The sequence below is a fragment of the Lepisosteus oculatus genome, chromosome 19 (genome assembly GCF_040954835.1).
Source record: "Lepisosteus oculatus isolate fLepOcu1 chromosome 19, fLepOcu1.hap2, whole genome shotgun sequence".
Taxonomy (NCBI): Eukaryota; Metazoa; Chordata; class Actinopteri; order Semionotiformes; family Lepisosteidae; genus Lepisosteus; species Lepisosteus oculatus.
In genome coordinates, this window is record NC_090714.1 from 16,729,816 (window position 1) to 17,862,302 (window position 1,132,487).

A 1,132,487-nucleotide genomic window follows, 5' to 3' on the forward strand; every position below is an offset into this window, starting at 1 on the left:
CCAACATTTCATTTTCCTAAGAAAATGAGTTGGATGCAATAAGCTGACAATAATGCATGGAAGGCTGTCTCTCGAGTTAATCAGAGAATTCCTCAACACAAATTGTTCCTTAAAAGGAATGCTGCCTGTATGAACATATGGACATCAGACCTGATCAGTGTCCCCCTGAGAGCTGGGGACACAAATGATATAGGACCTGCATGTGCAGAAACATGAAAAACACACACGAAATGAAAAGAGATGAGAATCAGCCGCCTGTTTGAAGTCTGAAGGTCTGCCTGAGCGTATTGGGTGGGAACACGCCACCACTGACATCTGTGGGAGAGTCATTGATAAGAAATAACGAAAGAGTCTGTATCCCATATATTCCTGTACACACTGGGATCCAGTAGCGCTTCGTACAAGAGGTAGGGCTCATCCCATACTGGATGTTGGTTTACAACAACACTAACAGAAATTCTTCTTCACAGACTGAAAAAAGACACCGAATCTGATGCAGGGAGGCAGACGCGCACAATTGCTTTTCCTGTATTTATTACTTTGACCTCATCTTAAGGCAAACAAGTTCGTATGGAGACAGATCTCAGAAATTCGTTGTTGAAATGGTTGAGATTTAAACTACACATTTCAAAAGAATAACAGTCTGTCACCCCTTCCTCTTAAACATACGCCTATTATATTTCAGCCGACACTGGTCTTCCACTGCTGTAACTAAGACAGGCCCATTCAGTGAGTTTATGGTAACGCTGTGAGCAACGGTTAGCAACAGTAGTTAATTTCGTACGCCGATCTTCCAATAGAGTACCGCATAAATGATAACGCAGCCTGCCTCTGTCCAATAATTCCTTCTAAATTAATCTACCCACGTATCACTGTAGAAATCTTATGGTGTAAAGGTTCTTGAAAAGTATTAACCGTATTCATATATGTTAAATTGGCTGATTCAGTTTTAACGGGTTTTTAATGCAAGTTAATTCCCATTGCGCTAATACATTTAAACTATGACTATCGCTTCTACAGGAGAAAGCGATAAAGAAACGCTCAAAACTTGTTCGTCTGATTCAACTTGTTCGTCTGATCACTCCGGCGGGATATGAATGTATTTTTTGAGAACGAAATAAGCCAGGTTTAAAAATACTACGCGGCGGTGCCTATTTTTAGAGACGACACATGGTTCGGAGAGCCACAGGAAGTCAGCGCAAGGCTGCGCATCCGTGTGTCTCACTATATCGCTCCGGCTGACCGAGAATGGTGAAACAGTCCGCTTCTGTCACAGCGTTACCGATTCCCGAAATATCCGAGAGAGTGGCGCTTCAGAGGGAAGAGATGTGAACCGTGTTCAGCAGGAACAGCGCCGATGGGTCGCGGGTTCTGTCAGACGCCCTGGTGACATTACGGACACTGTTTCGGGAGGGGTGTGTGCCCTGTCTTTTGTATGGCGGGTCTGTCTCAGCTGGCGTTGAGGCTTCCGGGGTCCGCCGGCAGGACTTACGGAGTGTTTTCCAAAGGTCTGACGAGGACTTTATTAATCTTTTTCGATCTAGCCTGGCGGCTAAGGATCCGTTTTCCCTACCTCTACCTCATAGCCTCAATGATGTTCAATGTGCGATTACAGGTGAGCGATTTCTCTCTTACCTACGCCACAGGTAAGAGTGACATCACGGGAGTGTTTTTTTTTTGTCTTAGAATATACTGTAGTTTCTGACAAACGCGAATACGTCACGGCCGGAGCGATTTCTGCTCGTGTTAAATAATTTCCCTTTGCTATAAATGACATTTCCCCCCTGTAGGAGAAAATCGCGGATGAACTTAGCTGTGATAGCAGGGAAGAGCATTTCTGATCGTGACACAGAGTTTTAACATATCAGTCGCTGCATTTATCGACACCACCCATTTACGAATCTCCTTTGAATAAATGCGGTGAAGGCACATCTCAATTTTAAATGTAAAGTTTGTAATTATGTGGTGTTTTATGTCCAGAGCTTTTCTGGAACATCTGCCCAGAAATCGAGGATTAAGAAAAGCAGTTTGCTTTCATCCCCTTTTAAGCAACGTCAGTGTCCAAGTCCAATATGCATGCCTTCGTTTCATTTGCTTGCTTTTATGTCAGTTTTATACATATTGTAGCGTATTGCAGGTTCTTTCTCAGAACTAAAGAACAGTGGAGACGCGATTAACCAAGCACTGGCTTTATTTTACAACCACACCAAAACCAAACACAGGATCTACACAAACATGAGGAGTCTGACGAACACGTACACACATTTAGGGTGGTAATTACCTAACAACACACTCTACTTTTACAGGACTACACAGGGTACTAGAATTACTAGGACATTATTTACACAGGCAGGGTCAGCCGCTGGTCATCGTGCTGACCCTCAGACTCTTCCCGGCTACCACTCCCAGCATGCCCAGCGGTACTACGAGCGCCTAGGGGCGCTTCCTCCTCACCACCAGGCGAGGGCGTTACACTGCCCCCACCTGAAGCGTCTGGCGTCTCGCCGACGTCGAACACCCCCCTCAGGCTGTACTCGTATTCGGCCAACTGCTGCGGAACCCTGCGTGAGCGGCCGCTGCGCCGCGGTGACGGCTGGCGATCCACGGACGCCCCACTATCGGCCGGCTCCGGCCCCGGCTGCTCCTCTGGAGCCTCCCCACACGGCTCCTCCTCCCGGGCCCGGTAGGGGGCCAGGCGGTCTCGGTGCAGGACCACCACTCTCCCCCGTGTTCGCAACCGGACACGGTAGCAGACCTCGCCCACCACCCCGAGTACCTCAGCGGGCCCCTCCCACGACGGCGCCAGCTTAGGACTGAGGCCTTTGCGGCGCCGCGGGTTGTACACCCAAACCGAGTCCCCGGGCTGGAAGGCAGGCCCCCTGCAGCGCAGGTCGTAGTACCGCTTCTGCCGGACCCCCGCCTGTGTCAGGTGGGTCCGTGCAAAGCTGTGCACCCGCTGCATCCGCTGCCGCAGGTCCCACTCGTAGTCCGGTCCAGCCGGCGGTGCCGACCCGTCTCCGGGCGGCAGGCCGAAGACCAGGTCCACCGGTGTTCGCATTTCCCGGCCCAGCATGAGCGAGGCCGGGGTGCACCCGGTGGATTCCTGGACCGCGGTCCGATACGCCCAGAGCGCAAGGGGGAGGTGGCGGTCCCAGTCCCGTTGGTGCCGGGACACCAGGGTGGCCAGCTGGGTGGCGAGCGTCCGATTAAACCGCTCTACCAACCCGTCGCTCTGGGGATGCAGCGGGGTGGTCCGCGTCTTAGTAATCCCCAGGCGCTGGCACACTCTGGCGAAGACCTGGGACTCGAAGTTACGCCCCTGGTCACTGTGTAACTCCTCCGGCACCCCCAGCCTGGCAAACATCCCCTCCAGCAGTGCATCGGCCACCGTGGGGGCACTCTGGTCCGGGAGGGCGTAGGCCTCCGGCCACTTCGTAAAGTAATCCATAGCCACCAAGACGTAGCGGTTCCCGGCCTCGGTGCGCGGAAACGGGCCCAAAACGTCCACTCCCACCCGCTCCATAGGAGCCCCCACCTGGTGTTGTTGGAGGGGGGCCCGAGAGCGCTCGGGGGGACCCTTCTGCGCCACGCACACCGCACACGTTCGGCAGTACCGCTCCACGTCCCGGTGGCAAAGACCCCAATAAAAATGGCCTCGGAGACGCTGCAGGGTTTTTTTACCGCCGAAGTGCCCCACACCCGGTTGGCCGTGCACCGCTCGGAGCACCGCCCCGCGGAGCGACCGAGGCACCACCAGCTGCCACCGTACCTCGCCACTGGAGGGTACCCGCCACCCCCGGCGCAGCACCCCGTCCTTTACCTCCAAGGCCTCCCACAGGGCGCAGAGGGCCTTGACGGACTTCGGGTGCGGGGCGAGCTCCTCTCGTGTAGGCCGCACTCCTGCTGCCCTCCAGCGGAGCACCGGGCCCACGTCAGGATCAGCTGCCTGACGCTGCGCCAGGTCTGGCAGGCCCACCCCCAGCGGCCCCTCCCGGGCCGTGGCCGCGGCGCTCACCCCCGCCACGGTGCGGACAGCCTCCTCACGCTGCTCCCGCCGGGCGCAGTGATGGCAGTCCGCGGCCTCGCAGGGGCGCCGCGAGAGAGCGTCGGCATTGAGATGGCGAGACCCCGCACGGTGCACGACAGTGAAGTCGTACTCCTGCAGGATCTCTATCCATCGCGCCATCTGTCCCTCTGGCTCCTTAAAGTGGAGCAGCCAGGTGAGGGACGCATGGTCGGTCCTCAGCCGGAACCGGGTCCCGAACAGGTACGGCCTGAAGTGGTGGACCGCCGCCATCACCGCCAGCAGCTCGCGACGGGTCACGCAGTAGTTCCGCTCAGGCCTAGTCAGAGCCCGGCTATAGTAAGCCACTACGCGCTCCCCATCCGGCCCCTCCTGCGCCAACACCGCCCCCACCCCCGAGTCACTCGCGTCGGTGTCGAGAATATACGGCAACCGCGGGTCGGGGTAGGCCAGCACGGGGGCCCCCACCAGAGCTTCGCGCAACCGGCCAAAGGCAGTCTCACAGCCCGAGTCCCAGTCAAAACGGCGGCCCTTGTCGGTGAGGCGGTGCAGCGGGGCGGCGATGCTGGCAAAGTCCCGGACGAACCTCCGATAGTACGAGGCCAACCCCAGAAAGCTGCGGAGCTCCGCGACGGTGCGTGGAGTCGGCCAGCCCCTCACTGCGGCGACCTTACCTGGGTCCGTAGCCACCCCTCGCGGTCCAACAACATGTCCCAGGAAGGTCACCTCCCGCCGCAGGAGCTCGCACTTGCGGGGGTTGAGCCTCAGGCCAGCACGGCGGATGCAGGCCAGCACCGCCTGGAGGTTCGTCAAGGCCTGGTCAAAACTCCGTGCATGAACCAGCAGATCGTCCAGATATAACACGCACTGGTTCCGCGGGACCGATGCCAGCACCCTCTCCATCAGCCTCTCGAACGTCGCCGGGGCATTGCACAGGCCAAAAGGCATGACAGTAAACTGCCAGAGGCCCTGGCCGATGGAAAAGGCCGTCTTCGGGCGAGCATCGGGAGCAAGCGGTACCTGCCAGTAGCCGCAGCGGAGGTCCAGGGAGCTGAACCAGGTCGACCCGGTGATGTAGTCCAGGGCGTCATCTATCCTCGGCAGGGGGTAGGAATCTTTCCGGGTGACCTCATTCAGCTTGCGGTAGTTGACGCAGAACCTCCACGAGCCGTCTTTTTTTTTAACCAGTACGGCTGGCGCCGACCACGGGCTCGCGGAGGGCTCAATCACCCCCGCTGCGGCCATCTCCCGGATCTTTTCCTCGGCGGCGGTCCGCTTGGCGTGGACCATGCGTCCTGGTGGGATGCGGATGGGCCGAGCGTCGCCGGTGTTGATCTCGTGTTGGACCAGGGCAGTGCGGGTGCAGTCCTCATCCCTCGCCGCAAAGAGGTCTTCGTTCTGGGCGAGTAGCTGCTGGAGCCGCTGCCGCTGGTCCTGATCGAGGCCCTCGCAGCTCCGCTGGAAGAGGTCCTCAACGGCACGCTTCGCTTCCACGCAACGCTCGGCCCCCGCCGCCGCCTTGTCTGGCCCCCCGGCCGACTCAGGGGCAGGATCCGGCACGCTCGCTCCCCGGCTCGCAGGCCTGGTCTGCCCCGGCGACTGACGCCGCCGCCGCCGCCGCTGCCTCTTGTTCCCCCGGCTCCGGCAAGCCCGCGTCCCTCGGCCCTCGCCGGACCTGCCCTCCACCAGGTGCAGTCGCTCCCCCTGCCACACCAACTCCTGCCGGTCCAAGTCCAACCTGGCCCCCACTCGCTGCAGTAGGTCCAGCCCCAGAATGCAGTCCTCCTGGATGGGTGCAAGGTAGCAGGGGTGGCGCACCGTCGCTGCACCCAGACGGAAGGCAAGCACCCGTTTCCCCCGGACTGCAGCGAGCTGTCCCGTCACGGTCCTCAGCCGCAGGCTGGAGGCCTCCCATCCTGGGGGGTTGGTGCCCTCGGTGTCGGGGAGGACGCCCGGCCGAAGTAGGGTCACTGATGAACCGGTGTCGAGTAGGGCCAGGCAGGGTTGGTCCTCAATCCGGCAGTGGAGGTACAGGCCCCGGCTACAGCCGACTCGCCCCACGGTGGCGTGAGGGGCGCCGGTTTTTACAGCGCTCTCCGGAGCGGGGGTTGAGGTGTTCAAGGACGGCCTTCCCCGCGCTGAGCCGCCCCGTTCCCGTTTCCCGACGCCGATCGGGGAGAGCGAGGTTCGGGTGCCCGGCAGACCCGGGCTCGGTGTCCTCTTTTCCCGCAGCGGACGCAAATCAGCGTGCGGGGCTGTTCCGCGGCGGTCGCTGCACGGGCTGGCTCCTCTTCCCCCTCGCTGGATTCCTCCGTCGCCGCCTCGGTCAGCCGGCAGGGCGCACTGCGTCTGCTGGCGCTGCCAGTCACCCCGAACACTACCTCAGCCCGTGTAGCAAGGGCCAAGGCCTGCTCCAGCGATGTTGGCGCGGCCAGCTGCACGTGGCGCCGCAGCTCCTCGGGCGAGAGGGCCTTGAGAAAGGCCTGGAGAGCCATCTCCCGCTGCGCCTCCCGGGGGAAAGTTGGGTATCCTCGGCGGGCGAGGAACATGACATCCGCGGCGACCGGGCCCAGTCGCTCTCCTGGTCGGCGCCGCCGCAGGGCCAGCCTCTCCCGCATCAAGTCCGGCGCCTCCTCTACACCGAAGCGCAGCTGGAGGGCTGCTGCCAGCGCCGTGTAGTCGCCTCTGTCCTCCTCCGGGACGTCCAGGAGCACCTGGCAGGCCGCTCCTTCCAGCGCCGCCGCCAGGTGGCCGGCCATCTCCGCCCGGCTCCAGCCATTCGTCCGGGCCGCGAGCTGGAACTGCGCCTTATAGGTCTCCCAAGGCGCCTCACCATCGTAGCGACCTGGTCGCACCCGCGCCGATGGGTGTGGGAATCGCTGATCGGCTCCGGCAGGGAGGGCATCCTCTCTCCGGGGCGGCCGCCCCAATTCCACTGGCGGGACCACTACTGGGTAGCCCTGGTAAGGGCTGTGGCCACCTGTCGCACCCAGGAGTTGCTCAGGCTCCTTATGTGCGCCGCCGATGGGTTCTGCGTCTTCCAGCGTCAGCCGGCGCTTTATGGAATCGGGTAGTGTCTGCCACGAGTTGTTCATTCTGCCCGCTTCTGACACCAATGTAGCGTATTGCAGGTTCTTTCTCAGAACTAAAGAACAGTGGAGACGCGATTAACCAAGCACTGGCTTTATTTTACAACCACACCAAAACCAAACACAGGATCTACACAAACATGAGGAGTCTGACGAACACGTACACACATTTAGGGTGGTAATTACCTAACAACACACTCTACTTTTACAGGACTACACAGGGTACTAGAATTACTAGGACATTATTTACACAGGCAGGGTCAGCCGCTGGTCATCGTGCTGACCCTCAGACTCTTCCCGGCTACCACTCCCAGCATGCCCAGCGGTACTACGAGCGCCTAGGGGCGCTTCCTCCTCACCACCAGGCGAGGGCGTTACAATATTATGTTTGCTTTTTACAGGTCCATATTGAAATACACTAGTGAATCTAAGGACCCTGAGAACGACACGTGATTTTTAAAAGGACGATGCTTTCTAACCCAGCCTTTGGCTGACTTCCACTACATATGTAATGCTGGGAAAATCAAGATGAAGAATGACGCAGCCGAGTTACGTCATCGTTTCCTCCCCGCCCCCTTTTTCGAGAGGGAGGTTCGTGCCTTATTTCACGGAGGGCACTGTGACGTCACCGCCGAGGCCCAGCGCTGCTTCCGGCGGAGCACGGCGCCAAGTTGCCAGACCTTTTGGAAGAGGAAGTCTCCTTTTCCGGTCTTTCTGCTTTTTTTCCCCCGGGATACTTATAGTAATGAAAGGATAACAGTTGTGCAATATTTGAGTGCTTTAGTAGACGGGTGACCAGACAGCGCACGCCAGCAGTCCCCCGCTCGCATCTCAACGTACTCATCTCAAACACGTAAACTCGAGGAATCTTAGTGGGTCATGGATAGCACGATGTCCTTTAGGCCACTGCAAGGCACGTACTGTAACCCTGACAACTGCTGATACAACCAGGAGCTGCCCTTGATGGACTTCCTGCCTGTTATCCAGCAGCTGCAGAGGGCGAGGTTAGATTCCAGGGCAGCATGGTGCCGTGTGCTCTGGGGGGGCGGGGCGTGCAGTCGTCATGTGCTCTGGGGGGCGGGGTGTGCAGTCGTCATGTGCTCTGGGGGGCAGGGCGTACTGACCTGTGAGACCAGTCGCCCCACAGGAAGGAAACACCCCACTACCCAGCTTGATGCTGCTCTTCTCTCTGGTGTCCTCAGAAGGGGGTCTGTGGGGCCTGTCACCCCGGGGTGACTGTCTGGATCTTAGTGTTTGTTCTGCAGCAGTGAGCACTTACCTGGCAGACCCACTCCGACTAGCCTGTGGCTCAGAGTTCAATGAGAAGTGCAAGACAATGCTTATTCCTGAGTTACAGGTGTGTGTCGATTTGTTTTAGATTTTAAGAATTTGTAAATGCTGCTTTTTCACCATAGGTTTTCAATCCTCTAAACAATAAATTAACAAAATATCTCATATTGCTGGATTCTTTTTTGCGTTTTCACACTTTTTATGCACATTTCTTTTTTTAATAAAAGGCAGCAATACGGTTTCAAGCCACCAGGGGGCAGGGGTGTGCTTTTCTCCCTGTAGCGGGCAGAGAGAAGAAGTCTGAGTAGCCATCGTCCACATGTGCAGCAATGGACATTCGTCAAACCAGAGGAACCACGTGGGGTTTCCATGTTCAAGTCCCATTTCTAAGCTATTTCTATTCTGTTGAGATGCAAAAATACAAGCCTGCCAATTACTGCTGTCCTTCTGCTGAGTTGTCATTCACCACCAAATAATATGTAGATATTAATTTAAGATCCACGAACTAGAGGAAATAGTGCCGCATGATCTTTCCTGTAATATTTATATGTACATCAAAACAATTCTGGCAGATTGGTCATAGCTGAGGTTGAAGGAGCTGTTCACAGCTGTGGGCTTGGGATTCGAGCCAAGATCCTGTTTACACGTGATGAAAGGGAGACCAGAATAGAATTTCTAAGGCATATTGCGACTTTCTGTAATGTTTCATTGACCAAGGCATCATTGGCAGACAGGCCCAGATTTCAGATATCTATCCACTTGCTGATATCCAGAAAAATTCAGCACAGGCTCGGGGAAAACATTCATGATAGCAGACAAACACAGCTCTTAATGATGGAGAGCTGCTGGGTCTGTATGGCTTTGGGATACTGTGAGACGTCTCCCAGCCTGGCACGGCACTGCTTTGTGAAGGGGAGAAGGATCAACATGAACAAATCCAGGTCTCAGTTTCAGCCCCCAAATACTGGGATCTATAGCAGTTTCGTTAGGACTGAATACAAAGCTCAAAGCCAAGGCTCTCTACAGATGATAAAAAAAGTCTGTCTGATTGCAGCACACAAAAAAATCGAAAGGATTTTGACAGTCTTTGAAGAGTAAAGTAAATAAGTCTGTTTCTCCAGAAAGTAGCTGGAAGCCAAGCAGACTGTAGCCCACTAATGGATTAAATTGAAGAGGCTTGGAAGAAGTTTGCTTTCTTGGAATGCTTTGCTGATTTTTCTAGTAGGACAATTCTCTGGCTGCAGTTTTGAAAGATGTCGGAACAGTTCCAGCAGACTGAAAAAGGGAGCTCGGTACCTTGGGCGTGATGGAGCCTGATTTAACCTTTCTCATTTCTTACAGCCTTCCAAGGAAGCAGAACCCCACCCAAGCCCCCTGATTTTGGTGAGAGACATATCCCCAAATTCCCAGCAATGCTTATTGCACTCCAATCCACACTTCCCCTAAATAGCCTTGAGACAGCTGCATAATTCCTAGTGCATCACCACACCTAGTTGAACAGGCACAACCCAGCTTGACAGCAGTCAGCACCCCACCTCTGCTGCAATGCCCCAAGTTTCTGTTTGCAAAGCGTGTCAAGTGTGAAATATCCCCTAGGTAGATACAGGAGACGAGTGGCATTCTGCTGAGGTGAGTACAGTGAAAATCTGTTTCAGAACCACCTCTGCAGACAAGCTGCACTCTCAAGCCCTGCCTGCTTGTGACTTGATGTTTCCAGCCTGCCACCCTGAAGGAATGAAACGTTCTGGAGAGGCCCTATTTCCTCCACAATACATACAACCCCGCCCTCCCCCCCAAAACCATGCCCTGTGGATGTTCCACAGGCGGCTCTTGCTTGGGAAGTAAATCAGAGCACGAAACCCAGTTTTATTAATAATCCTGTAGAGCGCTGGCCACATCGCATTTAGTTAATGAAGTAATGCGCCGCTGTGATAAATTATTGATCGACCGAGGAGAGCCAGATGTCTCCATGCACTATAATCGTTCAAAGCAAATTTGAATCACCAAAGACTGAGCTAGAACTCAGCCTCTTCGTGCTCGATGGGCGACCCAGCTCCTGCAGAGGATAAGGAACATAGCCAGAGTGCTGGGATTGGCTCTTATCCCCTGGGCCTCAGGGTTCTGTGTGTTTTCTGCACACACTTGAAGATGCTGTCTCTTTTGGTAGACTTCAGTCTGCTCTTCACAGCATGAGCCACCTGTTTTGGATGGCAGGGGCAGTAGAGCCAGCTGGAGGGCTTGGGAAACACAGTTCTCACTGTAGCATTCTCAAAAGCACATGCTCTCCCCCCAGACTACAGCCTTATGTGTTTTCACTGGGGACAACAACATCCAAGAACTGAGAGCTTGGTGAAGGTCTGGAATATTTGGCGGGACAGGTTTGGCTGAACCTGCTTGGTTAATGGGCAGCCTCTTGGCTACAGGACCAGGAGACTCGAACCCCATTCAGACTGAGTTAACCAAGGGGTGCAGGAGGGATGCCTGAGAAGGATATGAAGGGGGGTGTTTGAGTTCAATATACAGTATGGAGCTGGTTTGGTGCTGGTGGTGATTAGGACCAGCTCTGCGCGATTGACTTGTCATTGTTATCCCTCACAAACCTTAGTTACTAACTTCCATTTAATGCACGAAGGAGGTGATTGGTGATTCCCCTGAATTAAAACACCCAAAAAGAAAAACTCCCATCTATTTGCAGTGATCAAAGCGAACAGAAGTGGCCCTCTGGAGTTCTGCCGGTGAGGGACATTATGCATGGCACAGACCAACCCTGTGAAACAACCAGGACACTTCAATTCGGAGTCTGAAAGGGGCCAGATGAGAATCAAACTGATCTTTCCAGCAGGTGCTGCTGTGCGCTCCCAGCGGCAGGGTGGGTGACAGCCTGATATATTTCCATGGTGTAAGGATATCGTTGTGGGCTGATAACACAGAATCCACACACTCTGGCTCCTGAATCTCCTTCCCGTGACTCAGCCCCGTAGGCTCTGCGCCGAGCCGCCCCCACGCGCGCGGCTCATATCACCCGGCTTTGTTTTCAGAGTTTATTTCAAATCCCATTTGGCAGAGCCATTAGCATCGCAGCCTCGCCCCCGCGGAGACCCAGGTGAAGCAGCACACAGCCTTCCCCTGGCCTCTCGGCACCACACCTGGGACAGCTTTCACACCAGCGAGCGCGCCATCGCCGCACGTCCAAGACCACGTTCCTGTTTTGCAGTCATAGTGCAGTCACTTTTCAATACAACAAGTGTTTGGCTGCTTTGATATCAAGAAGGAAATTGCTTGCCTGATTCTTCCGAGAGTGGGGGGACTATGCTAATTCAAGAGCTCTCAAGCTGTGGCACCTACAACCCATAGAGACGATGGTCTAGATCCTTGATCACCAAGTCTGCAGGTCAGGGAACCATGTGGGACTTCTGGGCAGGAGTCTGCAGTCATCCCAGTCCTTCCATTTTTAATGGAATATAGATCTTATTAATTTTCAGTAAGTGGGCCAGAAAATGTTCAGCAAACCAATTGAGAGCCTGTGTGAAAAATGACGATCGGAAGAACGTGTAGCTCATCTTCGGTCCAGGGGAGAAAGAGAGGTTTTCGTCACACAAAGAGTTTCTGTCGAGTGAAAGTAGGGCAGGCTGTGCTGCACTTGTCCGACATTCAGAATTCTAGTTCATCCCTGTGTGTCCCACTGGCTGCTACGCTGCTCTTTTAATTAGCTCGCTAGTTAAACAGGCGGGGCTCTGGGGAACCTGGGGTTCACGCTGCACATCTCTCGTCTGAAGCAGAAGAATTCGAACCTCAGCCTCTGGGGCTCCAGTCGTTTTCTTTTACACCTTCTTTATCTGACAGTTATCTTGGCATTTCCAGTTATTACGAAGAGGCTCTCTGGGGCTCTGAATTGGGTATGGCCTTATGAAGGAGTTCAGGCTACGATGGGCAGTGACACAGGCCTGACTCTTTCTGGGGAAACATGGCACCCCATTCGAATGGTTGAACCCACCCCTGGGGTCTCGGGGTACCCCAGTGCCCTCATGTGCTCAAGTCATACTTACATACATAAACACTGAAAACAGGTGTAGTTTGACTCCCTGAGTGTTTCAGTTTTGTGCATTAGCTACACAGTAATATAATAGTTATGATACTATATGCATACTCTCAGTAACTCAATCCCACAAAAACCCTTGTATCTGAGAGACCTGTTCCTTTTTACAACTCCACCCTGAAGTGAACGAGATTCCCAGATTTTGGAGAGGGTGGTCTGGGGGGAATACTCTGACTGTTGCAGTTCACTTTCCCAGCACAAGGGGGCGCTGGCTCTTAGGGTGCTCTGTCCTGCCGTGAGGGGAGTAACTGGTGGAATGTAATGTCATCCCCAGTAACAGCCCTCATAACAGCAACAGCAGCGAGAGCTACGGAGTGAACAGTGTTATTCAGCGAGCCCTTCTGGCAGGGTTTGTGAAGGTCCTCTGACAGGAGAACATGTCGACTCTCAGGTGCACCTCTTTTCAATACCGTGCAGCACCATTCATCATTAGAAAGCATCCCTTTCATTTGGCGGATTTGATCATGGCTGCTGGTTTTCTTGACAACGAGGGTGTGGTGCGCGATGTGTTATAGACTAAATGCAGTGCATGCCTGCTCTCCCCGCGGACAGAGCTAACCTGCTTCATTACTGGACTGAGACATCTGTGTGTCACACACTGTGCGGCTCGGTTCTGTTGTAGCAAGTGGACTGGAGAGCACAAAGCCCCCCAGGAGGAGATTCCCCCCCCAGCACTACTGATTCCCATTCATGCAGTCCCTGGGGTGCGGAACCACACTCAAGGTACAACAGCAGCGTCTGCAGCAGGGACTCGAACCCGCAACCGGTCAGTTAGAAGTCCCAAGGCTCCTCCACTCTACACCACCACCGACGGAAAATAATCTTCTCCTTCAGCTGCCCCGAGCCCTGCAAGATCAGCGTTAGGGCTGCTGCTGTTCCCTCTGTCCTTCACTCCTTTTCGCTCGTAATCCTTCAGATTAATTTGAGGTTTCTGGGTCTCCATTCAGACACGCAGCTGGTGTTAATTAATCGGTTTCCGTGGCAACTGCATCTGTAAACCTGCACTCCCCCCCCCACCCCGCCCCCACCCTGAGAAGAAGAGGATTTCTCCGGTGGGGATTTACCCAGTAGAGGGATTGAGTTTAGACAACAGCGCTGGGAAAAAAAAAACATTAAAAAATGCAGAAAAAGAATAACAGAGGATCAGAGGCTTTAATCCTCACCAAGAATGGAAGCAGGTTGTCCTCTGGAAGGAAGCTTTGTGAAACTATAGACCTGCTGGAAAAGCATGTAAGGATTTCCAAACAGCTCAGAAGATGAATATAAAAAAAGCTCTGGAAATGGAGCGATTGTGTGGCTTCTGCAGGAACCACATCAGAGCTCAGCTGATGAAGGGCGCAGCCCAGGTGTGCTGGAATGCCTCCGTTTGTTACTCCTGATGAGCTCACTCGCTGTGCTCAGGGCGAGCTCCCAGGATCCCGCTGCACACCGGCATGGGACATAAGCTGCGCTGTTGCTAAGTACCTCCTGAACGCTGCATTCGTTGTCTGACCATGGGGAACTTCTCGACTGGCCCCGCTGGGACGGTGTGACGCAGATTATTTACTGGTAACAGTTCTGCTCTGGGGTGGCACACCGTTGTATTAATAGACCAGAAATCTGGTTTCCAGCTTACAATGCACGCTGATTGCATCAATGTAGGGATATTAATGCTTACCAATATGCTACTGTTAACATCAAGCCATTTGCCATCTGCTGAAAGCACTTGCACTGCCATGCACTGAGGCATAGCTACAAGCATCTGTCCTCCCTTGCTAACTGAGGACTCATTCATTTAAAGAAGAGGATTTTCCGTGGGGTACAGTATGAGCAGAAGGAACACTGTGGCCAGCGCTGTGGTGTATTGGAGTGGAGGTCGCGCTGAGCAGTCAGTGTGGCTCCTCTGTTTTACCAGGCAAATGACCGCCCTGCTCAGAGCTCCAGCTCAGAGTGTCCAGCCTTTGGATTTGCATGTCGTCAGCCAGGGAGGGGAGAAATGCAAACTCTGGGCAGTAAAGACATCCGAGTCACCTGAACACTTAGGCTCCCTTCTACAATTCACATCTGACCCCTACCAGTGTGTGTGCAGCATGCTCTGTAACGGACATGAGCCCTGTACATTTTCACTGAGGGTAAGTATGTGTATACGTGTACCCATCCATTATCAGAAAGCCGCTCGCTCCTGGTCAAGGGAACAGCAAGCTGGGGCCTATCCTGGATGGATCAAGAGAAAGGCAGGCCTGCACCCTGGACAGGGCACCCTGGGCGCCACCCTGCCACACACATAGGTACAGTACAAGCGCACAGGGGCAATTTAGAGACACCACCTGATTTACCCCTCCTGTCCCTGGGAGCTGGGGGGAAACTGGAGTCCCAGAAAACAAGAAGGGAACATGTAAGCTCCGCACAGAAGGTGCCCCAGTCCAGACTCTTACCCTGCACCCTGTAAAGCAGCTGTGCAAGCTGGCCTGCCACTGATTCTAAATACACAGTAGTACTGAAGGTATATATGCAGCACATGTTCACTGCATAAAGAGCATTTTTTATAAGTGCAAAGAATTGGCCTGAAAGAAGTGGAAGCTTATGAAATTTATTTCGAATGCAGGAGAGGTGTCCTGTGTCCATGCTGACCGAATGTTACCTTTAGCCACTAGTCCCTCTGATATAAGTGAGTAATTAATACACCCCTTTAGCTCTTAACTCTGCACTGGGAACAGGCAGTAAAAGCATATTTGCCTAACAGTGGGATGACTGTCATGTGGCCGGTGGTATGCAAATCTGTAGCTGTTAATACAATCTAAGTAGTTGTTATGGAACAAAAGCCAGCAGCGTGGAGGAGTGGTCAAGACTCTGGGTCCTCAGCCAGAAGGTGATGGGGTCAGCTCCCAGGTGGATGGCCACTGGTGACCCCAAACCGCCCTGCTGCGCAACTGGGTCCTTCCCAGGCGGTCAGTGCAAATGAGGGTTTGCTCTTGCCTTGGGCAGTTAAAATTAAATTAAAAAAAAAAAGATCTTTAAAACACATCCTAATTCCCTAACTGTGCTCTATAAACGATATTTCTCGTTGCCTGGGAATTGCAGTTTGGCTTTCCAGCATCTGCAGGAGGTACAATTAGTGTTTGCAAATAAATTTGCTAGCTGGGATTGCATGGATGTTACTGCCAAACATGACAACGTTATCTCTTCCTGAACATCAACGAGCTTATCGGTTCTCACTGATGAGTCAGTCTGCAGACAAGGTGACAGAAATGAGAGTGGCCATGATGTTAAAACCCGTGAGATTCGATTTCCAGGTATTGCTGCCAATTATCTCCAGCGGGACAGGTTTCCCGGCTGCCAGTTTACAACAACTGCCTGTTTTTCACATGACCGGAAATTTGGGATTGCAGGATGCCCGAGCGCTGTGAGGTCGCTAGCAATCTCCGTGCGGCCCTGAACCCATCTGCGCCAGGAGTGTGGTGCTGTGGCTGCAGGTGAGGAAGAGAATGGAGGTGGAGGGTGACTCCAGCTCCTTTACTGTGTGCTTGGCGCCTCTAACCTCTGGTACTGGTTGCTAGAGCTCTCCAACACTGCATAGCCAGGACCTGCAGTGGGAAAGTGATATTCTTTATTTCTATTTAAAAAGAAAACTGAAAAAACACATTCTTTTCTATATTTATTGAGAGATGGGTTTCTTCCTTTTCTAATGTGATTAAGGGATCTGGTCTTATTCCTCTTGGGCTGGAGAAGTGCAGTTTCCTGCTGTTTAGCATTTATGTGTTCTAAAGCCTCAGAGGCTGTTACACTTTCGAAACAGCAGCTGGGGGGTTTTGCGACAGCATTTGAACTCTTCCCCATCCCCCCTTCCTCTCCATCTAGGAAAGGCTGTACAGAAAGATCTAATTATTACTACAGGCATTCTAAACTAAATTAACATCTCCCCCGTCTCCTGCTTATTGATTATGTTTGCATTTGTTGCCGTAATGTTCATCTCAACTTAATAAAATGCGCTGTCTTTCTGAGAAGGGCCCGAGTGAGCCATAATTGTTTCGGCTGAAGTGTGTCTCCGAGTCCGAGGAGCCTCCAGACACTAAGGCAAACACAGCGGCAGGTTTGTGTGCTTTTCCCTCACATCTTCTTGGTGGCAGAGGAGGAGGAAGTGTCCAAACAGGTGGCATCACTGGCAAAAGCCTTGCAGATACGGCGACATGCTCACAGAACAGCCAGGAACTCCCCGTCGGTAAACTGTCCCGTGTGTCCTGCATAGCCTCCATACGAACAGGAAAAGATTGTTTCATTTAGAACCCCACTGTTGAGTGCAAGCCTCAGGCGTGCTGCAGCTCTCTCGCCAAGGTGAGCCATACCTGCAGGCGTGACCACTCTGGGATGGGAAGACATAACAACCGCAGACATCAGCCTCCAAACAACCCGCAAACAGCAGCTTGATTGGAGCGGTGCAGTTCAGCTGCAGCAGAGCTACATGGATCCTGGATTTCGATTTATGTAACATTTCAGTACAAATAAACACACACACACACACTGGAGCCCTTGTTTGCAGATTAAACATAGCTGCCTTATTTTCCCTTCCAGCTATTCTTTTCACTCAGCTAATCAGATTAATCCATCGGTTTCCAAACTCCCATTTATACGGTTGGAGTGCAAATCCAATCTTGTGCTCCTTTGGAATTAAGAAGAAAATAACATCAAAATGAAGCAGCTTCCTCCACACCTCCTCCCTCTCCTCCTCCTCCGCCCCCTCCCACTCTCGGGTGGCAGGCTCGCTTTGCGCAGGACGTTTCTGACAGCCCCCCCCACTCTCTCGTTGTGTAAGGGTGTTGGAAGCAGGTCACTCTGCCTCTGCCTCTCGCTGCCTTCCCTCAGCAGGTCCAGCTCAGGGCAATCTGCTCTGCTCCCCCCCCCGAGCCCCCAGCACCATGGTGAACGGCAGAGCTAATGAGGCGACGTGGGCCAGTAATTGCCACACTCTGACCCCTCCTTTGCCCTCAAGTTCCCCTGGTGTCCCTTACAGAGCACGACAGCTTCTCTGCTACGTCAAGAATTGCTTCAAGGTGAGGGCAGCCTGTTTCACTCATTGAGCTGAACGGAACACACCCCCCAAGCACAGCCCCCCCACGTCCCGGCTGACCACCCCCAGTTGGGTCAAGGCGGTCGTTACCTACATCACTGATACTCCCTCCAGCTCCCAGAGGGTTGCCGTAATGTCTGGGTTTCATTCCACTCTGAACTCTCCGTCCTTTTGTTTGAACATGTGGTTCACCTACGTGGTGCGTTTCTGCCAATTACAAGTCACTAATAGACCCTGGCGGACCAGGACCTGGAGTGAATGTGACTGACACACTGTGTGTGAACCTCTCGTCACGTTCAGTTTGAGGTAGGATTCTACACTTCCTGCAGGGGGCGATATCTGCTATGCTCTCAGTGACAGCTCACAGCACTAATAAACACAGGACAGTCAGAGATCTTCAGATTAAAAGATTGCGTACTTAATCTATGAATGATCAACCTCTTGAAATTACCTAAACACCCTGGAAACACATGAGAACATACTAGCTTGCATTCATGCCATTTTTGAAAGAAATAAACTCACAAGACTGTCTTCATCTTACAAGCTTTAAAATGGGCAGTTCAACGTTGGACAGCAGACCACTGGTGAGCCTGTTCTGCAGTCCATCCACACTCTGTGATGTCATACTCACCACTAGGTTTGCAGTACAGTAGACAACCCATTCATGGATACTATGTTTGGCAGCAGGTTGCTTTGCCTACTGTAACCTGGCAACACGTGGTAGGCACATGTATACACAGGTGACGCACAGCTTTGGTCATCTGAGAATACTGGGTGAACAATATGTATCTGACAGAGTAAGCAGCATGATTTTGAGTCTGAATTAGCTACTTAAATGCAATGAGCCACGTTCCTTGGAATTATGAAGTACAATTTTAAGACAGTGAGAATGCTGGAAAGGACTCTCTTGCATGGTTTCCAAACACTTTATCATCTGTTTTAAATTAATGACATTAATCTAGGGCAGAATCTGAAATTTATACAACTTCCTTTTTTTTTTGTCAGTTCCTTATTTTGCTCCTCGCACCTGCTAGACAGGCTATCTGTTGGACCGTGTCTCCAGAGGGAAACAGGCAGAGTGAAAAATGAAGTTTGAGGACTTAAGATGACCGGGCTACGACAGCTCCAAGATTTCCAAGCCTTGGTCACCGAGTGCCGTCTGGGACAGACTGATCAACCTTGTCAATCCGCGGTCTATAAAAATAACCTGCTTCACTGGTCATTCAGAGATACTGTAAAAGACTCCGAAGGGCCAAAAACCCAGGGGCACAGAAAGTAAGACATGAGATTTAAACCTTAAACCAACATCCTTACGATCCTTTATCTCATTATAGAAATTCCTCAGATGTCAATGAATAATTATTCTAGGAAGCAGAAACATGACCGGAGCGGTGGGGTTGGACAGCACCAGTAAACCAAAAAAACCCAACTTTTGGCATTTCTCTGCTGTTTGGAGTCCATCTATTTTGCTGACTTACACCCCTTTGAAAGATATTTGCGGTCAGGATTTTTTCCGCATCTGCAAAGAATTAAGTGGGATTTGGACATCCATTTCCCCTTTGTCCTTAAATGAATCTCAGAACCTTACCATTTATTACCAATGTTATGGAGATTCTTGGACACGTTCCGTTTTCAGATCCTGAAGGAGTGGAAACTGTATTAACTGCGGGCTCCTTTTCCTTATGTTTCTCGGATCGCTTCCTGTTAGTTATAAGGCACGGCGGTTAGGACTCTCCCTATAGAATTCCATTAGGATCTGTAACAGGTGGGATGTGTAATAACAAATGAGAAGAAGCCACTGGGCCCATCTAGCCCACTTTGTATGCAGTAACTAACCGATCCCAGGATCTCGCCCAGCCACTTCTTGAAAGAAACCATGGGGGGGTCGGCTTTAACAGCACGGCTGAGCAGCCCGTTCCCCCCTCCCACAATCCTCTTGCTCCCGGCACTTCCCTGACATGGCTTTTGTGAAAAAGGAAGTATAAACGGGTGCAGATGTAGACTGTTACGGATGTTTTTCTTTTTAGCTTTTTAATTAACGAGGATCTCTGTATAAATTGTTTTGAAAGCTGCGTTTTCACTGCCGAGGAGATGCTTAACCGTGCCAAGCGCATCTCCCGCAGAAGCGAAAGCAGCGCGGGCCGCCGTCTGTGTCTCCGGGGCCTCGCCCAGTGACACTGCAGCTCGAGAGAGGGGAAGGCCAGCCAGCCCGAAGCGCCTGTCACACAGCCTGATCTGAAAGACGAGCAGATGAACATTGGCCTGCTCTGACGGCTGCTCGCGCCGGCCAGTTGAACCCAGTCAGCTGACAGTAACTCTTCCTGATTGATGCTGTGGTCTCCGAACCAGAAGCTACCCTGAAGGTATGACATGCAAGGCTCATGGTGCAACACTGTGTGTATCTTGGCAACTGTTCAGCCCTCCGTAAATATGAGAATAATTATAGAAAACACAGGCCTTTTGCGTAAATAACGATCAATAAGATGGAGTACACTTTGGATTTAATTAGAGAGCTGTAGTTTTGAAGACCAGACCCCCATGGAAGATTAACTCAGCTTGTCTGCAGGCATTTGTTGTGGTCCTTCCAAAGATATACCATGTTTGTACCATGTCTTTACTGTGTCTTGAGTCATGTGTTCTGTCTTTCTGATCTACCACTCTGCAGACAAGAAAAATAAACTGACACAAGGTGGGTATATCAGCCTGTTCTAAGATCATGTTACCTGATATTATTATGATTCCTGGGTTTTATTAATTTCTTTAAGCAAATGTTTGAGTTTTGCTTATTCGGCGAGGACTCGGGCATCTCAAACTGCAGCCTCTTCCAAAATGGAAGAAAAGCAAAAAGAGTCAGACTTCTAATCTGTCTCTCTCACACGCCACCAGGAGGTCTCCCCCCTCACCAGCCCATATGAGCTGTCAGTCCTCCTCTCTCTCCTCCTCTCGCAGAATCAGCATCTCCGCATAGAATCTGCTAATGATGTAAAAGACGCAGCCATTCTCCGGAGAGCCCCAGTCTGTATTATGTCTACTGTAAATCTGGATGAGTAGTTTGAGTTCAAGAGCACATGCAAGCACAGTAGTGTAGCTACAGTACCTCGAAATGCTCAAAACAAATGTCATTTTTGCACACTGTTTTTTCTAGAAAAGCTTATCCATGTGTAACATTTTAGGTTAAAAATGTAGTCTAAGTGTGTAAACAGTAATCTTTCCTGCACATAGCTGTTAGCCATATGTTACTGTGGTCTGTCTGGTAAGAAAGAACAGATTACTGGTGCCTGAGGAATGACTTTATGTTCCTCCAGCCTCAGTGACACCAAACCGTGAAGGAAGGAGGCCAGCACATGTGACATACTGTACTTTCAAGTCTCTCAATGTAAATGTTCACATCCAGAAAAAAGTAAGGCTTCTTACATTCAGCTTTTTACTGAAGCGGAACAATGGATTGGAGTAATGGTGGACAACAGCAGCTGTTATGGTCCAGGAGTGTTTATTATCTGTAGCTTAATTGAAGCTGACTCCCCTGGACTATTCTTTATTGAGAACAAAAGACAATGACAGCAATAAAAAGGGGGTTTTGATTCACATTTGGGCTGTGTCCCGCTCTTTCAATTGAAAAACAACTCATAAGGAAACCAGCCTTTCTCCTGACCTAAATCTGCTCTCCAGACAGGAAATACTCCCCGAAACTGGAGGCCCCTCCACCTCCCCCCTCTCGGCCCCTCTCTTTCTCTCCCGCTCCTCTGTCTTTCCCTGTCTCTCCTGGTCTCCCTCTCGCGCTGTGTCCACTCTCCTCCTCCCTCTTGTGCCCCTGCTGCTAGGACGGGCCAGCTCCCCTTCAGCCGCCTGCTGTTTTGGGGTGTCGGTGTTCCCCCAGGCCTGGCGCCCCTGGGCTGCTCTCCAGAGCTGCGCCTCCGTTCTGTCTGCAGTTTAAGGTCTTCCCCCACCACAGGCTTTCCTCCCTGGCCCGATGGAGCCCTGGCTGCTCATCTCCACAGCGGTACGGTCAGGGAAGTGTGAAAATACTTTGCCAAAGGAGGGAAATTCAATTAGTCCGGACTGATCCTGACCTGGAATTTCACCAGGACAGTGCCTTGGGATCTGCTGTGACCGGCAGCCTGCCTGTGCGGGTGGAGACTGAGATCCATCACATCAATGGCCCTCTTGTTATTCAGTAATGTGCCATGTAGTGTTTGGGAAGTAACAAAGAGTCCAACAGTTGCTTAGTTAACTCATGACCTACAGTCCTATGACCCAGATATTCTCTGTGAAATCCAGACACGATTTCCTTTCTCAACAGGATCAAACAGACTTTGAATGCCATGATATCGGAGCATGTACTGTAAGGAAGGCAGGGAGTCACAGAGTTATAGAGAGAGTTATATTTAATCAACATGTTAACATGTTACAGCAGTGTTTTACAAAGGAAAAAGCACATAACTGTAACACTAGACATACTTCATTCTCTTTGACGTTTTTGATTTACCTACTTTTCTATGTTATTACAGGAATCTGAACGAAGCGACTACTCGCCGAGCCCAGATACAACTCTGGAGTCAAGCTTTCCAAGGGTCATATGTATAAAGGTTTGGCAGTGAAATGTGTTTGGCTGTATAGGGCTCTTTTTACTGAGAAAATATAATATGAAAATACCTCTTCATAGACACACACAGTAAGAGCGCGCGAGGTTCAAAATTCGTTGTCCTCGGTTTGCCCATGAGACACATAACTCCACCACCCCCTGAGCAATATCAGTCCACAGGCTGCACTGTTCAACTCCAGCCAGACATTCCTTCCCCAGCCCTTCTGTGCTTGACTTACAGGCAGGGATTGTCGAAGGACAACTCACATGTCCACGTCCTCTCCCTGCTGGCCGAGCTGTCCTTTACTCTGCGCTATACTCCTGTGCGCACTGTTCCCAATCAGGGCTACGTCACCTTTTTCCCAGCAGGCCAGAGTAGTAGAGTATTGTCTTACGTGTTGAATTTTTATGCACCACCATCAGGACTGGCTGGCAGGTCATCGATTAACACTCACTTCTACGCCAAGGTTGTTCTGCTTTGCACACGAACAGCATGAAATCATTACAGACGCTCCCTTGAGTAGACGTCTTCAGTCATCTTACACATAGATCTCATCAACCAGAACAACAAATTCGAATCTGCATTCTAGGACACAACGTTCAGATGCGAGTATTTCCTGGGCACGCTAACTTTAGAACTGTTCTGTAGTCCTTGCTAAAAAAAAAAACATTTAGCGAATTGACAGATGTTTTTCATAACTTATTTTTGGATATGAAGTAGGAAGCCAAAAAAAAAAAAGAGAAAGAAATCTGGTTTAACCTTCAGACTAATGTAAAGAGGAAATGAACACCCCCCCACCCTTGTGAAACGGCTGGAATGTTTAAATTGAATCCTTATGTTTCGGGAACATGGACGCAACATACAGCGCTGTTCAATGAAAGACTCCCGAAGGGCTTTCTTAATTACTTCGTTAACATCATCTTCGTTTGCAAGCCCGTCACATGACCGCAGCTGAGAGACGCGGTGACTCATGTGTCTTTATTGTGCCAGAGCCAGAAATCTGTTTATTTCCTGTACATGTACAGTGTCTGCACAAGAGCTTGTCACTGGCGGTGTACTGTGCTGGGAATCTTGTCAAGCCATTTGCTAACGGATTCTACAGAATCTGAACCGGCTTCTTGGCACAGTGGTTTTTCACAGTGAATAGCGACACATCCTGCTAACTCCAGCTCAACGTGTATTTAACACCACCTCCCTGGTCCTGGACTGCGTGTTGAATTGAGTGTCGTCTTTGTCTCTTCCACTAACAATGCAAAATCTTTTTTTTTTTTTTATTTAGGGGTGCAAGGTTGTCATTATCTTTTAAAGGATTCACGGAAAAATAGTGTTGGTCTTGGAGCATATTTTCACTAGACATTGTTCAGGGACTTTCTTCATACAGTCTGCTGCCAGCCTAAGTGAAACAGGCAGGAGAATGTGTAGCTTCTTAATTAAAAACCTTTTACTACTGGAAGTCGTTCAGCAAAAAGCAAATCTGATTTTTATAGTAATCATAATTTGAGGTAAAGAGGAACACAGGGGTCCATGGGAAAAATATTCCAGGAAAATCACTGGGAAGTAACATTTTCCTGGAATTGTGTTCCCATCCTATTGAGCCCTGTGTTCCCATTAACCCCAATTACCTTCCTAATTCAGGGAAATTACTTGTGCTTCTTACAGCGACACAGAAAGTGTTGACAAAGTGTTTCAGTTTCAGACTTGCACCTCACAGACAAATGTCTTCCTCATGACAAAAAAAAGAGAGGAATTGTAGTGAGACCACAGGGTTTGAGCACTGGAAAAGTCAAAAGCTGCTGTTTCAATTTCCGCAGGGACTAGAACCCTCTGGAGAGAGACTGGGGTCGCTAGTGCAAGACAAGACATTGTCCCCCTGGGTCTTGAGACTTGCCACAGGTCAAGTGGAGCCTGTTTCATGGCAGGGCAGTACCTGGAAACCCCACTGGGGCTGAAACAGACCCTGCAGGCAGTTGCCCTAAGCTCCCCTGCCCGACCCCGATTTCCTGACTAAGTTGTTGTTACATCTGCGCGAGTTTAAAAGTTTGATTGTTTTTGGTGCCAATTAAGAAAGCAGCAGATGAACCCTTTACCAGTCGGTGGCTGACGGGAGGGGGCGGATTAAGGTGATCAGAAGCCTCTAGGCTCCCGTGACCAGAAAAAAGCGAGAGAAAATACTGAAATAACGAGTTCGGAGTAAGAGCCGCTACCGCCGATTCAAACGGAACGTCAGCCGGCACTCCCAGGGAACACACACGTACACAGGGAGCCCCAACACACACACACACACACTACAACAGCCTGTAATGCAAGTACAGAAGTCCAACCAATAAATCAGATTCACAGCCCATCTGCGAGCTGACAACAGAAATCATGCGCTTAAAAACCGACGACACAACAACAACAAGATCATCACAGCAGAGACCAGTGAGCTCCCTGTCTGGGCGCGTTATTTCAAGACCAGCGGGACACTCCCCACTCGTGCAAGTCCACTGCAGTCAATAGACTCAAATCAGTCAATACACCGCATCGACGAGCAGATGTTTTTCTACATGGGCTTTCAAGAAGGGATCAAACTCGCTGATTACTTCGGGGACACCCGTGAAGCTCCCGTTGTCGGGGCGCCCCAACGTGTCGCTGCGCCCCTACAAGCCAGCCCTCGCTCTGCTAAAAACTTCACCACTGCAAACACCCTTTTCAAGACTTCAGTCCAATACTCATTGTCAAACTGTCTTGTTAGTTCTGACTCTATTAGACCACTATCAGCGCAGCGAATAACGTTACACGACCACAGCCTTTCCACGGCTCTCCGACACCCCGTGTCCAGCCAGGCGTGCGGCGGTGTTGACCCGGTCACTACAGCCTGCGGCCAGTCCGGACTGGTCATCACCGCCCCCGAATAGTTACATGTGAAACAGAACACTGTACCTTTCGAAGGGGATACGGCAGCCATCCTCTTGGCACACACCAGCCGTTTCAGAGTTTTCTTCTGAAGAGGGTTTTAGAGAAATACCTCTCGGTGTTGATGTGGTCTTTCCGATGCTGCAACATCCGCGTCTCGGTTTTGACGCGATTCCGGGCCCAACTGAGCCCGGCATGCCCGCCGCTGTCCACCTGGTTCACCCCAGCACGCTGGGGCCGAGCTGTAGGCAGCGGGAGCTGCAGGTGCACCAGCACGGCGGCGGCTCGGACATGGCGGCGGACGGCGGTGGCGTTTCGGACGGCTCTGCCTCTGGCTCGTGTTCCTGTGACTCTTTTCGTCTTTGTGCCCCACTGTCATATTTTCTATCGCACATTGTGAGGCTGGCTACCGTAAACGTGCACCAGATTATCACCCGATGAATCCACCGACATAAATTTGAACTGCGAACCCATTGAATCGAACCACTCATTGGTTCACGCATGATTCAACGTTTTTATGGACCAATGGGGGCCCACAGGTCCGTTTAAAAAATACTGTGGCCCTGATCAATCAGGGGCCCCTAGGCTACAGCCTATGCTAGCCTTTTTGTTAATCCACCCCTGAGTGGAAGTTATCCAGGGCTCCCTGGGGAAGGGGCGGGGCTCATGAGGGGCGAACTCACTCTCTGACACAGACAACTCTCCTTCTTAGGACTCAAGAATTCGTAAAAGGCAGTGAATCTGTCGGTCAGAATTGTATTATTGGGCTTGTCTTGTGTTACCTTACAGTGTAGTACCATGAGGTATGTCTTTCCATTCGTTTGAGGAACAGTCTGTGCTTTTATGTGGAGACACTGTGCTTTGTCTTAGAGAGTTGAAAAGTCACGACAGTGCAGAAAAGCAGTTCTTACACCCCTTCAAGGATCCAGACATACAGTAACCTCCTGATCTGCGACAAGGAAGCAACACTTCTTCCAGCCCTGGTGCCGTTTTTAATTGGTGAAGCAGGAGCACTGCTGTACACCAGAGCAACAGAGGAGGCCTGCTGGGGCTCAGATGTCACCCTGGGGTTATGTGTGACTTCCTGGATGAATTTCTGGGTTGCTCCTGGCAGGACAACTGGTCCTGGGGTGGAGTCACCGTGATCCATTTGTCAGCTTTGGATGGGTGGAGGCCCAGAAGTTGTTCTGTCGTTGTGGCACAACATGCTAACCTGTGTGTTGAAGAGCAAGCTCACAAAATGACTCTTTTATATTGCACAGGAACTGAACCATATAGTGATCAGCCCTTGTAAATGTAGCCCTTGCTTTCTTGTAACCCGATTAGTTAACTGTTTGATTCAAATTACTGCCTTAATTGTGCTAATTAAGCGTTGACTTATTATTTCACATAGGCTATGAGAAAGAGTTCTTCCTTTCTTCTAGTTCATACACCATTGTGTTTCAGAAAAACATTGAATTGGTAATATAAACCCTTGTGGTTATTTCAGAAAAGACTGGTTTCGATTTAACAAGGGTAGGATGTTAAGAAATTTTAATTCCCATAATTATATTAGGGTTGACAAACATTTTCTTTTACTCTTGGCTGTGTGCACAATTGCCAAGATCTCTACATCTTGGGGCGCAATTCTCTTTTCCTTGAACGCATTACTGCTCTATTTTTATCTTTCTTAGGCTTTTTATGATTTCACATGGACATAATCAGAAAATATCCGCATTATTGTAGTTTAAAAACTTCGGAGGTTTGAAAAAAAACAATTCTTGCAAACACAAGTAAAAAAAAGAATGACCAACAATGACCACAAACGTGTGTTTCATCCACAAATCTACAGGTCTTGCGAAAAGTATAATAGTATACAATAACAGAAAAGATAAGCATGGCTATTGTAGGAAAATACTGACGTGACCTGATTCCTTTTCGGTTACACAGCCTTTCCTTTATTTCATGTGACTAAGCTATAATCACTTCCCAGGAGATGGAATGTTTGTGCAGTTATCAATCTCTCCCTTCTGCTCCTATTTTCGTTCTCTTTTTCATCCTCTTTTGCTCCCTGTGCCTGCCTTTTTCTTTCCTCTGTCTCTTCTCTTCTGTCTCTCTTTGCCCTTAGCCTCCTGTGCCTTTTCCTCAGCCACCGTCCTGTCTCTCTGTGCCTCTCATCTCTGTCTCTCTCATGACAGGCCAGCACAATGCCATTTACCTCCTGCTCTGTAAACTGATAACATCGTGGAAAAAAAAACGAGCTGTCCCTGGCTGACTGGTCCCTGTCAGAAGATATCAGTGAGAGGAAAAAAATTATCTTTAGACGAAATGCAAATAATTCTTCCAGTATGAACCTGGCAGAGGACACTACATCTGCAGCACTGGCTCTGCAGAGTCACGGTCCTGTACTTTTTATAGATCACATCAATGAGGATGTTACTGTCAATTTCCCAAATAGTTTGTCGAATTACTGTAGGTCATTATGCTTCAGCTGGGACAAAAGGAGATCAGGACCATGCAGGACCATGCAAGTACAGACACCTTTTGCTTAGTTGATTTAATGAAGTGAGTAAAAATAAAAATCAAGGAGATGCATGAGAAAGAATGTACAGTAGTGCGTCTTGCTAATTGCTTTATTCACCTTAATTATTCATTAAGTAAACAAAAGTATTTGGTAAAGACACTAGTTTCTCATAAGACAGTGGCAAAACAATGTACCGAAACCAGTCACGTGCTAGGGGTCAAGACCCAGAGAAGAGCAATATAATGGAAGAAAATGAAAAATAAGTACAGTCAATGATACATCACACAACGTAAAGCTTCGTGACGCTGTGACCTTGCATTTCTCACGACAGATGTGCAGGTACCATGAGAGATGTACCACACACCAAGCTAGCTGTCTGAAGCCAGAAAGGCAAACTCCTCCATTGCAGATGACCCGTGGGACTGAATTTTAATCAGGTCAGAGATTACCCATTCCAAAATCTATCGACTGTCGACTCCGAACATCACGGACCTCTTCAAACTTCAAAACGAAACTTCATCTACACAGAGAGAAAACACACTCCCCACTTGCAGAGAGAGAAGACAAGTTTCCTCGGTTTCGTTAACAAGCATTGTGAAATTAACTTTTGACTTTGCGGTACTGTTTCCATGACAACTTAGAATTGTGTTAGTATTACATTGCCGTTTTGTTGCTGTAATATTATTTTATTTTAATATTTAAAAACAAATGCAGCAGAATACATGAACGACCTCAGAGTTCAGACTAGAGTGCTGACAACCGCACTGAAAACTGCTCGCTTTGTGTTTCATTAAAATGCTAATCTACTCATCAAGTGGTTTAGTCATTTGAAAAATTTCTTGGGTTTTTGAGTGTTTAAGTACAAATGCTCACAACAGATGGCTGGGGGGGTCAGTGCTTCACTCTACGAGTGTGTGTTAAATGGGACAGTTATTAAAGAGTTTTTCCCAAGAGCAACATTATGCTTTTTCTGTTTTGGGCACTGCAAAATAAATCACAACAATAATCCTGAACTCTGAAGAGGAGAAAGGGATCCTTGTGTTATTTCTTTTCATCGTGTCTGCATGGTCTCAATCCAGCTCTTTCAGAGATTTGGGTACAGATTGCTCTGGAGCTGAGACCACTCTGGCAGCCTGTCTTAATCTGCATGAGCAGCTGATATCATCATCGGCGGCACAGATCACAAAGAGTCTGAACTGGGGAGGCAGACAGCAGACATCCCTAAATCGCAGGAACAGGAGATAACCGGAAGGTGGTCTCAGTAATGGCAGTCTGTGTGTCAACTGGCTGTTGGTTTTATATGGACTAGCATGATGAGCTGAGGTCATGCAACTAAAAAGGAGCCTGTGGTCTCAACTGATTCTGAAATACCAACACAGGAGGAGCTGGCAGAGGTCTCTGCTGGTTTGCATGTGGGGAAACATATGGTCAATGTGTGACAGAATAAAGGCGTTCTTTTCCAGAAGCGCGCTGTGATCCTGAGAGTGTGCGCTGTGGCCAGGCCCTTGTAAGTGTTTGGTCTAATTTTGACACCATGTTGAAAAACTATTACTGGGTGTAATCCCAGTGGGTGTCAAAAGGTTGCTTTCACAGTCTGAGCCATGCAGTGGATGTGATGCTGAGCCAAACGTATCTGAATGGACTGTAGTTCGGGGCAGCAAGAACAGGGCTGTATCCAGTTTATAGACCACGGCCGCAGCCACCAGAGAGCATGGCTGGGAGATCTTCACTACATCCACAGCACTCCATAGGAGTTCAAGTGACACAACAGTCTGCTCCACTCTGTAAGACGCTACCAGTTCCTTAATTATGTCATTCATAATTAGCAGGATCACTATGACATTCAAGGCAATGGTTTTATTAAGGTACCACGATGAAGTGGATTAACTCTGAATGTCCCCCATCATAACCAAACAGTGCTGACTATCTGCCCTGATGCTTTCTTAACAAATGTGGACTTCTTTTTTACTCAGCCAAAGAATCAATAGGCTAAAACCTTTTTTTCACGAATACTGGCACCACTGTTTCCTTGGCAGCAGTAAACTGTAAGTGAAGGACTATTTTTAGGCCTGGAAATGGTAAAAGGGTGTGAGACGCTGGGCTGGAGTCTGGCTCACGGCAAACGTCCCTCGAGCTCCTGAACTTGAGGAGCAGATGAAAGAGAAAGCTAGAAACCAGGGGGTTCAGTGTGTCACTGTGCTGCCCCGTATCCCGGAGCAGGAGGGAGGTTGAAACGGCATGCCAGCGAGCCAGAGGCGCTCCAGCAGGAAGGATATGACCGAGGGAGTTTATTTATGTACAGCCTGGAAAGGTGGATTACAGTGACAGTGACTGTGGTGACCGCTGCTGTACGTGCTCTGTGTCAGAGGCCTCGTCCCCGGGGGGGGGGGGGGGGGGGCAGCCTGACTCAGGCTCCGTCACAGAGACCCTGCGGACCCCCGCCGCCCCCAGCCAGCAGACCCCTGTGCTACAGGGCGTCCTCAGCGAGTGCAGAGGCGCATTCTGACCAACCGACTTCTGCCGCTCTTTACTCTGCAAACTCAGGAGCACAACCCCCCCCCTCCAGCTACTGCAGTTCATCAGTCTGGGAGCATGAGGGGAGGGCATTCAGCTTCAGCCATGTTCCACACTCCCACCACCCTTTGGGTAAAGAAGTGCCCCCTGGTGTCGTACATAAAGCCCCTATTCTTTCTGAAACCGCAGGGCGGGGATCTGGACTGTGCACCATTCAGCCCCACCTGGACACAGGGACTCCAGCCAGCCGGGAGCACAGACTTGTTTTGTTTCTCCTGAGCATGCCGTCTCCTCTCAGTTTCTAAATGAGCACCTTGTGGTTTTCTCAGAAGGGCGCCCGGCTCCCGGGGCATGACGCAGAGCACTTCTCCCCAGGAAAGGGGAAGGGCCCTCTGGAGCTTCCCCTCGCTCTCCGGTAGCGGCTGTCTGATCGCTCCTCGCTGGAAGGTATGAGCTCACTGCTCCGGCCAGCCCCCTGCTGTCCCTGTCCCATTCCTGGAAGGACACCGCTGAGCCGCCTCGGAACACATTCCCCGCTGCTCCGTGCCTGGGGAGTTCCTGGCGATTCTGGCCTGTTTCTTCTCTCAGATCTGAACACAGATGGGGAGACGGAAAGTGGAACGCACTGATGCTGCTTTCCTTGGATCGAAGGCACTCTTTTAAAAATACTTAATGTCCCGGCTAGTTCGTATGAACAGAAACACCCCTCCCCTCTTCGCCTTTCTGGTCGCCGTCTGCCATCCTGGATGTAACATGTACAAGTACAAAGGAGCAAAATCTTTTTTTAAAAAACCCCAACAATTAACGATACTTTATCATTACTTTGGCAGAATGGCCGCTGTGTGTCTCCCAGGTGGGAGTGCAATGCCGTACTTTCACGCTGGTCTACCTGTTGGGAACAGATCATTGGCTGCTGTTCTCTGCTCTGATTTCCGTACCCCACGCACACTCCCGCACACGTGAAGATTGAGGAAGTGTAAGCAGACCACTCCCTTTCCCCCTTCGAGCCAATCGTCTTTCGGCACGTCATCACCCCCCCGCCCTCCCAGGATGCTCAGCTCTGATTGGAGGAGAGGTGTGTTGCTCACCATTTGCGATGGTGACCCCCGGTCACAGTTGGCTGGTGACCTGAGCTCTGCTCAGGCCTGTCAGCTGAGCCATCCGGTCCCTCGAAAGATCGTCTCTCAACTAAAGCGGCTCTGTCCTCCTCTGTTTGCCTGTTGTAACATGTGGCACAGGCTAACAGATCACAGTGGAAAACCAGGAGGAAAATGAAATAATGCTCTAACGCTGTCACTGATGGTCTGTCTCCGATGCCAACCGGGAGAAAGCACGAACAGCACAGACAACCGACTCTAGTGAAAATGACTGCGGAGTGTGTTTGGGTGCTAATCGGTTTAGCACAGCAGTCTCCCCTCTAAGGGCAGAGGAAGGAACCGATTTCAGGTTTCACTGGATGTTCATCCATCTCGCAAGGCAGCCAGAGTTCATTTAATTTCTGCTGTCCTGGAGGCTGACTACGAATTTGCAGTGCTCCTTCGCTGCCTCTTGATTTTATTGCAGGCCGCAGAATGAATCTGATTTTTCTAACAAATGCAGACTCTGGTGATTTAATAACAATAATGACCACATGAGACTACTGCACATGAAACCTTGCCTGTTTCTCTCTCTCTCTCGTGATGAAAAGGGCACATTCTCAGAGAGAATGTAAATTAGACCCCGGAGCGGGCGAGGGGACGGGTTTGACCATTTACAAAACAGCCCGAGGGGCATGAATGATCCTTTCTTTGGAGCCACAGCTCTTTCTCTCTCTCCATTCATGCCAGCTGTCGGCCTGTGAACGGGCTAATTCTGCTCCTGTTAACCAGAGGCCACCGCCGAGCTGCAGTGACTAATTCACCGGCCTTGGCCAGGAGCGAAAGACTTCAGGCCCCGACAATACAGGCGTTTGAATCTGCTGCTTTATATTCCAGCCAGGACAGAGGACAGCACAGCCCCTGAATGGCGGCCCTTCATCCTCCCAGCGGTCCCCGTCGCTGAAAGGGCCCTGTTGGCTTTCGCTCCGAGGAAGTCAATAACCGACTCGCCGGCGTGAAACGTCCCGTGGTTGAAGACATTAGCAGGGTGAAAGAAGACCCAACGGCCGGGGGGGGGCAGCGTCTGAATCAGCTGAACGTCACCGTGGGCTGCAGAGCCACACACGTCGAGCTCCTCAGTCGCGTGCCGCATTCACGTCGTGCCCAGGGGGCGTCTGCGGCCTCGCTCGTACACTCCACTGGGCTGGCCCGTCGTGACAGTGCCATCACGGGTATTTCCGCTGCGGATCCCCGGAGGGTGAGCAGCTGTGTCACTGGAGCCGTGCGGCTGGGCTGGGCCGGGCCGGGCCTGCTCAGGACAGGGAACCACTCACCGCTGTCAGTGGTGTCAGTGGTGCTGGGCAGCCAGCAGGTGGCGCTGTTCCTCTGGAGCACGGTTTCCGCGCTGATGTCCCCAGGGTGGTGACTTGGGGACACGGTTTGGAAAAGATCTGAAACTTTAGGTCCTGACTGCTTGGTCGGATTGTCATTAAGATGAGATAGCTGGGGCCACAGACAGATTTCTGCTATTGCAGAAATGTGGAAAGGTGAGAGAAAACCACCCAACTGTGAAGTATTCGATGGGGATATTGGCCCTTTAGACTCATAAATTACTCAAGATATTTAAACACATAAGGCCACATAAATACAATCATGAGTGTGAATAAATTGTGCAAACAAACTGCAGCCTTTCTTGATATAAAGCGACAGATCTTGGGAAACGCCAGAGAATTTGCAGAAATGCAAATCTTCACAATGTGCGCCGGTAAAAAAAAAGCAGATAATTTTTATCATAGTCATAATGATATGCAATAACTCCATGCCTCTACTTTCAGTTTGTGATATAAATATATTTGCTTTTCATTTGACGTACATGTTACGATCATCAGACAGGTTAATCAGATGTGCCTTTCGGCACTACTAACCGGTTTGATTACGACTTAGGAATTGATGTAAAAAACGTATTCAAACCACTTGTATACATTTCACTTGAGAGGCACAGCACTGAAAATACCCTTCGCCCGTGCACTGGTCACGTTTAATACAGTCAATACTCATACCTATTGCTGTAAATGGAACGGGCTGTATTTGAATTTTAATTTCTGATGCACACCTCCGAATAACAACGTACACCCCCATACTCGTGTCATTACAAGGCGGGCGTCTGTCAATATCTCTCTCCCTGTGTGACACTGCATCCTCCAGTCTCACCAAACCCCTAGAGTCCAATAATCAAGTGCGATGCCGTGATGCAAATATTCTGTCAGTTTTTAACGCAGTAGGATCACCACCACACACACCAGCCCCCGGTGTCTCGCAGACGAGCGGCCCCGCGCGTCACGTGCCGGGGGCCAGGCCGCGGCGGGGGCGGGGCCGGGCGGTGACGTAGCCGCTAAGCGGAGCGGCGCCGGTGGAGGCGGCTCACACATAGTGGACCTGCACGGCGCTCCGCCTGCGTCTCGCCGCTGCACAATTATTTAAAACACTACTTGAACGATCTAGGATCTATACCTCCGATTAAGGCGATCCCGCAGCTTCCGGACGTTTGGTGTTAGTTGAATACGCTCCAGTTTCAATACATACAAATTATTTTTGTGTGTCTGTGTGTGTGCAGAATCCCTCATCCGCCCGGCGTTAAGAGGATTGATTCTGTACTTGCTTTTTTTCGCAATTGAATCCGGCTGTTTTCCTCTGAATTATTTTCTGTCCTGGGAGGTTTAAGAAGGTTTTTGTCTCCTCTGTGTGGACTTTGTACTCCTTCCCGATAGACATGGAAGAAGACATTTCGGGTAAGCGATGTGCGGTGTTTTGTTGTCTGTCACTGTGCGGCAGCTTGTTGGCGTGTGGTGTGTTATGATATTTCTCAAGTGTTATAGTACAGTGCAGCTCTGTGTATGATTTTAACCCTTCGTTTGTTTTCTGAACTAACAGTAGCTGTCATTCTGAAGGAGGACTGTCGTAGGTTGTTGAAATTAAGTTTTTCCTCGCAAATACCGCTTGATCGCTAACTCACGATTATTTTCCAACCGTATTTTGTTATAGAAGTGGGCGCACCGGGACAACGTTTGTTTTACAGACTATTAATAGGCTCTCTCCTCTGTTATCTACAGTATATAAGTACGTATATCCGATATCATTGGATACTCTGTTGTCCTTTTAAAATGCTCTACAGCTTGCACAGAAAGTAACCGTCAGATAAGAGAACAGAACTGCTTTTTTCCCGTAAATGACGTTTGACATCTGAATTCAATTACATTCCTGGGAGGAACATGTCTCGCGCCCCTCCTTCTCCCCGCACATCTGGATTTCCAGCCAGTGGCGGGTATCTGCATCTGCAGACCCCCCCCGGTGGGGGGCGGTCGGGGGCAGCTCTTGGATTCACAGTGGGGCCGCTCCAGTGTGGTGTCGCCGCTCCGGTTTTGAGGTTTGGATCCTGAGAGAAGCCGGAGTGAAAGAAGAAAGCCCTCCAGCTCCGTTCTTTCAGTGATGAAAAGGTGTTCTGTTCCCTAACACCCTGGACACAGATTCAGCTGTCTCCGTAAAGGGTCTGCACTTAGCCCAGACCTCCGCAATTATTCTTATACGTTTATGCATAATCATAATAATAATAATAAATTCCTTATACCTGTATAGTGCTGTTCTACACAGCACTCAAAGCGTGTTACAGGTAATGGGGACTCCCCCCCACCTATGTGCAGCCTCACCTGTGTGATGCATATCCGACCCGTTTTTAGGACGTGAACGACGCATTCCTCTGAATCCTACACGGATTCTCTCTGAACCGTCAACGCAAACCTCCCGCTGCGCATGAAATCGATGCGAACGCGTCAGTCCTGTTGCGCCAGGCTCCGTGAGCGTCGACGGGAATGCAGCTGTAGCACGCGTTTGAATTGAAGGCTGCGATCTACAGTATAATTGAACGGGCTGGCGTGGCACAGGAATGGATGTGCTGTAGTTGCAATGTATCTGTTGCATGGCGCGGAGGAATATGACATCAGTGCTCCTCGCCTCTTTGCGGGGGGGGAGGTGGAGCGAGCGGTGTGCACAATTCCGTAGCTATAGCCCAGATCCCAAATCCCCCTCAAGCCCTTTCTTTCTGAGGCACCGTCAGGCAGCGCTCGTGTCTCTCAGCTCAGTTCAAAGCGAACGCGCAGGCAGCTGCAGGACTCGCTCCGGTCTGCGCCTCGCCAGCACGATTTCACGGGCAGGATCCCGCTGATCGGCAGTTCGTTTCTGTGGCTGATAATCCGGCCGCTGTTGCCGGCGATGGGGTGATAATACCGTTCCCCCCGCTAGCTCACGTGTACAGCAGTTATTCACGGGCACGTGCCGTGTTACTCTCGCAACTCGGGTTTTGTCATTTTAACATTTTGTTCCCCCCCCAAGTCCTGAGTTTATCGCAGTAAGAATTTCATATCAAGAGCCCGAGCTTTAGTAAGAGTTAACTTGCGACACTTTTTCATGGATTCGTTCAAAACGACAAGGGGAGAAAAAGCGTGACAAAAAAACCCATTTCATTCCTCCGCCTCGGGTCAATCCACTTCCTCAACAGTCCTGACCTTTGGGCTGGAGCTCAGGAAGGGGCCCGTGTGGAGGTCCGGCCTGTCCGAGCTCACCGGGACCGCACCAGCAACTCCTAGCTTACAGATATGAGCCTTAGGAAGAGCGCTTAAGGGAACGTGTTTCATCAACACCTTTGATGAAAAAGTGATCAAAGGAGTGCAGAGCTGAGGGGCCATTTTGGGCATCTTGTCCTGAAAGGATTGAAGAAGCTGCCGACTGTAATCAGGAGGTCAGCAGGGCCCAGGACAGAGGCCAGTGGGCTCTCAGCGAGTGGTTGGCAGTGAAGCCCAGTGCTGAGACAGGGCCTCTGCTCGTCACGCTGACTTCCCGAAGGGAGGCTGGGGCACAGGAGGAGGAGTCTTCGACTGCCCTGGAAGGGAGAGGTTTTCCAGGAGCCCAGGCTGCCTCTGCACGGCCCGCTTGACGCTCAGGGCGATTCATGGAAGCGCCTCCTTGAAGATCTCCGCTGGGACTGGTCCCCTCTCCTGCAGCAGGAGCGGTTGGTTCTCCCCTGCTGGTGGGTGAAGGCACAGAGCGCTCTTTGTGCTCTGGGAAGAGGCTCCCCAGGGGCGGGAGAGCCCTCGGTCTTGTGATGGGCACTGCCGCGAGAAACCACGCGTAGGACCGTGGCAGCACCAGCCCAGGTCCCTGAGGCACCTCCCCCTCGAGCGCGAGGGCGACGCTGTGGTGCCAGTCTGTAAGGAGCACAGGAGGGCTGAAGCCCTCAGTGCCGCCTGATCCAGGCAGAGCCCCAGCTTGGAGGTCAGAGACTCTCGTGAGTCCGCCCTGCTCGCAGACCTGAGCTGTCTGCTGGTTCACTCCTCCTCCTCCTCCTCCTGACCTACTGCCAGGAAGATGGATCCGGGGTGCAGCAGGACAGTGGGGATCGAGGGGCAGGGAAGAAGCGAGCTCTCCGCTCCCGCGGGGCCGCTGACAGGTTCTGTGCCGGGCTAGGCTTGTTTTCTGCTTGCTGAGAGGGGCACCCCTGGCATGGGAATCGAGCCCCTGCTGGCGCTGGCGAAGTGGACCGATGAGACGTCGATAGGCCGCGAAGGAAGCGAAACTCCGTGACTAAGTAACCAGCACAGTTTTTTTTTTATGAACCAAAACTATGCTAAGAGCCGGTTTTTAAAACGAGGAATCTGACAGGAGCTCTCTCACGCCGTCGTCTTCCATCAGGAACAAGCGCAAATCAGTGTTCCGGGTCTCAAGCTCCCAATTCATGTTTCTTGCGGGAGCTCTTTTCAAGCGAGGTGATAAATTGCTGGCAGAGCCGAGCCATTTGGTAGCGTGCCGTAAATTACAGGGCGCGCTCTAACCCACACAGCGAGATCACAGGGCTTGTGAGGCTCTCTTGTCTCGTTCCACTGAATTTGTGAGTGCCTGGGACGATTTAGGCCATAACCTTGTGAAAATACTGTTTTTTTTTTAAGACAACGTGAGAGAGCGCAGAACGGGACGTTTTAGCCTAGTAAACGTGTAAAAATAAATAAATAAAAACAAGAGGCATGAAGGGAAAGAGTCCAATCAGAGCCTGGTCTAGCCCTCTGAAAAGCCCTGTTTTCTCTGGAAGGCCTCTGCCTTTTTCCTGCACGTGCCTGGGTCTCCAGCTAAGGCCCTGGGAGGTGATGGCTAAAAAGTGAAGCAACAGGACAACGGATTCAAAAGGATGGAAGAGTCGGTGACATTTGGATGGTATGGAGCCCAGTTTTAATGCCAGCCAGTTACTCACTCTTCCCACACAGCCGCTGAGAGCCCTGCGCTCCATCAGGGAGAGTGGGCAGTAGTTGTACTGGGTCATTGGGGTGGCTGGCTCATGACAAAGCGCAGGTCTGCTGAAGTGGCGGACTGCAGGGCGGTGTGTCCCTCTGCCAGTCAGCCCGGTGGGGGGGGGCTGTGCACGCCTGCCGCGGGTTCAGCTGTGACAGCTCGGGTCCCAGGGGCCGCAGAGAGCCGCGCGTCGGCCGCCGTGTCGCTTCTGCGTACTCCCTACGGCTGCGGGCAGTTTCAGAACAACAGCTTCCACTCGTGAACCTGACGACAGGAGAAATTCAGAACTCTTCTGGGCTGGGTTAAAAAAAACAAAGTGTTCTGCAGCGATGTGCTTGTGTGTTTGCAGTCCCCGACGGCGCTTCTGCATGTCGGATCGTGGCCGTATCGCGCGGTCCTGTCGGGATTGATTTACATGGAATTTTTTGTCGACGGCTGAACATGTGTTTAGCGAGACCTTGACGCCTTGGGAGCTGTGGGAGTTTTCCCTGGGGAATTCTTCTTTATCTTTCAGGGAAATTTAGCAGATAAGGGCCACGTGGACGTTCAGCTTCACCAAAATAGTATAGAGAATTATTATATGTAGACTGTAGGTGGGTGTGATACTTTACAAGAACCGTTTTCGATCAATTCTCTTATTTTTGGCTCAGGAATCAGATTATGAGTGCTGTTAAGCTCAGTTTTTATTTCATGACTGAAAGTTCTCCTTCCAGAGAAAATGGACATTTTCTCTTATTATTATTCAACTGCCTAACTGATGTCTGTAAATTGTCTCAGTGGGCTTTTTTATCCTGCTTTGCTCCCAGTACTAAATGGCTTTCTTAAAACGATCAGTTCTGCACTTATTATAATTTTCCCCTACATTGTGAAATGTTTAATTTTCTGAAAGAATAAAGAAAATAACATTCAAGTAGTAATTATCTCTTGCATTTCCCAGATGCAGTGGTGAAAGTAAGATTCTAGAAAGTGCCCCATCCATTTTCTTTTTGTCTTGTTCAGCATTTTTCCAGCTACAGTATGTTGGTAAAAACAGTCAGCACCATGATCACAGAATGACATCATGACTGTCTGTACTGTTCTATGAAACTTACTCCCATTGTACGGCTGTACTCCATTCTCTTCCTGTTTCTGTTTTTAGTTTTGCATTGGCAGAAGTCAGAAATCCCAATACTTCTAAATACATTAATTCTCTGCCTCGGCAGAACTGTTTATACAAGAGCCTGCAGGTTGTAAATCCTGAAGTGGATCAAAGCTCTGTGCAAAGTGAGTTTTAATTTGTTTCCTGTTTTTTTATTGCGAAAGGATCTGGAAGTGTGGTTCCTCATTAGCATTCCTTTGATCACTTCCTCGGCCTGCTGGTTTGCATTTTTGTGTTTCTTCATGTCACAGTCCGGGCTGGCTTAGACGTGAATCGCTCAAGACAGCAGCTGCACCTAAGTGGGACGCTTGGATGCAAGTCTCCTCCGTCGTGATTCAGCCACCTGGACTTTACACACAGACAAATAGCGGGGAGCTGCAGAGTTTGTCCGACCTGTGTTGTTGACGGTGGTTTGTGTACAGTTTCGGTCAGCATGTGAGATACTGCTGCTCTGGAATGGGTCCAGAGGAGGGCAATCAGGTGCATTCTGGGGCTTGAAAGAACGTCCTACGAGGACTGGCTGGAGGAACTGGACCAATGAGGTTACCTGGGAACCTGATAAAAGTATTACACATCTGACAAAATCAACCCAGTGCACTTCTTTAGAATCAACGGGGAAACACGAGCCAGGGGACGCATGCAGAAACTACAGGGAAGTGCATTTACAACCGAAAACAGGAGGCTGTGTTTTACCCAAAGGGTGGTGGGAGTGTGGGACAAGCAGCCCAGCCATGTTGTTGGAGCTGGTACCCCTGTGCTGGGGTATCTCTCCCGTGTCTCCACAGACACCTGAAGTGTAATGAAACCGTATAGCTGGCCGAGTGATACTGCCGTGTCCAGCTGGACTGGGGAGCTGATCTTCTTCCCGGCAGCCGGGGGGGCTGAGTACAGGCAGGGCCGTCCCCAGGGCCGGCGTCCCGCACGTGGAACTCGTTTGTGGGGGCGGCGCTGTCCCCTGGGGGGACCGAGGAGCCGAGCCCGGCGGGTGTTTGCTCGACTGGCAGATCCCAGGCCCGGGCGCAACGGCCCAGGACGGGCAAGCTCGTTTGCGTACGCGTGTGGGAGCTCCGAGCGGCGAGCGTGGAGAAAACCAGGCCCGGACAAACCCATTTAACTGGCCTTAAACATGCAGCGAAAGAACGGCGCTGGAGGAACAGACCTAAACGAAAGCAGATTTCCGTGAACAATACTAGCCTGTTGGGGGGAGTTTGGAGACATTAGACAAATCTGAGGTTGAAGTTTCTTTCTCCCAAATGGAGAGGAAGAATTCCTGCTCTCCCCTGGGGCTGTCTAGGCCTGCGGTGTTACTGGTTCTGAGCCCACCAAGCCACCACCCCCTGTTTTTCCTGCCCACGGTTCAAGGATTCCTGCTCCGAGATTTATTCTTTGCAGGTTTTTGGAGAGGAAAGCGGAGGAGAGGAAAAGGCAGGGCTGGAACACTTATGTAACGGGATCACAGATTGTTAAACCTGCTGAAGCTGCAGGAAATAGGTGTATCCGCATTACCGGGACATTCAGTACCACTGAAGTTTCCAAATCATTTTTTTTAAATCGTAAAGTCTCCATTACCTTCGACCCGGGAAAAATAGATTATTCCGAAATTAACATGCTTGGAGCTACTGTGATTCCTTTAAGTAATTTTGTTGAGCTGCCTTTAATATTTGAAGCCACTTTGGTGTTCCTCTGGCCATGTGGATAATAGGAGTGTGTTGTTTACTTTGTGACATATGCGCCATAAAAGTGACCCTGAAATCAACAGTTACCCCTTTTTCAAGCTCTCGAGACTCTTTTTAAACCCTTTCAACTGATTCATGTTTGTTTTTACTTTAGTTTCTCCAGTCTGCAAGAAAGTTTGCACTCTGTTTTTTTTTTTTACCCAAGTTAGGCATTATTTTCAGCTGATTAACTGGAATCTGAGCCTGATAGGACGGCCGGGCGGAATTAGGAAAGTAGCTGTGTTATCTGACTGGGAGCCAAACCTCAGAAGAGCGACGTGTTAGTAAGGTGACTTAAGAACTGGCCTGGCAGCCTGTCCTGCTGCTCCTGTGGAAAGGGGCCGCTGACACCATCTGCGCCCCGATCCCTTGTGGCTTCACACATAACTGGAGGACCCCTCAGCCCTGTGCATTTGGAGAGGCTGCAGACATTTTTACTTTGGGTCACAGTCCTCGCTGTTGCAGATTTCTGAACGCCCTGTTCCCCCCCACTCTGTGCGCATATTTATTAAAATTGATCATTGATCATTAAGTCCTTCCCCTGGGATAATAAACTACATTGTTGTTGTTGTTGCTATGTTGCTATATATATCAAAGGGATGCCTTCCCGCAAGTATTTGATCTTCAGGGTTCGACTGCGGGTTGTGTGGATTTTTCCTCTTGTGCTCTGATCGGCTTGGATGAACTGAAGAGTCCTGTTTCTCCAGCGGTATGGTATGCTTTGAGAAAACAAAAGCCTTATCTGTTAACGCTCCCTTTGCATGTTGAGCATGGAGTGCAGTCCTCAAAGTCACAGTCATGCGATTTCAGACCTGTGGGTTAATGATAAACATTAACCCTCTCAGGTGCACAGCCCTTATAGCCAAAGCAAAATAAAATGTCAGGTTAGGGCTGCAGGGTTTGTTGGGGTGTGTTTGTTTAAGCCACCTGCTGACAGTGGAATCGAAGAGCTTCAGGGCTGTACGTGAGGGTGTGTAGACAGGTCTGCTGCCGGTTGCTCCAGAGGCAGCAGAGAGAATGGACTGGTAAGGCATTTTCTCCTCTTAATTGTAAAATTGCTTTGTTAAAGTAAGCAAAGTATTGCAGTCAAGGTGTGGGTCTTTTTTCTAAGCAGATGGAGGTAATCATTGTTCTCTGCAAGTATTCTGAAGCTCGATATTTGCATCTCCGATTTCTCAAATAGGCAGTTGAGTGCATGAGAAGATACCACTGCAGGGATGTGACAAGCAGTAGACAAGACTGTGCTTCTTTATGACCCAGGTGTGGCAGGTCTCGCTAACGGCCTGCTGTCCTGTAATGCTCTTTAACAAGGCACAGTGACGCACAATGTATGGACTGAATTCCATTTAACGTTGGGTTCTGGAGGTTTCTTCCCAGCTGGAACAAACACAATTAAAATAAAAACAACAAACTACACATAAGAAGTACAACACTGCTCTTCTTTTCTCTGTCTCGTCTCTCCTCTCCCTCTGTCACCCGCATGACGTTTGTTGCTTGTTTTGGTTTGCAATTAAAAAAAAAAACCTTTACTCGTAAAAACCCCAGTCCACCAGCAAAATAACACATTGTGAGTCTCACACTAATAAAAGACCAACTGACAAAACAACTTCATTCAAAAGGGACCCCTTCCCAGAGAACCTAACCAAGGTGATAAACGAGAGCGGGCTGTCTGGTCCTTCCAGCAGCTTGTTAGTTAATTGATCTGAGGGGCTGAGCCGAGCCAGAGCATGAGCTTCGCCAGCTTGGCTGGGCGGCTCGGTCCAGATCCCACAGCCCTGCGCTTTGGTCAGACCCGACAGGGACTCACGCCAGCCTCGTGCCCGAGTGTCTGGACGAGGGGAGGACTGGGGAGATGGCGAGAATCTCGGGGTGTGCAGTTCCGTTCCCGGATGAGCTCCTGGTGTTGTGTCGACGGGCAGTGCCAAGTCCGACTGCCCGAGCCGGCGATCTTTCCTGCCAGTGAGAGCCCTCCATCGTGGCCAAGGGGTCTGGGGAGACTCAGGCTGGCCCTCTGCGGCGAGCGTGACGCCAAACCGTGTCGCGAGGCAGTGGCCCAGATCGGCTTTATTACCAGGGAGGGAAGCACGGCTCTGCTGCAGCAACTTTTAAGACGCCTGGAAATGTGCTTCTGATCTGCGTGAGAATGGCCTTTTGTTCCACTACTTTTTTTCAGAGGCTGTATTGAGAAACATGGGTCTCTGGTTTTAGGTGTGGAACAGCAAGTGGATTTTGAATCCGTTTCGACAGTCTCTGCCGTGACAGCGTTTCCCTTTTTACTGAGCAGGCAGGGAAAACGACTGTGTGAGATAAAAGGTCTTCAGAGATGTGTGCAGCGCCTCGTCTGGAGCTGTTCGAGCCTGCTAATCATTTCTAATTGGTCCCTCGAAACTCGATCAGGATGATCATTCAAAGGAGCCATCATGCAAGCATTTTGCAGCTGAACTACTAGGTTAAGACAAACCCTGCTTGTTGATCGTGTAAGAATAAGACACTATCTCTTCTCGCAGTGTGCTGCTCCAGAAGCACCTTAGTCATTAACATGCGTGACAGAAGACTTTTTGTACGCTTAATGTCTTGGGATTTTTTTTCATTAGAAGCAGTTTCTTTTTCAATTACCTTTTTTTTAGCTTGATGGGTTTTTTTTAATCAAAAGTCGTTTTAATAACCGGCAGCGATGCTCATCAGAATCTCAGAATCAGATGTCTCACAGTGAGTATCTTCTAGAAGTAAAGGGCTATAGTGCTTATCCCATCATCTAGATAAAGATACATTACTTCCTTAATGTTCCCACACAAAACGGTCATCCTTATTATTATAAGTAGTAGTAGGTCTTGAATGTGCTCTCACTGCCCTTAACTCCCAAGGCAGGTAGAGTCCAGCTGCTTGGTTCCAGATGCTGCTCTGGACTGCGGAAGGCCAGTGGAAGCAGGAGCCGCATTCCCACTGCTCTGTTTTCCTGCTCTTGGAGCATGGCTCTCTCTCAGGCTGCTGGACGACAACATGAACTCATTTCCTGAGTGAGTCAGAGAGGACTGCGGGGGAGTGCGGCTCGGCGCGGCTGGGCTGGGCAGGGCTCCGTCTGATTTGTGGGTCCTGATGAACGTTCTGGCTCCCGTGCCTGGAGCCTCGGCCTCCTCGCAGCTCCCGATGGCAGCTTTGCCCCTCGGTCCTTTCACCAGACAGGGGGCAGCGCGGGGACACTGGCTCCTGCGGACATCGGGAGGACACGTGGGGCTGCGTCTCGAGGTTTCCCTAACCTCGCCACGGTTGTCCGCCTAGCTCCATCTGCCTGGCGTTTGTCTCTTTTAAAAGACGACAACAACAACAACAACAACAACAACAACAAAATTGAACCAAAAAAACCCCCATGCACAATAGCTTCTTTGTTCATTTTATGGCAATACAGCTCATGGTGGCGTCAGGACTGCTCCGGCTGGGTGATGTCAACACGATCAGACCAGCCTTGCACAGTGCTCCCGCACTCGCTCCGGGAGTTTATGAAAGATTAAAAAAGGAGAGAAAAAAACAAAACCCTGGCCCGGCTTCCACAAGACAGGCTCTGAGGCTCGGACAGCGGTTCCGAAGCCGCGCAGAAGTGCTGGAGTTCGGAAGTCCTACTGTCAGGCCAGGCAGGTTCAGCAAGGCCAGTCTGTTAGTGCTGCGACGGGAGGCCTGTTTGTTTCCAAGTGCCCTATGGACACAGTAAAACATTGTTGCGTGATTGAATGCTGTCCCGGTTCAGGGCATGTACTCAGGCTGAAGCAGACAAACTGGTCTGTCAGGGAGTCAGGCAACATACCGTGGTGTCCCAGTGTCCGAAACCCCTGCACAACCAGGAACTGCCAAAGGAGTCTGAGCTGTTGCCAGGGGAGCAGAATTCAGGCAGCGCCTGCCATCTAGTCGTAATGATAATTTCAGCCGCTTTTCAGTCAGCAGGACTACTTCATTGATCATCTAAGACCACGTGATCACCAGGGGTACTTAGCAGATAGACGCTGTTCCTACAGGGACTGGCAGATTCATTTTCCAGAATGTGTCTCCATAAGCAACTAAAACGTAGCACTGGAATGCAGGTTTTTCCAGTTTAGCAGGTGTATTCTAATAGAACAAATATTTTATTTTGAAATAAATGTAAACATTTTTTGCCTGATTGGGTTAGTAGTTCTGAAACATGGTGCATGGCTTGTTATTTTATCTTTAATACAAGCAGGACTTCTCTGATCCTCTCTTGACAGGATTACCCTGTTGTTGCTTGTTGTAACTTGCCTTCTGTCCATATAAAGCATGTCTATGTCTGGAATTGATATTGCAGCATCATAAGTAATTGCATTGTACAAAATGCAGAAGGAACCCGAGGAACTAGTGAACAATTCTCCCTGTGTGTTGCATGTGCTGTTTTTTTGTTAACTGATACTTCATGGTAAGGGTTTAGCATTACAGGTAAAAAAAAAACTGTCAAGAAATTCCAAAACTGCCACAGAGACAAACATCCTTTTCATCTTGTGTGCTCACGGAAGCAGAAACACTTTGCAAAGGTACACATGTTTTCTGTCAGGCTTCTGTGAAAAAAAACACAGGTGTTCAGTTTGTCGAGTGGAAGGTGGAAATGAGGAACTATAAAAATGCACCTACTGTAGGATTCAATCCACTCTTAGATGTCATTGTGCACGTTAATAAAAAAATTGAGCATGAAACACAGATTCACATTTGAAGCACAGTTTCTCCTCTGTCAGCTTCTTGGGACATTTTTATGCAGCAGGTAATGTCGTATACAGCTTTGAAGTCCTGCCATTGTGCCCCGTTAACGAGCGATGTAGTGGAGATGAGACTGATGTGACAGCAGATCCTTCTTTTATTTCTCCCACCTACTGATGAATCTTTAAAAGCGGGCTGATTTGTGTGGCTGAGCACGCTTGTCTGCGCCCTGTGTGACGCGCAGGGTCACGGCCTGCTCTCTGCTCGTGATGGTGAAAGCCCTTCACATAAGCTGACCGTATTTCCTCTTGGCTGAACACTGCTCGCTTTTGTTTTGCTGTAGTTTCATTGCTTCGGGCTGTTGCAGCTATTTTGCCTTCCAGGTGAGGGCATGCAGGTGTTTCACTCTCACATTCCTTTAGGTTTGTCTGGAAGGGACACGGCCTCGTCCCCTCTCTGAACTGCAGGACCGATAGCTCATTTAAAAAACACAACACCTGACACAGTCCAGGAACATGTGGCACAAGTGCTTCGCCTCTGGCCTTGAATAATGAAGGTGTTAACACACGGCTGCCCTCTGTGGTTAGCGGCGAGGCTTGAATGCACAGTCCAGTAGTTAAGCATGTTTTGCTGAGGCTCAGGAAAAGCTTGTTCTCATCGGAGCACTTTTTTTGGCCCGTGTCCGAATGCAGGTTTTGGAACGTGCAGCTCATTTGTTTTCAGTACATTTGTTCAGGTGCAAAAAGGGCAACTGTGTAAATGAAAGACTGGAGGGGTGGTGTTCTGGGCACTGAAAGTTGTCAAAAAGTCTTCCTGAGTCAATGGTGCTCTGCACTGAGTAAATATTTAATAAAGGCTCATTAAAGTTTCAGAGCCATAAGACACACTTTATAGGTCGCTGTGTTGCTAAGAAGATCTCCTTTTAACAAGACATCTGCACAAGTCCTGGTAAGGACAACTGCAAACTGTTTATACAATAGCATGCTTCAATTGCATGGCTAACAATAAATTAAAGATTGTTATGCGTCTGGCAGCCTTCAAGTCGATGTGATTTCAAGGAAAACATCAGGCAGTGCTGCTGGATCGTACTCCAGCAAGGCACAAGAAGGGCTCAACGATCAGGATGAAGTACCAACACTATATCTGCGAGGCCAGGTTTGGAAGACCTAGGGGGGGCTGTTTCAGAAATGTGGGGTTCTTCGCACAGGCATTCTTGGAAACCTTGGAAATGCCTTGTCTTTTGTCCTCCGGAAATCTCGGTGGGAACTGTGAACTGTGAAGAAGCTGGTTTCTCTTCCTGTGAGAGCTGTCAATCGGGAGTCAGTCTGACGGTCAGCTGGCAAACTGAGCCACGCACGGTAAAGACTGTTTCAAAACTGCCACAGAATCTGGAGCTATAAAGGGCGGAGCTCAAAAACCAGAGGTTTTCCGTTTCTATCCTGGTGTCCTGGTAAGCTCAGTTGCCCTTGAGCTTCTGTTGCTGAAGGATTACCATGTGACCTGAAAAACGCTCTGATCCCCAGCACTGTGAGGAGGCAGCCGAGGGATGGGGGTGTGGGAGTATGGAACAAGCTACCCTGATTTCCGGATGAGATCCTTGGATCAGTAAACTAGTAACTACCAAAGGAAGTCGTTCGGCCTAATCGTCCTTCTAGCCTTTCTTATGCTCTTATGTGTGGCCTCTGGGGCATCTGCCAGCTGTATAAAAGTAACCGTCACACAACGGAGTGGTCTGCTGCCATGCTGTCGCCTGTCTTTCTGGACTGATGGATGCTGTTTAAGTGGAGTTATTTGACTTTGCCTACTGGTGGCCGTCCAAGTCTGTGTGATTAATAAACTCATTGTGGTGATTAATCACCTTCCAGGAATGCTGGACCAGCCCAGCCTCTCTGCTCTCCATGAGTCTGAACACTGGTCCCTTCAGTGTGGAGCAATTAAGTCTGACTCTGACGTCAGTGTTGGAGCAGGTCAGAACTGAACTGGAATACCTCACGATCTAAACACTATTGATCTGCAGATACCATATGCACAATTCACTTATTGCTACAGAATCAGATTTATACCTGGTTTAAAACAATATTATGTCTGCAGCAGGCCTCTGTCTTATTTAATTTAAATGTATTCAGGAGTAAGGATTTTCTCCACACAGTGAAGAAAAATACTTTTGTGTTTCTACAGTGTTATTGTTAATCCATGCAGCTCCTAGGGAAACTGGCTTGTGCATTAATCTAGAGAATCTAGGATCAGATCGTAGACATCACAGTGATCGCGATATCGGTTTTTATAATACGGGAGCAAAGCAAGAGCAGGGTGACCTGAAACATAAATACTGGGAAGAGTCTTGAATGTCTTGATTTAAAATGTGCAGGCTTCTTTCCATTCTGTAGTGTGGCAAATGTCAACACAAGAGTGAAGCCAGAAAGTGCTGCAGTGTTTGGCCTGTGATTGCAGCAGACCAGATGCTACAGCAGTCGGGCTCCGCTGTCTCAGTCCTGGAGTGTTTGTCGAATGAGTCCCTCTGCTTCGCTCTGGGGCTGAGCGAGCTGCTCTACTTATCTACAGGTATGAGCAGAGGCCAATTCCTCAGCGAGTACGCCACGGACTCACTCACTGTCTGTGGGTGAAGGAGGCTTCACAGCTGACGTGCTGTGGTCAGTCTTTCTCACCACTTCCCCATACACTAGAAGAAGTCAGACAAGCAGTTCTTTGTTCTGCCTGTAGGCTGTGTTTTCTGTTTGCTGCTTCGGGAGGGGCCCACATTTTTTTTAAATTTATATGCAGCTGCAGTTTAAATTTGAATATGCTCTCAAAGTATACTAAAGATGTGCTGTGTTTGCTTGTGTGTTTTCATAGATTTATTCAGATCTTGCAGCAGATGGCCCGACTGGTATAGGGAGTACAGCAGGGCCTGCACTGACCCGATGTGTGTGCGGTGTGTGTGTTCATTGTACTGTTATCAGGTCTACAAACCCAAGGTGTGTTTTATCAGCAGCTAGACCCTCTCCTTTGTAACAGGATCCTCCTGGGGCTGTGTATGGCTTTGGTTACTGCAAGCCTACTGTAATTAGCAACATTTGCTTTTAATTGTTATACATGCTACCTGGGGAGTGTGAACAAACAAGTCTTAAGTTTGTTTAGCTCTTGTGCTACCAATGATGCGTTTCACTGTTACATGTGGATGAAAATGGAAGCTGAACCTCCAGTTCAGAGTATTTTAGAGTATAAAAAATGTAATCTCTGAACTGGAAGGGACATCAGTTCCAAGGAGCTGACGGACAGAAGGAAACGGCCATATTTGTCTGCCCTCTTCGAAATCCCACCGAGGAAGAATCACATGAGGAAGAAACACCAACGATCTCAGCTGTTTGTTTCACCTTTGCTGCTTAAAAACCAACACGAATTTTGCAACTTAGCAGCTTTCACCACAGGTGGAAAGCTTGCAGTGGTACAGATGGATGGAAAAGAAGTAAGGAACTCAATGTCATGAGAAACAGTTTGGCCATATTTATCATGCTGGTCCTACTTTGCCTTGAGTTGTATGATTTGAGACTGAGCCCAGGTTACTGTGGGGCTGGGTCATTAGTGGGGTTGGGCTGACAGAATGATAGTCCTATATAGCTGGCTGATTGTAGTGTTTGCCTGCTCCAGCAGACTGGCGCCTGTGAACTTTGTGTGCCCTTTGAGTGTGATCTCGCAGGGAACAGGGATGTGGCTGTTGCCTCTGGGTTTGTGTTTTGAAATTCCAGCGGGGGGAAGTGTAAGTGAAATAGATTGGCACGCAGTTTAGAGATGGTACTCTTGGATGACAAACGAACGGGCTCTAATGCCACATTCTAATTCAGAGGTGGTATAAGTATACAGTAATTGTGAATGAGTGTCTTGGAAAAGCACAGGAAAATTTTTAATGCCACATACAATTTTAATATAAGACAGATAGTGTCCAGCTACTTGTCTGACAGAAAGCACTGGAGAAAGAGGGGCGCGTATCCCTTTTCTTCTTACATGAACCAAGGAACTTTTGTGATCAGTTCTTTTTCTTTAACTTGCAGTTTATGTGGGATATGTGGGTAGACCAGAGTCCTGCATATTAATTAGCCATAATTAGCATAGATCTGAATTGGAGGGATGTCATGTTAGATGTGCAAAACGGACTGGGAATACCGTGTTCAGGTTCTGGTCACCACGTTGCGAAAATATGTGTTGCTGTTCTGGATTCAGTCCAGGTGCATTCCTGAAAGAGAGCGTCCTACACTTGCAGCCGGAACGATCTGAGCTTTTTTAATCTCGAGCAGAGAAGAGCATGAGTCGATGACCCGATACAAGCGCTCAGCCAAGTCAGCCCAGAGGGCCTCTTCAGATCCGACGGCGAAACAGCAACCCGAGGACACAGCTGGAAAATATGAGGGGGGTGCATTTGCAATTCAGAACGGGAGCCGTTTTTTCACCCAAAGGGTGGTGGGTGTCTGGAACAAGCTGCCCAGCTGTGTTGTTGAAGCTGATACCTGGGCTCCTTTTAAGAATCAAGATCCTCAGACCAATTGACAACTAACTTCTAACGCGCCGGATGGCTTCCTCTCTTTGTGTTTGCCATTTCAGTTGCAAAGACCATGTTCAGTGCAATTAACAGCCCCAGATAGTACTAGAATCATATCATGTTGCCTTTTCTTTTTTATGCCCGTCGCTCTGCCTGAAAATACACAGCAGGGATTGTTATTGAGTTTTCCTGCCATCAATGGTCCCACTTTTTCTTCTCTTGTGATGGGGAATTCTTTTGGATGTGTAGGAGGGTGTCTGCTCTGCCTTGTGCGTTATAGGTTAACTTGCGTGGGTAAGTCCATAGGGGAAAGCTCAACAATAAGGGCATTATGTCCATCAGAAAGGTCCAAAACTATTGTGTGAGCCGGCACTTTGGTGGAATTGTCTTGCAGGCTGTGGAAACCCGTGTCATGGAGTTCATCATCTATGGGTTAGGGCTTCTGTTTTTGCATTTCTTGGTAATGCGATTCATTAAATGAATATTTATTATGGTGTTGGTATTAATGGTATGTTGCATATTTTATTTTTTAGTTTGTTTCACATTTTCTTGCAATTTTTTTGCTAGACGTAGCGCAACGTTTTGGGGGGAACTTTTCAGGAAGTTGTATTGCTTTTCCAGAGTAATGAATTCTGCAGGGAGGGCCTAACTACATGGGGAAATGCAGTCTGCTTCAGCTGTAGTCTGACCTAGTTCACTTTGCTTGGTTGTAAGCTTAATGTGATTGCCTGAGCAATCCTAAGTGATAATTCACACCACTGCCCCACTTGCCACATTAAACACATCGTAACCCATTCAGCACACAGTTCTCGTTCTACTGTCCTGAACTAAGGGGGCGGCCGAAGCCACCTCTGAGTTTCACAGGGACCCCGAAGTGCACTGGTCTTTTTACCACGCCCTGCGGTTTTACTAACTGCGGGCTTCTGGTCCGGAGTTCTTGTGATTTATTTAATGGGGCTTCATTTCAGAGGAAAGAGCCACTTCCATCTCCAGGAGTTCATTAATAGTTCTGGCTCTTTGAGGATGCTAAGTAATTGAGCTTTCATTTCCTATTAGCTCTTATAGAAATGTTACTGTATGGAACAGTAGGGTTTAATTTTGCTTGTTTTGGCAGTGTGTTTCACATGGACTCATTCACTGCGAGAGCTGAGTAGCACCAACTCCAACCATTCCCGGCCTTATTTTCCTTAATTTATTGAAAGTGGCGTTTTTGTTTTCACAGTGCCTGAGGACCTCTCCCTGGAGGAACGAGACGAGCTGTCAAATATACGACGTAGGAAAAAAGAGCTTCTGGATGACATTGAGGTATTTCATCACACATGTTTTTTAATGGCTAAAGGTTTAGGTTTAAAGCTTTCTTTTTAAATACTGTTGCTTCTGTGAGCCATTGAAAATGCCTGTTCTCAATAAAAGATTTCTTTCATGAATTTTCTTTCATTAATTTAGACAGTCACAAGCTCCTACTATGAATTTCAAATATTGCTGCTATGTTATTCAAATGCAGGAGCATGTACCCCCGAATTAATTTCTGTTATTATTCCTCCTGATTGCTGAGCAACAATGCTCTTCTGTGCTCCCGGGTGCAGACGGGTTAAAGGAAGCCCTCAGATGGCCTTACTCTCGGTGTGTCTTTTGCAGAGGTTGAAATTTGAGATTGCAGAAGTCATGACGGAAATCGAGCACTTGACCTGTATGGGAGAGAGGTGAGCACCAGCAGACTGCTTTGCACAAGGTGGTTTTTACTTCACCTGCACTCTTACTTTATTGATTTTAAACTTTTCCAAAAGGAAACATGGACATTGTTGGCAGCAGGGAAACACGAAGTTGATGTCTGATGATAATTAATAACACCGACAACAACATACAGCCCCTCGGATGCACACCTGCTCTTTTTGTAGCCTAAATCCCTTTTGTATTTCGAACCCAAAGTCAAGAGTGGCTCACCGCTGTATTATTTTTGCATTAGCCTTTCATCACCTCTATTGACAGCACTAATCATGTTACAGGCGTCTGCAGGCAGGCAGGTGGCTCTGCTGTTGGAGCAGGATAGGTTAACTGTGCTGTTGAAAGCTATGGCTGTGTTCGGTCTTTCAGCTGTGCCTTGAGAAACCTTTGCTTTCAACCCCTGGTGCAGTCATGCATTGTCAGGTCAGTGAGTTCTGTGTTTGTCCCTGCTGCATTGTCAGAACAGTGAGACTCGTTCCAAACAGGGAAAACAAATGTGTTCTGCTGGTGCAGCTGGCCAGCTGGGAGTCAGGATGGATATGAACAGTGGGTGTGTCAGGCTGATGGATCAGGTCTCTTCACCTGGTACTCCAGGAATGCGGCCGTCCGGTCATCTCTGACACATGGTCTCTTACTGTCACCCGTGTCTGAAATGGGTCTTCCTCTTCTGCTACAGTAAACGCGTAGATCTTGAGAGGAAGCTTGAAGGGACTTCCTTAGTGTTGGAAATACCCGTCTCAGTGCTTTAGCAAGAGACCCTTTTCAGCTAAATATGCTACAATCTATGGTTCTTCATGATTGTTTTAATATTACAGCAAAACCTCACAAAGGAACAAGCAAATTGCCATGGGAAGAAAAAAATTCAACATGGATCCCAAAAAGGTGAGTGAATGAGTGTTGTGTTAGTGCACTTGGTTTGCAGTTTTACTCTCGGCCTGAACTAAGTGTGGTCGAGTGGGAGATCAGTTGGATATAATTAGACTTACAGAAGGACTAGTGCATGTTTTGTTTATGTTTCGATAAACAAATGGATAAGATGCATTTAGCATTTTTGCACTGCCTGCAGCTGTAAAAATTAACTACAAGATGCGGCACCATAATGTCGCCCCGTAGTGTTTATCTTCATCTTTATGCACTTCTTTCAGTTTTTCCCAACTGAATCCGTACTTTTCCAGTTGCCTCAGTAGGTTTCTGCGAGTTAATGCGCTGGGGCCCCTGTTGCAGACCACCCGCAGTGCTGGCAACTTCAAAAGTCCTTCGGCTTTGTCCCATAATGCACATTGAGAGCATGTGGCTGTTCAAAAAGTGATAGTTATTTGCATTTGTACGACCTCTGGCATTCCAAAACATTTTTGTGACCCAAAGAAATAAGCCAGTTTAAAAATGTATCTGTTTTAATTATAGGGTATCCAGTTTCTTCTTGAAAACGACCTCTTGCAGAACACCCCTGAAGACATCGCACAGTTTCTCTACAAAGGGGAGGGCTTGAATAAAACGGTTATTGGAGATTACCTGGGAGAGCGGTAAGATTGAGTTTTGTCACAGCTTGGACGTAGCTGAAATAAACACGCTGCATGTTGTGATGTACAGAGGGCTGCGAGCCTGGGCGTTCAGGATCTGGGTCAAAAGATTCAGGAAACGAATTGTCTGGATTCATTGAGTCAGATACTGAGCAGTTTCCTTAGCTATTCAAACCATTCATACGGCAGATGTTTCTTATCTTCGAAAAGAAAATTAGCCACCTCTGGGGACTCCAGACTCTCAAAATAACAAGAGCTTCTATTGTGCAGAAATTCTCCAACACGTGACTAAGTGAAACGCTGCTCTGGTACGTTTGGTATCTTAGACCATTCCCAAGGTCTGTGGATAAAGCTGTGTCAGTTGAGTTTTTGCCCCCACAGGCTAATTTCTATGAAAACACTTAAGTTTGGTTTTGTATTCCTTTTAGTAAAATAAAAACAGGTATAAACCTATTACTTGTTCCTTAAAAACAGGTAGATCAGCTTGTATTTTCTATCACTGCTAAATGCACAACAGTTATCTGCTGTAAATGTTGTTAAGAGGCGATTCTGCAATTGTCCTTTCATCCACATGAACTCCAAGAAAATTTCAGCTTGTATCCCAAGTGTAGAACGACATTTAAGATTCACAGTCGCAAGACAGACACCCTACGGTGGTAGTAATGACAGTGCATGCAGTGTCCCGTCACACCCTAATCAGTGCCCTGCGCTTGTGGGGCCTCTACGGTTCTGTGCTGCAGGAGAGTCTCGAAGTCCATCGAGCTGCTCCGCTCGCAGCAGCCTGTCTCCTCGGTCTCCCAGCCCTCGCCGACCGGGGAGGCAGATCACCACGTCCCTCCACGTTGCTGTTGACTGTAAACATAGGAGGAACACTTATACTTACGCAATTAAAGCTAATTGTGTTCGTGGCAGGCCCCGAAACCTGTTATTACGTGTAATTAGAAGGCTGGTGTGGAGGAGACCGAGGGCGGGGCCGCTTCAGACAGTGTAGCGCGGCGTCCTGTTGATGTGCGCTGAAGCAAGTTTGCCCTTTCCCTTCTGGTGCCGTTTCCGTCTCCCTTTCTCACGCGCTGCTGGAGACACGGACAGGCGGGAAAGTCCCACGCGCGGCAGGGAAGGCAGGATCGCGCCTCGTGCATCTCGGCTCGCCCCAGCCCGTCCACCGCCGATCGGGTCACCCCACCGTTCTCCAGGCCAGGCCAGCCCGCTGTGGCTCGTGTTATGGCTTTTCATCCTGTGTTCTCCTTCCTCCTTGTAAACGGCATGGCTGTAAAGCTGTCCAGGTCCAGGCCATAAGGGTTTTAACATCTCAAAAACAAAAGTGCGCAAGAAGCTGAATAAGCTGTCTGTGAGAACAGTGTTCTTAAAAAGCTTTCCCCAGCTCTTGCCTATGACGTCTAACACTCATACCGCACCTTGGGGATAAATTCCTTTTTTCTCCACCCCCCCCAAAACTTAAAATCACGCTCGTCTCTTTTTTTTTTATATCTGCCCAATCTGCAGTAACCAGACCCTTTTTCGAGCTGCGGTTCTGCAGCTGCAGCTCGCTCTCCCTCTTGGGAGGGAAGGGGATGGGCAGGGGTGCTCTCCCAGCATGCCCTGCTTGCCGGGCCAGGCGGCTGGGTCCCGCCGACGGCTCCGCGGCGTCCGACAGGCGAGTCCGCGCTGAGCGGCGGGGCTACACGTCTGCCAGTGATGTCACATAGCCAGGCTCTGCGTGCCAGAAAGGAGGTAGTTCAGCCCCTGTGTGGCAGGCGTCACGGCCCAGGGTCCAGCTGGCACTGCCTGCAACATAGAGGTCAGCCTCGCTCAGATGGACGGCCTTTTCTTGGGGCTTTGAGCGAAGCACTTTAGATCCCTTTGGACACAGTTCAGGTTTTGCTCTTTCGAATCTGATCCTGCTGACTCTTATAGGGCCGTAAAATGTCACGGTATTTTAAATACGCTCAAGTGGAACGCCTTTTTTTCTGTGCCCTGGAAAGGACCGCTGTCCCGCGTCAGGGTTTTGAAAGCTCTTGCCCAGTGTGTTCCCTGGAATTTTCTCCTGACACCTGATCTACAGTGAGGTTTTTTCCTTTGTTTCTCAGAGACGAATTCAACATTAAGGTGCTGCAGGCCTTTGTCGAGCTCCATGAGTTTGCAGACCTCAACCTTGTGCAGGCTTTAAGGTAAGCTGAAGAGTTTTTAAGGCCGTCTCACACAGGGAATGAGCTGCAGGTGCATGTTAATGCAGTGGGATACCTCTCTAGCGAGTGCCTGGGATGTGAGGAAGTTCCTCTAGCAACAGTGTTGCAGTAGACCTGCTGACGTCACTTTCAGCCTTGAAATAATGAAAATAAGAAATTATAAAATGAGCAGTGGCAGAATGTGTCAAGCATGTGGGCACGGCCTCTTCACAATACACATTCGGATGGCCAAAATAACATTTAACAATGAAGTGTACATACTCGGCAAAACTGTCCTCAGATACAGATTTGAAGTTTATGGTCAGAAATGCGATAGGTCAATCGATCATCCAGTCAATCAGTTAATCAAAGTGCTGATATTTCCTGTTTCATTCTGCTAACAGGCAGTTTCTATGGAGCTTCAGACTTCCTGGGGAGGCTCAGAAGATCGATCGCATGATGGAAACGTTTGCATCACGGTACTGCCAGTGTAATCCTGGCGTCTTCCAGTCTACAGGTCAGAAACATAATCATTCGTCCACCCGCTGGGGAAGTTAGTGTGAAGTAGGATGACGTCTCTTTGGACTCGTTTCTAGGATTGAAGTGGGCCAGAGCAATTCAATTTGCATATATTTCATAATACACTTCCACCCGCCTCGTTCAGAAGACTTTATCATCAGCATCGTAACGATGCGCCTCTTAATGAACGTATCGGTAGTCATTTACAAAGTCCTCAGTGGATGTGAACACCGTGTCTAAATGCTGGAAACCAGGCTATTGTGTGGCCTGCACGAAGTATGAATTCCTGGCTATCAGCAATGCATGCCTGCACTGTACAAGCAGATCCGATGGTGGAAAGAGGACTCATTGTTCTAGGAAGAGTGAACTGCATTGATGAGAATAGGCCCTGACGTCTGCAGGGTTAAACGGGACTGCAGCTGTCAGCGCGAATTGATTGAGAAGATAAAGACTGCAGAGCTGGTGGATGACTCTGTCACAAATGCGATGAAATGCAAAAAAAGAAAAAACTATAGATGATGTATAGTTTGCTTTATTTAATGGTTTAAGTTGAGGAGGTTGTATGCATCTGATGCTTAACATACCATAAGCACTTTTTTTCCCAGATGTTCTTTGGTATAGTTTGTTCTTCCTTGAAAGAATTATTTAAATGATTGTTCTCTATGCGACCTCAACATTCAAGGCTCAGGAATCTCTTACTGGTTTCCAACAAACTGCGCGTGTGAGAGAACCATTTTTTAAACACAGAACGTACCTCTCGTGTACTTGATTCTGCGATTCTCAGATGCACTTCCAAGCTTTAGCATTTGTTTTCTCTTAAACATCTCCTTTAAACACGTGTCCGAACTGTGATGTGGATAAATAACGAGGAAGAGGTTTATTTGCATTATATCCTCAGGGTGGTTAGTTTGTCATAACTGGGCTTGCATTCTTTCAGACTTGCCCCCTCTGTTACTTCATGCTGCTGGGGTACGTTTTGTGTGAATGCAGAAAGAAGGGAGGACCATCTCTGCCGTGCAGAAGGCTTGACATTGGCTGTCGTGTGTGCTGTCCCTTCCAGATACGTGCTACGTCCTTTCCTTCGCGATCATCATGCTGAACACGAGTCTGCACAACCCCAATGTGCGGGACAAGCCCGCAGTGGAGAGGTTCATCTCCATGAACCGCGGGATCAACGACGGAGGGGACCTGCCCGAAGAGCTGCTCAGGGTACGTGCAGAGCTGCCTGGCACAGGCCTAGGGGGTCAGGACAGGGAACCCTCCGGCTGTGCACAGGCCAAGGACACTGGTGCTCTTAAATCTGAACATTTCAGACTCTCAGTCAGTTTCTACCCTGTGGATGCTTTCCCCAGATGTTGTCAGGATTACTTTTCTTAAGCCATTTATTTGCTTCCTTTGTCTTTGGCTCATTTAAAGGGTCTAACCGAGGGGCGGGCGTAGAGCTTACACTGAGCTTAAGGAAAGAGTGGCCCTGCAGCAGAAATGCAAACTGTAAACAGTGTCAAACTCTGCTTCCCTTGACTTCATGCTGGAAGGCAGCTGGCTTGAGCTGTTTTTTTGTTTTAAGATTCCTTCCACCCCCCCAGCCTCAAGTTAACACTCAGACAAGAGCGCAGGTCTTTTCCTCCTCTCCCCCCCTTGCTATTTCCACTCCACACTTTTCCCAGCGGAAGTGGGAGGCCAGGAAAGCGTCTCGCCGCGCGGTGGGGGTGTGGGGGTGTTGTGTACGACAGTATTAAGGCCTCGTCTTCCTCCTCCCCTTTCTTGCAGAATTTATACGAAAGTATTAAAAACGAGCCGTTCAAAATCCCCGAAGACGATGGCAACGACCTCACCCACACGTTCTTCAACCCGGATCGAGAGGGCTGGCTGCTGAAACTCGGTTAGTAACATCGGCAGCAGAAAAAACACTTTTTGTCACTTTTTTTTTCCTCCATTTTGTGCCTTTTGCAATCCAACAGTTATTTTCAGCCTGAAAGGTGTTTTTTTTCGACTCCATAGGAGATCAGTATATTTCCACAAAGAGGAGGCTGTATTCAGATCTGTAGTGTAAAATACAGGTACTCTCATCGCACTTAGAATGAGTTTCTCCTTTATTAAAGAAGGCTTATGTCTCTTATTAAGACTTGGTGGCTGGAGCCCTCGTCTCAGGAAAAGACCAATATACAGGTGTTTAATCAGTCATTAGTTAATTAATATGCTTTACTGAAAACAGCAGGAAGGTTCACGTGTTCTTTGTTTTAATTATATTGTAATATGGATTATGAAAACTTTGTTAGGAAAGGTACAGGCTCCTCGTGGATCTGTCATCAAGCAAGTACGACGGGCGGGTTGCTCTGCAGGTGTCTTCCTGTGTTCTTATAAAGGAAGCTTGCGAAACGCGGCGGAGAGAGAGTTTGTTTTAAGGATAGGCAGAGACAGATTACTGGGTTGTGTTATTAGGAAATGCTATTTCTTCAAAGCTTCCGTCAGAGTAGTGCAAGTAGAGAACATGCTCTGTGATGCGTGCGCACTCCCTCCGCCAGGAATCCTGACTGCAGGCGGGGTGGGACAGCCGTCAGCCAGCTGCTGGTGGGAGAGCCAGCCGCGCTGTGTAAGAAGGCAATACTGCAGGCTTGGGAAGTGGGGTTTAGCAACAGGAAGCTGCAGGAACTACTTGGCACCATCATCACGTTATTAGATGCTCTGCAACGGGTCTTTGCATAATCATACGTTGACATACGTCCTTGTCCTTTAGGGAAAAGTTTCTTCAGAAGAAGCAATGCATTTGCGTTTACGAAAAGTGTTACGTATGTGTACAGTATAGTTGTGTCTCTGCTCCCCACTCCTCCTCTCCCTTCCCCTGCATTGTTATGCTGTGACTTTTTTCTCTTTGTCTGTGCTTTTGTTTTTGCTTGTTTTGTTGATGAGGTGGTTTTTAAATGTGACTTCTTGTTTTCCTTATGCCCTATGACCTATGACCTCTCACCTTTCTGTTCTGTGACTGGCTGTCTCTGCTTATTCTGCGCCAGGAGGTAGGTACTCTGGAGAGCTCCCTGCCCCTGCACCCTCTCCCCATCATTCCCCCTTTCTGTTGTTGATGTTTGGTGTTGTAGTTCCTCTTTAGCAAACAGGGTTAATAGCTGCGCAAAGCCTTCCACTTAATTGCCTGGTTATCGTTGGAAGGTTCAAAGGTCATCTTGCTGTTGTTCAGACTGGTTTCTTTTCCCCTTGCTGGCTCAAGCAAGCGCATTCCTCCAGCAGTGTGTAACGTCTGCTGTATCTGATCAACTCGATCGGAGCGCACGTTCTGAACAGGAATGGTCTGTCAATAGCACTGCACTTTTTCTTTACAGACAGAGGTACTGTACGTCACCTCTAGGGTACTGGAACCCAGAGGTTGGGAGCTGCTGAGCTATAGGCATCCAGGGGGCTCAGATTTCATTGGAATTTTCACAAAAATAAAAACTTCACTTGCATTTTTCTTGGCTCAAAACTCAAAAAGCCTAAAAAGATTCATGCACCGTTTAAATCCCGGTGAAGAGCCCAGAAGGAATTCCTTCCGAACCGCCGCCCACACCTGGCAGCGTGCGTCCTGAAGCACACTGAAGTTTCCCCGAGTGCTTGAAGCGGGGAAAAAAAATGAGTAACGCACTGGAGAGCACCTTCAGTGACGCACTAGAGCTTCCAGAGGTGTTAGTCTGCTGCAGTTTCTGTGTCCTGGAGGCCTGGCAAGACTGAACCAGCACGCTTGTCAGACAGAGGTCCTGCCCAGTTTCCACTGAGGAGAGTTTTCTGGTGCTGTTACTTTGCTCTTTTGGATGTTGATGTATTAGACCTACTGTCAAAAAAATTCTGTTGTTTTTGCCAGATTGTGGTTTGTATCCGATGACCATTTTCTCGGTTCTCCGGGTAATTAAGTGGAAGGAGTAGCGCTGTAGAGTTATTCCCACCCTTTTTTGCATGTATTGTGTTACTTGGTTCGTAGAGCCGCGGTCTGTGCGCTGGGTAGGTGTTTTATTTGTGCAGGTTTGCAACAGGCAGTCTCAGTGGGGGATTAAGGTGATCAGAAGCCCCTAGGCTACACGTAGCCCCCCCCATTATAAAAAAAAAGCGAGAGAAAATGCTGTAATAATTAAGTATTCGGAGTTCAAACGGAACGTCAGCCGGCACTCCCAGGGAACACACACGTACACACACGTACACAGGGAGCCCAAACACACACACACACGTACACAGGGAGCCCAAACACACACACGTACACAATTAGCCTGTAATGCAAGTACAGAAGTGCACCCAATAAATCAGATTCACAGCCCATCTGCGAGCTGACAACAGAAATCATGCGCTTTAAAACCGACGACACACAACAAGATCATCACAGCAGAGACCAGTGAGCTCCCTGTCTGGGCGCGTTATTTCAAGACCAGCGGGACACCCCCCACTCGTGCAAGTCCACTGCAGTCAATAGACTCAAATCAGTCAATACACCGCATCGACGAGCAGATGTTTTTCTACATGGGCTTTCAAGAAGGGATCAAACTCGCTGATTACTTCGGGGACACCCGTGAAGCTCCCGTTGTCGGGGCGCCCCTACAAGCCAGCCCTCGCTCTGCTAAAAACTTCACCACTGCAAACACCCTTTTCAAGACTTCAGTCCAATACTCATTGTCAAACTGTCTTGTTAGTTCTGAATCTATTAGACCACTATCAGCGCAGCGCATAACGTTACACGACCACAGCCTTTCCACGGCTCTCCGACACCCCGTGTCCAGCCAGGCGTGCGGCGGTGTTGACCCGGTCACTACAGCCTGCGGCCAGTCCGGACTGGTCATCACCGCCCCCGAATAGTTACATGTGAAACGGAACACTGTACCTTTCGAAGGGGATACAGCAGCCATCCTCTTGGCACACACTCGCCGTTTCAGAGTTTTCTTCTGAAGAGGGTTTTAGAGAAATACCTCTCAGTGTTGATGTGGTCTTTCCGATGCTGCAACATCCGCGTCTCGGTTTTGACGCGATTCCGGGCCCAACTGAGCCCGGCATGCCCGCCGCTGTCCACCTGGTTCACCCCAGCACGCTGGGGCCGAGCTGTAGGGAGCTGGAGCTGCAGGTGCACCAGCACGGCGGCGGCTCGGACATGGCGGCGGACGGCGGTGGCGTTTCGGACGGCTCTGCCTCTGGCTCCGTCGCGGGAGCTGCTCGTCCTCATGAGCCCAGTGTGCGCCCAGGCCAGAGCTACTGTAGCTGCAGCTACTGTGACTTTTCAACCGCGCTTGCTGTGGCCCTGGCTGCACCGTTAGCCGCCAACCCAGGATCGGGGTTCGGCTCAGCAAACGTGAAATAACCAGTCGCTCTGGGGATCTTTTTCAGTAGAGCCTGCTCACACGGCTCTTTCAACCGCCCTGCTTTAAGTCTTTGCGGCCCGCTGTCATATTTTCTATCGCACATTGTGAGGCTGGCTACCGTAAACGTGCACTAGATTATCACCCGATGAATCCACCGACATAAATTTGAACTGCGAACCCGTTGCATCGAACCACTCATTGGTTCACGCATGATTCAACGTCTTTATGGACCAATCGGGGCCCACAGGTCCGTTTAAGAAATACCCCGGCCTATCAGGGGCCCCTGATCAACCCATCCCAGCTGCCAGGCGACGCGCAATCCCCTGGGGTCTAGGACAGGGGTCCGAGACTGCGCGCCGGGCACGGAGGGCCAGGGTGTGCGCTCCCGCAGAGTCGGAGCATGCCCTGCAGGGCCCTGGCGCGCACCCTGCTGGGCTCTGGCCGAGGGTCCGAGCCGGCCCTGTGGCGCAGACACGTCTGTCCAGCGGCCGGCCCGTCGAGCTCCTACTTGTGTTGGCAGAAGAGAGAGGAGAAAAACAAAACTTTAAAACTCTCCTACTTTAAAACAACAACAACAACAACAACAACAACAACAACGACACGAGGACTGTATCGCATGGAGGGTCCTGTGATAAAACCGCTTTAAGAAATCGTATTTTAGAACTAAGTCGTCATATGGGCTGACGATTTGACAGCTTTCTGGGACAGCTGTGCTGTAAAGCCCTTTCTAACGTGAAGAAATCTGGGACAAATCTCTCAGGTCATTACATCTCAGAATAAGACCCTTTTAACTGCTGCCAAAGCCGCCTTCTTTTTCCCTGCGTGGTCTTGCTCATCTGTCAGATAGGTGCACACGATCAGAGCTCCTGGGTACATATCTCTAGCCCGATCCCAAGTGAACATTACGCTGGATGGGATTACAGTCAAAGGCGGCTCCTGACAAGTAACACATGGTACATGGTTTTAAGCAGAAAAGGGGCGGGGGTCTGGTCTCCCCGAATGCACCTCTGCAGCCAGAGAGGAAGACGTGTTTTCTTTATAACCCCGCAATTGAACAGGCACATCGTAACAATAACAATACTCATTTTTCGCCATGACTAGGCTTTTGATTTCTGAGTTTATAACCCTATTTACAACACCCCCCCTCCTCAACCCCCTTGGTTCATCCTGAATGTATATGCATGTCATCGCTCCCGAAGGAGCTGTGCTGCACAGGATAGAAAACAATCTAGAAATTATACGTATTTTTGTTCAGCGAGCAGCTCTCCTTTCGAAGGCGATGGGGAGGCGCAGTGAATGGCTTTAACCCGCTGGGAGTCCCGTAGCAGTCGAATGGTGTATTAGTTCAACACAGCGCCGTGTGTCTGCGCGGAGGAGACACACAACTCTGCATGGATGGAATTTTCTAGGAGATTTGAGTTTTGAGGCACAGAAGCAGCCCGATGGAGTCTGTATTGACCCCCCGCCTTGTTTGCGCCCGTTCTTGGGTGCTCCTTCCTGGCGGGTCTTTCCAGACTGTGTTAACGCCGCTGTGTGTGTGTGTTTTTTCAGGTGGAAGGGTGAAAACCTGGAAACGAAGATGGTTCATCTTGACGGACAATTGCCTGTATTACTTTGAATACACGACGGTACGCTGCCTCCTTGTGGACACGAGTCGGTACGCATGGCCTTGCGCGCCTGTGGCGCTGAATCTCTCCGTTCTCTCTCCCGCAGGACAAGGAGCCCCGTGGGATCATCCCATTGGAGAACCTGAGCATTAGGGAGGTTGATGAACCCAGGAAGCCTGTAAGAGCCCAGTTACACTGCTGTTGTGTTCCTTGTAATAGAATTTAGGCAATGAAGAGTCTCTCGTCTACTTCATTGCAGTGCTTTTGTGTCACAAACACCTTACTTATTAGATTGTTCCTGATCAATTAATCAATTAAGAAGTGCTCAGCCGTGCAGTATCCATGTGGGACCGCCCAGCCCTTGTGTGTGCAAGGCTCCTTTTCAAAACTGCGCTCTGCCTCCGTGTTGGCTGTGAGACGCCTACATCCGCAGAAGGAAGGTGACCCCCGCGCGCCGCGCGCTCTGCGCTCTGTGCTTTCAGAACTGCTTCGAGCTCTACAACCCCAACCACAAGGGGCAGGTGATCAAGGCGTGCAAGACGGAGGCGGACGGCCGGGTGGTGGAGGGGAACCACGTGGTGTACAGGATATCCGCCCCCACGCCCGAGGAGAAGGAGGAGTGGATCAAGTCCATCAAGTAAGGGCCCGGTCTCCGGGGCAGTGTCCCAGGCTGCAGCGGGGACAGGCCCGGGCGCTGGGGGCGCGGCCGACTTGCAGACCTGCTGGGCTGAGCCGCAGACGGGCCGCCGGTCTGCTGTCTGTCGCCCCCCCGCGATGCCCCCGTCGCGTCAGTTCACCCGGAGGGGCAGGTGGTTCAAAAAGGGCCACTTCTTCAGTGGTTCAGCGGTTCTGCGACAGAAAACAAACACAATTTAAAGGCAAACCCAAGGAGGCTGTTTTGTAGCGCTAAGCCTCATTTCTGAGCAAACGATGATATTAGATGGAATTAAAAAGAAGCGTTAGCCTGTGAATTCAGTTCACATCACACCCCACTGGCCTCTGGCCTTGAGTAAGAGAAGTGCCCTCTTCGGCATTCGGAGACGCACAGAGGAGTTAGGGGCGTTCAGTCGCCCCAGCCCTCACGCCTGGGAGAAACGCCACAGTGAGCTAATCGAGTGCTCCCCATGCTCCTGCAATACAAAATACTTTTTGGTTTCGAGGAGGATGTCGGCATGCATCAGTCTGGAAAGTCTCCTGCCTGTGTTCTAACTGTTGTTGCTTAAAACGTGAGGCCTTGATTTAAAGCACGTGAAACTTCTGACTTGTTTTGTACGGAACACAAAACTCGGGGCATGTTAAGCTGCATTATTTCCGTTTCCAGTCTTTTTAATGGAATTGTGTAGGAAGAGATTCGATTCAGTGCAGAAGCTGCGGCTGCTGTCCCTCTAGACACTGGAGCAGAGCTCCAGTGTGGCACCGGATGAAATTCCGTGCAATTTCTCTGGGAACCGGGAAATCTGCAGAAACCATGGAAACAAAACTGGGTCATGAAACAAACTTTTTTTTTAATCTAGTTAAGCGGGGGTTTGTATGAATGTGCTTGCATTTCCATATCAAAGGCATCCATATTTCCAGCTGTATGACTTATTTATTTTCCCTCCCAGAGCGAGCATCAGCAGGGATCCTTTCTACGACATGCTGGCCACCAGGAAGAGAAGAATAGCCAATAAGAAGTAACCTGCTGCCTAGCGGCGGACCCGTGCGGAGCTGTACGTGCAGTGCAGATTCAGAGACGCAGGAATTTGCTGCATTTATAACACGAGATCCTGGGCAAGAGGACCATGGACTGATAACAGGCAAGGGGATGAAGGAACGAAACACAAGACAGGCCTCACTCATGTTTTGTCTGCTTATATACTTGGTGAACCAGGAGACGCTGGACAAGAAAAGTAAAAAAAACACCTGCTGTGATGAGTGACACATGGGTACTCATTATTGTGGGAATGTTTACCCTCTGTGTACTTGTATTCGAGGTGGTTTGCTTGTCCAGTTATATGTATCATGTGGATGTATCTATGTATACATGCATTTCTGTTTATGTAATGTGTACATACTTATATCCACACACAGAGAACGAGATTGAACCTTTGTACTTTTTCTTTGTAAGAAAATAAAACTACAGTTTCTTTAATTGACGGGCATTTTTGGACGGCACTGAAGATGCATGCTGTTGATCGGTGATCAGTCTTGAAGGAGAAAAAGTGCTCTTAGAAACTTGCAATCTGTTCATCTTTCAAAAGCTGGAAATCTCACACAGGGAGGCTCACAGTGGTACCTGGCATAGCCGTGACCACAGCCCCAGAATGTGTACTGAATGCAGCTCCTGAAAAGCACTAGATGAATTCAGTCACTTGACCAAAAGAGGCTCTAGATTAACCTACTGCTCTTCAGGTCAGGGATCTTTCTCTACAACACTTTCACAGCCACATTGTTGGCACAAGAGGGTTCTTATTGACAAGTGCACGTCCGATGCCATTTCGTCTACTAATATTCCAGAGATATATAGCTAGTATATAAATCTATAAAAGGTCAGAGGAAAATTTCATAGCAGTCTGAGTCAGCTGGACTGATTTCATCTTAAAAAACAACAACACTTTATTAGTTTTCTTTCTTTCTCGGTGAAACATGGGGTACCAGCCAGTTAATTAAGCTTGTCTTACAGAACTCCCTTAAAGAAGGCAGCATGAGCAGTGCAATCAATACAACTGTGCACTAGTATTTTCAATATGTAATTTTGTAGTTAGTATGGAGAACTGCTTGCTGCCAGAGTTTGTGTATTGTAGATCAACAACTACAGTTATAATCAGTGCTTTTTATATTTATTTCTATGTGCAATTTGCAAAAAAAAACTATTTGTAATGGTAAAAATGTAGTTTTTTTAAGTTATGTGTAAATAATGTATAGAATGTTTTTTTTATTTTTCCGTTCTGTTTTATTGCATGTAAACTCTTTTGGTGGTAGCTTTGCATCAGGAGACATCAAATAAGATATTTTTAAAACCGAGATCAATTTGTTATGGTTAGGGTTGGGGTTGGGAGGGGTGTTAATGTCACTGAACATGCTGCATGACTGATGAAGCTAATGCCAGCAGAGTTTTACATGTTTGTAAAAAAAAAAGCCCTGATGCAGGGTACAGACTATTCTTGAAATGCCCATCTGCCAGTAAGCATTACTCTTTACGATGTATAAGATGTGGGCAGCTATGTGTATGCACACGTGTGAATACATACACAAATAACAGTTGCACCTGTTATACTAAATGAAGAATTAACCATGTGTAGACCTCCCTATGTATGTGTATAAACCCTGAAATGATGACAATTAAAAGCTATTGGTTTCCTATTAAACAGTGTGGACCTCTTTTTGATCTATACAATTATGAATGTGATATCAAACACCTTTTTGTACTGTAAATGCCAGATTCCCCAAAGGACCTAATGAGAATCCCCTAAAACTAGCTTGCCAGTTTTAATTTCTATTTCATTACACGTGGTTTTCAATTCAGAGGTGAAACACTCATCCTGAAAGAACATCACTGCCTCACACAGGATGTGACCTTCTGACCCTGCCTGGGTAGTAATTAACAAGTGACGACGACACCAATCGACTTCTACGGATTCTACAATGCCATTTGGTCATTTCAGAAAGAAAAAATGCATTTCACCTCTGATTTGACAGTCACAGATCTTCATGTATAAAGGCCTCCAGAATGCAACTTTTTTGGAAAGCAATCCAATCCTATTAAATCATTTTGGGGATCACGCAGTAAAGGAATTTAACACTACACAGACAAGTGGACACAAACCTGTCGGTCCCCTGGGGGGTTCTGGGACATTTTCACACCTCACGGCCCACGTGAACAGCAGTTTAAATAAAGGCTGCGGAATTTCTGGAACTTTAGAGGCAGACACAGTATTTGATACAACAGGAGATGGAAATCACTCAAATATTGAAAAGGGAAACTAACTTTTTTGGTTTCATGTGGTTATAAAACACTCAACCCCAACCTGATTCCCCTCAACAAGCAGGGGTCCTATGTGAGGATTACAGAATAGGCCAACAAAACTCCCCCTGTAACAGAATGAACTGAACAAAGAGGTAGCAACTATAAGCAATGACAACTGTTTTAAAGTCCTTTTCTTTATATTTTTGTACATTGTATAAATTTTACATGCTACAGTACAGTAAGGGTAGAATGTTATTCTTTTACAGGTAGAAAATAAGCAAACCATACCCAATTAAATTCATAGTACAGCTCTGAACTATGTTGTGAAGTTTATTAAAAAAAAAGAAACTTCTATTGGTTTTCCTGATACAGGACCATTTTTTTAGAAAAAAAACAACAACTGATAGTACAGTTCAAAATAAATTCACAGTATTATTTTTTCTGAAGCTAGAATCCTAAGTGGATTTAAAAACAAAAACACCTATTTCCATAAAATACATTAACAAAATGTGACACATGATTACACTTTAATATAAATGTCACCAGTGGGACATATTTGACAGTGTATTCTTAATTCTTCAGTGAACGGCTGATGCAATATTAGGTTACGGAACAAAAAGTGAAGGATGTTCTCAAGTTCATCCTGTTTTCAAATTCTGGTGCAGCAAGCACTGTCTTTAGTCAATGTGGGTCTTGACTTTGCCTTGGAAAAGACAACAAATTATATCTTGATTCCTAGTATGAGACATACCAAAATGTTGATCGCTCTGGACAAAGGCAAGACTCTTCTCATTCATTCATATATCTTGTACTGTTTCCAGGAATTTGCAGTGGAAAGCTGTCACATTTATACACAAGTAAGAAATAAGTCCTGAGTCTATAGTTGAGCAGCAGCTGAGATGTTCAGATCCAGGGCTTCTTCTTGAAATTCAGTTTTTAAATTAAATATAATTTAAATTCTACATTTTAAAGATCTGACAGGTGTGTTAGCTTCCACCACTGAAGAGTAAATTAAAAAAAATAAAAGGATAAAAAGTATAAAAAATAAAAAAAAATCTTCTGTGGTAAAAAATACAGTATTCCCAAATGATTAAAGCACCACGTCTGTATCCAGTATCTCATGCTTTTGTATTGTTAATACTCTTTGCGAATGGCTTCTGCAATTTCGCGTGCCTGTAAAAAACAAAACAAAATTTCTAAAATGCATCACTGTTTCAGAACAGAAAGGCCAATGTAGCAGGCCACATTCCTACATTGTCTTTACAGCATAACTTCTTTAACACTGTCTAACAATAATTAATGCATCTCAAAGAGGTGAATTGTCGGCATAAAAAAGTTATATGGATGGCGAATTCCAGAAGCAGCACTTATGAGAAAGACAAGGGGTAAGAAGTGCTGCAGGAGCTGACAGACACTAATAATGCAGGAGCCCTTCTGGACAGATTCAAGTGCACTCAGGGTAGGCGACTGTGATGTCCTTGGGGACAGAACTCCAGAGCGCCGTCCCACACACTCCGACCGAGAGCAGGCCGTGAACACCTGCTGCACTGAGGCTGTGCAGGAATCCGTCACTTGGCGCCATGCCTTGTTTCAGAAGAAACCATTTCAGAACCCAGAAAGTCTGAAATCGGCTCTTTCTCGCCCCCGCCGGGGAGAAGGAAACCGCGCGGCTCGGAACTCGACACCGCAGGCTCCACGCCGCCCCACCGCGCCGGCAGCTGGCAGCTGGCCTGGTTAACTGACCTTCTTTCAGTAGGGCACACTCTTGGCTTCTGGAGTGACTTCCTCTTCCTGGGGAGGAGAGCAGGAGGATGAGCACGTGAGCGCCCGGTGGGTCGATCCACACAACGCCTCGAACCCCACAACACACTGCCACGGAGACTCCAAAGCCAGCCTCTTTGACTTGACCGCCGTGCACTTGCTCGCGGTACGTTTCTGCATTAGAGTCAGCGCAGGGCGGCACAGCGGCGCAGTGGTCAGCATCGCTGCCTCGCGGCGCTGGGGCTCGGGGCTCAGCTCCAGACCTGGGGTGCTGTCTGTGTGGAGTTTGTACGTTCTCCCTGTGTTTATGTGGGTTGCCTCCAGGGGCTCTGGTTTCCTTCCACAGTCCAGAGACATACTGGTAGATTAACTGGCTTCTGGGAAGACTGGCCCTGGTGTGTGTGTGTGTGTGTGTGTGTGTGCGAGATGAACTGGTGTCCTGTCCAGGGTGTACCCCGCCTCACGCCCGTGGCTTGCTGGGACAGACTCCAGCTTCCCTTGCCAGCCTGTATCAGAGGCAGCGGTGAGGAAACGGATGGAAGGACAGATATGGTGCTGAAACGGACAGCTGCCGTCAGGTCCAAGAGCGAGACAAACTCAACTCACCTGCCGCCAGCACGTGTCCCGACACAGGACCTCGCCTTCAGCTTCTCTGCTCCGCCCCTGTGGATCTGCCACGTTACCGGAGCCAGAGGCCACCTCTGTGAAGTCGGATTTAACAATCAGGTCAGAAGCTCAGTCATAAATTCAATTCATGTCCTTTTACATTTTGCATCCCTTCACTGTGTTACCTTTGAATAATTTGTGGGAACCGCTAATGCATTTCTGAAGTATAGTTCCATGCAGATTAACCTTCAAATCCTATAGCAAAGACAAACACAGATCGTTCGAATTCATTTCTGCCACAGGGCTCTTATTCTGGTTGAGAACTGTCAAGATGCCCCAGGGTGCTATATCAGCGCTTTTATAACTGTATTCTCTTCCCCTCCATTTCCTATTAAGACTGATCCTGACTAGAAGCATGACGTGTCTGGCACACATAACTTTTTCAAGGACAGCGCACACATAGTTTTTTTTAGAACAATACTGCTGAACAACCGAACACAAAAAGCTTCACCATACAACCCCTGTTGTTGGCAAAGACTATTTCTTACAGAAACCTATGACTCATCTCCCTGGAGGCCTCCTCCAACAGGAATTCTTATTTTGTTTCCATTACAATTCAAAATGAATATTTTCCATAAGATGAGATCGAGGCAAAGACACTATCATAATAGTCTTCAGATGCTCTTATACAGTCTTCCTGAAGTTATCTAGGATTGAGGACACAACTTCCTTAATAACACGCCAGTTATCTTCCTCCTATTTACACTGTTGAGGAAAATCTCATAATCCTTTCAGCACCGAGAGCAAGCACAGGAGTTGGCATCATTGTGGTATAATGTAATATATTAAGACCGGGATCAAAGCTGGACCCGAATCACAGCCCCATAATCTATGAAGCCATTAGTCAGCATGCATAACATATTACACCAGGCTTCTTGGTAGCTGGGGCATATTGGTGCAGCAGAGCTGTGGGAATAACTGTGATAAGCTATTGCCACCTGCTGGGCAAACAGTGAATTACATACGCCTGTCTGACATGTGAACACAGAACCCTTAGAGGAGACTAATACCTACTTTCCAGTGATGCACCTGAACCGAGGCGATACCACACCTGTACCTAACTGAGGTTAACTGGCGCAGGTCTGGCATGTTTCCTCTGCTGCACCTGAGCGGGGAAGCATGGAGTCACACGTGGTGGATACAGAAAATTGCAGGAGGGAAGTACGTGGAAAAAGCACCAATTTATATATTTGGAGGAATATGTTCATTGTGAGCTTATACCTCTTTGCATACTCCTGCTTTTGTCGTTTTTAGGCAGGTTTTGGACTAGGCTCTGCAAAGTTAATTTTCAGACTAAAAAGATTATATATGATTTCATTTTGGAGGGAAAAAAAGATACCTGTTCTTCTCAAATAATGGAATCTCTTCTGTTCCAATAAACCATGTCAACGACCTGCACATCTTTGACACGACTAAAGCAGAACTCTTTGTTCTTCTACACCGCCAAATACCTCCCTCTTTCTCTCTTGTGCTCAGAAGCAACATGATGGCACAGTCCTCAAGCCCGAGGCCCTGTCCTGCTCCCTACTGAACCCAGACCCGACTGCGGGTCACCTCTTGCTTGGCTGACCCAACAAGCCAGTGAAAAAAGCCATCCAGGACCATACTGCAACCCGCCCACCCTCGAGCCACTTGTCTTTCAACAGGTTCCCAGGCACCGCAGCCCCGCACTGGAGGATCAGAGCTGACTGGGAGCAGAGGAGCGTCTCTCAGTGACAGCACCGCATGCCTGCAAGTTTCCACGAGTATCCCAGAGTGCCCTGGCTGACCTATCCCACCCTGCCCTGGGCAGCACTGAGCCAATGCTTTCCCAGGGGATCCCCTGTCCCAGTCGGCTAGTGACACGACCCAGGCTCGAACCCGTGCTCTTAGAGCTCAACCTGCATTCGAGCAAGCGTCTTAAACAAGCAGTTTAATGAATGCAGAAAGGTCTGAAAATGAATTATTTCTGTGATATTGCAGAATGCAACAATTTGAAATGAAATTTTGTAAAACTACACTGCCATTCCATGCCTGCTACCCCTCATAGTAAATCCATTTTTTCCCCCCAAAGAAAAGCCTTTACAAGAACTATCATCTTTGCCAGCTAGCAACCATGTGCAGCGCAGTTACATAAATGTTTGTAATGACTGATAAATTCTGAAACATTCTGGTAAAAAGGGAAAAGGCAGATGTGGCAGCAGGGGGATGGGTGTAGCATTGCAAGACTTTCACAGCTTCATCGAAACCGTATTATTTAAAGGGCCTGTCCATTACCTGTGTCACGGTGGAGGGCCAATGGGGCTCTTGCACAATGGCTGGTCTCAGGCCGTGGGATTTTTGCAGCGCGATGAGGAAACTCCTTTTCCGCGGAGCACCGCTTGCGACTGGCTTTCTCACCGTCTTGAGGCGGGGGGTCTGCCCCTTCGTACCCCCGCTGCCCGCTCTCCTGGGTGCTGTGCTCAGGCGGCTCTCCTGACTGGCCGCAGGACCTGGCCTCGTGGTGGTCGCAGTGGGATTTTCCGTAGTCCGAGTCCTCGCCTTCACGCCTCCTCCTCTTCTTTTTCTTGTGTTTCCATGAGCTGTTGTCAGAATTCCCTTCAGAAGAATCCACATCCTGATGACTTCTGGATGAGGGGGGGTATAAAGACATTTTCAAAATCGTTTCTTTTGAAACACAGTGAAAATAAATGGCTTACTTCATTATCCCATGTGAATAACGTCTGGATACCCAATATAAATTACACTCTTGTATAGGTGATCTGTTACTGGGAAACTCATGGAAATAGAACATGAGTGCTAGCCTAGAAAAATACTTATTTTATAATGGACTTAGAAAGGTGATGTTTGTTTAACATGGACACTACAGTATACAACATGATACATTTAGACTTTCGCAAAGCCTTGAATAAAGATCTCTCATAAAAGGCTAATTCTCAAATTAAAGGCAGCAGGAATCCAAGATAACATACACACATGGATTGAGAACTGGTTAACAAAAGGGAAACCGTGCTTCACCTCAAGAGAATATCATCTGATTGGGCAGATGTAAACAGCAGTGTTCCGCAGCTATCTACTGTTGGTCTGCTACACCCAAATCATTATAATGATTCACATTTTATATAAGCCAGTTAAATTAACAGAAAAATGAAGCAGCAAACATATAAACAATGCACCAGCATTACAAAAAGACTTAAGATGTTCATGGACCAGTCAGCACTTAATGTGGTAAAAGCCAAGCGATCCACAGCGGATGCAGGGAGATACACTGTACATATCAGCCGCATGACTGAGCTGCAGGCAGCTGTGCGTGAAGGGGATCTGGGTGTGTAAGAACGCCCTTTTATGTGCTCAGCACAAGAGGATGTGGAAAGAGAATTAAAAAAAGCAATCTCAACATGGGTATGGATCAAACATTGTGGAACTTAAAACCAGGAGGACACCCTCAATCTTTACAACGCCTTCCTAACACTTTACGTTAGGTTGCGGTCATCACGCTATAAACGAGATTACGGCCTCAGAAACGGGTAAAAAAGCAAGCAGGGTTCCTTTTCACCTGTGTTCCAGGTGCTCGCGGTGCTTGTCCTTCGACTTCTTCTTCTTCTTGGACCTCTTGTGTTTCCTCGCCCGCCTCTCCTCGGAGGTCTCCTGCCGGGCGTGGTGCTTCCGGTCCGAGTCGCTGTCCTGGCTGCGGTCCCCGCGGGGCCTTGGCCTGGCTCGGGGGAGCGAGGATGAGGAGGACGAAGGGGGAGGCGAGTGGTAGTGGTCCGGCCGGGGTCTGCTGTAGTCCTGAGAGGGGTACGCTTTGCCCCTGCTCTCCTCCGCCCACCTCGGCTTGTAAGAGTGTTCCCCTCTATACGCCCAGTCCCGGTGATAGTGACCGGAGGATCGCTCATCCCGATCACTCACGTACCTCCTGTCCCTGTGGTGACTGTCTCTGTGGCGATACCCGTTTCTCTCGCATCTTCTGTCCCGGTCTTTCCCATCGCGATCCCAGTTTCTATCCCTGTAGTATCTCCCACGGCTGCGGGACCGCTCTCTGCGCGTGTGACAGTCTCTCTCACTCTGGTAGCTGCTCCTTCTGTAAGCATTCCTCTCCCTGCTTCGGGAGCGATCCCCGTGGTTCCTGTGCTTCTCAGAAGCCCTGATTTTATCCTTAGCAGGGGAAGAGGCCAGCCTGTCCCTGTGAGTGTGGCTTTTCTCCCAGTCCACAGTGGCGTGTCTGACTTGCTCTGCGTGGCAGAGGACATCTTCCTTAATTTTCTCTTCCTTGCAACTCCCTGGCTTTGCTTCCTGTGGCTCGGGGTCACAGTCCACCGTAGTACCTACCTTCCCAATGCTGCCAGAGCTGCTCATTCCCAGCATCTGGTTGCTGTTCTGCAAAGCATTCCTTGCGGTCTCCAGTGTGGCATCTCTGGGCTCCTTAGCTCTGGCAGCGGACGTGTGGAAACTGGTGGAGCCGGGAGTGTGAGAGGGCAGGGCTCTCTCCAGCACAGCCGCGGAATGGCCACTGTGGCCATGAGGGCTAGGACCCTCTGAAGAGGCCCCAGAGGTGGCGCCATCCATAAGGCGAGCTCGTCCAGGAGACACGGCCAGTTCCACCTTCGCCTGCTTTACTGGGCCATCCAAAGCCATCTCCCTGTCCGTGAGGTTCGGGTTATCAGAAGAAGGGTTAGCAGCTACATTGTATCGAAGGGGGGAGAGGTTAGTGGGGTTATTTTTAGCCCGTTCTTCCCGACTGCAGAGATTTGGTTCGGAGGCGGGGGGGTGTCTCGGAGGCTCTTTCGCAGGAGAAGCCGAGGAGCGGTCGGCCAAGCTCTGAGTCTTGCCTGCTTTGCAGGCCGAAACATCAGCGACGGCAGGAGGAGGTGGACTGGCAGCCTCTTGGGAAGGCAAACAGGACGTCTGGGTTTCCCTGTTTAAAAAAAAAGAATCATACAGCTGGATATAAAACCAAGGATGTACAACCTGGATTCTCTTGGTACTAGTTTTGGAATACTTTTATGTAGAATTGAACGACAAATTCTGTCATTCATATGGTGGCTCCAATCAAATCTGACGTGCGTCCACGTCTCCAGGCGAGTCCCATCTCCTCTCGTCACCACGAGACCTGAAAGAGAATGACTGAAAACCTGGATGGATCTGCACTATCGTCTGTGCAGGAGGAGACATTGACAAACAGTGAGACGGCATTATCCCAGAAAGTCCGTGGAAAAAAAAAAAGAGACAGAAAGCAGCCTTTTCTATAAAAAGCACAAATCTCACGGCACTGCGGCTTCTGATTACTTCTTCCCACAGAAAGCGCTGCTCACCCTTGCCGGCTGTCGACAGCGGGGCTCGTCCTCGTCACGGGATCCATCGTGCGCGTAGGACTGGTGCCGGTGTGTCCCACAGACTCCGACGACGCCCGGCCAGGACCCGCTGGAAGCACCTCCGGGGACAGCTGCAGAACAAGGAAAGGCCCCCTTTCAAAGCCACATCTTTAAAAATGCGTTTTAAACATATACACTAGCGCCTTGGGCCAGTGAGTCCAAGACCACGGAATCAAAGAAGGATTAGCAGGTGATTATATGTTTCTTAAAAAAAAAGAAAACTCCAGGAACCTAACATACCTTATCCGAATGCTTGAACCCATTGACTTTAGGCAGCCCATTCTCTATAGGCCTGGGGGAGCTGCTGGCAGCTTCAGGTCCGTTCTCCTGTTTCCGGGTTTCCATGGTGACTGGGCTGCCGGTCTCGGGCGCGACACGGGGAGGGGGCGGGACCCCGGCGACGCCGCTGGCGGGAGCGCCAACCACGTCCTTCCCATTCACAGCGGCAGCGGGAGCCCGGGCGTGACCGTTCTCCAGCGGGGCCAGGCCGGCGCCGCCCTCCGGGTCGGACTCGTCGGAGGACTCCTCCGCGTACGGCACCAGGAAGGGGGCCTGGTGGCTCAGGGACGCCCCGTTGACGCGGGGCGGGCGGGGCTCCGCCGGCTGCTCCGCTCGGGACATGGTTGCTGCAGCAGCGGAGGCAGAGGAACCTTCTGAGGTAGACTGTGAGGAGGAGGAGGAGGAAGAGCAGGGCTGCGACCGCGAGTGGGAGGCAGCGGAGGAGGACGAGGAGGAGGAGGAGGAGCAGCTGGGCCGGTACAGGTTCTCCAGGGGGCTGCTGTGCAGGCTTGGCTGGGACGGGGCCGTGCGGGACGTCTTGCCCTGACCGATGAGGAAGGACAGCTTCTGCCTCTTGGCGGGCTCGGGAATGCCGGCGTGCCGGCCGAGGGGCCGGGCCGGGAGAGAGGTAGAGGACAAGCCGGGGCCCGTCCGGGTCACACTGGTGCTGCTGGCGCCGGGCTGGGCGGCGCACGATTCCTCCTTCAGGGACCCGTTCCCATTGACGTGGCTGGAATTCTGCAACAGGAAAGGGCCTCAGGCGTTACAATCCTTGAGCCATCCGTTCGGAAGAAGCAGAATTACACTGCTGCAAACACACTAAGTAAACCTAATAGATGTCTGCCTATCTGTGCATCTAGATACGTAAAGTTACACAGTAATTTAAAGAAGTAGCAATAAATGCAATAAGGTGCTTCCACTGACCTCTGATATATAAATACTGTGCAAAAGCAGACCAAAGGTTTGACGAAACTTTCCTGCGTGAGAGTTCACTGAACACCACACGGATGATGTGACCGCTGATGGAACACCCTTTTCTCCCTGCTTCACATCAGTAACTGCCCTGCGCATTTATCCCTATCGGAATAGCTCGCCTCAATGTACTACGGACCTACCTTCCATCTCTCTCTGCGTCTCTTCCAGTCTCTCCCCTGCTGTCAAGATAATATTACACGCTGTCACTTCCTCCGATTCCTCACACTTTAACAACAACACATGAACTACACCATCTTCAGCTTTGAATCCACCCTGGTCTCAACTGAACGATCTACCGCAGTGACCTGTTTTTGCCTTCAAAGAACTACAGGCTTCTCCCTACTCAAATACAAAACTTGACAAGAAACAAAAAATACAAATAGTTCCCGAACTGCGAAAGAGCTCCCTGAAGTATTTTCCAGTCGTTACCACCTGCTCGTGCCCAGTGCAGGGCAGGTGACTATACCTTGGTCATGTGCGGGGGCAGCTGGGGCCCGATAAAGCCGACGGAGGGGTGTCGGGGGCCACCCAGTCGCGGGGTGAGGATGGGCCGGGGGGAGGACTGGCCAGGGGTGCGGCTGGAGTGGTTGTAGTCTCCTCCGTTTTTCAGATCCGGAGACCTGCCAAGCATGGACACACACAACAACACAACAGGCCTCAGGATCACAGAGCAGGCACAGGGGTGACAAGAGCAAAATCTATGCAGAGGTGCACCCTTTCTCTTCAGGAACGGAAACACTGGGCCCTGTTTTACCAGCTGGCTCAAACAGGAGTTCGATTACAACGGAGAGGGCTTGTTCCCAAAGGACAAGCACCCTGTAGCGATTCCACGGGATCTGATGCCCCTTAATTCAATGCGCGGAAAAAGCCTGAGCTTTGCACCTGTCCCTGATTGCTTTAAATATCCAATCATTCTGTGATTACTACTTTCAGATGTTGACGTTATTCTGATCTCAGCGAGAAAACTGTACAGAAAGGTACAAGCAATCCCAGCCGACCCACACAAAGAGTTCTGCAGCACACTGCTCACACGGACCAGGGCTGGAAAGAACAAATGAGAACTGATTACGAGTAGATCTGAATCGTGGGACCCGGGGCTCTTGGGGTTCAGCATTGCTAACAACCCATCACGGACTGGCGAGAGGACGTGAAAAACGCACCTGATGTAAAACAGAACGTAAGCTTGTTGATTCAGAACAGATCTGATGTCGCTGATGGAAACCGAGGAATCGTTCATCTGATACCACTGTCCATTGCTGGCCTGAGAGGAAACGCAGCACGCGAAAGGTTAATTTACAGAGTCCAGTTTTTAGTGCTTTCACTAAAAAGCAGTGTACAGTAAGTGCATTATAACAGACATTTCACTATTTTAAATTTTATGCTTTTAAGGTATTATTGCTGCTACACTGCCACTACAGGCACATTCCACCTAGACTGCACATTTTAATCTTCTACAGTAGTGGTGCCCACTTACATGAGTTCTGGACGTGTCCTGAGAGTCAGTGTCTTGGATGCATTTAGCATGACTGTTCCAATGAGTTCCAGACTGCTGTTGCCCAATGAATACTCCCAGGTTACGGTCAGCCCTCAAAAATGACATCTTGTTCTGGCAGGACTGACTGTAGCCAAGGGATTTATTTTTGCAGGGCTGGGTGAAGACTGACACTCAACTGGCTCTTACTCAGCTGTTGTCATTCACATCGACTTGGTTTGGCAAGAGCTAAAACCGTCGGTCTGGACATGTGGATTTCTTTTCCTCTCATAAAACCTCAGAAACACTCCCCTCCTTGTCTTTGGCTAGATGCCCTTTATGTTGTGCTGTATTGTTCTCCTTGTACTCCAAGTTCGTGCTCTAAGGGTTTCTGCACTCCTGAAATCATTCATCCGTTACCTTGACGTAGCAGTAGTAGTGCCCAGCATGGCAGCTGAACCCAGAGTGGACTAAGACAGCGTACAGGACGTACACCTGGGGCTCCCCGTGAGACTGGGACATGAAAGGACGAATGTCCAGGTACTCAGGATACCTCACGTCCTGCACAAGAAAAAACAGAACAGTGAGCTTGCAGGACATTGTCCTCACTCAGTCTCTTGATGATTTTACCCGACAGATATCCCAAAAACAACAAGCAGTAGCAAGAACTCCCACCTGCCTGAAAGAGAAGATTTTTTTTGACAATCCGCCACAAAACAATACTAGCGGCACTTCCTTGAACCCACTTAACTGATGGAATATCATCTCTGCAGCTGGACTCAGGGGGCAAATTTCAGCACACCCCAGCAGGCTGCCCGATTTCACCCCTCCACACTGCCCTGTTGCCGTGCAAAGAAAGCGCGCGCAGTACCTTTGCGATCTTTCCTCCATTGTAGTTGGCAAAGCGCTTCAGCGAAATTGTGAGGACATTGGAGCCGCGGTGGATTGTGAAACGCTTGGAGGCTGGAACCATCTTCTTGCATCTGGGGAGGAATAAAAATAAAGAAAAGGATGAATCACGACAGAAGTCAGGTGTGCGCTCCCCAGGTTAGAGGTATTCCAGTGCTAACGCTGTCAAGTCCAATCCTTCACAATGACTAACATTCACAGCTGAGGATGTCCGATTTTACACTGCTCGTTTTCCCTCAGATTCAAAGATGGAAAAAGCGAAAATGCACGGAATCTTTCTTACTTGGTACACTTGTAGGCATTCTCACCATCCAGATGCTCAGGCTTGACAAACTGTTCAAGAGCTTTGCTGATGTTCTGGGCAGTCTGTGCGGTACAAGAGGATGACAGGATATATTTCAGGGACTGATATTTTTATGCAGACATATGCAGTACTCACACAAAAGTCTCTTGATTTCTACAGAATGGCACTTCTACTGTGAAAGTGGATGCATGGTTTAATTTCGTTTTTTAAAATTGTTTTTGAGAAGGGTACTTTTTCTGAGCAGGTGGATTCTGATACAATGACAATGCACTCGCTTTGTTTCTGTACATACGAGCACAAGAGGATGCGTAGGAGGTGACAGCATGGACATACCTTGATTTCCAATGCGACATCCAGGTAAGGATCAAACGTGTCAGAGACAGCTTTACAGTTCAGACACTTTACTGCAATGGAAAAGTACATCATTCATTGCTGGGCAGAGTGTTCTTTTTTGCCCCTTGAAACATACAATTGCTAAAGAACTAACATACATTCACATCGAGCGGAGCGAGTTATTAAGTATAGGTTGTAAGGCAAACTTGTACTTTATTTTAAAATACTGTGATATTCTCCGAGATGTGTTGAAGTATAGAACTGCCAATACAACAACAAGTTAATTTTATTATTTTGGGGAATAAACGTCTGACTGGACAAGAAAAGATACCAAGATTCTCGATATCTTTTAACAAGCCACACCCCAATTTCTTCGTAACTTCAACCACAGTTGCTGTGTTTTCCTTTTATTGTTAACGACATACCTCTCGATCTCAGGTATCCTCCGAAGATCTGATGCACCAGTGTAGTGGCCTGTGTTTGCCTGTCCAGTCTGTGGAGTTTCAAGATAAAATAGAGCATTTTTAGATGCCTGGAGGAATGCATCAGATTAGTTATCAAAATACACTTTAATTCAAAGGTTAAAAATCTCCCTGCTTCTCGTCATAAGAAGCTCACATTTTGTGAACCTTCATACAGGTGATTGAGGCACAAGATCTAGCAGAAAACTTTTAAATGCAGCTACACAACTCCGGAAACCAACAATCTGAAAACACAACTTAAAACACTTTGAACCATAAACCTACTTGCTTCCAGGTAGGCATGACTTTTGCATAGCATCCACGGTGTATCGCAGAAACTCATGGGCATCCTCCTGGCTGCCGAAACGGAAATGCTTGGCGATTCCTGGAAGCCCGAAAGAAAGCGAGAAGCAGGGATAAGGAACGCGCGCCGTGGAGAGGACCGACGGAGACAAGAGACGACCACGCTGCCGAGCAATTACAACCGGAGCGACAAACTCACGCTTGAGCTCATTGAGGACGCCGATCGGTTTGATGACGTTCCCCGAGTTGGCGAAGACCTGGGTGATGTGATTCTGCATCGTACACATCATACAGAACCCCGGTTCGTGACCTGACGGAACACACAAAAAAAAAAAAGAGCCGGGAATTACTCTCCGCTCCCACTGGTGAGGGGGATGCACTCAGGATACCAGGTCACGGGGAGCTGGGCAAAAGCACCTACATGTTTTCGAGTGCTCCCGGGACAGCATGTAGTTGGCGAGCGGGGCAGTGTAGGTCAGACACTGCAGGGCAGAGTTGAGGAAGCATGTGTTTCCCAGGTTCTGGAGACCCGCTCCGATGCGATGGACCTGGTTCCACTTCAGGCTGAGCCGCTCGGCCGGGAACAAGATCTTCTGCGGGAGGGCGATGCCGTCTCCGCTGGCCATCAGAGCTGGGGAGCAAAGAGGGCGAGTGGTCAGAGCAGCTTGCTCACAGGACGGAGGAAAAACAGACGACGAGTGCCAGCTATTTCGGACGCAGACCGGATGAATAAAAAAAACCTGATAAAAAAATCTCTTGCCATTATCATATCAGATCTAAGAGTACTATAACTGTAATTACAGATTGTAGTAAGAAACATGATCATTTATCTTAAAACCCGTTTATTCCTTTTGTATATTTTTGATTCTGTAAATATGTGCTTAAATGGAAATACAGCAGGAAATTAAGCAAATATCAGCTACTTTTTGACAGAGTTGAAGAAAGCTCCAAATGAGAAGTCTCCAATTGAACATGTGAAGACGTGACTCACTACTTAAGGACCGTGAAGACGATAAAAAGAAATGCAGCAGAGTCTGCTTTAAAAGATCAAAAACACGGCAGTTTTACTTATCTACTACCATGCAGACTTTATTTGAGCTCAGTACAGCACTTGCAGTATTATATCCGACGTCTGTTCACAAGCAGGCCCTTGTAAAACCAGATCAGCGCTGGATTATGTACAGTAATCGGCACACGGGATGGCAAGCGCAGCGCACTGACGCCCACAGACCGCACTCGCAGCTTGAGAGACCTACACTGCTCCTTGTGTATGGGCGATTTGGGCCTCTCCGGCGCCGGCACCGAGCTGCTCGTGTAGACCGCGGCGCCGGGGGTGGGTCCCACGCAGGGGGTCTTGTTTTTCGGGGGGTCCGAGGTGGACGATCCCGCGCCCCAGCTGGCGGAGCTAGTGTCCATGTCACCGGAAGAGGACGGGGTCGGGGAACCGGAGAGCTCAGACTGACCTGACTCGGGGTCAGACGTCTCTGTTGGTTTGTCAACTATGGTCATCGTTCATTGCTGGACAGAGAAAGAGGGTTAGAGGAAGATTCCTTAGGAAGATGAACACCTCCCTCTTGGGGATAAGCATAAACATTACATGGGCCTGCATACACAAATGAACGTGTTACACTGTACACTCGCAACTAACACCGACTGCCATCCACTTCAACAGTCAGAAAATTCCTCTGTCCACTTTCTAACACCTACTCCAATTCTGGGTCACAGGGAAGCTGGTGTCAGGTAATTCCTCTCATAACTGGGTCCAAAAAGCTTATGTGATTACATTTTTGCGCCAGTTAATAACAAAGAGTTGTACTACAGGGGCTCTTTAAGATATTTCTTTGTTGTTTATTACCAGATTGGTTCCTGCAAACTTACATTTAAGATTCAGTTAAAATTATTGATGCAGTCTCTGCAATGCTTGTCTACTACAGGACATATTTATTAAGATGCACTTTATAACATGTTACCACATGGCCCTGACATTCCCTAACCATTTGATTAAGCAGAAATGACTCTTTACTATATGTTGTACCACTCAAAACCTTTTGACAAGCACAGGTCTATGTGAACCATTTCAGTATTCTTTCTCTGGACAGCGACTTACAATTACACAGTTCCAAAACAAAAACTAATTTACTAGAAAACGCTCAGACCCAACCTGGTCTACACAGTTAATTGCGGGAACTCGCGAACAGAGCTGAAGATCACTAGCATGCGTTATGAATTAGGCTAATTAGGGTGTTATAAAACGCATTTTACCTACGGTTGCAGTGCGTGCCCAGCTCTCTCTGGGTTTTAAAACAAAACCGAAAGTAAAACCGAAGGAAAGCCTTTAATATGATCGATTTTTTTTTAAAGTTGCGGACCTTTGAATTTCCGGTGAGGCTACTTGCGGTCGGTTCCCCCCCCACTACACCAGAGAAAAAGTTTGTCCGGTGACCCCAGCAAACAGCCAACACCGACGTGGAAAACACGGAACCGAAAAACGTGCCATCAACTTGGACCCAGCCCGTCGGTCTGCCCGGCCCGCCAGCGAAACCGTGTCGACCGCGAAGTGAACGGAAAGACGAGGGGGTGCTTGAACAGCGACACAAGACGGACCCCTTTCATCGTTACACGAGGCTTGGCGTCTTGAAAACAACGAGAGAAAAACAGGGGGGAGTTGGGGGAGCTCTTGAGCCCCCCAAAGGCGAGGGGCTCTTTTTGAAAACAGTCGCTCTCGGACAGTCCCGGGGCCGGCCTGCTCCACGCCGACCCCCCGCCACCCCACCGGGCAGCGCCTGTCAGAGCCGGAGTGTGTGTTTGTGTGTGTGTGAGGCCAGGGGACAATATCGGTACCACACACCGGGCTGGACGGTCCCCTCCCCGCCCGGACAGGCTCGCCGCCCGCCCCTCTTCCGAACAGAACCGGGCGAGGCGGCTCGGACTGCGGGCGCCATGGCAACGCCGGAGCGCCACAACACAGAGCCGGACCGGCGGCCGGCGGCCGGCCGGAGACATGCCAGCCACAGGAGCGTGCGGTACACACCGTGAGCCGGCCAGATCGCGGACAGACCCCCCTCGCTGCCGCCCCGGGGGTGCATCTGCCGGCGCCGGGCGGGGGGCTCCCGGGGAGGGGTCCGACACTCTCCGGGGGCAGAGCTGCTGTCCTCCGGCGGCGCACGGCGGGAGCGGACCGAGCCGGGCGGGAGCGCAGCCGGGCTTGAAGCTCCCCTCCTACCCCTGCCACCGCCGAGCGGCGGAGCGCGTCGGAAGCCGGCTTTCGAGGCACTCACCTGATATTTTATTGTTAGTATTTTATTGACGGCGGCGATGTCAGTCCATCCCCTCGTACGCCGAGTGTCCGGCGGCGAACAATGACGTACATCCCCGGGACTACATCCGGGTGCCGGTGACGTCAGGGCCCCGCAGGACACGTGGGGGAGCTGTTGGAGACCAGAAAATGCACCGTTTGTACATCTCGGTCTCATTGTACCGCCGAATAGCGCAAACAAAGGAGAGAATGTCTCCAAGAGAAAAAAAACACTAAGTGAACACAAAAAACAAAACACTGAACAATAGGTCTGAGGTAATTACAGATCTGAACACTAAGTTGAAACACAATAGATGCATGTATAATATTTTTTTGCCTGGTTATTTTACATGTTTTTGATGGGAGTTTAAGGAACATTGTATTTCCACCTTATGAGCAGTAAAGGAAGGCGCGGGATTAGGAGACTATGTTAAAAAAACTCTTCACCTGGCCTACGAACATGAAGAGTGCAAGTAGTTTGCCACTGGATTCAAAACATGTGGATGCTGCACACTGGTGGTGGTGGAGGGGATCCCCATTACCTGTAAAGCGCTTTGAGTGGAGTGTCCAGTAAAGCGCTATATAAGTGTAAGCAATTATTATTATTATTATTATTATTATTATTATTATTATTATTAAGCCGTCTTTTTTTCTACCATAGTTTCATACACGCGTCCTCTAGCGACCCCATCAGGCTGCAGCCTGCCCTTGAGGCACAGCCAGCGAGGGACTATCTAACAATTCCCTCCCTCCCTCCCCGTGTTCAAAGCCAATATTCCCATCAAGCAAGAGAATGGCTCGTCTCCGGGAAGAGCAACTGCAAAAATGATATCCGATGACCCCCCCTCCTGCATCACGGACACGCACTCATGACGAGATATAGCTGGAGTGGAGCTCTGTCGGGGGGGCATGTCGTGTATTGCGTGATGGTTTCATCAGCTGTGCGCGTTTTTGCAGCGGGGGTGCCAGTTGGTAGACCTCCCCTGCGGGGCAGGAAGCCCGTGTCGGGGTGTTCTGTGCCCGGTGTGGGCAGGAGAGATCAGGTGGAGCTGCTCTCCTTGCGAGGGGAGGCAAAAGCCGTATTTCATCAGTTTAGGGGGACACGGCCGGGCAGGGATGGTTCCGACCGCGCTGGGGGTGTGATCGGCGCGGCGAAGCGGCGATGTGGGGACCGGGCGGGCGGAGGCCGTTGCTAGGGGACAGTTCTCGCAGCTTCGGCCCCGTGTTCAGGACCGAGCTGGCCGGCCGGCGGGGCGACAGCCTGGCGCTGCAGTTTGCCGAGGAGGAGGAGGAGGACGACTTGCAGTTTGACAGTGAGTGACTCCGCGTTTCACGCAAGGTCGTTTACTTCACATTTCCCTTGAGCGAATTTTTTTTTTTTTTAGAAAGATCAGGTCGTCGTTAGACGGTAAACCTCAGAGTTAAACCTCATGTGGGCGGAGAGGACTGTTGGGGCCCGCTCGGTTTCAAGTGTCACTCACGGCTGTCCTCAGCCTGGTTTCGGATTTCATCCAAATTAAGCCCGAACTGCACTTGAGCAATCACAACAAGCGTGTCCTCACGGAACGGAAGCGTTATCCTGCTCTCTGCCAGTGTAGGGTAGGTTAGCTGATACTGTGATCGGTTTACTGTAGTGCTTGTTTTCAATGTCATCTAGTAAGTCTAAAAATATTGTTTGTTGTTAAGAAGGAACTTTTAGGACTGTTGAGAACACACACGGGGTACTGTCGCAGAGGTGCAACAGTGAAAAGGTTCCCCGGTTCCGAACGGAACGTCAAGTGGGGAACACATTATGTGTTACTCCGACACTGAGGCCGACTGTAATCTCTCTCCTGGCTTGTGAAAAACATCATCGCCACCTTGAGATGCAAATAAAGAAGAGGTTTGCATTGGACAAACCTTAACGAACACAAAATCGTGCTTCATTCTTCGTTCAATCTGAAGGTTTGCCAGGAGTAGTCGGATTTAGTTTTTTACCACTTGTGGTGTACTTGGTCAGCCTGCTAAATCAATGGATATTATTAATACTGTAGTTTAACAATTTTCTAAGTCATGAACGACAAAATAAACTAGATTTGTTGGATTGCTCCACAATACATTTGTATATTATTTTTATATCTTTTTTTTTTCTTGGCTACCTGTTTCTTTTCAAAACAAGTATTGCAAAATCCTCTGCACATCTGAAGTTCAAAGTGACATTTGTTTAAGACCGTTATTGTTAGTGGTAAAAAGATACCCACATCAACAAGGACGTCAACCACTTTCATAACTTAAAACCAAAAAACTGAGTTTAGCTGGAGGGGCAGATATTCATCTTGTGTTGCCTTTTCTATAATCCTTACCGGTCTTGTCCTGCGTTCTCCCAGAGTGTTTTTGGAACAGTATATTTGTTATTAGTAAGATTGGCTGTCAGTTGCAATGGGCTCGACAGATAAGACTAATTTTTGAACACACCCTACTGCACAAACAAGAGACATTAGTTTAGAGCTGCTCAAAGAATTGTGCATAACAGACGCTCCATGAGAGATCTGGTCTGTTACAGAACATTAATTAAGTTTTTATTGAAAGATTAGGTTTTTATACTAATATCACCATTTTATATGAAATGGATTTAGTGCACAAAGATATTTTGGGCCTGATAGCCAAAGCTGTTGCTGAAGGTAAGAACATTAATTCTTTTATCAATGCATATTATAATAGGGACATACATAATTACAATATATAGTACTACTATTCAATTGTATGAATTGATTGATGAAAATAAATTGTTCATCTTAGTCAAGTTCATCAAGTGAATTGGAGCTAAGAAAATGTATTATACTGTGGGGGTTGTTTTTCTTGGAACTTACATTGAGCTGAACAAGAGGAAATGAAATCTAAAATATTAAAAACATGTGGATTTATATATATGCCCACTTTTAGGATTTTATCAGAATTGGGCAAAAAAAAGGCTGTGCAGTCATGGCGATAACAGCACAACTTTTAGCAGCAGGAATCCAAGACTGGAATCCAGGAACAGATCTTACATGTGCAAATCCACAGACATTCTTGATCGGTGCAGCAGAAAGGTATAAGAGATTGTATCTTGGATTCATTCTAGATTTCATTTGGATATACGCAATTTACCCTGCAGGGTTTGTATCCTGAAAAAAAATTGTCATCCATGATTCTCCTTAAAAGCACGGCTTGAACTCTCGCTTGGCTTCCTGACTCTGTTTCATGCCCAGCCTCGGACTCTCCCGAGCAGTGTGAGGCTGTGGAGAAGTACTCCGCGATCAAGGAGTTTGCCTCTGCCATCCCTAACCAGCTGCTGCTGGGCTCTCTCCTGGAGCACCTGTGCTGTGTGTACGAGAAGGAGCCACACCGCTCACACCTCCTGTTTAAAGGTCAGTGGTGCCCAGTGATTCCTGTCCGTCTTACCCTGTCCATTACAAACTGGACATTGCCTGTGCTGGCAGCTGCCCAGCTATTTCTGTGTTGTAACACAGAGCTCATCACAACACTGTTTAACTATCCAGTGCAGAGTGTTTTAGCTGTGTAACAGCAGGATATTTGAAACTACGCCTCACCATTAAACAAAAGAGGTAGATGTACCATAAGTTTGTTTCTTATAAGAATTTTTTTTTTTAATGTTGTCTAAACTCTCATCAGTTCTTCCTGTGACTGTATAGGATCCACATGTGTGTATATATAGACAGGGTAAAGAGTAGATCTAAAGTGGTACTGCATTTCCAGAATGGAAGCAACATTTTCAAATCTCCCACCCTTTTTTCAAAATCTCACTGGAAAAGGATGCTTCTCCTTTATGAATATAAGACAATAGAATAAGGGTCTAAGATTCACTTCCTGGGGGCCCTGAGGTCTTAGTTGTCAAATAAAGCATTTAAATTTGAAATCCTTTCTAATTATTGTCTAAATTAGACCTGTATGGGGTTTTTATTAAGGTCATTTACAGGTGATTATACAAGACTGCTGCTCTCCTCATTCTCCTCTGTACCTGGTTCGCCCCCCCAGGAACTGGGTTAGAGCCCCGCGGTGGGGTTTTCTTTCCTGCTGTGGGTTTTATCCTCCGTCTCAGAACCCACCTTCTCACTCGTGCCCCTGCTTGTGTTCCCCCAGTGATCAGCCAGCAGCTGGCCGCGATGAACCTGCTGTCCCCCTTGGCGTTCAGTGATGAGTTCAGCACGGTCAGGCTGCAGCACAACCGGGCCTTCACAGAGCTCCTACGCGCTGCCAGCAGCACCATCCACTCTCAGGTCAGAAAGAGCCCCCTGTACGGGCTGTATTAGTACTCCAGAGTGGGGCTGCCTCTACTGCCTGCTCCCAAGTGCTGGGGCATTAGGAGAGTAGGCTGAGTTTTGGGATGTGTTTTAACTGTTGGTTTTAGATTTGCTCATCTCCTCTTCCCCTCTTTTCCCCTCTCTGTAAGCGGGTTTGTTACTCTGCTTCCACCTGTGAAGTGCTTTGGGACGAAGTGAAGGGATTATTACCGAGTTCTCAAAGAGCTCCACAATACTGGCTATGGTTTTGTGTCTGTTACAGGGCTGATTTTGATTTACACCAGTGGTTGCCACAAGGGTATCCTCATCCAGGGCCAGTCACAAGCCCTGCCATCGACGAGCTGCTGACCCCTGATTTTCACTGTCCGCACTACAGTGATCCCTTTTTGTTTAATAATATCTCCTTTAGTGGTCTCCAACTGTAGTTCTGCAGAGCCCTAGTCCAACAGGTTTTAGAGACAGTCTTTAAATGACCAAATTCTAAAGACCTGGAACAAGTTAGTCATGTCATGAGACTGTTTAGAACAAAAGTCAGAATATCCTTCAGCCCTGCGGGATTTCGGGTGACCAGACCACGTTTGAAAGCCACTGATATAAATATTTATTTCAAAGGTTGAAAAATGATGCATTTCTCTTGTGTTTTTCAGGATCGTAGACTTCTGGGTAAAGGCGCCCAGGGCCACACGGTCAGGTAAGAACCATTGTGCTTTTAGCTGCATTGAATATTGACCACTTCCCCCAGTGTGCCAGTGTCAGTCTATAATATGGGTATGCATGTTAGCGTGTGCAAATATATATGATCTTCTGTTCTGTTAGATCCAAAGAGGACCTTTTCCAAAGACAGACATCCCGATATCTCAGTGAGTTTGAGGAGATATCCAAGCTTGGAAAGGGGAGCTATGGAAAAGTTTTTAAGGTACGGTTGTGCGTTTTACTCTGGAATTTAACACGAGAACAGTGATTAAAAATGCTGACAAGTTATTTGTGGTTTTCTGGCTTTGCACACTTTCTCACTGCATTAAAACCAGGTAGAACCCAGGACTCTAAAGAAATGGCTTTACTTTTAGGTGAAGAACAAGCTGGATGGCCAGTATTACGCAGTGAAGAAGATTCTCATCAAGAAAGCTACAAGGAATGACTGCATGAAGGTATGTTGTTGGCTTTTTGCCTGAAACAAATTTCTATGGCTCTATCCTTTTGAAGTTCAGTGCAAAATGTGTTTAAGGGGTTCTTAAACTCTACCTGATATGCGTCATCCCAGTAAGTCCTGAAAGTGAAATGAACTAGATCTTGTTAATCTGACAGTGGCCGGTGGGGGGGATATTATGTACATGTAGAAATATCCTTTATGGGCTTCATTAAGAGTTTTTTATACTTGTGATAGAAATGCCTTGCTGAAGCCAGTGTAGGTATGAAACGTACCAAATTATTTTTCAAACATTCATAATCCTGTGTACCCAGGTGCACCCAGCAGCACCATTTCCGGCTCACGTTGTCCCACACGTGGTGCCACGGCTGTTGTCCAGCTCTCCAGCCAGTGTGGGACCCGGGACCCGGGACCACACACACGTGCGCTTGCGTGGGACGGCCACGCGGGCTGACTTGGCTTTGTCTCGCTGCAGGTCCTCCGGGAAGTGAAAGTACTGGCGGGTCTTCAGCATGCCAACATAGTGGGCTATCACACTGCCTGGATGGAGCACGTGCAGCCTGCAGGGAAGAGTAAGCCCCCTAAACTCCCAGCGGTGCAGACCACCTGCGTGCTTGTGCAACGCTAAGATAACTGCAATGAAGTGAATCTAGACACAGTGGGGTACACCTGGGGAGTGTCAGCATTTCCAGCTTCAGAGCATGGGGATGTTCGCAGAGGTGTAAGGGTCACAGATTCACTCATCAAAGCAGTTGTGACGTTTACCTTGGTTTCCTTTAGTTCATTAAGTTCTGTGTCTGGAACAGGGCATAAAATAGGCAGATAGATGGGGGGAGAGAGAGGGAAAAGGAATTTATCGAAGGTGAGAGCCCCTTATTCAGATCTGCCGGAAAGACCAGATTGGAGTTAAGTATTTGAACCCTGTTAAGGGAGCTTGCTATTCCGTGGTCGTTAGGATAGATTCACATTAATTTTGTGGCATTTGGGTAAAACGAAGATAATCTGCAGAGATGCATGTAAAGATGATCAATTGATCGACCACAATAATGAAAGCTTTTTTCTATACAGCCTTGAGTTATTTTTTTTTCTGTCTTTGACTTTAGGCACGGCATCTTTGCATAATAATTTGCTAGCACTGGAGAGACCGTCGCAGATGGAGGAGTATGTGAAACGTTCTATTTATTTATTTTTTTATTTTCAGTGAATGAAAGAAAGCGAATAAAATAGGTTTTCTAAACATTTTACAGTGGTTCTGTGTTGAGCCACCAGCAGTGCAACTCGGTACGATTAACTGTGCTGCAGCTCTGTTCAGTGACGTTCCTCATGGGCATCGCTGGTGTTGTCTGGGGCTGAAAGCGGGCACTTGATGGGAAAAAAAAATGTTCCCCTCTTTGTCTTGTCCCGCTCACAGTGGCGAGGAGAGCAGTAACAGCAGCAATGGCGTCTCTGTAGTCTTTGAGAGCTCTGCCGCTTCAAAGAAGGCAAAGGAAGACGTGGCGATGCCAAAACCCCTGCCACAGGACTCGCAGGGCAGCGGCGCCCAGAGGCAGGAGCAGAAGCCTGCAGTGTGTCCCAAAGGAATGCACAACCCGAAGGGCTCCATTCCCTGCGTGTATTTAGGACCCTCTGGCCAGGCGGCAGAGGGCTGGGATGGAGCGGTGCTTGCAGAAGAGGGCTGTAGCAGGGACAAGCTGAACCTCCAGAGCTCCTGCCTGGAGGGGGACAGCCAGACGTGGAGCAGCGTGTGCCCGCTGAGGGAAGCCTGCGTGCACCGATCCTCGGAGGTATGGGCACTGCACACAGAGACCCACAACCCCTGGCAGTGCGGTGGCAGCGTTCTGGGCAGAAACGCTCCCCCCAGCTCGGGGGTGACCCCGTTCCTTCCCGGTGCACTCCAGTCACGTTAAAAAGTCGACAGTGTTCAGAGCCGAAGAGAACGACATGGTTTTTTTTGACCCCGTGTTGCAGGTGCAGTACCACCTCATGCTGTACATCCAAATGCAGCTGTGCGAGAGCTCCCTAATGGACTGGATTCTGGAACGGAACGAGAGGCCCGCGGCGGATTCTACTGCAGCCGCCTCCGGTAAGGAAGACTGTACCTGTGGGGCTCGGCCCTTGCCTGTTCCACAGAGAGGGGTGTTGGGTCATCCATTTAATCTCCAGGTGGATGCTGCGTGTAAAGCCTTCTGGTTTTGTTTTCAACCTGTAGGGTACAGCCTTGTGGACACCAAGCTCACAATGAGCATCCTTGGTCAGATACTGGAAGGTGTGCAGTACATTCACTCCAGAGGGGTCATGCACAGAGACCTGAAGGTGAGTTTCTTGGACTGTACTGACTGCACTGCTTTGCTACTTATGGAATTTCCAATTATTTTATTCTTATAAACAGTGGCCCTTCCAAAAACGGTTTTAGGTCACCTAATATGTCAGCTTTGTAATTTAGAGATAAGAGCTTAATGAGGCTAACGGAGTAATCCAGTGAAAACCACAGGAACAGACACAGAGGTCTACCCCTTTTCTAGGATCTCTGTTGAATTATCCTCATAGGTCCTCCTTGTCTTGGATTTGAGGTGCTCAGCAGCAGTACAAGAGAATGAAGGATGACACAGGGGCTGCTTTGCTTTTCGTCAGTATTTTATTGCCCTTGCTTGCTATATTGCATTGGTGATTTGCCCAAGAAACCTTGGCAACCGAGACTCGTGCTAATCAATCCTCGAGGTTCGGTCCTCCAGGTGTTCTGCTCGAGTTCTCTTTGAGCCCTGTTTGCCTGCTGCTGCCTGTGGCACAGCGCCCTCTGCCGGGGATGGAATCCCAGTTGCTGTAGACGAAGTCAAATAGCGCCTGTGGCACAGCGTCTTTCAGGTGCGTTCTGAGCTCTGCCCCGTATTGCTGGCGGACCTTGATCCTGCAGATGTCCTGGAGGCGTAGGGGCTGCTGGGAGAGGAGCAGCAGGAGTTCCCTCTGGAAGCAGCTCTCTGGGCGCGTCAGGCCGCCGGGCAGGTGGCCTGCCCCGTTGGTGAGCCTCAGTGGGTACGTGAGGCTGAGTAGCTTGCCCAGCAGCGAGGCGCACTGCAGGTTGGGCCCCCGGTCCAGAAACAGGAAGAGGCAGTTCTCCCCGGCGGCCGTGCGCAGGTTGACATTGCCGCCGTACAGCAGCAGCAGGTCCACCACCTCCTCGCGGCCCCCCCGGCAGGCGTCGTGCAGGGGCGAGCGGCCTGCCCGGTCCTGGGCGTCTGGCCGGGCCCCCCCGGCCAGCAGCAGCCGGGTGCAGTCCAGGTCCACCTGAAGGGTCCCCCCAGCCTTGGCGGAGGCGGCGAACACCGCCAGGTGCAGGGCGGTGGCCCCGGTGTGCTGGATGACCTGGTGGATGTCTGCCCCGCAGTCGAGCAGTGCGGCCGTTACCTCCGGGCTCAGGGTCCCGGCCGCCATGTGCAGCGGCGTCATGCCAAGGCGGTCTGTGGCATTGACGTCGGCCCCGCTGCCGGCCAGGATGCCCACCGCAGGCGGCGCCCTGTAGCGGACGGCCAGGTGCAGGGCCGTGTGCTTGCAGCCGCTCGCCACCTCGGCGTTGATGTCGACCCCCGCGCGGCACAGCAGCCCGAGGCAGGCCTCGGCGCGCCGCTGCATGGCGGCCATGGCGCGCTGGAACTTGGTTTGCGGCTTGGCCCAGGTGGCGGCGATCGAGGGCCAGTGGGTGATCACGAGGTGCAGGGCTGTCCTCCCCCGCAGGTCCCTGGGGAATCGAGCAGTGACACCGATATCCCCACCTTGCTACAGCTATAGCATTGATCATGAGCCTCTCGTCCTCGCTGTATTACACACCGTAGGCTGACTTGATGAACAGAACAAAAGGAGCGTGATTTCCCGTGCAACTGCGCACATCATAGCTGACAATGGCAGCGCCAGTATTACAAAAACTTATAAAGTAAGAAAATAACCGTGTTCATAACGATCGGCAGCGATATTATATATACTGGCATGTTATAAATTGGAGCTGGGCCTCGTTCGGGATTGGAGGAACGGGCTGGCCTGGCCTGTGGGCTGGTGGAGATCCGATGGTCACCTCATCTCGGGATTGGCTCCGGACAGGAGCAGGCGCTCCAGGCTGTTCTCCTTCCTGTAGGTGGCAGCCAGGTGGATGGGCAGCACCGCCTGACCCGGGACAGCCCAGAAACAGAAGTATTAGTACCGTGTTCCGTTTAATCAGCTTTTAATCGGACTTGTTCAAGAATGCTGGCCAACCACCAGCCACAGCAAAACAGCGATATGAAAATTAAAGGATGATTCAAGTTCCTTTTCAAACAGCAAATTAACCTAGCAGGCATCCTTACAAATAATGTGAGATCAGATGTCTGAGAACTTGGCTCTGCTGATGTAAAGGGGACGCAGCAGTTATTTGTGTTTTTGTTTGATGGAGGGAGAACATGAGTTTTGATAGTTTTGGTGCAACGATTCATATAACAATCGCATTTTCTCACATGCACGCCCTCCAGAGTAAGCGGAATATTGGCCGCCGGCGTGGTGGGTTCATTCTGTTAGCTGTGCTGCTGGACTCCTCAGTGAGCCGAGTTTCACATTACAGTGCAGTGACTGGAGCTTTGACGCTGCACGATTTCGGAATGTGTCGATTGCAGAGGACCGAAGCGTTGCGGGAAAACAAGCGAAGTGAAAGGGTGTTTATTATGATCTGCGTTTGGCTTCACACTGTTCCGTTCACGGATTGGGGTGCGCAGTGAGGTGTGAGCTTCTCGCGGGCCTGTAGTAGGAGCATGCACATCCAGGTTACGTGCTTCGTTGAGCAGTAACGCGAGTAAAGCTCGAGTGTACTCGGGGAGCGAGCGCACGGGACAGCTGCTGCTTGCATGCCTGTTTTTAACGCACGATGAGTCGACCAGGATGACAAAAAGTAGACTGTCGTAATATTCACGCCTGTCCTCACACCACCCCCTGAAGACAGTTCGCCCTTAATAGTTACCTGTGTTTGGAGAGTCGGGACCAGTGCGCAGTCGTTCCAGATCTTGATGGGCTCATTGACCGGGTGAAACTGCAAGATCTCAACAAGGCGGTCCGTCTCCCCCTGCAGAATGGCTTCGTGCAGTTTGAAGTGTAGTTCGTTGTAGCCGTGTTGTCGGCACTCATAAACCTTCTCTGACCTGTTGGCTGACGTTTTGGAGTGGCTACGGCACGGGCCGTGGTGTTTCCTGTTCGTATTGCCCATTCAGAGCGTGAGAAACGTCTTCATCGAGGGAATAAGCCGGGTCGTCCGGGGTCTCGCAGTCCGAGATCGTATGTACGCGCATTCGGTTCGAAAGTGACGCCATAAACGTGTTATTAAACGAATCTGCGTCCCAGAGGGATGCCGTGTTGTGAGTTTTTCTTGCTCCTGAGGTCTAACGTCAATTATCGTTGCCATCTCGGTTTTCCTAACGATAGCAGGATGTGACTTTCAAAACCGTCCGATGTTAATGGCTCGTCAAAATTGGCTGCGGTCACGAAAGTGACTGCTTTCCACCCCATCGGCGGAAGTGGGTTTTGCTGCGGACCGGGTGGCACGCATCGACGTGCCCTATGTAATAAAGGTGCTTGACGTCCGCTGGGAGACGTGCATGGCCACCTCTCGGGGTCCCAGGGGATGAGAGGTTTGGGTCCCGCTAGATTCGTGACGGTTTGTTCTTCCTGGCCTTGCAGCCCAGGAACATTTTCCTCCACGGCCGAGACTGCCGCGTGAGGATCGGAGACTTCGGCCTCGCCTGCAGGGACATGATCGTCGATGACAGCGGGCCCTCATTCCCAGACACCTGCACCATCGGTGAGGGACCGCTTTAATTAGACTGCGACCCACACAGCCTTCTCTCTAATTGACGCCTTCGGATTGCGAATCGGAAGACACGTGCTTGATGTTTTCTGGTCAGTGTGGGGCTCTCTTAAACTTTTTAGTCCTGCACATAATTGACGAGCATTTCATTACGTTTGTGCATATGACAGATAAGCTGAACTGAACATTGCATTCTTTTATTTTTTTTTAAATGGTGTTAAAGTGCAGTGCTGTTACTGAAAGTATAAAATAAACTTTATGGTATGGCCCGACCTGGCGTAACATTGCAGTGAAGTCAGTTATAGGTCTTGAGTCAGGTTCAACAGCTCCAGCGAAGAAAGACAGGACTGCAGAGTGTCAGAGCTGCTGAAACCTTACTGGATTGTGTTTGTCACAGGTTCTGCACATACCACTGGTGTGGGGACGTACGTCTATGCTGCTCCAGAACAGCGGGAAGGGTCTCGTTACGACTACAAGGTATTCTGCCACGTTCAAACGACAGTGCCAACAGCAACCTTAAATCACCTCTTCTAGCTGACCTTGGCATCACTTCTCATCTGCACTGTAGCAATATTTAAATGGGAGGCAGCGCTTCTTACGAGGAGCCCCGATTAAAAACACCGTCATGAAAAGGTGTAGTGTCTCGCTTAGCTGGAAAGGAATACTGTTTAGTGTGTTTTGCTATGGGTGCCATCAGAATTCTTCCTAATTCCTAATTTAAATTCTTATTCTCTGGTTTAAATTCTAAAACCAAATATATACAGTTAATACAAGATCATGCTTACAACTGCAAGTGAATCGCAAAGCGTTAACTTGGAAAACCCGTTTTTTCTTTAAAACCAAGAAGGTGGAAGGTATCCCACTCCAGGTGATGATTAATGGACGAGTGCGAAAGGTGGGTTGTGGTCTTCCTGGGAGAACAGCCTCGCAGTGATGCCGATGCTGTCATCCGCAGTCGGACATGTACAGCGTGGGGATCATCGCCCTGGAGCTCTTCCAGCCCGTCCGGACGGAGATGGAGAGGGCACGAACGCTGGAGCAGCTGCGCGTGGGGACGATTCCCGAGGCCTTAGCCCAGCGCTGGCCCGTCCTCGCCAAGTACATCCAGCGGCTGATCAGCCCGGATCCTGCTCTGCGGCCCAGCGCCGCCCAGCTGCTGCAGAGCGAGCTCTTCCACCACACTGATGAGGTGAGGCTCAGGGCCCCGCCTGCAGCACCGCAGCCTGCCAGCAGGGGGACAGGCGCCTGCAAGGAAGTTGACTGGTCGAAGCAGGATGTGCAGTGCAGTGCGCTCCGCTCGTTCAGGTCTCGAACCCGTTTCATCCTTATTTTACCCCCAGTCTCGTAGAATGTGCAAAACAAAGATGGGATTCTGATGCCGTTTCTTAATTTGTTTTCCACGTTTTTGTATTTAGAATTATTGATTAGCAATTGGAAAGAATTTACGCCACTGTGTTTGCAGTGTCATCTTCTGCATCAGTCGTTCTGAACCTGGAGACATGCTGGATTTTTTTTTAATGTGAATTTAAAACCAAAGAACAGAGGGTTGTGGCAGTTTAGAACAGGCTGCCCATCCATGTTGTGGGAGCCAGTGCCCTGGCTCTTCCCAGGACAGATCTCCGGCAGTCCTCAAGCGCGTAGCTGCTAGCAGAAACAGGCCGGGTCCGTATTCTCGCCTCTCGCTTGGTCTAGCACCAGGAGGGTGACGCTGAACTCCTCCTGCCCCTCTCCCGCAGGTGATCCATTCCTTACAGAGGAAGGTGGCGGAACAGGAGGTGGAGATTGTGCAGCTGCGGAGGCAGATCAGCGAGCTCCTGCAGGCCCAGCGCAGTGAGGACCCGCGCTAGTGGAGCAGAGGACCCCTGGCAGCTGCTGTACAGAAATGTGAATTTGTAATTTACCGAGAATACCGGCTTATGTTTCTTTTGTATTGTTTTAGCATAATGGCTGCTTTTAAAGCGATGCGTTATTTAATTAGGTTTTGCCTTTCTTTAAGGTCCATAATAAAACATTCGTCTACAAGGGCAGTGGGTTCTGGAAAGTATTCAACCTATGATGAGTGGTTAAATGAGATCAGATTCTCTGGACAGTAACAAAGCATCTGCCAAAGAATTTCACAAAATAAGGACTTCAAAGTCATCCAATGTGGAAGATTTTTTTTATTTTTTAGAAGAAAAACTTCTACAAATGCTGCTTTACATTAAAAGTATTTTTTAGCTTACAGTACTTAACATTTCCACCACTGAGTCAGAACCCAAATAACATTTTTAAATGGGTACTAAACCTGCACAGCTCTAGATCATATAGGCACAAGGTGGGAGGGAGCATTTTCCTTAGTATTGAGACATCTTGAGGTCACTCTTCACTTGAATATGATGCAGAAGCCTCATGGGGACCGCATCAGCTGGGAGACGCAGGTAAAGTATCCCGAGTTCTCGCAGGACTTGATCCACTTCTGCACGTTGGTGGGGACGGAGCTGGTGCTGGCAGACTGCAGCACGGCGCAGAAGCACACGATGTCAGCAAGCGACAGCTCCGAGCCCGCCAGCCACGGAGACCGGCCCAGAGCCCCGTTCAGAGCCCGCAGCGTGGCAGCTTTCTCCTTGCTGCTGCCCTCTACCAGCTGGAAGAAGGCCGTGTCCACCCAGCTGTCCACCACAGTGGCCATCACGGCGTCCTGTGGCCCGCAGCCCAGCAGCCTGTACAGGAAGCGAGCGATGTTGCCCTCCCCTTCGATGTGGCACATGTTCTGGATGCTGAACTTCATCTGGGGTTTGGGCACTAGACCAAAGAGAAGGGCAGAGGTGAGGTTCGGGCAGAGACTGGAGCAATTAACTCAGCACGGTGCCACTACGCATTTTAATGGTATCAGGGATGCAAGCAAGGCAGGGTGCTTTCCGAAAACGTTTTCATCACCTGAATCGGACTCCTTTCGAATTCTGCCAGGTCTTTCATAAAATTCTCTCAGAAAGAAGTTTGCACCACTTGACTACACTAACAGCAGATGCATAAGATAAGCAGCCAGATGCTGTATCTGTTGTTAGTGTGGTTCAGTTCTTTTCAATTCTGTAGGCCTTTCTCAGGACCACATTCCTAAGTTAAAATTGAAGTAGAAGGTGTTCTGCGAGTTAGAGAAATCCTCATTTGGAAGGGTGTGACATTAAAACCCTATAATCCATTATGCACACAATCAAAACCTCAAAAACATGCTATGCTGTAGATTTGATGTTAGTTACATGTCCTTGAAGGATGCCGACTTTTTTTTTTGAAAATGAACATATTCCCTCTTTGACAATTTTAACAATTTTACATACCCACTAGGTGTCAAAATATTAAAAACCACGGTGCTACATTTCTCACGTTTATGGTATGATCGGCAAACAAAGAGAAGAATGAAGAAAGACCAGTGGACCTGTTGGGCCCAGGGCAGCAAGCGGAACAGGCAGACGGGCTCTTCGCTGGTCCTATGAGGCTCTGACCTGCTCCTGCTCTTACCATCTTTCCATATCAGCGTGAAGCCCAGCTGGAAGTCGTGGCGGGAGCAGCTGACGGGGTCGCGTGGGCCGAGGCAGGCCAGAAGCCCCGGGGGGACGGAGGGGACGGAGGAGTGGACGTGCGCGGTGGACAGCACCCTGTAGCGCTGCCGCAGGAGGCTGTGCAGCACCAGCAGGGCCAGGGGCGGCCGCGTGGGGTTGGCGTTGACCACGATGTCCCTGAGCGCGCCGTTGTCCTGCAGGCGGCAGCACACAAGCCAGCGGTCAAGCTACACAGTCCGCTGCGGGCTCACCTGCAGTGTTTCATGCGCTCCATCGGCCATCGGCCTGCCCATTCACAGGAAGGGCAACACAAGCAGCAGGTGGAACTGGCACAGCACTCAGTGTCCCCTGCGCTAAAACCCCACCTTATCCCTTATCAAGATGCCCAGTGAGGCCCACCCCGTCCACCACCTGTAAACTCAATCGGCGGATGAAAGGCGGTGGCTCTCCGGGGGCCAGCGCCAGCAGACACTTGCCTTGCCCAGCAGCGAGTCCAGACCTGCGGCGCCGGCGCCGGGCGCGTGGCCCACGTCCCGGGACACGCTGGTCACGTCAACGTCGGCGTCGGGCGTGGCGATGGCCTTGGACAGCCCCTCGACGGCGGCCTTCAGCTCCAGCAGCCGGCGCAGGATCTCGTCCTGCCGCGCCTCCAGGGCCCGCACCGCCGGGTCGGCCTCTCCGTCCTGGGGGCGATCGGCGGCCGGAGCCGCGGTCAGCGAGCAACTCCAGAGACCCGCCAGCCTGACAGGGGGCACTCGCCGCCACGCACAGCCCACTTCGCAAAGGCAAGAGCCGGACCGATCTCGCCACGGGCCAGGGCTCCCCCGATACCCGCAGATCCCAGGCCTTCACAGCTACGCGACAGTCACGCCGGCGGAAAACCTCAACCACAAGACCGCTCTCCACCCTGCCTGGGCGGCAGCTCCGACTGGCTCGTGTCTCCTGCAGCCTGGAGGAGCAGGCAGCTGTTCTCACACTGCCCGGAGCGAAGCAGCTCCGACTGGCTCGTGTCTCCTGCAGCCTGGAGGAGCAGGCAGCTGTTCTCACACTGCCCGGAGCGAAGCAGCTCCGACTGGCTCGTGTCTCCTGCAGCCTGGAGGAGCAGGCAGCTGTTCTCACACTGCCCGGAGCGAAGCAGCTCCGACTGGCTCGTGTCTCCTGCAGCCTGGAGGAGCAGGCAGCTGTTCTCACACTGCCCGGAGCGAAGCAGCTCCGACTGGCTCGTGTCTCCTGCAGCCTGGAGGAGCAGGCAGCTGTTCTCACACTGCCCGGAGCGAAGCAGCTCCGACTGGCTCGTGTCTCCTGCAGCCTGGAGGAGCAGGCAGCTGTTCTCACACTGCCCGGAGCGAAGCAGCTCCGACTGGCTCGTGTCTCCTGCAGCCTGGAGGAGCAGGCAGCTGTTCTCACACTGCCCGGAGCGAAGCAGCTCCGACTGGCTCGTGTCTCCTGCAGCCTGGAGGAGCAGGCAGCTGTTCTCACACTGCCCGGAGCGAAGCAGCTCCGACTGGCTCGTGTCTCCTGCAGCCTGGAGGAGCAGGCAGCTGTTCTCACACTGCCCGGAGCGAAGCAGCTCCGACTGGCTCGTGTCTCCTGCAGCCTGGAGGAGCAGGCAGCTGTTCTCACACTGCCCGGAGCGAAGCAGCTCCGACTGGCTCGTGTCTCCTGCAGCCTGGAGGAGCAGGCAGCTGTTCTCACACTGCCCGGAGCGAAGCAGCTCCGACTGGCTCGTGTCTCCTGCAGCCTGGAGGAGCAGGCAGCTGTTCTCACACTGCCCGGAGCGAAGCAGCTCCGACTGGCTCGTGTCTCCTGCAGCCTGGAGGAGCAGGCAGCTGTTCTCACACTGCCCGGAGCGAAGCAGCTCCGACTGGCTCGTGTCTCCTGCAGCCTGGAGGAGCAGGCAGCTGTTCTCACACTGCCCGGAGCGAAGCAGCTCCGACTGGCTCGTGTCTCCTGCAGCCTGGAGGAGCAGGCAGCTGTTCTCACACTGCCCGGAGCGAAGCAGCTCCGACTGGCTCGTGTCTCCCTGCGAGCTGGAGGAGCAGGCAGCTGTTCTCACACTGCCCGGAGCGAAGCAGCTCCGACTGGCTCGTGTCTCCTGCAGCCTGGAGGAGCAGGCAGCTGTTCTCACACTGCCCGGAGCGAAGCAGCTCCGACTGGCTCGTGTCTCCTGCAGCCTGGAGGAGCAGGCAGCTGTTCTCACACTGCCCGGAGCGAAGCAGCTCCGACTGGCTCGTGTCTCCTGCAGCCTGGAGGAGCAGGCAGCTGTTCTCACACTGCCCGGAGCGAAGCAGCTCCGACTGGCTCGTGTCTCCTGCAGCCTGGAGGAGCAGGCAGCTGTTCTCACACTGCCCGGAGCGAAGCAGCTCCGACTGGCTCGTGTCTCCTGCAGCCTGGAGGAGCAGGCAGCTGTTCTCACACTGCCCGGAGCGAAGCAGCTCCGACTGGCTCGTGTCTCCTGCAGCCTGGAGGAGCAGGCAGCTGTTCTCACACTGCCCGGAGCGAAGCAGCTCCGACTGGCTCGTGTCTCCTGCAGCCTGGAGGAGCAGGCAGCTGTTCTCACACTGCCCGGAGCGAAGCAGCTCCGACTGGCTCGTGTCTCCTGCAGCCTGGAGGAGCAGGCAGCTGTTCTCACACTGCCCGGAGCGAAGCAGCTCCGACTGGCTCGTGTCTCCTGCAGCCTGGAGGAGCAGGCAGCTGTTCTCACACTGCCCGGAGCGAAGCAGCTCCGACTGGCTCGTGTCTCCTGCAGCCTGGAGGAGCAGGCAGCTGTTCTCACACTGCCCGGAGCGAAGCAGCTCCGACTGGCTCGTGTCTCCTGCAGCCTGGAGGAGCAGGCAGCTGTTCTCACACTGCCCGGAGCGAAGCAGCTCCGACTGGCTCGTGTCTCCTGCAGCCTGGAGGAGCAGGCAGCTGTTCTCACACTGCCCGGAGCGAAGCAGCTCCGACTGGCTCGTGTCTCCTGCAGCCTGGAGGAGCAGGCAGCTGTTCTCACACTGCCCGGAGCGAAGCAGCTCCGACTGGCTCGTGTCTCCCTGCGAGCTGGAGGAGCAGGCAGCTGTTCTCACACTGCCCGGAGCGAAGCAGCTCCGACTGGCTCGTGTCTCCTGCAGCCTGGAGGAGCAGGCAGCTGTTCTCACACTGCCCGGAGCGAAGCAGCTCCGACTGGCTCGTGTCTCCTGCAGCCTGGAGGAGCAGGCAGCTGTTCTCACACTGCCCGGAGCGAAGCAGCTCCGACTGGCTCGTGTCTCCTGCAGCCTGGAGGAGCAGGCAGCTGTTCTCACACTGCCCGGAGCGAAGCAGCTCCGACTGGCTCGTGTCTCCTGCAGCCTGGAGGAGCAGGCAGCTGTTCTCACACTGCCCGGAGCGAAGCAGCTCCGACTGGCTCGTGTCTCCTGCAGCCTGGAGGAGCAGGCAGCTGTTCTCACACTGCCCGGAGCGAAGCAGCTCCGACTGGCTCGTGTCTCCTGCAGCCTGGAGGAGCAGGCAGCTGTTCTCACACTGCCCGGAGCGAAGCAGCTCCGACTGGCTCGTGTCTCCTGCAGCCTGGAGGAGCAGGCAGCTGTTCTCACACTGCCCGGAGCGAAGCAGCTCCGACTGGCTCGTGTCTCCTGCAGCCTGGAGGAGCAGGCAGCTGTTCTCACACTGCCCGGAGCGAAGCAGCTCCGACTGGCTCGTGTCTCCTGCAGCCTGGAGGAGCAGGCAGCTGTTCTCACACTGCCCGGAGCGAAGCAGCTCCGACTGGCTCGTGTCTCCTGCAGCCTGGAGGAGCAGGCAGCTGTTCTCACACTGCCCGGAGCGAAGCAGCTCCGACTGGCTCGTGTCTCCTGCAGCCTGGAGGAGCAGGCAGCTGTTCTCACACTGCCCGGAGCGAAGCAGCTCCGACTGGCTCGTGTCTCCTGCAGCCTGGAGGAGCAGGCAGCTGTTCTCACACTGCCCGGAGCGAAGCAGCTCCGACTGGCTCGTGTCTCCTGCAGCCTGGAGGAGCAGGCAGCTGTTCTCACACTGCCCGGAGCGAAGCAGCTCCGACTGGCTCGTGTCTCCTGCAGCCTGGAGGAGCAGGCAGCTGTTCTCACACTGCCCGGAGCGAAGCAGCTCCGACTGGCTCGTGTCTCCTGCAGCCTGGAGGAGCAGGCAGCTGTTCTCACACTGCCCGGAGCGAAGCAGCTCCGACTGGCTCGTGTCTCCTGCAGCCTGGAGGAGCAGGCAGCTGTTCTCACACTGCCCGGAGCGAAGCAGCTCCGACTGGCTCGTGTCTCCTGCAGCCTGGAGGAGCAGGCAGCTGTTCTCACACTGCCCGGAGCGAAGCAGCTCCGACTGGCTCGTGTCTCCTGCAGCCTGGAGGAGCAGGCAGCTGTTCTCACACTGCCCGGAGCGAAGCAGCTCCGACTGGCTCGTGTCTCCTGCAGCCTGGAGGAGCAGGCAGCTGTTCTCACACTGCCCGGAGCGAAGCAGCTCCGACTGGCTCGTGTCTCCTGCAGCCTGGAGGAGCAGGCAGCTGTTCTCACACTGCCCGGAGCGAAGCAGCTCCGACTGGCTCGTGTCTCCTGCAGCCTGGAGGAGCAGGCAGCTGTTCTCACACTGCCCGGAGCGAAGCAGCTCCGACTGGCTCGTGTCTCCTGCAGCCTGGAGGAGCAGGCAGCTGTTCTCACACTGCCCGGAGCGAAGCAGCTCCGACTGGCTCGTGTCTCCTGCAGCCTGGAGGAGCAGGCAGCTGTTCTCACACTGCCCGGAGCGAAGCAGCTCCGACTGGCTCGTGTCTCCTGCAGCCTGGAGGAGCAGGCAGCTGTTCTCACACTGCCCGGAGCGAAGCAGCTCCGACTGGCTCGTGTCTCCTGCAGCCTGGAGGAGCAGGCAGCTGTTCTCACACTGCCCGGAGCGAAGCAGCTCCGACTGGCTCGTGTCTCCTGCAGCCTGGAGGAGCAGGCAGCTGTTCTCACACTGCCCGGAGCGAAGCAGCTCCGACTGGCTCGTGTCTCCTGCAGCCTGGAGGAGCAGGCAGCTGTTCTCACACTGCCCGGAGCGAAGCAGCTCCGACTGGCTCGTGTCTCCTGCAGCCTGGAGGAGCAGGCAGCTGTTCTCACACTGCCCGGAGCGAAGCGAGCGCATACTTCTGTGCCGACTGGCTCTCCGGATGAGAATTCACACCTGGAGTATTATATAGCCACCTTTAAAGGCGCTATATAAAATAAAGTTTATTATTATTATTATTATTATTGTTCTGACTGACTGAAGCCCATCCCCAAAGCACAGAAAATGATCTCCCAGCGCCTTCAATTTTAAGACATGATGGAGTGAGTGGAGGAACACTGGACTCCACTACCCTATAGTGGTTTATGCCGGATTTTTCCAAATGCTTTCTTTTAATTGGTCAAGTCAATTCAGAACAAGTGTGTACCCATCCATACAGCAGCCAGTGCCCTGGAGCGGTCGGAGGGAGGTGTTCCTACTGGGATTTAACCCCACAAGCCTCAGGCGTGGGGTCCGGAACTCATCGGAAAGGTCTGGGCTCATTCACACCGTCGGGGCGGCTCCAAGCGCACAACTCGCGTCCGAGTGATCAGTGCAGATGCTTGTAGCTATTAAAATCGCTGATAAAGCAGAGATGGAATGGGAGTGTTATTGGTTTCCCGGCTGCAGAAACCACTGGTGAAGGCTGGTTTAGTGGAGAAAGTGATTTCCCAGTTGTCATGGGCCCGACATAACATTTAGAGAACTACTAATTATAGAAGCATCTCCAAACTAAAAATACCTATAAGGTATTTCACAGCTTAACAATGATAACGTACTACTTCGCTCCACAGGTAGAGACTGCAGAGCAACACGCTACCTTAATTATATATACATGTCGGTTTTTAAAGAACGATTTGCTAAATGCTGTAGGTGTCGGTGCTTTCATGCTTTCATGACCACATGCTCGGTGCTCGGTTGTGCACGCTTCTCCGCGCGACCAATCAGCTCCAGCCTCGCCACGCAACGGGGTCGCACGCCGCGTTGCATCAGAGAGTGTATTAAATTTAAAACCTGCCGTTTCCGCTCGGCCCTCAGCTGCGCATATCTACCAGCGCACACATCGCAGCGACGGGCATAGCCCCTCCTTCGAAATCGAAGCCAACAGAAACCTTCTCATAAGCTTCTTAATTCATTCTGCCATGAGGTCATCGACTACCACGTAGCTCCTAAAAGCAGAAATAGGCAATATATTGTCTTGGCATTCAAAATACAGAAAGAGCGCGTTAAGAGAGCTAACACTGAAGCGTGAACGGCGTACGGAGAGACGAGCAGGACTCCCGAAACACACCAACATTATCCTGATTGAATGACATTACCTGGTGCGCCTGTGCACAGCCGCTTCTCTGATCGTGGATATTCGCTAACGTGTACATGCAGGTCGGCAAGTCAATCTGGATATCTCCCCCACTGATCGGCTTTACCTGGTACATCGGCATGCCTCCTGACGTCTGCTGGAAAAACAGAAAACAAACAAACCCAGCACGTTTCCCTAAATATCAGCAATTCCCCCGATCCCTAATCTCCGCCACCCCCTTCTAAGAACCGAACCAAGAGAGGATGTCCCGCCCACTCGGGAGGCGTCACATCCGGAAGTGTCAGAGACTCTCCACTCCCATTGGTGTTTCTGAGAGCCAATCGCCTCAAGCGGTCTGTTGCAGGCTCATGGGAATAGTATTCCTAATTTCACTCGGGCACTCCTGGGACAGGCTGATCTTCAGTGTTGAAAGCATGTTCTCAAGGTCTTTAGTTCGTTAGACATTTATATTTCACATTCCGAATGTTTTAAAATGTAAGCCTTTTAGGAAACGCAGCTCTTCTGAGGCGATGTTTTGCGAAGAACTCAGTTTCCCAGAACGCCCCTGAGCTGCCAGTACTTGTTGGCGGAAAATAAGCTGTACATTAGCTTTAAATGCTGAATGAAGAGTTTATGGAAAGAAGGTTTGAAATCACAGTCGGTCGGTTCATCCACTTTTCTCACCTGGAAGGACGTAGCAGTGAAATTCTGCACCTGGAAAACTCCGTTTGCCAAGACAAGATGATTTTCCTGTGATGAGAAGAAACCCGTTAGTGCTGATTTTTTTACGTTTTGGACATTAAAAAAATCGTAGCAATACGCGACATGACTGAGGAAGTGTGAGTACAGGAGTTTCCTTCTTACTTTTTATTATGCGAAATATAGTTCATGTGCATGTTTGCCAATATAAAAACAGTAACCGTAACGAGAGATAGGTGCTGAAATGATTTAGATGATTATTTACATCCTGTACTACTCGTATCATGAATAAGGCAATTTTATTTTTAAAATGTAAGTCATGGCAACAATAGCCACTGGAAATGCCTGTCCCAGTTTTGCTCTGCAATACTGAAATACTGTATTCTGGAAGAGCTGAGGCCATACTGTGCTTCTTCCAGACTCTGAAAACTGATGCTGCCCTGATGTATCTACATCAGTAGAGCCTTGTACAGGTGTACTGGAGAACCTGGAAAACAAAATATATATCATATTAATTTCACAAGCTTGTCTAATCGAATGGTGCAACAAGCTGGAATCGGCTAGCATGAAGACTGACGTGCAGCCGATAATGTTCGAAGCTGATGCAGCAGGAGATTAGCTGAAGCTGAGGATGCAGAGTTCGGAAGCAGTCGGATTCTTTTTTTCCCTGAGCTGCGTCCGTATTTCCCAGCTGATGTCCTCTTCTGCGTCTGCAGGTGTGGAGCCGCAGGCGCGATCAGGCCCATAGACCGGCGCTCCGTGCATCAGATCTGCTCTGGCCAGGTGGTGCTGAACCTGGCCACCGCCGTGAAGGAGCTGGTGGAGAACAGCATAGACGCAGGAGCCACTAACGTCGGTAAGCATGCCCGCTGTCTGTGCCAGGACACTTCAGTCACCCGGGGACTATACACAGAGTGCATGACTTGTATGCAGCAAACATTTTAATAGTCCTAGGTTTATTCCATGCAGGAAAGAGAACACAACGTTTCGGCCGTGGAGCCTTCCTCACAGCTGTTTTCTTCTTCTCTTCTCAGCAGGAGTAAACCTATTACTTGGTCCTTTGCAACCTACACATGCTGACACAGCTCCCCACCTGAACTATTTTAATAGTCAAACGTGTAAAAGACACAGGAGAATCACTTCCTCTGGTGGCCAAACGAGATAGAAAGAAAGAAAGATCTTTCTTGATCCCGAAGGGAAACTGAGGTGTTACAGCAGCCCAAGACGAGCAAGAACAGACATCAGAATACACTAAAAATTAAAATAAGTACAGCAATACAAAATGAAAAAAAATGCATTCTTCTTTAGCACGTACACTGTTTTCTGAAAAGACTGGGGCCTGCTCTCCAAAGGCCAGCCGGTCTCTGCTCCGTCAGCGGGCTGGGCCGGCTCTCGGTGACGGCAGTGCGCCTGTGCGCTGTGTTTGCAGAGATCAAGCTGAGGGAGTACGGAACGGAGCTCGTGGAGGTGTCGGATAACGGCAAAGGGGTGGAGGAGGCGAACTTCGAAGGGCTAGGTGCGTATTCAGGACGCGTGAGGCAGGAGAAAAAAACAAAACGGGCCACCCTTCGGTGAAACGAGGGAAAGCTGCCTCTCATCTCTTCATCTCTGTTGCAGCTCTGAAGCACCACACCTCCAAGCTGCAGGAGTTCTCGGATTTGGTTCACGTGGCAACGTTTGGTTTCCGGGGAGAAGCTCTGAGCTCCCTCTGTGCCCTGAGGTACCTCACGGGGGGGGGGGTCTGAAGCAGTCACCGTGGTAACAGGCGATTGTCTTCCATTGCAACAGTCTCCTGGACTGCGGTCCACCTCGTGGGACATTTGGACTATCTATTGCTCTTGTCCTTCCTGTTTCATTTACATTCCAGTTAATCCACCACAATGATTGACTGCTGAATTGCTGCTTCCTATGGGGATTTGTGTATTTCGCACCGCATTCCCTGCATTCCCCACGCGGGCCTGGGTCTGCGTGACGGAGGCGGGACTCCGCCCCTGTCGTGTTTCCCCCTTGCGGGACTGACGCCCTCCGCCCGCTGTCTTGCAGCCAGCTCAGTGTGGTGACCTGCCACGAGTCGGCCGGAGTGGGCACCCGGCTGGGGTTCGACCGGGACGGGCGGCTGACCCAGAGGAGCCCCCAGCCCCGCCAGCAGGGCACCACCGTGACCCTGCAGCAGCTCTTCCACACTCTGCCAGTGCGCCACAAGGAGTTCCAGCGCAACATCAAGAAAGTAGGCCAGCAGCCTCGGGCGGGTGGTTCAAATATTGGTTGCAAACATGAGATCCCACCTAGACGATGTAATGGCAATTGCTGGGTTGGTTTAGTAGCTTTCAGGTATTGCGTTCATTTCCTAATGACCTTCAGTGAACAGGGATCTGTGTAATCCTGCATGTGCCTCTTTACAGTATATCTGCTGATAACCCAGTTTGTTGTCATGCAAAGGCCTGGGAAAAAGGTAAAGGCAGAGCTGCTGGCTGGAGCCGGGCCCCTGTCGTGACGCGGGCTGCGTGTCGTTGCAGGAGTACGCCCGCATGGTGCAGGTCCTGCAGGCCTACTGCATCGTCTCCACGGGGGTGCGCATCACCTGCACCAACCAGACGGGCCAGGGCAAGCGCAGCCTCGTGCTCAGCACCAGCAGCAGCCAGAGCATGAGGGACAACATTGGCTCAGTGTTCGGATCTAGACAGGTAGGTGTGTGGGGCTTTCAGAAGCCCAACTCCTCCTCCTCCTCTTTCCCACTTCTTTTCCTCGCTCCGTGTCTTTTGTTTCATGCTTGTCCCATGCTTCCCGTCTTTTTTCCCTCCTGAAATTGGCTGTGTCACCTCTCCGGCCAGCGGGTCTGCTGTGTTGCATTTACAGCGGATCTGTTTCCCCCCCCCATGCAGCTCCAGAGCCTGATCCCATTCCAGCAGCTGCCCCCCAGCGAAGCCGTCATGGAAGATTACGGTCTCAGTTCGGCCGATTTGCCCGACAGCCTCTACACGTGAGTTGGTCCGACATTTGCGTTCTAAAGCGGCGCCGCCTTCTCAGATTCTACTGGAGACCTGACATCCTGTTTTTGCCTTCCAGCATCACCGGTTTCGTTTCCCAGGGGGAGCATGGCTTGGGGAGGAGCTCCGCGGACAGGCAGTTCTTCTTTATCAATAAGCGGCCCTGTGACCCCGCAAAGGTGCCCCAGAACATGTTCCCCTCAGTCTGTGATAGATTGCTCCTGTCTGCCGCCATGCTTGACAACTGGCAGCAGCTCTTTGTATTAAACCAATGATGTATACATTTGTATGAGGGTTGCACGGGTTCAGAAACTTGCAACCTTCGGGCCATAAAGCAACAGAGCGTTTTCGTCTTCTGGTATTGTAAATGTGTGTTTACAACATTTAATAATAGGGAAAACATATAAGTATATAGGGAAGTGCACGTGTATATATTTTCACATGTTGAATTATTCTTCCTCCCGTAGGTCTCCAAACTTGTGAATGAAGTCTATCACATGTACAACAGACACCAGTATCCGTTTGTGGCCCTGAACATCAGTGTGGCGTCGGGTAAGTAGGAGGCCGGGCATGCTGTGCTTGTCTTGAATCTCGTGAGGATCACGAAATTGCTGATCGAATTCGCTCCTTACTTGTTGTCGCAAGACTTGCACAGAGGTAAAAAGCTCAGAAACATGCACTGCTAAAGCAAAGTCTAAAACTGAAAAAAATGTCTATGCGTGCAGTCTGTGCACGTGCAGATGTTGGCAGAGGCTCCTTGCGGGGCTGCCAAGCAGCGTGTTGTCCTGTGACGCCGCCGATGCCTGTGCTTTGCTGCAGACTGCGTGGACGTCAACGTCACGCCAGACAAGCGCCAGATCCTGCTGCAGGAGGAGAAGCTGCTCCTGGCCGTCCTGAAGACCTCCCTCGTCGCCATGTACAACGGCGGCGTCAACAAGATCAGCCTCAACCACGCCGCGTTCGCCCGGCCAGGTGGGCTCAGGGAGCCAGAAACGGCCCTTCTTTTGCCGCCGTCGAGCCGTGCGTTCGGTCGTGTTCGAGCCGTGCGTTCGGTCGTGTTCGAGCCGTGCGTTCGGTCGTGTTCAAGCCGTGCGTTCGGTCGTGTTTGAGTCGTGCGTTCAATCATGTTTCGTTTCGATCAGGTGCGTGCGAAACGGCTCCTCGGCGTGACGCAGCGGAGACCCCGGTAAAGCCTGCTGCAGTGGAACCGGCTCTTCCAGACTCGGGGGCTGCTCAGGGATCTGCAGCTGGACTAGAGTCCAGTGACCCTCCTGAGAGCAGCTCGGCGATGAGCGTAGCCAGGCTCAGAGCAGCTTTCTCGCTGCACCAATCGGCTGGGAGCGAGGTGAAGGGACACAGCGCCAGCAGGAAAGCTGCGCCGAAGTCTCCCGCGCAGACAAGCCTGCAGTCTTTGTTCAGCCGCTCTGGTGGGACTAACTCAGGCAGAGGGGTCCCATGCCCCACCTTGCAAAGTCCTGCGGACAGATTCGGATATTCCCCGAGGAAAGGGGCTGTTCCAGAGGAGCGGACCGGGGATGACCGGGACGAGAGGAAGATGGAGAGCGACGTGGATTCAGGCCGAGGGAGCTTCCTGGCCATGAGCACTCCGGATAGCGTGTGTGGAGAAGCATCGGAGCTCAGCTCTCCCGATGGAGTCGAACTGGTTCCCTTGGGTGCTAAAAATGAAAATGAAGAGGAGCGGGTGAAGGGAACGGAGATTGACAACAAAGAGCAGAACTCGACCGATTCTGTGTCCCGCGGCTGGGATACAGGTGACCCGTTGTCCTTGCCTGGCCAGTCTCCAGAGTGCAGCCTGAGCCCAGGTGCCAAGAGAGCCAGGCTGGAGAGGCGGCTCCCGTCAGGCCTCCAGACTCCGAACCCCGGCCGGCCCTCTGCGGGGCCCGTGGCCGGCCCGAAGGCGGACACTCCCGTCCGGCTGCAGAAGAAGACCGTGCCGCTGCGCTTCTCCCTCCCCGAGCTGGCCCGGCGCGTGGGCAGGCTGCGGGATCAGCAGGAGCGGGAGGCGCAGGAGGGGCTGAGGGTCCGTCGGTTCAGGGCGAAGATCAGCCCCGGGGAGAACCAGAGCGCGGAGGCGGAGCTCAACAGACAGATCAGGTACCCCAGCAGCCACACAGGGCGTCCCCAGCCAAACTGGACAGTCGGCCTGTCCCTGGCCTGTCCCTGGCCTGTCCCTGGCCTGTCCCTGGCCTGTCCCTGGCCTGTCCCTGGCCTGTCCCTGGCCTGTCCCTGGCCTGTCCCTGGCCTGTCTCTGGCCTGTCTCTGGCCTGTCTGCGTGGGGATGGGAGCAGTTGTCGGGTCTTTTCTGGGTTTGATTGCAGTTACAGTTAGCAGAGACTTGCAGCTCACAGAAGATACTGCAAGCATTAGTCGGGGACAGGAAGGAAAGCTAAGATTTTGACATCTTACAGTCTCTCAAATGTACCATCTGATGTCTCGGAGAATCACTGTGATTGTTTTACCCCATTACGTAGCATTCTGCTGCTTTAAGAACATTTCTTTTGCCAAAAGCAAGGACATGTTTGCGAAGATGGAGATCATAGGCCAGTTTAACCTGGGGTTCATCATCACCAAGCTGGACTCGGACATCTTCATGATCGATCAGCACGCCACGGACGAGAAGTACAACTTCGAGATGCTGCAGCAGCACACTGTTCTGCAGGGACAGAGGCTCATTGTGTGAGTGATGAACTCTTCTTCTCTATCTCCATATGTGCTGTGATCAACAAGATCCATCTCAGCCAGCCAAGCTTAGGACTCTAGACATGAGTTTATAATACTATGTATAGAAATGTTTAGGAAGAATTTCAAAGCTCAAATTGACATTACTCGCAGAGCTATTTAGTTGGACCACAGCAAGAATAAAGACGAAAAACCAACGGCCCTATAATCGTGCAGAAGCCGTGCCTCCCTGGTGCATCTAATGCATTGATTTTCAGAATTTTAATTTTGCCTTAGCCCCCAGAAACTACATCTGACTGCGGTCAATGAGACCATACTGATGGAAAACTTGGAAATCTTCCGAAAGAATGGCTTCGAGTTCCTCATCGATGAGGATGGTAAGAACTGATTTGTCGTGTATTATCTGAACGCAGTCCCAGAATTCAGCTCAGTGTGCTTCTTGGCGTTTTTATGGTTTAGCCTCTGTAGTGTAGAGAGGCTATTCCTGGTACCCTGCTGTTTTTTTAGCCATTCTGTGATGTTGCAGGTTAAGGGTTTTACTTACTCAGAGTGTTTTTACTAAGTGAGCAGTAAGGCTTAGCACCTTAATTACTTAATTGCTTAATTGTAGGCAGAAAAACTTGTTTTTCTCATCTGATGCGTGTACATTTCTGATTTGTTAATGGGACCACATTGTGTTAAACGTATTATTTAATGCGTTATGTCTCCGGCCTGCCTGCGAAGCACCTTTCCCCCCTGTTACAATAAAGGGAGCACGTCAGTGCAGGTCTCCCACCTGTCCCCACAGCTCCGGCGATGGACAGGGTCAAGCTGGTCTCGCTGCCCACCAGCAAGAACTGGACCTTCGGGCCGGCGGACATCGAGGAGCTCGTCTTCATGCTGAGCGACAGCCCCGGCGTCATGTGCCGGCCGTCCCGTGTCAGACAGATGTTCGCCTCCAGGGCTTGCCGGAAATCCGTAAGAAATTCCCTGATTGAAGAAGGCCGTGTCGCTGCTTGTATTTCAATTGGAGCACGGGTTCGAAACCCTTTCTCTCTGGTCGTCCAGGCTATTGGAATAAGCAGGGAACGCTAGAGGAGACGTCTTGCCTGTTTGCCACTGCTGTTTGTTTTGTGTTCCTCCAGCCCCTCCGTCTCGCAGGTTAGAGGGTGTAACGTGCCTCTGTCGCCCCCTGCAGGTGATGATTGGCACGGCGCTCAACGCCAGTGAGATGAGGAAGCTGGTGACCCACATGGGCGAGATTGAACACCCCTGGAATTGCCCACACGGCAGGCCGACCATGAGACACCTGGCCAACCTGGACATGATCTCCCAGGACTGAGCTGCAGCTGCTGACTGCTTGAGGCTCTCTGGTCGTAATCCTGCCTGACTGAATATTTACCTTGCTGGAGCTCTGCTGGGCTGAATAATATTCTTACCTCTCGGTTCATTTAGAACAGGACCAGAGCCTGTCTGTAGACGGACAGGCGTGGTCTAATTACTGGCTTTGCTTTCTGGCTGGCTAGCTCTTCGCTTGAGGTGTCCTCACCTGATAGTCCAGTGTGTGGTCCTGTGCTCTCCTGAGAAACGCCAGCGGTTCTGCTTCTTTAAGGACCTGTGGTGGAGTCAGGGGACGGCACATGTCTGTGTGCTGTACGAGCCAGTTCGGATATTGGCAACAGCACTGCCCTGCTTCAGCTTCCATCTGCCCACACCTGGGTACAGGACAACTGCTGGACACCTGCTACACGCTGGCAGACACTGCTGAGGCTGACTGGAGTTCCTCTGAGGAGGATTAGTCAGTCGTTAACTGAGCTTTAGAAGTACTTTTTTTTTTAAAGCCACTGTTCATAATTGTGCCATGTGGATTACGTCATTTAGAATGTCTGTTTTCCCTCTTTCGTTTTAATCGGCATTTTAAAATATTTTCATCTGAATGTATGGTTATAATCTGTCATTTTGTTTAACTTTTGTTCTGTTTTTTTTTTTACCAAACTTTACTGTACACGGTTTAATATACATTCGGTATTTGTAAATTATGTAGAATTTCTTTTAAGGTGATTTCAATTTTTGTATTCCCCTGAGTGTACAAAATGTTAATAAATATGGTTTTATTTTGTATGATACACTTTCTTTAGTTATTTGCTTTCACCCATAACACAAACTAGTTTAAGGTATTAAAACATTTGCTGAAGTATAAAAAGTATTTTCCACGATCAGATTTTAAAGACTACATTTACAGAGGGGGGTCTCCGACCTCAGCTGCAAGTTGTGAAAAGGTGGCACCGAGCTCGTTACAGCAGAGCAGTAGATAAAGCGTTTTCTTTTCTTTTCCTTGCTCTCGCTTGCCGTAGTTAAAAAAAACTTCCTTAGCAACGGTGTCGCGTTGTTACGGTTGCTATGTTGCGGTACAACTGCTGATCCCCACCGGTCATAAGTGTGTGAGACTGGATTTTCACCGAAGTGCAAAAATAATACCGAAATATACGTGAGAATATTATATAAAAATGTGAGTTGAGAGTGTGGGGAAAAAAATGCTTTCCTTATTGTCTTCACATTCCTTTATTTTTCTTCTTACGAACGTATTTTATGCGGTTAGCCACTATCAACACGAATGCAAAACAATAAATCGCAGCTCTGAACGAGGTGTGTAGGAGATGAGTTACATTTGAGGCACCTGTGCCTGTGCGGGAGTTTGTTAAATGAATGTCTGAAAGCGTCCTCACCGTCCATCTGTGTCCTGCAGCCGCCGGGGCGCCCCGATGGCGAGGGGAGACCGCAGGAAGAGGGCGGACAGGTCCCCGCTGGAGGTCTCCTTCCACCAGCTGACCGGGAGCAGCTCCAGCGTGCTGTCCGAGCCGCCGCCGCCCCCGGGGGACAGCGAGGAGGGCCTGTCCTCCGCGGGGTCGCCGCCGGCCAGCACCGGCCGCGCCCCGGGACCCCCGCGACCCCCGGAGACACAGGAGGAGCCGGTCCTTCCTCAGGTCATTGTGGAGCGGTAAGGGCTGGGCGCTGAGCTTACACTGGCACAGAGTCTGCGGGAGTCTTTGTGTCTCCTGGGGTGTCCCCACATTTATTAATCTTTTAAGATATTGTCACCTTTTGTAGGTATGAAGGAGAAAAGGTCCACGGCCTCTATCACGGAGAAGGAACGGCATATTTTCAAGGGGGTCATGCCTACAAGGTAAACTGTATTTGTTTTTTAACAATATAGGATACAAAACTCGTTCGAGGATTTAAGACGGAAAAAAAACCCCAATGCAATAGTCTCTTTAACCGGTGGGTGTGTTGCCCGAAAGCGATTAAAATGAGCACGACTTCCTAGCAACAATAGTGTCGGCCTGTCTCTTTCCTCAAGGGCATGTTTTCAGAAGGACTGATGCACGAGCAGGGGACCTACACCTGGGCTGACGGAGTTCAATACCAGGTAAACTTCATCGTGATCGGCGCTTGGCTGGAAACATCCGCAGCCCAGAGCGCTTTAGGAGCTGTAACGGCGTGTCTGCGGACTGACGGTGCTTTCGTCTCATTGGTGGCACTGACTACATTTGACCGAATATTGCATATGCAATAATGATTATATATGAGTAGTGTAAGGGCGGTAGGGTAGCGCAGCGGGGAGCATTGCTGCCTTCCAGTGCTGTCTGTGTGGAGTTTGCGTGTTCTCCCCGTGCTCCGGGGGTCCCCCTCCCACAGTCCAAAGACATGCTGGCAGGTGAACTGGCTTCTGAGACAACTGGGAGTGTGCGCGTCTGCGTCTGTGTCTGTGTTCGGGGTGTACCCCCCCCCAGCCCTGAACTGGAAGAAGTGATGGATGAGAAAAGAGAGGGATTATTGGTATATGTGGTGCCTGTTGTCCTTTTGTGTGTCAGCGTTCACGGACGGTTCGCGTGGATGAGGCTCCGCTGTCTCGAGTGGACAGGATTGATATATTGTGATCGGTGACTCAGTGTCACCCCGCTGCTCCTCAGGGCGATTTCCAAGCGAACGTGCCCACGGGACACGGGGTTTACACGTGGCCCGACGGCGGCTGCTACGAGGGCCAGGTGTGGAACGGGATGCGTCACGGAGTGGGCACACACAGGTGTGGCGGCAGCACCGCCTCCTACACGGGCCGCTGGCACCTGGGCAAGCGCCACGGCAAGGTAACCCGTCCGGGACCCGTCCGGCGGCGGCGGGGGGGGGGAAGAGGTGAAAGAAAAAATTAAAACGCACATTTCCTCATTCCGATGCGCAGTGAGCGTTTCGGAGCGATCGGACTTCTCAGTCCAGAGATTCGTGTTCGGGTTTCAGCTCAGATGTGCGTTGATTTCACATTGTGAGTGGTGGGGTGGGGCAAAGCTTTATCATGTGCCCCAGAATCATGTCCACCTTTTGTACAATGTTCACTACTGCGCAAATCAGTTCGAACGCATGATCTAAATAAAAAAAACAACCCACGGTGACAGGTTAATTGGCTGCGTATTGGTATGGCGCATACAATTAAAACGACCCACATGGCCTTAACTCACATAAACTGCAGATCGCTTTCATGTTGTTCCTGCTTGCGGTCTGTTGTAGGGAGCAATTTACTACAACGCTGAAGGAACGTCGTGGTATGAAGGAGACTGGGTGGACAACGTCAGGGAAGGCTGGGGCGTGAGATGGTATGAGTGGGGGTTTCGCTCTGCGCCGTGTCTGGGCGTCTCGGAGTGCAGCTCCAATTCCACGCCGCTTCTCCGTACAAATGAGGTCTTGTGTGTATGTAGACAAGGAGGGCTGGTCGCTGGCCTTGCGGGTGAGCGGTTGTGTTTTTATTTCTGCTGCTGCAGCTACAGCTCGGGGAATGTTTACGAGGGGCAGTGGAAGAGCAGCGCCCGGCACGGCCGGGGCACGATGAGGTGGCCGGCGCTGCGCCAGCAGTACAGCGGCCAGTGGGCAGACGGCATACAGGTAAGGGGACCCGCCTGCGAGAGATCCACAGGGGTGGGTGCAGTCATCTCCGTCCCCCGAGTCCCCCGAGAGAACGAAACATTTTGCCAGTTTATCGGGGTACTGCATATCGCCGGACATTAAAACTATATAAATTAAAGTACTGCATGAAGACACCATAGTAAAGAGGTTAGACAGTTGGATGTAACATTAGTTTAAGCCCCTGTGCAGAACCTGTGAAAGAGATCGTATTGGCATTTGGATGTCCTGCTTTTCCATGCTATTGTCTTGCCCGGAGCACAGCTGAAGCACGGGTTAGAGATCGCTCGCGATTAGAGTATTGTCTTTCCTTTGATCGGTTGCTGCAGCGCCGAAAACAGTGCAACAGGGATACGTGTCAACGGGAATGGAGAGCACTGAAGACTTTTAAAACTGTCAACTTTTCCAGTTCGTGCAATCATAAAGTCTTTCTTTTGAAACTGCCCCCCCCGCAGCAGGGCCAGGGGACGCACACGTGGTTCCTGAAGCGCGTGCCGGGCTCGCAGTACCCCTTGCGGAATGAGTACGTGGGGGAGTTCGCGAGTGGCCTGCGCCACGGCCACGGCCGGTTCTACTACGCCAGCGGGGCGCTGTACGATGGACACTGGCAGTTCAATAAAAAACACGGCCAGGTCAGTCCGAGCCGCTCGCTACCTTTGTCGTTGTGTCATGCTGCTCGGGTTTCTGCTGGATTACTGTAGGTATTATTTTTTAAATTGTAAACATGTGGTCTTCGTGCTGCAAGTCCTTCTTTAACATCCAAACCCTCCTGCTCTGTCTCGTTTCCGATAAGGAGCAAACCAATCTTGCAGACGCTGTGATTAAAAGAAACAGACATATCTGGCCCCGTGCCTTATACACGTTTTGACGACGCTTCGCCCGCTGCCCCTTTGTGTCCAGGGAAAGTTCGTCTTCAAGAACGGCCGGGTGTTTGAAGGCGAGTTCGTCGATGACCACATGGCCGAGTTTCCAGGCTTCTCCATGGACGGGACAAGCACCCCTGACCTCAGTGGCATCAGAACTCATACTCCCCCTTGTGGCGAAGGTGTGTAAGTGCATTTACCTCCCTGAGAGCACAACCCGCTCTTTTAACTGCGTAGGATTTCTGAAGCTTCGTAGCTGGATTTTTTTTTCCTTCAAAGCAAAGGAAAAAAATGGATTAAACTCAAAATGTTTTGTTTGGGGTTCATGAATTTAGATGTTCAAGATCCATAGATGAAGGGGATGAGTGGAAGCTATCGCGACCAGTTACGGTTTTGTAAAGTGCGCTGTTGTATTTGCTGTTTCAGGCGAAAGCGTGAAGAGACCAGGCGGTGTCTCCTCTGTGCTGGGGCCTGACATGGCTCTAGACCTGCACTTTCTGCTAGAGAGGCTCCCTGCAGCAGGCCGAGACGCCGAGCGGAAACAGGTCCGTGCTCGCAGGCCTTGGGTTCACGATTCACTCACCCTTCAGGACTCACAGGGCAGCCACAGGCAAACGAATCATCCTTTTTCCAGACTCGTGAGGGCCTGTTCAGGCATGCAGTCTGATCAACAGATTTTTACCAAATAAAAATATTTCTCTCCCACATTTTATTAAGGTCTTTGGTTTCTTGTCACTTTAAATGCACCCTTTAATCCAATATGCCAGTGAGCAATACACACTCTGGGCGTTCCCCGCGTGAGGCTGAAGGCTTTGTCTGAGGCTCAGAAGCAGGTCTCTGTCAAGTGTGTTAGCTGTGTATCTAGTTTGTGGCCCCGTCTGCCTGCAGGTGGAGTTTGCCATTCTGAGGCACGTGGCGGAGCTGAGGAGGGTGTACAGCTTTTACAGCAGCCTGGGCTACGAGCACTCACCCGACAACACCTTCCTGCTGACCCGCCTGCAGTTCTGGAGGCTGCTGAAGGACTGCAGGATCCAGCAGCGCCAGGTCACCCTGGCCCAGGCCGACCGGCTGCTCGCTGGCAAGTTCTGCTTTCTCTCTTCGGTCAGCTCAGGCAGACGGAAGAATCTCGTACTGTGTTCAGTGACGGGGCTGTCCGTCCCTTCGCCAGGCGTGTGGGAGTCAGGTGCTCTGAAGCATAGGCTTTCCCCTCTTGAACTCGGACAGAGCCAATCGAGAGCAGAGGGAAACGTGAGTGAACGGAGGAGCGCGTCGGACTCCTCACCCCTCGTCTGGCTGTTTAATTGTCCAGTCAGCATATGGCACGACAACCACCTTCCTTCATTTAGATATGTTTCTGAATAAGCCTTGCAATCTTTTAAGTAAAAGGCAACTGTCCGGTGTGACCAGTCCTGTGTGATAAATTTCTTTCTCTTCCACAGAAAACAGTGCACCCGAAGAGATTCATTCCCCGTTTGACACCGTGCTTCTCAGGACATTCCTCAGTAACATAGTGGTGCTAGCCTACCACATGTACAACAAAGAGATTGAGTGAGCATCATCAATACTCAGCTGTTCTCTAAAGACTGTTCTCTGCTTCATTTTAAGCAAATTACTTCTTGCAATAGCTTTTTTGCTGTACAGTTGTAGAAACCAATTTTGATATATCACTGCGATGGTTTAAAAAGATAATGGCTTGACTTTAATAGTTATTAGTCTTGAACTCCAGGAAAGCACCTAAAATAAGCCTTACACGATACACGAAAGCAATAGAGTAAGACACCGCTCTCATTTCAGGTCACAAGGCTCTGTTTTAGCATCCTGTTTTTCAAAGTTGGTGAGAGACAACATCATTCCTCATGCAAGGAACGTGAAAGGTGAGGAAAAGAGATTGAAAGAACAGAGGATTGAAAAAACAAAGTTTGCTGTCTAGTGAGCTTCACTTTGCTTTTTTCTTCATCTCCATGACTTTAGTTTTAGCAGAAATGGCAGCATGTTTTTTTTTTTATCTGGAAGAATCCTCAGTTAAATCAAATTGTAGTGTTCATGGTTCCTGCGAAAATCATTAAATTATATATTATCATAGCTACCTACCTGAACTTCTTCATTAAATTATATGCCTGTATATTCAATTTCATCAAGTTTAAAAACATCTTTATATATACTGATGATGTAGGTAGTTTCTTCAGCAATCACCTGTGTGCTGTTGTTGCTGTGAACTACATGGAGAAGTGCTGGGAGATACACAAGGCCTACTGCAAGCAGAGCTCCAAGGCTCCCTTCGAGCCCACGATGAACATGCGGGACTTCATGTGGATGTTGAAGGTATCTGTGCATGCTGTTGTGCTGAAACAGAAATGTATGATGCATAAATCCTTACTATTCACGAGTAATGGCAAATCTTTACAAAATTGTTGTGTTGGCAAAAGGTCACTTGTGTTCTTATTTTCTTATCGTTTCGTAATTACAAATATAAGGTTCCTTTCAGGAGGTGCGCCCTGGTCTTTAGATCCTCACTGGGAATTGATAAATCACCCCCACCTTGCTTTGCTGGCAGCATGTAGTTTGCTTCCATAAGCTGTGCGTTTCTTACTCTTAAAAAATGTATGGATGCATTGACTCTTTCGATCCAGGATCTAAATCTCTATAGTGAAGAGCTGACAACTGGGAAGGTCCTGGAGATTCTTGCTGCTGAAAGCCCTGCAGCCTACGATGGAACCTACAGTAACCTAGAGCTGGAGGTGAGATGGCTGTGTGGTAACAAGTACAAGTGTCCGTAGAAAAGCAAACCGCACAAAACCTTTTCTCATGTGCATAGAATGCACTTCTCTTGATGGCAGAGCACAATTCCTGTGCATCTTTCTTCCTGGATAAAGAGTGTGCTTCCTGCACAATCCGCACACTCCTTAACATCGGCTGTCACTACCTGTTCAATCAAAAGAAGTGTTTTTATCAAACCAGGTGATGAGACCTTTAAAACAAATGTGTAAAAGCCCATCCGGTTTACAGCATGAAACGTAGGCATTAACATTTTGAAATAACAATGTCAGTGCTATGTACTCTGTTTTGCATCCAAAAGAGTTATAAAGGGCAGGTCACATCTATCTACAGTATGTGTTTTCTGTCCTTTCTGAGGCATCTTTGGGTCCCAGTTATGGACTTCAAATTAAATGGAAAGTAAACTAAACCTCTGATGACACAATACGCTCGGTTGAGAAAGCTTTACAGATGTTTTAGCCCTGATCTCATCCTTCGTGCTAACTGTTGACTGAAACCTTCAGCTCTACAGTGTACTGTCTCCATGTATCTGAAATTCAGATGACTTTCCTGGAGTTCTTTGAAGCCCTGCTGGGTTGTGCAGAGGTGAGCATCCCGAGAGGGACTAGGACCCTGTCCGAGAGCCTCCTGGATGATTGGAAATCAGGGGGCTTGACCAAGGAGCCCCCCAGAGGGGACCGCAGGGAGAGCCCCACTCAGCGTGGCACGCTGCCACCTTCTGCTCAGGTTGGGACCCTTGAAATGGTGCACTCTGCAAGTGATGGACTGAGTTCATCGCATACAATCCAACACTTTATAAGTGTATGTATGATGCTTATTCATTTTTTGTAGCAAAACTCTCCGCACTTTAGCGAGCCTCTGCAAGATGATGCAAAAAGTTATGCTGGTATCGCACAAGCTTTGTCCTGCATGGTTGGGAAAATGCCTGACCTGGACAGAGGAGGACCCTCTGCTGACCTTTAAGGTCTTAACTGCTTTTCACGAGGAATGACAACATGTGGACGAGATGCGTTTTAGAATGTTTATCGGGTCCTTGCTCAAGGCACAGAGACAAATGCCTAAGCCCGCTTGGCCGTGGGCCAGTGGAGGAGGGGGTTAGGACCCCCGCAGAGTGAGGGGTCACCCAAGGGGGAGCTGCAGAGGTGAAGATGGGGTGCAGGAGGGGAGCTGGCGATGCAGTGTGAAGAGGGGTCTGCTTACAGTGTACGCACCTTTCAGGAGACGATTCCAGCTGAGAACAGGTGGGGTAAAGTTGACCTGACCTGCTTGTCATTATCCCTCAAGAACCGCCATTTGTTTAGTGAGCAAGAGAGAAACGTTTGGCTCCTGATTTGGGCTGACGGCAGGTTTAAAATCATTTGCCTTCATAGCATGACTTGCAGTGTAAGTGTTGGTAAGTGCGGTACTTGTCATCCGCTACAGTAAATACCCTGCTGTCATTCATCCTTTCAGGCCGTCACACAGGACGGGGCACATAAAGAAGACGGCCCAGCTCAGAACGAGCTCCCCCTAAAGTCATCCAGCATCCACGGCACATCTCAATCAAGCGCAGCAAAGAAATCTGAGGTTTGTGAAAGAACGATGCTGGAGGAGCCTGTTCAGAGGATGTAGATTGTATTAAAGAAGGTGTCTGTAATAAGGGGAACTAAAGCATAATACTTTGGAAAGACTGTGGATGCACCTTCAAAGTCATTTATTAAATATTGTATTATTAAAATAATTTTAGCAGAAAAAGGATTTGAGCATTCCAAGTTGGAACCGAAAAAAGGTCCATTGTGCTAATAATACTAGGCATATCGATAGGTACTGAAAAAAGCTGAAGCAAGAAGATATTGAGCTTTTGTGTTCTTTTCTCAGGCAAGAAAATCCAAAGAGCTGCTTAAACCGTCTGAGTCTGAAGAAAGAGATCTTAAGCAAAGTGGGAAATCTGTGTCAAACCCTAAAACACAGCCAGGACACCCAGCTGGTAACTTTTTATTATAAGAATTCATAATATAGCCTTCATTTAAGGCCTATCGTACATGCAACTCAGAAATAGAATCACGTTTGCTTATCCTCTAAATCATCTTACTACAAATGTTCTTTTTAATTGCTTTGAGACTCTCTTTTAAATAATGAAGATCTATGATTACGTAGTTAACATCAGAGTTCAATTTATACATAGTAAAGGGTGCGTTTAGTCACTGATGGGTTACTTCAGTTAATTCACTGTTTTATGAAGAGCTGACAACGGCAAGTTAAACATCATGCAGATAAATTATTTTTGAGATTTCAGAAATGCACAGTGTAAAACATGAATTATTTCTAAATGAACTGTTATCCCACCAGTGCTTCAAGCTCATTGTTTAGGGACGCTGACTGGTTGTCCGGTTGTACATGACGTTCTGGTGAGGTGGGCGTGTGGAGTTTATTCTGCAGCTGTTCAGGCTGTGTGTTTGGTCTGTCGAGGTGCGAGCAGCGGTTCGGCCCCCCAGTCCGCGCACTCCCACTCCGCTGGTAGTGGACGGGATGGCATAGGGGGCGCCGGCGAGCTGGTGCGCTCCATGCCTGCCCTGCACCCCGAGCAGCCCAGCTCTCCACCGCAGCATGGCTCAGGTGCACTCCTCTACCCGACCATCTCTAATTCTCACCTTATTGCTGCCTCTGCAAAGTTCGCACACCTGGGCTCCACCAGACTGAAAGCACAGATTCATTCTTGATGCTGCAAGGAGATCCACAGGGAGCTGCATCCTCCAGTGTCCTTCCATTAAGGAATGACTCTTCCTATCTCTATTCCTATCACTTTTAATCACTTCTATTGCAGCAGCTTGTTTTGCATTGATATTGTAAGGAATGTGATTTAGTTCGTACTGCTGACTGAGCGACCCCCTTGACTTGAAATACTGTTTTCACAGTCATTCTGGATGTTCCACAAGAGGGCAGTAAAATGTCATTTGCCATGTGGAAGACGGACTTGGCTCTAGAGGTCACCTGTGGTAGAGGGATCAGAGCAGTCGCATTAAAGGACATGAAGGGACTAACCCCTTTTGTAAGCACTCTTTTCCACGCCTCTAATTTGTTCCAGAGGACGGCGAGGACAGCACCAGTGAGCCGGAGAGCGAGCTCGAGTGCTGGATACAGCAGATGCGCATCTTCTTTACCCAGAAGCTGTTCCCCTCGTACGAGCACAGCCTGCTGGTGAAGAGGGAGGTGGCGGAGGAGCGCGGGCGGCGGGCGGTGCGGGCCAGGATGGCGAAGGCCAGAGTGGAAGAAGCAGCCAGGTCAGAGGGCAGGGCGCTCTTTCAAACCCCTCCCAAGCGCCTCACTTCCCTTTCCAGCCTGCAGCGGCCCATTCATATGCCCCCCCGTCTGCATAAAACACAGAGCTCAGGCTGGTGTCCGTTCCAAGCATGATAATGTGTCCAATGTAGCCATGCGACAGGCGTGGATAGTCGTTCATTAATGTAAGGTAACCATCAGCAGCCGGCTTGCCGTAGGCCGGAGGCAGCCATGGCCCACCTCAGTGGCATCCGTCTTGTCGATGGCAGGCTGAAGGAGCTGCTGGAGGCGGAAGACGAGAGGCGCCACCGGGAGGAAGAGGAGGAGGAAGAAGGGGACGAGAGGGCCGAGGGCCAGGAGGAAGATGCCAGCCTCACCCCGTCTCCCGTGGCCGTGGCCTCGGCCCCCAGCATCACCAAGCCCTCCCCCGGCAGCGGGAGGCGGAAGAGAAAGTAAAGCGCAGCTCCGGTCAGCTCAGTAGCCTCCCCTTCATTCACAAGCAGCTCTCTTCTGTGGCAAAAACACGTGCACGCAAAGCACACACGGCCCTGCGATCAACAGCATCATGACACTTCTCCATGGACTCAATTTCACTGTACAGCTTCAAACGTTATCCTGAACTGTACGTTATTACAGGTTTTAGAACACAAGGACGCGACAACTTCTTCACGAGCAGTGCCTTAGAGCAGACGTCCCCGAGATGGGAGAGGCCTGGGTGTCTCCGTTTCCCAGTGAGTCAGATGTTCGTGCCGTCATCACAAGCCTCGATGAACAGGGGTCTTAAACCTAATGTCCTGGCTAAATTGCATTCTGGACCTTCTGCCCCTAAAGCTCTTAACGGGAACACATTACTATGTTAACGATTCTGCTCAAGTCATTTTGGGAGAAATGCTATAGAACTTACGATCTGGTAAATACAACTTTTTGGTTAAATAAGGGGCTATGAGAAAGGTTCATAACCTCACACAAACAAAAAATAAAACACAAAGGAAAAGCAGAATTTCTCATTTTATTGAAAGTACAGGTTGTTGTTTACAAACCAGACATAGATGACATGATGGCATTCCAACGAAAGAGAGACAATTAAAGACTTGATTCAAGAATGACAAGGTTTAGATCCTGCATTTTATAATAAACGTCATTGTGGTCTTAAAAAAATCACACACAGTTCATTGCAATCTATACAAGCCACAAATATATATTTATATATACACGTTTTAAGTTTAATATTTAATTTACAGTAAAATTTTGATATTACAGTTAATTACAGGAATGAAAGCCAATTTACCGGTTAAATAAAAATCTAAAAATTGCATGATGTGAAAAATTACACAAGTGAATAGTTTTTTTACAATGCAATTATTGCATTACAAACTATGCTGTGAGTTACTCAGCATAGGTGACCATTTTAAATAGTGTAGTAGAAACGTAGTCCACCAGTCTTGTTTTAAAAAGAAATCCGCTTCAATCTTGCTTCCTCTTTTTAATCCAAGAAGAAAATATTATTGAATTGTGTGGCGCACAGTCTCTTCACTTCTTCTGCAAATAAATATGGTTAAATTAATCAAAACATCAACTCGATCATCCGTTTCTGAATTTCACAAATGTCGCCTCTGTTAAATTATTCACAGTTCCGTGAAGTGTCTTAAATCTGCATGAACGCGTCTGTAGAGTGCTATCAGATAATGCTAAGAGCTAGTGGCAGCATCTGGTACTAAGCAGAAACTAAACCCTGCTGTGACAGGATTGCAGGTTCTATGCTGAACCTCTGAGTCACAAGGCAAGCCAAACACCAGGGAGTGCAAACATGCCATGTAAAGACGTCGTCACACACCTGGCTTGAAAAGTTTAGCTTAGCCATAAAGTTGGTTTTGTATTTACAGAATGATAAAACTATAACTTTTTGCAGCTTGGATTCTAGTTGCTCCTGTAACTGTGCTTTAACGGAAGAGTTCTGAGAATACTTTAAAACACTAGAAAAAAAAACTAAAAATGTTTATTTCCCCATATACAAATGACCTTTAAATATTTCAACTGCTCTTCCTTGGATGTGGAGCACAGTACAATTACTTGAGCACTCTGGCATTCGGAGTGTGTCAAAATAGATCAATACAATTTCACAAAAAAAAAAGTTACTATTACTTACCATTGACTTCAATTAAGTTTGCATTCTTCTGATTCAGAATGACATATAGCTCCCTCTGGTCAGACTTCTTGCCTACAACCCAATAATCAGTCATCGCCTTGACAATAATTTCTTCATCCTCATCAACCCTATAACACAACATAAAAATAATTGCAGTTCCTGTTACAAATCACCATTATAAGGAAACCGATTATTTCTGATAAGCACGAAGCAAGCTGGAGCCCATTGAAAAAGCACATGATGGGTTTACAGACAAGACACCAGCCACCACCACCCATCGAAAGGCACACTCAGACACTAACGCACAGGGACACCCAGTAATGAAGGCAGTCAAAGTTAACTAGCCAGACATCCTAGCTACCCGATGACAACACGCAGACTCCACACATAAGGTTATGATCCCGGGACCCAGGAGCTGTGCTCTTGACTGCAACAGAGACAGCAGCAATCACCCCTATGCCCCCTGCCCCCTGCCCCCTGCCCCCTGCCCCCTGCCTCCCTGTCATCAACCTGCTAAGGCAACACACCATCCCGTCATCACTTCAAGACAGAAGAAAAGCAGACAACACTTCGCTTCATTATCTTCATAAGCAACAAAGATGTTGGAGACGATTCCATGTGTGATTACCGGGAGAAATCACAGTTAATGTCGCCCAGTATCTTCATGAGGTCGGGGTGGACGGAAGTGAGGGACACGCTGGCTGTTTTGCGCATGTGGATGGTACTCTTCTCCGCGAGATTCATGTGGTTGAAGTAGATGAACTTGAACTGCGGCTCTTTTTCTGGCCTGCAGACAGTGACAAATAACAGCTCAGCAAAGCATATTTCGCATTTCTAATGTTTATTTATTGTACACCGGCTGCAACATTCCCACTCTCTGCGACTGAGGATTTTATTCAGTACTGTTAATGGCAGTAATTTTGCACACTGTCTCCAAATCATCTTCAGCATCTGTACTTGCCACCTCTGAGGTTTTAGTCTTATTCACTCTTTTGGCCTCTTTTCATATTTTGAATTTTCTGGAAAGGGAAAAGAAAACCCTTCAATTTGTTTTCTCTTCCCCTACATACTGAAGGGATTTGCAAATTCACTGTGACCAGCAGCATCCACATGGCATGTGATGTGCCTCATGATAGACCAGAAAATTTTGACTGTAAAATCCTGAAAAGTACATCAGGATCTGATTGCAACTTCAGATAAGGCATCGGTTTATTAGTGGGGGAAGAAATCAGTATAAAAAGCAGAAATAAAATCTTTCAGCACGCATGGGACATGCTGTCTGTCAGTACATAATGAATGAGATCCTATTCCCTTGTTACATTAATTGCTCTAATTCTGATACAGCCGCTGAAAGTTTTATGACATTCACCCTGATCCATGCTATCAAGTGACTTGATCAAACGGGAAAGGAATAGTTATATTTAAAAAAAAAAGCAAACTGAATCAAAACAAACTAAATGCTTCTTGACTCCTATTATGACTTATTACCAACTTCAGCTGCACAGCGCAGGAGTTTGTTTTCTCCTCTATCCTTACGGTAACAGGATGCAGGTTTATCAATTTGTTATCAACGGAAGACGGCTTAGACATTAAAGTTTCAGACAGACCTAATCAGTAAGGCGAGCCTGACACTGCTCTAACTACTAGTTTTAGTGACAATGAAACAAAGGCATTAATAATTGAGCAAATTCTAGGAGCGATCAAGACATTCTGCTAAATTGCGGTGTCTGCACCTCCTCATATCCCAAGCAGCACCCTAATTGAAGTCTGTAACAAAAAGAATTTTAGCAAACATTACTTATTTAGTTTATTCTTCATGAGGATGATACAAAAAACACCCATCAAGTTGTCTTGGAAGTGAGACTGTAGTAACAGCCTGCGAAAAGACAAATTCCTAATGCAAGAAATTGTATATGGGTAATAAAGTGATCTTATCTAATTCTCAGAATGCTTCTAAATCACCTTTATGCAGATAGGATCTAGCTTCCAAAATTTAGGCCCACCCTACATTCACAACAAATCCCAAATCCCAATTTTTGACCACTCAGTCCACAAAGCTGCACAGAGGCTAACTCCACACAAGAGCAGGAATGTTGTCAGGAGAAATAAATTTGCATGTGAACATTAGAACCAGTACAATTCAACAAAACTCTCAGACTGTAAACCACGATGAGTGCATATATGCTTGCGATCGAATGGCACTACTATTCTTAATTGTATATTCCTGAATTCGGAGCATTAGATCCATCAGCTAGATTATGTAGTTGCAAATATAAAGGTTTTCCAAGAAAATTGGAATCCTTAACCCCTTGTATGGAGCGATCTTAACGCGCTTCATGAATCGCAGTAGAAATCTCCTTAATTTCTCTCCAGAGCCCCGACACTGACCCCGATATCCTGCGGTTGACGTTGTACTGCTCGCAGATGTCGGACGCCAGCAGAGTGAGCTGCGGCCCCACCAGGCTGTCCAGCTGCTCACAGAACTCCCTGGTGAGCTCCACGGACGCTGCAGGGGACAGGAACACAGGCGGACACACGGCCATCAGAGAGGCTGACCCACCCCTCCCTCCCCACTGCGCTGTGGCCTGGGACGGCGCCTTCTGGAGCCTCCGCATCGAGAGAAAACCCCAGGGCAAACTGGCCTGTCCCCACTTCCACTCCAGGGAGACGTTTATTTTATACTAGACAGGAAATACTGAACTCCGAGTGCGAATCCCTGGGAAGCACATCCTTCACACCCGTACTTATTTCATCTGTTTTGAGGTGATCCTGGGGTTCTGTCCTGGACTTACCACTGATCATGAAGCACACAGCCGCGCTCATGGCCTGCAAGACACAGATGAGAGGCTGCATTAGTGCCCCAAAGGCCTGCAAGTTCCAGAACCTCAAATATTCAGATCCATAAAGAAAGGACCTTTGTTTTCTTAGCTCATCCTAAAGAAAATCCTGCCTCATATCGGTCCATCAGCTCCTTTTTATAAGAGGAAAAAAAGCAGTCTGGCTGAAGATTGTGAAGGCTGAACTTTTGCTGGGCATAATTGTGCAGTGTTGCAGAAAATACCCACCTTTATTCACACTAGAAGTGGAGCTGACTAAATTTGCCTTTCCTCAACAGCCTGGTGAGTTTTAAACAATGAAAGTAACTCATGAAAATAAACTCGGTGAAAACACAGTGAAAGGTCGAGTACATTCCAGCAGTAGGAAAACACTGGCTTAATCCAATCAATCCTCTCACTGTCTTGCTCCAGCTTTGCTTATGTTAGGGCCTTTAGCACTGAAGGGCTAATCTCTAATCTTTACTTACCATTCCAATGACCTAATAAACTTTAAACAGTCTTAAGAAAAGCTGATTAGCAGTCAAACCTCCTAACGAGGAACTGTGCCAAATGTATCAGTGCTCATAACCAGGATGCTGAATGTGTAACACCAGACAAGTCTGTGTTTTAACTTTGCAAGATATCTGTAATCTCTTAATGTTACACTTGTCAGAACAGCACTTTTAAAAATATGCTAGTTGTTTCTATATACTGAAACATACCTGCTTTTTACTGAAATTGTCACTAACCAGCGATCCAATTTTAAAAATTTATGTGAAAAGTGGGCAAAATTGCTTAGATCCCCTCTGGTGCAGAAAATTCAGGGTGTTAAGGTCCTTCTCACCTTGTAGACGATTAAGTGGAGTTCTTCGTAACCATCCTCTGCGGTAACAAATATTTTGGGGAATCTGAATTTCGCTTCAGGATCTTTTAAGTTGGGTGGTCCTGTCAGAAATCTACAAATGCAATTAAGGACAGAAGGGGAAAAAAACTCATAACCTGCAAGTGGAGATATGAAATACAAAGAACAGTGATCATGAAATGAATCGCTTTGCTTTTAAAACAGCTATCTGCACTGAAACAAGCTCACATTTCACGTTGAAAGTCTAGTATAATTAGTGCTTATTTGCATAATATATTGCAATTTGGAACAGAAATTTTGCACAACATAGTTGAATCACATCTATTTTGAACTGATGGGTGTATAGAATGTGCTTCACCTTTTGGACTAGACTTTCAACGTGAAATGTGACCTTTTCTAGTGAAGATAACCGTTTTATACACGGTTCAATGCTGGAAGATTAAGCCCCCAATCCAGGCTTTTTAATCAGGATCTCCTCCAATTCTGCCGTGAAGCCTTCCACACCACACCAGCAGGATACAGCCCACATGTGGCTGCGTTTTCACATGTTTTCAGTTCACACTGGTTCCCAGTTCTCCTTCACAGTGCTTCTCCTGATCTCCAAGACCGATGGTTTGCTGCCTCAGTGGCCGACAGTTCACCATACAAGGGAAGGTGCAAGAGATACTGTACCTTCCGTAGTGCAGCAGGTTTCCAGCCATTTCTGGCCTCATGGGGGAGTCTCTTCCAGCCAGCTGGGACCAAAACACAAGCAGATCTGCATTACAGAGATTGTACTGCCTGCCGTTTCTAAATCCCACTGATCAAATCCGGCGTGGCCTGCCCAGGTCTGCCAGGGCTGGTCACGCTCTCATCACTACAGGGACCACCAGCAGCATGCTGATGTGGTTTTTAACAGGTGTGTAATTCAAGCCTTCCTCCATACCATACCATACCCCCCCACCCCCACCCCCACCCCAGGTTGGGTTTAATCGCAGGTGAAGGGACGCCCCCGGAAAGAACAGCTAGGAGGCTCACCTCTGGCTCCAGGTGTCTGGGGAACAACGACGTTGTCAGGTACTTGTACAAGATCCGCATGTCATCCTGTTCCAGCCCACTCCTGATCGCAAGCAAACAGGAATAAAAATGCTTTAGTACATCTTTTATCAGAGGTAGGCACCCCTGGGCCACCATGGGAACCTTTAAATTGGATCCATGATCGTTTCTTATCCTCTCAATTGGTTGGATTAAGCCACTAAGGTCCGAGATGGAATGCGAGCCAGAAGCAAACCTGGTGCTCATGAATCAGGGTTGTCATATATTAACACAAAGGTTTATCGGCCTCGTGTGCATCACGGTGTGAGGAGTTCTGTAAGGAGTCTGCATGATCTCCCCGTGTGCTACCCAGGATGTAGTGTCACTGTGGGCTCTCTCCTTCCACGACTGATTTAAGGTCTGCAGGGCAAAGACAGGGAGCAACTGTCTCCTTTATACTGACCCGAGTTACTGTATTGGAAGTAAACTTCAAGGTTCTGTTTTACAATCAGGGAGAAACAACTGCCCATCTCTTCTTACTCTGACTTCATAAACACAAATCAAAATCAGAAATCTCTCCAGACAGCTCGGCTTTCTTATGTTGTGAAATGGGGAGAGCTAATTAATATTCACCTTCCCATAATTTATTGCTTGTGCTTACAAGACAACATAATCCTGGCTAGCACTTATGAGATACTGCATGTGTATATAGGTTTGGAAATGTAGAAGGCTCACACATCAAGGGCTTCCTGTATTTAAAACTGAGGGGTGTCTTAGGTTCAAAGGCTTCCAAATAAAAGAAAAATTTACTGGAGGTGTCATCTAATCTTCCCAGGCTTATGTTTCAGATCCATTATTTTATACGGATACTGAACTAAACAAAAGGCATCACAATAACAAAGCTTGTTATTTGAGAGCTGACCAGAGCATCATGGTGCTGTAACTAGGTCTGGCACACGTAACCGATACACTGTAAAACACCTACAGTATGGCATCACCTCCTGCTGTATCACACAGAGCTGCACAACCCTGATATACAGGGAAAACATAGTGATGTAAAGTAATCAATTACATTTGTGACTGAACCCCACAAAAAACAATTAAACAACCCACTGCTGAAAGCAACAGAGATAAAGCAAAGCCTATTAAAACTGGATTTTCACAAGCAAGGGAGGAAGATAGAGGGAACTGCAGGCCCTGCTGAGTTTTTAAAAACAGATTTTGTATTATTTTGTTTTAAAACGGTAATCTAGCAAGAGGTGACTGAAGTGCTCTGTGCTAACATAAGGGGATAATTCAGACCGTTTTTGCACTGCAATGCTTGAAAAACACATCAAGCCTAACGGGGCCTCTGTACTTGCTGGCGCTGGCATACATGTGCACTGCAGTACGCATGCAAACATACAGGCAACACTGCATACACAGGCTTGCACTGACACTGGAGAAGTAGGGTGTAGAAGGCCTTAAATGACAAGCGGGAACCCATCATCTATTTCTGTCCTCTCTCAGGAGCCCTGGGTCTACTGGAAGGCTGTGTGCCAGGGGCAGCTGTGACACTTCAGTAATCGCCGCAACAATTACCCACAGCTGAGACGCCCTGGGTGGGTTTCAATTACAGCGATTCGGCATCATCTGCGCGTCTATTTTTCAGGCGCTAAATATTATATGGTGCTTGTCTTCTCCGGCACGCATTTCAGAGATAGACTGGAGAGAAAATCATCATCATCGCCATCAGGATGGGTAATTCGACTCGGGCAGCACTGAAGGAGGCCGGGGAAGCTCGGCCCAGCCCGCCTGACACCACCGCAACAACACTCCAACACACTGGCTGGGAGCCACCACCTGCCAGACTGCCAACGATGTATAGTAAACCTCCATCTTCTTTTTAATTCACGCCAAAAGAAAATGCATGAATTAGAGGTTTACTATACATTGAGTTTTTTTTCCAGTCTTTGGTCACCTGCTTAAAACATGTTCCATGCACTGTACCATCTTCTGTTTCTCGTGCCAGATATTTAGGAGCACCTTCAAAATTTTGAGTTACACACAAAATATGCAGTATAAAAAGGGGCATTATTCCCCATAGACTAATGTGTTCATATGGTCTTGGTCTCCTACGCTGTACAGGTTTCTGAACCTTTACATGTGAGTGTTTGTCTTTTTTTAATTGCTATTTCTATATAGTTGGCTTGGAGCTGAATATTGCCATTGTGCAACTTTTTGGAGACTCTCCAGGCTGCTGGAGACTCCTTCAGTTGCAAAGGCACTTTTTTCCTATTAAAATAATGAGAAATCGAGGAAGGAAGGCAGCCTGTCTTATCAAATGTGAGCACGCTGGATTTAAATAATGGCTTCAAACAAGCATGACACACTGTGAGATTATAAGAGTTAAAAAAGGAGGCAGGGAGCAAATTATAAAAATAGAAAGCAGATTACTGTGTGCATTTACTGAAAAGAGGCTGCGGGCCAGACAAAAATACTGCAGACCTAATTGGATTTCTCTCTCCTCTCTCCAGCCAGGGACTGCTCACCTGTTGGCAGAGGCTAACTGATTTAAAAGTGGCTGACAAGCATGCAGCTATTTTCACAGGCTAGCTACAATGTGGCGTGCTCCATCCTGACACCCAGTAAGGATTCTGTCCGTGACTGGGCTTGCTGCACTCAGAGTTCAAGCACCCCTAAATCAGAAACCCTGAAAGGAAGGGGATCCCTGTATGTTGGTATATTAGTAATAATAGTATTACAGGGACAGAATTCACAAACCCTTTCCCCACTCCTAAGGGCAATCAGCGGGATAGTAGAAAGAGTGTTATGGATATAAAAACAGGTTAAACAGCATAAGCACACACTTTCAAAGGCTACAGATTATAAAAACATTTGAATGAAAATAGAAAGTGTTTTACCTAACATTCGTTTCTGGTATCCCAATTTTTGTTTGTTTTTTTTTTACTTCTACAGTGAATATTACCGTGCCATTATCTGCATTTTGTTCTTATGCACTTGTATCCCCCGCTGCCGTGATCAGAGTGTGTGCGTGCACTGCCCGTCCGGGCCATACCAGATCAGCTGGTCATTGTAGAGGAAGGCCGTGTACTTGATCAGGCTGTGGTTCTCCTCCACTTGATTCACAAATGACTGGATCTTCAGGTAGGTCATCTTGTCCAGGGGGAAAAAGCTAATTCCCCCGAAGACATCCAGCAGGTCACAGGACTGGAGGTGCAGCGTCTGCAGATACTGTGCGGGGAGGAGAGCAGAAAACCGCTTCAGCCTCTTTGCCTCTTCACAGAGACGAGACTTACAGCAAGAGAACTGGAAACAACAAAGGAAAACTCTTTGTATTATTTAAGACGATTCATCCATTTAGAAAATTTAGAAACGGCTTTTCGTGCTTCTATTTTTGGGGACAGGAGATGCCAGTGCTAAAACAGCATCTGCACGAGAGCTCGGCCATTACGGGCAGGGCAGATGTCACAGCTTTCTGAGAAGCCCCAGGGCTCGCTGGCCCGTAAGCAGGCTGTGCACCCACTGGCCAGCTGGAGCTCACCCAACCCCAGTGCTGCTGGACCAGCTACACACCATCACACGGCCCCGGGGAGATGACGACACTCCACAGCAGAACTGGAAACCTGCAGACTTCCTCGGGCAAACCCCCGACGGTCGGGATTTTGACCTCCATGGCCCGCTTTTAAATGCAAGTACCACATGCCAAAAAAAGACTGCTTCTTAGCTGTAACCTCCCCTCCCACTCATATTTCATTAATCATACTGGTGAAACTGGTTACAGAAAGCATATTTTCTTAAAATTTTCTAAACACTGTCCTGATGGGCCATGACCAGTGAAATGTTTAAATATGGGCTCAGAAACTCATTCTGCGTTGTCGTGTAGTGGCAGAGGCTTGCTCTGAAGTCAGGTCCGTGACGCGTGGCTTTTCCGACCCGTCTCATGAGGCAGAGCTAAAACTGCACCAGCACAAAGAGCTCCTACTCTGGGCGCCGGCTGTAAAGACATTCTGGACACCATCCTACCCGGTAGAAGAAGGTTTCAAGCTTTTGTTTGAGAAGCTCCACTCCTCCAGCCTCCATTGCTCTTGAGAAGGTGCCGTTGAAGAGCTGCAAACAGAACAGATCCCTTTAGGAACGAGCTTTGCTTGTTAGACACACAGCAGGCGTTTGATACTTAAAAAGGAAAAAGGTGTCAAGAGGTGAAAATGACAAAATGGCTATCTTTTCTAAAGGAAGATTCTGTTAACTCTTGCACTCATGTTTCCAATGGTAATCTGAATGAAGACTCTGGCATATAGGTCAAGAAGCCTTAGGTACAGGCGGCCAAACCATGGTAAATTGATTAAATCCTTATGTCTTTCATAATGGGCATTCAGTGTCCATGAATCTCACCTTGTACATATTATAGCACTGCTGCAGTACTGCTCCATACACCGTATCCTAGAAGCAATCACAAGACAAGTTAGCCAGCCTCTGACATGATTTCACTCAGGCTTTTAAAAACCCAAAACAATACCCCCCACCAAAAACGAACATTATATACACGTAGATGCAAACGCCAAGGAAGGAAAAAGAAGAAAAAACAACTTGCATTCAAAATCCCTTATAATAGGAAAATGTAAAGCTTTTATTAATGTAACAATCAATTGATAGTTAATACTGCCAGAGCAAGGTTTTTTTATTTCCCTTCTTTTAAGTCATAAGCATGAGCAGAGGACATTACCAACCTACGGGTGGAAACCTGTTAATGCTTTCTTTTTGTCAAGGGCAATCTGACAGGCACAACTATAATTGTATTAAATAAAGGAAACTCAGGGGTCCCCTCCCGTGCTGAAGAAGACACAGGTGGCCAACAGAAGTCCTTACGATTATTTCTTCTTCGTGATATTCTACAGTAGGTTTGCCCTCCCTGTTGGTTTTTTCAGTCATCGGGTTTCGCACCACCTGGACACAATCACAAAGGGAGGATGGGTCAGCAGTAGGATCAGGTTCAAGGCTCCTGCAAGTGACACTACCGTTGGAAAAAAAAAGCACAGAACTGCAAATTTGGAGCTGCAAAATGCTGTATCGACTCAATGACGGATGCAGCTAGTATAAAGCAAGTAACTTCGATGCACCTCAGTCCTCTGCTGCCTGTACCTCGTTCCCACAGCACCCATGAGAGCTCCAGGAAACAGGTAACAGTGCAGACTCGCAGGCGCCTGGCAAACTGAGGACTCCCAGATCTTTGCTTGCTTTTTATACAGATTTTTAAGACTCCAATCTAATAACTACGACAACAGATGCAGTTAATACAGCTGCCTACAGTGTCAAAACCAAGATTTATTACTGAGGTTAATTTAACAGCATGTTGAAAGAATACCATAACCATCCAGAAGTTCTCCTCTGGTTCAAAGAAAAACTGCCTGTTCTTCTGGGTGTGCAGAGACTTGGCAGGCTTCGTTGGACAGAAGGTTCTGTGAAATGAAAAGATGAACATTAATCATTTAACTTAGTGAAACTGGACAGAACAGGGAGAACATCCCTGAAAAGCATGTCGTACAGTCTTTTAGACAATTGGGACTGAAGCGTCTCATTTTAAATGTAAATTAATATAATTTACCTATTTTGCCTGTGCATGTCAAATTTTGTCAAAAACTGAAGTCAGGTGTTCGCTGAAGCTCAATATAATAAATTCTCAGTCATTTGCATTACAGAGCTAAATTCAAGCTTTATGTTGTAGCCATGTGTAATTTCCACACATTTATTTTAACACTAATTATTGGAAAAGACTGCCTCTGCTTAGCAACAGTACATTACCTAGTAAACTGTACAATAGCTTCACACAGCCCGACATTGCGGATTTTTTCATTTTTTTCCACTTCATTTGGGTGGTAAAAGAGTATTTTCTTTTCTTCCTGCAAAAGAACAGGAAACGTGAAGAATTATGCCACTACATTCACAAGATTTGGAACCACAATAAATCCTTCTGGGCAGCTGGTCCATCTCACTGGGAAATTGCCCTGGGAGATTACTCAGACAAAGACTTCCCACAACATCCAAAACTAATCTTAAAATCCTCCGCAAATGTCCTTTTGTGACTGCTTGAGATTAAGAGCTTGTGAATGTGATGGAAAAGATTAAATTGCGATGCACTCCAAAACCAAATCAGACATTGCACAAAGAAAATTGGTCCTCACCTCTCCCTCCCGTGGTCCAAACTTTGGGTTGTAAACAAAAAAGTTCAGCAGGGTTGGAGCGTACTGCTTCTCCTGGATTGCTGTGGCCATTCTGGGACTGGAAAGATGGGGGGACAGAGGTGACCTCACGAAGGACAATCTGAACAGCTCCGTTTGCTAAATATCTCTGTGCTCTATTCGTGATCATGAGATGAGATAAGACCACATTATTAGCCCTATACAATTTCTTGCATTAGGAATTTGTCTTTTCGCATACCCCAGCTTGCTCTCCATGAGACACGTAAGCACACAGATAGGGAAAGAGAAGCTTGGGGTCAGAGTGCAGGGTCAGCAATTTATACGGCGCCCCTGGAGCAGTTGGGGTGAAGGGCCTTGCTCAGGGGCCCAATGGAGTAGGATTCCTCTGCCGGCCGCGGGATTTGAACCAGCAATCTTCCAGCCACAGGCGCAGGTCCACAGCCATGTCATGACATGACAGGAGTTGTGGACGTTGTGTTATTCACTCTGATTTATTGCCAGATTCCTCAAGTTCAAACAGTAAGAAACTGGTGATCATCTTACCTGATCATCAGCATTAGTGTGATTTTCCTCTGAACTGCTTCCTTGTGGTAATCTGCGCGGGCATGCCTTGTTTCTCTGGACACGAAAACCCCAGAACACAAGTCAAAGAATAACACCTAAACACTATACCACATGTAAACAGGAGGAGAGATAAGGGTTATGACAGCTCTGATGTTGCTGGACTGTAATGAAACAAAAATATTTTCCAACTCCACAATGGTTGCATATATGTCAGAGACTATCGGTTTAAACTAAAAATGCCTTTTCTAATGAATAAGGTTCTGTGGGTTAGTTCTGTTTTATACTTACATGCCAGAATCAGCACCAGGCAACAGCTGCCGACCAGCGAACACATTGTTAAATATGCATATATTCACAATACAATCGGATAGTTCTCAAGTTGCCTCTCGGCAGTTCAAGAGCGCTTGAGAGCTTTTAACCAGAGCATGTGACTGGCGGACGAACTTCATAACGCACAATCTGGCACTGTTAAATCACATTTCCCGGATAAAGACACATTAATCACCGTATCGTAGACTCTTTCAGCCTTATTATTAAGAACTGTGATTTATGTAAGGTTTATGAAAGCACGAGGGGTCTGCATGAACATGAAATCCACTGAGGAGAGTGTTTCTGTGGAAACAGGCGAGCTCTATAGCCAAGGGGAAACCTACCCAGAGCAGCCCACAACCAAAGTAAACAGATCGCTTTTAACCACAGTCTGCATCTGTCTATGAAAGGAGACTATAAAAAGATCGCTCACATTTCGCTGATTTTTACAAGTCAGAAAACGGTCAGACTTCTGCTTTAAACAAGACAACAGCCCCAGTGAAGGAAATGTGAAACTCCCAACAGGGGTGTTGGTTTGTTAACGTAAGTGTTTAGGAAAATAAAATCATTTGTTTTACTCAGTTTAAGTCCAGGAAGAAGTACCGGATGAAAATCAGTATTTTTCTGCTGGAATATCCACATTTATCCTCTGTTGCGCTCTGTTTCATTTGGCACATTCATAACACACTACTTTTGTTCGTTTTGTGCTGAACAGCTCAGGCATATTGCCTACAGTAACAAAAGAAATCACTTTAAAAAAAAAAACTTACCTACCACCACGTATCACGTAAGCAAACCGGGCTGTGCTTTTTAAATTACAAATCATGCAAGAAAAACACACATCCTTCCTGTTTTTTGACAGCAGACCACCTGAGTACGGCTCTTTAATGTGGTCGGATATTCGCGTGAACCTCGGAAGAAAGGTTCCGACGGAGTGCAGAGAGTTCATGATCGTATGTTTCTCATGTAATAAACAACTGAAAATTTCAACTACCCTATTCATTTCAATATGGATATTGATTTTCTTCTCAAAATATCGCTACATCCATCTAAAACATATTCCCTTTATGTATTGAAACGGAGCTATTATGTGTTTGCTGTACTGTTCTGATAGTCGCGTCGCATACGAGCACGGCAAGTATGTTTCACTGAAACGTACAGTAAATTTACATCACATGGGTTTATTCCATACGTGTGGTATTTTTAAAATTATTTTTGAATTGCTCAAAGCGTTTCGTTTCTAATCTTTAGGACTTCTCATTCACAATTAATCAAACACCTTGTATGAAGAAAACGTGATGCCACACAGGTGTTGCAGATGGCCTGTACGTTTTCCCATCAGAACCTCTTTTCTAAAATGGTGGAAAGGCAGTGACAGCCGAGACACAGAAACAACAAGTATTTTATCCCTTCTCATATATTTATTTTGAAATTAGACTTAATTTTCCAAAGGTGAAGTTACTGGTACACCCATGCTGTTAGTAAGAAGCGATGTTGTAACGTGTTCTAGCAGCACAGTCCCCCTGCTGAGGCGGTTGCCTTTATCAGAAAGAAAAATTAGAAAGAAATCCATCTTAATACCTGTTGCTCAACGCAAACTCAGTGTTGCAATCGACATTCAGAAGGGTTGCAGACAGACACCCAGCCATTTATACATTACTATCCGCTCGTCGCATAATGAAATGCACGGCCTTCTGCGCACCTGGAGAACCGACGGAGGGGGGTCAGTGATTTTGCATGTGCAGACTTTTTACAGTAATAAACAAGGATGACAGGTGGGGAAACTACCAGCCGCCTCGCACTTTCATTCCCTTCGCTCTCATTGTGAAGCAGAAACCCGAGCCCGGGCCCCGGCATGGGGTGGTTCTCAGGATTGTAACCGCACCGCCGCGCCTTTTGTCCGGCTTCTGTGTCGCCCCTGCGCCAGCTTTAAATCTTTAACATCATTCGCTTCAGAACCTCTTTCGCAAGCTCAGAAGCGGAGGTGGGTTTCCTTTTAAATTATTTACGCTTTGTCTGTTTGTTTTTCTTGAAGGCGAGGTTATGTTTGTTGTGTGTGTGTGTGTTTGTTTTACTGATTAAAGAAAGCCCGTACAGGGTCTCGGTGCCACGTAAAACAAACAAACAACAACAACAAAACCTTCAGTATAGAAGGTGTTGCGCTAATGCACGGCTCCTGCCAGTCAAGACCGCACTTGAGCCTTTGTGAACGCATGGTGCAAACTGATCAACTCGGCGGCTTTAATAACTAATGGGCTCCCAGGCAAGAATCCACAGTCACGCTTAGTCCCTTCGTCTGCCATCAGTTTAGATCAGGAACTCCTTGGAGCGCAGGAGTGACGCAGGGGGTGGGAATGCGGGGCACACCGCTTCACCTCGTCGTGTCTGAAGAGCCGGGGAATGACACTGTTTAAAAAGTCTGTCTCAATAAGGACCACCCCTTGAAATTAGTGATCGATGTTGGTAAATACCAGAAGTACATGACATTGCCATTTCTTTCCACTGTCGTCATCCATCCATTTCCCAACCACTTGATCTAATTCAGGGTCGGAGTCTATGCTGGCTAGCATCGGGCTTAAGGGCGGGTAAACTGCGGCTGGGACGCCTGTCCATCGAGTGGCAGTGCCATCATATTCGCGTTAGCCCAGAGGCTTGGCGTTTGTTTCACAGGGGGAAAGTGATGCTCTGCAGGCGAAGCAGAGTACAAGTATCAGGTTTCAGCCAGTCATCCAGACGGACGGGATGAACCTGACTTTTCCAAACACCAGGAAAGTAACTTCAGAAAAATCAGAAGAACAAAGCCAGCGTCTCGCCTGCGCTCTGCCTCTTCCGCTGGACTGCTCCAGTCTCTCGTCACTTCATGACACTGCTTGACACAAAACTGGAAGGTGACCCGTGTTTCTGGGATAAAGGGTAATATTTCTGTTTGAGGGCAGCTCAACGGACAATAAATCAGGAGGACTGTGAGGCTAGCCCTCAGAAATGGTTTTTTAAAAAATCATATTTTTTTATATTTTTTTACCCCGTTCCAGAATTCCGTTCGGGGTCAGGGAGGATCTGCAAACAAATACGGAAAGTGCCCTTTGTGTGCCAGTCTGTCCTTTCCAAGGGTTGCGAGATAGAGGGTTTTATCTCGGGAGAGTGAGGTCACCTGCAGATAAAGCATGAAGCAAGCTGACTTCAGGCTGCATTAATATTTTTTCATCGTTAAAAGGTGCGATAAAAGAACAAAAGAGCACTGGTTAATAACGGACAGAAAGAAGCTGGTGCCTGTTAATATAATAGCTTCTGTGATAGGTCTGTGGTGCTCAGTGGTCCGGCCTTGCAGAACAACTCACTGGCATGCAAGAACACCACGACCTTCACTGGGCCCGAGCTCTTATTGAAAATGATCAGAGGGACGCACCTGAGCCAAGGGCGTCAAGGCCAGCTGAGGTTTCTAGCAGTAAGAACGTAGGAGGGGTCTGCAAACGGGTGGGGGCTCATCCGGCCCGACTTGCTTCTTTGGTAGTTTGGTATCTGAGCGAATCTGAATGTTTGTCATTTCTCCTGTTGGTGTTTAATCAAGGAGAGAGAAAAACATCCTCTGAGATGCACAGTGGTGTCCTGTCCGGGGCGTACCCGGCCTTGTGCCTGTTGCTTGCTGGGATAGGCTCTGTCTCTGATCCACCCTGTACTGGATGAAGTGGTTGGAAAATCGGTGAAAGAAGACAGAATAAAAGCCACTACTGCATACGTTTGGTTTTTAATCTTCCATGTTGCAGTGTTCAGATTAGTATTTAAAAATGATTTTGTTTCTTTCCAAATTGCAGTAATCGTGAAGTCGAGTCTGAATCAGCTCCTTTCTAACAGGCAGGATGAGATCAGTGCTGGGGTTACTTTTACACCTCAGCATGGTCCTGTGGATCAGTCTCTCTAAAGCGTCACCTTGACTGCTGAACTCCAATCCCCTTTTAGTCAAATTACTGTTGGGAACTTTTGCATGCTTCTATATGAAAGGCAAATAATACAGGTGCATTGTATTTTCATGCATTTTGTTTCATTAAAACTTGGGGAACCACAGTCACTGAGCCTGTGTGTTGCAGTCATTGGCACCTCACTGAAGGCTCCCTGCATAAACCTTTTGATATGCACACGTTGACCACTGCAAACAGAAGCAAGTTTTCCAAAATAAATTTAATTGAATAAAGTCATTTTCAGAGCTTTTGCACTGGTTTCTAAAGGTTTGTGTAAAAATGAAAGGCTGCAAATTTATAAAGAAATAACAGAGGTGAATGAGAGATAATATTGATTTTTCTCTGATACACTGATTTGGTGTAAATTGAGTTAAGTGCAGTTTGTTGATTTTTACTGCAACATGACACTATCATCAGATTTCAGACAGATATTGGGTTCTCAAGAGAGAAACATAAAAAACGCATTGAAGTGGGAATTTACTGCCCTGCTGTAGGGAATGTTGTCTGTATTGTCACCTGAATTTTTGCAAATGCGGTATATTTGAAATGAGTCAGCTTCAGAAAGTCACATGACAGCTCCCGTCCCAAAGTCATATCTTCAACTCACCTTAAGTACACTGCAAAACACACCAGCCCAGCCCTCCAGGTTCTGCCCTCCGACATGAGAGTGCCTCCAATCAATAAGTCACAAGTGCAGCGATTATCGATCCATTGGGTTTAGAGCCTTATATACTGTAAATGCATGACGTCGTAATAATTATAATGAACTTAAGGATTCACGTGTTGTCTTCTGAGTATGCCTGTAGCATAAATGCAGCTGAGAGAAGAGTCTGCTTAGATCTACAGTTATCGGTATTCTAAGACAAGCAGTACTTTTACGCTGTATATTTTATGGTATGGATTTCTGTTCCAGTACAGAAGTTGTATGAAATATTTCTGCATAAATATTTATTTTTTACTTTTCACAGTCCTTTGCTTACTTTGCTTAAAGTTCAGTGTTGCTTTTTATTAGTGTTCCTGGGACACTGCTGTTGCTGAGGTGCCAAGATGTCCCTCTCCCTTTAAACCCAGGCTTCAGCTGAGCCATTCTGTGAGCTAGCTCTGCTACAGCGCGCAGCAAGAGCTTCACACAATTGTTTTATTTTGCATTGTTTTGCAGAGAAAGAGATGTTAAAATGTGTCAGCACCCGTATATAAGAAAATACAAGGACAAGGTCACAGGAAGAGATTGAACTGGGAAAAACGCTTATCGAAACTGGAGATCACTCAGCTCTCTTTCTTTCTGGAGCTAAATCCCCACTGATATGAGATGAGGGTCTAGTAAGAAATAGAAACCACTTACACGGATATTACAATTTATTTTTTTATTATTATAGAGTAATTCACTTGTACATTGTCTCAAGCAGAGGTTGGGCGGCCATGCTTGTCGGCAATGTATTCCAAAAAGGCATAGCTCCGATCTGGTCCGGGAAGGTCTTCCCAATCCAGAGCCGGGGAGGGAGGGAGGAAGCTGGTTTAATCCCTCTGGGCTGGAGAGGGGCGCTTCCCTGTGCTGTCCCTCTGCCCATCATGCCCCGGGCCTTCAGGAAAGCACCATAGCCTGGAATTCTGAGGACGAACAACACAGGGATGTTACAGAGCAGCACCGTCAGCCACAGCGATTATAACCCACGACACGGGAGGAGGCCAGGAGCAGCGTGTCCCCGAGCGATCCCTTCCGCTGCAGAGAGGACACGACCAGACCCCACCCAGAGTGCACCCCTCCCTCCCTGCCGAATTCAGATTCCTCCTGTATCGGAAGAAAGACTAGAGCAGACGACAGAGAGAAAACGGAAGAGATTTCGATAGAGGACGTTCTGGGAGGGCGAGGTGGAGGCCGGAGGAGTGCATTCTGGCTCCTTCAGCCTCTCCCTGGGGATGGGAGGGGCGGGGGCTCACCTTCACATCCGATCTTCCCGTCGTTGTCGTCGTCCGCGGCGGAGAGGAAGTTCTTGGTCTCGGCGGCCGTCAGCACCCGGGCCGAGGGCGAGAACCGCTGGAGGAAGAACCTGCGTGGAGCCGACAGGGGGAAACAGGGCGCGGCATGACTTTCCCGCAGGAAAAACCCCACTCCACTCCGGAGGATTATCCCCGGCATCCGACAGCTCCCCCCCATGCAAATGCGTGCGCGGTCATTTGCAAGGAAAAGCGCCTGCCCACCCCTACTGATCTGTGCTGTGAACAAGTCACACTGCTGACGTGTCTGACCTGGACTCTTAAACGGGAAGTTCGTGAAAAAAACTGCCTGCCACACGTAACGACATCGGACACAAACATCCGGAATTCCAAGCATCGGTGTTCGGCACCGCTCTCCACGAGGGAGGACATGAGTTTTGGTCAGAAAAGAGAAAAGAGTGACCCCTCAGCTCGTCTGCTATAAAGAAGCTCTTGTGAGAGTGTGGAGAACCCAAGCAGAAAGCGCCTGCTTAAACCCTCCCTGTACTCAGACACCACGCGAGATGCCACTGGGGCCTGTTCTTGTGCGGACAGAAGACACACAGAGAGGGGCGGATCGACTGACTTCAGCTCCTCCTCCTCGATGAAGCCGCTGGCGTCGTTGTCCAGGATGCGGAACACATCCTTCACCTCCTGGGGCGACTTCTTGGTCAGGCCGCACAGCTGGAAGAACTTTTTCTGGTTGAAGGAGTCTGGAGCTGGTTGGGGAAAGAGAAGACACGGGAGGACACGGTTCACCTCCGAGGACAGCGCCGGCCGAGCGAAGACATTCCACCACGTCCTGCAGACGGGCTGCTTACAGCGCCTCCGAGGGGCATACAACCTTCAAGAGCAAGTCCACTGTGCCAGGACTAGGACAAACATCACAGACTGTGAAAGTGTCTTTTACTCGATTATTTACAGTAACCACAGATATTAAAATCAAGTATTCCACGTCATCATAATTTTAACCCCATTTGGGAGCCACACATTGAGAAAAGACAGAACATCTCTTCGTTTTGTTCTTTCCTCTCCAAGAGCATGTAGATACCATGTAACATCACTCCAGTTCTCAGTTCATCTGTGACCGTCTCTTAACAACCTCTTAGCATTATTATTGCTGTTATAAGCCACTTAAAATACTACCTTTGCAAGAAGGGTAAGAATTTCACTATTATCACATCTGTTGATTCTTTATAAACACATCTGATACTAGAATGCAACTCTAAAAGCCATTTATAACTCCTCCTCTGAGGTGTTACCTACAAGTCTGTCCATGTGGTCAGAAATGTAGCTGCTAACGAGAGGACTGTGTGGCTTTTCTGATGCACTGAGAAACACATTTAGTTTGGTGAGAAGCAAGAGGATTAAAAACACAGAATCAGCCTTGTCACTCCGCTCCCGGAGTGAATCTTACTCATTCACTTGGAGATCATTTCACAGACGCACACTTTACAGAACTGAAGTTCTGTTTCTCCAGAGAGCACCCAGCCTTTCACGGTTTCCCGAGTGGCACACTCGGTGCGAGGCTTTGCCGGCCTCTGTCCAGCGCTAATCGAGGGCAGCGTGAGAGCTCGTGCCCCAGGGCGCGTCTGTCCGTCACGGCCCGAGGATACCGGGACTCGTCCCGTCCTGTCTGACGCGCAGAGAATGACTGATTCTCTGTGACACTGAACACAGAAGTATTCGCATCCCAGAATACCGCTCTTAAGCGCACCCTCCGTCCTCATCGTCTGTGACATCTTCACAGATAATGAGGATCTTGTATCTCGCTTCACGGGAAACCTGCAGCAGTTACGGCACGATACCTTGGCAGTCTTTCAGCGCTGCTTCAATGGCATCCGAAGAAAGGATAGAATTCAGAGACATGTTAAACCTGTGAAAGACAGGAGAGTTTCGAATCAATCGCTATTTTATTTTTCTAATAGTCTCTATAAGAAAGCCTTTAGTGCCACCTGTTTACCTCTCGCGGCTCAGGAGCTTTCCTGCTCTAATCCAGCGGTTTAAGAGCTCAGTGCTTTTCTTTGCTTTTTAATCTCTGGCGCCGCTAGCTTTCCTGCAAAACTCTGTTAGCTTTAATAGTAAAAGTTTTTTTTTTAAAAAAACTTGTATAGTTAACTTTTATACAGTGTCTGTTTCAGTCCTCCTACATTCCTGCAGACCAATCAACTCCAAAGCAAAAACAAAACGCAACTTTTCACGACGGTATACAGGTAAATACCATTTTACTGCTATGACAATAACAAGATATATCGTTGGCTGGGTAAAGATAACCAAACTACCTCACTGTAAGTCAGTTTGCCAACTGTCTGGTTGACGTCTCTGAAACGCACGCGTTTTCCCAGCTTCTCGCTCATAAAGGAGTTAGGAGCTGTCCTCCATCGCGTTGAGACGCACCCCTCCCCTCCGCTCCGTTCTCAACACAGAAGCAGGTCGCGCAGAATCAGGAAGCGCGGCGCCGATAGGGTACACCTGCAGGAACGAGCCGGACCCTGCGGTGCCCCCCGCCCCGCCTCACGAGAGCCCCCGCTTACCGCTTGTGGAGGTCTCGACCAGCCGCTGATGCAGAAGAGCAGAAGGGCGATATGTGGTTCGTGCTGTCGGCCAGGCTCGATTTATATAGGTCTGGATGCAGGACAATGGGAAATACTTCAGTTACCTGCGCGTGTATCAGGTTCTAGTGCGAGACCCCGTTCAAGTTTCTTACCTACCTAATTAACCCGCGCGGAACTGCATGCAAACACAGACATTTGTATAGCTCGTGTGAATGGTAAATTCGGTGACGACTGCTTGCTGGCCATCTTTCCTTTTGCAATCACAGCAAAAGATCGACAATAATATTATTACATGACCAGATGCTTAGTCTCTGGGTTCGGCTGTCCAGTGCACATTATATTTCATTATATTTGGGTGAAATTAAAAAAAAAAAAACGTTGATATGCATTGTGCAGCAAGCCTTTAAGACGGAGAACGACACCGCTAGTTTTGGTGTTTTTGCTGAACTAAAATGTGCACCTTTACCGAGCACGAGCTAGGCTTTCGGGTATCGATTTTCAGTCTGGACAAAGCGGATGCCACTCTGAATATGCGCTTGTGCGTGTAATGCTGACAATGCGAAATAAAAACACACGAATAGTCGGATTTATTTTTCGCTTTGAACTCCCGCGGCGCGAGAACGTCCCACCCTGACGCCTCTCCTGTTGTACATGGAGGTGTCGGCAGTGTTGTCACCCCCTTCCGTGCGGAGGTCATTATCGCTGAGCCCCCCGGTCCATCGTGAGCAAGCGACACGGCCCTTCTGTAAAGATGACGTGTTGAGTGATGATGAAGAGCTAGTAAGCGATTCTGTTTAAATCGGTTTAGCTGCTTCTGTAAAAGTGAAGAACTAAGATAATGAGGACGACGATTGTGATGATGAGCTACTGCATGAACAGACGTCACGATGCATTTCTAAATGTAGGCTTGTTATAGGCTGTATATTCTATGTTGTGATAAAAATCAAGTAAAATGATTTTGTTGCATGAAAGACTGTTGATATCAGTACAGTTGTCATACTGGTAATGCACAACACAGCGGTCAGGAAGCTTCACTGTACATTACAGGTCTAGCAGTATAGGTTCATATGTGTTTCTAGGCTAGAGATTACACTGATCAAGTGTGCTTTCTTTCTTTTTTGAATTAATAATAATAATAACGGTAGCGATAATGTTGATGATGACAGCAAGATCTCCAGATCCTTGAACTCCTTGTGCTGGAGTATTTCTGTGACCAGGTAAGCGCTCTAGGAAGGGCAGCTATTCACCTCTCGCTCTCTGGATCTGCTTTCCCTTGGCGCAGGGTGGCTGCCGTTGAGCAGGTGTGAGCCTGGAGGGGAGACACACCAGACAAGACAGTCCATACAGTTGATGTGCTTTTTATTACAGTCTGTCCGTCCAGCGGTTACAATGCCTGTTAATGCCTTCATGATACACAGGACACAGGACAAGAGACACACACTTAATAAATAATAATAATAATTCTTTTTCGGGCCCCTAGTGAACGGATAACCCAGGATTGTTATTTCTTCCGTGCTGCACTTTCTCGTCCCCTCTCGCAGTCCACAGGGTTGCAGGAGCGAGCAGCTCGCGGAGGCTGATGTCACCATTTAGACGGATACCTCGCGAGCTATACTGTTACCGCGCGATCATTTATTCATTGGCGTGCGCCAGCCTCCTCGGGGCCCCGTCTGCGGGCCCGGGGCGCTTGGTCTGCAGCCTGGGGGGGTCAGCCCGCAGTGTGACCTGCCAACAAGCACGCCCTGAATTGTACTGTGTGAACGCAGATTGTAGGCTGGAACAGAGGGGCATTACTGTGTTTCCAAATCAATCATTTTTAAATCGGTCTTTACAAAGCTTGCTTTATTGCCTTGAGGTCGCGGAGTGCTTATTGGTTGTCATGCTGTTGTGAAGTTCGGTCCTCTTTATGTATATATATTTTTGAATTTCATCATGCGTGTGGTCTTGGCGAAGTCTCGGAACGGATTCTGCAGGAGCCCGAACGCTTTCGCTGGGGGACTTGCTGTTGGCGACTGGCAAACTGCACCGATTTGTTGAAAGACTTCAGGTGCAGGCCAGCTTGCCCCCAGTACCCGTCCTGCCTGTGCCCCAGGGCCGCGCTGGGAAGCGAGAGGTGTGCCCTCACACTGACTCGGCCCTGGTAGCACACATGTGTGTCCCTGCAGAGACTGCGGAGTGCCCTGGCGCCGGCTGAGCGCACTCTGACTGGGCAGGTATCACACGTCAGCATAACGTCATCCTCTCCGGCTCATGTTGTACAGCTGTGTGTTATATAATACACTTCGGAGAGGAAGGACAAGCAATACAATCGCTGATCCGTGAAATGTATCTTCCGAGACCTTCGTTGTTCATTGCGGACAGGCCAGCGGAACGATCAGACTTTCCACTCGTGTGCAGAGGAGACAAGTTTAAACTGTAATACGTCCTATGTCAAACCCACTGACTCCTTACTGGTTGGTCGAAGATCATCAATCACTCTCCTCAGATTTACTAGAGCGACCCTGAGCCCATATTTCAAACCAGGGTGGAGAAGCTGCAGTCTCTGTTTTGGGATGTGATCTCTGTCTCCGCGGTAGAAAATAAAAACAATGCTGCCTTTGGAGATCACGTGTGAATAACTCCACATGAAGTTCGGTTCAGTGTATTTGTCACAAGCACACGTGCAATGAAATGCTTATTTGCACGTATTTCATGATACAAAGACATTATGGAAACGCCAAAAACATAAACACAGAACAGCAGCAGCAGCAACAACAACAACAACAACTAAGTTTAATAACATACAACTTAAATACCCGTCAGCCGAGCAGTGTGAGAAGAGAAAAAACATCAGAGAGCCCGAGGCAGGGGCAGAGTTCAGTCATCTGACAGTTTGCGGGAAGAAGGTGTCTCTAAATCTGGAGATTCGTGCCTTTATGCTCCTATAATGTTTCCCAGGAGGCAGGGAAGAGAAACGTGAGGAACCGGGTGTGTTGTTTTAGGGGTACCCCATCTTCCGGTACCCTTCTAGGCGGGTGGGTATGAATAAACATTTAGGAACGGGCCACGAGACGACTCCTGGGAGTGAGAAAATCCACTCTCCCCTCTCTGAACTGGCCCAATCGCTGCTCTCCTCCCCACTGTGAGCTGGGGTGTGGGGGGCGCCCTGGTGCTGCACACTGGTGGGGGTGGAGGGGTGTCCCCATTACCTGCAAAACCCTCTGAGTGGAGTGTCCAGAAAAACCGCTACAGAAGTGTAAGCAATTATCATTATTGTTATTATCCTAATTGCTGCAGGAAGTGCCGAGCCCGTCAACGCTACCACCCTGGGCACGATCATTCTTATGAGTGACGCGCCACCTGGTGGCCGAATGACGGCAACACCGGGCTCCGATAAAGGACTCGTTTTAATCGGGGGGGCTGTCAGTTCCTCCTCGTATTGCCGCGCGCTTTTCTTCATCAGGATGTCGGTCATGGTGGACGGAAATAAGCCGGCCTACTTGACATAAACACCGGAGGCCGGGGTTCGCCCGCTCTGAACCTCTGAATAAACTAAATCTAGAATTTGGCGTAAAAGTCTTGAACCTCTTTGAATTCGAAACGATGGAATTTCCCTCTTTAGTTTTTCCCTCTTTGATGTGGAACCCGGCAGTAACTATCCCCATCTCGCCAAGAACACGAAAGCGCTAAATCTGATTGCGCACGGCCTTTCGGTTGAATTAATCAGCGTTCGGTCTGGACATGAAACTTAGAAAACGGCGTTTCGACGCGTCAGTGAGTACCATATCCTTCTTTGGATCTGCATGTGTGAATTTCCATAAATGTTCAGGCGTGGGAGAGGGGATCGGAGGGGAAACGGCACGGCAGCGCGAGGAGTGGAGCCTTCGGCAGAGCTCTGCACACAGGGCTGGTCTTACATTATCCGACGGTGGCTCTGTGGCTCAGGATCTGCGCCTGTTCCTGGAAGGTTGCCGGTTCGTATCCCGCGGCCGGCAGAGGAATCCTACTCCATTGGGCCCCTGAGCAAGACCCTTCACCCCAGCTGCTCCAGGGGTGCCGTATAAATGGCTGACCCTGCGCTCTGACCCCCAGCTTCTCTCCCTGTCTGTGTGTTTCATGGAGAGCAAGCTGGGGTCTGCGAAAAGACAAATTCCTAATGCAAGAGATTGTATATGTCCAGTGATCTTGTATCTTAACTTGTAGAGTGACGCTGTGATTTAACCCTAAGCAGCCTCAGGCTGTAACTTCCCTGTAAGGCAAAAGAAAACCAACCCAGACAACCTATTGCAAAAGAATGTTTATTCTTTTCTTAACGTTTCCGAAAAGTGCATCATAGATTTTACATTTAGCAAAATTCATATTTAAGACATGAAAAACAACCGCGCAACAGTAACAGTGATCGGTTTTTGGATAATGTATTGCGTGCGGAGAAAAGGTCTGCGGGCATTTTCAGAAAGCACAGGTATAAAAATGATTTCCAGTTCGGCTGACAGGGGAGGTCTCGGGCAATGTTGTTCCTTCAACGCAAAAGGTGTTGGTCGTTGCTGCTTATGCCTTCACCAAAGCTGCGAACTCTGCAAGACAGAAAGCAGTTTTTAACAGACCACCTCGCCATCTTAATCATCACGTTCTCGTGACTTCAGGAAAAAAGTTATTTAATAACAGGGCGTGTAGAAAACAAAAATAAAGCAGCAAGCTGTACAGACAAGTAGAAGATAAAACAGGACGAGATATTTATGTTCCTGATATCTTTTATCTATCCTGCATGAAGAGATCGTGTTACCGAAGGGTTTCCGCCCTTGCCCAGCGAGGATAACGGTAAGGTTCTGACGTCTTTGGATCGCCCTTAAAATGAACCAACAATGCAGTCACACATAAAACGGCGCGCCATCGGCGTTTCAGACGCGCAGCATTGCAATGAGAGTGATTATCAATCAGAGAACTTTTGGGGAATTTGCCTTGTTGGATGATATTCTATTTCCTAATATTTCCACACCGCCCGCCCGTTTTCTAAGCGCGTTATCCAGTTCGGAGTCGTGGCGGAGCCGGAGCCCAGCCCAGTCAGCAGGGGTCGCCCTGGTGCTCTTTCTCCTTAGTAGTAAGTCAGTAGTAAGCCGCGCGTTAGTCCTGTCTCACCTTGAGCACAGGCCGCTGCGAGCTATGAACGCAGGCTTCATCCGTGCCTTACAGGCGAAACTCACGAGGGAAAACTCAGCTGTCTGACCCTTCATATACTTCCACCCGACACACTTATTTACGTCCGTTGGTGTGATTTTCAGGCATCTTACCATCCACTCCGATCTTGCCGTCACCGTCGGAGTCCCCGGCGGCCAGGAAGGCCTTGGTCTCGGCGTCGGTCAGGACTCTGGCGTCGGCCTTGAAGTTCTGCAGGAACAGCCTGGTGGAGAAGCAGGAGAAGGGGCCCAGCGGGTGAGTCTTAATGGTCTCCAGTAAAGGAGAGCAGACAGTGTCGTGGTGCTCTACTAAATCACGCGCGTCTCCTGTCCGCTATTCACTGGCTCTGCACCCGACGCGACGTCACAACAATTGAATGAATATGGGCCGCGGTGGGAATATTATTCAGGGCAGGACACGCTGTGTCCAGCTGAGACAGACGAGATGAAGAGGCTCCCTTACTTCAGCTCGTCCTCCTCAATGAAGCCGCTCTTGTCCTGGTCCAGGACAGCGAAGGCCTTCTTGACGTCGTCGGCGGACCTGCCAGCCAGGCCGACCTTGGCGAAGAAGGTCTTGTAGTTGAAAGAGTCAGCGGCTGTGGGGAAAAACGTACGAGTTTATCTTCGGGGTTTTTTATGTTGTTGTTGTTGTACTACTGCTAGTCGCGGTTGTAATGAAGACCAGTCGTTTCGTCCTGCAGTATATTTCAGAGAGCATGAAGATACACATGTGCACACTTGACTATGCCGAAGCTACCCAGTGGAGTCACTGTTTGCGGCGGAAGCGCGTTCATGTGTTGAGCGGTTATCTGCCCGTTTGCATTTGATACCCCGTGTGCTCCGCGCGCAGTCTCGAGCCTCCTGATTTGGGCGCCCCTCACCTCCCCCCCCCCCCAGGCTGGGAGTACCCCGGCTGGTTGCGCCGCTCTGGGGGAGACCCGAACCCCGATCCCGAAGCCCTCTCCCTGGTTACCTTGGCATGCCTGCAGGGCTGCAGCGATGTCTTCATCCTTCAGGATACCGGCGAAGGCCATTTTGCTGTAGCTGCCGAAATAAAGGAATTCAGATCATCAGCACCTGCGTGGAGCGGCCCCACGGGCACCAGACACCAGGCACGCGTCCCTCCCTAGGGCTAATACAGATCGCACCTGCGTGGGCACTGTCCTGCTTCACACTCTGACTCGTGTTAAGCTTCGTTAAAAGTACACGTGCTGAAAAATAATTTTTAAGTCTCGACTGGGGCAAAGACACAACTTGGGGGAAGATGTCGTTGAGCCGAAACTCCAGCCCAGCTGTCTGCGAATCTGCAGTTGAAGGCCCTGGAGCCGTTGCAGCTCTGGCCGAACCTGAGCACCAGACTGTCTTATTTTCCACGTGTGATTAAAAAAAAAAAAGCCACCAACATTAAAACGAATAGTAAAAAGGAGATCTTCTAAAGACGCCTGGTGTTTTTCTCATGGCTGCGATCCGCTGGTCTGTCTCGGAGCCGGGAGTGCAGTAGGACCGCACCCCCAGACCCCCGGACTCCTCAGTCTAACTCACCTTGGGCGTGTGCTCGGGCGGGAGAGGGATCGAAGAATGAGTCCAGCAACTGCAGTGATCTCTCCCCCGGCGCGCTCAAGCTTATATACTTGCGCGGAGTCGAAATATGAGGCATAAGGTAATAGACACCACAGGGTATGGTTAAAAAATGTGTCCAGTAGTCAAACCGGTCTATTTTTAGCTTCATAAATGAAGATGCTTAAAAGGCGGGTGTTTGTAAAAGTCCTTAATATTCTGCAATGCTAATAATATACGCTGCTGATATAGATGAAACGCCAGTTGCTGGCGATTCAGATTTTATCCCGGTGTGAAGCGCAGACTTCGTGCGAGATAAGCACTTCAGCGCTGTCGCCTGACAGCCTCTCGGGAGACTAACGCAGAGGAATGAAGTCCTGTTTGTTTTCGTCTTTTTCCTCAACAGATTGCCGTATTATGGTGATTGATGTTTTCCCATGCACATTCTTAAATTACTCAGTATCGTTTTGCTTTTCGTCTAAAGGTGCTAGGACATAGAGCAGGAATAGGGAGCAAGGTTTGTGGCTGTAGGAAAAGAAAGCGTAAGTAAATTTGTATCTTCTACTGTTGAGTTGTTTGGTATCTGCTCGTGGTTTGTATATTTGTCGCCCAAATCTTGGATTAATCTTAAACAGATATTGGATGCATATACACTGTATGATTCTCATTCTTGGGGCACTTGGTTTTTAATGTTTTAAACTTTAAAGACATCCTAACCGTGTTTTGATTAAGGCATAATTAAGCTACACGGTATAAGGACTTTATCAGTGATAGTGACAGTGGTGATGAGCGTTTTGTGAATGAATTTGACAGCCTGTCTTTTTCAAGACTCCTATAAACTTGCTCTTCCTCCGATTTGAGTCGATTACATTTAGTTAATCTGTACGTTTGTCTTTTTCATTCTCTAAGATTGGTTTTGGTAAACACCCGTAATGACACTGTCTTTTTAACCTCGCTGCATTTCTTGGTTTTGGATTTTAAAGTCACGGTCACGTTTTCCCGCGAAGGAGTGAGCTTCTGCATTCATCTATAACCGTCCCCTTAAACAGGATTACTGTAGAAATAGGATTACTGGAGAAACAGGATTACTACAGCAATGAAGCATCTGCAGTGGTATCAAAGAACAGGCAGGGAGCGAACTGGGAGGCGGCTGGTTGAGTAACCGAGTTCGGAAAATAAACCCTAAGGGTTCTCCAGCCTTTCCTCTGTTGACAGAAGACAGTTAATGTCCACACGCACAGTGCCCTACAGCTGTGTATATCAAACAGTTTCACTGTGCAAAACCATGTAAAACAGGACTCTGATATGCATGGTATTCAGGCGGCTCGGAACAATTTATAATGCTTTAGGAGCATTATATCGTTCAATGAAATATCAGCGGCAAACACAGAGTCAAATCCAGTTCTAGAGTTGCGCGCAGTATTTGGAGTATGATAATGAATACAGTAAAAGAGCATTTGTTTGTTTGTTTTTTTTGCGACCCTTTCTGTTTTAATTCTCACGAGTGGCTGTTTCAGTCGCTCATTTTTTCTAATCCTCCGCTCGCCAGCAGGGGTCAGCACCGACACCCCGTGGCGGCAGCCTCGGCTTCAGGTCGCCGAGAGAGACCAGGGGGAGCGCGCCTGTGCTGAACGTGTAACAGGAGTTTAGAGCTTTCTCATTTCCCAAATGCCTTCTGCAGTACTGCACACCCGCTGGAACAGGTGTAGTGTCTGACTAGGTTAACAACACAGGATGAACACAAATATCGGATTTAGTACATTTATTTGTCACGGCTGAGACCTCCAGATTTTCACAATGTATGTGAATCGAATGCGGGCTTTATCTCCTGTATATCAGTCATTTCTGATGATATGATTTCAGATTTATTAAGAAAGTGTCTTTGCAACTTTTTCACTCCGTCCTGTGTATTACGATTGTAAACCTCTTTTAAAATAAAAAAATGAAAGAATTTCAAAACAGCAGAGCCTGTTGTTTTTCCATTCCTTTGCACCAGTAACACTGCCTACATGTCCTTATAACAGAGTGAAATATTTACAGTTACAGATGACCTCACATCACTTTCAGTGGCTGCTTTTCCAGTTCAGGGTCACTGTGGCCCAGAGCCACATTGGCACCACACAGGGCACACCCTGCACTGGACAACCCCATCACAGGCCACACACACACCCCTATCAGGGCCAGTTCTCCCAGAAGCCAGTTCACCTACTAGCATGTCTTTGGACTGTGGGAGAAAACCCACATGAACATGGAGAGAACATGCAAGTGCCACACAGACAGCACCCCGGGAATTGAACCCACAGCCCCAGCACTGCGAGGCAACATGCTACCCACTGTGTCGCTGTGCCACCCCCAAACAGTGGCTCATACGCATACAGAGAGCATTATTTTGATCATTTGAGAATGCCAAGACATTAGACAAGACACACCATAGTTAGGATGAAACTCCCTCTGTTTGAGCTCTGTGCACTACAACCTTCCCTACATGCTGTTATACTGTCTAGTGAGGAAAGGGAAGATACAGTATTTCTTCACAGTGCTATTATCACTGTCCCGAACTGTGTTTTAATTTTGCCTGATCCCTACCTAAGCCTCACCACAATCCGGCTTGCCGGAGCTCTGTATGGGAGAACTGACCCTGTGTCTGGAGTAGGAGGCATTGCTGAGTGCACTGGCCTGCAGGTCTGCTCTACACTTTGTGTGAACAGCTAGCTGGCTTTCTGACATATCACAGTCTTAAGGGATTCCATAGTGAGGCACCAGCATACTCAGGCAAAGTCAGGGTTTGTCTGTAAGCACACAGGCTGGATCAAAACAATGTATTCCAAAAGAATCTTTATTCCTTTGTTTTCCATACCTTTTCTTAAAAGTGCACAGAAGATTTTACATAGCACAATTCATGTTTAAGACATAAAACACAACTGAGCTACATTTACAATCATTGTTTTTTTCCGGACGGCATTCCTGGGCTCCTTTAAAGAGAAAATCTCTGCGGGCAGTTCATCAAGCAAATATAAAAAGTATGTATAGTTCTGCTTGAAGAGCGAGGAGGTCTTCAATAGTGTTGTTTCTGGTTCCATGAAAGAAGAGGTGTTGGGTCTTGGTCAGCTGTTTTTTATGCCTTAACAAGGGCAGCGAACTCTGAACAAGGGGGAGAGAAAAGAAGTTTTAGTTTCTGTTCGACACAAAAGACCGCGAAGCTCCACTGAGTAGCGTACTGCTGTTTGTCGGGAATCCTGTTCAAGTGGATGATTTTGTTTTTGTGCAGACAGGCCACTCTGAAGCCACGGGAGCCGATTTGTAAGTTTTGTGAAGGTACCTGCATGCGCCTCATGGGGCAGTGGCTGGTACAGATGGCACAGATATGTTCATATCTGTGTGTGCTAGTGTGTGTGTCAGCGTGTGCGCTTGTGCCTGTGCGTGTGTCCGCTCATGTCTGTGTGATCGTGTCTATGTGCTGGTGTTTGTGTGCTCGTGTCAGCGTGCTCGTCTCTGTGTGCTCGTGGTTGTGTGTGTGCTCATGTCTGCGTGCTCGTGTGCTCGTGTCTGTGTGCTCGTGGTTGTGTGTGTGCTCATGTCTGTGTGCTTGTGGTTGTGTGTGTGCTCGTGTCAGTGTGCTCGTGGTTGTGTGTGTGCTCGTGTCAGTGTGCTCATGTCTGTGTGTGTGCTCGTGTCTGCGTGCTCGTGTCTGTGTCATTGTGGTTGTGTGTGTGCTCGTGTCTGCGTGCTCGTGTCTGTGTGCTTGTGGTTGTGTGTGTGCTCGTGTCTGTGTGCTTGTGGTTGTGTGTGTGCTCGTGTCTGTGTGCTTGTGGTTGTGTGTGTGCTCGTGTCTGTGTGCTTGTGGTTGTGTGTGTGCTCGTGTCTGTGTGCTTGTGGTTGTGTGTGTGCTCGTGTCTGTGTGCTTGTGGTTGTGTGTGTGCTCATGTCTGTGTGCTTGTGGTTGTGTGTGGTTGTGTGTGTGCTCGTGTCAGCGTGCTCGTCTGTGTCCTTGTGTCTGCGAGCTCTAGATGCAACAGGCAGCCCATGCAGGGTGCTGACCAGACCTGCTCCTCTTGGTACGGATTGACAGGTCGTGAACCAAAACAAGAAGCTTCCTGGTACCGGCTGGAGGGACTTGTGGAGGAACGCCAGAGCGGATGGGACTGGACACGTGTAGATCAGAGCGCCTCTGTCCTTTACTCACCATCCACTCCGATCTTGCCGTCACCGTCGGAGTCCCCGGCGGCCAGGAAGGCCTTGGTCTCGGCGTCGGTCAGGACTCTGGCGTCGGCCTTGAAGTTCTGCAGGAACAGCCTGGTGGAGAGGCAGGAAAGAGACAGCTATTGCAGGGACGCCAACCCCTTGTCATCGAATCGCTTGTGACGCCTAGCACAGCCCCTAAAACCCTGCCCGGGACCAGCTCGGCAGGGCAGATGTCTAACAGCTGGGGCTGTGAGATGGCTGTGCTTTAATAATCCAGGCTTGGCAAGGCTGTGGACTCATTTTCAGCGGAGATGCGTGTCATCGGTCTGTCTGCACTTCCAGTGTGGGTCGAGGTGCAGTGCACAAGCTGCTGACTGTGAGAGCCAGGGACGTGTCTATGAGGGGTGAAGTGACTGAAACAAGTGGCTGCTGCAATGGCTCGAACAGCAGGGCTGGCCCTGGTCTGGGGCAGGACCCTGCACCGCGGCTCCCTTACTTCAGCTCGTCCTCCTCAATGAAGCCGCTCTTGTCCTGGTCCAGGACAGCGAAGGCCTTCTTGACGTCGTCGGCGGACCTGCCAGCCAGGCCGACCTTGGCGAAGAAGGTCTTGTAGTTGAAAGAGTCAGCGGCTGTGGGGAAAGAAGAGATGTCTTACTGCATTACTGGTTTTTCATAGAGTAAGCACTGAGCTCCAGTTTAGCATAAGAACAGCACAAACTGTGTGAGGGCTGAGGTTCCAAAAAGGCTCACTCAAAAGATAAACGCTCACCCGATAGACTAACCTTTTGTTTTTAAGAAACCACTACCTCAGAGGTGGTGCATCTTGGCATTTCAATTCATTGCCACTAGAGGACATAGAACGTTCGTTCCAAACAGATGCCTTAATTGCGTCTTAATTGATTAATTAAATCGGTTGCTGAAAGCAAAAACGTGGAATGGAGGAGCCGAAATGGACGCAGCTCTGTGAGCGACCTCGATAACGAATACGCCGCCGCCGGAATTAAATACGTCCGTGCGAGCGATGCCATGTTCACGTTTAATCTTGGAGGGGGCGTTCAATGGCTGGAATGTTTTTTCTCTGCCTTCAGCGCAAAACCTGCTTACAACCAAATCCGTGCATTAGCAAGCCTTCGCCCTCAAGCCTCAAGCCAGGGACCCTTGTCCCAGACAAACTCGACAAGACTGGGGCTTGGAAATGAAGCGCCCCCCCCCCCAGCCGAGAGACCAAAGTCATGAGCAGCAGTGGGCATCGGTGCCGCCGGACTGGAGCCCAGGAGCTCCGGCACAGCTGGCCGCAGCCGGTTACCTTGGCAAGCCTGCAGGGCTGCAGCGACGTCTTCGTCCTTGAGAATGCCAGCGAAGGCCATGTCTGCTTGTTTTAGCTGGGTGAGAAAGAGACACACGCGTGTTAGCAAAGCAACGCACGACCGCAGTTTTACCGCTCGCCTCCGAGGGTCTGTCTTCAATGTCTGAACCGCGCTTCAGCCGAGAATGACTGGACCGACATCGGTCTGATGGCAGACGCTTTTGTTTTATATAAAAAAAAACCCAAACTTTTTTCTTCTTTCAGTGTCAAAAAGGTTTGAGTGAGTTTGGTTTGGGGGCAAGGTTCGGTTTTCTGTACATTTCTGTAGAAATGTGCGCTTTACGCTTCGAGCCGAGCTTGAAAACTGAACGAATGAAAGCCCAAACATTATGAGACACCGAAGAGGAAATACATTTCCTAAATCCCAAATCATCTAGACACCCCAACTCCCCGCCAGCAACAGTAAAAGACAATTTCACGTAGAAGAGTCCCAATCATCTCCACATCTCCACATCTCCGGGCGTCTTTTAAACAGTAGGCAGTCCCTCAGCTTTTTTCGAATGTATGTAGTTATTTGTTTTTTATTCGTGTGTTTGCAGTTCCATTCCCATAGTTAAGTCCAATTATCGAGCAAGGCGGGGATGCGGGGTCTCCGTTTCTCATCCTCCTGTCCCCGAGCAAGAAACACTCCTCCAAAACGGTCTTTTTCTGAGCTGGAGTGACCATTGAGTGAGCTCTTGAAAAGGCAGTTGCACTGCGGCCGGGCAGGCGAGATCCGTCCCCCGGGAGCCCTGCGGCGGCTGGGGCCGCTCCGAGCCCCCCTCACCTGAGCTCTCCTGAAAGAACCACCCGGAGCGATGAATCGAGTCGCTGCAGTGAGAACACGCCTGTCCGTCCCGCCTTCTTATATAGGAGCCCATCGAACCTTTTACAGGAATTCGAGGCTCACTGTAACGGATACCATAAGCATCGGATAGTATTAGTTTCTAAAAAATGTGTCCAGTAGTCATATAGTTCTATTTTTATCTTTATAAATGAAGATCCTCAAAAACCCATTGGAAACCGTAAAGGCGCCGGGCAGATCCGGCAGATATCGATGGTGTGCTGACAGGGTCCTAGTTTATTTGCAAGGCGATTTGAAAACGGAATCAAAGTGGAATTAATGTTTTGGCTTTGTCGCACAGATGAGACACTGGCGGAATCGGGCTTTAACAAACAGCATGGAGTGTGCAGTATGCACGGTGGGACTTTAGACTCTTATATTTAATTAATTCCCCCCGCAGACCAGACCATTAGGATACGAAATTGATTAATCTAAAACTCCAGAAGGATATTTATGGCCGCCGGCCTGTGTGCAGTCTCAATAAGATTAAATTACTGTCTCCGAAGCAGAATGCGAGGCTTCGCTAGAGCAGGTTTAAAAAGTCAGCATATCGCCGGGCGGGGATGAGAGACCTGTCTTCGCGTTGCCTGCTCTTGCGTTTGCGTCTTTATTGTTCATCAGATTGGGGTTAAACGACTTGGGCCGCTCGGCGTCTTCAGAGAAAGACGCTCGAAGGGTGTAATTAACGGCCACTGCAGTCAGGAAACACACGCAGTGTGGTCCTGCAAACTGACTTTTCAGACATAAATCTTTGCAATCGCGTGTTCTATAGGAAGGGAGCTGGACAGCGTTTCTGAAACGCATAGAAGTTTGCTCATTTCATTGACGTAGGCAGGCGTACGCTTGAGAACGACGTGCTTCAGGAAACGTAAGCGCCGTGGAATTTGACATACTGTACATATTCACTTCTTCACGAGAATCACGAGACTTGGAAATGAATACAAGCGCCATACGAACACAACGGCGTTTGCAATTTAACGCATTGTGGCGGCGTTCATCTGCGTAAATCCGCGCTTTGCCACGAAAGAGCTGTGGGCAGAGTCTCTACCAGTCGGGCTGGGAGCATTTCAAAAAAGGCAGCGAGGCACCTCAAGTGACAGCCCAAAAAGGGAGGAGGGCGCGGGTGGGGTGGTCCTGCGGTTAAGTTTACAGCGGCAACGCATTCCGATGGGCTCGCCTTCAGACCTTTGTCGCCAACGCCATGGTGGCGATGACCTGATAAATCGCTTCACATTAGGCAGATCGCAGTTAATGGACTTGGTAATGAAACAGTTAACTCGCTGGGCCACCAGCGTCAAAAACACAAGGCGTTCGTGCCTAGCAGTGCAAAGTGTTGGATAGCCTTCTAGTTAGACGTTTTCCAGACACCTTAGTGGTTTGTCTGGGCAGAGCAACTGCTGAAGTGAACGTCGTGTGCACCTTCTGCTGGCCGGGAAACAAAACAGAAAAACAAACCCGACATTGTTTCTCCACCATCATACAGAACAGCGAGGACCGCTAAGACCCAGCGCTCCGGGCCTCGGTCCCAAACATTTCAGCTGGGGAAAAAAGGTGGTTAAGAAAAAAGATAACGGCCTTAAATTCGATTTAATTGGGTAGGCGGGTGGTTTTATTATTGCTTTACGAGACTCATTAAAAAAAAAATGAGTCGGGAAGACGCACGGTGACGTCCGCTGCCCTCTGCCGTGGGCAACACTGCCCGGCGTGTCCCCAGCACTGCCCACAGCAGAGCGCCTAGTACCGGGTCCCCGTTTTTGTTTTTTCCAACTTTAGTTGCTTCGAGTTGGTCGTTCACAAATTATTATTTCTTTAACGCGAAACCTACAGTATATGTAGCAGTATCTGTTGTGTAAAACAGAAGCACAGTAATCACAGTTAGGACAACTGCAGGTCAGACAAGACGTAGGTGGCACAGTACAGTCAGTATATGCAGTTCTGTTGTGCTGAATGGTGTAAATGCCTTTGTAGGGAAATGTGTAATAACCACGGAGCTACTATGTAATAAAAGTTTAACCTGCGTTTGTAATAGTGTTGTTGCTGTGGTAAAAGTCCGAGGCTTGCGAATATCCATATCAGAACATATCTGCTGAAAAACCCAGCTCTTCCACAGCTATATCTGTACACTCAGTGGATGCTGTGTTTCTGAATTTGTGTGTTGATTCTCCTGTCCGTATCACATGTCGTTCTGCCCTGTCAGAGCCTTGGTATCCTATACTGTGAGCTGCTGCAGTTGGGTGTAATTTTAGACGTGACTGGTGTTAAAGAAAGCGAATGCTACATACCGATCTTATAAGTGGCCTCAGTGATTTCTGTAAACACCTCTAAGTTCAGGCTTGGATAAAGCAATAATATCACACAAGAGCTCTTTCTTTAAGTAGCATTTATTTTTTCCTTATGAGTTTGTTTTAACCATTGCCATAAGAAAAAAAAACCACAAGACAGCACAATTTGCAAATGCCATGAACTGTATAAAACAATAAATAAATAAGACTCCTTCATCACAGCTTCTGTTAATTTGGGCGTGGGCTTGTTCATTTTGTCAGAGCCCGGAACTCTGAAAAAGAAAGAAAAAACATGCAATTAGTGCTCCATAATTAATAGGTTCCCAACATGGCTGAGTTTCCAGTTGGTGCTTGATTGTCTTAGTTTGAAGGGTTCTGTTCTCGGCTTCTGCCTGGTTTCATCGACAGACAGACAGACAGCCTCTCAGGAACTCCTGCCTTTTTGTTTATGTCCATGTCTCTGTCTGAGGGGCCCATCTGTCCAACAGTTTTTTGAAACTCTTGTTTTTGTTATGTTTCCCTGCTCCCGATCCTTCCCATCATCCCCTGCACCCTGGAATACAACGTCTCCCTGCACCTCCGCGCTCTTCCCCCTCTTCCCCCTCTTCCACTTTTCCGTACCATCCACTCCGATCTTGCCGTCACCGTCGGAGTCCCCGGCGGCCAGGAAGGTCTTGGTCTCGGCGTCGGTCAGGACTCTGGCGCTGGCGGAGAAGTTCTGCAGGAACAGCCTGGTGGAGAAGCAAAGGACAGAGAAAAAGATAAAGAAAGTTGCACAGCTGGCCGAGTGAGACAGTTCTGATGTGTGTGAATAAGCGAAGACTGCTCTCTAGCCGGCCTCTCCCTGCTCTCATGCCCAGCTGCTCTGAAGAAACTGCAGACAGGCAGCTCTCCAGACCAGAGCTGCTCTGTCTTCGTCCAGGAAGGGTTTTCATCCCAACTCAGCTGTTAACGTCCTGAATCAGCTTCTTACTGGTCTAACTGGACCAATTTAATCACTTAAGAAAAGCTGTAGACACACCGGCCCTCCACCACCAGAATTGGAAGAAAACCAAACCTCATCAAACATTTCAGTGCTCATTGTTTTTGATTCTGCTGGCCTGTACTCTGTTCTATACACGTTATTTGTTCACTTTGGCTGAGGCTGCCACTACATTTCTCTGTCTTACTGAATGGGATTTAATGGCATGACAGTCAGTGATTGCTCTGCGGTGCAGGTCTGGACCAGAGCATCTTGTTGCGCACATGCACAGGCAGGTTTCCTTTGGGTACCCTGATGTCCTCTCACCACTCAAAGACAGACTGGCTGTAGGACAGCTGGCTTTGAGGTAATGGATGGTAATGGTGTATTTCTCTGCATGCTTTGTTTTATAGTCCTGAAATACCTGATAGTTAAGAGACTAATGATTTCTGTATGTTCAGTCCAGCAGCATCTTAATGTTTAAAAGCACAACGAAAATCATCGAAATGTCTCTTCCCAGCTCCCTTACTTCAGCTCATCCTCCTCAATGAATCCGCTCTGGTCCTGGTCCAGGATTTTGAACACTTTCTCTGCCTCGGAGTCGGGCTTGCTGGCCAGCCCCACTTCGGCGAAGAAGGTCTTGTGATTGAAGGAGCCCGCCGCTGTGGGAGACAAGCACAGTTTTAGCGAAAGTGTGGAAGTGCTGGACGACTGTCTTCTCTCCCCACCAACGTCTGCTCAGCTACAGTAGGTGCAGCCGATCAGCTGGAACGTCCTTGAGCGTTTCCTCTTGTCTTGTGCGCGGGGGGGCCCAACTCACTAGAGGCAGATGCCTTCAGCACTGTGAAATGTGGCACATCTGTGCACAGTACCTGCCTATCGGAAGCAGATTGAGCACTAATCCTGTGGGCTCTTGAAGGTTAACAGCAAAAGAACAAAGGACAAACTCTTTGACTTTATTACACCTTCTGCCTGCTCTCTACTCACTTGGCGATAAAATTAAGTAGGTATATTATTTCCAGACAAGATTACTTGTCCTGGAAATGAATGTTGAATGTTTTTTTACTGAGGGTTCCAAGCAAACCAAATGCTAAAACTTTAACATTCATGTCATCCAGAGCTACCTACTTCCCCACTGAGGCCCCGACTGTATCTTTGTCCTGAGATCCTCTCGTGAACAGCATCTGTGTGCCGAAGTTCTCAGAGAACACCTTATTTATTTAGCCTTTGACTTGCACCATCTAACCACCTGAGTAGATCCTCCTCAGTAAGGAGACAGTGTATTCTTTGTATAGCTAGTGTGAGGAGACCCTCAAGAACGAAAGCTTTGCCTTTCTGCAGGCTTACAGCAAGCTCTGGTGTTAAACACGGTGGTTCACCTACAGCTCCTATTCTACCCCTGACAATGGCGGCATTTAGTTTGACAGGGGAGAAACTTGGTTGTCATAAAGATGTGTATTAAAGTGTCGAGGAAGTTCAGGCGGGTGGAGAGACCTGCTCTAGACAAGCGTATTCCTCTTGAGGGAAAATACCCTCTTTTGAACTCTCCTACACGTGTCTGAATGTGTAGGGAGGCTGGTTTACCTTCACAGGTCTTGAGGGCAGCTGCAATGTCTGCGTCTTTAAGGATTCCAGCGAAAGCCATGATCAGTCTGGGGGGAAGGGAGAGTGAATGAAGAGTTTAACAAACAAGCAAAAACACACAACTGATTGTCTTGTAGCAACACCCCGGAGACGCTCACAGAACTTAAAAGGAGAAACATTGTAATTACAGAAAATATTAAGTTCAATGGGTCTGTAACTACTTTCTAAGATAAGAGATATCAAAGAGTGTGTGTGTGAAGATTTATACTGCTTCATAATTGTCAGCTATGCTATTCATTCTTTTACAGATATCGTACTCATTTTAACTTATAAAATTTGTTCTTCACTAGTTAGTCTCTGCCGTGCTGTTTTGTCAGTGTGGTTCTATGGTGCATGCTGTATTTCAGATCATTAAAAATCAATGCATCACATCAGACATGCATCATCATCAGTGCAGTTTCCACAGCTTCTCATTTCTTTATCTAGAACAAGACTTTTTGACTCTGTTTTCCAGAAACGGAAAGTAACCATCTTGGGTAAGGAAACCCAATGATGTAGAGAAGAAAAAAAACCCTGCTGGCATTCCTCCTCCTCTGTTATTTTTGCATGTTGTCAGCTCCGCCACCAGCTCCTCTGGGAACAAGGGGATTGCAAATTGTATTGCCCGGATGCACAATGTTCTCTTCTAAAACCAGCAGATTGGAACAGAGAACCAACAAAAAAGCAAGCAATCGTTTGGTATAATTTCCCAGCAAATGCACCCAGGTCCTTCATGGAGTATCCAGGAGCAGAGAGGCGTTGAGGGCATGAGCCGCTGGCCTTGTCTGTCGCAGCAGTGTCTGTTCTGTGCAGAATGGGACAGTTTCCCCCGGCCAATCCAGCCTGTGGCCGTCCTCGGAGCTCCCGTACTGAAACCAGTGTTACCCAGAGCAACTCACCTCCTGGTCTGCGAGCCTCAAGGGGAAACGAGTATGGAATCGACACTGTCTGCCCTTGGCAGAGCTCCTCTTTTATAAAGGCTACAAACACCTCCCTATTCATTAGTTAAACAGTGTGGATAGATGGGTATGGTTTCAAAATGTGCCAGCTCAATGGATACCTCCACCAGGAATGTGTAGGGTCTGTACAGCTCATGGTAATCCTCACGCCCTAATGAAGTAACATTATATTGTGGGGGATGGATCCAATTCACAATTATTAATATTTGTCTCAGATTCTGATGAACAGTCAAAAAAATGTATCTCGCCCATTCCATAAAAAGAAGCAACTGTCTGACCCCTATACAGTGACTGCACTGTGAAATCTTATATTTCCATCAATGGCTTTATTTTTAGTGCATATACATTGAGCTCTCTTCCTATGCTGTACTGAATGTGAATCTTCTTTTTTAAGAACTTTTTCTTTAAAGAGTCCAGAATCCCAGATTTCTCATCATAGTTTGTATAACATTGCCGATACATTTTTAAATGCTTGGCATATTTATTCATTACTATGCGCCTGTATAGAAGGTAGTTCTGTGCAGGGAGCTGATGTTGTTTAAACTGCCCAGGAATGCTGGGAACAGACCTGTGAAACTACCTGGGTAGCTCGTGACTTTATGACTTTACTCCTCTCTTCAACAGGAATGCTTTTGCTCTTCCTTAAGTTTGCTGTTAAAGTGGAAGCTACTTGTTCAAAGAAAACAACAGAAATTAATCTCAAAACTTTTTAAGTGTCCTTTCCATGGAGACATTCAAAACCAGCTCCTGAAACGTAGTCACTCTTCCCAGGATAAACATAAAGGTTCCGATTGCATGCAAGCATGTCCAAATCCCAACTCTTAGATACTTCTTTAAGACCTTAATGAACACATGACAAACACGCGTGTTTGAGACATGAAAACCAGCTTGCTTTGCAGCTTGTTTAGAACTGAGGCACACTCAAGAGGCTACAGGCATGTTCAGTATGTTGAGGTTGTTAAGTGTCATGAGGGTCACAATCACACATCTGCTCCTGTATCTTGTCCCTGCGATGTGTTCGCCATGCGACTCGAGTGGAGCTGGGATCAGTGAGATAGCTACGAGCTCAGTCACGCACCTGTATTTCCAGAGGGCTGCAGCCAAGACACCGAGTAGAGCAGGTGTGTGGTGAGGCCTGACTGAATCCAGAGAGTTTCTCCAGCTTGGCCATGAAGTGTGGAAACAAACAGGGGAGTGCTTGGGTGCTATTGCTCTTTGAGTCAGATATGGCTTCTGATTTATTATCTGCAGTGTGTTCTGATTTAGAAGCAAGTCAAGCCACTCTGTGTGTAATAATAACATTTCTCCTAAGGCAACAGGTCGCATCTACACCGCATGTCTATTGTAGCCCCTGCCCTGTTAAGAAGCTGTTTTGCACTCTAAGGGAAAGCTCGGTGCAGGAAGGTTTTCACAGAGGTATATTGTAATATACTGCTGCAGTCTGATGCTATCGTCTTTTAATAGTCCACGACGAGATCTCTAAAGCTGTATCGTTACCAACACATCTTTCATATCAGACGGACACAAGTGTTGCTTGTAAAATAAATAATACTGTAGCGAATATTATACTCATACATAAACCACTTATTTCTATTCCTCATTTCTAGAGGAAATGAGCTCTAGAATCGGTTGGATTAGGAAAATCGGGGTTATCCTCAGACTCTCCCTAAGACTTTCCAGTGTTTTAGATACAAAAGTCCGCATTAGGCAGCTCTTCTTATTTACAGGAGTCCAGCCACAAGATGGCGGTGTTGCCACTGATACACGTTATGCAGTATTGTAGATATGGACGGTCTTTAGATTCAAGATTCATGATTTGTTGAGAATATGATGAGTTAAACCATTTTGTATCGTCCTATAAAAATACGTTTACTGAAAAACAACCTTCTTCAAACTTTTTTACGCAGTTAACGTCACATTCTGGTTTGGCGATTTTGTTATTTTCCTGAGGTAGATAGGAAAAAATGAATTTTTTAATCGAGGTTTTTGGACTGCGTATTTAGTAGATACAATAACGTCCAGAAATATGTGCTTCATTCGGAAACAGAAAATGGAAGTGAACTGAAAAGGGAAAATTAGTATTACAGTACGATTACAAATTACATTTTCCGAATGCTTAATTGGCGTTAGATACTTTGCACATAAAACAGTTGCACATTACAGGAAACAAACTGTGAGGGGGAGACCTGCTGCCATTTTAAGCTTTTCTACAATCAGTCTTGTACGACTTCCGCAAAGAGCTTTGTCCTTTGTTTTGCCTTTCGCATTATTCGTGTTCGTAAGTACTGGTCGTTCAGTTTGGAGAAGCTGATGATCGAGATAAAATCAATGATAAAAAATCCGGAATACCAGTCCTGACGGCTGTCAAGGAGTGAAAAGATTATATAGAACAGGAGCCCCGTCCCTTGTCTGTAACAACACACAGCCACAGATCTAAATAACTGACCCTTGTTCCAGGCGAAATCTTAATCGCGGGCAAATTAATGTCCATTACCTGCTGGAGGCCCGCCTTAAATCTGCTTTCAGATCTTAAAAAGCCGTAATTGTTGCCAAGCCTGTACCAATTAGTGGGCTTCAGGAGTGCCTTCGCTCAGGTGTGAGACCTGCATTGAGAGCGGTGGAAGAGAAATACTCTTTACACCCGCGGGACGTACGGAAGAAAGACTATTTCCCACTCGTGTCTGTTTCTGGCCGCCTTTCTGAGAGCTTTGTAGTCAGAAATAACGGAGGCGGGGCGTGACTGGAGATACACGCAGGGGCAGGTAAGCGGACTGATTTCAGGCACCAATGATTCAAGGAGCCAGCTGGTATGAAAATCGGCACCAGCAGATCCGGGGTCGAGAACTGCAGGTCGGGTGAGGATGTTTTAAATTAATCTTCATAGATCGCAACACGTACTATACGTGACACGTGGCTCAGGGTGTGCGCCTGGGGCTGGAGGGTTCCCGGTTCGTATCCCGCGGCCGGCAGAGGAATCCTACTCTGCTGGGCCCCTGAGCAAGGCCCTTCACCCCAGCTGCTCCAGGGGTGCTGTATAAATGGCTGACCCTGCGCTCTGACCCCCAGCTTCTCTGTCTGTTTGTCTGTCTGTCTCATGGACAAATTTCTCATAGACAAGCTCCTAATAAAGGAGATGTATACGGCCAATAAAGTGATCTTCTCTTAACTACCAATAGGAGACGCCGGCGAGCGTCCTGTTCCAGAGGAGCTGTCCAGAGGGAGGAGGTGCTGAACGCTGATCAGGCAAGAACTGAAATCATGGCGACTCGGTGAGTGTACCCCAGAGGCCCTCTCGCGTACTGTGATGGCCGGCCGCATCGTCACTGTAACCACGTTCATGTTATGAATTCAGTATGTTTCTTTTCAACAAATGATGTCGAACTGAGATCAGTTCTTGACTTGGCTCGTATTCGCGTTAGCATGACCGGAAGGATTATCATTTATTATATCCGTTCTTGCGCCTTTTCGGCATCGCCTCACAGGTTCTAGAAGTCACGAAGCAGACCCCACTTATAACTTTACCAAGGCGAAGACTTCGAATTTTAATTGATGAAAACCGTTCTCTATCGTGCACATACTAGGACTCGAGTCTAACTGCCGACGTGCAGCGCTTGATAGGGAAGTGGGTGACCTGCAGGTTAACGGCACTCGAGGCATGTGGTTGTACCGCCAGGTGGCGCAGTTGTAACGCGTCGTCAGTGTGTATTGCAGGTTTAAACAGTATTTCTCCTACTAACAACGGACGCCGCTTAAGGACAAGTAATGATTTAGTTTTTGGAAACGATAGGTCTGTCTGTCTTAATGAGGGTGGTAATCGCGTGGTCATAAAGTTAATAAATGTGTCTTGATCACTGGCTCGCTTTTGTGTACAGAACAAGGAATGGAGCCTGTCTCTGAGCTGCATGTTTTTTTTTTTATCACCCAGACCAGGAAATACATCCTTAAAACAATGTTAATTATTGGGATTTTTTTTTCTCTAAGAAAAGATAATATCTCCAGGCTTTGGGCAGCTTCTAATTCTGAAACAGATCTATAATTTCAGTCAAATGCAGAAAATAGGAAAAGAAAAGAGCCGTTGAAGCCTTGATTCCAAATTTATTAAGATGTATAAGATTATACATATCCATTCTGCGAAAAGAGAAAAACATATCTGGATATTACAAAAGACAGCTTCCTATTTCCTAAGTCCTGATCTCTGTGACATCTTACTAGCGTTTGGTAAGGTTAGAGGGATAAACGTCGCACACGTCGCCTGGTTCTTGTTTTGCAGTCAAGCTCATTGCAAGGGTACAGTGGCGCCCACTGCCTTCCGACCGCAGCCTGTTGGAGACACGAAGCGCGGACAGGACCTCGGCGCTGGACTGGGCTCATTTCATCAGGGAGCGGAACTCTGGAAAAGAAGGAAAGTGAGAGGGAGGTCATCTCGTGTGTCTCCTTCCACACTGTCGCTGCTTCTCTTCCACCTGTGGTTCTACGGGGGCGCAGGGAGACGGGGAATCGGTGATGGCGGGGGCCCATGGGAGCCCGCGGAGCCCTGGGGAACTTCAGACCTTGAGCGCCGATCTTGCCATCGCTGTCCAGGTCGGCGGCGGCCAGGAAGGCCTTGGTCTCGGCGTCCGTCAGGACTCTGGCGTCGGCCTTGAAGTTCTGCAGGAACAGCCTGCGTGGAGGAAGGCAACATCAGACGCGGCTTCACGAGCTGCACTGTGGCACCGCGGGCTCGTGCCTGCGTACTCATCCCTCTCTGGGCTGGAGACATTTTGCTGGGCCCAGTAACGATAAGATGGAGCAGGGAAGGGAGCTGCGTCAGCATGCGTGGGCTGCGAAGGAACACGTAAGGGTGTGTGATGTCACACACCTGAAGAAGCTCCACAGCAGAAACACTGTGTCTCTCTTTTCAGCATGGAATAAACCTTTACCCGTTCCTTTGCTTTATCAATTATAATGAGAATAGGTGTTGTTATTCTCTCATGCTTTACGAAAGGGGGAAGGCCTTTTATAATCCTTCTGTACAGATTAGGAATTTAGGAGATAAACAGAGAACCTAAATATTGTCGTGTTAGAATGAAACCAGCATTGTTTCCACACAGCTTGAGAGAGGAATGAGCCCGTACTCGCTGTTCAACACCACAGGTACTGTGCTCCGAGATCTACCTCCCCCCAGTCTCTCTGCCGGAGGGTCCTGGGTTCTCCTTCTCTGTTCAGCCGGTGTCTCCCCCCCCCCCCCTCTGCCCCCTGCGCTCGCCCTTCATTCTCTCTCTTACTTCAGCTCTTCCTCCTCGATGAATCCGCTCTGGTCCCGGTCCAGGATCCTGAAGGCCTTCTCCGCGGCCACGGCAGAATCGCTGGCCAGCCCCACCTGGGCGAAGAAGGCCTTGTGATCGAAGGAGCCCGCCGCTGTGGGAGACAAGCAGAGTCCTGAGGAGACCTGGAAAGGCGTCCGCGCTGTCTTCAGATGGCACTGCTCCCTGAAGCGAGCACGCCAGAATCCCAAGTGCCCGCAAGCAACTGCACTGGACAGAAAATCCCGGCAAGGACACGGTTTTGAAGTAAGCAGGAAGGACCCCAGTTTGGAGAAATGGCAGATCCCTATTTTTCATCGTGTGTAGCAGCTCTGGGGCCGGTGGGCTCTGAAGTGTTTAGACTCGTCGTCTCGGCACAGTGAAAACACGATGGCAGCCCACGGGTACCTGCTCCCCAGCCCACCTGTTGCCTGGTTACCTTATTTACCTCCCCTGGAGGCCCTTCGGAGCAGGAGCCTGTGTGCTCTGGGGGGAGGAGTCCAGACAGCCTCCCTCTCTGCTGACCTGGCTCCCCTGATTACCTTGGCATGCCTGGAGCGCGGCTGTGATGTCCTCTTCTCTCAGCAGCCCAGAAAAAGCCATGACTGCCCTGAGCCCTGATGACAGGAGAGGAGGAGGAAGGAACAGTTAAGAAGCGACAGCCCTGAGGAAGGACCAGGAAATACAGAAACGCAGTGCCAGTAAAAGCTGTTTTTAGGTTCATCGAGATGGAGGGCAGTGTGGTTTGCACTGCTTGGAGACTTGACCGTGCTCAAGGAGACGCAGGTACGAGCGCAAGGTGTTGACTAGCTTCTGCTTGCTTTATGATGAAGTGTTCTTGTCCTGTCCTGGCTCATCACCGTGTTCACTAGCACGTTACAAATGAGCGGTTCCCATACTGCACACTTCAATTACTGGATCATTAGCCCAGTGGCTGTATGTAAAAAAAAAATACATGCATAAGTTGTCAACTGAGGAAAAAATACAGTACACACAACGTGACATTTCTGAAACTCTAATCTAGAGAAATCCAGCCAGCTGTCTCAGCATCTCTCCTGCACCAGGCTGAATCCTGTTGTCAATAGAGAATAAATCAGACGGTAGCACTGTTGCATCAGTGATACAGATGAAAGTGCCCGACTCTCAGGAGTGTTTTTTCAGGCTCCTCTGGGGGTCCCCTTGTCTACAGCTTGTTCTCTTTCTTTACAGCGACCCCCCCAGAGGACTCTGTGTTTTTCTTGCTCAGGGTGAACATATCTAATCTGGCAGAATTATATTTTCTTCTCACACATTCCCTCTCATTCGGCTCCTTCCTCATTCATCCTGTAAATGAGCTCAAATCATGCCTGTTTCACGCTCCTCTGTATACTAAGCAGGAGAGCATCACCTCACCCTCACACAAGCCAGGTCTACATGCACAAGCCTTGCAAGCCACCCATCGCAGTGTGTGCTTGCACACTTTCACAGAGACCTCTTGATACGAACACAGCACACAATACAGGTAACAATAGCACCTGCCTCTGAAAATCCTACTATTGCCAAGAACAATCTTTGAGCTGAAACAGCGACCCTACCTCTGTGCTGTGCTGTAGTTTTTCCTGTCTATTCCAGGGATGTTTCAGTCGTACAGATGCTGGCCTCTCCTGCTGTGGGTCTCGCTCGTCCTGCGATCAGCTGTGAGCAGGTGGTTTGATCACCTGTGGGTCCGCAAATCCGAAAGCAAAGTGACTGAGAAGGTATGGCTCCCGGTGCTTTGGAGACTGGCTCTGCCCCCTGGCCGGCCGACACCTCCCTGCTCATTAGCTAAGCAGTGTGGATCGGTGGGTACCCACGCGGCTCGAGGGGAACTGCACGTAGGAGTGTGTGGGTGTTTGCGCAGCGCATGCAGATCCCTGAAACACTTCCACACACAGCTTCGAGTTGGTCTCAGATACCAGCGAACGCTGGATTACAATTAAAATGAATTACACGGTAGTAAAGCTATGACATTGCAATTAATTGTAACAAAGGACTCAAGTGGGCGATGTATACCAGAACAATACATATGCTGATGTATATCGGAAAAAATCAGATTTTCTTTTGTACTTTTGTCACCATGCTTAATATTAATAATAAGGAGAATGCAGCAAGAGCTCAGCTGCAGTATAGAGGCAGGGTTTCGTGCTGAAAAACTGGTTTACTCACCTCCCCACAAATCTCTGAGGAGATTCAGGGATCTTGAAGAACCCTTTCAGGGGGTTTTCACATGTGTATAGATTGTTTACAAGAATATAATTAAAAAATATCAGAATACTTTAAGAATAATTACTGTTACAGTTCTGTAATTATAAGGCGTTAATGATTACATCTTGATCGTTGATATTCTGCTTTTAGGCGAGATTAAATCTGTGTTGTGATCTCAACGAGAAATCGGTCGAACGAAAAGAAGACAATGATGGCATTTCTTGTCACGGTGTTGGACAGAACTCGGGCGCATCACTAAGGAGAAATATTAACCAGAGATGCACCAGTAAGTTCAGAAACGAAGTCACAAGTTTGGTTCAAATGTATTTTATTAACACTGAATTTATTAACTCAGTAATTTGTGGTCTACATTAACAATGCATCAGCTAGGTGTTTCTAATGAAAAGAGTAACAGAAGCGGGTCTTGACATGCTATGATTGCAAACGCGGATGCAGAGAGAAAAGTATCTTGTCCGATCGAGTATCAGGTTACGTGTCTCCGAATACTGTCAGGTGCAGAACAGCGGACATCGCTGTAGTAGCTCTTGAGTTAGGACTTAACGAGGGCTGAGAACTCTGCAAAAGTCAAAAGGAAGATTCAGTTCCTGGCATTTATTCTGCTGCTGCAACTGCATACAGTAAACATTATTTTTAAACTGACCAAAAACGTATTTAGACGTTTGATAGCAAATACCTTGTAAAAGATTTGTGCAGTGTGACGGTACTAAAATGCAACACAGCTAGGGCGGTATCGAATCTCTTTACCTACGCCAGGGCAAGTCAAAAAGCATAAAGGAAGATGCATCTCTCAGAACTTCAGGCCCGATTCTGGGCGGGACCTGCGGTTCGGGGCGCTTGGCGCAGCAACACAGGTCCTGCTCTCGTGTCGGGCCTGCTATCAAGCCGGTCTTTTAGAAATCTGGGGTACGATCTCTTTTCTCCAGCTTCAGGTACCTTCTACTCCGATTTTCCCGTCCCCGTCGGAGTCTCCGGCCAACAGGAACGCCCTGGTCTCGGCAGCCGTCAGGACCCGCGCTCCTTTGGAGAAGCTCTGCAGAAACAACCTGGAGACGAGGCGAGGGGCGCCCCGTGCAGTCTCAGAGCCCCGTCAGGACGCGTGCACGGAGCCCCGCTGGGCAACTAACGCCCCGGCCGAATACGGCGACCCAGGCGACAAACCCTGCGCCGCTTTCCAGTCAGTAATCCCACTGGCTGGAACAGGTAAAGGTTTATTCCACGCCGAAAGGAAAAGACAAGACACAACGTTTCGGCTTTGGAGCCACAAACCTGAAGAAGGCTTCACAGCCGAAACGTTGCGTCTCTTGTCTTTTCCTTTCAGTCTTGAATAGACCTTCACCTGTTTTCCTCTGCAGCCCTGCGGCCGGGGATACTCACTGCAGCTCGTCTTCCTCGATGAAGCCGCTGTTGTTCTGGTCCAGGACCTTGAACACTTTCTCGACGTCCGCCGGCGACTTCTTGGACAGACCCACCGCCGCGAAGAACGCCTTGTGGTCGAAGGAGCCAGTGGCTACGGAGACAGAGACCGGTTTTAACCCGCAAAGAAACGCGACAAAATCAGGAAACTCGCGCTCTGGGGCGCAGGACGTGAACTTGAACGCGTGGGGGGCAAGTAAGTGGCGAATAGGTTGTCAAAGTGTGCAGTTTAAACAAGAGCGTCGTCCACACTCCAGGGGTTAACTACAGCGACTCTCAGCAGTATTTCAGCTTCAGGGGACACGCGTGTGGATGCAAACATATTCCAACCGGTCGGGGACGATTTCTGTCGAGCCGCCGAGGTCGCCGCTGGCGGCCAGAGCCCGGGCAGAAGGCGCCGTACTGTACCTTGGCAGGCCGTCAGGGCCGCGGCGACGGCGCCGGCAGCGAGGAGTCCGCTCAGGGCCATGGCTGGATCTGGAGAGGAGGGGACTCCGGGAAGGGCTCGCTTCTGTTCCAGCTGGGCGCTAGGAACGATCTGCTCGCCATCTGCCCTTGTTTTCCAACGTCTTTGCCACCAGCGCCGACTCACAGGTGTTAATGACAGGTACAGTAGTTACTGCGGCCACTTGACCCAGACCTGAGCGCCTTGGTGCGCGTTACCACCCAGTCCCCTCTCCCTCCCCTCCCCACAAGCACCCACCATCTATTCGTGCCATTAGTATATCCTATTTAATGTTATCTCCTGAAAAACACGCCTGCAAGCAGAGATTGGGACCAAAGGGAGGACTTATTTCCCTCGCTATTGAGATTGTCTAGTAAATGCACGGGCGCATCTCCCCTCTGATTCTTCTCAAACGTGTCTGCCTGCAAATGACAGCCGCTGGCCGGGTCCGTTTCCCCTGGCTCCGCGGAAAGGGTCTGGGCGGAAGCTTCACGCAGAAGGTTACTCCTGTTTCGCTTCCAGGTGGTTGCTGGAAAGCAGAAGCCGGGCACGGCTCGGTCGTTCTTGTGCAGAGCCAGCGATTAGTTCAAGGTGCAGTGAGGGGGAAAAATAAATCCACGAACCTATTACATCCGCGCTGCATTATGAGTTCGTAAAGACACGGAAAGTCAAGGTGAATGCTGTCCAGGACAGGGTTCCGGGGAGCCAGAACGCCACCGCCGAGCACACAGAACATTTCAGCCGGACACGCGTCATCGGCACGTACAACCGGTAAAGGTGTCACATTGATTTTTCTCTTTTTTTATTCTGCTTTCCGTACCTATGAGTGATGTTAACGGAAAGCCGAGCGCTTATTTGAAATATTAATCCCCCCCCCCCCCCCGCAGTTTTCCCCCCACTTGCCAACCATGCAATTATCCGTTTTGAACGGTAGATGGCGAAGTGGTGCGCCGGCCGGGGGGGCAAATCTGCGGGCAGAGTCCCGTGTCGGGGCGGGGCAGGGCAGCTGGCTCGCGGCCCCTGTTTGGGGGCGATGAAGGGTGGCTCCACACGCGCAGAAAGGCCTGGTTACCGCCAGCGTTGTTTTTCTGTCTTCAGAATGCAAGAGAACCAAGGCGCAAGTCCCCTTCGCAATGGCGGCTTGAGAAGCGCCCGTTTATCCAGCGGGGAGCAGTTTGCTGAAGCAAAGGGGCACAACAGCAGCGTCTCGCCCGGAATGGAGAGCCGCCGCCCTCGGCCGGGGAGCCCCGGAGAGCCCTGGCCGCTTTTCCGCGCTGCTGTTTGAGTAGTCAAATGCAGAAGAAAAAGTCTTAAACGTCTTATTTAATGCAGACTGATCCCATACACTCCATAGTCTACCTCCCTCCTCCCCCAGAAATAATATATATATATATCTCGGTATCGCCTCCTTAGCAAGCAGAGCTATTCCACTCCGCTTTGCCAGGAGGCTGTCCTCCTCCCCCCGATTGTGTGGCTGTTCTATTGTTCCTATGGCGACTGTTTGTGGCGCAACATAAACAGGGAGCCAGCGACGCGCTGTGAAGCCCTTGCAAGCTCATTGGACAAAGCAGGAGTGTCTTCGGTTCCGACAGCTGAAAATCTGGTTTTCAAAAGCAGACGCCCCCCCCCGCGCCCGAGACTATTATATGTAATGTTTTGTGGGCGTTTGCAGAAAGCGTGTCGCTCGCACACAAGGTCACAAGCTGCCACTCTGCGGAGCCCTTCTCCTAAAAACACCCTGTCGGACCTGAAATCCCGGCTCGGAACAGGTCTGGCTACCGGGAAAAAACCCTGGTTCTGAAGAGCGCGTCCCGGAGCGGAGCGGCCGGACCTCTTGTACCTGACAGTAGCAGCATCTTCAGCTGCGGCTAGCAGCCGTGTAGAAACTAAATTAACAAAACAACATGTTCAGTCTTGGGAATGCGCAGTTCAGACCTTCATGAGGACATTAAAATAGCAGAATGGGAAAGAGAGATGGTGAATTGTACATCTGCACATATACACACATTGCAGACAGTCTCAGTCCTAATTCCTAAATTGCACAAATAGTAACAATAATTTTACCCTTGATCCTACACCTAATTCCAGCCTTGAGCCAAACTCTGGACCTCTGTGGAGCCCAAGCCCCGATTGGAATGTATGCCTGACCTGAACCCTAACCCTATCTCCAGCCCTGACCTGACCCCCTAACCCTAAGCCTAGCGCTTACCCCGTCGCTGACCCCAGCTCCTGCCTCACCCCTAGCCTCGACACAAGCCCTTCTCAGGTCTCAGGAGCCCTCTTTACTTTTTCATCTGTAGCCCAGGAACCCGGCAGCAGACCCGTATCACCACGTCAGTGGGACTCACAACCCACTCTAGTTCAGTGTTTACAGAAGCGCTATCCTGGGCAGACTCTATTCGGGGACTGAAGAAACAAAATGCACCAGACGAGAATTAAACCGTGCGGACCTTTCGACTTCGCATCGCCATGAACAGAGCGTGCTGTTCATTTTCCTGGGAGCCTCAGGAAGATTGTGTACTGATTTGGTTTGGAGATAAAGGCTCTACCACTCAACCTAGTCAGACAGGTTCGAGATGAATGGCTCAGAGTTCTAATTAAGGAATATCCCTCTTGATGTCAGCCGTACCTTTCCTTGTTTCACTTTCTGACGTCGTCAGCGTGCCTCACATGGCTGTCAAGTGACTTATGTTATCAGCGCATAGCATTACTCACGCGGTGACGTCACCGAGCCCTGCACAGCAAGGCGTGCAAACGAGAGACCAGGGGACGCGCTGATTGGACACAATTGCGCAGACGGGCAGAGCAGCCGCGTCGGATTGGTTCGCGTCCTTGTCGGTCTCCGGTGCCCGCACCGCACCTGCTTTGCTTTAACCCGCCCCTCGGGGTGACGTAGTAAACAACATGGCGCCGCGGAGCGGTGATGGGGTTTGATTGTGTTGGAACTGTTGATCAATTAAAAGCTAGGTTTAAGTTCGTTGCTTTTGCTTTTTTAACCTCCGCTTACAGTTATGTCGGTGATACAAAACCTTGCTAATATGCTAGTCCAGGAAAGGTAATGATCCTTTCACATTCCTTCGGAGGATGAGACGCTGTAGCGAGTGAGTGTCGAAAGCCCGATATATTATTAGGAAACGCGCAGAAAGGAGACCGGGGGGTGAAAACCAACGATGCGACCGCCTTTATCGATCTCACACGGTTAATTTACCCCCCAAGTTTCTGCATTGAGACATATTTGTGTACGCACGTATTCATATGCGCGGAGAAGACGGGTGAACGTGACTGATTTCCTCTCGAAAGCCGAAGGATGGGGAGCCGTCGGGGAGCTGCGCTGTCGCTGGCGATGGGGATCCTCCAGCTGGCTGCGCTCCCGGCCGCTGGCGCTCCGCTTCCGGATCCACCCGCAGGTGAGCCCCCGCCGGTGCCGGTGCCGGTGCTGCCCTGCCCGGGGCAGCGGAGATCACGGTCGGCCGGTTGTCAAGGAGACACTCGCCTCTTCTCCCTTCGCGAGCCGCCGGCGCTTGCAGCGGATCCAGTGAAAAGATGTAAAAATATGGGGTCTGGGGGTGTTTCCTTGCTCGCCCTCCTCCTCCTCCCCCTGGCCTGGTGCTGCGGTCTGGTTTCCAGGTGTATCGACATGTTCTCTGGCGGCGTGTGTCGGCGAGCTAATGGGTATCGACTTCCTATTAATCTCTTACCCCCCAGAGCCCTTTTCAAAGGCTCTTTAAAATAACAAAACGGAATACAGAACGATGACGGATGACGGGGGAGGCTGGGAATGAAGCGGTGTCGTGGGATTAGCGCCGGTGCGTTAGAGGGGCATTCATGGTCGCCTCCGGTTTGACACGGTTTGGACCGCAGCCTCGCTCCAGCCGGAGGGGATGTCTCTGTCTCTGTGTCTCTGTCTGTCTCCGTGTCTCTGCTGGCTGAGCTCCTGCCCTCAGCAGACCTGTCGTACAGAAGCTAGTTCGTTGGCATGGAGACAGGCGGCGAGGCAGTATTTCTGTATTTCGGCCGGACCTTTCTGTTCACTGTTCATGTCTAAACGGGTGGGCACTCCTGCTACTTACATTCTTTTATTAAAGCACTTAAAAAAACAGATTTGTCTTTGAAGAGACACATCGAACCCCCCCCGGTGTGTTTGCTGTTTGAATGATGGAAGTTGGTGATGCTGTGCTTCCAGTGTGGTGACTCTCGGACTTGATCTGGGCGAGCAGAACCTCTCTAGAGCCACCAGAGGTGGTGAGGTGGGCGGTTGTCGGCTTTGCCCCCGGTTGCTGTTTTCCGTTCTTCTTTTCTGTGGATGGGTGCAGCCTCTGGCCTGTCGGCCCGCTGTGCGCCGGTGCTGGTCGGACAGCACCCGCAGCTCCTGGCCGGACTGGGGCAGGAGGGGAAAGAGAACACAAACTGGTTTAGCCCTGTTGGGCCTCGTTAGCCCAGTTCGGTAGCTCCGTGGCGGAGGCTGTGTCCCAGGAAGGACCCGCGGCCATGCGCTGGCGGGGCAGTTAGTGGCCAGAGCCCCAGCCAGCTCCCGCTGGATCGGGTAGCTCTGGGGGGCGGTGCAGGGCGTCCCGTGGGGGTGAAGAGGGGCAGAATCGGGGTGATTTAGCACTTCAGCCGCACGAAAGCTCCGCCGTCGAGCTGCGCTGGTCCAGACTGGTGCAGGGGAGACGGAGCAGTACCAGCTGACAATCTCGGGAGCAGAGTCTGTCCCTTGCCTCGGTTCTAGGGAGATCCTTCCAGGTGCGCCTGGGCTCCGTGGAGGTCTGCGGCCACTCGCCGGCGCGTGATCTTACACTGCTCTTACTCTGTAGAACCCAGCTGCGGGTTCCTTCTCTGTCCCTTTTGCATGCCAGGCACACACCCCACTTTCCAACCCTTTGTGCCCAGAGCTGCTTCTATACCTGCGTGACCTGTCGCCCTGGGAGTCCAGCTTGTTCTATCCCGCTTTCCCTGCTTAATCCGGTTTCGCGCCCGGCAAGCTGGTCGTCGGCTGTCTGGCGGAGACGTCATCGGTGCGCAGTGCCTGCTGGGGACCAGCCTGCAGTCCTCTCGATAACGACTGGCCAGCGTGACTCTCTGGCAAACGCTTATCAGGTGGCTGCCAGCTGTGTGTGTACCTGTGAAGATGAAGGGTGTGTGCAGGGCTCTGTGCCAGGTATAATACGTCTCTCAGCCTGTCCTGTGTCACCTTTTCCTTGCAAATGGCCCATTTTTCTGTTTTTATAACCTGCTCTTCCCAGCCCAGCCTCTTTGTGAGTCATTCTCCGGTGTGTCCAGGTATGTCTCACAAACACCCTTACTTCATGAGACTGTATCTGTAAATATGAAGTTCCTCTTTGAAGGTGCAGTATGTTCAAATCTCTCTTCTTAAAGGTTCGTGGTACCATTAGTGGCTCATTATGGATCATTACACTTCAGAATCCTCTTTTGGGGATAACAGATTGCTCTTAGTGTACACACCATTGAAACCAGCTCAAATGCTCTTGCAGGGCGCTGTGACTGCGGACACGTGACTTTCCCTGCGTGCGCAAGCGAGCACAGTCCATCTCGCTCATAAAGTGGGTAATTTTTAACAAGGAGTTTCTGCTGTGGTGAGGTTATCTGATCCCTTTACGGGAGCGAAACTGAGATCAAAAGTCAGAAACGGCCCTCTGTGCTCTCTGGTGTGGCGATGAGGAAGTCGGTCAGGAGAGTGTAGATAGTGCAGGGGAAGCTCTGGAAGCCCTTTCATTCACTATTTACTCCCCGGGCTGCCTGGCCGCTGCCGCTGGGGCAGTCTCAGTGAATGTCATTCCCACCCGCCTGTTTCTCAGGGCTCCTTTGGAGAAGAGGCTTAATGAGGGATTATAACGAGAAGGAAATCTTAAGGAAAAGTGCCAAATCCCAGCTGCTCTCGGAGCAGCTGGACTGGGCCTTCATGGCAGACATCAAAGTGGCGATGTTGGATGAAATACCGCGTTATCCCAGCAAGGCCCGGCCCGCTGCTCCCTCTTTACTTCGAGAGTGGCCCCCGAAGCATGCCGCTGGCCGGCGGGCCCGTTTCTGGTCCGACCCGGCTTGCAGGACTCTGTCCCCGCACGGCACCAGCTTCGCGGTAAGGACGGTGTCGGGACCGTCAACCCAGCCCTCAGTGCAGCAGGAAGAGAAGAGCTAAGTCAAGTAAAGGCCACGTCCAAGAGCTGCAACTACTGCAGCTGGGAGCCGCTGGCTCGCTCAGCTGGAAGCCCTTTAGCTCTGCTTCTCGGCTGTATCTGGGACCGAGGAGAAGCTGTCCGATTTGCTCAGACACCCTGGCGGTGTCTTCTGTGTGTCGTGTGTCATCGGAAGGGCTGGCACTGCGGTTCCAGGAATCTGCCGTGTGTGTCCGATGAGTTCGTGAGCCAGATTTCAAAAGCACCCGGAGGATGACGGCATGTCAAATCAGAGTTTTCTTTTCAACAAAATCAATGCAGAAATTTCCACTGGCATTTCGGGATGAACCTGCTGGGTAAAAAAAAAAGAAAGGACAATTGTTTTCATCCGGGGCAAATCGAACACCCCACACGGTATATCTCCTTGTGTTGACATTGACATCTGAGTGGTCACACAATTTAGATGCTATTGTTCTGAAAATAAAAGCAGTCCTGCTTTTAAAGTGTTAATTAACAGGTTGCCTGCTTTACTAGTATGAAGGATCAGAGTCGTGAATTTCTATAAAAGCATGAAGAATTTTAAAACCAGTCTGTTTTTTTAACTGGAAGCGAGTGCAGCGATGTTCCTGCAGGTCACACGGAGAAGAATTTCTGATCTCATTACATTCACATCCTGTGCATTCTTTGACAGTTGTGTTATTTATGGACATTGGATAGTTTGAGTGACTAGTTTTGCAGGGGTATTAGCAAGCAAAGGTCATATGAGAAAAGTTGCTAGTGAGCTTTTGGCCCAGTGATGCTCATTCTCTTCCTACTGGATTGTCTCAAGAGCTCCTGCCTTTCCTGTTCCGTAGTTTCAGGGGATCCCCGGGAACCAGCAGATACTGTGTGGAATTCAGGACACCCACCAGTCTCTGACTGAGAGGGGAGAAATTATAATTATGTCCGAATTTCGCACTTAAATTCCAGTAATGATGTCGACCAGTTTTTTTGCAATTGTTGAAGGCGTTTTTCTGACCAGATTTTGGCTGCTGCTTTAAACTCCTCCTCGGCAGTTTTTAGTAAATTGTGTCTGGAATTTGGCAGATAGTTCAGGAACAGTTTTGTCAGCAGTGAGGCAGGTTCGGAGGAGGTCATGTCGGCATTAGCTGACAGTGAAGTCTGGAGATAATGCAGACTGAGTGATGAAGACATAGGGATGAAATCACAGCAGATGCTACAAGAAAGGAGACTTTGTTTCAGAAAGCTTCCATGGTGTTATTTCAGTGCTTAAAAACGATATGTGCTGACAAAACTTTAGTCTTGAAAATGACTTGTAAACAGCCTCTCCTGCAGGGGAATGATGTGCTTCTGAAGATGTATTCATTTTTTTTTAATGCTGTTTGCATAAATCATAAGAGAAACCTGCTCTTGCTTAATGCTGTGAAACTCACAAGTGATTGCTTTGTTAAACAGACACAGAGTTGTTTCTTCCTGTGCGTTATTTGCCTGGTTATGTGCAAAATTGTCTTCCCTTTCTTCCATGAGTTCTTTCCTCACCCTTTCTCTATTTACACTCTCTTTCGAATGGAGATAGTTAAATCTGGCTTTTCTCTGTTTTCCACAGAGGCTCCCGACCTTGTGATCTTTAGCCTCTGCTGTGTCTTTTACATGTCTCAGCTTGAAGCCAGATATTGCAGACTGTAGAAAGGTTTTCACGGCGCTCCTGAAGGCAGTGTTTCCAGACACTGTGGATATTTTGGACTTCACATTTGAGGTCATTTACCAGTGGGACCACAGAGGAGGAGGCCGAAAAGGAGATGCAGTGCGGTGCTTCTCTCTGTATGTGGAAGCTCACAGAAGGGTTTTTCTGGCTCTGTGGTTAGTCTTCCGGAGTCGATGATTAACAAACTGTCACTTCTCCGAGGGGAGAAACCTAGCGCCGGGCCGGGTTTCGGTATTGACTTGGAAACAAACAAGGGGACAGTGTTCAGACATCATTTGTCCCTGGCGATGGAAGACTTGTGAAGCAGAAACATTTCGAGCTCTGAACCAGGAAGCTGCTTGGTTGGGCAACCTTTGAAAGTTTTTTTTTTTTCCTCTCTTCAGAAGTTGGGAGATCTCCAGTTACTTATGAACTGCCGTAATAAAGCAGCAAGCCCCTACGTGTTTAGGAACATTAAAGAGTTCAGATTAAACCTGTTATTAGGTCTGTTAAGGGGCCAGTTGTTTAATTGACTGCGCAGGTGGAGTGAAAACTAGCAGGTGTGGGGACCACACCGAGCCGTGCTGCGTCACCACACCTGAACGGCCCTTATTATTGTTTTGTTTCCTTGGGAATTGTTAATTACTCTTTTCCTATACCTTTATACCACTGTGTTTTCCACTGCTGGCTTGGAACTGCACCAGTTATTGGCTGGTGTAGGTTATCCCCATGCTGCCTGTCAGTCCCCCTGTGTCGGTATGATGACCTTGTCTTATCGGTCTGCTCTGCTTGCAGCTTGTTCCCATCGGCCCTGTCTGCGGGCCAGCGTGTGATGGACTGAGCGCTCCAGCTCCTCCGGCTTCTTCCGCTTTTCATTTCCAAACCCAGAGCACAAAGAGGAACTGCTTGCGATTCAAAGTGTGTGGAACCCTCCCCCCTTAATGGGTGATAACATGTCACGTATTTTATCACCGCGTCCTCTTCGGATGGATCTGTGGGTCTGCCTGTCGAAGTCCTAGATTTGCGGTTCAGGTACGGTGGGGGTTTTTTCGGGTTCTAGTATTTTAAGAAGGAAAGGTGAGATTTAGTGGAGGTAGGAACGTTAGACATTACTGTGCAGGGAACAAAGCGGTTTTGACAGACACATCTAAGGAATTTTATCTCTCTTCTTGATTCCTTTTGGTTTTTATGGAAATGCGGCGCTTAATATATGTAAATCCTGGCCACCCTTTCAAACGTGGAGCTATTCATAGCGTGCTGATGGGCTGGATCGTCAAGCTTCGGCTCTGTGGAGAACTGCCAGGGCTTCCTGATAAGATGGCAGGTAGATTCTTGTTGTTTCGGGCCACCACTTCTCCAGCTGCCCGGGAGCTCAGATTTCTAAACTGGCGGGATGCGGTCGGCGAAAACAAATCCGTGGGAACTCCTACTCGGATGCTGCCAGCACACGAGTTTCTTCTTTACTTTGTTGTTGTCCGAAGACAGTTGTGATCACAGGCCCAGTGGTGTCCTGGGGTGTGACTGGTTCTCTTGCACGACAGGTGTGTTTTGAAATGCACATGCAAGTGCAGTGTCTGCAGTGGATTCAGAAAGCTTGCGGGGGGGGCGGGTCTGTACTACCTTCAGAGCACGGCAGATGTCGAAGGGATGGGAGCAAAGGATTGTCTTGAAAATTACACTGGGAAGGGTAGAGGCCAGTGGAAACCGTTTGATACAGATAAACACAGATTTCATTGAGTTTTTTATCGCATCGTTGGGGGTGTTTTATCAGCGTTGACTGGTTCACTGAATATCTGGAGCACTGATAAACCAAGGTCTTCTGTTCCTCCATCCAGGTCATGCTGTAACCGATGTATCTGTGCCACGCTGTTACGTTCTGAAAATCGGGCTAAAAACAACTTGGTCTAAGCCATATTTCCGTATATGGGGTTTGAGCTGCCCTTTTCTGTTTGTGGTGATTGATGCTGTGTGCTTTAAGGTAACTGAAGTGTGAACTTTCTACTCTGCTTCATGCCGCAGTGGAAACGGGGCTCATTCTTGGCCTCTCCTCTGGAAGCACATTGCAGGATAAGAGTGCTGACAAGGGCTTGCGCCTGAGGCCCATTAACGTCGATACCTGCTTCGGGGTTTTCATCAGAAAATTAAAGGTTGACGATAAGAAAAGACGGTTCGGCTTGTCTAGCCTGTGAGGCTGCTAGTAGCCAAGTTACCGAGCTTCTCACCCAGCTGCTTCTAGAAAGGGGTCAAGTATGTTAGCAGCTTTGCTGGGTTGTTGTTCCATACTCCCACAACTCTTTGTGTAAGAGCGACCTACTGTAACACACTCACATGCTCAGTTTCTTAAGGCTCTTCTGGGTGGTTTTCGCCTGTGTCCTCCAGTGTGATCTGCACTGTTGACACACTACTAAGGCTTTGAGGGTTTTTGAATACTTGCATTCTGGTCTCCTTGTAGTCTCCTCCTTTCCTAGACTAAAAAGGTTTGGATCTTTAAATTCATCTTCATAAGACATTACTCAGCACTGGAAACATACCTGGGCTTTCTTCTTTTTATAATGCATCAACCAAAATTGTTCGCAGTATTGCAAGTGAGGTTTACCTTGTGCCTGGTACAGCTGTAGCGTTACATCCCCTGATGTGAATTGTACACTTTTTCTCTGTTGTGCTCTGTGCTCTTCGCTGCACCAGCCTCTATCGGGTCAGGTCAGAGGGCGCCCTGGTGTGAACAGATCGCCTTGCAGGAGACGAGTGACAGAACATTTTCCATCGGCAGAGGGGTCAGGGGGGTCAGGGGCCGGACGCGGTGCTGCCCGTGCTGTTGGAAGAGCGTGGCGGCCTGTGCGGGGGAGCCTGGCGGGAGGCCTGCGCCCCGGTGACCCCCTGAGACAGTGGGAGCGCCGCGCCCCATTCATGTGCGCCTGCCTTTGTGAAGGCCCTGCTGGAGGGCACTGCCCTGGGCGGACGAGCTTCGGCTGGGAAGAGCTCTCCGCCTCTGCCTGCAGGCGGGAAGAGCCCCCCCCTCGTCTTTCTCATTTAAATCACTCTGTGGTGAAAAAGAAGGTGGGGGGGGGGTCTGGATTGAGCCCGTTCCTCTACAATAGAGCCACAAGTGGAACAAAATCCCACCACTCGTTGTGGAACCCAGCTCAGATCCCTCCAAGGAACAGCTTGACAATGTCAGTAGATCGTCGGACCGAAGAAGCCGGCTGGCCACGTGTCTGCTGGTTATCTGTGTTGTTTCCTGAACGTTATGCCATCGCGTCTCTGCAGATTAGACGAAAGGGGGTTCCGGAGCCCCTGCCGTGGTGTCTCTCGCTGAGCTCCTCAGAGAGTTCTGGGGAAAATCTCCCTTCTTCCTCTGGAGCTGAGCAGAGCAGCTTCCCAGTCAGCAGAGCTCAACGGGCGCCTGGAAGACTCGGCTGACTGGTTTGAAATGTCTCCCAACCAGTTGCCTCCCTCCATCACCTGACGGAGGGGAAGAAGACGGGTCATTCCCTGTGAAATGTAGTTTCAGGCAAGATCCGCCATCTTGACGGACCTGACCGCCCTCTTGTAGATGGAACAGTGAAGAGAAAGGACATGTCTGCGCTGCAGTTTGTGCCTGAACTTGCTGCTGCACGGCTGTGGCTCTTCCAGGGGTGTGCTTTATTCAGAGAAGCTGGACGGGACGGATACAGAGCTCCCGCAGTAGTACAGCTCTGAGGCTCTCAGCCCAGCCAGAGCATCTCCGTGCAAATCTCTGCTCTGTGAACCTTTGCAAAGCTTCAGGAAACGAGCACACGTCTTCCAGGCTTCTTCCTGCCCGGGCTGGTCTGTCCTGCTCCTGAGCCTTGTTGCCCGAAGCCGAACATCAGTGTTTTTGGAAGGCAGAGTTGGTTTAGTGCTGCTGTGACTGTGACAGTTCGGTCTTAAAAATAGAAGTGACTTTTGCAGAGAGTCCTTTTTATTAATTTATGGTGGGAAGCGGAGCAGGGAGACTTGTGAGCCACAGAGAAAAATGAAAACGCAGGACTACTCCTGTCTTCCTGAGAGCCTGCTGGAAGAGGGTGGCTGGGAAGGGCAGAGAGTAGTCTGGGCAGAAGGGTTTGCGCTGGGCACTAGCGGTTGTTTTCTCCTTGGTGCTGCATGTTAATATGTAACGGAGTTCATATTATTGGGAAGTTGAGTCAGCAGTTTAATGCAGTTAAATGTTGGTCACAGTGCAGTCGGGTAAAGAAAACAGTTGCAATTACTTGCCAAGACAGGGCTGAGATCGTCCAAGGAGAGCCTTATTCCACGAGGTTCCGCAGCCTGAGTGCGCCTTTCGTTGTTGTCAGCGGTGTTCTTTTCCATCCTACATCACGAGTGGGTTGTAGTCAGAATGTGAGACTGCGAGTGGGGCTTCTCACCTGTGGAAAAGAGAGAGGTGCAAGTTAAACAGCTAAAAGAACCAAAATGGAAAATCGTTTGAATAATTTCTTTCAGTGTCTCTGCGACCTCAGTTACCCGTTATATATTGCTTTTGGACCCAGAATCTGTCTTTAACCATCTCTGAAGCAGTAGTGAAACATCAGTACCCGTAAAGACCTTCAGACAGGTCAGCCCGAAGTCTGCGACAGTCCCTGTAGTCCATTCTCCCGGGGTGTGGGGAAATAGCTTATTTTTGTGTTGCCTGCTGAGCACGAGTGCTCCTCCTACACAGAGGTTTAATAACGTTTGAACTGGGGCTGAGGCCGTGAGCAGGGAGCTCTCCCCCGTCTCCGATTAGATAAGTGATATTAATAGAACTCGCTGAGCGACACTCATGGTCGTGCGTTTCTCTTTGTAGCCTCTTAATAATCGACCGGGCTTGATAAATGAGCGAGTCGGTGAAGTCAGAGGGGAAGGAGGAACACTCTGGCTTTGTCAGCGAGTCAGGCTCCTCCGCTGCAGTCTCTACAGCAACCAGACTTCCCAGGCTCTCCCAGTGTGGTGCTGTGTGGTTGTCTCAATGCCCTGTGGTTTCGCTCCCAGATCTTACTCCTTATTTCATTACTCCCCCCCCCAGACACACACACCCCCCCCAGTTCTGAGTTCATCGGGTTCGTTGCAATGAGCCGAGGTTTTACTTTCTTTGACTTCTCCAAGTTCTGCAAGCAAGGTGGACATCCGTCTCGAACGGCTGTTCGTGGCGACGGGTTTTGACATTCTGGAGACTCTCATCTGTGGAGTGAGCGAGCCCCGAAGCCCCAGGAACACTGGAGAGCTTGGGTGCCCTTGGGTATCTGCATGGGGACTAGGCCCAGATGGGTTAGAGAGCCTGACCGCAGGCCCGTGTGCTCAGGCCTGTCCCGCGGGAGCACCCCTCCTCTCACAGCAGGCCCCCAGGGGAGAGAGCTGGCCTGGGACTACTAGGTAAGTGCTCAGGTCCTCCAGAACGGACAGCAGCTGCCTGCCGGTGCCCAGTGCGGACTCCAGAGAAGTTCTATATCAATATAAGGGTTATTATTACAATAATAATAGACTTCCTGGTTCTGGCTGAGTGTAGAAGGTCTTACAGGTGTTGGAGCTGCAGTAGGGGGGACAGTGTGCCGGCTGGTGCTGTTGCCTCCTACCTCTTGGGTCCTGGGTTCAGTCCTGGAATGGGGCACCTTCTGTGGGAAGTTTGCATGTTCTCTCTGTGTGGCTGTGGTGACTTGATGTCTCGGTTGTCTGTGTGTGTGTCATGCGATGGGCCTGTGTCCCATTCCGGGGTGAGGTCCCGCTTCACAGCCTGATACAGCCCATAGAAATAACTGGGCCTTTTTTCTCCAGGAATGCAGAGGATGCTATCTTGTGCTGTTCAAGAACTAAGTGGATAAAGATGGCTCTTCTCAGTACATCTTGCAGTCAGGCCATTATGGATTCAGTGGAGGATAAGTAGGTGGCGATGCCGTCTTTACTGGAAGGGTGGACTGACGGGTGTGGTCTTGAAAGGTGGGGCTGTGGAACAGAGCAGGGCGTGTGTGCAGGAGTGGAGAGGGGGGTTCCCAGCTGGAAATGTACACTGCAGACCCTGGGAGTCGGTGGTTCTGACCGGGCTTCAGTCTGCTGGGCCAGCGTACTGCTCTCGCAGTCAAGGTCAGCGTGGAGTCGGAGGCGTGCAGGCCTCTCTTATCGACAGGTAGGCCTTTATCGGACGTTCTTATCCAAATAGCTAACTACTGGGAAAATATCACGTGGCTGCGTTGTCGCTTGGCTCGCCTAACCTACAGCTACTGAGCAATGTAAGATTGTTCTCTTTTTGCACTTTTTTCTAATTCATCCTGCCAGATCTAACGCTTTCATACTGCCGTTTAGTCATCAGCCTGATGAGCGTTCTTGGTGACAGGCGTCTCTATTTGTGGAAACATAAACCTGTTTATCTTCCGGCCGTTTACAGACAGCAGACCCTCTGTAGGCGGAGGGGACTCTCTCTCTCCATGCTATTTTGGGCTCACTTCAACATTAGCGAGCGAGTGAATAGTTTGATTGAGCGCAGATTTCTCCACCCGCTTGCTTTCTGTGACGTGGGGTGGAAGTGAATGAGCAGAGTGGGGGTGTTTGGGGTGGGCGCCGGCGCCCCCATATTCCCTGTGTATGAAAGCGCACTGTGACAGCTGCACTCGTCCCACTCCGGCTTCAGGCTGGATTCAGGACCTAGATTATTTCTGGAAGATGATTTGCAACACGCCTACCTTGGAGGAACCCTGAAACGTACATTAACTTTGAGCAACCACTGATCAGCCACAGGGTTTTGCAGAGTTGGAAGTCGCAGACCGGCGTTGTGCTGACTCTTCCAGCATGGGCACCGCACTGGTGTCATTGCGTTTCCCTGCACTGTCTGGTTCTCCTGTATGGAAACATATCTCCCAGAATCGACCCACAAATCCAGCATCTCTCGGTGATCAAGGCCCTGACTGTGCAGAGAATCCCTGAGCTCCATTGCCCCTACCAGTGGAAAGTGCAGAGTTTATTGCATCTTTAGTTAAGAGAGACCACAGAGAGCCACATTTACCTGCTTGCCCCATTGGCCTGGCAGCAGGCAGTGAGCAGCCTTTTCTAAAGCTGTGTTTGCTGAGGTGATTAAACATCATGGCAGGAAATTGCAGTCCAGCAACAGATCCATGCCAGGGGGTCAAGGTCGGTCTGGTCTGTACCTTTTCTTTCCAGCCTAACAGGCTGTTGAACTGAGTCAGTTGGGCTGATTGATTAGTTTTCACTTCCTCTGCCAGCGGAAAGTTAGTGGCACGTGCACGTGATTCGCGCTGCACCTGCTGGGAGACTTTTATTTTTCCAGACTTGTTCCAGCACACGCAATCGGGTGAGAAATGAGGGGTGACCGTTCTAGCTGGTTTGGTCACCCCAGGAGCTCACCCAGCTTACTTTCAGCTGAGCCCCTGTGTTAGAACTGTGCTTAAACGCTCTGTAGGCAGGTGAGAGAAATGTGAGCTGTCAGGTCCTTATTAAGCACACTGCGAGCCATCTAAATAATTTAGTGAGGCTTGCCAGCTCCTAATACGAACCCGTGACTCAGATGAATGCGTTAGTGATGCAGTGCAGGATTCCTGAGACTCATTTCGGTAATTAACTCTCCGATCCATTCTGAAGTATTGGCTGCTAGCTGTAGACCTGCCCTGTACTGTTCAGGCGGGGGTTTGTCAGCTGTGTTATTTTTTTATAACTTAAAAGCTGTTCTTAAAAGCTGAAACGTCTGAGAGATCGGAGTGTTTTTCGAGTATGTATATTTCACTAGCAGTTACCATGCCGGTTCTCCCTCTGCACCACTGTGTACAGTGATGAAACAAATCGGCCGCAGTGCTATTGGATCATGCAGCACTCGTTTTCCTGCTCTCTTTGATGCATTATTAAACCTCATACAGTAACCTTGTATTCTTGGTGTATTCTTGGTGTTTAAAGAAGCAATAAAGGCAGAGTGAGGAATCCAGGGCAGGATGTGGCCTGTTCCACACAGTGTCGCTGTGTCGCTCCGTCTCGGAGACGACCACGGGGGTTGAGTGTTTGATGCATCACTCTTGCCGTGTGGGAGAATACTTGTCGGGCACAGTTTCCTGTTGAATTGTGCCTGCTTTCTGTCGAGCTGAGCAAGTTGGTTTTTAATCTGTGTCCGGGACAGTGGGATCTGCCAAGGACACAGGAAGTGTTGACGCAACATGTTAAACGTTGTCTGCTTGGGGATTACTAGAAACAATACTTGTCATGTACCTTCTCTAACAAGAATTGTTGTTATGATCAGTCTTGTGCATCACCAAACAACTCTTGTGGTCTGGCACTAAAGGCATAAATAGGGTTCCTGCACCTGTGTTTCTGCATGTTGCGAGACCCCTCTCCGTGTGTCCACCCAGAACGAACGCTCTGTCTGTCCCTGCCTCTGTCTCGCTCCCTCCGGGGTCCTGCGCGGTCGTGCTCGTCTCCCCAGGGCCTGCCGGCGCTTCTGTCTGGGGTTTGTTGGAAATGAGAATGAATCGCTCCGCCGTGATGGTGGTGCCGCTGGTTAGAGCTGGCTGCGGCTGGGCCTGGCTCCTCTGGAGAACAATCGCAGTCTGGAGACGCTGCCCGGGCGATGCGATAAGTGTCAGTTTGTGCTGTGATTGCTCTCCGGGGAGGATCACAGGTATACAGAGTGACCTATATAGCAATGAACTGCAGATCAGGTTTTAGGATCCTCACGCAGGCATCCTGAGAAGCAAGGGCACTGTGCACACTGAGGAGCTGGAGCGGGATCAGAGCTCGGAGCTCGTGGAGTACAGCGTAGGGCCCGAATCGCAGCCTCCCGACTCCGGCAGTGCACCACCCTGGGCGTGGAGTGGGGGGTGCAGCTCGGGAGGGGCGCTTTCTGAGTCCTAAAATAACTCTGTGTGAACTGAATGTAGGTCAGGCTGATTCCTTGTGAGTCTGTGGTGCTGCACTGTTGGATCGCTGGCAGGAGAAGTGGAGCGTTATGGCAGATACAGAGTAGCCTCCACATTTCATTATGCCCTAAATGCCGATTTATCCAAGAAAGTGTAGGTGTAACCCTGTGTGATTGTCCAATCCGTACGAATTAAAATGATGAAATGGAATGAAAAGGAGTACAGTATATCGGTGGTATAACTGTGAAACGTGGTTTAGATTTGTTAATGTTCATTTAATAATTCCTCACACTTCTGTAGCTCTTTTCTGACATTCCACTCAGAGGGTTTTACAGGTAATGGGGATCCCCTCCACCACCACCACCAGTGTGCAGCACCAGTATGCTCCCTGCACACCAGCTCTCAGTGGGGAGGAGAGCAGAGTGATGGAGCCAGTTCAGAGAGGGGGATTATTAGAAGGCCGTGGTTTCCAGGGGTAAATTTAGCCAGGACACCGGGTAAGACCCCTAATCTTTTTGAGAAATGCCCTGGGATTGTTTACTGACCATGGAGAGTCAGGACCTGGTTTTATGTCTCATCCAAAGGATGGCGCCTTTTAACAGTAGAGTGTCCCCGTCACTGTACTGGGGCATTAGGACCCACATAGACCACAGGGTGAGCGCCCCCTACTGCTCCACTAACCAGCAGCAGCCTCAGCTCTCCCAGGAGTCTCCCTCCAGGTACTGGCCAGGCTCACACTGCTGAGCTCCAGTGGATTGTCAGTTGTGAGCTGCAGGGTAACATAGCTGCTGTACCTGCATGGGGGCTGTGGGATGTATTCAGGGATTTGATGGATGAAGACATTTTTTTTAACTCCTGTTACTTGGTGGAAGATGTACCTGAAGCCTGCTGTTACTGTAGTTTGTTCAGAATCCATTGTGTTACAGAAATAACATTCTTGTTATGAGCGGTTTGAATACCTGTGCAGTGAATTCCCTGGGCCGCGTTTGCAAACACAGAAGTCCTTGTCACAGGAGAGAATGTTACATCTAGCAGCTCTAAATAAGGATTAATACGGCACTCAGTGCTTCCTCCTCTCAGTAAACTAGCTGATACCCTGGCTTTGAGCGAGATACTGGCATCAACTCGCTACTAGCAACCAAACCAGCTAGATGACCAGTAGGGCCCCATCTCAGTCATGACCTTCGTGTTTCTAAAAGGCAGTCGGGAGAATCTGGTTTCTGGAGTGCACAGCTTCTCACTGAGAGGGCAGCATGTTTATTTAAGCAAAGAGGCGGTCAGCACCTCAGTGTGGAGAGGAGAATTCTGGACTTGGCCGCTGGGGTTCCGCTGTAGAGCTGTGCTGTTTTCTTATAAATCCGATGGTTCTTTCCGTGCGGTTCACCCCAGGACGCCAAGGATTGCGTGGACTGATCCTGGGAAATGCACCAGGCAGGGGCTGGGGAACCCCAGCTAGAAGAAAGAAAGAAAACACAGATGTACCTCGGAATATCCTTCCCCCCTTTGTGTCCGCCAGCCTCGCGTGTGTGTCGGCGAGCCGGAAGTTGTGGCTTGTGCTAGGCAGGCAGGAAGGGGCAGAGGCTGTGCCCAAGTGTGGAGTGAGAGACGGGACTGGCCTCGTTCAGCTCCGCTTCCATCGGCACCCCTTCGCAGTCGTTCTCTCCCCTTTTCATTTACAGAGCACGTGGTCAAGCGCAGGGCAGTGCAGATCGCTTAGCAGGCAAAACTGGTGCTGCAGAAGCTCTTCTGCCTCATGGCCTCTTGGAAAGAGGTGTGGGAACCTGGAGCGGGGCTGAGTTGTACCGGCTGCGTCTCGGTGCCATGTGGCTTCAGCCTTTCACGGAGGCTGGAGCGCTTTCCAGTTGAACGAATCGGCTCACAGTCGGGGGATTTCTCCCGCCGAGGAACTTTTTGTCTGGCTTTTAAAAGCCTAAATTAGGACAGTCGCCGCAATTATGCTCTAAAAAAAGAATCGCAGTGTTTGTTTGTTTGTTTTTTTTTATGGCTTGTCTGGAATTACTCGGCTCAACTCTCCGCGAGTGCATCTCTACAGGCACAGGGGTGGAACGGAGGAGAGCCCAGGGTGCCAAGACAGGCAGGGGAGGGGTGCAGCTGTCCCACCGAGCTCGCAGACTCTTGGCAAGCCACAGCCGGCTGCGACAGGGCAAGTCACGGATACCCTCCGCTGACCCGGCCCTGGCGACACACATGAGAAGTCGGCTCTCCCCTGGAAAATGTTGGCTACTGGCATAACCCTGGTTTGAACTTTGTTTGATCCAGGTCCTGAGACGTGGGTCCCAGAGGCTTTCACCATCACCGCGACAGACACTTGAACACGTCACCGTGAGCTGGGGCTGGATAGGCATATCGGTGATAACCACCGCGCCACCTTGCTTCCCCCTCTAGATTCTTCAGTTTGTTTTTAATTTGTTAGGTTTTTAATGCGAAGGAACAGCAAAAAGTGGGCTTGATTTCATTTGGTTGTGCTTATTGCCAATGACAAAGCTGCGACACCGACCTTCCTAAGATGGGCCTGTTGTGATTCGGGCGGCAGGGAGGTGAGATTCTAATGCTGTCTGTCTGTCTTCTTGTGCCCTGCAGGTCAGCTGGCCGCCGGCGAGCTGTCCCTCTCCCTGGCGGTCTCTGTGGTGGGCCTGCTGGTGCTGGTGTTCCTGTTACTGAACTGTACATCCTGCTGCAAAGAACAGGAAATCATCTTCAAGGTATTGGGCAGTGGCGGAAGACCATGGCCCCCCGACATGTCCCCCAAGCCCAGAGCTCCATGCAGTCAGTGCTTCCCGTTGTGTCTAGCGCTGTGTCCCCAGACCTCCTTGGGATGGGATATCAGTCATCTGTATACGCTGATGCATCGCTGGACCCTGTTTGTACTGGGTGCACAGGGACAGGTGTGAGTGAAACACTCCACAGTGTCCACTGGCAGGTAGAAGGGGAGGTAGAAATTGTATCTGCAGATAAAGCACATTGTCTCTCACTCCCTTGCTCTACTTGCATTTTATCTCATCTGTTTCTTGACAAATGTCGATTTGCATGCAGTAAACATTTTTCTCCGAATCAGTCAGTTGACTAGGACTTCCTAAAGATCACATGCTAGGATGAATGAGCATTCAGGGAGATTAAAAGAGGTGTTTAATAACGCATTTAGTTTTACAAACTTAGGTTTGTTGGAAATTTAGGATGTTCTAGGCCGATTACTTTAAATATGATAAAAGCAAATGCCATAGCCACTGAATAATGCAGACATCTCTATACAGTATATAGAGATGTTGATAACAAATTTACAATTGATGTCCGATGTCATGTGATTAAGTAAAATCCAAAAAGAATTTGTTACTTAGCTACGGCTGTTAACATTAGCAGGTATTTCAGAAAAATTGTTCCAAAGGAGTGCTTCCAAAGGGAGATCTCCCAGTGTTCCCCTTTCCTTAGCCTGCTTGACTGGGTGAGCCGTGCTTCCCAGCCGGTATTTGTCTCCAGCAGGTGTCTGTGTGTACCTGTACCTGCCCTGATCATTTGGCCATTTGCAGGTTTGCATTCACTACCAAGTGAAGAATCCTTGCATGCAAGGCCAGTGGGTCCCTTATTTCCCCTTCAGCAGTTGTTTTATAACGTTATGCAGCTGGGGAATTTGGAACGGTGCTGGATTCTGGCCAAGCCTGTAAATCCGTGCTCTGCTGCAAATTCCACTGGCTGCGATGGGATTCCTAGCTCTGTCTCAACAAGTGAAAGCAGATTTATGAGCTCCTGGAGACTCGGGGGGCTTCCACGGCTTGAAGCTGACCAATGAGCAGGTTCCCTGTGTCACACTAAGGCCTTGTGGTAGTGGCTCTTCTGCCCTCCTCTTTCACTTTTCAGCATCCACACTGCCCCCTGGTGGCACAAGGAGAAAGTATCTTCCCTCCTCCTTGGCTTCTGCAAGGGCCGCCCGCCTTCAGCCCAGCAGCTGGCAGGTTCTGAAGTGGTGAAGTAGACGGCATAGCACCACGTTACATCAGGATTACGGTTCTCCCCCGTACTGCATCACAGGAGTCAGCGGCTTTGGCACTGCGTTTCTGTTACTTTAGATGCTTCCTCCAGCAAATCATTCTGCATTTAATTGCCCTTCCAGCTCAGGGTCATTTAAATAATTAAAATTCTGCTGTGATTGGAAGTCCTCCAGTGCAGCAGGGTGGGTTTGCCTCCTCGTACAGAAAGGCAAATGTCCCAGTTTTTCCCTGAATGCTGAAGTAACGGTTTAGATCATTTCCTTAGTAGGTCTGTGTGCTGTATAGTGTTTAAGTGTTTCGTAGAATTACAATTAAAAAGCCATGGCCTTAGGGCTGGTTTGGCTGGCACAGGCTGGCGTGGGCACAGATGCCAACCTCTTTCTCTCTCGCATTGTGTGTGAAACAAAGACGCCTCCTCTGTGTCCGACAGGAGTTTGAGGACAACTTCGAGGACGAGATCGACTTCACTCCCCCTGCTGAAGACACTCCTTCCATCCAGTCTCCTGCGGAGGTCTACACCCTCGCTGTCCCTCCGCTGGCTCTGCCCGGACCCCCTCATCTGCAGGCGTCCAGGACTGGAGGTGAGTCGGAGCCCCCAGAACCTGGTGACCCCCCCCCAAACAGACTGGGGGGGAGCGTCTGACCGTCCTGCACAGCACCAGGGTCTGTGGATCACCCAGCAGTGGCAGTTCTAATTGTATGCACTGGCTAAAATTTTTGAAGCTTTTGTGCACTCGTTTCGTTCCGTTTCCAAAAGAGTAATCCTGAAAAGCCTTAAATCTCTTTTTCGGCAAGTGAACATGAATCGTTCCTCCGAAGCGAAGATACGGAGAATTTTATTTGATGTTTTTTTCAACGTAATACTGGGACCATATCTTTGTGCGTAATAGCACATCTGTCTGCAGGTCTTTGCCAATAATCTGCACAACCTTTTGGCCTTTTCTAGTGAGCTGTGTGTCGCCCTCCAGCTTAATAGCCAGGGTCCTGTGTTTTTCAGTTGCTTCGCATTCTTTCTCTTAGTGTTTGCGAGTCTCTTGAGTCTCGGGAGATCCTCCCGTTGCCTGCGAAGAGAGCTGCAGGCCCTGTCCACGACCGCAGACGGGTCTCGATGGAATCGGCACCTCTCCAGCTCTGCGAGAGCCCAACGCCTGGCGGCTGTGGGGGTGTGATGAGTAATGTCATGTCTGTTGCAGAAATTGTGCAGAGGGAATAGGCCCATCCTTTCAGATAGTGGTAATCTGTACCGAATAGCTCTAATTCCCACTGGGAGAAAGAGAGGGTCCAGCGAACAACGGGGCATTAATGATCAGGCAGTTTCTGACTAACAGAGCCCTTGTTCTGAGACAATTCCCACATGGCGGCCGTGTTGTTTTCAACACTGCGTTTTCTAACAGCCGATTCAAACCGAAATGATGTGTCAGGCTGAAATTCACATAAGATCTTTGAATTCAGAGCATAATGCCAGCGAATGTCACGCAGGCCACAAGTTGGAAAGCAAAGAATGAGATGACTCAGTTTAGGGAGCGTGTTAACATTGCCTGGAATTCCCTTTATTTGGAGTAATAGGAAAAGCGTGTGTGCTTCTAAACATTGGGAACACTCATAAATTATTGATCAGTTCAGCTTTCATTTCATTAAGCACATTAGTTGCTAAAGAGTTCTATGATTCTTGTGCAAGGTGATCAAGTAATGAATTTGAATGAATCCCACTTTTAATTTCTTGACAAAGTGTCGCTGGTCTTTTGCAAACGGATGTTATGATCACCTGTGAAACGTGCTGGACTGGGTCTCTGCAGGACCAGGGCGAGAGATCCCTGTGTCGTGTATACGTGTACAAGTGGACGTCTCATCCCACAAGCGTGTGGTGACCGATTTTTCAATAGAGCGGTCCTGTATTTATTTTTCCCCCCCGACATTTCCCCCAGCAGGAGAGCTGTATTACTCTTTCCCTTTTGCTGCGTGTCCGGTCATACCATTCCGCAGTGTGGTTCAGGGCCGGCTGTTAGGACACTGGCCTGACGCCCAGTAAACGCAGAGAAAGGGTTATATTTGGTTTGGCCAGATGTGCGTCTCTTCCTTTTACAGTGTCGCCTGGTGTTCGTGCACTTCCTTACTGGGATGTGAAATCCTTCAGTGAGGCCCCCGCTCCCCAGCTCAACCCCTGGCACGCTTTCGTTGTAAACATCCTGTTTTGCTCGGCTGTCAGTTTGGGGGGTTTCCTGCCCTGTAAATAGGACGTGTCGTCGGTGATTGCTAGGCAACGGTATCCAAGGAAAGTCCAGTTGGTGACTTGGAGCTGCGCGTTGCATGGGGCCCTTCTGAGTGTCTGCTGCAGCTGTCCATCGTGAAACTCCCCTCAGCCGCCGTGCGCTGGTCCCGCCCAGCACAGGGACGGGGCTTTCTGCAGCAGGAGGTGAAAGAACACGGCGCTCTTTTCATGAATGCAGATGTAAAACTAAAGATCTCACAACACCTGGTTCACAGCAAGGTTTTATTTTCTTATAAAAATATAAATGAATGGAACTTGTGAAAGCTTCCAAAGCCAAAAGAAACGGCCAGGTGGCTGTGTCCGTCCCCAAGCCAAGCTGAGTTAGCTCCCATTCGGCTGGACGGGACGACGGAAGAGCTCAGGGGGAGGATGACTCTGGCATTGCCGCGGTGCAGAAAGATGAGGGAAAGTGTCAGTGCATCTGTCTCTGCCACAATGAAAGGACTGGAGCTTGCAGCTTGACAGCTGGTTATGCTTTTCCTGAAGGGTTAGTGTTGAAGTACTGAGTGGAACATGCTGGTAACGAAGCAGACGGTAGGATGCAGGATCAGGCCCTTTTCATCTATAACTCACTGCTTTTTCGCCAGGCCACGATGAGTTTTAATCATTCCTGTGCCCCATGGACAGTGCACAAATAACACTTTCGTTCTGTTTTCATTAACTGTCCTCTCCTCCGCTGAAATAACACTAAATACCATTTATTTATACAAAAAGACTGCTTTTTTTGTTCCAGACAATGTGAGGAAGCAATTAAAAAGGCAAGTGACTTGTTATTGTCAACATCAATATCAAGGGATGATATGCTAAACTTGTATTAGGCACTAGTTAGGCCTCTTTCGTGTGCAAGCTGTTACAAATAAGATACTGCTGCCCTGGAATCAGTCCAGAGAAGAGCAACCAGGTGCATTCTGGGATTTCACAGAGTGTTCTACGCTGACGGGCTGAAATAAATAAACCTTTTGTAATCTTGATCAGAGAAGACTTCGAGGAAGGAGATCTAAGAATTAAATTCAAAAACCCTGAAAGTCATTTCTGAAGTCAACCAGCATGACTTCATCAAAATAAACACTAAAGTACTAATATGCTGGCACAGGTGTCAACTCATGGAAGTGCATTTAATACCGGAAACAGAAAGCTGTAGTTTACCCAGAGAGTTGTGGGAGTGTGGAACAAGCTACCAGCTATGTGGGTGAAGCTCTTACTTTGGCTTTTTTCAAGAAACAGCTGTATGGGATCCTTGTGTCAATAAACTAACAACCAGACAGGTCCGCAGTGACTTCTTCTCTCTTGGAGTCAACCATATTCTTAACATTCAGATTCTGGGCTCAGTGCCCATGTGGGGCACTGCTGGGGTACCCCTGAGGAAAGCACTTCGCTCCAGTATAGTTTTGAACCCAGCTGTACAAATAGCATCTTCGGAATAATTCAATGTCTGTTTGAATATAAAACTCAGCATAGGGTAATAATGCAATCTAAAAGAAACAATATTCGATTTAAAAGAAGTTGCTGTTTATTTGATAAGTTATATACTTTGGCAGACACCATCTTTGTGGAGTCATTATTTTAATTTTTGTGTGTTAGGTCAACAGTCCCGCACACACACACACACTAACATGCACAGGCGTTTCAGAACTCAGTGGAACTAACAGCAGATGATCACTTGCAGCTGTGTACAGCAAAGTGGATTTAATACTTATACATTTTTGAAATGGTGATTCCAGAGCTGTGCTTGAATAGTTTGAGCCTTCAGCTGCTTAGTTGCATTTCAAAAGGGATTAACTGGGATCTACAGTCTTGTGGGTTTCTTCAAAGGTGTTAAATCCCCTCATTTGTGTGACTCTCATGTAGTTTCAGTTGCACAGTACTTACATAAAGCATGTAAGCAGTTACATAGCAGTTTTAAAATATGCACTATGTGAGCTTAACACTTTGTTCCTTACTCTACTGACACATGTTCTGCATGCTCAAACTGCCCATTTGTTTCAGGCTGTGCATTTAGAGTTTCAAAATCGATGTGCTTGAAGGCTTTGTCGTATTCACACTGGGATTTGTTCACAAATTCTGTGCGTTTGTCTTGCAGAGGGATCTACGGGTTCACAGGTGGCACGTCACAGTCTGAGCTACATCCAGGAAGTCGGAAGTGGCTGGTTCGGAAAGGTATGTCTTTCTGGCTCGGGGTCAGCGACGTGCGTTAGCAGTTTAAAGGCAATTTGGAGGAGGTATTTAGCAGGTTGAGCAATGGCAGACTGCCCCAACGTCGCTGTGAGCTCTGTTTCCAGTTCCACCTTGGCTGTTAATCTTTGTGCTGGATCACTCAGTTGCACATGCACGATTTGCGGGTTCATTTGTTGGGAGTGCAAATTTGCCTAAAAGTGGCGTAAAGATTGTAAATGTGAGGATGTTAAGCCGGTAGACTGACTGCTCGTCTTTGTGCTCTGGGGAAACCTTAACCTCTCCGTTAAAGTGCCTTCTGCAGTCAAAGATTGTGTTCAAGCCAGTTTAAAACATGTGTAGCTAAATTCCTCTTGCTTGCCTTTAAAACAAATTTGCTAAAGCCCAGAAGTTCAAGTTTTTTGTAAAGTTGAAATCCATGGTAGACCTTTTTCATGTTAAAAAAAAAACCCAAACGTTTTTTTTTCCTCCGACGTTCTCAGGAAAGCAAACACGCAGCTTTGTAAATATTTTCCTCCGCACGTGCTGGCTCTCAGGGGCTGAGGGCTGTCAGGGTGACGTCGTGCTTCCTCTGGCTGTTTCCTGAGGACGGGGGGGCCGGGGACACGGCCCCGCGCTGTGACTCGGCCCCGGGATCAGCAAAACATCCTCTGGTCGCTGCCCCAGCGTCCTTGTCCCTTTCCAGACTCCAGCCCTGTGGCGGGGCCTGTTCGCGGGGAAGCGGGGGTTTCCTGTGTGGCTCTATAAAAGAGTGACCACGCGGGCCGCCTGACTTCTCCTCTCCTCTCAGGTCCTGCTGAGCGAGATCTACACAGACCCAAGGCCGGACAGGGTGGTGGTCAAGGAGCTGAAGGCCAACGCCAACGCCAAGGAGCAGAACGACTTCCTGCAGCATGGAGACCCATATCGGTGAGTCGAGATCACGTAGGAGATACTGCTGATCATAGTGATGGACAACCTGACACTTTGATCATTCCTGTTTACTCTTCATGTTCGCAGCGCTCTCTAGTTATTTTGAAAACAAAAGGCTAGCGAGTCATTACTTGGCTGAAGTAGTTCTGCTGTCGTGAACCCTGGTCAACAGCACAGTTAAGTGTAGTAAGGTGTTACGAGATTCAGCCAGTCAAACCGGTGGATTCTTTTCACCATCATGAAGTTGACATGCTAAATGACCTGTTACTCGTCATGGTCTGTGGGATCGTCCCTGTAAAGCAAAATGAATATTTGGCGTAGGTTTGATAAAATCATCCGAAACTGGGTAAAATACGCTTTATGACGACTTTATTCAAAGAGGCTTGCAGTGGCACCAGTTTATACAGCTGGATATTCTGCTTGACAATTCAAGTGCAGCTTGCAGCTCCTTGCTCAGTGGTTCAACAGCAGTGTTTTTCCTGAACCCTGCGCCACACGGCTGTCCTAAACTAGGTTCACCTTATTAAACTTTCACAAGAGCGGACATATGTACTGATATCTGGTCGCGTTATATCAAATAGGGATCCTTCAAGATATGTTTTTTAAGGGTGGAAAGTGCTTAAAACCCTGACATGCACATTGTGAGTGTGAAAATAAAACCAAGCAGCGCGTGTCAGGCATGCATTGGAAAGACAAAATCCTGAAAATCCGTGAAACTGTGGCTGTGCCAGTGTGCAGCAGCACAGTGTGGGGATGGCTAGTCCCTGTGAGTGTCTGGAGCTCTCTTCTGCGAGAGGGAGGGTGGAGCTCAGGGCTTTTCTCAGCTCAGCAGCACCCTCTGTGCGATTCTGCTGTGTCTTTACCAAGGCTTTGGCAGGCTGTAATCGGTTTCCTGTTTGAGGGGGTAATAATTATCCCTTATGAGTAGAAAAGCATTTTGATTTATTTCATAATACGTTGTGCAAATTCCATGAGGTAGCTTTTTCAGCTGCGCCGGGGTTTCAGTTTGTGTGTGTGCGTGTAAAACCACAGGGAAGGATTGCACACATTTAACACAGAGACTGAATTTCTCCACAGGGTCCTGCAGCACCCCAATATCCTGCAGTGCTTGGGGCAGTGTGTGGAGTCCATTCCTTTCCTGCTGGTCTTCGAGTACTGCGACCTGGTAAGTGTTTGACGTTGCCTCCTCACCTTGCCACACTCATCCCGGAAAGCCGTAGAAAACGCCTTACGTTAAATAATTTGGCGCAGTCGCGTTGGCGAACGGCCTGGTGTATCTGTAGGGGCAGAGCTGGGAGGTTCGTCACCCGCTGGCTCGTTTCAGTGCTCTGCGCGCCTCTTGATTTCACACGGTTGCCGGCAGCGGCCTGCGTGAGTTTTGTGTGAGAAAGGCGCGGCTTTTCTCCAGCTGCATGGTTCCTCCCAAACTCCAGAGACGCGTCTCGGGAGGGTGTGTGCGTGTGGGCACGCCCCGAGGTGGGCCGTGGGCGCTCTGGGGGGTGTTGTCCGGCTCACCGTGACGGCCCGGGGCTGAAGCTGTTCCTGAAAGTGGACGGATGGAGCAACTGTTGCTGGGTCTGTTTTCCCTTCACACCTTTGTTCAACGTCTCTCCTAAAATAGAGAGAGTGGTTCACAGCCAGGCGGGTGTTTTCTCTCCTCTTCTCATCCTCTTGTCCCGTGAGGGCTGTCTGCTTTAATCCAGCAGCACATGGTCTCGGTCAGGTCGCTGTCAACAGAATGCGAAGCGCTTGCTTCATTGCTATTTTTGTTCATTTATTTCTGTCTCATTAGCTATTCTTGATGTGGTGTGGATGTGGACTGTGTGACTGGCTGCAGAGCAGCCCTCCTGCATTCCTGAGGACCCCAGCTCGCGGCCAGCTCTGCTTTCACCAGCCTCTGCTGCTGATTCTGCTCTGTTTGGATTTTTTTTTAACTGGTAAAGGCCTCCAATGTGCAGCGAAAGCTCTTTTGCTAAAGAGAGTTTTGTCTGCGCTTTTCCTTATCCAGAGAATGCCAGTTCACTTATGAAGGATGACCTTCCTTTACAGTTGGCCCCTGACAGTGATCCATTGGAATAGCAATGCTCTGTATACTGCTGTCTCTGCACTCCCTCGTGGTTGCAGTTACACTTGAACGTGTTGCGGAACGGCTTCAGGAGCTGCTGTGGGCCTCTTCGTCTCCCGGCCTGAGACTAGAGGGTCACGTTGACATTAACCCTTGTAGGCGTCTGCAGTGACAAATCAGAAGAAAAGTGGAAGTGTGCTGCTAGGACCTTAAAGTCTATGTTCTGCCCATTAACTACAAACGTTTTTTCTGTCTCTGCTGGCTCTTTAAAGACGTCAACACAGACCTTGGCTCTATAAACCCTGAGGAAGCTGTAGCAGGCTTCCAAGTTGAGGGGCGTCTTGAGTTCTGTCTTCTCTGATTTACGGTCCTGGCGCTGGCCAGTTCACCCCGGTAGGGCTTGTGAGAAGATGATCTCATGAGCACACTGACGCTGCAGTGTTTTCCGTCGTTCCTCTACCTGTTGCAGAAAAACTGATCGCATGTCAGATCCTCTCTGCTGCAAATCGCCTCTTGCACTTTAATTATTAAGATTATTATTAAAACCTCAGTTTTTAAGCAAGCCGAGACGGAGCCACGGTGTGTTGACTGCGAGCTGATTTATGTGTTTGAGCAGTAACCAGGAGTATTCCTGACTCATTGCATTGCGTACGGAATATAGCCGCTCCGAACAACTGGAGCGTGCTGCCCACTGCCACTTGCTGTCCTAATGACAGTCGGTCTCTTTCCAGGCTTCCAGGGAGAATTCCTGCAGCTGTGCAGTATATGCCGAGCTGGTCCCCCTCTTTGATACACTGATATTTCTGAGGAGTATTTAATGAAATTCTTACTTCTGGTGGATCCTGCACCCCCAACCCCTTTGGGGCAAGGGCTGAGGCAACACCTCGGCCCAGCTGGCCACCGGCAGCCTGCACTGGCCAGCGCCAGGCGTGTAGCCCACTATTGCTGGCAATGAAATGTCTTTTCTACGAGCTCACCGGGGGGGAGACAAATCACAAAATAAAGTTACATGATAACAGTGCAATAGAAATTGAATAAAATAAACTCAGACAAAGCTCAGTGTAAATAGATGTGTCCAGGGTGTATGCAATGCATTCTGTCCAAGTAGTGCAGTGTGCACAGTACTGTGAAAACTGTGTGTCCATGTATCCATTGCGGGTGATCTGCTAAAGGAGCTGCAGGTTGGCTGTTTAGCAGTCTTCTTGCGTGGAGGTAGAAGCTGTTGGACTTGGACCGGATGCTCCGGTACTGTTTAACAGATGGTAGGAGAGAAAACAGTTTGTAACTGGGATTACTGGGGTCCTTGAGAATGGACCTGGCATTCCTAAGACATCTAGCTGAGTAGATATCCTGAGTTGATAACTAATTTTCTTAGTAATATTAGTTACATGCCTACTTGGAAGGCCAGAAAGAGAGATACCAGGTTGATTCCAACCTCATTTCCTATAATGTTCTGAATTTCCTGACATCCCACAAGTACCTGTACAGCCTGACAAAGGACCATAGGCAATGATGAGAATGTCTGTGTCCTTGGGACACAGTGGAGAGAGATGTTCTGAAATTGCTTTCACGACTGGGAGATGTATGCGTGTATTTTCTGATGGAGTTTAAGTAACCAAGATCCTTGATTTGAAGAACCTTGGTGGTAGTTTGGAGATGTCCAGTCGAAAGAAAACACCATATTCCTTCATTTCACAGATTGACAGCACAGCTTAATCAGGAAGGCAAGACGCCTCACCCCTTAACTCGCACACCGGGATGCAGTTAGGATTCATTTCTGACTGGAAAGCTGCGAAAATAGCATCAAGCTCTCTGCAGCAGCTTCACAGGATCGCAGAGCTCTACTTGTGCTGGCCCTGTAGTTTTCCCTGTCTCTCTGTGCATCTGCCTGGGATTTTCCCTGGACTTTACAGCAACAGCTTATTGTACCCAGATAATTCACTGTCTTATTTTAGACCACTCAGTGCACTAATGTCAGGAACAAAAGCACCGAGGTGAGGTGGTACGTGCCTGGACACAGTGCACGCAGAGTTCATCGGTTAGAATTGCTTACACTTATATAGCGCTTTTCTGGACACTCCGCTCAAAGCGCTTCACAGGTAATGGGGACTCCAATGTGCAGCCCCACCCGGATGAAAGAGCGCTTTGGGAGAATGCTGTGAAGATGAGAGGGGTGTTAAATGTCAAAGTAATCACCTTGTAATCCACCGTGGAAAGGCCCCCTTCTGCACAGTTAATCTGCAGCAGTAGTCAAGATATTTCGTTACAAGTTTTAAAAGACGGGACTCTTCATCAGCACTGACTGTATTGGCCTTGAACGTCTTGTTTAAATTGATCACACTCTGCACGGCTGCGCTGTCGGTCTCTGTGATTCAGTTCTGTGACTGCAGCGCTTTGGCCTGTGAGAGGCAGGGGCCTCAGCACGCCTCAGTGTGGTCGGCTTTCTGCTGCACATCACGGCAGCTCACAGGAAGGCATTGAGCCGAGTGAAGGTAGCAGGCGCTGATACTTGGATTTCCCTGCCCAGTCTCCAGCGATTTCGACACACTGATCAAAGCTGACAGGCAGCCAGCGCAAATGTAACATTGGTTCAGTCGCTCTAGGCAAGCGTGGCCCTGGTCTCCTGGTACAGACATGTTGTACTTCAGCATGACCCGAGTCCCGTGTGTCTTAGGAGAGCCTGTGCAACCTGGAGAGTGATGAGCTGCATAGGACATACAGCTGCAGACAGAAAGTGCCTGTTGCACTAGACATGGGTAACTTCCCCTCATCTGGCTCAGAGACGTGGAAGTGCTTCCACAGGTGCTCGGCGTGCTGGAGAAAATGCATCTACATATTCCTGTAATAGGCTGTGAAGTAACATTGCCACCATATTTCGAGTAATTTAGCAAGAGGGGAAAGCGATGAAGCAAGAGAGGCACTTGATATTGGTTTAAGAATGATTTTATGGGATATCGGGTGAAGAACGAACATGTTTAATATGCGTGGTTTCACGCGGGCCATGGTCACTGAAGACTGTTATTCACCCTGTATCATCGCAGAGCTATAGGAAATATGAGCCTGGCCACAGCGCAGGGTGGCTTATCTACCTCACTGACATGGCTTTTTTATTTTTAAAATGCTGTGACACAGCATACGCCAAAATCCATTATATGATCATGCCCTTACATGGCACTGAGTGTATTGATTGAAAAATCAGACCTCTGTCACAGCATCCTGCTGGAAAGCAGAGGGAGAGCTGTTTCTGCCCTCGTGTGGCTGTTCCCACCCACTGCAGTTTGACAACCTGTTCGTTAAGCAGTTGTGCAACTCAAAGTGTATTCTTTATGGTACAATGCAATTCTTTGCATTGAAAGCATTGTTCCATAGCATATAAAGTATCAAGCAAAAAACACAATTTTCTTGAATGTCACTGAAAGAAAACTTGCCAAGCTTGTTTCAGGAATTTGTCATTTTCAGGTATCACCTTTTAGAAGTAATCTGCTTTATCCCTTTGCCAGCAGCATAGTGCTTATCTGTTTTGCAACATTATCTTTTTCCACTTGTCACAGTTTCTTAATCCCTATGGTTGGAATGGATGTCTTGTGTAGTGAGATGGCAATAGTAAGTACAGGATAGAGAAACCTTTTTATCTCATGTCCACTGTCAAAAAGGATGTGCTTCCCTGATATTATATAGACAAGAATTGAGGTGCTTGACAGAGTGCAGTGAAGGATAGCCTTAGTCTCTGTGACAGTGTTCTCCGTGTGCAGGGTTGTGTACAAGTACAGTGTTGGAGCAGCCCCAGCAGAGCAGGCCTCTGTGCACAAGTACCATGTCAGAGTTACACCAGTACAGACGTGTGGAAGTGGCAGAGAGTTTCCATTGCTCATTGAGGAGTGTCTGTGCTTCTTTCTGCAGGGTGACCTGAAGGGCTACCTGAGCCAGCAAGAATGGATCTACGGGAGCTCGGAGCTGCTGCAGCTGCAGAAGATGGCGTGTGAGATTGCAGCTGGGCTGGCGCACCTTCACAAACACAACTTCCTCCACAGGTAACCTTGCCCCGCCAGCCCGGTGGACCTGCTTCTGCATCCATGGGAGGCTGGGGTTCACTCTTTCACAAGCACCAGAAATCAGGCTTTGAACTTCGTTGCTCCAAAAGACCGCTGTTTTGCTCAAAGCCAGATAAGATGGTGGCTGATTAATGTGCCAGGCGTGATTTGTTCATTGAGTTGTCAGACGTGGATTTTTGGGTAGTTCTCAAATCCAGTCAGCAAATTTCAAGCCATGCCTGTTGAAAAGAGCTGCAGAGATTTCACTTGATCCGCGCTCCAGTCTGACGTGTTGTGCATGTGAATTTTCACAATTATTTGGACATATTTATTTCATATTATTATTACTCATCTGTTGTAGAAGTGGTTCCACAGGTGTGTGATGCAGCTTTTCGCTGCAGTTCCCTGCCACTCTGATTTGTACTGTGCTCAGTTTCTACTGTGTAATTGGGTTGCAGCATTTGCTTTTAATTTTGAAACAATACAGAAGGCTCCTAATAGTGCATATAAGGCTGTTGTATGTATGGTTTGTTCATGTAATAGCTTTGGGGTGTCCTTATGCCTCCCAAAAAAGGACAGAGTAGTCAAAGGGGCCGTTTCGTTTTCATTTTTGCCCAGCGCTATCGATGTCTGGGTGAGCAGGGATAGGGGTGTAAAGTAACGCGTGGCTCTAAGATAATCTCCTCTGTTTTGCATGCTCAGAATGTGCTGAAAGGTCTTGAATTACACAGCTCTCATGGATTGTTGGGTGTCACTTGTCGTCTGTCACAGGGATATGATGATTCTGCAGTTTTCATGTAAAAGGATAGTTTCACATGTGGATTTTTACTGGCCTGCATCTCCAAAGGCTCAGGGAGATTCCTGGAGCATTAAACAAGTCACGAGAAAATACACCGCCTGGTGCTGATCTGATTTACCGCCAGGCCCCAGCCTGGCCACGACTGGTTCGCATGTGCAGCTGGCCTGCGGCCCTGCCTGGCCCCAGTCAGAGCCGAGCTCCTCCCACTGGACTTGCCTGTCTGGGCTCCTGCCAGGGTGTCGCCGTGCCTCTTTGAGTTTCACAGTGGTTGGGTTTTTACAGCAGGGCCTCTGTGCTTCCAGCGGAAAGCTTCGGCTCTGTCACACAAGGTGGAAAACAGGATCTAGGTCAAAAGAGAAGGGGAGGTGCCTTTTTCTCCCACCTTTGATTTGGCATTCAGAAACCAGTGAACCCGAGAACAGGCCAAACTTAGCAGGCCTGCCTTGGCAAGACTTCCCGGCACCCTCGGCTTGCTAAAGTGTTCATTCAGTCGCTGGTGTGCCTGATTGTACTGTCTGGACATGCCCGTCGTACATATTCTGTTCACAAACTTAATTAGGGAGACTATAAGACTATGTTTATATTCTGTGTGTGGCAGAAAACAAACGGCAAGATGCATACGGAGTTCTATTTGTGCGTGTTGACAGGTGTGTGTCACGCGTGCTCCCCTGAAGTGTGCCAGCAGTAGAAATTGTGCCTTTCGAAGAATAGCAGCTGGGGTCTGACAGGAAGGCCCTTTCTTCACCCGTTTACCTTTTAGGGAAGAAAGCTCAAGCTTTTCTTTAGCGGCTGTCTTAGCTGCAAATGTTCCCTGCAAGCACAGTAAAAGAAGGGTTTAAAATATCTGTCCATTTATCTTGGTCCGTCCAGAAGCACTGACAGTTCCCCCGCTGTAATTGAGAAATACAACTTGTATCAGCTCTTTGCTGGGAGCGGTGGCTCTCTGGAGCTCAATGAAAGAATGTTGCAGTGCCAAGGAGAAACATGAGCTCCTTCTCTCGCCTCGCCTCTTCCAGAGCGAGGTGCCATCTGTCCTCTCTCTCTCTCCTTCCTGCTCCCCTCACACTCCTGCGCCCCCAGCGTATTCCTCTCTGGAAACAATATCCTGATGCTGAACGAGTGTGTTGGGAAAAGCTCCAGCATCAGTGATTTTGTTGCTAGCGGGAGAATGGAATCGGCAGAGCAGGACTTCCCTCCCTGCTCTCTGAGATTTACAGCTGCAGAGGGGAGTGCTGGCGCAGAGGCAGGATCCCGGGCCTGGGAAAAGACTGCAGGAGGCGTCTGAAGCCAAGAGACCTGTTGAGTGCTGTGCCAAGCTGCCAGAGCAGCTTAAAGGAACTGAGCTGTAACTGGCAGAGATGCCAGCCAGCAGACCTGCTGGGTGCGTGACACCGTGCGCGGTCCTGTCTGCCCCTCGCGCAGGTGCACGCTGTGTGTTTCATAGATCGCACGACACGCGCATCCATACAAAGCAGTGCTCGTGAACGAAGAGCACTTTTTTTTTTAATAGATTAGGTGTTTTGCCAGACACTGTTAGGAGTCGAAGAGAAACAATTAACATTTGCATCCTGTCAAAAATGGACTTGGCCCCCATTGAGGGATCTGCCCCCCCCAACACATGGGCATTCTTCAGCTGTATATTGTTAATGAACCCTAAAGAGTTTGATACATCCAGTTATTTGTTTGTTGAACCCAGCAGCATTACTGAAAGCCTCGAATATAAATGATTAAGGAATCAAAAGAACTGCAAAAGCTTAACCTCAGTCCTGTAGGGAGCTGTGCTCCACTGGTGTCATGCTGTGCGTACAGGCCACCACACAGGGGCAGCAGAGCCTTCTTTGACAACAAATAATCCTGAATCTTTAGATCTTGGTAGGTATTCCCTAGAATTTTTATTGTTTTTTTTTTAGGGAATTCTAATATTTCTTTAAACATTAATGGAGTTTGCTAGCTAGGGTAGGAATTGCCAGCCTGATCTTTGCCTGCTACAGACCCAGTCTACCTCAACAGGGGACGCAGTTGCCCGGTGGCACGAGGTTATGTTCTGCGTCCCCTGCGCACAGCGACATGCTGCGTGGAAAGCGAAGTGCTTTGTGCAAGGAGCACGCGGTTGTGGGGGCAGGCAGGGGGAGTCAGGTAACCCAGCATTGCAGCGCTGTGCTCAGGAACGGAGGGATCGTCTCCGGTGCATTAGCCAGGGTATTGATCGGCCTTTTACTGACACCACTTTCCCACTCAGCATGTCTATTTATTACTGTCTTGCCTGTGCGCCGCCCTTGCTCTGGCATTCAGCTCCTGTTTCTTTTTTTTGTTCCTCTTCCTTTTCTCCCAGTGACCTGGCTCTGCGGAATTGCTTTCTCACCACGGATTTGACAGTCAAAGTAGGCGATTATGGAATAGGTCCCTCCAGGTACAAGGTAGGCAGTCTGGTTTGTGCGGTGTGTGTGTGTGTGTTGGGGGTGGTACCTGTGGGGAGGACAGTTTTTGACATGGCACTGGGGGGTGGGTGAACGAGCACTGCTTCATTTTGTCCCTGTGTGCACTCTCCAAAGCGAGTGTGCCCTGTGCCAGTGTGTGTGGCGTGGCTTGGGACGCTCCTGGCTCTCTGGGAGAGCCGCAGGTGTCCGGCTGCGCTGTTGTCCAGTGCAGCTGCTGCCGAGATCCGTGTGGAGCCGACAGGAATGAGCTCCCGGCACGCCCTGCAGGTGCTGCTGACGCAGGACTCGGGACTCGGGGGCTTCTGCCCGGCAGAACTGCGAGAACTGTTGTATCGCTTTTATTGTGATACACGGTATTTAAGAGTGCCTCGGTTGTGCGCTCGTAAAACCACAAAAAAACAGGCCTACGCTCTAATTCCTCATGTGAATAGACTCTGCGTAATTGATAGATCCCAACCTGGAATAGGATGGTGCCGTGTGACTTTTCTTAGCAAAGACGCAGTGCAGTGCAGGGTTCTGATAGCTTTTCGAGAGAGTGGTGTTTAGGATCACTGCCAGGGTGGGATCTGTAGAAGGCAGTTTTCGTTTGGTGCGGATTTAGGCTTTATTTTGGTCAGTCGGCCGATTTAAAAGCTAGAAGAGTCTAGAGTCGTCCTAATTTACAAGTCGAGAACCACCTAGTCCAATGTTTTACAAGCCCCTGTTTATAGTCAAGGCAGCTAAGTGTGTGTAGAATTTTCCTTAATGATCACAGATTTGGTCTCGTATCAGTTTTATTGGCAGTGCGCCCCAAAGATGAAATAGGATTAAAAATAAAATGGTCATATCTTTCACCGAAGCGGACCCGAAGCGGAGCAGGTTGACCAGCGGGTCCCGTGTGTGGCCGCAGGGCCTGACCGTGTGCTCTGGCCCTCCCCAGGAGGATTACATCAGCACCGAGGAGGAGCTGGCAGTGCCTCTGCGCTGGATGGCCCCCGAGCTGGTGGCTGAGCTTCACGGAGGCGTGGTCACAGCGGACCAGACCAAGCCCGGCAACGTGTGGTAGGTCCTGCAGCTCTGCTCCCAGTGCGCTCTGCTCCCAGTGCGCTGGGGATCTGGCGCTGCTCCGTGCTGGAGCTCCACGTCGGACACTTCTCAGCGGGGAAGATGGTTAATGGAGTGTTATTAATTCATCCTGAACGGAATGAATAAAAAATGTTTGACATGTTTCTTTTTTTCAAAGAACACTATAACAAGCCTCTTTACACCCAAATATATGACATTTATTTTCACTTTGAATCCCCAGGATGGCCGCTGTGGTTGAACCTTTCATTATTTTTTTAACTTTCAGACCTCAAAACAGAAATGCTAATAAAGAACCTCAAGAGAATTTCGCTTTTATTTTTGATCATTGTTACGAGTCGAGATACTCTCTTGACATTTTGACAGTAAGCGGTGCACATGATGTTTTGCAAAGCTGTGAGGAGCACCTGCCATTATAAGCTGTTGTGGATCCTACTGCAGAGGAAATATATAACTCGTAGATCTTTGTCTATATGACGCCCTTCAGATGCTGCCCAGAGCTGCTGGTGAGGTGGGCTTTGTGAAATGGGGGTAAATCGGGCTGAAAGCTGACATCTTTGTCTGCCAGTTCCATCATGGTGCTGCATTGTGGGTGACGTCGTGTCACGGTGCTTCACAGGCAGCCCTCGGCCCTCGGCCCTCACACTGGTGATGTCACCCCTCAGCCGCTGCAGACAGCGGCCACTCGAGCAAAGAGGATGACGTTCGTTATCCTGCCCAGAAACGGGGAGAAACTGTTAATAGTTATGGAAGACCTGTGGTCAAGTAACGAGGGCACCAGATGGCTGGCTGGCACACGGCCATCTGTTGACACTGCTGCCTGCAACTAAACAGTAACCGTTTGGCTTTTTTCTGTCTTGCCAAGGATAATAAATGATATCACCGCCTGTAATTTTAGCTCTGTATAAACACTGATGTGCCTGCTGTCATAAGGCAGTTCTATAAGATGGTTAAGATAGACAATTAAACTGATTGTGGGCCAGTCCACCTTAATGTCGTAGTAGGGCTGCAGATAGATTTGAGAAGCAGTGACCTTTTTATCATCCAGGATGTACCGGAATTGATGTGTGTAACCTGTGACATTTAGTTTGATAGATAGCTTAGGCACAGTACTGATTATGTAGAATCAGTATTTCATTTTATTTATGTCCAATGTATGTGTGTACGTTTATAAATTAGGTGTTTACTCTTAATCATCATTAAGCTTGTATTGGTATGGCTTATTGGTGTTTTCTTGTTTTGAAAACCTGTGAAGTTTGGATTTGAGTTTTTTTGTTTTTCTTTATTGAATTCCAGGACCCTGTCATTTTTTATGTTTTTTTTTTTTATATCTGCGTGGTGTATTTGTTCGGGGCTGTAATTGGATACACCTTAAGTGTGCCTGCATGCTGCAGCGGTGCAGTATTCTGCGGGTTCCCGGCTGCCTGCTGCAGGATTGTCGTCCTGGATGGCACAACCAGTCCACGCCGCCTTTTCATCCGGAGAGGCACGTTGGTGCGTCAGTGAGTGATTCCGAGGTGTGTCTGTGATTCCAGGGCCCTGGGCGTGACACTGTGGGAGCTGTTCGAGAACGCCACACAGCCTTACCCCCACCTGTCTGACAGAGAGGTGCTAATCCGTGTCATAAAAGAGCAGCAGACCAAGCCCTTCAAGCCTCAGCTGGAGCTGCCTTATTCTGACAGATGGTAAGGCCGCGTTACTAAGTGGAAAGGCGCACACCCGTGTGTGTCTTAAGACCCTGCTGGCTGCAAGGGTTGTTGTGTGTGCGCACACCTCATGCTCTGTTATTGGGTGCGGATGCAGATGTGAGTGTTAACAGCTGGCGCACGCCATCAGTGCAGATCTCCAGGTGATGGCTGCGGATGTGGGTGTGCAGAAGTCCCCATTCCTAATCACCGCACAGACACTGGCAGGCACAGCTCCACCACGCAGCCAGGTGACCGTGTGTGTGTCTGCCTATAATCCATCCTCCACGTCAAATCACTGCCCTCTGCCCTCAGCCTCCTCTGAATCACACATCCGAAGGTTGCCTGGTGACGAAAGAGGAAAATGTTTTTCCTGTGTTCGTACGCGCTGATGTACTAATATTTATTCTGGCCAAAAGTGTGTGTGTGTTGGTGGGGGGGTGATGAAAAAATCAAAGACAAATGCTGCAATAATTGTGTGAATGTGCCGTCATTAGCAGATGAAGCATTTTAGAGTATCGTTTTCTGTATCCTGTTTGAATTCTGTATCCTGAATTTTAATTCACTGCTCTGTTTTTTTTAAAAGATATCTCTTTTCTTCACACATTCTGGGGGAGGGGGTGGGGGCACCACTGTCTAGGTGAAATTGGGTTCATGTTACAAGGCAGATTACCAAATTAGAGGCCAAAGGTCTTTTCTCGTTTGTGTTTTTTGCAAGTCTGCGCTTGTGACAACATTCTACATCCCAAAAAATAAATAGCTGTAGAGAATGTGTCTGCTTCTAGCATTAATTTTCTTTAATATGTAAATTCTGTCCTTAATCTATATATTTGAATATATACTTCATGAGAAAAATCCATCATTTGCTCTTATTGTCAGTAAGTGACAATATTGGAGGGAGTGATTCGTTAGTGCCCTATGATGCACTGGTGTCCCATCCAGTGTGTACCCCTGCCTTGCACCCACTGCATGCTGGGATAGGCTCCAGCTCCCCTGAATTGGGTGAAGCTGTTAGAAAATGGACGAATGGTTCATGGGCAATGCTTAAAATTAATGTTACTGGTTAGCCCATGTGCTCATCTCTCCCAACTTTCACTGGGGCGTGAAGCTGTGAGGCGGTGTAGTCCTCCCACTCTCAACTCTCTCCGCAGGTATGAGGTGTTGCAGTTCTGCTGGCTTCCTCCTGACAAGAGGGCCACAACCGAGGAAGTGCACCGGCTGCTCACCTACCTCCGCATGCAGGGCCAGAAGGAGTCCGAGGACGACTTTGAGCAGCGGTGGAACGCACTCAAGCCCAACCCCTCCGCCCGCCCCACCACAGTCAGCCACTCGTCCTTCCCCATCCTGGAGCAGTTTGTGGATGACGGGCCGGGCCGCGAGCTGGACGAGGTTCTGACGGTGACGGAGACCAGCCGCGGCCTCAGCTTTGAGTATGTCTGGGAGGCGGCCAAGCACGACCACTACAATGACCGCGGCCCGTCCTGCGCCGACACCACCCTCAACTACCACAGCATGTTCTTTCCTGTGCCGCCCTACGAGAAGCCCGCGGCTCTCCAGACCGGAGCCCAGAGAGGCGCCGACGGCGGGGCTCAGGCCCCTTCGGCTGGGGTCCCCGGCGTCCTTCCCGTCTTTGATGCTCACAAAACGGCCACGGGGAGCGAATACTACATCCAGCTGGAGGAGCAGGGGGAGGGCAGCCTGGAGGTGGACGAGAACCAGGGTCCCCTGGGCTCACGAGAGGCCCCAGACCGAGAGCTGCCCCAGGACAGGCAGTCCCAGCAGTACGTGGTGCTCCGTGACATCCGCTTGGACGAGTCTAGCACGGACGTCGACTTCTTTCACCGCAGCATAGATTCCAAGGATTCAAATTTACCCGAGAGTCAGGCAGGGTCCTCCAGCGATCTGGAGAGCCCCTATCACACGAACATCTTCAGAGAGAGTGCTACCAAATTGGAGGACTCTGGGTCATGGAGCAGGAGTTTCCTGGAGCTGCCTGAGCTCAACGGGAACCGCTTCCAGAAAGGGGTGTCACTGGAAGTGGGTCCGGAGTCTGACCTCAAGACCACAGAGAAGAGCTTTGGGAGTTCTTTTTTAGGAGACGACCAGGAAGCAGTTTATTTGGAGAGCACAAGGGAAAGCCCTGACTCGGTGCGATTACTGAATGTTGAGAAGCTGACGGACAACTTCTTGTTCCTCAAAGAGAACAACCTAATGAAGGATGGCGAGACTTCGTCAAGGGGCACCAAGGCTTTGAGTGTTGGTTTCTTAGACGCTGAGCTCAACGGCATTCCAGAACCAAACTTCAGTGAGGTTTCTGCGGATAGCTTAGATATCAAGTCTTCAGGCAAGGATGAAATAGCTGAGAAAGCTGACCTAAAAAGTCCCTCAACGTGTGAAGGGGATTCTGTACCCTCCAAGAAGGAACTGTTGCACTTTCTTAGCCCAGGTGTGAATGATCCTCTGCAGCCTTTAGGAAATAAAGAAACATTGTTGCCTTCAAGTTCACTGATTATAGAAGAAAGCTGTAGTGACCATCTACAGTGTAAAAGTAGCTCTTCCAATGAAGAATGTGTTGTACTTAATTCCTCCGAAACAGAGACTGAATTTAGTCTTGACTCTACCTCTAGGAGAGCTGAAGTCCCCACAAGTCCTTCCACTTACCACCAACCTACCCTGTTCCCTGAAAGTGCCACTAACAATATCTTGTGCAATGTTGCCAAAACCCATAGCCTGGAAGAAGATTTAGGAGCTCCAGAAGAAGACGAGCCTCTTGCGGTGATCGAAGATCCTGCAAATCATGGCAGTCTTTCAGGTCCCTCTGCATGTGACAGGAAAGCTGCTTTGGACATTGGCCTTGCCAATGAGGATTCTGTAAGCAACACAGTCAAAGACATTCAAGGTAATGAACAGCATGTACCCTCCAGCCTACAGCCTATTAATGACTCTGAGCAGAAGGAAGCCCTGATCAACTTTGAGAGTAATGATATCTCCGATGACTTGTCATCACATACGACATCTGCTCATTGTCTGGACCAGATAAGCCAAGATAGCCTCCTTGAGGATAGTATGTCAACTACTATGCTAACCATCGAGCATTCGGCAGAAACGCCAGACTCTTTAGATTCACTGGATATGCATGGGATGGTAGGGCCAGCGGAAACGCTGAATACTACTGCTCCTCAGAAGCTCCAGCCTCCTTATAAAACCGCAGACAGTGGCTATGAAACGGAGAATCTGGAGTCTCCCGAGTGGAGTTCCCAGTCTGCTGTCAAAGATTCTTCCCCAGAGGAATACGTGCCAAGCATCTCCGAGGAACCGGCCCCTGTGCTCCTCCCGCCCCCGGAGATCATCATCTCGGAGGTGGAGACCGTGCTGGGTGTGGAGGAAGAGGCCACAGCCACCCATCCGCAGGACGCCAGAGCTCCCGGTGTGGAATTGTTCTCCAGTGCCAACCAAAACTCTTACCGTGACTCGGCGTACTTCTCCGATAACGATTCGGAGCCGGATAAGAAGCTGGAAGAAGTCAGTGGCAGCAGCACCCATGAGGTCTGCGATTCCTCGGATGCCGATATTGCCGTCGGTGCCAGGTGCACGCCGGGTCTGGACACTGCTGCCGCAGAGGCAGGGGAGCTCGCGATGGCGTTGCTGGAGGGGCGGGCAGCTGAAGCGGCCGTGGACAGGCCTCGGGAAGATCGAGCAGAGGAGCCCAGGCCTGTGGGCAGAGTCGGGCAGAACAGCCTGCCAGAGCTGGTGCTCACCACTGAAGAGGACTGGGACAGGGAAGTGCCAGTGTCCATTGACGGCAGCGAAGAACTGGGAGGGCCTGATCTCGAGGTTCTTTCTGGTCCAGGGTCCGCGGCAGGCGTCGATCCTGCCGGGTCCACAGACCCCCCCAGGGCTGCTGAGCCCCCTGATTTTGCAGAGGCCTCTTTCCCAGCATCACAGTTGCACTCTACAGGGGACACTATGTTGCATGAGAAGCTGTCACTGTCCCACCAGGGCGAGGGGCACAAGCTGAAGGAGCCCGACATCGAAGGGAAGTACCTGGGCAAGTTGGACAGCCTGACCATGGCAGGGGTGCTGGAGGACGGCATGGAGGCGGACGAGGAAGATGAGAACAGCGACGACTCGGACGACGACATGCGCGCGTACCACCTGCACAGCACCAGCTCCGACAGCGAGGAGGACGTCGTGCACCCTGTGCCCATCATCATCAGCAACAATGACGCCTCGGCCATGAACCTCAAGAGCCTGCTGAAGGGTTCCTCCCCCTGCGGGGCCCGGCCCCCGCCACCAGAGGGCGACTCTGAGCTCCGGCGGAAGGCTGTGTCCTTCTTTGATGATGTCACAGTTTACCTCTTTGACCAGGTACCAGGCTCTTTTCACTTTTGTTAATGACACTTATCGTTATTGCTGTTTGGTTGAAAGCTTTATATGAGCTGACAGACGGGGATTACAACAAAAGACGCTCATGCTCAGTCTCCGGGAAATCGAGCCCAGCCAAGAAGAATTTTAAAACAAAGGAAAATGGAATCGCCAGACCTAAACATGCGCAATGAGCATTTCTGTTTATTTTATCTGTGCTTAATACCACTGAAGTATCTGATCTAGTCTTAGTAACACCAGTGTGAAAAAAGGCCAATGCAGGGTGAAATTTATGATTTGTTTGAATCTGAATTTTAGATTAAGGAGTTAAATCATAAGGGTTATATTTTGAGCTGCAGATAAAGCTTAGGGTATCATCTCTCCAGGGTCTGGAGCTGTGTACTCCAGGAAGCAATAGACAGCGTCCTTCACGTTTCCTGCCCTGCTGTGTGATAAAACATGTATTATGGCCACATAGAGATGTGTGCTACAAACATATATTATTGCAACGTGAAGACCTGAATCTTTTTATTCTCTGTAGTATCTCGCAGCCATGCACACAAAGGCTCTTTTGTTGCAACAAGGGCTATTTTGGAATACTTGGTTATTACTGCTGTGAGTCAGAATAGAAGAGCTTATGTTTAGGATTCAATTTATTCTTCTGAAAGGAACAGGTACAAAAAACCTCGAAGCTTGATGCAGGTTCATAATCTCAACATTTCCTGGGCTGCAGAAAGGCAGAATAAAGCTGTCGCAGGATTTCAAGTACAGTTTTGTTTTCTTGCTTCGAACCAAGGCAGAGAGGCGACAGGAGCACGACCTGAGCAGGGCTGATCAGACAGGTGTTAGAGATTGAAGGTTTGTCAAGCCTTGGCTTTCCCGAGTTCCGGCTGTTCCCGGGAAAAGGATCTGCAACGTGATGCTCGCCCGCTCAAACCTCGCGTCTCATTTCAGGAGACCCCCACCAAGGAGCTGGGGGACCCCTCCTCCTCCCGTCCCGACAGCCGAGTGTCCGAGTTCAGCAGCCCCGTGTCCTCCTCCAGCTACCTGAACAGGTTCACCAACTCGGAGAGCTCCACCGACGAAGAGGGTACACAGCAGCAACGCACTGTCTCCACATGGGAAATCCCCTTGGGATTCGGCTGGGCCTTCTGAAGGCCTGGGCCTTCTTAGGTTTTTAACTTAAGTTAAACCCAAAATATGCCAATTGCTTTTTGAGATCCAGCCTCTTTATGTTATAATAAAGCTGAGTTAAGTGCCTTCTAGGTGCCACCAATTCCACGGTTCACTTAAAGGGGAGCTGCAGGGACGATTTTATTTTTCAGGGACTGAGAGAATTGGCGTTGATGAGTGCATTTCAAACAGCCGCGAAAGTGAAAAACACACGGTAAAGCGTACGACCTCCAATTCACATCGGAAAATAGAGCAGACTTCACTTCCAGGTGTGGCAGGGCCATGGTGCCTTCAGTATCTGTGATTCAGAACGAGGCAACAGAATTTCCGGTGGCGTGTTGCGGCCCTATTACACTGCAAACAAGCAGGCTTGGGAAGACATCTGTTGTAATCCCAAGAACAATATTGCTTCAAGGTTTCAAGACGGTTTTGCCAACAAATACTTCTTACCTGTTAACTCTGCCTGTAGGTCACGTTGGAACATTTTTGTGGTGAACCGTCTGCTGCACAACCTGCACTTGTACTGATGTCAGTCATTGCAGTGACTAGTGAGCAGGAAGGGCTGCTTCACGTCACAATTCTTGTGAGCTCTCACTCTCGCCTTTGGCGATACCAGATTTTTGATACGACATGGCGACTTGCAACACGAGTCACGATCTTATGCTTCATTTGGAGTTTGTAAAATTTTGCGATACACTCTTATTTTGTTACCGAGATTTAATAACCGGTGTGAGAAACCCAGACCTCAGTTCCCCTTTAAGAATTGGAGTGTTGTGTGCTGCGTCTGTGAGGCTCCCCGGCAGGACAGGTTTCTCATGCCCTCTTTGTACCTCGGCAGGCGGCGGCTTCGAGTGGGACGATGACTTCTCCTCCCCGGAGGCCTCCTTCATGTCCGGCGCGGCCGGCCGCCTGATCCTCGCCAAGACCTCTCCCGCGGCCTCGTCCCGCTACTTCTCCCCGCCGCCGCCCACCCGCGCGGCCGAGCCCAGCTGGGCGAGCCCCTCCGCCTACTCGCGCTTCTCCATCTCGCCCGCCAGCCTCGCCGGCTTCTCCCTCACGCACCTCACCGACTCGGACATCGAGCAAGGAGGCAAGCCCCTCGACCTCGCCGCCTGGGCCCGGGGACATCCGGGCCGTGTTGTCCTGTTCGGCTGTAATAGACCCCAGAGACGCCCGCCTGCAGTGCGGTTTCTCAGGCCTTTGCCCTAAACTGCACTTTGCGTTTGTCCAGAGAGGAAGTACGTTCTGCTCTCATACACAAGAGGCAATGCCTTCGCCCTCCTGCCCTGGGGAGCTGTGTCTTGATGTCCCTCTCACACACACACACACCCCCCAGCAGTAATCGTCATCAGCCCTACAGGAGGCGGTGTCTTGTAGTGTTTTCCCTGTCGCTGCCCGCTGGCTGGCGGCGGGGGTCGGTCTGGAGGGGCCGCAGGTTGACTCTGGGCGCCCGGCTGGCGAGCGGCGGGCGGCGCCAGCCTGCGATCGGCCACAGCTCCTGCCGAGCAGCCCTGAGCCCTGAGACGCGCCTGAGGGCCCAGCTCTGTTGCCATGAGGATACGGGAGGCTGTGCTTGTTTGAGTTTCATCTGCAGCCCTGGGCTCATGGAAAGAGTGACTTGTCCCTTTTCCCCTTTTTATGATTTTGCATGAGTCAGTGTTTAATGGCCTGTACGGCGGACTATAATGTTTTTTTTAAACAGCTGAGGCACATTGAAAAACATTCAGAGGACATCTGCTCCTTCTTGCCAGGCGCTGGCTGAGTGCCTGGTGACACTGCAAAGAGACAGGAGAGAAATCTCATGGTTTGATGCAGGTCCATCATCTCAGAACAAAGGTTGTGGATAAGAATAAAGCTATTGTGAAGCAGGACTTTTTTTTTCCTTGGATCTGAAGTAGAGAGAAGAGAAGAGTCCAGCCTGAGCAGTGATCAGGCTTTGTTAGAGATCCGTTGTGATACGGCTGGGCTTTAGGGTTCTGGCTGTCTGTACCCAGCAGTGCCACCCTCAGGGGACGCTGTGTGATTGTAAGATCTGATGGGACAGCACTTGCATTTGGAAGAAGCAGCTTCTTCTCTTTACATACCTCGCCATCACGCACACTCTGTTCCACCCAGATGTGCATTTAGATGAACAGATGTTAACAAGGTAGAGCTCTAGGGATTTTATTTGCTTTGTTGGAGCTGGATCTTAAGTCTGTTTTCCACCATTGTTCTGGCCGGTCTCTGGTTTGATTGGTGGTGCCCTCAGCAGGTCTTGCAAGTGTCTCCTCATGGTTAACGTGATTGAAACCCTTTGTGGGAAAACCTGTGCCCACAAAGTTGCTTTGCTCATCCCCCGTGAATAAGAGATTAATGAGCTGGAACAGAAAAGATAGCACATACCGTAAAAATAAGGCTCCCCTTGTGATATTCCTGGGATAAGATTATCAGATGGGTGAAAATGTATCATTGTGCTGTAGTCTTGAATTTTATTCTGTGGTGCAGAAGATAAGCAGATCTTTTGACTCGGCCCCAGAGTTTGTTTTAAATGCAGTAAGATACCTTGTGAGCTATCCTAGGCTAATCCGCTTTGATGTTTATACTCCACGTCCTGCCTGAGGAGCTTTTTTATTTCCAGTTCTGACATCGCACAGGTCCCAGCTGTGGGCGTGGAAAGGGGGTGGTCTTTCTAACCCCGAGCAGCTGCAGAGCAGAACATGGGCTCCGGCTCTGCGTCTGTAATCGGAGCATGCTCCAAAGGCGCGGAAAACTCGACTCCCGCATCTTCTCGCTCGGGGCACGGATCGATGTCAGGGGAAGAATAACCCATGACTCCCACCGGTGCACGGGCACTTCAGGGGCAGAGTCATCCCGTCTGCGTGCGCGTGTACGGTGCAGTTGGTTTTTACTCAAATCGTTCAACACCCTGGCCTCACGTTAGAGCTTCAGTGTGTTCTTTAATGCAGCTCGCAGCTCGCAGCCTTTGCCCCGTCGCGGGAGAGAAGTGGAATGAATATGCACGCCTCTGGCCACGCGCACCGTCTCTGCACTCGGCTAGCGCACCACCCAAACAGCAGGGTTAAGGCTGGTAGAGCACTGATGCAGCTCTTTCTGAAACGCACTAAACCAGTGGAGACCACCTCACTCTGCTCTGTGACTGGGGATTCCTGGTCACAGGTGAAGTAATGGTGAAGCCCAGCATCTCTGGGCTGTCAGTGCCTGAAAGTGCTTGGACATTCTTCTCTTTTAGCTCTGTATTAGCAGAATTCCAGGAACAAACAACAGGAAGCACAGAGCCTCCATTCTGCTAGACCATTAATTGTCTTTCTTCACAGAAAACTGTTTTTATAGGAGCAATTCAAAAGGCAGTGGGGTTAAAAATAGCAAATCTACAGTTTGTGCATCAGGGTCTGTTCAAGGTCTGCCTGAAGATAATCACACATTCCAGTGTGTGTGTGAGCTGGAGAGGACAGAATGTGGGTATAGGTGATACACTAGGTATAGAGTACACATGGCGCTCTCTTAGGAAAATGTCACTAAGAGAGTTTATCTGCAAGCAAAGCAAATAGAAAATGGGTCCCAGTTTGATATGTGAAATTCATTTGCACATTTCCACATTTACGGTGGCAGTCCAGCGCAGACTGATTAGATATGCAGGCAGCAGCAGGCGGAGAAGGGGTTTGTTTCCTGGCAGAGGGCTGCAGTGGAGGGTCCTGACACATCAAGGGCGTTAAGGAGTGGGGGGGTGAGGGGGGCAGGTCCAGGAACTCCAGGAACCTGTGCAGGTGTGCTGGAGAGGGACAGGTCAGGGCTGATGAGAGTGGTTTTGATGCATCTGTTTTTGTCCTTTGGAGGGATGTTTTTTTCTCCTTCTCCAGCTGCTGCTGCGTCCTGATGCGTGCGTCTCCTTGGTGCCGTTTCCAGAACAGCACAGATTGTTCCGTGCCACGCTAGTGCTGCCGTGTCAGAATTAGCTGATACTCTGTCCACTTCAATATTCATTGATAAGAGGCAGCTTCAGGCGACGTGCTTCTGACTGCTTTTGTCATTTTCTTCTCTTTCCAGGAAGCAGCGAGGATGGGGAGAAGGACTAAGCGAGGTCTTGTTCCACCTGCTTTCACTGGCAGAGCTGCACTGGGCACGGGCACTGCTGCAGGGCAGCTGAGACCTCTGAGGGGGCTGCTGTTCAGCTCCGGCTGGGCAGCCCCCGTCTCGGGGGCAGCGGAAGGGGGTTGAAGTCAACACCGAGCAGCAGGCATGAGAAACGCCCAAACCCCACACCCCTCGCTCCCCGCATTTATTGAAGAACTGGACAGGCCAGGCGCAGGCCTGAGAGTTTTCACGGTGTGATAAAAAAAATGACAGTTTAAAGTATTATTTTCTTAAAGAAGCTGTACAGGCAAGAAGAAATCGTACTGTGTGCTGTTTGCTTTTAAGTCACTGCAGTTGCATTTCATTCTGGTTGTCTGAGTACGGGGCTGACTCGTTGTTTTATGCATTTTGTAATGCACTGGATTTCCCTGCAGGATCTTCAGCACTGCACAGAGGACCGTCAGGCATAGCTTTCCCCACTGTTGAGCAATAAGGGGAAGCACAGCCCCCTGCATGGGAGCCCTACACACTGCAGAAGGCAGCAGCTTTGTGTGGCGTCCAGAGAGATGAGTTTCAAGGCGATTTCTGTGCTGCTGACAAAAGAAGAAAGTCTTAGGTTTTGTGTGCTCGCTGCTGGTTTTGGAAACGGCTGGACATGTGGTTCTCTTCAAGTCAAGATCTGCTCATATTTTGGGTTTCGTTGTTTGCCGTGTTCTGGAGAAAGTGGCAATATGTCTCATTTCATGCACTGTCACAAACCCATGATAACCATAGCAACCCTGACGATAGCGATAACGATCTGGGGTTCGGGCCAGTGATTGGTGCACTGTGGTTGAGGGCACTGTTAGCTGTTGCAGACAGAATCTAATTTCTGTTCATGGGCTGGAGGTGCCTGTCAGGATCTGTGTGCACAGGGCCTAGGTGGCTGCTGTATACTGCTTCAGCAGCCAGGGTTTGTTTGTTTAAAACATAACTTATACTTCTTTACTCTTGTCTCTCTTCACTACAAAGCAGATAAAGGCACATGCCTGCTCCAGTGCATGTAAATTAAAGATAGTCTGTGTCCTTAGACTATAAAACATTCCAAAACACTTTGCTGGAACTGCACTAAGAGCTGAATTTACAGATCGCCAGTTTAAACATGTGCAAAAGCAAAGGATCCACTTTGTTTCACCATTGTTGTATGTGCGAGGAGGTATTTGCTGTAAGGCTGGTAATCTTTGTTTCCTTTTTAATGAAGGAGTTGTATTAAAAGGAGGAAGGAAGCTAGCACTACGTTTTGTTTTCAGAATTTTTTGGTTTGCTTCAGAAAAGAACGCAAATCTTAGTTTGGATTTGTTTGTGTGTGTGGGGGGGGGCGAGTACAGCTGATAATAATTTTGATCTTCAGAGTGCAAAATCTTGATCATTTGTTTTAAAACAGAAAGCCACAGCTACCAATGTGTGTTCTGCTGTTCAAACATTAAAAAACCAAATGAACAGACAGGCGGGGCAGTTCGTGTTTGTTGTTATGCAGGCTGGCTGCTCTCCTTACTTGAGTTGTTTTAATTACTGTTTGCCGTCTGTTAAAAGAGCTGAAGTTTCTTGAGGAATACCAGAATGTAGTATAAATAAGCTTGGTATTACAAGAACAGAAGTGCAATGAAAAACCTTGTTTTTACTAGTTTATAGGAATAACCAGTCTCAGTGCAATGGTCTCTGTGTATGTCAGGCCGACATGCAGTAATTCATGGAGGAACATGAGCTATAACATGATACTCTCCCTGACCTCGTGCATTATTATTCCTACAGCGGAGATCTACAGAACTGTGGAGAAAAGGCTTGGTGTTTTTTTTTTAGTGAAACTGCATCATAAAGACTGTGATCCCCTTGCGTTTGCATGTAATGCACTACATTTCAGGTTTCATAGACGCATAAAAGGTTATGAGCTTGGGTTCAGGTGACCACTGGAAAATGGAAGAATAAGACTTTTCCTTTTTTAGATATTCTCTTTGTCAGTGGAACGGTTAGCCCGTAGACTGAATTTGCAAAACTCATAATTTAAGAAGTCAGTCAGATTTTGACACTTCAATCTAGTTAAATTTGACAAAGTGCCAGATGTCTGTCTGATTCATTGCGTGTTTGGAGTGCAGCAGCTGAGAAATATAACCCCATTAGAAACAAATCCAACTGGAACCCAGAAGCATTACTGAGACCCACGAAAATTGTGCTCTTTTCAGGCTTTGTATAAAGTAGTATACAATAATAAAAAAAATAAATTGATATAAAGAATTCAAAAAGTTCTTCCAGACTTAACTGGTTAAAGATGGAGATGTCTTAGTTTAAGACAATAGCTTTCAAGTGGTTAACAGGTGCAGGAATCCCAAAGATTATTTTATAAATGGTGAACGCTTTTCCAAATTTAAATACCAGTTGTTTCGGATATGTTGTTAGTAGGTGCCCTTTTTATTCAAGTACAGTAGTTACTGTATTTAAAAAGGTTAATATTTGTAATATCAGGAGCCTGTGCTACAGATAAACTTGAAATTTTATTTTAAAGAATTCTGATGTTTTATTCTACAAACATTTGCTTAATCTTGCACATTTGAGAAGTGTAACTTAATGTTGAATGGTACTGATGTATATAAATGTTATAATTTTGTCTGTAAATGGGGAATGATGTAACCAAGTCCTAGGTATGAGGTTTTCATTTTGTAATTTAATAGCTACATAAAGGCAGCATATCACGATTTAAAAAAAAAAGCTAAAATTAAATTAAACAAACAGAAAAGAAAACTTCAGGTCATCCTGTCCTTAAAAAGTGTACATTTTTAAAAATTGTAATATTTTTACTTCACGTTGATGATCATGCATAGTGTAATTCAATGAAATGTTTATAATGAAAAACACTATGTCTATTTAATATGGAGATTAAATGAAAATTGACTTGTAAATTGATTTTTGTTTGTCTGTATTTTTCTTTTTGCCTTGGGAGTCACCCCCCCCCTCTATTTCATGGTTCTTAGCATCAGGACGACCGTGGCAGAATAAGAGTCATTATCGGTTGGTAAGTGACGTCTGGAGCCCTTATCGCTGGGCTGCTGGAATACTGTATTGTGCTGAATTTGCTGTTCCTCTGTCTTCAAAGTTTAGTAGGAGTGACCATCAACCCTGTGTCAGCTGCACAGTTGAGTAGGACGTCTGCACTGCAAATGGTTTAAAATATTTTGTTCTGTTCTGCACTTTTCAGTGTTTTGCCTGTTTTTAGATGTCCGGTGTTTAAGCTGTGTGTATATATAAAGTCTACAGTATATAGAAATGTATATGTACAAGGCAAATCTTGCATATATGTTGGATGTTTGAAGAAACATTTAATAGCTCTGGCGCAGTGACCAGGCAGCCGGCACACTGAGGTTTAATCACACCAGCATGCTTACACTCCAGAGGCAAGTTGGCTTGTGCAGCCTGTTCGGTGGTTAGCAGCTAATTTGATGAAGTTCTCATCCAGCTGTGTCTCGTAAGAAGACAGGATATTGCCTTCAACGACACCGCCGGGTAGCTTGTTCCACACCCCCACCACCCTTTGTGTAAAGAAGCAAATCCTTATCTCCTGGGCCTCCAGCCTGTCCCACAGCAGCGGTGGGGTGCTGGCGGGGTGGGGTGCTCTATCTAGGTTTCTCCGTCCAGCTCTGGAGAGGCAGAGATGCCGTCCAGCAGTGTTCATAGCCCCTTACATCAGATAAATAAGGCAGGTCTTTAATTGAGGGCTTCATCTCAGTTTTTTTTTTTACCTTTTACGTTGCCTTTTTATATTTTTGATAAGTTTTTCGCTCCAGCTTATTTCCTGCGGTCCGGAAGACAGGACTGCTCTTGCGCGTTTCTTCGATCCGATCCCAGTATAAGCCCGTCCTTCGCCTTAACTGAGCTCGAACGAAACCCGTGATCCACTACAGAACAAGAAACGCCCTGTGTTCGTGAAAATGACCGCAATGCAAATAGAATAGCAATATAACTGGAAGGACGGCTATTGAAATCAAGTTGGAAATGCAAAATACCCCGACTTGTGGCAACAGAAAGGCAAATGGAGAAAAACAAACAATTTTTCTATGCAAATACTGTGCGATCGCAAAGCCCTGCTGGTTTTTAAAGGCCGGGTGAGCGTGGAGGGAGATGCCCCCCCCTCTGTCCTCCTGCTTGCTCCTGGCCCGCAGACAGGCAAGACCCAGCAGAGCAGGAGGAAGAGGAGCTGTGCGCCTTCCCCAGCCCTGCGGCCGTGACCTCCTCTCGTCTCGCCTTGCGCCGCCCTGCCGGTCTGTCTGGAGCACCCACCCACCCGCGCGCCTATACTCCGGCACCCTCCGCCGAGCACGCGTGTCGTGGACTGTGGACTGGGTTTGCGGGAGAAGCTGTTTTTGTTTTGCTTTTTTTATTTCACTTTGAAGTTTTAGGCCTTGAAACGTGCCAGGATGCGTCGATTTCAGGTCGGAACTCCTGCTCTCCACCTCCACTTTGCCTAAAGGTTTCAAATAACACTTTAAAATAGCAAAACAAAAAAGGATTGCCCTTTATTTCCGCAGTGCAGGTGGGGAGCTGCGTCAGCACGCGTAGTCTGCACAGGAACAAGTGAGGTTTATTCCCCGCTGAAAAGAGAAGGGCGAAAACGCAACGTTTCGGCCGTGAAGTCTTCAGGTGTCCTTCATTTCCTCCTCGCGCCCGCGGTGACGCAGTAGCCCCCGCGCGCCGCCGACGCCTGCACGAGCGGGGCCGCCTGATTGGCCAGCCGCGAGCGCGACGTGTACAAGCCGGAGCCACAGGTGGCGCGTGCCGCTAGTCGTCCCCGGCTGCCGGCGCTCGGAGCCGCTCGCCTGCGCGCTGGGACACCTGAGCTCACCTGCGCGCTTTCCGCCAGGTAAGTCCACGAACTGGCCTCGCAAAGAAGGAAAAACTCCACAGCGTTGTGTCTGTCAGTCCTCAAGCTTGGGGGAAGTGACAGAATGGTGCCTCCCCAGCTTTCTACTTTTCGAATACGTTTTATGTAGATACAGTCGTTCTAATTTTAATGATTGATTAAACAATTATTAATTTAAAAAAGCATAAGGCACAATGCGTCGCCTACAGAACAGGATATGAGCTGAGAAATGTCAAGTGTTCGCCTGGCGTTGTACTGAAGGTCTGGCTGTTCTGTTTGGTTTGTTTTTTGTCTCCGGGAAAATGTTACTCGGAGCGCTGGCCAGATCGAGGCTAACGGGGAGAGTCAAATATCTGCCCGTTTCGATCTGGTCTCTCTTTTGAATGTTTGTGTACCCGTGAGGGGGTTCAGGAGCCGACCCGTCTGCCCCCGCAGTTTGCGGTCTTTATTTCTCCAGTACGGGGTGGACACTGGGCTGAGCTCTTGGGTAAATCCAGCGTCACGCCCGCTCGCCGCTCGGGTTCAGAAACGGGCTGCTACGTGGACGCACGAAATGAGCACGCAAACCACCTTGAATGCTCCGTTATCAATTTAGATGGCTTTATAACTTCAGAATATAACTTCATAATTGAATTATGTCACTGGGTGATTTTTTTTTAATCGCCGCTGATCGCTGGGGTAAAGTCAAACACCTTTTCCAGATACTGACGCGCCTGGGAGCAGGTCAGGCAGCCGACACACCTGGTGCCCTGGAGTTTCAGAGCACTAATCCAGCATTAAGAGCTCTTTCACGAACGGGCTTCTGGAGGAGGGAGGGAAACGTGTCCATTTTCCCACGAACCGCCTTGTTTTTAACACCCTGTCATTGCTGGTGGGGAGTTTGAATTGATCTCCATCGTGCCTCAGAGATGAACCGCCTGTCGCAAATGTTAATGTAGTTTATCAGGGGCCTTTGCCTTTTATGAAACCAGACTACAACCTGTCCTGCAGTGTGTAGCAAGCAGCTCTTTAGTGGCCAGACCAGAGGGAAGGCTAATTGATTCATTAGTGAATCCTCCTCTTTCTCCTTCCTCCCTGTCCTGGGATGTTAACAAATGGCACCTCTGAGCTCTTGGATGGGCTGCCTAGTCTGGACTGTAAGTAACTGCTGGGCCGTCTTTCCACTCTGCATCCCGAGTTCAGATCCCACTGAGGGCACCTGTCTGTGTGGAGTTTGCACGTTCCCATGCGCGCTGGGGGTTGGTTTTCAAGGCGCTCTGGTCAAGGCCTGTCCCCCGGCGACTGGCTGCTCCTGCTGCTGGGGTTTAGGGTTCGGGGCGTCTGTGTCCAGTGCCGCCGGCGAGCCGGACTGGCCGGGGGAGGGACACTGTGTGAGCTGGCCGGGCCCCCTGGGCTCCTCCCACTCGTCCTCCTCCTGATGTCAGCGGAGTCAGACGCTTCTTCTTAACCTTCTCCGGCTCCTCCGTGTTCCCCTTGTCTTGCTCTGTAGAGTCCCGGTCCACCTGCCCGCTCACGCCTCTCCTGCCCGCCCCGGGCCCGTGGCCCCCCGCAGGGGGCGCAGCATGAAGTCGAAAGGCAAGGCGGCGAAGCGCCGGCCCCACGCCGAGCCGGAGCCCGCGTCCAGCGAGCCGGAGGGGTCGGAGGCCTCGCTCCGCCTGCGGGCCCCGCGGCGCCGGCCCGGAGGGGAGCCGGACCCCACAGGGGGCCCCCGGCGGCGCCGGCCCCACGCCGGCACCAAGGAGCGCCGCGCGCGGCGGCTGGAGAGCAACGAGAGGGAGCGCCAGCGGATGCACAAGCTCAACAACGCCTTCCAGGCCCTGCGGGAGGCCATCCCCCACGTCAAGGCCGAGAAGAAGCTGTCCAAGATCGAGACGCTCACGCTGGCCCGCAACTACATCCGCTCCCTCACCGCCATCGTCCTGGGCGTGTCGGGCGGCTGCCGGCCCCCCGCCGAGCCCCCCGCCCACCGGCTGCAGGGCGAGGAGAGCCTGGCCCGGTATCTCTCCCAGATCCGCAGCTTCAGCCAGGGCAGCTAGCCGGGCCGGGCCGGGCCGGGACCGGACTCCAGAGGCCAGGCAGAGCCTGCGCCGGACCCCCTCGCCCACCGCTGTGGCTGTGACTCTGACTGCCCGGCGCCCCGACACTGAGGTCGCCTCCTGGACCCTCCCCGGCCTGCCCCTCGTTAACGCAGGCGGCGGTGTGCAGAGGTGGGACCGCCAGGCGAGAACGAGGCAGCCCGGACATTCCCAGGAGGACAAGCGCTCCGCTGAGCGGAATCTGGCTCTCGGAGATATTTCTTCTCTTTTTTTTGTTTTTTGACTGGACTTGAAACATTCCTGCCGCGTGTGCCGTCGTCTGGCTCTGGGAGAGGAGCCGCACGTGGGGAAGAATTGGCACCAAAACGTGATTATAAATCTCTGCTTTGTAAAAGACGCATCGTTGTACATGGTTGCTTCAGTGAGGAGAAGAATCCTGCTGCAGGAAGACTCTTCTCACGAGAGACGCTTGGTTATGGTGCAGTAGCTACATGTGAGAGCAGGAAGCCCCGCTGATCCGTGTTTGTGTTTGTATTCCTCTGAAACGCGAATCCCTGAGCTCGATCACACCGCCCCGCCCCGGTGTTCGACATTTAGTCCACGATGAGCCTGTACCTGAGGACGTGCAGAGCCTCACTATGCCATTCCTGGACAGACCACAGAGAAACACCCTTCAGCTAGCATCCCGCTGAATTCTCCCAAAGAGAAATTATGTAAATGTATAGATTTGGAAGCTGATTGACCTGTTTAATATCAAAATTCAAAGCAGGGTGCTGCTGCCAATGTTATATCTTTTAATGAAAATGCATTCAAATTGTTCTTTTTTATCTTCCCGGTTTGAACGTGAACTCTGCATAGGAGGCTTCTGAGCTGCGGGGGGTGAGAATCCTGTGTAGGTGTGTCACTGCATCGTCACTCCAGTTGGCGAAATATTTCTGGTTCTTTCAACAGCCGAACCGCCACCAGTGTGTAGTTTGAATTAAAACTGGACCCATCTGGAGAAAGGTTTTCAGCACTGGAAAAGGGAAAGAAAATGTAGCTATTTATCTAAATGACTTCCCCTCAAATTGCTGTGCTAATGTTTACCCACGGTATGAAAATCTCAGTAAAACTGACGATTCAGAAGAATGTGAGAGGGGACAACCACGAGCCCCTGTGGCCCATCCAGCCATCTAGTTTGTTGGTTAGTAACGAATTGATCTGAGGATCTTCAGGAGATAAAATATTCTATCTGTTTCTTGAAATAAGTCAGTGTATCAGCTTCCCAAACATTGCTGGGCAGCTTGTTCCACACCCACACCACCTTGTGTGTAAAGAGGTGCCTGTTCTCTTTTTTTAAGCACACTTCCCTGTAGTTTTCATGTGTGTCTGCTGGTGTATGGATCTCTTTGGTCCTTTTGTAGTTGTGAATGAAGATATCCTGCTCTTCAGTCGTCAAATGATTTCAAATGTTAATGTTTTTTTTTGTCAAAACTCTCCACAGATTTGAAGAAAGTTGACCTGATGCTGTTATTTGTAAAGATTTAGAAATGCTTTACAACTTAGAGCTCATTTTCCTGTTCCTATCAAATGTAGTGGCTTCAAAAAGAAAAAAAAAGATCTAAAGAAGTCTAAAGATGGGATGTTTAATATTGAAAAGCTTAAAGACTTACATTATGTGACTGCTTTCTCTCTCTGTTCTTGTATGGGAATCACGCTGTAGATTTGTGTTGTGCTAAAATGATCCTGAATGATTTCCACACACACATCACCATGTCTGAAGAACCACGGTCATGAGCCGTCAAGGTTCTTGACCCTGTTTAAACAGCTTCATGTAAATGAGTTCAATTACAGTTGTCTCTGCCGAGATACCACGCTGGGCTAATCATGGACACTCCCCAAAAGACCTCAAAGGCAAACGCTAGAAAATAGAAACAGTATTTGAATGGAATTCATAACAAGCCTAAGAAACCCTAAAATACTAGTGAATTAACCTGTGCCATTTATTTTAAATGTTCTGTGTACATCTTTTGGCATTTACATGGTGAAATACTGTAAAATAAAAATTGATCAAATGTTTTTTGGTTACCAGCAGTTGTTTTTTGCAGAACAAAAAAAATAGCATCCACATTATGTATATATTACTCAGCTTGCTGTCCTGCTTGGTGTAAGTAAATGTCCTGGGTAATCATGAGGTCACAGACAGCTTTTACAATGGCTCCTGTACATTTGGTCTGCAAGCTACTCAGAAGCCTCTGCTGGGACTGAACACTCAGAGACCACAGCAAGACCCACGGCTTAAACAATAAAACATTTATTAAGCACATATTATCCATGCAGGTTCCTGGGGACAGTCTGTGCACATATTACAGCACCAGTATACATCCGTTTGCTGTATCTGATTATTCTCTTTAGTGATAACAGTCTGAAAAATCATTGTGACTTGTTTTAGCTTACAAACAGAACCACAAGGGGAACCAAGCTCATGGTATCATTGATTGGAATGCAACAGATATCGCTATGAAACAATCTGATGTACAGTAACTGAAATGCAGTCGGATTTCCACTGTCCGCCCCGAGCTCACTATAGATGCATCAGTGCTTACAAGCAGTGGTACTTGGTAACCACGTCTTTAAAATACAGTATATTGTATAAAGTTGCACATCCACATTTAAAATTCTCACACTATCTCATGTGATTTTAGATTTGAACCTAAACAGCTCTCTCTGAAACAGACACCTAATGCTGGAGGGGCATTTTCTTTCTTGGAATATTTTGGTTAATGTCTGAAATGCAGGATTTTGACTTTCCTAAATTCAACTTCTACGTGCACGTTTGAAGCAAACTTAAGTTATTTTATCCCTTGCATCGATGATACTAAAGTGCTTTTGGGGAACTGTGGTCTTAATGTAATTAATTAAGACAAAAACGCATTAAAATGAAAATAAACAAGTCTTTGTCTTTGAAAACCCTTAGAACACACAGACTCTGTTTGTCTCTACACACACACACACACGTAGTTCTGGATCAGCGCACTCAGACTTGCGATGTGGTGAGAAGAGGAGTTCCTGAGACCGAGAAAGGGGGATCCCTGCTGCTACACCAGGTCTAGCGTTGTTCTTCTCTCATTTCCATGTGTGGTGCCCAGTGCAAGCACATTCACCAGCTTACAGATAACCACGTCTTTCGAACCAGCTGCTTGACACCCTGTTCTGTTTTTCCATACAAATATTTGCTCGTTTTTTTATGCGAAAAGCTAATGTGACAGTTGATGCTACTGCCTGTTCCCCACAGTGGGGGGGGGTGACCTGGACAAAAATGCATTGTGGAAAAGGAGTAGGTAGTAACTCACTCTGGAGGAGGAAGAAAAGGCTGTGATCTGGAAATCACGACTGCGTGCTGCACCTGAAGGAGGAGTTCAACGGGCGCAGACCTAGTCAGAGGTGAAGTCCACAGGAATGTACAGCTAAACGTTTAGTCTCTTTTTCCCTGATGTGTCGACTCATCTGGTAGTTGTACAGCTGGGCTCTGTTAGGCATCACATTTAGAATTATTTAAAAAAAAGAAAAAACGTAAAAAAATCCCACCCTCCTATTTAAAAACCAAAACTCAAAGTGATTCTTTAAAAATGTGTTCCTGCCCTCAGTTTGATTGTCAGGAAACTGCAGACGTATTTCATCACTGGAGTGTGAACGGAGCTGGCTGTCTTAAACCCGAGCTACCTGAAATGTTGCTACATCGATTCCGGCACCACACTGTTGTTAGTCTAAAGGTTCGACTGACAGACACCCCGTAGTTTCCAAAGGGACAGACGACAACACGCTCTCTCAAAGCAAACAAAATAACGTCAATAAATAAACACAAGGCTAACTTCAGACAGAGAAAAAAACTGATCTCGACAGCAAACGATGGGGTTCGCACAACTTTTTAAAAGTTATTTCAGTCTCTCTGTGAGGAAAAGGGTAAAAACAGAAAATCAACAAATAAAACCATAAAAAAGTCTTGGGAAAGAAGAGAAATTGGGAAAGGAGGGTATAAGGACAGAGGGCAGGATAGGATCAGAAGGACAGGGATCTGTCAGGAGCAACAGAACATCACCGGCGGAAGATGTCAGGTACCCAGGGAAAGAGGGGAGAGGGGTGTTACCTCGAGCTGCACAGACTAAGAGCTACAATACTGAGACTAGCAGCTGACTGCGTTTCCGTTCATTTCCTCCTGCTCCTTCAGCTGCAGCTGGGCCCTGTTCCCGCTGGGCCTGCCTGCAGCCGCCTGCGCTGCCGAAGGGATGACGATCCTCGGCGCATCCTGGGAGTTCCCCCTCACCGAAATGTGGTCCCACCCACCCTGGAGGACAGAGCACACCCAGAACATCACCTTGCATCTGCCACCCTGCCGCTCGCACCCGGCAGCCTGCTGGAGCTCAGCAGCGAGAGCCTGGCCACTGCCTGGAGGGGAGACTCCTGGGAAAGCTAAGGCTAGTGTTAGTGGGACCAGTACGGGGCGCTCACCCTGCAGTCTGTGGGGTCCTAATGCCCCAGTATAGTGATGAGGGTAATTCTCCTGCAGTCGTGCCAGCTCCTCCCTCACACCCTCTTCCTCCAACCCTGTATTGTTCACCTTGTGCTCCGGGCACTGGATCTAGACACAAACCAACTTGTGTCTTATCTCTGAAAAGGGAATGTCCACAGCTGCTCGACTCTGCCCTAACGCTATTTCAGCACTGCTCCCGCTCCTCTCGGTGTAGACTTACTCCAATCCCATAGTCCCACGACTGGCCCTTAGGCTCCATAGGCTGGACCCCGACCCGGTGACAGACGGTACCGCAGCTCAGGCTGTGGCTGCCTTGAACTTTGTCCGCGATTATCCAGACCTGGAAGTTAGAAAACACAAAGCCGAGCAGGGTCAGTGCAGGTCGGACTCACTAATGAAATATGGCCAGCTGGTCTTTTCTCACGAAGAGAGAAGGAAGGAGAGGCCGGGGTGTCTGTATCTCTTCCTCTGACAGGGACCTTCACCTGTACTTCCTAGAAACATTCCCAGGGCCGCAAGCCAGCTGAGACAGCACTATCAGCACGGCGATAGGATAGGCAGCATTCGCTCCTGAGAGGCCTGGGCTGTGGCTCTGACAGCTGAGCTCAGGGGGTTCACAAGCCAGGAACAGCTCCAGTGCGAACAATCAGCGAGGTAAAAAAACAAGGCCCAAATCTGACATTGATGAAGACAAATGCAGAAAAAGCTCATCGCTGCACAACGCTGCTTTTGCCCCCAAAAATTTGTTTGATATCCATTTTAGAAAAGTTACACAATAAAAGAGATTAAGTTGAAGACGAAGGAACTAAAATACATTTCCACACAGTGAAAAAACAGCCATTTGCTATCGAGAGAGAAGGAACTACAGGGCTGTGCTAGCTGCCTTACGGAGGACGCCTGCAGGTGATTTTCAGAGTCCTGTACAAGTAGCAGGGATGAGCACAGCCCACAACACTGAGGTGGCTCCAGCAGCAGACCTGCTTCTTTCTTTTTAACAGGACTTATTTTCTTTGTTTGTTTTTCCTTCAAGAGCAGGGCAGGACATACTCTCCCCGGAATCGAGCTTAATCAGTGGAAATGGGACTGGGAATGTTTAACCATGACCTTTTCTGCTACCTCGTTACACTGTGGCGTGGAAAACCTACCAGGCTTAACAAACCGGAGCAAAGACAAACAGTGCAAACCAAACTGAAGGGCGGGGAGTCTGGCAGATCGGCTCAACGTTGATCACGGTTCCCAGACACTCAGCCCTCAGTCCACCTACAGAATCTCTTTCCCAGTAATGCCTGGCTTTCAGAAAGCAGGAGGTACATGTTTGTAGCTTTCTAAGCTAAGCAGAGCATGACCACAATCTCAGCGTGCCCTTCTCACCCCTGCAAGTGGGGGCTGTACCGTCAGTGAACCTCTCTGGAGCGGATCTGCTAGGGCACCGGAGAGCCAAGCCAGCACCCCCTCCCGCCGCAGGCCTCACCTGGTCCAGGGGTCCCACGGAGACCTTGCGCACGTTGTTGGAGATGTGCTCCCATGACGAGCCCTGGGGGTAACTGGGGGTCAGGCCCTGCCTGTACCACAGGTTACCTGCAGGGCAGGGGCAGAACAGGCAAGCGGAGGCAAGTCAGGGGTAAGTAAGGAGGGGCTGGCCATTACCCGGAGTTAACTCGAGGCTGTGCCAGAGGCCCTGCTTACCGTTCTCGTCCACGGTGTACACCGACGTGCGCCCCACTGACACCTGCTTCAGCTTCTGCCGGGCTGGAGGGGGGATATGGTACCAGCAGTCCCCTGCAAGCGCAGCCAAACAACAATCATTTCCATCTGCCAGATGGGGAGGGGAAGCAATAAAGAAGGCAAACAAAACGCGAGGCTGTTATGAGGGAGTCTACCCTCATGCCTGAGTGGACTGTGCAGCCGAGATGTCCCTGGGAGGCTTCCGTAGGAAGCCGCCATTTTGGCTCATCTGAGAAGCATGTCACTGAGCCAAAATGGCGACTGGCAGCTCAACAACAGAGAACAGCTGTAGGTAGGGATCATATGGCCAAACTGTTGTATAAACTCTGCGGCAGAGGGCAGGGCTCTCTTTCTCGGAAAAAGACCAATGGTCAGCCAGTCCTGGAAAATAGGGAGGGTTGAGGCTGTCTGGGCTATCATGACTCCGAGCGACACAGTAACAGCTCAGCCTCCTGGGTGCCACTAGTGAGAGACGCACCTCTCCTCCAATCAGAGCCTCTGGTACGGGGCTGCAGTGCCTGTCGTATGTTTAAAAAGGGTGTGGCCTGGCAGTGGGTGGGATCAAGGGTGTGGCCTGGCGGTGGGCGGGATCAAGGGTGTGGCCCAGAGGTGGGCGGGATCAAGGGTGTGGCCCAGAGGTGGGCGGGGTCAAGGGTTTGCAGGCATGACGAGCCGAGAGGAATAAAAAAACAAAACACAACCGGAGATTCCGAATCGGGGGGATAAATAACAAAAACAAAACCGTGATCCTCAATTTTTTTAAACCTCCGCTGCAGCAGAGCTCTCTGGCTCTCTCCCCCCAGCCCCTCTTACCCGCAGGGTTCTGAGCAGACACCGAGCCGCGGTAGAAAGCGGACCCGTCCCTGGCGATGGCCCACACCTGGTAGCCTCCGCCCACCGAGATGGACTTGAAAGGCTGATCTGTGCCCACGTGAAGCCAGGAGGTTCCCTGCGACAGGAGACACGCCAGAATAGAAATCGCAGGACACGGACAAGCCAGGGCCTCTGCAAATGAGACATTTCCCTGCGCTGCCGGAGTGGAGTCCTGGGAATGCACAGTCGCTCAGAAACGAGTGGGAGTTCTGTGGGACACGCGGGGAGGAAGAGGGCGGGCTCACCGCTGCGTTCTGTGGAGTGACTCCGAGGCGGCACAGGACGTCGCCCTTCTTGCTGATCGCCCAGAGCGAGACCTGCTCCGCGCCGCCCTGGGACGAGCAGGGCAGGAGGGTGACGTCCCACAGCGGGAGGGGCGGGACTTCCTTCCAGGGGCCCGTCGTTGTGATCTTACACTTCCTGCCGTGGACAAGACAAGAAGTTAACCAGACCGCATTTCTGACACCGCTCTCTGACCTTTGATCTCGCATGTTGAGCGGATTGGGCTTGGTCTTCTCGGCGAGAGAGAGGGGAAGGTCTCGAGTCTCGGCCTGATACCGGCGCAGTGACATGTCAGTATGTCACAAGGAGTAATGAATCTCCCAGGGTGCAGCAGGGACAGATGAAACTTGCTGGACTCACCTTGCCCATCGCCTGCGTCTCACAAAGTCCTTCATGGTTTTGTATCCATGAAAGGTCCTAGACAGCAAGGAGCAGAGAAAACAAGCTTAAAAGAACACAGACGCAATGCACACTATCAACCAAGATACCTTTATGACTCCCAAACTTGTTGACTCTTCACTTCCAACTATTTCTAGCTTTGCTAAAACCTGAACATTTAGGATTTCAATGTGAAGTGTTGCTTTAAGAGGCGGACGGGGTATGAAACACAGGTGCAAAGCAGGTGCTACCTACGCTGGAAAATCCGCTGCGTACTGCCAGCCCTCCCGGTCTGTCCCGCCCGGAACGCCGTAGTCGATGGTCCACTCAGACACCTGGCAGGGAGCAGTCCAGGGACAGGAAAGAGCTTGATGAGAGACAGGGAGAGACCCTTCTCCACAGCTGGAAGCTCCAGGCCCCTGGGAGCCCAGCCGTAAGCGAAGCGCGCCGCTGAGGCAAGGTGGCTCAGCCGGGCCTCCAGCAGCAGATGGCTTCTTCAGCGCCGTTCGTCTTTACGTCTAGCGCTTCACATCTCACAGCACGGCGTCAGGGGCGGTGCGACCGGGCTGTGGCACGGCCTCGCGCTGCGGAAGCCACGATCGGGAGCTCTTACCCGAGACGCCGGAATCGAAGCCACTCACCCACGCCCACTGGGGAGACGGAGGCTTGGTGTTGTCCTTGGTGCACTCCTGCAAGCCCGACGCGTCACTCCACATGTACCTGTCCGTGGGCAGGCCTCTGCGGGGAACAACCCACTCCACAAGTCACCCAGGGCCAAGAGCCGCGCAGACCGTCACATCACTCGTTTATGATACGAAAGGCAAGCCGCCTCACCTGCTACTGTAGCCAGTCACTGGATTCCAGCGCTGGTTTTCGTAGATATAAACACTTTTGATATCAGTCTGGGTGTGGATATTGTCTGTGCTGCTGAGAAGCCCTGGAGACAGATATAATATTTTGAGCTTCTCTGTGGTGCAGGGAATGATCTGCTTTATTCCAAGCTCTCTGGGGGGAGCCTGACCTTTATTAGGTAAGAAGCTATGGTATTAACGCCACTTGGTTTGGCAAATACGCTGACAATGTGTTCCTGCAGTTTTTTTAAGAGAAAAGCACCACGAACGCATGCCTTCGCCCAAGAGCAGTGCAAATATTTACCCTGAAAGAAGCCTCCCCCGTAGCCGTCTGTGTGGACCCAGGCGGTGTGGTCGTACCCGATGCCCCACACAATGCCCAGGCTGTTACACTCCACCAACCTCAGGTGCCCCCCGACCTGTCGCCATAACCTGAGCAGCAGAAGAAACGAGAGACCCCTGAGGCGTTGTGGTGGTGATGGGAAACCCCACGAGATGGGGGACGCAGACAGGACGCACCAGTAACACAAATGTACTGGTCACCATGAACCTGGTGTATTTCAAAATCGGGCAGAAGAGTTGCTCATCTTTACATGACCATCCATTGCAACCCCACCTTTCTCAACAAAAAGCTTTTTTCCCTCTTGATTGTTTTTTCACCGATATACAACTGTGGGTGTCTCCTTCTTTATATCCATTACGCCTGGCAATATTAATGAATGACTTCTTGTGCACCCACACTTCCTGTGCAAGCTCACTCCCTGTGTACCCCGCACTTCCTGTGCAAGCTCACTTCCTGTGTACCCCACACTTCCTGTGCAAGCTCACTCCCTGTCCACCCCACACTCTCTGTGCACCCCGAAACCTCCCGACGGAATGAAGCAGGACCGAGGGCGTACATCTGGTCGCAGGGCGCGGGGTAGGGCGAGGCCTCCAGGCTGGGGCACGGCTCGCTGACGAAGACGTCCCCCTTGCAGGTGGTGGACCAGACGGCCTGCTTCGAGGGGGGGCCTTGCACCCCACGGGAGTCGCAGGAGGACTTGCTCAGCAGGGCCAGCTGCAGAGCACAGAGACGGGAGTCACAGCAGCAGCACAGGAACCATCCACCCCCGGGCACACAGTCAACGAGCATGGGACAGCAGCTCCCACAGTCCGAGACCACCGCCCCTAAAGGGCTCAAATTCAGCATGAAACTGCACAGCCCGTCGCCCCACAGAATAACAGCAACCCCACAGCCATGACAAATATTACATATCAAGACCAGCAAAATCCACAGAGACCCACAACCCTGAGACACACGGATGGGTCTGAGCCAGCTGGGGAAATCGCAGGCTCACCCAGTCACGCATCTCCTGCTCGGTGGGAGCAGCCAGCCGAATGGGCCACCTCTGCCTGGTCCTCTCCGCGGTGTAGATGGCGAAGGTGTGCTTGGTGTCGCTCTGGACAGGCACCAGGATCGTCACCTCGTTTATGAACACATGGAGGTACTGCGGGAACACGGGAACAAGGAGGAATTCAAGTCTTCTTCTGTTCTTTCCTGCAGATTTACACCCAGACCTGGTTCAGCTACTGCCATCGTGAACAGGACCAGATTTACCAGTAAGAACCCCCCGGTGACCGGTTCCAGGAAGAAGCTCGTTCCTGCCCAGGGTAGAAGAAGCCCAGATCTTAAAAACGGGCTAAGGTGGGACTGCACCTTGGACGGGACCCCAGTGTATCGCAGGGCCAATTCAGACATCTCAAGCAAGCCAGCCAGTGGGTCTTTTGGAAAGGGGAGGAAACTCAGAGAAAACCCATTTAGATGGATCATGCAAACTCCACAGCTGGGCTGGACTGGGCTGGATCAGGCCAGGCAACGCTCACCTTCTTCTCCTCATTGAAGGTGTAGTAGATGAAGAGGATGCCGTCTCTGTTGCCGTCGGTGCTGGAGAACTGCTCCAGAGTGATGCGCACGTCCACCCACTTGTGGGGCTTCCAGTCCCTCCACCACTGCATGGTGCCCTTCTTCACCCACACAGACTGGGCAGGGGGACAGAGAAGCCGAAACAGCGCTGATGCCACAGTCACAGACACAGGTACGTGCTGTTAGTATTCTTCTGCCTGCTGAGCTCTGAGCAAAAAATGTCTTTGAAACGTGAACTGTGAACATATCACATCAGTTCTTTCCTGCGTTTTCGAAACCACAATGCCTATCCAAACCTGTCTGTGTTGCTATCAGGTTACTTTCCCTGCGTGTAGCTCTGACACACTAGATCACACAACGGCTGTCCCCTTTCTTCTCTCTCATCCTCCCCCTACCTGCTCGATGGCTTGCTCATAGTGCTGGAAATTCTCCATCTCTCTCTTCGACCTCTCACTGAGCTGCTCGAAGATCTGCTTGCGCCAGGCAGCTGTCTGAGCAGGGGTGATGGACAGAGACATGCACTGCGCAGAAGACGACATCCCTGGGGGACAGACAGGCGAGACGGTGTCAGGGGCCCAGTGCTCCAATCTCGATTCTAAACCTCTGCCGAATGAATGAAGCAGGAAGACGATGTCTCTAGGTGCACTAGAACAGTCACTCACATGCCTAGGCTAGGGGACTCCTTGACAGTGTGGGTCTTCCTGCTCTGCAGAGTTCCTAATCAGGGGCAAAAAAGGCTTCTTCTGCAGACATGAACACTGAACGATATTCACAGGCGTGATTCACAGGAGTGGGTCCCAGAACACGAGAATGTTTTAAATGCATCGTAGAGGACAGTAGATTTCTAAGTTGAAGTCCCTCCAGGACAAATGTGAAAACTAAAATGAAAAAACAATTATCCTCCGCAAAACGGCCCTGCAGCTGCTCCAGATCCAGAGAAGGCCCAGCCCCAGGACAGCTGCTGAACACGCTGCCCAGACCCTACTGGAAACAAGCTGAAGCCAAGCGGCCTCCTCTCCTGTATCGCCGATCTCTCGCTCTAATTTAACCCGAACTGTATTCGCTCCACTGACCCTCGAGCCCAAAACCCTCCCCTGATGCTGAAATTAAATCACACATCTGCTGGGAAAATGACGGGCCCGCGATGGCGAGACCGCCCAGGCCGAGCCTGCGGGCCCCCGGTGCTCACCTGCGGGGGAGCTGAACCAGCTGAGCTGTGTGTGGGCGTCCACCGCGCAGCCCCCCGCCGTCACCCAGGCCCACAGGGGGTGCTCGTCCGCCCCGTACGGCCCCTCCAGCCCCAGGTTGTACGTGGCGATGGAGGACAGGCTGGAGCTGTCGGCCGCGTCGGAGGTGGAGGCGGCGGCCAGGTCCGTCTGTGCCTCCTCCAGGTCCACGTTGCTCCACTGGGGGTCCCGGCTGGCCTCCTGGCTCGGGGAGCCTGGGTCCTGGCTGGCCTCAGGGCGCCCCTTGTCGGAGACCAGCTCGGAGATGAAGCTGTCGCTCGTCACCTTGGGCACATGGCTCTGGGCGGGCTCGTCCCACTCCGGGGAGGCAGGCTGGGCCAGCTTTCCCGCCTCCAGGGCGGCCTCGGCCTCGCTCGTCCCCGGGCCCCGCGGCGGCAGCCTCACCTCGCCGCCAAAGAAGCAGCCGGCACTTTGGAGCAAGAGAAACACTCACAGGCATGAGGCGCAGGCGTGGATCCATCCGCTAACAGCTTGATCCAATTCAGGGTCGCGGGGGAGCTGGAGCCTATCCCAGCATGCATCAGGATCAAGGCAGGGCACCCCCTGGACGGGCCGCCACTCAATCTCGGGGTACGCACTCACACCACGGCCAATTTTCCCAGAAGCCAATTAATCCAACAGCGTGTCTCTGGTAAAAGGGAGGAAACCCACACGAACGTGGGGAGAACATGCAAACTCCACACAGACAGCACCCCAGGTCTGGAACTGAACCCAGGGCCCCAGAGTTTCTGCACCACCCTACCACCCCACTATATGAAATACATGTCTGTAAAATATTTCACCGTGTGCCTGGAGCCAACAGAGAGTGTTCAGAATTGCAATGAATTTTCTCTCTTCTCTACAAATGAGTCGTGGGGGTGAGTGAACAGTGGTTAAACCCCTTTAAATCGTGAGCAGCTGCCGGCACCTCCAATCTCAACACTGCCACCTGCTGGGGAGATAGGCTAAGGACACGCTCCAGGATCTTGGCCAGGGAAGTGCTGAGGATTGCAGTCAGGTTTAAGGGTGAGCTAATCTACTCTCAAGCCGGTCTGTTCACAGGCACTGAGCGGGAGAGTCAGGGTCACTCTGCGGGGGGCGGGGGGTGTGGGGGGTCAGATCCAGGGACTCCGGGCTGGGCACGGCCCCCTCACCTCGCCAGGCTGCTGGCGCTGCTGGAGTGGGACCTGTCTCCGTCCCGGGGCGCGGTCACCGCCCTCCACGTCTTCCCGCTGAGCTCGCTGGCGGTGACGCCCTGGCGGAAATACACCGCGCGGTCCTCCCCGCCGATCCCCCACACCTGAGGGCAGAGCCGCAGGGCACCGGGGTGAGCTCAGCTGCAGGCAGGGGCAGGCGGGCATCTAACCATTCCACACTGCTGACCTCTAGACATCTACCGATTCCGAAACAGGGCTGGGAACACTACACAACACGCAACACAACGGCCTCCGACGCACACACTTGCTACTTGCAACCTTTCGATGGAAGAGAAATTCTACTACATCTGCTTTTGCACTGACTTCATGCGGAAATGACGGCTTTAAAAGTCCATTAAAATGACTTTGGAAAGCACCATAAATAAGAAAACATGCAGATCTCCGATCTGAACAGTGGCTTCGGACAAGAGCATAAGTGTTCTAATACTACAGTGCGTGAGAGTTGAGGATAAGTGGAATGCGTGTAAACACACAACCATGCGTACTGCATGTGCATACACTTGTAAGGGCACAGTTATAAAAAGACAACCAGAAGGCGGGCTGGGGGCTTTGCCGCTGTATCAGATGTAATGCAAACACAGCCAGAAAGCAGATCTCAGAGGTGCTGGACCCCTGTGATCAGACGCAGAGCATGCTATACATATACATATGGCGGGGCAGGCAGATTCCAGCTGTATATTCTTGCGCTGCCGCAGGTCGTGTTACAAACGCACCAGTGTGGTTCGTGGGGGGGGTTTGCAGTGCTTGCAAGTCTGAAGGCTGAAATTCAACAACAGGGTCTGCAGAAATACACACCAGGCGTAACCCGAGGCCGCGCAGACTGAGCGGCCCAGGAGAGGCGAGGGCTGGGGAGCGGACAGCCCCATACCGGGGAGATTTCAGCTTAAAAAACTTCACACAAATTCTTCACCTCCTCTAGAAAAAACGACACACCCGTCTCCCGGAATCCTGAGCTCTATTCGGAAAACGGCACAGCGATCGGAGCGCTTGTTCCAGACCGACTCCTAGTCTTCCCTGTGAGGGGAGTGTTAATGAGCCCTGTTCTGCTCTTCTCTTCGAGTCTACTGGTGAAAGCACACTTCCAGGGAATCTACCGATTTGCACGAAAACACCTGAGAAACACAGCTGTAAAATACAGCACACAGCTGGGAGAGACAGAGCTGATTAAAACTATACTGAGAGCTTTGTATCTTTAGGAATGAGGTTTCATTCATGGGGTAGGAGCTGTATTTTGGTCTGAGGCCTGGTCCCGCCCAGGGGAAGTGCTGCAGGACACGGGCCTGTGCTCCCGGCTCTCACCTGGTCATTGAGCCCCACGTTCACCATCACCATTTCTCCCACCATGCCAATCCAGCCCGAGCCGCAGGGATTGTGGGAGTTCACTCCGCGCCGGAACCACACCTGCAGGGGACAGGACAAGTCTTTGCCGGCGCGGAGAAGCGTCTCCTGACTGGCTGGGCGGGGCTCACTGGATGCGTCCTTACCTTGCGGTCCTTGGTCACAGCCCACACAACGTTCACGCCCACGGACACATGAATAGCACCCACTTCCGGGCTGGGAGAATCCACAGTCACCCAGGAGCTGCCTGGAAGACACAGTTTAGGGAGTAAACGTCTTGCTCCCTGAAAGCCGCCTACAAGATTTAAAGAAAAGGTCAGTAGAAAAGCCCTCCAGTGTGGTACAGAATCACAATTATTAGGTTATATACATGGACGTAAGACCTTGTTTAAATTATTTTGAGAACATTCAAATTCTAAGAAGACGAAGAATATTTATGGCCCAGCTTAAACTGGGCAGAAGCTAGATGACACACAAGGCCGAGGGGGCCGCCCTCGTCAGAGAATGCTGTTCTGTCAGGGTTCAACAACAAGCCTTTCAGACAGACTTGCAGACAGCGGGCAAACACACAGCTGTGAGCCTGCAGAAACACGCGAGGTCAGGCTCATGACCCGACAATGACCTTTGGGGTTGTCCCGGCCGATGCCCTCCCTGACCAGCAGCTGCCCCTCCCAGAGCACAGCCCACACCAGATCCCCCGGCCCGCAGCTGATCTGCACCACTTCCCCAGGGGTCACGACCTCTGTCCAGCTGGTGCCCTCAGGATTGAGGTGGCAGATGCCATCCCTGAACCAGACCTGCGCACAGAAAAAACAGGGACAAGTGACCAGCGACACTCAAAGCCACAGTCTTCCCATGTGAGAATGGAGCACTGGGTCTGAAACCTGTCAGAGCAGAGCCACATACACGTGTGATGCTTTGCTGACCTCTACTGGTCACTCTTGCTTACCGCATCCTTTCCATTGATTCTCAGAAATGCACTGGGATTAGCTGGAATGCTCTGATGCGGAAGAGAAGGGAAAACTTTCACACAGCGCTGTATCTAACGGTGCTGATTCCATTTTTTTCCTCAAGCACTATCTTCCCTCGGCCTGCAGAGCTGGTGCTTGGCGTCTTACGGCAGCTGGCATGTTTTGAGCTGTGCAGCAGCTGCCGCTCACTGCGATGGGATTGTGGGTAGGCAGAAGGCGAAGTCTGGGGAGGTGAAGCCCCGCTGATGACCGCCAGCTGACTGCTGACCACTGACCTTGCCCTGCAGGGACACGGCCCACAGAGAGAGACGCCCCTGCGGCTCCTCACTGATCTCCCAGCCTCCGCAGCTGATGTCATTGAAGGGGTCTGGCAGAGGCCCGGTCTCTTCTGAGGGGATCTGCAATGCACAGAGCCCAGGGTCACCCTTCACTGCGTGACACTGCGAGCATGGCCCCGGCACAGGCATTCAACAGCATGCTTAACACACACAAGCATTTCCAGCTAACAGCATTTGAGATAATACTTCCATACACCTGTATGGTGCTGTTCTACACACTCCACTCAAAGCTCTTTACAGGTAATGGGGATCCCCTCCACTACCACCAGTGTGCAGCACCAGTACACTCCCCACACCCCAGCTCTCAGTGGGGAGGAGAGCAGCGATGAAGCCAGTTCAGAGATGGGGGTTATAAGGAGGCCATGACTGGTAGAGGCCAAGGGGACACCGGGGTAGCACCCCTACTCTTCTTGAGAAACGCCCTGGGATTTTTACTGACCACGGAGTCAGGACCTCGGTTTTACGTCTCATCCGAAGGACGAATGTGCCTGTTGGATGTAGGGGGAAATGGACAAGCAAAATACCCAAAAACATTGGACCCCAGCAAAACCTGTAGTCAGCGTGGATAGTAACCATCTCAACCGCATCAGGAAAAGCCCAACGAGAACAGCACTGGAACAGCAAGCCGGCCGGAGACAGGGCAGAGGAGGCGGGCGTGAACACACCTTGGCCCAGGTGTCCACCGACTTGTACCTCCTGTATCGGATCCAGCGCCGGCGCCGGACGCAGGAGTTCCACTTCTTGTCTTTCGTGTAGGTGGCCGGGAAATCGATGGCGTACGTCCAGCCCTGGAGAAAAAACAAAGACAAAGAAGGAGATCAGAGGCGAGAACGCCCATCACTGGCGACGTCACTCCCGTGTGCCCTCCGGCAGTACAGACCACACTCCAGCAAGAGGCATCAGCCGCTGCTCAAACCTTTTACAGACCCGTCATAGAGCTCTCTTCCTAGGCTGGCCAACAGCACAGAAACATCCCCATGCCTTCACAGTCCTGATCCGACGTTCGGGCTTGAGATCCGAGCAGAGGCCCTGAGCCCGCGCTGCCGGGGGGCCGGGGGAGGGGGGCAGAGGGGGCAGGGGGTGCCCGGGCCCACTCACCGCCTTCTCGGTGGGCTCTCCTCCGAAGTTCTCGTCCACGAACCAGTCGGCCTCCCACTCCCAGTGCTCTGAGGGCGGCTGGAACCCGCCCAGGGGCTGGTGCTGCAGGCCCGATGCGTCGCTCCACTGCCAGCGGTCGCTGGGCAGCAGCCGGTCACAGAACCCGTCCACAGGGTTCCAGCGCTGGGGCGGCCCAGGAGCGCGGGAGCCAGCACAAGGGCAGAGAAGAAGGCAGAGTCACACGTAATGAGCAACATGCCCAGACAGCCACAGCAACGATCGCAAGAGGCAGGGTGGAGTTCTTTTACTCCCTGGATCGGGATTCAGTTTCCTTTTCCAAATATAACAGTTGAATCCCATTTTTGTTATGAACAGGCGCAGAACATCACCCATACAGTATCTCGAGAGAGCCCGTTTCGAACTCCTCCACTGTCCAATAGTGTCACCTAGTGGCCGTTTAGCTGTACTGCAGCCAAGGCTCCAGTCGGGGTGAGCTGAGGACACTTCACTCTGCACTACAAGACCACTTAGGCTAGTGAAAGGGACCGTACCCAACTCTTTGTGCATGGCAAAGGTGATACAGATGCCTTTGCTGAGCCTCTCTGATACATGGTCAGTTACCTGACAAATTATAATATGCACCTCTGCAGTGCTCGTGCGCTACCTGGTTCTCATAGGTCTCCTCCTGGTAGCGAATGGGCACGTCGCTGGAGTGCACGTACAGGTAGACCTGATGGTCGCAGGCGATGCCCCAGCTGCACTGCTGCGCCGCGGAGACGCGCTTGAACTCCAGCTGCACGTCCTTGCACAGCTCCCAGCAGCGCCCCGCAGTGGACAGGTGGAACACGCGGCCGAACACGTCCACCGCCCACAGCAGGGAGCTCGGCATGGCAGGCCCTGCGGGAGACAGGGGCCGTCACTGGAACGCCACGCCCAGGCCCCCCCGACCCTTGACCTTGATATCCTGGGACCAATCCACCTGGCTTCCTTATCTCGAGGTCAGAGGTTAGAACACACCGCGCTAAACCACATTTGAGATACTGACGCTGTGATTTCTCATGCTGTTCACATGCTGTGCTTTTGTTTTTAATACAGTACAGAAGAGCAAAACCCCAAAAGCTCAAGCCCCCTGACTCATCTCATGAATATACGATGAAGTTAGTTTCCCCTTGGCTGTTTGGCAGTGTTCTCGCACACATGAACACATCCTCTGAACAGCAGCAACAATGTGGAACTGCTCTGTGCAGGTGTGTAGCTCGCATCCTTTCTACACACAGCTCTGACCACTGTGGTGCTTGGCTTCCTCTCCACCTTCATCAGGACATCCCCAGTCTACGAGTGGGACCAGCTGTCCGGACAGGACCACGCAAGGGTGATGGGATTGATTTAACCAATTATTACAAGGCGCAGAGTAACTGTTTATATTGCAGTGGGCATTTTTATGACATCCTCCCATCATGTCAGGAGGCACTTCTTTAGCCAAAGGGTTGTGGGAGTGTGGAACAAGCTACCCAACCATGTTCTTGAAGCTGATATACAGGCTTCTTTCAAGAAAGAGATGGATGTGAGCTGCTAACTGCAGACCTGGCTAGACGAATTAGCCTCTGGTGATTTGTGCTTGTCCTTATAGTGTAGAGCAAGGTCAGAGGACATAAAACAGATCACAAATGAGAGGCGGCCATTCAGCCATTCGTCTAGCTGTAGTGGTTTTTAGTACCTCAGTGATCCCAGGATCCCATCCAGCTGTTTCATGAAAGCTGCTACAGTGTGACCTTGGACAGCACGACTGGCCAGCTCGTTCCACACCCCCACCACCCTCTGTTCAGCAGAACAGAAGAACAATTAAGCGGGGAAAACCAGATTCTGGACCACGCAGCGCCTTCAAAACCACGCCTCCAAGCCATAAGCTTGAGTAAGCAAAGATACAGAGCAGAGCCCGGACAGTGACTGATCTGCACAGCCCTCCGTGCCAGTACAGCGGACGCACGGACAGTCAGATGGATTCTGACGCACGGACAGTCATTGATGCAATCCAGCGAACTGGGACCTATTCAACGGAGCTCTCACAACTTGTTCATTGACTGCGGGTGATCGTTCGACCACGACGGTGCTGTGCGATTCTTATTATGTCCAATACGGGTAATACTTTAAGTTTACGTGTTTCACTGTATAGTCAAGAAAGACCACTTCATTTGCGAGGAAAGATGCAACTGTCAACCAAGTTCTTCAACATCGCTGGTAATTAGAAAAACGATCATGTTACTGACGTCATGCGTGACAATACCTAGCAGTACCATTTGGCGCAATGACAAATGACAGACGTAATAAAACGCACAAATAGGGGAGGCTACACGGAATATGTGGCCTCTGACTACAAAAAAAGCCTCTACTTCTACGTGCTATGAGCTTCTCCTTTAAACCCTAAAGCGATCAGTTGTCAAGCATCAGTGTCATACAGGCAGGTTCGTGTAACGCGTGAAAGGCACACCTAAACAACGCTCGTCAAGAGCAGAGGGCCAGCCGGCGGTCCACCTGCGCGCCCCGCCACCTTTCACGGGTGAGAAACGAACAGGTGTTAAAAACAAATCGATAAGAATGAAAAAAACATGGAGCATCACAGCAATGCGCGTTACACTGCAACAGCACTCACCTTTTCTCGCCTTTCATACACGAGCAAGGCTGGTTTTAAGAAGGTTGCAGTAGCCCCCTCACCTACTGATACAGTACAGTACAAGATATTGACATCAGACTGCTTCCTAATCCGAGGCAGGAAGTCACGACCCTTCCAATCTGATTGGTTACCTTGCGAACGTCACTCAACAGCCCCCCTTCTGATTGGTCCGTCCGGGTGTCACTATTCGGTCGCCCGCCTCTGCGAGATTAGCACGCAAATGTCATGCACTGGTTTGCTCGCGGTCTTATTCGCCTGTTAACATTTTGTGTGTCTCGTAAATACAAAAACAAGATTAGCCTGACAGCAAACATACAGGATCGCCTGAGTATCGTGTTTCCATGTATATTTGACTCGGGCTGGATGTAGGTTTTCAGGAGACCCTTTTATAATAACTGTGATGGAGGCTAAGATACGGCCGATTGCCGTTAACGGGATATTGAATTTTCTCTGATTTGGTCATTTGTGATATTTTGTTTCGGACACAATGCCCCGGTTGCACCCACTTCGTTTACAGTCTCGGTCAGGGGTCACCTGTGCCTTGTCCGAGAGTGATATTACTGCGTCACTGTGATATGCTTGGGGAACACCGCACCCTCACTCCGCCGTCCTCGCCCACTTCTCTGAAAGCCCACACGTCGCAAACGGCACCCTTGAGGGCACGCGTTACCTGCCACGACTCTGTTTCGCAGGCTCGGGTTTTCTAGGCTCGCTGTCGCCCTGTCATGCGCCGACAGAGGCTCTCCGGCGCGCAGCGATATTAATAGGCAGCGGTGATGTCATTTGGGTTTCACAAATGTCTGCGTCGTTTTCTGTCAAGTGCAGCGCACGCACGCACGGACAAGTGTGCGCCTCCTGGGTGACCCGAGTTTTTGTTGTTGTTGTTTTTTTAAATTCAGTCATTCATCACGCCTCTGCGTTTGTCTTCTATTTGTCATTTTTAGGCCATGCTCCTGGGCGCCCACCCTGCGCGTCTGCTGGCTCGTCTTAACCTTTCTCTCCCAGCGCGACGGTGTCGGGGCCGCGCTCAGGCGCGCCGCCGGCGGCGGAGAGCTGCGCGTCTCCGTCACATGACCGCAGTCTTGTGACTGGCCGAGCTGGGGAAGCCGATTCCTGCACAGAGTTGGCTACAGAGTTGCGGGGAAGCCTTTCATCTGGGGGAGAAAGAGAGGATAGAAGAGGAGGGCAGAAGGAAGGGGGGAGAAAAAAGCGGTACAAAAATGTCCAGCGCTTAGGTGTCCAAGCAGCCCCCCGGGTCGGATCCGACGCGCAGAGAGCCGAGGTGGATTTCGAGTGTCGGGCAGAAGAAAGTTGTCGCTGTGCAGGCGGGTGTTGATCTAACTTTCGCTTTTCTTTTTATTTTCCCTCCCCGCCGTTCTGTTCTGTTTTTCTACGATTTTTTTTCATTGTTCCCTAAAAAAAAACACACGCACATTTGTTTTGGAGGAAGAGGAGGAGGAGGAAGAGGAGGGGGCAGTTTCGTGCGCTTTTCTCGGGGACATCAGAGGCGGAAACTCGGCGAGTCCAGCGTGCGGCTCGTTGGGGAGAGAGAGAGAGAGGGAGGAGGGCGAGAAGAGGAAAGCGAGGACGGCCAGACGTCGGACATGGACAGCAAGCCTCTCCTGCAGGACAGACCCCCAGCCTATAACGCGGTGCCGGGGGCTTACGAGTACAGGCAGCCGCACAACTACGGCGCGATTCCGCCGCCGCCTGCCGGCTTCCAGCAGCCGCCGCCGCCCTACCAGTTCCCCGACGGCCGAGGCAAGTGGCTTTCTCTCCGCCTGGCGCCGCTCTGCCGGCCGGGCGCGTCCGCCCGCTGGACGTGTCTCCCGCCTCCGAAACGCAGCTCGCTAGATTTGTGGGTCGCAGCCGATGCGCGCCGACACGGGGAGCCGGGGGCGAGTTTGTTGCCGTTTTCTGGATGCGTGGTGGCTACATATTCGCACCCATAAAGAGGTCAAGGCTTCTTCTTATCGGTTATCTTCGGGTCTTGTCAAAGCGCTCTCTCTCCCTCTTTCCTGGCTCTGCCACAGTCTTGGGGCAATCGGTAGGAAACGGTTTTCCCGGAAACCCGCACTGGAAAAATTCTGAAAAACCTGGGAAGCGCGGTGTCAAGGGAGCTGTTACCCCTGCAGTCCCGTCTCCTTTGCTGCTCCCGAGGGGGGTGGCGGGGTCGCCCTGGACAGCGGGCTCGGAGCTCCAGTTGCCCCGGCTGGCACGCACGAGCTGCGGGGGGGGGGTGGGGTTCCGGTCATGAGCCGGGAGCACGCGCTGCCGCGACCCGACCCGGATTATTCCGGCGCGCGGTGTCCTCCTGACGGATCTGGGGGGAAAAACATCATCGTGCCTCCTGCGCCCCCCTGCAGCCGCCGCGCTGAGCTCGCCGTTTGTTTTGTTTTAAGTCTTTGCCGTGACATCCTTTCTAATACTGTATTTCTAAAACTTTGTTTTCTTTCTTCAATCGTGAAGTCGGCAGTCGACTTCAACCCGTTGTCTTTGTGATAAAGGCAGACAAACGTCTTTTCGTACACAAGCGTGTCTTACCGTTGGCGAGGAGGGAACATGGCTGCACACCAGAGCAGCTGGCCGGTGTGGTGATGGAGGAGCTCCTCTCCTGCCAGTTACAGGTGGCACTCGGACAGCCCCGCGGTGGGCTGGTGGGCCGGCCGGCATCGCCATGGTTACGCACTGGGGGAGAGGGCTCCAGGCGTTCCTCAGCCCGCCTGCAGGCTGCGTGTGCCCACACGGTCTAATAATACTCCGGCGCTTATGACAGTGATGCAACACCCACACACCCACACCACCAGTCCACGGTCCAGGACTGCAGCTCTGCTGCTGGCCCAGGTGACAGCTCTTCCCAGTGCCGGGGGCTCTCGGAAGGGTTGCGGTTTCATCTTCCAGGGGACTTGGAGGAAGACCCCCGCTCCCAGCTGTGTGACCTGGGCACAGAGGTGGCCGCTCGCTGCTTGCGAGCAAAGTGGCGGATGCGTAGCTCGGCTCGGGCCTCTGACTGGGATTTCTCTCCCTTCTGCTTCCCCAGCAGGATATCCGCAGCAGCCTCCCTCACAGCTGCCACCTGTTGGCCAGCAACCAAACTACCCCAACACGTACACCATTATCCAGCCCTCTGTGGTGGTGGTAGGGGGCTGCCCAGCCTGCAGGTAAGACAGACCTGTTTCTCTCTCTCTCTCCCTGCAGAAGGTGATCTACTGCGGTGTGGCCATGTGATCTGTTAGGCAGCCTGCCAGGGCTGGAGTTAGCATTGCACTGCTTCCTGTCAGCTTACAGATCGCAGATCGCAGGGCGCTGGGGGCTGGAGGTGACCTGTCTGTAGTCCTTCACACACACACACACGAGGATGTCTTGCTCGACAAGGGCCTCTTGTGGAGCTCGGCCTGCTCGAGGAACGCCCAGGATGTGTGTGCAGTTCTGAGAAACGGTGTGTGTTTCCAGTTGTGGTTGTCAGCGGTTTGGAAGAGAGCAGGTTGTGTGTTGCCCTGGTGGAGTGCGGCAGACCACAGACCCGCTGCTAAGCCACGCGGTTTCTTTCGTCCCTCGCGAGGCTCTGTGGGGGACGGTGTCCGGAAGGCACCCTGTGAGAAGGGGACGGCTGAAGGGAAGTAAAAGGGGACAGAGGAGGAATGAGGGGAAAGTGGACAGGAACAGTGTGGATGGATCAGACAGGTATCACAGACGGTTCAACAGGTCAATAGGACACATGAGGGAAACGGAGGGGCTCTGTTAAATGGTAAAGAACAGAATCCAGTTGAAGGAAAGGAGTAGTTCTGGTGGGAAAGGACAGTGGGGAGGCCGAGGGAAATGGAGAGGAGGCTGAAAGAGCTTCCAGGCAGGCCAGTAAAAGAGCTCAAACCTACCTGGGACAATAATGGAGAACTTCTAGACAAAGGGAGGGAAATGGCCGACGCACTGGTGGGGCATTTCGCTTGTTCACTAAGGAGGATGACGTTTCCGTTATTAACTAGTAGAAAAAGGGAAGTGCTTCAGGCACAACGAGGATTAGTACACCCTGGGAGCCCGGTGATATCTTATCAACAATACAGACACATTACTCATAACCCAGGGATGCAGGTCTGGCCACAGGCGCTCAGGATGGCGTGTGGCGCCTGTGGCCCAGTAAATGTCAAACCCCATCAGTAGGCTTTTAGGGCACTGTCCTTGTTCAGACAGAATTGCTTAACGACAACAGCACAGATAAGTGGTGAGCGCCCAGACTGGAGTGAGATAATTGGTGGAGTACCAGAGGGATCTGTTCTAGAACAGCAGCCGTTCCCAATTTATACCGGTGATCTAGATTCTGGTGTAGCTGGTCAACCAGCCAAGGCTGCAGATGTTCTCAGATGAGGAGGGTGTGCACGTACAGCATAAACTACAGAAACACAATGGGGGAAAAAGCTGAGAAGAGGCTACTTATGGAAAAAGTCTCAGTGTTCATGTTGACGCATCGTTTCGCGTCATCACTACATGTTGAGTTCATTGGGAAACTGAAAACAGGAAGCGCTTCTTTACCTCAAGGGTGGTGGGAGTCTGGAGAAAGATACCCTGACTTCCTTCAAGAAACCGCCGGATGTGATGTTGGGCCTACAGGCTACTAACGACTCATCATGCCAGATGGGTCAAATGGCTCCTCTCATTTGCAGATATTCTTTTCTTAATATACTGAATCCACACAACTCCACCAGCTCAGAACTGTAGTTCAGGAAAAGTATGGAAGATGTAGTTGTGAAGCTCTAAAGTCCGATCGTTTTTAAAGGAAAGTGTTTGGTTTCACACGGCTGACGACCGGAGGAGAAACTTGAGTGGCTGAATCACAGGGCTCTGGTCAGAGGACATGCTTTTCTTTCTGCTGCTGTGGCACGAACGACTTCCCTGTTTTTCATGTGAATCTCCAGACTTGGCTGAAGTCATGTTGCCTACCAGGAATCCCCAAGAAGGGTTTTCTGGGTGTTTTATTTCCATTTTATTGTGTGCTACAGATGGAAAAAGCCAAGATTGCTGCTCTTGGCTTTGTCGAGTTTGTGATCAGGAAATACCAAATCCAGCTGCTTGTCTCAGCTTGTTTCCCTTGTTTCACTGACACTAGCCCTTAACGTCGTGTTGTTTCACTGTTCTGAAGTCTTCTGTTGGCTTTACTTGGTTAATGGCTTTTGAGTATTATGAATTGTTGAATCAAGTCTTCTCTGTTTGAGACTATGAAGATTCATTTCTTTTAACCTGCCAGAGCAGGAGTCTTCCCGAGTCCAGCAGTGAATCCTACAGCAGCATTATCTCTTGTTGTATGAGTGTGCCCTAAGTTGTATACAGTATTTTGACAGGCACTTGCTAGTGCATTATGTCAATTTGTAGTTCCTTGATTTAAATTCTGTGCTTTTAACTACATATACCAATACTGTCTCTTGTTTTACTGCTTCCCTGTGGAAGTCCTAGTATAGATCCTAGGGTTACTCCACTAATTCCATCGCCCCAGTTGGAGAATTGGTAGCGACAGGTGAAATTTGCAATGTGCTTTGTGTTGCGAGATGCAGTGGATTCTGTTTGCCACTGTTGTGTTTCTTCTGTTCTCTCACGGTGTGGAAGCTTGAGGAGCAAAGCAGTTGAAGACAAACGTCATTCTTTTTGTCCTTTTCATGGACACTGAAGGAAAAAGAAGTTGTATGTGTGTGCAATCCAGGTGCCTTCTTAATAAAAACCAACTGTACAAAATAATTGAAGGACTGAGTCCATGAAGGTAGCATGTACACCCCTTACTGTATACTTTCTCCCATCTGTGTATTTAAAATGCATGCATTGTCTTAAATGCCTACCACCAGCCATTTCAGATTTCCTCATAAAACTGAACAATTACAGAGAAATCAACATTACTACAATAAAATGTTGTGTTTTTTTTATACACTACCATGGTGTCTGCTGTCAGTGGGCTATGCCACACCTGCTGTGCCTTTCCTAAATCCATGTCCTTCCCGGAAGCCAGGGTGGAACTGATCTCCTGCCCTGTACCCCCCAATTCAGGAATGCAACAGTAATAAAGACCGACCCTGGAGACTGAGGTGGGCTTCATGGTAAGAGAGGGTATCGTGTATCTAACGTGCTGGTTGTTCTTTCGCGCAGAGTCGGGGTGCTGGAGGACGACTTCACCTGCCTGGGCATCATGTGTGCCATTATCTTCTTCCCCATTGGCATCCTCTTCTGCCTCGCCCTGCGCCAGAGGAGGTGCCCCAACTGCGGGGCCACCTTCGGTTAGAGGGATCAAACCGGGGCTCATCTCCAGGCCTCTGCTCTTCTGTTGCATTTCCCCCCCAAGTATTCTCACTTGCACGTCAGTAAAAGCCGTGCAGTTCCTGCCGAAGATATCGACTCTCCAGGTTATAACGGCAAGCGATTAAAGAATCGAACATGTGAACAATTCACATGCATGACATGATTGATCAAGTGATTATCTGTTTTAATTAATGTGTGTATGCCGTCCTGAAATCCTTTTTCTGTTCATCGGTCAGTCAGTGGTGCCTTCCAAAACAAAACAAAAAAAAGCTCCCAGATACAAAATTGAAATTATTACAAATATATGAAAAGTGGTTCTGCTTAACAATGATTACCCACTGTCCTTTGGTTTGCGGGAGAATAGTTCATTTGCAGCCAGGAGAAGAGATTGGCTTTTGAAGTGGAAAGGAAAGCGATTGCGGCTTCCGACCACACCGTTGGCGAACGGTAGACGTTCTGGCGATGGTCACTGTGTAATATGGACACATTCATCTCCTTTATCTCTGCAGGGCTGTGCCTCTTCCCTGAGTTAAGTGCTTGAGAATCAGTGTTCTGCCTGTGTCTTTCTGGATTAAACCAGGAATCTGACGACGGGTTCTGCCCTGTACTTTGCTTCTTGACGCAATTGAACTGTAATACAATTGCAAGTACCCTTGTCTGTCTCGGCAGCCTAGGTACGAGGCCATTGGCGGTTTCCCTATTAAAAGGCTGGTTGACTTTTAATACCTGCAGCAGATGTCTTGCCATCAGTATGCAGTGTATCTTTTCTGGAAGGCAAAGTAGGTCCTTTTCCTGTTGCTGGAGATGAGTCTTGATCAGCCAGTGCTGTCTAGGAAAGTTAGTTAGCAGAGAGAGAGAGAAAGAGAATAGGGGCAGTGCTCAGTGAGCAGGATTGATCAAAAGCTTTGTGTAGTTTTTCAGGTAATGCTAATTGTTAAAGCTTTAAAGTTCAATTTGGATGCATTGTTATTTTGAACCACTTTGGACTTGAACCTTTGGAACCTTTTCCTTTGTCCTCTGCTTCGTGTTCCACAGACCAACCTGACAAGTTTGCACTTAGATGAGGAAACCTTTTTTTTTTATAAAACCAGAGTAGTTTTTTAATAGCTGACATCTGGTCTGGGGCCATATTATACTGTACCTGCACTGTTTTTAGTACATAAAGGACACCTTTTGTAAAATCCAGGCAGTTTTGTAAAGGGTCGTTGTCTACCTTCAAGAAAATGTTTGCGTCCTTAATGACCCTTAGCCATGTGGAGTTGTGCACAATTCTTTTTGCACTTAAATTTGGTAACCTGACTTGTCAGATCAGGAGCGTTTCTTAGTATCCCTTAACTACTGGACCATCGTTTCTCCTCCGATCCAAGACAATCACTGTGTTTTCCCACTGTGCTATGCTAAGAATCTGGTTCTCTGTGTAGCAGCTAATGACGGGAATGGATGAGAAGACATGCTTTATTGCGTCGTCTGTAACTTGTACCTTAAGATGTAATTGTTAATGCTTCAGGGCTGTTTGCTTTGCTTTGAAGCTCACTACTCTTGCTTTCACAAATGAGGAAAAACTTTTATATTGGAAAATAATTGTAAATAAAGGTATATGAGCATCGGCAGTGCTGTGGAGTGAATCTGAACACAACATGAACGCTTGCTCTCCTGCTTGGAGCCACAGGCTTGCGCTGTAACAGAGGAACCCTCTTCCTTGCCTGTCTTAGCACTCGCAATCCAGCAACAGAGCTGACCCCAGCCTCTAGCAAACACACATGGACATAGAAACCCCCTGCTTCATCAGAAAGCTTTTATTCTGGAACAATGAAGGAAAAGTGGCCATAGACAGATCATCGAACAACATTCTCACTTCAACCCTATTAAATATATTATTGCAGTTCACACTGACACTTAATTTTCCCAAGAGTTTTGGGATCTTCATTGAGACACAGGAAAGCAAAGCAACAGAATCTACATCAGCGGTTTAAAATATACTTTTGTTATTTAAACAATATAAAAAAATGAAAAGCATTCTATTGTATGAGGAAAAATCACTAGCCAAGTGTAGCTCCTCTACCTCATTTTCTCTCAAAATAAAACGCCTATGCAAGAAACAGAATGTTTCCGTTTCTGGGATTCACACACAGCTTGTTGGCTTTTGGACTTGAATGCATTTACCAGCCAACCATCAAAGCTCAGTCACAAAAACAGGCTCCATCAGAAATGTAGCAGGGAAAAAAACAAAACCAGAAAAGGCAAATCTACACTTCTCATTTGGGTCTGAGAGTTGACATGGATCCACCTGCAGACACAGTATTCGGTCCTATCACTTTGTGTTCTGTATTTCCAGTGGGAGAAAGGGAGAAGGAATGCTGTTTGGGGGAAAAATATCACAAGGAAGAGAAAGTCTCTTAAGGCAAAGTTTGTTTTAATTGCAAAAGCCTCATTATAAACTGGGAGACATTAGAAACTTAAGCTTAAACCACTAGCGTTTGTTGCTCTTAATGCCTCCCATTATACAAAGCTACAGGGGGTAATGAACTATCAGAAGTGTGAATGAGGACTGGAGCTGAATAATGTTTCTTGAAGTCTAAGGGAATAAAACATTTTACGGTGTTCGTTATGTAGCAGCCCCCACAGAAACCTTCCACATGTTACCTGTAGGTGGCACTCTTCATTAGGCAAACGTCTTTGGTAAAATCTGTTGTAACGCGTATTTCCACAAGGCATATCTGTCCCAATCCGAAATACTCAAGTGTAAGGAACTGCTTAAGGACTGTGGCAGCGCCCAAGCATCTTACTAAAAACATCAAGACAACATCCTCCTGAATGAACTTTTAAGAACATAAACTTTTTATATCCTAAATATTATATTTACATTTATGCAAAAAAATAATTCCATATCCCATACAGCATATTCTGTCTAGCATACTATGGCAAATAAAGACTTTTTTAACAAGCAAAAAAAAAAATATATATGGTCTACTCCGTCTTCAAGTACACTCATACGATGACAGGTGTTTTTTTCAACTTTCTCCAAAGAAATAAAATGTACAAGTCTGATGCAACACCCTGTCCAGACCTCTGTCCGCGAGTCATGATCCTATACCTGTGTACAGTTATTCACAACAACAAAACAAAAAAGCTCTTAAAAATATAGCTCTGGCTCCGTTTCACACCGCCACACGCAGGCCCTCTGTCCTCGGGTGTCGCGGTGCGAGAGGGCCCCGCAGGCTCCGGTTGTGGGAGAGCTCACACCCGACAGCAGGGGAGCCCCACGCCGTGGGGATACAGGCTCCCCGCGCCTTCAGATGATGGGGGCCGACCTGTCGTTGGTGACAGTGGGCCGCAGCTTGACGGTGGTAAATGGGTTACCCCCCCTGTGGAGAGAAGACCCCTCGTGAGCAGTCCAGCCTCACTGATCCCCCCCACCCCCCAGCAGCTCCAGGCTGTACACTCACCCCAGGAAAGGCAGCTTCGGGATGCCGTTGGGTTCAGACACCTGCAACACAGCACGAGACGGGTCATCAGCACCGCAGCCCACGTTCCTGCGGACGGGTAACGTCACCAGGAGCCCCAGGGGCTTCAGGGCTAAAGCCTGTCCCTGGATGGCCTGCAGCCAAGCACACTGCGGGCTGGGGCAGGCCGGGCACCACCAAACACGAGCGGCGACTCCTCGCGTGTCCCGGGACCTGGCCCGAGCTGGTCTGAGGCTGGCCGGACACAGGACCTCCCCACAAGGGCAGGGGAAAGCCTGCAGCAGGAGCTCAGCTCAGCTCCCTCTCTCTCCTCCGAACTGCTCTGCTCTTGCTTTTCTTCCCTCGTTCCTGCACCCTGCATCTTCCTTACACTTACAATTCGAGGTATACTTACAGCACATCATAAGAGCAAAAGCATTTATAAGACGTTCTTTGTTCTCTGCGCAATAAAACTGCTTAATGATGGCATTTAATGTATTCCACCCACTTCTAATTCATTTATTCATCATGGCATGTACTGTTGTGATGATTCTCCAACCACTATTTGATTTTATGCAACTTAAGTGATTTTTAAGTTATGCTTTTATGCGTGTTCAATGTTGAATGTGCTTTTTATATGATGGTGTTGAACCATCAGCCCATCTATCTACTACACTGCTTCACAGAGAATGAGATATTTTGGGAAGCTGGGCTCATGTCTGGGCTGCTCCTGCCAGTAAGCTGTGGGTCATGTGGCAGTGTCTCTGCATGCCAGTCACAGGAAATGCAGAGATGGGCCCACATTCCTTCAGGACATCCCAGATCACTGCATATCATCATTCAGGAATCTAAAACTTCTTGAAATACTCGTTCATTTAATCTGAACTGTTAAAGTACCTCCGATGATCACTTCAAATACAAAATGACAAAGTACTTAAATTTCCATCATTATTTTTGCCCTTCTTGCCCTGCTGTTACCAATTTGAATTAAAATAGATCATAATAACAACTTTATTTTATATTGCACCTTTAAATGTAGCTTCTCAAAGCATTTTATGGTAAGAAAAACGAGGAGTCCATGATTAACTTGTTAAAAAAAACTTCTTCATAAGCTTGTTTAATTTTCAGAACGTTTATCAATCCAGTAGGTCGCAAAATACTATAAATCAAGAAAGATTTCAAATAGATGGCGTTTGGTTACTTGTAGCAGATTAATCCCTAGGTCTCCTTCAGCTTTTTTAAGAAAGCAGCCAGGACACTAGCTTTAACAACAAGTAGTAAATAGGTGTTATCTGTTTTCGGTTCTAAATGCTCTTCCCCTTAATTTAAATGACTGCCCCCTGATCATTTCGGAAACGTTTGTCCTCAAGACTGTATAATTAGGTCACCAGTTGTTCAGGCTCCATCACACCAGGATATCGAGCATCTATTATTAGGAGGATGAAATGCTAGAAGAGAAGAGTTAATGTATTCTGCGACACCAGTCACTGGAATCCCAACGCAAGATTACTTCCACCAAGTGTACCACGCAACACCTGGAATCATGAAGCCAAAACCGAACAATGGAAGGGGCAAACACGTTTTTTAAAAAAAAAAACAAGTAACAGTCTTTACCGATAAACATGAATACAGGTATTAACACTATTAGTTAATAATGGAAGGCATGAAAAGTGATTTAATATGACGGCCAGACTGTGACCAGTCCACCAGTAGAGGGCAGGCTTTGCCAGGGAGTGACAGGACGTCGGGGCCGGTGTTGAGCGTTAACTCCAGGGATATCCAGAGTCTGGTTCTGAGAGCCAGAGAGCAGAGTCACCTTGGGAGAGGACAGGCTCCTGGGAGCTGTGCCCAGCACCTTTTCTCCACGAGACCATATTTCTCACAACCTGCGCAGCAGCAATTATCGCTGAGGGACACTTTAATCTTTCCAACGCGCCAGCCCTGCAGCCAGAATGCAGCGCCAGCTGTTTAGGACTGTGCTGTATCACACCTCACTGTCCTCACTAGTACTGCAAGTGGAATAAAAATAATTATGCCCTGCTAGCACAGTAATAAACCCATCCAAGGAAGCACTTCAATAACACAGAATGAACTGTCCAGACCAAAGCAGCACAGAGCATCTCCAGTCCCCTCCTTCTTGCCTCTTCACCGGCAGGAGCAGCCATTGGACACCTCCAAGGCAGACGGAGTAGTAGTAGCACATGTGCTCTGCAGGACTCTTTTCCAGATGCCTTGGGAGGGGGACAGGTTAAAGCTAACCTTCTCCTGCCCACACAGAACCCCTGTGAGGTCCCGTCCCCCGCCCCCTGCAGAGACACGCTGCTCCCAGGCCATCTACAAGCTGGGCGCCCCGTTTTCAACGCGGACACCGAGCTGGCCTCTTGCAATAGCTGTGATATAACAGGCTGTCGGAGAACCGACACAGAGAAGCGGACGGACACCTCAGGGGGCCGCAGTTAACGCCACAGACGAGCCACTGAAATCCTGCACTCCTCTGTACCACAGCCGCAGGTGTGGCTCCCACACACTGCAGAGTACCTGCAACAGGAGAACTTGATCTTTGATCTAGAGGGCACACAGGCACCGACAGGAAGGATTAACTTTCTTTTCTTTTCACATTCTACCTCCCATTATGTTCTTTAAAGCTCCTGAACGTACAGTACACACGTCTGTGCCCCCAAGAAAGTCTTGACAGGTACTCTGAATTTCCCGAATGCCAACTAGCCATTACGCCACAGAGCAGAATTCTCACTGGTTCAAGGGCAGGAACTCGGAGGTTTCAAGTTCACCAGGGCTGTAATGCCAGAGCACGAGGAAGCCAGGCCCCGGATATGCAGAGTGACGTCACCTTTCTTTTGTTACACAAGTTGAAAAGCAGGCTGTTCGCCAGAGAGAACAGGAGCATTCTGGGATCATCAATATTTCACAGGCTGCTGTGGAGGGGAGGGGTGGCAGACATGGGGTTGCAGAGTGAGGGCATGTGTGTTTGTGTCTTGTTACAAGGCTTAGCACTGACTTTCTAGGAAACTGTGACTTAGTGTAGATCACACAGCCAATATTCAATCTCTCCCGCTGCGCATTACAGTAATACAGAGGAAGGACATTGCACTTTCTCTGATTATACCTCCTGCTGTGAAAGATTAACTCCAGCAAACAGGCCATCAGATAAAGCCATGTTTAGCTAAAAAGCAAGCAAGGAAGGTATCCTTAAGTATTTTAAAGTCTAAGTTCTATGCAAGTCAGAAATGCTACACTTCACTAGAATGTAACACCATTGAATTCTGGGATCTTGAGTGCTGTATAGAATTTCTAAAAAGTGGTCAGAGGGCTTCTGACCTTGAAGCTTAGCAAAGCTTCAGATTCTCAAATAGTAAAGAAACGTATTCGCCTGTGCACGTTTTCAATTAATTGCATCGCCTTTTTCCACTGCATGATACAAAATGGCTGTATCACATCAACAGCTCTAGAACTTTTCACGGTGAAGATTACATGACAACAAGGCCCTGCTGTGAACTGTACCTAGAAAGGACTGCAGATTGTGTTTATTAGTTACACTCCAGCCAAATTGTACAAAGTGTGCATATTAGATGTACAGAGTACGTTTCGTAATAATAATATTCATAATACTTTATTACCCTTACAGGAATTTGCCTTGCATTGCAGACAAAACACCACAAACACAAAAAGCAAACACAGGATTGTTGGTCAGGTGTAACCCTCACCCTTATCACTTGGCAAAGAGGAGGTTTTTACAGCTCGCTGCCTCAGGAAGGCTGGAAGTATTGCTAAAGATACTTTTCTCCTCTGCTCAGCGCTACAGGAGCATAAAGGCACAGACTTCCAGATTCAGAGACAGTTTCTTCCCACAGGCTGTCAGATTACTGCACTCTACCCCTTCCACGGGCTCACAGTCATGTGTTTTTCTCACACTGCTTGTCCGACCTTTTTTTTTAAACTGTATGTTATTTAACTTGTTGTTGTTGTTGTTGCTGCTGCTGCTGTTCTGTGTTTATGTTTCTGGCACTTCCTTAATGTCTTTGTATCACACATGCAAATAAGCATTTCACTGCACTTGTGCAGATGACAAATACACTGACCTGAACTGAAGGGTGGCCTTTTGTGCATAACAGTAACCGAGAATAGGAAGGAAGGGCTGTATGTTGTGAATTCTTACCAGAAAGGTCCTCCCAACTAGATTTAAAAGGCCCCAAGCAGGTTATTCGGAGGAGCCCAACTTGACCAAGGGGCACAGCTGGCCTAGTACTCACCGTGTGCTCGGGGGAAGACTGGGTGCTCTTGAACGGAGCCGTCCTCGTTGGCGAAGAGTCGTTGTAATCTGGGGGCGGCAGAACCATGGCACCGCGGTCCTGGTCCGCCAGGTTGGCCACACTGACGCTGCGAGCTGGCGTCACGCTGCTGGGGAGGAGAAAACACATCGCAGGAACTCATGAACCCCGGACAGTGCAGCCAGACCCAGGCCTGACTCTTGTCCTCGAACCCCAGACAGTGCAGCCAGACCCGAGCCTGACTCTTGTCCTCTTGCTGCAAGAACACAGTGCACCTGAACCAAGTAAAGCACATCAGACACCAGTGACCTCAGTTGTGCTGCAATACGCCACAGAGCACACAGTCAGATAGACAGCATGCCATAGCTAATGTCCATGTGGGACTTTTTCATTACTCTCCTGGATCGTACTGAAACATTACATATACTGTACTATACATGATATTAGTCTGAATACAAACACAGTTTAAATTACAAGAACAACTGCCAGTCCCCCCAAAAATTAAATATCCTCAAAGGAATGGCTCCTTTAGTCCCATAAATAGCAGCAGCTGTTGATATAACAGAAAGGATGTGTTTTAGGCGAGAATGCCTTTAGCTTTTGGAATAAGCAACCTTTGACAACTTTGCAACTTTTCCCCCAAATCCATGCATCCCTGAGAGAAATATCAAATTTTGTAAACTTCCAAGCAGACCCTCAACCATAACAAAATTATTGTAAATGTTAACAGTAGGTTACATTGGCCTTTCCTACAAAACCTGTTTAAGGTAGCTGTATTTTTCACTTGTATTTTGTTTTCTATTGAACGTCCCACAGCAGAAATAACAGCATTGCTTGGTGTACCGAGTGCATTTCTAAGAACAACACATACATGTATACAAATTACATTTTCTTGAGAGGAACATAAACATCTGTATGTAAAGGAAGCTCGTTGTAATGACATGAAAGTGGCTGTACTGTATGTTTGGCAGCTATTTAACCAAAATAAATCAGTCTTTCACATTTTTCCTTGAAAAGAGATCGTCGAAGAGTCGATAAGAAACAGGAGAGTGCATGTGGCCTCCGCACTTGTGCCCACATTGTGTACGACGAAGACCAGTGGCAGAAGTACGTCAGGAGGGTTAACCAAGTGTCAGCTTACTTAGAACATTCTTTCCAGGCGACTGTGGTGGAAAGCAGCTTTCATAAGTGCACGCAAAGCAAACACTTCCAGGGGTCTGTTTCAAACTTTCTTGTTTGACGCTTTTAACCTTCTGACCCTTGAAGTTTCCATTTCCACATTAAGTGGTCATTTCTGAATTCAAGGTGAACAGCAGGATAGTGAGGCTGAATAAGAGCAGCATTCTGAAATCATACTCGGAGCAAGAGCTTTCTTTCTATTGCAGGTGCACTACAAACTGTTGTTTTTTTATACTCTAAACATTTAACCTGACCAAAACCATTAAAACTATCAGCATGAGATATCCCCACTTTTGCCTCACTGCGATTGCCAATAGCAAAAGATGTGTTAACCCTAGTTCTGTCTTCATCTTAAGGCACAAACTGTAGGCTTGGTGCCTTTCCCACTGTAGTTTTGATCAGATTACCTGTTATTTTCCAGCAATACTTTCTTCTAATTTTAATGATGTCCAATCAGGTGTAATCCGCTATAATAATCAAAGCTATTTCCCCACAAGGGGAAGCTATCGGCAATCAGTCACCTGAACGTCACTTTTTAGACGGAGTCCAGGCAATGTTGAACCTAAGGTGAGTGAATATTTATTCTGGAATGTGGAAATATAAAAAAAAAAACAGATTCTGAAAAACGGAAGCACTTGCTTTCAACTTAGTAATGACGCCAAGAATGATTTAATATTTTTTCTTTGATGTGGCACCTAATAATTGGTCACTGTGTCTAGATAACGAAGAAAAAGAGACATCAGTCCTTCAGCAATGCACATGCAGACGTAAGGAAATTGCACAGCTTGCGAAGCAGATGATGGCATTCATTTCCAGGAGCTCTGAGCAGTTATTGACTGGGAAGGCTGGACCTGACAGCTGCCTTGGACTGTATCCACTTTATTCACTGTGAACCTTGATCTCCCACCACCTTACTGAAACACACTCTTCCATCTCTTTTATTTTGTTTTCCCATTGCCTGGATCCTGGCGCTGGGATACAACAAGGAGCAAGCAAGTTCTCTCTGCCTGCAGAATCATAACCTGGAAAACTGGCCTCAGGGTGCCAGGACACCCCAGTTACTTCAGTGGTATAACTTAATTTGCTCCCCAGGGAGGGTTTTTCTTTTGTTTTCCTCTCCACTGTGCCCACATTCATTGATCCATCGATCGATTACCTGCTGCTCCCCAGCGGTTCGATGTAAGGCCGGCAGTATGAGGACGGGAACCAGCCCCTCCTGTAAAAGAGACAGATCACAGCAGTTATTAGACTGATAACAGCAGAACAAAACAAAAAAAGGTGACAGATGACAAATGTTACACTCCGCGGAGCCAAACCATACCGGTCTTTACGGAAAGGAGGGTCTCTATACTGGGCGTAGGGCAGTCTAAGTAAAGGAGAGTGAGTGTGTGCAGCCCACATGGGTGCATGCAGGTCCCCCAGCTTGTACGTGGCGAAGAGTTCCTGCAGAAATACTGTCCATGTAACTGTCATGAACACAACACTTCTCTCAGCTGGTCCGCTGTTGACACTGCAGGGCCATTAGAGACCCACAATCACCTGCACAGAACCCCCATCAATGTTGTGGTCATTGCAAAAACACAGGTGTAGCATCAGCAGCACAGGGAGAATACAAACCCAACGGACATAATATCTATATAAAACCAACGGCCAGTGCTATATTCCCAGAGGATGGAGAATTATGTAGGAATTTGTAAACAGACAGAAAAGAATGTGGAAAGAGAGCCATTTTCTTTTTCACACTTTTTTCCAAACTTTATCCCCATAAGAACAAAGATTTTAAAAATGAGAGAAGGCTTTTTTACCCATCTAGCCTTTGTGGGAGTTTAGCAGTGAAGTGGAAAGAGGTGCACCTTAAAATATGGATATTAACATCCTGTTCAAGCTTTTAAGAGCATGAACCCTGGTTTACTGACCAGGACAAATCTAAGAAATGTCACAGGAAAGCCTTTTAGCGTAATTGCAAAGTCACTTAAAATAATTGCATTAAAAAAATAACAAATAAAACAGAAAGCTATTTCACTTGGATAGTTACTGTATCCAAACTGCAGTAACAGAGTTCCACAGGAACAAAAAAATGTCACAATGTAAAATTCAATATACTTGTGAGTGAAACTTACACTGTCCTGGCAATAAGAAGACATCATTTCACATTGCAGAATTTCAACTATTTAAAATTTTAGAGTCCAGGACTAAAGGCCAAGGTACTAATGCTGACAAACTCAACATTTCTTCCTATTGCTTAAACAGCAATATGTCAATATGTGAGGCATATTCAAAACAAATATTTTCTGGTGGTGAAAGCCATAAATTTCTGATATGTAACTGTGAACTTCTGTATGACACACAAAGTCACAAAAGTTCCCAGTTTTAATAAATGGGTTGAAAAAGCTTGACAGTTCCCTACAAAATATGTAATGACAACTATAAAACATACAGTACATCTCCAAATCAGTCTGAAGACTCCAAAGAAAAACTGGTTGCTAAGAAACTGTCTCTTTTCGAGCAGATGCTGTTTACTTTGGAGGGCTGTTTGCTTCTGTGCTTTTAACAAGCCTTAACAAGCCTAACAGACTGATTCCCACTAATGCTTCTGGAGGTATTCAATTATCATTAATCAGTGATTTCTTTTCACAAGAGTGTTCTTAGGAAACACCCCGTGCCAAACATTTAAAAATGGACAGAGTAACATTGTTTTGCAGGAATCTTATGTTACTGGTCTCCAAATGGAGAAGAACACACATTTAACCCCAGACTGGAGAGGCTTCTGCAATAATTTAATATTTTAGATAGTCTGCCTTTCCATACAATTAACATTTCCCTCAATTAGGGAAGCTTAAATTGAACTGGAGCACAATTTCAAAACCTGAAACAAAAATGCTCACTGCTGGACATTTGTTTTTGATGAAGCAAATTACAGACAGGTGTTGACCTTGTTCTGACAAATTGTGCACTTTATACAATATTAATATCAGCAAGGTGTTGATGCAGTGAGGAGAACTGTGCTCAAAAGAGTCATCCCATTATTTACTTTAAATGAATTATTTATACATGTATACAGCTTTCAGCAGGATGTTTACACATTATGGTGCTTTAATGAGTATTTAAATGTTTTATTAAGTCATTCTGTTTCTGAATTTCGAACTCTGAATTATCAATGCAGCTTATGTTTGGTTTCACCTCTGAATATACAGTACTTTGCAAAGGAAGCCGATATAAATAAAGTCTTAATGAAAATTAAGGATGACAAAGTTGTTCATGCTGTCAATACTGCCTATGGTTTACACCTGGTTTACACCAGTTATACCTAAAATATCCAGAAATCTTACTATATGAAATTAAAAAGAAATAAAATAACTGTTTTCCAGAAATGAACAAAGGGAAAAACATAGAGGGAGAACAGTCTTTGCTAACTCCATACAAGAATGTCTGAGACTGGGAGTAATCTACATGTGTAGGACTGCTTTGCTCCGCTTCAAGAGGAACATCTAAAAACTGTAATGCAGAACAAAGCTGGTATTGTAGCTTAAATTTCAAAGGACGTGCTCAGATGCAGCAGAAAATGCAAAATTGTTAAGCATCCTATTACAATTAACAACACTGATTTTGTTTAATCTTTTAAGATACTTGTTTAGTACCAGACACGATTGGATTCTGCTTGTGCCTGATGTTAGCCGCCATGTCCCAAGCTCTTCTACAGGATGAAGCAGTTAAGCGAGTCCTAGTTCCAGAAAGGTCCGCTGCGACTATTATAGGAGCAGAGCAGGCTGGCCCCTGTTTTTTCCAAGTTGTCTGATTTATTAATGCTGCAAAGCATCACGGCCTCTGAAATGCTGTTTTCCAAATTAAAGCACGAAAGAAAGAAAAACACATTTGCAAATGTCATTCTGCAACCCCCTTTGTGAAGCTGTCTGCCATGGCCCTCCGCTGACACCTACACATTCTCAGCCTGCTTTGTGAACAGGCAGGTGCTGCACTCTGCCTTTGCCAACACCATTAGCTGCTCTCACAGCTCCGTAATTATTTTGCTCCTTACCGGGCTGTGACAGTCATCAGTAGGCATGTCATGTCTGGCGTTTCAAGCACGTCCAGGTGAATCTCGCAGGCATACCAAGAAAGCTGAATAACTCTCACAAAAAAAAACAAGTGTTTCCCCCCTCAGGCACTTAAAACATGTAAGTGTACCTCTTTACATTTGTTTTTAATTTCACTATACATTCAAGAATCTAAAAAAAAACAAGATGTCTGGGTTGTAAGGAGAAAATGGAGCCTTTGCATCCATTGAGCCAGACACCTGCAGTCTCAGAACAGCTCTTCACCAGTATAGATGTGTTCCCAGGCAGCCCTTGCTGAGCAATCACAGCAATCAGAATGAGGGCGATGGCAGTCCGCATCTCAGGAGGGTGAGAAAAACCGGGTTTGGGGCGGGGGAGCTGCGTCAGAGGGCGAGGTGAAAGGCTACAAGAAGGTGTTAATTCCGCAGCAGAGATCAAAGTAGAAAGAAAGGAAAAAAAAAGGTTCTGGGGAGCCTTCAGGCTGCTCACACAGCCAGCAGCTTCCAAAGCCCGAAGACTGCGGTTTTTATTCAATGAGATATAACTAATGTCAGAATGAAGCAGTGTAACAGAAGGAAGACGGCGCCACAGTCGCAGGGGCAGGGACTTACTGCCTGGTCTTGTCGAGCTCCCCGTACAGCCAGCCGTCCTTCTCCTCGGGAATGAGCAGCGTGATCACGTCGCCCTCCTCGAAGCTCAGCAGCGTGTCGTTGCTGCCGGCCGTGTGCGGGAAGATGGTCCTCACCTTCGGCCGCTTGATCATGTTCAGCCCCGTGGAGACGGAGATGGACCTGGACAGGCTGCCGTCTTCGCCGCTGCTCACTGTCGCGGGCGACAACGGCACGGTTCACTCTCCGAGGCGGCGAGCAGCGGAGGTTTTCAGCAAAGTACGACGGCAAAAAAAAAACGACTGCACTTTGTGGGCCCTCAATGGCTCTACCAGTAAAATGTCAACTGACGCCGGCCTGAATCAGCCATGACCTGGAGAGCTGTCTGTGTCTCCTCTTATCAACCATGCCCCTCAGGTTCCTTATTCCCCATTGGGGTGGTTTACTTAAGTGATATCAAAATGGTAAAAGATAATATTATCCAAGCAGACCTGGGGAGTCTGCAGGATTTATTCCTCAGTGAGCCAAAAATACCATTTGAACTCGAAGGACTCTTGTCATAAGGCTGAACATCCCAAGATACAATAACTGAAGACTGAACACGCAGCCCGCTACATCAGAGAAGGTGGAGGGGTCAGTTTTGGGGTTCAACTTGCCTGAGCTTCTCTGTGTTGTCACGGAGGCCTTGGGAGCAGCAGGGCTGAACATATCCACAAGGGGGCTGGTCTGGGCTTTGAGTGGGGGCGCAGGGGGCGGCTTTGGCACGTCGGTGCTTTGCTAGACACAAAGAATGGACAGTTTAAAATGCATCCGCTGCTGCGGCTCAGGAGGGACTGTGTGAGAACGTGACTGATATTACTGTACACAAAGTTATACAAGGAAGAAAAAATTGCTTTAGAAATTGGTCTAGATTTTAGAGAATGCAAATACAGTAATTACACCAGGATCATTTTTTTTTTATTCTTGGCTTCTCAAAGAGGCAAAATGTTTTATTACATTTACATTAAAACCTTCTGAAATCCCATCTGGCCATCCTCTCCAATATGTTAAGCCATTCTTAATGATTGCAAACAGAGCAAAAGGCGGAGTGCTCTAGTCCTTAAGTCACACACATCTCCTTCAGCTAAGAATAGGCGTGAACAGCTCTGTGGATATCCTCTGAATATTTTAGTTTTCATTCTCCTTGTGATGTAAATTCCCCTCTCTTCAAAAACATGTATTACTTAAGACAGAGCTGAGTCTCAAGTCGAACACGTTTTTAACCGAAATCACCTGCTCCGTCTTTTGTAATGAGAGTATCTGTGTTCCCACAGAGAAGTAACCGCGCGGGAGTTCGCTGGCCTCTCTGCTGGGCTCTTCCCCAGCCCCCCGGACCTGTAGTGCGACTGCAGCTGAATGGATGCGACACAGCGGAGTGCGAGCTGGGGGCAGCCAGCGCGAGGAATGAGCCAGGGAGCTGCTGCAAGGGTGTGGACAGGGACTGGGCGGCAGGAGGGCATGCGCAAGTCCCGGGTGCGAGATATAAATCCGTAGGCGAGATCCGGACCGGACCACCCTCCCCAGCTCCCGTCACGGACCCCCGTTAAGCAAGTGCACGCCGGCGGCCGCGCGATCCAAGCCAGAGCCGGGGTGCGTCGGCCCACTCACCGCGCTGGAGTGGCTCAGCACCGGCGAGGGCTGCGGGGTGACGGACACGGGCGTCCGGAGGCCCTCGATCATGCTCAGCACGCTGTCTGGCACCTTCGTGGCATCGGAGCACTTCTCCTGCCAGGAGGGCAGCTTCGCATTCAGAGCGTCTCTGGCCTGCGCCAGCAAGGCAATTCAAACATAAGGAAAAAAGAAAGAAAAAAAAACAGAATTAAATGACGCAGCCAGGGAAGCCGTGCCAGCTAATTGTGTTGGCTGTGCTTAGAAATGTCCCCATTTCTAAGCACAGCAAAAAAAGAAAAACAAAACAGGAAAAAAAGAAGGGTGGGAAAATAGGAAAGCAAAATAACAGATTCATTTATTTTGATACCAGTTCTTATTTTCTGCTGCATCTTTTTTTTACTTCCCCTGTTATACAGAAATTCAACACATCTTGCCCATTTAAACCATATTTTTGGAAAGGTATGTTACTTATTTCTAAGTGTAAAGGAAATTGATTCATTGCCTACTTGCACTTTAAACAAATGGTATTACATACAGGTACTAAAAACAAAAACAAATTATAGCTATATAAAATAGGAAACCACTACACAAAATAGTCTACTAATGAAAAAGACTTGGTTGTTTATGTTGACACATAATTTTCATATTTGAGACAACGTTAGGAAGCAATAAAGCAGGCAAACAGAATCTTGTATCTTGTAAGCAATGTAGTTTGGGGCATGGAATGTTGTGCTACAGCTGTCCAATACACTAATAAGACCACATTGAGAATATCGTGTAAAACATCGGTCATCGCTTGACAATAAAGACACTGATGGTCTGGAATCAGTTCAGAGAAGAGTGACCAGATACTTCCCTGGACTCAAAGGGAAGTCCCACTCTGACTGACCGAAAGGGCCGAACTGTTTGAGTCTTGTACAAGACTGCAAGGGAATCTGCATCGGCAGGGAAACATTAAGGAAAGAAGACAAGTGGAAACGATGCGGTGGTCTTTTAACATTCAGAAAAAGAGGCTAGTCTTGACGCAGAGGGTTGAGGGAGTGTGGAATAAGCTGGATTGAAGCCATGTTATTGAAGATGATACCCTGGCGGTGGTAAAAAAAAAAATGGCTGTCTGAGATCCCCCGACCGGTTAGCTTCTGTAACACAAAAACATCCTACATGGGCTGAGTGACCTCATCTCGTTTGCAGCCTTTATTATGTTCCAATGTGTTGCATGACAAACGCATTAAAACACAATAATCGTAACACTTTTACACACTATTAACAGCTCTTATCATTTATTGATAAATTGTGACCTTTGCTCTTATTATCCAGCATCATAATTACAGGTTTCTCGTATCGAGGGGCAGGAGCACCAGGAAGAAAACAGTTGTGTTGCTTGGTGCTTCCTGATTATTGTTATTTTGAGAATGGGCTGCATGCAGACCACACATTTGTTGACTCACCTTGTCGTGAAAGGAGCTGATCTGATAGGAAAATGTGCAGTGCTTGTCGACCAGGAAGCAGAACCTCCTCTTCTCCTCCAACAGCGCTTCCCGGCAGCCTTCGGCGATGAACCTTTGGATCTCCTCCTGTCGAGAGGTGATGGTCTCTATGCACTGGGGGAGCGAGAGGGCAGGAGGAGACATGAGCAGTGAAGTCCAGCACATCACACTGACACACAGAGCCAGGCTTTCTGAAGCTGGGACAAAGGTTTACTCCTGTCCATGCAGGTTTGACTCATGATAACTTTATCTGACTAATTCCACCTTTGAGCAATTTATGATAAGGGCATGTACTAAATTTACTCATTAGTAAACCCTTTAACAGCTTTGGAGGACTGTTGTAAAGCTGTAAAAGTTCAAGGCAAGCTGTAAATAGCAGCCTTTGGTGATGGTGCATCACCCAGATCCTGCACAGAAGGCAGTGTTTTCTATTTGCCATCCTATTGCAACTTTAGAAGATCAACATACATACATATCCCTGAAAAAGCATGAATAAAAAAACCTGTTGCTGCTTAGTTTTGAGTGGATTTCCAATATCTCAAATTTCTGCGTTCACTTATGGATGGGCTATCCCCAATTACAAGCACATTTTTCACTTGAGTCAATGTATTATTATTTTTAACAACACAAAGGAATATGTCAACCTACTGCGATCCATTATATGCATGCTGTATAATGAACCTAGGATTTCTATGATACATTTTATTATCTGAATCTACAGTCTCGACACTGCTGTGTACAGTATATTATCCAGACCCTAGCATTGAAAATAAACATGAAAGCATCACAAAAGAATAACTTTTTTACCCCCATTTACCCTTGGCAGGCAAATTACAGTAATCTTTTGCAAGGTTGCAAACACTGTAAGGTAAACATCATTATGATAGCAAGAAATGTGCTAGAACAAGGTTCTCAGGCAAAGAATGTAGGGAACGGTGTTTGTGTGCCCTAACGCTTTTAATTAGTTTCCAGCACTACCTCTGTCAGTAACAGAGAGCATAATCACATGTGCAACGCTGGTACTGTAAAATCACTCTCCAGAGAATTCTGTGCCCATTCATCCAGGCACTGATACAGCTCTGCATACACACGACTGAGTCCCCTCCACTGCCGTTGTTAACACCAGTACGGTGGTCCCCAAAGTGAAGGACATTTTGCCTTTTTCTGAAACATCTACTCCCCAGTTTCTCTCTCACGGTTGCCATGGTGACCACCAGTAGTCCACCACAGCGGTCGGTCCGTTACCATGGCTGCAGCTCCAGCCCCACTGGCCACCTGCCCTTCCTCCACCGCTGCCCTGTCCTGCCACCGAGGCAGGTGCGCAGATGGCCCTTCAGCCCAGCCCGGTCCTCTCTGCTGTCAGAGCTACAGTGCTTTACTGAGGCACACTCATCTCTCCCAGACTGCCTTTCATTTTCCTGATGGCTAGCGCAGAGCTCTGCGGTGCACTACCCTTTGGAGTGGAAATAGCTTTTTGGCTCTATTCTGGTACTTCACCTTTCAGTATACCATTCTGCACATTTCACGGAGCCTAGGGAGTTTTAGGAATTTCAGGGAAGGCATTAGGCCTTTGCAGACACTCCATTCAGTGCTAATTTGAGACCACACTTCATTAAGTCCACATCCCCTTGTTACACTAACTTTGCAACCTGTGTGAAACCTGAGATCCTTCCAGCCCGCGAATCCAGAAGACGCCGCGTCCAGTGGAAGACCGCCGCACTGTTTTGGAGGGAGTGACGGCTCAGGGTGGAGAGGGGGCAGCTTGTGTTGCGTTTCTGAGCTCCTGTTGTGCGTTTCTGAGCTCCTGTTATGCCGCAGAGCCCCAGACTCGGACACAAGCCGGCTGAGCGGCAGGGTGTCGGTCGTCTGAGAGCCTCTTTATCAAGGAATTAAAATGCTGAGCAGTGACAGCTGTAATAATATTATCGGATAGAAAAGAGGTGGTACCCTCCATTCTCAATCACCTCTCAGTCATACAGAGCACTGACTCACTGTTACAGACACTGCTTCTCTGTATCCTTCATTTCACCTCCTGCACTTCACAGCTCTCTGCGTTTTCACAGCACTGCAAACACTTTCATGGTTTGCTGACCAACCGGCAAGGAGAGCCAAAACAGCCGCCTCAGCAGACCGGTCCTGTCGGACGAAATATTCTTTAAATGTTTTAGACAGTGCTGTTGCTTCACTCATTCATGGCTTGATTTGGAAATTAAGTCAAGCCTGCTCCAGATCAATACACCTATAATAAGAATTATAATAATAATGGATTGAACAATGAATGGAATTTGAAATACATTTGAAAAAGGTTTTAGAAAAAAAGACGATCTCATGTCAAATCAACTAAGGAAAACTAGATACGAAAGCACAGATTAGGCACTCCATGGTGAACAAAAACAGGAAATTCAAGATTTTCAACTCCTCCCACACCAGTCAGAAACCAGCTCACAGCCCAATCCAACGCAAAACTGCAGAGCAACAGTACAGGGAGGAATGAGATCCCCAGGACCAGGAAGTTCAGAGACTGTATTCACTGGCAGATCCACCGGGAGAGCTCGACAATGAGCTCAAGGAAGTTCAGGTAAAATAACCCTCACAGTCAGGTGAAATCACAGGCAAAGTGGTGTGAAATAACTTATTATTATTATGTTTTAAAATCCCTAGTATCTCTCTCCTTCCCATCATCTTTTGCAAGTAACCCTAGAAATATAACACCTTGCGCTGCTGGTCCAAGCTGCCACAAACACCTTCTGTTTAGCGTGTACACATGTGCCCGCTCAGCTTGATCTGTCGAACTGCTCTAGGCTGCTCCAGGAACGACTCCCCTCTGGAGGCCAGAGGGCGCCCCCAGGGCCGCTGTAGAGGAAGAGCCAGCAGCCGTCTTGCCGACGTCAAGCAGGGGTATTAAAACCGGACTTCAAACATCAAATCAATGCACGCTGCTTGCATTTAAAAATACTGACAGTCAAGAGACAAATCTGAAAAAACAGGGGGTTCTGGTAGCTCCATCAGTAAAGACACCGACAGGGGACAGGTTGAGTCCTGTAGGCCAGACAGGCTGATTCGAGGTCTGGTGATGACTGTGACTGGGACTCTGCAGGAGGGTGCACGCAGCTGGCCAGCTCTGTCCGAGTGGGGCAGGTTTACGTGTGCCATACCCTCAGTTTATAGCACAGCACTACCACTACCCCCCTGATGTGCAGTGTCATCCTTGAGATCACAGCAGTGGAGTTCACGTCACCTCTGCTGCAGATGCTGTAGAGCTCGCTGTGCAAACCGCGCCCAGCCCTCGTCGTGCCTGTGTTGCTAAGGGTGTCATCAGGATGGGCGACGGGGAGGAAGCCCAAGTGAAACTAAGTCTCTCAGCTGTCACTCTCCCTGCACGCTTGTCAATGACAGGACGTAAGGGATGAACAAATGAACACTCACCTCGCTTTCCTTCGACTCGTATTTGATCGCATTCTTCCCTTGACTTTTTCTCCGGAGTTTCTTCAGATCAGACTGAGATCTTTCTAGAGAGTCCAATTTCAACTTGTGCTCGGTCTGGTATCTTTTAAAGGTTGCCTACAACAGATTGACAACAAAGGCCTGTCAGAGAAGGCTCTGTTGGCTGACAACAGACAAAACCGACACATTTTTATCAAACTTGAAGATAAATTAAGCGTTAGATGTAGATTTTAGACTCTCACTCAGAAATAAGTACATTTTATAGTAGCAGCTTTTATAAGTACTGCTCCCAGTTCTGTTTAACATACCTACAATTTTTCTTTTCACTGTTTACATCCTGACATTTTAAATTTGCTGCATACGATTAGTGTCCGCTTTCACAACTCTCAGTGGAGGGCTGCATCATTGGGTGGGATGTGTTTGGCCAGCTGTTAAACAAACGCTCCCAGGTATGTCCCAACGATCCATAGACAATCCACAATCCAGAAACTTCCCTCACATCAAGGCTTTGGAAAAAGTGGCTTGTCTAGTAGCTACAAGTTAGAGTCACCAACTCCACGCAGCCTTGCAACTTCTGTTCCATGTGAGAGAAGGAATCTTACTGGGCATTACTGAAGCATTACGAGTAACATACAGTATGATGATCTATGGGACAGTAGTTACATCTCAGAAGCTAAGCAAGGCTGGGCCTGTCCAGTACTGGGATTTGAGACCTCTTATGGGAAAATCAGGTTACTGCTATGAGGGCCAGTAAGTAACACTCTCCCCAATGTGTCAGTATGGATTTAGACGGCGCTGTACTCTGCATGAGACGTTAATCCAAGGTCCTGACTATCGGGTCATTACAGGTCCCCTGGCACTGTTCATTAAGAGAATGGATGTTACAGACTGGTGCCTTTGCTGAATTCTGATCTGGGCTTGTGCAGTCTAGCTTCCATAAATGACCCCCTTATTTCAGCTGGTGATGCAAGTCCTCACTCCTCCACCCGCTGTGGGCCTGCTGGTGCAGAATGGCTGACACCTCAGACACACATCATGCAGGTGGGGCTGCATTTCAGAGGTGAAGTGGGACCACTCCTATATAAAAAGCTCTTTGAGATTCTTCAGGATGAAAGTCATCATTATGTTTTGTTACACAACCTGCTACTGTGCTCTTTGATTGCTTTATTCATTCATACTGGTTACAGCTAAACGATTTCATTAACAATACCGTGCTGTGAGCAAGGTCTCCTTTCTCTTTTTCAGTTCTGCAAAAACAGTACATGTGCAAAAGTGGACAAAAGTGATGCTGCTACTCACAGTCATGTATTTCACGTCCATTTCGGTTTTCTTCTCCAGTTCAGCGATGATTTCTTTGTGAAATTTTTTAAACTGGAGAGAGAGAGCATTTATTTACAAAGGAAAATTAATTTTCAAGACAAGTCCGCTAATTAAGAACAATGCCCTCCCAGTGGGACACTGTGCAGATACTATATTTTAAAGAATTTCAGGCTTTTATCCCCCATGTTTTAGATACCTTCTGTGTTGATCCAGCTTGAACCAAGGTTCACCAACAGAAGAGAAATAAAATAAGATCCTGAACCTACAGGGCAGAAACTATGCTTTGGAAAAAACATCTAAAAGACAAGTAAACACATAAACACAATAAAACCAATATTGCATAACGTCCTTCTGTAAAGCATCACAGTTGATGCCAGAAAAAACAGTGCGATCTCCTGCAGAGTGAGTCAGACCAGCGCATCCTGGCAGTTCTGCGGGGATGCCCACTGCTGCCCTGTTTTCACTCTGCTGCTGAGTCACATGCTAATTAGCAAGAATTACATCACACTTGGCTTTGTCTGTGTCCCTGCTGCCCACGAGCTGGGCAGGCAGGTTATGAATGCTACACTCCCACGATGGGGCTGCACGCTGGTAACTTTGTGAGATGGGGGCTCATTTCACAAACAACAGCGATCCAGGAGGTATCACTGCCACAGACACACACGGACACACACGGACACACACGGACACACACGGACACACACGGACACACACTCATTCCAAGAAGCGAAATAACCTGCCGGTATGTCTTTGGACCACGTGAGGAAATGGGAGCACCCAGAGGAAACCCAAGCAAACCCGGGAAGAACATGCAAGCTCCACACAGACAGCACCCCGGGTCTGGAACCGAACCCAGGGCCCCAGTGACGCGAGGCAACAGAGCTGACCGCTGCTCCACTGTGCCGCCTGCCACGACACGTCCCGGCTCATGATCTGGATTCCTGCCCTCCCGAAGTCCGTGATGACTAAAGCACAAACGCCAGGACGCATTTGATCACGGCTCCTCTCCGAGAGGACCACTGCTAGGTCTGCGTCAGTACGGACCAGATAAAGGGCAGAGGACACAGTGTTCAGAGGCAGATCCAAGCTCCTGAAGAGGAGCTCAAAGGCCTGGAGCTGAAGTTTAAAGTTCATAGTGGATGGCATCATTGCACGACTTTACCCAGCCAGAAAAACACTAAAAGGCTACATGCATGCTATCAGGTTTAAGAGCTGCCCAGACAGGATTTAAGATGTGTTTTCTACAGAAATAACGGCTTGTGGTTTGTACAGATTTGTGAAGGGAGTTAAATATCACTGATTGCCCTGTCAGATGGGGACACATGGAAAAATACATTTTACTATGCAGGACAAGGCTATCATCGTCTTAGTAATGGTATATCAAAAGCAATGCTTCATTACCATCACCTGTTACAAGGGCAGACACAGTTACAAGAGTAACACAGTTGCTTTTAACCTGATTACCTGATTTTATATACAAGCTTACACCGTCCCAAAACCTGACTCATCAAGTACAAGCAAAAAATGTATTTAAATGTGTTTATGGTTTAAAAAAGCACAGCTTGACACATCAGTGCTTTGAAGAATGTAAAGCTTAGGAGACTCAAAAATATCACTGCTTTTTTTTTTTTTACTTCTGCCAAAGCAGAGCAGTGCGATATTTTAGGAGCGACTGTCGATGATTTTATTAGCACCCACATTATTAGCGAACCATTGACATGACGCCTCAGATAAAGGAAGAAATCAAGAGTGTGATCTTCTCCAGGGGAGGAATGGCGATGAAACACTTGGAAACACTGGTGATGTTTGTGTTTAATGTTCGGTGAATTGCCAAGGCTATAGAGCCGACCCCTGTGTTTGCTGCCATTTTCGTGAACCACGGATACTTGCACAGACTTGTTACGCCATCTCTTCTCTTCATTTGATTTCAGCTCAAATAACACACTATTAAGCAACGGTTAAAGCTGGGGAATTAAAAAAAAAAGGATCAAGTGATCGTCCTTTAATACAGGTAAAAAAAACACCCCTGGCAGACTGTTTCATGACGGGTTTTGGGGACAAGCAGCCATCATCACACGGACCCTGCTTACCCATCTCAATCACTGATCTATAAACAAGCCCCAGTTCAGTTGCTAGGAAAACCACCCAGCAACAATATTCCCCTCCAAGACATCTCGGACGCTGCGAGTGTCGCACGTCAGTGTGGTGGTCCCTGGGTAACGAGATCGCCCCCGTTTATTACCAAATGTCAGAGGCCTCGTGGTCCGTTAAGAGAGAAGTATATGTCATCTCAGAACACTGGCCTGTGCTGTAATAAAGACGCCGTGCATCTTCTTATACATTTAATTAAAATGCATTCATCATAGAATAAGAAGAGCACGGCATGTGCCGTTTACACACAGAGAGACGCGGAAGTGTGGGGCACATCTGTGTGCTGTGCTGCCTGCAGAGCTGGTGCCTCTCTGAGCAGGGCATGTTAAGACCTGCCCCTGCTGCCCCTCCCGATGCCAGCTCCGAGGTGTCAAAGCAGGTGCGACATAACATTGATAGCATGAAAAACCACAAATCCGAACTTGTGAACTTGTGAAAGGCCATGCAGTGTAGGAGACCAGTACTGGCTGTGCAGAAGAACGCAAGTCTGTCTTAAGCACGGCGACAGATACGCCCAGGTTCCTGGGGAAACCGAGCCTGCAAGGAGTGCCAGCTCTCAGCAGAGCACTGGCTGGAGACAGACAGGCCCTGGAGAGGTGCAGCAGGGATTGCACAATACTGCCGTCACACTGCATGGCACTGGGAAATAATACAGAATGAACTTACATTTTCTTCGAGTTCTAGATGGATCTTCTTTTGCACTTCCGAGATTTCCATAAGAACAACGCCTGAAAAGACAAAGACCAGTTGTAGCCCATTAGTCCGAGAACACTGACAAGGTTGCAGCAGATTTAGAAGAGCCCCGATTGCTTGAATACTCCATGCCTTATTCCCAGATTACAACCCCTGAAACGGCAGCTCCACTGCATGCACTCGCAGGAAAATTACCTCTCGCAATCCTGCAAACAGATCATCCAACTCTCTTATATTCTGCTACAATTAGAATTGCGATGATAAAATGCTTTTCAGGAAGCTGAGACTGTTGTTACCCCCTCCTCCCCCTTAAAAAAATAAACTCATGCAGCTAAACTGCGTGAAGTTGCAGGACTATTCCAACAATTCAGGCGTTAATCAGCCAACAAATCTGCTCAGCATGACACATCACCCTTGAGCCTTGCAATAACACCTCTAGCTCACAAGTTACAATAGTAACACTCTCAGCGTGCAACGAGTCACCTTTTCTGAACATCAGATGAAAACAAGCCTTCTGCAGGCTGACCCAATCGAGGGTCTGTCAACTTATCTTCTGGGGGAGATACTGTGTGTACAGCACTGGCTAGGACACGCACTAGTAATGTCCGCCTTTTCTTTCTTTTCTATTGCCAGGCGGCTTCTTGAACAGATCAGAGTGATTTTAAGAAAAATCAGTAACAGGATTATCAGAGGTCAACTAATCCGCCTGCTGACCTTTGTACCTGAAGAATGTGGCGATTACTGCTGTGGCATTCCTTACAGACATCATGGGCAGGCCTTAATGAGTAATACCAGGAGAAGCAGGCTTGGTTTTTAAAGCTTCCCATGATCTAACTTTGACGGTGCATTTTTCTTTTTTGTTCCTTCACTCAGTTTATTGAGGCTTTTGTCTCGGAGGAAGGACATTCTTATAACCACAGGACAGGGCTTTGCAGGCAATGGAAGTATTGTTGCAGGGTTGATACAGCTGAGTAATGGGATCATTTGTAAGCACAATAAGCACTTTATACTCTATAGATGACAGTGGTGGATTACTCAGTGTGATTTAGGTAGAATACATTCACTGTCAATATGTTTTCCTACAATATATTTAAGGGAATCTGCATTACCTATACGGCAAAATATGCAACATTTACACACTTTGAGGATAGCATGCAAGGGGAATTATCTTGTTAATCTAAGATCTCGTTATAATAAACACCTGCAGTGATGTATTAGAATTGTTGTGATCACAGAATGCAAGTTACTTTTGGACGGTCAAAGGTCACGACACGCGATGGCTGGTGATGGAAAGTTTAACCCGCACGATAAAGAAACTCCAGGAATTCTTCGGGTCACAGGATGCTTTTTTTTAAAAAAAAATTGATTTTACGGTTTGGAAAAAAAGACCACTGGAAAGAGAAAGAATATTTTCTTCAACGAGTTATCCGAACTCTGAGATGTGTGTGCCTCTGCCGTTAATTCGGCAAAAGGTACTAAAAAAAACAGCAATGCTGATTTTTCCGGGTGTTGATGGTTTGAGTGTCCAATAAAAACAGCCGGACGGGGGGAGGGCGGGTGGGCTAGGAAACGTCAAGCACCGTTGTGCAATTCTCCCCACACTGTCCTCACCAGCACTTCTCTATAAGTCATTCAGGCCAACAAAGAAACAATTAAAAAAAAAAAAGTCCAAAACCCACATTTAAAAACATTTGTTTCCCCTCTCCTGCCCAGCTGTGAAAAGCCATTCAAAGGCACAGGCAGTGTGTTGGTGCTTCCCGCCAGCCTGCGACAACTGGAATTATCCCTCTGTGAGCAACAGCGGTCGGAGACGCTTTTAAAACTCTTATTCAGCATGAGCAAGAAATGAGTGTCCTACCAACAGCCTGAAGGTCGAAGTGCTGCCAGAAAAATCAACAGAACGGAGAGTTATTGCCAGATACTCACTTGTTCTGTTAACTAAAGGGATCATTTTATTCAGATGATTTAAAAAAAAACATCAATACCATCAGCCTGATGCTTCAACCAAACCCTCAGCCTCCACTATGAACAAAGATGAGGTTGTTGGCTCAGAAACCCAACTTTAATATGGAAATAAACAAATTGCGTGGTATCCGACAGAGTAAGTGTCACCTTTTGAAACACTGATGATCAGAACACATCCAATGTTTGTGTTTGTTTTTTGCCGACTTGCCAAGGCCATAAAAGCTGTTACAAGTGTTACAGAAACCTATTGTATTATCGCATTTGAGAATAAAATTAGAGGTAATTGTGTGTGCTAACATAGAAACCTACACAGAGAGCTACTGTATGAGCTGCGTCAGAGCGCAGCCTGCAGAGGAATGAGCACCGAGGTGCAGAGGTTACACCGCCAAGCGAAAAGAAAAGCAAAAGCACATGTCCTGGCCATGGAGCTTCTTCAGGAGTGTGGGGAGAGAAGGAGAGAGCAGGAGCTGGAGATAAAAAAGGACAAAAGAAAAGTCTGAGAAAATGGAAAGGGGGAAATGAAATGAGGTCTAAACTGACAGGAAACTAAGAGAACATTTCCAGAGGAAGACACACATCAATAACTTAATGGAGATTGTAAGCTTATACTGTATATACAATTAATATTGTATTATTACTATTCAGCAACTAAAAGCCAGAACTCTACACCTCATGTACTAACTAAAACTACAAACATTATAACTTCTCTACCCTGCAAATGGCACTGGCTCCCAGTTGAATTAAGAGTGGACTTAAAGGTTCTCCTGTCACGTACAGTATGACACAAAGCATGGTCCTGCTCCAGGATATCTTAAGGACTTATTGCATAAGTATAGTCCAGCTCTTAATCTGAGACCTGCTGACTCAGGGTTTTTACCGTGCTAAAGCCCAGGCTCCACACACCATCAGTCCCATGCCTGTGGAATTCTCTGCCCAAGTCCATTAGAGACTCACATAGAGACCTATCGCTTCACTAAAGCTTTCAATGCATAATTTAGCATTGCCACACGTTGTTTTGTATATTGTATTGCTTCCTTGAAAAGCACCAAGAAATACAATAGTATTATTAAAATGTGTAAACCACAGTTTCAACAACACGCTACCTGAAGGTCACTGGAATAATTTGTAAATGTTGCCTTTGTATGCCGTGCAGGGCGAACAGTACGGCAGTGGAAACAATTGCAGATATTTCACAAAGTCCACGGTCTGCTTGCAATCTAACTGTAAATCAAAAAGGTGTGCGTGTCCTTCTTTAAATATACTTAATATACTTCTCAAACATTAACAGAACAATATTGAAGATAGTGCAATATTTATAATAATTTTCTAAAGTCACTAAAGTCACTGGGAGCTGCAGCTGAAAAAAAGATTCATGACCTTATTGATGTTATAAAAGTAGAAGAAGTGAAAGCTGCTTTTGCTTGTTCAAATCATGCTTTTTATAGTATTTGCTTTGCTCTTTCACAATAATGTTCCTGTTCTGCTAACTAAAAAGCAGGGTTTTTTAATCCATTTTTAATACCAATCCCTGCCTGTGCCTCCCTATTACACTTCATAAGCTTGCTCTTCTGCAGTTATTCAGCGATCCCGTCTCAGCCAGAGAAATACTGTACGTGTGTCTTCAGGCTCCCCTGAGCCTTGCTGCAAGACCAGGACGGAGTGGGGTGGTTTCAGAAACAGGATCTTCTTTGCAACAGGACAGAGTGCGGTGCTGAGCTGTGGAAACTGACCAACACGTATCTCGTGAAGTGTAAGCCACCGAATGGTTTACACTTCACAATGTCCAATATTGACAATGTCCAAAATAACCAGAAAGGTGTGGCTGGCACGCTAGTCTCTTTACTGAGCTCCGTGTCAGTGAGCAGACCTGCAATGAGACTAACTCTGACCCTTCCAAACCAGGACATTTGCATTTCGCCTGTGGCCCGATCTGCTTTGTTTACGGAATGTATCGCAGCCGGGTGAAGGCCCAGACCAAGCGTTTCCAGGCAACCGCAGTGTTGATCAAATCCGGCCCGTCAGCCGCTCCCTCAGGTGCCAGGCAAGGTGACAGTGGGACAGGAGAGGAGGAAGTGGGCAGCAGCGTGGCCAAGGGCACTGTGCCAGGACGGGCGCGGTGGCGGACCCGCAGTGCACACAGGTGGGATACTCGCACAGCTGTGACCCACTTCCCTTCCACCAGCACAGCCTTGGGAACAGCTGCCTGCAGCCACTTTCCATCAGTTAAAAGGCCGTGCGTTTCTGTTAATGAACCTTTTTTTAATAATATAAACTCAGAGATAAGAATGAGGATGTTTATCCCTTCACACCTCCTAAATAACTGTTTTAGTCATTTGTGTTTATGCTTTATAGAACTACTGCACTTGCTGATTACTGACTTAGTAATTGTTTTCAATTGAGAATTAACTAGAAAAAAAAGGTTGAATCTTTTAGTGTTTGCGAACTAAAAAAAGACTGAGTGTCTCTAGCAATGACTGGCTCATCCAGCCCCTGTCTCCACCTTCCTTCCCACAAGCCGATTCACCCCCTGAAAGAAAGCCCCTCAAGAGACCCGCGCTGCCCACCCAGACCTCAGCCCTGCGGGTCTGACAGGAGTCAGCTGTAATCTTATCCTGTTCTGCACAGTTTATCTAACACGCTTGTGTACATTAATACTGCCTAACATCTAGAGCTCAATAGCAGTTACTGTGGCTATGCATGCCACTCCAGAGATACTGTGAGGAAAGAGTAAAAGTCCTTGAAACACTTCAGAGACGCAGGTGTAACCTGACATATCACTAACGCACTTTCTTTAGCACCTGAAAACGCTGTTATAGTCCGTGATGCTATACGGAATCATGAGTGAAAAAGAAATCTGTAGCCTGCATTTTCTGGCTGCATTTTCTGGGCTTAATATTCTTCACTTGAAAGCTCCCACACAGTCGACAGGAAGCAGTCAGCTTGATGACTCATTAAAGCAACACTCCCACCTTGCAGGAAGATAATTTGGGGATGCTGGGAAGTTCAGGGCTCACAGCTCTGGTCTACCGGGGACTTTCGACCCCCCCCAGGCAGCTGATTATGTATAATAAGATAAGGGCACCCTCTCTGTCCCCCCTTAAAATCAAAGGTCTTCCTTTTGTTTATTTAATTTTCTATCTTGACATTTCTTTACTGGTCTATATTAAACTCGGGTCTGAAACTCAATTCCTGGAGGGACTAGTGGTTTGTGGTCTGTGGTCCACATTTACAGTTACATACTGTAGTTACATGGTATTACATAATTATTTAATTAGCTGCATAACTGCAAAACGTCTAGTGAGGCTTAGAGGTGGTTTACAGGTAACTGTACCTTTAATTAAGTGAAAGTCTTGTGTGTAATCACCCACAAATGACCTTACGAGAAACCCTATACATTCAGATTTAGAAAATACTGTAATTAGCTTCATTGTTTAATTGACTACTCAGGTTGGAACAAGAACCACAAGAGACAAGGCCTTCCAGGAAATTTTGAGACCCAGGTCAGCGCAGTTTAAATTATACCTGAATGCAGAGACCTGAAGTCAGGGCAACCGTTGGATCTTACACTACCACAAGACAGGTTTTTGGAACAACCGGTATCTTCATGAGCGAAAGGAATAAATTATCTACAGATCAGACCATCCAATAAGAGAGAGAGAGAGCTCTTGCAATATTCCCTGGCTCTTCCCAGAAGAAGCACACACCTCCGGGGCCTGGCCTGTAAACGCACGTCATTCTGCAACTGGATGTTGACACTGTTCATTCCAGACACAAGGCGTGGAGGGCGTGGGCTGGCGAGTCGCTATGAGCAATCCACCGCTGCTTTCTAGTGCAGTACGTACAGCTGAGACTCACCGCTCCACCACACTCAGTGCACAGAAAGGCCTCTTAAACCAACGCCTAATCACTAAACACAGATGGGAGCCAGCCTCTGACAGTTAGACTTCAACCCTTACTTCAGAATAACTGGAGTAGTGCCCTTGTCGTCACACTGAAACTGAAAACACACCTCTTGTTCTATCGCCCTCAACAGTGAACGTGGCAATTATTCCCTTTGGTTGTGGCAAGAAGGAAAAGCACGAGCAACCTTTCACTGTCCTTTATGACAAAGGCAAAGATGGAGGTGTGTTTCAGGATTGACACAACAGGAGATTAAAAGTGAAACCAAAATCCATCCGCGCAGACGCGCCCGACTGCTTTCAGGCAGTCTGAAAGTCAGAAAGTGCCGAGGGCAGGGACAAGGAGCAGCAACATTCGTCTCCGCTCTGGTGAGGAAGGGTCTTTAAAACTTAATGCAGGAGCACTGTCACCCAGGCGATCATGTGTCTGTCGTCCCGGCAATAGGAGCTACTGCGGGAGTGGGAAGAGCCAGTGAAACTCTGCCCGGGGCTCGTCTGGTGCTCCCACTGACAGCGAACGGGAGAGAGCTTCCTTTCCGTCTCACAGACTCCGAACTGCAGGGGAGAGCTGGGAGCGAGAGTGGGGTCAGCGAGCGAGAGGGTGACAGCTAGGACGTGCTCCCTGTTCCCAGTGCCCGGCAGGGTGGGCACGGGCGCGATGCACCAGGAAGGGGCAGAGGGCCGGGTGTGGGTAAACACAGGAGCGCCAGCCTTCACCCTTTTCCCCAGCGCAGGGGTGTGGGGACACTGTGGAAGGCTCTGGGAGAGAGCGCGGGCCTGCGTCATGTCTGACTGACTCACAGCCTTCTCTCAGGGTAGCTGTGAGGGGGAGAGAAGCTGTGTGAGCTGGGGAGGATGAGCCAGAACCTTTTGATCTCTTATACAACTGATGACGAGTCGCTCAGACAAGCTCTCCTACACACGGCAGAATGCACAGACACTGCAGGGGGACGCTTGCCGTGCGCAGACCCAATCCCCCGCCCCGGCACTATCTGAGAGGTCTGAAACTCAGCACACCTCCAACATCTGCCTCCACACCCCCGAGAAACGGAAGCTGTTGGGTAGATAATTAGGGATCTGGATTTCTTCCTTCCAAACGTGAGAAAGAATTTTAAAAATAATTTAGTTCAGATTCTGAAGAAACAAAGGCGTATTTTCACCTTACTCATAGACAGGTGGGCAGCTGCGTCAGCATGTGTAGGAACAAGTAATAGGTTTTGTCCATGATGAAAAGAGAGGAAAGAAAACAAAATGTTTGGCCGTGGAGCCTCTGAAGAACTGTGTTCTCTTTCTTCTCTTTTCAGCATGGACAAAACCTATTACTTGTACCCTTACTCACAGACAACTGCCTTCTTATGTATTTCGGGCCTGTCCATACACTGTAGCTGAACTATGTCACGAGAATTATTCACAGTTAAGGGGACATTTTAAGGAAAAGAACTTAAAAGTATAAAAATATTTTCCCATTATCAAACAGCTTTTTTCCCCAGTATTGTATATTTTTCAGGATAATATATAAAAGGTGTACAGTTTATTTGATATACAGTATATTTATTTTCAGTTATTCAGATAGCTTTAACAAAAGATTAGATTAGAGATGACTGACTCTACTTCCCTAAGGAGAACATGAGATCAAAGGCAAAATGACTAGGCACGCTGTGCAAAATGTTTCAACTCTCATGTTTCTGAATGTGTGTGACAGACAGACCTGAATTACTGTACCATCAGAACCGTGACAAAACCAAGGATGAAACTACCAATCTAATAACGGCAGGATACCAGCGCAGATGATACAATTCTGTATGCTGTGCAGATTTCTCCAAAGGTGGCAGAAAATGAATGTTTTTCATTCTCTTGCATGTTGGTGGTGACAGATTTGTCCATTGGTAAATCACAATGTAGCTTTGTGTGACACTCAATAACGGGAAGGAGACATTCAGTCTGAGAGCTCTCTAAATTTTTTTGTTCAAATTCTTTAATGACCCTGTTTATCTAGCTGTCCCAGAAATTGATACCGATCAACCATTACCAACCCAATATGTGATGTTAAATGCTTTCTCTCTGTTTTGCTGGCTTGTTAGCCATCACCAGTTTTAACATGTATGTACGTCTTTCATGCAATCTAGCTTCTGGAGAGTTCTGAAATCTTTTGAGCAAATTCCAGGACATTCAAAGACTGAACTGAGTGTTTCATCTAAGCTTTGCTAGATTAAACAGAAATTTATTTCAAGTGTTTGTCTTGAAGTACTTTTTAGTACTTCTTTACTCTAAGTGCATCTTGTTGTTTTCCTGGCTAGGGATAAAGTTAATCTCTCAAAAGCTGCTGCGCAAATGTAAAACCTAACTGAGATGCATCACACAGAGGCCACACGGACCGTGCTTCATTTCAATGCAGCAGATCACAGTGGGGCATTCGACAACTGTGAGAAAATCTGTGCCCTTTGAAAACAGCAAACAGCTCAAGTTACAAATCAATCAGTGAACACATCTGCTCAAGACATCCATGCCTTCTTTAGAAGGATGGCAGTGCTAACTGCTGTCATTCTTCAATAACTATAGCACTCATTTGGAAGTGTAAGGGAGAAGCTTACATCATGTGAGTACTTTGTTACAATTATAGTATCATCTGACATAGCTTACACACTTATACAGGCCTGTCTTCTGAAAGGAACTTTCTGTGTGAATGAGAGTAATGGATCTGGTTTGCACATTAACACAAGAGGGGTAGCAGAGTGGAGGGTTGGTTAGGGTTCTGGCTATGGACTAGAGGGTCACGGGTTCAAATCCCAGGTGGGTTGCCGATGCTGTATCCTTGATCAAGGTGCGTTCAGGATTAAAACAAAGATTCTAAAGGGACTAAATGGAATTTAGTAATACTGACTTCAATTTCATATCCCCGGAGCAGGCTGTTTTTTTGCAAGGCCCACGAAGACACAAACATCACTAGTGCCACCACACAAGACATAAATGGTTTCCTTGGTCTCCCAAAGACAGAGGGGAAGAACGTAACACAATCAGCGCAACCAAACCAGACCTTCCTGCAGGAAAAGAAACACATGTCTATCCAGAGTTTGGCCCCTTGACTTAATTCCACTTTATCACCTGTTGATAGGACTGCCCTTGTGTCATATTTCTGCTGGTCTCTGGCAGCTCTGCATTGCTCATAAACTGAACAAATAGATACATCTCTGAATGCAGGCGAATGCTCCAGATCTGGAAGGAGTGAAATGCATGTTCCATTAAAAACTGCAAACTTGATTTAAAAAAAATAACTCAGTAACTCAGTTTTTTTTCTCCCCTTCTTTGCTCTACCTTGCGTTCTCAATGTTGTTTCAGAACAATGTTCATACATGTAACCATGTAACTTGAAAGACAAGTTTGGCAGTGTGTACGCAGACTGTTTTGTGCCGAGATGATTTAAATGCCAGCATCATGTAAAACGCCTGCCATGTATAAACAGCAGCCTTTAAACTCACAGGATTTAGCCAGCAAGCTTAATTAAGAAAGATTAATAATCCAAGCAACTGGCAAGCATGTTCCATGAGTGCTTGTTTGCATTATAACCGTGGAAGATGGTGTTTTAATCCCTTTTGATTAATCAGGAAGAAAACAAAACGGGAAAATAGCAGTTCAGCAGTTATACACCAAGTAATTATCTATGTGCTGACGGCTGCAGGGTCCTGTGATACAGGATTACTGTGAGCTGGCACTAAGTCAGGGGCTTGTGTTGCATTCTCCTCCAGCCATAAAGCAACCCAACAGCAGGGAAACGCCATGAATGTCAGAAACATTAGATTTTAACTGATATGTGCAAAAACATTAATACAAATCTGTGCATTATTAAGTTGAGTGAGTTTTCTACAGGTATTTAGAAAAGGTTTTAAGCATTTTGATAAAGTATATGGTATGCTGAATTAGTACCACGTAATTAAAAATGATGTTATGCATATCGATATTGTATATTTTTTTCTTTTTTTAAGATAAATAATTTGTCTACAGTAGATTTAACGTGACACCCAAATGCATCAGCTGTCTATTGCTCTGAGGTTTGCTCTGAGGCTGCAGACAACAAGGGAGGGTCCTGTACTCTGGACAGAGCATCGCTTGATAAGTCAGCCTGCCTTCAGATACCCCAGGAAGGCAGTAAACTTGACCACCAAGGTGTATCACACGTGCAAGAAGGGAGTCAAGGGCTTCCCATGCACTGTGGTGGTTATACTGTCCAAAGGTTTCTTGACGACTGCTTGGCTATTCCATGCATGAAGTACAGACATTCAATACGAAGCAGAGAGTCACAAATTAAACAGCCACAAAAACACGGTTCTTGCATGATTAAACCTATTTCCAGTTGCTAGTTTCTATAACCATTTCATGTCACGCTTACACCCAATTGCAAGGTCGTCGCTCGTGTGTATGAGCAAGCATCAGACATCCCTCCCGACTGCAAGCACGTACCCCACTCACACAGCTTCCAATGTGTCCAGAAACACTGAGCACCACCTGGACAACCTTAAGTAACGCTGCGACTGTGTATTGTCAGAGAGAACAGCTCTCATCCAAGCGGGCTCTCTGGGGAAAATCCCTTTTCTCTGAAGAGCCTAGGTCTCTTGCAGCATGAGGAAACCTGAAACCCAAGCCTTCCCTGGGCTTCTCTACCTACAGCATTTTCTCACAATCGCTTTCCTTCAATGTCTCCTTCAACACGCCTGCAGGGGTGCAGCCACAGGGCAGTCGTGCCACCCATCTCTGTGAGCAAACTGGTAGACCTGGCATTGGCTGAAATCCAGGAAAAAAACACACCACGCACAGAAAAACAACAAAACAATTCCCACCAGGCCTCTGTGGGGGGATCGGCCTGGCCAGGGCAGTGGCAGCGGAGGTGGCGCGAGTGAAACAAGAGGAGCCGAACTGCAGGAGTGCCGTCCCCCCTGTCTGAGCGGAGTGTGCGAGAATTCACACTCCACCGCCGAGCCACACCCACAGCCGGGGGAGACACAGACGCCGTCTGTTCACGATGGCGACAGCCCCAGAGTTTACTGTCTCAACACTGGCAGCGCAGGTCCCACAGGCGGGCCACACCGGGCGCTTCCTGGACAGGTCCAGAACACACGAGCTAGAGACGTATTCGCCTCGCCTGCTGCAGCGGTGGAAAGAAAGACTGTCTCTTCCATGGTAATTGACACATCAGATTCTTCAGATTTGCTCCCCATTCATTCATTGCGTTTGGCCTCACAGTCTCACCTTTCTTAATCCCACCTTCCACAAAACCCCGAAATGCTCAATTGCGGGCGACGGGCGCTGAGAAAACCACCAGCAGGAACAAGGGCACAGCTGAGCTCAGTGTGGTTACGCCGCTGCCAAGAAGCGGACAATGGCAAGAACACAAGGCGGCTCTGGAGCGCGAGTGAGAAAATGCAGCAGAGTTCCTGCTCCTATTTTTAGTTCTACGCGCACACTAAAAAAAAAAACAACAGCACGCAGCTACAACGCCAGGCTCTGGCAGTGCCCTCGGTGAGCAACGGGGCCCTGACAAACCTCAAATTCCTGAGAAGAAGACACCAGCTACGCAGCGAAAATCAGGCTCGGCGGGATCTGCGCGGGCAGAGCCACCACTCCCTCTCTCTAGGCGGCTCAAGTTTCAGCCGAACGGGCGACACATCGGCGCGCAGGCGGCCCCACAGGGGTTAATCCACAGTCAGGTGTGAAAAACAACAGGTATGGGTCTGCTCTCGGGCCGCGGAGGAGAAAGGGGGAAAATCAAGGACTCACCCAGTTCCCTGGAAACTGGAGACACTGCAGCGTTCTCTCCTATCTTGGAAACGGCATCGAAGTAGGCCCTACCGGCCAGAGACATGGCTGCAAGGGGAAAAAGAGCACAGTTTCAGCCTCCCGCTCGCCAGCACTATTATTATAACCCGAGTGGTTTAACTGCTGTACCAGCGGGGCTTAGTATGTCACAGCCCATGCCTGCAGAGCCAGCTAGTTTCAGACATCGTTGATGGCCCTTGAAAAGACTGCTACACAAGTCATTAGCAAATGTCTTGGTTGGACTGTCACTAAGTTAAATCCCTAAGTATGACACCAACAATACTTAAGCAACTTCATACAAGGTTGCTCCTGAAATTAAAAGCTGCAGGAATGTGAGCACAGGGATTAAAAACTGGATAAGGAACAGGAGAGAGTATTTTTTTTAAGGGGCACAACCTCTAAGTGGGCTTAAGCTGAAGCTCAACAAAGCACCAGCAGGACCTCAGTCAGAATACTGTGTTCAGTTTTGGTCATCACACTGCAAACAAAATCTGGAAGACAAGCAACAGGAATGATTCCTGCTCTCGGGATAATGTTATACAGGGTCAAATTAAGGGAGATGCATCTCATCATTGTAGAGTAAGGGAGGCTTGAGCCAAGTCTGTAAAACACCAAGGGGTATTGAAAAGGTCACACTAAGGGTCTATTTCACACTCCCTAGAGAAGCAAGGCCAGGGGTCAGATCTGGAAACAAAAAGGAAATTCATCTGGGGTGGAGAAATCCCAAGTATTTCTACACACGAGAAGGTGCTGGACTGACGCACAGCTGGACTCAGTTTTGTATGAATTTAGCTACCAGACAAACAAGAAGGGCCTCTTTTTGTCTGCAGCCTTTCTTATGTTCTTATGGAATCTGCGCTGTACATCTTACCTGCTGCAGCTTTTTCATAGCTCCTGCCCAGGTTGACAAGGTTTCGGAGGCCGGGGTTGAACTGTTCCATCACATTCTGCCAGAGAAAACGACAGAATCAGAACACCGTCTCGCCATCGAGAGAAAGACCAGAAATCTCAGCTTTTCCTCACGAACAGGCCAGGTTGCTGCTTTGTGAAAACGCATACAATATGTGAGTGTTCACCTTGTGGATTTAATAATATTTAGAATATTGTAAGATTTATATAAAAGACATTTCAGTACCCCTGAAGGATTCCAAGATGCTTGTTTTCCAAGTGCTTTAGATGAACCAGCTTTTGCACAGTTGACCAAAGCTTTTAAAGGGCAATGGATTTTAAACAGCAATCACTCTCTGTCCGAAAGAGACTTGATTTACGATACGTTTATATATAATATATAAACCTGGCATGTGGTCCAACACTCTCGATTGCAGTCTCAAATGAAACAGTCTGTCAAACCCCTGGGAACCACATTCCTAATGGTATATTACTGTGCTTGAAAGAGTCTGGATAAGGCTACCCTGTACAAACACAGGACTGAAAGTCATGTCACAAGTTGAAGGATTAAAGAACAGAATCACTTTTACCTGCAACAAACACGACCTTGGAAAGAGTATTCAGGCTACTGAAAGCAACAGACACACTCAACTCAACACCCAGCTTCATGCTGAGCACAAACGCAGGAGACAACAGAACATGACTTGGGCCGACTCAGGACGGATCTAGAGGAAGTAAGGAACAAAGAGGTGATTTTCCAGGATCAATAAGGCACGACTGTCTGGAGAACCCAGATATGCCGAATGCCTTCCTTTTATTTCCTTTCTTTCTAAACACCCTGTGCACAGACAGGCCATGACAGGAATCCTGCTGCACATCGAGGAGGTAGCAGAAGACCACAAGGGGGCTGTTGGGTGAGGAAGAGCCCATTAAGAGTCCTTGTCACATGGGATCACTGCGCCCATGCGGGAGTACGGGGGGGCAGAGCGAGGAGCAGCCTGGCCTGATCAGCCAGCGTTGATGGGGTCCCCCGTGCCATGACACCACCATCGTGTTTTCACCGAACGCAGAGAGCACGCTCACCAGCCCTGGCACCAGAGAGCACGCTCACCAGCCCTGGCACCAGAGAGCACGCTCACCAGCCCTGGCACCAGAGAGCACGCTCACCAGCCCTGGCACCAGAGAGGGGCCTGCAGCCCTGGCAGTAAGAAGACCTATAGTGCATCAACAGGAATACTGTCCCAAACGGCACATCCTTGACTGCAATCATATTCACTTCCACCCCACGATACTAGCAGCAGCCCCGGCTTTAAGCAGAACGCAAACAAGAGACGTGGAAACAAATATCCCCGACATGGCTGAAATCTCCAGAGGGAAGCAAGGACTTGTTGGTTAGTTTTGTGATGGCGAGGCACCGGAAGTGCAGCTCAGAGAAAGGTTTGAAACAACGTGGTCAGAATCCGATGTCTTAACAGCGGCTGACTGGCCTCAGTGGAGGCAGTAAACACAACTGAATGGGACGCGCTGGAAAGGTCGAATGAGAATTTTATTTAAAAAATATTAATTACACAGCATGTGTGGTCATGCCTTATACTGTACCTGTGGATAACTTAAAAAACAACTAAAAAAGCATGTATTTACCGTTTATAAACATACAAATTCTGAGCATATAATTCTGATACCACCAATACCAGAATTAGTCACACATACGCCCTTAATCATGAGCACATATTTAAAGACACTATGCTTCCTGCTTCCCACCTCACGTATGTCCTGTATTCAGTCTGCTTTGTAATCTAGTTGTTTTATGCCTAATGTGATATAGTTCTGATCTGCTCTAACCATCACTATTTTGTAAAACAGAAAGCACAAGGGTCACTTCCAGAGTCTCAATACATCACAGTGCAAAAGCAAATTATCACGCGTGTATGTTCTGAGGGCACAATAATCCGTTAGCTTTACCAGGCTAAACACGCAGTTACGGGTTTTTTAGAACAACTGCAAAAATGAACAGTGGGTAATAACTGTTGGGTAACAGATTTATTACCCAAATTATTCTCTGGCTCTTTTTCATATTGGATGCCCAAGCTGCCCTGGCGCTGACAGTGTTGGTGTCGACTGTTTCATGAAACATGTGCACTGTAACAGCCATCACGTCGCTCAGCAGAGTGCTGGACGACAAGGCGCAGAGCTCCAGCCATCCCTCTCCGCTTTAAGGCAGGAGCAATCTGAACTCGCACCGTCTACGACTGCGGAAACCACAGCTGAACCAGGAGGCCCGCCATCTGACAGCAATCCAGTCCAGCGCGTCTGTTGTCTCTCTGCGAGTCTTTGTTATGCAGAGCGACACCTTTGAGATTCTCGTCCTGCGGCGCCGCTGGGGTTTCTGACCTTCAGGCCAGGCCGGGGGAGTACAGACTGATGCAGATGCAGATGCCCTGGGGGCAGTTCTCACACACATTCCGATGGCGTGAGGATACTCTTAGATACTCTTAGGATACTCTGCTTTTGAAAGGAGTGTCCAAGACAAGAAATCCAGGGGCCATGGGTCTCTTCTGGTCTCCATTTCACCTGAGCTCTCAACGCAACCCTTTTGAACATATTTTGTACACAATTATGTACATGTTTAAGTGGAAAAAGCTTATATTCACTCAAGGTCTTAGATTAAGCAGCAAACAATTCTGTCATACAGATTTAATGGGCATCTTAAACTCACCAGCTTCTTAAGTTCAAGGAAAAAAAAAAAGTTATTTTTTTCATTTAAACTTGTTCAGTTGTCTGTGCGTATTTACCTATAGTTTATGTTTTCACTATTCACTGCACAGGGCATTCACCCCTATCCTGATGAAAGGAATGTTGTGGCTACGTCTTATTCAACAACTTTCCAAATGAAAGGCACAACTACTGTACATACACACGCAGCATATCAGTTCATAAACTGCAGGACTGAGATGCGAGTCAACTGGGCAAACGGTGCTCGAGGGATTTAAGAGGCAAAATGCCCAGTGGCTGTGGAGAGTGGCTCAGGACTTTCTTCCGAATCAGCTGATTCTTAGAGTTTGTAACTGGGAAACCGAATCGACCAGAGGCAAGTATAAAGGAACATCATGCAACAACAAATAAACACAGAGAATGAGGAACGCTAGTTACAAGCACGTTATCAGACTGTCTTGTGTGAACCAAAAGGAGAAATTCTCTGCATGCGATTCCAAGCCCTACCTTCCCGAACTTTGAGACCCCTGCAGACCTGGTGTCCAATCAGAGGCCGTTTCGCTTACCTACATCAATAAATACCAGAAATAAACAACGCTAGGGCCTCACGTGCCCATTGGAATGTAATGCAATTGAACCAAGAGCGGCCCATCCATACTGTAGGTCTTATCTGATAAGTGAACTATTTATAGATACAATCTGGCACCCTGTGCAAGTTTCACATCATACGGCTTTCGTTGCGAGATGATGGAAGGCTTGCCACTGGCCTGCACAAAGCGACTTCTAGGCTCTAGAAGCACAATAATCCACTGGCTGGACTGATGGACTGATGGAGGGCGGTGAACATCAAATCATAACTCACCAGGGTGCACAAACTGCAAGCTGGCTGATATACAGTACGGCAACAGCAATGATTAACGTCGACAGCCTTCTAGAATTCATTCAGGACGCCCGATTATGATTCAATACATATTTGAAACGTTATGAAACTTAAAATATTGGACGGTACGGATGGCCAAAGCAAGGGTTCAGGCACAAGACAGCGATATACTGCAGCTCCTTCCCACTGCTGCGCCGCACTGCTAAAGAAAGTGGTTTCTTACTGCACTGGGACTACGGACTCTGAGAACTTGAGGCCAGTTTCTTCACCCAGGGGCCTGTCTCACCACTCATGTACAGTGACACTTGGCCTGCAGGTGACCCCTGTCCCGATTCCAACACTCGTCGCCCTTTTCAAACTAATCCCAAACCCGTTTTACCTTCGCGTTCCCAGATCCCTCATGACACAGCCTCATTCAGGCGCACTGAAAGGCCTGGCCGTGACTCACCGTTCCGGACAGGCAGGTTTGGGATACAAGGGGTGGAAATGAAGCCCCTATCCCCAGTGCAGTTAGTAATAAATTCAGCCATATAAGCGCTCACAGAGCTGCATAAGTTACTTGGACCTGCCTGTGCTGGTGAGCTAAAACACATTTCCAAAGCACGAACCTTGTATGTTTTCTAATGACACAAAATATACATGATTCAAAGCCTAATTTGTTGCTGTTGACTTATCATGGAGAGCAAAGTACCTGTCTGTTTTCACTGCAAACTAAAAACCTTTTTGAAATACCCCCAATAAAGAGCACAGGACAGCAGTTCCTGTTTTAACGTCCAGGCACACCCATTCTCAAACAATGAGCAGGCAGGCATGCTCACCTGCACCTAGCGACCAGGGGACAAACAGGTGACTCTCTGCTCCACTGCTGGCACAGGTGCTCCTTCACTGCAGCCTTTCCCATTCCCACTGCTCGGGTCCTGAACACCGGATACCAGGGCCACTGCTCAGAGCCGTAAAACCCTTTCCTGTCCTTCGCGCTACTTGAAACAAACACGTTCCCTTACAGAGCCCCTACTCCCTTTGATGATATCTAGGAACTGCGATGGGGAGTCACATGACTGTAGCAAGCATCCAGCACCTGATAAATTGCAAACGCGTGCTCCATTAAGGATGTCTAATTGACCAATTCGACCCCAGACGGCTTTCTCTCCTCGCTCGCAGGGGCACAGAGAGAGCCTGGCGAGTGATCACAGTGACCCGGCTGCCCGCTGGGCCCGGCCAGCTCACCGAGGGCGTGGCCACTGCACCCCCCTGCAGGCTCTGCTCCACCCGCTGCCTGCTTTCCTTGCCATGGCTCTAGAGGCAGGGGCCAGAGGGGCCCCAGAGCTTTCATTTAGCGAATTACAGATATTCCCCGTGACTCCAACATCGATCTGTCGTGTCTGCAGCACACAGGACAGTTTATTTTCACCATCCATAAAACTGGAGTTTCATTTTAGTCCGACACACTGGCCAACCACAAATAGTGACTCAAACTCTCAAAACGCGTTTCAGCCAGTGAGGAACCAAGTAGCAGGCTGTCTGCTAAGAACAACATTCAGTGTTAATTACTTCCAATTTTTCCATTCGAAATTCTCATTTCTGCCGGGGGGAATATGACGGTGGAGTGAAACGGGAAGCTGAACACGAAACTGAACACTCGGAGCTCTGTGTGACTGATGAAACACACCACTCAAGCAATCAGCTGTGGAAAATAATAAAAAAATAAACTTCTCAGTGCGTGCTGTGCCGGGCAGCTCAGGACGTTTCCATCGGCTTTCCATAAAGGAGCAGCTTTCAGGAGGAAACGTGGAGGATTCAGGTTTTGCAGGTGTGCGCAATCCGCATTTTAGCCAATCCACCGGCCGGCGAGGAGGCGATATTGATATTCATACCACGGGTCATGCCAAGGGACACTTCTCAAAGTCCACAGTCCGGACACGCCGCGCTGGACGGCAGGGAAACTACTAGTTTACGAGCTCTGGGGGACTTCGCTAAGCCGAACCTCCTCTCTTTGGACCGATCTGATTAACCTTACCCGGTTCAATCAGGTACAGAAGCAGTACCTAGTCAAACGGCACTGGAAAACGATTGGGGCTTTTCGAGTACGAAGCGGAAGCGCTATCATGCAGTATATAGTTCAGACCAGCGAGCTGGAGTCGGTATTTAATTCCATTATCAATAAACGGCTTACCTTGTAGGTACTCTCGGTGAGCTTGTTCACTTCTTCTGGGTCTCTCGACATTGTTATCCTTGCCAAAGCCTTATCTCCTTTATTAAGTGAAAACTGTATATTGGTTTCAAACGCCGGCCCTTCGGAAGCCAAAATTAAAAAAAAAAACCCAACAACAACAAAACCTGTTTCTACATTCAAAATGGTAAACGACAGCTTCTGCCGTTTCCCCTGAAGACAAAACCTCGGGTGACCTGCGCTACTTTTTTGCTTTCAACGCAAAAATACGCGTTTTGGTCAGTTGTTGTTTTCAAGAAAGCGGAGAGAGAGCGGTAGCCGGGCTGGTGCCACAGGTGACACGGATCCTGGCAGGCAGAGACGCGCTGTACGCCCGCAGCCTGCGCCAAAGGGAGCTGAACTGTCAAACTTGTGCGCGTCTCGCCGCGCGGAGGCAGGCAGGTGGGGGCGTGACGTCAGCGGTCCGAGGCGGTCTGGTGTCTTAGGTGAGCCGAGCGCGGGCGCGCATGCACGCTCACACCCCGAGCCGGGGTCGTCATGCTTCGGACATGCCGACAGTTGTGCCCGCCCTCCCGCAACATGCACACAGGGACGCTTCGGCCCGGTACCGCCTTACCCTCCTAGACTCGGCGCCTCCAGTCAAGTTCCAGGATTAACGGGGCGTATCCGTAACCAAACAGCACATTCATTTCGCCTCGGATTTCACTCGCACTAGCCCTCGGTTCCTGTCACACTGCGACTCGTGTCACGGGCCAGTGGGTGTTTAAATTGAAGTCAACAAATTCAATCATTAACCTGAAGGCGAGTCCTAGTTTTGTTCGCAATTCAGCCGACAAGACGAGGGCCTCCGGCTCCCCTAGCTCATACTGACACCATTACCGAAAGTGTCGTGGAAATGTTTTTGTTGCTGTTGTCGCTTAAAACCAACGCCTGTTAGACACAGACTTTCAGCAACAGTCTAACAACTTACCTTTTCCTTGAGCTGTTTCCAAAGGGCCGAGTAGCAGGAGGTTGCATCCGTACGGCACGGTCAATCCGATTTTGGCTGGGCCCGTGTTTTTAAGAGGCGGTTTGTGTTCAGGTATTGCAATAGGGCGAGAAAGGGAATTTCTGGGCAACACATAGTAAACTGAGGTACCCCCGGGATAAGCAAGTTTTCACTGCAGCCGGCCCGAATTATTTTTCATGAACTTCACGAATCTGCAAACATTGCCCGTGTTTGAAATATCGTGCAAGGCTTTTCTGATGAAGCCCTCCATTTCGGCATGCGTGGGCGCTCCTACAGAAACAGCGCGTGGAATCTCCAGCCCCGTCGTTACTTTATCACGTTTGCAGTAGAATACTTGTACAGTATGTACCACCATGCCTATCTACTGCCGTATTAACAGAGAGAGCACCATTTATGCGCCTATGAAGCCCTCTAGTGTCTTTATAATATTATTGTCTGCGGTTAAAGTAGGCTGTACCGGATATCTAACCACGGCCTGACCCCGATGATTGAGTGAAATAGCGGCCACTAGCGGAGCAAAGAGAAATAACCGGTCGCGGGAGCGATCGAATAGCTGTAATTTCAACAGGTACAGTACGAGTCAAGAACAGTTTGGACAAAGGAAGACGCACATGCCACTCGCAAGGGAAAACTGGTTTGGTTTTGTACCCTTACCCTTATGGGTTATGTGTTATGTAAAGTAATTAAAAATGCGAAAAGATGCACAAAGCTTACTTTTAGATCTTAAGAAATGATCACACCGCCTCAGGGGAAGACTGCAAGTTAATACTGTGCAATTTCTGGAAATAATCAGGGTTAGGACGCAGTGAACCTACCATTACTTTGAAAACGTTGAATTAAAGTAAACTTCTTTGCTGAATTATATGACAAGGCAAGGATAGAAATCAACAAAACCAACCATTTCAAGAAAGGGTACAAAGGGGGGGGGGAGACATCGAGCCCATTCCGCTCCTTTGGCTGTTAATGACATTATCTGGAAAAGCGATCCAGCAGTTTCTAGAAAGAGCCTGGCTGGGTGTCTTGCAACATGCCCACAAATTTTCAGTTATTTTGGAGGTTCAAATGCTTCTAATACCCTGAAATCCGTAACACCCCTGCTTCTTCTGTGCTAATGGACTGTTTAATATATTCTATAAACTTAGTTTTTTGTCCTCATAAGGCATGATGGCTATTTCTTTCTTGGTAGACACCTGAGTGAAAAAAAACTTATAATATATTAGCCATTTTCTTTTCATTGTCTACTGCTATAGGAAGGAACTGGCTCAATGCGTATTTTATATAATTTTAAACTGTGAAGAAGTGTTGAAACGTTGGGGCAGGAAGGTGGTGAGGTGTTAGATTTTTCGTCTGTGCTCATGGAGTTTTTCCAGGCTCCTGAACTTATTGTGTGTGGGTGTGTGTTTGCACTGCGATGGGCCTGCGTGGTGTGGTGGGTGTGGTCTCTTATGCCCACATTTCTAGGATAGGCTCCAGGTTGCTGTGACTCTTATCAGGATTCAATATCACAAATGAAAGCAAAAGGAGATAACAAACAGACAAATGGAATAAGCAAGTGCTGAAACTTACTGTACCTACAGTACGTCTGCAGCTTATTCATGTCTGTGTGAGCGGAGTTCCAGGAAATGTCACTAGATGGCGACGTACAGCAGTTTCTGGGGACTTCGGGCACGTCGTTTCTGGTCCTGTGGGGTCTGTGTTTCTACAGGCTTTTTTAGGTCCCTTTAAAACATCTGAATAACAAAAAATGACCATTACATGGAGTATAAAGACCAAGCGGTTAAGAGAACACAAAAAAGTGGCAGTGAATTTTACAGGTTATCAAAACCAAAGGAGACTTGATTGTCAGGATATGAGCAGATATGAACATCAGGCATTTAGAATTACAGGCAACCGTTTCTGAGAAAGTTCTATTTAAATCCACAATCTTGAAAGTCCTTTAGTTTTTGATGTATTTTCATTGCAAACTTTTAAATGTACACTTGAATTTCAATACTAAAGCTAAGATATGAGAAAATCTTAAGGCCACTGTACTGTACTGTCCCGCGAGCAGAGCAGAGACAGTGGTACACAGATGTGGGGAACGCTGTCTGGCCTCTTGGCTGAGGCTTAAACTGCTCTTCCACTCTCAGAGCAGCAGAGTTGCACTTGCTCATGTCTTCCTATAAATCTCAGACCTCATTTAGAACCGAATGCTCTGGTTGATTCACACTTGACCACTATGCTGGTTTAATTTGTAGTGTTTATTACTCCTTAATTCCTACATTTATAAGGTTGAGGGAAAATAGATCTGCATCACATTTCAGTGGTGAATCTACCCTTTTAATCTCTCCTTTGTACAACATACAGAACCTGGTGTCGCTGTGAAGATGTGGCCAAGCATATAATAGCATAAAAGAGAACCAGGAAGGCCTTGAGTGTGGTTTAATAAGCAAGTGTATTTTCATCCCATAGTGCTAAATATATCCTAGAAGGACAATCGGTGATGGGGAAGCTACTCAGACCTGCAGCCATGGCCTGGATTTCACTGTCATTCTCACAGGCTGCTTCCCCCGTGTTAAACAATGTGAGGATCTGAAGTTAGGGCACATTAACATGTCTGCCTCCCTCTCCAGGTAACTATTCTTCTTTTCTTTGATGATGCTGGATGTTTTCCATGAGGGGATTGAATTAATTTACAATTCACTCTCATCACATTCCAGGACTCCTGCGATGAGCAGATCAGGTGGAGCAGATCAGCATGGATTCATTCAGCATTCTCCTTCAAGCGATCTCTCCGTGCAGCATGCAGCGATCTGGGAGAGAGGCAAGGGCACGCAGAGAGGCTATGGCTTGGGTGAAGTTTGGGGTCACCATGTGTATAACCTTGCGGAAGACCTTCATGTCCACATGCTACGCATAGACCTAAATTATCATACACAGTGCCGACATACAGTACAGCCAACCTTTGCAAATCTTTCCATGCTGGTCACCTAAGACTTTTCCAGTGTCCTCCAGGTGTCCAGCTGTCCCCCAGGGGCTCTGCTCAATGCCTTTCCTCCTTCTCTTTTCCAACCTTGATTGAAGACAGCTAACGTTGAATGCACAGCAGAGAACAGACAGGAAACTAACAGTAGCCCTTATGAGCAATTAATATCAATAGAGAAGGACAGAGTGTACTGTAACCACAACAGTTGCTAAAACACCACGTGCTCCTATGGGTGGTCAATAGGTTCTTCATTAGTTTTCTATGGAGCTGTGGAAATAAATTTTGACTCAGTCAATTCCCCTGGAATCTTCACTGGTACTTGTTAGGATCAGTCAGGGCTCAGCGGATGAGGAATTCTGTCATTTTTGTCTGTGTTCCTGTGTGGAATAGGGAAAATGCAATGAGACCTGGTTGTGCAGCAGGATAAGCAGAGCTAGACAGAAAGACTTTGTAATGAATGAGCCCGGACTTAACAGCACTTAACCGTTAACACCGCTGGAGCACGAGAGGCTGAGCCGTTTGCCGGAGGAAAGGGAAGAGCCGAAGAGTTTCCCACACCTGGCGTGGAAAGAGAGCTGCTCTGTGCCTAAGCTTTTTGAAACAGCTTCCGACCTTCAAAAGCACAAGCGCCAGGAAAGGAACACAACAGCAAACCTCCACGGGCCTCAGGTGACGGATTCGACAGCCGCTTGGTTAACGAAGAGACAGCGATGAAGAAAGAGCATTGCTTTGTAATTAGCGTTGCTTGCTCACTTCGGGGAGTGAAGAACATTAAGCCTGAAGTGAGAGGAAAAGATCACAGTCTACAGCTGGGAAGACATGCTTAAGCACTTGAGAACATATGGACTGAGATGATTATGCGAAACTATATGATTTTAATCCTTCCAGCATCGTGCTTTGCCATGATCCCACATTTCTTACGTGAAGTTTTAGCCCTCCTAGAAACGTAGAGTTAGTGGCTGGGATTAACGCAACTTTTGAAAGAAAAGAACCGAGCCTCTGAGAGCTGGAGTGGGAGCTGCTCACGGAGTCTCGAAACGCCTGATCAAACACCGATTTGCTATATGTTCCAAGTATGTGCTGTAAGATTCATTGCTGTGAAGTGAACACTCATGCTACATCTGTGCGGTGCACTTCAATAAAACAATGCAGCACAAATACAATGGGATGTCTCAGCCTATGTATATTGCACTGGACATGCAGAGCTTTCAGCACTGTGATTCCCCGTAAATGGGCTCTCGTGGAGTTTTACTGTGTCACGGCCAAGCTCTGACCTCTCACCTCCCAGAGACTCGCCATCTAGTTGAATTGGTCTCTTGTTTCATTGTGTCAGTTTGCTGTGTTTGTTTCACTTCTGTTACATGAGCCATGTTCCTGTTGTGCTGCGCTGTGCGTTTTGCTGAAATGTGCTCATCAGAATAAATGACATTTTCTTCTTTATGTAGATAACCTACAATTTCCATTTTCATCTGTTACAAAGTCACCTCGGTATCGATATCGGTTTACAGTTTGGAACTGCAGCATTGAAATAACATCATCATCTTCAAAATCGTCATGAAAAAGATCTTTCTTACAGGGCTTCCACAATGCATCCTGGGAATCTCAGGGCATCTTCCCATCTCTCTCCCTGTGTTCGAAGATTCATTTGTACAATTCCTATCGCAGATTTTATTTCAGAGGGAAATGGGGATGTTTATTAAAAGAAATTGAGTGACAATCCCCGACTTAGAAAAGGAGCTTTTCAATGGTGCATCAGAGGATCTAAATCAGAGTGTTTTTGAAACTGCGCAGCCAGTGGGAGTGAATTTGAGTATTAAAAGATTATAGTATTCACTGACCAAACCCATGTAATCCACAGTTCCAAGCTGATCTCATCTCTTGACTAAATAAAATGAGTCTAGTTGTTTGTTTTTTTCTTTGTGTTTAGTTGTACCTTCAGACTAGTGCAAAAACTTACATCACTGAAGATAAAAGTGTTATTATAATGCAATTAAAAATGTCCACAGTAAAATGTATCTCAAGGATTTAACTGACATTTTTGTGTCCTTCATTTCAAAGGATTGATAATCATGTTTTATGTAATATTGGAAATGATATCTGCACCCGCAAAGTTAATACAAGGGAAGAAAATGGAACCTACTGTAGGCAAGAATATTCTCATTCTAAACCATGATCAGACTGAGCTCTGAACCGGAGCTATCTGCTGGCTCCCCAGCTAACATCAAATTAAAAACATTATACCAACTCACTTCAAATGGAACTGAAAAAACTCTTCCTCTTGTTGTCTAAAATACAATTAAAATTATTTTTTAATGACAGAATTCCACATGACAACCCAATAAACAGTACCTCAAAAGAGTCTGGATTTGATCCATTTGAAAAGATCTTACAACTTATCCTTGAATAAGAATTTGCACAAATTTAAAAAATAATGTAATAATTATGGTATAGTTTTATACTATAGGTTTTTACATTGCTTCAACTTTAGTTTCTTAGAAATAATTGGTCAGTGGAACTGATTTCTTTATTTTCTTTATTATACCACTAAATCAATGTAGCTAGTTAGCAGCTTCACAACAGGGTACCAGATGACTAATTGATCTGTGTTTTTTATACCATCGAATATCCTGTGTTGCTGTCAAGGTGAGAAATCTGCACTGAAATTGAGGGAGAAACAGTGACACCGAAGCTAGTTTAAACCTGAGCAACACTTATTAGAATCTCACACATCCGTTGGATCCTATAATTTGATTCTAGCTGCGAACCTGAAGGAGGCCAGAGGCAGCCAAGATCTTTATTATCAGGGGATCAGAAAAAATAAAAGCTCACATCAACAAACGCAGTCGAGCTTCTCGTCAGAGCACAGCGCCACCCAGGCTAGCAAAATGTCACAGATCTCAAACCATGCCATGGTCGTGTGTGTGTGTGTTTTTTTTAGAGTTCAGTGCAATCGAATTATTTTTCTCTACTTGTCATAACTTAGATCTATAAATATTTTTATGCGTGATGGACGGATCTAGCTCATAGCACAAAAGCCCTTCAATGGTGCCTTGTCCGTTGCATCCATCTGATCACCAGAAAGTCACGGGCCCTGGTAAGAGTCCAGATGAGTCCCGTCCCGGAGGAACTGGCCACAAGATGGGACTGGAAGCACACAGTTGATCCCCCAGCTGGGATGGGATGCTATTCTATCTTAAGGTCACTCAGAAAGGGACAGTTGAGTGTCCCCAATCAAGCCTGTCTTAGTGGAGGCAGCTGAATTCAGTGCAGCCGCATCTTGACCAAGCTGGTGTTTTGTACTTCATTCAGCTGGCAGGACCAGTCATTGCAGAGGACTGAGACAAGACTGGAAAGGAGAGCAAGACTGTACTTGCTCCGCCTCACTACCTTCTCTTTCAGCTAGTACCTCCAGCCATTGCTCAATACAGTCCAAGTTTCGATCAGCGTTCACAGGCGTATGAGGAAGGAGCACTCAAGGGATAACCTTCAGCTGGCAGGGCAGTGTCTGTTACATGACTGAAGCCGATGATCTGGAATGAATGAATGGTCACACAATAAGACTCAGAAAAAACACACGATTCAGAACAGAGGTTGAATAAAGAATAAAAAATGCTTACAATTGCAAATCCATAAATCATTTACTGTGGCATGTTCCACAACCAGATCTGCGGTGATTAGTAATCCTTTCATCCATTTATTATTTTTCTCACAGATTCTCCTTTCTCAGGTTCCGGGAAAAGAAAAAAAAATATTTGATTTCCTCAGATTCATGCAGAGAGATGGCTGCTGTGGCTGATCGGATTTTTTAATGAGGGCGCGCAGTCATCAATTTTTCAACAGGCTGTAGCAGTCTGTCGGAAATTCTGGCTTGTGAAACAAACAGAGCTAAATCAATTAATTAAGTGTTCTTATCGCAGTGGCAGCTCTCCAGTACCTTTAGCATCAATCATTAATCTAGGGCCACTTCCACGTTTCGTCTTTTGCGATTTTGCACGGGTGCATCGCTCTCCCGCGGACCGACTTAATGGCTCGAGCCCGCGGACAGCGCAAGCTGCGCCTCGGCCAGCCAAAACGAGCTCTTCCTGGGCTCGTAACTGCAGAACAGCCTTCTGCTCAACGAAGATGAATAAACCAATGGCTGTGCACTCACCACAAGAAGGGCACATTCGAAATGAATTCGCAAAGATCCGTCCATCCATTTCCAGTAACCTGGAGCAGGGATGGGCGATCCTGGTCCTGCAGGGGCCGGTCCAGGTTTACATTGCAGCTCAGCTCTTAACAAGCTCAGTCAGCTCTTCACTGGTTTATTGGGACCAACTTAACAGCTTCTCCAAACCCTGTGCTCCAGAAGTGCTTACCGGGTCTGTAAATGAGTTCACCACCAGTCGTAGCCAACGCCCCCTGAGGGTGGCCAGCTCACCACGACGACCATGCAGGTTGGGATATCTGTTGGCATTACTAGCAAAACAGTTTAGAGAGTGAGGTTCTTGGGTGTTAATGTAGTCGATGGAGTACTGCGTCCGCTCTGTCCAGTGGTTTCACAGACCCTGCTAATCTTCCAGTGCCTAGTGTCAATATTTGCTATATATTACTTTTGCCAGACGAGGTCTGTGCAGCTATGCCTATGTGTATCTACAGTACATGTGCACGTCGGTGTGTAGTGTACAGGGTGAGATCATACATTGGTGTGTTAAAGCACTTGATTACATTCTGCTGACTCGCCTACTGTACTATTCGCAGTACAATACACCCACTATGTCCAGTGGGACGTGACGCAGTGCTTTTAACAACCGGATCTCGGAAGGCACGCTTTGACGAGGTTTCACTATTGCACCACTCACTTCTACAGAGAAATTCACAGACGTGCAATGTCAGGCTGCTCCGCTCCTCAATCTCTTTCTTCAGTTTTTTTTCTACAAATCTAACTAGAGGGCAATTTATGAGAATCTCAAGGGCAGCCAGGTCTCAGAGGAGAAGCTTGTCTGAATTTCTTTGATGGGGGGAAAAAACACCCTCTGATTTTTAGATCTCCCGTCAGCAATTATTCAGACCTTCTACCCGCGCGGCACGTCCCCCTGACAATGTAAATCCGGCGTCTGACTGAGACTGCAATTCAGTACCGATCAGACATCTTAAAAAGGGGATGAAAACGTCACTTTGCTCGGGGTAAACTGACAAAGCGTCTCTGACAGGTGGAGTCAGATTTCAGCAATCATAACCAATTTTATACAGCATCTTTACTTCGAACCACAGAACCTCAAAGTGCTTCACAATACTGACCTGTGCTGAAACAATAAGCCAAACGCTGAAACTCCAGCTCATTAGGGAGGAAAAACCACAGGACAGCCTCCCTGCAGGACACAAGCAGCCAGCTCTCCCCTTATAGCAACCAAGTGTTGCCAGTCACAGTGAGGGCAAGGCGAAGCACAAGGTTATGATACAGCCTCATACAAAAACACAGGAAATCATGGCACTCAAAAGAAATGGCATATTACAAGCAAGAGAGCACTCCTTCTGTCTTTTATTGGCAACTGTCCCTCACTGGACAGGACAAGCAGATTAAGAGATCAGTTGTATACCACACAGTGCAACACAGTTGCTGCTCCCTACAGATGACAATACTGGTCTCTAGAGTTCCTCCATAAAGGCTCTATGTCGCCTGTCCAAAAAGACAGTCTGCATGGTGGCACAGCAGAGCAGCTCACTGCCTCGTGAGCCACTTGGACAGTGAACACTTCCCCGTCCTTTTAACACCAGAAGCGACCACATTAAAATAAATGCATGAACTTGCAGCAGCATGCCGAGTGAAAAACTGATACAAAGAGACTTCCTTTGTTGTAATGGACTGGTCATGGAAAGTACCCATAAGGAACTGACTGTAGCAGGCTTCGTTTGCTAGGATGTCTTTGATGAGCCCCAGAGCTTTCACTTAATTTGTTTGGATTAAACTAAAGAGGAGATCAAAGGCTGCACCTTAGAAATGATCAAGGTTATTTATGTAACATGCTGCATCTCTCCCCAGCCTTGTCCTTGGGCCTGAGAAAGGTTTGCGGAGAGAGGTGGGCTGAGGCTACAAGGTGACCCAGATGTATCTTTCTGAAATCTGTCACTGTTTCAGGCTCCTCTCCCTTGTCCTGCTCATTGGCTCTCTCCTCTGGGCTCACCGGTTATTGATGACTCTCCTACAACCTTGAGCAAAGCGGTACATCAGAAAGCACAATCCTGAAAGACGAGTATAGTCCTTGAGAATAACACTGCCTTTTTTATAGTTGAGGATTTACAATACCTCTGCCTAAGAATATGAGTTCCTTGGTATCAGGTGAGGGTTTGGTCCCTTGCTTTTATCCTTCTGCTACAACTCTTCATCCCATATTTACTCAGTTCTCCTGGGGGAAGCCTTGATAACACAGTAAAGTGCATGAAAGCACAGTAAGATTGCAGTGCTAGCCCGGTGAAGCATGTTGGGGTCACTGTGCTAAACCATAGCGTGGCAGCGTGAAAACATGATGGAAACTGCAGGCAACTCTCAAAGCCAACTTTCCTAAAGGTCACTCCAACAGACCAGCCTGAGATTCCTATCAGTGAGGAATAGAGGAATAACTCCCCTCCTAGAGTTCAATTTCTATACCTGTCAATGGTGATTTTCCTTCTTCAGTTTACAAGCTTCATAGACCCAGCTGTGTCTAGGGCCAGGCTACATCACTTTCACAATAAGCCCTAATGGAAAAGTCATTTTTCCAATTTCCCTCCACAATGCAATTTGTATTGTGCATTTCACCAGGCTATTAGTTCCATGTTTATGCATTGACAGGTTACAAATTGCATCTACACACGGAAAGAACCTTCAAAGAAAACAGGAAAGGGTATATTACAAAAGTGTTTGACACGTCAGGCTGATCACTCGGAAACAGCTGTCTGAAACAAAGATAGAGAATCCTTGAGACAAGACGCATGTCTTGTCCAAAAAGATGTGGGGAAGAAAAGAGAAAAAAAACTCTGGAAAGAGCCTTTGATGCATCAGTCAATCACAGCTGGCTGCAGTCTGCATTTGTCATCATTTGTCTCCACATGTCTCAGTGTCTCCGTGTGTCACCACTTCCTGACGCACCCCTGCTCAAGTGCTCCGCTTATCACTGCAGCAGATTGTGATGAAAGAGCTGTGAGAAACAGCTCACAGATTTTGCACTGCTAATTTTCCATTTTGATTTTGTTCTAGTTGTCTTTAGCCAAGGAAGCGGAAGGAGGTACTGGCCATTAATTAGTCATCCTTCCCAGGCTGTCTTTTCTCGTAAAGACTGGAGCTGAACATCAGCGGAAAAAGATGAAGCAATTACATGCCCTTAGCCAATTGGATGAGCAGCTTATTTAAAATGGGAAGAGAAAGCAAGTTACCCAGCTGGAATCCTGGAAGGCAGTGTAATGAGTGCAAATCTGTGAGCTAACCAAATTGTTTTTTTTGTGCTGAATATTTTTAAATTCAGAATCTTCCAACAGATCAATAGACCTCTCCAGCGAGGCAGTGTCTTCAGCACTGAGGAGTATTAGTGTTTTTTTTCACTGAGACAGGTAGCAAAACAGCTGACAGATCAAAGTGGCAGGTTGAGTGAACTGGACAGGCACTGAGGAATATTTCAGTGCCAGTTAAAACTGATTTGTAGGCTAATGGCCTCAGATTTGTAGATATCAAATGACAAAATATTTGATTGTGGCCCTTTTGATGTAAGGGATCGGCTCGTCAGCCCTGTGAATGACAGATCCTGGAGATGGCATTATGCTCCTGTTGCTGTTTACAGAGAGAGCATGTTTATAGTGTTACACTAATCCTAATGCCAGCTAAAGCCACACCTGCTGTGTAACACATTGCACAATTACTGCAGTTAAAGAGCTGAAGGATTCTAGATCATTCTTCAATTTATTCTGTTACAGGTTTTTACCACTTTCCACTTGCAAATTGTCTCAGTGATAAACTCATTTCATTTTATAATTAGTTCGTTTTATCAAAGCGCTGCACCTAAATAAATTGGAAAGGCCAGTGTTAAGGTTTCGTGAAACTTTTCTATCTAGAGAGTATTAATGGTTATTAGTCAATTTCGATAAACAGGACCTCAGCCCTTCATTTTGTGTCTTTGCAACTCCTGGCTCCTGTTTTAAACTAACTGCCGGTTCAGGCTCTGACAGGACTGCTTCGGTGAGTGAAATAAAGTGTGCAATTAAAAAGTAAAGTATCTCCAACAGTGCTAAGCTGTGAATACCTACGCCTTTGCAGCAAAAGGAGAGAAGTCAAACTTTTATTCTGTTGATCGTCACAGCTGAATGGATGCTGCGGTATGTATTTTTTTCCTTCTCCATTCCAAATTGATGCTCTTTGTTCTACAAAGAAGAAGCTGTTTTGCTGCCTCCAGAAGCTGCTTTGAAAGCTGTCCCCCAAAGCACAACAGAAAACTCATTCATTTTTCATGCCTCTCCGGCTCCGAGCTCTGTGCTCTCAACTTTAACTGGGGATCCTGAAAGCACTGCCATTGTTTGTGAGGCAGCGGGAGCAGCCGTCTCAGAGGAAGAGACTGGCAGCGTGAAGGAAAACTCTCCTGCTCTTCCTGACGGCCTCTGTTGCTCACATCCACTGCCCCCCCAAGAAGATTAGGAGTCGCTGCCTTTTAATCGCATTATAAATCCCACCTGGCTTTGCGTGCATTTTGTTGAGAATCAAACGAGCTTTTTGAACATCAATACTCCATAATATTCAAACATCCTCAGCAGTGAAAATGCAGTCTACTGTGCATTATGTATTCACTCCTGAAGACTAGGTCTGCAACACAGATTCATTTATTTAAATGGCACAAAATAATCAAATCCATCAGACCTGGAAACAGAATCACACAGTGAACGCCAGGCAGTCTTGAAAACTTCCATCTTTTTTCCGTTTCATCTACTTCAGAAAATGCCCCCACCTCCCATTAACCCCCCCTCCCATGGATTTTTAATATTGCTGGAAGTATGGAGCACTAGGATGTCATCTGATGGAATTAAAATGTAATACGTCGGAAATACTCAGAATTCAATTCTATGCACCCGTATCTGAAGTGAAGAATTAAATATCAATGACATGCATTGTTTTAATGTTATGCACTGAATGCAAGTGCTGAGTGCTGAATTTTGCAGCAATATGGTAAATTATATAAAAAGTTGTTATATATTCTTTTCTGCACACTACTGTTTTCTTGGTATCTATACTGGAAAGCACTTGGTTAGACATGCGGATTCATTGTGTCCAAAGGTTTAGTGCTTTCTGATCACTGTGATTTGGAATCATGGCTTCAACATGCTCCTGGGTTGTGGGAGTACAGCACAAGCTACCCAGCCATGTGGTTGGGACTGATACCTTGGCCTGTCAAGAAACAGCTGGATGAGATCCTGGGATCAATTCACCACTAACAAGCAGGCTAGAAGGGATGAACAGCCCCCTCTCATTTGTAGCTCTTCTTACCTTTTGAACACTGCAAAAGACAGCAGGCAACTGCAGGTTCTGTCTGCAAAATCTGGGCTTTAAAGAGGTTGTCAGTGAACAGATGAAAGTTCAGTGAAAGAAAGTTCTGCGAGACAGAGAACAGTTCAGCTGAGATGAATAATGCAGTTATGTGTGGGTTTCTTGGCTAGGAAGGGTTTCTCTGCTTGAATGCCAGTTTTAATGGATTCATTCAACCAATCTATTCAGGCAATGAACGAGGCAGCTCTGCCCTCACCTGGAAGCACTAATAAATCACTGCAGAAATCCCAGTTCCATCTCAAACTCATCACGCACCCCTAAACTCCTTCCTGGTTCCCTCAGTCCAGTGTCAGAGGTGCCTACCTGGGTCAGGAGTCCGGAGGGCCACTGGGGGCAAGAGCTAGTTCTGAGAAGTGCATTAGTCACCACTCTGCTCTGGCCCTGACATCTGCCATCATAGCTCAGCTATCATGCTGACAAGGGTGGCAGGCCAGGAGCAGGACTCACAGTGGCCTGGGCCTGCACTGTGCCATCTGGTTCTCCAAACCCCCTGATCAGTATCAACAAGCACTGCCAGACCCAATCAGGTACAATAGCTCTCGTCTGAAAGTTGCTCTGTATGAGCGCAAAAAAGATGTACTTTAACCAGTTGCTGACTTTGGTAATATGTCTTTACCAAAAATAATTAGGCTTCAATTATTTTCTTCTAAGCAATAGTGTGCAATTAATGGTATTCAGGAGAGGAAATTATGTAATTTTAAAAAGCTGGTTAATTGCCATGGTATTCTGTTCTCATTCATATATTTTTGTCCCTGAGGCAGCCGTCTTTCTGGAGTTTTCCAGCAGCTGGGAGTTACGTCAGACAGACAACAGCCTCAGGGACTCTCTCTGACTGTGCCAATGTGAGCTGACATTCTGAAAGTTAGCACACCGGACCTAGAACTTCTAAGTTTAAAAACTTGCCAGGGCGTGTGCATTGGAGAAGAACACAAATACAGGCAGGTACAGTAGTGGTGAAACAAGATGAGGGGCAACACTGTATTCTAGACAGTCCAATCCCATTAAGACAAAGTGGTCAATGAGTAGAGGCCAAGTTCTCAGGTTAGTTTGGGCTAAATAAACAAACCTTTGGTCCAATGCAACTACTCCCAGCTCAGATAAAATACAAAGCAGGAGGTGTTGTGGTTCTTACCAAACCCAAGGCTACAGATGTGCTTCAAATACTTGAAGACTTTAGCCCCTTTGTGAAAGAAAAGCATCAAAGTTTGGCCACTGGAGCTCCACAATTGGCAGTCCAAACAATTGTGTGACTCTTTCAAGAGCAGTCCGCAACCCTCATCCGATTGGTGGTTAGATTAGACCTACTGGATTACAGCATTTAAGGATCACAAGTGCCTGACTTCTGCGTTGTGCCATGTTCTTAGGAGGAAACAAAAATCATGACCTTCGAGGCACGCTCCTGTGGTCTGCAGACATTGCCGTTTAGCTACACAAATTTATTACCTGCCCTCGATACAATAGAAAAAAATGTTTTGCAAAGCAGATCTATCCAAAATAATTGAATATTATCATCAACTGTACACCAAGATAAAATTCAAAAGCTCTTCATTTTACCTCTGTGATGGCTCTTAGCCAAATACGTGACTCTGACTTATTAAATTCTGTTGTATATGTTACTAAGGCACAGACATCTCTCCTGTCAGCTGTCAGCTTCAGGCCAAAAACACCACTGCGCCCACAACCTTGAAACTCTTACAGGGAATGAGGTCTGTCTGTGTGCAGCAGTTAGATACATTGCAGGTTTTACAATGTGCTAGCCGCTGTGCATAAGCCAACACCGGGAAATGGATATTTCATGTTTTGTCACTTTGAGTAGAATTTGCATTGACAGATGTGGAATTAAATTATACTGTATGCATCTGTCCAGAAAATGCAACTGGTGCAAGAGTCAGTTGCTTGTAAAACATGAAATGTATCAAATTAGCAAGCAATGGGAATCTTATTCCACTTCCTTGCCTTAACAGTGATTCTACTTCCCTATTTGAATTGTGCAGTTGCTTGTTTTGACGTACTATATTGTATTGTATTATATACATCTTTAAAGACCTGGGGGCTGCTGTGCAATCAGGTTTTCTTGGCCTCTTTACAGCAGCAGATAAAGAGACCTGGGATAAGCTGTTAAATTGGTCATTAAGCCACTAACAAGGTGATTAAGGTCATTGAAAGCAGAGATGGAATGAAAACGTGCAGCCTACCGGGACTTGACCACCCTTGTGTTCTGTATTTCTTTTGAAAACTGTGAAACAGTCCAAGGCAACTCCTATTCACAAATCCCATCATTCATAGCGACCTCTGCGTGATCTCCGAAAGACCTGAAAAATGTTTTTTCTAAGCTTCTGTATTTCAGTTTCAGTCCTTCCTTTCCTCCCAGCGTTTTAGCATTTCAGAAGGAATGCAGAGCTTATTTTGGCATTATCAGGCATTTTACAGTGTTTCGGTTCTCTGATTTAGATAGAAATAAATTCTTTTAAAATGTAGAACTGGAGTTAAAAGCATTCCCTTATGAACATGTCAAAAGCTTGCTTTGCTTTCTCAATCTCCAATTTAAAGGAGATTGTAGTGTTCTCTCACAATATCTCAATGAAAAGTTAAATATGTATCAATGCATATTGCATGTGTATCAGACATACAGTACTTGTGTTCAGGCAATTTCAATTGTAGTATAGTGATCACGAATTGGGGAAATAAACTCACTGCAAAACAAATGTACCTTTCTTTACAATGAGAGCTGTTTTTAATATATTGAAATCTGGGTCTGTCACTCAATAATTTGTAAAAAACAATACAAAAGACTGCTACACTTCACTGGTGGATGAAATGGGTCTGTTCTATTAATAAATCAGTTTGGAATTATTTTAAAGAAAACACTTTACAAATACATACCAACACAGGGTTATTATAATTCTTACCATTAGAGCCTAGACCTTCAGAAAAGAGAATGATGAATGGTATGGAATATGTGGATTTTGTGGTCAGTGGGGACACAGTACAAGCAGTTGGGAAGGCTTGAGGAGACCAGAACAGGGCGATAGAGACGGAGTTCTGACGTAAATCACAGCCTCAGATGACACAGCGAGACAGACATGGTCTTGGACAGCCTCTCTCTGTCTGTAGTGGCTGGAAGACGGTCTCACAGGTGAGGTGTCCCCAATCCCCCACGAGGACTGCGTGAGTCCACGTCAGGCCGTGATGACCTTCCACAGGCTTTTTGATCTGAAATACATTTTTATACAGCCATGATGTGGAGAAAATTCACATTCTCTTGAGGACAAATTAAATGAATACCTTCTCCAGTAGGGCTGGCTGTCTTTGAATGCTACTCCGCGAGATGAGACCGCCTGTGGCACTACAGGGAGGGGAGTAGTAGTTTCATTCCAGTCGTGATTCACATAAACAGCGGGGCATGGAAACTGACCCACTACTTGCTCTCCTACGTGGTTATCATCGGAAAAGAAAGAAAATGTTCTTCTTCATGTACAATGTGAGTCTATGACCAGAATACAATGAATCAGACTGATGCCATTACCTGCTACAGGGGGAGACCTTACACAGGGTTGATGCATTTTTCATGATTTTTGCTTTCAATTTTTTTTCTCTCGCTTCTTTGGCTCAAAATTGCAACACAGCCCCCTGCCCTCACAAGGATCCCCGGACACGATGCCAGCACGTTCCTTCTGAAAACGTGTTCGCTTCGCTCGCCTGGGAGACGCTCCACTCTCCACTCCACAAGCAGAGGGAAAAGGTCGCATTTGCATCACAATCCACAGAAACGGGAGCCCTTTGAAAGCGCAGGTCTTGAAACACAAAAGCAGCTCTCAGCAGGTGGCTGGCAGGTCGACGCCAGCTGTTTGAAGAGAGACAGTCAGCAGCTATCAGACGCACGGATCCACCGGCAGGACCTCAGGGGAGGGAAGGAGTGAACATGCTTGCGGAAGAGTCTTGACCTTTGAGAAGATACAGCACATGACTATCTAGTTTGAAAACTGCTGGAGCAGGTGCCTTTCCAGTAGAATCTAGGATTTCTTTCCTCCCTCTACTTAACGAAAGAGACAGGGTTTCTTCATACGGATACTCTACAGGGCTACAAGAACTACAGAGGCTTCCAGTTTTCATTCTTCTTAAATACTTATTGGTAGCAAGTATTTGCATAATTTATTACGGCTAATGTTACTTTCAGCAATCTTTTTAGACTGGAGCTCAGCAGGGACTGGAGATGGGGTACCTGTAGCTTTGACCGGTCCTTTACGGTCAGGGTTTCTGTCTTGTTTCCGATACCTGAGCACTTAAGTAATGTTACAGTACTCCACACGTTCTCAGTGTTTCCAGAGTTTGGGCGCCTTGAACACTCTGACCAGGACCAGGGTTAGCGATCACTCTTCCAAGCGAATTTCAGAAACACTTTTTGCTATATCAGCTTGGTTTGTCATATCAGCTCAACTTCAGTCATGTCCTGCCCAGCCATATAGACCCCCAAGGTACAGACCACACAAACAGGTCTGAAGACTTACATTATGACATGGAACAAGTGATAGGCTTATTCCATGCTGAAAAGAGAAGAAAGAAAACACAGCCACAGCCTAAGCGTTCTGTGTTTTTTCCTTCTCTTCCCAGCAGGAATAAACCTATCACTTGTTCCTTTGCAGCCTACACATGCTGACGCAGCTCCCCACCTGAATTACATTATGACACGTCAGTCTGGTTCTTCACAACCTAGGGAGCAAAAGTACTGGAATACAAAGTTCATTTTGGCAAGCTCTAAGTTTCTTAGCAACTTGTGTGGAGTGAGAAAGCAGAACAGCTTTTCCCCAGATCTGGACAGGACCCACAGCTGATGAAAGCTGCAAGTGTTTTGAAAATTCTTTATAATCTTTTCACTCTCTTCCTCTGCTTTGACCCTCTTTAAACAAACTATTACGCCATAGAATGGCAAGATCAAAGCCACGCTGAGTAAGTCAGCTCAACGCATGAAATTAGTGCTGCCAGCTTTGCACAGAGAGCCCGGGGAAAGGAAGACAAGGCTGGAGACACTAAGCTGGGCTTGACGCATGTACAGTAGATCGCATCATCCTGTTCGCTTGCGACTCCGGTACAGCACACACTACTTAAGAGACCCCACGGATAAAGATCATCCCTCTTTAATCATTGCACAGGATTTTTTCCTGTTCGAAATTGGAGAAAATCAGCAGTGCTGCCTTCTTCTGCATTACAGTTTTCTCTTTTTCTTCTTGTTCTGATCATCATTCCCATTAGGGAGGTCTTGTTCGTCAGCACTGAGCACATCACGTATAATGTCCGTGATGGAAAACGTCCTCTGCAGTGTCTGCTGTTCCTCCTCTTTGAATCCCAGAGAGCATAGTTTTCCTTTACAGTACAACAGCATCTCTTCTCAAGGGACTGCTACTCTGCTTTTGACAGGAACTCTTAAAGAAGCCTCTTTTCTCTTGGAAAGTGCTGGAGGTGTGGGTACAGTTTTCTGTTTCATTTTTTTCCCAGTCCAAGCTAGACAGCCTGCATCTTCCCCAGGATACTGTAAATTCTGCGGTATCTTTGACCCTCAACATCTGGAAAGTCTCTGCTGAAGCACTAAACTGACTTCGCACCAATGCTGAACTGAGAGAACCTGGAGACACCTTGACTGGACACTGCTTGATGGAAAGTCTTGGGTCTGGGATGGTCCAATACTACACCTGTGAAATCCATTCCAGCATAGGATTTGTGTTAATTGTTATTGGATAACTGTTCTAAAGCCATCTGGAGACAGAGGGCTGATCCTCTGTTATACAAACAGCCCCAGAGGGAGGGAGTCAAGGAAGCATCCAAGACTTTTTGGAAGAGCCTCAAATGCAGATTTTATTTGGAGCTAGAGACCAGCTTAGCTGCCTGCATGAGCTGACAGACAGGGCAGTGAAGAAACCCAGCTAGGAGCTCCAGCAGGAACTTAAACTTTAGTCTCCAGTGATTTGTGCTTTTGTTTGTTTTTCCTATCATTTCACCCTGTGATGTATGTACACATTTATTTTATTTACGCCAAAATATTATTCATTTTTTATTCTTTCACGAAATACTGCTATTTACACTTTTCAGTTTAGAAAACTGCTATCACTGTACTTGACAGTTTTCACTTGAGTTTTCAGAAGCCATTATTTCACCTTGACCTGCTTATAAATGGTCCTGTTTTCCCACTACCCTTTCTCCTGCGCTTGTGTGACTATACAAGGACTACCAGCCCTGAAATCGGGGGCCAACTCCAGTCTTCACACTCTCAGCGTAGGTACCAGCCATGTGTGTAAGCAGCTAGTGTCAGCTAGCTGTAAAGCTGCACCTTTCTCAACAGCATTTGGGGAGCAAAAGACAATCAAAAGCACACCACCCAGCTGACATTAATGCATCTCGAAGATATGGTGCATGCAGGGACTTTAACCCTTTATGGTCTGCCCGAGCTTAAACATCCCATCTGTAGAAAGAGTTTATAAACACTGAATCTGTGTTTCTAGACTGGTGGGACCTCAAAGTCCTTCTGCCTGTAAGGATTATTGCACAACAATAATGCATAACTAAGAAATACTTTTCTAGCAAAAAAGGAGCATTGCTACACTATATGGACATTATACACAAAAACTAAATTTCAGGCCATAAGGATTAAACTAGGAGCTACTGCAAAGAGGATTTGGACCCTGAAGAAATTTATATTTTTTTATTGTTGTTAGCGCAGTAATTCTGTCAGCCACAGGAGAATGTGATCACATTTTTATGCTGACAGTGTCATCCATCTCCCAACAGGTTTGCCTGGAGGGACATGGACTGACTGGACTCCGGAGCACTGAACCCCTTCATTGCTTAAACTGGGTCACAAGTGACAAGAACAGTTACAAACACATGTTCAGAATGGCCTCTTCTCAACACATTATTTTTCCAGTAACTTGTCGATCCCAGGGTATCAGCTTCAAGGGCATGGCTAGGAAGCTCGCTCTTGATTAATATTCCTTCAATCATGTATGGTTATATAAACAAGCATAAAAAAACTGGACTGAAAACAGAAAGAAATGGAGTTCATAACAAAAGTTCAGGAGGGATGACAACAACCAGTTCAATCAGACTGGGCCATCAGTAATTAGCAATCACTCCTGACAATCCATTCCTCTCCCAAACACTATAAATACCAACGGGATCCCTATCTCTTCCTTTTGCATGTTTCTTGCATCCCCCCTCCACCCCATCTCCACTTCTGCAGCTGCCCCTTGGTCTCCCTGCAGGGGGGTCCTGGCCTCCTTGTCCTCTGGTCAGGGTTCAGCCAAAATGTCACTCCTTAATCCTTTCATGATGCTTTCATGACCAAAAAAATGACCAGTGGCATTCGCTTTCTAAACGATCTGCAGTGACTTGAAAAGAGTTCAGCAGAAGACTGAACAGCACATTTCAGGAACAGCACATCCGTGGGTCCTGCAGGCTGAAGGGAGACCGACTAGACCCCGGAGATCTGAAGAATTATTGATGCCCGTCTGGAACTGCAAATGACTGCATTATTAATGCGGTATTTACTCTGATGGTCTGCAGGACAAAAAACTCCCAGGACCTCTCTGTGAACTACATCATTCCCATATCTTTCAGTTCAGTCTTGAAGTTGGGATCTTCTGGGAGTGATGTGGATGGAAGATAAGGATAAGAACAAAGCTTACAAAATCGGAGGAGGCTGTTCAGCTCACGTAACCTAGTAGCTAGGTTAACTGATCCTGTGTGATCCTGAGTCATCCCATATTATACTGAGAAGGCAGTGGTTCAGTTCAGATAATTTGATCAGATTCACAGTGGCATGGGGATGTAAAAACACTGAAGTCCAATAGGATGTTGGCAGTGCCCAAGTTCATCCTCAGGACTACAGACGGAACTGAAAGGAAGCTCAATACTTAATAACATTTTTCTTAAATTGCACCAGAAAACTACCAGAAGGGGTAATAAAAGCCAATACATGAATGATAAAAGTAATTTCACACTAACTGGCAAGCTTTAAAGACGTTTATAATTCAACACAAAACCAGTCTTGATTCCTGAAGGACATGAGATAGAATACACACTAATTCATGGCTGCAATGTTAAATAGTTTACAAGTCCTGTGATAAAACACAGGAGGGTGTTGATTTACTTAATAATAACCTTGCTTAAAAGAATAAACATTGGCAACACTATTTTGGTGTAAATAAATCACACCCTCTGCCTGAGTCACCAATCGCAAACTATTAACAATGTACTGTACTTACTCGCAGGTCTAGGGGAGAGTTGGTCAGTCGGTGAGTCGGTGAGTCGGTGAGTCGGTGAGTCGGTGAGTCGGTGAGTCGGTGAGTCGGTGAGTCGGCCAGTCAGGCCACGGCTCCCTTCTCTTCTTCCTGTCATGCTGTGTCCAGAAAACTCTCAAAACTCCAGCTTCCTGTTTTTTAAAGTGCCTCTCAACCAATTGTTTTGCAGCAATTGGTCAGATGACAGAGGGCATTAACTCGTTCCCCATGGTATTCTGGGGAATGTAGTTCAGACAAGTATCTCCATCTTGTCCAAACTCACTGCCTCCTCACAATGGACCACTTGAGCAAGTGGCCTCCTGCTTCCATTCAGAGGGTATCAGTTACCAGGCAGAGTGGTAGGTTTGTCATTTTTTCTTGGTGTGTGGTTTGGTCTATTCCTGGCCTAAAATGGGGATTTACTATTATTTACCTTCTTGAATTTACTTACATTTTCATAATCTAAATGTTAAACACAGTGTAATTAAAAACATGCTTATTACACTGCAGGTTTAATTCAAGGGCTCTGGAAGGATGACAGCAGTGTGCCTTTCAAAAGCCAAACGATATTACCATGATTATCTAACTGCTGTTCTGATCAAGACCGGTGAGCTGTGGTTGGCTGAGCCTAAAGTGCTTAGAGCAATTTGATTAAGACATGCAGGGCAGTAACTGAAGTGGCAAGTCATCTTTTTCATGTCAGATTAGCAGCCCAGACATGAATATCACTCCTAAATCCACTTCAGCTACCCTGGCTGCGATTCGGGTCAGGTGCAATCTGCAACCTGCTTGTTCTGCGGGTCGGCCTTGATGTTTCCAGAGGTGCTGGTGTTTTAGAGATTTCACCTGGAATAACATTATCCAGTAAGAAAAGGCATTTAGGAATTTTTACAGAAGAGTTAGGGCACAAGAAACTTTGGCCGAATACGCTTGGCTGAGGGCCAACCTCCTGGCTGTAGGACGAGGAAGTCAGGACCCCCTTACAGAGAGAGCAGTTCACCAAGAGGCAGCTACAGACGTGCAGATGGGGCGGAGGGGGGATGCAGAAAGATGAATGAGAGCAAGAGAGAGGCGCTCTCTGGGGTGTTTATAGTTTTTTCCAGGAAGTGACATCACAGAGAACTACGAGTCAGAGCACCAGCGGTGAGGTCTTTGATGCTGTCATCTCTCCTGAACGTCCTTCACTTAATGAAGATAATTGATATCACTGTCACATAATAAGAAAGTGACCTTGAGCGTAATGGAATTGTTCAGTCTTTTAAATCATGTAGCTTCACATTTTTTTATTAAATTATTTCAGAAATAAAAAAAACTCATTTTCACATTCACACTTTTTGTTTTGGATTCAAGGGCCTTTTCATTTATTCCTAGGGAACCTAAAGATAGTGCAAATTGTCCTCAGTTTAATATGTTTTTTTTTGTCATGGGAATCTCTGTAGATAGACACTCTTGCTCCAGTGTAGTTTCAATACCTACAATTAATGAATCACACAGCAAATTTAAAAGATACTGTTTTTACATTCTTTTCCCACTTCTTCCGACTTTTTTAAGTCTTCTACATTAATTTATGAGTTATATTACACAGAGTGTACCCCCATCAGACATATTGAAAATTATTTTCATTAAACTCAATTACTTCTGGGCAGGTTTAATGTCAATTCTGAAAATCTATATTGCAAGATATTTTCCACACAATTGTTCCAAGATTCCATATTCCATATAGCATATTTCTCTCTTAAGAGACTCATTTTAAGAGGTCATTTTCCCATAAAAAAAAACTTATTTTGCCAAGGAGAGAGACAGCTTATCAATTCCCTCATCCAAATCTGTCAGGACACATTACAAATCTCTGGCGCTCGCTCACCTGGGCTGATTGGGGTGTCACGTTATGTGAGTGTTGCAGCACAGACACCTGGAACAATCTGCTTCAGATCTCCAAGTGAGAAAGGATGCAAGGACTTGCCAAGACTTGCATTGGCCTCATCAATAAATTTCTCCTGCGATCCATCACAAGGCACGGCTCTGCACTGCAGGAAGCCTTTCCTGGTCCCCCCGTGTGGCACAAGAGAATACAAAGAGCGTCCTGTCAGCGATTTTACAGAACAGCCCCAGCTCACTCCCAGTCCCTCTCCTCGCAGGAGACTGCGGCTTGGAGACCATTCCGCCCGCCCTCCCTGTGTAGTGGTTAGAAGTTATTGATCCGAGTACCTCGTAGTTTGTTAGAAGTTTTGGCTCTGACTTCCCTCTGAGGCTGGGTAGCCTGTTCTGTCTCCCACACCCCTCTGGGTAAAGGTCTACCTGCTGTTCTCAGATTTGAAGGCAATTATAATAATCATGTGGGCTCCCTTCTACCACCACCAGTGCACAGCCCCACCTGGATGATGCGCCATCCAGGTGGGGGTCTCCCCACACACCAGCTCTCAGGGGGGAGGAGAGCAGAGTGATGGAGCCAGTTCAGACATGGGGATTATTAGGAGGCCATGACTGGTAAAGGCCAATGGGAAATTTGTCCAGGACACAATTCCATGTAGTTTTTCCATTTGTGACATCTGGTTAGTTCGAAGCCTTCGGGTTCATCAACCTTATGTTTGCGTACTAAAGATGACGTTGCTGATGAGGACGTCGAGCCAGCAGTTCAAGGAGGAGTGCACAGAGAGGATTAAACCAGAAAGGGAGGGACTGCTCAGTCACACACTCCAAAGAAAGCTAATCTCCGTGAGTTTCTGAGTCAGCTGCGGCTTGTCACACTAACAGCAGTGCTAGCAGCTGACAGACCAGGTTCAGACGGCACAGATCTCCTAAATCTGATAACAAAGATGATTTAAAAGCAGCTTGCAGGTCGACAGCCGAGATGAAAACTGTGCCACTCTGCTTAAAAATACTGTGTTTCGAGACACCTCTTCCAACGAGCTGAGTGAAGGTGAAGAAGGAGGAAATTACAGTCAGTCTTTGTAGTACAGTAGCTATCGGCTGGCTGGTGAACTGTTACCCTGCTCTAAACAAGGGATTGGGTCAGAGGTAGAACCTTCTTGCTTGTCATCAATAACATGATCAAGGCACAGTGAAAATGAATATCATTTTGTTTGACTGCTTTAAAGGGTGTTTATCTTTCCCCAATGTCTAAGGGAAACAGAGAGAGAGACAATGGAGCTCCTTATTGCTGAAGACAACTTGTTAAATTCAAAGAACATGAAATACAGATGAATAAAACTGTCAAAACAGAATTAACGTACTACATTTACACAGAGCTCAGCATTTCTGAAGATGCACGCAAAACATATTTCCAGCTGCATAATGTATTCATTAGATATTTTGAAATGTTTTCCTTGCAAATTTATAATTACATTAATATTTTAAAGCAATAATTTTCACGTTAGAACTTTTCCCCTCCTCGTTAATATACCTAGTAATTCATCTTTGATAATCCAATTAGCTTCAGCCTCAGAAGAAGGCAAATCTAATTCCATTGCGACAGCCGCAAGGGAAGGGGTTTCTGAAATCCATCAAGAGTTGGTATTATTGTCTCCACAGGGAGAGAACTCTGTCTTTTCATCTATATTGCTGTCAGAAATGTGATTGTATAGATAGAATGACCTAACAATGCCAAATAAAAAAGAGCTTTTAGTACAAAAGAGCAACACGATGATGTGGAGGAAGCCCTGCTGCCTCACAGCTTCTGGGACCCGGGTTTGAATCTGACCCGTGATGCCTGTCTGTGGGGAGTCTGCATGGTCTCTTTGAGTTCGTGTGGAGTTTTGCCGAGTACTCCAGTTTCATCCCACTTCCCAAAGCCACGCAGGAGAGGTTTGATTGTTCCTGTCCGGGGGGAGTCAAGGGGATTTCATACGCGGTGTATTTCCAGTATAACCAGTACTCGCTGTGGGAGCACAGAGAAACCGAATCAGATGGGCATAATGGCTTGAATGGCCTCGTCTCCTATATGGCCTTTCTGATGAATGAAATGTGTTTTTGTCTCTGCGATGTGTGCAGCTCCTACATACCCAAACTTCGCTGGAAGTCAACAAGCCTTAACACAGCATCACCGGCAATGCTGACAGGACGGCACCCAACCAGCCTTCGCCCAGTCACCGTCCACGCCTGAAACCTCCCATCTGGCTGGCCGCGGTCAGGCCAGGCGGGCGTCCGTTAATAATAACCTTCTGCTGACAAATGGGGAGGTGAGTGGCGTGTTCCTGTGAAAACCGGTGACACATAATGTGTTTGGAGATAATGTCGCTGCACTCCGCTGGGATTAATCAGCAATGAATGTGCTGGCGAACAGCCCATTGTAACTTCACCCCTTGTCCATTAAGAGGCCTGCTGGAAGACATTGAAGTGGTTCACTAACTGGCTCTCCGCTTTCAAAATATTGTTCCCCCAGTTTGTTAAGGACGTTTCCTTCATTTCTGATGCGGTGTTTCGTGTTAGCTCTGTAATAACGACGTTAAACTCCTCGGTGACAGATAGCAAGAGAATCTGGGTGCTGCACATCGTACACTTGCCTCACCCCAGCAACAAACTCCCCTTCTGTCTTTTAATCATTGCGGACCGCGGGGGGGCTGACATCCTGTGTTTTTCCGCGAACACAGACTTTACGGTGGTCGGCCTGTGAAAATGAGGTGGGAACTTGACAAGAACACTGATGGGCATTACAACTGGCGTAAGGAGTCAGTGTCGGTAAGTCTGGGAACCAAATGACCCGTGAAGCCACAAGCTTTATCGCCTGCATCCATGGTCTGAGAATGATTTCCCCCTGTGACTCATGGGGCCTGATGAGTTGTAGCAAATCAGTGTTATTAAGCCAAGACGCGTGTCGTCTTTAGACCTTCCTGATTTATAGGGGGAGAGACCTGTAGGATACCAGTGTAATTAGTGTGTGGAGGACTCCTCCCTCCCCTGTTAGCCACTGTCAAGATCAGATTAGAGGAGTGAGCTGGGAAGGTGATAATTGGTCCATCCTACTGCGAGCTTAGTGCTGCTGAAGATGGCAGCCCTCCCTGCTTTGTTTTCAACACGGGCAGAGAGCTCTGTCATTTGTTTTTGCTTCTGCATTGGGCTCGTGTCTTCTGCTGATGAGAAGGAGACCTTCCGTTGACCTGCCCTTTATTTAACTGCTCTATTAGGAAAGAAACAGCACAGCCCCACTGCAGCAGTCCGCGTATGGTTCAGTTTTCATCTGCGGGGAGTAAGACGCCTATTAAAGACAGGCCTTGTTGTCCACCTGCGCACAAGACGCGCACAATGAAAAGTGTTTTTCATCTCCAAGGCACACGCTATTCAATAGCGAAGTGAAATGAATTTCTCCAGCTACAAAATTGAATGAAGGGAAAGAGGGGGCATATAAACTTAGTCATGGTGACATCGCTTTCTCCAGCAGAAGCCAGCAAATTAGCGACAAACTTTCAGAACAAATTTCTAGGTTTTAATTAATAAAAGATTGAAAAGCCCTATACAGAAACAAGCTGAAGTGCTTGTTAAAATGTTGAAAGATGACAGATACGCAACACATGTACATCACTACATGTATGAGCCACGACTTTGCTAATTAGAGGTCTACACACATTAAACCCTTACGAATTCCCTTTCATAGGGCTGTGCTCTTAATGGTTGATGATTAATGGCAATGTCATGTCTATTGATTCCTAATGGAGGTCTTAAGTACTCCTTCAGTTACATAAAAAATAACATTTCTTTCTTTGCAGTGCCTGCAAATGTGAAACTGTAATACAGAAGTACTTTTTATCTCCAGTTGGTATTTTAATGTGTAGTATTTTATGCACAGAGCACGCTTTAAGCAAATATGTTACATTTCTTCTAAAATGATCTTGAAACATAACACATGGAAACAAGGAAGGAAGGGGCTATAATCTCAATTCCTACGACTTAATGCTCCTCATGTAAAGTAGTTCAGGTGGGGAGCTGCGTCAGCATGCGTAGGCTGCAAAGGAACAAGTTATAGGTTTATTCCATGCTTTTTTCAGCATGGAATAAACCTATAACTTGTTCTCATGTAAAGTATACAACTCTGACCATTAGGTCATGTCTCTGAGTGTCTGTTTATATTATCTGCATGAAAAATAAAAACGTAGAAAACAATTTCCTTTGGGATATGAAATTGAATTAGCGTTTGCGAGAAAACAAATAAAAACCTTCAGTAACTATTCACAATGATCAAACAATTAGTGCTTGGGCTGAGGTGGCGAAGGACTGGAAGGTTTAAAGAGACGGAGCACTTATAACACACCTGAGCAAAACCAGAATGCATTTCTCCTCAGGCCTGGACAGTAATGTAACATGCTGCAAGCTGAGACTGGACAGGATCACTGGCCATCAGACTTCAGCTACAGACTTCACAATGTCCATGTGTTCGCACTCTGTAATGGCCAGCACTTTTTAGTGTAGGTGGGAATTAACAAAATTATATCATGATCAGGACTGGAATATGCTGTTTAATTCTCCTCAAAAACTGCTTCCCAGCTGAAGGCCTACAGACATGGAGAAAAAGAGAGCTGGACTGGACCTCGCCAAGCTACCTGCCTCTTCATCTACAGGTCCACAGGTCGAGGGAGGTCTGTCCTGCTGAATCACAAACACTTCTGTTGTTGTAAGCTTCTGTTGTAGACGTAAAGGAACTTTAGAAATAAATCGAGCTGTTCTTCATCATACAGATACGGTGGGGGAAAGCCTGAAAGTGTAACGGTTCTTTAATAAAAGACAGGAATAAGATCTCTTTTTGAACACATTAAGGGTGTTGCTTTTCACTGATGTAAAACAGGGTCTTCTTGTCACTTAATATTCTTTTTTCCAGCATAGCAACCCAATTCAATGTTCTCGTATTCATCCTCCAGACAATCTCAGATCACACAGCCTTGTCGTTCACACAGCTCAGCTGTCACTTGAAGAATCTATCCGCCTGGCCAAAGTCCTGAGAGACCCACCAGCTTTGCTAACGTCACCATTCAGTTTGCGCCGCCTTTGTTATGTCTCTTATTAATTATTACAATTCTCTTCTTGTCGGTCTGCCTTAATCTTCAATCTCAGAAACCATGGTTCTTTTTAAAATGCAGTGGCACGTATACTCATTACAGCTCCGGCTGGAGACCATACCGTTCACATTCTCAGATGTATGAACGTCAGCTCACAGCCTCTTTGTGTGCTTATTGTAAGGTACTATAGTTGACACACAAAGAACTACACAGCTTGGTCCCCATCTTTTCCAGCTGGGTTTATAACAACACACATTCCTATCCGTGCCTGGCATTCTGAGAGTGTCATTGAAAGCTGGAGCAAAGCAGGCACATCAGATCTAAAGCCTGCTGCCTCTGGAACTCCCTCTCTAAATTATAGGTGCTCTATTAGAGGTACTGTACTCCTGCTTCACCTCTTTCAAAATCAAGCTCGAGACTTCTGTCTTTTAGGACACACTTGTCCTTTCCTGAAAGGGGCTTGAGGCCAGCTGTGGTCGGACCCTCTTCGGAGAGGTGCCTGAGGTTTCTGCTGCTCTCCACGAGCCTCACTCATGCCTCACACTGTCACTCGCCTGTGTCCTGCATGAGACTCCAGCGTCTGTTCTCACCTCCCAGTGCAGCAGCCCTGCTGGCCCACACACACTCCCACGCCCACAGATGACAACCCAAGGAGGGAAAAATAAGTCATAATTGCTCACATTCTCTTTTTTATGAACAAGTTCCTTTTATTTATGTTTTCATACCCATGTCTTCCCTAGACTTTTTAACTTTGAACACTAGTTAATTTTAAGAAAGAAGTTAGCATCAGAAAAAACACTCTTCATCGCCTTACCCACCGAGCAAGAAAACTGTTTTTTTAAACCATTACGTAATGACTCTTCAACTGCTATTTAAATTCGGCTATTTTTCAGAAAACACCCTGTTGCTATAAACATAAAAGTTGACTGTATTTTACTCATCTTTCCACCCGTGTCTCCCCGTGGCAATGTCACGTCCTCATTAACTGCAGGTGTCATGTGAACTGGGGTGCTGTGCGCAGCGCTGGGGTCGCAGGGTCGGGCGACAGGGCAGGAGTGGGGAGTCTGCGCCGCTGTGAGGCGCGAGGATCTCTCTCGCACGTTCACTCCCGTCCTTCGATGACGCAGAAGCGAGAAACAGAGGCAGCTCAGTGTGTGAGAGTTTACACTGCAGTTCAGGGCTTGTCAACAGCACAACAACAGGCGCTTTCCCAAAGCTCAAGGAGGACCACTTCCAGACAGACTCCCTGACCCAGAGGTCAGACCCCGAGAGTCAGCATGCCTCCACGTCCAGCTCTGCTTCATGTGACTTACCCAGCACTGCCATCGAGGCAAGCAAACAGCTTGTCGGGTTTAAGCCAGTTGATCATATTAAGGTGCTTAGAAAACGGTGGAGTTCTGTAGCCTGTCCAGATTGGAACCTTGAACACCATGGGCTTGAAGAGATTAACGGGGCTTTTACTCACAGAATAAAAGGGATGAACGGTGTGATCAGCACTGTCTGCGCAATGGCAGCGACGCTGCTGTGAGTCGCTTAGTAAATGAGCGCAAAAACCATTTCTGCAGTTTTCAGGAGGTTCTTGTCCCTGGAATTCTGGGTGCCATTTTATTCCAATACCTGCATTTTTCCCCACAGTCGTATTTTATCTAAAAAAATTCTGGGATCCCAGATACAGTACTTTTCTGCACACTGTAATGAGAAAAGGCCAGTTGTTGATCTCCCTGGCTTGACTGCTATGAGGCTTGTTGCCAGCATGGAGGCAAATGGGGACAGTGCCGAATTTTGAGTGTGAAGGGTTCTTGGCTGACGTTCCTAGTGGGCTTGACCCTGGCAGGGCAGGAACTCTCGCTGCACACACAAACACTCATGCTGGAGTTTTACAGGAAGTGGGGGCATACGCGAAGCGCTGCTAACTGCATGTGTGAATATCACTGAGGATTTGAAGAACATACTGCCACAGGAGAAACTGTTTTCAGGTGCACATACTCACGTCTTATGCTGTGAGACAAGTGGATCCTATGGGATTCAAAAGCACTTCTTCTCAAATAACATGGGCTTACACATCACACAATACGCAACCACAGCTAAGATTTCTCTTATTTTGAAACAAAGGTTTGCCAGGCAAAACCAACAAAAACACCAGGAAGAAGCTGATTCACGACGTCACAAATACAATTAAAAGGAGGTTCAGGAAAAAAGACTCTCTTGAGTCCAGCCAGCAAAACTGAGTCAGGCTCTGAGATTTCAAAAGCTGTCTGTCCACGATTTCATTATTTAACGGGAGATCGTGGCTCACACAAACATGATGAAAACAAGACATCACATCACGTCACAGAGATCCCTGAAGAAGTTAATTATCTCGACACGTCTACAGTAATGAATGTATTTACAGGACAGCAGCTATTGACTGGAGATATTCTTTTTTTATGCTGACCTCAAGGGGGAAGAGCATTAGAGATTGTACCTGGTTGATTCAAGTATTATTAATTACCTGTAGGAAATAGCTACCTGTACGGAAGTGGAAATGCTTAATCACCCGTAGTTAATTATCTTGATTGCACCCGAGCTGTTGTTCTTTGTTAACGCAAACCAGCAAACCCTAGAGCTAGATTTATACCACATACAGGAGATGATCCTTAAAGCACCAGAGACGAGTGTAGACCACAGAGACCCAAGTTCTGCACCTATTGTGAAGGGCTGAGCCAAATGGCACTTCACAAATCAGTGCCGGTTTCCTTCTGTCGGGATCTATTTTTAACGAGGAAGTGCTCGGCGTCCTTCACTCTGGTGGTGCTCGTGGCAGAGTGCGCCCTGGCCCCTGCTGCGCGTGAGCCGAGCGCCTGTCAGGGAAACGGAGCGGCTCTCCAGCAGCCTGGCTCTGCGAGGGGCAGACGGAGCTGTCCCCCCCGCCCGCGCTGCCCGGGACGAGGCGACCTCTTCTGCAGGCTTCCTGCCGGGCACGCACGCACGCACACACTCCGCAAAACACAGCCCCCAGCTGCGCTTCCACAGGCCTGCACCTGCTGCGTCCTCCCGGGTCACTCGCAACTTCAACAGACTTCCTTCTAGGGCTTTAGTGAGAGCGAGGCACAGGTCTGCACAGAAATAACAAGTACAGACCCCTAAATGCATTAGGGCCAGCCATTTCATTCTTCCATGCATTTAAATTCCTGAAGCAAGCCTTTTAATGTCTAAATGTCTTAAGTTACATAAACATATTACAAACAAAATATTACAAAAGTAAATAAAAGGTATTCTCCTGCTCCACAAGGCTCAGACTGCAACCTGAGAAATTAATTGCAAACTCACTGAATGCCACCTCCCGATACAGATTTAAAAAGGCCACCCGGGTTAAATGTGTTGCTGTTAAGGAGAAAATAGCTTGTCAGACAAGCTTAATGCTGAGATGTAAGAGCTTTGGAGGGAATTAGAATGAGAAACTCTGGGTAAGGTCACCCATTTCTTATCCATGTTCTAATTTCATCTCATCCACAGTCCCAGAAAGTTTATTTCTGACTCCGAGTTCTCATCTCTCCGTTTTGAGTCTGTGACTCCAGGGTGTGCTGCGAATGCAAACGAGCCCTGAAGCAAAAGATGTGCTTCTTCGTCCTAAGGCAGTTGATAATTACTTCATCGGAAACGAGTCAGCCAGGCAGGGTCACCTTAGAAAAGCAAATCAGTAGCACCGGAGGAGAGCCACATGCATAAAGATCAGCCCCCCCTCACCACGGCGGCTCGGAAATCGCAGCACAGACGGAAATATAGGGCAGTCCCACCCCTCCCATTGCTCAACAAATCCCCTGCTGGATCCATTTCTTTCATATCCACAAGAACTGCTAGGCTTCTTTATAAGCCATCCACATATACAGTACATCGCTGAGCATCCAAAAGCATCCAATAATTCCTCCTGTGCAGCTGTTCTGCCATGTCTGTCGGAAGTGAAAGTTGACTGACATGCGTGATCACTTGGCGTCTCAGCAGAATGATGTGAGCTTGTTCACCTCTTATCATTCAGCATCCCCTGCCTGGACAGCGGTCATGGGACAGCGCTGCTTTGGCCTACTGTATATAGGAAGCAGTCAGAGGACGTTGAGACCTATTCAGAGTGACAAGACAGGGCAGCAGGAGTGGTGGTGGGACAATAAGATAGAAAGAGCTGGGTGAGAGCCTTGCATCAATTAGTTACCATCTACAAAGTGTGCTAGATGGGCTGACTGGCTTCCTCTCATTTGTAAACTTTCTTGTGCATATTTAAAACTCTTCTACTGTCTTGTAATACTGGCAGGGCGGCAGTGTCATTTGTTTCATGGAGGAGGCCATGGTATTGGCTTAAACCACAGGATTCTGTTGCTGGGTCCAGACTCCCACACCCGTGAAAGACCCCATGTGTTAGCCAGATACACCTCCCAGGCCTGGAGTCAATCAGACCCTTTGACAAAGACCCCTCCTGCAAACCACTAACCCTGGACTTGAAGCTGGCTTTTCATCAGGTAGAATCAAGACACCTCATGCAAGCAAGAAAGGCACAGCCAAGCGCAGAGCTCACGGTCTGAAACTGGGAGTGTGGTTTGATGGGGCCAAGATGGAACTATACTGCTGTGGTTTGTCCTGCTCCATCTCTATTAGTGGCTTCACAACAATGCTTCCCGCTCTTTGCCCAATAGAGCCCCAGTCCACCTCACCTATGACCCAATTGGCCTTGACACTGTTCACAAGTCTTTAGTTATTGAGTTTCCTGTAAAACCAGGAGAGCTCCAAGGCAAGAAGCTAGGATCACAACTTGAGAAGATGAGTTAACCTCCGCATGTAGGTCTTTACCAGGATGATGGAGCCTCTTTTTCTCCAGACACCACCAGCCTTATCGCAAAGCAAACTCCTTGATTGCGCAGCCTAAATTTCCCAATTGATAATTACTGTCCCCTTTAATTGACTGGACATTAAGGGTGACGAATGTTCACAAGACATCCTTGGTCGTCGGGTACTTAAAGGCAGAGGGCTCAGAACTTGTCACTTACAGTGCTCCTGAGAAGAGTGCAGCCGAATTTTGTGCTCCAGTTGCACAGTTCTGATGAAGCACAGGTATCCCCGCCGAGGGACTGCTTTGTGCAACACACTGAAACAAGAGTGTCACAAAGAAAGCAACACTGGCTGAACTTCAGTCCCTCAATCCTTCCAATAATTATCACAGCAGGCTTAGTCTAGGCTGTACAGGGTGTGATTAATGTTCTATTGTCAATGACATTTCACTATTTTAACCACACTCCAGCGGTGGGTGCAGATAGCTATGTGTTAAGAGTTGCATGTGTTGTACTGTATGCATTTGTGCGCGCACAAATAATTTATTTTCTACAGAAACTGACCACACAGAGGCTAATGCACAGAAGAGATGTGGAGAGGAATGGGCAACCGCGGTCCCTGAGGGTCAGGCCCTTGCGTATCTTTCAAACAGCAACTGTTTACGAGCTGAGAGTAAAGGTGTTTTTACTCTGTAACCTATTACTGAGCTCAATTAAGTAATTAAAATGAGATTAATGAAATGAGATGAGAATGAAAACCACATAAAGACCTCAAGCCCTCAAGCACAGCAGCTTTAGAAATAATCAAGCTAAGAGCTCCCAGATTCTGCTCCACTGCATCTCTGCCAGAATTGTCAGGGCTTCCTGTTAAGACGTTCGTGTGGTTGAATATTGTGGAATACAGTTGTCTACAGTACACATCACCTCGGAGCCTGGTTAGATGGATTACAGTTATGCAGCTAATTAAATAATTCAACCAGATCTGTGTCTGAGGATGCGAGTGGAACAAACAGCTAGTCTCCGCTCTTCATTCACAGGTTGCAATGCTGGGTAAGTATGTGTGTTGAGCGACGCCCCCCATTTATTTGGAATAATGAGGTTACTCATGTTTCTTCTAACACACTATAAATAATTCGTTTAGGAAAACAGGCTGCCTTTTGTCCAGCCTGGTCACATTAATTGGAGCATAATGAGGTCTCATTATTACATTATTTGACCCGGGTCTGTGAGCAATCCTGTCCCTCTTTCAGCTTCTCCAAGTACTGTTTGAATCGTTCCCTGTCTAGTCTTAAGCCTGTGTTTTTTTTTTAATCTCTGGCATCGTTTTCTTGTGCCTTGAACGCACACAGCTGCAGCTGGAACAGCGCAGCCTTATAGACTGCTTTAAGCCCCAGTCATCCAGCCCTTTCAGCGTCTGTGAGTGTTTAAATATACACTGCATATCACCAAGGCAGTGAAAGTGAAGGAAATCCGCTCTGTATATCAAATACAGAGCTGGCGACGCATGAACTGGCAGCGAATCTGAGAGATTTGTTCATTTGTTTTATGCACTGTGTCCCGCGCAGCTCGGTGCAGAATTTGTTCACATCGTCTTGTTCATAGCAAAGAAAGTCGTACTGTTTTTGGGTGCCACTCTAAAAAAGTGGGCTTTTAGCACATTCTCTTTTTTTAAGAACAATAATCGGCAGAGATCTCAGCAATCAGGCGCGGCTTTCAGTACGACCTTGATTCCTTTATCAATTATTTGACTAAGAGGATTACCATACAGTATATAAGTATTTATCCTATACATTGAGATATACTGTCCCGTACTCTACAGCCTGTCGTGAAGCATGAAAAAAGTAAACAGTTTTAGCTAAATTTGGAACAAGTACACAGACAGGCTTCTTAAAATCCTAATCGCAGAATCCCAGCAGGTTTCTGTAACTGAAGTAATAATGAATAAGACAGCAAAAGTTTGATTTCATCCGTCCCACTCCGCAGTTTCTGTTTCTGACGTACAAAACGCAAATTAAAACGTGGTTCTGTGTCGGAGTACAGCTCCAGCGAAGAGCGCATCGCGGTAAACAGTAATTAAGCGAGAAGGCGAAAAAACAACCTATGACTCAAACAGAGAGCGACAGATGCAGACCACCCAGTAGGAGTAGAAAGTCAGTCATGAGTACCGTCTTTGACGTTTTGAGGGATTTAAACAATTTGAGACCCGTCAGCGCTGAAACGCCCTCACCCTACCGTGAATCCAGATTTCTGGACTAATCCTTTAATGCCGATACACGACAGACCTGCGGATTCACCGGCAGATGTTTCTCTGAAAATCACTGCAGCCCCGCTTCCGTCCTGCGCTCATTCACGATTATTGACGCCGATTATTGTTTGACAAACTGAAAGAGGGGCGCGGTCACGATGAGCGGGCGCCTATTCCTCCCCCGTGACATTACGAACAGACGGCGCACTTTAAAACGTGCGTGGACTACTGACTGGGATATTGGAAGAGCCTCAGGCTAAAGAAAACCCCCACGAACTTAATTAAAGCAGACCCCTTGGAGGAATGCATTTCGCTGGAGACTAACTCTCCGGCAGCGACAGCAGATAGGGTGAATACAGCTGAATACGAAAAAGAAAACTGGGCTGTTTCTGCTGCGACTCGCCTCTCCGCCCCGGCGCGACAGAGAAGTTTTCCGGGCTCATTCCTCTCACGTGTGGGGAGGCGGGGTGTCGTCCCGGGGGGGGGGGGTGCGTGACGCAGGCAGCGCGGCAGCCAATCCGGGCGCCGCACCCGCCGCGCGGCGAGCAGCACTAGAGTCGCTGTTCCTTCAGCACCACGGAGAGTTGCTGCCGGCCTGAGCTCTACTCCAACAGCACCTGTGCGCCCGGCTGGGGAAGCTTCTTAGTGCGGGAACTTTTCCTTGAACCCAAAAGAGGATACATTACCGTCTCTGAGTTCGGGGAGCACCCACCCCAGAGTAAGAACACTCTTGGCATCTCTTTTTGCTGCCATGAAACCATTTCTCTTGCACAATACGAATTGAAGTTGTAAGCCGCTGACACTTATCTCGTATCTTTTCGCCTGGTGGGTTTTTTTTATTATCATCATCGCCAACACCGCTTTAACTGTATATTATTAAGTGCTTCAAACGGCCCGTTTCAATGTTTGATCTGCTTCAACTCCGCTTGGATTCTGGAAACACGTAGCAGAGACGCATCTCCGGGTTTTCCTTGAAATTTCTTTTTTTATTTTTACACATTTCAAGCTCCTGAACAGTTATTTGGGTGGTACTGTATATATCTGTTTTAAAACAGATGTTTTTTTCCTCTGAGACGCCTATGGTTCAGTGGATCTGCTGTTAAGATTTCCTCGCCCTCAGCCTGAACCCCACAGTCGCCGTCCTCCTCGCAGGCATGCTCGCCTTCCTAGCTGGGATCCTGTGCTTTGTCGTGCTCGGGGGAGGCCGGGCGACCCGAGCCCAAGACACCACAGGCACCCGCTTTGTCTGCACCTCCATCCCCGTAGGCGCTGACCCCAGCTGCCCGCTGCCCCCCGCGGCCGTGCACAGCCCCGGCGCCCAGGAGGAAGAGCTGAAGAGCACCGTCATGCAGCTGCGGGAGACCATCCTGCAGCAGAAGGAGACCATCGGCAGCCAGCGGGACACCATCAAGGAGCTGACGGGCAAGCTGTCCCGCTGCGAGGCGGCCGCCCAGGGCCCCCGGCTGGACAGCCGGCTCGGCGGCCAGGGCGCGTGGAGGAAGGACTTCAACAAGAACACGATGGGGGACCTCCCGCGGGACCCCGCCGAGACCATCGACCACCTCGGCAAGACGGTGCAGAGCCTGAAGGACCGGCTGGAGAGCTTGGAGGTAAGGAGGCGCGACCCGCACGCTGGACCCTCGGCAGGCTCAGGACATGCCGAGAGGGCTGATCTCTGAGATCACTGCAAGGCTGTCGCTGCTGTTACTCCCGGTCAGTGTGTGTGTGTGGGGGGGATAAAACCCTTCTCTCCTCCGCTGCCAAGGACTGGATAAAGCAAACCCGGGTCGGGGTGCGTAGAATTTGCCCGGAACGCTGCCGCTCGGCGCGGTGTCAGTTGTCATTTTCTGGGTCGCCAGTCGTGTCTGGTGTGGTCCGCAGCGAACGCGGGGGACTTCCATAGCTGGGTAGCTGGCCAGGGCGCTGCTTCACCTGAGCGAAACAGCGCGTAAAGTGCCGGTGAGCTGTCCCGCCCCTGACTGAGAAACGAATGTGAACTAGTCCCCCAGCCGTGACAAGGGCTCGAGTGGACAGCCGTGCTGGACTCGGGTACGACAGGCGCGGTGAGAGGAGCAGGCAGCGCACAACGCTGTCCGGACCCTTTGGGTTTTAAAAGCGATGTACAGTACTGTACGTGGTCAAATGTGGTTTATTTTGATTGCACCCCGACATTTCATTCGAATTTCTCTCCGTGTCTTGCTGCACTAGGGCCGGATGCACAGTTCAGTACGACAGCGATGGAATCGCACATGGACAGTTTTTAAATAACCCAGATTCTAATCCCTACCTCGTCCTTAATAGGCTTTGGCTCCAGAAATACATGTATCTCCTTTCCTGGTGCTTTGCAGAGCTCTAATCATAGGCAAAACCTTTGTTGAGAGAACACTGAACGAAGACTCTTTTGTTTATATAAGAGTAGCATTACTGTGCAACAAACAGTAAAGCGGAATCAAATATCCGCTCTTTTCCTTTTACTGATCGGGTTGAATTGTGAGCGCCTTTGATGTGCGAAGGCATTACCACCAGATCCTGCGGGTAAACTGTATATAACTGTAATAGTCAAACAAAAAAGACGTGAAACATGTCGGGAAAATGCATATCACCGATATCACAACTCCAGCGCGTCTTGAAATTCGCGAAATGAATAGCCGTTTTGCAAGGTTACCACAGTTATAGTCAGAATTAGCATCCTGTGATTGAAACCACCGCGGATTTACACGTCACGCTACTCTGGGTCGATGGATTAATGTAAGAATCTCCTTACCTGCCTATCCGTCTTCAAACTAATCACTAACAGATCTAGACCCCAGTCCTGCCCGCCCCAGGGAATAGAGAGATTCAATTTTTCTGCGGGACTTTAACCTGCGTTTTCAGTGAAGACTTCATTCAGATTGTTTGCTTTTGCAGCAATGAATTCAAAATGAGAATTGTAGAAAGGTGACAGATTAGGCTATTTGGCCCATGTTGCCTACTTGTTTGATTGATCTAAGGATCTCATCCAGGAATTTCATTTTAAAAAAGCCAGGGTACTGGTTTCAATAACATGGGTGGGTAGCTTGCTCCATACTCCCACAACCCTTGGGGTAAAGATGTACCTCTTTATCTCAGTGGTAGGTAGTCCACATAGTTTCCACTAGTGTTTCACTGCATTCTAAAAAAGTCAGGTATATACATTGGTATAATATATTTAATACATTATGTCCTGTATATATACATCTAATAGAGAATAGTATTTAAGCCAGCACTGTAAAATGCAGATCTATTTTATTTATTTAACAAATGTTTGATAAACATTTTGTCAAACCTACAAACTGTTTAACAAAGATTATCAATATCCTCAGCTGGTAATGGTTCCTCATATTTCTAGTCTCTGATTTGACATTAGGTCATGGCTGCTGCTTATTCTAGACTTTGACATTTGAATGAAACTTTACTGTGTTCAGGAGGTGCAGGTGAGATTAATTTAAAGCTAAACTATTGATCAACAGGATAAAATGCATGTGCCTCTTACTGGGTGTGTGATGAGAGCAAATGGGCAGTAATTGCTTTTCTGGGAATGACTGGTTATTGCAACAGATCAGCAGGAGAATGTGCTGGCAGTCCTGCTTTTGCGAGAGAGAGCAGCTTTCTTTTACATTCCCTGTGTTCCCTGCTTTGTGTTAGCAGCTCCCGAGCAGCCATGAAACATGTGTTCTGAAGGGCAGCTGAGAATGTTTTGAATATAGTTAACGGTTGCCTTTAAGCCTTTCCTGCCTGTGAAAGAACAGAAACTCACAGGACACCCAAAGAAAAAAGGGCTTTTTAATGTTTTCCCAGGGGGCGCTGAGGAAGAGCCAATCAATTTAACATCAGTTCTGCAAACAGAACTGATTTCTTTCCTCTGGCATTTCCACATTTATGCCAGCTTTGAGGGCACAGATTCTGGTTGCGTCTCAGACTGTTAGAGATTTTCTTCGAAGGGCGGTGCAAGGCTGGAGCAACACGATGCAGTAGAAAGAGGACACAAGTAAACCAATTCCCTTTACGTTGTGACCGATCTTTTGATCTGATCGGCAATGCTTAAGGATGAGCAAGCTTTAGGCTGGATTCACACTTGCAAGTCCCCTTTTTGCAAAGGAACAAGTGAAGGTTTATTCCTGCTGAAAAGAGAAGAAAGGAAACACAATATTCTGGCTGAGGAGCCGTCTCTGGGTGTGCGCCACCCTCCTTTCTTCTCTTTTCAGAATAAATTAAACAGAAGACCTGGGTGTGTTATTGTATTTCACACAAATGCCTTCAGCTTCCTGCAGAAGTTCAGCTTGACGGTGCGCTCCAGTGAAGTGTCCTGGGGGAACGGGTGCAGCTTTGTAAGGCTGATCCGACTCGCCCTCTCCTGCCTCTCCCCCAGCAGCAGCAGATGCGAGTCAACGTCTCGGGTGCATCTTTTCCCAACGAGCTCCGCGACCTGCTCCAGCGGAGGCTCGGAGACTTGGAGAACCAGCTTCTGAGCAAGGTGGCCGAACTGGAGGACGAGAAGTCCCTGCTGTACAACGAGACGGCGGCCCACCGCCAGAGAACAGAGAGCACGCTCAAGTCCCTGATCGGGAGGATCGACGAGCTGGAGAAAGGTGAACACTCCCCGCCCGCCTGCGTCCTGTGGTCACTCCCAGAGCTGGGATCGAGGTCAACATGGGGGTGTTAGGAAGGGGCTTGACCTGCACAGGCTTTTGAAAGGCCAGTGGCAAGCTGGAGTCTCATGGAGTGGCTGTGGGCTGAAAGGAGAGCCCAGTGCTCCAGGGTGCAAGGCCTCACCATCACCAGGCCCTGCTGCTGGGTCCGTTGATTGGCATTTCCTTTGCTACACAGTGCATGGAATCCATGCACAATCAGGCTTTTAAAAATGCTGTTGTCTTGCTAGAATGAAATTCAAGCCAGTGTTTGAGCAGGTGAAGACTCAGCTTCAGTACTGTGTTAGTTTCAGGTGAGTATTACCCCAAGGTGATGCAACAGGGGACAAAATAACATTTCCCAGCTGCAGCCCCCATGAAGCCATGTCTTAGATCTCTGTTTTAAGCCTGACATCGCCGACTATAAAAGGAAATAATTGAATCGGCCCATTTGTAATGCATTAGATAGGCAACATACAGGACCATTGACTTAAAGAAAGATTAGAAATACGTAGTGCAGTTTTGAATTCCATGGATTGATAGATGCAGTTATTGCAACTGAGCTGTTCTGTAGCTTTTATAAGTCAAATCAACCACCCTTTAGTCTCCAAACAATTTCTTACAAATACCTTAGAGATGGCACGCTGGCACACTGCCAGATACTATCATGCAGAATACAATTATAGGTCTGGAGAATACAAACACAGGCTTGTGGATTTGTTTTCTACCAGAGCCAGAGTGTGAGTCATGAATTCCAGAAATGTGCATTAAGAAATGTACTGAATTAACAAAGCAGTGTTAGACCTTGATTAGATTGTTTGATTCTGTATTTTATTGTGTTCCTTGAAAAGCTTTCAAATATTTCTTTCCATTCGCTGCTGGATTTAACTAAGTTCAGTGCCCAGAGGCGTTAGTGTCCCTCCGTTGTTTCCCTACAAGCAAGCTGTTTGACAACATCTGCTATCTATACTGTATTTCGACTTTTCACAGAATGTTTAATGGCAAATGATGATTTATGAGAGGTTATATGATCATTGCATTGCCACGTTACAGGCCATGTGTGAAGAGGACATTTCCTGTATTTGAGATTTAAATGACTCATAAATCACATTGCCTTAATCGATACTCGTTTCTTGAGATATATAAGCCACATAGATTGGGTGGAAAAGGTCTAGTTAACAACTGAATCAAGACGAATCAGGTTTTGGATTTGCAACACAAAGAATAAGAAACATTAAAAGCATCATTAATAGAGTTTTGTGACCTATTGCAGTGAAGCAGAAACACCTAGGTTTGGGATGAACACAAATACAAGGGTGAATAAAATAAATGAACATGTATGATGATGTTTTCTGAGTGATTTAAAGAAAGAACATCAGACTGTACATTCTGTTTTTTCAGCAGATTACCTTCCTTAAAAAGACTACAACTACAAAAGCCTTCAGCAACCCAGGATACAGTGTTGCACAGCAATAAACTGCTCCTGCACGCTGGTTTCTTACTCGATTTAATTTGCTCTTGTACAGCAGAACCCTCCTCCATGCAGTGTTTTCTCTCTTCAGCAGAAAGATTGCTGCGATCCCTTTAAATCTCTGGGCAATTTTTGCTTTCTGTTTCTGACACAATCCAAAAATTCACCTACTCCGCCAGAGGAGAGCATATTCATCCCTTCTTTTACAGTGCTGTCAAATACTCCAGAGTAGACTGACAAAGCCTTAAGCTTGATTGCTGAAATAATACACTGAGTATCTTAGTTTGTCAGTGCTGCTGCCTCACTCACCAGAGTCCTGGGCTTGGTTCTGGCTGGCTGTGTGGAGTCTGCATGTCTGGCATGGGTGCCCCGCACTCACATGGCTTTTGTCTGGGTGATGCGCTCTCCTCCCTCCTCCCAAGAGCACGCTCTTGGTTTGACTGGCTGCTGGGAGCTGAGCTGTTGTCATTGGGCCCAAAGAGGGCTTGCGTCCAGTCTCCAGGTGTGTCCGGCGCCTCAGGCACGGCGCTCTCTGGGACAGGCAGGGTCCGCTTGCTGATTTATTGAGCCTTCGTAAAACATCAAGGTCAAGCATGATCATTTCTGTGATAGCGAGCATCTTCTTCTGCTTCCGAGTGCCTGTCTCAGGGCAGTGACCCTGTGTGGTGCGCTTGCAGGTAACAGCAGGTTCAAGTCCCCAGAGGCCTTCAAGGTGTCCCTGCCTCTGCGCACCAACTACCTGTACGGGCGGATCAAGAAGAGCCTGCCGGAGCTGTATGCCTTCACCGTGTGCATGTGGCTGAAGTCCAGCGCCAGCCCTGGGGTCGGGACGCCCTTCTCCTACGGCGTGCCGGGGCAGGCCAACGAGATCGTGCTCATCGAGTGGGGCAACAACCCCATAGAGCTGCTCATCAACGACAAGGTAAGCTGCCGTTCCCACGGCGACGCGGGTGGGGGTCCAGAGAGGAAGCTGAGGAAGCTAGTGCTCAGGCGTGTGCTGCGTGGTGGTGTGTTCAGTGTGGCATTGTGATGATGTTCCACGCTTACTGGCGTGTGTTTTGAAACAAGAATGCCAGGATTAACCTGGAGGCTGGCAAGCGTATGTTATTGCATTCATGGTGAAAGCAATGCCTGTCATGCCTTGGCCTGACTTGTACAGCTTCGTGGGATGTTCCTGCCTCATCCTGGCAGCTGAACCGCTCCTGTGGATGGAGAACGTGAGAGTTCAGTGACTCCATCAACTGATTCTAGCCTCACTGCATGGGCGTCTTGTGTCATTGCTTTTTCTTGCAAACTGGGAAATTAGAACTGAACTCACCCATGGAAACAGCTGAAGATGAAACCCAGAGTGATCCCCTTAGAGAGGAACCAGGAACTGAAGTGCAGGAGTCATACTGAAGATCATTTTTCAGATTATTATATACACATTTGAACCATAGAAAAAGAAATATAGGACAGTTTATATACTAGGGCTATTTTCTCCTCAGCTGTAATGTGCTTGTCCTGGCAAAAGAGAGAAAGAGTGTGTTCTGCTCCTCATAGAAACTGAAAGAGGCAAATACTTTGTTTTAAAGCCTGAGGAGAAGGAGAAACACAGACAGACTGACCTGAACTGGGAGAGCTGTGCTGGGGGCTCATCTGCTCACTAGCAGCGGGAGCACCCCTGTCTGGGTTCACTCAGCACAAGCCTGGAGTCTCCAGGCACTGCGCTGCACGAGATCTGTGCACAGCATCCACATGATCTCTCAATAATTCATCACAAGAAACATCCCCACAGTTGGGATAGATTAGTGTTCTTGTTTTGTTTTTTTCATGTTGTTTTTAATTCAGGGAGGGGGGGGGGGCTGAAAACTATTAATTTTGAGAAGTCAAGCAATTTTTGTGTTTTTTTGTGTTCAATACGATGCTGCATGGTTTAATTAAAGGATTTTAATAGCTGTCTACTCAACCTCATTTTTGTTATGAATCAATAAGCCTCATTTAAAACTTAAACGTACAGGCTGTGTTGCCATCAGTTTGGAGTCAATAATTCACTAGTTTCTGGAATTGTAATGTGAGTACTGTGAAGTCTCCTGGGCTCCTCCAGTCCGGGGTGGGCAAACAAGGAGGAGGGCAATAGGTGAACTACCTTTTCACTCGGAGACTAGAACAATATGCTGTATAGTGAGTGAGCGCTCGACAGCAGACCCTTCAAGCCACTGAGGCAGTGGGTTTACAGCATTATTTCTAATGGTCCAACAATGTCACCCAGATCTTACCTGGAAGATCCCAGTAGGTCCACCTTAATGACCAGGCTTAATAATTTCTTACAGACATCCGTGTCTCTTCCCACAAAGCAATGTCTAAATGCACTTGTTCTAGTCCTAGAGAGTGTGTTTTGTTGCTGAGCCTGAAGTCATTGATTTGACTTCTGTAAGTACCTTTCAGAGATCTGGTCACATGAATCAAATTGCCTCATCATCGCCTCTGTTTGAAAACGAACACATCTGGGTTCCCTTCCGTGCAACAGGCTGTGCATGACACCCTTCCACATGCCTGTGTCAAGACTGCACTGTTCTTCTGCCTGGTGCTCTTGCCATGGGGTGGGGCTCTCACACGCTCTGTGTGATCTGCAGGTGGCTCAGCTCCCTCTATCAGTCAGCGATGGCAGGTGGCACCACATCTGCATCACCTGGACAACCAGAGACGGGCTGTGGGAAGCCTACCAGGATGGAGAGATGCTGGGCTCTGGGGAGAATCTGGCCCCCTGGCACCCAATTAAGCCTGGTGGAGTCATTATCCTGGGCCAGGAGCAGGTGAGCAAACACTTGCTGTCCCCTGTGGCGCAGAGACAATAAGATCACAGTAGCTTCTTCTCACGCGATGTGCATCTCTTCATTCTGAGGACATGCATCTACCATCTCTCCAACCTCCACATGGTGAAATATTAATGCAATAGAACAATCTACTGACTGCTGTCGCCTGCTTCTATCAGGGGCTGTGCTGCTCATAATAAGAAGACAGGTCATGGGAGGCTATTTATAAATGAAGCACAGGTTTAGACTGTGTTTCTACAAGGCGATGGTGGGAATAAAAGTCTGGAAATGTGTTGGAGAATACAATTAGTAGCACACTGCTCTCTGTACTCTGTTGCACTTTTGCCTGTGAAAAATGTTAGTACTTCCCCATGTGATCTAGCACCAGGAAATGACTTTTGATGCTATAATTAGTTGGGACCTGAAATGGGAACATCAACATGGAACCACAAAGAGCAAAATCTTCATGAGACTGATTAACAGGGAAACCACAATGTTATAGAAATAATGATGGATCCGTTTCCTTCGGTCACCCCACAGGACACTGTAGGAGGGAGGTTTGATGCCACGCAGGCCTTTGTGGGGGAGCTGAGCCAGTTCAACATGTGGGACCGTGTCCTGCGACCGCTGGACATCGTCAGCATGGCCAACTGCTCCTCCTACATGCCCGGCAACATCATCCCCTGGGTCGACAACATCGTCGAAGTGTTCGGTGGCGCCACCAAGTGGGCACTGGAGATGTGCGAAGACCGGCTTTTTGATTCATAACTGTTGCAGTCTTTGACCAGACGCCCCCCTCTCCTTTTCCCCTCCTAAGCATCGAGAGACAATCTTCCCGAAGACACCTCATTTAAGACGAGAACTTGGACCTGGTGTTTGGGTAACTGGGTAGGCCAAGATCTAGAGTAAGGGTTTCACTGTGTTTATACATACCAGCATACTTTATCAAAAGCCAGATGAATTTGACACAAAATCAGTCTGAACATTTACATGAACTTCATTCTTTTTTCATTTTTTTGGTACACTGGCTTTACATTTGTGATGGATTGGAAAAAATGGTGCCACTGGAGAATATATTTTCATTTTCAAACGTCTGTTTAAGAGAGAGGTTTTTTGTGTGTTTTTGCTGTTTTTCAGCAGACCGTGTGAAAACAGGAAGGGAATGGATTTTGTCTTTAGACACGCATAGTTTTTTGTACCTACAGGGTTTTATATAATATTGCACCATATATGAGTTTAATGTCTGCACAAGCAAATACAGTATTCTGTACTCAACCGAGGCAAGACCACAGGAAAGGATTAGAATTTGTTCTACACTGTGTTGTGCTTTTCTACTCTAAATCTAGACATCCATATATTTTCATAGAACAAAAACAACAAATGCGTGAATTTCTAGTGAAAAACAGCAAAAATGCAGATGAAATGGAGTATAAACGTACCACTGCAGATATCCGTCACTGGCCCCTGTTGCAGAAACCTGGTCAGGGTGGCGAGAGGTCAGAGCGCGGTGGTCTTCGGCTTCAGGAGGCCCAGTTAACTCCGCTGCTCCGACTCCGGAGGCCCAGGGCTGCAGATCCACATTCGGAACTCGCCCCTCTTCCCCACCCAGTGGGCCATTTGAGCTGTGCCTCAGTAGTGTTACTGCTGGCTGTTTGTGGCAGGAGACAGTAAACCCTCTGAGAGCTTGCTGCTCATACCATTTTGCATTTTTTTTTAAGTTTCAAATCCCCTCTCTTGGTGTTGTCCAGTGTTTTTGCAACTCATGTACTGATGTTTTGGTGTATGTTATCCATCTTTTAAGAGAGGTTTGGAATGCCAAATGTGAACATTTCTATCCTTTTAAATATTTCTATCCCGTCTGTACACATCTGATACAGTACGATCCCCATCCTCTCTCCATGTGCCGTTCAGAGCTATCCTGGGTGGTTTAGAATGGGACGGGCTGAACAGAACGAATGTCGCAGCTCAGGAATCCTGGGACAGGACAGTCTGGATGCCAAGCGAAATGCCTTACTTGATGATTTAAAGAAACTGGGCTCATATCCAGGACAGTTGTGCTTTCTTAAGTGGTTAGTTACGCCCCACACGCATGCAATTGTTAACAGTGCTGTAGCACAGAATCATGAGATGTTAGGCTTTAACACATACTGTGTTCAAGATAGTCTGTTTCTGTAACCTCCTTCTCCTGCTACTAATTTGAACACATGCATGAGCACATTTCTGCATTAGGACTATAAAGACAAAGAGGCTCGGTCACTGCCTGAAGGATTTCTTCATTCATGCAGCTACAGAGATGTAAAGGGTCACTGACTGCAGACCTGCTCTGAGTTTGCGGTGAAGGCTGAGGTGTCTGTTTCAAGACGGTGCAGATACTCTCCACTGTTGGCATCAGTTTGCAAGCCACAGGGACCCCAGAGCTGCACCTCCACAAGGAAGCACAGGGGGCTCCAGCCTGCAGAGCTCTGCTTAGGGTCCAGGGGGTGACTACACTCCTTTGAGTCAAAATTATCTGCAGTTAATAAAGAAGAAATCTATTTTTGTTTTCCTTTTTAGGACACTTAGGTTCTGTGGTTTAAATCTCCTGATCTGATGCCAAATTAGTTTAACATACAAACACTGTTAGAAGTCATATCTTCTTTGTTATCTAGTATGAAGACCTAGTATCTAGATCAGCGCTAGACATCCAGTTTGCATGGTAGATCAGGGCGAATTCTCACGCCTTTGGCTGCAGTGTCTTATGAGAATTCTGGTACATTCTGTACGTACATTTTCAAATCTCAGTCTTTTTACTCTTGCAGGAAAAGCTTTGTTCGGAAATAAACAGTGGAGTCCATTTTATGGCATAAAACCATGTTTCTGCACACTGAGTAAAATATAATGGTCTTAATGTACCTGTGTAAAAACCCCTTCCCCATCTTGATAATTGCACATTATTACCTCTTTTTGCAAATAAAACAAAAAAGGGCATATATAATTTATATATATCTAGGAAAAGTACTAGTTTTCCACAATACCAAATAAATATTAAAAACATTTTAAAGTAACTATTGAAAATATAATTAGAGTAATATATCACTATTCATGAGTTTAGCAAATATATTTACAGAAGCAGCTGTTAGTTAGAACCAGGAAAATGATTATCTTTCCTGTTCATGTTCTTTGAACCTCTGTTTTGAAATTTTATATGTGTATTATTTTTTCAGAAAACAAGCATCAAAGAGATGTGGGAATTTACTGAGCTGTACAGTATGTGCACAGGCCTGTAAAAGGGTGACATGATTTTAAATAAAGAATACCAGAGATAGTCGTGTTTGTTAGACTAATGGCCTTTTTCATGAGCACGAAGTGCCAAATAAGAAGCTCCAGGTATGTCGGTAAAGTAAACCTCTTCTTCTGCCAATGAGGGAAGTGAGACGTCTGTGGAGGAAGGACACAGAAAACGCAAAACTCATTCAGCTTTTGTTGAGGTTATTTTGTTTCTTCACGTGCTGTGTCTGTTGCTTGTTTCTTGACGCTGTAAACCGTGTTCTTGAGACTCATTGTGCTTGGTTGAGATGCTTAAGGATGTTGTTTTACAGGCTCTACAATTACCTGTGCAAAATGTCCTCTGAAGTAAAGGCATAGCTTTTTCTTCTCTACCCATCCATTAAAGGCAAGATTAAAAAAACAACAACAGTGTCCTTCTTTATTTGATGTTGATGATTCTTATTGACCACTCACACTGGAAACAGTATATTTATGGTGCCAAGATTAACAAACGCCACATTTCTGAGCACGACTACAGTACGTGACGATACAGCTGCTCCTCTGCTCCGTGCTTGGAGTTGCTAGTTTGGAGGTCTGAGCTTCCCCTGCACTGGTCGGGTCTGACTGTTGGACAGTCAGCCAGAAGAGGAGCAGAGCCCCAGTATCTCCAGTTCCAGTAAGCAACTGAATGGAGGTTACTGCTCTAGTTGGGGAATTAGGGGTAGTGACAGCAGCCACATGCACTCTGCCTGTTCTGTTTGTTCATCATTTCCACAAGCGAAGAACACTACCCTGTACGTCAGCTCCCTCTCTCCTTCACATTCATCTCCGCTGCCTGTGAAGCTGCCCCTCGCTGACCCCTCACTCTGCAAGGGGTCCCAACCTCCTCGTCCTCTGGCCAAGACAAACCCTACCGTGACCAATTCCTCAAACAGTGTCAATACAGTTCATTCTTGGGCGCTGTGGTTCCTAGCAAATGGGTGGCTGGGAATGTCATGGCACACAGTGGCCGAGCTCTTCTGGGCATGAATCAGGATACATACATGCACCAGCAGTACGAGAATATTGCTTCAGGTTATTTCAGAAAGTCACATTAGCTCACCCAGAGCAGCCGTCTCTGGTCAGACTCCACCAGGCAGTTGAGACTGAGCTTGATATAGAGGATGTGTGTGTGAGAGCGAGAGAGTGTTTACGAGGCAGGGAGAGACAGAGAGAAGGAGATTTAGTAAAAGGTCAAAGGTTTTGGCAGCTTGAAAATGTGCATTATGGAAGGTGTTTAAATACCCTGCTACAGTGGGCCACAGAGCCGATGACGACACTAATCCTACACGGGCAGCTGCTACGCTCCTGATCCAGGCCTGGAATATTCCTCTCAAACCGCCCTGCTCCCAGGCTGCAGTCCTGACTGCTGTCAAGATCTAAATTGGGAAACAGAAGCAGCCCTGCATGACGTCACAGTGCTGATCCAGGGTGTGTAGTGTCCTTCGTCACCTGGCCAACACAGTGCACACACCACCCAGACAGGGTCTGTGGTTACCATAGCACGTCTAAGATATTAATTAAAATAAGATTATCAGAGATTTTTGTAATACCCTCACGTTCCAAATGGGATTGAGGATAAAGTCACTTGATGCAAAGTGAATTAATTTTTTGATGAATGAGGCTGGTGATTCAGTTTTGTGCACAATGCTAGATTGGACAGGCCGCTAACTCAACAAAGCAAATTCTCATAAAGGGCCCTCTAAACCAATCCAGACCCACTGCATTATACCTCCTTCTGGCAGGTGAGCTTTAATTTGTTTAATGCTTTTGAATGAGTTTTTTGCAAACTGGGGGGAAAAAAAGCAAACAAATCTGAATGTTTTCCCAACAAGCTAGCCTGGTATTGTGGAAAATCCCACACTGGCAGGCAGACAGGAGGGTGTCGCAGGGTTAAGAAAGACCTGAAAAGCACATACCGCATGAAGACGAATTCCTTGTCCGTTGGCACCTGTTGGGCTGGAGGTTACTGCTGGAAGTGTGCTCTGCTGAAACTACTTCCTGAGACTGGACTGTATCTGCACCCTGGAGTCAACGGGTGAATGGCGGCTTCGGAATCGGGCCAGGAAACCAACTGTGCAGGAAGTCCTACACTGACAGGCTGAAGCAACTCCTATTACTCACTAGAGAACATTACGACGGGGCCTCATCTAAGTACGTAAAAACCTCAGCAGTGAGGAAGTCAAGCCAACAGATTCAATGTCTGCAATGGACTATTTTAGAATGAACAGTGAAACAAGTAGAAACTCGGCGCAAGATTGTTACACAAAGGGCTGTGGGAGTCTGGAACGCCTTTTCCTTTTTGTGCCTGTTGCTTGCTCCTGAACTAGACAAGGAAAGTAGCAGACGGATGGATGGAAACTTGGCATCTTTAACCCAAAGATTGTGGGCTGAAAATTACTACCAAAAAAAAAAAAACAACTTTACTTTTGAATTTTATCCCAAATCCCAAAGCTACAACGATGACATGGCTTTGAAATAAAACACAGCTCTAAGACACAGCTGACAGCTGTCCTCCCTGTCACAGAGCCTGGAAATGTCCTCACTGGCAGCTCAACTCTGTTCATAAACATTCCATTCCCCCCCATGTTTTTTTTTTAAAGAGGTGATAAGAGGTGTAAAGGCTTGCAGTTTGTGGACACGGTGCCCCCACAGCACAATGTGACACCTGGGAAGCAAGGCTTCCCATCTTTGAAGCTAAAGAGTTTAAAACAGGCTGGGGGGTTTCCAGTCTATTTCCAGAGCGGAGGATGGCGAGAGGCTGTGCGGACTGAGCCGCACAAGGAGCTCCGCCTGCCTGAGCACTCGGACACTCGGCTTTCCCACAGGTATCCCCTTCCCAACGCTGCGCCCTGCCGCCGGGTCACTCAGGGCTGCCGATGACACGCTGGGACGTACAGGAGCTGGGAGCCAGTGCAGTACGCCGCCTGGCTGTGGAGGCTCACCTGGGTGTTCAACTACCTTTTTCCGTCTAACTGTGGCACAACTCTAGAACAGCTGTTCCTTCTGTAGGAATCGGGAGCACTCTGAAGGGTCTCCCCGTTTCTGGGCTCGCTGACAATTCCTGAAAGACGTCTCATCTCGTTCAGGAGCTCAGCAGGCCGGCCTTGTTGGTCAGCATGTCTTCTGAACGTGCACTTCAGCATCAGAGTAAGGAATGAGAACAAATACTGCCTATTGGCTACAAAGTGCCCTAAAACCATTGGCCGAGAGACATACTGAAGGCAGTGCAGCCTGATAGGAACCACAGGGATCTGTGATCTGACTCACCTTCTGCTGAAGTGTGGCTGGTGCCACATGGAGACTGAAAGGCAAGACAGAATTGAAACAGGCCGAATGGGGTGTGAACAGCTGAGCTCCCTATCTAACCTGTGTGAAGGTCACTTTCCTCAAGTCAGGGGGCTGGGATTTAACTAACAGCCCCTGGTTTTTCCCCAACAGGTCATCAACACAGGAAATCGATGCAGAAGTGAATGCTGCCATTTTTCTTGTGTCCTCAGGCCGCTGGACAGCACCTGAGGCTGGCAGATGGCTCACTGACATGTAGCCAAAACCTGGCATTCATTTCTTCTCACTCAGCCTGAAAACGTTATATCCATCCCTTATCCAGAGACATACCATCCTACAGAGTCGCAGTGAGGCTGGAGCCTAACTTGGATGCACAGTGAGCAAGCTGGGTTAGCAAAGCCATCACACACCCAGAAAGTAGAGACACCAAGTGACTGAGCCAACGTGCATTTAGAAGTTGAGAATAAACCGGATCAAATCCACATGAACACAGAACATGCAGACTCCACACATAGGGTACACCAGACCATAATCACACCAGGACTCAGGAGCAGTAAGACAACGGCACTGTTCTCCATACCATTATGTATAGCCTGATGCTATACATTAACGTACAGGACATACGTGACAATCATCTACAGTACAGCAGTGCAGACCTATTTTTAATAAAGAAAAAACCTAACAGAAAACCGTAAAATTGAAAGCCTGTTGCAACAGGATTTGGGATCAGATGAAAATGTAATCTCTCCACACCGGGCTTAACTGAGCTGTTCCGATTACAAAACTAAGAGCTTTGGAACAAAAACATTCGCTTCTGCACATACAGTGGCAGCACAGCATTTCTTTGCTATAATAACAAACAGCATAATTTATTAATGCTCAGCATCTGTCTTTCAAATTAAATGGTGCAGTTAATAGCATGATTAGGATTGCCTTTTAATCAGACCTTTTGGTTTCCTCACGCTCTCTCCTGACTAATCCTAAAGCTGTGGAAGTTTTTCAGCTTCCCCCATCAATTACAGTCTCTGTACCTTATCAGCGCTACTTTACATCATTGAAGGAGCAGCTAGCTTACAAACTCCTTCTTGACCTGGACAGCTTCTTGGGTTTACGCGTTTATCTACGAAACACCAGTCGTATGTTCCTCATCTTTCACTAAGGCAGTAAAATCCCCATTGGTTGGTCCCTCAGTGGCTCAAGGTTCAGGAACTGTGTTGATCTGCTCTGGCACTCTCCCAGTCTGCATTCAGAAAGCTGGAATTCCAGACTGAACAGGGAACCGGCACTCTTGTGTTACTGGGTGTAATTTGCTCATGAGCTATGTTTCATTTTAAATTTCATGAAGCGCATGTCTTATTGTGAAAAGTTCCATCTCGTATTGTTGAGTTTCATGGCACTGTCTACTTATGTACAGTAATTCTTTAAATAGATTCTTGGCATTAGCATATGCACAGAGTGTATTTTACCCCTCCGCACCTGCAGTCATGACCTTCTCTTCAAGTCAAAACAAGTAGGATAATCCTGAGCAACAGCGTTAAATTAAAGCTCTTGCTTCAAAGTGCCAATTAAAATGCCATTGTGTGTGCTGTGCCTGCCAACAGCATAACTGCACCGCTCAGCTGAGGGACATATTCTGCCTGAACAATGAACATTGTGACCAGCTGATTGCATACAACACATGGATCTTTCAGGTCTGTAATTATTTTCTGAAGGGTGTGAGAGCAGACAGTTTGGGGCTCTGGTTTTATACATGAAGTGTGGTTTCTTTCAAGGTGAAAGAAACATCCTGAACTCTCATTATCTGCACATATCCCCTTCAGCCTAACAGCTTTATTTATATTACAAAGACAAAAGATCTTTCCCCACTTTGTCTCTCTCAATCCACATATTTCTTTCCTAAAGTCTGTCTTGAAGTGTTCCCAAGCTCTCTGGGGGGTATATTGCGCTTTAAATTGGTTTTCAGCAGTTTGGTCAAAGTCTGATAGCGATAAAATGACATAACAGGGTAGCATACTTCATTCTGGGGCACTAACCAACCTGACTGAGGAAGTTACTCACTTACCAGGAATGAGCCAGGGAGCCGCCCCAGGGGTACAGCTGGGGTGCAGGGAGGGGAGCTGGAAAAGGTGAGCATGGAGCTGTGTGCAGCCAGGGAGTATTTCTACACAGGGGAGCAGAAGTGTGACATTAGAATTTTACCTTCTCCGAAAACCCTGTTGTATAATTACCATTTGTGAAGCTGTGGAGAACTGCTGAACCCGCCTGCAGTGTAAGGCTTTTGCTCCAGATCTACAACAGTAGATCCCCAGCAGCTCACTCATTAAAGCTCTTGTTCGTGCAACTGATTAAGCTCTTTTACCAGACGTTGCCTGCCTGAGCAGGGAGGTGCGAGTTGGTTGTGATCACGATTCCCTAAGCAATGCCACGGTATCATCTGGACCGCCAGGATGGGATGCCTTGGCCACACAGCTGAGACACCCGTGAGCTACAACACAGCACAGGGACCCCTGCTGCAGCAGAGCCAACTTGGAGCGGGCAGCACCCCCTGCTGGTCTGGAATGAGGGAGCAACTGGAAGCCACAGCAATCAATAAGTATCACAGAACCGGCAGGCAATGGGAAAAGAAAAATAACCAGAAACGACACTTCACCTTAAAAAAAAAAAAAAAGAAATACACCTCTATAGCTACCATAAGCCCAACATATGAAAAGTTTCACGAGCCAGGTTGCTGGGAATGGGATTTTCCCCACAAGGAGAACTGGGCCTGCTCCGAGCTGTGCTCTAGATGGAAGCTGTTAACTGAAGTTAGAGAAGGAAACTGCCCCTCTACTCCTCCTTCTGACTGGGGGTCCCAGCCCCCTCATTCCCCAGCCAGGGGGCCAAACCTGAACCAAGGGGTCATCCTACCTCAAGTGTTCAAACACTCAAAGCATCTACAGTAGCTCTAGGATGTCATTGTCCCTCGCAAGCTCTGCCTAAGAACACTGATCAAAAGCTAGAACATTGCTTTTTCTTCCTGTGATGCCATGGGTCTACCCTCAGCTGTGAAAATCAGGGGCAGTTTTAACCTAGGATAATATAATTTATAAACCCTGGCTTTAAACTACTTCCAGCTGCATCACAATTTAAAAATCGGCAGAAGGGGGATTTCACAGAGCCACATTGGATCACAGAAGTGTAATTTAAATGAACATTTTTATGGATGCTTCACAGAACAATTTAAAACCAACTTTGCAGATACTTCAGAGATATTGATTAGCAGCACCTTTATCTGCAGTTGCCAAAGAGTATTCCTTTACAGACTGGCACTGCAATTGCTAAATACATATTATAGTGCTCTTGTAATCAGTACAATAACAGTTCCCATCATCTCTCCTTTAAATTCCTCAGGTGTTACTAAAATCTAAAATGAAATTGGTGCTAGGATGATTGTTGCCAGAAGCTTAATTTTCTGCATTCTATTTCCTTTGTCTGCATTTCTCACATTAGGGAGAGAAAAATTCTTACATTCTTGATCAAATTCCCAGGAAACAAAATGCAGCCCAGTACTCTGCTCAGGAGACGTGTTCAGAAACACACACAGCAAACTCCTCTGGAGCCACAGCTCATCTAGCAAGGAGAACACCACCCCTCACTGCTGCCATTTGTATCCCCTGCCTCCAAGTGTGAATCAATTAACTAACGACTGTCTGATTGATAGACCAATCCATTCCCTAGCTCACTCCAGGTTCTTCGAATTTTCACATGAGGGAAAGCTTATCTCAGAGGTGGGAATCAGCTCTTTATCGGTAAATGAAAAGTATTTGATTTTAGGGTGACTGAAGTCCTCACCCCTTCACCACATGCCTGCTGCACAGGTCATGTGAGGTGCTCTTGTAAATGCTCCCTTTAGAAACAACTTAATTAAGCTTAATGAGGATTTGGTGATGGATAGCCGGGTGTGTGTGTGTGTGTGTGTGTGTGTGTGTGTGTGTGTGTGTGTGTGTGTGTGTGTGTGTGTGTGTGTGTGTGTGTGTGTGTGACAGTGGCAGGGTGGTTAGCACAGCTAGTGCACTCAGTCCCGGCTCTGATTCTGGCCTTCAGGCGTCATTGGCAAGCATGTTAACAGCATTAAGTCTAATACTCCCAGATTCTCACAATTCAGATTAAACCCACTGTAAAATTGAAATGTCTTTAGTGTCGTTTTTTAAGACACAGTAGATTTAGGTGGACATCAAAGGCTTGTAAATGGAAACGATTCGGACTGCTGGTGTCCCTTCTGTGGATCAGTTCTCATACAGTACCTAGGCAGGCTCTGCTGGGAATAGTGGGATATTAAAGCAGGCCAGTGTGTCTCTGTGGCTGTTCCCATGAAGTCTCTCAAGTGTCTGTGCCTCTGACTCACTCACCGTGTCTGTTTTGCACTTTGCTCTCCTATGAAACAAGAAGCAAAAAAACAAAGACAGTCCAATACAAACCTCTCTCTTCACCAAGTCAACAGTATGTGAATGAACCAGACCCTCCCATCTGATAAACAACAGGTTCCACCACAATAGGCCAGGAACCAGTTCTCTCACCCCGGGTTGGAACATGTCAACAATCTGGCAGCACTTCTCAATGGGGGTCAGATGGGACAGCTTTTGACTTCCAGGTCTGTGAGATCTTTTTTTTTCAGCTGGGATTCCCAATCCATGTCCTTGTGATGCCGGGTCCTGCTGGGTTTTGCTTCATCTGAGCTCTTGTATTTTTAATACACCTCAAATCAACCAATAATTTATGGAACTTCAGGGAATTTGATGACAGCTCTGGGAATGGTAGCACTTTTATTTTGCACATAACAGTTTCTGAAGTATCTTCATATTTTAGGAGAGGATAGCAAGCAAAAAGATTCCATTTATCAAACCGCTTCAGGGTTTAACAGAGCAATTGAAAGTCATGCTGCTTTGAAAACCAAGACATTGGAACCACCAGGACAAGGACTGGAAGGTTCTCAACAGCTCGGCCTGTCTGAGGTTTTATTCACGGACAACTTTTGGTTTGTGTCAAATAGTCCTGGTCACCGAGCATTGCCATGATTTAACACAGGCTAAGATGCCTCAATGAAATGTCCAAATGGAAAATGAAAGCAGAGAAGTCACACATTGCCTGAAGCAGCAGGTGTGTTTTATGAATTGACGCAGTGTTTTGTCACAGTGGTCTCTGACTGACCCTCCCCTGTGATGCCTATCAGAGCTACGTCAGCAAACATCCAGCGGCTCTGTGCCTGGGAGCCCGTCAGGTTCAGCACTTCCTGTCGGAGTCCAGGCAGACCCGAGCAGATTACACTCTCGCGGGCTCATGCTGCTGCCTCCCGGCTCATTCCCCATGGCTGAAGGTGCTCCCTGCAGATATATTTTCAGCAGTAAATGTATCAGCTGGCTATTTTTATTAATTTGTTTGCTTGTGTTTTTCTCTATAACCTTCTTTTGCCAAAAAAGTAATTTTCCTTTTAAAAATAGCTGTTTTCTGAGAGCGGGATAATAATTCACAAAGCCAGGCTTAAGTTTTATGTCAGATTTTTTGCTAATGCTTGGTAACGTGGCTCGTTCTACCTCATTTGACTCCTTAGCTGGGAAGTGGTAGCCCAGACCCAGAGTTCCCACTGGCCCCTTCAGCTCCTTGCAGCGTCTTTCTGTTTTGAATAACCCCCTTTCTTGTCAAACGTGCAATTGCCACTCTTGTTTGTATCCACTCTATCTGAATGGGCTGGTTGTCTCTCAAGTCCTTTTGAAGATCACTGCTGACTCCATGCACGCACCCCTCCAGCTCACTTCAGGTCGCAGACATCAGCTGTTTCACACGCGGAGAGCTGGCCAGTCTCACAGGACAGCTAGCACCAGCCGGAGGAGGTCTCTGTAGGGTTGTCCTACCCCAGCCTCTTCAGAGCTCAGACTGCCCTCTCTTTTGTCCATGTCGTATAGTATTACAGCCCACAACTTACAGACTTACTAAAACTCTTACAAAACATACAAAACTCCGCATGATGGGGGAAAACCAGGAGGGGCTGAGGATTTAATCGAGCGAGAGTGAGCTTTGTGTTCATTTTGCAGGAAACGTCAGTGTGTTCTGGCCCAGAGCTGCTCTGGGCGGGTAATTGAGTTTGAGAGGGGGCCTGGGGAGGGCTGACAGCGTGACTGATACACAGGAGCTGTATATCTTGGCAGAGAAACACCTTTAATAATGCAGGCAGGCCCTCTGTCTCTGTCTGCATCTCTCCGAGAGGGGACAGGAGCTGTGGGCTCGGATCCATCCACGCCCCTCCCCCAGCCCGCCTGCCTACGGGAGGTGGGGAACGCACAGACAGCGAGAGCCGTGACACCATGGAGCTCGCTGAACAGTTTTGCCTTTTTGCGCTATGACAAACACCGGCCCGTGCTTCCGTCCTGATTAATAAGCCGTCCTGAGGGGCCCAGAGCCACGCCGTGGAGGCTGTCCTTGAACCCTGTGCCGATACGCCAGGCCGGCCGTCCGCAGCAGCTGCACTCTCCCCCATCAAAGCAGGCGCCGGCCCCTGTCTTCCATGTAATTACTGTGGCCCAGTGGGATGCAGGAGGGAAGCTGCAGGCTGCTGGAAATGAAAGGGGATGCGATACGAGCAAAAGACACTGAACGTGCGTCATATTGGGGGACTGTGTGTAATCAAAGCCACAAACAGGCCGCCTTGTTCAGTACTCACCGCGTCATCTCGATTGCCCAAATTGAGGAAATATAAAAAAAAACACGGAATTTCTTATTGCAACAAAAACATGTTCAACAATAAAAAAACACTATATTGTGATATTGTGAAAAACACACTATGATGAGCTTGGATGGTAATAGAAAGGCCCTGAAGCAAAGCACAACCTTCTCATACAGTCACAGCCAGGCCAGGGAAAACACCTAGAAGAGCAACTGAGGCTGTCATTATGGATCCAAGCACATTACTGCCTCCTGACATCTCAACAACAGTGCGATTGAGCCTTTGAGGATGTTCCTGGGGAGTGTGGAGAGCAGGTCTGGCTCTGGCCCTGTCACCTGGAAGGCTGTGGGTTCAAACCCCAGGTGACACTGTGTCCAGGGTCTCACCTGGTGCTTTGTGCAACCTGCTTCTCCACAATGGTTTCCATCGCATACACACTGTATCACTGGGGTGCAAATGTAAGATGCTTTGGTAAAACGCAGACACAAACTTTAGCCAGCAGTAAGTCCTGCTGATCCATTCGTAAGTCAAGACAGTGTAACTCCTGCCAAACCTTCAGGGGCTCAGTCCAGCACAGCTGGCGTTAAGATCTTGCCCTCATTCCACCCTTCGTCTCCTTTCACCATGAGCAGAGAACGTGAGATACAGATAAACAGAAAGATTTCACAGAGGTTCTTTACTTTACTGCCCCTGCAACCCTCTGGTTCTCAAAATCCCACTCCTTGGCAAGCACCCCAGGATAAGAACCACTGCATCGGAAGTATATTTAAAGCTTTTTTTGCTCAACATTAGCAGCCTTGTCCTCCCTTGATCTAAAGTGGTCGTGTTAGATAGATCAGTTTTCATATATTAACTTTCATATGGTATATGAACTTTGTAGCTCACCAGTTATTCCATGTGTCTGTGTGTCCTGATACAGTCTGTCTGTGGTGCCCAGGGGACACTTGATCCTGTACAGTATGTCAAGCTGGGTCAAGATACCTTTTAGATAATCCTTCATGTGGCAATTCAAATGTCTGGATCCTTAACTTTTCAAAAGGTCAAGAGACACTTGCTGTGCAGACAATAAGCTTATCAGCACCTCTCACGATGGTGCTGGTCACTCTGTGTAGCAGTGGAATTGAAGAAAAGTACAACCTGGATTATAAATTGCACTTTTAAGGGTTCCTTTCATGCGACTGTGGGGTCTTTTTTTAAAACGAGTACGTGCTGACTCCTGGAGTTAATCTGATTGTATGAACAACTAATGAAACTGGAGGATATTAATAATAAAAAAATATCTAAGAAGACTGTTACAAAGTGTTAGAGGGATGGGCCTGTCATAGTTTGTGGAAAAGGGGACAAAATTCACTTCCTCTTCATGACACAATCAGCATGATGAATGTTCAGTGGTGCTGTTTGGATTGTAACAGCATTAATCAAGTAGCTGCGGTTAACATGCAGTTGTCTCTCTGTTGTGCCCTGTTGATGGCTGCTAGCTCTTTATGAATAGATGGTTGTTAACTTATGAACAGGATCCTATATGATTGAGCAAAGAGTGTAGGAAGTGATCTGCTGCCGTCTGGAGCACAGCAGTGCATCACTATGGGTAATGTGTGGAGAGAGCCAGCTTGTTGGACACAGCATGGGGAGCAACTGGGATTCAGAACCTCTCTCATGACACAACAGGGGTGTGTGCCACAGGGACCCGAACCCACAGCCCACCAGTCACAGGTCCAGATACTGTACTTACCCCCACACTACACTGCACCAAGGAGCACAGCCAAGAACATCATTCATTTATTGTACGTTGCTTCTAAAGTGTTAAATAAGGCATTGTAGCAGACAAACACGTGTGACTGCATGCCACCCTTGATTGAAAGGTTTGGACATGAACGTTTTTACTCTGTAGAAGATAAAGAGAAATCTTTAAAGCCACCAATGGACACTCTGAAAATGTAGCAAAGAATGTCTTGGAAGAGAATCTAATGACACAGGACTCTTTGGTTTCCAGTATCTAGACATACCGAATAACACAGAGCACTTTATAAAGTATTCCCCTGGAGCTTTAGATAAACAAGAACACAAACTCAAAACAGATCCAATCACTTACCTTTGTTTTCCGAAACAACTAGTATTTTTTGAACCCTTGTCCCTATGTACCTCAACTCTTCCCTCTGTCAAGAGTTCTCATTTCCTTTAGCATGAGTGGGGTTTTAATTTCCTGTGACAGGACTTCAAGGACACTGTGTGCTCAGAAATAAATGAATTGGGAAGGGAATCTGTGCAGCTGGTGCACGAGGAAACAGAGCCAGGGTCTGTGCAGGGGAAGACATTAGGCCTTCCTTTGTTTACTGTTCTTCAATCTAAAAGTCAATTAGCAAGAATGTTTGGAGGAATGTGGCCTGTCAGCCATTCTGCTCAATTCTCACAGATGAGAATTGCCTCCACACTCCCGCTTGAGAGGAAACTCTAATGCTGGCCAGAGCTGAGCAACATTCTTCTCTCCACTGGTGAAATACATCACCCAGCGCCGACGACGGAGAAATGTGTGAGGGGAGTTTGGGATGGAGGGCGGAATCGTTTTTCTTTTTCTTTATTACTCTTCTGCACTTGTTCAGACTCACACTCTTTATCTAAGACTGGGGAAGATAAATACTACCCAGTTCTGAACCCTGAACTCAAAGCAGGTCCAATCCCTCAGCGTCAGACAGGGCCAGGTGAGAAAGGAGAGGACAGAATAAATTAAACTCAGAAACTCCCATGTGACACTGCTGTCTGTCAAAACCTCATTCCCTCACTTTCCACTTATGGCCTTCTCCATTTAAAGGGATATTAAAGGGTCTTCATTGCCATATATTTACGGTAACCAGAGCATCAAAGCACTTGAAACTGCCACAGGATTGTACATTTATCCTCTGAAGCAGTCTTTGCTCTAGCCGTGACACAGGGCCGTTCATTACGCTGATGACATTAACCTCAGTTCATGGCCAGGCTGGTCAAGAGCACTGTGTAGCTGGCTTTGGAAACAGTACAAACTACAGTATGCTCCTGAGGCTCATGCTTCGCAGCAGGTGCAGATGCTGGCCCAGGGTCTGCTGTCCCATTACTCTCACAGACCCTGGACAAGCCTGTGCCTGTTTGGAGGGCTCTGAACCCCAGACCCCTCATGCCACCATGATGTTGGTGACTGTGACCCCTGCTATACTATATAATCACTCTCTACTCAGCATCAGCCGAACGATAGGGCAGCCACATTATCAGAATATTAAAAATGATCTTTTAATTCAATTTATTGATCTTTTAGTTCAGGGACAGTTCCTTTTATAAACGGCTAATGAGAAGATTTTGCATTTCCTTTTAAAGACAGTACTGGAAGTGATCCCACTGAGCAGATTACGGAGCTCAGGATCTGAGGATTGGGAATCAGGGATTAATCCTTGTTCCGAGATTGAAGAGATTAGAACCGCAGCACAGCACAGCATAACCCAGTACAGTGTTCTGTCCATGGGTGCCACCAGACCATAGTCAAATTCAGCAGTCATTTTGAGTTTTATAAACACGGTTGTGCAGCAAACTAAACGGAATAACGATATTTTTTAATATGTATGTCGATAATAAATTAATTGAAGAGTAAGTTGACAATTTGTATTGAGCACAAATGTGTTTCTATAAAGTTCAGTTATATATAGCTGTTAATGCTGTTCACCGTGGCTGCCACAGAACTCTGAGATTTTTCAAAAATGTATCTTACACTCTAAATACTTAGTCAAGGTGATGCAAGAAGAGGTTTCATTGTGGTTAAATGGCACAATCATATCCGTCCCACTGGTGGTAACCTGTGTTAAATGACACAGAAAGGAAACTCCAGACGCTTCCTGATGTCCTCAGCTCTGGTCTCAGCCTGACCTTTCCCAGACAGCTCTTCCTAATTTGCACACCAGGGTGCAACAGTCGCTCTTTTAAAACATGGGGGTGAAGAGTGTGTAATAATTAATAAGCACTAATTAGATCTTATATCTCTCCCGTGAGCCAAGGAACGGGGAAAAAAAAGAGATGAAAGAATGCAGCTCCCTGCCTCCTGCAGTGAAGCTTGTTCGTATTTCCCATTAAAACCCACGACAACATACCGAATGGAAATAATCTGGGCCACTTCTGCTCGTTTTGTGTTTTCCTGCAATGTGTTCTGTACAATTAACCTGGAATGCAGGTCTCTGTGCTGTGAGAGGAAACAGGATTATGTCATCTGTTAGAATCTGTGGGGAGTTTGCACATTCATCCTGTGCTCACTTGGGCTTTTCTCTGAGTTCTTCGGTTTCCTGCCTCAGTCCAATGACAGGCCGTTAGGTGGCATGTCTTAATTGCATGAATGAGTGAATGTTTGTATGTGTGTGCAAGGAACTGTTCCACTGAATTTCTATGAATTGTTAACCTCTTCTACTATACAACATACACATTCATATACATACAGAACAGGCATTTATCAACTGGTTGGCTCATTGGTGGCAGAACTGTGTGGTTTGTGCTTTATGGAGCGAGAACTTCTAAATATATGTTGCAAGACCCATGAGAGGAGCATAACGCGCACACGAGGGCCAGGTGAGCTCTGGTTTGGGACCCGCCTCTTCTGCCAGCCAATGGCGTTTCTGGGTGGTGACATCATTACTCCTCGGATCTCACTTGCTGTGCCCAGTCTCCCTGTGCTCACCCGAAGCAGACGCCTGGCTGTCAACAGGCTCTAATTGCAGAGCACCTGCAGGCACGCAAGCTTTCTTTCTCCCTGAGAGTATTGCCACTTCAGTTAGTAGAATCCTCCTCATTCTCAGTCATTAAGCAACTGCAATGCAGGCTTTGAAAACACCTGCTGCTTTAAAGATACTTTGCTCCTCCTTCTGTATCTGCAATGTCACTGAATTTCCAACTGCAATGTGAGACAGGGTCTCTGGCCTCGCCAGCCTGTGCCAGCGTACCTGGGGACAGGTGTCATGTAGCCCTGACAGAGGGCAGACACAGCGGCTGTACAGTCCACCGAGGAGTGCCGGCTCTGGCCAAACGAACTGCTCACAAGCACAGACTGGTGTACATCTGCGCGGACGGCTCTTGCAGGACAGGAGGCAGTGGGTGGGAGTGGGAGTGGGCTGTGTGGGCTGGTCTGAGTGACTGTATGTCACTGCAGAGCCAGGCTATTAGGTAATCCTGAATCAGTGTAGCAACTGCTCAAAGCACACGGGTCTTGCCAGCCTCAAACTTACTGTTTCATGCACATTAATCAACACTCCTCAGGCTGGTCTTCCTCGTATTATTTTTCTCACAGGTCACTAAGTTTTATAGTGCCAGTCGTGTCCTTTCACAGCTGTTGGTCCTCACTGCATCTGATATTCTCTGAGCTGTATATTTAATACATTTTCGCCATGTAACTTTGACATGTCATAATTATTCTCTTCATTAAAGCTGACATGAAGCAAATCCCTGGAAACTTCTGATAATTTCAGGAGTGGTGTAATTTAAAAAATCGCATTTTTCTAAATTAAAGGTATTTGTCATTTCTCACATCTCATAAACTGTCCATTTTAAACTGAGGTCTTGCTTTAGAATCTGGGAATAGTTTATGTTCATATTCGATATTCAACAGTGCTTGATAAACCTGACAGAATTTCTGGATTCTGAACGTAATTGAATTTGAAACGTAAATACCAAATGGGGTATTTTGTTCTTTTTTTCCCCACACTGTTCGGGAAGCAAATGTGACAAGGAGAAACTAGGCGTCCAAATAAATCTTTTAGCAAACTAGTATTATTCATTATTATAAACATTTTATTTTCCTGGCAGAGGATCAGTGAGCGCAGAGCATCCAATTTTCTCAGGAGCCCTGGAGGTATGTGCAGTTAACATACACTAAAGAAACCTGTACTTTCCCCAAGTAATTAAAAAGGAATCTATTATGTTTTAAGGAATATGAGTTTATATGAATGCTACTCCCTTCTGCTACTAAACACCTCTTTCACATAATTTTACAGTGTGATGGAGAGAAAGTTAAAGGGAACACTACATTTCTCTGCCAGGGTTATTCAGTAAGATGTGCTTATATGTCTTGAAAATCTGATAATATTGCAACTCCCTTTGTCTTGATTGCTCTGCTGCTCTTCACCAAGGTATTTAGCAGAGACTACCGCACTCTTCTCTTCTCATTACAGAATCCTCCCACGTCAAGTTTCTCTCTGCTCCCAGGTCAGTGAGGAAGAGCCAGCAGAAGCAATGGCCAGGTGCTGGATTTTCTACCGCAGTGTTTCCAAGCCTTCTCCCCAGGGACCGACACAGCGAAGCCCAGCCTCGCGCTGGCCTCTCCGCTACAGGTCAAACCCTCCCGTCTTGACCCGACCGCGCTCTGCACACGGCGCAGAACAGGTGAAGCCACGCGGCACAGCAGCGCACTTCATCGGCATCCGTCAGTGTCCGAGCCTCCCCCCTGCGCTGCGGCTTAACAGCCCGGACCGCAAGACGTGCGACTGTCCAGCACTCTTGGAACCTGCAGCCGCAGCGGCGCTTTGACTTCTTTCCGTCCCATTCGAAAGGGAACAAACCCGCACGGCAGAACAAGTTGCTCCGATCGCCTTCGCTAGCGGGCCCTGAGCTTTCAGAACGGGTCTTCTCCCTCCCGGCCCTGCCCTTTTCATCCGCTTCAGAGAAAAGCGCAAAAAAACACAAAGAAGGCCTGACCCCTTCTCTTTCACCCGTTTCAAATCGCGTCAGAAAGGCGACGGGCCCTTTGATGTTGAAAAGGCCCCAGCTGGTACTTCTCCTTTGACGAGGCTGTTCAGATACATGAAACATGAGGTGGACTCCGGTTAAAGACCCCTGGACGAGTGCTGTTGCCACCTCTATTTCCTGCTCAAGAAGAAACTGAGCCTTGGCTCCATCGGTTTCGGGCTCCGGTCTTTATTACTTCAAATCTGAGTCCTGCAGCTTTGTGGCTCTTGGCTCAGATGGTCAAGATGGCAGAATGACGGGAGCTGAGTCAGTGTGCCTGTGACAAATACAGTGTCTTCAAAGCCCATTCTCTCCAGGAGTAAACAGGCACTGCCAGTGAGGCTGGCCAGACCTTCACTTGACAACATCCTGGACTGAAATAGTGGAAATCCTCCCCATTATCCCTTTCCTTCTCAGAATGATTAATTCTGAACTCTGAATTTCAATAAACTACAGATGAATGCATCTCCTGGAGGCTGTATCTGTAGGGGCCTTGCAAATCTCTTTCAATACGTTTCACGCTGCAACAGAATGAGCAGTTCTGGCTCAGGTGTGAGTCATAGCAGCCAGGACTTGTACCATGAGGCTAGAACGTGATTCAGGATATTTTACTGAAACCAAAAGGCTCCCAGCTGGTTTGTGATGTCTAATGTGCTCCAGAATGCCCGCGCAACTAAATTCAGAGGGGAATTACTTTCACAACTGTATGGAGAGAGGGAGTGCAGGTCATCCATTAGAGAGGGGTGTTTTGCTACGGCCATGCTCTGTGTGGCCTGGGAGGCACAAATTCTCAATGCGAGACAGCAGCTTGCTGCAGCTGTAATTGCAAAATTTCTAACTTAAGTATCCACAATGGTTAATGAAACCATACAACACAAAGCACTGGAGGGCTTTTATAGGTTTTAAAAATGTGTGTCTTGTTTTTGTTGCAGCAGGGACTACATTCACAGAATTCCAAATTTAAATCCCCTCCCAACAACAAAACTATACTGTGTGTAAGTCCTCTTATGTAACATTTTTTTTATCTGATAAAAGAAAAAAAAGAGCAGCACTGATGTCAGCAGCTGGAAATGCAGAGATGAAGCCTAGCTTTGATGTTCCAACATGAATGAAAATAAAAATATAGAAGTGGAATATCGTGGAGTTACAAGCTGCCATCTGGACAGAGAGATAGCAGTGTTATTGTATGCCACCTGCCTTTTAAACTGTGGAGTCTCACGTCCTGCTCAGAGCCCAGGGTAAGGGGAAATGTCACTTGAAAGCCTGATTGAATTTCAGTAGCAGACATCAGTGCTCTTCGTGACAAGCACAGCCCGATCAATATGGGTGTTTAAACCACCGCACAGCAGGAGTTTACAGTTCATTTCATTTTTTTAAGTCTGCACTTCAGTGTTTATCTACACAGCTGAGACTCTCAGATCTGGGTTTAAGAAACTGTATGATTGCTGGTGCAATACACTGAACAACACTCTCAGAACATGTTTGTACATGGTTTTCACATTTGTCTCATACATGGTCTAATTTTTAACTATGCAGCTTAAACATCAGCATCTGATATTGCTGTAAAATGCTGTGTTACTCAAATCCTTTACAACCCTTAGCATGACAAATGAGGTCCTCCCTGTTAAATTGGTCTAATTATACAGCACAGATCAATCACAGTTCCTCTCCTGTATTATAATTTCACAAGCCCTTTCTTTCACGGATATTAATTACCAGGTAAGAAGCAATGGACATGTGGCTCTAGCTCATCAGAGAAGCATAGCTACATCTTCATCAGTAGCTGCTTCCTTTAGAGGAGTTTCTGCAAAGCACAGTTATAAATGTCTTAAAAAGGTACTGCTTTCTTGAGAAGTGGATTCAAAACTTCCACGTGCTCTTGAAAATACCACAATCCTGAAAGATACTCCTGTATAAGAATCTATTTTTTTCTGAGGTATACATTGAATGACTTTATCCCCTTTTTTCTAACGCCAAGTCATCTGTTTTAGGACTCACATCAGCCCTCTCAGGTATTTATGAACAGATCTCTGAGAGGTCACTCAGCATCTCTGCTGTGAGCTAGGGAGGTCTTGTTCGCAATGTCTTCCTCCTTGGGACTAGTTATTTGAAAGAGGATGTGCAGAGGAGCTATCTCAGATTAGGTTAACACAGAGTTAACGGTGTTGTTATTATATAAGATGCAGTATTTACTATAAAGGAGAAGCAAGGAGAAGAAGGCCTGTGTCCATTCAGCATGGGATCAGCGAATTGGGAGTCATCGTGCCCCAGGTATTGAAGTCAAGTGCTCTTTACATTCCCAGCTACAGCCCCCACAGGGACACAGATTTTCAGGCAGGCTGATGCCATCCAATTCAGACAGGAAAAAAAATCATTTTAAATAAAAAAAAAAATCCTAAAACTGTTTTTAATGCGGCCAGAAACCTTGTTAAATCGTGAGAGCAAGTGAGAGAGAAAAAAATCCTTTTGAAATGTTTTTTTTCCTCCCGACTCAAGGAAAAAGCGTATTGCAGAGGCTGTTCATTAAAGACAGGTTCCTGGATGGCCTTGAGATGGGTTGCCATAGTGAAAATGAATGTGGATGCGGTCTAGTGCATTCTCATTCTTAAATATTCAGAACAAATGTTTTTGTGACAACATGGAGTGTAATAAATAGAATGAAAAAGACAGTTCTGCCCTTAGTATCTATCAGTCTCTATCCTGAGCAGGCTGAACTGCATTGCACACACAATTCCCCAAAGAGAAAATGAAATGGGTATTTTGTACACAGGGTTTAAATTATGAAAACAATGGGCAAAAGTCAGCTGTTTAGAAAGAAATGTAACAGTATCTGCCATCACTTTTGTCTAAATCATCTTGAGACTTCCACGATTAAACATTTTGATCCACGTCTGGTGCATCCTGATGGACTGAACCTTGGGGAGGGTGACAAAAAATATCAAGTTGGCAAAGCAAGCTGGAGCTCAGCTTGAACGGTCCCCGTCAGCCTGGGCTGATGTGTCAGAGGTGGCAAGCAGCTGCTCCAGTACCAGGTGGTTCTCCATCTCAGTCTTGTGAGACCATGGAGAAAACCTTAACATACCTACACCCCCAGCTGCAGAAGGGTTTGAAAATTCAGGGCTCCGTTTACACTCTTCCGACTGCCAGTTAATCTTGTGTTGCTTTATGGCAGAGATGCCCAGCAAAGCATTAAAACTGAGCACTGAAAAACAACTGTCAAGACAAAGGCTGCACTATCTGGGGGACAGCTGAAGAAAGCACAGAGCAGAACAGATCAAGGACCCCTGAGGAAGACGCTTTGTTTAAAAGCTAAATGTTTTGCCATCTGACGGTGTCAGCGCTCCTCGGCTCTTATACTTGTGTCACTGTTACACGGCTGAGGAACCGGAGAGCAAACCGGCCGTGGAGGTCGGGGTGCTGACAAGGGAGGAGGCAGGGGGACGTGGCGCGTGTGCGTGTGCGTGTGCGTGTGCGTGTGTGTGTTCGTGTGAGGGCATGTGTTTGCAGGATCGCGTGTGTGGATCATGGAGGGGCCAGGCGTTGCACTGTGCCATGTTACACTACCATGGAGGGGCACCAGCCAGGCCCCCTGGGAGATGATGGAAAGTGAGACTGGTGCAACTCCCTGCACAGTTGTGAATTTATCCGAAATGCTCTCCCCTCCATCTGTGCATACGTAGAACCCCAAACACATGAAAGGCTGTGCGTGCTTATTTTCATGTTTAATTTATTCTTCTGCTTCAAATCAATCATCTGATCAGTGCACCCTCTCATTATTATTGCAGAGGGACTGCGATCACCACCGCCTGGCTCTGTCGTCATTCAGGTGTCGCTACGGTACCGTTCCCAGCCTCAGGCAGCGTCCCGTTGGGCGCTTGTGCTGTCTGGCACAGCGAACCGACTGCTCCAGGGCCGCAGGGACACACTTTCATCTCTTATTCATACATTTCCTCTCCAATACGCAACATACCATCAGACGAGCTAACAACAAGCTGAGCCAGCTGCCCCCCCACCAACATTACTGTCCCTCACTCGCAATTAAAAACATTTTCTACTGGCCAAACCCCACCACCGGCCTACTTTTAACATCCAGCTTAGCACCGATTGTAAATAAAACTATTGGATGTTTTTTTTCAGGAATTTTAACTGTAGTCATTTTCTATCTTTGAAATGCTGCGTGCAGGGATGATCAGATTAAATAACGATAGCAAAGAAAAAAAGAGTTGCTCTGCTTTTTGCTCATGACATTTATGCAACAACCTCTTATTCTGCAAGGTTCCTTTCTCCCAGTGACACAGGGGCTGGGAGGTTCACTGTATCCTGGATTTTCCCCTTTCCGAGGGCACTCTGGAGCTACACACATCTCTCATCAGTTTAACCTGTTTTTGAACAGATCTTTCAGAGATCCATCTCCCCCTGCCAGAAGCTGGTGCATCCTGCAGTCCAGTTAACCAACAGTGAGGGCCTGTCCACAGCCCTGCATTCACACAAACAGACCTCTCCACACAGCTCCTGACAAAGGGGTAAAAAAAGATACCACTTCACCGCTTTGGAAAAATCTAAAATAGACCCACCTACTTGTACTTGTAAGTATTAAAGCTGGAGTGTAAAGAGGCAGTGATTTTCTGCAATCTGAGACAAGGCTGACAAGTGGGGACATTCATTAGGAACGTAGAGAATGTCACAAAAACATTCATCACCACCACCCCCTTCAAAAGATGGATATCATGTCCACCAGACACTGCAACACAACCAGCTATGAGCTTTGTGTCTTGCACCAAGTTCTTTTGACAGGAACTGAAAGAAAAGATCATTTTATCGGTCAGGCACATGTCGCTAGAAGTCATCAGTTGAAGGCTCTTTTAAGTCCCAAAGGTGTGAAAGCACTAAATTATAATTATAATAATAATAATTATAATAATAATAATAATAATAATAATAATAATAATAATTGCTTACACTTATATAGCGCTTTTCTGGACACTCCACTCAAAGCGCTTTACAGGTAATGGGGATCCCCTCCACCATCACCAGTGTGCAGCCCCACCCGGATGATCTATAGATGGTCTACAGGCCAGAGCAAGGTGACCAGCAGAGCTTTGACCACCTGCAGCTAAAGCAACAAACACAAGCAGCTTCATCACAACTCAACAGACAGCAAATATCTTCATATTAAATAATTTTTAATTCAATAAGTTCTCACTGTGTGGTGCCCACCGAAACTCTTAATACGAGCCTCTCATTACAGAAACATCTTTAATCTTCAATGCGCAGCGCTCAAAGAGCAGCGTGCGCATACCCTCGTGGAGCTCTCCACTAAAGCCTCAGCACTCCGCGCATGGCCTTCTGGGATCAATCGTGATGCCTGGATTCAGGCAGGTAAGCAGGCAGTGACCACAGGGCGGGGCAGTGGTCAGATAAGGTACGTCACCACAGGGCCTCCCGGGTTGCCCAGGAGAGGAGTGGCCTCCTCATCTCTACCAGCCTTCCCCGCCAGCGGCACAGAAGCGGAGCAAGTGGATCCGGCCAATTCCTGGGAGATCTCCAATTCCGCGCTGCTGGGCGAGACTTTGTTCAAGCGGGCGGTAAAATCAAAATTGGCCTCCTGCAGAACAGACATGCGCGCCCACGCACGCACACACACACACACACACACAAATGAAGTCAGGAGCGTGCGTGACAAAGATCTGAATGTTGTGCATGGCAAAAACAAGTTTAAGAATGTAGAATTTTGCAGCAGCTGGCCCGGGAGGTGCTCATCTGCCTGTCGGAGGCCTGCGAGGGAGGATCACACACCACATCCCTTAGCCCTGCCTCACTGGCACTGCACAGCAGCACGGCTGCGTCAGGCAGCTCTCTGCACCGCAGGCCTCCCGCTGCAGGCCTGGCAGGTGTGCCCATGACGCCACCGGCCCACCTCGGCCTCCCAGCAGCGTCCTCCCTCTTCATCTCCACAGCACCGGGGACAGGAAGCCTCAGCAGTGTGGAAATGTCAACACTTTGATGCAAGACACAACAAAGCTCCTTCTCCCAGCGAATCATCTACAATCACACTACACAGAGGAGTGCCTGAATCTGAGGACGCCAGCGCCATGCCAGCACGCTGGCTCATCTCTACCGGCAGGGCAAGGACCCCCTGCACTGGGGGGCTCCCAGTCAGGAACTGTCAGCTCGTTACTTGGTTATTGCCACTTCTTTTTAAATAGGGTTTCTGTTCTTAAAACCACCCAACAGGATGTGTACGTGGCATCGAGCCTGCACCCGTTCCAGAAACGTGTCCTCGTTCAAGCGCGTCGCCCAGCAGCTGGGCCTGTGGGGACGGAAGACGTTCTGATGCACCGTATCCGCTCACACATCGATCACTTATGCAAGTGCACAGATTCAAATGTTAGACCACTGTGTCCCAGATCAGAACCCAGGTTGATAACCGCTGCCCCAACATACGATTGCGATTGATGAGTCTTTCCTGCCCCCTTGTGGACATTTATAGAATGGCCATGGTGAATGAATGCGTTAAGCTGACACTTGTATCCAAAGTTACTTACATACTGCAGCGCCCCACCCAGAACCTGAGCCCACACCCTTCCAGTTACAAGTCCAGGACCCTGCCAGCTGGTCCACACTGCTGCCCTTTAGCAGGCTTGTAGCAGCTTCCTTGTAAAGACCGACTCACTCTCCATTCTGTTCTCCCTATCTGCCACAATCCGTGTTTTTGCAGAAAGGCACACTGGCGACGTCACGATGGCTGTTTTATAGGTCAGGCAACTCACCTCCACCCTGTGCTTGTGAGTGAAGCGGCGGGGGCGGCAGGCGGTGAAGACGATGAAGCCGAGGGTGATGAGGATGAGTGTGGCACAGGGCAGGATGAAGAGCACGTGCTGGGTCGCTGTGGATCAGTCCGCACGCATGCAGGGTTGGCACAGAGAAACAGAGGAACAGGGAGAGATTGCTCACTAACTAGCATGGCATCCTGAAGCTTTCCTTGTCCCATTTCTCTGTAGCCCATAAATCATGTAGCAGACAAACTGAAGTGATCACAAACAGCAAAGGCCCCCTTAATCAATGTGTTAATTTCAGAGATGTGGCCCCAAAACTGCACCTTGACTTAGCACTGGTGTCATCACTGATCATCTGCTCACACAGAGTCACAAGCTCCGCGATAATGTGACAAGAGCCAGGCTCTCTCAAGGTCTGTTGCCAATGCATTTAGCAAGCTGCATGCCACATTAGTGTTAGTCACTTTCATGCAAAGTCACATGTCTGGACAGCGTCTACAAGCATGGCAGAGGGCAGGCACTACCTGGAGTGAAAATTCTGAGCTACGGCTGGAACGTCAGTAGAGAGAATAGAAGCCGATTTGAGTTTTAATTTACAAGGGAGGGATTATTTCTTTCAACCTCAGAAGATAAATTTAACATGGCTTGAAACAGGCATGACACAGTAGCTGCAGATTTGTTCATGCAAATTTCCATAAATGTATTTTTTCCTTCTATACCCAGTGCCTGTTCCTTAACATCAGAGTGAAAAAAAGAGAAGTCATGCAACAAGAGCTTCTAGGACCGTTCCCTTGGCGAGACAAATGTTCATGTAATCATACGGATTCAGTTAACAGGCTGAATTAAAAAGCAGGAGATTGAGAAGAGCTAAGAAATTGTCTCCATAAACGCCTGGCCCTTCCTAGGATGAGATCACCAGCACACATCAATCAGGCGCAGCTGTGCACATGAGCAAGACCGACTGATCGAAAACCACAAAACGCAGCGAAAGGAAGAATCCCTCCCCGCCAGCACCACGGAAATCAGTTCTACACTCCTTCCCGAAGAGCGCTGCGAGACGAAAGCACATTCCCGCGGGCCGGGCAGATGGAAGCGTGAAGACCCTCAACGCAATTTGAACCCCCTCCTGGAGGAGAGCCGCGCAGCTCCGCGGCCGGGGTCCCAGTAGCCCCCAGGCCCCGCTCACCGTCGCTGCCCACGGTGAAGGCGTGGAAGGTCTGCAGCAGGCTGACGTGGTTCCTGGCGGTCAGGCGGAGGCAGTACCTGCCGGCGCTGCCGAAGGTGTAGCGCAGGCTCAGCGTGGTGCCCTGCAGCCTGACCAGGTGGCACCGCACGGGCGGCGCCGGGCCGCAGTCTGGCACCATCGCCCAGCACAGAGTCAGCGGGGGGCTGGGAGGGGAAGAGGAACATGCTCACAGAGAGGAATCATGCAGGACAGATTTTTACTGGATGTAGAAATTGGGAGCTGGGCAGTAGATTGTTTTGTCTCTGGCCTGCAGTTCTGTTCAATATCTCACCTTCTACTTTTCCTTCCTGAATGCTGTATAAATATACGGACCAGCGCCGAGGCACCACAAACCGCTACATGTGGAGCAGCCCTGCCCTGAGGATCGGAGAACCGCGGCTGCGTTTGACACCCTCAAACCACAGAGCCAGGACCTCTCCGGGTCCGAGCTCTGAGGTGTCACCCCAGCCGGGTCTGGGCAGTACTGGGATGAGGGAGCTCGAAGGGACTGTGGTGTGAGTGGCCCAGTAGCGTGAGGACCGAACAGTGTGCTGTGCCTGCCTGCTTGGTCATTTAGGATCCCATGGCACTGTCTGACAGACCGCTTCCTGCCTCCCTAGAGCCCCCCCTGAGTGCGAAGCGTGAAACAGCGTCTCTCTTCTCCAGCTGACCGGCTGTGGGCTGAGCTGCACTTCGATGGCTGATGAAGCGAGCCCCCTCCTGTGTGCACCGAGCGGAGCTGGGCTCTTACCTGCCATTCACAGCCAGAGACAGCAGGGTGCTCTGGTCCACCTCAACACTAGGGGGGCCCGTCACCTCGACACTCCGCACAGCGTCTGTAAGCGGCAGGGGGAAAGAGGGTCACGACCTGCGCCGCAGCAGCCAGACAGGCCACAGGCGCCAGTCAGCAGGTGCCCCAGAAGGAAATAACCGGATGTCTCGCCCCGAAATCCACTTTATCTATGGCTCATGCACATAGATCTGTTAACACGAAAGAGGTCAGTGCTCATCACCCTGAGAATGAAGGGGGTTTCTGTATCATTTCATTCCAGCGTGCCATGATTTTTGAATGTGACATAATTGTAATAGTGCTGCATAATTTTAAATTGACAATGTTATTAGAAAACAGTGCAGACAATGCACAATAGAGACACACTCTTGTAACCTGGCACACTTGAACTTGTCCCTTGCACCCGTATTGGAGACCCTACCCAGCACTTTCAGATCGCTGCTGTACGTCCCAGATCTTGGCGAACGGTGCCTGTCCTCTCTCTCAGTCCAGTACGCTTCCACCTTCAGTCTCATGGTGTAGTTCCCCGAGCAGGAGTAGGTGTGATGCACATAGGACTCTGTGCTCACTACCACATGTCTGTGGGCAGTTACAAAAATATAAGACCTATTATTAAGAACATTAAGAAAGGCGCTGAAGTTTCCGTGAATGGCACTCATCCACACCCGTTACATCAGCACTACGCAGTACCTTAATCGAGCTAAATAATGACACGCACTCACGAGTTGAGCGATTTTAACAGCACAGAGCGACCCCCCCGCTTCCGCGCATGGGTTCATGGGATATTCCACACCGCTCACGGCGCAGTTGACCTGAACTCACCCGTCCCCCAGGTCCCAGGTGTAGGAGAAGGACGCGGAGCTGAGCAGGTGTAAGGGGTCAGAGATCTCGAAGGCAGCCTCGGTGAGGGTGTCGCTGGCCAGTTCCCCGTTGCTGCGAATGTAGGTCTTATTCCCGTCTAATTGACGGAACCTCAAGGCGCCCAAGACTTTCGCTGTAAATATCCCACAGAACGCAGTTCACCGACAGAACTCCAAACTTAGTCCAAAAACTAAAATAAAATTGTTTCCTCTTATTTTATTTTACGTAGGCTTTTCCGAGACTGGTCAAACCACCGCTGTCGCGTTTCATTCTGTAGCTGAAACACAGCCGAAAAGCGATACCTGTGCATCACCTGTGTGTTAAAGTAAAACAGGATCAAAGACTGGCCAGGTTGTCCAGGCCGCTGGTGCTTTAGCAAAGCTCAGCTTTCCAGACAGCCTCGACACCACCGCACGGGCAGGTGAGGCTGTTCTACACCTGACTGCGTAAAACCCACCCTGCCGGCCTGGAGAGGCGAAACGTGAATCTCGTGGACCACGATGTTACCTGCAATCCCGTTCGGACTCGCCTCGTCTTCAGGTACGTCCGTCCTCAGGTAGACCACGGTCACAGACAGGCAAACAAACATCAGAGCGTCCTTCATCCTGTCGCATTGGCCCCTAGCAGAGCAAAGCGTTTTACATTCGAGGCAAGAAGCAAGTCTCACACCAGGTCACGTTGGCTTCGGCAATAAGCATTAACGCAAAGACATCGGCAGGAAAGACACATCAACTTGCTTTGCGCACACGAACTGTTACCAGGTGCACAGACTTTGTGCAAGAGGACACCACTCGTACCAGTCGGACAGGACTTCTCTGTTTCTGCTGGGGTGGCCGCTGTTGCAACGAGGAGCCGAGCGCGCTCTCAGCTCCACCCGCCCCGCGCGGCGCGCACTACTATCTCCTGTCCGCGAGACCCGCCCCTCCTGGCCGCAGTCCATCACGAGGAAGACGGGGGGCTTCACGCAGACCCATTGGGGAGTAAGCTGATAGCGTGTCTCTGCTGAATAGAGCAGGCGTTTCAAGGGCTGGGGGTCCCACACGCTGTGCGTGCGCCTCCCGGGCCATGTGCTTGTACACTGTGGATCAGTATTCAAGACCTGATGAAAACAACAAGCGGCAGGTACTGCGAGCTTACCTGAAGAAAGCGTGGGACACTGTCACACCACACCGCGGGACAACACATTTAAATGTACTGGTTTTCACATGAATAATTAATAATAAATCCTTACACTTCTATCGCGCTTTTCTGGACACTGTACTGAAAGCGCTTCACGGGTAACGAGAACTCCCCTCCACCACCAGTGTGCAGCACCAGTCGGTGGGGAGGAGAGCAGCGTGATGAAGCCAGTCCAGAGATCGAGATTATTAGGAGGCCGTGATGGGTAAAGGCCAGGGGGAAATTTGGCCAGGACACCGGGGTAACACCCCTACGCTTTTCGAGAAACGCCCTGGGATTTTTACCGAGAGTCTGAACTTTGGTTTTATTTCCCATCCGAAGGACGGCGCCCTTTTTACAGTGTAGTGTCCCCGTCACTATACCGGGGCATTAGGACCCACACAGACCTCAGGGTGAGCGCCCCCTACTGCTCCACTGACACCTCTTCCAGCAGCAGCCCCAGCTCTCCCAGGAGTCTCCCTCCAGGTACTGGCCAGGCTCACACTGCTGAGCTCCAGTGGGCTGCCAGCTGGGAGTTGCAGGGTGATATGGCTGGTGGCAAGATCATTAAACGATCTAAGATTTTGGTTAAAATTTAAAAAATAGGATTGAGCAGAGCTACAGTTCTCGGGACAAGGTCAAGGGCCCCTCTTACTAGCGTGCGTTTTTACAGTTTTCTGCACTGTTTTCTAAGATGTTGAGATATGTTTAAGCTCGTTTATAATAATGCTAGATTGTGATAATAATAATAATAATAATAATAATAATAATAATAATAATACATATACTGTTAGAATCAACTTAATAATTCGTACAAAAAGCGTCATTTTTTAACATTAAGGCGTGTCAGAATGAAATGATACACAAACATCAATCATTCACAGGATTACGAATGCTGACCGGTTTCATGTTTACAGATCAATGACTAATGACCACAAAGCGCTGCGTTTTGAATACTTTAACACATTAGAAAGCCAATTGATTTCATTGGCCGGTTCTACTGTCGCTTCCATATGACATCACAAGCACGACAAGGAAGACCATCGAAATCGATGGTCTTAGAACTTAATGTATCATTCCGCCGGGTAACAAAGTAGATCCCAGACGTTTAATTATTTTCACAGATTATTTAAAAAAAATAACTATTACTTTCAACTAAATGGACGCAAAATTGAAATATTTAAATAAAAAATAGTTTTTTTCCGTCTTGTTTTTAGTCTTAATTACGGAATAAGAAAATTACTGGCGATGGGATATACACATGCACCACTTCACCTACACTCGCATCGCCGGAAGTCGTAGTGGAGCGCTTTCCTGTCTGTGTTGAACGGGTGAGTTGAGGCGTGATTGTTACTTTTTTTTAATATAAACAAATTATATCGTTAGTTTTGACGCGGTGCTCTGCAAATATGTGTTTTTAAATGTTTCATGGATGAGTGCGCTTGGAGATAGGGGCCCCCGCTGTGTCAGGAAACTGAAAAAAACGTGAATGATTGGGCCGAGACAAGAGGGAGGGGGCCGCCCAGTGTTTTTGAAGTGTAGGGTATTTAATTAAAGAACTCATTTTGTATTCATGAATAGCTCGCTGCTCCGAAAGGGTAAAACCCGGGTAAATTCGGATAAGCCCCGAGCTGTCGGCTGCACTGTGGCGCGCCGGGAGCACCGGACGCAGCTGCTTCTGTGTGCGGCGGCTCGTCCCGCGCTCGGCTCGGACCCCGGACCCCGGACCCGTGCGGGGTGCCTGTTGTCGTCGTTTGTTGTTTTCGCATTCGTACTGCTGGTCGTTTCGTTGAAAACCTCTTAAACCGTATCACTGGACTCCCCCTTCGCAGGGCTATAGCATGAACCTCGCTGTCCATTTTTCGCACATGTACACCACCTGAGTTGCACCTTAGCATTATCACTCGTGTCAGAAGTGAAGAGATTCCTGTTGCTGCTGAGCCGGCGCTTCTGTTTCGCTTTGTAACGTTTGACAGTTTCAACTACGAAACATTTCAGTGTCTCTGACCTCTTCGGTGGGGGGGTTATTTTTTCTCATGCTGAAGAAATATTCGAGCACGGATAAAACCTTTGTATGAAGCTGTAGAGTGAAATTCGGACAACGGTTGTAGTTTCCAGTTTTCAAGCCTTTACGCCAAACCCCTCTTCCGAATTAGTGTATGTACCAATTATTATTTTCATGGAGATGTCATTTGAAGAAGTGGAAGCAAACGACAAAAATTGGCAGACTTCACTTAAGTAAACTTTAATATTGGGGAAAAATTAGTCGAATTATAGTTCAGAGGGGCAATTTCATTTTACTGAGTGGAGAAGCGCGGTTTCTGTTTTTATCACACCCCGGGGATGGGCAGATGAAATCGCAGTCGCTGCCTCACGGTGGAGGACTCTGCCCGTCAGCGGGCGGCTCGTGGGCGTCTCCTGACCGGTGCGCTGCCCCCCAGGTGTGCAGACGGCGGTGCTGCTGCCCCACACCGCCCCCTGTGAGTGCTCGGTCCTGTCGGAGCCATGGCCTTCGTCGCCACCCCCAGCCCCACCGTGGTGGACCAGACCACGCTGATGAAGAAGTACCTGCAGTTCGTGGCGGCCCTGACAGACAGCAACACGCGTGAGTGTGTCCCTCGCGGCCCAGCTGTGCTGCTGCCCCTCCAGACAGTGCCCGAGGCGTCCTGCCCGACACCCACAGCTCCTGTTTGTGTGCACTTGTCAATCCTGCCCTGTGGCATCAGGGCACTCGAATATTGCTTACGACAGTGGTTCCCAGTCCTGGTGCTGGAGACCCACACGCCTGCTGGTGTATGTTCCGGCCGAGCCCTCCGTTACACCATCCAACCCTTCATGGACTTAATAATAATCAGATGAATGTGAACTGTTAGTTCCCAGCTCATGAACTTGTTGGAACTTTGACTGTTGTAATTTACAAGTGAAGTAAAATCCCAAACTCGTGACTAGAGACCAATATGCAATTGAAGCAACTTCTTAGATGAAGTAAGGCTCCAAGGATCTGATGGAGGTGTGATGGTGTGTGGGGCACCAGGACCGGCACTGGGAACCCCTGAGTCATGGCATTGCAGTAACTGCACCCGGACAGCAGGTCCTGCCGTTATTAAGCACAGGGTGTGAGGCGCAGGTGTGCTCTCGGTTTCCCTTTTGGTGCTGTCTTGAGGTGTATTGTAGGACTGGCATTTTCATCTGTAGTTCAAGGATCTCAGGGAGTGGAGGAAGTTCACCAGTGAAGGACAGTGGACCGAAACCTGAAGTGACACTGTGCAGAAGTCCTGTGATGAGAGCGATGTGCTTTAGCCCAGCGGAGGGAAGGCACGTGGGCTCACGAGAGTCTGTACGGGTGAAGGAGTGTGTGTGTGTGTGTGTGAGAGAGAGTGTGTGGGTGTGCGGCTGAGCTGCTGGACCTCTTTGTTTGGGCGCTGAAAGTTAAACTGATAAGATCTGAGAGCTTCTGCAGGTACTGTAGCCCTGAGCCAGTGAGGTATTACACTGAGTGAGCGGTGCCTGTTCACCCCTCCGCAACACTTCTCGCTCTCCCTACAGCTGATGAGACCAAGCTGAAGATGATGCAGGAAGTGAGCGAAAATTTTGAGGTATGTTTTTATTTCATTTTAACTCTGTGTGACTTGGAAATTAATCAAGAAAGATGAGATCTTTCTGTTTGTGGCTCGGAAATTGATCACTTGATTTGTATTGGTGGTGGGGGGGGGAGACACAGACACATGTTTTGCCCCAGACCTCCTGGCTCTGTCGCTGGCGCTCTTGTGCAGTTTCACCCGACTGCTTGATCTGTTTTTTCAGAATGTGACTTCGTCGCCGCAATATTCCACGTTCCTAGAGCACATCATCCCTCGCTTCCTCACGTTTCTGCAGGATGGGGAGGTGCAGTTCCTGCAGGAGAAGCCAGCACAGGTCTGCTCTTTGCACCATGTCCTGCAGTCGCCTCTCAAGAGCAGGGGTTCCCCTGGTCTGCTGGTGTCTGCACCTGCTGAACTCGCTCATATTTGTTATTATTTTAATTCCGCAGCCTATAGAACCTGTAAGCACTGACTCCTGAGCTTGCTTACCAGTACCTCTCATGTTACGATGTTATCGTGTTGTTATGCTATTAACTGGATGTTAACTCAGTTTGTAATGAAAAGACACTGGTGGGAATGACTCTGTATCAGATACTCCCATAATGAGATTTATTTTTCCCTTCTACAAAGGCCCACTTTCTTACAGTTGAACCAACACACTTTGATGAAATTGTTCCAATTTCAATATTTTAAGAGATGGACAAATTCCATTAATCCACATTGAAGAACTTGGCTGAAGCAGAAGCCTCCGAGACATTCAGAGGATTTTGCTCCAGAAATAGAGACAGTGTTCCTTCAGGACCAGGGTTGTGACCTGTTGCCCTAGAATACTATACATAGTAATGCTGATAACGTTATGAGGGGAGGGTGATGGCCCGGTGTGAAGTCGGTACAGAATAAGTTGAAGATATCAGCTCCGGATATCAGAGCGCTAGCTAATTTATGTCACTAAGTGCTGATGACTTACTCATTGGGGCCATTCAGAAAAATGAATCTGGTATATACTTGTGCTCCAAAAGGTGTGTAATATGTACTTTTTGAGTAGTTGTAGAAAGTTCATGATAGAAGATGAGCATGAGCAAATGTCTTAGAAATGCTGATTTTGTTGTTGAGTCGCACTGCGTTGATGTTTAACAGTCCCGTACATGTGTGTCTGCTTTACAGCAACTGAGGAAGCTGGTCTTGGAAATAATCCATCGCATTCCCACCAATGAGCACCTGAGACCCCACACCAAGAATATCCTGTCCGTCATGTTCCGCTTCCTAGAGGTGAGGACCTTAGCTGGCCCCTGGCCGGACACCTCAGGGGCCCCAGGGCTGTGCTGAGCAGAGGAGCCTTGGTCACTTTTACTTGCGAAGCTCCTAGTAGAATAATTTCAATGTAGAAATGTTCACACTGCAGTTTCAGTATTTTAATTGTTTTTTTTAAATGAGGAGCTAAGAATATAAGCTGAAATGACAAGAGAGGACCAGTTTGATCCCACCCAAAACTGGGAACTGAAAGGAAGGGAAATGCGATGAAACTTCATAGGCTGCTGCGGGTCAAAGTGTTTTGGCTCTGTGGTCGTTGTGTGTATCCAAGATGAAGCCTGTAATCTCTGTATTTCAGATCGAGAGTGAGGAGAACGTGCTGATCTGCCTGCGAATTATTATCGAGCTGCACAAACAGTTTCGGCCTCCCATCACTCAAGAGGTAAGGCTCAAACGGAGCAGTATAAAGGGCACTATCTGAAACCGGGCATGTATTGAAAGATTCAGACTTGGAAGTATCTTGTATAGCTATCTTTAGAATTATCAAAGGGTCGTTTAAGTTAAGTTAACAATAAGGTTGATCGCGAAATCGAGAGCCTGCACAAATCAAAACTCCGGTCTCAGGTGCTGTTGCCTCATAGAGTGTTGCAATATTATTTTCTGACCATTCCCACGATTGTATAAAAGCAGAATCTCCCCTCTCACCAGAAACATGTACCTTTCAATCTCCATCCCACAGATTCATCACTTCTTGGACTTTGTGAAGCAGATCTATAAGGAGCTGCCCAAGGTGGTGGTAAGTGGTCAATGATTCTCTCTGTATTTCCCCCTTTCCTGAGCTGCCGAGGTCTCAGGCCTGCGTTTTTACAGTCCTGCCCTGGTGTGCTCTGTTGGCAGAACCGCTACTTCGAAAACCCGCAGGCCATCGCGGAGAACACGGTGCCCTCGCCTGAAATGGTGGGCATGATCACGTCCGTGGTGGTGAAGACCGCGCCGGAGAGAGAGGACAGCGAGACGCGGACTGTGAGTGTTGCTCTGCCTCCCCGACACCTGCGGTCAGCTCGAAGGGACGGAACCCTGGCCTTTCTGGCTGCGCCACCCTAACGCACGTGCCCATGCCGAGGCTCCCTCGTGCCCAGCCCGCCTGTCGTTTTCTCACGGGCGCGTGTGAACGCTCAACAGCTCGAGCACTGTGCGGGTAGATGTTAAACTATAGGCCACAAACGGCGCACCTTCTGTGTGGTTTGGTGTGAGCAGCATTTGCTGTTTTGTGTTTTTTTTTTTTTACTGTGTATCACACTTCAGCTTCCTGGCACAACCAAGGCAGGACAAAACAAAGATTTCAGGGCTGTTTGTGCCTTGCTTCAAGAAAGAGAAGATCTCTTAGGCTAGTAATTTTACATGTGTGCTTTATCTGGCCTGATTGTCCGAGAACTCCCCGTGCCCAGGTGCCGGTGTAAATCTCTCTGGCTTACCTCTGGCTGCGACTCGGAATGCGTGTTGCCAGTAAAGACACTAATCGTAAACACACAAAAAGACTGAGCGCGCCCCAGCCCTTGCTATCTCTGCGCTTTCTTTCAGCACACTATCATCCCTCGCGGCTCGCTGTCCCTGAAGGTGCTGGCAGAGCTGCCCATCATTGTGGTGCTGATGTACCAGGTAGGTCTTTCCTTAGGGAAAACGATTGCCATCATTTCTGTTGTGGGCTTTCTGTCAGGATGTTAATTATTCCAGGCAAGGCCCTTAGAGGGGGCTTGAGGTTCTTTCAGTAGGATGAGACAGGGAAAAGATAAGTTGAAGTTCTGTTGACTGTAACGTAAAATCAGGGGTAATTTGTTACATGCCGAGTTTGTTGGCTAGCACCTGGGGGGAGGCATGGGGGCTGGGCTGTCAGCGCTGCTGCCTCACACCTCTTGGGTGCTGGGGTCAGTTTCAAATACACTCTGGCAGGTTAATTGTGGTGCTAAGTTGTGTGTGTGTGTGTGTGTGTGTGTGTGTGTGTGTGTGTGTCGCCTGGGGATGAACTCCATTCTGGCCTGGCCGCAGTCCTGATTTATGCCCATTGCTTCCAGGATAGGCTCCAGGTTGCTGTGACCCTTTCCAGGAAAAAGTGGCTTTCTGATTATGGGAAGATGGAAGTTGTCACTTGTGTATATGCTCTTCTATGTGCAGTACATGAATAACCTGTGCTTGGTAATACTATTTTCTGTCCAACTGATTGCATTGTTCTCTTTTGCAGCTTTACAAGCTGAACATTCACAATGTGGTGGCGGAGTTTGTGCCTCTCATCATGAACACGATCATGCTCCAAGTCTCTCCTCAGGCCAGGTAATCATCCTGCCACCAGAGGGCGCCACAGTCCCTCACGCAAGCCCAGATCATGCAGCTTTCCACCATCAGCTAGAAATATACTAGACTTGATGACAAAAAAAAAAAGTTGAAATGTATTTAAAGCACAAGTGAAGTCATTTAATGTCATGAGCTGAACTTCTGCTTGCAGGCAGCACAAGCTGTACAACAAGGAGCTGTATGCTGACTTCATCGCGGCTCAGATTAAAACCCTGTCTTTTCTGGCCTACATTATCCGCATATATCAGGTACCCCTGAACTCTCTTCTTCATCTCTTGCTGCTGCTGTTCTGTGTCATGTGCTCTGCGACTAAACGCTCCTCTTCCTCCGGTGTCTCTTCCTTCCCTCAGGACCTGGTGGCGAAGTACTCCCAGCAGATGGTGAAGGGGATGCTGCAGCTGCTCTCCAACTGCCCCTCGGAGACGGCCCACCTGCGCAAGGAGCTGCTGATCGCGGCCAAGCACATCCTGACCACCGACCTGCGCAGCCGTAAGTGCGCTCTCTGCCCCTGCCTGTGTCGGCCAGCGCGTCCGTTTCGCAGAAGAACGCTACCGTGGAGGATTAGTCTGTCCTTCAAAAGGACAATGCGTAGTATGACGACTGGCTTCTAAGCGGTGCCTGAAGAACACAGCGGCTGGAGCCTGGTGCAGAAGGCTCAGAGCAGGTCTTTGTTTGACTCCTGCCCACCAGTTGAGGACATTAATGAGGATATTTTCCGTTTCGTCTTTAAAGCTTCGGCTTTGACCATTTTTCTTTGACGTTGGTGACTGTTGCCGCGTTGCATGATGGGGAGAGCTCATTGCTTCCTGCCCTGCTCAGCAGGACGCAGTGGGGAAAGGGGGTGCTCGTAGAGGAGGAGGGGTTCACTCTTCCCTTGTCATGTCTCCTCTGCTGCATGGCAAGGCCGGCGGACCCCAGAACGCCCCTGTTGGGCTCTCTGGGTCTCCTGCTGACATCAGCGTCAGGAACTAATGAGAGGAGAAGTGAGACACTTCCCTCCTAATTGGCACTCTGGAGGATTTTAATAGCATCGGTTTCAGAAATACACTCTAGGCATGCTAAGTTGCTCCCCCTGCCCTCCACCGCCTCCCCACTCGCTCTCCGCTTTCTCTCGGCTTCTGTGTGATACTCAAGGTGTTTGGGGTTCTGAAAGTACATCTCTTGCAAAGAGTTTACAATTAATTGCCTTCATGTTTGCTTCAGACGTGGCGAGGGTGTAAGTAACAATGACAATTTGTATTACAGAATTCATTCCATGCATGGATAAGCTATTTGACGAGTCCATACTAATCGGCTCTGGATACACCGCTCGGGAGACTCTGAGGTAACGAGGCTAACTTGGGATTTTATTTACTGGTTCGTGGGGGGATACGAAGCTGGTATAACCAGGGTGGGGAGAGAGTATGGGAGAGAGAAGGGAAAATAAATGAAGGCGTGGATCAGCCGAGGAGGCAGTGTCTTCACCTAGCACGCAAGCGCTCATTTGTGTGTCTTACCGACGTTCGGTTTTGTTGCTGCGCGAGAGCTTTGTGGTAGTGGGAGACTTGAGCCATTTCCCAGAGGTTGTGTGTTTAAATGGGACACTGTAGGAGAAATGCGGCAAAAAGTTTCCTTACAATTGGACTGGATGCTCCCCAGCTGAGTTAAAAGGTTAAAAATCTTGAAATAAATGTCATCGCTTGTCTGTGCTGATGTGGTTGTAGGTGGTGCGCTGTCCAATGTTAGTTCCATACCTCCTGTAAGACATGGGCACTGCCCCCTGTGTCCTGCACTGAGCAGTGGAAGTAGATGTTAACGGGCTGTAGATTGGCTCTCTGAGATGGCAGGAGGAACAGATGTGGAACGTTGCTTGTTAGGTAGTCATTACAGCTATTAGCCACTAGGGGACTCCTGTCACAAAGCTGTCAGGGAGCTCCTTGTGGGTTTGTCAGTATGCCCGTTCCCCTTGCCCTGTCAGCCTGACTCCACTCATCCAGGGAGAGTTCATCATCCTTTATTTCCCCTTTATTTTTCTTAATTGAATCAGCCTTCAAAATCATATTGCATTACCCAGGTTGACGGAGCCTGTTCAGGGTTCTTCTTTCACATCGCTCGGCTGAAGATTTGACAGATGCCTTGAAGTCTGGGGCTTGGGATCTGATGTCTAATATTTTTCTGTCAGCGGGGGTTTAGGAAGCCCTCCTTTGGTCTTTAATTGGGATTGAAGCGCTGCTTTATTTGCATAAGAGCAACCAGAAGTACTGTACAAGGTTAGACCAGAGTTTGGCATTTCTCGAGATCAGGTGGGCTCTTCTCACAGCAGAAGAGCTGTGTTTCTGGGGCTCTGACCACCATAATTTTGTGTAGCAAGTGCTTTTAACGGGGCCGAAAAGTCCAAGAACAACTGATCTTGTGCCCTTTTGTAATCTGTCATGACCTCTCCTCCGTGGTTTGAAACGGTCCGACTGCTCTCTCTCAGGCCCCTGGCCTACAGCACCTTGGCAGACCTGGTCCACCATGTCCGGCAGAACCTGCCCTTGAACGACCTCTCGCTGGCCGTGCAGCTGTTCGCCAAGAACATCGACGACGAGTCGCTGCCCAGCAGCATCCAGACCATGTCCTGCAAGCTGCTGCTCAACCTGGTGGACTGTATCCGCTCCAAGAGCGAGCAGGAGAACGGCAACGGGCGGGACGTCCTGATGAGGATGCTGGAGGTAGGGGTGTGTGGGCGGGGCCTCTCTCTGCACTGTGGGACGGAGGGGGAGGGGATGCCTGAGCTGTTGGAAACTGTCATTCAGTCGCTGGGACTCATTTTGTCTCTTTTCTGTGTTGTGCAATATTTCATCATATACATTCTGCGATATTAAGCACTTAAGGGCATTGGCGCTTGGTGTGACTTGACTGTCATGGGAAATCACTTGCTGTTCTTTGAAACTGTCTGGCTGCTGCCCCTTTCCCCACCAAACAGCCGTAAATGCTCGACGGAGAAATATGGAAAAGATGCACCGAATGTGCAGCTGGTGCTGCTGTTTTAGAAGTATTGGAAGTTTTTGGTGTACCTGAGTTATGTTGTGAACCTTCAATTAGAGCGTGTTTTATTTCCATTTAAACATCTTTTGCGGGTACTTTTGCATACGCAGCTCGCCACATCCAGAGCGCTTTGGTGTCAGACGGCAGCTCATTCTGCTTTGCGGTCCCGAGTGAGTGTGTTCCCTGTCTGCGTCTCACAGGTGTTTGTGCTGAAGTTCCACACCATCGCGCGGTACCAGCTGGTCACCATCTTCAAGAAGTGCAAGCCGCAGTCGGAGATGGGCGTGGTGGACTCCGGGGCCTTGCCTGGCGTGCCGGCCACCCCCACTGCTCCCACCCCCGTGCCCACTCCTGTGCCCCCCACCCCGGTCATCCCTGCGCCCCCTGCCGCCGCCTTGGACCGGCAGGGAGACAAAGACAAGGAGGACAAACAGACCTTCCAGGTGTCGGACTGCCGCAGCCTGGTGAAGACGCTGGTCTGCGGGGTGAAGACCATCACCTGGGGCATCACCTCCTGCAAAGCGCCCGGAGGTGAGTGCGGAGGGATTACTGCATTCTCGTGTCTTTGGAAGAACGAGGGAGGCTGGTAGGAGATTTGATGCAAGTGTATACATTCCTAAGGGGTACTGATGGGGTCAACCCAAGGAGCTGTTTCTGGCTTCACAGTGGCCGCAATTGGAGACTAAAAAGGTCTTTCATTTAGGCCTGAGAACAGGAAATGGTTCTTTACGCAAAACGTGGTGGGTGTTGGGAACTTGCTTCCCAAGCAGAGCGTTGAGGCCCAGTCCCCTTTTGACAAAATACAGGAGGGATTTGTTTTGTTCTGTTGATGGTCTTGTGTCCGTCTGTGTTTCTTGGCTTGCTTTGCTCCCCCTGCCGTGTCTTTAGAGAAATACCTTCCGTTTGTCTTGCAGAGGCTCAGTTCATCCCCAACAAGCAGCTGCAGCCCAAGGAGACTCAGATCTACATCAAACTGGTCAAGTATGCGATGCAGGCCCTGGACATCTATCAGGTAGGAGGACCTCACCTTCAGAAGCTGGTGGCCTACCTTTTTAAGGGCCATCCATATTGTGTGCTTGTAGAACACAAATACAGAGGAAGCTCAGTGAATAAGGGAGACAAAGCTCGAACGAGCCTTAGCCGTGGCTGATACAGTCATTTGGGCTCAACCTCTTAAATCCTCCTACCCACGCTTATGTCCCTCTGTTTTTGCACTGAGCTCAAAACACTGACACTACTTGAATTTAGCACACCATTGTCATATAAATGCTTTTTAAAATTATAGCTGCCACTATGTTCCTATCTTCAAGAAGTTCATTGTGTTCAGGTACGTATGACCGTAAACTTGAACATCGTAAATCTGTCTAACTGGATAGTTATGGAGGTCCACTTGACAGCGTGCTGTTAAGCGGCGCAGTGGCCTTGTTTCTGGCATGCTTGAGTCAATCCACGCTGATCCGGCGTGCCGCCCTGCAGGTGCAGATCGCTGGGAACGGGCAGACGTACATCCGCGTGGCCAACTGCCAGACGGTGCGGATGAAGGAGGAGAAGGAGGTGCTGGAGCACTTCGCCGGGGTCTTCACCATGATGAACCCTCTCACCTTCAAGGAGATCTTCCAGACCACGGTGCCCTACATGGTGGAGAGGATCTCCAAGAACTATGCCCTGCAGGTAAACTCCCCCCTCGACTGTAACTCATTACAGCCTGATTGTTTCATGTAACTGACATCATGCTGCTTGTGATCAGAATACATTTCCAAAGGCTAATGGTAGGCTGTGGAAAACCTGTTTTTGGGGAGGTTTAGCTTGGCAGTGACTTTCTGTCCTCGTCCCTCTCTAGATTGTGGCCAACTCCTTCCTCGCCAACTTGTCCACCTCGGCACTCTTCGCCACCATCCTGGTGGAGTACCTGCTGGAGCGCCTGCCAGAGATGGGCTCCAATGTGGAGCTGTCCAACCTCTACCTCAAGCTCTTCAAGCTGGTCTTCGGTTCCGTCTCGCTCTTCGCGGCCGAGAACGAGCAGATGCTCAAGGTGAGGGCCTGGCGGCGGCGATGGGCGGGAGGAGATATCGCCCAGAACGAAAAGCCACACTTCTTCTCGGTCGACTGTTAGGCTCACGTTTTCCTAATGCAAACAGACACATCTTTCTGCAGACTAGTGTGTTTCTGGAAAACGAGCTGTCAAAGGAACCGTCTCTGAGTTTTTTTTTATTTAGTGTTGTCCCAATTCTGGTTTGGCTGTCCTACGCTTCCCTCAGTGCTTGACTCTAGTTCAGAGATGGTTTCTAGAGAAACTGGTCATGATCTTCTCTTTCCGTTCTTTAGGTTTTTAATTCCTGCTTTGCTGCTAACGTTTCTTGTCTGGCAGTTCTAATGATTTTTCCAGTTTCTTGAGCGTGTTCCCTTTTAGAAGGCTTGATATCGGCAGGAGTGCTCTAACAGCTGTCTTTCTTCTTCATGCCCTTTTCAAAGCTGCAGTTTCAGCCTCCTTCGCCTGCCCTGGTTCTTTTTACAGATCAGGTTCTTATTCTCGTGTTTGTATCCTGCAGTGGCCCAGAGCTCTCTGACAAGGCCTGATGGTGCCGCTGAAAGCTGGAATGGTATCAGCAGCTCTGAATGAATTTTAATGAGTTCTGTCAAGCCTGTGAGAAGCTATGGCACTTCTTTCCCAGATTGATGCCTTAACCCAAGCTGTATGAAGTGAAGGTCACTTTAAAATAGTATTTGTTATAAAAAACGAAAGTGTGTCTTCTCATTTTTCGTCAATAGCAGCATCATGCAGCTCAAGGTTGTGAGCATTTAATGATCTGTAACTCCAATTTAAACGTGTTGATTTGTTCTCCCTTTGATCTGCTACGTTCCCCCCCCCTTCTCTTCGGGGTGTCTTGACTGCAGGAATGAGAGTTTAATGGCGAGATGGAGCAGCGGTTTTAAAGAGCTTTTTAAACACGGAAGGCTTCAGCTCTTCTGTTACTTAATGGGCAAATCACTTGGGTTCCACAGGGCCGAGTCCTGTGCCCTTGAGCTTGGGCTCCACGAGGGAGGGTCAGTTCAGTTTTAGTTCCTTGTTCTCGGTCACCGCTGAGCATTCCCTGAATGGGAGCAGGTCGAGGTTTCCAGAGCCTTTCTTTTAGCCGTTTTCCCCGAGCAATCGGCCGAGCTGAGTGTCCTGTGGGTGAATCCAGCCGGGCAGCAGTGTGTTGGCCTCCCCTGACGTCTGCGTGCTGCTCTCTTCCAGCCCCACCTGCACAAGATCGTCAACAGCTCCATGGAGCTGGCGCAGTCGGCCAAGGAGCCCTACAACTACTTCCTGCTTCTGCGCGCCCTCTTCCGCTCCATTGGGGGGGGCAGCCACGACCTGTTGTACCAGGAGTTCCTGCCCTTGCTGCCCAACCTGCTGCAGGGTAAGTTCTACCAGCCCTGTGCCCGGGGCAGTTCCCCCAGTTCATTCCAGTGTTTCATTATCTGCTGCAGCCTTGATGGCTGTAGTGTGTGAAAGGTGGTGGGCAGCAGGGTGGTGCAGTGGTTAGTACCCGGAAGGTAGAGGCTTCAAGTCTCAGCTGGGACATTGCTGATGTACCCTTGAACGGGCTACTTCATTCAGATTGCTTCAGTAAAAGAGAGTCAAATTGATAGTGCATTAGTATGAATGAGTCCATATTGTAGTTGTTGTTAGTTCAGTGTTGTAGTTTGATTCCTGGGTAGATCTGGAATTGCGCATGGAAGGCAGGACAGCCTCTGACCCAGTTTCTGTCCGCGGGCCCCTGCAGGGTTGAACATGCTCCAGAGCGGCCTGCACAAGCAGCACATGAAGGACCTGTTTGTGGAGCTGTGCCTGACGGTGCCCGTGCGCCTCAGCTCCCTGCTGCCCTACCTGCCCATGCTGATGGACCCGCTGGTGTCGGCGCTGAACGGCTCGCAGACGCTGGTGAGCCAGGGCCTGCGCACGCTGGAGCTCTGCGTGGACAACTTGCAGCCCGACTTCCTGTACGACCACATCCAGCCTGTCCGCGCTGAGCTCATGCAGGTAGAGCCCCACGCCTACGTTCTGCTCGCTTGTCCTGAAAGACCAGAGGGGTTCTTACAGACGATAACAGCTCATACGATTACACTTAATAAAAAACTACCCTTGAGAAGAGAAATGAGAGCACCAGGGCTCGCTTTGAAGCGGGACTGTACAGTATTCAGTAAGTGAGGATTGTTTAGATCTGTGATCTGATGGTGCTGCTTTCTTGCTAAGGGCCCTGTTCCGCAACTCACTGAACACATTATTACTGCCTCCTAGGAGCGCTGTATTGTGGAGCTGTTTACTTGGCCAGTTTGGGGGGATCTGATGCTGTTGTGCTGTTTGTTTCCCTGGGGACCAGGCTTTGTGGCGCACGCTGAGGAACCCAGCAGAGACGATATCCCACGTGGCGTACCGTGTGCTGGGGAAGTTCGGCGGCAGCAACCGCAAGATGCTGAAGGAGTCCCAGAAGCTGCAGTACGTGGTGACCGAGGTCCTGGGCCCCAGCATCACCGCCGAGTTCACGGACTGCAAGGCTTCCATCCAGCTGCCCATGGAGAAGGTACCCCACTCTCTCCCCCTGCCCGGGATGGTCCCATGCTTTTGCGAAAGTAGGAATGTCAATCCGTGGCTTCCAAACCAGTTGCGGTCCATAGGGAAGCAAATACAAAGCAAATTGTGCATGTTGGTTCTGTGCTGCTTCTGTGTTTATTGATGCATCAGGCTGTGGCTGGGCTGTTCGCTCTGAGTGGTGGAGAGATGCAGCATGAGGAATGTGCTGCACGAGCAGAGGGCTTCCACTTCCTGTGAAAGCTCACTCTTCTTGAGACTGAGAGGCACAAGACTCAGAGGCTGATGGCCTGATCTGGTTAATGCTTGAAGTGCATTGCGCACACGCACACACACACCCCTTTCCTCTCTCCTTTCAGTTTGTTTTTTTGAGAAAGTATTCAGCACTTGGTAGTGGGGGGTTCTCCAAAGGTCACCCTATCTGCATAATTTCATATTAAGAGACTAATGTGTGAGTGATTGGATTTCGGCTTGTGGCTAGTCAACCGATGCAATTTCTTATTTCATGCACTTCTAAATGAATTCTCCGAGGAGGAGGCTGTCGGTGTGTGTCCGCAGACTGGCGGGGAGTTGGGGGGCTTGAATGGAAAATAAGATATTTGTTCTCCTGGGTACAATGCAGTCCTTACTTTGCTGTTCCACTTAACAACCGCGGGAGTGTGTGTAGTTTTTTACCAACGGTACTGTTGTTTTGGGCTGGTGTAGAGTTGGTGTTAGCACTGCGTTGTCACTCTGATGTCCTTCTGTTCCCTTTTCCACTGCAGAGGCACTGCATTTCGGGTGTGAAAAGAGGTGTTGAGGCTTCAGGATGGGATGAGGGTTGCAAATGTGTTCTGGTTTCTCTGGAGGAAAGTGCTTTGGTTAGGTGGTAACCTTTAATCCATCTGCGACATGTAAGAGCTCTGAGGGCCTGGAATCAAGAACAGTTGATGTGCCACTTTCCCTGAAAGATGTTTTCCTATAAGACATTCGATGTGGACGGGTACGCCTTAAAATGGATAAATACCTCTTCAGATGTGTTAATTACCCGAGGGGATTGAATGATTTTCCTTTCTGGCTTTCTTTTCTAAATTTGAGTTTCACGTAGCATTGAATTCATGCAGCGTTTTTTCATCCCGAAGGATCCTACAGTTCCACGGAAACGTTTAATGTCTTACCTGAAGGAGAGCACCTGATGTACCCAGGCACCCAGCTGGGCCAGTGGCTTTAGGCTCTGTCCCAGAGAGAACTCTCCTAGTTCATCAGAACCTCACTTGTGTTGGAAGAATGTGTCTTGAAATCCCAGAAAATGTTGGCACATTTGTTTTTTCCTGGAACTCCTTTTTTTCCCAAATTTAAGGCAGGTTTACCTTAAGTTGTAGCAACTGCCACGTGTAGTGTAATGTAAACATTATTTTCTTGCTTGGCAAATTTAATAATGTGCAAAGATGTGTTTGGACTGTTAATGACTCTTAGACCTCATGGAATAAACAGTTTAAACCAGTTGGAGCCGCAGCAGATCTTGCCATTTAACACGCAGCTGCATATTGGCGTAGGGACGGGATTGCGTGACTTTGAGGGAGTTGTTGAACAGGCAGAATTACTAGTCACTACAGGGATTTCAAGGCCTGACTCGGAGTGATGATCTGGAGCTGCACCCTTGAGGACACTGGAAGCCGCGTTATTGTTTTCTAAGGGCAGGTTCAGTATAGAATTAAGTTTAGTGGGTAGAGGCTGACATCCTGCTTCTCTCTCTGTGTGGGGCACCTCTTCAGGGCTGGGTGTTGAGCCTCACTGACCATGTGGTTTGTTGAGGGAAACGTCACACGCAGACTTCTCTGAGGACACAGTTGGAAACGTGTCATCCTCTTCTAACAGGATCTTGCAATAGCAAAAACAAAAGTCAAATGTTGCAAAAAAAAAATCACAGACATAAAACCAGATGTTCACCAGAAAGGATCCTTCCTCTGATGTTTTTGTTAGAATGTTTTAGGTTTATTTTTTTTGCTCCCTGATTAAGTGAATCAGGCTGATGTATTCTGTTCCCTAGTAACTCAGAACTTTCTGTTGGGAGCACAGTGCACAGCACATGGCACAGTTGGCCAAACATGCGAATTGGCACATCCGGATGAAGACTCTCTGCCCTAGCGCCATGTTTTAGATTTTCCAATGCTTGGCCTCTCATCAGATTCCTCTAAACCTTGAAAAGGAACCAGCTTGTCAGTGTGCTCTGGATTCAGCCCTGTTGCTGCGTTTCATAATCAAATGTGGAACACGGCTTTTCCTGTAATTATTAGGTTTATATACATTTTTTTTTTATTGCTTAGGCCCAACCTGTTTGAGAGGAAATTGCCTTCTCTGACTGTTAGCAGTTTTGCCCGGGGACAAGAATGACAACTTCTCTCCTTAGATTAAGATTAGGAAGGCAAGAGATTAGAGAGAGGCAGGGGGGCTGGCTAGCGGTGCCAGAGTCAATAGCTGCAAACGCTAGCATGAAGGCAGCACGCAAGGGAAATTTGTGCCCTCTGTGTTTTTGAAGGCTTCTAAGTTATGTGGCAATTGCAATAAAGAACGAGACCAGGTAACAATTCGGTTTAGAAAGTCTGAAGTCCAAAACCTATGAGTCTCAGGTTTGTACGTAAAACTGAAATGTAACGTAAGCTTCTGCGGATTTTTAACATGAGCGTAAAAATGTTTCCAAACGAGAGGTGCCCCTGGGCCCATCAATCCCGTTTGCTAGCTAGTGAGTCTTGATCCCAGCATCTCATCCAGCTGTTTTTGAAAGAGGAATCTGCATCAGCATGGTTTGGTACCTTGTTCCATACTCCCACGACCTGTAAGGAAGCATTTCCATTTCTCTAAATGTAGTCCCATGTTTCTAAAGGAACAGTAGATGAATAAAATGGTCTATCAAACGTATTTTAATGTTGTGCATTTCAAAGAAAGCGCATGTCGCAAAGAGCATGTTTTATACCATACACGTGTCTCCGATCAACAAGCCACTTATCCCTGTTGAGGGTGACAGGAACTTGGTGCTTATCACAGAAGCGTAGACTACAAGGTAGGATTACAGCTTCAGATTGAATGGATTCAAATACAATTGAAAACCTCTAAAATGTGCGTAAAAGTCATTAGGAAAGATAGCAGCTGCAGTTGAAAAAAATAAATGGTTGTGAAGCTGAGAATGATGGGAATATCCCCCAATGCATCGAAGTTCCACGATACAGCAGCTGTGCAAGCCCTGGACCCAGCCACAGCCTAGCCAGTCGCCAGCTCTGAACTCTGAATTTGCAGAAGCAAGCCAGTAAATATGTTCTAGATGTGTTATGGTTTTTCTGGTGAGTTAATTTCATATGTGACCTTGGTAGTGAAATCCTCGCACTGGCGTTTGGTGATTTCATTTTGCAGATGTTCAATACGGCAGACTTACTCAGTAATGACTTTCAAAGACAGGATCTTAAAGGAGATTTTAACTTTGGCATAACTGCTGTTTTTTTCGTCCTCAAAGGCATTCAGTATTACGCTGCATAAAAGCTCGCTTACATTTGAATATTAAAGAAGAGAAATAAAACAACTTTGTAAGAAGTCCGTTTCTAGCCGCACTCAATATTTCAATTTAATTACAAAGGCAGAGAAGGAAAAAAGCAGGCACTGTTCTCAACTTGTAATGAATTCTTGTCAAAGGAAAGCATCTCTGAAAGGAGACAGTGCCTTCTCCAGGTAATTAAATAGATCATCAGGCTTTAAGCTGTGCTCTTCTCCTGGCCTTAATCAATCTTTAGAAGAGCTGATGGGATTATTTACTCTCGCTAATAGGTCTTCCTGCCGACTGGGAAACACAAACTGTCATCTCTGTAATTGTGTTCGCACGGCAAGATGGATGCCATCTCAGGTTTTTTTTTTTGCCTGTGCCGCTTAATTTCATTTGCATGTGCTGATCCCAGCTACAGGCTACAGCTGCGCGCCGTGAGTGGAATCAAGGTCTGTCTGTTCAGATTAAATAAAGTTCTGGCACTTCGCTTTTCTCTGCATAATTCATGTTGCTTTACTGAAGAGGAACAGGATTGAAGAGCTCGATTTGGTGCCTGGCACCTCTTCAAGACGTTACCACAGGCTACTTCCTAAGCACCTCCTGTTCCTTCACCTGTGGTTCTCATCTTGTTATTGTTATTCCGCAGGGTTTCAGGAGTATTACAACTCCTAAATTGCACACTAATGTTGAGGCTGTATGCGCGAACTCTTTCTGGACCCTTGTTTAGATCTTCTTCTTCCGATAGCCAGGCGTGACCGGAGTGTGCTCCGAGTCTGTTAGTGAGCAGTGCCGGTGCAGGTCGAAGTGTTGCTTAGCTGATCAGTGTCTCTCCTTCGCTGGTCAGGTGTCTGTCAGCTCCGGGGTCAGGATGTATGCAGGATCTCCAGGGACTCGAACTCAGCTCCTGCTCCTGTCAGGAGAGACTTGTTCTTACTGAGCTCGAGTGCTAACGGAGTTTCGACTGCCAGGGAGGCCAGGTTAGGAGTGTCTCAGTGTCTTTACTGGTCCCCCTTGACCCGTACAGAAGCCCACACTTTTTTGTCAATTCGTGTCCAAGTCTTGGCAGAAATGTTGTGCATAAGCAAAGAAATTCAAAGCAAAAATGAGCTTGCTCAAGCCTGGTTTATACATGTATGATATGATGCATAAATCTTTCAGTAAATTTCTCACCTTTTTAAGCAAGAGTTTGTTTTAAAACAAAGCTTTTCAGTGCTCCAGGGAAGCTGCTTCATTTGTATGTGTGTTCTGTGAATTTCAACTTGTTTTTGCTTCAATAGAAGGAATGCTCTGAATGAGGCACATAAAATAGTTAACACAGTTCCAGTTTTGTGCTTTAGAATTTTTTACAAGAAGTCACAGATAGTAAAGATGTGCTTACCAAGAAAATGTTTTTGCGGTTTTTGACTGTCAGGCTGCGTTTCCGTGGCAAATGTGTTGAAGCTGTAGTTGTCTGTAGTGTGGGAATTCTGCTCTCTCTGTTGGAAGGAACAAGGTGAATAACTTTCTTCTTTATGTCATTTGGCTGTAAAACGCTAGATGTAATTAATGGAACTAAAAAACGTTCGGGCTAATAGAATGCTTATGGGCGTAGGAGACTTGGAGACCTGTAAAGACAGATGTAAGCCGTTTTTTTTTTTGGCATGGTTAAGTACATGTTAACTATCCCTATTCAGGAAATGTGAAGTCTGTCTTTGTGCCATTCCAGTGCTAATTTACTACATCTGTACCTGCTGAGTGGTGCAGCAATTCAATTAGGGCTTCTTCCTTTCCTGTCGACCAGCCAGTCCTTTCCCGAGTCGTGGTAATTAGTTCATCTTGCTGCTTGAGGTTGAACTCGCCCGACTATTTGCCGTTTTGAATTGATTTTGCAGGAATTCTCAGAAATGGCGTTTGTTTGTCGCCCATGCTCTGTCACTCTAGCGGTGGAAACAGAGGATGAGACCTAATTTCCTGTAGACATGGTGAAGTTAGTCTTTATTTTGTAACATGTTGAGTGTGTGCTTTTTGGAAAATGGTTTGAAATGCTCTTTTTTTAATCTATTTACCTTTTTTTCTTTGTACGTTATTAAGTTCTCAAATACTCCTGCTTTCCCTGGACGGATAGGCTGTTTAGCACAAGAAGCTTTGTAGAGAAGACCTGAAAATTTTAGTTCTTCTGACTGTTCCCGAGACCCCTGCTGTGTGAAAATGAGCCTGGAGGGGCAGTCAAATACCGTCCGTTTCTTAGCGGTAACTTTCAACTAATTAGCAGAGATTAATGTGATCTCCACCCACCAAGAATTAAGGTTTTCTAGTACTAGCGCTGCAGTCCACTGTTTTCTTTGCCTGACATGCCTTATCATTAAACACCTTTTCTCTTTCTTACCTCGGCTCCTGTCCCTCCCCCTGTGGGAAATACTCGGAAATACGTTATTTACATCTGCTTTTTAAAAGAGAAACTGCCTGGATACCAGACTTGAGAAGATAATCTGATCAGCAAAGATACTGTACACTAAGTTTTCCATTCACTTATTCTTGCCTTGAAGGTTTTTCCTTTCAGAACACGCAACAGCAGTGTCCGTACGGCCCTTTCAATTTGGTGTGCTCAGAAGCGTTCAAACCGTGCTTCAGCCTTGTGTTATAGGGGTGGGTTAAGAGAACAAATCAACTTTCCTCCGCTAAGTAACTCTAAAGTTTTTTTTCTTTCTATTTCTCTTATCAATTGTGCAGTTAAATGAGGGCTTGACACAAGATTCATTTCAGCTCCAGGGAGAGGAGAGCAGAAATGTTCAAGTGAGCGAGGAGGGTTAGGAGGCCATTGAGTGCTAGCGATGAGACAGCCACCTCTTTGCACAGCCCAGGCAGAAATCCCACTGGACTTTATTGCTTTATCACGTCAATACTGAGAGTCTCGGCCGTAAAATCAGGAACTTAAATGCATGGTCTTCAGATCATAAGCCTGAGCTATTGGCAATTTCTGAGATCTAGTTTGGAAAAGTAATTCCTGGTACTGAAATAGATATTAATGATTCCTCTTTGCCTCTCGATGTGAGGAGAATAGAAATCGAACGCAGGGCATCGTGCTAGTGTCAGCGTCTCTCCGGGCTGCAGACAGAATCTTGCTGCAATCTTATCTTGGCTGCCATACAGCATTTTCAGAAAATTTGACTTGTGCGTTCTCAAGGCTCAATTAAAAGCTCAGCATCACTGTGCATTAACTCTGCTTGGAAATGTCGGTGAGATTCAGCACCGCATATAGAGAACACGAGTATCATCCTTTGTATTTGGGCAAATGGTGTAAACTATAAATGCGTGGCTGCAAGCCAGGTTTGTCGTGCGCTAATGGCCACCTGTGTGTGTTTCAGGCCATCGAGACTGCCCTGGACTGTCTGAAGAGCGCCAACACTGAGCCATGCTACCGCCGCCAAGCCTGGGAGGTCATCAAGTGCTTCCTGGTGGCCATGACCAGCCTGGAGGACAACAAACACGCCCTGTACCAGTTACTGGCACACCCCAAGTAAGACTGAGGTGCCCACACACATGGCCACCTGTGTAGATGAGAGCAGTGTCATGTTATTTCTTACATCATGCATGAGTGTCGTTGAGGGCTGGATTGGGGTGTCGTTCTTGACTGTGCTGCGATTTGCACTGCAGAATAGGATTCAGAATTCGTTTGTAAAGAAAGGAGTTTATGTAGTTTATTTTCAATCTAGAGTTACAAAGGAAAGGCGTACAATTTGATCAATTCAGTGGACCTGGAAATAAACCCCCGTCCGCCTGCACTCCTCCAGCCCTGCAGTGGTGGGAGCTGCACCTGGGTCAGGCTTATTGATGCACGACGTCCAATGGCACAGGCTGCACAGGAAACACACATATCGTGGGCTAAGAGCTTGTGTGCTGTTTTTCATGGCATCTTCTTTTTAGCACAAACAGTAGCAGGATACACACCTGCAGCCTGGGCGGTGGGCGGCTCTGGGTTCTTCTGACTGGCCTGTATGCGCATCACAGCAAGGCGAACAGTGTGCTTGTGTGCAGGTGTATTTGGGGTCATTCAAACAGCAGCCGGGAGGGAGCGCTAGGCAAGGCGCTGCTGTGATGCACGCGGTCCTGCAGGAGGACGTGCTTGTTGATAAGTGGCTGCAAAACAGTCTGCAGTCAGGTTGTGAAAAGGCACAGAGTTACATAGAACGTCAAATCTACTTGGGTGATTCGTAATTAGAAATATTTAAAGCTTGTTGGGACTTGTCTATAAGATGTTTAATAAGGGACACGTGCTGTGGCTCGTGACTAATTTGGGGCTGACAATCTGGAGCCTCTTTTTGCTCTCTCGTGAGCAAGAGCAAACTGCCTTTATTAGCCAGTTCCCTGCTGTGCCAGTTCTTTCTTTGCCAAGGTGCGAGAGGCTAAATGTGTGAAAAGTGTCTTGTTTAGTCTTTTTTCTATTTGTACTCCAGTCTCCATGACCAGACTCATGCTAGGCAGAATTGATAAGTCCAGTGATGTGTTTTCACAGGGAGAGGAGTGTGTCAACTAATTGATGCAGTGGCAGATAGATGTTCGTGAAGCGAAACCTTTTTTTTAAGGAGATTTGGCAAAAAAGCAGTATTGAGACCAGTATTGAGCTTTTGAAAGTTACAAAGCACAGTAATTGCTTGCCAGATTTTGCCCATGTGGGTTTGCAATCGCCTGCTTTGGTCTGCTTGTGCTTTCTCTGGTGCTGAGGTACTCTGGGACAGGCTACTGTGAGTGGTGACCAGCAACACCAGAGTTTTCATCTAGGCTTGGAGTTTTTTACGTGGGGGGGAAAAAGGTCTCTTGTCGTGGCCATTTTTGTGGACCCTGATCTCTCTCTCCCCCCCTCTCAGACTTGGGGACTTTACTTTGCTCTCCTGTTTCTGTTCCTGGTTTAACCTTCCTGTCTGGGGCACAAAGCAGGGTAATTACTCAGAGCCAGTTATGCTAACTGGAGGGAGGGTCACATTACTATCATTGATCCCTCGTTAGGGGCTAATTGACTTTCCCCTGTCTGTTTATCCTGAGAGGCTGGAGTTTGCAGTGGGGTTGAGATAATGCAGCGTGTCAGTTATGATTTGGAGAGTGCTTCGCTCTTTGTCAGATTCCTTGATTCATGATGTCCTTTCCCTTTTCGGGTTTGTTAATTCCGAAGGGCTTTCAAGAGGCGGAATGCTTTCTGAATATTGCAAATGCCAGGCTGTAATTGAGTTCCATTCAAGTGACAGAGCAGTGATTCTGAAATTTATCCGACTCTGTATTTCTGAGCTGCTGTCCTTTTCAAGACCGGTAATGAAAGAAAAAGGAGCAATCAGTCACAATTGGTCCCAGGCAGCTTGCATTATGAAACATAAGCAAAAGCATGAATTAAGAATAATATAGCGACCCCACTGCTCAATGATTCACCCACCAACAATGGAAAAAGACAAACATGAAAGATCCCATTTGGCAGAGCTAATGGAAGTCCATGATGCTTGCGCTTGGCTTGTGTTCAGAGAAGGTTTTAATGTCATCTGCATGTTGGGCGTCTTCTTAATGTAAAACCTGTAATCTGTGTGAGGAATAGAGATCTGTTTGGCATAAAGATCTTCTTCATTTTAATCAGCACTAAACCTGCAGTTCAAGAGTTTTCAAAGTTAATTTTGTATTAATAACCTGCAAAATGTGGAAGTGGATATTTTTCTTGACTCCATTTTTTAAATTGAATTAAAAGGTGCAATACACTTCATTTTCTGTGTTTTCAGTGTTTATTTGATATCTCTTTCTTTCATGAAAACGTATTCCTTGCCCTCAAGGTGTAGGTAGTTTTTTTAACAATCAATATTTTCATTATCATAATTGTGATTGTTGTACACTGCTATATTTTTTGTGGAAAAGAATACTGTTGAGATCTCTCGAGAAATGGGTAATAAAAATAAGTATGAACGGTTTGCAAGCATATTGGTAAACTCAAGGACAGAAATTTGAATTAAACATGCACTGTATTAGGGGTCACCATCACCTTTAAACCATGCCTGAGGGTTTGAAGAGGCAGAACTCTCAGCAGGTGATCTGTGAAAAAAACTTCAGACCTTGTTTTTTTTTTTTAAGAGTTTTAACTGAAGAAATTGATTTGACCGTAGGCTCCTAAGCAGTGGACTGGAGCCTTTATCTTGTGCGTGGTGTGTTAAATTGTACGTGAACTCCAGCTGAGGCGGCGCAGCAGAAGTCGCGTGTTCTGTGTTCTGTTCCCCCTGCTGCTTGTAACTCCCCCGGTTTCTGCTTTGCCAGCTTCACGGAGAAGTGGATCCCCAACGTGATCATCTCTCACCGCTACAAAGCGCAGGACACGCCCGCGCGCCGCACTTTCGAGCAGGCGCTCACCGGAGCCTTCATGTCGGCTGTGATCAAGGACCTGCGGCCCAGTGCCCTGCCCTTCGTGGCCAGTCTCATCCGGCACTACACCATGGTGGCTGTGGCTCAGCAGTGCGGTGAGTCTTTCAGCTTAGTGGCTGTTCGTCTCTCCTTATCGAACTTGTTTACTTTTCTCTCTTGGTGTCTGTCTTCCTCGCTCTGTGGTTCTTACCTGCTTCTTTCTGAGTTTTTTTTCTTCTTTTTCCGGGTTTGTCTTGGGTGCTTGTAGGGCACTATATAAAATTACCCTCTTCTTGGGTGGGGCTGAATTCCTAAAGTATTGCAGTGCTGCGATTAATGTTGCCAGATTCTAGTCCGTCACTCCACGTTGCTGGGGAATGGAATGCAGCACAAAGCAAAATCTCGCTCTTTTGGTTCTTGTTCCTGTCTGGATGTTAAAACATTGTTCAGAATTGTTGTTAAGCAAGGACCAGTGACTTATTCACAGAGCTGGAAGGAGTGCACTCGCTTAATTCCCGAAGCAGGAAAAGGTATCTGTGCTGTGGGCATTCATACCTCTTAGTAGATGGATTAGGTGGGCGCAGTCTCTAGCACAGGCAGCTAAGGATGAAGTCTTGCCCAAGGTTCAAGCTTCTTGTTTTCCCCTCTGTGACTGGCAGGGCCCTTCCTGCTGCAGTGCTACCAGATGGGCAGCCAGCCCAGCACCGCCATGTTCCACAGCGAGGAGAACGGCTCCAAGGGAATGGATCCGCTGGTGCTGATCGATGCCATTGCCATCTGCATGGCCTACGAGGAGAAGGAGCTGTGCAAGATTGGCGAGGTGGCCCTGGCTGTGATCTTTGACGTGGCCAGCATTATCCTGGGGTCCAAGGAGAGGGTGAGGATCTGTGCTGGGCTGCAGTTAGCCTCCCGCAGGGCTCACTGTTGATATTCATGCCTGTGGTAGGCTTACCCAGTGTGAAGAAAACAGGCAGTAGACCTGTCGTGTACCTCTCTGCTTGCACTACAATAGCTTTCTGTAGTAAACTTATTTAAAAACTATATCAAACTGTGCTGGGACATCTTGCATCCTTACAAACGATAGAGTGTACTAAAACCGTTCTTTTCGACATGCATTAATGGTAAGCATCAGTAAGAATTCTTTCTTCGTTTCAAAATCCTAATTGGTTGAAAACCGAGTATGAACGCTTCTAGCTGTGCTGTCTATGTTGCCGGATTCAGAGAGGAGGGATGGTTGATATAATTTGTTTTATTTTTGGTCCCCCCCAGGCCTGCCAGCTGCCCCTGTTCTCCTACATCGTGGAGCGGCTGTGTGCCTGCTGCTACGAGCAGGCCTGGTACGCCAAGCTGGGCGGCGTGGTGTCCATCAAGTTCCTCATGGAGCGCCTGCCCCTCATCTGGGTTCTGCAGAACCAGCTGACCTTCCTGAAGGCTCTGCTGTTTGTCATGATGGACCTCACGGGTGAGGTAGGGAGCCCATGCTGTCACATGTTGCTACTGTTGTGCTTCCTGCTTAATACTCCTCTTCAAGGGAACTGCTGCAGTAGTAGTTTCTATAACTGGAATTACAGTTGACTCCATAACTTATCGGTGCAGTCCCTTCCAGCTCTCCTCTCATTTTCCCTTCTTCCCACTGGCCAGGTGTCGAATGGCGCTGTAGCTATGGCTAAAACCACTCTGGAGCAGCTGCTGGTCCGCTGTGCCACACCCCTGAAGGACGAGGAGAAATCCGAGGAGCTCCTGGCCGCGCAGGAGAAGTCCTTCCACATGGTGACCCACGACCTGGTGCGCGAGGTCACGTCCCCCAACTCCACCGTGCGCAAGCAGGCCATGCACTCGCTGCAGGTCCTGGCACAGGTCACCGGCAAGAGCATCACCATCATCATGGAGCCTCACAAGGAGGTAGGCAACTCGAAACGCACCCAGTCCAGGCATGTCCTTTCCCTCTGTCCGGTGCGTGGCACAGAACCCGAGATCCATTGTTCTCCTGTGTCTAGGTGCTGCAAGACATGGTTCCCCCCAAGAAACACCTGCTGCGCCACCAGCCGGCCAACGCGCAGATCGGCCTGATGGAGGGGAACACTTTCTGCACCACGCTTCAGCCACGCCTCTTCACCATGGACCTCAACGTCATGGAGCACAAGGTCTTCTACACAGAGGTGAGCCATTGTTCCGCACGGCCTGGAGGGCAGGGAAGGGAAGCCTTTCCCCACAGAGGGGAGGTTCTTTCTGCGTCTCAGCCCCTTTCTTTCGGAGGCTTACGGCCGTGTGACGGTTCTGCTGCTCGGCGGGCCTGCGCAGACGTCTTTCCCCTGCCCGCCCGTCCCCCGACCTGGCTGCCTGGTCTGATCGGAGCTCTGCAGCGGAAGTCCCGTGTGCACGTCTTGAAACCCGAAAGGGGGTGCGTGGGGGGCAGGGAGGGCTGCGAAGCTTTCCTGAGGAGGCCCTGTGTTCTTGCAGCTGCTGAACCTGTGCGAGGCGGAGGACGCTGCCCTGATGAAGCTGCCCTGCTACAAGAGCCTGCCGTCCCTGGTGCCGCTGCGCATTGCCGCCCTCAGTGAGTCCCTGCTGCGCACAGCCTCCCCTGCCTCTTTAAAGCGCTCGTTTCAACAGGAGCTGGTTTTCAAGCATTTATTTGCCTTTTTTGAAACTTTTTGTTTGGGCTGTGACCATGCTCGAATCTCAGTCAGCTGAGCAGTCCTCAGTCATTCCTCTGCAGTTCCCTGGTCATTATCTGCACGTGACAGGTGTATGTTACATGTATAGAATTTACACAGTTACGGAAGAGGTTGTTATACCCGGGAGCATGCCCATTTACATAGAAGCAGGACATTGCAAATGTGTACTTCCCCACTGCCTGCACGTGCACATGAGTAATAGTCTAGGCGTGATTGCAGACCTCTGATACCCTGCCTTACTGGGGCGTGAAAGGATCTCATTATTTTGTCTTCTCCAGATGCTCTTGCTGCCTGCAATTATCTGCCTCAGTCCAGGGAGAAAATCATTGCGGCTCTCTTCAAAGCTCTCAACTCCACCAATAATGAGCTGCAGGAAGCTGGAGAGGCCTGCATGCGGAAGGTTAGTATTCCCTGGAGCCTGGTGTCCCGATCGCGTCCGCCATCCCCAAGAACGCGCCCCGCCTCGGCGGCTGTTCGCTGCCGCGGAAAATCAATGCAGGACAGAGCGCTCTGCAAATGCACTTAGAGTAAAATGAATGTGGTTGTAATACATCATTCCCCCGGAGTAAAACACATGTGGCTGTTATTGAATCGTGTTTTTTTAATGAACATATACTCTAGCTTTACTTTTTCAGGGAATAGATTGTGCACAGGAGGCTCACTCAACAAATAATAAAAAAAGACCTTTATAATTGTAGTTTAAAAAATGCACATTGAAAACGTGTAGCTCTCTGTGCATGTATGACATTAGAAGTATGGGTATTGATTAATTGAACATTCACGATTGACCTGATGTGTTATCACTTTATACCTCATTGTCTTGTGATGTGACATTAATGCTAATGACAGTTTGCAACACTGGAGCTCTACTGGACATTTGTGGAAAACACATGATTGATGTGTTGCATCTGGAGCTCAGAGACCAGTGGTGACAAGTGTATTCTTGTCTGGGCTCTTTGAGAGGGAATGTGTGTGAGTCGCAGACATACGGCCAGTATGGTTTCTGACAGTGACCAATGACCAGAGCCAGTGACACTCACAGCAGACATCCTGTTGATGAAAAACTATTTCGCCATTGTCTTGCATTCATTTCTTGCCTTTGTGTTTCAGTTCCTGGAAGGAGCCACCATTGAGGTGGACCAGATCCACACTCACATGCGCCCCCTGCTGATGATGCTGGGGGATTACCGCAGCCTGACGCTCAACGTCGTCAACCGGCTCACCTCCGTTACCCGCCTCTTTCCCAACTCCTTCAACGACAAGTTCTGTGATCAGATGATGGTGAGTGGTGCCCAGCAGTCAATGTCATTTCCTCCCATGTGTCTTTCGTAGGTTAATCTGGCATAGATGCTCTTGGGGTGTTATATGGGATGCATCCGAAACTAATCCTTTGCACAGCTTTGTTTAACTGACTTGGTTATTCAGTTGAATTTAAAGCGTAACTTGTTCTAATCCCTGAGATGCCTAGATGTGGGAAAGTGAACTTGGGTTTATGTCTTAAGACATTCACCTGCGACCCATTGGTAGCCTGAGGTAGTTTCGCTGCCGGTGTGTGTCCAGGTATGTGTTATGTGCAGAACTGAGATAAAGTTTTCCTGTTAGATCCCCTTAAACCCGTCTCCTGTCGTCGTTCTCGTTCTCTGCACAGCAACACCTGCGGAAGTGGATGGAGGTGGTGGTGATCAGTCACAAGGGAGGCCAGCGCAGCGATGGCAGTGTAAGTGCCCGCGTGCTCTGCGTTTCACATGGCTGCTCCCAACAGGCCAGTGCCCAGCTCTGGGGCTAGCTTAACAGAAACAAGTTGTCTAGGAAGCTCAGAGGGCTGCCATAGTGGAAGAAGCACTGAATTCCTCCCTAAAGTGCAGATTACCTCTCTGCTGAAACTGCTCTCAAGTGTGCATCCCAATTTATTTGGCCTTGGTCCAGCACTGCCGGGGAACCTTGGCGTAGGTGCAGTTGCTATCTCTCTTCACTTCTGTGGCAGTGGGCATCTGTGGCTTTGGCCCCCTATGGGCTCTGAAGGACACCTTTGGCATTGTGTCTCGCACATCCACAGCTCTTCGTGTAAAGAAGCGCCTCCTATATTTTAGCCCAAAATGCAGTTCCTGCTTATTTCCACTTGTGTCCAGTCTGCTGTGCAAGGAAGGTGCTGCCTGGCAGGGTGACTGCAGGTTGTAAATGTTAAGTGTGAGCTATGGTTTTGCAGTTTGATTGAATGTAGGTGGCAGATCCCAAAGGGTGTCGGGTTTGTTATCTGCCAGACGGAAAGACGTGAAGGAAAGAAGGAACATCTCCTTTACTCGATATAGATAGACGAGACTTTATTGATCCCGAAGGGAAATTGATGTGTTACAGCAGTCCAGCCCAAGACAAGCAAATAACAGACATCAGAATAGATAAGTTAAATTAGGTACAGTAGTACAAAATAAATATAAAATAAATACATAGGTGTGTGCAAGATATGATCATAGTCACTGTAAAGACAATAAAATATGGGCAAGGTGTGCATAGGTATATACAGATTAAGTGTCCAAAAAAGAAAAGTACAATGGTGCTACATGCTGTCCATAGAGGAGCAGATGAAGGGCTAGCAGTCCTAGCCTAGGGCAGCGTTATACACTCTGACTGCTGCCGGGAGGACAGACCTGCGGAAACGTTCCCTTGAACACCGTAGCTGCAGCAGTCTGTTGCTAAAAGATATGCGTCATTCCTCCCTTCCCCCCCAAAAAAGACTAATCCTAATTAAATGCAAATAACCTCTCCAATCCTTTGCCTTTTAACTTCCCCACTTTCCTTTCTGCCAACATCTTTGACTGCAAATTAAAATGGAGGTGCTGCTTGTGTAGTGTGGGTGCACAGGTTTCAGACTTGTGCTGTGAAGTGAGGACTTTGTTGCCCTGAGCGGAGCAAGAATGAGATTTGCTGAACAGCGTGAGGCCGCATCTGGGCTGAAGGGTTTGTGGAAGTACGTGACGGCAGCTCTGAGATTTGTCTTTCTGCTGCTGGTAAATGATAAAGAAACTGTTTGTTGTTTTTTTTAAGAAAGGAAGCAGTAGGAAATTGTGGGTGAATCAGACAAGCAGCCCTTGAATCATTAAAGTGTAGTCAAATTCCAGAAAAAAATGTTAATATTCTGGTGCCCAGCGGTTTAAGAAATGATAACGTGGGTTCTGTTCAGTCCCCTTCTAGCGTGATCTAGGCCTGGTTCCACAGGCACCCGATTGATTCAGTAGCACATGACTCTGCCACAGGAATGTGAGTTGGCCTCTTATTATGAGAAGATCTGGTGAATAGAAGCAACCCTGTCTTAGAGGGTTATTGTCCTGTCCAGTTAGGGGATGATACCGAGTATAGACTATTGCAGGCCACCGTCCGTCCAGCAGGTGTTATGTGCCATCCTTAAATTCACCCATTATTTCAGTTTTGTTCAGACCACTGAGCCACGAGCCCTGTGCTTTTAAGATGCTTAGTGACTACGTGAACTTAAACCACCCGTCAAAAGCTGCCAGAAACCACAGCTGGCCATTCACGACTTAATTTAGCCAGTTAAATTATTCTAGATTAATCATGGCATGCGTGTTGCAGTGCTCCGATGATTTTGGAGCGGCCTGCGAGGCCTGCTGCAGTGCCGCGGGTCTCCAGGACCAGGGCTGTTGTGAGACAGTGTGGACCTTGGTGTCCTCTTGTCTGCGTGTACTGGGGGGGCAGCAAGGGGAGTAAACACCTGCTGTGCAGGAAAGGACAGGAGGCCCAGAGAGCCTCTTGTGCGGCAGGGCGGCCTTCTCCAGTCTTTCCTGTGCCCACCTCCATGCACTCTCCCCGGGCAGTGCGCAGAGTTGCCCTTGGATTTATTTTTCCCTCTTGTTGTTTCCCCCTCCGGTTCAGCCTGCCTCGGAGGGTGTCGAGGTGAGAATGTCGGTCCAGCGCCGCCTCCCCCTTCCTGTTGTGCAGTTTGTTAGTGGTTTCTCCTTGTGGCGTTGTTTTGTTGTTTTTGTTTATGTGTTTTCTGGTGCTGGTGTTGCTGCCGGTGTGCCCTCTATTTTCCGTTGCGTGTCTGTGTGTATTGCTATCGAGCTGTGATGTGGAGTCGTTCTGGGGTGCGGTGATGTTTCTCCGTATCGAGCTGCCATTTTCGTGCGAGACATTCGGGAGAGAGGCGAACTGCTGATCTCCGGGAAGTTGTCTGGGCAAGGCAATGTTGAAGGCAACATTCAGTGTATCTCAGAAAGTGAGAAAAATGTAATGTGACTGAAATTACTGTCTTTGGAGTACTGCTAGTTTTTTGTGAATAATTTAGGTGTTTTTCCCCACTGCTACCCAACCTCTCTCTTTCTCTGAATTTTTCATGCAGAGAATTAAAATTTAATAAATGATTGAAATGTTGTCGGGAACAGCGCACAGTGACCCGGTTGAGTCGAGTTTTGCCAATAGCTGTCCTGTGTGATGATAATGCTGAGGGTCTCAGTGGAATTGGTTAGGGTTTCGGCATTCAGATCAGTGATGTATCTTAATCTCGCAAAACTGCACCAGTTGTTTCAGTTTGTCGCTTAAAAAAGGTATTTGAGTTTTGTCCTTTCAGTTCTGATCTAGATGGTATAGCTGGAGACCTTTGTGGCAGTTTGCAATGTCCCTCGTTTGTTTACATGCAATTAAGCCACTGTAAGTGCTTGATTTATTTGTAAGACATCAAACTAAACTCTCAACAGCCCTTTGATGCCTGCAGTATCAGCTCCTGTTGTTCTCCCTCTGGGGGAGTTCCTATGCCTGTAGCTGGACAGTAAGAGAAGCAGAACATGTATGAGATTCCATTATTTATAATTAGGTTTAAGGTGTTCAAGTGGTTAATCTCTCTTAACAGCCTCCACTGAGAGAGGAGATTTACGTCTCTTAAGTGCCTGGCTGGACCACAGCCTCTCTCTGCACTGGTTAGGCTGCCTTGAAGGACAGTGTGTCTGTATTGTGAGGATCGGCTCCTGTGGTCCTTAGGAGAGCCAAGCAGAACTCGGGACGGGTTTTAAGTGCGTGTGGGAGCTTGCAGGGAACCGTGGCTGGTGTCAGGTGAGAACAGCGTGAAAATAAGTTGTTTTCCCCACCGCCTGTACATTTGCCCCGTGTGTCAGAATGCTTCCTTCTGTAGTGTGTGACAGGGGGTGGTGGATAAACCCTGTTCCATAAATGACACTTGTTGAAATGAGGGAGGGCACTTCCTGTGTGAGCTGGACTGTTCCCTTCGGAACCCGGCAGACTTGACAGCTGGCAGGACTTGGGCTCAGTGCTGGTGGCGGCCCCTGCCGTCGGCTGAGGTTAGGAGTTTCCTGGGAGAGCTGGCCGTATGTGTGTGGTGAAGGGGGCTGACGTGTGATGTGTCTGACGTGACCCCACCTTGCCTTGCTCCTTTCACAGGAGATGAAGATCTGCTCAGCCATCATTAACCTCTTCCACCTGATCCCCGCGGCGCCCCAGACCCTGGTGAAACCCCTGCTGGAGGTGGTGATGAAGACGGAGCGCGCCATGCTGATTGAGGTAACCTCCAGCCGCTGGTCTGTGAAACCGCTCCTTTCTCTTCTCAGAAGCCACAGTTAATTGTAGCTGGTGTCTTCATAACACTGACGCGAACAGCCTGATCATGTTTTTTAATCAGAGCCTCCCACTCTTGATTTGTGCATCTTACATCTGCAGATCCTTCATTAAAGAGATTTCAGTCTCCGGTGGCTTTTATCTTATGTTTTTCGAAGGCAGGGTACGTTTTTAATGTTGCCGAGGCATATCAAGGGCTAAGCTGCAGGGGTTCAAAACCAAGCTGTTTTAGCTAAAAATCCGGCTTCTTTCACAAGCTTTTTTTTTTTCCTACTGTACTGTGTTCTCCTTTTACATCGTCAGCTAATATCATCATGCCTCTAGAAAACAAAAATGCAGACTAGTATCAAAAAAAGTTTTAAATGCACACACTCGCTGGCCAAATCCCTCCCCCAAGAGCTGCCCAATCCAATTCCCATTGCTCAATCCCCTTGAGCCAAGGCTGTGACAAGGTCCAGTGTGGAACCACCGGTTCTGCCCGGCTTTCTCTTGGATTGAGATCCAGGCTTTTTTCTTGCCAGTGAGGAAGTTAGTTCCCTGTTCCTCCAGCGGACAGCACTGATCACAGTGCTGGTTCATACGACTGGGGGCTCTTGAGAATTTGCTCGGAAAGTGCTTTCCATTTGTTTCACAGATGAGAATTTGTCCCTTGCGTCTTGATCTGGCCTGAGACAGGGTAAATGATTTGTCCTTGTGTCATTGTGTTATTTGAGATGCCACTTTTAAAGGTTCTATAAGTTTATTATTATTTTTATGATGATGAGGATTTGGTGCGACCCACTTTTCTGAAATAACTTAAGTCTAAGTTATTAGTTATTGACATAGTGCGTTAGTCATAACTAACAAGATGTCACACGTGCCGGATAAGTTTAATTCCATTTATTTCAAGCTCCAAAATAAAACTATACAAACAGGATGGGTGGAGACACAAGAGAGAGAAAAAAAATACACTATCTCCCACTTTAACAGAAACCAACAGCAGAAAACAAAGATTTCTAATCCCGTTCACTGTACATACTAAAACCAGGAGACAAAATTACACAGAAAAGGTCTTACCCTATCGGAACCGGGGCTTTAATATTTAGAACAAATAGTCAGTTGAAAACAGCAAAGCCTTTCTGCTTACAACTTACAGAAAACATTTCAGAACCGGCTAAAGCATAACAATCGGTACTGTGTGGGTCAAGTCGGCTCGGGTCTCTCGGGATTTCTTTTAAATTGGGCTCATCCAGTCAAAAGACACGGGGTATCAGCCCATCCATCCAGTCCCCTCCGAATCGTCAGCAGCCTAGACTGACGCCGCAGAAGCAAGGAAGACAAAGAAAATCAACACGCCCACCACCTTGGCAAAGAGAAACAGCGCCCCCCGGCGTCACGTTGTGGTTTTTGTGTTGTCAGGCCGGCAGCCCGTTCAGGGAGCCGCTCATCAAGTTCCTGACCCGCCACCCGTCTCAGACGGTGGAGCTGTTCATGATGGAGGCCACCCTCAACGACCCGCAGTGGAGCCGCATGTTCATGGTGAGAGCTGGGCCGCCTTCGCTCTCGATCGTGGTCCCGCAACTCGTGAGCTGCAGCCAGTCCCTAATCCCGCGCTTGCGTGTGCGTCCCTCCCAGAGCTTCCTGAAGCACAAAGACGCCAAGCCCCTGCGGGACGTCCTGGCCGCCAACCCGAATCGGTTCGTGCCCCTGCTGCTCCCAGCCGGCACCCCGGCGGCGGTGCGCCCCGGCTCTCCCTCCACCAACACGGCGCGGCTCGATCTGCAGTTCCAGGCCATAAAGGTGACAACGCTGACGACCAGATGCATCCTATTGTTCTTTTTCTTCTCTTCAAGCATGCAAAGTTACAAACTTGTAGGGCTTAATTTAAAAAAAATCTCTCAGAATGGCAGATATGATTCAGAAGGAACAAGTAGGGGTGGACTCCACGCTGGAAAACAGAAAGAATAAATGCATTGCCACTGTTGAGCCTTCTTCACCTGACATACTTCCTGCTCTCCAGCGTGGAATGATCATTAGCTTGTTGCTCTGCAGCCAGCACATGCTGACACAGGTCCCTGCTTGAACCTCTTCTGTAGATGATTCCTTGGAGCTTTTTCTTCCTTTTTTTTTTACCATTTTCCTCAATGTTCAGGAGTGCTGCATTGCTATGTAATGTGGCCCAGAGGCTTCAGATGTGGAGTTTAGTCAGCTGAAAATTCAGGTTGTAGAACATGCTTTTCTTATAGCATCATCTTCAGTGTAGTAAAACAAACAGAGGTGGTAGGTTTTGTGTCCCAGTCCTGTATTAGCGCTCGGCAGGGCTGGTGTTTGTGTTGCTGGCCTAGTTTCCTGCGCTGAGGCGTGTCTGCACCCCTGCCCTCAGATCATCAGCATCATTGTGAAGAACGACGAGGGCTGGCTGGCCGGCCAGCACTCCCTGGTCAGCCAGCTGCGGCGTGTCTGGGTCAGCGAGGCCTTCCAGGAGCGACACCGCAAAGACAGCATGGCCGCCACCAACTGGAAGGAGCCCAAGCTGCTGGCCTACTGTCTCCTCAGCTATTGCAAGTAGGCGCCCATCTTACACGCTCATTGTACTACCAGAGCGCAAAGCCTGGCAATAAAACAGTGCTGGAGACCTCTGAAGCACGAGAATGGTTACAAACCACCCAGAGCGGCCAGCAATGAGCAGATCAGTTTGGAAATACCTGCATGTGCAAGAGTGTGCAGAGGAGGTCAGCTGTTAATTAGAAATTCGTTGGAACAATTACAAATGAGAAGAGGCCATTTTAGGCCATCCAGCCCGTTTGGTATGTAGTTAGTAGACCTGATCTTCTCCAGCTGTTTCTTGAAAGATGTCAGGGTATTGACTTTGGGCTAAGCGGTACCTCCTGTTTTTGGTTTTAAATGCACTTCTGTGTAGTTTCTGCTTGTGCCTCTGGTTTGTGTTTCCCTGTTAACTCTGAAGAAATGCGCTGGGTGGACTTTGTCAGACTTTATCAGGATTTTGTTTACTAGTATGAGGTGCCCCCCCAACCTGTGATATCCCTGTCCAAGACTAAAAAGGTTCAGTTCCTTCAGCTTGTCAGTGTGGGACAATCAGAGCAAGGTGGTTTCCAGCAGGGTGGGAAGTGGTCAGTTCCAGCCTTGTCCAGGGGCGCTGGTAGCTGTATATTGATGGCTATGGGTTTTTGGGTAAGCTTACTGCCAGATTACACTGATAAAACCAAATGCAATTCTCTGTTATTGCAAGAGAGTAGATGTTGGCTGTCATTGTATTTGTATTTTGTCTTAAATGATAATGATCTATTCTCTGTCCGATTCCTCCAATTCAGTTTTTTTTTACTCTGGTCCTCTTCCAGGCGTAACTACTCTGAGATTGAGCTGCTGTTCCAGCTGCTGCGGGCTTTCACGGGTCGCTTCCTGTGCAACATGACCTTCCTGAAGGAGTACATGGAGGAGGAGATCCCCAAGAACTACAGCATCACCCACAAGAGGGCGCTGTTCTTCCGCTTCGTCGAGTTCAACGACCCCCACTTCAGCGACGAACTCAAAGCCAAGGTGAGAGTCTTGGCTTTGGAAACAGGCGCCTTAAACGCATACCTTTCAGTTTAAATGAAAGAATAGCGGTTAAGCCAGGGTCCCAAGGGTGAAAATGGATCCCCTGAAATATCTTAAGCACTGTGCAAAGAAGTTGAGGAGCAAGTCTCTTTTGTGAGCACTAAAAAGAAACTTCATGTGTCAGTAGGGATACCCACGTGTTTTGAACTTTTTCTTCCCTGTGAAAGAAATCTGAATTTGAACTTTTTCACCATTGATGACAAACAGCAATGAAATGAGCTATGTGGCTGGCAGGAGGCCTGTTTTATTTCGCTAATTAATAAGGGACACTGCTTGTTTTGTGATCTTTCTGTGCCATTTGCCTTTCCGGTGACAGACACTGATTCCTGCCTGCACGGGGCCTTATTGAATATGTATAGCTCTTTTGAAAGGCCTAGGCTGACACACTCTGCTGGGCTCTCAACGGCAGCACTCCACATGATTGTGCAAAATGAAGCATTTAAGAAGACTTATAAATATTTATTTGTGGACGAGGGTGACAGCGATCTTTAATTGAGCCAGCATCTTGTAGCCATCTGCTGTGAAGAGCAGGCAGCCCAGCTCCTGATTGTTTATGGCTTTATTTATTTTCCTCTCATATCCAGGAGTAAGCTGGGAATAGGTGCAGGATTATCTGTTCGAAATGCTGTTTACGTGGAGCACATGTGAAGTATATGGATGTGTAAAAAAACGTAATGCAAAGACGTACAGAAAAACATATAGCGCCGTCATACATGCGTTTGGAATGCACATCGAGCTCCCATTTGAAATGAGGGAAGGCAGGCTTGCACCTTCTGTCAAGAGGGCAGCCTTTTTTAAATCTTTTTTTATTTAACCAGATAACCTCTGTAAGCCTTTAGTAAACCTCAGCATTCTGCTGGAGCAGCTTGAGTGAGGGACATTGTTCAAAGGTTCAGCCCCCTCCCCTCTGGTCCAGAGTCAAGAACTCTGACCACTGCTCTACCCTGCTGCCCTGAGCCTGCCTGCCTTGTGTGACACTGCAGGTCCCTCAGTCTCTGCGTGGGTGTGAGCACTGAATGGATGGGGGCTACAAGCTTGCAGGGTCTCTGTTGTTACATGACAAGCCAACAGGCCAAGTGTACTGTATCCAGTACAAAATTAAGGTCTGGCCAACTTCGCCATCTGTGGCTTTTTGTACACCAACGTTCTGGGAAAAACGGTTGACCTATGAAATAGCCCTGTTTTAATAACGTGATCACTGGACTGTGCAGGTCTCAGCCAGTGCTCAGAATTAGCACCCATAACAGTCGGACCTTTTGAGGTTTTACATTTTTTAACCTCCACAGCTGATCCAAGTTATGGATTCCTTTGGGCATTAGTTCAGTGATGGTCTGACTGACGTTTGAGATCCCCAGTTACCTTTCCAGTGACCTTAGCAGCGTTTTCAGTAGCAATCAAATGTTCCTTGCTCAAGTGTTACTGAACCCTGGGTATCCTTTCCTTTTAAATCTCTGTCACGTATATATATATTCACGCTGAATTTTTTTAATTCGATTTGTTTTCTCTGGCACAGAGCTGATGCCAGTGTTACTCCTGCTGACATTTAAATAATTGACTCAACAAATGTTAATGAAAATGCCACGCTCGGAGAAGGTGGGGAGAGGGAGCTTGAGCCGCAGCCAGGGGTGTGCGGTTTTGATTGTGCTGCACAGCTCAGTAATACATTATCAACAGCATGGTGGCCAGATTGCCTTGTCTTTCTGAAATAAACCCGAGGCTTTTCCCGGGAATGTTAAAGGGTGTTCGGGCTGATTTTTTGTGTCTCTTCCCAGATTTCATAGGTGGGTGTAAGAGCAGCCCGGAGCAACTCTCCTTCAACAGGGGCAATCAGCACAGCTCAGGGTGCTGTTAGTAACACTGACACTGTTTCTGTGCCTGTCCTGCTCATCCTCATAACCACTGGACTTACAGAACCGAACTCTTAGTAAATCTTTAAAGATAAGATCACTTTATTGGCCATGTACAATTTCTTGTATTAGGAATTTGTCTTTTTGCTTACCCCAGCTTGCTCTCCATGAGACACGCAGATAGGGAGAGAAGCTGGGGGTCAGAGCGCAGAGTTGGCCATTTATTCGGTGCCCCTGGAACAGTTGGGGTTCAGGGCCTTTCTCAGGGGCCCAACGGAGTAGGTTTCCACTGCTGGCCGCGGGATACAATCTGGCAATCTTCCAGCCACAGACGTACGTCCTCGGCCACAGTGCCACTGATCCGCCCATAAAAGTATTACCTGACCCCGACGTGACCTGAACACGCAACCTTCTGATCTGAAGTCCGACGCGATACTGTTGTGCCACAAGGTCACAGGTTTTACGAGACTGAAACAAGACGTGGAAGAGCCACATCATGCCTGTAGGGTTACACATGTGCCAGTGAACGGATTAGTGAAAGTAAAGTCGCTAAGCCCAGAGTGCCGATTTGCCATTCGTTCGCTGGCTACATGACGTCTGTTCCCCGCAGGTGCTGCAGCACATCCTGAACCCAGCCTTCCTGTACAGTTTTGAGAAGGGGGAGGGAGAGCAGCTCCTGGGACCCCCCAACCCTGAGGGGGACAACCCGGAGAGCATCACCAGCGTCTTCATCACCAAGGTGCTGGCCGTACACCCCTCGCCGCCCCCACTGCACACCTCGCTGCAGGGTTGGGAACTTCAGCTAACTGAGCGACAAAGGATTTGTGAAAATATTTTCAGTTCTCACCACCCAACCCCCCCCCAGTGACAGATGACCATCATCAAATTGCCTTTAATTGATATTCCACATAGTTTCCCAGCCTCACCTGGCTTCCAGGATTTAATCAGGGTGATGGATTGTAGTGCTGGATGAATTATGATTCGCAGTGTGTAATTTTACATTTACTACAGTGTCTCTGCCAAAAGAGTAGGTCATAATAACGATTTGCTGATGGAGTGCCTCTGTCCTCTTCGCAGTCACTTTCTTAGCCCATCACCCGATTGAATTACACTGGTAGGCTGCTTGTTTCTCTGTATGCCATGCGAGGGAGTGGACAGTAGCCTGTGACCCCTGCCCCCGCCCTCAGGTCCTGGACCCCGAGAAGCAGGCGGACCTGCTGGACTCCCTGCGGATCTACCTGCTGCAGTTCGCCACCCTGCTGGTCGAGCACGCGCCGCACCACATCCACGACAACAACAAGAGCCGCAACAGCAAGCTGCGCCGCCTCATGACCTTCGCCTGGCCCTGCCTGCTGTCCAAGGCCTGTGTGGACCCCGCCTGCAAGTACAGCGGCCACCTCCTGCTGGCGCACATCATCGCCAAGTTCGCCATCCACAAGAAGATCGTCCTGCAGGTCAGCAGGGTCGCTCCCAGTGCAGAAGGCTGGTGTAGGTGCCAGCCTAGCCTGCCCATGGGCATTCCCCTGGCTACCCCCAGCTGGTAGCCTTTTCTACAAGCCCACTAAGCATTCAGCACTGAAAGGGCATTCAGTGCGTGAAACTGGTTTTAGGACATGGCGGAAGGGGATGATGGCTGGAAAGCCATTTAATCAGAGAGGGGTGTTATTGTGTCATGTTTTCAGGACAGAGCTGGATTTATTGGTGCATCGTGTTACAGTCTGGCTTCTTTAGTGTCAGTGGTCAAGCCCTTATAAAGAGTTCATACTCATATGACAGATTGGAGCAGAGAGATTTAATGTAGCACTGAAGTTCTGATAGAGCCATGATATATAGTGAATGCATGGCGCAAGCAGGCTAAAGCCATTGTTTACTGTTTAAAATACATGGTGAAGCTGCAGCGCTCACAGAGGCCAGTGCCATGCTGAGATGCCCTCCCTCACCTGCTCTCCCCAGGTGTTTCACAGCCTGCTGAAGGCCCACACCATGGAGGCCCGGGCCATCGTGCGCCAGGCCATGGCCATCCTGACCCCTGCAGTGCCCGCACGCATGGAGGACGGCCACCAGATGCTGACGCACTGGACCCGCAAGATCATCGTGGAGGAGGGGCACACTGTGCCGCAGCTGGTGCACATCCTGCACCTCATCGTGCAGCACTTCAGAGTGAGTCCACGCGCTGCCCACTCTGTAATCGCCAGCATCCTGGAGCTCAATGCCTTTATGTGCTCTCGCCCTGTGGCCATCTTTAGTGATTTGGTGTTTATGTGTCCTAAAACACATGTTCGGGAACTGTAAAAGCATTCGCATACTTGAGTTCTGAATTAAGTCACAAATGAAAGAACAGTTGGGCTTCCTGGTTTCTGATGGCACTCAGTGAGCCATCTCTTCAGCACCCCTGACCCTCAGCAGGACTGAGCAAAAGTATTATTGCGAGATGCACGGTGTTGGTAGATTCTCTGTTCACCTAAAGCATTTTGTGCCTTTGCGTGCAGGTGTACTATCCCGTCAGGCACCACCTGGTCCAGCACATGATCAGCGCCATGCAGAGGCTGGGCTTCACCCCCAGTGTGACCATTGAGCAGAGGAAGCTGGCCGTGGACCTGGCTGAGGTCATCATCAAGTGGGAGCTCCAGAGGATCAAGGACCAGCAGGTGAGAGGTGACCGAATGGCGCCGCCTGTGCTCCAGGCTCGGTGGTTCTCTCTCTTGCTCCATGCTTGTGCTTGTGGGTGACGGCTCTCGTCTTCCTCCCTGCAGCCGGAGGCGGACGGCGACGCAGGCGGCAGTGGCGAGAGCAGTGCGTCGGGCGCGGTGAAGCGTGGGCTGTCCATGGATTCCGGGCAGGATGTGAAGCGGTTCCGCACGGCGACGGGAGCGGTTGGCACGGTGAGTGGGGTGCTCCGAGCTTGGGGCGTTCTCTCTGCTCTCCGGGACTGAACCTCCTCTGCCACAGCCCATTTTTGTGGACACCGTTTCGGCACCTTTCAAACTTAGTGTTGCGCCCCCCTCTCTCTTTCGCCTATCAGTTCACCTTTTTTAACTTGTGTTGAAAGTAAATTGGATGTGAAGAAGGAACATTTTACTCTCCAGCTGAAATCATGAGTCTTACTGACAAGCTCCCATCTTTTTTATCACTTTTTCTAGATACGGGCCTTAGAAAGTCAGGCCACTTGTAATTTCACATTTGCAAGCTGTCCAGATCCTTGTTTTGTTTCTTTTTAAAGGAGTGTGTTTTTGTATATAAGGTTGTGTTCCATTTGAGGAACCGATATGGGGTATCTCTGCGAGAAGGAGACTGACAAGAATCTATTTTGTTTGGCAGGTGTTTGGCCGCAGCCAGTCAATGCCGGGCACAGAAACGTTGCTGACCAAGCCGGTGGAGAAGCAACATACTGACACGGTTGTCAATTTCCTCGTCAGGATCGCGTGCCAGGTAGGCGCAACTTCCTCGCATTGATCCCCAGCTGTCAGGTTGTTCATCACAGGAAACGGGAAACCAGAACTTTTTAATCGAGTCCCGCCTGTACACCCACAGAGGGCTCTTGTTCCTATGTGAAACGAGCTACAATTACAGCCCTTTCTCATTAGGATGAAATAATAACTGGATGAAAATATAGGCAGAGCAGTTTAGTTAGCATAACTGGGTAGGACCTAAGTAGGAGGGCTGCAGGAGAATGTGTGTTCGCCTGGCACAGCAGGGAGATGGAAATGGCAGAAATTGAAAATCAAGCCCTATTATAAGAGAGCATTTTAGGCAGTTATTATTATTGCAGTTATTATTTTTACAGTTTATTCTTCGCCTTCTGAGTCTTGCCGAGCTCTCCCTTCCCTGCTGCACAACGCACAGCGAACACATTCGAGTCATTTAAAATAGCTGATTAGCCTTCAAGCTTATTGTGGATTTGTAGCAATTGCTTAATTTTAGGTTGTGTGCCATTGTGCACGGAGGGTTTGCAGAACCACTTTGTTTGCTGGCTTGCTTGCCCATTTGCTCTTAATTCACTTCGTTGAAGTTAGCATTTGTTGCCCTAATAACAGCTTTCTCTCGATAGAAAGAAATTGCAAGAAACAACAGGAGAGTTTTATGTCCAAGGATATAAAAAAAGGAGGATTGTAAAAAAAGGAGAGTATCCCAGTGTTCTGCATAACCTGCATGACTTAAATTTATAGTTATTTCTCTAATTAGGGTATGTTTTCCAGCATGGCACACTGTGGATCTGGGCAGTGGCACTGGATTTGGGCCTTGTTAATTAACGCGAGTTGCATCGTTTGTGCCTGCAGGTTAACGACAACGCCAACACTGCGGGCTCGCCCGGAGAGCTGCTGTCGCGGCGCTGCGTTGCGCTGATGAAGACGGCGCTGCGCCCGGACATGTGGCCCCGCGCCGAGCTGAAGTTGCAGTGGTTCGACAAGCTTCTCATGACTGTGGTGAGCCAGGCCTGTCCCTCCGTGATTCCCTCACTTGAACTGTCCTGTCAGTTTTGCAGAAGCTTTTTCATCAGTGCTGTGAGTAGAGACTAGGGTTAAGCCGCACATCAACAAGCAGCTGCAGGGTCATTTGCAGCAGGATAAATGTTGGGGTTCAGACCAGGGGTTCTGCCATTCACCATCTTATCAAGCCCCGTTCAAGAGTTATTCTACAGACAGCCGAGTTTACTACACGAGCCATTCTTTTCAGAATACACAAAGGATTCTAGAGTAGACTGCTGTGGGGGAGCTGTGAATTTTTTGGGCTGACACACTGGGTAACTTCTGCAGCACTGCAGGAAATTTAAGGTAAATGAGAGAGGAGACCGGTACAGGTGCTGGCACAGAACACGTGACAGGAAGCACGGGGAGCAGTTTCAAGTGATCAAGGCTCCCTTTGTGGGTTTTACGAGGCAGCTGAGCTCTGCTCGGAAGCAGCAGGCTGGTTATGCAATTAAGGAGGGAAAGAAAAATTGAACTCCTCGATTACAGCAAAGTGTTATAATGGCAATTAAAGTAGGGGTGTCTGTATCTGAAAGTATTTTTTTAATTCCCCCTCGCTCTCTGAACTGCAGATGTGTGCAGTCCAGCAGACTTCTGGAATAATGGCCAAGTTCTGCATGAAGGCATCCCGGACAGCAGAGCTGGGAAGGGATTGTTTGTTTTTTGCAAACAAAAACAGTTTAGCGGCTGGACGCGGTTGCCTTCTTTCTTCTTCTACAATGTGGTGCCCACAGGCACCACATTGTAGTGTATGTGGGCCACTTACAGCATGAATTCAAGCCGTGTGGCGAAAGGGAGAAGAGGGTCTTATTTTGGGCTGCAAAACTAAATCAATACGAGAGTCAGCACAGGGAGGAAAATCAATAACCTTAATTTCTGGGCTCTGTAAGGACAGGAGCAGAGGGGGCCGGTTTTAAACAGGGTGGAAAAGCTGGAGCTGCACGCGCAGTTTAATGTCCAGCCGGCCGTACCTGCACAGCTTGTTAAAGCCGTTGCTCAGGGCTCTCTTCAAGAGCTTTCTCTGGGCAGAGTGGGCGACAGACCTGGCCACAGGCAGATAGGCTTCTGAGAGCTGGGAGGGCAGTGCTTCGGTTTTGTATCCCTTTTATTTTCTTGGCGTTTTCCAGGTACCTGCCAGTTGTGTTCAATCAGATGCTTCGCGATCGTTCTTTAGTATTTCTTCTCCTGGAATGGAAGCCAAGCAGCCTGATCCAATGCGAGATTAATCCTGGGTCCCGTGTGGAGCTTTCTTTATTACTAAACCTACTTCGTTTTGCTATCTTGAGTTTATTTTACAAAAACACAGCCTTTTATCTCCTCCCCTCCCCCCCTCTCTTTTAACCACTGTGTAGGATTAGTGAGGCAAGGTTATCTCCATTTTCTTGGCAATTGACAATGGCTTATGGTTTTTATTTGTTCTTTTTAAAAATCTGGATCATTGCCTGCTCGCCAGCTCTCCTTCGTCCCCGGGAGACCGTCAACAAACAAGCGTTCTGTGTTTAGAAGCTCCTCTAGTCCCTGAAGGAAAAATAGAAGAAATGGTTATTGCATCTGATTAAAAGTAATAAACAGCACTCTAAATCGGATTGTTGTGTTTTTGTTGTTGTGGGTGTGCCAGTGATTTAGGAACACAACGCCAAAAAAAGCCCTGGATATCCAGGGTAATTGTGTTCTTGAACATAAAAAGGACGGTCTGCATCTTGTTTCCCAGGAGAGCAGCCTTCGGTTTCTCAGACCGGATCGATACCTTCAGAAGCTTTTACTCATGGAATCCATGCTTATTCTTGGTGACTTATTAGTCATCAGCACGTTTTCAGAGCATGTGGTTATTGTAATTGCTGTAATTATTGTTACTATTTTATTTATAGGCCTTTGGGTCATCATCAGAGAAAATCATACACTGTGGGTATAACGCGATGGATAAAGCACTGTGGCCTTTCAAAAATTAACATTAATTTGTGTCAGCACGTGTATATTTAACTGCGGAGTTACTGACATGTGTGCTTGGCGCAGTGCAAACCAAGCACAGAGATAAGATAAGAGCAGTGGTGTTTCTCAGCTGTGTCTGATTCCAGGTTTGGGTCAGAAAGAGCAGATGGATTATTCGGGTCTCTTTCTGTGTCCTCCTCCTTCCAACAGGAGCAGCCCAACCAAGCCAACTACCCCAACATCTGCACCGGGCTGGAGATCCTGAGCTTCCTGCTGACAGTGCTGCAGTCCCCAGCCATCCTGGCTCACTTCAAGCCACTGCAGCGCGGCATCGCCGCCTGCATGACCTGCGGCAACACCAAGGTCCTGCGGGCCGTCCACACCCTGCTGTCCCGCCTCATGAGCATCTTCCCCACCGAGCCCAGTGAGTGTCCCTGTCCGTCCCCGGTCCTGTGTCCCGAGTCCGCGCAAGGCTCAGCGGTTTGGGGAGCGCGGGCGGCGTGTCCCCTTTTGTGAACCAGTTGAGCTTGTCGAAATACTACTGCTGGACATTTTTGGGGGGGGCTTGTAAAAATAACGTTTTTCCCCCGCCTTCTGCAGTGCCAATACTGTCTGCCTGCACAGACAAGCCAGCCACTTCTCTTAGTGTGCCAGGCCCCCGGGCCGCTTTGAGTGGGGTGTGTGTGGTGCAGCGTGGCGAGAGAGGGATCCGGCCAGCTGACGGAGTTGTGTGTCCCCACCAGGTACTTCAAACGTGGCCTCCAAGTATGAGGAGCTGGAGTGTCTCTACGCTGCAGTGGGCAAGGTCATCTACGAGGGCCTCACCAACTACGAGAAGGCCACCAGCTCGAACTCCACGCAGCTTTTCGGTAAGGCCGACTGACGCTCGGACCTCTCTAGAAAAGGCCACAAACTGCTGCAGGTTAGAAAAGGGCAGGAAATGTTAAATCCAAATTTGGGATGTTTTTTTAGTTGATCTGTCGCGTTTCGTGTTTATGGGGGAGGTTTGATCATAAGAAAGGTTGCAAAAAAGAGGATGTCATTCAGCCCATCCAGCTTGTTCTGTACTGGGGTATCAGCTTGGTGCCTCAAAGTCAACCCAGTGGACACAACAGGACACCATTGGAAACTGCACACTGGCTTCCTCCAAGAAAAGACTGGATGACTTCGTTTAACTACCAAATGAGCTATATGGCCTCGTCTTGTTTGTGAACTTTCTTCTGTCTTTTCTAAATTTAAATGGGCCAGTAGATATCGGCGATTGCGCGTCTCATTCGATCTGCCGTTCTTGCCCATAAGGCACCCTGATGATCCTGAAGTCAGCCTGCAGTAACAACCCCAGCTACATCGACCGGCTCATCTCCGTCTTCATGCGCTCGCTGCAGAAGATGGTGAAGGAGCACCTGGGACCCCAGACCACGCCTGGCACCACGGAGACGAGTACAGGTAACCACCATCGTTACTGCTAACGAGTCATGTCGTTACTTGTCACCGGTCCCATTGGAAGTGACTGCTGTTATTGTTAATGGTGCAGTCTACTCCTAGTGTCTCAGAAGCACTGTGGATAAGTGGCTGCTAACAGGCTAATTAAAATTAATAATGCGGTCTTCTTTTAGCACCCCACAAGTGAAAAATCCACTTGGGGGTGTTTTACTGACCAATTTAAAGTGATTCACCAGCACATTCAATAATCCATTGACTTGCTCAGAAAGTAAATGCCATTAATAAATGTATAATTTGATTTTGCAAGTCCACGTCTCTTGAATTTGCATTGATTGGAGCAAGGTCACAGGGTACATTTCAGCTTGAAGTCACATAGCCGCTGACATTTCATCCGGCTGGTCTGGTTGCTTTTTTTGCGCAAGAGCGAGATGGGTAACGTCCCCAAGGCTTGAGATATCTCGTTGCTTACTTACCAGACAAAAGCCGCTGTCGTCACGCAGATAATAAGAGAGAGATGTGATTTCACAGGGAATGTCCCTGCCCAGGTTCATTGCTCACTTGTATTGTACTGAGAGTTGTTCTCCGGATGAATTAAAAAAAAAAACAGGCCTGCCTTTCACCTTGAACTAAAAATGTAGTCACTCTGGAGCTGGTGACAGTGACTGAGCATGAGCTTGCAGTACCAGCAACAGTCCACTAGGTGCTGCAGCAGCACAGCCTGTGTCTCCTGCAGCTGGCAGCTTTCTCAGGGATCAGTGTAATCAAGCTGCAGTGCTATTGAACTGGAGAAAATAAGAGCCTCCTGCTGTTAAGTATGAGTTTATTAAAGAAGCCAGTCTCTATCAGCTCAGGCTTTTACTCCTGTTTACACTGATGGCAGCATGCTGTTGGCTTTTAAAGAGCTCGTAATGACTCATTTTCTTGACCAGTAATAGAGAGCAGGTGGTGTGATTCCTGCCCGAGCTTTTCCCACTAATAGGCCCAGCAAAGCTATCCTGCCCTTTCTGTTTTGGGGATCCCTTAAGATTCATTCCTCGGTGTAAGAAAGCTGTTGAGATTAGATTAATCACAGTGCAGTGACAGGAAAGGCAACACAGATTTTTCTGCCCCACTTTTTTTTAGATCCGCCAGGTGTTTTCTCCCTGAATTTGGAACTGATCGCAGAGCTCAGCCTTTTCAAGTGTTCGAACACTTTTACCAGTGGGGCCCCTCAGATCCACCCTTTTGAATCCCCCCCCCCCCCCAAAATAAAACAGGACCAGGACCCTGACACCCTGTTTTTCAATTGAATTAGCTGGAAGAAGGAATGGAAAATAAATGAATAGCTTTCCAGGCCTAAACACATAAGTCACTGATAATTTATTTAACTGGGAATTAAAATGAGAAAATAAAGGTTACAAACGAGAGGAGGCCATGTGGTCCATCTTGCTCGTTTGGTGTTGAGTAGTTGGAGGCAGCTTGTTCCACACTCCCACCACCCTTTAGGGCTTTTTTAACCCTCTCTCTGGAGAGCAACACTCTGAAGTCGCGGCAGTGGACGACCATTTTCCCGTTGAAAACGATTTACTTTGTCATTGGACCTGCTGTAATTAACCCAGCCCTAGATGCAGGTCAGCTGACCAGCCCCTTCTCTTGACCTTTGCCCCCCCGCCCAGTGACCAGTGAGCTCGTGATGCTGAGCCTGGACCTGGTGAAGACGCGGCTGGCCGTCATGAGCATGGAAATGAGGAAGAACTTCATCCAGGTCATCCTCACCTCGCTGATCGAGAAATCCCCTGACGCCAAGATCCTGCGAGCGGTGGTGAAGATCGTGGAGGAGTGGGTCAAGAATAACTCCCCCATGGCTGCCAACCAGGTACCTCAGCACCCATCTTCCCAGCGCCACATCGAGAGCAGCACCTGGGCAGTTTGTTTTGTTTGCTTTTGTGATCCCCTCATTAAAACCGTAGCCATTATACTTTCAAATTGAGATGAGTGAATAAGAAACCTTTTCTAATGCAAAAGATTCTCTGAAAGCAGTATGTGGCGTCTGCACCTCGTACCCAGGTGCCTTCCCTTTGAAGCTCTTTGATGAGGCACTTGTGCTTTGAAGTGGGGATGCAGACAGAACAGATGAGGGAGATGCGCTGAGCCTTGCTGACTCGCGATGCATTAAAGATAAATGGGACAAATGTCAGTTTCTCCTTTCTCCCTCTTACTGTGCCTGTTCCTCTACACAGATGCCCAACCTCAGAGAGAAGTCCATTCTGCTGGTGAAAATGATGACCTACATTGAGAAACGCTTTCCAGAAGACCTTGAATTAAATGCCCAGTTCTTAGACCTCGTTAACTATGTCTACAGGTAATTACAGCAATTAATCAACAGGCGCATTACATTGCTCTGTCCATACAGGTATGCAATTCATCTTCTGGTTATGAGGAAGTAGCTTATTTGGCACGCAGGCTTGCTGTGCAGCAGACTCTGGAGCAGGAGCCCAGTGGCTCAGCAGGAAGTACCTTGTCTAATGTGCTGTACTTATCCCATGTGCCTCATGACATCACTAATCACTGACATCAGAGTATTGACAGAATGTCTGTCTGTCTTGACATCTCCCCTCTTTTTATCAAACTGAGCTTTCTGTTGTCCTTTATTTGTTGGGATGTTTGCATCTACAGTAAACTTTACTCTTTTGACATTTTTCTGCAGTTTAATGCAGTTCCAGGGTATGGCCAACATGTTAGATTCAAGCTTGTTAGCGGAAGATCTGGTAATGAAGGCTTGTAGCATGAGAAACGTTACGTTTAAATATAGATTGTGCTGATTATGACAGCTGAGTTATTTAGCCGATGTGGTAAAAATGAAGCTAAATTTATCTGATTTCAGGTCTTGTGGTCTAGAAAAACCTTGAACATTTTTGCATATTTTATCAATAAAACGTAGGTTGTAGCTGTTGTGTGAACAGGTCTCGGCTTTCTCACTGTGCACCTGATATCTTGGCATAATTTTATTGCATTCCTCACAAAGTGATGAGAGCACATTGGTAAAACGCTTGGTGGACTAGAAAGTTAACTGAACTTGCAAATTCAATTTCAGAAAGTGAGTTACCTGGCCGCTTGGGTTTGTTTTCTTTAGCTGCTGGGTGAAACCCGTGCTGCCTCCCTGCACTCAGACGTAAGTTTCCGAGTGCGGTTAGTTTCCGGTGCACACTGGTGACCTCGGCCTCCTGTTTCTGCCGAGCAGGGATGAGAACCTGTCTGGAAGCGACATCACCTCCAAGCTAGAGCCCGCCTTCCTCTCGGGCCTGCGGTGCAGCCAGCCCCATATCCGCGCCAAGTTCTTCGAAGTCTTCGACAGCTCCATGAAGAGGCGCGTCTACGAGCGGCTTCTGTACATCTGCTGCTCGCAGAACTGGGAGGCCATGGGCAGCCACTTCTGGATCAAGCAGTGCATCGAGGTACCGTCCACGCCGGTTCTGCCCGGGGAGCGCTGGAGGGGTTGGCACCAGTGTGCGGCCATTTCTTGAGGGCATTCTTCCAGGTTTAATTCTTCCCAAGTCTTGTGGTTTTAACTTCATTTTCCAAGCCCTAAGCAGCTCGTGGCCCTTGTGAAATCATTTTCTCTTAGACCTGAGCTCAGCTTCAAAGATCTAGTATGACTTGCTTTCCGTGTGAAGTTCTGAATGGTGTCCACACATCGCTCAGTGCTTCCTTGTGCATCTAGATTTAAGTCACAAGTTTTAAACCGTTGGAAGGTAGAGGCCACGTCTCTACATTATGTACCAAATACATATTCATACAGAATCTTTTGAAAGGCAAAAGGATTTTAGGTTTTTATTCAAACTGCCCAAAATTCATGGTTGAGGTCTTCAAGAATTGTAATGTTTGCATACTACAGCCAGTCTTAACATTTGTCATTTAGTGTACAAGACTGCTGGTACCCGTTTGCAACATACAGTGACTATACAGGGCTTTGTGCATCAAATATGTTTCTTCATTTATTTAAATGAGTTTTCTGGCTCTAGGGGATTCACCTTCTGACCACTCTCCATCTTGAGTCTGCAGCCTAGTGCTACTGCTTATTGAGAATTTTCCCTTCCTCCTGCTGGCGGGCATGTCAATACTGCGGGGCCATAACAGGTTAAAATCTCCTGGCCTGCAGATAAACAGAAATCCACTTTTCACAAAACTGACCCATCACAGATGCACTTCAGGCACCTAGTGTGTAGTCTAGGCACTGAATATTTCAGAGTTCGTATCTTGTTTGAAGTAAATATGCCTACAGTGGCACTTGGAACTCAATTATCATAAAACACAATGTATCTGCTTCATTGGTACAGTTGAAGGAAGGGTCTGTAGCTCCTGGTTTATTACACGGCTCAGCCTGCTCTTGCAAGGAGCATCTGATTTGCTTCCCTGAGTCTGGCCCTGAGTCTGCACATTTTCTACCTGCCTGCCGTCTGTAATTGATCAGCTCCCAGATGTCCAGTCCTCCGCACACAGCTGCCTTGTCTTCTGTACTGAGAAGTTTACATTAAACAAAAAGGCATTTGTCTTGACCACAATCAATGGAGCTGCCTGTCGGTTAATAATTAATGCTTTCTGTGTATGGCTTCAGCCTTGGCACTAAGTCTCGGAGGGAACGCATCTTATCATTAAACAGACAGTTATTGTTTCATTCAGCTCTTTATTAACTTATTAATCTTTTCGTGATAGCGGCCTGGAAGTGAATGTACTTGAGGCAGAGCCTGGCTCACGGGGAGTCATTTTGTAAGCGTGTGAAAACAGTCATATGAGGACACTATTTCCACCCAAACTGGACATTCGCTCTGCTGGCCAGGCACTCAACCTGCTGGCTCGGTGCTTAGCAGAGCATCTCTGTCGAGACTCCCTGTCCAGGGAAGGGAGTGGACAGGCGCCTAAGACGATGGGGCTGAGAATGTGGGAGGTTTATTTCAAGCTTAACGAAACCCCCCAGTCGGCATCAAAGTAAATCGGCTTTTTTTACCTTTCTTGCTGAATATACTGATGAGCTCTTCCTCATGAGTTGTGTTCAGGGATAACCCCCTCCAAGCTGCATGCTGGTTTACAGGTTTGACCAAAGCAAAAGGCAGTAAAGAAGGTTCTTCCACCACGTTGGTGGATTCTGGGGCGGAGCTGCTACACGCAGGCATGAGGAGTAGTGCGAGCGCGCTAATGGGTCCTGATCTTTGCTCCCCCCACCCTCAGCTGCTCCTGGCCGTGTGCGAGAGAGGGACCACCATCGGCACCAGCTGCCAGGGAGCCATGCTGCCCTCCATCACCAACGTCATCAACCTGGCCGACAGCCACGACCGCGCCGCCTTCGCCATGGTGGCACATGTGAAACAGGAGCCGCGGGAGAGGGAGAACAGCGAGACCAAGGAGGAGGTGAGGGCCGGCGGCAGGGATAGCGGAGGAGGTCCGAGGGGCAGAGCCTTGGCACAGTTCTTTTAAGATAAGATCTCTTTATTGGCCATATACAATTTCTTGTATTAGGAATTTGTCAGAGCGCAGGGTCAGCCATTTATACGGCGCCCCTGGAGCAGTTGGGGTTCAGAGCCTTGCTCAGGGGCCCAACAGAGTAGGATTCCACTGCCGCCCGCAGGATATGAACTGGCAGCCTTACAGCTACGGGCGCAGATCCTTAGCCTTAGCCAGATCCTTTCTGTGGATTATCTCCCAGAGGGCCATCTTGCAAATGAGCAACTAAAATCACAGAAGCGCTTCGGTAAAGCAGGGCTGACGTAGTCTTTGCTGCTCGCTGCTAAAACTCAGGAACTTCCCTCCATTTTGCCCCTTTTACGGTTATGCATTTTTTAAGTGAAGCTCGTTCTAGAGAGTAAACATTCAGGCTTGTTCTGTCGGGATTGGCTTGAGTAAATGTCTCCCGTTATTTACGGTGCGAAGAGTCAGTGCTCGCTCTGCTCCTGCTCGTGTGCCGTTACTGTGCACGGGATCTAGAGTGGAGTCTAGGATGTGTTTATTTTTGTTGTTTGTTTTTGTTGTGCTTCTTGTGCAGAGGAGTGCCCAGCTGTGTGAGCCACAGCAGTTGCCTCTGCATGTGTTCCTCTGTCTTTAAGCATCTCAGGGCATGAATTGCATTTCTGAGATTGATAGCTAATGCTGTAATTATGCTAACCCAATAATGCAAATGAACCGCCTCATCGTTTAAAAGAGATTAACCATTGCAAACGTGGGAGAGGCAAATGTCTGTGCAGTTCCAGGTGCGCATCTCTCTTTTTTTATATTTGATTCCTAATTGCTCAATCACCTTTTCCTCCCCTTCTAGGATGTAGAAATTGACATTGAGCTCGCTCCAGGGGACCAGACCAGCACTCCCAAAACGAAGGAGCAGGCAGAACGAGACGCAGGGAACCAGCTCCACATGCTGACCAACAGGCATGACAAGTTCCTGGACTCGCTGCGGGAGGTCAAGGTCAGCAGCCCCACATCTGTCGGGTTCTTTTAAGAAGCTCCACGAAGCTGGAGGATACCTTGGGGTGGAGCACTGTGTTAGGGGACTGTATAAGACTCTTTTGCGATATGCAGGACAGCCCTGTACTGTAGCTCAGTAAGAAATGCCCGTTTGTAGATTATGCTAATCCTCTGGAATACACACCTCTCCCTGGAAGGTGGCATTAACACTTCTGTAGGGCCAGCGGAGTCCACCGTCACAGCTGGGGATAGACCTTCCTGCAGAGCTGAGCCTCTCCCCCACCCCTGAAACAAAGCTCTCTGCAGTCGTGTAGCCTGCTTGAATGTTCATGTCTGCTGAGAGTCTAGCTCCTAAGGGGCAGTGGTGCATCGTGACCTATGTGTCTTTTCAAACAAATCTTCCTCTCTCCATCCCTCCCTGTGCCAGACGGGAGCTCTGCTGAACGCTCTGGTTCAGTTGTGCCACATCTCCACCCCTCTGGCGGAGAAGACCTGGATCCAGCTCTTTCCTCGGCTCTGGAAGATCTTGTCCGACCGGCAGCAGCACGTGAGTACCGCTGGGCTGCGGCAGCGACTGGATCTGGGCGTTGGGTGCAGTTTTTCAAGCCCTTTCCTTTTTTAATTTCCTGTTGCCTTGGATGGTAGGTGAGCAGTTTTGGGTCCTGTTCCCAAACCCTACCTTCAATGTCACACGGTGTTAAGCGGATCAGGAGCAGAGTTTTTGCTTCTGCGTGTTGAGGGTTTGAGGACGGGAAGCACCAGACTGTTATGTTGTCTCAGTTCGGCGTTGCTAAGAAACTGCGGTGGTCAGACTTGCAAAACAACACAGAGCCCAGATTAAATTTAAACTTTGACCCATCGGCCAATTTTGATATTGGAAAAGCTTTTGGCAAACAAAGAGCTGCCGTCAAGAACTGGTTTGTAATTTGCGTTCAGCGGTTGGGTCGAAGTTTTAATTTAATCCGAACCATAGCCTAAATGGGGCATCGGTTTATTGAGGAGCCACATCCGGAGATGCCTTTCTGTTTTCTGATTTTTTCTCTTGTAAGTGGAGGAATAAAAAGCTGTGTCAAAAAAGTAGGTCACACATTTAAGCGAATCAGATTCTTTACTCTCTGGTGAGGCTAGTTCTAGGCTTTTCGGAGAAGTTATTCAACCTGTTTCAAAGATGACAAAGGAGACGGAGAATGTGCACCGCGGTGGCCCTGTCGATTCAGTGAGCTCACAGCCGCCTGTGTGGAGAGAGGCCACTTCCGAGAGAACACCGAACTGGAAAACAAATCGACCTGCTCTAAGGGGAAATTTATTTCTCCTCGTTTGTTTTGTGTTTTTGCTTCTCATATAAACATTTGCTTTAACGAACAGTTTGAGGGCATTCCTGCTTTCTGAGGATAAGAGGAGCAATTTGCCTATCGCTAAGTTAATTATGGTCCGTATCAGTACACTCCGAAAGCGGAAAGTGAATTCAGTCATGCCAAGTGGAGACAGGAATAAATTAGCTCTGGGCTTTGCTAACAACTCTCATTTTTAAACTGGCGAGTCAGTGTGAGCGTGAACAGCACGGGGTTGCAAGCACGGCTGACTTCCTGTGATGCTGGTGCTGCTTCCCTAATTTCAGCTTTATGCAGCTGGTTTCCTAAATGGTCCTGCGACAACTGAGCAGGGATGAAAAGATCCTTCCTATGTGTTGGTTTTCTTAACAAAACACTGAATGTCAAAATAATGTGTGAATATAAACTTTATTTTTGTGTAAATGTACCTGGTTCTGCAAATGTTAATTCTTGTTTTTAGGGGACAGGAGTGGGAGGTTTGCCTGTGTTTTTTGGGAACTGATTTTTCTAAGGCTGTCCGTTCAGTAGTAGATAAGAGAAAAGTGTTAGTTCAGGCCCCCTTTTTTCTCTGTTCAAACTTGTCGGGCAGATGGCTTAATGTGTTGTGTGATCCTAATGGAGGCATCCTGTCCTGCTCTCAGGCCTTGTCTGGGGAGATCAGCCCTTTCCTGTGCAGCGGCAGTCACCAGGCACAGAGGGACTGCCAGCCCAGTGCTCTCAACTGCTTCGTGGAGGCCATGTCCCAGTGTGTGCCCCCCATCCCCATCAGGCCCTGCGTGCTCAAATACTTGGGCAAGACGCACAACCTGTGGCTGCGCTCTACGCTCATGTTGGAGCAGCAGGCCTTCGAGAAGGGGCTCAGCCTGCACATCAAGCCCAAGCAGACCACCGAGTTCTATGAGCAGGAGAGCATCACACCCCCACAGCAGGTGCGAACGCCCCCCCCCACCCCCCAACGACAAACTTTCAGTATTTTTTCCAAATTCAGCTGAATGGCCTTCGTCCAATTTAAAGCAGTGGTTCAGTTCCCATGTCTCTGGGTCCTGTGCAGGAGATCCTGGACTCTCTGGCGGAGCTGTACTCCCTGCTGCAGGAGGAGGACATGTGGGCGGGGCTGTGGCAGAAGCGCTGCAAGTTCCCCGAGACCAGCACGGCCATCGCCTACGAGCAGCACGGCTTCTTCGAGCAGGTGAGCCGAGCGAGCGAGAGGGCCGGGGAGCAGGGTGGAGTGTGCACACACACAGGGCCTCACCACGCGCAAAGGGGCCTGGGCAGAAACAGCTGGTCTTCTAGAGTGCAAAGGTTGTATGTTCTCCATCCCAGGACTGACTCCATCTAAAGTATGAAATCCAGGTAGTGTGTCGTAGCCAGGTCTGAAGGTAGTGATCGTGGCATGGCGCTGTCCACCTGAGCCTGTCAGTGACCAGGGTGGGCTGTGTGTTGTCTCGCAGGCTCAGGAGAGCTACGAGAAGGCAATGGAGAAAGCACGCAAGGAGCACGAGAGGAACAACGCTTCTCCTGCCATCTTCCCGGAGTACCAGCTGTGGGAAGACCACTGGGTCCGGTGAGTGCTCTCAACAAAATGCATGACACCAGGTCTCGTTTTAGACCACTTTCTGTGCCTGCAAAGAGGTGCACAAAACTGATAATGTATTAGGACCATATGTATGCAGAGCTCATCCCTGGTAATTGCTCTCCCCCAGCTCTGCAGAAATAATTCAGAGTCCAGATGACATGACGTGCCAGAATAATGCATTCGGCTCCAGTGACGTGTGTCCTTGTACAGACCTTGCCTCCTCCTCACTTCCTTGCCCTCTTCCTCTCTCCTGCTGTCTAGCTGCTCGAAGGAACTGAACCAGTGGGAGGTGCTGACGGAGTATGGCCAGTCCAAGGGCCATACCAACCCCTACCTGGTACTGGAGTGTGCCTGGAGGGTCTCCAACTGGGCGGCCATGAAGGAGGCGCTGGTCCAGGTATAGAGCGTGACCGGGCATGTACCACTGTCCCCAGTCCCCTCGCTCCTCCTGCCTCCGTACTCCCAGTTCTCTGCCCCTGTTAGTCAGCACAGTGATGCAGCTCAAAAGATGGGGGCGACTGCTTTGATATCTCGGAGAACGGGTGTTCCCTTAAAGACTCGGGCAGAATTAATGCAGAGAAAATTCATTCGTGCTGAAAATGCAAAATTTGTATTATAGCCATAATGCTAATGTTTTTTTAATTTTCTGCACTAACTATAGCAGTGAAAAAAGCAGAACCTTCTTGTTGAACATTTTTTTGAGCTCATGTGGTGCTCAGGCTTGGGAGGGCGAGCTGCCAACAGGGTCTGGAGACAGAGCACTGATACAGGACAAGAGCTGCTTCCCATTTAAAATGGCAGGAGGCTGAAGTTCTGGGCCGCTTGTTTTGTGTTCCTGGAGAGTCATTAATCTGTCTTGGAACTCTGGTGTCTTAAGCTGCAGAGCAGGGTTAAGAGCCCTTTTTTAAACCAGGGCTGGCCAGCGTCTCAGCACTTAGCTGTGAATGGGAAGAGAGATTAAAGGAGTCAGGGTGTGTGGGTGGACAGCCACCGTTGTGAAGGATGCTCTCTCTGTTGTCGGCGCTCCTTCAGCTGGCAGAGATGATGCATTGCAGAGCGCTCTGGCCCTGTCCCCTCCGAGCTCCTCTCGGGCTCCCCATCCTGGCCCTAATGACATCTCCCGAGTGCTCTGTCCTAGTAGATCAATTAACCTTCCGCTTGCTGTCCCTCCCAAGGCATGGCTCCGGATCCTGCTCCACTCAGCCCAGTTTTCCCCCTCCATATGTTTGATTAATTGAAGTGCAGTTGAGCACGGCCTCGACCACAGGAGTCATGCTGGCTGCAGTGCTGCGTCTGATACAGGGGCGTGCTGTGCTGGCTCCAGGATCGCGCTCAAATGCATGGCACTGCTGGCCTCTCCGCATTTATTTTCTTTTCCAAAAGAAAAAGGCTTTCCTCTGCTCTTTCACTAGAGCCAAGACCAGGACTAAAGTATAAGAAACTGGGGTATTCACAAAAAACGGAGTAGGCATACTTTGTGGTGACTTTTCGGATGTTTTGTTCCGTGAGATTCATGACCTTGTGCAGCTTTGTTTGTATTTGCCTGGATAAGCCAGCGTTCCTTCACCTGGGCGAGTTACAGCACATGTAATAATACAGGTAGTGTGCAAAAAAGGGAAACACTGAGGGACACCAAGTATATTGAAACAAGGAGCTTCTGTACAGGTGCGGCTCATGCATTAGCTAAGCAAACCACAGCCCCAGCATGCTTAGAGTCATGTATAAAAATGTTAAACAGGCCTGGTTGTCTGTGAGTATGGCCAGCATGGCTGCAAGTGGAGTCTTCAGAAACGTAAAAAGAGGGGCGATGGTTGGGCAGGAGCTTCAGTGACCAGGAGACTCAACTTGCTGATGTTTCACGAGTGGCTGTGTCTTAAGGGGATTCCGGCATGGAACTGGGAACCAAGGGAAAGGCATCGGGGAAAAAAAGGCAGCACTGGGTGGAAGCGCATACTCCAAGATCGGGATGTCTCTGCACCCATTCAAAGTGCACCCGCTCGTCTGTCAGTTTGGGTTTTGATGGGTTTCATCAACAACAGTTTGCTGAGGACTCCACAGAGTGGGATACCATAGGAGGAACTGCTTGTCACACCTGGTGCAAAGAGCTACCAAGCCGTGGAGAAGTATGATGTGTTCTTGATTCATCTGTCCATGACGAAGGGTGATGGACTACCTAAAGAGCTCTACAGGACCAACTTGGTCTTGTTGGTTCCATAATGTGGGGTGCATTCATTTCCTTAGAAGGCAAAGTCAAAGCTAATTGCCCCCGGAATGGTACCGAGTGATTGTCATCACCCTGTGGGGCAACAGTTCTTTCCTGCTGAGGCGGAAAATACCTTCATCCACAGAGAACGAGTCGTCGCTCAGTGGTTTGTTCGTTTCCCACCTCCTGGACCTTTCTGTCGGGCATTTGTGGAGAAATGGTGCTGCATCCCTCCTGCAGAATTGCTAACGGCGGTAGACTCTCTCATCCGGCACATACTGGCCGTACTGGCTGCACATGGTGGCCCAGCAGCCACATTAAGTGACTTTCCATTGATGTTTCCATTTTTTGTCTGCTACCTGGTACCTAAACTAAATTCACAATAAAGAAAAGAGATCCTTCAAATGCAGGAGGGAGAAAAAGTCAAACTCCTCCTCTTCTCGTGTTGATTGAGGTAAGCCCTCTTCCTCAGCTGCCTTCCCGGTCCTGTCCTCCTCTTGACCCTGGTGGCTGCTATTGCTTTCCTGGTTCCCAGCTTTATCGAGGCGTCCAGTTACGACGCTGTAAAGACAGAATAGCTCCTGGATGTAACAGATGTGCCGTCGCTGCTGAGCTGTTGTTCAAGGGGACTCTGTCCTCAGGTGACACTTAATTAAATTGTCCACTGCCGTCGTTCCCCCTTCGCTTACTGTGTCATATTTACAGATCTGTCCTTGAATAATTGCTTAAACATCTGCGTGGGGAGTGATTTATCAGAGACCCGCTGCCTGCCGCTGGGGAGCTGTGGTGCAGAGAATGGGAGTGTTGGTTTCAAGGCCTTGGGGGGCTGATACAGGCGGAATTGATCAGGGCTGACAGGCCGGTGTCTCTCGCTCGCGGAAGGCGACAGCGAGTGCGCAGGCGAGACAACAGGAGGTGCCGTCCTCCTGAAACAAGGTGCTCTGAGAAGAACAGATCCTGCAGTGTAGTCAAGCCCCTACATGTCTGTCCTACACACGGCGGCAAACTCATGCAGGCTTAACTCATGTCCACTTTTATGCCTGGCGCCACCAGATACGGTCTTGAGGTCTAAACCAGGGTTAAGACTTGGAGCTCATTTCTAGACCTCTAAGAGTCTTTTAATTAGAGCTTCTAGAGTCTTTAATCTTTAGTTTCTATATGTTACTTTTTTTCCCATAGAAAACATCACCTGTTATGCCCTTTGTCTCCACGCTCTTAAAACTAGATCATGGCTTCATTTCTGATGCTTCTGCACAAGGGGGGCCCTTGTGAGAACATGCAGCAGTAAACGGCTAGGGCTTTTAACATATTTTACAAGCCTAAAAGCCCTTTGCTGTTGATTTTGGGTCCCCCCCCCCCCATTCGTTCTGAATTCTGTTGGTCTGTTTTAGCCAGTTGTACACACTGGTGTACGAATGGACTGTGGGCCAGCTAATGGGCTCTAATAGAGAGCCGTGTTGACAGGCGAGCTACAGTGTATGCCACGGATAACACGGCAGCGCAGGCTGTGATCACAACGCCGGTTCAGCAGATCACAAGCCCACAGCCTTGGGGTTGCTAGCAGGAAGTTAAAGCAGGTGTGCGGAGAGCTGTTCCAGTTCTCTGTGCCTGATGAGATCTGTTGTGCCCTGCATTTTCACGGGTGTCTAGTAATGTTATGTAAGCCTCTGGAGGAGTTCTTAATTACATTGCATCTTGAGGAAGGGTTCTAAAATAGAAAATGTTATTAAAATATAACCAATGCTCATTTTTTTTATATGTGCATACTGTTTAGTTGCGCCTTACTGTTTTTCATTAGATAATTCTTCTATATGTCAGAATATTGCGGAGGAGTGAATTAGATCCTAACACAAGGAGGAGTGCAAGTTGCAAACTTGACTCCCCAAAGCTTTTGTGATGGTTAATTTTGTTGCACAGGCATGTGAAACCCTGTCTGTAAATGGGTGTAGATCCAGCTCTGTCCTTTAAGGGGGTTTATCAGCCCTTATGTTAATTGTAGGTGGTCAAACAGAGCTCCTGTCTCTCTCTGCCAGGTGGAGCTGAGCTGTCCCAAAGAGATGGCCTGGAAGGTGAACATGCACCGCGGCTACCTGGCCATCTGCCACCCCGAGGAACAGCAGCTCAACTTCATCGAGAGGCTGGTGGAGATGGCCAGCAGCCTGGCCATCCGCGAGTGGAGGAGGCTGCCCCACATCGTCTCACACGTGCACACGCCGCTGCTGCAGGTGAGGGTCTCGTCCGCGCAGACGCACAGGAGCAGCGACGGTGCACCTCAGATCGGGGAACAGACCCCTAAACGCTCCGGTATAAGGAACGCTCCTATTCGAGCATGCTCAGTTACAGGAACAGAGGAATTATGTAAGCTGACAGTGCACTGCATACATTTTCTTCACATGGTTCTGTACTGGTTTCAAAGGTTTTGTGCAGGTGTTCTTCCTGGGAGTTCATCTTATTACCCAATTAAGAGGGTACATGAGTTTGTGGCAGTGACTGTTAATGGTTTTATTGCTTCTGTAGTCTCATTCAGTTCCAGATACACTGTTATATTAGGTCGTTGTTTTTTATCAGATGGTGATAAAATTACGATGTGCTTTTGGGATTATGGTTCAGTGTCTTAACACGTGGAACAGCGGCCTGTCACGGTTTCCAGTACAGCCTCCAGCGTCTGGAAGTGCTTGGTTGCGATTTACCTGGAACTGGTGCATCATCTCCCTCTCGGTGCTGGAGCTGAGCTGAGAATTGGCAGGAAACTGGAATTCATGCTTTGATTCAGGTGCTTCACCTAAAGCTCGTTTATTCCAAAGGGCCTTTCTGTGTGGCCAACCCGCGGAAGTGCTGGCCTGAGTGCTCTGTGATCACGGGTCGAGCCTGGGTCATGTCACCGGCTGACTGACAGCACGGTGCACAGCTAGATAAGGGTGGGATTGGTTAGCCAGGGCTCTCTGGGGTCTCAGCGACCCTAGTGACTTGCTGCACACATAAAGGCCCGCGGTGTTGTTGGTGAGGGACACTCCCTATACCAATCAGTGTAGCCCCTCCAGCAGGGGGCGGTCCAAGGGGGAGTGGCTCAAGGTGGGCGGGGTCTGCATACACTTCCTCACTTTCCCCCATGTGCTGTTGTGGCGTTGGTAGCAGCGAGCCGAGACCTGAAATCAATCATGTGAGTATAACTAAAAAATAAATATAACATTTTAAAAATAAAGTAAGATAAGATGGCTAATCAAATTTTCTTTCCTGGACAGAAAAACAAAGCCGTTGTTTATGCAGTCTGGGTATTCTAATCTGCACAGCCGGTGTGAAATAACTAGCTTAGTTTATTACGTTTAAGAATGTAATATAATGTAAATTTAGATTTAATGTAAATATAAAAATGTTTGTCTAACAAGCATGTGTGTTTGTGTGAAAGGTAATTTACTACACAATTTGCTAGAAGGCCAGGAATCTCTCTACGTGCAATGACTTAATTCACTTCTCTGCTTCAGCAACAATCTGAGGCATAACGGTGAACAAGGCATTGTTCCTTTCAATAGAAACCTTTTATTAAAATTCTTTGTCAGCACAGGGGACTGAGAGTCTGACAGCTGAGCCATCAATGTAATCTGCCTCTGCAGAATAGCGGGCTTCTGACTTGATGTTCACTCTCCTCGTGGTGCACTGCTTTCCTGTGTGCCACGGTGCCGCAGGACCACTTTGGCAAAGCAGAGCTGTTGGTCTTGGTTCGGTTTAAATGCAAGAGACCCCCTGGACTCGTGCATAATTGTTAGAGAAACATGTATTATAAATGTACTTACATCTGTATGTAAGTCTGTGTGCTCTCTACATGCATACATTGCAGTTTTCCAAAACTTAAAGAGTAGAAGGATTTGGGAGATTGGCAGCCTTAGCTACCATCTTCTCAAAACCCTCCTGTTCACATGATCCCATCCCTGCTCAGCTGGACACGGAACGTAGGGATGTGCTAATGAATAATTATGCACCATGTGCAGGGTGTGATTAATTTCAGAGGAAGGAGGACATGAAGCACATCCACCTTGTCTGGATGTGTTCTATACTGCAGCTCGGCACGGAAATGTATGATGTGAAAAAACGTTGCCATACTTCATCATTACCACCTACGTGCTGAAACATTTCCTGGGAGTTCAGTTGGCAAGAGTGTGTCAGTCGTGCGTGTTGGGCAAACTCTGAAGAGTCTCAGACTGTCGAGAAGGGTGTCACCTCGTGTCAGTGTGGGGGTACCATAGGCTTGTGGGCACAGAACTGTCTGGAGATAAGGACCCACAGTAAGACCAGGCTTAACCAGGAACATCTGATTTCCTCCCTCTTAACTCTGAAGCACTGTAAACGGTATCATCCATTACTTAAATAATTGCCGGCCCTTTGAAGAGTGAAAGTATCTCTGATTATTCTGCTCTGTGTTTTGGTCCTTTTATGACGATATCGATCTCATCACTCGAATGTGAGTTTTGCGTTTGAGTTTTTGGATAGGTGAAAATGGAGTCAGCCCCCTTTTTGGCTGGTAAAGAAATCATATGGGAATAGTTCCTGCACATTAATACTTGACTCGGAAGGCTTTATTTAAGATAGTGCTAAATAACGTTCTAAAGGTTTGGACGCTTCGATTAGCTTAACTGTATTCCGCTTATCCAGTCCCCCATGGAGGTCTGTCCTCAAGGCCAGGGGACTGGGAAGAGCCACCTGCCATGACCCTGATTCTCCCTCACAACACCTGGCCTTATAAAGGAGGCCGAGGAGTTCCAATATCAACGATTAAAGACGACAGGGATGGCAGAAAGAGACTGCGGGTTACAGCAATAAGTTTAGAACGAAGGTAATTACTTTTCTCCATCAGATACTGTTTGATTAAATACCTGTGAGAAAATTAAATTTACATGATGAATGGGAGCACAGAATGAAGGTTATAAGGTAGCATCAGCTGATGCTACAGATAATTGTGAAAAATATTATATTGCCTAATTTATTTTGTTTCGAGAGATTTGATTTGTTAAATGTGGACCTGATTTAGGACATTTATCTTTGAAAGTGAGGGATTAGAATTGAATACGCTGTTATCAGCGCTCCCCTCTTCTCTCTCCCTCTCGGCTGCCCGGCTGTCACAGTTCATTTCAGCAGCGGCTGCAGAGCACAGTGTGTGGTGCTGGGTGTCAGGCTCTATATCTCTCCTCTCCCCTCTGCCTGGCTCACCGCAGTGTGCCCATGGCTCGTTCAGGTTAAGTGTGCCTGGGAAGAAGCAGTAATTACTCCTCGGGTCTCAGTATTGGAGCTCTTGACTTTCTACCTGTTCGAGGCGTGGGTTGAAAGCTTGGATAAGCTTCATCTAATGGCTGATTGATCGGTTTTCAAAAGCAAGAGCAGCTCTGGTATGAGTTGGTTCGGGGTATCTCAGGATCTTCTGTCAGGCGCTGGATACTTTTGGGTACATACAATCATTTGTTGGGGTGCAGTTGAACTTGGGTTTTAATGTTTGTTTGCACAGGTGATTAGTCTTCAGATAAATTAGTACATTTAATGGCATGTTGATGGAATGGAGGACTGTGCTGTAATCTTTTAAGGTAATTTGCAACAAGAGAACAACGTTGGTTTTCTGCTTAGTGGATATTAACAGAGCAGGCCTGCCTTCATCTACTCCTAATTAAAAAACAGTTTGTTTGTTGTCCAAGCATTTTTGATGGACCAATCCCAAATGATCCAAGTAAGTAATTTCCAAGCAGGTCCACAACCTGTGTTGCACTCAGTGTTAATTAGTAACACTCAAGAAGAAATGTCTTGCTGTGCAGTTGTGCTGTAGTTGTGTTGTAGTGAGGAGAGAGGTATGACCGGTCACGGACTCTCAGGACAGAGGACGTCTTTTCCCCTTACAGCGTGTGAGCACAGCTGTTTGAAGATCGTTTTTTTTATTGTTCATTCAGGCTGCCCAGCAGATCATTGAGCTGCAGGAAGCGGCCCAGATCAACGCCGGGCTCCAGCCCACCAACCTGGGTCGGAACACCAGCCTGCACGACATGAAGACGGTGGTGAAGACCTGGAGGAACCGGCTGCCCATCGTGTCGGACGACCTCTCCCACTGGAGCAGCATCTTCATGTGGAGGCAGCACCACTACCAAGGTACCCACCAGCGGCCACTGGTCCTGCAGCAGACAGGGCCGTCCTCTGTCCCTGTGTGCGCCAGCCTGGGCACCCCTCCTCCCAACGAGCAGTGCTGTAGCTCCAGCGCGAGGCCCTGTGTCTTGATGGGCGTGCTCTGTGGAGCTGTATTTCAGCATTGTCCTGTTTTTACTGTCGGGATAAAGAGGGAGACCCAGGCTTGTGTCCCCGGACCTCGGCCCCCCTTTTGATGTTTTCGCTCCTGTGTTTGTTGGTTAGGCTTTATTTTTTCGTGACTAATGACACACACCTTCCACACGACTCTATATGGCAGCCCTTCTCGACTGACTAGCTGGTGTGCCGCTCCAATTTGGAAAAGGTCATGCATGAGAAAAATGAATGCATTTAGATCGGTTAGTCCCCCAAATTACTGTGCTTCACGTGCGGCGTATACACATGAGTCAGAGGCCAGGCTCTAAAACTGTTCAGGTAGGAGTTGCCCATTGCGCTTAAAACAAAAAAACAGAGAACAGCTGAGAGGAGCTGAGCTAGATCTCCTTGGCTGTCATCAGTTCCTGTCAGGATGAGGTGACTAAGCAGTATGAGGCCAGCTCAAATTGAACATTTAAAAGGTTTGGTTTATGGTGATGAGAACGTGCTCGGGCTGGTGATGTTTGAGGGTGGGGAAGAGAGGGGCCTCAACATTTTTATCCTCATGTAAGTGTTCTGTGGGAGGGAAAAGGTGGAGAGACACCGGCAGACTCCGGCCTTCTCCCAGCCGTGCACGACTTGCCATTTCTGTTCCCCTTCAGCCATCGTGACCGCCTACGAGAACAGCACCCAGCACGACCCCAGCTCCAACAACGCCATGCTGGGAGTCCACGCCTCGGCCTCCGCCATCATCCAGTATGGCAAGATCGCGCGCAAGCAGGGCCTGGTCAACGTGGCGCTGGACATCCTGAGCCGCATCCACACCATCCCCACCGTGCCCATCGTCGACTGCTTCCAGAAGATCCGCCAGCAGGTCAAGTGCTACCTGCAGCTGGCCGGCGTCATGGGCAAGAACGAGTGCATGCAGGTACAGGGCACACCCCTCGCCCGCCGCCCCGGGACCTGCAGCATGAATTGCCCACGAGCAGCTGTGGCTTTATGGAACGAACCAAATGGGGGCTCTTGAGTCATTTTAGCAAGCTAGCAGGCAAAATAAAAACCTTCCCTTGTACGCAAAACAAAATTTTCACTGTTGATTGGCCTTGATCTCACGATACAGTGCGCCAACTTCTTTCCATGCGCTGCACATCTCGGGCCCGGTTCTGGATGGGTTTTAATTTACTGTGAGGCTAACCACCCAGTGCATATCATTTTTAGCTTTTTTTAAAGTTTTTTGGCTTTTTGGAGTTTTGTGTTTCAGAAAGCCAAAACACACCTTTTTCTTCTTTTAGAAATTGTCTCCTTTCATTGCAGAGTAGCTCCAAATCCAAATTGCCCGTATTTAGAGAGCTGAGAGGGAAAAAAAGAGCCGATGTTCATGTGTCGAGCTAATAAGATTGAAAAGGTGATTTGTGTTAGATCAAATACCAGTTTAAGGACTTGCTGTGTGTCTGAGCTGCGTCAGTTAATCAGACTGCTCTCTGGACTGTGAAAGGAGGCTCACAAAAGAGCTTGGAAGGACTTTTTAATGTGGTTTTACCTGAATTTAACAAGCACCATAATCCTAGATTTAAGAGTAAGGCTAATTTTGCAGAGCAACCCTGTTCTCCCTTGGCGAGTTACTTGGAGGTGGTGCGCGCTCCTTTGATTCTAGGAATATGTTTTTGGATGACAGATGAATGTACAAAACAAAACCAAAATTCTGGAAGTCCAGAACACAAATCAGAGGCATGGCTGAACAGCACAAGAAAACGAAGGGAGAGGGCAGAAGAAATCACAAAGTGTTTGTCCTGTTCCTGAACAATAAACTTGGGGTGTTAATGTGTGCGCAGTGAGGGGAGGTCGGTGCCCCTGGCTAGACTCGGCAACCCCCCTCTCCTCCCGAGTGGGGCAGCTCCTCCCTGACTGTTTCTCTCCTGGCAGGGCCTGGAGGTCATTGAATCCACCAACCTCAAGTACTTCACCAAGGAGATGACGGCCGAGTTCTACGCCCTGAAGGGGATGTTTCTTGCCCAGATTAACAAGTAAGTCCAGTGATGGCTGCAGCGCACACACACCCAGGTTTACTGCTCCATCTGTGAGGAAACCTCCTGAGATAAGTGTCCTGCCGCATGTGAGATCACTTGATAAAGTAATCTACTGTGCAGCTTTTCTTGGAGTTTAGAGAATATGCCTTTCCATAGAGTATACCATTGTTTTCTTAAACTCTTAAGTTCCTGCTGAAAAAAGCATCATCCAGATGAAGGATGCTCTGTACTTCGTCTGGAAAGCAAAAAGCCTTTCTGATTTGTTTTCCTGTCTTGACAGCCATCATGCAACATTTCAGGCAGCTGTTTTTGTTCTGTTTTTTCCCAACATGCATGATGACGCTCGGAGCACATTCTTGTTATAGAACTCTTTGGATGCGGGATCCGCGTTCTGTGCCATTTACCCTGGCATCCTGTGTGCCAGCTTGGTTCTTAACGAGGCTTGTCCCCGTTTACCCTCCTGTAATCAGCAACCGGGGGTTTCATGTGGATCTGCTCCATCCTCTGCACTCAGTGCGCTGGCAGGCAGTGTGGGAGCAGGGAAACACAGACTTGCTCCACAACTACAGAGTACAGCGCCAGAAACCTGTCAGAGCAGCGGCGGCGAAGCTCGGCTGTTCAGTGTGAGATCATGACCTTGCCATCCCGGCACCCCCTCCCTGTGCTGTGAGCCGCTTTCTCTCCATCGTCATCTCTTTTTTCCTCACCTTTCACTGAGGATTTAGGCTGCAGTCATTGTTCCCAAACAATCAGAATCTTAATAATTCCAGCTCTACCTGAGTGCATTTTAAACAGCTGCACACTTTAAAGATAAGTGAATCCCAACCTCCCTTAATTAATCATTTATTTAAAAGAGGAAACATTTCTTAGTTTTTCAGACACCGACAATTGATCAGTAGCGCTGTACTTGAATTCTTTACCGAGAGCCGCTCAACAGTAATGATCGATGTGACAAGGGATTAATAATTAGAGTACTTCTATAGGACTCACAGTTTAACTCTGGGGCTTAATCAAAGATCAATCTTTATCTCTTCTCTGCATGCCTTTGAAGCTTTGAGGACAACAGCCATGGTTGGTGCGTGGATTGTTGTTCTGGAGTTGCTGCAGGAACGTTCATATGGTTGCACGATGAAGAGGGCACGGATCTGTTTCTTCGCTCCAGTGTTCGCTGTCTTGGCGTGCATGCAAGCAGTAAGACCTGTGGTTTGGGGTTGCAGCGGTTTGTTGGCAGTAATGCAGTTAGCGCAGCAGAGTGCGGGTGTAGTGGGCTTGGGGAACAGTGTCAGGGCGGGGCCTGTGGCAGCTCTCCCTGGCAGCTTCAGGGTGGGGTTGGGTGAGCAGGATGCAAGCAGCTAGAGCCCCAGTCTCTCTTGGGAAGATTGATAGCATGTCACAGGGCAGGCACAGGAGCGCGAGACGGGAGATGGAGCCTGCTGTTTGAAATAGAAGGTGGCAATAAAGTAAGTCGTTCATCAGGCGGCTGCCACTGTAATCTGCAGCGCTCTGCAGCCTGTGACACCTGAAGGCGCTGTGTGGAAGGCATGCCTAAAGCCATTTTTGGAAAATGGGACAAATGGGCATTTTATAACTCGCGGTTTTGACAGAAAAGTTGTTAAAGCAGCTGCATGCTGCTGCGCTGCCTGGAATTGACAGATACCTTATGTGCCGGAACACGTTCCTTTCGCATCTCTAAAACTGTGTAATTTAATTTTTCCCCCCAGGTGATTTCACCAACTTGCATCCCCCCCCCTCCGTTCCCAGATACGCTTTGCTAAAATCTTTAAGTAATCTGTGCTGAACAGATTTCCAATTGATTAGCAATTTACAGCTTGCTGTGGTGGTCGGCTCATTCACACCATTTAATTTGCACCTTATTGACGCAGAGTTGATAGTTTTGGTCTGGGCAGGGTATCGCCAAGCAAGAGTGAGCCAGTGGCTTCTAGCTGTGAAACTGTTCGGCTCCCAGAGTCAGAAGACACTTCTGCCTGTTAGGGAGAATTGAATTGTGAGAATTCTCACAATCCATGCTCACCTTTGACAAAATGAAATCGTATGGTGCTGAATGCTCGCTCTCTTTAGAATCGTAAGGGATATTGCTCTTTTTAGATCAGCGTCCCGTGAGGTAAAAGTAAGAGTATTTTGGGGTTCTTGTACAGGTCCTATACAGCAGTGCATGCATCTGAGATGTGGATGTGGTTTGAGAACTCAGTTCTGTCTGTGTGACAATTAAACAACTTGAGTCAAATTACAGATGTGTTAATTACAGTGTTGGCCCTTTAATTACATTTTAATTGCGTGGTATTTACACTTTGACATACAAGTATTTAAATATGAATTAATAACATGTATTGTTATTATACTATAATATTACATATGAATGAATAAAATGTAAATAATTACCTATGACCTAGAATGGCATGCTGCAGTAAAGTACATTTTGTGTGAGCAGTGTGAGTTACTGCTTTGGTTACAGGATTATCTGCAACAATGTTTATTGAATACTGTAGCTCCACTGCAATAGAAGCAACAATTCAAAATGGAAGTACACATCCAAACTTTAGTTTGAAGTATTAACTACATGTTCTATAATTACACATTGCTAAGGTATTTACATAATGCAGTTACAATTTCAGTATAGCAATATATGCATTTCAAAACGTAATTGCTGCACTGTTACAAGGTTGTTACAGTGTTATTGCACTGTAACTAGCGGAGCAGTGTTATCCCAGAGGCTGCGCTGGGGCTGGACCTCAGGCTGCCCTCAGCCGACACACGGCGGAGCCTTTGGCAGAATTTGGCTTCAGATGTGTCTGTGTAGCTTGTTCTATTCTCCCACAACCTTTTGCATGAAAGAATTGCCTCCTTTTCCTCCTGCTTGGAGGATCTGTTTTTTTAAAGAAGCCTGGGTTTTGTTTTCAACAGCATGACCAGGGAGCTGGTCCCATATCCCCACAACCCTTTGGGTAAAGGAGAGTGGCCCCATGGTTTTGAAACCATGCTCTTCGGTGTCTTTACTGTGCCCCCCGGTTCATTCTGGAGACGTGCACTGGGCTGACTTTGTCCCTGAACGCTCCCTGTTCTCGAGCCGGTGGAGCGCCTGCCGGCCAGCAGGGCCTGTGGGCTGGAGCTTGCCAGCGCTGAATTCACTTCATAATTCTTTTAAACTGTTGCAGCCCTCCAGGGAAGAGGAGGGTTATTAAATGTGTATAGAAAGAATAATTAACTCAATAGTAATTTGTGAAATCTCAGTATCAGCAGAACTTTTCCTAACCTCAGCAGTGCTTAATGTAATCATTACCTTTTCACACTGCGTGAATATAAACAGCATAATCGGACTTCAGGGAGGGCCAAGCTGGGGCGGCGCAGACGTGCAGTTCTGCTCCTGCCTCCAGGGGGAGTGTGTCGGGGACAGCTGGCCGCTGGCTCCTCTGCAGGAGCGCCGCTGGGCCAGCGCCCTCCTGGGGTTAGACTGAGCGCCGCTATGAACTCTTTCACACAGTGCCTGTGAGGCCCCGCTCGGATCACCATCCTGAGAACTGTAAGCCCTGCTGGTGACCATGCTGTTTCTGGCGGTGCTCCATTGTTATGGAATGCCTGCGACTTCGAGACCTATATCCGATTCTTATAATTGGTCGTGTGTTCTTTATTTTATTTTAAAATATATTTTATCATTGCATAGGGCATCCTTGAGTTTGGAAAGGCACTTTATAAATAATTATAATTGTTATTAATAAATCTTATGTAAAGATAAAGTATATTTAAATTATCGCTGTTAATGATAACGACTGCTTGAGGAAATGGCCTGTATAGCTGCAGCATTTTGGTTTGTCAGAGGATGCATTGATTGCACTTGCACTGTATGGGGGATACATAACCACCACCAGAATTTTTCTTTTTGAGGTATTTACACATTGAAACCTACCTCCAGTCGTGCTAGAATCATGCCCATGTTTATTTCCATGAAAGCAGAATTGTTGATGATTCCAAGACCTGTGACAGGGTTTAGGGAAACATTTAGTTATAATTTACATTGCAGTTCTGTGGGAGCACTGTCAACTAGTAAAGAAGAGGGTGAATGAGTTTATTTTCAGTATGGACTGGATTGCTTAGACTCTGGTTTATTAGTACTGGCAACTCTCCAAAACATTGAAGACATTCAGAATTCGACTGGCTGCCCAGAAGCTGCCCAGCCTTAACCAGGGTGAAGCTTTTGGGCGATTAAGTGCCCTGTGTTTAAGGATGGAGATTTGAGAGGATTCAGTTACTTGAAGCAGAATGATCAACACTATAGCTGCCGCTGCCTTTTTTTTTTAATAGATCTGCAGATTTTTTTACCATCACACTGTCAAAAACCTGTTCCTTTCTAGCAAGTTTCACTTTCTTTATATGTCACTGAAGCATTTGAAGTGCACCTGTTATCTTTGGTGTGAAATGGAAATTAAGGGCTCCTGCACTGACGCTTTTATCTGCTTCTGGATTCTGTATTTTAATTTTTATAATGAACTTCAGAAAGGAGAGTACGATAGTGAAAATCCGCATGGAAGTTTTCACCTTCAAATTAATGACTCTGACACCCTTCTAACTGCTAAACTTGATTCAAGGTTTTCTGCAGCGCAGTGTAATACAATAGCACATTTCTTTTAGTGCGTGGGCAGTGAGAGACTGGTAGAAGACCAGACTGGAGACTGGTTGAGAGACAGTACAAATGACACACGGGTAGCTTTGCTTTTTATAAATGTTTTCTGTTGTATATTGTGGTAAATATAGATAAATGTGCAGCAGAGCACTGTATAATTGTCAAAAGCAAGTACAGCACAGTGAAATGTAAAGCATGAGAATGTAACAGAAGTAAAATGCACTATCTAAGCTACAATATATGGGAATACAATGGGAAATCTGATGATACACTGTGCAGATCTCCCACACATTTCCATCCAAGTTTCTGCTGACCCTTCACCTCTGTGCACCCTGTAGGTCGGAGGAGGCGAACAAGGCTTTCTCGGCCGCAGTGCAGATGCACGATGTCCTGGTCAAGGCCTGGGCCATGTGGGGCGACTACCTGGAGAACATCTTCGTCAAGGACCGGCAGCTGCACCTGGGCGTGTCCGCCATCACCTGCTACCTGCACGCTTGCCGCCACCAGAACGAGAGCAAGTCCCGCAAATACCTGGCCAAGGTGAGGCCTCACCTCTCTTCACTATTGCTCGAGACGAGGTGGATCACCAGTGCTTGTGAGCTCAGAAGCAGGAAGTGCCTTTTGGGATGACCTCATGAGAAAGACTAGGAATACAGCCACCAGGATTTACCTTTTCGAAATAAAAGGTCACCAGCCTTTCTCGCACACAAGTGCTGGGAATTTGGGGTAACCTGTGGGGAGACTGAGGCACAAATGCAAAGTTTTGGTCTCTTCAGCCTGCAGCTGTAATTGTCTCCAGACCTGGTGCTCAGAAATGCTCAGTTCTTCTTGCATGTATTCAGAGGTTGAATCAGTTGTAACATTAAGCAATAGAGCTCTATGGTTTCTTAGAACTGAAACAAGCCCACAAAGTTGTTCAGCAATTTGCAGACAGATGACAATAGGGAAGAGAAAAGTTTTGACATCTCTGCTTTGTCTCTCTGCACATCAGCCTGGTTTACCCATCTCTTTTATCTGCCTTTGAACAAAGTTTGTTTGCCATCCAAAGCCTGAGTCATAAAGCATTAGCGGAGCACACAAGTAAACTCTTCTTTCATCCTGGGACGGGGTTCAGCTGCCAACAACGAGAGGGAGAGACAGATTGAAGACCTACCTTAGCCTGTGAATCCCGGAGGTGGAATAAAACCTGCTTCAGCAGCCACGAGTTTATTAACTTGTGTGGCAGTAGCTGGTTTTTCTGCTGCGATCGTTACGTTTCTTTTTCTCCCACAGCTTGGAAGAATTCTAGGCTTTTTCATTTTTAGAAACTCCTCCCCCCTCCTTCCTTTTTTAACGTTTTATTTCGTTCTGTTCCCTGTCTGTGCTGCAGGTCCTGTGGCTGCTCAGCTTTGATGACAAGAACACACTCGCGGACGCGGTGGATAAGTACTGTATCGGGGTTCCCCCCATCCAGTGGCTGGCCTGGATCCCCCAGCTCCTCACCTGCTTGGTGGGCTCCGAGGGCAAACCGCTGCTCAACCTCATCAGCCAGGTGAGAGCCGACTCCTGCCGGCCTGCGCAGACCCTCTCCCTCCCCTCGGCTCGCTCACTGGTTTCAGTGGCTGCTCATCCCTTCATTTAGGTGTTTGTGCGCGTCGGTCTGTCTGTCGTGTGAGGCTGCGCCTAATCAAGATTAATGCCCTGCACTGATTCTCCAGGAAGCCTCTGTACGGCAAATTCCATTTATCCAATTAAGCGTTCAGATGAGTTTCCATTTTCACTGATGGCAGTTCTATTTTCTTTCTTCCCTAGAAAGCTTTTTTTTTTCCCACTTAATACCAAACAACTGCCTGCCACTGGAATAGAACTTGTAATTAAACTGGGGATTAATTCACATTTCTTAATAGCATATTATTTCTGGGTAATTTAAAGCACTTGAACTTCAAAGAGCAGGAAGCCACATGGGTCTTTCTCTTCTTCCCAGAAATGATTGAGTGTGTTTGTGAGGGGCTCTCAAGAAGCACAGCAGTGTGAGGGAGGGGCTCCCCCTCACCTTCAGCCCAGCACAAACACACTAATTAGATCCTTGTTTTATCTGGAAATCTTACATCTTTGTTTTTTTTCCCCACTGACATTTTAATTGTTTTATTCTTTTTCTCCTACAATAACATCCCAAATAAAGGAAAACAAATAGCTTCTGCATATATTTTTGTAATCCACTATATCCAATGCAGTGTTTGTTGTCACCAGTTTTTTTCCCCCTTGGTTCTGCATGAAGGATTGTCGAGGTCTCTGTGCAACGGCGGTTTTTGATCGCTCGCCTCAGCCTCATCAGAAAGGCTGTAAATGTTAGTGCAGACGAGGCTGGGGGGCGCTGTCAGACAGCAGCAAGGTGAGGTGTAAGTGGAGGAGACCCGCCTCCTTCCTGTTTCAAAAGTCATCGCTTCTATCAAGTTTACACTTGCTTCTCCACTAATGGGCTGAGAAGGGGACACTTTACTGCCAAACCTGGTGCATTAGCGCCCATTCAGCTTGTCCTCTGGAGAGCTGTGAAAGTTGCCTTTCGCTTGTGGGGGGGTTGTGTCTTTTTGCCATCGTGGGCTATTCTTCATTTTCCTATCAGCACCTAGTTGGCATCGGGTTTCTGTCTAATGGGCTGGCGCTCAGCTCTGCACCGAGACCTGAGAAGAGCTGCGGCCTGTTTCAATACCTCGCTGGTGTCATTAGGCCTTTTGCCTCCCCTTGTATTACTGTTTATCTCCTTTAAACGCTATCTGGGCGTTCTCACATTGTGCTGCCTCCAGAATTATGTTGAAATAAGAAACCGGGGGTTGTAATTAGCTGTCCTTCTTGATGCCCTGGTGCCTACTGGCATGCATGCTCTTTACCGACTCTCAGTGAGGTAGGTGGCAGTGGGGAGGGGGTCACATCATCGCTTCTTTCTGTCCCTCCTTGACTTCTCATTCATTGTGTCCTCCCATTCTGCCTCCATCTGCAGTTTTGTGCAGTAGAAATTTTTCCTCGCAGGCCAGCACTTGTAACAGTATGTTGGCTGACTGGTGACTCAGCAGTCATGAGGAAGGTAGGCTAATCACATCAAGAAGTCAGAACATATTCTCTTAATTTTCTAAGCTTCTGCCTCTGAGTTGACAGGGCATTTTTCTGTAAGTTGAGCAGGTTTCTGCCAAGTCCATATTTTACTCAACCTTCTTTTTCTAACATCTCCAAATATACATCACATTGTTTGCATATTTTCTTCTTCAGGTATGGTAATAAAAAGCCGACATCAATCTCTTTGATTCATTAGACACAAAAAAGCACCAACCTCCTCCAAAACAGTCAAGCTTAAACTTGTATACAGGTCTCATGGGGCTTCACTGTCTCTACACAGGGCAAAGGCTTGTTCGTGACATTGTGTGGTTGGTCCATGTTGAGGCTGTCTGGGTATGACTGATCAATCAGTTGATTTGTAATTGACAAATTCACATGATTGGGGAATTAGCCCTGATCTTGTGATTTATCATGAAGGCAGTCTGTGAACTATTTAAATCCGTCAGTAGGTCTGTGCTTAGAGGCCTGTGTTGAAGGATGAGCTGTCAGACCTGGTGATGAAATCTCTAGCAGTGTTCAGCAACTGGCCATGTGTTTTCTCTTGCTGGGTTGTTCAGTTACCCTGGGCTCCTTGGCAGTCCCTTCCCTGTCCATTTCCTAACTCCCACCATGGACTAGAAGAAGCAGCAGACCATGACAGTGCACGGAGTTCCTTATGCACCTCTCCCTACAGCAGTTCCCAGCAGTGTCTTAGCCATGTTGATTTGCAGCTGATGACTTTGAAGAGAAATCGCCGTTTGGAATTTTAAAAGGAAAAAAGAGAAGAAAAGCGAGAAGACAAATGAGGCGTCTGATCATGTAGAAGCTGTGCCGGCCGCCGACTCTGGCTGCCCTGACTGGACTCGACCTCACCGGGGTCTCAGCGCTGCATTCGTCTGCTCTCTGATCTCCAAGCTGACAGGTTTATCTAAGTCAGCAGCAACCAGGAGGCAGAACCAATTAGCCTGCGAGAGGGCTCAGTGAGCTGGTTCATTATGAAGTCCTGCGAGCCGTGATTCCGACTGTGTAGTGTAATGGATAGCTCTGGAGACGAGACGAATTATCCCCGTGATTAAAATCGTCATCTGGTTTGTGTGACTGTAATAGCAAGAGCTCGCTGCCTTTCCTTTTCCCCTCTTGTCTTGTTCTTTCGGATTTTTTTTTAACGTTTCTACATGTCTGCAGCCAGTTTGATCTTCCTGACAGGTGACAGACAGACAGCATCTGTGACAGAGGACATCTGTTGTTCTCACCACCGATTGTACCTGTGTGGGTCGGAAAAATGGGACGGGTTGTCAGAAGTATTAAATATTGAAAGACTGAAACTGAAACATTAGTTTATATTGAACCTCAAACATCTGTGTTTATTTCTGGGCTTGTCAGTGTAATACTTTCTTTTCTGAAGAGTTCCCTTTCCATTTCAGCAATACTGTCTTACATTTGAAGAACCATCTGTGCTTGAGAGTCAAACCTTTCTCTGTTCACCCTGCCTCTTTTAGAATTGCCTTGTCTTACAAATACTCAGAGCTGTGTTCTGTGTTAATGTACAGTACCTGTGATAATCAGGCTTAAGTTAAAAGCATTCTCGCCCAACTTGATCTTGATTTTCCTGCTGGTGAAATCAGTCTCAAGCCTGCAGTGGAGATTCTCATTTGGTTCTGCCTCATTAAAGCATCTATTAAATGATACTCCAGTTTTCCTCATCAGTGACCTTGTCACCTGTTACCCTGCTCGTGGATGGTAATTCTGAAGATTGCGTTTATTCTGGCAGAATATTGTGAAGTTATAAGGCTGTATCCACAAAAGTAATGACAGCTAAAATGATGGTTATGCTTTTAGATATTTTTTCTTCTGACTTAACACCTTGTTGCGAATTAGCCTGACGGAGCCGAGGTTTGGGAGCGTCAAATTGATCTCTTTCCCTTGAAAACTGAGCCGCTGCCCTGTTGTCTGCCACGGCGCTTGTGTCACATGTCAAATATCTGTCTTTGTGTGCCAGGTGGGGCGCGTGTACCCGCAGGCCGTGTACTTCCCCATCCGCACCCTGTACCTGACGCTGAAGATCGAGCAGAGGGAACGGTACAAAAGCGGTGAGTGTGCAGGCTGGGGCACGAGCACATCCAGGGCCGGGGGTCATGCAGACGGCCGCAGTGTCCGCCAGGGGCAGCACCTGCTGCTTTCTGATACCTGCATTGGCATTTCTGCAGCAGCGCCAACACGCGATCAGGCTAGACATACAGGCTACAGCCTGCTTGCTTTTGTGTTCAAGTGCATTTCAACGAAACGCACCGAACGAGCTCTCGTACAGGTGCCAGTCTGCACTGCAGTTCTCACCCAGGTACCCTGGGTTTCCTTCACTCTGGCAGCCACCCTGACCTCTGCCCCCTCCCCCTCTCTGTCCAGACTCGGGCCAGCAGCAGCCCAGCTCGGTGGGGGCCCAGCCGCACTCCGCCTCCGACCCCGGGCCCATCCGTGCCACCGCCCCCATGTGGCGCTGCAGCCGCATCATGCACATGCAGCGCGAGCTCCACCCCACCCTGCTGTCCTCGCTGGAGGGCATCGTGGACCAGATGGTCTGGTTCCGGGAGAACTGGCACGAGGAGGTGATTCGCCGCCTGGGGGGAACCAGTGCCTCACCATTCTTAACCCAGCCTACAAATCGACCTCTTTATTTCAAATTGTGTGGGTTGCAGGCCAAGGATGGCCTGAGGTTAATGCACCAGCATCTCAGAATCCTGCAACGTGATCCGTTGCTGCCAGGAGGAGGGTTAGGCTAAGCGTTAGGCAGGAGTGTACAGAGGAGGACACTCGAAGTTGGGGAAAAACTTAGTGCTTCAGTGTTAAAAAATGACTTCTAGTTTTGCATGAGTTCTAGTTAGCAGCCTGTCTGGTTTCGGATCAGGATTGATTAGTACGGCAGGTGTGGGAAGGTTCCCGGTGCCACATGAAGAGACGGCTGTTTAGCGCAGTGCATGACACCTGCAGGTGCTGCCTAGATAAGCATTGGGTTTCCCCCACAAAATGCCTGGCAGTGATTGACTGTGTGTGGAGACAGGGGGGTAGACTTCTCTGGAGTGTTTTCTCCATCCTGGGGTTTTTTAGCTCTGGAGTTGAGCACAGAGTAGGGGGACTGTCAGATCCTGCTGTGCCTGTCATTGTACCCTGTAGCATGACAGGCACCACCATCTAGGCAGAAGATGCCTACAGAAGCATCATCCAGTTTCAGATGTTTAGATTGGCAACATCCCACAAACAGAAGCCACACAGAGCTCTGTACGGAAGACTCGTCTGAGAGCAGCTGAAGTAAAAACACTGAATCACCTGGACGTTGCATATGGCATCACTGTGCCGTGCTGAAATCTTCTCTAATTGCAGCCGCCCGTGCGTGTGTTTTACAACACTCGTCTCTCGGCAGTGCTGTGTACAGCACCTCACTCCCGCGCTCTCGTGCTCTCAGGTGCTCCGGCAGCTCCAGCAGGGTCTGGCCAAGTGCTACTCGGTGGCGTTCGAGAAGAGCGGCGCGGTGTCGGACGCCAAGATCACGCCTCACACGCTCAACTTCGTCAAGAAGCTGGTGAGCACCTTCGGCGTGGGGCTGGAGAACGTCTCCAACGTGTCCACCATGTTCTCCAGCGCCGCCTCCGAGTCGCTGGCCCGCCGCGCGCAGGCCACCGCGCAGGACCCCGTCTTCCAGAAGATGAAGGGCCAGTTCACCACAGGTGGGTCCAGAGCTCCCCAGTGTTGTTCTTTCTCCACAGCCGCAGAATAAGAAGGGACCCGTCTGTCCCTGCAATGGGCAGCTTTGTGCGTTGCTGAAATAAGTGCTCTTGTACAATAAGGTTTACTGTGTGCCTGCATCTCTAGACATAAACTACAATTTGCAGAGATAATGAAGTTTTAGCTAAACGCAGAAGTTTACTGAATTTCTTCAGTTTTTTTTTAATCTGTTGGTGCCTTACATCTCCAATTATGTGTTATGCACACTGTATCTATAGTAGAAGTACAGAAATCTATAGGTTTGCAGCACTTGCGGTGTTACAGCAGCGCAATTTAATTTTATATTTATCCAGTTTCTTGTTGCAGCAAGGAGGGGGAGTGTAGGAGGGTATGTGTTTTTTGTGTTGCCACGCTGAGAGCAGTGCTATTTTTATCTTGTGCTGGTAGCCGGGAAAGAACAGTATAATCGCTGCTGCCACTGAGACTTTTTCTCTTAGCATCACAAAATCACCTAACCGATGACAGGCTGCATGATGCCAGGAGAGCTCTGTGCTTGTTATGTGGGGTTTTTGACTGCCCCAGCTGAGAACACAGGCCTGCTGTCCATGACGGAGGAGTTTTCTTGTTGTTTATGGTCCAGGCCTGTCAGGATGAGAGTATTTAGAGTTACCTACTCTGACAGTCCTGTAGCTCAGCACTGACGCGTCCCTGCACGGTCCAGCGTCGCTCACTGTACAGAGCAGTTCATCCTCCTTGCATGCTTCTCAGATGCTTAAAACCTGAAGCGTTTGACATCTCCATGCGGCACTGATTGTTAAATTAGCATGAAAACAAAACTGAAGTATAAAATGCATCTTGTACTGAGCGTTGTGAAGTTCAGCGTAGTGGACTTGTCACTTGTAGGAATGGGTAGGGCACCACTGTGCTCTGTTGTGAGAAATGGAAGCTTTCCCAGCAGGCCAGTCAAGCTGACTTTGCTTTCAGTGTTTTCCATTTAATTGCGTCTTAAACTGATTTTGGTGATCCAGCTTGAGTGCTGGGGTAACTGCATCTAACAGGCATCAGTGCTCGCAGAGCGGCTTGTTACATTTCATTTGTTGTACTGGGAGACTGCATCTGAAAACCTGAGGGAGAACTAACCAAGACAGCAGCTCCACAGTGTTCAGTGCTTTATTATTTAATGAAAAGGCTCTTTACCTTCAGATTAACGAAAAAAGTTTTTTGACTTTCATGCTAAATTTTCTTTCAGTGTGCTGCTTGGTTAAAATTGAAGTTAATATTCGCAATGCAGCAGCCTTCTGTGGTGAACCTTGGCCCAGGTTTTCTTGGTGAACAGACTGTGGGCAGACTAATTCATGCGCCTGAAAGTGGGCATTTTTCCCAGGCTTTGTCCACTGGGAGATGAGAGACCTTGGTGTATGTCTTTGGAGGTTCAGAGAGGGGATCTGAACAGCCGTCAGCCCCAGACAGGTGAAGCAGCAGGTTTTCTTTGAGCATTTTCTGCTTAACCATGATGTAAAAATAATAGACAGTCTGATGGGATTTGCTGGAATGTTGCTCGCAGACGTGGTCCTGACCTACATAGCTGGTCCTACATTGTGTTTGGTGCAGTGTTCTCTCCCAGGCATAAGAGCTGCATGACAGTAAATAATTAGGGTTCTGAACCATGTGATTTAATTTAATGGACGGTGGTCGTGCCTGCCAAGGTCTGTGTAGTAGCTGACATGGTGTTGATTGTTCGGAAATTGCACAGCCGTTCTGTTCTTTTGCCTTTTATTAATTTTTTTTCCTCTCGAAAACATGAAAGAGGAGGTGCACGCGGTGTTTTTTTGGTGACCGGCAACCCGGAGGCGTTTGGTGCAGTGGGGCAGTGCTGCTTGGCGCTGTCTCTGCTGGTGCGTTCTGCACGAGGGGTACCCAGGCTGCTCCGCCCAGGGCTGGGTTTGCGCGAGGCTTGGTGTGCACGCCTCTCACAGAGAGAACCCCAAAATCTACTCTATATCCTTTGAGCAAGGACGCTGGGGGATCTGCTCTTTCTGTAGAACTGGCTTGTGCAATTTATTTTGTTTTATTTCTTCCTTCCAAGTGGGGCAAAGCCTTCCAGACTGTACTGGAAAAAACTAGCTAAAGGATGTGGACTGGAAACCTTTGAGGGGAATCACCTCAATATTTTAATGAGTGTAATATGTGTCATATATGACGTAATATGACTTTCTTTCCCAAAACTGGGCTCTTGCAGGGGGTGCTGAATCTTATGTTGCAAGCACAGTGATGAAAAACGTGGGTTCTTTCGATCTCTCTTTTAGAATTGATCGGTAAAATAATCTCACTGCCAGGAACTGAGGTATGAAATGTCAACGTGTGACCGTTTCCAAATAGCACTATTATATTCGTGTCCCCTTCACGAGACATCCAGTATTGAAGAGGCCAGTGACACAGAGTGAGTGAGGTGTTAGTGCTTGTAACACAACACTGCTTTCTCTTTGGCGTAATACACTGGAACATTTGAAGGCAACTCAAACCATAATGTGAATTTTTAGTTAATTTACACATACATGTATATAAAGAAATATCTGGTATTTTACTGTGGATGAACTAATGTGATCTTCAGATGATCAAGTATTAGCAACACACTCTAGTTGGGCTGAGTGGTCTCCTCTCATTTCTCACCTTCATTGAATTTCGACACACGTGTAGCTTATAGTTGCATGAGAATGGAGAGAGAGACGCTTCTTGTCATTTAGATGGAATTGTTGGATTATCCATGTAAACTCTTGAGAATAACATTCCCCAGGTTAATCCTCAAACAAGATGCTGCCATGATCTTCTCAGCCATCACTGGATCTTAAAGGTTGTAGGTCAGTGTTGAAGGACATGATTGATTTTTAATGGAGCCATTATCATAACCCATCTTAAGGCGTGATAATTAGAAAAGATTTAAGATTATTGAGCTCATGTTCAGAAGCTGTTGAACTCTATTAAATGCGTGCTGTATCAACAGCCTTCAGGAGCCCAGAGTATGCTTGTCTTGTGGTCTGGCCATTTTCCTGATTTTACACAAGATCCGTGAAAGCATTTTTTTGTTTCACGGGGTTTAAGATGTGCTGTTTTGCTACAGGGTTTAGTTAAATAATTCATTTTGTTCAGTGTTTCACAGATGACCTAACAGTTGTTAAGGTACTAAAGAATAATGTCTTTTTATTTAGTTTTACAAACCTGTTTTAGAAGGAGCATTGAAATCCTCATGATAAAATACATTGACTGCAAGTAAAGAATCCTGCCCTGACCTTTGTTCACGCCTGAGCACTCCCACGCTTTACATCTCTCCTGTTCTCCACTCCCGCCTCCTCCTCCTCTTCCCTCTCTTCCTTGCCTGCTCCCCTTTTCTCCTCCTCTCCATTCCTACTTCTTAGTCCTCTTTCTCTCGTTCCTCAGCTGATGGGGCTGTGCAGGGGGAGACGGGGACACAGACAAGATACAAACTAGCATCTGTCAACCAAATTGTTGTGCCGGCTCATTAATTCTTTAACAAAGGGGGCTGCGGTGCTGAGACTTTCTGCTGTGCATGAGGAGAAGGAGGATGAAAATAGAGCAAGGCAGCCATCGCCAGCTGCACATCCCAGAACCCCTAAGAGCGCGGGTCGTGCCCTGCCCAGCTGCAGCGTTCAAGTAAAGCCGGTGTGGCCACTCAGGCAGAACAGTTTAAATCCTCGTTCTCACTGGAGGACCACCTTGAATTCTCTTCGGGGCTCTTGCACCGTCTTTCCACTGCGGAGCTCTGTCTGCTGCTCGCTGGTTCCTCTTGCAGCAGCAGATGCCTGTGTACACAGATGTGCACCCACGTGAAATGCCTGCTGTGTCCCGGGGAAGCAAACTTCCCCTAAATAATCCACATGAGCCATGCCTGCCTCAGGTTCTGCATGACCAGCCTGTTCTGTAGTGATCTTTTCCACTTTGAGATGTCTTTTTTTGGTTCTGGTTGGTGGTGTGGTAGCATTTTAGAATTGTGTATGCATCAGTTGCCTCCTGTTGATCGAGCGGTTTTTGAGATGTGTTTAGGAGGCCTGTCTTGCTTCACTTGGCATGTTTTGGGGTTAAAGGTGAAAGGCAAGGTGTGTGAAGGACGTGTTGGTGTGGCAGACTTGATATTAGGTTGAGAAATATCCATGATCTTGGAAGTGCTGTGTCAATGCTGGTGTCACTCATACCCGTTTTCAGAGTTTTTATCATTTTTAAAGAAGGTCTGGCTGTTGCCTGTGGTCTGCAGGTTGTTGAGCTGCTCTCAGGCAGTGGGAGGACTGTGGGTGTCTGAGGGACAGCTGGTTGCTGGGGTGGCCGAAACCTGCTGTGTTTTCAGCTACTGCTGAGTTCTGTTCACAGAGTTTATTTTGCTGGAGGGCAGGAACAGTATCTTGCCAGAGACCTACGATATATTTAGGGCCAGGCAACCTCCACACTGAAGGCATTATTCATTTAAAAAACATTCTCTTGTTCAGACTCACTGGCCAGAAGAGACAGATTGTTTTCTCCAAGTTGGGAACTCGATTCCCAGATGATCAAACTGCACATGGAGCAGAAAGCATGAGGGAGAAAAATCTCCAAGCTTTTCCCCTGGTCCTTCATTAATCTGAAAGGAGAAAACACTGTAGCTATATATAACCAGCAGGTCCCGAAAGCCTTTTACGAGTCAGTTAAGAAGTATTAATCGTAAAAGCTCTGTACATGGCACTACTTTTTTATTCACTAGTTAGGTAATATACACAATGTTTAATATCTGTCTTCTGTAAAGAAAATGACTACAGCAAAGTGCCCTCTGTGTGTTCTGAATTTTTATGTCTGAGAATTGTCTATAGAATAACTCGGAACAGTGGAGGTGCCTTAAAAACCCTAAATTCTGATGTTAGGGATTTTCTCTAAACCCTTGTACATCTCGATTTTAAATTTAAATGATTTTTTTTAGAGGTACATGCTGCTGGCAGTGCCCCTGCGCGAAAGTTAATGTCTGATGTGAAGCCCCATTCCAGATCTGTACCTTGCTTACAGCGAGCCAGCAGCGTTCAGCTACCTGACTCGGATGGACATGGCCCAGCTTGGGAGGGGGGGTTTAGTGTTACATAAGGAAAACTGCTTCTAATCACAATGGCAAGCAAAACATCCGATGCCTCCTCTAGTGTCATTAAATGTGCACGTTCCTTAGACCGATTCCCCAGTCGTGCAGAGCAGGGCGTCGCCTGGCAGGCTTCGAAAGTCTCCGGCTCACAGCTGGCGTGAACTTCAGCCTTGCAAAGACCTTCCAGTGGGAAGAGACTGAGCAACTTTCTAGCTTTTCTAGTTTCTGTCCACAGAGTGCAGTTTGGAGCTCATTGCATTCTCTGTCACTGATGACAGAAAACATCCTTGAGGTTTTATTTAGAAACCTTTTGCCTTCTTGAGCAGAAGGTGTATATAGCTCAGAGAAATCTGGTCCAAAGGCCCGTGTCTAAACAAACAGCTGTTTTGTTATGTTCATGAACGACCAGTGAGAGGTAAATACCTGGCTGTGGTTTGTGATTACTGAAGAGCAAGGCTCATTAGTTGTGGTAGCTGGAATGTTTTTCAGTAAACTGGTTTCTATTCACAGTCTGTGTCAAGGTTGAAGGTGAAAGAGCAGCGTGATGTCAATGGAGCAGGAATGAAGATGTTTTTAGTGAGCTGCAGAAGTTAGCGTCTGCTGTCTTGCAGTTACAGCCGCGCTGACCCCTCCCTGTGTGTGGTGAGCTCCTTGATCTCCCCTGTGGGACACCACTGCTAACCTCAGATCTTCTCTCTGAACCTTGTCTTCAGACTTTGACTTTAGCGTACCGGGTTCCATGAAGCTGCACAACCTCATTTCCAAGCTGAAGAAGTGGATTAAGATCCTGGAGGCCAAGACGAAGCAGCTGCCCAAATTCTTCCTGATCGAGGAGAAGTGCCGTTTCCTCAGTAACTTCTCCGCGCAGACTGCGGAGGTGGAGATCCCCGGGGAGTTCCTCATGCCCAAGCCCACACACTACTACATCAAGATTGCCAGGTACGCTGCAGCTCGGGGCATCAGAGCCGGCCAGCCGTGTGAGTGCACTGCTGAAGGGAAGTGTGGGTTGACAAGCAATTGTACCATGAGGTCACAAAGCCTAACAGCAGAGTGCAAAATTGCTGCCACGTTAATAAAGGTGGGCCAAGGAATATATGGGGTTCAGCGCTCGCAGGCCGGCACCACCGCCTGATGCTCTCTGGTTTCTCCTCCAGGTTCATGCCCCGGGTGGAGATTGTCCAGAAGCACAACACGGCCGCCCGCCGGCTCTACATCCGCGGCCACAACGGCAAGATCTACCCCTACCTGGTGATGAACGACGCCTGCCTGACGGAGTCGCGGCGCGAGGAGAGGGTCCTGCAGCTCCTGCGTCTGCTCAACCCCTGCCTGGAGAAGAGGAAGGAGACCACCAAGAGACACCTATTCTTCACCGGTGAGCCTCCTCAGTCCCCGACTGCACCCCTGCCACCCCCCCCAGCTGCAAGGGGCAAAACAGCTTGAGCGTGAGGCCTTTGAATTAAGCAACATTGCCGGATTTAAAATAACTGCAAGTCTTCGTAGAGCATTGTCTGTAGCTTCAAAATCCGCTCTTAGAAATATTAGTTGGCGGCTGAAGACACGATTGTGTTTGCGAAAGTTCTGCTGGACTTTATTCCTCTTTGCTGTTCAGAATACCTAAGCATTCAGGAAGGAGAAATGTCTTTTACCATGTCTTCCCATATAGTTTTCCTAAAGCTCCATGCTGCCGGCTGAACGTCCTAATTAGAAACTCAAAAGTGCTTTTTGCGCTCAGTGTGAAATCAAATTTTATCTCTTCCCAGTGCGTTTCACTAAGCCCCTTATTAAAGCAGCTGCTCACGAGGGCAGAAAACCAGAGTGTATTGTTTCCTCCTGGAAATATTGATCGTGATTTATGTAATTGTAAGTGCGGTTAGCACAAACGGACTGTCAGATCGGTTAAACAGGCACAGAATGGACACCACCCACCCGGGAGGCTTGCTGAACTGCAGCTTTTCTGGATTATTTTGATAAAGAGCTCTACACTATTGAGGGGGTTTAGCACAGCTTGCTTGGCAACACGAGCTGCTAGGAGGCAGTTTACTCTGAAGGAGTCAACAGGTCACAGCTACTATGAGTGCAGTGTTTGCGAGCCGTTCTCTCACAAAGGATGGCAAAGAGAGTCAGATTGGGGTCGGCAGAGCTTCGGTCCTGCCTGCGCGGCACAGGAGGCAGCGGAGGAGGCGAGAATGTACCTGCAGGATACAGGGGCTGTGATGAATGAAGAAAACCGCGTCTGGGAGCTCCGGGGAGATGGGAAGATGAGATTTAAATTACATCTCCATGATAGTCTTATCAGGGTCGTAACTCTTCCAGGTCAAAGTTCAAGGGGAAGCTATTGGAAACAAATCAGTGCCGAGAGCGGTGCAGAGAGGCCTTTCTTCATTCTTTTGCCATCTCAGATTCACGGCCTTCTGCCCTATTTAAATTCTCTAAACTCTTCTCCTTTTCAGGAGTCCTCTGCCGTCCCTTAGGATAAAAAAGATTTTCCCTCAAACACCACCACACACTATCTGTGCGATACAATCGAGATTAGGACAGAGATGTGAACTCTGCATTTGTGTCCACCCAGGAGACGCACTGTGTGAGTTACACACAAGGTGCAGGGTTTGATACCTGCCTTGCCATCTCCTGGCCTCACCTGGCCAGTAAGGAGAGTCGTGGCTATTTCAAGTCACACGGGATATTCGCCCTACAGAATTAACTGTTGGGTTTTGTTTTATTTCTATGAAACTATTTAACAGCAATGAGTCTATGTATGAGGTTTAAAAAAGCAGGATAAAAATGGTTTTCTGTGTCATTGGTCATGTCAGACTCTGTTGAAAAGAAGAACGATGTGTACAATCCGTCATTTGATTTGCTATAACACCTTTGCTGCAAAGTGCTTTATAGAATTACACAGCAGTTGACAGTATTGTACAGCAAACAGCGGTCCATGTGCACACACAGGATAGAAACACAAACTCCCAGTGTGAGAAAGCGAACCCGAGTGCCACGGGCCCAGTGATTGTGGATCAGTGGTGTACAGCTGGTGCTTCTCCCCTGTCAGTCCTGCTCAGGGGCTGGGCTCCAGGTCCTGGTCCTGTGAGACTGTAGATGTGGGAAGAGTCGAGGAAAGAGAGATTGCAGTGTGACAGTGTTGACACAGCCTGATTGTCGCCTGATTGGGCAAATGTTTGCTCAGTCCTGTCTTGGGAATTTTTGTTTTACTTGAAATAATTTAAAATGTGTCTCTGAGCTAAAACAAGCCGTCATCCCCAACAGTCCGGAGCCATGCCTTCTTATACCTGCTGGGTCTTCCTTGCAGTGCCCCGAGTGGTGGCGGTCTCCCCTCAGATGCGCCTTGTTGAGGACAACCCCTCCTCGCTGTCCCTGGTGGAGATTTACAAGCAGCGCTGTGCGAAGAAGGGCATTGAGCACGACAACCCCATCTCCCGCTACTACGACCGCCTGGCCACCGTCCAGGCCAGGGGGACGCAGGCCAGCCACCAGGTACCTTTATCTTTCAAGCTCACAGGCAGTGCAGCAAGCAGGCTTCCCAGCACCAAGGACAGCTCAGCACAGAGGCACTGCAGCACCAGGGACAGCACTGCCATCCTTCTCCGTGTCGCAGGGATGCCCTCATCAGCACGATTCACTTGTAACTTGCCTGCCCAGTGTAGGGATGGAGAAGTGTTGTGTGTAGAGCAGGCAGGTGAAGCAGAGGCCACCTGGGAGTGATCAGAACACATCCTGATCAGTAACAGAATTGTTTGGTGCTGGATCACCCTTTGTGTTTTTTTAAATGGAAGTTTTTTATTTTTGTAACAGTAAGAAAAGCCACCATTTTAAAGAGGAGAATACGGGGAGAATATCTACAAAGCTGTCATCTATATATACACACTTATACAGCTCCCCTTCTCCTTTCCCTGAAAACATAAGCTTATACATTGCAGGCAATTTGAGAAATGTCATGATGGTGCTATTAGAAGATGCTGAAACTGCCTCTTGTCTGAGCTTGTTTGAAACACATGCACGCATGGACATGGCTACAATACTCACATTGCTAACTGATCCCAATCAGCTTTGTTATAATAATGAGGTTATATTACTGTAACCTCATAATCTAAGGTTAATTGAACTCATCACGAGTACATTCTCACTTCTAAAGCAATTCGCATTTTGCATGTGTAGCAGCTTCCAAGGCAGAGAGCTGCAGCAGTTTAGGCCTTTCAGGGCTGACCTTCAGCTCTTTGATTAGGATTGTGCTGCAGTTCACTCTTGGAAAATTAAAACTGTTCACTTAGTGCTGTTCCCTCCTTGCACTGACTTTCCTCGTGTTAGATGGGTGAGCCTGTAGTATTGCCATGTACTGTAGTGCCAAAAATGTGGGTACAGTGTTCATTAAAACAGAGGAGTAGAATAACCCCAAAATATGGGTTTCTTATGAAGATGTTTTTTTCAGTGTGTGTATTTCATAAGAAGAAGCCCACATCTACATCGTGGTACTGTTGGGTTCTGACTGGTAGACTCGAACATCTTTTGGGGTTTAAAAGCCCAGCTGTGCCTCAGGCAAGAGCAGAACTCTTATCAGTGCTGCTAACTAGGCAGGTCACCTGCGTACTTAATACTTGCAGTGCACCGGTCACCACCAGGCTTCTCCCTGTCCACGTGTCTGCTGCCCAGGTTCTGCGGGACATCCTGAAGGAGGTGCAGGGGAACATGGTTCCTCGCAGCATGCTGAAGGAGTGGGCTCTGCACACCTTCCCCAATGCCACCGACTACTGGACCTTCCGCAAGATGTTCACCATCCAGCTGGCGCTCATCGGCCTGGCGGAGTTCGTGCTGCACCTGAACCGGCTCAACCCGGAGATGCTGCAGATCGCTCAGGTGGGCCCGGGCTCCTCGGCCTCAGTGCCACGCCCACGGGGTGATTTCAGTCACTGCTGCTTTAAGAAAGTCACATGCACTGACCCTTTACCCTGCGAGATCAGCGCTGCTTTGTGCTGTTTGCAGTGTCATCCTTTGGCTAATGAATTTATTGGGACTCATGGAGGTTTTCCCTGTGTACGTTTCTGCCGCTGTTGTCTGTCGTTAATTCAGACAGAACTGTGAGTGGATGCAGAGTAAATTCAGATGTGTGCTAATGAATAATAGCTTAATTAGGAAAATAGGTCAACTTTAATACCCTGGAAGGTCCCACTTTCCTTTGGGGAAAAAAACAGGTTGGGGGGTTGTGTTTTTGGAGAAAGAGAACAGTCCTACCTTGTTTCCTCACTCAGTACACAGGATATTACTTCCTGTGTCTAATTAGGCTACTCCAATGATAAGGACCATCCCATGCCAAAAAGACTTGATTACTCTCCAAAACCTGCAAAGCATTCAATTAAATTGACTGCGTACAGCTGATAGTATCTGCGCTAGTCTGCTCCACAGCAGGCTTTGGAATCCTTCTGGGCAGTGGGCACATTTAAAAGTCATTATTCAGAACGAAGCTGTCAAACACTCTGGCTGCTTGCAATCTTAATCTGCCTCTGCTGACAGGAAATGCATCTGATAGCACTGGGCATCTGGAATTCAGCATCAGGTCTGTCTTTGCATTATTGCAGTGTTCTGCAGTACAGATCCCATTAATCACAGAGAGATTATGTGGAGAATGTTAAAAGATTAGGAGATTTATATTTACACTGGAAAAAAATAGATTTTTATGAAATATCTTAGTGTGTACTAGGATTTGTGATTAACCTATTTCAGGCTGAAGAGGAATGTTTTTTTCCTCATTTTACAAATTGTTCTTTCAATGCATGCGATGCCAGTGCAGTTTTTTTCCCCCACAAGTTTTAGAAACTTGTTTCACACTTTAATGACCATGAATCCCTTTTCCTGTTGATCTACACGGCAACGGGAAACCTACAACCATTCTGCAACCTGCAGCCAAATTTTAAAATTGCTAATGTGAATGTTAAGAGTTCTGAAATAATTTCAGCAGTCAGACATCTTTCAAACAATTAAGCAATTGGGTATTACTTAAATCACAGGCTGATGGCTCAGGTCTGCTCAAATTTGGTTTCCTAACACTGAGTATACTCCTATTTTTTCAGGTTGTGTATTTGTTCTTTTCTGGAGTTTATAAAACCTTGGAATTGCATTGGTCCAGTAATACCCTGCCAAGCACTGACTCACAGATATGTTGTCTGATCTGCTTTCTATTCACACGTAGTGTCTCTCCCTTTAAGCTGCTATTCTGTCTAGCAATGCTCTGAAGTATTCTCTGTGTATTTCCATAGAGAATACTATGGAGTACTAATATATTAATACAGGATACGAACATTAATACGTTCATGATCATTAGTACTAATACAGAAATACGCAATTTATATTGCTTAAACAGTGTGAACAGTTTTGATACTGTAATGCCTTTAATGCTCCATTAAATACTTTGGATGCAGCAGCAACAGAAACCGAGCAACTTTGATTTTGTGGACTGTTACTTTATTCAAGAAAAACAGTTTCTGAGTGTCTAGATCAGTGTTTCTTAACCTTTTCTGCAGCCTATACCCCTTTGATTCTCAAAATATGTTCTCATGCCCCTTACCAAAAATCGTTGACTGAACTGGTTTTCAATGATTTTCCTTTAAAAAATCTGGCATGTCTCACACCTCAGGTTAAGAGCCACTGGTCTACACTGTATTCAGGAGTCCCAGGACCTAACCTGCATCTTTTACACTAAATCTTATGGGTATAATTAGTTCCTTTACTGCTGATTTGCTGTACATGTGCAGTACATTTAAGAACATGCCCCCTCTAATGCCCAGACAGGGTACGACTGTATCAGACGTTTGTCATCCTTCAAACTGGTACTTGGAGTTCAGCTAAGCTGAATCATAGAGCTTGTACAAGCACAGGAGGCGGTGAGGTTATCGAAGCAGACCCATAATAGCCTAATCGCATGGCTGTTACCACTAAGACTCAAGTGCAATTGTATCTCAGCTATTTTATTTTCCTTCCCTTCCTCAATCCAGCAGGGAAGCATCTGGGATTTGGCTTCCAGGCGCGAGGTGCTTGGATTTCGGTTTTAGCATTCATAGCGCGCATCCTGAGCAGGGGGCTTGCTGGGAGCAGCACTGCCTCTTATCAGCGCCTTCTCGGGTAGCGGCTGACCTCAGGAGCTGGAGGCCACTGGGGTAAATAATAGAGTTAAACAGCTTTCTATAAAGCTGTCAGAATAGTCTAGCTTCTTCCAATAACACTGTATTTTTTCTCAAAAACTCACACTTACATAAAAACAAAGAGTGGTTTTATAGAATTACAGCACTCTGCCAGGTCCTGGTTTTCAGTGGTAAATGCAGTTTTAACAGATAGGTGGCTACATGGATTCACCCTTTGGATATGTAGGGAAATGGGCATCAATTGCTTTGACTGTGTGTGACTATTTCAGAGATGCAACAAACCACTGGGTTTGCTTTCAAATTAAAAGCGATTGATTTCTTGGTATAGTTTGTGTCTCACAGCCTGGTGAGTTTTAGTCTAGGACTGCAATATGTTCTCAAAAGGTTACCTGAGGTTACTGCTAATCAGTCTGTTAAACCCATCATTAATCTACACAACAGGTACCCTGCGTTGTTGAAATACAGACATTAAATTTGGAATTTATTGTCTTGCAGGGGCCTGCTGCTGGTTTTTATTGTCATCTTATGGTGATGTTCTTTCTCAAACCCCCATGCGTTCAAATCAGTATTGAGATGTGTGCAAGGAACAGGCTTCATGTTTATAATTTTTTAAGGGAAGGAAACTTGTGCAGTGAATTTCACTAGTTTTACTAGCCATGGGTGCCAGTGTTTTCATGCAGTTGTTTTAATATTAAATCCTGTTTATTGTGTCATCAAGTGTCATTTCCAGTGCTAAATTAACCTTAAAGAGTCCATTGCTGCTCCTGTTGGTCATCCATTCTTCTGACATTTTCTCTTGCCTAAAATAACTGTCATTTTAATAGTGCAAATTCTTCCTGTTGTTACGTTGGAATGGTACGTCGGCTGTGAAATGGTTCATAACCCCTCGAAAGGCCCAACATGAATGCTTTTTTATCTCAGAATTTCAGCAGTGCTGCTCATAGAAATGGTTTTAATCAGACTGCTGTCTCTTATCGCCATGGCAGGACACTGGCAAGCTCAACGTGGCGTATTTCCGCTTCGACATCAACGATGCCACCGGCGACCTGGACGCCAACCGCCCCGTTCCCTTCCGCCTGACCCCCAACATCTCCGAGTTCCTGACCACTATCGGGGTCTCTGGGCCCCTGACCGCCTCCATGATTGCTGTTGCCCGCTGTTTCGCCCAGCCCAACTTCAAGGTAAGGTCACAGTGTCTGAAGCAGACAGCTCTGCTGGTCGGGCTCAGGTCATGCCAGCGCAGAAGAGCTCAGAGTGGGAGTGCGGCTGCCATTGATTTTAAGCGTGGTTCTGGAATTTGTGTGATGACTTTACCATAAAAAAATTCTTTAGGTACAATGTGAACGCTCTCATGGTGCAAGAAGACATCTGAAGGCAGTGTTTTTCTTTGTTGGGATTTCAAAGCGAGAGCTTTATCTATTTATCATGTGCAGTTTCAATTTCTCTTAGTCCACAAGCCATTTATCGTCATTGGGAACCTCTGATCTTGATGGTAAAATCTCATTTTCTTGCTTACTTTAAAGATGCTTACTTTCCAAGAAAGGCAGGTGGGTGACTAAGGCCAAGGAAAGATCAGTGCTGAAATCTGTAAGCATAGTGCTTCATCATCTGTAAAAACTGAAGGATTTTTTACAGTATCGATTATTACATGAGATGTGTGAACTGCTGTTTGCTTGAAGCTACAGTTGTAAGGATTTTCAAACCATTTTGTTGGTTCTTGAGAGAAAATGGAATTGCTTGAATTCCTGAAGTAGATGTTGGTGTTTCTCTGAGTTTTAAAACCTCAAATCCAAGGTAGTCAGCTTGCTTGTTGCCCCCCAGGATTTGTCACACTTCTTAACACAATCCTTTTTAGAAGCACTTTTTATTTAGATTAAGTATGTAAGGTCAATGAAAAACCATTATCACACAACCAAATAAATGTTTTACTTGTCAAGAGCTTTTATCACATTAAAAAAAGGAGGTTGGCCTTGGATGTTTATGATGTCATAATCTGCTTTTAACCAAAGCATAGTCAAGACATCTCCACAATTAGAATGCAAGCAGACCCTGCAGCAGTACAACTAAGATAATATTCCACCTTTTCCTTGTGTTAAAACACTAAAAGAGATGGAAAGAGGATGTTGTTTATTCTTCACTGGCTGTATGGATACATCTTTGTAGCCTGCTTTTTAAATGCGATGCAAAAAAATAGATTTAATAGGAGCACATATTAAGCACATGCCCTATACAGTATGTGATTATGATTAACGCTGACTCCTCCATTAACAAAGCATCTATATAAGAAGTAGTTCAGGTGGGTAGCTGCGTCAGCATGTGTAGTCTGCAAAGGAACAGGAAATAGGTTTATTCCATCCTGAAAAGAGAAAAGAGAAACACAATGTTTTGGCTGTGAAGCCTTCTATGGGTGTGTGTGCAGAACCGGAGTGACCCTCAGCTAGTTCCTACCCTCGCTGCTTGACCTTGCAGCTGCTCACACATCACACAGGATCAGCACCCGTGAGCAATATGAACGACAGCCGGAAATCCAGAATGCGCTTATCAGGTGTATAAGCCTTCTGTGGATTAAAGAAAATATAAATAAGTGACTCCAATGGATTTTGCCATTGTGAACACAACCCAGTGCTTTGGCTAATAACCTCTGATAAAGCAGAATTTAAAAATGAAATTGGTGACATGAAAGTTTTCTGTCATGTGACTAACACCAAGTTCTTCTAACTGTTGTTCTTGCACTCCACCTCTGGAATGCAAGCTCTTGAGAACAGAGCAAACGAAAGATCCCCCAAGTGAAATCCCTTGGCTTTGTAAGGGGAAGGATTCACAAGGGTCTGCATCTTTTGGCCCCATGACCCAGGCAAACTGCCACCCTTTGCTCATGTTGGGGAGTCACATAACCCAAACCCTAACAGCGCTGTCCAAGGGTGTTTATGCTGAGGAAACCTACACAGAAACACAACTGCAAGTCTTTAGAGGGTTCTGCTTTCTAATTATTGTGCAACTGTCAGAACTAATGAGGTAACAAGTCGAGGGTAAAAAGATAAGCTGGACAGAAGAGCACACAATGTTTTGGCCATGCAGCGTGCCGAGGGAGAGCACAGGTAGGAGAGGAGGAAGTGGGGTGAGGACAGGGGAAAGAAAGAGAGGGTGATTACCAGGACATGGGGGCTCAGGTCACGAGAGGAGGTGTGTAAACGGAGAAATGCAAAGGATTCATTTACAGGTTGATACTTTTCATACTTCCCCATGTTAACTGTCCCTCACGTTTCTACCTTATTCTCCCTATTTTCACCTCTTCTCTCAACTCATTCCTTCGCTCATCTTAACCCAGAACTGCTCCCCCTCGAAGCTCTTTAGCAGTAATGTTCCCACATCCCTTAATCCACTATAGTGTAGATCTGGAAGACACATGGAAAAATACAGAAGCACAGGGTGACTAGATGTAATTTACTAAGCAGCTGTTTCATCTGCACGTGCCCTTGAATGCCACAGCTAGCAGCATGTTTAGCTCCCAGTACTATGGATGTGTGGGGTTCATGCCACCGAGATCTCCCAAAAAGCAAAAGAAAATCAGTTTACAAAACTGATTCTTTTATACCTGCCCTAAAGAAAAGGGTGACTTGTGTTTGCCGTTTCATCTGTAATTTTTTGAAGTACTGCATGAATAAGCCATGATGTGAAGATAAGGTACATGACACACCTGATTAAAGAGTGCAGACAGGAAGGAAATCGCACTGGAGATAGGGAATGGAAGTTGTGCTGGCTCTCACTGCCTGTGCAGCTGTCAGTGTGATTTATGAACTGTACAGCTTTGATTTAAGTGTAAGGCATCTCTGAGGGTGTTTCAATGTGCATTTAGTAAACCTGCATAGGCAGAACAGTTTTGCAGGCATCAAGAACAAAGCATATTAAAATAATTTCCATACACAGTATAGACCATAACTGAAGCTTAATTGCCAGGAGTACGAGTGTGCTGCAGCATATTTTGGAATGTCCTGGGCGGAAAAGGGGGGAGTCAAAGGATAATTAAAAAAAAACATTTGTTTTCCTGTCTGACGCGCGTGGGCCTGGCAGTGCTTTAAAGTCAAAGGTTCCAGTCCGCTGGCAGATGTTTCCACTTGAGGTCTGCGACTCCTTCGGAAACGGGGATGTGGCCGTCCGGCCCGCGGCCCGCAGGCCCCCCGAGAGCCAGGGACCGCAGACTGCATGGCCTCCGCTCACCCACGCGGAGGGGTTTCTTAAGGCACGCTCACCCTTCCTGCAGCTGAAGGAGAGCAGTGATGAACTCAAGTGATTTACAAAAGGCCATTCGCTTCATTTGTGCTCAAAGCTAGATGCAGCAATGTTTTTATCTCACTTTAGCTGCCATTCCTTTACGAGTCTCATAAAGCTGAGCCTGGAGCTATGTTTATATTGCATTTATGTCTGTCATCAAATTAGGAGCTAAGCTCCTTGATAGAATAAAAATGAATTGCCTTCTTTAGTTCAGGATGTCAAAACTGCTTTCTTTCGTTCAGAAACATCTGTTTTCCTAGACAACCATTTTCTGGTCTGTGTATTTGCATTGGCCGGCTGCTTTTACCATTCAGGTCAGCAGGAGTCTGCATCCTCACCGTGTCCTGATTGTAGCAGAGCACCTGTAGTGATTCACAGTGCAGTAGTCTTCAGCTGAAATCTCTGAAGGCTTTACTTCTTCTTAGCTGTCATATCTATCTTTGTGGAGGCAAACTGGTAAAATAACATTGCTTTGATGCCACAGAAGGGGCATTAGCATTGTGTGCCATTAGTGTTGCATGAAGGGCTGTGTGCAGTACAGCCTGAGCCACTGCTTGTGTATCAGAAATCCAGTAGGCAGTCATCCTATATCCAAGCAGAGGTATTTGACTAATGGGGGGAAAAATAAATTATGAATAGACTTGTCTGGAGTCGTGCCTACAAATCTGAGAGTGTTTTCCTCACATTGTTTTGAGCTTCAAGTCTTAGGAACTGAAAACTCCTTCCAATTTAGAGATAATGTTTAAAAAAGACCCAGAGGGAGGAGCCAGTTCTTGCATTGGTACTAAGTGATAATATCTTATTACTAATTAAAAACATTGTGCCATCAGTTGTTGTGACTCTAATCCAGAAGCAAATCTCTTGAGCTTGGCACAATACAAGGCTCCTTGGTTCACTTTTTTCCAGCATGCTACCAGCTGCACGCTTGTAACTCATATGGCAGAGAACATTCATCAGATAGGTGCAATAATTTCTGAAGAAATAAATAGAAGTAAATATAGCCTGTAATCATACTACAAAGTTGTGATTAGTAGTCACTCTTACGGTTCAATGGCTTTAATTCATGGTCCCGTTCGAGTTTGACCTGCAGAGACAGCAAGAATCTTTACCATTTACAGATTGCATCTGCACATCTGCCTGAGCAGCACTGAGCATGTTGTGAAGTTCCTCTTCATATTTGGCTGTGCTTTTTGGTGTTTTCTTCATGTTAAGACTGGTATACATCAGCATTCCTTTGATCTGTTTTTTAATAAAATGTTAGCCATGCATCTCACTTGTTTGCCAGAAATTAAAACTCTCTCTGACACTGAAGGAGCATAATCTATTTAAAATGACAGCACTGTTTCTTTGTGAACAATGGCACTGCATCTTCCAAGTTGTACATTCTTCTCCTTTCTTCTCATTGAGCCTTGCAGTACATTGAAGTTGAGCTGAGGAACAGTTTTATGACTTTGCTTAGTTTTAACAGGCCTCTGTTATTGTAAGAACTATTTGCAACAGATTTGATAGAAATGTAGCTCATTCTTAGTTTTAAGAGCTGATGTTGAAATGACTTATGCAGGAATGGGATCGGCCCGTTTTTCTGCAATGGCCAGGCTGTTGAAACTGCCCAGGAGTGAGGATGGGAAGACTGTGGCCCTGCGGGGGGTGCTCTTGAGCTGTCTTCTAGACAGGTTCAGCCTGCTCTGCAGTGCTCGGCTTGACTGGGCTGCGGCCCCGTGCAGGCTGCACAGCTGCAGGAGGTTATAGGGTGTTACATTTGATTCTGTTTACACTGGGGCAGGTTTTAAAAACAACAGCATGCTACAGTACCCTAGGATAGCATTTCAATAGTTTTTCACAAACATTTTAACTCACTGAAGTATGTTCAAGGCGATTAAATAGAATGTTTCAGTAAATCCAGAAAGGCAAGTTTTGTGGTTAGATGTTTCCTTAAACTATCTTTAGTTGGTGTCATGACTATTGTATTACGATTAAAAAATGTAGGTCTAGTGATATGTTATTGTTTCATTGGATGGGGATGGTGATACTGGGTATTGATATTGCATTAGACCTATTAATAGAACCTAAAATGGAGCCCATTTTTAAACAATATGAAGTAAATCCCCTGTCAATCTTATGCCATTAGAAGTTCTGTCATAAGCTCTACTGATTTTTATTACATAATCAGACATGCCATTCTGAGTTTGGTTGTATGAATGCAAGCTACAGTGCTATTCACAAACTACTGCCTAATTTAGCAACAATGCTACATTGTAAAATCAAATTACAGGTGCAGTTTTTTCACCTGTCAAATAGTGTAAAACAACAGACTGTTTTTTGTACCAATTCTGTTACTTTTCATTCTCATACTACAAGCATCCAGTCTAGAACTTCATTTAGCAGCAGATTCAAGGTGAAAATATTATGAATTACAGATTAAGAGGTGTTATCTGGCTAAGGATCATAAAACAATTACTGGTGTTACATGTTAAATGTCTAATTAGTAAGTGGACTTGATGTTTGTTTTTACAGAGCATTTGGACAAGGTATAAGTTATAAGGTCAAGAAGGATTTTAGTTTTTGTGTGACCCAGTATATGATTTTTATTAAGCATGTGAGAAAATACTAAACCTCTGAAGATCCCTCCATCCAATCCTAGTTGCTGTTGCCCTAGGTAACAGGTATTGATTACTGTTTGAAGCTGTTCAAGTTCGGGGCTTTTTTGTAGAGCCCCCAGTCTTCACTTGTGTCTCAAAGTTCCTCAACTCTCAAAGCAGCTTGTTAAAATTTTTAGACATGCCGCAGGAGCATTTTACCACTGCTGGTGTTGCAAAGACCGGGAAAAAAAATAATAGAGAACGTCAAAATAACATGATTTATCACCTGCAAGAGCTGCCTCTAATCTCGAGGTTGTTCCGCTCTCTTCCTGCCCCTGTCCCAGGTGGATGGGATTCTGAAGGCCGTGCTGCGTGACGAGATCATCGCCTGGCACAAGAAGACTCAGGAGGACACCTCCATGCCCCTGTCGCCCGCGGGCCAGCCGGAGAACATGGACAGCCAGCAGCTGGTGTCCCTGGTGCAGAAGGCCGTGACGGCCATCATGACCCGGCTGCACAACCTGGCCCAGTTCGAGGGTGGGGAGAGCAAGGTCAACACGCTGGTCGCCGCCGCCAACAGCCTGGACAACCTGTGCCGCATGGACCCTGCCTGGCACCCCTGGCTCTAGGCTGGCCGTGCTCTTGGAGGCGCAGGGAGAGAGGGCCGTGGGCGTCGTAAAGGGATCTTCTTCAAGTAATACACTTCAGGGCTGCAAAAATGCTGGGCTTACCCACGCCCAGAATAAAATAACCCAGGATATGGAAGGGGCAGTAACTTTGTTCTCGGACTGCTGAGGAGCGCTGAGGTACCCACTGAAGAATGCACTGTGGAAACGGTTCTGTCAGAGCCGTGTGGCAGCCTGGGGGAACCGTGCTCTTCTAACACACTGGATGAGACGGATCTCCTGAAGTGCGCAAAGTGGTTTGATTGTTGTGACGTCCCACTGTCACGTCAAAGGGAGCGATGTGCAAGCTGTCTGTCCCGTGTCCTGCATCAGTATAAAGAGCACAGTATTCAGCTGAAAGCTTAAGCAGAATCATTTATTGAAAATGACATTTCTGAAGGGTGTTTTTTTAATTTATTATTATGCATACTGTGATTTCAATTGCTGTAACATCAGATAGTGAGGTGCTGTAATCCACCTGCTTATGCTGAGACATTGTGAGCAAAGCACACACATGCAGCCTTGCTGGGGAGGAAAAGGTCAGGCTGATTACCGTAGCCCCCCCAGGCCTTTTCCTCTTGCTGTCGTTCTCTCTATAGAGAAACACATCTGTGGAACTGTAGCCTCAATTAAAGGAGGTGACAGGAGCTAGCGATACCCAGATGTGGATTTCAGTTAAATATGTTTTAGATGCACACCTTAAATGTAGATTTAAAGGTTGTGTTTTTTTTTTTGTTTTCAGAGCAGCCTGGTTGTGTTGGAAATAAAACTCTCAATCAGAGCCAAAAGGGACCAGAAGTACAAGAATCACTGATTTGGGGTAGCACTGTTATCATGCAGGTCAATCTACAGAGTACAGGCCATCCAGCATCATTTCACTGGCTTGTCTCAATATCATTTTGTTCAATACAGCTTACAATTCTATTTAAGCAGTGCATGTGAATAATGTGCTGTATTCTTTTTGAGTTACTGCCTTTTAAATGTAATACAAACCTGAACTGAAGGGTCAGTGTTTCTGTCCATTAGAGAGACTTCTTGACTTTGCGTGTTGCCAACTGTGGTTCCTGCCTGTCTTGAATCTCCACTGAAGGCCATGCTGAACATTTTTAATTTTACATGCGAGTGACTTACTGGATGTGATCAAATTCAAAGAAGGACAAAATGCATATATGCAGCTTATATTTTTGTATCTGGATTTTTTTATTGCAAAAAAATCCACATTTACCAGTAAGGGTCTCCATAGACTAGTGTGACAGTTCCCAGCAGGTATACTTCATTTTAATAGAAAGAAGATGAGGGATAAATCAACCAAGTGAATGAAATAAACACTTATGTATTTGTTAAAAATTGAAATGCTCGTATTCGAACTATAAAATGCTGTGACCTTTTTTAACCCAATTTTGTAAAGGTACTGTAACGCATACAAAATGTTCCATTCTTGGGGTTCAGGCTGAGATGTACAGATGCATTTTGTAGAAATAAAATGCTGTTTTGTTAAAGATTCTCAATGGGTATTGCTTACCCTTCAGAAACAAAACAAATCGTTAAGGCTGCTGTTCAATTCTTGATTGAAACCTCCTACAGGTGCTTTTGGAAATGGAGGAATGCTTGCCACACTGCTGCTCCCTATCTTTGCAGGAGGAAAACAAACTAGTGATTTATTGTGAGTCTTCAGAGCTTTCACACTTTCATACCACATGTACTTTTGTTCATTAGCTTTAGTACCTGCAGCTTTTACAGCTGGCTTCATCCACCACTGCAAACAGCGACGAGATACTTGGCACATGCGTCCTGTATAAATTAAATTTGGGAACACTATGGAAATCGCCTTCAAGGAAGGATGCTCCTAGGAGCCTCCGTTAGAGCTGAGGAATCTTGTTAGTTTGAAGATCTGAGTATGTACTTCTGCAGTTCTGGTATGCAATGCTCTAAGACCAAGGAATGTTAAACAGAGCGTGTATGTGATGCATTTCATCTTGTGTTGAAGATATGTTTGAACTAAATGTTGAAACTATGGTATGTTTCAACTTTTTTTAATGGCTTAAATGCATTTTGTATTAATGCAAAATGCTCCAAGAGGCATTCTGTCTGTTAGATCATTATTCCCCAGTCAGAGTTGATGGTCTGTCTGGCAGAGGGGGCTGACAGCTGCGAGACAAGCTGCTGAATGATGCATTACTCCAGTGATTGGAGTGCCTGTGTGCTGCCTGATTCACAGGCACTGTATCACTGCTGCCAAGCAATAAGCTAAACCACAGCACTTTTTCTTCAAACATATTGGCCCAGTGCTATTTTGTCAAGAAAAGGTAAAGATTTGCATCATGTTAGCATAGAAACCCTTGCAATGTTAAGGGCAGGGTAGTCTGCTGGTAATACACTGCATCTGTGATTGCCTGTAGTATTAGGTTTGTAACGCCCAGTATCCTACAACCTGTCTACTCACTTACATGCAACACTCACTTCTGAGTCCATCTACAGTACAGCCTTTGTTATAGCAGCCAAGCTGAGAGCAGAGGGGTGATTTGTTAAAAACAAGGGTGGTCCTCATCTTCCTTTGCTGGATCCAAATAAGCTCAGAGCACTCATAAGGATCACAAGAGTACTCTTGGCTGACTAGTTATCTTCTTGAAAGGCCAAGTCTGACACTCATCTCCAAAGGAGACCCTGCCTTCATGCTATGGTTTGCTCAGTGCAAGGTGTGCTCACAGAACTGCTTGTCAGCCCTACTGCCAATCACCTTTCAAGGCTAGAGGAACATGCAAACACAGACAAAACAAGTTCTTGATATATCTATAAAACACCCAGAGGAGATGCTGTGTGAGGGAGATGTCAGTGTCAGCACTTCATCTAGTCAGATCTGTCAGCGGAGTCTGTTGCAAACCTAGTGAAAGTCTAAGTAGCTGCGAGTCTGAGGAAGCAAGGGAGCTGAACGCATGTTCTCCGTGTGGCCACCTGACTGCTGTACTGAGGAAGCCTGCCAGCTGGATGGGTGTGCTGAAAAGGAGAAGAGAGCTGAGCTCCAGGAACCTGCTTCCAGTGTAGGGACCCTGGGAGCTGGTCCCTCTCGGGAGACCGGCCCTCGTGCTCTCGAACCGGAACCCCCCGTTAACAGCCGGCTCCTGCTTTCGCCATGGTGCTCCAGTGCAAAAGGCAGCTGCAGCCATGATAAGTGTCCGTTTCATCTCTTGAAATCTTAAGATAGAAATGTGGCCTACAGTCAGCTCAGTACTTCCTTTTAACTAAATGTTGGTAATTCTCTGCAATTTCCTCATACAATTTATTATATATATATAAAGAGACATATTTAGTTAAATGGGAACCTGTTTTTTTTTATTTACTAAATCCATAATGTATTTTTTTTTTCAATACACAAATAAGATGTTTGTGTTTAATGGTCATGCTGTGGCTGCAGGCATTTTATGAATGGTTTTATAAACCTAGCATGGACCTTATAATTTTCAGTGTGCAATTTTCTAGACCAATATTTTGTTTTCTTGGAGATGGACAATTATCAGAAAACTAGAGGCATGCAGAGAAGGTTTGAAAGGAGTAAAAGTGAAACAAATCTGCTTTATTAACAGGAGTAAAAATCTAGCCAGGAGTTTTGACTTACTCCATCAGACTTCCTTCATTCGGAATTCCAAATCAATAACACTCCCTATTGCCTAATTAAAAATCAAGCTTCCTCTGCAAACCTTTACTTTCTGTTCTCTTCAGGAAATCAAAAGACCTTTGTTTTAATTGCACCCAGCCAAATGAGTGTCAGATCAGTGTCCAGCTGCCCTCTTTAGTTCTGTGGCACGGTGGTGCAGGGCTCTGGGCCTGGGTACATTTCCAGACCTGGGGTGCTGTCTGTGTGGAGTCTGTATGTTCTCTCAGTGTTCATGTGGGTTTCCTCCGGGCGCTCCAGTTTCCTTTTTAAAGACTAATAGTCATAAAATCATGTTGCCATCCTAACCTTTCAATGTGGTAGAAAGTAGAGTCACCAGGGTTTAGGTGTTGTGAAATGGCTGGAGGCACACATAAAATGAATACTATCAGGACAGAACCCACACAGTCCTCCTGCAACCATTCTGCATTCTCTCTCCTGTGAGATCTAGAAATCCATCTAGGTTTTAGCATTGTAATTCATGTATAAAGTTTATTTTTATAGTGTTGAGGGACTGAAGTGACTCTTGGAAATATTATACATAAGGTTCGATTGTGTTTAAATTAATTTTAAATCATAGGAAACAAAAATAATGAAAAAACATCAGAGCTCACCAGGCCAAGAAACTACAGGCTCCAAGGGGGGCTAGACAGTGTCTTTCCTCCTTAAAATGAACTTATCTGCAAGTTAATCTAAAGTTATTCTTTTGATTCTATTGTAATGGATCTTTCCTATGGAATTTTAATGATGTTAAATGTTTGATTGTGGCAGGATATTATGTACAGTGTCTTGCAAAACACATTGATTAATGCACAGGAGGAAAATGTCACAGAAGTCCTGAGTTAATCAATATAGCAAATGCTACACAATGCTGATTGTAATTATTAATTCAGATTGCCTTAGGGTGTTTTAAAATTAACTCTTGTCCTCTCATTCTTTTCCACTCTTTAAGACAAAACGTGTATTTTTATGCTAATTCTGTACGGCCAAATGCAGTGGTCCCTTCTCTTAACACTCACAAAGCACCGTTTAAAGAATCTGTTGCACCCAAACATTTCCTACTATAGTGTATATTAAATTATAGTAATAGATTAGCACCCTGGACATCCTGTAATACTTTTTCTTAATGTTTCTTTGGCTTGTTCATTGTTCACTGTTACTGTGTACATATATTGGCATTCAGCGGAAAAGTGGATATTTCCTTTGCTACTTTTTTTTTAACATGCTGTACATCATGTACTGTATAGTAAAACAGTGCTAAAAAAGCCATTTTACCCAAATGCACTGAAATGCTAAGCATTAGTTCAGTAATAGCGGGGGTCTCGTACTTTCACAAATCTGGTGTTTCTGAGCTCTGCATGCAAACACATCTCCTCCAGAATCTCTGTGTTTGGCGGGAAATACAATATTTTGAAGCTGGTGTTTCTCTCTGCTGTCTAATGGCAACACAAAAACTGCCCTTTTTGAGGTGTTTGAATTGTGGGTCTTCATTAACTAAAGTAAACAGCATGAGCCTGGCCTGCGGAGATGTGCAGAGGAGTGTGGGAAAAGGAGCAGATCACAGTTTACATTGAATTCTCAGTGAAGTGCCAGGAACGTGGAGGAACATAGGGATCTGTGCCAGAGGCCAAACACTTCAGCAGAGAATGAGACTTTTTAAATATATATTCAGAAGTTCATTCCAGCTGTGAACGCGAGAGCCAGGCTATGACACAATTCTGTTTAAACATCTACGTACTGTATGAAAGAGCACATTCAAATGCATAAGGAAATGAATAGCTGCATTGCAATCCATATGCACACAGCGAAAACAAAACTTAAAAGGGTAATCTGTGTTACAGGTTTTTTCATTATCTAAGTGTGTATAAATTATATAAGAAAGGCTGGCCAGCTTTTCACTTTGCTTGCAGTATCTGGCGCATGACGTATCCCATCTTCAACCAGTGATCTCCGGACTATGGGACCTGGCATCAAACCCCCATTAGAAATGAGTGCTTTCCTGGCTGAGCCACTCAGAAACTGACTGCTTCTGCCTCTGTACCCACACGTCCTTATCAGAAAGCTGGCAGGCTGAGACTGGGTGCATTCCTGTTCTCTCCCACTATCACAAAGCCAGCAAGCCCAATCTAGTCCGCGTTTCCCCCTCCCGGGGCGAGACCATGGGTTCCCCCGCGCCGCCCTGCCTCTGGAGCCCTTACCTCGGTCCCACTGGGCCAGCACCCCGTGCGATCCCGTCCCCACGTCGAGCCTCTGGGACCTTCAGCCGTGTGATCGGTGGGATTTCACCTGGGGGCAGAAAAGAAATCCATCAGCTCCCCCAGCACAGCTGTTGGAGAGCAGCTTTCTCCAGGGCCTCCAGTGGCTTCCTCAGTGGCGTGAGGAGACGTGCTTAAGGGCTATTTTCTGCTTTCTTTCAGGAGACCTGGAGAATAATTACATAGCGCCAGGGAAGGTCATCCTGGCAATTGTTTTGTTGAAGCACTGAAAGGACTGCATGCCAGTATGATTCATAGTGTGAAATTGTACTTTGATGGAACCATAATTAGATTCTTATCACTTTCAACTAGGCTCAGCTCGCTGCTGTATAATTGTCCTGGATTATCTGCCACACGTCTCCTCGATTAAAAACTACAGCGTGGGGTTTTAATGGACTCTGTTCCAATCAACACGTAATGAAGACTGGCAAATTCAGCCCTCCAAATTAATCCAAGACAGCAGCCTGTGGAATGCTAGTAATGCCGGGTGACAGTGACAGGTAATACTTTCTCATAATTATATTACACCAATACAGACCGGCTCCGGCTGAACGCCAGTAATGAGGACATTCTCCACAGCTCCTGGGCTACAGGCAGGATAAGGTACCTCCTTTATACCTGACACCTTTATTAGCCCAGTGATCCACCGTACAAATTCGATTTTAAAGTAATAAGAGAGGATTTTGCTGTTCGTGTTTTTTTTTTAGTGTCATGTTTACAATTTGTAACATCAGTTCATCAGTCAAATCTTCTTTGTATACTTAGCTTCAAAAGAAGTCTGACTTCTGAATTCACAAAGTTCTTACCAGAAGAATGACAGTTTTGTTTGTGGCAGCTTCACTGATGTTTTATTGCACTGACATGATACGGGTAAATTTGTTTTATTGATTAATATCTGTCATGAATGTTGGCACAGTGGTTAGCTTTGGTACCTCACAGCGCTGGGGCCTGGGTTCGACTCTTGGGGTGCTATCTGTGTAGAGTTTTATGTTCTCCTCCTGCCTTGTGCCTTTGTGTTTGTTTATGTTTGCCAGGATAGGCTCCAGCTCCCCTGCGAGCCTTAACTGGATAAAGTGGTTAGAAAATGTATGGATGAACTGGAATGTTGTCGTGTCAGGAAGATCAGCAGGTCTCAGGACATGGACAATATTGCACTGTGCAAAAATGTTTCCAGCAAGCACTGCAGGTAGGCATCTGCAGCGACTAGTCTCTCCTGCCCAGACCACCACAGCTGCACCTCTGCATTGTCTGTTGTACAGCACAACTAGCCGATCATTATGTACAGTATGTCTGTATAATGTCACTGATGCCCATCAGGGTGGTTTGCAATAACCACCTCTGCACTAATGGTGAGATCATCTTTTAAGGGACTCAGTCTAGCTTCCAACTTACTGATGGCGAAACATGATAGCATTGTTCTCTTCACAAGGGAGTAGCGATACTTATCTATGACACTCTGTGACAATGTTCTCGTCATTCAACAGGTTAAATCATTTCATCAACTGTGCCCCATGGGCTCTACCATTAATGGGATGAGTGTCCCCAGGTTGCTCCACACACGCAAACTTAAGTACTGCCCAGGTCTGGCTACTGAAACCTAGCAAGATCAGGCTTCAATCTGGTATAAGTGCTGGTAAGTCCACCAACCACCCTACTGGTCCTGGAAGGCAGGTGTGTCTTCAGGTTTGCCAGGTCTCTATGAAGCAGCAGCACTACTGGCAGAAACTGTTAAACAGGTCAATTCAAGCCAATAATGAACCAACAGAGGATGTTAATAGTCCAGCTGGACTGAAACCCGAAAATGTACCACCCCTCCAGATCTCAGCTCTGGCTGATGGATACTTCTCTCTCTTACTTCAAAACACACATCCAATGTTATTTTCCACCGCAAATGGAAAAGATGGAAGTTCTGTACTATGCAATGTCTCAGTTGTCAGTCTGTAAGAAGCTTTGCTCTGTTACTGTTGAGATATATTTATATTTAAGCCCATACTGTTTGTCTCTTCCTGCAGAAAGGGACACAGATGATTCTGTCTAAATTACAGTTTTCCAAGTGCATATAAAACAGAAACTGTTTGGACTTCAGCAGACAACAGACATTTTTCTAAAAGTTAATAATAATAATAATAATTATAATTGCTTACACTTATATAGCGCTTTTCTGGACACTCCACTCAAAGCGCTTTACAGGTAATGGGGACTCCCCTCCACCACCACCAATGTGCAGCATCCACCTGGATGATGCGACGGCAGCCATAGTGCGCCAGAACGCTCACCACACATCAGCTATCAGTGGGGAGGAGAGCAGAGTAATGTAGCCAATTCATAGAGGGGGATTATTAGGAGGCCATGATTAGTAAGGGCCAATTGGAAATTTGGCCAGGACACCGGGGTTACACCCCTACTCTTTTCGAGAAGCGCCCTGGGATTTTTAATGACCACAGAGAGTCAGGACCTCGGTTTTACGTCTCATCCGAAGGACGGCGCCTGTTTACAGTATAGTGTCAGTAAAAGTTAAAGGAATAAATGCAGTAATTAAGAGCATACAGTTCTTTACAAAATAATACAATTTTTATTCAACATTTTTAGTGGGATTCAATTTACACTAGACTTCTGCCAGGCTTGTAATTACAGATTCTGTAAGAATTCTGTAATTCTGTGATGCTCCAATCATGACTTGTTACATCAGGGTGTCTCTGAGATCAAACAGGAAATTGCTTATTGCACTTCACAGTCTCTGAGCAAAAGGATCTTGCTTTGAAGGCAGGTAAGTGTGAGACATGCTGGGTTTCAGATGCAGCACACACCTTCTTGTTACAGGTCTTATCTGCGCACTAAGCAGAGCTGCTCCAGCCAGCTGGGAAGCATGGCTCGTTCTGCAAGAGGAAACTCAGCAGGGAAGCGGACTGCATTCCTATTATCATGTCAGTCTGTCTCGGAGCACTTCCGACATCTCTCAGGTCTGTGTGGGAAGCAATTCCCAATCCCGCTGCTCCGCGATGAAGGCAGGCACGGAATTAAGAGCCTACAAGTAATTTAAAGCTCAGACACAAGAAGAATTACAGCTTTTCTGCCTTGAAGTCTTTCACATTGGGTTTTGTTCCTACTGTATATACTGTATGTTCATTATGCATTGAGCGCACAGTACAAATTCATTAAGAGGACATTTTAAGAAATAGATCAATGTGGATATATACATATACCCATCCAAATGTGTTTTGTTTGCATGTAAAAAGCCAAGTTGTTTGAAAAGCCAACAAGGCGAAGCTTCTTGAAAGTCTTGGCAAAGCAGAACAGTAATAAGGTGGATCACTAGAAATCTGTGTAGGATGCAACCCTGTAATTTCTCCCCTCACAGTGACTTCTCTGCCAATTTCTCTTCATTCAGACTTGCGCACAGAACAAAAAAATTAGATCCAGTTTTTCTATACAAAATTGCCTGCCAGTCTTCTGTTATTAAATTTGACCACAGGAAAGAAAAAAAAAGAGCCAGCAGTGCACCTTAACTCTCTAGTGGGAGTTCTGGAAAACAGTGAATAGCACACTACACCCTGACCAGGGGTTCTCAAGACAGGCAGGTCCACTTTCAAAGGCTTTTTTTCCTTTCGGGAAATTGGGATCAGTGTAGCTGAGACCCCTGTGACAATCAGGCAAAGAGCACGCTGTTTAAGAGATTTGAAGAAATCTGAGTTGTCGTGGCAACACTGGGTCCTCAGCAGTAAGGGGTCTGTCTCTTCATAGTGTGTGCGATGCTTTTGTATTAAGAGAACATCAATTTCTCCGCTTAATACGACAGCCCCACTTTCAAACATTTCTTTCAATGTGGCTATTTTTTTTTGCTTCCCCACATCAAGGGTTTGTTGATTTTGTCTTAATGAGGAGAAAAAGCCCTATTGACGACGACATCAGCACTGCTGATTTTGGTGCCTGGGAGAAGAAGAGGAGAAATACATCTTGGCTTCTCTCCCCTGACCTCCCTGTCTCTTTTGTTTTTCAAAAATAAAGGTAATTTATAGCAAGCACTAATTAGGAAACATAGGCCCACTGCACCCCTGCTTCCAAGAGACATGCAATTAGCTCTCATTACAGCCAACTCATTAACTCTTTAAAGTTCCAAGCCTTGCATCAGAGCAGCAGAAGAAACCCTGGGCTTGGGCGAAAGGGGACGAGCTGGTTTCTTGAAAGATTACACAGCTCTCCACATGCAAGACAGGCAATGTGCAGCCATTTTCATCGGGAATATTTTACTTCTTTCAAAGAGAGAGGGGGGGATTTCATTACAGATTCGTTAAAGCACTTAAAGCCAGGTTTTGTACCCTGCACGGCATCAGCATGCAGAGCATCAGCAAAATCAAGTTAGTTTTAAGTTTCTTGACAGCTGTCCTCTACCTGAGGATGGAAGCTCTTTCCTCAGAATGTCACATGTACTGTATAAGAACGTAAGAAAGACTACAAAGAGGAATTTGGTAGTTAGTAGCTAATTGATCCCAGGATCTCACCCAGCAGTTCCTTGACACCTTCAACAACATGGTTTAGTAGCTTGTTTCCTACTCCCACAACTCTTTGCATAAAGAAATGCCTCCTGTTTTCAGTTTTAAATGCACTTCTTAGTTCCCACAAGAGTCCTCTGGTTGGTGTTTCTCTCCAGGAGATGTGATAATAATGCAATCCTGGAGGGTTGTCTTAAAGGGGGTGATGGATGAGGCAGACGGCTGCCGTTGGGTGAGGGAGCGAGGTTCGCTGGACTGAGTGTCAGGAGTGTCGGATCGTGCTGGAGCAGAATGCCAGGGTTCCCTGCTCCTGCCTTGTCACTTTCCATTATCTCTGAAGAGCTTTGTCTCAGCCAGCACAGGGGTTAATCCTGAAGAGAGCACTGCAAATTCATCCTTGGCACCCAGGGCTAAATCAGCTGCCGCACTCTTGAGAGCTAATTTGATTCCGTTCTGATGCCTCCTCCATTAACTGTTCATCTCCCTTTGGCTCCTGCAGCTCTCCTCCCTCCCCTGTCCTGACTTCATTCATCATTGCCAGGGGGTGATTCATTGCACACCTCTCATAAAACATGTTACTTTTGTTTCTGTACAATAAAAAAAAATGGAAAAATGAAACTTCCACCTAAGAACAAAACTGTTTTTTGGGCAATCCAACAGATTAAAAAAATGGGAACTACAGCCATCTTCCCCTGCAGATTATATTTACATTAAAAGTTAGTATTGTTTTTGTTTTCACATCCCTGGAATAAGTATTTTAAGAAACTCAAGTTTTTCTGAACACGTGCTAACGGTGTCCATGTGGGAGCTCATTTGTGTGTGAGGTACAGTACACTCATTGAATATACTGTATATGAGCATGCATCAGTGTGGAAACATTGCTTTGGTCCAGAGAAAAATAAGAAATAGGAAGCAGTATCTGAAAGTGTATTTTTTCCCCTTTTTTTAAAAAAAAAAAGCTTCATTCAAATGTATGTTTTGAAAACCAAGAGGATTCTTTCTTAGGCTGGACTTCTACAACAGAACAAGAGGACAGGAGGCCTTGCCAAGCCAGCTGGGAAACCTTCCCTCACAGGCAGGCTCTAGAACAAACGGCAAGGGTCTGCGAAAGCTGCTACCACATTCTCACATCTGAGAGCTCTGCACTTGCAGAACGGAACCCGTGTGATGGGCAGTGCAAGGACTCCTGCTGAGCAGCTTTGAAAAAACCCTCTTTGAAAGTACTATATAATCAAGACTGTACTATAAACTGTGTGCAGTACACAGGCTAATTTATTTGTAAAGGAGGTCACACTGTGTTCTGCTGTTTCATACTAGCATTTTTATATGTTTTTAAATGTCAATTCCTTCACGTTTTAAGGCTTTGCAAACAGACTCAGACTATACCGTAACTGTGCCACATGCACAACTGTCATAGTATTGCCAAACTGCAGTCTGTTTATGGTTTGGGCTGTGATTTCATTGACTTCCTCAGCACTAGTCTTGTCATTAATGGGGAAGTGCAGTGTCTCACAACAGGATTCTGCTCAGTGGGGTGTTAGATTTCGAATCAAACCCTGGGGTCCTTGTTATTGGTACAGAGAGAGCAGAGCCATAGAATCCTTTCTCACCCAATCGTTTAACACTGAGCTTTAAACATACAGACATTAATCCATTATGCATTTCCATGAATGGTCAATGATATGCTTTACAGGCTGTACATGGATAGCTCGCTGTGCTCTCCTAGTCATTATATTCTTATTCACTGGAAAAAGAAACTTTAGCCACTGTTTGGTACTAGCCTAGATTATGAAAGTAAAGTTTAAAAAAATGCACACAGAACACAGATCTCCATTTACAGTGCCATCTATATTTAAACATAATCCTCATTCATATTTAATGCTTCAGATATTGCACAGTGGATGGCTTAGTATAAACGAGGTTAAGTGTAATTATGTTGTGGAGAGCTCGTTATATAACTCATTCTGGAGGATGGAGTGATCAAAGTGGTCTTTAGGTGCACTGAATGCGTTAGAAGCACCAAGCAAATGGTAACAGATGGTCTGTGACACAAGGTTAGCAGAACACGCTTATTCATCCATGCCACTGGCTTTCCCTAAACCAGCCTGTTCGAGGGTTAAATTCGCAATGTTCATTAATCTAACAAAATCTAAACATGAGCATTTAAAGGAGCCAAAACCTGCATTTATGTCTATATTAGATCTGCTGATATGGCATTATCAATAGAATATTTACAAGAACAAATTTACTATGACAGTCTGGAGAACTGACTTCAAAGATCCTGGCTTTGTGAGCGCAGGTCATGTATTGATCTGTCAGTTGGTACTGTATATGCAGGTCCTGATGTGTCATACACATGAGTCATACGTCCAGAATAAGGCAGTAGTTTGTCCATTATGTAGACCCTGGGATACAGTATATCCAACCAAGTATGAAAATAACGTGGCACTAAATCAAACAGGTAACTTATTTAAATGTTATTTATTTAATTTGCTTATTCAATTTCCAGATATCAGACTACTAAACTAAATATTTTTTCCCCTTCTTTGTAATTTGTCGTTGGAGTGTGGTGTTTTAACCAGGAGTGAAATAACTCAGAAAACAAAGACCTTCTATGCCCTTCTGCTCTGGGAATTCACCTAAAAGGGGTTCGTATGAACGTCAAAACAAAAACAAGCAGACAATGGAATTAGGAGCCTGTTTTGTTGAACAGCAAGTGTTTTTCTCTAGCAATTTTCCTGTCAGGGATTACTTTTTTTTCTCTCTAATGTCATTCATGCAGACTTCATATAGGTATGAATCATACAACAGTTGTAATTATTTTATCATTTTTACTTCTTGAAAAGTACTTTACACCATTAAATAATTAAACCTCACTGTCAGACAGAGACCTAAGTGTGACTACTGAACGCATTTGACAGCAAAGAGCTCCAGGCTAAAAGGTACGTTTTATGTAATGTCAGATGATGTGACAAATTAGAAATATCAAGGAAATAACTAAACGAGTGCTTCATTTGTCCTGCTCTTGTTTTCATGTGCATTTATTACTTGATATGTTCCTTTAAAGATCAACTGAAAATGTTTGTTACGCACTTGTTAAAGTTGTGTGCCTTCCTGTGTAATGTGCTGTGCACCAGGGGCCTGCAGATGCCATTTCCCATGATCCTCAGAAAAGTTTCCCATGATTCTCTGAGTGCCAAGCACTCAAACAGCTGTTCAGGCAGTTGTGCACTCCGAGGCCCTGGTGCCCTTGTCCAATTTCAGTTGAGAGAGAATCTCTGCTGAACATGCCAATCCTTCTATTACAGAGTAAATTAAATCAAAGTCGGACGGAGAGGTTGTGGTGGGACCTATCCTGTCAGACACGAAGAGGAGCTCTCAAGTCAGCGAATCATTGCCTGCTGAGAAATTAGCCCTGGCACTTCTATCCTTGGAGAAGCACAATTAATTGGTTAAAGATGCCTGGTGCTGACAGGGTTGCTGATCTCGGAGAGAAGGCTGCTCAACATGCAAGAGGGACCAGAGACAGCGCTGCTGTCCTCCAGGCTGGGGCACAGCAAAGCACCAGGGCACAGAGCTGGCAGTCCTTCAGCCCAGACTGTCCCTGACTCTCAACAAGACTGCACAGTCACAAGGTAAGAACACCAATGTGCTGGGAAGCAGCTGTCAGTAAAAACCAAGGGAAATGCAGGCTTGCAATACTTCATAGAATTTTATTCTGTAAGACATTCTTTTGTGAATGACTTTTTTTTACCTAATTCTGCATTTTTTTACTTTTTCATATTTTATTGTAAAGACTCAAGAACACACTAGAGAAGGCTCATTGATCCAGGGTATCAGCCTCAAGCATGGTACCTCTGTAGCTTGTTCCTCACTCCCACAATCATTTGTGTAAAAAAGGGCCTTCTACTTTCAGATTTAAATTCCTGTGGTAAGTCTTTCAGTGATGTTCTCTCTGCAAGGACATCCCAGAGGACTTTACAATCAAAAACTGTAATTGTGCTGCAATTAGAAGATGGTACCTATTTAAAAATGGTAGCTTCTGAAACAGATGCATCAGTTCATCAGTTAAAAGTCAGCCAGTTAAATGCTCACACACAACAAAATGAAGAAATGTAATTCTATCCAGAATTCACTAAGCCTACAGGACTCCAACAGCTATCTAAAATATGCATTAAACTACAACTAATCCATTGCCTACATAAAACAATACAATAATCTGCAGGTATCACAATTACTGGACAATCTGTGCCATCCCTGACATTTAATTTTTCCCTGAATATAATCAGTCAGTACTCATAAAAAATCTGAAACAATTCATAAGATCTAAAATGAAAAAAGAAAATGTAGTTCTAACCTATGACCTGCCACGTCTGTCACTTAATTCAACAGCATTAACGTGTCAATGAATACAGTATAAAAACAAAGGACTTCAAAATAAAATTAGGTAATACATAATAGTGTGTGTTCCTTGCAACTGAAACAGAATTGGTTTGTTTGCTCCTCCAATGATGTTTACCAAATTTGAACATTAGGAATATTATATACAATACATAGCTTACTTCAGTAAAACATGCTCCTAAGAAGATACTGAACTCTTCTGTGTGGGTAAAATGATTCATCACTTTAACAGAAGATGTCTTAATTCCAGGTATTATATGAAAGTGTTTAGCCCTAGTGTCTGATCTCTGGTCACAGTACCCTGGACAGCAGAGGGCTATACGGTGCAGTGGGGGCAGATCAAGTGGGCTAAAGACGATGTTAACTGTCAATATAATAAATATTATACCGTACATGCAGGCAGTAAATGAGCTGGGGTAACTTGCCTGGAAGAGAAATGCAAAATCTGTCTGTTAGAACAGAGCTGTCGAACCCCCTCTTTCTCCTGAGGCACTAGCCATGGAGCTGCTGCAGGGGCAAAGAAGGGGTGGGGGGAGGGGTGCGAAATGAGTCCAGCGCAAGGCAGCAAGAAGCGCGATACTGGTACACAGGCCAGGGGGACTGGGCGAGATCAGGGCTGGAGCAGTCTTTCAGTTCAAGCTCCAATTGTTCTGCAGTTTTGTACAACAATATCAACTGGAAGTGTTCCCAGTGCAGACAAGCCTGTTGGTTCTTTTCTTGCTTCTGGAAACATCAGCTCTGAATGAGAGAAGGTCAGCTATACCTCTCAGCTCTAATCAGCTGAATCTGATACACCCCGATCCTAGAGGGGAAAAAGTCTCCTTATTATCACAGCCAGGAATTTGCATTTCAGCTGCCTCCATATCCGTTTCGCAAAGTGAGAGAAAAAAAGCTCCAGCAGAGATTTTGATCCTTATCATTAACCTAATTCTTAAAAAAATAATTGTAATACATTTATCACACTCTATTTCCATAACAGTGTGACGATCGTGAGACAGGCAAATGTTAATAGCCTGAAGTAATTGAAAGAATTTAAATGAAATCTATTAAGAGCCTTAATGGTTTTGCGAACTCCAATGTCTGGCATCAAACCCTGGGAGACAAATATGTATTAAGCTTTCTAGACAGTATCACTACATGCAGCTGAAATGAACGGCACAGATATGTCTGTCCACCCGGACTCACTTCACACTTATTCAATGGAGTCTTGAGCAACAAACCAGAGCTACAGGGATCTCCACAAGAAGGTCCTCCTCATCAATGTTTTTTAATTGTTCTATTAGTTATGTCATTTGAATTTAGGACACAGTGCTCCTAAACCACCAGCTAAGTGCAGGCTATTGTTACTATAGTTGTCAGGTATAATGATATTTGCTGCCTCTTCCTGCCTCCTCACTGTCTCTTTCAATTTGTGCTTAAAAGAGTTGGTATTTTGCTTTACTGAACACATTCCTTGATGCATCTCCTCTGCGCATCTTACACTGAGGTGGGATGTGGGAGAGACACGCACATGCTTTGACAGGTTTGATAAAAAAATATTTGTGTGTCTTGTATACAAAATAAAACTACAAAGTGTAAAAGGGCCCTTGAATGATCCTGTAGTAATATGAAATGTGCATCACAGAGAGACACTGCCACTAGTATCTGTTGCCATTTCATCCCTCCATTAGCTCAAGTGCAGACTGGACACTTAGCATGAGCAGAACAGGGTGCCAGTTACTAACTCGCACTCTAGTTTAATACACAAGGTGCAATGGGAGAAAACCGACAGTCACCTCACAATATCGTATTCTGTATTTCATATACTGTACAGTTACTGTACGGCGATCCCATGTCTGCAATGCAGACATCTGTAATAAAAGCACTTAACCTGTCATCTACCCTGAAAGCAATACATAAGCACATAAGAAAGTTTGCAAATGATAGGAAGTTATTCATCCCACTTAGTTTTTTGGTTGTTAGAAGCTAATTAATTTGGGGAATCTCAATCAAACATGTCTTGAAAGTCAACATTTTTAACAAGATGAACAAAGAGCCCACTGTTTTTAGTTTTATATGGACTTGCAGTTCACCTATAGTTTTCACTTGTGTCCCCTGGTGCAGGGTTCACTGCTAGTTCCCTTGTTTATTAAAGTGTGCTAATCACTTTAAAATACTTTAATTAAACCAATAAGATATTCAAGATTTAAACACTTACTGTACTTTTTATCTCCAGTTCTTACCCACAAGGAGCTTAAATGATGCATTTTGGATACTATTACATTTTTTCAACACAATACATTTTGACTTAAGAGTAACAGTAGTAAATGTAGTGGTGGTTGTATTTGTAGTAGTAAAAGTAGCAAATGTAGTAGTTTCCATCTTCTGAAAAAGATACAGATTTACTGCTGCAGCTCAGCTAGCAGCAATGGTGACCAGGGCTTTTGTCCTTGAGAAATAAGATCATGATGTTATTTCCCCTGCACTTTGATGGATGGAAGCCACAGACTCTAGCAAATTGGTAAGATAATCAAGGTTTTTCTGATGTTCCTTGAGTGAGAAATGACTGCCAATTTATCATCACCATTACAAGTTTTGATGGCTCAACAATAAATACGATTTCTCATAACCCCTTCCCTATTGCAGCTCCAGAGTGACAAAGAGGTTTAATTTCTTCGAGAAGGCATTTTTGCTACACTTTCAGATAACTCCCTGCAGCAAAATGAACAAACAGTCCGTTTTTTCAGACTTGTAGTCTACTGGCCCTTGACTGGCAACACCAAACAGTCACCCCTTCTCTAGAATATTTCCAGCTGTGAATAAGCCTAGAGTTTGCGGAGCTAAACCCTTCACAATGAATGATTTACAGAGCCATGGGGAGCAGCTGTAGGTTTTCTGTGTCCCCAGTAGTCAACTGGCTATCAGCGTGTTCATGTCACAGTAATCTGCCTTTAGAACACAGGCACTGTTAGTCCACTTCTGCACTGTGGGCCCAGCTGGGCACATGCCATCCAACCACAAAACAGTGGTAACTGCCTGTCAACCAACCAGCCTACCCACTCAAATTCCATAAGCTGCAAAATTGTTCTTTTATTGTAAAATGTGAATGCCTGAATTTCTAAAGAAACAATGGCTTCTTATCACGGTACACACATTGGGAATCACTCAAGCAGGCGGTGGCTGAATCAGAGACCTGCACTTGTAGGAGAGTGTAAAGAAGAGGTGGGGAAATAAAGCTCGAATACACACGGTATACAAACTAATGGAATTAAAATAGAAGGCTCTTACAAGGGTCTGTTTACACACAATATTGCGTTTATGTGGTTCTGCCTTGAACAGGTTATGATGCTCCTATATATGAGGGCAAAGAAATATCATTTTCAATTTAGAAACTGACCTAGCTGGTGCTACAGCAACTTGACCTGGAGCTGGTGGTCACAGGTTGAGGGTTCAAATCCCAGGTGAGAAACTGCCTGTTGTACCACTGAGCAATTTGCTTTACCTGAACTGTCCTAGTAAAACACACACCTTTATTATTGGATACAAATTTAAGTTTCATTAATAGTTATTTTTGGTCTGAGAAACATATCAGAAAAATAAATTAGAACTAATATCACTCATGGGCATAAATGCAAATTTTACCGGATCTTATAATCTTTTTTCCAGGTTTTTCCACCAGCATCTATTCTCACTATTTAATATCTCATGTGCTCACCACTTCCAGAGGAGGATAAAAATCATTAGGTGTTGGAACCTAAACTAAGGAAATCTAACTGGACTGTGATCGCTGCTCTCCTCCCACTTTTGGGGTTTTGCGCACGTCAGGAGTTACATGGTGTTCTTTGTGGATATTAACATTTTTGTATCTGGTAATCTTGAAAATTTGGTGCACAGAGTCAGTGTGAATAAACCTACTGTATTTTCTTCACTGCAGTTTCATTATACACCAAGGCGGAGGCAGACAGACTGTACGTCCACTCTCTTCTCCACTCTCTTCTGTTGAACTACTAGCAATGAAGCATCTCAGCATCCCTTAGTTCCCAGTGTCACGTGAGAACGGGTGTCACTTCTCTTCTCTGCCTCAGTCTCTGTTCGAGGTTTCAGCTGGGTGACGGAGAAGGGAAGGTACTATATGGAAAGCGAAAGGTGTAGAGTAAGTATACCAGGAGAGGGTCTACACCAATTTACTGCACCCTCACTGCGGTTTAACTGCCTTCATATTTCAAGCCCACGCGCAGAGCCTGCGTGTCGATGTGTGAGCAGCCCAAGGCCCTGGCCTGATTGACCACATCATCGCATCATCGCTTCTGCCAGCTAGACTGCCCCAGCCGGAGCGGGAAGACTGGATTTATGGAGAGAGCAGCAGAACAATGCGACTCCTCTGCCAGTAAAAGTGGCTACTATTACTCTCGGAATAAAAAAAATGGCCGCGGCCTTCCATGAGCATTAGTAAAGCTGGGGCCTTGTCATTACAGCACAGCAACACAGCAGCCTCAAACAATATTGTCAAAGGTAATGGCTTACGCTCTGAGGGACCAGAAGACAGAAGCACACTAATGTAGTCAAATAAAAAGCTCACTTCGCCTGCTCTTATTTTAGGAGTCTCCTAGGGTAGGCACTTTTGCTTTACCAATATATTTTACTAAGCTTTCCCACACAGACCTCATTTCTGTGTTAATACATTTATTTTCACCTTGAAGGGCTCTTTTCCTTTTTTGACCCCGACTGTGTGGCTGTCTCCCCATTTGCACTGAATTCATTTCCTTCGGGTTCTGACACACAAACCACACTGTGTCTTGCTGGTCAGCTGGGGATGCAAGCTGTCCTTTTACATGGCTTCCTGTGGTCAGACGATAGCTGTGCTTATCAGAACCTTGTATCAGAATATTGTATACCACATACACTACTATTTCTGCACTTAGGTCTGCAGGCAACAGCTGGACACCAGTTAATTAACTTTGGCCTGGTGTTGTCTTAAACTATTTGCAACTCTTTTCCTTAGTTTAATGGTAAAGATGTGTGTATCACCAGAATTGCTGAGTAAGTCCAATTACTCTCAAAGGGAAAATTACTTTAGGAACCCAGCAGTCTAGATTGGTTTTAAATGTGCTGCCTGACAGAGCTAACAGGGAGCTTAGAAAAGCTCAATTTCAGTTTTAAAACAAAATGCATTCTTTTACTTTAAGTAGTGCATCTGAAGTACTATAACTGTGAAGTTTACTCTTACACCGAAGCCTTGAGAGGAGAGCAGATTTTACTAGCTCAGACAAGCCCTCTATCAAGTCAAGGCAACTGCACTGTCTTTGGCTTTAACCTGACTGGCCTAATGTGCCAGAGGGGCAGACTGGGAATGCTGCTGGGCACTGACCAGTTATTCACTGCCATGTGGTACCAGGTGAAGGGTAGAAAAAGGGGTATGTCTTCCTTCAGACCTTTCATTATTAAAATAATATACAGTATTATTGTACGTTGATAGTCAAATGTTATTACAAATTTAGTTTCCTTGAATGCACTTTATTGCAAAAAAAAATCAAATGAACATACTGTACTGACAGAATACTGCTTCAGAATATTTCACAAAACAGATGTGAGCTTTATAAAAGGGACCACAGGACTCATGTTTATCCCAGCATCAAGGCTAACGAGACCCAAAAGTGCTGACAGCTCCTGCCATGTGGTGCTGTAGATACCTGAAGCAGTGATAGCTGTAAAAAGAAGATGGCATACTGTATATTGCATGTAATATAATCATCATCCTAGTAATTCTAAGAGGGTGATTTAAGCAGTGATATAAGATGCAGTATGAGTCTGAAAAGATGGGGTAGAATGCAATAAAGCAGACCTGAAAGCAACCAATAGCACTTCTACTCCAGGCAGAGGTTTCTGTCAGTGTCGAAGCCACAAGGATATTTTCATAAGTGTCACCAATCATTGTGCTGGGCTCCACTCAATAAATCCCATTGCGTTACACATGGATCTACATCACTACAAATGTTACAGCTGGATTACAATCACTGGCTTCCGGCAGAAGCATGTACAATAGACTTGTAGGAGTCCGAGAGGCGCTGACTGCAGTGCACTAGAAAGGAATAAAGAGGCGTAGTGCTTCGGTGAGAATAAGATGAGGATGAGTGGCAGGGGAGTTGATGCGGATGCAATACTTATCAGTGGCCTGTTCCCAGCTGCGCCAACACTGTGCAGTTCAATAGAAACTCTTTCAGTCGTTCTGTGTTTCTGGGTCCCCTGCTGTACCTTAATATGACGCATGTGTGTCACTCGAAAATGGGAGCGAAGAACACTGATTGAATACAAATCAAAGATTTGGCCTGGGAAAGCAGCAAGAGACATGCAGTACGGTCTCAAAATATTGAGTCAAGTGAAACCAAAGGCATAGAATCTCACAGGGCCCTTTCTCCTGAATTAATGTTGAGAGTAAATCTGTCAAAACGCTTACATTTTCAATAACAACTACACTACACACTTAGTAGTTTTCAAGGATTGTCCATGTACAGTACTGGCATGTGAATTAGGCTTTTGAGAATGAAAAATATACGTGCTTCTACATATGCGCTGGATTCAAGACATAAAATTTACTATGCTCATAAATTTACATAATTTTAAAAGTGTTACATTTTTCACCGTATCCTTTGACAGCTAAGGGATTGACAAAGGGTGTTTAGAATGCACCTTGAGGGACCTTGCAGGCCTAATTACAGTTTATTGTCAACGATAAACATTAAAGTACGAATGAGCTCCTTCTTGTTCTTAAGTTCAGTGCGTAGACCCTCGTAATAAAGAGCTGCTTCAAATTATCATTGTTCTGCATTTCAGTCAGGAGAACTTATGCGATGAGCTGTGTACAGTGTTAAGATGATATAACGGCACACTGCAGTGTTTCATACCATTTGGCATTACAACACTGCATGGTCCTATTGGCTTCACCATTAAAGGACCTGCATAGCATTATTCATTTCTTGTGCCCTTGCCTGAGACGTGACATGATCCCAGAAGGAGAACACCTGACATACCATCCCGCCCTCCACCCCCTTGTCAGCTGACGCCAGTCACTAACTGCCAAGTGGGTGAGATGGGCCAAATGGCCTCTTCTCATCAGTAACTGTTCTGGAGCTGTCATGAAGCCACTGCATCAGGCGAAGGCGGAGAATTCCAGCACAATGTACAATTGGTCTGTGGGCTTGTTTCCAAACTTCATGCCTTCCATTGACTGGTGACTGGTTGATTGGTAAATGACTGTGGTTATTTATGTAGTTAGCAGACACAAAGACATTTTCACTTATAGTATCACTGTGATTGAATGAGTTTCGTTGCTTTGCAGATATTCCTCAGCCCTTTTTATATTACTGTGCCCTAGAAAGTTGCACCAGCTAGCAGATCTGAGTCCAGCTTTAATTACGATACATAGGATTAGTGTGGTTCACCTTATGCACTTAGCTGGAAGATGGATTCAGGCAAAGACTAGGTTACTTTGAAAAGTCTTTCTTGTGGATGTGAAGGACGCCTTCTTTGCAGTCACAGAAAATGAACCAGTTCCTGTGCCAAGAAATTATGGCACTCTTCTGCCATGAAGAGAAGAAATGAAAAGTGCAAAGCCTGAAAGGACTGAAGGCTTGCACAATACAGAGTGATCTCTGCTGGAAACAAAGTTAATGCCCTGACCGAAAAGCGCTGAGCAGGCAATGAGAGACGGTAATGAACTCAGACTTTAACCCTGGCAGAGTGCTGCCCAGAGTGTATTAATTGGCTCATTCCCAGCCTGTCAAGTTCACTGTCCATCGTCATAAGTCATCCTGTCTTGATTGACATCAATATAATTCACAAGGAAACCACTGGAAATGTTAAAGATCTGCTGACTCTTTTTTTAAAGAATTTTAAGATACTCCTAAAAGCAACACAAACTTCCAGGACCAGACAAAATAATAACGCTAATAACGATGACAATAATTGACTGTAAGAAATTAGAAGTCAATTATACTGTAGCACTGACATAACACTTCCATCTTCATTATTTGCACAGTAGCAGCAAATGTACTTAGCAGCAAATGTGTTTTAATACACTCCTCTTTATATCTTCATTGCACTATTCACTTATAAAACTACGTACCATTTTAAAAGAATTAGTCTTCGATTAGCTCACATGTAAAAATTTCTTCAGCTGCTGGAAAGTATTTAAATTTTGTCCGCAGGGCTCTTACAGAGTAAAAAAATATGAATCCATGGAAACCATGTTTTGGCTGAAAACAGAAAGGGAATTGTAACCATGTTATCTAAGAACTCATGAGTACAAAAACTGTACCTTTTACTTGTTCATCACTTGTGACAAAAGGATCCAGAGGGTTCCCATTGAAAGTCTAGGTTACATCCCTAAATAATGTAACTGACAGTGGAATGCCATATAAAGGGAATTCATATCCACGAAGAGAAATGTAATCAGCTGGAGATACGCTCCCAAAACAGACCATTCAGACACATGCATATTCAGTACATAAAATGTACTGTACCTACAGTTTAACCCTAAACCCTAAAAAAACAATAAACAGAAACAGATCTGACAAGTATGTAATTATTCTTACATTATTAATGGACTTGATGTGCTTGATGGTGGATGTCTATTTTCACACTGCCTCTTGTGAATAGCACTTTGCACCAACACTTGATTCTCCAGGCATGGCAAAAGGACAAATATATGAAGATAAAGTATGTGCCCTTGTGATGTTTTCACTGCAAAACTCGCATACAGCACGGAGGCTGTTACGGCACAGCACACCTGCAGCCTGGATTCCAAAACAGTCCGTTTTTTTTAATGAAGTGGCGATGTACATGCAAAGGAAACTTATAATGGGGAGCCTCTGCATATAATTCAGAAGACATATATCTGATCTGGAACCACAGCACATCTCTTCTATGTCCAGTAATTGCCTTTGAAATCCAATTTGCTCTGCTTGGCCTCAGACTTGACCCTAGACTGAAATCCATCCTAATTTTAATAATCGGTTCAAACCGCCCGAGTTTGCTTGGCATGCTTTCCTGTTTGGCTCAAACACCCTTCCTCTTGATGTCCTTGTTTGCCTCATGTTCAGACGCAAGCCCCCCTTTGTTTCCTTTTGAAAGGCATTTCAGCTTGCTTCACAAACACCTACAAGAGCTGTACTGATCAGCTAATTTACCAAACTTGTTATGAAGACAGTGAGGACGTTTTCTCAGAGGAAATTGCTTTCAAAAGCAGAAAATGTCTGCACTGTGGAATGGGAGTGGAAGAGCTGAGTGATTAGGAGGGTTTTGTAAGAAAATATGTGGCTGTATTTTTCTGATAAAGTACAGCTTCAGAGGTATCTATATAAATTCCCATAAGCACCCCTGACTACTGGGACATGTTCAGTGCAGTATAGAGCAGAAGCAAAACATCTGCAGGGGACTCAAAGGGCCCAAAAGCAGCATAGTCAGTGTATTAAAAGACATGATCAGAAGGTTAAATAAAAGCTTCTACCCACCTGCCAATTGTAAACCAGGAAGCTAGTAAATGAGGGGTGGCTCTTTGCTTTGGCTCTTACACAGTGGCAATTATTTATCAAGTACTGGATTATCCCACCTGTCATTTGTGATTGGTGGGCAGTTTAAGCTTTGATTATACGCACTGTAGGCCTCAGGGTGCTGCTAGCTCCAGAGAGTGCCAGTAATCAAACCACATGCAATTGCACCTTCAAAAGACACTGATTCACCTGTAAACATGGGGGTGATTTTGTGCTTTATAATACAGTTGCAAATTAATTTAGGATTAAACTAATTTATTTTATAAAAAAGATATTGCTGAAGTGCAGGCAGATACATTCATCTTTACCCAAAGGGTTGTGGGAGAATGGAACAAGCTACCTACTGTAGCAATATGGTTAAAGACAATACTTTGGCTTCCATAAAAAAATACAGTAGCTGGATGTAAGTACTAGTGGACTAGATGAGCCAAATTGACTCCTTTAGTTTTTTTAATCTTTGTTAAGCTCTTATCTTCTTAAAGTTTCTTCTTCCTGTTTAAGGAAGAAAGCAGACCACTGTTATAATTTTGCAGCAGTGAGAAATGTTGATTTAGCTGGCTAGACCTGTAAATGTGTGACATTTTTAGGCAGCTGAATTATCTATGGAAATTGGATCCTGGGTGAAGGTTTTATTCACGCCAAGTAGGCTCTTTTCCTATCATGATATTTATGGTAACAGGAGGCACTTCACATAAAGCAACAAGCACTCAGAAATGTCAGTGCTCAGCGGTGGGTTGAGTGAGTTGGTATACTATTGCATGTCATTGCTCAGCTCTCCAGGCTCCTTCATTATAAACTTATCTCAAAACTACGGTGAACCACGTTATGGCATCATTTCCAATCAAAAGGAAATGACTGATAATGTGGGCCACATTATAAGGCCCAGGAACTGCAGGTAAACCTCAGAACGCCGAGACAAAAGGCTGCACTGAGGATGCAGACTTCACCAGCAAAGATGCCCGTTAAGACCACAGGCTCTGTCCACCCATCAGCACATCAGGTCTGCCATCTGCCGACTCTGAATGGGACCCCCCCGGCAAAGCAGTGCCATGGCTGGGCGAGCTGCAGTCAACCGGTGATCACCCCTGGGACCTGCTGGCTGATGGTGATCTTGCCGTATTCTTTTCATAGATGCATTACTTGCAGATAGATACTAATCCCACCCGCTGAAGCCATGGTACTCATAGTATTCATCCATCCATTTTCTAGGTGCTTTATCAAGAACAGGGTCGCAGTGGAGCCTATGCCAGCAAGCCATGGGTGTAAGGCAGGATACACCCTGCATGGGATGCCAGTCTATCTCAATAACTCATAACATAAAAATAAAGGTTACAGGTTTTTGGTGGTAGAGTTGAGTGACAACCACCGGCTCCGAATCGCCAGTGTATATCTTGGCAGAACCCAAGAAAATAGCTGACGATCCCAGAATTTAGGGAAAGACCATTAAAATGTAAATTGTAACACAGGATAGCCCTTGCCTTTTCTAACTGCAGCTCTTAATCCAAAAGAAACAAAAGCAAGGGTTCTGGCTTTGAATTTATGAAGACACTGAACCAGATGAACACAGTAAATCTAATTTGTAGTCTTTTATCAACGGCAGCGATCGTAAATCAGCAATTATAATAAGTGGTTTTCACGACCAAAAGACAGAGAGAGAGAGAGAGAGAGAGAGAGAGAGAGAGAGAGAGAGAGGACTGCAGCCCTTCTAGCTCTTTTGTCCTCTTCCAGTCTGCTGTTGCCTGCCCCCTTTGCCATTAGGTCACTGCTCGTGCTCCTCCAGTCTGGGCTGGCTGGGAGAAAAGCTGCCTGCTAAACCACCGCACTGTGCTCCTCAGCTGTCACAGGCCGTGCTCTAGAGCCTCTCGTCGGGACTAGCTAGCTCAAGATGAGCACTCGTGAGGGAAACGTTTCCTGCTGCTGCAAAAAGAGCAAGCCTGCTTAACTGATTCTGCCAAACATATCACACTTTTCCTAGCTTCCTGACGGGGTTTAATGGAAGCTACACATTTGTGGGTATCTAAACAAATATTAGTTAATTAGACCCGATGTAGTGTTGATGTTTGGACATTAAGGATCAAGGATCCTCGGTCCTTTTCTTGTCTTAAAACTACACCATCACAGATAAACTTATAAGTGACTGTGACATACTCTTGCCTTGCTTCAAGAATCAACTAAATTAGATTTTCATATCCTAGTTTGTGTATAATGCTGTTGTGCTAAACCATAGCTGCTGAAGTCCCGTAGCTGGGATTTGTCTAATTCAGGATGTGGGGGAGGAGGAGCACAGAGTTATTACAAATAAGCTATTTTACAACCTCTGCAAAAAGGGACTGCAAAATCTAATTCCATTACCCTTTCGACTTATGAATTTACATCTCAGACCTCAGGAGGATAGCTGATTGAAATAGCCAACGTGTGAGACACTGCCTGGAGGGGAACATGACTTTATGGAAAACGCCATTCCCTGTGAAGAGGGGAAAAAAGCCATCATAATTTAATCCTCCTTCTGAGCACCATAAATCTCATATCTTTTGTTCTGTATTTGAATATCTTTACATAAACACGACACCCCGAGTGCCTGTCACTCCCCACGTGTGACAATATCACACTTGAATGCGTTTCATATATTTTATGAAAATACACTTCTTACTGTCACAGCGCTGAGATATTTAAAACATTTTAGCAGCAGCCCATCCTCCTTTTCTTTAATGTTGAAATGTTTGCCTCCATTACATTGTCCCTTGAAAGTGTAATCATAATAGTTCTGCACGTCTGCCAACGACAGGACAGGGAAGAGGGTAATGAAGCCAAGCTCTCCACACACACTTAGGCACCTCACCTGCGCGTGAAGGTCACACACATACATTACAGACTATACTATAAGTCATTAAAAACAAGCACCGTGTGTACATATATGTCAAATCTTTACAAGCTCACTCATTGTAGGTGTCCAGGCTGTTTGCTTTCATGTAATAAGTAAAATATGTAGATTTAAAAAAAAAAGACAGAAAACAGTCACTTTGATTAGAGAGTGATGATTTAAGTTAAGCATGTTAAACGTCTCTTATTTTATTTGATAAATCTTCAACCACAAAGTGTATGTATCTGACACACGTGACATTTATCTTTTTTTGTCCTACACAAGACAAGACCTCTAATTTCCAGGCTGGCATGTGTGGATAATTAGTGCAATACCGGAGGTGTCTTCTAGGGGAGCTGCCTAAGGAAACCACACCTCACCAGCATCCCTAGAATGACTGCCTATTAATTATATTAAAACCTACGTCTGCATGCAAAACAGATTTGCACGGAAACGCCAGCAAAGAGGCGTTTGAAAAAGGTTGTGTAAAAAAATAATCACAGCTTATGGGAAGAGGATACAGAAACCTGGATGTGCAGCATGTTCATGCATTGGTAAATGTACTATATATTGGCTGAAGCACAAAGAAATCTCACAACAGGTTTTCATTTACAGGCAGTTTAAAAAAATATGGATCCCCGTTATGTACAGGCCATACACGTAATTGTCTTAATGTCCTAATATGTGGTTATTGCTGCCAGATTCCAATAAGTCCATATCCTCATGCGGCTTCAAACACAGTCAGGAAATAGGGATGTAAATGCCAAATTGGTTAAAATAATTCTTTTTGTTCTGGCTGCTAGGTCTCTACATAATCCATCATGGGAAAGGTCAGATTTCTTTCTAAAAGCTTTATAAGATCAAATGTTGTGTTCTGTGTGCTACGTACCCTTGGTGTCAGATTGATAATGTATTTAACCTTGATTAATGCCTGGATAACACAGGCAGGGATGAAATACCCTTTAAATATTTTACAGCCCCTTACAGATACATGAAAAATGGGACATGCAAACTGTATAAGGCCTGCATTCAGAATGCCTGGGTACTTAGTCAAGCAGAGCACTCAATAGCATAGGCAACCATAATATTGGAAAGAAAGCAAAAAAGTGAAACCATAGCAGCATTACAAATGAGGTTGTTTTTAATCTGTTACAGAGTTTTGGGTTAATGATTCTATCATTAGGGCAATTATTATCAGGACTAGAATTGATTTTTTGCAATATTTGGAAAAGTTATTTTCCCCATACATGACTACACACTGAATGTAATTCTAGAAATTGTTGTAGCTTAACAAAAACATTTCGGGAACAGTGATTACAGTACAGCTAAAGAGCGTGCTTTACATAACTTTCAGTTTGTTTTTGATTTGCTGCCCTGTACAAGAAATACTCTTGTGCCCTGCACAACTGTAGGCATTTGTTTTCTAAGGTAGTAGTGTGGAGTAGTGGTTAGGTACTCTGGATTTCTGACCAGAGACCGGTGGGTTCATATCCTGGGTCCTTTGCTATTTTTCCAATAAAGAGCCAGTTGTATACAATAAATGCATCTCCAGGGAAATGAGTACTTCACAGACTAAGCTGATAAAATAAATTAAAATCATGGTAAAACATTATAAACATACATTTTACTGCTTCTTATACGTCAAAGACTGCTGAAAGTTATAAAAAGGATATTTTCTTTTGTCAGAAATTATCCAGCAGAGAGACCTATTAAACTTAAACCTATGAAACTTACTGTACATAAAACCAAATAAACACAATATGTCTTTCTTGCTTTATCTATATGCAACTTCATAGATGATATGATTTGGTTTGTATAAAAAGGAGTGAGTCCTGAGTAATATCCATACACTAACTGTTAAAGGTCATGCTTTCGTTCAAAACAGAGAACGCTGGGTGGGGGGTGGTCTACTATATTTTAATTCGCTGTTTCAGCACAGAGAACAAACAGCTGAAAAGAATCAGTTGAAGGTTTTGCAAGTTATCCTGACATACTACACTGGAGTTAATATGGCACAAATATTACGATCAAATTAAGGCTTGGATAGGCACGTGGAGATTGTTCTGACTGTTCGGAATGGAAAAGTATACAATAAGTCAAATGTCTACAGGCAGCCATTCTTGTTCCGTAAGGACAACACAACATTGCAAACACTTGTTTTGTGATGCTTATATCTGAAGCTCGGTCACGCACAGCTGGCCACAGGAACCCAATGGAAAGCATTGTAGCCGCACACTTATTTCATCAAGCATGGGGTGTGTGGGGAGAGCTCTTCAAGCCCAGGAGCTCTCGAGCTGGAAGACGCTGAAACGCTGGACCCCCCACTTTACGTGCTGATGGGCCTTGGTCACGTTCAAACATCGCTTGTTAAAGGTCTGACAGCGACAGGCAAGGCTGACAAGAAAAAAATTGAGAGTTTGATTCATTTCTACCTCCAGTGGAGGGAAACCACTTATTTAACCTGCCTTTTGACAAGTGTGACCCCAGGAATTATACAGATCAAAGCCTCCCTATCATTTAAGAGAGTTCAGATCAGACTGCTGGACACAGGCAGGTCAGACACTAACCACCTTCTGTGATTTCAGTTGTTTGCCCTTGAATTAAAAAGACACTGACAGAAAGCAGTTACATTCTATAATTCCTGCATTTATCTTTTTTCCAGAAATATTATTTGCTGAAAACAAAGTAATTTATAATGTCTTTCAGGGACTTACACCACAGATCAACTCATTATTCTAGGATTTCAAATTCGGACTGAGCAGTGTTTTGGGAGTTAGATGCTTTGTTTCCATAGTTACAGTGCATTCTAAAATGTACTCAGAGCTCAGAAGAGCAAATCCCACCACTCAGTTTCTGCTGGGGTATTTTTCTCATCTCAGTAGTGAGAAAGGTCATACTGGTAAGCTGTGGAAAAAAAATGTAAAAATTTGCATTTATTGGTCAGTTTCCTCAATAACCTATCCCTGTATATATCCTGCTGTGTTTGCAAAATATTGTGCTCCAAGAGGCAGTTGAGAAGGATTTACACATATTAACATGTCTGCATATCGAATATAGCAGTCAAGTAGCAACAATAAAACACTTTGCATCACTTATACTCATGTGAAAAGGCCAGAATGACGGGAGAAAAAGTGATATAGAATTTCCTGCTGACATCACTGTGTTGGGCCCGACTGTCATTCTCCAGGTGTATACATTTACAATTAAACATGCCTCAAAAAGTCTTTTGTGAAAGCAAGAGGAAGTAAAAAGACATAAAGTATATATCAGCATACATGGCAACTGGCATGTATAAACAAATAAGAAGGATGAAGCTGTTTTCATAGTGCAGCCAGTCCACAGTATTGCCATTTCTTTGAATATGTTTTCATAAACCACAGCTGTGCGTCTTAGTTATTTCGGGACTACAGTTTTAGCAGTGGTGTGTTCTTATGCACTTCTATTGCAAGCAACCAACATTTGGAGCCAGGAATTTTCATTCAGCTGTGGATGCCAAGTTCACATCACTTAAATTACTGGTAATTTTGCCTTTGCATTGTTTACAACAAGATTCCCAGGAAAGCCTGGTCACTTGAGAGGAGCTGTTTTCTTCTTAGGCGTAATGTAGTGCGTGTCTTCTCATGGCCCTCAGAATCGATACCTTCCACATGTGGCTACACCCTGATGACATTCTTCTCTTCTACTGTTAGCAAGTGTGAAGAGCACAGCCCCAGCGGGGATCACATTCCACAGATTGTGCACAGGAACTGTGTAAAAAAAAAAAGTTGACCTCAGAGTGGGTGAGTGATCCCCAAAGTGCAGAGGGACTGAAGTACGTTCCTTCAGATTCTGTGAAAATCTCGCCGAACTTTTCTGGCAGCAGAACAGAATTAAAGAGACGCCCACTCCGCTTGAACCCCATGTCAGATGTGGTCTGGGACTTGTACGAGAGCATCTGGGAGCAGAGCCAGATGCTGCTTGCACTGGAGGGGGCTCCATGATGTGCATCCTGCATGGAGTATGGCCACATTGCACAAGTCTGTCCTTATGACGAGGAGGACACAGACTAGATGAAGACGGGAACGAGGGAGCTGCAATACAAGAGTGAGGACCTGAAGAGGGCAAGTCTGAGGTCCTGATGAGCCCTGAGGCAAAGAACAGGAGAAGACCAACGCAGAGTGGGTTTGCAGAGGGTAAGAAGTCACTGGCTGTTGACTTGGAGCTCAGAGTGAGAGCAAGCAGAATAAAACACACTGGAATAAACCGCTGCAAGAGTGCAAAAAATAGAGTGATGTGCTGAAGGAGAAAAGTGAGGCTCTGCAGTTTGAGCAGAAGCAGAAGAACTCAGAAGCCAAGATGGCTGCCTTGGAGACTCAGAGCCAGCCAGAGAGAGAACTAACACTGATAAAACAGTGAGTGCACTGACTGATCTAATCTAATTCAAGGTTTTGAGCAAATCTTTCCCATAATTCACTGAGCAGTTATGTTATCACTGTAACTCTGCTTTAAGGACAAGCACAACTGACTTAATTATTAACAGCTGTTGCATCCTGTGCTCCACCTGTTCCCCTTTCCTCAATTGCAGGAGGAAAAAAGAATATCGTAAATACAGGAATTAATTAATGAAACAAACACATTGGGGATATTTTTAGGGAAAGGGCCTTTTACCTAACCAGGCATCTTGCCCCCCTCCATGCCCCCTGTATGTTCTCTTATTTTACGCTAATCAGCCCTGAACTGCAAACAGGCCAGTGGAATAAATGTGTTTTTTGTTAGATGTAGAACAAGGGGATCTCAGACATTTATGCCTCATCTGCTGCCTGGATTATCTTAGATCCACAACATTAGGTACCAAACTCACTCATTTGTGGCCCTCAGGGCTACACAGAATGAACTATGTCATTAGCATGTCTCTCTGCCACTGCAGAGCCTGACTGGGCAGCAGAATAGAGACAGGGTCCCAGACAGATGCACGCTGCATCATTTCACTTCATGCTCTGCAATTTATGCTCATTAAACACGAAAAAGAGCTCAAGCTGGCTCTGCCATTAAGCATTTAAAGTAAGCAAAAGGCCTATTAGCTCACATCATGTTACAATGCAGGTCTCATTCCTCACAGCAGAGGATGCTACATGGAGGGAGCACTGAATTCAAACCTACGCAAACCTCTCAGACACTTGAGAAAATCCTGAGATGCAGGGACAGGACACAAAGTCAAAAAGTGAAACAGGCCAAAAACACTGGGGCCTGTTCCTGTATGCAGCCTGTATTCAATTCAAATTCCAGGAGCTTGGCATGAACAATGAGTTACAGTGGTGCCAAGTACAGTGTATTAACACTAACTAAATACTGCACAGACAGCAAGTGGAGTGGGCTTTCTCCCCCTAACACTTTCAGATTCAGTAGCTGACAGCAAGAACCGTTTCTTAACGCATTTCTTAAAAAAAAAGAAAAATGACACCAAAAGGAATTGGAATAACTGCGACTCCAGGAGACTGCCTGCTGTACCTTTGCTACAGCCACTGCAGAAGGTCTGCTGGGATAGGGGTAGGGTGAAGAGAATGAACACATCTTCCTGTGTGGAGGGACTTGCAAGAAGAGTTGTGTGAGAAGTAAACCTTGACCTGGTTCGGTTTGGTTTTCTTTTCTCTGTTCCTTCAGGGCAGTGCAATGTATATCATTCAGCTGATAGATTCTCTATGAAACTCCAGTGCATTAGTTACACAGATCATATGTCTATTTCTGGCTCCAGTTATGTGCTTAGGGTGGGAAAGTGTAAAAATACTCCTTTCAATTTGTGTATCTGATTACTATTTTTCTCTCTAATAAATGGTAAGAAAGTACAATTTTGAGATAGCTTCTGTCTGCATTTAAGGGAAAACCAGAATATCCACTGATCTTCAAGATCAACTTGAAGTGCAAGTCTGTTTTTCCCCTATAAACGCAGACTCTTAGCTACACTGTTTTTTAAATAATTTAAGAGCAACCAGAGACACCAGTAGAAAAAGACAGTCATCAATGTTCATAGGTGTTCAAATTTAATAGCAAGACCAGTTTTATGCTGATTGATTTATTAATTGATTAGTGGTAGAAATAACAGCAAACCAGCTGTTCTTAAAAGCTGGAGTGAACCACCATAATTCTATTGTTAAATTCAAATTCACCCATTGACTTCCCCATGTGCTTGAAAGGTTGAGAGGCACCTGTTCTTGTTCTGAATGCATATTACATTTGCAAATGCAAAACAAATACAAAAATGAAATGAAGTGTAATTTACTTTATTGCAAGTGTCACTTTGAAAAAGGTGCTATGCGCATTAGAAACAAAATCATATAATAAGGAACAAGTAATAGGTTTATTCCATGCTGAAAAAAAGAAGAAGAAAGAGAACACAACGTTTCGGCCGTGGAGCCTTCTTCAGGTGTGTCCTGAACAAGGACAGAACAATTTAAGAACAATTGAGAAAATGCCTTTAGAAGACATATAGATTTTAACAAATGGGTGGAGCTTTTTTATCAATAACAATAACAATAATAACACAGAACTCCAACATTAGGCTATAAAGTGCCAACTTCAAAGAGGCTTTATGGATATGACTCTTTAAGACTGTATGAGTCTGTGAATGAGTATGTATGAGTAATCCACACTGCCACTCTTAATGTACCCAATGCATCTTCACTTGTTGTGGAGTCCTTTCTAACAAAGAGCCAGGCTACCATTTTCATTCTATGTCCCTATACACAGCTGGATCTAATGCAGCTCTGACTTCCTTACAGCACAGTGGAGTTCTTATCAGAAAAGAACAAGAAAAAAATAACTTTTCCAATTTCCAGATGCCACAAGCAAACGTGAAATACTTCTTCTGTATTATCTTCGTATAATAGGTGTGAGCTTGCTAACTAATAATAGTGGGTTGTGACAGAGAATAGCTCGCTAGGCCTTTTTGCTGCCCGACAAGTTTTTTCTGTGTCACTGCTTCCTGAACTTGCTTCAATGAAAACTCCTCTTCGTTGCCCCTATCACTGTCTAGTTGACCCTAAATTGCCTGTGGAGTCTGAAATGAAGCATTAACGTTCAAATTCCTGTGGGCATTCGCCGCATGCAACTCCAATAATTATACTAAGCACAACACAGAGCCTGTCATCTCCTTTACTGCCAGCGACAGGAAGATTGTAGGGATGGGGGAGTGTGTGCAGAGGCGAAGAGCGATGATGCTAATTTTCTTGATCAAATGCCCCACATCACCTACACTTAGCTTAATGCAGTGCATTTTGATCTATATGCAGGAGGACTTGAAATGTCACAAATGGCCACTCTGGGTAATAGGGCTTCATTTTTACTGCTGTCCAGTCTTGTTCAATGGGCTGATGATCATTTCCCTTCTTAGTCCTGTGAGTTCATTTATACAGATGTGTGTTATTAACATTTCTCCAGCGTGATGCACACAGTGCAGCCCTTCACCTTGTGCCCGCTCTGAACTGGGTCAGACAGTGTGTCTTTGTATTTTGCATCTGCTCTTCAATTTGAATGCAATGCATTGGAGGGGTACGCACAAAACAGGGACTGAAGGTAAAGGAAACTTTTCTTTTCAAACTGAGAATTTGGGCTTTTAGGCTGGAATCACTGCTGTGATGGCCTCTTCTCTGACTCTTATCACAAAAAATCCAAGAAAAGTGCCAGCAATTAAAAAGCAATGATATCATGGCTCATATACCAGTCCTTGGCATCTTGCAAATCTGTGTTAAACTGCCTGATTTGTACAAAAGCAATTATATTACTGCTCATTATTAAAAAGCACTTAATATCTTTAACCTTAGAAGTGAATGGTCCTTTCTGCAAAACAGCACTGTAATTATGCTATATTTTTTCTAAAGACATACTGTCAAATGAAATAGAATTTTAGCTGCTTTTATATAGTTATGTGAATAGTCCATATGTAAACTTGTATTTGGTCACACATACAGTATGTTGGCTTATTTTGCCAGTATCTTTGTAATAATATTAAGGCCTTTCTCATTCCAAAAATACAAATGTTCTTTATCAATATTCATGCAGCGAATTATAATTGAGGGAGCTGTAATCAGCGTTCATTAAGGGCGCAACCTGGAATTCATACTGAAAGTGAATTAATCCAATGGCAGGAGGCCCTGTTTCATTGGATTTTGCACAGGGTTATTTCCTGGAGTGCGACTGCACAGCAGCCTCCCCGAGTAGAGACTGAGTGAAGGAAAGCAGGAGCAGCAGGTCAGATCTGACACAGAGATTCATCATAATTCATCATCTTGATCAAACTTATTTCCAAAGAACAATAACGAAGCTGAAACCTAATCATCGTGGAAAATAACTGCTCTCTCCCTCAGCCCCATTCTTTCTCCCCACGAGCAGTCACTCCCACGAGCAGTCACTCACGGATGGCTCCTGAAGTTGAGAAGCAAGCCCACAGAGCACACTTCATTTCATGTTTGACATCCAGTTTAACTGGAATGGTGACTCTCCGCCACTCCAGCCTGGATGATCCGTGCTTTTAAGAATGGTTTGTAGCCTCTGTTATTGAAGCCTTGGCAGCCAGCTCATCATGAGTACAGTAGATCTGGCTCTGTAACTGACAGGCCTATGTGACCTGCTGGTTCAATGTTTTCCTATCTATTTCACTATTGGATTTCAGGGCAGTTCAATACAAGAGACATTTTCTGTGCAACTCCTCCACCTTTCCCACAAACCAAGATGCTCAGCCAAGCAGGAGGCCGTTTTAAATGTATAGATTTTTTCTTTCCCCCTGTGGAGCTGTTATAGGGATAGGTATGGATTAATTGCCTGTCAGTTATTCAAAATATCATTTCTCCTTGATGTTTCCGGGTGCAAGCCACATGGGCAGTAGAATGACAAAACAGGCATGTACCTTCTAAAAGGAAAAAAATACAGTCCTGAGTCAAAAGAGCAGTTCTTATCCTTGTTGCAGGCATATTTAATGTATAGAATAAGACCAGAAAATGTTTAGGCTTAGAAAAAAAATGTAGTAAAACATAATTAAATATAAAAATTAACCTACACTTACAGTGTGGTTGTTACAGTCATTTTATATATAACTAGTTATAAAGAGAAATAATTTCTTGAATGCTCATGCACAGTAAATGCTAGCATACTAGACTTCACATAACTGACTGAAAGCGAGCTCTTCAGGGCCTGGCAGAAGAAGAGCTCTCTACGAGCTGGAGGAAAGACTCCTTTGTCAAGACCAAAACAAGTAAAGGGCCAGCAGGCAACTGAAAAAATAATTGTAAGAAATCTTCTGCCGCAAATTGGTAAAAAAAACACACGCACAACCCTTACTCTCGGATGATTTCCATAAAAAAAACATGACACTAAATCAGAACTGAACTTTCTACTATTCCCATATGTATAAACCATTAACATTCTCTCTGAACAGCTCACTCACCCCCTATAACGAATAACACGCATCTCCCAGGAGTAAATGTTTGTAAGATATTGTCTTGCAAAGTAAAACAAGCCCAATTTAGGGAATGTGGAATTATGTCGCCACAGATAAGAGATTTTTTTCCTATTGTTTGTTTTTCCCTGCATCACACGCCACGCTCTCAAATTGCTATATCACTTCCACCTGCCTGGCACTCCTGTTTCAGTCCCTTCTCTTCTGAGAGCGAACACAGCCCCTCAGAAATAAATACCCAGGATTAATCCCTGACACATCATCTTCCAGCAAAGATCTTATCCCATGTGTGCAACATCTGCTGCTGTTCTGTGAGCACACAACTTTTGTTTTCTGCTTATAACTCATCTACACACCAATAACTCTTCTACGCAGCATGATATTTGGCTGAAACTGATGATCACAGAGCTGTCATGTAATGACTCCTTGGGCTGTACCGTGGCAAATGTTTTTCATGCATATAAAACCAAATGTGAACATAGGTATTACTAAATCCTATATACCTCTTATTTTATTTGTAATACCTTGTCTTTTTTTCTTTTAATTGTGCTTTCTCTTATCTTTTTCAATTCCAGTTCTTCTCCTCACTCGTATTTCATCTCCTCTCTAACACAGTATGCCACACAGGGGTAGTCTGTTTTGTTGCACAGCAGGCAAACCGCACGTCAGGTAGTCACGTGCTAATGTGTCACACTTACAGCCTCTTTTCACAGTTTGAGAATATAATCTGACCTCCATTTCACTTTCCTTTTTTCTTTTGTCTTGTTAAGATTGAAGTCACCAAATATTTTGTCATGCCCTCCATCGCCCTGGTTCTTCCAGGATGGACAGGGGCCTGTGCACGCACCTTTCTGACGGCCCTTCTCAGAGCCTGGAGGAGTAGCGCACCTAATGTTCATTCATTCACAACACTGCAGGATCACTGCCACCTGGCTAGTCACTAAAGTTGCTGATGCACCAAAGAAAGAGCCCCTTCGAATCCAGTCCATTTAACACTGGCACGCCAATTCTGTGAAGTCTCCTGGGCATCCACACATGGCGAATGACACAGCTCCGGCTTGAAACTGTGACGTCTGGCCTGCTGGGCTTGATGTGCGGTCCTCACAGGGGCCCTTTCCGATTTGGAGCTGCTCCTGCAGAGGTGCAAACCTCAGGAACCGAGGCACTGGAGGCAACACGTGCCTGCAGCATTGCGCGCTATGTGTTCAATTTGTTCAATATGCATTAAGCCTATTTTCCCGTTTTTTTTCCCTTTCCAGGGGTCTCTTTCATTATATTTTAATTATAAAATAAAAAGTTTTCGCAAACCTCACTATAATTCTAATGTAAGTGTTCTATTAGAATCTCTTTAGTTAACCCTTTTTAAATGGTTCCCTAGTTTTTTAAAATCTCTGCTATTTTCAAAGTTAATTTACTCTTGCCTCCTTCTTAAAATGACAATTAAAAAAAGGTACTGTACACAAAGTATAAAAACTGCAGATTTACAATGGTGTAATAATAGCTAAGAATAACCATTTAGCATATCATTAGTTGAAAGTACACACTGACAATAAATTGTATGAGTTATGTACAGTGTTATGTCATAAATGTACATATATGTGAATGAGACAACGTTTTTTATGAGCATAATCATGTAAGGGCTTAAAATACAGAAAAAGAGATAAAGGACTGAAGGAAACAACATTCGCTGGCTACTTGTTAGAGCACAGTAGAACAACTCTCCTCTCCAATTCCTTGCAAGTGCCCTGTACTGATTTCACACAGCGCACTCGTGAGCGTGCTTCTCACTCTGCAAGGTCCTCATTCACCTCGTTTTAAAATTTGAGGTGAAATGCTGCTCAGCGTATAGGTATGAAATCATCCAGGGTCTGGGACAAAGCAACAAAGGAACAATTCGAATTGAATCAGTGGTATGGACTCATGGTCCAGGAGGGCCTCTGTTCGCAAGGATTAATAAGCAACAGAGCACAGACCTGGAAACAGGGGTAATAAAGACCAACGAGGTGAACAACTGATTCCACTTAGGGCATTAAGAGTCCAGAGTGCAGTGAAACCAGAAGAGATGGTGTCACTCCAGGACCAGAAGTGAACATCGGTGGATTAAATAATGAGAATTCATTGCGTTTACACAGCGCTTTTGATCCCAAAGGATCCCAAACTGCTCTACTAGGAAGGAAACTACTTAATCCACTACTGAAGTGCAGCAACAGCAATGGTGACCTGTGGCCACCATTATGCATTAACAGCCAGTCGCAGGACTAAGAAATGACTTCAGCAACTGAATTAAGGAGGATGTTTGGGAAGCGAGACTGAAAAAGCTCAATGTAGAATTTATCCAGGACACCAGGTTTAACAGCCCTAAATGAAAGTTAGCAAAAACAGAGGAGTACATCTTCTTTTATGGCTCGGAATGAGGTTGGAGTTTTTTATAAACCCTCAAAATGAACCCCACAGCCTCAGAGACTTATCACATTAGTGAAACATGTGAATTGGCTAAGGGTAGGAGTTGCCTTATCAGACACATGTACTAACGGTCTGTACAAGTCGGTGCAGTTTGTACCAGTGTCAAAGCCAGTAAACCACAAGACTGATCTCTAAATTATTGATGACATTATTTCGAGGATCAAAAACAGGTGTGTGAGTCACAGAACCATGCAGAAGATTGAAAAATTGCTCACATTTCACAAAGGAGTACAATGAAGCATTTAAGAATAACATTCTCCCAGGACTGTCAGTCCTCAGGCATGTGCAAACTTAATATAGTCTGAAAACAAGAACAATCAATCTAAACAGCATGCTGGATGATTAAAAATTTCATTACCAAAGAGACATGGTCAGATTCTTATGATGGAAAGTGCACAAAACTCTTTTCAGAATCTCGCTGATAAAGAGGAAAAGATCTCTGGACAGAGAATATAATAGTGACAGATCTTTCTTTGTGTATCGTGACCACACTGTTGAGGAAGGAGACGACAGCAGCTCAGCATATTAATGACTTCTTGAGCTGTCACGTGAGAGTGAGTCCGCGGGGATACAGTACATCAGCTCTGTATTTCAGGAATGCTTAGGCAACATCCACCGAAGTTCTGTGATGAGCAGAGTGCACAGTTTCCAACAGATACACTAATGTAGCCAATAAATGTTCAATTTTTTCTGAAAATTCAATTTCATTGTATTTCAAAAACGTTAATAAATTGAGTTCAAGGGCCCCGATCTTCCCTGTTGGCAAATTACTCACCTAAGTGGCTCTGAGGTATCTTAAAATGCCTTTAAACAGCAGAATAAAACCCTCTCGTTTTTCTTGAACTGTGCAATTTAGAAGAAAATGTAGAGGACTACATAAAGAGAGTAGGTGGCACACCCACAGAGTAGGTGGTACATCAATTTTTCCCTAACTTTTCAAGTTGCTTTCCTTTGAATAGGCAGACATTGAGCAAAAGAAAAAACATGGATTTGGTTTGACCAAAATTCAAGTCCATCATAGATCTAATCCTACAGTTGCCTCGAGGAAGACTTGAAAGGCACATCCAAAAGTTGATGGTTCTGGCAATTGCTGGTACTGTATATATACATAAAGGAAGGTTATTTTAATTCTGGGGTTAGACTGGCCCCATCTTAAAAAAATCAATTTGTATAAAATAACATGAAATCAAAAATGAATTATATAAAAAGGTTTTTGCTATATCATAAATTCACAGGGCTCTTTCTGTCTCTAGCTTGCCGGTAAATTGTTGTCTGCATCAACGCCTGAGTTTTCAAGACAGAGCAAGAAGAGCAGAGGACAATCAGCTTTCCAGATCCTTTTTCTGAAACCATACCTTGATGGCCTGCCTGCTCCCATGTGAAAAGCTTGTAGTATAACAAAGAGAAATATCATAAATTAAGAGAAGATACTATATACTGTAGAAGCACTTGTACGCATTTGGGATTCTCCACTGTATCCAACATACTAAATACTGTTCTAAATGAATTAGCTTAAAAGATTTACAGTGGAAGCTCTGGATGAAGAAGCCAACAACAACAGTTCATTCAGTAACCCTACAGAGATGATGTTCAAAGACCACGAAGCTCCACTGCATAACTCAATGACTGATTCAGATAGGTGGTACTGTTCTTTGAATGAAAGACCAGTGCTAGAAATGATGATCACTAGCTTAGGGGACAAATACCCCTAAACATCTAATTTTTCTATTTTAAACAGAAAACCACTATTTACACCCTGTTTTCCCTACACAATAACAGAATGTCACAACTAATATAATCTCCATCCATATGGTTGATTAATCAATTTATTTCCCTAATCCCCTGTGAAGGTATGATCCACTTCCATCTCAAAAATGATCATCTGAAGATTCTCTTTGATGCCTGCTCCAGTAGACCAACTATAGTTGTAGTCCACCACTGAAGTATAGCCCCACCTGAGTGACACAAGGCAGGCATTTCTGCACCAGCAGTCCCACTGCACAGCAGATAAGGTAGAGAAGGAAAAGGGAAACTGCTTCACTTTTTTTCTCCCATTCCGTTTACTTTACCAGGTAAATGGAGAAAATATTCTCAATGTTTAATTACAATCTGGAGACCCATTTGTGCAGAGGTTCACTGGATTGCTGTAAAGCACAATGCTCAAGAGTACAACAGCACTGTCCACCCAGGATCTGGGAACAGTCACCTGTGTCAGAGCAGGCCCATGTCTAGTATTTGCCACTGTGGCTTTGATAAACCTATCTTGGTATTTCGAGACACAGGAGCTGCAGGAATGAAAGGCCTTAGCACAACACAAGTGCATCAGATGAAAATGCAATCAGAGATGTAAAGTGACAATCCTTCCCTGCTTTAATACCAGGCAGCTCAGAGCACCGTCGACAAGTTCATATGGATCAGAGACGAAAAAGGAATTTGTGATCATTCAGCAGGGAGAAACCCTAGGCTTGTGCCCAGAAACAGATTTTAAAAACAAACATATGCTTTGCTGTCTTTTTGTGCTTGTATTTTTAACCACTGGTAACCATGAGTTACGAGTGAGAAATGCTGCTTTTGTCAAGGCCCTGGTGGTTAGAAATCTGATTCCCTACTGCACCGCTGGACAACACTTCATTAACAGCCGTCTGCGGGAGTAATTGCCCTCCTGTGCGCTTCCCCTGAGATGAAAAGACGTGTGCCACTTGTGCCACGCAAGGCTTTCAACTGCCAGCTGATTAAGAGAGCCATTGTGTTACTGTGGCAGACACAGAAAGCTAATTGCAGAAAAGTGTCACATAAAACGGGAAAAATGCCTTTGAGTCTTATCAGCTACCATGCTTGAGTTTGTGCTTCAAAATGAACTTCTCAAAACCCCAGCAAAAGCAAAGGTCAGGGCTGATGTGCATTCTAATAACAGAATCAGAGCCCTCGGTGCTCGGAGGCCTTGGGGACTCATTAAAAAACATACATTGTAAGTTACCTATTTAGCATTTCATCTTCCTGTTCTTTGCGGGATCATGTTGTGGACTGAATAAGGATATTATCCATACTTGCATTAATAACTTGGTTAAGACAGGTTTAAAGGTCTTATTAAAAATTCTAATGAAAGGATCATGTAAGCCTTCCGTGCGTCTATGACAATATATGTTATTTAATGAGCTTTTAAGGATTAAGGTCAGTGTTTTTCATATCCTTTCATTATTTTTAATCCCATAAAGCCTTTTATTTAATTTATACAGCCACTTTCCATGATCCGAGTTCTAATGCTTTTTTCATGGAGCTGTCACGACAAGGCCCTGGGAGAAGAACACCAGCTCAGAATGCTACTGATGAGGTGAAAAGAGGCGCTACACCTAGCTGGGGAAGAAAGTGCCCTGTATGGCCTGGAGGAGTACAGATAACTTGAAGCCAGACTGCTGCAGAGCTTCGTGACTGGGCTGTCACCTCCAGCTGGGACTGCAGCACAGTTACTCAAAGATGACCAGGCCTGGGCAGGCTCATGTCTGGCGACTGCACTCAGCTTCATGTCCACACAGCTGCCCTGCGGCCTGGGCGCTCATGTGCACTTGCAGTGCTGGCGGAGAGAGCCGCCCCTCTCCAGCACTGCCGGCTAGCTTGCCTGTGAGCAGCGAGAGGTGAGAGTGTGAAAAGAGGGGAAAGGATTGATGAAGCACGCTTCAGAAGGAGGTGTGTGTGAAACTCCTTCCCTCCCAAACGCGTACAAGGGCAGTAGGTGTGAGCCAAGGTGCCTGGCAGCTAGTGATTCCTAACTGGGGGTTTACAAGAGAACAGTAGAGAGAAATACTGTACACTTTATTTGTAAGAGCTCTTTAGAAACTCTAAGGGCAGTCAAATGGTACATGCATAAATTATGTAATAGATGTAAAAAAATACACAGAGGAAACTGACCTAGGAAATCTACAAGTAAATTCATTAAAGGCTTTAGAAAAAGATAGGTCTTTAAACTAGCTTAAAAAAAATCCACAGTTGCAGAGTTTCAATGGGATCTGGGTAATTAATTCCACAATTGTGGTGCTGCACAAAAGGGGGCTCTATTGCCCATTTGTATAGCGCTTGGTCTACGGTAGTACAAAAGCTGAATCAGCAGATAATAAATTAAATGTTGGGCTCATGTTGGAGTTTTAAGGTAGCCTGAGGCTAGACTGCTCTGTGCCTTATACAAGGTTAACTCTTAATTTCACAGGGAGACAAAACTATCAAGTGGCTAGTAGATACAAATAAATAAACACCTTGTACAGTGTCAGCCGAAGAAATGAGTAGGGGTAATAAATACTGCATGTAAAAAGAAACATATTAAACAAAAAAACAACTGCATTTGGAACTAAGAAAGTAACAATGAGGTTTGAAAAATGACTTCAACCTGGAGAAGATAATTTAAGATAATTTAAAAGAACTTCAAGCTGGGGTCTCTGTTCTAGTCTAGAAAAGCATGACCATAACCTGCTCAGTGTCCGAGGGGAATCATCCCAGAGGAGTGCGGAGCAGTGGGAGCATGCTCGGGCACAGATAATGAGCCACAGGGCCCCAGGAACAACTCCGCAGGTGTACCCTCTCCACAGACTTCACATCACCGGGCAGAATATGGTACAGCTCTGCAGTGGTGTCTTATTTACAGAGCCTGGACAGTCCTGGGTGATGTGAAACCAGGTTACTCAGGAATATTCCATTACGTGACTGTATCAGGTCTGTGCTTCTGTCAATAGGAAGACATGCCCTGCAGTCATTTTAATTTATCCTTTACAAGGATAAATCTAGAAAGCTGATCCCCAATGGCCTTTTGAAAGGCATCAGAAGGCAAAAACTAGCTTGGACACAATACAATTGAAGAAGTGCAGACCAGAGGGAATTTATATATAATGGGAAATGGATTTTTTGTTTTTATAATTAATAAATGCCCCTTTTTGAGTGTTTCCACTTTCTCTATATGTACCCTGAGGAGAGAGTTATATTATGTTTCCAAGGAAGCCTTTTGATTTAATTTCCACAGTGATTGAGCCCTAGTAGTTTTTATATAATGTTGCCGTAGATAAATGTACTGTATATAAAATGCTATATGCAGAAAACAAAACAGCATCAACAATCCTTAGATCAAGCAACAAACACAACCAAGTTTACAACCTTTCCTCTGTTTTTGTGATTTGCTGCTTGACAACCATACTGAATGCTTGTTCAGATTGTTGCATTTGCCATTGGTCTGTAGGAAGTACTGTATGACGACCTGTAACAGTAAACAGTAAAATCTGACTGAAGGAAAAAATCCGATCATATTCAAGGTCTATGATACAGTAACTGTAAAAGGGATCTGTAAATCACAAAAACAATTACACTCGAACCTGTCTAAATGAGATGATCTACTGTACATGTAATGTATGTGTATTTTTCCATACAAAGGCTGGTTAAGAAAGCTTTCAATTTACAGATGTTCTGTGTGAAGCATGTGAATAAATGTTGTTGCACTGAATTCAACCTAAAGCCTCTTTGCCCTGTCGATCTGAAATAACAGACAAACAAGGAACCTCTTATTTTGAGTTTGGGCTGTCTGGAACGACTTTTTTCCTGAATTTATTTTACCCATGTCTAATCTTGGAATGCAGTGTGTAGAAATAAACAAAGCTTTCCTGTAAGAAAACTTTAAATAATTATATTTCTTGCGCAACTGTTGTTTACACTGTAAAGCACTACACAGATGTAAAAATCAATGCAGCAATCCCATGTATGACAGATGCTGTGTGGTGAAGGGAACTCAAGAACAAAGACAGTTTATATATATGCTCATATATTCTAACAGTTTTCAAATTGTTCCTACAGTACATATATTTCATAAAGATATTTCTTCTGCCTTACATGGTGTCAGGATTCCTAAAGAGCACAGTTTTGCTGGAAAACAAAATAGCGGATAACATTTGAAATCTCTATCTGCTTGAGTCCTATTAGAGTCACATCGAGTGACAAACAATTTGGGCTCTAATACATATTTGCTAGAGTTCAGCTTCAGGTACTGTGGTTTTAATGGGTTTGTTGGAATGGGTAGATCTCTGACCAGCAGCTGAAAGACTGCAGTTTTATTCCAGAGACGTTAAGTTCAAGCTAATAGCACCTATTCTTGAAGAGAATGATAGAGGTCCTAGAGAAACAATTGCTTCCTTTAATGAAATTCCTGGAAAGTAGGTGCCAAGGAACATTTTTAACCTGCTTGTGCCTCTCCGTAAATAAGATTGCATACAAATTAGGGAAGAGAGTCTCGGTTCAGGCACAAAATAATACAAAAAGTAAAACAAAAAAATGTGTTTATATGTAGAATTGTGATGGCTTTTCTACAAATTATAATTCTAAATACAAAATAGAGCAAAAACTAATGTAATGTCAAGAACCAACTGTTAAATCTTGAATCTGTTGCTCTTGAAAACGTATGAAGGTTAAAATTACTTTCATTTACTAGAGAGTTAATTTACCATCAATATTTAGAGAGAGGATAGGATACACTAACTTTTTATCCCAGCATTCCTTCTGCCAAGATTGCACAAATCAATATTTAAAAAAAAAACACTTTAACAACAACTTTATATTGTGTTTTAAAGCAACTTATTGCATTCATTCAGTAATTGACTTTCACATCGATGAGATGTACATTGTAAAGCAATGTAAAGCAGGTTGGAGGTGGTGATTGGAACAAACATACAGGTTGAGCTGACTGAAGCACAAGGGGCAGGGAATATGAACTTTGCTTGCTAATCAGACAGAGGACATGCCCTCTCTCCTCTAAATTTCACCCTGAAATGAATGACATTCTGAGCACGCTGTTCACCAGCTGAAGTCTCTCTGAGGTGTCAGAAATACCTCTGTATATCAGTAAGACATTGTGGTTGAACTCCCAATACATTCTTTGGGACCTACAGTATACACAAATATCAGTAAAGTCAGGTGTAACGGCCAATTTCACATTGCAAATAATGACCGCAACACAGATGAGCAATACTCAGAAACTTTTCAAGGGGAAATTGTTATGGCTGTTCTGCATTTCATTTGGTTCATTGCCTTTTCTGTTCACTGTATTTTTATTTCATGAAACAAAGTAGGAGACATTCTTTGTGCGCGCGCAACATTACACAGGATCATAATCAGGGGGAGTAAATGAAGTAAATCAAAGAGACCGGTGCACTTCAGCGCGAGAGCCGTGCTCCAAGGCTTGACGTGACGGTTCTCTGGTGCTGGGGAAGCGCCTCATCAGTACAGCACACTGGGGTGAACCCGACTGCCACCTACATGCGGAACCACGGTACTGTGCTCTTCTGGACTGAGCAATCGCAGAACGGCATTTCATTCCACACTTTTTTACACACCTAATCAGTAATTATTCAGTAGGAGTACACATATGTTCATTTCCCAACTAAATTGTCTTTCTAAATTAAAATGAATATTGTAGTAGATATGGAGATAATATAACAGCATCTCATTTTTGCGCAGGTACAGTATTTGACAACTGCTAGGCTTCTGACTTCCCATGACTCATGCTCGATTGTGCTGGAGTTATTAAACATAGGTGCCCTCAGCAGACTTATTATCATATATATTGCGTTATACACATTACACATCAGCATTCCACTGTTAATGCTGTTAATATAGCGGAGCCTGCTTCACTCTGTGCGAGAACTGGAGCTCCAGTCTGCAGCAAACCAAAAAATAAAAAGAGTGAGAGTATTTTTCTGGAATTTCACATCAAATTGACAAGAAGCCACATATTTTCTGGCATGAGAGAAATTTGAGTTTTTTTCTGCTCTTTCACTTCAATAAGAGTTTTCAGAATAAATTCTACTTAAAAACCTTGTGTTGGTCTGTGTTCTGAATATTTTATTCAGCTCAGCTCGGGCTCAAGAGCGACAAAGCCTCGTCTGTTAATAAAGCAGTTAATGCCATAAAGAAGTCAGCACGCCGTACACCTCCGGCCCTCTGTTCCTGCTTGAAATAAACACGCATGACTTAATTCTTCTATTTTGGAGACTCTGTTGCATATGTCCGAAAAATTAATAAAAAGTATGCTGTACACAAAATAAAATAAATTTGTATACAAAAGTAAAAAGATATATAAACTGATGGCAATACTCAGCCTGGTTTCTCTCTGAAGCGGGAGACTGCAATCTAAACGTCCTCACATCTGGTGTGATCATTACTGCATGAAGAATTCAGTTTCTATTAGACTTCAGTCGGTAGTCTTTCTATAGTTGTTTTTTTAAGGAAACTTTCATATCAAAAAGCACCCAAAAAACAATTTTAATTTTATAAAGGCCAATAAACGCACATTTTCAGTTAACACACTCAAAGCATTTATGCAAGCCTTTTAGCACAGTAAAGATGCTGTGTCATGTGTAGAAGGAAACAACGGACAGGTAAAATGGAAAACAGCCCAGATGCTGAAAGGTTCAATTAAAAAGTTAGATGTCATTGTACGGCAATACCATCAGACATCCCTCAGCTGCTCTGGAGAAATTCACAGCTCTCCTGCCACAGTCACAGAAATGCCACAGTCTCCTTTACATAATTCGTACCACAAGTGGAGCAAAGTGAAAAGGGATTGTTATACTGTTTAGTGTAGAATAAAATATTTATTCTGTGCATCTTGGAATGATATTATGTAACTCAATATAAAATATTTATTATAGCCCTGAACACCCTTGAAAAGGCACAGATGCTGGAGTTAGACAATATTTACTGCGAGCCCCCTTTATGAGACACATATAAAAACACCACAGCTCAGCGTTGTGAACTGCCTTTCTTCATCTCAGATGATTGTTTGATGCCACAATGTATTTCAGCACATGCAGTAAGAGAAAAGACACATGTGCAGAGAGCTTGTAAAGTTTGCTGGCATATTCAAACATCTGTATTGTGTAAAGTACTGTACAGTAAAGCAACGGGTGAAAAGAGACAGGGACCAACAGAGAACACATTCCCATAGACAAAGACAAGGCACAAAAGACACTGTCCCAACGGCAGGCCTGCTAGGGAACTCACTGTGCTGTCTTTGGTGGACTCTGCTTCAGTAAAAAAAACATTGTCCTGTTCAGCTGTTTTATGAGAAAAACTCAAATTGGGGGTATCCGAAGAAAGCCTGGGCTGGGTTTAACATACTGTACTGCCAAGAAACTTTACTTTACTTCCCATATTTAACTGTTGACAATAGTTGGCTTCATTACAGTAGTTTGGCTTAGTGCCCTTGGTGTCATATTACCCCTAACTGGTGTAGATGTTTTCCTCAAGTCAATGAAAAATAAAGCTGTTCTTCCTTAGATGCTTATGGGAGTCACAGGGATACATATTTGCGACACTACAGTATGGATTTTCTGTGTTATTTCAGACCCAAAAATAATACTGCCATAGTTAAAAAAGAGAATTGTTCTTAGCCCTCCGTTAAGAGACACTGTAACAAGTATGCCAGCTACAATACTTTGCAGTTATAGGATTGTATTAAAGGTCTAAAGCCTAATTTAGTAAATTCCCAAAGCTCCTTTTTCATGTTTTAGAGCCTGCAGATGCAACATGCCAGTGAAAAAAACAGGCTTTAGAAAAACGGTCGACAGAGACATAAAGTGTTTTAAAAAAAGAAATTGGCCATCTCCCAAGATATCATACTTAATGCAAAAAGTCACTCAAAGGCTCCGCTCTTATGCTTTGTAGAAAACAAAGATTCAGATTTAAGCAACTCTCCTTGAGCTATATCCACAAATACACATCCTACTGTTATAGAAAAGTAAGTCTTTGTTGTTGGTTAAAGTGGTCCAGCGTATCAGACAAAATACAAATCAAAGTGGTTCTCTGGCCCGGTGCTAAATTGGCCTGTGCTTTTAAGTGTTCCTGCACTGCATCAGAGATACTGCTTGAGAAACATAATGCACTTAGGGCAAAAGAAAGCAAGCACACAGTAATTCAGGGAATCACTGAGAGATCATCTGTCTGTATTCAAGTTCAGGCTGATTGTCAAGTCAAGTCTGCTTTGTAGATTCTACGCTAAAAAATGCATTAGGTCTAGAGTGCCTAACTCTCTTCCTCCTAGGATGAAAGATCAAACAACATTTTGTTTGGCAAAACCTTCAGTTGCTTTCTTTCCAATTATCCATTTGATCCAATTTCCTGTATTTAAGTAATATGCCTGCCAAATATCTCTATTATTGTCCCTTTTCTTGAGTGATGCATGTTGTAATTAACAATGAAACAGGTGCATTTTATCCCTCATAAATCAGAGATGCTGTGGCTGTAACTTTAAAGGTCGTGATGGGAGAGCTGAGCACTCTGTTCTGCCTGCCTGGTCTGAGATTTATCATACTGTACAACACAATTTTACATTTGCTTAAATATTTTAACCTCTTTTGTGTCATACGTGTACTTGCTCAACAGTACTTACTGGAATCATTCAAGAGGCCCACAGCCAGCAACAGGGAGTATTCTTCCTCTAACTCTGCTGGTCAGCATCTGCCACATTATTTCTCTCTGCCTTGAAAACTGCACTCCATGCCCTGTGCTGTTATGCCATGCTGTTTTGCAGCTTAACAAGAAAATGAATAAAAACTCAGCTTTGTTTGTATATACAGTATACTGTACAATGAACTAAAACCTTCGGTACGATCCCATGCATACCCGCTAAATGGACGTCTGAATGAATAAAAGGGGGGAACAGTTTTGTTAGTGATGGTTTTACTGTTTTGGGATACTCTCCCACAGTGTGTATAGGCTGTACAGAAACAGGGCTGCTCATGACAGGGGTCATGCCTCTAGCTATTGGACAGCTGGCTAATGGACATTGTTAAAGACATATTAAGCAGTCAGACTGGCCTTGTCTTGTACAGTGTGACTCTACACGATTAAAATTTTACAGACCCTCTGAGGGCAGATAAATCTGGTAAATACCACACGCCTGATTTAACTATCAATAATGCATGGAGTAACAGCATTGTAAATATACAGATCTATCTGTACACTGATACATGTGCTGTACACAGGGGCGATACTAACATTTACAGTACATGCAACACATATTGTTAGCCCCTGTACAGAACATGTCACATGCTCATTCATGACTACACAGGCAGCCACTCACACTCTGACTGATTTTCTGCTCCCTAGTAATTATCAACAAAATGGTAAACACGTACAAGAAATCTGAGCCCTCCTAAGAGAACATCTTTCTTTTCTTTCTTTACCCAGCAGCAGTTTGTACATTTAATCTCGAAACTACTTGTGTGAACATATTATCTACCATATGTAAATGCAAGAGGATTTGATTTTAACATAAGATTAGAAATCACTGAAATTAGTCATGTAAATTGTGGCATTATTTCATATCTGCCTGTATTTAATATTTGTGATTTGTGATTGTTTTTTCTGCTCTTCTTCAGTATCCCTATACTGTAGCTCCATGATAATCGAAGGTATAAAATTATATAAGACTTAGCTCCATGCGCACCTTACTAATCTTGCCAGCTGGCTCCGACAACAGGCTGGCTAAGATGAGTGTAAGATTATACGATTCGAAGAAAACAAATACCCACATATATAATACTGGACATACAGTATATAAAGAACAATTTCTGCTTGAACTTTGTCACTGATGTGCTCTTTTGTTCTTTACTGTATTTTGCCACACAAATGTAAGCACACACACGCAAAAAAGGCTGGGTTTTTCCTTTGTAAAGCTTCTTTTTCAAAACTTTTCCTGCACTACTCAAGGTCCTGGAATTTATTTTTCATTTAGGCTCTTTGGTAAAAGGCAAAAGAAACCAGAAAGGAAATGCACTGAAAATGGATCAAAGCAGTGAACTTGCATCTAACAAAAACAGATAGCAGGATCTAATTTTAAAGATTCATGACCCAGATCACTTGAGAGTTGCATTATGTCCTGTTCACTGCACAATGCAAATGGGTCTTTAATGCCCTAAGGCTACATAAAGTCTTATTCTATTTTCTGTCTCGGCTTGTATAGAACTTTTCATCCCAAAGGATCCCAAGAAACTTTACATATAGGAGGGCTCTCACTGTATCCATCATTGAAGGCCAACACCCACCTGGAAAACATAGCATCCCCACAGCACAGCAGACCAGGTGGAGCAGCTGAATTCCAGGCGAACGTGGAGGAGTACAGAGTGCAGTTGTCCTCTCACCCCGACTGTCATGGGTTTTCTAATGACCACATAGTCAGGGGCTCCCAGTTTAAGGCACCTTCAAACAAAAAAGAGTCAGAAAGGTACGGTTAAGTCCTACATGTTAGGAAAGGCTAAAAGAAGTAGGGAAACTCAAATACAGGTCTTATTTGGATCACAGTCTAAGCCCTATTTAACACTGCCCAGACTTAAACTGACAATACTTTAACAGCAAAGCTGAGACAGATTTGTGTGAACTTGAGGCACCCAGGGCCTCCTCAGGCAGCCAGTCACCTGGCACTCTCACTTCTCCGTCGTGACAAATAACCTGCAATATCAAATTCAGTTCACAAATAAAATGATAAAAACTGACTGTAATAACTTAAAAATAGATAAAAGGCAACAGGAAGGGTGATACTGAGATATATATATATATTGTAGGTGGGTAGCTGCGTAAAGGAACAAGGAAAACTTTATTCCTGCTGAAAAGAGAAGATAGGAAACAACGTTTTGGCTGTGGAGTCTTCTTCAGGGAAAGCAACAGCCAAGAGAGAGGAGGGGCGAAGCAGGGGAGAGTCAAGTGGTGCAAGGTCAAGAGAGAGGTGGGGGAGGTGTGAAACGAAACCAACAAATGAATAGAAAGAATCAGAAGGAAACAAGTCTGTCGTTGAGAGAAGGGGGAGGTGTGAGCCAAGTTTCAGAATAATTTTAGTTTCTGATGTCTTTCTGCTGTGGGAGTTGAGAAACCCAACTTTGAGAACGCAGACGGAGAGATCAGTGTGATCATGGAAATCTGAGGTGAGATGAGAAGCTATGGACTTGGAGAATTCATCTTCACAGCCCTAACATGCTCTCTGAAGCGAATATATATATATATATTATTGTGTGTTCATTAAGCAAAATAAATCAAACTAAGTTTCTATTTGAAACCAGGCAAACATCATGTATTCTATCTGAACAGTGGAGGAAACATACTTTTAACACAGGGGTTGGATGCAAACAATCTGCAGGATTTGTATACCAATACTTAAAGCATTGGGAACCAACACACTTTTTCCTTAGAACAAAGGAAATCAATGGAATGGGAGTATTGTGCATATTAGGCCATTAAACAAAGGAAAAAGAACAAACTGAGCCAATGGAAAAACAACAGTGGTGCCTCCCACACCCATTAGGAAACTTGCATGAGAAACAATCTAATGATTAGTATTTTAAAAGGCCTCCCTGTATCCCCATGTGTGGTTTTTCTGTACAAAGAACATCCTACGTAATTTGCACATTTTATTGGAAAATATAGTGGAGTGGCTGGAACGTACAGATAAGGATTCTAATTTTGCGAGCCAGTGCACTTTGAGAAGACTACTAATGCCTAATGTGATAAGTAATTGTAAACCTACACTGAAATAAATCTGATTTACATTTTCTTTCAGGTGAGGGGGGAGAATGGTTTATAGTGTTTGTATATAAATATGGATCCCAGTTTAATCATGCATTTGTTTTTTTATACATGTTATTTTCTGCTGTATATGCATACACACATATATATATGTGCATTTACATACACAGCCAGGAGCTGGAATACTAATTGGTTAAGAAGGGTAGACTGTCTTGCAACTTCAAAATATAATTCTTTGCAACCATGGTTTTGGCAAGATGGTTTTACGTCGGATGCCCTTCCTGACACAACCCTTTTAGTCGCCTCTTACGACAGGCAGGGATACCCAGGAGGTATTCTGACCTCCCTCCCGAGGGAGTACTTCAAAATATAATATCAATGAAAACACTGAAAGTGATCCATTGTAAAAACACTAAACACCGGTCCAAACAGAAAGGTTTTGCTGTCAGATTAATAGGTTTTCTTGGAAATGGCAACTATGAACCTCATGTATGAAACAGATTTTTTAAATATGTACCCATGTTGATTGCATTTAAATGTTTTACCTGCACTAGATACAAGCTGGAATTCTGCATGCTATACAAAATCTTAAACTGAACCCCTATCCTGCTTTGTAGGAAATCTAAATGCAAAACAGTCCTTCAGGGCATCATGCATGCTTTTCTGATTAACAGACAAATGTTACACAATTAACATTCACATTTTTAAAATAAACAGAAAAGCAATGCTTTATTTTTTTGTTGTTGTTGCTGTTCACCATAGAAAAATCCAAAGTTTACCATGCAGCAGAAATGACAGCAATGAAGGGACCACAAATCTCCTCTTGACATTTAGGACTAAAGAGTGCAAGAAATATCTTATAAGGTTGAAAGATAATTTGGAAAGGTCAGGATTGTGACAGAAAACCATTTAGAAATAGTCTGCATTTAAAGCCAACAGAAGTTGGGATCATCACAGAACATATCGTAATTAAGCATCTTACGATATTGGCTATTTTTCACCAGTGACTCCAGTGAGATGTCAGTGCCAAGAGTGAACTCTCGATGCTCATAGAATGGAATGACTAAATCTCAAGAGGCAGGTTATTCTGGTTACTGTAAACCTTCAGAGGATACTCTGCCATGCCAAGTTTGAGCACAAATGTGCCTGTGGAAAAAAAAGCACTGAGCCAAAGCACAGACCCCTTTCTGAATTTTAATCTGTCCGTTTGGTGAAGAAGAAGGAGCTTGACAAATTCCCAAGAGAGCAATTAAGAACCCCGAGTCTGAAGGAAAGCTTTTGCTCTGAATGTCACAACTAAATCAGGCCAGTGAAAGAACAACATGCAAACTGCTTTACAACAGGTTGGCTACCCCTTACCTAACCTTTAGCACTGGAAGGAAACAGCACACAGAAATCTTGTGTGTTTCTCATCTCTTCGCATTTTCAGGAAAACTAAAGTACTATTGTTGTGTTTTTCAAGCTGAAGGTTTTTTACTTTAAATTGCCAGTGCTACGCTTTGCATTTGATCTGATCCCTGCACAAGATATGGCAATATTTGCTCATGCAAATTTTCTATAAGGAAATCTAGAGCATATCATGTAATCACCTGTAATCAAACAATATTTAACACAATGCCCTTCGGTGTTTTATTGCACAACCAAACACAGAAAGCAGGTACATGTAGATTAAGCTATCTAAAAATATGCAGCAGTTCTGAGGTTGTGCAAGACTTGTGACACTACATAGCCCTCTCAGTGTGTCAAACTCTCAAGTTTTCGAACTTCCATTTTACCTTTGCACAGGGGTAGGCCTTGTCACTGTGGAGGTGCATAATGGAACCGCAAGCACGTAAGTGGGTTAGCAGTGGGTTGTCAGCCAACCGGAGTGGGGGAATTAGTGTGGAGTTTTGCAGAGTAGAACAGATGACCTCTGGCACCACAGAAAACTCTAGGGAACAGCCTCAGTCAATTGGGCTGCATTGGTAAACAGCAATGAAAGCTGTAGAGATGCTGTCATGGTGTCTGGGTGCAATAAAGCCCCCAGATTGACCTCACTGACCCACCATAATTGCAAGTTCTAGAGCTCAGATAATTCTTGCAGCATCTCGCCGATGTGCAATGAGAATGTGCTTTGGTCTCAGCTGAAGAGAGTCCATAGTGTGAACCTCACATACTGTCTTGCACTTCTGGTAAATTTTTGTAACTGTTAATTGTTAACTGAAGACTACCTTTTCACCACACATTTTATTCAGTTAAGACAGTTGATAAATTCAAGATTAGGAAGTGTCACATGTAATATAACAAAATGTTTTTAATGTAAAAGTATTATTATGATGATTCATGTTTTCTTTGAGGTTCGGTCTATTCAGCTCCTGCCACATCCTTCTGACACCCAGAGGTTTTTACAAAGCAGATATTTCCAGATACTTCAGATGTGGTGTGATTTCTGTTCTGGAGGGAGTGTATTCAGTTATTCTTAAAGGGCTAATTAATGAATTCTAATTAAGGGCCTTTTCCCATGTGTCTTGTTGAGCTGGGTCAGCAGGGGTGGAAAGGTCAAGCACATCCCCACTGCTGCAGGGTGAAGCAGGGCTGAAAATTTCAGCTCAGGCTGAGGTGTTTGGGGGGAAACTCTGTAAGGGTCTTGTGAAGTCCCTGCATGCCGAAAGAAATTGGATCAAAAGAAGCAGCATTCCAGCTCAAGCAGTCAAGGGTGAATTTCACTGTGTATAAGATAATGGAGCATGCACATAATCTAATATGTCTCTTATATAACCTTGTTTTAAAAAGACAATAGTACTTTGCTTCTGTTCTCTAGCTTGTCTGGCTCTCTCTCTCCTTTTTGTTTATAGCGCTGAGCGGGCTCCCCTATGTGGCATTCTGCTTACAGCTAATTGGATTCTTGTTGTGCTTGATGCTAGCGCACAGGAAGCAGAAATGGCAGCTCAAGTTTAAACACTAAAATGTAAAAGCTGTGAGTCACAGACACCTGTTAAGTAAAAAGCTGGTTGAAACGGAAGAGGAAAGATGGGTGGGGGGAGATGATAGAAGGTTAGGTCATCCTTTTTTACTTTCTGTCAGCGTTGGCTCCCGCAGACTCAGTGCAGCCTAATGGCATTGCAACCTTTTCTCCTCGGCACATAAATAATTGCCATAGAATCTGCACTGAGAATTGGAAAGCACAGCAAATTACCTTCAGATTCTCTTCTCTCTTTGAAGTCCCTGGTTTGTTTGGAGCTTCTTTCACTTGTGTGTACTGTATGTGTGTGTCGGTGGGGGACGTGGGGGTGTATAGTTTCTGAGACGAGCACAAAGAAAAATTCCTCAAAGCAGAGGGAGACACCAGCTGTCTCTTGCAACGTGCATAAATCCTAAGGCTTGTTTTTTTATTTTCTGTGCAGTTCAGAAGAAGTGCTCAGTATTGCGTTCCTCCCTAACTTATCCTGAGGGCAGCCAGGCTGGAAGAGGCAAATGCAAATCTTCCTGTTGTAAGACTGAGACACAGACTCCCTGGGATTCGGAACAACTGGTAACCAATTTCCACCCACGTGATAACAAGACTCCTGTGTTATTTCCAGATGAAAGTAGCTACAGCTCTGATAATTCTCTTTTTGTGACATTTTAATGATATTAAGATGTTACTGTCCTGGGGTTTGCTGCTTCTTATTTTAAGAGTGTCTGACAAGAACCCCACAACCAGAAGGTCATGGTGCGAAGTCTTGCCTGCGGGTAACCACTCTTGTCAGAGCCGAGGTGTGAGCAGTATACTGAATTTTCAAAAGAAAAATAAAAAGCTCAGGTGTGTGGTAGAGTGGCGAGATGGTCAGTGCTACTGCCTCGCAGTTCTTGATTCTGAACTGGGGGACTGGGGTACCTTCTGTGTGGAGTCTGCATGTTCTCTTTGTGCATTTGGCTTTTCTCCAGGTAATCTTGCTCCTCCCACCTCCAACAGACAGGTGCCTTCTCTGTCAGACACAGACCGAAGTGAAACTTTTCTCAGAAGAAGTGAAAAGCTTTTCAATTCCATCAAAGTTATAGTTACAACAGAAGGTTTCTTACATAGGTTTGATTTAAAAGGAGTGGGTCATTTCATGGCAGGATACCTGCTCTATTTACAGATTATTATTTATGTTTAAAATTATTCTAATTTCAATGTTGAAAACACACACACGATCTCCGACTATGCAGTTTCTGTGTTATGTAGCAGAAATGAATGCAAGGCAGGCATATATCTTCTGCACTTACTCACTTATTCTGAGGACAGTGATTTATAATCTTATTTAATGCTGTTTAATGATGTGTATGCGTGTGTCTCTGCACTGTACGAGTGGGTCATTTTAACGGTTAAACCCAGTTTTTATCTCCCCTATGTCATCAGGGAAGATTGTGAAATTCATCAAGGTGTCAGGTTATGTTAGAACAAATAACCTCATTACCTTTCAGCGAGATCATCAGATTGCACTAAGATACTGTACTTTTGTTATAATTAAAAACAAAAGAATAGGTGCCAATGATTTATTGATTCTCAGATACTTGTGTGACAGCTATGCAAGTCTGATGACCTCCCCTCCTTGCCTCTCTCAAAACTAGATAAAACTTATTAGTATCTTCTTATTTCTTTCTTTCCCTCCTCTCTGTATCTAATCGACCCAAAATTGCCTTGTCAGTTACTTAATGTTTAGCAGTGTGCAGCTTTCCACTGAAAGCTTAATTAGACAGTGATCGACAGCTCAGATGGCAAAGTAATCTTAAATGACATACATTCTTGAATTATTCTGAGGCATGTTAATTAAGCACCAGAAACAGCGACTTTTCTTTGATAAAAAATGCAGGGGAAAAAATCAGTCATTAGCAAAGATAATAATGAACGATTTGCATTTCTGCAAGGTGTCAATGCTAAAAATGATATTGTTTACAGCATGCTAATTCCAGCTGGGAATATTATCATTTAACACGGGGATATCATCACAATGACTCACTCTCTCACTTTTAGACGAAAATGTGCCTCTTAATGATACCTTAGCATTTCAACCTGTTTCTTTCTAATCACAATTTCATCCCAAAGTTGGCATACATTTCCTATTCTGAATACTTTTCTATATAAATCAACGTTCTATTAAACACAACGTCATTCACTAATCTGCGCCTTCTCCTCCTCTGCCAGATATTTTCCAGGGTGCAACTGAAACGCAGGTGGGATTAAGATTAATGCTTTTTCAGATTTATGTCACAGTGGTCATTTTTAATAATCCAATCCCAAAATATTGAACAGTAGCTTTGCAGTGAAGAAAATCAAGAGCAAAGCTGCCTTGCCTACCCTGAATATTAATCTCTATGAATAATTCTGCATTATGCAGCCTTCACATAAGAGTGCATGTATACCAGTATACTTTTCTAAATCCTTTAATTCTCCTTCAGAATAAATGGAAAAGACATCAGTTGCTCTCCACTTTCCCTGCACTAATGTTAAGAAACAACGAACTAATCTTTGCAATTTACAGTCTTCCAAGTCTAGACGAATTACAGGAGTTGACATGGACAGCAATACTTTTTTACAGTATGTTACAATTTCAGCAGACATGTCAAAGGACTGGATTGTATCAGTACTTTCTAAGATCCCCAATCTTCAACTTCTCAAATTTCACAGCCAAAGTACAGCTTTCCGTTGTCTTAAACCCAGACGAACAGAACACTATCAGGAACAATGTTTTAGGTTTGCAACTACAGCACCCAACTTAATTAAAAAAGTTCTAATTGGGTGCTTGGAATATACAGTACAGGCAAATACATTTAACCAGATTTATACAAGTCCTGAGAAGTGGAGTTACTCTATCAGCCTGTTGTCAATACAAGGGTTTAAATGAAGAGCATCACTCTGCTGTCCATGACAACAAAATGATTTGTGTTTGACACCTCTCCCTACAACCTACAAAGGTTTGTCTTCAAAAACCTGAGCTTTATGACAGCAAAAAATGTATTATGAAACAGCGCTATGCATGTATGGAGAGTGACTAACCGAGTCAAGTGGCCTTGAGGAAGCAAGCTTGATTTTGGTGAGATTATGACTCTGGGCAAAAAGAAGCAGTAGAGAAAGTACTTACGAGAGAGCTAAGCACTGCAGAATAAATATATATATATATTGTATATGCAGTGTCTACAAATTGCATGAATTAATGTCAGAATTTGTGAAAGTCATACATTATTTAGTGCATTCCTATGCTACAATCAACCAAAAGCAAAAAAAATAACATAGAACACAAATGTGTGAACATGGTTATATAAAGTGAGATCATGTGGGTCACAGGATGGTGACTATGCCACTGCCCTTGAGCCAGTGCACAGGAGGAGCACAGGTAAATGTCACAGAAATAACTGCACAGATTCTCGTCATGCTGTGCCAAACAAGGTGATACCTAGTTGGACTTTACACAAATTCATTACAGTGTATCAAAAACAGAAGCAGTAGGTACTGTACAAAAGATGCTTTGAGTGACGGACAACAAATGCATCAGTGTGGGTGACAGAGCTCAGGTCAAAGCAGTTTGCTGTGCACAGTATGTATTGCACAGTCCTTGTCTTGGCTCACTGCTCTCTCCTGCTGGCTTGATGGTGCCTCCCCCTCTCTCCTCTCCGCCCTCTGTGGTGGAACCAGCTACCTTCCCCACTGTCTGTCTCCCAACACGCTCCTCCAGCCTCTCTTGAGTTAAGTAGAATTGGTTTGGAGACAATTCTACTTATTGTCTCCAAACCTCTGCACCTCCTTATACAAATGATTTGCACTTATTATGCGTGTATGATTTATAAGATTATTTATAATGAATTTTCTTTTCCTTCATGCAATCCTTGTAAGTTTCCATGGACAAAAGGCATCATTGAAATATATTTAATATTTATTCTGAAAGCAGAGTTCTTTCCTACAGACTTCATAAATCTCCTGCATAGCATTACTAGTTCAGTTCTGCTGCACAAAATGATTTATCACTGTCCAGAGGCCTACAGAAAACCCTATCTAGAGGGACTTGGGTCTTCAGGCGGCTCCAGTGTCATGCTCCTTTTGTTGCTGTGTTTAGGAAGTGCCAGTGTGCTCTTCTGAATACTGCTAGGCCAGGCACCAACATTACATCAAGAAGTCAGGCCTCTCCACACAGCAATCTTTCACAGCCACACGGAGACGAGACCACTGGGCTTTCTGAGCAGACGTGGAAAAAGAGCTCTGGATTAAAACTCAGCACCACTGACTGACAGTGCTTCCTGTAGCCAACCCACCCCCCAGGGACAGGCAGACAAAGTAAAGAGGCTCAGATAGCTCATGAGTTTCAAAGAGTGCCATACATTATTCATGCACCTTTTTGTATTTTAAAGGTGCTGAATTTGCTTTCTGGATTCAGATGGTGTGAAAATATTTATGTGTTCCATTTTTAGCCCTTCTGTACTGCATGTCTAAACTAAGTACAGACATAATTCAATTACACCTTGTATTTTATAGAACAAAGGTGGTTATCATTGCATCCCGAGGCAACAGAATGCATGAAAGAAATATTTAAGAAGCATGCACATTCATCCAGTCACATGCACACAAACACTACATAAACCATATGCAGGACACCGAAATGGACCCCCTAATGAATCACAGGCACAGCCAGCAGAAGCACCTTGAGGAAGTTTTACTAAAGAATACATCTTATTCTTTTCAGGATAACACTCCCATTGATACTGAACCATTCTGCTGCTGTCCATATTCTCTCCCACATGAGAAAAGAAAGCATCATATTTCAGCCTCTTTGGAACAGACGACCCAGTACTGGGGAGCCAAACTCTGCTTTTCCAGCAGAGCTTGCAACTTAATTGGACCAATACGTGTCCTAATTAGTACAACACACCAGGATTTCCAGAACCCTAACCTTGACTTTTCAAAATAACCAATACAGCCTGTCCCTGTCCACCGGGGAAGGCAGAGCAGTACCTGTCCTGCTCTGCCTTCCCCGGCATCCCCATCACATCCTTCCGGAGAAGGGCGGAATGCGATGATGGAACTTGACATCAAGGAAGAACAGTTGTGTGGGGAAGGAAATAGACCAAAAGGACCACGCAGAAATTCTGTGATGATGAAATCACAACTCCCAGAGGAACAGGGCACCAGGAGAAGGTCAGTTTGATACCAAAATGAACTGCCAGTGTTCTGGATGTCTTTCCTCCACAGCCCCTCTGCATTCAGCATGTTGTGCTTATTTATCTTATTACTGGTCATGTACAGGTACAGGATATTAAGGGAGAAATGCCTTCAGTTTTACGATTATCTAACTTTTTATTTTACACAAAAACGTTTTCAAAATTCAGCCTCAAAATAGACATTTGTTTTGCTGAGGATGTGGTCACTGACCACTTTGGCCTCTGCGTGCCTCTGCTGTCTTGTTGCGTTTCATTTAAATGTGCACTCAAGGCAAACCTTCTGTGCCAGGCTCCCCCACACCCTGGCTTAAGAACAGAAACAGACAGACTTTTCCAAGTGGGAACTAATCTTGATTTAAATCACAAATTAAAGTCATTTCTGAATCATAAGTGTTGTTAATGATTTTGTTTATGCCGTTTTTACAAAACAAGAACACTTCACATGTACTTGAAGCAAAGAAATATAACATGCAAAATATTAATTATCTTGCCCCTCAAGAGTTACAAGATATGCAGAACTTTACTTTGAATAAAAATCAACTACACTGCCAATCTTTCGCCTGCAGATGCAGAAGAACTGAGATTTTTTCAGTAAATAAATGGATATATCAGTGACACTGGGCCTTTTTGCTATTAGTTTGAGAGTTTTTAATGCAGCACATTTACAATTTGACATTCACACAAAAAGACCAGCTAGCTTTCTCAGGGACTGTGATACAGGCAGAAGGGCAGAGTTACTGTGCATTCTTGCTGTGCAATAAGCAGTGCAAAGGATAGATCGAGCCCCATATCTAGCTGCAGATTGGGAAGAAATACAGGAAAATATCTGCTTTTACAAAGTTGTTGCATTGTAAAACTTGACAAAACAGAAAAGGTGGGCCAAGTAAACTCTGAAAGGGTTTAATTACCTTGTGACCTTGGGGAGGGGGGGGGGTATTCTTTCTTCCAAAGCCTGTTTGTGGATTTGAGAAGAGCTCGGGTTTGCGGACCATGTGATACCCATAAATGAGTATCATTGTGATTGCACTACTCAGAAGGACATGTTTTCCTGGAAAACTATTCAGACAGAGACATGCACAATACTGTGTTTTGTGCAGGTTGCGCCCCATCCATGACAGTTTCCATTTCATTTTGCTTTGCATAATGTTTGCAAACAAGGTTGTCTGACGAGCACTGTGCAGCAGAATTAGCAATTGAGATTCCAGCTAAATCACTCGGTATGTAAATATTGTTATCCGTAATCAACCTTATCTTTTTTTTCTCTTATAAAAACCCCATTTAGGAGGAATTTACATAATCTGATACAGCCCCTTTGATACACAATGTTGTCTTAAACAAATTACTCAAGAGTTGTCAAGCTGGCAGAGAAAATGAAGATACTGGCAGTACTGAAAGAACCGTGGACATGTAGTGAATTTTCTTTTCAGGGGAAATGCCAAGTGCCTGCTGTATGTAAACACTATTGAACATCATTACCAATGATAGGAAAGGTGTAGGCATCACTGACAAGCTATCAAACATACTGTACATTCGTGAGCTTCTTGCCTTTTCTGTTAATGTCACTTTTCTGCGTTGACTTAACAAAAGAAACCAGTTTCAGTAAAATGTTTTTTTTTTCCAACAAGATAGAAAAGAGAATTGGAAACTGTGTGAATCTTTACATGAATGGTAATGTCACCAATGTAGCAGCTAACGTGCAGCTCAAACACAGACGCTTGATGCAGAAATAGGCAGATGGATTTTAGAACTTAGATTGGATCAGTATCACCAGGTAAAAATGGTTTGGACTGTATAAAACAGAGATCTAGATTAGTTTGATGTTTTTCTCATTATAATTTTACAGGATGTTAAACACTTTTTTTGCAAATCTCCTACTCCTCACCCCCTGCAGCTGTTCCAGGGTGTTTTCTCAGTATTGTTCAACACAGCTCCCGCCCTCTGAGGTGTGCTAATTGCCGTGTTTCATGCTGCAGGTTTCTCGCATCTCTCTGAATAATTCTGGAGTGTAGAAAATGTATTAAAATTTTGGTTGAGAACGTTATTCTCCTCCTCTCTACAAGATTCAACAAAACTTTATACATGCGGCAGCATAAATATTGATACATTCAACATATTGAGGTTTTACATTTAATCCACTAATTAAAACCAATTAAGCAAGCAGACAACAGTAACTAGATTATAACCTGGAAATCCTGCATTACTGGGTAACTGCCACAAGGATTGTTTTGTCAATAATTGTGAATATGTGCTAATGGCTGTTATGTGCGAACATCTACAGGGGATTCCACAGCTCTAGTAATTGTCACTGCAATCTGGTACAAAGCCGTTTCAATTCACCACGGAAACCGCAGAAATTCCACTACCATTCCTTCTCATGACAAAGCAGCACATGAACAAGACATGGCTGCCTTCAGAAAAGCCAGTGCACATCGGGCTCCTTGTGTAGGTCTTTCTAATCTCACTTTGGGGTACTGCTCATTTATCTCACCTGATTGAGAGGACCTAGAGAATCATCTGATTTTACTCTTTGTCCCTGGTTCCTACCAGCCAATCTAGTGAATTGCACTTCCCTAACAGTTATTACTGATCACAGTGAAGACAGGCCTGGAACAAGTGGGTATTAAAAAGACAATCATCAGTCACTCGCAATCCACAGGCCCATTTCAAACCTGCATGCTTCTCATTTATGCTGTGGATTTCAGAGTGCTTAAATCAGGTGCAACAGCATTTTGCTGCAGCAAGACTACATATCTGAAGTGATGTTCTTTCATTGATTTTGGGCCAGGTTAAGCTTCTCATTTGCAAAAATTTGGAAATGTACAGTCTAGTATCCTCCACAAAAAGAGAAATGCATGAATTTTGAGTCCGGTAAAGACCAACTTGTTTTTAATATTGCCCTTCTGTAAAGCAAATGCCAAGAAACACCAACAGTATAGTGTAAATCAACAGTTTTGTTGTTCATTCAGAATAACCACATTTTTTGTTCAGTTTTTCTGCACTTATACAGTAATTCCCTTTCAGTACCTCTGTCCTGTTATTGACTTTCATGTTGACAGTTCTATGTTCAGCTACTGTACGCATCGCCTGTTTTGTGCTGTAAGCTGCTACTGTTCATCATTTCCTGGAGATCAAAGATGTTATTTCTCTGAAGGTCAGGACGGAGGCTGGTAAAGAGCACACTGCTGGCTGACCCTGGTCGGACATGACAGGCAGGCCTGGGCTGCTGTGGGATGCAGTCATGACCTCAGTGACACGTCTGCGGTCAGATGCATTGAAAATTCAGGAGCTCGCTGCCTGCTGGGGTCAACAACAGAGTGACAAGCACCAGAATTCCTGTAAATAGGTGCATGAATGCACACTACTGGGGATGTTTTTTTCATTCATATGGTAGCTTTTAATATATTTTCAAAGCTTTATCATTAATTCATAATTATTATTATTATTCAGTTACACTGAATGTATAGGCCTGTATTTTATTATGTTATTCATATTCTGCCTGACTGCTTGCAAATATGATTCATGATCCCTAAAGGTTTATCTTGGATACAATTTAAAATGTTAATCTGAGTTTTTGAAAGAAATTGTATCTGACATCACTGGGTGATAAAAGGGCAAAACACACAACCCCAAAAAATCCTCTAACCAGTCAACTACATATCACTTTCTTTCATCACTTATTACATGGCTGTGATTGCAATGGATTTCCTGTAACTATAATGCACTAGGGTTTGTTTATTCTAATCCGTGTGAGTCTCTTTTGACAAAGGCATCGGTGAAATTTATACTAATTACAAAGGCAGCTGGCTATAATACAGCGCTGAGAAGACGACGCCAAGCTGCTTTGCAAATGCAGCTCACACAGCGCTGCTTGGATGAGCTTGGGTGAGGAAACGGGCTCATTTTTTTCGCGTGCCCTGAAAGACATTGCCTCCTTCCTGACACGCTCTGTCTGCTGCAGCTGGACACGTCAGGGCTGTGAGCAGCGCTCGGTGTGACAGGGATGTTGCCCTGAGCCTGGCGCCCGCCTCTGTGCCAAGTGGGTGCCAAGGCATGTGAATCACTGTCTAACCCCATTGGCTCCTCACTGGCCCTGCAGCTCCCATCAGTGTCAGCAGGAAATAGATGGAGACACCTCTGGGGGCAAGAAGGTTACAAACAAGGATTTAATCCTCTCTGTGCCTCTCTCCAGCGCCTGCCTCTTTCGCCAGCGTTCCGTCTCTAAGGTGTGCTTTTTCCCCTTCCCTTAAATTTCTTTCCTTCTCTCAGCCTTTAACCCCCCTCCCCTTCCTCCTCGGCCTGTGGCTGTCCGGTTTTCGAGAGGCTATTGAAGATGTTCCCGCAGCTTGCGGATTCAGAGCTCAGAGCTGTCGCTGCCCCAGCCTCAGAAAGACAGTTTGCGGAAAAAAAAGGCAACCCAGAGTGGAAACACTTGATTGACCTTCACAGTGTTTCCCCCCAGGGAGTCAGCACTACACGCTGCATTAGGGCTTCATACAGAGTCCATCATGAAGGGATATCATTTGGCTTTTCCTCCTCAGACCTTGTAACCCCATAATTAAGGTCTTTCCGTGTGTTACTATGAAGCCACTAGCAATGTATTAAGATCAGTATGCCGACCATAGCAAAAGGACAATAACGAAAGGTTATCTAATCTATGAACATAATTATTAATCTCCTATGTTATTATAATATTACATTTGTTTGTTTTACACTCTAACTGGTTTCTTTAATATTTTATTTTGTTTCTCTGCCTTTAGTTTCTTCCCTATATGGAGGCCAAGAATAAAATGTGATGGCTCTGTACCCCTACAGTATTGACAACACGCATCACAAAACTGTTGCTATTCAATTAGAATGTAACAAAATTCAACTAACATTTTTGAAAGAAAACCTCAGAAAACCAAATAATCACACACAAGCAAAGAAGTAGAGGAAATTTGGAAATTTCATATCCTGCGCGTTTGTATTATGTGAAAAAGAGCACTCGTACCCCTGGATGGCTTTCTGTCAACATTATCCAGACTGCAACCCAGAAAAGTACAAATCACATATGCATTTTCAGTTCTAAAGAGCTAAAATATGCCCATTCATTTTTAGGCAAATTATCCAAGAAAACACATGAAGTCATTCTGACAGCTTTTTTAATAAACACAAACACTTCTTCAGACAGACTTATGCGCACATACAGTAAACAAGTGCAGCTCTCAAGACTGATTGCATTCAATGGTTTCAGACAGACAGGAAGACAAGGGAAGGCTCTGAGCTTCAGGGGCCCTGATGTCACAGTTTTCAATCACAGCTCATCTATTTACGTCTTGCATTCCGACTCTCATCATCTGCAGTCAGATCAGAGAGGGGAGATTTGAATCCTACCCTATTGCGAGACCTCACAGCTTTCTACGGTTAAATCATATCTCAAGGTCAGAGAAGAAAATCAGGATCCATCTCCAGTTATGAGTTTCAATGCATTAAAGCAGATTGCAAAGACTTCATTCGAGTCAGCTGTATTAAGCAAGAGACCAAGAGATACAGATGCCTGAAACAATCATTGAATCCATTTGACTGCCATCTTTTTTAGAACCCAGGAAGGTTTTGGACAACTTTTTCAAAAAATCAGTGGCAGCCTGAAATTCCGGCACCCCACCTCTAAAAGGTTGGAACTGTTTCCAGCTGATGCCTGGCTTGATGTCTACGCTTACAGGTGACCAAGAAGGACCGCCAACTGATCTGAGATGAGGCATTTCTGTGTCTGTTTTTTGGAAAAAATCATAAGCTGCTTAAGCTAGAAGCAGAAGTTGCCAACCTCGTTTCAGATTTTCACATTTCAAATGTTTGCTTTAGCTAATCTTGCTACTATGAAAGAGATGTTTCGCAATTGGGTGAGTGAAATAATGAAGAAGCAGTTATGAATTTACTCGCCAGAACTCTGTCAGCTCAATGCGACACAACGAGCCCAGTGGTGTCCGGGACACTTGCTGTCATGTAGGGGACTGTAAGGGACACACCTCTCCACCAAACAGCGCTGGGCCTTCTGCAGGGGGAGGGTCCGCCTCCCCCCCCTGTTTTTCCATTCATGCTCTTAAATTCATCTCTGAGGGTTTTCTTCCTGGGCATTACAATTTTTACAGATTCCTCTTCCTCCTTGAAGTTTCTTTCTCTACTGGACATGAGGGAAATGTGATTTATTTTATTTCGAGAGAAACGGAGTCAAACCACTTGAATGCAGCCCTGAGAACAGGGCACGATGGACACCACCCCCCCTCAGGACTGCCTGTGCTGCCATGAATTCTCCCTGCAGGCGATTTCACTACAAAGGCAATCATTCCAAGATACTGCACCATTCCCACTTCACTCAGGTACAGGCAAAGGGTCCTGTATCCTTTATGAGGCTGGCCTGGTTTTATTCCAAGGCAGGCTCTTTTCATTCTGTTGAAGGAAGTCAAGTGCAATTTGCATAAATATAGGGGACAGGATTTGACTCATGGAAGCGAAGGCAATTAAGTTTTAGCTGGCGGGAATGTGTTCTTGTTTCCACCCTCGAGTTTCACGCGAGTAAGGAAACGCTTAACGAGAGTGCTTAATCGTTCAGCTAGCGCCGTGTATAAGTGCTCCTAATTAATTTATTAATTCAGATTGGGGAACAAAAACATAATAATAGCAATGGCTTGCTACACTTGACAAGCTTGTGCGTCGCATGCAATTCATATTCACCGACAATATTAATAAATTAATGGAGCCCTCCAAACACAAAGTATTAGCAAATCAATCAGCTGGCATGCACCCTACAGCTCAGTATTTATCTGCAAAGATCTGACAACTCACAAGCACAGTGAGCTAATTATTGCTATGCTACACGTTGGTAGTTCAACACAAAAAGCTAAATTCATCATCTTGCAGGCCTCTGTATCCTTCTAACATTCCCGTATTATTGCAAGCTTGTCAAGTGCACATTTGACAGTTAAGAATTACATATAGATGATATGCTATATGTTATCATTCTGCCCTTCTGAGCAGTTAAAATGGAAGCACTTCAACTCTAGAGCTCAAAATTCACTCCAATGTTACGCATTACATGTTTAATTGATAGGACAGTAGGCAGGACAGTTAAGGTGTTTCTTGTATTGAAGAACAGTGATGAAGTGGTTCAGCAGCTGGAATATGTGCTATCCCGTTTAACAAAACCTGCTGTCAACATCCATTATAAACACCTGTTAAGCCACATTTCTGATGCAGACTTTCGTTCCTGTGCCAGTAACAGCAGACTAGCCTTCTCTGGGTTTTGCTGGAAAACAGCCTGAGTGAAGTCACTTTTTCATCAGCGCACAAGCAATACGCGCCTTATCAGTTACTTCAACATCTGAACACAATTTCAGGGTTGGAAGGCTTTGAATGCGGATTTAAAACTGGTACAAAATGAATGTGGAATAAAATAGATAACCAGCAGTATTGACTGTGAAGGACATTTTCTACACTGGGGTATGGTTTAAGGCAATTATCTCTAATCTGTGCTTGAATCTTTTGATATTTTTAATGTGTAGTGTGTACAACAATACTATCAGCACTAAAATGGTTCTGAATTAATACTGGCACCTAAAAGGGGCTGGGGCGTCTCCAAAGGCAAATGTACCTCTTGGAACAGTTTTAAGTGTTCTTTGCTGTTCAGTTCAACATTAGGTAGATCAAACATACATCACTCTTTCTGGCACAGATACTCCTAACTACACTTGTGGCTAATTGGCTTTCAGCTGGTACTGACTTTGTTGCTTCATTTACCCGGGAAGCTTTGGCTCGAAACATCTGGCAGCTTTTATCGGGGCTAAACGAACAAGAACAAACACGCTTATCATATGGGGAAATGAAGGAGTGCAGAGCAGAACTCCCCTGCGAGGCACATTTTTCACAGAACCAGAAACAAGCCCCATTAAAAAGAGAATTCCGTGTGAGTTACCTGGCAGAGAGAGAGAAGCAGAGCCTCACAATGACTTACAGCGCCTGATATCATTCTAAATCATTTCCTATGATGTGCTGCTCCCCAGTGTGGACCGGAGACATCCAGAAGGGATAAGGCAGTCAATGGAATTACATGGCCTGGAGCCATATGTTTCTTCCCTGTATGGTTTACTGAGAAATAAATGTGATAGCTCTGTATCCCTACATACTCAGCACAAAACTGCTGCTATTCAGTTGGCATGAAAAAACGATTTCTGAGCATCGAGCCACACAAAGCACAGTAACAGGATTAGCACTCTGACTTAAGTAAAAATAAAAAGTGAAATATATAACAATGCAGGCATCAGAAAAAACACTAAAAATGTACTGTATTATGCAAAAGACAAGTTTGCAAAATCACAATGCAGCCGGCAGGCTGTTTTGTTCACATGCAGGTAGAAATGTAGAAAACATTTTCAGTGATGTTAGTCTATTTTACACTGTGCTACAATCCCATTCTTGAAAATGATTCTACTTCGCAGAATTGCTGAATGCTAAAACCAAAGCCCTAAAGAAAACTTCTGATTGAGCTGCAATGACAATTCTTTTCTTCCCCACTGTAAGGAGCCCATACAGAGAAGCTGGTCTTCCAACCTGTTTTTTAAATGAACACCCCCTACAGAACGCTCTTACTAGGAATCTCAAACGACTAGCTTCAAGTGAGAATATTGGACACAAAGAAAGCTTGTTTCCATTGTGTCTAGAACAGACTCTACACGAATAGCTATAAAACTGGTTAGAATATAAAAGAAGATGGGAACAAGAGGAGGCCATGAAGCCCATCTTGTTTGTCAGTATCTCATTGATCCCAAGATCTCATTCAGCCCCTTCTAGAGAGAAGCCAGGGTGCGACCTGTAACAACAGGACTAGGTAGCTTGCGCCACACTCCCGCTCCCCATTGTGCCTCTGCCTCAGCCCTACAGACACGGCGCTGTAGTGTCCTCAGATTCACGTCTCGCTTCTGGCTCTGAAGAAATACAATTTAATGACTGATTAAAAAAAATATCTTTTCAATCATCTTAAAAATCACAATACAGATATTAGCAAATACCATCTTAATAGCAAGCATGACTAAGACAGGTCAGACATGCGGTTGTGTATCCTGAGCAGCGAAAGGGACACGCGCTCCAGGGCCAGCAGTGCCATGACCACCAGCTCACGTCCCCCGAGTGACATCATGCTCCTCTAACTGCCCATGGCTTCTCTCAGATGAGCTCTTGAGAGATGGCAAGGTGGAGAAACACATCAAAGCCCGGCAGGTTGATTTCATTCATCGGGCGTAAAACATGAGGTGCCGATTCACTTATCCAACCTACTTTTGAAATAAATTCGGGATTCGGATTCCTGTGTTACAGGTGCGTTTATTAAGGATTAAGATGTGCTATTTAATGCAAATCTAACTTTTTGTTTATTCCTACCTGTGAAGTACAGCCCACAAACGAACAAAATTATGACGACATTACTGATCAAATACACCATCAGTCTGTGTCCTGCCTGTATTTGATTCATTGGTGTATAAAGTGTGAAATGCCAAGGTCATCAATCTCAAGCACAAAGAGTAGGAGGAGGTGGAAACCTGACAGTGGTGTCACAGTCAGAAAGGTGGTTTGCAATGTATAAGCCTCCCACCTGCAACCTCTGTCACTCCAGTTCCATGTTACTTGAACTTTAACACATGAAATGCTTTCCAAAGTTTTTCTAAAATAAGCGATTTGTTTTGTGATTATGCAGATTGCTCCCATTTTTGAGAGTTTTGCAGTGTGGTTTATTATTACATTAAAGTTTTACACCCCCCCACTCCCCACCCAAATACAATTTTTGGTACGCCACTGCCTGACAGATCCTAATCCCAGAAAGAATTCCCATGCCTTATGCTGTTATCTCTTTTTTGGATTTGGAACTAACAGCTTGTGACTTTCAAAAAGTTCTTTATTGCATTTAATGACCATCTTACCATATGGAAGTGGAAATGGTTCCAAGTGAATGTTTTTTTTGTATTCAAGAAATTCCATCTGTGTGAGAACTACGACTTGGAAATAAACCTACCCCTTGTGTAGCAGTTTGATCCATTTCAGATTTTTAAGCTTCAGGCCTCAGGCTGCTGTAGAAAATGTGCCAATGAAATAAGTGCGGAAGAAAAGCAGATGTTTCAGTTCTTATTTAAACTCCATGTCTCTCTATATGAATTCAGCATAAGGTATCCCACAGTAAACCGCCATACTTGGTGTTGATTTAAGTACAAGAGCCTGCAGTTTCAAACAGCTAAATGGATCAAACTGCTGTGTGGCGGAGGACTTATTTCCACCCCTGTTACTACACTATTTAGGACCAACACAGTTCAGCTAATTGTGAAATAAATCTGGCCTTTATGAAGGGAAAATTGTACACTAAAAAGAGGGAGTGGTGAAAAAAGAAAGACAGGGATACAATACACCTCAGCGTGGAGAAAATCTGGATCCATTAATCAGCTGATTGCATTAATTATTATGACAGGCATGAACAGGGAGAGATGCCAGGGATTAAAATACTCTTAAAAGTGCTGCAAATTGCAGAATCCCCAGACGACGGCATTCAGCAGGCAGACAATGCAACACAACGTAGCCTTTATTAACCAAAAGGTCAAGGTATGAATCATACAATCGCTGCAATTCATCAAGCTTCTTAATTGCTTATTTTTAGTGTGCAGTATGACATGCTACTTCAGCTCCTGTTTGCAATGTGGTTTGCTATTGCAGATAAAAATATGCACGATTAACAAACTATAGATGAAATACTGTAAGCACAAGGCAAATGCACAGAACACAGGATATGCAGGATATGGTCCAAATCAAACACTAGAAAAGAACACTGTGACTTTCATACACATGAGATCATCTTAATTTTTTTACCTCATCACTGATATTTTGGGGGACACATTGAAAAGGAAAAGTCCTACTGCAATAAGAAAGAATTAGAAAAAGCTTATTGAGCCATGGTGAACAAGCCTCAGGAAGCTATTTGTGAGATCAAGGTAAACGTGAAAAAAACATATGGGAAACATGGCATGAATTATTGCCAAAGCTACAACTGTAGATGCATCTAGACCTGACACAACCCCTTAGCAGGAGGCAGCTGTGCTGACAGGACTGGTCTTGCAGTTCTGGAAACTACTTTTTGGTGCAATCAAATTGCACAGCCATTTTGAAAAACATACATGGTCAATACAGTCATAGCAGCGAGTCAGTGCAGACATGCCGAGATGGACTGTAATGGGTTTTGTGTTCTCTTTCATGTCCTATGACACATGTGACCTTTCCAGGACAAGCAAGTGCCTGTAGCCTCCTACATGAGAGGCACATTTTTGCAAGTATTATCCAGTTATAGCCACCCCACAGACTGCACATTTAGAGATAACATCCCTATTCAACCATTTAGGGATCCTAATGTAAATGTTAAACATAAAGGGTTAGTAAAGTCCTTTACATCTCCATGTTTTTAAATGCTGCATTTTGTAAATCTCACATCATTTTAAAATAAAATGATTTTATATCAAATTTAGTTCCAAATGTTTGTTAGGAGTGATTTCAGCAAAGGCCAACAGAAGAAAATAATTTGCTCACTCTTGGGGAAGGTGCCTTAGAGCAGTGGTTACACACCCTAGTCCTGGAGGAACACTCTGACTTTTGCTTCTTCCTCCAGCCAAGTAAAAATAAGCTTAATCTCGGGATAATTGGTTTCAGTTTTTTTTGTTTGGGGCACGTTTGCATATTTCTTTCCTGCTCTTAAAAGGTCAGGTGATTTGTAATTGGTGTCAATCTCTGAGAATTTCTACCTGCTCTCATTCAGGTGTGATGGCTACAATACAACCAACTAGGCCTCTTCAGAAGGAATAAATGGTCATTGTGGGCATCTCTGACACACAGTCACTCCAGCTGTGGGTGTGTCTGACACACTGTCACTCCAGCTGTGAGTGTGTCTGATATAGTGTCATTCCCAAGTGATACAGTGCTTACCTGTGTCTGACCCTCAACAACTGATCATCTGTAAGGGGCTGTTTACACCATGCAGGCTGAGGAGATGCTCAGCAAAGCTCTGTTTGCTACAGTTGCTGGAAACAGTAGCCTCGAAGTGGGTATTTGTTACTTACCAAAGAAACTGTTTAAGTAAATGTCTATACAAGCAAACTGATTAATTGAGTCATCAATTAGAGCTGCATATTTAAAGCTCAGCAGGAGTGAAAACCTGTAGACACAGTGTTCCTCCAGGACCAGGACTGTCTTAGAGCTTGTGTCTGCTTTTGATGGAGCTTTAGGCTGTGTATTTTACCTTGTCTTGGATAATACAATAATAAAAGCAGTAGAAGAAGAAGGTGTACCATTTACAGATTAGCAAAATGAGCTTGTACCATTCTGAGACCCTGATTGTAAACTCTGTGCTTTGCAGATAACATGGTTTTGCCACTTCTCAAATAAAATCTTTGAGACAGGATGCTGCACACTTCTAAGGTCTGCAGGTTAAATATCCTGAGGATATTTAAGTAAAGAAAAGCAGATAAGAGAAAATATTTCTTACATGGATTTTGCAAGTGACTCACAATGCTACCAATGCATAACAATACGCTGTCTGATCAATAAACCACAAGATAGGATATCAGAGAGGGAATCGATTGACTCCATCATAACACTCTGTCAGGAGGATGCCTGGATCTGGAGTCAGTACTGACTGACATACGTTTTGTCTAAATACTTCTTTTTAAAAGAAAGGTCTTCATCATTGTCATATCCATTTTGCATGCTAAGACTCTTCCCTGTGTTTAATGTGTTTTATTTAGTTCCTGTTTTCTGCTTTAGTGTGCTTGTTTTTCTGTTTCCAAATGTTTGTGAGTGTTGGGAAGGGGCGAAAGTTAAAGATGGATTTTTGATCTGCAAGGATCCTAAGAGGTGCTATGTACTAGAAGGAAACACTCCCTCCTTGGTTGAATACAAGCATGCATTGTATTCATATGAGTAAAAAATCAATTGTGGTGTGAAAAAAAGAACTGCAGAGATGGTTTACTATGAGTCATATATCCAAAGGGCTGTATAAATTGCATCAGCAAAGTTTCAAAATCAATTTAAAGTGCTTGGAATGGCATTCATTCTGTTTGTACATTGGTGCTCCAATTTCAATGGATCCTACAGATGGCTTAGCACATTTACTAAACAGAAACTGCTTGGTTGTAAAATAAATAAGACTGAAATCCACACGGAACCTTGTCTTCCAGTTCTATAACCATAATTTGAAAGAATTAAGTGGAAATTAATTGAAAGAACCAGAAGTAACGCAAATGATAACCTATCTTAATTAATGTCCTACAAAATGTGTATTTCAATCTAAATAATAACAAATACAGAAATGAAAAACAACCAAAAACAGCTAACCAAGAAGAAACAACTAAAAATAATAATTCAGATAAACACAGTACCGAAATTAAGACACTTTTTCTTGTTTAGATTCAGAAATACTCTGAAATTTAAACCACAAAGCCTTTGTTGTAATAAATCAATTAATGTGTGCAAGTGAAAACACTACGGAAAGCTGATTCCATCTGTGACTGATTCTCTTTTACTAATTATGCTGACTAAATATTAACAATGCATTCATTGACATCCTCAATTCATTGTATTAAAGTAAACAATTAGCATCACCATAATCCATTCCCAGTCTGTTAAGCAGCACCTATCTGGTGTGCCCAGAAATGTGCAATTGGCAGGAAATCATTCTGCCACCGATAAACCACCATAAACCAAGTTGTTTCTCCTTGAATGTTCTTCTGCAGATTTGGAACAAGCATTGTTCGGTTTTCGCAAAGATCCTTGTGCTAATTTCACCCCATCTCCCTACACCATGGTATCTTTTCCACACATGCAATGAAGCCTATTTTAAAAAATAAGTAAAAGTCTCTAAGTTACCATGGAACAAACACATGATACTGACTTAATGCGAGAAACCCTACAGAAGTGAAAAAATGTCCCATAAAAGTGCATCCTGGGAAGACAAACAAAAGCATCACACTGCTGGATACAACATATACCACAAAAGCACATCAATCACAGCCAATGACCTGTGAATACCTGATGCTCCTGACGGCTCTTCTGAAGCCCAGAGCGTGGCTCTGGGAAATGAATGTGGAGACAGGTGCCACTTCCACTTAATATCAAACAGGTCATCATTTCACCTGTCCTAGCACCTTCGCCTGTCACTCAAGCCACTGTAATTCCATTACACGTCCCATGGCCATCCTGCTGCCTTGACTTTTTTAAAATTATTTTACTTAATTGAAAATGTGTCACCAGGGGGGCTGTTTTAGGTGTTTTTAGATGTAAGTTTGTAAATGCTGCCTCTGCAGATACCCCTCTGTCGGTGTCCAGATTAGCCAGAAATAATAGTAGCCAAGATTTGGGTCTTGGGGAGCAGGAACTGCAAGGGATAGACAGAGGGGATCTGCAGAGGACTGACAGAACATGTGGCACATCACCCTACCCTGTCTCATTCAGAACACTTGCTAATATATCACTGCAGAACTGGACTTCGTCCAACACGTGTGCGCAAGGAATTTGACTGGGTCCTGGCTCGCTGTGCTTTTCATGTAATAAAAAATCTTACACAGCGCATAAACATTGTCCAATTGGAATCATACAGACGTCACATACATCATACGGTGCTTATGATCTTCAGACAATTACAACAGTTTTTTCACAGAAAGTGAACTGTATAGAAGGGTACCATAATGCAGAGTGTTTCTGGTATTATATAAAATACAGTATTATTCCAAACCTACATGTTTACAAATGTATTTTGTACGAACAGTAAAGGTTAGTGTAAAACAAGCCCTTTGTTTTCCTGTTGTATAAAACTTGTCACTATGTGGTAAGCAATGAAAAGGAACTGATGTTTTAAAAATGACTGGCTGAGGATTAGTATTGGTCATTCATACTGTTATTACAATACTTCTTCGCAGAGCAACCCATCCCATCTGGTATACTGCCCCCTAGTGATTGACTAGGGTGTGATTAAACTGGCTGTTGAAGGTTCCTGTGAAGCACATGTTTATGTGTCCTACTGTAATACTATAGAATACTCAGGGGATATTTTCCTCTGGGGTCCTCAACGACAGAAGGGGTAAGCGCCCCCTACTGGCGCCACTAATACCTCTTCCAGCAGCAGCCTCAGCTCTCCCAGGAGTCTCCCCACCACGTACTGGCCAGGCTCACACCGCTGAGCTCCAGTGGGCTGCCAGCTGGGAGTTGCAGGGTGATGTGGCTGCTGGTGACTGGTAAATGGAGACCACACCACAGTTTGACAGCTGTAGGGCGCTACTAAAGAATCCTCCTGTGTGATGAATCTGGAAGGTTTTGAGTCACTGAAACAGAGCCAGAGGATGACAGGAACAGTCCAGATGTAACTGGAGTTCGCAAGTGAGAAATAATGGAAAGTCAGCTTGGTCCGCTTTCCAATGGAATCTGATACACATGACGACACCAATAAAACATTTTTCCTATTTCAACTGTCAGATACAGCCATCTATTTGAACTGCTCTCTCCCAAAACAAAGCTTTCTCCAAGGACAGTTCTCATTTCTGAGGTGTTTCTATTTTCTTAACATGGGCCCACACCAAATCAAGCCATCCTCACAGCAGCCAGTCGCAAAACCGTAAACCCTGGCACTAGGGGGAGTGGAGAGGCTCTTGCTTGGATTTCCGGTTGGCCAGGAGGCTGGTTGTGATGTAGTCCAGTTCAAGAGTATTAAAGCAGCTATCACCCACAATATTGAAAGGTCAACATCACAGGCCAGCTGTCGTAAGGACAGTAGTTACAGCTGACCAGCCACTAGAGGTCGGTAAAGTTGTTAAGTTGTATACAGGTACACCTGAAGAGAATTAATTATTAGATAACTGGGGAAGGGTTAAGAAAGCCACACTTGCACATGGGTGTAAATCAGAGTGTTTTCAATATGAAAGGGAGGGTGTGGTGATATTTGGTGTTAGGTGGTTGCAGAGCCTAGTCCTTGGGGGTAACTGAGAAGAGTTTTGCTGACTAAAGACCACGTGCCCTGCAGTCCGTGGTCCATCGTATGTGTCAGGCCCCAAGAACCTCCTTCCTTAGAGGGTTGCTTGCCACACTAATCTTGAGAATTGACCTTTTGATACTGAACATCACATCCGAAAGACCAAGGCGATATCTACAAGAGCTGCTCTGTGGCAGGATGAAAGCATCAAGTAGCGACTGGGATCGGGACAGCTGAAGCCTTGGGAAAGGAAGGTGTTCATCCAGCGGTGGAAGGAGAAGAGGTGATGATCAGGGATGAGAGGGAGAAGAAAGTGGGGTTTGGGAGTCTGGGGGTGTCACGGCGATTCACATATCTATGTTTTTTTTTCTTTTCAGTCCCGCTGGTGATAAAAGGCACAGTACTGTGACACCTTAACAGGTGGTAGGAACTGAAGATCTGCATCAGCTAACTAGTTTCTTTCAAGATGCTGATTGACTGGTGCTGCCAGAGGGGTGCTTCAATTACTCAATTAACTAAAATCATAAAAATGGCTTTATTCTCTTTTTGGCAAAGCTCTGGGATGTTAACACGGCAGCGTTGGTCCTTCAGAAGGAGATTCTGACCACCACATGTTTAGCACACATCCCCACAGTCACTCTCCTGTGAAGCAGCCCTGTAGCTCCTGTTCATAGCCAGACCAGAATTCCACAAAGGAGTCTCAGGGAAAAACAGATTGCTGAACACCCTCTCAAGAGGAAACAAAAAAGAAAAATACAGTCCTCTTGAACTTTCTGTTACAGAGGCAGTACTGTTTTCTTGTTTTGTAGGGTCTTTAGAAACTTCTCTTTCCCCTTTAGGGCAAAATGTTGCAATGTAAAGATGTGCCTTTCAAGGACAAGAAAACATTTTCTGGAGTCTCAGAGAAAGCATGCTTAGTTTTCTCAACGAAGAGAGATTTCTGCCATGGATGCTTTTTAATACATATTGTGGTTCTGCTACAGAATCTCTTTAACCTTCCAAATGAGCCTTTGTTTTAGGATCTCAACGCCTGTCTGGTAATTGGAGACAGAGAATGACATGATGATTCCTCATGCTTTAGTGCTGAGTGTGCCCATTTCAAATTCCACATCTTTGATCTTTAAATTACATCTTTCATATGCCAGGGGTTTGAAACTATGAGATTTCACTACCCATTTCAGTGGCCATTTCTGTATGAATCGCCTCTGGTGGAGTGAATATCAATCAGTCCAATATTTAAGGAGATCAGCAATTCAATAATTACTCAGAAATGGCACAGATAAACAGACTGTGATGTTTGGAAAACTGTTTTTGACAAATCAAAAGAGATTTGCACAAAGCTCAAACCTTAATCATAACAATGCCTCATTCTGGGCAGTAGCGGTTACTAGTTCCATAAAGTCTTCACGTATATTTTAAAAGACAAGAACAAAAAAGAACATTAATGTTTTTTTGTTCTGTCATTGACATTTAGTAATTTTTCTTCCAAAACCTTGACCTTTTACTTTAACTGTACTTTAATAAAGAAATAATAATGAAAAGGTCGATATTCTCATTGAACTAGCATATATTAATGCTGCATGTGTTCCATGCCCTCAGATATCATATTAATATCACTTTCACAACAGTCCGTGTTGCATGTATACTTTAACAGATTGCTTCGTGGAATACTTGCTTTAGATTTTGTTCTCTACCTGTGCTTACACCACATTATCAAACTAGATCCTGCTAAACGTTTATTTTATTATTAAATTCAATTAAAAACATATCCTTTGTCAGTATGAAAAGGTTTCTCTCTGCCTCCTTGTATTTATGAGGCACAAGATCACCCAATGAGAACCTGCATTTAGGAAAGCTCATTGAGGAATTCGGCACAAGAAACTTTGGCCGAATACGCTTGGCTGAGGGCTAACCGCCTGGCTGTAGGACGAGGAAGTCAGGACCCCCTTACAGAGAGAGCAGTTCACCAAGAGGCAGCTACAGACGTGCAGATGGGGCGGAGGAGGGATGCAGAAAGATGAATGAGAGCAAGAGAGAGGGGCTCTCTGGGGTGTTTAGTTTTTTCCAGGAAGTGACATCACAGAGAACTACGAGTCAGAGCAGCAGCGGTGAGGGAGGCCCTACCGAACTTTTGGCAAAAATGTGCCATATGTGATGATTGTTTTCAAATTACCCCCTTCCTTTTAGCATTGGAATTACTAATCTTTAAGAGAGCAAAAATGCTCTAACAAGGAAGAACCTCCATTTCTAATAAGGCCTTTTGATTATGTGAAGCAAGGATGCTTCCATACCTGCGAATGAGATCTACAAAGTGCAGACCTTTTGGAATTCACAACAGGGTGGATGGTAATACATTAGAAATCCAAGGTCTTTCTTCTCTTCTCATAAATCTGTTAAAGAACAGCGCTCAGTCATTAAATAAAAATAAACTCACAATCTGGCACTGGGAGCACTTTTTAAATGGAAAAGAAAAACCCACACATCCATTTCAATCACATGGTGCTCTGAGCAAATGGAGCAGAGAGGGAGAACAGGAAAGGAGCAAGCGCTGCTATAATCTTAATCATTTAGCCATCTGAAAAAATCCCATCATAATGTGTGTTAAGTTCAAGTTAGCATGGTAACAGAAAGCTAGTGGATCACAATTTGTGCTTCAACATTTCTTTGCACGTTTATGTATTCCACGCAGTATTTTATACACATATTTTAACTACAATTAATATTTTTTTATGATTTAGGAAATTATTTTTCAATTCAATTTGAACACATGACCTCAGAAAGTCAGCATGGCAAATTCCTGGAGAGAATCGCTGTGTATTTAGACAACAGCTGTGAGTGAGAACACACTAAGTTTGGTTATGATTAGAAAAGGTAAGTAATTAGCTTTTGAGCATGTTCCTTTGTAGCCAGCAAGAGCCTGAGGCCAGCGAAAGGTACAGAAATCATGCTGTGTGCAGCTAATTAAAAGTCTTTAATTTTTTTTTTCAGGGTTAAAATATGAAATATCTCATTATGACTTGCAAATGTGTTATCATATTGCATTTGAAACATATGTTCTAAAAGATCATTAAAAATAAAATACAAATTTGTGTAGCACTTCCAACTTTAATGTGTTAGCCATTTTGTTACTTCATTTTATATTGTACTTGCTTTCAATCAAGTCTTTTGTATCACACTTAATACAAGCTTTGTTCAAACCATAAGCCACCCCAGAGGGCATCTGCTATGAAAACATTATAATTTATTTTATCATCATTAATAATAAAATTGAAATTTAAAATGAAAGCCTTGCTTCGTCAGACATTAGGTATTCTAAAAAGAAACCCATAAACAACAATACTGTATTACACTACCTCACTAAATCAATGCTTTTTGTAGTTTGCCCTTTATTGAGTACATTTTGAGCAGATGCTTAATTTTTATAAATACACACCATCATTCAAAGATGTGAATAAACTTGCAACATAAGTGTTGCTTTTCTTCTTTGCAAAACCATTAAACCAAATCAATATAATAAGCACAACTAAATTATTTTTAGCATGGTGATTAATGAGAATGTCCACCATCAGCCAATTTGGAATTAAGCCATCCTGCAAACTGGTTATTTTTCTAAGAAAAGGCACAGGTCCAGGGTGTAATCTCATATTGTGTTCAGTCCTTTCTTTCTCTTAAACTAGATAAAATGGATCTTGAAAGAAGAGAAGAAAAAGGCATTTAAGCACACACCTACATGCCCAGGTACAAAGAATGCGCATGCTCTATATATGCGTCATCTCGAAAGAACACATCAAAACATGCTTTATATATGCGTCCAGTAAATTTATACCCTGTCACTTAATACGTAAGATTACTACGCATCGTCAGGTAATTAAAGCTACTTAACAATATAACAACAAGTTGAAATTCCACAGTTATTGACATCTTAATATCTTTATGTACAATAAAGAAAAATTTGACTGGGACTCTCCTAGTTTATGCCAACCAATATTCTAATTTCTTAATTAACCTTTAATTATTTGGTTGACCCTACTACCTAATATCACTGAAGTGATCAACAATATATTTGGAACAAATTTAACAGCAATCATCTCATTTGCCTTTTGACATATTGATTCTTTGATCTGTAATGCACTCTTTTATTCTTCATTTTTCTGTTCACATTACAAGATCAATATTTCCTTTTAATTCTGAGCAGATTAGTATCTTTTGTCTCTCTTGCATAAAGCTTCAATTTGAAAGCATGCGTTTCTAAAGCAAAGCCTAAAGCAAGGTGAGATGTTAAAGAATGCATTTTAAATTAAATAACCAGGCCAGACTCAAACCCGGCGTGGAAATACACGAGCTCACAAGCAGCCAGCAACACAGGCTAAACATTGTCTTCAGTGTATTCAGTGGACATATGGACACTCGGAGAAAGAAATTCAACTGCATGCGCTCCAAGGCTAAAAGATTCAGGCGTCTATGTCACAAGACAAGGTCAAAACTCAAATCACCACATCCACCCTGAATTTCCCACTGTCCACCACAATGTCATTCCACAGTCAGCAGTGATCTGTACATACTGTAGAAGGCTGTTGAAAGCCAAGAGGGTATCACTCACTGTCACAGGAGCATTCATTCAAGTAGCTACACGATAACCATTTATTTACAAAGCAAGAGGGCAGTATGGTGGCGCAGTGGTCCCCCTGAGAACTGTTCACGGGCAGCCAATCCCAGTCCTGGGGACCCCACACCTGCTGGTTTCTGCTCCACCTGAGCACTCAATTAAATAACTGAACCCACCAAAGACTCCATGAACTTTTCTAAACATACAGGAGGTTACCTTTTAACTTGATTTTATCAAATAACTTAAAATCTCCAACCTTTGAGTACAGAAAATGTCTCACACAGGCCAATGATCCTGGACTGCATGTCTCTGGACGCTGGACCGAAACCCACAGGCACGCCATGTAAACTGTAGCAGAAGGTGCCTCGGTCCTGAACCGGCTAGGACCCCAGAGCTGTGGGACTGCAGTTACCACCCCCCTGTGCTCCCATATGGTGCATATTATTACACATACTGAGAATGAGGTGAATGAGGGAAAAGGGAGAGATTACCGAGTTCTATGTTTTAAGCTTAAAGGAAATTAACTTAATCGCTCAGCTCGGGATCTACAGTAGATTGGCAATTACAAAGCACAAACTTTTATGCTAGTCTATCAATTTTTATGATCTGTTATAAAAACGGTATCTGTAGCAAATTACAACCTTAAAAGTGAAAATAGGAGACAGAAAGAATTGCAACGAGATCTAAGAACCTCCGTGTATAACTTGAAAAGCATCAGGTTGGATCTTCCATCAGCATGCTCAGGAGGAAGTGCTGTGCCATCGAAAGAGAGTCTGGGAATCGTGCGGCTGATGTTGCACTTGATTGACAAAGAGGAGCCCCATTCCAGTTCCAAAACCTCTGGAAAACTCCAAATCAGAAATAAGTGTTTTCTCAAGTGCAGCCTGGCATCTTGTTATACAATGGAGATGAGAGGCTTCAGGCTAGCGTTCCAACATACAGTAGTGACAAAGTCCAGTTTCATGCACTTAAATTGTATATTTCTGCCAATCAGAGAAACAAGTGGAAAAGAGACAAAATCAAGAATCATCTGCTCTTCATAAGCCACAGAAGAACGGGACACAATAATGAATCTCTCATGACTACGTACACATTTTCACTGCTAAGTTCTCAATCAGACTTCACCAGAATGAAGGTCACCCTGAACTTCGTGTTTCCACTAGGGAAGAGATCCATTTATACATTCTCAGTAAGAACAATCTGTACAACTACCCTCTAAAAGCATTCTGCCTTCTTGTGTCTTAAATGTTTTATCTAGAAATGTGAGAAGAGCATCAGAAAAGAACTAACCATATATACTGTACAGTAGTGGTACATATAATGTAAATTGTTTTTCCAGTCTTATTCCAAAGAGAGTCTTTGTCCTTCTGTTATTTAATGTAGATGATTTCAATGTAATTCTTCTGAAATTGTTCAATATTTACTTTTTTAATCAGAGAAGCACACAGTAGTCTAGTGTGTCTTAAGAGCTCATTCAACAGCAAGAGAAAGAGGTTTACTTTCAATACTGATAATTAGAAAAGTTAAAAATAACAAGTTCAAAGGCCAAAGATAATAAAATCTTTCTTCTTGATCACTAGCCACTCACCTAAAACAGAAACATTACATTTTATCACCTTAGTATGTATTTATAATGTCAATGTCTGTGCTACCTATTGCATGAAATACGTCTCTTTAGCTGTATAACTCTATGAGTTGATGACTTAAAAAGGATGAGAAGTAAACGACTAAATATAAACCCCAGGAAAGCTGCAAGTGGTGTCAGTAAGATAAACGTCTCATCCAATTGGAGTTGAGTTGAAATCCTGCAGAGGGAGGTGTGGCCTGTGATGTGTTAAAAGGGAGTGGCTCAAAAGGTAGGCAGGGTTAGAGGAGTCTGCCTTCACCTCCCGATTCCCATGGGGTTCACAGTAACTAGGTGACATGTATAAAACACCACAGCTGACTATTCCAAATAGGAAAAAAAATCAGATTTTTTGCAATCAGATTGAGATGTAAAAACACTGAATATTTTATAAGAATATTGCTATAGCCAATCAGTTGCTGGAAGTGCAAATAAACTTTCCTGCTGTTGTAAGCCATTTATTAACTATTGAGAAAGATCGGCCTGAGGGATCGCTGAAATTTCTGCAATGTAGGAAACGTGTTTGTAGTTTTGCCAATTCAGTTTCAATATGCTCTGTCTCCTAACCCCTATACTACAGCACGTGAAGTTAATTCAGAAAGCCAAGCCAAGTAATCATGGTCCTCAATAAGATGGGATCTGAACATTTGGCCTGCTGTTAATAGCCCTGGAAATGCAAAGTATGCTGAAGGGAGCCAATTTAAAGTCAGTAATGTTCTATTCTTGCTTTATTGCTGTTTTCTGCTCAGCTTTAACTGCATACCAAGCCACGTGGTAACAATGCCGAATAACTGGCGAGAGCAGCACCCATATCAACTCTGTTTATAGATTATTAACTGTAATTTCAAATAAACAGCCCTAACAGACTGTCGCAAAACTACTAATCAGATGAATCAGATGTGAGATCAAGGCCAGGATACTTCCACTGTCAACACAGAATCTCACTTCTAGTGTCACTTCTGGACAATAACTACTACCAGTACAACTGAAAAAAGAGAAGTGTGATGTTTATTTCAATCACACTGTTTCTCCAATGTCAATGTTTTGTATGACAGAAATTTCAAACATTAGTGACTTTAAGCACAGTAAAAGTACCCACACCATTCGAAGGAATAGTTAAAAATGTCATTTTAAGCATAAAGAAGCAAAAAAAAATATCTGTCTCTATACTTACAGTCTTGATGCTCTTGGTGTTCAATAATTCAGAGTATTAAGAGTAAATTAGGAGGAAGCAGGGATAATACAGGGATGATAGTCACACATTACTCAAAGCTTGTAATTATATATAATTCCATATTCCAATGGATATGTTTATTATTAAATATTGCCAACCCTATACCACTGGAATACTAGTGTATGGCATATATTATTAATGGGATAACCAATAACTTCTTCAAACTTAAGGAAATCAATTTCTGGTGTCCCAGTAATAAAAAAGTGAGTTTGAATGTCAAATAGAAAGAACTGTCCGTACAGATAAGGAGTTCTTAACAAGAAGTTCTTGCAATCTGTACTACCATGACTGAAAGATTGCTTTAATTATAGAAGTGATTTGTTTGGGTACAAATAAATTATATATAGAGCTGACTGTCACAATGGGCTGAAGATGACAGACTAGAAGACGTCCTGAAATATGACATTCAGGGACAAGCTCGTACTGAAGAGGAGGCTTCACATCAAGAGCATGTGAAAGCATCCCCAGGTAAAACACACTGCTTACTACGGAGGACCTATACAGATTAATGGAGTCATACATGCATAACGCAGAAAACCTTATCTGGACCATTCTGGCAGTAAGAATAAACTCATTAAATGTACTTATTTCTGAAGGGAGACGAGCGAATAATTCACTAGATATGTTATGAAAAAAAAAAGAGGACAGCTACAGATGCCATTCCTGTTTCCAAGATTCATATCTTGAAAGAAGATTATGTGGAGAATTTCATATTTTCCTTTTATTGTATTGATTAAACTGCACTTTATTTATTTTCTATTGTGAACCCATAAGTGATAAACTGTCTTGAAGTATTAATGTGGATCATGCATAATAGTTAACCTTAAGAAACATCAGTCTTTTCGTATTTATTAAAGTAATAAAGATTTCATTAAATAACTCATCTTTCATGAAAAACTCCATCGATGATGATAGAGTGAAAATCTATTTAATGCTATCCAAACCATTCTCTGCAAACAGAAACTCAGATAGATAAATTGCCTTGGATACAAAAAATCAGTTCCTGATGCTTTGGTATCACAGACCAAGACAAAGCTGTTTGAAATGAAACGAAAAGTTGGTTTTCAAGTTCTGTTCAACTTATGACAGTAGTCTTATTTTTTCTGCCTGTACTGGTCGATCTGAATGAATCAAAACTATCAAATGATAATAGGAAGTCATTAAACAGATTCATTGTGTTGGAAAATATTTTGTATTTAACATGCACTAGTATTCTTCTTGATGCCACATAACTCGAACCTCAATGTGACAATATACTGTAACTGCAACTCATTGTGCACTGGATGTTTTCAGAGTTTGGCTTTTCCTTGAGTCACAAAAGGTAACGCAAATGTCCAAGGTAAAGTCCTTGTCCAGGTCCATCAAAAAGATTCTGAAGCATTAAAAACGTCAGATGAAGCAAAACCAGTCTGAAAGATTTTCTCAGATTTTCTTGTCTACAATATATATCAAAGAAAAGTATACATACTTTCAAAATTGTACAGGATGTTAAGGATGGGATCATTCTAGCAAACATCTGAGCCTCAGAGCTGAAGCTCATGTTTCTTGCAGTAAACCAAATTAATATCCAATCAGTCTTTTTCATCAACCCTCCAAATTAATAACTATGTCGCCCTTAGTCACAGTTGAAACACTTGTAATTCTGAGACATAACTGCCAATACATAACGAAGATTATTTCATATGACTTAGTGACAGACATGCTGTCTCTGACAGTATGCAGTTAATGAACTAATAAATCTGATTTATTAGAAGTAGCTACACTGCTTAATAAGGAAAAGGGCCTCGGGCTACAATTAGAATATTTAGCTGTGAACAATAAAGAAAATGGAGAGAAATAAAGAAAGAAGATTTTATAGATGTGTTGAGTAAAATGAGGCTGTTTGAAGTCAAGAACAGAACTAAGGATCTGTCTGGATTACAAAGAGAGCAAATGATTCACAAAGACATAATGAATTGTCCTTTACAAATAAAATTTCCATTTCACCTCCAGAAATAATGTTTAAGTGGTGAATTTGGTGTTCATGAACAGAGAAGAAACATGAAGACATCAACTGAAAAGCTGCTCTTATAAAGGAATAATGAATATCATCATCCCTGCACAGCACACACCCTGGAGTCCGTTACCTCTATTCTACAACTGTTTGCAAAACAGTTTGCATATACAGTACAGAATTAAAAACCGAAAAATATAGGTTTGCCATACAAAGCAGTTCCTATCAATGAGTTCACTTGAGTGATCTGGGGGTACGAAATGGCTGAAATACAGATGCAACACGGGGAGACTTGCTGTATCACTGCTGCAAACACGACTCAGGCATGCTGATGAAGCCCATACCATGGCATCTTTCAGGAAAAGGCTGGATGAGACCTTGCATAGTTACCAAATGAGTTAGATGGGCCAGATGGCCACCTCCTCTTTGTAACCCTTCTTAAGGACGAGGGCTGCCAACCTAATATCGCCTGTTTTGAAAGACTGGCAAAACCTGTAAAGTAATGATGAATCAAAAAGTAATCTGTTCAATTAAGAAAGCTCTGCTCCTTGAGAGCTTAAGAGTACTTAGATGTTAGACTTAATTGATGTAATTTAACAAATCACCTGTTTAATTGATCACAATGGAATTGTTCCGTATCTTCCTAGAGACGGATTTAATAGTGATGAATAAAACCTGGCTAGAGACCCCTGGCCTCTGACAGGAAGAAAGAGCAAATCTTAGTACTTAGTGGACAGATTTTTATGAAGCAGCACTGACTCTCCTTGAAAACAGAGGACAATAATGAATCCTCCTAGAATAATTGTTTTCATTTTTGACACTGAGGAAAATGTTAAACACATTTTACACCTGTTCTTCTTGAATTACATTAGATAATTTCAACATTTTTTTCTCACAAAAATCCAGGTTTTATGAGCTGCCCAAATGTGGTAAAAGTGTGATGAACTGTTGAATTGGTCCCCTTTAATGGTCTATTTCAGTCTTTATCATTAAGATTAATGAAGACAACACTGAGAATTCTCAGTCTAGAGCCTGGTTTTGAAGGTCGTGGGTAAATTAAAGAGGTTTGCTATTCTTTTTTCTTTTGATCTTCAAGATATGAAGAATATAATGTATCACTGTATTCAAAGTTTTAATGAAGTTTTAGTTTATTTTGGCTCTGGCTTCTCTATATAAGCTAAATTATTCACTATCTTTGCATCCTTAAATGTTATCTTAACCCTCCAACATGCTCTCACATACTTGGAGTCCACATGCTGGCTACAGTGCCTGACAATGTGCCTTTGTACTGTATGTAATGGCAGTAATTTAGTAATACTGTGTAACAGGGGAGTAATTACTGTGAAATGAGCAGACAATTACTGTAACTGAGGATAATGCAGTCTGCTGAAGCTCTTGTTCTGATTTTTGTTACAACACAGGCTTTTTCATACTTTCAGCAGATGTCACATGAACAGTGGCGAGTTTTGTGGTTGTACATTATCTTGGCATTAAGTCCAAATGGTGAGCATGCATTCCTTTAAGAATAAAAATTAAAATCCACTGCATTGCAATGTGCAATTTACACTTTAATGATTCCTTATCACCTTTTGTGGGGCAGGGTTTAAAGTTCACTTTTTGAAATGATTAGTTATCAGCACCTCTTGGTAAAAATGAATTCCTGATGGGTCTTACTCCATTTTACTGGCATCGTTTGTTAATGCTGGGCTGGGCTGCACTATCAGAACATTCTGATTTGCAACAAACTCCCTAAGTGAATACGAAACTCAGCTATAAGCAGTAAAATTCATTAAACTCCAATGCTTTTGGCAGGCAGAACACAAATATGGATACTGCACAAATATCTAGTAAATATCTGATTTAAAATAATTACTATAAAATGAAAATAAATGAGTAAAGTCACATGTCTTCAAGAATCATTGATATAACAATGCAAAACCTGTGTATTTGGAAATTAGATTATATGGAACCATATGAGACCAGCTATTATATTCTTGTTACAGTGCTTTCCAGATTTTGTCCCACTCCTGATAAAATAGAAACAAAAAACAGAGAAGAATGAGCAGACTGAATAATGTATCTTACTTAAAATTCTAATAATATTGTACTGAATTCATAGCAGCATCACATACAGCAAAGTCATATTTGTCAAAATAATTGATGAAGAGAAAAAAAAAGACTGACAATTATTCACACCTCTACATATTCCTTTAAATAAAATGCAACAAGAACATTCTGTTCAATAACATTCTGCTCTTTAGAAATGCAACAAGAAACCTGTGGAACTATAGAGAGGGTTTTGAATATTTTCAGTTTTTCAGGGTAAATCATTTGGTAATTAATGGAAAACACACAGTAAAAACACACATCATCATAGCTGAAGTCAAAGAACTCTTTGGAGACTGTAGGCAGACGGTCATTGACCTCCACCAGCTGGGGAATACTGCAGTTTCTATTATTCAGAAATATAAAGCTACTGGTATAGTGGTGAGCACCACAGTGACGCAGTGGTGAGCATTGCTGCCTTGCAGTGCTGGGGCCCTGAGCTCAATTCTGGACCTGGGGCACTGTCTGCATGGAGTTTGTATGCTCTCCCGTGTTTGCATTGGTTTCCTCTCATGTGCAACTGTGACGTCTGTGTTTCTGTGTCTGTGTGTGTCCTGCCTTGAGCCCACTGTTTGCTGGGCTAACCTCTGGCTTCCCTGAGACCCTGTATTGCAAGCACTGGTTAGAAAATAAAAGGATAGATTATATAGTGGGCACCCTGCTAAGAAGAGGACACAAGTGTATTTTGCCACCATGGGTTATGAAACAAGTGGCTTGGGAGATCTCCCACAGCGGGATATCGCCAATCTTCAGGATATCAAGGGTCGAAAACGTCTAATGTTCCCTGCAATGCGGCATTCATAGCTGGTTTGCAAGGAAGGAAGGGTTTCTCTTCTAAGGGCGAATCACAAAAAGAGACGACTCCAACATGTCAAACAACATTTGAATGAGAATTTAACAAGGTCTGATGGTCAGATGAAATGTAAATTGAGCTTTTTTGGACATGCTCGACAGCATCGTGTTTGGTGTGTTGGTTTTGTTTATGAAGCTCATGCTGAAAAAACATGTACATGGTGAAATATTATGGGGTGGTTACTTTGGGTGTTGTATTGCATCCATGGGTGCTGGATCCCGTGTCAAAATAGGCTGTGTCGTGAACTTCAATGAATACCAGGGCATTATAGCCATATTGGCTGCACTGAGGACAGCAATGATACATGACTTACCCGGCAAACAATTTCTGATCATTTGCTGATTAAATGAACACCTGCAACAGAGTTGTGTGAAGTTGTGTCAGAATAACAATGCATATACTAGATGCAATAACAGGGTTTTATAGGATGCAGCTGTTCTGTACAACAATCATAGCAAATCACTTAAACCAGGTCAAACTACATTTTAAACTCTCTATGGAAGTGAGATACAACCAAAGCAGGATGGCACAGACTGGCAATGCTTGCCAATAGGCTTCCTAAGCCAGGCAGTTCACATTCACAGTATCACAGTTTAACACTGAATCCCCCAGAGCGGAGCACAGTGATGTCAGTGTCAGCTGTGGCAATATATTGCCTTCATCCCCTTCCTATTGCAAGGAGACCCCTGCCACTCTTTTGTTGATGTATGTTTTACATCCTGCAATCAATGTTTAATGAAACAGAAATTGGCATTTAAGAATTTGTGTTCCCACTGGACAGCATAAACGTAAAGCAACTGATCCTACAAGATGTTACAAGCAGAGCTGTCTAGGAGGTGCAGCCTGGTGTGACACTGAACCACTCTGTACTGTCTACTCTGGGGAGACCGACACCAGGTCCCACTTACTGTACATTTCTAATTGGGATTCTATTTTATATATTACGCCTTTTAAGCTGTGCTACTTTCATCACATCGATAAAGGAGCTGATACTTCTAACTAGACAGTATCTCACACAGGTTGCAGCAACACCAAGGTAATTCCCTGGAGTCAGCCCTTGTGCCAGCTGTCTATTAATTTCTAATAAAGGACAGGCTAACTCATACAATACAACATGACATTTCAATCACAAAAGCTTGACTTCTGTGTGCTAATCATGGGTAAAATGGAATTAGAGTTACTCAAAACTTTTAATACCAGAGGTACCTTCAAAAACAGAAATCCCTTTTCAGCATGCACTAAATGCAAATACCTGGTGTCTGTGAAGGTTTCATATACAGTATATTAAATCAAATTAAATAAAAAATAATTAAAAGTGTCAAATCTCACAAAATGATGTCCCATTGCTGAAGTATATACTGTATATGGTTCCTGCTTGAAACACTAAGATATTATTTTGTAAAATAGAGTTTGTTGCAGAGATGAGCAATCCTACAGGAATTTCGGATTTTTGTTTGTTTCTTGAAGAAGATGATTTGCTCAAATAAGCAGTTTAGAAATAATTCCAAACTCAGAAATCATTCCAAACTTAAGTGCCAACACTCTGTAGCTCTCAAAGACCGGAGCTGGCCATTCCTGACTTCTTTACACCAATTAACATCCTGAATTAATTAAAACTTTACAATCTGAGGTGACCTACAAGATCTGCTGAACTGTGGCTCTCCTGGACCAGGGCTGGCCACCCCAGACCTAAACAGCCCGAACTGTCTGGTACCACCATGCAATGCCACTGCAATCTTCCTTGCACAGGAGCACAAGAAAAGCCATGTCTGTGTTTCATCTCATAATAAGCTTGATGTTCATCCAAACTTTGTGATGGAAAAAAAGAGAGCTGAGATTTCCATTCATTAAGTCTAACAAGAAAAATGAATCGCCAGTTTATCGCAGCTGCACCATTAAACAGCATTAGCTATCCATTAGAGAGCTAATAAAGGAAAGCACGGTTTTCAAATCAACAGATGTTGACGAATAAATTGGCATCAGTCTTTGTAACAGTGAAGCGATCACCAGGTGAAGGTTCAATCCACAGCACCAAACAACATCACACCAGGGATAAGGGGTATCAGCATGCTGATGGATGATTTTGCTATAGATAATATATTTTCTGAAGATGATCTGTCTATATAGAGGGTAAGCATCATATTAGTGATTAATCAGTGTCTATGGGAATTGCTTTTGATGGGCATATGAGTGTATTTAATCATAACATACCTTTAATTTGCATAACTGTTCCTATGGCTACACTTAACAGTAAATGAATGGGTACCATGAGGATACAAACTCTCAGTACAGTACCTTTCAAATATGGGGTGGGAGAAATACACAGAGTTCATCACATGAGGCAACAAAAGTAGCTTATCCAGCAAAGCCTCCTCCTGGAGTCCAGGTCTTTTGCTGAGTGGCTGGATCACACCTAGGCTAAACCACACCATTCTGGCTGGGAGAAGAGAGCAGGGAGTTGGGGCCTGAAAGCAAATACTCACGCTGACTGGGCCACTGTGTGTCACTACAACGAAAGACGCGCTGCACAAATTCAGTCTTCCTCCTCCATGTTCTAACGACACAAGAAGAAACGCCCTGTCTCAGGAGTGTTCACAAGACCGATATTTATCCAAGATGCTTTTGCATATGGTCTTCTCCCCCCATGTCAATGCGTTTTTTATGTGGACTGGAAGAGATTAAAGTCCAATGTTTCTGTTGACCCTGTATTGAGACCTTTTGTGTCTCAGAAAAATGGTGCTGCATCTTGTACTCCACAGAAGGCAGAATGAACTGGATTCACGCAGCTCCTGGATAAGATTCCATTGTCACTGGGGCTTTAGCCAGTGCAAACAGCCTCTCACACACAGGTACACTATCCAACGTGATTTACAATGTCGTACGCATGACTGAAAATGAACTACATCCACGCAGCCAAAGCCTCTTTGAGTCGAAGGAGGAATTTTTTCATGGCTTCCTGGGTGAAGGCATAAAGCTGAAACTGTGAGCCAGAAATGCCTTTCTATTAAAGTCATGTATGAGGCAAGCTCTTGTGTAGCAATGCCATAATTAATTCTTATTTAAATTTATTCAAGAATCCTGATGACTCAGATGAGAAGAGCGCATTCTTGGCAGTTTGTTAAAATAGCCTGACAGAGCTGTGAGAGTACGAAAGAGTCCACACCCCAATTCAGTAATGTGTATGCACAGCACTAACGCTGCTCAGCCCCTGCCTTCTTAGGCTTGGATGCCCAAGGCCCTCAATTAATAATGTGGGTCACATGTTATTTTCACCATGGTTGGTAAAACGTTATGAATGGGAAATGAAACCTGGCAGGGCTTTAACAATCCCTCTGTAAAGCAGCAAAGCTCTAAAAAAAAGGGGAAAAAGTCCATACTTATTCTCTGCTGAAACCGCATTAACTCCAGACAAGCGGATTTTCTTTTTCTCTTTTTTTTTGCTTTGCCGGAGATTTAACCATGACCATAACGGCATGTCCGCAGGGCACAGTCTGGCTCCAGGCAGCAGGCTGGGAACGCGGGGGTTCAGCAATTGTGCCGGATCCTCCGAGCGCAGGCTGCTGCTCAATCAGGGAGAAACTCCATGAATGCAGATGAGGTGCTCTTTACCCTGGGCGGCAGGGCCGCTGCTGAAGCAGAGAAAAGCCACTGCCAAAAGACCATCCTGTGGTCTGCAGACACTCGCTGGCTAAATTAGCCATCTGAAAATTAGCAATTAGTCAGACTGGAAAACCCCGAGCTTTCAAATGTGCCTGTTGAAGCACCTACAAAAAGTAATGTTTAATATAGTGTGCTATCTGTAAGATTAATTATCCATGTTGAAATGGATTCTTTTTTTTGGCCCTAGGACAATTATGGAGAAAACAGATTAAGACTTTTTAATTCATTTCTTGTCGCACAGCCAAAGTTTCTTTTGCAGCTTTTTTTTTGCATTACAAGATTTTAAATGTCCTTTGATAATGCAAAAAAGTGAGGGAAATTAATTTTTACACTTCACTGAAAACTGTGTGGTTTATATATATATATATTAGGTTTGTGCATATATACTGTATACTCCCATTCTACATAAAAACAAGATGTTCCAAGCTGAAAATGAAACATCACTGTCTATGTGACAAAGAGATTAATGATTAGTACTGAAATTATTTATGTTATTCTGGGGGAAAACAAATACGTAATTAAATACATTCAGGTGCCATGATGCCTGGTGTTTTTCTTTGTATTCCGCTTCGACAAAAAAGCAGTGAATTCTAAACCTGCTTAAATCAAGAAAATTAGTTTAGAATATGTGCCCCCCCCCCCCTCCTCACACAAAGCTGTGCAGCTCTACAAGAAACTGAAATACTTTGGCAAAAGCAAAAGAGGATTTAAACACGCTGTGGGCGACACACAAATAAAACATGTCTCCGGTTCAGGCCATTAGCTATTTACTTAGAGGGCTTAATTTTGTGTCTTCAATGTGAGTTATTAAGTAGTGAGTTGACAGGCTCTCACCACCATAACTGGGGACACTGATGCCCCTAAACAGCATGTGAGGGACAACTGTGCTGTATGCTGATCCCCGCGGTCTGTTCGGAACTGGATTCCCACCCCCCCACAGCTGTGTTCGCTTCCTTCCGAACAGGCACTGCCCAAGTCTTGATCCGGCCATTACACTCAGAGTCCCGCAGCGTCCATGACGCCCATAGTGCTGGCAGCATGCGGAGGCAACATCCACACTGAAAGTAAGCAATTCCCTTGCCCGATATTGATACTAAAATGCTTGCTATCTTTCAGCATCAATGCATGTAGCATCACCAAACAAGCTTTAATAGGCCTTTAAAGCACAGAGATTGTACCGGTGCAATATGAAAAATGGTTTATTTTAATTTGGTAGAGATTTAACACAGATTAAATTCAGCGAGAAGTTAAATGTTTTAAATGGGCATTCGTCTACCCGAAGAGTCATTTGCAAAGAACATATTTAAGGAGGCAGCAGGTGAAAGGTTGCTAACGGCTTGTTCTGCCTGGTCATTAGACAGCTGTAAGTACCAGGAGGCTGCCCTGGCTGCCCTCATCTAAGCCTCTCTTCTTGCCAGGAGCCAGATCTCTCACTAGGCTTCCTGAATTATGCAATCCGCCTTTGAAACAATTAGTAGATAGCTACCAAGATCGGCCATCAGCTCAAACACCAGGAAAAGTCTTTTAGTAGGAAGAGGTTTATTAAGTAAAGTTTTTAAAAATCTGGCATTTACTGAATGTTTTTTTCCTACTACTTTGTTTCGGTATAGGTGGGTCAATTATCAGAATTGCAATGATGATGATATTAAGCAGAATTCTGATAACTGGCAGAAAGATGGTGTCAATTGATATTAAGCTTTCTTGATTTAATGCACCAAATGAAGTCTTTTGCATCTTTTGCCGATTCAGTTTGTTTCTATGTGCAAATATTATACATTATAAATAGGAACAAATCTTATATCTTCTTCTGAATGACTAATGATGGTAGAGATTACAGCTAGGTGCAAATTTACGTACAGTATAGTGTGTAAGAGATGTTGTGATGAAAAGTAGTGTTTATATGCAAGAGAAAAACAAGCATACCCAGAGGCTGTTAATGATATATTCTTGGACTGCAATCTGGTATGTTGCTGGGCTAGTGGTTATTATCTCAGCAGGTGGGTAGGGTATATGATATCATTTCTGCATGGCTGATGAGAATATGCAATATGAAGAGTTTCTTTCTCTCCCACCTATAACTTGCAACTGACCTGAGCTTCATAGAAAACATTTCAGAGTGACTGTGACCCAGGATTAAACTAATATGCTGCAGTGGGACATCTGTAGCTTAAATGTGTGCCCTAATCTGTTTGAAATGTATCATACAATCAACTGTCATTGTTACATAAAACTGAGCCTAATTCATCCTAACAGTCTGCGAGGTGGTAGCCAGCTCCTACAGCACTACCAGTTCCCACTGGGAAATGTTCTACTCAAAGTGTTGGTAACTTCTCTCTTTCCTTTTGAGGAAGTCATGCACCATTGCAGAATAAAGTCAGAAGCGCGGAGAGGTGCTCCAGGAACACAGCCATTTCATTTGTCACTTTGCATTAGTTATATAGCACTCCAGGATCCGACAGTGGATTAAATATTTAAAAAGGCGTCTCAGCAGTGTGTCAGCTCTGTTTGAAATGAGGAGCAGGTAATGTCAGGCTGGCAGGTCAAGGAGGTGGAACTATCTCAGTTTTCTTCATGTCATTTTAAAACATTTTTCTTTCCAAATACCCATCATACTTTGGGGAGATTAGCAGCCCCATTTCATGAGGCTCCTATAATGAACAGATGCCTTTAAATGAGCCTGAAGAATGGGGTGGTTTTATTTCCTCATACTGCACATCCACTACATAGTGAGCTTGTACTGCATTATTTTTGTGCTATTAAATGTCCTAATTTTCAACAGAAATAGCAATGCTTTGTTTCCTAATGAGTCGTGCACACAGCTGTTGATTGACAGCAGTTAATAAAAAATAATAGTTCTTAACAACAGCACAGTGAAAAAGTATGTTTATAGGGATGCCAGTAACATTGAGTCTGAGTTCCCAGTAAATCAGTATCAAGAAATCAAGATTGTGCAGTTGAAAAATAGCAGATAAATGGTTAAAATTTTAAACAACATAAACAATACAAAGAAAAAAAAAGATTGTGATGAAGGCACTGGCTGCAGCAGCTGTTGTATCAAGATGTGCTTGAAGTAAATAAACCGCTTTAGCTTAATGATTTACAGCCATGTGCACTAACTTGGCTTAAAATATTGTGTGACATGCCTCTCCTTGTTCTCTCTCCTGCACATGTCAATATCCCATCGCCCCTTGTGGCTCCCTCTCTACAGCTGGTGTCTGTAATGGAATACGAAGTGAGCCAGGCTCATCCTCTGTGTACAGCACAGCTCATTGGCTCCCTGGCCTGGGAGTTTCCAGTCTGAGGTCTCAGGTACCCGAATTTGAACAGTGAGAGAGCACCTGTTCAGTGTAATGATATTAACTTCTTGAACACAGGTGAACACGGGTAGGTGGATATTGAGTTTGGCCAACATACTGTATAATATAATATAAGGCATTTACCAGCCATGAACAGCTGTGTTGCCCTCATTAAGACTCAGTGGCGAGACATAACTACTCTCACCACTTACATCACGACTCTTGATTGCTCTTGAAGAAGACTGTAACTGTAACTCTGAAAAGCTGTTCTTAGCCATGCTTAGAGACGGTAGACGCAGCAGAGTTTAACCACTGGATGAGAGATTGGAGGGGGTGATTTTAAGGCTATTTTAAGAACAAAAGAAAGATCAGGAATGAGACGAGGCCATTCCATCTATCTGGCTACAAATTGCTTGTTTGGTACTTTAGTGGCTTAGTGAATCCAAGTCCATCTTGGAAGAACCAGCCGACAGAAACAGTCTGTGGTCAGTTTTATACAGAAGAGAAACAAAAATGTTTAAAATAATAAATATATATATACACATTGATCTACATATGAGCTCTGGTAATAAAGAATTTGCTGTAAGGCTGACTCATCTGTTGCTGGGAAATGTCGAAACCAGGTAAGACCATGGTTCAGGCAGTGACTAATGAATGCTGACAGAGAATAAATATTAATTAAAAGAGACCCATGAACGTTTCCACACTTGTCTTCATTACTATTTAAGTGTCAAGGCAAATTTCAATCTCCTGTAAGGGAAACAATGGTTAGATGCTCTTGCCACTAGCTGGATGCTAATTTACCTTGATATCTTTTTCTATTATGTATGCCCTTGCGGCAAAATGGAAATATTATGGCATAACTACTGACAGAGCAGGATGGCTTCTATGTGACGTCCATTCAAAGCCCTCCCAGAGTTCTTTTTAAGTTGTTTTGTGAATTTGTAAATTGTGATGTGCCTTCCAATGAGATACGTCTATAAAGAATACATTTGTACTGAGGCTTTGCTTGTGCTCTGCTGCTAAGAATGAAGACAGATGTTCATCTGTTTATTCATTCAGTCCCCTCTGTTCTCACAATGATGAAGTGAAACAGCAATGCCTGTCGAAGAAGCCTTTGAAAACACCTTCAAATACATGAAATTTGTCAAACTGTGAGCTCACTACTATAGTTTGGAACTTCAAAATTGATTTAAGCAATGCAAGGCACAAACTGCATTTTCAAACCTGTTCTAACGAGTAGGTCAGTTCTCTGCAGTTAGTGCAACATTTGTCTGTTTCTGATATTAATTGTCAATGGTATATTCTCTGCTTAGTATTGTTGACTATATTATTGATTAAATTGACTAGACAAAAAAGGTTTCATTATCAGTGTTGGTACTGTATGCAAAGCAAATGCTCACAGTGTGAAGACAGAATACAGAAGTTGTTCAGTGCTCTACACTGAAGAAAATAATGTATACTGTACATTACAGCACCATCTTCCCAAGTGACAGTCATTTTTCTTTGTTGCATGCAATGATGTCTTGTTATATATCACAGTGAAGATGAATGCGGTTAATAGACTGTGACACAACCATTAACTACAACTGTAATGAAAGTGTAATGCAATCAAACACCTCTGCACTGCGGAACACTAACAGACGCAGGTAAATGTTTAAACACCATCATACAGGGCACTCATTTTTCATTCAGTAATAATGTTTACGTCCCAGAGTTTTTAGGCCTCCACTTCAAGAATAAAGTCCAGACAAAAATTAATGCGAGTTTAAAAAAATACTTCTCTTCTTCCCAGTAGTGACTGTTGCATCAGTACAGCCTTTATACTTGATATACATGAATAGAACCTGTGATTATATTCAGAAAAGAAGTGATTGGTGTGCATACAGTAAATACCAGACCCTTACAATAACACATGTGGCATATTCAAAATACTAATGTTTTTAACTTAGTGTGTATCGTTGTCCTTTCTTGTGAAAATTCGATATAGCATGATGCATCTCCTCGCAGAATGTGAGTGTTGGTGTATCTATTATTTATGAATGGATGATGCCCTGTCCTTGTGTTCAAGTGCCTCAGTGACATGAACAATAACACATTAGAAATATGACACTGTAAGGTCTACATACACCTTTGCTCTGCCTTTTATATGAGTTTGCATTCGGGTTCAAGTTCTGCTGCTGGATTTTGTTTTGAATGGTGGAACTTGCTCTCTGAATGTAAAAATAGTGATGTGTGGAGTGCAAAATGACAGAGGAACACAGGTCTTATGTGTTAAAATGTTAATTCAGCTGGTTGATCGCACAGCCAGTCACTGCACATGCGCGTCACACCCTCATGTGTTGTGACAGGCCGAAGAAACCGGCGAGAGAGCCTGTCTCCTGAAGGCAGAGCTAAGGGTCAACAATACAGGTGCAGGATAAGTGTGGTAGGAATGTAGAAGGATTAACATTCAATCTTCATTTTATCACAGCTTCTGAAAGCACGTATATGCTGTGCGTACATTTAAAATAAATCTCCTGGTAAATTCCCACTCTCCATCAGCACCTGCTAATTACCTTTTAAAACCGCTTCATACTGATAAACTGAATTATCAGCAAAAAGAAATCTCCCAAAGCATTTTTATATACAGTAACTTCTGATGAATGTGTCGACTTTGCACTCAGAACCCGTGAATCAAACACCTTACGCGCACACACGCAGATTGCATTTTATTCAAATATTTCATATTAACAATTGTTCACCGTTTTGAAACCATAATTATTCACATCACACTGCCCAACGTTAAGAACAGATTGCTGATTGAAAGGGCCAGATTACTGACTGACAGCCATGACAGTACAGGGGGTGAGTTTTACAGTTACAGCTGTACTGTAATTTCGTTACAGAAAAAGTGTCAAAGCACAGGCACAGAAACAAGGAGCTCTGTAGACTCCAAGCATCAAACACAGGTTTTATGTATAATAAGCTTTGAAATGGCAAGTTGAGGAACACGAGTAGGTGCAGAAATCAAAGGCATTATTAAACCATCAATAACAGCAAACAAAGATTCACGACACGACTAATGGAGAAAAGTCACTTTGCTCAGAGAAGTATTGCCCTTCCCCACAATAGCATCTACTCCCAGTTAAGACATATTAGCACATACTGTAGATACTGAAAGCTACTGGCCTTTCAAGCCAGGTGTGGTCATTCTGGGATACTGCTGTCAATGCATATCATGTGGCACACAGTCAAAAAGCTGCATTTAGTTGTCTTGGTAAAGGTCCTATGAGTCAGACCTTAAAGCATCTTGAGAAACTGTATGTCTGTCTCTCTGAATTAGAAGGGAAAAGTAACTCCATCTATTTGATATTTTATTCCCACTGCATTCTACTGCAGTACAATTTTATTGCACAGGTGGCATGATAAAGCGTCCTTCCCTGACACAGCCAGATCGATTAGGATTTAAATTGACTTCCAAATGCAGTACCATTGAGTCTCATCATACTGGTGTTGACCAAAAATATATACAGTATGACTATTAAGTCATTCAGTTTAACCACAATGGAACAGTACGGACTTTCTCAGCTGATGCCTAGAATGGCTTGTTGACTGCCTGCCTGATGGAAGTGATCACAGATCTATCACACAAAAGCAACTACAGCAGCATAAGAAAACTGCACTTGGAGTCCTATAGCAATAATGGTTGTGCTGAAAGATACTTAAATATCCAAATATAAGCTTACAAGTGAAGATGCTTTTAAAGAACTGCAGGCACGTTGATTATAAGCTCCCTAAATTAAGTATGCAAAAGATGACATTACGGCTATGGTGTGCTGGAGAAAATTAGTGTGACTTTGCTTGGTAGACCTGAGCTTCTTAGTTACTAGGCGGAATGGGTGACTTATTAAGGTCATTGCCGAAAGCACTATACAGTATATACACATGGAGCACTTTACTGTACATCAGGATAAATATTTGAGCAAGTGCAGTTAACCACGAGCAAGCAGCTTTTCAATGTAACCAAAATGTCTTGTATTAGAAATTAGTATTTGCTACAATATGAAACCAAATCATTAAAAAGGTTAAAAATGATAGGGGACCACTTGGCCCTTTCTTTGCTCCTATTCTGTCTTCTCTCCCTGTTTCAGTCTCAAGATTTCTCGTCTCACTGACTGGAGCCCAACAGCTGCCTTGACATTCCACGTGTCAGCAGGAGAGCTGGAGATGACAGCCTGGAGAGCCTGTCTGCACAACAGGCCGTGTCCACGGATGTGCCGTGCTGTCCTCCAGCATGGTTAGCACGTCTCAATCCCCCTTTCCCCACTCCACTTCTAAAGCCCCAGGGGGCCGCAAAGACTCAGCCCCAGTCCCAGGGGTCAGTCTTACAGTCAGCAAACAAAAAATACATTTTCCCAGAACTGAGCAGCATCAAGTATGGAAAGCTCTGAAAGCTCTCTTGGGTGTTAGAATATTCTCCTGCATAAACCACAAGAGAAAAAACGGTCGATAGATTTTGCTTTTCATTCATTAAACGAATTTCAAGAGTTTTGATCTGTTTTCCACTCGCTTCTCAGTTTGAGTTTTTTTTTATCTCAGAGACGCAGACCTAATGAAAAGAAATGCTGTTCTGTGGTTTCGGATCATCAGCACAGGTTTGCTTAATATGAGGTGTGAATGAACAAATTGCAGTGGTTAATGTGGAGTTTTCAGGAAGACTACCTCAGATGATGTTACAAGAAAGGTGAAATGGTTTGACTTTTAGTTCTGAAGTGGTAAAAAAGAGCAAGCTGTGTTTGATCATGCTCACAATATTGCCATGTTCTGGGGGGTACACTAGGTATACTTCTATGGATTGACACAGCAGCCATTTAACATTTTGCACCACATGGAAAATATAGACTAACCAGGGTTCAACACAGATGGCTGAGTGGCTGCACTGTATCTAGAGAGCTAAGCAGGTTGGAAACAAGTTTTGGGGTTGTTTAGAGCATTTCTCTGTGCCACAACCAATCAATAGCTTGTCTCTAATGACCTCAAGGTTCACCAAAAGATGTATCATATGCTGCTGTACAGCACTACAACACCTGGCACCTGTCCTGAATCAGTCTATTCCATTATATTATATTATTTCAAGCTAAACAGTTGCTTTGTGCTGTATTGAAAATATCCAGGTTTCGCTTAAACTGCAACAAGCCCTACAAGCCACACAATTGAAATTCATTTCATATTGAAATCCAGCACTGAGCAACATATGGTGAGAAGACTGATTACAGTCCCCGCAAGCTGACTGTGGCTCTGCTGGATTTAATTTCCTATTTATTTGCATAAGGCATTCCTGAGATTAAAACTGAAATAAGTGTTATAATCTAACATGCAGGGCAATACACAAGGCATAGGAATAAAAATGTTCAGGTTAACCATTTATGGTCTTCTGTGCTTCACTGTAAGGTTAATTGCTGCAATTTTAAAATAATCACCTTGTGTGACAAGACCCCGCCCTTAGATGAGATGGCTCCAGGGATCTGAGCACACAGAGAGTGAAAATGACCAATGTTGTAAGATGCAGGAGACTTTAAGGCAGAGTTTTGCAGGTCTTACACAAAAAGACTCTAGAGTAGTAACCTTCTCTCCATTAATAAACTCTTACAGCAACCTCTCTCAGACTCCAGATTCTTAAATCCCCAACCCAAACACTGTGCAGCTCATTATACTGCATACCCAAGCATAATGGGCTTATAAACCCTTTATATACCCAAGGTAACTACAGCTGTTGAAGAATGTGGAATTTCATTCCTCACCAATAAGATAATTACCTGACACCCAGTCACTCATGTTTTAGAAGGACCAGGTGGGTGAATTGATTGTTTTTGGCTCTTAACACCAGGAAACAAGAGACCCTTGCAGAAAAGAATGAAAAATACTGTACCGTGCAGATGGCATCCTGTGTCAGCTCGAACAGCTGTCTACAGTACCTCAAAAATACAGACAGACCGAAGAACAGATACAGGATTTGGGGGTTCTACTGCCAGCCAACTCCAGCCAAGTTCTACCAGCCTCCCTCCAACCTCCATACACCAGGGAAACACTGCTACTCACACAGAGGCATGAGGCTACAGTAGCTACCCCATTAATTACACCCCACGTGCAACTGCACTTATTCCAAATAATAACAATCATTAAATTACAATGCAACCAGGTAACTCTTGACTAGAGGTCCCTCGTGGTAATTAGGCAATCACAATCATTATGCCTAATACACAATCAACCTGATGAATTCATCACAACATACTTCAATAACTGAATCAAATTCCTTCAGACCTTGACGTGCTTTGTGTTGAGTTCTGTCTCACATTCACACTGCTCTGTCAAAAAGGGACTTGTTAAATCCCATGACAACAGACAATGCATCCTGGGATACTGAGCAATTATTATGGCCTATTTTTTTTTCCTTTCTTCAGGTTTTATGTAACATTCAACGAAAAGCTCAAAGAAAGCTGCATGGAGGTACTGTATAGAAAGACATCACTCTAGAGTGCCTTTTTCATTTTTGAATGTTGGCAAGTGGGCACCTGCAGAAGTTCGTTACTGTCATCCACTGCAAAAAACATTTTCTCTTGAAGACAATGACTCATCTTTGTATACCATTAAAGCATCCTTCATCCTGCTTGCATGTTCCTAATGGATGAAAGAGCATGCATCCTCACTTTACAAAGCAGATTGAGAAAGACCTCAAAGATAACAAGAGAGCTCACGCTGCACAAGATAAAAATTGGGTCTTTTGTCCAAGCCAAGAGAAATAACCTCTTAACTGCTTAACTCTTCAGAATCAAAGGATGTGGCAATATAAGAGTCTGACCAATGTCACTGCTGTAAAGCCACAGATTCAGAGACTTCCTGCAGCCTGAGCTCCCACCATCCCAACCTTGGGACGTTATGGCTACATCTCCCTCATGTAACTAAACAGCATCATTTTAAAGTTATTACTTATTCTCTTGGGGTTTTTTTAGCCGATTTTGCAAATCTGTTCTTTAAAGAAAGTGTCCAACATTCTCATATTGTACATCACACACAAGCAAAGCACATATGAATTCTGCAATGTTGCCTTTTTTCTTCAGAACGCTTGTCTTTTGTTATATAGTTACTTTAAGCCATGAAAAATAAACTTGGATATCAGTTGTTCAAGCAGACACATCTAAATGTTTATACTGCACAGCTTTCAAAACTGTAACTCAGGATTTTGCCATGATGTGGTAAGGAAGGGGGGTAGTTCGAACCAGAGCTAGGGGCTCACAGGGACAGACTTCATCCTGGGTTCTACAGCATTCATTGGATTACAGAGCACAACAGCACCCCTGGAGGAGACGCTGGCCCATCACAGGAGTTACCACCAGCAATGCTGGTCCCCACTTACACAGCTGGGTGGACTGGAGCTACTGGGGTACAGAATCTCATTGAAGTTACAACAGCAAGTTTCTGCAGCAAGGACTACTTGAACCCACAACTAGGCAGTTATGAGTCTTAACGAGTCCAAAGACTTATCCACTATGCTACACTGCCCTGTGGTAAAGTATGCTCAAGCAAAATTGGAAAAAGTAATAGAATTATTGATAGTTAGACCTTTTCAATAGTGCACCAATAGTACTTTTAAAATATCAATGCACCTTCCCGTCTTCTTACTCACAATGCTAATGTCTTTCTCCCATTCACTGCTGAATGTGCCTCATCTATCAGCTACTGGAGTGCATTTTTTATTTCCGATTCTTACTTGCACAGACAGGGATAAAGCGTTTTGCCACTTCAAATTTGCATGGTGAAAATAAAAGTACCAGAACAAACTGCCTCTTGCTCTTGTTGTTCATGCTTTTGGAAAATGAGCACATCTGACAAATGAAGGACAGGTTTAGATTTGATCTTTCTGGTTCCGTCTCTCTTCTTTACAGGTTTTTTTTTCAACCACTCATTTCAATTGATTTGCACAACATTCACTTGTCACAGTTTTAATACTCTCTTTCCTTTATTCATCTCATTTTATAACAGCTCAATTGTACTTAGTGTCAGGATATGTGTAGCCATTATATACACAATCAAGCCATTCAAAAGCACCTGAGGAAACTTGATGAGCCCTGTAGAATTAAACCCCTTTTCTCAGTGCAAATGGTATAAAACAAGCTTCTTCACTATTGACTTACTGTATCTGTTTCAATGATTTTATATTGATCTAACTTAATGCTTCCTGCTCCTTCAGTTCAGGCCCTTCCCTCTCCTTTGCGATTGTCTTTGGAGACTGTGAGAAACGGCTTGCTTACATGTTTATCGTTTCATACTATACATAACTGTAAACGGAGAGAACTTAGATCACATGGAAGTGCAAGGAGAATGGGAGAAAAGACTGCTGCATAAAGACCATAAAAACATTTCTGAACATTATATTACACTTAATTGGTTCCTTGATTTATTTTCTAAAGCTCCTTGGCATTTTTAAATTAAGTATTAATATGGAGCGCAGCAGGGATTGCCTTCTAGATAACTGAGCATGGGGAGAGTCAAATAATGAGGGACCATAACAAGGTCAACTGTCTCACTGGCACTGTGTTGTGCAGGAAATAGCAGAGAGCGGATTTTACTCTTCAGCTTATGAGGTGTCTTTCGAGTTACAACGCCCACAGAACAGGCAATGGAGAGTATGCACTGGCTCATTTGGGCTGTTGTTTTTACTATACTGCCATTTGTTTTGGGTTAAATGACAATGTGAATACTCTAAAAGACCTTTCTCCTACAGAGCTGGATTTAGTTGAACCACACCCAAACCTTCAGAACAGTTCGTTTTCAGTTGTGTTCTCTGGTTCGTGTTTCATTGTCCACTTAACTTGGTTAATTCTGTAAAGGATGTCAATGTCAGGTCCCCTCTATTCCAGGCTCGAAGTGTTCAGTTCTGTGAGTGTGAGCTGTCCCTTTGCGCCCCAGGACCTACTGCACGTGACTGCTCTTCTCTGGGCTGAATCCAGCACAGCAGTGATGTGAATGCCCAGTGTACATGTCTCAGAACCCCTGCAACTGTAGAGCTGTAAAATTAGGAGAAAGCCTCACAAACACATCCTCCATTATTGCCAGTTTGTCATTTTTACACTTAATGTCTGTAATATATCTAATAAGTTTGTTACGTCTTTCAGCAAAAGCTAAAATAACATCTTCAAAATGATTCTCCTTGTGCCATTAGAGTTTCTTTAATGGTGGAGAAAACTGCAATTGTCTGAGGGAGGGTTTGTTGATGCGGCGGAGGTTGTTGTTTAAATTCATTGAACAAGCATTTTTTGCCTACGATAAAATCCTGTGAAAATATTGACAATATTAGTGTTTCTGTCCCCTAACAGATTGTGGAGCCATACTCCATGATGATTCAGAGGCTATGAATGATTGCCTTCCACAGAATCTGCTGAGCTCCGCTGAACAAAACTATTCCTCTATGGAAGTGTCTTTACTACCAAAGACAGCTTTAAACTCCAGCAGGACTACACAGCTCAATGAGACATAAGATACCCATCTAAGAGCTATTAGATAAATTCTACTAATTAAGCTTTTCTGCCATCCAACTGCTTGATTCTTGCATGTACAGCAAATGGAGCAAGAAGGAAGGCATTATGATCAAAGCACCAAAAACGCACACACATGGAGGCTACATTAAGGCGGTGGTTCACAGAACACAAAGCACAGGCTTTTTTACTCATTGGTCATCCTTTAAAACATCCTTTAAATCACCTAAAACAAAAAATGTTACAATCTTCTGAATTGCACGATAACATTTGCTGCCTCTGCCTTCGATTTCAATTTACACATTAAGGCCACTGGGACAAACAAATCTACTCTCACCTTGTGAGAAATCTGATCATGCTGAGTTTTCAACTGGTTTCTTCCCACTTTTCAGCAAAATGGGAATGTTGGAATGTCGAAAAGGGGAATACATTCTGAATGATCTTATTTTATGAACTGACACCAGAGGTGAAGGAGTACAAACTGCCCTGGGCAGTAATAGTTGACAGTTGATTTTGAAAGTGAAATAAAATTCCTAGACCCGCTCAAGAGATGCAAACCCATCTCTTGAGCGGGTTTGCATGTTTGATAAGGCTGTGTTTGCGGGTTTGATAAGGCTGTGTACTTATCACTAGTTAATAATGAAACAGTAGACGTTCTTTCACAAAAGTCATTAATGCTTTTTTTAAAGTATTTTTTGAGTTGCAAGAAGAAAAACAAAAAAGTTAATAATGAGCCTGAAAATACTGACTGGACACGAGAATGTGCCCCAGCTGACCTGGTTGAATCAGAGGATTACTTGATGGCACTTTTCAGTTTGTGCTTACAAATTATGATGCATCTCAGTGTCACAAAGAGAAATTACTGCTAATATCGACTAATTTCCAATACCTACTTCTTGCCTTCTTATTATTGTAACACAATCTGTAAATCTAACTAAAAAAGATAAAAGACATGATCCTATTACATTTTGTTTCTGCCACTTTGAGTAGGGACAATACCAAACCTGTACCTACAGGTTTCATTCATGTCTCTACGTCTCACCAGATCTGACGTTCCTTCTGTATATAACACTAAACTGAAATAAAACTTTGGGAGAATGAACAGATCTTTACATCTTGCTGTAACTCTATCTCCTCTGTTTAACCTTTCTTTACTCCTGAAATGGCTCCTCCTTCTTGCTTCTATATTTCCTGTTTACCAGGAATGCCCCTGTTGAACCAGTGCCTTTCGTGGCTCGGTGTGGGACAGATTTTGCCTTCTCCCACACCTCAGTTCACTGCTCTGACTGTGGAAGACACCTCGTACGAGCCTGTGGCCAATGTCCTTAATGCTTGCACTCAAACCCATTGACCCAGCAAATAAAAATTAGCCTGTTAAATCATCTGGTTTGAACAATTCACAGCAATTAAAACAAGCCCCGGGCATTTCCGGGAAAATAAGAAATTGCACTGGTTTGTTATTGGTTTACTGCCCCCTCAGTCCCCCTCGAGGTCCATCAGTGCTGATCTCCCTGGTGCTTTCCGATGAGCTCACACACATCAAGGCCACTCAGCTCCCAGTTTAAAACATTTCTGCTTTTCATGTTTTGGAAGCAGCAAAGGTAGAACTATACAAATAAGGAATTAATTCTATTTTGTCACCCTTTTCTCATTATCAGCCTAAACCAGGCTTCATCACAAGTCAAAGTTACAATTCATTCTGCAATAACATTTAACTTTCAACATGACAACAGAGAAATCAGACACCCTGCACATCTGTTTGTTTTTCTTGCTCGCTGACAATATTTCATGAAGACCATGAATAAAAGAAAAAAAGTTTTTGTTTACTGTCACCAAAGTCTAAGAGTCTTTGCAATCTGTTTTTATTTCCAAGCTTAAAGATAAAGATGATACTGTTGTAAATATCCGAAAAAGTGATTTAAAAATAAAAAAGCTGCAGTTGTTATTTCCACTGTGGGGAAACGGGTACCTCTCAAAAGGCAGGCCCTTTTAAACTTTCAGAATTCACCCCAGGAGAGCCATGGTATGAATCCCTGCTGGATTATGCTTCTTTGGAAACTTGCTTTCGTGGAGACAATGTAGTTCTTGACTAGTTTACACTAGAGATGAGCAATCCAGATCCTCCAGAGCCACAGTCCAGCAGGTTTATAGTTCTCCATAAATTACTGGGGACTAACTAAGGAAAACCAGTCAAACGAAGCAGTAATTAGTGGATGTATAGATCCGGGGATTGGGATTAGACACCCCTGCTTTATTCCATTTCTGAGTAATGATGTAATATTCCAGACTCAGAAGCGTGTTTTGTATAAGCATAATCAGACCAGAGAATCTGTCTGCAATGAAGAATAGACTCAGAGAAACCTGTCAGGCACAAACAAGTTAATAAATAAATAGGTATATTAAATACTGTCAATTGAAAACTAATGGGAACAGCAATTGCAATGGTCCTATCAACACTGATAACATAAATGTCAAAATAGAAATTGATTTACTAGCATAAGCAATATTTACAGATTCTGAAACTAAGCAGACTTGTTGGCAGCTCCTACTGACAGAATGAATATTTTTCATGCCTAAATGAATGCCACTCTGTGAGGCTTATGACCTCCATGGTAACTTCCACCAGTTGGCACCAACAATCACAGTGAGCCAAGCAATTATTCATAAGATTGTTAAAGCTTCCTATTATCTTTTGAGCCTGACCTGTTCTTTTTTGCAGCTGCGATGTTGCTAATTAGTACCATGCGCTCACTATTAGTTCTGTTGAACATTTTGCTGCCTTTTATTTATCATGCAAAAATGCTAATCTAAAGGAATGCAGTTACACAGCTGTGAATGCAATATAATCTTGAATTGCATTTTAAATTGGATTAAATATTTTCAGAATGAACTTTAGCATGATCTGCAATGCTGCCGTCTGCACATATTGCACAGACATAGTGACCGTCACTGAAGTTGAAGTTGAAGTTTTTTTCAGCAGTATTGCACACCTATATAGCACCTAGTCCACTCACCAACACCAAAGCATCAGTAGTTTGCCTGCACAAAATCTAAGCTGTAAAATCACATTTTTAAACACAGTAATGTATCCCATAAATCAGTGAAGGCATGAATGTGTTTCTTGTTACTATGCTCTGAAATCGCACTGTGGTCATGGTCTATTAATTACTGTAATTAGGGGACACCAGGTCTCCACTTCTTATCACTGCATCTTCTTAGCTATTCTGTTGTAATGATACTGTATATACAATCTTTCTGCACTCAAATATACAGTTTTTATTACCTCTGGCATTAGAACAAGATCAGCTCATCAATTACAGTACAACAGAAATATGAGAGTGATTTCACCGCATGACAGTCACAAGTGCTGTTAGTGCCCTTATGCTGTGTGGCCCTTGATAAGAGCAGCTTTCTGCAATTACGGGGTTAACCCACCTCCTGCAGTACTAATGGCAGATATCCCAAGCCGTGACCTGCAGACATCAGTCAGGAAGTTATTCTGTGATAGGTTGCAATGACCTTTCCATACAAGATCAATACTGAAGAAGAGGCACTGGGGGGCTGACTAGCTTCATGAGCACATCAGATTCTGCTCTGCAGGAGAGATTTGCCACTTTAAAAGGAACCAAAAAAACAGTTTATAATTTCATATTCTTCTTTAATTATTTTAAAATACATTTTAGATCTTGTCCACCTTATTTCATTGTGTATATTTAACTACTGTCCAGACACTATTAATACATGTCTTGCAGATCTGCCATTGTACATTAAGAGGCTTTCATGGGCTTTGGGGATTCCTCTGCTAACAGCTCATAGCAACACATCTCTCCCTCTGGAATGAGCTCTCTGTGTCACCTGGTTGGCAGTCTGATATGGTAAGATGGTGATCTGAAGGGACTCATGCCTGTTAGGAGTTAACAAGTAAGCCCTAAAAACAGTTTCACTGTTTTGTGCATTCCCAGCTGGCCTAGGTTTCTCCAAGGTCTTTCAAGTGGAGGTGTTCCTCATGCATCCTTTGCTTGGTTTAGTAACACGAAAGGAAGCAGGAGTCAAACAGGAGTCTTAGCTAATTAGGGTTCTTGGTTAATTGCCCAAGGCTAACCTAACTGCCTAACTTTCCGACTTGTTAACACCATATATGGCAACAAACGTTTACTGATAAATCATAAATGTATGTTTTTGTATGAAAACTATGCTCATCTTCAAGAAAAAAGCCTCTTGCTGTCCTTAGGAAAGTGAGCGAGGGACTAGATTAACCTGTTAACGTAGTCTGTCCTTCCTTCTATTGCAATAAAGAAATCTCCAACTGGACTTACCAGAATCGTGTGGTTTACTGGGAAAAGTGTGAATGACCACATGTGAAATTAAAGCACATGGAGAAACACGTCTCCTCAGCAGTGCACGTGTCTGGAGAGCCCTCTGAATTAAGGGCATTTTGAAAAAAAGACCTCCGGCTCTAAATCACATTAAGAAATTCAAGAAAGATTGGCAGTAATGAAAAGGCATGAGATATCTGTCTGCTACAAAGACCATTGTTTAATGCAATACTACTAAATGCGCAGGCCGAGGTGTACTGTAAAAAACAATCTGATATGCGTAGTATTGGGTTCCTGCCCTGTCTGTTGCTCCCAAGAAAGAAACAAGTGAATAACTGCGTCATGTTTTGTGGCCCCATTGGATTACCCTGACTTAATTCTTTTGTGATAAATAATCTCTTTATTTGAGTGTGTGCGTTTCAAATCTCCACGCATTCTCTTGCCAGCAATTGTCATACACTCCACAAAAAGGTTCAGCACTTTCCGGAACACAAGCTTGTTCTGTGTGCAGAGTGCTATCTGATACATTGCTTGGCAAGCCTGCTTCTCTCAGCAGTTTGTCTCACTGTCTAGACTTTGAGCCCAACCCTGAAAAACCTGTCTTTTTTATCCTGTAATTTCTCAACCTATAACCATAACTAAACCCATATTATTATCATTATCATTATCATTATCATTATTATTATTAGTAGTAGTAGTATTATTATTGAGACCTATAAGCTAACTTGTTTGACAAGTGTAAACTATTTAGCAAATGAGAAGCTTGGCTTTAACAGAACCAGCATGATTCATTGAAAAAACAAAGAGACAGTTGCACTAAACACCAAAACTAATGTTTCAATACATTAAAAAAACTCATTTTGGCTTCTGGCCTTTACATACAGTGATACAGAATTGGACAACAGAATTGTACTGACAAAAGTTTGCTGAAGCTAATTCTAGTGTTCTCAAGATAGGAAGCATATAACTGTCACTAGTTAAAATAAACCAACTTGTGTATCTGCAATACTGTATATCTCAAATTAATGACACGCACACGAAACTGCAGTCAATCGGAAGTCTGGTCTTCTGAAGAGAGTGTCATTTTTTCTGGTGAATAACAATAACAAATGATGCCCAAAGTGGAACAGTGTCCGATATGTTCGGAAAGTGACAGATTTCTTTCTGATTGTATTTCCTGTATTACGTTCCTGTCTGAAGAGAAAACCTTGCATCATGACGGGACAAGGAGTCTGGGATTAGGTCTGGGTGCATGGTGAATACACCCAGAAATCTGTAAGTTCCCAAAATAAAATGTAGTATTAGGAGTGGCAATTAGCAATGCCTACTAACATTTGTTTAGATACTGTAGGTGCCATTCTGAGTCACTGCCGAGGGAAGAGGCCAGCGGTGCAAGTATGATAGTATGACAGGGTATAGCATAGAGCAGGGATTCACAACCCAGCTGTCTGCCGGATTGTGTTCCAGCCGAGCTCTCGGTTACACAATTGACTTAATTGATTTGAACTGCTTGACATTTTTCGGTTCTTAAACATGTAAGAGGTTTCCTTTAAGCTACTGCATTTCATAAATAAAATAATATTTCAAACTTCTGAGCAAAGAAAAACTTTGAACATTCCAATCAAGAAACTTGTTATTTCAATTACGGCTTCAATTAGGTAATTAAGCACAGCCGGACTGAGCACCAGCAGGTGTGTGGGACTCCAGCACCAGGACTGGGAACACCTGCTGTAGAAGACTACAGTAAACTGCTTAGATACACATGGACAGATTCCTGCTACATGAGCTGCAGAAACCCATGCCTGCTAGCTACTGTAATTATCTCTTTGTATTATCAGTGCTGGCTTTTCTTCTCAAAATTTGTTTTTCATTGTCTGTTTTAAAAACATGCCAGGGAGAGAAAGAAACAATCTAAAGCAGTTACAGATGAGCATGTGCACTTTATTAAAGCTAATATTCAAATGCTCAGTTTTAATTTTTGCCAAAAATTTTTGACCCTGATTTAATTGTTCAAGTTCTCCCAGCAAAAGAAGATGGAGGAGAAGGTCACTTAAGAAAAAGAATCTTCTTCTCACGTGTCACTTCTAGGCTGACAAGACTAAGCACTCTACAGTACTACAGGTATGTTTAAACAGAGATACAAGCTGTTTTTTTAATATATTAGTAGGAGAAAAAGAATTAAAGGGAAGATCTTTGAAGTGGTTTGAGAACAAATAATCTCCCCCCATCAAGTCTTCGGACCATGCTGTGATCAAAGGATTTTAGCTTTTGTCAAAAATCAGTTCCTACTGTACACGCGTTGTCAGGCAGACGCAGGCAGAATGCAGCGTTTGATTTCTATCGAGGTCAGGTGCTGATTGTCACCGACAGATGTGACAGAAATAACGGGTTAAGATGTTGAAATTTCCACTGTGAAAGAACTGCATCCGAAGAATGGGACTGAAGCAACGAGCCTTGTTTCAGGGCAGATTTTGTCATTTAAATCGTTAGTTCTGGAATCTTATATTAGCCTTTACCATCATTTTGTTTGAGGAACTGTCACTTAACACAATCTGAGTATGTTCTCATGTACCCTTGAAGCACCAGCCTAGCCACTGTGTTGATAACCAGTCTGACCCTGATCCCAGCGGTTTTGTTACCAGCCGGACATGTGGTCCCTCGAGTTTTTCATAAGCCACAGAGATGAAAGGAGCATCTTAAGAGCCCGTTGAATTATGTTTTTTCAAAAAAACTGCAGACACAGCAGGCTGAAAGCAAAAAACGTATTCCTCCAAATTCAATTTTCTAGGGAACTGAGACAGAAATCCCCTCCGAAAAAAAAGTCTAATCTTGCAGTGGCTTGGTTCTCTTAACATTTTATTATCTGTACTTCTTTCCAGTTACTATCAGTGTAGGGACATTGTATCATACTGCAAGCAATGCAGAAAAGTGTGGTCTAAAAGTCTACATTACAGGAGAAGTTTACATTGTAGATTCCTAAGATCAAGCATGTCAAGCAACAGGCTGTTCAGCACAGATTGGTTGTGAGGCAGGAACAAGACTGTAGACAGGAAGGAACTATGTAACTCCCTTAATTTAATTTTTTCATTTTGTAACAAAAATGGTGTTTTAGTACTTGTATGCCTAACCTTACAGAGGATAAGCTCTAGCAAGTTTTTAAATTAAAAACATCTACATAGAAAAATAACTTATTAAAGAGCAGATGTATTAAGAAATAAAAGATCCCTAATGTTGATATTATTGAATACAGTCATCATCATATTACCAAAAGAAAGGAGCACTACTTGGGATCATGACAACTGGAGGTTTTTGCTGAAGAACAACAGGACTCACTTCTTCTTAATATTGAAGATTAATTTACATATTCAGGCAATGTGTAGAAAAGCTCTGTTTTTATTACTTTTTGTGATTAATGTCTGCAATATTTTCCTCAGTAAATGTATGATTAGAGTTTTGTTATTACAAAATTAGTTTTATTATGAGAATTTTCCACTGTATGGTGCCATTTCAAAGACTGTACTTGTATAATTTACTGTAGATACACTGCTGTGCAAAAACCTTGATTTTACTCACTATCAATAGTTACAATATTTGTAAGTTATGAGTAGTTTATTCAAAAGCTCCACTAATCCTTTCTTCTTTAATAACATCTTTGACTTTTATTCATATACTGTAGCACAGTTTGTATAGGAAGAACCCAAGCTTTTAATTCATCAGTCTTTAAGGGACATTGATCAAAGTAATTAAATTCTTGATCACAACTATACATGAACAGCCAATGTGAAGTGCTGAAGAAGTCAATCCTTAACATTTACAAATCAAATCTAATTGACTCACTGTCAGGCATTCCTTATCATTAACATCATTTGTTACTATCTGGACTGTATATCTATAAAGCTAAAAATTTACATTTTGTACAGCAAAATACATAACCAGCAGAATTAACTTAAAACACCGAGAAGCGTAGAGAACTGCAAAACTGCAATTTTTGCCCTGCAGTGTAGGATAAGAGGTACAGTCCTTCAGGTGAGATGTTAAGCTATTGAGTCATTAAAGATCCCGTTGCACTGTTCTAAACCGCAGGGCTGTAAACACCAGTGTCCTGGCTAGATTCCACTCTGGGCTTGTGCAATCTGTCCTCCCCAAATCCCCCCCCTATTCAACTGGTGAAGCAATTTCTCACTTCCCCAGGTTCTGACACCGACCGGCTGCCATGTGTGACCCAGTTAGGTGCTACACTAGGTGTAGGATGAAGTGGGTCCCTTCCTTAGTGTAATTTTTTAGACCCATTGGAGTAGAAGCGCTTCAGTATGTGAATGTTGGCTCTATGATCTAAATGTTCAGGTGCAGTGCGAGATGCAGGCAACGGCACAGTAGATGATGCCTTATCTTGAAACAGTCTGCTGCTTCAGCAAGCAGCTGTGCTGCGGCCAGACCCGCCCTGCTCTCCAGGTGAGGCTCGCGGGCTGCGGCAGCACTAAGGAGGAGCCACTGCAGGGCTGGCTGACTCCCACACAGCCTGGACTGGGAACACAGTCATCTGGATGGATTACAGCCAAGTTCCTGATGTGCCAAAGGCCCACATTTCAAAAACATATACAGGTGGAAAACAAAAAATGTTAGAAATGATTTCAAACAGCTGTCAAAAGAAATGGATGCTTAAAAGCTTGTGGAAGGCAGTGTGCACATATAGTACATTGGCTTTATAATTTTTTATTTGGAACCCATGAAGATTTTTATTATGTCTAAATACTGTATATACTTAACACACTTCTAACTTTTCATGGTATTTCTTTTCTTACCTTCACCAGAATCTCTATAGCTTTAAGCATAATGCCACCTCCGCACTCATCTACTGTGATTGCTGTCTATTTTCATCTCCATCAACAAGATGCCATCAGAGAGTCTAACAACCAGGGATCCAGCTATGTAAATACACTCTAAATATAATTTATTTAACTGGCTATAACAAATACTGCAGAAGGTAGTGTAACGCATACGGCCACCATTGGTTACGAGAGCCGGCTCACCAGCGCGGTGACGTCACCGCCCTTCCCTGTGAACAGCAGGGACCTCAGCCACCGGGCTGACGGGAGATTTCCCTTTGGCTCAAGTGGCTGGGTCCCTGTTGAGTGACGCTGGAGGCCCGGGTTCGAGTCCCCAACGGTGGGGGGCCGACCTGAGGCGGCAGAGGCGAGGGTAAATACCCACGTGAATCCGAGAGCGCTACAGTATACAAATATTTATACATTGCACCTCCAAAAAAAAACCATCAGACCAAGCGTTAAGTAATGTATGTATAAATGTTCCTGCCAGCAGATCATTGATATGAAGGTACTTTTTGAGCCTTTTGCTGGAAGAAGCCGAGGTATCAGCTTTGACAACATGGCTAGGCAGCTTGTTCCAGACTTCCACAACAAAAAAGCAGTTGTAAAAAGGCAGCTCCTGTTCTGAGCTTTAAATACACTTCCTTGTAGTTTGCACTTGTGCGCTTTAAGTAATGTTTTACAGCTGCTCTTGAAGAAATCCAATGAACGGATTTGGAATACCTGGATCAGGTCCCCTCACACTCTTCTCTGTTGAAAAGATTCAATTCTTTTAGCCTCTAGGACATTCTTTAAGCACAGGAGTGTGTCGGCTTAGAAGAGTGAAACTATGGGCTTTTAGCAGGCTGTTGAAAGAGCGTAGCCGAAGCCTGAACCTCATGAAAAAGACTAGAGGACACTTTCATCTAGTCATGAAGCAATAAATATGTTCTCTTATTAGTGTTGTTCTTAAAAAAGCACTGACATTATACAGAAAACAAAGAGAACGGCACATTGCTGTATCTGAATAATAACATTTTCACTGAATACAGATAAGACAAATTCTCCCCAATACCGCAGTTAAAGTGCCTTCAAGAACAGGCAGATGCGGGTGACAAATGAGAGAAAAACTGGGGTCACAGATTAATGGTGTAGGCTTTCAGGAACTCCTTTAAAGTGGGTTTTTCTTTTTTTCAAGACAGCGCAAGAGCATTAAAAGTAAATTGGTTGTTTTTTGTATGCTGATATCAGTCTTTAACTTGGGTTTTTATCACTATGCTAGGAGAAAGCTGACATCAGCACTTTGAACTATCAGCACAGAATTGCTTTAATCCAGCTGAAATGCATTCTCTACTGTATCTGCAGAACAGCTAAGGGACGGAAACATGGTCTGAATTCTTCTGTTGATTTTGTGGCAGTAGCAGCAGCTGCTTATAAGAACATATTTTGTAAGTGTCCTGAATGAGGGCACCTGCTAAGCAAATTAATAAATAATATACATACATAGGAACAAGTAATAGGTTTATTCCATGCTGAAAAAAAGAAGAAAGAGAACACAACGTTTCGGCCGTGGAGCCTTCTTCAGGTGCTCACACCTGAAGAAGGCTCCACGGCCGAAACGTTGTGTTCTCTTTCTTCTTTTTTTCAGCATGGAATAAACCTATTACTTGTTCCTTTGCAGCCTACGCATGCTGACGCAGCTACCCACCTGAACATATACATACATATACTGTTTAACTTGTTACATCTGTAAGGAAACCATAATTCAAACTGAGCATAACCATGGTCCAAATCAAGTATAAGATTAAATACTGGGTAGACAGACTATATACAGTAGTGAAAAGTACTGGCCTCCTGTATCTGTTGCATCATTATACAGTATCACTAGTTTTTATATGATAAATATTACTGGTTACATAACTTGTATTTTTCATAGGAATGTCTTTTTAATGTATTTAACATTCCTCCTAGCAAATTACTTGCATAATTAAGATGTTCCAGTAAATTAAATATTTATGTCTGCAACTGCACACCTGCAGATCACATTAATTATGCAGGTTACATAGTGCTAGAGTAACAAAAAACTTTACAAGACTCATTTTCAACCCACATCTAAAGAAGGATGCAGGTAGAATAATACTCCGTATCTTAGCAGTTAAAAGATTTGTACTATATAAATTTGAAAAAACTTTTTTTTTCAGAGCTCAACACTGCTAGCTGCTGAACAATACCATGATCTATTATTCAGCTCAGACCATGTGCTGCACAGGTATGTGATTCAGGATTTAAGGATTCAGGAGTTAGAGGATACATTTTCCTTCTATTTATTTTTTTTGTCTTTTAAGCCCTGCATTTGTAATTTAAACTTAACTACTGTGTTTGTGGGCTTTATTAGTCTGAGTTTCTCTACATTCCTTTTGCTGTTGATCTGGGCATCTGTCCAAACGATCTCCCCAATGGCTCTTGAAACGAGCTTTGCACAATATAACTGCTAATGAACAAAACTAATGATCATGATTATAGTGGTCTGCATCTACCCAACAACTTCCAAGATAATGGAAAATAATTAAATTGGCCTTTTCCTGACTCCAAACATGGCTAATTATCATGTACATCACTGGTAATATCACTGTCATAAATAGCTATGATGTGCTGGCCAGATTCTCTGAATAAAAAAATAACGATGTGTCGCTTTAAGCCTGAATCCATGCAGCTAATTGAAAGAATCCAGATGCTGGATGTTGTGAATGCAGTTAGACAGACAAGCACAGCGTCTGGTTGGATAAGGAAATGTGTGTGGCCTTAGGGGCGGCCTGGTGGCGCAGTGGTTAGCGTCGCTGCCTCGCAGTCCTGGGGCCCTGGGTCAATTCCTGCATGTCCTCCCCGTGTTCAAGAGGGTTTCTTCCAGACGCCTCAGATACCTCCCACCTCCCACAAAGACACACTGGAAGGTTAAGTGGCTTCTGGGAAAATTGGCCCTGGTGTGAGTGTGTGCCCTGCTATGGACTGGTGTCCCACCCAGGGTGTCTCACACCTTGTACCCACTGCTTGTCCAGTTAGGCTCTGGCTCCACCACAGCCCTGTACTGGATAAAGCGATTAGAAAATAGATGATGGATAGGTGAAGCCTCAGTTGCAGCATGTACAACTTCCCTGAAGGAGAAAATGCCCATGAAGTTTCAGGAGAGCCAGAAATACAAGACCCTTTAAGTAATATGGGGCCTAATCAAAAGGGGGCTTAAAGAATATTTTGGAGTTAGTAAAGGACCTTGTCTGAACACCAATTATTTTTATAGCCAATACTCAGCGTGCATACACAACAGATTACGGGTTTAAGAAAATCGATCTTTAAATCTACCCATGCTCATGGAATATTCTGGAGTTGGGGACATGCAAGGCTGAAAACAGCTTCTTTATAATGCATTTACTGTTTTAGTTTTAGAGTAAAATTTTCAAGCCTAATACGCATTAATTAAGTGTGAGCAATGGGTGCTTTCATTGTGTTATACCTGATGACACATCAAGAATATATAAAGGACTAATTACCCCTACTAATTACCCCTCTCATACATGGCTTGCAGGCATAAGCAGATTATACAATGTGCTAGCACATTGTTGTAAAATAGGAAGATCACAGCATTCAACAATATATATTTACTGCACAAGTCTACGGGCTCAGTGACGTGCTGTGATCACTGACAAGTCAAGTGAACAACCAACAGTATCTCTGAAAAGAAGGTAATAATAATTATTAAAAAAAAAGCTTATAATAATAATGATAAAAAATCCCAGAACTTGATGGATAAAATTAATTTGCTTGTGCTTCAGTTTTAATCTCTGTGGTGTTTTCAGCACTGTTCCAGTGCCTGGTGAATCGTCATTATCCATCTATTTACACTACCTGCTTGATGTGTTTATTGAATTGGATGTGCTAATGTTGCGTGAACTGGGCTTTAATATTTGAAACATAACAGTGATTAATTCAGTACAGCAGAGTCATGAAATCATCACATGGACACAACTGAGCATCAGGTGTCAGTTACCCTAAAACAGTGCGACAGGATGACAACGTTTCTCGTGGTTCAGAAAGAGCAGTGGATTTCTGTACACTCTGCTACCAAATATTTGCATCTCACCTCATGTGTAGGGCAAATAAACTACAGTTTCAGAAACATCTAGACTTGCTGAAAGCCATGGAAATGGTCTGTATTTCACATGTTCAAAAAATTGCATCTTACAATGTCGGTGATTAGCCAGTTACTGAAATCGGCGCATGCGCTGAAATTAAGGGGAATGTGATGGATGCTGTTTTGCACTTGGCCAGCGCTTGGCAAGTCTTTTCTCTTTTTATGCATTATCTGTCAGATTAAAAAGGGTGTAGGATTTGAAATGTGGCGCTCCCTTGAGAGCAAGACGCTGTATAATATCACGCATGTATGTGTTAATGTGTGTATCCTCTATTCCTCCATTATCGGCCTCCTGTTGATGGTGTGTACGTCTCTGTTTTTGATTTCTCACCATAGGTGCCGTCACATTTCAGCATTGAATGAATTTCACTGCACCCCGGGAGGGCTGCTCAGCCTCTGAAACAAGATTGCGCTGGTCGAGGAAAGCACATGCATGTGCTCCTATGGGGAGCGAAGAGAGCACTGCTCAATCAAATTAGACAGATAAAGGGAATTGGATGGAGAGAGCACGGCACTCTTATCCGAATGGCAATTCGTTTAGCTATAAACTGCAGGCTGTAATCCGCTGGCAGAATATTGACACGCATTAAAAGAACAAATCTGAGAAAATCAAACCTGCAGGAAAGCAGAACACCAAGTACAAGCGCATGGCCATACTGTACATGCAATGTTTAGCAACTGTATTATTCCAGTGACCTAATGGATGCCTGACGTGATGTCACCCAGCCTCTACAGCTCCTAAAGCGCTTGTGCTGTGGCTAAACAACTACTATTATCCTTTGTGTTTAATCCCTCTTTGACCTTTGAAAATATTATGGTGTTTAATATCGTTTCTCATCAGGGAAATGGCATTTTGTAAAAGGAATTACATTTAGGGTGAATTTGATAGAAATTAGATATAAAACTCTTAGCATTTTCTTTTAAAGATCCTTATGTTTACATGAGCCTTATTCATTTATACACAAAACCCACAAGGAATGGAATAAATGTTTTCCCTCTGCAGACTCTTGCCTGAACTGACTGCTGTCAGATGCAAATTCAAGTGAACTCACTGATCTAGAGCACAAGTCTATTTGCTGTGAAGACAAGCTGGAACCTGCGGTCATTTTCATTAGAAATCCAAAAGAAGGAGATGTGAGGAGCATTAGTAGAGTGTTTTCTGTTTGTAACAAGTAACGATCGTTAAAAATGATGCACCAATATTCAATTCTTTCAGCTTATTACTACTAGCTGGATACTTTACCTCATATTCTATAAGCCACTCTCTGGACTAGCTGTTGTAATTACTGGAGAGGTGACTTTCTTTGTGCACACACTCTATCTGGCAAGTCTATCAGCAATACGTAACGATCAAAAGCATATCAACATGAAGCTCTGTCACAGAGAGAAGCTCGCTCTTGAAAAAGAGAGCATCCTTTCTATCGAGCCCAGAAAAGAAAGACACTGTGCTCTTTATCAGCAATCTAGCTCTGTGGCTGCTCCTCCTGCCTCTTCACAATACACCAGGCTGACACTGCTGCCCCTCAACACATGTACACAAGCTGATTTTACAGTCAGATTTCTCCATCCCACATTTACTTCAACCCCTCTTATCTGGCTCTAAAGAGACAATAAAAAAGCAACTGAAAGATCGCAACAAAAGCCATAGATCCTTAAGCCTTAAGCTTGGGAGTTTACCTAAATTATCTCACCACCAGCACTGAAGAATCTTGGGGCCAGGTGTTATCTTGGAGGCAGGTGTTTGATACAAGAACAGAATACACACTGCAAAAACTAAAACATATTTCAATCTCTACAGACAAGGGGATATGGAATTCAATCACGATAAGATAAGGTGGATAAGATCCTGGGATCAAATAGCTACAGTACTAACCAGGCCTCCTCTTTTCTGTAACCTCTCTGATGTTCTTGTCCTGCAACACGGTGAAGGAGATCTGCTGCTGGAATCAGTCTGACAGGTAAGAGGTAACCTCTGTGGGACTTGAGTATGAGGTCTCACCCTTCTGCAAATCTATCATGTTTGCTTTTGGTGTTGTGAACCAAAGTTTGATTTTCAGCACCGTTTTTGCGAGTATAAAAATCTCACACGACCCTCCACCCAGAAACACCGAAATAGCCCGCAGGAATTGAAAATCCTAATATTTTTACCCAAGATAATGTATAATTAAAATAGCCATGATTAAAAAGGTCAGGTGCACTTCATTTTTATAAAATGCACTGCAGCATGTGTATTTTCACCTTCTGATTCTTACCATGTTTTAAATGCAGACCTAATAGACTGAATAAATGCAAAGAAAGATTCCTCTTTCCCTTCAGGGGAGGTGGATTAAAGTTTAGACCTGAATTTATATATCCCATTGCATGTGAAGAAAAGCTACTAAAGACCTGAAAAGAGGATTATCATTTTAAAACCCAGGCTCTCTCGACAGCTGGTGCCTTTGTGCCAATTCATACAAGGTCTAATGTATTGATCATGAGGTGTTGCAAAGGGTCCAGGCAGAGAGATTAAACATTGACTCAATATCAAGGAGGCTACTGTTACAAACACTGCATTACAACATAGAAAAGCATGCTAAGGAGACATCATCAGATTAAGGCAAAGGTTGTAAGTGTCTCTTCATGGTTACTATTGGAAGCACCATCTCAAATCTGCATATTGTGAGAACAGAAATATCTGTCACAGAAAAGCTTTAGTGTCTAATAAGAAAACACTAAGCTACCAGCAAAGAAATAGGTTTGCAACAACTTGTGCTTAGACTCATTCCCCCTTACTCTGAAACTCTTACAGATTGCAGAAAGAAACACAAATCTCTAATGAACAATATTGACTTTGTCAGCTTGTCTCGCCTAATTCTATGTATTAGCATTTGGAAGACTGATTCACTATGTGTTATAGATCTACAAATATGCCACAAAGCAAGTGTAATGGACTGATGAGCTGTTCAATGCCTTGACTGTTTCATCACATAGAAATGAGTAGGTAAAGCAACAGAACCTGTTAGTGTGAGCCACAGAGCCCCTGTGACACTGGCAGGATTGCAAGGAGTAAACAAGGTCGTAAGGAGGTAGGCAGACAGATAGCTGCAGGCCAGCTCACAGGGAGCTGCCTATAAAAATAAAAGAGCCTGATTAGCAACGCAGACTAGTTAAAGAAGAGAGGAGAAAAAGAGAGGGTATAGGAGCTACATACATACAATTTATGCCCCATACAGTACAGTATTTGTGAAATGAAATATGCTCACAAGCCTGTATTCATTACAACTCATTACCCATGCAAAATATCAATTTGACTCTCGAATCCTGTAGCAGTATTTTATTTGAAAGTAAAATGAGTCCTGAAGGATTTTCCCTAGGGGATTCCTAAAAGAAGACTCACCCTTTAGATTTCATCACTGCACAGTACAAATGCTTAGTAACATTGCAAATGCATAAATATGACATTTCCAGGACAGTGCAATTGGGAATATGTGTTTTGTTTGCCGGACAGCTCCTGATATACATTTTTGCAGTTTTGCATTGACAGATATTGAAAGAGCTCATTTTCAAGCTGTCAGCATCCAGGACAAATTCGTCCCTGGCGTGAAACTTCAAACCCTGCCCCACCTTCAATAAGGCTAAAACTCTGTGATACAGATGTGGAAAGTTTATATTAAGATGGATAAATAATGATGTCATAATCTGTTTTTGCTCTGTGGCTGTGTTACGGTTAATAAAGCACTGTTGTGAACATACATCCATCCAGTTCATGTAAGGGTTTTTAACAAGCCTGCAGGGAGGGACACTCCAATGTGATTTACATCTCAAACATGATAGAAAGCAAACAATTAAAAAGACTTTTGATTAAGCTTTAGAAAATTCTCCATTAAGACTTAACACTGTTGTGGTCAGAAGTAGCCCTAGTGACACAGGGCTAGGCTCAGCAGATCTGTCTTAAATGTGTTGAAATTCAACAGTGGGAAAATGACAAGGGAGATTAAGTTGTAAAAACAAACTAACACCAAAGCAAAATGCTGAGCTGAATGAAAGATATGCAAAACCTTTACAATGACATCACCCCCCAAAGCATATGGGTCAGGGGTCGTTTTTTGTTTAGTAGGTTCTGCATCTGCTGCTTGTGTGGGCTGTGAGGCTCAAAGGACTGGAAGGCACGTGAGAGACAGATCAAAAGCCAGCCAGAGACGAGCCAAACACCGACACCTACACGCACAGGGAGACACAGGGAGACGACACCGAGAGGGAGAGAAAGAAGTGTCTAGGACAGCAGCTCCTTCACTGACCTCATCCAGTGCTACTCAGGTCCAGTCCCCGAAGCCAGAGTCCAGCTTGTCTCTTTTACTCTTTTACTCAGCCCCCGAGTTAGACTTGTGTTAAGAGTTACATCAGTTCAGTGAGGTGCATAACTGTTTCCATTATCCAATTAAGAGCTCAGAAAAAAACCCCAGAAGAAGCCCAGAGAGCAGTTAAGCTGGAAGACCTGTCGTCTCGCACTGGCATGTCCCAGCCAGGCTGGAGCTACTGTCCTGGCGACTCCCTGATCTCCACACCACGCCACAGCTGTGGTGCCTCTTGGCATTCCTGGCCTCTGCATTTCTGAGCTTTAGCTGTGAAGTGTCCCAAGGCCACAGGAACTGTGTTGATGGATGGCACGCTTACTTATGAACTGAATTCACAGGGTCCTAGGTCATTTTCCACTGCACAGTACACAAACACTCCCCCTAAAGCTGCCTTCTCTTTGATAAATTATGCAGAGACGAGGGAATTGTACTGTCCGTTAGGAATGTCAGGCCCGTGCTTTACCTTGTTTACTGTGTTATTTAGCACTAGCCCGCAGCACACAGAATTCAAAGCTCTGGTTATTTATTTTTCACTCCCCGTACGGCCACTGTTCCCACACCCCTCCCTGGACTGTACAGCTCAAAGAGGAGAGATATTGGTCACAATCACAGCATCTTCCCAGCAGCTGGATTCTCTTTATCATGCAAATCCGAGAAAGGAAAGCAATTTTTATTGATGTTTTCTTCCTCTTTCAGATGACAGTATTTCTTGTTCGATGGCTCAAGGGTATTGGCCATAAGTAAACAGAACAGTCTAACTCTCCTTCCAACCTTAAATCATAGCCAATAAATGTAAAAATGAATTACTACACTGAATGGGGATTTAGAGATATAAAATGGAAAACACTCAGGTATGCATAGCACATGTACAGTATACAGGATGTAAAGCGTTTTCAGTGCCTTCACATAAACTGGTATTTTATGTATTATTCAATTGCAAGATCTTGCCCATCCAGGATCCCTTTCAGAAACACAATGTGAGGATTCGGGCTCTCATGAAGCCCAATTACACCAGCAGGTCTACTGAATAGCACAAACCTCACTGAACTGAAGAGCTATTGTCCAGGATAAAAGTCTTCAGGGGTTAAGTAAGGCCATTCTGAACAGTGGCCCAAAGAGAACCAGATACCACATTTCCCACAGAGAGAGGAGTGAAGGAGAAGGCAAGATAAGGCAAATTTAACTCAGCCTTGTTCTGAACCAGTAATCTGTGTCAAGTTTCTGTGGTATTAATCTATCCTCTAATCACAATCTGAAAGAAACCACCATGGTTTATAAACTGCAACAAGAAGTGAAAATAGCATGTCACAGGCCTGGATATATTTACCCAATTTGTCAGATGTTGTTATTATAATCATTATTACCATTCTGACTATTATAATATTGCAGCAGCATAACTGTATCTGACAAGAACTTTAAAACCTATATGAATGTAGTCAGGAAGTAACAAAGAATCACAGCTATTGAATTGCACATGCAGTATGTTAGTACCAATTAGAAACACAAAGGTTTGCACAAATTATTTTTAAAATGATAAGTTAATAGCAAACCCTTCCCTGTAAAAACTATTAAGATTAGCCATTTTAATTACTTTTATCCCTCAGAATAAAACTGTATCGTCATGTCTCTATCCTCTTTTGCTCAGAGCTGTGACAGCACATGACTGATTTAAATTGTCAGGGTGTACACTTTTTCCAAGTGGCATGAGGAAGAATTTACATCTCTTCCTTATCCATTGCCTCGAGGAACAGGCTGTCAAAAGGCATGAACTCACACAGGCCGAGATTACTTGTGAAAAGACATTCCTTGGGTTTATATAATAATAACACTCAGATGACTAAAAGCACATTCCCATGATATTAATTGGCAACAAAAGTGTCTCTTTTTATTTTAAGTTAAATTTTACTATTTTGCAAAAAGAAAGAAGAATCTCACATAAATCTATAACTGCAAAATAGAATAAGAATAAAACAGAATCAATTAATTGAATGTAAAGAATGCAAGGATAACCAGACCTTTCTGTGCAAAACTGGCTTAAGACCATCGTTTTTCTTTGCGTTCTTCCCAGATCTCCCTGATGGCAGCCTCTTAGCCACACAACATTTGTAGCATCTTCCCTCCTACCCACCTTTTTCTGGAGCTCTTTGCTGCTTTTGTATCTTAAAGGATTTCCACAAGCGATTTATGCAAAATGCTGCAGGTGTTCCCATTTGACTTGTGCGCACAATTACTCTAGAAGAAGCAAGCACTTAAAAAGAAACCGAAAGCAGATAGCTCTGTTTTTCAAATGGTATTTAAATTACATTACCCTGTACACACAGTTGCACTGTATACAGGACGTGCTGTAAATAACAAGCACAGAAAATATGCAGAAACTCCTCTTTCATACAATCTGTGACTCATGAATGAGATATGATACAAATGTAAAGGCGCATGTGCTGTATCAATGCAAATACACTGTCTGCTACATATGGCCGTACGATACGCAGACTGCATGTGCTTACAGTGCGATTATAGGAGAAGCAATACAAGTAAGAGCACTTTGCTGCTTGTGAGTATTAGCACTATATACTGAAAGATATTGATAGAAACTTTTACAGTCCATTAACACACAACAGACATTGCGCCGCAGAAGTGGAAATCTGTGGACGTTAATAAAATGTAATGCAAAGCTGAGAAGAGAAAGAAGGTAGCACAGAGTGAAAGCCATTATTGCCCCAAGTAGAGCACAGGCACTCCAGTAATACTCATGAAAGTAGCTGGAGAATTATCCCCAAGTAGAATAAATCAATGTGCAGCAGGATAAACCAAAGGAAAGCCAGTAATTTTAAATGAAAAAGTCTCACTGACAATCTGTGGGGCAGATTAGGTGAAAGAGAGGTACCTGCTGCAAGCACTATAACTGGCATCAGACAGGCTAATCTGCTGAATGACCATTATTGGGCCTTTTAAAGGATTAGCCTCTGTAATGGACAGGACTGAAATGCTTGTGATTCCCTAAGGCTATGATTATCGTAAAGATTTTGTATTTATGGACAATTTGCTCTCTCCATCACCATCTATCTTCACAGCAATGTGTATCTGAAGATGTAGTATCTGTCCTTTTTGTTTCTATAGCCTGGAAAGCAGGTGATTCAAGAAGAAGGGACACCCACACAGCCGATTTATTGATTCTTTGAACCATTATGGGAATGTGAAAGATATCAAGCTTTATATCAAGCTTGTTGCTTTTAATATGTAACACATTTGCATTAAGGTTTTAAAATCTAACTGCATCAAACAGATTGTAGTTTGATGAGATTCTCAGCTCAAGTAACTGCTAACTACCAAATAGACTAGACTGACTGAATAGCGTCCTCTCGTATGTAAACTTTTTGTGTTTTTAAGTAAAGGCAAGGTATGTTATTGTGCAAATATATTGGTTTTCTCAGCCTCACTGTTTCTGTTGGTTTGTGGATTTCAAGTCTAGTCAGTCAGATTTCTAAGATGGAAGAAACTACCCCTGAAAAATGTATATCTGCAAAGTGGAACTGCTTTCTCTGTAAGGAAAGCCATGTACTGTACTGTATATGTCTTGTTTGTATCTATGTCAGGCCTGCAATGGACAGGCATCTCATCCAGAGCGCATTCTGCCTTGTGCCAACTGCTGGCCGGGACTGGCTCCAGCGCCCTGCCACCCTGTACCAGACAGTGATCAGAAGATACTGTAGATGGATTTAGAACTGTATTCTGATGCTACTGTGAAAGCCCTTGTGAGCTTCCGAGCACCAGCCTCACTTTTTTGGTCCTGGGCAGGTGCCACTGATGGCACAGTAATCTAAAAAAAACACAGGCTGAGAAAGTACCCAGGTCTGAACAGCCTGGAAAGTGAAGACACAGAACAGCTGTGATTAACCCCCAAGCCCCCCCTTCCTGTCTCCCTCACTCAGCTAATAACCCAGTCCTTTCCAGCTGACGCAGCTATGAATAAAGCAGAACCATCATACACAGCTGAGCCTGTTTACGACCAAAATCAAGGTTGAACTGTACTTCCAGTGTGACGCACCAATGCCGCCCAGCTTTTGATTATGCAAAGAGGAGAGAATCTCATCTCAGAGAATCTGAACTGTTCTGATTTACTGTAGCTAAAACATTTAATACTTTATTTGAATAGCAGTTTTCTCACTGCATAATCTCTCTTTTATGTTGAATTCAAAATGTTACACCACACCACAATGTATAACTTCCACAGTGTGTAGATTTTTACAATTTGCTAATTGTTCTGAGTGTCATTGTCAATTGTCATTCATAACAGTGTCAGCTAAATAATACTGTTAATAATACTGTTTTGTTCCCTTGGTTAAAATCGTTTTCAATGGCATCTTAGAAGCCGCTTCAAAATGTATTGTGTTCCATGCACAAGGCAAACATTATAAATCACTGAAATGTCATAAGCTACTTAGTGCAATAAAAATGCAGCAGTTAGGTGCAATACAGAAGTTTATATAGTGTACAATATTTCACAAAACAAGTACAATAAATCAACTACAAAAGGATGAATGAACCCATTTTACACTATTTTGTAGCCAAACAGTACAAGAATGTTATTCTTCTTTATACTTATCATGCATTCTTGTTTTACTCTCCATCAACTGCAACCTGGACACCCTGCACAAGGGGATTAGTACAAGACAGAATCTTACAGTTTAGACATGCACAGCTCAGCTGAGCATAGCAGGTGCACAGGCAGTACACGTTCAAGCACTCAGGCAGAATCCATGTGTATACATCCAGTTGCCTGTGTTTGCAAATCGCACGTCTGTCCTGCGGCCTTGCTCAACACAGTAATGTGCAGCTGATATTCTTCCCAATTATGTTAATGAAGATAGTGGTGAAATAAGTATACACCCCTCACACTGCTATAATGATAGAAAACAGTTCAAGAAGAAAAATGAGTACTGGTATCAATTTTCGCATTTTCTTTAGTAGATTTGGCAGGTCTACTACAGGTTTTGCTGTCAGCTAATGCTGTTTTTTCAACATCAAGGCCTGAGCTCAGCAGAGACCCAGTGGGTACGCATTTTATGCATATAAAAACACATTGATTTTTTTCCCCTATTCTCATTACATTTTTTTTACTTGAGTGATAATGAACCAAAACGCATGCTGGGTTAATAAAACTGAGATTGTGACAGCCACCTGTGTGGTCTGCAGGGAAGGTAAGAAATTGCTGCAAATGAAGAGAAAGCACAGTGCATCTTGCTTGGATCTTGTGCTTAGATCCCCTATAGAAAATCTCACTAGCTTTTCCAACCCCTTGGCAGGAAACTGCAGAATATTTGGGCAGGGTGCTCTCTTCCTAGCCAACTTAACAGGATAATTGCCAGCTATTCTATTTGAATAAAACATTTGCGTTATTAAGACTAAATTCCTTTGGATTTGAACAGTTCCCTGCAGGTATGCCAAGTCAGGTTACACATTATTCCTCTTTAGAGGACTTAAAAGTTGACCCGAAACTCAATAAAAACAATCAGTACAAAAAGCAACAACAGAATTAACGTGACGATCTGATCTGAAGCCACAACAGTAGACACAGCCTTCCTTCATGGCTGGAACAATTAATTAGCTTAATTAGGCTGAATCAGCTCCATTGGGTTCATTTAATTTATAGTTTCCTAGAAACCATATGAGCAAGTTTGGCTAGATGGTCTTCTCTCCTCATAGTTTAGATTTTGGCCATCAATTCGTGTGAATGTACTTCTTAAAAAAGATGAGCAGGTAGGTTTTCTTGAATATTTTTCTTTAAGTCTAGAATCTTTAATTGTCAATCAGATTACCTTAACTCCAGCATGAGAGGGACTGAAGACAACGTTCACCTTTTCCCAGAAAGTGCCATATCAGAGTTATCAACCTTTTTGCACATTGCCAGCCCTGCAGCGTGCAAAGAAGGTTTAGCTGTGGCTGGAGGTCCAATGTAGCCCTCAGTGACACCACTGGAAGATCAGCAGCACACAGCGGTTTTCAGGGACCACTGTGGTATGGTGAGATGGCAGGACCCTGGCTCGCTCAAGCCCATGTGACCCTGGTGCTCTTCATTCAGTACCAGGCTGGGGGAGCCACAGCCTCAGACCTCAGCAAGCAATGGGAGCAAGGCAGGATACAGCCTTGAGGGGACACCAGTCCATCTTTGGACTGTGAGAAGAAACTTAAACACGAGGAGAAGATACAAACTCCATGAAGACAACACCCCAGGAATTGAGCTCAGGGTCAGCGCTGAGAGACAGCAATTCTCACCACTGCACACCCACGCCACCCCAGGTTCACCATGCCCTGGGAAATGGCTGACAAAAGACAGACCCCAGACCAGATCTCTGGACTTCAGGGCCTCAACCTTGTCACTCTTGCGCAGTCACTGGCTCAGTCTTAGACCTCAAACAAGTCACCACACAGGTTACCTTCAGCACATGATTATCTCAAATAATGAACCTACCTACTGTAATACTGACGCTACCCAAAAAAGGCAGAATTTAAGAATTGTAGTAGACCATTTCTGTCCTATTTGACATATAGACATTTGAGAAAGCTAGGCAATGGTGGAGAATGCTTATGTCTAAGCACAGCATTTTTTAACAGTTTCACTATATTATATTCTCTATATTTCCCATGTCTTTATTCAGTTTAGGCACAACATGTGATCGTTTACATCAGCTTTTGAGTTAGGCATTAAGTTAATGAATACTAAAAAGCTGCTGGAAACAAAGTGGCAATTTAAAGAATATTTTACAGAATTCTCGGCCCTGCAATATGAGGGCTGCCTGCTGATTGACTCCAACAGCCTCCTAAACAACAGCTATCCCGGCTACTGCAACAATGAAAAATCATTTCTTTACGCACAGTGGGTAATTTTAATTACAGTGGCTACATTGAAAGAAGCTCTAAACCTGAGTTCATTAACTCCTGCATCATTAGGAATCCACAAGACTGTGTACACATCCTTCAGTGTATGTGTTCCCTGAATCGAATGTCTTCTTGTCACACACATTTTTCAGCATGATATGAAGATATTGCAGCAAGAAGAATGAATAAAAGATGGGATATTATTGTTTTATGAAAAACAGAACGAAAGAATAAAAAGAGTTTTTAGTCTTGAAAATGTAGCTTTGCTCAATAATACCTACTGGGACCTACTGCACTTTCAAAAGTGAGCAATGTCTTTCCTGTGCCACATTTCTCTTGTTGACATTTCACCCATTATATATAACACAGGAGAAGCTTACAGTCTCTTTGGCCTTACACTCACCCTTCTGTTGGAGTAAGAGGTGTACAGTTAAAGAAATGGCTTTGCACGTCATGAACCACATACTAATTTTAACCCTGATTCTTGTTAAATTAATCCGAGAAGCATCAGAACACCTTATCTTGACTGCTTTCAAGTAGGAGAGAAGACAAAAAATGCAGTAACCACAATTTTATTGTGATAAAAAAGAACTATAATTTTGAAGAAATGATCCATTAAACTAATTTTGTAGCTACTTAGATAATTGTATTTTTAGAGAACTCTGTATGGAAAGGAAAACTTTGCGTGCCGGTTTTTGCTGGAATTTCATAATTAAAAAATCAATACACTGAAAGCTAGCCCCCAACATGCTTCAGGGGCCTGGGCTTGAATCTGTATCTGTGTGGGATCTTCATGTTCTCTCCTAGAGCATGAACAGGTATGTGCTGTACATGGACTGTATGTATAGCTGTCTAAGGACATGCTAGCTGGGTGTGATTAGGCCCAGCACCTAACTACAGTAGGTGAAGAATACTTGTGTTCTCTCTACCTCTCCACGCACGCAATCCTTCTGGGACAGGATAAAGCTCACTGCAACTCCCACCAGGATAAGCGGCTTTCTGAGATGGATTGATGGATATTATCCTTTTTTTTACCCTGTAAGTATGAGCATAGATAAACATCTTATCATCACCACACACATATTCATTCCTTTCAAAAGGAGGAGTTTGCATATCCTATCAAAACCATCCCATGTGGTTCAGAAGCATTCTGTGATTAACGTAATGTGATTCTTTCCACTGTATGTTAAAGGATTTGAGCAACTTAGTAGTTCATTCTTTAGGATAACAACAATTTTTCCAAGGCTATGATCTCAAGATTGTTGCATGTCTGAAATATTAATGCGTATCATCTGTGTCATAAAAGTGTGTAACAGATGGATTAGTATATTTTCTGCAGTGTTTCAGAGATATTCAAACAATTTTCAAGCCCAGCGACTTTCAAGTCTATAAAAATTGATTCGTCTGTCAGGGGACTGGGCCCATTTGGAGTCTTTCAGACGTGAAATCTTTACGTGAAATAGGTGTATCAATCAGAGACAGAGAGAGAAAGGGCGAGAGCGAGGGAGGTATACAGAGAAAGAAAAAAATATATAAATATGTCAGTTTAATCTACTGATTGTCTGCAGTATTTCTAGTAAAATCCCATCTGGAGCCCCCAGATGAGCCTGGAATCCAGGACCATGGGGACCCAGGTAAAGCTGTGAAATCCTGTTTAAAAATGAACGCCGGCCCACGGGCTACATCCGCCCCCCCTCAGGCCACTGACTAACACCAGCGTGTGTAAAGGGCCAGGTAATTAGAGGGAGTGCTGCAAATTAGAAATCCAATCCTTGGACAGAAGCTATCTGGGCGCAGGAACCTACACACATACTGTACGCCTACAGATTCAGAGCTTTAAATTATCTCAGTCCTGAACTCTAAAAGTATGGCACAAAATAAAAACCATGAGAATTATGAGATCACTGCTGTCACGGGAATATACACAGATGTCTTTTACCACCCAGAGCCCTACAAGTGGCTGAGAAAGTTCTGGCATTGCCTCACCTCACTGTCTTCTCTATAAACACTGTGATTCGCTCTTTTAAAATCTGCAGCTGTTAAACAAGATTGCCATACTCCACATCATTCTCTTCTTTTGTGTCCTACAGCATCTAGGCTTACAAATTTAAGAATTCTTTGACAATAAGCCTTGTTGAAAGACTTGTAAGTCAGTCTTTCTACAACCTTGTACAATTCATTTACTGTGTGAAGCTATCTTAAAAAAAATGGGAAGATGTCTTAAATCTTGCTTCAAAATCATCAGTAAGCAAATGTGCAAAACAAGGTTAAATGCATGTTATTATATAAATTGCACAATTACATGTTAGAGTTGCATCCTCTCTCACAGGTGTCAAAACAATTTTAATATACCAAAACAGAATGAAAAAACATCCGTCTCACTGAAGGACCGAAACCCCCCTCAAAAAAACCTTCCTTTCTTTCTGATATACGGTAGTTACACAACAGTATAAATCCCTAGCACACATTATAATAGAAAGTGTTTATTTTTTTAATGGGGCTAAATGAACCGTGCAAGAATTGAACAAGGCCTTTCACCGGAAGCTGTGGAGTCTCATTCACACGGCACGCTTTCAAACAGTTCAGAAAAATGGGAAGGAGGAAGGCCGAGAGTGAAGGCAGCCTTCAGAGCAAAAGCAGAAAGAAAAATCCAATTACTGTCTCATTTTTAATTTTGCTGCATGCTACAAGCTGAAACGAAAAAAAAAAAATAAGTGGCATTTTATAACAGCCATCTGCATAATGATGCAGTCCACTACCAAAAGAAAGTCATTTGTAATTCAAGCACATTGACAGTGATGTGTAATACAGGGATAAGGTTTCTGAGGTGACACCTTCCTCACAGCCAGTGCAAACATGTTCGAAGACAGAGGGAAAACAGTAAAAGCTGTTCTGAGCTTCCACATGACCAATTCCCTAACTTGTGGGGTTATATGGCTGCCTGTAGCTTAACTGATTTAATTCACGTCTCCCTTTCTGCTGATATGAGACTCTAGACAGACATCAATTGATATTTAACTGAATACACTTAACTTTCTGTATCAATGGAAAGACCAGAGAGATTGTCTCTGGGGCTCACAACACTACAATATATTAAATATTTAAGTAAAAATGGAGTTCTATAATTTATTTAATATTATCTTAAAACTATTTTACAAAATCCAAAAATAAAGGATGCAATGTACAGAAAGCATAGTAAACAAAGGTAATGTGGAAATATGCAAGTTATTGTTTTGTATTAATTTAATACATGTATTTTTTCTTCAGAATTTATTTTATAATCCTGCAAGTTATTCAGTTTATGACTTAGCAATACATACTGTTGGGCAACTCTGTCTTCACCATGTGTTCTTTTAAAAGCAGCCAACTTTTACAGGCTCGTATGGATTCCTGAAGTCCCTTTGCACTGTGATTCATACTTTCAGGGCTGTCAACGGTCACTGACTACTTCACAAGACTGTACTGTTAATATCCTGAGCATTGGGTATGTCTGTACAGCAAGGTCAAAACTTTGTAGTAGATAACTTTTATTAAATGCTATGGCTACCATAGTCTTAATCAATTGTACATTAATGTACACAGAATACTTTTATAACATAATTAAGCAATTATCCTTCTCCAGTTAGAGGCAGAGCAGGCTAGAGGATAGGATCTGAGCTGCAGAAACAGGTCATTAGTAATCCTTTTCAAGAGCAGGTGGAACCTTAATAATTAAAGTATTTTCATCTTAGTCTCTTCCTAAAGTCACTCACTTTAAATCCATTACATTTAACCACATTAGTTATGAAGCTTCTTAGGTCTTTCAAAATATTCTGATCTTTATTATATCTGTTGTTAACACTGCCTGTTTCATAAATAAAACTACAGCAACACTAATTCAAAAATGGAAGCATTAATAGTGCTTGCAGTAAAAATGTTAGTTTTATTAGATGTAATTTCTACTGAACATCTAATCCTACTGTATAACTATACATGCGTGAATTTAATAGGTATTTTGATAAAGTTCAGATGGTATTTGTTCTGCAATTAGCATTGCTTACATCTTCAGCAGTATATCTTAAGACATGCAATGGCAGATACACTTTTTACTCTATATCTCTAAAATACTCTTTTTACTATTTCATTTAATCTTCCTGGAGTTCATGTTGGGCTAGAAACGGCTTCATCCTGATATCAGCACTCTCTTTCTCTACCCAGTTATGCTGTTGAAGGCACTTTCCTTTGCTTCTTTCAAGAAGCCAGAAGCTCAAGATGAGCTCGGACCCTCAGATCAATAGACTGCTAACCACCCAATGAGGTAGATGGGCCAGATAGCTCCTCTAGTTTGTAATTGTATCCTTTCTTCTGTTCTTCTGTACTCTTACAGAGTTACCTGACATGTAAGTCATGATGACATGGTGTTTTACAGGGTTCCCTACTTGGTCCTTGGCTGCTTTTCATAGTGAAGGATGATCTTCATTGCTCAACTTGTTTCAGTGGCTCTCTATACACAGTCCCTCTTTCCACATAACATCAAGTATGGCCAAAGGCAAGTTATTCACATCAAGAAGGTATATATGAAATAGGCAGTTTTGTCTTTACCACACCCACTTTCTTCATATTAACCCTTCTTCAGAAGAATCCTCACTCTCTCCTTGATAGGCCTACAGAGGCTCCACAATTGAAACACTGTGTTTTCTCTTTTTGATTGTGCATTTCACCATGGGATTCACCTCCTACTTGTTGTAATATAGTGTTTAAATATCAAATGTAAATGTGAGAATAACGGGATTTTGGATACCATTTTATTTTCTTTTTTATCATATTCTTGCTTTCTGGGTTGATATTAAGCAAATAAGACTACAGCCAACTTTCATCATCTGAAAAATACAGCAAAGGCCTGACCTGCGCTCTCTTTGCCTGATGCTAACAGATTAAATCATGCCTATAAATATGAAAAACAGACCGGGTAAATGAATGCTGCTAAAGGAACGGTTTCTTGGCAATGTACTTTGTTTGTACATGCCTAGTTTTACAGTTGCAACGTCAAATTGAAGCAAAACCTCTTTCCAGTTGATTAACTGTTGCTTGTTCACAATTCACAAGTCAGAACATATTAGAGTCATGGGCTGCTCCACTCCAGCTTGCATTACCACTGGGAGTGATGTCATGTTTTACCTCTAATGAAAGTGAAGCTGCATGATTTCCTAGCTGACAGACTGCTAGGCTTTCCAAAACCATTGTGAAGAAGCCATTACACCTCCCAGCAAAATAATTCATGGTTCTCATGTAAGCAGACCAACAAAGAGCTAAGGTTTGAGAGGAGGCAGCAATTATCTGTAGCTTGATTCTAAACTGAATCTAGTTAGTTCACAAAGAATGGCGTGCAGGCACTTCAGCTGATAGTTGTGAAGCTCGCTGAAGACCTTACAACTACACTTCCATGAGCATGATATGGCTCTAGTGTTTTATATTACTTCCAAACTGAGAGTGTTGTACTTGTTTCAACAAATTAACTTTGAGAAAAAAAAACAATCCTACATATTACGGTACAATATTACAAGCATGTATTAAGAGACTGAGTTCCAATTAACCACCATTAATAAGATTTTCTTCATTCTTAAATAACCAATTATCAATTACCACCATGAAGAAGGCTTATCAATGTAAGAGAAACTCAGAAACACAAGAGAATTTAAAGGCATTCTGTGGCTCAACAAAACATACCTGTGGCAAATAAAAAGGAGAGCGTGGGGGTTGTTTTTTTTCAAGGATTTGATCCTGTGTCAACAGCACATTCCACACACGTCAGCTGGTGCAAGCCTTCTCTGAGCCAGGAGTGTCTTGCACATACCCAGTGCGAACGATTCCTTTAAATATTAGTGTCAGCCTTTAATGTCGGTCATTTGATGTGGGTTTGTGTCAAGGGAATCAGGCCAAGCCCAGCTGCATAAATGACACCGCACTGCACTGCAAACAAACTGTGTTAAACTGTCCACTGTGACGCTGGGCAGCCTTTAGCTCTCAGTAAGCTCTGAAGGTTGGATACAGATTTGTGTAACTTAGGCACTACATCACCATAACTCAGGTGATTTAATAGCATGTTTTTATAAGAGGCTAATTACATAAAGCAATAATTGCAGATGTGACTGCACTGCTTTTTTTGGGGCTGTGTGACTGTCTCTGAAACTGCATTTGCAATGGCTCCCAGCTATAAGCATCCCTCATATAATTATACCCTTTATGACACAGGCCTTATTATTGCCCAGCTAATGCTGACTCCCATGGAGAAGATTATAAGGAATTGAGCTGAAACCATCAGCAGTGACCTGCAATAACCCTTCAGTTTATTTGCTGGCTTCATTGTTTTTTAAAGCTGTTTCATAAATCATCTAAACAAATATTCCTATAAATATTTGCATTTGCTTGTATAATAAAACGCCAAGAGGGAAAAAAACATGGAAATTATTTGACATCTGTCCCTGTCAGATTTATCCTGTTACTTACTTATTGGAGCTAATGTGTCCCAGGCATGTCAGGCTTCTCTAAGATTATAACCATTCCCATCTCATTTCTTTGCATCCTTTCAGTTTTGAAGTCATAGAAACAGGTGAACTGACTTTTGAACATCTGCCTTTACTGTAAATAAAATTTGGTCTTGGCACTTTCTGAGTAAGTCCAAAATTAAAGATTTCCGAGGTATTAAAGAATTAACACAAGAAACCACATTAAGTGATTAAATGAATCAGTGTCTGTTTGTCCTCTGATACAGCAGTTGGCATTTGACAAAGCAAACTGCAGGCCAACCAGCTGGTCCAAGCAGAGCATCAGTCACTGAATTGTGCTGGCTGGACTGTTCTGTAGGAACACCGATACAAACTCTGGCCTGGACTGTGGAGTTTTCTGCAGGATGGTCTGAGATGGCAAATTACAACCAACGCACCCAGTGCAACGGCATCAGGATTACAGGGAGTGTTCTGAAGAATGAATTCAAATTTCAGAAACAAAAGCATAATTTGCAGCAGCACTGGTCTGTGCAAAAACAGTGAGCATTGCACTGCTCTGCACTGTATAAAACAAAACTTAATTCTTAGCTGTCATCAGAGACATCAACCTTGTTTCTTTTGATATGAAATCATATTTTGTTTGGCAATAACCCATTTATAATTCTGCTTAAAATTCAAGTTTTTTTCCCCTAGAAGTATAAACTCATTTCACTGCCTCTTGGTGGGTATGTACCACACAGCAGATTTTGCAGGTAATAAATAATCAAGACACTACAGATCCAACAATGGTTTAGTTCATCCAGTTCCATTCTGTGAACGGCTTGACTCAGACATGCATCTTACAGAGAACACAAGGCGGTGGGATATAAACTGACTGATGTCCCACCCAGGTTGTATCCCACCTTGCGACCCTAAATTGGATGAAGTGGCTAGAAAATGGATGAATGGACAAACTCACACCACATGCATACAACATATTGTATTTGTAAGTGGCCTGTTCATCTTCTATCTATTAGGTTGGGAAAACAAATGCATGTAAAGAAGTAGGAAAATCATTCTGATTGTAGCCAGTGTACAAAATGTCATTAACACACTGCCACCATGCTACTGTAAACTAGCCTGCCATTTCCCTTAATTCAGAGGAACAGCAGGAACACAAAACAAATTGGAGCAATACTTCACTCACCCAGGCCTCCCTCGCAAGTCTCCATTGCCTACTAATTACATGCCAGTAAAAGTCAAGCTGGGAGCAGTGCACTGTAAGTCATTAGGCACTTAAAATGAATCTGCCGACGAGTACCTAACAAGAGGATTAGCACTTGATGGAGAAAAGCCTGAACGCTAGAAGGTCAATGGTAGACTCCAGTTGGTGAGGAAGGGTACTGTAACTATATTATATCTGCAAGGACATGCTGGCTGTATTCATAGCTGGCTCTACAGACGTCCTCGCACACACTGAATGGGTTGTGCTGGATCCGCAACAGCCTTTTTTGGCAGAATTTGAGCTATAGCTTATAGGTTTGACTGATTAATGTGAAACATTTTTAGATGACTTTATTTAATGTTATCCAGTATATATAATGTTTATTCCTATCTGGTTATTTACTGCCACTTATAAACCTACTTCTGTCAAAACAGAACCTTCCTTTCATACAATAACTGTTTTTACCTGCAGCAACTGAATGAAGGCATTACCTGAATTAACGTTAGACTACAAGATCCTGATCATTTCTCAGTTCTGCTGTCGCTGTATCTACTGGTGCAGAAAGGTTGTGTGTCAACCAGATAGGGGCTGCACTCCCCTCCTGTACGAAAAGCACTTCTGGATCCTTTGGAATGAAAAGCTCTATGTAAATGCATTTAGCCGATCCACTGGTGCACAACTGACTTTGTTTTGTCATTCAAATAGACTAAAGAATGTGCACTTTGAAATGTTTAATGTCAAGTAAGAGGTGAACTGATACTGAACATTCCATCAACAGAGTGCACTCCAGCACAGCTAAAAGAAAATGTGCCCTGCCAAAATCCAGGCTGGGGTCACCTTGCCCAGGGACACTGGTCAAGCCTCACGCCACTGGTTGGCCTCCGTTTCTTACAGTAGATGGGCCAAGAGAGATTTCTGAGCCCTCATCTGCACAGTTTAGAGAGTCAAACACTGCCCTCAGGACTGAAGAGGACAAGGGCGCTGGTGCATGTGTCTCACCCAGCCCTGTCAGGTGTCGGTGATTCATAACAGCCAGGACAACTGTGCTGAGGCCCTACAGTCAGGCTGCCTTGTTGGAGTCCATTTAGGACCCCTTGGGACCAACTTTATCATTGTCTTCAAGCAAGGTGACCCAAAAAGAAAAGCCAAGTACTTCTTTTCCACTTCTAGTGCATTATTACACTGAGTTACACTGTTTTAAACTACCAGAAAGAACAGGACACATTTTCTCTACTGCTTGGTATGCATTGTTGATGATGTTTTAGAATGTATTTTAAACTGTAATGATTTGTAATGTGTAATGTATAAACTGTAATGTGCCCATAGTAATATTTTCCACATTTTTGTATGCCTTATTTGCAAATGTTCTATAAATGACAGATACATATACAGACAAGAGTTTTATTCCATGTGGTTTAAACTCCACACAGGGCAGCAACAGATTAAACATATAACAATAAATTAAAGCATTTGATGGAAAGCTGAAGTAGAATTAGCTTTTTTGGGTGGAGTAATTAAAATGAAATACAAAAAGACAAACAGCTTTTAAGAGGTACAGTAAACACTCTCTCCTTTTCAGAGAGGTGTGAAAAGACACCTCCATCACCACAAAACACCTGGAAATGTTCAGGGTATCTAGGCACCTCACATCAGTCCAGGGCACGTTAATAATGTGAACTGCACATAGAGTTCCTCTATATTAATTTAATTGTTAATATCATGGTGAAATATGGGGATAGTTGGCAAGAAAAGGGACCACTTGGAATGTTTTCAACCCACACATTCCTGAAGGCTCCTGCAATATTTCAACATTGGCACACAGAAAGCCATCCTGAGCAAAACCAAATATTTTTTTGTACAACAAGAAACTACCCTCTCATTTTCATAGAAACCATTTTACCATCAAGGCTCTGGACTACATACAGTGATTTGGCATGATTTGGGGCTTTTTAAGGTTTGTTTTTTGCTGTTGTTTTCAAATGATTTCTTTTCTTAAAGTTGATAATTGTAGTCTGAATGACAGTTTTTGTTCAGTACATTCTTCAGCGTGCAACTTGTGACTTCTAGATCAGGAACAGGCACAGGTATAAATGTTTGGGAAATGGGGAGATGAGAGAAGGATTTCTTTAGCAAAAAAAGGGCTTTCAAGTGCATGAATGGTCAGTCCATTGATTCCACTTTGTTTCTGAGTGTTAAGGGATGAAACTTGTGAAACTCTCTGAATTCTGAACCTACAATGTGTCTAATACAACAGTGTTGTAAAAAGTCCTCAAGACATAGTAATTTAAGTACAGAGCATGCACAGTGTCAGCATGCGTAGGCTGCAAAGGAACAAGTAAAGGTTTAATCCGCACAGAAATGAAAAGAAAAGAGACACAACTTTTTGGCTTCAGAGCCCATGGAGCCACATGCCTGAAGAAGGCTTCACAGCCGAAAGGTTGTGTCTCTTTTCTTTACAAGATGGAACAAAACCTTTATCTGTTCCTACGATATAGTAATGTCTGTCACAGACTACGCCCTCTTAAGTTCTGTGGGAAACTCAAACTGCCCCCACCTGTCACATATCTGATTCCCAGCGCTTTAAGTAGGGTAGATACATGAAACCATGGTGAGAATAAGCCTCTGTCAAGGATGAAGTTTGAAATTTTGCAATTGGTAAAGTTCTGATTTTTGCTGTGTCTTCAAGGCTTAAAGTGGCTGTGGGTAACTACTGAAGCCATGCTTCAGCTGGAAGGAGAAACAATTCAGGTCACCTACAGTTCAGTCTTTTACGTGATAATCCTGGCACTACTAGGGTTAGGATGTTAGCAGTTTAAGGTTCAATACTGAGACTATTTAATACATTGTAAAATGTGAACTGCCTAAACGAACTTCATTGAGGCTACCTTTTGTGTCCCAAAGAATTGTAGGATGGCTTTTACAATTTTCTGAAACGGAAAAGTGCCCGTAGTTGGGGTTCATTCTTTATGTCTTGTCAGTGGTATTGATTTTGATCTGACTGTGAGATCTGCACTATGTAAAGCATCTCCTGCTCTTCTACACAGAGGGTAAAAACAAAGCCAAGCGAACAGATCAATGTCAGAAGAATCGGACTGCTAGGAGCTGTGTGTAAGTCACAACAGGATTAAACAACCTGCTCTGCAAATAAAAATCTTGTCAGCCTCTAATGACAGAAGCCCGTCTTCTTACTTACTTTAGTTAATACATACAGTTATCATCTCACAAGAGTGTCTCTTATGATGTATGACTGTCTGCGTTGTCCTATCAGTCAGCACATAGCCGAGTCTGGCAAGGTGACCCCAAGACAGCTCTGGCAGGACACTTGACAGCTGTCTCGTGCACCACTCGGCCTTCTCGGATCGGGCTCGGCTGATAGTGTCTCTCGCCGTATTGGACGGCCCTCCTGTAAAATTTCCATGTTGTGTTCTAGGCTGACATTACTTATGGGAAAAATCTCCCGTTTTCTCTTCGTGGTCGATAACTGCTACAAGCAACAATGTTTGCACTGAACCAAAAGAATGTGCCAATCTCGCAAATCTATGAGATGTTTCTACAGAAGGCAACACCTCCCAGGACCCAAGTCATAACTGCAGGGAACGGAGACCAGTGTTCTTGGTTTGAATAACAGTCTACTGAAAAAAGCTAATGTTACCCTGGTTTTGTTAGCAGGAAACACAGACTACCTCAGGCCTAGATAAACGTACCATGGCTCTGCTTCCTTCCTGTCCAGCTCTCCACCCTGGCTCTGTTATTGTTTTAAGCAGTTTAAAGCCAGACACAGGCAGCAATAGCAGTGGTGCCAATAGTAAACTAGTGTCTTCTCTCTGACTGTTGTAGCATGAACACGAAGGGCAGACAAAATTTAAACAGGTACATTTTCGTAGGCAAAACTTTAAGTCCAATAAGTATTTCTCCAGCTTTCGCCCCTCAGGCTCAGAGACACTAACATGCGCTGAAGGGTCTCCTTAAGAAAGCCAAAGCTGGCTGGTTTTTGGCTCAGTTGCATGTTGTAAGCCATGTTTTTCTAAATGCATTACATTCAAGCATAAATGGCTGCCTTGACCAATTTACTACTAGCAACCAAATGAGCTAGCTGGGGCGAATGACCTGCTTTCATCTCTTATGTTCTCATGTCTCAGATAGGCCATTATAGGTCCGTTTTTCAGGCAGACAGAATCTATTTTTAATCTTCTGATCTTTCTTTTCTCCTCCTCATTTAACTCCCTCACTCTCAGCTTTTTCATAATTACAGCGCCCGGGACATTTGTATCCACTTTTGATCCTCGTCTCAGATCCACTTCACAATCTCCAAGATTTAAATATGTACTGCAACTTACTGTAAATTTCACAGCTAACTGCTTCTTAGAACATGACTTTGATATTTTCACCTGTTTTACAGTCCATCACCATTCACATGGTCCTCCTGTTAGATCGGAAGGAGTGTTGTCCAACTGAACCCAGTGTTTTAAACAGATCAACAAGTACACTACACGCCTGTACGTTAGCCAGGCTAGACCAATACCACGGTAACCAGAAAGATTTCATCTATTTGCTGTTTACAAACCATGTGATGCACTAAGAAAAGGAAAAAAAATGTTTTGTTTATTCGCTTTTCCAAACAGAACTTTAAATAGTTACATACCAGTACATAAAGAAAGACTTTTAAATAACATCTGTCACTCGCCAGAGTGACCAAAAACAGTTCTGGCGAGCACTGAGCCCGCTGTGGTTATCTGGGGAAGCTGGCAGGGCCTTAAAGGATTATGTCAAAACTGAATAAAGAAAATGTTGGGTCTTGAGGAGCCTCAAATTCACCACAGCCAAATGGATCTCATTCAAAAATTCAGTTTGCTCAGCCATTGTCTAACCTGAATAATGCTTACAGGAAATTTTTCCATTGGACATCATTCCAAATAACAGACTGAGCCCTGTGTTTGCCAAGGGTTGGTTTGCTCACTGCACCTGCGGCCTTTTCAAAAAAAAAGTTTTCAAAAGAAGCAATTTTTAGTGACATAGTAGTGGCTGCAGGACTCTTTAAGTTAAAAGGAAACGGACATCATTACCTTCCAGAAGCACAGTGAAATAACAACAATAACTTCTTCCCTTTCAACACTTGTTCTTGGCTCAGATAACTGTGTGCTAGAGAAAGTTTAACTGTATACTCTATGAAACAAGTTACCATACTACACTAAAAGATTTTACTCTTATACTCAAATCACATTTCTTTACATTTCTGTTTATATATACCTGCTGTGCAAAAATCTTAGACATTCCACATTGTTATTCTCCTTTCACTCAGTGTTTTTACTGCTTTATGCAGAAACAGTTCCATAGTGATTGTCTACTATGATTATAGTCATTTCTTTAAATTGGCAACTGGTCCAGATAATTCTGTTATGAAACAGTGCAAAAAGTAGCCTTTTAGGTTTCTGGAGTCAAAGAGGGGAACAAATTATGTTAATAACAATGAAAACCTGACAACGAGTCAATTACATTTGATTGTCAAATGGCATGGATTATCTATTGCAATATACAGCATGTGCTGCTCAGTTGAGTTGCTGTGATCATGTTTTTAACAATGCTGATCAACATGAATTAAAGAGTGCTAAACCCAAACTTGTTTTTCTCACCCAAATAAAGAGGTGTCGATACGTCAAAGCTGTTACACTAGTAAAAAACTCTACTGCATGCTTTGAGCAATATACAGATGCTTAATAAACAGTTATATCGTAATATTTTACTGTGTGTTGTGTAAATACCCTGGAGAATTGGACAATTACAGTACATAAATAAATGAATATATAAAATGTACAATAAAGTGCAGCACAATTAAATCTATTTAAATTCAGTAAAATTAAATATAAATCAAATATTTGCATGGTGATAGCTCATTAGATAATCTTACATTTTCTTTTAGGAAAAAACAATTTTCAACTTTAGATGAGCACCATTAAACTTTCCTGTACTTTACCTGCACAATTTGCTGATACTGTACATTTACTGTATTTGATCTCAAGGCATTTAAATCTTGTGCAACACATTTGTTTCCATTGTAACTGTAATTTTGCTTTACCCTGAGCTTCTGAAATCCAGCAAAGATGTATTAGCACCTTAGAGTTCTACACTTTATCTTGCAGTCGCTTCTAACTCCTCAAAGCATGCGACAATTATAATAACAATCTTGTTCTTTTTATATGAATCTAAACCAAAAAATATAAATTCTTCCAATGAGGAAATATTTTCTAAGAGCTCTTGCCTTTACTTGTGCTGCTATTTCCGGCTATATTTTGTAGCGGGCAAGTGAATGTGAGTGGGTGTGCAGGGTCCATACGGCTCTTTGCCTCTGCGCTCCATTGTTTTGATGTGCTAGCGAGTGGCCCGTTTCTCAGAGCTCCAGATAAAAGAACCAACTCTAATGAAGTGATCGCAAGAAAAAGTCCAAACTCTTCCGATGAAGGAGATCAAGGGCATTATATTTCAAAAAGAGATCTGAAAATAAAAAAGACACTCAAATATGAAACATAAATCCAACACAATGATGACACTATTTACCTTGTTAGAATACAATCAGTTATTTTCCATCACATTTTCTAAGAGTTCATTTTAATTAAACTTCTTAAGGACATAAATATTCTGCCAAGATCAAACCATGCACAGCACAAGAACAGTAAAAGAAAAAAAACAGTTAATAAAAAAGTAGATATGAAGACTCAGGTTGCTTAGGAGCTCTTCAGCAGCTACCTGTATATCACCCTGCAGCTCACCACTGGCAGCCCACTGAGGCTCAACAGGTTTGAGCCTGGCCAGTACCAGGCTGAGCTGAGGCTGCTGCTGGAAGAGGTGTTAGTGGGGCCAGTAGGGGGCGCTCACCCTGCAGTGCACCAGTATAGGGATAGAGCATGGGTGCACCAGTATATGGATAGAGTCCTTCAGTCCTGACTCTCTATGGTCAGTAAACATCCCAGGGCATTTCTTGGAAAAAGTAGGGGTGTTACCCCTGTGTCCTGGCCAAATGCCCCCTTGGCCTTTACGAATAATGCCTCCTAATAATCTCCATCTCTGAACTGGCTTAATCACTCTGCTCTCCTCCCCACTGAGAGCTGGTGTGTGTTGAGCAGACTAGTGCACTTTGGCTGAAGTCACATCACCCAGGTGTGGGCTACAGATAGGTGGTAGAAGGGATCCCCATTACTTGTTAAATGAGTGGAGCGTCAGGAAAGCACTATATAAGTTATGTTGTTATTATTATTATTATTATTATTATTATTATTATTATTATTATTATTATTATTATTATTACTACTACTACAGATAGCTGTGGGTAGAAAGGATCTCTTAAATACAAAAAATACAACAGAAATCAGAAAAAATGAGTTCTAATGGAACAGAATTTGTACATAATATAAATGTAAAACAGATATCTTGGCTGCAGTCAAATTTGCCACGAAAAAGAGAAAATTTGTGGTTCAGGTTCATTCGTCTTTATTGATGATGTAACTAGTGATGACAAAAACAGAAACTGTTAAGTTTACAGAAACATGTTTTTCTGTTTATAAACTGTAGAAGAAAATGCTCCCATTCTTCCTGGATGGTGTTTCATTAAGCATGACAATAACACAAAACATAATGGACAGTGCAGCCAAGGAGTTGACCAGGAGACCGAAGTGGAACATTTTAGACTGGCTAAGTCATTATCCAGATTTTGATCCAACTGAGCAGGCATTTTACATGCTGAAGAAAAAAAGTCTGAAGTAAACACACCCCAAGAATAGGCTCTTGTGGTGTGGCTGCAGCAAAGGCCAGCAAGTACTTCCTGGACCCAAACCAAATGAACAGAAACCTGAGGCAGACCAGCTGTAAGAAGAAGAGACAGCGAAGGCTAAGTGTTGCAGCAAAGATAGAGAGACAAAAAATCTAATATCTATAAAAATATAATTTTTGCCATTACAAAAATTAAATCTTTAAAACCATTGTTTTTTATACCATAAGTACACCAGGACACCTGGATCATACCATTACCACATCAATACAAATGTATCATACCATTTTTAATCAACGCTTACATTTAAATCTTGTGTTAAGATCTGAAAACAGCAGAGTGCCAGGACTCAGACACGCTGGAAGAACACTGGGTTAAAAATCAAAGTCTAGCTTTTTACTATATTGCTTATTCTGAACATTCTAACAGGTCAATCCGCGCAAGACTTAAAAACTGGGAACCAAAACCAATGGGTACATAGACTGATGACAAGCATAACAATACTAAGTGTTTCAGTTACTATACAGAAACACCTCTTCTCCTGTAGTGCTCTAAGTTTTCGTTCGAGGACAAGAATGAGCAATAACTCTGTTTAGAGAGTTTATGTTTATCTGTGGATGTCAACAACCACAGATAAACTTCTGAAGTACGGCAATATATGGTGAAAAAAGTCAAAACATTTTGCTCTTTTGATGGGTGAACTCAAGCCACGTATGTTTCAACATAAAACACTGTAAACCATCATAAAACATTTACAAGCACAGCAGTGAGAGATGGCTCCTCAGGTGCTGGACATATGTTGCACAAAACACATCACCACCAGTAGGAAAAGAGGAAGAAATGTACCAAACACTAGAAAATAACAAAAGATAAAAAGGTGTGAAAAAATATGTTTTCTCACTCCCAAATGCCCCAAATGCTCAATAATCAAATATAAATTAAATCGGAAGAACATGAAATAACAGAGAACACATCTGCTGTATCTCTCACTGCCAGAACAAAAAAGAGAAAAGCACTGGTTTTAATCTAAAATGAGCACACACCCACGTACTCGAACAATGCACTCAACCCCATCAAAAACCAAAAGAGACTACAGCGAGCTGAAACACAACACTGAACAATACCAGAAGATTATTTCAAATCCAAATTTGTTTTTCTATTATAAAAAGTCGATTCATAGTGTAGTATTATCCATGAAAAAAACAGGAGGGGTGGTACATGGTCTGAAAGAAAGAATTAAACACTTGAACGGATTGAACAGTCTAGGTAGCAATGCTCTGTAGCTCAGAGTTATTTTCTGCTCTCACTGCGAAATGGAAAATATGGGACTAAATGGTGTCCACAGTCTTTCTTGTGTAGAGAAGGAAACCCAGCTGGTCTGACGTAGTGTGCCTGACTATGAAAACAGTCCAGGAAGAACACTGTATTGTAACAGCTTGAAGGATAAGCTGTCAGTCTGTACAGTGAAACAGCCTTAAAATGAAGGGGCAAGGCCTGTCCATGTGGGTGCTGGGGCCATTATACATCCTATACCCCTTCCTGACTTCAATTGAATCATGTCAGTCATCTGATTTTCTCTCACCCATAAAGGAGAGGGCAGCTGTAATTCTCTCCTTCATTAGCTGAGGGCAGGAATGGCTATTTCCCATTGAAGCACAGACAACCTACAGACAGCTTTGCAAATAGTCCCCGATACATCCCACAGTGAAGCCCCTCAATGATCAGAGCTGTGCATCATCAAAACAAAACATCCCTCCCAGTGTCAGGAAAATGCTGTTCGTGTGGCCTCTGAGGCATGAGGTTGCATTTTGGCTTTCCTTCCTTTAGTTTTGGATTGGGAGTGTTCCACTACATTGCAGATGTATAATAGTTCACAGAGGATGGCACAATAGATTGGGACTTCAAAAATCATGCCAGTTTAAATGTAATTATTTTTTTTCTAACAGGGTGCCAGATGAGAGAAGCCATGTCTCAGTGAGGAGTCTTCGGAAGGCCTGTCCACATCAATAATTCAAAGGCCAAAACATTTGTTAGATTTCTATGATTCCTGTTATGACTCTGCTAATTATGAGATGCTGAAGGAAACAAATTGAGTTGCTTTGTCAATGTACATTTCAATCACAATCAAATAAGCATGTTTTTCCCATGTGACTACAGAGTAACTGAATGTGCCAGCTTCAACGGCAATTAATTAAACTGTACTACAGTATTTACAGCCACACTTTCTTATCCTTATTACCACTAAAAAAGCTGAATAAAAAAATTAAGCCTGATGAAAGAAACAGGCTGAAGTATGGTTTGGACTTAAGTGAACGTCCAGCCAGAGGTTTTAAAAAAAAAGCTGTGGTGAAGCAGCCTCTTTTCAAAACACTATCACAGCAGCTTTAGGCACATTGGTGGGGCACCACAAGAGGTCACTGAGGTGCTTGAGCAACTTTATTAAACCAGTGCTGAGATGAGGCACATCCTTCTATCGCTCACAGAGCAGCGTGGAGCTGAGATCAGAGGCCTGGTGTCGTGTGCTCTGCTCTGGGTCAGACAGGCTGTCTGGTAAAGAGTGGGGGGTAGACGAAGGGAGGGTGGGAAGTGGAAACGCATCTGGCAACCACCAGCCCCTCCTTGCCCCAGCCACAGCTTCCCTGGAGTGAGGAAGCTGCTGCAGCACTGATGCACCTAGCTCCCTGCCCACCCGTTCACCTGTTCAACAGCTCCGTCTGCCCAAGCTGGAGCCTGGGGAAGGAGTGACATCATACCAGAGCAAGTCAATATCAGACAGAAACTGAAAGAAAAATGACTTACTGTACATACATTTCTATCCACACATATTACTCCTAATGCTACAATCAATGGGGATATAAATGGAGCTGGAGTAAGTACTTGTGTAATTTTCTGATTGGCAAGAACACAACTAAGTGTGGCCACAGTTGGCAAGTAATCCCTTTCTTTTGGTTTTGACCTGCTAGTGCTAAACATGCAGTCTATAATTTCTGAATCCGCCTGCCTTTTTAACACAAACAGCACAGCTTTTATAAAAGGAAAGTATGTCATTCACAAGGACAGCTTGTCTTTGTGGATTTGCTCTTTCCCACTCCTACGGTTGCAGTCTGGGGTCCCAGAGTCCATCAGTTTCACACTCTTCTCTCCAAGAGTAAACCCCCTGCCTCTCTTTGCCACTGGCTGTATGCCCCAGATCAACAAGAAAGTCTGGTCTAAACAGTGCCCTCCGGGAGAAGATGAGACTGATAGTATATGAGCGATAGGGACATTGCAAGGAAACTGAAACATGCAAACAAATCAGGTCCCTGCACCCCTGAGAGACAACACGAGATCATTGCTCAGTGTGTCCTTCTAAAGCCTCATTCATTATCGGTAGTTATGATGCACTGTCACCTGTGCAGCCATGATATCGGCAAACTGTTGTTACCATGCCATGTTTCTCATGTGGGCTTGGTGCCATTACTGAACATCCTTTCATTTTAACAGAATGGGCAAATTCATTTATGTATGGAGCTGCCCTTCTGCACAGTTACTGGAGCGCTCAATAAGTGTTGCATATTACACTTTAGTGCTAAACAAAAACATCAGTCCTTTTCTGCCCTCATAAATGTTTTGCAATTCAGATAGGAAGATACTCTATAGATAAGTAAACAATAAATGAATGATATTGTTTTGGGGTGAAAAACAAACAATATCGAACAGTTGAATAAAATGTACTTGTGGACATTATAAGCACTGCCTGTCTTTGTTACCTGTCATACATAAAGACTGCTTAATATTATTGGAATAACTAGGTACCAAAGACGGAAATATGGTCATTTCAGTGGTTAAGTGAAAAATATGGTTTGAAAACTAAGTGGATGTTTTAAAGAACACAACCTCCCAGCTCCCTACCCAACTTGGAATACATCACAATAAACAGAGACACTTTGAATGTTTTGCAAGATTCTCAATCGTTGTCCCAGCAAATGAGAGATGCAGGAACACCCTGTAATACATTCTAAAAATCCGATAGATTCTATCTTACCCACACAAACCGGCTATCAGCTTTGAGAGGTATCAGAATCATTGCTTACTTCAATAACCTCACAGCAGGTCAAAAGAGAAAAAATCATTAGGTAACTGTATGAAACAGGCACAACAAGACAGGAAAATACTGACACTTGAAATCAGAGACAGTAGCTAGTGATGTCAAATTTTTCTGTAACATCTCCCCTGTAGGGGGAGTCTCCCCCATTTTTCTGAAGGGGTGCCTGTGTGATTTATGGTGAGGCTGGGGGTCTCTAGATCTTGCTCTCTGGAGGATGTGGGTGAGATGAAGGTCCATGTTTCAAGGGCCTGAACTAAAAGCCCAATTATCCTTGCATAAAAGACGGCTTAATTAGCCTTGTCTGATGTGCAGCTGATCCATTATGCTCCTAATTAGGTTTCTATCAGCCTGGCAATAATGGGATATTGCACTTCAAAACTGCATTATCATCTAGTGAAGATTATATAACTTTCTAATGATAATCTGCCTTACAAAGAGGAATGGTGGTGGGGGGGATACATCCTAAGGCTTTCAACAGGCTCGTCAAAGTAGCTTTAACAACAGCTGAAGTGAGGACTTAATGTGTTTCAGTCGGGAAGAATCGCATTGGTCTTATCTTCAAAGCGCAGCAGTAAGGACCTTCACAGAATATGACTCTTCTGCCTTGTCAGTCAGACAATAAAGGAGTCTACTGCAGTCTGCCCTACGAACAATGCCAGCCCCTAAATTATAATTCTGGAGGATGAAATAATTCCAGCTTCATTTACTTGGCCAACATAGAATATTCATGGAAAAATCCTTCTGACTGCGCCATCTGTACATCTTTGGAATCACCTTGCTAACTGGCAGAAGTACAGTATGTGCTATTCTGTCTTTATAAGACTGATATAAAGAAAATAAAAATACATCAAATCAATAGACTGATCAATTATTTGCTCTATGAAGCCACTTGCATCTTCTTTTCTCTTGTTCTGTACTTTGCATTTGAATATCATTAGATGGGAGGTCAGCTGGCCCAGAAAGCTGGAAATACTTGTACAAACTGTCTCTGATTAAACATTTGTAATGGTTTGTTTGCCTACAAAAGTTACATTTTAATTTAGCTTTTTGTTAAAGAGATTTTTTTCCTCTAAAAAAGCAGTCTCAAATTTACACTTTATAATAAACTTGAAAAATAAACATCATTTCACCAGTGTCACCTGGCTATTTCCATTCAAAACAGTCTTTGAGCATTAAACACAGCACTTTCTAGATAAAGTGATTCTTTGCTAATCTTAACATACTCAAACCCTCTTCCTGGAGAACTGTAATCCAACAGATTTTATAGGTAACTGTTAATCACTGATTTCTAAAGGCTTGAAAACTTTACTTGTGATTAATTGCAGGTAATTAGTTAAAGTAATTCACAGATCATTAGGAACAAAAATCCTCAGCCCTCAAGGACAAGAGTTAATTGAACAAATTTTCTTGCTTAATTGATTCATAGCTTGCAAAAGTTCCCGATTTTTAGAAACAGGTGTTAGGGTGACCTAAAAAACATACTGGATTGGGGCTCTACAGGACCAGGACTGAAGACTCCTGACCAAGACGGATGCATTCCCTTTCCCTTCCTGGATCTAAACCAGGGATCTTCAACTCTGGTCTTGGAATTCCACATCGCTTTCATGTCAATTTTTTAATTTACATCAAAATGATCTATCCTAAGGACTGGTTGCCAATCTTGAACATTAGCAATCTAAACCTCTTGGGAACAACCAAGCACAAACCCAACCATCTCACAATTCCACTGGACACGACTTATGGACATGCTAGACCAGACTAAGCTCCACAATAATGGGACATGGCTTAAAACACAGACACATTAATTGCATAGTTAAAAGCATTTTCTCTACCAGGTTTACATTTTATCTCTGTAACCTAGGGAACGTCTGCTCTGAATGCATGCCATTAATGAATTACACTTTATAAACGCCACGCCATCCCAATCTGTGAAAACACAGAACAAGCAGAGGTACTGAGCATTAGAATACAGAACAAAAGGTGCATAATTAATCCACATGACCTTTAAAAGGCCATCCCAGAATAATAATAATAATAATGAATCATGATGCACCATTTTATAGTATTTTGCAAAACTGCTCAACTACAAAGCTCCAGGCAGTACTATTTTGCTCTGGTGTTCTGCTCAGGATTCCTTCACCTTCAGTTTTCACTCAGAGGTCAAAATACAAAAAAAAAAGAGAAAAAACTACAAAGCCCGAGGCAACCAGCAGAAATCTTGTTACCAACTTTGGGATGACTAATTTAGTTTCTCCTTCAATATGTATGTGCGGTTCAGTGGGGCACCGTTCAGCCAGAATGATTGTTTGAGAGCAATCAATGCATTTCCCTGAGTTGTCATTGCCTGCGACCTTTACTCCACACTTAGACAAAGACAGAATGAGACCTTCAGGGCAAAAGCCAGATAGCAGAAGCACTTGGGGTTTTTGCACAAGTAGCACATTTCCATTAAGTTACAATAAAGCACTGATCTAAATACACCTAAATACATATACTGAAAAAGAGAAACTCTTTGGTCCTACTCTGTAGCACGTTTCCTCTTACTTTAAACTAAGAATCGAAAATAAAGAGTGAAAGGCCAACAAGAACAAAAGAACATCTGTTTTTGTTATTGTTATCTGCTTTTGAATAATGATAGAGCCTGCTTTGTACTGAAAAGAGTGGCCAACATTTGTAAAAATTACGGAAGAGGCACGATCCTGCTGTTGGCTGTTTCCTCTACGTAGGTTGGCACAAATTAGAGAACGAGAAACAAGAAAGCTGTCAGGAAAGTTTTTGCTCCCCTTTGGTTTTTGCTCCTCTCTTCTTGCTCTTACAAAAAAGGCATTGAGCGTGACATAACCTTGGAGAGTGAGCAGGACAAACAGCCCAGGACGCATGCAGACAGCAGGAGACGAGAACTGTGTGTGCAGAGTGAGGGCAGAGGAACTCTGTGGGTGTTAACCACATGCTCTGTGTCCTGTCCGCCTGTTAACCATATTCACACTTCATAGGTGGTCACAAACACCTCTCCACAGCCTTGAGGATACAGAGAGGTTAAAAGCATGGAACTGCGTTTGCATCATTGCTCTTTGTGGATCTGTCTGAATGCCTCTTTCAAGGTCTATCATTTCCTATTATAGGTTGCATTCACCAGCAGTCATGCTATGAACATTAAACATACTGTATTTTTGAAAGAGAACTGAACCAGACATCTTTCAGTAGAGTCGAGCATTCTCCCAGCTAGGACGGGGCTAGGAAAGGCACAGAATTAATTAAAAAGATTGTCCTCACAATTTTTTTTAGAAAAAGCTCCCATGCTTGCTTTTACCCAGGGAGTACATTAAAAGAATGGTGCATTATTGTAGAGCAGTCTGTGGTGACCAAAGGGCATTCATTATACTGTCCATTGAAGCAGCAATATTAGTGGCTGCTGAGCGCCTGGGTTGGTAAAGGACATTGTTATCAAGCCATGAGCACCTCGTGGGAACAACAGCTCAGAGCCAGAAGGAAATATTGCCTTTTCCCCAAATTTATCTTCTCAACATCTTTATATCACAATGCTATTTGAACACTATTTCTACTGTATGGTGATAGAGTGCAGACTGCAAGAAAGTAAGCATATTCTATTATAGTAAAAGGAGTGCATTCATTTTTCATGCGAACTACTTGATATATCTGATCCAATGTAAACTTCTGTGCTGTGTTGAGATGTATACTGTAGGTGTAGTTCTCTAATGTCATATAGTGGGAACAATGAACTTGTTTCACTCTTGCACAACACTTTGCACAGCACTGCTATTTTCTTGTCTATTCTGACAACACATTGTTAAAACATTTCTTTTCTATGAAGGTCATAAAAGCTTTCCTTTCTGACATATTAAGTTTGTATTTATAATGTTTTTAGACTTTTTTTGCAAAGGCATTCCAAACGCTGCTGAAAGTCAGGACTTTGCACTAGCTATATGTGCAGTGGAAAAGCTCTGAGCAAACGACTTATGATACTGGTAGAGGGCAAATCTGTAATGTCACAATATTCTGCCTCTTTAACAGCTATTTTACAATGGGCCTAGACATTGCTGCTGTGCAGAGCACAATCCTTTCTTCCGGCAGATATGCACCTTGCAGGGTTTCAAGGTCTGTACAACTGGTTGCACAGCCAGCCTTTAAAAAAGGGTATTTACTTGCCTCTAATGCATGTGAACACAAACTGCTGCTCATTCAAAGCTTTACAATGCACTGTGAATTTTACAAGGAAAAAGAGATCCTATCTAGATTTGAGTTTTATGTTTGGTGCTGTAGATCTTCATTTCTTTTTATTCCCAGAGGAAAAAAAAAGGGGAAAATACATAGAAACATGTCAATGCAGCAACATGTTAACATAAAAAAGATATTACGCTTTAAAGGAAAAACTAACAATAATTAGCGATAAATTTCTTCTTCAAAAAACACGAATACACTGCTGGAATGTTTGCCACATAACATGCAACACGGCCAAGTCCTTTGTTTTAAAACGTCACAGATGGGTCATTTAGTTCCATTTGCCAACTCAAAATGGGCTGGAATTAGGACACACAAATTCAAAGGCAATGATGTGCTGAGATTCTGTAAAGAATGATCTGCTGTGATAAGAAGAGTTTCCCATGTTTTTGTCCCAGTTTGTCCTTATGCGCAGGGTGAGAGTGGAGGCTGTAAGTTCCACAGTGGAACCTGCTCTGTTTCTCAGTGCTCTTGGAGCAAGATGACACGCTGTAGTGCTGCTGGTCAACAGAAACCCTTTATCACAAATTTTGTGAGTGGAGTTCCACACTCATCCACTATCCTGCAGTCCTGTGCAGCAATACCTTCCACCCATTTTCAATGGTACACTACAGGGTTGTGGTGAGCCAGGACAGAACCTGTCCCAAAGGCCAGGCTCGCACACTAACCCTGTGCCATGTTTTCTCAGAGGAATGTGAGACAATGGTTGCTTCTAGTTTCAGTCTCAAGGGTCCTGGTGGTCTTTGTTTCGTGACCTGGGCCTGGTGACTGCGCCTCAGACAGATCTCATGCCATCCTCTGGCACTGTTTCCTCTGATACAGCACCTTCCAGGGAGGTGAGGGGCTGTCAGCCCAAATAGTCCATGGTCCTGTCTGCAGGAATTACGCCCCCTTCAGGACTCTCGCACTACAAGCCAACAACCTCTGTAGATTTACGCATCAGGTGCAAACCTTATGCAATTCTCTGTGGTTTGTGCAATTCCCTCAGATACAATCCCAACTCCTTTTTCCTTTGCATAGGGATCCCCTTGTGTGTCACCCCCCCGTGGAAATTAAGCACTTTTCAGTAGCTCGCACCATGCCTCCTTCCTCCAGCTCGATTTAGACTCAAGTATGGCCCTCATAAACTTCACCAGAGCCGGCCTTTCACAATGAGCCTCTCTGGAATTACCCGCACTCACACTGTGTGCCCTGTGCCTCGTCTCTACTGAGACACGCAAACTGAACCACCTCCGGGGGAGGACTCAGGACCCTCCTTGGTTAACTGTAGGTGTGACAAACAGTGTCATCGAGCACTAACGACCTCTTTCAGCAAGTGCGATTACCATGTCTGAGGTGCGTTCGCCTCTCAAGCTGAGGCTTGTAATAAGACTCCTTTCCTGTCCGTCTTCTCTCATACCTGCTCCGGTTATCGGGAAGTAAGTCACCCTGCTGCTCCACCAGGAGACGAGACTTCGTACAACACTTGGTGGGTCTTTTATACTTGGAGGAGCGCACAGCCCATGTGATACTAATTAGATTTCACGTGCTGAGTTATTTTTATACAGACGCACGCAGAGTTTCTCTTATTAAATTAAGATGGGTTGTTGCTATAGGATAGTTATTGCCCTCTAGAGGTTAAAGTCAGCGTTGTTCCTTTCTTTCCTGTCAACTTGCCACAACACACACATGCATTTACACAGACGTTCGGTAGATAATTTAGAGATACCAACAGCTACATCCCACTATAATTATGGCAAAGGCTGCTGAGCCTTTTGAAGTCTTTTTTCCCCTCTTAAGACTCAAAGAACATTTACTTCCCATTATTAAGATACTGTATGTCTTTTCTTCTGAAAATACCATCCATTTTTGTTGCAATGCAGACATCATCAAAGATTTTACCTATCTACAGCACAAGATACAGGTAGCATATTAAATAAAGTGAGCCCTGCCAGAGCTCCATTAAAACGTGGCTCTGTGTTCTTTCACTGTCCTAGGCAAGAGAAGTAGGATGAGGTAAAGTTAAAGTTTCTGAACTTCAGGGGTATCAATCTCACAGAGGCTTGTGCAGCTCTCTTCCATCCTAATATGATGGCTTTTTGTTGGGGTTGGTGATGAAGAAGGATAATTGAAAGTCAGGGGATTTTTTTCGGAGCAGTATGTGTACCTCCTGAGGGCATAAAAAGTAATTGGTGGCTGTTATCTGTCTAATCTGGGTCTAGATTGTGAAAGGGAAGCCATATTGATGGCTTAGTAATAAGCTGTCGTAGCCAAGCCATTACTGCACAGGTAAGGAAGAGCTCAGAGCACAGAGCATTCTGAATCCCAGAATAGTTTATTGATCAAAAACAGCGTGCAGGTGAATGTCTACTTACTGCACATAAAGTTTCCCAGACAGCAGGAATGCAATCACAGGGTGAGCTTGCGAATTGTATTCTCTAATAAGGATCGAGCACTCTTTAATACGAGACTGCTCAGTCCATCTCTTTTCTCCCCAAGAATAAGCTAAAATTTCATTTTCAACAGAAATACAACTAAACATATAGTTTGCCCTTTACTTCCTGTAAAAAAACATGTTTTTTTTAATCAATTTTATCATTTCAAAGCATAAAAACACAGGAGTAGATGGATTTTTTTTGCAATTGCATTGTTTTCTAAGGATGCTGTCTCGTTTTATGGTAAGCAGTAAAAGAATGGGTCTGTTAGAAAGCATTTCAGTTCAAAGACTTACCAGATTCATCAAAGGATGGGGCACACTTTTTAAGACTATACAAAAGGAAATGATGTGAATGAACTGGTAAGGTGCTGGACAACATATCTCAAGTGTTAAACTGAAAAAAATACTCCCCTCACTTGGGTAAAACAATAACAGTATCAGAGTTGGACAGAAACCTGGGTAGGCAAAAGGTTTCTTAAATGATCAAATAACTTTCATTTTGGTCATACTGTAGTTACGACTTACTTGTCCAGTAAGGTATATTATTGAAAGCTGAGGCTGAATTACCATTATTTTCAAAACTAACAATCACTGAAAGGAAAGGCTGCCAGTCCTACAATTACAAAAAGAGAAGAATGAGAACCGGAAAATGACTGGAAGAGGAGGAGGAGTAGGAGAAGGAAGCTCAAGTCTCCCTTTTTTCCTGAGTTTAACGGATATTTCTGAAAACTCTCTCATGCAAAACTCATAAAACCTTTTGCAGATCACAGGGCTGTGATGATGTGGGTAACACAAACATACGCATTGTGTTTGTTTCTGTATGCTTGGATTTCCTGTTGTTGTTTTCTAGATCTTGAGACAGGACACTGTCCAGGTTGAAAACATTCAAAACTGTAATTGTCTGAGGAGTCAGTGATTACCATCATTGCTAATGTCATGTGTAGCCTCTAGATTTTTGAGATAAACATTTATCTTTTAAAAAAACATCAAATGCAGTAGACCTTCCATCTTTAAAGCTGCGGACACCTTCTTCATCCACAAAAATACACAACCTTCTTTTCCTATGTCCCAGTTACTCACTTCAAGAAACATACAGTGGATGTGAAAAAAGCCTTCTTGTTCACAGTCTTGCAGGAAGGCTCTTTGGGATTCGCTAAGCAGATGTGTATTATTGCATTGGACTTGTGTCACTGGATGGTATTTAATATAATGGCAGTATAAACACTGGTTCACCTGTGAGTATACAATAACCACAAATTTAAGGCCAGCACTGCCTAGCAGCTGTCAATGACAGTTATCCGGGGTGCTTTTGACCGCAGTTGCCAATGCATAATTCAGCTACTGGAATTAGGACTGCATATTCCAATAAAGTTATAAAATATTCTATAAGAGCTAAAGGAAAGTGTTTGCTGAAGAAGCATGAAATATTAATCTGTGAGCTTCCAGCACATCTGAAAACCTCATCATTTATGAGATTGCTGAAACTGTACTGCAAACGTATTAAAACAAAAACAATAAAAAACAGGAAATAAACCTTGTTTAGAAATGCAGAGACAGTGTGTCAGTGCTGCTAAATAAACTCCCGTTGCTAATAGGTGCTGTGCAAGCAAATTCCTACATGTACTATGCATCTCATTCATTATCACTGCAAGGCTTCCTAGAAGCAACAGTAAAACATCAAATTTTTGGCAAAACTTTTTCAAGCTGTATAATATACATATATAAACATAAAACACAGTCATATACAGTGTATATACTGAATACAGTGCTTATGGGAAACTGCACTGGCAGGATTTTGTTTCAGTAGAGCTCTTTCTTATATAATTGGACTATCATTATGATTAATTTAAAATTCGATTTTTATAACTATTACTTTACATATGAAACGTAACATCTTCAACTTTGAAGCACACGAAAAAACGGAAAAGTTTCCCATCTGTACAACTTTAAGGGTTCATTTAAGGGATCAATTTAATTCACAAACTGCAGCCCAACCTTTTGTTTACATTTTGTAAGGTAAAACACAGCTGGTTCAAACTATATAGAGCTAAACTCTCCTGGAGTGTTCCCAGTCCTGCTAAAATTGTCCCCTAATTATACAATAAAAAAACTGAAATAAATCACAGCACTAAGCATTCTTTATTATTCTGCAAGGATTAATCAAAAATACTGGACTTAATTAAAAGCCATGGTGCACAGGGCACACTTTCAAAATGCATATTTAATTAGTTTACATACAATGCTGAATTTTTGGCCTTTCTTTCTGCAGCAAGCCAAAAAGATCAGGCTGAGAAACTTGAATACCTTGAAAAGTGCATCTTGAGAACTGCCATCTCTAATTATCTCAGATGATCTCTCTCTTAATGAGGCCCTCTGTTCTGTGGACGTCAGGTGAAACATAAAGACAGCCTGTGTAATGATGGTTGCAGTGCCCTGCACAACCTGTTCTATTCACCCCTCCTACACACACAAACTGATAGTCTATGAACTGCAAAGTACCTTCCTTAAATAAAAGCCCTCCATTCCTCTTGCGGTAGACTGTACGTGACGAGATCTGGGTTTGGTCAAACTAGCTCTTAGCCTTTATTCAAGCCATCAGTGTGGAACCACCTACATGCTAGAGAAACAGGTCAGAGGCTCGAGACTTTAAGCCTTTCATTTTTAATAGCCAGCAAGTTGAGATTGTGTTCTTCCCGGCTAGCTCCTTCAATAATGGGAAACGACATTCTGTGAAAAGGTGCAATTTGGGCTTGGCACACCCAGAAAGATGTGTTCAGCTTAAAGCCCAAATGTAACAAAAGGTGAGGTTTCTCACCAGGGTGAGTCACAGCAAAAATAAAAGAAAAGGTATTCAGAACACCACACAATGATAACGTGGGCACATTGTAGGACAGAAACTGCAGAGATCGCATCCACAGAAAAGCAAAACTATCAAAAGTTCAGTAAGTCCTTCACAGACATGTTCTGTAATTTTCATAGCCTAGGGGGTACAATGAGCAATATTGAATAAGTGAAAATTTGAAAGGATATCTACATGTAGCAGTGAGTGCTGCTTCTGTGTATTAGAAACAAGTACAGAATCTGCTTCTGTGTATTAGAAACAGTACAGCATCAGTTAGTAGTTTCTTAAGGCATTTGGGAGTGTTTTTATTTTCTTATAGAGAAAATATAATTACGGATAATGTTCTGGGAAAAGAAAGTGTTTATTGTTCAGTACATCCACATGGGGCACTTTCAATCCCAGTGAGACTTACAGGTTTATTTGTTGTTGTGGTTGTTTATTGGTTTATCGTCAGTCTTAATATATTTTACTTTCCAGTTAACTCACCTCAAAAAAAAAAACAATTTCACCACTGGGGGATTGGCAAGGCCTGGTGCTTCCAGCCTGAATATAGCTGGAATAGAAGCTTTAATTGTGTGAAGGTGTGGTCACGGCTGTAGACTCCATGTCAGAGGTTCTTGGGTTCAAATTCTAGGCGGGATGCTAAAGCAGTGCCCATGGGCAAGATACTTCACTCTAATTGTTCCAGTAAACGACCTGCTGTACAAAAGGGTTATTTTATCTCACTCCATAAAAAAACTTTAAAAAGGCAAAACTATGCCTCTTGCAGTACAGTGGCTGCATTCTAAACACAATCTGTTCCTGCTGTGCCTCTCAATGAAGAACTGACTGAAACAGTGCTGTTCAGCACACAGTACACAGTGGTCTAAGTGTGCTAAACTGTTAGGGAGGCTGGAGCTGATTCAATGGGCTCAGGCAATACCGCTTCAGCACAAACTCTTCATGTGCCCGGGGGTAATTAGTAGAAACCTAGGATAAGCTAATGGATCCCAGTCAAACAGTATGAATGGGGGGCTGACAATGCCATTGTCTAGCCAAGAGCCACATTAGGGCAAAATTACAAAAGGCTAAAATTGATTAAAATGTAGCTTATAAACCACAGCTCAACAAAATTAAAAGCAACATCCATTAAATCTTCTTAATTTACCCTGACTCACACTTTAATCCTACTCCTAAATCCGATACTCACGCCATGACAGGAAGGAAATGAAATGAATCCAAACAGGCCCTTAATTAGCCTGTATACTTCCAAAGGACTACCACTGTTTTTGCCATTATATCACACTGTGGAGATATGAAGACACTACACCTCTGGAAAATTCAGAAGAAGATGGAAAGCGCCCAGAGGTTGACAAAGACAGAAGGATTATGCGATAATTACCCCAATTATTTAGTGTTTGACCATGCATTGCCAGGGTCACAGGAATTATAGTCATAATTAAGAGTGCATTAAGAGAACTTAGTTCTAGTATTAACATATCATTCTGGTTCAAGGAATACAAATTGCAAACTGGTACATAAAGCACTAAAGCCATGGTAAAACCTTTACGATTTAGCTAATAGATGTGTATCATTCACCACTGAACTGGGGATCCACGAGCTGCATGGTTAATGTAAACTGTAAAACACTTTCAGTCAAGAAAATGTCACTCTATTCACAGGGATTTACTGTGACCTTTAATACTTGTATGTGAAATCCAGCCTCCAAGATGTAAGATGTGTTATTCTAACATTTTTCATTTGCAATTCTGATGCACTGCCTAGGGTTGCCTGCACAGATGCATTATATTAGATTAAGAGGTCATCTTTCTGAAGTATTGATGTGCTCTGACTAGCTCTGGAGCTTCTGACAGCCATGTTAACAGAAATATTACAAATCGACAATAAAATACACAATAAAAACAGACTGGTGAACTGATATTTTTACACAGCAATCATTTAGATTTCCAGGTATTAACTAGCTGTATTTCATACTGATCCACATAATACAAATCTTATTTTCACGTACTGTATTTCACTTGAGGTAACGTTTAAGTCCCAGCAGAAGTCATTAGGATTTTTGGACCTGCTAACTTTATCCATTACATTCATTTGAAAGGAGTTTTTCAGGGTCACCATAAGAAAAAAATGATGGTAGCTCCTTTGTTTCTCTAGCTAATATCCTTCTGCAGCAGCTGCTGTTTTACTGTACCTCTGAGCCCATTTCTCCCTCTGATTTTTTAATTTTTTACTTAAATTAGTTTAACATTCTCACATGTTTACTGTGATTACAAAAACAACATAAAAAGTTGACAGAATGTCAGAAAGTTACATCTGCAAGGAGGAGCACTGGTACAATTTCTGAAACAAAATTATTCACAGTACTACCCCATTCTTCTAGGAAAAACAGACATCTCTGAGGTAACTGATTATCCCAGACTTTGATAGTTAAGACATTCTGGTTGTGAATGGACTTATTGAAGATACAAGATGCCAGTTTCTATTTCTGCATTTACATCATTGTATTTTCCTCTTACAGGAAGATGTGTTGTGATTTTCAGCATAAGCAAACTTTCAAACTAAGCCATTCCTGAAACACTTTGCATCTTCATAATAAATCAGGAAGGATGCTACTCTCCTGCACGGGAATGAACTGGAAGGTACATTTAAAACAGGTCCTGTCCCAAGATTAGAAGACTGCTGGAAAATAGGTATTTAATAATTTGTCCCTGATTTTATTACAATACATGCTATTTTCCCTGTATCTTGAAAACTGAAAAGGGGAGGTGTATGAGCTACGTACAGCACTTGAACTTTCAAGTCTGAGAAAAAAACTCATTGCTTTTCTGAAACAAAGAGGAAAAAAAGATCTTGAGTCTGACTGAATTTCTAAGTTTCAGGATCCCCTGGTGGAACATTTCAGAAGCTATTTCATTGCATTAGACACTCATTGCAGTACGAAGGGCCGTCTATACTTGGTCACATGGAAAAGCACAAAGCCTGCAGACTCTGATGCTGGCCCTGATGAGCCCCACAGGAGCTGTGGCACTAAGCACTGGCTTTCAAGATAAATCTGACACAGAGGGTTCATGGAAGACACCTACATGACTTATTTATCACCATCTTCAAATATTTAAAGGAGACAGAATAGCCCATTGAGACTGAGCTCTTTCTACAAAAGAAATCTTGGTCCAAACTACAAAGCAAATACTCATTGATTTGAACTTAAAACAGGTAAATGCAAAGGCAAAACAATTAGTATTTTAAAAATACATCAATAGCTCCTTACAAATTCCATTAAAGACTGGTGAAGATGTGCCTTTATCCCCCTCTTAGGATCCATAGTATCATTGTCCCAACAGGAATAAACAGCCCGCTTAAAATGAGTACAATACCTCTGTTTTCTTTCAGTTTTTCATTTTAACAAATAACTAAGTGTTCTCATTAAAACAGAGAGCAGAGGAGACTGCTCATTCATCCTTCAGCACAGGCTACAGTAAGCGGCCTTTATTTCTCTAAAGAGTAGCATAAATCCCACCACTCCAGGACAAAGCATCACTGAATGTCTGCGCAAAGGTCACTTGACCTGAGTCCGGACCTGAACAAGAAAAAAAAAACAGAAGACTGTACCAACACCCGTGCAATGAAATGCAGAACTAGAAGGTGATAATCAAGCTTTATAAAAAGCTCTTCACCTCCTCTCTAATTGCTTCAGCTCTACATTTAAAAGCGTTGGAGTGAAGAAGCTAAGTTACAATTAAAGGGAGGGTAATTTTGGCGAGCATCCCAGAGCTTCCTTCACAGGTCAAAACAAAAGTCCAAAAAGAGATCATCACAGTGAGTCGTCATTTCCGCTGTGGGAATCTTATGAGGAATTTGGTTAAAAATGTAATATCTCATGTTTCTATTTAGAGAATAACTGGACCTCTGGATACTGGTTCTGTGCACCTTTATTGCCCAAAACACGTTTCTGTGTTCATTCCTGCAACATCTGATATAGTGAAAGAGCTATGTAAGATCCACTGATTGAAGACTTAAATTGTCAGGCATGAATACCTCAGGTACAAGACATGACACTGGAGCCATGTGGACGTCTGTAGCAGTGTTATTCATCTCTGCAAAAAAATAATAATAACAATATACATAACTACTAATGTCTTCTTCCTGATTTTGAGAATTTTAAATTGTTCTTACATCACCATGATTATATAAAGTGCTACTGTTTCCTTTCTTTCTTATGCAAAAGTGAATTTTTTGTTAAATTTTTCCAAAACAGAAAATTCAATTAGTAATTTCCAATGTTTTGCATTGCGGGTTAAATTAATTTAAGTAGCAGAGACTACAATACATCACATTCATAGATTTTTTCGATTACACTGAGTTCAGTGAAATGGCTGAGACATAAAAGGCAAATGACCCAACAGCAGGAATAGAAAAGAAACCTAAATTGGTGATCGGAAAGATCAATCTTTTTAAAATAAAAATCTCTTCTTTACTACAACTCACTATATGTTAGTGGCACCCTGATGTTTCTTGCACCCTTTATGTTTCTAGCATTTCAGAATCAGCAGAGAAAGCAATGAGTTATAAGTTCAAGAAGATCTGTCCATCCATCCCCTATCAGACAGTCACTGACCCTGGTGACAAGCTGGGGACAATTTCTGAAGAACAGGGCATACAAGTGCTCCCCCACTGGGGTTGGGGTGCCAGTCCGTCTCAAGGCCACCGAAAAATAGACGATTTAGAGTAGCCTATCAAACCCAACCAGCATGTCTCTGGAGACTGTGCCATAGTGACAGTCAGGCTGAGAAGTAGCTTTATTTTTGGTCAGAAGCAAAGCAACATTCTGCGGAGCCTAACTATTCTTGTTGCAAGTTGTTTTCAATTCAGCACTTAACTGTAATGTCCAAAACAGCAGTCTCCTGTGAGTGCAGCCATAGCACGTTTAATAGATTCAACTCAGTCTATATTTGAATATGAAGGTGTCTTCTGCACTCCCACTGAACAATCATAAACCCTTTTAAACATAATTACTTTTTTGTTTGGTATATTGTTTAAATAATTTTCTATTAAAGCTTAAATTGAACAATTGTGTTTTCATTTGTCTGTGAACCTGAGAGACTGAAATGTTAGAAAGGAGAAAAGAAAAGCAATGTTTTTCCTTTTAAATTTGATTAATTAGTTCATTTTGCACAGCACCACCAAATATTACTACTACTTACAAAATGAAGAGGAAATCCCCTTCTATCTTGATTGAATGCAAAATCTTCAACTCTTAGTCATGTCCCCCCATCTTCCTTATTAATGAAGAGAGCGGGGGGGGGGGGGACTGCCACTTACATGCTTATTGAAAATGCAATTTAATTAGAATAATTTGCTGCAAGCAAACCCAGCAATGCCATGGAGTAAAGCAGACAAAGATAAAAGGGACCTGCAACTTTTACAAAGAACAGAGAAATAATTACCAGTGCAGTAATAAAAAGAATTAAAGTTGTGATAATGAAGCTGAAATGGAAATGATTCATTGTGGCTGTGGTTTATATTCTTATGTTTTTAGGATTTGAAGCTTCCTTTGTACTGAACATGAAAAAACAAGGAACATCTATTTTATGTTTAAATCAATCCATCCATTTTCTAACCACTTCATCCAATACAGAGTCCGTGGGGGAGTCGCAAGGTGTCCCAGCAAGCAACAGGCACAAGCAGGATACACCCTGGATGGGACGCCAGTCACACACACAAACACAAGCACTTAGGTCCAGTGGTAACAGAAGCCAATTCACCTAACAGCACGTCTTTACACTGTGGAAGGAAACCCATGCACACAAGGGGAGAACATACACTCCACACAGACAGCACCCCAGGTCTAGAACTGAACCCAGGGCCCCAGCACTGCAAGGCAGCAATGCTGACCACTGGGCCACCTTTCCTGTTTTTGAATCCCCCCTTTGGAACCCTAATGCGTCACTGGACTTGGCTCGCCATTGTGACCCTCTAACACAGGAGCAGACTGCGCCTTGTACAGGGCATCATTCCTCCAAAAGCACTCCTCAGGGCCCTGTGCTTTTCTTTACACTGTGGGACACAGGGTGCCTTTCCAGGAGAGTTACCATGGACTGGAGCCATGATGCTGACAACAGCATCATTACCATTAACATAATTATTCAAATTCAGGGTCCCTCTCAGGTGGCACATAGGGGGGAGCCAATTCATCTCAAGCCTACCGAACTCCAGCAACACTCTGATCTTAAATCTGCACTTGGAGAATACTGTTCACAGTCAGCTTATGACATGAATCACCAACTCAAGACTGACAATGTTTAGACTATAGGAACTAACCTGCAAATCCAACCTGGTATCTTCAGTGGTTCAACCATTCCAGGTAATGCAGATGAATCTATAGCAGGTAGACCATGCTTTGAGCAATTCCAAAATAAAACTGTGATTTTTTACCTTCTTTATTATATATTCAAATTAAGAATAATGTGATTATTTTATTATGTTCTGAGTCAGGCATTAGGTTAATAAATACAAAAAAGAAGCTGGAAAGAAAATGGAAATCTAAAATAGTATTTCTGGCCTTGATTTTTTCAGCTCAATAATGTAAGTTCCTGCTGTCTGACTGTGACAGCCTCCTAAACAGCAATCATCCCAGCTACTGGAACAAAAACGCATTACTTTATTATTGGGTGTAATCTCCACAGGAGCCCCAGGTTCCTTTTTAAAACATGTCAATGCCTTTGTTTTCATAAATGAGGATCATCCTTTGCTACGATATTACAAATTCCTAACTACATTTCTAACTGTTGCGGTTCTCCACATATATTATAGTACAAAATCTTGTTTATTCAGCTTCACTAATTATTTTAATCTCCAGCATATCACGTACAGTTTCAAGAAATATGTCAGCACATTCTAAATAAAAAAATACCAGGAAAATACGTAGACTTGACAGTAGGGATCAGCCAATATGGATTAATATGACATGTTGACTCACAGAGTAATTAGTATGTTATATCTGAAATTTATTTTTGTATGGTAAATTTCTGAATGCATGACTGGGGACTAGTAATGGTGGTAACTGGTGAGTGGTGACTGGGGACTAGTAATGGTGGTGACTGGTGAGTGGTGACTGGGGACTAGTAATGGTGGTGACTGGTGAGTGGTGAGTATTGCCTAGTAAGTGGTGACTGGCAGAGAAAAGAGAGGCAAGAGGAAATACACTACAGACACTAGAACTACAACGACAAATGCTTTCAGACAGAGTTTCGGACAAAGACATTTAGAACTAAATTCTCACTTGCTGAAATCAGGAAACAAATGTAAGAGTCATTTGCTTCCGAAGTACCTTGACCCACAGCAGTTTTATTAAGCCTGTATATTAAATGTAGTGAAAGTTATGACTCTCATAAATGCCATTTAATATGAAATTAATACACTTTTTTCCTGGAATCCATTTTACATAAACAGTTACCTTAAACATCTCACAAAAAAGTAACAAAGGCTAAGAACAGTATTTCATGAAACAGAGTTTTTAAACTCAGAAAAGATGACAGCAACCTACAGGTACTGTAGGTCTTCTCTCTTTCCCACTACTCTAGGTTGGAATTCCCCATGACGTCACACGCTGAAAAACTATACCGCTCTCTTGCTACCATTTATCTTTCTGCATGTGAACACACTGCTATGACCTGTTACTTTCTACTTTTCTTCAATGACGCATCTTTTCTTTAAAAAAAAATCTCCTTGACTCCAGATGTCCAGCCTTCCACCACTATTTCTTTCTGAAATGCCATGAAATTGAAACATCAAAAATAATCAGACCATTACTTTTGGTTACTATTCAAATCAACTACTTTCTCATTTTTTTCAGCAAGCAGTTATAGATTTCTAAAAGAAGACATTTAATTCTTTTTCACTGTGTGCGCTCTACAAAGATGAGTCTGCCCACCACCACAAACACAACACTCTTCTACCCTGAAAACAATCCATATTAATTCCCAATCTAAAAGGAACAGTAAATGCAGAGGAAAATAAAGTCTATCCTCAATCATGAACACAGTCCATTATGAGGGGTTCTTGATACCAGTTTTTAAAATCCTGAATCATATGGTCTGCTTCTAGAATAACAATACACACAGGGGTCTGAGAGTGCAAGTGGCTGTGTGTGTCTGTAGCACATTGCACAACCAAGTTGCTGAAGCTCATCTACTACTATGGGACCCTTGGGTCAATAAGCTACAATACTAACATCATAAAGAACAGGACCATCAGAAAGGCCTACTCTCATTTTTAACTTTTCTTATGTTCTTTCACTCTCTATATTTGTTGTTTATTTTTATACATGTTGCCAAGTGCTTAATGTCAACGGGTCATTCAACCATACAGTAAAACTGAAGATATTTAAAAGCCTTTTTTCTGCATCCCTGCCTTTGGAAATTCATTTCTGCATATGTACAGTAATCATTAGTCCTTCAAATGTATTTTGTAAGCAGATGCTCACACTGCCTCTCCTTAAAACATGAATGCTGCTGAGTGTCTGACGGTGCTGAGGAGTGCATGACTTCTGATCACAGCCCCTGATCTGTGCCTGGATACTCGGGCATTGCTGTGGCTCTAATTAAACTCTTTGATACATTATCTGAACCCAATTTGATGGAAATTTAGCAAATTTGATTTTTTTCATTATATTATTGTAAAATAAACTCTCAGGATTTACATATCTAATGGCCAGGAGTCATTACATAATCCACCATGTTCACAATTTTGTTTTCTGCAGAAGCTTAAAATTCATAAATCATTCACCTTTGGGCAAAATTTACATTTTCATTGTATGCTTTGTCAAAGGAAAGCAGGCAGATAATGTCTGATAGTTAATGAAGAACAAATATTTACATCTTAACCCCAAGTGGCATAGTTTGAAGGCATTGTTGGAAAAGACATGCTTGTAGAAATTCAGACTGAGCACAAAGGTGGTTGTTAGATATGATAACTGTCCACATGCAGTTAGTTTTATTTTCTTATTTCATAAAATGTTACACGAGATTAATGTTTAATGTTTAGTTGGATACAAAGAAAGTAAATAGCACAGCAAAATGACCTTGGGGATTACAATATTATGCACAAATACATGTATGTTAAAGGTATTCAAATACAGAGTGCCATAAATCAATATGCATTTTCTGAAGTGGCCTTGGATGGATCTCTTTTTTTGCCTGTATTTGTGTGTATCTTCATGTTAGGAGTTCAAGACCTTTATCTGTGCAGAAGAGAAAGAATATTCATAATGTTGGAAAAATGTCAAATATGCCCAGAATCCTGTCACTTTTCCTCGTTTAAATGCATTCTAATAAAAGGCTGAACTTGTGCTCTTCTCCTCTGAAAGTGCAACTTCCTGCTATTCTCAAACATACAAATTATGGCCATTGCCTTGGGTTCTTGAAGTCCTTGTAGTGAATTTCCACTGCAGTTTAATTATCTAACAATGGAACTGCAGGCAAAGAAGAAGTTATAGTAAAAGAAATGTTTACAATTTGCAAAAGCTCACTATGCAATTTCTAATATTCATGCATGTTAAAGTTTAAGTTGCAGTCATGTCTGTAGACAACTACAGTAGAAAACATAGATGATCTGATTTACAGTTTATAGCAAGGGCAAAGTGAAGCTAACAGAGTAAGTGTAACTGTAGTTGAGCACAAGACTGGCCACGGAACAGTACTCAAATTAGTTTCTTCTACTGCCAGGAAAACAAAATGCAGCTGAATGTACTGCCAGCCTTCTTGCTTTTGTACAACAGATGCAGACAGGTGCTGTCAGTTCATATTGTCCCTCAATATATTCAAACTTGGTAAAATATTCACTTTGTTTGTGTGGCATGAATGCTAGAAACAGATGGCAATCCCAGGTACCACAGTTTTAATGTTTATAGGAGAAATGAACTTCAGCCAAAAATCATAAACCCTGATGTGCAGGAGCTCCTAGTGCAGAAGATGAACCGTTTCACTTCATTTTGTTTCTCCTCTGCACGGTACATTGTCAGCCATTAAAAAGTCTGTTTTTTTTTTGCAGTGCAGTATGTTAGAAAATCGCCAAAGAGGTAGACCTGGGAAGAGCCATTTCTATTGGCAAGTTACAGTAGGTTACGTCCTCTGGACACTGGTTGCTACTGGCTTAAAAAACTGACTGAATGTTGAGCCAGAGGTGGGCTAACAACTGTTATTAAGGATTCAATGCATTTTAATTAGAGAATGAAAACAATTGTACTGAAGATTATAGCAATAAAATTGCAAAGCAATAAAAGTACTGTTGCTTTCATTACTGTGTTTGTTGAAATGACATTTTTCTGTGCTCTGTAAGAGAAACACACACACCCTGCTCCAAGATGCCTCGTGAGGCTGAAAAATTAAGTTATAATATTACCTCCACGTGACTCAAATATTCATTCCTGCCTTTGGTGGTGGAGGTATTTGAGCACTGTGATGAGAAAGTATTTTTAGTTAGAAAAGATCTAGGGAAGAAGAGTCATTTAGCCTGTACAATAAAATATTCAGAATCGGGCATTATCATTAGGTAATGACTCCAGAGGGGTACTTATAGGTCCTGTTGGAATGACAGGGGAAGGTTAACGAGCCCAGAAATTCATTATCGAATGATAAAGGTGCCTGAAATGTTATGAGCCACATGTTGTTGTATAAAGCACACAAAATACACCAGTTTATGATGGTGCAAATTATGGTATCAATTTCACAGTGGTTGTTTGTTTCTTTCAATTTCATTATAGCTCCCTAATGCATATGACCCTCTGAAAGAATTGTGTTTGACCGCGTCATTCCCGCTTAATGCAACCATACTGATCTTGCGGTACTAACTCTTTCAGTCCCTTATCGGTTTTCTCAGGATCCAGACAGCCTCACTGCAATGGCCTTTTTTATTCACTCCCAGATCACCGAGTTTGAAATGACATCACTGAAAAGCCCCCTTCCCAACAGACTGCTGCAGGGAAGTAAGGTTTTTGTTCTATGCCAACAATTCCAAAAACTAATGTGTTAAAAGACAAATACAGACTATGGAGGTGTATTTCTTTCCATTTCTATACTTCCTTCTACAGATGGAATGACACTTGTGGAGCTCTGTCACACTTCTGAGGGGGCTTCATGCTTAAACCAATCAGAACAAAAAAACATCATTTAATTTTTCACGTGCCTTTGCAATGTGCAAGATACAACTCAGAGATTTGGCTTCTCAGTTTAAACTATAGACTTAGAAATCAGTATATGATTACCTAATGTTTCCCTAGGTTTGAGCCGAAGTTTTACTGTTTTCTACCATATTCTTTTTACTGTTAAATTGTCCTGGATTTTACACATTGTCAATCCAAGAGCCTCTGTGTCTGGTCTGACAGACAGCATTGCAAATTAAAGCAGATGTGTGATAATTGCTCGTTTCAGGTAAAATCCACCCATACTGCCTATTCTCATTTTAAGAATGAGAATAATAATAATGAAGCCAGTTAAACGTGCAATTTAGCAATCCAACATATTATCTAAGATTTAGGCATTAAATCTCAATGTTCTGCCCTCAAATGAACACCTGAGTTTGTCTGAAATCCTCAAAACAGGAGGACACTCTAAATTAATTGTTCCCAACAGCTGCTCCCTGACTTCAGAAACGACAACAAGCTGTATGCTTCATTTTTATAGGTCAAGGGGTATTTTCATAACTCCTTTTTGGAGGACCTTGGCAGAACCATAGTGCAGGTTTTGAATAATGAATACAATATCAGCTTATTGAACAATTGCTCAGTCAGGCTGATTGACCTTAATGAAATTTTAAAAAATCAGCAAGGACTGAATGAAATGTTAACATTCAGTTTACACAAGGGAAATAAATATCTCATTGTGTCAAAAACTAGACCTCAGTGCGAGTTTGGCATGTTTTTTAGCCCGTTATCTATCTCATGCTTTGAAAACCCAGAGAAATAGGAATGAAAAGTAAATGTATTAGAAAATCTTTGAGTGATCTATCAGAAAGTTCAAAAGACCTTTCACACAGTGTATGTCAAGGGCATAAACAATGAACTGAAAATAAATTTCAAAATTAGAAACCTGATCCTTGACCAGAACACGGATACTATTTTATAACCAGTTCCATGAGAATACCTGGATCTTTGCGTATGAAGGACTGAGAGAATATAACCCCTATTCAATATAGATTGTTATCACATGTTCCATAAAGGTGAAAGCTGAGAACTTTCTTTCTATAACAGTACAATTAACAATGGCTGTAACACAACTATAAATGTTAACTGATATTGATACCTCAGGAGTCACAAATAATGGCGTTTTTAGCTCACGATAATTAAATAAAAGTATGCAGGTTACTGGCATTCCTCAACATGCTGCTAAACACCTCTATAAAGAACTGCAAGAATTCAGACTTCAGATCCACCAGCAGGATTTTTGAAGCACTTCATTGTCTGGGTGCTGACTGGAGACATCAGACATTGCCGACGACAGAGGAGTGCATTTAATTAGATTGAAGCCATATTGATTGATTGAGATAGAGGAGCTCTAGGTCTGCTAATGAGAAGCCTAGCATGCAAACGGCTTTGTGGGTTTCTGTGCAGGCAACTGCTGTTTCCAAATTTTATTACACTTTTTCCAATAAGCACATCACTACTGCCTGAAGCCCTGATCAGTTTCACTCCTGTCATACTTATATCAGCAATAATTTAGAACACCCACAGCTCTGAAAAAAAATGCAGCATAAAAATGTAATTCCTCCTGTTATTTGCAAAGAGATTTGTGTGATGGAGGAAGACATTCTGGTTGTACGAGATGATTCTAACATGATATATGAGGATAAGACCTGAAAGATTTTTCCAGCAATAGCAAGTCCTAATGGATAAGAAATCATCTGTGCCACCACTACACAGAACTGCTATTAAACTCAGAATTTCAGTTGGTAATGTGAGCCCAGTGTGAGAGGACCCTAAGGCAAAACATTTAATTAAATTTCTCAGTCCTGTTTCTGTCTCTATAATCTGTTTTCACAATAGCATTTAAATGTGAAGAATAGAAGGTGGGACTTTTCAGTTTTAAAAGGGACAGTGTAGCCTAGCTTCAGGCAATTGTCTAGTAATGTGTAAAGCAGTATCACAGACACAGAGCCCTGGAGAGGTAAGAAGGACTGGTTTTGGTGTTGTTACCTGTTTGTATAACCCCCGTCTTGTTCTATACTTTGATGTGCAGCTGGTGAGGTTCTCTACCTGCTCTGTACTATACTACTGTTCCATACTACAGCTTGGTCTGTGCTTTGGTGAGCTGTGTCAGGCACTGTTGCTATGGGTGCAGACCCTGGGAGTGGAGCTATCACCCAGAGGCTGGTGGCCATGTGACTCAACTTTCTGATCTTGGCCCAACGAGAGCAAACAGGCCCAGTCTTCCTGATGTCATAATTCTCAGACTCCTGCAAAGATTTGACAGTTCAGGGAGAGTGGCAACAGGAGAATTGCTGTTGTGCTGAGTACACTTGTGAGTAAGTGCTGAGTGTAGAGTTGCTGTTCCTGGAATTGCTCTGTTGATGCATCCATATTCCTCAGCCCCCTCGCAGGTACTAAGGCTTATTATAGTATATTTACATGTACATGTATATGGACAGTACCCTCTGTAAGCATCTTCTAAAAGCAAGACAAACACTCTACTCAAAGCTATGCTACATTTTACAGAAAAGAAGTAGCAATCCCATTATAGCTTAAACCTTAATATCACAAAGACTTGTCTGTTTTTTGGCATCTCTTCTTTGTAAGAAAAAATAAGAACCTACCTCGATAAAGAAGAAAACCACAAAACCACTCTGAAATGAAGAGTAAATGATCATATCATACAAAGTGCTTTTATGGAAGAGCCAAAGATCATAAAGTACAGAAGACTGGTTCTCAATCTAGGTAAATATCTACAGTACATGTGCTGTGCTTTACGGATGTGAGCAATCAAGGCATCTTCTTAGGAATGTAAAACATCAGCTCATAGACAGGTAGGACAAATTACATCTGTCATCTGAACTTTCATATGCCTCTTCATTTATAGCCTATTATTCTCTAACTCAACAGAGTTGATTATAGCATGAAATACATACACCTGTACTGGAGCAATATAGAAGATGAAGGTTTTCATTTCACCTGTTCTCCCTCTCCCTCCCTCTCTGTCTCTCTCTGCTTTTCCCTGAATATGAGTTTAGAAGTGCTTTCAATAAACGCTGGTGCCATGAGCTGTACATTAACACATAGAACATTTAAAAGAAATGTGAAAAAAGAAGTTCAGATTGTAATTTTGCCCACTTCTGCTCTACTCCATACACATATATCTATTGCACCTAATTGGCTTCCCTTTGCACACCTCTCTCTTACCCCTCCCACCACCCCCTCAACACCCTTGCAGCAGCTCCCTGGCTCATTTCTCGCAAGGTCCAGTCAGCTTCGTCCTTACAGCCATTCAGCTAGGCGAGTTAGGCCAAACAACCTCTACATCTTGACTCTTAATAGGATGTGACCAAACTACTAAAGCAGGGTATTAAAGTTGCAAGGATGGCAGGAGGGCTATGCACTGTGCATCTCCCACCTCCAGGAAGAGCTGCTGTGCTATTGCCAGTATATAGTGTTAGCTTTTGTTCTGTATTAAATGATGCATCTGGTTTTTAATACAGCGGTTCCAGTATATAAGGCCATTAATAGATGGGTTGTTATGTGTTAACTAATGTAATTTTATATATCTTTTGACTTAAATTAGGTGCAGTGCTCTAATTAATGATCAGTCCTCACATTAGCATTAAGTCGGCACTATAATAATGACAGCATCTGCATTACAAAAAAACTGGGGGGACAATACCTTTGAGACAGTGCTGCACTCACATATTTATGCAGTATATAAAACAGCTTTCATTTTTAATGCATTTTTTGTCATTTTTATATCCTTTGTTGCTTGTGCACTTCCTCTTACACTTACAGTGCACAAGCATGTATTATTATACACTCTGATCTGTGCTGGTCAAAGTGTGTCAAAGGATTTCAAAGGCAGAGATTAGTGGAGACCTCCTCCTTTGCTTCCAAATTCAAGAAAACAGTATGAAAACTTTGTTTTTTATATCATTAACATCTGCCACTGTCCAAAGGCATACATTTCTGAAGGCAACTAAAGTAAAAAATATCCAACCAATACAGCATCTCTACAGACCTAGTGTTTATTTAACAACCTGCATAATTAATGGGCATGGGTTTAAACAGCCTTCAGTGATAAGGTATTTCTTGTAACCTCTTGTTTAAAATTACATGTTTATAAACATTAGTAAGTTTATAAAAGTATGAGTTGCATTCTAACTCAGTTGACATTGACCAAAATTATATATTGTAGAAAACATTTTGGAGAAAACAACATCATTTCAAATCGTGTACACTAAAATGTGTAATATTCCACAAACCAAATGTAACTCTTTTTAACAAGCCTGTTGTATACTTGTTTGTGCATTTCTGAGCACAGATTCATCTATGGCATGCTTTGTGACAGGAGCTTAGTTTGATAAGGGCAAAATATTAATGCTGCATAAATTAGAAAATCAATGGATAGTTGAATATTTTCTACCAGCATTTATTTTGCAATGAACAGAATCAATGTGCTTTTATTTCTATGCATTAATCTTAATTCTAAAACTACAGAGGGATTAATGCTGCTTTCGTCAGAAACCTATTTGGGGGATTTCCTGAGCCTTCTGTCAGCAGTGTGGGTGTTCACTTGAAGCAGCTCTAAAATGAAGTTGAATCAAACACATTTCACAAGTCCTGGAAAACATCTCCAGCACTCGGAATGTTGCCGGAGTTTTGCCATTATTATGGAAAGTCTTAAGATACAGGCAATTGTCTAGCCCCACAGTATTTACTATACATGAACAGTTTGTTTTGACTTCAAACTGTTGTATGAAAATACCAGTTAGAATTTGAGATTACATCATAACAAGGAGAATAAGCTCAAATTTAAAGGTTTTTCTTCTTAAACTAGATTTCAGCAATAAACACTTGCCAACTCTATTTAAATCTTAGTCATATAAGCTGCTCTTTAACAGTTTTGTATTACTTCGCTCATTACAAAGGTAAAAATATCCTGGCAGCTTTAGAGTGGACAGTCTAACCTCTCAGTTTTTTTTTTTACCACAGCAGAAAGCAATTACTATTGACCATCCACATCTCATGAAAAAAAGCTGAAACTTTATTTCCTACACTAATCAATTGTGATTAGTAACATCAATAACGAATGTTGGCTAGGCAACAAAATTTATGTTGGAATTTTTTAAGCAAACTTGGCCAGTACTTAAGAGCCAGTTTGAAGTATGAGAAACAAATCATATGCCATTTCATTTTATACCTCATTAAGCAACCGAAGTAGATAACCCATTACTGCCTCATGGCAGAAGACGACTTGAAAAGAGTGTGCCGGGCTAATGGCATTGGAATTAGCAAAGCTAAGTGTTTAGCATTGAAAGGTCAGGGCTGGCAGTAATGGAATATTAGCCTGCATCGTGTAAATGAAATCAATTACCTCGACTGCCTTATTAAGGAGAAAAGGCTCTTGGAAAATAAATGCATTTGCCTACAGTCCGCACAAGCGCACTGATGAACCACAGGTCGGCCCGCAGCTGTGGGCATCGGAGCAGTGAAGGAATGATGGGCCAGAGATCTAGGCCACAGTGTAGCCTGTATGCCACCAGCACCCAGCAAAAAAAAGGAGAGCAACACTGACAAAGATTTCATGGCCTTACAAGGTCTGTGTCTGAGTACAAAGGAAAAAAAATACTCATGCGATCATACATTTAAGCATTCCAGCACCAAAATGAATATCATGTAGACGCAAGACTGCTCAAATCTCAACATGACCACACACCGGGGATCTCCATCCCTGCTCCTGGAAAGCAGGATTTGCAGGCCACCATTAAATCACTCATTTTTACCGATACTGTACAGTTCCATTGTGATCAATTAGACAGCTGCATTGTTAGATTAAGTAATTAAATCTAAGTATTCTTCAACCCTCAAGAACCAGGGTTCTCTTTAATTGAACAGATGACAATCTTGATTCGTTGACAGCTTACAGGTGTTGCCAAGCTTTAGAGACAGGTGATCTATAAAACTATCTGGATTGGGGGTCTCCAGGACAATGACTGGAGACCCGTGCTATATACTTGTGAACAAACTTGGAAATAAAGGTGTACAGGTTTTGCATAGCTGTATTAATTACTGTGATCTTTCAAAAGCTCGTTGACGGAGCCAACACTGCGTTTCTGAGCCATTGAAGCATCTCTGTTAGCTAAGCAGATCTTACAGTGCAAAACTGCCAACAGTACCTGGTGCCAAGAGTGGTGATTTTTATTTTGATTAATCTCATGATAGGCAGGAGCCTTTTTTGCATTTTTTCATAAGCAACAGAGTGCAATATGACTAAGGCATTCAGCTCCATCTGTATAGGGCCACTTCACTGGCAACCTCATGGAGACCCATTCTTGTCTAATTCCTCAAGCTTTTAGATATGTGCACTGCTGTCAGGTCTTTACTGTTTAAAGGAACAAAAGGAACTTGCATCTCTTTATTTACTGCTCTGAGTAGGTCCACAGACACAAATGCCTTGGTATGCACATTACAGGTAACAAGTTTCCCATTAAGCAGATTGTCTGTGGAACAACACTGTAATTAAATCTAATTGCCACACACACTTGAAACACAATTTAACTTTAAGTGCATTGTTAACACAGATACTTAATGGTCTAGGTGTTATTGTGATGTGGTCCTGCAATGCCCGACTCCAATTCACTGTGCAGTAAGTAGCTCAGCTACACCAATTTTATGAAGAGCCCGAGGCTGTGTGATTGTAACGACAGGCACAGAATAGGTGCTTAGCTTATTCGTTTGTGATTCGTAGCACTTTTCTGATCCACTGACCTCACAGCTCAGTCCTGATGGTCTACAAGAGGGAAGCAGGTGACAGCTCACTCCCACAGTGACAGTAATAACAGTGCCGCTGAACCCTTGTGCAGGAGATGCCCACCCATAACCACTCACACCTCCAGCCGCCGCAACTGGTGGCCTCTTGGCTGATGGAGCAAGAAGGCAGAAACAACTTCATTTCTATGAAAACGACAGAAAGCAATTAGTCTCATCAGTGGCGGTGTTGAAGTGTATCCTGAAGATGGGCCAGTTTAAGTGCAATGCTATCTTATTCATTTTCTCCCAATAAGCAAAACAAGCAACAGCATTTCTGACACTAGTCTGGCAGAAGCCGAAAAATGTAAAAAACAGAAGGACTCTGCTATGCTTTTTTTCCATCTGAAGAAACCTCGATTCAAGTCAACTAAACAGCCAGCAGGGACCAACTTGTAAACTGTAATCTTTAAGAGAGGGCACACATACACACACTTGGTGGTCTGACAGTGCATCTAGACAAGTTAACCTAATTCACAGGAAGTGATCTGTTTATTCCACTGCCCCAGTATATTCCACTGCCACATGTATATTCACCCATATGAGATGCACAACTAATTTAAAACTACCGACGGTCTTATCGGTAATGCTTACGTTGATGTGCAGTACAAAAACTAACATTGCTTTGAAAATTGTGAAAGTTACTTTAACTTGTGTCAACTGGATTTAAATTAGGTACTGGAACGTAGGCTACCTTGTGCACAACTTCATACTTGTAATATGTTCACAGTTTAATTGTTTTTAACTTCTATAATGCATGTGCACACACCAAACAAAGGGAAGTGATAAAGAGATGTTAAGAATGAGAAGGATATGCCTTGCAAATTAACAGCGGAACCTTATTAAGTAAGTAAATATTAATTACTATGTATACAGTACATAGACGTTACAAAATGACAAATACAATCCCATTAATGTAATAGTGGCCTCTTTCTCTAAACTCAGCTGAATGGGTCTTTCAAGACAGAACTCTGAATGTAGAAGAATTCAGATCATTTTGTATCTCAAATCGGCTTTGAATTTACATGAGCAAAGTCAATGAATACTCCCACTACTGTAAAACACAATTAAAAAACACAGGTCGTGGGTCGTGGGCCGTGATCACCAATTAGCACTCTTTACAAAGAACTACATTGTGTGGTTCAAATTTCATAAAGACAGAGCTCAACTTCTACTGATGTATACAGAAACTACCTGCTGCATCATTCTTTAAACAAACAATGTGTCTAGCAAAAATGACACAGGAATTTCCATCTATCAGATAAATTTCAGAACAAGGCAAAAATGTATTCCATCTTTTTACTTTTTAAATAAACACCATTGTTTCTAAAAATGAAACTTCGACCCTCGAGACTGCCAAGGGGAACTTTTTAAATTCCTTTTTGTTTTTGTTCTTTTATAAAGCCACTTTGTATTTCCTTAATGGGTTCATTAGCCACTAAGGCAGGGAGGCTCAGGATTGAATCTCTTCCTTAATTACAATGATATATAGTGCTTACCACGCTTAATCAATCTTAATGAAAGTTGATTACATCACACACAGTCCTCTCTTGAAAACAGAAGCACATCCTGGAATTTTAGGAATATTTACAAATTTTCTGATGCTGCTGTGGCTTAGATATTTCTCAGTTTTCCAGTTTTCTTTAGTATTTTGGTGTTCCTAAGAGTAGGAAATGAGAATTACTGAATTAACTAAAATCAAGGAGTGACAGGGTGACAGCATTTACAACTGTAATTGTACAGTTACAATGACAATTGTTAGTAGTTAACTGATCCAAGGATCCCATCCAGCATCATCTCAAATGAAGCCAGGATTCATTCAGGGTTCGGTTTCACAATCACAATCAGGGCTGGGTAGCACGTTCCATATTCCCACAACCTTTTGGGTAATGAAGTGCCTCCTGTCGTCAGTTTTAAATTCATTTCCATGTACAGTAGTTTCCACTTGTGTCCTCTTGTTCGTATTTCAATATTAATTCTGAAGAAACCCGCTGGGTTGAGTTTGTGAGAGCCCGTGAGTGTTCTGAATAAGTGTATGAGGTCCCCTTGCAGATTTCTCCGTTTCAGCTCATCCAGCCTGTCATTGTTGGACTTTCCTTCAGCCCATGATGCATCTGGTTGTGGTACTCTGGTAATGTGAGAGCAGTTGTGTTAGTTTTGTAATATGAAGCACATTCCATGAGCCACTAAGCACAAAATCCAAAATAAATAATTCATTCATTAGCATGCAGCTTTTAAAATCATTGCTTTGTTCTTGTCACATGTGCTTGAATGCACATCAGTTTATTAATTTCTTTTTGTAGAGGAGGGGATTCTCACTATAAAATCTTTCATGTCTCCAGGGTCAGTTCTAAAACGTGTACTCAGAGACACCTGAACAAATGAGTCGAAAAAGCTCACTTTGCATGTCTTCACAAAGTGGCTGTGGTTGCCTGGAACATGTTGGCAAAGCTGATTCCTTGGGATCCTTCAGCAGATCACTAAAGGAGAACTTACTTAAGTAAGATACCAACAATCAGAAAAACAAGACTGGATGAATGGTCACCTCTGGACTGCAGCCTTTCTCACGCACTGCCAATTGTTACACAGCACAGCACACCAATCCCCAAGCTTCACAGGATATGCAGGGACCTGTGGTTTAAGAGGGTCTCATGCTGTCATCTCTGCTTAGTGCGCTCCAGCTCGGGTGCAGCCGAGGAGTAATTGCCTGCATTACCGAAGAAAACAAATCCTTCGGATAGAGCGAGGCCGGGCTGCGTATTGATTTAGGATTCACAGCAGCAGAGTCTGTGCCGCCGCAGTGGCAGGAGGCTAGAGTCTCTGTGCTGCGAGCAGCAGGTCCCCACAGGGACTGCCAGTGTGGATGTTTGCACGCCCCATGCCGTGCTCCACATCTCAGGCTCTGCTGGGAAATAAAGCTGTTACTAGCAATATAATGAAACCAGCAGAACTCCAGGTTGAGTGCGCACGAAAACAGCCTTTACAACAAACTCAGGCATAAGCTAGCTCCATTCTAACTTGCAACCCTCCCGGCATTCCATTTATAAGGAATAAGGAAAAAAATACCTAGATACACAATGTATTTTGAGTTCATATGGGTTTGTGTAGGCACTATCTGCTACAGCACTAGCTGCTCGTAAGGTGAAGTACAGGCTGCTTAAGAACTTGAGAGTTTCCAAACAAGAGGAGGCCCTTGGTCTGTCCAGCTCATTTGCTTTTTAGCACCCGAGATCTCCATGTCTTGAAAGAAGGCGGGGTATCGGCTTTAGCAATATGGCTGGGCAGGTGTTCCAAACTCCCACAACCCTTTGTTTAAAGACGTGCTTCCTGTAACAAAGAAGTCCGCTGGCTTTCTCTTGTTAGTGCCTTCAACAACATTAAATGCTTGAATCAAGTCCCCCTGTATTTTTCTCTGTTCTAGACTAAAATGTTTAAATGAGGTCCTGCTAGTACACTACATAATTTTAACATAATATTCCTCCATTTACATTTTACACATCTAACTATATACAGTATCTAAAATTTCCCTTTTTTATTTCTTCCCCACAGTTTCTGGCAAATATACTGATGTGTCAACATAATCACATAAGTCTTTTTCCATAAACACCCTCTGTGTTATATTTACAGTTTAGTTTTTTGCTACTCTCACAACACCCTGCCTTGTCTACATTTAATGTCATCTGCCAGGTGTTTGCCCCATGCTAAATTTGGCAGAAGTCTTTTTACATTTATTTGCAATGACAGGTTTTCTAACTACTGTATATCAGAACTGAGATCAAACTGAATCAGGAAGAGCAGTGGTCCTGATACAGGTCCCTGAGGTACCCAAATTACATCATTTTTGACATTTATAATATTGTTCCTCCAAAACATGATTTAGCTTGTAAAACGTAAATAAAGTAGAGAGGACCCAGATGAACACTAAGAATTACAAGATCAGTAATTTTCAGTGACTGCCATTGATGGGAACAATCTGAAACTTCACCTGTCTATCACTGTATCTTTGCAGCTTAATGCAAGCGAGACATGCCCTAATTTGTACAAGTACTGTATGCTCTGACAGTAGGAACTTTTTATTTCATACTTCTGTATTTCAACGTAGAGATACAAAGACACAATTTAATTAAACCGGCATTGGTTCAGTTGCTATATCCCATGTTTAAACGTGTTCAAAAGACAGAATAATCAGAAATCTCTTCATGAGATGCAACTGTTCCAAATATATATAGTGACAGTGTAGGTATACTGAACTATACATTTGCCAGCACTGTTATTAGCTATATATTGTACTGAGGGAAACCAAAAGAAAACTCAACTGATTGTTTCCTGATGAAACACATCTCTTAGTTTTCCAGCAGGAAATCTGTATTTTTAATGTGCATTCTATATTCTTTATGATACCAATTCCCCTGAAAACAGAAGGAAAGATCAACTGCTTCAGCCACTCTGTTTCAAAACCTGCTACAGCATTTAAAACCCTATCTCAAATGAGCCAGTGTCTTTATACTTTTGCTTTCTGGGAACAAGGATCCAGATAAAGGGGCACAGATGAATATTTAAAAACCCAACACTTTCCATAATCATAAATAATGCAACATAGACACTTATGTAAACACAGAAAAAGGGACTGATTCCTCCTTGGAGGGCTTTGCAGACAAAAAAGATAAATATGCGTTGAGTGAGCAAGTTATCTGACTACCTTTTAATATGAGTTTCTGCTAAACCACATGCAGTTCTGTAACTTTTTTGGAAGTGCAATTCAAACCTTGAAAAAATGGCCTTTTGTCAATTTAAATTGACCAACTCGTGAAAAAACTGGAGTTGCAATAAACATAAGAAACAAAATTTTGGCTGATTTGACCAAACTAGTTCTTTTGGTTGAAAATAAGTAATTGATCCAAAGCTCTCATCCAGACCTCATCCATTGAAGGAAGTAAAGGTATCTTGTTCCAGACTCCCACAAACCTTTGTGTAGAACACTGCATCCTGTTCTCAGTCAGAGTATTAGCCTTTCAGAGCAGGACATTCCTTTACACCCAGGAATGTGACGGTAAGGATACTCTGAATGGAGCTCTTTGTGTAGTTACAAGACATTCAACAGCTGTTTAGTGCTGATCAGTGGTTTGACTGTTCTATGGCTAAATGAGGACAGATCCAAAGACCACTCACCAGGACACCAGTCCAATTATGTTCAAAGCAAAGACAAAATAAAGAAAAAAAGAACTTGTGAATCTGCAAGAATCTGTAAGATTATTCACAAACAGAAGACATGAAGAGAACTGTCTGTTCGATTAGAATGAAGGTTGGCTGATATGAATCTATTCCAAATCAAAATGTCACTATTTTATAACATTACATACTGTATCAATCAAAATAAATGTTTTCCTCCTACACTGGGAATTATGCCCAAGTGACCCTGGATACTTCATTACTGATATTCTATAAAATCTGTATCCATATAAACAAGGAAGGCCGAAACAGGTTCACATTTTCTCATCAACAGAGTCCACTGAATATAAAACTAAATATATTTGAGATAGAATTATCCCTCTAGATCCATCTACATAAAATCTGAAAATTTCACTAAGAATTTTTCTGCAAATGGGAATCATCTTTGGTGGAAAAAAGCTATTTTGTTAAATATGCGTTGGCCAAAACAAAAACAGTGCTTCTTACCAGGTTTTAAGTGTTTATTTCCTCTTTTCCCCTAAAGAAAACTTTCCGAGGAGCACTCCTCTGACTGCTGCCAATTCCCAATAAGCTCTTTAAAAGTAAAGCTGTCATTCTTGAATACAGGTTGGTAAATACTTCAAAACACGATCCTTGCAATGATTTATGCAAACTTCCTTATTTCTTTTTCTATGCATACTAAAGCAGTCCTTTTAACTAGCACATTAGACATCAGTCTCCCATCCAAGCACTTAGGTGCTATAGGCTTACACTTACACATATACAGTATGTTGATTACCTGAATTTACTCCATAAAGCACAGATGCAAGGGTTACAAACTGGGTTTTTCCTTTGGCTATGGTCAAGCCTGACTTTGACCATGTACAAAAGTCCTTTGGTGAAGGAGAGATCCCTCCTTTTAACTGAAAATCATCCAATTCATTTCCTTTGCAGCTGTTATCCAGTAACTGTTTAGTCCTGGTAAGGATTGCAGCAACTCAGAGCCTATTCCAGACTCAGGGTGGGATCACACCCTGGACAGGACGCCAGTCCATCACAGGGCACAAACACCAGAAGCAGAGGCTTAAGACTGTGATGATTGACCATTGTCAATTCTTTTACCATCACCCTGCAGCGAACAGTGAGCGCTGTGTCGACAAAAGGGGACAGACAACTGGACACTTACAAAGTCCACCAGGGACCAAAGAGCAGCGGCATTCATCATCATCCAGAACTGACAGAGACTTATGATCAAGAAAAAGAAAATTACCAAAATGCGTCATTTCAAAATGTGGGATGTTCACATTTAAAAAATGTATTATTTTATTAAATGTGCATCGGCATAATGTTTTTGAAACCCAATTAAATCTGTGTAATGTACCACAGGTTTATTTGGATTGATCTACATTATCAGTTAGATATATTGTATAAATCATATCCATTTCTTTTGAACTGATGTGATAATGCACTGTTTAAAATTGAAATGTGTGAAGCCGAATGAATCATTCTGGGTGGTAGAGTGGGAGTAATCTACTGAAAAAACCTTTTTGTTTATAGAAATTTGCTTCTCAATTCTGCATTTTTATTGTTTTTAAAGGCTACACAAACACATTAGTTTTGTTAATTAGCTGGAACTTCTCAAGATGAAAAAATTTAAAACTACTGTCTTTCCTTGATAGAGCAGCCTTCTCTTGTAGCTCCCTGGCGGCAGTTTTCTTGGATTTCTGCTGCTGTCATGTCAGCTTTTCAATGTCTCAATTCTTCACAAATTACAGAGATGAAATGTGTGCGAATGCACATGCTTGTCTGTTTTATGTCATCCATATACCCCGAATAAACTTTACAGACCATGGAATGGAAATGAAAAATAAAACTTAAAAACAATGTATGTGTTTAATTTGTTTGCTTCATAAATCATGTTTTTTTTTATTTAATAAGAAATGCATTAAACCATTCTTAATCTCAATCTACATTTGAAGAAATCTATTGCTGTATTAAGCATTTGGGCATACCTGGCACTGCCTTCCGTACCGAGATGCATAAGCTGTTAGCACTCACGTGGCTCTAAGGCAAATCATAAGAAAAGGATTGAACAATCATTATAAACTAACCGAACATCCCCAAATTTTTACATGTGTCATCATCCACGCTTACTCACAGTCTGTTTTGTTTTTCCAAGTATCAGTGGGTTTAGTTGAAGAAATCTATTGAAGCATACTGCATCTCTTTCCTTCAGTAGCCTCTAAGCTATTTTTGCACTCATTGTTTTAGAAATGAAACACAGAACCAAGACTCTTGTCACTAGGATGCTGCACAAATACTTCAGACAGATGATTTTTTTTATAAAGCACCCATTTGTTAACTTACAGGCAGATAATTAAATAGACATTCAGCCAAGCATCAAATCTCGCATTTTAAAGCAATGAAACTATAAAAAGTGTTTGGCGATTTTCAAATTGAGTCCGACTGCTGATCATAAATTACTCAACATATGTAAAGACTTGTCAGCTGTGCTTTATATCATGGCAAAATGCAGGCTTGGTTGCTGCCTAAAGACGATGGAATTGTCAGTCATTTCCTAGTAACTGTTTTGATGTCTGCTGTGGATTTCCTGGCTAAGTGTAGTGTTGGTTTTGATCTGTCTTATCAGTGCCTTGAAAAAGTGTTTCACAACACATTCTGGGCTTGATATTTATCATAAAACCTGGGCAATATAAATTTCAACCTAGATTCATAAGGAACAAAATCACCCAATGAGAACCTGCATTTAGGGAAGCTCACTGAGGAATTCGGCACAAGAAACTTTAGCCGAATACGCTTGGCTGAGGGCTAACCGCCTGGCTGTAGGACAAGGAAGTCAGGACCCCCTTACAGAGAGAGCAGTTCACCAAGAGGCAGCTACAGACGTGCAGATGGGGCGGAGGGGGGATGCAGAAAGATGAATGAGAGTAAGAGAGAGGGGCTCTCTGGGGTGTTTACAGTTTTTTCCAGGAAGTAAAATCACAGAGAATTACAAGTTAGAGCAGCAGAGCATCTTACCATCTCTTACCAAGATTTGAACAGCATCACTCAGCCACCTCTCAGCGCCCAAGCCACAGAGAGCCTACTCATGCAAGGGTAAAGTCCCCTATGTCAAAGGGCCAGACCCTAGTTAAAGCAGAATCTGGAGAACCTGGAGCTGTTAAGCTGCCTGGACACATACATGTAGGTGAAAAGTAAGTTTCCCGGAATGCATTAACATGGATGCATAGAGGACAAATATTAAGCTAGTTGAAATTGATTTCAATGTTGGAATGTTTCTGAAGATGCAGTTGTAGAATTATAAGTTATATATACATATTAATATGTGCATAACCAAATACATGTGCACTTCATAGCATGTCTTTATTCACTTCACTTTTATGTAAAATGTATGCTGCTTCCACCACACAATAAATATTATATGCTTGGTATGTGTTGAGACATACTACTTCTTTAAAAATGCACCACAACAGATTGATGTCACCAAGTTAATATTTCATGCCCTGCAACTGTAAAAATTCTAAAGGTCAATCGGTATTATCGACATTCTGGTACAAGAAAGAAAAAACAGTGTATTGACCTGCCCCGGTGGGTGTGTTCTCAGTGGAGACAATACCGATCTCAGAACAGACGAACATAGATGACGTGATTAGCATTTCCAAATGCTGAATTTTTAAGGGGTGCCCTTTCACTCAACAACCAGAAGAATATCCCAATGCTTGGAGTATTTCCCCCTGGGGCCAGTGACAAAGACCATTGCCAGATTTGTTGTAGGAACCTCAAGATCACAAAGGACAACAACTTAAGAAATTAGTATAAACTGTTAAAAAAAGTTTATACATATAACTAAACAAAATTAACATTAGATATGATTTAAATATCTCTAGCTTCAAATCCATAGGAAGGGCCAAACATTGGGAAGGGTATGCACATTTGAAGAACCAAGTCTTATTTCTGGCGACATAAAAGATGTGTTATTCAGTGTGAAGATTCAGGTGTACAGACGCATGAAGTCTCCAGCTTTGACTGCGTGTGCATGCACTTCAACGAAAGACTACGGCACCAATGGCCAACAAATGTCATACAAACGTTTTCTCCCTCTTCCACATCGGCAATGCGCATACAATCAAACATAAGGGCAGACCAAAGCACGAACAGAAGAAACACAAGTTCTTAAGTAAACCATCTGGAACCCTTCTGTGAGGAAGACAAGGAGCAACAACCAAGCATAATGGCCAGCAGCCATATCACTCTGCAACTCACAGCTGGGTGGATATATGTATGGATATATAATGCATATCTGCTTCCTACTGCTGAGCAAAAAAACCACACCCTAGTATTTTACAATAATAATAACGCATTCATTGGAGAACACAGAGCAGACCCCATACATCTCAAAATAAAAATTATTTTGATTTTTGGTGTATTTGACATTACAGATTCAATAATGGAGAAGATAAAGAGCTCTATCTAAATTTGTACACAGCTAGAATCAGAGTCAGCCTAGAGAAGAGGCTCTAGAAGGGATATTGAGAAAGAAAATTACAATCCGAAATGCCAGACATAAATTAAAGCAAGACCGTCTTCAGCCCAGAGCACTGCACTACCAGCTGAAGGGAAGGGGATCTTTCTCAGCCTTCCTGTCAAACGGTCTGATGGCCCCTGCCAGCAGCAGATGGAACTAAAGTGTGAATTAAGTACCATGAGGGAATGGAAAAAGAGGCAGCTCTGAGGCTGAAAAGGCTGAGATTTAATTTCTTATCAAGCCCGGCGAAAGGAAACAAATTAAACATAACGCCTTCAATTAACTCTCGCCTGCTTTGAAGCCCTAAACTGTCCGCACTCTAACGCGTTCAAATGGACGCGAATACTAAAAAGCTTTGCATTAGCCGCAGACGTGCTTCGGTTTATCAGGGAGAAATCAGGAGGGCTGTCTGGTATGTTTGTGTTAGGGAGATCTATCATTCTACTGTTTTTATTTCCATTAACAATACTGTAATACGTTTTCAAGAACAGCACAAGCACACTCACTACAATGCCAACCAAGGCTAGATAAACACGTATGCTGAGTGTTTTTAGTCAGTAGCAAAAAAGTCCTCTGTGGGATCTCTTTGGAAACTCAGTCAGCTGACTGGTATTGCTGCCCATCAAATTACAACTTGAAAACATCGATACCACTTACCCCATTAAATAGTTTCAGTGGCAGAGAAACCAGCAATTTAAGAGGGCATGAAGCACCACATTATGCAGCAAATATCTTCCATTACTTTCCATGTGCATCAAAGTGACTCATTCAAAGCATCACCAACTCAATGAGGCTGTACGTGCACACATGGTTTCAACACTTACCATTGTCCAGTGCTGCCCAATGCAGCCTTTGCACTATTCCATGCAACTGTGCACCATTCATTTCTGCAGACTGCAGCCCTGCAACCTTCCAGAAAAGTATCGCCACTCCTTTCTCATCGCAGCCAGCAGCAGCGCTGGCCAGGGGATTCATTTTTGCGACCATTTTTTATCTTAATTCCTGGTTTATTGCTGGGAGCTCAATCCCTCTCAGCAGGTTTTGCACTGATCGCCTTGGCAGCCTGTGTAAATGAGTTATAGAGCCATTTACCTTTCCATCACTACCAGGTGCTACATCATGGCCAGATACAGAGACAGATAGGGGAGGGGGGGAGAAGGAAAAAAGAGAAATCCTTCACTGTCACAAAGTGGATGGCTGCCTCCCTTTTCTCTCTGTAAATAAAATTGATATTATTTCATCCAAGTCCTATTTTCTCCTGATCAAAATATGATTATGGCTAATGTCGAGCCATCCAGAGCGAGAGCAGTTAGATGTGTGGTGAAAGCTTATTGATGTATTCAATTACTGCGCGGGGCACTCTGGTGAGCTCGACGGTGGTGCTGTGTTATCAGCTCCTAAGGCAGCTGCAGATTGGAGCACCACAGTCATAACTTCCGCAATTACCTGTCTGATGGATGAAAAACAGAAATGTCTTCAGGGGCTCAATGCCATCCATGGCTCTCTTCCTTGTCTAAAATTGCCTTTCATTAATGAGATTAGAGCCATAAAGGAAGACAGCACAGGAATTTGGGCTAATTTCTCTTTGTTCTGTGGACTATAGTACATGTGCCTGCACACTTTCCATTTCTAAACTAATATGTCTAGGAGAGATAACGGAAACACATCAGCGCCACAGACAGTGCAAAACAGTCTGGTCCTTCCCTATTTTCAAAGTTCAGCGTGAAACACCAATTTGCATTCCTTTTATTGGCCCCTTTGATGATTTTGCAGTCTGCGATTACATCTGTTTTACTTTTCATGTAAGAAGGCACTTCCAAACTCTCCCTCTGCAAAGATGTATTTTCATGCTACGGTTTAAGGAAAAATCTAGTGCTCTTGGAGAACGTGCACGGGAGACAGGGGATTTAAATGTCTGTTTATGAGAGGAAACTCAGTGAATGGTTTCATTGCCACCACAATTTCCTTACTCCTTCCTCTTTAAGAAGCACTATCAACTACTTCTACTACAGAGCTTACATCTAAACATCTGAAGATACTATAGTCCTTTTCTTTTTAAAACAAAAAGAGTTTTTTCCACCTTTAAGACCGCCTTGTCACCTTAATGACATCTGGAGAAAGATAAAAAGAGACAAGAAGCCGAAGCCCTTTGAATGACACTATAGCTGTAATGAGAATTGGTGTGATGACGTTGGAGCACACTGCGTCCTCAAGGGGCGAACTTCCTCTGTGAACCATTATGAGAAATGTTCAACGATCATCCTCAGTGAAATATGATTCCAGTGCCAGCCTGATCATTCCTGTTTCTTGTCTGTCTCTGGGCTCACAGCTCACCATGGAGCATTAGCAGAAGAGATTTACGTTAATTACCTGCATTAGAGTGCTTCCTCTCCCCTACTATATGCTGCTTGTACCAATTAATGTCTCACTATAATTTACTAAATGGGAGTTTGGGTGTTCTTTCATAATTTATAATGATTCCCCTGCAGGAACCACGTTTTCTCTTGGTGCACAAAATAGCTTTCCTCCACAATCCAGTCCTACACTTGGTCTTCGAACATCAAAGGTCTGTGAGTGACAGAACCCTTTCCAAAATGTAGAGGCTACTTTTTTCAGCAAACTAAACTCAGAAAGACATGGTTTCTTTGTGCTCCAGAAATACATGAAAAATAGTTTCCATGCCAGTTAATATTCATAGAGCTTTCAGTCTTATTTCCCAGCTGGTCAGGAACCCTCTTTAAGATGGTCTTCTATCGCATGTCTCCATCAAGTTGTTTGCCCTCCACTGTCGTTTTTCCTTGTGTCTTAGACCATAAAACCCCAGACAGGAAACTTTCCACAAAATCCAAGGAAATTCCAATAAGAATGCAAATACATCTCCACAACACAAAGTTTCCATTCTCCATCATTTTCCCACATCTCCATTTTTAATGGATATAACTAAACAGCAAGGGAGGAGTCTTTCTGTCCAGAGAAGCACAGGGCTCCCGTGTTCTGCAGGCAGCAGAGCTCTTCACAGGTTTACAATTGGGCCATTCTTGCCAATCTAAGTCAGCAGCAAGCTGGAGTGACCAGAGCAGAGGGAGCACTGTTGGAAAAGGCTTTCGGAAAACTTAACTGGGGCTGGGGCATGGTTGGGGTGTGGAAGGACATGAGGCTGGGTAGCCCCAGATTCGAGGACGTACCTGGAAATGTTAATTCCAGCAACAGGGTTACAATGGCTAAACTTCTAATCTTAACAGCAATACCCAGATCTGGCTGAAGGTGATATCATTGCCAGTAAACACCTGTCCATCTATTTTCACAACTGGACAAGCCTCATCAAGTATTTCCAGGCCTAGCAATGTGTGCAACAGTATACATTTTAACGACATCACAAGATCATTTGGGTTCTCTTTCACCATTATTAATTCTACAATAACCAACACATTTCATACGGCATATCTTATAAATATCTCAAAGCACTTCACAATAAAATGATAATTAGTGCCCATTGCAAGCATCGCAGTTCATAAAAATGGCAATGAGATGTGCAAATGAAATTCATCTCTGTTAGAGACCTGAAATATGATTTCAGTTTGGTACAGTTTCACGGTTATAATTTTTCTCTTTCATTCCTATAATTATCCCTTCTTCTCCGGGGGAAATACACCACATACTCGTCCGTCCCTTCAGTTTGTAACTTTTAAATGATTAGATTTGGTATTTGACTCACTGGGATGCATTCGCAAGTGCGTGATACTGGAAATCAAAAGGGTTCATCGGCACTTAATTTGTTACACTGCCTGGCCTTGTTAAAGGAAACAGCTAGTGACATTTGGGCGGGTGACAAGCAGTGCCTGTGCGTTCCTCCACAGAACGAAGTGCTTGGACTGACCCAGCAAGCGCTGAGAGGATGGAACGCAGAGAAATGTCAGCCTGCAGGGAAACTAGATGCATTTGTGTTTTCCCCTGTGTAATTAATGAAGGCTGCTGCTTGCATCCCTGTGTATAATTGTGCAGTTTCCTTCCCACCCACTGACAGAAAAATAACTCCTACTGAGGGCAAATACAGGCAATCTTCCCGATGTATCTTTTTTCTCCTGTGTATATATAGTATGCCATAATTTGAAGAGAATTAACCCATTCAGGAGGGTTTGTTTAATTGTAGCTGTTATAATTGCTTATTAGTATTGTTATTGTATTTTATTTTGCTGCATCAACAACCAAAATAGAAAAAAACAGACATTCAGTACTGTATCTTTTTTCTCCAGTTTTGCTTTTCTATATATATGAAAACGGCATTTTCTGCCTAATAGCTTGTAATTTCACGCACATAGCTGTCTGAATGCATATAAGCAGGGTATCAGGCCCCCCGACAGAGCTTTAGTCATTGAACAGACTTGACTGGAAATGCATCACATTAGCAAATATTTCAAAATTCAAAGTAGTTTCCATTTGTCTTCAGTGAAGATCATTCACCAAATGCATTGATTGTAATTAGATGGCACATTATGAAAGCATTAAAGATTTTCTGCTTTGTCTGAGACATATTAGTTATCCCCATACAATATAAACATGTCAGAAGATGACAGTCCTTAAAAAATGAACTGAAAGGTAATGCCAGCTTGATCCAATTAAAGGTATTGATTAATAAACTCCTCCCGCAGAAGGTTCAGAAACTGCATGCTGCAATTAATACCTCTGCAGTGCATTTCATTAAACTTAAAATGTAAACAGGATATATTGAGTTTTAAATATATTTAGACAAACTAGCTAATGTGATTTCTTCAATCATATAACGTGCTTAAAGGCTATCAAAAGCAATCAAAAGGAATACCAGCAGCTGCGATTTGGATACGTGTGACGTTTCTTATAGACATTTTGTTTCTCTGTGTGTGATAAGTGTATGAAACTGTTATACAGCACAGATTGTTTTCTCAATGTCATATAAAAGGCACACAGGACTGTCTTCTCAAAAGTGGGTAAAAAAACACAATAATTGAAGTTAGTATGAAGGCATCTTAACAGAAAGTCCCAGAACCTTTCATTGTGCCAAACAAAGGCAGAAAGCAAAGTTACCCCTTGAACAAGAATGACTGATTGCGCTCTGCTTTTTCTGTTTCATTGTCTAAGTGAAAACAGGTATTTTCTTTGCTGTCATACAGCAGACAGGGGCAGCAATAATTAATATATGAGGATAACTGTCTATTTCACCACAGGAGTGTTAGTGCCATTATTTTTTTAAAGATGAAAACTACAAAATTATACTCAAATATCTTGAAAGAAAAAAGCTTTGATCAGGTCTTTATAAATATATCTGATGCAGCATGTCACCTGCTTCAGGCTTGGAGAGATGTCTATGAGTAGCACCTTAATTGTATCTATTCATTACTGGGCTGCTGCTTTTCCAGCTGACTGCATACTTCAATTGTTATGGTCCACTGTGATTTTTCCTACATTTTATAAACTGCTGTGCTGCATTTAAAAAATGTACTCTCTACTTTGTAACTTAGTATATACGCGTGACGGTACTCTCTTTATAATAAACTAAATTTCTCCCACTATCATTAAGTGGCCTTAGAAGAAATAATGATTTTTCATACTTACAAAATGTTACTTTCGTCCTAATAACTCTGTCTATGTAGTTGCAAGAATCATATATTTTGGACAAAGTAGAATTTGAAACCATTGTTTCTCTGGTGTCACCAGCGCAACACAATTTTCCATTAATGCTCGAGAGCTGATTAGTATAAAGTATTGCTTAGGAAGTTGTGTTTTTTTAACTGGAAGCCCTGTGGCGAGAGCTTTTGTACCAATGCTAAGAAGCATTTAATTTAAATTTACGCTGCTGACAGGGATGTTCCCTATGTTTCTGAATGCTGAGCACGACCACCCCCTGGTAAAGTACTTCTCTGACTGGTAACCCTGTTTCCAGATGACATGGTGTGAATCCTGTAGAAATGTAAATCTGTGTACACCCCTCCTCTGCACTGTTTATTCAGTTTCCAAAAGAATTTTACTTTGGCTAATGGCAGTTAATAAATGTTTCCAGCCGACAGCACCACTACTTAAAAATGGAAATCAGTTTAAGGAAGAACAATCCTGATTCAATTATACTTTAGACAGCAGGAGAGGAGAATCTGCGTATTAGAGAAGAATCTGGATGTCTACAAAAATACACCTGATGGATCAAGTTGTCGAGCCTGAGATTTTAAAGGCATGCCTTAATCTTACTTTTCATAATGAGAATTTTCACCAGAACTCAGCTGCTTTACATGTCTTAATGAGCTTAAAATCATATTTGCATCTTCACAGGAGGTGTTTTTTTTACTGTGCGAATCGCAAAATCAGTCATCTGTTATTAGCACAATTCATTCAATATTTTTCATATTGTAATAAATGCACAAGATTTTGTACATGACCATGCACCTCTGTGTGAAACAGACTTCTCATTCAGTCTGACTGAGCCAATGGGAGAGCAAGATGGGCACGTGTGTTAGCCCTCCAGACCACACTTCACTGGCCAGTCTCTATTAAACTCCACCCTGGTACAGCCTGGTGCTTCACCACCCCACTCAGGTGCAGTACTTGCCCATTCGGCGATCGCCAATGGAGCCTATTGTCTCTACTGTACTCTGAGCTGCCAAACCCAAGGGTACTGAGCTCACCCTCCAGTTCAGGGCACACTCCTTTAGCAAATATCCTCCCTCAGGGGTGCTTTTGGCTCTGCAGCAATAACTCACAGTTAGGAATTAGACAAGCAAGTTGAAGGAAAGATCACTTCAAGAAGCAGCAAGTTGTCAAAGAACCACCATGTGCTAGAATAGCCGTACTCACTGTTCAGCCAGGCAGCAGAGCACACTGGGTCCGCGGGACCTGTGCGCAGTCCAGTCCAGGTGTCTGTCGCTCCTCTTGCCACTGGAGAGCTTGTGCACCACAAGAGTAGATGTGTCTTTGGTTCCCACTTGGCCGCAGAAGGTCAGCACCACACCAGATAAATGCATCAGCTCACGGTCGCTAGCAGGAGCCCAGGTGCCGTTGCATTCCTGTTATCAACATACAGAATCTGAATTAGTGAGCTGCACCTCCCCAGTCCCAGCCAGAACTGAACAAGTCTCCAAGGTCCTGCAATGCCTCCTACAATACATCAGCTTCAACCAAACATGGGCAGCACACAGTACAAACTCTTGACAAAGGCAAACTCACAATTTGATTCTAAAGGAGCTATGATTGTATAAAGATGTTTTCATAAGTAATACTCTTATATTCTTGTAACTTCAGCAAGGACTAAGATAAGAGGTTCAATACTTTATTTGCATAGATTCTTTGTCTGGCATCACTATGAAAGTCACCACATAGTGAAGACCTGAATTATATTACTAAGGATCAGTAATAAAACACTGCAGATATGACCTGCATTTTCTTTTAGTTGTTTTTTTCTGCAATCACTGTGAGAGCAAGGCACTGAGGTACAGTGATCTTTCTCTATTTCATCGAAGTAAGCAACAACTGAAAGTGAAGCATAGCAATGCCTTGCTGACGTTCAGGACCTCAATGACTAACAAAAGGGCACTTTAACATGACCGAATTGCTTCAAGTCTATTGTGTTTTTTGATTTATATGTCAAATAGCAGGAGGTCCCCTCTCTTGAGATCAAACAGTTGGGCGGCAGAAAAAGATAGACTGTCTTTTCAAGGTCAGTGTGGGGGAGAGGATGAGCAATTCATTAGGGACAGAGATGTATCCAGCCACATCACCAGCTGGGATCAGACAGCAGCCCGTCCTTTAAAATTCCAAAGTTTAGCTTTAGATCCCTGTTTCCTCTCTTCTTCTAAGAAATGAAGGCTTAGGCTTTAAGAGGCGACAAGCAAATGAAGGGTCATCGCAAGATCATTCTGTCACAGTTTGGTTGCCTTTTTAGAAATGCAGCAGAGCTGTCTTATGGGCGTACGTGATGGGAGTCCTTCACCACCATAAGCTCCACATGCAGCACAATTCTGACTCTTTTTGTCAAACATTAAACAAATGTGAAGCATCAAATAGTAGGGGATATGGTTGCAGTTGGAACTGACAAGGAGTTTAGGATAGAGACCTCGACCTCTGATTGTCCAGTTGGAGACTGATATATGGGAACCTTAGCCAAGAGAATACTGAGTGATGATTCATAAAAGAAGTTCCTTGGTATTGTATACCAGTGTCATATGACAAGCTACCCAACCACGTCACTGAAGCCAGTTCCCCCGGATAAGATGCTTGGATCACCCAGCTTCTAGGGACCCGAGGCAGACGGGTCAAAGGACCATGGATCCTAAAAAGACAACTGTTTATCTTGGGAACCACTTTGAAATTTCTGCTCATTTCCACTGGAAGTTAAACCTTACTTCAGGCTCAATTTTGCGAGCTACGTTTTCTACAAAAGACGTGCGGGGGCTAAAGTTTAAGTTTAGGCCTGTATGCCTGATGACTAAGAAAGAAGGAGGCCTGATTCAATCAGGACTCGCCTCCTGCCTCCTGCACCTTGAGAACAAATAAGGTGTTATTAAAAGATATGACAGGATTTAGTTGGAGGTACTGTATGCTTGATTTGATCAATTCGGCCTGAAATCAATGCACCACACACATAACCTAAAAAATAATCATTGCAATAGCTACAGAACTTTGCACATAATATTTTTTCCAAGTGGATCATATCTACCCATTTGTGTGCCTGGGTGTCTTACAGTTCAATCTTCAACATATTTCATTTCTGCCTTGTGCAAAATTTAGAAACGGTATGCACAACTTGTATTCAAAGCTACCTCTTAACAGAAATACAGAAATATCAGGAATGGGTATGACAAGAGCCCACTGTTCTGTCTCTTTACTCATTCCTGTGGATCTCAGTTTGGTTAAGCCATAAGCCATTTTTAGGAGCAACCCCCTTGACCCTTAAGTTTAACCAGTTCAGCAGAGGGGGGGGAGTGAAGCTGCAGGATTAGCTCACACCTTGTCTGTGAGCCTTGTTGTGTCTGTGAGCTGTGCACTTGCTAACCTTGGCAGCTGGCAGGGAGGCTGTAACAGTATCGCGCCACAGAATGTGCTTTTTTGTCTGCAGACCCCAGAAATAAAATCAGCGCAACCACTGTGGTGTCATAATGAGCGCCTGCTGGTTTTTTTTTGGGGGGGGGTCAAAATCTTGGTTTTATTCACAATGCACCATCATTAAAGTAGTCAGACAAGTTAAAATGCCCCCCAACACATTATAAATTATGTTAGTGCCATTCGGCAACCCTCTACTTTGCTTTTGTCAAACAGCACATCTGATCTTCTTTTCTCTCCTAGCACACTTACAACGCCTCTGCTTATAGCACACTGTGCTTCAGAAGCCAGGAGACCTTGCATATAGCATAATGGGCTTTGATAACTCTTGTGGAAGGTCAGCTCTGTAACTGAAGCACAGACCAAGCGTCACATCCTCAAGCTAGGGCAGGAAGCATCTTCAGCTTTATTAGGATTAATGTGACGTTCACTGAGCAATACAGGGGATAAAAGAGAAAAAAAAGAGATAGGAAGCACACGAGAGGAGGCCTCACCCATCTACGTTAGTTCCTTTGATTGCTAGTACCAGATGTGTCCTGTCAGAAGTCAGAGAATCCGCTTCAGTGAGAAGGATGGGTCCAAGACTAAAAGGATTCGGGTCCTGTAGTCTTTTAGTGCAGGACATTCCATTAGTCCCAGAAACATGCCTGGTTGCTACTGAACTGATTCCAAAACAACAATATCTTAATTTGTAGCATGATGAACAAAACTTCACACAGTATTCTAAATGAGGTCTTAACACTACACTGTACAGTAAAATTACTGACATTCTTTTATTTGCATTCTAAACTTTTACCTATAAATCCTAACAATCTCCTTGCCTTTATGGTTGGTGCATTGTCTAGAGGAGGAAAATGATCAAAGTCAAAATAAATACCAAAGCCTTTATTACCAATAAAGATATTAGGTATTTGTACACTGTATTTGCACATGGGCAAATTGAGTGACATCAGCCAGGTGTGCTAGATGATGCGTTTGCCCAGTTCTGAATTCTGTCTAGGTGTTTTTGAATTTTCTTTGCTGCCTCGACAGTTTCCTGATTCTGCTAAACTGTGAAACTGATCTGTTTCCAAACTAGCAGAATCTAGATCAGGGGAGTCAAATATATAGCTCATGGGCTGGGTGCGACCCCTCAGGCTCAACCGTCTAGCCCGCGTGGCAGCTGCAGTCGAGAGTCCCTGACTCGCGCGCAGCCGGTGTCCATGGCGGCGTTACTGTCCCAGTCTGGCGTACACAGTGCCCCCTGTGGTTGCCCACCCCCACACCATCGCAGTGCCCCTGTCTGATAATGTCACAGATCTAGTTCTTCAATGCAGACGCCACCTGGGCTCATGAACTGGGATCACGGGGCCTAAGAGCACCTCATCACCAGCGGCCCTCTGGCTCTGCCTGGCGTGCAGAGCGGTCCTCGCCGAACCCCTTCAGGACTGGTCACAGCCCCCGTCCTGCCAGCCAGCACTTGGGGAAGCAGTGCAGCCCACTTCACTGGGGAACTTTATTTTCTTTTCACAAATCAACACTAAACTCACTAAATAGAAATCTTTACAATAATATATACCTAAAACAGTATATATGAGCACATTCTTTAAGGATAATAAAAAGCAACAGTTACATAACAATAATTACTTTTTTCCTGGTGCGTCAGTTCACATCCTTTTGAATCACTCCCAAAAAAGACAAATGACTTTTTTTTCTTTTACATGATAATCAATATCACAGGATTATGAGATTCAGTTCTTTGCCCTCAGATTTTCTGCTTCCTGCTTCCCTTCTGTCCCCAGGTGTCTGAAGTGATCGCTGGACAGGGCCAGGCTACCTGCTGCCTTGACTGGAACCTCAATGCCTCGGGGGGGGGGGGCCCCATGTTCCTCGCCCTCCAGGGGGCAACCTTATGACCATGTACCACAATGACATTCCTGTCAAACATGTGGGAGGGCAGTTTGACTGGAGAGATGCCGTATATAAAGAAGGCAGCGGTCAGGGAAAGGTGAGGTGAAAGGGCCTGTAACCAGTCCTCCAACCGGGGACTTCTGTAGGAAAATGTGAGACCTGCAGCAACTGAACCACCTCACTGAAACTGGGCCTAGTGCCTCGTCTTCTTAATTTGAAAGGAAAGGAGGAGAAGCTGTCTGGACGCAGTAATTAGGGCCTTGCAATCATGTTACTGGAGAACAGAAACCATGATACGTGGCTCAGGAGAAGAGGAGAAATAAATGGAAAACATTCTTCATTTGTACAACAAGTACAAGTGTCTGTTTTTTTCGCTGTTTTTATACCACTGATATCTAGAAGGAAAGCACTACCTCATATTATCGGTGTTTCTGTGTCCCTAGCCTTCTGCGAATTATTTTAGTTGAAAACCAGAACTTCTCACTTACCACGACGGGGGCCGTGTCGGTGTTACCAGGCCTGCAGGGAGAGTTTACAAGGGACGACCGTCGTCGTAGCTCGAAACTCGTCAGTTTCGGTCCGGCGGTTTACCGACTGATACACACACGCCCACCCCTCAGCTTTCGAAGGCAAATTCTTTCCTCAAAAACTGTTCGACATTCGACATTTCGCACAACGAGAATGAAGTTTCCGTTACTTGTACGTGTCGGAGGTGCGGCCGGTGGCGCAGTTTCGCTCGTTAGGAGCGCGAGCCGCACGCGCCTCTGACGCTCGCCTCGCGCCCAGCGCTGTTCAGCGGGGAGCGGGGGGGCGGCGCGCGCAGCGCGTCACGCGTCACGCCGCTGGACCGGGTCTGCCCGCTCGGTTTCGGATGAGACACAGTTCTAGTATCGCGTCCAGAGCGGCCCAGCACCCTCGACAAGATACAGGATGTCTGCGTGGGTCCCCCAGCTGGGGATAAACGCCACGTTAGCAAGTCTCCAGTCGACGGGTAGAACCGTCCAGCTGTCCAAAGGGTCTGAACAGTGGTCTGCAAATAAAACCCTTTCCTTTCCGTTAAAGCGACAGGTAGCCCCGCAGGTGCGCGCTTCCAGTACCTGTACCAGCTCTGCCTGCCCAGTGCTTGTACTGTTGGACACTTTGTCCCCTCGCCCTTAGGCGTCTTGCCGATGAAACAGCTCAGTACCGGAGCGTCTCGGCGCCCCGGCGGCCCGGCTCCAGCGGGAGAAGTGGATAGTTCAGCCCTTCACGGCGTATCACGTCACTTGTGTGTTTGGTTATTTTGTTCCCATTTTAACCACTGTAATTTGTGACCTCCAAAACAATCATTCTGTTAGTTCTACACTAAAACCACCGTTTCCGCGGGTATCGCTGTATCGCTGGTGGGTTGAGGGTTCGGGTAGACCCCGCTGCCCATCGTGCTGCTGTACCTGCAGTGAGGTGAACCTGCTGTACCTGCAGTGAGCTGTACCTGCAGTGAAGTCTACCTGCAGTGAGGTGTACCTGCTGTACCTGCAGTGAGGTGTACCTGCTGTACCTGCAGTGAGGTGTACCTGCAGTGAGGTGTACCTGCTGTACCTGCAGTGAGCTGTACCTGCAGTGAGGTGTACCTGCTGTACCTGCAGTGAGGTGTACCTGCTGTACCTGCAGTGAGGCTCACGCTGCCCAGCCTGGCCAGCCTGTCTGAAGCAGAACTCGGAGCAGACAGGTGTATTACTTTAAAAGCAAACCACGGTCATGCTCGGTTTTTTTCTCTAAAAATGTGATCACACTGCGGGCATACAAACGCGCAGCCTGTCCCAGACAAACAGTCCAGAGGTCTCTTATACTGTAAGTGGAGACATGCATGAGCAGAGAACAGTAAAGGAAGAGGAATACATATTTTATAAGGCACCGTGGAACTGCGGTGGGTATTTTGTACAGTGTTTCAGTGGGCTCGCACATCTACCAGCAGGTACAGCGCACGGTACGCATGCCTACACGTGACGGCGAATAAGGAGCTGGTAATGCAATTAAGGTAATTCTAAGCGAAAGTTAATTAATTCTTAGATTGCTTTTTAAAACTCTACAGTAAAGCAGAATGTGTATGATTATGGCAAAGTAAGTACAGGCCCCACCTGATTCAAACTTCTATTTTTTTATGGGGGCTGTGTGCTTGCTCCGTGGGTTGGGAAAAGAATGGAAAAGCTCGCATTTCAAGCCCAGCTTCGATAAATCACATCAACGCAGGTGGTTGAACATGTGGGTGGAAAGATGAGCACGTCGCCAGATAGCAAACAGTCAAATTAATAAATGGTAGTTAAAAATAATAATAGACACGACGTTATATTGATAAATTAGAAAAGTTCCCCTGTATTTGTTAGAATTAGCTTCCATTACTTCGCAAGTGCGCAAATGCAATTTGCATCCGCCCAATCCATTACAATGGCAGCGGTAGTCATTTACAGGCTTAACACATTACAGTGGGCAGTCAGATTAATGCCAGCTGGGGAATATTCCGAGGCGCAGAGTGGCCTGATTTCTGGCGGAGCTCTGGGAAACAGCCCCAGAGCTGCTGTACTATGACAGATTACCAATACTGAAGTCTCATGACGCCTTATCGATCCCCTACCTTGTTTAATTCATTTGCCTCCTTTTTTTCCACAACACTAAGAAATATAGATGCCTTGATGGTTATGAAGCCATATAATGTTACAAATCAGTGCAGACAAATAGATTTACTGCATTTTGCTTGGTTTCAGTAACGCTGCGATATATCCGGGAAATAAACCTGTAAACGGTACCGACTGCAGACAGACCCTGGTTTGTGAGACAGCGTCAGGGGTTGCTTCAACCTCAAGCAATAACTGAAACGCCAGACGCCTGCAATTAAAAAAACAGGCTGTAAGAGTATAAGAAAGGTTCCAAATGAGAGGAGGCCATTTTATATTTTATCCTTAATATAAGAAAGTACTTAAACAGTGTGAAAGTATTGGTGACCACTTGAAAGGGAGATATGCCAGCAGTTAGAAAACTGTAATCTATATGAAAACGTAAAATGTAAAAGCTTTCATTTATACAGTAGATGTTGAAACTTTCGGGAGAAAAGCAGAACTCTCACAAAACAAGCATTGCAGGGCCTCTCCAAACCAGAAAGCAGTGGATCTCTGCGACTCTGTGCACGTCTTTCCTGGACACCAGATTAACACCTCAGACACAGGCACAGGGAACAACACCATCTGTGTAGCTAGATAACAAGACACTCCAAGATAACAACACCAGGGCCATAGGTCCTCTGTCTCAATGGCCTCCTAGCGCAGGTATCAGAACTCGCTTTTATAAAACTGTCTGCAAGAGTCTTTAACTTTGTGCACAGGGCTTATAATCAATTGCAGAATACACAGATCTCATCTTAGTTTATTGGCATGCATCGTGAGACAAACTCTCTGAAAGAAACTGGCCCCTTTGAAATGTTTTCTAGGGCATTATGTGTAACAATCTGAATCAATCTCAAAGGAGAATCTGCCTGCCTTTTATTCCAAGGTGTAGCATTACAAACCACATCCTTCTACCATTTCATTCGACCAGTCTAACTCTTCAGTACTAACAGAAAAATAAAAAATATGCTTTGTGAACAACAACAATAATAATTCTAAAATATTACATATTTTCCTTAAGGAAATGTACGGGTCTGTGAAATGTATTGTTTACTAACCAAGTCATTGTTGTTGTTACTGTTTTTTTTATTTTGGAACGATCAATGTTTCAGTGGGGTTTGCTGAATGTGGTGGTTATTATTCAATAGCAGTAGTCTGTTATTCAAGGCATGTCTAAAATCTCAAGGTGAGAAAGATTTTAAGACCTGTTTTTTTGGCAGGCTCTGCACTGTGCTCAGTGGGAAACAGACCCATAAATCCGTGAATATTCAGGATGCGTCCTGACGTTCTGCAGTCGGCTGCCACCTGTTCTGAGCGCAGTGAATATCCTCTAGTGACGTCTGAGCTCCAAAACAGACCATCCTTCGTTGCCAGGGAAAGATATTTTTGTATTGTATAGATTACACAAATACCTGAGCAGGTTCTGCCCAAAGTAACTTCCCACCCTCGCCCAAAATGCAGTCTGGCTTATCCAGTTCACACCCCACTCTCCGAGTTCTTCCCCGACTCCCCCTGACTTCAGGCAGCTCTGTAGCATACCTGTACAGATCACCTGCGTCTCTTCAGATCGTATCAACATTTTGGCTTTTACCTTTAACAAAAACCTTTAATAACACCTGCATTGGCACACTTCAGTTCTATATCAGGTGCTGTGAGAGTTACAAATGTTTTTCAGCCACTGGTCCTGGGATTCTCACAATACAGGAACGTACACTGGTGCTCCTGTCACAGGAAGGGCCAGAGCATCAGAGTGAGCACTGCACACAGCTGACCATTACATCTATGTACAGGCATTATACACATAACCAGGATTTCTGGAGCCTTTAGTGGGGAAAGTTATTACTGTTGACTCATCAACACCCAAACGCACTCACTCTGAGCTGTTCCTTAGCATTTTCCACAGTTCCATGGCATCTCGATGCCCAGTCAGGAATAATTCTGATGCAAGGAGGCAGGCAGGCTTCTCTCACTGCAGTGGTGGCAGACCTAGACGAGCTGGAGCCGAAGAGCTGATCCTCTGCCATCCGAGCATGAAAGGTTGCTGAGGGCCGAGCACCTCCAATGCACCTTCAATGCTTCTCCCTGCGAAGCAGCGCTTTTCTGGTATGTTTTCTTACACTGTTTACAGCCTGTTGTGTGTGTGCATTTCATTTATAGGATGGCATAATTAGAAACAGTTTGGTATGTGGCTCGCAATTAAAGACAGGGAAATAAAAGGAGAGATTATAGATTTCATAAACCAGAACTGTTCCATATGGCTGCCTGTCTTATAAATGGTTTATGGCTATGCTGTTGTCTTGCTCGTTTTCTCTTCCATCTGAAAAAAGCCCAGCACCATCGCCCATTATAGCAGGGCTTGGCTGGTAGTCAGTGGGTTGTTCTAAAAGAACAAACAACTGAGTCAGTAATGACCAGGGCTCAGAACTTGTGACTGGAAGACTGTGGGTCCAAATCCAGCTGCTGTTCCCTTGTGAAATGGTACTTTGCTCAGTTTGCCTCTGGAAAATACCCAGCTGCGTAAAGGGTTACATCATTGTGAATACACGATTCAGCTAAAAAAATGAACATACTGTAAACAGACAGGCCATCTCAAATCATTTTCGAGAGCAGAGCATGAACACCTGGGTGATTCTCTGAGCTCCCAGGTCGTCCAAAATCCATGTAAGCGGCTTAACAATTCTGGGGCAGACAGACGCTTCCCAGTGCGCTGCAAGGCTGGCGCCCATGGCAAAGCTCTGCTTCCTTACGTCCTCGGAATGAGAAGCCGACAATTCCGAGATTTTCCTGTGTCTTGGTTTCCGAGCACCGGGAAGTCTCGTGGTGGGAGTTTTATAAATCATCAATTATTTTCTTAGCCTTTGCATGACAACCTGTCTCCTCCCTAAGGGTCACTCACTGCTAGAGGGCATCCCAGGAACAAAAGGGGTCAGTAACGAGCACGCTGACAAAATGATTGATGGTTTAATTTATATGCATAAAGGACGGAGCTTTGAGTGCCTCACTCCTTTCCAGGGATGCTTAGAGAGCTGAAGAACAGTGGCCAGGGGACCATGGCAAACACTGACACACTTCGTACAGGGGGTCCACCAGCGCTGTTTCATGGCATCGTGACGCAGCACAATCTAACCTCCGGCCTTCCCCGTTATTTTTGTTGTTTTATAATTGAGCAACAGAAAGAATTTTATTAATTTCTTTTTCGAGACATCAGATGCTTTGTGGAAAGAACATGAGAGCGATCTCTAACCAGAGGGGGCACAGGCTCCTCTACCCCCCATTCGGTAGATAGGAGCTACTGAATCTCAGGATTCCTTTTCTTGAATGAAACCATCATATTCTTTGCCATTTAATTTTCCTTAATTTAATGACAGGAAATAGAAAGTGTGTGTAGTGTAGTGTCTTTCCCCCCACCTCCTTTCAGCACTTTTCCACGGACTGTCCTGAATTACACCAGCCTCCCAGTGAGGTTTCACTCACTATCCCAACACGTTCACCTGAAGCTTCAGCGTCACAAGCAACCACACAGCGGAGAAAGTGAAATAATGATCCGAGTATTTCCCACATAGCAACCACAGGCCCCCAGCACAGAACGCTACAGGTACGTCCATGATGAAAAAACAGACCTGCAGGTTATTAGAATTCACTAAGTTTATCTACAGCTGTTAGTTCCTGGTTGCTGGTTTCCTACAGCGCAAGAAGGCAGGGTGTATTTTTTCAATTAATTGTGCCACACTTCCCATAGAAACCAAGATCAAGTACAGCCTGCGGTTGCTGCAGCTAAAAATAAAACAACTGTGATTAATTTCCAGGAGGGGTTGTAAAGAAATTGCTCAGGGAGACTGAGCAGAGGTTAAGAACGGAGCTGCCTTCCTGGCACAGTGGCTTCCTTATCCTACAGTGCGCTGTCCTTAACTCTCGGGGAAAAAAATGCATCGTTCAGCTCTTTAGGGCCAGCCTCTGGAGAAAGACTGGTCTGATGAAAATACGGGGGAGGAAATTTATGAACTAAACAGGAAAAATAAAACACTTATTTATCCACTCTTTGTTCTTAGAAAAAATGAAGTTAATCCCCCGCTTGACAACAGATGCTATTCTCGATAGGGTTTGATTTTCAAGAACCGTCGTGACATTACCAGAGACTTAGCAAAGCAGCTCAACTACGGCAAGTCTGAGGGTGACAATGTTGTCATGCTACAGCATATACGTTAATAGTATATAGTATATATAATAGTTAATAGTATATATAATTTATACCAGCTCCTTCCTAGTCATGTAAAATACTTCATTTGATGCGAGCAGCTCTAATAAAAAAATGTTTTCATCGTGGCAAGGCAATATTATTAGACGTACACTTATGCTTGCAGCAGGTGACTCTTTTCCCTGCAGTGAGGCTGTGCACTGTAAACGACCTTGAGAGCACAGCATGCTAGAAGCTCTCTCACAACGGCCCTTTGCCTCTGGGCAACAGACTCCCAGAAAGCCAGTGATATCAAACAGGTGCCTGCGATGGCAGCTCCAGCTTCACTCACCTGGCCTGGCAGCCCTGGCTGCAAGCCTTCTGCCTCCTGCCCGCCTCTGCCCCCACGTCACAGTTCCACTAAAGCCACAGGCCTGCTTGCAACACCCAGCGCTCTACAAGAAAACGCACACGAACGCAAGCAATGTTTTGTACTGATCTACAGCAGCAGTGACTGACAATACAGTAGATGTGGCTGGAAGAAAAACACACGTAAAAATTCAAATCTTGTAAATATTTAATATATATAATTTCTCAGGTGGCCTGTCGGCGCAGTGGTCAGCATTGTTGACAGTGCTGGAGCCCTGCTCAATTCCTGGGGTGCTGTCTGTGTGGAGTTTGTGTGTTCTTCCAGTATTCACGCAGGTTTCCTCTGCGTTTTCTGTTTCCACAGTCCAAAGACCTACTGGTAGTTTAATTGGCTTCTGGGAAAATTGGCCCTGGTGCAAGTGTGTTTGTGTCTGTGTGCCCAGCGATGGACTGGCGTCCCATCCAGGGTGTATCCTGCCTTGCACCTGTTACTTGCTGGGACCCTGTGCTGAATAAAACAGTTAGAAAATAGATGGATGGATGTACAGTATATAATTTATCTTCATAATGTAACATTACAAGAGTGAAAGCTAATTGCGCAGATCTTAAATTATGGAGCCTTATCAATTTGTGAACAAACTGGCAGTGTACAGTGCAGCGATTCCAACACAGAGGACACCAGGTGATCAGAATCCACTCTGCAGCTTCTTCTTAAAACGTTTTTTTTCCAAATTCCAGCAGCCTAACCCTGACTGTTTCAGCAGTATGAATAACTACCGAGCATCAGGCTGAGTATGAAGAATATTCTCAAGATGATGATGAGGTTGATTAAAAATCTCACACAATCAAGGAGAAAAAGAACAGCTTATGACTCCTGAAACTCGGGCACAGGTATAATAGAGCAGAAATTAAAAAGATTGTACAGAGCCAAAGCTCAAAAGTGATCTCTCTTCTAATTTATTGATGCAATTCAGTCATGCCTTCCTAGTTGAAAAAAATATCTGTGAAACGTTAATAAGGGTCAGCAGTCTTGCCACACTTAAAATGTTGCAGTGGAAGTTTTATTGAACAAGACATCCTCCAGCCAGCTTGCTTACCCCAAGGATCAATGCACTGTCAGTTTGCTTGCAGTGCCTTGTTCAGAAATTGAGCTCAGGTACCTCATACAGAAAAGAAATCAATACCAAGAGAAAGATTTTTTTTCAGTTTCACGACAGTGTTGCAAGCTCCAGTAGTGCGCATTAACAGGTCCACATGGTGCAAAATGTCACTGCAGATCCTATAACTGATGTGACAATCTGCCCAAAAACTCTGCCAACTGATCGACTGGCCCAGTGTTAGTTTTAAACATTTCAGATAAAGTCTGAAAATGACAAATCCTGGCAATATTCCACTGTTCCTGTCAAAACCTACCAGAACACACAAGAATGATCTCATTTATACAAAAAGGTGATGTGTTTTTATAGGCAGGTCTTTGTCCCCTAGGTGTGTTTAGCTTACTTTATCATGAATCCTCCAGATACCAACACAGACTGCTGATAATACAGAGAGAGAAGGTCACATTTCACTGAAGATTGTAACATGATATTCCGGAAACAAAGTCAGAAAAAACCTGGCACTTGTCATAAACCATGAAATATAATATATATATAAAAGCAATTTTTCCTCCCTTTTGTGGCTGGAACCCTGAATGGTGAGTAATGAGTTACAGTGCAGTTTCTGTCTCACCAGAGGGGGAAATCTGCAGTGACCATATCCTTCCAGTCCCACCCACCTGTCCACATTCCTCTGCCCACGCAGGAGAGAGAGGCAGCCCAGCGCACCCGCAGATTCACACTGCTCTGCCCAGCACAGATCTCCCGCTCTCCACTGACCCCACAGCCCTCAGCCAGGCGGATGGACATTCTCACAGTCGCTACATGTTTCACAGCCCCCGAGAGCTACACCAATGACACTGTCTCAGACAGGGCATTTCGAAAGCTGTCCAGGACCGGTCTTTTAAGGTTTGCCCAGACCTCTTGATGCCTCACACAAACGTAGGTCACAGGCTCAAGAGCCATACTGTAAATACTAGGGCACAGCTTTCCAGTACATCTGGATGTATTTAAATCAATCCAAGAAGGCCAGCAAAAGCTGCTTTTCGGCTTCTGCAGCTATTGTGATGGAGCCCGCAGAGCACAGAACAGCTGGAGCATTCATTTACGAAACTACAGAACAAGAGCCCAGCAACATGACTCAGAACACAAATACACTGGCGTCTGAATTAGCCATTTGCTCAGGGTTTTCTGATTAAAAACCGGCAGTTGCGCATACAGCACAGACTGTTTGTACAACCATATTCAATTCCTTGCTTCTGTTTGAAGAGATTGATTAAGGGGATTGCTGACATTTAAAAAGATGAAATTTACTACTTAAATAATTATTTCAGGATTTGGAAAAAGGAGACAAAATTTGAAGGCTTTTCAAAATTTCAAAATTTGAAATCTTTGCTTCTATCCACATATATTTTTCTTTGTGTTTTCCTGCTGTAGAAAACCTATAGAAGTTCTAGTCTTTTGTTTTAAAACCTATAACATGCTGGGAACAGACTCACCCCCATTCAAGTCACGAAGGGGCAGGAAGTGTTTATTCCCCAGAGTGCTCTATAGGTAGGATTCTCGTGATGGAGAGGTCACTAGGCACAGCACAATGGCACACCATTGTTCACAGTTCATTGGTGCTCTTCTCCAGTTGCTTATTTGTCATTCTCACATAAAGGTCAACAATGCAGTTAGAATTTCAACATAATTAGTTTTTTAAGTGAGCTTAAGCAATGCCATCCAGGAGTGGGGAAATTAATTTCGCCCAACAATGGACGTCTCTACCAACGTGGCTTCTGTTGGCAAAGCTGGAACTGTGGACTGCGCAGGCCAAAACTTTACGGACCATGAACTGGGATCCACAGAATAGGCATTCTCACAGGAGACCAGTTTAAGCCTGGACTAATGACTAGAATGCCCAAGAGGTAAAACAAGGTCTTTTTTATCCACGCACCGAGGATCTGTGGTCTGGACAATCGCAGTCTGAACTGCAACTGGCGCTGCACAACAGATGGTCGAAACATCCCAGCAGCCCTTATGAGAACCTGTTTTTAAAGCAAGGGGTGAATGGGGACACCATGCAACACCAGCCAGACCTCTGCTCTATGGCCCAAGAACAGCAGTGCTGTGGGCACGGCACATAGTCACCCCTGGGGAAGATGTGCTTTCATGAGCTTCAGATGACATTTGACACCAATCTGCAACAGCCTCATTGTACTCTGACAGGACTGGTTATTAATTCCTACATTTAAAACTCTTTAAGGGCCATTCGTGTAAATTACTTTCACCTTTGTGGACAATCTTTTACATGTTTACTAGGGCTCTACGCAAGAAGGAACTGGGACAGCAGAGTAGAACCCATTATCTCCTTCAGAAAGGTGGAAATGATGGCTTACTCGTTTATAGGGTGAAAATCACTCTGGTGAGAATCTAATAATGCCAGGATATAGAGTCAGGGAAATGGAAAGGTAATGTTTTATTGGCTCGAAATTCAGTTCAACCGAGGCATAACTGTAATTGAATAGAGCTAATGCAAACTATTATATGAATGATATTTACAGTCTGCATATATGTGTACTGTACCAACGACTGAACTTGCCATTGTCACCCAATCACCAAGACATATTAATAGCACAACTTAATGGACCGTGCTTCTGAAGCAGTTTGATGATGGTTGGGTTGCATCTTTCCCTTGCTTTTGCTTTTGGATTTGCTGTGGCATTTTAAAGAACTGTGAAAAACAAGAAAATAGTTTGGAGGAAAGACCTATTTCTTGGCTGATCAGAAAAGCAGGAAAAAAAGCAGGAAAGTCAATAGGTAATCAGTTATAACCTGGAAGCGCATCTCTCGTGAAATTAAACCTAACTTAAAAACCTACTGCACCATAACAGCAATACAGAGGACTTAACAAGAGAAATAATTTGCTCAATTTGCTCACTTTTAAGTGGAAAACAGGTTTTTGTTCAGTGTTGCTCAGATCAATCGGTGCTATTATATGCGGATATTGCTCTTTTTCTTTTCTTGCTTGGTGAATGTGTAGAAGTCCTAGACCTAGTAAAAACTATAATAGGCTGGGACCAGGCTCAGCCCTCATGCCGCTCACTCAGGTCATTAAGGGACAGAAACCATTAATCAGCCAGAGTGCTCTAGAGGTAGGACTCCTGTGATGAGAGGCACTCGGCACCAAGCAAGGCCACACCATTGTTCGCAGTGCATCGCAGTGCTTATCCAAAAGGCAACAGTGAGAACCATAAAGGCGATATTGAGGATTTATTCAATAACAAAATCAAATAGTTAAGATGGGTCTTGATTCTCTCACTTTTAAGCAGATCCAATGTCCTTGTTCGGTGTCGTTCCAATCCATCTTTCTACGGAAGGAGGAGGGAGGAGAACTCTGCCCCTGCACTGTCTGAACCTCCCACTGTGGCGTCTACAAGAAACACACGGGCGTGACCACGAACACTGGAGCTCCAGTGTGGCGGTCAAGGCGAAGGAGCCATTCGCTGAACGTTGAGTCTGGAACACACCCGGGGGAGACGCCTGCTTCCGCTCTGCCCCAGCTCGGCCGCTGCCTGCCTCAGCTTGTGGCACATCTTCCTGAAATTACCCTCTAATGCAGGAGCCATGTCACAGCCAGCAAAGAACATCTTCAAGGCCACGCTTCACTGCGCCACGACTCTCCATGGTCCTTAGGATGATGCTGATTTGAGGGAGTGTGAAGCCGTGGAAAGAAGAGCTGCCAGAGGAAGATGGGAATTCTCTCAGTGTGTGAGAACATCGCAGTTCATTACCGGGGAGCATCAATCTCACTCAGCGCACACGAGCTGGACCCCAGGAGCAGCCGCTGGCCTCACCACAGACAGCGGCGGATTCCGTTTCATAGAGAAATACATATAGAACCCTCCCAGACTGGTTAATTGTTCCTGTAATGTAAGCCTATTGCAATCAACCATTAGCCACTCAATCAACTATGGTGCTAAATTAATTCCATTTCTTGATAGATTGGTCCTTTATAACCCTAGAAAAATAGCCTGTGGCTCTTTTACATTTTGCAATTTTTTTTCTGTATCTTTTATGTCTTCTTTTTGGCCCTTAGTATAGATTCCTCTCTCTTGGGTCAGTGTTTATGAGTGAGACAGATTTTTGTCAGACACATTTTTCAATTGTTTCCTTCAACCTTGTCATCACTGTGACAAACCACTGGTTTATTAAGCCCAGAGAGGTCTACTGCAAGTCTACAGGGTACCCCTGTTCTGAATTTAGCACAGAAGCTGAAGAAATGGTTCTTTTACATGTACTCTACCCAGCCTTGGAAAATCACAAATATCTCCTTATTTCTGTTGCACAATATTGATGTTATATCCTTTTGTCATCAGAAACATTAACTCCATAAAATCCTTTTTAAACATGCTAATATCTGCAACACTCTACCAATGAAGCATGACTGATGCAGTAATCTCTTAATCATCTAAAGCCTCAAAGATGTGTTTTTTTCTTTGAAAGTGAAATTGAAGTTGAAATTTTTGTGGTTTCATTTTCTTAACTGTGAGTGGACCTTCTTACGGTCTTTCCAGAGAAGGGATAAGAAACAACGCTGATGTTATTTTATCATCTCACTAGGGTTAAGCACATCCAAGAATTACTGTAAGTGTACTGAAAGGATTATGGAGTCTTTTTGTGAAAATGTGTCTTAACGCCCTGCAGAGTGAGGGGTGACTCCTGGGCAGCTGAGAGGTGGCGATGGGATGGAGGTGGGATGCAGAAGGAGGAATGTGAGGGAGATGGGAAGAACGTATAGTGTTTATAATGTTTTAGGTGAGGAAGTGATTGTGGATTATTGACAGCTGAAGCTGATTGAACATGGCTGTTGTCATCCCTCCCGAACTGTCTCTACAAACTCTATTTTGATTCTGTAAAAGGATACAGGAGAAAGTCCTTAAGGAGTCCTCCTTATCCTGTCTGTAACAGCCAGAGCATTCCCTCATCTGAATCAGCCACAGCAGCTGAATCAGTTCAACTGAAAGGCAATACTGTGGCAACTGCATTATCACAGTGACAAAAGGGAACCCCTCAAAACACTCTCAAGAGCCCCAACCTGCTGGATGTGTGCTCCGTTTTGCTAAAGTGCTTAGAGCACTTAATCTAGCATAAAGGCTAGATGAGTGCTTTCTTCACTTAACCTAGTACATTTTTCAGATACAGTGACAGGGCTCTATTGCTAAGTTGCATTTTTTTGGAGAGGGAAGCGCTTTCATCAGCATATTGTAACAAACAGCAAAGCACTTCAGGCTTAATTGTAATAATTTAACATAATACTTTGAAGTGCAAAAATCTCTCCATGACGGATATTAACTGCTTGTAAAAGCAGGTCTCTGACAGGCAGGCAGGGAGGAGACCTGTGTGGGTGGGGGTCATAGATCTCGCCAGCCCTCTCTGGCCCTCTTGTCTTTGGTCAGTAGCTAACACACACTAAGACCATAATTAGAGTAACAAATCAGAAGACGTTACAATCCAGCTCTTAATTTGGAGCTTATTGATCAAAGAGAACCTTGTCTTAGGCCATGTTGCTGAAGCTGGTCTGATCTCAGGAAGCCAGCTTCAGCAACATGTCTGGGCGGTTTGTTCCAGACACCTACAGCTCTTTGTGTAAAGAAGTACTATCATAGATCCGTCCAAAGCATACTTCTTTTTAATGCCCACTTGACACCAGCACCCAGAGTCATACTTTTGCACACAATGCTCCTTAACGGCCTTTTACTAAAAGTACTTCTTCACTGCCACACAAGACCTCTTTTTTAAAGTACTGCACATTTTAGGTAGTCAGCAAAACAAGCCGTGGTTAAATCATGCTGGCAATGGTAACTCAGGACTCATCCTTGACACCTGCATGCTCTCCAGATCCTCATATCCCTTTTCCGCTCGGCTCTGTTCCTGCACCAGAAAGAGATTTGGTTACCAAACTAATTTGTTTCCTTCAGTAGGCATTAAAGAACTCTAAATTGAGACTCTGACACGATAGGTATGAGATGAAGGATTTTAGAATAAGCAGACTGTACTCAGTTTTATCATCTTTTTCAGTCCCCAGGGTGCGAGTCTTTGTTTTCTTATCGCCTGATTCATTTGCCTTTATATCTCCTAGAATACTTGCAAAGATTAATTTACATCACTGTGCTAAGAGTGTGAGTATCTTATTGTGAGGGGAAAAAGGATCAACACAAATGCAGGCAAAAGAAGACAAAGTTGATTTGAGGAAAAAAAAAGGTTATCTGATTGGAAAGGTTTTTGTCCTATGAGTTCAGAACAGTAATAATTTTGAAAAAGGATATCACATGGTTCACATCTTGTTGATGTAATGGGCACACACTCTTAAAGAGCATTCTGGGAATGCTGGAAGTTATAATACAGAATGTGAGGGCAGATAACAGCTTTTAGACTTAATGTCTAACAAGTTGCTCTCTGCAGGAAAACTGAGCCATCCACCAGCGGGTGGGATTTAAGGTTTTCTGGATTAATAATACATTTTAATGCACAAGCTGCACTCATTTTATGTATATAAGGAGGTAAGATGTTTTTTTCAGCATACTGTACGAAGAGCATAGGTTCTTGAATCTATTAAGGGGTTAACCCCTGCCTGAGCAGATCACTGTCAGAATAAAACTCGTTAAAATATCGGAGTTCAGCAGGACTGAGTGAGAAATTGAATTAATCCATCCTGCTTATTTTCAACAATTTCAGGAGCTCAGTGAAGGCGAAAACTCAGCCAAATTTCCCATGACACCTGATAAGGGGAGAAAGAGATGGGTTTGGAAGAGGTGTCAGTGAAGCGACCGGCTTGCAGTTGGTGCTCAACAAAGGTTTTGTTCAGATGAGAGAAATGTAATCCCCACTTTTCTGAGCCCAGGAAAAGCACCCGGAGCTGGAAACACCATAAAAGGTCAGGAAGGAACGGGTGAGCTTTAGAGATATCAAAAATTACATCTTGGTAAACAACCAGGTTTATTAAATGTGTGCAACAGCTGTTACAAACATTGGCAGCCAGTTTCGGGCTTTATGCACAAGAGAACGTAAAGGTGTGAATTTTACTTTTATATTTTCAACCGTGTCAGAAAATGTTTTTTTGTTGGTGCGGTATATCATGGGCAAACAGGGTTTTTTTAGGGTGCTCACTATTATCATACATCTTCATTAGCCGTTGTATCCTCTGAAGGTCAGACGCCTATTAATAAAACATTTAAAGTGAAAGAAATAATCCAAACAATTCATGATGTTATTAAAGACTAACTGTCTTTAGAACAGTCTCTCAGTTCTCGGGATTCTGAATTCCACCTTAGCAGAGCTAGTCAACGACAGTTTTAAAAGATGCCTAAGGCAGGCTGCTTTAATCTGAAAAAAAGTAGAGACAGCAATAGATGAAGGATTTTTTAGCAGTCTGTAAAGAAAATTCCATAGTACATTAAAGCCTTAGTTTCAAAACCATTAAGGAAAGAATGATCCTTTGCATCGCAAATGGAAAATTTATTTTTGAAGAGTTTCAAGAAGAATAAAAGCAGTGGCTGTAAACAATTCAAAGACAAAAATGACAGAACCCAAAAAAATAAAAACCGATTCAATTCAGACATACGCCTCTGAGTAGAATCCGAGTAGAAAAACAAGCCGCAAGACCATCTCACTATTATTGACTTTAAAGTAAAATAAATAAAATACTCTAAATGATGTTAACTTTTAGAAGACCGCCAGTCTTACTTTTCCTCGACTCACCATAAACATGATGCTGGCAATTGGAGACATCAGAGTAAATGATAGATATCTACAGTATCTCTAAAACACAACACAGCAGACAGAAGAACAGAGTGACAGCAGCCAACTGACAGGCACAGGTAAATTTACATCCTGTTCATAATGGATAGCAAATAAATCGGTTGATGAAGACACCAGTAACTGAAATGCAGGGCAGACAGCAGATGCAGAACAGCCATAAATATTCTAAATGAAAGCATAATGCTCTGAATTACAAGAATCCCCAAGGTAAAGCTCTACAAACAAAGTAAATTCCAAACAAAGTGAACACATCATATACCCTTTCTGTCTGCTCTCCTGACTGTGGTATGAAAACTAATTAACATCTACAGCATCCAGTCCTCATTTCTCCTGTCTGTATCATTACCCTGTGATTGTGAGCCCTTTCAGAAACTCAGAAAAAGCTTAACCACTCTGCTATCTGATCGCCTCACTGACTTTGTCCTAATAGATAGATCTGCTTATAGCACCTGTTCCTGCGTCTGCTGAATCAGTGCAATTGACTGGAATACACTAATTCAATATGTTCCCCCAGAACCCTGTCATTTATTCACAACATGCAACAATTATGTAATCGGGCAGATATTGTCACTGAATGCAGGCCCTTAGATTTTCACCTGAGAGCAAAATAAAATAATTAGGCTGAGTTCTTATAAGGTTTGTAGTTTTCTCAGAAATTGTTATGTGGTAGAGATTAAAGACACCATTAACAGAACAGCCCACACTTCTAATTTGAAGTCTGCAATTACTTCACTCTCATTTTAACTATAAAATACTGGTCAAATATCTACTAAGGCCTTTAGATATTCAGTTCCATGTGCGCTAAATAAAAAAATCATCCTGTTTGCGCCTCTGTGATCCTCTTCGGCAATTTCACCTCTGCTCTGAGCACGTCCTGTTTATCTAAGGGTTTATGGCTGCATATGAATTTTGTATTAAGGCATTAAAAACAGAGAAGCGTTTGATAGGTTTTTTTAGGTTTTGCTCAAGAGGAGGTCAGCCTCCGTATCGAAGTGATGTAACTGGAGCACCTTGCTTCCAGTAAAGGCAGCGGCTGTCTATAAAATATTTACACTCATATTATTCAAATGTGTTTTTTGTGTGTGAGGAACCAGAGGATGCGAGAACAGAGTTTGTGATTCTGACTGAGCAATGGAAAAACAGCTTTTGTTCTTTGTATAATAATCTCACAGCAAAGCAAGCAGAAAACATTTACATACAGCAATGCAATATGGAGAGTAGGTTAAAACTGTGTTATTTAGAAATGCCTCCTTCAGTATCAGCCACAGAAGCACACGTGGAAGGAGGTGGTATGAAATTGGATACAATTCATTTGTGATACATGTTGAGATCATGTGGAGCAGTTTATTATATTAATAATTTCGTGTGGCACGTTCTGCATGTTGCATGGTAAAAATAAAGACACCAGCATTTGTGCAATGTTTTGAAAAACACTGAATGGGACCATCAACATACTGAATAATGTATTGCTTATTCAGTGAACACCTTGAAAATGCATTAAGCATTTTCACATAATATAAAATGCTTTAGCACATAATGTAATAACATCCATCTTGTTAAACAAAAAAGGTTATATAGCACAACATAACACGCACATATAGATATTGCTCTACCATTTGCTCTGAAAGGACAAAATGTCTATTAGCTTTCTTGATGGTGCAGGGTTCGGGTTTTTTTTGTAATGGACTTTGTTAAGCAAGAAAGTTGGCAAAGGTATTGATCTAGTTCGAGAGATCTATCCCAGTGATTGGGTTTCATTGTCACACCCCACCCACACAAAATACTGTTCTGTTCAAACACATTTCCATTGGATCACGATGGCAGACCAGTAATTTAGCAGATACTGTAGCTGTGTTGACCGAATGTAGAAATAATACAGAAAATCTGCCCTGTCACTACACCTTTAAACACTATTTCCCTTTGATGAAGTTGACTTTCTATGTCTCTTAAGAGCAGAAAACTAAAACATTCACTGATATTAGTAGGGCGTGGCAGTTTTGAACGGTGAGCTCCTACAGTATACCTGTGTCAATACAGTAGAAATGTACCCATTATTATCACTAAGTGAAATTCTGCTTGAACATTTGCACACCAGGACTTCAGCTGCCGGTCATGTCACACTCCAGAATGTCACAGGTAAACACTGCGCTTATCAGGCGGCTGCAAGTTCTTAATCTCCTGGTTAATAAATCACAGCCATCCCTGAACCAGCTCTCACTAGCAAGGCAAAGCTCACTGGGAACGCTCAGCGTGATTTTCCATTTCCAACAGTAACAATGAAACGAAAATGATTTTTTTGTGATTTTTCAAGTGATATATGTACACAATCTAAAACAAATAGCTGCAGTGTTATACGTCAGAAGTGATTCTGGGTACTTCCAGGGAGGTACTTTCAGGGAGCTGCTGAGATTGAGGGCGCTTTCTTGAAGGGTGGACATGACCACAGAACCTTTTACACTTTCCAATCCTGGTCAGATCACACAGGTGCAAAAAGGCCTGATAACGGGAGCAAGTGACTGGAGTTTAAATGTTAGCTCAATGTTCCCGTGCTAATCCCTGACGAACGCTAGCCTGAGTTCAGTGGCTCTGCTGATCCTGGGGTGCACTTACACAGATACCCCCTGCGACCGGCCCCTGTGTGTGTCTTGAGCCAGAGCGTTTGCTCAGTGCCTGACGCAGCAAGCGGCCTACCGGGAGTTCACCCACGGAGGGGGGCAGCCAGTTCAGGGCAGGGCGCAGCCTCAGGGAACAGGCTGGCCGCGGGGACCCACGGCGAAGAGGGATCTCCAGCCTGCAGTCACCGACTGCCTCTCTCCCCGGCCGAGACTGGCACAGCGGCTGCACCAACTTTTACACATAGCCAGCTACAATTATTCCTTAACGAGCACAATCAGAGATCAAGAAAGTGCTCCGGCTCGGCTTTGATTTTACCGCTAACCAAAGATATAAGTTGTACTGAATTCAGAATCTCTTCCCTTCACTTTTAAACTAAAGAGCTAAGCTGACAGAAATAAGTGCGATGCAGTTCTAAGAGAAGTGCCATGCAAGCACAGAGCAGGGGCCGGTCTTGACGATGACGGCTGGTATTAATAAACCCTCAGACAGGCCCTTCTGTCCCTCGTGCAGCAGGGTGCTCCGAGACAGAGCCGGAGCTGCGCCGATGAGCCGCGCGGACATTTCCCATCCGCAGCTTCCAGGACCGCAGCAAAGGCAGGGCCGAGCTCCGGCTGACTCTGCAGAAAGACTGGAAAGGAAATTTGAAAAAAAAAAGAGCAGAGATTTGATGCCTGCAGAGTCAGCACTCTTGCGAACACGTGGGAGAGAGCTGTTTCGCGAGGGCACTCGGCACCTCTGGGGAAGAGCCATCACCATCACGCGCTCCCAACTCCTAAAGTGCGGCGCAGGATGAAGACAGCAGATTCGAGCCAGGGAGAGTACATCCGGCACATCTTGTTCCTTTCCCCTGTGAGCCCTTCACTCGCTAACTCCTGTTAATCCCCGATGCATCTTTGTTTCATTGAAAGGGAAAGAGAGGCTATCTTAAAGAAAAAGCTTTGAGTGTTGCATGACAGCCTTGTTAGTTCAGGGTGTATCCTTTCAGTGAAGAATAATTCCTGTAGTAAATCAGCCCAGAGCACAAGGTACGTGATTAATATGCACTGTTCACATGGGGCTGAAATGCGTGAATCACTTGGCCAAGTGTACAGCATATCAATGCTAGCTGAATAAGGAGATCATATTTGGAAAAACGGTTTTCTTGCAGCTCAAACCATTGCACAGCAGAGTACAGAGTGACAACGAGCCCATTCGTACAAATGCTAGGGCACTACAGTAGAGGAGTAAAGTTGTCCCATTCTGTGATCTGGAAAAAAAGTCACATCAAGTCAAGTAAGACTTTGCCAGATTTCGAAAAGAGAACATGTGTTTTCCAAACCGAACTCTGCCTCTTCCTCCCGGCCGTTAGCTTAGTTTACGGAAGCCAAGGAGGATTGTGAAACCTATCCTGGAGGTTGCGTCAGCTCACATTGTACACGACTGGAAACACCAGATAACACACACATGAAGACTGCATTACAGCGCTGACCCTGCTTCCCCTCTTTCTGTGAATGTTTATCCTAATTATAATCATTTTCTGAGATTACCGAGAATTGTAATGATGCCATGGGTACGCACAGCTACACACAGGCCGGAGACAACACTTCGACGTTGAGAAAAGTGACAAGTTGAGCATTGTTTAGTAAGGAGAGAAACCACATGCCTCCCACGAGAGACCAGGGCCGCCTGGAAAATGAGAAAGAAGCAGCCAGTTGCACCTAGTGTCCTGTACAGAGGACGCAGGATGAGAGCTGTGTCAGAATCCCCCAGAACAGCCCACTAGGATGTCACACAGCATAGCTGCCTCCAAGTTCTTGTTAACATTGTGTACACAGCTATCTAATTACAACAGCACTGGATGACAGGGCATCTAGTATCACACAATGATTATCTCACAGGCATGGTAAACAAGCTCTGTTGACAATGTTTATTCGGAGTCAACATGCGATGAATTGATCGGCACCCTGATAGTAAAAGTGATACTGAGGAACAGCTTGCCTGTGCTAGAGAAGATTATTGCACGCCCTGCTCAGAAACAGTATAATGTTCTGAATATCTATAGCAAATACTGCACATAGTGAGGGTTGCGGAGAGAGAGGGTCTGGGAGTAAAAAAATAAAACATTTTCCTTTTTCAAAGAGGAACATATCAGGAATAAACTAGCAGGCCAGAGCAGTTAACTAGTAACTGGCTTAAACAGTCCAAGCCTGTTATTATTTATGAGTGAATTCTGACAGAGAGATACATAAGCCTAAAATTTCTGCTACTTCTGTTCAATATGCACCTACTGTATCTGTGCAGCTCTTCAAACCTGAAATGCGATGGGAGTTATATTTTTTGTTTTGTTTTTTTCATGTGCATTCTATTAAGATTCTATTGTCCATAAGTACAAGCTGGGGTTCTCAGTGAGCCCCATTTCTACAAGCCTTCATCCTCCCGCACACAAGTTGTATGTCTGAACAGCAAGAGTCCACACTACAAGATGAATAAGCAAGGGCATCTGCACCTCAACCGTCAATATTAGAAACCCATCCATGTACAAGAATGAAGACATTGTTGTGCTGAGTGAGATGACACATCCCTCCTGTATTCTCAGGATGGTTTATGGAAATCCACAGACTTTCGGGAACACCAGCCCTCAGGATTCCAGGTTTGCGGAGTATCAGAAGTGACTCCAGTTTGGATTGGGCTGGATTGGGCTGGGCTGCCTCAGCTTGTGTGTGGCTGTGGTGTTGAGCTGAGTCCACTGTGGGAATCACTGGGAGCCACAGATAGCAAAGGTCCTGCATTAAAGTGTAATTTGTTTCCATGAAATAAAAGGATAAAATTATTTTACACATTGCATCTGAAAAACACTTTTCACAAAGTTATTGAAGCAGCGCCATACTAGATTTGCCAAAATCCAACACTAAACCACAGGCTTTTTTCTGTCATTAAATAGGTGTGGAGCTAATCAAACTTTAAGCAAACGTCTTTAATGCATGTGTTCAGAAGATTAGGTTTTCTTAAAGAACTTGACATGCAAGAACAAGAGAGTGAACACACTCAAAGATATTAATTTCACAGTCATTAACTGGTAGTTAAAGAATCTAAACAGCATGCAGAACGGAGCCTCTGAAATTCAGGTACTGAAAACCTAAAAAAAAATATTGCACAAATCTAAAAAATGGTATTGCACAAAAATATATAAACTTCATATTTTATAGTTGCTAATACACCTATGGATATAACTATCTGTCTTAATTTTCTTTTCATTTCATTCGCTTGTGTTCTGTGTTTCTATGAGGCTTAATAGTCTAATCAGCAGGCTGAGAGCTCCATACCTGGGTTATCATAATGTGCATCAGGATGATCAGGGATCACTTTTCAATTCTCTCCCTGTTTTCCCTTCAGGGGTAAGTTAATCCCCTGTCACTAGGGATGGAATCCAGAGCCGAAAGCTGCAGAGCCAATGCCCATCCTGAAAGGACAGGGCACAAGGAAGGAAGGAGGAAGGACTCCACCCGGCACAGAGCACCTCTCTGTTGCAGCACACACGCCAGTTGGCCTCGCCAGGCCAGAAATGGAGGAGAAAGTCAGGGAGCGCAGGATGGAACATGCAAGCTCCACACAGACAGCTGCACTGTCCAGAATCTATCCCAGGACCAAAGAGCTAGAGGGGGCAACGCCAGAATTCCAGCTTCCACAGGGATTCTACTACAGATACGGATCATGTTCATGTTCATGACGCCGAACAAAACTGAAACGCAAACTCGACAAAGCGTTTCAAAAGGCAGTGTAAGGAGAATGTCTTCTTGTGTTTTTACAGCGGTACCTGCAGCCCTGGACAAGCAAAAGCAAAACGCTTCTGATCTCAGTTTTGCTCTGTGTTTAGTTCAATTTAAACTACAGCAGGGTTTTTTTGGCAAATGCGTATAATAGAAAATAGAGCTAAAGAAAGAAAGCTATAGCAGTGGCAGGGCTGTACAACAGCCGCTCTGACAGGGTGACAGAAAGTCGCTTCTGCGGTTGACAGAAAGCACTTCCCACAGAGCAGCGCGCTGTGATTTCAGCCAGAGCTCCACTGCGCTCCACACCTCCACCACTGAACGTGGGTGTAAAGGTAACACAAGCCACAAAGCCAGCAAACTCCCAAAAATGTCAAAAGCTTATAAACAAAAAAAACTCCACTCATAAGGCAATATGAGCTGAACCAGCCTTATGCTGACCTAAAGACAAATGCTAAAGGCAGACGATGGCAGCAGTTATCAGCACAAGCGTTATCAGGGCCCGTTTACTCAGATGGGCTTCTGCGGTTTTCCCCACTTCTTATCTTTCAAGTCGGAGTACAGTCTGGGTAGGAAACACTCCCGTAATTACAACGTGTAGGGCTCACCGAAGAAAAGTCACGTGGGTAATTAACTTGGGGGCAATGCGATAAACAACAAGAACAGCAGTTTTATTTCTCTGATGGAAGCGCAATGAGAAACGGAGGGCGGAGAAATATTGTTCATTGAACCTCATTTTTTACACCGGCTCACGAGAAATGCACACAGATAACCTGGCTACCCCGGCTGCGTTCCCTGCCTGAACTCTTCTTCTCGGGGATCATCGCCAGAAACAGGAAACCTGTTTAACAATGATGAAAACTACAACAATAATCATCATCATGATGACCATCATCATCATCATCCATAAACCTGAATTACCAATTCTGTTACCCAGGAAGTTAACTTTTACAAATAGCTTGAGTAACCGTGAATTAATAAACTATCATTTCCAAAAATGGATCTTGTACACTTGTTGAAATGAACACAAGTCCAATTACAATCCTGTAACACTGTAGATTATAGGATTTAAAGGCTGAACACATGTCCCTACCTATTTACAGTGTAGTTTATTTATCTCGCTAATTAGATACATTCTGGTAATGGGAAAACTAATTGAAATGATTGAAGTAACACAGTGGCATGATTGTTAAATGATTATTAATTACTTTTCTTGATGCAAAACTATATAAATGTCTTGGTTGCGGGTGGACTGAATTATTAGTTAAGAAAACAGGTGGTGAGAAATGCATAAACCTATTGTTAGCTCACTGTTTAATTTTTTAATATCTGCACAACCGCACACTGTTTCGTCCTTATCGACCAGCAGCTCGATATCAACTCATTAGCTCAGACCTGAAAACAGAGCAATAGCAGTTTCCTGAGGCGGAGGGGAAAAGAGACAAACTAAGCATCCAGAGAAGCTAGGAATTATTCCATAATTACAAATGTTAGACTTAGGATGATTGAAAGGGTTTATATTAAAAACTTTTAAATTATTGTAATTAGAATATTAAAATGAAAACTAATTATAAAAAATCTTGAGAATAAAGTTTTTTTGGAATCACTCAGATTCATTTTTAAAGTCAGCTTAAAGTGTAAAAAAGTTAACAATATCACACAACGTAGGTAATCAGAAAGTCAGGAGAATAAAAATGTTAAAAAATAGACAAAGGATATGAGTACATATACGAGTGCATAAAAACATTTTGCAATGACTTCAGCATTAATACCACACGAGTATTACCAGCAGTGCTCATATTCAATATCACAGGGTAAATTAGGACTTTGCTCACTTAATTATTTTATATTGCTGCTGTTTCCATGCCTTTACTCATTCGGGATAGTGAGTAGTCTCTAAATCCCGGTGGACTGCAGCCCTCCAGGATCAGGAGTGGGGATCACTCTGTGCTGTATTTGTCTGGCTAGGGGTCAAGGGTGGGCACTTCTGGTCCGGGAGGGTCGGTGCAGATTTTCCTGATAACTGAGCTCTTAACAAGCTACACCAACCCATTACTTGTTTAAGGGGACCAAGTAAACCAGTTGTCCCAGCTCTTCAGGTGCCAGTGCTTCAGAGAGCCTGAGACCACTGGCAGACACGCGGGCCCTCCAGGAGCAGGGCCCCCTCCTGTGCAGCAGAGCTGTGCTCTCAGAATTCACTCCAGTGTGCGCAAAGCACAGGGACACTGACCGACTGAAAGGACATACTGGTAACATGAAAGTGTCTTACACAGAGAAGGCTGCCTTTACCAAATCGATTGCGCCTGTAGGCTTGGATCACACTCTCATGTCACAGAAATCATGAGTGCAGTCACAAAGTGCTTCCGTGTCTCCACTACCCCCAGTAAATAACCACTCCTGCAAGCACGTTTTATTGAAGCAGGTGCTGCTACGATCAGCAGATCAGAACACACGGGCACTTCCTACCTTCCTAATGAGATCCTCAGGTCAGTTAGCTACTACCAAACCGAACAACTACTGCAGAGGGGCAAAATGGGTTCCTCTCATTGGCCATTGTTCTCATGCCTTGGAAAGGTCAAAAGTAAACTCATTAAACTCGTCCATTAGGGGGGCAATTATGTGATTATGCTAAAAATCCCACAGTGCCAAGCATAACACCGGGTTTGAGGGAAACTAATAAACACAGAATGTGTTCTGTTGCAGCTGTGATTCAGAGAGTGTTTGGTCTTTCACCTTCCCGGCCTGAGAAATAAACATACTGTACCCTCTCCCCACCGACGCAGGAGGAGCTCTGCCAGCTGACCACGAAAACAAACCCGTGGACGAGAGAGCCGAGGCACAGGGAGCTGACCGGGTCCTGCCATGAATCACCAGAGCGAGCGGCCTGCGTTAATCACTCTGCCTTTGGCTGCGCGGTCAGAGCTGCATCATACTATCAGAGCGGTGACTTTCTTACACACGCACAGCTCAGCGCCGCGCTTTGTATATATGGCTGAGGTTGCGGGCGAAAGCACGAGCTGCTCAGGGGAGGGGAGGCAGAAGGGTAGTGTTTGGGATGGACTTCCTATACGTCCTCACTTAGAGAGGCACATACAGTCTTCCAGCACGTCTTCATAGTTACTATAGGTACAGTGAACCTATTCATGTTTCACTGAAGCTGCGTCTGTGAAATATTTTGGTTGAAAGTGTAGACTTCACTGTAATTTTAATTGCCCCCATTTAGAAAAATATTGATACTTGAAATATTGTTTAACAGTATCTGTTCCCTGCTATGAAAGCCTGCAAACTAGTGCCGACACACTGCAGCCACAACACAGTCCGTCACGTTGAACTCTGTTCACAAACCCAGTGTGTCCAGTGCTGATCAGATTTCTCCCTACTCCTTTCCCATTCCTCAATCTCAGCTTCAAAGCGGGCCAAATCTATGTCTAACTGAACTTCGTATCCTCAGGAGATGTGCATCATGACCATACAGCTGCACTTTTACACTTCTTGTTACTCCATCGTCATGGAAAAAACATAAAGACGAGAACAAAACTGCACAACGAAACCTTTCTTAATTTTGTCGAAATATTCGTTCTAGAAACTCATTTGGAGTCTATTGTGTGACACAAAATTACACTCAGTAAATAAAACACTTCCTGTTTTTCTCCTGTGGGAAGCTTTCCACTCCATGGATAATTAATGAGGTGTCCTGGTCACCCACAGCTGGAAAACTGGGCCATGAAATCTCCTTAGGAACACGCTTTCCATTGTACAGGATCCCACCTGAGACGGCTACCCAGGGAAGAGGTGTATCTGAGTTCTGCTATGTGCGCCGTGGCGATCGGGCAGGACTCATCCATCAGCTCATCCGGGCTGTGCTGAGTTACAGGCTCCCACAGTGTGGAGACACCCGCTGTAAACAGCAGCGCCTCCGGAAGGCCGCTGTGACACTCACTGGGCCGGAGGGGTGTCCCTGTCTGCTAGCGTGGGCCGAGGAACTGGCCGCTGGACAACACAGCGTGGCTCTCATCAGCACCAGCAAATGTAATGAGGGATGTGCAGACTTAAAGTGGAATTAAAAGCATTGTCTCACAAAGAGTCTGACTTTCCACTGGGTAAGCTCTAGTCTTAGGTTTGTATGTGATGCTGCATATTTAATTTCTGCCATTATTTCTAATTAGTATAGCATTTCCTTCACATGCATTGCCATTCATCTCTTTTCCTGCAAAGACAAGATACGTTCTCGAGCAAAGGTAAGGAATTACAAGTTAAGCACAATCTAAGCATATATTTAATAAAGGCATTACATGTAATTACACAGGCATTTGTTTCTTAATTAAATTTGAACCTGCGCATTAATTGGATGCACAAAGCAAAGCGCTAATGAGTGGGATTTTCTAAACAAACAACAAAGGAGAAAAAGGAGTCCCACTTTAAGTAATCACAGATGCTATTAAAACTGCAAATCAAATGACTAGCCTTATGTCATTTCTGCTTCAGTGCCAAATACATTACTTATTAAATACAGATTTCTCTGAGAGAATATTTGTCAATTTGCTATTCCGTGTGTCTAAACAGCAGCATTGCCTCATGCACAATTGTTCGTGCTTCGCTAAATCTCGCAGTAAGGAAGAAATGTAATACTCCAATTAAGGCTGATAAGAGACTAAAATGGCCAATTACCCACCTGTTTATCTATGTCTCTTCTCTTCTCTGAGCATACACGCGGACTGAGCTCTCTAGCTTTTCAGAACGTGGACGATCTGGTGCAGCACTGAAGAAGACATCAGGTATCTATCTATCTCTCCTTCACAGTGGCTGCCGCTTTTTGGGAAACAGCCTGACCAAGTTCTTAGGCCAGAGACTGTCAGGTGCTCAAGAAGCGTTTTATTTATGTGTTTAAGCAGAGCTCTACACATAGACCTCAGGTTTTGACACTGCCTATCCCTCCAACATCAGGGGTCTCACACCCACTTCCTGGAGAGCCTGCTCTCTTCTGGTTGTCTTTCCAACCTGTGTAGCCTATTAAACAATGTATCATTTTAATCATTAAGCTCAATTAATCATTAATCAATTAAACAATTTCTTATTCGGAAATATATGATTTTTCATTAGGTTGCTTACAATTGATTACACAAGACATTCACTCCATTAACAGAACAGATACCTATAAAGCACTTTAGATCCTGGTCACAGTCATTACAATTAGACAGTTAATTGAGTAATTAGACCGGCTGTGTACCAGAGAACTCAGGTGGAATAAATACCAGAAGGCACTACGTCTTCTGAGTTTGAGACCCCTGTCCAACAGCACCATCAGGTAGATTTAACATTACGAAAGCTAATAAACATCTTAATACATAATATATCTTTTCAAGTGTCCTCTGGAAAATGACTGACAGAAACAAGATGCGAGACTTCAGCTGAGACCTTAGTTTCTGATAATACTGCAGTGCAGGTCCCAGCTTATGGACCATCTTGAGTTGCACCTCCATCTATTACCAATAGAGGGCGTTGTTATCTGCAATCCCTTTTCCCATCACACAACTCTTGACAGCACTGTAACAAGGTTGACTAAGGCAGACAAGAAGTGATTACATTCGTACATGCACACTTCAGAACACAAATGTTTTTATTCAAAATTAGAATCATTTGTTTGTCTGACCTGTCTCTTCTATCCCAAGTGATTTGTCAGGGTTACAATCACCTTTGTTTGTATACAGTTACATTTGCTGAAGCAATCTGGGTCTGGTGCTTTCTCAAGAGGACCACAGTGAAGTCCCCATGTGGGAGTGAGACTATAGCGCCCCTCTGTCAAGAGTCAAGAGCCCAGAGCCCTAAGCACCACCGGTCCACAAATGCACAAAGAGACCTGTCACATTAAAATCCACCCTCCCATAAAACGATGAACACTCTTATCTGACCAGCATTCCACACCTGCAGTTTATAAACCAGCCGTCTGTGTGACAGTCTGCGTCAGGCCAGGCTCCCAGACACGGATGAACCCCTTTCCTTTCTGCCACTGGCCTTATTTGTGATACATTATCTCTGTGTCAAGGCTGCTCATTTTGAGTGGGTTTTGTGTACCAACTGTACACCCCTCCCCATAACCCCCACAGTCTCACAGAACAGAGTTCAGAAAAAAGCGCAAGACCCCCCCTCTTCATTCTATACCCCCTGCATCTTGGAAGAAAAGGTGTCGCTCATTAGGGCCTGTGGATTAGTGTACAAGCAAGACAGGGTCCTGCAGGCCGAACGAATGCAATCCATACTGCCCACTATCTCCTGAGCTAGGCACTGTAGCACTGTACATCAATCCACACCTGCTTCTCACCCCCCGCCTCCCCGTGAGCTGCATCACAGCCAGCTGTTTGTAATGAACAACCCCCTGTTATCACTCCTATCTGGGTCTGAAACATCCAGACAAGATCTGTTTCTTCAGCAACCATCCATATCACTGGCTTGTCAGGGGGAGATAACACTCAGGCAGTGTAATCATTGAGGTGTCTGACGGCATTCAAAAAATAAAAAGGTCGCTCAAGCCGGGTCAACTCAGCGTCCCCAGGGGCGGTAATCAGCTTGAAAGTTATTACTTTAAACCATTAATAGCTTTTAATTCTTTCTGAAGCAGCTAGATAATGGCTGCTAGGATATAAAGCGCCTGTGTGGGCCCTCATGAAGCAGGATCTGTATTGCTGGCAATGGTCAAGCTGTGCCCTCAGCTCCAGCTGTAAGTGTTGTCTGGTAACCTGCAGGAAAGAGCACAAGCTGCCCGAAAGGAAGGGCTTGTCCTGCGGCACCAGAAGTCTCCCCAGGTGGCACGATGAAAACCAAAACCTTCAAAGCGCCGCACACAGGGCGTCCGGCGCGGGCAGTGGGCACGGGCTCCAGCTGCTTCCTCCGATGCCTTAAATCATCGCGGCATCATTTCTGAACGAGCAGGGGCTGTTCCCCGTGACCCAAGGGCTCCTTCATCGACAGCTCAAGCGTCCTAAAAGTCCACTGAGGAGTGAGGCTGAGTGGGTTTCTTATTGCTATCTTGGATCAGCTCGGTTTCACAGCCTGGCATCACATTTCAGCCTCATTCAATAACCAGGACGGCATCAACAAAATCACTGGCTTTGCAGAGGAAACCTGGGGAGACGGTAAGTATCCCAGCGAGACAGCAGAGCGTTTGCAAAGCAAACCCAGCTCTTGGCAGATCTCTGATACATTTACTATCCAGACTGAATAACTCATTGGGACCGGCCCATCCAGAGAGCTATCCCATCTAGGCCCTGGTGCTATCCGATGGGATCCTGGTGGACAGCTCTCACCAGGAATAAGCAGTGCTCTGATAATGAATGGATGGGTGGGTAGAGCTCTTTTAGTAGTGCAATAACCTCACACAGAATGCAGATAAGAGGGAATGAAATTTTTATAATATGCCTTCAGATTCCGAGGCACATTTGCACTCCTTGCTCATTCAGCGCGGATAAAGCTCACCAGCAGAGCCGTAAAGTGAAGCCTTTTGGATAATTTAACCATGGCCAATAAACTTGCTGTCCTCTTTAAAATTGAAATAAATATGTGCGTGCATTAATCATTCAGTAATTACTTAGGCAAAATCACTTCCATCGGACGGAGAGACAAGCTGTGTGGATAACTGCCACCACAGCCACATCCTGCCCAACAGGGCTTCAGTGTTTTTGTCTCTCGAGCTGGACGGAGCAGAAAAAGATGGAGGAGCTTCCGCGGAGGAACAGGTAACGAATCGGTATCATCGTCAGGGCTGGAAGTGCGATCTTGGAGGCAACAAGCCCTGTGTGTTATGTGCCTGATCGCCTACTGTAGCCATACAGTACAAAGGAATATGGGTGAATTATTAAATCAGCACAGTTAACACAAAGTTCACTACATGCTGAAAATAAGGTGCAGAGACCATTCAATTTTAGCTCAAAGATAACTAGAGAAATATTGTGTCTTGACACGACAAATAACCGAGGAACCTCTATCTCTTTCATCTAACGCCAGAGCGACCCCCTCACTGGAAAGTCAACTTTTTAATCAGCTTCTGGTCCTAAGTGTAATTCAGTAATTCCACACACTGTGTTGCAGGATACCGCTGTTTAATGAAGAGCTCGCTTCAAAGCCGGGGCTGTGATTGCAGCTGGGGTGTCACGTCATGGGCGAAGATTCAGCCTTCACTTGATTTTGCAAAACCTGAAGACTCAGCCCTAACAAACACTGACAGACGAACGGCAGACAAACACGCCGGAGCTCTTCATTATGGCACTGAACCAAACACAAATTCAATCACACATGTGTGAAAAGCAAAGATTACAAAGCGACTTCCAGGTCAATCGCAGGATGAGAAATCACCTTGTTAGTGCAGCTTCCTTCCACGCTAGCAGCTTGGATACACAGCTTTTGTGCACAGCAAGAAGCCAGCACCGTTAATAAAGAGAGAGGGGTGGAATTAGTGGTGCAAGCGTCACATTTTATTTACCACTTTGCACCTACAAATCCTGAAAAACAATTTAATTTAGCAGCTCTATAAACCCTTTTTTCTTAATCATAGGCTTAGCTGCGATGTCTGTCATCCTTGGAAAAGAGAATACTGTATATTTTTTTTTATTTCAGTAAACGTTTACTAAAGAAAGAAAGTTATTTTTTAAACCAAATGGTTTTTGCATGTCAGAACAGTCATGCAGTTTTTGCCCAGTGTGAGACCCTTGGCAGACCCTACTGTTCAACCACCATGCAGAGTATGTGCATTATCCCTGGGCTTCAGTCACGTACAGTGAAATCCTGACACAGCGGCAATTATTTCAGTCATTTTCCATTACGAAAGCTTGCTTTTAATTAATCGTTTACTCCCGTGTGAAACTGTAATTGCAATTAACCACGATCTTTGTAACCTGCAGAAGAAAAATTGGGAAAGCAGCAGGGGTACAGCACATATTACTGGGCCAGTTACCCAAACCGCGTCCAGCAAGAATAAAAACACACTGGGCAGCAGTTTAGCTACCAGCTAAATCTTCACCTCTTACTGGCTGTGAAGCAAATAGAAGTGCAGAGAAAAATACAAGAGCACCACTGATATCTGTCAGCAAAGCATGTTTCTATTATTATTGTTTCTTTAATATAACAGACATGTAGTGAGCAGATTATAATACAAACAATGCTGACAATATAATGTTCTGCAGTCCACAGCAGGGGTACATGCCCACTTTATCCCACAGCGCTCTCTCTCAAATACATGATAAAATATAAAAAAAATGTATAAACTGTATACTTTTTTGCTGTCAACTATTCTCAAAAAGGGGCAGACAAAACACACCACACATTGATCTTCAAGGAAGTATCTCCATTCCAAACAATGAAAGCGCTGGCTGAACCCTGGTCAAAGTCCGTGGTGCCTCAGTGTTAGTTATACGCTCAGAAACGAGCGGCCTTTCTGAGTGCCAGGCTGTGAGTGGTCGGGCTGGAAGAACAGGAGACAGACTCTGGCCAGAACAGCCCCAGATCCCCGCGAGACCGCGGGCTCTCAGACTGCGCCAGATCCACCGGGACACCCGTACCTGGCGTTTCAAGGCTCATCGAGCCTCCTGTTTCAAACCATCATTAGCCTTTAATATCCTAAGCCCTGCAATTATCTTTAAAATAGTTCATCATAATACAAATTTCAAAGCTTCTGAATGATGAGCATAACACCCCGACTGAAGAGTAAAGAAAGTTCATTTGACAGAAGCTTGCTGTGCCAAAGCTTGCAAAGTAATTGCTTTTGAACTGCTACAATAAAATGAGGAAAAACTGTTAATTTCTTTCTTGGAAAAAAAACCCTACAGCACCGAGTATTGAAACAATTGCAAATATGTTTTAATTCCCTAGCACAACAGTCTTCTAAATGTAAAAAAAGATTTCAGAGAGTAAACATGAATGTGAAGAAATCTCAGACTTGCTTGCAGTATTGGGTTCTGCAGAGTTACAGGATATAGTATTTACTGCATGTATAAGGCATTCTTGAAAAGTCCTTTTCGGTTACTAATTAGTACACTCTCCTCATATTTATCTACAGGTTCTATCTTTATGCAAACATCTCGGCCAAACCGCCCTGCTCCTGAGATCTGAAGGTTTCATGCTGTACCTTCACAGTGGCACGCAAGAGCATCAGGACCACGGCCAGCTGTCGTGCTATCAGCCCAGAACAATGCAGAAGAAGTCCTTTCAGATAACTACATTCCTTTCCACTGTCACTGATTAAAATTCACAATACGGACAAAGCCCTGCGAACACGCAGTGCGAAAAAGGAAAAGAGCCTGAATAACAGCATTCAATAAAGCTCCGGTGCAATATGTCACAGCAGGACAGAGTAACACTGTGCAATACACACTGTGACATTCTGTCTGTGAAGAGTGCAAATGTAGTTTAATTCCCAGCTATTTAAGTATTCCTGAAGTGTAAGGCAGGGAGCAATACAGCCCAAGACATGTATTTGCCTTTCAGTTGCCCAGAAATGTGCAGTCCAGATTTCTGCTGTGGTCATATTCTCTGACAAGACCAGCCAGACTCAGGATTATACCCGTCTGTGCTAATGAGGGGATTTTCTGCAAACGAGCCTGTTCCCTTCCTCCGCTCCTCTCCGTGTTCCTGGGCCTCTGGTCATGGAAGCCCTGCACCACTCCCGGACGTTTCGCACGAAGAGGGAAGCTTTTTCCTCCCTGCTCGAGCTCAGCTGCTTGTTGCATTTATTAGGGACGCGTTTAGAGTCAGCCCCCCCTCGCCACGAGAGCCTTTCACTTCCAGGGAAATCTGTCTCTTGAAAGCCATCAATTCTCTTTTTAATTTGGGTTCATGTATTGAAGACTGAGGGTTTTTCTTTTCTAAAACAAGCAAGATTTTTAGCACATGCCTATTAGAGCTTTCATACGGAGCACATGAGGACACAGCCTTTCCAAATTAAAGCAAGAAAATAGATTATGTAGCCATATGGAACCCTTTGCCACAGCCACAGTGATCTGGTTCCAAGACATTGTTAAACTCTGTGAGGCAATGCCTCCTTTGTGAAGCTCTAACTTGTACTGTATTCTTAGGGCCTAACTCACACCTTTTAATAGGTGTTTACTAACAGATTATTCTTTGCATAAGCTCTGTTGATTAGCAGAAATAAATATAAGAACCAGATACGACAACGTTCACAAACATGGAATTCAGAGCTGAATGTGCATCTGATACAACGTTAACTCAGGCATGACTTTTCTGGGTTTGGATTCCACGCGTTCTTCAGGACAGGGCTCTTTCACTCATCCTCCAGCAGGCTGACACTGCCAGACACCGGCTTCAGGCTGTGTGCTGTTATAGTTAGTGCTTCTTTAGGGAGACAGCCATCCTCCCACAGGCTTCTCTATATAGAATATAGTGTCTAGACTAGGTGAGTGCTGGCTAGGGATAGTAGCACACACCTACCCTACCTAACATGAGCCATTTGCCACCTCCGTAACTGCTCTTTTAAAGCCAAGACTCCTCACTCTGCTCATCAGAGACTTGTACTGAACAGAACGTCAGGATACAGGGTGGATGGCTGCCTGGTGAGGTCACAGTCCAACACAACAGGAAGTTCATAGAGGCGATGATGCGAGCACTTCATCACAGAGGAATATTCACGCACGCACATCGATTTAACACCAAGAAAGAATACCCTACATTTACATTTAAGGCCTGTGTGGCCCTTTGCTGTTTCAGGTATCCCGGCTTCCCAGTCCAGCCCCTTTCTAGTTTTCCCCGGACAATGGGTCATACCACCCTCCCGAAAGGGGCTGGAGAAAGTCAGTCCTGGAGCAAAGTCAACCTTGAACCCCGAGAGGAGCCGAGGCTGGGCTCCACAGCCCCTCGCTTTCCACGCCAGCGCCTGGCGACGCGCATCATCACCGCCCCAAAGCCCCAAGGGGGGACTCTCTGCCACTCCTGCACGGCGCAGCAAGGAGATACTGCTCCTGTGGGCTGTCTTTTTTTAATCAGGGCTGATCATCTGTAGAACAGGCCTGTGCGCATTCTGTATGTGAATTCATTTCAGGTCTAATGAAATATGCTTGAAAGAGAACATGGCGTGAGTCCCAGAACAGGACGAAAAAGACGCATGTAGAGCTGTGTTAAGACATGTTCTGTGCCTCAGTTATGGCATGCTCCTTTTTCACACTGCCCCTTCCCTAACACGGGTCGACAGACCTTCTGTGAAGGATTTTCTTTTCATTGATAAGGTTTCCCCGTTTTGAAATCCCGAACTCTGCTGGGGCTGTTTACTGCACATCAAAAACACTGATGGCTTTATTTAGTTTGCACCTCATTCTCTGCACGGCGTTTGTAACAAGCAGGGCAGCAGTACAGTAACCCATCAGCCTAATGCAGTGAAAACTGGGACAAGCCCACATCTGGAGCTGGACTGTTAGGCTCAGCTCTTCGTGAGACCCTCCAGCTACCATATACAGGTTGACCTATTCTGCTTTGTTAAAACATCTCTGTTGAGCTAAAAAATTAAACAAACAGCACGAGCCCAGCAGTGAGCACGACTGCTGCAAAGTCCCTAAATTGGCGCGCTCTGCTGTGAACGTGGTGGTTATAATGAGCTGCAAGTCTCAAATCTGCTGGTAAACAGCTCAATAACAGACATTATCAGATGAGGAAAATGACTAGTTTCCCGTATTTGCTTTGAAAATCCTTCATTTATCCCTCAATTTAATATCGTTGTGGAGGGAGGAAAGAAAAAGAAAGTGTTTCATCATTCGGGTTTAATGTCAGAGGACGCTCCCTAAACACAGTCATCCAGAATTAAAAAGAATAGTTTTCAGATAACAGCTACACACCGTAAATCATAGTGGCAGTGTATCCAGAACCACAGTTTTGGGAAATGTGCGAGTACTCAGTGCTGTTCAGCAGCACCTGGGCCTGGCAGACGAGCACGGAGCCCCAGAGGGGTCTGGCCAGCTCCGACTGCAGAGCCGGACCGTCCCCAAGAGCCAGACACCCCCTGGGCTCCCCTGCGTGGCCCCGCGGGACTCCCGCTCAGAGCTCACACCCTGTCCAATCGCAACAGACCTCTCCCAGCGGCGCTCTGGAGCAGCACCTCGACTGCAGGTAGACCCACCTCAGGCCTCTCCTGAGTCTCCCGACTCGTTCAAGCACTGTGATGGAGGATTCAGCACAGAACACGTGTGACGATCAGAAAGACATGAAACACAGAGATAAATCTACTGTGGGCCTGTAATAAGAACAAGACACATTACAAACCAGAGACCAGGCGAGATGGACCGTTTGGCTTGGTAGTGCGTGATATTATTATGATTATTACTATGATGATTGTGAATATGATTATTATTAAATTAACCCCCATTATTAGTACGTTTAAAATGAAACATTCCCACAACTTCCCATTTTTCTTGAAAAACATCATCAACGTGACGGGAGAACTTGACGCCGTCGACAAGAGCGCCAGCAAACGGGATCTTCGTGGAGACAGGGAGAAGGAGACAGGCGCCCTCTCCGCGCACGGACGGGAGCTGCAGCAGAAATCATTTCAGCGGGCGGAAAAAAAAATCTGTCTCGGATTATTGCTGCCTTTTCATGTTACTATCGCTCCCTGTGCTTGGTTTCAGCCAATCTCTCCCCTATGACGCTCTGCGAGGCTGGATTCAGAGGGACCCGATCATAATATTTAACACACCCACACAGCCTTCAACAGCAAGAGCACGGGTTTGAGCTGAAGCGCCCGAGTGAGGTCTCCAGCAGCACCTGCCCGGACCGTCCTCTCCCCTCGCCCTCCCGGAGCCCACTCCGCCCGGCACGAAATGCGGAACTCGTCTGCCTGGGAAGAAGAAGGACGGACCTCCCGGATTTCGCTTAAACTGCGTGTTTTGATTTTTTAACGTTTCTGTATCGTTTTCTCTCTCTCTCTCTCACCCCCTCCCCTCCGCGGTGGATACTGGCGCTCAGACGGGGAGAATAACGAGGACCGTACCAGCGCCGCAACCGAAGAACCGGAAATAAAATGAAAGAAAACTAAAAAAAAAAAAAGAAACACGTTCAGACGTCAAACTGAACACCGAAGGGACGATTGTTTTCCTCGCTCTGAAGAAGGGACGTGGGGACCGATGTCTGCTGCACATCCCGGGGATGACAACCAGCCTCCGTGCTGCAGTCGGCACGTCCCGGGGATGGAGCGCCACTACCTACTGTAGACTTCACATCCACACGCCACGGATGAGCCGGGCTCGCCTTTTATACCTGGGCACAGATTTCCAGACTGCCGATTTCCAGGACATTGACAATGTGCAAGACCGAGGCGTATCTCCGACCTGATTCGCGGTAGGATTTATGCGGGAGGGCTGAGAAAATCTGTATTTTTATTCGCTTGTGTACAGTATGTGTGCGTGTTAGTGGACAGCAGACACGCTACTCGACTCTCTGTTCAATTTATTTTTTTTTTGCCTCTTGTTGAAAATGAAGCACACGTCGGTGCTGAGGGATTTTTAAACTCGGCGAAGGAAATTTCTGTGCTAAACCCGATCCGAGTCTTCAAATGTTGGTAACGTTCAGCTCTATCAGAATAAAGAACTGACAACCAGATTTTTTAAAAGAAAACACGACTGTTGTACTTTTATTTTATTGTTTAATATACATATTACGTTCTATAGCAATTACCAGGATAAAACAATCTGCAGAAGAAGATGATTCTGTTTCGGAAATTCCGAGTCCTGATCCTCATGGTGTTTCTCGTTGCGTGCACCATGCACATCATGATCGACTTGCTGCCGAAACTGGAGAAGCGAGCGACGGGACCGGGCGCCGGCAACAGCGGCTGCTCCTGCTCCCACAGACCGAGCGAGGAGCCCGAGAGCTGGGGCAAGCAGCGGGCAAGGGCCGGGGCAGAGTCGGGCTGGCCTAATAAGCACACCCTGCGGATCCTGCAGGACTTCAGCAACGAGCCCAGCTCCAACCTCACGTCGCTCTCCCTGGAGAAAGTCACCGGCGCGGCGGACAGGGCGGAGGGGCCGCAGCGGCGGGAGCAGAGGCCGGCGCAGGCGGGCGACGGCCAGAAACACTTCGTGCAGGAGCCGGGCGCCGGCAGGAGAGCTCCCGCCCCCGGCTCCTCCAGGCTCTCGGCGCTCTTTCAGCACCCGCTGTACAAGACGGAGCTGCCGGCGCTCACGGAAGACGACACCTTGTTTAACGTCAACACGGACATCAGGTTCAACCCCAAAGCGGCCGAGAACCAGGACTGGTAAGCGAAACGCGCAGGGGCAGGTGGGCGAGAGGCGAGGGGGCACCTGAGCGGGTCGGGGGGCGTGTGCGCCTTCAGAAGTGAGCGGCGAGGACCTGTGTCGCCGTGCGAAGCGAAGCGGTCGCCTGAGCTGGCCAGTGGAGTTACTGCAGTGACAGAACTAGTGTCCTACAGTACCTCAGCCCATCGGGACGTGCTGAAGCACTCTTCGCGCATTCGGAGAACTATAGGCTCTGGCTGGTTTGTTTGTAGGCACAGAGTGAAGTTTTCCTCTCTGTGGCACAGCCGATGACAGTTACTCAAACACCGTGTTTACACCATGGCAATCGTATCGTGACACAAAGACACAAAGTATCGTGACAATCGTCCACACACACGCCCTTTTCTAGACAAGCCGTGCTGTTTCTGACCCCTGTACTGTCTTAAACTTGCAGGTCGCCCTTACGAAAGGCAGGTGATGATAACACTCAAGATGTGAGGGTGGGTGCTGTTGTGTGCACATGAGCACACACTTCATCTGTTCCGTCTGTTTCAAATTAACATGCAGGGCGCTGGCACGCATTGTACAGTTAATAGGAAGTTTCAAAACAGCGATTTAAATTTACGGTCAATTGTAAATAACTCGCGAACCAGCAGACACAAAGTATCGTGGTAATACTACTTTTTAGTTTAAGGCAAATGCGTTTCTAGTTATCGATTGCTGAATATTTACAAAACATCTCTTAGTGTTTTCCGAGCGTGGCGCAGTATGTAATACTGAAAAATAAACCGAAAATGCTTTAGTGAAGCGCTGGGATAATGCAGTGTTTCTTTTTCAAAACTCGTTATTAAAATGATCTAGAGACCACGCAGTTTCATGCCATCTGTCTATTGCTCTAATACGAAATGGATAGTTTCGGCTGGGAAAGTAATTTGACGATTTCAAGACACAAGCAGCCGAGAACCTCGTGATCATGTGAAATTCCCCTTGGGGCCTTGCACCCCACTGTACTGGTCAACCACTAAGGTACACCTGGAGTGCCGTTACCAGACTGTACAGTGAAATACACTGAATTGTTTACCCTCATCTTTCATTTCTATTGCCACCACAAGACAGGTCTTTACAGTACTGCAGAGTGTAAAGATCTCTATAATTGCAAGAAAAATGTTTTAATTAAACTAATTCCAGTTAAAGCAAAATTAATGTTATACTGATTGAACACTGTCAGTGGCCGTCTGAATTCTTAATCTGGTTTACAGCTGTTATATTTGAAAAGGGGTTAACAGCGAAACTTTAAATAGATGTACCCCAGAATATCAATGTACAGTAGGCTGAGCTGCAATTAGCAGCAACTGATTCATTTCAGGTTTCCAGTCCATCCTTGTAAACTCAAATAGGAGTTCCTGAATATCTTAAATCCCACCAATCTAGGCAGGGTGACTGTGATTTAGGGTTATAAATATGATTTCCGTTACAGTTAAGGTTAGGGGAAAACTTGGAGCTAGAGATGCATGTTCAAAAGCTTGTTGCCAAACACACTCAAAAGTCCTAAACTGCTAACTGACACAAAACGATCAGTGAAATCGATCCTCTCCTCTCAGTTCCAGGCCTCTCTCTTCTCCCAGCCTGTAATCTGTTTACACAGTCCAAAGCTCACTTGGTGTTTAGAATGACTATTGCATGGCTTTTTTTAAATCTTAAATTAGACTACTGTAACTGCACACATACTGTATATGTAAAGAAAACAACAGGAACATTTCAATACCAGAGCAGAAGCATGTGCCATTAGAAAGTTATGCCATGTTGCAGAACCTTTTATAACACGGGGCTTGAATCTGGACATGCACTGTTCAATATTTTTATGCACAGCCATCATTCAGCCTCGACAAACACAGTTGTTGCTGGTTAGACGGTCCTGTGGTTTTGGAAGTACATATTACTAAAAGCAAGCCTTCAATTTTCTTTAGCTCACAGCATTTAAAGTGTATAAGCAATCCAGTGTCCTCCCAGGTGAATAACTATGTGACTGCAATACTGCAACCTTGCACATTTTAGTCAGCATTGCATATTCACTGGAGGGAAATCGCTTAACCATATCCTAAAGTACCGGGCTACCATACAGTTGGTAGTGTGGGTATTCATTTGCTAAGTTGCATAGGTACTGGATGGGTAATTTTACAGTCCCAGAAACAGAACTACAGAAAACAGAATTGGTAGTCCTTTTGCTCTGCGGGGCAGTGTGATTGATAATTTCAGATTAAGCTGTGATAAAAAAGTGGTGCACAATAGCTAGAACTGGTAAGGGGTGAAGAATGGTAATACACAATTTCAGACAGATTGAATTGTGTACATGTGAGTGCCGTGATACCTGAGCGTTTGCCTGCTGTGCGCTGTCCAGCCGTCACACCCCGTGTGCTGCTTCAGTACATCGTTTCTCTATTTCCCATCCCTTCAGGCACAGCGAGGGGAATGAAGAGGAGTACACCCCAACTGGGGAGCCCTCTGCGGACGCGTACCCCAACTGGCTCAAGTTCCACATTGGGATTAATCGATACGAACTGTACTCCAGACATAATCCCGTCATCGATTCCTTGTTGAAGGACCTCGTCTCTCAGAGGATCACCAGCGTGGGTAAGTCCAGCTGCTGCGCGAAGCCGCGTTCGTGAGCCATTCGTCCGACAGCTTGAGCGGCAGTACTGTGTACTGCTGAGGCCGAGGGACTCTGGGTCTGTGCACCTTCCGAACAAGGAAGACGCAAAGACAGAATTGCATTAGGGCTCAAAAATGTGGCCTTGAGAAATCATAGCCCTTCTGCTGAGGTTACCGATGAACGGAAGCTCCTGTTGATTATAAAGAAGGACTTGATGGCATTAAACCATACCGACTGAAAGCCACTCGAGTAAGGAAAGGCCAAGCTGAGGGCTGCTGCCCCATGCTGTCCACCGCAACGGAAAAGTATTCCACTTTCATACTGTCTGCACATATAGCATCCCGGTCTTTGCTGTAAAGATCAAAAAGTGGTCCAGAGAAGATTTTACCTTCTAATAATTATCTCACTCTCTCCAAAAAATCATTCCAGTCACAAAGCAAAAATCACAAATCCTTCTCGATCAGAGACGTGCACTAATCTAACTTACAGGACTGAGCAGTCAGTTCAGAAACTGGGTATACCATCTGTATGTCCAGTGTCCATGAGTAAATGAGGAGTCCTCCTACAAATGGGAAGACTGAAACTCAGCCACGTAGAGGGGAGATTGTTGCGCAACTCATTCAGTGTTTTAGTCTCTATTTTATTTGCACGTCAGGCTGAATTTTTGAGAGTGCACAGCTGCCCCGTTAAAACCAAATGAAATAGGGTGTTGGTTTATTTTCTTCTGGACACCTTCTTTTGTTCTCACCCTTTCTCTGAGCTCAAAGCTTCTCCTGCGGTCGACTTGGCAGAGGGCGTGTGGGACTCGCAGGACAGTTTTAGTGAACTCATTAGGCCCCTGCCCAGAGGGTGAGTCCCCCCCTCCCCTCTGCTTTTCAGTAACAAAAAGAAACGAGGTAGAGGAGTCGTGACATTTGTGTGAAACAAGGCTTTAAACTGGAGCTGCTGTAGGCATTTAGATGCAGTATGAAATCCATTCAGCACTTCTGGATGAATGAAGAAGAAAGGAGGGGTGTCCATGTCCCCTGTAGGCATGTGAATTCAGGAATAAATCCAGTCATTGTGAAGATTTTTTACATGGGACTGCATGACGTACTGAACATGGAGATCAAACATAATCTGCCACATCCCTGTCCCTGCACAATTTAAAACATCTCTAAAACAGCAGATGGATGAAATATTTCATCATCCAAAAATTAAATTGTTTTTGCAGGTGGGAGTAGAAACTGACCAAAATGGGTCACGAGATGGCGATGTGCTCTTTAAACCTTGGCAGGAGATCCATAAATAGCTCTTCAGATTATATGTTTTTTTTCCTATTTTGAAGGTATTTGTGGAAAATAAATTGCACCCTATTCTCCTTAACAAAAACACCCTGGAACAAAACGTACTATTATAACACAACTAATAGCAGTCAGATTTTGAGTCATCCATTATAAGGTGCTAAAAACAGTCACAGAACAGAATATTTGCATAATAATGGCTGTGTAGACTAAAGCTATTGTCTGAGAAGTACATGGTGCCTTTATCAAGACCCTAATTTAGATCTGAGAAGGTGCAAGCTGATAAGGGGTTTGAAAGTGAGAATAGTGGAGCAGTGGTTATGGTCTGGACTTGTGACAGGACGGCTGCGGGTTCAGTTCCCAGATGGGATGCTGCTGTTGTACCCTGTAGCAAGGTGCTTCACTCACGCGGTGGCTTCCAGTGGAAGGGTCAGTAAAATGAGTTAATACTGTGAGGGTAAAACGGTGCAGGTGACACCCACCCTCTAAACACACACTTACATATTTGAAGCATCTTCCGATATTCACAATTGGATACAATTTGGACACGTTTTTATCACCCAGTTTTACCTCCCTGGCTCACGTTGCTCAATAAATATGGGATTATATTCTGAAACGCAATCACATCCTCTTTCGGACCTGCCTGAAATATCTGAAGAGCCCTCGCACCAATATTAAACAGGTGTCCTGTGTTACACATGACAAACCTGCTCGTTTTATTCTGTCAGGACGGCACGCGGGTGTTTTGCAGCTCCTCCACGAATCCTGATTTTCACGTGGAATAATCTGCTTTGTTCCACCTCTAATGGCAAAGGCAGGTGCACTGTCACCGACTGGAGAGGCCCAGTTCTGGACACTCCTCTTTCAGAAGCCTTTCCCAGGAGGCTACAGTGCTTCCATAAGCACTAAAGCTGCTGTAGGTCATGACTGCTCTTGCAAAATTAAAGAGCTTTCAACAGCATCGTCCTTGCTTGTCAGGTTTTTCTTTTCTGACATGGAAAGGGGTGGGTTTTTCCTCCATGATCATGAATGCTGGTATCGTAAAACAATTAATTTGAATGCACCTGTCAGGCAAGCACAGACGCAGAGGTGAGCCGGAGAAGCGACTCTTTCTGAGTTACGGTTTTACTAAACGATGCAGGAGGAAAAAGAAAGACACAGTTTCTTGTACTAAGGTACAGTACAAAGGGGGATTTAAACAAGGAAAGTGCCTCTTACTAGTTTGTTTGAATAGCTGCATAAATAAACACTCACTGATATAAATGGTCTGGATTACACAGTCAACAAAAATTTCTTCCCAGAAAGCCTTTTATTTTCTTCTGTTTTAAAGACACTTTTTCAAGTATATAATGTGTTTCTGTCTTGTTTTGTACCCTAGCTACATGGTGTGTAAATATTTTTCTCTGTTACAAATCTTTGACAAAGTAAGACTTTGTTTAAGTGAATGAAGTTAGTGGAAAAATTGCTAGAATTGTAAAGGGAAAAAAAACCTTTCTGGAGCCTTTCCAAGGAAATCTTATCCGATTCATTTCTGGAAATGTCCCTAACCATGCAGACAGAAAAAGAAAGGGATAAACATTTAAATGTGGTAACATGGAAATCATTTTGTTTGCATTGAACACAAACAGCCCAGGAATTACTGTAAACATCCTTGAATTCTGCTTGAATCATTACTGAAATAATAGGCAAAATAAAAGTTAAGACTGTGTGCTAGTCCGTCTTTTGTAATGCTTACTATACTCATGAGATCATTTTATTTTTCATGGATGTGTTCTTTTTCAGTTTTACTAGTGAAAATTAGTATTGATATAATTGATATAATTAGTGAGTGATATAATTTTTAATTACACTGTCAACATTTGCAGTGCCCTATAGAGAACGTTTTACACAGTGTCTACATAGCTGAGAACAGAACTGACGGGCTCCTTCCTCCCCTCCATTTCCTGAACAGCTTCATCCACTATAGGATCATGGGAGAGCCGGAGCCTATCCCAGCAAGCCCTGTGCGCACAGCAGGATACACCCTGGGCAGGACGCTAGTTCATCTCAAGGCACACACAGACACACACACTCAAACCAGGGCCAGTTTTCCCAGAAACTAGTTCAACTCCCAGTACCTGGAGGAAACCCACACGAACACAAGGACAACACAACCCCTGATGGGCTCATCCACCCGATTCAAGATGGTCTTTTCCCATGCGTTTCTACTGTTCTCTGCATGTGCTTGGCTTGACTGTACCAGTTTCTCCTCTGCTGCATTTTGGTAATCCTTTGCTAAAATCCTCCCGATTTTAAAATATCAGAGGAGAGGTGCTCTGCATGGTGCACCAAAAGATAATCCCATCGTCACTGTGAACAAGCAGATGTGTAGGAAATAAAGCTACAGTCATCAAGAGCTTGAGGAGATTTAAATAGAGGAGACCATGGAGGCTGGAAACCCTGTGGGCTTCCACAAGCACCACAGAACCAACATCATGAAAAGGAACCATGGCCTTATTTTAACTCCCCTTAAATTTACTGTGCCAAGATATGTACTTCATTCTGTTCACTGTGTGGTAGTTTTCACTTTAATCTATTTTTAATCTCAAATCAAGTTTTAAACTGTGATTATCAAAACCTTTTTTTTGCAAGGGACAAGGAAGTATGTAGTGGCCCAGCTGTGCCTGCCACCTAGAGGCGATACAATCTGTCAAAAAGTGCTTCTTTTGTTAATGTCTGTGTGAAAAGGAGAGGCTTGTCAGTAGTAACCCTATGCCAAAAGCCAGACATAAGTCACTGCTCCATTTCAGGGTTTCGCCACTCTCTTTTTAGTCCTTGTTTATAAGAGTATCTACACTGTGGCTTACACTTAATTGATTATAGAGCTGCCATATTGTGATTTAATTTGCTCAGACTTCAGTTAGACATCGTCAGAACACAGCTCCAGAGTAACACAGGAATAGAGGCACTAGCTGTCATAAAAACATAAGGCCCGTTACAAACGATAGAAGTCTATTTGGCCCATCTAGGCTGTTTGGTTGTCAGAAATGTATTGATCCAAGTGTCTCATCCAGCCGGTTCTTGAATGAAGCCAAGGTACTGGCTCAGCAGCTTGTTCCACACACCCTCAACTCTTTGGGTAAAGAGGCCCCCCATATTTTTGGTTTTACATGCTTGTTTGCGCTTGAGCCCTCTGGTTTGTGTTTCGCTGTTCATTCTGAAAAGTGTTACTGTCACTGGAGCTCTTGGATTCCCGGTTTATAAAGGTTTGTTTTGGCTGAGCTCATCGGTGCCTGATGACTGTTAGGGTCCAGGAACATGTATAGATCTGAGTGTCATGGCTGTGTAGTACCATGGCTTTATCTCCAAAAATGCAAGGCCCATGTAGAAAGGTATTCATGTTGTGTAAGCACATGTTGCATTCGGGGTAAGCACAAATATTCTGGTGTGTGTACATTTGTGAGTCCTACACTGAGTGCTACACTGGGAAATGATTCCGAATTCTCCCTTTTTTATTCCTAACAGCTATGAAATCTGGTGGCACACAGTTGAAACTCATCATGACATTCCAGAACTACGGACAAGCGCTCTTCAAACCCATGAAGTAAGTGAAAACCCATTAAGTCCGGTGTGAATTATTGATGTTCCTGCTCAGTGGTAATGCGGGTCTGGGAGGCTCACGGAATTGAGCACTCCGATGGTGACATTCCCCCGTGGCTGCGATTAGGACATGACCTTTTCAGAGCACCCCAATGTCACAGAGAGTTAGGCCGAAACAGTGTCTGAGATACTTCACTGAAATCTCAGCACAGAATTCACAAATTAAATAATACCAGGTCTTCGGCAATAAGATCAGTATCTTGATCGTTTTTCAACATGATTTGGGACTTTCAATAATAACAGTAAGATATATTTGTACACATAATCCCATAAATAACATATAGAAAAAGCTTTCTCTCTTCCTATACAAACTTCTGCTCTTTTTATTGTGTGGTAGACCTAATAAAATTCACAAACGTTTAACTAAAACAATACTCTTTTTCGTTTGATCTTATAAGTTCGGCAATACCCACAGCGCAGTTTTTAATTAACATTTCCAAACGTACATTTTAATTAAAGATGTGGAATCCTGTCCTGGGGATATCTGTGAACCATAATGCCTACAACTTTAAGCAGCTGGTTTTTAATTGAAGAGTTTTCCCAAATCAAAAAAAAAATCCCTGATAACTCAATAATAGTCAAATAATTATTTAGAACTTGTTTCTTTTCCTTTATTATGTTTCTCTAAGGAAGGAAAAACATTTGCATGCCATTTTCATCCGTTAACCTCCTGAGCCTTCTAATCCCAGTGTAATTCCGAAATAAGCAGTTTTTATATTCAGTTTTAAAAGCTAATTTTTAATATATTCTAGGATTTATTCCTAACTTTAAGTCTTTAAGTCTGACACAGTTATAAGTTAAAATATAGAGGGCGGTTTCACTGCACACATGCACACGCAAATTAGCTCCAAGGGAAGATGGATGTTTAGTTTTTCTTGAAACAGCAAAAAGGCTGAAAATAGAAACTTAGTTTCCTCTTCATTCTTTCACTAATACTAGGCACTAGGCGCTTTGCGTTCCAGATCCTAGGAGAAAATTAAATCGCACATCCAAGGGTGATTCCGATCGCGGAAGCAGCTGAACTGTCTGAAATGTGGCACGGCCTGGTGGGGTTCGGTTCAGGGTTCTGCAGAAGCTGACTTCTGACCCGTGAAGGGGACAGGGCGTCGTTCCCTGCGCGGTCCCGCTCCACTGAGACCAGCCGGGTCAGAACACCCCAGTCGGGGAGCGCGGGTCACGGGTCACAGTGCTGCGTGGAAATCAGGGGGCGGCCAGTGTCCCCACTTTCCCCCTCTGTTTCGGAGCGCACGCTGGCACCTGCCTGTGCACACGCGCTGTGAAGGCACAGCCCAGAGCCCGGGGCGAGATCGATTTCGCGAACCAAAAAGGGAAGGAAGTCAGAGTTGGAAGTTGGAGTTGGTTTCATTTAATACAAAATAATGGCTATAACAAGGGCTGATGCAGCAGACCTGCAGAGCTGTAACTCTGAACAGTGAAAGTGGAAATAAACATTGAGTCACTGAGTCTCTGCTGGAGCAATTACACCTGGAGCTGCCCTGGCCGCTAGCAGTTTCCCCCACTGTCATCGTGTGGCCAGAAGCAGAAGCTGCACCCGCTGGAGAGACAAGGGAGGGCGAAGTAATCATAAAGGCTTTAGCCCTTCTAAGTGGGAGTGTGTCAGCTTCGTGCTGCACTGCTGGAGCAAACAGATTAGCACTGCTAAACAACACAGGGGCACCAAGATGTCTTCCTACCAGTATGTTTCGACTTCGATGACAGCGTATTCTACCTACGATCCTGTCCAAATGGTGCACACTACGGTCGCTGTACAGATGCACACTGCTGGCTGTAATCCGGTAGAGAACGGAAACAATAAAAGTGACAGTTTTGACTAGGGCATTCATAATGGTGCTCAAGTTATCTGATTTTAATGGTAATGAAATTTCTGTGCAATTCTCGAAGCACGGGGACACGGTCTAGTTAACAGTAAATACTTCGCAAAATAAGCTTAGGGTTCCCTTCGGTATTTCTTGGCTGGATGAGATATCTGTGAAATGAGAATTGAAGTGCAGCTCATTTGTTACTTAATTACAAGTGCAAAAGAGTCTCACTGACTGACAATAACAAGGCAGGGCTTTGAGCTAATTGATGAAAAATTTTGTAAAGTTTGTGAAAACCTACGGAGACCAAACACCATTTTCCGGGAAATTCAGTAACATCTCGCACCTCAGCACAAGCACACAGATGGCAAATAACTTCGGTGACCACTAGGTCTGAACTAACTACTAATTTATTTGTCTAATGTTTTTATTCAAAGAGGCTTACATTGGCACCCATTTATACAGCTGGATTTTCTACTGGGACACTGCAGGTTTAGCTCAAAGGTACAACAGCAGTGTCTCACCTGGGATTAGAAGTCACAGCCTTCCTGTTACACCTCTAGACCCCTGACCTCTGCGCCACACTGCTGACCCTTTCCGTACAGATGCAGACATGATCACTGAAACTGTATTTGATACCCTAAGCATCAGAAATCCGTGGACCCTGGAAGGGATGTAATAAGATATTGAACCTACCGTGGCTCAGCTACATATTTTGCATCTTACAAACAGTGTAACATTTTTTTTCCACTCGATGCAAAATACTGTATCTCTGAGTCACACAGGCCAATGGGATAGTGAGTGTAACACCTGTCAGCTCAGTGGGATCCCTGTGAGGGAAGCAGATCCAGAATTCCCAGGAATTGTGCTACATTGACCGCAGCTCGCTTTCTCTCTGGGATAAAGATGGCGATGCAGTTCGGATTCGTACTGTGCTTTCCCATGGGCACCGCCGGAAGCCTTATTCTTTAGGGAGGGGGCGGCAGAGATCGAGGGAAGGGATGTGAAGCTACCCTTTAGGGTCATGTAGAGCAAACAGTGATCACTCTGTCGGGTGGGGTGCGATGGGGTGGAATCATGCCCAGGCCGGTGCATACAGCAGCAATTAGCTTTGGCCAGCTGGGAGTGTGAAGGTAGTGGCCGTGCCCGCTGTTTGCCGCTGATGTGGCACCACAGGAGTGGTGGGCCGTGCAGCCGGGTCGGCCGAGCGGAGCGTTCCGTCGGAGCTGGTCCCCTGGCGGCCGCTCGGATTGAATGAGTCGGCCGGATGTGGCTGGATAGACGCTGCTCACGCCCCTCGCTCCTCCGACACGAATGAAAACGAGGAATGTTGCCAGCAGGAATCGCACACACAGACTCTCGCCCCCCTTTGTAGTTATGAGTGCTTACCTTAGAGCTCAGCACCAGTTCTCAGGTTCAGATCCCTTGCCTGAAACTGTTCTCTCCTGCCAGTACTGGAATGCTTTCCTGCAAATCGATGAGAACAGGTTGACTGTCAACCAATCAATGAATAATAAAATCAATGAACGTGCAATCAGTTCTTTCAGAATATTCCATTACTAGTAAATGACAGCAGGAAAAACCACACCCTTTAATTGTACAGATAAAGATTCCTGGTAACAGTGTCCTACAGTATGTCACTGATGAATCCCACAAGTTTTCAAAGTATTGCTTTCTGCAGAAGTCCAGATTGTGAGCCATTATTAAACTCCCAGGAATGGAAAAGGTTGTCAATTTGTTTTGTTCAGTTTCTTTTGTTTTATGTTGGACCAGAGCCCAGTATAGTCCATCAAGCCTTTTAAATATATACAGCAGAACACTGACACGATCCAACACCTCTGTCAAAATGTGTTGTCAAGGCTGGATGATTTCAGCATTGCGTATTTTATTTATCTTTTTTATTTTTGGCATTGTACACAGCTGGTATCGGTATCTGTTTTGCCTTTTGTTTTTCAGAGCCCATAGCTGTGCTGTATCTTATTATATTAGGCACTAGGTAGATGGAACACTGGCTGCAACCCAGAAAGTAGCCTTAATTACTTCTCACACTGCAAGGCAGAGAGCTGGAAACAAACACCTAGAAGCTGGATTCTTCACTGCAAGTCGGCATTAGCATCTTGCAGAAGCCTGCAACACTAGCGAAGGACATTTGTTTTGATATTTGAATAGAGCTCACATGATGTAGATGGAACCTGTAATTAAAAGAATGATTTGCATTATGAGACTTTGAATTATAATGCTGGCACTGGCTTGGGGGTACATAGTGATGAGGGGAGCCTCATCTTCTTTGTTTAACAAATAGTAACTGTTTTTTTTTCAAAACATTGAAAATATTTCTAACCTTTTTTCATTAAAACTAAAAATCCTTGTGCGGATGCAATCTGTGTGCAGTACAGTGAAAGGGGATGAATCTTTCTGTATCTTTCTGCACCGAGTATTTCAGCTGAGCCTCTTGGGAGCAGAAGGCCTGTCCTCCATTTCGCTTCCTGGAGGAGACAGAAAGGGTAAAGAGGCACTTGACTTGCTCAGGGGCTGTGATTGATAGTAAACTTCTTTTGCTGAGATATTGAATAGCAGTATATTCTTCCACGTTGAGAGGGAGTTCAATAATTGTACTGCTGTACTTTTCTCCAGTTCCTGCATTAAAAATGGGACTGAAATCATGCGTCGATAATAAGGAAGTGTTGTTTTACAAAGACTTACTGTAGTTCAGCATAACCCCGTGTTTCCCGAGTTGAAGGTTGGACTGGCTCGTGAATGGTAGTGTTTGAATTTGATAACCCAAGTCAGGTCGTCAACCTCACTGCTTCCCGCGTGTGCAGAAGCTGAAAACAGATTCTTAACTGCAGCCGGATTTCACCAGAGTTCGACAAGTCCGTGTTTACAGGCTGGGAAACCTGTAGCTGGGTAAGCCAAGTCACTGCCACAGAATTCCCCTTTAATCTGCTCCCTCCCAAAAAAAGCTGTGTAAACACGCCTGTGGAAAACCGCACGAGCAGACCTTGCAGCCTCACTCCTGCCACGAACATCATCAACACAACTGTCCACAGGGGCTGAGAGAGAGAGCACGTTATTCAGCCAAAGCCGTGAAACTGAAGGGGAATTCTAGCCTGTTTAGCCAGAGCCTGCCTGTAGCACGGAGGCGGTTCACTAAAATAGTGCCCAACATTTGTGATGCCTTACTTCTAGACCCATAGCACAAGTATCTGGAGTGAGGAGCCGGAGGACCCTGCATTACTGTTGCAAGTGCAAGGACAAGGAGCAGGCAGTGCAGGCTTTTCTACCCTGAAGGCATCAGCCAAATCCAAATCCAACACATCCACTGCCCCAGGAGCCTTTGCAGGTCGTGTGCAAGAGGCCTTATCACAGAGGCAGGTAGACATGAGAGCTTGCTGTGGACCCCCAAAAACATGTTCCTTTATTCCTGAGCAACAACAGAGTACCAGAGCAATAAAATCGAATAGTTCTTTTGTTCTGTACGTATTTCATTTTTTATGTAACCCCACAGGAACATGTCAGAGGAATGCCAGATTAACATTGCCATACCATTTTTTGGTTTATTATGTGATATCCACAAGGGAGCAAAGCCCTCATTATTTTGCATAATTTAGGACTAACTAATCACATTATGGTTATGTTTACACATGCATGCATCTGTTTATTACTTTATATTACCTTTGAGAATACTTACATAAAGTATGTTTTACAGCAGTTTTACAGCAGCTTGTTATACAATATCAAAGAAATTTACAGGACTGTTTTGGATACTTGCTGTGATATTTCTAAACCGATCTACAATACGTGCTTGCTTATATATATTCAATGAGTGTACCTCACACATAACTGATCTACCACATGGACACTATTAGCAAGTGTTCAGAACCCGTGGTGGTTGCCAGAGGAGGCTCTGAAAGGGGTCAGGAAAGCAGGGCCTTCCTAGAATATTGTCACCACCATCATACTCCTGGGAGTCTGTCCTGGCACAGCAACAGGAGACACGGAGACGTTAAACCGGGCAGCTGAGTACTTGACCATTAGCACTGTCCTCAACAGGAGAGGAGTCACCCCAGTTTCCTGGCTTCATTCCACTCTGGGCTCCCTGAATTCCCCCCCAGTGCAATCAGTGAGGCGGCTGCACACGTCCCAGCCTGCTCTGCTGGGCAGTGGGGCTGCTGCCTCATGGCGGCTGTGATGGGGCGCCCAGGTGGGGCGGCGCTTTGTGGTGGGTGAAGCGAGTCTTTGAGATGAAAAGCACTACAGTATATAAATGCAAGGAATTCTCATTAAGTACTGCTGTTATTATGGGGGCACATATCTGGACTCAAGCCCGAGGGGTTGTGGGTTCAGCTCCCTGCTGCGGACACTGATGTTGTAGCTTCATAGCAGGGATGACCCCTTAACAAAACTGAGCCCCACTTATACAGCTTGGTGGACCAGAGGCGCTGGCAGACCCTGACTCAAGGTACAACAGCAGTGTCTGCATTATCTGCAGTCCTGAAATTCCAGGATGCCTGTGTATTTATATTTGGCACTGGCGGAGGCGCATGTCGTAATCTGTCTACTGAAGATCCCTTTGCTAGGATAGAGGATATGGAAAATATATGCACCAAGGTAACTAGTGAGAAATGAGAAAATCTTCCCAAGGAAAAAAAAGGAAAATGTTAAGGTTAATTCCGTGCTGAAGCAGATAGAGAAATAACTCCTTCAACCTCCCTGCAGGGAATTAACCTTTACCTGTTCCTTCCCAGCCAATGCACACTGACATACTGTAGCTCCCCCTGGAACTTAAAGAAACAAGTTGTAATTCAATTTAATAAAACATACGATCATGCAGATGTGGCAAAAATGCAATTTTTTTCTGATTTGTACCCTAAAGATACATGGCAAGCAGAAAAACTAATACTTTACATTTTTGGGCATCTGAAATTGTATTTTGCCATGTTTAAAATTATTAAATTATTACTTTGGTATCATATTCTTAAATTTTAATTAAAGACATCAATAAAGACAACCGGGCTGAAAATAGACATTAATAGGAAACCTGGCTGAACAGATAGGACCAGTGTCCCCACATACATCCGACAGACAGATTTTGCGGAGTTATGACTAGACAACGCTTGGCTGCTCTGCTCTTAAAAAACCCTCTTCTTAGCTGAAGATTGAAAAGACAGATTTCAATTTTGTTTCCAATTCAGCTGCTTTCTCCCAGTCCCAATCGACTGTAATTGTGTCCCCACTGGCGCGGAAGTCAGCGGCCAGTACTGGTATTTACATCCTGTGTAGCAAGAAATTCCACCCCATGTGCTGTTTAGACATTAAGATGTAGCCAGGGGCTTGAAATGCGACCTCTTGGATCTCAGCTCTTTAGTAACTAAATACTAATGACTGTCAAAAATGGCTCAGCGCAGCAAGTCTGCCAGAATGTTTTACAGATCCTCTGTTTTACAGAGTCTCTGGCAGCTTTTTGCCTTTTCAAGTCCTTGTACAATGTGGACCCACTCTAGGTCATTTTTTGATTCAAGACAAACCTATGAAAATAAAAACAGCTGTTGATAGGCTCTTAAAACTGGTCTGTTCATTACTTATTTATTTGCTTTCATCTTAAAGCAATTTACATTTGTACCTGTTTGTACAGCTGGGTATTTTTTCTGAATCTGAGCACAGCACCTTGCTCAAGGGTACATCGGCAGGGTATCACCCTTCCCACAGCCTCCCAGTTATGAGTGCAGAGGCCTGACCAGTAAGCTGAAGTCCGTAAATGGTGGGGGAGACACAATGACAACCGCTAGAGTGTGTTCTCTTACATCGACTGCAGACCCAAGGCCTGTCTGGTTATGATAAGGACTGGCACGAGACAGGGGGTCTCCAGGCTGGGTGGCTTTGGAAGATGAGTAGGCCCACTGCAGCCCATGTCAGCACCTGTGTTTGTTAGGTGGTTCACTTCCTAGTTCTTGAAGGTGGCTGTAAGGAAATCTGTGCTTGGCTTTCACACTCAGGAGACCCGAGAACTGCCACTGAAGCCCTATTTTTAACAGCTGGCCTGAGAAGAGATGACTATAGCCACCGTGCCCGATGCAGTTAAAATACTGAACCAAGACCAGCCCCGCAGAACGGCAGCAACCTTCCAGGAGGGGGAGGTTCCGCTGCAGAAACAGATCATGTCTGGATTCAGTTGCTATTAAAATGTGATCTTAAAGCAAACAAATAGCTGCACAGTGTCCATTGACAGGGTCAAAGTTAATATTGAGTAAAGGTGATTCAACGGAATGTGAGCAAGCTATGCTTGGCCTGTTGGAATCAATTTTGGTTCTTGTATCCAATTTAAGACATGAAAGAGACCAATAGTTTGTGGTACTACTTTTGCAGCACGCTCAGGGTTCTCAACAACATAAAAACGGTCTCTCTGTCTGCAGCCCACCCCTTATTCTGCTTTGCAGTTTTCTCAAACAGTTTCTCCTCTTTTCAAGGCCCCAGGGAATGACTGTATACAATCATATTAATCCTTTACTGCCCTAAAACTGAGTCAACAGAATTAATATCTCATTTCATTTCAATGAGACAATCTCCCTTTGAATTGGGCTCCCTGTCAAACTAAAGACATTTCATTAACTCTAGGAAGCCCATCCATTTTTTAGAAGTGTTGAAAGATTTGTTGCACGTAAGAAACCAGCACAGAATTTGCATTCCATTGCTAGCTGTAGCTGTTGTGTCTAAAGGCGGCTGTCATCAACTTCCATGTCAAATATCTCCTGAATGTTTACAGGCTGTTAATGCAGTGCCATGCTAAATGAGGAGCACCTGACTTGATGAACAGTGCCGAACACTGAAGCTCAGAAACCATATGCCTCAAATACAATAGCAGTATCACTGATTGCTGCTCCATCACTGTCCAGCTCAGGCAAGCAGCAGAAGTCTTCAGCACAATTATTAAAAATCAAACACACAATCCAAGCTTTAATGTGGCAGGTGCAATTAAATTAAATCGCAATTCCATATACTGTACTAAGAGTCTTGGCAACACGTTTCCAATACATTTTAAACATCAATTATCAGATGCCATGAAAATGTAACGCTCTCTAAACCTTTTTTGTGGTGATTTAAATATATAAAATATTTGAATCTCTGCAGGAGTGTCTCAAAAGGGGTTTACAGTACTCATTACTTCATTTATGAATTAAGATCTGGAATTACACTGTCTGCCTCTAACTTGAAGTTACTATCCCTTTGTGAAAAAAGACTCAACCAGTAAACTCAATTTTCAGTCAATATCTTGCTGACCATTTTCAGCAAAGGTTCTTGAGGCTGTTGCTGTTCAGTTCCAAGATTATTAATCTGCAGATAAAATGTACAAACCATATTAAATCTGGACTCAGCTTGATGCACAATACTGAAACAGCTCTAGTTAGAGTTACAAAGACTAACGATTTATTGCAGACTGATTTTTTAATCTATTTTTGTCCTGATGTACTTCAGTGCTGGCTTTTACACAGCTGATCATAACATCTTGCTCAACAGGTTAGAGAGGGCTGTTGCTATTACTGGAACTGCAGTGTCAAGGTGCAAATCTTATTTAAATGATGGAAAACAGTTTAGTTTCAAATTGGTCATTGTTCCTTTTTGACAAGCTTGGTCACATCTGGCATGCTCCAGGCCTCTGTGTTTGGCCCCATTCATTTAAGTATCTCTATGTTAACATTAGGGTTAGACTCATCACAGCTACAAAATCAGTCTTCATCTTTAGGCTAATAACACCCAAACTTATGTTCATATAAAACCTAACATCATTCAACAAGTCCTTTGTCACACCGCTCTTAAAAAAACTTCAGAAAGTTTTTAAAAACATTTTCAATTAAGAAAGCTTTTATGGCTAAACTATGCGGACAGGTTCTCCAAATCAACTTCACAAATGCATCATCTTCAGTTTTACCACCCTCTGACTCAGGTCGGAAAACTTGGTGTCATCTTGGTGAAGCTAATGCGTGCATTTGTTTGTTCTTGGCTCGGTTATTGAAATCGTTGCTTGCTGGTGTATCCAAATGTGTTTTTCACAGGTTGCAAAGGTTGGAACTTAGCTTCTCGGATCCTAATTAAAGCTAAAATGTAAGAGGACATTCCTCCTGTCTTAGTCGCCTTGCACTGGCTCCTGGTGAATCTCGGAATGAAGTGCCGATTCTTCCCTTTAACGATCTGAATTTTCTCCTTGCTACATCAGTAAACTGTTACTGCCGCATACAGCCTCATGGCATTTGTACTTATAGGCCTTCTTTCACTTCCCAAAGCTGTCACAGCCCATCTTTGATGCTGCAGGTCAGCCAGCACTTTAAAATCCTGCCTTAACACCTAATTTTATACACCAGCCTTTAAACCTGCAATTTATTCTGTTGACTTTTATTACTATTGCGTGATTACTATCTAAAGATTTTAAATGGACCTTTACTGAAAAGCCCCTTGAAAAGATGTACTGTATCACGGCATGAAAGGCGCTATATACAATTAAGACGATGGTTATTACAGCACAGGACATGCAGATTCCTCGGCCGGCCGCAGGAGGCAGAAGGCTGGGAGTCTGGAGCTGCGGCAGTATCTGCTTCCTGCTGCAAGACGTTGCTGCAGCGCCTTGCGGCAATTTATAAATAATACGAAAACTGACCTCGAAAAGCGAGAAAATACACATAGGATGTTAAACCTGCTGAGGCAGCAGTTATGTTAGTAATATTTAAAGTCCCCCAGTAAGGCATCCGCACCACCCTTAGAACAGCCCTTGAAATCATGCGCTGAGGAAGGCGCTGGGGTTCTGTGATGCAGCTCTGGGGCTGCGGGCACTGAACCCCTGAAGAAGGAGACGAGCAGGCCTGTCCTTCTGCACGTTCAGAAACACAGCTCTGCTGGCACATTCGCTGCCAGACTGGGAGGCTGCCTGAAGAGGCCTTGTCTCTGTGCATTACGCACAGCCACCTCTCTGCCTTCAAAACCTGTCTCGCCAAGGGCTTGACGTTTTATTCACTTGAACAAGAACCGGAGGGCACAAGCTGAAACCAAGCCAATGTGGAAGTGCTTCTAAAACTGAGCACAGGAGGCACTTCTTTACCCAAAGGGTGGTGGAAGTATGGAGCAAGTTACCCAGCCATGTGTTTGAAGCTGAAACCCTGGCTTCTTTCAAGAAACAGTTGGCTGAGATTCGTGGCTCAATTAACTACTAACGACCAAACTCCCAAGTGGCCTCCTCTCGTTTGTAGCTATTCTTATGTTCTTATCTCCTTGTCCCGTAGAGGACAGGAAAACGAATGAAACACGTTCAGGGTGAAGATAAGGATTATTTGAAAGCATCCAGTGGACGGAGCAGGAAAACTAAACTATAACAGTTAGTTTAACCATACCAAATGGCCAGATTCGATTTTTGCAGATCTATTTAATGCATTTGGAATGTGACATGCAGCCAATCAGAGTGTGCAGAACAGCTTAAAATCTTTACATCTGTTGCACGCATTGATAACCCTGCTATTGAGAGCTTTCAAAATCCCTTACCCCAGGTTTACCAGTTCTGTTTATAGCAGCTGTAGTGAAACTATCAAGAATTCAGCCGTTTAAAATATTCCATCCTGAAATGGTAAATGCTTCAGCGGAGGAAGAGAGAGTGAAGGGTTTTGCTTCTTAACAAGTGTCTGGTTTATATTAGCTCAGGCTGTTCCCTTTTTAAAGCCAAACTCTTTAGTTTCTCCCTAAGGTCAAGGTTTTCAAAAACCTTTTCTGCAGAATAGGAAACACAAGGGAATTTACGCTCATTAACAAAACAAGTACAGGGAGTCTGCAACCTCATTTCTTTTTGTTCTGTCTTGCTTCGGAATACCAGTACAGTCAGAGCACATCTCAGCAGATCAGTCCTGGTTTCTTGGACATGGTGTCTAATTGGCCTTTCTAAAGTGCCAAGCAGATTTCTCATTGCCATACCGGAACAAACATTACCATAACAAACAAGAATCAAACGCAGAGTGTCCACAGTGAGAACAGCTCAGACTCCAGCACACGGCTCTGGAGTCATCTGTTCCACAGTTCTGCTTTAAATTATCACAGCCCTGCTCTGGAAGAGAACTGGGTTTTTTTTTTCAGTTTTTCTCTCGGACTCATGTGATGCGCATGCGTGTTGCTCATCCTCTGGAACGGCTTACTGATCTGTCCTCCCCCCCATGTTTCTGTCTGATAGATGTGGAGCAGTCAAAACAAATGCTGTTATCCGCCTTGGATGACAGTGCCAGAATATCCGATGTGCCTCAACATGATACTCTGCTTGTACTAGCAGTTCTTGCCTTGTTCTGAGGAACAACTACCCTACACCGTCTCCCCGATGCTTGTATTCCATTATGGATAAGCAATAGAAAGCACGTGAAGTGTCACACAGCAAACTCTACTGTTCAGGTTTTCATTGTGGTAATCTTGCTATGTTCTCCTCTGACATGGCAGCATTTAAAAGCTTCTGACATGCCACACATGCATTTTAAAATGGTAAAAACTGGTTTCAGTTTTAGATTGCATGCATCAGAGGTTAATAATCTCTCTTAAGGAAGTTTAGTAAATGGAAAGCTCAGTGGGGGGAAAAATTAAATATTTCGGGACAAAAAGTGAGGGGAGAAAAAAATTGGTGAATACAGATCAAGGGTCACTGGTATTAAGACTGTTATATTTCTGTCAAGGACTTGAAGGCTTTGGTTGAAGGTTTTCTGTTTTTTTTCATAGGATAAAGAATAATATGCACAGAATAATACATGATCTCAATAAAAACCCGTTTGCCTTCTCCACACTGCAAGCACTAAATAACAACCTACTTACAGAGATGGAGTTTATTTGTGCAGTTTAATGTATCATGAAAGCCAGTTCTCCAGTGTTTTTGTCACACGTCAGAGGCCAGCCTTTTTCCACCAGCACTCAACGTTCAGCAGAGTAACATTTGTATTTTTCCCTTCGATCAACAGCAAGTGCTCAGAGGCGACAGTGAGGCTCTCGCCTGGCTGCTTGAGAGCGTTTTAACGTGTGCAGCCTTGTAAACCCCGTCGGTCTGCCGCAATAACGGCAGTTTAACAATCAGTGGCTGATGTCAGGCCAGCCAGCGTCTGAGTCTTAATTATCCCGGATGCCTCGAGCAGCATCATCTCACTTTCCCAATCCTGAAACGGCAATCTCTGAAGATGAGGAGGCGTCTGTGATTGTAATTATTCAGATCCTGCCTTACCCCATTCTGAACTTGTTTTTTTTTTTGCTTTGGGAGCTCCTTCATTTAGCAGAGCCCTAAATGTCTTTATTTGGCAGCAAACAAGGACACGTGCCACCTTCATCTGCATACTAGCATAGCAGACATGCAGCTTCTGCAGCTAAGGAGCTTTTCCGCAGATACAGTTTTGAAATAATGCCGAAAAAAAGGAATGTTTTAAACCCGGAACAAGGAACGTTAGTCGTATAAGGAAGGTTGAGTCTAATCCACTTTTATCTACTGTATTTGGTAATTAGATGAGATTATAAGTTGCAAATAGCATTTATTAAATGCTTTGCAAATTAAATATTTATAAAGTATTAATCGAGTGAAGTGATGATGATAACTTATCTCTAAGGTAGATTAATTGGATGTTATATCCAACCCTGATCTGTAAGTGTAGCTCTAGGGGTAACAATGTTGTATAACTGTTCATAACACAGTATATAATCTGTTAAAAAACTATCTACAGCACAGGTATTTACAGACAACTAGACATAAACATTACCTTGTACCAGCCTTTTTACCAACAGTGTTTTCTGGATATGACATAATTATGTCACAGATGGACTTGTGTATTAATGTTTGACCAAGTTGACCTGAGTGTCAATTTCCATGCACTGTACTTCTCGTAGTATCCTGTCGATTTCTTTAATGGAGCTTTGCCGTCTTCAAGGCACTGACACTGTACTTCCACAGACTCCGGCATCTACTCTCAATTCACATTAGTGTGAGGGGTGTCTTTCGAACGGGTGCTGTCTCTGACACAGACTGGATAATGTCCGGGATGTTTGATATTTGACCTGCACTGGACACCACAAACCACGAAGCCCAGAGGTTATTTGTTTTAAAAGGAAACAAAGCAGCATTTCACTGCAGGGATCTGCAGACGGCTTACCCTGTCGTCCCGGGACAGTCGTCAAGCTTGCCAGCTCACTGTATCATTTCAGTTCCTGCACTCATGCTGCCGGGACCTGGAGGCGGAAGACGAGAGGGCTCGAAGTCATCAGTTTGCATTAGCTCTGAAACTGCTGCTGCAAAACGGGTCACATGCCTGCTTGGATTTCTCCATCCCTTATTTATAGAGCAAGAGCCCCAGTCTGTGTCAGTGATGGTTAACAAGACGACACATACCCCCTGATAGGGGTTTTGTTTCTGATCCATTCCCAGTTGCCCCAAGCCACTGTGGGAACCTCTGTGCTCGGTTCTAGGATGGGCTACTCTTCACTGTTGGCTGCCAACGGGGGAAAGACACAGGGTTCCAGCACAGTTTGAGGTTTATAAAGGCAGAAAAAGCTACATCTTCTCTACAATACTTGGAGGCATGGATAATCGGAGAGGCCAAACTAGGCTTTGTTTTGTAACAGCAGAAAGGTAAAGGGCTCATTAAATTAGGGAGTAATTTTTAAAGGGGTTTGTAGTTCTGTTAATATTCAGGGCTGTGATTTGTAACAAGGCAGTTAAGTCTCATTAAAGCTATAATGCTGGATGACGTCATTGGGCTACTGATACCCTTGTACTGTCTAGCCAATGACTAGGATGGATGTTTTGGGCAGTTATGAATCCGAATGCTGAGGGAATTGCTGGGAGAGGCATCCAATCAGGCAAAGGGACAGAGACACTAGAACTCTGGATCTCAGGATGCTACACAGTTTGACAGTGGCTTCGTTCCAAAGTTGTAAAGCGGAGGAATGTTACTGTTTTCAGCGGAGTATATGCCAGATGCAGATAGCTGCATTGTAAATGTTTTTCCTGTTATAGGAGATTATATGCCTCACTCTTCATTATGTGGAAAAGAAAAGTAGTTCAAATTGATGAGGTTCCAGAACGTGGCGTTTGTGTTAGTACTGAGCCCCTATCCCCTTTGCCTTTATACACATAGATCTTGCCATTAAAACAAACAGAGAAGCCTATATATTTTAGAAGTCATATGTTTTTCATCCTGTAATTTATTGTGAGTTTTCAAACAATGTTGGGAATGAGATGCAGACTTGTTTTTCACTTGGTTTTTGTTTGATGACATCACTTAACTGGGGATACTGGAAATAAAGATGTTGTGGCAGGGAGAGCTGTTTAAAGAATACTATAGTGGTTCACCTTACTCAAGACTTGCAAGTTAAATCTTGCCCACCACCTACTGTTAAGAGAAATGCAAGACTGGAGGATTGTAATTACTCTAATTGTTGCAGCAATAAATTTCAATCCAGACTTAAAAGAATTCAGTGAAAATCCTTAATTATAAAGTTACCAGAGACCAGACAAGAGGCTTTACAGCAGGATTCAGGGCTTGTAAAACAGCTGCTAACAGCTGTATATCGCAGGAAGGCACAGAGGGCTTTGGCCTTCAAAAACAGAAAGGTAAAGATGTTGGCTCCCCCTCTTCCCTGCCAAGGCAGTGCAGTGAGAGGCGGCTCGTCCCATCTAAGAGAAAGCTCTGTTACAACGTTCTGACAATCTTTAACCTTTTCCAATTAAACGAGAGCAGTGCAGCACACCGGGGACCTCATGCATGTTCAAGGCTTTCAGGAGTAGTGCGCCATTACTGAGCAGAGCAAGGGGGAGCGCAGACGTGGCGCAGGAACAAAGTGAATAAATGCACTTGGTTAAATTAGTCATGAGCACATGCTGTTACTGTGCCTTTAAAGCTACTCAAAGGGCAGGACAGGTTTTTATGGAAGCTCCCAGTTCCTGGTTGAGATGATAGTGATGCTTCCATCTCCGCATCTGCGCCAGGCAGAGCTGCACTGAGTGCTTCTGGCGTCACCCTGCGCAGGGCAAGGACAGCGTGCTCCCGCAGACGTGCAGGCTCGGTCAGGTGTGTCTCTTTTGCTGACGGGGCTTGAAAGGCCTTAGTTTCCATTTATCATCAAAGAGCTTTTCCCTCCTTTTCGCTTTGCTTCAGCGCTGAGATTGTATTCCCCCCTCCCCTCCCCTGGCTGTCGTCTGGGAGAGAAGAAGTGGTTAGCTACTTGCCTGAATTAAAATAGAAAACTTTGACTTAATGTTCTGATAAGAAAAGTGGAGAATAGTGGCAATTTATCACACAGAGGCAAAAAAAAACCCAGTGGGTACAGTCTGAAAAAATAGAGAAGAAAAATTATACCTTAAATTGTGCAAGTGTCCAGTGGTGTACAGATACAAACAAGATACGGATGTAAAATTAAATGAAAGGCTGCACATCTGTAGAGGAAAAGCAAGCTGGGGGAAAAGCAAGCTGGCGAAGGGGGGCGTTGGCGCTTGTGAAACGGCTGCTCTGAGAGGCTGCTGGTCGGCCGTGTTCTCGCAGAGTGGGCGCTCTTCAGCGGGGCACCTGGGGGCAGGTAAGCCCTGCGAGGGGGCGGAAACAGGCGAGCCGATTGTGCTGCTGTAAGAAACGCAGGCCGGGGCCCCCAGCCCCCACACCAAGGCTTTGTTCAGCGGGGAGCTAGGTGGCAACTCCCAGAACAGGTCGGGTATTATTTCATCAGGGTGAAAGAAACCTGAGCGCCGGCCGTCTTCCTGGACCCTGCAGACGTGAACAGAGGAGTCACTGTGCTGGGCTGCCCGCTGCTCCCGGCTATTGTCTGGTGTGTGACGAGCGGGAGCTCCTGGGGAGGGGCGGGGGGGCGGGGGAAAGTCCCTGCAAAGACGAGCCCTTGCCTAACCTGACGGCGCAGCACGGGGGAACAAAGGTTTTCACGAGAGCAGAGCGCTGCGGTCGCTGCACATTCCTACAGGATCTGCTCAGCGCTCTTACAGCCAGCCAGAGCTCTGCCGGCGCCCTGCATTCCTTTGTGCTGAGCGGCCACATCGTCAGCTGCTGGCGCAGCCCGCGCCGATCAGCGCACTGTGTTTCAGGCCCAGGAAAAGCGCAAAGCAAGTGCGGTACACGTCCTGTTGTTTTCACTGTATCTCTTCGATATAAAAAGCCATTGCCAGTGGGACAATCCCCTGTCATGATACTCGGAAAGTGACACCGTCAGATGATGAAGTAAACTCATGCTGCCCATGTGCCTAGATGCCCGATGTCGTGTAGTTAACTAGTTACTTCAGACTTCACTCTTGTTTTCATTGTTGTAGTGTATTTCTGTTTCTGCCCTTTTTCATAGAAACAGTTTTGAAACCTCCATGCACCTAGAACCACAAAGTTAGTGATTTTGAAATCTGCTATAACTTATGTTACCCCACACAGATACTGGATCCATGTTGCAAGAAACAATCTATGCAAATGTGTTTTCATTAGGACGGAAAGCTGAAGGGACAGCTGTCAGTTGCAGATGAACAGAGCTATACTGAAAACAAAGAATTCTGTCTGAAATAACATCATTGCCTAAATATGAGACCTTTCACGAAAGACCTATAACCCTGATGTGGAACCCAGGGCTTCACAAACAAGCATCTTCACAATGACTTGTTTGAACTGATAACCTGAGATTTTCAAAGCTTTTGTAGCAAACCATGGTTCGTCATGATGACAAATTCTCTGGCTTTCGTCCAGGGCAGAATACAGAAAGGTAAACCCTTCTGGAGATCAGCTGTGAGAATCAGTGTGTCATTCATTTACTGCCGGTTTTTAACTCAGGGAAAGTGGACTGACAAGGAGTCTGGGGCTGTCCGAGTCACAGCACAGCTGTCTTCATTCACTAATCTAGCTTACAGAACTCCATGTTGAGCACCAGAGGTAGGGAACAGTGTTTCCCCTCCCATGAGCCAGCTGGCAAAGTAGGTTTTTGCTCTTCAGAGACGAGACTTTCTGGACACGTGAGGCATCGTGAACGATTCCCTCAGTCCGTTCAGCTCCCAGAACTAAAGCAACATGAAAGTGTATAGAATCTGTAACACGTGATTCATCGTTACATGGATCACACACTGGACATCTGAGCACGCAGCCCTGAATTGGAGTGGGATTCGTCCCGAAATCCAGAGTCCCCATGCATGACTCACAGCACACCCAGGAGACTTTGAACCTCCACAGCTAGGGTATTTCTTTAACGAATGAGAAAAAGATTAAATAACTAAGCACTGTGAACACAATTAATTAATTTCCTTAAATGTGCTATGGCTCATGCTGCGTAATAGATTTCTATTTCTAGCTAACTTGCAGTGCATTAATTAGAAAAGCGGTAAAATTACTTAGGAACAACAGACATGTTTGCTTATTTGCTTTCAAAAGAAAGTCTAAAATGAGCGCGTGAGGATTTGCTCAGTACGTGTGGATCGAGGTGGCCGGGGCCCTCTAACCGGAGACAGATGCAGGGAAGTGTGCGGCGCTTGTTTTGAAAGAGGGGTCGTGTAAAAGTCTTCCAGGCTGGGGATGCGGGCTGAGCTGACAGGAGCCGCTCGGGGTGTTGTGCCGGCGTTAATAAGTGCCAGGGCCCGGCAGAGAGCGCCCGGCAGATGTTTCTTCCATATTGACTGGCTGTGTCCTGAGGGGCTCCCTTGGAAAACCTGAGTCAGTTCAAGTTTACAGCGGAAGCACTGAAGAGTTTCTTTTTTCCTGAAGGAGACGGGGGGGAGGACACTTTACATGTTAAAAGAAGCACAAAGCTCTTTTAGTGCGCTGGCCGGGAGATGGGCCCCTGGCCCTGGGCCCCGGGCCCCGGTGAGCTGGCGCTCGGGGGCTTGTGCAGGCCACCCTGTGGACGAGAGGATCTTCCCAGCTCAGAGCGGTCCGTTCTGCGGCTCGCTTCTACGCGTTATCATTCCTTCCCAAACATCCAGTCCGTCTGCTTAAGACAAGAGGGCATCATCCTGAAATTGGAGGTGTTGTGTGCAGGAAGCAAATTAATAAGAAATAATCAAAAAGAGCAGCCTCTTTAGCCTTATCTCCCCACAGGGATGGCGTTAGAAAAACTTACAGGCGTGATAATTGCGGTTAAAGCTTTCCGTAGAACAGTAAAGCCCAAGCTAAACTACATTATAACACGCAATAGAAACTTCAGAATTTCCATGCATGTCAATATATCTTGATTAGGCTTTATGTGGGCAGGCAGGGTGGAATTCACAAAGCACTTGCGTGGCAGAAAAAACAGCTGAACTCCTCGCATGACGCCAGACTGCTATTATAACATCGGCCACCTTCAGCACGTGTGCCAACCATTCTTCATTCAAAAACAGCTGAATGTCACCAAAACGAAAAAGGTTAACAGCAAATGAAATCTTTTGTTACGTCCTGGTCGGGAGCTCCGTTGGTCCGCAGGCATCGACCAATAAAGGAATGCCAGCGAGGATGTGAGATGCTGTCTGGGATGGAAACTCTTCCTCCACCCCGGCAAACTTTCACTTCTCTGTGCTGAGCTGGCGAACTGCTGATCTTGAATAGAAAATACCTCTCTCCGCCAAGCCGCAATCATTGCCTTAGACAGTGGGAAAATCGGTCTGACTCGAGGTTCCTTGCTGAGCAGAGGAGCCTTGGTGTCGGTATCCAGTTGGTAACTGCAGCGAGAAGGCAGAATGAACTGTGAGGGAGGAGAGGAAGGTGCTGTCTCAGTGGCAGGTCCGCCCTGAGGCAGGTTGTCTTCTCCTGCTCTGGGGGTCTCAGGGGTGTCCTGGGATCAGGTGAGCCCCCAGTCTTAGCCAATGGGTAGGTGACCCTTGTTTGTGCTTTTTCTCAGGGAGGCATATCCATTTCTGACAATGAAGGTGTTCATCTTTTCCTGCAGTTCTTATGCAAATACTTGTGTGGGCAGTTAAATAGGCTGCTGTTTAGTTACGTTCCTAGCAATCACCTTAGTGCATTATTACTAAGATGCTGTTTTTGCCCCTGTTGAACATTCACATGAAAATTAATATTAAACAAGCATGTGCACTAACAGCAAGAGAAAATTTCCCAGAAAACGAAACAATTCTGCAAACAGAGCAAATTGTTAACTTGCCTCACAGATCTAACAATGGCAGCAGAAACGTTTACCTGCAGTTTCCTTTCCAAGAGCTTTCCGCTAAATGAAAACCTGCTCTATAGCACCACGTTGATGTCTGTTGCCTCAGTATTGTTTGGGACTTCAGCTACAGGCATGCAATCATCTCTCCAGCATTTTGTTATTATGACCATGCCCTCCTATTGTCTTAGAATGACCTTTCTAAAATATGTGAAAAAGAAGCATGATGTCAGCAAACCAGAACTGGAATGACTACTCCGACCTCGTTTAGAATCCGTGCGTCTGCAAGCTTACCTAAATCAGTCCGACAATCTGCAAGCCAATGGGAAATTTACGATCGAGACAGACCTGTCATAGGTGAGGCAAAGTCTCCAGAATGCTGGTCTGCTGCAGATTGCATTTGCAGCACGCAGGCAAGTTTTGCAAAGTTAGCACAACAAAATACAACTTAAAAATAATGAATAGTGTAGTACAAGCTCCTAATTCTGTTTCCTTGCTTTGCACTCTCTGTGCTAAATGAGCCTCATTCAGCTCTTTCAGCCGTGTCAGGGATGAGGAGGGAGTGCACGGACGACTGGGTCACTGGCTGGCTGTCTTTTTACAAGAAACATTCATTCTGCCTGTGCCCCCTGCTTACAGCCCTGCCTAGAACGTGCTTTCCGTGAGAAGAGGAGAGACAGTCGGCTCTGCCTTGAGAGGCAGGGGAGGAGGGGCAGGGTGGCGGAGAGAAGATGGCCTTGAAAGAACTCGGCTGGTTTTTTTTTCTCAGCACAGAAAATGAAAAGTGCGGGAGGCTTATCTCAGTAAATGCGATACAATTAAATCTCTGTTTATGAAACAAAAATGACACCTTTTCAGTTCCTCACTTTACTATCCATGAATAAAACAGGCTTGTATGGTGAGATCTGTTTACTGTTAACATGGTGTTTAAGAGCACAAGTGTGATGTTAATCCATCTGTCTTGCAAAACATGACAAACATGACTGGCCCTCACTGGCACAAAACAAGAGCAAGCCTTTCACTGGAGAGGTAGTTCTCAAAGATACACTTTTATACATTAACGTGTTCAACAAAAAAGAGCAGCATATTTCTAGGACTGTCTGTAATACAGCCTGTTCCCAGCAGAATCCTAATGAGCACAGTGGACCGTTAAAGCAGTTCGTCCCTTCTAGAAAATCAATTTCTGTTAAAAAAACATTTTAGGATGGGGGGTGTAAATAATGCAGCCCCCTGGGCTCAAGCGATGTTTTTTCACTGTCTTGAGTCTCAGCACTGGTGGCAGAATTCCCTCCCTCCATCATTACACCCAGAACAGGTGCTGCGCGTGACAAGAGTGAGCCGGACTGTCAGGCTCCTGTGCTGCGCTGGGTTTCAGAGGGGGAGCTTTGATTTATGTGGTTTTGTTGGCGTGTAACGATGCCCTGTGCGCGCTCCTGCTCTGTTGACTGACCAGTCAAGTGCGAGTGTAGGTGCAGGGTGACATTACCAGCCCCTGCAGTGATACAAAGCAACATAAAGCCGATGGGTTTGGTCAGACTAATTGACACAGATTGCTTGCCACGGGGTGTGCAGAGCCCATCACTTGGTGCACATCAGAATTCCTTCAAAATCAGGGAGATCTTAGCATCACCGTGGTTTACCACGTTTCTGAGGTGAATCGGGAGCATGAGCAGGGTGAAAGTTCATGCTGATCTGGTGCTTCCTTGCTTTGTCATACACCCTGCTTTTACACTGTTATTCTCAGGGCAGAGCTGCAAGACACCGGGATACAGATGTAAAAACACACATTTGCACCAGCGAATTCTAATCAAGAGCAAACTAGCAGCAGACTGGCGACATGCTTGAGAGGGATTAACCCTCATCCTGAAAAATGTAATCTCCTGCCTGATCTGCACGCCCGCCCGGGGACTCAGGCAGTGGAGTATGAAGCGGCGCCCGGGGATCTTGAGACCGTACTCTGTCACACTGTCCTCCGCGCGCCCGGAGCCCGTCAGTCTGCTGAAATGACCCCCGACAGGCCCGTAACCCCGAGCATCTCGAACACCGCGTGATCACCGCGACGCCCTGCTGCCTCTGGGACAGGGATGAAACAGGCCAGGACTGGAAGTCACACTTAGGAGGGAAACGAAAACCTGAAATATACTCGAGTTCACAAGAGTAGTGAGTGTGAGGGGGAGGAACAGCAAATCTTGTGTTCTACTAGTTTTCCCTACTCTTCCTTTTGATTCGGCACAGAACAGCCACTACAGTGTTTCCAGGTCTTCATGCCTGTGAAGTTATTTTACAGTGGTAATAACCATGCGCCTTTGAAGCCGCGTGAGGCCTGCGGCATCGACACTAATAAGGCCAGGGGCGTGCGGAGCATGCCGTAAGAGCTGCGTGGCATATTCATTTGATGTTTGGGTCAAACTGGATTTTCTGAATTGAGGTTTTCTGGAAAGAAGTATCGGAAGAACACAGACTGAAAGAGATAAGTACAGAAAATGTTTCCCTGTTTCCCTGCAGTCGGGGAGGGGGTGGGCTGGCTGAGAGCTTGCAGGTGTATCAGTCTTTGATAGGAGAAGAGAGCGCGCGTGATCCCAGTCTCTCTCAAGCTTGTGTCGAGGGCTGTAGCAGTGACTTGAGCTCATTAACAATTTACAGTTTCAAACAGAAGGAGTATAAAAAAGAAATGTAATTGCAATTAAAAAAAATACTAGCGTGAGTACAAAGCAATTCTTCATGCACACGTTTTTACTTCAGTTTTGGTTCTAATCAAATACAAACTTTAATTAGAACTGTAAATTGAACTTGACTGCATAACTAATATACAGGAATATTATACGTACAAATTTAACTACACAGCGTAGTCTGTACATCTGAATTACTCTCATCTGCCAATGTTACCAAAACTGACTGCAAAGAGAAAATACACTAGCACTGTATATTACATTGAAAAGAAAAATGCACAAAAATACTCAGATTTACTCGCAACTGCTTTGCATCCTGTATTCCTACCAGAGGAAGAAATAATTGTGAATGTTGACAGTGATACTCGCTCTCAGGGAATCTAGCCCAGCCGGAGGAGTGGATTACTGAGATCAGAGCTGCGACTGTACTGTAGCTCTCTCTCTGTTCTTCATCGTCAGCTGCAGATGCCACTGCAACCTCCACAGAGCTCAGGAAGACTGCCAGACCAAAAGTTAATATTCCGGCACTACAAGGGCTTAATGTTGTGTTGTTTAGGAATAAGAACCCAAAGATAAAAAGCTTTTTGCAAAGAGCAGATGTCTGGAAATCTGTATTTTGTATCAATAAAAAAGCTCAGGCATCTTCCTTAGCAGTCTGACTTTCTTTTGCATCCCTCTTACTGTATGTTTGCATCCACAGTTTATCTTTCTCTGCACTTACAGTTTAATCCCATGCAATAGAACAGATAAAGATTTATGTCTAAAGAGCTGTAAATCTATCACTTTTTATGCCTGTAGGATTTTTTTATGACCGTCTTGCAGAGCTCTGTCTGTTTATCTGTCTGGAGTATTTACAAGTTATTACTATTACTAGTAATAACTAAGTATTACTAGTTTAGGGTCAGTCCATCTGCACGTGAATCTGTGAATCTGCAGGAAAATGCAGCACAGTTCTCACTGCCTGCCTGACAGCTTATCTGTTGTAAATGGCTGAGATTTTCATTTGCATTTTAACAGGTTGCAACATCCCTGTCTATGTCTATTGAATCAGATTCCTCTGCCTTTATTTCTATTGCTGCTGAAAAATGAAGCATCTCACTGATGAACATTAAATTTGAAGGTCTATCACTACAATTCTTTTTTTTCTGTGCAGTACAGATAGGAAGAATCATCACCCTGGTAGGCATTTGTGTGTTGAAACACCTACTAATCTTTCCCATTATACTAGTGAGATGAGCAACTGTTTTTGATCTGTTACTAGGAGCGGCCAGTCTGGGATTTGTTTAGGTGGTTAAGTGACTGTAGAGAAAATAAGTGCACCTTGTCCCCGGTTGAAGGAATCTGACACCTGAGCCTCTCTAGCACACTCTGTCCCCTGTCACAATACAGTGCACACATCTGCAGGCTCATTTCACCATCACCCGAGTCCCTGCTTTCTTAGCAACCCTCCACACAAGGCACTGTTTCAAGAAACAGGTCTGAGGCTGAAGCACAATGCCCTTTGTCAAACTAACAAGATCTATCTGGATTTCCAGAGGTGTTTTGTTTCCAAATGCTTCCTCTGCTATACAGTGTCATCTTTTGGAAGAAGAAACAATAACTGCACGATGCCTAGAGTACTGTCTGGGGCCCCTCTCCCATCGCCAGTGCTGCAGAACCACCTAAGCAGCCAATGAGCTGGACGGGCCGAGTGGCCCTCCTGGAGTCTTTGACCTGTCTCAATGGCTCATTTCAAACGCCAGCGGCGGACTGGAGGGTTTAGAACCAGCTGGCGGTAGGGAGCCAGCAGTCGCTGCGGGAGCAGAAGAATAAGCGCATCGCCGGTCTCCGCTAGCATCTTGTATGCATTACACCGCTCCCTCCATCACGCGCGGCGCACACCTGGGAAGCCAGCGTGAGCCCGTGCGCTGCAGAGCTATAAAAGAGCATGCAGGGAAACCGAGCCTCCAGTGGAATTTTTACTGCATCGCTGACCCCCTGTCCACACGCGCCCACAGAGCCCCCCCCGCCACGCACACACAGCGCCTGCCTTACAGATCGCACCTCTGCCGACCCTGTCCGTCTCCCAGAGCCCGTCCCCGAGCTAGCCAGCCGCCCAGCGCCGAGGGAAGCGGTGCCAAAGCAGCAGGCCCCTGTCCGCCACGCTAACCGTCCCTGAAATGGATACCATGGGCCCGGAGCCATGGAAGGAGAGGCAAAGCATTGTCTGTTCTGCTTGTGCTTTGTCAAACCTCTGTCCCCGTTGTAGCGCACGCAAGATTCCCAGGGTGTTCTGACACTTTGTACAGTTAAACAATGATCAGTTTGCTAATCTCAGATCTGTCAGTGCTCTGTTGTTTTGGCAGAATCTCAAGGTTTGGTCTGTGTGGCTCCGCGAGACCGCCGAGCAGCTCAACAGCTCTCCCCTGTGGCGGAAAGCAATCCTTCAGGCCTGTCCTCTTTTTTTTTTCTGGCTCCGGACTGGAGAGAAAACAAAGGCGAACCGCCGTCCCGCATCTCTGACTTTGACAAAATTAACTCTGACAGCGTTTCAGTCTCGGTTTTATGCTAACCTTCACACTCCTAACCAGCCTGTGGTAGTGCTGTATTAATTGAAGCTGCAGCCGCCATCGTTGTGCCGAGAGTCCCCTGCAGTGTCAGCCTTCCTGTTTGCTCAAGTTTTATTTGTGCATTAACCCCGTTACATGTGCTGACGTGTTTGTTTGTCTTGTTTATCTAACCGGCAAAACCAAGTTGGCAGGCAGGCTTGCTCATGATGTTGTCAAGGATTTTAGTTAGTTTAGGAGTTTTACAGTGCCAAAACACACCCCTACCATGATCACAGCTATTGGTTCCCATTTCCAACGCTAGACGGGGGTACCTTCTGTATGGATTTTGCACGTTCAAGCTAAGTTATACCGATTTGCTCCAGAAGTTCTACTTTCCTTGCACCTTTCAACCTATAACCCAAAGGAGGGCCACATATAAGAGGATGGCTCCATCCGTGACATTTTTTACTCGCAGTGTGCGTTCTGCTCACCATTCTCCTGCTTCAGTACTCCCAGTTCACCGTCACTAGAGAACTAGAGGTTTACAGAGCTCTCCATCCCACTTCCTGGAAGAACACATGTCTTTTGTGCCCACTGCATAGTCACACAGTCATCTGAATTATTTTCTAACTTAGATATACATATAGGATTTTTACACTTGATTACCCAAGACACTCATTTCATTAAAGGTACAGGTGCCTTTATATCACCTCCAAGAAGAAGTGCTACAATTATGCAGCTCATTAAATAATTAGACCAACTACATAACCGAGGATAAGGGTGGAACACAAACCAGAGGACACAAGACACCCTGGCTTTAGTCCAATGTACTGAATAAGCAAGTGGAAACTATGTGGAAGTCCATTTAAAACTGAAAACAGGAGGCACCTATTTACACAAAGGGCTGTGGGAGTGTGGAACAAACGGTTCTCAAGAAACAGCTGGGTGAGATGCCCAAATCAATCAATTACTAACTCCCAAACGAGAGGGGCCACACGGCTTCCCCTCCATTTGTAGCTGTTCTTACAAACAAGTATCCATGTGACTAAACCAGCAGCACCTCGGCAGTCAGCTGCAGCAGCTCGTTTGCATTCATTCCCCCTCAGCCAGGAGAGGCCAGATAATAATGTGTTCGTGTGCCTCTATTGGCATTTATATCAGATGTACATCACGGTAATTACCCCTTCCATCCGATCAGCCAGTCACATCGACAGGAGCAAATTAGCACCACATCCTCAGAGCGCCGGCGCCCGGTTCAGTGTCGCACGCGGGCTGTCTGCGAGGCCCGTCCTCAGGGACTCCTCACACACAGGCAGCCACAGGCAGCCAAGGTCACCCCGCGGGCACAGCTGACCGGTGGGGTTCCAGGCCCTACAGGACAGTGTGGCAGCTGCTCTGGCCGGGGCTGGCCAACTGCAGGTCTCAGACCCATCAGGCCGGGATGCTGGCAGCAGGGGTGGGGTGGAGGGATTCCGATCCTCCAAAAAAGCAGAGCCCTTAATGAAAGAGTCACTCTTGGCTCATCATATATACGCTTGTCTGCACAACTAATAAGGTTTTACTTTTCCACTACCTGAGCTTTTCTTTCTCCCAAATGCATCGTCAAAACGGTAGAAAACAAACTGTTTTTACAACCAGATCTCAGCTTCTGCAAAGAATACAAAGACCTTTCCAGACTTTCTCAGTGCTGAAGAAGATATCACAAACCTGTCAAAAACACGGCTTCGTACAGGTTTCACCGCGGCGAGCGCACACAGTCAGAAGCCATGTCTGAGCTGGTAAAAGTCTGCAAACCTGATGAAAATAAATATAAAAGCAGCTTGTTTGTATGCAAGCTGGTACAGTTCAGCAGGGTGGATTTGACAACTGCTGACACCTATCTGGGCTGTAGGAAGTGAGCTTCATGCGCGGCCCCTCAGAATGCGCTGTGCTGGCCTGCACTTCTGGGCCCCTCTCAAGATCTCTTTGTGGGTCCCACCATATTCATCATAAGAGTTGAATTAAAGTACTAGGGATTCTTCCCAGTTTGTGCTGGTACAGAAACTTTCAGCATGGGGCTGAGTTGCAGAGAATAGAGAGGCTTTGATTTACAGATCCAGAGTCCTACAAGCTGGCAGTCCTGTTGATAAGATGGCATCTGCTTCTGCTCTGTGTTCCAAAACAAGGTTATGATTAGGATGAAGTGTTAATACCTCTTAAAATCCACTGATTTTATTAAATGAAGTTTTTTTTAATCAAAAGGTCAAATTAGGACATTAATCTATGCATAGTGTGCAACTTAATTCCACATACGTCATTTATAACTGTACAAGAAAACGCACTAAATAGAAAATTAAATGAGTTTTTCCCCTTTAATGAGGTAGGAAGGCCTTATTACTCATTTTAATTTTCTTCTAAGCTTGATTTTTTTTTTGCAAATAAAAACTCATTAGTTTCTTTGATCCAGGAAAAAAGACGTGGATCTTAGCAATTAAGGAAGGATTTATTGTGAAAATCCCAGACAGAAACCGACATCGGTTCTAATTATTGCCACAGTTTAAGGAGCTCCCAGGAACGAGTCTGGTTGGCTGGAGCACGTTGAGGGGGGTCTGAAGAGAGTGATGGCCCAGGCTCCCAGGCTGGGCAGGAATGAGCGTGGTACATGCTGTATCAACACCGCAGCAGTGCGGGACCAACTGCACACACTGCTTGGCCAGGATCAGGCTCCGTTTCTATTCCAGTGCCAGGCTTTCACCCTAACTACAGTATGTATCTCTAGACTCTGATAGCTGCGGCGATAACTCCAAACAAATCCCTTAAAAAAGGCAAGCAGAATAAATTGCTGTCTCGCCTCAAGATATGTCCTTAGAGCACTTTTAAATTTACTGACTCCTCGAAACTAGACGCACATTAAAAAAAACATTTGAAACAAGTTGAAGCTTGAGCTAATTAAGACTTTGCAACGTCTGTTCACAAATTGTACCAGAAGCTGGCTTTTTATAACGCATGTAGATAAAAAAAGAAAATATTATTTCAGGTCAACTCTTTGCGGTTTCCCAGAATCAGAACACCAAAGTTGTGGAGCGAGTAGAACAGGCAGTTTAAAACATTTCTATTTCCTCTGTTATCTCCATCTGCATATAGCTGATCTTCAGGCGAGCTGTAATTGTAGGTTATGCAAATGAAGCTTTCACTCCTTGTATAGAGGGTGCTGTGTCTTATCTCTTAATATTCAAGAAGAACTGCAATTAGGAAAGCAGCCGTGCTGTTTCTGATTGAAGTGTTTTTACAGGTAATTTCACGTTACTTAATCACACCTATAGGTCTGCAGGAAAGTTTCTCACTCTGTACTTTGCAGAATGTGTTGCTGACTCACTGCTACAGTTCCTGGTGCAGCAGCCCTAAACCATCCCCCCTGTGCCGTCTGTCTGTCTGTAGGGTGAAAGGGCAGCTCCAGTTCTCCTGTACAATCAGTCTTACTTTTCTCTAGTAAGCAGTCAGCTCAGCTGACCACCCATTGAACGATAAACAGGTATATCGTCAGTGCTAACCTAGTACCATACCAAAGGGAAGAAGGATCAGAAAAGCTCCCATGTAAGCATTCTTTCCCATATTCCACAAAGTAAAGTATGTACAGCACTGCTTCAGACTGCTCGAAGCAATTACTGAGCCATGGGCTCAGAATGAGCAAGAGTGAGGTGTTCAGCATTTTTAAAAAAAGGAAGTGGAAGGCGATGTTAGTAAACCAGTGCATCACTGACATTTTTTTATAAATATTAATTGGTCATTTTGCTTAAATTTTAATTTTAATCCCACATTGACATTCAAAGAATTACTCCATACACCTGCTATGCTGGGGCTTATTTAGACAAAACATAGTCTTTCAGGAAGACATACAGGTACTGGAACATTAAGACTCTTCCTTCATTAGATCTGCAGTTTTTCAGCTTTTTGATCTAAGGCAAGATTCTGGAGGTCTTTGCCCAGCCTTGGGATGAACACCATCACTCAGCATGGGGCAGGGGCTGATGTCCTGTCTCATCTCTGTATTGCAATGTCGAGACAAAGCAATTAAAAAGGCAAGCAAAGTGCTAGGCTATATAGATAAAAGCATATAATTTAAATCAAGGGATGTTATATTAGAATTAGTAATATGCACTAGTCAGGCCTCTTTTAGAATATGGGGTGCAAATGTGGTCACTACATTATAGGGGATTTAGTTCTGCTCTGGAGTCAGTCCGGGGAAGAGCAACCAGACGCATTCTGAGCCCTCAGGGAATGTCCAACACTGACAGGCTGAAGGAACCGATCCTTTTTAGTCTTGCATATAAAACCCGATACGAATATTCAAACACCTCAAAGGCACGGACAAAGTCAACCCAGCACACGTGTTAGGAATGAATGAAACTTGAACCACAGGACACCAAGCAAGTGGAAACTGTGTGGAGGTCCACTTAAAACTGCCAGCAGGAGGCACTGCTTTACCCAAAGGGCTGTGGGAGGGTGGAACAAGCTGCCCAGACATGCTGTTGAAGCCGAGACCCTAACCTCTTTCAAGAAACAGCTGGATGAGCCCTTTGGATTCCTCAGCTACTAACTACCGACGGCCTGCTCTCATCTGTAACATTCCCTGTGTTCTTACAGGCAAACAAGGGAACAGGAGACGCCCCCAGACTTCTTCTACTTCTCCGATTTTGAGAGGCACAACGCGGAGATCGCAGCTTTTCATCTGGATAGGTAAATGCCACAAGTGAACCTTTAAATGTCAGTCGAAATGCTAGACACCACACTGGTGTGGGGAGTGTGGGTGTGCGTGCTGTATGTAAAAACAGAGTATGCTCATCTGGGAAAGGTCTGCCTATGCTAATGATAAGGAAACAATGGACATGTTTCAGTTTCTCTGAAAGCCGCCCTGCCCTGATTACAGTTAGATCCGTCCTGACTGCGGGAGGGCTGGGGGTGATGTTTCTCCCGCTGCACACTCATCTTCTTGTACTCATGTAAGGAAGATACAGAAAACTGAGGACTTTAGGATTCATTAGCTTTCATTACCATCTGTCTCGAACTTTGTGCGCCCTTCTCCTGTCACTCGTTGTGCAAGAACGTCGATTATAAATTGCTTGTTTTAGCGGATTTCATTGTGCAATGGCATTATTCATCATGACTGGGCCTCTATCCACAGCTCTGAATGTTGCAATTCAGAGAGTTACCGTGACTCAACTGCAACACAGGATGGTAGAAGATAGAAGAATTGCACCATCGTTCATGTGTTTGCAGGAATCTCAATGGAGGTGCAGACAAGAGCTTTAAATAGAGTATACTAACATATATATGGTATCTGTACCTATATACTGTATGTGCCTGTAATTTACAGAATGCAAAATGTAAAACCATTTTTTGTCACAAATGACCTGAAACTTGCATTTGCAACCTGTATATAATCATCTTTTTTAAAGTAGCGGTATTATTCTAACCATCTTTTGAAGCTGCACTAGAATCACATCTCTCATTATTCTGGACATTTTCACTCCTTCAGATAGCAGGACAGAAAATGAGTTTTTCTCTGAAACTCATTGCATTTACAGCTTGCTGCACATCTGTCCCGGATGAGGATAGTAAATAATTTATTCCTTTCTGGAGCATATCTGTGGGTAGTAAGAGGAAACCAATTGCACGCAAAGCTACTAATGTTTCTAAATATAAGGCAGTGTGGGTAACCCTTGGTTTCTGAGCTGTTTTAGCTCTGCTGTAAATTAAAGCCCTATCGCTTTAGCATGATGCCCTTTGGCTCCAGTGGAAAGCGGAATACACTCAGCATTAATTAGCCAATTGCCTTTATTTAAAGAAGGAAGTCCAAAAGCAGTGACCATATCTTGCCAGAGGGAGGAAAGCAGTGATGTAAGACAAGATTGTAGAAGAAATCTAACCCAGGACTTTCCCAAGCCTGTCAGCCATGGACTCAATAACCTCCCACACACACACACTGGATCCTAAAGCCCAGGGATTCACGGGGGGGCAAATCAGCTCAATACAACACCTCTTTGTCACCTGCGTCAACATGACTCAGCATCTCTGTAGCCCCAGCTGCTGTAGTTTCAGCAGGGGATTAAAAAAAAAATCCATTTAAGGGTTTTCCAGGATTAATCTTTACAGACAGCATTCCACAGCACAGTGAAGCACACTGATAGCATGGAAGCACATGAATAAAATTAGCGTGGAGTGCTGTAGTAACAGCAGGTGGAGCACAGGTCTGAAAAAAGCACTCAGCCTAACACTGTGCAGAGCAGCACAAAAGAGAGCTCCTTGGGTCCTAAAATCTGCTTTACCGGCTGCCCACAGTATATATCCATCCCTGCCAATACCTTCCTTTACGAAGACCCTGTGGATCCTTTGTGTTTTCTGAAGTGTACGCACTCTCTACCACGGCCAAGCAAAGCACAGAACTGATCACAGAACTGGCCAGGAAGTTCTGTGCTAGTGTCCTGGTCAACCCGGCTGATGAGTGAGCTGCAGTCACCCAGCCAGTATGACTCTATCATGCAACGGGCACTGTTGAGGGATGCTGGCAAGTCTGAAGCGTCTGACGGCTGTAACGGGGCTAGTGGCTCCTCTGTGTCGCCACAGGTGTGGCCGGGCAGGCGCGATCTGCCAGACGGGCACTCCTAGGTCACTTCTCGCGCTTGGCCGGGTCTGGGCCAGGCGCTGCTCCTTGCTGGCTGCTGGTGGCCCTGGTGGAGCTGGCCCAGTGGAACAGGACAGATGGCCCCGAACAGCCTGGCAACTTCACACCGTAAGAACTCCTGCCAGCAGCTTTCACAGATCGTTCAGTGAGCCCTGGCGCCACTGCGGAGCAGTGAAGACTAGCGGACACGCACACAAGCATTCCCTGTTCACAAGCATGCACTCCTCACAACACATGTCACACTAATTCAGATTTCTCACTTAGGAACCCTTGACATCTTCTACAGGCATTTCACAATCTGTCATAATATCATCATTAATAATTAGGCGTGCAAATAGAGGCCACAATGTTTTCGGTGTTCCAGTAAATAATTAAACAGACCTGTACCAGCAAGCCTTAGTTACATCAAGCAGAATGTCAGTCTGGGCTTTCATGATGGTCCCTACAGAAAATTGAATCGTTCCCACTCGACAATGTTATCTTTTTATGGTATGGAAGTGAAAAGGACTTGGAGAGGTCCTTTCTTTCTCAGACACAAAGGGTGATGGGAATCCATACGCCAGCAGCATCGCAAAGACGGAAAAGGTGTCGTTTCCGAGACAGGAGCTCCCTCTGCTGGTCAAGACTGTTGTTGCTGTGTTCACGAATGTGTGACCCCCTGAGGATCTTTAATCGTTTTTAAACTGTACTTCTTACACTCCTATCCAATTGAAAGACATCCTATTATTAAAATTCATATGGAACAGCCCTCTTTGTAATTTAGAAGCAACCTCACGACCTCAGATCATTTCCCAAGTGCGCTGTGTCCAGCGGCCATCTGCACGGTCGCTCTGTATTCCTGTGCTTATGCCCATTTTGGAAGCTGTTTGTTCTGTCCTCGTGTGATCTCCCACCTCCTAAAATATCCCAAAGCAATGACGCATGCCGTACTCTTGTCTCCCAGTTTCATAAACCGCCTCATGGCTCATTCCCATTAAAATTACAGCTATGAGTTCGACCGGAGCTCCCAGGTCCTGATCCTGGGACGCAGGTGTGTCTGCAGGCTCCCCAGATCTTTTTAAAGCACCAGTATCTAAACAGCTGAGAGAAGCTTTAAAACCGGTGCAATCAAGCCAACAATGAGCTGATGTAGCTCGTAAAGAGCTGGACTGCAAATCCACAGACACGCCAGCCTGCTGGGAGCCGTAGTGGGGATCTCTGGGCTAGTCAAGGACTTTAATCCTTCAACCCCTGGTGGAAAGACGGAGGCTATCCCCAGAAGCATGTGCACGTTGGTCTTTGATGTACAGTGTTAATATTTGTATGTTTGTTTTATCTCAAAGATTCTAGCACTAGTTTAAAACCTAATGTGAGCAAAACACTCTGGGCGTGGTCCTTCTTTCCTGCTGCAGTGAGAGTGCTGTGGTTAAGAGACATGTTGCACATCATGAGTTTTGGTAATCTGCAGCTTCGGAAGGGAGCAAATTCCACATGCACAGTCCCTGTAATTAGTGGTTCAATATTTTTTGCATTTGTGTTTTTTTTTAAGCAACCACTTTGATTTCAATGCATTAATATAGAGTGGCTGAAATGGGACTTAGAAGAATAGGAACTGACTTTTTTCCCCAGATTACAATAATAAACGTATCTTTATAGCTGCCGTTGAAATGCTGTGGTTAGCTGTCTGTCTCTGCAACTGAAAGAAGCTGAAATGTTCAGCGCGTCTGCAGTGGAGGACATGAAAGCGATCTAGGGGAATTTTAAGTCAGTGTGTTAGGGCCCTCTTCAATAGTGATCCAGGGATTTGCAGTCTATCTCCATGCATTAACACGCTGCATTAAATATGTGCTGGAGTTTCTCACGTCTGGGATCTCGGGCTTCGGTCTAGAAATGCAGGTCCATGAGCAGAGCCGAGAGGCTGCTCTGACTGCAGCAGGTTTTACAGAGCGACGCAGGGGTGGCAGCAGTACACTGCTCAAGCGCGGACCTGCAGCTCGACTCCATTACCGCCAGTCACGACACCCTTCCTGCTCGGGGCTTCAAACCGGCGCCCTCTCCCTTTACTCCCACCAGGATCCTGGATTTCCGGAGAGTGCCGCCAGTAGCGGGGAGGCTGGTCAACATGACGAAGGAAATCCGGGACGTGACACGCGACAAGAAGCTGTGGAGAACGTTCTTCATCTCCCCAGGTACTGCGGGTCGGCAGGGCCGACCGCTCGGGGCGCAGGGGTGCGCCTGCTCTGCGGCGGGGGGGAGGTGTTTTCAAACAGAAAGAAAGGAAAAGGAGAAGGAAGGGAAAGGAGAGGAAAGCTGGTTTGGTGGAGCGGAGGACAAACGAGCCACTGCCTGACATTTGTTTTCCTGCTTCGCCCTCTCTTCAGCCAACAACATCTGCTTCTACGGCGAGTGCTCGTACTACTGCTCCACTGAGCACGCTCTGTGCGGCAAGCCTGACCAGATCGAGGGCTCTCTGGCCGCCTTCCTCCCGGATCTGGCCCTGGCCAAGCGCAAGACCTGGAGGAACCCCTGGCGCCGCTCCTACCACAAGCGCAAGAAGGCAGAGTGAGTGCCCATGGTGCCCGCCACCTGCCCGGCCCCCCAGCTACAGAGACAGCTGCTGCACTCTTCTTCACTGTCCAGAGCCTCACCGCCATGAGGTCCCCACCAGAACGCACTCGGCGTTCAAGGCGCTCGCTGTCAGAAACAACACAACGCTCAGCGGCTGCGGCCATCACCAGCCAAATCTCACATCCACGAAGATGATGACTGCGTGCTCACTCACACACACACACACACACACACACACACACGGCGACACAAGCACACCCACAACGCAACATGTTACAGAATACCGGCCCTCTTCTTCTGAATTTATAGCTGAAAAATATCACGGAGGCAGATTATTAATCGCCACCTTGAATGTCTTATTAATGATAAGACTAAAGGCATTAAAAGAAAGTGCCATCAACAGAAAACACATATGAACTCCATTTAATTCTTTTTCTAATTTCTAACAGGACAAGAAGGAACTAGAGCACAAAGAGTTAGCAAGAACCCAGACTCACATTTGCTTAACCATTCATCTTAAGGCAATTGCTGACATATCACGCATATCGCACACAGCTGAGGTTAGAGAGGTTGCATAGGAGGGAAGGAAGGTTTTAGCGAGCCGTGATTCTCTGCAGACGGAAGGCGCTCAATGGCCAGAGTTCATCTCTCGGGGACCCAGGTGTGAATAGTGCCTGCGATACAGGAGCACAAAAAAACAAAACTCAGGTCATGAAGGGCTGGTGAATCCACAGTAAGATCACACCCACTTAAACCACACCGTGTCTGCCATGGCACCTTTCCACGCTGCCCGAGTTGCTTTTCTTGCTCAGGTTCTTGCATTTGAAGAACCGCATGCAAGCATCAACAGCATGCATTCCTGAAGCATGGGCTAGCATCACCCACAGCACTGTCTTCTGGGTACCAAGATACTGGCCACGCCCACCTGAAACCCAGTACAGCGATTCGCAGGCTTCGGCTCTAGGTTATCCCAATTTTAATGCCACTCACAGATCATACAGGACTATATTCGCATTGATTATGAGAAGTACTTTTCCTTATTCGCTCACGCAAATATGTCTCTGTATTATTTTTATATTGCATTCTTAAAGAGAATCTAGTTAAAAATAAACACTTATTCCCTAGCGTGTAACAATATCTACCAGAAGGATACTTTTCCATCCCAAAACTTGATTTTTGTGTTTCTTAAAAACGGAGTAGCGGGAGGAATCTCGGTTTATCCCAGAGACTGACTCAGTTCAGAGCAGCCCTGCAAATACCTGCATCTTCCCCTAATCTTTTTAGCATGCATAGATAACCTCCGGACCTCAGAGTCAAAAAAGAGAGCAGGGAGAAACAAAAACTTTGTGAGTAATGTAGCTGACAGCTGAATCCTAGATTCCCTGTCCAGTAAATGCCTCCTACTCCCAGGTGGCCACTAGATATTAAAACTGCCATGTTTGATCTCTCTAAGATGCTGCTTGAGCCTGTGCAGAAAGGGAATCCCAAGTAATCCCTGCTGCAGCCTGTAAAAGCAACTGAGATACAGAGATAACGCTGGATTGAGGCCAACCTGAAACAGTTCGATACTAAGTACCGCTACAGTCGTGAATACAGCATTAAATTGTTTGCCTGAAACTGAGCCATCTTCCAGTTGGCTAAACGGAACTCTTTCTTATGAGATAAAACCTTTGGCCACCGGGTGGCGCTGTGCACTGCCTCTGATATGAGTTTAGCAGACTGCTGTGACGCATACCATGGCCACACGTTTCACATTCTGGAGACGAATCAACAAATGTGGTTTCTACAGACATTATCGAGCGGCCAGATTTTGACCTTTGCTGCAGCCTTTTTGTTTAACAAAGAAAAGACACGAGGAGTGTTATATTCACACTGCCTGCTCTGTATAAAGCTCTGCGAGAGCCCAGCGTCCTCACTCTGTACCATGCTCTCGGTGTGGTGCTGCCAGTGGTGGCCCAGTGCTGTGTTTTCTTACGGTACAGCGTGTCCAGACACAGGACCCTGAAAGTGTTTCTGTTGCCAGGTGGGAGGTTGATCCCGATTACTGCGAGGAAGTCAAACAGACACCACCCTATGACAGCGGCACGCGGCTTCTGGACATCATGGACATGACCATCTTCGACTTCCTTATGGGTGGGTTTCCTTTCAGCCATACTGTCTCCCCCAGCACACAGTGGCAAAACCCTCAGGTGACCTGTAGCTGCTCCTTCAAACCTTTACGGCTCTAATTCAGACTGCCACCCTCCTTACAGTCCCCTCTCATACAAAATTCTTGTGCATTTTATGAAAGAATTACTTTTAAATGCCCAGGCCAGCCCAAACAATCGTAAATTTTATAACTATTTAATCCTGTAGTTAAGTAGATAAGCTAATTGAAAACAGATCTCCAGTTCCAACAAGTGCCAGCAATCTGATTTTCCAAACAAGTCTGGGATGCTGCCTCACAGTACCTTGATCCAGTTCTGCTTTTTTAGGTGTAAAGTTGGACTCAATGCTATAGTGGTCGGTGAGAAAAAAAAAGTATTTCTGCAGCATAAAAATTATGAACACAGAGCAAAAATGCCCCTTAGAGGTTAATTTGTGCATATTATTAAAATCAGGAAAAAACTGGAAGAAATCTTAGCCCCAGACGGAAAATGGGTGTTGTCTTGCCAATCCAGATGCAATTGTTATTTAGCAGATGCCTTTGTCCAAAGTGACTTACATCACATATTCACAATTTGTACAATGATGTAGCATGTTTTCCTGGGTAAATTACACTGTGCCTTTAGTAATTTAATGTACAGAAGGAGACATAACCTACTAGAGTGAGAAATACAGTCCAATCAGTACTTTGTACAGGATGGGAACTGTAGCAGATGAGGAGCAAGATATAATGAAACAATAACAAATAATTAGCCGTGATAATGAGGAGCCTCTGTTGCAGATGTCACGCTGCTCAGAGCTGATGATGAGTTGTGTATTTCAAGGCAGACAGGGCATAAGAACCGCAGGTGCAGTCTGAAACTAGGAGTTTGAGAAGACACTACAATCTCAATACTGTCGTATAATACTGATACCAATAATAGGTGAAAATATTGGTGTCATTAGAGAACCTAATGAGCCCTGCAGATGCTCGGCATCAATTAAAACACTGCCCGAGCTCCCCTGGGTTACTAATTATGGCAGGGCGAGGAGGCGGACTTTAACGGAACCTACACCTTTTTCTAACATTGTTCCTGCAGGAAATATGGACCGCCATCATTACGAAACCTTCGAGAAGTTTGGAAACGAGACCTTTATTATCCACCTGGATAACGGACGAGGGTGAGCACGCTGCCCCCCCCATGTGGTTTCCCATCAGTTTGCTTCTCAAATCCAAGGATTTTTATTTCCCTTTCAAAGGAACGAGGGGCAGACCTACCCCTTCACAGCCTGCCTGCAGCTGGGAACAGATGTATCGTTTCATCTATATTTATGAAGCTTTGAAACCGTCGGCAGATGTTAAATTAATTCAGAACGGGGGCAAGTCAAGCGGCCTGAAGGATATTAAAGCAAGACTCCAGCCCTTAAAGATGCAGACGTTACATTGCTTATTGTTCTGTTTTTCATACTGTCTTCAAATGACATTGCTCCGAATTCATAAAAAGCCAACTGCAGTGCATGTATAATTAATGTCTTTAATTAATTCTGCCCATAGAGTACTAGCTAAAAAGGAAGTTATTTTTCTCAACACGTTTTTGTCTTTTAATTTGTGCACCGATGGTTTGTCTTCAGCCATGAGTCGCTCCAGTGGTCTTCACTACTATGTGTGTGATCCTCACAGGGCGGACTCCTATCGCTTGTTTTTTTTTTGCTGATCTCCCTTTGCTCTTTATTTCCAAGGTTTGGAAAACATTCCCACGATGAGATCTCCATTCTGGTGCCTTTAAACCAATGCTGCAGGTGGGTCAGATCCCTGCCGTGCCACGCCAAAGTTCACAAACCTGAAACATTCGAAAAAATCCGCGCAAAGCATCATGTCTTATTACAAATTGAAACCCGCTTTTGTTTTGCGGCACTAGGAACACTAGGATGTTTTGTCAGTTTAAAAAACCTAAATCCAGTTGTTCACCTAATGTGACCGAACATTAATGGGCAGCCGTGTGGAGCGTGCACCTGTTATCTGCAGGTGTGTGTTGATGCTCGCGTACCTTCAAAAGAGGGTACTTTTATTCCCAACTGCAAAAATAGAAATAATAATTCCACTTTTTGGGAAATACTACTCAAAGAGCTTCACAGGCACCTCCATCACCAGGACTCTCCTCACACACCAGCTCTCAGTGGGGAGGAGAGCAGCGTGATGAAGCCAGTTCAGACATGGGGATTATTAGGAGGCCGTGATGGATAAAGGCCAGAAATGTGGCCAGGACACCGGGGTAACATCCCTACTCTTTTGCAGAAGCGCCTGTGAGTTGCAGGGCTTACAGCTGCTGGCTTTTGCTGGCAACAGACTTTTAGCTTCAAAGCTAAAGCGTGTTTTGGGATAAATCTATATTTTTTTTAAATCCTGGAACGTCAATTCTCAAGTTGCACAACCCGTCCCCCCCTCTGCTCTTCCCAGGGTGAAGAAATCGACTCACTTGCGCCTCCAGCTGCTGGCCAAGGAGGAGCACAAGCTGAGCGCCCTGATGGAGGAGTCCCTGCTGGGGGACCGGCTGTCCCCCGTGCTCATCCAGCCCCACCTGGAGGCCCTGGACCGCCGGCTGCGGCTCGTGCTGCAGGTGCTGAGCGACTGCATCGAGAGGGAGGGCTACGACAGCGTGGTGGAGGACGACCTCGCGCCCGGCGCCGCGCACACCGCCCACAGCCGGAGGTAGTAGCGCTGGCGGGACGCCCCCCCCGTGCGCTGACACGAGGAGCGCACCAGGAAAGTCTTGCAAAAGACGGTCTTATTTTAGCCACTTTTTGAATTCAGTGAATTCCGAAACCTGTCTAGATCCCCAATCCGTGCAAAGTGTGCGTTTATATATACAAAGGTCCGCGTACATGTATATAAACATGCATAAAGCACGCAGTAGACTGTCTTAATAACTGAACACAAAGGTTTATTGCTTCTATTCGACGGTACATAGGAAGAAGAGGAACTTTTCATCCTGAGGCTTTGTTTGGAGCGCCGGTTTGCTCCAGATCATGGTTTGTTTTTATCCTTTCAAACTCAGTCGCCCATTGAAATTTATTTATTAAGAATGTATTTATTTTTTAAAAAATATCCACCACCACGTCCCTCTCTCCAAGCTGGCCGAAACAGGAAGACGAGAGCGGAGCCGGGGCTGACTTGTCTAACAATCGAATTTCCGTGCGGTTCTCGTCCGCAGAAGAAGGAAGAGGGGAGGCAAAACTGTCTCTTTTTCACAGAGAACAAAAACAGCAACTTTTCTATGCTCTGGGAAGCCTGGATGGCAGCTGAGCTTCAGACTGTGCCGTTAAACACAGCTGTATGGCCTTCAGTCCACCGTCACAGCCCTGTGGTATTAAACCAGCTGCAGAAGCCTGTGGTGACTCCATCGTTTCTCCAGTCTACAGCACACCTGGCGCAGCCCCGTGCAGTAATATGACAGGTGAACAGTCTAGCTGCTGCTGTGTTTTAGTCTCTGGTTTATTAGTATTGATACACCTTCCTTAGGGGAGCAAGGATACAGGAGACAACATGACATTTTTTTTTTCCATCGAACTTAACTTTGCTAGTATTGCTGGTCCAGGTGTTAACGCATTCTCACAGGGAAATGGCTCTGTGCTCGAGTCAGAGACAGAGATCGGCCTTGCTGGCACGAGTCACGCAGAAAAAGAGGGTTTAAACAAAGTGCACTGCAGAGGAGCAGTGCGGGAAACGTTTACAATTTTTTCCACATACTTCACCTCCTGTGAAAGAGGAATGTTTTCCTGCGTCTTCTGAAGCCCATGATTTTATTGACCTGTGGCAGGCACATCACTACAGAAATCGTACAGTGTTAATTTTAAGACTTTTTTGTATTCCTGAAGGACCAATCAGGGCCTGCTCTGGGTAGATGATTCCTTGTACTGGCAGTAATACGAGAGTGTGAATGGTACAGTATGTAAAACTGCTCAACTCATTATAGCACTGTTAGTCCCAATTCATGAGACAAAACGTCCCTTCATATGCTTCATTCTATAGTCTCTGCAGAGTTTTTTAATGTTTTATCTCAACGAATCCTATTTTATCGCTGTGCAGCATCACGGTCAGACTTTGCAAAGCGCTTCTCTCTTGCACAGACGCCCAGGTGCTGTGCTTTTTCTTTGAGGTGGAAAGGTGGGAATGGTGCCCGAACAAAGCCTTAGAATGGAATAGGGTTTGTTCCTTGTGTGAGGGGCCCTGGCACACGGAGAGCCCAGATTCCGCACCTTAGATCCTCCGAGACGTCCGATACGCCATGCCTGTGATGAGCAGTATTCTCCTGTGCTGGTTTCTGGGGTCTCTGCTGCACAGGTCCGAATGGGAGCTGGGAGCACTGGGATTTCCGCATCAATCCGGGCTTCCCTCTTGATGCAGAGTATAGTTAGTAGAGTTAGTGTAGCGTGTCCTGCTGCCCCAAAGAGCAGATCAACTTCATAAGCATTAAGGCAAACATTCAGATTCGGATCAGCTGTACCAACTTCAGTACAGCTTGGAAAGAAAGCTGTTCAGTTGTTTTTCACCTTTCAATGGACTCTTTTGCATTGCAAAGTAAAATACGGACTTCATTTCTTTAAACCATTAGTGAACTTCTCAGGAAAATCTGGAAAACACCAGTGTCACCTGTGATTTCAAGCAGTTTGTCGCCCATTTTCTCTCACTTTGACCACATGTAGGCGACACTCCAGGGCAGGGCAGTGCTGTAACTGGGGATAAGCTCTCCGTGACACTGTCAGTCTGGGCTATTCCCATAACAGTGTGCCCACCTTTAAAACGAACTTTTAAACCTGTAACATGCTGAAATAAAACACATTCTTATTCTGAGGTTGGTCTTCTTCGGTGAAGAAAACTAAATTCATTTTGTATTGAGTATCGCTGAGTATTTTTTCATGTAACTGATCCAGCTGCAAGCAGCTCCCTCAACAGTAAATGTGTCATGGATATGATTAACATAACTGAATATGTTAATTTGTCATTATCTGCTTTGCTCCTTTTGGCGTGAAGATGTTTCCACCCATTAAAAACCATTAATTCTAAATTCTACTACGTGTTACCAAAAATGTGATTATATGAGCTCCAGTCCAACTGTAAAAGCTAATGAATGTGAGCTTTAGGAAAAATCTGCTGGCTACAATGCCTTCCCAGTTCAAAGGCTGTTGATACTATTATACTGTATATACTCTGTATATACCATCGGGTCCAGCTCAGTAGTAGTGTGCAGGTTAAGGTGAAGGTACAAGAAAAAAAAGCTTATTCCAAAATACTGATTTCACACCACCGCTTTCCCATCCCAGAATGCAATTAAATCTGAATAGACACAAATGTCACTGTGCATGCTCCTGACAGCTGGGGCTGTGCACCATTCTCTCACCGGAAGAACCATATTGGGAAGCCAATGCAAGAGGAGCTGGCTAGCTGGCAGTACCCGACGGCAGAGTGCTGGAAAGTTATATGGAAAATTGGAAACTCCCTGATTATCCCAACCTGCCACATAAAAGCAGCTCATATAGCAAGGTGTGCCATCTGCTCACAGACACTTGCACTGGCTGCGGCTGCTGCACTGTTGGTGTAACACCAGCACAGGCACTGGCGCAATGCCAGTTTGGCCACTGGACCAAGGGGACCCTGCACGAGCTCAGGCAGGCAGGGTGGTGTTTGGATGTTGGCCCATGGGCTGATGGCTGACCAACACCTCATCGACCTCGGCATGCTGTCTGACTGATCTAATCAAAGCATACACATGACTGCCCTGGACGTTAAATCTAGAAGACACTTGCCCTGGTTATACTTTTATGTTGTGTTTTTTTAAATCTTTTTTTTTTTACAATGCAATGTTATTTATTGAACTCTAAGGGAGAATTTAACTGAAAAGGGGGAGATGTATTTTTTTTTCTCTGTTACCGTTTAATTCTTAGGATGATGTCACTGGAGAGGTTAAAGATAGATGGGTGTACATTTCTTTATTGTTGAACAGTAGAGTGCAATGCTAAAAGCAATTATTTAAAAAACTGAACATTAATAAATTAAAACATAAAAGTTAACCCAGTGCCTGTGCAATGACAGAAATACTTGAATGTTTGGGTTCACTAAAAAAAGTGAAAAAAGAAATTCTTTATACCTGGATTAAAAAGGAGGTTGAGGGGGAGTGGAGTACTGGAACTTCTGATCTCCCTTCTAAGCTGTGGTAGCAGAGTTGCTACTAGATGTTTTTTTTTCTGTTGGATTTTCATAGTTCACTGTAAATAACTATAAATACTTTGACAATATAAAGAGCTGTTTTCTGCAGCTGTAGGCTTCCGTTTCTTTTTGCATTGTTTCTGTGGAATTTGTTTGCAACATGGTACAAGTGCAATAAACAAAAATATGGCAGATGTCTCTGTTTTTTTCTGTAGAAGGGGAGGTGGGAGGTCATATTAATTATCGCAACTTACAGCAGCTTCACTAATAATAATTACACTGCACCAAGAAACTCTGCAGTGACATGGTGATTAGTAACTTTCAATTAACAAAAATAATGATGGATGGCGAATGTACTTTACACAACCCCGCTATTCACAGCAGCTCTTTAATGCCATGAAAACGTCTTCTGTTCCTATCAAAAAAGATTCCTAAGAATGGGATCCCCCCGTTTTCAATGAGAAACAGGTCTGAGGGGAATGTTCTTACATTGCCCAAAGTGCAGAACTTCATTTCAAGGAATCTCTTCTCTACCAGTATAAGGATGTTCAACAGAGAGAAGGGTTAAATGTTTCATTTCTGTGCAATTATATCCAAAGACAAATAAGAGTGGGCTACTACCTATTTTTTATTGCAGTACAACACTGTTCCCCTTACAGCTGACTTGAGTCTACTGACCTGTGACAAAATGAGATCCCTCACCACACATTAAGGCCGAGGTTGTCAGGCATTAAACAGCTTCCTCACTAGCACTGCAGTGCTTTGGCTTAATTCTGTTTTGCCGCATTCTTGGCCCAGGCTGAAAACATCCTCCTTCCCACATTTTGCCCCACATTTTAGCTGTGATCTAACATTGCTGTTTCTCCAGCAAATTCAAGGACATATTAAATCTCCTTCAAACCTGTTGCTGACTAATGCAAGTCAGGGCAGCGTGCACATTTCCACCACTGCACCTGTACCCTTACAGCCTACAACGCAGCACATGGTTCAACAATCCAACTCCGGAGCCTCTCAGCTGCAGAATGGCACCGCGTCCCTGAGGATCAGCCAGATTTACTACACAACATACACACTTCCCCCAAAATGTGCACCCACACCATCAAATGGCTTTGACAAGGAACTAAAAGATAAGCTTTAAAAAAGGCAAAATGCCATTCTCCAGATAACATTTAGCGATATTAGTAATTACAATGTCGGAGACACACGACATCAGCAGGATGTTCTCATGTGTTATCACTATAGCTCTGATAACAGTTTACTGAATTAATCTGACATTCAGATTCACCCATGAGGAATGACATGAAATGGCCACCAGCGATGATCATGGACTCGACTGCCACTGCAAGCCTCAGAATGACTGCAAACAAATGGAGACCGCTGGCCATGTGGCCCAACTAACCCGCTGATCCAAGGGTTTAATCCAGCCCTTTCTTGTGGGCCAGGATATCAGCCTCAACTTTCACTTCACACTAGGGAAGCATCTCTCTTAACCTGTAGTTTCCCCTTTCCTTGTTCTTTACACAAAGGATTGTGGGAATAGAGAACAAGCTACCCAGCCATTTTGTTGAAGTCAATGGCCTGGCCTCTTTTAAGAAATAGTTTGAAAGGATGAGATCCTTGGCATCAATAAGTCACTAACTACCAAAAGGGGTTGATGGGGCTTCCTCTCATTCATTGCCTTCCTTGTGTTCTTGTTGAAGGAGCTCTTTGATGCAGCAATAAGAGCTGATGGAAAGATCAGTGGTTTGTGGCTCCTGAGAAGCGACACAGCTCCTGACATTCAGCCAGTATGTCTATGACTCTGCATTATTTGGGGGGAGGTAGATAAAGAGTTAGAGCATTTCTAGGTGACTGAGAAGTAGGCCTAAACCTATGGGTCCACAATAAATCTCTCCAAAACAACCCCCACACACACACCTTCAGGCACAGTGATATATCAGGAACTACCCAGATTCAATCTCTCAAATTTCAGATTATTCCATAAAATCACTTGTATTACTGAAGGAATCTCACGCTACCTAATTAAATTGGCACAGAACGGCCTGGCACCACAGAAGGGTTTTATACGGGCGAACTGGGACATGTGCTGTCAGTGAGAGGGTGGCACGCCCCTGCAGAAGGATCCCAGCTCCGAGCGCTGGGAGTGAGGACGGGCAGGCTCGTGACATCAGCCCTCGCATGGCAGGAACAAGTCTGAACCGTGATTTCACCCCGCCTTCACTGCCCACGAGCACCTCAGATAAATCTTTAAACACAGAGAAGGTGCGTTTCTCTCATGCGTGCCTCTTGCACAAGGCTGCACAATCACTGTGTGGTGTGTAACAGCCTGCCTGTCCAGCCACGCCTCGGATCTCACAACTCCGACACGTACAGCTGGGAGGGGAGTCTGTCCACCAGGAGGGCCAGCACTGAGCTGGACCGTCTTGCAAAACTGTAAAGGCCCTTGTAACTCCAGGTGAAGACCTACAGTAGATATAAGTGTCCGATTCCGCCAATGACTGGTGGGGCTGAAGTGTCTGAGGGGCCAGGCAGCACACAACGCAGGCTTGCCGCCCTGGTCGCTCTGGTTACGGCAGGGGGTCTGTCCGGTGAAGAGCGACGCTGTCCTCTGCACCACAGAAGCCCAGGAGCTGGACCAGCAGGACCAGCAGGACCACTGGGGGCTAAAGAAGCAAAGTCCCCTTCGCTCAGCCCTTCTTCAGATCCACCTCTAGCAGCCGGACACAAGCTTTGCCGGACAAAGCGTGTCCCGGTTAGAAAGAACAAGCCAGGAATTTTGCCAAAAAAAAAAAAGCTAATGACTGGCCATGACCCTGTGCCTCAGTCCCCTGTGCCTGTAGACCCAGCAGCGCCAGGTCCCCAGCTCTCTGCACTCCGGACGCGGTGCAGATTGAAAACTGCCCCACGTGATGGCGCTCTCCCTCGCCGCGCTGCACACTGGGAGATATTTGCCTCCTCGTCACAGACTGTCATCGCCGTCCGGCGAGACATCGCGCTCCGCGACACAAGTGTCATCATACGGTCGTTTGGCGCCATCTAGTGGCGCTTTCCTGGCCTGGACTTCACATGGTCCAGCCTGCAGTTGTGAGCTATACATCCTAACAAATATCCCCGTTGTCTGTCTAACTCACCGACACAGCTTAACTAAGTCAGTATATACCCTGAGGATTTTCTCCCGCGAAGGCGAGGGCTCTCTCTTCTTCATTCAGGGGTATTTATTTACCTGTGTAAATAAACTGGGAACCCAGCTACTATAAAAGTGATCCAAACAGCCCTAATTTAATTAAAACGAGACCCGCAGTCAGACATCGAAGTACAAGGTGTTACAACAGACTACACTGACCTTAATTACCATCTTGAAAGTAATAATAATAATAATAATAATAATAATAATAATAATAATACAATAATAATTACAATAGCATTCCCCACAAATACTCCACGATTTATATTTTATTCACGGCTTCAACGCTGCAAAAACGTCCGCACGGTGCGCACCGCCTGGATCGCCCCGATATCTTTCAGCTCCAGCGGCCCGACCGCGCCGGCAGCCCCGCTGGTGAGGGGGGGAGGGGGGGGGCCTGGGACTCTCTTATCTGATCTCTCCCCCGCCTCCAGACTGCTCCCCCTCCCGGAGAGCCGCACTGCCGGCGGACACCCGTCGCCACGCCGTGTCCCAGCGCGGTCACGTCGCCGTCCCGCGGCGGGGGAGCGGAGCGGTCATTCTCACGCGTGAACGTCTCCGCTGATAAACGCACCGCACGTCGGAAACAGCGGGTGTAGGTGCGGGACGGTCCAGAAATGACTCTGAACTCCCCAGCCAGCGGCCCAGCCCTGACTGCGCTCAACAAGCTCTCAAGAAAAGGCCACGTCCGAGGGCGCTCTGGGACCGCATTAGCCTAATTGCTTCCTCAGAAGCGAAGCGCACCCCCGCCCAGCTGGAGGTTTTTCCCAGGCATGGGAGCGATGGGAGATTACCCCTCCTGAACGCTGGGTGAAGTCTGGCTGTCGTTTTTAAGCAGCCCAGCTTTCCCGAGGTGACTCAAGCTTGGGACCTCTGGGGCCCCGATGTCTGGGAAGATGGTACATGAGGCGCATCTCAAACACAAGCGCCCGATAATGTGCTCAGCTCCGCACCCCGAATCCCTCTGCCTCTTAGTCAGCTGCAAACAGTCCTCAAAAAGGCCATTTCTCTTGTTCTGTAAGGCCCTTCTTAAACCAGCTCCTACCCCCTGAAGTCGTCACTGTTCATTCCTTTGGGGGTGTGACTTTAGTTCTTGGTTGTTTTTTAAGTATGAATCTCACTGACAGATAAAGGGGGAGTTGAGTACTCAAGAAAATATTACTGAAATATCAAATCATAGATTTTATAGGATCATCTTAGTGGTTTAATGAGACAGACAGGAATTTGCTTCCTTGTGGAGGGGTGTGCAAATGATATTATTCACCTGTTGTAAATCTTTATCAGTATTACTGTCAGCCTGTAATTAGTGCGATGTTATAACAGAAGGTGATGTTTATGAAATGTTACGTGCAGATACTTTACAGCTGCTTTAAAAGCGTTTAGTTTCCTAGCCTGCAGCTATTTGTTTTAGAAATCAATAGAAACTGCTGATGTCCTTAGATTATATCAGTGAGCCATGAATGTGCCTATTGTAACTATTAATTAAAGATATACTTTTATCATCAGCACCTAGTACAACAGAGAACATGGAGACCACCAGCGCGAAGAATGAGGAAAAGCCGAACTTGAGAAGCGAGAAGGTATTCCAAAAAAAACGGGAAAAATAACATCTCCGTGCGCATTACACATTTTAATGAAACCTCAAAACAGTGCCTCTGGGTTACGAGTGGCAACACGTATTGGTTTATAAACGAAAAAAAAAAACTTCACAGATTTAATTAGAAATAAACGATTTTTTACATATTATCTGACGTAGCCTTTACGCGTTTCCCAATTTTGCAATGTTAACATACAATGTAGCCTGCATCTCTCTTAACTAACAAAATGCAAAATATAATTAAACTGGCGCGCGTCGAATTAGCCGCAATGTCACGATGAAATTCAGCCCCAGTTTATTGTACTGGATCATCTTTATTCAACCGTTTTCTGAGGGAGCTGAAAAGATGCAATCGATTTGATTAAATTATTATTGAAGTTGATTTGTTTCTTATTGACGGACTGATACATCCTTCAATCTCCAATGTTTGATAGTTCCTATTGGAATTCCGCGTCTATTAAAAGCTTCCTTGAAGTAATTCATTTCAGTTCGATTTCTATTGATACTCGATACGTTCCCCGCAGTCCACAGATTTCAAAACCAGGATGAAACCCACCGCCTACTCCGCACTTGGATGCAATATTTCTTATGCGCTCTTGGCCAAATGTAATAACGTGGACAGAAGACTAAAAAGCGGAAGAACTAGAGTGCTTTAAACATGCCCATGAACTCTTCTGTTCTGACTGCAGCCGAACCCTGCTGATTCCCCCTCGCCGGTACTCAAGGGTGGCCGGGCTGCAGCACCCGTCCTCGCAGCCCAGAGCGGCGCGCTGAGCCGCTGTTGCACGTCAACACGCAACAGCCCCGATTTGCACCATTTACTTGAAAAGGAAAAAAAAAACATCCCAGCGATCTTGAAATAGTTGCAGTCCCCGCCGTGCCAGGACTCACTGGCTTGTTCCGTTAATCTATCTGCGAGATCAAAGGCCACACAGAGAGACCGCAGCCCTGGGCTGTTTTCCTGGTCTTCACTGCCTGACAGTAGTCCCGCACAACTCTCTGTTCTGGGTCCCTTTGAACACACATCCCTCTCCCTTTTAGTCACGGAAATACAATTTATGCCTATTATACAGCATTATAGATTAGATCTGAGGAACTCGCATTGTTGGCTGCAACTTCTGTAGTTAAGAGGAAACAAAAATAATGACAAAAAATCAACGAGTCGGTTTACCCGGCATGGCAGCGGGGACAGACCTGCGAGCGCCGGGTTCAGACTGTTTATTAATGTTGGGGCTTGTTTATTTGCTCGTGTTGGGTTGTTTAGGTAAATGCGCCCCCCCCCCACACACACACACAAAAAGGGGGTGAGAGGAACACGCACGAGAGTAAAAACGCCAGACCCCGAGCTGGGACCACCCAGACCGAGAGGGAGGGAGAGCGCGTCTGTAGCTACTGGTCGATCACGCCCCGGGTCCAGAGGATCCAGCCTCCCTCAGCCCGGCGACAGGGGACCGAGCGCAGCGCAGCGCAGAGCAGCGGAGGCACCGCGCAGCCGGCGCGCCAGCAGGCCAGCTCACTCCGTGGGACAGGGGCCCCACGCCACGGCTGTCCGCGCCGCCCGTGGGACCGAGGCGCCGCCGGGGCGCAAGAGCGGAGGCGGCCCGACCATGTTCGACAACTCGCAGTACCCCTACAACTGCTTTAACTACGACGGAGACGGGTACCCCGCCTGCGCCTCGGACGACGAGAAGAAGATGTGCCGACCCGCGTACAGGTGAGCCGGGGTCCCGGCAGCTCGGACCCGTGCTTCAGCGCCGCTCCTGAGGTTTCAGCTATGCTGGGAGAAGTTGCCATGGACATCATCTAGTTTTAAATGATCCGGTGTAAACTTTTTAAATGAAAAGTTCAAGTGCATTTAACGGCAGAAATCGGCTGTTTTTTAGAACGAAGTTGAAATGTTTTATTGAACCAATCTTTACACACCGCAATACTTCTTTCTACGAAACGCTCCCGCCTGCGTACTTTATCTGTGTATAATTCATACACTGATAACCACCGATTACAACATTCGTATTTAATTGTTACAATTTATATAAATATCGTATGCAAATATTACTGGTTGTATTTTTTTAAGTGTACTTTAAAATCTGAAAATCTATTTAGAGATTTAAAGACCTACTGTAGCTAAATATGAAAACATCCTCAAATACAAATATGATCAAATGTACAACCTCAGAAGTGTAAAAAAATTCTCTGTAATTTGGTCATGATCTTAACGTTTTCTAGAAAAGAAAATGACAGAGGTTTAAATGTGCAAATCCATAACAAAGGTTTCTAAACCGACACAAGTAATGTAATGTACAATAACGAGGTGTGTTTTTCAGGGATTGCTCCTTTTTCCATTGGGGTTATGAATGTATCTCAAGTATAACAATTTTACCTTGTTGAAACAGGAACATCTTCTTCAAAGTAGGATTTTCCTGACGAGTTTTTCTTCAATTAGGGTTTATTTTGAGCGTTACTATGACAATACGTGAAGACAGTTGTTTTAAATTTGGGCTGTTTTGTTTCGGTTTTGTTCAGTTTTTCAGCACTGGAACTTTTCCAGTTACTGTAAAGACGAGCAGCCCAGCCACTCACTGAGGTACACTATCCAATTATTTTAAACCTTTTTCTTTTCTAGATACTCTGACACAGGGGGATGCTGTAGTGTTCCTTTATTCTGGTATTACCGTGTACTTGTTCTGAATTGTCTTTCACTGTGAGACAGTCGCTGCAGGACAAGAAACATGTCCTGTTATTTGCCGATATCAGTGTTGGCAGTGTACCCACTGCAGACTCTGCTGTCACCGTAACGGCTTGTCGCGCTGGCTCTCTTGTTCTCGCCCAGCTACATCGCTCTGATTGCAATGGCCATCCAGCAAAGCCCAGAGAACAAGGTGACCCTGTCGGGGATCTACGAGTTCATCATGAAGAAATTCCCCTACTATCGGTCCAATCAGAGGGCGTGGCAGAACTCGATCCGGCACAACCTGTCCCTCAACAGCTGCTTTGTGAAGGTACAGTGGCACACACCGACTGCGGCACTCCTACCCTGGACGGTGAACCTACTGCAATTCCAGGGAGAGAGGAAGTGAGACCTCGGATGTCACTTTAAGAATGAATTAAATCAATGTGTGTGATTATTCAGAATTCGCAAAAGGTCTGTATTCATGATGATTCTCTCGAACTTGAGAAAATTGCTGCGGCCTTTATTTTTAATGTACAATTTGATTTGATGACGTGGAACTATAAATTGAAAGGAAAGCACATGATAACATCTGGTCACATCGTTTTGTTATCAAAACGAAAACAAATGAATCTAATCTTCTTTAGTGACTGGACTCAACATTTTGCAGGCCTAAGAGCCCGTAACTTGTAATTAAGGAAAGCAGTGGGTTAACCTTAAAAACAGGCACATTCACACAATATGAGCAACAGCTGAAATTAATGCATAAATGAAGGCAGATGGCAAAAATCACCCGATTCACATTGACTATAAACAGCTACAGATCCATGCAAAGATAAGCAGTACAGCAGAAAGCTTCTCTTGCTTTCTCAGTGACGTGCAAAAGCCACAGAAAGCTCTGTGCCTCAGAGCTCTGGGCACAGCGTGACTGCATTCGTGAACGTGTCCTGCCATCCTTCTGTGGTTCATCTGCAGCCATATTAAACTTCTTACCACATGGCCTCCGTGGATTACTCTCAGGATACAACAGGCAGCCGCCCTGATGTCTGGGTGATTAATTTGACTGAGTCACTCTCCTCCCCCTTCCTCCCTTCGAAGACGAAGCAGCTTCTTTTAGGTTTTTATTTAGGAAAACACACATAGAGTACAGGTTCATACTGTCTATATTTCCCAATTTATGCTGCAGGCATCTCACAGCACAGGAACACTGCACAGACAACAGCACACAGTACAAACCCGCTGACAGAACCGCAGCCCGCGGATCTAGATCCCCTCGACAATTATTTAAGCCTTTGCGGCCGGGACAGTTTCAGGCAGCTGGACGATACCTGCCTGCGATCGGTTTAAAGAAAATGAGAAGAAAAAAAGGTAAAAAGCTGTGTTTCTTTCCCCCATGTTGCGGCCGCAGGTGCCCAGAACGGAGGGCAACGAGAAGGGCAAAGGGAACTACTGGACCTTCGCGACGGGGTGCGAGTCCATGCTGGACCTGTTCGAGAACGGCAACTACCGGCGGCGGCGCCGGAGGCGGAACATGAGGGTGGGCTTCAGGGAGCCGGCCGAGCCGGGCGAGCGGCCCCCCTCCCCCGAGAGCCCCGCGGGGGCCTTCCTGCCCCCGGCCTGCCCGCCGGACTCCGACCGCTTCTGTGCGGGCGACCCCGGCCGCCGGCGCACCCCGTTAAACCCCCCTGTTGGGAAACCGGAGCCCGAGATCAAGTTCAGCATCGATTACATCCTCTCGGCCCCCGATCCGCTGCCCGGCCTGAGGCCTCCGGGCCCCGGGGCCACGGGCAAAGCACACCTGCTGGAGCCGCAGCACATCAACCTGCACTTCTGGACCATGTGACGCCCGCAGCGCCCGCGCCCGCTCCAGCGGGCCGGCAGAGGGGCAGGGCACCACCACAGGCGCGGCTCGCCGGTCACACAGATGATGGCACGCTGCAAAGACTTCGGCCACTAATAAGAAACTCTCGTAACGCGTGGCAGGATCCGACCTTGAATCTGATGAAAAGCCGTTAATCAGCTTCTCTGCACAAAAGCCAGATGAATTGGATGCGCCTGCCCTGTCCTGCCCTTTGCGTCTTTCAGATTCAGCCACCTGGGCTGAGGCCAAGAAAAGAAATAGCACAGCCCAGATAAAGACACGTCCGTGATCAAAGCGATCTTACAGGACCGATATGTGCTCTATTAGAAGCTTCAGAAACCAGATTCCTGAAAGCAGAGCCGAGCTGTGACAGTCAAGGACTGCTAGCATATCAAACCCCCCTCACTGAGACAAGGCAGCTATTGAGCACGAAAAGAAGAAACGGAATCCTGTTCCTTCCAAGCCGCTTCCCGAAGTCCAGGGCTGAGGAGAGCTTCGGCATGCTACCACGGTCCGAGCACAGCGGAGCACACGAAAGGTCAGGCAAGGCACTGGGCACATGCTTAGGTGATCTTCTGTCCGCCAGTGTAATTCACCTTCACAACGCCGCCTGCCAGAATTGCGCAGCGCAGGCAATACAGGACACTGGGAAGTTCGGAAACCCGTACAAAACGCATCGCAGAGCGCAGGAGGTACAACCACCGAGAGGGGACAGCTTCCCCGGCAGAGCTGGCCAGTCAAGCTCAGTGGACAGAGCTGCTGGAACAGGCAGGCCTAACTGCTAACGCCCTGAGCAGCAGGAGGCGTCTGCTCTGCTGCGACTCTGCAAGCCCTCTGGCCTGAGCACCGCGCCACGCGGACTTCAACTGGGTCGGACTGCAACGGAGTTCTGGCACAGAAGATCGATGCCAGTTCACACCTAAGGTCCCGCAACCTTTTAATTTCCACCTGCCCATTCCAGGCCTTGAGCAGAGCATGCAGGGTTAAAAAATGAAACAGCCCCAGGAATGTGTTCAATGCTGTTGGCTGGACGTTTCTACTGCCCTGGTTTCTGGATTCTACACTGCAGCCACTGCCAAGATCTTAGTTCTGGCAGCACATGGCAAAAGGCAAACAGCTCCTTTGCACCAGTATGGAATTCCATAAACTCTGTAAAAAATAACGGACTATGATCCTGCATAAAGGAGAGCAGGTATGATCGTAATCTTTTGTGGCATTAATTTAGGGTAAATGTCATTAAAAACAGTAAAGAAAAATAAAGTACTGCAATTAAATTGAGTTCTGTTGTGATGTACAATGTAGGAAAAAGGTAGCAATAGCTTGCAGGTTTCTAAATTCAGAATATATAGAATATATCAAACTGTAAAACTGTAGGCTAAACCCAAGTCACAATGATGTTATACATAAAAAACTAGAAAGGTTGACAGAATAAGCAGACGTGTTGATGGTACAAGAGCTGAAGGTCAGCCTTCACTAGCAGTCTTAATTCTGCTGGCCCCTTGTATCAAAGTCAACTGGCCGTGTGAAGCAGCGCTGATTTTGTGCCTTTTTGACTTCAGAAATGCCCACCCTGCATACTTGTACTTGAGAAATGTCCACGGCCTCTGTGCTGTTTCAGGACAACAGGCTCTGGGGTCTAGCAGACACAGAGAATAACACAGCTGCAACAAAACACCTAGCAGAAAAAGGATCAGACCCAAACACACACTCAGCTCATCAACAGAGCATGATGCAGACAAGTCAGCAACCGTTTGACATTTTTGCAAGAGCACTGATGTGCTGTAGGAAAACTGGGTACTTTTGCTATTTTGGGGATCCTTATTTTAATATAGCAGTGTTCTTTTTCAATGTCACAGCGCAGCACACTCGAATGATTAATGTTCCCTTGTCACTGCCTGATACGCTTATTACAATGAGTTTAAAAAGCGTATAACAGAACAAGCCAGTATATTCCCTGCCTAGATAACAGAATACTTCAATAGTCCAAAACATCAGACATTCTTATTGCCCAGCTAAGGTTTGTCTAGTGCAGACACACGTCACTGTCAGCAAAAAAAACACACAATGTATGATAAAACACATATTAACTCTAAACACGGTATGTGACCTGTCACCTGGAGTTGCTTGAGTCTTGCTTCCTGAGGAGGCCTAAGCTCCAAGAAAGTGTTTTATTCCCCCAAAGAATTACTTTCGCCTGTAATTGTCTTTACACATGAACATGGAAATAAATGCCCGTGTTCGTCTTGTTTTCAGCAATTAACGTATTGTCAGATCAAATCTGTCCAACCTTTCTGAAAACCTGCTAATCCTTTGCCTGACCTTTTCAATTCAACTGAAATTGGAACATCCAAAAGTTAATCCAAACAGTCTATTTAAATACATTTTATTCATAAAGGAGCAAGTTAAGAAGGGGGTCTGTTAACATTTATTTCCCTTACAAGGGATATCAATCATTGCTGTTTTTCCACCAGCAAAGGGACATTTTTCAATTTAACCTTTATATTATACTGTGACTACATCAGGAAGGTTTCAACGCACTTAACATGAGTGGCATTTAATATACCACAACACTTGCAAGGTGAGACTCAAGACGTGACCTTATTCAAATGTTGGAGCCATTACAATGCCATTCCTAATGCAATTATAATTAAATACTTTATGCCTTCTTGCAAATCCTCTGATCAATCGTTGATATTAACATTAATATCGCATTGCCCCCAAGCAAATGTCTACCACTAAAACTGTTATGGATCAGCAGGTTTCCATTAACAAAGCTGTTGATGTAGTGCCATGTGCTGTGGATATATTTAGGTAAATTAACCTAACAGTGATGGAAGGCTAGATGTATTACAACACCAAGATATAAACTGATCTCCACCCGCACAATAAATGATGGCTTAAATGTTCTTCGGGTAAGACAAAAACCTTGATGTGTCTGATTACATGCGACAAAACCAAAAACTTGATACTGATGTTTCATGTGTTGTAAATGGGCTCAAACATCTGGAATAATTTGAACAGATTTTAAATTTTTGTTTATTCGATGACATGAGAAACTTGGCTGCTTACAGAACAGTAGTCTGAAATGATTTTACAAAAAGCTGGCCATGTCACCCCATCTACACCCTGTAATACAGCTAATTTCATTTTTTAAAACTACATGCTCAAAGCTCCTGGATGGAATTTCCAAGCTCAAGGCAAATAGTGCAAAAATTGCATGGTAAAATTGGGAACTCAATGAAGTGCAACTTTAATAACACCTAAACCACAAACACAAATAGGTAATTTCATTTCAAAGGCATTTATTTTTATTTTCCTAATTTGTTTTTGTAAATGCTTTGCCTGCCTTTGAGAAAAAACGCTCCAGAGTAATGAAATCTTAATTTAAATACAGTGTTCGTGTTTACCAATTAGACAGGCTGTGTTATTTTACAGATTTTGATTAACAATCACCTTTTTCTGTACATTTACATACATTAATAGCCTCTAGAATTGAACACAGCTTGATGGATATTGATACAGTGCCCAGATAAGCCTGCAATCTAGCAGAGATTATTACCGGCAACAGCCAGAGGCCACAGTGACGGCATCGTCGCCAGAAGGACGGTACGGGGCTCAGGACACTTGAGCAACTGCAAGACGCTCCGCGAAAGCCGAGCAAAATTGGAGTTTTATCTCAAACGAGAAAAATAACTTTGGTTAACTTTGCTTCACGGGCGGAGGACTGGCTAAGGATCCGCGTCTGTGGCCGGTTCAAACCCCGCGGCCGGCAGAGGAATCCTACTCCATTGGGTCCCCGAGCAAGGCCCTTCACCCCAGCTGCTCCAGGGGTGCTGTACAATGGCTGACCCTGCACTCTGACCCCCAGCTTCTCTCCCTGTCTGTGTGTCTCATGGAGAGCAAGCCGGGGTCTGCGAAAAGATGAATTTCTAATACAAGAAACTGTATATGGCCAATAAAGTGATCTGATCTTATCTTAACGCCAGGTGCTTATTACTGTACAACACTGAAGAGACCGGGCAGTTCAGCGCAATGTGTCTGCGGGCTGGTGGCTCGGCCGGGCGACAGTCCTGAGCTGCTGCAGTCAGCACGGCTGTGAGGAGCCCTGCCAGCAGCCTCCTGGACCGGAACCTGCTGCCTCAGCCTCTGTCACTCAGGCTTCACTTCCCCCGTGCCAGAAGTCCACAAGCACACACTGCCTGGGCTGCTCGGGAGTTGGCTTTCTCTCTGACATTTCACACCTCTGGTCATTTTTCCTTTTAAGCCATTTTTTTGCAACATTTTAGGGGCAGATGTAATACAAGTAGCCCAGCTGGTGCAGCTCACTCACTGCTGTCTCACAGCGGCGGGGCGCCTGTGACCCGTCCAGCGGTCAGTGGGAGACGCGGCCTGGCCACTAGCCTCGCAGGACCGTCACCAGGACAGGATGACAAAACCAAAGAAGCTCGCAAACCAGCAGGGCAGATTTACAGACCCCCTTCTTGCGCTGGACAGGCTGCTGGCGTCTTCCTGCACCCTTCACCAAACAATATTTGCAAACAGAGACCTGCATCTTTTCAGAAATGTGCTGAACTGCTTGGTGGTTTGAAAAACAGAACAGCTCCTTTCCTCACATTACTTGCTGTGAGCGGTACAAAAGAAACTGGGTCTAGCCGCCACCCAGCCCCCTGGAGGTACTGCAAGAAGACAAGTGAAGCGAGGAGCGAAAGGAACCCACGGACACTCAGTAAAAGGAAGTGCATGTAGAGCTGCAAGCAAGTGGTTGGGCTGTGCACAAAGAGTTGCGGATGACAGGAGCAAACCAGCCTACAGTATTCCTGGAAGTCCTTATAAGAACAGCTCAATGAGATTCTTGAACCAATAAGCTCAAAATACCCTCCTCTTGTCTTTAAGATTTCTTACGTTCTCATGGCCTTCCCAGGTTCTGACCCATCTCCCCAGGGAGCAGAACCAGCCTCCTGCGTGGAGGTCCTGCTGGGGCAGCTGAGGCCCTGTGATGCTGGCTGACTCCAGCGCAAACCTGCAGCCAATCCCTTCAAACAAAGCACCTCCATTCCTGATGGATTCTGACTGAACGCACAGAAACCACATGAATGCCAGCTGGTGCCAGTGGTGGTGCTGGGGTCAGCATTTCTGCTCAGGTGTAGGCGTGTATGTTTGCACATGCTCATGACGTGTAAACACCAGATGAGCACATTGGCACTCAGAGGAAGAGATGAATATATTCAGGAGTCAACAGCTTGACATTCAGCCAGAAGTCACCTGAAGTGTTACCAGGCTAGTGGCTCCAGTTTTGATGGACAATTAGAGGTAACACAATAAGGACTGAAAATAGGATCTATTTCATTACATGTAGAGAGTGCTGGGTAGATACTCAGGACAGAAAAAAGACATGTAACTGACAAGCTTCCCTGACACGTCCAGTCTAGAAAAGATTCTCAGATCGAAGTCTTCTCCACATTCAATGGGCTTTAATGGCACCCTCTGAATTCGGAATCTCATGCTCTGACAATGTCTAAAATACTCCTCAGAAGTGTTTGCTATCCTGGGGTGAAATTAGAGCAGGGAGAAGGAAACGGCTGTTGCCTTTGCTGCCAGGCTCATGGTTTTCCCCTCATCCTGCGCTTTTGCGAGCAACTTGAGCGTCAGAGCGACCTGCCTCATTTCTTCCTAATCGTATATTGGCGAGTTTGTCAGAGCCGGTAGCCTGTGCACAAGAACAGAGCTAACCCTCTGCGTCTGATCACAGAGGGTGACTCCGACTGCAGCTGCAGTGAGGAAAATGGACATTTGAAAGGCTCAGGTAAGCAAGCAGGGCAGGCGGTAATATATCAGGCGGGCTGTGAAAGTTAATCCATAGATCAGGAGAGAAAATGTCAGAAGCTTCTGCACTGGACTCTTGCAGTCTTGGCATAAAGCTGTACGTGACCATCCGTGAGATGGCTGAGCTGAGCACATAAAATAGCTCTTTCATTTGAAGAAAAGAGGTTTACACAACACACACATGAGGTTTTGTCACCCCGAGCAGCCCTCCAGCTGTCTAATTTGGGAACAATCCCACTCCCTTCAATCCGCACGCCTGTCTGCACGTGTCGGCACGGAGAAATTGAACAAGAGTGGAGCTGATTTCCCCGACTGACTGGGGTGTAGAGGCACTGCTGCGTGCTGCACCACACACCAGAGGAAGCGACAGAGTGGCTGTGCGTGTCAGCCCCTCTCCGAGGGCAGCTGCTCACATGTGAGCACATGGTCCCAGATCGCCGGGGGGGCGGCCACCCCCGCTGGGCGAGCGAAACTCTCCCAAGCCGATCCCACAGCTGCCCGGGAAACTTCATGTCACTCTTCTTTCCAGAACACAAAAGCACATCTGGTAGAGTTACCTTTAGCATGCTTATTTTCCAACTTTCCATGAAAAAACTGATTTACCCTTCAGTACGGTCATTTTACCACAGGGTGCCACTGTAATCCCAGTTCACACTGGGACCGCAAACTCACTTCAGAAAAGCCGGACACCACAAACTGAATTTACCTCTTTTCTGCATCATCGGGTCTCGGTGTGTCTCGAACACGACGCATTAAAGAAGAAATAAATAAATAAAACTGATCACATGGGCTCACGCCAGACGTACATGATTGGCACCGACAACTGCAGCAAGTGAACTGATAAGCAGAAAGAGGAGATTTTCCACTGGTCAAGTTTGATGTGTAACCTGCTTCCGGATGCGTTCGTTCCTGGTCTAATTGGCATGATGTTTTTAAAACCTGCGTTCGGCTTGGTTTATCAGGAACCCCGTGGGAGCGCTAATGAACTCCCCGGTCTTTCATGGGTGCTGCCTCACAGACGAGAAAACGCAGCACAAGAGAACAGAAAACTAGCATGCCGTCGAATGCCTACAATTCATCTTCATCGTCACGGTGGCTTGCTGCTCTCCAGGCAAATAAATTATACAACATTTTACACTTTGCAGAGTCCTGGTGCAGCCAGCTAAACCATCACGCCTTGCACTGGTTCACATAAAACCGATAAGTACTCAGCCTCCGAGCTGGAACAGAGCCCTCTGGAAAACTGCACAAACACACTCAAACACTGACGCCCAGACCCATGCAATGACACTGTATAATAAATCACTGGGGTTCGGAATCAGTATGCCAATACGAGATCAAGGACTGGACATCTGAAACAGTCTCCTGAGCAGCCACATACCAGAGTGGTGGCACTATACAGTACTTGCAGCCTACGTAGCACATTCACTGTGCTGATCACTGTTCCTACTAGTTTTTAAACGGGTTTAAAGTCCCAGGGCGTTTCTCGATTACAGTAGGGATTTTACCCCAACGTCCTGGCTAAAGTTCCCCCTTGGCCTTTACCAATCATGGCCTCCTAGTAACTCCCATCTCTGAACTGGCTTCATCACTGTGCTCTGCTCCCCACTGAGAGCTGGTGTGTGGGGAGCCCACTGGTGCATCATCCAGGTGGGGCTGCACACTGGTGGGGGTGGTTTCCCTGTAAAGCACTTTGAGTGGAGTGTCCAGAAAAGCGATCTGTAAGTCTAAGGAGATATTATTAAGGTTTCGATGGCTCAGTTCACGGCGCGGCGAAGCAGGGGGGCAGTGAGGACCCCCGCTTCCCCGGAGCCAGGGCAAGGCGAGCTGCCGGAGCAGAGCCTGTGAGGGAAGGAGACATGCCGCTGCGCCCGTACGGCAGGCGGGGGCAGAGGGTGGAGGAGTCGGAACAAATCAAAGACTCGTCTTACCTGCAGGTCTGAGCGAACGCCGGCACTGCGCCTGGAGACTTGTACCGAACCACCACTGGAGGGACCTCCAGCCCCAGACATATCACACCACTCTGGAGCTCTGTCTCCGTCTGGGGCTGCAGTTTCTCTCTGCAGTCGAGCACAGTACTTTCACAGGGAAGTCCAGAGAGGCAGGATCCCAGGTCGTTCATTATCAGTCTGTATGAGAACTGTCTTCAATGTGCGTGATGAGACAAAAAATCATCATCTGCTGCAGCAGTCAGAACGCATGCGACACACTGCTCAGCTTTCAAACACACCGACAATGTTACAGTACAAGCAGTACGAAACAGGAAGCTGCCGTGTGGCTAATTGTTCAACAGGACAGGCAACTGTGCCCAAACACGCCGCTCTGTCAATTTGTAGTTAGCCCTCGTCGAGAGTGTACAGGCATTGCAGCAGAACGTTTTTTTAGTCGTATTTCAATATGACAACCTGCACTATTCTTTTTATTCATAAGTACAAAAAGGATATTTGAAGAAATAGGGGCCTCGGGTCTCAAATCGGTTGAATTCAGTAAATGTGAATGTCAGCGGGTCCTCAGTTCAGGGTTTTCACCACTAGGTGGCACCAGTGCAAACAACGAGCCAGTTCACCGCACACAAACAGCAAAACCAAACAACCAGGAGAAAAATCCCGGACAGCACTCAGCTAAGCTTCTACCTGATTCATTTTTGTCTTCTTCGCTTACGGTTTTACGTTTATAATTTTTTTTCGTTATCTGTCGATAGCATGTGCTCCTTGCTTGCAACCAACCACATGAGAAATATCGGTTACTGGGTCACCTCGATGACAGGACAGTGGCTTCATCATCACGAGCAACACTCCGTTTCAGTCTTCGGAGCTTAAAACGGGTTTTCTGACTGTAGGACATTAAGTGTGAATATATTCCAGCACTATGTACAATGCATCTAAGGACTCTGCAGTTAAGACAGAGTGAAACGGTTATTTCCTGTGTATCCTCCGCCTTCTCCTTCCCTTTTTCCCTCATTCAGGAAAACAACGCTCATGCGAGATAGCTCTGGCCAGATCTAACTTCCATTTCTGTCCTTATTTCGCTGAATACCCTACGTCCCAACCTCATTCTATTAGAAACGCCGTCAATGACAGCGCTAATTTTAGCTCACAAGCCTCCTTCCGGCCAGGTAATAAATATCACTCGTCTTTCACAGGTCCGCTGAACCCGGCTGCCGGCCTGCGCAACCAGACTATGTGTTTTTGAATGCTGCGTGTTGGGGAGCTTTGCGAGGGCGCACCGGCCAGCTCTCTTCCTTGTTGCGACAGCGGTGCTCGCTCTGTGCGACAGCACCGACTGCAGGGACACACGCTCACGCTTTAAAAGAATACGAAAGGTTTACACGGCACTCAGTGAGTTTAGCCAACGTGCTTACAAAAAACAACGAACGAAAACAGACTGATGATTCGTCTCTCGGAAACACTTCCTACAGTATAAGGCTCTCAAGCGTGTGCGTGGCTGTCTCATCCTAGCCTTTCTCAACAGACCCGCACGGCTCTGTCTCTCACAGCCCCAGTCGGGAGTTTTGTCGCTCCTGAAAACAGGCGGAACCGCCGTCTCCTTGGAAACGAGCGCCGCGAGCCGTGTCCGCGCACTGCCCTTCCGTGTGAGTGGACAGCGGGGAGGTCACCGGTGTCACGAGCGTGACGGCACCGGACCCGAGCACAGACAGCCTTCAAGAGCCTTCCATGGTGCACACACACACACTCACACAAACACACACACGGTGGACAAAATGCATGTCAAAACAACAACGACCCTGCGCGCTCTCCAGGTCGGATTTAAACGTGGATGTCAGATATTAGGATTCAAACGGGCGGGAGGGAAGAGTCAGGGTTGAAATGAAGGAATATCAGCTCTTCATTCAAGCCCATCACGATGCACCGGACTGCCGCTGGGACTCCCGAGTCGCCTTTTCACAAACACAGCAAGCGTCGCGCCCAGAGCAAGGCTCATCAGTGCGACACGGCCAAGGCAATTCAGATGCACAAGCCCATCATTTAAGTACCCTTCCTTTCTAAAATACATAAAATCTCTGCGTCTCGGGAAGCTGTACAGCACAGCGGTGAAGGCGCGCGTTCACCTGAGCGCGCACACAGCATCGCCGTTCGCCCGAGCGCGCAGCCGTCGCGCCCCCGAAACCCCCCGGAGCACCGACATCTGGCGGCCAGGGAGCGCTGTGGACAATAATGCTGCATTGTGCTGACGCGAAATATCACGAAAATATAGATAATCCTGAGCTTTTTCTTCCCAGTACACCTGGAAGATGTCGCACCTGTGTCCTGAGCTTGGTGCTCCCGTGTGGACTCATCGCACCCTGGCTCTCGGGCTGGGCTGCACGCTCCCACGCAGGGGCTGAAGGAAGACTAGTTTTCATGCCCCCCTACCCCACCCCCGGGTTTCCCAAACAACACCCACAGCCGCCGAGAGGACAGACACACGAATGAAATATTCTACAATATCACTCTGATTTGGCTTTTCTGTGCCATGCGGAAGGAGAGCCGGTGGATTCTATTAAACGAGCGTCAAAAACACAGCGAGAACTGTGCATCTCCCCCCGACTCCGCCTCGGGATCACGCTTGGAAGTACCGGCGTTTTATCTCGCCTGTGCATGAGCCCGGGCTATACAGACCTCCTGCTTGCATGTCTGAATCGGTAAACTACATCGGCGGATGTTTTCCGTCTCGTCAAAGTCTCTCCTCCCACTCCTGTGTTTAAATTCAGCCTACACCGGCTTGGGATTCAAATCCCTGCGTGTCGGCGTCTACAAACCGCTGCGCCGTCCCTGTGTGCGCGCTGGAGCTTTGCACTGGACATTCATCAATGCCAAAGCCGCGCACACGCGTGTGCTCTGTTCACAAGAGAGCGCCTCTTCTCTCGCGAAACGAGCATCGCTCCTATTAAAGCGCCCGAGCAGAACAGGGTTCCTGAACACAGGCCAAAACGATGCAGTCCTAAATCTTTGTGTTTGAGGACAGCTGAGCCCTTCGGCTTGTAAAATGCCAAACCCGCTGAGCCTACTGCATTCTACACACGCGTGTCTCCGTCACCGTGTACAGAAAACGCGTTTCTCCGCGTCGTTTGTTTTTGCACTTGCGAGCTCAGAAGGTTCTTAATGGGTGGCTATTTTTTATTCTAAAAATATCTGGGGCGAGAAAGGTTTAAGAGATATTTGAGATCTGAAAAGAAACCTGACAGCTTTCACTGTCTCTGGGCGAAAACTGCAGAACTTTCACACGTTCCTGGTTCAGATGCGTAAAATAATCAGAAGCTCTGTACAGCGACAGCTCCAGTGTTTCCATATCAGCTTTCCACTAGAACACGTTCAAAGGGTGAAGATGAACATTAAAGCGTCACATAACGACTTTCAACACTAATGCACATCTGAACGCTTGAGAATATGACATGCACAACACTCATCTTGCTAAGGAGCAATAAAAATAAACACCAGCGACAGAGCGTGGGGCTCCCAGGGGCTTCTGGGAAATGTAGTTCTCCGCCGGTATATGCATCTTCCTTCAAAACAGAAGAGAGGAGGCATCTGCTAAAATCCATAAAGAAAGATCTTCCGGGACATATTAATTCCATACATGTTAAACCCACAGTGTACAGCTACAGGAAGAATCAGAAAGGGCCAACTTTCTTCTAATAGTTTCAAAATAGGGGTAGGTTCAAATGTTGTATGAATGCAGCATCTACAATTGTATTTTGTATTAAGCAGCATTCCTGAAAGGTGCTTAAAATGGTTTAATCTTTCCCATTGCCTACCTTAAGTGTCAAAAATATTTTGTGTGACTATCACTGAGCAGGCTACATTTTTCTGGATTTAAAATATCCAGCTCAGGTTTTCCCACCCTGGGCTCAGACAAGCAAGCACACAGTCCGGTGCTCAAGACTGACGCTCCAGAGGCCAGCAGATCGGGAGATCACTTGCCTTCTTGCCAGACAACACCCACCGAAATGAAGAATCGGCGCACAAGCCCGGCTCCCGCAGGATGTTTGAATTATGGTCTGCAAGGGCTGCAAAAACATGGGTTTTGCTCTTGTCTGTATTAACACTCTGATTTTCTTTTACCATTTTTTGCACAAGGGGAAAAAAAAAGTTTCTATGTTCAGCATCAACACTCTCACCACTAACGATTCTCTCACACTGTCTCACATGGTGTGGTGCTCAGACAGGCTGCTAATTAAACCTAATCAGATGCAGAGTGCCATTAATAAGGAGCGAGTGTGTGTGCTGGGTGGGAGGGGAGGGGGGGGTCTCATGCTGTTTGACAGGAGTGGCCAAGTCAAGTCATTGTGTACAGCTGTGCTGACAGAGCATCTGTCTAAAACAGCACATACCCACTGAGATATTCGATCATCGCAACAAAACCTAAAATGAAATGACTGTTTCAGTTTCCTCCCAGAAGTAGAAGAAGCAGCAGCTTACTTTCTTCTGGGACCCATTAACGGACACAGCACACATACACATCGAGGGAGATTATAAATGTGTATTGAAGCCGACATTTGTGGTCTGAAGGCTAGAACAGGTTCAACTGAGGGCAAGCCGTCTCGTGCTGGGAGGGGGTTGGGGCACGTCTGGGTTTCTCAGTCCATACCTTGTGAGAGGGAGCTCCAGTCGAGCCTTTCTGACTGTGTGGCTTTACTGCAAGCAAGCACGCTACACCTCATGACAGCACAGCTTGTAAGAAGGGCTATAAAATACAGCACCATACTGGCCCCTGACATTTACAACTGCAGATGAAGTGCATTATAGATGAGGAGCTCGGAGAGGGGGGAGGGATAGACTTAGGCCCAGTCTCATACCCTAGCCTTCACCTCCCATTACCAATCACCGCAGAATCCCATGGAAAACAAATCCATTCATTCACCGCCTTTTCAAAAACACAGGAACATCAAACAGTAGGACCTTCCCGGCGACGCTTTGCTCTTTCGCATGAATCGGAAGAGCGACGGGGTAGGAACTCGGGAAGGCGGCCGTTGTGAGCTCCTCTAGTCGGCTCGGGTTCTAAACACTAAACTCAAGCAGCTGCTGAAAACGTTTCCCACTGCTGTGGAGCTGTCAATGAATGAAACGGCGTCTGAAAAGTCGTCAGATCTCCCACCCTAGAACCCACTCAGAGAAGGGAAAGAAGAGGACAGTCCATTATATTCTCTTCCAGGTCGCCCAGTTGTAGTTGCAGGCATCAGAGCTGGCCTGTCTTACAGAGGAAATCATTCTCATCTTTTTTTACACAAATCCAAACTGGTTTTTCCTTACTGCTCTGCAACATGTGGAGCAAGGTAATCATTTTTTAAGACATGGAGATCCTATTTGGTGGTTTTGATCCTGTTAATATTAAAATGATAAATCGCGCGTTAAGAGTTCTGACCAATTACAAAAGGGTAATAGCTGCGATATTTAATATATTTCTGTGGATCTGATATCTGACTCAATTAGACCTGAAGTCAATTTGCATTTATTTTTCTCACGTATTGTGGTAAGGTAGTCATTCCTTTGTTTTAGCCTGAAATTGCTAAGTTGTGAATCAGTTCTCCCTTAATTTCAAAGCAAGGCCATGTTAAAAGATGAGGTGTGTGTGTGGGGGGGTTAACACTTTTTAAAAACAGCACTGCAGCTTGCCAAATGGGGTGGCTGATATAGTTTAATAATCAGCTCCAATTAAAGTGATAGGGGGCAAACTTCAGCTGAGCTTGTAGACAGACTCATTAGCAATCGCAGTTCTGCTCAGCTATCCCTAACGCAGAGCTTTCTCTCTCCTCCTAACGCCAGTAAATCCTATTAAAGTTCCCACCACTGCAACGCTCTCACTGATAAAAGGCACCAATTGCTGTGATCCCCGGAGACTTGGCCCTAATGAGGGGCGTGTGCATTCGCCAAAATCAAAGCACCGCTGAACTGGTGTGCGTTTAGAAGAAAATACCCATTTCTCAATCCCCTGCTCAGCTCCCTTTCCTCTCTCTCCCTTCCATTCCCTCTCTCTCTGTTCATCCACCCTTCTCTGTCCTTCTGTCTTTCTCTCTGCAGTATCTGTTGTAATTTTAGAATTGCATGACATGTTTTGCCCGGGCCACAGCTCAGAATTTAGTGAGTGAAATTTCCCAGCTGGGACTTCACAAAATATGTGGCTAAACAGGTGGAATGTATTCACGCAGAAAAAAATACCCAGTACCCAGAGCAGAGAGGGCTTGTCTATTAATCTGCCTATAGATCGAGCGACTGGTCTTACACTGCATTTATTAATGCTGCTTCTTAGGGTCTTCTACAGCAGGTTTGTGAGAAATGCAAATCTGGCAGCTATCTCAAGGTCAGACAGATGCTCTTCCCTCCTGTCACATCGTTCCGAATGTAATAAATTACGGGAAACGAGGGCTGAATGACCGGAATGCCGTTCACCCTCCTCGATGCCGCAAACCAGGAGCAGGGAGGGACTCACCGCCGTTAAACCTGCGCGACAATCGGGAGGCGCAGATAATGATTCTAAAAAAAAAAAACAACCAACGCGTCTTTCTCTGAAAACAACGCTTTCTTTAAAAAAAAACGGGGGGAAAAAGCGATCCGAGACGTCTCAGCCTTTTCAGAACACCAGGCAATTATGCTGCGCGCCTCCCGCCTGCGGCTGTGTTGGGGAGCAGCGCTGGCTGCGCTCTGCTGTGCTGAGCGGGGCTGCGCTCCGCCAGCCGAGGATGAAAAGGAGAGAGAGAGGGAGAGGGAGAGAGGGTGGCGGGAGCAGAGGGATGGATGCTCTATATGTAGGATCCAAATTAGTCTGAGCCACTGAGCGGCTGTCGAGCCACTATTTCAGCATTAAAAAGAGGAAAGGGTGGATGGGGGGGGGGTGCTGCGGGGAGGGGGGCGCACCTCCTCCTTCTCATTCCCATTCATGGCACAATCATCCACACACACATTCAGTCAGTCAGTCAGTCACTCGCTCTCTCTCCCCCTCTCTCACACACACACGGTCTCGCTCCCTCTCTCACACACAGATCAGCTTCCTTGCCACCCACTCGCAGGCACAGAGAGGACCAGTCAGAGCGTCTTGAGGAGCCAGCCTTCTCTTTCGCCTGGCATTGCCAGAGCAGGTGGCCCCAGCCCTGCTTTCTCCTGACCCCCCAGAGCACCAGGCGATCTCTCTCTCTCTCTCTCGCACTCTCTCTCTCTCCCCTCCTTCCCCTCACTCGCAGGCGCTCGCTCGCCCGCTCGCGGACAGGCTGCCAGACTCGCCAGCACAACAGCCCCCTCAGCTAATTCCATTATATATTCCGTCTGGAAGCTATAGGGCTGCTTTCTAATTGCTTTGTATCCCCCTGAGTCCCGTGAACATGGCTGCAAAGGGAAGGAGGAAGTCGAGTTAGAGAGAGGCGGCCGCTGACAGGGAATATTCGTGCCGTTTCACCTTGCAGGGGATTTACTCCTGCCCGGCTGAGCTGGGAAGAACGAGGAACAAGCCTGACCGTGTCTGCAGGTACCGCTGTCTATTCAATACCTCTCTCTTGTCTCCCGCTAGTTTCCAAGCTGGGCATGCAGCATTTTGTAACTCTTTGGTGTTGGGAATGGGAGGTGTGTGTATGTGTTGCAGGGAGGGGAGGGGGGGGGTTGATGGAGGCGAATGTCTCTTTAATTTTAAATTGCAATGTCACTTTTACATCCAGTCCAAGCGGAGAACAGTGCGGCTCAGGCTCGATGAGAGTGAAGACGCGGGTGCTTACAAGGGCAGTCTGCACATATTGCAAGTGCTCTTCTTGTTTGGAAAGTAGTTGCTCAGAAGGCTGGTTGCTCTTTGCGTTGACTGAAACAACAGCCAGAAAGATAGGAACTGTGAGTTTGTCCTGCTTGCATGGTGAATACCTTGCTGTCCTAATTACCTAATAGTCAGCAACGTGGAATTCTTCCCTTGCGTAAGATGTTTTACGGGTACTTTGCCAGAGCTATCCTGTTAAACTATGCCAGTATGCTGTTGCTAAAGTATTGTTGCATTTTCTGGTTGTGTCCTGCTAAAAATTATTATAATGGGATAAATGCTCATCGTATTGGTGCGACACATAGTGCTGTAATTACATCGCTCTTGGGTCTGATACTTTCAGTAAAGCATGCAATGCAGAGTGGCTTTTAAAAACAGGAGAATCTATCATTGCTCACGCAGCTTATAGCTATTAAAACATTGCACTGAGATTGCAGTGTCACTGATGACTGAAATAGCAGCTCAGGACAGCCTCCCTCACTGTGAGAGTCCATTTAGAGAGAGAGTAGACGCTGAGGAGAGAGGTGCCTTCTGCCCGCAATGACAAGAGCAGGAAGGGAATGATAATGGCAATATAAACAATCCTTTTAAATGAAACCTCTTTCTCCCCCCCCGTGAAATCCAACAAGAGGAATATTTTCCGTGACAGTCACTGCCGCTGTTTGTGTGATGCCCATTCCAAAGTGTGCGACTTTTATTCAGAAAGAACAGAAGCACTTCCAATTAGATCCTTCAGAGCTTCTCCTCGAGCACTCAGTATGCAGCGCTTACAGCAGACGAGCATTTCATTACCAAGGAGAGAACTTCCGTTCACCTCATCCGTACAAAGGAGGTCATCGTTTTATGTGACTGTCTATACCACTTACAATTAGAGCACTTTGCTGACTTTTTTTTTTTAATAATGGAATCAATAAATAATATGCACAGGGCAGAGGACAAAGTCAGCTACACATGCAAAATACCTCGAGAACAGCTCTCCTGGTCTTGCAGTTTCAAGCGTGAGAGACACAAGGCGATCCCTGGGATGCCTGCCATTCAAGCCCTTACAACTGCTTAGGACAGGCAGTCTGGGGGCATCTAAAGAGAGCAGCAGGCTCCTGAGTCCCCGCACAGACAGGAAAGCAGGACGCAGGACAGCTGCCCACGTCCTTTTTCCTGTTGTTTGAAGACAGAGTTGCCCTTCTGAATCATTCATTCATCTCCAGCTGTTGTTGCCACACACCTGCTAACAGCACTCAGCAGTCCTGGTCAATCTTAATTGAACAGAACAAATCCCCAGGTGCCAGTTGTGCCTGTCTGCTGATGTATTAAAAAAGCAGCATTCTCCGCTACTCCCTCTCACCTGAGGCTGGAGAGCCTACCCCATCAAAGGTTGCTAAGAGACAGTTTTGGAGATATTTTCCCCCTGAAGTGAAGATTCCAGCACGTTCAGATGTGCTCGTGTAAGCCTGCGAGCCACACTGCAGAGACAGGGCTGCAGTTCACTCCTGCCCAGGGGAGACTCTCCTGAGCAGTCAGGATCTTCTTCTTCGCCCCCCCGCCTCAGCCACCCACCCAGTTATTGCCATGTTGTTCAAACTCCACAGCAACCCACATGGCCTGGCGACGTGAGGTGATGTTCGATGGGTTTAAGAGGATATCCAGTAAACAATCTTAATTCAAAACTGCTGGATTGCAAGTACATAAATTGAATGTTTTGTTTTTTTTCCAGTAGTATACAACATTTCCCAGATGCTGAAACACTTGTTACCAAGTTTAATTTTCTGCTGCATTCATAATCACTATAGGACGAACAGGGGAATACGAGGGAAGTGCAGGCATAATTCTGGGGCTGATCTGAGGATTGAACCAGACTGTTTGCATGTAATGATACTGGTGCTCCAGCCTTTCACAGTGGGGAGCGCTGTGTGTTGGGGAGGGGGCACAGCAGTGGGGAGATGGGGGGGGGGCATGCTATTTGCTTGGAGCACCTTATTGAAATCACTTGGCGCTTGTCCAGGAATGTGGCTCCACTAAGTGAATCCGCAGCTCATTTCTGATTCTGCCCTTGTGATATTTATTAACCCACCGGGTCTTAGCGGATAGGATGGAGAGGTACAGAGCTGTCCCTCAGGGCAGAGAGATGTGAACCCGTCCCAATGGGAACAGAGTCCTGGAGAATTTAATGCGACAGAGGAGTGAGAAAACCTCATTGCCTTTTTAAGGTTTTGTTTTTCATTTAATCCTGAATGATCTTTCTTGCCTTGTTGATCAGGGGCTATGAATTTTATCGACAGATTTTTAAAAGCTTATGCAGTTCTCTTCTCTTACAAACTGATCACAGCAGTAGAATAAATAGGGTATTCTAGAATGGGAAGATCTGATGGTGACGCAAAAGTAAAAGTTTAAAAAGAGAACAAAATAGTTACAGGAACCACAAGAACGAGCTCCTAAAGAACGCCAGGGAAGGATGGGGTGCTATTTTGTGACTTCAAACACTAAAAAGTATACACATCACGGCACCAATTAGTATCAGTAACACCGATATGCAAACACTTACTGAATTGTCTACAAATAGAAACAGAAAAGTCTCAGGATAAAAGGAAGGGTTACCTCTCCCTCTTAAATAGCACAACTTCCCCTCTGGGGAAGAGGGCTGGGCCCGTGTGTGACAGCTCAGAGACAGAACACGGAAATGATGCATCATCTCTTTAAAGTACAACAGTCCTCTTCGGCGGGGCACAGGCAGTGGATTATACAGACTGGATGCCCAATTTCCTGAGCTCACAGATGGACTGGCTATCGCTCCTATCACTGGTACAAGTCCCATCTCAGACACCGTTCTGTCCCCTGGCCTTCAAACCTCTCAGGAGCAGTATTTCTTCCACAGGGTAAAATGCAGCTCTAACTCTGCATCAAAAAGGATCCAGACCTCACTTGCCACCCCCAGGGGTTCCGTATTCATGACTTGATTGTTGTTGAGTTGCACGGCAATACAATATTTTAAGGTACGCAATATTTTTGGAGCTTTCCTGTTGTCTTAGTTACTTCTGTTGATTTCTGTCTCTAGAATCTGTCGTCAGTGCAGTTATGTAAGTGCAGCAGAGGCAAAGCGTGCTCGATGACAAAGTCCCTTCATGTGCATGTCTAAAACATCCCAGCTCTTGACCTAAAGGTTACAGAAAAACTGGTAATTGGTCAGTTCTCCCCAGAGGGTGGGTGAGTCTCTATGGAAAAATACTTCTCCTCACATTTGGCTGTTGTCACCAGCCCTAATGATGCAGATTAGAGGGTTAGCTGCCTACCAGTGTGGACGATCAGAAACAAACATTTTCCCTGGGTTTTGGTGGGACGCTTTGATTTGTAAATTTACCTGTCACATCTTTACAGAATCTGAACGCAGCAATCTTGGAGGGCAAGCAGACACTTGAGAGAATCCTAGGGAACAGTTTTTAAACCGTCCTAGTAAGCACTGATAACCCCCAGGAGAAAGGGCACACACACAGTCACCAGGATGGCTGTGAGGCAGGACCCTCCGTGCTGAACGGAGGGCGATGGGATAGCACGGACACTCAGGGCAGGACGCCTGCGTGCGAGAAAGAGAAGGCGATTGGTCAGCGCTTCCGAATGGTTCCCAAGGCCACAAGCGAATCAGCGCACGGGCGCCTGGCTTTATTTAATTTCACATTGGTAATCAAGATTCTTTTTTTTTTCTCCATTTTCCGACACCGGAAAGTCCCTATTGCAATGGACGACGGCAACGCCATGTCCAGCTTCTTCTTCTGAAACATATGATTTTTTTTCTTTAACGTGGGTTTCAACACAAACAGCCTGTGTGAAGATGAGGTTTAGAGTGATTTTGACTGGAAACAGCTTAGATCCTCTCTGTTGCCTCTGGGTCGTATGTACGTATGCGTCATATGAAGGCGAAAGAACAGTGAGCAAATAGCCATATAGTGCTCAGGTTTTAGGACAGACTGGAATACGTCAAGTACTGGGCTTCAGTGGAGATGCACTCAAAGAAGTCTGCTTAGAAATATATTAGGAAGCAAGCAGCAGGGATCTGAGTTGTATTAATTAGAATATTTACTGTCACCAGAGCCCTTGCTGGTGTGCAGTACAGAAATAAGTGAAAACGTCGATTTAAATGTTTGTTCTACGAGGTCTAATTTGTATGAAACCAGAATGAAGAAGTTCTATGCAGGGGGAGTGGGCAGAAGAAAGCAAAGCCTTTATCTCTGCCCTTTAAATGACCGAGCGTTATGCGTGGCTACTGCAAACCTAAAAGAAACACAAACAGCCCTTTACGAGGACTCCTACCACACATCCAGATCAGAGGCTGGAAACCAGACAGGGTTTTTTTAAACAAGCTTGTTTTGATACCACCCTCATTTTTCCTGGGACGTACAAAACAAAGGGACTCTCCGCTTCTGGTGCCAAGACCTGCGGCGGTCCCGGCAGGCCAGGCAGGCCATGCGAACCCCAGCCGGGGCTTCTGGGAGCACGCGCTGGACCCCGCCGGTGCCTGCCCAGCGCCCCGCAACAAGCAGCGGGCCGATGGGGGGTCTGACTGCTGGCGCTGGAGATGGCGCGGCGCCGGCGCCCCAGGGCCGGCAGGGGCCACAGTGGGGTGGAGGTCACCGGCGGGGGAAGAAGCACTGCCAGTGGGGACAGCGCGCGGCCTTTGAAGTTCTTGGAACTAAACGCAATTCAAAACAAGCCCTGAGAGGTGGCGCTTTGCAGGGATAGCTCTTGGCGATGCGATGTGAGGGAATTTATTTTTTTTTCTCCCTTCTTCATCTTATATCTCCGGATTTTCTTTCGCGTGAGCTTAGGAGAGAGCCTTGCAGCAGTGTTGTTTCTTCGCTCAGCAGACACACAACACACAACACGTTTCCAGGCCAGACGCACCCTTTCGAGGGCAACCTGTGGTTCTGTCAGTAGCATCAGCAGTGATCAGGTAAAGCTCCTAGTGCTCTGTTAACGGCTGTCTGAGATACAGAAACTACCAGCCTTTAGCTTTTATTAAACACGAGCTTCTGAAGTCCTTTATTATTATTAGAATTCAATAGTAATCGTAGTAGCAGCTAAGACATACAGTATGCTGCTGGTGTCCAGATTGATCTGTTAGGATTAATAAAAGAAAACCAGATTTTAGGAAAGGGATTTGCCCTTTGAAGGCCTTAACAGAGCCAGGCAGCTGGAGCACTACAGCAGACGCTGCCCTTCAAGCATCTGCGCGGCACTGACCTTATGGATGTCTGCACCTAATTGTCCAGGACTACTGCATCAGACTCCTCAGTCAACAGCGAGCTCGAGCCAGACACTTCCCCTTAATGATAGATGATGGCCTCCCTCTGGAAGAACCGCCTCCTCTGCTGCCCTAGATTGGGCGTCCTGGTCCATAATTGTGAGGGGTGTGACAGCGGCGCTGAGGCTGGAGGAGGGAGCAGGTGGAGGGGAAACGGTGGGGGTGGGGGGGCCGAGAGCTAGGTGTGTGTGTGGCGGTGGGGGGGGGGGGGGGGGGTGATAAAGCCCTGAGACGTCTCCTTTGGTTTACGGGATGCACGGTGCCGTCCGTGTGCGGCTCTGTGTGTGTAAGTGTTAAATCAGGGAACGTGATGGACTGTTGCTCTGTTCATTTACTGCTAGGAGATAAATAAACGCTCTAGAAATTGGGGAGGGGGGGGGGCGGGGCCAGCAGCCCATTGTCACGCCTGAGTGACTTGAGCAGTAAGACAAAGGGGTCCCACAGCAAATTATCTGCCATGGCAACAGTGTTTCAAAGCCAGTGTGATGCTCTTGTTCTTACTGGGCAGAGACATTCCGACAGCAATGACAATGGTCAGAGTCACTGATGGAAGGGCTCGCACGCTGCTCCTGAGAAACTCTCTCTCCCTCGATTTTTTTTTCCATTATTAAAAAGCTTTGTGGCCACGTTTCCAAGGTGCCCCACGATGCAACGCTTTTTGTTAAACGCGATCGGTCTTAGCCCAGTGTTCTCCAGCAGCGCTAGATTTGGAAGCTGAAGAATAACACAAGTATGGCACAGGCTTTTATCTGAAGTGCCACAGAAGCTAATCCATCATTTCACATGCTTCCTCATGGAAAATAATAAAAAAAACTGTAGGGCACTAAATGAATGAATCCGCAACAGTAATTCTGACTTTGGTCTAGTTTGCAGCAACTAGCTAGCCCAGATCTGCAAGCCTGTTTTAATCTTGACCTGAATGAACTATTCCTCGAACTCTGATCCTTCTATAGGTGACACTGGATCCCCTACACTGTGAGCTGCATGATATCCTGAGTCCACAGGGGCCTGCCAGGTAGCATAAATCTCTTAGAAGCCCTGAAAAGAGGGGATACGATCTGAAACCAGCACATAAGAAAACAGCCCACAAACCTTAATTGACACTGCCAGACAATGCAGCACACACACCTGCACTGGTTCCAATAAATAAACCGTCCATCTTTCGGGCAAATGCTGACTGGAGCCACAGTCTCCTGATGTTCTTCCAAAACCACCGCAGTGAATCTGATGCACTAAAGTTTTATTCTTTTCAGATTTCATGACGCACCGACTCTCGTGTAACTCAGAATTGAGTACTGGACGTTTTGAGCCTGACTGCTTTTATTTTATGCAGAACCGAACAGACAGAGGTGATATTAGAATAGCAAATGTACTGCTTATGCATTTCGCCAGTGCCCATAAAACCTGAAATGGATCCCCCTTACTGGAATGGGATTCTTGTTCCTTCCACAGCATAAGATCCAAGTGAGGAAATTAATTCTTCAGAGAAAATAAAATTACTCACCGGGGTTTAGGACGTCTATCGCAATCAGCAGAACCACTGATCAGTAAAAAAACTTTGATCCCTATCCGATTATTACATCACATATTTCCGTCTTTAAAACAAGTCAACCTTAATTAGGCACGAAGACACTGCGAACAGAGAATAAACACAGAGCTCATCTGAAAGAGCAGCACAAACGCTGAGCAACCACAGGCTTCCAATCTCTTCTTTTTTTAAAACCTACTATTCATGTAAAACAAGGCAGTTTCTTGTGTTCCAGACACTTTTTTTTTAAAAAGCACCTAATCAAACTTATTGTGTGTTCAGGTTAAAGTGTGGGACTCAAGCATTAAGAAAAGCGACATTAGCACTGTTCACTGAGCAGTATTTGCATTGGAGGATCATCTGATTCTGCACAGAAGGCCGCATTAGGAATCAACATCCAACAAACATCCTCCACTAACATATAAATCAGCAAAGCCGTTTGCGCGGGGTCTTTACTGCAAGTTCCTCGAATTCTCCTGAGTGTGTCTTGCACCTCCCATGCAGAGTGTGCACAGAGCAGTCAGCCCTGCTTCGCAATGCAGGTCTGAACACCAGAGCAACGCCTCCTCCCCCCTCACACCCCCCCCAGCGGAGGCAGGCTGGAAAGGTGGGGAACAGGGAGAGACAGAGGTGATGCTGGCTGTGCTGGGCTGTTGGAGGAGAGGGGGCAGGAGGAGGAGGAGGAGAGGGGGTTGAGCAAAGCCTTAGAAAGCAGGAAGCACTTCGCTGTCTGATCACGTCCCCAGTAAGCGACATGATTGAAGTGAAATTTAGACCCGAGATAAATGAACGGCCATAATCGAGGGGGCCAGGCAGGCGCCACAGCAGGCTTCTGCATCAGCATCCGATCCTCTAATGCTCGTCTTTACGGGGGAAACAATAAAAAAAACACCTATGCAGTACGTCTCGCAGGATCCCTGCAGCATTAAATATTTATGCACAACAATCAGAAAGCAGAGCAGGGTCCAGTCATGCTGAGGTATGCATCTGATGAGATAAGACAGGGCCCTTACTTAACACACACGTGTGCAGAGGCAGCTCCAGCAGCTGAGTGAGGTCCTTCTCCTGCAGCTCCAACACAGTTTCACAGCAATTAAGAGTAATCATGGACCAGGGACACGTGTGTTTAGAAATCCCTCAGCCTGTTCCAGACTCACACGGGCCATCGGCCGTTCCGCAGATAGGATGGGAGAGCGGGTGAGCTGGGAAGGGGATGGATCTGCTCCAGGCAACTAGGAATTCCACAGGAGCCCTGCTCAATCACGCGGAACCACAGCCGGATTACCGACACCCCACCAGTTACACACAGTCCCACAATTCCAGAAAAAAACTCAAGAGGCGATGAGATGCTTTGGGGAGCCTGTGCAGGTCATAGCTCTGGCACACAACCGAGTCCACAGCCCCCCTAATTGTGCACGGCAAATCAAGAGTAACAGGAGAAATCTCACTCTGCCTCCCTCCCTCCCTCCCGACTCTGGAGTGAAAACGAAGGAGATGGCAGGGGCTGAGTGAATGTGCTGTGTGTGGTGGCTGTGCCAGGCGGGGAGGCTGGCAGGCTGCGTGATGGGAGGGCACCATTCACTGCTGCAGAAACAGCATGCCCCCTGCCTTTCCCCCTGCACAAGATCACACAACTCATCCCGCTGATCCCTGCGCACAGACAGCCTGCCACTCTTGCTCTGCAGCTCTCTCTCTCCCTAACCTGATAATTTATGCCGGGCGCGTGCATATGTTACTTCCCCAGCCAGGGTTAACTGCTGATATTCCACTATTGTTTTTGATGTTTTCACTCATAAAGGAGAGAAGGAAGGAAGAGCAGGCGACTGGGGAAAAAAGGCTCGTCCTGTCTCTCCGTCTTTCCCTGCAGCTCCAACCACACAGTTACATGCGTAATTAAATAAGTCAGTACCTTTTACTAAAGAATCAGGCAGGAATAAATTAATTTAAAGAACTGGAAAAGGAATATCCTTGCTTCTGTTTCTAATTATCCTGTATTCGATTTTTTTAACGGGATATCAACTGACACAAGCGCTAATGATGAAACAGGGCAGATCTGCTGAGGATGCCCACGCAAATCCGACATTAAAAGTGATAAATCACACCTGTCCTTACAAACAATGCACCGGGTTCGCAGAGACCAGACTTCCACAAGTGGGGTCCAACCTTATTTTCTGCTAAATGCGATTGTTGTGTTGCCAAAACATTTAACCCCAGCAATGGTTAAAACTCAGACTGGAGTCTATTTAATAAATAACGCACCAAGTTTGTATTACTCAGATCTCAAGGCGTTTTACTTCGAATGCTCATTTTGTGTCCCAGTACATGTCATGTACAGTACAGTAATGTATCTAAGTTAGTAATAATAGCAATAATACCGACAGTAAAATCAGACCAAAAACTAAGACAAAATTCAGTCTCTGAAGAAGGACAGTTCACCTTATGTCTTAATATTTATTAGTTCATATTCATCTCGGAAATATAGAGAACATTTTAACCAACACCAGTAGAATCAGACTGGGGTAAGAGTCTCTGAAGTCAACAGTGCCTGAAAGCCATTTGTATTCCAAAAATGATTCATTCAACTTTCCCCAACGCCAGAGAGAAACTCTACAAATAAGTCAGCAGTGCCCTAATCAGGAACACCCAGACAATAAACTACAAATCATAATTCTTTGCATGCATGTAGCATCTTTCATCCCGCAGGTCTTCACATAAAGGAGGGGACCCACTCCATCCTCCAGTGAAGTGCAGCCCCACGGTGATCTTGTATGCTCTGCACCCCTTTAGTGTCACCTGACGTCCTACCCCATTCTCCGCCACTGTCCTCCAGGAGGGGACCGAATTTAGGGCAGCTCTGATTGTCAAGGATAACAGCTCCCTGGGAAGCAAACATTATAACTCCACTCTACTGCTATACATCCACTGCTAGGGAAAAAACAGTCATCCACTAACAAGAACATGTAGCTGTCAGCGGTAGAGGGGAAGGTGAGCACATGTTCGAATATCGGTGGACATCCACCAGGGATCACATCACTAACATTTACACTTTCTGACATGTTCTCGCCAGGCAGCCACGCCACTGATTCCCTATCTTTTGGTTCTTCACACCCACTTCATGACTGGTTTTGCAGTTCTGCACACTGATCGGCCCTGACCAGCCCCAGACTCTCAGCCCGAGCCCCACCACGCAGGGGCAGCGCCGAGAGCTCCCTCCGCCCGCCGTCTCGGCCACCTCGGCGCACAGCGGCTCGCCTTCCGCGCGCTCTCCGGCCCCGCTCGCTTCCCAGACCCCCTGGTGCGTGGCCCAGCTCCGCCGCGGCGCCCTTCCGGTCCAACCAAACCCGGCCGGTCCCGCTCGCTTCCGCTGCTCTCGGGTTTCAGCTGTCCGCGAAACAGGAGCTGGACACAGTCCCTGAAAGCGCATCCCCGCGTTCCAGTTCAGTCTGGCTCATTTTTTTGATCAGTCTAAGAATCGGGCTTTCCGTGGCTTTATGGAATATTCTTCCTTCAGAGAACAGAAAGGAAGGGGGGGGGGGCAACCATGAGCTCATCCCTCTGGAGCCCTTTCTTCCTCACATCTCTGCTGAGCGAAAGTTAATTACTGAAAGATATTGAATGGAACCCTGCCTGCCCTGAGTCTTAGCTGAACTTTTCACATGCAGAGGCTGCCTGAGAGTGTGAAGCTCGCGGAGCAGAGTCACGTCAACTTCACGCCTGTGTGGAAGTCAATAAAATCCCTTCTGCAGCCTAGAGCCCGCTGCTTCAGTTGGGCGAGGGGGCTGTGTGTGATGTGGGGGAGCGTCTCCCTTTGTGTAGCGCTTGTGTGCGCCTGGGTTCTGGATTGAGTCTTAACGGGCAGGAGAGGCCATCACTGCTGCAAAATAATCAAGCACCCGAAGTCGGTAGCCTAAGTGAAGGCGTGACATACTCGGAGACTGTGCCCTGCTAAAAATCCCAGAAGGTCTTTCCGTGAGGAAGTAGACTGCCTCCCAGTCGGAGGGCTTGTGCCGCCTCTCTCTCTCTCGCACACGCACACACACGTAGTCACCCCCCAAGGCCAATCTAGACCGATCAATGCCATTTCAGTGATGTATGGGTTAATGAAGGCAGTTTTAACACTTCCCCGGCACATTCGGCTGGGCTAGATTACTCTCGTCTTCAGAGCACGTTTCTATCGCCTGTCAGGAGGACGTTGTGGGTTATTGCTTCCACCCATTCCCGGCTGCCAGGACGCAGCTCCTGAGTGGTAGATTAAAGATGTACTCTCTGTGTCACCCCTCCCCTTCGATCCCTCGCGCTTTACATACAGCATGCAGAGGAGCGGGTAGGTGTGTGTGTGTGTGTTTGTATGGATTAGTGGAGCAAGGATATAGGCATGCATTAATAAGGAAATTGCAGCATCTACAGGATCCATTCGGCACGCAACCTCCTCAATCACTTTCTTCCCTTCTAGTTCTTATTTAGAAGCTTTGCAAGCTTGCAGTCATCGGCGACACAATGGAGGCTTCTTCCACGATTCTATCTATTAACTGGTAATAAGGGGGATCGTGCTGGGAGCATTACAACACTTCTGGGACAGAGCGCTCATTAAAACTGTTCACGTATTTCCAAGGAGACAGAGCTACAGAAGGAAGAACTGCCCTAAGTGGCTCTGTCAGGATACACACACACCGCCCCCCCTGCCCTTCTCCAGCTCCATTCCCGTCCTCAAAAGAAATAAACAAGGAGAGACAAGAGCAGCATCACCTTTTAGTAAAACATTTCTCATTACCGTCTTTTCCATAATTTTTAACAGAGAGGAGGCTCAAATGTTCTTGTTAGCAAAGCGAGCAAAATATTCTGGCTATTAAATGACTGGCACACATCCAGCACAGTTTCCTCAGCTCGTGGGTGCCTGTGTACACGGTGTGTGTGTGTGGTAAGTCTCATCACTTTATCAATAAAAGCCTGATTTTCTTTCCTTCCTTCTTAAAAAGAAAAAAAAAGTGACATTGGCCTTGAAACCTGTTATTATATTGCCTCCAGGACAGGCAGCTTAAAATGAGCTCTGCAGTAACCATGGTTACCTCCCTGGAGAGGCGAGCACACTTGTTTATCTCTGGCCAGTGTGCACGCTTGAGCCACACCGCGAAGCCGCGAAGCCGCGCAGCCCCAGAACAGCTGTGAGATCCCGTCTCGCGGAGCCGCTATTGATCTGACGCCAGAATCATCATTTCCGCAGCCTCCCAGAGACACTGCTGGAAATGTCAGCCCCTGAAAAGACTGTATCTGCACTAATAAAACGCTTGGAAGGCAAGGAGAGATGAAAGGGTAAAGAGGGGAGGGCTGGGCTAGGTGTTAGGTGGAGTGGCGGCGGTGGTGGGGGGAGGACGGGGACGGAGAACCCAGCTTTGCTCAACCGCTGAAGCGAAAACGCAAATTGAGCTAAGCACGTCAGTGGGCCGGCAGACACTGTTAAACAGAAAAACCTCTCCCGTCAACTGCTAGAGTATGTTGATGTCAATGTCGCGGTGTCTGGAGGCGGTGTATGGGAGATGTCAGGCTGTTTAAGTCAAGGGGTTGACCAAGCACAAACCCAGCAGCCCCCCTCCACTGCAGATCTCTCCCCCCTGCGAGAGGCTCAGGCCTGCCTGACACCGGCGGAGGGGCCCCGCACTCAGAACCGATACGCGTCCAGGGGGCTTCCGGGGCTGCGCGCCGGCTAGAGGGGCGACCCCCAGCTCAGCCCCCAGACAGAAAGGCCCCCGGGTGCTCTCTCGCCACCGCGCGGGGCCCGCAGGAAATCTCTACCGTGTGCGCCACTAAAAATAGCGAGCCCGTTTCTAGACAAGAAAACCATGCAAGTGCAGGTTGGGAAATGTTATTTTTTTCAATATAAATCAGGAAAGTAAAAAAAAAAAGTAGTTTTGAGGAATACCTGAGAGGTTAGCACCAGAGTCACCCTGCTAAAAATAACGCAGTTCCTGGCCCAGCCTCCCCCGAGGAGACACAGGCCTGCTCTCTGCAGCCTCCTCGCTGGTGCCCTATTTCACAAGTGCTCCCTGCTGCATTAATAATAAGCCTCTGTATTGTCGTCTTTCCTTTCTCTCTCACACAACCTTCCCAGAACATATTAAAGTGCACTTCAAAAAGTCCCTGCATCCCTCCATTGTGATTATAAACAATTCTTTCTCTGCCCCCACCGTACTGAAAGCTGTGAGGCCAGGCTTGGCTATATTTATCGTATTTCCCATTATCAGCGAGCGAGAGAGGGAAGGAGGATGGGTTCATTAGGCAGTGTTTCCAGCTAAACACTGAATAAATTCCAGGATGCAAGGTCGTCTGAGAAAGACCCTTCATTCCTCCCAGCTGAAATGGCAATCGCTGCCTTTTTTTTCTTTACAATGTTTTCCATAGCATTGTGGATAAAATCGTTCTGTAATTATAAAGGCTCAACCTTTGCAAAAAGCGCTTCTTCTGCCTTCTCTTGCCTATTAATCACCTCGCAGCGAGAGGCTGTTTCTTCTCAGTGCCCCTGTGAAGAGATGCACTGAAGATCAATCGCCAGGAACTTTCTCCCAGCCAGGCCAGGCTCCTCATAAACATGTGACGCAGCCGGGAACGCAGCAGCGGTATGTTTGTGACAAGCTCTGGGAAGGGAAGAAAATGCACACAACCGTATCTGAGAAACACCGTAAGCTAAAATAATGCTTCCTGTCAGCAGAGCGAAGCTCAATCAAGCATTTCCTAGCCCTGTGCACTTCCAGCCCCAAATGCGTTCAGCTGCTAGATGCATCGGTAATAAACGCTTCTTGTCTTGTCCCTGTAGACTGAAATGGGCTAATTGTGCGAGCCGTGCCAGCGCAGATGAGGAATGATTTCCCCCTAATGCGGCCGCTAATGAATGCTGGCTGGAGGTGAGAATGAATCAATGAGTTGCAGCCAGAGTACGCAGGCGCTCCGACTACACCGCGCAGAAGACTTTCTCTGTTTGAATAATGGGTGTCCTCTCCTGCTTCCCCAATGCTGCTGTAATCTCACCTCCTGCAGACACAAATTGTTCAGATCCGAGGCCGGGGTCAGAGGCGAGGGTTATTATTCCTAATGCGATGAGGCCATTAGGACTGGCTGTGGCTCAGTGGGGCGCGGAGAAGGAAGGAAGGCCTCTGTGGTTTTACGGCTGGAAAAGGTAGATATTAATTGTGTTTTGCCTTGATGGAAGCAGCTTCTGTACAGGGCGTTTGATGGAATAAAAAGTTCGTTTTCGCATCCTTAAATGCACTGCTTGCTTCTCGAGTAGGGAGTGTATAGTGTGCGCATTGCACATGGCAAATTTCCCCCCGTTACAGCTTCAGTGCAGCACGGAGAGGATAGGCAGGGGGCAGGAGCTGTCATTCCTGGAGGTGTTGCGCCTGACCCAGCTGGGGGGGGAGGGGGGAGCGATAAAAAGCTTCACAGCGAATCAGCGTGTTTGAACTGAGGAACAGTGAAGTGCAGCCACACAGAGCCAGCTGTGGAGGCGGCGGAATGGAGGCTTGTATAACGAGACGGCAGCCTGCTCAGACATGCAGCTGCTTCTGTTGACGCTGCTGGTTGCCGCTGTTCGGATTTGCATTAGGGAGGCAGGAGAAAAGAACTGCTTTAGCACAAGGGTTTACCTGGGCCTGCCTTGAGCAAGCGAGTGTGTGTGAGTGAGCGGGAGAGACACACGGATGAGAGAGCCAATTCAGCCCCTGTTAAGGCTGACACGCTGAACCTTACAATGCAGCCTGAAAGGGCTCAGGCTTTCATCAATAGATGCCAGCATATCTCCTTAAAACAAATCCATTACTCGGATGCTCATATATATGCAAATGAGTCCGAGTATGCAAATGACCCAGGAGAAACCTGCTGTGCCTCCCAGGTTCCAATAAGATATTCATGAGCCTGGTTGTTGAGCACCTGATTTGGGGCGGCTGCTGGTGAATGGAAATCCTATTGCGGATCGGTGATAAGCAGTTCAGCTCACCTCTCTGGGAGCAATGTCATTCATCTGAGTGCCAGACTAGAGCGTTTCATTACAAGCCTCCTGTCTGAGCCTGGCTCTCCGTGACACCAGGAGGAATAATGATCAGGGAGTGTCGGCGCTACAGAGGCACAACCTGCCACCCTGGGGCTCGCAGCAGCTGCCCCCCAAACTTCACATCCCAGCGCGGCCCGCCGCACGACTGCTCACGCCTTCCGCTCACCGGGCTTAGGAGCTCGGAGAGGAAGGGGAGGAGGAGGAGGAGGAAGGAGGTAACGGCAGTGAAGGCGATCCCCGGCGCTTCTCTACCTCAAGCTCGTGCGTGTGACCGAAGGGCCCTGAACGGAATTCCCCAGCCGCACGGCGAAGGGGCCCAGCGCCCTCTCCCCCTGCCCCGGCACGAGCAGACCCAAGTGGGGTCACTGGAAAACAGACATGTGCACAAGGAGTGGGAATGAAGGAGACGCAGCGATCCTGAATGTTTCTGGGAGCTAGTGAAGTGGCTGGGTGCCACCGGGCGACTGCACCGGGCACGACCAGCAGCCAGCAGGCACCCGGGTGACGATTCATAAACAAAAGACAACGATTTCTGAACTTTCTGAACAGCAGCAGCACGAGCGTCCTCCACAGAGGGCATTTCCTGCCAAATAATTGACCTTGTGTCTCATTCCCTGAGCTCGCCCTCGGTTCTGAGACACTTAACTGCGGCTACGGTCAATTATGTCGCAGGTAATTTTCGCCGTATTGGATATTAAAGTTTAATTAGGGAAACTAGAGGCATTTAGGCAGGCTAATGTAATAACGGCACGCGGCTGCGTCTGGGAGGCATGAGCTGGTCCAGGTCCTCCTTGGCAAAGGAAAAGGCTGAGGAGCCGGAGGTGCTTCTTCACTGTGACTTTCCATCGGCTCCGAGGAGGAGCGCTACTCTCTCCTGCCAGACACTCCCGTCCCCCAGCTCGCCCCCGTCCCCCGTCCCCCAGCTCGCTCCCGTCCCCCGTCCCCCGTCCCCCAGCTCGCTCCGTCCCCCGTCCCCCGTCCCCCAGCTCGCCCCCGTCCCCCGTCCCCCAGCCCTGAGCCATGAACCGCACAGCGACGTCAGTCCTCCCCCCGCCTTCATCGCCCTCATGACCCCTCTCTGACCTGGGGCCCTCCCCGCCAGGGCGGTGACCCCAGACCGGGGCGCACGAGCTCCAGCGCAGCGACGCCTTCCGACAGAACAGCACAGAAGGATTCTCTGGGGAAGCTCGGGCCTTTGCGGAAATGGAAAAGAGAGCTGGTGGTTGACGCCCCGTGTGCCGCGGACACGCGATGAGACCAGCTGCCGGTCCCGTCACGCGATCTGACCCCGCAAACAGCCGAGCGGCCGCCGGGACGGGCACGACGTGACCAGCGCAGAGACCTCCCAGAGCTGCCGGGCCCTCGCTTCCCTCTGGGTGAAGCACAGAGCGGAAAAACACATGAAATGGAAAATATCCGGCAGCATTTGCCGGTGGGAAGTGTACAAAATCAAGCTTGTTCAGCGTGTTGCGGGGCCGCCGTCCCCCTGCAACGTCCAACAGCTCTGACAGCCAGCAGACGAGTCAGACGAACGAGAAGCTGGTCGAGACCGGGGCAGCAGCTCTTCCACTCACCGCCTGCACGTCTGGACACGCAGCTGGGCAGGAGCTCCCCATGAGGCCGAGTATCCCGGCAGGGCCAGTGGGTAGAACAGTCCCCTAACTGCCCCCCTCCATCCGGCTTTCCTGCGGCTGCACAAACACCGCCAGTCGGGTCACTCGGAGGCTGAATGGGAACCGCTGACGTGGCTGACGAGGGGCTGCAGGTGGTTCTTTCTAACCGGCAGCGTGTGGGAAAGACACTATAAAAGTGATCCACCAGGACCGAGAGGCACGGGGATTCTTCATGTGTAACCCCGCGGTCTCAAAATCGCGAATGCCCTGCCAGGACAAGCCTGCTCTAGAAACTTAACTATTTATGGCAGATGCATTTTTCTGCATTAACGCTCCCTCTGCTGTATGTTGTCCCCCGCGTGACACATGACAGCAAGCCATAAGCTTTGATAAATGGCCCCCCCCTCTGACGCAGCCCTACCTACAGTAAGACAGGATACACTTGCATGCGGATTGCTTCACAGGCTGCGTACGTGCGGAAAGGTCTCTCGATTCACAGCAAACCTGTGACAAGCCCCAACCACAAGCGCATCACACCAGAGCCGCAGTTTGCTGCCCGTGTTTATTAGTGGAAAGGCGCCTTGCCAAAGAAAGGAAAAAAAAAGTGAAGCCCTTGTGATAAAATATACCCTTCTCCCTCTCTCGGCTGCTGAAGGATGCTCCTTTTTCCCTGCACTACTTCATACATCTCATCAATGTCTCACTGCCAGAGGCCCTCTTAATGTCAGACAGTCTAATAACTCACGACTGTCTTCTCCAAATCCCCGTGCATGCTCAGGTGAAAGCAACACCGCTGGGAAGCAGAACACAGATCTCGCTCGAACGCAGCAGATCAGGAACATCAAGGGCACCTTCTGAGGTGCTGTGGGAGCCCGACATCTAAAGATGCCCCAGTAAAAAAGAACATCCCCACCTGTAGAGGGTACAGCCTACAGAGCAGGGAGACGCACGCCCAGGCCTGGAGATCTGCAAAGCCTTCATTTCTTCTTGCTCTCGTCTCTGCATCGCGCGACCAAGCCACTCTTTTTATCCCCACCCCCCAGCCCGATCAGGGAGAACTTCTGTTTTTGCAGGTTATTACCCACCTATGCCAGGGTATCGCTGCCCACGGGCCCCGTGAGCTGGGGGCCAGTCGTGCGAGACCCTGCCCAGCGCCCGGGAGGGCCTGTACATCAAGACACGCTCGGCGGGGTTGCTATGGCGATGTCAGCGTGACAGGGGTCGCGGGGGGTGTGTGAAAGGTTAATCTGTGTGTCAGACAGGCGGAGGCTGGGGGTGGAGGTGGCCAGCGCGGAGGTGGCGGGAGGGGCGCTGGGAAGACCTGGCGCGACACGCTGAGCCGGGGGGGTCGCAGGCGCTGGGGGGGTCGGCTGTGAGTGACACTGCGAACACTCTGCTTCACCAGCCGGCCAAACCGAACCGCAGCACAGCGCGGCGCGGGAATGAGAGCAAACCTGTCCGCCTCACGGGGAGAAATGAATGACTGTGCCCTTACTGGGAGCACCGAAGCACACAGCCTCACAGACACTCGTGTCATCAGGCCCCTCGCTTGGCCAATATTATTGATAAAGTCTGCCTGCAGTGGGTTTCGGATAATACAACCAAAAGCTAAGGGGGTTGTGTTTCAGGAAGTTCTTTCTTCCCCCCCCCCCCAAACGTATTGTGTTTAAAGAAAAAAAAACGTGCAAGGGAAAAAGAAGGCTTCATGCTCAAATTCATTCCGAGGGAAGAGTTCAGTAATGATACCCAGAATAAACTCTGTAGGAATACAACTATGCACAGAGGTACCCTGATCAAAGAATAAATTCCCTTTGCTTCACTGGAGCGTAGGACTTGACTCAAGCTTTTCCAGCTCATTCTTCCAGTTACAAAACAGCTTTAGCTACAGTGCACACCAGTGCCACATGACTCGTCTTCCCCCGACCAGCATGCTTGATAAAAAGAACTTTGCATAATCAGCTGATTTCGGTAATCCACTCCCGGTTCGGAGCAGGAGCCTAGCTGGAGCTCCCGGAGCCCTTCAGCCCTGCAGCAGCACAGCTTTCTGCCAGCAGCTTAGACTAGAGAGCAGCCTTACGAAGACACCTGCTGTCCCAGGGGACTGCTCCAGCCTGTAGTGCATTCTCTGTTTATGTGGTCCTGCATACTGAGCTGCAAAACACATTCTTCAGGCACAGACACTGCAAGACATCCTAGGCATTTTTTTTTTTTTCCAGTGCATATGTCTTCTCTTTAAACCCAGACTCCTACCTGCCACAACAGCACCAATTATAATCTCTCTGGCTCAGGTCCACTTGACCCAAATCAAATTGCCATATGGATTGTGCTTCAGAAAGGAACATCTTGCACTGATTTTTTTAATTCCCCTATAAAACACCAACCCGACTGACACCCGAAAACCTGTTTCCTCTGCGCGTGCGCCTGCCTGCCCAGCCTTTTTACAATTAGATTTCCTTCCTCGAGGAAGCGCGATTAAAAATAACAAAGGAGGTTTGGGTTGTTTTTTAACCCAGCCAGAGTTAAAAAGGCTCAGACGCGCACACACAAGAATTGATCTTGAAGGAATGCTTTCAGAAAGTAAAGCTTTCTGACTCCCGCACAGGCAATTTCAGTGAAAGCAGCTGCGCAGGCTGGGGGTGCCCAGGGCTCTCTGCACGGCTCAGACTGACACAGAGCCCAGCGCGCCGCAGGGAAGACAGAGGGAGCGCGCCACACTTTCTCCTGCTCAGCGGCTCCATGTCAACAAAGCCAGGTTTCAGCATTTAAAGCACTCTGTGTTGCAGCCTTGTGTTCTGAAGTGACAATTAGCGCACTGGAAGTACCAGCAAAGTGGGAGGGGGAGGACAGAAATGTCAACGACAAAAAATCCGAAGCGTCTGCTAACATGCTGCTCATGCTGGTCACCTGGACAAAGCCAGATGAGCACCGTTCCTGGAGCACCACAGAAAATGCAGGAGTCAAGTTCTCCTCCCCTCCCCTCCTTCCCATTCCCGGAACAGCCTTCTTATCAACAGGGATACACTGGTGTCTGGCGAACACGCTGCACTTTGGGAGCAGTGAGCTCTTAATGCAGAGCAGCTGCTGAAATGTAGGAGGCAAAGGGAACTACAAAACAGCGCGGAGCACAGAGGCGGCTGCCCGCAGAGCAGCTGATGGCAGGCAGCTCATCCGCTCTGTCCCGTAAAAGCCTGGGGTAGGTGGAGCTGGCATACGCGTCGGCTCAACGTGTCCCTACCCCTCCGCCCTGGTCCCCTGGGCTTCTCGCTGACAGGATCGGGAGCCAGATCCGCAGCGCTGTCCGTCCGGATTGATCCGGTCTGTCTCTCCAGCCTGGAAGCCGAGGAGGGAAGAGGGAAAACCGCACTGAGGAAGGAAACATGCAACACGCTGCCCCCCCTACTCCATTTCCACCCGGCAAGATCAATCGATACAAGAGCATTGATTAGCGCAGACTCTGGCTATCACTCTGCTGTCGCTCCAGGAGGCCCGTCTCCACAGCGCCCCAGTCGAGATCCAAACCTTCAGGAAATACCAAATACCTACATGATTTAATAACCTATACCAATAATGAAGTAAATTCATCCAGAATAACACTATGATTAAGTGGGAACTATTAAAAGCGTGTCTGCAGATCCACTGTGAGCACGCTGCTACACTTGGGGGCACACAGGTAAAAGTTCAATACATACTGAAAAGACGAGAACAGAGTGTTTCAGCTGTGGAGCCTTCTTCTGCTGTGTGGCTCCACAGCTGAAACACTCTCTCGGCCCGGAATAACCCTTTACCTGCATTCGTGCGGCTCCCTGCTGCTCCTCCTCCAGTGAGGTCTGACCAGGGCCTGTCCCCTCCGACCCCGAGAAGCGGCAGGCTTGCTCATTTCCTATTTCTGGGCTTCGTCCGTGTGTCCTCGGCTTGGAAGGTTTAGAAACGGGTCTGGAGCCGAGCCGAGCCGAGCCGAGCCACAGCCAGCGAAACCGGAGGCGCGTTTGTTTATACTCGACGGGACCACGTCACGTCTCGGAATAGCGGGCCTCACGCCGCCCGGTCAGCGCAGCCCCGCGGTACCGTCGAATAAACGTGACGCTCTTACTTCTCCCACCCCTGGTTCCGGTCCAGAGTCCGGGATTCAGGTGCCCCGCGAGAGGTTCGGACCCGAACTCCCTCCGCAACTCTCCGCCCTCTCCGCTCCGCGACGCTGCCGGCTTTCCCAGAGGCCTTTGCTGTTTCATAATAGTAATCATAGTAATCACAATGACGATGTCTTTGATTATTTGAATTCGTGACGACGGTTTAAAGTTGTTCTGGGGGAAAGGGCCGCGAGGCCGGCCTGGGCCCCTCTCGCGCGCAGCCCCGCTGCTCCCGTGCGTGTGCGACAAGACGCGCTCGTGCAGGGCTGTGATTGGTTTGCGGCGAAATGCACCGTTTTTTCCCACAGGCCCTTCGTCCTGTATCTACCTGCAGCATGCAAAGCGAAGGGCGAAGAACGATGCATCCGTGACACCCCATTCGTTTTTGTTAGTTAGTTTGTTAGTTTGTTTGTTTTGTAAGGTGTGCAGTATGTCACCGGTGCGTGTGAGCGCTGCTAGGAGGGGAAGCGGCGCGCGTCGGCCGCCAGTCGCGAGGAACACGCTCGGAGCGTTGCCAAGGCAGCCTCGCGCCCTCCCTCGTCCCGCAACGCCGGGCGCACGAGCTGTCCCTGGGGACCGGGAAGCTCATTCGCCTCCACAGGCTTGCAGGGGTACATCCCCTCGCACCCCGCTCGGGAAGTGAGAGAGGGGGACCCCGCTGGTAGAGACTTTCTTAATCCCGTGAGGGAAACGGCCTCGGCCGGACTGTCCACCTGCAGCGGCCGCGCCAGCTGGGCGCAGGAGGTGTCGATTGGAGTCTGTGCTGACGTGCGCAAAGCCCTTATCAACCATCGGGCAGCAGCAGAATCCATCGATTAAGCGAGCATCGATTCAGGATTGTCATTTTAAGTACGTTTTCCATCAGCCCTGTGCAAATCGAATCACACTGCATGAAGAAGCCTTGTTTGTGGGCATACGAGAGTGAGAGCGGTGTAAAGGTGTATGATGCCCGTTCTTCATTAAATACAGGGTCGAGACACAGCACTACAATATGTCACTCCCTTTGCTGTATCGCACCGAGCACGTGGTGCGCAGGTTACCCACCTGGAGCGGCAGGTAGCGCCCAGGGAACCAGTCTGTACCCCGACAGGGCTTCTGTCAGCGCGGCGCTGTGTTTATTAAAGCGAAGCGAGGAGCTCTGCCTGTTTCCTGTAACAGCAGCAATGCCCCGAACACCTTGACACTGTCAGGGGGAGACTCATCTGACTGCACGCCAGAAAAAGAACATTCCTGTGATCCCCACACGTCGCTGAGCTGGTCTTCTAGCCTCCCATTGGCTGTCGTATAAGCAGTCCTGGCTGTGTCTCGAATATCAATTGCCGTTTTGTAGGAAGCGAAGCGTCCCTGATCGCTGGTGTTGTGTGCGTGTGGTGGAGCCGCTCTCCGGCCCTCAGGCCCGGACCGGGCTGTCGCTCTGCCGAGAGCCCCAGCTGGTCTGCGCCTCGTGTTCGCGGTGGCGAGGCGGGCCGGAGAGGAGCGAGTCTGAGACCGGCGGCCGTGGGGTTTCACGCAGGCTGGGTAAAACCAGACACGAATTCTAAAAAATAAGAACGTTTCCTTACTCTCCATGGCAAAACGAAATTTGAGGTGCGCCCTACAAATTCACAAATTTGAAAACAGCAATGTACCAGGACATTTTCCCGACACTAATAGCTCAATTAATCCTTCACTCTTTTAATTCTGTATAGGGCGCCACGTTTCGTCGTGTGCAGAGCACAACCACAGGACTGTATACCAGGGCTCAGTACCGCAGAGCCACTCCGTCCGCTGGGCTGATGAGATGCCCCCTGCTGGTTAGATGAGGTAGTGCCCCCTGTTGAATACCGAGCTGTTTCTGCCCCCCGGGAACCTGCCCTCTCCACACAGCCCTGCGCGGCGTCGCTCTCGGCGTGCGAAACCGAACCGAGGGCAGGAGAACGGGTTTTCTTAGCCCAGAAACGGGCCTCCACGTCCCGATCCGGGTGTTCGTGCAGGGCGGCCGGGTCTGCTCCCGGATGACGCATCGGAGCGCGTCGGGCGAAACACACCCCCAGGGCGGGCACGGCTGAGGAACAGCCATGTTCTCGGTGTACTGCGCACAACTAGAGAGGGAGGTCATTAATAATCCTCTAATGAATTCCTTAACTTAAAAGATAAATACTTAACACTAATTACAAGCATACCGTAATTAGATTGGCGCACATCAGACAGCAATTTTCTCTCTATTGCTTGTTCAATTACTATCATTTGCCCTGTTTTTTACTCCCGTTTATGTCTCTACTGTTCTAATTCTCCAGAACCGACTCTGTAGTTCTGTGATTGACTGCGGTGAGCCTCAGGTCTGGCCGACAGCCTGCCCCCAGGTCCAGTCCAGGGACTGGTGACCCGGCCCGGTTCGGCTCCGGTCTCCGGGGTTTCCCCAGCCCTAGTGCAGGGGCTCCCGCTGTCTTCCGCATTCCCTTCCTACTGCGGTTTCAATTACTCCATCACTCAGTCACACTGGCAATTTGCTTAATTAGACCTTTAGAAACAAAATGAAACTGTGTTTCCAGCTCTGAATACAGGTTTACAAGTAACCTGAACCCCTGAAGTGCTGGGAGCTGACAGCACCTTCTGGAGAGGGGCTCCGTGTGTGCCGGAGGTTGTTTTCACAATCTGGCGCTTGATGACACAGTTTGGAGAGCAGCTGAGGTGGACAGCGCCGGCCACTGAGGTCCAGAGAGCAGCTGGAGTGGACAGCGCCGGCCGCTGAGGTCCAGAGAGCAGCTGGAGTGGACAGCGCCGGCCGCTGAGGTCCAGAGAGCAGCTGGAGTGGACAGCGCCGTCCGCTGAGGTCCAGAGAGCAGCTGAGGTGGACAGCGCCGGCCGCTGAGGTCCAGAGAGCAGCTGGAGTGGACAGCGCCGGCCACTGAGGTCCAGAGAGCAGCTGGAGTGGACAGCGCCGGCCGCTGAGGTCCAGAGAGCAGCTGGAGTGGACAGCGCCGGCCGCTGAGGTCCAGAGAGCAGCTGGAGTGGACAGCGCCGTCCGCTGAGGTCCAGAGAGCAGCTGAGGTGGACAGCGCCGGCCGCTGAGGTCCTGAGTCTGGAGTGGACAGTGGTGACCCCTGAGGTCCAGAGTGGACAGCGCTGGCCGCTGGGGTGGACAGCTGAGTCCCCTGCTGCCACTGCCCACCTGCGCTGGTGGTGGCTGGGGCTGCACTACTCTTAACTCTGTCCCGGGTTCGAAGGAGAGCCTTTCCATGAATGTGAGCACTGCAACGCTACCGACAGCTAATCAGCTCTTCCTCAGATCAGCCTCTTCTCAGCTGCAGCCCTGCTGTCTCCCCCGGCCGAGGAAGCCGGGCGCAGGGATCGGGCCAGCGACAGCAGCAGCTGGTCCTTCGTCCGTGAAAAAAAATAAAACCACATTCAGAATAATTGCAAATGATGTGGGGATCAGAGAATACTCCTGGAGAGTAACCAAGCTGTGTGACACATCCAACTAGAAGCATTTTGTAATTTCATGATACAAACACACTGGAAAGAAAGTGGGGGGAAAACACAATCTCATTTAGAACAGGCTCTTTAAATAAAAACAGAAGAATTAGCATATTCCAAGGTCGTAAATATGCAGTACAAAACGAGGGCAGAGCTGTGCTGGGCTGTGTCTGGTCCTGGAGGAGCCCTGTGCTCCCAGTCCCACCAGCAGCTCCAGCAGGCGACTGCGCTGTGAGCAGGGAGGTGCGCTGGAGTCCCGCTGGGGCTCCGGCGTCACTCAGAGACCCGGGCAGGGGGAGGCGGAGGAGGAGGATAAATCCCGTCTCAGGCTGCCAGAGGGATGATGGGATCAGGCGAGGCCGCCACATTCCGTGCGTGCCGGATTATCTCCCAGAAAGCAGAACGATCGGATTCCGCCTCCCTCTGAGCCAGGGATCTGCTCACATTCCTCGCCACCCTCCCGGGCTCGGGCACCAGCGCTGTGATGGACTGCACTCCTCCGCTGCTGTGCATAATTGCAGAAATTAGCAGCTAATGAAGCAATACTGAGCTGGGCAGGGCAAGGTTGTGGAACGGTGGGGACCGGAATATCCCGAAAAGCTGAACTGCATGTTTGGACTGATGCGCTCTCTCATTCGAGACTCCAAGGCTCAAACACCGTGTGAGTTCATCTAAAGCCTGCTTTCAGGCCAGGTGAAACTGGAAGCCAGCACTTAGTGATTGTATCTTCCTGGAATGCTGTCAGCTATCAGCTGTAATACCTGATGCATATAAAGTCCATTTATGTCTGTTCCACAAAGGACGGCCGTTTCGTGTTTGTGAGTTAATCCAATTTGGGATTTTAAGAGTTTGAAAATGTATCCTACTGAACAGTCATCTTACCTTCCAAAAGGACACAGCATCACGCTCATCTTGCAGTATAATGAAATACAATAGAATATCATTCAGATTACGGTCAGTACTGAGACAAAAATAGCATTGCTCTTCATTGTCACACAGCCCAGGTTGGGCTATGCCAAGGCTCTGAGGGGCACCTGTGCAAAATCAATCAAGGTTGCACAGTCTGGCACATAAACAGGAAGTCACCAGCATGTCCCGGCTGCAGGAATCTGGAGAGGACTGGGAGCACAGCTATACCAGCGGACAGCAGGGCGCTGCCACACATATTGCTGTCAACCAGGAAATGCGGTGGCCCAGCAGGTGCAGAAAGCACAGCAAAGAGAGACAGATAAGAGGAACGCAATCGATGCTTATTGTATCTCTCAGCAGGCTCAGTACTGAAGTGCAAAGAACAAAATGCAATACTCTGTCTGCAGAGTCAAAATGATTCCTGATCAGCTGCCTCCCACAGGTCCTAAAAGGCAAGCAGTTCAGATAAGAATATCCAACAGCAGCACAGGGAGTGAGGGGCAGGCTGGAGAGGTCGATTTAAAACGAGAGCACTCTCCTGCTCTGGGGATTGAGGTGGTGCTCCTGCCTTCTTCATTTCCACGTCTCCCCTTGTGTGCATCACCAACCCTTGTTCACTCTGCGCTGTTTATTCTTCATGGCTCTGCAAGATAATCAGAACGCTGGAGCCAACTAGCTAGCAAGGAAGCTGGCCAAGTCTGGGTCTGGTCTGGTCTGGGTTCGATTCCAGACCAGGGGTGCTGTCTGTGTGGAGTTGATATGTTCTCCCCGTGTTGGCGTGGGTTTCCTCCCACAGTCCAGAGACTTGCCAACAGCCGAAGCGCTGTCTGGGACAGCCGGCCCTGGTGCCAGTGTGTGTCTGTGTGCCCCGCGCTGGACCCAGCCTTGTGCCTGTTGCTTTCCGAGATGGGCTCCAGCTCCCTCGTGACTCTGTATAGGGTTCAGCTGTGAGAACATAAATGGATAAGGCCAGTTAGAGACAGGTAGATAGAAACCTTTCAGTGGCCAAAGCCTTAACATACAGTAATTGTAACATCTTTCCACGGCCGATTTACATGCACAGAACAGGATCAGAAATCTCTGCAGACAGGTTGACTTTCTGGTGCTGTGCAACAGCCAGAGCTAATTAATATTCATCGTCTCACAACATGTAGATTTCTTACTACGCACACCCTCGGTTCAAGAGACGACAGTGGAATTTTACTTTACTTTTTCCTTCGTGGCCACATGTGAGAACCCGGCGTGCTGCCCACTGCCCGAGCGATAACGATGTTGTCTTGGCCTCTACTCCTGCCATGTCTAAAAGTGGCCCCAACCTCCCAGCGACCTCGTCCTTGGTGAAGGGGTGGCGACTGGGAATCTCACGGTTCTGGCATGTCGCTGCAGCTACCAGCCCGAAGCAGCCTGGGACTCTGGACTTGTGCTGCAAACAGAGATCACTCTGCTTTGCTGTGGCAGCGGCTGCATCTCCAGGTTTCTCCAGCCCTCATCACAAAAGCATCGGGAATTCAACAGGGAACAACATTTCCCCCTAGTCAGGAGCTTTGCTTGCGTGCTTCAGTGCTTCTGCGCTTCGGTGCAAATGAATTATTTTTTGTGCTTAGAATGCTCACTTGTATTTTTTCCTTTAAAGAAACTAGTCGGTTCAATAAAGAGTGTTTCAAGGTAGAAGGTATTTCGGAGTCATGCCATAGACAAGCACCACACGCGTGTGTGGGCCCATAAAGCACAGAGCGGGATACCAGCTCGCCCCTCTTAAAGAGAGGACGCGACACCCGAAAACGTTCCGAAGAGAGTTTCACGTCAGTCGATACCACAGACAGAGGAGGGGTGGGGGGTAAATATAAGCACACAAGCGCGGGGAGCTGGAAGTAAGCACTCTCTCTTGTGTTTTGTTTGTAGAGAGAGGAGCCCGAGCCGGAGTCATGCAGTCCTTCAGAGAACGGAGTGGTTTCCATGGCAACCAGCAGTGCTACCAGCAGGAGACACATGAATTATCACGCCTTGAGAATTACAGACATCATCACAGCCAGACCAGACAGGGCTACGAGGCACATTCGCTCGCGGCCGCGGGGACGAAAGACTGCTACAGCCAGCAAGCCTACCCGGCCTACGGCAGCGGCTCGGCCCCCGCGGACAAGCAATACAAGGGAACCAAACTGCCGGGCCAGCTCCTGCCCAGCGGGCCCTCCGCCGGCGGCTACAGTGGCCACCTGGGCTCAGCGTACCCGGCCCAGTACATGAGCGAGGGGCACCTGCCGCAGAAGTGGGACGACTCCGCGCACTCGCACCTGCCCCAGTACGAGCAGGAGCTGGTGGGCCGGCTGGAGCCCGCGGCCGGCGGCGGGCCCGGCGGGGGCCAGTACCTCGACCAGACCCTGCTCCCCATTTCCCAGAGCCAGTGCGCCCACCCCACCCAGCCCAACCCCCCCGTCTACACCACCCATCCCCAAGCGAAACTGCCCCAGGACACCTCCCCGTCCCCCATGACCTACACCCAGGGGCCCATGCACTTCCCCCAGCACTCCCAGTCTCTCTCCTCCTCAACGCCCTCCTACCCGGCCGTGGAGAAGTGCAGCCAGACGCCCCACTGCTACAAGAGTTACGCCATGCCGCCAACTTCCCAGTACAACCGGCAGCTGGGGAGCAGCAGCATCAAGCAGAGTGGCTACAGAGCCCAGGGCAGCTACACGTACCAGCAGGCTCCCTCGAGGGCCGGCTACGAGCAGCAGGCCCTGTCCGGCGCCCAGGACGGGCTTTCAAAATACCAACATTTCAGCCAGCCCCCACAGAACTACTGCCTCTCCGACATCTCGGTCAGGTCCCCCGAGCAGTACTACCAGAACTGCAGCCCCAGTTCGAGCCACTCCCCGGCCCGGTCTGTCGGGAGGTCTCCTTCCTACAGCTCCACCCCTTCGCCCCTGATGGTCAATCCCGAGTCCTTCCAGTACAGCCAGCCCCCCATCACGACGGGGGCCGCCTCCTCCTCCTCCTCCTCCGCCAGCGGGCTGAGAGAGCAGAGCTTGCTGATGCCCCCCCACTCTCACGCCTCCCCCAGCCTCAACCCTCAGACCGCCAGCTTCGCGGGCTCCCTCAAGGACCGCTTTTCCGAGAAGCTCCTGTCCAACCCCAGCCTGTGGAGCCTCAACGCCCTGACGTCTCAGGTGGAGAACATTTCCAACAACGTCCAGCAGCTCCTGCTCTCGGAGGCCATGGTGGCCAACAAGAAGAGCAGCAAACGCAACCAGAAGAAGACGGAGGACTTCAAGGGGCAGCTGAGAGCCCTGGAGGACGGGTCGTGCCCAGATGCCCAGCTGGCCACGCCCGTGCCCGAGCCGTTTGGCACGCCGCAGTCCGTCCACACGGAGCTGCAGGAGGGCGAATACTCCAGCAGCTCGGAAGACCAGTTAGAGAGGAGCTACTACTACTGTGGCCAAAGCAGGAGCCCAGCCCAGCCCACTACAAACTCCCAGCACGCGCTGGAGACCGTGTCCTCCTGCTCCGCGACGTCCCCCGACATCTTGTCCACCAAGTCCGACGACTCGGCCCACAGCCTGCCGAGCGCGGAGGCCGGGGAGAACCTCGCCACCTTGCTCAAGAGCATAGGAGAGGAGAAGTCCCCCAAAGGGGCCCTCACCCCCAGTCCCCTGAAGCCGGAGCAGGACTCCCCCGATGACATCCAGCGCCTGAAGGACTCCCTGAAGGAGAACTTCGAAGAGTCGGCCTGGCTGGAGAAGACGGGCGAGGAGAGGGAGGAGCCGAAAGAGCGGCTGTCTGTGGACGGAGATGGAGACGGAGACGGAGACGGAGCCGCCGAGATCCGCGCGGCGGAGCCAGACGGCTGGCCCGACCATGACAAATACCCGTCCCTGTTTCAGAAGATCAGCAAGGCGCTGGCAGGCAAGAGCTACCCAAGCGACATGGAGGAGCAGATATATCAGGAACTGCAGAACCAATATGTTCCGGATGACGGAGGCAGTGGGGAGAAGCCATCAAGCCCTTCAGACTTCAACTGCAAGACTGACATGGTTTCTGATGTGGAGGCTGAGATATATAAATCAGAGTTTCCCACCGATTCAGACGCCTCAGGGAAAACCGTTCCATTCAGCTGGAGCAATGACCTTGTACAAGATCAATATTTAACCATGAAAGAGGACGACTCAGAGTTTCCGCATTTTGATTCCAGGAGCGAATTGTTTGAGGAGAAGCTTTCAGCAGCCGAGAGAGAGAAGCAGGAAGCTTTTGAAGAGCAGCACTCTGTCCTTTCCAGCCGAGCCACTGGAGCGAGAGAGGGAGAGGATAGCTCGCCGTCCTCTGAGGAGGCCATGAATAATAAAACATGGGCCCAGGAGTCTGGGGAAATCGGCAGCCCAGCCCCGGAGCAAGTAAACAGGGCTGCTGCCGCCACAGAGACACAAGACGCAGGCTTTCCGAGCTCCGAAAGGAGGTCAGTCATTTGCGATATCTCACCTTCCAGGCAGCCTGCTAAGGCAGCTTTCTCGGGGCTTAATGAAGAAGCAACACCTCTGTCCCAAGTGAGGGAGCATATCGATCGCCACGACGCCGTGGTGCTGGAGCCCGACTCTCCGCAGCTGCCAGGCAAGTCGATGCTGCACTCTGCCCCCTCCTGGGTCGACACCCCGCCCTCGCCGAAGAAGGGTGACGAGGAGATAGACCCCCGCATCGACGGCCCGACTGGAGTGACACCTTCCACCAAGGCTGAGTCCCCCCCGCCCTCGGCGCATCTCACGCCCTTCCACAGGAAGCACGCAGAGGACAAGAGCAGCCAGTCGGGAAGAATAATGCACACAAGCGTGAGGATCCGCAGGCTTTCCAGCGGGGTTGGAGAGGCGCTGCCGGGCACCCCTCAAGAGATGAGCATGCCCTCAAGCAAGAGCATGACCGTGACAGATCAGACAGGCGTGATGCACAAGGACCTGTCCAGCCAGACAACGAAGCTTTTTCCCGAGAGCTTCCCTTCCAGGATGTGCACCAGGTCCTTCACGGCCCTGGCTGCCCCCAAAGCTTGCATCCACCTGAAAAGGCAGGTGGCCCCAAAGCTCGCAAAGGGAGTAGCCGCAAAGGAGACGCTCCCCAAGATCAAGTGGAAGAAGCAGAAAGGCCCCAAGCCGGCTCTCATAGGTCACCTCAAGGGCAAGAAGACTCTGAGTGAGAGCAGCTCACAGGACGAAAACCACGACTCCAGCTTGCCTCCGGCTGCGCCTGGTAAAGACCCGAGAGCCATGGTGCTGAGGTCAAGGAAGCCAGCGCAGGAGAAGCCCCTGAAGCACAAGGGAAAGGACAAGAGGACGCCTTGCGCTCTGCCCAGGAAGCTGAAGGACACGAAGAAGCACAAGGCCTCCTTCCAGAAAGAGGCGGCGCGCGGGAGCCCCAAGCAGGCCCTGGCGGGGTCCCAGCGCAGCGTGGTCTACAGGATCAAGCCGGAAGAGAAGGCCAGCCCCCCTCTGAAGAGGAAGGCGAGCTGCCTCTCTCCTGTCCCCGTGAAAAAGCGGAGAGGTGGGAAGGCGGGCAGGGGGGACGGCTTCCAGGCCCCGTTAAAGAACAAGCCGGGGGGCGTGAAGGCTCCCAGCAAGAGGCTGCGGCAGGGAGAGCACCTCCTCACCAAAGACACCCCCCTGGCGGCCGTGAGTGGTGGCCACTGCCTGCCCCCTCAGTACCCCCCCAAGACAAAGTACCTGCCCCCCCGCAAGGGCAGGGGCCTGAAGTATGAGGCGCTGGTCCAAAAGATCACGTCTCCGGGCGCGAAGAAACACTCCTCGAGCCCCCCAGGGGAGCCCTGCGCGGCGCAGGCTGCGGAGAACAGGGGCCCCGCGGAGCCAGCAGCGGGGGCCCCGGGAGAGGAGGGGGGCGCGCCCAACGCCACGGGGGCGCCGCACGTGGGCTTCGCCAGAGCCCCCACTTCGAAGAGGAAGAGAGTGGCGGCGGGGGAGGGCGTCGAGCCGCCCGAGGGGCCGCTGGAGTCCGGGGGCCTCGTGGTCCCCACGCCCAGGCTGGCCAAGCAGAGGGCGATCAAGAACAACCACGAAATGCATCTGAAGCAGAGGAGGAAAAAGAGGAAAGCTCCTGCCTTCCCCCCCCCAGACTCTGCCCCCGCGGGCCAGCAGGCTCTGCCCCCGGCCCCTGCCCTGCCCCCCTCCGCGGGGCAACTCCCAGGCAGCCCCACGGGCCCCTCCGACACCGGCGCGGCGAAAAGGGGCGCGCGCAGGTCGGCGCAGACGAGACAGAGACAGGGGAGAGCTTCAGACAAGCCCAAAGCTGTCAAGCAGACGGGGCCCAACAGGCGAAACCGAAAACACCTGAGCGCGGTCAAGGCCAGGCGGGGCGGCCACAGGAGGCCCAGCGCTCCCGTCGTGGAGGAGAAACAGCCGGAGATCCGTTTAAAATACGTCACGTACAAGCCGCAGAAGAACGAAAACAAACCCTTCTTCAGCCCGTACGTGCACATCGACAGCTCCAAAGAGTTTGCCGCTCTGTGTACGATTGTTAACAGGCCTGAGGAAGAGTTTCTGCTCCTGAATGCCAGAAAAAAGAGCTCGGCCAAGATGAAAAGCCCTGCCCCAGTTGCTAAGGCGATCCCCAACTCCTCGGTCATGCTGCAGGGGCCGCTGGTCAACAAAAACCTCATCGACAGGTGTCTAACCTGCTGCCTGTGCGGAAAGCCAGCAAATTACAGGGAGCTGGGGGACTTGTGTGGCCCCTACTATCCTGAAGACAGCATACCGCGCAAGACGCTGTCTCTCAAGTGCAAGCTGGAGCCCAGGGAGGACCGAGCCAGGCTGAGCTGCGGCGCTGCGCGGAGCCCCCCCTCCCGGCCGGAGGGCGACAAGGGCCCCAGCGGCAGCGGCAGCGGCGCCCCGGGGCGGCCGAGGAGGGCGGAGCGGGCGGCGGGCGAGCCCGGCGCGCTGCGCCCCAAATTCAGGGAGCGCTACCGGAAGCTGCAGCAGTTCCAGGGCTACGACCGGAGAGCCGCGGAGGGGGAGGCGGGCCCGGGCAAGCCGAAGGAGGCTCTGCAGAGGCTGGAGCTGGAGGCCGAGGCCAAGGAGCACTGGGTGCACGAGGCCTGCGCCGTCTGGACCAACGGGGTCTTCCTCGTCTCCGGGAAGCTGTACGGCCTGCAGGAAGCCGCGCTCGGCGCCGCCGCCTCGGTGAGTCTCTCTCTGCTCGCCGTGGCTCAGGGGGGCCTGGGCTCGCCCAGATTGGGGGGCTGTGAGTGCCGACCTCACCGGTGGCGTCTCCCACCGCCTGATGGGACTCGCGCACACGGCACCACTGCTGCTCGATCAGGCCTAGCGCGGCACAGGCCGCGGAAACGCGACATGCAGTAGGGCTCCCGAAAAAGGAGCCAGGGTGCCAAGCGATGCCAAATGAAAGAATCCTCATGTCCAACGCTGTCCTTTGTTTCACTGCCACAGCGCTGCCTGAAGTGCCAGGATCTTGGTGCGTCAGTGGGCTGCTGCAGTAAAGGATGCCCTCAGAAATTCCACTATGTCTGTGCCAAAGAGATGGGTAAGAGCTCTAATATTAGCAGGCCTGCGTGTGTGTTTGTACATGTGCTTTCTGGAAGCAAAGTGACTCATTTCAGCCAGCTGGACCACATGTCCCTGTCTCTGCTGATCTGAAAGCGCTGTCATGTCTTCTGTATTTGATACGGTGTGCACACCTTGTACAGTCTTCTTCTCCGTCTCGGGCTTTGAATCATTTGACTACACGAGACTGCTGACTAAGAAGCCCGATGGAGGAAGTAAGATTGTTCCAACAGCTGTGTCAGGGGCTGGACATGGGTGGGAGTGTATTTCTGTTTGGCTTGGTATTCAGACTCTCTTCTCATTGTTTTAGGTTGCTCTTTACAAGAAGAAAACTTTTCATTGAAATGTCCAAAGCATAAGGTAAGTGACCGTGTTATGATAGAAGGACAGAAGGTAAAGTATTTGTGGATGAATCCAGTATTTTTAGGAAGAACGGTGCCTGAGATTATTCTTCCTGACAACACTGCAACGGAAGGCTCATTCTGCCAGCGGTGCCGGCTCTGAAATCAGACCGAACTCTGCTTCCCTCGTCTGGGGTCACGGGCAACCTGAATTTCCCAACACTGGATGTGTTGCATGAAGAAGTAGAGCTGTGTGCTGGTGTACTTGTGCGCTCGTGCGCTCGTGTGCTCGTGCCTCTGGGGATTACAGCAGACCCTCACTGCCCTGCACCAGCTATTGACTGCAGAGTGCTCATCCGACATTCACGTTAACACAGGCCGCTAATTAAATTCACAGAGACGTTCGCTCTTAAGAGCTGTACAATTATGGCAATTCTCGCCTTTATCTGAGTGCACAGCATGCGACTGGTGTGCTGACGCACTATCGGCTGTAAGTGCTAGAGCACTGTAGCACCTGCGTGCTCAGCCTGACAGGATCTGAATGCGCTGTGTGTTCAAGGACTGCATATTTAAAATGGCTCAGACACTGAAAGAGCTCCAGATAGCTGCCGCAGATGTTGTTTTTCAGCAGTACCTCAGCCTGGGAGAAATGAAGACAAGAATCTGACTTCAACACCCAGATCAATGTCTCTGCGTCCTCCCTGCTCTCTTCAGTGGACCAGCGGAGGGGGGGAGGGGGGCTGAACCATTTTAGCTGTATCGCCTGGTCCAGTGGCGCAGTGCTCAGCACTGTAGCATCACAGCGCAGGGGCCCACCTGGGGAGAACATGCAAACTCCATGCAGGTGGCACCCTGTGTTCACGGGGGTGTCCTCTGGGTGCTCCTGTCCCCCCCACAGTCCAGAGCCGTGCTGGTGGGCTCACTGGCTTCTGGGAAAATGGTGTCTGTGCTGTGAGGGTCTGGCCTCCTGTCCAGGGAGTGCACGTGCCCAGTGCTTACTGGGATGGGCTCTGGCTCGTCTCTGGCTCTGTACTGGATATAGCAGTTAGATAGACTACATCCTGTGTATTTGTTTGACTCTTTCGTGTGCTGATGTAAATCGATGAAGAGGTCAAAGGTTTTCATCTCTTCTCTCTAGTTCCTATCCCTGTAGAAAGCTAATGGACCGGCGAGGTCGGATCATTATTAAAAGGCACTGACAACCCAGACTTTTTAGCACATCTCTATTCTGTTCTCTTTCTAGATAAAGCTTATGACGAATACTTCTAGAATTAGTTCCCACACTGTAAGTGCTTTTTTGTGTTTTGTTTTTAGAGCATTGCAATACACAGGCTATTAAAAATACAGACAGCGGCGTCAGGTTCCGAGCACTTGGCGTTGTGCCGCCTGCCCCCCGCTGGCCAGACGGGGAACTGTGCTGGGGAGCGCAGAGAGGAAGGTCAGAGTCTGAATTCAGGCTGACATTCACCAGGGAAACGACTGACAAAGCAGAATGAACAACAGCATCGCCTGCCCGGGTTGACAGTGGGGGGGAGCTTGACCAGAGATCAATGCAATCTCGCCGAGATACCTCCCACGGAACGAGGTGTCAGAAAGAGATATACAGAGGTCTCGGTAGCGGTGGGATCTAGGGCTCAAACACAGGGCAGGGGGGAGATCTCTGAGCTTCACGCAGAAACGGTTTAAAGGCGAGTAAAACACGAAATAAAGGTCCGTTTTTCTCCTCCGAGAATGTAACGGAGGCGGCAACGATTTTAGCATCAGCTGCCACATCACTGACTAGCCAGGGAAGCGATGTCGTGAGGGTCCCGCCGTGCCTGTAGTGCCCGATAGCGCAAAGCGGAGGCAGGCGGCGAGCGCAGGGCCAGTCTGAGCCGCGCTGTTGAGGGAGCAGCTGCCCCCGCAGCCGGAGAGACACCCTGCCGCCAGGGGGCGCTCTGCCCGTGAGCTCGGCGTGATAATAATAATAATAATTGCTTACATTTATAAAGCGCTTTTCTGGACACTCCACTCAAAGCGCTTTACAGGTAATGGGGATCCCCTCCACCACCACCAGTGTGCAGCCCCACCTGGATGATGCGACGGCAGCCATAGTGCGCCAGAACACTCCCCACACACCAGCTCTCAGTGGGGAGGAGAGCAGAGTGATGTAGCCAATTCATAGAGGGGGGTTGTTAGGAGGCCATGATTGATAAAGGCCGATGGAAAATTCGGCCAGGACGCCGGGGTTACACCCCTACTGTTTTCGTGATGACGCGGAACACACCACGTACCTGTGTTTCTAATGCCGCGGAGAAGCGCACTGCCACCCCGTGTCTGGGACGAGGTTCATCTCTGATTTATGAAGTGTTATTAGTGCCGTTAGTTTCCCTGTTAACTATGCTCTTGCGCCACCGTGGGGAGTGTCGCAGTGCCTCGCGCGTGGAGCTCGGTACGCCTCGGTTCTCGCGCAGACACGCGAACGGCGACAAGATCCGGGCGGGTCGAGGTCAGGGTCTGGGTCCGGTTCTGGTTCCGGGTCAGGGTCTGGTTCGGCGGCACGTGTCCACGCACGGGACGCGTGGGGTCCGCCTCTCCAGACCCGTCTGTTTTCTGCCCCCTCCCAGGCTCTGTGAAGACCAGCTGAACGCGGGGCAGCCGGCCGTGGGGAGGTCTCCTTCTATGCAGTGAGTCAATGGACATCCCTGTGCTGGCAAGTCAGTAAGGGCTCCGGCTTCGGGCTCGGCGCCAGCGCGTCCCGGGCGGAGGGAGAGCCCCCTGCCTCTGCTCTCTTCCGGGGGCGACTTCCAGCGAGCTCCCGGAGCTGCAGACACGCCGCAAAAACAAAATCGAGGACAAAAAAAGAGACATTGTGTAGCCATGGCTACAGAGACTTTAAACAAATAAAAACAGCTGTTTAGGGTTCTTACTGGGGGAAGGGCAGAAGAAAAGAATGTGCCATTATAAATATTATATATTTTTTTGTTTTGATTAATTTTTACCTGCGGAATAGAGGCAATGACGAACCTGTGAAGACGTTCAGTGTGGCTCCCCCTGCCGTACATACTCCGGAAGACGTTGTGATTTTCAATGTTGACATACATATTCGATATTAAAATATATTCATATTTAGGAATTCACGCATTTCTATCGAAGGATGTATTTTAATGTACATTTCCAACATATTTCAATAGACACAATGTGCAGTTTCAGACGTACGTCGCGGCACCTTCGCAATGTTATTCACGAATTGATTAAGTGTAATAAATGTTTTTTACAAATCTATAACTGACAGCGAAATCTCTGCTGGTCCTACTGAACACTGTAGAACTTCAGCAGAAAAGTATTCACACCCTACGAGTGTTGAACGGACCTGAAAGCACCGTCTCTTAAGCTCGTTTAACAATTATTTCACTTGGTAAAGCGGTGAAAAACACTGGAGTTGATGCCGGTGGGGCTGTCTGCAACTGTGTATGGTATTCTATGCAGAAGATGATATTTGGATATTTTAATGTTTTGCTCTTTCAATATGTATTTCAACGTGCATATACAGAATTGTCACAATGTTAGAAGCTCAAACTGGCACATTTGTATAGCGGAATATATTCAGCTCTATATTTTCATATATTTCCGTTCCACAGATTTGCACAAGTGCATTTGTAGTTAAAAGCTCTTTGAAAATTGGTTGGGTTCCTCTTTCTTTTCTTTTTGGGAAAGCTGGCACATTTTGTGAAGGTATTTTTCTTGTACCTCATGTCTTTGTAAAATAGATCAGCCCAAGGAATAAACTCCTACAATATGCACATATTGTTCCTCTGATATTTCTGTCACTGATGCCATGTTAGTATGTGGGGTTTCATTGCACTGATCTGCCCAGATGATTAGCTGGAGTTGCAGCAGTCTGGGTGGTTTCTCTCTCCTGGTCCCGGGGGTCGGTGCCTGCAGGGCTTTTCCAAGCAGCAGCACCTGAAGAGCTGGGAGGGGCTTTTAAACTGGTCCTAATAAGATGGTTAATGAGCTGATTGAGCTCGTTAAGAGCCGAGCTCGCATGAAAACCTGGACCGGCTCTACAGGACCAGGACTGCCCACCCCTGCTTTAGCCCAGCCCATTCACTGATCATGCATTTAGTTCATTTAGGTAAACTACAAAGCAGCAAACTGAGGCTCTATTAAATTAAAAAACAAAAAGGTCAAACCTACAAATCTCGCTCCCAGCTGTTCTCATTTTCATGATTATTTAATGGTGTATATAAGTATTTGACCATGTTTAATTGTAAGATGTGCTGTACTTAAATAATTGTGTATAGTATTTCTTAGAGATGTTTATTTTCTATAAAATAAATATGTTATTGCCTTTAAAATGTTATTAAAAGAATGAATTAAAAGGATTTTTGGAATGTTACTTCCTTGGTCAGAAATCAGTCTGTGTGTCGCTCAGTTTCTTTATTCCTCTAATCTCAGGCCCAGAGGAGAGAAGGGAGGGATATGTCTGTTAATTTGTTTCATTTTTAATTCCTAGAGTCTAGATAACCTACACCTTAACCCATGTTCCTCTAAGGGTTTTCTGCAGCCCTACGAGGGCTGTGTGCCCTGGGTCAGCCTGCATCCGGCGCACATCTGGAAAACCCCGCAGCTGCGGGCCTGTTCCGGACGGATTCCAGCTGGACCTGCTCTCCCTGCTGTGTCCTTCCCATGAGCCCCCCGTCTCACCCTCTCCTGTGTCGCTCGTGGTTGCCCATGCGTGCCCGCCCTGCAGACCATATGGCACCCTGCCCCTGGGGGGGTGCTGGGCAGCGAGAGGCAGCTCAGGGTTAGCCAGGCGCTGTCGCGCGTGTCTGCCCTTCCAGCAGGACGCCTGTCCACCATCCCAGCAGGACGCCTGTCCGCTCACCCAGCTGGACGTCTCCCAGCAGGGCGCCAGCGAAGGAAAGGTCACTAGGGAGCGCGTGATCTGCCTGGACAGCTTTAAGACTGCCAGGGAGAAAAAACCAATGAGCAGATAAACACGTAATCAATAAAGTGGTCGGGACGGAGTAGGAGAGGCACCCCCTGGGAACTGCTGCAGGCCTGTTTCTGCGCTCCGCTGTCGAGAGGCTCAGGGACCCCTGACAGGCTGTCTGCCTCAGGGTCTCGTCATCGCTGGGCTCTGCAGGCTGCTAGCAGAAGGCACAGGCCGTGACAACAACATGGCGACTCATGTCACATGTCCTGAAAACATGTTGCTCTTTTCCCAAGAGTAGCGTAGCTGACCTTGGTGTTCTGGCTTGAATTCAGTTCAGACTATCTGAATATGGGCTACCTCAACTTCCCCAGCGAGTTTAACTGGCTCAATAACTCCTCAGCTCTCTGCCTCACCTCCTGCGATGTGACTTTGTGCAGAATTGCCGCTGGCTGGTTATCAGAGGAGAGTGAAGTGGATTCCAGTCTGGCTGCACCTTGGGAGCCATCAGGATGAAGGTGCCATTTGAAGCACAAGGTGTTAATCAGTACAGTCTACTCACTACCTCTTAGAAGCAGGAAAAAGGCCAATAATTCTCAGGTGCTGGAAAAAAAAGACACTTTTAATAAACAGTGTTTAATACCAACTGCTTGTTAATTTACATAATAATTACAGCAACAAGCCTGGGGTAGCAAATATCAGTTCATAGCATCAACAATTATTACAAATGATTTACCAGTTTTATAAAATACAAATTACATTTCTGGCTAAGGACTGATTAATTTGACAAAGAACTAAAGTGCCTTTTTCATGTAGTTTTAAAACTGGGTGCTGAAAAAAGGGATGAAAAATAATAGAAAAATTTCTATGAACCAAGATGAGGCTCCTTGTTGCAGTTCTAGTCATTTTATTTAATTAATAAAGGTACAAAACACTTTAACATCCCGTCATCTTTGACAATAAAGAACGTAACACTAAAATGCTGGAGAGGTTTCTGAACTTGGAGATTCTTTAAATCAAGATGCAAGAAACTGCTCATGTAGGAGAGGAGACAGAATTATGAATAACAGCATTTTCTACACGCCTGAAACAGAATACTTGCCTTTTTATAAAGATTATTCCATTAATTTGCAAAGCATCTGGGTGACCTAAATGTACCCGATGCTGGCCAAGTTGCTTTAGTGCCCAACAACTCCTAAATGCTGACTTTTAATTGGCCATAACCTTATAAATGTTCTGTGTCTTCTGAGAGCCGAACCCCTACATGAGGATTGCAGGCTACAGCAGGGCTCTGTGAGGGACGGCGAGCTGTGGCCAGCAGGTTCAGGCAGGGCTGACACTCCAGAAGCACGGACACAGACTGGGAGCACACAGCGGCCGGGACCCTCCGGACCAGCAGAGCAGCCTGGCTGCACCGCTCCTCCCCTCCCCTGCAGGGGACACAGCTCTGCGCCAGCTGGCGTCATCACTACTGACGAGGAAGCCTCAGCGAGCCGCAGGTCTCTCCTGCGGGCCGGCCTCGCACCCGTGTCTCTCCTGGATCACGGTCTGGGATCGGGAACTGGCTAACGGACAAGACTCCCAGCAGCCGAGAGGGACTCTGTTCAACTGGAAACAGTAGAGCGACTCAACACTCGGCCCTTCCAATCTGCTGAACACTGCAGTAGTTCAAAAAACAGCCAGCACCTTTATCGCCGCTTCCATTCCCTTAACTGCCAATTAGATCATTAATGTGCCGTTTGCAGCAAAATCCTGCAATGCAGCGCGTGCCCTGGGATACAGGCTGTCGAGACCTCCTGGACCACAGCTGGAGCCGCCAGGCCGGACACAAACAACACCTGTCGGCCTCAAGAGAGAACCTTTCATAAATAGAGTACGAGCAGAAAGAATCATCCACAAAATAAAAACGGCAACATCCAAATATTCTTAGAAAATTATAAATATATATATATGTACACAAAGAAAACTTACCAAACTATTTGAAAAAATAAGATTTTAAAAGGAATAGGTTTCCTTTAAAAAAAATCCTTCTGTTTTTTTTTTGTTTGTTTTTTTGTTTTGCTGGGTTCAGAGAGCCCTGGGACCTGTACAGCTCGAGCAGCGTGCGAGGGGACTGCCTCTGCTCTGCGAGGGCCGTACGGCACCACCAGCGTCTCCACAGTCACACCCGTGCCCACTGAGCAACCGAAGCAGAGCCGGCCCGGATTAGCAAGGGGGCGAGAGCCCTCCAGCCCCACCCTTAGCCAGCTGATAAAGGGGGGAAGGGGGGCTGACAGTTTGCACGGCCCGTGGAACGCTGGTCACTCTCCTGGCCCTTGCAGCGCGCTGGGGGGGCCTCCACACGCCACACAGTGGCCGGACGCTGTCACTGCAGCTGATCTCTCACAAAGGGAAAACCAGCTTTGAACTTCAAAGGGGGAAAAAAATAAATAATTTTACAACAGCAACCCCCCCAAGCCCCCGTCTGGCTGTAGAGCTGAGAAGAGGGCGGGGCGGCGGAGGGGCAGGGCTGTTTCGGGCCCCGGCGCGGCGCGGCGGGCCCTAGCTGGAGGTGACGGTGGTGCCGCTGCCCAGCCTGATGATCATCTGCTGGCAGTCGTGCAGCGTGCGCTTGTCGCCCAGCTTCTCCAGCGTGCGCGCGGCGTCCGCCAGCATGCCCACACGCTGCCCCGGCGCCGACAGGAAGGAGGGGGGCAGGTAGCGGCACGCCAGCATCACCGCCTCCACCTGCTCTCGCTGTCCCGGCCGCGTCTCGCACTCCTCTGGGGACACACACACACACGGCCGTCAGCAACTGGGGATCGGCACAGCGCAGCAGCAGCAACAACGCAACCATCACGAGCAAAAACACACACACAAACACACACGGCCGTCAGCAACTGGGGATCGGCACAGCGCAGCAGCAGCAACCATCACGAGCAAAAACACACACACACACACACACGGCTGTCAGCAACTGGGGATCGGCACAGCGCAGCAGCAGCAACAACGCAACCATCACGAGCAAACAACACACACACACACACACACACACACACCGGCGCTGAACACAGGCTCGGGAAACCTCCGGCACCTCGCCTGCAGTACAGTTTCAGTGGCACAGGACAGGCACTCACACCAGGACATGCGGGGAGAAGGAGTAATTCAACAGTAAAGGAGGTGTTTGAATCCCTGCTGGACCTGGACTGGCTGGAGGTTCACTGAGGAGGAGTGCGGCCTCGGCGCCCTGCGCTCACCTGTCCTGCTGCCCGGCGTTGCCCGGCGCCGCAGGCTGCGGTCCAGGAGCTGGTGGGTGCGTGTGGGGCTGGCGCCGGCCATCAGGCGGGCCGTGGCCTCGTGCAGGAACAGCTGCACAGGAGAGACGCGTCAGGAACCGGCCGCAACATCAATAGCTCTCTGGCATTTCAGTGTCCCAGTTTCAGGGCTCCGTCTCCCCCTGAACCCTGTTTGCCCCTCCCAGTCCAGCTCTGCCCCCGCCCAGCTCACCCTGCGCATGGCGGGTCTGAAGCTCTGTGCCAGCTTCCTCAAGCTGCTCAGGTCCTGCTGGAAGCCCTGCAGCTCCGGGGGCGTGGCCTGCAGGGCCCCCCCTGCGGCCCCCCTCTGCTGCTGCCACACCTGCGTCCTCGTGACCAGGAGCAGGTCACACAGTAGCAGCTGGACAGCCTGCAGCAGCAGGGAGAGAGAGAGAGAGAGGGGGGGGGGGGGAGGCAGGTTAGGGCTGCTCCAATCATACAAGCAGAGATCACTGACTGGAAAGACAGGCACGTGCTTCACATGATTTTCCCTCTCCAGCCCACGACTGACTTCGGATTCTCACAGTTCGGCAGGTGCAGCTCCTGTAGCAGCCCCCATGTCCAGGCTGGGAGCCGAAGTCATGGCGCGTCCCTCTGGACTGGTGTGTGTGGACCAGCTCTGTATTGCACCGCAGGCGCATTGCACAGAAGCACAGATACATGCAATGCAACTACAATGCACTACAGTGCTGGCCGACGCTTCCTCACAGACCTGGGACAGGGCAGGCCTGAGCCTCCTCACAGACCTGGGGCAGGGCAGGCCTGAGCCTCCTCACAGACCTGGGACAGGGCAGGCCTGAGCCTCCTCACAGACCTGGGACAGGGCAGGCCTGAGCCTCCTCACAGACCTGGGACAGGGCAGGCCTGAGCCTCCTCACAGACCTGGGACAGGGCAGGCCTGAGCCTCCTCACAGACCTGGGGCCGGGCAGGCCTGAGCCTCCTCACAGACCTGGGACAGGGCAGGCCTGAGCCTCCTCACAGACCTGGGGCAGGGCAGGCCTGAGCCTCCTCACAGACCTGGGACAGGGCAGGCCTGAGCCTCCTCACAGACCTGGGACAGGGCAGGCCTGAGCCTCCTCACAGACCTGGGGCAGGGTGCCGTGTGGAGACAGAGAAGACCCCCCTGCGCCAGTACCTTGTCAATGTTGCTGCTGTGGCAGTGGGGTCCCAGGTGCAGGCTGTCCCTCAGGAGGCTGCTGGCTCTCTCACAGTGACCGAGCGTCATCTGGCAGTTCTCGGGTTTGGCCAGCTGGGCGCGGACTGCTCTAAAAGCACACAACGCTGCTCTGGGCAGGGGGCTCCTGTGGCGAATGGATGGACAGACAGACAGACATTAGGCTCTGTAGGTCCAGACAACACAATCAGAATCTCAGATCATTAACAAGAAGCCTCAGATTAGCCTATTCAGCCTAAACCGGGTCTCGCTCTCACTCGGCACTCTGCAGGCTCTTGGGAAGGTGCTCCACGGCGGGGTACAGCCTCTCAGCCGCAGCGTCGTCGCCCTGCAGCCAGTTCACCACCACGACCACCACCGCCGACCACCACCTCGCCTGGGGGTCACAGCCTGGGGGGAGACAGCATCGCCGGCGTGAGGGCCGCGCGACAGGCCGCAGGCGAGACGAGACCCGCCGCCCGCTCTGCCCCCGGGCCTCACCGGTCAGCGCCGCCGTGTTGGAGCCGATGGCGAAGGACTGCGCCGTGGCGCCTGCTGCATCGGAACAGCTGTTCAGCAGCTGGAGGTACTCCAGGGCGTCCGCGTGCTCCCTGAGGGGAGGAGGACAGTGTGAAAGCTGCAGGCGCCGCGGGTCGAAGGCGGACGGACGAGGGCCGGCGCTCTCACCCCTCGCCTGCCGCCAGCGCCTTCTCGCCCTGCGGCTGGGCCACGCAGTACAGCGCCTTCTCCAGCAGGTGCTCCCGAAACGCCTGGGTCACCTGAGCCAGAGGGTCCACTGCAGAAGAAGAGCACAGGCGCCGTCACAGCCGAGCCGGAGGCGCCCCCTCCCGGCCGAGCCCCCGAGCCCCCGAGCCCCCGAGCCCCCGAGCCCCTCACCTGTGTTCCCCGCCTGGCTGTAGACGCTCTCCCGCGGGGAGCTGCGCACCGACCAGTCTCCGTCCACGAAGAAGCGGTGGCCCAGCGGGTGACACAGCCACTGCATGGCCGGGGGCACGGTGCCGCAGGGGGCCAGGCACAGCTGCCGCGCGCTGCTCAGGAACACCCGCTGGGGGAGACAGGCAGCCGGGTCACACGGACACGCCTTGGGGACGGTACGTCACACTTCAGATCCTTACTGTCCATGACCCAGGACCCTTCATGAATGCCGAGCTTCAGCCCTCTGGCAGTTAGCACTTTTTAAAAACCGCAGAGTAGGAATCTGGAAAGAGCGACTGAGCTCGGGCCAGATCAGATCACAGGGACGACAAGGAGACAGTTACAGCATGTGGGACAAGTGCCAACTCAGTCAGGCCTGGTGATCCTCCTAGACAGACACGCACACGCACACGCACACGCACACGCACACGCACACGCACACGCACACGCACACGCACACGCACACGCACACGCACACCGTCGACCCTGGTGCAGGGGACTGACCATGCTGAAGTGCAGGGCTCGGGGAAGGCTGACTTTGACCCTCAGGGCTGTGGACACATAGATCTCCGCCAGCGTGGCGATGGACAGGTTGTCCCCTGCGCACTCGGCCAGGTTGACGGCGCTCAGGGCCATGTGGACAGCCGACAGCTGGCTGCCCCCCAGTTTGCCTGTTCGCAGAGCAGAGGAGAACAGTCACTGCCTCCCCTGTCCCCCCAGACACACAGCAACACCCACCTTCCGCGATGCGAGAGGAGGCTCTCCAAACTGCAGACCTGCTGTGCATCAGACCAGTCTGCTCAATCAGTGCACCAAGGCAGTGTGGATCTTGACTCATTGAGGCAATAACTGGGTCAATTAAGTCACTGAGAGCAGCTTTCTTTGAATTCCCAGGGGATTCAGTGGCTCTCCAGGAGCAGAAAGGTAAGCTAAAATGACTACAGAGAATCACTCAGAACATTATTATGTGAGAGGTATGACATAAGAATTAAACTACCTGTCATGTGAAGCTGGTGCAGGCGATGGTAAACGAGGGCTGCGTCTCGGCTGCTCTTCTTGGCATCGTCCTGCAGGGGGCGATCTCTGCGCAGGCCCCCCGCGCGCCCCGCCAGCCAGCGGCCCACCCACAGCCTCTGCAGGCACAGCCGGAGCAGCGCCCACAGCACCGCGCAGGCCAGGTCCAGCTGGGAGGTGGGCAGGGGGCGGCCCAGCGCCTTCAGGCAAGTCCACAGGTTCTGGGAGGCCTGAGCAAAATCGCCCTGCAGGGGAGAGCAGAGCCGCCAGGGAGAGGGAGAGAGAAAGACTGCATATCAGTCACAGCCCAGTCATACGAGACCACACTCTGACCCCCGACGTGTGGGAAACCAGCACCAGCACGTCACCCCGAGACAGCCTGTGGGCTCAGCGCGCCCCACAGCTGACGAACTGCTCTCGCAGCCCCGCGCGCCTCCCGTGAGGCGGTAGTGAGGGCAGCAGGGCTCTCGGGCCGTGACCAGACCCTAGCCCCTCGGCCAGGGCGCCGTCTGTAACCGCCCAGCTGCTGGAGGAGCCGACCGATTCACCGCGATCCCCTTCAAAACGGGACTGTGGGGTCGCCGCAGACACCCCTGCGATTCCCCCCGGGGGGGGTGAGCGGGATTAAGAACACGGCACACGCAGCCTGAGCAAACCCGCAACATCACAAACTAACACGCCAACACAAACACACGGCAGCCTTCTGTAGCCCTGAACAGACTCTCCAGACAGTATTGATCGCTCTGATCCCCTTAATCTCTACAGAAAACCGGGCAATAAATAACTCCGAGAGGGATGACAGAGCAAACGCCGGCTTTACAAGCGAGGCTACCAGCAAAGATGTGAAAGCTCTCGGCTTTAAGGCATTTCTCCCAGAGCCCACGGCTGTGCACACTGATGTAGCTTAAAGCAGCAGGAAGACAAATTTAAAGTTGCAAAGGGAGCTAAATGAAACTCAAGCTTCTGTATTCTTCATGCATGAGCATTTCAAGTGCTTATTTGCAGCGGCAACAGGTACACTGGCCAGGCGAGTGATGGAGGGCCCGACGCTGCAGTTCTGTGGGAAAACTGGCCAGTTCTGTCCAGAACTGGACTTCCGTGTTCCGCTGTGGTCGGGGCGTGCGGATCGCGAGCGAGCCAGAGGAGTGAAGTCCGGTTGTGCTTCCTCTCACCCGAGCCAGGTCCAGGTCAGCCTGCTTCCGGTGTCTCCAGAACAGCACCGAGGAGTCTGAGTGCAGCCGGGTCACTGGCTCGCCGTACACCAGCAGCCGGATCAGAACCGCAGCCACCAAAGCACCGTTGAGCAGCCAGAGGAACAGAGTGGGCAGCAGCCAGTCCAGCCAGCCGGGGAGCTCTGCCGAGACAGAAGCACTGGGGTCAAGAAAGCTGGCAGCCAGACCAGCCGGCGTTGTGCAAGTTTTAACTGTCACACATACACACAGCCCTCGCTTGCTTTGGTCCTACGTTTCGCAAACAATAAAAATCATTTTTAGGAAGCGCTGGCCTTTCGCAGTTTTTATAACTTTCTCTGGCTTTCTGAACTCCCCTACGTCACCAGCTAAACCGGCACAGAGGCCCAGAGCGAGGGCGAGGGCGAGGGCGAGGGCGAGGGGCACCTGCGCTGTCCACGCTGAGCATGCTGCGGCCGGGGCTGGAGGGGGCCGCGCGCTCCGAGGGGCTCGAGCCGCCGCCTGTGCCGCCCAGCAGGGCCGCCAGCGGGTTGAGGGACAGGAAGAGGAAGGTGAAGGCGCACAGGGCCAGACGAGAGCGGTCCAGCATGCCCACGCTGCCAGGAGAGGGCAGCTCCTGCTTGACCGGCGCCTGGGGGGGGAGAGAAGCAAAAACACAGTTAGATCCACAGGGCGAGAACGAGACACTTTCCCACAAACACAACACTCCTCCCCTTCGCTGCAGTGTCACCAGTCCCACCCCGACAGGCTGAAGGAAGGGATCCATTGTCATCTTGTCCACAGGATGAACAGTCAAATACAAAGCAGAGGACAAGTGGAAGTGTATTGGAAACCAAGAACATGAGGTACTTCTTTACCCAAAGGGGTGTGGGTGTATGGAACAAGCTAGCCAGCCCTGGCTGAAGGAGATCGTGGAACTACTAATTACTGGCTAGATGGCCTCTATTTGCTTGCAGCCTGTGGACTCTACTGGGGCTCTCGTACAGCGGTGTCCTTTCCCGTGACCCCGGCCGCGCGTGCCCGCGGGGGTACCTTGCTGTCCTCGAACATGGGGCTGTCGGGCTCGGAGTCGCTGGCGCACTGGGAGAAGGGGCTGCTGTGGGAGGGCGAGCCGGCGTCGGAGGGTGGCGGGGTGGGCAGCTCCACGGCCTCGGCCTTCAGCTCGCCGCTCACGCCGTCCACCTCCATCGGCACCCCGGCCACCAGGTCCTTCAGCGTCTCTGCGGGAGCGCAGGCAGGAGGCAGGGAGTCAGGAGAGGAGCTGGCCGGGAGAAACCGACCCCTCCCACGGGCCTGACGCGGCCCCCACTGGATCAACCACTCCTAGCTCCCCACACCCCCCCGAACCCCCAAACCCCCCTCCTCCTCCTCCCCTGAACCCCGCACTCACTGTTCTGCTGCGCCGCCATCTTCAGCGCCATGTTCTCCTGCTTCAGCTTCTGGTTGGACTGCTGCAGGAAGCGGATGTAGTCGATGGCCTTTCTCAGCACCGCCGACTTGTTGAGCTGCAAGTCAGACGAAGCCACGCTGAGCCACAGCCCCTCCGAGGCGCCCCCGACAGGCTGCGCCCCCAAAGCCACGGGACTCTGACAGAGATAGTTACCCCTGACCCTCACTCTCGGCCAGGACTGGATTTCATATCGCCTGCCAGGTCAAGACCCAGCCCTTCCTGGCCGCCTGACTTCTCATCCTTCCTGTTTCTAATCTATTTAACTGAACTGCGTCTCCGGGTGTCTGACTGGAAACACGCACCTTGGCCTCTGTTCCAGCCACCAGGTCCTTGAGCTCGATGATCTTGTCGTTGATGGAGGAGCGGTAGCGCTTCTCGATGGCGTTGTGCGCCGTCCGCTTCTCGCCCTTGCTGGGCAGGCCGCAGGGCTTGCCGTTGGCCACGATGCGGTTGATGGGGAGCTTGTCGGTGTCCAGCATCACTGGCACGGTGGTCAGGATGGTGCCGCCGCTCACCAGAGCCTGGCAGAGGGAGAGTCGGAGCGTGAGGCCACTGCGCGCTGGACTGCCCGCCGGCGGGCACGGGCTGGCTGACCCAGCGCCGGGGTGGACAGACGGGCTCACAGCCTCCCCCAGCGACTGCCAGAGCGGCGAAATGAAGAAACAATGAACACAAGCCCTGAGACGACCCCACACGAACACGAAAACACAGGTGGTTTTTATGCAGCTCTCAGAGGGAAATAAAGACCAGGTACAGCACTGCCTTTAATCAACGGCATGTGCAGCGACACCTGTGTGGCAGGGGAGGGGGGGGCTCACCTGTATGGAGGTGGTCTGCACAGGCGTGGTGGAGCTGGCCAGAGTGGTCATGCAGGGGGTCTTCACTGCTGTGACCACCGAGCCAGCGTCCGGCTTCAGGGCTGTCAGCAGCAGAGAGTCCGCCTTGATGAACTGGGGCTGCAGCAGGACCTGGGGACGAAGAGCAAGACACGATCGGACCAGCAGGGCCCCGAGAACAGGTCTGACCTAACCTGCACCCCTCTCACCCGCAGAGGCCCCCCCTACCCAGATCACCATCACCCTATCGGCCCAGGATGGGAGACAGAAAGTCTTGCCGCTTCCCCCTGTGCAGGCAGGTAGGACACTCCGAGACCCAGAGACACGCACCGTGCTGACCGGGACCTGGTGCACCTGGTGGGAGATGGTCTGCGTGGGCGGGCTCGCGGTGGCGGCCAATAGCTGCGGAGCGGGCAGGCTCTGGACCTGAGTCTGGATGGCCATTGGCTGGATCTGCTGGGGGGAGGCGGGGAGGCTGGGCTGGGTGGAGCACGCCTGCGGCCCGGCTGCAGAGTAAAGACAGCAGGTTACAGCTAGGGGGCGCCGCCGGGCCTGCACACAACAGCACCCAACTGGCGATCGCAACTAGACCGAACCGCACCAGAAACGACACAGGATTACATCTCAGAAACCGGACATCATTTTCTCAAAAAAAAAAAACGTATTTTAAAGTTAACTGACCAAAAAAAAACCAACGTTCAGCAAGACGTACCTCCTCTGTGCATCAGATGTTTGGACCAAACTGAGCTGGAAAAATAATTTGCCCGACAATAAATCTCAAAGCTGCCAGAGGTGTTCACGAGACGTCCAGGCTGCTTATCTCCTCAGTGCTCAGCAGATAGTGAGATACTGAGCACTGAGCTACCGACACAGTCAACAAAGGGCATGAACGGCTCTCACCCCTCCCTCTCGTGTTGCACAGTGATTACACAACGAGCCGAACGCAACAGGCTGTTACTCAACACACGCTGTCTAGACAGCTCCTTATCGGGTCTTTACAGAATTCACTTTGACCCAGGATAACCAGGCAGGTTTTCTTGTCTGTGTTCATTTTCGTTCGTGTCCTTGTTATTTTTCTCAAGGGCTTCAACCTTCAGCTTCTGAAGCTCAAGGGTCCGGCAGGTCAGGGCACAGAGGAACTTAGGGACAGATAACTTTCGCTTCGACAGCGGAGATCCTGAACAAAGAGTATTTACAGCCACTTTATCCTCTGAAAACAGTTCAGCACCGAGGCCCTGTTTGAAGAATGGTGCAAACACTGGTAGTTGAAGAATCAGAGAGAAATCTCAGTGGGAGATGCTGCTCTACAGGGGTGAACCAGGCGCCCACGTCCCGGTCAGGACCTCACCACCGACACCAGCAGTCAGTCCTGAATCTGGGGGTTTGCTGAGCAAGAGGCTGATGCAGAAAGACTGGCAAGACAGCGGATCAGAGGGGAAGGCCTCACTGGTGGGCACCTTACTGACCCTCTTCCTGAAGAGCCCCGACATTTCTCACAACCGAGATCAAACCAAACAGCTGTCTTTTAGTGCAGCGCCGTCCCCCTCCTCGGAGCCATTGCGAACGACCCCCACCCCACCCCACCCCCCTGCACCCCGAGCCACAAGGGAGGGGCCGTACCTGCATACCCGGCCGGACTCTGGTAGCCTGGGGCGGGTGGCGAGCTGAAGAGCACCGGCTGGCTGGAGCCGAGACTCGGGGTCCTCACGGCAGACGGAGGGGGCGCCGCTGCCTGGGTCTGGGGCTGTAGAGGCTGCTGCTGCTGCTGCTGTTTTGGGGGGGGCGAGGGCTGCGGGGTGGGGGGCTTGCTGTCCTGCAGAGGCGCAGGCGGGGGCGCTGGCGGGGCCGGAAGACTGCTCTGGGCGAAGGGGGCGGCCAGCTGAGGCTGCTGGGACGGGGGCGGGTACAGCTTCGCCGCAGAAGGGGGGGGCTGCTTGGCGGGAGGTCCCAGCAAGGCGTCGAGGTGCGGGGTGCTGCCCGGGCCCAGCAGAGAGGAAGAGGAGGAGGAGGAGGGGGCGAGGACAGGGGTGTCCTGCAGGGGACCCCCCGCGCCGAAAGGGGGATGGTCGAACAGGCCGGGGAACTCCATGTCCTGGCTGTTGATGAGCTGCAGCATGTCTGCAAAGAGAGAGGTCAGAGGTCAGAGGTCAGATGTCAGCGGTCAGCGGTCAGCGTCACCGGCTCGGGGGGCGAGACAGACAGAGCAGGAGCAAACTGATCGATCAGAACGCGAAACATTGGCAGACCCTCGGACCCCCTGCCTCCAGACAAGCTCCTCTCAACTCCACATCAGAGGAACAATTTCATACTGTGGAATTTTTTTTTTTTAATCTTGCTCTCCAATCTGAAGATGGCTATTTTAATGGCACTGGAACCTTTTGACTGTGCACCCTGGGTGTCTTTACAACACCACTAACAAGCTACAGGGGTGATAACAGAGCTCGTTAAGGCAGAGCCCTGCGGCCAGTCTGGTCACCGTGATGAACGCGATGGCGCCACTTTCACAGGGCAACTGCGCGAATGACTAATCTGATTAGCTGCGAGTTTAGTCTGAACGGTTAACGGGTGGTGCACCACCAGCCCGGACAGCAGGGGCCCAGTGCCGCTCTGCAGACAGGAGTCTCTCTCGGCTCCTCCGCACCTCCGGCGCCGGCCTGGTCCCACCCAGGTCTGCCCCAACACTGGCAAGATCAGCTTCACTTCACTGACTGCCTGAGCAGGTGATTCGCTCAGGTATTTCAACATCCTCTGCATCAAACATCACAGAGCACTCTGCTTATTGGATCGATGGCTCTCCTAGTGTCGCTGACCTTTAGGACACAGGTGATTTAGGGCAACTGCTAGAGCCCAGGATCAGGGCAGGACCCCTGCCTGAGCTAATTCAAGTACCGAACACGTTCAGCAAGAACAGCAGCTCTTATTTACAAACATAGAATGGCTTCAGGCAGCATTCAGCTCCAAAGAGTACCCGAACAGTGTTCTAGCATGAGCAGGAACAGCAGACAGCCAGTGAGCTCACGACAGAAACCTCCTGCACACAGCAGCCCAGAGACTTCGGCTTCATGTGCCGCAGGTCATCAGGAACCGGGAGGCTGCCACTTGTCACTTCAGCAAATACCGCCTGAAAGGAACGGGTAAAGGTTTATTCCGCACTGAAAGGAAAAGAGACACAACGTTTGGCTGTGGAGCCACACGCCTGACGAAACGTTGTGTTTCTGCTCTGTCCTCTCAGCCTGGAATAAACCCTTACCTGTTCCTTTGCAGCCTGCGCATGCTGGCACAGCTCCCTGCTGGAGCTACACTCTGAAAGGCCCAGCACACCTCTTATCAGGTCATACCTGACCCTGCAGCTGGAAAACCACGAAACGGATCACAACAGCTACGGAGTCTCGTGTACGACTGGGTTCACTGCAGTTTCCAAGCTCAGCAAAAGTGCTGGTGCTGTCCAGGACACAGCACCGTCTTTCAGCCAGTATTGTAGGTGTGAAGGAAAGATGACATACGTCTGTCCACACAGAGGCTTCCCAAGAACAAGCTAATTCCAGCAAGAGACCGCGAGATGCAGCACACAGGTGCGCTGGAAACAGACAGAGAGCCACAGGAACATTAACATTTACCTTCTAAAGTGCAGTCCATACTGCCAGCCAGTGTGAAAGCTGTCTGCTCAGCTGCGAAATCACAAACTCCTCAAGAGCTGCGCGCATCCCCGTGTCCAGAGGGAGCTGAACGTCCTCCCCGCACGGGCCGGGCCGTCAAGCCCACAGAGGAGCACAGCTCCCGTCGGACACGCCTCCCTCACGCCCGCGGGGGGCCGGGCGGTGCGAGCCGTGTTTTGGTATGAGGTGATCGCTCGCAGCCAATGGGACGCGGGCTGGGCGCCTGGCTATGCGGGCCTGCCCCCGGGACACGGCGAGAGAGCCAGCGTGTCTGAGCCCACGGTGTCCCGGGCTGCAGGGTGAACGACCGGGGTTACTATCGGGCAGCGTGTGCGTCTGCTCAGGCGGCGGGGTTACTCGCGGTCATGCACACCCCCCGACAGAAACACGGCGACGAAGCAGCTTCTCCCACGCAGGTCGCGTCACCAGGGGGAGAATAAGAACAATCGCCCTGTAACGCGACAGCGGGACCGAGAAGGAATCGTTTAAGAAAGGCGGTCTCCTGAACACCGCGGGAGCGTGCCCCGGGCCGTGTTCAGCGGACAGGGTCCCCCCTGCAGGCTCGATGACCGGCCCCTGCAGGAAGCCCCCCCCGGGAGACCGCGGCTTTGTAATGAAAGCGGTGCAAATCGTTCAGTGTCTCCCCCGGCCCTGGGTGAGAGAAACACGCGGGTGAACTCCGGGCGGGGGAATGCACGAGAGTAACCCCCGCGTGACGCCACGCGCAGCAGCCAGGGGGGGGCGGGGCGCTCGAGAGCAGAGAGCAGCCCTGCTCCGGACGCTTTGGGGGGCTGGACCCCCGCACTGAGATACCCCAATAACCCGCCTCCCTGCGCCCGGCACCCCGCGGGCCCTGAGCTCGTCTGTCCGAAAGCGCCCCACGGCCCGAGGCAGAGGGGGGTCTCTGGGCTGCTGTGCGCGCAGGGGGACATGTCGCTGCGGACCCCACTGCCAGCCAGACTGACCACAGCTGCGCCGACAGGACAGGCGCGGTGCCCGAGCAGCAGTCCCGGCACTGACAGTCGTGCGAGGCTGCAGCCGGGGTCCGGCTCGGGTCCGGCTCGGGTCCGCACGCCTGCGGGCTTACCGTCGATGTCGCTGAGCAGCGCGGTGTCGATCTCACTGGGCTCATGAAGAGACAGGCTGGGGTCCAGGTGGTCCAGCGACGGGTCGTCAAAGGGCAGGCCGCTCATTTTCGGTTGTTTCTTTTTAACAAGTGTATTCGCAGTTATCCCGAGTTATCACGTGGAAGTTTCCATTAAAATACAACATAAAAAATAAACACAGAAAAGTCCCGTCTGGAGGGGGGGGGGGAGCCCCCCAGAGACGGCAGTAAAGAGTGAAATCAAACTTTGTGACTGATGCGTCTGTCTACTCGCTGCTCTCCTGCTCCTCCATGCTGAGCGCTCACGGTAAACTTGTCCAAACACTGAGCGGAGCGACACCCTAGCCTGCTGGCTGGGAAGCCCCAGACGCACCGCCCCGCAGCTCCGTGACGACCGCGGACTGACGGCGCTCCCGGCCAATCAGCGGCAGAACAGCGGCCATGTGCGGTCTGGCCAGGAGAGGGGGGTGTGTTTCTCACCTGCCCCCCCGAAAAACAGCTGTATCTCTTCTCACCGGTCCAGCCTCATGCATAATAACTGGGAATATTTCTTTACAGATCTGGTACCTCATTTTATTCTGCTTTCTGCCTTTTCATAGTTTTTCTGCTTCTACAGACACCCTCTGACCTCTCTCACTCGCAGCTGCCCGGCCCTTCCCCTGGGAGTGCAGTGTGATGGCTGGGCTCTCCTCTCCCGCTCGCCCGGGACCCTGAGGCTCAGGGGGTGGGTCATTGATGACTGTGGTGAGCTCAGGGCAGGAGCGGCCTGAGAGACCTGTTGCAGGAACAGAGTGGGAGTCACTGAGCAGGGTCTGTGTGCTGGATCACACTGCAGTGCCTGAGGGGGTTTAGTCAGGGTTTAGTGAGTCTCCTGCATCAGCAGCTCAGTTTGGTGACTGTGTGATAACCAGCTCTGCCCCAGGGCCCAACAGCAGTGCGGCTCTATTCTTGAGCTCGGCACCAGGCTGCCATGTGGGATAGGGTCTCTGCCTTGTATGGAAGAAGTGGGTTTTTAATCTGGCACGCCTTGTGGCAAAAGCTATTCTTAATCAGCAATAAAACTAATGTAATTACAGATATTATTATATATTGTTTAAGCCTTTTATCAAACCCCTGCTATGTTTGTGTACCTTTAAAATGTACTACAAAAAAAAATATCTGTTCGCTCACAATCAGTGATAAAAGTCTTCATTTGCTCGGGTCAGGCAGTCGCAGGGCAGCACGGTCCCAGAGTGTACTAAGAACTATGGACTCAACTTCCACGTGGACAGGTGATATTCATGCTAACCGAAGCCGCATCCTGAACAGGCCATGAGCACACAGCCAGCGAGCGGAGCAGCTTCCCAGAGACACAAGCGGCGGCTGCCGCACAGGCGAGCCCCTGTGGGCGTGTCCCCGCCAGCCAATGGGGAGCGGCCGCAGGCGGGACTGCGCGCAGTCAAGTTTGTTGGAGTCGCAGAGGCGGCCCCGCCTGTAGAACCAGCGGCCCCGACCAATGAAAAGCGGCGCACAGTGTGGGGTGATCTGACGTCACAGCTGTGGCTCTGCGATTACATCACGTAATCCTTGCTGGACGGGCGCAGCTCGTTTTCCAGTTTTTCCGGGGGGTAACTTTTAGCACAGGAGGTTTAACACCCGCTAGGAAAGGACTCCCCAGAACAGATCGATTGCAAAAAAAAAATATTTGCTGTTTGTCTTAGTGAGTATGGAGACTTTTACTTTCAATACAAGGAGGGCAGCTCTAAATAAGTTTTAAAGTGTTTGTTAGAGGAAACTCATGCAAACACGGGGAGAACATGCAGACTCCACACAGACAGCACCTTGGGTCTGGAATTGAACGCGGGGGCCCAGAGCTGTGGGGCAGCGATGCTGACCACCCTTTCGAAATGTCCTCCTCTTCCTAACGGAGCAAAGCTTTATTAACTGGTGTTGACCAAGTTCATCAGAGGAGGAACAGCAATGGAATTCGCTTTACAGGGATCACACTGACGTTTTTATTTGGGTTGAGATGTAAGTTTTTTTCAGAGGGACATTTGGCAATTCTGCAAGGGTTAAGTGGCTCATTTTCCAAAGATTCATTAAAACTAAGTTTTAAAAGGACGTAAAAAAAGATCTTCCTTCACCCAAGTTAGCATACAAGGGTTAAAGCTTCCTACCTAAGCAGCTATGCAATAGTCAGGCAATATTAAGGCCAGGATCAGTTTGCATTTTTAGTTTCTAAGTTTTTCAGTAATCCTTCTGTTCTTTATTCCTAATAAATATTTAAGCTATTTCAACACAAATTAAAGCTGAAAGATTTTGCTGTGGTTGTTCAAGTACTAATTCTACTGTACAATATAATGTCAGTTGTGATGTTTTACATAAAAGTTTACATTTAACATTTAATTGGCACTATTTTATGGGTTCACAGTTATTTTAAGGTTTCAGATTCCTAGAATTGTGATAGGAAATGTGTTCTTCAGGTTATGCAGTAATTGGAACACCAGCCTACACTTACACAGGTACAGTATTTCCAAGCAAGAACAACAGAGACCGGAATGTACAGATCACACTGGTAGTGTTTTATTGGAGTTTAACACATGCAAGAGTTCGTACAGCACAGCGCGAAACTTCGGTAACAGCAGCAGTAAGGACAGGCCATTACACACACATGACAAGACTGTTCTCTCTGGGTCCCTGCTGCCCTAAGGGTAAGCTCAGGTGCAGAACTCAGGAAGCAGGCAGAACAGCTTCCAGAATGCACCTGACACCTTCAGGTGAGTCAAGACCTTCATCCAGCCACTTTCACTTCCAAGATTCTACCCCCTGACGTCAGGCACAGAACTGTTTTCAGTTACACAGAACATCATTAGGTGCATTAAACAAAATCAGCACAATGTGTTAACTTCCGTGTCAAAAGACATACTGTATTTGCGAAGATGTGTATCAATTTCTCAAAACGTACGTAACTCCCAGGAATCTTGTGCTGTTTCTCTTTTTAACACCACTGGTTAACTCTGCAACACAAACATTTACCAGCAAATGATGAATTCTGTTAAAAAACTGATAGACAAAAATACGCCCAGAGATGTCAGATATTACATTTTAAGGAGAACCAAAGTGATTTGAAGTTTCTCAGAACATCAGCGCACTCTCCAGGCTCAAACTGCGTAGCACAGACCACTAGGCTCAAATAAAAGGAAATAAGCAGTTACACTTCTATATGTCAGTTTAGTCTTGTAGATATCACAGCTCCTCAACTCTGTTGCAAGGTTAAAAGCTAAGGTACATTACTTTTTTCAAATAAAAAAAAAAACAAAACAAAATTAGATCCAATAAACTTTGTGGAAGAGTGCGACCCAGCTAGTGCACACAAACATGAAGAGTTATACACATTTAACACAAATACAAGAACCTTTCATTTCTTTCTTTTTAATCTTGTAAAACATTTTCCCTAATGCTGATACTTGCAAAGAATATTAAAAACAATAAATTAATCTTATTAAAAGATTTTCTAATGTTCTAAGTGATTACAGATATAAAGATAAATGTCTCAGCTGCAAGCAACCAGAATGATTTTTATAGAGCTCTCTATAATAAAAGTTAAAATTAGGAACTTTTCTGATAGTGTTATATCTTTTATCTCAGCAAAAATGGATTTACAATACACTGTACAAGAAATTCATGTCTGCAAAGTTAAGAAGCATGTTGGAAAAGAATGAACAGCCCAGGAACTAATTTCTTTCCTGCTTCTGATTTTCATTTATTACAAATGCTACAAGCCTACATGCTACATGTGGCACTACTGCTGCATCTCCACAGTAGCCACAGTCACTATGGCAAAACGCCTGTTCTTCAATACCATGACTGAAGAGTTATGGCCCAAAAAGCTGTGAAAAAGACAGACTGTTCGCTATGTTTAGCACAGCTGTAATGATTATCTACACTAAACCCACAGCCCACCTCAAATCATCGCTTAATGACATTTTCATCTCATTGCTTTTTTACCACCTGATCCGCATTTTGAGTTCTAAGGCTTTTAGCTTGATGTACAATTTCTCTATTTAAGCATTCTTCTCTTAGAACCACAAAACTCAGATACCTCTCCTAAAATACATATTTTACTTTTCATACACTGATAGACCCATGTGTTACTGTGTAAGGGACTACATCTGAGGACGTTTTGATATTGGACACACAGGGCATTTTGTTCAGTACTTTTAATTGTTTTCCCTCAAAGACGTCATTTATGACACAGTTCAAGAAACACTGGTGACACCACCAACTAAGACAGCTTTGCGGTGTTCTCTTATATTAAAATGTATACAGTACATCAATAGCTTATCTTCCACTATCCAATTTAATAGTTCTGTTACAATTAACACACGTTAATAAATAGCTGAAATGCACATCTATTTTAGCATCGTCTCTTATTTCATGCTCAAATAGATCTAACTCTGTGGATAAACATCTACAGTAGAGCACACTGCTTTAATGCTATTTCTTAAGGTTTCCAAGTACATCGGCACAATATCAGTCTGTTATCTAATCAGTATTTCCCAGCTCTGGTATATCCATACTTTGTAAATCCACATATTCCATACGGACTGAGTCTAGGTGAAAGGTCAGAATGCACTCTGACTCAGTGAAGACAGTACAGTAGGGATGGTCGACACAGCAGTGATGCAAGTGTGCTTTCAGGCAGTGAAGGGTAAAGCTCATCATTATCACTTATTGCCCATTTCCTAGGTTTCACAGTCCTGCACAGAAAGATACTCTCCTTTGAAACTTTTTGTTAAATCTTCTGCAGAATGGTTAATCTGTCATTTCTCTGCTTCACCCTGGTGTAGAAACCACGCCCCAAGCCTCTGCTTACATCTCCCTGGCTTTCCCATCTAAAAGCATCTCAGGCTGGTTTGTCCTTTCCACTGACATGAATCCACTTTGCACAAAACCTTTAAAAATAGCAGGTCAAGAGTCCAGAAAGAATTACAGATGGTAGTTGTGTAATCTCATCTACGTCTACTGAAACACTGCCAACTGACAGGCTTCAAAACAGGGAAAATATTTTTCTTTTAAAAATAATTAATCACATTTATACAAATGTCCCCTTTAAAATTCACACCGAGAAATCCCACAAGACTATTTAATGGGAATAGGCTAGACCCTAATATATAACAAAACCCCTTTCAAACTCAATTAGATAAAATATCTGATGCTTTGACACAACTGTTGTCAAACAAAGGAAACTGCCCTGGCTCCTCTTCAGAATTATTTTTCTCTGTGAAAACAAATCTTGTGCTAAATATTTAAGAGTGCATTTAAAACACTGAGGCTGGAGATGTAGGTGCCCTGTGTACCATGGCTTTTCTCAAACTGCATTTGCTGTGGGTTAATGCTGATCAAAGTACATTCCAGTTAGCTGAATTTACTAATACAGTTACAGTATTTACAAATATACACAAAGCGAGGAAAGACCTCATACGCCTTACAGGAAAAAATAACAACAAGAATCATGTTCTGAGAATTCGAAGGTCACTCTACCGGCTTTGCATTCCCTTTTAAAATCCTGCCTGGGGAAAAGTCCTGTGTTGCCCTGAGCAACATCAGACCCAGCTGTGAGAGCACGCTGGCCGAGGGACTGCCGAGGGGGTGGGGAATCAGCTGCACACAAGCAGGGCCCTTCAAAAAGGTCGTGTAACGGCCACTCTCTATAACCTTAAGGTTCCCCCGCTGCACATCAGCGGGGTTTGTAGTGCACAGATTAACTGAAGTCCTGTTTCATTCATATGACAGCAAATCAGTGTCTGGGAAATAACACTGCCCGTCTCCACCGTTCAAGAACAGACAGGTAGGCTGTATGTGAAGGACACTGGATAAAACCCTCCAGACGCACATTCTCTTCGTAGAGCTGCCCTGCTCAATACAGTCTTAGACACGAAGGGAAAGAAACTCGAAAAGTAATTAACGGAAACATACACTGGCTACACCGTACCAAAACCAAAAGCAGAATCACCTTAGAAAACCTTCAACATGGGGTAAGTCTCCATATGTAAATAATAACGGCACAATAATAATTATGAATTATTCTCTTCAGGGGCTTATTCACTCAGACTGAAAAAAAAGGTCAAGGAACTAGGTGCAACTAACATTAAAAAAACTCACAGAAGCGATCACTGCAGGTACCTAATCTACCCACCCTCATGCCTTTAATTTTTGGAAAACACACTGGCCAGGTGTTATCTTTCACTGAGGGACTCTGAAGGAGGAAAGACACCTGAATATCCCTCGGTCTCTCTTCCCAGGACTGCTCGGAGGCCCGACTCAGACAACAGGCACAACAAGAAAAATTAAGACAGGTTCTGCAGTTCTATTTTTCTTTTCTGAAATGCGAAAGACAGCTGCAAATTTGTCAGTTTAAACTGTTGGATAAAGTGGGACTGATGGAGCAGCTAACGGGTAGCGATGAAGGGATCATCTCATCATCCGCCTGGGACAGTGTTAGGCGTACTGCTTTCTGGTTGGCAAGGAAACCAGATAAGAGCCTGGCCCGGAGGCGCTGCAGGTTCAAGAACAGGCAGAGGGGAGATGGGGAGATGACAGCGTCCTGGACAGGAGAGGTCACGGGGAAGGGGGGTGGTTCTGTCCATCAGCTCTGCTTGCAAATGGGGCCACAGGAGAGTGAGCAGAGGGGTGGGTTGGTGAGGTGTCATGGCTGGCGGTTACTAGCAGACAGTATCTACAAGGCGAAGAGGGCATCCTCTGACCGCTCGGCTTTCTTCCGACTGCCGCTGGGTGCAGTGGCGGGGGCAACGGGGTCACCACTAGGGGGCGACGGCAGGTTGGGAATCATCTCGGCTGCCTTGGCCCTCTCCTCTAAAAACTTGTCGAACTCTGAAGGTGAATAAAAGAGAGCAAAGTCAAGCCACTGTCCATTCCCTAAAGAATGACAAACATATCTTTAGATTTCTAACTTCCTTTTGTAGCATGCATTTGTAATATGCTAACATAAAAATAGAAAAATGGTATGAAGTGTAAATAAAAATCAACAGAAGGACAGACCACCATTTAAAAAAATGCATTATTATTTAATGTGCTCGTGTGCCACTCTGCTGCAGTATAGCTGATCTCACTGCTCTCGGTGACCTGAGATAAAGATGCTGACCTTCACTCGTCACTCCCTCGTCTGCTTCATCTCCTTTCTGCCCATCAGGAGAGAAAAGAGAAACGGGACAGAGTCACTGGGCAGCCCCTGATGTACCCGCTGCCCCTCCCCCCCAGCAGCGCCCAGACTAGAGCACTCTGCACCTGAGCAGGGCGGGTCCTGAAAGAGCTGGCAACCCAGCCAGCAGGAGCTCGGTTCCTCTGGGCCCGACACATGAGACACAGATGCCTGGATCTAGGGGAGATAACTCTGGATACAGCGGCGCTGATCCGAGAACTCCCAACGGACACAGACGTTCCTTAACGCTCATTTTAAAGGGTCTAGGATTTAATTTACAGGTTTTAACTCTCCCCCTAAAACACCATTCTCCTTGATTAAAAGCTTAAGCATAATCTCTCCTGTTATGCCATTAATTCATCACCATCTCAGTTTTAATATCATTCACTGTTGTGTTGGCCAAACAGTATTTACCTCTTAGTGGTGGGACTAGGTTTTCTGCTTTATCCATTTTCTCACCAACTTCTATATCCAGGTTTTACTTGGTTTTGCTAAAATCAGCTCCAGTTAAAAGAGCAGGACACATGCTTTTAACTCCACTCCAATTTCCTATACAATACATCAATATGTCCCAAATTCGTTCTAAAATATTGGAAAAATTTAATAAATTGTAACAGATTTTAGGTTGTGTCTTGCTGTGACAACTGGTGTTAATTTTAACATACTCACCAGCAGATGCACCAACATTATAAAAGTTCTTCCTGGCAACAGTTCAATTTAAATAATGAGTTTTGTCCTCAGGAGCTCATACTTACATCCATTTATACAACTGAGTATTTTGCTGCAACAATATGGGTGAAATAACTTCCTCAAGGGGACAACAGCAGTGTCTCACCTGGGTCAGTGTAAGAACACAGGGGAAATGTCGTTGCACTGTTTACGACGACATTTATCATATTTTTGCAATTCTGTTTTAGAACCTGAATTAATTCGGCTAGAAGTTTTGAAATCCCAGTTTTCATAGCAGGTTAGTTTCTCCACACCAAAAAAGAAAGCTGTCCAAAGATTTAGAGCTGGCCTACAGACCTGACATGCAAGGTCTACATGTTGCTGTAAACACATCTTTTAGAAGTTTGTTAAGGCAGAAGATCCTTCTTATTCTACCTATACCATTGGAAAACAATGCCTGCAGTGTTCCGAAATGTTGCAAACTGAATTTGCTTTATTTGTTATGGGGAAAAATCACTGACCACACATTTAATGCTTAACTAGCCTTTATTCAGGCCCAGTGTTTGTGATTATACAACATTTTTTTCCACTGGTTATCAATGCTCCACCAGAAGCAGATTTGGAGAGAAAGCACTTGGATTGGATCATGGCCACCTCTGAAACTGGCTGCATGACATTCTCTACTCTGTAAACCAGGTCCAGAAACTTCAGAATGCATGGAAACCAACACCTGGTCCTTTAGTAAGGATACATGAGAGCACCTTTGTCATGCATTATAATTTTTCCTGCATGTCATTTTCATTGTTATTGGGATTGCTTGAAATGCCTCGAAACACAGACTTGTAATGACATCAAGTCTTCTGTAGGGAAACGTAAGCGAGAGATTGTGAGTTATGCTAAAAATCACATGGCCTGACTAATCTATTTTTCAAATAAACTTGTCCAGACCGCCCAGCTTCTTAGGACAGTACTACAGACTTTTCGATCAGGTCCATAACTCAGCTACACAGTTATCATAAACACAGTAGGGCTAAAAATGTATAAAGAGTGCAAACATTCCTCAGCTTTGATGTTTGATTTACAATAGTTACAGACTAAGGATAAAATAAAACATTAAGCTCTCTATGGCAGGTATTGTCAGCACAACTGCCTTTTACACTAGTCTGTTTGACGGATGCAGTATATGTGACCAGACTCTGCTGGTTATTTCAGTTGTGTTTGTAACAGATTTTAACACTGTGAAACAGAAAAGAGTTCCTGATTTGTCATCTTCCAACAGGCAGGAAAAAATTAAAAACAAAAACGATGTTTTAACACTAAACGAAAGGATAATGGTTGCAAAAAAACAGATGACAGAGAGAAAGAAATCAAGGTAAAGAAATCTCACCACGTCAGTACAGAGCCACTCCTCAATGTCATCCATGACAGAGGACTGCGCAACAGGAATCTATGGAGCAAAGCCAGGGACAAACCAAGGCGGGCAAAGCCGTAAAATACACCCAGAAACAAACAAAAAAAAAACAACTTCAACGTAAATCTGAGAAAAACACACTCGCATTGAAAAAAACAAATCCAAAAATTAAACTCAAAAGGAAACAATGGCAAAAACACACGCATCAACACTCAGCACTGACACGGGGACAAGAAGACACGCCATGACGTCATGCGAGCAGTGGTGAGATATCGGGGCTGGCGCAGCACGCAGCGCCTGGAGAGCACTAGGGCGATCGTGAAGCACGGCGCTCAAGGGCAGAGGGAGCGCTAACTCATTCCTGCACAAAAGCGCAGAGAGCACAAGGCGCCAGAATCAGAAAGAGCAGCTCTACTGCTGTTGCCTTTCTGCTGCCCTGGAGCTACACCTCCTCCTTTCGCAGCCTCTGCACAGCTCGAGCTCCAGGAGGGCCACTGCAGAAAATCACACGCTCACCCTCTTTGCATCTGTTCTGTTGTAGGAAACGGGGAAAGTCCAGACAGAGGAGACCAAAGCTCCCCAAAGGGTAAAGCCATCACTTAAAAATGACAGGATGATGTATCCTCAATGGAAACACTGCAGATGCACCCTCAGAGCAGAGGACCCGCTTTGGTTTTGTATGCAGAGAGGTTAGCGCTTGCATCGCTCTGCTCAAAGTCATGTCCTTCAAGGTTGTGCATTTGGAGTCCCTCACCAATTAGCCAGATGTTGTGGTATCGGACAGCCTGAGCCGCAGGATGCGAGCCAGCTCCGATGTGCTTGTTTTTCACCCAGGGACACTCTTCTGTTTTCGGGATCAGAGGGATTGTGATGGTGGAGCCTCAGATGTGCTGGCTGCAATGCTGCTAATAGCAGCAGCACAATAATAACCACAGGGACAGGCTAAGTGGGACAGGAGCAAAAGTGCTCAGGGAGGTTCCAGGCCATACAGACACCGGTCACATGGCTGAGTGATTGAAGGAGCTTTCCCACTGTGAATAGTTTTGTCCCGGAGGACTGGGCCAGTCCAGTAAGAGACCGTGCTTCCCATCTGAGCAGGTTAACACTCTCCCCGTAATGCAGCAAGGTCGTTTCAGATAGGGTCACGAGAAGTCCCAGGACAGTACGAACTCTAATGCCTGCGAGTGATATGGAGAGAATCCTCAAATGAAGGTAGGCGATCACTCCCAGTGGAACACAAACGATCAATCAGAGGGCAGTGAAAGCGGGGCTTCCTTAAGAAAAGGGGGCGGGGAGCGGACGGGGCTGGGCTGAAGACGCCTCCACAAATTCCAGGTTCAGAATCAGGATTCAGGACTCAGCCCCATTATTTAACTGCGGGCCTGCATCTAGATACGCCACTGAAAAGGAATAGCACTGGAAACAAGAAATGCTATTATGAATGAATGGCAGGAGGAATAGATATCAAATTGCTGAAAAAAAGACAGGCTATTGTCTGCTCTCTTGGGGAGCTCTCTGCCTCATTGCTAGGAATATACCTCTTCCACACATGGCTGAGGGAGAGTGATAATTACTGTATTATTCAGTCATACAGTTCACATTAACTTACAAACAATCAGGATTACGTTACCAAATGGTTAATTTGTTAGAGTCTTCTACAATCTATGGTTTTAAGTTCAGAGGGGTTAATAAAAATACTAGTTTAAACGATATTAAAAAGGTGTTTGTGGTTAAAGAAGCTCAGGTTTCTAGATTGTTATCAGCGTGGCAGGAGAATCAGAAGAGTTACTGAGCATGAGGTCTGAAGGGCCTGGGTGAAAACACTCATGATGAACTGCATTTCATGAAAACACAAGCCTCCCAGCAGGAACAAGCCTATGCTTTCATTTTTCTAAAAACAAAAATGGCTGTTGGAATGACGTGGCATGGTTCACAACAGTAAAAGGGACGGAGCACAGGGGAGTCATCCTGCGACTGTAAATTCACTCATTTACACTGCTCTGATCAATCAACGCTCCAGCTCCCGGTGTCCTGCAGGGAGTAAATGTGTCTGCAGAGCCCAGCGGTGAGGGTGGAGGGGCTGGATTTCAGTGAGCTGCCAACCTTATTAGTGTTTGCACTGCACAACTGCCTTCAAATATAAAATCAAGAAATGCAACGATTCTCTTAGATATCCAATACTGCTTATTTTAATAAAAAATAGTAGTTACTCAAAAAATGAAATAAATACAGAAAAAGGAGATCACTAGGGCAACTTGTCATCATCCATCCCCTCGGGTACAGATTGGTGTATGACAGTGTTCACTCTTGAAGCGAAGGGAACATGAAAACGATAAGTTCTGGACTGAGGAACGATCAAACAGGCCGACACACCCTGCAGAGCTGGAGCTGGGGGCCACTGTTATCCAGCATGTGCTAAAAATACAACAGGTCTGCACACACTGGGCAGTCGGCCGCTCTGCTTCGGAAGGTTCGAGTGTCGCAGCGGGACACGGAGACGGACACAGAGTCAGGGCTAGCTTGGGCCACAATTCGCCCGGGTTTCTCCACCCACTCCCTGCTGCGGCACTCAGCCCCCGCGCCAGGGTTTGCATTCTTCCCAAACCCTTCCCTGGCGAAATCGAGCTGTGTCCTCCCCCCCGTCCCGGAAAAAGACATTCGAACCGAAATGATGATTCAAAAGTGAAATATTTTGTCCGCTGTCAGGTCTGGCAGACGTTGGCATTGCATCTTCTTTGCCAACACCAAACCAAACCCCACTGAGACACTTCGGGGCTTAGAATTAAATCGTTTGAGTAAGAAGAGAAAGGGGCATCAACAAAAGCTCTCCCTTTTACTGTCTGAGGGGACAGGTTTAGTGGGACAAGGGGGCTGGGGGGCACAGGGGAGACAGTGTCTGTGGGGAATGTCAGCGGGGACACTGAGGGACAGTGGTGCTGGTGAAATCCTCACCATTCCTTGGGTAATAAGCCAGCTGTCTATTGGTTCCATGTCTGGGTTACCACCTTTTAACCTCAGCTGAATCAACAACAGAAAATGCCTTATATAAAATAGCAAGAAAAAGAACAGCCCAAGAAGTACAAAAATAAAATAAACACCAAACACCAAAGAGAGACAAACAAAAGGTGGAGAGAAAAACAGAGGCAGAAACTCATCAACAAAATCAAACGTGCATGTCAAACTAGTCTCCTGTCTGATCTGCCTTAACCTCGCAGCTCTTCAGAGCTCAGGGGGGCTCTTATCCAGTTTCTCTCTCTCTTCTGAGGAGTCCATGGAAACTCTGCAATGCTCCTTGTCTCTGTCAGCTAAATACGCATACAACAGACAGGACGCTTGCCAGATGCGACTACAATGACAAGTTAAAAATAGCTGAAACCTGAATTTGGTGGGACTGCACTGACATGTGCTTGTTTCTGATGCCTGCTGTTTGCCCGTGGCAAAGTGCCCATCAGTGCGCCGCCTCTGTGCCCAGAGGAGGAAGTTGGCAACCTTCTGTCTACCCTCAGCGTGTACACAGGCAATCTGCAGCACCTTCCGATGAGAGTCAAGGTTCAGCGACACACTGGCAGGTTGCGCGGTTCAGCTGGATATTTGCTCTGCATAGTTCAGTTTAATCAGCCGCGTTTGAGAGCACAGTTCACCTTCAATGAGAGGAACGTTTCTGGAGTGTTTCACTCCAGAAATAAAAGCTGTGATTTTAAACCTACAGCTGCACTAATTGTCACCCTACACCTTCTGCAAAGTGGCAGAGCTCTTATATACCATATCGTGGGTAGACAGCTCATTCGGCAACTATTTTAAATAGTTGTTTGTACATTACACTGATGTTTCGTCATACCTTCTACCCTTATCTACGGCTTTAAATCAAATTATAATCTGCCAGATAATGAAACCACTAATTTCATCTATGATAATTAAAAAAGCAAACATATATATGAATTTTATGTGCATTGCTGTTATTGCCACACCCTGCACCGCGATAGGAAGGAAGGCTTCTGATAGAAACAGCACTTTGTCTTGGAGAGAGAAAGACTGTCCACAGGGCACATTACTGCAATATCACGAGCCTCTGGGGCAGCAGTGTCGGAGGCTGAAAAAACACTCCCAGGAGGGCAGGGAAGAGCAAAGATCCACTCATGCTGCAGGCTAGCGCAGACCGTCTTCAGAGGATGTGAACGAACTCATCACAGAGCACTGCCCATGCTGCCTTGATGTCTTTCACGATATCATCGTTTCCTCAACTCAAGTCAAAGACCTTTGCATCCACACAACCTGCAAGCTGTGTCTGCCAAGTTCAAGGCCGCAGCCACGAGGAAAGGTTAGTCGGAGCTCGAGTGTCTTTCAGTTTGGAGCGGAAGTCAGCGGCACACTGCAAAAGCAGTCCATGCAGAGAGACACATCCAGCACTGAAAGGGACACTATGACTCAGCGCAGCATTCAGGCTGCTGGTCCTACAGCACAGCACCACACTCACTATCAACATGGGAGGAGGGGGTAGAGAAACTACAGTTCCCAGCGTGCTGCGTGTCTTGGTGTACTCACCCCTCCTGTGTTCTGCTGTCTGACATCCAGAGCAGAAGCTAGGCTGCCCAGCGCTTGGGGGTCTTCATACTTTACACTAAGAACAGAAAGATGCTGAATAAGTCTTTCCTCTGGCCTTATTACCACACCAAGGAAGGGGTATGTTGTAATTTATGATTAAATAGAGGGGGCGGCGTGGTGGCGCAGTGGTTACTATTGCAGCTGGGATCAATTCTGGACCTGGGGCTCTATCTGCATGGAGTTCGCATGTTCTCCCTGTGTTCGAGTGGGTTAGAAAACTAATAGATGGATTAAATAGAGCAGCTGAATGTCTACAGAAGACATGGTTTAGTCTTCATCTTCAATGACAAAAGTTTGTAGGATCACTACATATGCTTTTGAAAATATACATTCCTACCTCATATTGAGTGCACCCCGCATCACATCCCACTACCTAGTCCGACTAAGAAAACAAAGTGCCAAGATTGAAGGGGATATGAAAGAAAAATCAATTATATAACTGCATCACTCATAATTAATAACCACCGCAAGAATGGATTCCTAATATTTTAACAAGAGCTCATGGCATGAACAGAAATTACCCTGCCAAACTGCAGCTGCTGTATACAGATATGCAAGATTTAAGCCTGGTCTTGCTCGTGGGTTTTGAAAGCACATGGAATGGTACCACTTACTTTTTGCGCTGATCCGCCAGGGAGCTGGTGCGCGTCTGTGCAAACATGTCAAACTCATCATGCGGGTTACAGGTGGGAAGCGAGCTCAGGGCGCCAGACACACTGTCCGTACCGATGTCTGGGGAGCATGAGGTGGAAACAGTGACTACAATACGACACACCACACATCAATACAGCACAGCAGACCTGAGTATTTAGAAATCCTTCACACTACATATGAGATGTATTCACACTGTTTAAAGATCTATATATTTTATTTTGGAGCACCAGGTTCATCCCTGCAGTCTCCAGCGTGAACACTAGGGGTCTCTGTCATGAGGTGGGTGCCTCCTTGTCAACAAGGGGTAGGTTGGATGGGCCTTCTTGTGCTTCCGGGTCAAAGGTGACCCACTCTTCCCCATTTAATAAAGAAAGACAAGCAAAGGGGGCAGAACTCACCGAGCCCCGCGAGCTGTGTGGACAGGGAGGTGGGTGTGGAGACGAGGGCAGGGGAAGGCTGGCAGGCTGGGGCAGCAGCAGTGACCATGGGACTGACCACAGCGGGCGACCCCGGTCCTAGGTCGATCAGGTTGTCCTCGGTCACTTCACTGAGGACCTGTGGGGGGGGGGGGGGATCAACGGACAGACAGACAAGAGAGTCACAATGAGACCAGGATGATCATGTCCCGCCCAGAGGCCAGGCTCACAGCAGGTTCACTAATGAGTCCTTCAAAGATTTTGGCTTTTTACTTTTCAGGCTTTGATAATCGACATGGTAATATTCACCATGGGTCATGGTGTTTTTCCTGCCCTTGTGAGGAGCACCGGAGTATGTTTTTGTTCACAGCACTCTTAGAATTGTTTAGTATCAAAATTAAATACAGAAAATTGTTTGGAAGAACAAAATCTTAAAGCAACTCATGAGTTAAAACTTTGTGAATCTAGGGAATAATGAAATGGCTCCCGATGGTTGGGAAAATACTACAAAAACCAATCAACCCTAAATCCCTGGAGTTGTCTGTACAAGAACTATGGGTGTACTTACAAACTGCTGCAGGACAAACACTACTTCTTACCCATCAACACTGTGGGTTAAAGCGAAAAGGCTGTCATCTAAGGACCCAATATGATGGTGGAAGACTGACTGGATCAGCAAATCCCAATTTCTTGTCATTTCAAAGATTTCCAACACTGTGCCCACCCTAGAAGAATGTTTTAGGATTCAAGGTATTCTAAAAACCATCGCAGATTGAGCCTTTTTCTAGATATATATTTTTTCTGAACAGCAGACAGACTAGAATCAAACATACAGTCATAATGTATATTGTGGCACCACAGTCCCATAGGAATAGAGAGCATGACATCAGACTGCGCTCATCTTTGCTGGAGTTTTTCCCACATACAGGACAGAGGCTACTGCTGTCTAAAGCCGTAAGGCTCCCTGCATGAACTAAACAAAACAGAAGCCTTCATCGAACCCCAGGGACTACAAGGAGTTTGTTACACAATCGTGTTGTTGACAAGATCCATCAAAACCTTGCCTGTAATACTTCTACTTCATACTGGCACTACTGCACCTACTGTACCATCACCACTAGCAACACCAGCACTTCTGCCAGCACTACAGGAGCAGCACTCTCCTCCCGAGAGCGCGTGCGCAGCTGGGACACCAGCACACACAAAGCAGCTGGGGTCCAGTGCAGCCAGTCACACTGCTGGCTTCCTTTCAAGGGATCATGGGGGTGAGGAAAGGGCGAGTTTCTCCGATGAGACATCAGTGCAGTAGTGCACCACAGCTCCAAAAGCCCTTCTACGGTCAGGAAAGAGACCTGAAGCCAGATTCGGTGCAGGGAGCCCAGCGGCTGCGTGTACGTGGAGGAGGAGTTAAAGAGCTGCGGGTGGGTAATGGCGTCTACTGCAGGGCTGAGAGTGGAGCAGGGGAGGGAGGGGCAGCATCCTCGCACTGGACAGGGAGGGGGGCTCCTACTGTTAGTGCTGTTGTTCAGGATACGAGTCAAAACATGCCATATGGTCCAGAAATGAGATGGAAAATGACGGCCATATGTTACCAGTCATGTTTCGACATTCTCCCATGTGACCGTTCTTAATTAAAGAATTAAATACAAGCGTGTCTCTTTCATACTTGCCTGCCTCAGCTAGCCATAATGAAAAACAAAAAAAACAGAAAAATGTAAATAATATATGTGCTGTGTCCTAACTATGTCCTAGGTTTATCAAAAGGCATGCATGACTGAAAACAAATACAAAAGAAATTGTACCCATGCTTGGCTGAAGATTCTATTTAAAATTTGAGCTATACATCCAAAAATATCCTTAAAATTTGCTTTTATGCAGAAATCCACTAATACGGATCAAATACAGTAAAAATTACATATATTAAAAAATATATTTTGCACAAATATATATAGCAACTACTACACAGCCAGTCAGAAATCAGGAGTCCCAAATTCTGGTCCTGGAGAGCTGGATGGTCTGCAGTCTCTTTAAGGCACCAGTACCTGAAGATCTAGGCAAGGCTGTTCAACTGGTTCCATCAAGCCAATCATTAATTCGGATTCATTAATGCTGAGTGAGGTTATTGTGAGTCCAGCTGGACTGCAAACATGCAGACACACCAGCCCTTCCAGGCGAGGGAAAGAGGGTCTCTGGATTAACTGAAAGCAAGACAGAAGTGAAGCTGGTCATCTGAAGCAAACTCCCGGGTCTGTCATGGTGTTAAAGTTCCCCGCCTCCACAGGGGTCTGTCACCCCGACACGCTGCTTCTCACTCACCCCATTGTTGGCGCCCTGAGCCGCTCGGCCAGACCGATACCTTTCATACCTGTCAAAAGAAAAGGGTCAGGGTTAGAAACGTTTCCTCTCTTCTCTTTTCAGCATGGAGTAAGCCTATCACTTGTTCCAAAAGAACAGGAGACCCACACACGTCACAGGACACCTGACGGGACCCGTCGCTCCGACACCCAGCCTCGCCAGCAGCATGCACAGGGACACGAGCAGCCACGGCCACCGTGCAGGTGGCAACGTGCACATCTTCTGCAAAAACCTGAGGTTTGTGTGGAGCAGTAAAAATAATGGAAGAGCAGGGTGGGTCAAGTGGCTTTGTCTCAGATGAAGTGAGGTTCTACAGCCCAGCCTGCTGCACCCACACGCAGCTCCCTCCCAGAGTCCCGGAGGCGGGACGCAGAAAGAGAGGGGGGGCCTGGCTGCAGCACGCACCGTTCGTATCGCAGGAAGATGTTGTTGAGGTCGTCGTTGACGTGCAGCAGCTCCTCGGTCACCTCCTCGTTGGAGACGCGGGAGATGAGCTCCACGATCCGCTGCTGCATGGCGCGACATGTGCGGTTCAGCTCCTGGGAGGGAGAGATGAGGGGCAGGAGTTACAGGGGACTCGCGTGGCACCTCCTACACCACACCCACTCTTCTGCAGCACCCCACAGGGGCACACATCTGACCCCAACGTCCCACAGGGGCACACATCTGACCCCAACGCCCCACAGGGGCACACATCTGACCCCAACGCCCCGCAGGGGCACACATCTGACCCCAACGCCCCGCAGGGGCACACATCTGACCCCAATGCCCCGCAGGGGCACACATCTGACCCCAATGCCTCGCAGGGGCACACATCTGACCCCAATGCCCCGCAGGGGCACACATCTGACCCCAATGCCTCGCAGGGGCACACATCTGACCCCAACGCCCTGCAGGGGCACACATCTGACCCCAACGCCCTGCAGGGGTACACAACTGGCCCCAACGCCCGACCTGGCTGATGGCAGCCTTCACATTCGCCCAGTGCTGGCTCAAGGATTGTGGCAGTGAGGGATTCCAGAGTGTAGGGCATGACCTCTACTGTCTAAGGCATGTCCAACGTACTCCTTTTGTGCATTAAAGCAGGGCTCCAATCATTCATCCACGAGCCTTAAAAATGCTATGACCAGCTGTTTCCCTTCATTAGAGTTGATAAATACAATTAAGAAAAAATAACATGGCTCCTAGGATTTTATTTTTTGTGTTAAGGGGCTCTGAATGACAGCAGAATCAGTCTGATACCTTCTGTGGCTTCCATCACTGATCAGCTGCTGTATCAGACAGCGCCCTCTGGTGGACTTAGCTGTATCAACATCTTGAAATTGTTCAGAGGAAATCTTTCTTCTGACCTGGAGGAGCTCGTGGTCTGAGGGGTCCTCCTGTCCGGGCACCATCTCCGTCAGCATCTCTGACATCACTTTGGTGTTCCCACGTACGATATCCAGCTCGCTGCGCAGTCGGGCAATCTGAACAGGAGCACAGAACCACACTTTGAAGAGAAATGCAGCAGGGAGATCACTCTTGCAATCCTCCATTACACTCCATAGAAGCACATTGTCTAGAAAATGTGTGAACCTATCGCTTCTTTTAACCTATGGTGCCAGAATCCTCAGAATCACACATGTGGTATAAACATAAAACCCAGGCACTGAAGCAAGCCTTTCAACATTTTAATGATGGCAATTTTGCCTTAACTGTGTTTTTGTAAAATAAAACACAGCAACACAGCATAAATAAAATAAAACACAGCATCAGCAGGATCAATAACTTATTGCTGCCTCCCCACCCAAGTGAAGCAGATGTTGACAAGAGACCAACAGGACCTCCGTCACAGAGATCTCTTGGCATTGGACACGACAGCCGGCAGAGCAAGTCGGTTTGGAAGACAAACTAGACAGAAAGACAGAGGGGGTGACAGATGGACAGAAGGAGGAGGAGATGTGCAGAAAGACAGATTCTGAGATGGTTAGACTGAGATAATAGTCCCGAGTCACTCAGTCTCAGTGTAGAAAGTTACAGGGATAAGACGGGACTTGTGCTTCCCATTCAGCTGCCCCCGTGCAGCGGTACGAGGAAGGGGCGTACCTGTTCGGAGTTGGCAGTGATGGGCCCCGACACCTGCAGGCTGGGGACCTGCGGCGAGGAGTAGCTGGGGGGCAGGGTGCCGGAGAAAGGCGGGGCGCTGCCCGCGCGCGGCTGGGACTGAGCCTTGTGCATGTGAGTGGCAGGGTCCACCTCAGGCACACTCTGCAAAGCGCACAACTTTAAATTAAAAGACACGGGTTACCTTGACCGAAATGCTCGGGCCAAACAGGACAGACATCAAAAACTTCGACTGTGTTTCACATCTCTTGAGTTAAGCTCATTTATAATTCTCTTAGTATCTGTTATTATTATTGAATGCAGAATAAGCAATGCCTAGTTTTATTTTTTGCTCCACAATGAAGCCATGCATGTAGAAGTTTGTGAATATCATCAGTTCTGTTGTGATCATGTGAACATGCTGAAATCTACTGCAAAGTGTGAGTGTATTTTTTGCTGTACTGGTACAGCTCGAGTCATCACATGTCCACCAGAAGCACAGGGCTTGAATGGACAGGGCTTGTGAAATCACACTCTGGAAGCTCAGTGCAACGTGCATTACAACACGTTATGGTCCTGCAAGGAAGTTGTTGTACGTGCGTTCCAACAATGACAGCGATCACGGTTACAAAATACTTTTTTAAAAGGCAAACAAGAGAGCAAGAACATTTATTGTTTCTCTTGCAAAAGTCTGTTTGCAGATTCTAGACTATGGAGCTGAACAAGCTCTTCTGGTCCAACCCGGTTTATTACACAATATTTCAGAAATACACCAATAAAATCTATGGTTACAAACTCTTTATGCAAGTATAGGGGTTAAAGAGGATAATCTTTACTTGCAGCAGATTTGAATCTGTAAGATGCCGATGTCTGACTCCTAAGTAAAGACACTGAAGTGCCAGTGAAGAGGAGGGTGTGTCTCACCCGCTGCGGCGTGTGGATGGGAGAGAGAGCGTCCAGGTCAGCCATGGGAAACTCAATCCCTTTCCTCTTCAGCTCCTCGTAAATATGGACCACTCCCGTCAGGTCCGGACTGCTCCTGAAGGCATCAGCCCAGGCCTGCGCAGACAGAGAACGCTGTCAGCTCTGGACTGCTCCTGAAGGCATCAGCCCAGGCTTGCATGGGGACACCTGTTAAAGGGGAATGTCTCTGTCCCAGATGAAGAGCCCAGATCTGGAGATCTGAACTTGTGACGGTGGACTTGGAAGAGGCTGCTCTATTGTCATGTGGAATTCAGCCAGAGGAAGGCCGGCCACGCACACACACTTCCCTCGACTACATGTGAACAGTTTCAGATGGGGAGTGCCAGTGAGAAGGAGAGTTTTGAGGGAGCTGATGCATAGCCAGATTTTGGGATTTGGACAGAAAAATACCACAAAACAAAGAGAACACAAAGTATGGCATGATAAAATTTAAAAACAGACACAAACATGACCTAACAGCCTTTAAATGTCAAGTGCATCAGACGGTACCTTTTTCTGTAGAATGTTACACCTTTAACTAGTACTCCATTGAGAAAAAACATTAAATTATAAAAAATGCCCATTGAGAGTCTTTCACATCTGTTGCCAGACTTTCTCTTCCTGAATTAATAGCATTTTCTGGAGGTTTCTGGGGATATTTGTGGGAAAACTGAGCCTGCGTTTAACAAAAGAAAGATTTTAATTAGAACTCAAAGCTGTGCATAACATCAATACAAAAAAAAATTTTTATTCATTTAATGATTTTATTAAACTTTTTAAAAATATCTACAGTATATCGTCATATGTCCTGGATTCAGTAGTCTGAGTAGTCTCAGAGTTCTTGAGAATTTCCTATAGTTTCCAGCACAGAAGCACACCTGTCACCTGAGCTAGTCCCAGTAATCAGAGACGATCACAGTGCTCCTGGCTGCAGTCCGCAAGAGATAAAGCACACTGATGATGGCAACTCCAGCCACAAAGCTACAGATATCCTGCATCACAATGCTCTTTCTGAACAGAGCTAAGCCAGAATTCTTACCTGTTACACATTCTCAAAACAAACACATCGTGACACCTGCAGTCCACAAGCCATCTAACCCACACCCTGGTCCTTCAAGTGCACACGGCCATCTTTTAACTCCACTGTGATCCGAGCAGCAACACTCTACAGTATGAACAGTAAATGATCACCTAGGCCTACTGCCTTCATCGACGCATCAACATCACAGTTCCCCTCCACTCAGACCAAGAGGGTGAGACCACTGCCTTTCTTCCTCCCACACAACTCCCAAGTGAGTGGCAGCACAACCGGACATACTTGACATTACTGACAGTGGAGGCGTTGAACAGATCCTCAGACTGTGCATGTGTGTGTGGCAGTATTGGGTGACTGGAGTTATTAGGCAGTGTGAGAATGCAGCAGATGCAGATGGAGTCTTAACTGATGATGTTGTACTGCTGAAAAGAGCCTATTATCCATCCATCTCCTCAGGTGAAAGGATGACATATGAAGTTAAACGCAGCAAAGTAAGATGCTTCTTGACAAGGACTTTGCACACAGTGAAAGGTATTTTAACATTTAAACTGGCAACGTTCTGTACCTGAATCAAGGCCAGCACTTTGTCCTGCACTATAGTCGGAGGATTGCTTTTAGGGGAGATGATTTTAACCAGGACTCCATCAATGAAATCCCGGTTGGCTACCAGAACATGAAAACGATGGCCACAATTCTTCACACACGTTTCCAGGACCTGCAAGAACAGACAGAAGTGAACACATCAGAAATGGAATTACAGGTTTCACAACAGCGACGGGTTTTACCCAAGACAAGATTGGATTGTAGTTAAGGGATTTAAAATGGAATCACTTGCACAAGACTATCTGTATGCAGCTTCTAAAAGTGCTCAGATCAGTAAATTGACTGCCCTCCAGATTGTTATCATGTCTAACAGAGAACAGTTGACTTTGGCATTAATAAGACCTGAATTTTTCTCCAGCAGTAAAACAGGGACCTGCTATCTGAAGTACACAAAGCTCTTAGCAACCAAGTGCAAACCAGAATGATAATATTTACAAACAGGCAATGAAAAAAATATTAAGAACATAACCTCCTTAATGAGCCCTGACAACTCCAGTCAAGCTTACGCAATCTGGCCTCCTGTTACAGTAGGGAGAGCAATGCTAATCAGTCAAGACTGTGTGCAAACAGAAGGCCATTCATTTAGCACAGAATTCATTTGCAGGAACAAATTAGATCCACATGATTTCAGCAGAAGATGCACAGACAATGTGCAAAGGAAGTGACTGCACAAAGAAAGCTGCTGTGCAACTTGCAGAGGCAGAGAGAAACAGAAACTCAAACAATTTAAACAGAGCAGTTTATTCTTCCGCAATTCCCTGGTATTTAGCTACTTTTTGCTCAACCTGTTGTATGCTGGTCATCATGCTATCTATTCCGTCAATGCCACCGAAAAGGCTGCAAAGGAACATTCAAAGGATATAATGCACAGAGCCATTCAAGACATCAAATGCACAGGCATTCACACAAGACAGAAGTAGAATCCTAAATATGGTCTGATTCTTTCTAGCTGATGTCTGAAGGACTCCAGGCTAAACTATCCAACAAAACAGTCAGAGAGCTCTTCCTAGCCACTTCTGGGGAACTAGCTGTAGCTCTGCCAATCCTCTAAACCAGCTCATATTGAGAATGTCTGCTTTCAAGCAACAATCATGTGATGACACGTACCAAAAATCCTTCTCTTAAGAGTTAAGAGGAAGCCTTTCACAAAGGCTATTAAAATCATATACTAAATTACAAAGGAAACAAGTCCCTTTCTTTATACATGTATGTTTTTAGAAAAATTAAGTTGTGTAATCCTGGATAATGATTAATTGATATTGGCATTATTTCGATTGAAGCATCATCTACTGAGATACACTCCAATAACTTTGTTGCATAAGCACTAGACCACCTGATGAGCGAGAGGTGATATAACCCCTTGAATATCAAGCCATGAGAAAATCAAGAAAGAAAAACACAGAAAGGAACCAACATGCCCCACTTATCAAGAAAATGTGCGATAGCTTTGTGCTTTTGGTATGTTAACATTTGAACTAAGTCACATGAGTGAGTTATAAGGAGTACAGCTGTTCATAAACTGCAGTTTGTGTTTTGATAGGGAATACTGACAATCAGAGAACTGTAACTAGTACAAGTATGCAAAAATCAGTTCTGTAGTCTTAAAAAAGGAGTCTGTAAAACAAAGTATGAATGAAGGAAAATAAACTAGCAGTGAATGCAGGGCAGTTATATGGCCTGCAGGCGTCAGGCGATAGTGCAGATTTGTAGGATCAACAAATACTGATGAGTCAGGACAAATCACACAACATCACTGTGCAGTTGTTGGAGATGATTAACTACATTCGCCAATAGAGCTGGTGAGCAAAGCTGTGATGAGAACAGGCCATTATGCCCGACGGACCTCTGTTTACCCTGAAACAGTATCAAGACAAGTTCTGAAACACCCCTGCACACTGCTGTCCTGCACGTGCCATTTAATCTCTGCGCAAAAGAAAACACCTGTGCAGTGCCAGCTCTGAAGGCGACGGAGGGGGTGTCCCCATTTTCTGCTGGTTGTGATGTAAAGGCAGGGCTGCAGCTTCCTGCCACAGCAGACGCACTTACTGTCAGCGCGAGCATCACCTCCCTGTAGTTCCTGTTTCCATTCAGCCTCTTCCTCAGGGCCCGGATGGCATCCCTCGGGCTACCAAGACAAAAGATGACAGATCAATTCCCACAGTTCCAGCTGGGGTTGTGAAGCACAAGCCGGTCCCTATAGAGAAAGAGCAGTCCTGAAACACCCTGCTGGTCTCATCAAACAGGTCTAGATTTCATTTATTTTTTAATAATCTACCTGCAGACACCATTTCATCACAAACAGCCCCTTGGAACGAAATGGGCTGACGCCAGGTCTCTGGAAGATTGTTAAAAACACGGCTGTACCACAGTGTTTAATATTGCCAAGATCTCATGACCGTCGGTTTCTAGGACTGGTTTAGTCAGCCGAATGTCAGTGGACAACCCTCGGTCAAGTATAATTTTGAGAAAACCCACAGCACAATATTGGTGTGCATTAATTATTAACTGCCTCAGCGTTGTGTACTTATGGCAGCTCTGCAAAAAGCCTTATCTTAATGGGAAAAAGCATTATCTTTCCAGGCCCATTACACTGAGCCCATCCTGTGGCAAGCTTCATATTGACTTACGGCTGAGTCACGGTTCCCACCCACCCCACACAGACAGCACACCCGGGCCGTCACTAAGTCCCGATCCAGTTCCCCTAGCAATTCCCCGGCTTCCCCCGGGCCCTCCGCTCAAGCACGGGGAAGAGGGGGTTCGTCTCCCGCTTCAGGCAAAGGGTTCGGCGAAAGGGGAGGGAGCCGACGAGCAGTAAAGCAGCCAGACTGCTCCTCCTCCCGCGGCTCCACCCCTTCCCCTCGCTCCCCGCGAGCCGCCTCGGACCGGCGCCCGGCCGCGAAGCGCAGGACTGGCGCTGCAGCAGGGCGACAGACAGGTGGACGAGTAAACTGTTTCCACGGTGAATCTGCACCCGTCAGTGTGGTGCAAGGATGCCTGGACTGACCACCGCTGAGCCCAGAAGCCATACATCACTTTTTCCAGGCCTGCGGTAAGGAAAGGATTCCCACTATCCTACTGAGATAGGTCCCCTTTCTCCTTGAATGAAACTGATCTGCCCTGAGGGATTGAGCAGCACAAAAGATTGACCAAGGCCACTGAAGGTGAGAGTCTCATCTCTTTATTGTATTTACTTGATCTACCTGTACGCCATAACTTCTAATATATTATCTCCCTGTTTCTCCCACATGAAACAGTATCTGAAAAAGTACAACAGGAATGCTGTTTAAGAATTCTGGAAAGGGTGGTCATCTTAGGAATGAGCTACGCAGGAATAGGGCAGGAAATCCAACAACAGAGATCCTGCAAACAAACAGACAAACGTGGAGGTCAACCCAGCTCTTGAAAACAAGATCCCTTTTGTGCTGTGCAGAGCTCCTGTCATGCAGGAACTTTAATCTCGGCACGACTGCAGAGGGGCAGTGGTGTGATCTGTCATGGGACTGACGCGAATGCGAATGCCTGCCTGGACAAGCCCAGTCCCCTTCACACCCACAGCCAACAGGTTCTCCAGCTTTACCACACATCCGTTCTGGTGCCTTTTCCAAGACATGCCGTGGGATAGCTCCCGCCCTCTACCCTTTTCAAAATCCAAACAATGTGAATTAAAGGAAATATTCTTCAACATGAAAGATACAATCCCTGAGATTGCACCAAGACCAAGACTCCCTTCAGAAATCCACTCAAAAGCTTTTTTAAATAATAATAAATCCTTACACTTATGTAGCGTTTTTCTGGAAACTCCACTCAAATCACCGAGAACTTTGTGCAAGATATTAGAAATTATTTTTTCTCCCCAAAATGTGATGCAAATGTCATTAGCCTTAAGAGCCTTGGTATGTTTTAACCTTCTTTGGAGAGTTTGAAATGTCTCTGTTGGCATATATCTGACAGAAGAGAGATGTGGTAAGAATTTAATATAGCAGCAGAGGAAGATCTTCCCGAATGGCATTTCTAAAAAGCATAAGTCTTCTTTCTATTTGCGAGATGATTTTTCAGACTTCCTCAAGGCATTCGGGACTTCAGCCATTAAATCAGGAAATTGAAAGGGTATAAATAGATTATCCTGCAAGTTCCCTGGGTCTAGTCTTAATCTATAACATTTCGGAATAAGACGGGTCTCAGAGGTGCACCAGTTTAGCACATCTTCCAGAGCGGGTCTCCGACACCGACTTCATCTGTTTGCCTACGCATGGTTAGAGTAGGAAGCTGCACGAGCTGCATGTGGAGCCTTCTGCGAGTGTGTGCAGAGAGACTCTGTCCTCCACGTCAGTTGTGTGTCTGGTGTGCAAGAGCTGCTGTCTGTGTGCCTGCGCAGGCGTTCGCACGGGGCCACAGGTGTAATGGTGTGACATGCGCCGAAACCAAGAAGCAGCGTGCGTGTTAGTGCACGAGTGAGGCATCCATGACTCGATAACTCCCAGGTGCTCACCCTTCCTCTGTCTCATTGATGATGTCGCAGATCTCCATGTTCAAGGTCCAGTCTTCGCTCTGCAGGGAGCCATCTGTGGCCTTTTCTAGAAGAAAAGAAGAGCAAACATCCTTGTTGAGCAAGAAGATACGCTACTGAGTTCTTACACTTGGATGGTTTTAACTGAAGGCCACTGTCTAGTGTAAACAAATGGACTTGTTCCCTCCTGAGCCACTGCTAGTGCCCAATATACAGATTATTTGTTTCCTTCAATGAAAACAAGGCAACAGTTTTGCTTCTATTTTGTTTTACAATGACAAGGTAAAGAAATGTAAAAATGTCATGTAAAAAGACCGCAGTATTTTAAAAATAAATACATCTTTATCTTCTTCCCAGCACATGTCAGACGTACTGCCTTGTCTCTAGCGGTGCTGAAAAAGGCATTCAGTCCCATGCAGGGCAGTCTGTCCACCGTCACTCGGATCTGCCCACAGTTAAATTTAGCAAGGCGAGCTGCCTGGGCTCGGCATTGTTGTGCCAGCTGCTCTTGTCCAGCTGTGCTCACGTGGGCCTGCAGCTGGCACCGTGAGCTCTTCCCCTCTCTGAGCTCTGGACCATCGATCTCCCACGGGAGGCATGCAGCCCCCCCACACTGCAGTTTAATTCTGCAGGCAGTACTGAAGGAACACGACAGTGTGCCCTTTAAAACCCTGCAGTATGTGGAAGGGAAATGGGGGGTTATTAAGCTGTACCTAAAGTCATCTCTATTGTACAGTTTGTTTCCCTTTTGATCTTTGTTCCACAAGATACACTGAGGAACACAGAGATTCATTACAGTGCATCTGTCAAGCTCCGCCATTAGCTTCAAATCTTTTCTAACAATTTGAATCTTGTTATTCAGAGAGGAAATCAGTTACAGCATGCACACACTCTGCCACCCCCACCCCCCCGCAGTCAGAGCTACAAAGCATGTCGACTTTTTCTTTCTGTCAGTCTCAGAACTCAACCGGTTGCAACGCTCTGCGACTGAAATGCCACATGAATATGAAAATGGATTTTGCAAGCCCAGGACACAGAGAATGACGCAGCTTTCCTTGACAATGAATTATTATAGTTCCCTGCAGGAGCAAAGAAAGTCTTTCACTCAGACTCAGGGGCTCTACACAGCAGGATCCACCGACCCTGGCCTGTCCCATCCCGTCACCACGCACTGCCACACTCCAGCTTCCTCTCAAGTGCGGCTGGGATGCAGCAAAGCTTTTCCGAGCAAAGTAAAAAGGAAAGAAAAGATCTCACCTCTGTGGATTTTCTTTAAACCTCAGGAACATGTACAAGCAACCCCCCCTCGCTCAGGTCAATGTGATGCCACAAGGGTCTGAGACACCGCCTTCGTGCCGGCAGCCTTTCAGAAGGCAAGATGCTCTTCCATCCTTAAACGCAGAATTCCCTTCTGGCCCAAACATCCTGGGGATTGTTTTTCACCCGTCTTTCATCATCAAAGCTGTAGTTTAAACAGGCTGCTCTGAAGGCCAAGCGCGTGCCCTTTGGAGCGAGGCCTGAGGCCTGAGGCCTCTCGGCAGCCCGGCAGCGCAGCCCTCGGCGCTCCCAGGTAGCGGCAGGAGGCATCATGAATAAAACACGGCCAGTGGTCAGGCGGGCTCTCCATTCACCTGCCAGCCTTCCTGCCGCTCCCCGGGGCTGCCGATACCCTGCTGTGCTTTGGCGCACTTGAATACACTCGCCCAAGGGGCGGCGCGAGCTAAAGCACTGTCCTTCAGCCCTGAAAACAGCTGAAGACAAAAAGAGGACTTTAGGTCCTTTTCCAGAGGGCTGAAACGCCAACGGAGGAGATCCCTTGTCTCTCGGTTCTGCACCCCGGTTTAGGAGGCCTCTCCTGACAGAATTCCCACCTTCAGCAGTAACTCCTGTTGACACATCAAAGCAGTCATTACCAGAGAATGGAAAAAGGGGGCCAAACGCGGAGAAACAGGAGACAAAGCCCCTGTCTCTCTTGGGCACACGTAGATTTGGCGCTGCAAGGAAGTCAGTAAAAAGCTCAAATCGTCCTTCTTCTCCAAGTGCTGTTCTTTACACTTGCGTTGCCAGATTCTCTTTGGCACTATAGGCTGATCAAGGCACTCAACCCCTCATCTTTCAAATCACCCCTGCAAATCGCACTCTGGAGGCAAGACGCAGCAAATCAGAAATCCCAGAGAGCCACAGTCCAGTGTCACTACATTGCCTGTGCCCACACTTCATTTCAGAGTTGCAGGTTCAATGACCAGCACTGAGACCCCAGGACTCCCCCAGGACACTCTATATTCAGCTGATCAGTTGTGTGCTAATCCACGATCACAGATGCCCTAGCACATAAGAGTTAAACCAAAAGGGGATGCTGGCTCTCCAAGGTGAATCGTGCTGCCTTTTTATCCTTGTAAACAAAATAACATACGAGGCACTGCAGGAAGTGTGGAGCAGTCCCTCCCTGAGGCTCTGGCCCTGAATACTATACCCATGGCAATTTTGTTTAAATGAAATATTCATCAAGGGGAAGATTCAGCGTGTGTGGAACTGCCCAGTTTGTGTCTCAGATGAGCCTGCAAGGGGCTGAAGCACTGATATCCGAGAGCCCCCTGCTGTTAACTGTGCAGGCCTGTGTGAAACGCAGTCTTCAGAGCACGTAGCCCCTCGGACCAACGACTCTACACCCCCCCCAGCAAGACGCAGGGCTTCTTCTGGCCAGGTGGGTGCGTCTCGGGCTGCCAGGGAGGCAGGGAAAGCCAATTACGGCAGCCGCCAACGTCTCGCTGCCCCTCCGAAGAGAAGAGGTGGGAGGGGGGACGCCGGACCCCGCTGGGAGGCAGGCTGGCAGCAAGGGTTCCTCCAAGGAGCCTGCAGCCCGAGGCTCACGAGCGCCGCGACAGCCTGAGAGCCTCTCCTCCCGAGGAGCTGCAGGGCCGCTCTCTCTCCCTAGTGACTCTGCAAACAGTCTCTTAGTTAATGAGAAGCTCCAATCAGCTCATTGACAGGACAACTCCCTGACTGAAACTTTCCTCTTTATACCTGAGCTCAAAGGCAAGCAGGCGGGTTGATCATCCCTGATCCCAGGGTCTTAATCTGGTGATAAGGCTTACTGCTTCACCAGTATCCTGACCGTGGCAAACCCTGTCGTACCTCCATATTTTTCCCTGGCCGTGCATCTTGGGTGTGTGTCTATATTTTGTGTGCACGCGGTCTATTTCTGCTGCAATCTCTGCCACAAAATACATCATTTCAACCTACATAAACCACAGCAAAGCATCTCAATGCAGTTCATCCTACAGAGATTGCAGCCACAACACGGCAACCTTCAAATTGCAAGAATCCTTGCAATGCAGCCATCAGAGAATAGTGCCACAGCAAACAGCATTAAAAACAACTTTGTTTTTGCTCATATTTTGCTTTAAGACAAACTGGTCAAGCCACTTTGGGAATTTGCTGGTCCAGTGAGGTTTTGACTATATTATCATATTTATTCTTCAGATACAGAGTGTTGGTAGTGTGTAGCACCTATAATCTAGGTGTTTATACTGTATGTGCTTGTGTTAAAATCACAAGGAGATCAACAACTTCCTGGCATGGTAACTTTAGAACACACTTCAAAAGGTTAAAAATAACCCTAATTCTACAAAGATTCCTTAAATATCAGGATTCCTTAAATATGTTCCATCATAGATGTATGTGACATTTCACATCTCTGCTGCACTTCTTTGCCAAATGGGGATCAGTGTGGAGGTTAAAATGATACGAATACGACGCCCAGATCTCCACTGCACAGAAAACAGGCTACTGCACTTCTACAAGACAGTATGTCAAGAGTGGAATTGCTTGAACTCAAAAGCCCATCCTTGTAGGACTGCACTGCTTGCACAACATCACAGAAGAAAGCTGCAGATGCTGAAGTAAAAACACTGCACTTCCATCAGGTCATTAAATTGCCTTCTGCTTCTGGGATATTGCTTGGTTCCGTCTCCATAGTGACTCGGAGCTCCAGATTAAATTATGGTGCAAAGAACAGGCAGGGCACTTTTAATTGAGTAAAGGCGAACACCCCGCAACAGGGAGACCAATGCATGAAGCACAGAAAAGCTACATCATTAAAATGCATTGGGTCAGGTGGTCGCCTGGTCCCTGCCAAAGAGGGAAAAGTGGCATGCCTGCTTTTGTTTAAGACTGATTTTGCAGTTATTGCCGTCAGCTGCTCACAGAAAACATGCTGCAGCCTGCCCAGCCAAACCTCTGCAGACGTCGAGAGAGGTGACTTCGAAAGAGGAAAACGGAGAGCCCTGTGGACATTCCCCGGATCAGCACAATCAAGTGCTCTACTCATAAGGCTGCTGTTCTAGAGGGGAGGTCTTTGACCTCTCCTGGATCGGACAGTTATAAAAACACGAGGAAGCCTGCAGACCAGAGGACGCCATTCGAACCAGATATCTCATCTGGTTGCTAATCATCACTGGCCAGAGGCTGAGACAGCAGTTAAAGACAAAACACACACGGCTTTTGCACACAACTCAAAATCGATTTTTTTATTTGCATATAAATTTATAACCGTGTCTGCGTCAGTATCATTAATCCTGTTGTGCATAAAGTGGATCAATGAAATATTCTGGCTCTCTGGTAGGGCGTGTGCGTTAATTCCTTCTTTTCTGTTGACACTCTGCAAAGAGGATGCAAAAATGACACAAGATTTGGGTCTAATGCATTCAGAAACATAACACTTGAGATGAGCAAAACTACAAACATCTGTCTGGGTTCTGGAGCAGCTGCTATGCTTTGCCAAACTGTCTTCCTCCCATCTGGAAAGCAGTACACAACAAATCCACATGCTGATGGGGACTGGCAGGATTGGCAGGGAGAGGCTCTCATAAAGTATGTGGTTGGCATTTGCCTGTAAGCTATTAAATACAAACGATAATTACCAGTGTTGCCAGAAGTACTACATCTAAACAAATGCTTCCAGATTAATCTATCGGTCAATCTGATCTGGAAAGGATGCACATTATTATATTAAATTTAGACTTAAATCTCTGTGACAGCTCTAGTTTACAACAGCCTCAGAGGCTTAGGGTACTGTACTTCACTACCACACTTGGACACAGCATGAACATGTCTGGACGTCACACAACTAACACAGAAAGATTTCTGACCTCCAGAAACACCAGCCTCGCAATGTCCTGTTGTCACATCAGTGTAAACACAGGCTTCTTCGCTCCTGAGCCACACTTGTGAAAGCTAGAAAACCAGTCTCTACAAACCCTGTTTTAGGCAGGGTCTCACACAGTAAAGGTCACTCTTTCACGAACTCAGTCATCCAGTTATAACTACAAAATGAGACTGCAAACTGGAAGAGTAAAACTGACAAGGAAGAGCTGTCTGATATATTGCAGTCTTCTCAGTCCCATCGTGGATAAGGCTTTAAAACTCCACAGTGTTCAGGCCTTACTTTTATTCTGTGCACACCAGTGTTATCTTCTGGGCTGAGTCCAACCCTTATAGCACCACCGCTATTGCACCCAAGCTAATAAAAGCTGCTGAGGAGCTCCAGTTCTTATCAGGGCATATCTCAAAAAAGATTTCAAGAGCAAAGAAGCCCTGCATCATGGAGAAACACTCTCCACTGCATAACAATCAGCACACCAAGCAAATGCAGCGGAGCACAAAAATAACCGCAGAACTCACTGCTCAGATTAAACTGGCCCCATCATAAAGGACTCACAGACTGTGACGGCAAAGAAGCACACTGCCCTTTTGCCCGTGAAAAGAGCAGTCCCTGGCCCTGACACATGAGACCCACTCAAACTCATTCAAGCAGCGAGCCTGCGGTCTCACACTCTTATAGCAATCGCACAATCGCACAGTGATTACGGCACCGCACAGTGTGCCCGCAGTTACACTCCACAGGAACACAAGTTGTGATAACCAGCATTGTCAGATTTAATCATTCTTTTTGGTGTGTTAAGAAAAAAACTGTTTGTCAGTTCTCTGGACAACAAAAAAATCTGTGCAGAGAACTGTCAGAATGACAGATTGACCACCATTGTACAATACACACTAGCTCATCGGCAGATCCCCACTGCTCAACTGCTGGTTAGGAGCTACCAAGTGAAAATGAACAGAAACTCGCTTCCAGGAGAGGATCACCTTTGCAGAATATGAAATAATGAGAGATGGTCAGCAACTGGGAAGCCACAAAAAAAACAGTCATAATTGTCACAGGAAACTACAGAGAAGTGGATTTAAAACTAAGAACTGGAAACAGTACTTCATGCAAAGGGCTGTGGGATTACTGAACATGTTACCCAGCAACATTAGCTGCAGTTGATAGCATTCAGGAAACAGCTGGATGACATCCCTGGATCAGTGAACTCCTCATTGCCGACCAGGCTAGCCGGGCCGAAGGGTCTCTGCTTGTTTGTCTCCTGTCTTGTGTTCTGATGGGTTTACTGCTGAGGTCTCAGGGCACACGCTCTCGGACTGCGATCGCAGAGATCCAACTGTATTTTCTTCTTTTGCTGAACTTGAAGTAGGCAGTTGTAAAACAGCCTCTACAACTTTTGACATTATTTTCTCTGCATTGTGAATCAGCTGTCGAGCCCATAGGAAGAAAGCTCAGGGCACCTGAGAGAAAGGATCTCTTTCTTACGCACAGGCATGAACACTAACATACTGTTGCACTAACGCCCCGATATTTTGCCAATGCTATGTACAGTACATGGCTTCACCATACAAAAATGGTTTTAACTGAAGGGCACGATGAGACTACAACTCACCACCATCCGCTAAAGGCGGTTCTAAGGCCGCCCCCTATCTCTACAGTGGAAATACGCGACTCTTGTATTGAATTTCCTCACTGATTAATTAATCGACACACCGTGAAACGCTTTTATTCTGATTTCCCCGACGAATACACTGATATACCCCCACAGCACTCATGCCTTCTCCGGAAGCAAGACTTCAAAAGCGTGAAAACACAAGGATTGCGAATCGAGGGTAATAAGTCCTGTCGCCAGAGATCCTGGTACATTACATCACAGCAAGATTGTACATCACGCAATTCCAGGCCAGCTCAATCTATTTTCTATAGCGCAAAGAGTGTGTTTGTAAGTTTCTTAAGCATACAAAATAGCACGTATCTCGGGGCTCATTTTACGACACTCTACCGTAAATATGTAACCTGTCTGGGTAAAGTTACGTTTACGGTATCTCTGGAAAGTGACGTATTTAATGGACCCCTCAGTTCATCGCCCTTAACAAAAAGAATAAAGCAGACACCGTCGAACAAAGTGACTAACTGTCGCTGTTGTGAATGGCGAGTTTCAAACTGTAATGAGAATATTTCTCTCCACACAGCAAACATTTTCAAGAGCATCGCGATAAAAACGAGGCAGGCGATACCCGAGCTCTAACACACTTCAAACATACAGAAGACGATATTTAACACATTATTAACAAAAACAAATCTTATTTCACTCTGGAAAATAACCATAAAAAGCCAACCACATTTAGACAGGAGCTAGGATAGAGCTGGTAATTCAATTAGTTGCGTGACATACAACACACAAAACAGCTCTTTACACTCCTCCAAAACACGAAAATACCTACGCAATATGATGCGTATGAGTGTTAAAGCTCTGAAAACACAAACATAAATCACAATTACCTATACATTGCCCCACCGGAGTGCTGTACGGATTTCCCAATAAAAACTCCATCTTGATGACAACAAACAATCCTCACTGACAGGCACTGAACAGAGGAGCTCCCGCTGTCTCCGCCCCCCTGAGCAGCTGATTGGGCGGCGGGGCTAAAGCTTCGATCTAATTGGCCAACCTCCACGTCGTTCCAAGTTAAAGCCTACGCAGACGCCACCTCTAGGGGGCGATCGCTGGTGGGCATACCGCAGGCCCTCCCAGGGGCCGGCTGGCCTAAGGCGATTTGCTATTGGTTAAGATCTGCGCGATGGACCAGCTGTACTGATTGGTTGTTCACCCCAGCCCTCGCGCGAAGCAATCGTTCTGATTGGCTGAGAGCGATGTAACCCTCCAATCGGATTGGTGCGTAAAGGTCTACGTCCTTCTCGGCGGGGCAGGGGGCGGGTTGATGGCGCTTTTATCTTTTATAGGCGTAGGCGTTTGTCAATCTTGCCTAAATTACAAAAATAAAATGTGGAAATAAAAACATTTTATTTACAAGGATTATCAACAAGTTATTGTGGAAAACGGAGGTTGTAAAGCCTAGGTTACATACGTTTTTATAATTAATTTAGATGCGTTGAGTGTTTGGTTGCTAAGTAACGTGAAAAGCGTCTGGCAATAGGCGGGTCTTCAGAGAAGAGTTTAATTTCTCAAAATTACGATTTACTAGCTTTGCAACTGGTATGTTGGTGTCTTATTCTTTTTTTTTAAAACTAAACTGCACTAATTGCTAAAGTCTTTGAAATAAACTAATTTGATCGTGAGAATATTATGTGTATCGGTATTATTCATACATTTTATATTATTATTTATGCATAACTTCATGTTAAAAATGTCGAATCCGTCATGTCTGTGCTCGTTTTCTCTTGCTTGTAATTTTATTTGCGAAGTGAATTGCGAATATTGTTGTTTTTCCCGTTTCAGTAGGTAATGAATGAGTAAACACTGCAATGCCGTCTAGAAAAAGTAGCTCTTTACAACAGGAACCTTGAATTTAAGATGCCTTTCTCTGTAAAACATGATAATTCAAAGATGCCTCCCTTCCGTTAAACGAGACGTGAACGTTTGCATTAGCATTTAAACACCGGGCGTATTTTGGGATCCTATTTTCAAACTGCATCTCTTTGTGTCCCCTACTAATCTGTCTCCTTCTCCTGCATCAGAGAGACCTCTAGCTACAAATTTAGCTACAGCGAAGGCGTGCAGCGCTGCACAAACTGACATTTTGGGTACAGTCGGATTGCCTGCTTCATGAATTAGTAGTGAGATTGTTAACCAGACCTTGACCACGCTGTGTGACAGCTGTTTGAGATACTGAAAGTCCCTCAGCCTTCACAGTTCAAAGACACAGCATCTTGATACCTGAACAGCATTAATATTTCACCAGTGCGGTCAGGCCTCAGAGGCAGACTACACACTGCAAAGCACAAACTGCTCCCATTTGGTGGCATCAGGCCTCTGTGTCCAACAGCTATCACCTTTCAGCATATATCCTCCCAGTACTCCAAAACGAACACTTCTCGTCTCTTTTACTTTCTGTTCCAAATCCTCTTGGTTAAAGAGCCACAGATCTTATTTTTCTGGGAAGGGGGTGGGGCAGAATGCTCATAGGTGAAGCCTGTTTATCATGGGTGAAGCAATCATTAGGTGGTGGAGCTCATTGTCTTCCAGTCTTTAAAAAGTGGTATCATTTAATGCAACCGCTCCAGGAGTTGCTTGTGTGTGTGTGTGTTTTTTGCCTGGGAGCAGGCAGAAGCAGTAACAGGGCCAACGAAAGCATGAGCCGGCTGTACGACACCGTGGAGCCCAGCGTGGTGGATGAGCAGATGCTTCAGAAGGCCGTGGAGGAGCAGGGACCCCAGGACCAGGCCGGGAGCATCGCCAAGGAGGAGGGCATCCAGTATGGAGAGGTGTGCCAGCTGCGCCTGGACTACAGGAGTGAGTCCCAGGGGGCGCTGGGGATGTCGTGGGGATTATTGGTTAGATGTGATGCAGCTGTTGAGTCCTTGGGCAGATTTATTTAGCAAAGGCCCTATTAGGGCAACCTCCAGGCCATCATAGAGCTTCTTTCTACTCTGGTTAATTACACACAACAAGTACAACGAAGTGGCGTTACATGTTCATTCTGTTGGGGAGTCTGAGGGGCATTAAAAAAGCAATTCTGCTGATCCTTTTTTTTGGTGGCTATGTTTTGATTTTACTGTTGCATGTCAGCACCAGCTGAGAAGACTGTTTTCTCAGGAAAACTGTTGCTCTTTGTGCCTTTTCACAGACATCCTGAAGATTGACCACCTGTGGCAGTTCACCGCGTTGACTAAGCTGCAGCTGGACAACAACATCATTGAGAAGATCGAAGGGCTGGACTGCCTGACCAACCTGGTGTGGCTTGGTAGGTAGCAGAGTACCAGGATGCAGGGAATCCCAATTTAAGGATTAGACACTTACAGACCAGACCCGTGGTGAGGTGCAATACAATTAACTCCATTTTATCTGCTGTGTTCATTTGCAGTAGCTTATGACAAGGTCAGAATAGTTGAATGTCAAGAAGCCTCTATGACTGAGATGCAAGTTCTCCATCGTTAATATCTCCTATCAAAATGTGAGGTAGCATTACAGTTATACACCACAAAAATAATGTCTGACTTATTTCATTTGTGTTTAAGTGAACATATTTTACAGGACCTCTTTTCCCTCATCATAACATTCAATGAAATATACTCTGTAAAGTAAATAAAGTTATTACTAAAATAAATATTCACAGTGTGACTTTTACCAACAAGCTCTACCGCTTTTTCTCTCAGACCTCTCTTTCAACAATATTGAGGTGATTGAGGGTTTGGACTCTTTGGTGAAGCTGGAGGATCTAAGCCTGTACAACAACAGGATCTCCGTCATCGAGAATATGGACTCCCTTCAGCAGCTGCAGGTCCTTTCCCTGGGAAATAACTGCCTGGCCCAGCTGGACAACGTAAGGCTCGGCAATGAAGTCACACTCAAACGCCCGACAGACACCTGTTTAGTGCCTGAAACAATTAAAAGGCAGTGAGCTTGAAGTGGGCGGGTTGGGGCAGCCTTTCTAAACTTCCTCATTCTCCCCCTGGGTGATCGCAGGGTTTGCAGCTGCATTCGGAGACACAAAAACACATCACTGGCAATTATAGTGTACTTGAGGAGGGCAGGACGCAATAGGTAGGTGATTCTAAATTTAGAAAGAAAGTTTAGTGGGACTGAGCTGTTTCACATTTATTTTGTGTACAAATTTTAATATTTAGCTTTAAATATTGTCTTGAGAGGGAAAAAGAAATGTGATCGTACAAAAGTGAGATGCAGTTTGTTTTGTGACAAGTCTTTCACTGTGAAAGAACTTTGCCAGGTACTTTATTTCAGCAACTGACAGGCCTATCCAGCAAATGTGAAGTAGCATGACAAAATGCACAAGGACTACACTTACACTGAACCATCTGTACCTCACCAGAAAATATGCTCTGCAGGTAGAGCAGAAAACCAAAAAAACATTCTGTGAATTCATCTTCTGTATTGCCATTTCCCTCTGTTTTTGTAGGTGGTTTACTTGCGGAGGTTGAAGAGGCTGCGCACGCTGAACTTGGCTGGAAACCCCGTTCACAAAGATGAAAACTATAAGACCTTCATCACAGCCTACCTGCCTAACCTGGTCTACCTGGACTTCAGGCTGCTGGATGAGCAGACCGTGAGTCACCTCATGCTGTCTCACCTGGTCAGGTATCACGGCCCTGCTGAGCTGTCCTCCAGGAAGACCAGGGTCCCACATGCATGAACAACTGCAAGCACTTGGGCATAGTTTGTGTATCTAAAGGAGGGCTGTTTAGTCCTGGTTCTGGAGGATCTGTGTGTCTGGTAGTTTTCATTCTAGCTCAGCTCTTAATAAGCTAATTCAGCTTGTTATTGACTCAGTTGGACTAATTTAACCACCTCTCCCAGCACTGCAGGTACTGCTTCTGTAGATACATCACAGCCTTCCAGGGTCAGAACTGGATCTAAATTTCTTAAATCTATAACTAAGACAAATTAACCCAACAACCGAGTGACTGAAGTGGATTAAGGTTTGTAGTTAATCAGCCTGGGGGGATCCTGCAGTTAGTCAACACCAGGGGTGATGCCAATAGAATCTGTCTGAGTCACACACAGTAATCCTCAAGGATCATGGGGAAATAAATATCCTCAATAGCCAAAGACCTGGAAAAAGGGGGACGTAAAACTAATTAAGTCAATGTTGGACTGATCATTTAAGTAATTAGCAGATCCTAAGAATCTCAGGACCATGACTGATGGTCCTGGAAGCTGGTACATTTAAGGGTCAAGCTGGAACTACATCACGAGGAGGAAGGGCACAGCCGCAGTGTTGACTGGCGCTGAGAGTGTGTGTTTGTGCCGCAGCGCGAGGTGGCCTGCGTGCAGTACCAATACGCCATCGAGGAGATGACGCAGAACGAGGCGCAGGAGGCGCAGACGCAGGCAGAGCTGCGCAGGCAGGCGGAGGAGCTGCAGCTGCACAAGGTACCCAGGAGTGCAGGCAGGACGCAGAACCATGCCCTGTGCTAATTTTCTCCCCTTTGTGCCCATCTCACATAATATTTCTGACATTCAAAAACGAGTAAAATTGCTTATGTTCAAACTGATATAGACGAATAAAGAACAACAAAGGCTTTTTATATCCAGATAGAACTGGTATATAATCATTTCATATCTAAAAGCCTCACAAAGTCCAGCCAGCTTTTCAATTCCATTGTTTATGCAACTTGCCTGGTGCAAAGACATTTTACTTCGTGTAGAGAACCCAGTGACCTTCATAACTATGAAAACGCACAAAATACAGCAAAAACAAGTAATAATAAAAATCAAGGACACCTCCAATGCTCACTGAGCCCCATGTCGTCTTGTCTGACAGGCTGCCTGTGTGGAGTTCCTGAACGGGTCCTTTCTGTTCGACAGCATGTTCATGGAGGACCCCGAGGCGGCCAAGCTGGCCTACCTGCCTGGAGTGGCCCAGCTCCTTGATTCATATCCTCTTGCCGCTGCACCATGCTGCCATGCTGCCAGCAACACCACATACTGCTGCTGCTGCAGGCGCGCCACACGGCTGCCAGCTGGGCATTCGAAACATTCCCAAATAAAGGGATAATACCACCCGCACAGGTCAACACTGGAAATTCAGACTCAGGGAAGTATGCAAATGTTAGGTCTCATTTTTAATGTTTACTAAGAACAGAATCAAGACTTTTGTTGTAGCTCGGGATTTCAGAAATGTTACGTTCACTATAGCTATTACCACATGAAAGTTGTCTTGTTCCTAATTGTGACTGCTCTGTCAAAACACAAGATATATCACAATATACAAGACAGACATTCTGCAGTACTACAATGGAGCACATTTGTTTGTTCTTCTTGAAAATTAACCAGTAAAACAAGTCACAGTCCTTAACCCACTGCTCACCTACAAGAGCCAGTTTGTGGCGTATTGCCAGCAGGTGTTTGAGGTGGGGCTGGCACAACATAAGAGGAGAGAGGCAGACGTCAGTGCGTTCTTCGACTGTGTCCACGATGCCGTGAAGGACAACCAGGAGAGAGCCGCGCAGAAAGTGGCCACCTTTGAGAAGAGCAGAAGAGAGGTGGGTTGGTGGAGGACAGGAGATCACATAGGTTAGTTCTCCAAAAAGGGTAACATTTTCTCATCAGATATCAGGATTCTGGATCCTGTTGTAGTTCACTTAGAGGGATCCTTACAATACAAACAGAAATATAAAGCAAGAAAAAAAAAAGAATTTTAACCCTCAACCTTTAAGAAATACTTGTCCCCACATCATGCCAAGTCTTGGCCAATCCACAAATAAAACAAAGCACATGATGCACACAGACACAGTAACAACATAAAACATCTACAGTGTCCATCACTGCATCTAAAACATAAATCTTCTCTCCTTGCCGTATGGGGATGAGACACTAGGTTTAACTCAAAAACAGGAACAAGCTCCTATAAATCCATCAGATAATGAAAGCACACGGTTCTGAAGGAGCTAGCTCCTGCAGGAGCTCACATTCAAGCCAGCCATCCATCCCTTCTGCGTTTGCACTGAGTTTTTGATTAGCGAGGAGTGGAAAATGCCCTCCTTGCACAAAGAATGATGAAGATATTTCTGCTGTTCAGGAACAGTCGTTGAATCGGAAATGCTTATGAAGTCTGTCATAAAACAGCACGTACTGCAGTCTCAATGTATTTTATGTTTGTGCTCTTCTCAGATTCGTCTCCCTCTGGGGTCTCATGGAATAGCTGTGTTGATGTCGCAGCAATTACTGTATTTTTCCGTTTCCCAGATCTGCACCCATGTGGCATAAACACAGAGATTTGGTCTGATTATAAAATAATTAAATGAATGTATCCACAAGGTGGATATTTTTTTATCTAATGTTTTGTCAGATAAATCTTGTGTGAAATGAGAATATATAAACACCTGGATGTTTCTATAAATGTGTTCCATCATCATCTGCCCTTTCCCCCGTTCAGCACTGGGCTGCAGTCTGGATGCTGCACAGCCAGTTGTTTATTTCTTCAGCTGCCCTGTGGGCTGTGGTTACTGGCAGTTTTGCCCACAATGTTACGTTTGTCACTCAGGTTGTTTTTCTCTGCCTCAGTTTCCGTTGACAATTCGAATATAGCTTCTGGTCTTACCCCATGTCCGAAATACTGCAGCTTCCCTCTCTTCACTGCTGCCGTTTGGACCTGTGGGTGTGTGTTCTTTGCTGGCCAGGGCAGTTACAACATTTTCCTCAGGCATTCTGACACAAATGCACCCATTCTGCTTTTCTTAATGTCCGTGCTTCACTGCTTGGCATTCAATATAAAGCAACTGGCCTATATTCTTCTAAGTAAACTATGAAGTCCCCTGCAGTTAATTCTGATGAAAAAGCTTGGTATAACTCTGATCCAAACAACCTATCCTTGGAGAACATTTAATGTTTATCAGTGCTTAATTAAGGGTGTTCCTTAGAAAGTCTTTTGCACAAGCAGTTAGATTTGACTGTTTGTTCAATCCACTTGACGACAAGCAACAGTCAAATCCTCTGACAGCGCCCATTCTGGACTCGTCACCCTCCTCAGCAGGCTCACCAGAACACAATTTCACTTCTTATCCCCTCAGAGGCCAAAGAAACCAACAGCCTTCATTATAACAGCTACTTGAAAGACACATATTTAGTGCAGATGTTTGAAACATAAGATGTGTTTTCAGAACTTCTTTTTAAGGTTTACTGCTTTTTAAAAATGATCATCAGTGACTCCAGTCTCTCCACATCACCCAGTTCTTACCTAGGATAGTAAACTTTGAGGACGTTTATTACTCTGTTCCACATTCCCACCACTTAATCTGTGTAGCCTCATGCTTGCAAGATCAGTCCATGCTATATCTGTGTGTGCCCTGCTCTTCATTGCTGCAGCTGGAGGGATTTCCATGTCTAACTTCCTTCAGGCTGCTGACGGAGATCACAGAATCAAAACGCATCCCCAGCTTCTATGCTCTTGCAAAATACAGCCTCACCTCTGCACACAGAAACCCAGACATCAGCTCTCCTCTGTTTTGGCGCAGGTACTCGGTGAGCTGCAGCAGCTGTCGGACGCGAGGCTGCTGGAGACGAGGCTGGCCGAGAGCAGTGAGGAGGTCAACCAGCTCTGCGACTGTCTCATGACCCTGGAGTTGCAGCTGGTTGACCAGCTGGAGGTGAGATGGTGAATCCGCGGCAGGGGCGAGGGGATTGATCTGGTGCTTTAAGGATGGAGGGAGACATGAACAGACACCCTGGCATACTTTCAATCCAGCCGTGTTTCGTACTACTGCTAGGAATAATTTTTTCAATTACTGACCGGTCTCTGCTATATGTTGGTGTTTCAGGACATCATCAAGGACTTTGAGAGGACCATTTCAGACATGGTGAACGGGTTCATCGAGGTGGTGCAGGGGATATATCCTTTCCTATGGCCACATGCTGGTCTGAACGGTGTACTGTAGCACTGAAGTCTCAATGTCATCTAGTCCAGTCCTTTCTGGACTAAGGACCTAAAGATCTTCACTCCACAACAAGCTCATTGACTTTCTGTAGGAATTGCTCAGAAGTCTAACTGAGGAGTAGGATGTATTCAAGAACTACCCTAAATTTACTAAAGCACTAAGTATTACAGGCCCGGTTGTTTATTAAATCTTCCTTAACGGGCTCTCACCTTCACCCAGTGCCGAGACCTAGAGAACAACCACCATGAGAAGCTGCTGGAGATCGCTGTAGCAACATTAGAGAAAGTGGCCAAGAACGAGCTGGAGGAGGATATGCCTGATGACGTGCGCATGGTCGGTACCCAGGCACTGGCCACCCCCTGCCCTTCACCAGAGGCCCCATCATCGATCCTGCCCCGCCTCTTAATTCGCCTCTCCCTGTAGCGTTAGGTGGCCTCTCAAACTCAAGTCTTACTTGACCAAGTCTGACCTTTGCAGCTAAAGGACATTACTAGCTAGGTTACAAAAATCAAGAAACTAGGACAGGAAATGTGATGCCCATTACCTACCAGGAACTATGACCATTTCTGACATGACAGAGCCAGTAGATTTAAAATCTCCCTCCAGTCCCCGAGTCTGCTCTGTACACCAGCACTCACCTCTTCTCTCACATCTCTCTAACCTGCTCCCGTAGCTCTTTGTGGATAAGGACACGGTCATCAACGCAGTCAGCGCCTCTCACGACACACACCTGCTGAAAATTGATAACCGCGAGGACGAGCTGGTGACCCGGATCAATGCCTGGACCGCCACGCTGGTGGAGAAGGTAAAAATCCTGCGGCGAGCACATCACAGCACCACCACCCGAGCCAACTTGCGACTGAATAAGTGGGAACCTCGTAAAACAAACGGGAGTGAGTGATTGCAAATGCCAAACCCAAACCAGTTTGCTAAAACCCTCCATGTAAATGTTGGCCAGGTCCTCTAATCAGTAAGCTGTACGTATGGAGAGCAACACAGCTTTCCTTCCTTTTTTATAACATCTCTGACTACGCAGTGGCAGTGACTAAGTCTGAACATCAAGTACAAGCCGGAAGCAGAAAGGGTCACGGTTAGAGAACAAACTGGCCTGGGAGCAAAAATGGGGGCTTTGATGGTGGAGGATTTAAGTTTTTATAGCATAAACTGTGGAAAGTATTATCTCCTTGGTAGAGAACAACAGGCTTTGCACAGACATATGCAAATTCATGCTTCCAGGTAGTTTCAGGCCTGCATCACATTAAAACTTCTCGATCAGTCACAAATGACAACCCTTATACTTGATGCGAAATTTTATTTTCACTTGTTTCTTGCTTCGATCAAACAGAAACCCATTCTGAAGGACTAAATTTACAATTTGCAAGCCACAGGTGGGCAAAGGTTTAAATTTAGAGCCCGAGAATAAATTGGGATTATTCTTTCTCCTAAGGCGTTGTTTTACAGAAGCACATTGCACACAATATCCCAAGAAAGGCCCTAGGCCTCCACATTGCTGGACAGAAAAGCACACATTGCAGCATATTTAAGAGGTATTTTCTTTCCTGTTATGCCTCAGAACTGCCTTGAACATGGTTTTCTGTTCAATCAGATCCACAACCAAGAGGTGCAGAGAAACCGCAAGCGTGTCTCTGAGATTCACAACTATATTGACTACCTGAAGGACCAGTTGGATGACCTGGGTCTACAGGAGGCCCTGTAGGGAGAGAGACTGGGAAGCACAGTCAGAGGAAGGAAAAGGGACTTGGAAAGATGCTGGGAGAGCACCAGGACACAGAGAGGACCTACAAGGGACAACAGAGGACCTGCAGGGTGTAAAAATAGACAAGTGTTTTTTAAACAAATTCCACATTTCTTATTTTAATATATAATATGTGCACTGTGTAAAACACTTGTATAAAAAAGCAACATACCCCACCTCTGAGAAAATTGGGTTATCTTCCATTTAAAATAATGAAACATCACAGTTTAAGGAGATTATGGGATTTGCAGTAAGTTTCATGGCTGGAAACAAAATCAGTGCCTGTACCCCGCCAAACTAGGTCATTCTAACCTGCATTTAATATCTAGTGTCTGTGCCAGACTAAGTACAAGCAAAAGAAAAACCTTACTTCAGGGAAATGAATCAACACAAATTAATCCTGTTTCTCTTATTCAGACTGACCATTTAGGAATGCATTACGGTACTAGTACCCCATAGGCATCGTTGACACTAAGGATTACAAAGCACCCAGTTAGGGAATAGATGCTTTTAATCACTGGTAATTCACTTCTCTTGAATTTTATTTAGTTAGATGCAGTGCACATTTTCAAATAACTCTCCCTCCCAGTTAATTCCCTATCTGCTTGATAAAACAACAGTGCCACCTTCAGGTTAGAGATGTAATCTCCAGAACAACAGCTCCACAAAAAAAAAGTTTGTCATAATTTGTGTTTTAATGGTGAAATAAAATACAAATTCATCAGAGACATTCCTGTAAGAAAGAAAAACATCCATGCAACCTTAAATCTGGATTCTCGTGATTCCCGAAAAGATCCAAGCATTTGCTTAAAACGACTCCTGTACAACTCGTGATGCATTCTGACAGACCTTGGCCCTACAGTGGTGAGTGTGTCCTTGCTGCACTGTGTCGATGGCCAGGCCCTCAGTCTTGCAGGAGCTTGTGTTTGACAGTGGAGCTCTCCGAGCACAGGTGCACAAATAGCGTGCCAGCGGCCGTGCGGGCACGGAGCTCGTACATGTCATAGTCGTGGGCCCACTCCACATTACCCCAGCGCTGGATCTGAGGAGGAGACGGACACACAGCCGTTCGCAAGGCTTGACAGCAGTCCTGAGGACACAGTGCAGGCAGCAGGACTGCGCTACAACTCTCCGTGGACAGTGAAAACCCTAGGGCATTTCTCAAAAAGAGCAGGGGTGTTACCCCGGTGTCCTGGCCAAGTTTATCCCAGGCCTTTACAAATCATGGCCTCCTAATAAACCCCTTCTCTGAACTGGATTCATCACTCTGCTCTCCTCCCCACTTAGAGCTGATGAAGGTTAATCGAAGATTCTAAAGAACTTTAAAGAATGGGATTCCTATAGTTATATATAAATTTGTACCTTGTATGTTGGCCTACAACGCAGACAACACAATACGTATGACTACTTAGTCTAGATTAGCACATTAGCAGAATGGATGATGTCATTAAGGATAAACTACTAAGGACTTAAATATGAAACTTAATGACAACACAAGGAAGCTAATCTTTCTCATTATGCATATGTATATGAACCACAGAGTGGTGCTATGCTGTTCGACAAGGATTCTTTAAGGCTGTGTCAGGACAGCACACACACCTGGTACTCCTCCTCTAGACGGGACAGCAGCACAGCCTTCTCTACAGTCAGATGTCTGTCAATCAGCCCAAAAGACAACACCAGAGACTTGAGCTGCGCGATCACAAACTCTAGCCCTGAGGGACAAAGCACAAAGTTCAGACAGGGTGGACGGGCACAGGAATGATCACTTCCTGAACGGATTTAAAAACTACAATTACGCTTTCTCCCCAGCTACAGGAGTTTTAGACACGCACACGCAAATTATTGCAAGTGTTCTACCTTTTTTTAAAGAAAACAAGGATCTATGACAATGTGTACCTGCTTCTCATACTAAATGATTGCATGTAATTCGACCGACAGATGTTGGGTGTTTTCAGCGGTGACTGGTTTTACACAGACAGACTGTGGCAGCGCTCCCAGCCGTACCTATCAGAGCCCAAAAGTTGTAGGAGGCCAGGTGCTGTCGGAAAGTGGCCTTCGTCTCCTTAGGGATCAAAGGGCCCATAATGCTGGAGGAGGAGCCGATCACAACATTATACCTGTGAGGAAAACAATCAGTAACGAGCTCAGGTCTGTGGTGGTAATCAGGTGTCAGGACAGCACACATACACATATGAAAGGTGTCAGTGACACAGCTAATTGATGGACAGTTTTCAGAATACAACCACCGTCCTGTGAAGTCCTGCTGTATTCTAGTTTAAAAGGTGTCAAAATGATTGGCTAATCATTAGCAAATGATAAATTCCTGTAGGAGAATTCTGGAATGCTATCAAAGCTAGAAAACAATGTAGTTCTCCAGAAGCTGGGTTAAAGACCGCTGCTGTATCTGTTATGCAATTAAAACAAATCCACGGTTGCCTCATCAAAATCTAGTTATGTTTATTTCTATTCTAAAACTAGTTACAAACCTGCCCTGACCCTGCACTGTATGCTCTAATGTTCTTCACTCCTGAGCTCTGCAGCTCTTTCTAGACTTGCCTCTTTTCAATCCAGTCCAGTACGGGGTCCCACTCGTTGTTCTGCAGCTCCACCAGCCCTGGGGGCTCCTCCACCCTATAGCTGCCCGGAGGCAGAAAGAAACCAGTGAAACAACCATCACCCGCAGCTCAGGAGCCAGCCCCTGTCACAGGGATCTGAACACAAACACTAGGCAGCAAAGTAAGAGTCTGAAGTCTGCGCCAGATTGCTCCCTTGACACAGTAAAGCAAAACAACGGAAATGACCATGAACACAGACAGCTGGCAAAAGAGTGGTTTCAAGGGAAGAGGAAAGGGACCCTAATTACAGGCTCAGATAAATTTCTTCCACCCCAAGCCTGCCTTTTGACTGGCACAGCCTGTGCCCACCCCATGGTGCCGAGTGCCAGGGAAAGTGCGCAGCTCGGCCACTCCCGACTCACCAGACGGTGTCGGTCTCCAGGAACTTGAGCGCGGCTGTGATCACCTGCTCCTTGTTCCTCTGAGTGGGGTTGTCCAGAGCCGTGTTGCACAGTGTGGTCTGGGAGAGACAGAGCGGGGCCTGTTACCTCAGCCCTTCAACATCTCAAGAGAAACTTCCAGAGATTCGGGTTCCTGAATGCTGGAATATTGTCCTAATTAGAATTAAGAGTTTATTCCCTTTGGAATAAACCAGAATGGTTCCTTTCGGGGATTTCTTTGGCTTCCGATCATACAAAAGAACCCAGTGGAAACTAAATGAGTACACAAGTGGCTGATGGTTTTCTGACTCCAGAGGTTAATACGCAAATCCCGGCAGGCAGTGGCCACAGTGGGGGATACACCCTGGACAGGACTCTCAGGACACAGGCCCCACACGCTGCCCGCTGCGAGCTGAGGTTCCTACCAGGTGCATCGTGTAGAACTTGAGAGTGTCCTTCTGGGAATCCCACTCCGTCGCCACGGCAACTGCCAAGACTTCGCTGGGCACTGTGAACAACTTCCCTCCCGGGGTCTTCAGCTTCCCGCGGTCCAGGTTTATCTCAAACAGCCCACCTGCAGGCGCAGGAGACCGGGCGCTGAACAGCACGGCACATCACTCAGCCTGAGCCGATCCGGACCTCGTCTGCACATTCCTCACCACAGCGGAGCACTGAGACACTGTTTCACACACTTATCCACTTGCAGAACAATACAAAATACAAGACAAATACAGCTCTGCTGGAGACGGGCAAGATCAGCCAAACGGCTTGCTGTCGTTTCTTTCTTTCTTTTTTAGTTTTTATTGAATCGTCATAAATACAAAAAGGAGACACAATATTAAAACAAAACTGTTATCTGTTACAGTCTACCTCAGGAAAAAAACAGGATGTGTTTCATACCGCACCTTGTCCTTGTGAAATACTGACGTCCTGGTAGAACTTCTTCCTCCCTGTGGATACAAGCAAATACGAATATCTGATTGAACCGGGCAATTAAAAACAGAGAGAATGTATTTTCATGATCTAACCTAGAGACGTCACCATGGTTGTGTAAGAACGGAACACAAGAATACATTTGCCGCATTACGGGCATCCAGCTTGTTGTGCAATTACATCGGAATCAGCGATTGACTAACAAAGCGACACGAGTTCCCACACGCCGGGCAGAACCCGGCTCTTACCCGGGGTCGCAGTAGAGTATGCCGGCGAGCTTGCAGCGACACAGCCGCACGGTGACTGGACAGCGGTGCCGCCTCTCCTGCACAACCGGGCCAGACCCCGCAACATCTCTCTGACAGATTCTTCTTATTTCGGGAATCACGACCTCAAATCGATTTCATGCGCTTTTGCAGGGTAACCAAAGCATTAAAGCATGTCATAGGGACTTATGACACTTGATTAAATTATGCATTATCACACTGCATTATCGAATCCTAGTTACCCGGCAATCAATACACATATATTTTAATGGTGTTTTTGGACGTGTTCCCCTTTAAAGAATCGCATTCCCAGGGTCAGTCATAACCTGCTCAACCGCATGGGCGCCGCCATGTCAGTGACCTCAAGCGCGTCACTGCTCCTCGGACACGCTCTCCAATGGCCGCTGGGAAACCTGAGGAACGGGGCGGAAACAGTCCGAAGGTCACTGAGGTGGGTTATGGGAGGTGGAGTTCGACTGCGGGAGAACGGAGGAAAAACTACAGATCGGGGCTAGAAGACCTACAAGTCCCAAAATGCATTTCAGAAGGCCATCCAATGAGCGGCGGTTTCTTTGCCAGGTGCGCTCCCCTGGCCAATAGGCTGGCGGGATGTTGCTGCGTGGTGCTGCGTTGAGGTCCCTACTGTTTGCTGGGACCCTGGTAGCGCATCTCTCGGCGGCTGGGGAGAATTCGTGAGTCGGTGAGCCGCCTCGACAGTTCTCCCCCTGTCCCCTTTTTGTTACCGTCTCTGTGGCGTACGTCGGCCATAGCTGGGGCGACCTTCAGACGTGATAAACATGCCGGTCCGGACCGAGTGCTGCAGTACCGCCTGTGCGGCCTTTATAGCCTCGGCCTCGCTTATCCCGCCTCCCCCAATCAACACGCAGCAGCCGGGTGTCGCCACCTCGCTCCTGTACAGCGGCTCCAAGTTCCGCGGACACCAGAAGAGCAAAGGGAATTCGTACGATGTCGAGGTTGTTTTGCAGGTAAGTAAGAAACGAAGAGTATTTATACCGGAGCCTAGTGTCATCGACTAACATACAATCTGGCCAGTAAAACGACGTAATATTATCATAGACGTATTAATATCACTGGGGAGGTGATTAACTAAAAACTTGTAGACGCGTTTCTCAGTTGAGATCAATCTCACATTAAGTTGTGTTGAAATCGTTCTTATCCCTGTGGTGTTATCGAGGTGGATTGTGGTGTTTTTGTTTTCAATCTTTCACTGTTTCAGTTTTATTGAGAACTTCTTCTTAGCTCGAACAGCCCCAGTAAAAAGTCGACTGTAGCAATTTCTAACCTCCTAGGACTGTGTTGTTTGACTTAAAATAATTTATAAGTGTTAAATACAACAATATTGGAGGTTCTAAGGCTTATGCTTTTCAGGTTAGGCTTGGTACCAAAAGCACAACAGTCACTGAAGACATCCAGATCCTCAGTTGCCCTCTTCATAGTCGTCACAGCAGCCAGACCTGCGCTGTAAATGACGTGATCCTTGTCACATACAAAGTGTACCTCGGACTGTGAGAGTTTTATAGGAGGTTAAAATGAACTCTGTGAAACTGGTCCAGCAAAGGTGCTTGTATTTTGCCCGGCAATGATGTGGCATTTCAGTCACATTACCTACTTGAACTACTTTAATAATAGCTGCGTCAGCTCAGCATGCGTAGGCTGCAAAGGAACAGGTAAAGGTTTATTCCATGCTGAAGAGGAAGAAAAGAAACACAACGTTTCGGCTGTGCAGCCTTTTTCAGGTGTCACCCGAAGAAGGCTCCACGGCCGAAACATTGTTTCTTTTCTTCGGTTTTCAGCGGGGAATAAACCTTTACCTGTTTGCATTATTATTATTAAAGCTCACCATTCCTCTACAACATGCGCACATGATATTGCAACACATCAATTTGTGAAATGTGTGCTGCTGAAGGTAAATTATACACTTTTCTTCTTGTGCAGTCACTCTCAGAGGAAGGGTTTTTAGTGTCGGAAGCTGGGTTAATTAAAATTGTCTCAAGTGTCACACTTGGCTTAGAAAAACTGGATTTTTAGCCTCAATTACAAAGTAGGTCTGCAGAAGCAGCAGGGGCTGCAGTGAGGGCCTGTCATTCCTTGCCTCACTAGGTATGTAGGTTCTGAGCACCAGTAATTAGACTCCGATGGAAGTTGGAACTGTTGGAGCCCCGATGATTCACATTGAAACAGTGTTTGACTCATGCTTCAAATATTTAAAAACAATGCCGCTGTTTAGTCAGGTAGTTCAAATCTGAGACCGTGTTGTAATGCTCCGAACTGGCTGTCATGACGATATTGTCATTTTTTGCCTTGACAGCACGTTACGATGGAAGACTCGTACTTGTGCGGGTACCTTAAGATCAAAGGACTGACAGAGGTGAGATTCAGACAGCTGTGGCTCACGGGAGTGTTGTGGTGTTCAGTTTGAAGGGAGATTTACACCTGCCGAGCTGGTACCTTCACGTTTCTGCTTCCTTTGTTGTCGCTTGTGCCAGTTCTCTGGTTTTCTCTTTTTCACAGTTGATAAGTATTTCTGGCGGGTTAAGGTTGCATTTCTGCGTCATCTGGAACTTGCAGCCTTGGTTATATTTATTCAGTAGCAGCAGTTGTTCTCATTCAGACTTCTGCCATACAGGGTTTTACTCAGATCTGATTGATGTGCAGTTCCTTTCACTGGGGCTCCATTTTTACGGTGACTTTTTTTGCTGTTAAACATACCTCACCTGTCGGTGGGGTGGTTCAGAGGAAGAGCTGCTGTTCCAGGAGGGGCTGTGTTCTGTGAGCATCAGTAGCCCATAGAGGAGAGTATTGGCTGCTATATGAGGGGTGCTGGTATTAAGATCGAGGTGAAGTTTTGGAAGGCTAAATGAATATGGACTTGGCTGATCCATTACTGGGGCAATATCCAGTGTGCTGAACTAATATTTGGAAGTTGGTTGGGAGATTCTGAGTTCAGCTATTAGTGGATTGTTGCTTTATAAGATGCCCCTTCATCACAAAACAAATTGTTTAAGCATATTTGTAGCTAAACCCCATTGCTCATTGACAACCCGTCTTTGACCTGAAAGACATAAGACAACAGCTGTTTCTTTTTTCCCCATCAGTTGTCTTTTTTACTTTTATTTTTCCTCACAGGAGTACCCAACACTTACTACATTCTTCGCTGGAGAAATCATCAGCAAGAAACGCCCCTTTTTAACACGGAAATGGGATGCAGACGAAGATGTTGATCGCAAACATTGGGTATAAACAAAGATCCCCTGCTCAAATCAATTTAGAGTCTTAGTTCTGTATCAAGTCCAGTACAGCTGAGTTTTGTGATAAATGTAAATGACTGGTTCACTAATTAGATTTTTTGACAAATAGATGAACTACTGTAGTGTGCTGCACAAGCAAACCTGCATGCAAAATACCACATTTCTCACTTTCAATAAATATAATTTTAACTTGTGCAGCTTGCTGGGAACAATGTTGTATTTTTTTTTTCAAAACTATTTTTTCTCTCTCCTCAGGGCAAGTTCCAAGCTTTTTATCAGTATGCAAAAACATTTAACTCTGATGATTTTGATTATGAAGAGCTGAAAAACAGTGACTATGTCTTCATGAGGTGGAAGGTGAGACCGTTTATTTAAAGTTGTTTCTTTGGGATTGTTTTTTATTATAAGTTATTTGCTTTGGAAAAGCAGTAGCATTTTCCTTTTAGTTTTCAAGTAGTTTTCAAGCAGTAAAGATAGAATAAAAAGCTGAAACCAAGCAGGATGTCTTCTCAAACATTTGAGCTATGCCGATTGCAAAACTGAATTTAGTTTTTAAATACAAAATGTACTTCAAGTAAGGTTTTTTGTGACCAGGTTAGGATTTTTCGGTCAGAAATGAAAGAATGTGTTGCTGTTCTCAAACATGTATAAGTATTGTTGCAGGGATAATAATCAGAAGGTACTGTTTCCGATGCACTGATCTGCCTCCTTATTGATAATTCAGAAGAAATGGTTTACTGTTGTACGGTCCACACAATATGATGGGATTTGTAAACTCTGTCACCTGGGAATGACAACTTGGAAGGTCTTTCAGAGTTGCAAAGACATGTGCAGTTTTCCTTCCCTGTGTCCAGTGCTCTTAATTCTCTTATTATCTGTTCTCACCCTCCCACAGGAGCAGTTTTTAGTCCCAGATCACACAATCAAGGACATCAGTGGTGCTTCCTTTGCAGGGTTTTATTACATCTGCTTTCAGAAATCCACAGCTACCATTGAGGGCTATTACTATCACAGAAGTTCAGAATGGTAGGAATGAAACCTGACGTTTTTCTCCGTCACGTTCACATTGTCGTTTACGAGCGAGACCTCTCCGTAAAGTATTCTTAACTTGCTTCTGAGTTGGTTGTTTTAAAAGGGTGTTGTGATAGTGAACTGAATTTGCTGTTCAGATGACATTCTGGGAAAAGAAACATTAAAGAAAGCAGTGGACTTTGATTTTCCCTGCGAAGAACATGCAGGATTGCAGTAACCTCAGTCAGTGCTTACTCTTCTGCCAGGTACTGTGTAGATTTTAGTGCATCTAATTTCTCAGATGGTTTTGTGGGAGTGGTATGTCCACATGTCGCTGTTTCCCAGGAAGGGAGAGGAATCATTGCTGGAGAGCTGAGTCTTAAACAACTGCATGACTAATAACGTAATGTCCAGTTTTATCACTGGTTCATGAAACTCAGTGAATGTGTATTAGCCGGAGTTATTCTTGCTGGAATGCTGACCTGCCTTTGGCTGACGCCTTCCATTCTCCGCTCACACAGGTACCAGTCCTTGAATCTCACGCATGTTCCCGAACACAGTGCTCCCATATACGAGTTCCGGTGACACCAGTGCAGCGATGGCTCCAGCAGAGAAGGACCTTCGGCGCGGTCTCGCAGATCATGTAAAGAAGAGGGAGAGAAACGCAATGAGCGGTCAGGTCGTTTGGGTAGCAGGCTGGTCTTCTCTGCTGAGGAACAGGAGACAGACTCGAGGGACAGACGGGCAGAGTGGCCCCAGGAAGCGGGCAAATCGCACGCCTGGCTGGGATCTGGAATGTTGTCTGGGATTTTGCGCCACGTTTTTCTTTCGTTCTATTTTAATCTCTGGTTTTTAAGATACCTTTTTGTTTACCTGCACTCTTGTTAAGGTCTCTCTACTTTCTAAGTTGAGATCTTTTTTTTTCTTCCAAAAATGGAGAAAAAAGAACAGCTGAAGTTGCCTCTTTTTGCATCCAGGATGTTTGCAGTCCCCGCAGTGGAAACACCTGTAACGTTTTTTCTTTTTCTTTGATTTGGAGACTGTGCTTCATTCGGGGAGTTAAAACTTGCTTTTTAATAACTTTGTGTTTAGTAAAAGAGTGATGCCTGTTTAAGCTGAGACGACACGTGGAGAAAATGTCATTAAGCTGCAGAGCAGTTTTAATGGATAAGGGCCTTAAGGACTACTACACTGCTGTTGAGAGCAGTAAATCGGTAAGGAGTTTGTTTTGCAAGAAGACGTCAAAGCAATGACTGTGTGCTGTGTCTAGGCTGGCATATAAAACAACTTGGTGTCTGAAGGTTTCACGCTGGAACTCTGAGCTGTGTGGCTTCAGCACCCCGCCACACCTATATTCTGGCTAGTTGACAGTTTTTTTTAAGAACAAATGTAATGAAAATGTGTTATTTATACCTGGTCTTGAGTTCAAGGTAAGACGTGATACAGAAGGCTAGCTGTATGTTAAAACTCACCCGTTACCAGTCCATAGAGGCATTCATTTTTATGGCCATCAGACCCGTTTTGATAAACAATTTCCTCTCTGCAACAATGAGTTGGTTTTTGCTTATGCTCCACTGATATCTCCTAACTCTCATCTATGCAACATAAAACAAATCACTGCAAGAAACAGCATGGTTTTCCTTTAAAAGTTAACAGCTCATTTTTATTTTCAGAAATGGATTTTTAGAAATTAGTATTGCAATGAAACTAATTCTAGCCGTAAAAGTATTTATTTAAAAATATATGAATATATAACTAGAAATATATATGAAAAATTATATCTTACTTTTTCAAGCACTTTCCACAGTGCCTCCCTGCCCTTCCAGGTCCTCTGCTTTTGAATGCCCTGGGCGGTGGGCAACGTTTGGATGGATGCAGGCCGGTCTTGCGTACGGGCAGGCAGGAGAATCTGTAGGACTCGCGCGACACTGTGTGGTGGAGCAACAGTATTATCTACCAGGCTGCTCTGCAGGACTGTGCAGTTAGTCCCCGGAGGTATCTGTGCCACCACCTCTTCAGCAAACGCAGGGAGAAGCGTTCTTCAAGAGCTGTGCTAGGGTTAGACGGGACACCTTCAGTCTCTGAACCACAGAGTTGTCTAGAAGGTTAGTAAGAGGTTCTTGCCCCACACTGTTGACCACTAGTGACCCAAATCCCTTTTTTGTTGCAAATTTGAGCCAAATGCTCCATCTACTTTATCACTGGAAAACAAAGTTTAGGTATTTGTTGTCTGTGGCAGGATTACATTGTATTCTTTATACAATTATAAATAATTGTATAAATGTTTTTTGAATAAATTGCTTCCTTTATATCTACAATGGAAAATATATACTGGTCTATATAAAACATTGGAATTTGGGGTGGGGAAAAAAGCTTTTCCTGTTCAGTGAAAAGTAGTCCACCCACATCTTCTCCAGTCCCTGAAGCCATTTCTTTCCATGGATAAAATCGTGTGTGAGGGAGAGAGGGCAGCTGTAGACACTGACGGAGAAGGAGTGAAGGCTGGGAGTGTTGTAACGAGCTAGATTTTGGGGGGAGAGATGTCTGCGGCAAAGCATGTTTTTTGTTAATATTTAAACATGCCAATCAAAGGAATGCTAAAAAAACACCTTATTATTGAACACTGCTTACAGAAATGGTTTGACAAAAGTTTCTTCAATTTAAAATTATTTTAAAAAGGCTTAAAAATTAAAAATCTACTAAACTTAATATCAATTAAAAATATTTTTCAAATAAACCACAACTTGCTAATGAATCCCTTGATGAATTAGATGAGGATCTTGGAAGGGAATTTATGATTCTGTTTTCCACCAGAACAAAAAAGTTCTCCATTAAGTTGTAACATTCCAGATTTTACTAGTTTCAATGTTTCATCTTTACCCAAAAACCACTCACACAGGTGCAGGGGGCAGCTTCATTGCATTCAGAATTATGCTGGTCTTGGATAACAAGTGACCATGCAAGTAAATCTCTTAATTTACCTACCTCAAAGGTCAATTAATGAAACAAGTGCCACTTTGTATTGACTGCTAACAGGTGATGATGGAGATATAGGGCGGACAGGCTTTAAGGAAATGAGAGTCCGGGCAACACTAAGTTGATTTGAGTGTAGTGTTCACTTTTACATGCTTTTCTGCAGTGCTCATGGAGATGTATACAGGAACAAATTAAATTTCTTCAGTGCATAAATACCCTGTAAAATAAAGAAAAGTACTTTTGTAAATATGGGACTGCATTTGTCATATATTGGGATTACTGTATTCCTGCAAGACCTAAGGATTTTTGTATTGCTTTGTGATAAATTTGGGAAAAATGGCTGATGGATTTTAAAGGTTTCATAAAACTGCAAACTGAAGCACAAGGGTAAAATGAGGCTGCCAGAAGCTGGACAGTGGAATGTATGTGGAGGCAAAGACGAGCTCCTGTTTTGACACTGGTCAAGATGGGCTTTTTGTACAGGGAGAGCAATGGTTTATGAAGGTGTTGGGGAAAAAAGTTTTAAAAAAGAGAGGAAGTGCAATTCAATTGGCATTTCAATAAAAAGGGTTATTGTGAAAATGTTTTCTTTTGTTTCCTGAATATTTATGAAACTGGGAAATTGTAGCAAATGAAAATTGGTTTTAGTCCATTTATGCTGGGGAAGATAATATGCAGAACAGGCCTTCTCTTGACTCAGACCTGTGCACGTGTGGTTAAAGGGGTTCAGTTAAGCCTTAACTCATCTTCATGATCACGTGCTTCCAATTATTAATGGAGATGCGCTGGGCTTTCCACCTTAAGGACAATAACATCTACATTATTATCTCACAGCCTGTTTTTCATGGTAAAGTCTTCCAGAAGAAAGGGCAGTACCAAGCATACGAGACCACAACTGGCTTAAGCACCAGGACTTTAAAAGGGGGAAAGAACACAGATTCCCTGTAGAGGGCGCCCTAGCTCCAGCTGGGAGTTCAGCCCAGGAGCTGCGAGGCACCTGCACAAGCGCCAGGCCACCTGATTGTGTTGATTTATTAACCTACTAAAGCATGTAGACAATATTCAAGTCAAACACTAGGGGATGCTAAAGTGGTGCTTTCGCATTTAAACAGCTTCAAGTCTTCGATAGAGGCCAGTTTGTCCATAGTGTTTGAATAAATGTTTAATATGTTTTCATCTGAATGTTAAGTTGCTGCTTTCAAAGAAAATATTATCCATTTGAGAGCGGCTATATCTCAATTTACTCTATTATGTTGATGTATGTTAACATAATAGAACGCTGAAAAGAGAAGAAAGAAAACACAACATTTCGGCCATGGACCTGACACCTGAAGAAGGCTCCATGGCCGAAATGTTGTGTTTTCTTTCTTCTCTTTTCAGCAGGAATAAACCTATTACTTGTTCCTTTGCAGCCTACGCATGCTGACACAGCTACCCACCTAAACATAATAGTATGTTAACATACTATTTACATTGTTGTCCTTAGTACATGCTGACTATCCAACAACAGCTGCAATTATTTACAACTTGAACTTTTTCTTCAGAGTGGGTGAGTTCCAAAGGAACAAGCAGGGGGTAAATTCCAACCTGAAAGGTAAAAAGAAATAGAAAATTAATTGCAGTTATGAAGGTTTTTGTCAGGTGTCTGTTAAGGCTCCACAGGCTTTTTAAGGCTTTTTTATTTATTTGTGTGTTTCAGTGTGGAATCTCTCTCTACCTGCTCCTTTTTACCGAAAGACAGTAAGGTGTGCCACCCACTTGTTGCTTGATTAATTATTAAGCCTCTGGCTTTTATTCTGTTTCACGTTCAAGGAACCATAAAAATAAATAATGACCTAATCAATTCAGCTTTACAGTAAGGAAGAAGTCAGGGAGTATTTCAGGGAGTAATTCTCCCAGAATTCGTTTCAGTTTATTGCTACGAGGAAAACTGGTCTCCAGGGCTGTTTTAAGATGAGGTGAATGAAATTAGCACTTCAAGATGAGTGAACTTGAACTTTATTGCCATATGTAACCGGTACTGGTAGTGTGGAATTCTTACTTACAGTTACAAGTCTCTCGATTGTAAAACAAGTGTAAAAAACAAAACAAAGTGCAAACAGTGCATCAAGACAATGTACAAACAAACAGTAGACAATGTGCAAGTAAACATGTAGACAGTTTGAATGTTAACAATACAGACGTGTAAACAATGACTGGAGATGTGCAATAAATAAGAAATCATAAAGAGGTAGATGGTGATGGTGTAGGTGTGGTCCGAGAGGGATGGCTAAAAGAGTTCGCCAGTCTCACTGCTTGTGGATAGAAGCTATTGAAGAATCTAGTGGTAAGTGTCTGTATGCTCTTATATCTCTTGCCTGAGGGCAGTGGGGTGAAGAGCTCATGCCCTGGGTGGTGACTGTCCTCTGTGATGGCCAGAATTCTACAATTCTACCACGGCAGCGGTCCTCATAGAGCTGTTTAATCTCGGTGAGACCGCAGCCGATGATCTTCTGGGCCATATTGACCATTCTCTGCAGTGCCTTTCTTTCTCGCGAAGAGGTGTTGCCATACCACACGGTGATCCCGTTGGTGAGGACGCTCTCGATGGTGCAGCGGTAGAAGTTCACCAACACATGTATTGGCATCCCCCATCGCTTGAGGCACCTCAAGAAATAAAGGCGCTGCTGAGCCTTCTTCATGATAGAGTCAGTGTTCACAGTCCAGGTGAGATCTTTAGAGATGTGAATTCCCAAAAACCTAAAGCTGGTGACTGTTTCCACTTCCGTTCCATCAATACTGAGTGGGCTGTGAGTGTATGGCCTGTGTCTCCGAAAGTCCACTATTAGCTCTTTCGTCTTCTTTATGTTCAAGTCCAGGTTATTGCTGTGACACCACCTAAGCAGCTGTACAACTTCATCCCTGTAAGTGGACTTGTCATCACCACTGATCAGTCCTATTATAGTGGTGTCATCGGCAAACTTAATGTGCGGTTGTTGCTGTGTCTTGCTGTGCCGTCGTGAGTGAACAGGGAGTACAACCTTGGACTCAGACAGCAGCCTTGTGGGGTTCCAGTGCTCAGGGTGAGTGGTGTTGATGTTTTATTGCCTATCCGCACCACCTGTGGTCTCTCGATAAGCAGCCGGTGGAATAATGAGCTGCTGTGGTTCACTCGGCATGTTTGAATTCACATTCTGGCTGAAATTCGTCCAGCACCGCGGACACAAAGCAGATGGCTCCTGTTACAGCAACAGCACTGCAAAGCTGTGCTGTAGGAAATAAAACTACAAAAAAAAAAAACTCATACCCAGTTTGACAGTCATTTCGGAGAACCTTGATCTTGATGGCTTGAAGTCACTGTTAGCATTACTATTTGATAAGAAGAAAAAACTACCATTTCTTGCATTTATAGACTTTCACCCCAAAGAATCTCAAATAGTTGTATGAATCACAGGGAACGAAGGTTTGGAAATTCTGTAACGGATTGAAGAGCCACCTGCTAGCCCCACCATAAACATTTCCAACAGCAGCTCAGTTTCCCATGGCTGTCTCCCATCCCAGCGCTGACCAGGCATGACCACGGGCGTAGCCAAGAATTGAGTTTTGGGTGGGCTTGTGCAAAAGTGGGTGGCCCGGGCTCTAACTGACCGTCCTGCCAGCATAGGGGCACCCCTCCGATTTACAATGCAATCCTATATTGCATACAGATATATATTTATATTGGGGTATAATCAAACAGCAAAATTAGCGGAACCTTATATACACATACGGTGTCTCTTTCTCACACACGGGCTAAGCAACAATTACCTAGGCTGCCGAACGCTACCGTGCCAAGGCGGACACACAAAAACAATCAGTGCCTACCTCTGGACCTACTTCTAGACCAGACGCAGGCGTGGGGGCTTGGGGTTGAATATGGCGATAATCTCGTCGCTGTCTTGAGAGTCGGGAAATTCCCGTTCAAATGACAGCTCGTTTGCAAAGGTCTCTCATATGAGGACTTTGTCTTTAGCTGAAGGAAAGCTGCAAGAGCTCATTTTCACGTGTTGCTTGTAACAGTTCTAAGTATTTCGTATGCCTGCTTTTAAATTGTTCAGTCGTTTTACGAGTTACTCTGAACTTAATATTTTATTGCAAAACACAAAGAACACAATGCAAAATGCAAGATTCACAATCCCTCCGAAATATCGTATTTAAAATACCATGCAGGGTTTTCCTTGAGCTCCGTGAAGTTGCCCCCCCTTCAGACAGCACAAACGATGAAACCCTCCTCCTTCGTTAGTGCTGCTTTCGTTTCCGAGATATAGCGCCTTGGTTTTTCAGGTAATCACGTGACTACAAAGAAGTTTACAGTACCAACAAACTCGGCACTTGAACTACTGATCGTGATGAAAACAATGGGGTCGATTTGAGTCCGTCTGGTCGGGTGGGGTGGATGTTTCAATAAAGCGCCTTCTTTTCTGGCTGTGACGTACAAAACATCACAACTGTAAGATCTGGTGGTCGTGACTTTGCTGTTTTGATCAGTTGATCAAAACAGCAAAGTTGTCAACTGACATGTGCCCACTCCTCTCTTGGTCCCTAGCTTACTCTGTTCAAGACTAACAAGATCCAGTTCCTTTGGCCAAATGGTGAAAGACATGACTTGCAGGTCTAGAATATAATTGGTCTTCTCTGGGCTGAGCTCACTGGCAGCAATATTTTGCACCAGGCTGACAGAAGCAGAGATCTTAATAATGCATCATCATTCAATTTCAACATAATATCCACCGATTTATATTCAATACCTTATTCATTATAACTATAAATCTAAAATGGTTGACTTTTTATTGCTCTTTGACATTATCTAGCAAAGGAAAACAATGCATTTTTTATGGATCTCTTTTTCAGTCTCAGGCCCTCAAGACACATTTATTGTAAGCTCTTCCAATTCTTGTAACACTTGTGCCTCTTTGGTGTTGTTTCTGTCTAATCTGTAAGATTGTCCTTCCTCAGCCTGAGGCACATTGTCAGTTTCTGGCTTGGTAAACACCTGAATGAAATATCTATACAACAACTTACCTTTCGTCATCAAAACAGTTCACATTATATCTCTGAGACACTTCATACTGTAACGCATACGGCCACCATTGGTTGCGAGAGCCGGCTCACCAGCGCGGTGACGTCACCGCCCTTCCCTGTGAACAGCAGGGACCTCAGCCACCGGGCTGACGGGAGATTTCCCTTTGGCTCAAGTGGCTGGGTCCCTGTTGAGTGACGCCGGAGGCCCGGGTTCGAGTCCCCAACGGTGGGGGGCTGACCTGAGGCGGCAGAGGCGAGGGTACATACCCACGTGAACCCCGGAGTGTTACAATACTTAAGAGTTCTTTTGCTCTTTTTATACAAAAAAAACTCTATTCCAATATTATTTCAGGTTTTCCCAATATCTGTTTTTCCCCGAGCTCTATATTAACTTTGTTAATGCAGAGTGTAAATCCATGCATACTATTTTCTGATCTCAGTTCTCTGGTGGTACTGTCACCTGCTACAGGCGATCCCTGTAGAAGGTAGGACACCCTGCTGTTAATCATCTCCACCATTTAAGTTTCAACTGCCAATGTGCCTAATGTTGCTGCTCAATCTAAGTGAAGAAAATTTAAATTTGCCATGGTAATCACTTCTTCCTTTAGATACTCGTTCCTGACTTCATTGCATAAGACTGTGCAATTTGAATTATATTTGAATTTGGGGGTCTGTAGCATACATCTAACACAAACACTCAAAAGGCATAAAGCCTCACCTTCTGAGACCACACCACAGTCGGGTTCATTCAAGCTTTTTTTTTTTTAATGATCTACAGCATAGTGCTACTCTCCCCACTGTTCAGCCTTTCCTCACTCTCCAGAATGTTGTGCATCTGCAAATGCTGCTTTTTTCACATTTCAAATTTCACATTAAAACGCACAGTGACTTGAGAAATTATGGTGAAGTGTCTCTATTATGGCAAAGTCTTCTCTGGAGACCAGACAAAGGTCCCAACTACCGACCAGCACCCTGAGGCCCTTCATACACCAAACAGACAAATTACAGCGGTGTGAGAATGTGCAATTCCTAAAGCTTCAACTAATTAACTCAATTACCAAATACACCTGTACTGTGGGGATAAACAAGTCCCACTATAATTATTAGAGTTCTTTAGCAGCCTCTAGTGGCAGGTCAGCTGTATTCGTCAGCCTTTACTGAGCTGGCCAGACAGAGTCATGTTTCTGTGTTTACAGTTACATCCTATAGGTATACATCATCGCTAAAGGTCCATTTGTCTTTTGGAATCCTACTTCCAATTTGGGATAAAAAAGTTAACTATGCAACCAAATGAACAGTGAAAAGAATGGCCAAGTTGAAACTACATGGAAGTGCATTTGGAATAGGAATTGGACTCCAGAATGGGAGGCACTTTACCCCAAGGGATGTGGGAGTGTGGAACAACTCAGTCATGCTGTTTCTTTCAGAAGCGCCCGGATGAAATCAAGTTACAATTAACTACCAGAAACACTAAATGGGCTGAATGGCTCCTCTCCTTTGTTACCCTTCTAGACCTGATGCCCTGCGGTTGGCATGAGGGCACAGGGCTCATGTTGCATGTGAAATGTGAACCAACGTAACACTGCCATTCAGAAGTGTGCCCCAGAGCGTGCCAACAGCATCTGCTTTCACATACCAAGAAATGGTACTTTACCGTACCTCTGAGGGCATCAAGGAAGATAAAGGCAGCGCATTTTCCCTACTTATGATTTACAGAAAATAGGTGCGACAGCCTTTATAGATAGTAGGGGGAAAATACAATTTCATGATCTTTCCAGAATTCAACCTGTATTTCCACCTGTTTCCTTGAGTGACTGCCCAGCTAATGATGCATCATTCTTTCCTGCTACCTACACCCCCTCATGAGACTCACAAAGGGTTTCTGTCACAACACATCAGCTGCAAATATTTCTCTGACTCTCTGGATTCACAATAAATTAATTACAGTAAACGGGAAGCACACACAAGGCTGAAAATAGAACCGGAAAGCACAGCTCTGGGGAGATAGGCAAGCTCACACATCACCAGCACAGAACTGGCTTGCCCCTGAGTGGCTCACAAAGAAATGCAGGCCATTAGATTTGTTCTTTCATAGTTATAAAGCACAGTCCATGGGATTGGGTGATTTTAGCATTTTGCCATGAACACTTCCCTATGTGAGGCTGGCACACGAGTGCCCAGGCCATTGAGGACAGGCCCAGGTCGTCCACACAAGCACTTAGTTGCGGACTCCAGTGGGACTTGATGCGATGAGCACTCAGGACTGAAAACAGGAGGCCATTCCTTCACTGAGGAGCCCTTTAAGAAGCCACTGAACCATGTTGTTGAAGTAGATGGATCACTAAGCTACTGTTTTACTTATTTTTTGACGAACCAGGGGCATGGAGAAATCCCAGCTCCTCAGCAAGAACCTTACAGCTGCACTATCTCTCTGTGCTGGTTGAGGCACAAGCACTTTGTCAACACCGGACTTGTGTTTGTGCTGCAGATAACTTGGATACTGACAGTAAGACAGGGAAATCTTTCAATCTGTGTGGAAATGCTGAACAACGGATTTTAAGATAAAACAAATCTCTAGGGCCTGATAGCATTCTGCCAACTGAACTTCGGGAAATAACGTGCGTTTTCAAAAACCATTAATCAGTCACTCAAGACAGGGTTAACACCCTGGAAACCACCCTGGACTGGAAACGGCCAATATAGCACCCTTGCAAAAACAGGGTGACAAAAGGAAACAGGACTAGCTAAAGCTGTAATTTCTTTCTGTTTTCCTGCTCCACCAGCAGCAACTAGAAACAATCAAATATCTCCTGTCTACGAGAACCCGGGGAGAACATGCAAACTCCACACAGACAGCACCTCAGGAAGGGAGTCCAGTGCTGCGAGGCTGCAATTCTGACCACTGCGGCAGCATGGCACCCAAAACCCCCTCTATTTGAATGACAGATTATAGAGGTTCTTAAATCAACTAATTTCAGGAATCCTAACGAGACTCCAATTCCAAACACTGAATTATAATTCGATGACCTGAGTTCAGTATTTCTCTATCCCAAGAAACAACAGCACTCAAAGAACATGCGACCAAACATGCTGGGAAAAAATGCTGTTTCTTTTGCTCTGTTAAATAACCTGTCGAATGTATGTTTTTATTGTTACAGTTTCGCACTACTGAATTCCTGTACAATGAAGGAGCATCTCGTTTCAGATTCGTTCCTGTGCAGGCTTGTCAGAAAGACCTATAAACAGCAACAACTCTGTGATGGACAACTTTCTGCAGACTCCACGACATCCAGAAGGGGAAAGGGCAGAGCTCAAACAGAAGGTTGTTTCAGCATGGCGCGATATGATCAGACACATATCCAACACGCAGCCACCCTGTCGTGTGTCGTGTGTCGTGTGTCGTGTGTCGTGTGTCGTGTGTCGTGTGTCGTGTGTCCAGTCCCTGGAGCTGCAAAACCTCTCACAGCTGTCAGAGTCCAGAAGCAGGAAGTGAAGAACGAAAGGGGAGCAGGCAGAGAGGAATGGAATGGTGCTGATGTCTCGAATTAAAAATGACAATCCAGAGAAAACTCACCAGTTCTCTGCAGACCTGTGAAGCCTCAGGTGGCTGCGCTGGTTGGAGGAGACAGATGCTGCGCTCGTTCCAGGTGCTGACAAGCCTCGGCAGTCCGACAACAGGGGCAGCTGGTGCCCTTGAACGCGGGCCGAGAGAGTTTGATCTCCGCCGGGCGGGGCTGAGGCAGAGACCCCTCTCATCTCATCACCGGCCTCGCTTTGAAGAAGCAGCTGCAGCCCCAGTTCAAATTAAACCCAGACGAGAGTTTTGTTTTGTCGGATGTGTGCTGGACTTTTATCTCATTAAAAGAGACAGAAAAACTCAACTGAATTTCTTTGATGCTCTATATCCTTACTCCAGAAGGACATAGTTCAGGAGTATTTTATTCACAACAGAATCATCAGTTGATGATGTTGGTTCAAAATTGGAAAGTAACTATATTAAGAAATGCTTTTCCATCCTTTGGATATAGCTTTTCTAGTACAATGATGTCAGCTTGTAGAGTTTCATCCCTTCAGGCTTCTCATTTCTAACTGTGCTGAACAGTAAATATTTGAGTCAGAAAGGGCTAGACTTTAGCCTGACCTCATTGACTCTTCGACTCTGATCTCCCCAGTAATCAGTGCTTTAATGTTTTAACCGAGTCCTAATTGATGAATTAGTCCTCTGAAGATCTGAAGTTAAAGGACTGGTCAGAGAGAAGACTTGGAAATGAGGCAAGGATGCATGATCCCGTGCTTTGGAGTGAAAAGACACCGGGCAGTGCAAACCACACGTGGATAAATATACGTACAGGATTACAGTTCCCAGCTGTGAGAAGTGGATCCCACAGGAATTCACCAAGAGCAGTGTATTTACATGACATTTATCAGCGAAGATGCTAGAACAGTAAGGTAGACTACGTGAGCAGTCTCAGCTCTGATCGGGTTACATAAGGAAGAATTCAGGATAAACCTGCTGAGCCTCTCAGTGGGAATGTCAGCTCTCAGACAGCTGGAAAGACCCAGCATTGTATGAGTAAATAATAAGTATCTCAGGGCGCCTGGTAACCCTGCAGGAGTTGTTTCCTTATTGCACACACATAGAAACAGACTTGCCTTTAATGCAGTATGATATTTTGCCGTAGACCTAGTGTTTGTGTTACAAAAACAATTGTGCAAAGAAAAAACTGTTATCATTGTTATTACTATTACAGTCCTGCAATAGAAATTACTTTAAAAATCTCCCCCCTATAAAAATTGGGGTAGACCTCTTCCTGTTTTTACCTGTTCTCGGGGTTAAACTTCGGTGTTGGCGAATGCAACTGTTGTTCTGTCAGCTCCTCTCCGTGGGTAACACGCACCTGTTAAATATCAAGGACAATAAGTGTCCGCGCATTCATAATTGTAGGCTCATTAGTTTTTTCTGCTTTATGGTCAAGATAAAACATTTTACTATATGGTGCTACTCTACCAACACAGGAGCGATTCTACAACACTTACCCTAAACAGAAACGGCTTCAGGCCTGGGGGGTCTATTTTCTCTGGGCTGAATGCGAAGGAATCGGAGCGCAAATTTTATTCTCCGCCTGCTGCGAAACAATGTCGCTTTGGAACATTTTTCTGTGAAAACCTATGAAACCTGGAAGCAAATCACTTAATTTCACTAAATTTATGAACCAGTCTCTTGCCTTTGTTTTCGTTTTCTCGAAAGAGAGATCGAACTACTCCTGTACGCGTCTCAACGTCTTAATCACTTCCTACAATCTGGATTATATTACAGAGATCATATAAATGTATTATGTAATATTGTGCAATTACGTTTAACTCAAAGAAAGTGATACATAAAACGGCCGAATTTCCGACTCCATCTATCCACAGATAGTATTAGCACACAGAGTTGGCTCGAACGCACACGTTACGATGTGTCAATGCTTTTCGCTAACACAGAGAGTTTTCAGGTGTGATACTGTGGGGAAAAGCACCAATCGGACCACCCTATCCAGTAGACTCCAACACTGGTCCTGAAGAACCCCAATCCAAATAATATCTTAGATCACCTGGCTGTTTCAAAAGCTTGGTAACACCTGAACACTGCGGAGCAATCAAGACCGTCATCTCTTCAATGAAGGGTACCCTGCCCTTGATGGATCACGAGAACTTAGATTTAATTGCTTAATGCAACAGATCAACCGTTTTCCAAGTCATGTCCTTCATCTGCACTCCAATGTCTCTGTTCAGGTGGATGCGGCCTCATGCATTCAATTTGACATTTCCCAGTTAGCTCAAAAATCATTATTGACCGCCGTGATTTACTGAACTAATCCCAGGCTGGCTGGCGATAATCCAACCCATTTGACAAACAGGGTGTTAACTGCATGAATAGATACCAGCACATTCCTGGAATTAATTTGTGCAATATAGCTTCGATGACATCGTGTATTGCAACACACAGTATTAATGAGCTACAAATAACAAGATTTCCTTTTCAACTTTTTACTAGCTTTAGGGCTTTTATTAACCAACACTTATAAACACTTCCCAAATGCTTTCTCACAGTGTATATAACATAAACAAATTGTAATAGCTCAATTTAATTATCTAATAGAAGTTAGACAAGATTTCAGACTGGCTGAGAGATTAGGCAGGGCTTGCAAACCTTCCTTTTATATTCTTATTGGTGATGCTTGAACTATGGCTTTTCATATAAATACAGACAATTTTCAGGGTATTCATATATTTACTTAATAAATAATACATTTCGTTTTTAGCATGTTTGTTGATTTAACTGAAGTTTAATTTTGATCCAGTTTTTGGTTAGTGAATTATGTGGTTAATTATATAATATTATATATATATAATTATATATATTTCTACTCATTTCTTATTGATCATGGAAAGATACCACGTTCATAAAATGAAATGGTCACATTCCACTCCAAACATTTTTAATTAAATTATTACTGTAGTCCAGAAAGTATTATCATTATTACCTGGGATTATTACTGTGACACAGAAAGAGCGCTATGACACACCATTTACAGTATTGTGTCTCACTATTCCTTTATCTGCTACTCTACTCTCTCGAATTTAACATTGAGAAATTAGGTTGAGTTTCTGTCTATCTTTTAATCCTTCAATATTTGTATTTAATTGACGATTCACATTTGCCTCGCAAACTCGACATGCCTTCCTGCTTCTGCAGAAAGAGAGTTGGACGTGTTGGGCGGCTTCCTAGCGTCAGTGGAACGGAAAGGAAACTGACAGGAAAGTTCTTGAGTCATACCTTCCAAGACAAACCTCATTCAGAAGTGTCAGACAGGAATCCGCGATTATGAAGGAGTAAAGTATTGATTCCGTTGCATTATTTCTCTCCTGTGTGAAAGACAAGCGAGTCATCGGGCTCTGGCCCTCAAAGCCGCTGGGTATCAAAGTGCGACGTACTGTATTTCATGCCAAGAGTAACTCTCAGAAATGATGTTCCTCTCATGAATATGAACGCCTTGTTTAAATTAGCTGAAAATGTATTGCCCCGTAGTAATGTTTTTATATTTTGTTTTTATATTGATTTGTATATTAATGTTTTATAACTATATATCAATGTTAGTTTGACCTGCTGGGGTTCCTGTCGAAGACGATCATATGAAAGACTGTCCAGCAGCAAGAAGACTTGAGTAAATCTTAATACAGGCAGTAATTATAGCTGAAACACAGCTGCAAATACCAGTTATTATTGAATTTTTATTATTACTTTTATAAACGTAACATTATGGTTTGATTTTAATTTTGGTCCATATGTGTTCGGGAATCCTGCCACAGATAAATCATTTAGCTGTTGTTTGGACCTTGTGCTAGCAGGATGATCTCCAGGGTCGCTGCCACACTTGCCAGGCTGAAGCGCGTATCTGATTATGAATGAAAGCGCGGATATTTGTTCCCAATGGGAATAAACTAAAATTCGCCTCAAAAGTAACACCTAAATGAAGCAGGACAATGACCAATGATCAGATCTTCGTTGCTGTAAATCCGCAAATTAAATTATGACCTATCAATGACACTTCAACAGTCACTTATAATTTTTTTTTTACTGTTAGAAAATAGTCGGCAATCCCTTTGTTGTCCGGTAGAAAAGAATCAAATCTTTCAAACCCATTATGCAAGAGTGGAATTCTGAGAGAAGGAAGGCCAGTGTGTTTTTTTTCTTTCGACAGGGAAGTTAAAAGACACACTTCCACGCCTCCCCGTCTAGTCTGCCCGCGTCCATATATACCTGAACTCAGATCCTCTGGCGAGACGCGTCTCTGCCCGAGCAGCCATGAGTGTCCCGCGCTACCCCGTGGACGTGAGACTTATCGGAGTAATGCACAAGAACGGGAGTAATGTAAGGAGAAAATCTTGAAATTATTGCGTAATATATTAAATATAATATATTCATTTAATATATTAAATCACTGCAGTGATTTTCTCTTGTGGGCTTTATGGTTTATTCAGCATTGACGGATGTAATCGTGGCATATAAAAAAACAAACATTTTAGCACTTATATTAGCTCTACTGTTGAAATTCTATTCATAAACAGCCTGGATAGGTTATTTCCACGATATTTTAAAAATACACGATGCAAAAATACAAAGCTCAATAGTTTTCTCTTTTTTCTTGCTCTTTTTCAGATGTTCATGACTTCGGTGTTTTGGTCAGATCAGAGTGACATCGTTGTGTACCGGTCGTTCGGGGAATTCAGAAAACTGCATGTAAGGCAAACACTTTGTGTAAATGAAAATGGCACAGTTTCTATGTGTTTAAGCTAATGTGTGTGTTCTAAAAAACTTCTACCTTCTGCACCAATAGAAACAACTTAAAAAGAAGTTTCCTCCAGAAAACATGATTCGCAAGTCGGACAGTGTACTTCCCAAATTCAAAGGTATGTTAGGGTGTGATACTGGACGTGATCAAACCTTTCCGAATTAATCTAAAATAACGTTAAAATAAGGCTTTAGACTGACAGTCTGATTGGGAAAATGGTTAAAGTCTTCTAGGTCTAGAAGTTATTTCTAAAACCCGATTAAGTCACCAAATATAAGTTTTCCAAATAAATCGCCTAAAATGCATTGTGTGTCCATTTGTATATGGTGATTGAACACAGAAGTGGAACAAACAGCATTTATTGCACTTTAAATGATTCCAAGCATAATTAGTCAGATTAAAAACATACCAGAAATTCTGGTCCATATTTGTCCTTTAAAGGATTAATGACATCAGTTGAATGAATGACAGAGCACATGAAGAAAGAATACACCCAGATGTTACTGGCATTGCCAGATTTTTTTTTACTTTTCCTGTTTATTTTTCTCGGTCAAAAACACTGGAGCATGTTTCCTTTCGTCCTTTTTCCCAGCGAGACACTTGAAGACCTTGTTCCAGGCGAAGGGTCCCGGCCGGTCCGTGATCCGGCTCAAGTGCGTGGAGAAGTACTGCGGGGAGCTGCTCAGATGCGATCCCGAGATCTCGCAGAGCGCCGAAGTGATCAGGTTCTTCCTGCCGCAGAGCCAGGACCTGCAGCCGGAGTTTCCCAAGAACAGGTAATCCGGTCCGCAGCCCCAGCGCTCTGGGGTTAAATTCCCATTTGATCCCTCTTCGGGAAAACCCTGTGGATCTTGTTGGATAGCAGTGCAGCGAGGGCGAGCGCCAGGGAGAGGAAGAGCACGCTGGGACATTGCAGGGAGAGGAAGAGCATGCTGGTACATTGCAGGGAGAGGAAGAGCACGCTGGTACATTGCAGGGAGAGGAAGAGCACGCTGGGACATTGCAGGGAGAGGAAGGGATGATGTTTGCAGAGCGCGCAGCAGGACAGTGGCTATTCCAGCTCTGAAGCCCCGGCGCTGCCTGATGCATCTGTCCTGTCCCCCGGAGCAGCTTTGTGATCATGCCCCCGGAGGACCCGGAGGACAGCCCGAGGGCTGGCGTGGACGGCAAGCGCATGAGCGAGGGCAACGTGACCCACCCCTTCGTCACGGAGACGTACCAGTGCGTGGCCCCCTACGAGACCAAGGACACCAAGAACCAGCCCTTCCGGGTGGCCGTGGATGAGGTGGTGGACGTGCTCATCAAGGACCCCGCGGGTGAGTGTGGGCGGGACAGCTGCCATCTCTTCTAGTTGCGGGGGGCGGGTTCTCACCATTTCAGGGGGGTGGGGTTAGGGTTAGGGTTAGGGTTCGGTTGCCTAGGAAACGAAGTGTGTGTATTTCAGCCAGAACTGACTGGGCAGCGAAAAGAGAAATGACTGTCCTGCACTTTTGGGTTCTTTTTGACTTACCTGTTGGGTTTGGGAGTAGCTCTTTCTGCACTGCAGAAGGGCCTTTTCTCTGGCCATCACGGTGTGAAGTCGGGGCTCGCTGCCCGAGCGCCCCGCGCTGTGGCAGGGGGCTGGTCGGTCTCACGCTGTCCCGCTGTCCGCAGGCTGGTGGCTGGTGGAGAACGAGGACAAGCAGCTGGCTTGGTTCCCGGCGCCCTACCTGAGGAGGAACGAGGACGAGGGAGAGGAGGAGCTGCTGGACGCACATGAGGAAGGTGAGCAGAGAGGGTTCATTGGCCACAGTGGCGGGGCCATACTGGGAACCCCCAGGACCCCCCGAGTGAGCATCATCCCCACCTCCCCAGTAAAATATAAACAGTCACGGGAGAACCAGCACTTCATGAAGTGAGGACAGTTCATCTGAATACACTGACATCTGAAATATTTTTGGGACATTTTGTACTGAGCTAGCTTTCCTAAAAAAGACACCTACAGTGTCCTGCTGCAGGAATCTCCCCACTGTTTAACAGCAGTAAACACAGCGACAGACACAGTGACGCAGTCTCTCTCTCCCTCACGCGTGCAGGTGGGCTGTACTGCGCAGTACGAACATTTGAAGCCAAAAACGCAGACGAGCTGTCGGTGCACATCGGCTCCGTGGTGCAGGTGATACAGACCTCGGACGACGGCTGGTGGCTGAGCAGGTACTGCTCGATGACACGACTGGGAATGAGGCCAACCGGAAGGCTCACACTTGCAATGCGGAACATGTACCCTGTGAGCTCGCAGGGGTCAGCGAGTGTCAGTAATGCATGGAATACAAAAACAAGTGTCTTTCTTACCTGAGACAATTGGGCCATAACAATAAGGGAGGGATTTTGAGATGTGTGTGTGAGAAGTTCCTTTAGCCCCCATTTCCTGTCTGTTAAAGTTGGCTCTGAATGTTGTTCGAGAAGCTTTTCGTCAACGGCCGTCCTCCCGCACAGCGTGTGGAGCATCAGTGCTCTCTCAGCTCGTAGAAACTATGCAGATCAAATTACAGAAGAGCGCAAAAGAGGAAGCCAGTCGTGTCGGCCAAGACTTTGCGCGTAAAACAGAATCTTTGTAAACCTAAAACTAAGAGCGAGACAAGACAGTTGATAGGGCAGGTAGAAGGCCTGTTGCAAAGCAACACTTATTGTAGGCAGGTATTATGTTTATACTGTATATATATAGTTTTATATTATATAGCAAAAACCAAAAAGAAAGCACGCACGGAAGAAAAAAGCTGAGTGAGACCTCCAGAACCTGAGTAGGCGGGTCGGGTTGTTTTGAGAGCAGTGGTACTTCCGATTCTTGTAGCTCCTGCTTTTCTCCTCATTTGTGCGAACTACAGCTGTGGCTGACCGTGTCGTTCCTCCGTTTCCTTGGCAGCTACAAGGGCAGAGCTGGTTACGTCCCATCCATGTACCTGCAGCCCTACAGGAGCCCCCCGCTGGGGTTCCGGAGCCTTGCGCCGGCGCACAGGCAGGGGCTCAGCCGGTCCCAGGAGCTCCTGCGGCCGGCCCAGTCCGCGGCCGCGGTGCCTCCGATGGGGACAGCGGACAGGAAGAAGTGGTGCTCTCTGGACGTGCTGTCTGACCCCAGGCCCGGCCCTGTCCCCACCATCACCGTGGAGGCGGAGCGGGAAGAGCCGGGGAGCCGGAAGGACAGCCTGAGCGGGGACAGCGAGCTCGGCTGCAGCAGCGAGTCCTTCTCCTCGAGCAGCGAGTTCCTGGGGGCCAGCCTGTCGGACGCGCCGGGGCTGCTGGGCCGGAGCCGCACTCCCCAAGCCCTGGTGGCGGACCGGCAGAGTCCCGACAGCGGCGCCCCCGAGCAGAGCCTCTCCTCCAGCAGCTCCGAGCCCAACCTCTACAAGCCTCCCTCCGCCCCCAGGGTGCCCCCCCGGCCGAAAGCGCAGGAGATCCTCACTCGTTGCACCACCATTACCTGCAAAGCCGCGCTGGTGTCCAAGTGTCGCCTGTCCCCGGAGACGGAGGAGATTCAGACTCGCTAGGTGGGGTTCAGGCGCCCCTCCTGGCGGTCTAATCCGGTCTCCTCACTGCCTTGTTTGTCCCCGAGCCGATGAAGGTTTCTTTTTGTTTACACGTCCATTAAAAACGCAGTGTATGATTCTGTGGCATGTGTTTCTCGAAAACAAATCCAGGAACGTTGCAGCATAAAAATTGCAAGGAAGAGTAGTAGAATTGTATCTACTTAACATCCCCTCTTGTGTGGGTTCCAGGGCAGGTCTGGGTATCTTGTGCTAAGAAAGTTCTCGATCTAGTTCTTGGGAAAGGGACTTTAGTTATATCTGTTTTAATGGCTGTGTCCTCATTTCAGAATCCCTTATTCTCTCTTCCTAATTCTTAGAAGTATCCATACTGTATATTCCATACTGGAAAAAGCTACTGTGCCTTGTATGCATAATGTTTTTTTATCTTTGGTTGGGTGTCATTTTAATACTATCATTAAATAGAATGTTCATATCGCATAAGTATTGAATTGTTCTTTGGAAAACTGAAAAATAAAGATCTTCTGAGTATAAAATTACATGGTGCACCCCTTTTTGTCTGCATAGTCTCTCACTGAAGAGCCAGTCTCAAAATATTCACATTGCTTTTCACAATCAGCTCTGCATCCTGCAATGCAGCTGCATCTAAGGAGTGGAAAGATGACAGGACAAAATAGATCTTGCTTAGATTCTAAAACACCATTTATTAAACGGCTGTGCATGACTGTTCATGCTCCCAGTGGCTGCTGTTTAAAACATCAACACATTTACAATCAGACTGCTTTTACAATGGCTTAGAAAAAGGCTCCACATAGTGCACATCAATCAGCAACATGACTAGCCTGGATTTCCGTCGCACTGGGGCCCTATGTTCAATTCTGGACCTGGGGTGCTGTCTGTGTGGAGTCTGTATGTTCTCCTCATGTTTGCATGGGTTTCATCCAGGTGCAAAACACATACTTGCAAGCCACAGGCTTTTGGGAACATTTGGGGGAAATTGGGCCTGGGGTGAGTGTGTGTGTCCGTGTGTGCCCTCTGACGGACTGGAGCCCGCCCCACGCAACACAGGCCGAGGAATGTCTGAAAGCTGGAATGGGATCGAGCAAGGATAGAAGTATTTACAACAACCGTAGTCAAAATCTTTAAAAAAGGATATCAAAAGGATAAGGAAGTGAACAGCAAGCAAGCAATCCGTTGATTTTACTGTGGTGACAACATTCTGGAAATACACAGGCAGCTGTGCATAGCTTAACCTCTCAGTTGAAAGAGACATCTAGCAGACAGGAGAATTTAAAAATGGACCATCGTCATCTGGACCGTGTCGGCAAAAAATCAGATAGGTCTACAGTAATTGGACCACTTTTCAATTTTGAAGAAAATCTGTTGTTCATGCCTTTCCCCCGCGACACTGTACTGGACAAGCGGTAACGACACGGATGGACGGATTATTGTAATTATACGTTACGTTCCCAAACAGATTTAAACATTTCCTGCATGGGCAATCAAAAAGTGTCGACGTTCTCATAAGGAAGTTGCATACGTACGTGCGAAGGTTATGGGAATCAGAATTACTGGTCCCACGTGACAGAGAGTTTAGCACGTCAAACAATGCAAACAGCTCAGGTTAAAGCTGTGGAATAGCCAAATGTTAACTATCTTGTTAAGAATCTAAAAACTTTATAAAAAAAAACAAGAATATGAAAGAACATGCTTGTCGCTAATTACAATGTGTAAAATACTACAGTAACGTATTGGACAAGTTACAGATGTTTACGATTAACAAACTAATTCTGGCAGTGAAAACTGTCAGGAAAGAGCTTGACAGGACCAATGAGAAGAACTAAGAAATAATAATAATAATAATAATAATAATAATAATAATAATAATAATAATAATAATAATAATAATGAGTGTGGTATCTGTTCCTATAAGTTTTTTTTCTGGGCACAAGAGAAATGTTCTGTAAGTGAATCCCGCGATTAAAACTGGATGGATGGAAGTCATTTTTGTGTTTTAAGGTTAAGAAAATCATTAAGGTTCCGGGACAAGGAGGTCCGGAAAAAGTTTAGATTTTGCAGATTAGACCTCTACTTAGCAGACCGATTATCATCATTAAGCAAAATAACAGAAAATTATTTGTTCCTTATGTAACGGCATATAATGCATCCAGAATAAAAGAAATGTCAAAGAAATCAGAAAATCTGCGAGGAAAAACCCTAACAGTTTGCATCTACAGATACTAATTAGCTATGTTCAATTGTTCCATTGCACACATTTATAAAATTGTTGAAAGAACAGATGGGGAGAGGGCATTACTGAGTTGGACATAACGAGGTAGTCCCTTTGTATTGAGAAATGAGACAGCACAACTGTTGTGACAAAACTCTTATCTGTCTAAACGAGCGTGTGGCACCGAACTGCACAGTGACCCACGGCGGCCCTACAGACTGAAGCCGGGTAGATGACCCCCAGTCCCCCGTGCCTTGGGGAAGGCAGTCATTCGTCAGACAAAAACCAAGCAGCAAAAGACAAAGTACAAATTACATCCACCCCCCTTTCCCTCGCAGGATCTCCACAAAAGTATTTTTCTTCAAAACGAAGCGAGTTTCCTTCTGTCCCATTTTAGCTGGTGGTTAAACACGTACAAAATCAAGCTGAGTGACAACCTAGCAGATAAGAAGCATGTTTTCTTGTTTGGAGGGAAAAAAAAACCCAAGATCTTCAACGAGATAAATCGCAAAGCAAAAATGTAAGGAATTTGTCCAATGAAAACAAATCAAGCTTAACCTACTTTCTTCTGTCTTAAACTCGTTAGTCACTGTCTTCCTGTTATACCTCCAGAAACTGCAATAACAGCTAAATTCTAAAATATTGAAGGACAACAAAGAAAACTAGAATCAGAGCAACTTGATTTTTTTAGGAATATACTAACCACTTCGAATAAAAAGATGAAACAGGATATTCCCTGCAAAGGTTTCTCATCATTTCCTTTCTATATAATCATTACCTAAAGAATACATTACATCATACTGGCCCCACTCCTTTTTCAGCCCTTGAGTTGAAACTTCCATCATAACATTTCTGGAAGCTGAAGTTCAGAGGAAGGACTTGTAGAACCTGCTGTCCAACCTGCATGTGTGAGCAATTTAAACTCTGGCTGCATGTCTGCAGTTACTCGAGTGCTTAAAAACAAACTGGTTGAGCTGGTTATCTGTGTGCAGGAAAAAAAAATCCTTTTCCAAATGTACCTTCTTTTTCACCATGCGATAGTGCACCTGCAAAAATGGCACATTTTTACCTCAATTTTCTGCTATAGTAAGTTATCATGTGCGGCTCACATCTGGTTTGATTCTGCCATATGTCTGCGTCTTGGGGCATGTAGTGTGAAGGGCAACCAGCTTTGTATTCATATTTAAGACAAAAAAGACATAACTGAGTAACATCAAGGTGATCTCAATTCCACAATTCAATGCTTTTATCATTAATGATCAAAATGCAGGTCTCCAGTTCAATTTTTGTCATTTAAATGAAGGTAAGATCTGAAATGCAAAAATACAAAATGATTAGACAGGGAATGGTCTAGTTATCCCCAAATAAACACCGCAAGTTTATTCACAAAGGATCAGATTTCAGATGATACCAGAGGGTAATTAAAGTCATAATTGTTCTCATAGACATCAAGCTTATAAACTGTCATTGCAAGCTGAGAGCAGTTCAACTGGACACACAAATAATTATTGTTAATATGCTAAAGCATATTAGGATTTTTACTCCTGGTTCTTAATAGACTCAGTCCAGTAGTATTTATCGATCACCAATTTGTAAAGGTTTGGAAAGATTAAAATGATGTTAAATTCATTCAGAGACCATTTGAGAACCAAAATCCCTCAGTAGCCTTTAGACCTTAAAGGACAAGTTTTCATAAATAAATGGATTAATGGCTTAAGTGATCAGTTCAATTCAAGCTACTTCATCATCCCCAAGGGAGAATTTGCTTTTGAGTCCAACACAAAACAATATTAAGAAAAAAGAAACATCACTTCAGTGCAATAATATTAAAGAAAAAAATAATTTTATATTATTTAAGAATGAGGAGGGGAAGAATGATTTCAAAGTCTAGTACTATTACACCCCTACACTGCTGGGAGCAGTGTAAATTCACAGAGGAGGAGGTTTGCCACATAGCCCATGATGCTGAACGCTGTGCTGGTGGAGTGCAAAGTCTCACAGTGATCCCACCTCCATCACTGCAAACCATGCATCCCTCTGGGTGGGAGGAGGAATGACTTGCAAAGCACCTGCATATTTAGTCGGGAGAAACAGATTCCAGAAATGTGCTGAACTGAATTAGACTCTAGCGATGACTCCTGTACCGCCAGAGGAGAATACATGCACATGTGTTCCTCTGACATGCCCAACAGGAGATCTGTTTGGCGCTGTCAAGTCAAGGCAAGCCAAGGGAGTTGCTGTTTTGCCTGAGATCTGAGAAGACCTTGGCTGACTAATACCTAACCTGCACACATATAGCACCGGCAGCTGTGTCACTGCTTGGGGAATTCCAGTTATAGTCAGCTAGTAACATGTCCATGTTTGATATCCCCGATTCTTTCAATTGTGTAACCCCCAGCTTTTAAGAGCTGCTTGTGGTCTACATTCCAGAATGCAGGACACTGACTCCTCTTGCATTGCTCCTGTCCTGTGTCTTAGTAATTATGCACACATGATCATGTCTTCTCTTTCTGGAAGCAGGGTTCCTAAAATTAACAACACATTTGGGAAAAATAATTTGAAAAAGTCATAAGTCCTGTGTAGTGTGCAATTGCTATTTAAAGTAATAAACGATTTCTCAAAAGCACCTTCACCCATTTATTCATTTTAAAAATGTAACCACTCAGACATGTAACCAAAATGGATTTCTTTCAGAAAAGAATCTTTCCTGCGGCGGCTTGGGAGTCATGCTAACTCACTCCTCAGCCACTGGGGCAGGTTTCCAGATATCCAGAAGGGTTTTTGTCCCAGATAGTCCTGAAAGCCAACTCTGGGATCCTCCCCAAGACATTAAACACACTTTCAGCTACAACAGGCAATAGTTTCATATCACAGAAATATCCAAGAACAACCACCTGGAAAACATACATTCTCCTTCATTCTTTTCAAATAAAAATCAAATGCACGAACATACATATATACAGTACACACACACCAAAAAAACTTCCCAAGACAATTAAGGATTCCAATACAAGGTTTTATTACAACATGAGATTTAGCCTATGGAGAATGAATTTGTAATTTTTTTAATTTCTGATCTCCGATTACTTATACTTGCATCAGTTTGGAATTGATAGCTACAAATGAATTTGGTGTCCCACTTCATCTTTGAACACCCACCTTGCAGCAAGAGAACACCTTAATGAGCTCAGCAGCACCGTGCAACAGAGGTAGTCTACACTGGTGGATTGACGCTGTACTTGTAATACAAGCTCATGGGTGCCCAGCAAGTCAAAACAAGTTTAAAACATAGGAAAATTCAAGTCTGGTGCAAAAGTGCACCACACAGTGGGGGCATTGCAGCCACGCAGTCACTAATAAAACAGGAAACAGGAAACATTCTAGTTTCACCAGTCCCAAAGAATGATCTGGAAAAGCAGTGATTTGTATTATCATACAGTTTTCACACATTCCAAGTAAAATACCAATTATGTAATTAAAGCCCTAGGAATAGTAAAAATTAAAACAAACAGATGAAATGTCTGAGGTACCCCCAGCAGGAAGCTACTGAAAAACAAATGGTCATTGAAACGTAAAAACCTCAGGACTTGACTATATTTTTTCGGCACCTATAAACGTTTGGAATAAGAATGTGTTCAGTACTATTACAACTGGTCATCAGGGCTAAACGTCTAGTATACGATTTAATCCAGTACGTTCAGGGACTAAAGCTAGATTCATCCGAATCCTTCTGCACCTGAGCTGTTTGTGTCATCATGACCAACGGTTTTTAGTGAGCCAATCTCTCACAAGGTATAGGACAGCAGAATGTCTGAACTGGATTAACTCTGAGCCCACTTACATGTATAATGTTAATCACCACATGAACAACATCCTGGTGTTTTAGACACATCAGGATTAAAAAAAAACAGAGCTTTTCAAGAAACGGAACCGGATCTGAAGAGGGCGAGAGATCTGGAAACGGGCCGCGCTGAGGGAGCCCTGGGGTGACCTGGGGGTCAGTCCCTGCCACTTGACCAGGTCACCTCCTCCGTCTGGAGGCCCTGGTCTGACGAGGGGCTGGCCGAGTGTCCACCTCACCGGTCTTGCACTTCCTGGGTCTCCTGTCCCTCCTCACCCACTGCTGCTCTTCCTCCCCCTCCTCCTCCTCCTCACTGGCAGGGGATGGCTGGACATTCTCTTTCTGCTCTTCCTCCTCACTGTCCTCTGGCTGGCGTGCGCCATCAGCACCTCCCACCCTTGCTTTGTTAGCGGCGCTGACGTCGCTGTCGTCATCTTCCATCTCCTCGGGGTCCTCCTCTTCTTCCTCCTGGGCGTCCTTTGCGCCTCGAGAGACGCCGACAGTCCCCATGCTGGCTTTCTTGGCAGAGCCGACGCCGTGGTCAACTGAGGCACCATCCTCTTCCTCTCCCATGGTGTCCTCAGTGCCCTCCTCCTCTTCCATCACCACCTGGCTGTAGCTTGGCTGCTTGTCGACAACGAAGAGAGGAAGGCCTCCGTCCATCTCCTCGTCCTGCACTGCCACGCTGCAGTCAGAGAGGAGACCCCGACACACAGGGTGAAAACTAATCAGAAAACTGTCCTCTACTACAGCGACAGAAACAAACTCATTCCGCTATGAGAGACGCAGAGGCTCGGAGAAATAAAAGCACACACAACAAACAATTCATGCTTTGCTGGCTTCCTTCAGCAGAATAATGAAATCACTGATGAAGAATAATAAACCCTTACCAAAAAAATGTAAAAAAAAGTAGTCTTGTGGCAGTTTAGGAGAAATCTGTTCCAATTTCTTGGAACATCTTCCTCAATCACAAACTCTAAAAAAAGCTTTTGCTTTCTGGTCTGGATTTCTTCTCACCACAGTAAAACTCCAGAACCTGAATCAATGTTAATTCATGGGGCTACTTCCCGGTATTTCATTCTGACAGTAGAGCAGAAGAAAACCGGGAGCTCTGGAAAGGGGGGGGGATCGAGAGAAGAGAGCGTGAGGGGATGAGAGGGAGAGACGATACCCCGCCTCACCTGTCCTGGCCGGTCACACGCATGTGCTGCCACATGTAGTCCAAAAACATGGAGGCCTGAAGCAGACGCCCAATCCTCTGGAAGTGCCGCTCTGCGAGCAAACGATCACAGCACGGTTACAACCTGCTCTCAGCTCTGGGGCGCCGGCATGGGTGAGCCGCAGCACACTGGTCAGCACACACAATCACAGCTCACGAGCTGCCAGGCACCTTACTGACACCTCCTCTGTCAAGAAGAAAACCCTGCAGGTGACCGTAAACACTGCCTTTCAGCACTGCTCGCTGGATCACTGGAACACTGTTGTGCACTACAATGATGTATCAAAAGGTACACATGAACAAATTTCACCAGCATAGCCTCGTCATCAACAGACAAGTTTTAAAGCCCGTCACATGTGAGCCACTGACGAGGACTGCAGGAACAATCTGAGGACACGAGAAGGGCTACAAACAAGAGGAGACATTCGGTCCATCAAGTCCGTTTGGTAGTTAGTACTTAATTGATCCATGGATCTCATCCACCCTCTTGCTGAAAGAAGACAGGCTTTCAACATGTCTGTTGTTATAGTTTTGAATAAAAGGTTTATGTGGGCAGGGTTTCCTCAGTCTCGGCGGGGCCTACCTGTGTAGGGCAGGAGTCCCTCCAGTGCGCTGCGGAGCCCCTTGCACTGCAGGAGCTGCTCGGGGCTCAGGTGTCTCAGCAGCGCCTGGATCACCGCCTGGGCCTCCTGGCAGTTCCGGGCGTTGGTGTTCCATACCACGCAGTAGCCCAGCAGCGCCTCTGCGAGAGGGAACAGACATGAGTGCCGCGCTCAGGGAGGTCACTGCCATCGCCAGGCAGTCGTCTCAGAACCACTGCACCTCCTTGAGCAAACACCACGAATGCCTGAGCCCAATACTCCTCTGAAAGTGGACTCATTCCAGCTGAGATTACACACACACGGAAATATGGAAAAAGTACGGCGAGAACCGGACATTTGGTTAAATAACTCATAAAAACATTCCAGAGGATTAACAGCATACCTATCTATTTCAGCTATAAAAAGATCTTGCTTTTTTCTCCGCAATGTACCTTATTTCATTGGCAGTGTTATGTAAGAGTTCTCTAGTACTTAGGCTGTTCCCAAGAGGAAGAGCGATCTAAAAAAACATCAGAGCTGTCTTTTATTAAATATTTTTTAAAGAAAACAAAAAGATGAAATATCCTGGTGTTGCAACAGTGAAGCGATGAATTCTGCAAGAAGACACAGGCGCTTGCGATGCGGCAGACTGTGTCCAAACTCTGCTTCCGTTGTTCGAAAAAGGGTCTCCCTGCAGGTCTCGTACCTTTCTGGTCCTGACGCAGCTTCAGCACGGTTCTGTCCAGCTGCTCTTGTCCCTCTTCCTCTCCACGAATCTCTGCAGAGAGCAGCCAAGACAATAAGCATCACTGCAGGGCTTCCACCTCCTGTGACCTGACCGGGTGAGCAGCTTTCCTCTCACACAGAGCTGCAGACACGGCGCCGTGATCCCAATCTGCTCGTGCAGGAACTGTGATAACAAGCTGAGAACTTATCACTCCTCTCCCCCATTTTCGTTTTTTTATTTCTTGTATTATCATGCTATAATCAGAATCTTAAATTAATAACAGTATATATACACCTGGGCAACGCGAGGCAGCCATTCTGTGCCAGCAGAGCCAAACTCACTGCACAGCAGATCAGGGGGAGGAAGAGGAAACTGCTTCACCATTGGAATTGAACTCATTACGTCAGTAAATTAATGGGTTTAGGGAGGCCAGCTTGTACTAGTCCAGAGTGCAATGGAGGCAGGCCATGAGGGTGAATGCCCCCTACCCTTTTGAACAATGCCATAGGATCTCTGATGACTGAGAAGGCTCAACTGAAGGATGGCACCCCCTGCAGGAGTCTCTCTCTGCTTGTGTGTGTTCTTTCACTAATGAGCCCTGACAAAGCCATGGGTTTTAACATGCTGCTGGTTTTCGTGACTGCAGGTGGGCTCTTACTGACCTGAAGTACACCTTCACAAACCTATATTTCCGCATGCTGAGGTTTCTAAATTCAAGTGGCATGCTTGCTCTGAGCACACACAGGGCGTAGGTGGAAGTTTGCTTTCAGAGCACCTGCTGTCACAGGCCATTTCTCTGAGAGACCTCCCGGGCTGTGCAGGCATCTGACCCTGGGTTTAGAGCTGTCACGGGCCTCATTAAGTTCACAATCAAGATCAGACCACAACAGAAGCAGTTTTATGGGGGTAAAACAGGTGCGTTTTCAATTATGCTTACCTTGCGCTGATGAAGAGAGAATAAAGAAACACTCCTATTTAGAAACTGATCCCAGAACAGCGAAAGTGGTCATTGATTCCACAGCCCGTGTTTGAGGAACGGAACCTTGAGCTCGACATTCAGAGACGATATCGTACCTTTAATGACACGCAGCACAGTGTGGGGCTGATTGAGAGAGATGGCCAAGCCCAGGGCTCGTAGGTATTTCTTCTCGTGGAGCAAGTTGGAGAGCTCCTGCTGTCTGTAACACAAGCAAGAGTTCATTCCCTGAACACCCTGCACCCTACACAGTTCATTTCCCCTGCCCTGCAGCACTGACAAAGGGCTCCCAGTGCAGACAGCCAAGGTCCCTTCGGTACCGGCAAACAACTGAGTTTATTTTAAGCTATGAAACTGCATGTTGAGAACAATAAAGGCTTCAGGCAAAAAAATGCAATATTCCTCTTGGCAGCACCTTCTGAAGGATTAATCTGAGTGGGCCTGTGCCTCGGTGCCTGGGAGATCGCAGGTGTACGCAGTGTCAACATCTGAAGGGGATTCAGAGGGAAATGTCAGATAACTAGAGGCCAGTCTGGCAGGATAGGACGGTGGTGGCAGACTGGCTGGTATGACTCATTTATGAGTGCACAGGCAGTAACACAGCGGTACTCACGCAGATTGAAATAAAGAAAATCTTCATTCTAACCCTTAGATGCTGTTTTTTTCACTTTCCAAGTTTCCTAAGTGCCTGCCACCTTCTATCTCATTTTAGCAAACTACAGCCATGCTGTGAACTGAGGTAGGAATACCCCTCCTCTCACAGGAATTCCCAGGACTGGCTAGGGCTCTTCGAGTCATGGGTTACTTTTAATAACTTTAAACCTTTTAATAAACTTTTTTGAAAAAATCTCTGCTCTCTTTTGCCCTTTAAAAGAAGCACCAATCAATTCAGTTTCCCAGTGAAAAAAAATAGAAAACCCTGCGGATTGCTAGACAAGGCAAACAGCGTTTCACTTGAATACCTGTCCAGATAACTTTGCTGAGAAAATATTTGTTTGGACAACTCTTTCAGCTGCAGGTGAAATTAAACTGGCAAGCATAAAGAAACTGCACTTGACCAAACTGTGAAAAATAAGCTTTGGCTCATTTTAAACATCTGCTTAATATTGCTTTTCAACAGCATTACGTGGTTTGCAATAATCACAACTTCAATGTTCGGAATCATTAAGAGTTAACAATAAATTGTCCTAGTTTCCAAGGGCAACGAACTTCCCTGAACTGGGACCTACTGATGACTGAATGAGTGCTGATCACTGTGTAACAGGGATGTTGGCAGCTACAGTTAAACCCTGAGTCCTGGACAAGGGGTTTCCTAGGAAAACAAGGGGCCTCAGTTTGTGGAATGTCAGAAACCTTTCCATAAATGAGAAAAGATGATTATGGTCCTAAACAGTAAAAACTTTCAAAGCACATTTCATTCATTCACTTTGTGTGTCTTCTTGGGTGTACTCTGGAAACTGGCCTTTCTCGTTACAAACTGAAAGTGCTTTCAAACCTTAGTGAACACCTCTGTGAACATATGGTGCGGTCAGTACAAGCAGGACTTACTTCAATATCTGATCCTCCTGCTTGGCCTGCTCCTCTTCTAGTTCAGCGTCTGTGACGTCCTGCAGACAGGGAGTAAAAGACACATGAGGATGTGACACAAGAGGGACCATGGACACAAGACCATGAAATGCAGGAGCAGTACATGCTGACTGAAGTGTGTCAATTAGATTAGACCTACACCTTATGCTTACCAAAACCACTGTTTTAATTAGTGGAGGACCTGTAAGCACTAAATGCCAAACTGTCATTTTGGAGAGCAGAGCAACGCTGTGCTTCCTGTTCCCAGTTTCAGGAGCGCTGGAGCAGCCCGGAGCAGCACTGACCTTCCAGATCGTGATGCAGGAGTCGGCCGAGCCCGTCACCATCAGGTCATCCTTCCGGCTGCTGTGGAGACCCCACACCTTGTCCTGGTGGGCTTCCAACGTCTTGACGCACTCGTTGGTCTTGATGGTCCAGAGCTTCACGAGCCCGTCAGAGCCGCTGGAGGGGAGACGAGCAGCGAAGGTGAGGCTCAGCAGCACCTGGGCCGCCAGCTTTCCGTTACCCCCTCCCACCGCCCTGACAGTGCTTGCGCAGCTGGCAGCTCTCTGGATCGCAGTCCCTGCCTGCGCAGGTGCCGAAAGCCTGCGTGCCTTACTGACAGGCCTCGGTGGGGCATGACAACATCTCGGTTTCCAAACAAAAACAATTCATGCCGACACGGGACTCAGTGCTGCTGTGACCCAAGAGCTTGTGGTACAGCTGCTCGTTGGAAAAAAAAGCACATCAACTAAACCAAATATCAGACCATTTGCACCAGCATCACACTATAAACAAACTGATTTGTTGCTGGGACATTTACCATCATAAGTCAATAGCAACCTTGCTGTATGTTAATCATTTATCTACGTGTTGCAGCTACCTTGACAGCAGTTGTGTTCCACGGTTCACGAAGATGACCTTCAACACTGAGGCGTCGTGACCTTCAAACGTCTGCAACACAGAAACAGCCATCAGCGCAGCCTCAGGCCTCCCCATCTCCCCTGGCTCGGTTTCGTACCCTCATCCTAATGTTCCCACTCTGTCTCACCACTAAGTGACCAGCGCCAGAGACTCTGATAACATCAGGAAACAGGGAAGAGCACAAAGGAGAAGCTATTCACAGCACCTGGCTCTTTGGATGCTACATCTAAATGGTTTAAGGATCTGACTCCTCCTTTTTTACAAAGAAGCCAGGGAGTCAGTTTCCACAACACAGTGGGGCAGCCTTCCCGGACTCCCACAGCCCTGTATTTTAAAACATGCTTCTGGGTCAACTGAAAGAAAAAAGGCTGGAGCTGGCGGAGGTGGCCTGGAAGAGCTTACCTTGAGGCAGCTGAAGTCCTGCAGGCCCCAGAGCTTGACGGAGCCGTCTGCGGAGGAGGTGGCCAGGACCTGGTCCACAGGCGAGAACTGCACACACCACACCCCTCTGCGGTGGCCGCGGAACACCCCCAGCAGGGACAGGTCCGCCAGGGCCCACAGCTTGGTCGTGCGGTCTTGGGAGCCCGAGGCCAGCAGCTTGTCATTGGGGGAGACTGCAACACTGTTCACATCCTGCACACGAGCAGAGAGAGGAGGGCTCAGACACTCTGAGCAACAGGCAGCTCACTCTCTGCCCCTCGACAGAATGTCGCAAGGCCGCTTCACTTCTGATTTATCATACGATCTACCGTGTTCTTTTGTGCCACAGTCCTTAATAAGCACATGAACACCTTATACTTTAATGCTTATGGCCAACCATGCTGCTTTCAGATGACTATGGGGTAACTCAGCAGCATCAGAGACGGCCTGTGAAGGAACCTCTTCATCAGTTTTTAGGAGAGCAGCTCTTCCAAGCCACTGACGGGAGTTCACTGGACCAGACTGTGAAGTGAAGGAAAGACATCAAGACCAGGCTGTAGAAAGGTCTAGAGAGACTTTGCTATGTCTGTCAGGTCTATTGCATTATTCTCTTATACATCTCCACATCTGTCTCCCTGAAGGCTTCAGCTCTTTGGAACAGTTTATTGATGGTGCCTTGCCCCCCCAGACAGATGAATCATTCCAACATCAGGTTTCTGCATGACTGACTTTTTCTTATCTGCATTATACAAACAGCTCGCATGATTGTTCCAATACCGCAATGATTGAAATTATTGATATCAGCCCTCAGCATCCTCATTCCTTGCCTGTTGAATGTTAAAGGAAGTGTGTGCAGGTATTTCTCTCTTCACTTGCAAGGATTCTGCAGACACAATAAACACTTTGTTATCCAGTTACAATGGGGTTTTTCAAAAGCAGGATAATGGAAATAACCAGTAAAAGAGCACATACACATGTATCCTAAATGTTTCCTATATTGCAAAAAAACATTTTACCATGAAACTCACCATGCACAGCAAATCTTCAGGAAAGCTGAGTGATACAAAACTAAGGGAGGCAGCTTGCCCTACAGTAACTGAGAATTTTAATGTAGTATAAAAATATTTCACAGTACACACATTACACTAAAGGAGGTAAGGGCAGTGCTAGGTGTACACCCATTTATGGAAAACATATGCAATGCACTACTTTAACACAGCATGTCTTTTTGCATTTCCTTATTCTCAAATTTATTTAGTTTCTGACGCTGTAGCAAACTGCAATGACTCAGCCTTCAATTCAGCAAACAACAACAGTGTATCCTCTCGTGATCTCTCCTCTGCTTTGCCATCGTTCCACTCTGCGTGGCATTCATCTTTCTGCTCTACAGATAATAGTCTCCTCTTTCCTTTCTTTGTTGGTACAATTCTTTCTTGGTAGTTTCAGCAGTGATCATAAAACTGGTCAAAAGCCACAAGACACCTGACTGGGAATAAACAACAGATATTGAATGGAATAGAACAAGACATGTCTGGAGGTGTCCCAAGATTTCACCGGTGAGTGAAAAACAGATTATGCTGGTTTACTAGTCACTTTCTAAAGAATTCCAGATGTTCAAAAACAAGGAGAACTTCGAGCTCAAGAAAGCTATCCCAAAATGAAGCTTGAGTTAATGTAAGAGCATGTGTTGGCTCTTCTGGGACAAAGGCCACACAGAGGGGAATGGATCTCCTGTGCAGGCTTTTCGTAGCTCTGCAGTATTGCAAGTCATGTCAAATACAAAAGGGCTTTCCTGTGCACTGAATCAAGATGTCATATCTAAGTTGGTCTGGAAAGGAGACTTCACACACTTGCACAGGATGCCTGGTGCTTGCCACCAAGTTTTCTGGTTCATGCCCAGGTGTTGCCGCTGAGTCACTGTGTTTCCCTGAATAAGTCACTGGTCTTCCCTGGGATCTGTCCTTTGGGTCAGACACAAAGCCACTGTCCTGCTGTGAGTGACCTCTTAACCCTTAGCTCACCTCCTAGTCTCTGGAAGTCCCACTAGCTAAAAGCGTGAGGTAAAGACCCAAAGGTTAATGATCAAACCTTCAAACAACAAAAGTCTGACACACTGAGACAGGCAAAGGCAGAGGCTTATGTGAGGCTCTCCTCCCCAGGAGGTGTGCTGGCTACTGGGAAGTAACGTCACTCTCTCACCTTGTCGTGCCCCTTCTCTGTGACTCGTGCGGTCAGGGCCTCCACTCCACCACCTTCCTTAGACCGCAGGGATTCTGGGAGCTCCCACACCTTGACCGTGTAGTCCTGAGAGCCAGACGCCACAAAGCTCTCCTTCATCCTGCAGGGTTAGGGGCACAGGTGACGTAGTTATTACAACCCTGGCAAACACTTTTGCGCTAACAGTGCACTTAATAAGATAAGCTCTACCAAAGAGTTGGCACTGTCTACAAGACTTCCAAAAGTGATTTTCCCTGGCTTCACAAAGACTGATCGTAGCAGTTTAGAAACAAAACATAAGTTTAGAACACAATTATGAAGGTACACTTCCCCACCTTGAGCAGGAGATACTCCCCACGGCGTTGACGTGCCCAAGGCCTTGTGCCACACAGCACACCTGCCCCGTCGCCGGGCTCAGCCGCCACACCCTGATGGAGTTGTCCTGCAGGGAAACAGAAGACACACCTCACAGGTTTCACAGGAAGAGTGCATGCAGAATCACGGTCTCCAACAAAAAATCATTTCCAATCTTTTCTTGTTTTACTTAACTAAAGTACCTTTTCTTAAAGTAACAGTCAAACAGAAATGGAGACTTCTTGAAGGGAGCCAGGTAAACAGCTTCAACAACATGAGTAACTTGTTCCAGACTCCCACAACCCTCTGATTAATGAAGAGCCTGTTGTTCTCAATACTGAACAGTAATTCTACATGATTGAATGTAAAGCCTGTGTAAGTAAAGCAGGACTACTTTCAGAACCATCCATCCATTTTCGAACCGCTTTATTGAGCACAGTGTTGCAGGGGAGCCAGAGCCTATCCTGGCAAGCAATGGGCGCAAGGCGGGCTACACCCCGGGTGGGACACTAGTCGCACAGCACACACAGACACACACTCACACCAGGACCAGTTGTCGCAGAAGCCAATGAACTGACCAGTATGTCTTTAGATTGTGGGAGAGAACTGGTGCACTCAGAGGAGACCCACGTGCATGAGGAGAACATGCAAACTCCACACAGATAGTAGCCCAGGTCTGGAATTGAACCCAGGGCACCAGCGCTGTAAGGCAGCAATGCTGACCACTGCGCCACCCTTACTTTCAGAGCCTCAGTTACAACAAACTGATGAAAAGAAGGAGAGAGGCGCCGGGGCACAGCCTCACTCTCACCCAGCACCTCTTAAACAGTGACACTCTCTTTCTTTCTTTTTTGTTTATAATAAAAAATCTTATTTAGGTTCTGGTCCAACACTTACCTTTGCACAACTCGCAAACATGCAACCTTTTCGGAACACATCCAACGACAACACAGTGTCTAAAAAATAAAGATACACATGTGTTCGTAAACATCCAAATGACTGAAATTTCTTTTGCTCCACCTGAACATTGTGCTTGGGTACTAATAGCTATTCTGACAAGTTTAGTTGGTCCAGGATTTTAAATTAAGGGGCCTTCAGCCCTGGTTCATTCGAACCCTGATTCTGTCACAGAGCTTACTTGCATTCTGCCCTCCAGATGAGTCACGAAGATTAAAGCCTAATTTAGCGGACTAAATCAAATGTCCACTTTCTTGCCTTTGGACAGTGCTTACTAAATGACCAGCTGTTGTGCTGATGTTAATTATTAATAGAAATCATCTATTTAAATAGAACCCTTCATGACACCACCTCAATACCAAGCCAAGACAAAGGCAAAACCAACAGAGAAACATATAACTTATAAATTAAAGATTAGTCAAATTCACAATGCAGTCACCTCAACATACACACCCGCAGAATCAAAAAATGCTCCCACCACACACACAAACACAGCTGTACCAGTTAAAATGAACTCTGTGGAATTTCTGAACCTTTCTCACAAATCACTCCTTCACCAAACTCATACACACACTCCCTGCAGATCATATCACAACCAGAATACTGTATCATATATCATGTATGCAGGAGATAAGGCCCAGCAGTGACAGACAGTGCTCTAGACTGATGAACAGGCCATTATTCAGAGGAAATTTCAGCCACCAGACATGAAGTCATAATTCAAAATCAAGGCTGCCACCTAATGTACAGAAATGTAGCAACCCTAAACCGGTAAGGAAAAAGAGCACGGGTATTCAGGACTGAACAACATCAAAATGCCTCTTTCAATGTGTTTGCTCCATTTTTTTATTACTAATTTTATCATTTGTAATTTCAAATAAAATCATGTTAATCAGTCTGTGTGTTTTGCATTGAAATATACAGCTGTTCCTGATCTACATATAGTGTCCGTTCTGGACCTGTGACTGACCTGTGTGTCCGTACAAGATCTGGCAGCTGGAAGAGGCCAGCTCAAACACCTTCAGCTGAGGGCTGTTTGTTGCCACAACGATGTGAGAGTCCTCTGGGCCCAGGAACTTTACATCCAGAATATCATCACTGTATCCCACAAACTGCCACAGTGGAGGGAAAGGGAGAGACGAGAGTGAGAGGAGGATAAATGTGAAACATTTCATCTGTAAAGTGGGCTGCAAAGGTTGCGTGTTCAAACTCTGAACGCATCGGTAATAACATCAGGAGCCTCCGTAAAACTGAACAAATGAGTCTTAAGTGTCAAAGTCTTGCTCTCACTGTTACAGCATTATTCTGCTGGTAGAAGGATGGACTTATTGTAAAAAAATAAAAAAACACAGAAGAGGTAATAATGCATAAGACTGTGCAAAGATACAGAATTTGATCATTGGCGGCTGTCAAGGGCTTTCTAAATTTGCCACATGTTCTGCAGTGCAGTGGGCCTTCTGGTGGAAGTGCAGTGCTGTGTGTCATGCAGGTGGTGGACGAACTGGGCCCCCTTCTTCACGTGTAGTGTTTTGGGGTATCCTTGGGGATGGCACAGTGAAATGTGATGTGCCATCCCAGCCCCAGCGAGACACACCTGCTGCTGCAGAGTCAGAGATGGTAGGTCGTACAGCAGGAAGTTGTGCTCAGCGGTCACCGCAGCGACGCGGGAGGAAGAGGGCAGCGGATGGCAGCAGGTGAAGCTGTGCTCGTCACCATCATCGCTTTCTGCCTTCCCCGTCGGGTGCCCGGTGGGCAGCGTCTGGGTGAAGATGCAGCGCCCAGAGCTCGCCTCCCACACCCGCAACACGCCTGCAAAGAATGAGCAACAGTCACACAGAGACGCGGCACCGACGTCCTCACGTGTGGGAGAGCAACTGTACCTGCAGTTCCTACACAGGAACCCCCACAAAGCCATGGGCAGCACAGAGTGGAGTCACGTTAAGTCAGAAGAACCGTGAATGTCCTGAAACTAGACAAAGCTGACCACAGTCCTCACCTCTGCTTCCTGCAGTAATGAAGTGCAGCCCTTCATTCTTGACCCCTATCCTGGAGACATCAGCTCCCTGGGGCAGCAACACCACGGCCTCCACTGCCTGGCAGGGACACACACATGGACACAGATGTACCTCACCTAATACAGGATGACTCAAAAGCATATGGAATTATCCTAGCACGCTTGAGCAGCTGCATCACTGTTTTTAGCCAAAGTCTACAGCACTGTGCATGCTTTGCTAAAGCATTCCAGATGCTTTATACTAAAACTATGAAGAAAACTCCATGCACCAAGAAATATGACAGTAGGATAGAAACAGGACAATTCTGTCCGTGCAAAGGCACCAGGACGTGTGCAGGAACACCGCCTCACCTCAAACACCGGCACAGTTCTAGTGGGAGTCTTGGATTTCAGGTCCCAGACCGTGCAGATCTTGTCACGCCCCGAGCTGTGGGTACACATTGATCAATGAAACAACCTTCCTCCGAGACAAGGCAACGAACAGGAAAACAAGAAAGAAGGCGGAGCGCTGGCCAACCAAGACAAGAGGATTTTAGTCAGGAAGGAACACATTGCCCGGCTCTCCCGTTCAACATGAACATGAAAATCAAGATGACAGAATGTGTTTTGTCTCACCTGCAATATCATGACCATGTCTGGTCACCACCTTACAAAAAAGATACTGATGTTCCTGAGCAGGGCTCTCTAGCCCTTGGAAAACCCCAGTCCGGCATGCTCCAGAGGTAACATTTAACTGGCAGATTTATAAAAGCTTGCAACAATTCAACTGAGATCAATTAAACAGGTGATTTGCTATATATTTTCGGCACTTCAGATATTAAGGAGATATATTACACTATTATATATTACAGTAGCTATTTTATTTGAGACCAACATCCGGGACCCTTCAGCTCTAAGATCCTTTTTAAGTAAATGTTCCTAACCGTTAAGGATTGGTGAATGACACTGAGACTAATTCAGCTGAGGATCTCTAGATGTACTGTTAAAAATTAATTTTACTTCAGCGACAAATTCACTGATAACCCTAAAACAAGATGGACTGAATGGCCGCCTCTCATTTGTTTCCTGCCTTGTGTCTTTATGTTTCCCACTGCTGCAGAACCAAAGCACCAGTAAAGACGCAATGAAGTAATGAAGCAGCAGGAGGGACTTCAGGGAGGTACCTGACGAGTGTGCTGCCGTCAGGGGTGAAGGCGAGCGAGGTCACTGCACTGTAGTGGCTCTCCAGCACACACAGGCACTGGCTGGTGCGCAGGTCCCACACGCGGATCCTACAGTCCATGGAGGAGGAGAAGAGCTGCAGAAGAGCGCTGTCAGGGTGGAACTGCACCAGGCTGGGGGAAGGCATGGGGAAACACAGCTGGTCAGCGACCTGACCCAACACTTCTTCCCAAAGGATGAAGCGACGGCATAGCCTCAACTCATCCCACTTCACAAAGACCGGTCGCAGGTACTGCTGTGACTTCCGAAAAAAGAAAGCTAAAATAAGTTTCATCAAAACTGTCAGTCATTGTATGTAAGTCGTCAGGTCGTGCTTTTCACCACCAAATTCACACATTTCACGAAACAACGTCGCCCACCCTTCAGGTTCTAACACTGCAGCACTTTGACAAACTATTTTGAGCCACATGTACATCAAATACATCCAGCAGAAAAGAAAATGGGAATGTTAGCGATAAATTTCAAAGGGCTGTCAGAAGCAAGCTGAGCCTGCTGTGGGAAACGAAAAAGGAATGAAAACAAACGCCTTACTGTACGACTCCAGGAGAACCCTTGAGGTTGTGGGTGCAGTACTGCTTCACCACGTCCCACAGTTTGATGGTGCCATCACAGCCCCCTGGCAACAGACAAACAGGCACACCATGTCAGAACACCTGCGATCTGCGGACAGGCCGGCAGTGTCATCCGCCTGATTCAGAGAGCACGACAACACACCAGGGGACAGAAAGAGAGAGAGCTCAGAGCAAGTTGTGCATTCTGACACTGCTGGAAGAAGGCCCCGTGCCAGTTCAAGCTCAGCTCAGCCGCGCAGTGCCGTACCTGTGGCCAGGAGTGTGGACGTGGGGTCGAAGGTCATGCTGGCCACAGGGCTGGTGTGGATGGCCCTCCAGGTGCGCACGCAGCGGCTCTCCCTCCAGTCCCACTGCTTCAGCAGCAGAGCGCGGCTCGCCGTCACAAGCACCTGCAACACAGGGCCACTCAACACAGAGAACAGCACCTCCAGCCCTCCCTGCAGGGCTCGTTCACCGAGAGCAGACTCTCATGATACATCACATCTTCTTACATTATTCACAGGATGAGACAGATGGAAAACAACATTTCTTCAGTTGCTCCGTCACTCTTACTGAAATACCTGTTTCTTAAAAACATGTCAACACAAGGCCTTGTGAGTTGCTCAACAGGTAAAGGTGCTCGTGATCATCAGTAATTCTTTTCTGGATGTGCAGTGTAACAGTTATAAACACCATACTCATTTTTAAAGGCTGAAAAGTGTTCCAGATACCAGTAATCAGTAAGTTTCACTCTGTACCCTACCTCGTCATCAGGGCTTAAGGTGAAAGAAGTAATGTCTTCCTGGTCATCCTGTGAAAACAGTATATATATTTATTTACAGAAGAAAAAGTCTTAAAAACAATTACAGGAAACAACAGCTGCAACAGAGCTCCTACCTGCTCAATTCTCTGGATGACTTTCCCTGTGGCAATCTCCAGGACATTAACTCTTGTCCCACAGGTGCAAAAAATGTAATTCTCATCGGTACTGATCTGGAACAAAAAGAATCAGCAACAGACAGCATAAGCCTGGCTGAAAATGCAGTTTACTTTCATCGTTCTCATAAGGATCGAGCAACACTGAACGCCGATTAAAACATCTGTGAGTAGGGCAAGACACGCCGCAAGGTTTTTGGACCAGGAAAGAAAATGTGCACGTCTGTAACTGCTAGTGTACGAAGATCTCATTTTACAGGACCTGATTTTTGATTAACACAGTATCGCGCCAGAAGAAAACACGTTTGCGCACCACCTTCTCCCAATCTCTATGCAAACCTACCTGCACTTTGCCTCCTTTATAAAACGGTTCGATTTTGTCCAAAACAGCATAGCTACGACAGAAAAAAAAGAAAAAAATAATAGTTTTAAAATTGTGAAGCTCGTTAGTCTATCAGCTTAACTTTTTCCGCGCTGACTCTCAAGGTCTCACTTTAACACACTTACTTGGTTTTAAGTTGTAAGGTGCTGGTAGCCATTGTCCTCAGCTCTCATGGGAATGATCTTAAATGCAGCACTGGGGTGATTTTGATCACTTCTGGAACTCCGAATGCCAGGTTTACTCAGTGCCTGCCATGTGTTTCCACACAACGCCACTGCCGTAATCCGCCCGTCGCATAGATTGCACGTCATCACTGGCGCGGAGTCAAGCAGGGGAAGAATTTGACATGTGCTTTCAAAGTGACCTGCGTCTTGCACTCACAGGGGTATGCAGATTGACCGTTATGAATCAAAAGAAGTAACATCCCATTAAATTCAACAAGGACTTATTTCTTAATCTAAAAAATAATGAAAATGACCCCATGATCACTGTTTCATTTTCCTCCATTGTACAAGAAACTATAATCTGAATGGCATACAGCTCCTTTCTATCGCAGTAAAATAAAATATTTGAGTGTAATTTTCAGAAGCCTGTTTCATATTTACTGGGGTCGTGATGATAGTAGATTCATATGTGTATTTAATTCACTAACATTTTCTTCCTAAAGTTCAGGTGGCAATCTGTGGAATAATAAAAATAATCGTTATTGTTAATTATAATAGTATTGTAACGCGACGGGTTCGGCGAGGATAGACACAGGAAGCCAGACTCTTTTTAACTGAGAACACGGCGCTTTATTAATCGGACGTGCGTCCAGCACAGCAACCACAACAGAGGGAGAGAGAGGCAAACACGTTACAACACACTGGGGTCAATTCGGGGACAGTTACACAGGTGGAGTGTGGTAATTGGGTACACGTGTAAAAGTGGTGGAAAACCAGGGAAACTATTTGCATGAGTCCGGGCGATCTCGCGACTGTGTACACCAGTTCCGCCACTGGTCAGCGGCTCTCCTACTGCCCGTCCTGGCCACCACTACTCCAGTCCTGCCCTTCGGCATTAATTGCTTACACTTATATAGCGCTTTTCTGGACACTCCACTCAAAGCGCTTTACAGGTAATGGGGATCCCCTCCACCACCAGCCCCACCTGGATGATGCGACGGCAGCCATAGTGCACCAGAACACTCACCACACACCAGCTCTCAGTGGGGAGGAGAGCCCCACCTGGATGATGCGACGGCAGCCATAGTGCACCAGAACACTCACCACACACCAGCTCTCAGTGGGGAGGAGAGCAGAATTATGTAGCCAATTCATAGAGGGGGATTATTAGGAGGCCATGATGGGGTAAAGGCCAGGGGGGAAATTTGGCCAGGACGCCGGGGTACACCCCTACTCTTTTCGAGAAGCACCCTGGGATTTTTAATGACCACAGAGAGTCAGGGCCTCGGTTTTATGTCTCATCCGAAGGACGGCGCCTGTTTACAGTATAGTGTCCCCGTCACTATACTGGGGCATTAGGACCCACATGGACCGCAGGGTGAGCGCCCCCTGCTGGCCCCACTAACACCTCTTCCAGCAGCAGCCTTAGTTTGTCCCAGGAGGTCTCCCATCCAGGTACTGGCCAGGCTCACACCTGCTTAGCTTCAGTGGGTTGCCAGTTGTGAGTTGCAGGGTGATATGGCTGCTGGTAGTAGCTGCTGCAGTGATATTAGTAGTTGTTATCAGTCAGGGCCTCGGTTTTACGTCTCATCCGAAGGACGGCGCCTGTTTACAGTATAGTGTCCCCGTCACTATACTGGGGCATTAGGACCCACATGGACCGCAGGGTGAGCGCCCCCTGCTGGCCCCACTAACACCTATTCCAGCAGCAACCTTAGTTTGTCCCAGGTGGTCTCCCATCCAGGTACTGGCCAGGCTCACACCTGCTTAGCTTCAGTGGGTTGCCAGTTGTGAGTTGCAGGGTGATATGGCTGCTGGTAGTAGCTGCTGCAGTGATGTTAGTAGTTGTTATCAGTCAGGGCCTCGGTTTTACGTCTCATCCGAAGGACGGCGCCTGTTTACAGTATAGTGTCCCCGTCACTATACTGGGGCATTAGGACCCACATGGACCGCAGGGTGAGCGCCCCCTGCTGGCCCCACTAACACCTCTTCCAGCAGCAACCTTAGTTTGTCCCAGGAGGTCTCCCATCCAGGTACTGGCCAGGCTCACACCTGCTTAGCTTCAGTGGGTTGCCAGTTGTGAGTTGCAGGGTGATATGGCTGCTGGTAGTAGCTGCTGCAGTGATGTTAGTAGTTGTTATCAGTAGTAGGATCAGCTGCAGTATTATTAGCAGTAGGAGCAGTATTGGTACTCTCTGGACTGGGCTCCGAAATCACACTGGGAAGGGGGTTTAGAATCGCCTGTTCACCTATTCATCATCATCATCATCATCATCGTCATCATCATCTTTATTTTATACAGCGAAATCCGATGCGTCCGGCCGCCGCAGTGGGAGACCGAGATCTTGGGGTCACTGTTGGCACATTCAACACCCACACGACCCCGACACGCTGAATAGCCACGACAGGTGACAAAGAAATGTGTTTTTTCATTGAAACGTCTGGTCGGTTCTGGGGGGTGCTAGCGCTGGCTATTGGTCGGGGGGTCGCTGTTATTGAACCCGGACCGCACGGACTCCGGCTGCGAGCGCTGGGTCGGTTTAATGGCCAAGGGAGGAGCAGAGCTGAGCTTCATCACCCGGACAGAAAGCATGGTGAGTTCGCTCGTCTCTGTGTCTCTGCCTCGGCGCCTCGTCGTCATTGTCATCGCTAGAGTGCAGCTGTTGTTTTTCGTAGAAGCGGTGGCTTGCCGTTACAGTGTAAAAACGTAGGAAAATAACAATGGATTATTATTATTAATAATAATTAAACGACCTCTTTTTCACAGCATATGACATCGTTTTCAATTTTTAATAAGCGCGAATCGGTGCGTGATTACAAGACGACAAAATCAATGAGTGGGCCTTTGAGACGTGTGAACTGATTTCTGGCTAAAAACGAATTATAATCGGTAATAGCTGAGACAGATGTTTAAGTAGGAGATGGAAATGGGAAAGAGTTTTATCCACTGGTGCGGCGTGTCCCTAAGAGGTCAGGCGAGCGCCGGGCCATTGCACAGTCACGTGACCAGCGAGCCGGCGTTCCAGAACCGGACAGAACCGCGCGCGGCCGTTCTCGCGCTGCGCCCGGGGTCCGCGCGAGGCGCATTGTGCCGCAGCGCCAGTGCTGACCAGCGCAATAGCTCGTGTTCAGGAAGGGCCTCTTCCCAAACAGGGCAGATAAAAGCGAGCCCTGTTTCCAGAGCGTACAAGACAAAGCTGTATGCATCCTTTAAACTGACACACCAACAGTATCAGGGAAAGAAATGACATTTAAAAGCTGCTTTGGTTGCAGCGTAATGACATGTACCCACGTCTGTTATTTAATAACACGTTTTCTGCATGTCTAGGATTATAATAAATTTCCCTCATGGTATGGTTCTTAAAATACATTTAATAATTTTTCCTTCATACCACATTTCCATAAGAACCCAGCAGCCCGGTCACTCTCTGCAGGGTGTGTCTGAACGCTACGCCTGTCCCATGTTTTACAGAGCGGGGGCTACGATGTCGAGCAGTTCGTCGAGACCCCAGACCCCGACCTGGTCTGCACCATCTGCCGCGGGGTCCTGCGCTGTCCGGTCAGAGTGGCGTGTAACCACGTGTTCTGCAAGAGCTGCATCCTGCAGTGGCTGAAGAGGTAAGACGTCCAGCTGGACAGCGGTCACACAGCAAAAGCCACGCTTCACACGCCGCTGGCCGAGACCGGCCGCCAACCTGCTCTGACCGCCCCCTGGTAACCGGGTGTAACCGTGTCCTCTGCAGGCAGGAGAGCTGTCCGTGCTGCAGGAAGCCGGTCACCGCCAGCATGATGTTCGTGATGTACAAGCTGAGCAAGTCCATCAGCCGCTTGAGAGTGAAGGTAAGGAGCTACAGCTGAGAACCTCCTGCTTTACTCCAGCCTCCCCTGTCAGACACCCTGACCTCACGGGTCAGACGTGACGCTCCGAGCGTCTCCAGCATCATCCGTGAGCCACAGACTCGAGGACACGGTCTGTCCTGTGGTGAAGGGCACTTTCAACTGCATGCAGGAGGGCAGGAGGGCAGGAGGCACGTCTTTACATGAATGGTTGTAGGGGTCAGGAACAAGTCGCCCAGCCAGGAAGCAGGCGGATGAGACACCACCGCTAGTCTTTGAGATCAGATTTTTGAATTTTGATTTTAACAAGGCACCTCAGGGTAAACAAGGCGTTCGGACCAGAATTCTGCGCCGAACCGTATGACCCAAATCAAAGCCGCCGTTCTGTAGCCCGAGCGCTCGGCTCTGCCCTCGGTCACCCCGCTGTCTCTCCGCCCGCAGTGTGGCAACGAGGCCAGCGGCTGCGCGGCCACCTTCCCCCTGGCGGACCAGCACTGCCACCGCTCCGGCTGCCCCTTCGAGCCGTCAGCCTGCCCGCACGAGGGCTGCGGCGCCCAGCTCCCGCGCCGCGACCTGCCGGCCCACGCCCTGCGCTGCCCGCACCGGCGGGAGCCCTGCCCGCTGGGCTGCGGCGAGGTGCTGTCGCGCCAGAGCCAGGCCGGGCACAACTGCTACCAGCAGCTGCGGCGGGCGTGCGCGGCCCAGCGCCAGGCGCACCGCGCCATCGTGGCCACGCTGCAGAGGAAGATGAGGAAGATGCAGAGCACCATGGAGCAGATGAAGAGGCAGGTGGCCCTGATCTGCGAGAGCCTGGAGGTCGCGGACGACGGCGAGGAGCCCGCAGGAGAGGGCAGCAGCAGCGCCGGCTCTTAGGACTCGCCGCCGGGCTCGCTGGGGGAAATGCCTCTTCTGGGCGGTGTGGTCGCTTAGCGACCAGCATCGCTGCCCCCCAGCTACGGGGGCCTGCGCTCAGTTCCAGGCCTGGGGTGCTGTCTGTATGCTCTCCCTTTATTCAAATGGGCTTCCTGCCACAGCCTACACTCAGGTTAACTGGCTCTGGGGTGAGTGTGCTTGTGTCTGTGTGTGCCCGGCGATGGAGTGGCATCCCGTGCTGGTTGAACCTTGTGCCTGCCATCTGCAGAGATGGGGTCGGGCTCTCCTGCCACCCTGCACTGGAAGAAGCAGTCAGAAAATGGATGGGCGGATTTTTCTTACTGAACTGGGGGGATTAGTGGGCGTGAGACTAGAGACTATGGCTCTTAGAGATGATCAGAAATCACCCGATTGCCAGTCAGGGGACAGCTACTTCCTTCTGAGTTTAGTAATCAGATCGAGACACTGTACACGAGATTTACTTTGGTGCCGTCTAAGGAAACAAGATTTAAGACTTGAGCCTTGAGTGCCGACTCAGTCGCAGGTCAAAACCCCTCCTACACAGTTGACCACAAGACAAGGTCAGGGTTCGAGTCACCCACCGAGGACTGCTGTAAGAATCCCACCTGTCTTCCTCTGCAGAACCCTTCACACAGTCACAAAGTTCAATCAATATACGTTTTAAAACAAGTTTTATTGGTACAAATCACAGTATTACATAAAATCCCAAAATGAAACAGTATCCTTATATTAATCCCTCCTTAGATTATCATCATTCAGCAGGATTAAATTATAATTAGAATTGTGATTAAATGTTTATATCATTGTTTCTGGAATTGTGATAGCCAATTTTTAAATGAAAAAGACCCATGAAGAATAGCATTTGAGTGCACAAATTAACACGCAAAATATCAAGATAAAGTGCTTGAAGATGTGAATATTAAATAGAAAAAATATAAATAACACCAATGAATGTTTTCAATGTGGATTTACTCTGTACCATGCGTGAATTAAAGAATGGTTTTGCAAGGTAATAAATGGTTTTTAAACACACTTCTGTGTGTACTTGTCATCAAGTCACCCTGAGTCAAAGCTGCGATAATGTTCTACTGGGATCACTGTATTGCAAGTGTGCTGCATCTCTGACCACGATCTTGGCCTGATGTCTCCAATCAAAGCCCTGGGGGCCATGATGTCTCTAGGTCTTCATCCATACTTCGCTCTTAACAAGCAAAATCATCTGGTTTCCCATCTGGGTGGAAAGCAACAGGATTTGTCGGGAGCAAGGTCTGGCTACGGAGTGGATCAGGCAGTGCTCAGGAATCACAGTTCCTCTTGGCCCCCTGCCCTTGGTGGTCTCGGAGGAAGGAAGGACTGTTGGGAAGAACTGCACCTCTTACTCAGGGAGACCACACCCTCCCCAGAAGCAGCTCGTTTGCCTGGTGACTAGTCGAACAGGAGCAGGTCCCCCCAACCCCCCCCAGTGTGGCACTTCTGATCTTGCCACCCACAGGGGACAGCAGGACCCCCATTTTCAGAGACTCCTGTCAGGTCCCAGCTTGTCAGGAACAGCACAGAACGTGCGGGCTCGCCCGACACAGTCCAGCAGGTGGGCTTGGGCTGCACCTTGCACGGAAACTGTCTCGCCTTTTAAAGCGCTTGGACTTCAGCTTCGCCTGCAAATACTGGGAAATAAGACCCTCTGTAAGATCACAGGTCACCTCTGACCCACTCCCTGCCTTCCTCAGCAAATTCCCAAGCGATGGTGCTCCTCTGCTTCTCCTGGACCGCTGTCAGGGAGTGAGAAAAGCCTGGTTCCAACACAGCCCGACAGCTCCTCGTCAGAACACGTCTGGGGGTTCCCCGTTTTCACAAAGGACAGAGAAGATGCTGTGGCAGAACGCAGCCCCTACAGTTCAGAAAACAACTACAATTACACAGTTACCAGCCTTTGGCCTTACTAAAGCTCTCCCACCTCCACGCTGGGCGTCACTGTAGGCACATGGGTTTATTTGTCCCGCTACAAAAGCGGGCAAAAAGCTTTATGTACCACCTTCCTGTCGGCACAGTAATCTTACCTGTGACAACTGATACATCACAGGTAATTTTCAGTCTGTGCCAAAAGCTGAAACCTCACTCATGGAAAAACAGCCTGCATTAAAAAGGGCTTAGAAACTTGGGCCTGTTACAGATCTATACCCCTCCCCACGCCTTCACCTGAACTACCAGGCTTGTGAATTCTTTCTTAATTGCACTTGAATGGCGTTTTCTGCCCCAAGTGCTCTGCACATCACAGAGGATCTACTGCATCCATCAGGGAAGAGCAGCACCTGCCTGGGTGACAAGTGGCTCCACTGCACTGCAGTTCAGGTGGAGAGGAGAGAAAGTGCCTCACCGACCGAGTTCATGCAGAAGTTAAGAAAGGCCAGACTGCACAAACCCAGAGAGGAAACGAGGGCTCACAACCCTGCTCTTACAAACAATGCACCGGGATCACTAATGGTCAAGCAGTCAGGAACGTGGCTTAACATCCCCTCTGAATAACAGCACAGTGTCTCGTGTCACCATACCAGGGCAGTAAAGGAACAAGTAAAGGTTTATTCCAGGCTGAAAAGAAGAGTGACATTCTGACTGTGAAGCCCTCATCGGGTGTGTCGCCTGGCTCTTTTGTTGTCAGCATGGAATAAACCTTTACAGCCCGTGAAAGATGATACAGCTCCCTACGGGATTTGATACTGGGGCAGTGACTGGGAATTCTGACCCACAGCGCAGCCTGCTGGTCTACCAACACAACTTACAGCATCAGCCCCATTTCTTCCGGGATTCCCTTCCCAGAAACCGCCGAGAGCGACACAGCTGTAACCGGTTTTCTTCCGTCAGCGACGGAGACAACGAGCCTGGGCCGTTTCCATCTGCCAACAAAGGTAAAGCGAAAACGGTCACACTCAAACCTTCGGCTTTCTGTGGGGCTTCCTCTCTCACTTTGCAGCAAACGTCTGTAGGCACATGGGTTTAATTGCACCACCACATCAGCAGGCAATGAGCTTAAATGTGCCACCTCCCTGTGTGCACAGTTATCTTACCCAGGGCGACGGACACGTCCCGGATAATTTTCAGACTGTGCCAAAGTCCAAACTAGTCAAAAGTTTTCTTGAATAAGGGCCTTTGTAACTCGTTTCTAAACATGAACATCCCCCTCATCACGATGTGCCAACGAGAAAAGAAAAAGGCTCAGGTCGGACATCGGTCAGACATTTTTAACACGGAGGGTTTATTCATTAGCAGGCTGCATCATGCACAGCTTCACTTGCCTCGATTACTGGCAGAGGGGAACAGGCCCGTCACGATCTGCGGCCTGAGCGTATCGGGACACTCCAATCCCTCTCAAGAGGATAAGACGACCGCTTCTTGCGCTTAGACATTTAGCTGCGAACCGTTCGTCTCTGCAAATCAAAAGAGCAACATAACGACAAAGCGGGTAAGTAAAAAAACAGCGGAAGCGGTTTCATTTCGGTCACCCCCTCCAGAAACAATCATGAAACACTTTCCCTCCGTCTGTTAAATTAGCCAAAAGACAAAACAACAGTGAAAACCAACGACTACAGTAAACCGATGCACTCAATAATTAAGCATCATTCAAAAGGATCATCAGTCCCTTCACCCCACCACCACGTGGCGATACAGGAACAGAACCAATCTCCATCTTTTAATCCGTGATTTGTGTACCATGCGCACGTAAATGTCTAAATATTTAACGGTCTCGTGTAAGAGTAATTTGTAATCTATCAGAGATGCGCGCAAAAGCCAGTTTTCCTCTAACAAATATTTCTTTGAATTTGCAATCAGGAACACGAAGACTTAAGATTTAAGCGCATTTTAACCTCAAATACGGCCCCCCTGTCAGAAAACGACACTGTATTGACCGAATAATAATAGACCTTTTTCATAAGAATGTAATATTGCAGCAGAACTAAAAAAATAAAAAGAAATAAAACTGATTCACCCACAATTGTCCCGTATTGCAATCAAATGACTTAAAGGACAAACTTCAATGTACATACACACCGTCTAAAAAAACACGTGCTCTATAAGAAACCCAGGTACAGCGGACCAGGACGAAGAAATTAGAAACTCCAAACGGTGAAGATGACAAACCTTACCCACTGAAAACAACCTGTCCTCCTTCCTTTTCTTAACTGACCGATCTGGCTACCAGTTCACCTCCGCATGGTCCGGTCGGAAGTGGAGCTGTTCCCTCCCCGAAACGTGAATAGACATAACTCCCCATTGGCTGCGGCGCGAGAAGAATGAGTTATACAGGGTCCCGGGGCGCCCGAACTCTCGCGAGCCCCAGACTGCTATATAACGCCCGTGAGCCCAGCGCCCTTCCTTCTTCCTGTTACAGATATCACGTAAGTAGAGTTATCAGCTAGCGGTGCTGGCGAATTCCCCTTTTAATCCTTCACAAATCTCTCACATCCTTGTGTCTATGGCATATACGTTTATAAATCTGTCCTAGTTATACGATAATAGGCCGCATTGTGCGAATATTGCCGGTATTTGCTCGATAGAGCAGGCTTGACTCTGGAGTAGCCCCTGTGTGCGGTACCAGCCGGCTCCCAGCTGCACAGGCCGCGGTGGCTCGGGTGTCCACACGACCCGTTGCGCTATTTCATGGCAGGTTCAGTTTTCCCTTTCCGGGGTTCGTGTGTGCTGTGAAGGCTACCGCAGGGCTGCGCTGGATCGTGTGGGGATGGTACACATACTCCTTGCAGACCGTAGTGGTTAGTGGTCAAAGGTTAGGCTGCCCCCGAGTAAGTGTCCAGCTTCAGTCTTTTGTAAACACTGTTAACGCTGTCACCGTGGATATGTTACCTAAAGAGTTAAAGCTTGAATTCCCCGTGGAGAAAAGGGGAGATAATTTGAGCTGATCTTTCTGCGTTTTTCAGCGGTTGAGAAATTGCGAGATTAATTTGGTTAGCAAGCTTTACTTTCGAGTCGTGTTATGCGAGTTTCCCCTTTGGCCTGTACCAGCCGTGGGCTGTCAGCGGAGTGTCCAGTATAAATAAGGGCTCGTGTGTGTCCCGTGCTGTTCCTTTGGGGCAGCAGGAGTTGGCATCACTGGTGAGACGAGACCAGCCTCCTGGTCGCTATGCTGTTGGATAATTCATTGATTAGGAGTCTGTTTGACAAGGTGCCGGTGATCCAATACAGGTGGAAACGTGTGCAGGAGATACTGTACCTGGCTGCGTGTTCGGAGATGCGGCTTTTTACATTTTAAACCTTTTCCAAGCATCTTTGACTAACGAGCAGTTTCTTTCCTGACTTACTGAAATCAACACAGCTGTCCTTTTGTTCGGCATCTTTCCGTGTGCGGCCTTGACGGTCATTCTGCTCTTCTCCACAGCAAATGGCGGACGACGCCGGTGGTAGAGGAGGTTTTCGCGGGGGCTTTGGCACTGGGGGCCGGGGGCGCGGCCGGGGTCGTGGCCGGGGCCGTGGAAGAGGTCGGGGCGCCAGGGGTGGCAAGGCCGACGACAAGGAGGTGAGTACAGAGGGGTACCCCACTTCTGTTGCTCCTGGGTTCTGGGCCCCTGTCTGTAAAACATTATGGAGTCCAGGACGAAGTTCAGTTACTTAGAATGGGCTTGTTAGTGTTCATTGTGTTTTGAAGGGTGTAAAGTGTAAACTGATTGAATACATTGGAAACTGCACTGGATCTGTGCTGATCAGCAGTCTGAACCAGTTTTAGTGGTTCTGCCCTGAATCTGTATGATAGAAAATCACTCCTGCAGGTCACTTTACAAGAGGAATGTGGTTTTTACTTAAGGTTTCCTAATTAAAACTTGATATGCTAATGTAGTACTTCAGTGTGTCTGAGATGAAGCGTTCCATGCAGAGGTGGCATGGTAAGTGTGTGGCCTGTGTGAGGTGCTCTGCCCTGCTAGTGTCTAAGTTGCCACTGTTTCTCCAGTGGGTGCCCGTGACCAAGCTCGGTCGTCTTGTCAAGGATATGAAGATCAAATCCCTGGAGGAGATCTATCTGTACTCCCTTCCCATCAAGGTAAAGCCAGTCTGCTCTGATGCTGAACTCTGCGTAATTCTTTACTGTAAACTGGTGTTTGGTGTGGGTGAGTTTCAGGGGTTTGGGTTACCCCTTTCAGCATCTTAGTCTTGGGGTGATCTTGATTATTCCCCAATTGAAAAAAACAATCAAGTGTCTAGCCCACTTCCTAGGTGTGCATTATGCTAAGCTCTACACTCCCCCTGTCTCCACTGTTCAGTTGGAAAAGTACCGTTTTCTTTGGAAGGACTCTTAACTGATAAGTCTACTTTGGCCTGTCTAGTGTATTTCCAAACCCTGTAGGTGGCAACTAGTTAAATTTACATTCTTGTTCCTAATGATTGGATTTGTGGTCTCAGGAGTCGGAGATCATTGACTTTTTCCTGGGGTCCTCGCTGAAGGATGAGGTACTGAAAATCATGCCTGTCCAGAAGCAGACAAGAGCTGGTCAGCGAACCAGGTTCAAGGTATGTGGCTCGTGTACATCCAGCCTTTTCTGTGGGTTAGGCAGCAGGTTCCAGGCAGTAGTAAAGGATGCAGTGCCTCTAGTTTTCCACAAAGTTATGTTCTGATCTGTTAGTATGATTTTGATTTCTGTGGAGTCTATTTTTTTCTAATGTTTCTGCAGAGCTAGTTTTCAGGATTGATGCTGTCGAGGCCAGAAGCAAGAGTATGTAAAATGTACGTTTTCTCTTTCCCCCCTTAACAGGCCTTTGTTGCTATTGGGGACTACAATGGCCACGTTGGACTGGGAGTGAAATGCTCCAAGGAAGTGGCAACAGCTATCCGCGGTGCCATCATCCTGGCCAAGCTGTCCATTGTCCCTGTGAGGAGAGGCTACTGGGGTAACAAGATCGGAAAGCCCCACACTGTCCCTTGCAAGGTTGGTGTCCCTGGTCCTTAAGCATTTTCTTGTTGGGGGGGGGGGGGAGGGGGAGCGCATGGGTTCCCTGTTCATTCTGGTGACACTTGGCAATTCCTGCGCTTTAGGCACCAGATAGTGAAGCAGGGAATGAGCCCACAGTCCCCTCCCCCTGGTATGCTGACACATGGCGCGCGCTGTGTGCGTTGCCCGTCTGCTCAGTGCTCTTGTTGGGGTTGCCTAGGTGACTGGCCGCTGCGGCTCTGTCCTGGTGCGTCTCATCCCGGCGCCTCGCGGCACTGGCATCGTGTCCGCCCCTGTGCCGAAGAAGCTGCTCATGATGGCCGGCATTGATGACTGCTACACCTCCGCCCGGGGATGCACAGCCACACTGGGCAACTTCGGTGAGTTTGTCAGCACGCCATGCAGACGCCTGAATCCCGTCTCAACTTCCACAAAGGTTTTATAGGCACTGGAGGCTCTGTCTGAAACCTTCTACACTAGAAATCTTCCCTTGGTGGATTAAAATGTTGCAGTTGAATTTTGCACAACTTCCTGGCTATTCAAGAAATTGTGGGGGGATTCCCCTGGTCTACGTTCTCTTTTAGAGAGCTGGTTTAAGTTCAGCCTTGCTTTTTGGGGTTGAGCAAGATCAATTGTGATGGTGATCTTCACTAAGGAAACTGTTCTCTCAGCTCTGCTCAGTTTTACCTTCTCTGTGGTATTATGGGCATTAATTGGGAGATAAAGTAAATGAGTAATGCACGGCAGATAAACCCCTCCTGTGGTTTTTTCTGTTCCTTATTCTGTGCTCAACATGTTAGATTTTATTATCTCCTTTCCGTCCAGTGATCTGACGATCAATAACTTGGCATTTTGTCTCTTCTGCAGCCAAGGCCACATTCGACGCCATCTCCAAGACCTACAGCTACCTGACTCCTGACCTCTGGAAGGAGACTGTGTTCACCAAGTCCCCATACCAGGTGAGCTCACCTCATTGGGTTGTCATCTCTTTGGTACCGAACTGAAACGGTTGTAAAAACTTTGCTCAAGATAAACCTAACCAGCTTTGAAATGACGACATGAGCTTTGTGTTCAGTGGAAAGACCCCACGCTGGTAGGGTTACAAATGCATGGGGGGATACAAAAGCTAGCTTGTAACTTCTAAAAGCTTTCCTGTTTTAATGGTTTTTTTTTCCTCCCTTTTCAGGAATTTACTGATCATCTGGCCAAGACCCATACCAGAGTGTCTGTGCAGAGAGCCCAGTCTACTGTTCCAGCATCCTCCTAAACTGTTTCTTTTTTAAGAAAAATAAAAACATCCCAAGTATCAGTGTGTCTTTGTTTTCAAATACTTTTCTTTGGGCCAGCCATGCTATTCTCGGGCAGGATCGTTGTTGTGCTGAGAAGGGGAAAGGAAGGAACGGGGCAAGGTTCTGCCTTGTAAAACTTGGTTTTCAATAGCACCTTGAAAAAATAACCTGGATCGGAATTGAAAGAAATTATTAAAGCAGGTCAACATACACTGACGTCTCCATCCAGGGCCTGGGTAGAACCAATTTAGCTTGTCCTAGAGGTTTGTTTCTATATAGACAAATTCCTCTGTGATCCATTGAACACTTTAAAGGATTCAATTTAAGAAATTCCTTGGTGATAAATTGAACAGATTCCTTGGTGATCATAGTTAATTGAACAGATTACTTACAGGTGTTGATCTTCAGGAACAAGTGGCTTCTCTGGGTCTGTAAGACCTCTAATATATCCCCTATTGTGCTACTGTAGGAATATTGCTATTCAGTTTCATGTAGTGATGCAGTTAATTGAACATAATTGACTATAGATATTGACCTATCTTGTCATTCTAAATTAAGTCTAAGGGGGTGGGTGGGGCATCTGCCAACTGTCACAGTTGTCAGGACAGAAAGGAACACTGCAGTTCTACATTATGCAATGCTTTCCACTAGTGTGTAGCAAATCATAAATTTATCAGGGCTCTGTTTGCAAACTTTCCTATGAAACCATTTCTAGCAAGAAAAGATATTTAAGTAGAAACCCAAGTCCAGTTTTTACAACCATTTTATTTTACAGGTTAACACATAGTGGAGGTGATGCAGTAGGAGAGGCTTCAGCCGACAGCTGTCCACTGCTGTCTGGTCTCAGGCTTCAGTTGCTTGTTTCCGACGCTCCTCAATCATCTTGTGTTTCTGCTTCATCAGGCATTTCCGAGCATTGCCGTAGGCACCCAGGTCCCCATCTTAATCACACAGAACAGAACAGCATCAGGCAGAAGAAATCTGAACTCAAGCAGGCTGCTTCTGCTATTGCAGCTCGGAAGGCAGTGCACATCTCAAACCTGGCCAAACGAAGGAACCAAGCTTCCAGAACCTAAAATATAACCCAGCCAAACCAAACAGACAAGGAACAGAGCAGTCTCAGGGCCTGTACTCCTACACTCAGAATTTAATGCTCTTGTAAGGCTGTTTTTATGTTTGAAAAAGTATGCTGAAGTGCTTCTACGTGTAAATGAAGGTATAATCAAATAAAACTAAAAACAGCTTAAAGAGCAGCTATTAATGTAGCGACCTGTATCCTCTGTTCTGGATCACGTCTGCAGAGATAAGGAAGGGTACCAGCGGTATCGAGGCTCTGCCGCGACCCTGAACTGGAAGAGAACAGGTGGATTTTTTTAGAGCAAGGGTGTTAGTGTCAGCCTGTGGCACAGCCCACCACTGGTAAGAAGTGGAACCAAAGCAGGTCTTTGTAATCTGGGGGTATGGGGACAAGCCTTAGGAACATGAAGATAGCTGGTAGCCTCACCATGAGAAATGAATGCCCATAGGCACCAACTCCAAATTCTAACACGAACTGCAAGAAAGAGCTGACGTGGAACTTTTTACACTGAAATCTAGAAGGACTCAAATGGCTTGCTTCTGTTATTTTAAAATACCTAGGGATGGTGCCATGAGAGGCACATATAGCTATGCCTGGAGCTCGGTGACACGGAGCAGGCCGAGACGCTGTTGGCACTCACATCGGGACTGGAAGGCATTGGCCACCTCTGTGAACTGCTGCAGCTGCTTGGCGCAGTTCTGCCGGTAGCTCTTCCCCTCCCACTGCTGGCAGGCGGACAGCCTCTCCTGCATCACCTTCACGATCTCCTCATCCACCATACTGCGCAGAGCAGAGAGAAGCAGCGGCGATTCAGATCAAGCGCAGGCTGTAGGCCAAACCACCGCTGTCTAAACACACACTGAGGGACAGGCACCACTGAGTGCCTGAAGACCAAACACACACACGGGAAAACTGGGAAGGATTGGAGGGCATGTTACTGTGAAAACCTCTGCCTTTGCATACTTCACATCAGGCTTGTTACTCACTCATCTACCACTCTCTCTTTAGCTATTTTACGGCTTAAACAGCGTTCGGGTGTTTAGATTAGGCACCTGTAAAATCCCTGAAAGGAACTCCACTAACTATCAAACTAGTCATCTTAATCAGCTGGAACAGCCACACAGAGGAAGAGCCCCACTGGGAGTCAGCTTGCTTCTGCTCGGCTGGGGTACAAGGGATGGGAGCCAGAGGGCTCAGTTATTTATTTTCCTTTCAGAGGAACTGTAACAGTAGCCCAATTTACTGCGTGAGATAACAGGATCTCTTCATATTTCTGCATGGCGGCCTCCCTCACCCTTCAACAGGGATGCCTAGATCAAGCTCACAGCTAAGCTAGGTTGCAGTATTTCCCAATGGCAAAACACACAACAATGTTACAGGTAAAGGGTCATTCCATGCTGAAGCACTGTGTTTCTTTTCAGTTCCTGTTCCTCTGCAGACTACACATGCTGATGCAGCTCCCTACATTAGTACTACACTACATGCAACAGATACAACGGAGTCAGGTCTGGGCACTTCCTCTGATGAATACAAAACATTACTGACTGATGCGCGTTTCCCACAAGATGAAACAACACAAGGCTTAGGCAAGAGGACACCCAGAATCACTCAGGCCCCCATTTAAAACCGACAGCTGTAGGTACATACCAGTCTCTCTTCCACTGCATGTCCGCTTCGTAGTAGCACAGGTAGTCTCCCTGCTGGCATTCGGTCATGTCCGGGACCCGGCGGTACTGCCGGTGGTAATAATAGAATGTCTGCCTCGTGTGCAGGTGATCCATCCATTCTGCAAGGACACGGCAGCAGAGCTCAGTGTTGCAGGGCTGCCATGCCCACTCAGCCCCCTGCTCTTCACAGGACAGGCAACCACAACCTCAGGTGCTTCAACACTCCACAGGGCTCTACATGGACTGGTGTCAGAGCTCCGGTGTGCTCCCCTGCTCCTCAGTTATAAAATGTTGTACTTTTAAATGGAGAAGGCTTAGCACAGGTGTTCGAGGTCTCCTTTAAGCACCAGCACCTGTAGGCTGGAGAGGCTGTTGAACTAATCCTAGCTCTCCTCTAAAGCGAAATCATACAGACACTGACCCTCCAGGACCAGGTCTGGGGACCTCAGGGTTACTACAACGCTAATATACACCTTTTCACCGCAGTCTGTGGCAGTACAGAATCGTTAGTTGTGAGATACTAAGATTTAGTAACACATCCAGGTCTATAGCCTCTAGGATCACGGCTTGGAATTTAAACAGGCGTCCTGTATCTTAATAAATCGTAGCGTGCTGGAGGTTGTGGAGAAGCCTAGCACGTTTAGCTGGCGTGAAAGTAACGTGCAAGCGTCAGTCTGTTAGCTAGTCAGGATGCATTGTCCGCGCTGTATACGAAATATCATCCCCTTCCGCCGACACTGTACTGGTGTAGCTAATACTATACTGGTGTAGCTGACACTATTACTGGTTTAGCGAATACTATACAGTAAAAATAAAGACAGAAGCGAACAAAATGAGATCACATGCACACCCGCTGCACGGTCCCAAGACCTCAACTTCAGCTTCTGGATAACATGACGACGTTTAAACAAGCGACAGATCGACCTTCGTGGTCTTTTACCTCTTAAAACGGTGATCGGCTTGTCAACGGCGTAGTAGAATATCTTCATCGCATAGTCCAAAGGGTTTGGAAGAATCGTCTGTTTGTTCACTACCGGGGTCCGTCGAGGCGGCTGGGGGTACACATCTTTATCCCAGTCATCCGGCATTTTTCTTTTATTATTTGGAGCAAATTTTAAAAAACAAACTAGAATCCTCCTCCTCGACCTCAACCCCTCTCACCACACGCAACAGAGGCTGCGCGACTCCACTACCCGACCAACATGGCGGAATAAAGGTCAAAGACGCCGAGAGTAATCCCAGTGTGAAAAAGCGCATATTACAGAGCATAAGTGTGAATTAATACATATGATTTCGATTTACAGTAAAATATATATTTTTATATGTCACTAGCGTTTTCGCAAATCCCCACGGGTCAAAGGTCAAAGGTGTTGTGAGCGACGATGTAATACTTTTACTCAGCGCCAGGTGGACCCAGATGCCTCTCAGAGATTGTCTCTGTTTTTTTAAGGTGAATTTCCCTGGAGTTGGTAGTTCGTGTACTTTGAGCCTGCATAGCTAAATAATCCTGGTGTTAATTACGGTACATTAGAAATATTATTTAATTATATTAATAAATATTATTTATTAGTCCAGGGGCAAGTACATTTGTTACACATATTGGGACCGATTGTTTTTTCCTCCTTGAAAACTATACTGAGCAAACGTCCCTCTTATAACGGAAATTCACGAAGTTCTACCGGGAAAATTAAAAAAATATATTTTCATAGCAGATGCATTGTAGTGTACGATTTTACTGTCATGCATGACAGTAATTATTCTGATTAATGTGTCTCACTAACGTGGCTGCACTGAAAGTCACAGGTTATTTCTGTTCACCTACAATGTCCACCATGTTGTTCCCTCCCACTATCACAACAACATGTAGATTAAAAAAAATACTTTAAAAATACCCTCACTGCCATGACACTCAGTGGGACTAACTGGCTTAAAAGTGACGAATGTAAATACTTTTTTTGATTAAGATGCTCATGATCAAGAATTCTGGGTGAAGTCAGGTGATTTTAAGAGCCACTGCTAAGCCATTGAATTGGCAAGTGCTTTGTAGACGTTTGCTCCAGAATGTGCCTCTCCTCTGCCCTGGCCTGGCTGAGAACGCTGACTGACAGGAACCCACTGTCGCTCTCTTCAGGAAAGAGCCTGAACACGTCACTCACACAGGGCTCTGCCAGTGCGCAGGATTTGGCCACACAGCCGTGAGCAGAGGAGCTCAGAGGAAATGGCCGCTATTTCCAGGCTGTGAACAACCTGCGCAATTGTTTAGCATGAAAGTCCTATATGCTGTCTGACCATATCAACCCACATGAAAAAAAATAAAGGTTTTACAATTTCAAGTTCAGTTAGTTATGGACAAAATACCAGTGTAATAAGTTTAGTGAACATGTCAGTTCTAATTTTGCATGGCTACATTTTCTGGGCGAGTATTGTCTTAAAGTGTTGCATACTCTTAGGGCGCAAGGGTACAGTGTAAATGCCTTGTACCTGCACAATGTAAAATAGGTTTCATTAGCAAAAGCTTGTTAAGGTAAGCTATCAATTCTGGGATTTTTTCTGAAAGGAATAAAGACAATCTGATTAAAAAATCTTTAATGAATTCCAGCTACTGCATGAAGTAATTGAAAATATTACAACAAGCCCATTTCCTGAAAAAGGGTGTTCCTGTTGTTTCCCCTCTAACAGCGTCAGACACCTCTCTGACTGCCTCAGCCTTTTGAGTTTGTTTAGTCAGAATCACCTGACTGCTGTCTGTGTGCTGTTATAGTCTGGCAGCCTTCCCTCCAGATTGAAATCGATACTGCACCGGACTGGGCCAGCAACTAAATTTGAGTCTTTAGATTGAGCAACATCTTGAGTATGAGCTTAAATCAGCACTTGATCTCTGTCTCTTTGGTCCCCGGTGTCGACGCTGTGCAGAGCCATGGTCAGTACCCTGCCTGTGTTGTTCTAAAACAGAGACTTTATCCCTGTGTTGTGAGTGTCTGATTCCCTTGTGGAACGTAGATGTTTTCTGTGGACTAACTCTCTGCCTGGTGTGTTTTCCCACCTGGACCGCGTTGATCAGTGTGTGGGACACAGGACTGCTCGTTCAACTATGTTGTGCCAGCAGACATGTTGTAGGAGAATAATGGCGTCTCAGGTTTTAACATGCTGTTATTGCAGAGGACTGTTTGGTTTCTAACTCACCCATTTAAAACTCCATTTAGTTTTATGGCCAAGATATACTTTCTGTGTAGTTTCTAAGATGCTTGTGACCTTTTTTAATACATACCAAACTTTGTGCACTGTTGCCAATAAAACACAGCGTGATTCACTGGGATACAAATGCAGCTCTGCTGTCTGCTTTATAGGGGTTTGACACTCAGTGGCTATATAAAAAATAAGCTTTATTGACATGACAAATTTATATAAATGGCCAATGCAATAAAATCTGATAAAATAAAAAATATACTATATGATAAAATATGCTATACTATATAATCAACACAAATAGCAGACAACTTGGAAAGATTGTACATATGTAGTGCAAAGAATTACAGAGCTCTCACCCTGGTCACTGTGTCTCTGTCCTCTTCCAGGAGTGGACTGTTCACTGTGCTGAGGGATGTCAGGGACAAACTGTTTTGAAAACTACTACTGTATATAAGTGTAAGCAATTATTGAGTCTTGAAAGGGCTGGCATGCCCAGCATACTGTGGTCACTTGGCACTTTCCTTTAATTGATGCAAAAGGAAGCCAGATGATCTATTGGACCCGTTTTAAGCATTAGTTTAGGCAGAGTTTAATTCACCCGTGCTGCGTCTTGTGCTACCCAGGTAGGGGGTGTGGTCCTTGCATTACTTCTGGAGCAGGCTGTTGCTGAAATGCTTCTGGACTCAGTTGTTGGTCTTCAGTGTTTTTGCTTGATGCGTGCAGTCTCACCGCAAGTTCTCCGCGCCACGCCATGGGCACCTGGGCTTTCTGCCCCACAAGAGGAGCAGGCGCCACAGGGGCAAAGTGCGCAGCTGGCCCAGGGATGACCCCAGCAAGCCCGTCCACCTCACCGCCTTCCTGGGCTACAAGGCGGGGATGACCCACACCCTGAGAGAGGTGCACCGCCCGGGGCTCAGTACGTACTGGGGTGACAAGGGGGGTGCACGCGGGGTCCCCTGTGCCAAAGCCAAGTCTGTGTGTGGCTCTGCGTTCATGACGCTATTTCCCAGCATTATTTTTGCTATTGCTGTTACAATATGGGTCAATCGGTCTCCTGGTCAGCTACATGAGTGCAGATATAAAGAAAACATATATTTAGTCAGGAATCAACGCTAACAGTGCCACTCTTCTTAAGTAATTTTGAAAACAACAGGAGTAAGGTGTCAAGAATGGAGGAGGCCCGGCTCAGAGTTTCCACCTGGTTCCTAGAGGATTAATCCTTCAGTGATGCAGTCAGGAGTGGATGAGCGAGGAGCAGGAGTGAGCGAAAAGCCCTGATCAGGTCTTGCTCTCCCCAGAGGTGTCCAAGAGGGAGGAGGTGGAAGCGGTGACCATCATCGAGACGCCCCCTGTGGTGGTGGTGGGGATTGTGGGATACATTGAGACGCCACGCGGGCTGCGCTGTTTCAAGACGGTTTTTGCAGAGCACCTCAGTGACGAATGCAAACGCCGGTTCTACAGGAACTGGTAGGTGAGGAAACTGGAAGGAATTTGTTTTTGGGAAATGGGGGGTGGGGAATTGGTATGGAGGAGAAACTGAGCTTTGTACCGCATCTTTATCAGTTTTAATTGTACATTGCTACCCTTCTAAAATAACATTCAGTTCAAACTTGGGTCAGCTCAGCAGCAGACTGTGACCAGAACTCAAATCAAATGGTGGCACATGATTGGCACAGTGCCAGCTGGGATGGTGTTGGGATTAGTCAGGTGGGGGCTCAGCAGCGACCCCTGGAATTCACCAGGACCCTGCAGGATTGCAGTGACATCAGCCAGGGCTGTCCACTGAACTTCCTGTACATCATGATGTGTCAGATGGTGATTGGTTCGATGGGTGGGCGGGTCAACAGAACTTGTCCACATCCTCTCCCAGAGCAGGTACAGGGGATCACAGTCCCTTATGAGGTGTGACGCGATGAGTCAAGACATCGAGGCACAACTGGTGACTCGCAATCGGGTGTCCATAAAATCAAAAAACAAGTGTCAATACTGAGTTTATATTAAATAAGAAAAAGGCTGCAGTTTCATAAGATTTAAAATTATCTTGATGATCTTTTCTTTCTAAACCCAAGATGTCTTCCAGGTACAAGAGTAAAAAGAAGGCCTTCAGCAAGTTTTCCAAGAAGTGGCAGGATGAGGCTGGCAAGAAGCAGCTGGAGAAGGATTTTGACGCCATGAAGAAATTCTGCAAAGTGATTCGGGTCATCGTGCACACTCAGGTAGAGCTATGACTTCCCAGAACCCCTCTGCAATGAGCAGGTAGCAGCCACAGCAGTGTCTGCAGTCCTGACCAAAACCCCATTTTCATTTCTTCCAGTGACGTTTCAGAAGTGATTGCATATTGGAAGTTTTTTTTAAATCATTGTTATAGATAAGTGGCCATAAATCCACGATTCGTTGATCTGACGTGAATAAATACTTCAAGAGTGTTATTTTGAATGTTCACAGGAACTGTTTTTTATGGATGTGACCTATTGTTTGATAGGTTTGTTGCAGATGAATTAGAACCCTTCCATCTTATAATGAAAGCTGCTGCAGTGCTAATGGCAGCGAGCTCTATCCTGACCATGGGTATGCAGTTTAAAATAGCAGTTTAAAAATAATCCCCATCAATTTATGTGCTGCCATCTGAGCCAAAATTCATTCAGAAATCAGCCTGGGGAGCATTTACAGCTTAATAAAAGTCCTCTGCACACTACATTAAAATAAAATCTTTCTGGTGTCAAGCTGCTGGCTTGGGAGAAGCAGTGGACTACTAATTAACACTGTTTATGTGCTGGAATTTTCAAAATAATACAAACATGTAAGATAATTACAAAGGGTGCTTAATCGTAGCCCTGAGCAAATGTTGATTTTAGTGTGAGTCATAAAAGCACCACTGAAGCACATAATGCAGAATTTTTTTTGGTTCAGATGTAATAAGCCAGAAGAAGCAAAACTGAAACAGAATACTATATAAGAGTGTATCTGTTTCACCTTCAAGATGTGATTTATAATGCTATTCTGATTATATCTGTTATTCATTTATTATCTCCCTAGATTTGTTGTAATGGTGTCTTTTTCTGCTTGTTGTTGCATTGCAAATGCCACTTTATTTTAAAGAATAAATAAGTAAAGTAAAAGCAAAAGAATAAGTAAGTTAGGTGGCCTGGCAATTAGTCCTGTTGCCTCACAGATCTTGAGGCCTGGGTTTGATCTCTGACAGGGGTGCTTGGGTGTGGAGCTTGCATGTTCTCCCCAGGTCCATTTACTGTTTCTCTGATGCATCGGTTTCCTCTGGGATTCAAAGACATGATGTCCAGGTGTCTTTGGTGTTTTCACCCCTGTTATCTGTGGTTTTAGGGTTGTGTGGGTGCCCTAGGTGTAGCCCGCCTCATGCTTTTGGTATACTAGGCATAAGTGGCTTTCTTACTGAAAAGGAATTGACAAGTTAAAAAGATTAAGGACAAAGGAAGGAAACAAGGATCACAATTCCAGACCTGGGTCAGTTCTCTAGTCATTTCTGAGGTTAATCTGCCATGGCTGTGTTTGTTAACATGGATAACATGGAATGGATGATCTTGGGAACTCCTGGGCTTGTACAGAAAAAGAGGAACTGATAGAGACAGTGTTTTTGAAACTAAGTAGTGGTGTGTTTTAAAATTCAACATATTTTTTGGCCTTCAGAATTATACAAATAACAGGAAACAGCTGTGCCACTGTGTCCCTTTAACAAACATGGAAAAGGTAATACACTTAGAATATGAAGTGAACAAGTGATAGGTTTATTCCCTGCTGAAAAGAGAAGAAAGAAAACACATTGTTTCGGCCGTGGAGCCTTCTTCAGGTGTGAGTAAGACAGGCAGTATTGCTGATTCAGCTTGGTTCTGTGTGCAGGGAGAGGAGCACCGGGCTGCTGGTGTGTGTGTGTGTCGATGTGTGTGAGTTTATGTGTATGTTGATGTGTGTGTGTCTGTGTGTGTTGATACTGTATGTGTTGATGTGTGTCTGTGAGTTGGTGTGTGTGTCTGTCTGAGTTAATGTGTGTTGACATGTGTGTGTGTTGACGTGTGTGTGTGCTGATGTGTGTTGATGTGTGTGTGTGAGGTAATGTGTGTGTTTGTGTGAGTTAATGTGTGTTGACGTGTGTGAGGTGATGTGTGTGTCTGTGTGAGTTAATGTGTGTTGACGTGTGTGTGTGCTCATGTGTGCAGATGCGCCTCCTGCCTCTGGCCCAGAAGAAGGCCCATGTGATGGAGGTGCAGCTGAATGGGGGTTCGGTGTTGGAGAAGGTGGACTGGGCCCGCGAGCGCCTGGAGAAGACCGTCCCCGTCTCCGCCGTCTTCACGCAGAACGAGATGATTGACGTCATCGGAGTCACCAAGGGCCACGGTTTTAAAGGTCTCAGCACAGCCTAGGGCACTGGTCTCATACCGGCCAGGGAGAGATCTGCGCTGCTTTCCTGTCGTGGGCGAGAAATACGTGAGAGGGCTGCCCAGGGCCTCCAGCCCTGAATCTGACTTCATACACTGTTCTCTGTCCTTTTTCAAAACACATTTACATGCATTAACGGAAAGTTTCCTTACATATCTTTTTTAATTGCAAATTGCCAGTTATTTTCATTACTTCACATGCAATTTAGAACATTTGTTTCTACTGTTCCAACTGGGAGAGCTGACTCCCAGTTGATGTGTGGGCTGACTCTTTTGAAATGCCCACCTTCAAGCCACACACCTTCTCACACATCACAAGCAGCTCCGCCCCCTGCAGGGGGATTAGCTCTGATTGGAGGAGAGGTGTGTCCCTCCCTGACAGCACCGCAAGCCTGCAAGCTTCCAGGAAGCTGAGGGGGTCGCTGTGTCGCTGAGACACGAGGCGGGGCTCAGCCAGTTATGCAGTACCCTTTTGGTAATCCCAGTCACTGTCAGCTTGTGACATGACCCGGGCTCAAACCTGCAATTGTAGAACGCACTCTGCATTCAGTTGAGCACCATCCCCTGTTGAGCCACTCACGAGCCCCCTTTGCTTGTTCCTGATCTTCTCTCCGTTCTGTTTTGGGATCCTGAGCTGTGATCCCATGCCCTGCCCTCTTTGCTCTTTGGTAGGGGTGACGAGCCGCTGGCACACCAAGAAGCTGCCCAGGAAGACGCACAAGGGTCTGCGGAAGGTCGCGTGTATTGGAGCCTGGCACCCTGCCCGCGTGGCGTACTCCATTGCCCGTGCCGGGCAGAAGGGCTACCACCACCGCACTGAGATCAACAAGAAGGTGTGAGGAGCTGAGATGGCTGGGGAGAGACACTGTGTTTAGACCATCCCCAGAGAGCAGCAATAAGCCTCCAGCACAACTGTCTGGTGTAAATACTGCAATGTCTAAGACATCAGACACTGTTCTACTTCTTACACTCAGTGCTTTCCCTTCTTTATACAGAAACACAATTTAATGAAAGTTTATTACAGTCTGCTGAAGGAAAGCAGGATTGACTGGTCAAAGATAACACTCAATCCTCATGGAGCTGTGTTGTGCAGTTCAATGGAAATAATGACACTCAAATTTCTCCTGAGAAATAGATGTGTTTGAGGATTTTAAATAAGTATTAAGTATAGTGAGATTTGGGTTGAGCTGCTAAGCTAAGTGGGTTTGCTCCAGGTGCTCTGGTTTCCTCCCACAGTCCAGAAAAGACTTACTGGCAGGTTAATTGGTTTCTGGCAAGACTGGCCTTGCTGTGACTGTGTGTGTTTGTGTCTGTAAGTGTGCCCTGCATTTCTCTAGCTGCTCTTTGGGAAAGGCTGTGGCTCTGCAGCATCCCTGAATGGGAAGAAGAGGCTAGAAAACAGATGGATGTATAGATTACCTCGAGCCGTGATCCAGAATCTGATAACCCTGGCATCTTCTTGTGCAAAGTGAGCTGTAGTAATAACACAGTTGGAATGATCAAATAAAACTCTAGTGGAGGAGTTTATTTTACCAGCTTTAGATTTTCTTTTGTAAGGGGAGTGATTCATAAGCTCAATCTGATAAAACACCATCTGAGAACCAGCAGATGAAGGTGCCAGAGGAAGAGATCAGGTTCTGGGGGACAAGAGATGAACGAGAGTGCAGCAGCTGTTCTGTTGTGTTTTATTCCCAATGCAGATCTACCGCATCGGGCAGGGAGCTCACATCAAGGACGGCAAAGCGATCAGGAGCAACGCCTCCACCAGCTACGACACCACTGAGAAGAGCATCACGCCTATGGTACTGTACCCTTCCTGACGCCACTGGCTGGCCTGTCCCGGGTCTGCTGTCTGCTCGCCTGGCTCTCCTCTCCGGCTGTGCTAACTCTCGTCTCCTGTGCCCCAGGGGGGGTTTCCCCATTATGGCGAGGTGAACAGTGACTTCATCATGCTGAAGGGCTGTGTGGTGGGCACCAGGAAGCGCGTCCTCACCCTCAGGAAGGTAAGGTAACCCCTTCCCCCATCCCTCCAGCAGGTGAGAGTCACCTTCATTATTACCTCTCATTTTTTTTCTTCTACTTTTTGTTCCAACTTTTTTTGTTTCAGTTGAGCTTCTTTGTTGGGGTTTACCTTTTCATGCAGTAATTGAATGTCCCTCTTGAGGACAAAGACGTGATCAAAGTGTCACTGGCCAGCCTCTGGACTATGGCCTGTGTAGGCAGTAATCTCAACAAGTCAAGGTCCATAGTACTGCTGATGTGAGGAAGCATAGTAACCAGTGACCACCCTATCACAATGTCCATAAAGCAGTGACAGTAACCAGTGACCACCCTATCACAATGTCCATAAGGCAGTGACAGTGACCAGTCACCAGTGTGTCTGTGGTTGCAGTCCCTGTTGGTGCACACCAGCCGCAAGGCCTTGGAGCCCATCGAGCTCAAGTTCATCGACACCACGTCCAAATTCGGCTACGGGCACTTCCAGACAGCGCAGGAGAAGAGAGCCTTCATGGTATGTGAGGGGAGAGCGCGAAGCTGGGGTGCCTCCTTCCAAATACAGAGAGCGAGCAGTGCTGCTCTCTTTACACTTGAAAACGTACACAGCTGAAATAACTGATATTTATTTTGACATATCATTGATTAGACATCACTTATATCTACTAGCCAACATGGAAAAGCAGTTAAAAAGGTACAAAAATGGTAGAATATGTCAATGGAAGCATTGTATTTTAATCCAGTGATGTTATGTTAAAATTGCAGAATATTGTATAATTCATGCATTACGTATAAACGTCATGGTAACTATATTAATCATAATTTAGAATATTGTGCATAATTGGAGATTAAAGGCATGTCATACACTGACAAGCTGAAGGAACTGAACCTGTTTAGTCTTGAACAGGGAAACCTGATACAACCACTCACAATCCTCAAAGATATTGAGAAAGTCAATCTAGTGGACATCTATAGTGAAACTATCTATATCTATATCTATAGTGAAACACAAACCAGAGGAAACAAATAGAAAACAGTCTATAAATGTGTGAACCAGGAATGGTTTGACATACCTCTGTATGTTTGTCTCTCTCTCTTCTGCTAAAGGGACCCCTGAAGAAAGATCTGCTGAAGAAACTTCCCGTGCCACAAGAGGAGGAGGAGGGGATGTAGAGGATCAGGGAGGAGCTAGGAGCGACTAATCTCAGGCGAACTTGAAATCAAGACTCCCATCCCAGAATGTGTATAAAGTATTCCTCCTGAGCCTTTATGCTTTTGAGAACTGTAATACAACACAAATATCTTAAGCAAAACAGTAATGCAATCAGTGTCTCCTTTATTCTTTAATAGTAAAACACAAAATACAATCAGAGTCATGATTGTTCAGGTACCTAAAAAAACAAATGTGGTTGGCCTTGAGCTATGACTGAGCTGGCTGTTCCAGGAGCATGAGAGATTACAAAAGAGCAGGGATGAAAGAAACACCCTCTCTCCCACAGCAGATGAGCACAACTGCCAGTACAGAAGTTCAATGTGCTCCTCCTTTATATCTGGCAAATTCATTGAAAAGATGCTGTAAATGCAAAGCAAGAACTTTACAACATAACCAGTGAACAAAAATACATTGCCTGGCATCCCAAGATGCAATGCTTTGCCTGTGATTTTCAGTTCCTGTAGTATTGGTTCAATGCAGGAGAAAGTAAGAGAAATTAAAGCCTTTGAAGTTACCAAGACATAAAAGGAGTCTATTGATACTTACAAGATTTTCCCTGGACAGTTTTAGTGCAACAGATCCATCTCTACAATCCATCTCCATCTCCAGTTGTCACTTGCTTTCCATGCTCTTGATAAGGGGAACATTTCACACTTTTCTGTTAAAATGCATGAGTATCATACAGTAGATGCAAAAATAACCATGCAGCCCAATATCCTTATTGCACTCATACAGGACTGTGTCACCTGTGAAGGTGATCTTTTGCCGATTTTGGAGGAGAGCTTGTCGAAGCTATTTCCAGGACGTTGAGCCCTCTGCCCTTACAGCAGTGCTCTCTAGGTTTCAGTAGCTGCGCAGGTCTGTGTATTTCACTAAAGGGAAAAGTGCATGTACATCATCTGTTACCTGGGCCAGAGTAACTGTCTCATCACTGTTGACCTTGTTGAGCAGCTGACAAACAAGAGAGTGTAAAGGTTGCAGGAAGAAATGAGGGCCCATTTTTAAAAAATTGGTTCAGGTAAATTCTTGATCCTGGAAACTCATCCGGCTTATTCTCCACAAGAGAGGCATATCCATGTGCTTACCCATGTTCCCTACAAGATGTCTAAGCAGCAGATTCCATATACAATGGTATTATGTTTCACCTGCAAACCAAATTTCTCACACACACTCAGACACCATATCAGGGCTGTTAGAGGTTAGAGGGAAAGGGGCCCCTAGTTCACATCAGGAACACTTTCATTTGGGAACTTAGACCTCCTTTCCCTAAACTGGCCTCTGCGGATCCTGGTGTGTGTGCAATGCTCCAGAAGGGGGCACTATTCTTCAGCGTTGGCAATTTCTGCTCTTGTCATCTCCTCTGGCTGGGCTGGCTGAGAACCAGGAGGGTAGGCAAGGCCAGAGTGCATAAGGGGAAGGTAGAGGTCGTCCATGTTTGGCATCACGAGAACTTTCTGGAAGGAGAAACATCTCTCTTTCAGTCAGGAGAAGAATGAAGCAGCAGACAACAGCAACCTTCCTCAACCCCTACTCCTCCACAGGGAGCTGATTCTCCAGTCAAGCTCTTCATTGCCTAACTGAACTAACTACTTGCTCTTAATTGAGCCAGATGAACTCTTGTCCTGAGTCCAAAGGAGGAAATGATGCAATCATTGTAAACCCAACTTCAACGTCTAAAATCTGACAGACCACAACCCTTGCACAAAGGAATATTTAATAAAGCAAGAAAAATGCAGCCTGCCTTTCAAACTTGCAAGGAACAGGAGATTGTCTGATAGTCTAGAAGTTTTTCAAACAGTTCCAGATGTACATCAGTGAAAGATAAGTGAATTCATACCTAAACTCCAGGTGGTGACATTCAGCCTTCACTGTAATTTAAGACATTCTAGTTACCAATTTAAGGACAAAACATTTTAGGGGGGTGCTGCCTAAGATTATATTTGTACTTTTTTTAATAAGTTTCCAATGAAAATTAATTTTAGGTCCATAAACTGAAGCTTAATTTTATTGGAACAGGCAAAATGCATTTGAACTATGCGCACAGCTCAGCATGAGGTGAAGGGGTGAAACAAAACCACAGTTTGCCAGAAGGTGAGCGGACCTGGAACTCGTGCTGCAGTTTCCTCTCGATCCACTCGGTGACGTGAGTGAAGGTCACCTCCCTCTCGCCCAGCTTGGGCCTCACCCTTAGGTCCAGTCGTGGGGGAACACAAAAACTGTACCTGAGGGTAAAAGCACAAACAGTGAGACACATCCCAGTCAGAGCTGAAACACTTCTGAAGGAAATATCTGTGATTCTCTGATGTGATGGTTCACCAAAGTCAACTTGCCTTTCCCTTAGGTCAATTCCAAAACAGCAATCTTTCCTTCAGAGCAGACAGAGCAGAGTTAATTTGCATTGGAGCATCTTCTAAAGCAAGCTTCTGTCCCTCAGCTCTATCCCTTACCCTGATGACAATAATCAATGGAAGCAAAGAAGGGACTGTGATCCTGGTCCTGGAGGGCCTGGGTGAGTGTCTACAGGTTCTTAATAACCTCAGTCAGCTCATTACTGGTTAGACTGGACCAGTTTATCAGCTTCTCCCAGCTCTTCAGGTGCTGCTGCTTAAGAGACATAGAAAACTGTGGAGGCCCAAAGATCAGGGACCCCAGCTGTAAAGCCTTATCAATAACAATATAACAAATATTGGAACATCACAATAGAGAAAATTCAAAGCACTTGTGAATCAGAAAAAGAAAAATATTTTTTTTCTCTTTATGTGTGTGAAGACATAAAAGGAGTAATAGATGAATGACAGCAGTTAAAGACAATCAGGAGAAAGAAGCAACAGGCTCTGCCTGGGATATGGGGGAGATATGTCAGGTGGGAGAGGCATGGCTCTGGTCAGGTGGGAGGAGCATGGCTCTGGTCATACCATATTCGGTCAGTAGGAGGCGGAGGTATATTGACAGCGAGGAGCCCAGAGAGCTCCTGGACCTCCACAGTGAGCAGCAGGGGCGTGTTGGACACCTCCTCGATCTTCTTCTTGATGTACTCATTCTCTGTGGCCTTCTGGAAGTATTTCGACTTGGCAATTTTATCCACAAAACGCAGGATTTTCCTGCTGGTGCTACCGCCGGCAACGTGGCTGAAGGACAAAAAGAACCAGGCCAGGAGAGAAGCTGTTGCACTCAGTCAGCATGTTAAGAAAAAGCAGATTCATGCACTTTCTGGCACACAGTCATCTAAGCATTTAGCAGGCTGAGTTTGTCAGGTAATTAAAGTATATGTTGTAGCAGCCTGATAGCACTAAAAGACTGTAAAGAAAGGTGCTGTTAACAATGGTCAGATTCAATCCAATAGTTTGAATTATTATGTACAATAATATTTTGTTAAATATGTTCGTTGACTAGAAAAACAATATGCTGAGAGAGAAAAGGGAGACTAAGATAGAGGGAAAGCACTACAGAATGAGAGAGTAGAGGGAATAAGAATTGTCTGAGCTACAGCGAACATAAAAGCAGGATTCAGTTGTATCTGGATTCAGAGCAGGTAATGGAGGAACAGGGAGAGTGGCGGTAGTGAGCAAGGCAGAGAGTGAGAGGTGCCTTTTACCCCTCAGCACCAGGGGGAGTGGCCCTCTCTCCCAGAATGCCCTGTGGTTCAGAAGGCAGGACTTCCTCTTCATCAGATGAGCCTGCGCTGGAAGACTCCTCATCACTGTCAGCTAAAACACACAACCTGGGTCTGGACCTGCAGACAGTAACACACATGCTGACTGTCAACTCCTGCACAAGTACGCACACTGATTGTCAAAGACAGAGCAAATATCAAACATAAATACCCCTAAGGTCCTGCCCAGCAACAGGTGTGCATGCACTTAGCATTTCTATTCAATGTGATGGGGGGACACACCCCGTGCTATAAAATTCACTCTGGGAGTGCATAATTACAGAGCTTAACATTGAGTGACAAAACACACACTCAGATACCAGCCCATCTAATGCCCTTAATTAAATTAAAGAGCTCTTTTTTGCACCCATGGCTCAGGTTACACGGAGGTCAGGTCGGGCTTAAACAAGGCCAGTAGCTCCATCAGTAAATCATTACAGGAGGGCATTAGCAGTTTTTGGAGTAAGGTTAAGTAGACGTCTGTAGCAGATTAGTGAAACTGCTGGTCCTGTCAGTCCAAGGCCTCAGAACAGGAAGAAAATGTTTTGCCTAGAAAGAAAAAAGCCTTCTCACAAAAGATAAAAAATGCAAATAAACTAGTCCGATTTCACAGTAAACCAGTTCTGAATCTCTGGTGTTTAATCATTAGAATCCCCAAGGAGAGGGGTTTTTACCAGGGTCTGGATGTATATTGTGTCCTCAACAAGTAAGCCCTGGGGATACAGGGATAGCAACAAAGAACAGAAGTTGCATTGTGACCTACCCCTCTCTGCTGGGCTCCAGAACACTGTCCAGCTCGCCCCCTATCTCCTTGCCCAGTTTGCACAGGTTCATCTTGGTCTCCAGGGTCATCTGTAGACAGCCTGTGTACATGATTTCCAGCTCCAGCCACAGCCCTGCGCCAGGATCAGCAAGACCACAGCATACAGATTCATGCACAGAGACTGCTACAGTGTACAGATTCACACACAGAAACTGGTACAATGTACAGATTCACACACAGAGACTGTTACAGTGTACAGATTCCCGCACAGAGACTGGAACACTGCTGAACTCACAAAGCTTTAAAGAATGGAATGACAGGGTGCAATAACCTTTCCTGACCACTCAATAATTGAAATAGCTTTAATAAAGTCATCTTCGAGACTGTATTCAATTAAGAAGCACGATTAGCTATTTTTTTTAACAACATTGAGTAGGTTTCATACAAATATGAAATTTGGCTTTTATGTTTGGTATGATCTGTAGTACATCTGTTAATTATTACAGCTTGATGAAATGAACTCAGAGATCCATGTACACTTCAGCACACTTTAACCATTTCTTAATGGAGAAAGAGAACTGATTCTATAACAGCTTCTGCATATCAATTTCACCAACAAATAAGAAATAATGCAGTTTCTAAAATGGTCTTGCTGGGGTGTGCAGTTCCACCGCTTCAACAGGTTGCCAGTAGGGGGCGCACACGGTAGCAATGCCATAGGCAGCCACATTATCACTGCTGCTGCGTAATCCTCAACAAGTCTCAGCAGAGCACATACACATAGCAGAAAGAGGAATTGAAGAGAGATGCTTCATAAAATGCCCCTGACAGAGGATTACAAAAGGATAAAAAGGTCTCATCTGAAGTGAGCAGAATCACTATGTCGCCATGCTGTTGCCTTGAAGCTATGATTTTTTAAATTTCATTTTATTCTTTTTTCCCATCTTCTCCCCTGCAGTGCAGTTCCCTGTCTCACCTCTGTAGTTGACCGAGGGCTTGGAAGTGCTGATCACCTGAGGCATAGAGCTCCCCATGTCCAGCTCTGTGAGAGTCAGCTCGTTCATGAAGTAAGGCAACTGCAAGCAGACACAAGCAGAGATCAGACAGTGAAGATCCCCTTCTTAGGTATGAGTTTCAGTCTGTCGGATCAGGGTCATTCCTGGCAATGGAAATTCATCAACGTTTTCTGTTGGGGCTTATCTGGCAGCTGTCCATGTGAAGGTTAAGCAATGAACATCACAAAATCAAATGTATCTTTTTGCAATCTTCATTACAAAATTGTACATTGCTTTAGCCAATTAACCAGTTTATTAATTAATTGGCTTTATAGAGCATTTAATTAATGGGTAAACAGAAGAGAAAATCTACCACTAGAAGAACCAGAAATGATTCCTAAACAGCTCTGAAATGCCATTGTTGAATGAAATGCCTCAGAATGACATCTGGTTTTTCGTTAAGGGGAAACCCCTCCCAAGAATTTAGATTAATGTCTCAGAGAGGACTGAGGCAGCATGACAGTTTGGTTAGGACAGTGGCCCCAGCCAGTGATCCCAAAGGGAACTCCAGATATGATCCTGCCATGCCAGCTGTCAGGAAGCATTGTTGCACAGAGACAACCAAGGCACCTTGTTAAACAGACTGTCAGATTACTATAAAACTGACAGGGTTTGTAGAACCACACTATACATTTCTGCTTGTGACCTTGCGCAGAAGTGTATCTGCACTAACTTTACTCACTCGGAACAGCAACAGCCTGCACAGTGTGAAGAGACGTCCTGCAATTTACAGACGTCCCATTTCCTGTCTTCACATGCAACAGGCTTCCCCAGCTCAGAGACTGCTGATAATCTGAAGCCAGTATCCGACTGCTAATCTTAACCCAATCCTTTGCTGGATTTTGTCATAGATGGTTTATTAATTGTAATTTCAATTCTTAACTTATATAATTATGCTATTAAAGAGCTGGGTGTACCAAAGACATTGAATGAAATGCATTGAATCTATCTACCTTATACCTGTTTTACATGTTAGACATCCTCTTTCATTTAGCCAATGGTGCAGAACATACTGGCTGTAGCTTCCTATTTATGCAGAGCTCTTCAGCTGAAACCCTGCTGAAGCCTACTGACTACCTGTTCAGAGTACCAAGTCAGCTTACCCGGATCTTACTCAACTTCTTCTGGATCCTGTACGCCACTTGGTCTGCCCAGTATTTCTCTCGCAGGAAGTCCCAAAAGATGCGACCAATCAGGGCATTGATCCAAGCTGACTGACCCTCTGTGCTGCCCCCATGTGGTTCACAGAGGAGCTGTGAGACGAGAGATGGCGAGAGCAGGTGGGAACGATCCCATCAGACTACAGCTAGCCTTTGTGCTTTAGAATGTAACGATGGTCACTGAAAGTGTAAAATAAGATGGATTTTTTTCTCGCGCGTTTATGCACCTGGATCAAACAGCCGGAAGAGGAATACCACAATTCATCACATAGCCGTTCAGAGCTGGCATTAGTTCATACTGCTGCTGATCATACTGGCAATGGTAGAATTTTACAAGCAAAGAGAACAGCGTGTCTCTTCTTAGAGTGATTACCAAACGCTTTAATTTAATGCCTCATCACAGAAAGCCAGCTGCCCATCTCATTCACACTTCCGCACGCTGGCAGGGTCGCCACACACTTTACTGGAGGTTGGCCAGTGTCAACACTTCTCATTTTCTGCTCAGCTGGTGCAGAACACTTCTTTCCACCTTTCCTGTTAAATTTCAGACTGTTGCAGAAGAGTAATAAAACAGACTTCGACATTTTGCAGCAGCTGTGTAGCTATTTCACTGAAACAGCAAGCAAATGCACTGAAATGACAATTAGTTTTCCACCTCTACCACCCCTGGGGTTTTGTTGTGGGAAATGCTCTGTAATATGTGACCAATCTGAGTGCTATGCACACATTTTGTGTCTGAGAGCTTATGAAATTTTATTTCAATGGCACACATCCAGAGCTGCAACATCATGGAACAGCAAGACAACAATCATGAGCACATGCATTAGTTACAGCACCAGGATATTCAGGATTACAGAGACACAGCCAGAGATGATGCTTTCTGGGTGTGTTTAGGAGGGTCTGTCCTGTGTGTGCTTGTTCTCCAACTGTTAGCCTGTTCGTGTGGAGTGCTGGGTTAATGCCTAGCCAGTAAATTAAAGTGCAGTATTAAAGCACGAAAAATGTCAACATTCCTGTGACTGTGTTAAGATGATTAATTCAGCAGCAGATGAAGGATATCCATTGCAGAGTGAATGGGGCTGTTTACTCTCTAGATGATCAAAGGCAGTATGGGAAGCTGTTGAGATTTACGAGCTAATCATTCTTAGTTACTTCTCAATGCAGAACGGCCTACCGCCTAGTGAGGGCTTGCAGGGCTAGTTCTGGATTGATCAACCACTAGTCTCCTGTATGACGATTTGATTAACATGCTTGTGGACTAATTTACTGCAGCCGTTTTGTACTCCAGTTCTGTCATAGGCCTCCATAGGAGGTGTCCACCTGGACACTGGCCATCCTATAACATTTTGTAATAACTTTGTAAATACAGACAGTAGATGCAAACGGAAAAGAACCTATATGAGTATTACTGTATTGTTTTCCCAATGAAGCACTGAGGCTCTAACACCTTGCTCTCCATTGTGAAATGTCATCATGCCAACCTGCTAGGTACCTTCTCTTTTGCAGTCTCACACCTCCATGATCTGGCTTGGGGTGAGTTAGCTTGCAGGTCTAGGGTGCCGGTTCTGCTGCTGAAGGCCCCCACACTCACCTTCCTCCTGGCAGTGGGGCTGCTGGCAGCACTGTTGCAGGGGCTGGGCAGGGCGCTGGTGCTCTCTGGCATGATGAAGCGCGCCATGTAGGTGCTGTAGTCCAGCAGGATCTTCTCGCGCACGCTGCCTGCCAGGTCCCTCAGCCGGAACAGAGAAGAGATGTCTTCAGTGCTCCCCCTGCTGGAGCCTCCACTGCACAGCACCCGGCTAGAGGGGCTGGAGGCTCGCATGGCTGACAGACCAGGGACAAGAAGGAGAGAGAGAGAACTCTCAGCCCTTAGGACAACAGCATGGCCTTCTGTGACTACTGGTAGCTACTGGTATGGTTGCACATTAGTCAACACACCACACAGAAAATACATTTAGTTTTAAACTCTGTTCAGGATTTGTCTTAAATTGCAAAGCAAATGAAAAAAAGTAATAATTACAACTAAAACAGTTCTCAGAGAAGAGACGCAGCTGATGACACAACCCTCCTGTTTTACACAGGTTCAAGCTACCTCAGCAGAGAAGACTCAAGAGCAGAAACATTGTGTTTCTTCTTTCTACTTTTCACGGATGGGGTTAAAGGGGAACTGCAACACTATTTTTATATTTTGGGGTTAGAAAGAATCAGCATTGATGAGTACAATTCAAGCCACAATAAAAGTAAAATGTAACTTGTAAAACCTCCACAATTACATCACAATATTTCCAGGTATGCGCAGTCCCATATTCTGAGATTCAGAGTGAGGCAACAAAACCTCCGGTGAGGTGACGCAGCCTGATGACTTTGTAAACAAGCAGGCTTGTGAATACCTCACTTTTAATCCAATAGAAATTTTGCTCCCAACCTCGTGGCAGTTTCTCCAACAAATACTACTGACTGAACTCAGCCTGCAGATGCACATCCTTAACAACTAACTGCGGTGCCTCAGAACTCAATGCAACTCTGCATTAGGGACTTTTTGCGCAGACCATCATGTTTTTTTTTCACTACCACATATTTATTGTTTTCTACATTGTATTTATTGTTCTCTTGTTACTTTTTATGATGTACCATTTGTAATGTACTGTCTACATTGTCTGGTGTCGTCTTCTGTACTGTGCGAGTCCCGGGAGATCAGCACGATTAAGAATTCCAATGAATTCCACTTTAAGTGTACATATGGCAATAAACTCCTCTACTACTCTACTACTCTCCTCGCTCATACATTGCATTACATTAGTCATTACAGTGACTAGTGAGCAGGAAGGGACAAATTTACAACACAACTCTCGCAAACTCTCGCTATCCCCTGTGGCGAGACCAGCAGTGTGTGACAACATAGGAACTACACAGTACTCTCACAAAGTTCACAATTTTAGGTTTTTGGAACATTTTTCTATGCTGTCAATGAGTCTGTCACTAAATTGTAATAACCGGTCTGAGAATTTGGGGCTCCAGTTCCCCTTTAAACTTTACTCGTCCTTTTTCTGACATTTATCAGATATTCTGATAGAAAGTCTGGAGACAAGGCGGAACACTGAAGAGCTCCTCTCACCAAACTTGGAACCACACTTGGTAGGAGTGTCCTGGTCTTCGGTGAACCTCTTGGAAGCAGACAGGAAGTTCTGGAACCACACCTCCTTCTCTCGCCCCGTCCTGCCAAAGAGGTAGAGTGTGGTGGTGGGGCCGGGCGGTGCAGCAGGGTGCTCCAGGGTGCTGGTGGCCCCCTCGCCTCTCCTGACACCGTCGGTCAGCGTGTCCACCCTCTGCTCTTCGGACAGCCCCTCAGGCTGGCTGTCTTCAGTGCCCTCTTCTGCCCGTCCCAGCACAATGCAGATGGGATACTTTTTGTTCCACATTCTCTTGCGGGCCAGAGCCGTTGGCACAAGGAACACCTGTTGTTAGAGCACAGCAAAAACCTGAAAACCATTCTGCATTCCGCCAGTCCAGACCCAGGCTGTCTTACATCAAATGGGCTGTGTTGTCCCAAGGAGAATCTAGTCAGTGTGCTGTGCATGTGCATTCTTTCACAGCGTGACTGGCAAAACTGCCACGTATTTAAAGGTGGAATCAGTGTCCTGTCCTTAAGAGCCATTAAGCCTTCAGTTTTAATTTCTCCAAAATAATTAATTGAACTAGTTTCCTAACTGAAGGAAATCTTTAATCTTTTCAAGGTCAAAAGCAGCTGTTTCATTAACGATGTCTATAAACTGTACTTTTCTGCATCCCTTGAGAACCGGCGATCTACTTTCCTAAATTACAGGAAATCGCTAGGGCCTGCGATGACTTCTTATATTTTCCAGATAATATCCCAGGCTAGATATCTTGCTAGTTTCTCCGTCACAAGCTCCTCATTTATACACCTGAAGAAAACCCCTGTCCCCCGCTCGGCTCTTTCCGTTCCCCTTGGCCAGCGCCTTCACTCTCTGGCCATGAGCGCAGGTGTGTCGCGCGCCAGGCTTACCTGACTGTGTGCCAGCCGAAAGCAGCGGGCGCTGACAAAGATGACGTCGTGTGGGGGCTCATCAAAGGTTGCGCGGCGTGGGATGTTGCTCCTGGGGTAGGCCAGTCGGAGTGTGCTCCCCTCCAGTGTGACGAACACCGAGTGGGTCAGTGAGGGGTGGTATGTCTCTGGGTCATAGACGTACATTTCATTCATCCAGCCCTGCAACACAGCAGCCACAGTTGTCAGTGCCTCAAGCCAGTTCACCCTTGTAAGATCACAGAGTCAAGTACACTGGCTTTAATCCCGAAAAGAAGAATAACAGAACAGGGGAAGACAAGGAAAGTAACAGAGGAGAGAAGGTCATTTTGTGGATTTACAGTATACATATTAACTATTGATCTGAGGATCTCACACAGCTGTGTCTTGAAAGAAGTGACAGTATTGACTTCAACAACATGATTGTGCAGCTTGTTCCACTCCCCCACCACCCTTGACCTCATGACCTCCACTTTAAGTGTACTTCACCATAGCTCTTATTTATAGCTCTTTTTTGTGTTTCACTTTTCATTAAGAAGATATTATAAATATATAATATAATCTATATAATATACAATCTATAAAATAATACATTGGGTTGATTTTGTTCAGTGCCTTTGAGGATTTTGAGTACCTGAATCAGGTAAGCTCATAGTCTTCTCAGTTAAGATTAAAAATGTTATTAATGTATCTGGGCACTTCAAGACCACAATATAATTTACTGCAGTAAAATCATACACCTGCCATTGTCTAGTACAGTAAAGCTGAATGCACTTTGAAAACACAAGACCACAATACAGCATTGTTCAGCCAAGTTAAATGAGTGTTAGTAATGCTTATTGCATAACACTATGTACAATAAGAGACAATCTTCAATAAACTCTATGATAAACTCTATGAAGACAGGTTTTGGTCTAGCCTGTGGCCTGTGTCCTATCCAGGAAACAAATTTCTGCATCACCTACAAATTGCAGAAAAGGCGAACTGCCCTAGGAGTTATCCTACTTGTCTCCCAGAGCATGGATGTGTGTGGGTTGTGAGTGCATTCTCGTTACTCTCTAGAGTGCCTCAATGAAACAGCAACCATGCTGTTTACAATCCATTTTGTGTGAGTTAGATAACCCTCTCTAAGACGTCATTAAAATGATCCAAGATGAGCAGGAAAAATTGGCTTCAGTGAATTATTAATATGGTGAATTTACAAACAACACGAAGGCTAGGAGTTATTGTGTTTAATGGTGCAGCATCTGACAAAATCGTCCCCAACGGATGTTAGTTTAAAGAGAAGACAGAGCATGCTTGACATGAATACATCTCCATTCAGAACATTATAAACAAAATATTTATGCAGTTGGAAAATACCCTCTCCACTCCTTTATCATTAAATGAACTCCCATGCTCATAAAATTTCTGTATGATAGACAAATTACAATTCCTGGCAATGGCACAGAACACTCCCAGTGTCTTTCTTTCCTTTTTCAGTTACTAGCTCTGTAGCTCTATAACACACCACATTCTCATTGGGGAAATGTGCACCTGATTTCTTGTTACATTATAAAAAAGGAAAAACGACACATTAAAACTGATGAGGCTGCTGCAGTCCACAATAAGGGAATATTCCCTATTCTGAAGTCAGAGAGACAGCTGTTTCTGCCCACTCCCACTTTGAGGAGCTCGGTTTCCCCAATGCAGACAGACTCCCGGTCCTGGATCACTGAGCATATTGACTAATTGAGCTCATAAGTAAACATCTGCATGCCCGCAGGAGGGATTCAGCGCCATTCTGAATGTTTGGTGGACTGTTGTCAAAACCAACTGGCGGCTGCTGAGGGCGGCAGGCTGGCAGTGTGACTCGGGGAGAGGTCTGGGCAGAGCAGTGGTTTCGGGGCAGGGGAGCGAGGCAAGCACCAGGCGACAGAGCAGGACATCAGAATGGAGAGGTCTTGTCCCACCAGTTCGCTCTCTCTCTGGAGCTGCGGTGCTCTTTCTTGCCCTTCATAACCCCCTTCCTCCTGAGAAACTAGCAGAAATCAAAACCTGCTCCTGGGGACCCCATTCTGCTGTCTTCTAAAGGAATGTTTGGAAGTCACTGCCCAGTCAAGCTCAGGTCTTTGGAGGACCGAATGATATTCAAGTTGTTGTTCCAATTGATCTCGAACTGAATCAATTTTACAGATGATTTGCTTAATCATAAATTGTCATAAATCTTAAATGATCATTTGGTTTTTAATGGCTCTCTGAGACCAGGGTTGGAGAGCTCAGCACTGTACCACTCATTAAAGGCTGAGTCTTAAATCTGCTAAAACCTCTTTGCAGTGAGACTGAATGACCTCCTGCTCAGATGAGTCCTCCAGACTCGTAGCTATATTACAGTGTTTCGGCGACAGTGGTGGAATGCTGTAGATACATTATCACTTTTGTTCTGCTTGTGCTGTCTGTAGATAGATATAGGGACATAATGTGATTATATAAAATGAAATCTGATATGATATGTGTAATGGAATCTGACAGAGAACAGCTTTTAAGGTTTTTTCTCTGCAAATGTCTAACCACACATTTTTTTAAAGAACAAATGAACGTACATGTTAATGGTTACCTCTGTGCTGAATTTAAACTCTGTTTCTAAATTAAGGGTAAGACTGACAGCCAGCTGACAGGCTCTTAATGTAAGCCTGATGTCATAGAGTTAATTTGAACTGTATCTCTTCTTTACAATTAAAAGCTCCTGATGAGGCTGGAAATGAACACTGGTGCCTTCTGCTCAGATTGGTTTAATACCACACCTGGGGCACTGGAGGAGAACTGTTTGCAGAGTGATGAACAGTAATAGAAGCTTTAGTCTGTAATAAGAAGCCAAAAACAAGCCATTAATTGCAGTCATCACACAGCAAGCTTCTGGGTTATACAGGCAGTTATGGAGAAAAAAAGGATTTAATTACAGAGACAAGCTACAGTACCCTTTGAGCCTCAAGCTCTGCAGTCACACAAGTAGGAAATCCTTCCCTGCTAAGACTGTAGCTCTCAGAGAGGCACCTGATAGCTGTGGTTAACAATACAATTGACAGCACAGTCAGATCTGCAGAGCAAGTCTGGTTTTAGGTCTTCAGTGGGGTCGCTTAAGAGTAGTTTTTAATGGGAGGCCTTGCACAGAAGGAACTGCCTATCACACTTGAGTTTCCCATATCACATTTTGCTCTCCACTCTGTATCACCATGATTTTCAATGATGTAATTTTGAATTTCAGGCACTCAGCTTACCTTCATGACCTCGGGGTCACTGCCCTCCCTGGCGAGGCTCGCAGACGGCCGGCTGTCGGCTGCCGGGGGAATGATCCTGGAGGATGGCAGGGGTGTCCTGGGCGCCAGGAGAAGGATGAGCAGCAAGCCCAGCATGAATCCGCAGGCCAGGCCCAGAGCCAGGCCGGACAGGTAAGGAGGCAGAGGCAGGACGAAGTAGCTGTAGGCCAGCGCAGCCACAGAGAACAGACACTTGCCTGGAACTGGCGGACAGGGCTGCAGAGAGACCTGCTCCCCAGGAAGTCCCTGGGCCAGCTCTGCATCAAGTGTCCCAGGGGTGCCAGCGGCGGGCTCGATCTCCACCACCTGCATGATGTCTCTGAAGGTACAAATCTCGTACCTGCTGCCCTGGCTGCTCACTTTGCACTGCGGCTCGGGGGATGCGCACAGCTTCTGCTGACTCCTCTGGGGGTTCCTCACGGGGGTGCTGCAGACACACAGCCTGTCGCACTCTCCTTTCCGGGGGTTCCTGCCGGCTGTCCCCGCATCCCCGCCCACCCCCCACTCCCCGTTCGCCTGACCTCCCCAGCAGCCACCTCCGGAGGACCCCGGAGAATCGGTGAGCCCCGATTTCTGCTTGGGGCTGCCGGAGTTCTCGTCCCCCATGATCTTGCTCAGCATGCTGAGGGGGTCCTGGATGGCCTCCGAGAACTTGCGCTTGGTGTCCTCCAGCCGGGCCTCCACCTCGGGCACCTTGAAGAACGCCGCTTTGCCCTCGGAGGGCGAGGCGCTGCCGGGGGAGGGTGGAGCGGTTTTGGAGTCGCCATTGCGCCCGCGGGGCTGGGTGAGCTGGCGCCAGAGGTGCAGGTTGAGCCTGGAGTCGGACTTGGACTGGGTGACCTCGGGCTCGCTGCGGGAGATCTCCGTGGAGATGGACTTGACCAGGCTGAGCAGCGGCCGGGGCTTCAGGGACGCGGTCTCCTTGGGCTCGATCTCGGTGGACAGGGACTTGACCAGGCTCATGAAAGGCCTCGGGGAGGACTGCTGGGAGAAGAAGCTGGGGGCCAAAATGGAGAACTCGCCGCAGGAGCCGGGGGAGGATGGGGAACAGGACACGGAGAAAGCTGCTGAGCCCAGGAAGTCTTCTGCCGGCTGCCCCGCGTCGGGGCGGGTCAGGTCCCTTGAGAAAGCCACTGCTGGGCCCTCTTCATCTCGGTCCAGGGTGAAGATCAGCTCACTGTCCCCTTGGCCACCCCACTCCTCCTCCGTGCACGCTGCTGTGAGCTGGATCACGACACCTGGGGGCTCCGGCACAGGGGGGCAGTGGGGGGGCTGGCTGGACCCGCGTGGAGCCCCCAGGCCTGGCTCGTCTCCTGCTGGCTCCGCCATTGCTTATCTCGGCACTCCCGACCGCCAACACCTGGGCAAAGCCAGAGCATTCCAGGATCAGGATCTCACGTTTAAGGTCTGCAGGGCAAAAACACGGGGCAACTAAAACTGCGCTCCATCATGAGTAACAGGGGGCTGAGCTACTGTATGCAGAAGCATGATTCAGTAGTGTTTTCATGATGAAACTGCTTGTCTGGGTTTGTGACAGAACGTCAGCCCCAGCTGCTTCATTGCTATCGATTGAGCTCTTTCCTCACCATGAGGATGAATACGTGTAAAATTGAATGAACAGCTGTGACGAACGCCTTGTTTTCAAATGTATATTATTATTACATTCCCAGTGAAACCAGCTGAAAAGTAGGACAGTGCAGATGCTTTAATCTAAAACGTTCCGTTAGAAACTCCTAATCTCCGATGAAAATCCATGCTCAATCCTCAAAACAGCCTGTGTGTGTCAGAGCTTCTCAATGTGTGTGCATTCATAGGTGTTCTTTAAGAGTTATACTTATTGTTTTTTAATTGTAGTAATAAAAAATTTAATTTATGCAGTGTCTTTCAAAGCAGCATTAAGAAAGAATCTCTGGGCCCTGCGACCTTCATCTATAATTAATTTCTTAATGAACAGTATAAAGCTCAGATACGATTTATTTCATGAATGATAAAGACACATTCATGTATGTACCTACAAGCACTGCCAAATTCTACAAAGCCCCTGATCATCAAACATGTTACTCACATCTCACAGAGGTATGCATCCACACATCTGAACAGTGCCCAGAGGGAAGAGGGACGAAGGAAAGTGGAACCAAATGACAACACAGGGAGAACATGTAAACATCTTGTGAAGGCAAAACGTGAAAAATGTAAGATTACACTTTACTCACATTGGTGCTGGTTATACAGCTCTTTCAAATACAATAACAATCTATGGCATATACGCATGGTTTCACATGCAATTTGTCCTATTATCTATAGTTTATGTGCAGCAGGGATGGCATTTATAGTGTTAAGAAGCAAACCATCCTGTATGATCCTAACAGAGGCCCACCTACACAGCACACGTACATAGTCTTCGCCTTTTCTTCCAAGAGATTTGCACTGAGTTTGACATGAATTGACCCTGCAGAGAAAATGATATTGTGCACCACTCTGTGCTCACTTTCTGTGGACATTAGCAGTCAGTGCAGGGGATCAGGGAGATACTGCTCAGCCCATCTTATTATCTAGTGTGCTGACAGATTAAAACAAAAAGTCCACAGAGTTATTAGAGCTCGACTGCTGTTTTTCCCCTGAGCTCCTGAGCCGAACACTTCGAAGATCAAAGGAAAATATCTCTCTAGGCTTTTAACCTTCTCAGCACATTCATCTGCCAAATGGATGGATTTCCATGTAGGTCTCATTAACATCCCACTGCAGCATCTGTCAGTGACTCTGCAGTGAGATTTCTGTTTCCTCCTTAACCTCTTATAGATCCATAAGAGAAACAAAGATAAAATATGCACTGCAGAAAGGTCTAAAAAGCTCATTTTGTAGCACTATGGAAAAAGAAAGAACGAATAGATAATGCACAATAACTGAAATATGTTTTATTGGTTTGATCACTCTTTTTTCTTTGGTCTACCAAAACGACAAAAGATACCATGTGCTGCTGATATATTGGTTATGCATTATTTTCTAGTGGCTGTAAATGTATTGTCTCAGCTGTTCACAGTGATCATATCTCAGGGAACCACAGAAGGATTATAGGCCATATCTCCTAGTCATTCAGCTTGACTTCCATCGACAACATGATGAAATTCCCAATTCCTTCCCTGAGCATTAAAGCAGAGCTCTGGCACTTGTTTTTCTTATATATTACTGATAATGTATTGTCTACTGTACCTTAGAGAAACATTCAAGAAAGGACTATTATGAAAATTCCTTTCAGTTCAAGTCAATTACTATGTTTTAAAATGAGCTAAATGACTCACAGTTACTATGGCTGGTCTCTTCTGTGAACAAATAAAGGATGGTTCAAAAACTACTTTCAGGGCAGCTGCCAGATTTGCTCTACAGTCCAATAAAAGCCCCTGTGATCACTGTCAGGGCTGTTTGGCAAGGAGCTCTTGCACGCAGAACAGCATGCATGACAGGAATAAAATACCACCCTCTCTCACACCCCACATGCACACACAGCAGTGCACACTCAAAGACACACATATTCCCACATAAAAATATGCACATACGCTCACCTAAACACAGGCACAAACCAATCCCAACATCATGGAAACAGACAAACGTGCAAAGATATTTGCTAGTATGCACACAGACACAAATACAAAAAAAGCTTGTTTCTGCTGCTATAAACCCTCTTGTGGCATGTCCCATAATCTGAATCTGGTCACTGTATGAAGCTTAGCACTGAATATTATAATAAACTGCTCAGTAAGAATTCTAAATCTCCTGTTATTATTTGTTCATTTGGATGGTCTGATGCAGTTCCGTAGATCTATACTGACATAAGCACGATATACCCAGTATCCTGGCAGAATAAAATCTGCACTTATCTGAGATATTGGTGGGAGTGTGACATTGACTTGTTCATTAAATATTTCACTAGTCTGATATACGACTAGTGAAAAAAGTAGGCTTGGAAAAGTCAGAGGATCTGCCTTCCCAACGCAAAGCTGTGTCAGTCTTCTGTGTAAAAAATTGCTTTGAACATCATGGGTGCTGTTTTCAAAAAGCTGTTGAGTAGAGAATAGGAATTGCCCCGCTGTCAGCAGTATCATGTATATAGTTGACCCTTACATGAATGAAAACAGGACATAAAGAAAGGGTTTCAGAAATCAAATAAAGCTTTATTCCCTGCTTACAGGCTGGATAGCTGGAGGCTGCGCTGTTGTGCTTCCTATGGTCATATACGGGTTTTTCTCACGAACTCGTATTGAGCATTATTTGCCGTATTGTAGACGTATGCACACAGCGGTCCCGCAGTATTCCGGTTAGTGCGCAATTACGCATCGATGAGGTTTTCAAAAAGAGAATTAGCTCACTGATAGTTTTATGTAGAGATTGTGAAAATTTTCACAAGTCGAGGTCTTTAAAATTCGTTTGGTTTGAAGGCTTTATGTGTTTCCCTTGCGAAGATATGGATATAAGACTATTTGTGTGTGGTAAAAAATGGCGTAAAAACGGCAGGCAAAGTCAAGGCTGTGAAAACATTCACAATGTACTTTATACACAAAACAAGCGTTTTCGTAACTCCTGAAGCTCTTGTGAAAACGCTACAGGCGTGCCAAAATCGTTTCCGAACTTCAAGCTGACTTTACCGCGGTAGAACAGGACGAGGTGCAGGTGTTAGCTGAAGACATTCTCTCCCGTCTCCACTGGGTCAAAAGACGAGACTCGCCTGAAAGTTCGTCTGGCCCGCTTGCAAATAGAGGCGCAGGAAAAAGCCCAGGCACGCCAGGCAGAATCTGAGTTGCGCCTTGCGATTCGTAAAATAGGGATTGAGGCGGACAAAGAAGTTAAATTGCGACAGCTTGAATTAGAAACAGAACTGAATGCTCCTGCTGCGCAGCCGACCCACTCCAAGGCCTCTATCATGTTTGCTGTGCAAGATCCACTCTCGACCACCTTTGATGTAAGTAAGCAGATTGTTTTAGTTACTTTATTCAGGGAGTCGAAAGTCGCCAAATCACTTCGCTGGCCTAAAGAGGTCTGGTCACTGCTATTACAGTGTAGACTAGTGGCCAAAGGTCAGGAAGTTTGTTCTACACTTTTTTTAGAGGAAATTTTGAATTATGACATTGTGAAAGCTGTTATTTTACGTGCTTACGAACTAGTTCCTGAGGCGTATAGATGGAGATTTAGAAACCACAAGAAAGTGCCAAGCCAAACGTTTAATTCGCTAGAGAAGGGCATTCTCTTTGACAAGTGGCGGGCAAAGTTAACGGTTTTAACTCATTACGTGAGTTAGTTTTGCTGGAGGAATTTAAAAATTGTTTGTTTGTCACAAGCAGACTGCTAGCAGAAGAATTTGTCCTTACCACAAAAATGTTTTTACGTCTGCATGGGTGTAAAAGGCTTCGCTTACGCCTAGTACACAATCTCGACTTAACTAGTACACCACGTCCTAAAGAGGAGCGTGAATGTTTCTATTGTCATAAGAGGTCATGTAATATCAGATTGTGTGGTACTGAAACGTAAACAGCAGCAGCAACATCCTAAGAGTGCTGGGTTTAAGACCTTTCCCGTTCTGCTATTCCTTTGTCTACCGAAAAAAATCTCATCGACCCTAGTTATAAACCATTGCTTATGAATGGATTTGTTTCGCTAACGGGTAAGCAAAAACATTAGCAACCAACTCAAATACTAAGGGATACAGGTGGAGCCCAGTCGTTAATTGTTGCGGACGCAGTCTTTCTGTGGTTCCAGTGCATAAGTTCAAGCCATCGAAATTAGTTTTAAGAAAGTGCCTTTACGTCGTGTTCATCTGCAATGCGACCTAGTTAAGGGGTTTGTTAAAGGTGGGGTATGCCCTTTGTTACCCGTCAAATGCATACATTGTATTTGAGGAAATGACCTGGCAGGGGGTAGAGTATAGCCTATATTTTTTCCCCTCGCTTTAACAAACATTAGATGTTTGTTTGTATGGGTGGGGGTGTTACGTTCCCGTGTGTCAATTGCAACGAACTTCCCGAGTTAGTAGTTGCGATTTAGTTAGTACGGTATTTTATGGAGATCATCTCAAGCTCTGAGTTCAATTGCAGCGAAAAAACGTGCGGAACAAAGTTGGAGTTCATCTGAACTTGTGCCTAATCCGGTTCCCTGGGCTCGGCGTTGCTGTACTTATTAGCCCGAACTGCAGGGGACTGTGCATCGGAACATTTCAGTTCATCTGATTAGTAGGTTAATACGTAGGCCACGTTAATATAAAGTTATTACTTTGTATGTTTCTTGTTTATATTTAAACTAAATTTCCTGACAAATTAATGTTCGTTTTTAATTTAAGAATTGCATTTAGGCTATAATTCACCTGATGAGAGTACGTAGTTATTAATGAGATACTCAATTGCAATTAGTCACGAAACAAATGAGAAGCGCCACAGCCCTCTGCTTTGAATTCTGCTCCTCTTTAATCTATTCAGATTTCTTTTTTATTGCTTTAACTGTCTGCATCCCTTCCCTTTTCTTCCCCTGGTTGGTGGTGGTAATCACTGCAGAGTATGATCAAACATCAATTCCCTTGTTAAAGATGAGGTACAGGCTATATATAATATTGGATTATTGGAGTACAATTTCATATTAATTATCCCTTTGAAGATTTGAAATAATTCTTGACTGACTGGCTGTCAAGTACTTCTCAGGACTAAATACAATTGTATGTATGTATTCAGTTTTTTAACAGATATGTAGTTAATAAAATTGCCAAGACAGGTTGTAGAAATAATATAATTTATAATGTAAAGTGATTACCTGTAGTCCTAGTATTTAAAGCAAGAGACTTTCTTTGCTAGAATAATGTCTAACAAATTTCCTACAATAATGTAGGACAGAGGGTATCGAGCATGGCCCTTTTAGGCTGCTGTTGAGTAGATTTCCTGTCTCTTTTAATCATCGTCTTCATCCAGAAAAGAGCTAAATTGGGTTAATTATGCAAATAATCAAGTTTAATTTAGAGCTAGAGTGAAAACTAAACCTCTGAAGTAGACAGAAGACAGTTACTTCATATTGTTTGATAATCGCACAGCAGTACCTATGGGATACGGAAATATTGTCCTATAATTACACTCGAAACAGGTGACATTTTCGGACGACAGGCCAAGGGAGCCCATTTAAAAATGGAGCTTGGCTGACCCCTTTCAGAAATACCGAGCCAGGCTTCTGCTCCTACACCTTTTGTTCCCCCCCAGATCCCCAAACACCAAACAGTGCGCTCCTTCATTTCTAGGAGGCTCTGAAAGTGCTGTTTTCGTTCTTGTCCTGGGAAGCTGATCGGCGAGGAGGACTGATGTGACTCCCCAGAGGCCCGTCCTCTCCACAGTGTGTGCACCTGCAGGCACGCTCGCACACACGCGGGTTTCAGGTCCCCATTCCTGTGCCATTCATTTAGCTAGAGCGCTTTTCAAAACAACAAAGGGACGAATGCTGGCATCTGAGGTTGATAAAGTCATAAAGACATTGAACATTGCCTGTTGAGCTCTATTCTGTATTCTCTCTGGGGTTTCAGCACAAACTGTAGGAAAACAAAAATGAAAATGATAACAACTTGAGGCTTGTTTGCCAAAACCCTGCTCTGCTCCTTAACCACACTCCTCTAACCCAGAGTGGGGAGAGGTGGGAACCAGCTGTGACTGCTGGGAAACAGCCTCTAGCAAATGCAAAAGGAACTGGTGTTTCTCACTTCTTGTTCTCTTCATATCAAGGCAGTGTCCAGTAGTCACATCAATCATCCTGAGCATCTCTTTCACATCTGCAATAATAGAATAATACACCCTGCAGAATAAACACTGTCTTCAGGAATAACATCAGCAGAGACATGCTGCCTGTTGATTATCAGTCCTCTAAAACTCTTCATGGCCACCTGCTTGTCTCCCTCTAATAAATCTGATTTCATTCTGATAATCACACAGTTACATAATTCCCCATTACATCACAAATGTGGTTCATGCTGACTTATGTAAAAGGGAATTAAATGAATTGTTTTAGAAGAAAAAAGATGTGAACAAAATATGATTGCTCTTATTGTGCCAGTTTGTATCTGTATTTGGGACATTGTTTTCATATCTGACTAAGATTATCCTGGGATAAGGACTTTTGAGAGTAACAGCTTGTGATAATTTTATAAGGGGATATTACATTTGCTAGTGACAATACATTTTCCTCTCTCTAATAAGCAATACCGGGCTGTCCCCATAGCAAAGAGAGTCAGCGTGATGTCAGGGCCTTTTCTTAAAATGTAAAAAAAAGAAAGTTTAGCATTTGGAAAGTCTGTTTAGAAAATATTGATTGTTGACCATTTTTTTTCGACAGGCGCGCGGCTTAGCAAAAAAAGCTAAATTGGGCCAAATGTCATTTTCAAGGAAACAACAAAAGAACTCCTTTCCTGCATTTCACATGCATCCTGAAGCACGGCAAATGCATCACAAATTGTCTAGGTGTTGTTCAGACCCTAACCCTAGCTCGGGCTCTTGCGGAACATATCAAAAACAGAACGTTCATTAAGTGTGCCCCATAAGGTTAGCAAATGACCAAATTCCTAAGAAACGCTAAAAGTAGCAGCATTATAATAGTGTTAATGTATTTAGTGTGAAGCTCTTTAAAAGTGTTCAGTATTTCTTATTTTGTAACCTTCTGCTGAAATAGCCCATGAACCAAGCACGTTTTGTGCCCTGAACACGTTGGGATCCTAAATAACACTGAAGTTTAGCTAAACGTATCACTTTGTCTGTTTTAATGGTGGCAGTATGTGGATTAAAAGTTAAAGCGAGACAGAGCTGCGGAGGAGGTTAGATTTAACAAGCTCCGTTAATTCCTCAAGACAAGCAGTTTGCTTTCAGGGCCGCAGCCAAGTCACCTTGTGGTTCTTCTGGGTCACTTGGATTTGGACAACAAGCCAGAGCCTGACCCATCCCTGTCATTGCTGGCATCCTGGTTCAAAGTCTCGCAGTAAGGAGCATCCCCCAGGCAAACTGTCCGCACCTCCTGTACAGGGGGTGTACAGACCCCTGACTGATCTGATTCAGTCTTGTTCAGTCAGTAAGACATGTGCCAGTGGGTGGATTCTTTTCCAACCCTTCAGTAAGTAAGAGCGTCATGGGTATTGCATTGCTTATTTTAAAAACCAAACATTTCTCTGACTTTAACTTCCTCACTGAGCAATGGAGTTCTAACAAAAGTTTGGAGGGGATGAAGGCAGCCAAACAAATTAAGCTCAGCTGCCACAATTTGACAACTAATCCTGATGTACTGTAATTACCTCTCTTTCCCAGATATACCACACAGCTGCCTCTCCTCTTCCTCGCTCACTTTTGCATCCCTCTTCCAGCCCATTTCCACTTACAGCTACCCCTTGGTTGCCTTTTCACCGAGCTTGGAGGTCCTAGCCTGCTCGTTTTATGGCAGGGAGGATTGCTCTCAGCCAGCCAGTTATGCCAAGTGTCCTCAAACTTAATAAATGTTTAGACTTCCACACAATCTTTGGCTTCCTTGTAAATCTGCAGTTAAAAAGATGTTTATGTAAACCATAACACTGTTATATTGTACATCTAGGACCATTGCAATTTTCACATTTAATCAAATGTATCTGTCCTAATTGATTCTGGCACAGCCTACTACAGAAAACCATGACCACTTTGTGCTTTACAATCATTTTGCTACTCCTCTTAATCTACACTAGACAAGCAATCTAGATGATTTGGACAAGTATGTTTCATGGCCTAATCTCATCTCTGCCTCCTTCTGCCAGTGTTGACCTAGACTTCGGTGTCTTTAGGGCAGAGTGCAGGCCAGGCTATTAGACTCTGCCATCACTACAGATTAACAGCCTGTGTATCTCTCTCTAGTGCTTTTGCTTTTGAAGCCTGCTAAAATAATCTGGGCAGATGATTTCCCACAACATGACTATCTTAATTTGACTAGCTAACTGCTAGATTTGTACTGTGTAGTTTTGCCTGAAATGTATATAAAAAAACTAGAAACAACATTCCAACTGTTTATAGTATCTGCAAGGCTTTCCATGTATTTATATGTTCTTCATACAGTACAAAACATTTTTCCTTTGTCAGTCACTCTCACAATGATGTTTGATTGCTTTGACCCCATGCAATTTTGTGGATTTTGTGGTCACATCATGGGAGATATATTCTGAAGGCTTTTGTTTCAGAAGTAGGAAGTGCCACTCAGTCAAGCATTATCAGAAAGTGCTGGTAAGACAGGAGCAGCACTAGATGCTACCCAACAAATACAGTGAGGTAAGACAAGACTACACTCTAGGTAGGACGCCAGTCCATAACAACACAAGCACTCAGGGACAATTTTAGTGACACCAGTAAATACAGCCTGCTTTATTTAGAGTTTGTCCAGAACTCTCTGCTCTGGAATTGTGACACCTGCCGGGTATTAAGTGACCTTCTGTTTCAAGGTTCCCTGCCATTGCATCGGACAAATGTGATCTTGAGGAGATTGAAAAGCTGGCACCTTTAACGCTCTTTTTCAGTGCTTGTTGGTGCAAGGAGATATGATTTTGAAGAGCCTGACAGGCTGAAAGAGCAAATCACATTCCTGTATAAATATAGTATATGAGAATGGGTGCATGGTTTATACACAACGAATCATTCATGCACTCATTTTACTAAAGTGGTATAGAAGAGGACGAAAGACAGGCTTGAATTGCCCGTTACTGACTGTGAACTCTCTTGGGGTAAATCTAGGGGCAAATAAAAAAATCGTAAAATATACATCTCCGACTTTCCTGCTCCATAGATAATAGCAATAGGATGGATCTTATCTCTTACCCGAGAGGGGTCTGCGCACGTTAAACCCATTCTACACACTCGCTGCCCTGTGTGTAGACAACGCGTGGGGAACTCACCTGTGCAAAACCATCAAGACCACACCAGTGCACGCGGCTCCCCCGATTTCTCTCTCTCCCTCTGACTGCGCTGCGGGGTGCCGAGGGGGTGCCAGGTTTTGGGAAAGCCTGCCCGCGTACACTTTGCTGTTGTTGTTCGGCGGAGCCCCCAGATGTTCACTGCAGTCCAGATGCGCGGCCGCGTGCTGCAGGTGAGCGTGTCCGAGAGCTACAGCCCGTCAGGCACGCGCTAAGCTCTGCAGCGGAACGGCTCTGGACGTCCAAATTCGATAAAAAAAAACCCAGATAAAAAAAAAAACATTAATTAGGAAATGGATGAATCGTAATAAAATGAACGAACTTATACTGAACTTCCGCCACCGCAATCTTGTTTCTCTCTTCCCTTTTTTGCGAAAACGAAGCCGTAACAGTAGCTTTGCTTGTGTAACCTGTGCTCTGCTGCAGCTCTAGGCACTGCGGGGATTCCTGTTACTACGAAGTGCCCAATGCAATACACCTTTCCAGGGTCGCTGCAACTGCCTATGCACCGTGGCAAGAACTGACCGCCCGCGCTGCCGGTCTCTGGCAATGCGACGCTTGAAATAGCTGAGGAGGGAGCGAGGCTGCGTGTCATACAGACAGCAGCACGCTGCGCTGTCCCGATTTCACACACCGGCTGCGCATCTCGCTCTGCTCGGCAGCCCACAGCCCATCCGCGAGAAAGAAAAAAAACTCCTCACAGGCGATGGGAATCAGACAGCACCACAATCCTCCTCCGCTCACTATATACTCTCCCTGTCTTCCACTCTGTCCCGCCTCCCCCCCATCCAATAGAAATGCTTCTACGTGCGACCTCCGTGCCTCTCCAACTGGGATTTACAGCAGGCGGAGGCGGGTGTGTGGTTGAGTGCCTTCTAATCCGGATTAAATGTTGATAACCTGCCCCGTGCAATCCCCTTTCTCTCTACATAGCCCTCTGCTGAGTCCCACTCCCTCAGTACCCTCTCCACCCACACACTGACATGCAGTGCTCTGTGCGCCTTGTGTACAGCAAAGCCTTCCTCCCAGTCCAACTGTGTGATTCCGCCTCTTCGAACTGCACTTCGTGTCTGTACTGCTTTGCTGAAGAGCCACGCAGTATGAAGCAAGCTCTGAGGTCCTGTGGGAGTGACACCTGTTCCCCATTGTGGTAGAAGGCCAGGAGAGACCCGGCTCTGTGCCGGTGACAGACGTGCTCCAGAATTGTCCTCCTAGCATAGAACATGTGTGCTAGATCCAGCTGAAGCACTAGCAACACCACCTACCCCATCTATCAGGAAGCACAGAACAGGAGCCATACAGAGCACAGACCCCTCCCTGCCCCTCTTGAGAGGCAGCAGTCAGTGAAGAGACCCTCTTCCAGACAGGCAAGAAGGACATGTGGAGCAGTGGTCAGGCTTTCAGACTTGACACCTGGAAGGTTGTGGGATCAAATCCAAGCTAAAACACTGGTGTTAACTGGTGTTATCCATAACATGAGTGAAGACCTCACCCTCATTATTCTAGTAAAAAACCCAGCTCTATACATGAGAACAAAAGTAAAATGCTTTGGATGCAAGTATCACCCAAATAAAGAATAGTACTCTTTAAATAAATATCAGATCACTGTCATTTGTCTATTGAGAAGTATGTGTAGCCTAATCACCCTGCAGTAGCATGAACATAAATTGCTTGCTGCAGTAATTGCAGTATAGAAACCTTGCTATTGCACCTAATGTAAATGACATTACAAACAAGCATTTAGCAAAGGTTTGCTTAGTTATGGGTCACAGCTCATTTAGCAAATAGGAACAATTTAAACTGAGGCTGTTGACTGATCTGATTATTGATCTGAATCTGAAGATCTGAATGATCTCAACACCTGAAGAAGGCTCCACGGCCAAAACATTGGATTTTCTTTCTTCTTTTTTTCAGCATGGAATAAACCTATTACTTGTTCGATTGATCTGAATAGTTGTGAGAGATTAAAATTAACACATTTACTGTGTTAAGGAAAGAAACAAGTTTGTTTTCCACTGGAGGTGTTAATATAGTACATTGTATATTGAACAATTGTGACATCTGACACAGAACCACTTGTCACTGTATCAATTCAAACTGTGTTTTGAATAGGATTTTTGGTGACTGGGGACAGTGTGCTGTAAGAGCTGCCCTATTTTGAAGATGTTAAGCTGGTGTCCTATCTCCTTGACCATAAATTATGCTCTGACTCAGGCTGTATGAGTAGGGTGTTATACCCTAGACTTGTACATCTGACTTCCCTGAAGTTCCTCTTAATTTAATTAAAGAGGTCATTTCTGACATCAACTGGGGGTTGAAGTGAGCTCCTTCTATTCTATAGCTGAAGTGCTTTGGGGATGCAGACTTCTATATAAATGTGAGGAATTATTATTGTTGCTGTAACACCATTCTGTGACTGAGTATTTCATATGCAAGTATTACATTCTCCCTTGATGAGCTGCAGATCCACTTAGCTCTTCAGGCTTGACAGAGAGTGGACTGGTCCACAGAGGCAATCTCTCTCACAGGAGCCGAGCACAGCTCTTGTACGAAGTCCTCCTCACTGATGAAAAAAAAAACATCCAGCACCTCCTCCTGCCACTGCTGATGCCCTGAGACGGAAACTGGGTGTGGACAAACATTCCAGCTCCCCAGTGCTCCTCAGAAGAGCCCAGAGAAGGACATCTGACAACTGAGTCACCTGCCAGGTTCTTCTGAACTTCTGATTCTGCTGCTAATAGACTGGTTACAGCTGTAGTCTGCCTGTTCTTCAGCTACTGCTACTACTACCAGTTAAAGCAAGAATATTGGTATCATCATCATAATAATAATAGTTTTAAATTAAATAAACTTTAAGACTCTGTTTCAATAGGAAAAAGTCATATGTACAATGAATGCAAACAGAACCTCACTTCTCTGATTTAACATGTTACCAGTATTGTTTTTTTTCTTTCTGGAACTGTGGCTGATCCCAGCAGTCCACATGCTTCTGGAGCAATGATTGATTCCTGGACCATGTCCAGGATTCTCCCGGCTGCAGTGCCCGGCCTGGGGAACTTGGGTTGGGCACAGGGTCATTCCCTGGCAACCGTGACCCCTGGCACGTTCTGGGCACCTGGGAGCCTACAGTGTTGTAAGGTAGACCTGAGTCTCTTTTCTGATCAATAATACCCGTTCTGCACAGGTACTCGGTGTCAAACAGCAGAGGTGTGTGTGACTTCTTTACAATGTTTTCCTTTATGGAACAGAGGGAGAAAAGTCTTTCACCCTTGTGCTGGAATGGAGTTTGAAGAAGCAAAACTGAACCGATCAAGAACTGCCATTTACAAGCTGCCAGGCTGTCACAAAAGAGATTCTGCCTCTTTAACAAATCGTTAAACACTACAGCCTAGAGTTTTTTCTGTTTTCACAAATCATATTTTAGTCAAAATGTGATCTTTTAGTATGTGGGAAGTGTAGGAAGAACCGGGTGTGGTAGTTTAAAAGAGCAGCACTTGTTCAGGTCTATGGTGTCGATCCACACTGGGCGTTAGACAAACAGAGACAACAAGTAAGAAGTACCCCCGAGAAAGCTTAGTGACCTTTCACTCTCGCTTCCTGCAGCTGGAAAGCAGGGAAGAGACTGGGGATATTTAGGGTTGATTGCAGGATGGGAGTGATTAATTAGCGATGCTTCGTTTATTGCTGCGATGAAACATGCTGCCGCAGCACAATTCTCTCCAGGAGCAGGCAGATAATTCTCCCCTTCTCAGCACTTCCTTGGCAACACAATTCCTGGGCCCCACACACAGCCCCACTTCAGGACAAAAGGAAGAGCGCTGTGCATGGGACACCTCCTCTGACAGGAGCCAGCTGGGCACTGCTGTCCCTTTTCGGACAGAGGGAAGCACAGACTGGGTCTTTCTGGCAATGGGGAGCAGTCCATTGGCCAACAAGGTGAGAAGAACTCACCCATCTTGATGATGCTTATATCAGTATTTGCTGCAGTTAGGGAGGATTTAATAAATATGAGTGGACATTTTAGTCAAATTTTAAATGACCCTTACAACATTTATCTTGCTGTAGCTGTTAGGCACAGCCGTTTTTATCTTCTTTTTCAAATATTTCACACATCATTGTTTAGACTAGTATCACAGACTGAATTTGTTTTTTGCTTATCAAGCATGATTTTTAGATGCAGCCTGGTTGAGATCAGAAAAGGGGACTTCCACGAGGGAAGAGGAACAAGGTTAAACAGGTTAAACCCCAGACAAGCTCGTGGGGGCAGCGAGAAGAGAAAACTCACTGATTCCCAGGTGGTGTCTAGTGTCTGTTCAACTGAATAAGTATTGGTTGTATAGCAGACATTTTACCGCAGAAATGTTCTAACATGATCTGCTTGCAGAGTTAACAAATAAGCAGTATTTGTTGGCAAAACTGTCTAGAAGTAGAGAGCAATATTTCTTTTTAATAAAAATAGAAATATTGCTCTGAATACATTATAAAATGTTTGGTTGCCTGGTTCTGAATCCCAAAACATGGTATTACGCATACCTGGAAATTTGGTCTAAATTAGTGATGTAAATTGGAAAGATTTACAAGTTACTGTGCACATTAACTTTCATTGTGGTTTAAAAGGCACTCATCAATGCTGATTCTTTTTTAACCACAAAATATAAAAATGTTGTTGCAGTTTCCCTTTAAGAAGGACTATGTATGTTAGAAATATGTAGTAAGAAAAATATCTAACCATCTTTTTGGTATCACATTTCTGAGTGGCTGGTCTTTTTTGTCTAAACTGGAGTTGACTACTGCTTCTAATAGAAGTTATTAAACGTGATTAAATGTTATCCAGGAAAACAGAAAAAAGAATGTCTCAAGTTGAACTTGTTTCAGTGATTTTGGGAGTTAACTTCAAAAAGAGGGGACACATTTTTTTATTGTTTTTCTGGGCAGGATTATTTAGCACAGATTGGCAAACACATACAGTACTGTGTATCTCCTGTGCCATCTTTCAAAATTAAACTTAAATTAAAACATCTATTATGAGTTTGTCTAATGATTTAAACTTGAAAAACTTATGAAAGCAAAAGCAGTTAGTAGAACATTTACATCAAATAACTTATAGTATTATTATTATTATTATTATTATTAATAATTATTTGAGAGGGTCATTTTCTGTTCCTCAGGCTGTGACAAGAGATCCCAAACTAGGCTGCATCTCTAATGAGTTTTCTCCCTTCTACCCCATTAGGATTGATAGCTGTTGTGCTTTTGTCAGGTGTGAGAATTCTGGGATTTAATTTGTTAATTTTAGGAAGAATGTGTATATGATTCTTGAGCGTTTCGTGCAGTGCAGCAGAAAGTGCATCTCTGTGCTTCTCCCTGCTGGTGGTAGGAGCACAGCCTGTCCTCTCTCTTAGCCAGGTTTGCCTTTGTTGTCCAGTCTGTGAGCTCTGAGCCTGTCAGGGTCTGTTTCTGCTTGTTGTCTCCCTCCTGGCCCATATATATTGACTACTAAGGGCCCCGGAGTATCCCGATTTGTGCTGTGTTTGTGTGTCCCAGGGGGTGAGGCAGACTTATTTGGTTTGTGCAGCAGTTTGGTAGATTCTGATCCAAGATGTTTTAGCAGGGCTGTTCTGAAGCTGAGGCAGTGAGAGACTGGAGAGAGAGCTGTCTAAGACCTCAACGCAAACCACATCTATCAGCTAACATCTTCTACAGTTAAACTTAAGAACACCATCACGGAGAGCATACTAACCATGTCACCGAGACACCTTAGGGATTTGATTGACAAGCCTGAGATGGGACACAAACCTCTAAAGAAAAACAAAAACGTGATGTTACTGTACCAGCAGGTGGTGATCTCTGGTGCAACATTTTCAAAACCAGCGCACGAGTAATTGCATCACATAAACCGTGCCTTTACAAACGAAAGGAGCTACGACCTTCACCAAGAAGCTATAGCCTTTTGGCAGAAGTGATGGATCATTGCCATCTAGCGTCAGTGATTGTGTCATACGCTACAGGAGAAGCCCCCCGTCACGTGATCTGAGTCTGGCCACCTGATCCTGCGGGCTGGTAGACGCTTGCAAACAAGACGCTCGAAAGTTACGTTTCAGCTGAAATCAGAGAGTTACGGCAACTTTTTAGTTTTGCAAAATGTCTTTTTGCTCTTTCCTAGGAGACGAGATTTATAAAGATCACTTCAAGCCGGGTAAGCGGGTGCATTTTTAAGTATTTTTATCTCAAGTTTGGTCGGTAATGTGATATAACTAGTGCCCAGTACGTTTCGTAACAGTGTCAGTGGGTTTAACAGACGAAAAATGAGCAGCAACAAGAAGACAGAATCAAACTTCTTTTATGCCACATCCATAAGGATAGCTATTAATAATATGCTGCGAATAACGTAACTGAATATAAACCGATATTAGACCTTCGGTCGGTATGCAGGTGAAGCGATTATTTGCAAGAGAGATCTCTCTTGCTGTTTTCGAAATTTTTCATCTTTTATTTTTTGGGGGGACATTTTAAGAACAGTGCAAACAAGGTAGCCCCCAAAAAGATGTACACGATTTTTTCCACCAATCGTTGTCTCCAAAACTTGTAAAAAAATATTAGATTATATTAATAAGTTAAAGTGACGATACGTTCAGCTAGTTAAGGGGACGGACCGCCGTGTTTCTCACAGTGCGGTTCAAAGACAACCCCGCAGCATACAAAACCGGCTGTGGTGTCGAGTGTCTTAACGCCTGCTCCGCGTTTCGTGCTTTTAATCAGCTGTAATGACTGCTCCTTTCTCAAGGTATCTACCTGTGTGCGAAATGTGGCCACAAGCTGTTTTCTAGCAGGTCCAAGTACGAGCACTCATCCCCTTGGCCCGCCTTCACCGAGACCCTTCAGGAGGACAGCGTGTCCAAGTTCGTAGAGAGGCCGGGCGCTCTAAAGGTGAGAGCTTCCTCATCCCACCTGCGAGACATCCAGGCGAAATGCTTAGCTTGTTCGCTTTAGTCCACACGAAAGAGGTTTTTTTCTGAGAAAAAAAAATCAAATAATAACCCTATCAGATAGTTTTGCATTATTTCAACAATGTAAAAAGGATAACGTCGGAACCTGATTTTATGCTGCAGCAATATTGTTGCGTTTCCCCAGAACAGATTTGCTCTTTGGCAGTGGAGAGGGTGGGACTGCTGGGGCTGTGTTCCCCCGCTGACCGCAGTGGCTCTGTGTTCTAGGTGTCTTGTGGGAAGTGTGGGAATGGACTGGGCCATGAGTTCCTGAACGATGGGCCCAAGGATGGGCTGTCCCGCTTCTGAATCTTCAGCAGCTCACTCAAATTTGTCCCCAAAGGTATGTACTGTCCGGACCTGGCAGCTGGTGGACAAGTCCCTCTAGAAACAGAGGGGTGTCCTCGATTGGTCATGCGGTCAGCTCGGTCATGATGGTAGTCGTGCAGAGCATGTCAGCCGCGCCTTCATCCCCACCCACTCGCTTCCAAGTTACACAGTGCTGGGAAACCTTAACATGCGCACAGAAGAACCGTGTTCCTGTTTCAACTCTGGGGGGGTTTTATGTACAACAGGCCTTTGCTGAAAATCTGTACCAGTGTCAAAAGTGACTATTGATAAGATCAACATGGCAGCCTGCTTTGGAATGAGAAGTGAATCGTGATCCAGGAAGCTCGAGGGGAAACGATGTGGAATGGCATTTCTTTACACAAAGGGTTGTGGGAGTATGGAACAAGTTGCCCCAGCCTTGTTTTTACCCTTCAAGACACAGCTACAGAAGGTGGCCCCACTCCTGCACTGACTTGTGCTCTTTTGTTTTCCAGACAAGATGGATGGAGCAGGGAAGGGGCAGTAAGAGTGGGCTGTGGTACCAGGACAAGCAGTGGTCTTCAGGAGAGGGCTGAGAGGCCCCTGTGCTTTGCTAGGGTCTGAGCAGATCATGAAGTGCTCTGGAAAAAGCCCATGTGGGACTTCCAGGGCACAGATGGGTAAATGACCATGCCAGACAACAAGAACTGGGCTCCTGCTTTATTTTTCCACAAGGACACACACACATTTGTTTTTAATTTGTTTTCTTGACTCCCACTCTCTTTTCTGCAAACAGCTCTGCCTAAAGGAAAGCTCATCATGGGGTGAAAGAAGACTCAGAACATAAATCTCCTGAGCTTGACGTCTAAAAGAAGGTGCTGTTTGGTTTCTTGAAAAAATTCATAGACGTGATCAAGGACAGTGGTGTAGCTGACAGTTTCATGGCTAGAGAAGCCCTCTAACAGTGACACGATTCACAGAATTTCGTGTTATACCTACACATATAATGAGTTTACAAATTATCATCTGGAAAGCCACCCTCTTTGAGCTGGCTATAACCTCCATTACCGAATACCATCGCTTTATCTTTGTGTAGAATTGGCAAACTTTATAAACTTTTCAATATTTACTACATTCTCAGAAAAAAACATTAAAAGCAGCTTTATAGTTGCCTTAATTATTTTTTAACAGTGTTTCTATTATTTATCAATTAATTTACCAGTATTGGTGATTTTCGTAACTATTATTTGTTTTATAACACACAAAAACAGTTTTGTTAATTTCCACTCAAGCCCTGATCCTGCGATGATGGCTTCGAAATCCAGTCCACACGTTTATTTGTACCAGAATTTTAGGGTTGAAATGATATTTCCAGAAAAATATTTCAAATATCTCTTAAAAACTGTGTTTTACTTCAGCTCATTTCAGGTGCTTTCCAGTGTTAATGAACAGAAACATGCTGCGGGATGTAACATTGCTGAGTTATAAAATACACATTTACAACACTTGTTACAACAACAAATATGTGAACATGTTCATGTACATGTCAACATTCTTTAAGACAAAACAATACTGTCCTTAAAATAAATAAAGTTTGTCCACAGACATGATTTAAACCTGCTCTTCCTTGTGGTGATTACCATGTGCAACTGTAACATTAAGAGTATTGGGCAATAAAATTACTTTTTTTGTTGTTTTCCCTTTCCCTTATAATACAGTTACTACTAGCTATACTTTACCACAAATCCTCTAGCCCCTTCCCTAATTTGTAAGTTACTGTGTCTTTTGTCTTAAATGATCACAGTTTACACACCTATTTCTCTTCGATGCTCCTTACATATGTCATCCCCACTCATGGATCTCAGCATGCAGTGTATACTGTATTGTCTGCATCCTGTGTATCTAAACCGTTTTTTCCTGTTATTGAAGGTATTTTCTATCATTGTATTGGATCTTTCCTTATTTCTATGTTCTTTACCAGAAATCCAGACACCTTCAATCAGAATTGATTGTATCTTTATTTGTACAGTTTAACACAATTTCATACATTCTGAAAAGTAATTACAAATAAAAACTCTGAAAAAGAATCTGTATCTTAAAAGCAATACATTATGTATTTTTATAAATAGTGTTTTTGAAATCTGTTGTATGAGATGAGGGCAATTATTGTCAGGGATTGTAAGTCATTTTGCAAATTCATAATTTCTTAGTTAATAAGTAATGTTTTTTACAGCTCTGAAACCCTTTTTAGCAAATGAGTTTTTGTGTCTTAGAATGCTCTCACGCACTAGCAGCTTTTCTGGACCCCTTGCAGTTTTGCCTGCCAGAACAACAGATCAGTGGATGATGCCGTCAACCTAGCACTGCATACAGCTTTGGACCACCTGGACACTAAGAACTCATATGTGAGAATGTTGGTTCTGGACTACAGTTCAGCATTCAATTCCATCATACCAAGTCAACTGGTGACAAAGCTAAGGGGACTAGGACTATGCAACTCTTTCTGCAACTGGCTGCTGGACCTCTTAATTGAGAGAACACAGGTGGTGCAGAGAGGTAATAAAACATCAACACCACTCACCCTGAGCACTGCCACCCCTCAAGGCTGCTGTCTGAGTCCAAGGTTGTACTCCCTATTCAGTCACGACTGCACAGCAAGACACCACACAACTGCATCATTAAATTTGCGGATAACACCGCTATAATAGGCCTGATCGGCGATCATGACGAGTCCACTTACAGGGATGAAGTCGTACAGCTGCTTAGGTGGTGTTATAGCAATAACCTGGACTTGAACATGAGTAAAACAAAAGAGCTAATAGTGGAATTTCGGAGACAGAGGCTGCACACTCAATATTGATGGAACGGAAGTGGAAACAGTCACCAACTTGAGGTCTTTGGGAATTCACATCTCTAAAGATCTAACCTGGACTGTGAACACTGACTCTATCATGAAGAAGGCTCAGCAGCGCCTTTATTTCTTGAGGTGCCTCAAGAATGGTCAATATGGCCCAGAAGATCATCGGCTGCGATCACCGAGATTAAACAGCTCTATGAGGATCACTGCCGTTGTAGAAATCTGGCCATCACAGAGGACAGTCGCCACCCGGGCCATGAGCTCTTCACCCCACTGCCATCAGGTAAGAGATACAAGAGCTTATAGACACCCTCTTCATTAGCTTCTACCAAAAAGCAGTGTGATTGGTGAACACATTTGGCCATGCCCTTTGGACCACACTTACACCATCTACCTCATTGTAATTTCATTTATTGCAAAAATTGTTTACATGTCTGCATTACTTGTTTATTTGCATATTGTCTTGATACTCTATGAGCTGGATCAGGTAATCTGCAGCCTGTTTTCTGCCAGCCCTCCTCAGAAGGGAAATCAGATGGCTGGAGACCCTGAGCTGGATATTTGAGGATCTCTGAAGTGAGCTACAGTAGCATGAATAGGTGTGTCTGTGAGGGAAAGGTGGTGGATTTCTCTTCTACAGCAGCTCAGGCTCACTCGTATTACAGTTCCCACACACGGGGATACTGAAGAGGGGAAAAAAATGTTGTCTCCCAGCTGTCTTGACGCAGTTTGAATATTATGAACAGCAGATTTCTGCAGGATCCGATAGATTTTCAAAAGGATTTGAGCCAGGACTTTGATAATCTCACAAGGACATTTACTTTCTTATTCATAAGCAGCTTCAGTGTAGCTCTGGACTTAAGTTTTTGTTATTGTCCTGCTGAATGGAGAATTTTTCCCAGTGTAAGGTCTAAAGTTTGTTGTTGTTTTTAATCTCTTTACAAGCTAATTCTTTCATCCTCTGGTACTGGAAGAGGTCTGATTGAGCCATGTTGTTAAATGGTGTTTTGTATTATGGTACTGTGCTGTTGTTGCATTGTATTATTTTCATGTATTTTCTATGTTTATGAGCCCTTGATGTACAAAATGAATCTCCTTTGGGGCAGTAAAGTCGAATTCAATTTAATTTTCTCATGATGAGCATGACAGTCATCAAAATTTATTTTAGTGCTGGATTTTTTTGCGTTGCACTGAATATTCTGAAGTTTAATTTACTCCTTCTGAAAAACTACATTGATCTAACTGGAGAAGATGTGCATACGATTTATTGTGACTCACAAAAGTGCGTATCGGAAAGACTAACATCACAAGACGTACTCTAGTTCCTTTCAGGAGTTCTCTTTGTGTGGTACACAGGCAGGCTAACTGTGATTGGTTAACAGATGTGCAGGTAAAATCATTTTAATTTTTGTTTGTTTGGACCTTAAAATCATTTTACTTTTCAAATCATGCTAGTTAGAATAAAATATTAAATTCATCAGAGTGAATTCACTACATTAAATGAGTTAACATTTATTGCAGAATTATTATGTACAGATCCTCAATATTCTGATAAAGGCTTTTCATTGCTTATTGATAGATTATATCAATCTACTTATCAGTAGAGTATTTGTAAATGAATTAGTAGTTACTGACCTCTGCAAAGCTCATGAGCATATATATATATATGTTATTCAAAAGTAAACATCTTATCTTTAATAACTTGTGTATTACATGTTTATAAAGAATTACATTACCTAAACTGCAAAATTTCTTGTCTACCTTATTGCCCTTTACAGCTTGTAATGTATTCAAATGGAGTGATACAGTTACTGTCAGCTTTTTAATACATTTTGACAGCTTTTTTAATACTATATTGAAGTGTCTGTGATTTTTTAATAGAAATAGAATGGATTAATTAATTTTCTGTTTGATAAGGTTTTTTTTTTAATTTGGCTGGGAAAGAAAATGCAACACATAATATACCAGACAGTAGACATTTGTACACTATTTTGTTATTTGATGCATGTTTGCTGTTCAAAATGCAATGAGGCTTTACAAAGTTCAGATCTCGTGTCATATGTCATACAAAATTTCACACCACAGTTGTAGATTTTGTGGTCATATTCCCAGTATATTAGTGGCTGGAGAATTTTTGTATAGAATCGTATGCCTTCTGTTTTTTTGTGAGTGCTTTAACTGTTTCTCAATATAAATAAGCCCAATGATTAACTGCTTCAGGATGGAAACTACTACCGATGAAACCAGCGGTATAAGCAAGCAAAAAGAGATGGGTCCCTCTAAAGCACAGAGGCCATCAGGAGGGCAGAAACTGGAGCAGCTACCTGCCGTCGTGGGACCTCCTGCAGATTGGGAACGGGTAAGGCAATTCGACACGAGCCCACTCCTCTTCCCACTGCTTACACCCCTATAACAAATAGTTTCAGGGTATTCAAGTACAGGATAAAGAGATTACACGTGTTCCCAATTGGCTGAGGATACAACTCTCTCTCTGAGAAAGCACACAGAGGTGGACAAAGCAATTAAATGCGTTTACAAGTCATTTCCTCTGTATCTGGTCTTTCTTTACATATCAGAAAAGTGAACTGGTGGCTGTTGGAAAGTGTCTGCTCCGTACGTAATATACATGTAAAAGATGTGATTAAATATCTTGGTATTAAGATTTTCAAAAAGGTGATTTTGTGATTTGATGTTCTCTACCTTAGTAAAATAAAAAAAAAACTTTATTCATGGTTGTTATTTGTCAAACACGGGCAGAAGGAGGCCTAAATGCTACAGGGTTTAGAGCATCTAATACTGATACCGACAGAGTATTATTTACAAAATTAAGCAAAGTAGGTGGTGTATGTTTCCCTAATTTAATCATTCAGGAACTACCGGGTATAGACTTTTTACTTGAATGTCATTTGGATGCTGGAAACCCCCCTGAAACTTGCCAGCTTCCATGAAGAAGTTCTCCTCACGTGGTCTCTTATAGATAAACATACCTCCCATAGATACATCATCTAGAATACAGAGAAAAAATAAACCTGTGCTTTGAAAACTGGGTTTAAAATAGTATAAGCGGGGTCAACAAATTAACTGGTGTGGATGATGAAATGTAGAATCAAGCAGATTTTATGAATAGATATAATGTTTGATAAGTCTGATAACAATCCGTCGTAACCAGAGCTACTCCTAGAGAGGTATTGATGCTTTTAAGAAACTAACAGTATATCATCAGAAACTATGGAAGAATTTACAACCTTTATTAGACTACAAGGAAAACAATTTAGTTATACTTGTACTAATAAATACTTCAGATCCCTCTCGCAATCTCACAATATCTTGTCAAACTATTTTTGAGCACTTCTTTGGGGAAAGTGAGTGGAATCAAACATGACTATTGTCAAACAGATTTTGTATGAATAATAAGGTTAAGGCGTCAGTACAAAATTGTACATTGAATCGACCCGGTAAAGATACACAGTGTGCATAGATTTAAAAGTAATATAGATGATAATTGTCTTTCTCAAAGCAGCCCAGAAACCTTACGTTTGTTTTTGTTTTGTTCTGTTGTTAAAACACTCTGAACAGATCGGCAAAATGGTGTAAAGAAGGCTTCTAATTCTGACATTTCCTGTAGACAAATTGATGTTATTTTACTGCTCAATACTGCTGAACCGAATCTAAAATATAATGTATCATTGGCTTAATCATTATACTTGCTCGTTATTAGATGTATAAATAGCCTAAAGATGAGAAATAATCGAAAATTGAATAATTAGACCGTATGTCGTAGTAGCAGATTGTACTTCTCGCCTAACTGATGTGGTCGAGCAACACCACAATCGCCATACAATCCGTCCGTTCTCATGCTCTGACTTTCAGGTTGGGCAGTGGACTGGATTCCAGGGCAAACTCGTTCTTGTTTGATTATCCGTGTGAAATCTCGCCCAATATAACAGGTAAACTCATGCACTGAAATGATGCGCTTCCAAATTGAAGCGACACGCATTTGAATAATTCAAAATACACACGAGGGAACGTCTCCAAACCATGTCTAAGTATCACAACATGAAAGCTGTGCGTACCTTATCTTTATTTGCCTGTATAATGTACTCCGGTGCTCTGTAACGTAGTCTTGCGTGCATCGTAAAGGATCCGGACTTCCGGCTACGGAAAACCCGGAGGGGATCGGCCTTTCCACCGGACCCGGACTTCCGGCTACGGAAAACCCGGAGGGGATCGGCCTTTCCACCGGACCCGGACTTCCGGCTACGAAAAACCCGGAGTGGATCAGCCTTTCCACCGGACCCGGACTTCCGGCTACGGAAAACCCGGAGCGGATCAGCCTTTCCACCGGACCCGGACTTCCGGCTACGGAAAACCCGGAGTGGATCAGCCTTTCCACCGGACCCGGACTTCCGGCTACGGAAAACCCGGAGCGGATCAGCCTTTCCACCGGACCCGGACTTCCGGCTACGGAAAACCCGGAGCGGATCAGCCTTTCCACCGGACCCGGACTTCCGGCTACGGAAAACCCGGAGTGGATCAGCCTTCCACTGGATCCGGACTGCCGGCTACGGAAAACCCGGAGTGGATCGGCCTTCCACTGGATCCGGACTGCCGGCTACGGAAAACCCGGAGTGGATCGGCCTTCCACTGGATCCGGACTGCCGGCTACAGAAAACCCGGAGTGGATCGGCCTTCCACTGGATCCGGACTGCCGGCTACGGAAAACCCGGAGTGGATCGGCCTTCTACTGGATCCGGACTGCCGGCTACGGAAAACCCGGAGTGGATCGGCCTTCCACTGGATCCGGACTGCCGGCTACGGAAAACCCGGAGTGGATCGGCCTTCCACTGGATCCGGACTGCCGGCTACGGAAAACCCGGAGTGGATCGGCCTTCCACTGGATCCGGACTGCCGGCTACGGAAAACCCGGAGTGGATCGGCCTTCTACTGGATCCGGACTGCCGGCTAAGGAAAACCCGGAGTGGATCGGCCTTCCACTGGATCCGGACTGTGAGCAGCTTTTGTCCAATCGGCGCTGAGATTTCAGCAGGAGGCGGGAGACAGGCTCTTGTCCAGTCACACAGCTTCAGTCCCGGGACTTTTCCGAATTCCGGCGGGCGGTGACACTTCCGAGAAATGTCCACTGGGTGGCGACAGAGATACACGAGTCCACGGAGCTGAGTCTCAAAGCGCTATCGGAAAGACTTGAAATCGGAAAGAAATACATTTGTTACATTTTAATCCCATTGAAAAGGAAGATGAAAATATCGTTTGTATTTTAAAACATTATTATACTTGCGCAACATAATTATTAAGGGAATGGTGTGAGAGGAGACCGTGTTTGAACAGTTTAAGACGGATGTAAAGACATTTTATTTCAGAATGTCTTTCTGAAATGTGTCTGTTTCTGTGTTGTAAGAACGTTGAAGCATGGACGGGCCTTATCTGCATTTACCTTGTTGAATCTTTTTTTCCATAAAATGTACATGCATTATTGCATGTACCCTGACAATACGACTGCTACGTTACGTTTTCTTGTAGTTTTTGGTCTCATAAAAAATACAAAAGTATGAGTCGATGACGTCAAAATGGTGTCGCCCACAGGGCTTATGGGTAATGTAGTCTCTGTAGTTTACTGGGCTGCCCTGCCCATGTGTTTCGCTGATTTCATTGAACATTAGAATGAATTATATTAATACAATTTCAGCGTATTTATCGTGTCTTGTATTTCTTTGTCTCTCTTATGTGTTCCCTTGTGTGTATGTTTTCTTGTATTTCACGTGTGTGCAGCGCTGGTTAATCGACCCGGCACATAAAGCAAACCCACTGTCCTCGTGTTTCTTAGCTCCCGTCTTGTTTGCAAACTTTTCTCCTGTGTTTATTTTACTTTGTCAATAAAACGTGGTTGCCGGGGAAACGGTGCTGCAGAAGTTGGTGCGAGCTGACCTCTAGGAGGTAAACAGTCGGCTTTTGTAATCTAATCAGCGAGCAAAGCAGAAACGTTAGTCTAAAAAGCGCTGGCTGGAGTATTTTGTGGACATTATGCAGAAGAAAAGGAAGAAACGGTGAGTCGCAGGCTGTCGGTAAATATCAGCGCTGGACACCAGCCTCACACCGCTGGGCTCACTGCACCATGAGCGAGTCCGTCGGCGCCTCCTCCTGCTGGGGTGTGTTGCTGCAGGAGTGAGGAGTCTCCGGTCTCCGGTCGCGTCATGATCTGCAAGTGGAGGTGAGAGACGGCGGCGCAGTGGGTGGCAGCGCTGGGAGCCTGGATTTAGTTCCTGGGGTGCTGTGTGTGTGGAGTTTGCATGCTCTGCCTGTGTTCTCATGGGTCTGGTTTCCTGGGCTGCTGTCTGTGTGGAGTCTGCATGCTCTGCCTGTGTTTTCATGGGTCCTGTTCCTGGGGTGCTGTCTGTGTGGAGTCTGCATGCTCTGCCCCTGTTCTCATGGGTCTGGTTTCCTGGGGTGCTGTCGGTGTGGATACCTGGTGAAGAGACCCAGTGAGTGTTTGTGTGGCCAGCTGCGTCAACTTCAATAAAACTGGCCTTTTGGTTTGTTTGAGTGCTGACTTGCTATGGTGTATTTTTTCTCTCTGTGAACAACACGTCCTACGGCCAACACTACCCACACAGGAGGTGTGTGCGTGACAGCTCCTCAGCTGCAGCAGGAGTCCAAGTGTGCACAGATTTCTTGTTGGGTTTTGTTGTTTGAAGTTTCTGTTTGTATGTAGGAAGCAATTGTGCCATCGCGTGGTCCGAGATATAGCACGGGACGAGAGCTCCCGAAGAGCGCCTGCCTCCTGCCCGATTCGACGTCTAAAATCATCACAGAACGGTGAGGAGCCTCTGACACAGCCCCCAGTACTGGGTGTGCAGAAAGAATCCTATTGTACAGTTTTGGTGTGAAATGGCCTCCAGTTCTTGTAACATGATGGGTTTCTCTGGACTGCAGTCCCAGTGCACTCCGCTTTGGATTTGCAGTGGTGTTTTCTACAATGGAAAACCCTTTGTTTGTACAGAATGGAAATGGCAGTCTGCATGTTTTAATAATATAATGTGATCATGTACTACAGCTTAAACACTGAGCCAGGTGACGTTTGATTCTAAAAGATTTCTCTATCATTTCAGCGGCGCCTTGTCTGCGGCAGCCCGGCAGCTCCTCCTCCCTTCCAGCTGAGACTCTTCCCTCTCCAGAGGTGGGTTAGTGCTCTCAGGTCATCTTCTCTCACACAGCTGCGGGGCAGAAACGCTACTTCCACTGGGCAGAGAGCAGACGGGCAGTGGGAAGGGCAGCCCTGTGTTTGGGGATCAGGGCTGTCCCTGCTGAGGGATGCTTTCAGAGCCAAAGCAACTGGCTGGGTTATGAACTTTATGGTGTGATCCAAATAAGACATAAAAAGACAGAGAATGAGAAAGAAATAGTATTGCATGTATCTGATCAAAATAGTCTCTTTCAGACAAAACAAATATTGAACAAAAACTTAGTTGCAACACACTGCACTACACTTTCTTCTAGGCTGACATTACTGATAGTTTGTGCTGTCTTCCTTTCAGTCTGCAGGGTGTGCATCTTTTTCCTCAGCTTCCTACACGAGGAATCAGTTTCTCCTGCCCTGGTTTCACTCCTTTATATCTCACAATCTTCTGCAGCTCCTGGAGGCTGACGACATGTTTGCTGTTTCTGAAAAATTGCTGACTGGCTCATCAGCACAATTGCTGATTCAAAATCCTTTACTCACATGTTGCCTTAGCCTCTGTATCACAGAGATGTGTGCTTTTCTGGGTTGGGTAGATCGATAGTGTGCTTTTGCTCAGTTGCTCTGCTCAGTGCGTGGTCTTTTAACTCCGGCTGGGTACGAGCACCTCACTCTCCACACGGCTTTCCAAGGCTCTGTCACCGTGTGTGAAGATGTTGTGTAGCTCGTGAAACAGTTCCCCCATTTGAGCCCTGGATTTACTGGGTACTTGAATACCTGAATCTTGCCGTCAGTCCTGATCACCTTGTTTTTGTTCTGCAAGGACAAGGCACCTCCCCAGCACTGAACACAAACTGATACTGGAGGGTTGATTGTGTTGTGGAAAAATGGGCTGTGGTGTGAGTTTGTGTCTGTGTGCCCTGTGGGGGTGAGGTGTCCCCTGCAGCGCAAACAAACATGCAGACTCCACACAGACAGCACCCCTGGAATCAAACCCAGGGCCCCGGTGCTATGAGGCAGCGATGCTAACCACTGTGCCGCAGTGTTGCCCCCTTTGAAAATGTCTGACTTCCGTTTTAATTTGAGGTCACAAGCTTATAAATGGTCTCACAACGTTTGTCTCATCTCAGGTTTCTCTGACCAGTCCCAAGGACCTGTAGTCACTGACAGCTTCTGCAGTCTGACGGTTCATTTCAGTAGGCTGGAGGGATGGCGCAATTATCCTCAAATCAGTGAGTATTGTTTTGCTCTTGTAACATGAAACATCAAAGAGAAGTCAACAGACTATTCCGTGAAACTGTTCAGACTGGCCCGTGGTGATTTTCTGGGTCCTTTAGTAAGCTGACCGGGACTGTGTCATCGACACACTTTGTGAGAAGCCAGTCTGTGTGTTTGCTCTTGTGATCATTCGTGAACGAATGTAAGAGAGTGTAAGAGAGGGAGAAGATTCAGCCCTGGAGTGATCCAGTTTTCTATTTAACAACCTCAAACTGCAGGAGAGAAATGCTTCATTTCTAAGATGGAAATATAATCAGAAAGTATAATTAGCCATTTGTGTATATCATGTCAAAAAATGTTTTATATATAAAAAGAATTTAATAGAGACATTTGCTTATTAAGGCAGTAGAATAAATGTTGTGATGCTGGTGTGATGGTGCTCTCCAACAAACTGATACAAATGGACAGAGAGACAAAGTGAGAAAGAAAATGTATACATAACAGACATATATGCAGAATACAATACAGTGCTATAAAGTACAGTACCCTAGAGTGAAGATGGAAATCATTCATTCTGGTGCAGAAGAAGTGAATCTGCTCTCAATCGTTTTCCTGTACAAATGGAACACGTTGTGACCCAGAGCTCAGTAATCATTTCGCTACTGCAGATCATGCAGTTTTTAATGCTTTTCATTTTAACATCCTACTTGTTAATATTTCCTCTTAGGTTAGAATATTCTCTTCGGCGTGTCTTTACAACTCTTCTCTTATTGCTCCTCTTGTCAGTAATCCGGTGTGAAAGCTCTCTCTGTCGGAATCAATGTCTTACCTCTCCGTCTTGTGTTTCAGGTCTCCTCTGGCTGCTGACCCTGCCGTCAGGACAGAACACATCCCGCACTGACCACACTGCTGGGTTTACTGTACGTGACAATAAAGAGCTTGAGCAACACATCTAATGTGATCTCTGCACGCTTCCCGAGGAGCAGAGATGATAAGGTCTGTGTCCGTTCCCGAGTCTTTGCGAGAGGCCTGTTTAGTCCGTCACTGAGATGATTTTAGATGCCTGTGAGTAGTGCCCACTGAAAAATGAAATAGTGCAGCACAATGAGACTTCAAGCAAAGATTTCATTAGCCCCTTCTGTGAATTGGTGTCTCGCAAGAGATCTTCCATCTCTTTGAAAGTTTCACAGCTTTGACCTCTAGATTAGAAATGACACCAATTGCACATGGGTCCAGCAACGTTCTATATAGTGCACATCACCATCGGGATGAAAAACAAAAATCCCCAGTGGGAGTCCAGTCTTTCCCTGCTACGCAAATTGCTTTTCGTTAGGTGAGGTCGCAAGTTCTTATTGGAGAATGTTGTACAGTTTCTTAATGCAATAGGGCGAGTAAGACTGAAGTTCCCCCCGTGTTGGCCGATCAGTGGAACGAAACTGAAAAAAGCTCCTTGAAACTGTGATTCATACACTTGTACACTGGCTCAGCATGGTGCTCACCTTGGGTGTCTGCTGAAATTTGATTTTTTTTCAGGAGCACTGTGACCCACAGCTCAATAATCATTTCAGCTACTGAAGATCATTCAGTTTTTAATGCTTTTCATTTTAACATCCTACTTGTTAGTATTTCCTCTTAGGTGAGAATACTCTGGTACTTTTCTGGGTCTTAGTTGAGTGAGCTTTATTAGAATAATTGAACAATACTTTCACCTCTACATGACACTCATAGATTTTTCAAGGGTTAAATATGGGAGCTACGTTTCTTACGTTTCCTTTTGTAAGTTGATTCACAAAGCTTTCACCGCCTCCACTCCAGTGAATCACTTTGTTTAGCAAGTGATCAGGTGGAACAGTTTAATTTCTTCCTGCAAATAATGCCTTTTCCTTTTTCATCCCATTCAAGTCTCCGTCCTAGTTAAAGTCATTGTGATGTAGAACGGCAGTGGTCCAGTTGAAAGGTTCAAGGTTTCACTGTGTTTTAGAGTGCAGATAAAGAAGATAATAGGAGAGGAAACTGGAAAAGCTGTGACTCTCTCATTCAATTCAATTCAATTTATTTTCATATAGCGCCTTTCACAACAAGGTTGCCCCAGGGCGCTTAACAATGCAGGTAAATATACATTTTGTGAATACAGAACTGAAGACAATGGAGGAAAGGAACCAAAGACTCCTCAGTAAGGAGAATAAAATCCTCTAGGGGTCCAAGGTCAACTGGCTGCCCAACCCCTTTGGGCATGCTAACATTATATCATTAAAAAAAAAGAAAGAAATGAATGCGGGTATTAATCCATCCATCCATCATGTCGTCTGTATGTCAGTACCCCATGCAGGTCTCTGCAGACCAGCAGAATCCTCCTAAACGACAGCTGTATCCATGATGCCCCTCTTGGATCCATGGCACTGATGCAGCATTCAACTCACATGGTGCCCAGCCCAGGACAGACAGGCCTCTGAAACTATGCTGTGTACAGTATTTCTCCTCTGCAGCATCCCTGCGAGGCAGGACAGGTGCCTGACCTCTGAGAGCCTTGTAAGTAAGTAGAAGGAGTTTGAAGTCCGCCCTGTACCTGAGAGGAAGCCAATGAAGAGAGAGAAGTATGGGGTTTATGTGGTCATTCTTTCTGCTCCAAGTAACAATTCTAGCTGCTGCATTCTGTAAGTATTCAAACTCTTTGCTGTGACAAATCTAACGTACTTTAGGCAGACAAAACGACCTTAAAAAGCCACATGATTTTTAAGTAGTCTGTCTGAGTGTAGTAACAGTGGTTCACATTATTTCAGAACGTATACTCCCGTCTCTGTAACGTTCCTCAGTCAGCTAGTGAACATTCTGTATTTACACCACGAATGCACTACTTTGTCTCGCGCGCGGTCACACTGGCCGTCCACAGGCACGGACAGGAGCAGGGAACACGAGGCCGCTCTGTAGTGCCCCTGTGGCTCTCCAGCAGAGGGGAGCACTTTGCTCAACAGCCCTGAGCCGAAGGACCCAGTGATAAAGCTGAAAATCTGGCAAGTCCCCCAGTCTCCCTGGGGCGCTGAAGAGGATTTCATCTGATGCTGAGGTTCCTGTAACTCAACACAAAATTGAACACGGCGAGTTATGAGTTTGTGAAGAAGTGACAGCGGAACAATGTCAAACAGGAAGTTAACCTACAGGAAAGAATGAATTGAATCTTTGATATTCAAGCACGCAGTGTGACGTCCACTGTCTATTCAAATCTTCTCTGCAAGTTTTACAATTCTTTTTCATACACCGTCTCCTGGTTATTGTTTTGTGAGTGCTTGAACTGTTTCTCAGTAGAAATAAGACCGATAACTCACTGCTTCAGGATGCACACTATCGTCGATGAAACCTGTGGTGTAAGCAAGCGAAAAGAGACAGATCCTTCTAAAACACAGAGGCCATCGGGAGGGCAGAAACACTCTGCAACAGGTAGGAGCTGTGGAGCCGTGATTCCCCCGAGCCAGAGCCCTCGTCCTCCCTCGACAGCGAACTGAGCTCCAGCGACCGGAGCAGCTACCTGCTGTCGTGGGACCTCCTGCAGATTGGGAACGGGTAAGGCAATTCGACACGAGCCCACTCCTCTTCCCACTGCTTACACCCCTATAACAAATAGTTTCAGGGTATTCAAGTACAGGATAAAGAGATTACAGGTGTTCCCAATTGGCTGAGGATACAACTCTCTCTCTGAGAAAGCACACAGAGGTGGACAAAGCAATTAAATGCGTTTACAAGTCATTTCCTCTGTATCTGGTCTTTCTTTACATATCAGAAAAGTGAACTGGTGGCTGTTGGAAAGTGTCTGCTCCGTACGTAATATACATGTAAAAGATGTGATTAAATATCTTGGTATTAAGATTTTCAAAAAGGTGATTTTGTGATTTGATGTTCTCTACCTTAGTAAAATAAAAAAAAACTTTATTCATGGTTGTTATTTCTCAAACACGGGCAGAAGGAGGCCTAAATGCTACAGGGTTTAGAGCATCTAATACCGATACCGACAGAGTATTATTTACAAAATTAAGCAAAGTAGGTGGTGTATGTTTCCCTAATTTAATCATTCAGGAACTAGCGGGTATAGACTTTTTACTTGAATGTCATTTGGATGCTGGAAACCCCCCTGAAACTTGCCAGCTTCCATGAAGAAGTTCTCCTCACGTGGTCTCTTATAGATAAACATACCTCCCATAGATACATCATCTAGAATACAGAGAAAAAATAAACCTGTGCTTTGAAAACTGGGTTTAAAATAGTATAAGCGGGGTCAACAAATTAACTGGTGTGGATGATGAAATGTAGAATCAAGCAGATTTTATGAATAGATATAATGTTTGTGATACGTCTGATAACAATCCGTCGTAACCAGAGCTACTCCTAGAGAGGTATTGATGCTTTTAAGAAACTAACAGTATACCATCAGAAACTATGGAAGAATTTACAACCTTTATTAGACTACAAGGAAAACAATTTAGTTATACTTGTACTAATAAATACTTCAGATCCCTGTCGCAATCTCACAATATCTTGTCAAACTATTTTGGAGCACCTCTTTGGGGAAAGTGAGTGGAATCAAACATAACTATTGTCAAACAGATTTTGTATGAATAATAAGGTTAAGGCGTCAGTACAAAATTGAACATTGAATCGACCCGGTAAAGATACACAGTGTGCATAGATTTAAAAGTAATATAGATGATAATTGTCTTTCTCAAAGCAGCCCAGAAACCTTACGTTTGTTTTTGTTTTGTTCTGTTGTTAAAACACTCTGAACAGATCGGCAAAATGGTGTAAAGAAGGCTTCTAATTCTGACATTTCCTGTAGACAAATTGATATTATTTTACTGCTCAATACTGCTGAACCGAATCTAAAATATAATGTATCATTGGCTAAATCATTATACTTGCTCGTTATTAGATGTATAAATAACCTAAGGATGAGAAATAATCGAAAATTGAATAATTAGACCGTATGTCGTAGTAGCAGATTGTACTTCTCGCCTAACTGATGTGGTCGAGCAACACCACAATCGCCATACAATCCGTCCGTTCTCATGCTCTGACTTTCAGGTTGGGCAGTGGAATGGATTCCAGGGCAAACTCGTTCTTGTTTGATTATCCGTGTGAAATCTCGCCCAATATAACAGGTAAACTCATGCACTGAAATGATGCGCTTCCAAATTAAAGCGACACGCACTTGAATAATTCAAAATACACACGAGGGAACGTCTCCAAACCATGTCTAAGTATCACAACATGAAAGCTGTGCGTACCTTATCTTTATTTGCCTGTGTAATGTAATCCGGTGATCTGTAACGTAGTCTTGCGTGCATCGTAAAGGATCCGGACTTCCGGCTAAGGAAAACCCGGAGTGGATCGGCCTTTCCACCGGACCCGGACTTCCGGCTACGCAAAACCCGGAGTGGATCGGCCTTTCCACCGGACCCGGACTTCCGGCTACGCAAAACCCGGAGTGGATCAGCCTTCCACTGGATCCGGACTGCCGGCTACAGAAAACCCGGAGCGGATCAGCCTTCCACTGGATCCGGACTGCCGGCTACGGAAAACCCGGAGTGGATCGGCCTTCCACTGGATCCGGACTGCCGGCTACGGAAAACCCGGAGTGGATCGGCCTTCCACTGGATCCGGACTGTGAGCAGCTTTTGTCCAATCGGCGCTGAGATTTCAGCAGGAGGCGGGAGACAGGCTCTTGTCCAGTCACACAGCTTCAGTCCCGGGACTTTTCCGAATTCCAGCGGGCGGTGACACTTCCGAGAAATGTCCACTGGGTGGCGACAGAGATACACGAGTCCACGGAGCTTAGTCTCAAAGCGCTATCGGAAAGACTTGAAATCGGAAAGAAATACATTTGTTACATTTTAATCCCATTGAAAAGGAAGATGAAAATATCGTTTGTATTTTAAAACATTATTATACTTGCGCAACATAATTATTAAGGGAATGGTGTGAGAGGAGACCGTGTTTGAACAGTTTAAGACGGATGTAAAGACATTTTATTTCAGAATGTCTTTCTGAAATGTGTCTGTTTCTGTGTTGTAAGAACGTTGAAGCATGGACGGGCCTTATCTGCATTTACCTTGTTGAATCTTTTTTTCCATAAAATGTTCATGTATTATTGCATGTACCCTGACAATACGACTGCTACGTTACGTTTTCTTGTAGTTTTTGGTCTCATAAAGAATACAAAAGACGCCATTCCGGAAGGTGTAGTGGGTTTATTAAAAGCAAATCAAAGTGTTAATAGGACTGACCTCCTTTTGGGTCCTACAACTGATTTATTCTTGGATGGCGTGGAAATAAAGGATAAGAAGTGTAACAATACTCATATTAGAAATCTTTGTAAACCCCATCTTATCCCTTCTTGTTTGTCTTTTTGGAATGCAATGTTTGAAAATATAAACTGGAAGTTAGTTTGGACAATTCCTGATAGATTTTGTATTACAAATAAAGTTAAAGAGATATCGTTTAAAATCATTCATTTATCCAGTGAAATTAGTACTCTTTAAATTTAAGCATGAGCAGGATGATCTGTGTGTTTTTTGTCGGGCGGAAAAGGAATCTTTGGTGCATTTATTTGTTAGGTGTAGGTTTGTGAAGTTGTTTTGGACGGATTTACAGAGTTTTGTTTGCAGGCAGTTAAAGGTGTTTTTTAGATTGAATGATTTTGACATTTTATTGTACTGTTTAGTAGAAAATTTGGAAAAAGAGCATTTATTTATAGTCAATTTATTAATCATTCTTGGTAAATTTTACATCCATAAATCCAAATGGTCTAATAATACTCCCCTTTTTAGTTCTTTTGAGGTGGAGCTGAAACGCTATTTAAATTCTATTAAAAATGTGAGAAATAATAAATTCGGTTTATTTATTATTAATAAATAAACAGCGGTTAACTGTTTATTTTTCTGTTTGTGTTTGTCCTCTTGTACCTAATTTGATCCTCTGATTGTATTTGTATTTGTAAATGCTTTACAAATTTAATAAAAAAATCTTTAAAAAAAAGAATACAAAAGACGCGAGTCGATTACGTCAAAATGTTGTCGCACACAGAGCTTATGGGTAATGTAGTCTCTGTAGTTCACTGGGCTGCCCTGCCCATGTGTTTCGCTGATTTGATTGAACAGTAGAATTAATTATATTGTAACGCACAATATTAATACAATTTCAGCGTATTGATCGTGTCTTGTATTTGTATGTCTCTCTTATGTGTTCCCTTGAGTGTATGTTTTCTTTTATTTCACGTGTCTGCAGCGCTGGTTTATCGACCCGGCACATAAAGCAAACCCACTGTCCTCGGGTTCCTTAGCTCCCGTCTTGTTTGCAAACTTTTCTTCTGTGTTTATTTTACTTTGTCAATAAAACGTGGTTGCCGTGGCAACGGAGCTGTAAAAGTTGTTGCGATCAAGGGGTAAGCAAGTACCCCAGGAAACCGGACCTTAAAGATAAGTAGACCTTATCTTTATTGGCTTGTATAATGTACCCCGGTGATCTGTGATGTACTCTTGTGTGCATTGAATAGCATTTTTACTATTTGTTAAAGCAGAGAAAACACAAGGAGGTCGAATTAATCAGCAACGTGAGGTGACTCGTCAGTAAACAAACTCTCCAGCGACGTCTGGATTTCAATAACTCTCTGCCCTGCAATACGGTTTTCCAGGAGTCCGCAGTGCTTAACAAGCAGAGAGCGGAACCACAGCATCCTGGGCCGCGGCTACACACCGACCTCGGGCGACGGACCAGCTGTCGCGCTAAACACACATCAGATCCGGTTTCGTCGCAGTTAAGTGACGTCAAATGAGCGGCACAGGGCTTGTCCAATCACCGCCGTTGGCTAGAAAAGGCGGGATTTCCTTTTGGTTTTTGTGAGTGACACCGCTTCTAGCCAATCACCACGGACTTTCCTGTTCTTCCACGGAATTACCGCCCTCAAGTTGAGTGACTCGGCTCAGAACCAATCAGCGCTGAGATTTCGGCAGGAGGCGGGGTAGGTACGGCTTTCGTCCAATCACAATTACAATTCCGGGACTTTACCTAATTACGGAGGGCGGTGACACTTCCGAGAAATGTCCACTGGGCGGCAACAGAGATACACGAGTCTATGGCGGTGAGTCTCAAAGCGCTGTCGAAGACTTGTTGTGCAGATATTGAATTTCTTTTTCAGAAGTGTAAATATATTATACTATGTACCCCTGATGACATTATTGATTTGCTATATATACTCTTGTTTTGTGTCGTATTTATTTTTATTGCTACATGAGTTAAAAAGAACTGCACTTCTGAGAAATGTCCACTGGGCGGCGACAGAGATACACGAGTCTATGGCGGCGAATCTTAAAGCGCCTCCTTACAGATCCTCGTTGTGCAGAGATTGAAAATCAAAACAGATGGTAACTGTGACTTTTGTGACAGCAACTCTGAAAGCTAATGTAAAGAAGGAAACTAATATTGACATTACTTTTAAAGAAGTAAAATCATGCTACATTTAAACCCATTGAAAGTAATATGAAAATATCGTTTGTATTTAAAAAAAATGATACTTCCACGATATAATAATTAACGAAATGCTGTGAGAGGAGACCCATGTTTGAACACTTTAAAACGGATGTAAATGCGTTTGTACAGACAATTTGAAACATGTACGGACCTTATCTGCTTTTGTTTACTATTAAACAAGATTACTTGTTTAATCTTTTTGCATAACATGTACATGTATTATTGTATGTACCCCTGACTATACTCTATGTTATATGTATTCTTGTTTTTATGGCATGTATTGTTGTTATAATTAAAAAGAAAAAAGACGCGAATCGATTACGTCAAAAGGAAGTCGCCCACAGGGCTTGTGGGAAATGTAGTCTCTCTAGTGCTCTATAGCGCACTACAGAACACGTGCGCAGCCCACGCGTTCCGCAGATTTGATTGAGCATCAGAATTTTTTTTTATTAAACTTGTAAATAATTTACAAATACAAATTCAATCAGAGGATCAAATTAGGTATAAGTAAACAAACACAAACAGAAAAATAAACAATTAACCGCCAGAGGTAATAGGTAAGTTTTATGATTAACTTGTATTTTTTACATATATCCTATGTTTTCCGTGCTTTATTATTTCTCACATTTTTAATAGAACTTAAATTAATTATACAATTTCAGCGTATTTGTCGTGTCGCGGATTTCTATGTCTGTCTTACAAGACGGACTCGGCAGGAGCTGTTCCTTGCTCTCCGGAGTGAAGCTGCTCTGGGAAGAGACGAGCAAATCTTCAGACTCTTTGTAAATGAGACATCATGACAGCTGTGCCGACCTGCTCTTTATTGACCTGTTGAACCTGTTTGTGTAAAGAGCGGGACTCTTGTGTACCCCTGATTGTGTTATGTGTACTCTAGTGTGTTTGCAGCGCTCGTCCTGCCTGGTTTATCAACTCGACACAGAAACAAAACCCACTGCCGTCGTGTCTGTGGGTTTCTGAGCTCTCTTGTCTTGTTTGCAAACTTTTCTCCTGTGTTTATTTTACTTTGTTAAATAAAACGTGGTTGCCGGGGCAACGGAGCTGCAGTAGTTGTTGCCGGAGCGGGTCTGACCTCCAGCAGGTCAACAGGCGGCTTTTTTAATCTAATCTGCGAGAAAAACAGAAACTTAAGAAACTTGAGTCTAAAAAGCGCTGGCTGGAGTATTTTGTGGAAGAAACGGTGACTCGCAGGCTGTGGGACAGGACTATCAGGGACACATCAGCGCTGGACACCAGCCTCACACCGCTGGGCTCACTGCACCATGAGCGAGTCTGTTGGCGCCTCCTCCTGCTGGGGTGTGTTACCTGGGCTGCTGTCTGTGTGGAGTCTGCATGCTCTGCCCCTGTTCTCATGGGTCTGGTTTCCTGGGGTGCTGTCTGTGTGAAGTCTGCATGCTCTGCCCCTGTTCTCATGGGTCTGGTTTCCTGGGGTGCTGTCTGTATGGAGTCTGCATGCCCTGCCCCTGTTCTCATGGGTTCAGTTTCCTGGGGTGCTGTCTGTGTGGAGTCTGCATGCTCTGCCCCTGTTCTCATGGATCCTGTTCCTGGGGTGCTGTCTGTCTGGAGTCTGCATGCTCTGCCCCTGTTCTCATGGGTCCTGTTCCTGGGGTGCTGTCTGTGTGGAGTCTGCATGCTCTGCCCCTGTTGTCATGGGTCCTGTTCCTGGGGTGCTGTCTGTGTGGAGTCTGCATGCTCTGCCCCTGTTGTCATGGGTCCTGTTCCTGGGGTGCTGTCTGTGTAGAGTCTGGATGCTCTGCCCCCTGTTCTCATGGGTCCTGTTCCTGGGGTGCTGTCTGTGTGGAGTCTGCATGCTCTGCCCCTGTTCTCATGGGTCTGGTTTCCTGGGGTGCTGTCTTTGTGGAGTCTGCATGCTCTTCCCCTGTTCTCATGGGTTCGGTTTCCTGGGGTACTGTCTGTGTGGAGTCTGCATGCTCTGCCCCTGTTCTCATGGGTCTGGTGTCCTGGGGTGCTGTCTGTGTGGAGTCTGCATGCTCTGCCCCTGTTCTCACGGGTCTGGTGTCCTGGGGTGCTGTCTGTGTGGAGTCTGCATGCTCTTCCCCGTTCTCATGGGTTCAGTTTCCTGGGGTGCTGTCTGTTTGGAGTCTGCATGCTCTGCCTGTGTTCTCATGGGTCCTGTTCATGGGGTGCTGTCTGTGTGGAGTCTGCATGCTCTGCCCATGTTCTCATGGGTCCTGTTCCTGGGGTGCTGTCTGTGTGGAGTCTGCATGCTCTGCCCCTGTTCTCATGGGTCTGGTTTCCTGGGGTGCTGTCGGTGTGGATACCTGGTGAAGAGACCCAGTGAGTGTTTGTGTGGCCAGCTGCGTCAACTTCAATAAAACTGGCCTTTTGGTTTGTTTGAGTGCTGACTTGCTATGGTGTATTTTTTCTCTCTGTGAACAACACGTCCTACGGCCAACACTACCCACGCAGGAGGTGTGTGCGTGACAGCTCCTCAGCTGCAGCAGGAGTCCAAGTGTGCACAGATTTCTTGTTGGGTTTTGTTGTTTGAAGTTTCTGTTTGTATGTAGGAAGCAATTGTGCCATCGCGTGGTCCGAGTTATAGCACGGGACGAGAGCTCCCGAAGAGCGCCTGCCTCCTGCCCGATTCAACGTCTAAAATCATCACAGAACGGTGAGGAGCCTCTGACACAGCCCCCAGTACTGGGTGTGCAGAAAGAATCCTATTGTACAGTTTTGGTGTGAAATGGCCTCCAGTTCTTGTAACATGATGGGTTTCTCTGGACTGCAGTCCCAGTGCACTCCGCTTTGGATTTGCAGTGGTGTTTTCTACAATGGAAAACCCTTTGTTTGTACAGAATGGAAATGGCAGTCTGCATGTTTTAATAATATAATGTGATCATGTACTACAGCTTAAACACTGAGCCAGGTGACGTTTGATTCTAAAAGATTTCTCTATCATTTCAGCGGCGCCTTGTCTGCGGCAGCCCGGCAGCTCCTCCTCCCTTCCAGCTGAGACTCTTCCCTCTCCAGAGGTGGGTTAGTGCTCTCAGGTCATCTTCTCTCACACAGCTGCGGGGCAGAAACGCTACTTCCACTGGGCAGAGAGCAGACGGGCAGTGGGAAGGGCAGCCCTGTGTTTGGGGATCAGGGCTGTCCCTGCTGAGGGATGCTTTCAGAGCCAAAGCAACTGGCTGGGTTATGAACTTTATGGTGTGATCCAAATAAGACATAAAAAGACAGAGAATGAGAAAGAAATAGTATTGCATGTATCTGATCAAAATAGTCTCTTTCAGACAAAACAAATATTGAACAAAAACTTAGTTGCAACACACTGCACTACACTTTCTTCTAGGCTGACATTACCGATAGTTTGTGCTGTCTTCCTTTCAGTCTGCAGGGTGTGCATCTTTTTCCTCAGCTTCCTACACGAGGAATCAGTTTCTCCTGCCCTGGTTTCACTCTTTTATATCTCACAATCTTCTGCAGCTCCTGGAGACTGACGACATGTTTGCTGTTTCTGAAAAATTGCTGACTGGCTCATCAGCACAATTGCTGATTCAAAATCCTTTACTCACATGTTGCCTTAGCCTCTGTATCACAGAGATGTGTGCTTTTCTGGGTTGGGTAGATCGATAGTGTGCTTTTGCTCAGTTGCTCTGCTCAATGCGTGGTCTTTTAACTCCGGCTGGGTACGAGCACCTCACTCTCCACACGGCTTTCCAAGGCTCTGTCATCGTGTGTGAGGATGTTGTGTAGCTCGTGAAACAGTTCCCCCATTTGAGCCCTGGATTTACTGGGTACTTGAATACCTGAATCTTGCCGTCAGTCCTGATCACCTTGTTTTTGTTCTGCAAGGACAAGGCACCTCCCCGGCACTGAACACAAACTGATACTGGCGGGTTGATTGTGTTGTGGAAAAATGGGCTGTGGTGTGAGTTTGTGTCTGTGTGCCCTGTGGGGGTGAGGTGTCCCCTGCAGCGCGAACAAACATGCAGACTCCACACAGACAGCACCCCTGGAATCAAACCCAGGGCCCCGGTGCTATGAGGCAGCGATGCTAACCACTGTGCCGCAGTGTTGCCCCCTTTGAAAATGTCTGACTTCCGTTTAATTTGAGGTCACAAGCTTATAAATGGTCTCACAACGTTTGTCTCATCTCAGGTTTCTCTGACCAGTCCCAAGGACCTGTAGTCACTGACAGCTTCTGCAGTCTGACGGTTCATTTCAGTAGGCTGGAGGGATGGTGCAATTATCCTCAAATCAGTGAGTATTGTTTTGCTCTTGTAACATGAAACATCAAAGAGAAGTCAACAGACTATTCCGTGAAACTGTTCAGACTGGCCCGTGGTGATTTTCTGGGTCCTTTAGTAAGCTGACCGGGACTGTGTCATCGACACACTTTGTGAGAAGCCAGTCTGTGTGTTTGCTCTTGTGATCATTCGTGAACGAATGTAAGAGAGTGTAAGAGAGGGAGAAGATTCGGCCCTGGAGTGATCCAGTTTTCTATTTAACAACCTCAAACTGCAGGAGAGAAATGCTTCATTTCTAAGATGGAAATATAATCAGAAAGTATAATTAGCCATTTGTGTATATCATGTCAAAAAACGTTTTATATATAAAATGAATTTAGTAGAGACATTTGCTTAATAAGGCAGTAGAATAAATGTTGTGATGCTGGTGTGATGGTGCTCTCCAACAAACTGATACAAATGGACAGAGAGACAAAGTGAGAAAGAAAATGTATACATAACAGACATATATGCAGAATACAATACAGTGCTATAAAGTACAGTACCCTAGAGTGAAGATGGAAATCATTCATTCTGGCGCAGAAGAAGTGAATCTGCTCTCAATGGTTTTCCTGTACAAATGGAACACGTTGTGAATTCTACATAATTCACAGGAAACAAAATAAACAACTCATTCACTCCCCTGCTGTCCGTGACCCAGAGCTCAGTAATCATTTCGCTACTGCAGATCATGCAGTTTTTAATGCTTTTCATTTTAACATCCTACTTGTTAATATTTCCTCTTAGATGAGAATATTCTCTTCGGCGTGTCTTTACAACTCTTCTCTTATTGCTCCTCTTGTCAGTAATCCGGTGTGAAAGCTCTCTCTGTCGGAATCAATGTCTTACCTCTCCGTCTTGTGTTTCAGGTCTCCTCTGGCTGCCGACCCTGCCATCAGGACAGAACACATCCCGCACTGACCACACTGCTGGGTTTACTGTACGTGACAATAAAGAGCTTGAGCAACACATCTAATGTGATCTCTGCACGCTTCCCGAGGAGCAGAGATGATAAGGTCTGTGTCCGTTCCCGAGTCTTTGCGAGAGGCCTGTTTAGTCCGTCACTGAGATGATTTTAGATGCCTGTGAGTCGTGCCCACTGAAAAATGAAATAGTGCAGCACAATGAGACTTCAAGCAAAGATTTCATTAGCCCCTTCTGTGAATTGGTGTCTCGCAAGAGATCTTCCATCTCTTTGAAAGTTTCACAGCTTTGACCTCTAGATTAGAAATGACACCAATTGCACATGGGTCCAGCAACGTTCTATATAGTGCACATCACCATCGGGATGAAAAACAAAAATCCCCAGTGGGAGTCCAGTCTTTCCCTGCTACGCAAATTGCTTTTCGTTAGGTGAGGTCGCAAGTTCTTATTGGAGAATGTTGTACAGTTTCTTAATGCAATAGGGCGAGTAAGACTGAAGTTCCCCCCGTGTTGGCCGATCAGTGGAACGAAACTGAAAAAAGCTCCTTGAAACTGTGATTCATACACTTGTACACTGGCTCAGCATGGTGCTCACCTTGGGTGTCTGCTGAAATTTGATTTTTTTTCAGGAGCACTGTGACCCACAGCTCAATAATCATTTCAGCTACTGAAGATCATTCAGTTTTTAATGCTTTTCATTTTAACATCCTACTTGTTAGTATTTCCTCTTAGGTGAGAATACTCTGGTACTTTTCTGGGTCTTAGTTGAGTGAGCTTTATTAGAATAATTGAACAATACTTTCACCTCTACATGACACTCATAGATTTTTCAAGGGTTAAATATGGGAGCTACGTTTCTTACGTTTCCTTTTGTAAGTTGATTCACAAAGCTTTCACCGCCTCCACTCCAGTGAATCACTTTGTTTAGCAAGTGATCAGGTGGAACAGTTTAATTTCTTCCTGCAAATAATGCCTTTTCCTTTTTCATCCCATTCAAGTCTCCGTCCTAGTTAAAGTCATTGTGATGTAGAACGGCAGTGGTCCAGTTGAAAGGTTCAAGGTTTCACTGTGTTTTAGAGTGCAGATAAAGAAGATAATAGGAGAGGAAACTGGAAAAGCTGTGACTCTCTCATTCAATTCAATTCAATTTATTTTCATATAGCGCCTTTCACAACAAGGTTGCCCCAGGGCGCTTAACAATGCAGGTAAATATACATTTTGTGAATACAGAACTGAAGACAATGGAGGAAAGGAACCAAAGACTCCTCAGTAAGGAGAATAAAATCCTCTAGGGGTCCAAGGTCAACTGGCTGCCCAACCCCTTTGGGCATGCTAACATTATATCATTAAAAAAAAAGAAAGAAATGAATGCGGGTATTAATCCATCCATCCATCATGTCGTCTGTATGTCAGTACCCCATGCAGGTCTCTGCAGACCAGCAGAATCCTCCTAAACGACAGCTGTATCCATGATGCCCCTCTTGGATCCATGGCACTGATGCAGCATTCAACTCACATGGTGCCCAGCCCAGGACAGACAGGCCTCTGAAACTATGCTGTGTACAGTATTTCTCCTCTGCAGCATCCCTGCGAGGCAGGACAGGTGCCTGACCTCTGAGAGCCTTGTAAGTAAGTAGAAGGAGTTTGAAGTCCGCCCTGTACCCGAGAGGAAGCCAATGAAGAGAGAGAAGTATGGGGGTTATGTGGTCATTCTTTCTGCTCCAAGTAACAATTCTAGCTGCTGCATTCTGTAAGTATTCAAACTCTTTGCTGTGACAAATCTAACGTACTTTAGGCAGACAAAACGACCTTAAAAAGCCACATGATTTTTAAGTAGTCTGTCTGAGTGTAGTAACAGTGGTTCACATTATTTCAGAACGTATACTCCCGTCTCTGTAACGTTCCTCAGTCAGCTAGTGAACATTCTGTATTTACACCACGAATGCACTACTTTGTCTCGCGCGCGGTCACACTGGCCGTCCACAGGCACGGACAGGAGCAGGGAACACGAGGCCGCTCTGTAGTGCCCCTGTGGCTCTCCAGCAGAGGGGAGCACTTTGCTCAACAGCCCTGAGCCGAAGGACCCAGTGATAAAGCTGAAAATCTGGCAAGTCCCCCAGTCTCCCTGGGGCGCTGAAGAGGATTTCATCTGATGCTGAGGTTCCTGTAACTCAACACAAAATTGAACACGGCGAGTTATGAGTTTGTGAAGAAGTGACAGCGGAACAATGTCAAACAGGAAGTTAACCTACAGGAAAGAATGAATTGAATCTTTGATATTCAAGCACGCAGTGTGACGTCCACTGTCTATTCAAATCTTCTCTGCAAGTTTTACAATTCTTTTTCATACACCGTCTCCTGGTTATTGTTTTGTGAGTGCTTGAACTGTTTCTCAGTAGAAATAAGACCGATAACTCACTGCTTCAGGATGCACACTATCGTCGATGAAACCTGTGGTGTAAGCAAGCGAAAAGAGACAGATCCTTCTAAAACACAGAGGCCATCGGGAGGGCAGAAACACTCTGCAACAGGTAGGAGCTGTGGAGCCGTGATTCCCCCGAGCCAGAGCCCTCGTCCTCCCTCGACAGCGAACTGAGCTCCAGCGACCGGAGCAGCTACCTGCTGTCGTGGGACCTCCTGCAGATTGGGAACGGGTAAGGCAATTCGACACGAGCCCACTCCTCTTCCCACTGCTTACACCCCTATAACAAATAGTTTCAGGGTATTCAAGTACAGGATAAAGAGATTACAGGTGTTCCCAATTGGCTGAGGATACAACTCTCTCTCTGAGAAAGCACACAGAGGTGGACAAAGCAATTAAATGCGTTTACAAGTCATTTCCTCTGTATCTGGTCTTTCTTTACATATCAGAAAAGTGAACTGGTGGCTGTTGGAAAGTGTCTGCTCCGTACGTAATATACATGTAAAAGATGTGATTAAATATCTTGGTATTAAGATTTTCAAAAAGGTGATTTTGTGATTTGATGTTCTCTACCTTAGTAAAATAATAAAAAAAACTTTATTCATGGTTGTTATTTCTCAAACACGGGCAGAAGGAGGCCTAAATGCTACAGGGTTTAGAGCATCTAATACCGATACCGACAGAGTATTATTTACAAAATTAAGCAAAGTAGGTGGTGTATGTTTCCCTAATTTAATCATTCAGGAACTAGCGGGTATAGACTTTTTACTTGAATGTCATTTGGATGCTGGAAACCCCCCTGAAACTTGCCAGCTTCCATGAAGAAGTTCTCCTCACGTGGTCTCTTATAGATAAACATACCTCCCATAGATACATCATCTAGAATACAGAGAAAAAATAAACCTGTGCTTTGAAAACTGGGTTTAAAATAGTATAAGCGGGGTCAACAAATTAACTGGTGTGGATGATGAAATGTAGAATCAAGCAGATTTTATGAATAGATATAATGTTTGTGATAAGTCTGATAACAATCCGTCGTAACCAGAGCTACTCCTAGAGAGGTATTGATGCTTTTAAGAAACTTAACAGTATACCATCAGAAACTATGGAAGAATTTACAACCTTTATTAGACTACAAGGAAAACAATTTAGTTATACTTGTACTAATAAATACTTCAGATCCCTCTCGCAATCTCACAATATCTTGTCAAACTATTTTTGAGCACTTCTTTGGGGAAAGTGAGTGGAATCAAACATGACTATTGTCAAACAGATTTTGTATGAATAATAAGGTTAAGGCGTCAGTACAAAATTGTACATTGAATCGACCCGGTAAAGATACACATTGTGCATAGATTTAAAAGTAATATAGATGATAATTGTCTTTCTCAAAGCAGCCCAGAAACCTTACGTTTGTTTTTGTTTTGTTCTGTTGTTAAAACACTCTGAACAGATCGGCAAAATGGTGTAAAGAAGGCTTCTAATTCTGACATTTCCTGTAGACAAATTGATATTATTTTACTGCTCAATACTGCTGAACCGAATCTAAAATATAATGTATCATTGGCTTAATCATTATACTTGCTCGTTATTAGATGTATAAATAGCCTAAAGATGAGAAATAATCGAAAATTGAATAATTAGACCGTATGTCGTAGAAGCAGATTGTACTTCTCGCCTAACTGATGTGGTCGAGCAACACCACAATCGCCATACAATCCGTCCGTTCTCATGCTCTGACTTTCAGGTTGGGCAGTGGACTGGATTCCAGGGCAAACTCGTTCTTGTTTGATTATCCGTGTGAAATCTCGCCCAATATAACAGGTAAACTCATGCACTGAAATGATGCGCTTCCAAATTGAAGCGACACGCATTTGAATAATTCAAAATACACACGAGGGAACGTCTCCAAACCATGTCTAAGTATCACAACATGAAAGCTGTGCGTACCTTATCTTTATTTGCCTGTGTAATGTAATCCGGTGATCTGTAACGTAGTCTGGCGTGCATCGTAAAGGATCCGGACTTCCGGCTACGGAAAACCCGGAGTGGATCAGCCTTTCCACCGGACCCGGACTTCCGGCTACGGAAAACCCGGAGTGGATCGACCTTCCACCGGATCCGGACTTCCGGCTACGGAAAACCCGGAGTGGATCGGCCTTTCCACCGGACCCGGACTTCCGGCTACGGAAAACCCGGAGTGGATCGGCCTTCCACCGGATCCGGACTTCCGGCTACGGAAAACCCGGAGTGGATCAGCCTTCCACCGGATCCGGACTTCCGGCTACGGAAAACCCGGAGTGGATCGGCCTTCAACTGGATCCGGACTGCCGGCTACGGAAAACCCGGAGTGGATCGGCCTTCCACTGGATCCGGACTGTGAGCAGCTTTTGTCCAATCGGCGCTGAGATTTCAGCAGGAGGCGGGAGACAGGCTCTTGTCCAGTCACACAGCTTCAGTCCCGGGACTTTTCCGAATTCCGGCGGGCGGTGACACTTCCGAGAAATGTCCACTGGGTGGCGACAGAGATACACGAGTCCACGGAGCTGAGTCTCAAAGCGCTATCGGAAAGACTTGAAATCGGAAAGAAATAAATTTGTTACATTTTAATCCCATTGAAAAGGAAGATGAAAATATCGTTTGTATTTTTAAACATTATTATACTTGCGCAACATAATTATTAAGGGAATGGTGTGAGAGGAGACCGTGTTTGAACAGTTTAAGACGGATGTAAAGACATTTTATTTCAGAATGTCTTTCTGAAATGTGTCTGTTTCTGTGTTGTAAGAACGGTGAAGCATGGACGGGCCTTATCTGCATTTACCTTGTTGAATCTTTTTTTCCATAAAATGTACATGTATTATTGCATGTATCCTGACAATACGACTGCTACGTTACGTTTTCTTGTAGTTTTTGGTCTCATAAAAAATACAAAAGTATGAGTCGATGACGTCAAAATGGTGTCGCCCACAGGGCTTATGGGTAATGTAGTCTCTGTAGTTTACTGGGCTGCCCTGCCCATGTGTTTCGCTGATTTCATTGAACATTAGAATGAATTATATTAATACAATTTCAGCGTATTTATCGTGTCTTGTATTTCTTTGTCTCTCTTATGTGTTCCCTTGTGTGTATGTTTTCTTGTATTTCACGTGTCTGCAGCGCTGGTTAATCGACCCGGCACATAAAGCAAACCCACTGTCCTCGTGTTTCTTAGCTCCCGTCTTGTTTGCAAACTTTTCTCCTGTGTTTATTTTACTTTGTCAATAAAACGTGGTTGCCGGGGAAACGGTGCTGCAGAAGTTGGTGCGAGCTGACCTCTAGGAGGTAAACAGTCGGCTTTTGTAATCTAATCAGCGAGCAAAGCAGAAACGTTAGTCTAAAAAGCGCTGGCTGGAGTATTTTGTGGACATTATGCAGAAGAAAAGGAAGAAACGGTGAGTCGCAGGCTGTCGGTAAATATCAGCGCTGGACACCAGCCTCACACCGCTGGGCTCACTGCACCATGAGCGAGTCCGTCGGCGCCTCCTCCTGCTGGGGTGTGTTGCTGCAGGAGTGAGGAGTCTCCGGTCTCCGGTCGCGTCATGATCTGCAAGTGGAGGTGAGAGACGGCGGCGCAGTGGGTGGCAGCGCTGGGAGCCTGGATTTAGTTCCTGGGGTGCTGTCTGTGTGGAGTCTGCATGCTCTGCGCATGTTCTCGTGGCTCCAGTTTTCTGGGGTGCTGTGTGTGTGGAGTTTGCATGCTCTGCTCATGTTCTCGTGGCTCCAGTTTTCTGGGGTGCTGTGTGTGTGGAGTTTGCATGCTCTCCTTATGTTCTCGTGGGTCTAGTTCCTGGGGTGCAAAATTCTGTTTATTTCACAAGACGGACCCGGGCAGCAGCATGTGTCTGCAGCGCTCATCCTGCCTGCATGTTTGCAAACTTTTCTCCTGTGTTTATTTTACTTTGTTAAATAAAACGTGGTTGCTGGGGAAACGGTGCTGCAGAAGTTGTTTCGATCTGACCTCCGGGAGGGAGACAGCTGGCAAAGCCGAAACTTTAGTCTAAACGGCGCTGGCTGGAGTATTTTGTGGACATTTCGCAGAAGAAAAGGAAGAAGCGGTGAGTCGCAGGCTGTAGGACAGGACTGTCAGGGAAATGTAAGCGCTGGGCTGAGCGAGTCCGTCGGCGCCTCCTCCTGCAGGAGTGAGGAGTCTCCGGTCTCCGGTCGCGTCCTGATCTGCATGTGGAGGTGAAAGGCTGAGAGACGGCGCACATGCTCTGCACATGTTCTCATGTGTCTGGTTTCCTGGAGTGCTGTCTGTGTGGAGTTTGCATGCTCTGCTCATGTTCTCAAGGGTTTCCTGCCGCTTCTGCAGTCCAGTGTTGGTGAGTCTGTCGGGTTGATTGTGTTGTGGTGTGAGTGTGCCCTAAAGGGGTTTTAATAGTATGGGGTTTGTGTGTTCACTTGTATGCAGACCACTGGAGAGACCGGTTGTTTTTTGCCAGGCAGACTAATGGCTGCATATTCAATTCCAGCTACTGATGTTGCCAAACCAGCAAGTGGGACAGTGTTTGAAAACCCTTTCAATGAAAGGTTTGTAGAACAGTGTTGCTATTGTTCTGTTTAATTCGAGGTCACCGAGCTTATAAATGGTCTCACAACGTTTGTCTCTTTTCAGGTTTCTCCGACCCGGAGAGTGAACAAAGAAGTGATAAGGGCCCATAACACCTAAGCTCGGCACTCTCACACTCTTCAGCCACACGAGCTTCCTCCTGGTAAAATACTGGGCAAGCCCCTTTCTGACAGGGACAGTGGAAAACCCCCTGAGGGAGATGGGCTGAGGGGAGGAATAAAACCATCTGAGCCGGAACGGAGCGCGCTCCCGATTCCCACCAGACCTGGGAGACGACACAGGCAGCACAAGGGAAGCTGCGGAGCGCGAGTTCGCGGAGGCAAGGACCGATTGACGACCACGGGAGACAGTGGCATCGGAACAGAGGTACTGTACAGAGACTTTTAATACCTGAAGGCAAGGAGCGAGAAACCGGCCCGGCTAGCCGCTCCAAACTGAGGGGAATGGAATACAGTTCGCGGGAGGATTTCTAGTGGAACCTGAACGGAGTCTGGGGAAATGGGACCGGCCTCTCGTTCACTGGGGCCATCAAAGACTTTACAGGTACGAAGAAGAATCGTTCGAGTGGCTACTCTTCGGTACTTGACAGAAAAGACTGCTGTCCCTCTGGATTCATTATGATCCTTGGAAGGACCTTTTGTTGCTGCTGTTTTCGTTGTGTCTTTGGCTGATGGTGAATGTGGATAGAAAATAAAAAGGTCACTTATACGATACACATGCTTGTCGCTGGTCTGTGTGGGCATTGGTGGATCTGGGAGATCAACAGAACCTGTGGTAATGGAGAGGGGCCCTAGCACCCTGTTTGCATTGCTAGGTGCCGTAGTCATATATGAGGCAGGAAATAATTCTTGTTTGAGGGGTCACCTCACTGTGACACGAACGTGTTGGGAAGACGCGCCAGTTCTGACGTTAGTGCGACGGGTCTGTAGGCATTAAGGCAGGTTCTTGTGTCCTTTTTTGGAACAGGAACAATAACAGAAGATTTGAAGCAGTCTGGCACTGTGCACTGGGACAATGATTGCTTAAAAACGTCTGTAAAGATTGGAGCGAGTTGGCCAGCACAGGGCTGTAGTGTGGCTGGAGATACACAGTCAGGTCCTGCTGCCTTTTTACAGTTTTGCTTTTTGAATAGCCTTAACACATCCTGTTCTTTGCTTCACAGGGCATTCTCAAGACTTGTAAACGGCGTCAAGTCTTCGTGAGAGATTGAGTGTGAGTGGGTGTGGCACTCCAGTTGAGTGGGGGACAATAGCTCATCCCCAGGATGTGAATTATTTGGAGGAGTTGCGAGACTGCCATGGACAAGGTCGTTGGAGATCCTTTGTGTTTCAGACCTGCTGTAAAATGTGTTATCTGGTAGAGAGTGATCAAGATGTATCTGAGGGGATTTTCTTTTGGAATTGGTAACAGTTTGGAGACCTTTCCAGACAGATAAACAGTCTTTGTTAGCAAACAGTTGTTCTAGCTGTGGACAGGAGGGGAATCAAAAGGTAGAGAACACTATTTTTAGAGAAATGGCCCTAAAGGAACAAAGCATAGTGTAGGATGCCACTAGCTTAAGTCTTAACAGCACTGCATGAGAGGAGACGCCAGTGTCTATTTGTTCTGAGGGGTCCTCAGAAAGGTCAAAAGGTTGCAAACAGATAGGAGACTGGTTATATGCCTGAAGCTTAGCTAGAGGAACATAACATTGCTGGAATGCTGAGAGGGGAGGTTATCAGAGCCTAATGTTATTGCGAAAAATGGCAACTAGGTATAGAAGATCTGATGAATGTCTGTCCTGTGAATTGTTAAGGGTTTCATGTAATTGTGTGTCCAAGTAGTCCGGACTGCTGTGCTATGTGTTGTTTGTCTTGTGAATTTTCTGTTTTACACCTATTGTATCCATAGTGGTACGGGCCAAATCCTATTTAAAGGGTGTTGCGAGCACTGGGGTTTGTTGGGAGTGGTAAGTTAGGAGTCTGGAAATGAGAGCAAGGTGCGAGTGGATATGATAAAAAGATTGTTCCTTTATTTTGTTTCTGATACCTGGTGAAGAGACGCAGTGAGTGCTTGTGTGGCCAGCTGCGTCAACTTCAATAAAACTGGCCTTTTGGTTTGTTTGAGTGCTGACTTGCTATGGTGTATTTTTTCTCTCTGTGAACAACACGTCCTACGGCCAACACTACCCACACAGGAGGTGTGTGCGTGACAGCTCCTCAGCTGCAGCAGGAGTCCAAGTGTGCACAGATTTCTTGTTGGGGTTTGTTGTTTGAAGTTTCTGTTTCGATGTAGGAAGCAATTGTGCCGACACGTGGTCCGAGTTATAGCACGGGACGAGAGCTCCCGAAGAGCGCCTGCCTCCTGCCCGATTCGACGTCTAAAATCATCACAGAACGAGAGGAGCCAACAGGAATGCAAGTCTCTTCTGGTGAGGAGCCTCCGACACAGCCCCCAGTACTGGGTGTGCAGAAAGAATCCTGTTCTACAGTTGTGGTGCGAAATGGCCTCCAGTCCTTGTCAAATGCTGGGTTTCTCTGGACTGCAGTCCCCTCCGCATTTGGATGATTGTGATTGGTGTTGCTGCAGCTGTGCTGTCCTGAGACTGACTGGTGTCAAGACCAGCTGTACTCTGGGATCAGCAGGGCCTAGTGGTGGTATGAATTGTGGCCTCTGTTTCTCAGGTGTAACAAGTGTTTGATTACTCTGTTCTGTATGTTTACCAATAGTGGGTACTGGCCTAATTCAGCCCTGCACTCGCTGTTAGCTGTTTTTCTCTGCGCAAGGAGGAGTTTCTACAGAGTGTACTCCTGGTCTGTGAGGGGACCCCACACTTCACTGCCGTATAGGGCAATGGGTTGGATTACACTTTCAGATATTTGGAGCCAAATTCTTGTTGGTGGGTTGACATTGAAGAGCCTCCTTCTTATTGCGTAGAAAGCCCTGAGTGCCTTCTCCCTCAGTGCATTCACTGCCAGGTCAAAACTCCCAGAAGAGCTGATGGTGAGACCGAGATATGTGTAGCTGGATGTGTGCTCCAATGTGTTGTTGTTCAGTGTGAATTTGTACCCGTTTCCCTGAGGTCTGGCTTTCTCCTGGAAAACCATAACTCTGGTCTTGTCCAGATTGACTGGCAGTGCCCAGGTGTGACAGTCCTGCTCCAGCAGTGCCAGGCTCTGCTGTTCTGGGTCCAGATGGGCTGGCAGTGCCAGGCTCTGCTGTTCTGGGTCCAGATTGACTGGCAGTGCCCAGGTCTGACAGTCCTGCTCCAGCAGTGCCAGGCTCTGCTGTTCTGGGTCCAGATGGGCTGGCAGTGCCCAGGTGTGACAGTACTGCCCCAGCAGTGCCAGGCTCTGCTGTTCTGGGTCCAGTTTGGCTGGCAGTGCCCAGATGTGACAGTCCTGCTCCAGCAGTGCCAGGCTCTGCTGTTCTGGGTCCAGATGGGCTGGCAGTGACCAGGTCTGACAGTGCTGCTCCAGTAGTGCCAGGCTCTGCTGTTCTGGGTCCAGATGGGCTGGCAGTGCCCGGGTCTGACAGTGCTGCTCCAGCAGTGCCAGGCTCTGCTGTTCTGGGTCCAGATGGGCTGGCAGTGCCCGGGTCTGACAGTGCTGCTCCAGCAGTGCCAGGCTCTGCTGTTCTGGGTCCAGATGGGCCATCAGAGCCCAGGTGTGAATGTGATGGGATGTGTGGCGGTTTGGTAGGAAGCCAGTCTGACTCTAATGCAGGACATTGTGCTCAGTAAGGAGGGCCGGTTATCAGATATTCAAGACTGAAGCCCCGGTACCTTTTGGGGTCGAGTCTGTCTCCATTCTTACAGACGGGCGTGATCAGTCCTTGATTCCAGGCCTCAGGGAAACAGCCGGCCGTCAGGACGAGGTTGAGGAGTTTGAGCAGGCTTTGCTGCAGGTCTGAGCTCCAGTTGGGTCAAGCGTTGTTGACTGTGTCTTGGCTACAGGCCTTTTGTGGTCTGAGAGTTGTCTGTTTGTGTATGTGCCTATATTCTTTAGGGTGTGCATGTAGTGTCTTAACCATCTCACAGTATCTGAGGCGCAGCTCAGAGTGGTGGTGTTGTTTTAGTTCTGGTAGTTCTCTTCAGTTGTTTCTGCACTCTGTATCAAACCATTTGATATTGTTTCTGAGTGTGTTTCATATGAATGTAGTCATTTTGATTTTAAGGCTAGTTTCTCAAAAACATGGTTTAAATTTATGAACGATTTGTTGGTTTGATACAGAGCGTTTTGAAATGTAAGGGATCAAGTAATGGGTTTATTTACTGCTGAAAAGAGAAGAAAGAAAAAAAAGAAATGAGACAATTAGCTTGTAATGAGTTTATAACAACAGTAATTAGATTCATGCAAGCACTCTTTTCATTGTCCAACAACTGAAAGCTTTTAGGTATAAAGGAAGGGTCCTCTAATATTTGATGTGTGAGATTGTCGTTCTATTGGAGATGTTAGTGAGTCTGAGGATTTGTGTTAATATGACAATATGACAATACAATACAATGCTACTACTATTAATAATACAGCATGGCAAGACTTCTTTCAGTCATTTCCCACCCCTCCACCTCAGTGAATCACACATGTTAAACTTCCATCTCGTGTTCCAGATCAGACATGAGCAATCCTATATTACAAATACTTACCACCAGACAATTTAACCAGACAATAATTTAAGCAATTATTAATTCAACAGAAGCAGCAGGACGCGCAAAGTGCCCCTCTGATGGCCGGTCCGTGGAATTAAACTGGAAAATTTCTTGGAAATGATTATTCTTACAATAATGTGCCAATGGCGCCGCTTGGTGGTCATTCAGCAAAATTTCACCGAAAGTTTGTTTAATTAAAATACCGTTAGTAATGTTCGTATTAATACGTTATTTTAATTTTAAATATATTTAAGCATTTTCAACAGCAAAGAATGCAAAGAATACATTGCATTGCAAACAAGAGTAATGAATGAATGAATGAATGTATTGTACATGGATACAAAATACAAAATAAATACAATGAACCCAAAATTAAAATAACAGTCAAAAGGCGCGAGTCGATGACGTCAGAAGGAAGTCGCCCACAGGGCGTATGGGTAATGTAGTTTCTGTAGTTCTCTGGCCCGCACTGCCCACGTGTTTCGGTGATTTGATTGAACATCAGAATTAATTATATTGTACCATTTCAGCGTGTTTATCTTGTCATGGATTTCCATGACTGTCTTGTGGGTTCTCTTGTGTGTCATGTTTATTTTAGTGGGTGGCAGTGCTGGGGCCCTGAACTGTAATCATTCGTGTTACTCATCATCATTGTTACTGTGACCCTCCTGGGAGGAGTGGACCTTTGTAAGATTCCTGTCCTGGCAAGCAGCAGGTGACAGTTTGCTGTCCGACTCAATTACACCTCCGCTACCTCATTTCACCTCTTTCACCAGCCTGTAAAGGGGGTTGTGATAGTATGGGGTCTTTCTCTTTAACAACCTCAAACCGCAGGAAAGAAATGCTTCATTTATAAGATTGAAATATAACCAGAAAGTATAAAAATAGCTATTTGTGTGTATCATGTCAGAAATATTTGTTTTTATTTTAAAAGAATTTAGAAGAGAAATATGATTAATAAGGCAGTAGAATCCATTTAAACTGTCATTTTCCTGTTTAGGTTGGAAAGTTTAATTTGATCAAGTCCACTTGAGTGCCTAAGCAACTGTTTGGGTAGTTTGGCTGGTGTGGTGGTGCTCTCCAAATACCTGATCCAAACGGACAGAGAGACAAAGTGAGAAAGAAAAGGTGTAAATAACAGACATATCATATGCAGAATACAGTAATGTGCTGTTCAGCACAGTGACCTAGAGTGAAGATGGAAATCAGTCATTCTAGTGCTCCCAATGGTTTTCCATTACAAACGGACCAGGGCTTCCTGAGACACAGGCAGTTGGAGTTATACAGAGTTAGAGGTTGTTTTCACGGCACCAGCCGACTAAAGCAGAGACCTCCTTCCACTCCAGAATTTTTTTTTTATTTGGGTGGGATCATCTGGAGTCTTGATTCCTTTCACGGAGTCAGCAGTAGATACACAGCTGTTAGCATAGGAGGAGTACAGAAGAGGTGACAGCAGTGCTGGGGACCCTGGTATCTCTTCCACTGAGGACCCTCTGGCACAACCAGAGGTGTGAAATTGAAATTGTTTGGAAGGAATGGGAAGCTAAAGGCAGAGTCACAATCTCTGATTCATGTAATCAAAACAGTAAGTTCTTTCCTCAGGCAGCTTCGTTAGAACATTTTAAATAGATGTAAAAGTGTATTTACAGACTATATCAGCCCTTATCTTTATTAACCTGGTTTAATCTTTTTTTCAGAAGTGTAAATATATTATACTATGTACCCCTGATGGTATTATTGATGTGCTATAAATATACTCTTGTTTGTATTGTATCTATTTTTATTGCTACCATAAAAAGTTAAAAAGAACTGCACTTTCGAGAAATGTCCACTGGGCGGCGACAGAGATACACGAGTCTATGGCGGCGAGTCCAATAGCGCCTCTGTACAGATCCTCGTTGTGCAGAGATTGAAAATCAATACAGATGATAACTGTGACGTTTGTGACAGCAACTCTGAAAGATAACGTAAAGAAGGAAACTAATATTGACATTACTTTTAAAGAAGTTAAATAATACTACATTTTAAACCTATTGAAAGTAATATGAAAATATCGTTTGTATTTAAAAAAATATGATACTTCATAATAATTAACGAAATGCTGTGAGAGGAGACCCATGTTTAAACACTTTAAAACGGATGTAAATGCGTCTGTACAGACAATTTGAAACATGTACGGACCTCATCTGCTTTTGTTTACTATTAAACAAGATTACTTGTTTAATCTTTTTCCATAACATGTACATGTATTATCGTATGTACCCCTGACTATACTCTGTGTTATATGTATTCTTGTTTTTATGGCATGTATTGTTGTTATAATTAAAAATAAAAAGACGCGAATCGATTACGTCAAAAGGAAGTCGCCACAGGGCTTGTGGGAAATGTAGTCTTTATAGTGTTCTGGACTGCGCTCCGCACGTGTTCCGCAGATTTGATTGAGCATCAGAATTAATTATACAATGTCAGTGTATTTACCGTGTCGCGGATTTCTATGTCTGTCTTACAAGACGGACTCGGCAGGAGCTGTTCCTTGCTCTCCGGAGTGAAGCTGCTCTGGGAAGAGACGAGCAAATCTTCAGATTCTTTGTAAATGAGACATCATGACAGCTGTGCCGACCTGCTCTTTATTGACCTGTTGAACCTGTTTGTGTAAAGAGCGGGACTCTTGTGTACCCCTGATTGTGTTATGTGTACTCTAGTGTGTTTGCAGCGCTCGTCCTGCCTGGTTTATCCACTCGACACAGAAACAAAACCCACTGCCGTCGTGTCTGTGGGTTTCTGAGCTCTCTTGTCTTGTTTGCAAACTTTTCTCCGGTGTTTATTTTACTTTGTTAAATAAAACGTGGTTGCCGGGGCAACGGAGCTGCAGTAGCTGTTGCCGGAGCGGGTCTGACCTCCAGCAGGTCAACAGGCGGCTTTTTTAATCTAATCTGCGACAAAAACAGAAACTTAAGAAACTTTAGTCTAAAAAGCGCTGGCTGGAGTATTTTGTGGAAGAAACGGTGACTCGCAGGCTGTGGGACAGGACTATCAGGGACACATCAGCGCTGGACACCAGCCTCACACCGCTGGGCTCACTGCACCATGAGCGAGTCCGTCGGCGCCTCCTCCTGCTGGGGTGTGTTACCTGGGCTGCTGTCTGTGTGGAGTCTGCATGCTCTGCCCCTGTTCTCATGGGTCTGGTTCCTGGGGTGCTGTCTGTGTGGAGTCTGCATGCTCTGCCCCTGTTCTCATGGGTCCTGTTCCTGGGGTGCTGTCTGTGTGGAGTCTGCATGCTCTGCCCCTGTTCTCATGGGTCTGGTTTCCTGGGGTGCTGTCTGTGTGAAGTCTGCATGCTCTGCCCCTGTTCTCATGGGTCTGGTTTCCTGGGGTGCTGTCTGTATGGAGTCTGCATGCCCTGCCCCTGTTCTCATGGGTTCAGTTTCCTGGGGTGCTGTCTGTGTGGAGTCTGCATGCTCTGCCCCTGTTCTCATGGATCCTGTTCCTGGGGTGCTGTCTGTCTGGAGTCTGCATGCTCTGCCCCTGTTCTCATGGGTCCTGTTCCTGGGGTGCTGTCTGTGTGGAGTCTGCATGCTCTGCCCCTGTTGTCATGGGTCCTGTTCCTGGGGTGCTGTCTGTGTGGAGTCTGCATGCTCTGCCCCGTTCTCATGGGTTCAGTTTCCTGGGGTGCTGTCTGTTTGGAGTCTGCATGCTCTGCCTGTGTTCTCATGGGTCCTGTTCATGGGGTGCTGTCTGTGTGGAGTCTGCATGCTCTGCCCCTGTTCTCATGGGTCTGGTTTCCTGGGCTGCTGTCTGTGTGGAGTCTGCATGCTCTGCCTGTGTTTTCATGGGTCTGGTTTCCTGGGGTGCTGTCTGTGTGGATACCTGGTGAAGAGACCCAGTGAGTGTTTGTGTGGCCAGCTGCGTCAACTTCACTAAAACTGGCCTTTTGGTTTGTTTGAGTGCTGACTTGCTATGGTGTATTTTTTCTCTCTGTGAACAACACGTCCTACGGCCAACACTACCCACCCAGGAGGTGTGTGCGTGACAGCTCCTCAGCTGCAGCAGGAGTCCAAGTGTGCACAGATTTCTTGTTGGGGTTTGTTGTTTGAAGTTTCTGTTTCGATGTAGGAAGCAATTGTGCCGACACGTGGTCCGAGTTATAGCACGGGACGAGAGCTCCCGAAGAGCGCCTGCCTCCTGCCCGATTCGACGTCTAAAATCATCACAGAACGGTGAGGAGCCTCTGACACAGCCCCCAGTACTGGGTGTGCAGAAAGAATCCTATTGTACAGTTTTGGTGTGAAATGGCCTCCAGTTCTTGTAACATGATGGGTTTCTCTGGACTGCAGTCCCAGTGCACTCCGCTTTGGATTTGCAGTGGTGTTTTCTACAATGGAAAACCCTTTGTTTGTACAGAATGGAAATGGCAGTCTGCATGTTTTAATAATATAATGTGATCATGTACTACAGCTTAAACACTGAGCCAGGTGACGTTTGATTCTAAAAGATTTCTCTATCATTTCAGCGGCGCCTTGTCTGCGGCAGCCCGGCAGCTCCTCCTCCCTTCCAGCTGAGACTCTTCCCTCTCCAGAGGTGGGTTAGTGCTCTCAGGTCATCTTCTCTCACACAGCTGCGGGGCAGAAACGCTACTTCCACTGGGCAGAGAGCAGACGGGCAGTGGGAAGGGCAGCCCTGTGTTTGGGGATCAGGGCTGTCCCTGCTGAGGGATGCTTTCAGAGCCAAAGCAACTGGCTGGGTTATGAACTTTATGGTGTGATCCAAATAAGACATAAAAAGACAGAGAATGAGAAAGAAATAGTATTGCATGTATCTGATCAAAATAGTCTCTTTCAGACAAAACAAATATTGAACAAAAACTTAGTTGCAACACACTGCACTACACTTTCTTCTAGGCTGACATTACTGATAGTTTGTGCTGTCTTCCTTTCAGTCTGCAGGGTGTGCATCTTTTTCCTCAGCTTCCTACACGAGGAATCAGTTTCTCCTGCCCTGGTTTCACTCCTTTATATCTCACAATCTTCTGCAGCTCCTGGAGGCTGACGACATGTTTGCTGTTTCTGAAAAATTGCTGACTGGCTCATCAGCACAATTGCTGATTCAAAATCCTTTACTCACATGTTGCCTTAGCCTCTGTATCACAGAGATGTGTGCTTTTCTGGGTTGGGTAGATCGATAGTGTGCTTTTGCTCAGTTGCTCTGCTCAGTGCGTGGTCTTTTAACTCCGGCTGGGTACGAGCACCTCACTCTCCACACGGCTTTCCAAGGCTCTGTCACCGTGTGTGAGGATGTTGTGTAGCTCGTGAAACAGTTCCCCCATTTGAGCCCTGGATTTACTGGGTACTTGAATACCTGAATCTTGCCGTCAGTCCTGATCACCTTGTTTTTGTTCTGCAAGGACAAGGCACCTCCCCAGCACTGAACACAAACTGATACTGGAGGGTTGATTGTGTTGTGGAAAAATGGGCTGTGGTGTGAGTTTGTGTCTGTGTGCCCTGTGGGGGTGAGGTGTCCCCTGCAGCGCAAACAAACATGCAGACTCCACACAGACAGCACCCCTGGAATCAAACCCAGGGCCCCGGTGCTATGAGGCAGCGATGCTAACCACTGTGCCGCAGTGTTGCCCCCTTTGAAAATGTCTGACTTCCGTTTTAATTCACAAGCTTATAAATGGTCTCACAACGTTTGTCTCATCTCAGGTTTCTCTGACCAGTCCCAAGGACCTGTAGTCACTGACAGCTTCTGCAGTCTGACGGTTCATTTCAGTAGGCTGGAGGGATGGCGCAATTATCCTCAAATCAGTGAGTATTGTTTTGCTCTTGTAACATGAAACATCAAAGAGAAGTCAACAGACTATTCCGTGAAACTGTTCAGACTGGCCCGTGGTGATTTTCTGGGTCCTTTAGTAAGCTGACCGGGACTGTGTCATCGACACACTTTGTGAGAAGCCAGTCTGTGTGTTTGCTCTTGTGATCATTCGTGAACGAATGTAAGAGAGTGTAAGAGAGGGAGAAGATTCAGCCCTGGAGTGATCCAGTTTTCTATTTAACAACCTCAAACTGCAGGAGAGAAATGCTTCATTTCTAAGATGGAAATATAATCAGAAAGTATAATTAGCCATTTGTGTATATCATGTCAAAAAAAGTTTTATATATAAAAAGAATTTAATAGAGACATTTGCTTATTAAGGCAGTAGAATAAATGTTGTGATGCTGGTGTGATGGTGCTCTCCAACAAACTGATACAAATGGACAGAGAGACAAAGTGAGAAAGAAAATGTATACATAACAGACATATATGCAGAATACAATACAGTGCTATAAAGTACAGTACCCTAGAGTGAAGATGGAAATCATTCATTCTGGTGCAGAAGAAGTGAATCTGCTCTCAATCGTTTTCCTGTACAAATGGAACACGTTGTGAATTCTACATAATTCACAGGAAACAAAATAAACAACTCATTCACTCCCCTGCTGTCCGTGACCCAGAGCTCAGTAATCATTTCGCTACTGCAGATCATGCAGTTTTTAATGCTTTTCATTTTAACATCCTACTTGTTAATATTTCCTCTTAGATGAGAATATTCTCTTCGGCGTGTCTTTACAACTCTTCTCTTATTGCTCCTCTTGTCAGTAATCCGGTGTGAAAGCTCTCTCTGTCGGAATCAATGTCTTACCTCTCCGTCTTGTGTTTCAGGTCTCCTCTGGCTGCTGACCCTGCCGTCGGGACAGAACACATCCCGCACTGACCACACTGCTGGGTTTACTGTACGTGACAATAAAGAGCTTGAGCAACACATCTAATGTGATCTCTGCACGCTTCCCGAGGAGCAGAGATGATAAGGTCTGTGTCCGTTCCCGAGTCTTTGCGAGAGGCCTGTTTAGTCCGTCACTGAGATGATTTTAGATGCCTGTGAGTCGTGCCCACTGAAAAATGAAATAGTGCAGCACAATGAGACTTCAAGCAAAGATTTCATTAGCCCCTTCTGTGAATTGGTGTCTCGCAAGAGATCTTCCATCTCTTTGAAAGTTTCACAGCTTTGACCTCTAGATTAGAAATGACACCAATTGCACATGGGTCCAGCAACGTTCTATATAGTGCACATCACCATCGGGATGAAAAACAAAAATCCCCAGTGGGAGTCCAGTCTTTCCCTGCTACGCAAATTGCTTTTCGTTAGGTGAGGTCGCAAGTTCTTATTGGAGAATGTTGTACAGTTTCTTAATGCAATAGGGCGAGTAAGACTGAAGTTCCCCCCGTGTTGGCCGATCAGTGGAACGAAACTGAAAAAAGCTCCTTGAAACTGTGATTCATACACTTGTACACTGGCTCAGCATGGTGCTCACCTTGGGTGTCTGCTGAAATTTGATTTTTTTTCAGGAGCACTGTGACCCACAGCTCAATAATCATTTCAGCTACTGAAGATCATTCAGTTTTTAATGCTTTTCATTTTAACATCCTACTTGTTAGTATTTCCTCTTAGGTGAGAATACTCTGGTACTTTTCTGGGTCTTAGTTGAGTGAGCTTTATTAGAATAATTGAACAATACTTTCACCTCTACATGACACTCATAGATTTTTCAAGGGTTAAATATGGGAGCTACGTTTCTTACGTTTCCTTTTGTAAGTTGATTCACAAAGCTTTCACCGCCTCCACTCCAGTGAATCACTTTGTTTAGCAAGTGATCAGGTGGAACAGTTTAATTTCTTCCTGCAAATAATGCCTTTTCCTTTTTCATCCCATTCAAGTCTCCGTCCTAGTTAAAGTCATTGTGATGTAGAACGGCAGTGGTCCAGTTGAAAGGTTCAAGGTTTCACTGTGTTTTAGAGTGCAGATAAAGAAGATAATAGGAGAGGAAACTGGAAAAGCTGTGACTCTCTCATTCAATTCAATTCAATTTATTTTCATATAGCGCCTTTCACAACAAGGTTGCCCCAGGGCGCTTAACAATGCAGGTAAATATACATTTTGTGAATACAGAACTGAAGACAATGGAGGAAAGGAACCAAAGACTCCTCAGTAAGGAGAATAAAATCCTCTAGGGGTCCAAGGTCAACTGGCTGCCCAACCCCTTTGGGCATGCTAACATTATATCATTAAAAAAAAAGAAAGAAATGAATGCGGGTATTAATCCATCCATCCATCATGTCGTCTGTATGTCAGTACCCCATGCAGGTCTCTGCAGACCAGCAGAATCCTCCTAAACGACAGCTGTATCCATGATGCCCCTCTTGGATCCATGGCACTGATGCAGCATTCAACTCACATGGTGCCCAGCCCAGGACAGACAGGCCTCTGAAACTATGCTGTGTACAGTATTTCTCCTCTGCAGCATCCCTGCGAGGCAGGACAGGTGCCTGACCTCTGAGAGCCTTGTAAGTAAGTAGAAGGAGTTTGAAGTCCGCCCTGTACCTGAGAGGAAGCCAATGAAGAGAGAGAAGTATGGGGTTTATGTGGTCATTCTTTCTGCTCCAAGTAACAATTCTAGCTGCTGCATTCTGTAAGTATTCAAACTCTTTGCTGTGACAAATCTAACGTACTTTAGGCAGACAAAACGACCTTAAAAAGCCACATGATTTTTAAGTAGTCTGTCTGAGTGTAGTAACAGTGGTTCACATTATTTCAGAACGTATACTCCCGTCTCTGTAACGTTCCTCAGTCAGCTAGTGAACATTCTGTATTTACACCACGAATGCACTACTTTGTCTCGCGCGCGGTCACACTGGCCGTCCACAGGCACAGACAGGAGCAGGGAACACGAGGCCGCTCTGTAGTGCCCCTGTGGCTCTCCAGCAGAGGGGAGCACTTTGCTCAACAGCCCTGAGCCGAAGGACCCAGTGATAAAGCTGAAAATCTGGCAAGTCCCCCAGTCTCCCTGGGGCGCTGAAGAGGATTTCATCTGATGCTGAGGTTCCTGTAACTCAACACAAAATTGAACACGGCGAGTTATGAGTTTGTGAAGAAGTGACAGCGGAACAATGTCAAACAGGAAGTTAACCTACAGGAAAGAATGAATTGAATCTTTGATATTCAAGCACGCAGTGTGACGTCCACTGTCTATTCAAATCTTCTCTGCAAGTTTTACAATTCTTTTTCATACACCGTCTCCTGGTTATTGTTTTGTGAGTGCTTGAACTGTTTCTCAGTAGAAATAAGACCGATAACTCACTGCTTCAGGATGCACACTATCGTCGATGAAACCTGTGGTGTAAGCAAGCAAAAAGAGACAGATCCTTCTAAAACACAGAGGCCATCGGGAGGGCAGAAACACTCTGCAACAGGTAGGAGCTGTGGAGCCGTGATTCCCCCGAGCCAGAGCCCTCGTCCTCCCTCGACAGCGAACTGAGCTCCAGCGACCGGAGCAGCTACCTGCTGTCGTGGGACCTCCTGCAGATTGGGAACGGGTAAGGCAATTCGACACGAGCCCACTCCTCTTCCCACTGCTTACACCCCTATAACAAATAGTTTCAGGGTATTCAAGTACAGGATAAAGAGATTACACGTGTTCCCAATTGGCTGAGGATACAACTCTCTCTCTGAGAAAGCACACAGAGGTGGACAAAGCAATTAAATGCGTTTACAAGTCATTTCCTCTGTATCTGGTCTTTCTTTACATATCAGAAAAGTGAACTGGTGGCTGTTGGAAAGTGTCTGCTCCGTACGTAATATACATGTAAAAGATGTGATTAAATATCTTGGTATTAAGATTTTAAAAAGGTGATTTTGTGATTTGATGTTCTCTACCTTAGTAAAATAATAAAAAAAACTTTATTCATGGTTGTTATTTCTCAAACACGGGCAGAAGGAGGCCTAAATGCTACAGGGTTTAGAGCATCTAATACCGATACCGACAGAGTATTATTTACAAAATTAAGCAAAGTAGGTGGTGTATGTTTCCCTAATTTAATCATTCAGGAACTAGCGGGTATAGACTTTTTACTTGAATGTCATTTGGATGCTGGAAACCCCCCTGAAACTTGCCAGCTTCCATGAAGAAGTTCTCCTCACGTGGTCTCTTATAGATAAACATACCTCCCATAGATACATCATCTAGAATACAGAGAAAAAATAAACCTGTGCTTTGAAAACTGGGTTTAAAATAGTATAAGCGGGGTCAACAAATTAACTGGTGTGGATGATGAAATGTAGAATCAAGCAGATTTTATGAATAGATATAATGTTTGTGATAAGTCTGATAACAATCCGTCGTAACCAGAGCTACTCCTAGAGAGGTATTGATGCTTTTAAGAAACTTAACAGTATACCATCAGAAACTATGGAAGAATTTACAACCTTTATTAGACTACAAGGAAAACAATTTAGTTATACTTGTACTAATAAATACTTCAGATCCCTCTCGCAATCTCACAATATCTTGTCAAACTATTTTTGAGCACTTCTTTGGGGAAAGTGAGTGGAATCAAACATGACTATTGTCAAACAGATTTTGTATGAATAATAAGGTTAAGGCGTCAGTACAAAATTGTACATTGAATCGACCCGGTAAAGATACACATTGTGCATAGATTTAAAAGTAATATAGATGATAATTGTCTTTCTCAAAGCAGCCCAGAAACCTTACGTTTGTTTTTGTTTTGTTCTGTTGTTAAAACACTCTGAACAGATCGGCAAAATGGTGTAAAGAAGGCTTCTAATTCTGACATTTCCTGTAGACAAATTGATATTATTTTACTGCTCAATACTGCTGAACCGAATCTAAAATATAATGTATCATTGGCTTAATCATTATACTTGCTCGTTATTAGATGTATAAATAGCCTAAAGATGAGAAATAATCGAAAATTGAATAATTAGACCGTATGTCGTAGTAGCAGATTGTACTTCTCGCCTAACTGATGTGGTCGAGCAACACCACAATCGCCATACAATCCGTCCGTTCTCATGCTCTGACTTTCAGGTTGGGCAGTGGAATGGATTCCAGGGCAAACTCGTTCTTGTTTGATTATCCGTGTGAAATCTCGCCCAATATAACAGGTAAACTCATGCACTGAAATGATGCGCTTCCAAATTGAAGCGACACGCATTTGAATAATTCAAAATACACACGAGGGAACGTCTCCAAACCATGTCTAAGTATCACAACATGAAAGCTGTGCGTACCTTATCTTTATTTGCCTGTGTAATGTAATCCGGTGATCTGTAACGTAGTCTGGCGTGCATCGTAAAGGATCCGGACTTCCGGCTACGGAAAACCCGGAGTGGATCAGCCTTTCCACCGGACCCGGACTTCCGGCTACGGAAAACCCGGAGTGGATCGGCCTTTCCACCGGACCCGGACTTCCGGCTACGGAAAACCCGGAGTGGATCGGCCTTCCACCGGATCCGGACTTCCGGCTACGGAAAACCCGGAGTGGATCAGCCTTCCACCGGATCCGGACTGCCGGCTACGGAAAACCCGGAGTGGATCGGCCTTCAACTGGATCCGGACTTCCGGCTACGGAAAACCCGGAGTGGATCGGCCTTCCACTGGATCCGGACTGCCGGCTACGGAAAACCTGGAGTGGATCGGCCTTCTACTGGATCCGGACTGCCGGCTAAGGAAAACCCGGAGTGGATCGGCCTTCCACTGGATCCGGACTGTGAGCAGCTTTTGTCCAATCGGCGCTGAGATTTCAGCAGGAGGCGGGAGACAGGCTCTTGTCCAGTCACACAGCTTCAGTCCCGGGACTTTTCCGAATTCCGGCGGGCGGTGACACTTCCGAGAAATGTCCACTGGGTGGCGACAGAGATACACGAGTCCACGGAGCTGAGTCTCAAAGCGCTATCGGAAAGACTTGAAATCGGAAAGAAATAAATTTGTTACATTTTAATCCCATTGAAAAGGAAGATGAAAATATCGTTTGTATTTTTAAACATTATTATACTTGCGCAACATAATTATTAAGGGAATGGTGTGAGAGGAGACCGTGTTTGAACAGTTTAAGACGGATGTAAAGACATTTTATTTCAGAATGTCTTTCTGAAATGTGTCTGTTTCTGTGTTGTAAGAACGGTGAAGCATGGACGGGCCTTATCTGCATTTACCTTGTTGAATCTTTTTTTCCATAAAATGTACATGTATTATTGCATGTATCCTGACAATACGACTGCTACGTTACGTTTTCTTGTAGTTTTTGGTCTCATAAAAAATACAAAAGTATGAGTCGATGACGTCAAAATGGTGTCGCCCACAGGGCTTATGGGTAATGTAGTCTCTGTAGTTTACTGGGCTGCCCTGCCCATGTGTTTCGCTGATTTCATTGAACATTAGAATGAATTATATTAATACAATTTCAGCGTATTTATCGTGTCTTGTATTTCTTTGTCTCTCTTATGTGTTCCCTTGTGTGTATGTTTTCTTGTATTTCACGTGTCTGCAGCGCTGGTTAATCGACCCGGCACATAAAGCAAACCCACTGTCCTCGTGTTTCTTAGCTCCCGTCTTGTTTGCAAACTTTTCTCCTGTGTTTATTTTACTTTGTCAATAAAACGTGGTTGCCGGGGAAACGGTGCTGCAGAAGTTGGTGCGAGCTGACCTCTAGGAGGTAAACAGTCGGCTTTTGTAATCTAATCAGCGAGCAAAGCAGAAACGTTAGTCTAAAAAGCGCTGGCTGGAGTATTTTGTGGACATTATGCAGAAGAAAAGGAAGAAACGGTGAGTCGCAGGCTGTCGGTAAATATCAGCGCTGGACACCAGCCTCACACCGCTGGGCTCACTGCACCATGAGCGAGTCCGTCGGCGCCTCCTCCTGCTGGGGTGTGTTGCTGCAGGAGTGAGGAGTCTCCGGTCTCCGGTCGCGTCATGATCTGCAAGTGGAGGTGAGAGACGGCGGCGCAGTGGGTGGCAGCGCTGGGAGCCTGGATTTAGTTCCTGGGGTGCTGTCTGTGTGGAGTCTGCATGCTCTGCTCATGTTCTCGTGGCTCCAGTTTTCTGGGGTGCTGTGTGTGTGGAGTTTGCATGCTCTGCTCATGTTCTCGTGGCTCCAGTTTTCTGGGGTGCTGTGTGTGTGGAGTTTGCATGCTCTCCTTATGTTCTCGTGGGTCTAGTTCCTGGGGTGCAAAATTCTGTTTATTTCACAAGACGGACCCGGGCAGCAGCATGTGTCTGCAGCGCTCATCCTGCCTGCATGTTTGCAAACTTTTCTCCTGTGTTTATTTTACTTTGTTAAATAAAACGTGGTTGCTGGGGAAACGGTGCTGCAGAAGTTGTTTCGATCTGACCTCCGGGAGGGAGACAGCTGGCAAAGCCGAAACTTTAGTCTAAACGGCGCTGGCTGGAGTATTTTGTGGACATTTCGCAGAAGAAAAGGAAGAAGCGGTGAGTCGCAGGCTGTAGGACAGGACTGTCAGGGAAATGTAAGCGCTGGGCTGAGCGAGTCCGTCGGCGCCTCCTCCTGCAGGAGTGAGGAGTCTCCGGTCTCCGGTCGCGTCCTGATCTGCATGTGGAGGTGAAAGGCTGAGAGACGGCGCACATGCTCTGCACATGTTCTCATGTGTCTGGTTTCCTGGAGTGCTGTCTGTGTGGAGTTTGCATGCTCTGCTCATGTTCTCAAGGGTTTCCTGCCGCTTCTGCAGTCCAGTGTTGGTGAGTCTGTCGGGTTGATTGTGTTGTGGTGTGAGTGTGCCCTAAAGGGGTTTTAATAGTATGGGGTTTGTGTGTTCACTTGTATGCAGACCACTGGAGAGACCGGTTGTTTTTTGCCAGGCAGACTAATGGCTGCATATTCAATTCCAGCTACTGATGTTGCCAAACCAGCAAGTGGGACAGTGTTTGAAAACCCTTTCAATGAAAGGTTTGTAGAACAGTGTTGCTATTGTTCTGTTTAATTCGAGGTCACCGAGCTTATAAATGGTCTCACAACGTTTGTCTCTTTTCAGGTTTCTCCGACCCGGAGAGTGAACAAAGAAGTGATAAGGGCCCATAACACCTAAGCTCGGCACTCTCACACTCTTCAGCCACACGAGCTTCCTCCTGGTAAAATACTGGGCAAGCCCCTTTCTGACAGGGACAGTGGAAAACCCCCTGAGGGAGATGGGCTGAGGGGAGGAATAAAACCATCTGAGCCGGAACGGAGCGCGCTCCCGATTCCCACCAGACCTGGGAGACGACACAGGCAGCACAAGGGAAGCTGCGGAGCGCGAGTTCGCGGAGGCAAGGACCGATTGACGACCACGGGAGACAGTGGCATCGGAACAGAGGTACTGTACAGAGACTTTTAATACCTGAAGGCAAGGAGCGAGAAACCGGCCCGGCTAGCCGCTCCAAACTGAGGGGAATGGAATACAGTTCGCGGGAGGATTTCTAGTGGAACCTGAACGGAGTCTGGGGAAATGGGACCGGCCTCTCGTTCACTGGGGCCATCAAAGACTTTACAGGTACGAAGAAGAATCGTTCGAGTGGCTACTCTTCGGTACTTGACAGAAAAGACTGCTGTCCCTCTGGATTCATTATGATCCTTGGAAGGACCTTTTGTTGCTGCTGTTTTCGTTGTGTCTTTGGCTGATGGTGAATGTGGATAGAAAATAAAAAGGTCACTTATACGATACACATGCTTGTCGCTGGTCTGTGTGGGCATTGGTGGATCTGGGAGATCAACAGAACCTGTGGTAATGGAGAGGGGCCCTAGCACCCTGTTTGCATTGCTAGGTGCCGTAGTCATATATGAGGCAGGAAATAATTCTTGTTTGAGGGGTCACCTCACTGTGACACGAACGTGTTGGGAAGACGCGCCAGTTCTGACGTTAGTGCGACGGGTCTGTAGGCATTAAGGCAGGTTCTTGTGTCCTTTTTTGGAACAGGAACAATAACAGAAGATTTGAAGCAGTCTGGCACTGTGCACTGGGACAATGATTGCTTAAAAACGTCTGTAAAGATTGGAGCGAGTTGGCCAGCACAGGGCTGTAGTGTGGCTGGAGATACACAGTCAGGTCCTGCTGCCTTTTTACAGTTTTGCTTTTTGAATAGCCTTAACACATCCTGTTCTTTGCTTCACAGGGCATTCTCAAGACTTGTAAACGGCGTCAAGTCTTCGTGAGAGATTGAGTGTGAGTGGGTGTGGCACTCCAGTTGAGTGGGGGACAATAGCTCATCCCCAGGATGTGAATTATTTGGAGGAGTTGCGAGACTGCCATGGACAAGGTCGTTGGAGATCCTTTGTGTTTCAGACCTGCTGTAAAATGTGTTATCTGGTAGAGAGTGATCAAGATGTATCTGAGGGGATTTTCTTTTGGAATTGGTAACAGTTTGGAGACCTTTCCAGACAGATAAACAGTCTTTGTTAGCAAACAGTTGTTCTAGCTGTGGACAGGAGGGGAATCAAAAGGTAGAGAACACTATTTTTAGAGAAATGGCCCTAAAGGAACAAAGCATAGTGTAGGATGCCACTAGCTTAAGTCTTAACAGCACTGCATGAGAGGAGACGCCAGTGTCTATTTGTTCTGAGGGGTCCTCAGAAAGGTCAAAAGGTTGCAAACAGATAGGAGACTGGTTATATGCCTGAAGCTTAGCTAGAGGAACATAACATTGCTGGAATGCTGAGAGGGGAGGTTATCAGAGCCTAATGTTATTGCGAAAAATGGCAACTAGGTATAGAAGATCTGATGAATGTCTGTCCTGTGAATTGTTAAGGGTTTCATGTAATTGTGTGTCCAAGTAGTCCGGACTGCTGTGCTATGTGTTGTTTGTCTTGTGAATTTTCTGTTTTACACCTATTGTATCCATAGTGGTACGGGCCAAATCCTATTTAAAGGGTGTTGCGAGCACTGGGGTTTGTTGGGAGTGGTAAGTTAGGAGTCTGGAAATGAGAGCAAGGTGCGAGTGGATATGATAAAAAGATTGTTCCTTTATTTTGTTTCTGATACCTGGTGAAGAGACGCAGTGAGTGCTTGTGTGGCCAGCTGCGTCAACTTCAATAAAACTGGCCTTTTGGTTTGTTTGAGTGCTGACTTGCTATGGTGTATTTTTTCTCTCTGTGAACAACACGTCCTACGGCCAACACTACCCACACAGGAGGTGTGTGCGTGACAGCTCCTCAGCTGCAGCAGGAGTCCAAGTGTGCACAGATTTCTTGTTGGGGTTTGTTGTTTGAAGTTTCTGTTTCGATGTAGGAAGCAATTGTGCCGACACGTGGTCCGAGTTATAGCACGGGACGAGAGCTCCCGAAGAGCGCCTGCCTCCTGCCCGATTCGACGTCTAAAATCATCACAGAACGAGAGGAGCCAACAGGAATGCAAGTCTCTTCTGGTGAGGAGCCTCCGACACAGCCCCCAGTACTGGGTGTGCAGAAAGAATCCTGTTCTACAGTTGTGGTGCGAAATGGCCTCCAGTCCTTGTCAAATGCTGGGTTTCTCTGGACTGCAGTCCCCTCCGCATTTGGATGATTGTGATTGGTGTTGCTGCAGCTGTGCTGTCCTGAGACTGACTGGTGTCAAGACCAGCTGTACTCTGGGATCAGCAGGGCCTAGTGGTGGTATGAATTGTGGCCTCTGTTTCTCAGGTGTAACAAGTGTTTGATTACTCTGTTCTGTATGTTTACCAATAGTGGGTACTGGCCTAATTCAGCCCTGCACTCGCTGTTAGCTGTTTTTCTCTGCGCAAGGAGGAGTTTCTACAGAGTGTACTCCTGGTCTGTGAGGGGACCCCACACTTCACTGCCGTATAGGGCAATGGGTTGGATTACACTTTCAGATATTTGGAGCCAAATTCTTGTTGGTGGGTTGACATTGAAGAGCCTCCTTCTTATTGCGTAGAAAGCCCTGAGTGCCTTCTCCCTCAGTGCATTCACTGCCAGGTCAAAACTCCCAGAAGAGCTGATGGTGAGACCGAGATATGTGTAGCTGGATGTGTGCTCCAATGTGTTGTTGTTCAGTGTGAATTTGTACCCGTTTCCCTGAGGTCTGGCTTTCTCCTGGAAAACCATAACTCTGGTCTTGTCCAGATTGACTGGCAGTGCCCAGGTGTGACAGTCCTGCTCCAGCAGTGCCAGGCTCTGCTGTTCTGGGTCCAGATGGGCTGGCAGTGCCAGGCTCTGCTGTTCTGGGTCCAGATTGACTGGCAGTGCCCAGGTCTGACAGTCCTGCTCCAGCAGTGCCAGGCTCTGCTGTTCTGGGTCCAGATGGGCTGGCAGTGCCCAGGTGTGACAGTACTGCCCCAGCAGTGCCAGGCTCTGCTGTTCTGGGTCCAGTTTGGCTGGCAGTGCCCAGATGTGACAGTCCTGCTCCAGCAGTGCCAGGCTCTGCTGTTCTGGGTCCAGATGGGCTGGCAGTGACCAGGTCTGACAGTGCTGCTCCAGTAGTGCCAGGCTCTGCTGTTCTGGGTCCAGATGGGCTGGCAGTGCCCGGGTCTGACAGTGCTGCTCCAGCAGTGCCAGGCTCTGCTGTTCTGGGTCCAGATGGGCTGGCAGTGCCCGGGTCTGACAGTGCTGCTCCAGCAGTGCCAGGCTCTGCTGTTCTGGGTCCAGATGGGCCATCAGAGCCCAGGTGTGAATGTGATGGGATGTGTGGCGGTTTGGTAGGAAGCCAGTCTGACTCTAATGCAGGACATTGTGCTCAGTAAGGAGGGCCGGTTATCAGATATTCAAGACTGAAGCCCCGGTACCTTTTGGGGTCGAGTCTGTCTCCATTCTTACAGACGGGCGTGATCAGTCCTTGATTCCAGGCCTCAGGGAAACAGCCGGCCGTCAGGACGAGGTTGAGGAGTTTGAGCAGGCTTTGCTGCAGGTCTGAGCTCCAGTTGGGTCAAGCGTTGTTGACTGTGTCTTGGCTACAGGCCTTTTGTGGTCTGAGAGTTGTCTGTTTGTGTATGTGCCTATATTCTTTAGGGTGTGCATGTAGTGTCTTAACCATCTCACAGTATCTGAGGCGCAGCTCAGAGTGGTGGTGTTGTTTTAGTTCTGGTAGTTCTCTTCAGTTGTTTCTGCACTCTGTATCAAACCATTTGATATTGTTTCTGAGTGTGTTTCATATGAATGTAGTCATTTTGACAGACATGAGCAATCCTATATTACAAATACTTACCACCAGACAATTTAACCAGACAATAATTTAAGCAATTATTAATTCAACAGAAGCAGCAGGACGCGCAAAGTGCCCCTCTGATGGCCGGTCCGTGGAATTAAACTGGAAAATTTCTTGGAAATGATTATTCTTACAATAATGTGCCAATGGCGCCGCTTGGTGGTCATTCAGCAAAATTTCACCGAAAGTTTGTTTAATTAAAATACCGTTAGTAATGTTCGTATTAATACGTTATTTTAATTTTAAATATATTTAAGCATTTTCAACAGCAAAGAATGCAAAGAATACATTGCATTGCAAACAAGAGTAATGAATGAATGAATGAATGTATTGTACATGGATACAAAATACAAAATAAATACAATGAACCCAAAATTAAAATAACAGTCAAAAGGCGCGAGTCGATGACGTCAGAAGGAAGTCGCCCACAGGGCGTATGGGTAATGTAGTTTCTGTAGTTCTCTGGCCCGCACTGCCCACGTGTTTCGGTGATTTGATTGAACATCAGAATTAATTATATTGTACCATTTCAGCGTGTTTATCGTGTCATGGATTTCCATGACTGTCTTGTGGGTTCTCTTGTGTGTCATGTTTATTTTAGTGGGTGGCAGTGCTGGGGCCCTGAACTGTAATCATTCGTGTTACTCATCATCATTGTTACTGTGACCCTCCTGGGAGGAGTGGACCTTTGTAAGATTCCTGTCCTGGCAAGCAGCAGGTGACAGTTTGCTGTCCGACTCAATTACACCTCCGCTACCTCATTTCACCTCTTTCACCAGCCTGTAAAGGGGGTTGTGATAGTATGGGGTCTTTCTCTTTAACAACCTCAAACCGCAGGAAAGAAATGCTTCATTTATAAGATTGAAATATAACCAGAAAGTATAAAAATAGCTATTTGTGTGTATCATGTCAGAAATATTTGTTTTTATTTTAAAAGAATTTAGAAGAGAAATATGATTAATAAGGCAGTAGAATCCATTTAAACTGTCATTTTCCTGTTTAGGTTGGAAAGTTTAATTTGATCAAGTCCACTTGAGTGCCTAAGCAACTGTTTGGGTAGTTTGGCTGGTGTGGTGGTGCTCTCCAAATACCTGATCCAAACGGACAGAGAGACAAAGTGAGAAAGAAAAGGTGTAAATAACAGACATATCATATGCAGAATACAGTAATGTGCTGTTCAGCACAGTGACCTAGAGTGAAGATGGAAATCAGTCATTCTAGTGCTCCCAATGGTTTTCCATTACAAACGGACCAGGGCTTCCTGAGACACAGGCAGTTGGAGTTATACAGAGTTAGAGGTTGTTTTCACGGCACCAGCCGACTAAAGCAGAGACCTCCTTCCACTCCAGAATTTTTTTTTTATTTGGGTGGGATCATCTGGAGTCTTGATTCCTTTCACGGAGTCAGCAGTAGATACACAGCTGTTAGCATAGGAGGAGTACAGAAGAGGTGACAGCAGTGCTGGGGACCCTGGTATCTCTTCCACTGAGGACCCTCTGGCACAACCAGAGGTGTGAAATTGAAATTGTTTGGAAGGAATGGGAAGCTAAAGGCAGAGTCACAATCTCTGATTCATGTAATCAAAACAGTAAGTTCTTTCCTCAGGCAGCTTCGTTAGAACATTTTAAATAGATGTAAAAGTGTATTTACAGACTATATCAGCCCTTATCTTTATTAACCTGGTTTAATCTTTTTTTCAGAAGTGTAAATATATTATACTATGTACCCCTGATGGTATTATTGATGTGCTATAAATATACTCTTGTTTGTATTGTATCTATTTTTATTGCTACCATAAAAAGTTAAAAAGAACTGCACTTTCGAGAAATGTCCACTGGGCGGCGACAGAGATACACGAGTCTATGGCGGCGAGTCCAATAGCGCCTCTGTACAGATCCTCGTTGTGCAGAGATTGAAAATCAATACAGATGATAACTGTGACGTTTGTGACAGCAACTCTGAAAGATAACGTAAAGAAGGAAACTAATATTGACATTACTTTTAAAGAAGTTAAATAATACTACATTTTAAACCTATTGAAAGTAATATGAAAATATCGTTTGTATTTAAAAAAATATGATACTTCATAATAATTAACGAAATGCTGTGAGAGGAGACCCATGTTTAAACACTTTAAAACGGATGTAAATGCGTCTGTACAGACAATTTGAAACATGTACGGACCTCATCTGCTTTTGTTTACTATTAAACAAGATTACTTGTTTAATCTTTTTCCATAACATGTACATGTATTATCGTATGTACCCCTGACTATACTCTGTGTTATATGTATTCTTGTTTTTATGGCATGTATTGTTGTTATAATTAAAAATAAAAAGACGCGAATCGATTACGTCAAAAGGAAGTCGCCACAGGGCTTGTGGGAAATGTAGTCTTTATAGTGTTCTGGACTGCGCTCCGCACGTGTTCCGCAGATTTGATTGAGCATCAGAATTAATTATACAATGTCAGTGTATTTACCGTGTCGCGGATTTCTATGTCTGTCTTACAAGACGGACTCGGCAGGAGCTGTTCCTTGCTCTCCGGAGTGAAGCTGCTCTGGGAAGAGACGAGCAAATCTTCAGATTCTTTGTAAATGAGACATCATGACAGCTGTGCCGACCTGCTCTTTATTGACCTGTTGAACCTGTTTGTGTAAAGAGCGGGACTCTTGTGTACCCCTGATTGTGTTATGTGTACTCTAGTGTGTTTGCAGCGCTCGTCCTGCCTGGTTTATCCACTCGACACAGAAACAAAACCCACTGCCGTCGTGTCTGTGGGTTTCTGAGCTCTCTTGTCTTGTTTGCAAACTTTTCTCCGGTGTTTATTTTACTTTGTTAAATAAAACGTGGTTGCCGGGGCAACGGAGCTGCAGTAGCTGTTGCCGGAGCGGGTCTGACCTCCAGCAGGTCAACAGGCGGCTTTTTTAATCTAATCTGCGACAAAAACAGAAATTTAAGAAACTTTAGTCTAAAAAGCGCTGGCTGGAGTATTTTGTGGAAGAAACGGTGACTCGCAGGCTGTGGGACAGGACTATCAGGGACACATCAGCGCTGGACACCAGCCTCACACCGCTGGGCTCACTGCACCATGAGCGAGTCCGTCGGCGCCTCCTCCTGCTGGGGTGTGTTACCTGGGCTGCTGTCTGTGTGGAGTCTGCATGCTCTGCCCCTGTTCTCATGGGTCTGGTTCCTGGGGTGCTGTCTGTGTGGAGTCTGCATGCTCTGCCCCTGTTCTCATGGGTCCTGTTCCTGGGGTGCTGTCTGTGTGGAGTCTGCATGCTCTGCCCCTGTTCTCATGGGTCTGGTTTCCTGGGGTGCTGTCTGTGTGAAGTCTGCATGCTCTGCCCCTGTTCTCATGGGTCTGGTTTCCTGGGGTGCTGTCTGTATGGAGTCTGCATGCCCTGCCCCTGTTCTCATGGGTTCAGTTTCCTGGGGTGCTGTCTGTGTGGAGTCTGCATGCTCTGCCCCTGTTCTCATGGATCCTGTTCCTGGGGTGCTGTCTGTCTGGAGTCTGCATGCTCTGCCCCTGTTCTCATGGGTCCTGTTCCTGGGGTGCTGTCTGTGTGGAGTCTGCATGCTCTGCCCCTGTTGTCATGGGTCCTGTTCCTGGGGTGCTGTCTGTGTGGAGTCTGCATGCTCTGCCCCTGTTGTCATGGGTCCTGTTCCTGGGGTGCTGTCTGTGTGGAGTCTGCATGCTCTGCCCCCTGTTCTCATGGGTCCTGTTCCTGGGGTGCTGTCTGTGTGGAGTCTGCATGCTCTGCCCCTGTTCTCATGGGTCTGGTGTCCTGGGGTGCTGTCTGTGTGGAGTCTGCATGCTCTGCCCCGTTCTCATGGGTTCAGTTTCCTGGGGTGCTGTCTGTTTGGAGTCTGCATGCTCTGCCTGTGTTCTCATGGGTCCTGTTCATGGGGTGCTGTCTGTGTGGAGTCTGCATGCTCTGCCCCTGTTCTCATGGGTCTGGTTTCCTGGGCTGCTGTCTGTGTGGAGTCTGCATGCTCTGCCTGTGTTTTCATGGGTCTGGTTTCCTGGGGTGCTGTCTGTGTGGATACCTGGTGAAGAGACCCAGTGAGTGTTTGTGTGGCCAGCTGCGTCAACTTCACTAAAACTGGCCTTTTGGTTTGTTTGAGTGCTGACTTGCTATGGTGTATTTTTTCTCTCTGTGAACAACACGTCCTACGGCCAACACTACCCACGCAGGAGGTGTGTGCGTGACAGCTCCTCAGCTGCAGCAGGAGTCCAAGTGTGCACAGATTTCTTGTTGGGTTTTGTTGTTTGAAGTTTCTGTTTGTATGTAGGAAGCAATTGTGCCATCGCGTGGTCCGAGTTATAGCACGGGACGAGAGCTCCCGAAGAGCGCCTGCCTCCTGCCCGATTCGACGTCTAAAATCATCACAGAACGGTGAGGAGCCTCTGACACAGCCCCCAGTACTGGGTGTGCAGAAAGAATCCTATTGTACAGTTTTGGTGTGAAATGGCCTCCAGTTCTTGTAACATGATGGGTTTCTCTGGACTGCAGTCCCAGTGCACTCCGCTTTGGATTTGCAGTGGTGTTTTCTACAATGGAAAACCCTTTGTTTGTACAGAATGGAAATGGCAGTCTGCATGTTTTAATATTATAATGTGATCATGTACTACAGCTTAAACACTGAGCCAGGTGACGTTTGATTCTAAAAGATTTCTCTATCATTTCAGCGGCGCCTTGTCTGCGGCAGCCCGGCAGCTCCTCCTCCCTTCCAGCTGAGACTCTTCCCTCTCCAGAGGTGGGTTAGTGCTCTCAGGTCATCTTCTCTCACACAGCTGCGGGGCAGAAACGCTACTTCCACTGGGCAGAGAGCAGACGGGCAGTGGGAAGGGCAGCCCTGTGTTTGGGGATCAGGGCTGTCCCTGCTGAGAGATGCTTTCAGAGCCAAAGCAACTGGCTGGGTTATGAACTTTATGGTGTGATCCAAATAAGACATAAAAAGACAGAGAATGAGAAAGAAATAGTATTGCATGTATCTGATCAAAATAGTCTCTTTCAGACAAAACAAATATTGAACAAAAACTTAGTTGCAACACACTGCACTACACTTTCTTCTAGGCTGACATTACCGATAGTTTGTGCTGTCTTCCTTTCAGTCTGCAGGGTGTGCATCTTTTTCCTCAGCTTCCTACACGAGGAATCAGTTTCTCCTGCCCTGGTTTCACTCCTTTATATCTCACAATCTTCTGCAGCTCCTGGAGGCTGACGACATGTTTGCTGTTTCTGAAAAATTGCTGACTGGCTCATCAGCACAATTGCTGATTCAAAATCCTTTACTCACATGTTGCCTTAGCCTCTGTATCACAGAGATGTGTGCTTTTCTGGGTTGGGTAGATCGATAGTGTGCTTTTGCTCAGTTGCTCTGCTCAGTGCGTGGTCTTTTAACTCCGGCTGGGTACGAGCACCTCACTCTCCACACGGCTTTCCAAGGCTCTGTCACCGTGTGTGAGGATGTTGTGTAGCTCGTGAAACAGTTCCCCCATTTGAGCCCTGGATTTACTGGGTACTTGAATACCTGAATCTTGCCGTCAGTCCTGATCACCTTGTTTTTGTTCTGCAAGGACAAGGCACCTCCCCAGCACTGAACACAAACTGATACTGGAGGGTTGATTGTGTTGTGGAAAAATGGGCTGTGGTGTGAGTTTGTGTCTGTGTGCCCTGTGGGGGTGAGGTGTCCCCTGCAGCGCAAACAAACATGCAGACTCCACACAGACAGCACCCTGGAATCAAACCCAGGGCCCCGGTGCTATGAGGCAGCGATGCTAACCACTGTGCCGCAGTGTTGCCCCCTTTGAAAATGTCTGACTTCCGTTTTAATTCACAAGCTTATAAATGGTCTCACAACGTTTGTCTCATCTCAGGTTTCTCTGACCAGTCCCAAGGACCTGTAGTCACTGACAGCTTCTGCAGTCTGACGGTTCATTTCAGTAGGCTGGAGGGATGGCGCAATTATCCTCAAATCAGTGAGTATTGTTTTGCTCTTGTAACATGAAACATCAAAGAGAAGTCAACAGACTATTCCGTGAAACTGTTCAGACTGGCCCGTGGTGATTTTCTGGGTCCTTTAGTAAGCTGACCGGGACTGTGTCATCGACACACTTTGTGAGAAGCCAGTCTGTGTGTTTGCTCTTGTGATCATTCGTGAACGAATGTAAGAGAGTGTAAGAGAGGGAGAACATTCAGCCCTGGAGTGATCCAGTTTTCTATTTAACAACCTCAAACTGCAGGAGAGAAATGCTTCATTTCTAAGATGGAAATATAATCAGAAAGTATAATTAGCCATTTGTGTATATCATGTCAAAAAATGTTTTATATATAAAAAGAATTTAATAGAGACATTTGCTTATTAAGGCAGTAGAATAAATGTTGTGATGCTGGTGTGATGGTGCTCTCCAACAAACTGATACAAATGGACAGAGAGACAAAGTGAGAAAGAAAATGTATACATAACAGACATATATGCAGAATACAATACAGTGCTATAAAGTACAGTACCCTAGAGTGAAGATGGAAATCATTCATTCTGGTGCAGAAGAAGTGAATCTGCTCTCAATCGTTTTCCTGTACAAATGGAACACGTTGTGACCCAGAGCTCAGTAATCATTTCGCTACTGCAGATCATGCAGTTTTTAATGCTTTTCATTTTAACATCCTACTTGTTAATATTTCCTCTTAGATTAGAATATTCTCTTCGGCGTGTCTTTACAACTCTTCTCTTATTGCTCCTCTTGTCAGTAATCCGGTGTGAAAGCTCTCTCTGTCGGAATCAATGTCTTACCTCTCCGTCTTGTGTTTCAGGTCTCCTCTGGCTGCTGACCCTGCCGTCAGGACAGAACACATCCCGCACTGACCACACTGCTGGGTTTACTGCACGTGACAATAAAGAGCTTGAGCAACACATCTAATGTGATCTCTGCATGCTTCCCGAGGAGCAGAGATGATAAGGTCTGTGTCCGTTCCCGAGTCTTTGCGAGAGGCCTGTTTAGTCCGTCACTGAGATGATTTTAGATGCCTATGAGTCGTGCCCACTGAAAAATGGTGCAGCACAATGAGACTTCAAGCAAAGATCTCATTAGTCCCTTCTGTGAATTGGTGTCTCGCAAGAGATCTTCCATGTCTTTGAAAGTTTCACAGCTTTGACCTCTAGATTAGAAATGACACCAATTGCACATGGGTCCAGCAACGTTCTATATAGTGCACATCACCATCGGGATGAAAAACAAAAATCCCCAGTGGGAGTCCACTCTTTCCCTGCTACGCAAATTGCTTTTCGTTAGGTGAGGTCGCAAGTTCTTATTGGAGAATGTTGTACAGTTTCTTAATGCAATAGGGCGAGTAAAACTGAAGTTCCCCCCGTGTTGGCCGATCAGTGGAACGAAACTGAAAAAAGCTCCTTGAAACTGTGATTCATACACTTATACACTGGCTCAGCATGGTGCTCACCTGCTGTCCTTGGGTGTCTGCTGAAATTTGATTTTTTTTCAGGAACACTGTGACCCAGAGCTCAATAATCATTTCAGCTACTGAAGATCATTCACTTTTTAATGCTTTTCATTTTAACATCCTACTTGTTAGTATTTCCTCTTAGGTGAGAATACTCTGGTACTTTTCTGGGTCTTAGTTGAGTGAGCTTTATTAGAATAATTGAACAATACTTTCACCTCCACATAACACTCATAGATTTTTCAAGGGTTAAATATGGGAGCTACGTTTCTTACATGTATCCTTTTGTAAGTTGATTCACAAAGCTTTCACCGCCTCCACTCCAGTGAATCACTTTGTTTAGCAAGTGATCAGGTGGAACAGTTTAATTTCTTCCTGCAAATAATGCCTTTTCCTTTTTCATCCCATTCAAGTCTCCGTCCTAGTTAAAGTCATTGTGATGTAGAACGGCAGTGGTCCAGTTGAAAGGTTCAAGGTTTCACTGTGTTTTAGAGTGCAGATAAAGAAGAAAATAGGAGAGGAAACTGGAAAAGCTGTGACTCTCTCATTCAATTCAATTCAATTTATTTTCATATAGCGCCTTTCACAACAAGGTTGCCCCAGGGCGCTTAACAATGCAGGTAAATATACATTTTGTGAATACAGAACTTAAGACAATGGAGGAAAGGAACCAAAGACTCCTCAGTAAGGAGAATAAAATCCTCTAGGGGTCCAAGGTCAACTGGCTGCCCAACCCCTTTGGGCATGCTAACATTATATCATTAAAAAAAAAGAAAGAAATGAATGTGGGTATTAATCCATCCATCACGTCGTCTGTATGTCAGTACCCCATGCAGGTCTCTGCAGACCAGCAGAATCCTCCTAAACGACAGCTGTATCCATGATGCCCCTCTTGGATCCATGGCACTGATGCAGCATTCAACTCACATGGTGCCCAGCCCAGGACAGACAGGCCTCTGAAACTATGCTGTGTACAGTATTTCTCCTCTGCAGCATCCCTGCGAGGCAGGACAGGTGCCTGACCTCTGAGAGCCTTGTAAGTAAGTAGAAGGAGTTTGAAGTCCGCCCTGTACCTGAGAGGAAGCCAATGAAGAGAGAGAAGTATGGGGTTTATGTGGTCATTCTTTCTGCTCCAAGTAACAATTCTAGCTGCTGCATTCTGTAAGTATTCAAACTCTTTGCTGTGACAAATCTAACGTACTTTAGGCAGACAAAACGACCTTAAAAAGCCACATGATTTTTAAGTAGTCTGTCTGAGTGTAGTAACAGTGGTTCACATTATTTCAGAACGTATACTCCCGTCTCTGTAACGTTCCTCAGTCAGCTAGTGAACATTCTGTATTTACACCACGAATGCACTACTTTGTCTCGCGCGCGGTCACACTGGCCGTCCACAGGCACGGACAGGAGCAGGGAACACGAGGCCGCTCTGTAGTGCCCCTGTGGCTCTCCAGCAGAGGGGAGCACTTTGCTCAACAGCCCTGAGCCGAAGGACCCAGTGATAAAGCTGAAAATCTGGCAAGTCCCCCAGTCTCCCTGGGGCGCTGAAGAGGATTTCATCTGATGCTGAGGTTCCTGTAACTCAACACAAAATTGAACACGGCGAGTTATGAGTTTGTGAAGAAGTGACAGCGGAACAATGTCAAACAGGAAGTTAACCTACAGGAAAGAATGAATTGAATCTTTGATATTCAAGCACGCAGTGTGACGTCCACTGTCTATTCAAATCTTCTCTGCAAGTTTTACAATTCTTTTTCATACACCGTCTCCTGGTTATTGTTTTGTGAGTGCTTGAACTGTTTCTCAGTAGAAATAAGACCGATAACTCACTGCTTCAGGATGCACACTATCGTCGATGAAACCTGTGGTGTAAGCAAGCGAAAAGAGACAGATCCTTCTAAAACACAGAGGCCATCGGGAGGGCAGAAACACTCTGCAACAGGTAGGAGCTGTGGAGCCGTGATTCCCCCGAGCCAGAGCCCTCGTCCTCCCTCGACAGCGAACTGAGCTCCAGCGACCGGAGCAGCTACCTGCTGTCGTGGGACCTCCTGCAGATTGGGAACGGGTAAGGCAATTCGACACGAGCCCACTCCTCTTCCCACTGCTTACACCCCTATAACAAATAGTTTCAGGGTATTCAAGTACAGGATAAAGAGATTACACGTGTTCCCAATTGGCTGAGGATACAACTCTCTCTCTGAGAAAGCACACAGAGGTGGACAAAGCAATTAAATGCGTTTACAAGTCATTTCCTCTGTATCTGGTCTTTCTTTACATATCAGAAAAGTGAACTGGTGGCTGTTGGAAAGTGTCTGCTCCGTACGTAATATACATGTAAAAGATGTGATTAAATATCTTGGTATTAAGATTTTCAAAAAGGTGATTTTGTGATTTGATGTTCTCTACCTTAGTAAAATAATAAAAAAAACTTTATTCATGGTTGTTATTTCTCAAACACGGGCAGAAGGAGGCCTAAATGCTACAGGGTTTAGAGCATCTAATACCGATACCGACAGAGTATTATTTACAAAATTAAGCAAAGTAGGTGGTGTATGTTTCCCTAATTTAATCATTCAGGAACTAGCGGGTATAGACTTTTTACTTGAATGTCATTTGGATGCTGGAAACCCCCCTGAAACTTGCCAGCTTCCATGAAGAAGTTCTCCTCACGTGGTCTCTTATAGATAAACATACCTCCCATAGATACATCATCTAGAATACACAGAAAAAATAAACCTGTGCTTTGAAAACTGGGTTTAAAATAGTATAAGCGGGGTCAACAAATTAACTGGTGTGGATGATGAAATGTAGAATCAAGCAGATTTTATGAATAGATATAATGTTTGTGATAAGTCTGATAACAATCCGTCGTAACCAGAGCTACTCCTAGAGAGGTATTGATGCTTTTAAGAAACTTAACAGTATACCATCAGAAACTATGGAAGAATTTACAACCTTTATTAGACTACAAGGAAAACAATTTAGTTATACTTGTACTAATAAATACTTCAGATCCCTCTCGCAATCTCACAATATCTTGTCAAACTATTTTTGAGCACTTCTTTGGGGAAAGTGAGTGGAATCAAACATGACTATTGTCAAACAGATTTTGTATGAATAATAAGGTTAAGGCGTCAGTACAAAATTGTACATTGAATCGACCCGGTAAAGATACACATTGTGCATAGATTTAAAAGTAATATAGATGATAATTGTCTTTCTCAAAGCAGCCCAGAAACCTTACGTTTGTTTTTGTTTTGTTCTGTTGTTAAAACACTCTGAACAGATCGGCAAAATGGTGTAAAGAAGGCTTCTAATTCTGACATTTCCTGTAGACAAATTGATATTATTTTACTGCTCAATACTGCTGAACCGAATCTAAAATATAATGTATCATTGGCTTAATCATTATACTTGCTCGTTATTAGATGTATAAATAACCTAAGGATGAGAAATAATCGAAAATTGAATAATTAGACCGTATGTCGTAGTAGCAGATTGTACTTCTCGCCTAACTGATGTGGTCGAGCAACACCACAATCGCCATACAATCCGTCCGTTCTCATGCTCTGACTTTCAGGTTGGGCAGTGGAATGGATTCCAGGGCAAACTCGTTCTTGTTTGATTATCCGTGTGAAATCTCGCCCAATATAACAGGTAAACTCATGCACTGAAATGATGCGCTTCCAAATTGAAGCGACACGCATTTGAATAATTCAAAATACACACGAGGGAACGTCTCCAAACCATGTCTAAGTATCACAACATGAAAGCTGTGCGTACCTTATCTTTATTTGCCTGTGTAATGTAATCCGGTGATCTGTAACGTAGTCTGGCGTGCATCGTAAAGGATCCGGACTTCCGGCTACGGAAAACCCGGAGTGGATCAGCCTTTCCACCGGACCCGGACTTCCGGCTACGGAAAACCCGGAGTGGATCGGCCTTCCACTGGATCCGGACTGCCGGCTACGGAAAACCCGGAGTGGATCGGCCTTCTACTGGATCCGGACTGCCGGCTAAGGAAAACCCGGAGTGGATCGGCCTTCCACTGGATCCGGACTGTGAGCAGCTTTTGTCCAATCGGCGCTGAGATTTCAGCAGGAGGCGGGAGACAGGCTCTTGTCCAGTCACACAGCTTCAGTCCCGGGACTTTTCCGAATTCCGGCGGGCGGTGACACTTCCGAGAAATGTCCACTGGGTGGCGACAGAGATACACGAGTCCACGGAGCTGAGTCTCAAAGCGCTATCGGAAAGACTTGAAATCGGAAAGAAATAAATTTGTTACATTTTAATCCCATTGAAAAGGAAGATGAAAATATCGTTTGTATTTTTAAACATTATTATACTTGCGCAACATAATTATTAAGGGAATGGTGTGAGAGGAGACCGTGTTTGAACAGTTTAAGACGGATGTAAAGACATTTTATTTCAGAATGTCTTTCTGAAATGTGTCTGTTTCTGTGTTGTAAGAACGTTGAAGCATGGACGGGCCTTATCTGCATTTACCTTGTTGAATCTTTTTTTCCATAAAATGTACATGTATTATTGCATGTATCCTGACAATACGACTGCTACGTTACGTTTTCTTGTAGTTTTTGGTCTCATAAAAAATACAAAAGTATGAGTCGATGACGTCAAAATGGTGTCGCCCACAGGGCTTATGGGTAATGTAGTCTCTGTAGTTTACTGGGCTGCCCTGCCCATGTGTTTCGCTGATTTCATTGAACATTAGAATGAATTATATTAATACAATTTCAGCGTATTTATCGTGTCTTGTATTTCTTTGTCTCTCTTATGTGTTCCCTTGTGTGTATGTTTTCTTGTATTTCACGTGTCTGCAGCGCTGGTTAATCGACCCGGCACATAAAGCAAACCCACTGTCCTCGTGTTTCTTAGCTCCCGTCTTGTTTGCAAACTTTTCTCCTGTGTTTATTTTACTTTGTCAATAAAACGTGGTTGCCGGGGAAACGGTGCTGCAGAAGTTGGTGCGAGCTGACCTCTAGGAGGTAAACAGTCGGCTTTTGTAATCTAATCAGCGAGCAAAGCAGAAACGTTAGTCTAAAAAGCGCTGGCTGGAGTATTTTGTGGACATTATGCAGAAGAAAAGGAAGAAACGGTGAGTCGCAGGCTGTCGGTAAATATCAGCGCTGGACACCAGCCTCACACCGCTGGGCTCACTGCACCATGAGCGAGTCCGTCGGCGCCTCCTCCTGCTGGGGTGTGTTGCTGCAGGAGTGAGGAGTCTCCGGTCTCCGGTCGCGTCATGATCTGCAAGTGGAGGTGAGAGACGGCGGCGCAGTGGGTGGCAGCGCTGGGAGCCTGGATTTAGTTCCTGGGGTGCTGTCTGTGTGGAGTCTGCATGCTCTGCTCATGTTCTCGTGGCTCCAGTTTTCTGGGGTGCTGTGTGTGTGGAGTTTGCATGCTCTGCTCATGTTCTCGTGGCTCCAGTTTTCTGGGGTGCTGTGTGTGTGGAGTTTGCATGCTCTGCTCATGTTCTCAAGGGTTTCCTGCCGCTTCTGCAGTCCAGTGTTGGTGAGTCTGTCGGGTTGATTGTGTTGTGGTGTGAGTGTGCCCTAAAGGGGTTTTAATAGTATGGGGTTTGTGTGTTCACTTGTATGCAGACCACTGGAGAGACCGGTTGTTTTTTGCCAGGCAGACTAATGGCTGCATATTCAATTCCAGCTACTGATGTTGCCAAACCAGCAAGTGGGACAGTGTTTGAAAACCCTTTCAATGAAAGGTTTGTAGAACAGTGTTGCTATTGTTCTGTTTAATTCGAGGTCACCGAGCTTATAAATGGTCTCACAACGTTTGTCTCTTTTCAGGTTTCTCCGACCCGGAGAGTGAACAAAGAAGTGATAAGGGCCCATAACACCTAAGCTCGGCACTCTCACACTCTTCAGCCACACGAGCTTCCTCCTGGTAAAATACTGGGCAAGCCCCTTTCTGACAGGGACAGTGGAAAACCCCCTGAGGGAGATGGGCTGAGGGGAGGAATAAAACCATCTGAGCCGGAACGGAGCGCGCTCCCGATTCCCACCAGACCTGGGAGACGACACAGGCAGCACAAGGGAAGCTGCGGAGCGCGAGTTCGCGGAGGCAAGGACCGATTGACGACCACGGGAGACAGTGGCATCGGAACAGAGGTACTGTACAGAGACTTTTAATACCTGAAGGCAAGGAGCGAGAAACCGGCCCGGCTAGCCGCTCCAAACTGAGGGGAATGGAATACAGTTCGCGGGAGGATTTCTAGTGGAACCTGAACGGAGTCTGGGGAAATGGGACCGGCCTCTCGTTCACTGGGGCCATCAAAGACTTTACAGGTACGAAGAAGAATCGTTCGAGTGGCTACTCTTCGGTACTTGACAGAAAAGACTGCTGTCCCTCTGGATTCATTATGATCCTTGGAAGGACCTTTTGTTGCTGCTGTTTTCGTTGTGTCTTTGGCTGATGGTGAATGTGGATAGAAAATAAAAAGGTCACTTATACGATACACATGCTTGTCGCTGGTCTGTGTGGGCATTGGTGGATCTGGGAGATCAACAGAACCTGTGGTAATGGAGAGGGGCCCTAGCACCCTGTTTGCATTGCTAGGTGCCGTAGTCATATATGAGGCAGGAAATAATTCTTGTTTGAGGGGTCACCTCACTGTGACACGAACGTGTTGGGAAGACGCGCCAGTTCTGACGTTAGTGCGACGGGTCTGTAGGCATTAAGGCAGGTTCTTGTGTCCTTTTTTGGAACAGGAACAATAACAGAAGATTTGAAGCAGTCTGGCACTGTGCACTGGGACAATGATTGCTTAAAAACGTCTGTAAAGATTGGAGCGAGTTGGCCAGCACAGGGCTGTAGTGTGGCTGGAGATACACAGTCAGGTCCTGCTGCCTTTTTACAGTTTTGCTTTTTGAATAGCCTTAACACATCCTGTTCTTTGCTTCACAGGGCATTCTCAAGACTTGTAAACGGCGTCAAGTCTTCGTGAGAGATTGAGTGTGAGTGGGTGTGGCACTCCAGTTGAGTGGGGGACAATAGCTCATCCCCAGGATGTGAATTATTTGGAGGAGTTGCGAGACTGCCATGGACAAGGTCGTTGGAGATCCTTTGTGTTTCAGACCTGCTGTAAAATGTGTTATCTGGTAGAGAGTGATCAAGATGTATCTGAGGGGATTTTCTTTTGGAATTGGTAACAGTTTGGAGACCTTTCCAGACAGATAAACAGTCTTTGTTAGCAAACAGTTGTTCTAGCTGTGGACAGGAGGGGAATCAAAAGGTAGAGAACACTATTTTTAGAGAAATGGCCCTAAAGGAACAAAGCATAGTGTAGGATGCCACTAGCTTAAGTCTTAACAGCACTGCATGAGAGGAGACGCCAGTGTCTATTTGTTCTGAGGGGTCCTCAGAAAGGTCAAAAGGTTGCAAACAGATAGGAGACTGGTTATATGCCTGAAGCTTAGCTAGAGGAACATAACATTGCTGGAATGCTGAGAGGGGAGGTTATCAGAGCCTAATGTTATTGCGAAAAATGGCAACTAGGTATAGAAGATCTGATGAATGTCTGTCCTGTGAATTGTTAAGGGTTTCATGTAATTGTGTGTCCAAGTAGTCCGGACTGCTGTGCTATGTGTTGTTTGTCTTGTGAATTTTCTGTTTTACACCTATTGTATCCATAGTGGTACGGGCCAAATCCTATTTAAAGGGTGTTGCGAGCACTGGGGTTTGTTGGGAGTGGTAAGTTAGGAGTCTGGAAATGAGAGCAAGGTGCGAGTGGATATGATAAAAAGATTGTTCCTTTATTTTGTTTCTGATACCTGGTGAAGAGACGCAGTGAGTGCTTGTGTGGCCAGCTGCGTCAACTTCAATAAAACTGGCCTTTTGGTTTGTTTGAGTGCTGACTTGCTATGGTGTATTTTTTCTCTCTGTGAACAACACGTCCTACGGCCAACACTACCCACACAGGAGGTGTGTGCGTGACAGCTCCTCAGCTGCAGCAGGAGTCCAAGTGTGCACAGATTTCTTGTTGGGGTTTGTTGTTTGAAGTTTCTGTTTCGATGTAGGAAGCAATTGTGCCGACACGTGGTCCGAGTTATAGCACGGGACGAGAGCTCCCGAAGAGCGCCTGCCTCCTGCCCGATTCGACGTCTAAAATCATCACAGAACGAGAGGAGCCAACAGGAATGCAAGTCTCTTCTGGTGAGGAGCCTCCGACACAGCCCCCAGTACTGGGTGTGCAGAAAGAATCCTGTTCTACAGTTGTGGTGCGAAATGGCCTCCAGTCCTTGTCAAATGCTGGGTTTCTCTGGACTGCAGTCCCCTCCGCATTTGGATGATTGTGATTGGTGTTGCTGCAGCTGTGCTGTCCTGAGACTGACTGGTGTCAAGACCAGCTGTACTCTGGGATCAGCAGGGCCTAGTGGTGGTATGAATTGTGGCCTCTGTTTCTCAGGTGTAACAAGTGTTTGATTACTCTGTTCTGTATGTTTACCAATAGTGGGTACTGGCCTAATTCAGCCCTGCACTCGCTGTTAGCTGTTTTTCTCTGCGCAAGGAGGAGTTTCTACAGAGTGTACTCCTGGTCTGTGAGGGGACCCCACACTTCACTGCCGTATAGGGCAATGGGTTGGATTACACTTTCAGATATTTAGAGCCAAATTCTTGTTGGTGGGTTGACATTGAAGAGCCTCCTTCTTATTGCGTAGAAAGCCCTGAGTGCCTTCTCCCTCAGTGCATTCACTGCCAGGTCAAAACTCCCAGAAGAGCTGATGGTGAGACCGAGATATGTGTAGCTGGATGTGTGCTCCAATGTGTTGTTGTTCAGTGTGAATTTGTACCCGTTTCCCTGAGGTCTGGCTTTCTCCTGGAAAACCATAACTCTGGTCTTGTCCAGATTGACTGGCAGTGCCCAGGTGTGACAGTCCTGCTCCAGCAGTGCCAGGCTCTGCTGTTCTGGGTCCAGATGGGCTGGCAGTGCCAGGCTCTGCTGTTCTGGGTCCAGATTGACTGGCAGTGCCCAGGTCTGACAGTCCTGCTCCAGCAGTGCCAGGCTCTGCTGTTCTGGGTCCAGATGGGCTGGCAGTGCCCAGGTGTGACAGTACTGCCCCAGCAGTGCCAGGCTCTGCTGTTCTGGGTCCAGTTTGGCTGGCAGTGCCCAGATGTGACAGTCCTGCTCCAGCAGTGCCAGGCTCTGCTGTTCTGGGTCCAGATGGGCTGGCAGTGACCAGGTCTGACAGTGCTGCTCCAGTAGTGCCAGGCTCTGCTGTTCTGGGTCCAGATGGGCTGGCAGTGCCCGGGTCTGACAGTGCTGCTCCAGCAGTGCCAGGCTCTGCTGTTCTGGGTCCAGATGGGCTGGCAGTGCCCGGGTCTGACAGTGCTGCTCCAGCAGTGCCAGGCTCTGCTGTTCTGGGTCCAGATGGGCCATCAGAGCCCAGGTGTGAATGTGATGGGATGTGTGGCGGTTTGGTAGGAAGCCAGTCTGACTCTAATGCAGGACATTGTGCTCAGTAAGGAGGGCCGGTTATCAGATATTCAAGACTGAAGCCCCGGTACCTTTTGGGGTCGAGTCTGTCTCCATTCTTACAGACGGGCGTGATCAGTCCTTGATTCCAGGCCTCAGGGAAACAGCCGGCCGTCAGGACGAGGTTGAGGAGTTTGAGCAGGCTTTGCTGCAGGTCTGAGCTCCAGTTGGGTCAAGCGTTGTTGACTGTGTCTTGGCTACAGGCCTTTTGTGGTCTGAGAGTTGTCTGTTTGTGTATGTGCCTATATTCTTTAGGGTGTGCATGTAGTGTCTTAACCATCTCACAGTATCTGAGGCGCAGCTCAGAGTGGTGGTGTTGTTTTAGTTCTGGTAGTTCTCTTCAGTTGTTTCTGCACTCTGTATCAAACCATTTGATATTGTTTCTGAGTGTGTTTCATATGAATGTAGTCATTTTGACAGACATGAGCAATCCTATATTACAAATACTTACCACCAGACAATTTAACCAGACAATAATTTAAGCAATTATTAATTCAACAGAAGCAGCAGGACGCGTAAAGTGCCCCTCTGATGGCCGGTCCGTGGAATTAAACTGGAAAATTTCTTGGAAATGATTATTCTTACAATAATGTGCCAATGGCGCCGCTTGGTGGTCATTCAGCAAAATTTCACCGAAAGTTTGTTTAATTAAAATACCGTTAGTAATGTTCGTATTAATACGTTATTTTAATTTTAAATATATTTAAGCATTTTCAACAGCAAAGAATGCAAAGAATACATTGCATTGCAAACAAGAGTAATGAATGAATGAATGTATTGTACATGGATACAAAATACAAAATAAATACAATGAACCCAAAATTAAAATAACAGTCAAAAGGCGCGAGTCGATGACGTCAGAAGGAAGTCGCCCACAGGGCGTATGGGTAATGTAGTTTCTGTAGTTCTCTGGCCCGCACTGCCCACGTGTTTCGGTGATTTGATTGAACATCAGAATTAATTATATTGTACCATTTCAGCGTGTTTATCGTGTCATGGATTTCCATGACTGTCTTGTGGGTTCTCTTGTGTGTCATGTTTATTTTAGTGGGTGGCAGTGCTGGGGCCCTGAACTGTAATCATTCGTGTTACTCATCATCATTGTTACTGTGACCCTCCTGGGAGGAGTGGACCTTTGTAAGATTCCTGTCCTGGCAAGCAGCAGGTGACAGTTTGCTGTCCGACTCAATTACACCTCCGCTACCTCATTTCACCTCTTTCACCAGCCTGTAAAGGGGGTTGTGATAGTATGGGGTCTTTCTCTTTAACAACCTCAAACCGCAGGAAAGAAATGCTTCATTTATAAGATTGAAATATAACCAGAAAGTATAAAAATAGCTATTTGTGTGTATCATGTCAGAAATATTTGTTTTTATTTTAAAAGAATTTAGAAGAGAAATATGATTAATAAGGCAGTAGAATCCATTTAAACTGTCATTTTCCTGTTTAGGTTGGAAAGTTTAATTTGATCAAGTCCACTTGAGTGCCTAAGCAACTGTTTGGGTAGTTTGGCTGGTGTGGTGGTGCTCTCCAAATACCTGATCCAAACGGACAGAGAGACAAAGTGAGAAAGAAAAGGTGTAAATAACAGACATATCATATGCAGAATACAGTAATGTGCTGTTCAGCACAGTGACCTAGAGTGAAGATGGAAATCAGTCATTCTAGTGCTCTCAATGGTTTTCCATTACAAACGGACCAGGGCTTCCTGAGACACAGGCAGTTGGAGTTATACAGAGTTAGAGGTTGTTTTCACGGCACCAGCCGACTAAAGCAGAGACCTCCTTCCACTCCAGAATTTTTTTTTTATTTGGGTGGGATCATCTGGAGTCTTGATTCCTTTCACGGAGTCAGCAGTAGATACACAGCTGTTAGCATAGGAGGAGTACAGAAGAGGTGACAGCAGTGCTGGGGACCCTGGTATCTCTTCCACTGAGGACCCTCTGGCACAACCAGAGGTGTGAAATTGAAATTGTTTGGAAGGAATGGGAAGCTAAAGGCAGAGTCACAATCTCTGATTCATGTAATCAAAACAGTAAGTTCTTTCCTCAGGCAGCTTCGTTAGAACATTTTAAATAGATGTAAAAGTGTATTTACAGACTATATCAGCCCTTATCTTTATTAACCTGGTTTAATCTTTTTTTCAGAAGTGTAAATATATTATACTATGTACCCCTGATGGTATTATTGATGTGCTATAAATATACTCTTGTTTGTATTGTATCTATTTTTATTGCTACCATAAAAAGTTAAAAAGAACTGCACTTTCGAGAAATGTCCACTGGGCGGCGACAGAGATACACGAGTCTATGGCGGCGAGTCCAATAGCGCCTCTGTACAGATCCTCGTTGTGCAGAGATTGAAAATCAATACAGATGATAACTGTGACGTTTGTGACAACAACTCTGAAAGATAACGTAAAGAAGGAAACTAATATTGACATTACTTTTAAAGAAGTTAAATAATACTACATTTTAAACCTATTGAAAGTAATATGAAAATATCGTTTGTATTTAAAAAAATATGATACTTCATAATAATTAACGAAATGCTGTGAGAGGAGACCCATGTTTAAACACTTTAAAACGGATGTAAATGCGTCTGTACAGACAATTTGAAACATGTACGGACCTCATCTGCTTTTGTTTACTATTAAACAAGATTACTTGTTTAATCTTTTTCCATAACATGTACATGTATTATCGTATGTACCCCTGACTATACTCTGTGTTATATGTATTCTTGTTTTTATGGCATGTATTGTTGTTATAATTAAAAATAAAAAGACGCGAATCGATTACGTCAAAAGGAAGTCGCCACAGGGCTTGTGGGAAATGTAGTCTTTATAGTGTTCTGGACTGCGCTCCGCACGTGTTCCGCAGATTTGATTGAGCATCAGAATTAATTATACAATGTCAGTGTATTTACCGTGTCGCGGATTTCTATGTCTGTCTTACAAGACGGACTCGGCAGGAGCTGTTCCTTGCTCTCCGGAGTGAAGCTGCTCTGGGAAGAGACGAGCAAATCTTCAGATTCTTTGTAAATGAGACATCATGACAGCTGTGCCGACCTGCTCTTTATTGACCTGTTGAACCTGTTTGTGTAAAAAGCAGGAGTCTTGTGTACCCCTGATTGTGTTATGTGTACTCTAGTGTGTTTGCAGCGCTCGTCCTGCCTGGTTTATCCACTCGACACAGAAACAAAACCCACTGCCGTCGTGTCTGTGGGTTTCTGAGCTCTCTTGTCTTGTTTGCAAACTTTTCTCCGGTGTTTATTTTACTTTGTTAAATAAAACGTGGTTGCCGGGGCAACGGAGCTGCAGTAGCTGTTGCCGGAGCGGGTCTGACCTCCAGCAGGTCAACAGGCGGCTTTTTTAATCTAATCTGCGACAAAAACAGAAACTTAAGAAACTTTAGTCTAAAAAGCGCTGGCTGGAGTATTTTGTGGAAGAAACGGTGACTCGCAGGCTGTGGGACAGGACTATCAGGGACACATCAGCGCTGGACACCAGCCTCACACCGCTGGGCTCACTGCACCATGAGCGAGTCCGTCGGCGCCTCCTCCTGCTGGGGTGTGTTACCTGGGCTGCTGTCTGTGTGGAGTCTGCATGCTCTGCCCCTGTTCTCATGGGTCTGGTTCCTGGGGTGCTGTCTGTGTGGAGTCTGCATGCTCTGCCCCTGTTCTCATGGGTCCTGTTCCTGGGGTGCTGTCTGTGTGGAGTCTGCATGCTCTGCCCCTGTTCTCATGGGTCTGGTTTCCTGGGGTGCTGTCTGTGTGAAGTCTGCATGCTCTGCCCCTGTTCTCATGGGTCTGGTTTCCTGGGGTGCTGTCTGTATGGAGTCTGCATGCCCTGCCCCTGTTCTCATGGGTTCAGTTTCCTGGGGTGCTGTCTGTGTGGAGTCTGCATGCTCTGCCCCTGTTCTCATGGATCCTGTTCCTGGGGTGCTGTCTGTCTGGAGTCTGCATGCTCTGCCCCTGTTCTCATGGGTCCTGTTCCTGGGGTGCTGTCTGTGTGGAGTCTGCATGCTCTGCCCCTGTTGTCATGGGTCCTGTTCCTGGGGTGCTGTCTGTGTGGAGTCTGCATGCTCTGCCCCTGTTGTCATGGGTCCTGTTCCTGGGGTGCTGTCTGTGTGGAGTCTGCATGCTCTGCCCCCTGTTCTCATGGGTCCTGTTCCTGGGGTGCTGTCTGTGTGGAGTCTGCATGCTCTGCCCCTGTTCTCATGGGTCTGGTGTCCTGGGGTGCTGTCTGTGTGGAGTCTGCATGCTCTGCCCCGTTCTCATGGGTTCAGTTTCCTGGGGTGCTGTCTGTTTGGAGTCTGCATGCTCTGCCTGTGTTCTCATGGGTCCTGTTCATGGGGTGCTGTCTGTGTGGAGTCTGCATGCTCTGCCCCTGTTCTCATGGGTCTGGTTTCCTGGGCTGCTGTCTGTGTGGAGTCTGCATGCTCTGCCTGTGTTTTCATGGGTCTGGTTTCCTGGGGTGCTGTCTGTGTGGATACCTGGTGAAGAGACCCAGTGAGTGTTTGTGTGGCCAGCTGCGTCAACTTCACTAAAACTGGCCTTTTGGTTTGTTTGAGTGCTGACTTGCTATGGTGTATTTTTTCTCTCTGTGAACAACACGTCCTACGGCCAACACTACCCACGCAGGAGGTGTGTGCGTGACAGCTCCTCAGCTGCAGCAGGAGTCCAAGTGTGCACAGATTTCTTGTTGGGTTTTGTTGTTTGAAGTTTCTGTTTGTATGTAGGAAGCAATTGTGCCATCGCGTGGTCCGAGTTATAGCACGGGACGAGAGCTCCCGAAGAGCGCCTGCCTCCTGCCCGATTCGACGTCTAAAATCATCACAGAACGGTGAGGAGCCTCTGACACAGCCCCCAGTACTGGGTGTGCAGAAAGAATCCTATTGTACAGTTTTGGTGTGAAATGGCCTCCAGTTCTTGTAACATGATGGGTTTCTCTGGACTGCAGTCCCAGTGCACTCCGCTTTGGATTTGCAGTGGTGTTTTCTACAATGGAAAACCCTTTGTTTGTACAGAATGGAAATGGCAGTCTGCATGTTTTAATATTATAATGTGATCATGTACTACAGCTTAAACACTGAGCCAGGTGACGTTTGATTCTAAAAGATTTCTCTATCATTTCAGCGGCGCCTTGTCTGCGGCAGCCCGGCAGCTCCTCCTCCCTTCCAGCTGAGACTCTTCCCTCTCCAGAGGTGGGTTAGTGCTCTCAGGTCATCTTCTCTCACACAGCTGCGGGGCAGAAACGCTACTTCCACTGGGCAGAGAGCAGACGGGCAGTGGGAAGGGCAGCCCTGTGTTTGGGGATCAGGGCTGTCCCTGCTGAGGGATGCTTTCAGAGCCAAAGCAACTGGCTGGGTTATGAACTTTATGGTGTGATCCAAATAAGACATAAAAAGACAGAGAATGAGAAAGAAATAGTATTGCATGTATCTGATCAAAATAGTCTCTTTCAGACAAAACAAATATTGAACAAAAACTTAGTTGCAACACACTGCACTACACTTTCTTCTAGGCTGACATTACTGATAGTTTGTGCTGTCTTCCTTTCAGTCTGCAGGGTGTGCATCTTTTTCCTCAGCTTCCTACACGAGGAATCAGTTTCTCCTGCCCTGGTTTCACTCCTTTATATCTCACAATCTTCTGCAGCTCCTGGAGGCTGACGACATGTTTGCTGTTTCTGAAAAATTGCTGACTGGCTCATCAGCACAATTGCTGATTCAAAATCCTTTACTCACATGTTGCCTTAGCCTCTGTATCACAGAGATGTGTGCTTTTCTGGGTTGGGTAGATCGATAGTGTGCTTTTGCTCAGTTGCTCTGCTCAATGCGTGGTCTTTTAACTCCGGCTGGGTACGAGCACCTCACTCTCCACACGGCTTTCCAAGGCTCTGTCATCGTGTGTGAGGATGTTGTGTAGCTCGTGAAACAGTTCCCCCATTTGAGCCCTGGATTTACTGGGTACTTGAATACCTGAATCTTGCCGTCAGTCCTGATCACCTTGTTTTTGTTCTGCAAGGACAAGGCACCTCCCCGGCACTGAACACAAACTGATACTGGCGGGTTGATTGTGTTGTGGAAAAATGGGCTGTGGTGTGAGTTTGTGTCTGTGTGCCCTGTGGGGGTGAGGTGTCCCCTGCAGCGCGAACAAACATGCAGACTCCACACAGACAGCACCCCTGGAATCAAACCCAGGGCCCCGGTGCTATGAGGCAGCGATGCTAACCACTGTGCCGCAGTGTTGCCCCCTTTGAAAATGTCTGACTTCCGTTTAATTTGAGGTCACAAGCTTATAAATGGTCTCACAACCTTTGTCTCATCTCAGGTTTCTTTGACCAGTCCCAAGGACCTGTAGTCACTGACAGCTTCTGCAGTCTGACGGTTCATTTCAGTAGGCTGGAGGGATGGTGCAATTATCCTCAAATCAGTGAGTATTGTTTTGCTCTTGTAACATGAAACATCAAAGAGAAGTCAACAGACTATTCCGTGAAACTGTTCAGACTGGCCCGTGGTGATTTTCTGGGTCCTTTAGTAAGCTGACCGGGACTGTGTCATCGACACACTTTGTGAGAAGCCAGTCTGTGTGTTTGCTCTTGTGATCATTCGTGAACGAATGTAAGAGAGTGTAAGAGAGGGAGAAGATTCGGCCCTGGAGTGATCCAGTTTTCTATTTAACAACCTCAAACTGCAGGAGAGAAATGCTTCATTTCTAAGATGGAAATATAATCAGAAAGTATAATTAGCCATTTGTGTATATCATGTCAAAAAATGTTTTATATATAAAAAGAATTTAATAGAGACATTTGCTTATTAAGGCAGTAGAATAAATGTTGTGATGCTGGTGTGATGGTGCTCTCCAACAAACTGATACAAATGGACAGAGAGACAAAGTGAGAAAGAAAATGTATACATAACAGACATATATGCAGAATACAATACAGTGCTATAAAGTACAGTACCCTAGAGTGAAGATGGAAATCATTCATTCTGGTGCAGAAGAAGTGAATCTGCTCTCAATCGTTTTCCTGTACAAATGGAACACGTTGTGACCCAGAGCTCAGTAATCATTTCGCTACTGCAGATCATGCAGTTTTTAATGCTTTTCATTTTAACATCCTACTTGTTAATATTTCCTCTTAGATGAGAATATTCTCTTCGGCGTGTCTTTACAACTCTTCTCTTATTGCTCCTCTTGTCAGTAATCCGGTGTGAAAGCTCTCTCTGTCGGAATCAATGTCTTACCTCTCCGTCTTGTGTTTCAGGTCTCCTCTGGCTGCTGACCCTGCCGTCAGGACAGAACACATCCCGCACTGACCACACTGCTGGGTTTACTGTACGTGACAATAAAGAGCTTGAGCAACACATCTAATGTGATCTCTGCATGCTTCCCGAGGAGCAGAGATGATAAGGTCTGTGTCCGTTCCCGAGTCTTTGCGAGAGGCCTGTTTAGTCCGTCACTGAGATGATTTTAGATGCCTGTGAGTCGTGCCCACTGAAAAATGGTGCAGCACAATGAGACTTCAAGCAAAGATCTCATTAGTCCCTTCTGTGAATTGGTGTCTCGCAAGAGATCTTCCATCTCTTTGAAAGTTTCACAGCTTTGACCTCTAGATTAGAAATGACACCAATTGCACATGGGTCCAGCAACGTTCTATATAGTGCACATCACCATCGGGATGAAAAACAAAAATCCCCAGTGGGAGTCCACTCTTTCCCTGCTACGCAAATTGCTTTTCGTTAGGTGAGGTCGCAAGTTCTTATTGGAGAATGTTGTACAGTTTCTTAATGCAATAGGGCGAGTAAGACTGAAGTTCCCCCCGTGTTGGCCGATCAGTGGAACGAAACTGAAAAAAGCTCCTTGAAACTGTGATTCATACACTTATACACTGGCTCAGCATGGTGCTCACCTGCTGTCCTTGGGTGTCTGCTGAAATTTGATTTTTTTTCAGGAGCACTGTGACCCAGAGCTCAATAATCATTTCAGCTACTGAAGATCATTCACTTTTTAATGCTTTTCATTTTAGCATCCTACTTGTTAGTATTTCCTCTTAGGTGAGAATACTCTGGTACTTTTCTGGGTCTTAGTTGAGTGAGCTTTATTAGAATAATTGAACAATGCTTTCACCTCCACATAACACTCATAGATTTTTCAAGGGTTTAATATGGGAGCCACGTTTCTAACATGTATCCTTTTGTAAGTTGATTCACAAAGCTTTCACCGCCTCCACTCCAGTGAATCACTTTGTTTAGCAAGTGATCAGGTGGAACAGTTTAATTTCTTCCTGCAAATAATGCCTTTTCCTTTTTCATCCCATTCAAGTCTCCGTCCTAGTTAAAGTCATTTTGATGTAGAACGGCAGTGGTCCAGTTGAAAGGTTCAAGGTTTCACTGTGTTTTAGAGTGCAGATAAAGAAGATAATAGGAGAGGAAACTGGAAAAGCCGTGACTCTGTCATTCCATTCAATTCAATTTATTTTCATATAGCGCCTTTCACAACAAGGTTGCCCCAAGGTGCTGAACAATGCAGGTAAATATACATTTTGTGAATACAGAACTGAAGACAATGGAGGAAAGGAACCAAAGACTCCTCAGTAAGGAGAATAAAATCCTCTAGGGGTCCAAGGTCAACTGGCTGCCCAACCCCTTTGGGCATGCTAACATTATATCATTAAAAAAAAAGAAAGAAATGAATGCGGGTATTAATCCATCCATCCATCACGTCGTCTGTATGTCAGTACCCCATGCAGGTCTCTGCAGACCAGCAGAATCCTCCTAAACGACAGTTGTATCCATGATGCCCCTCTTGGATCCATGGCACTGATGCAGCATTCAACTCACATGGTGCCCAGCCCAGGACAGACAGGCCTCTGAAACTATGCTGTGTACAGTATTTCTCCTCTGCAGCATCCCTGCGAGGCAGGACAGGTGCCTGACCTCTGAGAGCCTTGTAAGTAAGTAGAAGGAGTTTGAAGTCCGCCCTGTACCTGAGAGGAAGCCAATGAAGAAAGAGAAGTATGGGGGTTATGTGGTCATTCTTTCTGCTCCAAGTAACAATTCTAGCTGCTGCATTCTGTAAGTATTCAAACTCTTTGCTGTGACAAATCTAACGTACTTTAGGCAGACAAAACAACCTTAAAAAGCCACATGATTTTTAAGTAGTCTGTCTGTGTGTAGTAACAGTGGTTCACATTATTTCAGAACGTATACTCCCGTCTCTGTAACTTTCCTCAGTCAGCTAGTGAACATTCTGTATTTACACCACGAATGCACTACTTTGTCTCGCGCGCGGTCACACTGGCCATCCACAGGCACGGGCAGGAGCAGGGAACACGAGGCCGCTCTGTAGTGCCCCTGTGGCTCTCCAGCAGAGGGGAGCACTTTGCTCAACAGCCCTGAGCCGAAGCACCCAGTGATAAAGCTGAAAATCTGGCAAGTCCCCCAGTCTCACTGGGGCGCTGAAGAGGATTTCATCTGATGCTGAGGTTCCTGTAACTCAACACAAAATTGAACACGGCGAGTTATGAGTTTGTGAAGAAGTGACAGCGGAACAATGTCAAACAGGAAGTTAACCTACAGGAAAGAATGAATTGAATCTCTGATATTCAAGCACGCAGTGTGACGTCTACTGTCTATTCAAATCTACTCTGCAAGTCTTACAATTCTTTTTCATACACCGTCTCCTGGTTATTGTTTTGTGAGTGCTTGAACTGTTTCTCAGTAGAAATAAGACCGATAACTCACTGCTTCAGGATGCACACTATCGTCGATGAAACCTGTGGTGTAAGCAAGCGAAAAGAGACAGATCCTTCTAAAACACAGAGGCCATCGGCAGGGCAGAAACACTCTGCAACAGGTAGGAGCTGTGGAGCCGTGATTCCCCCGAGCCAGAGCCCTCGTCCTCCCTCGACAGCGAACTGAGCTCCAGCGACTGGAGCAGCTACCTGCTGTCGTGGGACCTCCTGCAGATTGGGAACGGGTAAGGCAATTCGACACGAGCCCACTCCTCTTCCCACTGCTTACACCCCTATAACAAATAGTTTCAGGGTATCCAAGTACAGGATAAAGAGATTACAGGTGTTCCCAATTGGCTGAGGATACAACTCTCTCTCTGAGAAAGCACACAGAGGTGGACAAAGCAATTAAATGCGTTTACAAGTCATTTCCTCTGTATCTGGTCTTTCTTTACATATCAGAAAAGTGAACTGGTGGCTGTTGAAAAGTGTCTGCTCCGTACGTAATATACATGTAAAAGATGTGATTAAATATCTTGGTATTAAGATTTTCAAAAAGGTGATTTTGTGATTTGATGTTCTCTACCTTAGTAAAATAAAAAAAAAACTTTATTCATGGTTGTTATTTGTCAAACACGGGCAGAAGGAGGCCTAAATGCTACAGGGTTTAGAGCATCTAATACCGATACCGACAGAGTACTATTTACAAAATTAAGCAAAGTAGGTGGTGTATGTTTCCCTAATTTAATCATTCAGGAACTAGCGGGTATAGACTTTTTACTTGAATGTCATTTGGATGCTGGAAACCCCCCTGAAACTTGCCAGCTTCCATGAAGAAGTTCTCCTCACGTGGTCTCTTATAGATAAACATACCTCCCATAGATACATCATCTAGAATACAGAGAAAAAATAAACCTGTGCTTTGAAAACTGGGTTTAAAATAGTATAAGCGGGGTCAACAAATTAACTGGTGTGGATGATGAAATGTAGAATCAAGCAGATTTTATGAATAGATATAATGTTTGTGATACGTCTGATAACAATCCGTCGTAACCAGAGCTACTCCTAGAGAGGTATTGATGCTTTTAAGAAACTAACAGTATACCATCAGAAACTATGGAAGAATTTACAACCTTTATTAGACTACAAGGAAAACAATTTAGTTATACTTGTACTAATAAATACTTCAGATCCTTCTCGCAATCTCACAATATCTTGTCAAACTATTTTGGAGCACCTCTTTGGGGAAAGTGAGTGGAATCAAACATGACTATTGTCAAACAGATTTTGTATGAATAATAAGGTTAAGGCGTCAGTACAAAATTGTACATTGAATCGACCCGATAAAGATACACAGTGTGCATAGATTTAAAAGTAATATAGATGATAATTGTCTTTCTCAAAGCAGCCCAGAAACCTTACGTTTGTTTTTGTTTTGTTCTGTTGTTAAAACACTCTGAACAGATCGGCAAAATGGTGTAAAGAAGGCTTCTAATTCTGACATTTCCTGTAGACAAATTGATGTTATTTTACTGCTCAATACTGCTGAACCGAATCTAAAATATAATGTATCATTGGCTTAATCATTATACTTGCTCGTTATTAGATGTATAAATAGCCTAAAGATGAGAAATAATCGAAAATTGAATAATTAGACCGTATGTCGTAGTAGCAGATTGTACTTCTCGCCTAATTGATGTGGTCGAGCAACACCACAATCGCCATACAATCCGTCCGTTCTCATGCTCTGACTTTCAGGTTGGGCAGTGGAATGGATTCCAGGGCAAACTCGTTCTTGTTTGATTATCCGTGTGAAATCTCGCCCAATATAACAGGTAAGCTCATGCACTGAAATTATGCGCTTCCAAATTGAAGCGACACGCATTTGAATAATTCAAAATACACACGAGGGAACGTCTCCAAACCATGTCTAAGTATCACAACATGAAAGCTGTGCGTACCTTATCTTTATTTGCCTGTGTAATGTACTCCGGTGATCTGTAACGTAGTCTGGCGTGCATCGTAAAGGATCCGGACTTCCGGCTACGGAAAACCCGGAGTGGATCAGCCTTTCCACCGGACCCGGACTTCCGGCTACGGAAAACCCGGAGTGGATCGGCCTTCCACTGGATCCGGACTGCCGGCTACGGAAAACCCGGAGTGGATCGGCCTTCCACTGGATCCGGACTGCCGGCTACGGAAAACCCGGAGTGGATCGGCCTTCCACTGGATCCGGACTGCCGGCTACGGAAAACTCGGAGTGGATCGGCCTTCTACTGGATCCGGACTGCCGGCTACGGAAAACCCGGAGTGGATCGGCCTTCCACTGGATCCGGACTGCCGGCTACGGAAAACTCGGAGTGGATCGGCCTTCTACTGGATCCGGACTGCCGGCTAAGGAAAACCCGGAGTGGATCGGCCTTCCACTGGATCCGGACTGTGAGCAGCTTTTGTCCAATCGGCGCTGAGATTTCAGCAGGAGGCGGGAGACAGGCTCTTGTCCAGTCACACAGCTTCAGTCCCGGGACTTTTCCGAATTCCGGCGGGCGGTGACACTTCCGAGAAATGTCCACTGGGTGGCGACAGAGATACACGAGTCCACGGAGCTGAGTCTCAAAGCGCTATCGGAAAGACTTGAAATCGGAAAGAAATAAATTTGTTACATTTTAATCCCATTGAAAAGGAAAATGAAAATATCGTTTGTATTTTTAAACATTATTATACTTGCGCAACATAATTATTAAGGGAATGGTGTGAGAGGAGACCGTGTTTGAACAGTTTAAGACGGATGTAAAGACATTTTATTTCAGAATGTCTTTCTGAAATGTGTCTGTTTCTGTGTTGTAAGAACGTTGAAGCATGGACGGGCCTTATCTGCATTTACCTTGTTGAATCTTTTTTTCCATAAAATGTACATGTATTATTGCATGTATCCTGACAATACGACTGCTACGTTACGTTTTCTTGTAGTTTTTGGTCTCATAAAAAATACAAAAGTATGAGTCGATGACGTCAAAATGGTGTCGCCCACAGGGCTTATGGGTAATGTAGTCTCTGTAGTTTACTGGGCTGCCCTGCCCATGTGTTTCGCTGATTTCATTGAACATTAGAATGAATTATATTAATACAATTTCAGCGTATTTATCGTGTCTTGTATTTCTTTGTCTCTCTTATGTGTTCCCTTGTGTGTATGTTTTCTTGTATTTCACGTGTCTGCAGCGCTGGTTAATCGACCCGGCACATAAAGCAAACCCACTGTCCTCGTGTTTCTTAGCTCCCGTCTTGTTTGCAAACTTTTCTCCTGTGTTTATTTTACTTTGTCAATAAAACGTGGTTGCCGGGGAAACGGTGCTGCAGAAGTTGGTGCGAGCTGACCTCTAGGAGGTAAACAGTCGGCTTTTGTAATCTAATCAGCGAGCAAAGCAGAAACGTTAGTCTAAAAAGCGCTGGCTGGAGTATTTTGTGGACATTATGCAGAAGAAAAGGAAGAAACGGTGAGTCGCAGGCTGTCGGTAAATATCAGCGCTGGACACCAGCCTCACACCGCTGGGCTCACTGCACCATGAGCGAGTCCGTCGGCGCCTCCTCCTGCTGGGGTGTGTTGCTGCAGGAGTGAGGAGTCTCCGGTCTCCGGTCGCGTCATGATCTGCAAGTGGAGGTGAGAGACGGCGGCGCAGTGGGTGGCAGCGCTGGGAGCCTGGATTTAGTTCCTGGGGTGCTGTGTGTGTGGAGTTTGCATGCTCTGCTCATGTTCTCGTGGCTCCAGTTTTCTGGGGTGCTGTGTGTGTGGAGTTTGCATGCTCTGCTCATGTTCTCAAGGGTTTCCTGCCGCTTCTGCAGTCCAGTGTTGGTGAGTCTGTCGGGTTGATTGTGTTGTGGTGTGAGTGTGCCCTAAAGGGGTTTTAATAGTATGGGGTTTGTGTGTTCACTTGTATGCAGACCACTGGAGAGACCGGTTGTTTTTTGCCAGGCAGACTAATGGCTGCATATTCAATTCCAGCTACTGATGTTGCCAAACCAGCAAGTGGGACAGTGTTTGAAAACCCTTTCAATGAAAGGTTTGTAGAACAGTGTTGCTATTGTTCTGTTTAATTCGAGGTCACCGAGCTTATAAATGGTCTCACAACGTTTGTCTCTTTTCAGGTTTCTCCGACCCGGAGAGTGAACAAAGAAGTGATAAGGGCCCATAACACCTAAGCTCGGCACTCTCACACTCTTCAGCCACACGAGCTTCCTCCTGGTAAAATACTGGGCAAGCCCCTTTCTGACAGGGACAGTGGAAAACCCCCTGAGGGAGATGGGCTGAGGGGAGGAATAAAACCATCTGAGCCGGAACGGAGCGGGCTCCCGATTCCCACCAGACCTGGGAGACGACACAGGCAGCACAAGGGAAGCTGCGGAGCGCGAGTTCGCGGAGGCAAGGACCGATTGACGACCACGGGAGACAGTGGCATCGGAACAGAGGTACTGTACAGAGACTTTTAATACCTGAAGGCAAGGAGCGAGAAACCGGCCCGGCTAGCCGCTCCAAACTGAGGGGAATGGAATACAGTTCGCGGGAGGATTTCTAGTGGAACCTGAACGGAGTCTGGGGAAATGGGACCGGCCTCTCGTTCACTGGGGCCATCAAAGACTTTACAGGTACGAAGAAGAATCGTTCGAGTGGCTACTCTTCGGTACTTGACAGAAAAGACTGCCGTCCCTCTGGATTCATTATGATCCTTGGAAGGACCTTTTGTTGCTGCTGTTTTCGTTGTGTCTTTGGCTGATGGTGAATGTGGATAGAAAATAAAAAGGTCACTTATACGATACACATGCTTGTCGCTGGTCTGTGTGGGCATTGGTGGATCTGGGAGATCAACAGAACCTGTGGTAATGGAGAGGGGCCCTAGCACCCTGTTTGCATTGCTAGGTGCCGTAGTCATATATGAGGCAGGAAATAATTCTTGTTTGAGGGGTCACCTCACTGTGACACGAACGTGTTGGGAAGACGCGCCAGTTCTGACGTTAGTGCGACGGGTCTGTAGGCATTAAGGCAGGTTCTTGTGTCCTTTTTTGGAACAGGAACAATAACAGAAGATTTGAAGCAGTCTGGCACTGTGCACTGGGACAATGATTGCTTAAAAACGTCTGTAAAGATTGGAGCGAGTTGGCCAGCACAGGGCTGTAGTGTGGCTGGAGATACACAGTCAGGTCCTGCTGCCTTTTTACAGTTTTGCTTTTTGAATAGCCTTAACACATCCTGTTCTTTGCTTCACAGGGCATTCTCAAGACTTGTAAATGGCGTCAAGTCTTCGTGAGAGATTGAGTGTGAGTGGGTGTGGCACTCCAGTTGAGTGGGGGACAATAGCTCATCCCCAGGATGTGAATTATTTGGAGGAGTTGCGAGACTGCCATGGACAAGGTCGTTGGAGATCCTTTGTGTTTCAGACCTGCTGTAAAATGTGTTATCTGGTAGAGAGTGATCAAGATATATCTGAGGGGATTTTCTTTTGGAATTGGTAACAGTTTGGAGACCTTTCCAGACAGATAAACAGTCTTTGTTAGCAAACAGTTGTTCTAGCTGTGGACAGGAGGGGAATCAAAAGGTAGAGAACACTATTTTTAGAGAAATGGCCCTAAAGGAACAAAGCATAGTGTAGGATGCCACTAGCTTAAGTCTTAACAGCACTGCATGAGAGGAGACGCCAGTGTCTATTTGTTCTGAGGGGTCCTCAGAAAGGTCAAAAGGTTGCAAACAGATAGGAGACTGGTTATATGCCTGAAGCTTAGCTAGAGGAACATAACATTGCTGGAATGCTGAGAGGGGAGGTTATCAGAGCCTAATGTTATTGCGAAAAATGGCAACTAGGTATAGAAGATCTGATGAATGTCTGTCCTGTGAATTGTTAAGGGTTTCATGTAATTGTGTGTCCAAGTAGCCCGGACTGCTGTGCTATGTGTTGTTTGTCTTGTGAATTTTCTGTTTTACACCTATTGTATCCATAGTGGTACGGGCCAAATCCTATTTAAAGGGTGTTGCGAGCACTGGGGTTTGTTGGGAGTGGTAAGTTAGGAGTCTGGAAATGAGAGCAAGGTGCGAGTGGATATGATAAAAAGATTGTTCCTTTATTTTGTTTCTGATACCTGGTGAAGAGACGCAGTGAGTGTTTGTGTGGCCAGCTGCGTCAACTTCAATAAAACTGGCCTTTTGGTTTGTTTGAGTGCTGACTTGCTATGGTGTATTTTTTCTCTCTGTGAACAACACGTCCTACGGCCAACACTACCCACACAGGAGGTGTGTGCGTGACAGCTCCTCAGCTGCAGCAGGAGTCCAAGTGTGCACAGATTTCTTGTTGGGGTTTGTTGTTTGAAGTTTCTGTTTCGATGTAGGAAGCAATTGTGCCGACACGTGGTCCGAGTTATAGCACGGGACGAGAGCTCCCGAAGAGCGCCTGCCTCCTGCCCGATTCGACGTCTAAAATCATCACAGAACGAGAGGAGCCAACAGGAATGCAAGTCTCTTCTGGTGAGGAGCCTCCGACACAGCCCCCAGTACTGGGTGTGCAGAAAGAATCCTGTTCTACAGTTGTGGTGCGAAATGGCCTCCAGTCCTTGTCAAATGCTGGGTTTCTCTGGACTGCAGTCCCCTCCGCATTTGGATGATTGTGATTGGTGTTGCTGCAGCTGTGCTGTCCTGAGACTGACTGGTGTCAAGACCAGCTGTACTCTGGGATCAGCAGGGCCTAGTGGTGGTATGAATTGTGGCCTCTGTTTCTCAGGTGTAACAAGTGTTTGATTACTCTGTTCTGTATGTTTACCAATAGTGGGTACTGGCCTAATTCAGCCCTGCACTCGCTGTTAGCTGTTTTTCTCTGCGCAAGGAGGAGTTTCTACAGAGTGTACTCCTGGTCTGTGAGGGGACCCCACACTTCACTGCCGTATAGGGCAATGGGTTGGATTACACTTTCAGATATTTGGAGCCAAATTCTTGTTGGTGGGTTGACATTGAAGAGCCTCCTTCTTATTGCGTAGAAAGCCCTGAGTGCCTTCTCCCTCAGTGCCTTCACTGCCAGGTCAAAACTCCCAGAAGAGCTGATGGTGAGACCGAGATATGTGTAGCTGGATGTGTGTTCCAATGTGTTGTTGTTCAGTGTGAATTTGTACCCGTTTCCCTGAGGTCTGGCTTTCTCCTGGAAAACCATAACTCTGGTCTTGTCCAGATTGACTGGCAGTGCCCAGGTGTGACAGTCCTGCTCCAGCAGTGCCAGGCTCTGCTGTTCTGGGTCCAGATGGGCTGGCAGTGCCAGGCTCTGCTGTTCTGGGTCCAGATTGACTGGCAGTGCCCAGGTCTGACAGTCCTGCTCCAGCAGTGCCAGGCTCTGCTGTTCTGGGTCCAGATGGGCTGGCAGTGCCCAGGTGTGACAGTACTGCCCCAGCAGTGCCAGGCTCTGCTGTTCTGGGTCCAGTTTGGCTGGCAGTGCCCAGATGTGACAGTCCTGCTCCAGCAGTGCCAGGCTCTGCTGTTCTGGGTCCAGATGGGCTGGCAGTGACCAGGTCTGACAGTGCTGCTCCAGTAGTGCCAGGCTCTGCTGTTCTGGGTCCAGATGGGCTGGCAGTGCCCGGGTCTGACAGTGCTGCTCCAGCAGTGCCAGGCTCTGCTGTTCTGGGTCCAGATGGGCCATCAGAGCCCAGGTGTGAATGTGATGGGATGTGTGGCGGTTTGGTAGGAAGCCAGTCTGACTCTAATGCAGGACATTGTGCTCAGTAAGGAGGGCCGGTTATCAGATATTCAAGACTGAAGCCCCGGTACCTGTTGGGGTTGAGTCTGTCTCCATTCTTACAGACGGGCGTGATCAGTCCTTGATTCCAGGCCTCAGGGAAACAGCCGGCCGTCAGGACGAGGTTGAGGAGTTTGAGCAGGCTTTGCTGCAGGTCTGAGCTCCAGTTGGGTCAAGCGTTGTTGACTGTGTCTTGGCTACAGGCCTTTTGTGGTCTGAGAGTTGTCTGTTTGTGTATGTGCCTATCTTCTTTAGGGTGTGCATGTAGTGTCTAACCATCTCACAGTATCTGAGGCGCAGCTCAGAGTGGTGTGGTGTTGTTTTAGTTCTGGTAGTTCTCTTCAGTTGTTTCTGCACTCTGTATCAAACCATTTGATATTGTTTCTGAGTGTGTTTCATATGAATGTAGTCATTTTGATTTTAAGGCTAGTTTCTCAAAAACATGGTTTAAATTTATGAACGATTTGTTGGTTTGATACAGAGCGTTTTGAAATGTAAGGGATCAAGTAATGGGTTTATTTACTGCTGAAAAGAGAAGAAAGAAAAAAAAGAAATGAGACAATTGTAATGAGTTTATAACAACAGTAATTAGATTCCTGCAAGCACTCTTTTCATTGTCCAACAACTGAAAGCTTTTAGGTATAAAGGAAGGGTCCTCTAATATTTGATGTGTGAGATTGTCGTTCTATTGGAGATGTTAGTGAGTCTGAGGATTTGTGTTAATATGACAATATGACAATACAATACAATGCTACTACTATTAATAATACAGCATGGCAAGACTTCTTTCAGTCATTTCCCACCCCTCCACCTCAGTGAATCACACATGTTAAACTTCCATCTCGTGTTCCAGATCAGACATGAGCAATCCTATATTACAAATACTTACCACCAGACAATTTAACCAGACAATAATTTAAGCAATTATTAATTCAACAGAAGCAGCAGGACGAGTAAAGTGCCCCTCTGATGGCCGGTCCGTGGAATTAAACTGGAAAATTTCTTGGAAATGATTATTCTTACAATAATGTGCCAATGGCGCCGCTTGGTGGTCATTCAGCAAAATTTCACCGAAAGTTTGTTTAATTAAAATACCGTTAGTAATGTTCGTATTAATACGTTATTTTAATTTTAAATATATTTAAGCATTTTCAACAGCAAAGAATGCAAAGAATACATTGCATTGCAAACAAGAGTAATGAATGAATGAATGAATGTATTGTACATGGATACAAAATACAAAATAAATACAATGAACCCAAAATTAAAATAACAGTCAAAAGGCGCGAGTCGATGACGTCAGAAGGAAGTCGCCCACAGGGCGTATGGGTAATGTAGTTTCTGTAGTTCTCTGGCCCGCACTGCCCACGTGTTTCGGTGATTTGATTGAACATCAGAATTAATTATATTGTACCATTTCAGCGTGTTTATCGTGTCATGGATTTCCATGACTGTCTTGTGGGTTCTCTTGTGTGTCATGTTTATTTTAGTGGGTGGCAGTGCTGGGGCCCTGAACTGTAATCATTCGTGTTACTCATCATCATTGTTACTGTGACCCTCCTGGGAGGAGTGGACCTTTGTAAGATTCCTGTCCTGGCAAGCAGCAGGTGACAGTTTGCTGTCCGACTCAATTACACCTCCGCTACCTCATTTCACCTCTTTCACCAGCCTGTAAAGGGGGTTGTGATAGTATGGGGTCTTTCTCTTTAACAACCTCAAACCGCAGGAAAGAAATGCTTCATTTATAAGATTGAAATATAACCAGAAAGTATAAAAATAGCTATTTGTGTGTATCATGTCAGAAATATTTGTTTTTATTTTAAAAGAATTTAGAAGAGAAATATGATTAATAAGGCAGCAGAATCCATTTAAACTGTCATTTTCCTGTTTAGGTTGGAAAGTTTAATTTGATCAAGTCCACTTGAGTGCCTAAGCAACTGTTTGGGTAGTTTGGCTGGTGTGGTGGTGCTCTCCAAATACCTGATCCAAACGGACAGAGAGACAAAGTGAGAAAGAAAAGGTGTAAATAACAGACATATCATATGCAGAATACAGTAATGTGCTGTTCAGCACAGTGACCTAGAGTGAAGATGGAAATCAGTCATTCTAGTGCTCTCAATGGTTTTCCATTACAAACGGACCAGGGCTTCCTGAGACACAGGCAGTTGGAGTTATACAGAGTTAGAGGTTGTTTTCACGGCACCAGCCGACTAAAGCAGAGACCTCCTTCCACTCCAGAATTTTTTTTTTATTTGGGTGGGATCATCTGGAGTCTTGATTCCTTTCACGGAGTCAGCAGTAGATACACAGCTGTTAGCATAGGAGGAGTACAGAAGAGGTGACAGCAGTGCTGGGGACCCTGGTATCTCTTCCACTGAGGACCCTCTGGCACAACCAGAGGTGTGAAATTGAAATTGTTTGGAAGGAATGGGAAGCTAAAGGCAGAGTCACAATCTCTGATTCATGTAATCAAAACAGTAAGTTCTTTCCTCAGGCAGCTTCGTTAGAACATTTTAAATAGATGTAAAAGTGTATTTACAGACTATATCAGCCCCTATCTTTATTAACCTGGTTTAATCTTTTTTTCAGAAGTGTAAATATATTATACTATGTACCCCTGATGGTATTATTGATGTGCTATAAATATACTCTTGTTTGTATTGTATCTATTTTTATTGCTACCATAAAAAGTTAAAAAGAACTGCACTTTCGAGAAATGTCCACTGGGCGGCGACAGAGATACACGAGTCTATGGCGGCGAGTCCAATAGCGCCTCTGTACAGATCCTCGTTGTGCAGAGATTGAAAATCAATACAGATGATAACTGTGACGTTTGTGACAGCAACTCTGAAAGATAACGTAAAGAAGGAAACTAATATTGACATTACTTTTAAAGAAGTTAAATAATACTACATTTTAAACCTATTGAAAGTAATATGAAAATATCGTTTGTATTTAAAAAAATATGATACTTCATAATAATTAACGAAATGCTGTGAGAGGAGACCCATGTTTAAACACTTTAAAACGAATGTAAATGCGTCTGTACAGACAATTTGAAACATGTACGGACCTCATCTGCTTTTGTTTACTATTAAACAAGATTACTTGTTTAATCTTTTTCCATAACATGTACATGTATTATCGTATGTACCCCTGACTATACTCTGTGTTATATGTATTCTTGTTTTTATGGCATGTATTGTTGTTATAATTAAAAATAAAAAGACGCGAATCGATTACGTCAAAAGGAAGTCGCCACAGGGCTTGTGGGAAATGTAGTCTTTATAGTGTTCTGGACTGCGCTCCGCACGTGTTCCGCAGATTTGATTGAGCATCAGAATTAATTATACAATGTCAGTGTATTTACCGTGTCGCGGATTTCTATGTCTGTCTTACAAGACGGACTCGGCAGGAGCTGTTCCTTGCTCTCCGGAGTGAAGCTGCTCTGGGAAGAGACGAGCAAATCTTCAGACTCTTTGTAAATGAGACATCATGACAGCTGTGCCGACCTGCTCTTTATTGACCTGTTGAACCTGTTTGTGTAAAGAGCAGGAGTCTTGTGTACCCCTGATTGTGTTATGTGTACTCTAGTGTGTTTGCAGCGCTCGTCCTGCCTGGTTTATCCACTCGACACAGAAACAAAACCCACTGCCGTCGTGTCTGTGGGTTTCTGAGCTCTCTTGTCTTGTTTGCAAACTTTTCTCCGGTGTTTATTTTACTTTGTTAAATAAAACGTGGTTGCCGGGGCAACGGAGGTGCAGTAGTTGTTGCCGGAGCGGGTCTGACCTCCAGCAGGTCAACAGGCGGCTTTTTTAATCTAATCTGCGAGAAAAACAGAAACTTAAGAAACTTGAGTCTAAAAAGCGCTGGCTGGAGTATTTTGTGGAAGAAACGGTGACTCGCAGGCTGTGGGACAGGACTATCAGGGACACATCAGCGCTGGACACCAGCCTCACACCGCTGGGCTCACTGCACCATGAGCGAGTCCGTCGGCGCCTCCTCCTGCTGGGGTGTGTTACCTGGGCTGCTGTCTGTGTGGAGTCTGCATGCTCTGCCCCTGTTCTCATGGGTCTGGTTTCCTGGGGTGCTGTCTGTGTGAAGTCTGCATGCTCTGCCCCTGTTCTCATGGGTCTGGTTTCCTGGGGTGCTGTCTGTATGGAGTCTGCATGCCCTGCCCCTGTTCTCATGGGTTCAGTTTCCTGGGGTGCTGTCTGTGTGGAGTCTGCATGCTCTTCCCCTGTTCTCATGGGTCTGGTGTCCTGGGGTGCTGTGTGTGTGGAGTCTGCATGCTCTGCCCCTGTTCTCATGGGTCTGGTTTACTGGGGTGCTGTCTGTATGGAGTCTGCATACTCTGCCCCTGTTCTCATGGGTCTGGTTCCTGGGGTGCTGTCTGTGTGGAGTCTGCATGCTCTGCCCCTGTTCTCATGGGTCCTGTTCCTGGGGTGCTGTCTGTGTGGAGTCTGCATGCTCTGCCCCTGTTCTCATGGGTCTGGTTTCCTGGGGTGCTGTCTGTGTGAAGTCTACATGCTCTGCCCCTGTTCTCATGGGTCTGGTTTCCTGGGGTGCTGTCTGTATGGAGTCTGCATGCCCTGCCCCTGTTCTCATGGGTTCAGTTTCCTGGGGTGCTGTCTGTGTGGAGTCTGCATGCTCTGCCCCTGTTCTCATGGGTCCTGTTCCTGGGGTGCTGTCTGTCTGGAGTCTGCATGCTCTGCCCCTGTTCTCATGGGTCCTGTTCCTGGGGTGCTGTCTGTGTGGAGTCTGCATGCTCTGCCCCTGTTGTCATGGGTCCTGTTCCTGGGGTGCTGTCTGTGTGGAGTCTGCATGCTCTGCCCCCTGTTCTCATGGGTCCTGTTCCTGGGGTGCTGTCTGTGTGGAGTCTGCATGCTCTGCCCCTGTTCTCATGGGTCTGGTTTCCTGGGGTGCTGTCTGTGTGGAGTCTGCATGCTCTTCCCCTGTTCTCATGGGTCTGGTTTCCTGGGGTGGATTCTGCATGCTCTGCCCCTGTTCTCATGGGTCTGATGTCCCGGGGTACTGTCTGTGTGGAGTCTGCATGCTCTGCCCCTGTTCTCATTGGTCTGGTTTCCTGGGGTGCTGTCTGTGTGGAATCTGCATGCTCTGCCCCTGTTCTCAGGGGTCTGGTCTCCTGGGGTGCTGTCTGTGTGGAGTCTGCATGCTCTGCCCCCTGTTCTCATGGGTCCTGTTCCTGGGGTGCTGTCTGTGTGGAGTCTGCATGCTCTGCCCCTGTTCTCATGGGTCTGGTTTCCTGGGGTGCTGTCTGTGTGGAGTCTGTATGCTCTTCCCCTGTTCTCATGGGTCTGGTTTCCTGGGGTGGATTCTGCATGCTCTGCCCCTGTTCTCATGGGTCTGATGTCCCGGGGTACTGTCTGTGTGGAGTCTGCATGCTCTGCCCCAGTTCTCATGGGTCTGGTGTCCCGGGGTGCTGTCTGTGTGGAGTCTGCATGCTCTGCCCCTGTTCTCATTGGTCTGTTTTTCTGGGGTGCTGTCTGTGTGGCGTCTGCATGCTTTGCCCCGTAATCATGGGTCTGGTGTCCTGGGGTGCTGTCTGTTTGGAGTCTGCATGCTATGCCCCTGTTCTCATGGGTTCAGTTTCCTGGGGTACTGTCTGTGTGGAGTTTGCATGCTCTGCCCCGGTAATCATGGGTCTGGTGTCCTGGGGTGCTGTCTGTGTGGAGTCTGCATGCTCTGCCCCTGTAATCATGGGTCTGGTGTCCTGGGGTTCTGTCTGTGTGGAGTCTGCATGCTCTGCCCCTGTTCTCATGGGTCTGGTTTCCTGGGGTGCTGTGTGTGTGGAGTCTGTATGCTCTGCTCCTTTTCTCATGGGTCCTGTTCCTGGGGTGCTGTCTGTGTGGAGTCTGCTTTCTCTGCCCCTGTTCTCATGGGTTCAGTTTCCTGGGGTGCTGTCTGTGTGGAGTCTGCATGCTCTGCCCCCTGTTCTCATGGGTCTGGTTTCCTGGGGTGGAGTCTGCATGCTCTGCCCCTGTTCTCATGGGTTCAGTTTCCTGGGGTGCTGTCTGTGTGGAGTCTGCATGCTCTGCCCCCTGTTCTCATTGGTCTGGTTTCCTGGGGTGCTGTCTGTGTGAAATCTGCATGCTCTGCCCCTGTTATCATGGGTCTGGTGTCCTGGGGTGCTGTCTGTGTGGAGTCTGCATGCTCTGCCCCTGTTCGCATGGGACTGGTGTGCTGGGGTGCTGTCTGTGTGGAGTCTGCATGCTCTGCCCCTGTTCTCATGGGTTTGGTTTCCTGGGGTGCTGTCTGTATGGAGTCTGCATACTCTGCCCCTGTTCTCATGGGTCTTGTTCCTGGGGTGCTGTCTGTTTGGAGTTGATTAAAACAGTGACCTCCTTCCTCTACAGATTTTTTTTTTATTCCGGTGGGATCATCTGCAGACTTGATAACTTTCACAGCAGTAGATACACAGTTGTTAGCATAGGAGGAGTACAGAAGAGGTGACAGCAGTGCTGGGGACCCTGGTATCTCTTCCACTGAGGACCCTCTGGCACAACCAGAGGTGTGAAATTGCCTCCATTCTTTGTAAAATTTAAGGTTTCTCTGGACTGCAGTCCCCTCCCGCTTCGCTTTGGATATGCTGTGCTGTTCTCTACAACAGAAGACCCTTTGTTTGGAAGGAATGGGAAGCTAAAAGCAGAGTCACAATCTCTGATGCATCTAATCAAAACAGTAAGTTCTTTAAAACAACTAAAAAAAACTGTCATAAAGTAAAAACGAATTTGCAAGTCAAGGTGCACCACTTAAACCCCCAGGAAAACAAAATCCCCACCTGATCGTATCCCAGTTGAGGAGAAAGCCAGGGCTGCAATGCCAACCAGTCCGTCACTCCAGGTGTCCCGACACATGAGTAAAAACCTTTCCTGTTCATCACCTGTCAGGTTTCAAGTCAGAAGGATGGGCGTCTCCAGGCCGGTCTCTGCAGCTGAGGCTCTGAGGAGCTCCTGACAGACATTAGTGGAGCTTCGCTTTCAACACCACTGTGGTCAGTAAAGGTTTAATATTCTTAAACACTGAGAGCTGGAGTTTCCCTGAATGTTATCTGATCACAGCAGCCATGTTTCATTCACACCAGAACTCACAACACACACTAACAGTGCAAGTTAACGTGACCGTAAAAATACGCATTGTATTACATAATATATTTGTAAAGCAGCCCGAAGGTGCTGATTTCACAGGCATCTGTCTGATGTGCTGTAGAGTGGGCCTGCTGGACGATGGATGGACAAGTCGCCCCTTCCTGCAGATGCCGTACTTTGACACCAGAGGAGTGAAAACATTTGTAGAAAAGTCATTTTCAGATGCGTTGTGTTTTCTTGAGAGAGGGAGTCTTCATTATCCCCGAGGTGGATGTGTTTCACGGCAGCAGGCAATATATAGAAAAGCACACAAACTAACAACACACAGGCACATGCCCAAGAGTCATCTGTTGAGATCACACACTGTATTATTATTATTGAGAGACAGACTCACTGTTCCTCAGGCTGGGACAGGAGATCACACACTGTATTATTATTGAGAGACGGGCTCACTCTCTGTTCCTCAGGCTGGGACAGTAGATCACACACTGGATTATTATTATTGAGAGACAGGCTCACTGTCTGTTCCTCAGGCTGGGACAGGAGATCACACACTGTATTATTATTATTATTATTATTATTATTGAGAGACAGGCTCACTGTCTGTTCCTCAGGCTGGGACAGGAGATCACACACTGTATTATTATTAGTGAGAGACAGGCTCACTGTCTGTTCCTCAGGCTGGGACAGGAGATCACACACTGTATTATTATTAGTGAGAGACAGGCTCACTGTCTGTTCCTCAGGCTGGGACAGGAGATCACACACTGTATTATTATTAGTGAGAGACAGGCTCACTGTTCCTTAGGCTGGGACAGGAGATCACACACTGTATTATTATTATTGAGAGACAGGCTGACTGTCTGTTCCTCAGGCTGGGACAGGAGATCACACACTGTATTATTATTATTGAGAGACAGGCTCACTGTCTGTTCCTCAGGCTGGGACAGGAGATCACACACTGTATTATTATTATTGAGAGACAGGCTCAATGTCTGTTCCTCAGGCTGGGACAGGAGATCACACACTGTATTATTATTATTGAGAGACAGGCTCACTGTCTGTTCCTCAGGCTGGGACAGGAGATCACGCACTGTATTATTATTATTGAGAGACAGGCTCACTGTCTGTTCCTCAGGCTGGGACAGGAGATCACACACTGTATTATTATTATTATTGAGAGACAGGCTCACTGTCTGTTCCTCAGGCTGAGACAGGAGATCACACACTGTATTATTATTGAGAGACAGGCTCACTGTTCCTCAGGCTGGGACAGGAGATCACACATTGGATTATTATTATTATTGAGAGACAGGCTCACTGTTCCTCAGGCTGGGGACAGGAGATCACACACTGTATTATTATTATTGAGAGACAGGCTCACTGTCTGTTCCTCAGGCTGGGGACAGGAGACCACACACTGTATTATTATTATTATTGAGAGACAGGCTCACTGTTCCTCAGGCTGGGACAGGAGATCACACACTGTATTATTTCTCTCCCAGCAGGACTCGACATTGTTCTGATTCTGACAGGTTTGCGATATGATCTGTTTTATTGGTGAATAATGTTAGTCTTGTTCCAGAATATTTCTCACCGTGCGGCAGAAAGTGTATCTCTCTTTCCTTTTTTTCTTTCGGCAATGGGAGCACAGCCTGTCCTCTCTGGACATTCGGGTCTTTGTCAGCCAGTTGCTCTGGCCTGATTGTGTCTCTGAACCTGTACTTGACAGGGTCTGTATCTCTTTGCTGTTTCTTAGCCTGGTCAAATATCCAGCTAGTGTTTATTGTGTGGATCGTCTGTTTAGGATTCTGTAGCATTCCAGTTTGGAGGATGTTTTTACTCTTTTGGATGGAGTATCTACAGGCTGTTTGTCCCATTTAGTGTAATCTTGCTCACTGAGGGGATCCCACACTTCACTGCAGTATAGGGTAAAGGGTTCGATTGCACTTTTGAATATTCAGAGCCAATTGTATTTGGGGGACTGATGTTGTAGAGCCTCTTTTTACTGCCATGGAAAGCCCTGTGTGCCTTCTCCTTCAGTGACTTCACTGCCAGGAAAACTCCCAGATGAACTGATTGTCTGTTAGAAGTATGTGTTTCAAAGTGTTGTTGTTCACTGTGAAGTTGTAACTGTTTTCCTGAGATCTGGATCTGTTCTGGGAACCAATGACTCTGGTCTCACGCAGAAGGGCTATCAGTGTCCAGGTCTGACAGTCCTGCTCCAGCAGTGCCAGGCTCTGCTGTTCTGGGTCCAGATGGGCTGGCAGTGCCCAGGTGTGGCAGTGCCAGGCTCTGCTGTTCTGGGTCCAGATGGGCTGGCAGTGCCCAGGTGTGACAGTGCTGCTCCAGCGGTGCCAGGCTCTGCTGTTCTGGGTCCAGATGGGCCATCGGAGCCCAGGTGTGAATGTTATGGGATGTGTGGCGGTTTGGTAGGAAGCCAGTCGGACTCTAATGCAGGACATTGTGCTCAGTAAGGAGGGCCGGTTATCAGATATTCAAGATACGACAGAGTTCCTTCCCCAGATTACTGTTAACAATGAAGCCTCGGTACCTGTTGGGGTCGAGTCTGTCTCCATTCTTACAGACAGGCGTGATCAGTCCTTGATTCCCGGCCTCAGGGAAACAGCCGGCCGTCAGGACAAGGTTGAGGAGTTTGAGCAGGCTTTGCTGCAGGTCTGAGCTGCAGTTGGGTCAGGTGTTGTTGACTGTGTCTTGGCCACAGTTCTTTCATGGTCTGAGAGTTGTCTGTTTGTGTATGTGCTTATCTTCTTTAGGGTGTGCATGTAGTGTCCAACCATCTCACAGTATCTGAGGCGCAGTTCAGAGTGGTGTGGTGGTGTTTTAGTTCTGGTAGTTCTCTTCAGTTGTTTCTGCACTCTGTATCAATCCATTTGATATTGTTTCTGAGTGTGTTTCATATGAATGTAGTCATTTTGATTTTAAGGCTAGTTTCTCAAAAACATGGTTTAAATTTATGAACGATTTGTTGGTTTGATACAGAGCGTTTTGAAATGTAAGGGATCAAGTAATGGGTTTATTCCCTGCTATAAAGAGACGAAAGAAAACAATGTTTTGGCTGTGGAGCCTTCTTTGAGTTTTGAAATGTAGTTTATTTTGTTTGAAGTTTGTCTTTAGGGCTCTTTGGCATTCGTGGCTGTTTGGAGTCCATCTACGCCTGGTGCAGGTCATGCAGCTGGCTGGGCTGTGTCAGTGTGTCCCTGTGCTGCTGTGTTCTCTTGATCCGAGTGGGGCCTGACAGTGAAGGCACTCTTACAGCACAGTCCACCACACTGATGCCCAGAGCTGAGCTGAGCTGACAGTGAACTTACTTGGAGTAGTTTTGTTTGCACCAGGTGGCAAAATCTTCTCTAGTTGGCCCATGACCCTACACATCTGCCTGCAAGAAACTAATAACAGTTGTCTGCAAATGTGTCTTACTTGACTGGTAATAACGTACAAATTGTATACTGAACAAAGAGAAAGGAAGATAATATAGATCCTCGGGAGGCATTTGTGCAAGAATGCAGCTTGAGACGAAGTATGGTTGACTCTTAGGCCCTGAGTTCTGTCTGTAAGGAAATCAGCAACCCAACTGACAAGATTAAGAGCAGCACCAAAATTAGACAGTGTGGTTGCCAGTAAATATGGTTGCAATACTATGATTTAATTATCTACTTTATAATTTAATTCATCTTTAGTGTCCTGAAGCTAATTTGTTGTTTTCATCAAAACCTTAAACATAAAACATACATGACAATAATAAAATACAACAATGGTACATTACCATTATGCATAATATCATAAGATTAAAATTAAATCAGACAATTAGCTTGTAAAAAGTTCATAACAGTAATTGGATTCCTGCAAGCAATATTTTAATTGTTCAACATCTGAAAGCTTTTAGGTATAAAAAAAGGATCTTCTAATATTTGTTGTGTGAGATTAAGATGTCGCTCTGTTGTATATTTTGAGAATATTGCAAATACCACCAGACAATGTAACATTTTCTCATAATTCATCCATCATGAAACTTAAAATAGTTTTCAAATCCACAGTGCACAGGCTTCATTTTCCATAATTCATCACATCTTCCCGTAAAGAAAAGCGCGATATAAGTGAAAGCAATTATTATGAATTCAATAGAAGCAGTAGGAGAAGTGCCCCCTCTGTTGGCCGATCCGTGGAATTAAACTGGAAAAATACATTTTGATTCTTACAGAAATAGTGCAATGGCGCCACCTTGTGGCCATTAAGCAAAATTTCACCTTCAAAACTTTTTAAATTGAAAATACCGTTAACAGAATGTAAGTTTAATAGTTTTTAGTTCTTAAATTTTATTTATTAATAGTTCATTTTAAAAAATATGTAAGCATTATCGAACACAATACAAACAAGAGTACAGATAACATTTCAAGACAAAAGCATCACAGGGGTACATATTATAAAATAAATACAAATTATAAAAAGGTGAAACAAATTGAAGTCTGCACCGCTTTCATATTTTTACAATTTGAAACAGTCTGCAGATTCTCCTTTACATCCATATTAAAATGCTCAAACATAGGTTTTTTCCCAGACTATTTCATTTTGTGTACATGATAATGTGCCATTCTAATAAAGTTACAAACGATATTTTTGTATCGTTTTCGATGGGGCTGATTGAACATGCCATCTATTTCTTCAAAGCAAATATAAATATTGGTCTATTTTTTAATATAATTTGCAACTTAGTCCAGAAAGGTTTTACCATGGGACATAACCAAAATAAATATAGAAAAGTTACTAATGTCACAATAAAACACATTTATCACTTATCTCAATTTTAAATCGCTGGACAACAAGGGTCTCAACTGGGTAAGTATGATTAATTATTTTGTATGAAACCTCCTTAACCTTATTAGTTATACAATATTTATTCGGCAGCATCCACATTTGCTTTTCCAATCAACCCATTTTACAAATGAGGAATTCCAATATACTGTAACAGCAAGGATATTGTCATCTTGCAACAGAGATCTTAATTTATTACATCCACAAATATTCATATAATTGTTTAGTCTCCAAGTAACGCTCCTAGATTTTTTTCAAAACTAACTATGAGCTGGACTTTAGTTTGTAAAAATACTCTTCACCTAATTGTTAGAATTGAGGAGAAGCTTACGGGGATCTTTAAAACTTATAAACATGTAGCCCGTTAACTATGTTGAATTACAAAGTGTCTATTTCTGCTCATCATAAGCGTCTGCAATTTAATTTTCAGCAGAGTGTATTTGATGAAAAATGTAATCAAACAAAAACTGATTTGCAGCTCACAGTGCAGCTCTTAAAACACTCTTCACACTTTAAGAATCGTCAGGAGAAGCTCACAGGTGTACTTAAAACTTATACACATGTAGCCTGTCAACTATATTGAATTAACAGGATCTCTGGAACATCAGCATGTCATGCGATTGAGTTTATCTGGTAGAAGGATCTGGCTGAACAGCGGAATAGGGTCTGGAAAGATGTACTGTACACAGTGTCTATTTCTGTACATCATCAACTTAAGCAATTTAATTTTCTGCACAGAGTGCATTTGATGTGTGGGAAACAGTCTAATGCAGCCATCTGTAACAGACTTGTGCTTGTGTTGGAAAGAGGAGAGCTGTCTGTTTTTCATGTAGGATTTGGAAATGCTCCCGGTTAGTGCAATATCGGTTTATGGTATTAAAAACTTTCAAGTTTAAATGCAGTGGTCACCTCTTAGGATCCCAAGAGCTTTTGATCTCTTTAACTAGTTTCCAGGAAATTCAAGAAAAGATAATTACCTGAATTTGTGCAAAAAGTGGAAAAATATAAGGAAGAAGGAATATGGGATAAATTAAACTTTAACATCCACTTAGTGATTCATTGTCTCGTGTGGCTGGTATAAGAGACGCACTGAAATTGATTGCAAAAAGGATTTGTAAGTTGGTGATGAAACAGTACCAATTATTTTTCAAGTACATACATTTCTGAATTATGTGTAGTAAGATGCTACATATGTTCTATCAGTCGGTGGTAGCGAGTGCCATTTTCTACGCAGTGGTGTGCTGGGGCTCTGGGATTAGAGCAGTGGATTCTAAAAGGCTGAACAAGCTCATCAGAAGAGCAAGCTCTGTCATTGGGTCTGACCTGGACCCCTTAGAGGTAGTGGCTGAGAGGAGAATGATGTCCAAAATGGAGGCCATCATGGACAACTTCTCCCATCCCCTCTATGACAGGCTTGCAGAAATGAAGAGCACGTTCAGCAATAGACTGATTCATCCACGGTGCAACAGGGAGCGCTACAGGAGGTCGTTCTTGCCTTCTGCCATAAGACTGTACAACACATCCACCTTGCGTCTGGGCAGAGGCAACATTGACAGTGATCTGTTCTCTTTCTTTTTCCCCGTTTACAACGGTTTTTTGTGCAATATATGCCAGGGACCTGTGCATTACATCTATATTTATATTCAGATGTGTGATACGATTTTTCTGTGTACTGTTCTGTTCTAGTTTGTTCTTTCTGTGTCCGGACTGTGAGTAACTCTTGTATTGTATGTATTGTACTATTATTATGTAATTCGTTACACTGTAGCTGTGTTGTCTGTGTTAAGCTGCTGTTGCACTGCAATTTCCCTCACGGGATCAATAAAGTATCTATCTATCTAAAGCCATCTGAGGTTCTCCTGAGGAACACGATTGTGCTGTTCCATTACTGTCCTCAGTGTCATATTTATTTTTTTATTGTTCTTCTACACACTTCAGGGCTAATTCTGGTTGTACATAGTGCATGATTTAAAGTCCAGAACCTTGTTCATTGGTTGTGCTCTTTTGCATGTGAAACCTGCCTACTTGTGTCCATCTTTAATGAAACAAGAAGGCACAGCCAGGTCTTGACTTAGTTTTTATTGTGCTGATTTGTAGCCTCAGTCCTGCAGAACTAAGTAGAACAGTACAGGGGGAGAGCTGCTCCTTTCGGAATAACCTTCCCAGGATTTTACAGTGGCACAAGTAGGCAAACTTGTTTGAACAGGAAAAATTGTCTTTTTGGGTGGTGCAGGCAGGCCATGATGGTGATTATCCAAGTTACTCTTGGAAATACTATGATGCCTTTTTTCAGACCCTTTGAATGCCTGTTTGTGCCAAAATGCTTTCCCACTGGTGTGTAGTCCTGATGCTCCCAGGAGGTCAGTGAGCATAGTACCTTCTGTTCCAGAGATGATACCTTCAAGTTTAAAGACAAAACTGCAGTTAAAACTCTTATCTAACTTTCACACTCTTGATAATTCAATTGGACTTGTAAACATATTGTTCTTGTAACCTTGTATAACACACCTTAAGACTGAGTACCACCTACAGTGGTAGCATGTTTATTGGTTTTAAACATGTCTAGGGGATCAAGGCTGAGGAGAAGGAAGAGTTGAGGGGTGGATAAACACCAGATAAACTGGGAGTGTTTGTTACAGATTTCACAGGAATTTTACTGCATTACCTCCAAACAACAAGGCAAAAATGTCCTACAATATTCTGTCATCTTACTAGTTATAGATCCTTCAGCATGAGCTAATGCCTTCTGGTTTTACCATGGTATAGCAGGATGTGTGAATGAAGCATCCAGCTGTATTTTCATGGCTTTGCTCTAAAACCACAGCTACTGCCCAGGGTTCTCAGTAAAGTCTCACCCCAGTCACTTTGAGCAGAAGTGAAGCCTCTGGAACCTCAAATTTTGGACAATCACTTCAATTTTTTTAAATCAGTTTCTGCATAGTCCAAGTCTAGCAATTATAATTTGGACCTTATTAACAACTAATTTCTTTAGCCAGTCCTAGTGCTCGTTAAGAGATTTGTCTTATGGTTGAGTAGGCAGTGAGGATCATGATAGCTCACTCAATACTCTTCTTCCACTGTTCATTCTGGTTTACTTGTGAGTCTGTTGGTTGAGACCTGCTAATTTTATTGGATGGTTTACATTGACGTAAGAATGAAATGTGCCTGCACTAGAGGAGCCCTGGGGTCCTAGAGGATGAAGGCTGCCTCCCAACGTAGATTGGAAACTCAGGCAAGAGAACCAGCAGAAAATAGGCCAGAGCTCCAGGGCAAAGGCCAGGAACCACAGTGCAGACTGGAGTGCAGGTTTGGAACTGGGAGCTGTAGTGCAGAGTGAAGGCCTGGAGAAAGAGCAAACTGGAACAGGAGATGCAGTGTAGAGTGATATTGCCAAGTTAAAATTGAACCCAGGCTTGAATACGTGAGGAACTCTGTTGTACCTTAATTTTTACAGTCATCCACTTTTGTATATTTTGTTTGCTTTTTACATAAGCTATCGCACATAATATTTTTAATTAAGCTTTAATGCAAACACTCTTTAATTGTATGTTTAAAAATTCACAATATGTATAAATACATTACTTCTCTCTGAAAAAAGGTAACCTACTTACATCTAGCATTTTCAAATTTCATGGTGCAAAACCTACCGCTATCAGAAAACAACTTAAACTTGATAGGTTAGTCTAGTCATGAACATTCTGAGCAAAACCATTTCTCCTGTATTTTAAGGAAGGTTGTGTGGGACTGGGCAAAAGAGAACAGTGGAAGAAGGTACATTTTAATATGTAAATGGAGTTGAGTATTTTTTCCCCAACTGCTTTCTCATACTTTTTTGTACTCTGAAGACAAACATTTGAGGTAAAGCAGTTGCCACATTGTCAACGATTGGTTGAGCTCTGTGGGCTTTGCCCTAGCTTTTGAAATCACTTCCACAAAAAAAATCACTTTTCTTCCGCCCAATAGGTACAGGAGATCTAAATTAAACTGCAGTAGTTAAACTGGGTCTCAATTCCTCCTTACTGATGTCAGCCTTCATTGAGGTGCACATGTGAAGCTGCTACAGATCCAGAAGACAATATTGATCTTGTGGGTAGCTGCGTCAGCATGCGTAGGCTGCAAAGGAACAAGTAATAGGTTTATTCCATGCTGAAAAAAAGAAGAAAGAGAACAACGTTTCGGCCGTGGAGCCTTCTTCAGGTGTGACCAATATTGATCTTGGCCACCTTGTGGATTTTGTAAAGAGTAGTGAGATTCTGCTAAGGTCAGACTGGAAAGGCAATGGAAAAGCTTCATTTCTAAAACAGTCAGTTAACTATATAAATAAAAAACATTTAACCAATGATAGTTACCATTTTAAAGGACTGATGGCTTGTTTCAGCATAGGCAGACGGTTAAACTCCAGATTATATCCTGGAAAGACATGGGTGTGAACTTCTACTTGTGACACTTAATCTCATCTGGCACTGCCACCACATGCTGGTTGTAGTTGCAGGTAGTAGGTATGTATTACTAGTACCACAGAAGCTAAAAAATCATGTTTTAAACTAGTAAGTGCTTGAGGAGGAAGCTGTCCACATTTTTTGGTTGTAAAGGCACAAGAAAGAGTTAATTGCAAAGTGAACAATAGATTGGTTTCCACTGCTGAGCCTTAAAACTGGAAGATAATTTTAATATTGCCTATAGAGCACTATTCCAGTAGGAATGTGTCCAGCGTTCACCTCCACTTCCCCCCCAGTTTAATTGCAGTACTGAGCCCTTGGATTAACACTTGCAGTGTTACATGTTGCACTCAAGTAAGATGGTAAGATTTATAACTTTTATAAACCTAGAATAGTACACTTGCCTATGGGAAAAAAAGACAATAGTAACAGATTAAAAAACTACACCATTGATGAATCAATCACTTAAAATGCCATTATAGTTCAAAACTTGGCATAAACTAGTATGTGTTGTAAACAGTATTACACAGTTATAACCTGTGCAGTTGAATCTGTGATTCAGGGAAACTAGTACATTTACTCACCTTTTCCATGCTCTACACGAGATGCAAGTGTTACTAAAGAACAGTGTGCACCAGGAAGAAAGCTCTGCATCACGTTTTGCAAAAATGACAGAAGCACTGAAGATGAACCACCTCCCAGGGTTTGATGCTGTACATGAGGTAAGGAAAAGGGATACTATTGATAGGCCATTTGAAGTTTAGTAGTCAAAGCCATAGTCTATCCTTCTCAAGGGTAGAGGTACACAGCTTTTATGTAATCACATAAGCATATTACCCAGCCCTTTATTGAAAGAACCAAAGGCGTCTGCCTCCGTGATGTGGCTAAGCACTGTTTGGGACTCCCACAATGGCAGGAGTACAGCACCTCCTGTTCTCAGGATCACACTTCACAGGGGTCCACGGGTCCTCCTTCCCAAACCCTGGTTCATTCCAGCTGGGAAATGAAGGACAAGGACAGCAGCTCTGGTTAACACTGCTCATTAGGTGCCAATTCTTTAAAAAAAAACATGGAAAACCTGAAGAGTAAGTTTGTCGGGCCAAGACGGGGTATCTATGCTCTATAGCAGTAGTTCCAAGTCTTGGTGACCTGCACACCTTTGGGACTTTATTTAACTTACAATATATTACTTTAAATCTCCAACATGAGTAAGAACAGGGAACAAACCAAAGTCAATGAAGGGTTTGATTGTGTAACTAAGGGCTGAGCTGAAACAAGGTCACCAGGAACAGGATTGGGAACCACTTCTCTAGAGTTAAGAGCCACTGGAATTGTTTCCCAAGATTCAGAAAAAGTTATTTTTAATAAGCTGGGAAACCCTCACTTTGGTGGGCAGGTGGAAAGTGTCATAGCTTAACAGAAGGATTCCACATGAAGGAAAATGGACACTGCTAGAGTGTACCTACCCAGCTCACAGTACCTTACCTTTCCATCAGGAACAGGCACTCAAGTCAGTTTACTAGAACCAGCCAAGTGAACGAATCTAAGAGCCCCCACTCATTAAAAAAGTCAACTAGAGAAAAACAGCACTTCACAAAGAGGCTTGTCCCAAAAACAGCCAGATGTCACCACTTTATAAATGCTGAATGAACACAGGAGCAGTGACTTTTTACACCTTAAGCTGGGCTGGCACCTCCACAAGAAACCTGAGTAAAACCAGTTTTCCAAGCAACAAAAAAAGCCAAAATCAATTGGAAACAAAAAGAAGGCTTCACAGTTGAAATGTGTTTTCTTTTTTCTCTTTTCAGTATGGAATATGCATATTACTTGTTCCTTTGCAGACTGCGCATGCTGATGCAGGTACCCACCTACAATATCAATAGTCCACCAGAAATGGCTTCATGCAGCTCAGCTGCTTTCTACCAGGTAATCAAGAAAAGTATACTAGTTATATTTTACCTATGAAATATAATTATACTATTATAGGAATGCAAACTAAATGGTCATAATCAAGTGTTTGATAAAACAACCTTGTAAACACTCATTTAAATCAATATTTAGCAACAATACAAACACTTGCTGCTCCAGTCCAGGAGTGGTAGTCCCCTTTAACCCCAGAAAGTGAAAAGCCAACTAGTTCAGCCCTGTAAACTTAAAGCAAATCTCAAGAACATATTCTACCCCACAGAGCAGCCTGTACTCACCCCTGTTCTGAACCACTGAATGGAAACAGGAGCAAAGGGAGTAATCTGTTTTATACCCTGAGCAGGGCTGGCACCTCCCCTTTGGAATGTAGCAAAAACAGAGAATGGTAAAGCATCCACAGGTGACAGTCGTAGTGGCTGTGAAACAGGTTTAACCCACAGTTAAAAGGGGTGTTCCTTAATGTCTTTTTATAGGACCATACATGTGAATAAGGATTTAATTGTACTTGTGTATATAACAAATAAACTGAACTGAATAAAAAAACAGCCTTGTAAACACACACATATGTAGGAGAGATGAATTTCTAGTCATCTGCAGATATAAATGTGAAATTTAAGAGCCCAACCATTACTTATTGTACTCCCACCATGTTCATTTGTCATATAAATTAACTTTTTTAATTAGTTTTTTTTCCTCAGGAGTGTAGGAGTGTTATTTTTTTCTGTGTGATTAGTGATGGTTTTGACCAAATAAAATTTTATGTTAAGTTAATATCAAGGTTGCAGTTATGTTTTGTTACAAAACATGTTGTGTTTATATATGTGATATACAGTGTGGATATATATACACTTTGAACATTTGAAATTATATTAAGGACATTTTAAGGATCTTGAATAATTTGCAGTTTGGCTTCAAGTCACTTTTCACCATTTATGAGTGAAATTTGAAGGGATAAAAAGGTGGTTTAATCACTAAGAAACTGCAACTAATTGAATAACAGGAGCAGGGTGCTATTTAACAAGTGTTCTTGGTAGTCATTTGGAAATTAATTTGGCTTTGGGATGAGAGATCAATAGGTTAGCTGGCTAATGCTTGTTTGGTCGTTGGAAGCAGGTGTGTGTTGTATTAGGAGCGGTGGGGGTTTGGTAGTGGCCCTTTGAGGAGCCGTTGGGATTGGCCCCTGGTGAATTAGCTACAGCCGTGAGGTCATCATGAGGCTTATAACAAGGCAGCCCAGGCGGGTAGGTGTCTGGCTCTCTTTGTCTCTTACTACAGCAGGTTAAAGAGAGCTTTATGTTATTAGAGTGGTGGTTGTTAGTTTTTAATGTCATTATTATATAAGGTAAATTATTTTGCTATGCTTTTTTTAACCAGGAGTTGTTGAAGAATTGTAAAGCTTTTGCAAAGATGTGTTTTTAAAAACTTTAAGAAGTGTCAATACTTGAGAGTATGGAGTGAAGTTAAGATTAGTGTGAAGTCTCTATTTGCTTTTGGTTTAGACAATTTTTAGTTTTCCCCAACACTTATACATTTTGTTTTAGTGTATGAAACTCTTGTTGGTAAATACTGTGATCTCTTCTCTAGAGCTCAAACTGGCAACAGGAAAGGCTTTATATCCTGACTTGACAGTTTCACTGGGACATCAGGGAAGACCCTTCTCTGTCCAACATGCTGGTGTTCCAGTCTCTGCTGGACTGTAGAAAACTGGAGATGCAGGTCAGTGTGGGGTGAGCTCTTAAGGCTGGGAGAAGTCTGTATGGCACTTGTTCTGGTCCCCTCTCTGTGGCAGTGGGGTGGCCATCAGTGTTTTGCTGCCCTTGTCTCCTTCAGGTGCTGTTCTGAGAGGCAGATGGTGACAATGAGCACATTCACTTGAGAGAGGATGCTGGTGGAGTTTCCAGATGAGATTTTGTTGGAACGGTGTGTGGAAACTGCACAGACCAGCTTTTTATAAGGCTGTTCAGCAGTGGTTCTGATTGTCTGTGAGTTAAACTACACTGCAGTACTCGGAGCTTCTCAATCCCTGGCCATCTCAATGCACAGTATGGAGACATCGCTTGGAGAATTGTTCAGAGGAAGCTCACTGGCTGGCTAAAAGGATACCCACTGTGTGACCTGTTGATGCCCACCTGTGGATATTGAAGTCTTGTGGTTTTAACAGTGGAAGGTGAAGAGGTGCTGCAAGCAATCCTTGAATATTCTGGATGCCCATGAATTTTGAGCAGTTGTAAAGGTAGTGTCTAGGAGGAGGTGAGTTTCACTCTTGTATCCTGTTTTTTTATTTATTTATTTTTACCCTTAAGAATTGGCTTAGTGTTAATTTTGGAAGACTTCTGGTGATTTTTCTATCATGTTTGAGTGTTGGTTTAATTTGAGGTGTAGGTTTTCTTATCTTCTGGGTGCTGTACTATATACTGACATGTATAGTACTAAACTGGTACTGGGAGTAAAAATTCTTACTGTTTCAAAGTGAAGAGGATCAAATCTAAATCTCTACTTCAGGTTCTGCTGTTGGAAGGGTTGACCAGGCCTTTGCTCCCAGAGGGATGACCTTTATTTGCCAGGAATGTGCAGATGTGGCACACTGTAGACTGGGTGCTTTCTCTTCAGTGAAGATCTGCTTGAGGAGTTCTTAGTTACTAAACCAAGACAACAGCTGTTAGGGGACCCTGTCAGAGCTGCTCAGTGAGTTCTCTACCACCCAGGAGTAGAGACCGGGGTGACTGTGTGTGGGGCAGCTCTGGGCTTGACATTGCTTGATCCTCCTTCAAAGGTAGGAGTGGCTTTCTGTTCTGACTGCCACTCTGCACACCAGCCTTGGGGTGGCTGTTTCTAGGAGCACCTGAGCCACCTGGCTGGTTGAGCTATAACTGACTGTTCCAGGCAGGAGGGGCCCTGATTTTACAGCCTTTGTTTAGTTGTAGTTGCTGGGGTTCTTTGTTTTCTAACTTAAATGAAGTGGTAAATTAGGAATGGAAGTCCAATACTGAAAGTGTTGTGCAAGCACAGGGAAAGATCTGGCTAAATTATTTTGCTAAGGGTACCAGTGAAAAATAGAGATTCACAGTATGTGAGATTTATTTCATGGGTGCACACATGTAAATAAATCTAACATTGACTGAAATTCTGAACTGAATTAAATTAAAAAATGGGGAAACCTATGCTCCAGTCTAGTGTAAGGTGGACTTCCTGATTTAGCCCAGTGAGGCTGTATTTTTCCCCATTATCTGCACTAAAAGCCATGCTGTCAGAGGTTTAGTGCAGAAAGGGGAGGTATGAGTTTCTAGGTGATTGAAGTGGTATGTATTCTCTTGTGAGAAGGGAGAGAGAGCAGTATGGAAACTTACTTGTGCTGGAGGACTTCATTGTTTGTGCTCCTATTTAAACTGGTTTTATACTGCATATTTTTCCCTTGGCTCCTGTGTATTGACCTGTGACCATACAAGATACTATGGTAGTAAACTATTTCTATTTTTACACCTCTTGGAACACTTGAATGACTTGATTAGGGAATGTTAAGCTTAGTTTTACCAATGGCTTGTTCTGCATATGTACAAGCTGTAATCTCCCTAATGGTATAGAGCATGCTGTAGCTGGAAGGTTGAAATCAACTTTAAGTGTTAAAACTCAAACCGTCCCCCTCTTATGGAACTCCAGTCAAGGCTGCTGCTGTTGGTACTGAAGATGGTTAGTGTTTGGTTTTGTACTGCTGTGGAACCTAATTATTTTTTTGGAGGTGGGGGGGGGACTTTCTGCTCTTTTTGTAGTAAATGCAAACTTACTGCACCTCTTTCGTTGCGTGTTGAGGCATTGTCCACCACTATTTGTTTGGGTATACAACTTTGAAATGTCTGTCAATTCTCTGTACTGTAAACTTGTTACTGTTTTTATGTAGAAGTACTGGTAGTTTTATTTAGGTGTGCATTAGATGTACTTGTATGTACCCTATGTCCAGATGGGGAAAAATATCTTCCATTAACTATTTTTCCCCTTTACTTTAGGAATGTTAGTCTTCTGTAAATTGACCTAAAGATCTGAGTACTTGTGTGGCACGGGGAAGCAAGTTGAAGAATTCTAATCTCTTGCCTCAGAAGCTTGCAAGCTAATGTCAAGGAAGAGAAGCAAGGGCATCTATGTCCTGGGTGAGCAGGACAAGGATTTGTTTTTTTTTTTTTCTTTCAGCCAGTAAGGATCCAGCATTGAGGGTTAGGATCCGTGATCCATCAGGATTGGGGTGGAGTCGAGTTGGATGCACTGAATTTGATTCATTGTTTTTTGTTGTTGTTTGGTGCTACATGTTTATTCTAGTGAGCTGTTGACAACCATTAATGAATATTGCAAAAGGATCCAGTTTCCCTGGACGTCTGCCGTGTCAAAGGAAGAATGTTGAGGAAGCGGAAGGCTGTGTCTATTTCAACTATTGCCTGAATCCCTGACCTTGGCTGCTCTGTGATGGGCAGTTTGCAGAAAATAGTGGTCAGTAATCAAGTCAGCCAGAGTCTTTAATGCTGATCCAATTATTGCTCTTAACTCAAGTGCACTCTTGTGGCCAAGGTAAAGGTGAGTTTGAAGGTATGTAGAGGGGAGGTGTAGGTCAAGATCTTTTAGTGTGGATTGTTAATTGATTTTAGTACAATGATCAGTGTTCCCCAATCCCTGGCAAAATTAATCCACAGTGTGGAGAAACAAGATTGGTGAATCCTGTTCAGAGGGAGCTCACTGGCTGGCTAAAAGGATACCAGCTTTGTGACCTGTTGTCCATTTGTGAGTATGGAAGTCCTGTGCTTTGAACAGTGGGGAAAGTGAAGAGGTGTAAGCTGTCCTCAAGTTTCCTGGATGCCCATGGATCTTGGAGGAGATGGAAGGGTAGTGTCTAGAAAGACACTGTGCCTGGAGACAAGGTGGGTTTCACTCACCCAACCCCCCCTCTTGGATATCTTCTGGTGGCAAATGACATGGTTTTTAATGTGTTAAACCTTTTTGGCTTTCTTTCTGGGTTTGTTCCCTGCTTGGTTGAAGCTCTCCTACACCGTCATGCACTGAACTGGCTGCCATTCTGACTCAAAGACTGAATTACTGCATTGTGTGGGATTTTATTTCATGGGTGCACACATGTAAGTAAATCACATTGGATACACTGCAGTACAACCGTGACTTGGCACACTGCAGACTCCTTACTGGTTGAGGCTCTGAGGAGATGGCACGTCAGCCAGGTTCTCTTGATGGGTGTCGGCACAGGAACTGCTCTCTTCAAGGGAGAGGAACTGCACTGGATCTTTTCCTTGTGGAAAGAGCCCTGGACTGGGGGGTTTTCTCTGCTCTCTACATTGTTTCCCTGTTAGCTTGTCCTGGGCAGGTGCTATACTGAACATTTTGCAAGTTCAGCGCGATCCTGGATTTGGGGTTGAGCTTCCTTAGTATTTCTGAAAAGTGCTGAGGACTTGGACTAAATCCTTCTCTCCATTTCAGGATCTCTGCTGTCAGAAGGGATGAGCAGGCCTTGGGTCCAGAAGGACTTAGTGTGACAACATGCAGGGGTGTCAGTTGTACTTATCTGTGATGGAGTCTAAGAGTGGAATCTGTTACTCTGTACCCATATAGTGGTAGGAGATGTGAGCTTAAGGCGAATGGACACCTCCTGCTTGAATCTTTTGGTTTTACATGCATTGTATCAGTTTAAAACTGGTTTGAATCAATGGGTAGTGCTGTGCTTGCTCCAAATAAGGAATTTTTCAGACTTAAGACCTCTGCCTTAAAGTCTCTTGCTCAGCAGTTTCCATGCTAGTTCCTGGGACCATAAAGTGCTGCATGTAATTAAGTCATATGGAAAGAATTGTCTGTACTGGTTAATATTTCTGCTTTACTTCAAGTATGTTTCAGATATCATACCTTTCTCTAGTCTTCCCAAGCTGAACACATGGTTAAGTAATTTTGTTCCTCCAGTCTTGTCTTATTTTAAATAAAGGTTAATTTCCTTTTTAGTTTGAGATAACTAATGGATTAATAGTGGTGGGAAAGTTCTCTATGGTTGATTGTAGTCCATTAATTATCCAAATCTCATCTGAATTATAGATGAGGTGGTAAGTGCTAGTTTAGTCATTGGAAGCAGTTGTGTTGATTTGGAAACAGTGGAGGTGGGACACTGAGCACAGGTTGGGTTTGGCTCCTGTTAATCGCCCTGAGGAGTTTTATAAGGCAGCCCTGGAGCCAGTGTGTTCCCAGCTGCAGCAGGTGAAGACGCTCCTGTGATTTGTGGTGGTTTTTTACTTTTAAAATGTTAGTATTACTGTGGTAGGTAAGAGTAATAGCTTCTTTTGAGGTTTTAATTTTTCTAGATTTTTTTTTTGCAAGCCAGTGTAATCAGATTTACTGTAGCCCTGAGCTTTATTGGATGAAAATAATTTTGTTTTAGTGATCATTGATCCTTTTATGTGGTGAATTAACTAATTGTATGGATAAAGCTGAGGTGATGCATCTGCTCAATTTTTTTTTATCGGCTTAAATTGTTAGGACTCACAGACTGTAAACCAATCATCCCACTGCCTGAAATTCCTGACCCTAACCTATAACCTGCACCTTCAATGCTGACCTGATCATTGATCCTAACCCAATCAGTGCACCCATGTGGCCAAGGTAAAGGTGAGTTGCAAGTCAAACTTTTTGTGCATTTGGTCAGCAGTGATGTGCTTCCCGGTCCCTGGCCAGCTGTATGCACAGTGTGGAGTGACAGGCCTGGAGAATCCTGTTTCGAGGAAGCTCACTGGCTGGCCGAAAAGATGCTAGCTGCGTGACCTGTTGATGTCCTACCGTGAGTATAAAGTGCAGAACTTTAAAACGGGAGAGCGAAGACATGCTGCAAGCCCATGTATCTTGGAGCAGTTGCACTACCCAGAGCAGAGGTGAGTTTCACTCTTCTCCTGTCTTCCCTAATCCAAACCAAATTTGATGCTCTAACCATTTAGTATTGGTGAGTGAGCTTCTCTTTCAGATATCTTTCATGTTGCTTAGTCCAAATTGATCAAACGACCCCCTCACTTGTAAGAATTTTACAATGGAGGAAAAGGTACTTTTGGTGTAGGCTTAGTGTTAAACTCTTGAACCTCATTGCAACATGCTATCCACTTGGAAATGAGGTGTAATTTTGGATTTGTCTTGTCTCTTTTGGGTGATGTTTGCTCCTTGATTGGGTGAGGCACTGACGTGCACTTGACTGGCTGTCATTATGGCTCTCAAAGACTAAATTAGTGCTTTGTATGTGATTTATTTCATGGGTGCACACATGCAAATAAATCACTTTGGTTCAATTGTGACCTGATGAATCGGACTCCTTACTGGTTACAACTCTGAGGAGACAGCATGTCAGCCAGGTTCTCTTGATGGGTGTTTGCACAGGAACTGCACTTGCTCCCCTGTGGCATGACAGTGGACTGGGGGGTTTCCTTTTTCTGCAGGGTGTTGTCCTGTTGGTTTGACTTGGACCCTGTTGGTAGTGAAAATGCGGACTTGACTGTTTCCAAGAAAGGAAGAGGACTTGGGTTAAATCCTTCTCTCCATTTCAAGCTCTCTGCTGCCAGTAGGGATGAGAAGGCTTGTGCTCCTGAGGGAAGACCTTTCATCACCAGGAGTGGAGCGCAGATGGGGCCGGTCTCTTTCTATGAAGGTCTACTGGAGGAGTGGGGAACTTGTTCCAAGTCTGAATGTCATTGATAACATCAGAGGATTCAGGTTTGACTACAATGTGTACACTAGCTACATGGGGAACATTTTCATTGGGTACAGTACATACACCTGGGTTCACGTACAATTGTGTAGACTGTTGTATGGGGTATATTTATGTGTACTGGGCAGATGGCTTTTGGCATGGGACATAGTGTTGTATGACAAACTCTTGGCTACTTCTAGTTTGTACTTGAAGTTGAAAGACCCTGTAATCAGGGTCAGAGATGCAGGACAATCTGAAAGCCAAGCATTCTTTAGTTTACTGCATGGAAAATTGAATATTTTGAGAATCTTTGATTTTGCAACTAATTTTAACTGTAGCAATCCGTTGGGCATCTTCAGTATTCAAGCCAGTGTTGTGATGCAAGATAGTGATGTTGAAATACTTTTTTTACACTGTGTATTCCAATGAGCAGGTGACAGCTGTCAGACTGAGAACGGGGGAGTAGGAAGCATTACTGCTGGTGAACTTGGGCTGCGCCGAGTGAACAATGTGAGCTGAAGGTAAGCAAAGGAGAGATTCAGGTCAGTGTGAGGAGAGCTTTTAAAGTTGGGAGCAGCCTACACAGCACAACCTGGTCCCCTCTGTGTGGAGGATGGGAGTGGTTAGTTCTGTTTCTTTTACAGTTGGTGCACGTGGCAGTGGTTGAAGACAAGATGCTCCTAGTCTCAAGAGAAGTGTCTTGGTCTCTGGAATGTTTCTGTGATTTAGGGTGGAATGTTGTGATTTGTGCTGTGCTGTGATTTGCTCCCCAGTCCCTGTCCACCTGAATGCAAAGAGTGCTGATGGACGCTTCCATTGAATAGTATTGGCCGTCCGAAAGGATATCGGGAGTGTTCTGTGAGTATTAAACACGTGGGAAGGTTGTGCAGAACATTGTCTAATCATTGGTGAGTTTTGGCATTTTGCACCTTGTGACTGGTTCTCTACACTTTCCCAAATCAAAGATGACTGAAATATCAAACTATAGTGTTTGATTAAAAGCATCTTTATATGGAGTCAGGTGTGAGTGTCTTGCTAGCAAATTCCAAATGCAATGCCTTTTCAGTTTTGTACTAGGCTTAGTTTTGGGATTCACTGGGGAAGTTTAGCTTCCTGTTGAACTGTGGGTTTCTTTATTGTAGGCTTTTGTTTTGATGTTTCTTGCTTAAGCAGTTGTAGCACCAGCAGCCTCCTCCTCTTGGAGACTCCTTGGTGATGTTTTCAAACAACAGTGAAATACCATGTCTGAGACCCAGTCAGATCAGTGAGTTCCTTACCACTCAAGAGTAGATTGGGGAGGTTGTGTGGGGCAGCTGTGGGCTTGACACCACTTGAGCAGCTTTCTTTTCCGACTGGTGCTCTACACATCAGCCTTTTGATGGTTGTTCCCAGGAGCAGCTGAGCCACCTGGCTGATTGAGCCAAAGTTGACTTTGTTCCAGGTAAGAGGGGACTCTGATGTAGCCTGGAGCTGCTGGGGTTCTTTGTTTTTTTTTTTTTTTTTAGCCTTAATGATAAAGTGTCACTGTAGCATAAGTACTGGTTAATCAGGGGACGGAAGTCAAATACTGAAAGTGTTGTGCAAGCACTGGGGAGGATTTGGCAAAATTGTTTATGGTATGACTGGGAAATTAGAGAATTGTCAGTATGTAAGATTTATTTCATGGGTGCACACATGTAACTAAATCTTACATTGAAATTTTAGAAGTGAATTAAGTAAATTAAAGGGGGAACTAAGAGTATGGTGTCTTCCTGATTACCCAGTGAGACTATTCTGTGAATGTCCAGCACAGTCCTGTCAGAGGTTTAGTGCACAAAGGGGAGTGAGTTTCCAGCTGATTAGAAGTGGTTGTGTAGTACTGTGCCTTGTGAGGGAGAGAGCTACATGAAGACTGTTGGACTTTCTTATACTGGATGTGTACTTTAACCATGAGCACAAACCTGTTATTGGTGTAAAACTGGCTGTGAAACTTGGTTAAGTGGTTCTGCTGATCTTCTAGAAAGCTTTTTTTCAAGGTGTTTCTAGTCATTGAGGAATATGAGGCTTAGTTTGACCATGGGTTAATCGGTATGTGTTCAAAGTATTCTCTCCATGATGGTCAAGTGTGTGATGCAGCTCAAAGACCTCAATCCACGTGGTGCCCTATCAATCAGTTTCGAGTACTATGTACTCTTGTTTCAATTGTTTAATTTGTTTAAGCTCTAAAGCCTTTTCACCTTGGTTAAGGCTGTAGCGGTTTGGTACTGAAGATGGATAGTGTTTTGATCTCATACTGCTGTGGATCCTTGCTGTTTTTGAATTTTTGTTACTTTTGCAAAATCAGAAGTGGCTCGTCTCAAATTGAGTTTAAGGCAAAAATTCTGCTACACTAGGTATGCATTTTTAGGGTCTCTTTAAAAATTGAATTTCAATTACTATTTTATTTGGATATGCAGCTTTGCATAATCAGTTCTGTTTTTCGGTAGTGGTGGTTGGATTTTAATGATGGGTAAGTTGTGCTTGAATGTGCAGCACATCTACGTGGTGAACTACTTTAAATGGATTTGGTAACAATCCTGTATCTTGGTTATAAGGCTCAGTTGGTTAAGCTAGAGGTTTTTAATTGAGTGTCTCAAATTTTCTACTTTTTTGCTTTTGCAACCGATTTGACTAGTTTTCATTTCTGGTTTCAGCCAGTATCCAAGCTAATCTCACGGAAGTGAAGCAACAGCATCGAAGTCCAGGGTGAGAACTGTCCTGGAGTATTGCAACAAGATCCAGAACTGTCAATGTTAGTGGTGTCTGTGTCCATGATGCCATGCTGCATGATGGTCCAGCTCAGAAGAGAGGAGGCTAGCTTTGTCCTGAGTAAGGTGAGGTGATCCACCTGCTTCAAGTTCTCATCTACAGAAAGTCCCGAGCCTCTGAATAAGGTGGAAAGAGTGGTGGGTAAACCAATCATCCTACTGCCTGACGACGTGCTTGGGCTGTAACCCTCATCTTCGGTGTGGATATGTTATTTGCTCTCACTCTAATCGGTGCACTCTTGAGGCCTAGGTATAGGTGGGTTTGAAGGTAAGTAGAGGAGGTGCAAGTGTAGCTGTTTTTCCTGAGATGGGTCAGCAGTGATGCAGATCTGTGCATTTGATTATAGTTCAATCAGTGCTCTGCAGTTCCTGGCCAGCTGAATGCACAGTGCAGTGACAGCCTTGGAGGACCCTGCTCAGAGGAAGCTCACTGGATACCAGCTGTGTGACTGGTTGATGCCCATTGGTAAGCAATGAAGTCTGTGGTTTGAACAGTAGAAAGTGAAGAGGTGCTGCAAGCAGTCCTTGAAATTCCTGGATGCACATGGATCTTGGAGCAGGTGCAAGGGTGGTGTAATAGAGGACATGTCCCTGGAGCAGAGGTGAGTTTCACTCTTTTCCGGTCTAACCTTATCGATTTCAAACTTGATGCTATATAACCTTTTAGTATTTGCTTGTTAGAACTGTTTACTGAAGCTGAAAAGTTTCTTCTGGAGCAGGCTACATGTTAAGCTCTTGGATCTCTTCTGGTGTATAACGTCACGCTTTAACATGCTGAACTGTTTCTAGAGGTGAACCTTTTTTGGGCTTTCTTCTGGGTAATTTTTCCTCCCTGTTTGGTTGAGGCATTTGTATACTAATGTGCACTTGACTGGCTCTGTAAGGCAATTACTGCTTTGCATCGGATTTATTTCATGGGTGCACACATGTAAATTGGTTTTGATGCACAGCAGTAAAATAGTGATTTGGCACACCAACAGCCTCCTCCGTAGACTCCTTGCTGGTTACAGCATATCAGCCAGGTACTCGCGATGTGTTGGCACAGGAACTGTTCTCCTCACAGGGGAGGAACTGCACTGGATCCCTCCCCTGTGGCAAGAGCCCTTGACTGGGGGTTTTCTCTTCACTCTCTGCAGGGTGTTTTTCCTGTTTTATCTTGGACAGATGCTGCACCATAAACATTTTGGACGTTTAGTACAAAACTGGAGCTGGGAGTAATTGTTCTTACTGTTTCTAAGTGCAGAGGATCATAACAATCTGTCTACCAGGTTATCTGCTGCCAGAAGGGTTGACCAGGCTTTTGCTCCCAGATGGATGACCTCTCATCACCAGAAGTGGAGTAAACTGAGTAATCTAATTATCCCACTGCCTGATTAGTTTACTCCTAACCCATCTTGCATTTTTAGTATAATCATGTTCTGCTTAATTGGTTATCCTTATCTTTTTGGCTTCGATGTAAATGACTGTGGGGGGGGGGGGGGTCTGATTTTTTTTTCTTTTTTTTCCCACAGGATGCAGTTTTCCCATAGCTGTCTTGGTGGAGAGCAAGGAGTGCTACTGCTTGGGAAGTGGACTTGGACTCCTCTCCATGAACAAGGGGAGTTGTAAGTAGAGGGGAGATGCAGGTCAGTGTGAGGGGCACTTTTAAAACTGCATCTGCATGGTGGTAGTGTGGAGGAGGAAAATGGACAGTCCTGTTTTGTCCTTGCAGTTGGTGCACTGAGAGGCAGCTGTCAGATGAGGACTGTCACTGGAAAAAGGATGCTTTTGAAGTTTTCAGCTCCTGGTCTCAAGAGAAGAGTGTTGGTATCTTGGTCAGTTATGTTCACAGAACCGCCTCTCTCAATGAGGCTAGACCACAGTGGTGCTGAGTGGTATGATTGACTCTGGAATATTGTTTGTGATTTAGAGTGGAATGCCCCAGTCCCCAGTGCTCCCCAGTCCCTGCCCACCTGAATGCAGACAGTGCTGATGACGTCTTGTTTGGAGATGAGCTTCCATGGAACAGACTTGGCTGTCTGAATGGATATTGGGAGTGTGACCTGTGAGTATTGAAGTCCTGCAGGTTGAACACTAGAAAGCAAGGAGGGGTTTTAAGCTGCCCTTGGTGAATCTGCTGGGCACCTGTGGATGTTGGAACACATGCAAAGGTACAGTAGTCATGCAGGACACTGTCCCTACTGCAGCGGTGAGTTGTGGGCTTTTGCATCTTGTCTTTGATTTGGGAAAGTGTAGAGTTCAAGTTTCATTATACTTATATACAGGTATATGGTATAACAAAATGCTATTTGGCTAGCTCTTGGATGTTAAGCAGTACAAAACAATACTTTTGTATAAGAAAATAGGCAATGTGCAAGATCATACTTCAACTATGTGAAATAAAGGATAAAACATTTTATGGAGAGTGAGCTTCTTGGCAAGTGAGGTAGATTTCAATGTGTGCGTTTTAGATTTGATTGAGGGTTCAGCTCATGGGTGAGAGGCTGGAAGTTTAATAGTTGTGTAGTGCGTGGGTAAAAACTGTCTGGGCCCAAATACTCCGGTACTGGTTTCCAGATGGTAGAGGCTCAAGCAGTCTTCTTGCTAGGGTGTGTGGGGTCTTTGCTTAGAGCTTTCCTCAAGCACTCTCCATCATAAATGACTTGGATGGGAGAGTAACCCCAGTGATGGACTGGGCAGTTTTCACCACCCGCTGTAGGGCTTTGTGGTCCGCAATACTGCAGTTGCCATACTACACTGATGCAACCTGTGTGCTTTCTGTAGTGCATCTGTAAAAGTTGGTGAGAATCTGGGGACATATCTTAGCCGCCTTCAACCGTCTTGGGGAAATTCAGGCTGTGTTGCACTTTCTTAATCAGACAGGTGGACGATGGATTAAGCACACACCCCGGGGGACTTCTGTGTTCAGTGGTGCTGGAGGTGCGGTTTCCAAGCTTGACAGCTGGAGGTCTGCCTGTCAAAGTCCCGAATCCCATTGCAGAGGGTGGTGTCGTGACCCAGTGCATTGAGTTTCTTGACTAGTTTCTGGAATGATGGTATTAAAAGCTGAGCTGAAGTAGATGAATAGTAATCCTGTGTGTTTTTTTTTTAATCCAGATGTGGATAAAAAGTGTTGCTGGCTTCAAAATGAGCATAAAAGGCGTTGAGCTCATTAGGCAGGGAGGCATCATGGACAGATGGTCTGCCTTTTTGTAGTCTGTGAGGGCCTGTATACCTTGCCACATGCGCCTTGGGTCAATAGTGCTGAAGTGTTACTCCAGTTCCTGTTTGAGTGTGATTTTTGCATGTTTAATACCTTTCTTTAGATTGATACTGGCTGACTTCAGTTCTGATTTATTGCCTGATTGAATGTTGCAGACCTCTGTTCATCCATGGTTTCTGTTTAGGAAATGCTCTTATTACCTTTGTCACATAGCCAGCACATGTCTTGATGTAGCTAGTGACTGATGTATATTCCTGTATGTTGATACATACTGTGTGGATGCCTCTTTTAAAAACACCTCAGTCAGTGCCTTCAAAACAGTCCTGCAGGAGTGATTCAGCTCCTTCAGGCCACACTCACTGTCCTGACTGCTGGTTTCACTCACCTGTGCAGCTGTCTGTGTGTGGGGAGGAGAAATGGTGATTGTGGTCTGTTTCCACACTGGGGGAGGGGTATGGCCTTGTAAGCATTCTGAATGTTGGTGTAAACGTGGTCCAGAGTGTTTTCTCCTCTCGTTGGGAAGGAGACTTGCCGATTGGTATTTCAGGAGAATGGGGTTGAGTTTGTAAGACTAGTCACCCAAAATGATAAAGGTTGTCGGGATGTGCAGCTTCTTTGCCATTAGTCGGGGGTGGATGTAGATGGCAGTCATAAACGGTCTGAACAGTAAACTGCTACATCTGTTTTCGTGCAATATGCCAGGGACTTGTGCAATACAACTTTGTGTACTGTTTTGGTTTATTCTTTGTATGTTCTGGACTGTGAGTAACTCTACTTAGTGCACTTCTCACTGTACTGATTGTATTGTATCATTCATTACAATGCTGTTCACTTTAGCTGCTGTTGAACTGCAATTTCCCTCATGGGATCAAAATATCTACCTATAATAAGTTTTAAATTCCCTCAGCAGATAAAAGGGGTGTTATTTGATCATTAGAAATTCCAGAGTGGGTGAGCAGTGTTTCATGATGGAAGATGTTGCACCATGTGTTAATAAAAATGCAAACTCCCCCACCTCTGGATTTACCAGACTCTGTAGTTCTGTCCATGTTGAAGGCAGAAAACCCATCTAGGTGTATTGCTGAGTCTGTAATACTATGTTAGCTAAGTTTTGGTGAAAACATGAGTCAAGAGTTGTAACTGAAATTGAGAACTAGAGCTTGATTACTAAGGCTCCTGCCTCCTTTAGAACTAGGAAACGAGTCTTGCTAGCTTATACAAAATGTTTAAATGTCTTTTCAGTTTGAGGCTTAGTTTTGTGATTTCTGGTGGGCAATTTTAAGCATCCTTAAGCTTAATCCACACGATTAGTAGAGCTGTTGGTCTATTTCTTGGAAATGCTTGTCGGTCTTGGTTAAGCAGTGTCTCACTTCACTGGCTGTCTTTCTGGCTCTGAAAGCCTGAATTTATTTCATGGGTGCACTTTGAAGTAAATCTCTTTAGATGCACTGCAGCACAAGAATGACTTGGCACACCAGCAGACTCCTGGCTGGTTACAGCTCTGAGGAGATGGCATGTCAGCCAGGTTCTCTTGATGGGTGTTGGCACAGGAACGGCACTTGAACCCTCCCCTGTGGACTGGGAGGTTTCCTCTTTGCTCTCTTCAGGGTGTTTTTGTTTGTTTTCTCTTGAACAAGGTTTGCTGTGAAAATGTTGAAAGTGGAAATGCTGGCTTGACTGTTTCTAAAAGGTGCAGAGGATCAAGTCTAAATCTGCACCTGAGTTACTTACAGATGTGGTACGCTTTAGACTAGGATTGCAGCTGGGGTTCATTGTAAGGATTAAGATGCCTAAAACCAAAAGTTTAGCACTGAAAGTAATGCTGTCCGTTTTAGTGCAGAAAGGGGAGGGATGAGTTTCCAGCTGTCTGGAAGTGGATGTGTGCTGTGCTTTGTGAAAAGGGGGAGCTGCAATATTTATGCTTTTGTTAGAGGACTTCTTGTGGATGTTTACTTTTTTAAAACAATACTAACTGCTACATTAAGTTTTATTGTTCTGTGTATAAGTGTAGTACTGATGTATACTATACAAAATGGTGCATGGTTTTGCCCAGAGTATCTTGTACAGCAGGTCATATAAAGGAGATGTGGCTGTAAAAGTGTCAACTTGTGCAAAGTGTTTGTCAAACCTGAACTTTGAGGAGTTTCTATTCATTGGGGAATGCAAGACTTGGTTTGATCTGTATGTGTGCAGGCTGTAATCACCCTGATGGTAGAATGCATGAAGTGGCTGGAAGGTTTAAATCCATTGGCTGTGACCCATCACTAGGTTTTGAGTGCTGCTGGTGTGCTTTTGAGTTTGTTCTGAATGTTTAAGCTTTAAAACCCTTTCAGTCCAGGATGCAGCCGTTTAGTACTGAACATGGTCAGTGTTTTGGTCTCATATTCCTGTGGATCTCAAGATTATTGGGGTGCCCTGAATTTTTCTTTATGTAAAACCAAAAATTTTAATTTGGTTTTTAAGTCGCATTTCTACAGCCTTAGGTACACATTTTAGTGTGCTTAAAAACGCCTGAATATCAACCACTATTTAATTGGGTGTAAAACTTTTTGAGATTTTGACTTGTATGAAATCTGTACTGCCTTTTAATAGAAGATGGTTTTATTTAAAATGAGTTTTATTTCCATGTTTGGTCTACATGAATAAAAATGTTAATGGACTTGGTCATTCCTTTTTACCTTGGTTATCCAATAATGGAATCTAAGCTTGATGGTTTTAGATAAAGGTCTTTCTCTATTTATTGCTTGTGTAACTGGTTTGAACAGTTAATTTTCATAGCCAGTCACCAATCTGTTAATGTCATGGAAGTAAAGTATGAGCCTTTTATATGCTGGGCGAGACTTTTAGATTCTTTTGGATGCCTATGGATCTTGGAGCTGTTGCAAAGGAAGTCTAGGAGGGCCTTGTTCCTGGAGCGATTGGTGAGTTTCACTTTCCAATAACTCTTTTCTCTAATCAAGTCTAAATCAAATATAAACACTTAATTTTGTCCTTGCTTGTAAGACATTTTTTAAAAAGCTCCTTTTGGTTTGGTTAAGCTCTTGTTTATCTTCTGGCAGAGCACATTATGCTTTAATGTGCTAAACATCTAGAGTCATAGTGGTGTAGTTTTTCTTTGACTTTCTTCTGGGTAATTTTTCCTCCCTGCTTGGTTGAGGTATTTGTATACTAATGTGCACTTGACTGGCTGTCATTCTGGCTCTGAAAGATGGAATCAGTGCTTTTGTATGTGATTTTATTTCATGGGTACACACATGTAAATAAATCACTTAAATACCGAGCAGTACAATGGTGACTTGGCACACCAGCTGCTCCCTTCAGTGATTTCTTGCTGGTTACAGCTCTGTGGAGACCACATGTCAGCCAGGTTCTCTTGATGGGTGCTTGGCACAGGACCTGCTCTTCTCCCAGGGGAGGAACTGCACTGGATCCTGTGCCAAGAACCCTTGACTAGGGGGTTTTTCTTGGCTCTCTGCTGGGTGTTTTCCTGTTGGTTTGTCCTGGACAGGTGCTGCACTGTGTTCATGTTGGGAGTGGAAATGCTGGCTTGACTGTTTCTAAGAAGTGCAGAGGACCTGGTCTGAATCCTTCTCTCCATTTCAGGCTCTATGCTGCTAGAGGAGATGAGCAAGCTTGGGCTTCAGAGGGAGGTTCTTTCATCGCCCAGGAGTGGAGCACAGATGGGGCTGGTCGCGGGGGTCTTTCAGTGAAGGTCCGCTAGAGTTGTGTGCTTGTCTGAAGACTGCAAGTTAAAGGCAGCATCAGAGGATCCAGTCAGGTGAGTGAGGCAAGTTCTCATTTTGAGTACACTGGGTACATGGGGTTTCATTTGAGTACTTTGGGTATATGTTGATTTGTTTAGGTACAGTTGTGGAGATTGCATGTCAAGTTAGATAATTGAGTATATTGGTTAGGCAGCTGTTGGCATGTGCATGGGAGTTGTATAGTACAAACAACTTTTTCTTGCCTAAACGTTTTTACTTTAAATTAACATGAAAGATCCTGTTATCTGAGGAATGTGGAGGAATCTGAAACCCTGCATTTTTAATGAGGAATTGAATATTTGAGAATGTTAACAGTTTTAATTGTCTTGTCTTAAGCTAGCACACCTAGGAGGAGAAGCAAGTGGATTTATGTCCTTGATAAGTATTCAAGAACAATTTAGTTCCTCAAGGTTGAGGGAAGGGAGAGGTTTAACTGGCTGTTTTTGGGAACTTGTGTGGGAATGTTAAATGCTTTAAACAAGGTATTAGAAATGGACTTGAGTTCTGCACTCTGTTTTTACTTTATCACATTTTAGGGTGGTTTTGTTGGTTTGTCCTGAAAAGGTAGTACTGAACATTTATAGTAGTTTAGGTCAAACTGGGTGTTGGAAGTGGAAATGTAGGCTGGACTATTTCTGACCTAGTGTTTTTTTTTCTTCAGGTTCTTTGCTGTCAGGGGGATGACCAGGCCTTTGCTGCCAAGAGAAGACCTTCACCAGGACAGGAGCCCAGATGCAGCAGACTGGGTAGCAGGTTCTGTCTGCAAATATCTTGATGAATCTGTTCCCATCCCAGAAGCCAATGGGCAAATCAGAGGATCATTAAAGCTGCTGTAGAAGTTTCTAATAACAGGCAAAAAATGAGGGGGGGGGTCTTTTTTTGGGTTAATTGTGGGCTGGAAAGAGGTTCAGGTGCTTTTGATGGTCCAACAGGAGCTGTGAATCTCTGCACACCAGCCTTGTAATGGCTGTTAGGACCTTGGCTTGTAACTCAAGCACCTGAGCCACCTGGCAGGGAGGAGACAGTGACTTTTGGTGCAGGAACAGAGAAAGAGTTCCAAGTTTTGTAACTTGGTAGCTACTTTGCACATTCTTAGCCATTTTGAAAAGCGTTTGAGAGGCTAAGGTCAAGCAATGATTTATTTGCATGGGTGCACACATGTAGATAAATCTTGCCTTGGCTGTAGAGTAAAAGTGAATTAAACCTATTAAGTAGGGATGAATAAAAGGAAAACTAATCCCATCCACTCCTTTAGGAAAGGTTTACCTGAGTGTGGCTCTTTTTTTGGTACCTGCACAGAAAGCTCTTGTCATGGGAGAGGATTTTTGTTTTATGTTGTGGCTTTGTAAATACTTTGCCAGAGAATGTTCTCGTGTATTGAGTGTCTTTTTGTCTGTATGGGATGTTAATAAAGTACCAATTTTTTTTTTCTTTTACCACCACCATCAACATAAGTTGCTGTTAATTATATTAAGTACATTGTGCCACTGGATCTGCTTTTTCCTGTAGTTTTTATTTGGACATTTTGCTTCCTAATTGATTGGTTTCACAATTTATTTTTTTTACTACTGGGGAGGTTCAGGTCCTACTTTTTGGGTACATTTGATGTAAGTAGAGGATGTTTATTAGCATTCTTTAGGCATCTAAGCTTTGGTATATATTTTTAGGCATTGACAATGTAAAGCACAGAATTTTAATGGTTTGGGTTTATGAAAGTTATTAGATTTTTGCCCCTGGGTGGTTTGTGCCTTGTTCAGTTGTGTAGAAATGAAAATGTACTTTATTTTCTTTGTAAAGTAGAGGTTTTTAGAATGAAGGTGTCTTTGGTTGTGATTGGCTCGGCTTTGATTTTCTTCAGTTCTCATGTTTTACTTTTGGGGTTTTTTTGTCTAGCTTTGGCTTCATTTTTTTTTGTGTGAACTTTTTTGCAATTACCTTGTCCTAACATGTTATCAACCTTTGTGTTCTTTTGTAGTATGTTTTGTCATCTTTTGTTTTTTGCTTTTGGTTGTAGTTCCCTAGTGTATTGAAGTTGTCAGGTACATTGGTTTTTGTATTAGAAACACTAGTTTAGGATGGGCAAGTGCCTTTGTTTTATATGGCTGGCTGGGGGTAGTTAAGGTTAGCCAGGGTTTCAGATGCCGAAGACCTGAGTGTTTTGGGTTTTTGTTTGGTTGGCTTTCTCACTATTAGCCAGCCTCATTTTTTTTGTTTTTTTGGCACTGCTCTAGTTCCATGTTATCCTGTTTATGTACCAGTCACTTTAAATAAATCTTTTGCACCAAAACTTGTCATGCTTTCCAAGTTCTTCACCAGAAACCCACCACCATCCAAAACCATCCTAGAAGTTACAACTTTAGACACTTGGGGTTGTAACAGGCACACTGGACAGCCTCTGTGACTAGCAGTACCATCCCCTATAGAGGGAGTTTTTACTCCTACAGTCCTGGAGGGGATTGCACCCTTGTAAGGTGTCATTTCCTCCTTGCTTGTCCCTTTATGCCTTTCTCCATGTGTAGACAAACTCATGCATCTTGGGTAGTAAGGTTTTGCTTTTTACTTTATGCACCCTGCTCAATAGTGTTAGTCCAGTCTGGAGGTAATGTTGGCACTATGGTTTATTTTTTCACTGTTTGTGGTTGCTGCTAATGTCATACTGGTACTTTTCCATCTGGGGTGGTTGACTTTTTTTTTACTGATGCTCTCTACAGTGCCTCCCATTAGTAACAATGGATACACTTATTTAAGAGTAAACAAGCAGTTCCAGTGCAACTGAAGTTACACCAATTACGTCTTCCATTCCCTTCCATGTGAAAATGTCCCAAAAGCAGTTTACTTAAGCTGTCCATTATACAAGGTTTTCTGTATGTGTAGTGAATTTGGGTGCAGCTATTTGTATGTCTTAATGCATTAGTTGATGTCTTTAAAAGACCAAAAGTCTACTGGAAGTATTGCCAAGATGAATCCATTTCATACTGTAGTGATTGAGACTGCATTGCAAAGTAAGTACTATTTTTGTAACATGTTGGTGTGAAATTGTTATAGCTGCAGTAGTTGTAGATTATAGAATAGACCAAGAGAATATAATAGATTTAAGAAAGGAGTTATCAGAATTGTATGGAGTGGTGTAGAGGTTGCCATTTAGGGCAGAGACAACTGCTAGCATTGGTGGCAGTAAAATTATTTATACATTAGGTTTACAGTCTAGCAAATGTAATTGTTACACAATTTTCATCCTTTTAAACTAATTAGATTTTTGGTTAGTGAAGTCTTTTTTTTTTATAGAGGGCTTGTCTGTCTCTGCAATAGATCTGTTGTGGATGTTACTATAAGTGATTTCTGCCAGCAAGGAAGTATAAATCTATTTACAGTGGTTTAACCATACTGCTCACTGCACCAATGAAGATCAGATGGAATGCCATTCCTTTCCTCATCTACTTGTGCAAGAATGCAATTAACCTACCTCCATATTCTTGGACTGTGGCAGAGAACACATCTTGGAGACAGCCACAAACTGGAGAGAGAATTACATGAGAAGCCCAAATCTGGTTCTGTTCCAGTCGTCCCATGAAGTGTAATGTGTAGAAAAATAAACCGGTGACAAGTACCATGTGTAAGGAGTGTTTATTTTCATGAGCCCTGCATGAAGGAGTCCTTTGGAACCATGATGATGGCTTGGAGAGAAGCAAGAATGTGCACATTGACATTTAATAAGCAATGGTATGTATCATTCATAGGATAAATAAGTTTCACATTAGTTATCACATCATAAACTTGAGTTGGTAGTTAAAGCAACCTTTTCTTCATTTTTAGAAGAACCCAAAAAAGTGTGAAAAGGTCAGGTTGTCCAGATCCTGCCTCTTCAAGTTCAACTGCTTGTAGATGTAATTACATTTCATTAATGAAAACACAATGGTGACATACTGAGTTTATAAAATATGCCACTCCAGTATTCATATATGCCATATGAGATTGGTAGTTATCAAGGTTTTGTTGATTTATTACTCTTCTACTTTTGGTACAGTAGCTTAGCTGCTCAATGTATTCTACTAGAGTTTAGGGGTCTTTTTCTCCAATCCCAGAGGTTAGTGTGATTTGGGTCAGTCCAGTACAGAGTGTAATGACCTTTACAATTATAATCTATTTCATTAATTATATCCCAGTTTTTTCAAGTACCATGTTAACCATAAAAATGCCAACTTTGTAGGTTTTGAATTGTAAGTGCATGGTTTAGCTAAAGAGACACCTTCATTTGTGGTTTTGTTTTTAACACTTTTTATTCTTAAAACCTTTAATAATTTATCACATTATGAAATAAATCCTCTTCATTTATATAGACCTGTTTGGAAGTGTCCACCAATTAAGTCAGTAGAAACTTTAACGTGCGAGTAGGTTATTGCAAAAAAGGTAGTAGATTACTACTGGTTAATAAATATAAAATAACAAATACTTTGCTCAACAAAAGGTTTGTAGTAGGAGCCAAGTGTATTTAATCTAAGTACCCCTTTTCTAAAATAAACTTTGTTAGAAAAAAAGATTTACAAAAGTAAGGAAATAGTACTCACCACTTACCACTCTCCTCAGCTCCTGGACTCTTGAATGAAAACAGAGGCACAGGGAGTCTGCTCTTTTATCCTCTGAGCTGGGCTGGCTCCTCCCCCTCAGAATGTACCAAGTCCAGTGAGGGGTGAAACCTTCACAACTGTATATAGTGGCTGGCTGAATTAAATCAACAGTTATACAAACTCCATATAATACATCTATTCATTTGAAGATGGATAATGAATTTCTCATTTTGGGGTTAAATAAAGTGCGACTGATTGAATCATATGTGGGAAGCTATTCATTGATGATTATTGTTTGCACTTTTGAGCCTCTTTGTGTTTTTTGATCAAGAGATTTATACAGATGTAGGCATTCAAAGTGCATGTTTAAACCTGGTTAATATGGAATCTTAATATCGAATTTTAAAACAAAAGGGTAATTTTGGTAGCTGAGCATAAAAAAAACAGGAGAATAAATCTTTGAACATCATATCATCATAAATTATATTGATTTAGTAATATAAACATACTTAATGCCTAAGACTGATAGAGGTAGCTTAAATAAAAAGTACACAGGATTGCACTTTACAAACATTATGCATCAAAGACTCACTTTATGTGGTTAAGTTTTGATGTGCTCTTTCTGATTATGTTAAATGTAAAACATTATTAAGATTAAAATATTATGGATTCTTTTAAAAAGCATATAAATCTTCTCTATGACTCCTTGCATTATTCCAATAAAATACATGTACTTTTTAGAATCCACTGAATGAGGTAAGATTACTTTACTAGCCATATACAATTATAAAAGAATTTGTCTTTTTCACATAAGCCAAACTTGCTGTCCATGAGATACAGAGAGGTCTGGGGCCCATTATACAGCACCCCTGGAGCAATTGGCCTTGCTTAGGGGCCCAATGGAGAAAAAGCCCTCTGACAGCTGTGGGATTTGAACCAGCAACCTTCCAGCCACAGGTGCAAATCCTTAGCCACAGAGCCACCACACTTTCCTCATGGGATTATGAAATGGAAATATGTAGTAAAAGAAATTAGTAATCACATGAATGGATCAAAATATTAAAGATTTATGTAACTGATTGTATAACTGTAGTCTGTTTTCTTTGAAAATGTTTATTTTGTGACTCATTCAGTCCTGATTACTTTTGGAACAGTTTGACCTGTCTGTTTCAGCAGCAGTTCCAAGTGCTCTGTTGGTGCAGTGGGTTTAGCTGTGTGGTCCTCTCACCCCACCCTAGGAGATCTGGGTTCAATTCCTGCTTAGGGCTCAAGGTTTTTTTTCTAATAAACAAAGTCTACTTTTTAAAAACATGAAATAGTAATTATGTATAGTATATTAAGATTTTTATATAACTATAGACTTTTATATAACTTTTTTATATAACTATCTAGTCAAACAAATCTTTAGGAATGAAAAACAGGTAGAGCACGCTACATTATGTGTGCTGTCGGGTGCTGGATAGCTCAATGGGTTAGAGTATGGTATTAATGAGCTCAAGGTTGTGGGTTCAATTCCTGCATGGGCCATGAAATCCCATTTTCCATGGGGTGGTGTGGTGGCTCTATGGCTAAGGATCTGAGAGTGGCTGGTAGGTTGCTGGTTAGTATCCCACAGCTGGCACAGGAATCCTATTTCATTGGGCTCCTGAGTGAGGCCCTTTACCCCAAATGCTCCAGGGGTGCTGTTCAAATGGCTGACCCTGCAGTCTGACCCCAAGCTTCTCTCCCTGTATGTGTGTCTCATACACAGGGTATGTGGAAAGACAAATTCCTAATATCATAAAAATATATATGGCCAATAAAGTGTTATTATCTATTGTCCTTTACCTCTATAGGGACACAAAAAGTTTTAAAAGTTAAAAGTCCAAAACATCAATTTGTGATATTTTTGGCTGCTTAGTTACGTGATTCCATATTAATATAATTAAGTGGTATTAATTCAATGCCATTATTTATAACAGCAAGTGGCATTTACTATGTATTCTTTGAAAAGGATAAAAATAATTTCACATGTATATAAACTATAGTGTTAGAAGCAGCATGTTTAAACTTTTGTATATCCCACTGTAATTTACCAATTTAAAGATTTTGATGCCTAAAAAGATGTATGAAGAAGGTGGAATACTGTTGTGTACATTATTTATATATTATGTTTTATTTTTACTTTCTGCCATAAAATTATATATTTGGATTTTCTCTTTGTCGATGTAAACCTGAAAGAGGCACATTATGTTCACACCCTACAGTATAATAATAAACTATTTGTATATATCCAACTAAGCAATCTTGTTTTTATTCTATCTACTTACTTTTAAGTACTTTGATATTTAACATGCTGTCATACACAGTATACAATTCAATTTCTATAACTGGCAAAGATTTGTTCCTTACCTTTGACTTGGATTTAAACTCAGGCGTTTTCTGGTGACTGTCCAAATATTCCACAAAGAAGTGCAGTCCCACAACTGAGTGTTTGTAAAAAGTTGCAGCACCCAGCAGATGCTGAACCTTTTAAGTACTCCTGCATTATCACCTGTGTCTTCTGAATGGCTGGATCTGGAGATGGGCTGGCTAATACTTGTTTAGTCATCGGAATCAGGTGTGTCGCATTATGAACAATAGGGCTTTGCTAATTGACCATTTTGAGGGCATGTGGGGATAGGTTCTTGATGAATTAGCCACACCTCTGAGTTAATGATGAGGGGTTTAATAACACAGCCTTGGAGACTAGTAGTCAGTCTGCTTCTGGCTCCTGGATGGGTAGGAGCTCCTGGCTTGCAGCTGTGTTAGCCCAAAGACTGCTATGGAAGGTGAGTGGTTTTGATGTTTGTTGGGTTTGGGTGGTAATTTGAAGAAGGTTGTAGGTTGAAGTTGTTGCCAGTTGAAGTTTTTGAAGGTGTTTAGAATATTTTTGTACTGCGAGTTTGGGAAGGGTTGTATGTGATGGGTGGAAAGGTAACATATTTAGTTGAAACTTGACTGTCTTCTAAAGACTGTCCAAATGTTCCACAAAGTAGTGCAGTCCCACAACTGTTTGTAAAAAAAAAAAATAAAAAAAAAATAAAAAATTGTTACCCAGCAGATCCTGAACCTCTAAGTAGCCCCCACATTATCACCGGTGCATTTTGAATGGCTGGATCTGTAGATGGGCTGGCTAATACTTGTTTAGTCATTGGAAACAGGTGTGTGTCACATTATGAACAATAGGGCTTTGCAAATTGACCATTTTGAGGACATGTTGTGGTAGGTTCCTGGTGAATTAGCCACACTTCTGAGTTAATGATGAGGGTTTTAAAAACGCAGCCTTGGGTCTAGTAGTCAGTCTGTTTCTGGTTCCTGTAGGGGTAGGAGGTCTTGGCTTGCAGCTGTGTTAGCCGAAAGACTGAGAAAGGTGGGTGTTTTTTATGCTTTTTTTGGGGGGGGGGGTAATATTTGTGCAATGTGGGTTTGGGAAGGTTTGTGGTACTTGTTGAGTTTAATGGTACTATAATCAGTTGAAACTAGAGTTTTTTTTTCTGGAGATATGGAAGAAAAGTTACTTTAGTTTATTTTAATGTGTTCTGAAATCTGATGTTTATTCTTGTGAGGGTTATGTTCTTTGAATTGAAATGTTTTCAGCCATGGGTTGTGTTCTATAAGGTTCTTTGTAAATGGGTTTTCCAAAGGGTGGTAGGATTTCAAAGGATTTAAACCTGTTTGGACCTGAATTTGTTAATTTTCATTGGTTTTTGTAAGCAGTCAAGGCTATAGGACATTACATTCTTGGATGATTGTTTTCAAAAAGGTGGCAGGTAAGAGAATGTAAATTGAGTTGGCAAATAGGTAGTATTTTAGATCCGGTTCAGTGTTTAGGCAAGCGTTGAGTTGGGGAAATTGAGATATGTGTTTGTGGTGTGTAACTCCTTTTTGTTGTATGCCTAAACTGTTTTGATGGGAAGTTGACATTTGGAATAATTACACAATGGTTTTTCCTTTTTAGATGGGAGAAGGAGTTAAAGGGTTAGGGACTACTTTGGTCAAGTGTTTTGTTATGTGTGGTATTTAAAGCTTATTGAATTGTGAAGGTTGTACTGGAGGTTCAGTATGTTGCTGTTGGTGTATTTTGTGGATCTAATGTTTAAGTGACTGGAATAATGAAGGAGAGTCAATTTTGACTTTGTGGGTTTTGGAATGGTGATGGAAATAACCTGGGTGCCAATGTGAAGTTTGTGCGTTACACACGATGCTCTACTTGGGCAACTTAAAAAGATAGTATGAATACTATTGATGTGAAAGTGAGGAGGAGCTTCAGGTTGGCTGCACTGAGCTTTTTGGATAATGTTGAATGTGGTGTTTTTTTTTTTTAAAGGTTAGGAGTTATCCTTTTTTTATGCTTAAATATGAGTATTTTGAAACATGCTTAGATGTTTATGGTTGTTTTGAGCTTTCAGTTTTGTCATTTTAGCTGATTTGGAAATTAGTCTATTTTGCTTTTTTTAATATGAATGTTTTTGGTAACATTGTTTAGATTAGTACTCTGAATTTGTGGTATGCTGATTTACAGTGAGGGTGGTTGTGAATGATGAGGCCATGTTGGATTCAGAGAAGAGTTGGAGCTTCACTTATTTTCAATGGCTATAATGTTATTGGTTCTAGTGGACATTGAAGATGTTCTGTTATGATTTGGCTGAATGATATCTGAAGTAACTTTGTTTTGAACAATTGTTTTCCTGGTGGTAAGCTCTTTGGCTAATTGCACCATTCACACCTTTTTGAGTCATTGAAAGTAAAGCCCTGTATATATTTGGATGTTTAATGATACCCTTATTACACTAACAATTTATGTTGATGGTTGTTATGGTTTGTTATTAGGTGAATGTGCTGGTTATGTTCTTTTTGACTTTTGGAATTAAGTCAAAGTTTTAATTTTCAATGTGAATAGCCTGTTTTGGTTGTGTGTTATGTTGGAACTTTGCAATTTTCATGTTTTGGAATTTCTATTGCTTTGTATTGTATTTTTTTGAGAGTCATGCAATACAATGTAGAACTGAAATTGGAGCATTTATTTGCTCTACGATTGTGGAGGTAGTTTGTTTTTTCTTGATGGAAGTGTGCACAATTACATTAGTTTAGCAAGGGGTATTGTGCAGGAAGGGAGGTGTTAGTTTTGGGGGTCGGTTTGTTTCGATTTGTACAGATGCAGCCATTCAAAACGAGCTGGGTATGCTGTGGTACAACGCGGTGGGCGTGTTGCATCAAAACGCGCAATTTCGTGTCATACTGCAATTGACTGTATGCAAATTAGATTGTTAATAGTACCCGGAATCACCTTGTAAAACCACCAGGTGGAGCTCATAAAGCTTAACCTTGCATGTCCAGCATTTGAGCTGTCACCAGAAATTGCCAGTTTTGAATCCCGATCACTGCTGAGGGACAATCTTTATTCAATTAAGAATTTAAGTTGTATATTCTTTAGACTTTAAACTGTATTACAGCATGTTAATCATCCAACATTAAAAAGGGTATATTCGATGAAAGCAAGATTGCTCAGTTGGACAAAAGCACACAACCTACCTTTATCATAAATATTTTATGCATCAGTATTTACTGAAGATATTACTAATAGTATTAATGAATGTAGTTTTTTTCAGTTCTGATATTCTATTCGTGGGATGCTACTCTTGACTTCCGAGCCTGTGAGCGGGTCAGTCTGTCATGCCATCCCGACATACACTTCTGAATACTTGGCTTTCTTTGGGTTGTCTCTCCTGGCTTCCGTGATTGAATGTTGAGCTGGCTTTCCTATTCTTATTGCCGGATATCACTCCGGACATCCGTGTCTGTGAGCGGGCTCCTTGCCTGGCTCTCCTTGGGTTGTTCATTCCGATATCAGTGATAGAATGTTGAACATGTTTTGCCCAGTCTGTGTTTTTTTTTCTTGTTTTTTGCTTGGTGTTGATTTTTCACTTCCCGGTTTCCCCTTCTTTATGGTCTCCCAGGTTTAATTCTGTTGTGGTTTGTGCTTTTTTTTTTTTTTTGGCAAGTCTCTGGAGCTCTACCTGACCCCCCCCTTCCTCTACCCAATAAAGTTAATACCCTGGAGGAGGGGGCAGCTCTCAGCCGTGGACTCCTGGAGGTTTCCCTTCTGTTAAATGAGGTTTTTCCTCCCCCAAGTGCTATGCAGCTCACTTATTTGTTTGGACGTTAGGAGCCACCCATTAAGGGTCCCGCCCCCTGCAGGGTGCTCCTACTGTCTTGTCCCTAGTTTCCTGTGCTTTGCTCTCCTTCCGGTGTCTCTCTCTCCTGGGGGCTATATATTTCTGGGTAACTTATTCTCCTTTGCTCAGCATTGATGTTTGGAAATCCTGAGACCCCGCCTAGCACCAGGTCGCTGCTCCGTCCGTGGCCTGAGGGCATAGGTGTCACGCCCAGTACACCTAGAGGGCGCTCTACTTTCCTCCTGTTCCTAGTTCCATGTGATTTATTCTTGTCTTTTTGTGTAGCCTATTTATTTCCTGCTTCTGCTCTGCTACTCACTCAGCATTGACGTTTGGATGTCCTGAAATCCACCTAGCACCAGGTTGCCCCACCTGTTGCATGTTTTAACTTTGTCCTGGGCTCCCATGCACTCTGATCTCCCTGGCTCCGAGCTCCCACCATCTCTGGTCTGGGTTTCCCTATGTGTTAATTGTTTCCCCTGTTCCATTAGGGTTTATTTTTCAGTCCAGCCCCCCCTTCCTCTACTCAATAAAGGTTTTTTTTTTTTTTTTTTTTTACCTGAAGGAGGGGGCAGTTCTCAGCCGTGAACTGCTGGAGGTTTCCTTTCAATTAAATGAGGTTTTTCCTCTCCCCAGTGCTGTGCAGCTCACTTATTTGTATGGACGTTAGGAGCTACCCATGAAGGGGGGGGGGGGTGTACTGTCACGCCCTCTGCAGGATGCTCCTACTGTCTTGTCCCTAGTTTCCTGTGCTTTGCTCTCCTTCCGTTGTCTCTCTCTCTCTCTCGCAGGGGCTATATATTTCTGGGTAACTTCGCTCAGCATTGATGTTCGGATATCCTGAGACCCCGCCTAGCACCAGGTCGCTGCTCCGTCCGTGGCCTGAGGGCATAGGTGTCACGCCCAGTACACCTAGAGGGCGCTCTACTTTCCTCCTGTTCCTAGTTCCATGTGATTTATTCTTGTCTTGTTGTGTAGCCCATTTATTTCCTGCTTCTGCTCTGCTACTCACTCAGCATTGACGTTTGGATGTCCTGAAATCCACCTAGCACCAGGTTGCCCCACCTGTTGCATGTTTTAACTTTGTCCTGGGCTCCCATGCACTCTGATCTCCCTGGCTCCGAGCTCCCACCACCTCTGGTCTGGATTTCCATGCCCCTATGTGTTAATTGTTCCCCCTGTTCCATTAGGGTTTATTTTTGTTTGATTTTGTCTGTTCTGCCTTTTTTTGTGTTGCTCCTCCGGAGCCCAGTCCAGCCCCCCCTTCCTCTACTCAATAAAGGTTTTTTTTTTTTTTTTTTTTTACCTGAAGGAGGGGGCAGTTCTCAGTCGTGAACTCCTGGAGGTTTCCTTTCAGTTAAATGAGGTTTTTCCTCTCCCCAGTGCTGTGCAGCTCACTTATTTGTATGGACGTTAGGAGCTACCCATGAAGGGGGGGGGGGGGGGGTACTGTCACGCCCTCTGCAGGATGCTCCTACTGTCTTGTCCCTAGTTTCCTGTGCTTTGCTCTCCTTCCGTTGTCTCTCTCTCTCGCAGGGGCTATATATTTCTGGGTAACTTCGCTCAGCATTGATGTTTGGATATCCTGAGACCCCGCCTAGCACCAGGTCGCTGCTCCGTCCGTGGCCTGAGGGCATAGCTGTCACACCCAGTACACCTAGATGGCGCTCTACTTTCCTCCTGTTCCTAGTTCCCTGTGATTATTCTTGTCTTGTTGTGTAGCCCATTTATTTCCTGCTTCTGCTCTGCTACTCACTCAGCATTGACATTTGGATGTCCTGAAATCTGCCTAGCACCAGGTCGCCCCACATCCGCTAACTGAGAGCATAGGTTTCTATACGGCATTTCCTGAACAGCTGAGCCCAGGCTAACCCCCGTCTTGCTCCTACGCATGGGGTCTTTTTGCTCTCCTGCCATTCCATGGTTCGTCCTTTCCGACATCCGTGACAAAAGGTTTCTATATGCCAATCCAGAACTCTTTGCACTGCTGAGCCCGGGCTAACTCCCTGTTCGGCCTCTTTGCATGGGGTCTTTTTCTGCTCTCCTGCTATTTTATGGTTCTAAAAAACTTTTCTAAAAATTTAAAAAAAGATTACATTGGCATGCCTGTAGCTTTTTCACGAAACCTCCTTGAGTTACGAAAACACTGGCTGTGTGTACAAAGTACATTGTGACTGTTTTCACTGTCATTTTTAAGCCATTTTTTTACCACGCTGAATTATTCTTCTGTCCATATCTTTGGAAGGGAAGTGCAGAAAGCCTTCAAACAAATGCATTTTAAAGACCACGACTTGTGAAAGTGTTCACAGCCTCCAGGTAAAACATCAGTGAGCTAATTCTTTTTTTAAAACCTCTGGTTTTTCATTAATGCTTAATTATGCACTAACTGGAACCTGGGGGGCCGCTGTGTACACACATTCACAATGTGAGAAATACTGCTCAATACGGCTTTGTGGAAAAATTCCTATATCACCATAGGAAGCAGAACAGCGCAGCCTCCAATTACCAAGACTGTAAGCACGGGAATTAAGCTTTGTTTGATTTCTGAAACCCTTTATTTGTCCTGTTTTCATTCAGGTAAGGGTAAACTATATACACAATACTGCTGACAGCAGGAAAATTCAAATTGTTACTCGGCAGCTTATTAGCAGCTGCACAATGCTGCAAGTAAGTGTTTTATACTTTCCAAGTCATGCTTTGTGTTGTGAAACTTTTTTTTGAAGATGACACTACAGGTAATACTGGAATAGGGGGTCTTCATGACTCAATAGCATTTACACACCAGACAGCCCCCCTCACGTTATACAACCTTGCTTTGGGTTGAGAAACTTTTTTTTTTTTTTTTTTTTTTTTTTTTTTTAAGAGAACACTGCAGGTAATACACTGGGATGGGGAGTGCTTCCAGTAATTTCTGGGTTTCCTGTGTCTTATTTCAGTTTCACATTGGTTCTGAAAGTTAACAGTTTTGTAAGACATACTGCGTTTTGGGAGTATTGAAACTGTTACTTGGCTTTCTTTGTGAGGGGAGTTATCCTGAGAAAAGATACTTTTCATTACTGTTTTCAAATATAGCTATTATGCTGTGCAGTGTGGGGTAGCGGTTTACTTATCAATAGTGCCTGGAATCTAAAACCATTAAAAGGGTTATGAACAACAGGAGGCCATTCACTCAATCTAGCTAATGTAATACTTAATTTTAATCTGAGGACCCTTTTCTGTTTTTTTTTTTTTTTTTTTTTTTTTTAAGAAGCTCAAGTTAAATGATCAAAAACAGTTGGACAGATGTTGAAGTTGACCCACAACTGGCTAAATGTCACTGAAGTCACTAGGGACTTGTGTGGAGGGGGGGGGGGGGGAGATTTTAGGACCTTATGCGGTGCTTAGAGAATAGGTGTCCAGAAATCCATAGGACGAAAGACAGAATACGAGGTTGAATGGGCAGGCTAGGTCGGGTTTCCAGTAGTTAAGTCGGTACGGTGTCCAAATCAAAAAGCTGCGAAACAGAAATGAAGACAAAGCCGGGGACAGAGCAATCGGATATCCAGTAGTCAGGTCTGTGAGGTATCCAAATCCAAAAGCTGTGAGACAAAAATGAAGACGTTGCTGAAGACAAAACGGGGTCGGTATCCAGAAGTCAGTACAGTAAGGTAAGCGCACAAGAGAAAGGCTAAGACATCTCAACAGTGAGCGAGGGTTTAAATGGGAAAGAGGGTGTGAGGAGTGCTAATTGCTCAACTAGGGTGCAGGTGTTGATGCAGAGAGGTGCACGCGGGAGTGCGGTTCGTGACAGTACCCCCCCCCCGCTCACGGGCGGCTCTGGATGCCGTAGACTGACGGAAGATCCTGATGAGGGATTTATCCAGGATGTCCCGTTCTGGAATCCACGATCTGTCCTTGGGACTTTATCCTTCCCAGTCTATTAGGTACTGGCACTGCCCCCAGTGCCAAGGTGGAAGTGCCATTGATGAGATGGCCGAGGTTGGGGTCTAGAGAGGGGAGACGGTGATAAGGCTTAAAAAGAGAAACGTGGAAGGTTGGGTGGATTCGAAGGGTAGGGGGGAGAGCAAGACAAAAGCTAACCGGGGTGATCCTGGAAACAACCCAGAAAGGGCCGACAAAATGGGGTCCCAACTTGACAGAGGGTTGGCGTAATGGAATGTTCTTGGTTGATAACCAGACAAGTTGTCCCCTTTGGAGCCTGGGAAAGGGTCTTCTGTGCTTGTTTTCCAGAGTTAAGAGAAGACGTATATTGACAGATGGAGGGAATATCCGAGTCAGTCGGGGCTGCTATTCAGGAGGAATGAGGGTTGATACCCCAAGGAGCAGAGGAAGGGTGAGACACCGGTGGAGGAGGAGTAGAGGGAGTTATGGGCGTATTCGACCCAAGGTAGCAGAGAGTTCCAGACATCCTGGGATGGGGAAACGTAAGCTCGCAGGTAGGTTAAAAGCTCCTGCCTCAGATGCTCGGTCTGGCCGTTAGCGTCGGGATGATAGCCGGTGGCGAGGGAGTCAGAGGTCCCTAGAGCCTTGCAGAAAGCTTTCCAAAAGTGGAACGTAAACTGAGGGCCTCTGCCAGAGACTATATCAGTCGGTATGCCGTGGAGTCTGAAGACCTGATGAACGAAAACGTCCGCCATCTTCTGGGCAGTGGGTAACGAGGTAAGGGGAACAAACTGGGCGGCTTTGGAAAATCTATCAACAACGACAAGAATGACAGACTTGCCTTTACTTAACAGGAGATCAGCAAGGAAATCCACGGCGACGTGAGACCAGGGATGCTTGGGGATAGGGAGAGGTTGAAGGAGACCAGCTCTTCTGAGACAAGGTGTCTTGATCGTGGAACAAGCCTTAACAGTCGGTGACATCAGTCTCGAGGGAGGACCACCAGAAGTGAGAGGAGATGGTGCGTCGAACCCCCAGATGACTGGCAACGCGAGAGTCATGGCCCCAGCGGAGAATGTCGGAGCAGACCTGGTCAGCAACGAAAAGCTTATCCGGAGGGCACTGGGGGGGGAGTACGGGCTGGTTGGACAGTGAGCGTCGTACGAGGTTCTCAATGTTGCAGCGGATGGCGTCAATCTTATGAGGAGGGATAATGGGTTTAAGGGGTTTCTCAGTCAGGAAGATCATGCAGGTAGGAAAGGGCGTCAGCCTTGACATTCTAAGAGCCAGCAGTGTAAGTGATGAGAGAGTCAAATCGAGTGAAGAACAGGGACCACCAGGCTTGTCGGGGATTGAGTCGCCTTGCCAACTGGAGGTAGGTCAGATTCTTGTGATGGGTGAGGATGGTGAAGGGATGCAGGGCCCCCTCCAGCCAGTGTCTCCACTCTTCGAGAGCGAGTTTAATGGAGAGTAGCTCCCTGTCACCCAGAGAATTCATCTCGGTGGGAGACACTCTTCGGGAGAAAGGCACAGTGGTGAAGAGCGCCCCTGTCCCCATGACGTTGGGACAGGATAGCTCCGACTCTGTGAGAGGAGGCATCAACTTCCAGGACAAAAGGCAGAGAGGGGTCAGGGTGGTGGAGGAGTGGAGCAGAGGTGAAAAGGTGATGAAAGGTGCTTCAGGAGTCCATTTTGCCATGCTTGGAGCCCTTGCGGTCAAGGAGGTAATGGGGGGCTGCGACAGAACTGAAGTGGCGTTAAAAATTGGCAAAACCCAGGAAGTGCTGAATCTGCTTCAAGTTCTTGGGGGTGGGCCAGTCCCTTATGGCCCTTCTTGGCAGGGTCCATCTGAACACCAAGTGGAGAAATGTCACCTAGGAATTGCACCCTAGACACATGAAAAAGGCAGTTCTCCAACTTGCCAAATAACTTGTCCTCAATGAGGCGACCAGTGACCTCCCGGACATGGGTTGTGTGTTCGTGAAGGGTGCTGGAGAAGACCAAGATATCATCCAGGTAGACCAGGACATACCGATTTAATAATATTCCGAAAAATGTCATTTGTGAAATTCTGAAAAACAGCCGAAGTGTTGGTGAGACCTAAAGGCATGATCTGGTTTTCGTAGTGGCCGTGAGTGGTAATGAAAGCCGTCTTGCATTCGTTGCCCTCGCAGATGCGGATGAAAGTTGTAGGCACTACGTAGGTCAAATTTTGAGAAGATGGTGGCGGCCCGGACAGATTCTTTGGCTGCGGGGATAAGAGGCAGATGGTAATGGTTCTATACGGTAATTGCATTAAGCCTGCGGTAATCCACACATGGTCTTAAGGAGCCATCCTTTTTACCAACAAAAAACTTGCACAGGCAGGGGAGGCGGAGGGGTGACTAAATTCTGATTTCAGAGAGTCCTGGATGTAGGTTTCTAAGACCTTGGATTCCTGTACAGAGAGAGGGAAGATGCATCCACTGGGAAGTAAGGTACCTGGATTTTGATCGACTGGGCAGTTGTAAAGGTGATGTGGGGTGAGAGACAGTGCTTTCTGTTTACAAACTGCCAGATGAAGATTGGCGTAAGCAGGGGGTATAGTGGATGGGATATCTTGAGAGATGAGGGTGATTGGGAGTTTCTGGGGAAGTTGACAATGGGTTGTCACGCCCCACACTGTACCTCAAACGCCGTTCTGTCCCTGTCACACCCCACACTTTCCCTCGCAAATGACATTACATTCTGGGAAAATCTGCTTCACAATCTCATCCCTGATTGAACCCATCACATTCTCACATGCATCAGATTCCTCAAATTCTCACTCCCTAAGCAATCATCCACTCACACCCCTTTCCTTTCAGTATTTAAACTCCCCTCACACACCTTCCCACGCTCACTACTGAGAAGCCTCTCGCAGTATTCTCCAGTGTGTTTCCTAGCCTTTTGACTGATCTCCCGTTAGAATCTTCTGCTTCCGCCTCTTGACCTCGCCTTCTGGATTTTGACTTTTGGATTGTTTTTGGATATCTCTCGTTACCAAACCCTTTGCCTCCCTAATCGACCCAGCCTTTGGATTTCGTCTTTTGGATCGTCCCTTTGCTACTCTGTGTTCTGTGGAATTCCGGTCAAGCATAAGGATCCTCCTATACTACCTATAGGTTCCCTGACATGGGAAATGCAGCGAGGGCTCCAGGCAGTGATATCATGGCAAGCCAGGAAATACGAGGATTGTGTACTTGCAACCAGGGAAAACCAAGATTAAGTGGAAGAGATGGGGAATGGATGAGGAGGAGCTGGATCTGTTCTTGGTGAGTAATACCAATATGCAGAGAGAGGGGGATCGTATGCCATTCCACCAATCCCGGAGAGAGGGAGGAGCTGTCGATGGACTGTATGTGGATGAGAGGGGAGACTGACAGCAGGGGAATCCTTAGAGGTGGCGAGACTGGAGTCTAGAAAGTTGCCCACAGCACCTGAATCAACAAAAGCCAAGATGGGTTCCCGAGAACTGCCCCAGGAAAGAGTAGCACGGAGGGAGAGCCCGGATGTGGAAGGACTGAGAGAATGGATACTGACCTTAGCAGGGGGATGGGTGGTGCGAAGGGGTTGGACTAGAGAGGAGGCTCTGAGGTGATCGGGGCCCCACAATAAAGATAGCATCCCTCAGAGTCGGCGGCTCTGTTCTTCAGGAATAAGACCGAAGGGGGAGTAGCCAGAGTAGGAACGGGAGGGGTTTGGCTAGAGCCCTACGTTGCTGCAGGTGGACGTCTAACTCTACGACCAGCGAAACAAAGCTCTCCAGCGTGGGACAGACCCCGGCGGAATTGATGAATGAGGGCCTCCTGATTCCAAGCAAGCTGGGATGCCAGAACCCGAAAGTCTGTGATGTATTTCTGGAGAGGCTTTGCATCTTGCGATAGGACTGAAAGGCGAGAGGTGGCGAAATAGGATTGGGACTGTCTGAAGTTGGTCAACAGTGCTTGAAACTGTGAGATCTTGGCTTCCGGAGCATTCCTGGTGAGGAGACCTGCAGCTCATTCCAGGGCCCGGCCAGAGAGGTAGGCTACCATAAAATCAATCCTTTCTTTATCTGTAGGAAAGCAGTTTGGACGGAGATTATAAGCCACCCAGCACTGCATCAGGTAAACCTGGCATGTTCGGATTGCCATCGAATCGGTCCAGGGTGGGAGGAGGTATGGGGTTCCGGGGTGGGTGGGAAATGACAGGCTGGGGGGCAGACCCGGAGACAAAGTTAACTAATTGTTGAACGTTAGAGCTGAGCTGGTCCAGTGCCCGAGTACTTTGCCAGCAGCGCTGAAGGAAAATTAGAGCCTGCGGGGTCCATCTTAAGGCTCACTGTTCTGTCACTGAAGTCACTAGGGACTTGCTGTAAAAAGGTGTTAGGACCCTATGCGGTGCTGAGAGAATAGGTGTCCAGAAATCCAAAGGGTGAAAGACGGAATACGAGGTGAAGACCTGAAGGACGAAGATGTCAGCCATTTCCTGAGCAGTAGGTAACGAGGTAAGGTGCACAAAGTGGGCGGCTTTGGAGAATCTATTGATGATGACCATAATGACAGACTTGCCTTGACTTGGGGGAAGGTCAGTAATGAAGTCCATGGAGACGTGTGACCTGGGACTAGGGAGGGGTTGAAGGAGACTGGCTCTCTTGAGGCGAGGAGTCTTGGCGATGGCGCAGGTCGGACAAGCTTTAATATAGTCGGCCACATCGGTCTTGAGAGAGAGGTGTGATGAGATGTCTGGTGAATCGAGAGTCATGAAAAAAAAGTTTATCCGGGGGGCACTGGGGTGGTACAGGCTGGCTGGAGAGAGAGCGGCGCACAAGGTCCTCAATGTCACAGTGGATAGCGGAAATGATCTTATTGGAGGGAACAATGGGTTCAGGGGAATTCTCAGAATCAGGGGGGTTGTGCAGGCAGGATAGGGCGTCTGCCTCGATATTCTTAGAGCTGGGTATATAGGTAATGAAGAAGTCGAATCGGGTGAAGAATAGAGACCATCAAGCTTGATGGGGGGTTAAGTTGCCTTGCTGACTGGAGGTAAGCCAGGTTCTTGTGGTCAGTAAGGATGGTCAAGGGGTGCATAGCCCCCTCCAGCCAGTGTCTCCACTCTTCTAGAGCGAGTTTGATGGAGAGTGGTTCCCTGTCACCCAAGTCATAATTCATTTTGGCAGGAGACAGTCTCTGAGAGAAAAAGGCACAGGGATGCAGAATGCCCCTGTCCCCATGGCACTGGGATAGGATGATGCCAATTCTGTGTGCCGAGGCATCCACTTGCAAGACAAAAGGTTGAGAGGATCAGGGTGGTGGAGAAGTGGAGCAGAGGTTAAAAGGTACTTCAAGCGGAGAAAAGCACAGTCAGCTTCAGGAGTCCACTTACCCTGACTGGGACCCTTGCGAATCAAGGAGGTAATGGGTTCAGTGACAGAACTGAAGTCCCTGATGAAGCGATGATAAAAGTTGGTGAATCCCTGGAACTGTTGAATCTGCTTCAAGTTCCTAGGGGTGGGCCAGTCCTTGATGGCTTCTGTCTTGGCAGGGTCCATCTTGATACCAAGTGGAGAAATAATGTAGCCTATAAATTGTACCTTGGAGATGTGAAAAAGGCATTTCTCTGCGTTTGCATACAGTTTGTTGTCGATGAGGCGATGGAGGACCTCCTGGATGCAAGTGATGTGTTCCTGAAGAGAGCTGGAGAAGATCAAGATGTAGACCAGAACAAACTGATTGAAAATGTCCCTGAAGATGTAGTTCATAAAATTCTGGAAGACCGCAGGAGCATTTGTGAGGCTGAATGGCATGACTTGATATTCATAGTGACCGTGGGTGGTAATGAAAACAGTTTTCCATTTGTTGCCCTTGCGGATGCGAATGAGGTTGTAGGCACCACATAGATGGAGTTTAGAGAAGATGGTGGCACCCCTGATGGCTTCTATGGCTGCAGGGATAAGTGGCAGAGGGTAGTGATTCTTGATTGTAATGGCATTAAGGCTGCGGTAATCAATGCATGGTCTTAAAGAGCTGTCTTTCCTTCTGACGAAAAAAAAAACTCGCACATGCAGGGGATGAGGAGGGGCGACTTGAGTGAGTCCTGTATGTAGCTTTAAAAAAAAAAAAAAAAAAAACCTGCAATGGTGGCTGTAGGTGTTACACTCTCCTCCACTTAATTCAATGTCCTCAGCGTAGGGCTATCCCATCCTGCAATGTTGTGCTCTTGGACTCCTGTGGGTTTGCGCCCTACACCCTGTGGTACCGCTGTGTTCATACAGTGTGAACATGTGATATTTAGAAATGTAAAAGATGTCAATATAATGCAATTAAGATTTGCTCTTTTAGTTTTGAAAAGAAATGTTTATTTGTTTAAAAAAACTCATAGCAATTGCACCCAATCTCACACTTATTTAAGTCAGTTATTTAAGACATCACACTACAGACGGTGACAGCACAGTGGTGAAACAGTTGTACACATCAATAGAAAGTCTTTTAGTACTGTTTGTGCTACAGTACTTGAACTTTATTATTGTTATTATTTTTTTTATATGTTTCCATATTATATTCCCTATTAATTCAATTCTAAAAGTATGCTTTTCTGTTTGTTTCTGTTTTGTTTTTATGTGTGATTTCTACATTTGTAATGGCATATGATTTTGTGCATGTAGAAGAGGACTTATTATGTGTAAATTTAGAAGTTTTTTGTGTCAGTGTTTCAACTTTTGAATGTGTCTTGATGGAATGGAGGAGTGTTTAAAGTTGGAGTTTAAAAGCAATTAAATTTGTGGAAGATCAAATAAATGTGATCTTTTATTGTTTTGAGTAAGTTTGTGGGAAATTACTTTGTCTCCTTTTTTTAACTTTAAAGAACTTGAATATGTTTGAAAAGTTGTTTTGTAGTGTGATGGACAGTGTTCTCAATTGTAAATTGTATTTTCAAAACTTTGTAATGCAAGATTTTTGAAGTTGTTTAATGCTCAATGTCTGGTGTATTGTCACTTTGTTGTAGTTTTAGCATTGTAATTTGAGCACAATAAAGTTGCTGGGTGTGCTCTTTCAGGGTATTAGTGATTGAAAAGATGTGGGTATGTTTTGTTGTACAATATTGTATTAAGTTGTAGTGTTTGGTGATGTGGTTTCATGTTGTTAAATGATATGGGATGTTTATCCAAGGTTGTTTAATTGAAATTGAAGAAGTTTGATAAATGGCAATGTTTGACATCCTTTCAGGGATTGAAGAGGCAGGTGGTAAGTAGCTGTTTGTAAATTCACATTTTTGTTTGAATGGAAACCTGAAAGAGGTTCTTTGTTCACAAGCTACAGTATAATAATTAACTATTTTATATATCCAATGGAGTAATGTTGTTTTTATCTACCTTTTAAGCACTTTAATATTTAATGCTGTCATACAATATGAAGTTTAGTTTTTTTTTTTTACTGGTAAAATGTGCAGATGTGAGGTGGTGTCTGTCTTCCAAGAGGGATGTTTTTGGTCATTGCTGTGGACTGTAAAATTGGAATGGAATCTGCTATTTGTGTGCATGTTGATGAGGTGATGGTAGTTCTTTGAGGGGATCTTTTTTGTGTGCTAGAGGTTTAATTTTGAGTTGGTTGAAGCTAAAGCTGTAAATTGTGGTAGATTAAAAAAGTTTATTGTTTTGAGTGAGTTTATGTGAGAAACACTGTTAAAATGTGTTGGATTGGAAAGAACTTTATTTTTCCAAAAGTGTTTTGTAGTGTAATGGACCATGTTTTTCATTGTATATATTTGTAATACAAGAAATCTGACATGGTTGGAAACTCATCAACTGTCCATTTCAAGGTCCATGTACCTTTCTGGGATTGAAGAGGAATTGGGTGAGTATGTTTTTTGTGGGTGTTCTTGTAGTTGGGGTGTGGATTCATTTGCAGATTGCAGGTGTGTGTTTCTTGTTTCACTATTTAAGTTTGGGTAGTTGTTTGGAGTAATTGTAAGTAGAGTCTTGCATGTATTTGGCTATGTTTAAGTCTGAATAGTCTGGTTAGGTTTTGTATTGCAATGTTACTTTGGAAATTTTGTATTTCTAATGCTTTGAAGTTAGGGTTAGGGTTAGTTTTGTGTGGTTTTGGGGGAGGGATTTTTTGAAATGTATTTTATTTGGATGTTTAATGTAAATTAATCTGAAAGTTTCTTTTGTTTTTCTACTTGGGTCATTTTGTTGGTGGTGGTGGGCAGATGTTTGTTTCATTGGGTACCTGTATATGTGCATGGAGTGTGGTGCAGATGAGGGAGGTGGTGTCTGTTTTCCAGGTGTGATGTATTTTTATTTCCTGACTATTGGAACTGAAGATGAAAATGGAGTACATCTTGAAGAGGCCTCATCAGGAGCAGTGTTTGAGTGGATATTTTTCTGTTGCAAGTGTTTCAACTTGAGAGTTTCTACAAGCAAGTCAAGTTTCTGGATGGAGTTGAGGAGCCTGTCTGAAGTAGTGATGGACTTTTAAAAGTTGTGGTATGTTAAGTGAATACTGTGTATTGTTAGGAGTAAGTGAATGGTCTGTTTTTGGACTGTAAAGAGCTTAATTGTGATGGAAACAAATGGATGGTAGATTGTTTTGTATTGTGAAGGATGTTCACTGCATGTTATGTTGTCAATTTTCATGATCTGGTTTAGTATTGTAATTTGAGCACAATAAAGTTTCTGGGAGTGCTCTTTGAGGATTTGTATGATGACTGAAAAAATTTGGATATGTTTGTTATACAATCTTGTTTTAAGCTGTACTGTATGGTTTTGTGAGAATTCATTTTTTCAAATGAGCTAATGTAAGAATTCAGAATTGCAAAGTTTTTTTAATTTGTAATGCTATGTATTTGAAGTGGTTTAATTTGCACTGTTTGTTATGTTATAAATATTTGTTGTTAGTATTGTAATTAGAGCACAATAAAGTTTTGGGTGTGCTCTTTAGGATTTATTGTTAAGTTTTGTAATATTTGTACAATGTTCTTTGGACTGTGCTCAGTCATTTGAGTTTTGTGTTTGCTGAGTTTTGTGTTTGCAAAATGAATTGGAGTGTAAGTTATACTTTGTTGCAGTTTTGAAGCTAACTGTTCAATAGTTTCAGTGGCTGTGGAGGTGGGTGGTGAGTACACATTTCATGGTTGTATGGCTTATAGCTGTAGTGTTGATAGCTTATGTCAGCCTTGCTTTTCATTTTGGACCCTAGAAAAGTTAAGTTAAGTTAAGTTAAGTTAAGTTAAGTTAAGTTAAGTTAAGTTAAGTTAAGTTAAGTTAAGTTAAGTTAAGTTAAGTTAAGTTAAGTTAAGTTAAGTTAAGTTAAGTTAAGTTAAGTTAAGTTAAGTTAAGTTAAGTTAAGTTAAGTTAAGTTAAGTTAAGTTAAGTTAAGTTAAGTTAAGTTAAGTTAAGTTAAGTTAAGTTAAGTTAAGTTAAGTTAAGTTAAGTTAAGTTAAGTTAAGTTAAGTTAAGTTAAGTTAAGTTAAGTTAAGTTAAGTTAAGTTAAGTTAAGTTAAGTTAAGTTAAGTTAAGTTAAGTTAAGTTAAGTTAAGTTAAGTTAAGT

At 45.9% G+C, this 1,132,487-nt stretch overlaps 38 protein-coding genes, 14 long non-coding RNA genes and 2 other non-coding genes across 122 annotated transcripts; 26 read left to right on the forward strand and 28 right to left on the reverse strand.

Annotated features, from left to right (window-relative positions):
* Positions 1-29,970: 29,970 nt before the first annotated feature.
* On the reverse strand, positions 29,971-35,045 carry LOC138224209 (uncharacterized). Its single transcript, XR_011182565.1, has 3 exons — positions 34,819-35,045; positions 31,127-31,255; positions 29,971-30,628 (listed from the first exon to the last, which is right to left on the reverse strand). It is a non-coding gene; the product is annotated as an uncharacterized lncRNA (long non-coding RNA).
* cyth3a (cytohesin 3a) lies at positions 33,519-65,739 on the forward strand. Its single transcript, XM_015360533.2, has 13 exons — positions 33,519-33,903; positions 50,752-50,834; positions 51,168-51,232; positions 52,070-52,136; positions 52,659-52,777; positions 54,862-54,942; positions 55,344-55,456; positions 56,519-56,667; positions 57,229-57,340; positions 62,337-62,413; positions 62,499-62,570; positions 62,875-63,029; positions 63,997-65,739. Exons 1-13 carry the CDS (start codon positions 33,885-33,887, stop codon positions 64,067-64,069), a joined length of 1,185 nt encoding a protein of 394 aa, XP_015216019.1. The 5' UTR covers positions 33,519-33,884; the 3' UTR covers positions 64,070-65,739.
* Positions 65,740-66,514: 775 nt separating this feature from the next.
* usp42 (ubiquitin specific peptidase 42) lies at positions 66,515-82,576 on the reverse strand. Of its 9 annotated transcripts, none has more exons than XM_069180937.1 (20): positions 82,430-82,576; positions 80,408-80,669; positions 79,573-79,782; positions 79,351-79,461; positions 79,134-79,233; positions 78,813-78,880; positions 78,388-78,458; positions 78,034-78,116; positions 77,713-77,824; positions 77,262-77,402; positions 76,531-76,631; positions 75,837-75,990; positions 75,511-75,546; positions 74,357-75,133; positions 74,057-74,187; positions 72,301-73,659; positions 71,022-71,371; positions 68,706-68,800; positions 68,082-68,129; positions 66,515-67,511 (listed from the first exon to the last, which is right to left on the reverse strand). In XM_069180937.1, the coding sequence occupies exons 2-19, from the start codon at positions 80,658-80,660 to the stop codon at positions 68,088-68,090; spliced, it is 4,194 nt and encodes a 1,397-aa protein (XP_069037038.1). In that variant the 5' UTR covers positions 80,661-80,669; positions 82,430-82,576; the 3' UTR covers positions 66,515-67,511; positions 68,082-68,087. The 9 variants fall into 9 exon arrangements, 8 of the variants coding, with proteins under 8 accessions (XP_069037038.1, XP_069037040.1, XP_069037035.1 ...); XM_069180939.1 differs by having other exon boundaries at positions 71,022-71,368; positions 75,511-75,549; XM_069180934.1 differs by having other exon boundaries at positions 75,511-75,549.
* A 672-nt stretch (positions 82,577-83,248) lies between these two features.
* On the forward strand, positions 83,249-95,712 carry eif2ak1 (eukaryotic translation initiation factor 2-alpha kinase 1). 3 transcript variants are annotated; one of them, XM_015360312.2, is made up of 15 exons: positions 83,263-83,759; positions 85,674-85,832; positions 86,566-86,702; positions 87,374-87,417; positions 87,543-87,642; positions 87,794-87,874; positions 88,349-88,445; positions 88,977-89,034; positions 89,285-89,657; positions 89,842-89,956; positions 90,083-90,186; positions 93,562-93,682; positions 94,086-94,165; positions 94,644-94,877; positions 95,425-95,712. In XM_015360312.2, exons 1-15 carry the CDS (start codon positions 83,609-83,611, stop codon positions 95,533-95,535), a joined length of 1,965 nt encoding a protein of 654 aa, XP_015215798.2. In that variant the 5' UTR covers positions 83,263-83,608; the 3' UTR covers positions 95,536-95,712. The 3 variants fall into 3 exon arrangements, with proteins under 3 accessions (XP_069037045.1, XP_015215798.2, XP_069037044.1); XM_069180943.1 differs by lacking the exon at positions 83,263-83,759 and adding an exon at positions 85,037-85,106; XM_069180944.1 differs by lacking the exons at positions 94,644-94,877; positions 95,425-95,712 and adding an exon at positions 94,533-94,636 and having other exon boundaries at positions 83,249-83,759.
* On the reverse strand, positions 90,490-93,091 carry LOC107079033 (ankyrin repeat domain-containing protein 61). Its single transcript, XM_015360317.2, has 3 exons — positions 92,849-93,091; positions 91,937-92,025; positions 90,490-91,606 (listed from the first exon to the last, which is right to left on the reverse strand). Exons 1-3 carry the CDS (start codon positions 93,089-93,091, stop codon positions 90,580-90,582), a joined length of 1,359 nt encoding a protein of 452 aa, XP_015215803.2. The 3' UTR covers positions 90,490-90,579.
* A 117-nt stretch (positions 95,713-95,829) lies between the features above and the next one.
* On the reverse strand, positions 95,830-103,782 carry aimp2 (aminoacyl tRNA synthetase complex interacting multifunctional protein 2). Of its 2 annotated transcripts, none has more exons than XM_069180945.1 (4): positions 103,656-103,782; positions 97,701-97,907; positions 97,184-97,418; positions 95,830-96,469 (listed from the first exon to the last, which is right to left on the reverse strand). In XM_069180945.1, the coding sequence occupies exons 1-4, from the start codon at positions 103,668-103,670 to the stop codon at positions 96,075-96,077; spliced, it is 852 nt and encodes a 283-aa protein (XP_069037046.1). In that variant the 5' UTR covers positions 103,671-103,782; the 3' UTR covers positions 95,830-96,074. The 2 variants fall into 2 exon arrangements, with proteins under 2 accessions (XP_069037046.1, XP_015215804.2); XM_015360318.2 differs by having other exon boundaries at positions 103,551-103,780.
* Positions 103,783-103,914: 132 nt separating this feature from the next.
* Positions 103,915-112,007, forward strand: pms2 (PMS1 homolog 2, mismatch repair system component). The gene is made up of 15 exons (XM_069180942.1): positions 103,915-104,367; positions 104,944-105,083; positions 105,657-105,743; positions 105,845-105,947; positions 106,271-106,454; positions 106,744-106,911; positions 107,110-107,207; positions 107,294-107,393; positions 107,682-107,766; positions 108,034-108,186; positions 108,357-109,329; positions 109,744-109,911; positions 110,191-110,291; positions 110,702-110,871; positions 111,092-112,007. The coding sequence occupies exons 1-15, from the start codon at positions 104,354-104,356 to the stop codon at positions 111,233-111,235; spliced, it is 2,688 nt and encodes an 895-aa protein (XP_069037043.1). The 5' UTR covers positions 103,915-104,353; the 3' UTR covers positions 111,236-112,007.
* A 272-nt stretch (positions 112,008-112,279) lies between these two features.
* rsph10b (radial spoke head 10 homolog B) lies at positions 112,280-127,057 on the forward strand. Of its 7 annotated transcripts, none has more exons than XR_011182594.1 (22): positions 112,280-112,402; positions 112,640-112,891; positions 113,002-113,077; positions 113,252-113,320; positions 113,865-114,038; positions 114,454-114,539; positions 114,705-114,825; positions 115,299-115,475; positions 115,744-115,888; positions 116,133-116,251; positions 116,595-116,784; positions 117,146-117,254; positions 117,501-117,580; positions 117,880-118,028; positions 118,337-118,444; positions 119,022-119,207; positions 119,934-120,047; positions 120,339-120,447; positions 120,930-121,076; positions 121,546-121,741; positions 122,009-122,470; positions 126,259-127,057. XR_011182594.1 is itself a non-coding variant. In XM_015360307.2 (22 exons), the coding sequence occupies exons 2-21, from the start codon at positions 112,656-112,658 to the stop codon at positions 122,193-122,195; spliced, it is 2,778 nt and encodes a 925-aa protein (XP_015215793.2). In that variant the 5' UTR covers positions 112,280-112,402; positions 112,640-112,655; the 3' UTR covers positions 122,196-122,207; positions 126,259-127,057. The 7 variants fall into 7 exon arrangements, 6 of the variants coding, with proteins under 6 accessions (XP_015215793.2, XP_015215792.2, XP_069036832.1 ...); XM_015360307.2 differs by having other exon boundaries at positions 122,009-122,207; XM_015360306.2 differs by lacking the exon at positions 126,259-127,057 and having other exon boundaries at positions 122,009-122,207; positions 122,376-122,739.
* Positions 122,730-136,521, reverse strand: ccz1 (CCZ1 homolog, vacuolar protein trafficking and biogenesis associated). 4 transcript variants are annotated; one of them, XM_006637215.3, is made up of 17 exons: positions 136,421-136,521; positions 135,321-135,395; positions 134,760-134,856; positions 134,380-134,477; positions 133,943-134,036; positions 133,447-133,524; positions 132,973-133,020; positions 132,604-132,687; positions 131,636-131,811; positions 128,581-128,662; positions 128,236-128,297; positions 127,546-127,657; positions 126,678-126,711; positions 126,274-126,391; positions 124,514-124,672; positions 123,886-124,013; positions 122,730-123,278 (listed from the first exon to the last, which is right to left on the reverse strand). In XM_006637215.3, the coding sequence occupies exons 1-17, from the start codon at positions 136,474-136,476 to the stop codon at positions 123,223-123,225; spliced, it is 1,557 nt and encodes a 518-aa protein (XP_006637278.2). In that variant the 5' UTR covers positions 136,477-136,521; the 3' UTR covers positions 122,730-123,222. The 4 variants fall into 4 exon arrangements, with proteins under 4 accessions (XP_006637278.2, XP_015215800.1, XP_015215802.1 ...); XM_015360314.2 differs by having other exon boundaries at positions 136,425-136,515; XM_015360316.2 differs by having other exon boundaries at positions 135,321-135,443; positions 136,425-136,513.
* A 4,423-nt stretch (positions 136,522-140,944) lies between these two features.
* pvalb9 (parvalbumin 9) lies at positions 140,945-144,274 on the reverse strand. Of its 2 annotated transcripts, none has more exons than XM_069180971.1 (5): positions 144,115-144,274; positions 143,389-143,456; positions 142,167-142,299; positions 141,545-141,654; positions 140,945-141,214 (listed from the first exon to the last, which is right to left on the reverse strand). In XM_069180971.1, the coding sequence occupies exons 2-5, from the start codon at positions 143,447-143,449 to the stop codon at positions 141,189-141,191; spliced, it is 330 nt and encodes a 109-aa protein (XP_069037072.1). In that variant the 5' UTR covers positions 143,450-143,456; positions 144,115-144,274; the 3' UTR covers positions 140,945-141,188. The 2 variants fall into 2 exon arrangements, with proteins under 2 accessions (XP_069037072.1, XP_069037073.1); XM_069180972.1 differs by lacking the exon at positions 144,115-144,274 and adding an exon at positions 143,863-144,024.
* A 4,122-nt stretch (positions 144,275-148,396) lies between these two features.
* Positions 148,397-150,939, reverse strand: LOC102697246 (parvalbumin beta). Its single transcript, XM_006637217.3, has 5 exons — positions 150,831-150,939; positions 150,262-150,332; positions 149,752-149,884; positions 149,403-149,512; positions 148,397-148,688 (listed from the first exon to the last, which is right to left on the reverse strand). The coding sequence occupies exons 2-5, from the start codon at positions 150,320-150,322 to the stop codon at positions 148,663-148,665; spliced, it is 330 nt and encodes a 109-aa protein (XP_006637280.1). The 5' UTR covers positions 150,323-150,332; positions 150,831-150,939; the 3' UTR covers positions 148,397-148,662.
* A 2,724-nt stretch (positions 150,940-153,663) lies between these two features.
* LOC102692097 (parvalbumin-2) lies at positions 153,664-157,269 on the reverse strand. Its single transcript, XM_006637357.3, has 5 exons — positions 157,160-157,269; positions 156,334-156,409; positions 155,524-155,656; positions 155,029-155,138; positions 153,664-153,986 (listed from the first exon to the last, which is right to left on the reverse strand). The coding sequence occupies exons 2-5, from the start codon at positions 156,392-156,394 to the stop codon at positions 153,961-153,963; spliced, it is 330 nt and encodes a 109-aa protein (XP_006637420.2). The 5' UTR covers positions 156,395-156,409; positions 157,160-157,269; the 3' UTR covers positions 153,664-153,960.
* Positions 157,270-159,579: 2,310 nt separating this feature from the next.
* Positions 159,580-163,091, reverse strand: LOC102692297 (parvalbumin beta-like). Its single transcript, XM_015360512.2, has 5 exons — positions 162,982-163,091; positions 162,044-162,111; positions 160,989-161,121; positions 160,120-160,229; positions 159,580-159,770 (listed from the first exon to the last, which is right to left on the reverse strand). The coding sequence occupies exons 2-5, from the start codon at positions 162,102-162,104 to the stop codon at positions 159,748-159,750; spliced, it is 327 nt and encodes a 108-aa protein (XP_015215998.1). The 5' UTR covers positions 162,105-162,111; positions 162,982-163,091; the 3' UTR covers positions 159,580-159,747.
* Positions 163,092-167,116: 4,025 nt separating this feature from the next.
* LOC102697638 (parvalbumin beta-like) lies at positions 167,117-170,187 on the reverse strand. Its single transcript, XM_006637219.3, has 5 exons — positions 169,898-170,187; positions 168,866-168,940; positions 168,306-168,438; positions 167,592-167,701; positions 167,117-167,431 (listed from the first exon to the last, which is right to left on the reverse strand). The coding sequence occupies exons 2-5, from the start codon at positions 168,924-168,926 to the stop codon at positions 167,409-167,411; spliced, it is 327 nt and encodes a 108-aa protein (XP_006637282.1). The 5' UTR covers positions 168,927-168,940; positions 169,898-170,187; the 3' UTR covers positions 167,117-167,408.
* A 670-nt stretch (positions 170,188-170,857) lies between these two features.
* LOC102697446 (parvalbumin beta-like) lies at positions 170,858-175,097 on the reverse strand. The gene is made up of 5 exons (XM_015360347.2): positions 175,055-175,097; positions 172,389-174,311; positions 171,942-172,074; positions 171,501-171,610; positions 170,858-171,122 (listed from the first exon to the last, which is right to left on the reverse strand). The coding sequence occupies exons 2-5, from the start codon at positions 172,447-172,449 to the stop codon at positions 171,097-171,099; spliced, it is 330 nt and encodes a 109-aa protein (XP_015215833.1). The 5' UTR covers positions 172,450-174,311; positions 175,055-175,097; the 3' UTR covers positions 170,858-171,096.
* A 165-nt stretch (positions 175,098-175,262) lies between these two features.
* lmtk2 (lemur tyrosine kinase 2) lies at positions 175,263-223,072 on the forward strand. Its single transcript, XM_015360345.2, has 14 exons — positions 175,263-175,832; positions 191,691-191,812; positions 193,524-193,674; positions 197,443-197,519; positions 198,325-198,443; positions 199,524-199,611; positions 204,412-204,542; positions 207,674-207,758; positions 208,699-208,820; positions 210,377-210,526; positions 211,678-214,894; positions 215,846-215,981; positions 216,903-217,154; positions 220,109-223,072. Exons 1-14 carry the CDS (start codon positions 175,733-175,735, stop codon positions 220,135-220,137), a joined length of 4,779 nt encoding a protein of 1,592 aa, XP_015215831.2. The 5' UTR covers positions 175,263-175,732; the 3' UTR covers positions 220,138-223,072.
* A 137-nt stretch (positions 223,073-223,209) lies between these two features.
* On the forward strand, positions 223,210-229,117 carry bhlha15 (basic helix-loop-helix family, member a15). The gene is made up of 2 exons (XM_006637360.3): positions 223,210-225,023; positions 226,513-229,117. The coding sequence occupies exon 2, from the start codon at positions 226,586-226,588 to the stop codon at positions 227,057-227,059; it is 474 nt and encodes a 157-aa protein (XP_006637423.2). The 5' UTR covers positions 223,210-225,023; positions 226,513-226,585; the 3' UTR covers positions 227,060-229,117.
* Positions 227,820-247,191, reverse strand: tecpr1a (tectonin beta-propeller repeat containing 1a). 11 transcript variants are annotated; one of them, XR_011182739.1, is made up of 27 exons: positions 246,258-246,382; positions 244,434-244,666; positions 243,770-243,952; positions 243,337-243,459; positions 242,609-242,731; positions 241,985-242,159; positions 241,509-241,609; positions 241,324-241,425; positions 239,962-240,107; positions 238,771-239,237; positions 237,977-238,122; positions 237,542-237,697; positions 237,016-237,165; positions 236,578-236,735; positions 235,983-236,110; positions 235,662-235,764; positions 235,469-235,565; positions 235,083-235,162; positions 234,810-234,866; positions 234,413-234,587; positions 234,108-234,243; positions 233,256-233,348; positions 233,041-233,147; positions 231,790-231,909; positions 231,548-231,677; positions 230,392-231,383; positions 227,820-228,074 (listed from the first exon to the last, which is right to left on the reverse strand). XR_011182739.1 is itself a non-coding variant. In XM_069180992.1 (27 exons), exons 2-26 carry the CDS (start codon positions 244,656-244,658, stop codon positions 231,208-231,210), a joined length of 3,657 nt encoding a protein of 1,218 aa, XP_069037093.1. In that variant the 5' UTR covers positions 244,659-244,666; positions 246,258-246,383; the 3' UTR covers positions 227,820-228,074; positions 231,186-231,207. The 11 variants fall into 11 exon arrangements, 10 of the variants coding, with proteins under 10 accessions (XP_069037093.1, XP_069037100.1, XP_069037095.1 ...); XM_069180992.1 differs by having other exon boundaries at positions 231,186-231,383; positions 246,258-246,383; XM_069180994.1 differs by lacking the exon at positions 227,820-228,074 and adding an exon at positions 246,420-246,565 and having other exon boundaries at positions 229,337-231,383; positions 246,258-246,317.
* An 853-nt stretch (positions 247,192-248,044) lies between these two features.
* On the forward strand, positions 248,045-254,326 carry bri3 (brain protein I3). 2 transcript variants are annotated; one of them, XM_015360272.2, is made up of 3 exons: positions 248,045-248,201; positions 249,481-249,601; positions 252,567-254,326. In XM_015360272.2, exons 1-3 carry the CDS (start codon positions 248,045-248,047, stop codon positions 252,697-252,699), a joined length of 411 nt encoding a protein of 136 aa, XP_015215758.2. In that variant the 3' UTR covers positions 252,700-254,326. The 2 variants fall into 2 exon arrangements, with proteins under 2 accessions (XP_015215758.2, XP_015215759.2); XM_015360273.2 differs by having other exon boundaries at positions 249,484-249,601.
* A 171-nt stretch (positions 254,327-254,497) lies between these two features.
* Positions 254,498-296,765, reverse strand: baiap2l1b (BAR/IMD domain containing adaptor protein 2 like 1b). 3 transcript variants are annotated; one of them, XM_015360269.2, is made up of 14 exons: positions 296,325-296,765; positions 289,576-289,651; positions 288,666-288,752; positions 277,006-277,067; positions 274,168-274,239; positions 272,851-272,985; positions 269,386-269,538; positions 267,935-268,090; positions 266,944-267,064; positions 266,291-266,501; positions 262,781-262,840; positions 260,428-260,575; positions 256,163-256,203; positions 254,498-256,081 (listed from the first exon to the last, which is right to left on the reverse strand). In XM_015360269.2, exons 2-14 carry the CDS (start codon positions 289,643-289,645, stop codon positions 256,009-256,011), a joined length of 1,389 nt encoding a protein of 462 aa, XP_015215755.1. In that variant the 5' UTR covers positions 289,646-289,651; positions 296,325-296,765; the 3' UTR covers positions 254,498-256,008. The 3 variants fall into 3 exon arrangements, with proteins under 3 accessions (XP_015215755.1, XP_015215754.1, XP_015215757.1); XM_015360268.2 differs by lacking the exon at positions 296,325-296,765 and adding an exon at positions 295,358-295,509 and having other exon boundaries at positions 260,428-260,572; XM_015360271.2 differs by lacking the exon at positions 296,325-296,765 and adding an exon at positions 295,358-295,509.
* On the forward strand, positions 295,486-301,088 carry LOC138224298 (uncharacterized). The gene is made up of 3 exons (XR_011182740.1): positions 295,486-295,839; positions 298,815-298,975; positions 299,063-301,088. It is a non-coding gene; the product is annotated as an uncharacterized lncRNA (long non-coding RNA).
* Positions 301,089-331,331: 30,243 nt separating this feature from the next.
* nptx2a (neuronal pentraxin 2a) lies at positions 331,332-343,742 on the forward strand. Of its 2 annotated transcripts, none has more exons than XM_015360073.2 (5): positions 331,332-332,779; positions 335,557-335,776; positions 337,964-338,208; positions 339,902-340,081; positions 340,622-343,742. In XM_015360073.2, the coding sequence occupies exons 1-5, from the start codon at positions 332,324-332,326 to the stop codon at positions 340,847-340,849; spliced, it is 1,329 nt and encodes a 442-aa protein (XP_015215559.1). In that variant the 5' UTR covers positions 331,332-332,323; the 3' UTR covers positions 340,850-343,742. The 2 variants fall into 2 exon arrangements, with proteins under 2 accessions (XP_015215559.1, XP_006637285.1); XM_006637222.3 differs by having other exon boundaries at positions 335,560-335,776.
* Positions 343,743-365,262: 21,520 nt separating this feature from the next.
* On the reverse strand, positions 365,263-370,669 carry tmem130 (transmembrane protein 130). Its single transcript, XM_069181056.1, has 8 exons — positions 370,527-370,669; positions 370,237-370,349; positions 369,691-369,862; positions 369,290-369,447; positions 368,830-368,914; positions 368,040-368,242; positions 366,848-366,963; positions 365,263-365,682 (listed from the first exon to the last, which is right to left on the reverse strand). The coding sequence occupies exons 1-8, from the start codon at positions 370,667-370,669 to the stop codon at positions 365,491-365,493; spliced, it is 1,182 nt and encodes a 393-aa protein (XP_069037157.1). The 3' UTR covers positions 365,263-365,490.
* Positions 370,670-372,186: 1,517 nt separating this feature from the next.
* On the forward strand, positions 372,187-469,559 carry trrap (transformation/transcription domain-associated protein). Of its 2 annotated transcripts, XM_015360158.2 has the most exons (72): positions 372,187-372,218; positions 373,329-373,492; positions 374,434-374,483; positions 374,692-374,802; positions 375,633-375,737; positions 376,078-376,161; positions 376,459-376,515; positions 376,617-376,742; positions 377,301-377,378; positions 377,959-378,047; positions 378,220-378,316; positions 378,419-378,557; positions 379,314-379,392; positions 380,527-380,761; positions 381,278-381,608; positions 381,992-382,089; positions 382,554-382,748; positions 382,918-383,109; positions 384,316-384,481; positions 384,848-385,104; positions 385,445-385,645; positions 392,509-392,660; positions 395,426-395,625; positions 396,169-396,386; positions 396,779-396,976; positions 397,151-397,411; positions 397,507-397,668; positions 397,970-398,066; positions 398,466-398,587; positions 399,298-399,468; positions 399,836-399,904; positions 402,073-402,093; positions 403,591-403,710; positions 405,163-405,282; positions 405,379-405,543; positions 406,127-406,308; positions 407,103-407,301; positions 409,819-409,947; positions 410,396-410,662; positions 411,162-411,368; positions 411,698-411,856; positions 411,962-412,090; positions 412,527-412,637; positions 413,486-413,632; positions 415,814-416,027; positions 416,347-416,472; positions 416,903-417,049; positions 418,702-418,901; positions 419,266-419,387; positions 420,267-420,480; positions 422,252-422,431; positions 423,333-423,479; positions 423,906-424,025; positions 425,451-425,738; positions 425,861-425,998; positions 426,261-426,373; positions 426,647-426,782; positions 430,622-430,813; positions 434,516-434,711; positions 435,503-435,768; positions 436,764-436,864; positions 441,842-442,043; positions 442,873-443,034; positions 446,572-446,662; positions 446,976-447,175; positions 448,030-448,291; positions 454,113-454,338; positions 454,554-454,771; positions 456,704-456,888; positions 458,062-458,265; positions 461,531-461,725; positions 467,740-469,559. In XM_015360158.2, exons 2-72 carry the CDS (start codon positions 373,393-373,395, stop codon positions 468,022-468,024), a joined length of 11,526 nt encoding a protein of 3,841 aa, XP_015215644.1. In that variant the 5' UTR covers positions 372,187-372,218; positions 373,329-373,392; the 3' UTR covers positions 468,025-469,559. The 2 variants fall into 2 exon arrangements, with proteins under 2 accessions (XP_015215644.1, XP_015215645.1); XM_015360159.2 differs by lacking the exon at positions 402,073-402,093.
* On the reverse strand, positions 461,721-801,421 carry LOC107079010 (uncharacterized). 4 transcript variants are annotated; one of them, XR_011182780.1, is made up of 10 exons: positions 798,946-801,421; positions 798,396-798,490; positions 725,131-725,206; positions 715,332-715,476; positions 714,380-714,457; positions 661,809-662,017; positions 519,204-519,357; positions 473,908-473,995; positions 462,993-468,384; positions 461,721-462,900 (listed from the first exon to the last, which is right to left on the reverse strand). It is a non-coding gene; the product is annotated as an uncharacterized lncRNA (long non-coding RNA). The 4 variants fall into 4 exon arrangements; XR_011182782.1 differs by having other exon boundaries at positions 461,721-463,939; positions 467,682-468,384; positions 798,946-801,409; XR_011182781.1 differs by having other exon boundaries at positions 461,721-463,102; positions 467,682-468,384; positions 798,946-801,408.
* On the forward strand, positions 479,871-486,563 carry LOC138224253 (uncharacterized). Its single transcript, XR_011182659.1, has 3 exons — positions 479,871-481,102; positions 481,763-482,089; positions 486,501-486,563. It is a non-coding gene; the product is annotated as an uncharacterized lncRNA (long non-coding RNA).
* fam20cb (FAM20C golgi associated secretory pathway kinase b) lies at positions 701,922-754,017 on the forward strand. The gene is made up of 10 exons (XM_006637363.3): positions 701,922-703,618; positions 706,054-706,229; positions 711,036-711,114; positions 740,910-741,002; positions 745,000-745,115; positions 745,308-745,488; positions 747,518-747,627; positions 748,719-748,800; positions 749,359-749,418; positions 750,077-754,017. The coding sequence occupies exons 1-10, from the start codon at positions 703,065-703,067 to the stop codon at positions 750,330-750,332; spliced, it is 1,707 nt and encodes a 568-aa protein (XP_006637426.1). The 5' UTR covers positions 701,922-703,064; the 3' UTR covers positions 750,333-754,017.
* Positions 759,966-765,535, forward strand: foxl3 (forkhead box L3). The gene is made up of 3 exons (XM_006637364.3): positions 759,966-760,318; positions 761,435-761,603; positions 762,681-765,535. Exons 1-3 carry the CDS (start codon positions 760,212-760,214, stop codon positions 763,113-763,115), a joined length of 711 nt encoding a protein of 236 aa, XP_006637427.1. The 5' UTR covers positions 759,966-760,211; the 3' UTR covers positions 763,116-765,535.
* On the forward strand, positions 777,836-815,322 carry LOC102693711 (retinoic acid-induced protein 1). 3 transcript variants are annotated; one of them, XM_069181058.1, is made up of 6 exons: positions 777,836-778,412; positions 805,555-810,818; positions 811,086-811,179; positions 811,510-811,559; positions 812,855-812,978; positions 814,147-815,322. In XM_069181058.1, the coding sequence occupies exons 2-6, from the start codon at positions 805,578-805,580 to the stop codon at positions 814,164-814,166; spliced, it is 5,529 nt and encodes a 1,842-aa protein (XP_069037159.1). In that variant the 5' UTR covers positions 777,836-778,412; positions 805,555-805,577; the 3' UTR covers positions 814,167-815,322. The 3 variants fall into 3 exon arrangements, with proteins under 3 accessions (XP_069037159.1, XP_069037160.1, XP_069037158.1); XM_069181059.1 differs by lacking the exon at positions 812,855-812,978; XM_069181057.1 differs by lacking the exon at positions 777,836-778,412 and adding an exon at positions 803,324-803,404 and having other exon boundaries at positions 812,855-815,322.
* A 3,255-nt stretch (positions 815,323-818,577) lies between these two features.
* Positions 818,578-831,433, reverse strand: srebf1 (sterol regulatory element binding transcription factor 1). Of its 4 annotated transcripts, none has more exons than XM_015360164.2 (19): positions 831,075-831,433; positions 827,952-828,449; positions 826,662-826,837; positions 826,314-826,463; positions 825,798-826,016; positions 825,436-825,550; positions 825,078-825,265; positions 824,472-824,676; positions 824,028-824,209; positions 822,839-823,100; positions 822,346-822,512; positions 821,803-821,971; positions 821,593-821,701; positions 821,407-821,516; positions 821,184-821,316; positions 820,888-821,053; positions 819,945-820,121; positions 819,695-819,806; positions 818,578-819,220 (listed from the first exon to the last, which is right to left on the reverse strand). In XM_015360164.2, exons 1-19 carry the CDS (start codon positions 831,178-831,180, stop codon positions 819,000-819,002), a joined length of 3,465 nt encoding a protein of 1,154 aa, XP_015215650.2. In that variant the 5' UTR covers positions 831,181-831,433; the 3' UTR covers positions 818,578-818,999. The 4 variants fall into 4 exon arrangements, with proteins under 4 accessions (XP_015215650.2, XP_015215651.2, XP_069037161.1 ...); XM_015360165.2 differs by lacking the exon at positions 831,075-831,433 and adding an exon at positions 829,949-829,967; XM_069181060.1 differs by having other exon boundaries at positions 821,184-821,516.
* A 2,199-nt stretch (positions 831,434-833,632) lies between these two features.
* LOC102698647 (TOM1-like protein 2) lies at positions 833,633-865,563 on the reverse strand. Of its 8 annotated transcripts, none has more exons than XM_069180736.1 (16): positions 865,255-865,560; positions 857,574-857,658; positions 855,131-855,209; positions 853,047-853,196; positions 851,407-851,541; positions 850,486-850,647; positions 849,750-849,866; positions 848,806-848,939; positions 848,362-848,410; positions 846,028-846,184; positions 845,590-845,707; positions 844,916-844,991; positions 843,326-843,391; positions 840,350-840,409; positions 838,237-838,273; positions 833,633-837,965 (listed from the first exon to the last, which is right to left on the reverse strand). In XM_069180736.1, the coding sequence occupies exons 1-16, from the start codon at positions 865,304-865,306 to the stop codon at positions 837,811-837,813; spliced, it is 1,632 nt and encodes a 543-aa protein (XP_069036837.1). In that variant the 5' UTR covers positions 865,307-865,560; the 3' UTR covers positions 833,633-837,810. The 8 variants fall into 8 exon arrangements, with proteins under 8 accessions (XP_069036837.1, XP_015215711.2, XP_069036838.1 ...); XM_015360225.2 differs by having other exon boundaries at positions 850,486-850,662; positions 865,255-865,556; XM_069180737.1 differs by lacking the exon at positions 865,255-865,560 and adding an exon at positions 857,930-857,953 and having other exon boundaries at positions 850,486-850,662.
* A 96-nt stretch (positions 865,564-865,659) lies between these two features.
* On the forward strand, positions 865,660-875,809 carry drc3 (dynein regulatory complex subunit 3). Of its 2 annotated transcripts, none has more exons than XM_069180740.1 (13): positions 865,660-865,969; positions 867,035-867,226; positions 867,561-867,677; positions 868,090-868,256; positions 868,851-868,997; positions 869,705-869,824; positions 870,216-870,327; positions 870,761-870,936; positions 872,908-873,039; positions 873,211-873,281; positions 873,537-873,660; positions 874,001-874,132; positions 874,934-875,809. In XM_069180740.1, exons 2-13 carry the CDS (start codon positions 867,067-867,069, stop codon positions 875,042-875,044), a joined length of 1,569 nt encoding a protein of 522 aa, XP_069036841.1. In that variant the 5' UTR covers positions 865,660-865,969; positions 867,035-867,066; the 3' UTR covers positions 875,045-875,809. The 2 variants fall into 2 exon arrangements, with proteins under 2 accessions (XP_069036841.1, XP_069036840.1); XM_069180739.1 differs by having other exon boundaries at positions 867,038-867,226.
* atpaf2 (ATP synthase mitochondrial F1 complex assembly factor 2) lies at positions 875,760-879,604 on the reverse strand. Its single transcript, XM_015360235.2, has 8 exons — positions 879,263-879,604; positions 878,987-879,031; positions 878,507-878,655; positions 878,064-878,161; positions 877,643-877,723; positions 877,091-877,203; positions 876,683-876,798; positions 875,760-876,125 (listed from the first exon to the last, which is right to left on the reverse strand). The coding sequence occupies exons 1-8, from the start codon at positions 879,366-879,368 to the stop codon at positions 875,988-875,990; spliced, it is 846 nt and encodes a 281-aa protein (XP_015215721.2). The 5' UTR covers positions 879,369-879,604; the 3' UTR covers positions 875,760-875,987.
* Positions 879,605-879,902: 298 nt separating this feature from the next.
* gid4 (GID complex subunit 4 homolog) lies at positions 879,903-887,118 on the forward strand. 4 transcript variants are annotated; one of them, XR_001480000.2, is made up of 7 exons: positions 879,903-880,266; positions 881,610-881,669; positions 882,428-882,535; positions 882,805-882,906; positions 883,445-883,575; positions 884,082-884,774; positions 885,356-887,118. XR_001480000.2 is itself a non-coding variant. In XM_006637226.3 (6 exons), exons 1-6 carry the CDS (start codon positions 880,078-880,080, stop codon positions 884,143-884,145), a joined length of 654 nt encoding a protein of 217 aa, XP_006637289.1. In that variant the 5' UTR covers positions 879,903-880,077; the 3' UTR covers positions 884,146-887,118. The 4 variants fall into 4 exon arrangements, 2 of the variants coding, with proteins under 2 accessions (XP_006637289.1, XP_069036842.1); XR_001480001.2 differs by having other exon boundaries at positions 885,387-887,118; XM_006637226.3 differs by having other exon boundaries at positions 884,082-887,118.
* Positions 887,119-899,385: 12,267 nt separating this feature from the next.
* noxo1b (NADPH oxidase organizer 1b) lies at positions 899,386-903,972 on the forward strand. The gene is made up of 8 exons (XM_015360088.2): positions 899,386-899,491; positions 899,780-899,860; positions 899,958-900,030; positions 900,505-900,688; positions 901,023-901,228; positions 901,566-901,676; positions 901,988-902,105; positions 902,815-903,972. Exons 1-8 carry the CDS (start codon positions 899,426-899,428, stop codon positions 903,434-903,436), a joined length of 1,461 nt encoding a protein of 486 aa, XP_015215574.2. The 5' UTR covers positions 899,386-899,425; the 3' UTR covers positions 903,437-903,972.
* A 4,686-nt stretch (positions 903,973-908,658) lies between these two features.
* tbl3 (transducin beta like 3) lies at positions 908,659-924,837 on the reverse strand. Its single transcript, XM_006637370.3, has 23 exons — positions 924,675-924,837; positions 924,511-924,562; positions 924,129-924,224; positions 923,995-924,042; positions 923,500-923,641; positions 923,212-923,296; positions 922,623-922,793; positions 921,811-921,886; positions 921,442-921,538; positions 921,040-921,254; positions 920,416-920,557; positions 919,386-919,444; positions 918,470-918,576; positions 918,117-918,255; positions 915,900-916,130; positions 915,457-915,527; positions 914,879-915,035; positions 914,556-914,614; positions 913,106-913,209; positions 912,011-912,082; positions 911,307-911,465; positions 910,686-910,776; positions 908,659-910,189 (listed from the first exon to the last, which is right to left on the reverse strand). The coding sequence occupies exons 1-23, from the start codon at positions 924,704-924,706 to the stop codon at positions 909,685-909,687; spliced, it is 2,910 nt and encodes a 969-aa protein (XP_006637433.2). The 5' UTR covers positions 924,707-924,837; the 3' UTR covers positions 908,659-909,684.
* Positions 924,838-927,208: 2,371 nt separating this feature from the next.
* Positions 927,209-930,105, forward strand: rnf151 (ring finger protein 151). Of its 2 annotated transcripts, none has more exons than XM_069180832.1 (4): positions 927,209-927,307; positions 928,186-928,331; positions 928,457-928,553; positions 928,992-930,105. In XM_069180832.1, exons 1-4 carry the CDS (start codon positions 927,257-927,259, stop codon positions 929,421-929,423), a joined length of 726 nt encoding a protein of 241 aa, XP_069036933.1. In that variant the 5' UTR covers positions 927,209-927,256; the 3' UTR covers positions 929,424-930,105. The 2 variants fall into 2 exon arrangements, with proteins under 2 accessions (XP_069036933.1, XP_069036934.1); XM_069180833.1 differs by lacking the exon at positions 927,209-927,307 and adding an exon at positions 927,970-928,064.
* Positions 930,099-933,690, reverse strand: LOC107078996 (uncharacterized). The gene is made up of 4 exons (XR_011182654.1): positions 933,584-933,690; positions 932,735-932,866; positions 932,222-932,335; positions 930,099-931,332 (listed from the first exon to the last, which is right to left on the reverse strand). It is a non-coding gene; the product is annotated as an uncharacterized lncRNA (long non-coding RNA).
* On the reverse strand, positions 931,414-931,540 carry LOC138224336 (small nucleolar RNA ACA64). Its single transcript, XR_011182796.1, has one exon. It is a non-coding gene; the product is annotated as a small nucleolar RNA ACA64 (small nucleolar RNA).
* On the reverse strand, positions 932,418-932,545 carry LOC138224337 (small nucleolar RNA ACA64). Its single transcript, XR_011182797.1, has one exon. It is a non-coding gene; the product is annotated as a small nucleolar RNA ACA64 (small nucleolar RNA).
* Positions 933,691-934,809: 1,119 nt separating the features above from the next.
* On the forward strand, positions 934,810-937,679 carry rps2 (ribosomal protein S2). The gene is made up of 7 exons (XM_015360138.2): positions 934,810-934,968; positions 935,398-935,487; positions 935,847-935,954; positions 936,197-936,370; positions 936,594-936,753; positions 937,241-937,332; positions 937,560-937,679. Exons 1-7 carry the CDS (start codon positions 934,834-934,836, stop codon positions 937,638-937,640), a joined length of 840 nt encoding a protein of 279 aa, XP_015215624.1. The 5' UTR covers positions 934,810-934,833; the 3' UTR covers positions 937,641-937,679.
* Positions 937,680-938,407: 728 nt separating this feature from the next.
* Positions 938,408-941,596, reverse strand: ndufb10 (NADH:ubiquinone oxidoreductase subunit B10). Its single transcript, XM_006637228.3, has 4 exons — positions 941,348-941,596; positions 940,388-940,526; positions 939,381-939,520; positions 938,408-938,603 (listed from the first exon to the last, which is right to left on the reverse strand). The coding sequence occupies exons 1-4, from the start codon at positions 941,493-941,495 to the stop codon at positions 938,506-938,508; spliced, it is 525 nt and encodes a 174-aa protein (XP_006637291.1). The 5' UTR covers positions 941,496-941,596; the 3' UTR covers positions 938,408-938,505.
* A 1,631-nt stretch (positions 941,597-943,227) lies between these two features.
* LOC102695091 (large ribosomal subunit protein uL3-like) lies at positions 943,228-951,315 on the forward strand. Of its 2 annotated transcripts, XM_015360144.2 has the most exons (10): positions 943,228-943,327; positions 944,320-944,512; positions 944,895-945,063; positions 945,677-945,812; positions 947,787-947,973; positions 948,678-948,838; positions 949,706-949,807; positions 949,913-950,008; positions 950,398-950,517; positions 951,108-951,315. In XM_015360144.2, exons 1-10 carry the CDS (start codon positions 943,325-943,327, stop codon positions 951,171-951,173), a joined length of 1,233 nt encoding a protein of 410 aa, XP_015215630.2. In that variant the 5' UTR covers positions 943,228-943,324; the 3' UTR covers positions 951,174-951,315. The 2 variants fall into 2 exon arrangements, with proteins under 2 accessions (XP_015215630.2, XP_069036936.1); XM_069180835.1 differs by lacking the exons at positions 950,398-950,517; positions 951,108-951,315 and adding an exon at positions 950,113-950,201.
* On the reverse strand, positions 947,337-977,050 carry tex2l (testis expressed 2, like). 9 transcript variants are annotated; one of them, XR_011182658.1, is made up of 13 exons: positions 976,088-977,050; positions 965,143-966,588; positions 961,868-962,068; positions 960,959-961,298; positions 959,435-959,667; positions 957,787-957,936; positions 956,605-956,704; positions 955,629-955,761; positions 954,809-954,946; positions 954,129-954,341; positions 953,315-953,435; positions 951,074-952,667; positions 947,337-948,034 (listed from the first exon to the last, which is right to left on the reverse strand). XR_011182658.1 is itself a non-coding variant. In XM_015360143.2 (13 exons), the coding sequence occupies exons 3-13, from the start codon at positions 966,508-966,510 to the stop codon at positions 952,533-952,535; spliced, it is 3,132 nt and encodes a 1,043-aa protein (XP_015215629.2). In that variant the 5' UTR covers positions 966,511-966,588; positions 976,088-976,339; positions 976,807-977,050; the 3' UTR covers positions 947,337-952,532. The 9 variants fall into 9 exon arrangements, 5 of the variants coding, with proteins under 5 accessions (XP_015215629.2, XP_015215628.2, XP_015215627.2 ...); XR_011182655.1 differs by having other exon boundaries at positions 947,337-949,478; XR_011182657.1 differs by having other exon boundaries at positions 948,586-952,667.
* A 5,074-nt stretch (positions 977,051-982,124) lies between these two features.
* Positions 982,125-985,016, forward strand: msrb1b (methionine sulfoxide reductase B1b). The gene is made up of 4 exons (XM_006637374.3): positions 982,125-982,301; positions 982,890-983,032; positions 983,320-983,434; positions 983,916-985,016. The coding sequence occupies exons 1-4, from the start codon at positions 982,247-982,249 to the stop codon at positions 983,945-983,947; spliced, it is 345 nt and encodes a 114-aa protein (XP_006637437.2). The 5' UTR covers positions 982,125-982,246; the 3' UTR covers positions 983,948-985,016.
* A 7,066-nt stretch (positions 985,017-992,082) lies between these two features.
* Positions 992,083-993,451, forward strand: LOC138224216 (uncharacterized). Its single transcript, XR_011182586.1, has 3 exons — positions 992,083-992,483; positions 992,985-993,088; positions 993,382-993,451. It is a non-coding gene; the product is annotated as an uncharacterized lncRNA (long non-coding RNA).
* Positions 993,452-994,583: 1,132 nt separating this feature from the next.
* On the forward strand, positions 994,584-995,618 carry LOC138224215 (uncharacterized). Its single transcript, XR_011182585.1, has 2 exons — positions 994,584-994,681; positions 995,517-995,618. It is a non-coding gene; the product is annotated as an uncharacterized lncRNA (long non-coding RNA).
* Positions 995,619-996,703: 1,085 nt separating this feature from the next.
* Positions 996,704-999,929, reverse strand: LOC138224217 (uncharacterized). Its single transcript, XR_011182587.1, has 2 exons — positions 997,991-999,929; positions 996,704-997,233 (listed from the first exon to the last, which is right to left on the reverse strand). It is a non-coding gene; the product is annotated as an uncharacterized lncRNA (long non-coding RNA).
* A 1,859-nt stretch (positions 999,930-1,001,788) lies between these two features.
* LOC138224271 (uncharacterized) lies at positions 1,001,789-1,008,420 on the forward strand. The gene is made up of 5 exons (XR_011182689.1): positions 1,001,789-1,003,738; positions 1,005,728-1,005,831; positions 1,006,125-1,006,192; positions 1,007,322-1,007,423; positions 1,008,319-1,008,420. It is a non-coding gene; the product is annotated as an uncharacterized lncRNA (long non-coding RNA).
* A 15,953-nt stretch (positions 1,008,421-1,024,373) lies between these two features.
* LOC138224277 (uncharacterized) lies at positions 1,024,374-1,026,835 on the forward strand. Its single transcript, XR_011182700.1, has 3 exons — positions 1,024,374-1,024,612; positions 1,025,737-1,025,838; positions 1,026,734-1,026,835. It is a non-coding gene; the product is annotated as an uncharacterized lncRNA (long non-coding RNA).
* Positions 1,026,836-1,027,920: 1,085 nt separating this feature from the next.
* Positions 1,027,921-1,031,364, reverse strand: LOC138224278 (uncharacterized). The gene is made up of 2 exons (XR_011182701.1): positions 1,031,160-1,031,364; positions 1,027,921-1,028,450 (listed from the first exon to the last, which is right to left on the reverse strand). It is a non-coding gene; the product is annotated as an uncharacterized lncRNA (long non-coding RNA).
* Positions 1,031,365-1,042,703: 11,339 nt separating this feature from the next.
* LOC138224249 (uncharacterized) lies at positions 1,042,704-1,045,466 on the forward strand. Its single transcript, XR_011182636.1, has 3 exons — positions 1,042,704-1,042,813; positions 1,043,937-1,044,038; positions 1,044,874-1,045,466. It is a non-coding gene; the product is annotated as an uncharacterized lncRNA (long non-coding RNA).
* A 599-nt stretch (positions 1,045,467-1,046,065) lies between these two features.
* LOC138224254 (uncharacterized) lies at positions 1,046,066-1,049,433 on the reverse strand. Its single transcript, XR_011182660.1, has 2 exons — positions 1,049,302-1,049,433; positions 1,046,066-1,046,591 (listed from the first exon to the last, which is right to left on the reverse strand). It is a non-coding gene; the product is annotated as an uncharacterized lncRNA (long non-coding RNA).
* Positions 1,049,434-1,086,781: 37,348 nt separating this feature from the next.
* On the reverse strand, positions 1,086,782-1,091,204 carry LOC138224251 (uncharacterized). Of its 4 annotated transcripts, none has more exons than XR_011182638.1 (7): positions 1,091,117-1,091,132; positions 1,090,781-1,090,831; positions 1,089,750-1,089,908; positions 1,089,497-1,089,623; positions 1,088,823-1,088,883; positions 1,088,494-1,088,586; positions 1,086,782-1,086,871 (listed from the first exon to the last, which is right to left on the reverse strand). It is a non-coding gene; the product is annotated as an uncharacterized lncRNA (long non-coding RNA). The 4 variants fall into 4 exon arrangements; XR_011182641.1 differs by lacking the exon at positions 1,086,782-1,086,871 and adding an exon at positions 1,087,599-1,087,814; XR_011182640.1 differs by lacking the exon at positions 1,086,782-1,086,871 and adding an exon at positions 1,087,599-1,087,830.
* Between the last annotated feature and the right edge of the window lie 41,283 nt (positions 1,091,205-1,132,487).

Bases quoted from the DNA above. Each gene is read 5' to 3' on its own strand.
- tmem130 (XM_069181056.1), bottom strand. From the start codon at position 370,669: ATGGACTGCGGCCAGGAGGGGCGGGTCTCGCGGACAGGAGATAGTAGT. The intron at 370,350-370,526 runs GTACGAGTGGTG...TTGCTCTGCTAG, and splicing joins AGAGAAGTCCTGTCCGACTG to GGGCCAATGCGACAGGATGA. The intron at 369,448-369,690 runs GTGAGTTCAGGT...AACTGCCCACAG, and splicing joins ACCTGGGACCTGGGGGACGG to ACATGTGGTAGTGAGCACAG.
- gid4 (XM_006637226.3), top strand. From the start codon at position 880,078: ATGCCGGTCCGGACCGAGTGCTGCAGTACCGCCTGTGCGGCCTTTATA. The intron at 881,670-882,427 runs GTGAGATTCAGA...TTTTCCTCACAG, and splicing joins AGATCAAAGGACTGACAGAG to GAGTACCCAACACTTACTAC. The intron at 883,576-884,081 runs GTAGGAATGAAA...CCGCTCACACAG, and splicing joins TATCACAGAAGTTCAGAATG to GTACCAGTCCTTGAATCTCA.
- LOC102698647 (XM_015360225.2), bottom strand. From the start codon at position 865,306: ATGGAGTTTTTATTGGGAAATCCGTACAGCACTCCGGTGGGGCAATGT. The intron at 848,411-848,805 runs GTGCGTGCTGCA...TTCTTTTGACAG, and splicing joins ATCTTCCTGCGATACGAACG to GTATGAAAGGTATCGGTCTG. The intron at 843,392-844,915 runs GTGAGTACACCA...TTGTTGATTCAG, and splicing joins GACAGCAGAACACAGGAGGG to CTGAGGTTAAAAGGTGGTAA.
- tex2l (XM_015360143.2), bottom strand. From the start codon at position 966,510: ATGGCGGAGCCAGCAGGAGACGAGCCAGGCCTGGGGGCTCCACGCGGG. The intron at 959,668-960,958 runs GTGAGAGGAGCT...CTGGTCTGTCAG, and splicing joins CAAGTGTGGTTCCAAGTTTG to CCATGCGAGCCTCCAGCCCC. The intron at 955,762-956,604 runs GTGAGACAGGGA...ATCCTGGCGCAG, and splicing joins GCCCTCGGTCAACTACAGAG to GGCTGTGGCTGGAGCTGGAA.
- rnf151 (XM_069180832.1), top strand. From the start codon at position 927,257: ATGGCCAAGGGAGGAGCAGAGCTGAGCTTCATCACCCGGACAGAAAGC. The intron at 928,332-928,456 runs GTAAGACGTCCA...TGTCCTCTGCAG, and splicing joins ATCCTGCAGTGGCTGAAGAG to GCAGGAGAGCTGTCCGTGCT. The intron at 928,554-928,991 runs GTAAGGAGCTAC...CTCCGCCCGCAG, and splicing joins TCAGCCGCTTGAGAGTGAAG to TGTGGCAACGAGGCCAGCGG.
- cyth3a (XM_015360533.2), top strand. The intron at 52,137-52,658 runs GTGAGTGAATGA...TTTTAATTATAG, and splicing joins TCAACATGGATCCCAAAAAG to GGTATCCAGTTTCTTCTTGA. The intron at 52,778-54,861 runs GTAAGATTGAGT...TTTGTTTCTCAG, and splicing joins GGAGATTACCTGGGAGAGCG to AGACGAATTCAACATTAAGG.
- tbl3 (XM_006637370.3), bottom strand. From the start codon at position 924,706: ATGGCTACCAGCACCTTACAACTTAAAACCAA. The intron at 924,563-924,674 runs GTAAGTGTGTTA...TTTCTGTCGTAG, and splicing joins ACCTTACAACTTAAAACCAA to CTATGCTGTTTTGGACAAAA. The intron at 918,577-919,385 runs GTAAGTGTTGGA...GTTTCCCTGCAG, and splicing joins TGTTTGCGAGTTGTGCAAAG to GACAACTCCATCAGGGTGTG.
- ccz1 (XM_006637215.3), bottom strand. From the start codon at position 136,476: ATGATTTGTAATTTAAAAAGCACAGCCCGGTTTGCTTACGTGATACGT. The intron at 126,392-126,677 runs GTAAGTCCAGGA...TGTCCCCTGCAG, and splicing joins TGTGTGCTTCATGATCAGTG to CGTCCGTGGAGCTCACCAGG. The intron at 123,279-123,885 runs GTAAGTAATAGT...ATTTATTTGCAG, and splicing joins AAACTTAATTGAAGTCAATG to AAGAAGTGAAGAGACTGTGC.
- LOC102697638 (XM_006637219.3), bottom strand. From the start codon at position 168,926: ATGGCTTTTTCTGGGCTGCTGAGAGAAGAGGACATCACAGCCGCGCTC. The intron at 167,702-168,305 runs GTAAGAGAGAGA...TCCTCCACGCAG, and splicing joins ATCGAGGAGGAAGAGCTGAA to GCTGTTCCTGCAGAACTTCA. The intron at 167,432-167,591 runs GTCTGAAGTTCC...CTTCTTTTCCAG, and splicing joins TGGCAAGATCGGCGCTCAAG to AGTTCCGCTCCCTGATGAAA.
- pms2 (XM_069180942.1), top strand. The intron at 107,208-107,293 runs GTGAGTTGGTCC...TTTGCCTTCCAG, and splicing joins TTGCCCGACAGCCTCTACAC to CATCACCGGTTTCGTTTCCC. The intron at 108,187-108,356 runs GTGGGCTCAGGG...CGTTTCGATCAG, and splicing joins CGCCGCGTTCGCCCGGCCAG to GTGCGTGCGAAACGGCTCCT.
- LOC102697446 (XM_015360347.2), bottom strand. From the start codon at position 172,449: ATGGCCCTGAGCGGACTCCTCGCTGCCGGCGCCGTCGCCGCGGCCCTG. The intron at 172,075-172,388 runs GTACAGTACGGC...CTGTCTCCGTAG, and splicing joins GGCCCTGACGGCCTGCCAAG to CCACTGGCTCCTTCGACCAC. The intron at 171,611-171,941 runs GTGAGTATCCCC...CCTCGTCTCCAG, and splicing joins ATCGAGGAAGACGAGCTGCA to GTTGTTTCTGCAGAGCTTCT.
- ndufb10 (XM_006637228.3), bottom strand. From the start codon at position 941,495: ATGCCGGATGACTGGGATAAAGATGTGTACCCCCAGCCGCCTCGACGG. The intron at 940,527-941,347 runs GTAAAAGACCAC...GTGTCCTTGCAG, and splicing joins GCCGATCACCGTTTTAAGAG to AATGGATGGATCACCTGCAC. The intron at 939,521-940,387 runs GTATGTACCTAC...TGCTCTGCGCAG, and splicing joins ATGCAGTGGAAGAGAGACTG to TATGGTGGATGAGGAGATCG.
- pvalb9 (XM_069180971.1), bottom strand. From the start codon at position 143,449: ATGTCTCTGAATTCTATCCTTTCTTCGGATGCCATTGAAGCAGCGCTG. The intron at 142,300-143,388 runs GTATCGTGCCGT...TTCCCCAACCAG, and splicing joins AGCGCTGAAAGACTGCCAAG to CTCCAGACTCCTTCAACCAG. The intron at 141,215-141,544 runs GTGAGCCCCCGC...GTTCGTCCTCAG, and splicing joins CGGGAAGATCGGATGTGAAG to AATTCCAGGCTATGGTGCTT.
- rps2 (XM_015360138.2), top strand. From the start codon at position 934,834: ATGGCGGACGACGCCGGTGGTAGAGGAGGTTTTCGCGGGGGCTTTGGC. The intron at 934,969-935,397 runs GTGAGTACAGAG...CTGTTTCTCCAG, and splicing joins GCAAGGCCGACGACAAGGAG to TGGGTGCCCGTGACCAAGCT. The intron at 935,955-936,196 runs GTATGTGGCTCG...CCCCCTTAACAG, and splicing joins GTCAGCGAACCAGGTTCAAG to GCCTTTGTTGCTATTGGGGA.
- LOC102693711 (XM_069181057.1), top strand. From the start codon at position 805,578: ATGCAGTCCTTCAGAGAACGGAGTGGTTTCCATGGCAACCAGCAGTGC. The intron at 810,819-811,085 runs GTGAGTCTCTCT...TCACTGCCACAG, and splicing joins CGCTCGGCGCCGCCGCCTCG to CGCTGCCTGAAGTGCCAGGA. The intron at 811,560-812,854 runs GTAAGTGACCGT...TTTTGTTTTTAG, and splicing joins TGAAATGTCCAAAGCATAAG to AGCATTGCAATACACAGGCT.
- bri3 (XM_015360272.2), top strand. From the start codon at position 248,045: ATGGACAGCAAGCCTCTCCTGCAGGACAGACCCCCAGCCTATAACGCG. The intron at 248,202-249,480 runs GCAAGTGGCTTT...CTGCTTCCCCAG, and splicing joins CCAGTTCCCCGACGGCCGAG to CAGGATATCCGCAGCAGCCT. The intron at 249,602-252,566 runs GTAAGACAGACC...TCTTTCGCGCAG, and splicing joins GGGGGCTGCCCAGCCTGCAG to AGTCGGGGTGCTGGAGGACG.
- bhlha15 (XM_006637360.3), top strand. From the start codon at position 226,586: ATGAAGTCGAAAGGCAAGGCGGCGAAGCGCCGGCCCCACGCCGAGCCG.
- LOC107079033 (XM_015360317.2), bottom strand. From the start codon at position 93,091: ATGGGCAATACGAACAGGAAACACCACGGCCCGTGCCGTAGCCACTCC. The intron at 92,026-92,848 runs GTAACTATTAAG...GTCCCGGGTCAG, and splicing joins TCCCGACTCTCCAAACACAG to GCGGTGCTGCCCATCCACCT. The intron at 91,607-91,936 runs GTGACCATCGGA...TCGATTCCCCAG, and splicing joins GGAGCCAATCCCGAGATGAG to GGACCTGCGGGGGAGGACAG.
- baiap2l1b (XM_015360271.2), bottom strand. From the start codon at position 295,408: ATGTCGAGAGACCCAGAAGAAGTGAACAAGCTCACCGAGAGTACCTAC. The intron at 260,576-262,780 runs GTAATCGATCGA...TCTCCTCCCCAG, and splicing joins GAACCGCTGGGGAGCAGCAG to CAGCGTGACGCCAGCTCGCA. The intron at 256,204-260,427 runs GTGAGTACTAGG...GCTGTGTTGCAG, and splicing joins AGTCTTCCCCCGAGCACACG to GTGTCTGAACCCAACGGCAT.
- tecpr1a (XM_069180992.1), bottom strand. From the start codon at position 244,658: ATGCCGAGCTCCCTGCTGTGGGCGGTGGACGTGTTCGGCCGCGTGTTC. The intron at 241,610-241,984 runs GTCATTGTCGGG...TGTGTCTTCCAG, and splicing joins CGGCCGGGACAACCCCAAAG to GCAGCTCCTGGGTGACTGTG. The intron at 235,566-235,661 runs GTGAGGCGGCTT...TGTTCCCCGCAG, and splicing joins GTGACTGGCTACAGTAGCAG to AGGCCTGCCCACGGACAGGT.
- drc3 (XM_069180740.1), top strand. From the start codon at position 867,067: ATGAGCCGGCTGTACGACACCGTGGAGCCCAGCGTGGTGGATGAGCAG. The intron at 868,998-869,704 runs GTGAGTCACCTC...TTTGTGCCGCAG, and splicing joins GGCTGCTGGATGAGCAGACC to CGCGAGGTGGCCTGCGTGCA. The intron at 873,282-873,536 runs ATATCCTTTCCT...ACGGGCTCTCAC, and splicing joins ATCGAGGTGGTGCAGGGGAT to CTTCACCCAGTGCCGAGACC.
- LOC102692297 (XM_015360512.2), bottom strand. From the start codon at position 162,104: ATGGCTTTCGCTGGAATCCTTAAAGACGCAGACATTGCAGCTGCCCTC. The intron at 161,122-162,043 runs GTAAACCAGCCT...TGTCTCCCACAG, and splicing joins TGCCCTCAAGACCTGTGAAG to CGGCGGGCTCCTTCAATCAC. The intron at 160,230-160,988 runs GTAAGGGAGCTG...CTTCTCCACCAG, and splicing joins ATTGAGGAGGATGAGCTGAA to GCTGTTCCTGCAGAACTTCT.
- trrap (XM_015360158.2), top strand. From the start codon at position 373,393: ATGGCCTTCGTCGCCACCCCCAGCCCCACCGTGGTGGACCAGACCACG. The intron at 382,090-382,553 runs GTAGGAGGACCT...GCCGCCCTGCAG, and splicing joins AGGCCCTGGACATCTATCAG to GTGCAGATCGCTGGGAACGG. The intron at 447,176-448,029 runs GTGATTCGCCGC...TCGTGCTCTCAG, and splicing joins GGGAGAACTGGCACGAGGAG to GTGCTCCGGCAGCTCCAGCA.
- rsph10b (XM_015360307.2), top strand. From the start codon at position 112,656: ATGGCGAGGGGAGACCGCAGGAAGAGGGCGGACAGGTCCCCGCTGGAG. The intron at 116,785-117,145 runs GCAAGTTCTGCT...TCTCTTCCACAG, and splicing joins GGCCGACCGGCTGCTCGCTG to AAAACAGTGCACCCGAAGAG. The intron at 121,077-121,545 runs GTGCACTCCTCT...AATTTGTTCCAG, and splicing joins TCCACCGCAGCATGGCTCAG to AGGACGGCGAGGACAGCACC.
- fam20cb (XM_006637363.3), top strand. From the start codon at position 703,065: ATGATTCTGTTTCGGAAATTCCGAGTCCTGATCCTCATGGTGTTTCTC. The intron at 703,619-706,053 runs GTAAGCGAAACG...CCATCCCTTCAG, and splicing joins GCGGCCGAGAACCAGGACTG to GCACAGCGAGGGGAATGAAG. The intron at 711,115-740,909 runs GTAAGTGAAAAC...GTGTTCTTACAG, and splicing joins GCGCTCTTCAAACCCATGAA to GCAAACAAGGGAACAGGAGA.
- nptx2a (XM_015360073.2), top strand. From the start codon at position 332,324: ATGCTCGCCTTCCTAGCTGGGATCCTGTGCTTTGTCGTGCTCGGGGGA. The intron at 338,209-339,901 runs GTAAGCTGCCGT...TGTGATCTGCAG, and splicing joins AGCTGCTCATCAACGACAAG to GTGGCTCAGCTCCCTCTATC. The intron at 340,082-340,621 runs GTGAGCAAACAC...GTCACCCCACAG, and splicing joins TTATCCTGGGCCAGGAGCAG to GACACTGTAGGAGGGAGGTT.
- aimp2 (XM_015360318.2), bottom strand. From the start codon at position 103,670: ATGCCGATGTACCAGGTAAAGCCGATCAGTGGGGGAGATATCCAGATT. The intron at 97,908-103,550 runs GTAATGTCATTC...GATCGCCCCCAG, and splicing joins GCTGTGCACAGGCGCACCAG to GACGGAGAGGCCGACCCGGC. The intron at 97,419-97,700 runs GCAAGTGTCTGC...TGCCGCCTGCAG, and splicing joins TGGACTCGCTGCTGGGCAAG to GACAACGGCGCGCTCAGGGA.
- atpaf2 (XM_015360235.2), bottom strand. From the start codon at position 879,368: ATGTTGCGGGGTCTGGCCCGGTTGTGCAGGAGAGGCGGCACCGCTGTC. The intron at 878,656-878,986 runs GTGCGGTATGAA...CTGCGCCTGCAG, and splicing joins CAGTATTTCACAAGGACAAG to GTGGGCTGTTTGAGATAAAC. The intron at 877,204-877,642 runs GCAAGTCTAGAA...TTTTCCTCACAG, and splicing joins CTGGACTGGATTGAAAAGAG to GTATAATGTTGTGATCGGCT.
- usp42 (XM_069180934.1), bottom strand. From the start codon at position 80,660: ATGACCATAGTTGACAAACCAACAGAGACGTCTGACCCCGAGTCAGGT. The intron at 79,462-79,572 runs GTAGGTGCTTTT...GTGTTCCGTCAG, and splicing joins CCGGGAGCACTCGAAAACAT to GTCACGAACCGGGGTTCTGT. The intron at 78,117-78,387 runs GTATGTCCATGC...TGTACCGCACAG, and splicing joins ATGTCGCATTGGAAATCAAG to ACTGCCCAGAACATCAGCAA.
- noxo1b (XM_015360088.2), top strand. From the start codon at position 899,426: ATGAGTGTCCCGCGCTACCCCGTGGACGTGAGACTTATCGGAGTAATG. The intron at 899,492-899,779 runs GTAAGGAGAAAA...GCTCTTTTTCAG, and splicing joins TGCACAAGAACGGGAGTAAT to ATGTTCATGACTTCGGTGTT. The intron at 902,106-902,814 runs GTACTGCTCGAT...TTTCCTTGGCAG, and splicing joins GACGGCTGGTGGCTGAGCAG to CTACAAGGGCAGAGCTGGTT.
- srebf1 (XM_069181060.1), bottom strand. From the start codon at position 831,180: ATGAGCGGCCTGCCCTTTGACGACCCGTCGCTGGACCACCTGGACCCC. The intron at 821,054-821,183 runs GTGAGAGCGAGA...CATTCGCCACAG, and splicing joins AAGAGCCTGCAGAGTGCCGA to GAGCCCCCTGCCCAGAGCAG. The intron at 819,807-819,944 runs GTGAGCTGGGCG...TCTCCTGTGCAG, and splicing joins TCAGACCCGCCATGCGCAGG to CTGTTCCTGCACGAGGCCAC.
- LOC102697246 (XM_006637217.3), bottom strand. From the start codon at position 150,322: ATGGCCTTCGCCGGTATCCTGAAGGATGAAGACATCGCTGCAGCCCTG. The intron at 149,885-150,261 runs GTAACCAGGGAG...TTTTCCCCACAG, and splicing joins AGCCCTGCAGGCATGCCAAG to CCGCTGACTCTTTCAACTAC. The intron at 148,689-149,402 runs GTAAGATGCCTG...TCTGTCTTGCAG, and splicing joins CGGCAAGATCGGAGTGGATG to AGTTCGCAGCTTTGGTGAAG.
- LOC102695091 (XM_015360144.2), top strand. The intron at 945,813-947,786 runs GTAGAGCTATGA...TCATGTGTGCAG, and splicing joins GGGTCATCGTGCACACTCAG to ATGCGCCTCCTGCCTCTGGC. The intron at 947,974-948,677 runs GTCTCAGCACAG...GCTCTTTGGTAG, and splicing joins CAAGGGCCACGGTTTTAAAG to GGGTGACGAGCCGCTGGCAC.
- foxl3 (XM_006637364.3), top strand. From the start codon at position 760,212: ATGTTCGACAACTCGCAGTACCCCTACAACTGCTTTAACTACGACGGA. The intron at 760,319-761,434 runs GTGAGCCGGGGT...GTTCTCGCCCAG, and splicing joins ATGTGCCGACCCGCGTACAG to CTACATCGCTCTGATTGCAA. The intron at 761,604-762,680 runs GTACAGTGGCAC...TTGCGGCCGCAG, and splicing joins TCAACAGCTGCTTTGTGAAG to GTGCCCAGAACGGAGGGCAA.
- LOC102692097 (XM_006637357.3), bottom strand. From the start codon at position 156,394: ATGGCCTTCGCTGGCATTCTCAAGGACGAAGACGTCGCTGCAGCCCTG. The intron at 155,657-156,333 runs GTAACCGGCTGC...CTTTCCCCACAG, and splicing joins AGCCCTGCAGGCTTGCCAAG to CCGCTGACTCTTTCAACTAC. The intron at 155,139-155,523 runs GTAAGGGAGCCG...CCTCTCCACCAG, and splicing joins ATTGAGGAGGACGAGCTGAA to GCTGTTCCTGCAGAACTTCA.
- eif2ak1 (XM_015360312.2), top strand. From the start codon at position 83,609: ATGTGGGGACCGGGCGGGCGGAGGCCGTTGCTAGGGGACAGTTCTCGC. The intron at 88,446-88,976 runs GTAAGCCCCCTA...CTTTGACTTTAG, and splicing joins CGTGCAGCCTGCAGGGAAGA to GCACGGCATCTTTGCATAAT. The intron at 90,187-93,561 runs GTGAGTTTCTTG...CTGGCCTTGCAG, and splicing joins TCATGCACAGAGACCTGAAG to CCCAGGAACATTTTCCTCCA.
- lmtk2 (XM_015360345.2), top strand. From the start codon at position 175,733: ATGGGGAGCCGTCGGGGAGCTGCGCTGTCGCTGGCGATGGGGATCCTC. The intron at 191,813-193,523 runs GTATTGGGCAGT...TGTGTCCGACAG, and splicing joins AACAGGAAATCATCTTCAAG to GAGTTTGAGGACAACTTCGA. The intron at 214,895-215,845 runs GTACCAGGCTCT...GTCTCATTTCAG, and splicing joins CAGTTTACCTCTTTGACCAG to GAGACCCCCACCAAGGAGCT.